Source organism: Gopherus evgoodei, chromosome 4, assembly GCF_007399415.2.
Source record: "Gopherus evgoodei ecotype Sinaloan lineage chromosome 4, rGopEvg1_v1.p, whole genome shotgun sequence".
Classification (NCBI taxonomy): Eukaryota; Metazoa; Chordata; order Testudines; family Testudinidae; genus Gopherus; species Gopherus evgoodei.
This window is the reverse complement of record NC_044325.1, coordinates 80,674,584-81,828,016: the sequence shown is the minus strand read 5'-3', so window position 1 is coordinate 81,828,016 and position 1,153,433 is coordinate 80,674,584. Positions and strand designations below refer to the sequence as shown.

Genomic DNA, 1,153,433 nt, shown 5'->3' with positions numbered 1-1,153,433 from the left:
GGCTCAGGGCAGCACAGTTTTTTTACAGGAATCCTCTGGGTCAAGTATAAGCCCAACAATTCACCAAAAAGTGGCATGCAAGATCTCTATCAAGAGCCAGTAGCCCACTGGTTATCAGAATAATTGTAAAATGGATTTAGAGATAGACAATTTTTCAGATATTATCTGCGTGGGAAATATCACAGTATCACAGACTGCTTCATTCATTACATGGCACTTTCATTCAAGGTTGTTGAGAAAAACATACCACCAGGGGATTCCAATATATTCTTAATATCTCAAGAGTACCTTCACATGGTATTGTTCATATGTATCTTGTAGATGGTGCCTATTGCAGTGATATTTTTAATAATTCATTCAAACTAACAGAAAGAAAAGTCAACATGTTTACAAGAAGTGGATGAAAACTTTGTTTTCTTGTTCACATTCTGGTTTAGTTGATATCTCCTACTGTACCAACAAACTATGGTGAGAACAACTGGTGACACTATCCGCTTTATCCATCTGTGCCTAAAGCTGTGTGCAATTAAATGGCTTTGATTTCCATGGGTCCTTGTAATATTTATTTGTTTGTTTCAGTTCCTGAAGTATCACATTATCTGAGTTTCAGTTTGAGGTGTATCTTTAAATGAACTCAGCCCTCTAATTTATAATCAACTGAAACCAACAAATTTACCCCAGTTATTGGTCAAAATATATTGGTTGTTGTAATGTATACCCCCAAATTATTCCAGGTTAGCTTGAAACACTAGTTTACATTTACTCAGGTATTTCAGTGATAAACACCAATACAAGATGTGTAGGTAGTGGACTCATAGAATAACTCAAAATGTAACCCTGGTATACACAAGTGGACTCACCCCTGCTGCGCCTCCTGATGGTCTGTTCTGGGAATTAGCTCATTCCAGCTCCAGAGCACCCTCTGCAGGCTGGTGATCCACTGTCCTCCAGCCCCCATGTTCCTCCTGGACCCAGTGCCCTTATACCTCAGGTGCTGCCCCCTGGCAGTAACCCCTCAATCTTAGGGTCTCCCTTCCCCAGGGAACCCCCACCCACTATTCCCACCTCACCTCAGTATAAGGCTACTGCCAGTTATCATCTAGCTCCCATTAACTGGGGCAGACCGCAGTGTCAGCCTACTCATCATTGGCAAGGCTGGGTTTGGACCTGCTGCCTTGGCCTACTTCTGGGCTGCCCTCTGCAACCCCCAGTACCTGTTGGCCTTTGCTAGGCCACAGCCTGGGGCTTTCCAGGCTGGAGCTCCCCAGCTCCTCTGCCTTTCCCCAGTCCTGCTCCACTCAGGTAGCCTGTCTCTAGCTCCCTATAGCCAGGCCCTGCTCCCTCTACAGGCAGATAGAAACCATTTGGGCTCCTGGCTCACAACCTTTTTATACAGGCCAGCTGTGGCCTGATAGGGGCGTGGCCCAGCTGCAGCCACTTCCCAATGAGCCCAGCTTAGCAGCTCCCAACCACAATGTTTCCCCAGGCTGTTTTCACCCCTTCAGGGCAGGAGCAGGGTAAGCACCCTGATACCGGGAGTGCTCTGTGTCTGCTTGGGCTGCCTTGCTCATAGACTCTAGGACTGGAAGGGACCTCGAGAGGTCATCGAGTCCAGTCCCCTGCCCTCATGGCAGGACCAAATACTGTCTAGACCATCCCTAATAGACATTTATCTAACCTACTCTTAAATATCTCCAGCGATGGAGATTCCACAATTCCTAGGCAATCTATTCCAGTGTTTAACTACCCTGACAGTTAGGAACTTTTTCCTAATGTCCAACCTAAATCTCCCTTGCTGCAGTTTAAGCCCATTGCTTCTTCTTCTATCATTGGAGGCTAAGGTGAACAAGTTTTCTCCCTCCTCCTGATGACACCCTTTTAGATACCTGAAAACTGATATCAGGTCCCCTCTCAGTCTTCTCTTTTCCAAACTAAATAAACCCAATTCCTTCAGCCTTCCTTCATAGGTCATGTTCTCAAGACCTTTAATCATTCTTGTTGCTCTTCTCTGGACCCTCTCCAATTTCTCCACATCTTTCTTGAAATGCGGTGCCCAGAACTGGACACAATACTCCAGTTGAGGCCTAACCAGCGCAGAGTAAAGCGGAAGAATGACTTCTCGTGTCTTGTTTACAACACACCTGTTAATGCATCCCAGAATCACGTTTGCTTTTTTTGCAACAGTTTCTCACTGTTCACTCATATTAAGCTTGTGGTCCACTATGACCCCTAGATCTCTTTCTGCCATACTCCTTCCTAGACAGTCTCTTCCCATTCTGTATGTGTGAAACTGATTGTTCCTTCCTAAGTGGAGCACTTTGCATTTATCTTTATTGAACTTCATCCTGTTTACCTCAGACCATTTCTCCAATTTTTCCAGATCATTTTGAATTTTGACCCTGTCCTCCAGAGCAGTTGCAATCCCTCCCAGTTTGGTATCGTCCGCAAACTTAATAAGCGTACTTTCTATGCCAACATCTAAATCGTTGATGAAGATATTGAACAGAACCGGTCCCAAAACAGACCCCTGCGAAACCCCACTTGTTATACCTTTCCAGCAGGATTGGGAGCCATTAACAACTACTCTCTGAGTACGGTTATCCAGCCAGTTATGCACCCACCTTATAGTAGCCCCATCTAAATTGTACTTTCCTAGCTTATCTATAAGAATATCATGCGAAACTGTATCAAATGCCTTACTAAAGTCTAGGTATATCACATCCACCGCTTCTCCCTTATCCACAAGGCTCGTTATCCTATCAAAGAACGCTATCAGATTAGTTTGACACGATTTGTTCTTTACAAATCCATGCTGGCTATTCCCTATCACCTTACCACCTTCCAAGTGTTTGCAGATGATTTCTTTGATTACCTGCTCAGAAGTTAAACTAACTGGTCTGTAGTTTCCTGGGTTGTTTTTATTTCCCTTTTTATAGATGGGCACTATATTTGCCCCCTTCCAGTCTTCTGGAATCTCCCCCGTCTCCCATGATTTCCCAAAGATAATAGCTAGAGGCTCAGATACCTCCTCTATTAACTCCTTGAGTATTCTAGGATGCATTTCATCAGGCCCTGGTGACTTGCAGGCATCCAACTTTTCTAAGTGATTTTTTACTTGCTCTTTCCTTATTTTCTCTTCTAAACCTACCCTCTTCCCGTAAGCATTCACTATACTAGACATTCCTTCAGACTTCTCAGTGAAGACCGAAACAAAGCTGGCTGGAGTGCTCCCCCTTCTCTGGCTGCCTTGCTGGCTAGAGCCCCTTCTCCCTTCCTGGGCTGCTGCTGCTGGCTGGAGTGCTCCTTTGCTGGACTACTGCTGCTGCTGCTTGCTGCCACTGCTGCTAGGCGGGGTGGGGGGGCCTTGCTGGCCAGCCCCCACTCCTCCACCTCCCGGGGGAGAAGCCAGGACCCCATCACCACCACCACTGCTGCTACCACCTACATGGGGTCCTTCCTGCCTGGCCACCAGGGTTGCTGGAGAAGGAGCTGCTGCTGCTGCTGCTGCTGCTGCTGGAGCTGTGTTTGCCTGGGAGCTGCTGGAGCCTGGAGGAAGGTGAGGACTGAGAAGACCACCGGCTGCTGGGGGAGCGCACAGGAAGACTCTGGAGACCACTGTGGAGGGGGCCCTCAGGAACTGAGTAACTCTTTGACTGTGCTCTAGTGGTGGGGGTGTAGACTGTGTTTGTGGGGGCACAAAGGGTGTGGCGTGGAGCCGGCCCCCTGGTCCGTCTGTGTCCCCCCCCAACCCCCACCACCACCACTGCCCCCTCCACCACCCCCACAGACTGCTTGACATCTGCCTTGGTCCCCACCTCTGGGACTCAGCTGCTTGCCTGGCTTGCCATGCCCTATTGCCACTGTTTGGGCCTCCAGCAGCAGCAGCCAGCCACCCATATTGACTTTGCACAAGTGCTCGTGGGTGCACGCACCCCCCCTCCCCTGGACTGACCCCTTCCCCTCTGCAACCGGCCCCCTAGCTTTGCCCCTTGTTGCCTGCCCCACTGCCTCTTGTAGCAGTTCCCTGCCCCCCCCAGCTTCAGTTTGTTTGCCTGCCCCGCCCGTCTCCCTTTGCAGCTTTGTTTGTCCTGCCCCAGCCCTGCAGCTAGCCCCTTGGTCCCTCTGCCCCACTCCCAGCCTGGTTGCTCCCCTTCCCTATGGCCTCTTCATCCTGATCGGCCCCTCCCCTCGTGCGCCCATGCCCCTTTAGTGTGCTTGTGCTTCCCTCGTTTGAGTTTGCCCCTCTTGCACTGCACCCCCCAATTGCTGTTGTATCCCTCTCCTCCCCTAGTGCAGCTAGAGGAGCCGGATTTCAATCTTGTGTCGGTGCCTGACCCCCCACCCAAAGTCCTTGCTAGTCCCCTTCTCGGCCCCTCCCCCATTTTGGCACCCTCTTCCCCTGCCTACAGCCTAGCAGGGAGGAGTGGTTGACCTGCTTTCCCTCCCCTCCCCTTCTCGGGTCTTTTCCCCTCCCTCCCTACTCACCATGGCGGGAGATGCGGCGGGTGGAACTCCTGGGACAACCCCTGTCCCCCCTCCCCCGCCTGCTCTGCCCCCAAACCCCCCAGTCTCAGCCTCAACCGCCGCTGCCGGACCGCTTGCCACCTCTCCCGCTAAAGCGCCGGCAGCGCCCGGCGCTGGGGTGACCTCCACTGCTGCCACGTCCCTCGCCCCCTCCGATTCTGGGGGATCCCCCCCAGCTGGCAGAAAGGGCCAGGGCAAGAAGAAGGGGAAGGGTCCTGCTCGGCAGACTAAACCCTCCATGGCAGTGGCTGCCACCGCTGCCGCGGCTCCGCCACCGGCCGCGGCGCCCCTCCCCGCTGTTCCCTCCACCAGCTCTGCAGGTGCCCCTCCCCCGGCCCCCAGGGCATACGCCCAGGTGGTGGCGGCCCCCCAGCCCGCCGCTATGTCATCTCCCCCGACTGCCGCCTCCAGTACCACCTACGGCGGCCGGGGCCCGTTCCCCACCTTGACCAGGAAGCATGGCGTCCGTTGCCTCTTGGTGCCCGCCTCGCCCCACGTGGAGACCTACGTGCGGGCGTTGGCACGGGTGGTGGGGCTCACGGCCATCGTGGCGGCCTCCAAGATGTTTGGCAAGGTGGTCTTCTTCCTTGCCTCGGAGGCTGCCGCCCAGGAGGCGGTGGAGAAGGACCTGGCGGTGGGGGGCGTGTTCGTCCCCCTGGAGCCGCTGGAGGACCTGGGTGTCCGTGTTGTTCTGACGTCCGTCCCTCCATTCCTTCCCAATGCCGCCCTGCTACCCGCCCTCTCGACTCTGGGGAAGCCCATCTCTATAGTGAGCCCTCTCCCCTTGGGCTGCAAGGACCCCGCCCTCCCTCACGTCCTCTCGTTCCGCCCGCAGGTGCAGCTTCAACTGCCGCCGGCGGCGCGTGGCGGAGAGGCACTCGAGGGGTCCTTCCTGGTCCCCTATCAGGGGGCCCATTACCGGGTGCACTATTCCACGGGGGAGGCCCGGTGCTACCTCTGCCGGGCGACGGGGCACGTCCGGAGGGACTGCCCCTTGGCTCGGCTCGGAGGAGCGCCCGGGACCCCCGAGCCCCGGCAGGGTGCCGGCCCCGTCATCGCCGGCACCCCTGACCGCCCGGTGCCCAGGGCCGCCCCTCCTCCTCCTCCATCCATCACTGCTCCCGCTCGGGCTGCAGGGGTACCTCCCTCGGCATGCCCAGACGAGCGGGTGGGCCCTGCCTCCGCTGCTTGCACTCTGGCGGGGCCTGTGGAGGAGGGTGTGGCGGGGGTATTGCCGGGCGTGGGAGAGGGCCCTCCCCAAGGGGTATCTTCCCATCCTCCCGTTGTCTCACCGGTGCCCCTCCAGGTCCAAGACCCACCAACCCTGCCCTCTGACCCGACCTCTGACACCCAGCCCGCGAGCGGCGCCATGGAGGGCTGGACCCTGGTCCAGGGTAGGCGGGGCAAGCGGAAGGCTCGAGCTCCGCTCTTACCACCTGATGCGGGAGCCCCCTGTAAGACCAGAAGGGGGCCACGGATGCCGAGCCTTCCGCCGTGCCCTCGGGGTCGGCCCGTCCGCCAGTTCCGGCCAGGGACGTCGTGGCGGCACCAGAGGGTTCCACCGTCCCTCCTCTGCAACCCCCCTCTGTGGCGGCCTCGGATTTGGTCCCCCCTGCTCCATTGCTGCCTGCGCCCCCTACACCAGTCGGGGCGCTTATTGCCTCCGGCTCCAGCGGGGAGGACCCCGGGGTGGTGGGAGGTGAGCACCCCTCCATATTTGAGGATATCGAGGCCCTGGGTCTGACCCCGGTTACCCAGGGGGAGGATGACCCTCCGCCAGCGGGCCTCGACCTAGCCGTCCTCACCCCAGCTCCCCTCTCCCCGTGTTCCCTCCTCCTGGCCGCTGCATCCGCTCCCGCCTCCGGGGGACCCCTGGACTCCCCGCCCTGCCTGGCCGTGGTTGGCGCCCCGCTGACGGCCGCCGAGCCCGTTGAGGCGACGGCCGGTGCCCCACGGCCGGGAGACGGGCCCACGGGGATATCCCTCGGTGGTGCGGAGCACCCACATCCCTTCCCGAACGGGGGCCCCACCGACGGTGTTCCATATCCCGATGCCGTGGCTAGCGCGCCTACCACCGAGCCTGAGCCCGGCATCGCTGGGGACCCCCTCCCTGCCCCTCTGATCTCCGCGCCTGGCCGTGAGGAGCACGCTCACAACGGTTCAGAGCCTGCGGTCCCGGATCCCACCTCTGTCCCCATCCCTGACCTCGGCCCCGCCCTTGGCCTTGACCCCGTCCCTGTCCCCTCCACTGCCCCTGTTGTTATTGCCGCCCCTGGGGCTGTCCCCTTCCCTTTTCCGGAGGGTGACCCCCAGAGGGCGGGCTTTACGTTTTGCTGTCCCGACCCCCTCGGGGCTGCACTCTTCCCTCCGCCGCCCCCCGTCGAGCCGGGCTCTGTGGCGGACCTTGTGGCGCCGGCCCATCGGGCGCCACGTCGGGGGTCCGCCCCTTGCCTTCCCGTCCCCATGGGCCACGAGGTTGTCCCAGAAGCCCCACTAGTGGGTCACCAGGGGCCAGGGGCCCCGCCCCCCCACGCGCTGCGAGAGGAGCTGCGGGAGTTCCTGGAAGACGTCAGGGGCTCCCGCAACAAGGTGGCGCTTGCTCTCCAGCGCTGGGGGGATTTCCATCAGATCCTCCGGGCCGCGAGGGCCCTCATGGGGGAGGGCAAGAGGACCGGGAAGCAGGGTGCCGCGACTTACCAGCGGGTCCGCGGCTTCCGTGACTCCTTGCTCACCTTCGGGGTGGGTCACGGTTTGCTGCGCGGCCCGCTGGGGGCCGTGGGCGTCCCTGCCGGCGAGGATCCCCCCCAGCCCTCCTCATGGCGCCCATCATCTTTGCCTCATTGAACACCCGGAGCTGTAGGGTGGGTTTCCGCAGGAGCCAGGTGCTCTCTTTCCTTCGGGAGGGGGGGTACTCTGTGATTTTCCTGCAGGAGACCCACACGGATCCGGCCGCCGAAGCCAGCTGGCGGCTGGAGTGGGGGGACGGGGTCTACTTCAGCCACCTTTCCACCCGTAGTGCTGGAGTGGCTACCCTGTTCTCCCCCGACCTACGGCCGGAGGTGCTGGGGGTTGCCGAGGCTGTGCCGGGCCGCCTGCTGCACCTCCGGGTCCGCTTGGAGGGGCTCGTGGTGAACCTCGTGAACGTCTATGCCCCGACATCGGCCCCGGAGCGGTTGCCATTCTATCAGCAGGCGTCCGCCTTCCTCGGCTCCCTGGATCCTCGTGAGTGCCTGGTCCTGGGTGGGGACTTCAACATCATCCTGGAGGAGCGGGACCGCTCGGGGACCGAGCAGAGCCAGGCCGCCGCGGACGTCCTCCGGGAGATCGTCAACCATCACTCCCTGGTGGACGTCTGGCGCGACCACCACCCGGACGATGTCACCACGTTCACCTATGTCCGGGTAGGAGCCCATCGGTCGTGCCACTCCCGGTTGGACCGCATCTACATGTCACGCTTCCACCTTTCACGGGCCCTGTCCTCCAGCGTCCGGCCGGCCCCTTTTTCTGATCACCACCTCGTCACCGTGACGGCCTCTCTCAGTGCGGAGAGGCCGGGGCCGGCCTACTGGCACTTCAACAACAGCTTGCTGGAGGATGCGGGCTTCGTGGCGTCCTTCCGGGAGTTCTGGCTGGCCTGGCGAGGGCAGCGGCGTGCCTTTCCCTCGGCACGGCGCTGGTGGGATGTGGGGAAGGTGCGCGCCCGGCTCTTCTGCCGCGACTACACCCGGGGCGTCAGCCGACGGAGGGATGCGGCGATAGAGCAGTTGGAACGGGAGGTCTTAGAGCTGGAGAGGCGTCTGGCCGCCAGCCCCGAGGATCCATCCCTGTGCGGAGCGTGCCAGGAGAAGCGGGAGGAGCTCCGGGTCCTCGAGGACCATCGGGCTCGGGGCGCCTTTGTTCGCTCCCGCATCCGCCTCCTTCGGGAGATGGATCGCGGCTCCCGCTTCTTCTACGCCCTGGAGAAACGGAGGGGGGCCCGGAAGCACGTCACCTGCCTCCTGGCGGAGGACGGCACCCCCCTCACGGATCCGGCGGAGATGTGCCAGAGGGCCCGGACCTTCTACGCGCGCCTTTTCTCCCCGGATCCGACCGATCCCGCCGCTCGCAGAGTGCTTTGGGACGAGCTCCCTACGCTCAGCGCGGGCGCCCGGGACCGGCTGTAGCTGCCTCTCTCTCTGGCCGAGTTCTCGGACGCCCTCCGTCGCATGCCCACCAACAAGTCTCCGGGCATGGACGGGCTGACCGTGGAGTTCTACCGCGTGTTCTGGGACGTCCTCGGCCCAGACCTGGCCAGCGTCTGGGCCGAGTCCTTGCAGGGCGGGGTCCTCCCTCTCTCGTGCAGGCGAGCTGTGCTCGCCTTATTGCCGAAGAAGGGGGACCTCCGCGATTTACGGAATTGGCGTCCCGTCTCACTCCTCAGCACGGACTACAAGATCATCGCCAAGGCCATCTCGCTGCGGCTGGGGTCCGTGCTGGCGGACGTGATCCACCCGGACCAGACCTGCACCGTCCCGGGCCGTAGCATCTTCGATAACCTCTATTTGGTCCGGGATCTCTTAGAGCTTGGGTGCAGGGATGGTCTGTCGTTCGCCCTCCTGTCCCTGGATCAGGAGAAGGCGTTCGACAGGGTGGACCACGGGTACCTCCTGGGCACTCTGCGAGCGTTGGGCTTTGGGTCCCAGTTTGTGGGTTTTCTCCAGGTGCTGTACGCTTCCGCAGAGTGTCTGGTCAGGCTCAACTGGACGCTGACCGAACCGGTCAGCTTCGGGCGGGGAGTGCGGCAGGGGTGCCCCCTCTCGGGCCAGCTGTAAGCTCTGGCCATCGAGCCCTTCCTCTGTCTCCTCCGCAGGCGGTTGACGGGGTTGGTGCTTCAGGAGCCGGAGCTGCGGCTGGTCCTGTCGGCGTACGCCGACGATGTGCTCCTCGTGGTCCAGGACCCGGGCGACTTGGCGCGGGTGGAGGCCTGCCAGGCGGTGTACTCGGCGGCCTCCTCCGCCCGGGTCAACTGGGTCAAGAGCTCTGGCCTGGTGGTCGGGGACGGGTGGCAGGCAGGCTCCCTCCCACCCGCGCTCCAGGCCATCCGGTGGAGCGCGGGTCCGCTGCTCTATCTCGGCGTTTACCTTTCCGCCACGCATCCGTCTCCGCCGGAGAACTGGCTCGGTTTGCAGGACAGGGTGACGGAGCGGCTCCGGAAATGGACAGGACTCCTCCGGTGCCTTTCCCTTCGAGGGAGGGCACTGGTGCTCAACCAACTGGTCCTGTCCATGCTCTGGTACCGCCTCAACACCCTGGTCCCGGCCCCGGGTTTCCTGGCCAACCTCCGGGCTGCGATTCTGGAGTTCTTTTGGCCAGGACTGCACTGGGTCCCTGCGGGGGTCCTCCACCTGCCCCTGGAGGAGGGGGGGCAGGGCCTGAAGTGCCTGCGCACTCAGGTCCACGTCTTCCGCCTCCAGGCCCTGCAGAGGCTCCTGTTTGGTGCGGGTAGTCCGGCGTGGAGCGTATTGGGGCACGCCTTCCTCCGCCGTTTTCGAGGGCTCCGATACGACCGGCAGCTCTTTTACCTCCATCCGAGAGGTCTTCCGCGAGACCTCTCCGGGCTGCCGGTCTTCTACCAGGACCTCCTCCGGACCTGGAAACTGTTCTCTGCGACCAGGTCCGTGGCGGCCACCGTGGGGGCCGACCTCCTCGCGGAGCCCCTGCTACACAATCCCCAGCTTCGTGTGCAGGTGGCGGAGTCCCCCGCGGTGCGCCGGAGGCTGGTCCTGGCGGGAGCCACCAGGGTCGGAGACCTCCTGGACTACGACCGGGGAGGCTGGCTGGATCCCCTGACGCTCGCTCACCGCATGGGGCTCTCCAGACCTTGCACTCCCCGTCGCGTACTCCAGGAGGTGGAGGCCGCTTTGCCGCCCGCTGCTCGGGCCTATCTCGACCGGGTCCTGCGGGAGGGCACGCCCCGCCCACCCCCCACCCCAAGCCCTCCGGACCTTTACATCGGGCCCCTGCCCCGTAGGCCTGACCGCCCCCCTCGTACCTTCTCCGCAAGCCGGCTGCACGACCTGCAGCCGGTACGTTTCCGAACCGCGCCGAGGAAACAGCTCTACACGCTCGTGCTCCACACCCTTCACCTCCTCACCCTCGTGTCCCGCCCTGATACGAAGTGGCGGGACCTCCTGCCACCTCTGGAGGGTGAGGAGCCCCGGTGGGCCAGCCTCTACTCCACCCTGGTCCCACGGCCCACTGGGGATATCAGTTGGCGGCTCCTCCATGGGGCCGTGAGCACGGGCGTGTACTTGGCGCGGTTTACCCCTGTCCCGGACACCTGCTCCTTCTGCGGCGTGAGGGAGACCCTGGCGCACGTGTACTTGGAGTGCGCCAGGTTGCAACCCCTACACCGGCTCCTCACAGCCATCCTCTTGCGTTTTTGGTTACACTTCTCCCCACACCTCCTTCTGTATGCACTCCCTATCCGTGGCCCCACAAAGTCCCGGGACCTCCTGGTCAACCTCCTCCTCGCCCTGGCGAAAAAGGCCATCCACGCGACCAGGGAGGGGAGGTTGGCCGACGGAGACCCCGGTGACTGTGGGGCTTGCTTCCGTTCCATGGTCCGATCACGCATCCGGGCGGAGTTCCTCTGGGCGGCGTCCACTGGCTCCCTTGCCGCCTTCGAGGAGCGGTGGGCGCTGTCCGGGGTTCTCTGCTCGGTGTCCCCGTTAGGTTCCCTCCTTCTGACCCTTTGACCTCACTCCTGTCCCTGTTCTTTTATTAGTTGTCCCCCGTACTCAGTGGGTTCTGTGGCCCTGTGGTTCCTCCCCTTAGGCTGGGGGAGGATCCTTTAGCAGTGGGCGGGCTTTGCCTGTCCACTTCCCAGATACCCAATAGATGGCTAGAGCCCCTTCTCCCTTCCTGGGCTGCTGCTGCTGGCTGGAGTGCTCCTTTGCTGGACTACTGCTGCTGCTGCTTGCTGCCACTGCTGCTAGGCGGGGTGGGGGGGCCTTGCTGGCCAGCCCCCACTCCTCCACCTCCCGGGGGAGAAGCCAGGACCCCATCACCACCACCACTGCTGCTACCACCTACATGGGGTCCTTCCTGCCTGGCCACCAGGGTTGCTGGAGAAGGAGCTGCTGCTGCTGCTGCTGCTGCTGCTGGAGCTGTGTTTGCCTGGGAGCTGCTGGAGCCTGGAGGAAGGTGAGGACTGAGAAGACCACCGGCTGCTGGGGGAGCGCACAGGAAGACTCTGGAGACCACTGTGGAGGGGGCCCTCAGGAACTGAGTAACTCTTTGACTGTGCTCTAGTGGTGGGGGTGTAGACTGTGTTTGTGGGGGCACAAAGGGTGTGGCGTGGAGCCGGCCCCCTGGTCCGTCTGTGTCCCCCCCCAACCCCCACCACCACCACTGCCCCCTCCACCACCCCCACAGACTGCTTGACATCTGCCTTGGTCCCCACCTCTGGGACTCAGCTGCTTGCCTGGCTTGCCATGCCCTATTGCCACTGTTTGGGCCTCCAGCAGCAGCAGCCAGCCACCCATATTGACTTTGCACAAGTGCTCGTGGGTGCATGCACCCCCCCTCCCCTGGACTGACCCCTTCCCCTCTGCAACCGGCCCCCTAGCTTTGCCCCTTGTTGCCTGCCCCACTGCCTCTTGTAGCAGTTCCCTGCCCCCCCCAGCTTCAGTTTGTTTGCCTGCCCCGCCCGTCTCCCTTTGCAGCTTTGTTTGTCCTGCCCCAGCCCTGCAGCTAGCCCCTTGGTCCCTCTGCCCCACTCCCAGCCTGGTTGCTCCCCTTCCCTATGGCCTCTTCATCCTGATCGGCCCCTCCCCTCGTGCGCCCATGCCCCTTTAGTGTGCTTGTGCTTCCCTCGTTTGAGTTTGCCCCTCTTGCACTGCACCCCCCAATTGCTGTTGTATCCCTCTCCTCCCCTAGTGCAGCTAGAGGAGCCGGATTTCAATCTTGTGTCGGTGCCTGACCCCCCACCCAAAGTCCTTGCTAGTCCCCTTCTCGGCCCCTCCCCCATTTTGGCACCCTCTTCCCTGCCTACAGCCTAGCAGGGAGGAGTGGTTGACCTGCTTTCCCTCCCCTCCCCTTCTCGGGTCTTTTCCCCTCCCTCCCTACTCACCATGGCGGGAGATGCGGCGGGTGGAACTCCTGGGACAACCCCTGTCCCCCCTCCCCCGCCTGCTCTGCCCCCAAACCCCCCAGTCTCAGCCTCAACCGCCGCTGCCGGACCGCTTGCCACCTCTCCCGCTAAAGCGCCGGCAGCGCCCGGCGCTGGGGTGACCTCCACTGCTGCCACGTCCCTCGCCCCCTCCGATTCTGGGGGATCCCCCCAGCTGGCAGAAAGGGCCAGGGCAAGAAGAAGGGGAAGGGTCCTGCTCGGCAGACTAAACCCTCCATGGCAGTGGCTGCCACCGCTGCCGCGGCTCCGCCACCGGCCGCGGCGCCCCTCCCCGCTGTTCCCTCCACCAGCTCTGCAGGTGCCCCTCCCCCGGCCCCCAGGGCATACGCCCAGGTGGTGGCGGCCCCCCAGCCCGCCGCTATGTCATCTCCCCCGACTGCCGCCTCCAGTACCACCTACGGCGGCCGGGGCCCGTTCCCCACCTTGACCAGGAAGCATGGCGTCCGTTGCCTCTTGGTGCCCGCCTCGCCCCACGTGGAGACCTACGTGCGGGCGTTGGCACGGGTGGTGGGGCTCACGGCCATCGTGGCGGCCTCCAAGATGTTTGGCAAGGTGGTCTTCTTCCTTGCCTCGGAGGCTGCCGCCCAGGAGGCGGTGGAGAAGGACCTGGCGGTGGGGGGCGTGTTCGTCCCCCTGGAGCCGCTGGAGGACCTGGGTGTCCGTGTTGTTCTGACGTCCGTCCCTCCATTCCTTCCCAATGCCGCCCTGCTACCCGCCCTCTCGACTCTGGGGAAGCCCATCTCTATAGTGAGCCCTCTCCCCTTGGGCTGCAAGGACCCCGCCCTCCCTCACGTCCTCTCGTTCCGCCCGCAGGTGCAGCTTCAACTGCCGCCGGCGGCGCGTGGCGGAGAGGCACTCGAGGGGTCCTTCCTGGTCCCCTATCAGGGGGCCCATTACCGGGTGCACTATTCCACGGGGGAGGCCCGGTGCTACCTCTGCCGGGCGACGGGGCACGTCCGGAGGGACTGCCCCTTGGCTCGGCTCGGAGGAGCGCCCGGGACCCCCGAGCCCCGGCGGGGTGCCGGCCCCGTCATCGCCGGCACCCCTGACCGCCCGGTGCCCAGGGCCGCCCCTCCTCCTCCTCCATCCATCACTGCTCCCGCTCGGGCTGCAGGGGTACCTCCCTCGGCATGCCCAGACGAGCGGGTGGGCCCTGCCTCCGCTGCTTGCACTCTGGCGGGGCCTGTGGAGGAGGGTGTGGCGGGGGTATTGCCGGGCGTGGGAGAGGGCCCTCCCCAAGGGGTATCTTCCCATCCTCCCGTTGTCTCACCGGTGCCCCTCCAGGTCCAAGACCCACCAACCCTGCCCTCTGACCCGACCTCTGACACCCAGCCCGCGAGCGGCGCCATGGAGGGCTGGACCCTGGTCCAGGGTAGGCGGGGCAAGCGGAAGGCTCGAGCTCCGCTCTTACCACCTGATGCGGGAGCCCCCTGTAAGACCAGAAAGGGGGCCACGGATGCCGAGCCTTCCGCCGTGCCCTCGGGGTCGGCCCGTCCGCCGGTTCCGGCCAGGGACGTCGTGGCGGCACCAGAGGGTTCCACCGTCCCTCCTCTGCAACCCCCCTCTGTGGCGGCCTCGGATTTGGTCCCCCCTGCTCCATTGCTGCCTGCGCCCCCTACACCAGTCGGGGCGCTTATTGCCTCCGGCTCCAGCGGGGAGGACCCCGGGGTGGTGGGAGGTGAGCACCCCTCCATATTTGAGGATATCGAGGCCCTGGGTCTGACCCCGGTTACCCAGGGGGAGGATGACCCTCCGCCAGCGGGCCTCGACCTAGCCGTCCTCACCCCAGCTCCCCTCTCCCCGTGTTCCCTCCTCCTGGCCGCTGCATCCGCTCCCGCCTCCGGGGGACCCCTGGACTCCCCGCCCTGCCTGGCCGTGGTTGGCGCCCCGCTGACGGCCGCCGAGCCCGTTGAGGCGACGGCCGGTGCCCCACGGCCGGGAGACGGGCCCACGGGGATATCCCTCGGTGGTGCGGAGCACCCACATCCCTTCCCGAACGGGGGCCCCACCGACGGTGTTCCATATCCCGATGCCGTGGCTAGCGCGCCTACCACCGAGCCTGAGCCCGGCATCGCTGGGGACCCCCTCCCTGCCCCTCTGATCTCCGCGCCTGGCCGTGAGGAGCACGCTCACAACGGTTCAGCTCCTGCGGTCCCGGATCCCACCTCTGTCCCTATCCCTGACCTCGGCCCCGCCCTTGGCCTTGACCCCGTCCCTGTCCCCTCCACTGCCCCTGTTGTTATTGCCGCCCCTGGGGCTGTCCCCTTCCCTTTTCCGGAGGGTGACCCCCAGAGGGCGGGCTTTACGTTTTGCTGTCCCAACCCCCTCGGGGCTGCACTCTTCCCTCCGCCGCCCCCCGTCGAGCCGGGCTCTGTGGCGGACCTTGTGGCGCCGGCCCATCGGGCGCCACGTCGGGGGTCCGCCCCTTGCCTTCCCGTCCCCATGGGCCACGAGGTTGTCCCAGAAGCCCCACTAGTGGGTCACCAGGGGCCAGGGGCCCCGCCCCCCCACGCGCTGCGAGAGGAGCTGCGGGAGTTCCTGGAAGACGTCAGGGGCTCCCGCAACAAGGTGGCGCTTGCTCTCCAGCGCTGGGGGGATTTCCATCAGATCCTCCGGGCCGCGAGGGCCCTCATGGGGGAGGGCAAGAGGACCGGGAAGCAGGGTGCCGCGACTTACCAGCGGGTCCGCGGCTTCCGTGACTCCTTGCTCACCTTCGGGGTGGGTCACGGTTTGCTGCGCGGCCCGCTGGGGGCCGTGGGCGTCCCTGCCGGCGAGGATCCCCCCCAGCCCTCCTCATGGCGCCCATCATCTTTGCCTCATTGAACACCCGGAGCTGTAGGGTGGGTTTCCGCAGGAGCCAGGTGCTCTCTTTCCTTCGGGAGGGGGGGTACTCTGTGATTTTCCTGCAGGAGACCCACACGGATCCGGCCGCCGAAGCCAGCTGGCGGCTGGAGTGGGGGGACGGGGTCTACTTCAGCCACCTTTCCACCCGTAGTGCTGGAGTGGCTACCCTGTTCTCCCCCGACCTACGGCCGGAGGTGCTGGGGGTTGCCGAGGCTGTGCCGGGCCGCCTGCTGCACCTCCGGGTCCGCTTGGAGGGGCTCGTGGTGAACCTCGTGAACGTCTATGCCCCGACATCGGCCCCGGAGCGGTTGCCATTCTATCAGCAGGCGTCCGCCTTCCTCGGCTCCCTGGATCCTCGTGAGTGCCTGGTCCTGGGTGGGGACTTCAACATCATCCTGGAGGAGCGGGACCGCTCGGGGACCGAGCAGAGCCAGGCCGCCGCGGACGTCCTCCGGGAGATCGTCAACCATCACTCCCTGGTGGACGTCTGGCGCGACCACCACCCGGACGATGTCTCCACGTTCACCTATGTCCGGGTAGGAGCCCATCGGTCGTGCCACTCCCGGTTGGACCGCATCTACATGTCACGATTCCACCTTTCACGGGCCCTGTCCTCCAGCGTCCGGCCGGCCCCTTTTTCTGACCACCACTTCGTCACCGTGACGGCCTCTCTCAGTGCGGAGAGGCCGGGGCCGGCCTACTGGCACTTCAACAACAGCTTACTGGAGGATGCGGGCTTCGTGGCGTCCTTCCGGGAGTTCTGGCTGGCCTGGCGAGGGCAGCGACGTGCCTTTCCCTCGGCACGGCGCTGGTGGGATGTAGGGAAGGTGCGCGCCCGGCTCTTCTGCCGCGACTACACTCGGGGCGTCAGCCGACGGAGGGATGCGGCGATAGAGCAGTTGGAACGGGAGGTCTTAGAGCTGGAGAGGCGTCTGGCCGCCAGCCCCGAGGATCCATCCCTGTGCGGAGCGTGCTAGGAGAAGCGGGAGGAGCTCCGGGTCCTCGAGGACCATCGGGCTCGGGGCGCCTTTGTTCGCTCCCGCATCCGCCTCCTTCGGGAGATGGATCGCGTCTCCCGCTTCTTCTACGCCCTGGAGAAACGGAGGGGGGCCAAGAAGCACGTCACCTGCCTTCTGGCGGAGGACGGCACCCCCCCTCACGGATACGGCGGAGATGTGCGAGAGGGCCCGGACCTTCTACGCGCACCTTTTCTCCCCGGATCCGACCGATCCTGCCGCTCGCAGAGTGTTTTGGGACGGGCTCCCGATGCTCAGTGCATATGCCCAGGACCGGCTAGAGCTGCCTCTCTCTCTGGCCCAGTTCTCGGACGCCCTCCGTCGCATGCCCACCAACAAGTCTCTGGGCATGGACAGGCTGACCGTGGAGTTCTACCGCGTGTTCTGGGACGTCCTCGGCCCAGACCTGGCCAGCGTCTGGGCCGAGTCCTTGCAGGGCGGAGTCCTCCCTCTTTCGTGCAGGCGACCTGTGCTCGCCTTATTGCCGGAGAAGGGGGACCTCCGCGATTTACGGAATTGGCGTCCCGTCTCGCTCCTCAGCACGGACTACAAAATCATTGCCAAGGCCATCTCGCTGTGGCTGGGGTCCATGCTGGAGGACGTGATCCACCCAGACCAGACCTACACCGTCCCGGGCCGTAGCATCGTCGATAACCTCTATCTGGTCCGGGATCTCTTGGAGCTTGGGTGCAGGGATGGTCTGTCGTTCGCCCTCCTGTCCCTGGGATCAGGAGAAGGCGTTTGACAGGGTGGACCACGGGTATCTCCTGGGCACTCTGCGAGCGTTGGGCTTCGGGTCCCAGTTTGTGGGTTTTCTCCAGGTGCTGTACGCTTCCGCAGAGTGTCTGGTCAGGCTCAACTGGACCCTGACCAGGCCGGTCAACTTCGGGCGGGGAGTGCGGCAGGGGTGCCCCCTCTCGGGCCAGCTGTACGCTCTGGCCATCAAGCCCTTCCTCTGTCTCCTCCGCAGGAGGTTGACAGGGTTGGTGCTTCGGGAGCCGGAGCTGCGGCTGGTCCTGTCAGCGTACGCCGAAGATGTGCTCCTCATGGTCCAGGACCCGGGTGACTTGGCACGGGTGGAGGCTTGCCAGGTGTCCCTGCCTGCAGGTATATGGGATCTTGGGGAGCAATTACCACACAGGTGGGGTGCAAAATAAACTTTATTAAGGAAATGCAAAAACAGAGAAAATGTAATAGTGAGGGGTATGGGGTTTGTTAAGGTAGGCAATTGGGGAGGGAGTTCTTTTAGTATAGTATAGGGGGTTTCAATAGTGGGGTACAATACAGTTGGGTACAATACAGTTGGTAACCAACTAACACTGAAGTATAAATGTAACAGGTAGCTAACAATTTCTAGGTAAAGGGTGTGTCACAGCAGCATATAACCAACTAACAGTTATGGGTAAAATGTGTTAAATAACCAACAACTTTAGGTAAAAATGTGTCACAGTGGTGTAAATATAAATGTGAGGTGTGTGAGAGAGAAAAAGGGTAACCAATGGGGTTTTATGCTAGACTTCAGTAATACAATTGAGGTTTGGCAGCAGTAGGAGCGGGGTGAACACGTGGGGGAAGGGATTAAAAGAGAGAGAGAGAGAGAGAAAGGCAGTGGTAGAGGAATGAGGTTAGAGGATGGGGGAAGAGGAGCACGTGGTGGAGCAGAGCCCAAAGATAGAGGCGCTACAGAGGGGGATTTAAACTCAGGGAGACACAGAGAGCAGACAGGCTGCAAGTTTAAACAGCAGAGAGACTGCAATGAGTGACTGGGGAGCTCGGGGGGGGGGGAATTGGGGCAGTGGGAAGACAAATTTAAATAGTAAAAACCTTATCTATCCCCTAACTTAATCAAACTTATATAAAATGACAAGCAGCTACAGAATACAACCAGGCAATGATTTTCTAAACTTATCTTAACCAACAATTAGGCAACACAACAAATATCACAGAAACTTACAAGCTCTACAATCTTAACAAACTATGACTTATTAAAAAAAAACAAGACCTATGGTGCACCTTATGCTATGGGGAGGTTACAGAGGGCAGAGTGGTATGTATCCAGGACCCAGCTCCAAAGGAAGCCAAGGGATGGTAGCTACAGCGGTGGATACAGCTGAAAGCAGAGAGCCCCAAGGCAAAGCCCACAGGAGCAGAGCTTAGCAGTGGCAAAGAGCCCTGTAGTTTAAGAGAGGTTTTAAGACACAGACCAAGGTTTAGCTTGAGTCTGTGTGCTGGGGAAACAGAGCCAGCAGCTAAAATAATAGAAAGTTAGAAAGTTTTACAGAGGGATTCTTACCAGTCCCCAAGGCAGCAGCAAAGGCAGAAGCAGCAGCAACATCAGAAGAGGCAAGGAGGGTTCGGTACAGTCTCAATAATCAGGAGATCTCTCAGGTAGCAATTCGTTTTTCGTGGGGGGGGGGTTTCAAAAACGGGGGTACGCTCAAAAATAAAACGAGAGCGGAGAAAGGACCCCCCAGAACCCCTGGCTGATCAGACCAGGCAGCAATGCAGGAACCTTTCTGAGGTGTGTTTCAAAAATGTCTGGTTTTAAAGGCAAACTTGGGCAGTTTCCCACCAGTAATCCTGATAGGCTCCCTCTGTCACAGGGGAGGGAGCACAGGGGAAAAACTGAAGGTAAGCCCAGAGACATGCCTGGACATAGTCCTGTGCAATAGGTGACTCAAGAGCACATGAGACTATGACTCATGCCCAGGATCTTAAAACCACAATAGGCCTTGCAGCTCTGGACATTGCCTACCCTACACCAAGCCCAGGTTCAACGAGGTGATAACAGGACTAACCCTTTGAAAAGGGCAGTGGTCCCATTTAGCATGCAGCACAAGTGGCCATCCCTTTGAGAAGGGCAATGGCTCTTGTTAAACAACTTAAGGGGCCCTCCCTTTGAGAAGGGCAGTGGCCCTGGTAAACAACTTAACAGCCAGGGAAGGGCGGCCACAGGAGAACAGAAAACAAAATAGAGTCTGGGGAAACAAAATGGAATAGGGGAATAGCTGTAACTGACACCAGGCGGTGTACTCGGCGGCCTCCTCCGCCCGGGTCAACTGGGTCAAGAGCTCTGGCCTGGTGGTCGGGGATGGGTGGCAGGCAGGCTCCCTCCCACCCGCACTTCAGGCCATCCAGTGGAGCGCGGGTCCGCTGCTCTATCTCGGCGTTTACCTTTCCACCACGCATCCGTCTCTGCTGGAGAACTGGCACAGTTTGCAGGGCAGGGTGGCGGAGCGGCTCCGGAAATGGACAGGACTCCTCCGGTGCACTCGAGGGAGGGCACTGGTGCTCAACCAACTGGTCCTGTCCATGCTCTGGTACCGGCTCAACACCCTGGTCCCGGCCCCGGGTCTCCTGGCCGACCTCCGGAAGGTGGTTCTGGAATTCTTTTGGCCAGGACTGCACTGGGTCCCTGCAGGGGTACTCCACCTGCCCCTGGAGGAGGGAGGTCAGGGCCTGAAGTGCCTGCGCACTCAGGTCCACGTCTTCCGCCTCCAGGCACTGCAGAGGCTCCTTTATGGTGCGGGTAGTCCAGCGTGGAGAGCCCTGGCACACACCTTCCTGCGCCGCTTCCGAGGGCTCCAATACGACCGGCAGCTCCTTTATCTCAAACCGAGGGGTCTTCCGCGAGACCTCTCCGGGCTGCCGGTCTTCTACCAGGACCTCCTCCGGACCTGGAAGCTGTTCTCTGCGACCAGGTCCGTGGCGGCCACCGAGGGGGCCGACCTCCTCGCGGAGCCCCTGCTACACAATCCCCAGCTTCGTGTACATGTGGTGGAGTCCCCCGCGGTGCGCCAGAGGCTGGTCCTGGTGGGAGCCACCAGGGTCGGAGACCTCCTGGACTATGACAGCGGAGGCTGGCTGGATCCCCTGATGCTCGCTCACCACATGGGGCTCTCCAGACCTTGCACTCCCCGGCGCGTACTTCAGGAGGTGGAGGCCGCTTTGCCGCCCGCTGCTCGGGCCTATCTCGACCGGGTCCTGCGGGAGGGCACGCCCCGCCCACCCCCCACCCCAAGCCCTCCGGACCTTTTCATCGGGCCTCTGCCCTGTAGGCCCGACCGGCCCCCCCGTCCCTTCTCCGCAAGCCGGCTGCATGACCTGCAGCCGGTCCGTTTCCAAACCGCGCCGAGGAAACAGCTCTACACGCTCGTGCTCCACACCCTTCACTTCCCCACCCTCGTGTCCCGCCCTGATACGAAGTGGCGGGACCTCCTGCCACCTCTGGAGGGTGAGGAGCCCCGGTGGGCCAGCCTCTACTCCACCCTGGTCCCAAGGCCCACTGGGGATATCAGTTGGCGGCTCCTCCATGGGGCCGTGAGCACGGGCGTGTACTTGGTGCGGTTTACCCCTGTCCCGGACACCTGCCCCTTCTGCGGCGTGAGGGAGACCCTGGCGCACGTTTACTTAGAGTGCGCCAGGTTACAGCCCCTACACCAGCTCCTCACAGTCATCCTCAAGTCTCTGGTTGCACTTTTCCCCTCACCTCCTTCTGTACGCACTCCCTATCCGTGGCCCCACGAAGTCCCGGGACCTCCTGGTCAATCTCCTCCTCGCCCTGGCAAGAAAGGCCATCCACGCGACCAAGGAGGGTAATCTGGCCGATGGAGACTCCGCTGACTGTGGGGCTTGCTTCCGCTCCATGGTCCGATCACGCATCCAGGCGGAGTTCCTCTGGGTGGCGTCCACTGGCTCCCTTGATGCCTTCGAGGAGCAGTGGACGCTGTCCAGGGTTCTCTGCTCGGTGTCCCCGTCAGGTTCCCTTCTTATGACCCTTTGACCTCACTCCTGTCCCTGTTCTTTTATTAGTTGTCCCCCGTACTCAGTGGATTCTGTGGTCCTGTGGGTCCTCCCCTTAGGCTGGGGGGGGATCCTTTAGCAGTGGGCGGGCTTCGCCCGTCCACTTCCCAGACACCCAATAGATACACCTGGTTTGCCAAAAATTCAGCTTTAGTTTGTGAAATGTTCCTGTAGTTACAAAAGTTTTATGTGGCTCTACTGGTGACTTCCAAGTGCCCTGCATCCTTTTTAGTATTGTTTCCTTTTTTTTTTTTTTTGTCATTAGCACCAATGGATATTTACTTCCGCTTTCTATTCACTTTCATGCTCTAATCTCTCTGGCTTGATTGTTATTTACGTTTCTTTAAAAAATTCACTCTCCTTTTTGTTTTATGTGATTCCATCGTATTCTCTGTTTCTTCTTTTTCCTTTTGCGTTCTGTTGAATAGAGTTCCTGCTCAGTCAAATCACCTTGATTTCTTTTATGAATTTGCTAATGTCTATACTAAAATATCTTATTAATTCATATTATTGTTGTTATCCAGGCATCCTTCCCTTCTAGTCATTGGTTTGTTTCACCTCACTGTGATGTCTCACCTTTCAGATAATAAACTGTTTGGGGGCAAGGACTGTCAATCACTACAAATCTGTTCAGTGTCTAGCACAATGGACCCAGACCTGACTTGGACCTTGAGGTGCTACTGTGATATACATAAATTATTAATAAATTATCAATTACTACAGTTATTTTAATACTTGTCATATCTGTGCAGGCCTTCCAACTAATGAAATATTCACTCACATTTTCTTGTTCTCTCTTCTTCATCATATACACTGCATATGGACCAGATTTTCCCTTTGGTTGGGTTGCTTTGTTTGGGCTGGCATTAGGAATAGGCCACATGGGCAGCTGTCTCTGGTACTGAATTTTCAAAGCACACTCTACCCAACCTTTCCCCCACACTATCTGGGAACAGCAGGGCTAGGAGATGCAGGGCCAGTTTGGCTCCTGCTTGACCATCCCTCCCAGCAGCAATCCATTTAAGGGAATTTTCCGCTCATACTAGCAGCAATGGCTGGGAACCACCGTCACCTGGCCTTTGGTCCAGCTGTCCCACAGCCTTTTGGGGAAGAATATCAGGAGCAGCAAAGGCCAGGCCTATGAGTCACCAGACCATTGCATTCTGGCCTGGCCAGGGCTGCAAGTGGGCTCATTAATGCATCTCCAACTTGTCAATACTTTCACCAACCAACACAGCTTTTGTGGGGGTCTACCCTTTAATGGCACGAAGCTCTCTGGGCAACCATGAAGCAGTACAATGTTGGTCATAAGCTTTCTTCTTCTTACCATTAAACAACTGTATGCAAAGGCCAGCAGTGCAGTTCTCATCAGTGGCACAATAGAAGACTGGTTTCACACCACCGTTGGAGGCTGGCAAAAAAGCGCCCTCACATTTTTTTTAAATGGTTGAGCAGCTCCTGCTGCTGGGACAGAGAGGCAGTCTGAGCTGCTGGCGGTGTTCCCCGGGTCAGGGCGCCGCCGGGTCAGGGCGCCGCCGTGGCAGCCGGCAGCCCAGGGTGTTCCCCGGGTCAGTGCACCGCCGCGGCAGCCTGCAGCCCAGGGGGTCCTCCCGGTCAGGGCACCGCTGCAGCAGCCAGCAGCCCAGGGCTTCCTCTGGGTCAGCGCGCCAGCAGGGCCGCCCAGAGAGGCGGGCAAGAGGGGCAATTTACCCCAGGCCCCGCAGGGGCCCCCACGAGAGTTTTTCGAGGCCCCTAGAGCAGGGTCCTTCACTCGCTCCGGGAGCCCCGGAAAACTCTCGCGGGGCTTGGGCCCCTGGAGCTTCTTCTGCTCCTGGTCCTCGCTGGCAGGGGGTCCTTCCACTCTGGGGTGGAAGGACCCCCCCGCCGGTGAATTACCGCCAAAGCGAGACCCGGTGCTGACATGCAGCCCTGTCTTCGGTGGTAAATCAACGGCGGGGGGCCCTTCCGCTCTGGGACCAGTCGCCGAAGTGCTCTGGAGACCCGCGGTGGGGGCCCTCTGCCACAGAATTACCGCTGAAGACCCAGCTGCACTTCGGAAGCTGGTCCCACTTCGGGGGCAATTCGGTGGTGGTGGGGCCCCGCGGCGGGTCTCCGGGGCACTTCGGCGGCGAGTCCAGAGCGAAAGGGCCCCCCACCGCCGAATTACCACCAAAGCGGTGGTCTCCCCACCGCCAAAGACCCCAGGCTCCTGGAATCCTCTGGGCTGCCTTGGTGCGCCGCTGGCAACCCAGGGAGGTCCCCTGGGTCAGCACACCGCTACCGGCAGCTGCCAGCCCAGAGATTCCACTGCCCGGTCCTGCTTGGAGAGGACACCTCGGAGCAGAGGTGAGCTGGGGTGGGGAGGTACCGCAGGGCTCCTCAGGCCAGGGGACGGAGAGCTGCCACGGGGACGGGCGGCACACTTCGGGGGGGGGGGGCGGGGAGCTGCTGCAGGGCAAGGGGGGCGCAAGGTGGAAGTTTCTCCTAGGGCGCGAAACTTCCTTGCACCAGCCCTGCTGGCAACGCTGCCTTCTTTCACCCATGCTGTTCAACATCTACTTGGAGTGCATAATGACTGATGCCCTAGAAGATCACATATGTACAGTCAGCATTGGGGGGCAAACAATCTCAGATCTTCAGTTCGCTGATGGCATGGCAGTGAAGATGAACTTGCCAACCTTGTGAAATGATTGGATGAAACTCCTGCAAAATATGGCATGGTAATCAGTGCAGAGAAAACCAAACTGATGACAAACAAACCTGATGGATCAACTCACATATCAATGTCAGTGGACAAGAGCTGGAGACAGTGAAACAGTTCAAGTATTTGGAGGCAATCATCACTGATGAAGGATCTAAGGCAGAAATTCGGGCAAGACTGTGCAAACAACAGCAGCAGTGGCAACATTAAAGACAATTTGGAGGAATAAGAACATCTCCCTGGAATCCAAACTGAAACTGCTGCACACATTGGTCATCTCCATTTTTCTGTATGAGTGCAAGACATGGACCCTTATAGCAGAACTGGAACTGAAAATACAGGTATTAGAGATGAGATGCTTTTGTAAAACCCTGGGCATCTCCTACTTCAACCACGTCACTAATGAAGAGGTCCACAACATCATCACTCAATGTGCTGGGTCATATGAAGACCTCCTGACGGCTGTGAAGAAGTGCAAGCTGAAGTGGTATGGCCATGTAACAAGATCATCTGGCCATCCAAGATCATCCTCCAAGGGATAATACAGGGGAAGAGAAAAAGAGGTAGATACAAGAAGAGATGGATTGACAACGCAAAATAGTGGACAGGAATGGACTTCGCGGAGACTCAAGCACTGACACACAATCATCGGGGTGGAGACAATTGGTTGATTGCTCATCAATGATGGCACCAGAACAACCAGTGCAGTTATGGGAGTGATGATGATGATGATGATGATGATGATCTGTGTCTCTAGGAACTGTTATGCAACCCCTGACTGCCAAGGGGGTTGTGGGGATGGGAGACCAGGCCTTCCCACTCCACAAGGCTCTGATCCAAGGTCCTTTTGGCTACAGTGATCTGGAAACCAAGGCTGCCCTTCCTGGGCCTCTTTCTCTCATCTCACCCCCCTCCCCCGCTCCCCGCTCAGCTTAATCCAAGCCTTTCCCCTGTTGGGGAAGTCCAAACCAAAATAAGTAAGAGGGGATTACCAATGTTCAGGGTCCACAGATGGGGGAGTGGGGATACTTCCCTCTCTGGTTTTCTCTCAGGTAGGTTCTCCCTTCCCTCAGGGAGGGCCCCTTTGGGCAGCTATGTCAGGGTCTTTAGGCCTCTCGCTGCACTGCTGGAGCTGTGGGCTGCAGGTTTGCTCACCTCCAGCTCTGCCACCCAAAAGAGCTATTTCCCTGTCTTTTAATTCCTCCAGCAGATGGAGCATTTGCTGCAAGTGGGGTGGGGTGGGGCTGTCTGAGCCCAAAATAATCCCTTAACCCCTTGTTACCCAGTGTGGGGTTTGTACACCCCATTACACTGGGCATGTGAGTGCAGGCATTGAAAAACATATTGGGTTAAGCAGTTTAGTCATTCTCAGCATCCTTCTCCTCCATCTCCTCCTCTTCACTGCCAGCTGAGGGCAGGGAACACATTGTGAGCTACATGAATACACACACTCACACTTGTCAGTACTCCCACGTGTTCCCAGAGCTCAGTGAGGGTAGTAAACATGGGGGCACTGCCACACAAGCACAAAAAAGGGTGAGCAAGCTTCTTTTTTCTGTGTGCCTTGTTAAATAATTCACAACTCATATAATGGTTCTGTTCTGAGAATAGAACATTTTTCCATGTAGCAAAGAACAGCCTGGTATTGCTTTTTCTTCTTCTCAAAAGGTCTGGCAACATGCATTGAACAGAGAAGCCGGAAATAGAGCTTAATGATGGACACTTGCAATTGAGCTAATGAATTAGCTTTCTTGAAGGTGGCTCACTAGAAAAGAAAGGGCATCTTAAAGGAAAGGCTTTTATGAGTCCTGAGTCCTGAATCACTCTAGCAGTGCAAAGTGTTAGGGGAGGGTGTGCAGACACATTTTTCAAGAAGTGATGTGTTTTCAAAGTTATTTTCTCAAATGCTGTAATTTTATTAGCCACTGGACTGAAATGAAGAGCAGTTACTGCTTTTTGTAAATTGAACATGTTTAGCAACTTATGTGGAATAGTCAATTGCTTACAAATGTAACAACTCCCAATTTGTAATCACTGCATGTGGATACAAACATACACCCCTAACAGAACACCAGCCGCTAGCTGTACCTTAACAGCATCATGGTTGGTGGCACTCTGTATCTATCTATCTATCGATCAGATAATACTATTTTATTTTGGTTAACTATTAAAAATGTTCAGATAATTAATGTTTGTTTCAGAGGACATTAAAAAAACAGTGTTTTAAATGTTACCTAATTCATCACTCAGAAGCTACCAATGACAGCTATAACGCAGAAGCATGAAAGCTAGCACAACTGCAATAATTACGTATGTGCACATACAGTACTAGAAAGAGATTGCAGAGTAGTTACTGAATCATAAGTGCATGTGATCTGAAGAGGTTGCTTTATCACTGGAATGATAATCTATTCTGAACAGAGAGCTCATTAAAAATTTACTTCTAAAAATGGACTACTGCTCCAAACACCCCAACAGTGAGCTGTTGGGCATTTTATACCAGGACAGAGATATTTTCAGGCAAATCCTATTAAGAAGAGCCAATGTTGTTATCACCAAGAGCATTTTGGCCAGCTGGTGGCTAAGTTAGTGGTTTAAATAAAAATACAATCCAGACATGTGCATTAGGATTAGTTATTATACCATCACAGTAGAAAGACTTGTCTGGTTCATGAATTCCCTTAAGCCCTTAAAGAACTAAGTGCGGTGAAATTATTACAAGTGAGACACAAAGGAGAGAGTTGGCCTCAAAGGGCTCCATAGATATAGAAATTGCAATCAATTATTCCTTTACTTCTGCTGTTTGGTTTGTTTGTTTGTTTTTGCATGACACAAGTGGATTTAAGGGACTTAGGAGGTATAACTCAAACACAAAAGATCCTTTCTAAGTATCTAAGTATTCAAAAGGACAAGAGTAAGAATTTACTTCAGGTATGTGTAGCAACTACAGTGATAGTTCAGATAGAAGCTAGAATGTCATGGACATAAAATGGGCATCACATTAGCCATCAAATATCACTGTGCATTACATCTGACATTGTGCAGGTGCATGTCATCAGCAGAGTAAAGTATATGGATGATTTGACTCACCAAAGATATGGCACATTAAACTTATGAGGCCTGGTGGGCTCCTCAAAGAAAATTGAATATTATAATTTTTTTTGTCTGTTTGTCTTGCCAAGGAATTTTCTTTCTTCCTATTGTTTTCCAATAGCGAAATCTAGGAACCCAAAATATAATTTGATTCAAAGTAAAGTCTACATATTTGTCTACAGGCTACTCAAATGTACGCTCCTGCTGTAACCAGTGAGAAATGTGTTATTGATTTCACTTCATTGGGAACAGGATTGGGCTTGTTCTTGTACCAAGGTGCAGAATCTCATGTCAGTTACAGTGGTGTAAATACAGAGTAACTTTATTGAAGTCAATGAAATTATACCAGATTTAGACTGGTATAAAGTATCTGGTCCCTAGCTTGAACCCCTTCCTGGACTCCCACTGGAACTGCTGTGAGGGCGATCCAAGTCTCTGTTCTTTAGATCCAGCAGGTGTTTTAAGCTTCTAGAACAGGGGCAGGCAAACTGTGGTCCACAGGCCACATCCGGCCCACCAGCCGTTTTAAGCCAGCCCTCGAGCTCCTGCTGGGGAGCAGGGTCTGGAGCTTGCCCTGCTCCAGCACGCCAGCACTCCAGCTAGGGAGCAGGGTCAGGGTCCACGTGGCTCCCGGAAGCAGTGGCCCCGCTCTGGCTCCTACGTGTAGGGCAAGCCCAGGCTGGGAACTGTGGCCAGTGGGAGCTGCAAGGGTGGCACCTGCAGACGGGGCAGTGCGGAGAGCTGCCTGGCCACGGCTCCATGTAGGAGCTGAAGTGGGATCATGGCTGCTGCTTCCGGGAGATGCTTCAGGTAAGCGCTGCCCGGTTCCTGCAGCTCTGAGCCTCTCCCTACACTCCAACCCCTGTCCCAGCCCTGATCTCCCTCCCGCCCTCTAAACCCCTCAGTCCTAGCCCTAAGCACCCTCCTGCACCCCAAACTCCTCATCCCCAGCCTCACTCCAGAGCCCGCACCCCCACTGGAGCCCTCACCTCCTCCACCACCCGCACCCTACTCCCCGCTCCCGCAACCCAACCCCCATTTTCTGAGCATCCACAACCCACCATACAATTTCTATTCACAGATGTGGCCCTTAGGCCAAAAAGTTTGCCCACCCCTGTTCTAGAACCTGAATGGAGTCCAGCCACTTCCCCAATCTGAGGGTCCCTATGCACACTCCCAGGGTGCAGACATGTTATCTGGCCCCCTCCTCTGAGTGTTGGAACCCATTGTCCAACTACCTAGCTGATATGGATGCAGCACTTACCCTTCAGACTCCCCCATACTTAAACACACCCCTGGGCCAGAATTCTACCCAGCAGTGTGATTGGTTTACAATTTCTCTCTTCTAGGGACATACAGAAGCTGTGAAACAGTAAGTACATATATACTTTGTACAGCCACGGTCCCCAAACTGTGGGGTGTGCCCCCCCAGGGAAGCATGGAAGAAGGTTCGGAGGGGCATGGTGGGCTGCGGGCCAGCTCTGCTTCCAGTCCATGTTCCAGGTCCCTGGTCGTGGCTCTGCCATCAGCCCCCGCTCCTGGCCCCTACTCTTGGCCACCAGCCCCCGTTCTCAGCCACTGGCCCCTGCTCCTAGCTGTGGCTCGGCTGCCTGCCCCCACTCTCAGCCCAGTCCCCGCTTTTGGCTCCCAGCCCCTGATCCCCACTCTCAGCCCACACCTCCCCAGCCTGGCCATGATTGCACTCCTGGCCTGGGGGGCGTGGACACATTCCATTATGGGGTGGGGGGGAGGGTAAAAGTTTGGGCACCATTGTTGTACAGTCTAACATCTTTTATCCATAGCCATAAAAAGCACAGAAGATAACATAGATAGAAAATAATATATGCTACATTAAAATCCCTTTCTAGATCACCCTTCCCTTGTAGGTCCTTGGGGACAGACAGGCAGGGTGTCCCTTTCCTCATGCAAGAATGGTGAGTGGTCTCTGCCTGGAGAAAAAGTCCCTGCTTCCCCCCAAAGGAGACACAGTGTCCTGTGTCAAGTGACACCCTGGCCAGGTTCCTCACATGAGTACAAACCCTGAGATGACTGTTGCTAAGGTGACTTCCTCCTTGCTGAACCAGATCTTGTGGGCAGAGACCAGTCTTTTGTCTAGAGCAAACAGATTTCCAATGAGTGGGTACTTTAGAGACATCTACACGCTATTATTCTTTTGCCACCAGTGTTTGGAACTTGGGGCAAACAGACCATAGAGAAGGCAAAAGGTAGCATGTTCAAAATGGAGTTTGCAATTTACACAGACACACAGTGTTCATAATCTCATCCACAATTCATAAATTGTACAGACATATTCCCACTTCATTACAGAGTAACTCACACAAGTAGTGCCAGTAATATCAATGAAACTACTTGCATGGTAATTATGCAAATAAGGGGTGCAAGACTTGTCCCATAAATGTAACCAACCAAAGTAGCCTTCTAGAAATAAGTATTTCTAAGACCACGTTCCTAAATATAGAGGATTTTCCCCAGCTCTTTCATAAAGTCACCTCTAATGTGCTAATGAGTAAAGTATAACAAATTACATTTCTGTTGCCATAGCAACATTCTTTTTCTTACATACTGTCAGGCTGAATGATATTTTTTGTTCTTTTCCTCCTGCTTTGTTTTAGCAGGATAAAGGCCTTCACTGTAATAAATGCAATTTTGCTTTTCTTTATTATAATGAAGAAATACATTTAAGAAAAGGATATATGTCCTAATAATACAACACATTCATACTTAATTATTGGGTGCCATTATTCTGAAGGCATAATGTTGCTGACAAACATAGTGGTTCCCTGCTCCACAGAGTAATTAATAGTGTTATTTATTGTACTATACGTTTTTCTCTTTTGTCAGACATAATTTGTTAAGTAAATTAGATACTGAAATACATATGACTTAAAAGATAGCAAATAATAAAGTATTAGCAAGTATTTAATGAGACTGAAATAACTCAAGGGAAAAATAGTATTCTGATGCAAACAGTTGCCATAGTAATGACTTAAAACTTCAATATTTAATAATAAATAATAATAATTTTAGAGCCTGTACATGTTTACCTATGTTTTTTTAAAAGAGGATACCAGTTCTCCACTACAGTGAAATTCTCCCATTTTGGAAATCCTCACAGACCAAATCACCATTGGCCTTGAATGTTAATAGAGTATGTCCTGCTGCCATTCAAGATCTGGGACTCCTATTGGCTTCAGTGGGACTTCATCATAAAGAATCAGTGTCAGGCTGTGATCCATCGTGTTCTTAAGGCTATTTTTCTGGTGCCAATTTCTTTCATATAGCTAACATAGATTCTAATAAAGGTTTCCTTTGAAGGTGAGGACTGAGACGTCAGATATTTGAAAAGTGTGTGCCCACAGGTAATAGGGTGCTTTTGGTTTTTTATCATTTTTTCTGTATGAGTTTGTTTGAAAGCATAGAATCATTGACTCCTAGGACTGGAAAGGACCTGGAGAGGTGATCTAGTCTAGTCCCCTGCATGCTGATTGTCTGGTTTCACCCACATCATTGTTGTTGGGGCATTTGAGGCACTAGATGAGGTATGCCACATGCTATTATAGGCATGTGTTGGACCCATGGATCTTGAAAACTGTTGTGGGAGGGATTCACAGGAAAAACACCTCAGTGGCCCAACCCTGTAGCATTTAATTTCAGAAAGGGGAGCTACACAAAATTGAGGTTAGTTAAACAGAAATTAAAGGATACAGTGCCAAAAGTGAAATCTTTGCAAGCTGCGTGGAAACTTTTTAAAGACACCATAATAGAGGCTTGTAGCAGGATGCTGGTGCAAAAGCACCTAATTACCCCTGCTCAGCCAGCTCCAATCAAGAGAAATAGATTGGGGCTTGTGAAACACACCTGATGCCTGGCCTGGGGATTGGCTCCACCTGCGGGCCTGACAAGCCAGCAGTTAAAAAGGCTGGGAACCAGCAGAAAAGCCAGCCAGGGAAAGGTCAGTTTCCTAGCTGCAGGCTGACTGCAGGAAAAGAGGGAACTAACCCTGCAAGCCTTGTATATAGCTCAGTACTGGTAGTGGGAGAGCTGTGTGTGTAAATAAAGCCACAGGAGCTGCATAACTGGAGGCCTCTCTGCACTTTATTGGGACAGCTAGTGGGCCCAGGGACAAGGGCAGGGAAGTGGACTCGCCACAAGGCTCAACTTAAATGTATACCCCAAATGAAAATACATAGTAAGAGAACCAAAAAAGAGCCACCGTGGCTAAACAACAAAGTAAAAGAAGCAGTGAGAGGCAAAAAGGCATCCTTTAAAAAGTGGAAGTTAAATCTTAGTGAGAAAAATAGAAAGGAGCATAAACACTGGCAAATGAACTGTAAAAATACAATTAGGAATGCCAAATAAGAATTTGAGGAACAGTTAACCAAAGACTCAAAAAGTAATAGCAATTTTTTTTTAAGTACATCAGAAGCAGGAAGCCTGCTAAACAACGAGTGAGGCCACTGGACGATTGAGGTGCTAAAGGAGCACTCAAGGATGATAAGGCCATTGAGGAGAAACTAAATGAATGCATTCTTTGCATTGGTCTTCACAGCTGATGATGTGAGGGAGATTCCCAAACTTGAGCCATTCTTTTTAGGTGACAGATCTGAGGAACTGTCCCAGATTGAGGTATCATTAGAGGAGGTTTTGGAACAAATCGATAAATTAAACAGCAATAAGTCGCCAGGATCAGATGGTATTCACCCAAGAGTTCTGAAGGAACTCAAATGTGAAATTGCAGAGCTACTAACTTTAGTAAATCAACTTCTGTACCAGACCAGGTGATCCCTCCAGAGGTGATCCCGGCAATTACAAGCCTGTAAGTCTTATATCAGTACTGGGCAAACTGCTTGAAACTATAATAAAGAACAATATTGTCAGACACGTAGATTAACATAATTTGTTGAGGAAAAGTCAACATGATTTTAGTAAAGGAAAATCATGCCACACCAATCTGCTAGAATTCTTTGAGGGGGATCAGCAAGCATGTGTACCAAGGAGATCTCGTGAATATAGTGTACTTAGACTTTCAGAAAGCCTTTGACAAGATCCCTCACTAAAGGCTCTTATGCAAAGTAAGCTGCCACAAGATAAGTGAGAAGGTTCTCTCATGGATTGGTAACTGGTTAAAACATAGGAAGCAAAGGATAGGTATAAATGGTCAGTTTTCAGAACAGCGAGAGGTAAATAGTGGTGTCTCTCAGGGGTCTGTTCTGGGACTGGTCCTATTCAACATATTCATAAATGATCTGGAAAAAGGGATAAACAGTGAGGTGGCAAAATTTGCAGATGATACAAAATTACTAAAGATAGTTAAGACCCAGGCAGACTGTGAAGAGCTACAAAAGGATCTCTCAAAACTAGGTGACTGGGCAACAAAATGGCAGATGAAATTTAATGTTGATAAATGCAAGGTAATGCACATTGGAAAGCATAATCCCAACTATACATATAAAATGATTAAGTCTAAATTAGCTGTTACCACTCAAGAAAGAGATCCTGGAGTCATTGTGAATAGTTCTCTGAAAACATCCACTCAATGTGAAGCAGCAGACAAAAAAGCGAACAGAATGCTGGGAATAATTAAGAAAGGGATAGAAAATAGGACAGAAAATATCATGTTGCCGCTATATAAATCCATGGTACTCTCACATCTTGAATATGCAGGCAGATGTGGTCACCCCATCTCAAAAAAGATATACTGGAACTGGAAAAGGTTCAGAAAAGGGCAACAAAAATGATTAGGGGTATGGAACGGCTTCCATATGAGAAGAGATTAATAAGACTGGGACTTTTCAGCTTGGAAAAGAGACGACTAAGGGGAGATATGACTGAGGTCTATAAAATCATGACTGGCGTAGAGAAAGTAGATAAGGAAGTATTGTTTACTACTTTGCATAACACAAGAACGAAGGGTCACCAAATGAAATTAATAGGCAGCGGGTTTAAAACAAATATAGGAAGTATTTCTTCACACAATGCAGTCAACTTATAGAACGCCTTATTAGAGGATGTTGTGAAGCCCAAGACCATAACACGGTTCAAAGAACTAGATAAATTCATGGAGGAAAGATCCAGCAATAGCTATTAACTAGAGTGGGCAGGAATGGTGTCCCAAGCCTCTGTTTGCCACAAGCTGGGAATGAGCGACTGAGGGTGGATCACTTGATGATTTCCTGTTCTGTTCATTCCCTCTGGGGCATCTGGCACTGGCCACTCTCAGAAGACAGGATACTGGGCTAGATGGACTCTTGGTCTGACCCAGTAGGACCATTCTTACAGATTTTTTGGCATATCTGGGGTGATTGCTGTGTCCGTGGATGTGAGTTTGGTGATTCATGGCTTTTTTATATATAGTGATTTGTAAGTTTCCATTGCTGAAGCTGATTGTGGTGTCCAGAAAGTTGATGCTGGTGCGAGAGTGTTCTAGTGAGAGTTTGATGGATGGGTGTTGGTTGCTGAACTTGTAGTGGAAAGCTGAGGGAGTTGTTTAGGCCATCTGTTCAGAAGGTAAAAATATCATTAATGTACCTCAGGTGTACAGTTGGTTTCATGGCGCATTTTTCCAGAAATTCTTCCTCTAGATGGCTCTCTGATATGCCAGCCTCTTCTAGTGTCCATGGCTGCTCCCATGATTTGGACAATGTGTTTGTTAAATGTAAAGCTGCTGTGGGTATAATTAAATGGGTGAATCTGGCAATGTGTTTAGGGTGGATTTCTGAGCATTGTTCATTATCTGATAGGTATCTGAGGCAAGCAGTGATGTCATCATAGTCAAGGCTGTTGGTGTACAGGGATGTGACATCCATGGTGGCAGGGATGATGTTGCAGACTTTCTAGAAGAAGTTGGTAGAGTCTTGGAGGAAGTTAGCCCTTTGGGTGGTGAGCGGTTTGAGGATGGTTTCTAACAATCCCACTATTCTTTCAATAAGAGTTCCATGGCCAGTTCTGATGAGGCTGGATCCCTTGTTTGTGTATCTTGGGAGGCACATAGAAGGTCATTGGGATGAGGTTGTGGGGGATGTGCTTTAGAGGTTTTCTTTGGAGTTGTTTGGGGAAAGATTTGATGGTATCTTTAAATTTCTATGTGAATTATGGTGTAGGGTCTTCAGGAGTTCTCTGTAGTAGGTGATGTTGGAGAGTTGGCTGTTGGCTTTGCTAATGTAGTCATCATTAAGGCTACATTTTAGACATGGGTATTTTTAGTAAAAGTCATGGACAGGTCACAGGCAGCAAGCAAAAATTCACGGTCTATGACCTGTCCATGACTTTTACTAAAAATACCAGTGAATAAAACATGGGGCGGGGGAGCCGCCCAGGGATCTCATGGGTGCTGGGGAAGGGCAGCCCAGCTGATTGGGGGAGGGAAGGGGGCTGACTGGCCACGTCTCTGCGTAGCAGCTGAGTGAGGGGGATGTCACCACTTCCAGGGAGCTCCATCACTTAAGCACTGCCCAGAGCCCGCCTCACCCCATCCAATGCCCTAAATCCCTTCCCTACCTGAACTCTGCTGCTGGGGGATGGGGAGAGACTTTCCCAGCAGCGGCCGGTGTGCCTGGCGCAGGGGCTGCTTGAGTTGTCCCTGAGCCAGGCGCACCAGCCACTGCAAAAGTCACAGAGGTTACAGAAAGTCACCGCATCCATGATTTCCATGACAAACTCGCAGCCTTAGTCATCATGATTGAGAACTATGATGGCTCCCCCTTTGTCTGATAGTTTGGTCACCATGTGGTAGGGATGTGATTACAATACAATTACAATATTATATGTGTTTCCTTATGAAAGGAAACTAGTCCTATATAACTTCAGATGTGTGCATTTGATATATCTACAAAATGACATAAGTTTTAAATTAAAAATATCTAGGGGTAGATTCTGTGCTGAGCCACCTGAGAGGTGCCTAACAAGGGGCTCATTCCAAAGGGCTTGAGCGGGAGCATTAAACCACCTTTTTTCCACCTGGATTACTGTGAGCACCACAACAATCCCCTTGTTGTACAAGAGATGAATAAGAAAAATGATGACTACATTAGCAAAGCCAACAGCCAACTCTCCAACATCACCTACTATAGACTCTGGCAGGCAGCCGCATGCCATTAAAAATTGGCTCGCATACCATCTTTGGCTAATGTGCCATAGGTTGCCGACCCCTGGTCTAATCTCCTGGTCTCACTGCAGTTTTTAGTGTAGTGTGTTGATTCTGGATGATGTTTGTGGTCTGTGTTATACAGGAGGTCAGATAAGAAGATCTTGTGGTCCCTTCTGTCCTTAAATTCTATGACTGACTGATTTATATCTCTGACTTTCTGACCCAGAGTCCCGGCAAGCAGCAGCATGCCATTAAAAATTCCTGCCCAGCCCGCAAGCTTCTCCACCCTCCCCTCCCTCTGCCCCTCCGCATGGGCAGGGGGCAAGGGGCAGGGGGCAGAAGCTTGGTCCTACTGGCTCCCTGACCTCTTCCTGCAGTATGCTGGGTTACTGCCCCTTCTCTGCCTCTCTGTCTCTCCCTCCCTGCTGATCAACTGATGTGCCTTGCGAGGGAGGGGGTTGGGAAGGAGCAGAGTCAACGTGCTTGCTGCTCCGGCTGGAGGCAGAGAAGAAGTGGGGCAGGGTCTCAGGGAGGGAGAAGTGGAATAGGTGCATATCCCTTCTAGCCCCCTGCCCTGACCCCCCCTCAGACACACACAGCCCTCTGCCCTGAGCCCCATAGCCCTGCACACCCCCTAGGCCCGTGCCCTGAGTCCTGTACCCCCCTCATACACACCCAGCCCTCTGCTTGATTCCTTCACACACACCCGATGACCCCAGCCCTGATTCTGGCACTCCCACACATATGCAGCCCCCCGCCCTGACACCTTTACCCCCTCACACGCCCCCAGCCTTCTGCCCTGACCCTTGCACCCCCCACATCCCATGCACCCCCACATCCTGACTCTTGTATCCCCAACATCCCCACCCTGAGCACCAAACAGGAACTCCTGCACCCCCCCATTCCCACCTGCACCCCTCTCACCAAATGGGAGCTGCCCAGGTAAGTGCCCCACACCCAAACCTCCTGCCCCAACCCTGAGCCCCCTCCCTCATTCTAGCTCCTGGCCAGACCCGTGACCCCCAACCCTGTGCTCAGTGTACTCCCACCCTCAGCTCAGTGCAGAGAGAGAGGAAGATAATGGTCCAGAATCAGGGAGAAGGTAGGTACCTACTGTATGTGGGCAGGGCCGGGACCCCAGACTGGCAGCAGGCTGAGCAGGTCCGACAGCCGGGATCCTGGCTGGCAGGAGCTGGCGGATGGAACTCCTGAGTGGCAGTGGGCTGAGCCTCTCAGCTCACTGACGGTCTAGGGTTCTGGCTGCCAGCCCTGCACAGCCTGCTGCCAGTCTGGGGTTCTGGCTGCTGGACCCTTGCCAGCTGGGGTCCTGGCCGCAGGCCCCGCTTAGTCCGCTGCCAGCCTAGGTGAACAGAAAACCAGACCAGCAGCGGGCTGAGCGGGCCGGCAGCATAAGATCAACATTTTAATTTAATTTTAAATGAAGCTTCTTAAACAGTTTGAAAACCTTGTTTATTTTACAATACAGCAGTAGTTTAGTTATATAATACATAGACTTAGAGAGAGAGACCTTCTAAAAAAACATTAAAATGTATTACCAGCCCGCAAAACCTTAAATTAAAGTGAATAAATGAAGACTCGGCACACCACTTCTGAAAGGTTGCCAACCCCTGGACTAGATTATTATGTGCCAGAGGTAGAGAATAGGAATGACTGAGGAGTACCAAATCCTGCTACTGGAAATACCGTGATCTATTCAGCACCTTTGAATACATTTGGGTAGGGGTCAATAGCATGTATCTGCACTTGTCTTTTTTTCAGAATGAAGCAGTTTGAGCAGAAGTTATTTAAGGATAACTGAATGCCCTTGCAAAAATGTCTTTCACCGAAAGCATTGGTTTGCCACTTCAGGAAGGAAACTATATATATATAGATAAAGAGAAGGAACTGTTCAAGGGGCACAAATGTGTCTGCTCCAAATGAATTGTCTGCAGTGGGTGAACTCAAATGGAGAGACTGAAGGACCAAGCAGAAGATTAGCATTGGTGGAGTCAGTCACATTGTGGTTATTTTGTTCCTGCATAAGATGTAACTGACATGATGAGCAGATGTATGAAACATGATATCAAAGACATATGATGTTGGTTCATCGCCAATAATAAATCAGTGGCTCACATTTTGTACTGTGAATTCTCTGGCAGCTGATGTCTCATTCCCCAGCTATCTACAACAGTCTCCCCAATCCCCCTTTTGTGACACTCTCAATTGTAAGTAAAAACAAACAAAAAAAAGTATAATTGTTTTTAAATGTTGTACTTTAACTCTAAAATGTTAAACTGGGTTTTAAACAGCTGTAATTCCTTTGTTCTTGGCAATTATATAACAGCCTGAAAAATTCATTTTAATATATTATAAAGCCAGAAGGGTCCATTGTGATCAGCCACTGGAGTTCTGTGAATTAATTCATGTTTGGAATACAGAATATCTTTTAGAAAAAAAAATCAATGTGGTGTTTAAAATTTGCAGATATGGAGGATCTACCACAGTCCTTTGTAAGTTGTTCCGATGGATAATTTAAAATATACACCTTTTTTGTAGCATGAATTTTTCTAGCTTCACCTACTTGAATCTTTTTTTACCTTTCTCTACTAGACTGAAGAACCTCTATTATCAATTTTCTGTTCCCCATGAAGATACTTACAGACTGTTCTCAAATAACCCCTTAATATTCTCTTGGTGAAGATAAACATATTGAGTTCCTTGAGTATTTTATGTTATGGCACTTTTTTTTCTAATCCTTTAAATCAATCTCATGGTTCTTCTTTGAATTGTCTCAAGTTTATCAACATCCTTTGCAAAATGTTGACACCAGAACTGGGCAGAGATTCCAGTAGCTGTCATACCACTGCCAAACACAGAGATAATATAATTTCCCTACTACTACTTGCTATTCCTGTTTAGCTACCCAGTGATCACGTCAGCCCTTTTGGCTGCAGCATTGCACTAGGAGCTCATGTCCAGTTGATCATCCATCATGATCCCCAAGTTCTTTTCAGAGTCACTGCTTCCCAGGACAAAGTCCCCTTACATTCATATATCTTCATTGTTATATTTCAAAAATTAAGATGCTATATGTAAAGACTGTATACAGTGGGTTATGTTCCCTCTGTTGGAATTCATTGGCACAGGACCAGAGTGGGAAGGGGATATGATGAGATGTTCAGGGGTGATGTTGGAGTAAAAAATGGGAGATGTTACAGAGGAGGCAAGTTTTCTCCCCTCTTCCTACCAGCTTCAGCTTTGCCTTGTTTGGCTTCAGCCTGAGTCAGCTTGAGACCGACCGAAAACTGGGAAAGGAAGGGCTGCAGCTGACACAGATGGAATGAGGAAGTTAAACAGTAGCCTCTGTCCCCAGGCCATTATGATATAATTTACCGTAAGAGAGAGATTCTTGTTGACACTGTATGTTGTCTTCATTCTGCTGTGGATGCCAGAAAGATAAGATGTTCAGGTTAACCATGTGCTTTGCTGTCACTAAACTCTCTGCACTCTGATCAATACATCCAGAAAAAGAGTTCTGTGATCTGATACATTTCAGCCATTTTAGGTAAAGAATTGCTCCAGAGACAGTTTAACACTTTACTACATGGATTAGGCAATTCATTTCTCAGTGGGGTATTCTTGATCTAAAGAACATGTCACTGCCACACATAGATGCCAAAAAACTAACCCTGGAGGACATCATATGATCTCATCACTAACAAATTTTAATTAGAGAGTGGCTGAAACCAGACTCCTAGCCCCTTCTAACTTCTAGCATGGCTAGTGAAACTAGGGTTTCTCAAACAGGGGTCTCCACTTATGTAGGTGTGTTTACCTGCCCCATCCACACATTCAGCCAATCACAGCTCTCACTGGCTGCGGCTCGCTGCTCTGGGGCAATGGGAGCTGCAATTGGCCGAACCTGAGGACGGGGCAGGTAAACACACTGTCCCAGCCCGCCAGGGGCTTTCCCTACACAAGCGGCAACCCCTGTTTGAGAAACCCTGATCTGAATATTCACATCCCAACTTGACCCTGTAGTTTTGATTTGGAGGTTGATCTGGAACCAGAAGGAATTCACTATTTTTTCTGGTGCCAGCTGAGATGCAGCTAAAATCGTCTGAGCATAACATGCCAGTGAGATTTGGCCCAAAATAATGAAAAACTCTTAGAATTACTGATTTCATGAAATTTCTACTATTTGGGAATAAAGCTTAGGGAAAAAAAGAGAAAAACAAACACACAAACAAACAAAAAACAGTTTTCTTTAACCTCTAATCTGAACTCAAACCCTTGTACTGATTTTGCCTCAGACTTGATACCTTGACATAAACATAGTTCCAGAGGTGAAAGTAAGCCAGTCCGGTCCGGCTTCCAGAGCCCTTTCAATCCCGGCCATGGCTGAGATTTAAAGGGCTCAGAGCTCCAGCCCAAAGCCCTTTGAATCCCTGCTGCAGCTGAGATTTAAAGGGCTCAGAGCTCCCCAGGGCTGCAGGCAGCCCAGAGCCCTTTGAATCTTGGCTGCAGCTGAGATTTAAAGGGCTCAGAGCTCCCCGCGGCTGCGGGCAGCCTAGAGCCCTTTGAAATCCCAGCTGCAGCTCCAGTGGCTGGGCTGGGGCCATGATTTAAAGGGCTCAGAGCTTCCCGCAGCTGCGGGCAGCTCAGAGCTCTTTGAATCCCAGCCACGGCTCTGGTGGCTGGGCCGGGGCCAGAATTTAAAGGGTTCCGGACTCCCCTCAGTGGCAGGAGCTCTGGGCCCTTTAAATCCCTGCCCCAGCCCCGCAAAGCTCGGGGCTCCCCCCGGTGGCGGGAGCCCCAAGCCCTTTAATTTGTCCCTGAGCCCCGGGGGGCTCCCATCCACTTCTTCAGCTGGGAGCCCCTGGTTGATTTAAAGACCCTGGGTCTCCCAACCACATTTGGTGCCCCAGGGCCTTTAAATCTTGAGAGGCCACACCTCTTCCGGATGAGGCCACGCCTCTTCTGGATGGGGCCATGCCACCTCAGGACTCCAGCAGTACCGGTCCGTCCTGTAAGTTACTTTCACCCCTGCATAGTTCAGATCCAGGTCTGAACACTGCCACCTCACTCATCTCCTGCTGTAATATGACTGTTCAGATTTACCTATGTGACAGCTTGTAGGAGCCTTTCCTTGAACCCTCACTGGGCTAGCTTACTTAATGTCCATTTGGATTCAATACCCTTTTTACCAATCTTGTACCTCCTTTAAGTGAATATGAGAGCAAGTCTTGATTTCAACTATGTATAACTGATAAGAATCTGACATTTATCTGAACCATAAAAAAACAGAAAGAAAAGAGAGGATTAAGAGGGGATACAGGAATTTTTTTGCTTTTTTTTTTCTTTAAATTACAACTCCATGAGTAAATGATATTTACTACTTTTTCTACATAATAATTAAAAGGTTCCTCAGAGCAACTTATATTTTTGTTGATATTCTTCCACTCGGATAGGTCACTAAGTAATCGGCTTTTTCCTTCTCTGGAGAACAGCTGTAATTGTTGAGGTTTATAAAAAAATCTGACTTTTTTTTTCTGGTGCTTTTCTGAGGCCATTAGATGGAGTTTTCTGAAAGAAAAAAAAACAACACTGGATATATTTTTATAGCCTTTGGGACATAAAGATGCAGGCAGAATATCCTTGACCACTAAAGCTAGGCTTTCCTTTGGCCTTAATTACAGATTTTTTAAAATCACTCTCTTTTCTTTCATCAAAACATTGTCTGTTACAACAAACTGGCTTTGATACAGAAACAGAACCCAAGACAATATCTGGGGCAGGAAAGGCTTACCGATTATGTTTTATGCCCTTTTAAAGTTAAAAGATATATAATAATATGGCATGCAGTGTACTGTGTGTGAAGTAAGAATTTGCCAAGGGGATGCTTATTCTGAAGACGGTAATAACAATGCAAGTATGCACTTTATAGCATTTGTAGAGAGAACATTAAGATCTGATATGGGAATCTAAAGGATATCTTTGTGTCTATTTAGTTTTAACGTATCAGAGGGGTAGCCGTGTTAGTCTGGATCTGTAAAAGCAGCAAAGAATCCTATGGCATCTTATAGACTAACAGACATTTTGGAGCATGAGCATGCATCTGACGAAGTGGGTATTCACTCACGAAAGCTCATGCTCCAAAACATCTGTTAGTCTATAAGGTGCCACAGGATTCTTTGCTGCTTTTAGTTTTAACAATGTACTGTGCAGTCACTTTGGCTTTTAATACTGGCTTAATTCAAAAGTTTGTAATTCAAGAGGCCCAAACGACAGACGCATGTAACAGGAATCAATCAGTTAGATCATATAATATCTCATCACTCATGTTTCAAGAAGTAACAAGTTAAATGAACACATGAAAGCCAAGACTGAGTGTCTTAAAGGACTACAACACCTTGATGTCTACAACTAGGCACTCCACCTGATTAAATTTGTAGATTCCAATGCCATAACCTAATCTGACCTCCGGTAATACACAGGTAATAGAACTTCCCCAAAATTATTCCGAGAGCATATCTTTTAGAAAAACTTCCAATCTTGATTTAAAAATTGCCAGTGATGGAGAATCCACCATGGCCTTTGGAAAATTGTTCCAATGTTTAATTAATCTCACTGTTAAAAATGTGTGCCTCATTTCCAGTCTGAGTTTGTCTAGCTTCAACTTCTAGCCTTTGTGATCTTGTTATTCCTTTCTGTGTTAGAATGAAAATAAATAATATATTTGTTCCCCATGTAAGCTTTCATAGATTGTAATCAAGTTACACCTTAACCTTCTCTTTGTTAAGTTAAATAGATTGAGCATCTTGAGTCTGTCAATGTAAAGCATGTTTTCTAAACCTTTAATCATTCTCATGACTCTGCTCTGAACCCTCTCCAATTTATCAGCATCCTTCTTAAATTGTGGATACTAGAAATGGACACAGTATTCCAGCAGTTGTCAAACCAGTGCCAAATACAGAGGTCAAATAACGTACTCAGGATTCCCCTGTTTATGAATCCAAGGATTGCATTAGTTCTTTTCGCCAGAGCACCACATTAGGAGGTCATGTTCAGCTGATTATCCACCATGACCCCCAAATCTTTTTCAGAGTCACTGCTTCCCAGGGTAGAGTCCACCATCCTGTAATTATGGCCTTCATTCTTTACTCTTAAATGTATACATTTATATTGAACCATCTTCAAAACCATATTGCGTTTTTGTGCCCAGGTTACCAAGTGATCCAGATTAGTGACCTGTCCTCTTCACTACTTACTATTCCCCCAATTTTTGTGGGACCTGCAAACTTTATCACTGATTTGATGTTTTCTTCAGGCCATATTTAAAATTGTTAAATAGCTCAAGAACTGATCCCTGCAGGACTCCCCTAGAAGCTTACCCATTTTATGATGATTCCTCTTTTACAACAACATCAAAACCTATTGGTAATCTATTTAATGTGTGCCATATTAATTTTATATCTTTTATAATTTCTTAATCTGGACCCTTAATTATCATTCATTAGTCTGTCAAACACCTTACAGATGTCTCTCTCTCTCTCTCTCTCTATATATATATATATATATTACATGAACACTATCACCTGTAACAAGCAAATTTTAATCTCATCAAAAGTTATCAAATTAGCTTGCAAAGGGTCCTCTTCTCTTGCAACCCCTGGCAGATACTTTGCAGGCCCTCTAATGGCCCTTTCCACCCTGTGTCTATTTCTGAGTCTCCCTCTCTTAGGCCTTTGCTACATTTTAGAGTTACACCGCTGGTGGTGGCTTTATAGCACTGTAACTCACTCCCCGTCCACACTGGCAAGGCACATAGAGCGCTGTATTTCCCTGGCTACAGCGCTGCTTGTACTCCACCTCAACAAGAGGAATAAAGAGAACAGCACTGCTGCTGCAGCGCTGGGGTGCCAGTGTAAACAGGGAATAATTTTAGTACGCTGTAACTGACCTCTGGAAGCTTCCCATAATCTTTTTAAGTAAAGATAACTCTCTTTGTTTTGTTGTGATGCCTCTCTTTATTTTGTTGTGAACTCTGGGCTCCCGAAGCTGCTTATCAAAAAAACAGAGCTACTGTTTGCAGTGAATGAGCAGAGGCAGGCAGGGGGATCCCTTTGGAATGCCTACAGCTAGTGTTTGCTTGAAGAGAGGGGAAGGGAGGGGGCTTGAGGAGAGAAGCAGCATGGTTCGCGGGAGGGAGGGGGGAATCTGTTTTGGGGAGGCTGCTTATCTGGTCTGTGAGGAAAAAAACAAACAGCTGTTTGCTTTCAGTGAATGAGAGAGGGGTGGGGGAAGGGGTCGGAACTTGCAAGGCCGTTGCTGACAGAATGTCTGCTCCAAAAATCCACTCTCCCTCTCTCCCACGCTCCCTGTCACACTCCACCCCACTCATCTCTTTTGAAAAGCACGTTGCAGCCACTTGAATGCTGGGATAGCTGCCCATAATGCACCGCTCCCAATGCTGCTGCAGATGCTGCAAATGTGGCCATGACAGTGCACTGGCAGCTGTCAGTGTGGACAGACTGCAGCGGTTTCCCTACTCAGCTGTAGGAAGACAGGTTTAGCTCCTAGCACTGTACAGCTGCAAGTGTAGCCATACCTTTAGTGTTTTGTGGTCTGGCCCTTCAGCCAACTCACATAAAATTTGACTCCCATTCCAGAGGAATTAAAGGTTCAACAGAAAATCCCAATCAAGTGCCCAAACTAATAATTCTTTTGCCTCTCAGGCTTCAGTGAAGTCCTCTGCTTCTTAGTCTTTTCTCCTGAACCCTGAAGAGCTTTTCTTATCATGTTTCTTCCCCAGCTGGAGTCCACTATTGCCTCTGTCCCCCAGGGACTCTGGCAGCTTCCCTTAGGGGGTTCCCTGATCTTTGTAAACCCTATCTCAGGGTCCCCCCACAGGAGGCTAAACTCCCTGTGGGTTCTCCTTCCTGCAAGAGAGTCCTACCTTCACTGCAGTCTCTCTCCCTAGACTGATTTCCCAGCTCTATTTAAGCAGTCTTTCCTGATTCCTGCAGAGGGGGCCAGTCATGATCATTAAGTTGCCATATCACCATCAGCTGGGGGCTAGTTGCTAGGTCACAGGCAAGACTGAATCTGGCTTGTCTTAAAGGGCTATACAGCCTGTGACAAATGCAAATAACCTAGAAACAATTATTTCAATAGCTTTCAACCCTAATATTCTATGAAAATCAGTCTAAGCCTTGGCCCACACTACAGAGTTAGGTTGATGTAAGACAGCTTACTTTGACCTAATTATGTCAGTGTAAACATTATAGCTTTGCTCCTGCTGATGGAAGTACCTGATTACACCGACATAATAACTTCACCTCAATGAGAGGTGTACAGCTTATGTTTGTGTAGTTAGGGTAAAGCACTGTCCATGTAGACACTGTGTTAGCCAATAGCCAATGTAAGTGTCATTCTTGTCAATTTCACAGTTCCATGTTGAAGCTGTAAATTGATAAGAAACTCCAGGACAGGTGGCGGGCTCCAGCTATTGCCTGGAGGCCCCCATCCCAGTTCCCCGCTCCCAGACAGGCTGCTGCCTGTGCTCCGGGTTCCCAGTATGGAGGCATAAAGCCCAGGCAGCTGCCCATGGGGAGGCAAGAAGCCTGGGCGGTTCCCAGCTGGGAGTCTAGGCTCTCAGCCCCTTACACTGACCCACTTCAGTCGGTGGAAACATTCCTGGTGACATGCCCTAATACTGTAATTCTTAACCTGGCCCCTAGTGTAGGCCAGTATAGGGACTTAACTGTAACTGAACTTTGCTGGAGTTCCTTTTGCGCCATCCTACCACTGCACATGGTAATTGCCCCGGTTTCTAGATCACTATGCTTTATCTCCCTGCTGTGGTTACTACTAGGGCTCTTGTCTTTTTTACTTGGAATTATAGATTTATCTGCTAGCTAGATGTTGATCTGAGTAATACAGTACTTTCTAATGGCTATCAACTCAGCCAGGGAGGAGGAAAGATACACAACAATAGGCGAAGAGGTTCATTCAAATACATTTAAAATTCCCACAAGCTTCCCACTTTCCCTGTTCTTCCTCTTTCCCCTCTTCATCAGTCGCTCCTGCCTTTTCCCTTGCTCCTTTTAGTTGTTTCCTCCTGTCTTCCTGCACTTACTTACATTACCAAAAAAAAGTAAGATGTGAAAATTCCCTTGTGACAAACTGGGTAAATGTCTATCATTTCTTAGGAATATTATATACAACATTGTTTCCTTGTTCGATTTTATATTTCTGCCTGGCTGAATGCATGCAGTCAAATCAAAGGAGGCTGTAAAGAGGGATCGTTAAGGAACTCAGAAAGGCTAAAATAATGATATGGATAAGCACATTTCAGGTTCTTCAAAAGAGTTAAGACAACGATGGCTGGGTGTCATGGTATATTTCCCCAATCTGAACCTTAGAGTCCAAAAAATGGGGTACCAGCATGAATTCCTCTAAGCTTAATTACCAGCTTAGATCTGATAAGCTGCCACCACTCAAAAATATATAGTGTTTTGGGGTACTCTGGTCCCCCTAAAAACCTTCCCTGGGGACCCCAAGACCCAAATTCCTTGAGTCTTACAACAAAGGGGAATAAACCATTTCCCCCCCTTCTCCTTTCTTCCTCCCAGATCTTTCCCGCCCTGGGTACACTAGGAGATCACCGTAATTCAAACTCCTTGAATCACAACACAGAGAAATCAGGTATTTTTTCTCCCCCTTCTCTCTCCTTTTCAGGCTTTCCCTCCCTGGGCTATCCTGGAGAGATAGACAGATTCAAGCTCAGTGAATCTAAAACAAAGGGATTCCCCCTTTTCCCCCTCCCTTCTCTCTCCCTGTCCCTCACCAATTCCCTGGTAAGTACAGACTCAATTCCCTTGAGCCTTAACAAGGGGAAAAAATCAAACAGGTCTTAAAAAGCAAAACTTTTAATAAAAAGAAAGAAAAAAGTAAATGTTGTCTCTGTAATTTAGATGGTAAAAGTTATAGGGTCTTTCAGCTTATAGACACTAGAGAGAAGCCTCCCCCCAACAAAAATACAATTTAAAATACTTCCAGCAAAATACACATTTGCAAATACAGAAAACAATCAAAAGACTATAACCGCCTTTCCTACTTAATACTCACTATTCTGAATATATAAGAGACTGCAGCAGGGAGATTGGCAGAAACCTGGTTGCACGTCTAGTCCCTTTCAGGACCCAGAGAGAACAAAGCAAAACCCTGCCCTCAAAAAACAAAGGCTTCCCTCCACCGAGATTTTAAAGTATCTTGTTTCCTGATTGGTCCTCTGGTCAGGTGTTTTTGGTTTACTGTTTGTTAATCCTTTACAGGTAAAAGAGACATTAACCCTTAACTATCTGTTTATGACACTGGGCCATTAATTAGGGGGAGAATATCCCATTTCTTTCTGAGAGTAATTAACCATTTACCAGGGGTCATGATGGATTCTCCATAACTGAAAATTCTTATATCAAGCTTGGATGTTTTTCTAGAAACTCTGCTCTAAGATTTATTTAGGGGAAGCTCTAAGGCCTATGTTATACAGGAGATGAGACTAAATAATCACAGTGGCCCCTTCTGGCCTTAGAATCTATGAACTCCTGAAACCTACCTGGTGTGCCATCCAAATCCGGATATCTTGTTCTTCCCAATGCTCAGTGAGAGATCAGAAGATCCCTGGGGTTAAAAAGATGCCCCTGAGAGAAAGGGAGGTGGGGGGAGTGGTCAAATCAGCTAGAAGCAGCAGGGACACTGTCAGCATGCAGGGAGGAGGATACACAAACAGACTGACTTGAGAGGCATGGCCTGCAGAAACCTAGCTGTAACTTGGTGCCTAGAGAGAACAGGGAGCAAAGCTAAGTCATGTCAGTAGGTAAGAAAATGTGTATATGCCTGTTATTTTTACATCTACTTCACATTAAAGCTCTGTGTACCGTTTGGGCAAAGCGTCATTATTTATTTATTTATTTATTATTTTTTTGCTGCAGAAACTGCTTCTGTATTGCTGCATACTATTGCACAAAATGCAAAGTACTACATGTAGGAAGGAAAAATCAAATGCACAGCTACGAAATGAGGGCTAACTGGCTAGGCCAGGATTGTGAGTTCAACCTTTGAGGGGCCACTTAGGGATCTGGGGTAAAATCAGTACTTGGTCTTGCTAGTGAAGGCAGGGGGCTGGACTCGATAACCTTTCGAGGTCCCTTCCAGTTCTAGGAGATTGGTATATCTCCAATTATTATTATTATTACTGCTGAAAAGAATCTGGGGATTATGGTGGATAACAAATTTAATTATGAATTAATTTAATTACACACGAGTTGTAATCTAAATCCTAAGAATGGCAGTTGTAGTGATCTGTTAATTCAAAATGTCTTTCAGGGTAAATCCCAGGCTAACCCTAAGGGATCTCACTTCAGTTTAGAGTATCTGTCCCTGTGACAGTTCAATCAGCAAAGAGATGAGAAATTCTCTTAAAAAGAACAGGAGTACTTGTGGCACCTTAGAGACTAACAAATTTATTTCTGCATGAGCTTTCGTGAGCTACAGCTCAGTTCTTCGGATGCATAGAATGGAACACATAGACAGGAGATATTTATACATACAGAGAACATGAAAAGGTGGAAGTATGCATACCAACAGGAAGAGACTAATCTACTGAGACAAGCTATCATCAGCAGGAGAAAAAAAAACGTTTGAAGTGATAATTAAGATGATCCATAGAAGGTATGAGGAGAATTTAACATAGGGAAATAGATTCAATTAGTGTAATGACCCAACCACTCTCAGTTTCTGGGAATTCTCTTGTCACTCTGTTTTATTTCTTACATCTAGGGCATGTCTACACATACAGTGCTGCAGTGACGCAGCTGTGGCGCTGCAGTGTGCCTGGTGAAGACACTCTATGCTGACTGGAGAGAGCTCTCCTGTTGGCATAATAAAACATCTTCTGTGAGCAGTGGTAACTATGTCAGCAGGAGAAGCTGTGCCACTGACACAGTGCTGTCCACACCAGCCCTTATGTAGGTGTAATTAGGTCACTCGGAGGTGGTTTATTCACATCCCTGCAAGACATAAGTTATGCCGACATAAACTGTAGTGTAGACTTAGCCTAAGGCTTCCAGTCTATGCAATGAGCTCCCATGTAGTATTTCCAAGGTGTGAAAGCTTGAAAGTTTGTCTCTCCCACCAACAGAAGTCATCCAATAAAAGATATTACTTCAAACACTTTGCCTCAAACTTCAGTGACAAATTTTCAAATGAAGAAATAGATGCATAAAGAAATCATGATCTAGAGAATCAGTGTGCATTTTTAATCCAGCAGTCATCCAAATACTCATCAATAACATATAATAGGACCCAGTGAGCCAGAATATTATTGAATGCAGTACTTATATTCACCAAAATACTCCCCAAACCATTCTTTTGTACAATTCAACCACCTCTATCATTGGGCAACACTGATTCAATGTATGTAAAAGATGTGTAGACCTCAAGAGGCTTATCATATTGATTCAGTCAGTACATGTTCAGTTCACATTCCAGAGGGTTAAAGGCATGTCTAAACACATTTAAACTCTAATCTGGAAGTGTGGCTGGATCTCACACAAGGAAACACTGTTTCAAGAGATTTTTGCTGCTACTTTTAATTTATTGGCCATGGAGACACCACAGCTGCCACTTAAAACCCATGCATACACTGTAGGAATATAAGTCAGATTCTCCTGCTTTAGGAGGAAAATGATTTAAATATTGAAGGTGAATTTTTCAAAAGTGTGGATAAATACAGCCAGTAATATATATAGTCAGGGCCGGTGCAACCATTTAGGCGACCGCTGGCATTTGGGGGGCGCCATTTTCTTTGGCAGCGACCGCAGTGGCTGGATCTTCGACCGCCCCAGTCGCTGCCAGCATTTAAGCAGAGGGATCTGGGGCAGGGGAGTGCAGGGAGGGCTGCCTGCAGCAAGTAAGAGGGGGCACACAGGGGAACTCCCCGCCCCAGCTCACCCCTACCCCACCTTCTCCTTAAGCATGCCATGACTGCTTCACTTCTCCCACCTCCCAGGCTTAAGGTGCCAAGCAGCAACAGCGTGCTCAGGGAGGACGCAGGGCAGGGGTGAGCTACTTCACTTCTCCCACCTCCTAGGCTTGCGGCACCAATCAGCTTAGGTGCTGCAAGCCTGGAAGGCGGGAGAAGAAGCGGCCACGGCGTGCTTAGGGGAGCAGAGGGGAGCTGGGGTGAGGGGTGTGCCTCAGGGCGGAGAGTGGGGAGTGGGGAGCTGCCACGTCAGGGAGGAGGGGGAGAGCTGCCATGGGGGGAGGGGTGTCTCAAGGCAGGGGCGCAGGGAGTGGGGGAGGGCGCAAGGTGGAAGTTTTGCCTAGGGCATGAAACATCCTTGCACCGGCACTGCGTATAGTAATGAAGGATAAGGTTAAAAAAAACAGAGCTGGTTTGAAAAACAGTTAAGCATGTTTTATACACAACAATCAAAAGACATGAAACTTTTGGATTCATTCAAATATTTTGGGGGCGGGGGGAAGCTATTATTTATTTTGCAATGAAATTTAAAAACATTTCTTTTATTTTTGTGGAAAAAATCCTTTTGTGGGAAACCCCACAACTTTTGCTCACTTTCTTACCTATGCAAAAAGGAATGAGAAGAATCAAAATGAGAGAAATATTTACCCCAACTTGCCAAACATGAAAAATGTTGACCAAAATTAATATTTGTCCTGAACATTTTCATTTTGATTTTAAAAAAGCATTTTCTATATATTCAAAGAATATGTATTTTTTTGATCAGCTCCATTGATATAAGAGTAATGAAATCTTATGCACCAGCATAGAACCTAAATGTCACATGAGGTCTAGAAGGGATTTTCCTTCCACTTACCATATAAATATATCATTACACAACTGACGAAGTTCATTAGATTCTCTTTCCTCTTTTTCCTTCCATCTAAGCATTAGGCATTGATCACTGCTGCAGATCAGATGCAATATTTAATATGTCAATAGTATGATTTAATTTGGTAGCCTCTGTTCACATGAATGATGGAATTTGGCTTTAAGATTTAGTGTGTTATTTAGGTCTGATTAAGTTGTTTGACAAAAATGCCTGCTGTGGGAAGTTTGATATAGATTATGGTAATGTCACAGACTGCACACTTCAGCTGAACAAAAACACAGAGCCCCAAAATTACTATTCATAGCAACTCAGGGAGGGAGAAAGTCATAGGGACTTGGAGAAAGCTGATGTTGCAGTAGAGTAGAGCAGCTAAAGGAAGATGAAGTGTTAATCTGAGGGATATGCTTTGTGTGGAACATGCTGTACATGAGACTTCGCAGTAACACCTCATTGCAGAGAAGCATGCTTCCTTCAGACTCAGGATATGTCTACACTAGCAAGTTTCTGCGCCACAGGTTATACCACTTCTATTAAAACACTGGAATTAAACAGCTGTTGTGTGTCCACATTGTGCTCCTTGTGATGCAGGAGCGCATCCACCTTAGCAGCTCTTGCAACGGCAAGCAGTGCATTGTGGCAGCACTGTGCAACTGGCTGCAGAGAGCTTTGGGAAGGGTTTGCAATGCCTCATCAGGCAGGCACAGCGTCACACGATGCAGGTTTCCCAATCCCATTGTTCCATGGGCATCCTACTATATTGCCAGCTGCTTTTCAACTGAAGTAGGGGTGAGGGAGAGGGAGTGAGGGGGAGAAGAAAGAGACAGTGTATTTTGGGGGACAGAGAGTGTGTCAGCAGGCTGTCTTGTAAGTTCAGACAGCAGCACATAGCAACCAGTCCTGAGGCAGGGGGAGGGGGAAACCCTGACATAAGCCCCTGCCTCCCTCCCTGGACTCTCTGCACATCAATGTCATGTGCACATGCACACAGTCTCTATGTTCAACAGCACGAACATTCCACATTAATGGTTGTTGTGTGTCACAGAGCAGATCAGCACAGCACCCAAAGGCTGTCAGAAATGATGCTTTGAAAGGGGAGGGGCGCATGTCTTCAGGGCAGCCGAGTTCAAAACAATGAATTGTTCAAAACAAGGAACAGCAGTTGCGTGAGGCATTATGGGACAGCTCGGGTGGCCAGTTACAGTGCAGAAAGCAATCAAGTGTCTACACAGGCAATAGAGCGCTGGAGCCTCTGCGCAAATAGCCTTACGACTCTCGTCGAAATGGTTTTTTTGCAGCGCTGCAACTGAGGAGTTTCTGTGCACAAAGTGGCTTGGCAGTGTGTACACATCTGCAGTTTGAGCGCAAAAAGCTGCTTTACTGCACAGAAATTTGCCAGTGTAGACAAGCCCTAAATTAGGTAATTTAGGAGAATAATTAATTACACTGGTCTACAATTTTTGAGAAGTCGTGTCTGCTTCAGAGATAAAATGTAATATTTATTATGTATTTTGATGTGCTGAATTCAAATATGACAATTAAAACAACTGATTGGCTACTGTTTCTAAGATATTTAAGTTTTTACATTTTATGTCTATGTATATTGTGTAGATAGTAGAGTCTTAATCATAAATTGTAAACCTAGGTCTTTTCATGTGTTTATGGTTGCTTTACATGATAATATTTCACCTGTCCTGCTTATGTAACACTTTAAAAATCAGCAAAAGGGTTATACAAATAACATTTATTATGAAACAAAAGGCAAAAAACAATATAGTTACCCTACACAACTGGCTTTCTATGCCTAAAGCCAGCACCACAAAGCAATCTTGCCCAGACAGTGCCCCAAGGCAGGTGTTAAAGTGGGACAAGTATGGGAGATTCAGACGTCTGCTCAGGGTGCTTCTCAGTTGTATTGGTTCTTTTTGTTTAATTGTTTGCAATTTTATTTTCTTGTGATCTATGATTACAGATGATGAGAGATGAAAGGTATAAATCCTGACCCCAGAACTTTTGGTCTTAAAAATACTGTAATACTTATCCTGGAGGTGAAGCTTTTTGCTCTCTCATGTTATGAACATGTGGTTGTGAAAATAAAGAACAGAATTTGTAAATACTGTCATATTTTCATTGAGGAGGAATACTACATCTAAAAATGCAGAGATGTTAGACAATGCAGAAGGAAATTTGAAACGAAGGGTATGGAATAAATATCTTAAAATTAGAGTACAGCAAAAAAAATAAAAATAAAATAAAGACAGTGGATCACAATCTGATCTCATTTACACCAGTCCTAAACCAGTGTAACTGCACTAAAGATGATGCAGATTACTGCATATTAAACATGTAAATAAAATCAGAATCTGCTCTTTTGTGTGGTAGGAGAGAAGTATGGTTAGAAGAGAGACTGAGAGTTAGATTCTATTCCTGATTCTCCTTGAGACATGCTGTGTTCAGCACTCAGAAAATCACTGTGCCTCAGTTTATCTAAACGTAAAATGGATTTATCAGTAATAGGGCATGATGCAGACAAGCATTTAAATGCATGCATAACTTTAAACATGTGAGTTGTCCCACTGCAAGGATTTGGATTGAAATGTTGAAAGTTCTTCTTTATTTTAAATACAAAATATCCTTAGTATTTTTTTGGCCCAGATTTTTATAGTATGGATGCTAGAAAGGTGCTGGTTTCTTCACAAAATGAACACAAAGAACAGCACTGAACGTTTTTTATTCAAATGCAGCAGTTTGCTCGGTGTGTCATCCTCCCACCCCACACCTTGGTTTGTAGAAATAGGTTAAACTGATCAGATTTTCATCTTGCAGAAATCGCCTTAATCCATATCCACAGTGTATAAAAATGTATTTTGTCAAACAACTTAATCCACCCTGAACGATCATATTAGCTCCAAAAACCTTAGGCCAGTGCATGTCAAAGATTCATTTTCTTCTACACCACAATCTGGTCAATCAATAAAGTATACCATGTCCCAAACTATTTTGTATACAAGGTGCTTTAGATCAAACAATTTGAGGATGCAAAATATACTTTGCCAATGAAGCTTAGTTCCTTCAGTAGCAGGAAATATAAGCTGCAACCACAACTCAGGAGAGTTTTATGTCTTCCACTAACTCAACCCTTTTTCTAAGGAGACAGATGTACTTGTGCAGTGTATAATATACATACCCACAGACAGAATCATTATAACAAATGATTAACTTTGAATATAGCATCTATGAATTTATCTCTATTTAGCCTGCAGACCAGCTAGCTTCCTTGCTGACTAGTCTAGATGTGGCCTCTGGCAATACAACAGTATGAGAGGAAGAATGGTCTAGCAAAGAATTTATGCATTATAATCCTGGCTTTGATATTCTGATATGACCTTGGTCTAGATACCTAACCTTTGTGTCTGCATTTCCCCTTCTGCATGAGGATAATAATTAATGCTGAAAGATAGGTAAATAAGTAAGTAAAGTTTTAAACACTATGTTAATGCAAAAAATAACCACAATGCATATAAAGCCCCCTGGAGACTAATGTTAAGAAATTATACAAAGCTACCTGCAGAAGTAGCTGTGCTTCTCTTCTTTTGCAGCAAAAGGCTGGATGTGAGTGGAAGATTCTGATGCCATTTTTTTTTTAATGAGAATGTTAACTTTGCATGCATCCCAGGGGATCAGCTCTCCAAATCCTTCAGCCAGCCCCTTTCATGGTGAAGACAAAGGTGTCAGTTATGCTTGGTGGAAGCAAAAATTTGTTTAACTAATATTTTGATTTTGATACTCAAGGAGCAACATGTTCTCTTAGACTAGATTACTTGTATTTCGTATTAAGAAAGAAAAAAGACTCAACCAATATAAAATATCAATTGAAGAGAGTGTGACCAAATGCACCCCTGTATTCATATCCTATACACTATTGTAATAATCTTTGTACATAATAGGTCTTGTGAAGTATCACCTGAAAACTAACACCACACTGGTCACTAATATCATGGTGAAATGTATGTAGCATCATTATATGTCAAGTTATGAATTCTCCCTCTATGATGATGTTAGCACATGACCAGACAGAAGTTGTTAACTAGATCTATCCTAAACAAAGAAATGTATGTTTACCTCAATTTACATATAAGCAGGGTCCTTGTAACAGCAGGCGTGGTAAATTTGTTTCACAAAGACAAAGGACAATCTGACACTTCTAGCCAAGTGTCATCAAAGTTGATTGGAAATCACTAGTCAAGTGGCCATTCTTTGGCAACGCAGGGGGGAGGAAGAGATCAATCTACATTTTAGCAAGCAATAACCTGGAACCTCTTTCACCATGAAACTCCAGGTCTCGGTCCTCCCAATGGGAATGAATTTTATCTAGGGGTGTCGGACAGGAAAATGCATTTCAAACGCCTACTGGACTATAAAAGTGAAGGGCAAAAACACCCTAGGTTATCTTTCTCTCTCTCTCACACATGCCCTCTCCCTCTTTCACCTAAGAAGACAAAGGACAAACCTTTTGACTTTGGGAGTCAAAGTCCTTACTGACTCCTTACTAAATTAACCCCTGTGGCTATTTTGAAGACATGATTTTTTTGATGGCCTCTTTCCCCTAATCAGCTTTCTCTTACCCTAACCCAGTTGTCCCTAAAGTTTTTCGTCTGATGGGCGCCAGACGACGAGCCAATGGAGGACCATGGTGGTGGACGAGCATCCGCTGAAATTCCGCCAACAAGCGGCAACATCAATAGGTGTCGCCGCCGAAATGCCGCTGACAAGCGTCATCATCCAGAGATGTCGCCACCAAAATATTGATGAAAATCGGTGGCGATGCCTCCGGATGACTCAGCTTGTCGGCGGCATTTCAGCGGATGCTCGTCTGCAGGCCAGTACGCAGGCATACTCAGACGCCCTGGCAGGCGCCATGGCTCCCGAGGGCTCTACGTTGGGGTCCCCTGCCCTAACCTATTCTGTTGTGCTCCCAGTACTTTGTTCTGGATGTACATGCAAGGGTGAAAAGGAACAAATTTTCACAACCAGATCCAGTCTTTCAGTGCACAAAGTCAGCAGTTACTCTGATTTTGGGGAACTGGGAATGTAAAGGATAATTTCATTTTTAAAGGTGATCAGTAAAGGGGCAATAACTGAGACTGTGCCTTTGATTTTCTTCTGATGTGTAAGGAAGGCATGAAGATTTGGGAGCCTAGGTGGTTTTTTTTTTGTTTCTATATTTGATTTTGTTTGTTTGGGGGGTGGAGGATACATTTTTGTTGCTCTTTTTATATTAAAAATCCAGGTCCTGATAGCTTGGGGGACTCAGGCTTTGGCCTTGTCTAGACTAGAGTTTGTGATCCTGTTATAATTAGAGCTAAGTGATCGTAAATGCTAATTGTGTTGATAACTGAGGCTCTCCACAAATGTTTGTCCTGGGGCACAAAGTTTTGTGGTTTGCCTGAGGTTGAGCTACCATGTCCTGATACTTTGGAAACGTTTGTGTCTAGATTAGCATTTACAGTCACCTAACAAGCAATTTGCAGGAGAACAAATGCTGGTCCAGAAAAAGCCTATGATAACAGGAGAACTAGTGAAATGATAACAACACCGGAGTCATGAGACAGAAAATTGAGCAATGGAGAGGGGAAGGGATTTCAAATCACACTTTGAAAAACTCTGTTTAGTCTGATTTTGTTAACACCTATTTAACCTCAGTGCCAAATGAGTATTTTGGATAAAGGATGCATGGGAAGGATGAGAGAGATAAATTTGCCCCCAGATTTTTACTATGCTGGATAGGATAGCCAGGACAGTCTCCCTCCCACTAAGTGGCACCCCTGAGGACAGACATTTTCCCCACCTAGAGAGATGAGAGCAGCTCTGCACTGGCAGAAATGGGGGAAGGGAGTGGCAGTGACTCTACATGCCACCAACCCCCAAACTGTATCCATGATTGTTATAACCTTATTCCCAGATTTGGACCTTAGCGTCCAAAATATGGGGGTTAGCATGAAAGCCTCCAAGCTTAGTTACCAGCTTGGACCTGGTACTTGCTGCCACCACCCAAAAAATTAGAGTGTTTTGGGGCACTCTGGTCCCCCTGAAAAACCTTCCCTGGGGACCCCAAGACCCAAATCCCTTGAGTCCCACAACAAAGGGAAATAATCCTGTTTCCCTTCCCCCCTCCAGGTGCTCCTGGAGAGATACACAGACACAAGTTCTGTGAAACTACACAGAGTGATTCCCCCTCTCCGTTCTCCAGTCCTGGGAACAAAAAGGACTTTCCTATTCCCCAGAGGGAATGCAAAATCAGGCTAGCCAATTCAACACACACAGACCTCCCCTGATTTCTTCCTCCCACCAATTCCCTGGTGAGTACAGACTCAATTTCCCTGAAGTAAAGAAAAACTCCAACAGGTCTTAAAAGAAAGCTTTATATAAAAAAGAAAGAAAAAATACAAATGTTCTCTCTGTATAAGATGATACAACACAGGGTCAATTGCTTAAAAGAATATTGAATAAACAGCCTTATTCAAAAAGAATACAAATCAAAGCACTCCAGCACTTATATTTATGCAAATACCAAAGAAAAGAAACCATAGAACTTACTATCTGATTTCTTTGTCCTTACACTTAGAAACAGAAGACTAGAAAATAGAACTACTTCTCCAAAGCTCAGAGACAGCAGGCAGACAGAAACAAAAGACCCTCAGACACACAATTCCCTCCACCCAAAGTTGAAAAAATCCGGTTTCCTGATTGGTTCTCTGGTCAGGTGTTTCAGGTGAAAGAGACATTAACCCTTAGCTATCTGTTTATGACACGCCCCCCAAATTGCAGACAGTGGGGAAGCTCACTGGCGGCAATTTCCTTCTAGAACTTGAAAATAACCAGGTTAATACAACACATGCACCTTTACATATACCACTAAGTATATAACTAACAGACTTTTACATTTTAAGAACACTTTTTAACTACTGGATTCTGGGAAACTCTCACGGGAGAGTGCATCAGCAACTTTGTTAGAAGCTCCTGTGATGTGTTGAATTTCAAAATCAAAATCTTGGAGAGCTAAACTCCAACGAAGAAGTTTCTTGTTGTTCCCCTTGGCAGTATGAAGCCACTTTAGTGCAGCATGGTCAGTTTGTAGTTGGAACCGCCGTCCCCAAACATATGGGCGTAGCTTTTCCAGGGCGTACACAATGGCATAGCATTCCTTTTCACTGACTGACCAGTGACTTTCCCTCTCAGACAGTTTCTTGCTGAGGAACACGACAGGATGGAAGTTGTGATCTGTTGCTTCCTGCATGAGCACTGCTCCTATACCACGCTCAGATGCATCCGTGGTTACTAGGAATGGCTTGTCAAAGTCCGGGGCCCTGAGCACAGGGTCAGACATGAGCGTTGCCTTAAGCTGGGTAAAGGCTTTTTGACACTCATCAGTCCACTTAACGGCATTTGGCTGGGTCTTTTTGGTCAGGTCGGTCAATGGGGCAGCGATTTGGCTGTAGTGTGGTACAAATCGCCTGTAGTATCCGGCCAAGCCTAAGAAGGATAGGACCTGTTTCTTTGACCTTGGGACAGGCCACTTTTGGATAGCATCCACCTTGGCCTGTAGGGGGTTTATGGTTCCTCGACCCACCTGGTGCCCCAGGTAAGTCACTCTGTTTTGGCCTATTTGACACTTTTTGGCCTTAACAGTTAGTCCTGCCTGCCTGATGCGCTCAAAGACCTTTTCCAGGTGTAGTAGGTGTTCGGGCCAGGAGTCTGAAAAAATGGCCACATCATCGAGGTAGGCAACTGCAAATTCTCCCAGTCCAGCTAGTAGACCGTCTACCAGCCTCTGGAAGGTGGCGGGTGCATTTCGAAGGCCGAAAGGAAGGACATTGAATTCATACACCCCCGCATGGGTGACGAATGCTGACCTCTCCTTGGCAGGTTCATCTAGCGGTACTTGCCAGTACCCCTTGGTTAAGTCTATTGTAGAGATGAACTGGGCACGTCCCAACTTTTCCAATAGCTCATCAGTGCGTGGCATCGGATAGTTGTCCGGACGAGTTACCGCATTTAACTTACGGTAGTCCACGCAAAAGCGTATTTCCCCATCTGGTTTGGGTACCAGAACCACTGGAGATGCCCATGCACTGGTAGATGAGCGGATTATACCCATCTGTAGCATGTTCTGGATCTCCCGTTCTATAGCAGCTTGGGCATGAGGAGACACTCGGTAGGGTGGGGTTCTGATTGGGTGAGCATTACCTGTATCAATGGAGTGGTATGCCCGTTCAGTCCGTCCTGGGGTGGCTGAGAACAATGCGGCGAAGCTAGTGCACAGCTCCTTGATTTGTTGCCGCTGCAGACGTTCCAGGGTGGTTGAGAGGTTCACCTCTTCCACGCCACCGTCTTTTTTCCCGTCGTAGTAGACACCGTCAGACCACTCAGCATCATCTCCCTGGACTGTAAACTGACAAATCTGTAAGTCTCTGGAATAGAAAGGCTTGAGAGAATTAACATGGTACACTTTAGGCTTTAGTGAGGAATTGGGAAATGCTATGAGGTAGTTTACAGTTCCCAGGCGCTCTTGGACCGTGAATGGCCCTTCCCATGATGCTTCCATCTTATGGGCCTGTTGCGCCTTCAAGACCATAACCTGGTCTCCTACCCTGAAAGAACGTTCTCTGGCATGTTTGTCATACCAGGCCTTTTGCTCTTCCTGAGCATCCTTTAGGTTCTCTCTAGCAAGGGCTAAAGAGCGTTGGAGGGTGCTTTGTAGGTTGCTTACAAAGTCCAGTATGTTAGTTCCTGGAGAAGGCGTAAACCCCTCCCATTGCTGCTTCACCAACTGTAATGGCCCCTTAACCTCGTGACCATACACAAGTTCAAATGGTGAAAACCCTAAACTGGGATGTGGTACAGCCCTGTAGGCAAACAGCAACTGCTGCAACACTAGGTCCCAATTATTGGAGAATTCGTTGATGAATTTTTGTATCATGGCCCCCAAAGTTCCATTGAACCTTTCCACCAGGCCATTGGTTTGATGGTGGTACGGGGTGGCAACCAAGTGATTCACACCATGAGTTTCCCACAGTTTTTCCATGGTCCCTGCCAGGAAATTAGACCCTGAATCTGTAAGGATGTCAGAGGGCCAACCTACCCTGGCAAAGATGTCTGTTAGGGCCAGGCACACAGTGGTAGCCCTGATGTTGCCTAGAGCTATTGCTTCTGGCCATCGGGTAGCAAAGTCCACTAAAGTCAGTACATACTGCTTTCCTCTGGGCGTCTTTTTTGGGAAAGGGCCCAGAATATCCACAGCTACTCGCTGAAATGGGACCTCAATTATGGGGAGTGGCTGGAGAGGGGCCTTGACCTGGTCTTGAGGCTTACCCACCCTTTGGCATACCTCACAAGACCGGACATACTTGGCAACATCCTTGCCCATCCCCTCCCAGTGGAAGGACTTCCCCAACCGGTCCTTGGTTCTGTTCACCCCAGCATGGCCACTGGGATGATCATGGGCTAAGCTTAAGAGCTTCCCCCGGTACTTAGTTGGAACCACCAACTGTTTTTGCGGCTGCCATTCTTCCCGGTGTCCACCAGAAAGAATTTCCTTGTATAAAAGTCCTTGGTCTATAACAAACCGGGATCGATTAGAAGAGCTGAGAGGCGGTGGGGTGCTCCGTGCCGCCGCCCAAGCTTTCTGAAGGCTGTCATCTGCTTCCTGCTCAGTCTGGAACTGTTCCCTTGAGGCTGGGGTCACCAGTTCTTCCTCAGACTCTGGACTTGGGCTTGGTCCCTCTGGAAGCGATGTAGGTGATGGGGTTGTTTCCGTTGCTGGTGAACCGCTCTCCGCTGGTGCACCTGAGGGTATTTCAGGCTCTGGCTGAGCCTTTTGGGTATGGCTGTCTGTTGCTTCTGCCAGTTCTGGCTCGCTGGCGCCCTCTGGCGTTGAGTTTGAAGATGTGGTTGCACTTGCTGGTTGCTGTTCCAGTTCCGGGCCTGGGACTGGAGATGCTGTGGCTGTTTCAGTGGTTGGCATGGAATCTGGATCCACTACCTCTGTCTGGGTCTCTGGTAACACAGACGGGGCCTCTGTGGACGGCTCAGGAACAGGAATGGATCTGGAAGCTTGCCTGGTTTGGCTACGGGTAACCATTCCCACTCTCTTGGCCCGCCTCACCTGGTTGGCCAAGTCTTCCCCCAGTAGCATGGGGATAGGATAATTGTCATAGACTGCAAAAGTCCACATTCCTGACCAGCCTTTGTACTGGACAGGCAGTTGAGCTGTAGGCAAGTCTACAGCTTGTGACATGAAGGGGTAAATTGTAACTTTGGCCTTTGGGTTGATGAATTTGGGGTCAACGAAGAATTGGTGGATAGCTGACACTTGTGCCCCCGTGTCTCTCCACGCAGGAACCTTCTTTCCGCCCACTCTCAAATTTTCCCTTCGCTCCAAGGGTATTTGAGAGGCATCCGGGCCTGGGGATCTTTGGGGTGATGGTGGTGTAATGAATTGCACTCGCATGGTGTTCTTGGGACAGTTGGCCTTGATATGTCCCGGTTCATTACACCTAAAGCATCTTCCATCTGATGGGTCACTGGGCCGAGGTGAGTTACTGGAGACTGGTGAGGTTGAAGGGTAGGGTATCTGTGGCTTTACTTGGGTGGTATGTGGGGTCTTTGGCTGTCCTCGGTTGTAGGGTTTATGGTCTGTGTGCCCCCTGTGGTAATCGTTCCCCTTGACAGTAGCTTTCTTGCTTTCTGCCAGTTCCATCCATTTGGCTCCAATCTCCCCCGCCTCAGCGATATTTTTGGGATTTCTATCTTGTATGTACCGTGTGATGTCTTCAGGAACACCGTCCAAGAACTGCTCCATTTGTATGAGGAGGTTCAGTTCTTCCAAGGTTTGAATGTTGTTTCCTGTTAGCCAGGCCTCATAGTTTTTTGCAATGTAGTAGGCGTGTTTGGGAAATGACACCTCTGGTTTCCACTTTTGGGTTCTGAAGCGCCGACGGGCATGATCTGGGGTTATCCCCATTCTGTATCTGGCCTTGGTTTGAAAAAGTTTATAGTCATTCATTTGCCGCTTAGGCATTTCAGCTGCCACCTCTGCTAAAGGTCCACTGAGCTGTGGCCTTAATTCTACCATGTACTGGTCTTCGGGGATGCTGTACCCAAGACAGGCTCTTTCAAAATTTTCCAAGAAGGCCTCGGTGTCATCACCTGCCTTGTAGGTGGGAAATTTCCTGTGCTGTGGAGCAATAATTGGCGCCGGGTTGTTAGGGTTGGCTGGCACATGCAGCCCAGCTTTTGCCAAGTCCAGTTCATGTTTTCTCTGTTTTTCCTTCTCTTCATTTTCTTTTTGTTGTTTTTCCATTTCTTTTTGTTGTTTTTCCATTTCTCGGCGGTGGGCCGCCTCTTCTTCTTCTTGCTTCCTTCTGTGGGCCAACTCATCTTCTGCTTGTTTCCTTCGGTAGGCTACCTCTTCTTCTTCTAGTTTTCTTTTGTGTGCTGCCTCTTGGGCTGCCTGTTTGATGCTTTCTTCCTTTTCTTTCAGCTCCATCTCTTTTTGTTTTATTTCTAGTTGTCGCCTGTGTTCAGCTTCTTTGATTTGGTCTTCGGCCTCCATTTTTGCCTTAGAAGTCATGATTCCTGTTTTCTTGTGTTGGGGTGCCCTCCGGTGTTTGTCTTCTGCACTGCAGGCTCTGTTCCCTCCTGGAGTCTGCCTAGCAACAGTGCTTTTTTCCCTTTCTCTCTCTAGCTAATGTTCAATGAAGGGAAACCAGAAAAACCACTGTATTTGCATGGATATAAGTGCTGGTACTTGCCTCCTAATGGGAGGGCTATTGCATGACAAAAGACTGGTAATAGTCCTTCTTGCTTAACATGCAAGCCACATACTGCCAGAGAGAGCAGAAAAAAAAAATTCTCTCTGGTTCCCTTTTAAAACCAAACTGTTTCTCTCTGCTAAAAAGCCCTTAGCAGAGAAAAGAAAAATATAATATTCCTACTGGCTTCTGGATTCTGTCTAGATCCCACCTACTGCCACCATGTTATAACCTTATTCCCAGATTTGGACCTTAGCGTCCAAAATATGGGGGTTAGCATGAAAGCCTCCAAGCTTAGTTACCAGCTTGGACCTGGTACTTGCTGCCACCACCCAAAAAATTAGAGTGTTTTGGGGCACTCTGGTCCCCCTGAAAAACCTTCCCTGGGGACCCCAAGACCCAAATCCCTTGAGTCCCACAACAAAGGGAAATAATCCTGTTTCCCTTCCCCCCTCCAGGTGCTCCTGGAGAGATACACAGACACAAGTTCTGTGAAACTACACAGAGTGATTCCCCCTCTCCGTTCTCCAGTCCTGGGAACAAAAAGGACTTTCCTATTCCCCAGAGGGAATGCAAAATCAGGCTAGCCAATTCAACACACACAGACCTCCCCTGATTTCTTCCTCCCACCAATTCCCTGGTGAGTACAGACTCAATTTCCCTGAAGTAAAGAAAAACTCCAACAGGTCTTAAAAGAAAGCTTTATATAAAAAAGAAAGAAAAAATACAAATGTTCTCTCTGTATAAGATGATACAACACAGGGTCAATTGCTTAAAAGAATATTGAATAAACAGCCTTATTCAAAAAGAATACAAATCAAAGCACTCCAGCACTTATATTTATGCAAATACCAAAGAAAAGAAACCATAGAACTTACTATCTGATTTCTTTGTCCTTACACTTAAAAACAGAAGACTAGAAAATAGAACTACTTCTCCAAAGCTCAGAGACAGCAGGCAGACAGAAACAAAAGACCCTCAGACACACAATTCCCTCCACCCAAAGTTGAAAAAATCCGGTTTCCTGATTGGTTCTCTGGTCAGGTGTTTCAGGTGAAAGAGACATTAACCCTTAGCTATCTGTTTATGACAATGATGGACTCCCATCTCCCTCTCCCAACACTGCAACTACCTCTTTCTGCCTGAAACAGGACTCACCTAGTGCTCCCTGGAGTTGGAGCTGCCTGGGAGCTGGATCTTGTCCAGGAAATTTAGGTAGGAGGTGGGGCAATCCAAGTGAGCAGGGTTTCACTGCTGATGATCAGGCTGGTCTTCTGCAGGGCAGAGTGACACCTGCGCTCCCCCCCCCAACCCTGGCTAGAGCAGTGGAGCAGCTCTCTGAGGCTGCTGGAGGAGGGCCCCATCAAGGACTGAAGTAGAGCTGGGTCAGCCTCTGCTGCAGCAAACCCAGGGGCCACAAAAGTTGAACAGCTCATAGGAGATTAACGCAGCCATCTACTAGCTGATTGGTGGGGGCATATCTGCCCAGGAACTTTTGATCCCTGGCTGGAGCTGCAGCACTATTGCTGGTAATTCCTTCCCACCCTGAGTGCTCTCCCAGTGCTCTAAAAAAACCCACCTCCAGGAGGGGCATGGCTCCCAGTGCTGGTGCACTGTCTAAATTGGCAATTTACAGCGCTGAAACTTGCAGCGCTCACCACCAAGTGAGAAAGTTGCAGCACTGTAAAGTGCCAGTGCAGACAAGCCCTAGCTTACAGTTGAAGGGGTGAGAAACAGCCCTCTCTCCACCCTCACTCCCCTCCACTGTCCCAGAATATGGGGAACACAGGAGTAATGAAAAGCTACCCTCAATTTGCCTCTTGGTGCAGTAATGGAGGAACACCAGGCCTTTATTTTTAAAGGTATAGCACAGAGAAAATGAAATTGTGGAATCATAGCTATACACCACCATGGTCCTCCGTCATAGCTATACACCCCAGAGGCCCATTTTAAGACCAGATGGTTAACAGAATTATCTTATATTCCCTGGTGATGTAAGTTTGACTGACAAGATTCTATTGTGTTGAGACTTGCAAAAACTGACAGCAGTGGAACAGTTCATCAGAATAGCTTCTTATATACTGGATTGAGTTGACAGCGTTTGGAGTGCAATTGTTTAGATCAGGGTGGTGTAGCACAATGATGCCCAACATGCCCACCAGAGACATTAATAAAATACCTCTATCCACCCTAACAGTCTTTTACAGGGAGTTTGAGTCATGTAATTAATGAAGAAAATGCTTGAGCTTCAAATTCCCTTTGCCCTTTAACACATTTTCCCTGCTGCCTATCATATCTCTCTACATGTAGCCAAGTAATAAAGTTGAATGTTAAAAACACAGTCCCAGTGATGGGAACAAAACCGATTTCAAAGGGGTGCTGCTTCATGGAATTTTCCTTGGCTGTTAATTCCCTGACAGTTAGCCAAGGCCCCTCAAAATAACCACCAAAGGAAAAGTGTGTGTTGGGGGGGACGGGGACAGGACTGGGACAGGCTTTTTGTTTACAGAGAGAGTTTATTGAGGTGGAAAAAGCTATCAGAACCCAAACAGTGAGTGGTGATGCCTCCTACTTATTCTGTGGGGGCCTTAACTGTATTTGATTCATATTCTAGTGGATTGGTCTTTTGTGGCCTACTGAAAAGCCATAAAAGCAGTGACAGAAAGAATAACTGCATCACAAGTACACTTTTTTCTCATTTCCATCCCTGATCTCCTCTGAGACTGAATTTATTAGAAAATCAAATACTATGGCTGCAGGGTTTTTTTTAAATCCTTCTTTTCTATTTCATGCTGCACTCCTTGCCCACTACATTTCCACTGACACTCTAACCACTTCCTGATAGTCCCCCATCATCAGTGCAATCAGTCTCTCTGCGTGCATGTGTTGTGTCTCTCTCTCTTTCTCGCTGTTTGACTTCACGTCTCTTTTCTCTCTGCTTTGCATGTTGTATGAAATTTAAGCTCGGGAATCGACGCTCACTTGTGTTCTCATTCATAAAAAACAGTGGTTTAAAAAAACAACACTTTGTAGATTGAGAGGCTGCTTTACAGCCAAAATGCTTCTGAAATATATGTAGTTAAACTTTACTAATTCTGGGTCACTGAGAATGAAAATGATGCTTAAAATTGTTGATTGGCTCTAGTTTTCAAGATATGCTATTGGGTCAGTATATACGACCCTTGACTTGGGAATGCCAGAGAATAAGTGAGTTATAAAGGGAAGGGATCTCAATTTAAACCAGAAATGACTAAAATACAGCTTTGACTGGATCTATGAATAAATCTATGACTGGGTTTGGACAGTACTTGCTTTTTAGGCAAAAGAATGAATGATGCAATCTGAAGCTGGTATTGCATCATACTTGATATGAATTGCATCATGTTATTCCTAGAAGTCATGGATGATGCAATCATAACAAAGCTTCCATCACTCTGCTGAACAAATTGCCCTATATCAGCTCTAGAAATCATACAGTGTCCTGCTCTCTTATTTGTCAGTGTTTGATTTTGCAAAGGGACACATTTCTGTTTAGCCAAAGTGAGCAGAGATGCCTCGTACTTGTGTGAGCAGTGCAGATAACTTCTGCTATGTTTGTGGTGAAGTGACTTTTGCATCACAAAAGCACAGTATAACCACTATGGTTAAGAAAGCCTATCACCTTTCTTTTGGCCGCAAAATTGGAGATCAGGACAAGAGTTGGGCCCCACACATATGCTGCAACACTTATGCAACAAATCTTCGCCAGTGGTTGAACAGGAAAAGGAAATCTATGCCTTTTTGCAGTGTCAATGATTTGGAGAGAGCCAACAGATCATACCAGCAATTGTTACTTCTGCATGGTGCCTCCAGTTGGGAAAGGTGTGTCAAAGAAGAAAAAGTGGACTGTGCATTATCCAAACATTCCATCAGCTATACGCCCAGTACCCCACGGAGAAGGGCTGCCGGTTCCTGATGCACCAGAATCATTCTCACTTGAGTCAGACGAGGAAGAGGAAGAGGATGAAACTTCTGGTCCTGAACCATCAATGTCACAGGACCCACATTTTCTCCCATCCTCCTCCTCTGAACCACACCTCATAACACAAGGTGAACTGAATGACCTTGTCAGGGATTTGGAACTACCCAAGAGTAAGGCAGAGCTGTTGGGCTCCAGATTACAGCAGTGGAATCTCCTGGCAGGCTATCAGGGCAAATGGAGCCCATCAGTGCTTGCAGACTATTGCTGGACAGTGCCAAGAGATGCTCCATTTAATGAATATAAGAGACAAGCCAAGAAGCGCCGAGTAGACACTGAATAGGACTAAACTATGTACATAATAGTTTTTTGCCTTTTGTTTCATAATAAATGTTATTTGTATAACCCTTTTGCTGATTTTTAAAGTGTTACATAAACAGGACAGGTGAAATATTATCATGTAAAGCAACCATAAACACATGAAAAGACCTAGGTTTACAGTTTATGATTAAGACTCTACTATCTACACAATATACATAGACATAAAATGTAAAAATTTAAATATCTTAGAAACAGTAGCCAATCAGTTGTTTTAATTGTCATATTTGAATTCAGCACGTCAAAATACATAATAAATATCATATTTTATCTCTGAAGCAGACGACTTCTCAAAAACTGTAGACCAGTGTTATTATTCGGATTTGTGTTATGATAGTGCCCAGAAAGCCCTACTTAGAACTGGTGCCCCACTGCACTGGTCAAAGATATAATGAGAGACAGTATTTGACTTCTAATTATCTTAAAATCTAATTATAGACAAGATGCTGCAGATGATATTACAAACCATAGAGGGGATGGGGCATAGAGCCATCCCTCGGCCCGCGCCGCTTCCCACAGCCTCCATTGGCCTGGGATGGCGAACCACAGCCAGTGGGACTCGCAGTCGGCCGAACCTGCAGACACAGCAGATAAACAAACCAGCCTGGACCACGAGGGGCTTTCCCTAAACAAGCTGCAGACCAGCTTTGAGAAGCCCTGGCATAGAGGATGTGAGGACCAGGTTAAATGACTGTGTATAATTTGCAGATGTCCTTCCTTCCTTTACTTCTGTATTTGTTTTGGTAGACGCCAATAAATATAAGATTTTAATTAGTCTTTACAGGCCACATGCCCAGCCTGTCTCAGTTTGCTTTATACCACAGGAATCATGGTCAAAATTGGAACTGAGAAGGGATTTGAAGAAGGACAGAGTTCTAATGGCTTTTGAAGATTGGTTTGGGGAGAGCATCAATGCATAAGTGCCAGCATCTAGGACAGTGTAAAGATGTTTTTTGGAGAAACAAATGCATGATGTTAGACAGCTAACATGCTTTTAGTAGTCCACGCGGACAAGGACTGCCCATGCCAGGATGGTAAATAATAAAAGAGAGAGGACTCTTGGAAGGACTCTATTTTATGGGAAGTACTTAAACAGGAGACAAAAGACAGATAACCTGCATGCTATCTCATAGCCTATATATTAGTCTTTTAATGATCCTGTGTGCTCTACTTGGACATTAAAGGCCCATAATAGTTTTCCTAAAGCAGGATTTGTCTCTGTGTCCTTGTGCAGAATTTGTCCTCCTCTCCCACTGTGCAGTGTGATTTTCTTCATTGCTCTGCCTGCCTACCAACCTGTGCCCTAGAGGTAGCTGCATTTCAATGATGATTGTATCTATGCAGCTGTAATATTTTTGTGGGGCCTTCAGTATGAAAATAGGATGTAGAAATGACTAAAAAAATTATTAAGGAGAGTCTCAAACACTAGGCCTAGATTTCTAACTCCCAGCACTAGGAGTGATCCTATCCAGGGGGTTGGTTCAGCTTATTGCAGAGACAGGCCCAGCCTACCACATTCAGATATGGATTCAAACTTCCCCAAGTTTAGATGTGCAGGTATATGTGGTTTTGGTCTGGGCCCATCTCCAGGGGGTAATGGAGTTTTTCCTCTCCTTTGAAAGGGAGAAAGCTAGAAAGACTATAAGATTCAGCTGAACTAAACCCAGCTGATAGTGGTGATTACTGAAACAAAATGCAAAAGGTCCAACGAGGGGATGTGAGATGTTGTTGGAGAATACTGAACACAGGGGAAAAAGAAAAACATTGTGCCTGTTAGTACTTAAAGAATTTACACAGTCAATGCAGACTGCCTAATGGAACTCTGCCTCTGTACACATTCCATGGAGGATTCTAAATGCAATCCAACAATAAGAAACCTTCCCTCACAAGGAACTTATACTTCCTGATTCATCAGGGTGGTGAGCACCAAATAAGAGGTATAGAAGACCCTCTGTCTCATCAAAGTGAATGGGCACCTGGCACTCTTAGCACCTCACAGGATCAAGACCCAGAATGTAAACACAACAAATGTCCAGTTTCTGGCTCATTCTATGTTCCTTTTATGCTGCTCATGCAGTGAAAGGGACCAGAGAGTGGGCTTAAGGCCTGCAGGGAAATTCTTCCAGCGTAGGAGCAGCTTAAGGCCAACTTATGCCTGTGAAATCAACGTGTCGGCTTCCCTTAGCACTGAATTTGGGCCCCACATATATATGCTGCACATGGGTTAAATCCACCAGTGGCATACACCTTGTGTAACCTCACTGAAGTTAATGGGATCAGAATGCACATCAGAGATTTGGACGTATATGTATTTTCTTAGGCAGTACACAGTGCTGTCTTTGCCTTGCTTGTTTTTGCTAAGTTGCTAACCCCTTGTGTAAACAAACCTGTATATACTTAATCCTTTCGCACAATGTTCCACTGATACAAAGCTTTTCAACTCCTGTCATCAGAAACCATTTGCATTCAAAAGAAGCAGCAAAGCGTAAGGGAAGCTGCTCTTTGGAGTGTGTTTAATAGCTGAACAGACTTTCAGTTACAATGAAATTCTACAGGTGACTTTGCCTGCCTACAGAACTTAGCTGGGTTTGACAGCACCAGGAAAATGGACAGAATTGTCAAATGCTAACTTCCCAGAGTAAAGGCAGCTTTCAAAACATACTTCAACAGAATCTCAGTTCTGCTGTTACCATGGAGACAACAAGGGGGAGATTGGAGGAGTGGGTTAGTGGGAGAAAGGTGGGGGGAGGGTTCAGAAAGAGGCACTTTGAGGCCTATTTTACATGCAGAGTAGCCACTTTGTTCTATTTTATCCAGCACCGCTGCAATTCGTGATCATACAAGTGCAAAATGTTAACCATTTCAACAAGATCTCTATAAAAAGGCCAGGCATCTTTTGACTATGTTTCTTGTATTTCCTCTTACCTTAATGGGATACCATAAGGGATTTTCCGAGGCTTCTCTTTCAGACACAAAGAAAACCATTGAGTCAAAATGTTGATTGCAATTGAACTGGATATTGGTATCTTCCAGCAGTAACCTCTCCACCCCATTGCTGTGTTGTGACATAATGTAACCACTATATTTCTGAGTATGTAGTGTTGTAGCCATGTTGGTCCCAGGATATTAGAAAGATAAGGTGAGTAAGGTCAGGGCTGGCTCCAGGCACCAGCTAACCAAGCACGTGCTTGGGGTGGCACCTTATAAGGGGCTGCCAATCTTGGTTCGGCAGGGCGGAGCTGAGTTTTTTTGTTGTTGTTGTTTTTGATTCAGCGGGGTGGCGCTTCGGGTTTTTGTTGTTGTTGTTGTTGTTTTTGGCTCGGCGGAGCAGCGCTCCGGGGGGAGCAGGGGTTGATTTTCATTTTGGTTCAGTGGGGCAGTGCTTGGGGGGGTTGTTTTTGGTTTGGCGGGGAGGCACTGAGGTTTTTGTTGTTTTTGGTTCGGTAGGGCGGCGCTCTTGGGGGGTTGATTTTCTTTTTGGTTTGGTGGGGCGGTGCTCAGGGAGGTTGTTTTTGGTTCGGTGGGGTGACGCTGGGTTTTTTTGTTGTTGTTTTTGGTTCGGCGGGCGGCGCTTTTTTCTTTTTTTTTGCTTGGGGCAGCAAAAAAGTTAGAGCCGGCACTGAGTGAGGTAATACCTTTGACTGGACCAGAAGTTGGTCCAGCTGTATTTCTTTAGCATTTGTAAACTCCCATTGAAACTAAAGACTATGCAAAGGCCATTTGGCTAACGGACACACAGTAGAATTGATTTTTCCCCCTACTGTGCTTTCACAGATAAATTATGGTTTATATTGTGCTTTATTATTTTCAGCTATTATTTTTGGTGGTTCTTCATTGCATGGGGGCTTTAGCAATTTTTGAAGGTAGGATTAGAAAAGGTTAAGGATAATTAGCACTGCTTTGTGCAAGGCATAGATATTGACAAGTACAGGGAAAGGGATTTCCTTACTTCCCCCCGCATCCCCGCCATGCTTTGTTCATGTACATTAACTGTGACCTGCAGGTCTCAGAGTGGTATCCGTGTTAGTCTGTATCAACAAAAACAACCAGGAGTCCCTGTGGCACCTTAGAGACTAACACATTTATTTGGGCATTACACCTATTAAACCCCAACTGCCTTTAACAGTAACTTCAGTAAGTTTGCAGACAAAACTGATAGCGCTGTATGCTTAATCATGCTATGCTAAGTTGCAGTACATATTTATATGAAAAAACTTAACTAGATTTAAAAGTACTAGATATCCTTACAAAAGGCTGAACGTTCCTAATTAAAGCCACTTTACTTTGCATATAGAAAAATATTCAAGATCAAAACCACCTCCTACTTTTCGTTAACATAATAGCCATATTATATAGCCTTAGATTGTAAACACGTTTAACCACTATTAGAGATTTCCAGATCAAGCATTTTAGAATGTCATTAATACAATACGGTATGTAAAAAACCAATGTTCAACATTAAGTTAGCAGCATTTTTAAGTAATACCCTAATAGAAATAATATATTTATTTTACTCCAGGAGGTTAAATAGTTTTTAAACAAACGCATACTCAGAATAATCTTAATTCTGACATGTCCTAATTTTTGAATGCTTGGTTTTGGGATCTTAGCATTATTTCAACATAGTTTTTATATAAATATCACATACACACTAGTTAAAAGCTATTTGCAGATAAATGCTATAAGTGCTATGTTTAAATATTTTAAATTAATTGACTATTTATTTTCCTTTAGAAAACTGACCAAGTAACTAACATCACCTCTATTAGGCAAAGCACTTAAGCAGGTGCTTAACTTTAAGGACATGAAAAATACTTGTGCTGGTGAGTGTAGCATTTCAATAGCCCTGGAAGCTGACTTTTTTTATGTATCCCCAGAAGAGATACAGTATAGTCAACAATAGTGCCTACTTTTCCAGAGCTGGAGGGCCTACCTGAATGGTAGTTTGGCTTCAGTGGCACAGTTCAGTCTTTGTTCTCACTGTTGAGAATGCCAAACAGGATTCCTATCTGGTGAACGTACAGGGTGAGCAATAAGATTTCAAGGATACACCAGTCACTTGTATGGGACATCACCTCACAATATTCTGTCCATCTCACCAACACAAAACACACTCACATTGTCTCTCTTACACACACTTTTATTATATATAACACTGTATGATCCTTTGAATGTTCATTGTTTATAAACAAATGTTATCTCTGATCAAATGTTTCTCGGTATCTCCTTATTAGACCCTGGGCACTAGGATCCTAATAAGGGTTATGCCTTAAAATAAGGGCTAGTGGTCACCCTGTGCGTTCACTTGTCCAGTAGAGACTGGAGCAAGATCACATTCATTTCACATATGCCACTAAACCACCATCAAATGGAAATAACTGCCACTGCTGCAGAGTGCAAATGCTACTACCTAGAAATCCCTTCATCAATGGATCTGCCCTAAATCTACCACTAGCTGTCATGCACTGACACCTACTCCAATTGTGAGGACCTAGACCCAGATTCAGATGCAGAAATACATAAGGCTCTTTTCCTTTGAACCTCTGTTTGTTGTTGTTGTTGTTGTTTTTGTTGTTGTGGGGTTTTGTTTGTTGGGGGGGTTGGGTTTTTGGTTTTTTTTTTGGTGATTTAAAGTTTCACTGATCATCTAATTTCAGTGTGGAACACAGGAGACTGCAAGTGCAATGGCCAGCAATCAGAGATAGATCAAAATTTTCCATTAATAATAAGCAGAAGTAATGGAACAGGAATGCACAGCCATGGAAGATAAAACCAATTAGTAAATGAAAAAATGGCAGCTTTACTCTAATGCTTGGTGAATTGTTTTAACTCTGTAGTAGCAGAGGCAGGTTCTTTGTAATGCTCCCAATCAGAGGTATTTTTATAATGTGATACCAACTGCCTCATTTGATTGAGTACTTACTTTTCATTTGATAAGAGTAGTCATTCCTCCAGATGTAAACTCATGAAGATTTCTCATATCTTTTTTCCAAAATGTTAAACAATATCACTGAAGTTTGTTTGTTTGTTTTTGTTGTATTTGTGCAGTTTAAGTGAAAGTGACGCCAGCTTTATGGAAATTGGAGTAGCAAGAATCTAATCAGTTGCTTGGCCAGTAGCTTTATTCTTTCTGTAGTTAGGGTAGCAATATGGTCACATTCACCTGTGGCATAGCTTAAGATTTTTTTTTCATTTTCTCTTAGGCTGCCTATAATGGGAAGGTATCTCAAAGACTACAGGGAATGAGAGCTAGTAAAAAATTCTACTTCATAGCATTTATTTCCCCCTCCCCCCAGGCTTTTGATAAACAGATTTTTTTTTCAAAATATGTCCATTGTTTGCTTGGAAACCCCCCCTCCCGCTTCTTTTTTTTTCATTTACAATCTTTTTTTTTTTCAGTAAAAATTTTGGGGAAAAATCATATAAAACTTTCTACTAAAGCAAAAAAAAAAATAATAAATCATCTTAATCAAAAATTTAGTGTGGAAAAAAAATCATCCCTATCCTATCTTTGAGGTAAGTGTTACAGTGGTCATTTTATAGAGAGGTGAAGCAATTGGTTTAGGCTACCTAAAGAGTCAGTGCCAGAGCCAAAAATACATTTCAGCCATCCTAACTTCTAGTCTCCTGCTCTTGCCACTATATAATGGTCCCTCTAATAGCCAGTCATGGAATCTAAGGGTCCTGACAGTCCCCGAGTCACCAAATCAAAAAGGCAAATCATTCACTCAGTTCTACACTGAAGTAGGCTCAGACTAGATATAAGACAAACAATAAAAAACCATGTAAGTTGGATAAGTTTAGTGGTACAAGACCAGTGAATGCTATAGTTCTTTCACTTAACAACTGCTTAAAATGTGATGTGTAAATAAGCTTTAGAACATTTCTAAATTTGAGGCCAGACAAAAATGGCAGAAAAAGACTTGAAAGCCCAGTACACTGACAGTAAACAGCAATATCCTGATAAAAATCTATGTTGCTGACAGAGCCAAGGCTAATGTCATTTATTGGATTCTGAAGTGGCTCTAAAGGTCATGAGGGCCTGTTTATATAGTATATAACATTATTATAGTCTAATAGAGAAAGGTAACTCATTCTGCCCCACAGTTACTGCTTGGGTTCATTGAATTTCAGCATTCATTTCTGCCTAATTAGAAATAAAATTAATTTCCTGAGTCTGGAAATTACCAAACAACATAATTTTTCCAAACAACATAAAAATCTTTGTGACTGTTACTCACACTTTTGCAGGAAAATGGAGAATTTTCTGTGATTCCCATCACTGACCATGAAGAACAAACTAATGGAGGGCCACATCCTCAGCTGTTGGAGAGCAGTGTCATTCCACTCAAGTCAATGCAGCTACACAGGCTTAATCTGCCGTTCTGTGTTTTGGAGAAGATTCTTATCTTAAATGCCATTTATTTTTTTAATATGTTCCACATTTATTAAGAAGACAGCAACTGAGAGATGGAGAGGCTGATTGTTGCCATTTACATACTATATGTTTTGCTTTTTTGCTTCAGTGTGAATTTCATATTAATGTAAACAAGGTGCATATAGCACTGACTTGAATCATAAGACTCAATCACCTTCAGGTAGGATGGTCATAATGTCCAGGAGCTGTGTTTAGAGGCACTTTGATGGGAGTCATACAAGTACACAGATAGAGGCTATATCAGCTCCCCACAAAAAATTCTGCCAAGGCACCAGAATTCTAACTTGCAGTAGCCCTGCTATTCCAGGTCTGGGCACTCACACAGCTTTGACAATGCACCTCAGTCTTGTAGTAACTCTACAAGTATCAGGAGGTAGCCATGTTAGTCTGTATCCACAAAAACAACAAGGTGTCTGGTGGCACCTTAAAGACTAACAGATTTATTTGGGCATAAGCTTTTGTGGGTAAAAAAAGTGAGAAGTGAGTTTTTTTACCCACAAAAGCTTATGCCCAAATAAATCTGTTAGTCTTTAAGAAGCCATCAGACCCCTTGTTGTTTTAGTAACTCTACAGTTGTTCAAGCCCTGGCTATCTCTTGAGAGGAAAAGCAACTGTGATGCATTACATGATTCTTATCTTGACAGTGCCCCTTTAAATCTGATATATTTGTTTGTTTTGTACAGAACAGTGTGAAAGTCACTTCGTAAGCCTCATAATTCAAGGTCCCCTAAATGTGTTCTCTTGAATAACTTTCAGACATGTTTACAAAAATCAAATGACATTTAAGCCAGCCATTTTTGTGGCCTCTGTCTAAAATTCAGCATCCCAGGTATCTGCAGTAACCACAATGTGTTTTGCCCACTGGGGGAGTGAGAGGGATGGGAGAATTTGGGGTGGGGTGTAGGAAAATGCCCCCCATATACTTAGAATAAGAGATCCATGTATTATTCTGCAAACCAACATATTTTTTCTTGTCCTCCTACAAGACCTGTGTGAATAACTGATTTTTCAGATTGCTGTCAATTTAAAAAAAATAGAATAAAAAATTGTTTCAGGTAGACCTAAAAAAAAAATCCCCAATTTTTCAGTGAATCAAAAGTAAACAAAATGCCTTGCACAATTAATTTCTGGTTACATAAAATGTTTTGTTCAACCCCAAAAAAATGTTTCATTTTGATTTTTGCGCATTTTTAAAATTGAAGGAAATTACTAATAAAAATTGCTTTGAATTTAAAAACAGTTTTTGGACTTTTTAAAAAAGTATATAAACAAACACCTGAACAAAAGATACATACATTGATGAAACATTTTGATATCACCAAATCTAAATTTTTCACCTAAAAAAGTTTTGGCTGGAATTTTTCTACCGCTTACCAGCTCAAAACCTCTCCTTTTGATGCCACCTCTCTCAGCTGTAGTACTCTGAGGCCCAGATCCTCCAATGAGATTGACTTCAGTGGGACTCCTTGTGGGCCTAATTATTTCTCCTTTGAATTCACCTCGTTGCAAGATCAAGGACTGTAAACCCTTTGGAACAAGGACTCCATCTTTATTTGGTTTATAAAATACCATACATGTCGAAGTTGATATGTAGGTAGTAAATAATCATGTGAAATGATACAGTCACAAATTTTCAGTGGTAAATGTACCTTATCCATGAATTTATAAGGCTTGTCATTTAAAAAAAACCCACTGCTCTGATAAATATATTAGGGAAAAAAAACCTCTTTAGGCCAAATTCTTTGTCAGTATAAATGGACAATGGGAATCCAATGGGCATTGGAGAATCAGGCCCAGAATTTATTTAACATAATAATCACTAGCAATACCACGATTACCACCTGCTAAAAGTTTAGTAGTGGTATTCCAAAAGCAGTTCATATGCACTGAATTATGAAAATTGAAATATTAGTTTTGATTCCATTAATCATTGGAAGAAAAATTGGCTCTAATCCATTTTACCCCAACTTTATACATAAATATAAAGTAACCGTTTCCTCAAAAATGATTTTCAGTCATTAAGCACCATTAAGGAAAGACATAAAAGATATGAAGCGGTATATTGGGCCACTGGGACTTTTCGTTAGAATTTATGGCTATGCTTGGTATGTTAGTAAATCTGAAAGGGACAAATTTATCACAATTCGCAGTAACTTTGGAAACACTTTAATTTCTAGTTTTATGTTAAAACATTTGATCCAATATCGTAAGTGCCAAAAGTTACTAATTGATAAGACAAGGCATTTTTATTGTTTAAATCTTCAGTATATCCAACCCTGTTCTACTGACATTTTTTATGTATGGGCTGTTTCATTGCATTTCTAAACTCCCCTGCAGAGACAGTCCACTAAAAGTAAATGGGATTGTGCAAAATAGACTATATGTGTTCCAAGGCTTAGGGCATAAGCACCAGCTGGAGCCCTACCCACAGGTTCCAAATTTACCAGGAGACTTGGGTGTCAGCTCATAAACCATGTCTTCCTTACTGAATGAGCAGCATAATCTTCAGATGTAGATTATTCAACAGTGGCCTCTGTATTGGGAGAAGATATATAATGTTGAGTAATTCAAGGGAATTTCATGCATTTTTTTTGAAAAGACAAAAAAGCAGTGTGAGTTGTCACATTTCAAAATTACATATGGAAATGAACCTAATTACTTCTCTTATGCTGCAGTAAATAATAGGCTTACTGAATTAGCTATGCACCATGTGATTCAAAGAACAGTCCTCACACATTCCTCTTTCCGACGACTCTGTGGGAGTGAAGATTTTTAATTCTTTCATTTTTCTATATTACTCCCTTGAAGAAATTTATAGCTTTGAACTATCTTCCCAAAGAGCTACAGGGGGCAGGAGGAACCTACAACTCCATCTCTGTAATAAACAAAACAGCACCCGATCTATTTAAAATGCTGTAGAAAACAGTTAATTTACCTGCTTTCCAGAATGCAACAGAATTCACAAAATTCCCTGCCATGCCACTGCCACTTTCTTACCTGTGGAAACAACAAATGGAATGAATGCAAAACAAGCAGCTCAAACTCTGTTTTCCTGTGGGTAAGAAGCACTTTATGTGTAATGCTTACATTCCTTAAGTACTACCTAGAAAAGAAGGGGTTAGATTCTAAACAGGAGTAAATTGGGGTAGTTCCATAAGTTATGTCAATTTACACAAGCTCAGTATCTAACCCAAGGTATACTTTTTTGATTTACAGAGATGGTGTATTATAAAGAAGTGGAACTTTTTCTTTCTTCCAATTACAGAAAAATTAATTGCTATTACGTTACTGTATAAGAATGTCATTGTAGATACACCTGTTTTTCTTCATGCTCAGATACTATAGGGCAATGATGGGGACTAAGAAATATGTCCCTGAACGGCAAATACTGAATATTGCCTTCTCTCTGTGACTTTTCCTCACAGCTTTTTTATCTGAGATTAGTCTCTGTGCCGGAGTAAAACTCCCTTTGGCACAGTTGCAGGCAAAGCACTACTGCCTGCCAAGCTTCTGAATAGTACCCCATAAGTGAGAACCTGCAGGCTCAAAATTAACAAGAATCCATTTTTTTTTTGGAGCCCTGACACTGAGCAAAATGCACTAGAGCATGATCTATTGCATCAGCCTGGTGTAAAAAGAAAGTTTTCATTTCTTTCCTACAGCGGTTGAGGATTTTGAATTTTTTTCCTACCATTTGTTATTTTGCATCTTTATCACAAAAGACACTATTTTAATTGTTAGCTCTGGTCATTGGCTGCCTCAAAAGAGAGGTTATAGACTAAATGGGCCATGAAGACTAAATTACCCTCTTAGCATTATGCTCATAGAACAATAACAGGAAGCAGGACATGCGGAAACCTGCAGGGCTATCATCTGTACAACATGTGCTCCTGACAAGTCAAGTGGGGCTGAATGACCCCAGAAGAAATGTCTCTCTTAACCCAGCTCTGGTGATAAATTCAGAGAGCTTGGGCTGGCTGGAAAAGAAAAATTCTGGTCTGTGAAAAATTTCTGAGTTTTGAGATTTGGTTTTGTTCCTGTCATAAACAGACGGTTAAGGGTTAATGTCTCTTTTATCTGTAAAGGGTAAGAAGCTCAGTGAACCTGGCTGACACCTGGCCAGAGGACCAATGGGGGGACAAGATACTTTCAAATCTTGGTGGAGGGAAGTCTTTATTAGTGCTGTTTGTTTTGTTCGTTGTTCGCTCTTGGGGCTAAGAGGGACCAGACGTACACCCAGACTTTCCCAATCTTTCTGAATCAGTCTTTCATGTTTCAAAATTGTAAGTATAGCGAGGCAAGGCAGATTAGTCTTATGTTTGTTTTCTTTCAACTTGTGAATGTTTTTTCTTTTGCTGGAAAGATTTTTACCTCTGTTTGCTGTAACTTTGAATCTAAGGCTGGGGGGTATGGTCCCTCTAGTCTATATAAATCTGAATACCCCGTAAAGCATTTTCCATCCTGATTTTACAGAGATAATTTTTTACCTTTTCTTTCTTTAATTAAAAGCTTTCTTTTTAAAAACCTGATTGATTTTTCCTTGTTTTAGAAGCCAAGGGATTGAATCTAAACTCATCAGGGATTGGTGGGGGGAAAAGGAAGGGAGAAGATCCAAGGAGTCTGGATCTGTGTGAAGCTTCCCAAGGCAACCCAGGGAGGGGAAAGTCTGGGGGGAAAAGGAGGGGATGGTTAATTTCTCCTTGTTATAAGATCCAAGGAGTTTGGGTCTTGGGTTCCCCAGGGAAGGTTTTAGGGAACCAAGAACTTTGCCAAACACTATATTTTTGGCTGGTGGCAGCATTACCAGATCTAAGCGAGGAATTAAGCTTAGAAGAGTCCATGCAGGTCCCCACTTTTTGGATGCTAAAGTTCAAAGTGGGGGAAAAAATCTTGACAGTTCCACATCAGAATGAAATTGAGATTTTTCAAAACAACTGAAAAAAAGATAGATAAGCCAATAGTAATGGCACTAATCTGGGATGTGGGAGACCAAAGTTACAATATGTGCTCTGTCTGATTTGTAGCAGAGAATTATTAAATATTCATTGGGTGAGAAAGAATTATGTAGAGTAGGGACTTGAACCTGGGTCTCTCCTATAGCTCACATAAGTACCCTAAGCAGCATCAGTACTTGTTCTTTGATTGAGCATGCATTCCATCCTACACCTGAGAAACCTTCTTGATGAAGGTTTCATCCCAAGAAACATGTTTCTACAAAAAGTTTCAATTTTGACAAATTGACATTTTCTTACAAAAAAGCATTAACTAGAAAAATTCCAGATCAGCTCTATTCAGCATGTTTATACATTAGATTGAGTATTAGATGTCTGGGCAAGAAATTTAGAAAACCTTTAGTGAATGGATGTTAAATAGATATAACTGAAGGAATTTATTGGGAAACTCTCTGATCATCTTTGAGATACAGAACATTTAACTTATATTTTTACTTTATGTTATTCCCAAAGTGTGTGGGGAAAAATAAAAGCTATTTTGAACAATTATGTTCTTTCCCCTTTCTGCTGGGTGACAGATTCAGAAAGATATGGAATAAGTCACCTCAGACACTTCAGCTCCTCTTGACTTCACTGAGTTCTTGTTGATTTCACTATGCTCAGCATTTTTCAGATATAGCTCAGTATCTTGCTATATTTCTTTGCTTTTCAGACAGTCTAAATTAATCTCCCTTGGTCTCCCTCCACATTCCAGGCCATCTAATTACTGCGTTATTCTAGTTGGCCTTATTTGAATGCTCTCCAATTTGTCAAATGTCATTTATATAATGTGGAGACCATTATTTGGAGGGGAATTACAATCATCTGGCTTATTAAAAGCTCATTCACTTACATATATTCCATTTCCCATAGGTTTCCATATAGTTATTAGCCATTCCAGTGTTCTGTGGTGTAAACAATATTATGAATAAAAAATGCTCCAAATTTCACTTCTTACGTATTCCAGTTTGTTCCTTTTATTCTCTCTAATGGGTTTCCTTAACAACTCTGGCTAACATTAGTGCCACCCTTTTAAAAGAGTTTATGCACTTCTATTAATTCTTGCAATCATTTTCAACTTCACATGGGGAATGATCATGTTGTATGCACCTTCGGCTTATTTCAACAGATTATATTGTTCTCCAGTAAACAACTTCTATAAATTCCCACTGCCAAGCAAATGGAATAACATACCTCATACTATGTTACTTCATGTGACGAAGAATAATGAAATTTCCCGCCAAAGGATTATATTGGACATGATTTTGTTTTGATAGGCCTAATTCTTATTTTAGCTATACAGGCTTTGTATTTTCTTTATTAATATTCTTGCTGTGCTCATTGCTAGGTGGCAAACATGACATTGGGCATACATTTACTTCTCTTTGAATGTATTTCATTGCTAATGTGAATAATTTCCAGTTCCTCAACAGCAATCAGAAACAAATATTTTAAACATAAAGTAAGAATTTGGTTATCCTGTTAATATGATTTAATGTACTTTGACGTCAGATTTTATTTTATCCTGAAATTGACTTCTTTCAACCAAAATTATTAACTAATTTATTATTAATTATTATAATTGTAAGTATTCAAAGAGGACAGAAAAAGTCCAACTGAGTTTGAGATCCTTTTGTTCTAGACACAGTGCAAACATAAAGTTAGAGATTGTTCTTGCCCCGAAGAATTTACAGTCTCTAGACAAAAGACAAACAAATAGATCATTATCTCCATTCTACAGCTGAGATGTAGAGGGCAAGAATCCCATGCCTATACTCCAATTAGTAACACCATACTCCACAAATTGCCCCATTGACTTCAGTGGGGATATCTGTATTCTAAAGAACTGCTCAACATAAAGAAAGATATCAAAATCTGCCCAAGAGGGATTACATGTCTTGGTCAAATGTACACAGGAAAACCAAGGCATAGTGAGACTAATGGCCTAATTTTGAGCATCTGCGGCCCCCGATTCACTTTAATGGGATATATAAATGCACTTCTGGAGAGCAGATAATTTAAGTAACTTGTCCAAGAGCTCACAGGAAGTCTGTCGCAGAGCCAGGAACTAAATCTAGATCTCCTGAGCCCCACTCTAGTGCCTTAATCACAGGCCTTCTGCCATTTTTATTAATATTAATCCTGTCCCTCTTCAGCTATTCTGCCCTGCTTGTTGTCACACTTCGGGATGCAGTCCAGAGAAGAGAGGGGCTGTTACGTCTTACCCTGTAACCCTTCACAATGCTTTACTACTGTAGCTCTTAGCCTGGGACCATCACAATCAGCAACAAGCATGCAGATCGCACCTTGAGTGTCTGTGTGCTATGCAGCCAGCCCGGGGTCAGCAGCTCTGACCCCAACAACCTGTCTCCAGCCCCACTCTAGCTTCCACCAGCCTTTGTTACAACTTGTAAAATGAACCCGACACAGTACCAGTCCCAGATTTCCCTAAGCATGTGCCCTGAAGTTTCCAGGCCTTCCTGGACCAGTCAGGGAAATAATAAGGTTTGTTTGTCCCTCTAAAGACACAAAATGTACAGCTTACCACTTTAACTTTAGTTAACACTTTAATTCAACCACAGTATGCTGGTTTAAATGAAAAGTAAAAGAAGTTTATGAATTAAAAATAGGATTTTAAGTGAGATCAGATATGAAAAAAAGAGATTGAAATGGTTACAAATAAAAGTGAAAAAAAATCTTTCTAGTGACTGAAAACTTAATCTAGCAAGGCACAGGCTTTCTTCAAAGTGGCTTTTCTCACTCACAGTCTTCTATCCTCTCATCCCTTGGTATTGTTCCTCCAGCATAGGCTGGAGACAGTAATGAGTGCTAATGTGGACTGTCATGTTTTGCCACTTTTTGTTCTGTACCTGCTTAAAAGAAAGGATTACATTCTCCAGGTCTATAAATTCAGCAACTTATATATGTAAAATTTACTTTAAAAAAATCACAGAATATAGGATAACTCTGTGGAACTGCCTAATGTCCCCTTTCTTTGAAACAGATTGCACATTTCTATGCCATGTAAGCTATTAATAATGAGCAATTAATTTTACATATTGGCCTCAAATTATACCAAAATATTACAAGCTGATAAGAAAAAAGGCAAAAGTCACAATTTTATAGTAAAAAATGGTAGAAGACACATTGTCTTCATCAGAATAGTCTTTATTTTGCAATAAAAAGTGTTTAAAATCATATAATAGCATTCAACTAATAGACTAAACACTTGAAGGATCATTTGGGGATGAAGAGTTGTTTTGTGATTAGGACTCTAGATTGAGAAATGTTACTTTTCTCCCCAACTCTGCCACAGATTTTGTGTGATCTTTGTTTAAATCCACAAAGAGAACTTGGGCGCAGCATTGCAACAACTAACTTTAGGTGCTCTGCTGCCCAGCAGAATCTTCACCTGCAATCTAGGCACCCAGGCTCTCTATACAATCCTTACCTTCTGTCTGGACTTCCATCTCTGGGCTCGTCTCTGAGGCTGACATTACTGTGTCCCCTAAAAGGGAAGGTGACCCTGATCCACCGGTGGGCTCACAGCTACCAACTATGACAGACCCTTCACTGGTCAGCAAAATCCCCTCCTTTCACTCAGGTTGGGCCTGCTTCCAGCTACAGAGCCCTTCAGATCTGTTTCCAATGCAGTGGTCATCAGGACCCCAACTTCTATCTCCAGGATACATGTCTCTGTGCACCCTAGGGCAGGCCCTGTCCTCTGCTGACCTGCAACTTCCTGGAAGTCAGTAGATGGGAAGGCCTCCCTGTTACAAAGTGGAACATCCCCTTTCCCCCAAGGAGATGATCACAGGACAGGAGTTGGCTCTATCCAGCCCTTCCAGCAGGGACCTGCCTTGAGCCCTGATATTACAGGAAGCGGTTATCACCATCCCTGCGCCCAAAGCTGCATTCTCCACTGCTACAGAGGAATTAAAGAGACACTCTTCTATTCCCCCAGAAGCACATGTGACTTCAGCCTCCCCCTGGGGTTTTTAGCACAAGATTCCTTCTTGCTGCTAATGAACGCTGGGACAGATTCTGCCACATCAAAGAAATCATTCCCCAGTAGAAATGCTGCAAAATTGTGTGCCACTGCTGCAGCAGTCAGCTCAGCCTGCAAATCAACATTTCCCATGTTCTCAGTGGTACATGATGACAGAACAAGGAGTAATGGTCTCAAGTTGCAGTGGGGGAGGTTTGGTTGGATATTAGGAAAAACTTTTTCACTCAGAATGGTGAAGCACTGGAATGGGTTGCCTAGGGAGGTGGTGGAATCTCCTTCCTTGGAGGTTTTTAAGGTCAGGCTTGACAAAGTCCTGGCTGGGATGATTTAGTTGGGAATTGGTCCTGCTTTGAGCAGGGGGTTGGACTAGATGACCTCCTGAGGTCCCTTCCAACCCTGATATTCTATGATTCTATGATTCTATGTGTATGATTCTATGTGCAAGGACTTTGTAACCTCTCACCAATTCTAATTCTGCCATTTTACCTGGTAACAAATCCTTTTCATGGATCAGTCCCTTCTGACCACAGAAATTTCTGCACCAGTGTCTCTCCATCCTTGGAGCACTTTGTCAGTAAGTATAACAGCATGTATATGCTCACTGCTTGGTTGTGCAGATGCAACTTTTACAAATCCTGTGTGGAAAGAGGCAGCAGCCTGGGATACCTCTGTGTTCTGAGAAGCAGCAGCTTCATGTGTTACCTAATGCCTGCTCCCATTCAGTCAAGGACATTTATTCCTCAGGTGCTTTGAGGACTTACAATGATAGCATCTTTTGGGCTCCTCTGCTTGTACAGGAGATTTGGGATGAGTAACATGGGAATGGGGAAGTGAATGCCGAGCCTCCTTTTTCCCAGGGGTAAAACGGTGATTCTGCTTTCCACCAACCCTCTACCCCTCTGCCAGTGGATTATGTTTTAATTGCAGCTTGTGATTTCTTGAAGGAGTCTGAAAACCCCACTAATTCCCCCACTGCACCCACTTTTTTGTCACACAAATACTGTTTTACATCATCATTGAACATATTCAGGAACTGTTTCTGAGTAACCAGATCGCACATTTCTTCCAAGCTTGTAATGCCTTTTCCCTTTACCCACTTGTCTAACAAATCTCTCTTTTCATTTACATAAGCCACATTACTCAATCCAGATCCCCTCTCAAGACTCCTGAATTTAACCGTGTAGGTTTCAGGTGTAATCTGAAACTGTTTCAAAACCAGTTCCTTAAATTTACCATAGTTTGAAGTATCATCAATAGTCATCTTATTGAATATGTCCAGATCTCTGCCAGTCAATTTTGCAAATAAGTGGTCATTGTTTGATCTTCAGGAATCGCATGGAGAGTGCACAGTCTCTGAAAAGTGATTGAAATATTCGGCAATATCACTGGATTCATCATACTGTGGACATCGCTGCTCCCATTTGTGGATTTTTGGGGAAGTTTAGCTAGCTGATGAAGGATTTTGTCTCTTCCACTCTGTTACAGTCAGTTCATGATTCTAGGTCTCAATCTGGGCCTGTATTTCTCTGTCTTTTAACTCCAGGGCTAGCTGCCTCTCTCTCTCTCCTGCTCCTGCCTTTGTTCGTCAGCCTCCAGCTGCCTGAGTTCAGGGGTTTTTGCCTCTCTTCTTGAGCAGCTTGTTGGGCTAACTTCTGGGCTTCCATGGCTCTTTTGTGAGCAGCCTCCTCCCTGGTTGCCTCTGCTTCTTTTAGCTTCATTTGAAACTTGTGGTCTTTTGCCTTCTCTTCTGCTTCCAGTCTGGTCAACTCTAGTTTTGTAGCTGCCTCACTGGTAGTCATTTTCCTGCTTTCTTGTGCTTATTTCTCTCACCCAAAATAAACAAACAGAAAATAACAAACCAGTAACCACTTTGTCTATTCTCCAGCCATCATACTTAAAACTCACTTAAAATCATTACCAATGTCTCAAAGCAACCAGCTGTGCACAGATCCTGCTTGACTATGTCACTGACACAGGTTTGGTCATAGAAACTCCCTCAAAACTGTCTCTAGATGTGCTGGGATACCACTGAGAATAAACCCCCCTGACAGAGAAGGCTTCCCTCCACTCCTGTCTTGCTGAGCTAGACACTCCAGTCGGCTATAGCACAGACCAAGAGGTTGGGCCAGGCCCCCTGCAGTTCACAGAAACTAAGATTCACTTAGTGCAGAGGTTTCTCAGTTAACAGGTATTTTCCCAGCACCCAATATTCAGTCTTTCTGGGAGCCTAAACCCCAAATGAATTTGTTTTACTCTGTGTAAAGCTTATAAATTGTAAACTCATAAATTGTCCAACCTCTATAACACTGATAGAGAGATATGCACAGCTCTTTGCTCCCCGAAGTATTAATTATTTACTCTGGGTTAAGTAATAAGCAAAAGTGATTTTATTAAGTATAAAGAGTAGGATTTAAATGGTTCCAAGTAATAACAGACAGAACAAAGTAAGTTACCAAGCAAAATAAAACAAAACATGCAAGTCTAAGCCTAATACATTAAGAAACTGAACACAAGTAAATCTTGTTATATAAAGCCTCTGCTCAAATGTGATTGTAAGAACTGTAACTCGTATCATTAAGTTCTACAACCTTTTTGCAGACTTTATAACTTCAATTATAGTTAACATAGCCTTTTAAGTTTTGTAACCTTTGCAAGCTCTGCAACCTTTTCAAGTTAACACTTGTATGAACTTTCAAACTTTGTAATATCGCATCATGCAATCAGAGAGAGTGTGAACAAAGGAGTACGTGGGGAAGATAACAGAATGTGAACAAGGGAATGTACGTGGGACTGGGTGGAGAGGAACTGCAAGGAGAAAAGAGCTGGGAGACAGGAGATGGGGTGACTGATGTAATCTGCCCTGAGAAGGCAAGCATGGGGTGCTGGAAGGAAAGGAAGAACCTGGTATGCATAAAAGAAACTGGTCTGGGAATGCTTCTCGATGACGGACACAGAAGAAAAACTCAGTGTATGTGACAGGAGCCACTCAGTTCCAGAAAAAGGAAGAAGGCATGCACAGAAGCTGCTGCTCCTTGACCTGCTTACCAGCCTGGATTTATGACTGCAGGAGGACACACCAGATCTACCACGCTTTGGCTTCTTGGCTCCCATGCTGTTTCCGGTAACTCTCCGCCTGTGTAAGTGTGTGGGTGCATGAGGGTATGAATGCGGTGAATGTGTGTGCATGTGTGGATAAGCTCCATCTCTTTTCTATCTGATGCAACAGCGGCATCGTAATAAAACTAATACAACTGTGACCTTGGGTTGGTTTTTAGGGGAACTGAGGTAACAAATCTCACCCTCAGAGATGTTCTAATAAGCTTCTTTCACAGACTAGACTCCTTGTTAGTCTGGGCCCAATCCTTTTCAGACCAATGTTGTGGTTTATGGCCTGGGTCCAGCAATCACTCACACCACCATAGTTACAGTCCTTTGTTCCATTTTCTTTCAGGCATCTCTTTTGGGTGGAGAGGCCATCCTTTGAGCCAGATGAAGACCAAATGGAGAGGCTTCCTGGGCCTTTTATATTCTCTTTTGTTGGCAGAAATCCCTTTGCTCTTCTGTGCAAAATCACAGCAACAAGATGGAGTTTGTTGCCACTTGGGCAATTCACATGTCCATGAATGATTCAGCTTTTTGCGGGCCAATGCCATTGTTTACATGTTAGTTTGAAAGTTCACAGGAAAGCTCAGATGTGGATTGGCATCTCCCAAAGTCCATTGTCAGTTAAGTGTTTCTTGATTGGGCACTTACTCAGAATAGTCCTTTCTCAAGAAGCTGACCAAAAGCTTCACTGACGCTACTTAGAATCAGACACATTGAAATACAAGCACATAGCCAAGATTCATAACTTCAAATACAAAAATGATACACACATACAGACAGCATAATCATAACTAGCAAATTACAACCTTTCCATAGACACCTTACTTGACCTCCTTTGTACAAAATTTGGTGCAACTATAGGACCTTGGTTGCAATAATGATCTATATGGTCACAGTTCATGTCAATAACATCACAGGGAGAGTCATGAATGCATACAGCATGCACACAGAAGACAAGGAGCTGCCTAAAACAGACAATAAGAAATGCCGAGGAGAAATACCTAACTCTGGGTCAGAGGAAGGCACCAGTCTCCAGCTGGGATTCACAGCTATAAAACTTCTCCTGGAGTTAGGTGCCTAAGCCAGGTCATGCTTTTCTCATGAAACATGAGGTGGTCTCTCCTGCCACATGAAATTCACTCTTGGTTATGAGATGCTCAGAAACTAAAGTAATGGGTACCAGAGAAAAGCCTGTAAATAAATAAAATTAGAAGCACTATGCTGTTAAGCCAGCAATTTATTTCTCTCAGTCCTGGAAGGTGTGATCACATGACAAACCATAAGATTTATTTGTTGGTTTGTTTTTCCTGCTGTTAGTTGCTCATGCAACCTAGGTTTAACTTGGTAGTTCTCAATGGTCTCATTGAATTTTTTTTGAGCTCTTACAATCCTATATTATATTTATATACTGACTCTAACATTAAATACTATATACAGAAATCAATTTATACCTATCTGGAGGGTAGCCTCTTCAAGGATGGATCATGTAAGGTGCTTAACAGCATATAGGAAAATGTCATAAAACTTTAAAGCAGGAAATGAAGACAAAAACTCTATCGCTTCACCTGAAAATACAGATGAAAGGTAGGCAGGCAGAAAGTTGGCAGCTGGCCAGGACTTTGATGCAAACAGCTCAATACATGAACTGTGCATCAGAACTTCGGTTTCAGAGCTCATCTGAAAACCTAATAGGTTCTGTGCATTTCACAATTATTGCAAACCCAGTATTTAACTCACCACTTAATTCCATATACAAGATACCTTGGTATGAAGAGCACAGTATCAAGGCAAAATGATTATATTCTATTGCAAAGCTACTGTAGAAGGTGTTTTTTCCAAATCAATTTATGTTGGAATTTCCTAAGCAATAATAAAGATGAAGAAAATTGTAGTTTTAATTTAAATTACTGAGAGGCTCACATGTTTATCTGTACTCTGTTTTGGTAAATACTCAGTAAAAATGTAGCCGCACAGCCATCAAAGGCTTCATTGCTCCTTAATCCTTTAATAAATGTCCACCATAAATCTTAGTAGCAGATTATGCACATGCCAAATCTATTCACAGAGTGGCTGAGTGGATTTAAAGACCAAAGAAAGATAGTATTGCTTAGCTTGTTACAAACAAAAATAAAGATGTGAGCTTTTCCATGAGTTGTTCATTGTTTTCCAGGTCACACAAACTGAAGTTCTGATTAGATCATATTGTAAACAGGACAGCATTAAAAGAAATCTTGCAATTTGTCGACATAAGCTAATAGTGCTTCCGTCCATCATTAGTTCTGTTTTCTGCAATCTTTCTGCCCCATTCCTGATGCTTTATTTTGATAATACCACCTAAAGAATAGGAAGATGGTTTCCAAGGCTATTTAGCTCACAAAACAGCCATATCAGCTTCGTGAATAATGATATTTTCAACCTTTGTAGTTCATTCAGCCTGGGGAATCTCAGAGCTTATTACCAATATTAAGAATTAATTTTAACACTAGCCCTATATGAGATAGATAATTATTTGCTGACTCATTTCCTCAAACCGTAGTCAGAGTTTGATGGAGGCCTGAAGGCTAGAAAGCAGCATTGGGAGTTGCCTGCTGACATCTAAGTTGCAGAGCCAAAGCCCAGGGCCACAGAGGGCTGAAGGCAGTGGAGCTGTAGAGGAGCTTGCCTGTTGATGTCTCCATGCTGGAATCAGAGCATTAGAGAAAGCTAAAGGCCAGGGAGAGTGATGGATGGATTCCAAGTATAGAGCTATGGGAGGTTCTTTCCGGAAGCGTGGAGTTGCACTTCACCTAGAAAGGCTGGGGTGGCTTAGAGGACAGAAGAGAACTGAAGAAGAGCTCAGGTGTGGTGGAAGATGCTGGAGTGTGGTATGTGGGGTGTAATATCATGGGATTTTAAGGACTATATGCACAGGGGTTGATAAATGGCCTATATTTGGGGACTTTTGGTATGGACAATTTGTTTTTATACTAAACAGCTCCCAAGAAGGTTATTATTAGGCACAAACGTTATTGTGGTGTTTCTGAGGACATTGAAGGAGGGAAACTGAGGCAGCTGCATCTGTCACACTGTGTTGGAGGATGTTCCAAGTGGGGCCACCCTATGACACCTGATTATCCTCATCTGTTGGTTCCTATCAATTCTATTTACCACAATAATGACAAGCTCAGTTCATTCTCTTTGCTAATTGTAGATGGATGTTGTGGCTGGAGACACCAAATGACATTGTTAATGCATACTCCTCCAATTTCTTTTACTTAGGCTTTGTCTACACTGGCACTTTCATCATTAAAACGTTTGTTGCGCAGGGATGTGAAAACACATTCCTCTGAATGATCAAACTTTTTACTACGAAAAGAACCAGTGTGGACAGTGCTTTGTTTGTGGGAGCCATGCTCCCAGTGACGTAGCTACTGCCCATTGTTGGAGGTTGTTTTATTTTGTTGCCAGGACAGCTGTCTCCTGCTGATAAAGAGCAGCTACAATGGCACAGCAGCAGCGGCACAGCTGCCCCACTATAAGGTGTACAGTGTAGACACAGCCTACTGTGTGAGAAAAATTATACCAGGAAAATTCACTGTGTAGACAGGCCCTTCAAATACCCAGACTGTGTCACTGATGTCTCCTCTACTGGGAAGCTGACTTGCATAGTACTGACATTAGAGTAAGCGTTGGATAATGGTGTTGAACGAAGGGGCAACTCTCACTTGTTCGCTATATATATATACATATATATATATATATCTGTGATGGTGCTTTGAGACAATGTACTATGGCAGCTCTACTGCCAAGCATGATACCAGCACTACAGCTGTATCAACTCAACAAAATACCTTGTTCATGAATTTATTTAGCAATTAATTATAGAGATATTGTGTTTCAGAGACTCCAAAAGCTCAATAATGGCTTTGATTTTGAAAATGACACTTCATAGTCAAACAGTTCAAAAGGGAATGGAGCATGTTTGTATATTTTGGGACACAAAATGAGAAATCAACCAAGCTTTTCTGTTTAGAAATACCAGGGATCAGTAAAGCCTACATTGGCCCAGATTGTGCCTTAATATGGCACTACCATTTCTAATGCATGGTTTCAATTAACATTTCTGAAGGCTTTCATCATGTGTGTGTGCTGTGGCCACACATGGAAGCCTAGAGCCTGATCCAATGCTCATTGAACTGAACAGGAACCCATCCACTAACTTCAAAGAGCATGGGACCAGACCTTTAATTAGTAACATTCTGCACTACCAACATACCTGTATTTGAGTCTCTCAAAGCATTTTTAAAACAATCAAGCTTCATACGGGTGAACTGTGACTCAGAAAATAAGTGATTTGTTTAGTCCTTTGCACTAAATGAGTGGCAGATCTCAGAATGGAAATCTGGACTTCTGCTTCCATTCTCTTAATCTAACTAATAGAAAACAAAATTCCATCTCCTGAGAGAAGGTTCTGAGCATTTTTGGTAATGGGCTATGAAACTTCCAGTGTTAGGCCACAAGTCAGAATGTAACTTGCGGCTTCCACTCTCGCATTGAGAGGTCCCTGCAGATCAGGGTGTGTGTGCACTAGTAGGACTGGGGATAGTAGCTTGAACAGCTACTGCTAGTAGCATACCACTGAGCATTGTTCAAATCAACTGTGTAGCTGGTCCTTAACTGTATAATGGGCTTCACCCCCTACGTTTTGGCAAGTTCAGATCTGAATTTGGATCCAGAGCCTAACGTGTTGGCTCAGGTCCATCTCTTATTTGTATGTGCTTGGGTCCATCTGTAGTTTGTGTGAGCTCAACTCAGTCCAAACTTACTTCATAGTTTTTTTTATTCTGTAATATCTCCCTTCCTTTTTACATTTTCATTGGCCTCATTTTTAAATTTCTCCATTGAGTCTAATTAAGTTTTTCCTAAGGATTGTGAGCTTTATTTAATTAAATTAATGTATTTATTTATATAATAAAAGCTAACCTGCTCAGCAGGCTGGTTTTCCCAAGCTCCCACAGCTGTAAAATAGAGAAAATCATACACCTAGCTTAAAGTTAAATACATGAGTGAAGCACAAGTAACATCATGATATTGTAACAAAACCATGACAAGCTAGGACTTCACAGCTGTCACCCTTCTGCACACCCCTGGGCATTCAGAACTTCATTGCCATAGTAGGCCTCTGTTGTAATTAGGGCCTACTAAGCCTACCCCAGCTACGAACTTAACTGTGGGAAAGTGACTAGAATTAATACAACAGATCCTGCTACTACTAAAGTGCAAGCCCTAACCACTTAAGATAAAGGAGAATATACTCTCCTTTTTCTCACTATATGATGCATGATGCATTAAAGAGCACTTCTGATTGACTGGTGTCAACAAGAAAAATATATAGTAACTTTTTTACAAAATGAATAAATCTCTGAACATGTTACAGATAGCCAAGATACACACATAATTCACTGTTTTATGCCAGGATTACTGAATTTGCTACATGATTGCAAATAAGAAGAGAGGTTCAAGAAACAATGAGAATAATCTTAGTCCCAAAGTCTGACTACTTTCATCAGCTGGAGATAAGCACTTGTGTTATCCCAGCTTTTTCCTGGTTTGAGTTCAATAATGGTAGGGCTTGACTGCCTGTATTCCTTGCATTCCACTTGCTCCAGGGTTTTGTTTCCCTCCAGCCAGGGTACATCCAAATGGTCCAGAGACAACACAGTTTCTGACTGCTACTTTCTTTGAAATGCGCAACTTACAGTGGGAACTGCATCACTCATTTCCATCAACACAACAAAGAGGTTATTAAGTGTTTGCCGCACACAAAGATTTAATTTTTCCAGCTGGATTCTCTGGCAGCCTCCTCCCAGCACACTATTCTTGTCACCGTGATTTAACACTGTTTTTAAATGCCTTTACTTTAGCCGCAAGGCAGGCTAGTGTGCAGCCTTTCTGCTTGATCTTTTTCATCTACTCCTCTCCACTGATAATGGAAGGACAGTGCTGAATTGAAAGACCTTGTTGAGCAGGGCAAGGCCAAGCTTAGCTAAAGTGTATTGATGTGAAATGATTCATCTTTCTGATAATTTCTAATATGAGAAACAAGGTCCTATTTATCACTTTCCACTATCTCCTTTTCCAAAAGTCTCTCAGACAAATAGTTTGTTCTGTTGATTGAAGGAAATAAAATAGTAGATGTATTTGAATCATGTGCAGCACACACACAAATTTACATGTCAATTTATGAAAGCAGCTATATGACCCAAACCCTAGACCTTTCGTTCCTCCAATCAACAGAACAAACTATTACCAGAGACCAGCGTTTGGACCCATATAGATAATATGGGCTAAATCATGGCCACTCCAATTGTGCAGTCTTTAATACAGAGACCACCTTTTTGTTCAGCGTTTGTACAGCACCTACCACAATAGGTCCTGCCTCAGGACTGGGACTCCTAATCACTATGAAAATACAAATAATTAATAAATACTATCTATAGATAAGGAAGTTCAAATCTCAAACTTTTAGAGATTATAAGGCACAAATCTCTGGCACTCTGAGTGTTAGTGGCAATGCACTCTAGGGAATCCTGCAGAAGGAGGTGGGATTAATGATGAAATGTTTTGCTTTGCAGGCTAAACCTCCTCCTCTCCTACCCCCCCCCCCAAAAGTAAGGCTTAGTTATGACAATTCTTAATCGCTAATTAGTTAAGGCTAACATCTGATACCCTTATTTAGAACGTTTCTCCCAATACATTCCATGTGATAACTCATAAAGAGAAGTACCATTTAACATGAGTGAGGGTATCAGAATCTGTACTTTGTCCTGCGGTTAACTCATAAAACCAAAATGAAACAAAAATTGGAGTCATTCCTGGCACAGAAGCTTAATTTGTACTTAAATTTACCAACCTTATTTCTGGGGCAGCTCCATCAAAGAAGGAGATTGCTGAAATGACTCAGGACTATAAGCCACTCATTCTTCTCTTTTCTGACCTATTTAATTTCTAGTTGATTGCCTTCATCCAATTTAATTTTTGTCAGAAATCATTGCCAGTGCAGCTGTTCAATTTCTCTGAAGCCATATCACCTCAGGCTATGATTTTAACAGATCTCATTAAACTAAGCAGGATTGGGCCAGGTCAATACTTGGATGGGAGAAAAATCGAGGTGTTGCCTAAAGTATTGGTGGAGATGTCTCCTCTGCCTCAGTATTGACTAGATCTGGTTGGAAAATGGTAAATATTTTCAGAGAAATATTTTAAAAAGAAATGATTTTTTAAAGTATTTTTAAAAGACAATTCACCTACATACACATACACCTGAACATTTAGAAAGAAACATTTCCTGTGAAAATTTTCATTTTCAAACAAGCCATTTTTTATTTGAAAGTAAAAAAAAGAAAGAAAATGCTTGACTAGCTGTATTATTGACCTATTGTCATACAGGCCCTGGCACTATAGCTGGAGGTCCCCTATTCTGAGGCCATGTCTACATCTAAAATTTTGCAGCGCTGGTTGTTACAGCTGTATTAGTACAGCTGTATAGGGCCAGCGCTGCAGAGTGGCCACACTTACAGCAACCAGCGCTGCAAGTGGTGTTAGATGTGGCCACACTGCAGCGCTGTTGGGCGGCTTCAAGGGGGGTTCCGGGACCGAGAGAGCAAACCGGGAAAGGAAACCAGCTTCGCCGCGGTTTGCTCTCTCGGTCCCGGAGCCAGCCAGCAAACCGCGGGGAAGGAGACCTGCTTGCTCGGGGTTCCGGGACCGAGAGAGCAAACCGGGAACGCCGCGGTTTGCTCTCTCGGTCCCGGAGCCAGCCAGCAAACCGCGGGGAAGGAGACCTGCTTGCTCGGGGTTCCGGGACCGAGAGAGCAAACCGGGAACGCCGCGGTTTGCTCTCTCGGTCCCGGAGCCAGCCAGCAAACCGCGGGGAAGGAGACCTGCTTGCTCGGGGTTCCGGGACCGAGAGAGCAAACCGGGAACGCCGCGGTTTGCTCTCTCGGTCCCGGAACCCCGAGCAAGCAGGTCTCCTTCCCCGCGGTTTGCTGGCTGGCTCCGGGACCGAGAGAGCAAACCGCGGCGTTCCCGGTTTGCTCTCTCGGTCCCGGAACCCCGAGCAAGCAGGTCTCCTTCCCCGCGGTTTGCTGGCTGGCTCCGGGACCGAGAGAGCAAACCGCGGCGTTCCCGGTTTGCTCTCTCGGTCCCGGAACCCCGAGCAAGCAGGTCTCCTTCCCTGCGGTTTGCTGGCTGGCTCCGGGACCGAGAGAGCAAACCGGGAAAGGAAACCAGCTTGATTACCAGAGGCTTCCTCCTTCCACGGAGGTCAAGAAAAGCGCTGGTGAGTGTCTACATTGCATTACCAGCGCTGGATCACCAGCGCTGGATCCTCTACACCCGAGACAAAACGGGAGTACGGCCAGCGCTGCAAACAGGGAGTTGCAGCGCTGGTGATGCCCTGCAGATGTGGACACTCTCAAAGTTGCAGCGCTGTAACTCCCTCACCAGCGCTGCAACTTTCTGATGTAGACAAGCCCTGAGTCAGATATAAATTTGTCTTTAGGCACTCACTGCTATTGTTGATTTCATGTTTTCTCACAGTTTTCACATGATCACAGGTGTCCTTCCCAAAGTCCAGACCAAATACCAGTCTGGGTAATTACATTCTAACTACCTGAAACTGCATTTTTAGATTCATTTAGACAAGCTATTCTATATTTCCTGTGTTGTAAAGTGCTACTAGTACAGAATCACTGCTCCATTCCACTCCAGAGGTAGTTGCAGTTTAGTACTGAGTAAGTGATTGTGTGTGTGTGTTTGTGCACGTGCACACAACTCTATCTCTCATACACACAGGCTCCTCTTTTTATATGAGTTTCTCTTCTACAAAAAGAACAGGAGTACTTGTGGCACCTTAGAGACTAACAAATTTATTTCAGCATAAGCTTTCGTGGGCTACAGCTCACTTCTTCGGATGCATAGAATGGAACACAAAAGAATCAGTCTGCTAACTGGAAGATGTATTAGCTTCCTTAATTTTGGTTTGTTTTTCCCATTAGTAATTTTCAAAATGTGGATAAGTTTGCGGAATGATGCACATGCAGATGTCATGATTAAGAATTTTACTTTTATCTTAGATCTCTCACTCTAAAACTGAGTGACACATTGACTATGCAAGAAGCCTTATCTAGCAACCAGTGTCATGATAATCACTGTGGATATTTTGACACTGATATCTGATTCTGAGGTTTCACTGATAAACTGAGTACACTGCACTACATTTGCCCATATCCCATGAGGAAGGGTCCCTATATTTTCTTCCCCTAAACAAGAACAAAAGTCAATATGTGAAGTTCAACCTTGATTAGTATTGTATAAAGCCATGCAGGCCTGTGTACTTCCATATATAAACAACCCAATGCTGATATATTACACAGAAAAAAATCAATTAATCATATACAGAAACCAGGCTGCTCCAATTGCAAATGATAATTTACACAGAAAGCAATAAATTACATAACATCACACATCATTTTCAATTTTATCAGATTATACAAAGCTTTATAACACAATATTTTAGATAAGACCAAAATGGCTCTCAAACAAATCAATGTGATTTAAATCAAGCTATGCAATCTCACAGAAAAAACAAACAAGTCACAATATATAGTGAGAGACTGCAAGAAAATGGAGTGTCTGTTCAGATTAGAAATGGGGCTTGAAGTTATGAGGTTCAGATCGGGTTGAAAAGTTCTGGGGTGTGAATAAATCTAGTAGACTATTACCTGAACTCATTGAATCTGCATAATTAGCCAGAAATTCTAATCTCAGGACAGAGTTCCTTGTGAATAGAGCTGGTTGAAATCTTTAAAATTAAGAATGTTCTGCAGAAAATTGGCCTTTTCTTGGAAATAAAGTTATTCAGTCCAATATAAAACAAAAAATCATTTACCAAAACACATTGGTTTTGATGTCAGAACTGGATTGGTTTTGGTAAATACAATTTGTAGGTAACCAATTCAGGTCAATAACAATTTTAGAAGCAAAGACTGGTTCAGTTTCCAAAACTTCAAAACAAATAAAACCAATTTTTTTACAGTTTTAATGAAATTACTTTTGACTTTTTCACCCAGCTCCAATTGTTAGTTTTTTCACTACCTGCTTCCATAAACCTTATCCTCTAGCAAGACATGATCCTGCATCCTTTACTCACTTCAGCAATCTGCTTTAATACAAAGAACTACTCAAGTGAGTAAGGGTAGTCTTAGGCTCGTAATTACTGAGTTTAAAACAAATTAATATGTCTATCATTAAGGTATTTCACTGAGACTAAAGTAACAAGCAGATTTGAAAGCAATACTATCTTAGTTACATTGCTATAAATTTTGGAATCATATTGGTTTCAATTGTGGTGTTTTGGAGTTACAAACGATATAACTGAGATCACAATCTGGCATATATTCTGAAGGCTAGACTTTCTTATGTGTCAGGGAAAACTTGCAGAGCTCTTGCAGTTCAAAGGTATCCTAAAACCAGTTTAACTGGCCACTGCACAAGGGAATCCTTGGATGTCACTGAGCCATGATAGTAGTTCCTATATTATCCCCTCATGGCTACCAGCGTACACCTCACTGATCTCTGGCTATTGCAACAGTTCCTAGGGGCCACAGGCAGCCATTATAAGTTAAAGCGCACTGGGATCAGACTGGCACTTGGATGGGAACTGGCTGGGCACATGTAGGGCCCCAGGACTAGAGGAGAAGAAATCTTTGCACCCCTATTTCCACAGCTGCATTTAGCACTCCCTGACTTCAGTGGTGGATCTGGGCCTTTATAGGATTTATGACTGTGAAAAGTCATATTTAACTACATCTGGCTATTTCCTTAAATACAAAATGAAGGAACTGTCATATCTAAATGTTCACCTGTCAAATTACAGATAATGTCTTGAGGGAGGAACCAGTTCAATCCTATCTTATTGGTAGTACTTCAGCAGTCGTCACTAAACAGACATATGCATTGGCATACATAGTGTTGTGTGATCCTTACATCCCTGTTGATGTTCTCAGGTTATCTGGTTACCTTAAAAGTATAGACAGTCAGGAGTATTCCACAGATGTTGGGATATACATTTTAATAAACAGATAGGAAACATTAATGGAATTAAATCACAAGATGCTCCAAAAATTCAGAAGCCTGGAAATTACTATTTTGTCTCTGAGACAAAAGAAAATAGGCAAAAGCATTGTTAATAATAAATAATAATAATACTTGCCACTCTACATCTTCATAGCACCATAATAATAATACTTAGCACTTCACGTCTTCCAGGAACAATGCAAACATTAACTAATTAATCCTCACCACACCTCTGTATGGGAGAGAGATCCTTATTACACAAATAAGGGAAACTGAAATGCAGAAAAATTATATGGCCCAATTTTTTTCAGAGTGGCCTCCAGTCTTGGTCACCAATTTTAAACTTGTATGTGGCCTGATTTTCAGTTAAAGAGCTGTGTGAGTTTAACACATCAAAAAACCATTCGCTAGAACAGTGATTCCCAAATTTGTTTCGTCGCTTGTGCAGGGAAAGTCCCTGGTGGGCCGGGCCAGTTTGTTTACCTGCCGCATCTGTAGGTTCGACCAATTGCAGCTCCCACTGGCCAGGGTTCACTGCTCCAGGCCAATGGGAGCTGCTGGAAGCGGTGTGGGCTGAGGGACGTACTGGATCCCGCTTCCAGCAGCTCCCATTGGCCTGGAGTGGCGAATCACGGCCAGTGGGAGCTGCAATCAGCTGAACCTGCGGACACAGCAGATAAACAAACCAGCTCAGCCTGCCAGGGGCTTTCCCTGCACAAGCGGCAGAACAAGTTTGGGAACCACTGCCCTAGAAGTAACTAAAATTGGACACCAAAAAAATTGAGGCACCTAAAATTTTAGGGCACTTCTGAAATTTTGCCTTTGTCACTTCTTCTGGTGCTCAGCCACTAGTTTCTTAATATCAAAAATTAATAAGAACAAAGCGTGGAAGTGAGGAGCAAGTACAGAAAAGTGGGAAGCAGGTGAGGTTGGAGACAGGAGAAGTTAACTGTTAATATAAAGAATCACATAGTGCCTGTTTGTAGACTTTTAGGATCCAGTTCTGACATCAGGCATGATATCTACATTTTCATCAGGTGGCACTGGTGTCGCTGCTGTCGCTGCTGTAGAAAGAGATGATGGCTCATAAATTTTGATCCCAAAGGACCTGGTTCTTGCAACCAACTGTGTGGTGCTGTCTGGGTACCATTAAAGTAATCCATTATGTTCTGACAAGTTTCCCTCTCTCCAGCCCAGTTCTTCTTTGCCTCTAATCTTCCTCCTGTTTCCAAGTGGGCATGTTTCAAATACTGCTTAGACCCCAATCCTGCAAATACTCAATCGGACTACTGAAAGTTAACTACATGCATAAGAATCAAAGCTTCAGTGTATTAAAGTAGGCTTTGAAAGGTGAAGTTAAGTGAAAACTTCAGTAAACTCATGACGTACATTCAAGTAATAAGAACACAAGGCATCACGGCATTCTCAGCACCTCTTTGTTACCAAGACATATTATCTAATGAGGTAGACTCTCTAGGCCTGACTTCTATCTCATGAACACTGCAGTAAACCAGGAGTAAATGCTCTACAGTTAATGGAGTTACACTGGAGTAAAAATAGAATTGATAGTTAAAAATCAGGATCCACCTGTTCAAAGAAATGCACATGGAAGAAGACAGCATTTGAAACATTTTGAAGTGGCAGTATAAGAATACAGAGCCTATATCAAAACCAATTGAAATCAGAGATTTTCCCCTGATATCAGTGGAATTAGGGATCAGTTTTAAAGTTTGCAGATAGGATAACTAATTATGATTCTTTGGAACGTAACCATATAACTTTCCTATGGAGGAAATTAATTATTCCTGAAGCATATGGTACTGGCCAAAGGCAAAGACTGGAGGCGAACTAGATGGGCCATTGCCCTGATCCAGTATGGCAATTCCCATGACATTCCTTTTCAGAAGTCTGGGAGCTAAAGGTGGGCTCTATGAAGGAATTTAAGGTTTGCAATGCTGCACATCGCAGCACCTAACTTTTAGGTGCCTAGAAATACACAGGAACATGACTGCTATCCACAACTTGAGTTAGATGTTTACGCTCCCTATACATTGAATGGAGAAAGATAGGCACCTAAGAATGCAGTTCACAAACCTAGCATACTAACTGGGAAGGAGTTTAAACTAACCAATGGGAGACATTTACCAGAGAGGTGTGTGCTAATCCCTGCCCTTATCCTGGAGATAGGAACCTAAATCCAAGCTGCAGGGCAGTACCTAACTCTGCCAGCTATCCACGAATGGGAGAAGTCAGGCATTTGGCTGCCTAGGTTACATGTGGGGCCTGAAACAAACAGAGTGCTGGGAGGAGGGTCGTGACAACTTCCCTCATAACCTTTAGCGTAGTGGATAGAGTAGTCACCCAGGATGTGGGAGATCCCCCACTTCAAGTCCCCTCTCTTCCTGAAGGGGAGAAAGGATTTGAACAGAGATCTGCTGCCTCTCAGGGTAGTGCTCTAACCTTTGGCTTTAGAGTCATTCTAAATCTTTCTCTGACCCAATTATATTTAACTGTTCAATCTTTCAATTAAAGTGGAACAACTTCAATAGGATATATTGATAGAGACCCAACTCAGAATATTCTACAGCCTAGTGATTAGGGCACTCATCTGAGAGTTCACAGATCCCTCAGAGGCTACTTATCAGATCAGGCCCCTGCATGCAACTTAGGCAGCCAAATGTCTATCTTTTTCCAGTTTGTGCATTGCTCTGGGTCTCAGGTGGGAGATAAGCATCTAGACTGCTGACATGAGGTACTAGTGTGCATGAGCAGAAGCAAAAACTTTACCACTCAGTGAGTTTAGCCCCCTACAGGGCTAGGCAGCAGCCAAGCAGTTTTGTGGATCACAGTAGGGCCTAAAGATGGGACTTAGATACCTTTGGGAGCCCATCCTGAGTGTCTAGAATTGATTAAATATTTCAGCAGGTAACCATTTTCTTTAGCAGAGGCATCACTTAAGAACAACGTTTCACAGCACTGCAGTCAAGAATAAAGTGGAGTGTATAACTGAATTACTTTAAGGGGAGGAGGGAGAAAAGATATACTGGAACGGAAAGGAAGGCAAAAATAGTTACCATCAATGATAATCAGGTGGGGTTTTTTCATCCTTTCTCTCTGCTGCCATTTTAGTGATTGAAAAATCGCTCTGCACTTTCTATCTTAGGTATAAAAGCCTGAATTGAAAATAAACAACTATATTGATTTCTTAATGCACACAGTGATCAAAATCAAGTTATTTTTCTCAAAGCAAAGTCTCAAAAACAAAGTCAACTATTTTACTGATTTTTTAATTCAAAATTTAATGACTTTTTTCAAAAATTGAAAAATATTTTTAAAACCCAGTAAGATTTTTAAAAATAATTTGAACTAGCTTTGAAGTGCATTTTTAATTTATTTTTCTTGATTAAAAAAAGTTCTAACCAGCTATAATACTAAGCACTTTACATTTGAGGGGAAAATGGTCTACTGCTTTTCTCATTGCAGACTCATGTATTTGAATGTGTAAAAAAGTCTCTCTCCCACAAATTCAGGATTCCAGAGATTCCAACACTAGAAGAGATCACTGTGATCATCAAGACTGATCTCTTATATAACACAGGCCGTAAAACTACACAAAAATAATTCCTTTAAAAAAGTACTACTTGATTTTAAAATTGCCAGGAATGCAGAATCCACCTCAACCCTTGATAAATTGTTCCAGTTATTAATTACTCTAATCTGTCTCAGAAGTGCCCACATCCTTTCAACAAAGTTTTATTCACCCACTCCAGGAGCAGAATTAACAGCATGTGATTTAGTGACCAGTCGGATTATTTATGTTGATGTTTAATTGAATTGCTGTACCGCCTAGGAGCCCTAATCATGGACCAAGACCCCACTGTGCTAGACACTGTATAAACACCAAACAAAAAGATGGTCCCTTTCCCAAAGGGCTTCGAGTCTAAGCATAAGACAAGAGATGACAGCTGGATATAGATGGACAGATGGAGGAGCATGAGGAAACAATGAGGCAATAAAAAACCAATAGTCAAAGGCCTTGCTGTAGTGAACACTTCACCAATATCTCATGTGTTGGAATAACTTTACATACATTTCTCTTTTGTTTTTGTGCGTAATTACAGTAAAAATTCCATTAAGTAACAAGCATACTTTAAGAAGTTTAAGTCTTTCTATGAGTAATTAAGGGCTAAAATGATCAAATAAATTGTCTACTTAATAATATTTTGCCCAGCCCTAGGTGCATGAAATGTACCTTTGTTGAAGAAACCATCATTTGGGATTTTAGATGGATTGAAAGAGCCCACTAAACATATTTAGTATTTGCCGCACATCAATTTTCTTTGATATGTTGTCCTACAAATTATTAGAATCAACTGCCTTTCAGAGGGAAAACTATTGTCATGTGCCTTGGGATAGGAGCAAAGAAGTGGCTAAACAATGTTCTTGGTGATAAATATAGACCCAGTCCTATTGAAAAAAAAAATCAATAATATCATAGAAAACGAGCAAATTCCAGCCCCTAGTCATGGGCTGGAGGCTAGTGCATCCCCACTTGCCAATCACCTTCAAAGACATTTCCTAACCTCCAGTTTTGCATAGCTTCAGAATAATTACCAAGGAGACAATTAATCATTTAAACAAACACACACAGTATGGAGGCAAAAGATATATCCACACCAGTCAAATGAGAGCAGCAGTCAGGGGAAGATTTAAAAAAAAAACAGTCTGAAAGGAGTAAAAAAAAATATAAACCAATGGAAGACAGTGCCACATAGTTACAGTTCAGGAATTAATGTAATTCATATTCAAGCAATGTGTCTTTCCAGTTATTGTGAAAGTGTCAATGCTTTATGATAAGTGGTAAATCGTTATTAATTCTTTTAATATTCATAGCAATAGTGTTAATCACAGACAAGCGCTTCTGGTGCTAATAGAAATGTCAGATATAATTCCATAGGCATTACATATGGGCTAATAGATGGCTCAGGTGAGTGAAGAGAGAAGCTTGTAACTCACCAATCAACAGTTATGATCACATAATCATGACCGAGTGATTTATAAACAGGAGTGGAGCAGAGGAAATTCAGATAGGTATTTTATTTAGGTCCATCTACTGTATTCTATAAAGTAACTTGTTTGATATGTACAAAATTACTTTTTAAGGAGAAAGGAATTGTGTTTAATTTTGTGTTCACTGCCGTTTTCTAAACCTTTTCGCCTGAAGGCTTGAGGTTGTAAGTCCTGACGTCATTTTTATGACTGGTTTGAAGAGACAAATCTATCTATTTTAGGCTGATATTGGTTAACTACTTTCATAAAACTTGTTATTATTTTTTACTGCAGATGTGCCCTATTTATATATGTGATAGATTCATTTTAAAATAAATTAGAAAATAAATAAATGTGATAAAATATTTATAGCACAACTCCCGGTCACTTAAGAGAAATTCAATATATTGATTCTAACCTAGCCCCATCAAGTTATTTGCAGAGTACCAGTCATGCTAGTATTAGTGCACAGAATAGTGTCAAAAGGGTTAGAGCTGAAAAGTGACAATCAAGACTCTACAGGGGGTGGGGGGAGAGGATGCTCTGGCTTTGCCACTGCCTGGCTATGTCACCTTTGGCAAGTCACTTAGGTCAACATTTTCTAAAGCATCCAATAATTTAAATGTCTCATGATTCCACTGCATAAAGAGGTACTTAATGCAGCACTGCCACTAAGGTTGTATGCACTGCATCCCATAGTATGGAGCCGTATTCTGTAGCCATGAACAGTGGCTGGAAGGGATGGGGAATGGATAGACCAAAGACAGGGGCACCACTGGCCTGAGGTTACCTCTGGGGAGCATTCCCCCAGTGGCTTGATAGGTTAGTATTCCTCTTTCTCTACTTTCCTCTTCCCTGTACGTGTCATCAGCATTTGATCCTCTTGTTCAGGTCAGGCACTAGATTTAAGACTTTAGCTTATATACAAAGTGATTTTTACAAAGTTCATTTCCCCATGTCTGTTTAAAGAGGGCATAAACCAGCAAGTTTACAGCCTTGTGGTGTTTAGTGTAGTGCAGTTTTGCATGTGTTAGTGAACTTTTAAGGCCCTGCTCTGCAATTATATAATGTTCCATGTGGACAAGATTTTTGCTTTAGTTGACTGCGATAAGGAGGGAGTCTGCAATTACAGGCTCAGAATGATGCAATTTTAATCTTTGTCCTCACTCTCAGATGATGAGCAGAGGGGACTGAAAGGTCTGGGTCAATGGCATGGAGATAGGAAATGCTTCACATCTCTCTCAAGCTCCTTTATTAGGCAGACTGAAAGAATGAGATTGTCATAGTCTCTGAAGAGCCACTAAGCCAAACTCAATTGCAGAGCAGATTGTTTCATTGCAGATGGGATAGGATGGGCAGTAGTGAAGTTTCCTATTTCCACCTCAAATAAAAGAGGAAAAACAGTTACTCACCTTCTCATAACTGTTGTTTTTCAAGATGTGTTGTTCATGTCCATTCCAATCAGATGTGTGTGCACCGCGTATACGCCAGCCAGAAGATTTTTCCCTTAGCAGTCTGTGGGGTCGGCCTAGGTGTCCCCTGGAGTTGCTCCTTCATGGTGCCCAATATAGCACCCTGCTGACCCACACCCCCACAGTTCCTTCTTGCTGGCTGCTCTGACAGAAGGGTAGGAGGATGGGTATTGGAATGGACATGAACAATACATCTCAAAGAACAACACTTACGAGAAGGTGAATAACCGTTTATTCTTCTTCGAGTGCATGTTCATGTCCATTCCAATCGAGTGACTCACAAGCCAAAGTTCAGGATGTGGGGTCAGAGTCATATACTGATTGGAGCATGGCGCTATATTGAGCGCCATGAAGACACGACTCCAGGGGGCACCCAGGCCCACCCTATGGACCCTGCTAAGGGAAAAATCTTCTGGCTGGTGTGCACAAAGCATGCATGCACCTGATTGGAATGGACATGAACAAGCACTCAAAGAACAACTACTATTTTCACATCCTAGTGGTAGGGTGTACATTTTATTATTCTTCATCTCGCCTCCTCCTTCTTTTCCTGCTTCCACCAACCTCTTCCATTTTGTGGGATTTCCTTATCACCATTTCCTTCTCTTCCATCACACAAGAGCTTTGACCTCCTCTCAGTCTTTTTTCACCTCTTTTGATAAGGCTCCACACATTTATAACATTTGAGTGGGGGGTTATTTGCAATTTCTTTTCATGCCATTTCATCCTGATTAATCTTCACATTTTTCATGATATTTCACAAAATGAGGTTCTTCTTTGAGTTTTGGTTCCTATGTGTATTCCACTGTGGAGTACCCATGCATTCTATGTGCCTGAAATTGGAAGATTCTTGGTAGTAGTGTTCATTGGTACACATCTGCACTCTTTGCTTGTACTCCTCAGTTTCTTCTTACCACACATGGTCGGAGATCGAACACTCCAGTGTCCCTTAATCTCTTCTTTTGACTTTATTTGTAAATATTATATAAATATTTTTTTCTTATTAGATACGTTAAATTTTTTAGTATAGTCAATTAGGGATGAAAGAGTCCTTTTTCCCTTTTGGGACTTCCCCTGCCCCTGCGCTTGTCCCAGCACAGAGATCGAGCTACAGACAGAGTACAGGGATTCAAAATATGTATTTCCTCTCCACAAGCCTTCCTGGTCAGCAATGCCCATCAGAGATGTCTGTACTGCCTGAGAGAAGAGATGTCTCTCTTCTCTTCTTCTGAGATTCAGAATGGTCACCTTGCCATAGAAAATCGTGTCTTTAAATAGTGTGGCAAAGTACCTTCTTCTCCTCAGCAGGCTCAGTCCTTTTTAGCCTTGGAGAGTCAGGCTTGGGCAAAGCAAATCCTCGTAGGTAGCACAGGGTCTGGCTATTCCTTCCCTCAGTCAGTCCCTTGTGCTTGTTTTTCTTCCCTTCTGGGGACAGAGTGCAGCCTTCCTTGCTGGAAGTGTTCAGAGCCTTGCTGCACCTAGCTTACTGGCAGCTTCCCTGCTTCTCTCACTCTCTCTCTCCCACACCACCACTTCCATGCAGGGGAGGGTTTAAAAAGGTCTCAAGCAGTTGGAGCCAGTTGAACCTAATTAGTTCCCTGGTAACCTCTTTTCCAGCTGCACCTTATTTCCCTGTGGTTATCTGTCCTCAGTGGATTGGGAGAGGCCTTTTAACCCCCTGGGACTACTTACTATCCACCTCCGCCCCAGTAGTTGTCGGTCCTGGGTTTGCCACAGTAGAAACAAATGGCTCATGGCCCTTGACTTACAGGACTGCTATTTCCACATAAATATACTTCCCTCTCACAGGAGGTCCCTGAGGTTCATGATAGATATGAACTGTCGTCAGATGTTACCGATGTGATGCTCTGCTCTGTTCAATGTTGATATCAATCAGCTGCATGCATGTGTTCCCTCTGTGTGCTGTCCCAGTTCTGCACAGATAGCTGACATAGCAGACCCCAGTGGATTAAATATATAAAAGTTCACTGTAGTTCCAATACAGACCACAGATTTCCTCAGAGCACCTCTAGATTCACTCAGAGCTAAAGTTTACTTCTCCAAAGACAGGTTCCAAATCAATTAAGATTCCTACCAATCAGTTCAGAAAGAGTCCGCAAACATCAGTTTGGACATATCTCATCCTCATCCACATAGTCTTACACTATGTGACCTTGTTTGCAAGACTCCTACTCTGCTGTGTATAGGCCTGGCTTCTGGTTTGAGCAAGCCCAGTAAGGACAAGATAGTTATAATCTCTTTCAGGGTACAAGACTCTCTGACTTGGAGGCAGAACAAAAAATGTTGTGCTTCAGAAGACATTAATTATTGATGCCTCTCTGACAGTCTGAGGCACTCATCAGAATGATCAGAGTGTGGGGAACATGGACTCCTCATATCTCCAGGATGCATAGAAATCTCCTGGAACTGAGACCAGTCTGGGAAGCCGGCAAAAAATTCTTACCATTTATCCACTCCCAGTTTGTTCATGTGAGATTGAACAATATGATGACAACTGTATTTTATACCAACAAACAAGGGAGATCTACATCCCTTTGTATAGAGGAAGTCCACCTGTGGAATTAGGATCATCTGATGATGAATACATGTGAGAATTCCAGTCTCAGTCTCAAGGACCGCATATGTACCAGACAGTGGAATGCAGATAGGGATCACGCATCTTGAAAAACACTGTTCACACAAGGTAATTAACTGTTTTTTCCTCTGGCATTCCACCGTGCTAAAGTCAATTTTCATTTTTTAATTCTGCTCAATTTTACTAGAAATTTCATGACTCCTCGTGTTTAAATATTGACTCACTGAAGCATCAAAATTTAAGAGCACCAAAAATTGTGATTTTTCTGACCTCTTTTTAAAAAAAAAAGAGCGTTTTGCAGCAAAATGCTAAAATAGTCAAATATTGAATGGTTAATATATCTTTGTCAAATGTTTCCATAATTCTATTTTTTCACATCCTAACCAAGAACAGAAAAGCAGATTTTGTTTCAAATAAACAAAGGATTTCAGTCTGCAGCACTGGCAACAATCCAGTAATTTTCTAAAACTCAAAATTCACCAGAATGTATTTTTCAAAGAAACCTTATATTACTTTTGTCTAAAACTATCAATTGGCTGAACATTTACTTTTGTTCCTTTTTTCCACAGCCTGTATCATCTTTTGAAAATACTTGTGTGGTGCAGAAAGTCAACACCTAAGTTCCAAATGGGGATTATGTGGGATATAGTCCTGGTACTGGTCTTCTGTCCAGCAAAGTTATGTGTTCTTGTATTCTCTTGACTCCGGTGACTCTTATTCACATGTATAGGGCTGAAGAGATGGCCAATTTTGGTGGTGAGGGAATTTTATTCTATGGCACATTTGTAAAACAGGGATCCTGGGGAATTTCACATTTTCTCCAGGGAGTACTGGAGTGAGAATCTATGTGGTCCTTCTCCTATGATTGTAATTAGACGACTTCTTCTCCATCTTCATTTCATGTGATTCTGCGTTTCTTCCTTTTTTTTCCCAGTCATTGTGACTGTAGTCTCCCAAATGATGTGGTGGAAGACCCATCACCTTATATATTGTAAAAATAATCTAGACAAAACACTACCAATTGTCAGTAGAGAACAATCCTGCAGTGACTCCAGGAAAATGGACTATATACTCAACAGATCTCTTCTAGTTCTAGACATCTATGATGCACATCTTTCACCTGTCTCTGATAAGCCTGCAAATTATTAGATCCTGCTTCCCAGTGATCAAAACTGTGATAAGGCTATACATCTCCTGCTGGAAGCTACACTGTGAGATGGAAAGCATGGACCCTTTCATATTCCTCTGTCACTTTTCTTTAAAAGCAATATAAAGACCATCTTTACTCACTGCTGCTTGTATGATCTCTATATGTATCCAAAGAGCTTCCTATTTCCCATAGTTCCCCTTAGAGCACATACTCCTATGAGCCAGACAGATAGATGGACAGTACAACAGACATTTGCAATATTTGTTTTCATGTATTCCTTTATTATGGAAGTCATTTCAACTAGATCATTAAATAACTTTCAGGCAGTGAGAGGCAGTATATCCATCACCCACTGAATTCTAGGTATTTAATGCAGATCTCATATTGATCATTTTCCTCAAATACTAATTTTTATTTATTTCCCCTTCTCAAGAGGCTTAACAAATATAATATGCTATTCCTGCCAGCATGAATTTATAACACCAGAAGGGAGATGAAATAAGAAAGCTAAGCATACTCCATTAACTATTATTCATAAACTATTTCCGCTCGTCAGCTGCTTTCTCTGAAAATCAAAATGTGATATTCCCTCTCCCTTTCAATTTGAATTGATTTCTTGAAGTTTCTTTAAGTTCCGACATCATCACAACAAATACTCACATTAAATAAAGAGGTCTTCCTTCTCCAGTGCCTCAGCTATGCCCACCCCCGAATAAAACCTATTTAATTTTATAAAGCAAAAAACAAGACAGTATTTTCTTGAGGTTGAATTTAAAAAAAAAAAGTTACTGCCATCATCATGAGTGTTTGTGCTGGATTGGGGGAGCGAGGGGGAAATCAAGGTTTAGGTTTCTCCTTGAGAAAAGGAGGCATAGGTTTAACCTTGAGAAAAAATCAAGGCTAAACCTATGCAGAGTTCAATGTAAGGTTATACTTCTCAAAGCTTTCTTTAGGTGAAGCCCTTTCATGTTATCAAATTGATTTCACATCAATATACTGCCTAGAGTTAAAAACCAAGGAAAAGCGATGCCATATTTCTGAAGGCATTAGAGCCAGTACACTTTCACATTTCTGAAAAATATACTGTGATCTCTCTCTCAATTTATCTGTCAATCTTATCATATATAACACTGTATTCAAGAGTTTTTCTTTGGAATGGAAGGATATGTCCTTCAGTTACTGCCCCAAGAAGAGAACTAAAAATGGCTCAGGTTCATTATTTCTTGCAGGCATAGGTTGCTCATAAAATATCTGGCAAGGTGGACTAATTGTTATTTGATATAGGTCTCAGTGAGATGTGATACCATTTTAAGCATTGGTCTCCTGTTTTACTATTCATTCCCACATACTTGTATTTATACAGCTAGAGACTTTGTGTGCACGGGACAGGTGGGAGTTTGTTTTTGTTTGCTTCATGCATAAGAAATTTGAGAAAGAGAGGAGTTTAGGTTATTTTTTAATTTTTTTTTCAAGGGACATGAAAAATTTTACCAGATAATCTTCACTCTGGGGATTTACAAACTACTCAGCCATTTACTTTAAAAAATACAGGACGGTGGATTAAATTTGGTCCTCTGGCCTCCACTGTGAAGGATATTTACATTGCCAATACAAAAATCACAGTGTGTGTCTCATTCTTGGAACAAGTATCCAACAGTGCCCAAAGATTATTAAAACTTTTCTGAAAGAAAATCACTGGCAGATGCCAACAATTAAAAGAAGAGATCAGGAATTTTGCCATCAGTAACAATTCTTTATATTAATAGATTGGCATGAAACCAACTGGTTTCAGAAACTGTTTTGTCAGCACAAGATGAATGTCAGGTAAATTGGCTCCCAATAAACAAATATTTGAGTAGGTTTTGAACCATCCTTTTCCCTTCCCCAGGAACGGTGTGTGCACTGCAGGCAATAATAGCTCAAAAGGCAGCATGTGACCTTGGGAAATGTCTGCATCAGTACTATTTCTTCGGTTATGGAAGTGGCTACAATATTTTGAGGAGCAAAATATTTGGTTTTACAATTGATGTGGCATATCTTTCCCTGGCTTTTTAACATGATATACTTTCTCTCTAATTGTTACCATGGAACTGCAGGTTGGAATAAATAATGTTACTACTACTTCTTTGACCTTCTCTAATATCTTTCATTCAAAGATCCCAAGACATTTTATGGACAACAGGATCAGAAAAAAATACCTGGGAGCTAACTGGTCTCATTCTCATTTTGAAAGATTGTTCTGAAAAGCCATCTCGTCATATTTATTTTGCTTTGCTCCTGCATCTAGAGAAAACTCTGAAGCACCAATCCACCTTTTTTCTAAATAAATCTTACTTTCAGGATGTGCCAGGGAAAGTGACATATTCTTTGGATTACTGGGATCTGGGCCATACACCTAGAGAGAAGAAGAGCAACAAGTGATAATACAGCACAAAGGTGATTGCTGCTGGATGGATGGACAGTGTCACAAGAAAAATAAAGGACTGTGGAATGACAAGCGGCCCATGCTATGGAAGCTGGAAGGAAATTGGAGTGGAGGTACACATTTTGGTGGATCTAAAACCTGTTTAGGATTAGCCATTCCTGGTAACACTGCTCTACAGCCAAAATGCTTCTGAAATAAATGTTGTCCAACTTTACTAATTCTGGGTCACTGAGAATGAAAATGATGCTTAAAATTGTTGATTGGCTCTAGTTTTCAAGATATGCTATTGGGTCAGTATATACGACCCTTGACTTGGGAATGCCGGAGAATAAGTGAGTTATAAAGGGAAGGGATCTCAATTTAAACCAGAAATGACTAAAATACAGCTTTGACTGGATCTATGAATAAATCTATGACTGGGTTTGGACAGTACTTGCTTTTTAGGCAAAACAATGAATGATGCAATCTGAAGCTGGTATTGCGTCATACATGATATGAATTGCATCATGTTATTCCTAGAAGTCATGGATGATGCAATCATAACGAAGCTTACATCACTCTGCTGAACAAATTGCCCTATATCAGCTCTAGAAATCATACAGTGTCCTGCTCTCTTATTTGTCAGTGTTTGATCTTGCAAAGGGACACATTTCTGTTTAGCCAAAGTGAGCAGAGATGCCTCGTATTTGTGTGAACAGTGCAGATAACTTCTGCTATGTTTGTGGTGAAGTGACTTTTGCATCACATAAGTGCAGTATAACCACTATGGTTAAGAAAGCCTATCACCTTTCTTTTGGCTGCAAAAGTGGAGATCAGGACAAGAGGTGGGCCCCACATATATGCTGCAACACTTGTGCAACAAATCTTCGCCAGTGGTTGAACAGGAAAAGGAAATCTATGCCTTTTGCAGTGTCAATGATTTGGAGAGAGCCAACAGGTCATACCAGCAATTGTTACTTCTGCATGGTGCCTCCAGTTGGGAAAGGTGTGTCAAAGAAGAAAAAGTGGACTGTGCATTATCCAAACATTCCATCAGCTATACGCCCAGTACCCCACGGAGGAGGACTGCCGGTTCCTGATGCACCAGAATCATTCTCACTTGAGTCAGACGAGGAAGAGGAAGAGGATGAAACTTCTGGTCCTGAACCATCAATGTCACAGGACCCACATTTTCTCCCATCCTCCTCCTCTGAACCACACCTCATAACACAAGGTGAACTGAATGACCTTGTCAGGGATTTGGAACTACCCAAGAGTAAGGCAGAGCTGTTGGGCTCCAGACTACAGCAGTGGAATCTCCTGGCAGGCTATCAGGGCAAATGGAGCCCATCAATGCTTGCAGACTATTGCTGGACAGTGCCAAGAGATGCTCCATTTAATGAATACAAGAGACAAGCCAAGAAGCGCCGAGTAGACACTGAATAGGACTAAACTATGTACATAATAGTTTTTTTGCCTTTTGTTTCATAATCAATTTTATTTATATAACCCTTTTGCTGATTTTTAAAGTGTTACATAAACAGGACAGGTGAAATATTATCATGTAAAGCAACCATAAACACATGAAAAGACCCAGGTTTACAATTTATGATTAAGACTCTACTATCTACACAATATACATAGACATAAAATGTAAAAACTTAAATATCTTAGAAACAGTAGCCAATCAATTGTTTTAATTGTCATATTTGAATTCAGCACATCAAAATACATAATAAATATCACATTTTGTCTCTGAAGCAGACAACGTCTCAAAAATTGTAGACCAGTGTAATTGTCTAGATTCCTTTCAAAAGAAGTGTCATTTCCTCCTTTCTCCTTCCCCTTCCCATTAACAAGCAGAATCATCTTTAAGTTTTAGGAAGCTTTTCTGCAAGACTAATATACTACAGGGATGTCCATGAACCCACATTGTACCACTATGCTATGATGCAGTATTACAGAGTTCTGGCACTTGGGTCTTTGTTGTGTGATGTTATATTTACATGTATGATTCTGAACTATCATGTGGCCATGCAACATCAAGCAAACATTGACACAGAGACACTCAGAGAGCTGAACAATGTCACAAAGCCCAAAATGAAATTCTTCTCTGAGTGGCAACCCCACCTTGACTGCTGGCAGGTTTTTCTGCACACTCCCCGCCCTCATCCCGCATGTTGATCCCTAAAACTTGTGTTAAGGGTCCTGTCCTGACATGGGGTCCAATCCTGCAGCACTTACTCATATGTATGTCCTCACTGAAATAAAAAGAACATACTGTCTGAATAAAGGATGCAGAATTTGGCCCAGACTGTGCTAGATGACATCAGCCATTCTGAGAGAAAAACAGGCTTAATGGCTGACCTAATAAAAGTCATAGAAATACTGGACCACTTATTCTGGTAGCAGTTTGATGACACCTATATAGGTTTTGTTCATGCAAGAAATAATTTTAGAGTTTTTTTCTGCTTCTCCCAAATTTGCTTTCATGTATTTTTTTTAAGTCAAACCTCCTGCCTCCTCATGCTGAAAAATTGCTGATGTTTTTACTCTGCGCAAATTGAAGACATTTGCACTCTCCATGCCACATGAATCAGCAAATCTTCCCCCTTAAAAAGAAAGGCTTTTCAGAACGAAGTGGAAACTGTGCTTGACCTATTGATAAACAGTGAACTTCTGATTTTTCTTTCTTCTGTGGCTGCTCCTTTCTTAGGAAAGGAAAGAGAGAAATAGACCAATTATTCTATGTAGACCTTCTCCCTGGGGGCCAACTGATCTTTGTTCCCCACAATCCATTCTTTGGTTGCTTTCTACTTTCTACAGAAAGAGTGAAACATTAGCATGCATACAAAGGGCCAGATTCTGCCTTAACTTCAAATGTAACGTAAAACACCTTTAACCTATGGGATCAACATAAACAGCTGTCATCCAACCTTTTCACCGAGAGGCATGGTTTTCAGAGTAGCTGAAGTTTTTTGATGGAAAAAATCTAACAGTTTATTTTGACTAGATCAGGTTGGGATTCTTGATCAAACAAAATCTTAGTCCACTCTTTTTCAACTCCCTAAAAATAATCCTAATAGACAAAAATATTGGTATATTCTTATATCAATTAATAAAGAATGTATGCTCAAGACAGCAGAGTCTCCAATACGACTGAAAAAAAGACAATGGTAATAGTCTTCTTTTATGGCTAGTGAGAACAAACCACTAATGTATCATGAAATGTCAAGCAAATTACCTTTGCCTCAAGCGAGAACTAGTTTTGAGAATTCATATTTCTGATATTGATAGTTTAATTTAGGCAAAAGATGGAGGAATAGAATTAAGAAACATGACACCTGTAGACTGTGCTTCTGGGAATAAATTCTTCTCCCTATGTACCACAATATCAAACTCACTGAAAAAAAATGCAAAGGGCCTGCGGGTATTATTGTTGCAAGGCTAATCTTGGTGCTTTATTAAAACCAGCCTTTCCACCGCAGCCCAACTTATGAAGATTCAAATTTAAATCAGATTCCATTTAAAACAGAGCTGGAACTAGTTCAAACTTGTGAGTGTTCTGGGCCAAAACAAATAATCCGACTTCTAAAACACAACCTGCATGTGTAAATGAACCAGCTGGATAACAGTGCTTTGTGCTAATTAACTCCCACTGTACTGAATACTCAATGATTTCCATCCTCTCCACCCAATCATAATATTCCCTTTTTTCCTCAGTCCTCTGACAGTTTCCACCATTGTCATTACTGGTGCTCTCTGGTCAACTGTTATCGTAATGTCGTCTTTCCTAAATTCTCATCAACTTGCATAATGACAGTGCACCATGTGGAATAACCAAGGGATTTAATTTCACTACCAAGTCACTACGATATACAAATGTGAGTGTTTTCAATCAAATACAATTGGACTGACTTTCTTTGCAGTGAAGATTCCTGTAATTATATCAGCAACCAACACCATGGATTGGCCCTGAAGAGAACAACAAATACAGTTTCATAGCACTACAAAGATCTACCAGTTCTGGAATATGTTTAATTCTGATTTAGCTGCTGGTGCTGGCAGTTTGACTCCAGAAGTTTACCTCCTGAGAAATCTGAAAAGGCTAACTGTAAGGTATTTCCTAGACTTCTCTACATTTGTTTCCCGTCTGCCGGTGTGGAAACTGGAGCTAGTCATATAATATTGGATTTAATAATATTGCCCTCTGCCTCAGCAAAAGAGGAATTTGCTGGGGCTAAACGGTGTGATAGCTCCTTGCCACTTCAGTTTATTAACCAGCCAAACAAACTCCTCAGGACTCTACCAGTCCTAATTTAGCCTTGTGGGTTAATCTGTCTGTGGCATCCAGCCCTTGTTACTGGACACCTGGGAAATTGCCAAATCCCCCAAAGACAGAATACACACCGGCCTGTTGGTTCAGCTGAGGATGCACATCTCACTTAAATATAACAAAACTGATTAATTTAAATAAAAGAAGAATAACTTTATCAATAAAAAACAGAGTTAAGTGATACTTACCAGAGATAATAACAACAGAAAATGGTTACAGGTAAAACAAAAGTATAATCATGCGTCCTAGTGACTAAAATTCTATTCAATTGGCTACAGTCCTGGATTAAGACAATTTAGTTACTTAAAGCATTCTTTCAGCATCACTCACCACACATGGCCAAGGATCAAAATTCATGGAATACACAGAGCACTGACCTCTTTGATCTTTGTCTACTAGAAAACAAATGGGTTCTTTCCCCTTCTTTTCATAGTCCCATAAACCTTTGAAACCCATTGAAGCGTATCCCCAGTGGATATCTAGGCAGACAGATAAATCAACATTTTCTTGGCTGGGGAAGACTTGTTTATCAACCCTACTTGATTATGTTGTTTTAAACATATTTTTAGTATACACATACATTATTGATTAACACCCACATATGCCTATGATGACATCAGTGATATAGGTTTTCATTTGATATCTTATGCAACATTTTTATAGATAAGCATAATGAATGGAAAGTGATAGGTGTCATGAGTTTTGTCAGGTTGATAGGAGTTGCCATTATATGGCAGTGAGGGCTCTTAGGATCACAAATGTATTCAGCAATTGTCTTGATATCTAGTAATTAAACTATCTGATGCAGTTAAAAAAATATTTGCCCAGTTCTAGTGGGTCAGCCCTTCGATTGGTCCTTCCAGGTTTCAGATACCCATTATTGAATGACATATGGCACTGGCCACAGTAAAGCATAACTTTTCAAAGTTAGAAAATAGCTAGAAAAATATTTCATAGCATGGCTCCCATATACACTTTGAGTAGGACTCTTCTGACATCTATATTATTATAAATAAGGAATTAATTCCACTGAAGATAATATAGTTACAACACTTGTATACATGTGGAAGTGAATGGACAATCAGGCCCTTTTGTGGCAAGTATGTTCCAGCATCCGTGTATACAGTGAGCCACAAAATCATTGCCATCTTCTTTCTCCTCCTCTTTTTGTTAAGAGATAACAGTGTTTTCAGTGTTGCTAAATGAAAGACAAACATAAAGACTGTTTTCTAGATGATAAGATATTTGGGGAAGAGACCAACACAGAGATGGCAAGATGAACTGGGAGGCTTAGCAAAATGAGTAAGCTAAGAATGTGTGTACATTATTTTGAACTAATTTCTTCTCTAACACAATACAAGGGAGCTTGTGTTTTTAGGTATTGAAGAAGAAACACATCTTTAGATGTCCACTACATGCGTCTGACGAAGTAGGTATTCACCTACGAAAGCTCATGCTCCAAAACCTCTGTTAGTCTATAAGGTGCCACAGGATTCTTTGCTGCTTTTACAGATCTAGACTAATACGGCTACCCCTCTGATACTTCACAGCTTTAGAAGGAATTTGAATGACAAGAGAGTAGGGAATGGGCCTACTGGAATAGCGAGACCATTCCATGCATTGGAGGCAGGATGTAGTAGGCAGAGAGAGAGGAATGGAAGGAGGAAAAGAAGTCAGTGTTGAGAATTGTATTGTTGGCAGACAGAATGGGGTCAAGGGAGGAAACACTAAGAGGTGGGATCAGAGATGTAGGCTAAAAGGATCCAGGGGTTAGCAGGTGATGGCAGAAAGCCTTTGTGGCATCCTATTTTACTAAGGTGTTACACTGCATTACTATACAATTATCACTTCAGATCAAAAGCAATGACAAGTTCCTGGCTGAGAAGAATCCTGATCACTGGCATCCTTCTTTAGAAACTACTGAGGAAGAGAGAGGCTGGAGAACCTTGCTGTAAAACTATCCATAGAATGTGGGAGAAAGGAAGAGTGCAGGCTTAGGTCCTGCCTGTTTACCTTTAACTTTGTGGCTGACAGAAGAGTCCAAACCCACACTGTTACGTTGTTCCTCAAATATCAAAACAATGGAGAGCTACTCAGTTCACTACCTTCACCATCTTTAGACAAAGCCACATTAACCAGATATTTAGACTGATAAAGTCCCAGAGGATCGTAGGCTGGATCATGGTTAGCAGCAAGTCTGTTAGTGTTTGGATCTGGGAGGAAGAACTCACTCTTCAAAACTATGGAAGGCAGATTCCTTAGAGGATATTTTGCCTCTATTAACTTTTGGATGTACTAATGCACTGCAGTCATTTCATATTGCTGTTTCTCTACATCTCTGAAGATATAACTTGGGAGTCAGGTTTCCATTTCAACAATAGAGCATATAATTTCCCAATCATTTCTTCTCACCTGCAAGTATAAAATTAACCCTGGTATTAAAGTGAAGTTATTTTTAAAAGTAATAAGACCAAATCACATTCTCTGGCAATTTACTATAGGAATTCCATGGAAACTGCAGAGGGAAAACAGGCTAGAAATTGTTTTTAAGTGGTTTATTTTTAATCAAGTATTTTGCTGCTTTTCAGTGGTCTGGAATTCTCTTGAGTCCAGAGCACAGTAAAGATAAAACATTGAACACTGGAGAATTTTTAAGCACCTCATAAACACAATAGTTACAAAGTTTTATGGGGAAAAAAAAGAAAAAAGAAAGCACAACTGTAAGGATCCTTTCTTGCTATCACTAACCAGATGCTAGGATATCTGTCTTTGTTGCAGCCACAATGGCTTTGAATGGGACTAGATTAATTGCAGTCTTGATGAATGGAATGACTGACATACAAATAGTTTTGAATACATCATTGTTTTCACTATTTAATTCCTATCCAGCAGATTTTTTATTTCAACACTGTCATTGTAATTACCAATTCTATAAACAGAAAACAGTGCAGGTGTGCTCATAAGCTACCTTTCTGTGGCACGATACAATATACTCAGAACTGGGAAATTCAGAAAGACATCTAAAATTGCACAAGGTTTATTAGCAGAATGTGCCAGCCCTAGAGTTTTGCTGCCTTAAGGAAAGCTAGAACATATCCACTCATTCCAACTCCACACTAATGAGCCACTAGATATTTTGCTGACCTCTATAGTGTTCTGTCTGTATGATAGAATAACCTGGCTACTAAGTAATCTTACCTGCTAAACTGCAAAATTAAGGTTTTGCAGCTTTACTGACTACTTACCATCATTTCTACAATACTGTGACAGGTAGGACAACTTCCTGCAATATCTTTGGGAGACTATATTGTTTTAAGTATGTGAATGGTTTATGTTTCATTGTGGACTAGGGATTGTATGCACTACATGAGGAGAGGGTTGCCTCAGCTTCTCCAGGAAATTAAAACAATAGGAGATGATTAAGGCAAATCACTTAGCTTATAACACCTGCATAGAGGTACCACCACTCTGACATATTATGGTTCCAACTGGATTGTCCAGAGACCAACAGACAAAGAAAGTCAGGACAAATTGCTTGAACTTAAACTGATTTAAGGTCTTCTTGCTGATCCAGCAAATGCACAGGACAGCCTGTCCAAGTGGGACCCCAAACCTTGTGGAAGGATTGCCTTCTCAGTTCCCAGAAGACTGGTAAAACCCCATAAGTTATAGGGTGACCTCTGGTAAGATTTTAGGAATGTTTTTATATTTTGCCTCTGTAATGCTTTTACCTGAAAAATAAACATAATATGGAGATATACCCATCTCATAAAACTGGAAGGGATCCTGAAAGGTCATTGAGTCCAGCCCCCTGCCTTCATTAGCAAGACTACATTTTGGCCCAGATCCCTAAGTGGCTCCCTTAAGGACTGAACTCAAAATCCTGAGTTTAGAAGACCAATGCTCAAACCACTAAGCTATCCCTCCCCATAACATGCTTGTTTAGAAAAAAAAATGATGTGGAAACTTGTAACTGCTGCTAAGTCCAGTGTCCTTAACTATTGAAGAGAAAGCAAAGTGCAGGAACTGGCCTTTTTAGGCGGACTGGCTTCCTAGAACTATCACATTATAATCCAAGGAGCTATACAGTCTTAAACCCCTCAGTCAGGAAGGAGTGAGATGTAGATTTCTGCTCAAGAGAGGTGATGATTGGGAACTGGAAATCTTGAATTAGGTGCCCTCAAGGCACCACAGACAGGGAAATACAGGAGCAGGTACCCTGAAATTGTGACAGATACTATAAAAAGAAAATTGGCCAAAACCCATTCAACCAAGGGCTTTAATTTAATCAAATCTCATAAAATAAGTCTGGTTAGTACTTTGATGGGAGGAAGAATGGCTTTGTGGTTAAAGAATGGGATAGAACTCGATTCTCAGCTCTGCCACCATCCTTTCGTGAGACCTTGGGCAAGTCACTTAAACACAGATCCACAAAGTATTTAGGCTGTTAACTTCCACTGATTTCAATGGAAATTAGGAGTCTACCTACCTTTGAGAAACTGGCCTTTATGGTCTCTGTGCCTGAGCTTCCCACCTATAAAATGAAGATACTGCTATTTCCTTTCTCCCACCCTTTGGTATGCATGATTATATAGTCTTTGATTGAAGAAAGCAACCCCATTCAGGCAAGCACTTAAATATCATTAGCATATGTGTAAGTGCTTTCCTACATAGGGATGGATTTATTCACACATTTAAGTGCTTTCCGGAATCATGGCCTTAGACTATATGGCTCAGATAGTGCAGAAAATTGCTTAACTCCTGTTGATTTCTATGAGGGTTAAGCACTGGAGTGAGCTTCACCATATGCCTGCCACCCCAATTATTTCCTGGAACCCTAGCTCTTCTTAATCCTAATCCTGAGGGCTGTCCTGATGAGACTGGGCCAGAGAGAGAGACCAGATGACATCACCATCCCTACCAGCTCCAGCTGAATCCCAAACACTGCATGGGATAAAATAGGATCAGACCTAACAAACAAACATCTCCAGTTCATCTCAATTAATTTATTCTTTTTTCCCAAAAAGGATAGTTATTACCATCTTTAATACCATCAAGGAGACTGTCAAACAAGGGGTTTCCATCTAAGAACTCTTTCTAGCTAAAGGGAAGGGAACAAAAGATATTATTAAAATGAAAGCCTTAACACTTTGCATTTCAAATACTTTCACTATTTTCTCCTTCATTTCTGTATCTTTAATAAAGGGTTAAAAGGATTTGTAATGGTGTTTGCCATAGTACTAAGCAGGTTAAGGTCTCAATAAGTCAAAATTAAACCTTTTTATACACTATTTAGTTTGGACAATGACTGGGTTGCATTAACATTTTTGGCCCATTTATTCCATCTAAATGAATCCAAAACACCTAAGTCCCTTTGGGGCTCCGGGCCTAAACTCGTTGGGGCATGGGCAATCTCTTACTATATTGTTATTATGACTAGAACAATGGAGCCCGAGTCATGGTGGGGTCTCTAGACTCTAATGTAACACAAATAATAAACAGTTTGGTGCGGAAAGCTATGCAAATGGTGGCGTGTCGTTTTCTGTGCACTTCATCCTGACATTTCAGCTATGCGTTGAAACAGCAGTAATTTTGTTATTGGAGTTGTTGTAGCCTCCTTCTGTGAAAACACACAAACTTTGTCTTCTGATACAGATTTTAATTTTTTTTACTACTTGACTCCTATGGAACAACTCAAGGCACGCAATGTTAAGCATGAGAGTTAGTCTTTGCAGAATTGGGACCTGTGTATGGAAAAAGACAAATAACCAAGAAAAACCTACGTACACTCAGAAATTGTGTTGGTGATGGGCAGGTGAAATTCACTACTCTGAGTCGAGCATATTGCAGAGAGGCACTGTGCTGATATAGGTGCCACCTGTATAGAGAACATCATTTCTAATGCTTAATAATGATTCTCTTGCACTTTTCTTATGCTAAGGAATAATAGCTGTCCATAGAGCTGGCTGAGCAGTGTGCAATTCAATCTCTTGTGCCCCTTAATATTCACTGTTTGTGATAGTTTTTAAGATGCAAGTTTTCTTCATCTGAATGTTCATAAACAGTGGATTTGGAGGCCTGTAGCCAAATGAGTAACATAGTAAACAATAGTGTAAAATATTTTCATAGCATCTTTTCATCCAAGGATTTCAAAGCATTTTACAAATATTAATAAATTTAACCTTAGAACACTCCTGTGAGGTAGAAATGGCATGCATCATTTCACTTTGCACTTCTGCAGTGTGATCTGTCTAAACATTTTAAAATGCTAGACAAAGAATATTAAATCAAACCTTGCAATATCCCTTAGTATTGTAGTATTCTGGAGAAAACAGAGTCTCAAGTTTCCATAAAACCTTTTTTTTTTATTGGCATCTATGTGCCATCCCTTACTTAAGGCAGATCATAAAGTTTCATCCTATCCCTTTAAAGATTGCCCCTAATATAAGTGCAAATTTACTTACTTTCCCCCAAATCATATTGTTCTCTCACTTTAATTATTGTAAATATTTTTCCTTTTTCTACTATAAGTAATTTTAATCCTACTGAAAAGTTTTCAATATTGACTCTCCTGGAGATCAAAAATCTCTGCTTGGATTATAATGGTCTATAAGGGTTAGATACAGTGTGGTCTCCAGAAATGCAGACCTCCCGCAGACCATCCTGTTTGATGGGCCTTAATATATCACTTGAACTTCAAAACATCTTGACTAGTCAAGAATTAGAAAATTAGAGTTATTGGTACAATTATTTGTGTCTAAATGACATAATGCACCATCATATTAAATTCTCTTAAACCACTTGCTATGAGCCTTTATCCCTCAAAAAAAACCATGTCCAGTTTACAGTTTATGAACATAATTTCTGAGGAAGAGCAGCTAAGCAGGGATGATAATTTCTAAATGGGGAAGGGAATGCCAGTGATAACTGTTTTGTCATTATGACAATATCTAATTGCTGACTCTGTAATCCTATTGTGCCAAATGACAGCGGATCTTACTGATGGACTTCCTGATTCTGGGGAGCAGAAATGAAATTAAAATATTGGATCAAATTTCTCATGGGCCAGTGTGCTTGCTGATTTTTAAGGGCTTGATCCTAACAGATGCTGAGCACTGCTGTGAGGTGCCAAGCATGCTCATCTTCCAGTAGAGAGCTGAGAGCACACAGCATCTCTCAGGAGACGGCAGCACCTTTCAGGATTAACTCTTATATCCAGGGTTTAGAAAACAGCTTTGGGACTAATTACTCTGCTTTGTCTCCTTCCTAGCATTAGAGTTGATGTCATCTGTCTATAAACCTTATCAGATCAGATCAATTTCAAACCAAAACCTTGATGAAAACAAGCTCAAACTCAATATGCTTTTTCTTTTAATAACTAGCTTAAATGTTTGTGTGTATGTATATTGTATTACAAAATGTATACAGTATTACATGTGTACGCATTTTGCTATAGTTTTAAACTACATGATCATTTATGTGTTTCTGAACTAGTGTGCTATCATACTATACAATAGACTGAACATTAACACTAGACAATATGGTAATTTGTATAAATTAGTAAAGGCTGAAGTTCTAATTTAGAGAATAAATTCATTTTGAGTAAGCCCATCAAACCTTTATATAGCCAATGAAAATCAATGTTTCCATAATCCCAGATTAGTCTAACATTAATTAAAGGCAGTCAGTAATGGGAAGCAACATAGACAAGTGGTTAGCACAGCATCATGGGAATCAGATGACCTGAATTCTGCTTTTTGCAGACCTGAATTTGCCTGTTGTCTTGGGCATCTTATTTACCATCTATCTGAGTGAGTTTCCTCATCTGTGAAATAGGTAAATGATCTGAGGTTAGAAAATATCCAGAAAGTGTATTTTTATCTTTATATTAGAAACAATATGACGTAGTGCTTATACCAGAGAACTAGGAAACAGGACTCCTGGATTCTATTCCTTTCCCTACCACTCATTTGCCTTCTGATCTTTGTTAACACACTCATACTTTTGTGGGGCTCAGTTTTCCCCATAAAATGGGGATTATAGTTACTTCACAATACAGTTAGATGGGAACTGTTTTTTCCCATCCCATGGAAAAAAAATGAAATTTTGATTTTTTTCTCTTTGGGAATTAAGACAAAAAGTCAAATCTCAAAATATGTTTGTGAACCAAACATCTGAAAAAAATCAGTTTAGGTCAATCAAAACATTTCATTTAAATAATTTTAAATTTTTTTGTTTCAGTTATGAACTTTTTTAATTTTTCATGTTTTATCAACAAGTTAACTTAAATTTCAAAACAAAAGTAATTTTGCACCAAAAACTGTGAACGTATCCTTTCAAAAATGACAAAAAGGGTATATTTCAACAATTTTGAAACTTTTTTCCATTTTTTTCCAAAATGGGAAATTTGTCAAAAATTAACACTTTCTCACAAAAAAATTTGGTTTTGACAAATCAGCATTTTCCAATGAAAAAAATATTTTGTTGAAAATTTCCCAATATTAGGCTTTATTAATGTTTGCTAAGCATTTTCTCAGCCTGGCATGGAAGATATTATTGAAGTGTAAAATATTATTATGATTATCAAAGTAATCCAGAGTAAGTAGGAAACAGAAACAGAAGTGAAATAAAAGAATAAGTGTAGAGGAGACTGCAGGAATATTCTAGCTCTTCAAGAAGCTTGAAATAGAATTGCAGCTTTTTCCTTCCACTGAGTGTAATTGTGACCATCAGGCTGAGGGAAACAGAAAGGGATGCATTAAGGAACAATATTAGGGCCAGGAAAATATCAAATAAAGGTGAAAACTAAATTCTGTCAAATCATACCAGTATTTCCAAGAATCACAGTAAGGAAGAGTCACAAAGTCATAACAAAATTTAATTGTTTAAATATCAAGGGATTTCTGCTTTTAGATTACAGGATGTATGTATATTTGTCATCCCTTTTTGATCTGAGTAGTTAGCCGGTAGTGGGTGTCTGCCAGGTTGTTTTGGTTCAGAGAAGAAAGAGATGATGAGTCAAGTATTTATTTGCTGTAATCTTGTTTATTTACAGAGAATGTACGCAAAGTCCTATTTCTCAGAACTTAGTAGGAATCAAACAACAGGATTCTTTCCTCACAGTTCCAAGCCTCTTTCAAATAGTACTCAGCCCAGAAAGCTCTCTTGGTAGACTTTCTCAGAGACAGTCTCAGTGCCTATTTTGCTGAGTCTTTCGCTTTGTCGTCTTTCTCTGTCTCTGTTTCGGTGTCTTGTGGGAATGGGGTTTTGTTGGTTTTTCTCACATTCTCTTTCTCACACACACACAAACACACCATTCCAATCCAAGCATTCTCTCACTCCTGAGTTTATCAGATTAACAGTGGATTAATTTGATTTGGGGCCACAAGGCTACCTCAACTCCAGCCTTCTACATGGCTTTGCTTTGGGCAGAGGCTCCTATTGGTTCAGCTTTCTATTCCATGAAAGAGTTCATGTGCTTTTTACATTTGTCGTGAATGAAAGGCAGCTGTTACAACCACCAGCTTCAACTAGGTTTAACGCAACCCCTAAATGTAGCCAAGATGTCAGCTTGAGTTCAGGAGAATTTTTGTACATGAGGACCCCAAAGCAAAAGTGTCAAGGACTTAAGAAAAAACAATGTGGAGAAAAAAGCAAAATATTAAAAATTGCCAACCTCCTTCTCACATGCAAATAATCAAAGCAGTTCACAAATATATTTACCTTATAATGAAATAATAAATAATAATAATAAAATAATAATAATAATATAATAACATTGCAAGCCACCTGAGGTCAGTTATAACTGCAGTCTTGCAGCCCTGCAGCCTTTACAATCAGTGTGAAGTTAACCAAAGTACTCATTGTCGATAGAAAGGCAAGCAGTGGTTACCAGCCTCACCAGACTAAGCGCCTGATTGTGCAACCACCAAAGTCAGTAAGAATTTTGTATCTTACTTCAGGGGAGCAGCATTAGGTGCTAGACCTGGATGTTCAGACCGGTGCCTGTCATTTCCTGTGCAGACTCTAACCCCCTGGGGAGGCAGGGGTTCAGCGCAAACAAAGTTACATTGAGGATTAGAAGACATCCTAACTAAATGAAAAGTAGGCATTAATTACACCAGAGTTAAGGACACGTGCTGGTCAGAAAAGTATGGGAATCCAAAATGAAATAATAAATACCTGAAATACTAGTACTGGGACACAGACAAGTGGTTGGGTTGATATTGATAGACAGGAGGATACTGCAAGCTGATTTACCTAACTACTTGGAGGGTATGTAACAACTAGAGAAGCCAATTTTCTCTATTATCTGAGAATTTATCTAGCATTTTATTATACTTCCAGTAAACCTCTGACAAACCAGCTTCTCTGTGAGCACGGACCTTCTACTAAATAAAAGCACATTGAAACCTAAATTGGAAATTCATCTCTTCAAAATAACTCGTTTAAATAATTCCCAATTCAGCTTTCTTTCTTTCTTTCATTTTTCTTTTTCCCAGAGAACAAACACAAGTGAGAAAACTTTGGAGCATTTACTAGCTGGCTGCCCAATAAGAACAACAGAGTTTGTCCAGAAATGGCAAGTGCCCCAGATTATATTGTAGCTGCCAACACTCTTTAATATTCAGAGTCTGATGTCTGCACAATTATCAAAGGCAGACACTTGTTCCCGCTCACTCAGGCGAAGCAATGCTCTGACTAAATCTACAATTCCTTTTCCTCTGGGCTTTTCAGAATTCCTCAAATAAATATGCATATTGTCAAGAAAAAAATATTTTAAACTTATTTTCTATTGGACTAATGCTGCATTAATTAACATGGGCTTCTTCATGTTTCTGTCATGTCCGGATTCATATATCTTCTCTCATTTGCCTCTTTCCTACAGAAGAAAGATGTGTGCCCTCAACCAATCATCCGACATTTTGTCTTGCGTAGGTGGAAATAAGAGCAGACAAAGATTGCAGGAGTTCACAACATAGACTGCTAGTTACTCATGTTCCAGCAGGAGCTAAGCCACCAAACCCCCCCCCCCCCACAAATGTTATTCAAATCACACCAAGTCCAAGGGCTGACAAAAGTTTGCAAAAGCCCATATGTTCAAAATTAGGAATAAAAATCTAATTTCAACTGCTCCCAATCTATGTTTCCTTATGTTTAGCTTCTACAGCATAAATGACAGATGCAGTGACCATTCACACTGACTTACTGAAGTCTTAGGTCCATGGAATTTTATGGCAACTCTCTTGAAAATGACTATGCATTGTAAGAGCACTTACATTTGATTTTCCACTACCATATTGCAGTTTTATGCCTTTATAGATCGCTTGACTTCAATGGAATTATTAAACTGGAATAACATAGTGACGTATCAGGACATTTTAGGTTCCTAGAGTTCTTCAGGTCCTGGCTAAGATGATATTACAGCAGATTCTGCTTGGCACATCCCTTGCCACAATGATCCAAACAACATGTGTTCTGCTTTCATCTGTATATCACTTTGCCCTTTATGAATTCAGCAACAGAAGGCCCATAATTTGCAGGGAAAACTGCAACTGCCAACTTGCAGAACACTCTGGGCCTTGACTATAGGATAACTTACTCCTGGAGCACAAAAGCTTGTCTATGTCAAAGGGCAGTTGTCATTTTCCAAGTTTACTTTTCATAAGTACTTGCACTGGCAAAAAGAAAAACCAAGCTAGCTAACTAAATCCACTTCTAATAACAATTGTATAGATATATTAAACAGTGGTAAGATTAGGGCAAGAAACTGAATTCATTCCTAAGCTGAATATAGGGGTTTTTTAAGACAGAAAACTAAATTACTGTGTTTGATTTGTACTTCTTGGGGTATTTAAAAAGTAGAAATATTGGGGAATATCCTGCTGAGAATCCCCAACCCACAATAAAGTCAACTGGTCAAGTGATAAATTCCTTATTTACAAAATCATCATTCCTGTCTCAATTGCCTCACACCTTGTGTGGATCTATCTAAGGGTATGGCTACACTTGCAGCTGTACAGCACTGGGAGTTAAACCTGTCTTTGAACAGCTGAATAGGGAAAGTACTGCAATCTGGCCACACTGACAGCTACCAGGGCACTGTCGTGGCCACATTTGCAGCATCTGTAGCGGCATTGGGAGTGGTGCATTATGGGCAGCTATCCCAGCGTTCAAGTGTCTGCAAAGTGCTTTTCAAAAGGGGGGGGTGGAGTGTGACAGGGAGTGTGGGGGAGAGAGAGAGTGGATTTTTGGAGCCGACACTCTGTCAGCAGCTGCAATTTCCGACCCTCTCCCCCACCCCTCTCTCACTCACTGAAAGCACCAGGTAAGCAGCCTCCCCGAAACGGACCCCGCCACCCCGCACGCCATGCTGCTTCTCTCCTCAAGCCTCCTCTCTTCAAGCAAACACTAGCTGTGGGCGTTCCAAAGGGAGCTCATTCACAGCAAACAGTAGCTGTGTTTGTTTTTTTGATAAGCAGCTTTGGGAGCTCAGGGTTTACAACAAAACAAACAGAGGCATCACAACAAAAAAAGAGCGTAATCTTTTCTTAAAAGCATTACGGGAAGCTTCCGGAGGTCAGTTACAGTGTAGTAAGATGATTCTCTGTTTACACTGGCACCCCAGCGCCGCAGCAGCAGCGCTATTCTCTTTATTCCTCTCGTCAAGGTGGAGTACATGCAGCGCTGTTGCTAGGGAGATACAGCGCTGTATATGCCTTGTCAGTGTGGACAGGGAGTGAGTTACAGCACTATAAAGCCACCACCAGCACTGTAACTCTCAAGTGTAGCTAAGGCCTAACGCTGATACAATATTCATCACCACAGTATCTGAGGGCTTGCACTAGTGTATTAAGCAATATGACTACAAATCTGTCATGTTGTTTCATCCATTCCACTCTTGGTTTGTCAATGCATTTGTTGTTGTTTTATATGTGTACACACACACACACGCACACACACAGAATAAACCTTTGACAAACAAGCCTTCTTCTGAGCACTGATTTTCTACTAAATAATAGCACATTTAAACTAAATTGGAAATTCGTCTCTTGAAAATAACTAGTTTAAATAATCCCCAATCCAGCTTTCTTTCTTTCTCCCAAAAAAGTAAAAGAAATGCGCCTTGCACATGGAGAAGAAGGTGGTAAGGTTTGTGATGTCCTTAATTCTTGGGGGAATTCATTCCATAGTCTCAGACTACTCTTTTTTTCAGGAGTTATTCACTAGGTCAAGGATCCATGCTTGAGGAGGGGCCAAGTCAGGGCTAGGAGTGATATTGGAGGATGGTGGGACATGCATTATTTCCTTACAAACACTGTAGGAAAACTATGAAAAAAGTAATACAGCCACAGGCTGTCTTGTCTTTATTGTGTAGGCTCCTCCACAATATGGAATGTCCTTTCCTGATGAACCTGTTAATACTCTCCATTGGATTTGATCTGAGAGCTGCTGTCAAGGCTCAGGAACTCCACCTGGATTGTCCCATTCTCCTTCAAATCCCCCAGATCTGTGGTGGATCTCAAGGGATCTGAAGGATTTGGACACTGAACCCACTGCTCCTTCCACAGAAAGACAGAAGGGCTAACAATGCTTCCCTGATAGAAGAATTTGGGGGAAGCTCTATTACAGAGATGCTTATAGTGTTTTATTCCCTTTTATTCCCTTATTCAGCTGATTCAGGCTCATGGGACTTGGCTGAGGAGCTATAAAATTGCAATGTAAATGTTTGGGCTTAGGACCCTCTCTGCTCACAGCATCTCAGGGCGTGGGCTCAAGCCCAAGCTCAAACATCTACACTGCAGTTTTTACAGTCTCAGAGCCCAAGCCCCACAAGCCTGAGTTAGCTGACATAGGCCAGCCATGAGTGTTTAATTGCAGTGTAGATATACCCCTAGAAATTCAGGTGCTCATCACTTGTCAGGATTTGTCGCAGGATATGAATAAACCCCTTTGATTCATGATTTTGTATTTTCCTCCAGATCATTAATATAAATATTAAATGGTGAGCCAAGAACCAGTCCCTGCAGGGCCTCAGTAGAAACACACCCAATCAATTAAGACCCTCCATTAACAAATAAATTTTGAGAGCAATCAAAGAGCCACTTTTTAATCCATGGAATATGTGCTATTTTATATACTGCTGAAAGAAAGTTGAGCAATAATAGCTTCAGCCATATTTAGAGTTTGCTGTAGAGTTGTTCTTTTTATATGGTTTCCTAATTACTTTTCAAGATCAAGTAGTAAAACATTTACTTTTATTAGCTTAGCCCTTAATTTTAGATCAACAGCAAGATTAGTCAAGTGATTGCTGTTAATGCTCAGCCAACCTTGAATTCAACAACATACAAACCTGGAGGGGACTGTTCTTTTACAACTTTTGGTCTCTCTCACCACATGACTGCTCTAGTCTCCTCCTAACTTTTCCCTGCTGGAATTCTCAGCTAATGTGTATGATGCAGCTATGATTATACTGTGATGAGGGCTCTTTAAAACATTAAAAGAATGCTGATTTAATCCAAATCAGTATTAAACTCGTCCTGGAAATGAGAGAAAATTGAATTATTTTTAGTAAATCATTATTATATAGTAAATAATTATTTTAGCCTGGTAAAACTAGGCTTATATTAGTACACTAACAAGTATGTAATATTTATTGCATCTTGGCAATTTCGGTAAGTGACCTAACTGAAGTTATTTGTACAATGAAGCCTAGCAATAATCTTACTTTCAGTGTAATTAACAATTAGCACCTGGATGAACTGGGATGAGAACTGCTGACTTATTGTTCTATTAAGTGTATATAAATGCTGGCTGCAAAATATTTTCAGGCACTTTTCATTTCAAAAGAATGCTTTCTGGTTTTTTAACATCTGCAGCTACAACACTAGGAAAGAAAAAAGCAGAGGTGGGTTATTGGTAGTTGGATGGGAGCCCCCCCTGGAGAACTGAGAAGATTCAAGAAATGATCCTGAAGATTCAGTAGCTGGCATGTTGAATTCTAAGTTAGTACCAGAACCATTATCTAATGCTATGCTTTTCTATATAAAAAGAATAGCTATATACAGTCACTCTAAATTCTGATCTGCAATGTGCACAATGTACATTAGGAATAATTTTGGATTTACTATAGATTTGCACTGCTCTTAAGTGAGAGCCCTCGTGAGTTAGCACTGGAACTGCAAAGACCAAGACACATACTTAACTTCGCACATATAACTGGTCCCATTGAAAGGGGTAGGACAGTGCACATATGAAAAGCTACATGCATGTGTATTTGCAGAATTGGGCCCCTATGGAACTATTCATAATAAGAACAACAATTGGGTAGAGGATTAGACTCCCATCAATGGCTGATTCAAATTTATGGTTTTGATTTTTTGGCTCATATCATGGTTCTAGCTGTCACCTTAAAAAACAAATCTAACAGAACTTATCTCTCTTATTTACCAAACACAATCTTTTCCCACAGCATTAAAACACTACAATATCATCCATGGTGGAGGGAGAAGGGATAGCTCAGTGTCTGAGCGTTAGCCTGCTAAATCCAGGATTGTGAACTCAATCCTTGAGGGGGCCACTTAGGGATCTAGGGCAAAAATCAGTACTTGGTCCTGCTAGTGAAGGCAGGGGCTGGACTCAATGACCTTTCAAGGTCCCTTCCAGTTCTAGGAGATAGGTATATCTCCAATTATTAATTAATAGCTCTCATGTCCTTTTAAGATTAGAAACAAAACAAAGGAAGATGTACAAAAATATCTATAGACTGATGCTAGGTCCGCAAAGAAAATGGGTTTCCACTGATCTGCATGAATCAGTTAAATCAAATTGGTAATCTAGCAGAGGGAAGGATAGTAAAAGCAGTTCAGGAAATATTGCACTTGATTTCATGAACTGCTTTCAATTTCATGCTACAAATTTCATATGCCCAGTAAAAATTTCCTAACACTTCTGTTGCTGTTCACTTTCTAAATCATTGGATATGCCCTTATGAGGCACAATTTTACTGCAGCATTTCACAGTATTTTATATTTAAATATTGTTTCACCCTGAAAAATGCCTAAACATTTTATAACATTCAAGATTCAATTCACCCACCAATGAAATAAAGACAGCTGTAAGGTAAAAAAAAAATCAAGGTTTTTCATTGTTTTATTTTAAGGTGACATGCATAATAGCATGTGCATATTATCCAGTTAAAACTACAGAGTTTAGCCAAAATATTGGGAATAATACCCCTATTGTAGCTAAAAAAGTCATTATTTTAATAACCATGTGGGAGAGTTCTGTTTCTCCCTCAAGCACGTACTCGTTTTTAGTCATTAGCCACCTCTTACGCATGGGGAAAATTCCCCATCAAAACTATTAAAGTCACCACTTTTAAATACCTCCTTAAAATCTGCTTTGGCCATGATGCTCCCAAGTGACTACTGTCTGGGCAGTCAAGAAAGCTGAGGCTTCTACTTTTATGCAAAATTCTTTTATTGTTACTTCAGCCCTCTTCCACCCCATTTGTCTGTGTTCTTCACTTGTTATAACCTGTCTGACATCTAGATTGTAAGCTCTCCGAGGCAGGGACCGTCTCCTTGGTTACACGTTTGTTCAGTGCCTAGCACAATGGTGGCTGATCTTTATTCCTAAGCACAATGAATAACAACAACATGGTCAATGCATTGTTTTGATATGTCATCCATGCAGCATTTGCAGCAGGATGCTGTGCTCCAGCGCCATGCTGGGATATTAGTTCAATGAAATCAACAACTAAATCACTGATCTAGCTTCCCAGAGTACCATGATTTTTCTTGTAAATCTGGCAACTAGATACCAGCCAGATCCCAAGCCTCCTTATTTTACAGAATCTGAGCTGATCAGAGCCATACATAACTCTACTGATTATTTTACTACATGGTAACCCCTACACTCAACAATTTTAATCTTCCAGTTTTTGCCATAGCTGAAGAATATAAAATTCTCAGTATCACTTAAACTATTTTACTGAGGAAGAGGTAAAGTTGAGCTGAGGGCTCATGGCTGCCTGCGGTTTGTATCTGAATTTTGCTCACCTTCTGACACCACCAAAAGGTTATCTGAATCAAACACCAGTTTGTGTCTGTACACAGCTATAGTCTTCCCCCTGAAAACATTCAATTTCTTTTGCAAATTTATGACTGAGTCTTTGCCATTTCAATTGCGGTCCAGCCAGAATACTGAGTAGACTGGGGGGAAAAAAGCTATAAAGATGATTTTCCATAAAATATTAGTGTCACTGTCAGCCAATGTTATACCCTCTCTATCCTTTCTTCCTGCATTCATTGAAACAATTTCAGAGTTTGCTTCAAGTCTGTGTGTTGTCTAGGCTAGAAGTGAGGAAGTATGGGGAAATGGAAGTGCTGCAATTAGGTATGGGTTGGTGAAGCTATATATGGTAAACCAAACTCCTTTCCATCATCTGAAGTTAGAATGTTAGAGCAGAAGACTCTTTTAGGCCTGCATACAAACTGCATCATATCTCATGTGATGCAACATCACATCACATCATGATCCAGTGTTGCTACTATGTGGACCACATCCTCAGGTGGTGTAAATATACATAGCTTTATTGAAGCCACATCGTGTACTGAGCCCAACCTCAACATACAATCCCAGAATATAGTTTCAATGTATAAATTATACAGATTTTTCCCTTTCCTATAGCTTCACTAACCTGTACCATAATGAGACCCAAATAGCAAAGAGCAGCTCATGTTAATATTATTGCAAGTTCCAGTGTAATGTTTGAGGACTAAAGATATTAATAAGACTTCTTTTTGTTTGCTCTCTCTTATCAGGACAATGATTTGTGCTTCAGCCCTGGATGAAACTGGTGAATTACTGGGTTCTTCTGACCTCCCAATCTATTCACGAGAATTCCCTATACACCTGTACAATTTTGAATGCTATTCTCCCGAATACTGAGTTCCTGGAAAAACTGACAATCTACTTCTATAATAAAGGTGGAAATTAAGGTTCTAGGCCTGTACTCCAAAAACAAAGGTTTATTACAATGAATACCATGTGATGATCTCTTACATTAACTTTAAAATAAAATAATATTGGGATAGTCCACCTCAGTTTGTCTCCTGCCATGGGACATCTGATCAGCATGGCTGGACCTACTGATTGTTCCATGGTGTAGTCTCAAGAAGAAGAGACGGGCCCTCTCTTTCAAGAACCTGTGACTGGAATGGTCCCTCCCTTAAGATACATCCATCAGTGACAGGGTTATTTCTTTTTTAGTTCACATTCTGTGTGGGTTGTTGGTTTTTTTTTCATTGGGATAGGATGAATTAGTAGAAGATTGGTTTTAATAGGCTTTTTTCTATTAGTTTTATTACTTCATTTGTTGATAGGGCTTTTGTTATCCTTTAAAATATACTGTTTTAATGTTGTTTTCTTTTTGTGACACACCTGGAGGCCTGTTGCATCACTTTAAACCAAATAATAAATCTATCAAAACTAACTTCTTGGTAAATTCTTGAGTTTAACTTCTCCTAATCAATTAATTATGATCTTCTAATTATTGAACCCAAAGTATAATCACTAACATCTGTGAAGCAGTTTCCACTTACAACAGCACTGAATTTGGCCCTTGACTATAATAAAAATTAACAACAAAAAATCAGTGAGGGCCTGATCCAAGCTTTCTACTCATTTATTGGTCTTTGTATTGGGTTGTTACTGCCCTTACTATTTGCCATCAAGTTATTAATTGCTGCAACCCCATATGGACATTGTTTCCTTCTAATATATTTTTTTAAAAATATAATCACATATCTTAACCAGAAAGTGTTCTGTCAACATAACACACATTTGATATATGAATACTGTACATGTATGAACTGACTATTCATGAACTGTCAACAAATAGCACAGCATCTATGTCTGTTCAATCTAGACCAACAAGAGAGCCAGCAAACTTGATAATATTAATTTTAATATATACATCTCTTTCCTCAGATAAGCATCTAAGTAAGTTAGGGTGAAATTCACCCCTTTTCAGAGATTAAGCACAAAGCTTTTTCACTACTTATATTTCATCTATGCCCTGAAATTAGAGTTTAATTGAAATATAAATAATGTATTGGCCTTGTGTTGGCCTTACGCACCCTTTATCCATTTAGAGAGTCAGGTGGATACATCTTTTCAGTTAATTTGCCTGAATTTATTCCCCACTCCCATCCATTAGCCAATGTTCAGCTGCAAGAATTAGGGTTCTGCAGCAACAGGCAAGTCACAAGTACTTCAAGGAAAGCAGCCTGGAAAACAGAAATGAGGGTTTTTTAGTACCCTGCCAATGCTGCCATTGGGAACCGTGGCAATCAAGAATTGCCAGTGCCAGAGTCTGAGATGGATTCAGTCCAGGGCTCCAGATCCCAAATCAGTCTGTCGTTGACTCTTTGTTATTATATAAATCATTTACTGAAGCATAGCAAGTCAAAACAGAATATTATTTATATGCACAAGAAGGTCTGACTGATTTTGCCAAAAGTGACTGACATGTAAGGGACATGAATTACAGAAAGATTCTGAAATAGACATTTTGGGCCTGATTTCCTATTGCTTTGCAGCTTGCATCTTCATGTCTACCTATGCAAAGTGAGTGTAAAATACTATCAAGTCAAAACAAGGCCATTTAACACTTATTTAGCACGCATGTAAATGACAGTGCAAGCTGAAAGGTTGTAGATAATCCAGCCATTAGAATATGCCTTGTACATAAAAGCAAGGAAAATTTGAAAATCATTTTCTGATCTAAGTGAGCTTAGGAGGATACTTGTTGGTTATAAGAATATTTTCTGTATTCTCCCCCGGAACCGAATTTGATCTATAGATCAACTTACACATTTAGGGTATATTTATACAGCATTCACAGCATGTGATTGCAGCTCGTGTAGACATACCTGACCTAGCTTTAATCTATCTTGAGTACTGGAGCAGGGAAACTGTGGTGGCACAAGTTTCAGTGCTGGCTAGCCACCTGAGTATTTATCCAAGGCTCCAGGTGGACCTGTACATTCCATGCGGCTGGTATCTAGCTAAGTAGAGTAAAGTTAACTCAGGTAGGACCTACAATCACACTCTATGATCGCAGTGTACGCATACCCTCAGATTAGGCGTAGCTGCTTTACATGCAAAGCTCTAACAGAATATGAATTGGTCCTGGGGATAACTTTTTAAGCTTTGGAAAATGTAGCAACCATACTACAGGAAAACCTGTCTTATAAAAGGACACTCAAAGAGCTTGACTTGTTTAGCCTAACCAAAAGAAGGCTGACGGGAGATATGATTGCTCTCTATAAATATATCAGAGGAATAAATACCAGGGAGGGAAAGGAATTATTTAAGATCAGTACCAATATGGACACAGGAACAAATGAATATAAACTGGCCATCAGGAAGTTTAGACTTGAAATTAGATGAAGGTTTCTAACCATCAGAGGAATGTCGGGCAAAAAAAAAAAAAATTCCCAGGAACCCAACCCCACCGCCCATTTACATTAATGCTTATGGGGAAATTGGATTCACTTAATATCGTTTCACTTAAAGTTGCATTTTGCAGGAACATAACTACAATGTTAAGTGAGGAGTTACTGTAATATATGAAGTCTATGACAGAGCTCAAAACTGAATGCAGATTTCTTGTATCCCAGTTCAGTATCGCAACCACAAGGCCAACCTTCCTCCTCAAGCTTGATACTGTGAGTGTTTCAGGAGATATAAAGCCTTTGTCTCTTACAGTATTTGCTTAACTGAAGAACATTTTACAGGAACTAATTTTGCAGATTAAATCAGTGACATTTCTTCTTATTTTAGACTTTTCAGATATACCCTCTTGCTTAATTCCCTTACCACTGTGCCTACTGGAAATGGCATTATTATTGTTAGTTATTATTATTAGTTATTTACATTGTGGTAGTGCCGATGGTCTCCAGGTATGAAACAGGCTCTACTATGATAACTGCTGCACAAATGCCTAACAAAATATCATTCCCTTTTCTGAAGAGTTTACAATCTAAGGTCTTATGTTCTTGGGAATGTTTTACCAATGGTGTTGCCTGTATACCCCATGATATGGACAATCTTATTCCAGTACAAGAATGGCTTTTTTCAGGTTAACTGAAACCCCTTCCTAAGCAACATAAGCTAAACGGAAAAAGGCATTTTTCCCACTGATTAAAAACATTCACATGGAGGGTTATACCAATATAACTATACTGATTTAAATGTATATCTTAGCATATGCTGGTATAACTTTTCCACTAAGTATAAGAAAACAGGTGAATTGAACAAACGATGGCAGAGAGCACAAGACAACAATGGTCAGCATGATACACAGTGGTCCCAGTACACCAGGGGCCTGATCTAGCATCACTGAGATCAATGGAAGTTTTAATATTAACTTAAGTGGAAGCAGTAACCAGCCCAACTGCCTAACCATTGCCAAATATTTGAATGCTAAACAACTGATCCTTTCCTCTGATGTTTCTCTGTGTGTTAGAATATGATTCATAATTTACCACAATAATTTTTTTTATTCTAGGCACTTGTTTAACTAGTAACAATTATTTTCTACCAAATGTGAAAGAGATCATCTCTCTTGAGTTATTGTAAACTGAATTAGACAATTTTTTGGTGAATATAGTGTTTGGAATACATTGTCCATGGATGAGACAAACATGAAGGCTATATCTGATTGATTATTTATTTTTGATCTGCAAGACTATTCATTAAAGCATGTTCATTTTTGACATTCTCCACTTTTGCTTGTCCTGTGCACTTGGCAAAAAACTCTGTGGACACGAAAAGAAGCAGCCTGTAGACTTACTTCCATCCTTGTGAAAGACTTGAAATAGTGCTTGTTATTGAAATTCATCAACATTTCCTGCTAACTAAAAACCTGAGGGGAGGGGAAAAAAGATGATAAACTTGGACTCTTTCTGACAGCTGACCTTTCAGGATTAAAAATGGATGATAACAACAATGCAAAATAAGTCTTGACTTGGTCAAAACATTATCCATCATATCAGCCAAGGTCTCGCTTAGAATGTCAGTGTTTAATATCCTATATTCCAGGGTTGATGTTTTATAAACTTTTTAAAAAAATGTGTGTAAATGAATTTAGTTCCGATGGGAGTGTGAAGCTGATTGTGCTAGCTTGAGTGAGGTGAAGTGTGAGTGGATGCTGTGCAAGATTAACATCCTCCCATCCATATAACTATGCCAGTGAACCTCCATCCTAGCCAGCAAACCCCCTGCTCATCCAGTTCTGGGCCTCACATCGCTATACCTATGCTCCTCAATCCTGGGGTACACCACCGTTGCTATTCCAGTGCTGGGTTCCCATTCAACTCCACCTGCGCACCTCAGTTCTAACTTGCATCAGACCCTATGGTTCCAGTTTTTGTTCCCTACACAGCTTTGCCAGTGATGCCTAGTCTGGTATTCCAGCTCTGCTGTCCACTATATATTCCTCATCAGGACTCAAAAAGAAAAAAAAAGTAATGGCAGTCTTCCAAGCTACTCCAACAAAATAAACTCCACCCACATAAGACACCATAGAAGATTGCAGAGACATTTAACTTATGGTCACATAGATGCTCTTTCAGTGTGTCTCAATATGCTCATAAGTTCTTGTGCTTGGCTTTCTGTCAATAAGGTTGATATGCCCCATTGGACTTCTTGAGCTGGGGTCACTTGTGAGGGCTCGACTGCACCACAGGGATCTGTTAGGCAACTTGAGTCTGGCTACTTTTTGACTGGGGAGCAGGGATAAATGGTGGCAAACTCCGAGTCCATTTACTCATGGTGCTAAAATATGTTGTCACTTGCAGTATATTGTGCAGCTCTTCATAATACAATAATACCTCTGCTTTCTTACATACCTTGATGAGTAGTGACATGGCTAATTCTTTAAATGTCAACATTGTTTTCAATGAGTACCTGAATTAGCTTCCATTCAGAGAAATGAGTCAGTTCACACCTTTCTGAGCTATTATTTCAAATTTTCCAAACACAGGCAGATGCGTCTGCATCATTTACACTCAATTCATGTTTTTGAGGTTCTCACAGCAACCATAACACTTAGAAAAAAGATGATTTTTCTTTAAACAGAAGCTGAGTTTATGGGGAATAAGATGGCAGCATGAAAGAAATGCTAGGACAACTTATCAGTGCATAGCAGCTGAATCGGCCACCCATATATACAAATTTGCTTACCTCTTTTAGTTCTGACCAGTAATGTTTCCTCTAAGACAATACTTGCTGTCTAAAAGATTTGGTGCCTGTCTATGCAAAACTGATCTGAACCTGAAATGCTGACTTCCATGATTTTTTTTTCAAATTTCCAATTGGGAACACTGAACTGAAAAAATTCATTTCAAATCAGTATTTCAAAAATGATTCCCCCTCATGTTGAAACATCAATTCAAAATTTAAAAAAATCATTTTGACACATGGAATCATTTTACTTCTACGTGTTGAAATGGTTCAACTGAAAAAGTTGCAATTTGCTATTTTGACATTTCCCATTTGAAACTTTTCTAATTTTTTTATTGAAATTGGTGAAATGTTGACTTTTCATTCTGATTTGGATCAGAAATCAGTTCTGAAATGTCAAAATCTCTCACAAAATACAAAAAATCCATTTCTGAACTGCTGTAGTTGTGGCCTAGAAGGACTGGGAAAAGATGATGATGCAGCAGTAAGAGAGGTCTGAAGATTTGGGATGAAAAATGAGGTGTTCACATTATACCATTTGCATATGAATCAGGACATATTAGACAGACTCAGAGGTACATGACTGAACAGCAGCAGAATGGTCGGAGTGGATCTGGATTTAACTGAGTGATTAAAGCCATGAACATAGGCAAGATTGTTGGGCTAAGGTATACAAAGAGAATATAAGACAGTTCAAGGTCCTCAAATTCATTGGGGACCCAAACAGAGCAGGAAGGAGAAAGAATAATTAAAGGAAATGCTTAGAGAGTTAAGCAAACAATCAGGAGTCATGGAATCCCAGGGAAGAGAGATTTTGAAACAAGAGAGAGTGAGCCAACAATTATTAAGACATCACATAATTTGATAATGATGAAAACTGAGATGAGATCATGAGACTTCACCCAGGAGAGGTCACTGCTGCCCATGGTGAGGGCACTTTCAGTATTATAGAGTGGGTGGCAATCAGACTGAAATACATTGACAGAGACTTTTGAACAGCCAGATCTAAAATAGCAGAAGGTGATGCAAGTTAAGAATGAAGTGCATCAGAGGTCATGATAGAAGCTGGGAGGCTGGAATAACAGAAGCAATGTAGATCAGAAATCAAGTACACCAGTTGCAACTGCTGTGGATGAATAATCAAAGCTGCAATTATATTGGAGTTGCAGATCAGGATTGTTTGGAATTTAGGCTTGGGGATTTCAGGCTGCTATACATCAGAACTGAAGCACATGAGCACAGACCATCAAAAGAGTTAAACCTTCAACTCAATTCACTTGAAACATTTTGAAGACATCATAAAAAACAGCACTGTAGTTTTCACCTTTTACATTTGTTTATTCTCTGTGATAATTTTCTGTGTCAATTTTTCATCTGTAAAGTGGGGATAAATAACATTTCCTTACCTTTCAAGGGTGTTGTGAGGTTAATCAAATTCAAATTATTGATTAATATGTTAATGTTTGTGTGATTACTCATTCATCGAAATAATGAGTACTTAGACAAACTTCTGCTGGAGCCCACAGACTTCAGTGTCTTTCTCCATTCTCTACATTTTACCCTCTCCTCCCCTGTTGCAGACCATCACTGTGAAATAAGGCAAATCAATCTTTTCATAAGCAGAAACAAATGGATCCCTGACATCAGGCTTCACTGATTTTTTTTTTTTTATAAATATCCATAAAGCACATGAGTTGAAGTTTCTTACTAGTCGCTGCTGTACTAAGCAAGGTAACATATCTCAGGGAGAGAGCTCTAGTGAACTCAGCTTCAAGTCATTCCCGCTCCTCCTTTTACAATATAGCTGCCAATGTTATGAATTCAGCCAGTAAAGGGTGAAACATTAATTAAATTAAGGTGGCTGTTGGGGAAAGAAGGTTGTTTCATAATGATATCTAATAGGAATGAAACACTCTTTCAATCTGTACCAATTAATGAAACAAGCCGGTGATGTGCTGCTTAACATGCCTTCCAACACCAGCTCCTTGAGACTACTAGCCTTATTCGCTGTTTTCGGAGCACACTGAAAGATGTCCTTTTAAAGACTTGTGTTACATCTTTGCCAGCCTCACTGCGGTGCTTAAAGAGGGCTCCTGGAAAAGTAATTCTCAGAGGTGCAGACATGCCAATTGAAAAGGAACACCATTTCCAGTAATAGTGTAGATATATCATATGCTCCCAGCCCTGATTGGGGAGCAAAGGGACTCAGAATGCACTGAGCATTAGCCACTGGATGGGATTTTCACTTAGATTTAGAGTGAAAAAAAAAACCATAGTTGGGCTGACAGCACCACAAAGTAGTCCAATTGTTAACTCCAAATTTGGCAAATCTGTCTTATTTTCTCTCCATTTCCAGTGCATCTTTTACGGGAGTGCCTGGGCCCTAACACAATAACAAACTAATGTTCATTCTTTCTTGAACTTCTTCATGCTTCCTAGCTTTTGAATGACACATAAAATGGAGACTCTGACTAGTGCGGGGGACATGTCTCATTTCAGAAGTGTGGGAGCTCAGATCTAGCACCGTAATTGAAATTTGGCTTTCAGAGCCATAGAAGTGATGGGATTAACATTGGTTTAAACCTTTCAAATACACAACTATGCAGACATATTGGATAATCAGCAACTACTGTCAAGAAACCATCACTGTTAGAGAGTAACCATTATTCCATGATGCCCAGTACTAATTCTTTATGCTTTTTTCCTATGACAGCATTTTCTCCCTATCTATAATGGGTTATATATTTTTTGTTTTGCAATCATCTTTACAGACAAATAGTCCACTGGCTGAGTAAGGCAAAACGTTCTTAATGAAATCATTTCTTGTTTTGTCTTTCTTTTCCTCTCCTTCCTTCTCTTATTGCATTTCAGAATCTTTGAATGTATAGATTTGCAAACTGAGCCTGCAAGTTAAACATGTGCAAATCTACCATATTATCCTATATATTTGAACCTAGTATGACATAGATTCTAATTTCAAAGGGCCAGATTCTGACATTCCTACTCATATTTAATAACACCCTACTCTATGAGCAGTCCCAGTGGAAAACAATGTCCTGAGGTATCAGTATCTGACCCAAAATGATTAGGCTCATTTACTCTTCCATTGCTGACATATGTTCTCTCTCAAATACTTTGCCCTTCATTAGTGCCTTTCAACTGAGAACACAGGAGTACTTTATAAACATGAGTTAATTAAACCTCAAAACAACCATGTGTGGTATAAGTGCACCACTTCTTAAGTGACTACCCCAGGTCACACAGCCTCTCAATCCACTAATTCAGCCACAGAAATCCTCACTCCCTGGAGCTAATTAGATGATTACACCTTTACAATTGATTACACCTTCACCAGACTAACACGGCTACCCCTCTGATACTTGACACCTTTATAATAGTCATGAATGATACTGTGGTATTCAGAACCTTCACTGTGTTCAGCATACTGTGAATATCACAGTATCCTTAACTAAGCACAAGGCAAAACTGCAAACATTTCAGTGGTGACTTCTATATACTGAGCAAAATGCACCTTTAGCTCTCTGGCCATAGCAGATATGTCTTGCCTCATCACAATTGCAGTAGAACATCACCCATCCTTTCCCATCCCCTCCCCAAAGGACCCAGAATTCTGCAGAATAGATCCCTGTTCTCTGGGAGCACTAGGACCCAGGCAGTGACCCACTCCCCTGCCATGTGGGCTTGTGCATAAACTGCAAAAAGGAGCCAACCAGAGTCTTCAGCTGGTAATGGCAGAAGCAGCCAAAGCAGAGAACCTTGGCCTGTAAATAGCATCTGGTAGTTTTGATTGGATTTCTCTGTCCCGTACTGTTTGCTCCTCCTCCTTCACAGTCTATTCAGCTCAGCTTCATTCCACCTCTGCCCCATTACCCTTTTCTTCCCTGCCTTGTCTCCTTACCTGCTTCTCTTCTTTTTTCCCATTCGATTGGTCCTTCTCTAAATAAACCTTGATATCATCACTGGGTTTTTCAGTCTGTATCCAGCCAGTTTGTAAATTCACAGCCATTTTGACTTTACAGGTTACACTCACGGGAAAGCATTGGTTTTCAGCTACAGTAGTGCATCCCTCTATGCCTGGCCAAAAGTCTTAGACCATTGTGATATCAGAGGTAACTCAACCAATCACCCACCTTAATCTACAGCTAATTTGTATGCAACAATTTCATTGGCTGTATGAGGGAAACTGCACAGATTGTGGATTACTTTACCCAGCTGCACAGTTCTCCAAACCTACCCACACAACAACACAATCAGCACCCACAATAACTCCAAACATACACAGTCTCACTGCAGCACACACCCCTCATTCAAAAACTCTGTCTGTTTGATCAGGTTGAATGAAGTGATAGAAATATCTACGTATGTGAGACTATCTCCAAGTTTAATCATCACTGGGCCCTGTGAGGACCAGCTGGAATGTTGGAGTTCAAAGGTTCTGTGGCATTTGGAGTGTGGTCGTTGATCAGAGAAAATGGATGTAACAGCCACGTGAGGTAACAAAGAGGTGGTTGTGACTCCAGCCAATGGCTGCCTCTGTGCACATACTTCGGGGAACATGTACAAACAACCATCATAACAACACAGTGCATGAAGACAAAAGCCCTCATTTTTGGCGTTTTTTACACACAACTCTACAAATTACACCTGTGTGACAGTACAGGCTTTCAGCTTCTAGTGCAAACGATAAATAATAATACACCACAGCGACACAGATGACAGAATGGAGACTCAGCAGAGGCTTGTCAATAAATTCAGTATTGTGCTGAATGTTATAGTCAATAAATCCAGATACTATTTTGTTCCGTACCTTTTTTTTTTTTTTTTTTTTTAAAGTTTACAGGACCAAGTTCTCTTCAGACTGTGGGGCCAGCTGAGCCAGTGGAACTGAAAGTCTGGGCCCTGAATAGCAAGAAGTCCAGTTTGAGGGGATACACCGGCACAAATCATTGACAATCTCTACCATGTTCAAGGTCCTCGTTGTGGCTGGCCTGCACAACCAAAATTAGATTTGGGCAAGGTCATCTGGTAGATGTGCTGAATCATCACCTTTCCCAGGCAGCCTCTACTGCAAATGCAGTGCTGTTGTAGAGCTAGGAGTACACAGGGCCAGATTAAACTTTTGTGGGCCTGGCACCAAACATTTTTGTGGGCCCCCTGGGGGTGGGAGTCAGTCCCTGGAGCACAGTGGTGGGTTGGGGGAGGGAAGAGTTGGTCCCTGGAGTGAGGCAGAGGCTGGGAACAAGCACAGTTGGGTAGAGGGGTGGATAGGATCCCCCAGAGGCAGCATGGAGACAGTATCTTCCTCTCTCCACCAGTTCTCTCTTGCTCCAGCTTGAGCAGCAAATCCTCCAGGCAGCAGCAGATGCTTTTCCCACTCTTCTGGCAGGAAGGCTGATTGCAGTTACACCTGCAACAGGACTTTTAGTGTCCGGTCAGCACTGCTGAGCAAACACTGCCAGTTCTGTTTTCCAACTGGACTTTTCCGATCGAAAACCAGACAATAGGGCAACATGTAACAGAGGCACCAGAGCAGGGGAAGGGGGGTGGACCAGAGGGCCATGGACCTACCATGTTTTTACTGCTTTAAGGGCAAGCAACAGGGGAGAGGGCGGAGAGTAGCAAGTAGCAGATGGAGCCTTGGAGGAACAGGTGGAACAGGGGTGGAAAGAGGTGGAACATTGGTGGAGCCTTGGGGGAAGAGGCTGAGAGGGGACAGATCCTTAGGGCAGAGCATGGGTGGGGTCAGAGGAAGGGGCAGAGCACAGTGGGACCTTGGGGAGAAGGGCAGAGTGCAAGTGGGACCTCGGGGGGAAGGGTGGAGCACAGGCGGGGCCAAAGTCTGGATGCCGGTGTCCCCCCCACTTCTAGGGAACTTCCACTGCTCCTGCCTGGCACCCATAATGGGCCCCTTCCAAGTGTGAACCCAGCACAATGGCACCACTGTAAAACTTAGGAGTCCCTAATATGCATATCTTGTAACTGGAAGACTGAATCGGGTCCTATGCATTTGACAATTCAAACTTTAATGAAGAGTTTTACAGAAATTTTATAGCTTTCAAACTGCCATATCCAAAGTTTTGAATTTTCTCCCCACTTATACTAAGTACCTCCATCTGATAATAATAGCTAATAAATAAAATTATTATTCTATATCTGGCCATTGCTGGATAAATACTATATAGAACCTTTCCTGTACTCCTATTTCACCTCTGTTTTGTGCTTATATATTTTGCAATCTTAGTTAAATTCTGGGAGTTTTATTTACAACTCTCTCTAAGCCACATACGTATAGATAAATAGATCTATATAATCTGTATCTATATCTGGATATATCTGTAGATATATCTGGATATAGATGGATAGATATAGATATTTCATTTTTCACCTATAATCTATATCTATCTCAATGATACCTCAAAACTGTGTTACATGAAAGAAAAGGCTTTGTTTCTTTATCTTCCAAATACCTATAGTTATTCTAGGCATAAAAGAAAAACTTGTTTTAGAATTGCAGACCTTAAATATTATTGCCCTGGGATTTGATCTATTTCTTATGAATTTATTTTCTTCACTATTATCTCTGATGTTCTCTCTCCTTCTGTGGAACTATCGTTTTGCTCTCATTCAGAGCTTTCAGATTTTAGGGGAAAAAACTAGAAAGAGACAGATTCTCCCTCCTGCCCCCACACAAACACATGAGAAACAGAACTGATTATTTTTTGCTGGAAGAATAAAAATCAGGTAATCACATTGATTAATTTAACGTGTTTTATCAAATTTCCTATTTCATTTGTTATCTAGAGCCCCCCGGCTTTTTTTGGCAAATTATGTCTTCTCAAGAATAATTGTTTCTTATTATCTGTCCACAGGTTGAAAAGGATTATTTATCTAGAGGTCTAATTGACACAGGGCAGACCCTCAACTGGTGTACTTTGGCAGAGTTCAACTGAATTTAGTTGAGTTATATTGATTTATACCAGTGGAGAATCTAGTCCACAGTTGACCATCAGCCCCACCAAATTGTATTTAACACTTCAGTTCTCCATTTAAATTTACCAACTTATCAAATATATGTACATTGCATATGTGTAATTATACTACATATGTGATGGTAACATTCATGTGATAAATTGCAGAACCATGGGATAAATTACAGAGTTTACTTCCCTTGCACTTTATCCACTAATCCATCCTTATCAGAGCTGCTTCTAACATTACAAATATCTAAGCCAGTGTTTTCCAAACTTTTGTACTGGTGACCCCTTTTACATAGCAAGCCTCTGAGTGTGACCCCCTATTATAAATTTTAAAACACCTTTTTTAATATATTTAACACCATTATAAATGCAGGAGGCAAAGTGGAGTTTGGAGTGGAGGCTGACAGCTTATGACCCCCCATCTAATAACCTCACAACCCCCGAGGGGGCCTGACTTCCAGTTTGAGAACACTTGGTCTAAGCAATTTCAACTACCAGACATTTATTTCTCTTTTCCTCCCAAAATATGGTATCCCCTTTCCCCACCACCCAATGTCCATGGCTCAAAAAGTCTAGCATGGAGAATGTTCAGTGCTTTATAGTGACAGATCTAACATCTAAGAATCTGACATTTAATGACCTATCAAGAATAGAAATGGAAGCTTTATGCCACACACACACAAACACAGAAACATGGAATAGCTCTTTCCAAGGACAGCAGGATCACGGCCATACATACTTTGTAAGTCAGTGAAGTATATAGAGCACTTTTTGATTGGATGCAAAGGGGGCTATATAAAACGGAAGATCATTATCATCATTTGCCCTTTTGATCAAAGAACCCATGCAGAGGCTGTGTAGATATTTAAGATCCCCAAACTACAAATGTATTCACAAATATAAAAGAATCCTGAAAAGGTCATTCTTACCATAGCTTTCACTAGGTTTTGGTTTGTGCAGTTTAAATTCTAGGAATACACCCACAACAAATGACTGCCTGATTACAAATCCTGTCATACAACTCTTGAAAGGAAAAATATTTCAGTTCTTTCAACGCGTAAGTCACAGTTTCTCCATGTTCTAGTCCTAATAGTAATCAGTCATTAAAGTACATGTTATCAAAATGACCCATAGGGTGTATTTGTGTATTTCTCTTAACTTTTTGCAAAACTGACAGTCAGTAGATTCGAGTATTATAATTACTCCAAATAAATGCAAACCAAACAATTTTCTATCACCATTGAAAACACTTGAGCCAATTAATGGGAACATTTAATCACAAGAGAAAATTGTACCATTTCATGTTCCAAAAGCAAACCAAGGAGAAAAATAAAAATAAAAGTCTGCATGGAATATCAAAGCATTCAGCTGGTTTAGCTAAACATTTTAGGACTTTAAACTTTATCTATATTGCTGAGTATCATGTTCAGAGAAGATAAAATCATAGGTACATATTTTTCCCTATTTATCTAATCACACTCAGAATAAACATCTACAAAGTAGTTACCTCCCTCAACTTTCAGCAATGAAAATTTAGGAAGCACAGCTAGTCACAGAATCAAACTCTTAGCTAGTATTTCATTGATTGAGAAATAAGATGAAATGGCCAATGGAGTTCTTTTAGATATAAAGAAACAGAGAAAATATTTAAAAGAACTTCTAGGGCTGATATGTCACTGTATACCATACTAACGTCAAATTCAGCAAGTGGCCATAGATACCTGCTATCTTGCTGGCTCTTATTTTAAAAAACTGCAACAAATTCAGGCTATGTTGTAAAGATTTCTAAAGTGTATTTCTGTTTATGAAAAACATAGATTACCTGGAAAAAATAGGAAAACCCTATTCTGAGTTATTCACAAAAGCCTGTATTGGTCCAAGTATCTTGCTTTTTTGTGAGCATCATCAAAAAACAACAACAACAGGATATAATTATTCAAAACAGAAGGTTTTGCAGCAATTTTTATAAATAGTTCAGACCTAGGGAGATCAGGGAGTAATATTTAAAATATGCTTTAAAATAGATTCAGACCGATTTATTTGATTCCTTTCCAGCACATTTCTAAAACTGCCATTCTCTTTTAGTCTTATGGATACAATTAACCAGGAAAATGCATTGGTTTATATATATATAAGTATTTTTGGTGGGATCTTTTTTAGTACCATATTGTTCTTTAATGTCATGTAGGAAGGTATTTCTATCATTTATTCTGCATTTAAGACAGGAGAAATGATTGAATGTGGGTGGCTCTTGACAATTTTCAAGTAGGCTCATTCTTTAATAGGCTGTGAATTCAATGCTTTTATATAAGTTTAGGGATGTTCACTGTTGTTAGGGAATCCCCAATAATGAAGACAACGGTTACTTCTTGTCAATACTGTTAGTTTCCCCATCTGCAAAGCAGATTTAAAATTGTACTTACTTATCTATCATGCAAGGTGCTGTGAAGATGAGGTTCTTGACAATCCAGAGGCCTTGAGCCTGTAACATACAGGACACTCATTACATTTGTACAATTTTGTAAATTTTAGAAAAACATGTTAAAAGCCCTGTGAGAAATACCATGGGCAAAATTTGGAACTTAGGTGCATGGAGCTGATCACCTAGATTCATATTTAGGCAACAAAAGAAATTTCCTGTTTCTGTCAGAGTTGCTGAGCACTGAAATTCAGGTCACTTATTTACTTGCCTAAGCATGGTGTAGCAGGGTGAACACCCTCTCCAGCCCTGAAAGGGTTGGAAAAGCCCTGCAGATGGCTGGGGCTACAGAAGGGAGCAAAACCTTGGCTGACTGGCGGAAGTGGCTGCAACTGGGGTTATGCCCCAAACTGAGCAAGTAGGCCTAATAAAAAGACCAGGGCAGCCGGAAGTGAAGCAGTCTCACTCTGACTGGAGAGGGAGACAGGCCTGGCTGCTGGAGAACTCACCTGAGGACCTAGAGTGAGGCAGGGCTGGGGAAAGGTCTTGGGGGCGAGGAAGCCCTAGGCCAGCAACTCCACAGGCTGCAGGGCCTGGTCATAGGCCCACACAGGTATTGGGGTTGCACAGGGGCAGCCTGAGGGTGGGTAAAGGCAGCCAGTCCAAACCCCTTGTTGCCTGTGATGACTGGCTGATAGATTGCAGTCCACCCCAGGTTGCGGGGGCTAGATGGTGACTGGCAGTAGCCACGACTGAGGCAATGCGGACATAGGGGCTGGGGGTTCCCCTGGATGGGGAGACCCAGAGAGAGTGGGGTACTGCCGGCGGGAGGGGGCAGCACCCAAGACAAGAGCACCAGGGTTCAGAAGGAACACAAGTACCAACCACAGGCAGGACACCTGGCCTGCTGAGGGCACTCCTGGCTAGAAAATGAATTAATTCCCAAGGATCACCAGCATGAGGCGCCGCAGGGGTGAGTCCACACCCTTAAACATGGGTATAGAAATGTAATTATTAATTAAAATTATTAGCTTTATGTGTAGCAGCATTGTGCAATGACTCCAGTCAGGTGTGAGACTCCATTGTTCTAAGTATTGTGCAAACAAATAGGAAGGCATGGTTCTTGCTCCTATGGAAAACAGAAGAATCCTTGTGCTGCACACAGTACAACTTCTTCATTGCTTATGTACTAAACTCTCTCACTTTCTTAACAATTATCTCTTGAAGGACCCCCCCAGTGCTGTATATGGAATTTTCTGTATCTTGCTAGATGGTGTGTGTACTGGTTTGTGAGAAAGCGTACCACACATTTCTGTTCATGGGTAGAACCTAAATGTGCCTTATTTTGGATCCTGGACCAGAGATCTAAGGGAGCTGGGATAAATATTTCTGTATTCAAATCAGTAGCACTCATAGGTGTTTGAACTGTTTTGTTTTGTTTGGATGTTTTTTATTTGTCATGAATAATAATAATACACTAGTGAACCATGGATTTGTAGGGGATAGTACAGCCTGACAGAGTCCGTGAGTAGGTACTGTGTTCGCTAGCCCACTTTGAAGCCCACACTGCAGTGTCTTCACAGCTATTATCATCTGCGGTAGCTGGATTCAACCAAGCTCAGATAGGCTAGCCCATGCAAAGCACTTGCTGTGTAGACAGACATACCCTTAGTATTTGGCCCAGAACCTAAAAAAAACAAACTCTCTACCAAAAACTGATAAATAGCTCTGATTCCCTGATTATAACTACATTACAGTAGCATTTATGCCTCAGTTCAGGACAGTATCCCTATTCAAAAAAGCACTTAAACATATAAGACTTCAACATAAGCACAAATGTTTTCCAGAATAGGGATAGAATTAAGGATGTGCTTAAGTGATTTCCCAAATTGAGATCCTAAATATTATAGTGATGTGTACTTCATGAAACAGATAGAAAGTATTAAATGAGCTACTGAGGCATGATGAAGTATAAAATGGGAATCTTTTCCATGGCATTTCTTCAGCTGGCATGCACTCATTCTTTTATAAATAATTAATGAATCAGACACATCAGAAAATCACAATGGTTAATAACAGCTAAGACTGCAAGATTTAAAAAATCCCTGATAGTTGTTTCATGGTTAGTTGTGATGTGGGAGCATCAAGTACATCTTTAGACCTGTTAAGTTGGTGTTCTGTGCAGTGAAATGTAAAAGGCAACCTTTTCTGCATAATGTACTGACGGTGAGGCAGATGGCTACGATGGGGAAAACTGGTTTACATTAAACAACTAGAACAGGTTAAACAGTGCAAAACAGGGTCTGTGAACATTCATTTAAATACTGCATAGGTGTCTAGTTCAACTATATTCATTCTCGTTATTTGTTATTCATGAATATTTGCATAGAGGTTTTTGTTCTCACAAATATCTGGTGAAAGATTGTCCATCATATGCATACTCATCTTTGTACCAATCTGTTATTCATTATTCGCTCTAGTAAAGCAATGTTCAGTCATCCAGTCAGTCAGCAGAAAGAATACCATGTGACTTGGGTGCCCATTGACACACCATAAACAACAAATATGGAATTGTTGTCACAAACAGCCCATAGACAACCTGCTGATTGAATAACTACAGATAGCAAATAGACTCCTATCAGTCAAAAATAGACTCCAAATCAGTCCATGGTCTTGCACCTTGTGTTATTTACATTTCTGCAAAGTGGATTCAAAACACTATCAAACCATAACCGGAGCAACTTACATCCATATTGCACTCACTTTGCACAGGCACAAATTAATACACAGGATGAATGTCGATGAAGAATTCAGTCCAAAATATGTTTTCTAACACTTAATAGTGAGCCAGACAAAGGGTTCAATTCAACATAAATACACACAATGAATATTTCAACCAGCTCTGGCCTCAGTCGCTAACACAACCCCCTTGAGTTTGAATTGTGCTTCAGAAAATGTCAGTAAGTCTTTCTTCTAACTTTCAATATTTTCCTTATTTCTGTTTTGGTGGGAACCACTAATGCAAATTCTAAAAATACCATGAGAAAAAAGACTTCATTATTATATGTAGCACAGAAGTACATAGACACCCCATTATATGAGGCACTGTTCAAACGTATAGTAAGAAACACCCTTATAGTTACAGTGTTACAACACTTAACTGGCAGCCTCACCAGATAAGATGAAGAAACAGTGAGATGAAAGAGGTGAAGAGACCTGCACAAGGTCAAAAGGAACAGATCCCAGGTCTTCTGACTCCCTAATTTAGATTATTATCTAATAGACCATCTTGTCACATTTGAATATAGTCTGAAGTTTGTAAAGTGCTGTAGGAGTTTTCAGATCAGCAAGTGCTGGTAAATGTGAGATAATTATAAATTGTTAGCAACATGATTTACACTGAATTTTGTACATAACCATTCGCTTGCCTCATAAAGAGGAAGTAATCCTTTATAGTTTGTTCTACTCTTTACTCTTTGCATGCATGCAGAGCACTCTCTTTGGCGAATACAGTAACATATGCTTATGGTTCACACATGCAAGACATGGGATGCCTCTTGTAAATTCACTGTAATTAAAGATCATTAACTCTATTAAAGCTAGGAGGCACTTTTCAGGATCAGAGCCCTGGAGAGGAGACTAGACTTGGATTATGTGTAAAAGTCCTTACATAAATGGCTTCTCTTGCATCATCATTGTTTTGCTTCAGATACATGAATGAGATCTAATCTGGAGAATCTGTTAGAAATAGTAGTAGTTACATCTATATCATGAGAGAAGAATAGGCCCCAAATGTAACTGATTCGTTAGCAATGCACACAATATTGTAGGCAGCTCTTTAATAGCATTAGCTACTGATGAGAGTTTGTGTTGTCATTTCTCACAATGGTTACATTTTTTCTTCTATTCTTCTTCAGATATTCATTTTATGGTGTTCTTATGCGGGAGCATATTTCAAGCTAAGAAAGAATGTTTTTCCTCCTATCACATCGAAGCTTTTTCTTTCTAAGTGGGCTCTGCTATAGCTCTGATAATTTTTCTTGCACTTCTAATGTAAAACCATCTAGAAATAGTAGAAAAAAATTGAATTTCAATTATTTTCTATGAAAAAAGCAAGGTGTTTTTTGAGAAATAAATATACCTTCCCATTTCTCAACCAGCTAAAACAATCTGTTTGCAAGAAATAGGTGAACAAGTCTAGGGGGGGAGAAAAGTCTGAATCTTTATCAAGGTCTCAACTACAACTTCCTTGTGTTTTGCACATCACTGATTTTTCATGCAATTTTTTTTGCCATTGGTTTAATACAGTCATAGTAATTAGACATAGAATAAGCCTATTTAGTTCTTCTGAATGCAGGATTAATTCCTACTAACAGTGGGTCAGATGATGATCTCTTCTTGTAAGCATGCACAGCCAGAGCACAAAAAGCTTCCCTCCTCTTATGTGAGTTATGCAAGGACAGTTCATAACAGCAACCATTATGAATGGAGACTGTTTGGATACAGCCTACAGCAAAGGTAGGCAACCTATGGCACAGGTGCCAAAGGTGGCACATGAGCTGATTTTCAGGGACACTCCTACTGCCCAGGTCCTGGCCAGTGATCCAGGGGGCCCTAAATTTTAATTTAACTTTAAATTAAGCTTCTTAAACATTTTAAATATCTTATTTATTTTACATACAACAGTAGTTTAGTTATATATTATAGACATAGAACAAGACCTTCTAAAAACATTAAGATGTATTACTGACACGCGAAAGCTTAAATTAGAATGAAAAAATGAAGACTCGGCACAACATTTCTGAAAGGTTGCCGATCCCTGGCCTACAGCATGAGATCAGTGCACTAAAATGAATACTCACAGCACCCTGCAGGCACAGAGCAGCCCCAGTAGAGATTGCTCCTCCTGAGATGCAATCTCTTTTGGTGCTCATGCAAGGCTCCACACTGCCTTCTGCACATGACTATGTACATAAATCATTTCATTTAACCTAGTGCACACCGCAGTTTGGTTTGAAATGATCCCTGGTGATGGGACTTCCACAACTTTCCACTTGGGGAGAATATCCTATGATTTAAAGTATGCTCATTGTTAGTAATATTTTCTTGAGATACTGTCTAAATTTACGTTTACTGACTGAAAACTTAAAATTTCAGATGCTTGAGTATTGGTATTAAAGACTGCTGTGCTGTTTGGGGATAGCCGTCTATCACTGACTGTTATTGCAGTTAAATAAACTTTCCTGCGCTCATTTGCAATGTACATTTATAGTTGGACCACACTCATCCTCTTTCTGCTGTTTTTATTCTTTTTAAAAACAATACTGAGCAGGACAGTTTGGAATATTTAGAACCACTGAGCTCAACAAGAAACCCAGTACAAGTTCATTTTATAACAAGGCAGTTGATATTGAATCGTTTTCACAGTACAACTCTCCAGACCTTCCCAAAGTCCCAAATCTGGAGGCACTGTGTATATGCATCAGAGTGCCAAGGGTCACGGCCACCTACTCAAATCAGTGGGTCTTCTTGTTGCTCAGCTCCTGACTGAAGGGTGAAATTCAGCCCTGCTTAGAGTATCAGTACAAGGCCTGTGCATCACTCCTGTCTGACTTTAGCCTGTATGGGTGAATTTCAACTATTTCAGCACCTCTCAGGATCACGTCCTACTTGATAAATTTTGCCTTCCTTCATGTGTTCACTGAACACATAAGGGTCAACTTAAAAAAACAAAAAAACACCCCCCTCAACCAAAAACACAACAGCACTTATTTTTTCACTTGCAGGGGATCCACTGCTTATTTCCCCCTCAAACAGAACAAGAATAGAGACTGATGAGATTTTTAAAGTATGGATATGATCAGAACAGAGCCTGTAAAAATAGCACCTTGTTACTGTCCATATCTTGCTGGTTGTTACTGCCCATATCTTGTATTGTGAGTCACATTTGCTTAGGTTACTGACACAAAAGAGGGTTTTTGTTGTTGTTGTTTAACCAGTCAGCACTGCTGAGTCAATGCAGCTGCAGAAGGGCACAGCTGGGTCTGATTCTGTCTCATGAATGTATAACAAAATTTCCATCTCATTTCCAATTTCCGATTCTGTCTTGTGACACTGGTTGGTAGGACTGAAATGGAGAGAAATGACATTACTTGATTACAGAGGTTGGGCTGAGCTGGCAATTAAAAAACAAATGTGCCAAATCCTGCAGTCTCTTATTCAATCCTTACCCTCATGCAAACACCCATTTTTCTTCAGTCTAGGTTTGTCTGAGCAAGGAGAGAATGAAGCACTGTAGAATTAGGCCCTTTGTATAACAAACTCAGCAGTGATAATACTGTCCTCTTCTATGATGCTTTTTTATCCAAGGTTCTGAAAGAGCTTTAGAAACATTCATTAACCCTACTAACATCCCCCTTGCCCCTCAAAGTAGAGCAGTATTGTACCCATTGTACCAGTTGAAAATTGAGGCACGAAGAAGATAAGAAATTTGTACAAGGTTACATACTGAGTCAGTGGCAGAGCCAGGAATGCTACCAAGGCCTCTTGATTCCAATTCCCCTAATCACTCCAGGTGACTACCCGGCCCAGATGTCATTTTTATAAAACCTTCCCTATATTTTCGCCACATGCTTTCCACTCTCTGTCAAAGCACTGCAATTCTCCATCTTGCTGACAATGATTAGATGAAGCTTCCTCCAGGGTCTGTCAATATTTATCCAAGACATCAGGCAGCAGGAGGGAGAGTTTGTTACCTGAGAAACAACAGGCCATCTGAACTCTCATCTCCTGCACACTAGGTTAGTGTGGTTATGATAGGAATATGCATTAGTGTTGGAAATACTAGATCAGACCAGTAGAGCATTGGGTCTGATATCCTGCTTTCAACAGTGGACTATGCCTGATGTTCCAGAGGAAGGCAAATACAATACATCTTGCTGCTTTTGCAATGCAGTGTATCGGGGATATGTTCCCTTTCTCGCTACTATGATGACCAATGATGTCCTGAAGCATGAAACATGAAGACTCATTTCCCAGCATATACTGTCATCACCATTATAAATACATCATTCACCCATAGCAACAACTATGTTATATCTGAGAATCACTATATTCTCTGTTCTATTAGGGTGAAATTCAGTCCTGTGCACAGGGCCAGCACAAGTCCTATTCACAAAGGTGCTTTTCACCCTCAGGAAATACTATGTAGATATTCATGATTTTGTGAAAAGAAAGAGTGGGATACATTTTCTTTCTTTAATGTTCATTCAAACTTCTGAATCTCATCCAGTCTGCTGTCTTCTTAGGGCAAGCTGTTCTTTTGGCACAACTGACTGACTGTACATTGTGCTTTTCTTTTAGGTTTGTAGTGCAAACGTAGTCATCCGTTCCTCTGACCATTTGCAACAGATATTTGTTTCCAAAAGTCTGTTGCCCTTTATGTGACATCCCTAACTTGTAGAAGAATCTACAACTTTTACCACCCATTAAAAAAATGTAACAATACAAAGAACATGAGCCTGATCCCAGGGGCGGGGTGAAGTCCTGGCCCTATTGGAATCAATATATGAAACTATTATTGACTTCAGTGGAGTCAGGCTTTTTCACCCAGAACCATAAATGGAGTAGAATTGCTTCTCCATGCCAAGATTTAAATTCAGGGGCTTATGTTTCTCCTGCCACAGTTGGTGACATTACTAAAATCCTAAAATGGGGCAGACAGCTGCATTTTTTACATATTTTAGGCATTAGTGATGTCAGGAGCTGATGCAGGGGAAACACAGAACCTCTTCATTCAGATATTGGAAGAGGAATAAAGGAGGAATGAGTCCTTTAACCTTTATTTGGGGGCAAGCCTGCAGTGCTTACTTATTAAGGCCCACTTATCTCAATGGAGATCTTGCCCAGATCTCCATTGTACACGCAATGGAGATCTTGCGTGTACTTGTGTGCAGGACTCTCTTTCATATATTAATTGCTCAATATACACATTCTTTTACTGATTTTGGATTTGAAATTAATTTCTCTCCCACTTTAGCTTTCTTTCCTCCCTTACCCCTTTTTCTTTGTTTCCTTTTAATTTCTTTCACAAAATGTTTCAATTTGCCCTTCAGGAGATGTCTACAAAATGACACACTATAGGGTTTGCTTCCCATGCTGATTGTCAAAAAAAATTGAAAAAGGTTTTACATTTTTGTTTTGTCTGGTCAGAGGATGAAGAGGCACTGTCATGTCAATTAATCCCTATCCAGCTCTGCCATTTCCCCCCATGGGCAGAAACTTCATGGATATTTGAGTTGCTGTAAGAGGGTATTGTAAACTGAAGTAGCAATGGCACAGCCTGCTGCATTCTGAGCTCCAGACCCAAGAGGATTATTGGTGGCGGGGATGAGCTTTGAAGATGTTCCTCTCTGCATAAGAATCCTAGAGGGGATTATTGTTGGCTGAGATAAGCTTGGAGATGTTCTCTACAAAAGAATCAGGCAAACTGACTTGACAAGCGACTTACTGTTTAAAATGCCAATAGTTACAAATATTTAAATGAATTACTGTTGAAGCATTACATTTCAATTATCTGGGTCATTGATAGATTTTTAAGGGATATTTCAGTCAATCAAGTGCAGGATTATAGTACATAAAATTAGGTGGTAGAAATATATGTCTGACCATAAATAAAAACTATATCAAACAAACAAACACTCTGATTGAATGAGTGTATTTCATCCAACAGTTGCTATGAATGATGCATTCATTGCTTAACAGATGCATAGTTTCTGGAACACAAATTGTGTAATCTGTCAGAATAATATCAGCAAACAAAAAGGACAAAAAACTTCTGCTTCTCAGTTTCTAAAGGAATAAACATGAATAAAATGGTATTAAAGTAGATAGGTCTCTAATTGCTGTGAATGTTCAAATCAACAAATTAAAAACACACACAAAAAAACTTTTATACATGATGTACAGTCATTCCCACAAAATGTACAACTCATTCCCACAAAATATCATTAAGGCCAAAATACAGGTTTTAAGAAAGAATTAGGTTTTTATATACTATGGATAATGAGAAGAGCTATAGAGAGGGATACTAGGAGTTTTCAAGGAACCTAAGAAAGTTAGGTACCCAACTCCTATCAAAAATCCAAGCTATAGTTATAAAGGATATAAATATGGAAAGTACATAAACCATGATGTTCCAGGGCAAGAGTTAATTACTAGCTGATTAAGTTTAGGAAGAAATTTTCCCTATGGGCTGATTATTCTAATATTGCCCATTGTGGAGTTTCTTGCAACTACCTCAAAATAATCTGGTTCTGGTCACTATTAGAGACTAAATGAACTTGTCTGGCTAGGTATGGCAATTATATACCTATGATTTTAGTTAGCTAGAAGAATCTCATAAATATAGAGGGTGAAATCTGGCCCTATTTCAGTGAATGGGAATTTTGTCATTGACTTCAAAGGAGCCAAGATTTCATCCTAAGTGAGCATAAACCTCTGTAATTGAAAGTATTACTTCTGGTCAGGTAGTACAAAAATGCTTTGTGAGTGTTTTCACAATAAACATGGGGGACTTCACTTTAGTGAGGTCATACTATTTGTTATGCCTAAGTTTCTGGATGACTGCTCCTTATTCAGGGAAAAGTTTCCAAAGCCTGGACATTTTATGATTGTTCCTACAAATTATTATTCATCCAGAAAAGCAGTATTCCCTATCTATTATTTGTTATTCTGCTTTTTAAAGAATCCAAGTGATCTAATCAAAGAGCAAAAAGAATATTAGGTGATTTAGATGTTCACTAAAAGACACATTGAGTTGGAAAAGTTGGGAAACAATTCATAGACTGAAAACTGCTTGTGTAAATTCTTTGAAAAGTACTTGTAAAGGAAAATATTCACAGACACTAGAAAAGCTCTATGAATAATTTGTAAGCAAAAAAAAGAGGGGGACGGGGAATAAATTCACCTGATAATTTATTTGTGAATAAAGTTGGTCAGGAAAAAAAATAAAAAACAGAATGTTGATGACAATAAAGAAAAATGCCCATACATTTTTCTATTTTTAACCTTCTCTATTCACAATTAATATTTTCAGTAGATCTAGTGGGCAGCTTTTATCTAGCTTTGCTTTTTTCAGAGACTATAAACTCAAAATCTCTGTCAGAGAAACTGCCTAAGTTTAGCATTGCAAAAGAACAGAATTGAGTTTAAATTATTTGCTTAGTTGATCAATGTCAATTATTACCTATCAGCATTTACTGGTGTTCTTAACTATTTCAATAATATTTTGACAAATTAATGGCAAATGTACATTTAGATTTTATAGAGATGGGATATTGATAATTATGCTCTGGTCCATATTATACACCATATGAGTGATTACTCTGGCAAACTGATAAACTCATTGATTTATGATTGATTTAATTTGGATCATACCTGTGTGGCATGAAAAAGAGCCCAGAGATTGTACTTGGGCTGTTCTTAAGTGTAGACGTGTTCATATATTTATGTTACAATGATATGAAGGAATATTCATGACCCTTTCTCTTTATTTAGTCTCCAACTGAGGCGTAGAAAGGGGGTTCAGTTTCAAGGGTGTGTGGTCCCACTGAATATTTTCTATTTTTAACTATATTGTAGGTAAGAGAAATAAATAATTTTCTAGATGCATGGATATGCAAAAGAAGAAAAGTAAGACTAGTGCTAGTGAAAGGTGGTAGATTGAGCTATAGAAAGAGCTTCATTTTCCAGGCTATCAGAGACCACATGGTGAGTTTTTCCTTTCCCTTAATAGTGATAGCTCCATCTGATGTATTTTAAGAACCAGGAGCTACCCCACATTTGCAATTGGTATAATCCTCTTCTGTTGAATCACCTAACTCCTGATCAAGAGAGCTAAACAAAAATAACTCGGTTATAGACTCAGTATGAATATGCACATCCTGTGTATTGCAAACATTTTACAAAAATAGATTCCTAAAGGGGTTGTACCTGAGAAAAATATGTACTATTTTAAAAGTCAGGTGAAATGGGACATAAAGAGAAGAATCAAGACTAAATGGAAAACTTTTTGGAAGATTGAAATATGAAGGGCAAAAAAAAAAGTCTGCTTTGAAATGACAACTTGTGACATCTGTGTAGTGCTGACCAGGGTACAAACAGAGATGCAAACCAAGAAGATGGATTACAAGTGAGAACAAAGCATGGAAAAGTGTATATTGGGGATCAGAGAGGGAAGCGGATGACGAAACATGCAAATAAATTAGAGGAAGGACAACAAACAAAATGAAGAAGCTAAAATGGCAGTGGCATTACAGAGAAGGTGATATTATCAGCATGAATAATGGGTACTTTCTTTTTGTTGAATTTTGTGCTCGTGAAAGGGATTTCACTGTTAGCCCTGAAGGCTGTATCCCTGAAGTGATCAAAACAGGTATAGCATGAGCAGCATTTTTATACATTTCCTGCCCCCCACCCCTTTGCGCTTGTGTGTTCTCCATGTCCTGGAGAAGCCATATCTGTGAATGAAGAGGTATTAGACCTCTTTCTGAGATCACAAACAAGGTCAATTAGTGCCTAGTCCGATGAAGTGCTGTGGACATCTGCCTATAAGTGATGGTGGTTTCAATCCTGTATTTGAGTGCTCCCTACAGGCAGTCAGTCAGTCACCGGGTCAGGTCCTATATGAAGACCATACATTTCTTTAACATAAGGACTACAGAATAAATGTCCGATACTACTGGTTAATTTTAAGCACACAAGATGTCCTAGTGAAACCAATGCAACAAGTCAGGTATTTAAAGTTAAACACACAGAGAAGTGCTTTGCTGGATCAGCTGCATGACATGTTGATAATAACTCCTCATCAACATTTTGCACAGGTTGAGTGGTAGTCCCAGCTGCCTAGCGGGAAGAGTAAAGTCTCACACATAGTATTGAAACACAAATTTCCATGAACAAATCTCTTAGCTCTGTTTTATTTCTAAACAAGTATTCTGGCACATAGTCTCTCTGCATTTTGAGAGAAAAAAAAATCAAGCATTTTTATAAGCCTGAAAAAAAATAAAGGCACATAAAAGAATGTAAAAGTTGAATCAGGATCACTATTCTGTTAAAAAAATTTCCTTTCCAACATTTTCAAATGAAACAGATTGGTATTTTAAAACATTCTGTCATTCCCTTATTAATAAGAAGGCACCTTGGATAGCTAAACCTTTCTTAATACTATTTTCAGATTTCTTTTTGATCTGAGGAATAATCCAAGTATGTTCTCATTATTCATTGCTCTTTCCATTCTTTAGATGTTGCAAAGTTTATTTCTGTCTTAAATGACTTTGAAGAGAGATTCTGCCTCTTCAGCATCAGATATAAAGCAGCTTAGTAACACCAGTGAGCTTTGATGAACAAAGGAAAAATTTACCTTTTGCCACCTATCTATTAAACAACCGTTTCTGCCCCTTCAGTGTGTTTTAGTCTTTGTCCTGTTCTGTGCACATTATTGTTTTGTTAAAAGTAACACTGCATTCACTTGGCTTCCACTTCTCTTAATCATGTTCAGTTTCTGATAGCACCCCATCCAAGAAAGTGAGCAACTCTCAGCTGCAATTCAGCAAAATAGTTAAGCACATGCCCATGCCCAGTTAAGGCATCACTTATAAGCATGTTTATCCCTATTCAGCAAACAATTAATTGCTCAGTTCTGTAAATTGCAGAGCACTCTAGCTTGAGTCAGCAAAACATTTAAGCATGTGCATTGCTTTAAGCATACGAATAGTCCCACTGACTTGATGTGTTTTTTCTGGGCTGGAGTGTTCAATACTCTTCATGGATTCTGAGGCCATAAGGGGTCACGACAATCATCTAGCCTGACTTCCTGAAGAACACAGGACATAGCACCTCACCCAGTAATTTCTCCATCAACTCCATAATTTCTGGTTGAGCTGCAGCATTTCTCTCTTTCTAAATAATAAATAAATAATAGTAATATCCAGCATTGATTTAAAGATTTGAAGTGATGGAGAATCCACCACATCCCTAGGTAAGTTGTTCCAATTGTTAGTCACCCTCCTGGTTAAAAATTTGCACCTTATTTCTAATCTGATTTTTTTTTTTTAGCTTCAGCTTCCAACCACTAAATCATGTTATGCCTTTGTTCTGCTAAATTATAAAGTCATCTACCATCAGAAATTTGTTGTCCATCAGGAAACCATGATCAAGTCACCTCTTAATCTACTCCTGGATAAAGTAAAAAGATTGAGCTTCAAGTGTCTACCTATAAAGCATGTTTTCCAGACCTAAAGGTATTCTTGGTGCTACTTTCCAATTTGTCAATATTCTTTGTGAAGTGTGAACACCAGAACTAAATGCAATAATCCAGTAATGGAGACAGTGTTACAGGATGGAATGGAATTCCAGTAATGGACTCCTACAGGATTAAGATCTTAACAGACAATGAAGTGCTTTGCTGAATAGGCATGAACTGCTGAATGAAGACCCTAGCACTGACCCCCCACTTGGTAAGGCAACTCCCATATTTTCATGTACTGTATATTTATACCTACTTACTGTATTTTTCACTCCATGCATCTGATGAAGTGGGTTATAGCCCACAAAAGCTTATGCCTAAATAAATTTGTTAGTCTCTAAGGTGCCAAAAGGTGCCTCATTGTTTTTGCTGATACAGACTAACATGGCTTCCCCTCTGAAACCTAATATCTCAGTTTGGGTATCTTGGGTTAGCCATCCTGCCTTATGTTATGATCTTACGAGATCTACATCCACCCACCTACACACTTCCAGCACAAACACTTGTATTAATAGTAGAAGTGGTTGCAAAATGAGTGAGAGAACACAGTGAAAAAATGCCACTATTTTATTTTTTTCTTTAAATTAAAAAAGGTTTTGTTCAAACAGCTCTAGTTAATACATATTTACACAGTTATACACATGTAAATATATATATTCACATTCATATTTGCAACATGCTAAATTTGGCTCACATAGATATCCATGAAATTACATAAAAGGAATTGCAAAGTAAATTAATAGTTCATATGAGAACCAATATTCACAAATATTTCTTTGCAATATTTGCCTCTCTAGTCATTGTTAACCAATTCTGATTCAGCAGCAGGTTGCAACATAATGTGATCTTAGCCATATTTTTAATTATTCCTATAGATTTGCATCATTTTTCTTTATTACTTTTTCAAAAAAAATTGTAATTTCTTATCATTTGAAGAAATATATTACTGCCAGAAGGTGGGACTGGATGACAGGGGATGTGGATTACTCAATAAATTGCCCTGTTCTGTTCATTACCTGAAGCACCTGGCACTGGCATTGTTGAAAGACAGGATATTGAGCTAGATGGACCATTGGTGTGACCTAGGATAGTCATTCTTATTGTGCACACTCCTTTGAGTTTTGGATATTGGAGTCGAAAATTATTCTTGTCATAAACAGATAAGTAAGAGTGAATAGAACAAAAGCACTTCATATCTCTTTTGCCTGTAAAGGGTTAACAAGATCAGTGAGCCTGGCTGTCACCTGACCAGAGGACCAATCAGGGGACAGGATACTTTCAAATCTTGAGGGAGGGAAGTTTTTATGTGTGCTGTTAGATTTTGGTTGTTGTTCACTCTGGGGGCTCAGAGGGACCAGACATGCCACCAGGTTTCTCTCCAGTCTCTTTGATACAGTCTCTTATATGTCCAGAATAGTGAGTACTAGGTAGATAAGGCAAGTTAGGCTTATGTTTGTTTTCTTTATTTGCAAATGTCTATTTGGCTGGAAGGAGTTCAAATGTGTATTTGGCTGGAAGGATTTTAATTTGTACTTGTATACTTAGGCTGGGAGGGTATTCCCAGTGTCTACAGCTGAAAGACCCTGTAACATATTCCATCTTAAAATTTACAAAGATAATTTTTACTGTTTTTTCTTCCTTTAATTAAAAGCTTTTCTTGTTTAAGAACCTGATTGTTTTTTGTTCTGGTGAGACCCCAGGGGCCTGGGTCTGGATCCACCAGGGAATTGGTGGGGAGAAAGCAGGGAAGGGGGAGAGAAAGGTTAATTTTCTCTCTGTGTTAGGATTACTTTCTCTCTCAGGGAGAGTCTGGGAGGGGGAGAGAGAAGGAGGAGGGAAGGTGAATTTTCTTCTCTGTTTTAAGATTCAAGGAGTTTGAATCACAGTAATCTTCCAGGGTAACCCAGGGAGGGGAAGTCTGGGAGAGGCAACGGTGAGGGAAAGGGTTTACTTTCCTTGTGTTAAGATCCAGAGGGACTGGGTCTTGGGGGTCCCCGGGCAAGGTTTTAGGGGGACCAGAGTGTACCAGGCACTGGAATTCCTGGTTGGTGGCAGCGCTACAAGTACTAAGCTGATAATTGAGCTTAGAGGAATTCATGCTGGTACCCCATCTTTTGGATGCTAAGGTTCAGAGTAGGGGGGTTTATACCATGACAGTTCTCTTTTTCAATTTTTCCTCTATCACATTGGTGTAACAGATGCTTCTCACTGGGTTTATGCTGTTGCTTTGTCTCCCCCCATACTGATTCTGTATTTGGAGAGTCTAACTCTGTTTTACACGTCACTGCGGTGGAGCAGTCTAGTGTAAAAGTTTTGCACAGGGATCTATAGCAGTCTACCTCATCACTGATTTTGATTTTCTCTTCCCAGAGGCCTTAGACATCAGTCAGTTTCTGAGGGTAGTGGTGGGGAATATTGTTTGTTCTGACATACATGTAGATTTATTGTTATTCTGATGTTCAGGCAGTTTCTGTGTGGCTTTACATAAAAGTGAATTACACATTGTATTTGGATGTAAATTTTGGTTCTCTAGTTCTTTGCTATGAAAGGAGTGAATGCTATCTTAGCTTTGTCTTCACTAGAACTTTAACTCATTGCAAAACATGAGATTTATTTTTAAAACACTCCATGATCAGTTACAAACTCTCCCAATCATGCCAAATGAGTCAGTAGCAATTCTCTGAGGTAGAGGACAATCAAATTTGCTTGTCACACTCTTTGTTAACTTGAAGTATCTGTAGTTGAACACGTGGCCTCAACCAGTCACAACAACCTATGGATGATGGTCTGCCAACCCCTTCCCACAAACCCTCAGGGCACTCGGCATCTGTGTCCTATCTGCCAGCTACCTGGGCTCTGTATCCTGACGAGAAGTATCCTACCTTCACATGATTCTCCTCAGTGTCCTGGGTCCCAAACTATGTGCAGTACCTTCAGTTTTGGATATCTCTGGTCTCTGAAACAGCTGTGAAAAGAATGTCTGGCAAGAATACTACTTATCGGCACAGTCACTTAATGGGATAGTGATACCAAAGCTTTGTCAGTCTTTGGGCTGAAGTAAGCAAGATTCACAACTTTGGGACCCAGAAGAGGAATGCCCATCAGTATAACATAGCTTGAGAATTGGTGTTTGAGAATGGGATGCATACAGCATACATTAAAAAAATATGTGTACTAATTCCAATGCTGGCTTCAGCTGCAGGTCCTTGCAGTGCCATTACACATGTCCCTCTGTCCTCTGCTACTCCTTGTTCCTGCTGGCCAACAAGACTGTTCAATATAGCAGACAAGAGAGGGAAAATAAATTGTAAATGAGCAGCTTATGTTGATTGATAACAATCACAATTTATTTAAATAGAAAAGCATGAGTTCAAAAGACGTAAAAGCATTGCCATCCATAGCCCTGGCAAAATATATCTTGCTCAAACGCAATTCTTAGAGGCACTACCAAGAACACCACGACACATGGATAGCTGCAAAGAGAAGGAAAGAGGACTAGGAGCTGGAGCAGAAGTTGCTGACAGAGTGTATTCATCATGATCAGAAAATGAGGAGGTGAGATGTGATGTTTCAGAGGGACATTTTTGAACGACTCTTCAAGATCATGAGAAATTTGTCTCACATCTCTCCTGCCCAAACCAGCTGCCCATCCATGCCCCATCCTGTTGCTTTATCTTCACAGAACCATGTCCTACAACTTATGGGAAACTCTGGCTTGTGGGGACGCAACAGTCAATGAGCAATGGAACTACACATTATAAGCAGTATCTGCTGCTCTTTACCTCTGTTCAAATGTTGGGGGAAAAGAACAGATACATTACCAGATAAGGCCAGAAGCATCCACTATGATCATCTGTCTGACCTCCCGTATAACACAGGCCACAGGACTTGCTTGAATTAATTCCTGTTTTAACTAGAGCATATCTTTTCAAAAAGAAATTCAATCTTGATTAAAACATTTCCACCAATGGAAAATCCCATTGCTAAAACATTAGTAATAGATTTGAAGGTCAGAAGACACCAATATGATTTAGGAGACCCAAGAAAAGGGGTTAAAGGTTTGCAAAATGTGCCCTATAAGGAAAGAGTCAAGGAGCTCTATCTGTTTAACTTACCGAAGAGAAGTTAAGGGGTGAATAGATCAACACCTATGAGTACCTATGCAGGGAACACAAATTTGGTAATAGAGTGCTATTCAATATAGCAGAAACAGTGTAACAAAATCCAATGGCTGAAAACTGAGGCTAGACAACTTCATAATAGAAGACCAAATTTTCAACAGAGAGAGTAACAATTGGAACACCTTTTGACTTAGATGAATTTGCATTTTCCATTGGAAAACCATTTGGTAGGAGAATTTCCAACTAGCTCTACTAAATAGATTGAGCTTCTTGAGTCTATGGCATGTTTTTTGATCCATTAATTATTCTTGTGGCTTTTCTCTAAACCCTCTCCAATTTTTCACCATCGTTCTTAAATTCTGGATACCAGAACTGGACATAGTATTCCAGTGAGGGTTACCCCAGTGCCAAAACCCTTATAGCCTTTGCTACTGCACCAGCACCAAGAGGTGGACCAGGTACTGTCTGTAAGCAGACTCCAAACTCTTGGTGTCCTCAGTCTGTTCTGCCTCATATTTCCCCATATCCTAACACCCTCAAGAACACAACATGTCTCATTAACTTGTTGCATTATACTCATTACAGTCCAGATGAGTCCATAAGCAGATCCATCTTGCCTTCACTCAGTCAAAATCATATTCCACTACCATCCTGTACCTGCTCAGCATGTAGATGTATTGTGTCCTGCCAGGCAGGTGGAAATCAAGATAAATATATCACCTAGGACAGCAGAGAGTAGGGATAGTCAGCTATAATCACAGTAGGCATTGACACCACATTGGTGACTGTGTTGCTAGGAGGGAATAATGTGTCAACTTACCCATGCTAAAATAGACCAGACCTTCAGAACACCCTCATATTATTCACTTTGACAGTACATCTTGCGTGTCTATGAATCTGCCACTATGGTCCACAAGCACCTTTATAATGATGTTGTATACTTTCCTGTTAATGTACTCGCTCAAAATGCAGGAATCAAATGAGTATGTGTATGCCATCAATAACACCTGCATAGTTCAGAAATCCCATCCAATCAAAACCCACCATTCTTTTGAGGATATTTCCCAATATAACCACCCAGGCAGTAAAGCCATAATTGCCTTGGAATCTTCCATGACCACTAAGCTAACTGTGGATTTGTCAACTCCCAAACAGATCTATAACAATGCCAGTTGCCAGGTTCCACAGGATAACAGCAACATGCATCTGGACTGTAATTACCTCTCTCGTCTGGGTGCTATGCTGGTGCTGAAAAGCCAAGACAAACACTCTTCATGCAGCTCTAGGAATGTAGATTTTCTCACATAAAAGTGATGATCAGCCATGGATTCAGAACATTTCCATCATTACATAATCCCACCACACTCTGCTTGTGATCTTGGTCCAGAAACAGCAGTCTGCCTGGGGGATGAGTGGGTGGGATGCCCTGCATGGACAGCATCAGCTGGGTCCATGTCTCCACATTTGCAAGGCACTGACCTTTTCTTCTTTTAAAAGCAAGCCCTTGTTGCTCCGCAGTCAGAAAGCTTCCTCTTAAACACCCTCCACCATTCCTTGGAGCCAGCTTCTTCAGAGACACAAAGAAATAGTGTGTCCATTAAAAAAAAAAGATGCTGTTGGCCCTGGTTGTTAGGATGAATGTAATCCACATCTTTCATCCCAATGAGGTAACAAGTGTCCTGCCAGGAAATGTATTACAAAGGCCTAGACCATTTCCACCCACTATCACCAGACAGGACAGATATGTCCCACAATGCCTGGAAAAAGCAAACAGAATGGTGCAGGCAGTTGTGGTGCTTCAAACCATGGAATACACATCGAGAAAGGTTAGTCTCTCATATAACTGGCTGTAATAACTCAAATTCACATCCAATCAATACAAATGTTATTAGGCTGTGTGTGCCTTTTTGCCTGTTCCAGCTGAATGGATTGTTGATTTAGTGCAGAGAGAAGCAATGTACTTTGGTTTGCATTCAAAGGCCACGGATTACCACACCGACAGAGTCATTAAAACAGCTCCTAAGGAGAAAAACAAAATACATTTGACATTAACATTAATCTTTAAAAAATAATAATAATTTGGCCACAGGCACTCCCTACATATATTGCTGAAAATCATTAGGACCAGTTCTTGAACTGTTTAAGCCTACTTAGAAGGGAGAGAGAAAGAGAGAAAGCAAGCAATGCAGCTGTAATGAGTGGAAGGTGGGAGACGAACAGAAACGCCATGTGTTAGTGAGGAAAAAGAGTATACACTGAAATTTTAATCTGTATGTAGGGAGGGAGGGAACTTCAATTCCAATTGTTGTAAAGTGATGGAATTGGAATGACATTGTGAGTGTTATGGGGTTAGAGGAAAAAATTATACCAAAAGGTAGGAGGAGAATATGTGGAATCTCAACTCTCAGCGACAGTGTGGGGGAACAGGACCAAAACAGTAAGGTGCAGAGGGAGAACAGATAGGGGAGAAGATTGAATGCACCTATAAAGAGTGGTGGAAATTAGAAACAGTCAGTAACATTTGATTATGGAAAATGCTAAGTAATATACTGGAGTATAGGAATTGTCATATGGGATCAGAGAAGTGGTCTATTGAGTCCAGTATCCTGAATCTGACACTGGGAGGTGCAAGACAACTTATGATGGAGGAACATGCCTATAGAGGAAATTTCTTCCTGTGCCCTGTCACCTAGCAGTTGGCTTGGGCCCTGAAATTTCACTGATTTTTAGATCATATACCTTTTCTCCTTTTTAGCCTATTCTCAGTAACCATATAAGGGCTTGACTGTGCAACCCTTCAGTCATGTGGATGAGCATTTACTTATAAAAATAGCCCCATTGACTTTAATACAATTACTCACTTGGGTGGTCACTGATGGGAGGGTCCTGAATGTCCAATCTTTTAAAAAATCCTATCAATAGTATCTTGTGACAGTGAGTTCCATAGGCAAACTGTGTAAAGTAGTATTTTATTCTATTTTATTTATTTTTAATTGGAGGCCTCATGGTTCTATTTGATAGGAAAAGTTAAATAGATGCATCTGGTCTACCTTCCTGTATATTTCTATCAGGTCCCTTCTTGTCTTCTTTTTAAACTGAAGAGTCCTAATCTTTTCAATCTCTTTCCAAGCCGGAACTCATTTTCATCTTTGAGTCCTTTCTATTCCTGCTATATCCTTTCTGAGACTGGGTGACCCAAACTAATCACAGTATTACAGATGAGGATGTGCCTTTGATTTGCATAATGGTGTTGTGAGCTGTTCAATAGCATTCTCAACAGCTTGCTTTATACAACCGTTTTGTTTACTGTTTTACTGATACTACACACTGAGCAGAAGTTTCACTCACCTGCCACACAGATGCCCAAGTCTTTTTCCTTAGTAGTTTTACTAAACATAGAACCCAGCAATGTGTATAAGTAGACTTCCTTCCAATATGCATTCCTTTGCGCTTGTCAGCACTAAGTTTCATCTGCTATAATGTTGCCCACTCACCAGTGAATTAGGTTTTGCTAAACTTTCCCACAGGCATCTATAGTATTGACTCTCCTCGTAAAAGTTTGACTATGATGGTTAATATAAGGCAGACATTACTAATACACTTAGGGTCTGTAAAGTAAAAAAGCTCCTAATCCTAGTTATCATAATATAGTCCTGGCAGTACAGGTTTCATAAGGCTATGGAAAACCAATGTAATTTGTAATTAAAATGGGGGCCCCGGCATTTTGAAAATAAAAAAATGTGATATCCATTCCCTAGCAATAGCATCATAGCCAAGATCATACGGGATAAACCTAGTTTTGAAGGCAATCTTCCCTAGAATAAAAAGATAAGAATGAAATACTGCAGATGGGCAGATAGTAAAAACGTCTGTGGAAACAAATTATCCGAAGATAATCCAATTACCTGTTGCTTGCAGATCTCCAATCTGTTAATTATGTCCATTCATTCTGAATAAGATGTCTGCTGCTGAAAGTTATTAAAGGGCCATCCAAGTTCGTAAAACTATTCAACATCTTTTGAGTCCAGCAAAGCACAGCATCATCATCTGCATTGCTTTCAAACTTTGAAGGCAACGTTGTGTCCCTTGGATATACCTGTGCATCCCTTATTGTAGTCAATACAGTGGTGTGTGCATATACTAGAACAAAATTTAGTCTTTACTTTAAATATCTACTTTTTTCTTCTTGTGCCTCTGTGATAAAGCTGGTTGGAAATTTTCTGAAAAAAAAAAAACTCTGTTGGAAAAGGCCAGTTCATTAAACCTGAAATGTTTCATGGGAATGAATCAATTTTGATGACATTTTTGTTGAGGAAGGTTTCTCAGGTCCAGGATGGAATTTCTGTTCAAAACCAGAGAGGACAGCAAAAAGCCTGCCACATAGGTGTCTTGAGGTGAAGGCACTTACCTGGTGTGTGGAACACCCAGATTCACATCCCTGATTCAGGCAGTTAGGGACATGAACCTTTAGCTCCCACATTCCTAGTCACTGACCTATAGAGTCTGTTGCCCTGAATATTTAATTTCTACAGAGTGGGACAGCTCCAACAGGAGAGAGAGAGAGAAACCCACCCCAGAATAGTCATAGTTTAGTGCTGGACTATTGCTATTCTGGGCAAGCTCTCTCCCTCCCTCTTTTCTTTTTTTATGAAAAAAAATTGAAAGGTCTCACTTTTATCCCAATGCAAAATGAGGTGGGAAAATGAACTATTGATAATTTTCACAGGCCTAGAAAATCACTTCCTTCCCAGCTCTACTCTGAGATTCCTGGTACCAACTGGGGAAAATCACCAATGCCACTCCATTCTACAAAATAGCATGGGAAATCCTAATTCACTGTCTGTACAGGTTCAAGTGCTTTTTGTTATATTGGTCACAATCACAATGAAATTAATATTCTGACAAGCTCAGGTTCCACATGTGCCCACCTAATTAAGGACATCCACATTACTATTTAAAACACCCAAATGGGGACACCAGGAACCCTTAGATTCCCAAGTAGGAGAAGTCAGCTCATGATGTTAAATGAAGTGTTGTAAGTTAGAGCAGAGAACTGGGAATTCAAACTGCTTGGTTCTATTCCTGGCTCTACCACTGATTCAGGGTATGACCCTGGGAAAATCATTTTAATCACTTTGTATCTCACTTTCCTTATCAGTAAAATGGGGATAAAGATACTTCCCCTCACACTTAATTCATTATTGTTTCAGGTGCTTAAATATTATGAAAGTGCACAATATTAATGAAACAAAGAGCTCTTCTGTATGAGTTAATGATAGCTACCTCTCAAGAACCACCTATAGCCTTAGCTACATTAGGATAAATGGTGTATTGGTAGGATCGATTAGGTAATGTGTTCTAAGTAACTTGTTTGAAAAGTATAGTGTAGACAAGACATTGCATTAATATGGTCAAGTTAAAGCTTTTAAAGTATGCACTGCCTCGTCTACATTGGACCTTTCAAATAATGGTTAGAAGATGTTAGCTTACATAGTCCAGCATCACACCTGTAAATCCTGTTTAGACAATGCCTTTGAGATCAGGGAGAGCAGAATTTCCACATTCTGTGACTTTGTTAAATAAATCAGGACAGTAAGGTTAAAAGGAGAATCCATATAAGAAAGCCAGATTTGTGTTTGGGTAGACTTCAGCAATATGGGATTTCTCTTTTTGGCATGTGCAAGTATCAAGTGTGACCTGATTTATCTTAACTGACAGTGGGTCACTGCGTCCATGCTGTCCTTTGGATAGCTAGGGGAGCTCTCATGCAAGGCAGCAGTGGTGACCCTTGTTTTAATAGGTTAATAAGGACCTGGAAATCCAGTCTACTGTGCTTTTCTCATTGTGGCTTTAGAGCTCAGAGGAGAAACATATCAAAGAATGGGGTTTGCATTTATTAACAAGAGAAGTTTTTCAATAAAAGCTTCCAGGCATTCATTTAACACCACACAGCCTGACTCTTCTAGGATTCCTGCAGATAGTTCTGGGATTGGAATTGGAGGGTCATTGGGTGTTTATTCTGTTAGATTGTTTTTTTCTCTTTTAATGTGAGTTTCACTGCTAGAGAAAAGAACTGGATTGACAGCCTTGGAGACTGTAAAACATCTATTGCATCACAAAGCAGGACAAGTATGGGCAGCAACAGTACTAGTGTCCCACGAACACCACCTTATGATAACGTGATTCCTGCCTTCTCTGGAAGGATAAATTTATTCCACCAGTAAAACACCATGAATATAATTATAGTTGCATACGTACCACTGTGAGCAGATTTTGACAAGCCAAACCTTTAATAATTATGAGGATGCAAGAGATGGAAAGAAATCAGCTTGACTTTCAGATCTTCAAATGAATTTGTAGCCCTAGACACTAGAAAAAAAATTCTTTTATTTGCAAATTGAGCAAGTTTCATCTGAAATCTATGGCACAATAAATACAGCATCTCTCCTTCCTATCCTGCCCCAGAGACATTTCTATACATTAGAGCCAGTTTCATGTGAAATACGGAGAAAAAAAAAAGAGCTCTAATATGCCACCCTGTTTCTGGGATAAGGTTATAGGGCTGACTCATCATGTGCTAGCTGGCACGCTATCCCAGTGTCTAACTGCTGGTAACCGTGGACTGTTTAATAGAGACCCAGTGGCCTTTATTGTGGGGAACTCCTTGATTTATCTGGCTGACATTTAAATAAAATCCTTTATATAAATTTTGATTTAGGGAAATAGGGACAGAACAAGTCAAAAATTACTTAGACAAATTAGATGTCTTCAAGTCACCAGGGCCTGATGAAATGCATCCTAGAATACTCAAAGAGCTGACTGAAGAGATATCTGAGCTATTAGTGATTATCTTTAAAAAGTCGTGGAAGGTGGGACAGATTCCATAAGACTGGAAAAGGGCAAATATAGTGCCAATCTATAAAAAGGGAAATAAGGACAACTCAGGGAATTACAGACAAGTCAGCTTAACTTCTGTACCTGGAAAGATAATGGAGAAAATAATTTTGCAATGGATCTGCAAACATCTAGAAGATAATAAGGTGATAAGTAACAGTCAGCATGGATTTGTGAAACATAAATCATGTCAACACAATCTGATAGCTTTCTTTGACAGGGTAACAAGCCCTGTGGATGAGGAGAGGGGTGGGAGGGGAAGCGGTAGACTTAGTATATCTTCACTTTAGTAAAGCTTTCGATACTGTCTCACATGACCTTCTCTTGAACAAACTAGGGAAATGCAACCTAGACGGAGCTACTATAAAGTGGGTGCAAAACTGGTTAGAAAACCGTCCCCAGAGAGCAGTTATCAGTGGTTCACAGTCATTCTGGAAGGATGTAACAAGTGTGGTCCTACATGGATCAGTTCTGGGTCAGGCTCTGTTCCATATCTTCATCAATGATTTAGATAAAGGCATAGAGAGTACACATGTAAAATTTGCAGACGAAACCAAGCTGAGAGGGGATGCAAGTGCTTTGGAGAACAGGATTAAAATTCAAAATGATTTGGACAAACGAGAAATGGTCTGAAGTAAATAGGTTGAAAATCACTAAGGACAGATGCAAAGTACTCCATTTGTACTCCATGCACGCATACAAAATGGGAAATGACTGCCTATGACGGAGTACTGCGGAAAGATCTGGGGGTCATAGTGGACAACAAGCTAAATATGAGTCAACAGTTAACGCTGTTGCAAAAAAAGTAAATATCATTCTGGAATGTAGTAGCAGGAGTGTTATAAGCAAGACACAAGCAGTAATTCTTCCACTCTACTCTATGCTGATTAGGCTGATTAATATTGTGTCCAGTTCTGGGCACTACATTTCAGGAAGGATGTGGACAAATTGGAGAAAGTCCAGAAAGAGTGACAAAAATTATTAAAAGTCTAGAAAACATAGTAGGAGCAGGATTGTAATATATGTCTTGATTTCATTCTACCAGCCACCCCATTTGAACAACAGAAATTATTCTTTGGGGCTAGGAGGGATTCTATTTCCCATGTATTACAAATTAGGCCTCTTTTAGTTCTTTGTTTTAAGGTCTAGCTAGTAAGAAACAGCATTTTGTATTGTGTCTATATGAAGTAGATTAGAGGAATGTTGGAGGCCTGGGCCTCAATGTGAATTGTTTTGGTTACAAAATTTAGCCAGGTTTAATTTAAAATGTCTTTTTGCTCGATATAAAATACTGCTGTTTGTATTTTCAGAGGCCTCTGTAAAAGACTGTTTGTGTGAATGAGGAATGCATGCATCAGGAAAAGATAAGATTCATAGATTCTAGGGTCAGAAGGGACCAATGTGATCATCTAGTCCGACCCCCTGCACAAAGCAGGCCACAGAACCATACCCATCCACTTCTATAACAAACCCCTAACCTATGCCTGAGTTACTGAAGTCTTCAAATTGTGGTCTGAAGACCTCAAGCTGCAGAGAATCCACCAGCAATCCACCATGCCCCACGCTGCAGGGGAAGGTGAAAAACCTCCAGGGCCTCTGCCAATCTGCCCTGGAGGAAAATTCCCTCCCAACCCCAAAATGGCGATCAGCTAAACCCTGAGCATGTGGGCAAGACTCACCAGCCAGCACTCAGGAAAGAATTCTCTGCAGTAACTCAGATCCCATCCCATCCAACATCCCATCACCAATCACTGGGCATACTTATCTGGCGATAATCAAAAATCAATTGCCAAAATTAGGCTCTCCCATCATACCATCCCTTCCATAAACTTATCAAGCTTAATCTTAAAGCCAGATATGTCTTTTGCCTCCACTACTCCCCTTGGAAGGCTGTTCCAGAACTTCACTCCTCTAATGGTTAGAAACCTTCGTCTAATTTCAAGTCTAAACTTCCTAGTGTCCAGTTTATACCCATTCATTCTTGTGTCTACATTGGTACTAAGCTTAAATAATTCCTCTCCTTCCCTAATATTAATCCCTCCAATATATTTATAAAGAGCAAGCATATCCCCCCTCAGCCTTCTTTTGGCTAGACTAAACAAGCCAAGCTCTTTGAGTCTCCTTTCATATAACAGGTTTTCCATTCCTCGGATCATCCTAGTAGCCCGTTTCTGAACCTGTTCCAGTTTGAATTCATCCTTCTTAAACATGGGAGACCAGAACTGCACACAGTATTCCAGGTGGGGTCTCACCAGCGCCTTATATAACAGTACTAACACCGTGAAGGCCATTGTTAACCAGATGGTCAAGAAAGAAGGAGTGAAGACACTTATCAAGACTTATTGAGGCCAGAGAACCATCAGTGCACATCCATGCTTGAGGAAGGGCAGATTGACGACCCTGAAGTGGAGGCTGGCACCCCTATAGACAATTGATTAAATCAAATCTGAGACAGGATGACCCTCTGAGGTGTTTTGGAATGTTTACATCAAAAGATAACACCAATTAAGTAGTAACCGATCATAAACTGACACAGCAAAATCCATAAACTTCAACAGAGAAGAAAAGACTATAAGAACAGGGTGCTTTGCCATGGGACTTTGGGTTTGTCTCATCACACTCCAGGAGCATTGACCAACAGAGTTCTCCTCTCCTCTGTGACCAATCTGGCTGGCCACTAGATTGATCCAGACTCTGGACTGGTAACTATAAACATAGACTGGCAGGACAGTGTTAATGGTGTGTGTGTGTATATATATATACACACACACACATACATATATATACACATACATACATACATGTATGTGTATATATATGTATGTATATACATACAGACACACACATACATATATATATATATATACACACATATGCACACACACACACACACATACATATGTGTGTGTGTGTGTGTGTGACTGAAAAGCATATGCTAACTGTTTTATTCTCAATAAATGTGGCATGCTGCCTTCTCCCCTACAAAGATCACATGTGCTTCTTATAAATATAAGATGACCTAGAATCATAGAATATTAGGGTTGGAAGGGATCTCAGGAGGTCATCTAGTCCAACCCCCTGCTCAAAGCAGGACCAATCCCCAACTAAATCATCCCAGCCAGGGCTTTGTCAAGCCTGTCCTTAGAAGTTTTTAAGGAAAGATTTCACCACCTCCCTAGGTAACCCATTCCAGTACTTCACCACCCTCCTAGTGAAAAAGCTTTTCCTAATATCCAACCTAAACCTCCCCCACTGCAACTTGAGACCACTATTCCTTGTTATGTCATCTGCTACCATTGAGAACAGTCTAGATCCATCCTCTTTGGAACCCCCTTTCAGGTAGTTGAAAGGAGCTATCAAATCCCCCCTCATTCTTCTCTTCTGCAGACTAAACAATCCCCGTTCCCTCAGCCTCTCCTCATAAGTCATGTGTATCAGCCCCCTAATCATTTTTGTTGCCTTCCTCTGGACTCTTTACCATGTTTCCACACCCTTCTTGTAGTGTGGGCCCCAAAACTGGACTCAGTACTCCAGATGAGGCCTCACCAATAGTGAACAGAGGGGAGTGATCACGTCCCTTGATCTGCTGGCAATGCCCCTATTTATACAGCCCAAAATGCTGTTAGCCTTCTTGACAACAAGGGCACATTGTTGACTCATATCGAGCTTCTCGTCCACTGTAACCACTAGGTCCTTTTCTGCACAACTACTACTTAGCCATTCGGTCCCTAGACTGTAGCAGTGCATGGGATTCTTCCATCCTAAGTGCAGGACTCTGCACTTGTCCTTGTTGAACCTCATCTGATTTCTTTTGGCCCAATCCTCTAATTTGTTTAAGTCTCTCTGTATCCTATCTACCACTCCTCCCAGTTTAGTGTCAAACTTGCTGAGGGTGCAATTCATATGATCCTCCAGATCATTAAAGAAGATATTGAACAAAATTGGCCCAAGGACTGACCCTTGGGACACTCCGCTTGATACCAGCTGCCAGCTAGACATGGAACCATTGATCACTACCCATTGAGCCCGATGATCTAGCCAGCTTTCTATCCACCTTATAGTCCATCCATCCAGCCCATACTTTAACTTGCTGGCAAGAATACTGTGGGAGACCGTATCAAAAGCTTGGCTAAAGTCAAAGAATAACACATCCACTGCTTTTTCCTCATCCACAGAGCCAGTTATCTCACCATAGAAGGCAATTAGGTTAGTCAGGCATGACTTGCCCTTGGCGAATCCATGCTGACTGTTCCTGATCACTTTCTTCTCCTCTAAGTGCTTCAGAATAGATTCCTTGAGGACCTGCTCCATGATTTTTCCAGGGACTGAGGTGAGGCTGACTGGCCTGTAGTTCCCCAGAACCACCTCCTTCACTTTTTTAAAGATGGGCACTACATTAGCTTTTTTCCAGTTACCTGGGACCTCCTTCGATCACCATGAGTTTTCAAAGATAATGGCCAATGGCTTTTCAATCACATCCGCCAACACCTTTAGCACCCTCGGATGCAGTGCATCCAACCCCATGGACTTGGGCTTGTCCAGCCTTTCTAAATAGTCCTGAACCACTTCTTTCTCCACAGAGGGCTGGTCACCTCCTCCCCATACTCCTCCCCTACCTATAAGGGAAGATTGAAAAAAATGGGTTTGTTTAGTCTAGAGAAGAGAAAACTGGGTGTGGGAGAGGGGACATGATAAGTTTTCAAGTATGTAAAAGGTTGTTAAAAGGAGGAGGGAAAAAATATTTTTCTTAACCTCTGAGGACAGGACAAGAAGCAATGGGCTTAAATTGCAGCAAGGGAGGTTTAGGCTGGACATTAGGAAAAACTTCCTGTTAGGATGATTAAGCACTGGAATAAATTGCCTTGGGAGGTTGTGGAATCTCCATCATTGGAGATTTTTAAGAGGAGGTTAGACAAACAGCTGTCAGGGATGATCTACACATTACTTAGCCCTGCCATGAGGCAGGGGACTGGACTAGGTGGCCTCTCAAGGTCCCTGCCAGAGCTATGATTGCCAAATAATAATAATCCTACCAAAATAGGAACCCCTTTAGTGAAGTGGTAAACACATTATAATAGTACAAACAGCAGCCTTTTTGAATTAGCTTCTTAAAAGGCTCTCATTTCTAACAAGTAATCAAACTCAATATATTAGGTTTTTTAGAAGCCTATAATTAGTGATGCACTGATTGGGTCCTCCGTTATTATCATTTTTCTTTTTATCTGAGAGAGCCTGGTGATAAATACTTTGCATTCTTTGTAAATACTGTGTTGTATTAATGTGTGTCAGTAGACCTGGCAGAGTAAATTAACAGTACATCTGATATCAAGTATAGAAGAGGTTCCTGTTCAGGTAGCCTCTGTATCAGGATCATGTAGCACACTCTGCAACTCTCAGGTGAGTGTCTATTAGAGAGGAGGGACAGGAATTTCAGAACATGGCAATGACAGATAAAAGGTAGAAAAACATCCAGTCCTCTTCTCTCCCCATTTTCACAGTTGTCCCATATTCTGTGAAACATATACTTTAAAGTATACTGTTAATAGCTATGGTGCAGAGATCTGATATCAAAGCTGTTTCAGGTTAACAGGGTGGTAATTAGCTGGCAGGTGAACATAAAATAGGGGCCATAGAAGGTGTGTTAGGAGAGATGTGGCTGAAGGGCCAATGGGGATTTGCCTAAGCTTTGAACCCCTCCTCCTCCCCAATGGCAACTTGAACTTCATTCATCTGCACTGTCACGTTAGATAAATCCAGAGGGAAAGGCTGACAGCCCATATCAAATTATCGAATTGGAGCTGCCCTTCCTCTTAAAACAAGAGAAAAAGCAGGAGAAGAAAGTTTCTAGAAAGAGTAACAATGAGTTCCTCTATTTTATATTTTTAAAGTACTTCTGGGGATAAATCACATTAACATAATGATTGGTGTAATATCCTGTAGTCCTCTTTCTCTATGTTTAATTTATTATTGTTAATTATTAATAGTTATTATTATTATTAAACACTGTAGGATTGCATGGTGATCACAAATATAAAAAAGAACAAGAGCAGTTTACAATCTAATTTACATAATTACAGCTACAGATCACATAAAGAATTCATTTCATAAAGGGTGAACGAAAGGAGGATTTGAAGGGGGCAAAAAAACCCAAAGAAAACATTCTAAAGATCTTTGAAAAGAGCTCTTATACTTTGCATACTTAGGGTTGCAATTGACTTGAGCTGATATGACATGTTAATCCATTATTATTAATAATTATTAAGTATTAAGGTAACATTTTTGTTTTGCTTTAGAACCCCTCAAATGTCAGCATCTAAAACTAGCACCTAAGGGACACAGCCAAGTACAGTATAGACTATCATTAGAGGTAAATAAAGCTGAAACTTCAAAGGTGAAGCTTCAAAAGAGACCTCTAAACTGAAGAGGAGTTATGCACAGGGTGGGCTTTTCAAAAGCATTTAGACTAGATTCACAAAGGTATTTAGGCAGTTAGATGCCTATGCCCTTTGTGAATCTAGCCCTAACTGCCTCTTAAGTTCAATATTTATATGTCACTGACATTCTAAAAACCATTGCTCAGCTGCTGCCTAGTTCTGTAAGTATCTAAAGTCTTCTAGGGGCTACATTCACAAGGGTGACTTAGGTGTTGAAACATTGAATTTTAAGTGCCCCAAGTTCGACACCCAGGGTCTCTATATAATACCTGGATACATAAAAGCTAACATGCTGACTGGGGAGCTGCTAAAACTTGCCAATAAGAAATGCCAGAGAGAGGGATGTGACCCATGTCCTTTCCCTCAAAATGAGTTAGGTAACTAATGGCAGGTGGTTCTTTCCACTTGGGATTCACAGCCAGGAACCCTATCTTCAAGTGAGGCATCTAAGTCAGGTCAGTCCTTTTGCACAAGGAAGCAATGTTTCCCCTATTTTACCCAACAGCTAGAAACTCATACAGAATGTGGGAAATTGGGGCTCACGTGACTGCTCCATATCAGGCAGAGTGAGTCTATGAACCTAACCATTGGGCTATAGAGACCCTCTCTCTAACCCAATTAATACAGTATGTAAATATCTTATAAGAAATCATATAGCTTCAACAGAAGAGCTTGACTAAAAACCCATCCCAACATACCCCACAGCCCAACGGTTAAGGCACTTTCCTAGAAGACCTAGGTTCAATTACCTGCTCTATATCAGGTAGAGTGGGGATGTGAACCCAGATCTCCCACAACTTGGATGAATGATCCAGAGAGAACCATAAGGTCTGTTTTGCACAGCAGCATCAAGAATTTCCTGTATATTCATTATAACAGAATCCCCTCTCCTTTTCCATGAAACCAAAATTGTAATGCTGATTTGACTTCCACTGTAACCCTTGAGTCCCATCTTAAACACAACCCATATATTAAGATTACCTTCTAGAGTCATTTCTAATTCATAAAATAATACTTTCACTCCATACTGCAAAGATACACATGAATCACCACTTCAAGGGAAAAAGTACTTACTGGTGTTAGGGTCCAGTACCTTAAGAAAAACTTACCTATCACTGAATATGGCTAGTGTTTGTCTCTCCTCTTGCAGATACAGAGCAAGAGAAGTATCACAGAGATTCTGAAAGCTTTTGTCCTTCATAGTGTAAGAAAAGTCTTTATCCATTACACTTGTAATGAACTTATCTCCAACTAACATGGCACTGCACCACACATCAAGTCTTTATCTCTGCAATTCATAATATAAAACTCCATTTATGCATAGCATAATGGGCATATTTTATTTCCAATTAAGATTACTCATCTTTTCACGCCCACCAAGATTTCTACCGTGCTTTTAATTTATCATTGCTTACTTTAATGCACCCAGTTTAATCACAGTAACACCAGGAATCAGATCATTATAGCCAGAGCTGTAGTGAACTAATTTAATTTTCTTGAGGGGCGGGGAGGGTAGAAGAAGAGAGAAAGAGAGAACATTTTGGATTTAAGAGTGCGTGGGTTTCTTTTATACAATGTTGCTCACCATCTCCCATTATATCCCAAAGCTATTTAATGTGATGGGACTCCCACCCCAATCTGAATCCCCTCTACCCTCCCAAAGAAAGCTAACTTTTATTCCAAAACTGCATAAAGTTGAGTCTTGGATTACAGTTGAAAAAAAGAGTTTACTTCCTGGATTAGGCTTTCAAATCCCAGAACCAGTCAGAAGTGAAAACAAGTTCAGATAGCTTCTTTCCACTCCCCATTTATGCACATCATGAGAGCATTCTACATATTTCTGGGTAAACCACCAGTCCCTGTTCAAGAGAGGCCCAGCAGCAGTAGAACAACAGGAGAAGGTGAAGGACCAGACTGAGGCACATTAGCAGAACTTTTGGAGAGCTCTAATGGAATTTCAGGATGTTGCAAATCAAGAATAAAGCACAAGGACAGTTCTGTGCACAGACTCACATCTGAATAGCAGAGGCAAACAGACCAAAAATATCACACACTGAAAGACACGTTGTGGGGTGGATGTAAGGAGGTGGTAAGGGCTGAAATTACACATATATTGTACTTCAGGATTGAAGTGGACTGGAACAACAGAGGTAGAATTAAGCATGTATATCCAGTATTATGCTCCGAGGCTTGTCACTCCAGAATTAAAGATGCTTATCAGGGATGCCATTTGTTACCATTTGTTCTACTAGGTACAAATTTTGTTCTTGCAGAAACAGAAGGCAAAGGCTGTTTTGCCTGATTAGTGAGTGATTCTGCACTGTAGTTTTTGAATTGTTAGTGCAGTTTGTAAATGCTACATATTGAAGGTACTTTTCTCTGTAAAATGAAGCTGACCAGCTCCAGAACTTTTTATGCTAGTGAATGCAATCAGCAAATAATTTGTATTCATCCATCCAGGAAAACATAAGTACATATAAATATAATTGTTACATATAGTATGCAGTTATTTTCCACTTTTAAAAATATGCACTTTTACAGGCTAGTTAGGTATCCGTCTTGTGCTTTTAATAAACTCTGGAATCAATGGAGCCTCTTAGGATGCTTGCCTTATACAATTCATCAGCAAATTCTTTCAATTTTAGAGTAGAATTCAAGCTTCATAAAGATCATTTTCCAAAGTTTTAGGAACTGAAACGTTCTTTTCCTGGGAAGATCTTTGCCAGAACCTGTGTTGTACTGTAGCTCCTTTGAGCTGCTTGTGCAAAGCATCCTGAAAGCATGGTTGGATTGCTACTGTATTTTGGGAGCCTCTAGTGGCACAGAGTCAGTGTAGAGGGCACAGAAGGGGGAAAGATGGTATATCTGGGGCACTCCTACACCCCATTGATCCCTGACTGCATCATCACTTGGGACTGTTTGCTGCTGGCATAACTTAGAGCAACCCTCAGGATTTTGGAATAGTCAGGGTAAAAATAGTCCCTGGGAAACAAGATAAATACCCAAAGTATCCTGTCCTATGACAGCAGTTTACTAGTTCTGTATAGACCTCCACTAGCTTGATCTTTACCTTAATACCAAGTCTTAGCGTATAAAAGGTGCACAAAAACCTGGAATATAAACAACTTGTACAAAAGCATATAGTACCTGTCTGCAATTCTCTGCAGAAGATAAGAATTGTTCTCATGAAGTTGTATCTCTAATAATTCATTGCCTCTTTCCTGCAGGCTTTGCTTAGCCATTACCCCTAGCAGCAGGCTGCTAGATCACCATTGGCTCTCTCAGTATCAAGCTAGTGTTATTTACTTATGCTAATGAGTGGTTTAGTTCTCTGAGTCTTCTCCTTTGGAGTCACACATACTCAAATAAGAATTTAATCCTTCCTCATCTCATAAAACAGTTGTAATTTCCAGTTCAGCTTGTAGCCAATGCATTTTCTTGTGCTTACTCAGTTGAAATAGATTCAGTAGCTATTGGATCAAGTGAACTGGATCTTTTTTTAATCCTACTTGCAAATACTCAATAACAATCCACTGACAAAAATAGGCCCTATATAAATAGGTCCTACATCTACTTATCACTAGACATGTGCAGAATATTCACATCATGTCTCAAGGCTATTGGTCAGAGAAGCCACATGTTCCATAGGTTCATAAACCTCATCCCAGGTATAAAGGCTGGTGAACACGGGCTGTAAATGTTCTCAAAAATTCTGCATCCCTCCACTGGGACAACGCATGCTAATTCTTTGAATCTGCTTCCCTATCTATGAGCTGGCAGGGGAGTGTGGAATGTTCTCTTTCATTACATTGCAAAAAGGAGAAAGGGTGCATAATCTGCTTAAGTCTCACCCTGAAGACCACTTATGCTTAGGCAGGAAACTGAGACCTAGCTGCCTCTAAAGACATCACAGTTAGAGGGAGAGAGGAGAGAGTTCCCCATAAAGACCAAGACAAAGAGTCATCTGGCCACAGGAGGAAGAAATGGGATAGGGGAAACAAACCACCCCTACAGAGAAAATCCAAGTATAAGAAGAGACATCCTTGGAGGACCTGTGATGGGAATGAGCTAGAAACAAACAAACAAGAAGGGCTGGTTGCAAACTCAAACCTTAAAGTAAACCAGTACTGTATGACAAAGCAGTCCTTCAGAACCAAACTTCAAGCAGGTGTGTCACAAATCCTCTTGTGAATCAAATACTCTAGAGTTTGTCAAATCCTACTTGTTACTTAATGTTATCTGAAATATGCATGCATATAGGAAACAGGAGACGTGGAACTGACCTAGTCATTAATGCAAATCCCTGGAAAGCGGTGAAAGGACTGTGTGAAAGAAAGATGTTTGGATTGGTCTCAGTCCAGGTCCTAGTCTCCACGTCAGTAGAGACCACCACCAGCACAGGCGCAAATTGCCAATAGACAGCAATCTCAACAGAAATGCCAAAAACTGAAAGCGTAGCAGAGACTGAATTATACTTCCCTGCCCAAGGAAGGGTCCTTCAAGATTGAGGCTGGAGCACGGTGCTTGTGGGTAGAAGTGTGTTGGGGGGGGGAAGCGGGCTGTTCACTGGTGCTAGCACTACTACTGCCTGTGCCGCATCTCTTCTATGAGTGAAGAGGAGATTTAGTTTTCTAGCACTGTCAATCTGGCCTTTTCATAGAGAACTAAATTAAACAAAGAGACCAAAGCATTTCCCCTGCCTGAGTTGCCTCTTTCTTGTAGAAGATGGAATGTTTTACTCACATTTCCAAGAGGTACCTAGAAAAAGTCAAATCTATCAATCAGTTAATCAGACCACACTTCAATAGCACCTTTAATGCCATACATCCCAGGGTGCTTTAGCAAAAGGCAAAATTAGCAACTCAATTAATTATGAATTATTCAAACAAATGAGCTGTGAACCTGGATTTAAAAGCTGTAGCTGAGCCAGCACAATAATTTGCCAATGGTATGAAACTGTCAGAGCTGAGGTGGACTACAGCTCGAAGCGCTTAATACGGAGGGCAGACAGCATTAGGCCCATGTTTGGAAAATTAATGCAAGCCCTAAAAATTCTGGAAATCTTATTGACACAACCAGTTGAAGCCCATACATGGGAAAGGTGATATTTTAGCTGAGACAATCCATAGGCTAGCTGAATATTGGTCGTTTACAAAATGACCAGCGATTGACAGGCTCCCAGATTCTTTCCAGTTGGTACAAATCCTGCAATGAGCTCCAGATGAACAGGTATCTGTGCATGTGTGGAGACCTAGTAGGACTCCATGCAGGTGAAGAGATCTGGCTGAGAGGAGCTCATTGCAGGATCAGGTCCAAAGTATATCAGTTTGTCTGCAGCAATCTGAAATCAGAACCTGAGCAGCAGCAAGGTACTATCACTGCCATTACAAAAAAAAAATCTGCATTCTTTATCCCAGGCATCTTGGTATACTTGAAACAGGTAGATGCTGCAGTAACCACAGCTGCTGTGCAGTGCCACATGCTGAGTTTTAATAGCCCCCACAGAATTAATATTTTTATGCAGGTAGATTGTATTGTCTATACTGCAGATTTTAAAATCCCCTCTAGGTTTTCTATTGCTAAAGCATTTTTCTAGCTACAGGGGCTAGGTTAAATTGCATATATGGAGAGAAAAAGAAAGGCTGTAAATTGCAGGATCTCTAATTCTCTGAGCTGCTCAGAGAGCTCTACAGTCAAGGGACTATAAAATGTCATACACCTGCACTGCATGTAAGGGAAAGGAAGGGACTTCTACTCTGTTTGGTACCTCATTCTCTTTCCTATCATTGACTTTTTGCCCTTTCATGCAGTTCTCTCTCCAGACAGCCTAATCTTTTATTGGTGTCAGCCTTGGTTCTAACCCTTGATGACTCCTTGCCTTTTCCAGGCGAGCAAGCATTTATGAATGGCTTCTACACTCTCCACTGCCTTACATTGCCTGATAAGCAGGCGAAAGTCTCAGCAGGCATATGGGTATGCTAGTATCTAACAAAGAAAACAGGTACGATAACAAGGAACCCCAAGTGTGCTCTGTTTGCTTTCAGGAGTTTCAATGAGAGACTAATGAAAGAAAATTGGTAAGAGGAGCCTGGAAATGTAAAATAGGAAGAAAGGACTCATGAGATGAAATAATACCCTAGCTGGAATGTGTATGTCATTGCAGGGAGAACGGAACTGAAACAACTGAACATAAGTTTCCATGATCAGACATAAAACACTTTGGGGGTACTTCTTATATTGATGACATTTACTAGCGCAAAATCACCTACTGTTGAGTCTTACAGTTAATTAGAAAACAAAATTGGTCTGTTACTCTACCTAAAAATGATGGATTCTTAATAGCCAGAGGATTGATACTTAAAGTCCATCAACCTATCCATCATTTCTCAGGCTGTCCCGCCATTCCGGATTCGGAGACTTAGCAAAGTCTGCCACTCCTACCAACATATAGAGTTCAGTCAGTGGGATACTCTGGGTATTTTCTCATGCTGATATTTTGTTTAGCCCATTTAGTTCTAGGTCATTACCTATATTTATCTAATCCATCTTTCCTTGTATTTTTATATTATGAGCTCTGTCATAGTATTTAAGCTACTTTCCCTGCCTTTTGGATTTTTATCTGAGAGACAGCAACTGGAATAGAGCATATCACCTCTGATAATGACAAAATGACAAGAATCTCAAAAACTTCTGCAAACCAAATATATATAGGAAAAAATGTTTCAGGTCAATCAAAACAATTTGTTTTGATTTTGGCCTCCTCCCCCCTTCCCCCTTTTGTTATTTTTAGTGTAAATTTACTGAAATTTCAAAACAAAAAGTACAAACACATTTTGCCAATCAAGCTTTTTAACAATTTTTTTCAAGTCAAGTGTTTTGTCAAACCCAACTCTGTTTTGCCAAGAATTGTAGTTTTTACAATTGACAATTATTGGCAAAGAATATTTTCTTGCAAAATTCCCCACTAGCTCCAATCAGCACCTAAAAATATTAAAAAATAATAATAAAAAAAAGTACTTTGCAGGCCTGACACCAGACTCCACAGGCTTTTCACTTTACTATAGAACTAATATTTTGCAAGTACGGTACCCATGTGTACTTTACTTCAAAAGTAATGAAAAATTCTGTTCCCTTACTTATCAACTCTGACTGTAATGAGGCTTTTATCCTTTTGAAAGGCAGAGCAGCTCTGTGCTATTAGAAACATAGAAGATCAAGATAGAAGCAAGTTTAGTGGTTTTTACATAAGGTTGATTGCAAGATGGGAAATTCAAACCTGGTGGGAAATTCAAAAGTGGTAACAGAAATTCTTTTTCACACTTCATGACTTTACATGGTGGGACTCTGTCACTGGAAATCATCGAAGCCAAGAACTTAACAACATTAAAAAAGGGTTGGACATTTATATGGATGTAAACAATATCCAGAATCCTCATAATTATTTATAACAAATATAAGCAAGGGATATTAAGCCTCATTATTCAAGACTTAGGCAAATCAGGAGACCACCTAATATTGAGGTTAATATATCATGTCTGTCTACTTCAGGGTAATTACACTTTGTTCTGAAGCACCTTGTATTGAACACTGTCAGAGCCAGGATACTGAACTAGATGGACCTCGTGTCTGATCCAGTATGGGAATTCTTAAGTATCTTAGCTTGTTCTTTTTAAAATGAAAATAGCAATAGCTGTGGTACTTACAGCACTTCCTTTATGGATTAACTTGATTCTTGTTAAACACTAAGGGTTAATTCCCACTCTGTTACAATGGATTTTCTCCTGCTTTTCACTTGTGCAACTAAGATCAGAATTTTGTCCTATGCATTAATAAGATTGGAATTACAACAGTTATCAGTATTTTATAAACCATTTTCTTTGTTTACTTTTTCTATACAGTATCTGAGGTAACACAGGTTTTCTAAACAGGGAAACTAAAATGAGATACATTTAAGAAAACTGGCATTAATATCTTGTGGAGGGAAAGAAGAATCATCTTATGGTGAAGATGCCAAACTGGAAGTCAAGAGGCCTAAATTCAGTTCCAGACCCTGCTATAGACTTTCTTTGTAACACAGTGCTAGTCACATAGGCCCAGGTACCCAAAGGTAGTAGGTGCATGAGTCCCATTAAGCTAAGTGGTTGTGTGTGCCTTCATGTTGGGGGTGACCTACTCTGAGACAGCTTAAAGGGTCTGAATTTCAGAAAGTTTGGAACATCCTGTCTAGCTCCTTTAAGGTCTCACAAGTTGCGATCTTAAAAATTGCTACTTTTGAAAATTGTGTTCACCAGGTCGGATTATGAAAAGTGGCTTCCAGTTTTGCTACTGCATTGTAGAGCATGCAGACTTCTAACTTTGTGATCTGCAGGTGCCACCAACTAGTTAAACATACATGTGCTATACATTCACAGTTCTTAGCTCTGCAGAATTGCAGCAGAAGTTATTTCTGGTGCAAAACTGGAGATCAAATTGAGGTCATTCCTTCTTAATGGCGTTACACATTCTGTGGCTTGGTTTCTGTGTGTATAAAATAGTCTCTCAGCACCTAGCTATCCTCAAGTGCCAAGTATTATTTGGCCTACTCATGCCTCAGAGACCTTCTGTGGGTAGATTCTCTCCCACCCACACTGGAACAGGCCTCAGGCTTATTTCAAGGATAATTGTTGAGGGGACTTGGTTTATCCAGGAAACTGCAGTGAGGTAGAGGGAAGACTGTGCAGCCTGGGGAGATGCACATTATGCCCCTCTTGTCCCCACTGGTGCTAACCACAGAAATCATATATTTTGACCATATTGTCTTTGAACACACATACCTCCCCTGGGGATCCCTCTTCATAGAAGGGGATTATCTGCAGGGGCAATCACTGGCTGAGAGATCTCTGGAAGCAATGGGGAATCTGAGAGATTTGGGGTAGACCCCATGACTTGTTTCATGACGGGCAAGCCTGAAGGAGCTTTCCTCCTCCTTTGCTGGCCCATAGCTATTATTATAACATTAAAAACAGAGTATTAACTAAAGTAAGCTTGCTGAAGCCAGCAATTTTTCTCTCCATTTTATCCCCATTTTTACAAAACATTGAATACAAATAATTGTTGCAAATCAAAGCAAAGTCAGGCAGTTCACTAGGCATATATTAAGTTCGATTACTGAATGGATTATTTTCGAGAGGAGGGGTTTTTCTTTTCTTCATCCAAGGTGGATGAGATCGACATTTTCCTCTTTATGAATCAGATAAAAGGCATTTGGCTACCTTGTCACATGTGAGCTGGCTGATCTATTTATAACACCCACCTCTGCTTCTCAGAGAGTCCTTGGTATTTACATTCACACTGATGTCTGAGTGTGGAAGAAGGTAACTATCACTTCATTCTTCCCTAGTATTAACTACTATCTAGCAGCTTTACATGCTACCCATATTTGCTGTGAATTGAGAAATTTACACACACACACGAGAAAGAGACCATTCTTGAGATAGTTTCGAAGGGCTAACAAACAAATTATAATCTTTTCCCTTTAAAACATCTCCTGCAAATTTAAAACTACTTTCGATAGGGAAGTGGAATCTCTCAAGATTCTTCAGCATCACGAGCTCTGCATCTGCATCACACCAAATAAGCAACAGCAGTGCACAGTGTATGCTGACAGGAGGAAAAAGTAACAAGTAAACAGAAATCTCCAGATGTAGCCTGAAATAAATTCTAACAATACATAATCTATGATGTTCATTATAGTGATAGCACCTGCAATAGCAGTAGGTCATATTCCTAGCAATGAATTAAAGATTATGCTTGAAACTACCTGCTGTGCTTTATGTTACACATCCTAAGGTCACTGCCCTGCAGAACAACCAGGGGAAAAATGGTTTTGATTCCTCAAGTTCCGGTTAGATATTAGGCATGTTTTGATTATTTTATTTGCCTTCTAAGGAGCTAAGGACAAGTGAAGGAATAAGATTAGCAGGACTCCGATTCAGTAGCTGTCTGCTTACTCAGACCGCAAAAATAGCCAGAAGTTTTGCTGCTGCCACCATCATTACAATTCTTTCCTCAGTGCTGTTCAATCCCTTCTCACCCTGCTTGCTAAAGAAATTCTTCTGTTCTGGACCTTGGACAGTCAGTGTTTGGAACAACAAGGATTGATGTGGACCAACACAGTGAATGTGTTCTTGAGAGTAGATCCAGGAATGAAAAGCCATGACTCCTACGTTCTAACCCTGACTTACTGTGTGTCCTTGGCAAGTTGCTTTCAAACTCACTTTCAGATTAGGTCTCTTTTTGCAGACAAATTTTTGCACCTGCACTGAATTGTGTCCACAATTCTACACCACAACCCATTCACTCTTTTCTTGATAATTCGTTCTGGTACAAAAGTCTCTGCCTGCAGAAGGGAAGGCCTGATTTAAAACCAAGCCCCTAGTAACTGCATCAGGAACAGATTGTACATGCAATTTGCAGCTGATTAGTTATTGTGGCATGGCACTGAATCCCAAAGCACTGGTTCAGGGTCTATTCTTTGCTTCACAAGCACGAGCAAAACCACTGCAATCAATGGGTGAGTTACATGTGCATCATAAAGGGATACTATTAGAAATTATTTATTTGGGCATCCACCATTCATCGGCAAGAATAATTCAAATCTTAATATATATGGAACATCAAAGACAATTATTTGAGTTTTGAAGATTTTATTTTTTTTAAAGAGGCTACTAAATGAGAAATATGATCCTTGTGGTACAATAATTCATTAACATTTATGGGAGATTCACAGTTAATCCTAGGGCTGAAATGCTGACTTTTGTTTCAGTGTTGATTGCATACATCTGAAATGGGCAGAAGGGTTCAGTGTCATGTTTACCCAATTGCTATTCTAACAGATTGGGATAAGAATGCACAAAAAGCAAGACAGAGGAAATAATTCTGCTTTGTATCTAATTTGACTCCCATTCAGCTGACTCCATAACAAAAGGTTTTGCTTACGAGGACTGTTGTCTATCCTGCCTTTGAAGAATTCCATCTTCTTACAATATGGACTTCAGAAGCTCATTTCGGCTCACTGTATGTTCCACTAGGGAGCTCTTCTGATGGTGAAAACTAATGGAGTCAAAGCTTGGACCCATTAAGTCAGTATAAACAGTCATTGACTAAGTGAGATTATGATCTATCTATCCACACCCCCCCAATATTCTCTAGCCCCAGGTTCAGAATGCCATTTGAATCAATGAAATGTAATAATAAAGTGCTCATTAATAAGTACCTCTTGGAAGTAGATCAAAGTTGATGCAGACACTCTAAGACAAATTCTGCTCTTGATTACTGTCACATTCTGAGGTTTAATCCAGACCAGTAACGAGTTGTGTCACCAGGGCCGGCTCCAGGCACCATCCCAGCAAGCAGGTGCTTGGGGTGGCATGTCTGGCTCTTCGGCAGTGGGTCACTCAGTCCCTCTTGGAGGGAAGGACTGACTGCTGAATTGCTGCCGAAGAGTGAAGTGGCGGCAGTAGAGCTCTAGCATATTGTGACTTTTTTTTTTTTTTGCTGTTTGGGGTGGCAAATCCCTGGAGCCGGCCCTGTGTGTCACCACTTGCTTTGTAAACCCAGATGCCTAACAATGCTTTGCTATTGTAGCTCCCAACCTCGGCTGCTCCCAAACAGCCTACCAGCATTCAGGTCACACCCTGAGTGTATGTATAGCTACAAGGAGTCCAATGGCACCTTAAAGACTAACAGATTTATTTGGGCATAAGCTTTCATGGGTAAAAACCCACTTCAGATGCATGGAGTGAAAATTACAGATGCAGTCATTATTATATTGACACATGAAGAGAAGAGAGAGAGAGAGCTATAGCCCTGAGTCAGCAGGTCTGACCCTAGAGCATGTTAGCACTGATGCTCTTGCTTCTACCAGCCTTGGTTATTATTTGCAGCATGACTCCAACATACTTCTAGTCCCAAATTTTCCCAAAATCATGTTCAGCAATGTCCAGCCCACTCCTGGAGAGTTCAGATATGAAGACTTGTTGCTCCTGTACAGAATCAATATTCAAAGCTTTGTTACTTTAACTGGAGTAACCAAACAGTTCAGTTTAAACACAACATTAGATTGGGATTATATTAAAAAAAATTATATATATAAAATGATTAAGTGAATTCAAGTCCAAAAGATGAAGTTAGAAATGGTTACAAGCAAAAAAGAGTGAAAACACACATCCAAAACTTATCCCATGTGCCAGGTTGCAACACCCAGAGTAGGAAATTGGTACAGGAGCTGCTGCTGCATGGTGAGTGGAGCGGGGGTGGTTTGAGGAGCATGGTTCTGACAAATGTGCTATCTTTTGGGTGAGATGTAAAAGACCCTGACAACATACAACCATTCAATCACACAATATTTCTCCTAAGGAAAAAAGTTAAGTGTAAAAAGTTATTATTGATTATGCTTGGAACAGGACCATAAGCAGTTTTGTGTGTGAGTGTGAGACAGAGAGAGACTTATTATTCACTATGTGCTTAAGACAAGAGCCTCAAGCTTCACTGATGTCAATGGAGCTATATCAGCTGAGGATTTGGCCCTAAAGTTATAGTCAATGGGCGTTTCAGGCCCAAATCTTCTTGAGCAGAAATTATAGGTATGCTCTTTACAATGCTGAGCACACTCTTGGTGCTGTTATATAAATCCTTGGGGTTCACAAAACAATAGCAGTTGTTCCTACCTTGTTCATGGTTTCAAAGTACAACATGTTATGAAACCTCACAAAGGCTACATACTCCAAAAGAGTTTGATGCGCTGAAAAAATGCCCGGTGCTCCTGGGACAGCTTTAATACTGTGTTCTCATAAGGGTTAATGAGAAAACAAGAACAACTTCAAAGAGCTGCATAGGAAAAACTGCTGTTTCCTCTCTGCAATTCAAGCCCCAATGAAACTTTGATGATGAATAGTGATTGGATCCAATAACTATTAGTTAAAGCATTTGCCATGTGTATCACAGGAACATTCACATGACCTTCTGTGAATTAATTAAAGATACCACTGACTGAAACAGCTCAGGATCTATATCCTTTTTGCTTTGTATTTGCAGAAGAACAAGGGAGCCATAAAACAGGAAAATCAGGAGACAGACATCCCCTTTAAAGAACAGCATAAACTTAATTTCAATCTGGGGTGAAAGTAAGGTTAATTATCACTATGGCAGCTTTTTGTTTTATGTGTGGCTGTGCAAACACATTGTGAAGTTTAATTGCACTATACATGCACTGTATCTAATTTATTTAAAGAGTGAATAATAAATTACAGTAGCACAGGTTCTCAAACTTTTTTTTATAGCATGGTCCACATTTTAATGAAGAGACCATGTAGTAGACACATCCTTGCTCTTTCATATTTGTGTGGACCAATCCATCATCATCCATTCTCCCATTCATGATTACACAACTCACTTCCCCTTCTGTTCTCCACTGCATAGATAGACCATTCATGATTGCATGGACCATGACTCCTCTGACTTCTGGCCCCACTTCCCTACATTTGTGACTACATAGATCATAAACACCACATCTCTTTTGCAATTGTTTGGATACATTATCTCCCCCCATTCATGATCATGCAGACCATCTCCCATCCTGTTGGGGTTCATATAACATCCCTGTGTGAAGTATAGCAATGGCTTACTTGGAAAAAATACTTTTGGAGAGTATTTAGATCTGATTTTTAATAACAGTTGGAAAAAAGGAGGAGGGTACAGCCAGCACCACATGGCTGAACAGTATTTTGGGAATCACTGAGCATATAAATCAAACAAACAACCCTGAAGACTATGTTGTCAGCAAAACAGTTAAATTTTACAGCTATGTGCATTATAGGTCCCCTTTCACCTGAGTACTTCAAAACACTTCTACAAAGTTAACTGCAACTCCAGAATTTATCCCACTGATTACTAGGACTCCCCTATGAAATACATAGATATATGATAACCATTGGACATACGGAGAAACAGAGACAGGGTGCCATTCATTTAATCTAAGGTGCCTGTCACCTCAGTATCTAACAGCCTGATCCAAAGCCCATTGAAGTCAAAGGAAAATTTTCCACTAACTTTGTTGGGTTCTGGATCAGACTTGAAGGTTAAATATACACACAAATATTTTGTAACATTCATCCCAGGTCACAATTCAGGGATATTCAGATTTGAGGCCTTGGCTCCAGATGTCCTAGGGCTCTGATCCCTAGGAATCTTTCAGTGGGCCTTGGATCAGGTCTATAATCACTAGACCATAGTCCCTGCGCAAACTTTCACTCTGAGCTGAAGGTTGACATGTAAAATCTCAGGCCGAAAGCAATTATTTGGATGTTATAAGAAATAAGTGATATTTTTCAGCTGCTTCTTTCTTTCTTTCTGAAACTGAACTAGGTGCAGCATGTGTCTAATCTGTCTGGTTTTTTACCATTTCAAGTTTTAAATTACACAAGCATTAGAAAGAATGGAGTCCTTGTAATATGAATTTCTCTAATAGTATTTTCAAGGTTTGTAATGCCAAAGAAATTCATAGATTCTAAAGCCAGAAGGGACCATTATGAAAAATCAGCAAATTTAACTGCAAATAAAGCTATCTGTAGTCTGTGCTTAATCCACAGATCCTATGCAGTACCTATCTGCCAGACACAGCATGTGCATTTTGTACTTGGAAATCAAAAGATTTTGATTACATAAAGAAGGTAAAATTGGGATTCCATTGAATTCAATGGCAAAAATCCCAATGACTTCCATGGAATCAGGATTTCATTCACAGTATATTATGTCCAAATTTTTATATTATGTGAGAATTCTACTATAGTATTACAGAACTGGAAAGCACTAAGGGCCTATTTATTTTAGTGTGATTCACAGATGCTAAACACCTTCCTGCATCTAGCTCTAAATTAGATGTTTAGAATACAATTTATCGAAGTAATTTTCTTCCTATATTTTGGTCAATAGACCTCAGAAGTACATGGCAATGGCTGGGACAGAGTATAGAAGTTAAGTTCAATCAAAAATAAAAAGGTATATTTTAATCAGAGCAAGCCATGCTCATTTCACTTCATTCACTTTTCCTTTTGTACAATGTACAGTCCCTTGCTACCACCCTTCCATTAATTTAGTGAGAATTCAAAACAAGAATTTTCGCATATCAGAAAATGAATTTCACCTGCTATAAGTAAGAAATAGACATGAAACTCCAGTATATGTGGCATGCAAACAGCCTTCTGAGGAATCCATAATCTATGATAAAAATTGCAGAGGAAGAAAAAAATTCAGTTACTGTGACCTGTATTCTTCATAGCTGAAGATTCGTAACAAATATTAGATATACAGCTGAGATTAGATAAGCTTAAGTTTGAGCTACCTTTCACCGGTTTACAATGGAGCTACTCCTGGTTTACACCAGTCTAAGTTATATAGGAATTGGCTTAGAATGATATGGCTTAGAATGATAAAGGTACTTAGGTGCCTAAATCAGAGTTTAGGCACCTAACTTCCAGTTACGACACCTATATGTCTACTTTAATAATAGAAAACAATAATACTGATATACAAAGGAAGCCACCATGATAGATTAGGAGCTGTAATACACCAGAATTGTGGCATAAGTCAGTATACCTAATATGGTCCATGGCAAATAAATGGTGAGGATCATTGGCATAGTAAGTTATGCATGATACTTCCATTGTAAAACCTTGGGATAGGAAATAAATTAATTCCAATTTTCCCTGCAGTCTTTACAGAAAAAGAGAACAGTCTTATAAGTTACCAAGGACAGTTGAAATTGTTGATGTTATCTTGGGATGGTGGCAAAATGCTGCAATGCTAAATAGGGAGAACTTAATGTGGTGAGCTCTATTACATATGCAAATAGCAAACACATAACATTTTACTAATATTCAGTGGCTGAGCTGGACTTTTCTATAGCATGCCAATGCTAGAGCCTGGAACTTGAACGGAGGATGCCTGTTCTGCCACTGACTCACTCTGGACCTAGGGAAAGTTTCTTCACCTGTCTGCCTCAGCTTGTCTGCCTGCAACATTGGCATAATACTTTTCTAGTGCTGCGAGTCTAATTACATAAAGTTCCTTGAGGAAAGGTTTTATGTTGCAAGGAAGAGAGGAATTTACAAAATCAGAACTTGCTTCATCTGCTCAAATAAAAGAACATAACAGGGTAAACAGGTGGGAAGCTTGCAGCACAGTAATTTTTGTTTCCAAAGGAAAATATCCTGGTATTGAGCATTAATTGTATTATATATCAGCCTGATATGCACTAAATACTAGACTTGAACTGTACATGCAAGATTTTAAAGGGCTTTCTGAGACACGACATCTGAAAGAAAAAAAATATAAAAATTAAAAAAAAGTCCACTGTTCAGCCCATACAACTTGTAAATTCAGTCAGGTGAATGCAAATGTATCTTTCCTACTGGTCTCAAAAAATGCAGAATTTAAAACTACTATGTAGCCTAGAGGGAGTCCCCAAGCTGTAAGTTACTGGCTAGTGACAACCTCATGATAGGGTTGAGATTTAACTGAAAGTTACCAGCTGCTAAAGGAATTCCAGCATTTCATCTACATGCAGGGCTGTCCTTAGATTGGGTACGGGGCTGTCATTCCAGGTGAAAGAGACGTTAACCCTTAGCTATCTGTTTATGACAGGGGCCCAGGGTGGAAGTGATTAATTCACTTCTGAGACCAACTGTGCCGGCCTGCGGGGCCCCCCAAAGCACATTATACATGATAGCTACAACAGTGATATAGATAGATGGGACAGCCACGCGCAAGATTGGATAGATTAGATAAGATGACCAAGTGTGGCTCTGGTTCCTGAAAGCAGGGCATGCTGTATCCTGGGGTAGGTTGATGGAGCTTCTGCTCTGCTATACATTGGTTCAAAGTCATTGGCTGAGTCAATGAGAATGCCCCCAGGAACAGCCATTACTATGTGGCTCCTTCTGCACCCCCTTATTGTGTGGGCTGTGCTCAAAAGCCAAAAGTACAGCCTAACAACGGAGCAAATCAGTTTATCATCTACAACCTATACAAAAAGGCCTGTTCCTTTGTTACAAATCTGATGAAACTCAAGCAAAACTTCTCTGATACGATAACTTTTTTTAAAAAGTGATTTAGATTGTGCACATTGTACTTTATTTCCTGCTTCCATCCCCCACAGCCCCAGTTATCAATCAGCACTAAATAAGCAGCTCGGAATAAGCCAGACTTGTACCTTAGCTTATTGAATCAGAAAACATTTACATAGGGAAATGCTGGTAACAGCAAATAGATAAAACTCTAGATATCAGAACAGAGATTGCTGCTTCATTCTAAATGCACATTTACCCTTTTTATGTCCCTAAATACCTCTGTTTGCTAATGACTTCCTCCTTCCTTGAAGTCATATTTCCTAAGCAATCTGCAATGCAGGTTAGCTCTCATGTGACAAATGTAGTAAGATGAGGCCCTGAACAGGCCCGGTATGAGGCCTAAGGCCTGAACTAAAGTAATGGTCAAGCACTTTGCTAACATAAAGCAAAGTTAAGCTGTGAGGCAGGCCCTGCTCACAGAAGCTGGCAAGGAAAGGGCTGATGCTGCAAAAAGAGACATACCAAAAAGGTACTGGACACCAGATATCAGAACATTTGCATACTTATACACTCCACACAGATAACAAGGAACAAGCTGACCCATCCCAATGACAGGGCCAAAACGGTAATAAGATGGATAGAGTTGTTTGGTTCGAACCAACATGTACAAGGTGAGAGGCGGCATCTTACTACATAGAGGGGTTGTACATTGCTACATAGAAGGGTTGCACCTCAATACATCAGGAGTGATGTGCAACTTGTTTGTACCTGTGTATAAGGATGCATCCCTGGGGCAGTGTCTTTGTCCAGCCTAAGGGGCAGTGGAAAGTCCTGCCACTGACTGAGCGGAGTCCATTGTTGGGGAGCACATATGTACTAGCTAGCAGCCCCTTAGCAGCACCTTGGACTTCTGTGCCAGGAAAAGCTGGAGACTGTGTTTCTCTCCGACAATAAACCTGGCCCGACGTGCCTTCGTACCTTATCGGAGTCTGTGGTCATTGGGGGTTCTCTTGGGGTCTACTGTGTCAGCTATCTGTGCAGAGCCGGGGCAGCACACAGAGGGAACACGCACGTAGCTGATTGATATCAAGATTGAACAGAGCAAGCACCACACCGGGATCGTCTGACGACCACTTAAAATAAGTGGTCATGCTGAGTGCAAAAAATAAGAGAAGTCTGGGTCTAAAGTATTTGTCGCAAATAAGGAAAACTGGAAAAAGAAGTTTAAAAAGCCAAAGCTACTCTTGCTTTAAAAGTTAGGGGGCCCATCTTACAACCCTTACATATTAAGGTGGTAAAAACTGAGTTCAAATGCTAAGCTATCACTTTAAATTCTCAGGAATTTTCCTTGTCCTGCTTGCAGGCTAGGGAAGGCTCTGTAGAAAATCTCAAGGTCTGGGTCTTCAGCAATCAGTCTGTAAAGAGTCAGTCTAGAGCAAGGTGGAGTGAATTCTACCTCATGGAGCAGCCTGCTTAGTCTCTCCCTGTTTCTGATTATCTTATTAGAAACTTGGATTCAAAGAAATAAAGTAGTGTAACATTGCAGCTGCCCAGAAAAAGTATTTCATGGTGGTTGTTTTTTTTTAAATCTAAAATCTCTGTTTCTATGCTGTAACCATGACCCTAAGAAATCCTTATTTACCCAAATATTCCCACTGATATCATAGAGAGTGATCACTTCATTAAGGGCTACTTCTGTGCATAAAGGTTTTTCAGGATTGAGCCCTCATTAACAAATTCTCATTTCAAAACCTTACTGCTCCTTTCTTAATGTTCTCTGAGGCTTGACTAACATCCAGGACTATCAGATAGTTGTCAATAGGGTTTCATCAGTGGGACAAACTTTATTTTACTTGACACACTGGTGTCTGTAAATAACCAATAGACTTGTATTTTGAAGAGCTAGATTAGGGTCAATTTGTTTTGGATTGTATCTTTTAGCATTTCACTAGTGAAAAATGTATAAAATTCTTTGTTTTCAAGCCCATAAAAAGAGCACATTTTTCAAGGTTTTGAATCACAAATCGATTTGACTGGGTAAGTTCCAGGGACTGGCCTTTCACTGCTATGACACTGGCTTAAAATTGGTCCAGGTGAATCATGATCAGAAATCATTTTAATCTGAAGGCTGTTTGGTGTCCTATATGAAAAGAGGTGCTGGGTCTCAAGCCAGCTCTGAGAGGGCAGACAACCCCATTATAAAAACCACCACTGCAGGGACAGCTTCAGCAGGGAGCATGCACTGGGAATGGGCACAGAAAAAGATGGTCGTATCTTCTGTAAGCGTTCTCCTCAAGCACAGAGGGAGTCAGTGGTTCAATGAGAGGAAGCTTCCTCTGGTGTTCTCTGTGCTGTACCTGTTCCAAGGAAAATCCAGAGGATTCCAGACTGCAAGGCTGTCAGAACTCTTCAAAAGCACTAACACACACACACACAATATATATATGTATATGTAATGGTATGTACATTACATTGTGTGTGTGTGTGTGTGTGTGTGTGTGTGTGTGTATTATACACAAACACACAGGTAAGTGCATTACAAACAGAGAGACAATTGTTTAACATGGCTAATGTATTTAAAATTACGCAGCATCTGTTCAGAGAGCACAGGAAACAAATTATTCTCCAAGGGCAAAATATCTCCTCTTTTTTTTCCCTTCTTTTTAAGACCAGCTGGCTTTTTATCATTAATTCAAAAGCACCATGATAATTGGCTCCCTGACTATGCACACTGAGAAATATATTGTGAATGTATTGGAGCGATATCATCAAATTCAGGGGTAAAATACGTTTATTACTTTTTTAAAACTCACAGTATCTCCAGTTCATATGGGAATTACTTCCCCCACCTCAAATGTAACCCTTTGAATACTGCCATATCACACACTGCCAGGGGACTGAGTGCTCAGCAGGATGTATCTTATGTATAGTATACTTCATTGGAAACTAGACATGGATAAGACCATTGTGTTTATACCAGAAAATGTTGCTGGCATCATTCTGACTGTTTTCTGTCTACCACTCCTTTAAATGGGGAGTCATCCCCCTCTCTGCTGCATAGGCAGTTGTCATTTTGTGACAATATGCAAACTGCTACACAAGTGACATCCTGAGTGTGCTCTCTGTTCTTAGTTTTGTTCTCTGAAGATAAAACAATGGGAATTCTGACTTCAAGTGCATCGTTGATCCTTCTGTGCTTTGTACAGTAAGGCTCAGATAGCCTAGAACACAATGCTTTTCTTCTGAATCTGCTGTATTCCACTGCCAGACAATTTTCAGACACCTAACTTAGGAGTAGATACATTTCAGTGGGGGATGCAATGACCCACAGAGGAACCCTCAATGAGGCTTCACATGAATGCAAGGGCTGCCCATTCAGTTCTGATTGTAGGATCAGGGCCAGAGTTTGTAACTTGATTTGATTAAACTTGCAAAGTCCTTTGGGATCTTTCTACATGAAAGGTGTATACAATTGTAAGACATTAACATTATGGGCCACACTCTCAGTGGGTGAAATCCATTGATTTCAATGGAGTTTTGGTGATTTACACCAGCTGAAGATCTGACTCTAATGGGCCTTCCACTGCTTTGCATGAGAGATTACACTACAGTCAATAGAACATTTTTTGTAGGACTGACTCCTGACAGTACCTTTTACTATGGTTAATCAAATCCAATGATTCCTTGTCTCATCCCAAACAAACCTTCTCCCGCCTTAGTATTTCATAGCCTGAAGATGCTCCTTTATAAGACGATATGATATGTTGTAACATTTCATGTTTTGTGTTATGTTGCCATTGGACTATTGGCTTAAGAAGGTTGTAGTTAAATAATGCATGTTACCCTTCCATCCTTGCTATGTCCCCAGCATGCTCCTACCCTTCTCTAGTCCTCATGACCTCATTGCCTTAAAGTGATGCATTCTGGATGCTGCAGCAAAATAAAGTATTTTCACCATTCTCTGAGAGTTTTCCCATCTGGATTCTCTTTCAGTTGGAGGTCACCAGGCCCATCAAGGCACATACTGTCCCTTTAGATAAAGGAAAATTAATATCCCATTTAACTGAGATTAGGGAATTGTTTAAAACAAAATAAAGCCACCCAAACAACTCTTTCCTGAGGCAGCCACTCCAGTCACCATCCCACAAATGATTTGACAGGTCCCTGAAATGGACAAAGCAGCTACAGCAGCACTACGCGATACTGAGAGGGAATGGAAATATAGTACAAACTAAATATAGTATGTAAGTCTCTTTCACTCTCTCTCTTTTTTCTTTGTTAATTAAGTCTTTCCTTGTATGTCAGCCTAAAGCAAGATAATCTCTGCTTTACAAAGATTAACCCCATTTATACCAATTAACGAAAGGTAAAGAAGACTTAATGTTTTACAATAGCAGGCTAAGGAGGATGCTACAGAGCAGGATTAGAGGGGATCACCTATATCTTTAGTTTATGACATCTCATTAAATAACATAAAAATAACTGTCAAACATTTTAAACTATGGAAGTTGTAAGTGTTTAAGCTGTGGGATCTATTGCAAGAGGTTGGAGCGGGAGGAGAAATTTTATTTCTAAGTGTTGGGAGAATGGAAACGAGGAGGGAGAAATGGAGACACTCAGAGGTAATATCTTCAACTCAGTGTGCAGAGCTGTCTGTCACTGTGCTGCTATACCAGGAATGATAATGGCAAGGAATATTGTCTTGTGGACAATATTTGATTAGGAGATTGGTGTCAGGACTATTTCTAATGCAGCCACTAAGTTTGTGTGTCCTGACCAAGTCAGTTCACCTGCGTGTATTTCAGACCCTGTCCAGACACAAAAGTTGTATCTCTAACTATAAAAGTATAGCTAAAATGATACAGTCCCCCTAGTGTGGACCAGCTATACTGGCATAAAAGGTCATTTAGACCATTACAGCTATTCCCATATGCAGTTATATCAGTATACTTGTTCCAATATGGGAAAGGAAACAAGTATACTGGTATAAGTGCAGCCACAGTAGGGGTTATACTGGTATAAATATTACAGTTTAAAAAAAAAAAACACCCTAACCAAAATAGTTATACCAGCACAAAATTTGTTTGTAAACAGACTTCAGTTTTCCCATCCATAAAAGGGAAATAACATCTTCGGAATATAGAGAGACTTCATATTGATACTTAGCACTTCTATAGTAGTGTTCATTTAGTGATCTCAAAGCCATTTACAAAGGAAGGTCAGTATCATTATAGCATTTTACAGCCGGGGAAACTGAGTCATGGAGACAAAGAGACTTGCACAAGATCACATAGTACATTATTTGCAAAGCCACCAACAAACCAAGTTACCCTGATTACCAGTCACAAGCACTGAGGAAAACACGGCCTCTGCTTGCAAAGTGTATTGAGATATTTCAGTGAAAGATATTATCTAAGTACAAAGTTATTTGTGTTGAGAATATACATAAAAATTATATTGCTGTGACTTGGTTTAAAAATTACCTTTTAAACATTCAGACACAGTTTTGACTCAATTCAGTTGGTTCACAATAAAGAAAAATAGTAGTTGTCACTCTACCCAAACTCCCCACACATTTTCATATTCACTTGTTGTTTCTGATAGAATGATCAGAAGTATTCCCAATGCGCTCGATATTTCAAATATTAATATTGATATTTGTTACTGATTTTATATTTCATCTGTTATCATTATGCTTGAGAGTTAAGAGTCCATTGAGCTCAACTGGAAGAATGTTCACTCCTTATTTCTGGAATAGATCTTTTTTTTTTTTCTCAATGAAAAATGCCATATTTTCTAAATGGAAAATTTGTGTTTTCCATTTTCATTTTCTGATGAAATTTTCCCAGTTTTTGAACAAAAAAGATTTTAGTTTTTCCATTACAAACTGGAAGTGTTAGCAAATGAACCAGACTCAGCGTGATTCTTTATAATCCCATAATTCTTTGTATACAAAACCCCATAATCCTCTGTGCAGGACCTAAAGTATTTTGTAGCTGTAAGTCTGGTGATTTGTATCTATAATTCAAGGTTCGCTGAATTTAGGTTGAACTCATACATGATTAAAGAATGGAACATGTGTAATCACTTGCTCTGACTCCATTAGTCTTGGAGAATGTGTCCAGAAAGGAACTATTTATGATTAATAAAGGATACTTGTTGAAAATGTATTTCATGATGGACACGATAATGATCAGGTATTTTGTATAGCAAGAACTTGGTTACCAATATCTTTAGCTTGTTGAATAGTTATGCTGCAATACCATAACAGGAATTGCTTGTATAGAACAGTTATGGGAAAGGAATTTCCTTTGTCCAGCATATTAAGAGCAGAGTTCATGGGAGTTAGGAGTGAATTGAACTGCAGTCACTTCTATAGTCTTCTTTTCTATATTAAACTTTGATTAACACTTTTGATTAATAAATGATGATTGAGCCTGATTACTTGACCTCTTATCAATAAGAGAACAGGACCTAAACCCGACAGAAAATTGCTGTAATGTTTTTTAAAATGAAAAATATTCCCCCCCTCAGGAAATTGTATGGAAAATACAATTTTTCTGACCAGATCTTATTAATTATTATTATTATTATTATTATTTATATTAATTGTTATGCTGATAGTTGCTAGAGATGTCATCTGAGAATGGGACTTGTATGAGCTAGGTTCTGTACAAACATAATAAGAGTCCCTGCACTGAAGAATTTACAAACTAAAATGGACAAGGCAGACAAATGATAGGAGAAATAAAGGATTATTATTCTTAGTTTACAGATGAGGAACTGAAGTACTAAGGGGTTTATTGCTTTGCCTAAAATCTTTGGCAAAAACCAGAAATTTAATCCAGATCTCCTAAATACAACACAGTTCTACACAGAATCACCAGACAATCCTTCCTTTCAAGGAAATGCAGAAATATCCCCCAAAAAGCCATTCTGCTGACCTGACCAGAAAGAAATCCTGGTGGGAAGTTATTTGTCATAGAATTTCCAGTCTAGTTTTGCAGACTCAAGTAGTTTAAACAAATGAAAACAAGCCTCAGTCCTTGGGAGATTTGTTTTATACTTCTGGTGCTCATCTAAAATGAGAGACCTTTTACTCCACTATACACAATATTGGTTTTAAAAGGGAAAAACATAGATTCTTGTATATTTGATAAGAGCCAATTTAATCTCAGTCTAAGTGCTCTATTCTGCTCCTCTGCATTTGCTACTCATCTGTTGATATTACATTCTTCTTTATAGACCTGAAGCGTTGTCAGCACGCAATCTTCCATTCTGCGGCGCTCATAGCAGTAGCTGCCAGTGTCAGCCCACAGAACACCTGAAATCATTGCATTTGTACTCATTTCACAGTGCCAAAGAACATGCCTGCTTACATAGATGCCTTAAGAAGTGGCTGATGCTTTAGGGCACCGTTGTTTTCATAGAGGGAATAAGTTCAGTTTACTCTTATTTTTAAGAGGGTTAAAAGGTTTGGGGAGAAGGAGTAATGAACACATCACTATATCAAACCGCTGACACATAGACACCCCAGACCCTCATTAAAATTATTGCTCTTCACACTATTTGTATACATTGAAAAAGCCAGCACAGTTAGGAAGTCTTCCTCCTTTGCCTCCCATTTCAAGTCTACTTTGCCTAAACTAATAATGCTGCTGCCAACACATCCATATTGATTCAGACCCCTCTTGTTCTCTGACATGCTTCCTGTTGGTTGCTAGGTAACAGGAACAGCTTTGCAAGCTAGCTAGGAGCTGGCATGCTAGTTTACGGCATGAACTTGTTTTTTTGTTAATATAAGCGAATACCTATGGCCCTTACACTCAGTATTTGGTAGCTGATGGGCAAATCACATCTCTAAAGTGTGTGTATGAAGAGAAGCACAGTCCTCTTGTCAAAGGCTCAGTGAATTTACAGTAATTATCACGAGTACAAAATGTAGCAATTTGCTAAATAACCGTTGTTGTCAGAAGATTATGTACCTAATAAGAAATATGTATTGGCTGGGACTATTATGAACAGTGTTTCTTAGTCACTGGCTGACAAGCCCAAAAATATCTCTAAGTCTTCACACATGCTGGGAGAAAATACTATTTTATATAACAGAGAGAGCGAGAGAGCGCATGTGTGTGGTGTGTGTATTTATTAACTGCTTTTCATCCCAGAAGTTCACAGTAAACTACTGCACAACTCCTGAAGTCCTGGCTCAGTTTTTACTCCAAATAGGACATCAGCATTTGTGGAGTAGAGAACAGTAATCAACTGGCATACTGCAAATTTTGGCCAATAGCAAATCTTTACTCTTATGACACTCCCATTATCTCACTGTGTGGCTATGATCAAGTTACTTAATCTCACTCTTCTTAATTGTTAAATGGGGAAAATGTATAACTAGTCACCTACCTGCCTCAAAGAGGTCTTGATATATCACTTCCAACTAGTTTCTCATAAACTCAGACTTCAAGATCATAGACCATCATGATCATTCTTTTTGCTCAGCTCAACATGCACAACTAATTACCATTTCATGAAATCCCACTCTTCAGATAAAACTGGATCAGAAACAATTTTTGAGATTTCAAACATTTTGATGTTCCACATCAGGATGAAACAAACCATTGAACTTTATGAAAAAAATATGGTCACCCCAAAATATCCACAAGGACACTCATCTAGGACAGCAGGGACTGAGGTTCAAGTCCCTGCTCTGCTGGATTTGAAGCAGAGATTTGAACATAGGTCTTCCACTTCCCAGGTGGGTACCCTAACCACAGGGTTGACTATCCTGTGGTGTGTCTTTCCTTTTGATCAGAAATTCCATCCAGAAGCTGAGAAAACTTTCCTGACAAAAAAGCTTAATGAACACTGACATGTTCCAAAAATTTGTTGATTTTGACAAAGCCATATTTCAGGAAAAAGAAAAAATGGTGGCCATTTCTACCTTCAAGACATTTCTCAAAACACACTTCTTCCCTCAAAACCTTAATTCATCCCTCCAGAAAAGTGTAAACAAATAAGATGACAGTTAAACTTTATGTAATCAAAGAAAACAAAACATAACACTACTAAGATACATACTAACCTTACAAATAACAGTCACCCTGCTTTTGTTGCACCCCATCCCACCATTTAAGAGCATAAGAGTGGTCATACTGGGTCAGACCAATGGTCCATCTAGCCAAGTACACTGTCTTCCAACAGTGGCCTGTACCAGATGCTTCAGAGGGAATCAACAGAACAGGGCAATTTATCGAGTGATCCATCCTCTGTTGTCCAGTCTCAGCTTCTGGCAGTCAGAGGTTTAGGGACACCCAAATTATACACTATTTATTTCATATAAGCTTTTTTAGGGACAGAGACTTTGCTTTCATATGTGTAATCATAGCAGCTCCCCAGCTGAAATGCCAGTGGACTCCGTTCATTTCATTTGTAGCACCCAGTACCCCAGAACCAACTGGTCGGTTCTCAACTTCGTTGAGATCTGGAACCATTGAGAACTAGATGAGAAATTTTTGCTGGTACTTTTACCATGGCCATTGCCCTATTGGTGCTACCCAGGTAATAACAATGTTAATCACTGTATAAGTGCTAAGTATTATAATTAAATTCTGTGTTCAGGATTATATGTTTGCACTCTAACAGTTGAGGATACTACCAACAAAAACACTCCCATGCTATTCACAGCACATTTCACTTTAAGCCCAAGAAGCCTGATCACACTGGACCTAATATTCAATGTATTTTGTTTTAAAATGTCAAGACTTTTGTGATTTTGTTGAATCTATGCTCTTAATTCAGTTGCTGCCTTGGAATCTTCAGTGATATTAATTCAACATTTGCAAAAAGCTTCTCCACTGACTTCAAAGGAACTAATTTACCTAGATTGCCTGGACCTCCTCTCCCTAACTGTCATGTGAATTGTGTTGAGGTACTTTAATGTGACCCTGACCAGAAAACTCTGGTCTGGGAATGATATAAACTAGCTGCTGCATGGATGATTGCAGTTGCCAGGGGGACTGTGATGCAGAACTCTCCTATTCTGGAGGTGTATAATTGCAGGTACTTAGAATATATATGAATTTGTATCCAGGTTTTGATGATGCTCCATGATCTGCTCCCATTATTTTAGAGGTGTAGAATAAGCTTCAAAATATTAACAGGAGAGACGCTGTGGAGTTACACGAATCTGGGATCATGTACTAGATAGTTGAGGCTAGATACTCAACTAACAAATTGGTATAGCTCCTTTAAAGCTATGTTGATTTACACCTGCTGAGGATCTGGATCTTAGATACCAGCATCACCAACTAAACCACAGAGTCCAGGAACAGAACTCAAGGAGTTCTCATCCCAAAATACAGGACTCTACTACTTAAGCTTAGGCTTTTCCCCCTTGTAGCTAGTCACCATTTAGTGTCCGTACTTAGAACAGATTTGTAATATATCAGCAACCACATCTTGAGCCAAACTTCTGTGAACCCCACACACCAACTGTGACCAATTGGGGATAGTGGGAAATAGTGTAAAATATGTAATATACAGTGTTTATGTGCACCAATGTCCTGTGATTTGGAATCAGGCCAGCTCAAGCCTTTGTGAGCATGGTGGTTGGAGGCTTGCAAAGAGGATATAGGAAATAGCTGTGCAATCCATGGTAGGGTTTGTTTACACACACCAGTAACTTATTTAGCATTCCAGTGTCAAGCGTTCCCTAACACTCAAAGCAAAACAACATTTGCTTGGGTTTTAGCTGAAATCAGGGAAGACATTCACACATTGTGTGGTTTCCACACAAAATCATAACAGCCTCAGTTTATTCAAAATGCTGCCCAAGTTGGCCAAAACACTGGCAAATATATGTAGCAAGCACACATATTTGGGGCAGAGTAGAAACCCTAAATTGCTGATAGTTAACAGAGAACCTCTCTTAGAGCAAGTGGTTGAGGGAGGACTGTTTTCAGAGCAGAAGTCCTAAGTTTTATTTCCCTAGCCACATGTTAAGTTAACTGCAGGCATGCGGGTATTACTTTTATGATCATTCTGTAGAGAGGAAGTTCATCCACAAAGCCAACACAGGGGTGAAGTCAGCATGCATAAACCACAGAAAGTCACTGTTACTAATTGCAATGAAACTCTTATCTAAAGCCACTCAAGGGGGGAAAATGTTTAACAAATTCCTGACAGCACTTTACTTAAAGGGGAAAATATACAGGGTGAAATCCTAGATCCTATTGAAATCAATGTAAAAACTCCCAATAAATTCACTGGAGCCTGGATTTCATCCATAGTATTTTCCTTAGCTAAAGTTCAAGTTTGCAGAGTTCAGCACTGAATACATAGTCTCATTAGTCTGAAAGCACATGGGTGTGACAGTGTTTTGCAAAATTCCTGAGAATTTTCAGAATAGTCATAATACTCACTATGAATATGCCTGCTTTAGTCAGTCTCTAATCCTATTGTGAACAGAAGCACCTCAGTAATAATCAAGGGTTAAATCTGAGCACCATTTTCATTTTCCATCATTCCATTTTCTGTTTACTGCTACTAGTATAATTGTGTTGAGTGTAAGTTGCAGAATTTGAACCTTAAATTTTTCAGAGATTGGATGTCTAGCTGAAGCTCTCTAGAAATTTACTAGGGGGTTGTCCTGCTCGCACTCAAGTCAATGGAAAAAAACTCCCATAGTGCAGGATCATGCCCTAGGATGGAAATACCGTTAGAGTGCACTTTCTTGTGACATTTGCATGCCCTCCTGGCCTCACTGGAAATACTGTAAGAACAGGGTTCCCCCAGCCTTTGATATTTCAGCATTTATGCTGTCATATCAATTAAAAAAAACTCATTAACTTTTTTGAACCCCAGAGGCTGCAACAATCAAATTGAATGAGTGTTGTGCAACAATTTATAGGTATCTTACTCTATACACTCTGAAAGTGTTGGCTCATCCCTTGAGAGCTCCCTTATAACCAGCTAAATACATAAATATTTTGGCCCATGATTTGTTTCCATAATGGGATTTGAGAGAGCTGCTACTGCTGACAGCCACAGCAAGTGTTTAACATAGACAAAAAAATGAGAAAAATAAATAAATTGTCCTTTTCCATGTACACTGAAAATCCTGAAGTTGCTTGACTTCTAAGGCCTGCAAGCATTGCACTGAAAGCTTTAGGAGTATATTAAGTGGCAACCATTCTCAACTGCAAATGCCACAGAGAAGGAAAGAGAAAAGTTGTTAAGGCTGATATTTAGTTTCATTAATGACATTAACAAATACAATGTCATAGATACACACTCTCCTCTCCAAAAAACCCTCTGAACCACCAAATTAAAATCAGAGGAAAAACACAGATTATGTGTGAGTGCCCTTCATGGTGGTGCTACTTATTAATAACACCTAATGCCATCAGCTTCATTCACTCACATTTTATTGAGAAACTTTGGAAGGAATTTAACAAGCCACATATTCCAAAATGCAAACACCTATCTCTAACAAGAATCCTTCCATAATTTCTCTTCATTACACAGCCAGTGTTCCCGAAGCATTCTTTGAAACACTGTATTAAACAGAAAATGAGTAATGTTGGAGTCATCCTTCCAATCCTAATGAGATTTAAGGTGCCTCTCTCCTTTGGAGGTCTCTGACTAATTGCCATACAGTTTGTTTCAAAGAGATTAGGATTTCGATGTTGATGAGGCATTGGTGGATGGAATAAAGCACTTATCCCTGACAATGTCGCAGATATTTCCTTTTCAGAAGAAGTAGGACTACTGAACTGATTTCATTCCATGGATCTTGACACCTCCTCTACTTCCTTTTTCTGGTTTCTCATTCTAGGAAAAGGGGAGGAGAAGTTGCTAACGATTTTGCACTGAGCTCCATTTTGGAATTCACTTTTTGCTTGAATACTTTTTCACTCCTGAAGGAGAGATCTATGTTAGCTTGAAAACTTGTCTCTCTTACCAAAAGAAGTTGGTTCAATAAAATATATTACCTTACCCACCTTGTTTTTTCACACTAGCTGCTTATCAAATCTTCATTTACAATCTGTTCATAAAAAGCATCAGAATGCAGCAGGGCTTTGATTCCATTTGGCTCTCACTTCCCAATGGCAGGTTGTTTCCCTATTTAATATTTCTCACCATCATTTATCCCATTTTACATACCAGAAAATGTGATTTGTGCCAATCTAATCTGGGCAAACCCTTTTTACCAGAGAGACACAGATGATATTTGCTTCGTGAAAATAGAGACATTCGCAGACAAAAACTCCACCCAAAGCAACCAAATATTTCTAGACGGTGATTGTCATAAAACAAACCCCAAGGAATTGGAGCACATTCCAAAGAGCAAAGATGCTTGTAAACTGTGTGGAACTTCACAACAGGCTTCATACTGGATACAAAATGCAGATACTTCCTATAGGTCTAAGGATCAGATTTTCAAAAGGTACAAATAAGAGTTGGGCACCTGCTCCAGTTAACTTTCAGTGGGAATTGGGCAACTAATTCCCTTCTGCAACTATGAAAATCTCCCCTCCCACCATTAACCTTTAGTAAGTGCCATTGTGACCAATTCTATGCATTCCTATGGAGGCACTACGTCAGAGCGAATTGTATGTTGTGTAATCCCCAAGAGATTATGAAGCAGCAATGGACCAACTCTGCAGTTGTTATTGCAGCCTCATGATTGCAGTATCCTCCTTAACTGTTTCTAATGCACCCCTCTGTGGCAAGGAAGGATCTGCAGAGCAGAGGATCTTCCCACCCCACTCTTGACAGCATGTGCAAAGCTGCCACCAAATGCAGCTTTCCATCATGCAAGGAGTGCATACCTGCTGTCTGCATCTCCAAATCATGACACTTCCAGCCCCGTTGCTCACTGCAGTGAAACAAAGGTTCCACTACCAGAGGACCCTCCATGCCCACAAAGGACAAGATACAATTTTGTCTTTGCATGCACAGTGGGTCATATTCAGTACATTTCATCTGGGGGTGAAGCTGGCCCTATATGTCTTTGCAATGCAACTCAACATAAGGTCTTGTGGGTTAGAAGGGGATTCTGGTAGATGAGCTACAGCCATCCCTTTGCATCACAACACAATTGATTTCCATTAAGCAGTAGGTAAAAAGAAACCTTTTAAAGTCCAGGGCATATGGGGTGCAGCACAAAAGGGATTAAAAATCCTTGTGGATTAAGTGCCCACCAGGCACTGGCTGCCAATGTATGAATCAGATTTCCACTCCATCCTGTACCACCCCACAATTCCTGTTGGCTTTCACGTATTTATCACCCAGAACATATTTAAAACCAGTTTAATTTCTTTTTGTGGTGACTAGAGATGGAAATGGAATGTAACAGCATTGTATTATTTCAGACAATAAAAGAAGTCAGCCACCACAGAGAACTAATCAAGCAATTTAAAATTTGGTCATGGTTGCTTGAACACCTGGCTTTTTATTTGTAGGGCGCTCTTATATTTCCCCAATAATTCCAGATTTTTTTAAAGGTATGGGTTAGGGTTAGGTTAAGGGAAATATTTGTTTGGGAAAACAGCATTCGACTGTGGTGTTTATGTTGTACACATTGAGGACGTAACAGCATGAAACATCCTCCAGAAAAGCCTTGGAAATCCTTACCATTTGTTAGAAAACTTCAGAGTCTTCCTCACTTCCCCTTTTTCTTCAGCTAAAGTCTCAAGCTGTGGACTTTCTTATTAATTTACTGTTAGATGCTAAGAAATACAGAAAGCTGTTCTAAAACCCTCAGACAAAAGAGGAGCTGGAGGAGGCTGGAACACATACAATGATTATATCACAGAACAGTGTGCAAATAGACAGCAGAGACAAGCCCCAAGGCAGAGTTCAGATCAGTCTGATTTAGTCCACATAGGCCAGCTAGGATGTGCATCTCAAGTCACCAAATATTCAAATTTTTTGCAGAACCACAGTTTTGGTTCAGCCCCGTCTCTGTTCATAGATGAGTAATTAAACAACTTCATCCTGTGTGGTTTTATGCTATAAATTAATGAGAGGTGAAGACTACAAGTGCTGTGCTTTTCAACCCTTCCCTCCCACTCCCCAGACTTCAGCATGTGTGTGTGTGTGGGGGGGGGCAAGGGCTCTCTCCCATTTATTAAAGATGAATAGTATGAGAAGGAAAAGATGGTTATGGCCCATGACAACCACTGACAATCCCTGGGTTAAGGACCCCTAGATTAGAAGGCCCAAGTCAACAGTCTGAAAAACGGGTCTGTAAATCTAATAAAAAAGGCTTTTTTTCTCACATTTCATAAAAGAAGTTCCTGCTTATATATTAATTCTTGCCGTTCAGGTTGGCTAGACACACCATGAAATAAATCTCTCCTCTAAGGGAATTTTGGCATTAGCATTTCCAACCTGAGCCAGGTGGATGAAAAAGGTATTACATTAACAATTAAATTTAGTTTAACATTTCTATTTGTATATTATTTATTTATTTATGCCATGCATAGGGGCAGAGAGGGGAGTTGAATTCAAGTTTTGGGGTAAAAATCCAAGCTGGTTCTTAATTCCGCCCCCCCCCCCCACCCACACCATGAAGTCAGGGCACCATCTCTCACCCAATGGTAATTATCCCAGTGATGAAATCATGTACAGCCTGTGAAAGTTACCCAGCATTGGAAGAAGAGCCATGTGAAAAAGTGGGTGGGGGGCAGATAAACGTGCCCTTCCCCTCAAAGCCCAAATCAATCCCTTTTCACTTGTTTTTCTTTGCACGGAAGCAGGACACAAGTTTTGGAGCTAGAGAGTATGCCTTGTATTTACTTAGAGAAGATTATCTAATAATGACACAGAAGCCTAACAAGTCAAGTTGTCCAATGGCCTCACTATAACACTTTCAACACTCCTACCACTCAGTAGGTTGAAACAGAGAAAAATTGTTTGATCTTGTATACATTATAAATTTTACATACATATATCTCTTGCAGAAGAGTTCTATTTTGCCAGAAGGGGGGCACACTGGATGTCAGATAAAAGGAACATGAGTGAAAGCTGAACTATGACAATACAATGGGATTGAATATCAGTGATTGTTCATTTTGGTAATTATCTAAAGCAGCATCTAAGATGAAACCAATAGTTAAATCTAATTAAATTTTCAATATTTATCCTGTTTGTTTATTCTTTGCCTTTGTGTCTTGGGGAAAAAGAGAAGGAAAGAGATTAGTGAGTTTCTGGTCTTTTTTTAGTCAACTTCTGGTTGATTTATGCTCCCTCTTTTACGCATTGGAAAAGTGCTATAGTGTTTGAGCTGCAAACATGGAAAGTAAACTTGTCCTTCCAGAAGCTCCCATTGCCCCAGAGCAGCAATCCGTGGCCAGTGGGAGCCGCGACTTGCGGATGGGGCAGGTAAACACACCGGCCCGCCAGGGGCTCTCTCTACACAAGTGGCTACTCCTGTTTGAGACACCTTCCTCTCTATATACACACACCTCTGTAAAACGGGCATAATACTTACCTACTGCACAGTGGTGTGAAGAGGCTTTGAGTAAATATTTGTAAAGGCTTTTGAAACCCCTTATTGAATGGTTCTGTAGAAAGATTCTTGACTGCTTAATTTAAAAAAAGATCTATGAATATTCATTTATTTTTTCAATATAGTTGCTTCACTGATGCTCCAACCAGGGCTGTCCTTAGGATTTATGGGGCCCTAGGCAGTATTATTAAACTGGTGCCCCTATGCTGGATGGCAGCCCAAGCTCACAGCCTGGTGGGGGAGGGAAAGGAGGGACTTGACAGCAAAGGATAATAAGATGCCCAGCCTGCCTCATGGTGGCGGAGATCCCCACAGAGACTTCCATGCACTCTCCCTCATGCAGAATGGACATGAAGAAAGTACCTAATTAAAAGCACTAAAATTTGGAAATAAAAAATGTCAGTCACAGATTTTTTTATATGCCCTGAAGTTTGTCAGAGATTTATTTGCAAAAACTTCATAGTAAGGGTGAGTCAGCTGCCCTGCTGAATACAACATTACATATAATGGAATACATGATGCAGCTCTTCTCTGTTTTACATTTTCTTCATCAGTATTTCTAAATTGAATTTATATTTTAAATGTACTCAAATCTTAAGCCAGCATTCCAAATTACTACATATTTAATTCAGTGAAACAAAGACATTCTTTTAAATTAATTAGAGAGGTTTAGTGTGTTCATAACAATGTTCATTGCTTTTAGAAAAAGGGAACAGTAATTTACTTTGTGTGATCTCCATAACAAGAGACATGGTTATGAAATTTCACCAACTTTAAAAAAATATGTTTCCAAAGATTTTAGGTATAACAAGGATTTTGTCTTACTAAGGTACTGATTTTGCTGGAGGGTTCTTTTAAAACTAGTTTGTCGGATAGTCAGAAGTAAAAAAAGGGAACTCTTTGTCCAGCTATCTGGAAGGGAAGTTCTGTTGTCCCTTTAAGGGCTCTCTTCAGTGGGGAGTGGGAGGAGAGGTGGTGAAGGGATGGACAGAAAGGACAGGAAGACTTGGAAGCACTTTTTTTTTTTTAACTATAGTAATTAAAATGTGTATTTTAGATAAGGGAGGTCTTTTGAAGGATTTATTTAAAAAACTATGTGTGAAGATCCACACATTTAAGGCTAAAGATAATTGTGCATCTAAAACTCTATGCAAGCATTTTTTAGAAATGTGATTTTATAATCTTCACCAGCTCACTAATGAAATATTTTTAAAGCAAATTTTAAACTAAGGTCCTGTAGACTGACATGTTCTGTGTAAATATTACATTAATGCACAACTGTTTTTGTCAGTAAAGTCAGAAACTGACAGTATAAAAATTTATTTGGGCATAAGCTTTCGTGGACATCTGATGAAATGGGTTCTAGTCCACAAAAGCTTATGCCCAAATAATTTGTTAGTCTTTGAGGTGACACAAGGACTTGTCCTTGTTTTTGCTGATACAGACTAACAGGACTACCACTCTGAAACCTGTCAGTATATACCTTGGGGTTGGCAAATGCCTGTTAAATGGCTTTATTACCCCTTGAATGTCTCTTTAACAGTTTCAATGTTGTGCTAATAGGTCTGGCAGGCTGGAGGTTTTTTCACTTTTAACTACTAGATTCCCTCCCAAGGAAGACTCACCAGGCTAGAGCAGCCATCTATAGGAGCCTGCAGGAAGGGTCAGAACAGGGATAGGAAAACAAAGCGGTGGACACTAAGACCCAGTGGTGCCCCAAATTTTCAGGTGCCCTACGCAGCTGCCTATGTTGCCTATGCCTAAGGACGGCCCTGGCTCCAACCTCTTGTATTCCCTTTCCACAAACATTTCCTGCATTTTACTCTGCACAAATGTTTGTAGACAGCAAATTCTAAAATCAAAATGAAAGGCTAGGGTGTGCCCTTTGGCACAGCCCTGTGTAAGGGCCAGTAATGGCATACGGCAGCACTGCCTCAAGAGCAACCCAGCTTTGGGGAGGAGCGAATGTAATTTGATACAGCCCCTTACCAAGTGTACCACATTGCCCTCACTCATGCTAGTTCATCTCTTCTGACTGGTATTTTGGGTGAACAGAGTCAAGGTTCTTCCCATTTACTGTTTCTCTCCACCTCCTTGCTGAGGGTAGGGACTATCAGCTGTGTGCAGTCTGCTACACCCCTGCATCAAAAGTCAAAGTCTGAGGAGGCTACACAGGGAATTGGGGAGAAGCATCTTACTCCCTTTTATGTGCCTAAGGGTATGTCTACACCACACACTAAACCCGGTTTCTGGTTTAAGCCCAACCCCACTTCTGTCCACACACAAATTAATCTGACTCGGGTCAACAAGCACTCAGAATCCAAGTCCTAGGACTCTGCAATGAGGGTGCGTCAGAACCTCACTCTATGACTCAGGTGGAAGTTCTGTCATTTTGCAGTGCGGATACAGTTCAAGCTGCAGACCAGAGTCAGAAGCTTTGCATAGTGCAGTGTGAATGCCTTAGCATGGCTATGAGACCTGTGTCCAGCACTTGTAAACCCAGCCATATAATGCAGTGTGGATGCTGAAGGGTGGGCTTGGGAACACCAAGTCTACAAGACCTGGTCTCTCAGACACCTTGGTTTATAATACTGTGTAGACATACCTTATGAGGCTGTGTTAGGACCAGCCACAATTTGCACATGCCATTATCTGTTGCAGAAACACTTGTTTGTGCATCCAATCAGAAACAAACACCATGTGATTTATCTGACAAGTAAACCAAGACAGTTCCAATAGTGCACTATTGTACTTACAGAACTCTTCACGATCAATCCCTAGATTTGAAATTCTCAAAGAAAAATGCTAAATAATTTTGAACCAAAAGTGAACTCGAAGAAACTTAGTTCTGCAAGAACAACAACAACAACAACAACATTTACCATTTACATCGTATTTTGGATCTATAGTTCTCAAGCATTTTACAAATAAGGGAAATCAGCATTATCCTCATTTTACAGATGGGGAAACTGAAGCACAGGGATTAACTGACATGGCCATGATCACACTGTAGATCTGCCGGAGCCAAGAATAAAGCCAAGGTCTCCTAGTGCTGTGCCCTAACTACTGAATCATGTTGCTTTCCAGAGAGAAGGCTAAATTGCTAGGATCAGTTATCTATCAGTGTTGAGTCACCACTGGTTTACAATATACATTGCCAAATACCATTACACATAAAGGAAGACAATGGAGGAAAGGAAAAAATTTACACTTGCTTTGGGGCATTCGCATTTGATCTCTCTCTTATAATAGCTGCTTGCATGAGCTCTCCAAGCAAACATTTGTTATGTTGATAGATACCCTTGAAACAAAATCACCAGCACCTTTTTGTCATATTTCATAAAAAGTTCCTGTCTCATTTCTCTGAAGCACCCAAAGAGGTTAAATGGAAGAAAGAAATTTAATCTTCTCAATTAAGAATGCAAAGAAACGTAGCTATAGGAAGTGACTATAGTAAACAGTGTTGTGATGGTCTTCAGTGGGATCTCTCCCTGGGCTACTTCCTACTAATGTCTCATTAGTTTGGGGCATGGTTCCTCTAGTCTAGTTACCCCACAGTTGGGGCTTATTTGAAGGCTCCCTTTGGCAAAGGGAAGGCTTACTTGTCTCCAGTGGCTGCACTGGGTGGCAATTCCTTCAGGCAGGCAAACAGCAAGCTCTTGCCTCCTTGCCATTCAGCAGCGGATGAGCCAGGCTCTCCTTTTCTCTCCACTCCAGGCCTGGCATTGGCTGCAGGAACAGCAGGGAGGGGCTAGCTGAACCCACAGGGTTTTTTTTAACCCCTGCTGTGTGAGGCAGCTGTTTCTCTGCTCCTTCACAGGTGCATAGGGAGTGGCTTGCATTTGGCTGACTTATACATGGTGATCTATCTAAATATCTTCCCCTCAAAAGCTGAAGTCTGAGATCCCCTTCTAACTGTGCTGATACTGAGAACTTCCTGGTTCTTTGGATTAGTACTGGGATACAAAACATTTAATCACTGCATCAATCCAAACAGGGATGAAGAATTACATTTGTTACAAATTGATGGATATGTGCAGACCTATTTGAAATGAACTTGGTGGTCTCAGTTTGTTCTTAGCAAATGTGCATTCACAAACAAAAGACCACGACTGCATTTACCACAAATTTTCACATTTGATTACAATCACAGCAGAGAAGATATGGAAACTGGAGGCCACATCCTCAAAGATATTTAGGTGCCTAATTCCCACTGAAATAAATGGGAATTAGATGCCTAAATACCTTTGAAGATCTGGACATAAATTCCTCTTTCACACATGGAGATGTACCCATAAGGTTAGAGTTGAAGGACCCTCTATTGGTGGAGCAATGTGAGGAATTTGGTAGTTGCCATGCTGTATCTGTGTGGTGGGTATATAGACAGAAGACTTCAGCCTTCTGGCCTGTTAATCCAACCATTTTTATTACCAACTACTAACCAGAATAATATTTTTAAAACAATATACGCACAGATTGTGCCAGACAGGGTAGATAAAACAAATTCTAACCAAAGGCAAATAAATATGAAAAAATCATGAGGGCACAGAAAAGAGGCAAGGCAGTGAGAGAGAGCTGAAATATCATGGCCTCACATTTGCACCAAAGGATGCCAAAGCATTTTCAAAGTCATATAAACTGTTATTCAAACTTTAAGGATGGATAGATTCATTTAAAAGTTCCTTCCTCTGGGGTGAAATGGAATAGCTGTTTAAGAGTGCATACCCAAACTGTTTATGAAAGGAACAAAACTGATGGGAAAGCAAGTATAATTCCAAGAGGAAAATGGTGGGCAGAAAATAATTGGGTTGGGGGAAGTGGAAAGGATAGGAAGGAGAGAAGATGGAAGAGAAGGTGAGCAAATTACTTCCTCACTATTAAGAGAAAATGGAACACTAGAAGAAAACATAAAAGGAGCTTAAAATACTTACCAGCTAGAAGGCAGGGAGGAGTAGTCTGTAGCAGTCACATGGACAAGGGTCATTTTAAGGCTGTAGCTGTTTGTCTCTGCCTAATTTAAAGGAGCAGCTACCAAGAAAAGCATTCTGGGAAAGGATCCTATAAAAGGGTGTACCCAATCTATGCAATTTGGTGGTGACAAGGCAATTATAGAGACTGTATCTACTATGTGAATCCCCATCCTTTTTGAGAGTCAGAAGCCTTGGTGGTGGTCAGAACTGGAAGTTGATGTGTTGGAGGGATATCTTATCTGACATTAGGTTTCATTAATAAAATTCTTTTTTAATTAGATGCATCCTGGATTTAAATTTTACAACTGCACTACAGAGTGACTATCTGGGTGAAAAGGATGTGTATTCGGGGGAAGTGGACAGGCAAAGAAGGGAACATACACAGGAGACAAAGAAAATATAAAGAGTAAAGTCAAAAAGCACCTGAAGGGTAATGCAATAAAACACATGCCCCCAAGTCTGGTAGGCAGAAAATGGGAGGTGGAAACTCTGCGAGCTGCACTTTAACTGTAAAAGAGCCACATGTGGCTCTCGAGCCACGGTTTTGCCACCCTGGTATAAAATTTTCCATTACTTCCCTTGAGAGGTTGTTTTCCAGTCTAACAAATCTGTTTGGAATATTTTCCAACCATTCAACCTAATTTTCACGTTTTCTGTCATCCCATTTCTCTTAGCTGTATAACATCAAAACACCCTAAAAAATCATCTGAGATGGGTGTGACCCACACCTGATTAGACACCTGTACTCAATCCTATGTGTTAGTTTTACATTACCTTTTTTTTAATGGTCCTTCTGAGAGTTTTCAATTTAATCTCTCTATAATATGCCAACCACTGTGGGATCTTCTTGTATCAAGGAGGAGACAAGACGATGGAATGCAAAAAAAAAAAATGGATGAGAGAAGACAAGGAGAGCCATGAAAGGGGGGATTACCCTCTCTCTCTCCCTTCTTTTCATCCCCTTTCTCTGTTCATCATACTCTTCTTCTCTCTCAGTAGTGCTCATTTCACCCTTCTCTTTTCTCCCCACCCACTGTACCTTCTACTCCATTCTTCTTTTTCTGAGCAGGCAGCCACTTTGTCTCATTAATGAAAGCTCTGGATGAGCTAAAGTAACCTTTTTTGGTAAAGAATTGGTTGTCACCCCATTGCAGTGTCAGAAATCAGCAGGGATATAGAAAGGGAAACTCCCCTGAGCCAATATTTTCCAGGCAGGAGAAATAAGAGATGACTGCCAATAATGCCCACATCCATTCTGTGCTGAACACTCTGGAACTAGGCAATGACATTTATAATGGAAAAAAGATCTCTGTGAGGCTGCTGAAGCCTTACATGCAGGCCATAGTGACTGACAGTCTTAGACTTGATGCCAGTTTGACAGGGGCCTTGATGAGCTGGATGCAGAGTCAAAGGAGAAGCAGCTGTTGAGGAAAGAGAAAAGATGGGAGAAAAAGAGAGGAAAAAAGCATCACTTGTTCATGCAATTATTTTTGAACAACTTTAGAGCATTTTTATTTGCTCGTTTTTTAGAAGATGAGCCTAGACGTGACTTGCAAGCTTTAACATTTCAGATGCCCAAAGAAGATAATTCTTGTTTTCAAACCCATGCCGTTAGAGCATACTTGATTATAAGGAAAGAGATGTGCGGCACTGGAAAAATTAAACAGCATTCCATAAACTTGTCTCTCAGAGCCAATTTGTTTAAAAATGGCAGACTTGAATACAAAAACATGTTGCGTACCAGAGAAAGAGAAGGAGACACTAGCTGCAAGGACATGAGGAGGGTTGTTACCCAAGTGTAACAATGCATAGCATTTTAAAAGTGCCTAAGAGCTAGATCCAGAGAGGTTCTAAGTGCTTAAGTCCAGCATTTAGGTGCCACTGACATTCTCAAAACCATGGCTTGACAGACATGGGCTAATAGGGCTCATGCTAGTGCTCCAAAAATAGCTGTGTTGACACTGCTTTGAACCTGAGACTCAGGCTGAAGTTCAGGTTCTGAAACCCCTCCCTCACCTCCGGCTCCTGGGCTTCAGAGCCTGAGCTCCAGCCCAAGTCACAACTTGAAAGTGCTGTCTATACAGCTATTTTTAGAGCACTAGCACAAGGCCTGTTAGCCTGAGTCTCTCGGTCCCAGCTGGGAGGCTCACATCCAGAGGTTGTGTAGACGTATCCTTTGTGAGAAAGGATGACATGGTTTAGACATCCAACTTGAGGAGCAAATTCCCAGCTGAGAATCCAGACAGAGATAGGCACCTCCCTCCAACCTGTCAGTGAGGTGCCTAAGGCCTAGATCAAAGGGAGTTAGACACCTAAGTGCCTTGTGAATCTGGGCCCTAAATCTCACCCTCATGCTCTGACTCAGCTTACTGGCTTACGGTGACTGTTTTTTAAATGCTTAATTTCCCTCATGCAGTGTATGAGCAGCCGGGGCAGCTAACTCAGGCCCAAGGATTACACTAGGTGGCAGTACACCTAGGAGTTAAGTGTTTTAATACCTAAATCCTTTTTTTGATCTAGTCATAAGTGTCTTAGGAACCTAAGTTCCATTTTCAAAAGTGACATAGGCATTTAGCACTCCAGGTCTCATAAAAGCCAATGGGACTTAGACTCCCAGGTGCCTAAGTCACTTGGATTAGAGCTCTAAAAATGCCTTAGGTACTTTTGGACATTTTAGCGAATGCATCTAATTGGCTTTTCTATGAGGACTGAACCTAGGACCTCCAGATTTAAAACCATTTGCCTCTGTTGCTTGACGTAAGGATAAGGTCCATTAATAGCAGATACATCTTTAAAAGTGGTCAAAGACCCATATTGAGTTAATGTGAATTACAAGCAGTGTAGCATACCAAAATGACAGGTTCATGCCAAAATGAATAGGCATCCAAAATAAAATCTGCCCATGTCTGTGATGTTTAAAATGATCAGTTGCTCCGAAGTGACATATGCTGAGATTTTTAACAGAGACAAGTGATTTTAAGTTCCTTGATTTTTGAGTAACCCAACTTGAGATGCCTTAAAAGGTTCTGATTTTTAAAGAGTTCGGCAGTTTCTGAAAATTCAGGCCCTTTACTGTGGCTTAGGTTGAGCCTCTCAAAACTGAGGCACTCAGAAAAGTGACTACTGATTTTAGAAGTCTTGGTGACAAATATAAAAGTGGTTTTTTCAACTGAAAGAATAATGAAGAATTCATGTGTGCATAGCACATAGTACTGAGTATAGTCCCATTATTCAAAACACACACTGTTCACATTGTGATGGCCTCTGCTGTTGGATCAAAGAACACTACTCCTGAACAGAGTTACACAGTGGATGGTAAAATCCTCTTCTTAGAGTCTTCCCAACTAATATGCTTACCTGATAGGTATCTGAGTTCCATCTTTTAGTACTTATAACCCATTTCATCTAAGATCTCAAAGGAGAGTAAAATACTGTTATCCCAGCAGGGCGGCTCCAGGCACCAGCTCAGCAAGTAGCTGCTTGGGGCAGACAATGGTGAGGGGCGGCACGTCCGGGTCTTCAGAGGCAATTCGGCAGTGGGTCTCTCACTCCCTCTCAGAACGAAGGACCAGCCACCGAATTGCTGCTGAAGACTGAAGCAGCGGCGGTAGAGCTGCAGATCCCGATCGCAGCTTTTTTCTTTTTTTTTCCTTTTTGCTGCTTGGGGCGGCAAAAACCCTGGAGCCAGCCCTGTATCCCAGTTTCTTACAGATGGGCAAACTGAAGTACAGAGAAGTTAAGACTAGAGCTGTGAAAATTTCCATGATTTCAAATATTTTACCAGTCCGCAATGACATGAAACCAATAACTTTTGATATTTTTATAATAAACCAAAAAGAGAGACAGGCAACCCAGAATAGCTACTGGTGGTAAGGGCACACACCTAGGAAATATGACACCAGATTCAAGTTGCTGCTCTATCTGAATCAGAGGAGGGACTTGAAGCTGATTTTCCTACTTCCCAGGTGAGTGACCTAACCACGAGTCTACTGCATCAATTTCTGACTCAATTAATATTCATTTAATTATGTATACACAGTGGAACAGCTCTAACAGGAGAAATTGAGAGAGCCTCCCCGCTCCCCCACCCCCACAATATCCAATAACTTGTGACTGGCTTTTTCTCCTGGGAGGAGTGAGACCTGGTGCCAGTCCCTGACACATATCAGGCAGAGAAAGAATGTGAATTGTGGATCTCTCATGTCCCAGGTGCATGTTCTGGGCTATTGGCTATTGTGGGGGTTCTCTGTCTCTTTGCCCCACAATTCTATCCTGGACCTGAGGAGTTTTTCCCAACAACAGTTTTGTTGAAACTGGTATGGTCCTGCAAAAAAATACAGGTTTCAGTGAACCATCATTTTCTGAGGAAAAACCATTTTATGAAAAAATTTCAGACCAGCTCTAGTTAAGACAAAGACTTAAAACTACACAGCAAATTAGTGGCAGAGGCAAAAGAAAAATCCATCTCTATGTTGAAACAACTGAACCACAGCTTTCCTTTGCAGGGGGAGGGAAGGAGAGGGATTCAATTACTGGAGATAAGTACTTAAGTGACCAAATCTCTTTTGCAGACACCTCAGTTCAGTTCTCCTGGACATCCACCACAACTCATCCATTACTTTCTCTCTTTCTCCATATGAATGTTTTCTTTTTCATTTCTCTAATCCCATCTGTAGTATACCACTCCTAAATAATACCACACTGCATATATACATGTATGTGTGTGTGTGCGCGTGCACATGCACACACATGCATATTTTTCATAGTATATGAACTCTCTTGCTTGCTCTCTGGTATCATAATAAATTATTTATAATTTATTATTGCCTCCCCCGATAGGGAACTAAAGTACAGTTGTATTAATAATAATCTAATTATTAAACTACCACTATAACTTACCCTTACTCTTTTGATTGGTAACCAGATCCAAAACAGCCTTCTGAAGCCCTGGATACATAACAAAATGTTGTTACTGAAATACAGAATCAGAGAAAATGCAGGAAATTTCATTGTTGAACCCTTTAGAACCAGACTCAAGCAACCCCTGGAGATCACAGGGAGTGAACCTGTGCTGGCTGGGGAAAGTAACATGGGGAGAGAAACTAGATGACCTAACAGAGGTTTTCTGCGTCATCTCTCCCTGGGAGAGTATTCCAGAGTTGAAAGATCAGATTCTGGATGCTGCTGTATGCGTGTGCAAGCAAATTAGAAGGTCCAGGAAGTCCACACACATCCGCAGTAGACAGGGCAGCCGGAATCCTTGTATTTGCAGTCCCTGCATATGGAGAAATGTTTTCATTAGTATTAGAGAGTATTAGGGCTGACATGAGGCATATGTTTTCTCAGAACCCCCAGAGGAGTCCTGACTACCAGTGCATGCTTTAATCACTATAGAAATTCCTTCTTCATGTTAGAAAAAATGTAATGATCTCCTATTATATTTTTAACATGAAATTCTTCAAAGTTGCAAAAAATATAGATTTTTTTCCTATCTTTGTCTAATGAAATAACCATAGTCACTTCTCTGGGTACCTTCAGTGTTTCCTCATTCAGACAAAATAAAGTACTGGAATGAGGTTGGAACATTTGTGAATCTCAGATAGGATTCAAGATAGGTTCACTTACCCAGCGATTTGTAAAGCATTTTGGGAGCTTTCAGGATACAACATACCGTATAAATGTAAACTATAAAGGAATGATAGCAAGAATACATGTGCTCTGGTAGGCTGCTGACTGCCACAGGTCAAATCCTCCTTGATGTAAATCACTTAGGTATAACCCCATCTTAACATTTTCCAGCTTCTGGAACTCTGGACTAGTCTCTAGGCCAGGGGTGGGCAACCTTTCAGAAGTGCTGTGCCGAGTCTTCATTTATTCACTCTAATTTAAGGTTTCGTGTGCCAGTAATACATTTTAATATTTTTGAAGATCTCTTTCTATAAGTCTATAATATACAACTAAACTACTGTTGTATGTAAAGTAAATAAGGTTTTTTTTAAATTTTTTTAACAAGATTCATTACAAATTAACTCAAAATGCAGAGCCCCCCAGACTGGTGGCCAGGAACCAGGCAGTATGAGTGCCACTGAAAATCAGCTTGCGTGCCGCCTTCGGCACGCATGCCATAGGTTGCCTACCCCTGCTCTAGGGGATCCTACCCTATGGACTACAGCAATAATGGCTACTAGCACCCTCCGACAAGATTTCCAGCATGCTTGTAGTCAGGAGTGAGGACAGTATGAACTAGCAAGTCTTGCAGAGGCCACTAGGGAGGCTTCGGCATGGGTAAGTTTGCTGGGCCAATGATGAGTCAGTGGGAGGGGACAGTCTGAGAAACAAAGAGACTAGGTTTAATTTCAGTTTTGAGTTGGAGCTGAGAGAGAAGCAGAAGAGCTCAGGGGGTCTAATTAACTCCTACTCCCCACCAAGGGAGTCTTTGATGTCCTGTGGGATCTAGTGCATGGGTGAGGGCAATTCCAGCTCTACAGATGCCAGAGAGGCAGAGAATCCAGCCTGGCATCTGCAACTGAGAGCCAGCCAAAACCTTCACAGGACTCCTGACCAGGGAGCCAGGAGAAGCAAAGACATTGTAAGAGGAACTCTGCCCCACCCAGAGGCAAAGACATTGTCCAGGCTCACCCAGCAAGACAATAGCAGAGCCAGGAAAAGACCGCAGGTGTCTGGAGTCGCATTCTAGTGCATTACCCACTAGGCCAGACTGCTCCAGAGCAACATTTATGAAAATATGATGACTTTTCCACTGATGCAAAATTCACAATGTAGGTCAATGTATGGGATTCAGCCATAAGACTTGGAGCTTGGTTTGGCGTAGTGAAGTTAACCAGAGACTGAAAAGAAGGAAATACCCCTCCTATTTCCAGTCACTATGCACTGGATGCTGCATTACTTTAGTCCTTACTAACTATTGCATCTGTCCTCTGAGGCGGGGAGCAGCCAGTGAAACTGCACCCCTACAGCAATACTCTTCCCATCCAGATCCTTGCTGTGTGGCCGTGCACAGTGAACCACCACAAAGACAGGCTTCATGGTACCCAGTCACTGCAGCCCCCCCGGGTAGGCTCCTCAGTATCTGCCCAAAGCTATGCATGCCCATGATCCCCTCACCAGTTCTGCACTAAATAGCAGGGGAAGTGGAGGCTTTTGTCAGTTAATGCCAATACAGAGACTATAATCACTGGTACTCAGTACTCATTAAAACATTCATCTCCTGGTAATTACTAAAACAACTGTAAATGGAGCTGCTAGAGCTGTGTGCCAATAGATTAAGTGCATCTTTGGTCATACATGCATATTTATACTGAGGAAGAACAGAGACATTTGAGACAACTGGTAATATATGTGGTTCTTACTATATCATGGAGACTAGGCTAAAACTTGGTTTTATGTATTTATTTGCAGTGAAATTGTACAGGTTCTGCCCCTTCCGCTTCTAATGTTTCCTGGACCTTTATCTTTTGGATCTCAAAAAGAAAAGCAAGCCTTAATTAATTAATAAAAAATGCTATACTTAAGACATGAATATATGGGAATGTGCACTTGAGAGAAGGGGAAAACAGCTTTATGGAATTCTTCATCCTTCTTGTCCAAAGGACTGTGGTAAATAATGCTCATATCTCACACCAGTGAAGCCTTCAGCAGAAGTTATGCATAATACTCACACCACATCAAATCTAGACTGTCAGATTCCAAATACAATGTCAGTTTAGTTTCCCCCTTTTTCTTATACTGCACCTGACCCACAGTGTCATCCATGTAAAATGGCATCTGGAAACCCTTCCACATTATTTTTTTAATGCACAGACTATTTTCTTTAGAAAGAGAAATCCAGCAACATAACAATTTTTGTACATTTAGCATGTTTCAGAGTAATATAATATGCTCATGTTATGCAACCTATTGTTTTTTCTCACGCTCCTGCATACTTCAAGGCCTATAATCATACCTCTTTTTGTGCACTTGAAGACTATTCCTGAGAAAAAAATCCTCTGCAATTTGTATTTGTAGAAGAAAGCATCTAACTCTGTACAACTTGATCAGGTGAATTGAAAATTATGTTACCTTTTCCCATGTGTACACTAAAAAAATGACACTTCATAATCAAGATTACATTTGTTGCTCCTGTGAAAGAAATAATATTTCATAGCTCATCTAGAGTGTCACCAATACGAGCATATTTATCATAGCAACCTGGTAGCTGTCCTCTGCCATACAGGACATATAGGCTTCATTTTCAGCTTCTAACTCTGCAGTGGCAGAGTTGCAGCAGCTAGCGATTTCTCTCACATTATTCCATATACCCTCTGGCATTAAAGGTATAGTGTTGACTAGCTCTGGGGAGGGCCCTGTGCAGTTATTCTGGGTTGGAAAGGCAATGACAGTGCCACAGCTGGGTAGCAGAGAAGTAGGGAAAAACAAGAGGACTCTTCAGGGGCTAACAAGAATGCAGAGCCCTCCGGGGGTGTCAGCATTGGTGTGGTTTCAAATGGATCAGTAGAGCTGGCTGATTAATTTTTTTCACAGAAAAATATTTTGATGAACAATCAGAACCAAAAAATGTTCAATACAAAAATAATGATCAAAAACCGTTTTTGAAAACTTCCTCTCCCCACCCTCCCATTCACAATTTCGGTTACAGTTATTTTTTGAAAAACCAAAAAATTCTCTCAGGACATTTTGACCAAAAACAAACAAAACACACACACACACACACACACACACACACACACACACACACACACACACACACACACACACACACCTCTCCCCCCCCCCAAATATCCTGGAAAAATAATTGCCTTTTTTTTGGTCAGCTGTAATAAACCATAGTTAGAGAGAATCCCCTACCATATCACTAAGAACACCTTATTTATTCAAATCAAGAGCATTTAAAATATTGATTTACTGTTCCTTGTTGATGTTTATTTTTTTTTGCATTTCATTTGACAAGTAAAATTAGACCAGTTAGTTTCACTTCCTGCTTCCTATGCATGATCAAAATGTTGCACCTTAATCTAGCTGACAGTGTCTGTTAATCTCGGGGGAAGGGGGATTTTCCATAGAGTCAGGTGTACTCCGTTAGTCTCCTTTCCATTTGTGGGACATCTTCCAACAGTATGCAAACATCAGAAAGCTGAAATTGCAGGGCTCTTTTAAATTAATGCACATCATAGCTAGACTTTTTGTAACATCTTTTCTATACAAGTAAGCTTCAGAGATCACCTATAGCTACTTTAAACTTAAATAAACTCTGTCTGGGGGAACCATCTAAGCCTTTCCAACCCCTTTCGGCATTAATATGCATAAGCCACTATCCTCTCCTCTTCTCCTCCCCCAAGATAATGCCAATAGGGGTCTTTTCCTTAACCTTATAATAAGCAGCTAAGGATATCCATGGAGGGAGGGAGGGAGGGAGAGGGAGTATTTTACAATTTTCTATGCATTTTTATTTCTTTAAAATCTTTGATTAAGAATAGGATCAAGCTGTAGCTCAATTAACATTCTATGCTTTAAAAAAATAGAGCTCAGCAGCATTTTAATCAAAAAAGTGGACACAATTTTTGTAATGGAAAGCTCCCCAGCAGCCAGCCTGCTGCTTCCAGATGGCCAAGGCACAAGAGACAAAAATTTAATACACCTCCGGTGCTACTGGATGGAGCAGACACCTTAGGCAAAATGCACCTCCTGTATAGACTAGAGACTCTGTTCTACATAGGTTCTTATACGACTCTTATCACCATAATCTGAACAAGTTACTTTGAACAAAATGCATCTGCAGTGTTTCTGGATAGACTATGCCACAATGTCCACATGGAATTCAATAGGAACACTACTAAAATGAAGCAGTGCATTTCAAGTGGAGGACTAGCAAGCAAAGTAGTCATAAAACAACCTTCTCCTCAGTATTTCAGTATGTGTAATCCAGATCTTTCTTCAACTCCTATTATAATTCCCTTAGAGTATATATTACTTCATGTAATACATTGAAGGATAATGTCTCCAAATATTTTTCTGAGATTGTTATAGGACTTTGGGTTTCCCTCTGCACTATACGTATGCTTCCTGCACATTGTTATTCAGTGTCACCTCTCTCCAGTTTCCTCTTTAGATTAGACTTTCTGCTGTAATATTCACTAGAGCATTTATCTTTTCAGTCAGGGCACCGCATACATGTAAAGGGGAACAAAAGAAGGTGCAGGTTACAGCAACTTGGACTTATCTGTGAATTTGACCAAAAGGGTGTGTTGGACTGATTTTTCTTCTGGGTTAATCCACTGCTTTCAAAGCACCTTGATTTCATTTTGCAACCATTAGGAACATGGACTCAGAGATGTATGTTAGGTATCTAAACAGATTTCATAATTACAGGTAGGAGACCTTCCAAAGCAATCAAAATGTCTGGCTTTGAAGATTAAAAGCAATATTATTAATTTTGACAAAACTCCCTCCCACCCATGTACAAGTAACATTTCTTTAAAATAAGAACAAAACTTCCACCATTGTCTAGCCAGCCCTTTTGTACCTGAACTCTGTGTAGACATCTTTCGCAGACTGCAGAATACTTCTTTGAATACAATGGAGATAATTGAAAGTTCTCTTACACTGAGTCATTATAATTTTGCATTAAAAGTCAGGTATTTTTATTATCTAGTATGCTGTTATATATACTAAAATAAAAACAATGCTATTCTTCAGTAATGATCGAAAATACAGCAGTAATACTCTTAAGCTGTCGTGTTTTAGACCATCACAGCAGAATACTGTAAAATTTCTAAGAAACTTTTAATTTTATAAAGCCACACTGAAAATAAGCTGTATCCGAGTACAGAAAAAAAAACAACAATATTTTATTTATAATCTTATTTTAGTGTTTGAACTACAAATTCTGGTTCTATAATTGTTTAAAAGATTGTGGTTTTTGTAGATGTTCACAAGTAAATTAATTTCTTAGATTTTTGTTTCTTCTTCCACAGAATGGTCCTCTTGGCAAATACAGAACAGGTCATTACATGAAAAATAAAAAATAAAAGACTTTGCTTTTTTGTTGTTATTGTTGCTTGTTCCTTGTTTCTCACTTACAAATCTACTACTAATGCTCCATTCCCTGTAGAACCATTTCAAGAAGGGTATGAGAAAAGAAAAAATAAAACAGAAATAAGAGACAAAATCGACTGAATCTCACCACTAGAGTTCACCATAAAAATTCCCAAAGTATGACAGAATTCTTACAAAATTTCCTAGACCAGTTCTTTTAGGGAATCAAGATCTTCTATGAAAAATATGGCAAATGGGGTTGGGGCAGGTAGGGGAGGGGGAAAGGAGGAAGAGGGGTAAATAAGTGCAGCAAAAAGAGGTTTTGAGGAATACACATAATTTTGTCTGCTTTAGATCACAATAGAATTTTTAATAAATAAATTTCTTTTTTTTTGTAAAGACACTTTTTTTGAAACAGTAGATTTAGCCCAGTCATTTGTGTCATTTGTTTTATAAACTGTTTTTTTTGTATTTCCCCTCCCCCCAATTTTGTAAATATTTTAGATCTGAGTCTCTTGTACATTGTCTTTTGAGTTCATTCGGATCAATAACGGTTCATGCACTGAACTGTGTATTGAATTTATTGTGTTTACTGTTGTTGTGTGGTTGAAAGGAGACTTATAAGAGTTGTAATGATTTAGGTGCTCATGCTCTATCGCTGGCATGGGCAAGTGACTCTCTATGGGTGTATCACCTGTAAGCTCATCATCCACATTAATGATCTCTACAGTCCGTGTTGGAGCATGGTGGTTCTGCCGGTGATGCTGTTTCCTCATTTTGTAGAAAATTACCAGCATCACAGCGGCCATGAGAGTGATAGCCACAAAACAACCAATTATGATTTTGGTAGTCTTCATAACCTCATCTATTCCTGGGATCCCATTGCTTGCATCTGTCACTGGGATGGTAAACGTTTTCTCTGTCGACCTTGTGCTCTGTGGAGTAAGAGAAGTTGTCACATTCGTGGTCTCCCAGTCAATAACTGGTGTGGGCCCAATCTGCTCTGTGGTCCGTGCCTCATCCTGAGAAGGTTCCATAGTCTCTACTGTGACAGTTGAAAAGTATGTGTAACCATTGTCCAGTGCAGTGACGTTCAGTGTGGCAGAAGCTGTAGTATTCCCAACAGAGTTACTCACCATGCAGGTATACAAGCCCGTGTCTTGCATGGTCACCTTTGTAAAATTTAATGTGCCATCACTGAGCACAGCAATCCGAACTCTGTATGCCCCATGTGTCATAACCGATCCATTTGGAGTAATCCAAGATACAGAGGTCAGGGAGGTCGATGCTCGACATTTCAGTTCTGCAGCCATGCCTTCTGTGACGTTGAGGTCTGCTGGTGGCTCCACTATCACCGGAGCATAACACGTGAAATAATTCAGGTCCAGCTCACCAATGTACCTTCCTTTCAAACTGGGAGGTGTGTTGCAGCGAGCACAGCATGCAGTGTTGGAGGGTGCTTTGTCCTTAATCCACCAGCTGAGCCAAAGAATGTCACAGTTGCAGTTCCAAGGATTGTGGTGCAGATGGATCCGTTCTAGGCGGAGTGGTGTGAAGAGATCGTGAGGCAGTAGTGTTAGGTTGTTGTGTGCCAGGTTGATTTCCACCAGTGACTGAAGGTTATCAAAGGCATTCCTTTCAATAACTTGAATCTGGGACTGTATCATCCACAATTTTTGAAGATGCATTAATCCTTGGAAGGACCCCGGCCTGATGGCTGTCAGATGGTTCCCAGAAAGATCTAACTCATCCAGTTTTATGAGTGGTGTGAGGTTAGGGATCTCTCGAAGGTTGCACATGGCAAGGTTCAAATACCTCAAATTGGATAGACCTTCAAAGGCACCTTCTGAGATGTATGAAAGCCTTTTTAGTTCCCCCAAATCCAACCTACGTAGGGAAGGGATTCTGTTAAAAGCATAAGAAGGGATGCTCTCAATAGGATTGTTTCTCAACCAAAGCTCCTTCAGTTTTGACAGGTATACAAAAGCCCCATTAGGGATGGTGGTAAGACGATTGTCAAAAAGTTCCAGAGTGTTGAGATTGGCCAGACCATTGAAGGCCCCTATTTCAATGGTTCTAATGTGATTTCTACTCAGCTGCAAGATTTCCAGGTGTCTCAAATGTTTGAAGCTATTCACTTTAATTATTTGGATCTGGTTCTCATGGAGATTCAATAACCGTGTGTTGGTGGAGATGCCGTCTGGAACCTCTCTCAGATTCTTCCGCACACAGATCACTTTGCTGAACTGGTTGCTGCAGGAGCAGACAGAAGGGCAAGTTTGAGCCCTGACTAGACCAGCCACCACAAGAAGTTGAAGAGCCAGTAGCACCACAAGCAGGGGGTCAAATAGGGCCCTGTTAAACCTAGGACCTATCATTATCTGCTGTGGATGTAAGATCATCTTGTTCAACATTCATAATTTATTTGGTGTTGGTCCTTCTGGAATTTGAATTGTCTGAAAGAAAGAAAGGAAGAGGGGAAAATAACATTAAATTAACTCTAAATATTAAAAGTTACAGTGTTATAGATCAATTTTTCTCCACACTTTTCAGTCAACCTCTACCTATTCTATTAGGGACAGATTTTAATGTTTGCAACTCTGCATGCTCTAACTTGCAATGGAGCTTGGGCCATTCCAGAAACTAGACTCTCAGTCCATACTTCATTTTAGTTTATAATGTGCATAACTGAATGACAGATAGCCAGTACCAGCAAAACAGTGTTTAGCAGAGAGACTCATCCTTAAGATACAGAAGGGAAGCCCAGAGTTCTAGTGACAAGAACATGAGAAGCCAGTACAGGTAATAATGGTTAGGATAGGAACCCCCAAATTATGCATGGTTTTAAACTTGCTGGGCACTTTCTAAATAAAAGAACTGTTAAAAAGACACACTGGCAGGTGCAAGCGAAAGTCCCAACTCCCTGTTTTAAATCCGAACTGCATATGTGAACCCGTACACCACTGCAAATGTGACAACAAGATGGGGGTTTTATTGCAAGCAACGTTTTTACAATTGGATGCAGAAGGTCACAAAAATGCTAGTAAAACATTTTGCTTATTTCAGGGGAGCAGTTAAAAAAAAAGCTTTATGAGAACTGCTGAGCATCAGCTCTCCCCCACCATTAAACAGACTCATTCAATTTCATGATATTTCCTCCTCTATTCTCTGGTTTAGCAGCAGCAGCAACAGCAGAGAAACACTCATTAGTAAATGTGTGCTGAACACAGAAATAAAGAATAGCTGTTTAAATTTAAAAATATATATATATCTTGGTAGCTGCAGGGTTGCTAATTTCACTGTTACCTCCAAACATTTTCCTTCAGATTTTAGTATAAGGGATGGTGGGGGGAAGAGACCTTTACACTCTGCAAATGATCATCACCATTCAAAGTTTTTCAGTGCTGATTCATTTGTGGTAGTTCCTAAAGCCCCCCAGCCTTGGGTTCATTTTCAATCTGCTGCTATCTGCAAGGTCCCTCAACTGTAGAGATTAATGAAATTTCCTAGAAATCTGCCACAAGTGAAGTCTTATAAATTACAGCAAGCTCAAAGCACATTCATAACCCCGAGCACCCTGATGCATAATACATGTATTCAGCAGAACAAAAAATTATCAGCTAAAGGTTTTTCACTTTAAACCTCAAATTGTTTCCTTTTGTAGTAAAAAGCCATCTTAGTTAAAAAAAATGTTGTACATCAGAGCGGTTCATTTAAAGAAAGACAATTTTTATAATCATATGTTCTGACAATATATATTTATGAATTTAATTATGCATGCTTGGTAGTAATTTGCGACAATATCTCAGAATTACCAAGGGCTTTCTTTTGCACTCTTAAAATTTGACTATCATAGCCCAACAGTTAAAACACAGGACTGGGAATCAGGAGATCTGGGCTGTATCTATCTGCTTTATCTAGTCTATTTTTGCTATTTATAAACACCAATCACTGTAGTATCTATTGATGAAACTGACACCAATGTGCTTGCAACCTTGCATAAGTCACTTGTCTCTCTTTCTCCATGTCTCATTTGCTCTCCATGTCTTAATTTCTTCAACTTTAAAACAAATGTCAATATTAACAACCTCAGAGAGAACTGATAAGGTTTAATTAATCAGGACCTTTGGATTCTGATTTTTCCTACATTGTTGTAAAAACAGGAGTGACTCTGCTGAAATCAATAGATTACAATAGTATAAAACTGATATGACACCATAATCAGACCATTACTGCTTATAAGATGAATTGATATTGTTGGATAGATTTTGCTATTGAATTGCATGCTATGATTATATTTTTTGAAACACTGGGCAAGATTTTATTAAGTTTTTGTTGTTTGTGTTTTTAGTATTGTGATTTTTTTTAATTGTCTTATCCCAAAACATCTTGGCTTCAATAATGAATCACATCAGCAAACAATGAAACAAAGAAACACAGAACCGTTTTCCCCCCCCTCAATTGCTTTGGTGCAATTCCACGGACTTCAGTGTAGCAGAGAAGAGAACTTGGCCAACTATATTTAACATAAGAGCTCTTGAGGCTCATTGTGCGCCTGGCATGGCATGCACTGAGGAACTCCCTCATGCAACCACAAAAGCTGTAGGGGTAGCTCTGTGGTTACTCCTCATCCCGTCACCATCAAGGGCCTACTTTGCAGCAGCTGGTCTGCAGGCTGCCAAGTGCCCTTTTTGTCACTATGTTTTGCTACTCAGCTTTCTCCTCAGTCCTGGGCAGCTTGCAAAAGCAGGGAGGCCGTGACAGTAGTACAAGAGGGAGCAGCAAGAGCAAGACAAGGCTGGGAGAGAATACTGGCATTGCCAACATCCATTCCCACTTTCATACACTCTTCCACTAATTCCCACACACCCAACTTCCATAGGCATCTTAAATCATGCCCTCAGCTGCCCTACACAAGACTTTCAAGCTACAAAAGGCATTTCCCATGAATTCCCCTACCAAATCCTCCCCTAGTCAGTTGCACCAAGAACACTTTTCCCTCTCTCAGCAAAAACCCTGCTCCATGTACTCCTTTTCACCCATGCGAGAGGCTGCCTCTTCTATTGTCCTATAAACAGGGTCTGTGTGCATACTTAGGGGCTCTCCCATCATCTGTTTCAGGTGAATATGGAAGGATAGCCACTGCTCAGGAACTAAGATATTGGCGACTAATTCATAAAAAGCCTCATATGTGGTGCTGCCAAGAACTAGTTCAGTGGTTTGAGCATTGACCTGCTAAACCCAGGGTGGTGAGTTTGATACTTGAGGTGACCATTTAGAGATCTGGGGAAAAAAATCTGTCTGGGGATTGGTCCTGCTTTGAGCAAGGGGTTGGACTAGATGACCTCCTGAGGTCCCTTCCAGGCCTGTTAGTCTATGAAATCAAACTGCTCAAATTTTTGTTGAATGCAAACCTACTCAAGGAAATGTCCGGGCTTGCAGCCATCTTTACCTTTCCCCCTTGGGTCCAGTGCTAAACATATATCATCCACACCCAAGCACCAGGCCCACACTCTCTGAAAGCACCTTCAGCAATTGCTCCGCATCCTTCAATTGCATCACAACTTATATAGTTTGGCCAACTAAATGGGTACTTTAAATATGATTTTTCAAAGCAAGATACTTTTTTGCAAACTGTCCATAATGAGAGGATAAAGAGGAGAAAAGATGTGCAGTTGTTTTAACACATATCATGGGTATTTGTTCATTTTCTCTCTCTCTCTCTCTCTCTCTCTCTCTCTGAATATCTCCAGATCCTATTCTGGGTTTTTTTAGCATGCAAGTGTTAAAGATCTATATAACAAGCATCTTATTTCAAGAGTGAAGGGATCTTAGCTATTGTAGCTACTGTTTGATTTTATTTTTGGACTTGTTTATATAACTCAATATTTTTTCTCTTTCAAGTACATGAGGTGAAATTCATTTCATTAGCATAAGGTCATTAATCAGGCTGCTGAAGTATAGGGGTGGGAGGGTCAAATCCAGTCTCCCAAAACTAGGGTCTGATGCCACAGAACAGTCCCTGTGGCCACTAAGAGGGAGGAGGGAATAGCAGTAGTCATGCCAACACACTTGTGTGTTGTGTAACAGCCACGGTTATCTGCAATCTCCTCTGGTCTGTCCTCATCCCTGGCCTGCTACCTTTGCACCAGGCTATGTGCTAGCACAAAGATTACCCCTGCAGTGCACATGGGTTACAAATGGGCCTCCCTGTTTTGCTGGTGGCTCCTTCACCTCAGGACTTCAGCAGTGTGGAAGTTTTCGTGCAGGTCAGGCTTAATTTCACCTTAATAAGATACTGAAAAATATATGGCACTATAAAAATGTGGAAAATTCATTTAAAGCATTAAAAAATATTGTGATATTTTTAACAGGGTTCACATAAAAACCCAACTGCAAATTTGTATTTTAGCAATTTGCTATTCAGTATCTCCCTCAGTTGTGCTAGACATATATAAAGGTTTGGCTTTATAAATCCAGGCAGGAACTGCATTCATGGACAGTCAACTGGTTTCTCCAGTTCTTCTTGATCCCCCTTCAAACTCTCTGTTTTTGTTGTCTCTTTCCGAGTAACAAAGGTTCAAACTCTATGGTCAATTCAATAACACTGCTGCCCTCTGCTGTATATATTTAAAACTCCGTTAAAATGCTGAGAATTTTCTTGTTACACAGTTAACCCCCACAGCAGATAGGAAATTGCTGAATTAAGTTTGCATGAATAATTTTAATGCTGTCCCTTGAGTATATGACTTGTGATACTGCTCTAATTATAAGATCACATGCTACATGTGAAATAATGCATTATAATGCCATCATATTTATTCTGTAGTCTTAGATACACACATACCTTGTAATATTTTATTTCATTCATGACTGTTTATATTATTTTCACTGTCAATTATTCCGAAGAACTTTACTGAAATAGACATTTTACCCAAGTGTTCTTCTCTCTGAGGAATCTATGTTAATAATTCAGTCAGGTTCTGTGCACTTTACATTTTCTTTTCAGCCGCCAGCACAGCCTTCTTCAGTTGCAAAACAGGGGATGGAGCAACTAAAGATGATGCTACTTTACCTGTGCAGAGATGCACAGCATAGCTTTCCTTAGGTGCAACTCATGGGATGAAGCAGTTACAGCAATTACAAAGCTAACCTACCCGCACATACATGCAGAACACAGTATCTCAGATGTAATATACTCTGAGTAAGTTTCTCAGACCTGAAGAAGTGCTCTTGAAAGCTTGTCTTTCTTACCAATAGAAGTTGGTCCAATAAAAGATTACCTCACTCACCCTGTCTCTCTAATAAAAGGCAGTTAACTATAATAGTAATTTAACCATAAATTTAGGTGGCCTATATCAGACGCTAAATTTTCACTGTTACTCAGTCATGTATAATTAGGCCCCAATCCTGGGCTGCACTTTGATTTCTTTGTATGACTCTCCCAGGGTACCGTGACCATGAATCTAGCAAATCATATCCTTGAAGGATCCTTGTCCTCAGGGGAGTGGGGAAAGGAACCTTGAGTGGTACAAGGGAACTCTTACCCCACTTCTTGTCCTGGCTGCCAGTGTCAAAAGTCTGCTTCCAGCCACACCTTTGACACTGGCAGCCAGCACAAGGAGTGGGGTAGGAGTTCTGCTATACCTCACTCAAGGTCCTTCCACCATTCCACTGAAGATGAAGGAAGCAAGGGGCTGTAGTTGTGATTTCCCCAACACTGGTGATTCCTAGCTGCCAGATGCGGGCATTAGCAGCTAGTGCAGGGTGCTCTAATATAAGTCTAGAGACAGGCCTTGTGAAAAAGGGAAATAAAAACAACCCAGGAAACTACAGACCAGTTAGTTTAACTTTTGTGCCAGGGAAGATAATGGAGTAAGTAATTAAGGAAATCATCTGCAAACACTGGGAAGGTGGTAAGGTGATAGGGAATAGCCAGCATCGATTTGTAAAGAACATATCATGTCAAACCAATCTGATAGCTTTCTTTAATAGGATAACGAGTCTTGTGGATAAGGGAGAAGCGGTGGATGTGGTATACCTAGACTTTAGTAAGGCATTTGATATGATCTCGCATGATATTCTTATCGATAAACTAGGCAAATACAATGTAGATGGGGCTACTATAAGGTGGGTGCATAACTGGCTGGATAACTGTAAGCAAAGAGTAGTTATTAATGGTTTCCAATCCTGCTGGAAAGGTATAACAAGTGGGGTTCCGCAGGGGTCTGTTTTGGGACCAGCTCTGTTTAATATCTTCATCAATGACTTTGATATTGGCATAGAAAGTACGCTTATTAAGTTTGCAGATGATACCAAACTGGGAGGGATTGCAACTGCTTTGGAGGACAGGGTCATAATTCAAAATGATCTAGACAAATTGGAGAAATGGTCTGAGGTAAACAGGATGAAGTTTAACAAAGACAAATGCAAAATGTTCCACTTAGGAAGGAAAAATCAGTTTCACACATACAAAGTGGGAAAAGACTGTCTAGGAACAAGTATGGCAGAAAGGGATCTAGGGGTTATAGTGGACTATAAGCTAAATATGAGTGAACAGTGTGATGCAGTTGCAAAAAAAGCAAATGTGATTCTGGGATGCATTAACAGGTGTGTTGTAAGCAAGACACGAAAAGTCATTCTTCCGCTCTGCTCTGCTTTGGTTAGGCCTCAACTGGAGTATTGTGTCCAGTTGTGGGCACCGCATTTCAAGAAAGATGTGGAGAAATTGGAGAGGGTCCAGAGAAGAGCAACAAGAATGACTAAAGGTCTTGAGAACATGACCTCTGAAGGAAAGCTGAAAGAATTAGGTTTGTTTAGTTTGGAAAAGAGAAGACTGAGAGGGGACATGATAGCAGTTTTCAGGTATCTAAAAGGGTGTCATAAGGAGGAGGGAGAAAACATGTTCACCTTAGCCTCTAAGGATAGAACAAGAAGCAATAGGCTTAAACTGCAGCAAGGGAGGTTTAGGTTGGACATTAGGAAAAAGTTCCTAACTGTCAAGGTGGTTAAACACTGGAATAAATTGCCTAGGGAGGTTGTGGAATCTCCATCTCTGGAGATATTTAAGAGTAGGTTAGATAAATGTCTATCACGGATGGTCTAGACAGTATTTGGTCCTGCCATGAGGGCAGGGGACTGGACTCGATGACCTCTTGAGGTCCCTTCCAGTCCTAGAATCTATGAATCTATGAAAAAAGCATGGGAATGCCCAGTGCACATTTATGTGCCAACCTCCTCAGATGCGCTGAACACACTTCAAGCTCAGCCATTGTCAAGTTTCTAGGTCTTAATCTGTAGTAGTTGTTTGATGCAATTTAGTCTGTTACTTCTTGCCCACTTTGGTGGATGCCGTGCACCTGGCACACAAAATAGCAGCATGTGATACTCTGAGCTGCTACCCACATGCAGGCTGTAGAGAAACTGTATATCCTGTGTTATTTGCGTAATAGCATGAGATCAAGTCATTAAGGTACGTATCCAAAGGCAGTATCCCTCCCTGATGCCATACAAGTTCACTTTTGAGATAAAGTTAACCAAACATGCATGCATCAGGCACCTTCAGAGTACTTTTCACACCACGTGTCCATGTACAGCACAGCTTTCTTGAAGAGCTTAGCAAGAAAAAACATTCCAAAGGTATCTGCATTTATTAAACTCTGCAAGTTCTTGGGCACCCTGAGAATGACTCTGTGGCTACAAATTCAGTGGCAGATTTTCAAAGGCATAAACGGGATATAAGCACTTTGCTACCCTTTGCATTTTTGAAAATCTATCCATCAAATGGTATCAAATATATTCAGTTTCTTTAATCAGAAGACCTTAAAAACAAGGACTTTACATAGCATGGGGTAAGCAGAGCCCTGAGTTAAGAGCAGAGTGTAAGGGTTCAGCCTCAGGTGGATCTCAGAGAGAAGATTATGCTTCACAGTCATTCCCTGAGTGACACAGCATGAGAGGGATGTGCACACAAAATACCATCTCTTGATAGTGCACCCTGTTTCACCGAGCAGCACTAGCCAGTCCATGTGAGAGAGGGGCCATGGTGCCATCTTTGGGGTGATTTATGTTCCCTGTGAGCCCCGGAGGATTCAGTCCCTGTATTTCCCACACAACTCCTTCTCCCTCATAATAGAAATCAGGGGATCCCACATTACTTTTGTAGTTTATTTATCAATGCTCATTTGCCTAGGAGTAAATCCAGCATTGGAGTCATCTACAAAGGAATCTAAATCTTGCATGTTTCAGATCCTAGTTCTTTAGTATCTCTGTAATGCAGGGGACAGGAATGGCATAAGAGAGAAGCAAGTATGGAGATCCATTGCTATGCTTCATGACACCATGGACTTTCATGGAGCATGAGTACAGGAACTACAGCAAATACTGCAGTTCCACAAATCCCTTCCTCTTCTTACCCTATCTCCAGCACTCAGCCCAGCCACTTGTGGTAGGATACGCCCCTAAAAGATCTGAATTCAATGGCCCAAGTTGATCCCTACTGAATCTCCATTGAATCCTCTAGGGATGAATTTGGTTTATTATCTCTTTCTGCTCATGTTTCTCAGTTTGTTTTACAGTAAATAGGTTTATTTGATTGTCTTTTCTAACAGGGTTTCTTGTTTTCTCCCTTACATCTTCCTAATTACTTATGTAGTTTCCCCTCACAGTCTCGGTTAAATCAAATGATGCCCAAGTACATATTCTTCCAAGTGGGATGGTCAGTACATGCATGTTCTGATGGCGATATCAGGTTAGGACACTGGAAAACTTTGTAAGGCTTTTATGCTAGTGCACTCTGACATGTGTCAGTAGTAGGAAGAGAGCCTGAGACATGAGCCCTTGTATCTGAGGCCTGGGCTAAAGTACTCAAAACCTTGCTGATATAAAGCAAAGTTAAGTTGTGAGCAAGAGGCAGACCCTGCTCACAGAATTTGGTGAGGATAAGGTTGATATTGCAAAAACACATATTCCTAAGACATGATAGGCACAAAACACTCGAAAGCATCTTCCAGAAGGATGGTACCAGAACACCCTGATAAACACATTCCCCAAAGATAACAGGAACATGATAACCCATCCTAACGATAAGGTCAGGATGACAGCATGATAAATAGAGATATTTTGATCAAACCTACAAGTACAAGGCAATGAGTGGTACCCTAATACGTCAGTGGGTGGCACCCTGATATGTCAAGGATGATACGTAACTTGTTTGTATTGGTGTATAAAGTTGTATCTCAAAAGGAGTGTTTTTGTCTGGGGAAAGAAGACAGTTATGGGATACTCTGTCCCTAAAGAAAGCTTCTTCCTGACCTCCAAAAGTTAGAGGTTATCTTATGTCCTAGAATATGAGGAATTATGTCCCTTCCAAACTGCTATTTATTTATTTACTATTATAACTCTGGATATTCTTGCTATCCATATAAAGGTCCAATCCTTTTAGGAAACTTGCTGAGCTCTTGAACTCAATGTATTATATAAACCAGGGGTCGGCAACCTTTTGGAAGTGATGTGCCGAGCCTTCATTTATTCACTCTAATTTAAGGTTTCACATGCCAGTAATACATTTTAATGTTTTTAGAAGGTCTCTTTCCATAAGTCTATAATATAGAACTAAACTATTGTTGTATGTAAAGCAAATAAAATGTTTAAGAAGCTTCATTTAACATTAAATTAAAATACAGAGCCCCCTGGACCAGTGGCCAGGACCCAAGCAGTTGAGTGCCACTGAAAATCAGCTCACTTGCCGCCTTCAGCATGCGTGCCATAGGTTGCCTACCCCTGATATAAACCCTGCTCCTGTTAACAATAAACTTAAAAAGGAGACAAAAATATTGAAGCCTGATGTTTCAGAGTGATGAATGTGCATTGGGGTCATGAATTAGTAGCATCTTACATATGTGATGCAACAGATATGTTCTGACCAAACTTTGAGATGGTGGAGGAAGCCAATTTCATTTCTTCCCATTGTCTTAAGACTAACAAGACAGAGGACTTGGTTCAGCTGAAGTTCAGGTGGAAAGTCCATTGCAGTGATATGAATGATCATTTACTTTGACAAGAAGAGTATTTGATAATGTGCAAAATAGAATATTTTGAAAAAAATAATGAAGGCCTTCCTAGTAACATGAGATCTCACTGCAATGATCTTGTATCAAACCTTTACTGAGACATAGGCAGAAGTCAGCATTTTGGGATGTGAATTAAAAGGTGTACTTATATGGCCCTCACCACTGTATTGTAATAGGAAGGTCTCAAGATATTGTGTTGACCTGGATTGTTGCTGGATAACAGTATTACATAACCTTAGTGACTACAGGCTGCATCCACCTGGCATGTTTTCTTCTGAGAAAACTTCTTTCTCACATATATTGGAGCAACATATCCAGCTAATAAAGAAATGACACTGAAGCATGAGAGTCCATTTTGCATTATTGCATTTGCAGTTACTAACTGAGTCCAAATTACTCCCTTGTTCTGTTAATAAACAAAGAGATAGGGAGAAAAGGGTGACAAGAGAGAAAAGTTAATGCTGTGAATAGCCTGGAGTCCAACAAATGATGGTTAAACTTCTTGTCCTTGGTAACTATGGAAACCCCTTAAGGTAAGAATGGAACACAGATATTTTATGGTCTGCAATTTACAAGCTGTTTATTTAATTATGATTGAATATGAGACTGTTAGGGACAATGCAATTATCATACTGTGATAGAATTTTGGATACAACGAATAGGTACAGAGAAATAAGAAGTTAATTTTTTGGAAAATTACTAGTTTTATTGGAGTTTTATGCAATTGCAACACATTGTTTTTTACTGGGATCTGAGATTCTGAAGGTATACGAGAAGCCAAAATTAGCAACGTGACATTTCTCAATAGCGTCCTTCAGCAGATACATAGCAATTACATCCTTTCTGTGCCCTGTGAACAAAACCAAGGTCAGACTGTATTTTCATTTAAACCCTTGGTGTTAGTAAAGTGCAGCACAGCTAGAATAGCAAGCACATTATTACCAGATCTATCATTGCTGACCAATGAATAGGTCACAAAAGCTCCTGCGCACAATAATTGTACAGGTTTGAATATTACAACCAAGAAAACATTTCAAGTCAATATAGGAGGCAGCAAGTGAAATAAAATTAAGAGTGAAGCTCTGTGATGACTCAGGGTAAATACAACAACTGCCTACAAGTATTTCATGGGTGTGAACAATAAACTTTGACCTGATACTACATTCTCTCTTTGGCTGCACAAGGATTATAAGCTTAGGCACCACGAAAGGAATTGTTTAAGGCTCAAAAGGATGCATTTAGTATCAGAAACAACTGTCTAGTGGTAAGATATTAACATGATTATTTACATTCCATAGTGCCCTTGACCAGAGGATATTAATGAGATAACATACTTTAATATAGCCTCACAATACCCCTGTAAAGGAGGAAAGTAATATGATCCCTATTTTATAGCTGGAGAAACTGAGGCACAGAGAGATTAAAATGCCTTGGGGTCAGTGAAAAAGGTGGGAATAAAAGCTACATCTACTGATTCTTACTCCTACAAGAACATACTTCATCCATATTAGGCTGCCAAATGATCTTCTAAGTGAAGTTCTATCATTTTCTTATGACATTTAAAATTATTTTGGTAAAAGTATTAGAAAATATACTGTATTCTATTCTATTTTATATAGGTTCTTATGCTATCCTCATCACTGTAGCATTTGAGCACCTTCCAGTAGTGCATTAAATGACGTGACTAAAATATGTCCCATGTAATTTGTTCTGTCTCTAATCCTCTTCCCAGAGAAGAATTGCATATGCAGTGGAGTGTTTTGTTTTGGTAGTTTTTATTAATTGTTGTTTGTTTGTACGTACATGCTGCTATGCGTTTATGTCAGACAAGGCAAGATTGAATGAGTGTGCCTCACACTTGGAGTGGAACGTGTTGAGATTTGTGATAGTTCTTAGTTCCTCGGGAAGTTCATTGCCTATTCTTGGACCAGCCCCTGAAAAAACGTCGACAAGCTTCACCTTAATGGTAGAAAGTTCTGTTGTGCTCAATGAATGAAGTATTCATTACAGAGCCTGACAATTTTTTAGATATTCTGGGCCCAGGCCATTGAGTGCCTTTAAAATACATGCCAAGAGCGTGTACTTGACTCAGTAGTCTATATGAAGCCACTGTAGAGGGCAGGTCTCAGATGCTCGCAATAGAATGTGCTGCACTATTCTGTACTAGCTAGAGTTTTGTAAGGGCTGGTGGTTTCAGGCTTTAGTTTATCACATTGCTGTAGTCCATGTGAAAGGTGATGAAGGTGTAAGTAACTGATCATCCATCCACCAGGTCACCATCTGCCAACATGGGACAGAGTTTTCTAGCCAACCAGAGGTGGTAGAAAGTGCTACTCATGGATATGAAAGCTTAGCATCAGTGAAGAATCTAGGAGAACTCCCAAGATACAGACTGAACTGACTAGTTGTGAGTGTGAACCTTCAACCAAAGAAGACTACATTGTGGCTGCAAATTCTTCAAACTCTTCCTTTTCCCACCAGTGTAATATCTTGTCTTGCTTGGGTTCAGCTTCAGTCAGTTGTTCTTCATCTGTGAGCTGATCTCATCCAAGTACTGGGCCATTTTGGTGGTTGGGTATGTTCATATGTGGTGAAAGATAAGTATAGCTGTGTGTCATCTGCATACTGATGCTGGCATTTGAGACCATGTCATTTTACCAGTTCAGGTAGTTGCTGCATGTAGATGTTGAATAGAACCAGACAGAGAATTGATCCTCTCACAGAGAGCAGTATCTCATACTGCTTGAAAAACTCCTGCACTAAAAGGAAATGGACTAGATAAGTGGTTCTCAAATGTTCACATAATGTGGACCATGTAATAGGCAGATTTTCTTCTGGCCACCTCCCCACTAATTCATGATAGTATGGACCCAACCTAGAGCTATGGAGTGAAATGGGAGAAATGGGAACTAGTAGGTAGGGAGAGACTGAGATTGGCAGGGCAAGAAAACTGGGACTGAGAACTAGTGGGCAGAGGCAAGGAGATGAAAGGGGAATAAAAACAAATCTAATGAGGAGCAGCGGTACAGGGGAGAAATGGGCAAAGAGACTATGATAGTGGACAAAGAAAATGGACAAGGAGCCTGGGGAAAGAGATTGGGAATGGAGCCAATGGGTAAAGAGAACTTGGGCAGGGAGGGTGCCTGCAGGCTAGAGGTTAAAGAGACAGATTGGATGAGGGATTGGGAGTAAACTTGGGCTGGTGGGGCAAGGAGACTGGGAACAAGGAGCTGGGGTGGATGGGGAAGATTGGGAATGGTTTGTCAAAGAGACGGAGTGGGAGAAAGAGGGAAGTAGGATGGGGCTTCGGAGAGGTGATATTAGAACTTGCTGGGCAAGGAGAATAGGTCTGGGATGAGAATCACAAGGATAGGAGACTGGGACTGACTATGTGAGGTGAATGGGCCTGGGATGAGGAGCCAGGGGTGAAGAAGGGACAGGACTGGGACAGGGAGGGGATGGGGCAGAAAGGGTCAAGCTTGGGAAGAATGGGTGAGTCTGTGCCCACTAGAACACATTCCCCTCCAGAGCCCGTAATAGATCCCAAGACTCTTGAGCTTCACCACCCCTCTGCTGTCAGCAAATATCTGTGAAACTCACTGGCAAAATCTCAGTCCCCTCTAGTGCTGGTCCACTCAGAGGATGACAACCTAGTACTATCTATTAGCTCAACTGGCACAGGTTTGTGTTGTGGATTTAAAGATTCCAATCCTGCTGCTGATTCATGTGGGGGTCAATTAATGCTATGATTTGGAATTTCTATTTTTTCAGTTTGCTTTTTCAAACAGCTAAGAAATCACACACACACAAACAAAACAAAAACCCTACACCAAAAACATTGCTTAAAGAGCATTATTGGGTTTGCTAAGTCACACTTTCAAAAGTCAAGAGATGCCAGAATTAAAGTTGTCCATGTATTTTGCACACTGAATGGATGGGATCCTGTGGGGAAAAAAATAGCATATGCTCATATAATTAAAGACTGTATAATAATAATCCATATGCACAAGGGGACCTGGCATTTCCTAAATTGTGAGTGTTTGACTTTGAAACATAAATAATGTTCTTTTCACATAGGTTTGTGTGTATAATTTATTTATATCTATACTGGGATTTTAAAATAATTTTTAGAATGTAATCCAACATTACATCCCAGAATTATTTCTACAGTATATAAGGATGATAGCCAACACTGAGATTTTGGGGGCTTTACCATTTAATCAGACCTCAATACTGAATCATTCCAAAAAAGAATATCAAGATCTCTTTAACTGAGGATTCCCCTGTGTCTGTCTGCGTGCGTGCATGCATGTGGCTGGAATGCCAATGAACTCCAGAAATCCCTGGCTGATGGATGGCCTTAAATGGACATAGTTTAGAGCAGAAGGCTGAACTTGCCCCAGGATCAGAGAGACCATCCTCTACCATGTCCTCCACTGCACCCAGAAATTATTGGGTGCAGTTGAGGATTGAAGCATAGATAATTATTCAGACAGCTCCAAGGAAGTGAAAAATAGAAGCATCACTTGCTTTCCTCCAGTCTTCTGAAACTTTCCCAGTGTTCCAAGACTTAATGAAAATCAGCATTAGTGATCCAGCAACATCCTGAGCCATCTCTTTTAAAATTCTTGGATGCAAGTTATGCAAGCTGCTGATTTAAAAATATCGAAGTTTGGTAGATGTTATTTAACATCCTCCTGAGTTACTATTGTGATGGAAAGTGTTTCATCATATATGATATGATATGACTACATCATCTATTTTTTTGTTTAATAGTTTTCCTAAACACAGAACAGAACTATTTATCTGCCTTTTTGACAATTCTACCATTTCCATCTAGTAATGGATTTATACAATTGAGGAGGATTTTTTTGGTCCTAATTTACATACAACCCCTCCTTTGATTGTCTTTAACTCTGTTGACCAGAGATTTTGCTAAATATTGTTTAAATCTATGCCACCCAGCATGGTTAAATCTGCATGACAAATGACAAAGACATTTGACTACTGCATTCATCATGCAACTTTGATCATATCATCTGTATTCAGCCCATTATTCTTTCTTCCAGGGACTACTGTTATCATTACAAAGCTCTTAGCAGTTTTAAACTGCACTGTTAGAGGAAGAAGAGTCTGACTATAAAATGTTTCCTTCTTTCTCCCAAATGCAGATTTGTACTCCAAATCATTAATGGTGTGAGACTTAGGAAGAGCAAAATTTACTCTTGGACCCAGGACTTGATTAAGGTCGAATATCTTGGGACTTACAAAGACTAAAAATGAGAATTGTATCTGACTAGGAATCAATGAATTCCCTTACCAGTGAGATAAGACACTTATTTCATGTTCTGGTAAGATTGTAAGATATGGGACCATAAAATTATGGTATTATTATGTAGAGGAAATATTTCATTTCCCAATGTGGCCTGTACAGTTGAATACATGGAATGTTAGCACTTTACAGGGGCTGGTATATGGATCATCAGCACTGGAGCTGTTGTTTGCAGCACATTCTTGTTAGCACTGAAATTTGTTCATTTAAATCTAGGGTATCTTTCACCATGCACCTGGCATCCCCAGGAATATGTATTTGTGCGCACATATACAGTGATGATTATTACCAAGTGGCAATGGTTGTGCAGCCACACCCAGAAAGAGCAGTTTCAAAGCCTGAGTTATAGAATTTTTTTGTCCTTGTTACTCCCACCAATGTATTGCTTTCCTCATGCCACCATAACCCAAGAAAGGCCAGGAACTGACATTTTTTTAAATAGAATTGTATAATATCAAGGTTGGAAGGGACCTCAGAAGGTCATCTAGCACAACCCCCTGCTCAAAGCAGGATCAAACTCCAGACAGACTTTTTACCTTACTTCCCTAAATGGCCCCTTGAAGGATTAAACTCACAATCCTGGGATTAGCAGGCCAATACTCAAATCACTGAGCTATCTCTCCCCCCAACTTGGAACAGTTTGACATGATATGACAATAGTACCTATAACCAATGGAAAGGTCTGTAATGGACCTGACTGTTGGACTGGGACCTAAATCTCTAAGATGGATTTCAGCAAAGGCAGGAGGTTTTCTGGGTGTCAGATAAGGAACAGGCATAGCCATAGGAACCTGACGTACTAGTAAGACTATTGCTCTAATTATTTAGGCTTATTTTTTTCTTGCATAACCTGAAAAACAATTAACCCTTTACACATGAGCCTCTCCCTTTCCCCTCCCCCCTCTCCCCCACCCCTATCCCCTGGTTTTGTGGAGAAGAATGTCACAGAGACATCACTTGGGTTCCCCCCTTCCACTCCAGGAAGTGCAAGGGAATCTTTTCCCCCATGATTCTATGAATATTGGGCCACTGCTTAGCTCGGAAATTGACACTGCTCCACTGAAGTCAACAGAACTACACCAATATACAGCAGCTGGGGTTTGGGCTCCTTATTATTTTCTGCACTGGGTTCACTCGTCCTTAATTAAAACTGGGAAGTTTAGATAACAAATTACTAATACGAAGCACCTATAAAAACAGGCTGGTACTGTTAAAGATGATATAAACACTTTTGTTTAAATTGTGTTTAATTAAAGAGATCTGCATTCAGATTGCTAAAATGCTGGAAGGGGGATAATAACACATCAGAAGGCTGCATTTATTTTTAGTTTGTAAAAATAAACTTTGAAAACTAGTTTTCTCAAATGATAAGGTACCCCCTTCCTCCCACTCCTTATTAACATGAGATGCCTCTGCAACGGCAGCTGCAAAATAATATACAACAGGCATGCACTATGATGAATCAAGAGAGGTCTTTATCTACAGCCTTTATAATGTGTTATGTCTGGTGTGCAAGGGATTTAGGAGGCTTTAAATTGACTAAAAGGTAATAATTGCTTACATTTATATAGCATCTTTCATCCTGAAGGATCCCTGTGGGCTTTAAAAATGCATTGATAAATAACATACATATTGTACCAAGAACACCCTAACCCCCACTGAAATGCAGCCATTCTGGGCAGAAATACAAACCTGTTAATAGTGCACCACAACACGGCAGGAAGAGATGAAGAATAACATATTAAATTCAAACTGCAAAGGGAAATTAGGGAGATACAATTGTGATGTTGCCCTTCATATGATTTTATGAAAATATGCTAATAAGTGTGAATGTAATGTAACTGGAACATGCTTCATGCAAAAGGTCTCTTGTAAGATATCACTACAAAGCTGATAATCTATTAAGTGTGGTCATCCTATTTGTATAAATGTATCATTCTTGAATCTGAAACTAGAAATCTGAAATATAACTTTGAGGTTCTATTGTAATTATGCAAAGTATGGGCCATTAATGATGGTTTGGAATCTTGATAGCTCCCATCAACTAGGACAATTGGTTGTAAATAGCTCTGTTTACTTGCAAGCCTTCCTCTGAGTAGACCAGGAAGAATGAAGGCTTGGGGTTTCACAGGACATGTGACCATGTCACCTGGTACTGGAATCCATCTTAAACCTGGGGCTTTTCCATTTAGAAGGAGGGGTGGGGACCCAGAGAGACAAAAGATTCCCGCCTTGTTCCAAAATTATATAAGGGGGTGGAACAGTACAAAGGAGGTTCCAGTCATGAGAAATCCCCTAGTTACCACCTGAGCTGCATCTAACAAGAACTGTACCAGGGGAAAGGATTGGACCCAGACTAGGGAGGAGTCTAGTCTGTGAAAGAAGCTTATTGAAACATCTCTGAGGGTGAGATTTTATCTGTAATCAGTTTCTTAATGTATTAGGCTTAGACTTGCGTGTTTTGTTTTATTTTCCTTGGTAACTTATTTTGTTCTGTGTGTTATTACTTGGAACCACTGAAATCCTACTTTGTATACTTAATAAAATCACTTTTGCTTATTAATTATCCCAGAGTAAGTAATTAACACCTGGGGAAGCAAACAGCAGTGCATATCTCTCTATCAGTATTATAGAGGGTGGACAATTTATCAGTTTATGCATATAAGCTTTATACAGAGAAAATGGATTTATTTGGGATTTGGACCCCATTGGGAATTAGGTGTGTCTGGGTACTGGAGACAGGAGTACTTGCTAAGCTGTTCTCAGTTAAGTCTGCAGCTTTGGGGGGGTGTGGTTCAGACCCTGGGTCTGTGTTGCAGCAGGCTTGCATGTCTGGCTTGACAAGGCAGGGTTCTGTAGCCCCAAATTGGCAGAGAAAATGGGCTCAGGTGTAGTCTCAGCACATCAGCTGAGTCCCAAGGGGTCTCTGTGACCAAACCCATCACAACAATGTAATTATATTTTGAAATTCAGCCAAGGCAATAGGATTAACATCGATGCCACTGTGGAAAGTGTAATAGAAGCTTTAATGATCGAAGTGGAAAAGACATCTCGCTTATATCTCATTTGAAATATATTATCTCCAGTAGCACAGTACTGAAGTACTGTCTCCAGACTAGCTAAGAGGGAAAGACTCCCTCCTATTGTCACCAAATTCACTTCTTGCAACTCTCTGTGTTTTCCTTGGATGTCTCCCATGAAAATGCTGAACAAACACAATGTTGCTCAGTTTAGGATACACAGTAAACTAATTATCCAAGGGGGGTCTGAGCACAATTTTATTACTTGGTGGAAACAATAGTAACATATACATATTGGTACCCAATCTATCGCTCACATGCTACAAAGATATGGACTAGCTGGTCTCTGATATCTATCTTCATAATCCAGAAGATGAGGGATTATGTGAGAACTGTTTAGCCATCTGTTATCCTCTCTCTCCTTACAAATGAAGAAGTGTAAACAGTGTAAGAAGTCAACTGTCATATAGGTGGTACCACTAAAATTCAATATTCACTTCCTTGGGTACCTGTGGTAGCTACTGTATCGCCCTACACTGAAAATGGGTGACTCTATAGCATTGTGCAATGAGAAATACTGGGTTTTAAATTCCTCACTATGGGCAGGCACAAGAACAAGAGAATACAACCACAGCAACATTTGGCGCTAACCATTTAATGGTGTCTAAGATGGCGAAGTTCTCTGGCCTCTGGATGCCACCCTGGGCTGCAGCCCATCAGTGAAAACTGCAAGACTACAGTATCCTGTAACCAGAGAGGCTATCTTAATGGTCTCTCCCTAAGATATTACAGCAGCACAACAATGCACCTTTCACTTTAATTAAGGGTTTGTCAAGCATTTCGAATCTAAAATCTCGTTTTTTCTCCAAAGGGATTCTAAATATTACCTTTAAAAGCGCATTTCCTTGCAGTTTGGCATCGTTGTCAGTTCAGTTGCAATTTATTTTTTCCTTTCAAACACAGGGCAAATTGCTTAGTCATTTGAAAATTACATAGCACCAAAAAGCACAGCTTTTTAAATGGTTTAGGGTTTTATTTCCCCCTTGCCAAACCCCCTCACACTCTCAGGAATAACAGCTTCATTTTTCAAAAATTAAACCGACAGCAATTAAGTGTGAGAAAGGCGCTTGCTAGACTGAATTTGATCACACTTCACTCCTCAGTAAAACCAGGAAAATAAAGTAGAGAAGTAAAGGAAGAAGGTAACATGGACTGAGAGACATAAGCAGTGGCTGATACTTCTGCAAGGGTTTAGGGTGGGGAAACTGCACTATTCTCCTCCCTCTGAAGCCATTTAAGCACCCTCCATGCTTTAGGAATCTGTGAACTCTGAGTGGGGTCTTGCATCACTTCCCTCACAGCTTGCAAAGGAACAATGCTGATCTATCATAAAACTATCTGCAATAAAACACACCCTTATCTGAGAATGGGCAATATGGATCTGGACACACATTCCAGAGACATCTGTGAAAGGTGATCTGGGAGTCCATGGAGTATCCCATCCCTTCTTTCTCCCCGCAGCTGTGTGAGTTTGCAAAGGGATCCCATGGAATACTCCATGCACTGTTTGAGGCCATGCCACTCTCTCCATTCCACAGTGGGCCAAACCCTAATCGGATAAGTTACCTGAAACTCCTTGGGTTCAGACTTTCCTGTGCCACCCCACTTGGGATAATCAGACCCTTAATCCCTCAGAATATAGAAAATAAAAGAACAATTGTAAGAAGATTGTATTATATATTTTATGAGACGATATTCTGATGTATTTTCCCCCTTAGTCTCCACTTCGGATTACGATGTTTGGGGATATTTTTGGTCCCTGTCTCAATGAGAATTTTCCATAGAAGTCAATTGAAACAGAATAGAGCTATCAGACCTCTGGTGCCTGTATAGAAGAAGCAACACAACTGTTGTTGGGGCTATGGATGCAGGTCTAATGCTTTGTGATACGAACAATGATTGTAAAAAGTCCTGACGTTGCTGTAGTCACAGTTACTGTCAAAGATACAGCTCATGTGGCAAATCTTCAGATTGTGTAAATTGATGCAACTTCACTGAAGTCAATGCATCTATGCCAGATCATACTGGCAGAGGACCTGGCTCCATATAGGACTCAGACAGCTTTTCACTCACACTGTCCAGTCATATCCTCTCATGTTTTAATTCATATGCTAACTAAGGACAATTGGGAGCAGATGGAAATACAAAAAAAAAAAAAAAACCCCGAAAAACCCCAGAACAGTGTCCATCCCGTTCTTTGTCCCATAGTGCTCATTTCTGGGAGTTGTTGGCTTTTTGGTTTGGTTTGGTTTATATTTTTCCTCTCTACTTTTTTTATTCATTCAAGTTTAATGTCCTTATTTATTAAATATCAATGTAAATTAATCCTCTGATGTTATAGTCCCCCTAGCTAGTATTCAGTTTGTCGTATTTGGGATAGTCTTATCTAGTGCAGTGGTTCTCAAAATTATTGATCTTCAGACCACAGAATGACCAATACAATTATCCTGCAAACCTCCATGGTACTTTTCCATAGTCCTTTGGATTGATTGTTGGATTTGTATCACGAGAATCAGCAACAGGAGGTTTTGGGGTTCTGTGGAATAAGTCACAAAGGGCCAGGTTTTTGGAACTGGTGAGGGTGCTGTCTCCCCAGTGGGAGCAGTTGGAACAAGACATTCAGAATCAGGACATTTGAATGCCATTCTACACTCTTCTAGTGACTCACTATGGCTTGCCAAAGTTGCTTGGTGAGTAAGTGGCAAACTCAGGAACAGTATTCATAGGTCCTAAAACCAAGTCTTCTCCTCTAACCACCAACGACTCCTATCGAATACCACACCAATCACGCAGTTTACTCTTCATAAGCAGGTGTGACATTTTTCAGTTGTTTAGAGGTACTGAAAAGAAATGAACTGATTCTATTTCCCATTTCCCTAGTCACTTTACTCAAGGGTAACTGATAGGCCATTTATCAAGAGCCCGATTAAGGACAGTCCACAACAGAAATTATAATTGCTCCTTTCACATGTTCCTATTAAGCGCTGCCTACCATATTGCCCCCAGGCAATGCCATACGCCTTACCAATATCACATTCTCTTGTGTGATATACAGAAACCTTTACTCTTGTTTAAAGTTGCAGATTAGTTTTAAACACGAGTTAACAATATATACTGGAGAAGATCACAGTCTTCCATTATCTTGAATGTTTGATCTTAATAGGGTCTGACTGCACATCAAAAGAGTTAGAACAAAGTGTGCAAAAATATCAGGGCTGTATTAAAAAAAGGTAACCACAATCTTTGATGTTTTGATTCCTTTCTTATTCAGACAAAGGCAAGTGTGAGCTAATAGAATTTTTTCTGTTACTCAAAGCAGCAGGCTGAAAAATCTGGAAACTACAAAAGCATTTTGCCAAGAGACGGTAGCTTAGAAATTAACCTAAGGTTGATTGAAGGCCTGCAGTTTAATGTCAAAAACCATATTTAAAAGTATGATTTGCTAGAGTTTACAGTGTCATTCACAACATTTAAGCAGAGGGAAAATGATTCATATTCATTTAAAAGAGTAGAGTTCTAGTCTTTCCGGACAGGAAAAGGGCATATGTCCAAATAAACCATTCTTTGTCCCCCCACCCACCCTTTTTTGTCATTGTTGCTATACTTATGCCTCAATCCCTTCAACTGTATCTATGTTTAGTGTTTCTAATTGTACTATCTAAGAACGGGTGGTGTTTAACCCTTAGAGATTACATATACGCAGAAAAGGAGTGGATGGGGAAGAAATATGCATCAATGCATTTTTTCATTATTTGAGCACCTTTTTGATGATCACATTATAGTAGGCAAATATTTTATTTAACATTTTTTCCCCATCGGTCATTGAATAAACTGTTCACAAATAAATGTTTCCATTATTCAATCTGGTATTCTCTTAAAAAATGCAGAGTAGAGCCTTGAGGCTTACATAAGGCCTTTTTAATTTTTTAACAGAGCTAGGCGAACCTTTTGATAATGCCACACTCTGGTTCTCCTTTTTAAATAGCGCCAGGAAAGTCTTTTTACTCACAGATTGCTTAAGTGACTATGTAATAATGATAAAAATTCTTGCACAATGCACAAATTTCAGCACGACCTAAAAAAGATATGAAAACTACACATAAATTCTAAATCAATTCCTATTTTATGTATAAATGGTTTTAATTGTTCTGGCCAAATACGCACTGTCCCAGGGTGAGCTAAAGTTCTGTTGCCACAGATGAAAGCAGATAACATCTCCTATGGGATTAGTGTGGGGTGGGATTTTTATAGCAGCAGGGGATTTAATTAACAAAATGAAAGCTTAGGTTTTTGCTTCACTTCAGAAGAACTGGATGCTAATAAAAGCCCATTCCCTGCTTCTCACATTAATCAGACAGAGATGTTAATAATGCCATTGACTTGTCTGCATATGGAAGGCAACCTAAATCATGGCTTCCATGTGATTAAATGTGTTTAGATCCTTGGTCAGAGACAGGCACAGTGACTATGGGAAGTTATAGAGGTGTAGATGGAAGGAACAGGTGCACCATATACTGGAACCTGCTGTAGAATGTCCCTTCCATATTGGTGCTCCCTGTGGTTGTTTCAGGCACCCCTGAATATCTACTCCTAGTATATAAGATACTAATCATTGCTACAATGTGTGCTAGACACTTGACAGCACAAGTAAAAGGATGACATTCTTGCCCCCAAGAGACTGCAGTCTAATTGTAGATGTGATGCAATAAATGGGTTAAACAAGCTGTAGGGGAGGGATGGGGGTGAAGATGGATGTGATAAAAAGTTCATGTAGCTGCTCAGTAGCTATGCAGATATTTTAGTAATACAAATATGGTTTTTTGGCTGGGATTCTCAAAGAAGCATATGGGAGTTAGGCCTTGTCTACCCTACAGTTAGGTCAGCATAAGTGCCTTTCATTGACATGTGTTTGCACATGTCTACCCTCAGATTTGTCTGATGATGTAAGCCCCCTTCCAGCGACACAGTAAAACCACCTCCTCAAACAGTATGGAGCCCTGCTCAATCTACTGAGGTTGATGAAATACAAGTGTGGACACTCCATGATCTGTGTCAACCCTAAGAGTCCAACAGCAGCTGTCCCACAATGCCCCATTCCCTATGACAGTAACCACTGCAGTCACTATTTTAAACTTTAGAGTCCTGGGGTCACAGAAATGGGAAGCCACCCCTTGCCTTTCCCTGATTGCCCACCTTGGTGAGCACATTAACAGCGAGAGAACTGGGAGATTTCCAAAAACAGACTGTGCCAGATAGTGGTGTGTGGGACACCGGAATACATACTTCTGGTGAGGACAGGCAACACTGACCCAAGCAGCCAGGTATGCATGTGCCCAAGAGATATATAAACTTTGGTACCAATGTAACTTGAGTCAATCACAGTTTGTAGTGTGGTTAGATGTTCAGCTCCCATTGGATTCCAGTGGGATGTAGGCGCCAACTCCTTGAGACTGCTTTGAATTGCCTAGCCTATATCTCTATCTATAGATATTATTGCCCAGTGTCTTGTAGGCTTTATGGGAGATATCAGGCTTAAGGGGGACTTAAATAAAGTAGTGAGTAGTGGTTTAGAAGAATGCAAATGGGAGCAATTCAAAAACTATGGGTCAGATTGGAAGACAAACAAGAGGTTCATTGTGGGGAAGTGGACAAACACATTCACATTTAAGAAAAAAGGTGATACCAGAAGAGATTAAATCAGATATGTATGCAGCACGGAATTATCCAGGGCACTGAAGAAGAGGACAAATATTGAATAAAAAAAAGAGTTAGATTCTAAAAACACTATTATGGGACATAACTAGTGTTGTTTGGATTGAATTTGGCCCTATTTTTGTTTCCTAATTATCTACAAACCTATGGAGCATTTCCCAAATGAACTTCTTATTCATTATTTCTAATATACAAACCATATTCAGGCCTATGGGTTTTTCACCATTATTCACATAACTATAATATTAAGTTTTAAGTATTCATCACACGATCTGTGTGACTGGTCAACAGTCACTTGGCATGGTGTCTGTTCCGTACTTGGATGAACTCAAGAGAGTGCTTCTCATGCAGCTGCACACAGTCGTGCATGGATTTGCAAAGGTAAAAATCTTACCCCCCAACTAACAAATATGATCACTTATTTTTGCTATCATGTAAACACAGTAGTGCACAAATGTGCTCGGATGGAATGATGAGTTGGATTTTGAAAACATCGTTGTGAATAATTTCCCCACTGTTTGCCCAGACATAACACACCTGAACAGTGTGTCTCACATCACCCTCTAGTGGGAGCTCTACAGAGGAGAAAAGAACTTACCACTTGCTACAGCTAAAAGAGTTACTCCTTTAGTACAAGTAGCGAAAGTCTGTGTGGCAGAGATAAAGACTGCAGATTCAAACCCTTCTGAAAAAAACATGCTGGGGGTCATTACACAAACTGTGATGAAACAGATTTGATTTGGAAGTTCAGCAGAGAAGCTTCCTGCCTCTAGATCATGGAGTTAAATGGTCCTCCTCTATAAAGCCTCAGCTGAATATGAAAAAAAAAGCTGAGATCAGAGTTAATTACTATAGCCAAAACCAGCTCATTAGTTCCATTGACTCATGTGGTGCAAAATCAGAACTGAAAAGGTTCCACACCAACTGAGTACACTGAATGAAAAGATGCTCTTTCATAATTATGAATGAAGAGGAATCTTTGATTGACTATTACCTCTTTAACCCACCTGAATTATCTATAATTTAAGAGCAAAGCAGGTAGACAATAAGTTATGTCTTCTTGATACTTATTTGATTCTGATTTTTTTGTTATTCCATCCCATTTTCCCCTCCAAAGAAACCACGAACAAAACCTATTGAACTATAGCCTGCTATACAACATAATGCAACATACACAATACTTTTGGTAATAATAAACTGAACAGAGGCCAGGAAAAACTTCACATCCCCTTGGGAAAAGACTTATAGTATTTAATAGAAAATGAAAATGTTACTATATTTAAAATAGATATATATTCCATAGACTTTAATGGAGAATGATAAATTTGCTATAGAATTCTACAGGACAATTCAACAATGCTACAGAAAAGAGCATTCCCAATTAAATTCTAAGGTTGAAATGTTGACCCCCAATGACATCAAAAGAAAATTGTCACTGGCTTCATAAGAATGGCCATACTAGGTCCAACTAATGGACCATTTAGCCCAGTATCCTGTCTTTTGACAGTGGCCAATGCCAAACGCTTCAAAGGGAATGAACAAAACATGGCAATCATCAAGTGATCCATCCTCTGTTGTGCAGTCCCAGCATCTGGCAGTTAGAACCTTAGGGACACCTAGAGCATAGGGTTGCATCCTTTACCATCTTGGCTAATTGCCACTGATGGACCAATCCTCCACTAACTTATCTAATTCTTTTTTTTGAATCTAGCTATAGTTCTGGCCTTCACAATATCCCCTGACAACCAGTTCCACAGGCTGACTGTATGTTGTGTGAAGTACCTCCCTATGTTTGTTTTAAACCTGCTGGCTATTAATTTCATTGAGTGACCTCTGGTTCTTCTGTTATGTGAAGAGGTAAATAACACTTCTCTATTCGTTTTCTCCACATCATTCATCATTTTATAGATCTCTACCATATCCCCTCTTTATTTGTCTCTTTCCCAAACTGAATAGTCCCAGTATTTTTAATTTCCCCTCATATGGAAGCTGTTCTGTACCTTAATTAGTATTGTTGCCCTTCTCTGTAACTTTTCCATTTCTAATATATCTTTTCTGAGATGGGGTGACCAAAACTACATGCAATATGCCAGGTTTGGGTGTACCAGGGATTTATATAGTGGTATTATGATGTTTACTGCCTTCTTATATATCCCTTTCCTAATGGGTCCTAAAATTCTGTTGCTTTTTTGACTGCTGCTGCACACTGAGCAGATATTTTCAGAGAACTGCCCATGGTGACTCCAAGATCTCTTTCTTGAGTGGAAACAGCTAACTTAGACCCTATCATTTTGCATATATAGTTGGGATTATGTTTTCCAATGTGCATTACTTTGCATTTATCAGCACTGAGTTTCATCTGCCATGTTGTTGACCAGTCACTCAGTTTTGTGAGATCCCTTTGTAACTCTGTGCAGTCTGCTTAGGACTTAACTATCTTGAGTAATTTTGTATCATCTGCAAACTTTGCCACCTCACTGTTTACCCCTTTTTTTGTTGATCCTCTCAAAAAATTGTAGATTCAGTAGGACCAGGATATGTTTTTAGAAAAATTTCTGTAGAACCCTGTTTAATTTCTACAGAACCATGATGTTTCCATGCCTATGAAAAGCTAGAGGATTTCATCAGAGATAGAGACTCCATCTCTCTCTGACATCCTCTCCCCACCCCACTTCCTCCTTGTACTGTGTTTCATAGCTAAATATACAGACACATGGAGAGAAAAGGGGCTGAGTGACTCTTTGGAGAATACAGATATTGAGGGCAATAGAAGTAACATATAACCCGAAGGATAAAATCATTCTGGAGGCTGGTGTAATGCCTGAAACCTCTTTTTAAAAAAATCTTACTTCCTGGAGAGATTGTGAAGTCTTCTTTTTTCCTCCAATAGGTAATTTTCCTCTTATCCCCAATCTTTCCTCTCTTCTCCAGGCACTGCAGTGCACCCCAGTTGGAAAGGTGTGGGAAGCTACAGAACTGCCCCAGAGCGCCCTTCATGGATACAAACTGGAGGAGGTACGAGTAGAGAGGTTATTTTATCTATGTATTTGGCTGGTATTAGTTTCTCTCATTGCTTGTATGTGTTTGGCTGGTATTAGCTCCTCTCATTGTTAGCACCAGCTTCTTTCCAAAGCTGAGACTGAGGGTCCCAGAAAAACAGTATTTTACAATGCAGAATGAGTACGTTGGCCAGATACTACCATTTTGTTAATGTTGGTTCTTAGCAAATTCTTCTAGTTCCCACACTTTTCAGGAGACCACATCACAACATCTGACATACACAGTTTCTTCCTGCTGAGAGCATTAGCACAACTGATTGCAGATTATGTGATTAGTTTAAGGGGTTAATGCACACATACAGAGTACATACAAAACACATATGTACACATACTCACAAAGAGTCAAAGACTGGAATTAGGACCTCAAAAGAGAAAATTAAGTCACTTAGCTACTGAGTCACCATAGCTCATCTTTGTTCCAGGGTAGTCATATGCAACCCATTAATTTGAAATCTAATTATGCTCCACTGCTAAGCACAAATTCACAGAACCTTATACACCCAAGGAAATATTTCAAAGTGCTTTGCTCTGGAGAAACATCTGCAGCACCTATTTTTAATTCAATCACCCAATATTATGCCTTCAAAATTAAGCTAATCTGTGTACAGTGAACCAAACGAACATATTTCTAATTAGTGGTTTGCTGCATCAGAACAGAGCCAGAGAGAAAAGGAGAATTCCATTCAGTCTCCGGGTACAATCAAAATCCTCATCAAATGTGTCTAAAGTTTGTTCTTAAGGGATTGAAAAATAAATGTTCTAAGAAAATGAAGCTGTTAGCTCAAACTTTTAGTTACTGTAGTTAATGAATGTCTTCAAATCCCAGTTTATCTTTCAGATTGAGTAGCCTTGGAAAACAGGCCCATCAACCAAAAAAACAGACTCTGCACATTCACCTTAATATTGACCTCAGCCTTCGTAGTATCAAATCATTTGGAGAGGCTTTCTTCATTTTGTAAAGTAAGACATTACTATCTTTGTGAAATGTGTCATGGGATCTTCAATGGCCACAAATGATCATGTTCTGGGTTTCATGTCTTATTTGAAAGATGACATCTCCAGCAGAATAGCATCCCCTAACACTGAGCTGGGATATAAATTTGTGTGGACTGGTATGGGACTCAAGTAGTAAAGAACTAATGGAAGATAATGTAATTAATGAAAATTAGCAGGGATTTATGAGAGACAGATTATGTCAAGTGAATTTGATACCTTTTTTTATGAGATTACAAATTTGGTTGATAAAGGCAATAGTGGTGATGTAATATACTTAGAATATACTAACTAATAAGTCTCAAACTTATTGTAACTGTAAATAGGAATCATCATTGAGCAGGTCTGTTTCCAGTGTGGTCCTGAAGGGATTGGTTCTTGGCCCTGTGCTATTTAACATCTTATATAGAAAACATAAAATCATCACTGATAAAGTTTGCAGATGCAACAAAGATTGGGAAGTAGTAAATGATGAAGAGGACAGGTCACTGGTTCAGAACCACTTATATCGCTTGGTAAACCGGGCACAAGCAACCAACATGCATTTTAATTCAGCTAAATATAAATGTATACATCTGAGAACAAAGAATGTAGGAATGGGGGACTCTATCGTGGGAAGCAGTGACTATAAAAAAGATTTGGGGGTTGTGGTTGATAATCAGCTGAACATGAGCTCCCAGTTTGACACTGTGGCCAAAAGAGCTAATATGATCCTGAGATGAATAAATAGTGGAATTTCAGGTACGAGAGGTTATTTTATCTATATATTTGGCACTGCTACAGCCACTGCTGGAATACTGTATCCAGTTCTGGTGCACACAATTCAAGAAGGATGTTGATAAATTGGAGAGGGTTCAAAGAAGAGCCATAAGAATGATTAAAGGATTAGAAAACATGCCTTCTGGTGATAGACTTAAGTTGCTAACTCTATTTATCTTAACAAAGAGAAGGTTAAGGGGTAACTTAATTACATCTACAAGTACGTGCAGAAGAAATATTTAATAATGGGCTCTTCAATATAGCGGAGAAAGTTATAACATAAGCCAATGACTGGAAGTTGAAGCTAGACAAATTCAGTTTGGAAATAGGGCATACATTTTTAACAGTGAAAGTAATTAAACATTGGAATAATTTCCAAGGGATGTGGTGGATTGTCCATCACTAGTAATTTTAAAAACAAGATTGGATGTTTAATTAATTTGGGGAAGTTCTCTATTACTTGTACTATACAGACGAGATGATCACAATAGTCCTGGTCTTGGAATGTATAAAGAAGTATGACTGCCTCCTACTGAACAGTCAACACCAACAGCACCAAAGATTTTACATTTTAGTCACCCACCATGTATTGACCCATCTCAATCCTTGTTAGTTAATGAGATCATAGCTTGTGATAATATGGTTACAAAATCACAATTAGCACACATTTTTCTACCAAAATTAAAACAACTCAAAAAGTCCATGAAGATCACCATTTTCTAAAAAACACACAATCACTTTACAATCGCTAGAATGAGGAAAATATTATCAGATTCCAAGAATAGCCTTAGGGTGGACAGTGCTTTTATAACCTATTAAGCTATCTTAACTTGCACATTGCTATCACGGTTCCACTGTTTCAATAAATTGGCACTTTAGATGAGCTTTATCTGAACACACGGTGTTCCATACCAGTGTCCCAGAAATCAGCAATAAAATATAATGAAACTACGTTAATAGCACAATGCCCCAGCTTGAGCAGAGTATAATTCAATAAGTTTGGCTAGTTTCTAGTTCTTACTGCCAACTTGTCTATATTTTCTTTCTGTTGAATACGAGTTGTTTAGGTGATATGTGAAGAGCCAGATTCTGTCACACCTACGATGAAACAATGAGTAAAGTACTAAACATCAGAAAATGTGGAATAGTCTGGCTCATAACTCATTCTTCCAGCCTGCCATCTTAAAATCTAAATTATGTTTACAGATGCTGTAGCTAGAAGTTAGGGGGTTTTTTACTATCCATTCTTCCATTTTGTAAATGTAATATTTTCAACACTTGTGATTTCATTGCAAGTCTTGTGATTGTTTTCACTTTTCTCAAAGCCCAAACCTCCAGAGTCATGTCATTATGTAAAAATTTGGGCCCTTATTTAAGAGATATTAAGTTGAAATGCTTGCAAATGTGATCCCCTCAAGGTCCAAAACTGATCAATCAAATGAATAGAACTCCAAATTTATTATTTTTTTACATCTTGTGATGTTTTTGCAATATTGCAAATATTTTACAAAATATAATAATGTTAACAATGTTTTTATAGCTAAAACAAAATACTTTTGAAATATAAAAACAGAGTTAATTTGGTTGTTCCTTTGCTTGTTTGGATTTAAACATCCCCCTGTAGCCCTTCCAATCATAAGGCATCAGCATTGCATTAATGCTTAAAGAACAGAGTGTGAAACTGACTATAAATCAAAATCAAACTGACTTCTGTTTTCATTCCTCAAACTGTGATAGATTTTTAAGAGTGAAGAATCCAGCAATGCTGCCAAGCAAAAAATGATTTAAAAAAATTTCATTTTTAATATCAGTAATACAGGAAGGCAATATGTTCTTTAAAAAAATGTGTGCTTATATTTTCTTTGTTCCATTAAGCCTTTGCCCTACACACACACAACTAATTTTACATCTTCCCAACCCTGATGTAAATTTGTAAGTTATAGGTCATAACTTGCCTCACAATTATTGCACACATTCAGGGCTGCTCTACTGCTGATGTCATTTAATATCATCTGAAAATCTGGCCCATAAAACTTATAATGAAGAACTGGCATCATGTAAAATTACCTAGGTACTAGTGTGTCTTCATTTTGTATATAGATACAGTAACAAGAAAGCAATGAAGTCTAGGGATGGTTTTAGTAGCTGGGTGACTCTAGCTGGGGGTGCCTATCCATCAAGATTTGTGGAATCTTGTCTCTCGTCTCTCTGTCCCTTGACCTGATTACCAAAGCAAAACATAGTTGGGTGTTGTCATAACCTAGTCCCAGATTTGGACCTTAGCGTCCAAAATATGGGGGTTAGCATGAAAACCTGTAATCTTAGTTACCAGCTTGGACCTGGTACTGCTGCCACCACCCAAAAAATTAGAGTGTTTGGGGCACTCTGGTCCCCCCGAAAACCTTCCCTGGGGACCCCAAGACCCAAACCCTTGAGTCTCACAACAAAGAGAAATAAATTTTTTTGCCTTCCCCCCTTCAGGTGCTCCTGGAGAGATACACAGAAGCAACCTCCATGAATCTAAGCAGAGGGAGTCCACCCTCTGTAATTGCAGTCCTGGAAACAAGCACTTTCCTCTTCACCCAGAGGGAATGCAAAATCAGGCTAGTAAATCTAACACACACAGACCTCCCCCTGACTTCTTCCTCCCACCAATTCCCTGGTGAGCTGCAGACCCAATTCCCTGAAGTTCCCCACTAAAGAAAAACTCCAACAGGTCTTAAAAGAAAGCTTTATAGAAAAAGAAAGAAAAATACATACAAATGGTCTCTCTGTATTAAGGTGACAAATACAGGGTCAATTGCTTAAAAGAATATTGAATAAACAGCCTTATTTAAAAAGAATACAATTGAAAGCACTCCAGCAACTATAGACATGTAAATACCAAAAAAACATATAAATCCTATCTGATCTTTTTGTACTTACAACTGGAAACAGAAGATTAGAAAGCAGGAAATAGAAAAATCCTTCCCATAGCTGAGAAAGAGTCAGGCAGAAGACAAAGAACTCAGACACACAATTCCCTCCACCCAGAGTTGAAAAAAATCCTGTTTCCTGATTGGTCCTCTGGTCAGGTGGTTCAGATTACTTATTTCCAGGTGAAAGAGACATTAACCCTTAGCTATCTGTTTATGACACGCCCCCCAAATTGCAGACAGTGGGGAAGCTCACTGGCGGCGATTTCCTTCTAGAACTTGAAAATAAACAGATTAATACAACACATGCACCTTTACATATACCACTAAGTATATAACTAACAGACTTGTACATGGTAAGAACACTTATGAGGTAGTTCACAGTTCCCAGGCGCTCTTGGACCGTAAATGGCCCTTCCCATGATGCTTCCATCTTATGGGCCTGTTGCGCCTTCAAGACTATAACCTGGTCTCCTACCTTGAAGGAACGTTCTCTGGCATGTCTGTCATACCAGGTCTTTTTCTCTTCCTGAGCATTCTTTATGTTCTCTTTAGCAAGGGCTAAGGAGTGTCGGAGGGTGCTTTGTAGGTTGCTAACAAAGTCCAGAATGTTAGTTCCTGGAGAAGGCGTAAACCCCTCCCATTGCTGCTTCACCAACTGTAATGGCCCCTTAACCTCGTGACCATACACAAGTTCAAATGGTGAAAACCCTAAACTGGGATGTGGTACAGCCCTGTAGGCAAACAGCAACTGCTGCAACACTAGGTCCCAATTATTGGAGTATTCGTTGACGAATTTGCGTATCATGGCCCCCAAAGTTCCATTAAACCTTTCCACCAGGCCATTGGTTTGATGGTGGTACGGGGTGGCAACCAAGTGATTCACCCCATGAGTTTCCCACAGTTTTTGCATAGTCCCTGCCAGGAAATTAGATCCTGAATCAGTAAGGATGTTGGAGGGCCAACCTACCCTGGCAAAAATGTCTGTTAGGGCCAGGCACACAGTGTTAGCCCTGGTGTTGCCTAGAGCTACTGCTTCCGGCCATCGGGTAGCAAAGTCCAGGAAAGTCAGTACGTACTGCTTTCCTCTGGGTGTCTTTTTTGGGAAAGGACCCAGAATATCCACAGCTACTTGCTGAAATGGGACCTCAATTATGGGGAGTGGCTGGAGAGGGGCCTTGACCTGGTCTTGAGGCTTACCCACTCTTTGGCATACCTCACAAGACCGGACATACTTGGCAACATTCTTGCCCATCCCCTCCCAGTGGAAGGACTTCCCCAACCGGTCCTTGGTTCTGTTCACCCCAGCATGGCCACTGGGATGATCATGGGCTAAGCTTAAGAGCTTCCCCCGGTACTTAGTTGGAACCACCAACTGTTTTTGCGGCTGCCATTCTTCCCGGTGTCCACCAGAAAGAATCTCCTTGTATAAAAGTCCTTGGTCTATAACAAACCGGGATCGATTAGAAGAGCTGAGAGGCGGTGGGGTGCTCCGTGCCGCCGCCCAAGCTTTCTGAAGGCTGTTATCTGCTTCCTGCTCAGTCTGGAACTGTTCCCTTGAGGCTGGTGCACCTGAGGGTATTTCAGGCTCTGGCTGAGCCTTTTGGGTATGGCTGTCTGTTGCTTCTGCCAGTTTTGGCTCGTTGGCGCCCTCTGGCGTTGAGTTTGAAGATGTTGTTGCACTTGCTGGTGCTGGTTGCTGTTCCAGTTCCGGGCCTGGGACTGGAGGTGCTGTGGCTGTTTCAGTGGTAGGCATGGAATCCGGGTCCACTACCTCTGTCTGGGTCTCTGGTAACACAGACGGGGTGCCTGTGGACGGCTCAGGAACAGGAATGGGTCTGGAAGCTTGCCTGGTTTGGCTACGTGTAACCATTCCCACTCTCTTGGCCCGCTTCACCTGGTTGGCCAAGTCTTCCCCCAGTAGCATGCGGATAGGATAATTGTCATAGACTGCAAAAGTCCACATTCCTGACCAGCCTTTGTACTGGACAGGCAGTTCAGCTGTAGGCAAGTCTACAGCTTGTGACATGAAGGGGTAAATTGTCACTTTGGCCTTTGGGTTGATGAATTTGGGGTTTACGAAGGATTGGTGGATAGCTGACACTTGTGCCCCCGTGTCTCTCCACGCAGTAACCTTCTTTCCGCCCACTCTCAAATTTTCCTTTCGCTCCAAGGGTATTTGAGAGCATCTGGACCTGGGGATCTTTTGGGTGATGGTGGTGTAATGAATTGCACTCGGATGGCGTTCTTTGGACAGTTGGCCTTGATATGTCCCAGTTCATTACACTTAAAGCATCTTCCATCTGATGGGTCACTGGGCCGAGGTGAGTTACTGGAGACTGGTGAGGTGGAAGAATAGTGTGTCTGTGGCTTTACTTGGGTTGTAGGTGGGGTTTTTGGCTGCCCTCGGTTGTAGGGTTTATGGTCGGTGTGCCCCCTGGGGTATTCGTTCCCCTTGACCGTAGCTTTCTTGCTTTCTGCCACTTCCATCCATCTGGCTCCAATCTCCCCCGCCTCAGCAAGATTTTTGGGTTTTCCATCTTGTATGTACTGGCTTATGTCCTCAGGAACACCATCCAAGAACTGCTCCATTTGTACGAGGAGGTGCAGTTCTTCCAAGGTTTTAACATTGTGTCCTGATATCCAGGCCTCATAAGTTTTCCCAACGTAGTAGGCGTGTTTGGGGAATGACACATCTGGTTTCCACTTTTGGGTTCTGAAACGCTGACGGGCATGATCCGGGGTTATCCCCATTCTGTAACTGGCTTTGGTTTGAAAAAGTTTATAGTCGTTCATGTTCCCCTTAGGCATTTCAGCTGCCACCTCTGCTAAAGGTCCACTGAGCTGTGGCCTCAATTCTACCATGTACTGGTCTTCAGGGATGCTGTACCCAAGACAGGCTCTTTCAAAATTTTCCAAGAAGGCCTCGGTGTCATCACCTGCCTTGTAGGTGGGAAATTTCCTGTGATGTGGAACCATAATTGGTGAAGGGTTGTTAGGATTGGCTGGAGCCTGTTGCTTAGCCTTTTCTAATTCCATGGCCTGTTGGTGGGCTTCCCTCTGGAGTTCCATCTCTTTTTGTTGTTTTTCCAGGTCTCGGCGGTGGGCCACCTCTTCTTCTTCTAGTTTTCTGTGGTGGGCTGCATTTTTGGCTTCTTGTTCTCTTTTATGGGCTGCCTGTTTGATCTGTTCTTCTCTTTCTTTCATCTCCATCTCTTTTTGTTTTATTTCTAGTTCCTGTTTGTTTTTTTCCATCTCTCGCCTGTGCTCGGCGTCTTTGATTTGTTCTTCGGCCCCCATTTTTGTCTTGGTAGGCTTGGTTCCTGTTTTCTTGTGTTGGGGTGCCCTCCGGTGTTTATCTTCTGAACTGCAGGCTCTGTTGCCTCCTGGGGTCTGCCTAGCAACAGTGCCTTTTTCCCTTTCTTCCTAGCTAATTGTTTTCAATGTAAAGTAAACCAGAAAAACCACTTTATTTGCATGTATATAGTGCTGGTAATGACTCTCAATGGGAATGCTATTGTCACAAAAGACCTGTTTGTCACAGCTTAATGGTTCCTTGCTTAATATGCAAGCCACAACTGCCAGAGAGAGTAGAAAAAAAAATTCTCTCTGGTTTCCTTTAACACCAAACTGTTTCTCTCTGCTAAAAAGCCCCTAGCAGAGAAAAGAAAAATATAATATTCCTACTGGCTTCTGGATTCTATCTATCCCACCGCTACCACCATGTCATAACCTAGTCCCAGATTTGGACCTTAGCGTCCAAAATATGGGGGTTAGCATGAAAACCTGTAATCTTAGTTACCAGCTTGGACCTGGTACTGCTGCCACCACCCAAAAAATTAGAGTGTTTGGGGCACTCTGGTCCCCCCGAAAACCTTCCCTGGGGACCCCAAGACCCAAACCCTTGAGTCTCACAACAAAGGGAAATAAATTTTTTTGCCTTCCCCCCTTCAGGTGCTCCTGGAGAGATACACAGAAGCAACCTCCGTGAATCTAAGCAGAGGGAGTCCACCCTCTGTAATTGCAGTCCTGGAAACAAGCACTTTCCTCTTCACCCAGAGGGAATGCAAAATCAGGCTAGTAAATCTAAAACACACAGACCTCCCCCTGACTTCTTCCTCCCACCAATTCCCTGGTGAGCTGCAGACCCAATTCCCTGAAGTTCCCCACTAAAGAAAAACTCCAACAGGTCTTAAAAGAAAGCTTTATAGAAAAAGAAAGAAAAATACATACAAATGGTCTCTCTGTATTAAGGTGACAAATACAGGGTCAATTGCTTAAAAGAATATTGAATAAACAGCCTTATTTAAAAAGAATACAATTGAAAGCACTCCAGCAACTATAGACATGTAAATACCAAAAAAACATATAAATCCTATCTGATCTTTTTGTACTTACAACTGGAAACAGAAGATTAGAAACCAGGAAATAGAAAAATCCTTCCCATAGCTGAGAAAGAGTCAGGCAGAAGACAAAGAACTCAGACACACAATTCCCTCCACCCAGAGTTGAAAAAAATCCTGTTTCCTGATTGGTCCTCTGGTCAGGTGGTTCAGATTACTTATTTCCAGGTGAAAGAGACATTAACCCTTAGCTATCTGTTTATGACAGGTGTTATAGGCTCAAGCAAGACAGTCTTCAAGGATGCCATCCCTTAAGTTGGCAGGAAGGATGGTGAGGTAGGCAGGCCTCCAGCAATAGGCACTAACCAGGATACCAGACAGCCAGATACAGGGAAGAGTAGAGTTGTCCAGACTGTATTTATATCAGCTGCAGTAGCAGCACTCCCCTGCCTACCCATCTCTGCCTTCTCTGCTCTACAAAGGTTTTGGAGGAATGTGATATTTCCAGAAGGGCCACATGAGGCAGGGGATGGGGCGGAGGAATGCAAGGAGTAACTGTGAGAATGTGTATGTCAATAGCAAGGTCTTCCCATATCTCTGAGCAGCCACCCACTCTGTCCATATTACAGGGTCGGCTGGTCTTTTGATTTGGTGAAAAAGTTGTAGTCAAATAATTATTTTTTTAAACTAAGATTTGATACAAATATTTAAGGTTTTTATTGTTGGTGCTACACAGTCATGTAATTGTGTAATTATCTAAGACACTAATTACAGAAGAGACTTTTTACCCAGATGATCACGTGTATATACACTTAAGCATCTATCCTTTCAGAATTCTGAAATGTAGGAGTAAGGCTGCTTTCCAAAGAAATAGGAACAAGAAGGTCCAAATTAGAATGATTTCTGAAGTTAGCGCAAGAGCCAGGATGCCAGAAGGGTCATTTAAATCAATCAGCTATAACTTCATCCTTTATAATAGAAGAAAATTCCCCCTCTACCTTACTGGGTACAGGCTTTAATTACACTGGTCTACAATTTTTGAGAAGTCGTCTGCTTCAGAGATAAAATGTGATATTTATTATGTATTTTGATGTGCTGAATTCAAATATGACAATTAAAACAACTGATTGGCTACTGTTTCTAAGATATTTAAGTTTTTACATTTTATGTCTGTGTATATTGTGTAGATAGTAGAGTCTTAATCATAAATTGTAAACCTAGGTCTTTTCATGTGTTTATGGTTGCTTTACATGATAATATTTCACCTGTCCTGTTTATGTAACACTTTAAAAATCAGCAAAAGGGTTATAGAAATAAAATTGATTATGAAACAAAAGGCAAAAAACTATTATGTACATAGTTTAGCCCTATGCAGTGTCTACTCGGTGCTTCTTGGCTTGTCTCTTGTATTCATTAAATGGAGCATCTCTTGTCACTGTCCAGCAATAGTCTGCAAGCATTGATGGGCTCCATTTGCCCTGATAGCCTTCCAGGAGATTCCACTGCTGTAGTCTGGAGCCCAAAAGCTCTGCCTTACTCTTGGGTAGTTCCAAATCCCTGACAAGGTCATTCAGTTCACCTTGTGTTATGAGGTGTGGTTCAGAAGAGGAGGATGGGAGAAAAAGTGGGTCCTGTGACATTGATGGTTCAGGACCAGAAGTTTCATCCTCTTTCTCTTCCTCGTCTGACTCAAGGGAGAATGATTCTGGTGCATCAGGAACCAGCAGTCCTTCTCCATGGGGTACTGGGCGTATAGCTGATGGAATGTTTGGATAATGCACAGTCCACTTTTTCTTCTTTGACACACCTTTCCCAACTGGAGGCACCATGCAGAAGTAACGATTGCTGGTATGATCTGTTGGCTCTCTCCAAATCATTGACACTGCAAAAGGTATAGATTTCCTTTTCCTCTTCAACCACTGGTGAAGATTTGGTGCACAAGTGTTGCAGAATATGTGTGGGGCCCACCTCTTGTCCTGATCTCCAATTTTGCAGCCAAAAGAAAGGTGATAGGCTTTCTTAACCATAGTGGTTATACTACACTTTTGTGATGCAAAAGTCACCTCACCACAAACATAGCAGAAGTTATCTGCACTGTTCACACAAGTACGAGGCATCTCTGCTCACTTTGGCTAAATAGAAATGTGTCCCTTTGCAAAATCAAACATTGACAAATAAGAGAGAAGGACACTGTATGATTTCTAGAGCTGATATAGGGCAATTTGTTCAGCAAAGTGATGTAAGCTTCGTTATGATTGCATCATCCATGACTTCTAGGAATAACACGATGCAATTCATATCATGTATGATGCAATACCAGTTTCAGATTGCATCATTCATTGTTTTGCCTAAAAAGCAAGTACTGTCCAAACCCAGTCATAGATTTATTCATAGATCCAGTCAAAGCTGTATTTTAGTCATTTCTGGTTTAAATTGAGATCCCTTCCCTTTATAACTCACTTATCCTCCGGCATTCCCAAGTCAAGGGTCGTATATACTGACCCAATAGCATATCTTGAAAACTAGAGCCAATCAACAATTTTAAGCATCATTTTCGTTCTCAGTGACCCAGAATTAGTAAAGTTGGACTACATTTATTTTGACTGTAGAGCAGTGTTATCTGTCTGCCTGTCCTTCACTAAACTCATTGTGATATCATGGTCCCTGTTAATGTTTCATTGAAACCAAATGTCTGTATGATGTGCCTGCCTCCTACATTCAACAGCATTAAAGCAGTACTCTACCTGATCTGGAGATACCCGGGTAGTTATGCTGCTCTCTGAGGGTAAAGATCCCACATACTGCTGCAACCCGGCTCTAGGTTTACCTCATTCACTTGCTGACTGGGGTATACTGTAGTCCTGCTAAAAGTGTCAGTGAGTACACACCTGTAGCTTGTCAGTGGATTCTTTGGTCACCTCTGCTGATTGAAAAGTTGTGCAAACTATAGCCTTGCCCCCTGATCAGTGCAGTTAGTATTCAAGAATGCAGTTCTTTGGTTGTTATTCTAAATAAATAAAGGCAATAGCTTTCATTTGTGGAACATCTTTAATCTGAGGACTTCCGAGATGTATATTGAAACTAGGGCACATAAAGCTCAAATGACTTGTCCAAAATCACATAGCAACTCAGTGGCAGAACTGGGAACAGAAGCTAGCTGCCTTGACATGCAGGCCCCTGACAATGCTGTCTTCCACCGAACATGGCCTGCCTCAGAGCTCTGTTTGGCTCCAGCTCTCTCAGGTTGTGTCCCCCTCCTGAACTTCACTCTGAGACCGCACAGCTGCAGGCTTTCATTTGATGGATACACAAGATCACTTGGCTGTGCTGACTGTTTGACAGCCACTAGGAAGAAAATAAAGTTGTACATTACAGGGGAAAAAAAAAAGGAATTTCAATATGGGACAGTTCTCCCTAAACCAGTCATTACACTGGATTACAACCACAATCAGATTTGCCTGAGGTGGCTAAAAAGCAAATTAACCATTAATTTTTGCATAGAATGTTTTTTTCCTCTTTGCAATTATCTATAATATTACCATAAAACTCATTAAAAAAGTGATATCCTTTCACTCCTACCCAAGAAGAAATTACCTGCAAAGAGCTTCCCACCAGCATAGAAACTAATCTCATAAACCCCGCAATTTGGGGGGGAATATAAGGCTAAACTGTTATATGCTGGAGGAGGCCAGAGACATAAGAGTGACAGAGGCAGAAGATACCTAATAGCTCAGATACGCTGTGTAGAGACCTTCAAGCACCTCATTGTGCTTTATGGATGGGCCACTCCTAGGGGAATTCTGTGCCACTGCATTCATGCATAATTAATGAGCCAGACATATTTTTAATTTTTGGTGCAGAAAAAAGCTTCTGCCAGAAAGTTTGCTGAAGTTCTGTCTTTTGCCCCCCAGAGGGTGATGTGGCAATAGCACAGAGCAGCAGCTCCCGGCCAACTTGGGAAGAAAAAGAGCCTGTAGTGCCTTCTTCACAGTACCTGTTGGGCCAAGTCAGGAGACAGGGGCTATGGAGAGACAGATGGGGAGGGCTGCTGAGGGGGGTCACAGATAGGGGCTCATAAGGGCTAGTGTGGGAGGACTGACTTGGGCAGGGTCTGAATGGGAGTGAAGCTGCACGGCCACAGGGGAGAGAGAGGTGGCTGAGTGGGGGCACAGAGACACATGGGGGTGGGGGCAGATGTGCCTGACTGAATGGGAGAGGCTAGAGGTAGGCCAGAGTCTGCATTGCGGAAGCCTCCTAACAATCCCTCCCCACCCCGCCCCAAAAAACTGTTCCATATTTTCCCCACCCATACTCAACATCCCTCCAAGTTCACACCCAGGGTCTTTTCCAGTAATTACTTGTCTCTCCCTCAGAACCTCTATTACCCCCTGACTCTCCCAAGTCTTTGCACTACTTATCGGGGTGTGCAAAATATGATTCTGTATTGCAGTTTAAATTAATTATTATTCAGAGTTCTGTATTACTATGCCTAGTAAGGAATCTATTTGTCAAAAAAACATTTCCTGAATCTTTTTTGATATCTCTATTGTTACAGACATACTTGTTGACAGCTATTTTGAAATAAATGTCCAAAAATAAGTGAAACTGGTGTGATTATGTTGTGTTATTTTGACAATAAATTATGCAGAATTTGAAAATATTGTGCGCAACATTTTCAATTTTTTTGTTACAGAATTTTTAATTTTTGGCACAGAATTCCCCCAGGAGTAACAGTCACATGGCAGAACTGTGCTAATGACCACATTATGAAACCAATCAAGAGCTTTGCTCAACCTTTTGGTTAATGGTAGTTTAATCAAGACAGACAAAGCAAGTGAAACCAGGTGGAAACTGTACTTCAGAGTAGATAGGATCTTCTAGTACATTCCATGGAATATTTATTTTTTGGGGGGGTGGGGGAGTGGGTAGCTGGGTTTGAAGAGGATGGGGGCAGTGTAATGGGGTGGCATGTCCCCTCCAGGGCCAGTGGCCTGCAGCCCTGCCTGGCATAGCTGGAAAGAGGAAAGGGAACCAGCCTCCCCTCTTCCACTCTTCAGCTTCCTACTGCTCTTTATAGGAGAATGAACCGTTAATTCTACTAATTAAATTACACACCCCATCCCAGCGGTGGCAGGAAGAGCTAATTGTAAGAGGCTGTCCAGCTCCAGGCCTTTGGCCCTGAAAGGGAAATAAAACACCCTAGTACAGACAGCATTCCTTGTGATCAGGGCAGGGGTAAGATTTTACTGACGGCCTCAGGAGTATATTGAGTCAAGCACCATGGTAGGATTTTAAAAAGGCTGGATAATTTCATGACCAATATCATCATGTGTACTTCCTCCTGTTACAGAAGAGACTTGATTGTAATGGATACAAAAGGAATTCTTTACTGAGGCCAGTGGACATACATAGACTCTGTGGCTCTCTCTCTATATATTTAGTGGCCAGACTTAGTGCACACAGCCTGTGCTGCCTGGTATTATCACATAGGGCCCCTTATGTCCTAGCATGGACTCAGCATTCATCAAAGGATCTAGGGGTAATTGTACTTTAATTTCAGGTCAGTGGCTCATTGCTAAGGGACTCAGGAAACAAATAACTGTTCCTCACACATATAGTATAGCACAATTCCCTAGTTACCCAGTGTGGTGCCTTCAGCTTTATTTCATGGAAGCAAGCTACTGGACTTAATGGTCCGATGATCTGATCTAATACGGTAAAACCTATGCTCCTATGCAGCATGCTGCTAGATCTCTTTATGTAACTGCAGCTGCTGCCTTAGTGATCATATTGCGTGTAATGGCATGTCTGCCTTAGGGGATTTATGGGTATGCACTGCAGGCAGTGGTAGGATGCGGGGAATGGAGGAATGCATCAGCTAGGTTGTGTAGATATTTTGAATTGCTGGCAATACCCCCTGGGCTGCTGCAGGAAAAATGAGAGACCCAGGGAGCTGCTGACAGCCCACATACTGGATGATCAGTTTCTTTCCAAAATGAAGAAAGTAAAACAACATTCAGCAGTGATGAAAAGAAGTAAAACAGCAGCCCTGAACTATCACTTCTCTCAATGTTCCAGAGATTGGTTGGTGCCCAATGCAAAATTACATCTGAACTCTCACACGCAGAGCCTGAGCAGCTGAAAGAGAAATGCTGGGGTGGGCAGGGATTCTCAGAGCAGTACTGTTGTTTTCATTTGATCCTAAAAGCTGTTCAGGATCCTGACCCAAGGATACGAGCATTACAAATAGAAATATTTTTGTGTGTTCTTCTTTGTGAATTTAGTGCTGGTCAAAGGTGCTGGAGTTCCCATGTTGGAGACTGAAATCCTGCTTTGTATCCCAGACAAGGTACAAGCTACGCAGATTTTCTATCTTCCTCTGAAGCATCTGGTGCTGGCCATTTTCAGGGTATGCCTGCACTGCAGTCATGGGGTCTGACTGAAGCTCATGTAGACATAGTCAAGCTATTTCTATCTAGCTAGCTTAGTTATCAGAGCAGTGAAGCCTCAGCACTTTGGCCTTCAGTTGGGCTGTACAAGCCTGGACTCTGCACGACCACTAGTCTGGTGCCTGTAACTCGAGTAGGCCTATGCAAACTGCAGTCACACCCCATGACTGCAGTGTAGACGTACCCTCAGAGATAGGAGGCTAGACTAGACAGACCACTAGTATTATCAAGTAGGACAATTCTTCTCTCTTCTGAGATGGCTCTAAGATAAGAGTACGAACCAATTCCAAGGTAGGGAAGAGAGGGGCATTTCTCCGTGATAGGGGTCACTATTCCAGTAGGCTCTGAAATGAGATCCTTCCTCAAATATATTCCTTTAAGCTCTCATTGAAATCTCCATTTAACACTCCCTCCCCAAATCCAATATTTAAAATCAGTTCCTCCTGTCACCTGCATATCAAACACTGACAAGTTCAGGGGTCTGTATTTTTACTTCAATAAGAGATAACTCCACTGACCTCCTAACGTAGCTGCTCTTTATGCTCCTTTAGGCTCACTGTATGGGGAAACATCAACACCCTGCAGTCACCTCTTGCAAGAAAAAGGCGATTTTATTTTTGTTCTTTTCCCATTTTAAATTTAACTTTCTTTTTCATTTGAGCTTTAAAAAGTCTCAGAGAAGTGCCAGCTCTCTTTTGATTGATGATGGAATTTCATTAGGCTAAGACAACATTTTAGGACTTGTTTTAATCATTTGTAGTGTTACTGCTTTCTGCAGGGAAGGAGTCTCTTAAATGTTAGCTACTGCAGAGTGCAGTGGAGACTTCTCTCAGCAGGATATGAAAAAAGATCATGGACTTCACTGACAGTTACTTGTACCTTGCCACAGGGTGGAAGTAGAGAGAGAATAGGGCTCCCAGATGAAACGGTCTGAACTTGCCTATCAGAAACACTGAGCAGCTGCCTTCACTTACAGAGAGATAGACCCAAAGCGGTAATACCATAGTATGAAGTGATGCTGAATCTCTTGGCAAACAGCAATGATACCAGCCTCTAAGAGCTTAGTCCAAAATAAAAGCATGACCTTTATTTCCAAACTCAAATGCACACAAAGCTCATTCTCAGAGCATGCACAAGAACATTAGAGCCCATTTCTAGCAGCATCATTTCTTGAAAAGAGCAGGAAATATTCAGTAAAACACCAAGGAATTTAAGTAGTAAACAATATGTTCCTTGTTTGCCAATTACTTCAGATCAGCCTCTTGCCAGAAACCAACTATGTCTCTGATTCACTTCAGAGCTCTATTTTTTTTGCCATATCTGTGTCTGACTGATTTAGCATACCTGCAGCCTAACTTGTGATTGCCCGATTAAAAAAAAAAAGTTCAAACTGCCTGATTGTATTACAAACCAATGCCCAGTTATCAAACATCATATCACTAAATTAACCAAGTGGGTTCAACTTGTGCACATACAATTTTAATGTAGCATCACTTGTGCATGCAACTATAGGTGTTACAAAAAAACCCAATTTACTCTAGATCTGCAAATACAAACCAGTTTTGCATCTTCAAATTTTATTGTTCATGTGCACAAATGACAGTGTGCAAAAGGTGTGTCCAATCACTTGCACACAAAGGTATCTGTGCTGGGGAACTCATTTTGAAAATATGACAGGCCCATCAAAATTAATCTTTTGCCTACATACACAAATACAAATGGGTTTCCCTCATTAAAAACACTGAGAAGAATGAGGATGGTAGGCTGTCAAGGTCATTAGTTTACACATTACATATGTATTTTGTATTAAAGAAGGGGATTTTACAAGATTTAATTGTCAACAGAAACTTAATTTAAACCCACAGTTGTTTTAAACATTTTTAACAATCCTCCATAGTGCAGTGAACCAGGGCCAGCTCCAGGCACTAGCATTCTAAGCTGGTGCTTGGGGCGGCATTCTGCAAGGGGCGGCAGTCCCTGTTGTTTTCCCCCAAGCCGCTGTCCGAATTGCCGCCCTGGGCTGCGAGGGCAGTCCGTGTGCCTTTAGGGGCAATTCAGCAGTGGGCAATTCAGCAGTGGCTTCCATGAGGGCAATTCAGCAGTGACTTCCATGTTTAGCTGTCCGGGGTGTCTTCAGCTAAACATAGAAGCTTCCGCCGAATTGCCGCCACCGCGGAAACATGCCTGCCGCCCTAAGGGTACATGGACTGCCCCGGCCGACCGGGGCGGCAATTCAGCGCGCTGCTTGGGGCGGTGAAAACTGTAGAGTCGGCCCTGCAGTGAACCCAAATAACAACATTGTTTTAGTCAATGAGAAATAGGAAGCAAAACTGACTAGTCTTGCCAAGCTTAGTGAAGTGCAGAGTGCAAAGAGCACAAATGCTCAATGGGAATTGTCTGTTTAAAATTCTGTCAGCTTTAATAATTTAGGGTATTATTAGTAACACAGTATGACCGGGCATCTTTCCCAGATTGCTTCAAAACAAAGTCCATACAATATGCAGAGTCCAGGAATTTTCCTGGAATTGGCTTTACTATATATCAGAAACTAACAACATACCATAATATAACATCTAGTTCAGACTATCTCCCCAGGCTTAGTTGCTCTCAGGTTTCCTTCCTTGGGACTGCTCAGCCCACATACTAGATGCTCTCTCCACAGAGAACCCTTCCTACTTTCCTTATAGTTATGTCAAGGTAATGAGCTATCTGCCTCAGAACACAGTTGCCAGCTCACGATTTTATCATGTCTCATTTTTTTTTTAATTCTGACAATTCCTGGGTCCAAACCTAAAGAAATTTCCCTTATTCAAAATGACTGCAATTACCCATCACTTTAAATGGGGCTAAAGCCAAACATCCCTCAGCCTTTATGGCCATCACTTCATACAGGTTTTGACTGTAGAAAAGAGATTGCTACTAAAGATGGCCACTACATTTTGTTATTTTAAATGAGAATGAAGCAGGTTGCCTTCAAGGAAGATGGACATCTACTGGGTGCTATGGTTAATATTCTGGATAGAAAACTGTGAGGATACAGCTGTATATGAGAAGCAGGAGACATCCTGAAGAGGAGCTGTCAAGAGGTGCTGAAAAACATGCAAGTAAAATGCAGGAATGCAAGCGAAAATGCAACTGATACAAGAGTGTAAAGGGAAAGGGAGAGAAATATGGAGGATTACCTGGGATCAGGAGACTGTGGGAAGTCCGGGTGGGCTCAGGAAGGAGACAGGGTAGCAATAAGGGAGGAGGACAGAGAGGGATAGAATGGCAGTCCTCCCACCCAATGGCTAGGAGAAGGTATAGGGAGGTGCACTCTTAGCAGCCAGTGGAGAAGCCTGCATTTTTGCATAGGCATATCAGATTGAATTTTGACCCCAAAATGCTCACACAAATATGGAGGCAAATAGTTGGTAAAAGGGTCAAAAGCCATAAGGAAAATGGAAAAAAATAAGCATCCCACTCTCCTCAAATGTGCCTATTTTTAAATCTCATAATTTTGGTGGGGATGACTCCTGATTTTTGAATGCTTGGGATTGGGAATAAGAGGGTCAGCAGAACCCTCTTAACCTTTGTCCAGCTGCATCAATACCTGCATCAATAACTGGGTGGGATATTTCAGGTATATAATACCAACTTGTTACACAAAGATAAGGAATCTCCTAACAAATAGTAGTTCTTTTTTCTTTTATCTCAGAAGTGCCTCTATAAATGTTATTACAACAAACTATATTTTTTAAATTCAAACACCAAAGGTGGAAGAGAGAGCTCAGGTGGATTTTGATTAGTGCTGATGTTTTCCATTAACAGATAATTTAAAAAAAATCCCCATTGTATAGGAGGTTAGGACCTTGAAAGAGAGATTGAATCAAATTTCTCCAGTGGAACTGTACCTCTCAGCACACCATTCACTACTATCATTTGAGTGAAACATTTAAGTCACAATGGAGTGAAAGAAGCAATTTTAGTTTTCCATTGCTAAACAGCTCGTATCCTACCAATATCATATAGTAAAGTATGTAGACAGGTGAAAAGGGGAGGTTAGTCTTCTTTCAGGAAATAAGCTTCCAAGTAACCTTGATGACATGAAACACAATGGATGGAAGCGTATTTGACACCAGGATTTTTTGATGAGTATATGTACACAAATCTGATACTGTTTGATTCCCAACTTCTATTTGGATTAAGTTTCTGCCTCTTAAATTAATTCAAATAACTCAGATTTCTCTTCTGAGCCCTGTTTTCTTATTTATTTGGCTAACGTTGGGTGCATAATAGGGGACTATTACTCTTTGACAATCTGGTGTTTGATTTAGTAATTGTAGCTATTTGAAAAAGAAAAAAAGCAAAAAGCAAGCTGTCTGCCACAGCAACTTCCTTTGTATTCAGTCCAAACCGTTATTAATGTCCCAAGCTGCAGGGTCCAGTGGAAGCACCCTCTGGATTGTCAAGCAGCTGGAAATGGCACTGTAGATGTATAGAAACAGAACAAAATATGAATCTTGAAAAAAGTAGGTATAAATCTGAGTCCTTCAAAATTTATATTTTCTTCTTCTCTTCACACAGAAACCCTAATGTTTATTTTTCCTATGCAGCTTATATAAGGGTCCTCCCACTGGACTGTGACCTTCTAAGATCTCACTATCTTAGCAGGATTTGGAGCATAGTTCTTCAATAAGCTCTGCATCAGACTCCCATGCCTAAATGGAGCCTCAGCAACTTTAGTGCAGGGTCTCCTCATGCAGAACAACTTGCAGGATTGAGTCTTATTCAGTACTGAGGTGTGAGACCTGCAAATAAATGATTTAGAAGGTGACATTCTTCCCTCTGAGTAAACTGAATCAATGCTCAAGTGTGGTGTGAAGGGATAGTGTGTTGGCTAGTGGAGGTATCACCACCACTCAAACAGAGATGCTGACCATGTGTGGCTGTGAAAAATTCTATGGCATTGTTAAGGGGTTTCCCCCACTTTGAACTTTGGCATCCAAAAAGTGGGGACCTGCATGGACCCTTTTAAGCTTAATTCCTAGCTTAGATCTGATAACGCTGCCACCAGCCAAAAATATAGTGCTTGGCACACTTCCTGTTCCCCCAAAACCTTCCCTGGGGAACCCAAGACCCAAACTCCTTGGATTCTATAACAAGGAGAAATTAACCATCCCCTCCTTTTCCCCCCAGACCTTCTCCTCCCTGGGTTGCCTTGGGAAGCTTCACACAGATCCAAACTCCTTGGATCTTAAAACAAAGAGGGATTAACCCTTCCCCCTTCCTTTCCCCCCCCCCAACCCCTGGTGAGTTTAGACTCAATCCCTTGGATTCTAAAACAAGGAAAAATCAATCAGGTTTTTAAAAAGAAAGCTTTTAATTAAAGAAAGAAAAGGTAAAAATTATCTCTGTAAAATCAGGATGGAAAATGCTTTACGGGGTATTCAGATTTATATAGACTAGAGGGACCTCCCCCCCGCAGCCTTAGATTCAAAGTTACAGGAAACAGAGGTAAAAATCCTTCCAGCAAAAGGAAAAACATTCACAAGTTGAAAGAAAACAAACATAAGACTAATCCGCCTTGCCTGGCTATACTTACAATTTTGAAACATGAAAGATTGGGAAAGTCTGGGTGTACGTCTCGTCCCTCTTAGCCCCAAGAGCGAACAACGAACAAAAAAAACAACACAAACAAAGACTTCCCTCCACCAAGATTTGGTAAGGTGTCAGCCAGGTTCACTGAGCTTCTTAACCCTTTACAGGTAAAAGAGACATTAACCCTTAACCATCTGTTTAAGACAGGTATGTTTCCAACTGCAGGGATATTAGCCCTGGTATATTGGCCAAATTCCAATCTGACTAATTACCTTTGTGTTCTACTGCAGTTTCAACTGATATACCCTGGTTAAAACCATGTTACTCCACCTTCAGCATGGATCTCCCTCTACCACAGTGAACTTACCTACCATATTTTCCCTGTGGTCAGAGGGCTTCCTACCTCCCTCCTTGCAGTTTGAGATCATTCCCACAGAAGCCTGGAGACACTGTTATTCTAGACCAACTTTCAGTGGCAGTAAAGGGAAATATTTGATAATGATCTGTGAGTAGGAAATTCTGGAGCCTGCTAGTTTCACGTTCAGGAAAATAAAATTACACAAGTTTAATACATAACACTTTGCAGATGTGACTGCAAAGGTCCAGCAGTGCAGATAAAGAGCAAAAACCATCATGTTTTCCTTTCCTAAGAAAAGTTCAATAGTATTGAAGTTAATGGTGTACCAATTCTGGGGAGAGAGAGTTCCCATCTATGCTGGACTTACATATTGCCAGAAAAATGTGAGAATCACCAGAGGAATAGGATATTCAGAGAGGAATGATCATCTTGTTAAGGCCCTGGACTAGCACTCAGAACATCTGGAATCAGTTCATGGTTCTGTGTAGACCTTCAGTATAACTTTGCATATAACTTAGGCCTTGTTTACACAGGAAATTGATGGGTATAGCTATTGCAGAATAAACTCCCCAGGTGGCCATTCTATTCCAGGATAAAAGTAACTTTATCCCAGAATAGTTACTCAGCTCACAAAGAGGACTAATTATTCCACAATAAAATCACTTTTATTCCAGAATAGAATTCCACACAAGGAGCTATTGAGGAATAGCTTATTCTGCAATAACTATGTTGGTCAATTTCTCTTTGTAACAAAGCCTAAATCTCTGTGCCTCACTTCCTCCTCTATAAAATTGAGATAATATTCCCTTCCACCATCCTTTATCTGTCTTGTGTAGATTTCACACTATTTCTCACCATTTATTTATACAGTGGCTAGCGCAGTGTGGCTCCAGTCTCAGTTGTGGCTTCTAGGTGCTGCACTAATACCAATGAATAATAATAAACAACAACAGTCCACTGGTTTCATTAATCACATTCATTCCCTCTGCCATCAAAGGCTTAGCTGTTCTGCCAATAACACTCTCACCCCTTCTCTCTTTTTTATATTAATATATAACAATAATTTTCTTTATGCCCCCACTTCAAGGTTCCTTCCCCACTCTGAACTTTAGGGTACAGATGTAGGGGACCTGCATGAGAAGCTCTAAGCTTAATTACCAGCTTAGATCTGGTATCGCTGCCACCATTCACAAGCACTCCCTTCCTTGGGTAGCCTTGAGAAACTTCACCAATTTCCTGGTGAACACAGATCCAAACCCCTTGGATCTTAAAACAAGGAGAAATTAACCATCCCCCCTCCTTTCTCCCACCAACTCCTAGTGGATCCAGATCCAACCCTCCGGGATCTAAAAACAAGGAAAAAATCAATCAGGTATTAAGAAAAAGGCTTTTAATTAAAGAAAAGAAAGGTAAAAGAAAACCCTCTGGGAGAGATTAACATACCAGCTACTCTCACAGACAACAGATTCCAAACACAGAGGATGTTCCCCTGGGCAAAAATCTACTACACAATACCACCCAATTTGATAATTCCCTTAATTTGCACCACGACAAGTACAAAAGAAAATAAACATAAACCTATTTATCTCTTTCTAAAACTTACTACTCTGATAAAAGACTGGTTCCTTGATCTTTTTCACTCCAGCTGAAACTGAAAACAAAGGAAAAAACCTCCTTCCTTTTGAAACATCTTGTTCCTCCATTGGTTCCTCTGGTCAGGTGTCAGCTAGGCTAGGTGAACTTCTTAACCCTTTACAGGTAAAAGATAGTTAAGGGTTAATGCCTCTGTTTATGACATCCCACTTGTCAGACACTGCACCTTGGTCACTGAGGAGCTGCCATGTGATACATTTGCATGCTCCTAGGATTGCCTGTGGTTTCCTGCAATATGCCAGTTCATCAGCAGAGCTGTGAGGACCTCACTGTTCACAAGTGTCCATTTGTTTCCATGTATTTCCTTTGTTTCCATTCCCTGAATGAAGTTTTTTTTGGAGTTGACACTCAACAATTCATTGAGAAACACTGTAATTGCTGAGGTTTTCCTGGTTCTCTGGCAAAAATTTAACTGGTCTCACATCCACTCAAACCTAGTTTCAGTTTATTGGGAGGGTTCGGAAGCCTGATTAGATTACGCACTTCCTACTAAAACCCAAACAAGGAGAGTTTTGTATGGTTTCCAGTTTGTTGCAAGTAGGGTGACCAGATAGCAAGTGTGAAAAATTGGGACAGAGAATGGCGTATAATAGGCACCTATATAAGAAAAAGGTCTGAATATCAGGACAGTCCCTACAAAAGTGAGACATCTGGTTATCCTAGTTGCAAGCATTTACAGACAACTTTTTATTTCAGAAAGTTGAAAAAGCTACTGGGGAGAAGCTGTTCTAGATTTGATTTTAACAAATAGGGGAGGAACTTGTTGAGAATTTGAAAGTGGAAGGCAGCTTGGGTGAAAGTGATCATGAAATCATAGAGTTCACAATTCTAAGGAAGGACAGAAGGGAGTACAGCAAAATAGAGAATGGATTTCAGGCAGATTTGGTAAGGTCAGAAAGTTGATAGGTAAGGTCTCATGGTAATCAAGACAGGGGAAAAACAACTGAAGAGAGTTGGCCGTATTTCAAAGGGGCACTGTTAAGGGCCCAAAAGCAAACTATTCCGCTGGGTAGGAAAGATAGAAAATGTGGCAAAACACCATCTTGGCTTAATCACGAGATCTTGCATGATCTAAAAAATAAAAAGGAGTCATATAAAAAATGGAAACTAGGACAAATTACAAAGGATGAATATAGGCAAACAACACAGGAATGCAGGGGCAAGATTAGAATGGCAAAGGCACAAAATGAGCTCAAACTAGCTACAGGAATAAAGGAAAACAAGATGACTTTTTATCAATACATTAGAAGCAAGAGGAAGACCAAGGACAGGTTAGGCCCACTGCTCAGTGAGAAGGGAGAAACAGTAACAGGAAACTTGGAAATGGCAGAGATGCTCAATGACTTCTTTGTTTCAGTCTTCACTGAGAAGTCTGAAGGAATGCCTAAGATAGTGAATGCTAATGGGTAGGGGTTAGGTTTAGAAGATAAAATAAAAAAAGAACAAATTAAATATCACTTAGAAAAGTTAGATGCCTGCAAGTCACCAGGGCCTGATGAAATACATCCTAAAATTCTCAAGGAGTTAACAGAGGAGGTATCTGAGCCTCTAGCTATTATCTTTGGAAAATCATGGGAGACAGAAGAGATTCCAGAAGACTAGAACCAGGCAAATATAGTGCCAATCTTTAAAAAGGGAAATACAACAACCCAGAAAACTACAGACCAGTTAGTTTAATTTCTGTGCCAGGGAAGATAATAGAACAAGTAATTAAGGAAATCATCTGCAAACACTTGGAAGGTGGTAAAGTGCTAGAGAATAGCCAGCATGGATTTGTAAAGAACAAATCATGTCAAACCAATCTGATAGCTTTCTTTAATAGGATAACGAGTCTTGTGAATAAGGGAGAAGTGGTGGAGGAGGTATACCTAGACCTTAATAAGGCATTTGATATGGTCTCGCATGATATTCTTATCAATAAACTAGGCAAATACAACTTAGATGGGGCTACTATAAGGTGGGTGCATAACTGGCTGGATAACCATAATCAGAGAGTAGTTATTAATGGTTCCTAATCCTGTTGGAAAGGTATAACAAATGGGGTTCTGTAGGGGTCTGTTTTGAGACCGGCTCCGTTCAATATCTTCATCAACGACTTAGATACTAGCATAGAAAGTACACTTATTAAGTTTGCAGATGATACCAAACTGGGAGGGTTTGCAATTGCTTTGGAGGATAGGGTCATAATTCAAAATGATCTGGACAAATTGGAGAAATGGTCTGAAGTAAACAGGATGAAGTTTAATAAAGGCAAATGCAAAGTGCTCCACTTAGGAAGGCACAATCAGTTTCTCATATACAGAAGGGGAGGAGACTGTCTAGGAACAAGTACAGCAGAAAGGGATCTAGGGGTTATAGTGGATCACAAGCTAAATATGAGTCAACAGCGTGATGCTGTTGCAAAAAAAGCAAACGTGATTCTGGGATGCATTAACAAGTGTGCTGTGAGGAAGACACGAGAAATCATTCTTCCGCTCTACTCTGTATTAGTTAGGCCTCAACTGGAGTATTGTGTCCAGTTCTGGGCACGGCATTTCAAGAAAGATGTGGAGAAATTGGCGTACAGAGATGAGCAACAAGAATGATTAAAGGTCTAGAGAACATGACCTATGAAGGAAGGCTGAAAGAACTGGGTTTGTTTAGTTTGGAAAAGACAAGACTGAGAGGGGACATGATAGCAGTTTTCAGGTATCTAAAAGGGTGTCATAAGGAGGAGGAAGAAAACTTGTTCATCTGAGCCTCTAAGGATAGAACAAGAAGCAATGGGCTTAAACTGCAGCAAGGGAGGTTTAGGCTGGACACTAGGAAAAAGTTCCTAACTGTCAGGGTGGTTAAACATTGGAATAAACTGCCTAGGGAGGTTGTGGAATCTCCATCTCTGGAGCTATTTAAGAGTAGGTTATATAAATGTCTATCAGGGATGGTCTAGACAGTATTTGGCCCTGCCATGAGGGCAGAGGACTGGACTCAATGACCTCTCAAAGTCCCTTCCAGCCCTAGAATCTATATCCAGCATACCTCCCCACTATATCCCTATACCTTCTCTACTAGGAAATAGTGCTGGCATTCTCAAAGACACTTAAGTACTGAGTGACAACCAAATTTATGTCACATTGGCCAAACAACATTCTGATAATAGTGACTTTTTAGATTTTCAAAAGCACTCAGTATTGACCTAACTTGGCTCCCATTAAAATCAATGGAAATAGGAACAGAGCTAGGTGAATGGTAAGTATTGCTGAAATTTTCATCCATAGTCATTACTGATCTAGATGAGATCCAAACTAATGATGAAAGAGGTGAAAAGAACTCCCATTACCTATACATTGAACTTTTGGCCTTTCAGTCTTGTTTGATAATCTCTTCATTTTAGAGTTAAAATATTTTCATTTCCATTCTGCATAGTCAGGTAAAGCTTTTTTCTATGTGCTAATGGTTTAATTATATTGTTTCCCCTTCTTTTCTTTAGGAGTTGTCACTGTGATTAAAATCCTTGCTCAAAGCAGATCTAAGCAAGAAGGTGACTTTAGGGTTCATTTTCTAATTGATCAAACAAACTGTTAATTAAATGCATCTGTGCCTAATCAAAACAAAGCTACAATGCAAAAGCACAGTGCATCATTTAGCTAGCTGTATGAGATTGTAGCCATCAAGGGGAATGAAGAGTTAATTGATTAGTTAATGGCGCTCTGCATGCAAATGCATCTTTATGGAGGCTGGTTTCTATCACAAGCCAACAATGTCATTTAATGTTATTTGTATGGGTATTGGTACACAGATATCTTTCTGGTGTGCAATAGTCTTTGCTGAGTAATCCCATAATTTTATTCATGTGTCATGTCCGCAGTCAGAGTGTGAGCTCTAAAGAGAGGGGACCGTGTCTTCTTGTCTGTATTAGGAGATGCCTTGCACACTTTAGGGTGCTCTAAAACAGTGTTTCTCAATTTTTTGGAACAGACTGGCTTGTTGCCTTTCTGAACTGCATCAGGTAGATCTTAGGGACCAGCACCAGTCCACAGACTGGTTGCTGAGAAACACTGCTATAAAATAAATAATGGTAATCATATACTAGGTGACTGGGAGCTCATTACATCAAGCTACTGCTGAGTCTCAATATGTTATTTATTTACATCATGGCTGGAATTTTCAAGGGATCCTAAAAGAGGAGAGTGAGTTCTTATCTCTCTTAAACCCATATGTTAATCTAAAGCCATTATGCTTACTGATAATATCTGGAATGCATGAGTGTACTCATTAACACCCCCACCCTCAAAGACTTCTCAGCATACACAAGGTCCAGTGTAAAACCAAACTTGGGGAGGATTCTCTGAGCGGGCAGTTTCCTTGGTTGTTCCATAAACCTTGCTCAGGAATCTGGATAACGATGTCTCCAAGAAATTACAAACCACTTCTCCTTACTGTTTAAGGGCAATGAACTGTTGCTGCTACTGGATACGAGTAACTACCATGATCCCATCTCTTTTCTACAACCTGCCAGGTGCTATACCTTACTGTATGGTAACCACAATTTAGATTAAAAAATCAATGACCTGACCTGAGTGCCTTTAGCAGTGTCTGTTAATATCTGGGATTACAGCTAAAGGAGGGAAAACAGGGATCAAGCTATTCCTACTGTACCAAAACATACACACATTTTCCTTCACTCCAAATTAAAAAGCAAAACATAATGACATGAAAAGTGTTGTATTACTTGGGAATGGATTTAGCAATCAGTGATTAATAATGCTGGTCACAGCCAGAATAGCATAGTTTTGTAGGAGACATCTGAACAGCCACATGCTCGACTCACTGAAGCAAAGCTAATGCATTAATATGAACAATAATACATATTTTGCACTATAGTATAACTCATGCAAGAATGAGTCAACCACTTTAAATTATTAATGGTTAGTTGTAGTTGTATTTGCATAGCAGTAGCAGCTGGAGGCCAAAGTTGTGCCTGCAGTAGGTTAAAGCAAAACATAATGACTCATTTTACAGGTGGGGAAATTGAGGCATAAAGAATTGAAGAGACTTGCCCAATGCCATGCAAAAAAATCAGGGGCAAGCACAGAAACCGAAACCAGTGGCACTGTTTCTTGATCTAACCCCTGGACAATATGCGAGCTGATTATTGATGAAGAGAAAGCTTGCAAACATGGTATCGTTCCTGTTTAGAGAACAACTATGCATTGCCTCAATGTTTAAACTGCTCTTTAGCCTGTCATGGTTTTATTTCACTTTTTTCTAACCTATATTCCTCATTAAACCCCCTCATTTCATATCCCTTGAGTGTTTCACTGTCTTTGGACAGCTGATGAGCTATGAAAGACATGCAGTAATAAGCAAAAACCAAGGAGCATATCTTCAGCCGGTGAAATGGGCTTGCAGTCACTTGTCTGTACAGCAATAGCAACATCCAGTGGACAGTGGTGCCCAAGTACTTCCAAATAATGGATACAGAAGGACAGACCTCATAGCTACCCCCCATCATCAGTCAATAGGGATAAGGCAATTTATTTTGCCTAATTTCTAGCCCATTCAAAACTGATAGGTCCAAAGTGAGACTCAAAGGATATTTGCTTTATGCTTTGCTGGTGTAAAAGAGTATGGGACTCCCCACCTGGCACCTCCTACTGGTAACTCTGGGAATTAGCTTGATTCCAGTGGAGCGCCCCCTCCTAGTGGCATCCCTTCCATTTTTCTGCCCTCGGTTAGCGTTTCTGGACCCACGTTGCTCCCTGCTCAGTGGCATCCTCTTCAAGGTCATTGCCCTCTGGCAGTGCCCCTTATTCCATCTGCACCCCCTTCCGGAGCAGTCCTCCATTCCAGCCATCACGTGCAACCACACGCCCTACAGTCTAATCCCTCTTGGCAGGGATCTGGCGTGGTCTATAATGGCCGCTCCCTACAGCCAATGGCTGGATGTACTACAAGGAGGAAAGGGGGGGACCCAGGCCCGCCCTCTACTCTGGGTCCCAGCCCAGGGACCCTCTGGCATCAGCCTCACTATCCTCTTTCTTCCCCTCCTCTGTCTGTTTCCCTGGGCCACTTCCCCTACAGCCCCTTGCACCCGCTAGGCCCTTCCCCTCAGGGCCTGCAGCCTGGTGGCTATGGGCTACAGCCTTCTAGCCTCCCTGAGCCTTCCCAGCACTGCACTGTCCATGGTACTAGTCTCCCCCTTAGAGACTGACCTTGCCCTCTCAAAGGCTAGGGACAGACTGCCTGCTCCTGCTCTGGGCAGCCTTTGTATATTGGTGAGCCTGGCCCTGATTGGCTCCCCCCAATCTGGGCCCTGATTGGCTCCCCATTAGCCCTTTTCTGATTGGCTGTGCAGGCTCCCTGGCCTGCCACAGCCCATCCTCCCAGGGAGTGGGGCAGTTGGCTCCACTACAGCTGGGAAAACAGGAACGGAGATTAAAAAAAAAATGGGACCTGTATTATCCTGCACAAAGTTTGCGGTGAATCTGGGTCTCACAAACCTTCACTCTATGATAAGTTTATAGCTTCTTGTGTAAACTCATTGTTTTCTATGGAAAGCTTCAGTTATTTTTAGAAAACTTCCCACTTAGATTAGCTCAGCATAGTTACTACCAGGTCCCCTTTGGCTCAGAGACAGCCACAACAGCTCTGGTGAGAGTCTCAGCTGACGGGAGCACCAATAGCAAGTCCAGTCACCAGACTGGACTCTGCTAACTGGTTATGTCTTCTCTCAAACTCAGGGCCATTTACTAGACCTCAACTATTCCAATAATGTAACAGTATAGACCTTTGCTACTGGAAAATTTCAGGACCCTTGGAGAAGAAATTGTAGAGATTTTATTACAGCCTCTGACAACCACAGTATTGTTCTTTTAAATCAGAAATTTCCATCAAACAAATTATTACGACACAGTATTTAAAATAGTAGGTAGTATTTCAGAATACTTTAAAAGGTGTGTGTGTGTGACAGAACTGAGCTGTAAAATTTGCATTACCAAACAGATTTCACATTTGACCTGTAGTTTTCACAGGCCATATTCCAGGCCATTAATCCTCAGTGCCAAAATCTCTGACGGATACACTGATTTGTTTCTTTCTTTCACTGAATGATAGAAATGAAGGACTGGAAAGGCTCTCAAATGATCATGTAGGTCATTTCTTTGCCCCAAGGTAGTATTAGATAAATCTAGACCATCCTAGAGAGATGTTTGTCTAACTTGTCCTAAAAAAAACCAACCAAACAAAAAAACCCAAAAAATCACCACTATCTCCCTAGGTAAATTTTTCTAGTGCTTAACTATCTTTATACTTAGAAAGTTTTCCTAATAACTAACTTAAAGGTCCCTTACTGCAAACTAAACTGATTACTTCTTGTCCTACCCTCAGTGGACATGGAGAACAACTGATCAACATCCTCTCTGTAATGATTTTTAAATACTGGAAGACTGTTACCAGGACCCCCTCAATCTTCTCTTCTCTAATCTAGACTAGACATATCCACTTCTTTCAACCTTTCCTCATAGGTCAGGTTTTCTAAACCTTTCATTACTTGTATTGCTCTTCTCTGGACTCTTTCCAATTTGTCCATATCTTTCTTAAAATGTGGTGCCCAAAACTGGGCACAGTACTTCACCTAAGTTACTTTTTAAGAATAATTGAACTTGACAGCTGTTATCTGGAGTTAAATTAAATAAACAAACACATCTGTTTCATTGTGTCAAAATAACAGGTCTCCCAGCTGTTTTCTATTGATCTTAGGTCTTGGCTACACTCACACTTTACAGCGCTGCAACTGGGGTGTGAAAAAACACCCCCCTGAGTGCTGCAAGATACAGCGCTGTAAAGCATCAGTGTAATCAGGGCAGCAGCGCTGGGAGCGCTGCACGCTACACCCGTAAGGGATGTGGTTTACATGCAGCGCTGGGAGAGCTCACTCCCAGCGCTGCCGCTCTGACTACACTCACACTTCAAAGCGCTGCCGGGGCAGCGCTTTGAAATTCCAAATGTAGCCATACCCTAAGGGTATCAAAGAGAAGTGCTTATTTAGAGACAGGAGTTACCTCCTGTTACCCAAATTCAAACATTGCTGTGGAATTCAGAAATCACCTTGCCTGATTGCAGCCCAGCTGTGAGATACCCAACAAGTTTACTTTAGCTCTGGGCCAGACCTTCAGCTGCTTTAAACTGATGCTGCTCTCAAGTGTGAAGAATGACACCAACTGACCTGAAGAAAAGCTCTCTGTGAGTTTGAAAGCTTGTCTCTCTCACCAACAGAAGTTGGTGCAATAAAAGATATTGCCTCACCCACCTTGTCTCTCTCACATCCTGGGACCAACATGGCTACAACAACCCTCCATAAATGCCCAGAGAAAATACAGTAGGGGCAAAAGCAACGCAAACTCCCCTCATACTGACCCCTTAGAATGTTGCCACTTTCAACAAGACTATAAATGATACATTGCCCCACATAACTAGCACAGCATGAACCAGCGATGTGATGAATAGATGTCCTCTGTGAAGTGGAAACAGTTCTGCCTGTATCGGGCTCTGTGTGAACCAATAACACATAATATTAATGCTTAGCCCTTGTGCAATACTTTACTATAGAGTATTATCAGTCTTATTTTACATATCTGGAAAATGAAGCCCAGAGGCATGAAGTGATTTGCCCATGGTCATCCAGCATGTCAATGGCAGAACAGGGAAGGAAATCCAGGTCTCCTGACTGTCAATACCGTATCCTATTCACCAGACCACTGTGCCTCCACTAGTGATACATTATATATAAAAGGAGAGGCACTAGATACAGACCAGTTTTGGTGAACAACTGAGTGATCTTAACCCAGCAACTTGAGTTTTCCTCTTTTTACTTCTACTCAAACACAGTGCCAAATGCGAATGTATTTCTCTCTCTCCCTCAAAGGCAAATGGTCCTTGCATGATTTGCAGTTACTGTATTAATTATGAAAACATCTATTTACTTTGGATTTTTTAAAGCCACTCTAAAAATAAAATTGTTTAAACGTTGATTCAGTTTCAGTGCCCAAGTGAGCTGCCCCTGAGGAATGCCAGCCGCTGAAACACTTGAAAACGCCCTTGTAAATTAGCAAGCATTGCACAAATACTGTTGGCAAATTCAATCATTTCTCTGTCATGCTGCATTGGTATCTGCTGCTCTCTTACAAAGCTGAAGTTCATTCTTCTTTAATTCCAGGTAGGTTAGTGAGATGATACAAATGACTTTGGTTAAAAGAAACCATCTCTATTAATATTTTACTACAGAAAATAATAAAAACCGAACAAAAAGGTTTTGGAATTAAACTATCACTCTCATGGTATTTTATGATTTGCTTTTTTAAAATAAAACATATGTTTCCCACAACTGTTTTTTACCTATTTTTTTAAAAAAATTATTCATTTGCATAATAGTTGTGCTCATACTATGACTGCTGGAAAAAAGAAATTTAAAAGACTGAGTCCTGATTCTGATATTGTTTATATCAATAAGCAACCAATTGCTTATATCAGATCCCTGCAGACTTCCATGGAAAAAGATTTTCAGAAAGGGGTGCCCAAATTTAGGCTCATAAGTCACTAACTCCAAAGGGTGCCATTGGTTTTCAGCCCTTTAGGAAATCAGGCCATTTACTGAAGTAGTGAAACAAAGAATCAGGCCCTTAATCATGGCATCTTTAATTCTTTTGTTTCCTGAACTACAGGATACTATAGAAGGAAAAACAATGAGGAGTCCTTGTGGCACCTTAGAGACTAACAAATTAATTTGGGCATAAACTTTTGTGGGCTAGAAAGCTTATGCCCAAATAAATTTGTTGTTTTTGCTGATACAGACTAACACGGCTACCACTCTGAAACCTGTCACTATTGAAGGAAAATATTCAAATTCCTCCTAGTCAGGAAACCACAGCATGTGGCTGATGATGTGAACTTTGCTTACATGGTCTTCTGTAAGACTTTGTTAAGTGCAGCTAGAAAGTTCATTCCGTATGGTTTTCATAGGGCATTTATTCTTTGCTGGGATGATGTCTGTGACAACCTCTATCAAAAAGTCATAGTCTGCTTCACCTGAGGAGACAAACAAGCAGCTAATATGTTAAAGGAACATCTTAGTGTTAAGAGGCAGGAAAGGTGGCATGAATTGAAAGTGTTGACTTCACGCACTCAAGCCATCTAGAACTCAAGCCATCCAGTGTAAGGCCTCTTTCCTCAAGTTCAGGCAGAGGAGACCCCTAACTGCCCTATGTGTCTCAGCAAATGCTGTAGCAGTCCATATTTGGCCAACAGCTGACCAGGAATCACAAACAGAGATCATGATTGGAAGTACTGTCAGCTCTCACAAGGATTTATTAACCCCCACAGCCAACTCCACCTTATCCCACTCATTCATTAGGGAGAAACTGGAATCAGCTATTTCTTTTTTAAAACCTTCCAAGACTCCTGGTTTTGACAACATCTATGCGGAGTTCCTGCATCCCATGAGTTCATCCTGTTGCGACTTTCTGCTAAGGCTCTATAATACTTGTCTGGAATGTTGTAGAGTTCTAAAGCCCTGGTGAAGGTCACACATTGTGGCTCTTCTTAAGCCTGGAAGGAAGGCGGATGACCCAAAGAACTACCACTTTGATCAGCATCACTTTTAAGCTGCTTGAGAGACTGGTATGCAAATGACTGTTTTCTTTAATTGACTCCCAGTTACCTCATTACCAAGCAGGGTTCCAACTAGGCCATGGTGCTGAGGATCAAGTGATTAGACTGTTTTTAAAATTGAGGATGTCTTTGAGGCAGGACAGAAGGTTGGCACTGTTTTTGCTGACCTTTTTGTGGGCATACAACATAGTGTGACACCATGGACTAGTCCATGGTCCCAGACAAGAACTTGTACAGTTTACTATCCAGATGATTTCTAACAGAACAATGATCTCCAAGTGTGGAGATACTTCAAATAGCCCACATCATATAAATCATCTCACCCACATCATATGAACAAGATTTCCACAGAGATCTGTACTCTGATGCTCTTTTGTATATACATATATAAGGTGTCCAATCTTCCAGTCCTGGCTGGCATTGCTCTCCCAGCAATTAGGTGTCAAATCAGGACCTTCACTGCATTACTGCATGCAGCCAACTGCCAAGACAGCTTACTTGACAATTGTATTTCAAAGCTACATCAAAAACACTGGTTTAAGTCAAGATGTTCCTTTTCTGAAATAGTTGACACTACATCAGACACAACCTTTCCAAGGAAGAGTGGCAATAGAAGGTGTGGGGCAGCATTGTGGTTTGGTGGTATATTTCTTGGCAGATGGACAACTCAGATCTGCATGTCCTACTCTCTCTGGTTCAGCTCTTGCAAGTCCCTCAAAGCAAGCATATAAAGTGAATGATTCTTTTTAGTTACAATTGGATACATCATAGGCAGTTTAACTCAGATCTGTAGCTGTGGGGTTTCTTGTGCTCCTATTATCATAGATTATTAGGGTTGGAAGGGGTCATCTAGCCAACCCCCTGCTCAAAGCAGGCCCAATCCCCAAATGGCCCCCTCAAGGACTGAAATCACAGTCCTGGGTTTAGCAGGCCAATGCTCAAACCACTGAGCCATCCCTCCCCCTTGCCCCCATGGAGCTCACAAACAGTGTGCCATCTGGTTACGGACTGACTTCTTTATCATCTTCACATCTCCAGATGCTGCTGCTATAGTTATATCACTTATCCAATACCTAATATATTGTTTTTGCTGTGAGAAGCCATACACCAAAGAAGATTCAAAGTGGTCCTTGGCAATGTAACTGTAGCATTGCTTGTACACTCAAAGTCAGTATTTGTATGTGAATGAAGATACATGTGCATGGAAATCTAGAGTATTGTACATCTATGTTAATAGCACATTTGCTCACAGAAAACCTGCATTGTTATTTGTGATAAACTATGTAACTGAAAAGTAGGTGGCCACATTTGAAAATGTCGTCTTATGCTTAATAAGTTTTTGTTATATGCTAAATATAAGAATCAGATTGCTGTACAACTAGTTATTTTCATAGGGAACCACAAGCAGGTGCCTCAGTTTTCTGTAACATTTAAAGTCAGAGATTATTATAAATACAAAAATAAATATTTGAACTTCTTCTACCAGTTCAAATATAAGTAATATAATAAATTTTATGGGTTACCACAAAGAATCTGTAGGCAGAATTTCTAAGTTCTATACAAGGCTGCACCAGCATCTGGCTTTGTGATAATGGGTAATTCACTTCATCTCTGTATATCTTGTCTGTAAAATGGGACTAAAAATACTTAATTCACAGGGGCACCAGGAGGGTTAATTAATATTTGTAAATGTACGGAAGGGGACATGCTGCAGAAGTGCAAAGTATAATTATCTTGGTATCATAACAATTGTCCTTCTCTTATTTCTTTTCTGAACATCTTTTTTTCCATTTCACTATCTATCCTCACATAGTTCTAATGTTAATTAGAATGTGCTAAAACCTTTTCCAAGTCTCTAATGTTCTTTTACTTTTGTCAGGTACACAGTAATTGTTGGCATCTATTTTTATATCCATAAATATATTTTTTTCTTTATTCTGGAGAAGGCATTTTTGCCTGATGATTACAAATGATTAAGCAACAATTGAGGATGGAGTCATTGGTAGTCCATAGCTGGCCATCTCTCACATGAGTTAATATTTAAGCTTTATTGAAGCTAGTCATCTTACATTAAGTACAATGGTACGGAGCAAATTGTGAATGATACAACTGGTATAATTTGCTGAAAAGCACTTTAGCTTTGAAATCATCCCATTTCTTCACTCTCACATTCTTGCTTATGGAATAATTTGAAATGAAGGAAAAAATAATATATATACATCTATATAAGCCAAAAATAAAATGGAGCCATTTGCTACTAGATATGAAGAGGATGCCAAGTCTTGGGTCCTGAACCTGCAATTGCCTGTTTTTTAGTAAATTTATTTACATTAATGTTTCTGGTATTTGGCTCTTGGTGAACACAAAATGAAGCCAGGTCTTTAGGATGAGACAAAAAACTGAAAATTGATTATTCACAACTTGTGATCTTTAAAGATCCCACAGCATCTTTCACATGAGAAATAGCACCTTTAACTTCAGGTCCTGCCCAAATCCATATGCTGCCAGTCTAATATTCCAACTACAGTTTCAATTGCATTCAATATTCTTCTTCATTTCCTGTCGTGAATTTTGTGTAGTGTTGTTGTGTTAAACAGCTTTCAGATTACGCTCTAACTGCGGTTGCATTTCAGAGATTACAGGGTATCTGTAAGAGTTTGTAAAACCTTTCTGATAAAAGGCACAGGCCTAAAAGTTCAAATGTGACTAGTGATTCTGATGCCCAATTTGAGATAGTTTAAAGAACCCTCATTTTCAGAAAATGCTGGGCATTCACCTTCTGAAAATTAGGATTTTTTAAAATGTTTCAAATTGGGCACCCAGAAACGGAGAAAGTCAAAATTACAGTTTTCACTCTTGAAAATTTAAATATCTTTGCAGTATCTTTCCTAGCTCCTCCATCACTGTAGTATCGTACAGCCTAATTTATGATATTGTTGTTATCACCGTATGCCTCCAAAAGGTAGACAAAGGTGAAAAGAAAATAAACAACATTTTTCAAAAGGATTATTTTATCATTTAAGACTCCAGTGGTTCATATGGAACATGAATAATTAATCCTTAAAATCCTCTTTGATATATGTATACACAGTACACAGTCATTATTTGGTGTCAAAACTAAGATGTGAAATAACATAAGTATGACCTAGAAAAATGAAGCAGTGTGCGCGTGAGAGAGAAAAATAAACCCTCAGGAAACAGGGATGAAACCCATGAAATTAAAGGAAATTATTATTATGTACGTATACAGCACCTTCCAAATTAACATTTAAAAGCACTTTTCATATAGTTCATTAGCTAGACACAAACACCCTCTGAATTAGATATTATTGCATCCATTTTATAGATTAGGAAACTGAGGCACAGAGAAATTAAGTGACTTGTTTAAGGGCACATAGTGAGTCAGTAGCAGAAGAAGAATCCTGGTACTCTGACAACTAGACAACATTGACTATTGTCTGTAAAAATATATTTCAAAACACAAAGTGAAGAATATGGAAAAATGCAAATATATTCTGTACATGCAGAAAGGATTTTGATCATCCTGGATTTAAAACAATACATTATAAGGAATCAAAGCTCAGGGAGGAGTAAGGATATAGTTGGAGATTGAAAGGAATGGAGGGGAAATGAGTAGTCTTTTTCTGTGAAGCAAGGTTTAGTTAGTAACTGAGAGAGAGAAGACCTAATGTGAACTAGAGGTTGGGCAGAATCATTATGGGAAATTGTAGGCAATTCTGGGATTAAGTTGATAGTAGGCATTTGCTGGAGACCCATCTGATCAGAAGGCACAAAATGAGTCGGAGATGACAACAGAAATAAAAAAAACAAGCAGATAAAAGGATAACATGGGTAGCAATCGATGGGAGATTTTCGTAGCAGCTTGGGAAAATGCTGGAATCATTAAATTGGATTAGAAAATGTCATCAGTACAGCAGCCAGTCAAACTCACTTTCAAAGAGTTAGGCATGTTGGAGAGTTCATGCTTCATCAGAATCAGCCTGTTTCTTTTAACACTGGTCTCTGTGTAATGTGAACAGGAAGAGTGATGATTCAAATTTTCAGAATTGTGCAAGTGTATTTATGCATCTAATTTGCCTGCACAGTTGTGTGTTTAAAAGTTAGTGAACTGCACATGCATTTGCTGCAACTGCACATACAATTGTACTGATTCAATGCTTCAAGTAGACAAGCACATAGGAATTTAAAATTCTCAAATTCTAAACTCAGGGACAGTTCTAGCTTTCACAGGGCTCTCTATGAAGCATCTTACTCTTTCCCCATCTGTGTTCTGCCCCAACTCACCTTAATTTACATATCTACTCATCACCACTTGCCTGTCAGTTCTGTGCATAGGGCTCTGGTGGCAACTTCTACACACTTCTGGTCCTGAACCCTTTGATGTCTAAAGACCCACACAGAAACATGAGTGCCAGTAGCAGTGTATAAATGCAAAGCCTACTAGCACTACTGTAGTTCCTTTTCAATACAAATTCTTCTACCTGATAATTGACCTTGACATCTGCTATATGCCTTTGGCACAGGAGATGTAATTCACATCACAGCCAGTTCTTTGACTGGCAGAGTCACTACAAAAGGGGCATTATCGATTAACAAATCAATTAAACCAAGGTCCAGATGTGTCATGAACACACAGTATGATAGGCACCAGAACAAGAAGAGGGCAGAGAGGTTAAAATGATCAGGAATCAATTACTTTAACATAAATGATATTTTCAACAACTTCTATTTCAAAGTTTGGCTGCTCTCTCACTTTCATGATAAAGTGTATTTGGATAATAGAACAAGTGTAAGCCACCAGACATCTCTGATGTAGAGCATTACAGTGTCTGATGCTGAGAGGTACTGAACACCCTAAAATCCCATCAGCTTCAATGGGAGTTGAGGATGTTCAGACTCTTCAAGAATCAGACCTATCTTATTAGTAAAAATAGGTGCAATAAAAACTCTGTCTTATGTGAGTGCTAAAGGGGCTGATAAATTGCTTAATGGAACTATACTAGAATTGTACTTAGTAGGTTTGAGGATACTTTAGGGTGGCTGTTTGCCTTGCAGAGATGACAGGCATATAGGACACTGGACTCAGACACAAGAGACTATGTTCTATTTCTGGCTCTGCCTCGACCTGACAGGGTGACCTTCAGCAAGTAACTTTACCACTCAGTGCCTCAATTTCCCCATCTGTAAAACAGGGCATGATTACACATACATCCTTTTAGATTTTCTGATTAAAAGTGCTATTTAAGAGCTAGGTATGTCTATCTAAGGGCTTTATTCTGCTGTCTAGTACTAAAGTATCTGAGCACCTACCACATAAAATCAATAGTAAAGACCCTAATGGCATTCATGGAGTACGTATTATATGAATATATGTTATGACTAAGGCTATGACCTGCATGATAAAATCACAGAAGTCATGAATTCCATGACTTTCTGTGACCTCCATGACTTCTGAAGTGACCAGCTGCGCCAGCCACTGCTGGGGCAGGCTTGGGCCACTGCTCCCCACCCAGCAGAAGCAAGAATTTGGGTGGGAGGCTCAGGGCTGGGGGTTGGGGCACAGAAGGGGGTGAGGGCTCTGGGTGGCGTTTACATCAGGGGGGCTCCCTGGAAGCGGTAACATCCCTCAGCTTCTGGGGGAGTTGCAGCCAGGGGGCTCTGAGTGCTGCATACATCTGCAGGCACCACTCCTGCAGCTCCCATTGGCCATGGTTCCCAGCCAATGGGAGATGCAGAGCCAGTGCTCGAGGGTCAGGCAGCACACAGAGCTGCTTGGCTGCACCTCCACTTGCGCGTAGGAGCTGAGGGATGTCACCGCTTCCCGGAAGGCACGGAGCTGAGTAGGGAGTCTGCCAGCCTCACCCCCCGCTCCCCAGCACCAGCTGTGGTCCTGTCCCCCAACACCCACGGTGTCCCCTAGGCCAGCCCCCTGAGCATAGTCTTGGCTTTGACTCAACAATCAAATAAACACCAAAAACATCAGGACCAAAATATATAAAATAATAAAAGAAAACTGTACTCAAATTCTCCATTAAAAGCGAGGGCAAATATGCGTGGCTGAATTAGTCACATAAAAGCTCGCATCAAGTCACAGTCATATCATGTAATAATCAGATTTTACCTGGCCACAAACTTTAAAAAAAAAAATCAGTGAATGCAGCCCATTTTACAATATCATGCCAACACCACTCTCTGATACTACAGGATGTTGCAGCTTTGCATTTCTGATGGGAATCATTAACAGTGATAAGCAATAACATCAGGTATGTTTGAGATGGAGCCAAACTGGAGACCAATTCCAAGGAGAAGCTGAACTTAGACCTCACTGTTGCAGTTCTACGCTCTTGTCAGGATTTGGCCCGTTGGCTTTCAAATGTGAGACATCTCTGGCACTAAGGAAGTGTTGAAAGATGTGGAACAATTAAGTTTCAGATAAATGGTTGTAGAAGGAGGCTAAGCCACCCTCTGGATGAAGCAAATTGTTAGTGGTTTGAATCCAACTGCAATATGAGCAAGAAGATTGGTGCACAAGTACCCAGATACCTTATAAGTGCTCAAAATAATAATAAAATAGTACATTTTAATTAATGATTAATTAAAAAGTCTGAGGCAGAAAAGAGAGGACTGGATTTTACAACCAGGTGAGAAATCTTATAGAGAGAGGAGCTACAAGTGCATTGCCATTAGCCGCTCCCTGTGCTAGATCATTAGGTTAGTTCTTATCAATGTGCTAGATCATTAGGTTAGCCCTTATCAATGCAGTCAAACCTGAGAGAGAGAGAGAGAGAGAGAGAGAGAGAGAGAGAGAGAGAGAGAGAGTGTGTGTGTGTGTGTGTGTGTGTGTGTGTGTGTGTGTGTGTGTGTGTGTGTGTGTGTGTGTGTGTGTGTGTGTGAGTGAGCTGGAGACTGGGCCCTTGGAGAGTGAAGGCTAAATCCCAACCCCAATTATAAACCTGCAGCACAAATCGGTTGAGGGAGAAGAGGCCTTGCAGCACTGTTGGACTAGAAGGGAATGCATGCTGTGTCCCTTAAAAAAGTGCATGTACTCTCCCGGCATAAACTCTGGCTGCCTTGAATACTTCAAGACCTGTCCCTGCATAGCAGCCCTAACACAGGCTGCAACATGAAAAGCCACAATAGAGCCCACAGAGATCTGGGAGAGGACAGAAAGTAAGAGTTTTCCCTTGCTAAATGTTTCTCATTTAAGTCCAGCTTAAACTGCAGTTGCAGTGGGGGAAATTACACTATTGGCTTCCATGATTAGTCTCTCTCAGCAACTTCTTTTTCAAATTTGCTGCAGTTACAAGCCATCGAATATATATGAATTCCTGACAGCATCACAAACTTCACCTGAGAATCAAGCTGCTTGCTTTCTGCTTCTTACATCATTACCAGATGGGAAGTCACCAGCAATCAGACTGGAACTGATAAAAATGACAGTGCTTGCAGCAGAATAGAAGCCAGCTCCTTCCCCAGTAGCCACATTGGCTCAGCAGGGTTTGAGTAAACATGGTCTTTGTCAGTGAATTCAGTCATCCTGATGAGGAGGTCCATGGGGAGCAGATTATACTAAGAAGGTGGCATTTTTATAGTCACTTTTCTGATGTTTGTGGTGTACCCAGGCTTTGGCCCATGGGCTCTTATATTTCACTCCTGAATGCTGCACCTTTCTTGTGCCTAGTTGACAGGAACTGCTTAATGAACTTCATGTATAGATTAATATTGCTGCTGTACAACTGAAAGGAAAATAGATACTGATTACTGTGCTTCTCCTTAGAATGACAGGAAGCTGAAAGGGTCACTAGAGGACAAAGTAAGTGGAGGAGACAATTTATTTATAGAGGAGAGCAGAGGGGGTGTGGAATTAAGACATGAAGCTTGGGGATAGATGACAGAGAGTATGGGGCAGAGAAGGCCCAGGAGTCAGAGCATGACTAGGACACAGGTCTGAAAGACAGAAAGACAGAGTGAGTCAGCAGAGACAGGACACACATCTGAGGCACAGAAGGATAGGGTGAATCAGCAGCCACAACAAAGAAGATCACACAAGTTGATGCTAATGGGTCAATGAGATGTAGGTAGAATTGTTTCCAAGCAGAATGTTTTTCAGTGTTTTCCAAGAGGGTTTTAGAATACCACAAGTATGATGAGGCTCTTGAAGTTAGCAAGGGCAGAGATGTCCAAATAAATACAGACGCATTGATTAACTGTGAAGGGAAGGGAGTAAGAATACATCAAAGGACAGCAAGAGCACCTCTTCAGACTTTGGATGGGGGTAAGCAATTGGAAGGGTAATCAATTCTCCTTTTAACTTTCAGAAATAATATCAGGTTTAAATAGAGGAGGAGGTAAATTCTATTATAGGAAAAATACATACAAGTGTCTTCTGGGAAGAGAGATTGAAGGAATACAAGGTAAGCAATTAACTGCACTCTTCAGGCATATGGAATGTTTCACTCTCACCATGCCTTTAAACTCACAGTACTCACAACCTGAGGAAACACAGATGTAGGGCAAAATGTTCCACTTTGAGCATCTCTCTAGAGCTCAGTGCAATATTCTGCTATCTCTAGATGCCCGAATCTCCTATTTATTTCTTGCGGCGGAAAGGGGGCAGGGGGGCAGTTTTGTTTCTGAACAGGGAGTGGATTTCCAGAGTTAAGAATCTGCATTGTGTGTATGAGATGAAAGTTGAAGTTTTTAGTTAAAAAATATTATTTAGGTTGCAAAATCAAACATTCAAAAGCTGGGAAATGCCAGATTTAAGATTGCTCCTGCAACCATAATTCTGCTCCATTATGCAACTGCGCACTGAATGATGTAGGGTCCTGTGGAAAACAAAAACAACTAGTTTGTGTGATCACGTACTTCAAGACAATGACAAATATGGGAATTCCTACCTTTCAAGTATTTGACATTTTGCAATTAAAATAATGTTTTTTTATAACTCTGTCTTGTAGGATTTTTTAGGTCATTTCATAGGGTGCCCTCCCAGAAAAATGTTAAAGCAAATTCTGTTATGTATAACTGTAGTAATCCTTCGATCAGGCATCATCATCAGGGTTTGAACCCTGAACATTCAGGAATGTAGTACAGATGTCTACAACTTGACCTCTGTGACTAACTACATAAGCTGACAGCAGGAAAAGACTGTTATCCCAGAGGGTGATGAACTGTTGGCACATATGCTGGATATCCAGGAGATGGGTGGGAGAAACCCAGTTTAGTTTGGTTTTCTTTCCTTTCCCCACCCTCCAGGCAGTGAGTGGGCTCTTGCCTCATCTGCTGCCCCCAGAAGAAGGGATGGGATGTTAGGACCTGTTCCAGGTCTGGGGACGTGTGCTCAGAGAGGAGGAGGAGGAGCCTATCTTGACCTGACCTTCCTCTGTCCCCCAGCACTATCACTACTAAGTCAGCTCCCAGACATTCCCAGGGCTGCTGATGCTTTGGTGTTGGCATGGGCCTAGCTCTTCAGAACGTTTGTGTTTAGTTATTGTTCATGCTGCCAAAATGTTCTCTTCCAAAGCAAGAGAAATGACTATTTTTAACAGTTTATAACTCAGTTAAACCTGAATGGAATTTCATGCAGTACAGAAAAGGCACTTCACTCTTCTTTTTGAAGGCCGTGCCAAATTTTAAAGGCTTATTGCAAGCAATGGAGGTGTTAAGAGTTTCTCAAGGAAAGCCCCAAGGATATTTAAAATGGAAAATGTTAGGCACTCTAAATAAGGGTTGACACCAGAGCACACACCTGCATACACACCCTGTTCTTACTATAGAAAAGGTGATTTTTGTAACCACATCTTGGATAATGTGCTAACTATCATGAGGTGAAATCCTAGAGAAGACAAGAAAGCTGTAGGTTTAATGCATGTTAGCAGGTCAGGTTAAACCCTAAGCTCTCCCTCCTCTCTCAATGTGCTAACAGAGGTAAAAATGACGAACTGTCTTGTCTTCTTTAGGATTTTGCCTACTTAACATGAGATATGAAAACAGCTTTTTTCTTAGCATGGGGACACCCACAAAGATAAATTCCATGGTGAAGAATTAGGCTTAATACAATGTTAGTACTGCAAAATATCACACTGAAATGTCACGAAATCAAAGACATCTAAGGAACAAATCAAGTTCAGCCACTCACAATTATGAGTACAGAATTTTTTATCAGACAATATGGGACAAGTGTTCAGTTTTTAATTTGGACAAAACTCACAATGGTGAATAAATTTTGCTGAAACTAAATAAATGAATGAATGAATAAAATAATGCCTTCTACTATGTTGAGAAGAAGCAGGGTAAACTTCCACCCTGATGGGATTTATTGAAGACGGTTATGAGCAACAGAGAAAATGTGGTTTATAATGGATGCTACATTCCACCATCTCCACAGTGGTGACTCCTAGTATAACACGAGTGAGATAAGCACAAATACCTCTGTCATTAGGAGTAAAAGAGGTTAAAATCATGAAGCTAATGGATAAACTTAAAAGTTCAAAATAATTTACATACTGTCAAGATTTCTAACCGCATCCCATATTGGTTTGCTTTATTTTAACATACAGGATATTTTTTTATGTTTACAGAAAAAAATCTTTCCACTCGATCTCTTTCCTACTAGCATGTTCAGGAGTTAAGACTATAATTAAAATTATGAGTTAAGACATGAGTTATGATTATAACTGGCAGATAGGCACCCACATCAGAAAGAGAATATTATATATATTTATTTGAGTGAATGTTCCTCTATTTATTTGTAAAGCACTGTGTACATTTATGACAATCTGGGCGTGATGCTGGAGGTTCTTAGCACCCTCATCAATCATGGATTTCCATTGACTTCAGCAAGGGTTGGGAATGTTCAGCATTTTTCAGAATCAGATTTTTTATATTTCCTTGAATATAAGTCTTGAATGACTAATTAATAGATAATAATAATAGTAATAATGTTCCCTTTAGGTCTAATGAGTGCTTTTTCCCATTCTTTTAGACATTTCTCATACATTTGAAGATTATGTTTGATCTTGAGCATTATGAAAATGAGACTAAAATGTGAGGGTGAAATTGGAATTAACATACACACACAAAACAGTTTTTCATTAGTAATCGTGAGGGGAAAATGTGAGAACAAGGAGAATAAAACAAATTCAAGGAAATACTTCTTCACACATCTTCCCAAATCACTAACAGCCTGTTTCTCAGGGCTGGCCCAAAGCCCTGCAAAGTCAAAAGGAGTCTTTCCATCACCATTAATGGGCCTAAGATCATGCCCTGCGTAGGCAAGTCCCATGTTCCTGAGGAGGTTTGGCTTTTGACTCCATTCCCTCTTGCCTCCTTTGAAGACTCCAAAATTTAGGAGTAATGAATGACTCTGAAAACATTTGGAGGTGCATTTCAGAGAGACAAAAACAGGTTAGGTTGCTAATGTAAGCCTGGAAATGGATGATCCGTGATTTAATTATTACCTGTTCCCTGGCTTTAACTACTTTTAACTTGACATTTCTCTGCCGACTGTGCAGGTGGCAGAGCAAGAGAGTACACCACACTGCAACACTGCAGCTGTGCCACTGTAGTGCTTCACTGAAAACACTATCTACATCAGTGGTCCCCACCTTTTTTTGTCTGGCAGGCGCCAGTCAATGAGCCACGGAGGACCCTGGCAGCTGATGAGCATCTGCCAAAATTCAGCCGACAAGCAGCAACGTCAATAGGCTTTACCGCCAAAATGCCGACAACAAGTAGCGAAAATCAGCGGCACTTCAGCAGCAATGCCTCTAGATGACACAGCTTGTTGGCAGCATTTCGGCGGATTGTCATCCACCGGCCAGTACATGGGTGCACTTAGACCTCTCAGGGGGCACCACGTTGGGGACCCCTGATCTACATTGATGGGACAGGTTCTTCCATTGGCATAGGTACTTCAGCTCCACAAGAGGCAGTGGTTAGGTTGACAGGACAACTCTTGTTGACCTAGCATCACCTATGCCAGGGATTATGTCCGTTTAATTGTGTTGCTTATGGTGTGAATACCGCTCTACTTTCCTAGTGTAGACCAGGCCAAAGAAGTTTACTTTTCTCAGTGAGTTACTTCTGAACATGACAGAATAAAGAACAATTGGAACTCTGCTTCCTGTTTCCTTGGCTCAAAAGCTTTGAACTTTTTTGCCAGTCAGATAAGCCAGGGGTTCTCAACCTTTTTCTTTCTGAGCCCTCCTCACCCCCCCCCCCCCGCCCGACATGCTATAAAAACTCCACAGTCCACCTGTGCCACGATAACTGCTTTTCTGCATATAAAAGCCAGAGCCGGCATTAGGGGGTAGCTAGCAGGGCAACTGCCCAGGCCCCCATGCCACAGGTTGTCCCACAAAGTGACATGGCTTAGGCTTTGGCTTCAGCCCCAGGTGGCAGAGCTCAGGGCCCCAGACTTCAGCCCTGTGCGCTGGGACTTCAGCTTTGTGCCCTTGGCCCCAGTGAGTCTAATGCTGGCCTTATTTGGTGGCCCCCCTCAAACCTGCTTGCAGCCATCGAGGGGGCGCCAGACCCCTGCTTGAGAACCATTGAGATAAGCCATGGAAATATGGATCTTCCCTTCTCCATCACATCCAGATCCCTGAACATAGGTAGCTGATGGAAACATTCATTGAAGATGGCACTGACGATGCACATCAATGTGTTCTACTAATACATCTAAATAACTGTGAAACTCAGTTTATAACACCATGATATCAGCTTAAATCCCACACAAATAAAGTTGGCATTCATTTTTCACCTACCCAAACAACAGTATTTTTGCATTATTTTATCTATAGTTCAGTTTGAATTAAAACAAAAACAAACACCAAACAAAGCAAAGTAAAATGCAATTGTCCTTAATTTCAGCTTGTTTTGGTTATGAACCTCATGAAGATGAAAACCAGGATGCTGGAAATCTCATCAGAAGAACATTTCTGACAGCATTCTGGCACTTCTTACTCTGGAAAACATCAAGGTCTAAGCATATTAAAAAAAAAGTTTGCCAAATTTTCTGTCAGCTCAGAAATGTTTCAGGTTAAGGTTTGAGTTCAGGAGAAAGTTCAAGTGGAAATCTTTAGACAATTGCATGTGTCTCATACAGCAGGAATGGTAGGTCTATTGGGGTAGAGGCCATCACTTAGCTGACATGACTTTATAAATACATTACACATTAAAATAAAAACTTTTTTAAAAACTTACCCTTAATCATGCTAATTAGAACTAAGATTTAAACAAGTCAGAAATTGGGGGCTTTCACTCTGCGACCTTGCACGAAGCACAAGGGCTTTGCGTGGCTTTCATTAATTATTGCTGAAACAATTCAGGTTCATTTGATATATATTATAAGCACAATTTCTCAGAGGTATATTGCTTGGCTACATGTCAGGTTGAAACTCCATTTGCAAGTAACCAGCTTGGTCTCAAATTCTTTCCCTTTTCTAAAATAACAGCTTAAATTTTTCATTTATGGAAATATGGGTTCAATTTATGGCTTAATTGGCGTAAAAGAATAAATGAGTTTGGTGGGGCTCAACTCTGTAGCTCGTGAATATTTGCCAGCATTACTAAACAACCATGCAATCAGCTGCCATACCAAGTGCCTGCTTAGAAGCAGCTCAGGACTAGAATAGTAGGAGGAGCTGTAGATCAGGACTCAAAACACATTGACCGAGCAGCACTGGAGCTTTAACTCTCTTAGCAGAACAACACGGGGGAAATTTGCAAGCAGCAAGTCTTTACTATGCTTTCTTTTAGCTATTAGCTGTTTGCTTTAATGAGCTTCAAATTCTCCCACCGTTAAAAGAGCATACAGGAATTGGAAGGGGAAGTGATCTATATAAACATTTATATAACTACCTCCAAAAATGACCTACAAAAAGCATTTTTTTTACCTCAATGTGTCACAAACTTGAAGTCTGATGCAATAGAACCATCAAGGGATACAAACAAGTGTTGTATGTCTCACTAGGAAGCAGGGATTCTTGCTAGTCCCAACAGGGCTCTGCACAGGAAAAAGGGTTCACATTAGTAGATCAAATTGCTGGACTGGAGCCATAAAGTAGAAGATGCCGTTGTGTTTGTTTTCTTTAATCAGTATTAGGAGATATGGGTTCTATTCTAAACTCTGCCACAGGCCTCCTGCTTGACTTTGAGCCAAGTAATTTAGGGAACAATCCAAAGCCTAATGGAGTCACTGAGAATCATTTGATTGACTTCAATGGGCTTTCAGTCAGGTCCCTAATCTCTGTGCCTCAGTTTTGCCATCTGTAAAATGGGACAATTATAATGCTTACAGGGTGTGTGTGCACAAAGATAATGTCACTGATCTGCTAACATTTAGAGTATACCACAAGGGACATATTTTAAGAAGGTCCGCTACATAAGCACATAGGTGCAATATTTAGGAAATAGTAGGAATTTTGATTATTTCTGTGCTGATTATTTAGTATATTTGTAAGTCATAGTTTGCTGTTTCCTTTATTCATGTATTGTAGTTTTAAGTATTGGTCAGATGTAGCTAGACTGTTAAGGGAAGTCTCTCTTATTTTATAAATCTACATTAATTACAGTTTCTGAAGCTTTCAGATACTCTGGTTATAAGCAACATAAAAAAGCCTACACATTAATAGAATTAAATAAAGCTTCCTGATTCATTGCTATGGAATAAAAGTTTTTTTGTATATTTAACATATACTCACATGAAACATATTGTAGAATCTTTTTTTTTTTTAAGTTACCTTTAGCTAATTGCACTTAGGTGTTTAGCTGGTATATTTTGCATCCCATATATTAAGGGTTTGTATGTGCTTGCTTGCTTTATGGAATGAAATGCAGGGCTATTTGTTTGTTTGAAATGGCCTTTATTTTGGAGGTTAATCCAAAAATCTGTACAGGTAAATCTGCAGTTAACAGAATTCAAACCTGTAGCAAGACTCTATTAGCAACATGAGTGGGGTGTAGGTGGGTGGAAGAAAAACAGGGGTATTGACTATTAAAATTCTCTTTAGAAGAGAATCTTGAACTTATTATTTGAAACTAGCCTGCTGTGTAGCAAGATTTCAAATGATTTAGGTCTTGTACCTGTAGTCGCTAAGAGTATGTCTAGACTGCAGTTAAACACCCCTGGTTGACCCATGTTAGCTGATTTGGGTTCACTGGGCTTGGGCTCTGAGGGCTGTAAAATGTAATACAGACACTGAAGCACAGACTGGAGCCCAGGTTCTGGGATCTCACAAGGGGAGAGGTTCCCATAGCCCGGTCTCCAGTCAGAACCCAAACCTTTTCACCACAATTTTACAGCCGCGTAGCCCAAGCCCTGCAAGCCTGAGTCAGCTGACATGTGCCAACCACAGATTTTTAATTGCAGTCTAGTCATACCCTAACTCTCATATTGCCAAATTTCAGAAGTACTTTGTTCAGAGCCTGATCTTCCCTTGCCACATAGGGGATGAGGAGAGTAAATATCCAAAAGGCAAGGAATCTTGGGATGGAGGGGGGGTCCCCTCCATTTAGATCAGAGATATGTGAGTGGGCCCTCAAGATTTTACTCAGCTCTTAGCCAAGGCAAAATTCCCATTGATGTCATTAAGTAAAAACACAGTAGGTATTTTAGGATCTGGCCCATGAGTGGTGCCATTGACTTCAATGGGGCAGAGCTGTCTTACCCACATTTAGAGGGTGAAACATGCATATTCATTCTCCCGCACAATCCTCTTCCAAGACACACACATTGCCTGCATTTGGAAGGTGAGGGAAATCCATGCTCCATTCCCCATCCTAAGAGAACTTGGGAGGCACTTGAGGGATGGGAAGGATGGGATGTGAAATGGAGGGGAGGACCATGGTGGGTGAGAAATGGAAGGAAGACACATAACAGCGGAGAGAGAATAACAGAAAGGATGAAAGAGGAAAAAGAAAACAGTGACGATTTAAAAAAGATAGTGGCAGAAGCACAAAAAGATAAAAAACACACTGAAAAAAAAGTCTCAAGAATGAAAAAAGATGATTGAGATACTGGGTGAAATTCTTACCCCTCAGAAGTCAATGGGAGTTTTGCCATTGATTTTAATGGGCACAGAATTTCACCCAAATGCCAGGAACATTTAAAATTTATGATATACAATGGGTAAGCTACTTCTAGCAACAACATTGTGCTTTGGACAGAGAAAGGGTAACACATATGGCAAGTGACTAAAGACTGCCTGATTGGACTTGTAATTTTCACCAGGTTAAGCTTCTTCCTTTTGCATTTCACTTTTCAGTTTATCCCAAGGAGATCCAAAATGATCTACTCATGTCATGTCACTATTTCTGTTCCGCCCTGAAATATAAAAAGGAATTGCTATTAAGCTCTCCTGCTTCCATTTGTCTCTTGAGGGTTACTGACTTTGGTTCCATCTAAGGGTCCTTCCTTCTAAAATAAATCTCCACAGACATCTTAGTAGTAAAAGAGGCATCCAAGCTTTCATTTATACATATACAGATTATCAAAAATTACTTATTTGATCATTTTATTTGTCTAAATTTGCCTGGTAGCAATGGAAGCTGCCCACACAATTTTAAATTAAAAATTACAACTGCCTGATGATGACTGTGGTCCTGTCAACTCCCAACCACTTTCTGCCTGTCCAGAAATAGATGTGTAAACACAGGTTAAAATCTGTAGCCATTTAGAATAGGTCTATATGTGGGTATGTGCATTTGTCAGGGCTTGGGAGAAGTCAGCTCTCACTATTACTTGAATGTCTCTTTTTTACTTTTCTAACTTTATCTGCACATGGGACTTAACCAATTAGGGTCCAACAGGTTTCTCACAATGCCTACAGTGATACTCAACATTTATAACAAACATTCTAACACTTGCTACATGCCATGTAACTGCCATTTTTTTCAAGATGGACATCAAACTCTCTTATAAGGTACCACAAAGTGATTACACTTTACCATAAACCACAGGAATACAAATAACAGGCAAATTGCTCAGCTAGTGTAGTTCAGCACAGAGCCATGACTTTCACAGAGCTATATGGATATACACCAGTTGACACTGTGATCCCATATATCTAACATTTAGCATCTTTCATCTTTAAGGAACCCAAACAAATTATTTAGTCAAAAAGATTAACAGTGAAATCCAGCCACCTCTGGGGTTGATTGGGCAGTGCACAGAAATATTATACAGGAGCTGAGGCAAGGAAGAGCCAAATTCTGCACACACTTGCACCAACGTGAATCTTGAGTAACTCCACTGGATTTATACTAAATTTAAACATGTTTAACTGGATGCAGAATTTGGTCAGAACTGAGGGAGAATACCATATTCACCTGAAGTTGAAAGAGGAGGCTCTATTTAAATATCCAAACTTAGAATTCACCTAAAACAAAATCTTTCATTAACTAGGGATCCAAGTCTTAAACAATCACTTTCAAAGAGCTCAGTTTTGTATCTCACCCCTTCAAATACAAAACTTCCAACCACACAGTGTCCCCCTTGCTCCTCGGGGTCATTGGCTCTGTAGTGAATCAGATTGAAGAGCACTCTCTATTAAGCCACTGACTCCACTCCCTGCAGCACCCTGTTTTTTCCCCCTTTAAGTGCTGACACTAATTAGTATGGGCAGTTGAAGATCTCAACTCCAGCTAGTCTAACTTCAGACACTTTTCTCACACATACTTTTAGCTACATCCTTAGTGTGAGGAAATCATTTTTTCCATTGGGTACAAAGCCTACTATCATAACTGGCACCAGGATTATCTATCTAGGTACTTTCAAGGTCCTAAACACAGTAGTGTCAAAGTAGCTAGCAGACATTAATGAAGGTATCTTCACAAAACTTCTCTGAGATAAGGAAGTATTGTTAGCCCCATTTACAGGTGGAAAATAGAGGCATAGATAGATTGCCTGGTGTCACCGAGGACATCTGGGACAGAGCTAGGAAGTGAATGCAGATCACCTGAGTCCCAGCCCAGTTCCTTAACTACATTATTCCTTTCATTTGCTGGCACTAGTTTATGAGAAACCAACTTCTGCAGGCTCTTTGGACACCTTCAAAACAAAATAAAATATACAATGGTACATTTGGTGAACATTTTGAGGCCAATAGTCAAAACTGCAGAGGAATGTTGAACAGGCAGAAAACCAAAATTCTATACATCCATGAGGGGTGAGGGAATAAAATGAATGATCTGAACATTGGCAAATGTAAGATCCATCCTATCCCCCTGCCTTTCCCACAACCCCCCAGCCACCTACTTTCCCACAGGAATGTATCTATTAGCTCGTCTCAGTCAAACACAATAAAGGTAGCTGCTCTGTTTAGACATGGAGGCCTCAGGATCTCACTCTCTGTCAGGGTTGCAGGCCATGTAGAAATGTAACTCTCAGCAAGATTATGATTGTAGATTGGTCTGTTGCCTTGTGGCTGCCAAGGTTGGCGAAGCATGGAAGCAATTTGTGAATTGCAGCAGCAGTAACTCTGAATGGCTTTAATTAACGGATGCCAGGAAGCTGGAGGGAGCTCAACAACAAGAAAAAAGGAAGGTGTTTCCCTGAGACTTTTGAAAGCCCAGCCTATTATTCAACCAGCCAAGCCTATCTACATCACTGAGAGCTGAGCAGAGGAAAAAGCTTCCCTAGCTGAGATAACATTCTATCTAGCTTCCCCTGCTCCCAGTCAAAAGGGAAAGACACCACTAATGTAACTTTTCCATCAGAAATTCCATTTGAGTTTGCATTGTCTAATTAGTATGATTTTCCATTGTCTACATTTTCTCTCCCTGCACAGCTATTACAGCACAATAAAGGAAAGGAATGAGTCATCTTGTCACATTTTCCCTAAAGCATCCTGGGAAATAATCTGTTTAGGATGAGTGCACAAAATCTATTTGCTCAGTAAACCTAATTTTAGCTGAGAACCAATAAATATGTATGTAGTGAAGATACCACTGCAAGCTAACAGCGCTCAGAACTAAGTGGCAGATTCACACCAGGTGACTGAGTATTTGGGCCAATGGAAAAATACAATGGCTTATTTCATTTGGGATATCATGGCTCAGTTTGATTGGGATGTGTAGTGAGGTGGTCACTCCGCTTCAGCTCTGAAGGGGTTAAAAGCAGACTGGAGAGGGCTGCAGCAGGGAAAGAGAGTGAGGACAGCTGTGAAAAGCTGAGTGAGTCACTGACCACAGCTGGGCCACACTCCAATCAGGCCACAGCTGGCCTGTATAAAAAGGCTGTGAGTCAGAGGCCAAAGAGTCTTTCTCTATCTGAGAAGGGTGATGGACCTAGCTGCCTGAGTCCTAAAGGGTACTGGAGTGAAGCAGGGCTGGTGAAAGGCCAGGGAAGTTCCAGGCTACAGGGCCTGGTCCTAGGCCCACAGAGGTATTGGGTGGAGGAGGAAGGCAGCAGGTCCGAACCCCCTTGCCTGTGATGAGTGGCTTTTACACTGCAGTCTGCCCCAATGAGTGGGAGCTAGATGGTGACTGGCAGTAGCGCACGACTGAGGCAAGGTGGGGATTAGAGGGTTGGGGGTTCTAGAGCGGGGAGACCCATAGAGACTAGTGGGGGTATTGCCAGGGGCAAGCCCCCAGGTAAAGGGGCTCCAGTTCCTAGGAAGGACACGGGACCCAGTGGGAAGCGGGCACATCCTTTACAGGATGCAATAAGGATGATGGTATCATCTTGCTTACAAACGTTTTGGGTCTCCTGGTTCTTGGCCCTGATGCTCTGAGACTATGGAGGTGCAGTCCGTACATTCTCTGGAGTCTCAAAGCTTTGACAATTAACATCAACAAGAGTGGTTTAAAAAAAGAAATCACACACCAAGCGAGAGAATTAAACCCGGGGCAAGGGGCTGGAATCAAGCCAATCAGACAAGAATATTTACAGTTCAATCCTCCCCATTCCCTAGCAAATGGTCCTATTATTCAAGACTGTTATACAGCTGATATGGTTGCATTACCAGGAGCGGACAGTACTGTATGGATTACAGATTGGAAACCTGTGAGATGCAATTCCTAACGGGACCATCAGAGGGTCTAAAAATCAAACACACATAAAAAAAACCAGAAGGTTTCTCTGATGTTTCTCCTCTGAATTATCCCATGAAATGAGGCGAGTTCTGCCTCACACATAAAAGAAGGGGATTGGGACCCTAAATCCTGAGGACACTGGGAGCTCTTCAGAAGATACAGGACAAACCATGGAGAGGACTTAGGCCTCCATACTTCTGGAGCTTTGGGCTCCCCTCCCCCTCCAGCATAATCCCAAGTCTTCTCCTGTGGTGGATGTTCCCAGAACCCCTCTTAAAGGATGAATTCCAGATCTCGGCAAGCAGACTGTATACAAGGTACCCCAGGCACTGCATAACCTTTTCTGTGGATTTACCCGCTGGAGTAGATGATGCTTCTCATCCACTTCTAAACCACCCGTGGACTTCCTCATCTTGCTGGGCTCTTGGAATACTAGGGGTGTGAAAGACAGAGTCACAGAGGTGGCTAGACCCTTCCATAAGCATACACATGCTGACCCTGAAGAGACAGTCCTCTCCAGAGAAACCTGAATGCACTTATTTAAACATGTCAAGGAGATCAACTGGCCCATCAGGATGAAATTTTAACCTTGCATCTGAATTCCCTGGCTACTGGGAGTGCTATTGCCTTGTAATATGGGTAGTGGCGAGAGGAAAAGCCTTGTGTTAGTGCAACGGTTTAACAGTGAGGGATCTCATTACAGAGCCTGATCCTACAAGGTGCTGAGGTGCCTCACCTCCCACTGATATCAGTGAGAGGCAAGAACATCTCAAGCAGTGCTTTGACCCTTGTTGGGTCCTTCTTACGTATATATGCATAAATACACACAGTGATATAAAATCAAACATAAGCAACACTTAAACAAACAAACCAACCTGCTGCCCCAAACTGCTTCCAGAATATAGGCACAAGTCAGTACATTGCAGAGTCAAAAATCTAATTAAATCAATCAGTACCATTATAAATAATAGTTATATGTATAATCCCAAAAGCTTAATGGGAATGAGATACGAAAATAGATCTTTCATTTCAAATCTCTTAAAGATGCTGCTCATCTACCCAAGGGAAAAAAAAACATAAATTCCACATTTACTTATTTATAACAAAGATGGCACAATAAGTGGTTATTCCAGATAACCCATAAGTCACTGATTTTGTTTTCAAAGCCCTGACTGCTTTCTATGCCTTTGGCCTCTGCTGCCTAGCAACCTCAACAGAGCTTTCTTAGTCTATACTGATTCAGGAGGGTTTTCATTTCTTTATTTACTGGAATGTCTATAAGGATGATATGAAAACAAAGAGCTGTTTGTTCTCTGTATCAGACATCAGATCCTAAGCATCCCACCTCCCTGAGGAACACAGCTGTCACTGATCCAATAACCCATCACCACCACACCCTGGATTTGCTGGGAAATTGAACAAGCCCTACTTTTCATTAAGGCAGGTAGACTTTGGAATCTTTCCAGTGACTCCTGGCAGTAATGGGCACTGCTCTTTTTCAGCCTCTTTAATTGTGTTTACTGATTCTACATAAGCCTTTTTCACTCTGGAATATCAAGTGTTGTGTAAGCCTCCTGCTTGCCAGTAGCCATGGAGTTCCTGAATAATATGCACATGCTTCACTACTGCAATACTGACTCACTAGCAGACCCCCAATACAGCATCCATGCCATGGAAGGAAACAAGGTTTAAAACTCTGCAATCTCTCACTGTGTCTGCTCTTCAAGGCCTGACAATTTGGAGGAGGCTGTGGTTAAAGTAGGTATGGGGGCGTGTCTCACTGCATCAGCCAATGAGGAGGGGGGAATTATGGATATGTGCTGCTCTATCAAGCTAGGGACAGGAAATAGAACTTCCTTCTGCTTTTTCTGGAGGGGTATTATTGCCTCAGTCTTGTTTTGACTGACTCTCTTCCCCATTTTATAAATAATTACTATGGTTGATTATAAGCTTCTAATTGCTCTTTGGTTACATCTACAGGGGGTATGATTCCCTGCTCATGTAGATTTATCTGTTGTGGGTCTGCTCACGCTAGTGTGCTAAAAATAGCAGTGTAGCTGGGCTAACATGGACAGTGGCTTGGGCTAGCCACCCCAAGTACCTACCCACCTGGACCCTCTGGGTGCATAGTTGGGCAGCTAGCCCAAGCCAGCACCTGCACTACCCTGATTACACTGCTATTTTTAGCAGTCTAGCTCCAGCAGAACTAGCACAGGTACATCTACACAAGCTGGGAGTCACAATCCCTGTTCCAAGTGTAGACATAGCCATGTATTATTGATGGCTGCACAGAATACCTCCTCCCCTCTGCAAAGTAAGACTAATACTTACTCTTTCTCTTGTCACTTCAACCAGGGCTTATCAAAGACCTTTATAAATATCACTGGATCAATACTTCATCCTGCCCCATAACGGGGTAGGTCAATATTAATAGCCCTGTTATACAGATAGAGAAATTGAGGCATGAAGAGGTGGAGTAATTTAACTGAACCCATATCTCCTTAACACATTGGGCTGGGTAAATAGTTAACGAAGACAACATTAACAAAAACCACCTTATTTTAATAAATAAATAAATAAAAGTACCTGCATTGTTTTGCTATGATTCACGGGCTGATATTATTCATGCAAACCATTGTAGGATTGTAAAGATGTTTGTGAATCTTAGCATTTGCCTGCATTTAAGTATAAACGTTTATTTAGCCAAAATTCTGTACTGAGAAATGAGATATTTGCTATCTGTTATTCTCATTTGAATAAACATTCCCATTATACAGTCAGAAAGCAGAAACAATATCAGATGACTTAAGTGACCAATCAAACAAACAAGAAATGTTTGAAAATCACTCAGAGAACAGCCACAGCCTTCAAATGTTTTATTTATTTATGGATACTTATGAATAATGAAGACATTCACAGAAAATGGAATAGATCTGCAGACTATTTATTATCTAAAAAGGGGACTAAGTTAGTCAATGTAGGCAAACAGAGGTTACTGGTCTGCAAATTAGGAGACCTAAATTCTATTCCTGGTTCTGCCACAGACAAGGAGTGTTGTTTCACCTCTCTGACTTTGTTTATCCTCCTGCTGTCAATTCTTTGGGACAGAGACCATCTGTTACCATATGTAAGTACAGTGCCTAGCACAATTAGGCCCTGATCTCAATTGTGACTTCTGGCTGCTACCATACTACACAGAATTAATAATAAATATCATTCAAAATTCAATATTTGATCCGCTCTAATTATAAGCAATTTGTTTTATGTCCACTTTCCACTGAGTATCAGTGTTGCAATTCCATGGTAAACTAGACCTTTGATCCCGGATCAATCTTCCTTAAGGTTTTAGGTTTCCTAGCTGTCACCTCTCTTGGGTTGGATATCCATATCTCTCTCCCTTCAGACTGGGGGTTTAGGATTGCAGTCATTCTGCACCTCACTGTGACTTCCCAGCAGGTATGACCTGGGTCCAGCATCTGCAGTTAACCTTTTTCCAGAGGCTCTAACAGTGTACACACATTACCAACCAGCCTTCACAAAGCAAACCGCATTTATTCCTAGGGCAAAAGCATTACAGAGAAAACACATATAAACATAAACATGCATGCTAAAAGTTTACTAGAGATCATCCCCAGTTCCAATATAGAGCTCTGATAGGTTCCAGTCTTTCACACCCCACCTGGATTTTCCCCCTTGGTTGCGAGTTCATGGCAGTTTTTAGATCAGGAACCAACCCCCAGCTGGACAGTTCAATTGTTTCTTTATACAGCTCGAGACTTTGATCTAATCTCCAGGAACAGGAAATCACTGGTCAATGGTTATCTTCACAGGACATAGCTTCAAAAGGCTGGATTTTTGCATAACCAGGTTTGTGAAATTTGCATTAATCACTTCCCAGGGATTCCTCAGGAAACACAATTATTGTCCCAAAAGTCCACGCCTGTCTGGCACATTTCAATATAGTCATTCAAACTCCTTACACTTCCCAGGTATCATATCTGTCAAAATCAGCGTTCATTTTAAAACAAAAATCAAATTGCTGGTTCTTTCCTCTTGCAAAGAATAAATGTAAGATCTCATGCTGCTGCTTGTGAACCTAACCTTTCAGATAACCATCTCCAAATAAACGGCAGCAGACGTACAAACTCATACGTCTACTGTCACATTCACCCAGGTGAGGGATCAACCGTGAAACCAAGTTGAAATCATGTAAATGGACAATCAAAAATAAACATGGCACAAAGCTTTTATACTTTTATCAAAGATTCCAATAAATGGATTCAACTGCATAATGAAGAAAATGAGATTAACACCAACACAGACACTAGAGAAAATATTTTGGAAGTAAGCAAAAGTCAGACTAGCTACCACTCTTAAGGAAAAAAGAAGGCTGTGCAGGTTATTGGAAAAGAACATTAGAAGACGGTCACATCCTAATTTCTGAAGATTGAAAGTCGATTTTAAAGAAGGAAAACCCCAACTGCCTTGGTTTTTATCTTTAAAAAAATTAGTACAGCCAGGAGCTCACTTCACCCTCCTGGGAAAGAGAGTTGCAAACTGTGTTGGTTTGCAATTTATGAGCTCTCCCTAAATCTGAAAGATTGCAAGCAGGTCTGCACAGACGTTTTTGAGGATCCAGGGCAAAATCTGAAACTGTGTCCCCTCCCCACATCCTTTCAAAAACATTACCACTGAGAGGAGGCCATGTGTGGGTCTTGGAGAGCAAACCAGCCCTGAACCAACCCCACAGCAGCATTCCTGTCCTGAGGGGCTGTGCTCAGCTCCCTGCTCCAGGAGTTGTGATCTGGCACCCAGGGCTGCAGTGCCATTCACAATTGGCTTGGCCACTCCTCCTTCATGACATAAGGATGACTGGGCCAAACCTGAGTGGTGCTGTGACCCAGTGTGCCATGTCATGATGCAACCCTCTCAAATGGACAGCTGGGGACAAACTGTCCCTTTGGCCTGCCTCCTCCTCTCCACCCCGATCAGCTCTTTTAACAACAGGAAACATTATTCCAGTGGTCAAATCCTGATCTCAGTTACCTGATGTTACTCCAGACATATAGCAGTATAATTGAGATCAGAATTTGGCCCAATTATTTAAATATCAACTATAAACATATTGGAAAAACAAGAGACAATAAATCACTGAAGTCACAAAATGCTCTATTCAAGCACTGTTAAATGCTCAAAATACAGTTACCTGAACAAAAAGATGGTGATAAAAAGAAAGTTGTGATCAAAGCAAGTTTGGTGAGAGGTACTTATATAAAACTTTATATGTACTGTAGTAATGGCATAATAAAAAATACATAGATAGAACCAAACAAAACCAATACCAATAAATCCATTATTTTAAGGAAATGTACAGCATTTGAGAATCTACCTACATTATTAAGCAAAGATGAGACATATTGTCAGGAAAAATAAATGCATTTTGGGTGTTTACATCTATATTTTAGTAGGCACAGTGAGGACAATGTTATTAAAATGTGAAGGTCACAATGTTATCTGCCCACATAAACCATGTAACAGTCCTTCCAGATACAGAGGAAAAAGCTGCTCTGTACAGTTGCAAATGCAGATATTCTCTTTACAGCCATATATTATTAGTAGCTGTGGATATGATGATGGCAACCTGAATTCTCCTCCTGTGAATGAATCCTGAGTGATTTCACAGTATCCAGCTATGATGGGTTTCCTGATGATCTGAAACACTGTCTTTGACCATTTCAATTTCTCCTGGTCAACACTAGTTTAAGTGCTAGAATACAGGGTATAGTGAAATCAAAAGGGATTATAGTCTGCTATATATGATTTTGGAGATAATACCACAAACTGTCATGATGTGAAGTGAAATTAGAATTTATGGAAAATGCCAGATGGACAGCCCTGGAGAATAAAAGGTAAGTTTTTTGGCTCAGGGATAGTCATGTATTCTAATTTTGTACAGCACCTAGCACAATGGGCACCAACCTGGTGTGGCCTTCAGGCACTACCCCCAACATAAATGTTAAATAACTAACAATAATATATCCACAAACAGGGATAGCCTAGGCAGCGACAGTGGAAGTCACCTACTATGAATGAGCCTCAGATTGCTGATGTGGAAGGTTGTTCAGTCTTCATGCCCATCCAACTCCATGATTCATGATGGGGGCGGAGTTATGAGTTGCGGTTGTATCTGTCTACTAGAAATTGAGTTGATACCTCCCAACTCAAAACAAAAACAAGCAGAGAGCTAGAAAATTATATGCAGCATATTATCCTAAGCATAGGTGTTCATTTAACCATATTCTGGGTATTCCTCCTGGTCTCCCTCCTTGCCTGTAATTAATTCCCTAAGTACCCAGGCTTGTCATTATCAATTTGGTCTTTGGGGAAGACTCCCATGTCTTTCTTACATTGTGAAGCAGGATGACACCTGTGTGCACTATACATGAACCTTTAATAATTTCGCAAAGAGAATCACAAAGGCATCAGACCATTTTAATCATTACCAATCCGAACTATAGTTCAAATTGAAATTTCTAGGACAGAGCACTGCAAAGGATCCTTTTCTTTTACACTACTCCTCCTCACACTTCAGGTCCATAATTAATAGGAGCAGGGGTGACTCTAGGTATTTTTCCGCCCCAAGCACGGCAGGCAAGCTGCCTTCGGCGCCTTGTCTGCGGGAGATCCCTGGTCCCACGGATTTGGTGGCACGCCTGCAGGAGGTCCGCCAAAGCCGCGGGACCAGCAGACCCTCCGCAGGCATGCTGCCGAAGGCAGCCTGCTTGCCGCCCTCGTGGCGACCAGCAGAGCGCCCCCCGTGGCTTGCCGCCCCAGGCACGCACTTGGCGTGGTGGTGCTGGAGCCGTCCCTGAATAGGAGACTTGTCACTTGTGTATGCCATCTCTTCCCCTCTAAGTAGGAGAAAGCCTACTTAAACCTGATGGATGAGGTTCTTTTATATACAGCAGGGAACTCAATTTACTAACCATTGACTGCCTTTTTTGTTTGAAAGACAAATCCTAAGTTTTTACTACATTCTCACTCATTACTGCAAACTTTCATTGATTTCAACAGGTGTGCACCTAAGTACAGTGTGAAATGGAGTAAGGACTTTACAAGTTAGTAAAACATGAAGTTGGTTGGAAATGGAAAAATGAAATTTTGACCAAAAAAGATACATTTTAAAAATGTTTTGCTGATTTTCTGCCATTTCTTTCCCCTATTTTCTGACCAGCTCTCTTAGCAAATACTGCTTTCCAAATTCTCCTCTGAGAAATAGCTGTTTAACACAGTTCTGCTTAAAAAAGGTTTCCCTTGGTTTGTGCATCTATAAATACACATTTATGTACATTTATGAGATACAAATATGTAGTTGTGTTAGTTTTCATCCCTGCTGTGTTTCTACAACGCAGTGTGACATTCACAGAGAAGAAAAGAGACTAGAAGTGAGGAGCATTCAATAGTTCTGTCTAGCATTTTACATACAGTGAGAGAGAAAAATTAGTGCTATCTTCACCAACCAGTAAGTCTGGAGTGATTGAAATGAGAGAGGAAGGGATAGACACATTGCAAAGTAAACCACGGATGAAGCGACCAGTCTCCCACAATCTCAGCCACACTACAGTCTATTCTGTTGAACTGTACCCTGGCACTAGCTATGTCATTTTAGACCTCTATCCCTGATGGTAGACCTGGCGGTATTCTTCTGCTCTTCAGTATTAGTGATAATAGTATTTTGCCTTTCTCTAAAAACTTCCAGCCAAGGTTCCTAGGCCATTTCACAAACTTACATTGATGAAGCCTCACATAGCCATCTGCGGTAGGTAGAGGAGCATTATCCCCACTTATAAATGAAGAAATGAGGTTCTGAAAAGCCAACTTGCTCAAAGTCTAACCAAATGCTTGAGGTATATCTACACTGCAATCAAAGGTATGACTACAGCATGTGTAGTCATATACAAATTATGACTTTAATCTAGCTAGTGCTATTAATCTAGCTTTAATCTAGCTAGTGCTATTAACAATATCAAGGAGTTTCAGTGAAATCAGAGCTAGAAAAGACCTACCAGATTGTCTATTCCATCTTCTGTCCCACACTCTCCCAGGCCAATACATGAGAAGCACTGGAGCATTATACACACCGAAAGACAAGTGTTTTTGTCACACTCAGAGGCCTGGTCTACACAAGGGGGGAGGGGGAGGAATCGATCTAAATTACGCAACTATAGCTGAAGTCAACATACTTAGACTTACTCACCGTGATGTCTTCATTGCGGTAAGTCAACCGCTGCTGCTCCTCCATCGACTCCACCTGTGCCTCTCGTGGCAGTGGAGTTCAGGAGTTGATGAGAGAATGCTCAGGGATCAATTTATCGCATCTAGACTAGGCATGATAAATTGAACCCCGCTGGATCGATTGCTACCCACTGATCTGGCGGGTAGCGTACACCAGTGGTTCTCAAAGTTGGTCCGCAACTTGTTCAGTGAAAGCCCTTGGTGGGCCAGGCCAGTTTGTTTACCTGACACTTCCCCAGGTTTGGCTGATTGCGGCTCCCACTGTCCACGGTTCGCCACTCCAGGCCAATGAGGGCTGCAGGAAGTGGCATGGGCCGAGGGATGTACTGGCCGCCCTTCCCGCAGTCCCCATTGGCCTAGAGTGGCAAACCGCAGCCAGTGGGAGTCGTAATCGACCAAACCAGCATATGCGGCAGGTAAACAAACCGGCCCGGACCGCCCAGGGCTTTCCCTGAACAAGCAATGGACCGACTTTGAGAACCACTGGTGTAGACATACCCAGAAGGGAATGCTTCCTTGTAGTTAGTGAGAGCAAATCCTTAGGAAGATACCTCTCTAGTTACAAAATGCCAGTTCTCCTTCATGAAGATATGAAGAACATTTTTTCTTCTGCATTATATGCCCATGTCTATGGATTATTGTTATAGGTGTGCCTATAACTTCAGGAAGGAGGAAGCCCCCTTGGAGTTCATAGATGTCATAAAAATGGCAATCTTAAAACAAAACAGAAAGAACAAATAGCATTCATCCTTACATTCTGTAGACAAATAGCTAGATATCCATGTTTTTGCTAACTAGAATTAGCTAGCACAACCCTACTTATTAATGAATAACACAGCTTCAACAATGACTTCCTGTTTAATTTAGATGTACTTAACAAAGAATTTGGCCATCTAGGAACTTCACAATAATCATTATACTTCACACTCTAGCCTCTCAGAAATTTACAGTGGTGATGGGATAGATCTCAGATTGTTGTGTTCCAAAAGTAAATAAGGATCTCCATTAGTTATTAGCTGTATAGGGTTTATGACCACAGCTGAGCAGTACTGATTCTATCCAGCAGAGGGAAGGGGTGCAACTGCACAACTATACATTTCATTACAAAGCACATACTAACTCATTCAGTGCAATTCCTTCTGAACTGATTAAATGATTATCTTAGAACATAACAGAAACACATTATGCTTTTAAGACGTTATGCAATTTTTAAATATTCATGAAGGCAGTATGTCTTATTCTGTGTTTGTAAAGCACTGTGCAAATTTATGCTGCAATATAAATTAGTTTTAATAACAATTATTTTAATTAAGTGCTAGATTCCATTTAGTAATATTAAACTTGAGTATTAAATTACACAGCTGTTGGGTCTCAATAAAAATCTGAGTTGTGTCTAATGGAACTGAAGTCTCATTTTCAATCTTTCTGGCAGTTTACTACATTACCAACATATCATCATAACCAATCTGAAAATCAACCCCTTTGGGTTAATATGCACAATGTTCAGTTCATAGATCATGAAAGGGTATAAACTAATTATCATGTTTAAAAAGTTAAAAATTCCTAACTCGGTTTCTGTCATCTGTCAAATTGTATAAATGCAGTGTCGTTGTAGCTGTGTCGGTCTCAGGATATTAGAGAGACAAAGTGGGTGAGGCAATAAATTTTATTGGACCAACTTCTGTTGGTGAGAGAGACAAGCTTTTGAGCTTAAACAGAGCTGAAGAATAACTCTGTGTAAGCTTGAAAGCTTGTCTCTCCCATCAACAGAAGTTGGTCCAATAAAAACAAAAAAAACCAGAGGCAGTTAACTTTTTTTTTCCTAATAAGCAGTTTTAAGTTAAAAACCAAATCTGCCAAGTAAGTGCAGCAATAAAGGCATCAGTAACATGTCATTAGCAATTTAAATAATTGGTTTATATGAAAAGAGGTGGAGACTTCAGTGGAAGCAGGAGGAAGTGTATAACTAAGTTTCTCTGCAATATTCTGAATTAAAGTCAGAGGAGTTTGAGTTTCAGGTAAAATGGGATAGGTTTCAACAGAAAAAAAGGAGACAGAGCACAGCATGTTATGCACTTTCACCATTAAAATCCTCTAGACACTCTAGATTGAAAGATTATTTCTCAGAAGTATTTGAACACACTACTGCTTCATTTTGCTCCAGTACAGTAGAGCAAAGTAATCATAAACTGTTTATTCACTGAAATTAGCCCTTTATCCTGTCTGCTAACTGTTCATGCAACAATTGCCAATTTTCTTATTTGATTTCTTAGTTTGTAATAACTATTTTTCCAAAAAAATTATTAAATAATAATTAATAATAATAATAATAATAATAATAATAATGGCACTTCATGAATCTATTACTATTTATTGTGTGTGATTGGTCACCTAAATCACATGGTACCATATCTGTTCCCTGAGTGGATGAACTATGCTTTGCAGATCAGAGGCACACCAAGATAAGTCACTGGGGCTTTGAATCCCTTTGGTAGAGGAAAAGAGCAAGGTTGCAGGCCTAGGAAACTTTAGAAATTTAAAATATACTCCTTTCTTCAAGAAAGAGTATTTTGGCTGTGTACATGGACGTCGGATTTAAAATCAGCTGTGTTCCCTTACTGAGGGGCAAAGAGACACTAGTAGCAGACTTCACATTTGCGTTGTTCTTGTCACACTGACACTTTTGCTGTGAATAATATTATCAATTGTACATGAACATCGCTAACTGTTCATGAACTTACATTCATGAAGTCTCCCCAACATGTATTTGTATGCTCATAAATGAGTTGTTTGAATATTAATGAAACAAACCAACAAAAAGTGGCAGAAAGATGGCAAAACTCCCACTAATTTCAATATAGCAAAGATAGTCCTCCTTGTCTTTCGGTGTGCATAATGCTTTACAGAGCAAATAAAGAGCTATGTACCAATGTTAAATAATAACACTACTGCCTAAATGTCATTACTTTCAGAATCTTCCAAGCTAGCTAGCGTTGAACCCGACAATCTAGCCAGCTTTCTATCCACCTTACAGTCTATTCATCCAATCCATACTTTTTTCACTTGCTGGGAAGAACACTCCGAGACATCATATCAAAAGCTTTGCTAAAGTCAAGATAGATGATGTCCACCGGTTTCCCCATATCCACAGAGCCAGTTATCTCATCATAAAAGGCAATCAGGTTGGTCAGGCATGACTTGCCCTTGGTGAATCCATGCTGACTGTTCCTGATCATCTTCCTCTCCTCCAAGTGCTTCAAAATGGATTCCCCTGAGAACCTGCTCCATGATTTTTCCAGGGATTGAGGTGAGACTGACTAGTCTGTAGTTCCCCAGATTCTCCTTCTTCCCTTTTTTAAAGATGGGCACAACATTTGCCTTTTTCCAATCCTCTGGGACCTCCCCTGATTGCCACGAGTTTTCAAAGATAATGGCCAATGGCTCTGCAATCACATCAGCCAACTCCCTCAGCCCCATGGACTTGCGCATGTGAAGCTTTTCTAAATAGTCCTTAACCTGTTCTTTCATCACTGAAGGCTGCTCACCTCCTCCCTATACTGAGTTGCCCCAGTGCAGCAGTCTGGAAGCTGACCTTGTCTATGAAGACTGAGCCAAAGAAAGCATTGAGCACTTCAGATTTTTCCACATCATCTGTTACTAGGTTGCCTCTCCCATTCAGTAAGGGTACCACACTTTCCCTGACCTCCTTCTTGTTGCTAATATACCTGTAGAAACCATTCTTGTTACCCTTCACATCCCTTGCTAGCTGTAACTCCAATTGTGGTTTGGCCTTCCTGATTACATCCCTACATTCTTAAGCAATATATTTATACTCCTCTCTAGTCATTTGTCCAAGTTTCCACTTCTTGTAAACTTCCTTTTAGTGTTTAAACTCACTGAACATTTCTCTGTTAAGCCAAGCTGATTGCCTGCCATATTTACTATTCTCTCTGCACATCAGGATGGTTTGATCCTGCGCCCTCAATAAGGCTTCTTTAAAATACAGCCAGCTCTCCTGGACTCCTTTCCCTCTCATATTAGCCTCCCAGGGGATCCTGCCCATCAGTTCCCTGAGGGAGTCAAAGTCTGCTTTTCTGAAGTCCAGGGTCCATATTCTGCTGCTCTCCTTTCTTCCTTTTATCAGGATCCTGAACTCAACCATCTCATGGTAACTGCACCCTCCTCCTTGTGTTTCCTTCCAGTATCCCTCTTCCCCACTTACCTCCAGGCTTAGGTCACTGTCTCCTGGTGAATCTAGTTTAAAGCCCTCCTCACTAGGTTAGCAAGCCTTCCTGTGAAGATATCCTTCCCTCTCTTCATTAGGTGGATTCCATCTCTTCCTAGCAGTCTTTCTTCCTGGAACAAGAATGATTGAAGAATCCAAAGCCCTCTCTTCAACACGATCGGCGTAAATACATTTACCTCCAAAATTCGATGGTCCCTACCTGGGCCTTTTCCTTCAACAGGGAGGATGGATGAGAACATGACTTGCATCTCATATTCTATCCCATGTCCCTCTATGAAGTTCCAAATGGTCAGAGAATGCATTACAGTGATAAATGTATTTTTACTAGATAGCCATGGATATGTTACAATATATAAAATGCTATGGATGGCCACCACCAAGGGCTCTGGTACACTTGGCACACTTGTGAATGAAGTCATCCACATAACATATGTAATAGATACTGAGCTAGTCCATATGTTCACCAAATGCCAGCATCAGGTGTGGATCTAGAGAGATACTGGGTTTCTATATAGATTCCAACATACAAGGATATCACTGATTTACAGTACTGCGGTGCAGCTATGGCCGGATTATTTAAGCAAACAAAAAATGTTTCCTTAACAACTCTGCTCAATCACATCAGAGAAAAATAGAGCTAATGCTATGGTTTTACAGTGCTTTATGCATTCTGACAAACCAAATGAGGTTTGTCAGGATGGGCTCTAGGCAGCACAGAACTGCTGCAATTTTACATCTCATTGATTACCAGAATGGGAATTGTGAACAGTTCTCCAATTTCCACACAATATCAAAAATACTCTTTGCAGACCAAACATACACAAAGGCTTCCAGAGACAGACAATAAAGGGAAGCAACTGTGTACAGTATTGTTTTTTGTGTGCGTCTGAGTCAGGCCCATTTGACCTTTATATAGGCTAATAATAAAGCAATAAGGTGACACACAACAGAAGGTGTCACTCTGGGAGTAGCTCTGGAATGGGTTGCATAGAACAAAAGGGCAGTACGATGACCCTAGGCTCCAGGGATACACTTATTTTTGAAAAGTGCATCCTATGTATTGCCAGCATTGCACAGACTGTGGGAATGCACAAATCAAAACAAAGAATATTAAAATAATGACAAAGGGATGACAATACCAGTTGAAAAATTAAGTTTTACTATTACTGCTACATTGTCTCAATCACCAGTTGTTTGAACTTTGGTTTTATTTTTTGACAAAATGGCCAGGGAACCAAGTAACTTTTATTTATTTATTTTTCTTTAAAAGATCACAACTCTCTTCTCTTCCAGCAATGTGAATTATTAATTATTATTATTATTATTATTATTATTACTGGCTACATCAACTGTGGGCCATAGAAAGTTGTTGTTAAATGAGGAAAGGGCTAAAGTTCTGAGAATGGCAAATGGAAAAAAAATCCCAAAAAAAGTCCATGGTGAGGACAAAGAAATATCATGTTATTCAAATACTGCAAATGTCATTATATACGCTGACGTGCTAAGCAAGCTTTGATATCCACTAACACTGGAAAGTGCTCAGCAAACTTCCACTGGCTTCAGTGGGACTGAAGGGCCTTTGGCATATTGTAGAATTGGGCCCTTAATAGCTGTGCTGACTCAGGGCTCAATCCTGTGAGGTGCTGAGCACCTTCACCTTCTGCTAAACTCAGCAGGATCAAACAATGAGCCACTTTTTGCAACCACCATGGCAAGAAGAGATATGATTTAAATAACAGAAAGGCCCGAGACTAATACAATAGATATTATATCTATCACCATGGCAGGCAGGCTGGGCAGTCCAACAGATTAGTCTGGAAGTCAAGGGATCTGGATTCTATTCTCAGCTCTGCCTCTGTCCTTGGGGAAATCAGTTCACTCTTCCTGTCTCCATCTGTACTTTTAAAAAATGGGCCTAATGATATTTACCTTCCTTTGTAAAGTGCTTTGAAAACAATGGATGCAAATTAGATGGATTCATAAAATTTTTGGCCAGAAAGGACCTTTGTGATCATCTAGCCCAGGGGTAGGCAACCTATGGCACGCGTGCCGAAGGCGACACAGGAGCTAATTTTCAGTGGCACTCACACTGCCCGGGTCCTGGCCACCAGTCTGAGGGGCTCTGCATTTTAATTTAATTTTAAATGAAGCTTCTTAAACATTTTAAAAACCTTACTTACTTTACATACAACAATAGTTTAGTTATATATTATAGACTTATAGAAAGAGACCTTCTAAAAATTTTAAAATATATTACTGACACGCGAAACCTTAAATTAGAGTGAATAAATGAAGACTTGGCACAACACTTCTGAAAGGTTGCCGACCCCTGATCTAGCCTGATCTCCTACATAATATAGGCTATAGAATCTCACTCATTCATATCCACATCAAGTCCATAACTTCTGCAGCAAGGCACGTTTCAAAAAGACATCCAATCTAGATTTAAAGGCTTCAAGAGATGAGGAATCCACCAGAAGCCTTTGTAAATTGTGCCAATGGTTAATTACCCTCATGTTAAAAGAATGTGCCTTGTTTTTTATATAAATATTATACATATGATATATGCAACATCTATTACCATGGCAGATGGGCACTTTCAATGTACTTTGGATCAGGTCAGGAATGCTAAAATATTTAATAGATAAATTAAATAAGACACCATAAGAGTATGACACACATTCTGCTCACGCCAAAACTACTAGACATCATTCCTAATCCTGTTCTTATTAAAGTCAATTAAAATACTCCCAGTGACTCCAAAGGGAGTGAGTGGGGACCCCATATTAACTCAAATTAACACAACAGGACATAATTAAAAGCAAACAACACTAAATATTCCCAGCCCCAAATCCCCAAACCACCAGAGAAAGGAATGAAGCCACCGAAAGTCATCCTCATCTACTCCCATTAGGGCTTGAAGGCAGATAATTGATCTAATAAAATCAGCATTCACAACTGTGAAGATTCTGTGGGGTACACCGGTTTATACTGGATTGATATAGGAGAGATGAAACACTTAGATACACAGAGTTGCTCTGCCAAAAGCTTCTCTATAGTCTTAAACAGAAAATGCAAGAGTAGGTTTTGCTATATAACACCCTTCTGAGGCAGACAAATATTACTATTCCGTATTTCAGATGAAGAAGCTGAGGCACAAAGATGCAAAGTGACATGACCAAGGGCCGACAGGATGTCTGTGGTAGAGCCAGGAACAGACCTTAAATCTCTCAATTCTGGGCCAAAAAATAATCCAATTAAAAGATAAAAATAATGTTACCCCATGTTAATAATCAATAAATTGAGCACCTTTTTTCTACAATAAGGGAAAATTTGTTCATTGTGCAGAAACGGGGTTTTAAAAGCTTTTTGTGACAATGGTGACATTCGCTGGTAACCACCAGCTTCTACTGTGATTTCTTTAGGCCAGGTATAAAATCAATGGAACAATTAAGGGACTTCTGTTGCTACTTTACCTTTCACCTGGGACTTCATGCAATAATACTACTTCACCTCTTTGTAAACGTAATGCAGTCTGGAGCATAAAATCCCATTTTCTAGATGGTTACTTTGTCTTTCTCTAAAAAGTATATAGACAATGCAACTGTACCACCAGCAGCAGATAAAAACATTGACACAGTAGACTGAAAACAGAGTTTTCTTCCCCCCTTTACATTGCTATATTGTCATAGTTTATAATAGCAATAATGGCCTCTAGGCTGGCCATTCTTCATAGTTAGTAACCAGCTGGGTTAAGATTCCTCAAGAGCTGTAGTCAGTCTTTAGATGCCATGAAAGGCCTGACCTGGTGTCATTGTTATTGCTTAAGTACTGTACACACTGGCAAACTGAAATTTGAGCCATATCTATATTATGCAGATAGTACTCAAAATGACCAGTAGATAATATGTTACTCAACGTCTGTGTATACAACTGAAGAAACTATAGTGGAACGTATATCTGCAGGATGACACTTTTGAAAATATGGGCTGTAACCTCACTGTGCCTCAGTTCACTATCTTTAAAATGGAAATAACAATTCTTACCTACTTCATAGGAATTATAGGCTTAATTAGTTAATATCTGTAAAACACTTTGAGCTCCTCATACAGTAGAGCCTATAGAAGTGCTAATTATTATATTGTTGCATATTATTGTTACTTCCTATTTCAATTATTTAAAAAAATAGTATATATTATATTAGATCTTTAGCTGTAAAATACATTATCCATCCTTGATGCAGATATACTGCTCCCATAAGTGCTCATGGGAATTGTGCTGAGGGGAGAATGGACCCCCCAAACTCAGCCATTTATATGGGTGAAAGATGTTGGGGATTAAAGTTCTCTTTCATAGAGTAAATATCATCCTGGACAACAACAGTGCCAGCTACTCACTGCACGCCCTGTCCCCATCCATGATAAGAAGCGGCCATCACTGGAGTTGAGATGAAAACTCTTTAGATATGGCTATGGAGAGGTGTATTGCTTGTATTTGAAGAAGGTTGAAAGAGATAGCTGAAAATCCTAAATCAGCTATTTCAAATACATGTTCCACACTAGCCAAATCCAGCAGCATCACCTAATGGAGTAGAAAAGCAACAGTCTCTTTACATGGTCTGAGGCACCTGGAAAATTGCATTGGTTCTGGGTACCTCATTACCAAATAGAAGGAATTAATAAAAGAGCTACAGAAATGATCAGGAAACTGGAGGTACTGACTTATGAGGAAAGATTGGAAGAGCTAAATAAGTCTGGCATGAGAGGGAACATTATCATTTATACAAAAGGGAAGGGTATAAACATTAAGAAGAGAGAGGAATTATTTAGTGTGGTATAAGGAGGATGAGAATAAAAAAAACTAGGAGCAAATGGATGAAATAAAGAAAGAAAAATGTAGGCTGAATATTAGGAAATCTTTCTTAAGAGTAAGATCTATCAGGCTGTGAAATAATCTTTTGAGGGGAATTGTGTTAGACCTATTGCTTGGAACTGTTGAAAGTAGAGTAGACAGAAAAAACAATCATGCACTGTCCCCAACACCCCAGTGTACTAGATTATCTAAATATGTCATTATTTAGATCTCTAATTTCTGTGAGAATGTTCCTTTTAATCAATTGTTTTTGAATATCACTGTGTTTCAGCACTCTTACAGAAGTCATCAAAACATATAATTTTGTGACCTTGTTTCTCTTATCTTTCCCTCTACTTTAAATAAAGAGCTTATGTAATCACTATATTTATCCTAATGTTTTTGTACTTGACTCATTTTCTATCTCTGAAAACCTCTTTTATGCAGCCACTAGCCAGGGCATTTAGCATTTTTCCTGCAAAATGCAGCCCTTCTACACTCATCTGATTTTTTTTTTATAAGGTCACCCATCACCGTGATATCTTAGTGACCTTATAAAAATCTAGATAGCTAGATAGATAGGTGAAGAAAGGCTTGGGCAGAAAAACTGCTAAATGCCATGACTGTCTTCCATCCCCCAACACACACATACATTTTTCTTTAAAATACAAAAGACCAATGCTGCAGTCAAAAGCCTTCTAAAAGGTGAGGGAAAAAAAGTCTACAAAACTGTAAGTATGTGATTAGAAGATTCCATGCCAATGCAACTATAGAAAGCAGGACCCAAAAGCTTTTGATATCATAGGAAAATAAATAGTTATCTCTGCGTGTTTTAAAAAAAATCAAAATATCCTAACCTTTACTGGGAAATTGCATTTAAAATACTTGATAAGAAATACCTGGTATCTGTAAATCTTAGCTTCAGTGTTCTGAGAAGTCTCTAGTTTTAAAAAAAGAAAGCTTGGTGGTTTCTAGATTTTAATTTGAAAAGTCATATTCATATTAAAAATAAAAGTGCAAATACATTTTGAAATGTCAAAGGCAAAGGAAGAAAAAAAAATATAATCCAGCAATAGTTGCAGGCATCTTGATATTACCTTTTCCTTCAACAGCTGCTCATTCCGTCAGTCTCAAATAAGGGTATCTTCCTCTCACAACTAACACGCACCACTTAGACTGTTACCTTTTCAAAAAAAATCACTATGTGCTTTTATGATTTTCTTGCAATGAGTAGTCTGAAATACAAGAATCCTAAATCCCATTTTTCTACACACTTTTATTATTACATCGAAGTAGCAGTTTAGGGCACATAAGCCCTGATTGAACAAAGCATTTAGGCACGTGCTTAACTTTAAGCATGCGTTTATGTTTATCCAGGGGTGAAAGTAACTTACAGAACTTACAGGTACTGCTGGCGTCCTGAGGGGAGCATGGCCTCATCTGGAAGAGGCAGGGCCTCTCAAGATTTAAAGGCCCTGGGGCATCGGCTGTGTCTGGGAGCCCCAGGGCATTTAAATCAATCAACCAGGGGCTCCCAGCTGAAGAAGTGGCTGGGAGTCCCCTGGGGTTCAGGGGCAAATTAAAGGGCCCGGGGCTCTGGCCACCATGGGGAATCCCGAGCTTTGCCAGGCTGGGGCCAGGATTTAAAGGGCCCGGAGCTCCTGCTGCTGCGGGGAGCCCCGAGCCCTTTAAATCCTGGCCCCAGCCTGGCCACCAGAGCCATGGGCAAGATTTAAAGGGCTTGGGACTGCCCACAGCTGTGGAAGCTCTGAGCCCTTTAAACCCTGGCCCCAGCCCGGGCACCAGAGCCGCTGGTGGGATTTAAAGGGCTCTGGACTACCCGCAGCCGCAGGACCTCTGAGCCCTTTAAATCCCGGCCCCAGCCTGGCCACTGGAGCCACGGGTGGGATTTGAAGGGCTCTGGGCTGGGCTCCCTCCCAGAGCCCACACCTGGCCCCAACCCTAGTAATAGGATGAAATTTAATAGTGAAAAGTGGAAGGTCATGCATTTAGGGATTAATAACAAGAATTTTAGTTATAAATTGGGGACACATCAGTTGGAAGTAACAGAGGAGAAGAAGGACCTTGGAGTATTGGTTGATTGCAGGATGACTATGAGCAGCCAATGTGATATGGCCGTTAAAAAAGCTAATGCGGTTTTAGGATGCATCAGGCGAGGTATTTCCAGCAAAGATAAGGAGGTGTTAGTACCGTTATACAAGGCACTGGTGAGACCTCATCTGGAATACTGTGTGCAGTTCTGATCTCCCATGTTTAAGAAGGATGAATTCAAACTGGAACAGGTACAGAGAAGGGCTATTAGGATGATCCGAGGAATGGAAAACCTGTATTATGAAAGGAGACTCAAAGAGCTTGGCTTGTTTACCCTAACCAAAAGAAGGCTGAGGGGGGATATGATTGCTCTTTATAAATATATCAGAGGGATAAATATTAAGGAGAGAGAGGAATTATTTAAGCTTAGTACCAATGTGGACACAAGAACAAATGGATATAAACTGGGCACTAGGAAGTTTAGACTTGAAATTAGATGAAGGTTTCTAACCATTACAGGAGTGAAGTTCTGGAACAGCCTTCCAAGGGGAGTAGTGGGGGCAAAAGACATATCTGGCTTTAAGACTAAGCATGATAAGTTTATGGAGGAGGTGGTATGATGGGATAGCCTAATTTTGGCAATTAATTTGGCAATTGATCTTTGATTATCAGCAGGTAAGTATGCCCAGTGGTCTGTGATGGGATGTTAGATGGGGTGGGATCTGAGTTGCTACAGAGAATTCTTTCCTGGGTGCTGGCTGGTGAGTCTTGCCCACATGCTCAGGATTTAACTGATTGTCATATTTGGGGTCGGGAAGGAATTTTCCTCCAGGGCAGATTGGGAGAGGCCCTGGAAGTTTTTTGCCTTCCTCTGCAGCATGGGGCATGGGTCACTTGCTGGAGGATTCTCTGCAGCTTGAGGTCTTCAAACCACAATTTGAGGACTTCAGTTACTCAGACATAGTTTAGGGGTTTGTTACAGGAGTGGGTGGGTGAGATTCTGTGGCCTGCATTGTGCAGGAGGTCAGACTAGATGATCATAATGGTCCCTTCTGACCTTAAATTCTATGAGTCTAAGTAGCCAGTGGCTTGCTCTTGTGAGTCAGCAAGCCACGTAAGGGCATGTGACTTGTTCATGTGACCCTGGACTCTTCATCTTGTGCCTGGACTTTTCCACAAACTGTACTGTGGGCACTGTTTTGGCCAGTAAAATTCCATCCACATGGGAGAGGGTATAAAAGACCCTGGAACTGTCTCCATTTCTTGCTTTATTTCTCTGGACTGGATTTCTAACAAGGAAGCTCTAAACAAGGACTGATGAGACCCAAGCTGTTTAGATAATTTCTAGAGAGACTTCTCCAAACTAGCAGTTTATTCGATCACTGCTTCAAACCTGATATAAAAACTTTGCAATTACTTTATCTGTATGATTTCCTTAACCATTTTAGCTCTCCTTTTCTTTATAAACAAACATTTAGATTTTATTTACTAAAGGATTGGCAACAGCATGATAATTGGATAAAATATGAGATATATTGACCTGGCTGTGGGGCTGATCTCTTGGGATCAGAAGTAGCTTTTTTTTTCCTCCAATGAAATTGGTTTTCAATAACCAGTCATCATAAAGTCTAGTGTCTGGATGGTGAAATAAGTGCTGGAATGCCTAAGGAGACTGCATTTTTGATTTCTTGTTAACCAATATGGTGAGACAGAAGTTTACTTTTGTTATTGGATTGATATATCTAATGGTAGAATATACATCAGTTTGGGATGAGTCTGCCTTATTTCTCAGGAGTTTTTTCCTCAATTTGGTACTCTCAGCTGTGACCCACTGAGACACAGTGACAAGTACATTCATATTGCTACAAAACTTTGGCCAGCTGATCCTTCATGGTGTAGCAATATACATGGAATGTGGGTGGAGGAGCATAGGTTGCAAAAGAAAAGAGTTTGGAGGTAGCACCATGAATTTAGTCTTATATTTACATGGCTAGAATGTTGGTGGCAATTGCAGCATCTCTGTAATAGTTTTCTTCTCAATAAAGAGCAAGTTTAGATTTAGAAGCATGGAGTCCTTTCATGTTATTTTCCTGCACATGAAATACAGAGGAGACACTATATTCAATAGTGTAGTTTGTCAGAACTTCACAGCAGCAGAGAGGATAGAGCTCCAATCCTCCTCCCAAGCCCAGACCCCTACCAACTACATGAACTAAAGAGGAATTTCAATTACCTCTTAGTAACCTATGTTTTCTTGATACTTGACTCCTGGAGGAATTCTGCGCCACTGCACAATTCAGAATTTTGCAGAAATTAACATTGTGCCTGCAGAATTTTCTCTCCCCCCGGCCTAGAAATGGGCTAGAGTGCTACTAGCTGCCACTAGGGGCCACTAGACCCAGCAGAGCCCAACTCGCACATAGAAGACACTGCTGGGGGGAAGAAGAGGGAGCTAGAGGTTTCCTGGCAGCTGCAGTTCCCAGCATGCCCGGAGGGAAGGAGAGGGTGGTGCACAGGAAACTCTGCAAGTCTGGGACTGAGCATCAGGCTGTTTCTCCCTCTGGATCCCTGGGCTTGGCGGGGAAGAGGGGAAGAGGTCTCCTGAATCTAAAGTCAGCACCCTAACCCATAGACCATCCTTCCTATGACACAATTGTGCCGTTCTGATTCCATTCGGTAGGGAGAGTAATGCATACACACATTTTCCAATAGAATACACTATATATTCAATAATTAAATACAAAACACAAGTAAATATGTGCAAAAATGTGCTTAGTATCTTTGAAAATCAGGATGTTTTTATTTAGGTCCCCTAATTTTAGGCACCCAGGTTTGAAAAATTTACCTAAAATATATTTCAAAACAGGAAAATAAACTTCAGTATCATCTAAACCATGGTTCTCAGCTTTTTTTTTTCCAACTTTCAAATGGAGGTGTGGAATCCTTGGAGAATACATATCTATATCTATAGATATAGATATAGTTGCATTTTATTCAGTCTAATTCTTTTGCAGACCCCTTAGACATAGACCCTGGCCACATGTTGAGAATCACAGATTTAAACATCCAACTTTTGAACACAAAAATAATTTGCAACATTGTTTTTATACATTCAGTAATATTTGTACATGCACAATAATCTGCTTTTATATGTTCGATAAACTAAATTTTATACGTTATATAATCCAAAATTATGTGCACGAGTTTTTTTATATGTGAAAATATAATGAACCCAAGTTCCAATGCACACAATGCTTGTGATCTAAAATCATTCTTGTTTGTTTAATAATCTTTGATCCTGAAAGGCGCTGAAAAATTTCAGCCTACAATGGACACTTGAGTAATTACATCAATTTATATTTCTCATATGGGTCTCAATACAGCCAGATGCAGAGCCCAGATCCAGTTAAGCTTTGTTTGACTGGGTCCTTAGTTTCAGTCTTTGGTTGGCCCCAATGAATCCATAAAGGAGAGTAAAGAGGTGTAAAGCCCTCCAACACCACCAGCCTGCCCTTGTAATATCTTACTGATGAACAGAGTATTTTCAAGCTAAACCCATTATTATGAACAGGAACTATGTACAGAAATGAGGCAACAGAACTTTCTATTGCTTGTGCAGTGCAGCTTGTGACTGCCTTGATCTTGCTTTCTTAGTTTCTGTCCCATCAGAAAGTGTGCCCCAGCAAACTAAAGACCAGCAAAGCGTGGCACCTCTGCACTTCCTGGAACACTTACTCTATAGCACACTTCCCTTTTTCAGATCTCATTTTAAAATATCCTTCCTGAATTGAAACACTATTAAAATAAAACTATCAAACTATTACAATAACTGACTTAACTCTCAGGTTGCTTAAATATGTCTCAATCAGTCTCTTAGGGCATTTCAGCAGTCTTCCCAACCTAGTGTATGCAAACACTCGTTAGTCAAATCTCTGTTGGTAACAGACTGTTCAGTCTATTGGTTGATGATAGGATTATTTAGTGCTGTGGTGGGTTACCTGCGGCCTGTGGGCCACACACAGCCCATCAGGATAATCTGCTGGCTGGCCACCAGACAGTTTGTTTACTTTTGCATGGCCACCCACAGCTCCCAGTGGCCACGGTTCACCTTTCTCAGCCAATGGGAGCTGCGGGAAGCATTCTGATGCATATCTAGTAATTGAGTATTTATATGTCTGTTGTAGAGGAATTCAGCAGTAGCAGTATAGTTGAGAATAGCTAAATATGGGTTTTATTTTGTATCCATTGCTTCACTATACATACAGCACATTCAGCTAATTCACTAGTTTGAGGATATATGGGACTAGATGTCTCATGATGAAAGTAATACATTTGAGCAAAGTCCAGGATTTTTTTATTCTTGAACTGTGGTCCATTGTCAGCTATTACTGTTCTTGGAATTCCATGACTTTCAAATACAGATGTAATGTGCCTGATACTGTTGCTGCTGTGGTGTCTTCAAGTGTCACTACTTCTGGGAAATTGGTAAAGTAGTCCTTTATAAACAGGTAATCATGTCTTCCTAAACTGAACATGTCAATCCTAACTTTGTCCCATGGAATTGCTAGTTTGTGTGTTGTTATTGGTGCTTTCTGCTGGGAATCTCTGTACTTCTGACATGTTCCACACCTGCTCATCATTTCATCAATGTCACTATTCATCTGTAGCCAGAATACAGTTTCTCCTGCTCTGCTTTTTGATTTGGTCATTCCCAGGTTCCCTTCATTTACTCATTCCAATATTTTCCTTCTCATCACTGTGAGAACCTTCAAGAGAACTTCTGAGATCTCTGAAAGCTCATTTTTATAGTAGGACTATGCAGCTGAGAAGTGTTATTTCCCCCTTCCTTTATTGCATGTATCACGGTTTTCAGAATTTCATCTTTAGCTGTTTCTGTCACTAATTCATCCCATATGCCTGGGGTATAGCATGTGACACTATTATCATGTTACCATGTATATTTACTGCTTGCTCCAGATCATCAGGCCATATAATGTCAGATGGAGCACATGCTCTTGAGTGTGTGTCTGCCATTACTAAGTGGCATCCACATTGGAACTCCAGGGTGAGATCATAGTTCTGTAATTTCAAAAGTAATCACTATTTCCTTGGTGGTGTTTCTCCAAGTTCATTTTTGTGTATTCCAATCAGTGGTTTGTGATTAGTTTCTGCTTGGAAGCTAAAACCATAAAGAATGTCATGAAATCTTGTACCAGAACTATGTCTGCTAGATCTAGTGTCTTTTCAATTTGTACTTACGTCTTCTCTGCATCTGTAATAGCCCTAGAGGCATATGAGACTGGTAACCAATCAGGTCCATAACACTGTTACAGACTTCCTTTCAAAGCATTTTTGGAGAGTTTGATACCTTTTGATGGGTCAAAAAATTGCAATGCCAGAGCTGATGTCAGAACATGCTTTAAATCACTGAACTCTCTTTCATGCTCTGGCATCCAGGGCCATTCACTGACCTTGTGGAGGAAATGACTTAGGTGAGTTGTATACAGTTAGGTATGAATTTGCAGACATAAGTCAACATGCCTAGCAGTATCTTAATTCCCTTTTTAACTTTAGTCTTGGCATGTACACTGCTGCTTGAATCTTTAATTCATCAGGCAAGATTCCTTTGGAAGTCAGTCTCTCTCCCAAGTATTTTATTTCTGCTGTTTGAAATTAACATTTGGCCTTATTTAGTTTAAGGTTATTAGCTCTTGCAATTTCCAGTACTCTCCTCAATTGTTCCTGATCATTCAATGGCAGTGCTCCCCAAATTATTATGTCATCAATGTACACTTTCGTGACTGCTAGACCCTCTAGTATATGGAGCATTGTACAGAAAAATATTTCTGGAGCTGAACATATTCTGAAAGATCATCTTAGGAAGCAATATCTGCCAAATGGTGCATTGAAAGTGCAGATCTTGCAGCTCTCACTGTCCAAGGGGATCTGCCAAAATCACGCTGATGCATCTAATTTGCTGAAGAATTTGGCTCATATTTTGCAGCTTTTCTTCTAACCTCTTTCTTAAGATGTGTTACCACAGCTTCTACATCTTCTCTTAATTATCTCTTGTACGTTACCGGGAATACCCATTTCCTGTGCATATATCTTCATATGATGTTATAACACTTTCATATATGTTGCCTTTCTGCCTCTCTGTGGCATACATCCTCTTAACGTCACGAAGGACCTTACAAGTGCATAAGGCCAAGACTGATTCCTTGCCTCAGGGCACTATGACAAGCACCTGTTTTATTGTTTTCCCTTTATATAAATGTCAGTGTGCACTCATCCATCACTGGGATTGTTTTTCCAGGATAGTCTTTCACTTTTGACTCCTCCATTTTTATATGTGCTCCTTACACCTCTCTATTTCAGTTTCTGTTGTTACACTTACTTCTGAGCTTGTGTCCTTCTTGCATGTCAGATAAAAACTTTTGTGGACATTTTAATTAATCTTTCTGGAGAATTCAGCCTCTTCCAGTCCTGTGTTTAAGAATAGTTCTTCACTCTTCACAACATTTGGGATTATTATCGTTTCTACACATTTGCCTGAATGTTGGCCATTTTCTGTAATCATGTGAGTTCCACATGGCTGGCATTGTTTCCTGCTTTCCATATTTCTGTCTTTGGCCAATTTAATTTCAAGTAACTTTTCCGCTGCTGATTTAACTAGAGTACTCACAGTCCTGCTCGGTGCCTTTCTCTAGGCTTTTTGTTTGTTTCTGTTTTTTCTGCTGCTTGGCATATATATATTGCCTTTTTTAGTGTCAGATCCATCTCCCTGAGTAACCATTCATGCCCTTTTTTCATGGTTAAACCCTGGGACAATCTGGTCCTTAATAAGAGATTAATATTCCATATTCACATAACTTGTTCCCTTTGTATTGCGTTCACATCCTGAAATATATCGTCTTAAGTCTTTCTTTAAGGGACAGAATGATTCTCAAACATTATTGTTATTTCTGCAAAGCTTTGTTCTCTTTCCCTACCATCATTTGTATGGAATGCATAGTATATATCTAAGGCTTCTGTGCCTGCCATTGTTAAGAGCAGAGAAATCTTTTTCCAATTCTCCAGTTTATTTGCCACTGAGGCTTTCATATATAGGTCAAATTGCTGTTTGAACCATTTTCAGACACATTCAGCATTTCCCCTGCTTCTTAGGCATAGGCTCTTTAGCTCCCATTGCCATGCTACCTCTCTCTCTGGGTCTTCCAGCATGCTGTATGTTTCACATCCAGTATCAGGCAGTATCTCACTGATGAGCAGACCAGTGTCAAGATCAGGGGTGGACAGAACACTGCCCATGGGCTGGATCTGGCCCGTCTAACATTTCTGTCCAGTTCGCCATGACTAACATTTCTGTCTGGCTTCCTCTGCCCCTTGCGATCGCCAAGTCAAGGCCACTAAAAGTCCCACGGTGCAGTGGGGCGCTCAGGCAGCCTGCCTGCCTGTCATGGCCCCACGCCACTCCTGGAAGCAGCTGGCTGTTGCTGGCACATCTTTGTGCACCTCTGGCAGTGAGGAGGAGACTCTGGGCCCTGCCCACACCCCCAGCACTATCTTCACAGTTGTGGGGGTCGTACTTGCCGGCACGGGCAGTGCACGGAGACCCACTGCCCCCCTCCCCACAAGGGGTGCGCAGAGACGTGCCAGCAGCAGGCAGCCGCAGCCACTTCTGGGAGTGGCATGGGGCCACAGCATGCAGGCAACCTGCCTGAGCGCCCTGCTGCGCTGCTGGCGAGGAGCTGCCTGTGGTAAGTGCCTTCTGGCCAGAGCTTGCACCTCACACCCCCTCTTGCACCCTAATCCCCTACCCCAGGTCAGAACCCCCTCCTGTACCCAAACTCCCTCCCAGACCCTGAACCCCCTTCCTGCATCCCAATCCCCTGCCCCAGCCTGGAGCACCCTCCTGCACTAAACTCCCTCTCAGAGCCCACACTACTCACCCTCTCCTGCACCCCAACACTCTGCACCAGCCTAGAGCTCCCTCCTGCACCCAAACTCCCTTCCAGACCTAACACCCCCTCCATTAATATAGTAGAAATGTGTTGCCCATGATGACTTACCAAAATTTGCAGTATGTTCCCCCCTTCCCCGCACCACAAAAATGATTGCCCAAGCCTGGTCAAAATAAACCCTTTATTATATACAGAGACTATGTACAGAAATGAGGTAACAAAACCACACTGTGTAGTTGTAGCATGCAACTCCCCTTTCCTGGTGGTCTTTGTTTCTGCCCAAACAGGAAGTGTGTCCAGCCTAGCAAACCAAAGACTGCATCTCTAGAGTATACAAGTGTGGCATTTCTACACTTCGTGCAGGAGCTATTCCGTAGCACAGCCCTGACTCTTGCAGGCCCCCCGGTCCTACCTAAGCAGACCACAAACTATAGGTATGTGGGAGAGCATGCTGTGGCTCCACTTCTCTTGCACTCATTTTTAGGTGAGGAGGCTACAAGAAGTGGAGTGGGCAAGACTTTGGCTCCTCCCTCCAACACACAAGCACGCAGAGCTGAGCAAGTGCAAAGAGAGAAATAAGAACCCTTCAGTGCACTGCAATAAATTATTTCCCCTATAGATCAAGGCAGGAGAAGGGTAGGAATTGTGACTGAGTCATGATTCCTTTCCCCAGGCTTCCTCCTGGATAGTGCAGTTGCATTCTTCAGCTGCTCAGTCTATCTCTTAATTTAGTGCCATCTGTATTGCTAACTCATACCCAATGCAATAATCTGAATTTCATGTATTAAAGCAAGTGGGATTATTCATATAAGTATGGGTTTTGCAGTCACGTCCTAATTGCACAATACATTTTACATGGACAGGGTTATTTCTGTACACACACTAGTTTCCATTTTACAAGATAGTCCAAGTTTTTCTTTATATTTTTATAGTAAGTATATTTTGCACCTAATGAAGTCAGTTTCTACTTTGTTTTACAGTTTGTAATTACTTAACAGATATGATCATAGACAAATAATTGTATGCAATAACTGAATATACATGTATTCACAATATGGAATTTTGTAATACTTCTACTGCCATGTTTGGAAGCATGCACAGTGTATATTTGTGATATGCTTAATTCTAACCAATGCTATATTGGTGCCCCACTTTCTATCCATCCATTCACCAATGCTAGGAATCGGTGCTACAGAGAAAAAAATAAGTACAGAAAATATCAAGCCTTTCCTGAGCACTGACATTGCTTTATACACTTATTAAATTATTTTTTTCTAATTCTTTTCTTGCAAAAGGGTAACCTGCTAGGACACACAGGAGAGCAAAAGCACGCACAGGAAGAGGGTGTCAAATTACAAAACTGGTTCCCATTTAATTTTCTTGGACAGCTATGGGGTATTGCTATGAGATCTAACTGCTTCTAACATATTTGATGTTAAACCTAATTATATTTTGCACAGTGATCATGAAAGTAGATAAGGCAGCAGCACTCATAACTCATTGCTTTATATACCCTCCATAATACACTTTCCATTTAGGGGCACAAAATGGTTTTTCTAAAGGAATCAGCTATAAGAAGAATAAAGATAAGTTGTACCACACAAACACTGTGCATGTCACTTTAATATATTATTTTGTATCAGGTTTGGATTTAGATGTGATATATGTATTGCCTGTATAGAATATATCTAGCAATACACGGAATTGTACGACTAAGCTAAACCACTTTTATTGATTGATTTAAGTGTTCATAAGCACAGCCTGTATCTCAAAACTGAAAACTAATCATCCATCTTCCAATCTATTCCAGCACACTGACATATAATCTAGCAATATAATATTTTAAAAGGCAAAAGAAAAACTAAAATACAGTAAAAAAAAAATTGAGAGACAGGTTTAATGAAATAGGTGCTTTGCATTATGTTAGAGGCCAAGATTTTTAAATGTGGTTCGTAAAGTTGAAGTCAGCTGAAATCAATGAGAGCTGCAGGTGTCCCAAATCTTTGAAAAATCAGGCCTTTTTTGTTTAGTTACTTACATATGGATTTAGTTGTCTAACTCATATCACTCAAGTTTGAATATTTTAGACTATGTCCTCAGCTATTACACATAAGGGCATTAGATTATGGCATTCTATAATGGATGAGGAGTAACTGAGGTAAAGAAATTACTAATCAAAACTCTCCAAAGTTAGAATCAATTGTATTGGCCCCAGTGCACTAATATGGTATATTGGAGTTCAATCTCCCCACCCAGATACTAACTTCTTTTGAGACCTTGCTTTTTGGTTTTGATCAGGATACATAATAACTTCTCCCATATTAATTGACGCTAGCTTGGCTAAAGTTTGCAGGATGCCCCATGCTAATGTCACTAAAACTCTTTCAGTCTGATTCTATGCTGTGCTTCTTCGGAGGCATAGCACACAAGGCACAGCCTGGTTATTGCTTGTGCTGCATATGTACTATGGACAAAGTGTCTTCAGCACTGTCAGAGCAGCATGTTTCATGAGTGTTAAACTCTGTATCAGCCAAATGCTGCTGAGAACACAAGTCCTGAAGTGCAGCGGAATCAGTGCTATTCTGCTGCAGGTGGTGAAGTGACAGATTGCAGAGAGGATGTACAGAACTCCAATACTCATATTGCAAAGTGCTACTGCATAGTGGTTCTTTCTTGGGTCTCACATTAAGCAAAGATATGGCCAGTGGCTCTATGCATGGATTACACATATCCATGTCCAAAGCTTTGTGCAGGGACTCATGGACCACAACCTCTGCTACATCCCATAGGCAGAGAGACTATGTGGGTATGTGACTATGTGGGACAGAGGTCAACCAGCAGAGCTGGGGTAGGATTATTCATCCCCATCCCCATCCCCACTCCCATACAGATTCTGGTATACAATTGTGCTTTGTTTTTAGGCTTTTACTAGAACTTAGCTTTATGGAGAAATAAATGCAAAACTGAAAGATGCCTCTGAATGACTAGACTGGCTGTGTCACCTCTGGTCTTCTTACAGTCCAAACCTTGTTCTCATGGATCAGAAATACTCTGACAGACAGCTGATAATTATACAGAATTATATAGAATCAACTAGGATTCTTGTTTCCCTGATCACATTCCCTCCCAATCCCCTCAAAATCTACAATTTGTGTAGTGAAAAATCCACCCCCCTTTTTTTTTTTCCAAACATCATAACTCTCAATTAACCTTATTTAAATTGTAAGCTATAGCTTTGGGGTATTACTGAACCCTCTTTTTGTATCTGAGATGGTAAAACCATTAGGACTTGCTGAAACCAAGTCATGGAACATTCTAGAGAGCACATGCCTTAGCTAGATAGTAATCTCTTTAAATAAGAGAGATACAGAAGCATAGGAAAAGGGTTCTGAACGCTATATTCTGGCTGAGGAGTCAGTTACATCACCACAGAGACCAAGCAGCTGGGAAAGATTTCTCCTCCATTTCTCTGCTTTTCTGTTTTCTTCTATTTCTCATTCACCTTCCCTTTTGCTCATGCTCATTCCTCTCGAACTTTCTATCTTAGTTATAGCTGCCTATAGCATAGCCATTGATTACAGCTGAGGCTCTAAGGCAAGCTGGGTCTAAATTCTGCTGAAAATTTCCTGGGTTCTTTGATGATCTGTAGGGTGATCAGATAACAACTGTAAAAAAATGTGACAGGGAGTGGGGGGGGGGGGAGTAATAGGTGCCTATATAAGAAAAAGTCCAAAAAAATGGGATTGTCCCTTTAAAAAAGGGACATCTGGTCACCCTAATGCTCTGCTATGGCAGAATGGAAATTATGTGGTTTAATTTAAATTAAAATCTAGATTTTTTTTAAGTAAATAAAAATGATATTGAATAAGGTAATCAGTGTACTGTGTCTATTTAAAAGAAATCAATTTTATTTTACACCACTCCTATATTTTCAGTGCTTACTACCAAATATACCTGTATTAATAATAAACAAACTATACAGAAATATTTAGGTTGGGCTTTTGATACTTGAAAAAGACCTGAGAAGTGGTTTGGAATGGTGAGATATGTACATTAGCTGGAGGCTTCTGCCAAAATGATTAGCAATGAGATAGTCAGCTATAACTAGTTGTAATTCTCATCATTAGACTTCAGAGTCAATATCTCATTGAAATGAAATGGACAAATCACATCTCCAACAGCTATTTTTCAAGCTGCCTGCAGACTCTGGAAAACATTGTTTATACTTGGTGCATTTTTTCCAAGGTTTCCTTTGCAATTGAAAGGGCTAGAACCCCCCTCAGCCTACCCCAACAGATTTACAATAAAAATTTAGACTGCTGGACCACAATTTTACAAGTGATGGACTCTGAATCAAATTGGTCAGCTGCTTATTCTCAAACACACAAATATTAGGTTACTACTACTAGAGGTAAGACTTTTAAATCCATCATAATAAACAGCTGGAATGCAAATGAATGGGATGCAAGCAACCCAGGGGATGCCAAAACTGTAAGATTTGTTATTTATTTATATTTAAGTTTTTAACTAAACCTACCATGAACAGAAATGTTTTCATGGTATTTTTAAATTTCAGAGCCAGTATTTTCTTCTGGAATTAAACATCCTCATGCTGGGTTATGAAACAACAGTTTTATTATGCTGCTTCAAAACCAGAAAGTGAAACTAATTAGATATGATTTAAACTGACCAGTCTGGTTTTATTGTCCATATTGAGCAAAGTGCCTTTTTTTTTTCCTCTGTGAAAATTAGATTTTTACAATTATTTCAGTTTTAATCTCAGGTGTTGACAGTACCACAGTTGAGGGCATTTTTAAAATGTATGATTTTTATTTTGGCATTGACCTTTTAAAAGATATGTTCCCTAATACCATGCTATATTTTCCCTGTCACAAGAGAAACCCACTTTCATCTACAGAAGACAGATGCTGCAGACTATTTGTTGTTTCTGCCAATCACACTTAAATAGTGATGTTTCATTTAATTAGTGCAGCCACTTTCCATTAGTTTGCATACTGCTTGGGAGCCCTTGTTCCAAAGCACATTCTCTTATTGCTCCTATCTTTAGAAAAGCTATTGTACTGTATATATTGCTGGCACAGTCTGACTCTTGCCAGGTATGAAGTACTAGGCAACGCAATGACAATTTTGGCCACAACGTTACAAATCAGTGGGACACCAGTTACATGTTATTTCCATGGGCAGAGTTTTGGAGAAGCGTCAGGACAGTGATTTCATAGCATTGCAGTGTGATTATTTTCATATACCCGGTAGGATGGGGTTGGGGGTGGAGAGAGAGAATCTAAATCATTAGTGCCGCATTTGCCTGGCACTGAACACATACTACTGTATCTCCAGGGAATTGAAATGAGTCCATGGTTCTTGAAGAGATAAACATCTTCTTGCTTTTTGCACTGGTAATGAGGGTGTGTAAATGCCAAAAGATGGGCAGTTATATGTTTGAGGAATTTTATATAAGGTAAATATGTTACCTAAAACCCTCCAATATCTTGTTCTCTCCATCAGCTGGAGATTTTACAGGTATTTCTTTGTCTAACACACACGTCTGTCAGATAAATATGTCCCAGTGGGAGTAGCTGACTGGAAAACTCACCACAACAATGTACTGTCTGCAATGTGGCAGATCAACTCAGTGCATGAACAACTTCTTTATAATTTGGTTAACGGCAGAGGCCCCTCCATACCACTGAAATCCTTAACATTGGGCGTAGTGAGGTTCGAGTGATGCTGGCACCTTGATTAGCCCTCTAAGCAGCCCTCTAAGCAGAGGTGAATTTCACCCTAGACTTTCAAAGCAGCAGAGACAAATATCAGGAGTAGTCAACCCCACAGAATAATTCTGAGAGCAATAAGCAATTAATGAATTCTTAAAAGCCATTCAAAAGACCTTCCTGAACAAAAAGACACTTCTGTATATTAAATACAATTTCTGAAAAGATACTGAATGTACCAAGCAAATGTAAGGAAGTTGGTGATATTGATGTAGGTGTCTTAATTGTGCTGACAGGTTACTTCCATAGATGGTACAGTAAAATAAAAGAGAAAACCAGCACACTCAACTTAGATGTTTTTGTACTCATTCTGTCCCAATGCTGCATTCCTTGTGTTCCCAAAATTCCTATTTAATTTCATTTTATTGAGTACACTTATTTTAACAGGTGTTTTGGATAAGTCAAGGGTGCAGGATCAGGATAAAAACATTGATTGAAATAGAAGCAGTCCAGTCCTAAATGAAACATATTCTCCTAGGAACTGATCCCCCAAAGCCTTATGTTAGTAGCAGGGTAGTTGACATCATTTGTCGGTCAAGCTATCACCAGCCCCTTTGGTTCAAATACAAGGTTGCAAGAGGCAGGATGCTCATGGTTAGATACCTTCAACTGTGAATTTCACTTCTTGCCTTGGAGTCTGAGTCTATTGATCTTTGGGTCACATTGAAAAGCCTACTTAGGTAGAGGTGGCTGGTGAGTGTGTGTATGTTGAGGACAGCTGATATGTTTTCAGAGAGTTTATGATTGATTATTGAGCATCAGTCCAAAATGATGATGTTTTTTATCACTATCAGTACATGCATCTGGAGCAGTGGTGGGCAACCTGTGGCGGTTGGCCAGCCCACCAGCGGATTACCCTGACGGGCCACGTGCGGCCCATGGGCTGCAGGTTGCCCACCAGTGGCCTAGAGCACCAGATAAGCATATTCTTAAAAAAATCAAAGCAAGGACTAATATGAGTAAGTACAATTCATCTGAGGAAAAATTTGCAGAATCAGATCCCTGATCATTAATGGAGCTAAACTCTCCCTAGCCACTTACAGAGAGATACCACCATTCATGAGTCAGCTGCCTACATCATCAAGGATCAATCACTCATGACCTTCTCCTAAAGTGAGCTAAAGTGATCAGCTCCACTCATTCAGTCAACAGAGGAAATCTATATAGTCCTGAGATGATTTAAAATTCTTCCATCCGGCAGTGGTGCATGGACTGAATATAACAACCAGTCATGCCTCCCACAGAAACACGAAAGTTGTAGATTACGGCAAATAGAACTAGTCACTTTTAAAGTTCACAAGCTACTGCAGCATTTAGGAATATGGTTAAAAATTCCACATTGTCCAACGAAAACAGAGTTAAGGCACCTTTTTAATCATTCCGTTGTACAAAGTAAATTAGATATAAATCAATATTACATCCAGCCCAGAAAGTGCAGGGGCCTGATCCTACAAATTCTTAATGCGTGCAAATACTTCTTACTCATCAAGGTGGTCCATGGAAATCAATGGACTACGTGCACAAGTTAGGGTTCCATGCTCATGTGTTTAAGCACTCATGAGTAAGAACTCTCAGGCTTGTAACCTAGATTTTTTTTTTAATTCAGTTTATGTCTCAGGCAAAATAAGTCATGAAAACAAAATTCACTTGTTAAAAGTCTGAATATTAAGAAGTGGTTAGGAGTAGAATGAAAATGCTGGCAAATTTAGAAAAAAAAAGAATTTGCTAGTATGAAGGCATAAGAAGGAAGAAATGGCCTCTGCTTCTAGAACTGTATAACTAATAAAATATTTCAATAATATGCACAGAATATGCATGCTCTTTTGTCTCTGTTACTCCACGTTGAAGTGTTATGTATTATATATGGTGACAGTGAATGTAATTATTGCATTTATATGCCTTTCATTCTAGGATTGCAAAGTACCATGCAATCATGAATTAACTTAGCTTCCGAACCCTTTATGAACACCTGCACTTCAAGGGCAGGTTTGGTTGTGTACGGTGTGCAGGATCTGGCACAGGGTTTATAAATACCGTATGATTATTTTCATATTACAAAGAGATAAACTGAAGTACAAAAGAGGTTAAATGACTTGTTCAAGACCATGCAATGAATCATAGGCCAAACTAGGAATAAAATCCTATGAATCCTGACTCTCAATCCTCAGTGATTAGCACTCGAGCACTGTTCCCTCCAGCCTAATAGATCACTATGATTTTCCTTTTATCATTTATCCTTTAAAATAAAAAATATGAAATCAGGAAAATCATAATCACTGATGCATAACTTCTGAAAAAAAAATCTAAGAAGTGCTACATTGCGAAAAAACAAAACAAAGCAAGAAAAAAAAGCCAATCATTTTATAACAGATTTCCTCTGAATAACAGTTTTCACTGCAGCTAGCTACAGTATTACCCAATGCTTCAAATGCCAGAGAGAACCAGCTGAGTAAAATGTGGAGACTTCTATTCCCTCCCCCACAAAATGGTTTATGGAATCTGGTGCTTTGGCAGATAAATCAAAAGGAATACCTCCCTGCTATTTTCCTACAGTGGAGATATCCTGTCCATAGAGGAACTATCTGATTCCCTTTAAAAGCAATTTATAAAGCAAAGAGAAACACATTCCACATTGGAAAAATGCAGTAGATACTTTAAACAAACACCCTACTTTCCTCTTCCCAAATGTGCAGCCCATTATATTTATAGGCTCTGATCTGCAAACACTTAGCATATGCATAACTTTACTCTCATACGTAATCCCATTGAAGCTATTGAAACCACTCAAAGTTGAGCTTTCTAGGTGGAGCATTTGGCCAGTACAGAGTCCCTTGTCTTCCATGAGGCTCCATACCAACACAGGAATCCACTTGCTCAGAAATTTGGCAGGCTTAGGGCCATATTTTGCAAGTTTTAACCCTTCACCAAGAACGCTAGCTGAATAATGTTAAGCTTAGCCAGGGAAAGTCAGGGAAATACTTAAATGATTCTCTCAGCTACCCTCCTTATAGGGCTGTTTTTACTTCATGCTGTCATCCTCTTTTCAGAGACTTAATTCACCTCCTTACTAGTTTTGTTCCCCTTTTGCTGTCATTGCATTAATGGTCATTGTATTTCGCTATTTGAGTATTTTCAGTTTGTTCGGCAGAAAAAATCAGCACAGATGTCTTTTGCTCATTTGTCCCCTCTGTGCACTAGTATCATAACAGCTGCAAATATACACAATACTGAGATCTGGTCTACACCGAGAAGGTGGCTCAATCTAAGTTACGCAACTTCAGCTACATGAATAACGTAGCTGAAGTTGATGTACTTAAATCTACTCACTGTAAATGCCGCTCCCCCATCGACTCTGCACTTCTCGCCAAGCTGGAGTACAGGAGTTGACAGGAGAGTGCTCAGGGATCAATTTATCATCTCTAGTCTAGTCTAGTGATAAATCAATCCCTGCTGGATCGATCACTGTCCACTGATCCAGCTGGTAGTGTAGACATACCCTGAGAAATATTGTTGACTCCAGTTGCTACTGCAGACCAAGAGAGGGAGACCTTCTTTGTTCCTAGAAGTATACATTTACATTTAGCCATTTTAAAATGTATATTGTTTGCTTGCCCCAGTTGTTCAAGCAATCCAGATCACTTTGACTCAGTGACCTGTCCTCTTCATTATTTACCATTCCCCCAACTTTTGTCTCATCTGCAAGCTTTATCAGCAGTGATTTTGAATTTTTTTCCCAGGTCATTAATAAAAACGTTAAATAGCATAGGGCCTACTACTGATCCCTGCAGGATCACACTAGAAAGGCACCTGTTCAGTGGTGATTCCTCATTTATAGTTACATTTTGAGATCAGCCAGATTTTAATCCATTTAATGTATGCCATGTTGATTTTATATCATTCTAGGTTTCTTAATCAGAATCCCTTGCAGTACCAAATAAAACTCCTTAAATAAGTCTAAGTATATTACATCAATGCTATTACCTTTATCAACTAAACTTGTAATCTCATAAAAAAATCAAGTTAGTTTGACAAGATCTATTTTCCACAAAACCCATGTTTGCATTGAATATATTACCCTCTGTCACAGGGTAGCTGGTCCCTGTGGATACCTTGTTTCCCTGGATCAGACCAACTGAATCAAAACAAAGAGGGCTGGAGCTACACCTGGGCTATAAAAGGGCTACTAGTAGGCAGCTAGGAAGGACTGCAATAGGCTGAGCCCTGGGAAGGAAAATCACACTGGAACAGAGCCAACTCCTGTTGTGGGTGCCTGGAGTAAGGAGCCAGGTGCTCAAGGAAGCTCTAGGAAAAGAGCAAAGCTGACTGCAGCTGAGAGACTTCCAGGAGCTGGAGTGCCAGATACACCTAGGAGAGGTGGCCCTGAAGAACTGAGTTATGACTATTCTCTGTTTGCTAACCTCTATTAAAGAAACAGACCTCCTTGAAAAGACTGGATGTGGCAGCATATGCTTTGGACTCCGGGCCCGGTGATGCCCTCCTTTAATTCTTTATTAATCGAGTCCCATATCAGCCAGTCCATTATTTTTCCTGGGACTGATGTGAGACTGATAGGCCTATAACTACCTGGGTTATCCCATTTACCCGTTTAAATACTGACACAACATTAGTTTTCTTCCAGTCTTCTGGAAATTCCCCAATATTCCAAAACTTAATGAAATTTAACATTAATTGTCCAGCAAGCTCCTCAGCCAGCTTTTTGAAAACTCCTGGATGTAAGCTATCCGGACCTGATGATTTAAAAATGTTTGATTGTAGTAGCTGCTGTTTAACATCCTCCTGAGATATTGGTGGAATGGAAAGAGTGTTATCATATGCTCTGACTACTGCATCTGTTTTTTTCCTAAATACAGAACAGATGTGTTTATTTAACACTTCTGGCCTCTTCTGAATTATGATTGAAATTTCAACATTTCCATATAATAATAGACCAATATCATTTTTAAGATTATTTTTGTTCCTAATACACTTCCCTTAGTGATTTGGTACAATTCTTATCATGTGATTTATATTCATCATTATCCACTTCCCCTTTCTTCATTTGTTATATATTATTTTAATAGCTGCCTTCACTTGCCTGCAAACCAGTGTTTGTTTGTTTGTTTGTTTAACCAATATGGCCTCTCTCCTGTGGCTTTTGGGGCATCTAGTAAATCCCTCCTCCCAGCTGATTTGGCTCATAATTGTTTTCAGTTTTGTGAAATTGGCCACTTTAAATCTCTATATCACTGGTTCGGATTTCATTTCTATCTAGCTGATGCATGTGATCTCTAGCAGCCAAAAACTGAGGCACTCAAAGTCCTTGGTTATTAAATTTGGGCCTAAATGATTTGCCCATGATCCCACAGAACAGACTGTAGCAGAGGCAGGAACTGAGCCCAAACTTTCTGACCTTCCTGAAACTTCTGTGCCTTAGCAACAAGACTATCCTTCCTAACTACCAAGAGACAGTCTTGATATGGCAGTACACTGTATGTTTTCAAAAAATGTACAAATGTTAACTAATTAATCATCACAGCAACCCTGTGAAATAGAGAAGTAGTATCCCCATTTTACAGAAGAAAACAAAAAATGCTTGAGATCCCGGGGCAAGGAATTGCCCAAGGTCACATAGCAAGTCAGTGGTAGAGCCAGGATTAGGATTTAGGAATTCCTAGTTCCTAGGTTCCCAAACATATTGTCTTGATTAAAACAGCTACATGCATCTCTTTTATCTCTGCTTTATTATAGATCATTACAGAAAATGAATGCAGCATTTGGGAAGCTGCAGCCTGCTTTCTCAAACTAATTCAGCTGTTAATGTAATTCCATTTCTTACATGGTATATATCCTCTTCAAAAGGTTTAGTTCAAAATTATGCATATACATACAGCATATCCAGATAAATAAATATATTTTCATTTTTTTATGTCAATATGAAACATAAACTCCATATTTTTGTGTTAAGGACAGTAGCATCTTAATAAACTAAGCCAAAGTTTAGCGAACAGGAGCTGCTAACAGGGAGTTTTGCAAGGAAGTTCTCCAGGTGAAGGAGAAGCACCTACAGCATCTGTGGGGTAAGTGACTGTCTGCAGTGTTTGGGTTTGTGTGTGTGTTTGGGGGTTACTTGCTGTGTGCTGAGCTTGTGTTTGTCAGTCTGTTTGGTTTGTTTGTTTGAAGGACCGTGTGCTGTAGCTGGCAGTTGGAGGTGGAGCTACTAGGAAGGTTTGAAAGCTAGAAGCCTCTGGTAATTGGCTGAACCTTAACCAGTGGGCGGGGCATTCACTCAGGCCAGGGCTTTATAAAGCTGCGCACAAGCGACCAGGGAGCTTAGCGAACAGGAGCTGCTAACAGGGAGTTTTGCAAGGAAGTTCTCCAGGTGAAGGAGAAGCACCTACAGCATCTGTGGGGTAAGTGACTGTCTGCAGTGTTTGGGTTTGTGTGTGTGTTTGGGGGTTACTTGCTGTGTGCTGAGCTTGTGTTTGTCAGTCTGTTTGGTTTGTTTGTTTGAAGGACCGTGTGCTGTAGCTGGCAGTTGGAGGTGGAGCTACTAGGAAGGTTTGAAAGCTAGAAGCCTCTGGTAATTGGCTGAACCTTAACCAGTGGGCGGGGCATTCACTCAGGCCAGGGCTTTATAAAGCTGCGCACAAGCGACCAGGGAGCTTAGCGAACAGGAGCTGCTAACAGGGAGTTTTGCAAGGAAGTTTGGAAGGGGAGTAGGAAGGGAGGGGGTGTCCCTTGTCGGTCTCATCTGTGACCCACTGGTCCCCTGAACCCATAACCTGATCACATTGAAAACCTTTCTTTTTACAGCAGAGAGGTCTTTGAGAGAGTTTGACAGAGGGAGGCTTACAATGGTGAGGAGGACCCGCAACACCTGTGCTAGCACTACTTCTGTCTCCTCCACCTGCGCCTGTAGCCAGACAGAGCACCAAAGCATGGATGCTTTTACCCAGATTCTGGTGTGGGCTTGCAAAGACTGTAATTTGCAATTTCCACTTACTGATATCCAGGCTGGGGGTGGCATCCAATGTGAAAGGTGCCTGCTGGTGGAATCTCTCAGGCAGCAGGTGGGAGAGCTACAGGAGGAGGTGGCCAGGCTGAGGAACATCCATGCCCATGAGCAATTCCTGGACAGTATCCATGTGGAGACAGCTGATGGTGCTGTCCCTGTTGACAGGACTACTGACACTCCAGTGGAGGAGATGCTTCACACTCCAGTGGAGGAGGAGGCTCAGGGCGGACACAGCCAGCTGGTTACTTCTAGCAGCAGGCAGTGCTCCACCGCTGCTGCGAACCCTCCTGTTGTGGTAAAAGATAACCATTATGCTCTTCTTGATACAGGAGAGAAGAAATCACCCCCAGTAGTTAAGGGGGTGAAGCCTCGTACCCCTAAGGCTGGGAGGACTGCTGCCACCACTGCTAAGAAACGTAGGGTAGTGGTGGTTGGAGACTCTCTGCTGAGGGGGACGGAGACACCAATCTGTCGCCCTGACCGTTCATCCCGGGAGGTATGCTGTCTGCCAGGGGCCCGTATCCGAGATGTTACAGAGGCTTTGTCGAGGATTATCCGGCCTTCTGACTACTATCCCATGCTACTCATCCATGTAGGCACAAATGATACTGCGAGGTGTGATGCTGAGCAGATCAAGAGTGACTACAGGGCTCTGGGAGTACGGGTTAAGGAGTTTGGAGCGCAGGTGGTATTCTCTTCGATTCTTCCTGTTGAAGGTAGGGGTCCGGGCAGAAACAGATGCATCGTGGAGGTGAATGCCTGGCTGCGAAGATGGTGTCGCCAGGAGGGCTTTGGCTTCCTCGACCACGGGATGCTATTTGAGGAAGGACTGCTAGGAACAGATGGCGTTCACCTTTCGAAGCGGGGAAAGGCCTTATTTGCGCACAGACTGGCTAACCTAGTAAGGAGGGCTTTAAACTAGGTTCGACGGGGACAGGTGAGCAAAGCCCACAGGTAAGTGGGGAACAAGACCTGGGAGATGGGTTGGTAACAGGAGGGAGCACGGGCTATAATGGCAGAGAGGAAGGAGGGTCAGGGCAAAGCTGGGAGGCGAGATCAAACCAGTATCTTAGATGCCTTTATACAAATGCAAGAAGTATGGGTAATAAGCAGGAAGAACTGGAAGTGCTAATAAATAAATACAACTATGACATTATTGGCATTACTGAAACTTGGTGGGATAATACACACGACTGGAATGTTGGTGTGGATGGGTATAGTTTGCTCAGGAAGGATAGACAGGGGAAAAAGGGAGGAGGTGTTGCCTTATATATTAAAAATGTACACACTTGGTCTGAGGTGGAGATGGACATAGGAGACAGAAGGGTGGAGAGTCTCTGGGTTAGGCTAAAAGGGGTAAAAAACACAGGTGATGTCGTGCTGGGAGTCTACTACAGGCCACCTAATCAGGCGGAAGAGGTGGATGAGGCTTTTTTCAAACAATTAACAAAATCATCCAAAGCCCAAGATTTGGTGGTGATGGGGGACTTCAACTACCCAGATATATGTTGGGAAAATAACACTGCGGGGCACAGACTATCCAATAAGTTCCTGGACTGCATTGCAGACAACTTTTTATTTCAGAAAGTTGAAAAAGCTACTAGGGGGGAAGCTGTTCTAGACTTGATCTTAACTAATAGGGAGGAACTTGTTGAGAATTTGAAAGTAGAAGGAAGCTTGGGTGAAAGTGATCATGAACTCATAGAATTTGCAATTCTAAGGAAAGGTAGAAGGGAGTACAGCAGAATAGAGACCATGGATTTCAGGAAGGCGGATTTTGGTAAGCTCAGAGAGCTGATAGGCAAGGTCCCATGGGAATTAAGACTGAGGGGAAAAACAACTGAGGAAAGTTGGCAGTTTTTCAAAGGGACGCTATTAAGGGCCCAAAAGCAAGTTATTCCGATGGTTAGGAAAGATAGAAAATGTGGCAAAAGACCACCTTGGCTTACCCTTGAGATCTTGCGGGACCTACAAAATAAAAAGGCATCATATAAAAAATGGAAACTAGGTCAGATCACGAAGGATGAATATAGGCAAATAACCCAGGAATGCAGAGGCAAGATTAGACAAGCAAAGGCACAAAATGAGCTCAAACTAGCTATGGGAATAAAGGGAAACAAGAAGACTTTTTATCAATACATTAGAAGCAAGAGGAAGACTAAGGACAGGGTAGGCCCACTGCTCAATGAGGAGGGGGGAACAGTAACGGGAGACTTGGAAATGGCAGAGATGCTTAATGACTTCTTTGTTTCGGTCTTCACTGAGAAGTCTGAAGGAATGTCTAGTATAGTGAATGCTTACGAGAAGAGGGTAGGTTTAGAAGAGAAAATAACGAAAGAGCAAGTAAAAAATCACTTAGAAAAGTTAGATGCCTGCAAGTCACCAGGGCCTGATGAAATGCATCCTAGAATACTCAAGGAGTTAATAGAAGAGGTATCTGAGCCTCTAGCTATTATCTTTGGGAAATCATGGGAGACGGGGGAGATTCCAGAAGACTGGAAGGGGGCAAATATAGTGCCCATCTATAAAAAGGGAAATAAAAACAACCCAGGAAATTACAGACCTGTTAGTTTAACTTCTGTGCCAGGGAAGATAATGGAGCAGGTAATCAAAGGCATCATCTGCAAACACTTGGAAGGTGGTAAGGTAATAGGGAATAGCCAGCATGGATTTGTAAAGAACAAATCGTGTCAAACCAATCTGATAGCGTTCTTTGATAGGATAACGAGCCTTGTGGATAAGGGAGAAGCGGTGGATGTGATATACCTAGACTTTAGTAAGGCATTTGATACGGTCTCGCATGATATTCTTATAGATAAGCTAGGAAAGTACAACTTAGATGGGGCTACTATAAGGTGGGTGCATAACTGGCTGGATAACCGTACTCAGAGAGTAGTTGTTAATGGCTCCCAATCCTGCTGGAAAGGTATAACAAGTGGGGTTCCGCAGGGGTCTGTTTTGGGGCCGGTTCTGTTCAATATCTTCATCAACGATTTAGATGTTGGCATAGAAAGTACGCTTATTAAGTTTGCGGATGATACCAAACTGGGAGGGATTGCAACTGCTTTGGAGGACAGGGTCAAAATTCAAAATGATCTGGACAAGTTGGAGAAATGGTCTGAGGTAAACAGGATGAAGTTCAATAAAGATAAATGCAAAGTGCTCCACTTAGGAAGGAACAATCAGTTTCACACATACAGAATGGGAAGAGACTGTCTAGGAAGAAGTATGGCAGAAAGAGATCTAGGGGTCATAGTGGACCACAAGCTTAATATGAGTCAACAGTGTGATACTGTTGCAAAAAAAGCAAACGTGATTCTGGGATGCATAAACAGGTGTGTTGTAAACAAGACACGAGAAGTCATTCTTCCGCTTTACTCTGCGCTGGTTAGGCCTCAACTGGAGTATTGTGTCCAGTTCTGGGCACCGCATTTCAAGAAAGATGTGGAGAAATTGGAGAGGGTCCAGAGAAGAGCAACAAGAATGATTAAAGGTCTTGAGAACATGACCTATGAAGGAAGGCTGAAGGAATTGGGTTTGTTTAGTTTGGAAAAGAGAAGACTGAGAGGGGACCTGATAGCAGTTTTCAGGTATCTAAAAGGGTGTCATCAGGAGGAGGGAGAAAACTTGTTCACGTTAGCCTCTAATGATAGAACAAGAAACAATGGGCTTAAACTGCAGCAAGGGAGATTTAGGTTGGACATTAGGAAAAAGTTCCTAACTGTCAGGGTAGTTAAACACTGGAATAGATTGCCTAGGGAAGTTGTGGAATCTCCATCGCTGGAGATATTTAAGAGTAGGTTAGATAAATGTCTATCAGGGATGGTCTAGACAGTATTTGGTCCTGCCATGAGGGCAGGGGACTGGACTCGATGACCTCTCGAGGTCCCTTCCAGTCCTAGAGTCTATGAGTCTATGAGTCTATAAAGCCAAATGTTTTGTGTCTGTAAAGACAAATACTGATGCATTTCGGATTACTAGATCATGCAAAAGCTTTTCATGATACGCAGATTCAGAAATGGATAGAAACACACTTAAGGAAATCTGTATTCCTCTTTCTGCAGCTGCCCTTGGGCTGTGACAACATGGAAAAGAGCAACTACTTGAGTGTTTTATCTTTTCCTTAGTGTGCATCATGCAGCAAGAACTACAATGATCCTATTCTTAAAGAAGCAGGAAAATGGAATATTTGATTTTTTTTAGTTCTTTGAGGGATTTTGATGCTATTATTATACTTCACCTTCTAGATGAATGGTACTTAACAGGTATACTGACAGCAGGGCTTTACCCCTAAAGTCTTACAGTCTATGGCACACACCTGTTTAAATGTTAACTTTACAGTTGTGAGTAAGCCCAGTATTAGATAGGAAACACAGTAGGAAAAAATAAGTTTTACTCATGATTTTAAAAATAAACGAACAAATGAATAAATAAATCTTGCAATATTCTTGGAACAACTTATCTAGATATTTTATGCAGTGTATTCAGTACGTACGTTTGCAATGGTTCATTTTCATTCACAGACATTTAAGATTTCAGATAATGCATTAAAATGCAACAGAAAAGTGAGAGCTTTTAACATATTTGATTTGAAAAATGTCAGAAACTGAGCTACCTCAGGCACTGATCCTACAAAGTGACCAGCAATGGCAGACCCTTAATCCTTTGCAGAGACCCATCAAAGCCTATATGGGTCCACATGAGTTCTGTAGCCTACCACATTTATTCAGCGTGCAAGACTGAGAACTAAGTAGGAAAAAAATGTGACAAATTGCAATACGTGTATCTTTTGCTTCTGGTTATCATGAGATCAGTCAAGAAGAACAAACTAGATTCAACAGCTGGCTTTATAGTCAATATCCATCGACTATGCTGTAGGAAGTCTGGATAAGGAGTTTAGATGCAACCAGACTACTAGATTCTTGGGTTCTTTAGGACATCTGTATCCTAAAATTACTCCTGCCTTAGAGTACACACACTTGTCACTCTACAATATCAACTATCGAACCAGTGATGGGAAATCACAGAGAACTCATCACCCAGGAGGAACTCAGCTCTAGGTCTGAGGAGTGGAATAACTAAAGGTAGTTTTGCCAATAAAACTAAATTAATACTGGAAGCTGCTTCAGTCATTTGGCTGCTTCACAGATGTATAAATGATTATGAGAAGAGGTTAGATCGCTGTCAAGGGTGGGAAGGCAAGAAGATATGGGTGGAGGTAGAGTGTTCTGGTCGAGTCTCCACTAATAGACTATGGCTTCATTTATTTGACATTCAAATGGGTACTGACATTAATGAGTTAGTAGTAACATGAAACAAATATTCAGCTACAATTAATTCCCCTATTATATTCACAGTCTCACAAGTGGAAGAAAGCCATAAGTATCTATGATAAAATGAAGGGTGTATATAAAGAAGGAAATACAATACAATACAAAATCACAAAGAAAACTATAAATAGATAATGGATTCTTAGGGGGTGGGAATGAAAAGAGAATCAGAAAAATCCTGGATGCAGAAGCTAATAGGATTTCCAAGACCCTAGGGAAGTTAGGCCATAGATTTGAGTTAGGCCAGTGAGATCTGGGCACCTAATTCTGTTAGGCCCCTATGAAAATCCCCAATAGAAGGCTTTAGATCTATCCTTTCTAATCCTAAGAAAAAATGGGAATGTTTCTCCAAAACCACTAAAGAGAATATTTTTTAAAAAATTGAAAATGATATATCTGAGAATGACACTGGGCTATGGCAGGAAGTTGAGAAAGAAGTGGAAAGAATAAAAGTAAAAGAAATAATCAAGAAAAAAATAACAACTTAAAAAGGAAAAGTAATTACACACAATTTCTCTAGGCCACCAAATTACAAGAGCAGAAAAATAAATATATAAAGCTATTGTCAGACATTAATTTTGTTGGAGGCATGATGTTTTCCCTACCTAGATGTTTGCATTTCAAAATATTCCTGATTTGGCCAAGACCAGCAGTCCCTGCAGAACTGCTGAGGAATCTAATTTCTTTACAAAGGACTTTATTCTCCTATACTTTGCATAAAGTTGTCCCCACCTGTTCCAAATGAGTGAAAAATTCTACTACTTGGGTTTGGTAGCATCTGACACCCTATTTGTATAAGGGCCGCCCAGAGGGTGGGGGGTAAGTGGGGCAATTTGCCGCAGGCTGCGCAGGAGCCCCCATGAGAATATAGTATTCTATAGTATTGCAAATTTTTTTATGGAAGGGGCCTCCGAAATTGCTTTGCCCCAGGCCCCCTGAAGCCTCTTGGCGGCCCTGATTTGTACAGGTGTAAATGATGACAATCATGCCTAGTAAGGCCTTGTCAAGGGAGGCTCTAGGCACCAGCAAAACAAGCAGATGCTTGGGGTGGTAAATTACCAAGGGCGGCATAATGCTGGAGCCCTAGCTCTGACCTGAGGCAGTGTCCTGGGCTGGATCCTGACCACCCTTTGTTCTGTCACCAGGTGCTGCCAGGGCTGTGTGTCAAGACAAGGGGAGCCAGCTCAGTGGGGAGCATGTCCCTGCCACCCTCCCACGAGCAGTGGCCAGCCCCTCTTAGGCAGGAGCCGGTAGCGCGGCCCTGTCCTGGTTGCAGAGCACAGGGGGTGGTGGTGGAACATGGCGACCGGGCAGGCAGCTCCTCCAGCGGTGGCTGTGGGCTCCTCCTCAGCTTGTCCCTGCCTCCACCTCCTCCTCCCTGTGCCACCTCCTGACAGGGGAGGGCAGCGGCAGCCCGGGCTGAGCCGAACTCGTGCTGCTGAGCAGGCCGAGCCCGCCGAGGGTCCTGGGGAGCAGGAGACCTAAGCATGCTGCCCAGTGATCATTAGCCACCGGCTGCTCTGCCCCAGGCCCCGGAAGCCGAACCCTTCAGCCGCTTCAGCTCTCTCCGCATGAGTGCTACACTCGGTGCCCCCCGCCCGGCTGGCTCTGTCCCCCGGCCATGCTGCGGGGTGACCACCCGGGACTCTGGAGTGTTGCTGCGGCTGCCCCAAGCCAGGCTCCCTGGGATCCACTGCCCCTCCAGCCACGGGGGCCATAGGGCACTGTAGGAGCTGGGCTGCAGCCCTGTTCTCAGAACCTCCTCCCCTCCCCGTGCTGCATAGCAAGATGTGGGACCATGGGCAGGGCTGCTACAGCCATTTCAGACTGGGATTGGTGCCGGGGGAGAGGAGGTGACTGTGCCCTGGCTGGAGGGACTGGGCAGCCCCCTCCCCCCCACGCCCCCTGCTTGCTTATGCCGGCATGGGGCTACAACGCCCAGCTCCGGAGAGAAGCGCCAAGTCCCCGGTGTGCTTCGCAGGAAAGGAGAGGCAGGAGGCAGAGCTGTTCAGTGTCTCCCATGCAGCTCCAGGCCCCTCTGGCTAATCAGCAGTGACAGCCAGGCTGGGTAGCCCACCAGCAGCGTAATTTGGTCTGACCCGCACGGACCACATGAGCCCTGGGATTGGCGCTGACATCCTGCCTATGCCGAGGCCTCTGGCACAGAGGCAACCCAACTCTGCCCAGGCAGACACAGCCCAGCTCACTCCTTGGCCAGCCCAGTGAGTAAATAAGTACATTAGTAGGAAATTGTTTTATTTCACTAACTACAAATTCTGTGTTCATTTTTTTTATTTTAAATAGTCAAAAACAAAACAAAACATTGAAAACGTGTTAAAAAAAGCGGGGGGGGGGGACAGCCACTTTTTTTTTTGATTGGGGCCACAAAAAACTTAGAGCCGGCCCTGGGCCTTGTCTACGTGAAGCAGCAATGCATGCTAGTACGGTGTGATCTCTGAAGTGCACTATCATGTTGCATATTAGCTGTTCCAGGTAGACCCTGCTTGTGTACAATAAATGTTCCCTGGTGCACTTTTAATATAGTACCGTTTGAAATAGCATTACATTGAAGAGCCGTAGGGAGCCTCTAGTGCACACCAGCAGGGTCCATCTGGACCCATTAATGTGCAGTATATTAGTGCACAATAAACCCCTCACAGGGTGCATTACCCCACCATGTAGCCATTTCTCCTCCTAATGCACTGACTCAGTACCCCCTATAGCATTTCCTGAAGGCAAACTGTAAGAAGAATATATCCCATTATCCTATTCACTCACAGTCTGAAGAACAGCAATGAAGAGAGTATTACATTTAGTGTCCAAAGCCGATACTATTTTATTTACAGATTTCACTACAATTGTGTATTAATTAAGGTAGATTTATACTGCTTGGATAGAGGGTGGTGAATAGGGGTAAGAAGGTGATATGAAAAAGAAAGCAACATCTGCCACTTTATGATATACCTCTTTCCACTCTGCTACTGCTGCAGCATCACCGGCAGAGAAAGTATACTGGAAACTTTCAGTTGAGATCTCCTTAGACCTGCAAATTTGGCAAATATTTTCTAAAAGGAAGTAGATACAGAAACTGGATGTCTCAGGATATGGAACCTGCTAACAATTCACAGTCAGTAGTGACTGAATATAGTTACCTCCAATGGATTGCCCTTGAGACCCGAGAGGTTGTTTCTCTCTCTGTGCCTATGACCTCTCATGATAACTACATGCAAGTGGAACAATGAAAATGCCAACCACTAAGGGAGGATATTGAATTTAGGTGACAGAATTTACACGGAAACTAGATTTAGACTACAGAACTCTCTCCTATAAGAGGGAAGAATGACCACAGATGTCACCACTACATGTAGAACATGTTTTCCCCCACAAATTTCTTTATACAAATACCAAAAACACATACCCACATATATGAAAAAAAGGAAAACAGCAAACAAACAAAAAAAACCCCCATAAACTAATCAATTTTGTTTACTAAAGGTTGGGAAGGAAGAGGTAGACACCATTATTGTACAGATCATCTCAGAATTGTTCAGCGATCTGTATAAAATAAGCAGAGGTGGGCAGAGAAAGGGAATTCTGTTTCATGTAGGATTTTGATACTTCAAAATCTGGTTCTGGGCCTATTTGGAATTTACCTGACTTTGGCTTCCAACCATTGTCTCTTTTTATGCCTTTCTCTGCTAGATTGAAGAGCCCTTTAATAGCTGGTAGTCTCTCCCCATGGAAGTACTTATATACTGTAATCAAGTCACCTCTCAGTCTTCTTTTTGATAAATTACACAGATTGAGCTATTGAAATGTCTCACTATAAGGCATTTTCTCCAGTTCTAACATAATTTTTGTGGTTCTTTTCTGCACTCTCTCTACCTTTTGAACAGCTTTTTTCAAATGTGGACAACAGATCAGGACACAACATTCCAGTACTGGTCTCACCACTGTTGTATACTGAAGTAAAATAACCTCCCAATTCCTACGTCTTACCACCTTCTATATACATACAGGGATCGTATTAGCCCATTCTGCCATCACAATGGGAGCTCATGTGCAATTGCTTGTCCACGATGGCATGTAAATCCTCTTCAGAGTTGCTCTTTTCCATGATACAGTCCTCTATTCTGTAGGTATTGCCTACATTCCTTGTTGCTGGATGTGTAACTTTGAATTTGACACTATTAAAACATATTTTGTTTGAATGGGCCCAGGTCACCAAACAATTCAGATCACTGTATGACTGCCCTGTTCTCATCATTATTTCCCACTCTGCCAATCTTTGTGTCACCCAGAAAATGTATCACTAGAGATTTTATATTTACTTTCAGATCATTGTTGGAAGTGTTGAATATCCATCCCTGTGAAATCCTACTAGAAATGCCCCTATTTAGTGATGATGCCTCATTCACAATTACTTTGATATCTGCTAGTTAGTCATTTCTTCATCCATGTAATTTGTACTCTATAGATATTATATAATGCTATTTTTAAGCATAATGTTTGCAATACTAAGCCAAATGCCTTACAAAAATCTACTACATCTGTGCAGTAGTTACTTTTATCAACCAAACTTCTATTTTAATCAAATAATTAAATCAGGTTTCTTTTACAAGATCTATTTTCCATAACATCGTGCTCATTGGCATTTAATACTTCATCTGTTTAATCCCATATCAGTTATCCATTATTTTGCCTGGGATTTATGTCAGGCTAACCAGTTTATAGGTAACCGGGTCACCTAGCTTGCCTTTTCTGAATACTGGCACGCTCCAGTCTTCTGAAATTTCCTCAGCATATTATGATTTATTCAAAAATAACATGTAGCCAGAAATCTCCTCAGACTCAGACTTTTAGGACTCTCCGGTGCAAATTATTTGGGCCTGCTGATTTAAAAAATGTTTAATACTAGCAGACTGTTATCTAACATTCTTCTCAGTTACTAATGGACAGAAAAGTACTTCATCATCCTCATATGATACAAGCACATTCTTCTACTTCTTTCCAAATAGAGAAAAAATATTTAGTGAAGACTCGTTCCTTTTCCATGTCATTATTAGCAGTTTTACTATGTACATCAAGTAATGTGCCTATACCATTGTTAGGATTTCTTTTGTTCCTAATATATTTTAAACTCTGTCTTATTGTCCCTAACTGACAGGCACTGATTTTTTTGATGTCTTTATCGTCCCTTATCAACGATATGCATTTCATAACTTCTAATAATATCAATTTCTTTCTATTGTCTCCTTTCCCATTGGTTACATTTTTTAAAATTTCTATTTGCTGCCTTTGTTTTGCCACTGAATCAAAATGGGCTATTAGCCAAAGTTGTCTTCTTCCTTGATTGGGGAATTGTAGGATTTTGGCCACATAATACACTCTTTTAAAATAATTCCCAATTTTTATTCTCATTTTTCTGTCTAAATTTATCCTCCCAATCAATTTTGCTCACAATTTATCTCAGCTTCAGGAAATTATCTCTTTTGAAGTACCATGTATATACTTTACTGTTTGGGACTGTCCAGTGTTTGGTGGTCTAGAATGTAATCAGGTCATGATCACTGCTCCCCAGACAACCAACAACTGCCATTTGAATGATTAATTCATCGTTAGCCATCATAATGAGGGCCAAAATAGGTTGACTTCATGTTGGATATCATACCTTTTGTGTTAGAAAATTACCTTAAATAAAATAGGAATGCTAATGTTTAATGCTGGCTGCATGAGACCACTAGCATACGTCTCCGAAACTGAATTTCTCCAAATCAAAATAGTTTTTCTTTCCATGTATTACAGATAGGTGTTGAATGAACAACTCATCTTGTTCTGTGTTGGGTTTTGTGAGTTCGTGTTCGTTTGTCTGAGACCCCTACCAGTACTCCCTCCAGGGCTTTGTAGTTAGCATATAGACGACTCTCGTCTCCAAGGCTGTCAAGCCAGCAGCTTCCCCCTTCATGAGATTCACACTAGAGAAAGAAAAATATCAAAAAGAACAATATTCGAAGATGAGAGTCTCCACACTTTTTCCAACCCAAAAGAGAAAACCATTCTGGCCATAATTCCATACTTCATGTACATACAAACCTCACATGGGCTTTAAAGAGAGTTCTACCTGCTGAAGGGAGCGGGCACTACATGTGAACAGTCTGAAAGGCTAATGAAGCAAGCAAACCTCCTTGGTTGCTATGAAGTAAAGAGTCCCAGTTGAAATGAAACTCAGCTCTCCTAAGGATGTATTGAAAATAAAAACTCACCTCCAGACAAATAATATATTACCTCGTGCCTAAGAGCCTGCTCCTCAAATAAGGATTCACAATCAGCTTTACAGTTACAGTAAAGTCTTGAAACACCAAACAGTTAGGAAAGAACCTAGCATACCACATATGCCCTTTGGCAAATAAGGTTAGAGAATTTAATATATTTCTTCACTTCCCATTTCAAACTCTCATGCAATGATAGAGGAAGAGTGTTAAGTTAACCCCTTTCTCTCTCTGCACCATTGTTCCATCTTCCAGATCTCCACTGTAGTCACTCAGAGGTAAATGACAAAGCTTTAAATAAAATAAGTAGGTTACATCAGTAACAGAATGTTCTATCCATGTAGTCTTTAAGGATATGGGCACCTAATTTAGGCTCCTTTGAGAATCTCAGCCTTAAAGTATGAAGCACTGACATTTTATAAACAGAAGAGCTGAAAATGTCTCTATCCTTCACGTTCACTGGACTTGTGTTTCTGCAGCAATGCATGAAGATTTGGTGAAATTGCATTGATCACTAACACCCTGAACAGCAAAGAGAGAGAAATGTCCCTTCCCCTTTTTAACTGCTTGGGATGACATCAAGAACGGCAAAGGTAACAAAGAACACTTGGCAAATAAGATAGATGAGGAAGCGGACGTTCCAAATGTTGTGATTCAGAATATAATGTTGATAATACTTATGTTATAGAAGCCTGAACTTTTAACCTGTTATTGATTTGGAAACTTAAACAGGTTTCAGAATTCATTGTGGGAAGGGGCAGTGAAATAAGACAAACAAAAAATTAACCAAAGGATCAATCCTTCCCTTCTGGAAGTCACTGAGAAAACTCTCATTGAGATCAGTGAGAGACCAGAGATTGGCATTGCAGAATAAAGGACAAAAGAGGAACAAATACATAAATGAAATGAAACCATGTGGTTGCTCTGAGGCATTACAGCACAGCAGGCCAGCACCTTGACCCTACAGTGGTGTGCACATCAGAGACACAACAGAGAAACGGCAAATAAGTAAAATCAAAGTACTAGTTTTGTCATTGTACATGATTTTATTAGTGTTAATGATACTGTACAAATACTCCACCTTGCCAGTTACTCCTTCCCAACAATAAATTACCTTGTAGAGCAAAACGTTTAATACTGCATGGCTCTGAGAACTGATTATGGAGGAAGAAACTTTCATCTCTAGGTCACTAGTTTAAATTCTATTCAAGTCAGAAGCATCTGAATATGTTTAACCATCTGATGGCTAGTCAGTTGCCTAGGTATATGAAGCGAATTGATGACCTTAGTCCAAATAAAGATTGGCAACCTTTATTGCCCATCTCAGAGATGCCAAAGATTGCTCAAATTAGGGAAACTGTTTTAGAGCCTGTACCAGTTTAAAGGTGAACCTTACCTTAGGGTTATGACTGAGGCATTCAGAAAGCTAATGTGAGTTCTGTACGTAATCTTGTGGATAAATAGAGGACTACATTTTACCAGTGCTAAATGAGAAGACCCGAACTACACTAAATACCTTTTTAAAAAATTAATATAGTACTAGGCTCTGAGGATTGGGTGTGACCTTCAAAGCATCCGAGAATTATTCTTATACATATAGTGATGAAAAAGCACTAACTATTGAGGCTCTTCAGAAGTCAATTTCACATTAAATTTGCCATGTGAACATGACAGGAAAACATATCCTGGTTTCCATGAGTTATTTTGTTGTACCAGGCTGCATGGATCCAGCTGCTGCAAAAAATAACCAAAGGGAGATCCCTCCACACAAAGGCCATCTCCAATGTCCTGATTCTCCGATGTCTTTCAAGACAAAAGCCTTTAACTTCTTTTGCAGTAACTCTCTTGAGCTGGCTTTAACTAATTCGACATGGGGCCAACATCAGTGTTATGTTTAAAAATGCACTGATTTCAGTGGTATCTTGCACACAGACACTCCTGCAGGCAGGACATGCTCTGCAGCAAATGCAAACAGAGAGTTTGCTCAGGGATCCAGTGCTGCCTCTTTCTCTTTCACAGACAGCAAGATAAAGCTGGTCCTTGCTTTATGAAAACAGAATTTACAGAGCTCGTAGAATTGTGTGTGTTCAAATCTACAGAAACACTAGCCTATGCCTGGCAATGCATTTTAATCCACCCAGCGATTAGAGGAATGGATTGAGTCCTAGCAAGTTCATTGTTCTAATTGTCAGCAACTGCTACACTTCACTTGCCTGCAGCTATCCAATTAACATATCACCACTCCACAAAATATTATAATATACTCGGTGTCCTTACAACAAGAAGCTGTCTCACACTCCACTTCCATCCAGCAGATCTATCTTAATTAGGTCTCCTATACATTAACAAACCTCAGGGTAGAATTGCAGAAGGCCAGGGATAGACAATGAGGCCATCTCATTCTTTTGCCTATTGTTGTGCCAAGTTCAATGGGAATATTTGTTGTTGTTAAGTAGATCAAAAGGGAAAGAAGAAAAGCTCAACTAGAGAAAGTGGAAAAACATGTAACTTGTGCCCTGAGATATTGCCATGGCAACATTTAAACAATGAACAGAAAACCCTGCAGGATTCTGTTCTTGCTTCCTTGGATACCAAATGTAAATCTTCACTCCCTCTTTTTGTCTGTATGCGTGCCTGACTCCCTCTTTTTGTGTGTATGCGTGCATTGGCTTTTCTCTCTAATGGATACAAGAATATTCCTGCTTCTGGATCAGGAATATTCTTATATCCTGGATCACTTTTTTTAATTTATCCAGACATATCACAGCTTGTACATCTGCAATTAAAAGCGGGGGGTGGGGAATACAATAGACACCAAAACTATCTGAAGGATAGAGGGATCAAATAGCTCTGGAGCTGTACAATGAACCATGGAGCCCTTCATTTTTGGTCATGGCAGAAAGGCAGTCTTGCAGAATTCTTACAAAAACTTTTCAGTAATGGTTAAAAAAGCTACTTTTCTGTCCTCTACTCCACGATGCTGATATTGGGGAGATGTGTCAGGGGGACCCTCCTAAAGACAGTTTTCAAGAAGTTATTTGCTGAGGTGAATGGAATTGTCCAAGGCTGGTTAGTTCCAACCTTTATGGCCAAGCTTTAATCACATGAGTAATCAATCACCTTTTAAAGCAGCAGGATTTGTTCACTTCCTTGAGGCTGCTGAGATGAGTAAGGATACACAGGATCAGGCCTCAGCTAGGTTGTGACTTAAGCCACTACTGCTTGACAGATATTTGGATGCTCTAGAAGCAGGTTGATGAATCTCCATTCCTCTTATTTGTGGACAGGTGTCCATATTGCAATCGGTGATAATTGCCTCTTTTTTGTAAATCTCCGCAGACAGGTCAAGGGATCTCTCCAGGCCAAGGTGGAAAACACATCGAAAGGATTGGGAGTGAAGTTTACACTGCAGTTAGTTGCAATGTACTCTTCCCCCCATCCATTCCCAACCTTCTCCCCCACTCCCGAAAAACATACTAGGGACTTCAGCCTCCAGGGCTGTCAAACAGTGCTTTTCACCAGCATCAAATTTGCTCTACATTTTAAATAACGGGAAGCAAATCTTAATGAAAGCACAAGCCACTGTCTTTAACCCTCCTGAAATCCCACACACTTACTGGTATGTCTTTCTATAGAAGGTCTCCATTTTCATACTGATGATTGCTGTAACTACTGCGAGAATGACACTGGCTAACCATGTACAATAGAATTTGTTTTTAAAGACACTGGCACCTTATCTTAAACTCTTAATATTTTGCAAATCTCTTCCACAACCTTTAGTTTACATTGAAGGAGCAAAATACAAGTTTATAAATCTCTGTCTATATAGCATATAAATATGTTGACATTCTATTTAACTGCCTTTACAAGTCTTCTTTTCCACCAAGATTACAATCCTAGTCACAGTGATCCAGAGGCTACTTCAGCAATAAAAATAGATCTGGGGCCAACTCTCCATCAGTGAAAGACATTTCCGAAATGTGACCAGATGTGGATTGCCTTAGCTTTATATCAGCAATAACTTCAGATTACCGAGAGAGGTTACATTTTTAGATTAAGTGATCTTTGGTCCCAGAGGAGCAAATACAATAAATAAAATAGGGCCCTCATACACAGTATTCTATTTCTCCTGCACTGGCATTTGACATGTTACTATTCACATAACTGCTCACTGTTCATACTGTATTTTCTCTTCCTATCTGCTTAGGTAATTACAGATGGTTTACCTAATACTCTGAAAATGAAGGCAGTCTGCATATCATATACTGCTGAATGCTACACTGGTGTTCTGACACGAGAGAGAGAAATAACAAAGTCAATCAGCTTTCATTTGTACTCAGGTTACTATGAAATCCTCACTTTTCATCTCAGTTTGTTTTCTAAGGTTATCTATCATATTTTTGCCATTTTTATCTTGCCCAGCACCTTGAGATCTAGACAACATCCAAGTGCAAATTATTTGAATGCTCAACACTCTTCCATTACATCACTGAAAGAGTTACATTCCAGGCTACTCCATGTGTCTTTGGCTACTTTACCAAGTGAGTGATTCATGGAAGTGTGCGACTATTGCATCTGTAGAAGCTGAGCCGCATCTACAGATTTCTAATGTTGACAAGCTTTGTCTATTTCACAGTCCAGATTTGTGTCTACATTTTTTTCAGCACATAAAAAAAACCCTCATGCTATTTACTGTACAAAATGAATCAGACATCCTATTGTCAAAGGCTAGACTGGCTTTCCCTAGAGGTTTTCTGTTTATGGGCTTGCTTCACAACAACCCAGTGAAAAGCTTGAAGATTTTTCCCCCCTCACTTGGCCAGCTTCTCTTTTTTTCAGTAATTACTGAGCAACAGTTTAAAACCACATTTAACTGCTCTTTTACTGCAACTGGTGATGTCAGTGTAGCCCCAATAGGGACAGGAATTATGATAAGATATTCAGGACCCTACAGGGGTCGAGGAAAACAATGTGATTTTTTTCACAGATTGACAAATTTATTACCCACTCAATGACCCCACAGGAAACACTTGCCCAGAAAAATAAATGAGACTGAAAACATTCCATACTACACATGCTTAGTTAAGGACTTAAGAGAAGGGTAAGAATAGATGTGGCTATAAGGGATTTTTTTTTTAATTGTGCCAACTTGCTTCTTGTTTTCAGCCCAGCAGAATAAACAAAAATTCCCATGGACCTCCCTGGGAGCAGGATTGCCCCCCACATCTTTCATCCTTCCCAAGTAACAAATGCTTAAAGGACATGACCTCTGAGGAGCAGAAGAATGGGATATTTTTTAATGGCAGAAACTCTAATTTCCATTAACCTGTAAGCTCAGGAAGGTTTCTATCAAATAAGCTTTTTTTTTTTAACATGTTTATTTTATTGCCAGAAGCTCTAGCTATGTTGCACTTGTGGTTTCTGAGACAGAAAGCCTGAGAAAGAGGGAAAGATTGTCAGCAAGTGAGGAGTTCTACTCAACATCTCTCCTCCTCCTCTTTACTTCCTCCCCTCTGAGCTCAAGGGAATGGGGGGAGGAAATCAGTGGCCATGCTAATTCTGCACATTGCCTGGCAAAAATAGCCATTATCTGCTCAATGGGTCACTTATTTATGTGTCTGAGGTCCCCCTCCAACTTCCTTCTTCGCTACATTCCAGTAAAGACCTTCAATCTGTGTCCCAGCACATGGAGGAGGTCAGGGTTGCGGGCATGGAAACAGAATATCTAATAAGCCAGCAGCTATGCCAGCAGAAAAGAGAGGAGCAAAGTGGCTCTGTTCCCCACTAGCACACAGGGACTCCCAGTTATTTCAAACAACATTATCCCACTTTTATTTCCCTCCCCCCCGTTTCTGTAAGCAAGGACAGACATAATTACTGGATACTAGCCGGCCTATTATCTACCCATCACTCCTAATACGTAAACTCGGCCGGAGACAAGATCTCTCTCTTTTTTTTTTATGTTAACTCCTAACGCTGCGGAACACTATCTGCCTATCAATAGTAAATTTACAACTGTTGTGAAAGCCCTCTGGAAGCGAGAAGGATTTACCACCGAACCCCAGCAAATTGCCTAAGAGATCTGGAGCACATCTGTGGCAAGTATAGCAGTTTTTTAAACTCGCCGTCAATAGTGAACACCCATCCACTCTCTCTGCTGAGAACCATCCTTCATCACACTCTGTGCACAATGTAACGTTTCTCCCCAGACTGCCTCCTCGGCGTCGGCCCTCCCCCCACCAAAAGCCATCCATCCTTCACCTGCCTGCCTCACTATCATATGTCCATGTTAATACACCTTGCTGAGCTGCAATGTCAGATTTGCATAATAAAAATTAAATCGGATCCCTTCGATTTCCAATGGTCAAAAGAGAAAACAAAAATCATTGTGCATCAAACTCCTTAGGCTGCCGTGCAACTTGCCGCTCTTGCACAGTTTGGGGGATCGAGCAGCACAACACCACACACTGCAGGGGCTTCCTTGGGAGATTTCTTTGCTAGTGAACATTTACAAACCCTGCAGACACAGGAATCTGCAACATCCTCCCGGGGCTTGCATTTCACTAACCATAACATTGGATGTACGGTAAGTTATTGATTATACCCCACGGCCCCGCCAAACCAGTGCCTATAATTTATCCAGATTTTATTAGAAGGGAAGAAAGCGAGGGAAAACATCAGCGAGGGCATGTTTTCTTTCCCCAGAAATAAGAATAAAAAAATATCAAAGGCACTCACTGTATTTCAGATTGCACAGAAGACTATCCAGATGGAAATCCGAGTGTTTAAGGGCGGGAGGAGAAAAAGGCAGGGGGTGGCAAACTATTTCATTGCAGCGGCGAAGCCAAAATTAAAAAGAAGGAATTAAATTAAAAATAAAATATCCAACTTCAATTTTCCATCAATTCCAGTCCACACAGGCTCCAATCCAACCCAACCTGCTGATTTTTTTTCTCCCTCACCAGATTCTTCTTTTCCACTCCCACCCCCTTTTTTTCCCCGTCGCTCTTAACTTTTCTGCTGGAAATGGTCGTAGTTGTATCATTAAAATCCTGTCTTCCTGGGGGAGTTTTTTTTTAAAAAACTAAACATTTTAAAAAATCCATCAGAACAAGAATGGTCCTTCTTTCTGAAACTTTTCATTCCAGTGTGGATCCTTTTCCTAATTTCCTTTCGTTGAGGGTTTTTCCTTTCTCTCTCCTATGTTCTCCATTGCCAACTATTTTTTTTTCTTTGGAGGGAAGAGAGGGGTTTCTTTATTTTAAACAACCCTATATCTGAAGTGAGGCCGTTTTCTTTTAATGCATTTTTTGTTGTGACTGTTAAGATCCAGGTCTGGCCAGGCAATTTTCTTCTCCCCCCTTCTTTGCTGCACTATCAATTATCCAATCCATGTGTTTCCACGTTAGGTCGGGGGTTCCCATTCTTCTGTTTTCCCTATTTTCCTCCACACACACCTTCACCAGCGTTTCCTCTTACATTTAGAATGTTAAAACAATAAACTTTTGGTCTCTCTCTCCCCCCTCCAAAGATCTGATTAGATTTCCAATCACAACCCAGTGCGCAACTGGATTTTTGATTTCAGCAAGAAGCCAGTCATCCACAGCATCATCACCATTCTCCTCTCTTCAAACTCCACGTTATATCCTTTTGCCTTCCCTCCAACTCCTCTGCATTTTCATAATCTCACATTAAACGGAAATGGGGTGAGGGAGAGAGGAGGAAAATTCAAGGTTCCCACCAGCTGTCAAGAATAAATCCATCCCTTATTTCGTTTTTTTTTTTTACACACGTGGGGTGGGTGTTTTTGACACTCCCTCTTCTCTTTGCCCCCACTTCTCAAAATCTTCCTGACGTTAAAACTCCCCCGATGGGGCACAAAAGCTCCTTGGGGAGGCGTGATTTGTCCTCCCTAACTCTGAATTTCATAAGCACGGGGCTCCCCTTCCTCTTCATTTCGGCTTCCTCTCCATCTTTCGTCCAGCAGCAATAAAGATCCAGCAGTATCGAGACGGATAAACTTCTTCTATTTCTTCTTGGGCGAGAGAGAGCAAGAGAAACACACAGAGACAGCGCTCCAATCTCTGCCTCCCTTTTCCTCTCCCTATCTATTGCAATTGCAGCTCTGATCTCATTGCCAAGATCAGCCTGGTATATTTCAGATCTACAAGTTGGTATCCCCTTCTGCACAGCAGCGACTTAAGCTCCCATCTTCTTCCACATTCCAGTTACCTTCCCCCTTCCTCCCTCCCCTCCAAGATGACACATTCCCAGGAGCGCAGCCGCTTCTTTCATTCCTTATCCCAGAAATGCACAGCAAAACCTTTTCTTCCTGCCATCAGCTTCAGCTTGAAGTCTACCTGTATATATTTATATGTGTGTATGTATATGTATTTAGATATATCCAGTTCCAATCAGCTGCTGCGGGGAGTAGCTTGGCTCTCTCGCTCTCTCTCTCACTCACTGCCCTCCCCACCTTTGCAATGGCACCTCAGTATTTCCAGAGGTCTCAGGGTCAGTCTTTCTGCCTGCACTCGTCCCTTCTCCCGTCTTCAATTCTCTCTTCTTTTTTCCCCCCTTCCTCCTTTTCTCTGCTTGTGATCAGTAAAATACAATTACCCAATTACCTCCCATCATCTTAGCACTGATTGGTCAATTGTATTAACACTTGATGTCAAGGAAAAGAGTACTGAAGCTCTTGTGATAGGGCACTGCTGCCACCCGGCGGACAGTCTGGGAACAGGCTCACTGTTACCTCAAGAAACCTCCAAGTGAGGAAGGAGTAATTGAAAAACAAAGGCTCGTCTTGAGGAAAGGAATGTCAAAACTCATTTTCTTAAAAGCCTGCCTGATTGTGGCAGCTCAACTGTGCTCACAGGTACAGGCCTAGCCACAGAAGGATAGGGAAAGTTAATGATTTTCTATAAAATCACCCTTTAGAAACCTGTTATATATTTCATTTTACTTCGGTAACTTTCTCTCCCCTTTTGTGGCTAGGCATGTACCTGTGAACACGATGTCCATATATATCTTTACATATACACATGTTTACAGTACACACACTCAAACACACATTAATACACATTTAAACCATTTATCGCCATAATTTGAAGAAACCCAAGTATCACTCAGTACCAAACACCTGCACGTTAACAGACTGGAAGATCTTCAAAGTGTCTCATGGTTTCAGGAGATTTGTGAGCAATTAAGTGGTAGTATCACAATAGAATGGCCATGTTTACACTACCAGCATTACAGCAGCAGAGCTACAATGCCAAAGATATGTTTCTGTAATCCCATAATTGGGTATGGCAAAATTAAATGTTTATTTTCCAGCATTTTTTAAAATTTTAACCATTTAAATTTTCACGGTAGTGCAAAATGATATGCTTTAAACGTTTTTTTATTTTTATCTATTTAAATGTTAACAATTAAGGGAAATTATGGGAGATTTGACAATAATTATTTAATGCCTGTAGACATTGAGATTCAAAAGGTAAAAAAGCTTTATAACAGTTACAACACAAGTATCAACATCACATTTCAGAATATACAAAGGAAATAGCCTTAAATCAAACTCTAATAAGTTCACAAGCATTATTTTTCTTATTTTGCCGATCTTGATTTCAATCATTATTGATGGATTTTTTTTTTTTGGTCAGTTGGTGTATGTTTGGTGAAATCGACATTTACTGACATTTACAGATAGAAATTGAATCCTTCCAAGCCTACTCATAATGTAGACACAGACTACAGCAACAGAAGGGTCCCCCCCCCCCAATCCTTGTAGGAACTCGTCCTCCCCGAGTGACAGTCACTAGGTCAATGGAAGCATTCTTCCATCAACCTAACTGACTACCTTGGGGATTAGGTCAGCATAGCTACAGTGCTCAAGGGAGTGGATTTTCACTCCCCTGAGTGCAGCAGCTAGACCAATCTAAGTTTTCAGTACAGACCAGCCCAGTTACTAGGCTCACAGATTTTCTGGTGTAACTTCAATGGGATGAATCTGACCTAGATTTTTTCAGAGGTGGGGGAGAGGGAAAAGGAACTGGAATTGTAATGCAGTGTTCTGTTTGAGTTTACAAATTAAGCCTCTGATCTTGCAAATGCTTATGGATGTGTTTAACTTGATGTAAATTGAATTGCTATTTACATGCTCACTATTAAGCATGTTCATAAGTGTTTGTAGGTTTGGGACCCACCTAAACTCAGTGAAAGTTCTCACATGTGGAAAGTTATAAGTGGAAATGTTTATAGGAGCAAGGCAAGCAAGCAGAGTATGGATGATACACTCTACTCCTGCATTTGTTGCTCTCATAAGGAGAAAGAAAGTATTTATAGATCCAACTCCTCCACTTTCACCCCTCCCCAAAAAAATGAGCCAGGCTCTTCGATGGTAATTATAGTGGATTCCATAAGTCAAACAGTTGCTTCCAGTTATTTTTAGCATGCATTAACACAACTACACCTTCACTCTGCTCTCTACAATATTTATATATATATATATATATATACACACACAGACACACACACACACACACACACACATATATATATATATATATATTAGGTATCATTAGTTAATCTAGCTCTTTGATATGAACTTGGCAAAAGTGAAAATGAGAAGGAGAGAATGACAGTGTCACGGTTACAAGTATGGAACTTAAACATGTAGCTATATACTTATTTATTTAATTGTAGAGTGTATTTTATGGTTAATTTTAGTTCAGTAACAAATGTACTGGATCAGTAGCAAAGACCATGGAGCTCAGTCTCCAGTTCTACATTACTTCTAGTTGTGGTGACTCCATTACTTCTAGTTGTGGTGACTCAGTGACAGAATTGGTGAAGTAACATTCTGCTTAGTGCGAATAAGGGGATCATCATCTGGCTCTTAATCAATCATGTATTTTAGGGCTCTTGATTTGCTTTCATTGAAGTCAGTGGCAAATATACATTGACTTAAATGGGTGAAGGATCAGGACCTGGATCAATAACATGCGGCCCACATTTGGTGGTTTTCCAGGCATGCTATTCAATAGGATTTTGTGAAAGTGGCTGAGGGTTTGCACTAGAACTGATGAAGGGATAGAAGGGAATATTTTTTGGTAGCTGCCAGTTCAAGTTCCTATCTATCTGACTGTTTGATGCTACTGAACTTATGTTGTGATATTAATCAAACATTAGGACTCCTAGAGCTTTGCATAAGCACTTTTATCTTTTTACTATTTTAATCTAAATAAATATAAAACAAACATTTTTTTCAGAAGTGCAAAAGTATTACATCCCAATAAATATTTCCATCAACCTTTTTTTAAATTACTTTTTACTACAGAAAAGTTACAACTAAATGTTAACATACAACATTGTACATAACTCATTACTTATTCAAGATTATTTTAATATTCAAACAACCTGGCTAAAAATTTTGGCTTTGTTTTTAAAGTTGCCTTTAACACTTGCCTGCTAAAGCTAAGAATCTGTGAACAAATCTGAAGTTTTTTGTTTGTTTGTTAAAATCAAATAAATGGTCTTTGTCAGTCGTAATGCTCAGCTTTTCCAGATCTAATCTGATTCTCAAATGCAATCATCTGCAGTAGATACATCAGTTTTTTGGATACAGACTAATGTCCATTTATCCTTTCACCAGAAATTAGCATTTTATGCAGCTTTGATGCCATTCCAAATGGCATTAAAATGTGAATTTTTAATGGTACTAGTATGTATATGAATATATAGAGAGAAATAATATATTGGCTAAAGTAGATATGATCTAGCCTAAAAAATAAGATCAGGGCAGTAATATGCTGATAAGCTACAGGTAGGAACTGAAGAGAAACAGTCAAATGAAAGGGAGACCCATTGAATTACATCACATAAGGAATACAAATAAATATTGAGAAATTTTGTAAAGTGCTTTATACAAATGCAAGAAAACTAAATACTAAGGCAGGTGAAACTGAGTGCCTCACAGAAACTTGCATCACAGAAACTTGGTGGAATGATGATAATAATGGGACATGAGAGTACCAGGGTATAAAAATATAGGAATGATAGAGTTGGTCATGCTGGTGAGGGCGTGGCATTGTATATAAAAGAAGGCAAAGTCAAATAGAGTAAAAATCTTAAATGAATGAAACAGGACGATACAGGGGTGGCTCCAGGCCCCAGCACTCCAAGCACATGCTTGGGGCGGCATGCGGGGAGGGTGGCAGGCAGGCTGCCTTTGGCGGCAAGCCTGCGGAGGGTCCGCTGGTTCCGTGGCTCTGGTGGAGCTGTGGGACCAGTGGACCCTCCGCAGGCATGCCTGCGGGAGGTCCACCGGAGCCACGGGACCAGCGACCGGCAGAGCGCCCCTGGCGGCATGCCGCCATGCTTGGGGCAGCAAAATGTCTAGAGCAGCCCCTGGTACCATAGAATCTTTATGGATAGAAATTCCATGCTTATATACATTCTGATCTGATATTACTGACCACGTGACCAGGATAGTGACTGTGAAATGCTCAGGGAGATTAGAAAAGCTACAAAAACAGAAAACCCAATAATAATCGGGAATTTCAACTATCCCCATATTGACTAGGAACACGTCACCTCAGGACCAGATGCAGAGATAAAATTTCTATACACCATCAATGACTGCTCCTTGGAGCAGCTGGTCCTGGAACCGGCAAATGGAAAGGCAATCTTTGATTCAGGCCTTGGCTACACTCACACTTTACAGCGCTGCAACTGGGGTGTGAAAAAACACCCCCCTGAGCACTGCAAGATACAGCGCTGTAAAGCGTCAGTGTAATCAGGGCAGCAGCGCTGGGAGCGCGGCTCCCAGCGCTGCACGCTACACCCGTAAGGGATGTGGTTTACATGCTGCGCTGGGAGAGCTCTCTCCCAGTGCTGCCGCTCTGACTACACTCACACTTCAAAGCGCTGCCGGGGCAGCGCTCCCACAGCGCTGCCGGGGCAGCACTTTGAAATTCCAAATGTAGCCATACCCTTAGTTGTTAAGTGGAGCACAAGATCCGTTCCAAGAGGTGAATACAGGTAAACTACTAGGTAGGTAATAGTGATCATAATGTAATTACATTTACCATCCTTATAAGAGGGGGAAGTACCAAAGAAATCTACCACAATAGCATTTAACTTTAAAAAGAGTAACTACACAAAAATGAGGAAGCTAGTTATATGGATATTAAAAGGAACAATCTCAAGAGTGAAATGGCTGCAAGCTTCATGGACACTTAAAAAAAAACCCATCATAACAGAGGCTCAAACTGTATGTATTCCATAACAAAAACAGTAAGACCACCAAAAAAAAAATATAACTATGGCTAAACAACAGAGTTAAAGAGGTGGTTAGAAGCAAGAAGGCATCCTTTAAAAAATGGAAGTCAAATTCTACTGAGGAAAATAGAAAGGAGCATAAACTCTGGCAAGTCAAGTGTAAAAGTATAATTAGGCAGGGCCAAAATGAATTTAAGGAGCAACTAGCAAAAGACACAAAAACTGACAACATTTTTCTAAAATACATCAGAAGCAGGAAGCCTGCCAAACAATCAGTGGGGCCATTGGGCAATCAAGGTGCTAAAAGAGCATTCAAAGAAGACAAGGCCGTTGTGGAGAAGCTAAATAAATTCTTTGCATCAGTCTTCACTGCAGAGGATGTGAGGGAGATTCCCACACCTGAGCCATTCTTTTTAGTTGAAGAATCTGAGGAACTATCCCAGACTGAAGTGCTTTGGGGTGGTTTGGGAAGAAATTGATAAATTAAACAATAACAAGTCACCAGGAGCAGGTGGTATTCATCCAAGAGCTCTGAAGGAACTCAAATATAAATGTGCAGAAATACTAACTGTGGTATGTAACCTATCATTTAAATCAGCCTCTGTTTTACTCAGATTACTGGCAGACAGCTAATGTGACATCACTTTTTTATAAAGTCTCCGGACATGATCCTGGCAATTACAGGCCACTATGCCTGACTTCAAAACCAGGCAAATTGATTGAAACAGTATTAAAAAACAGAATTATCAGACTTATGGATGAACATGATATGTTGGAGAACAGGCAACCGGGCTTTTGTAAACAGAAATCATGCTTCACCATAAGAATTCTCTGAGGTTGTCAACAAACACGTGGATGAGGGTGATCCAGTAGATATAGTGTATTTGGACCTTCAGAAAGCTTTTGACAAGGTCCGTAACCGCAGGCTCGTAAGCAGAGTAAGAAGTCATGGGATAAGAGGGAAGGTCCTCCCATGGATCAGTAATTGGTTAAAAGATAGGAATAAACGGTCAGTTATCACAATGGAGAGAGGTAAATAGTGGGATCCTCCAAGGATCTGTACTGGGACCAGTGCTGTTCAGTGTTTTCATAAATTATATGGCCAAAGAGGTAAACAGTGAGGTGGCAAAGTTTGCAGATGATACAAAATTACTCAAGATTGTAAAGAGTTTGTAAAGATTTACAAAGGGATCTTACAAAACTGGATGAGTGGGCAACAAAGTGGCAGATGAAATTTAATGTTGAGATATGCAAAGTAACGCACACTGGAAAACAATTCCAACTATACATACAAAATAATGGGGTCTAAATTAGCTGTCACCACTCAAGAAAGAGATCTTGGAGTCATTGTGGATAGTTATCTGAAAATATCTGCTCAAACGGCAGAGGCACTCAAAAAAGCTGACAGACTGTTAGGAACTATTAGGAAAGGGATATATAAAGGACTGTAAATATCATAATGAGACTCTATAAATCCACAGTATGTCCTCACCTTGAATACTGAGTGCAGTTCTGACCACCCCATCTACAAAAAAAAGATATAATAGAATGGGAAAAAGTACAGAGAAGGGCACCAACATTGATTAGGAGTATGGAGAGATTAAATACAAGGAGCTACAAGGAGAGATTTAAAAGACTGGGATTTTCAGACTGAAAAGGAGATGAATGAGGGGACAATATGATAGAGGTCTATAAAATCATGAATGGTGTGGAGAAAGTCAATAAGTGAGTAAGTGTTATTTACCTATTCATATAATACAAAAAAACAGGGGTCATGCAATGAAATTAAAAGGCAGCAGACTTAAAACAAATACACCTCTACCTCAATATAATTCTGTCCTTGGGAGCCAAAAAATCTTACCGTGTTATAAGTGAAACTGCGTTATATCAAACTTGCTTTGATCCACCAGAGTGTGCAGCCTCGTCCACCTGGAGCACTGTTTTACTGCGTTATATCCAAATTTGTGTTATATCGGGTTGCATTATATTGGGGTAGAGGTGTATATGGAAGTACTTTTTCACACAACACACAATCAACCTGTGGAACTCGTAGCCTGGGGGTGTTGTGAAAGCCAAAAAATAACTGAGTCAAAAAAAGAATTAGATAAAGTTATAGAGGATAGGTCCATCAATGGCCATTAGTCAAGATAGTCTGGGATGCAACACCATTCTCTGGGTGTCTTGAAACCTCTGGCTGCTAGAAGCTAGAACTGGATGACAGAGGATGGATCACTTGATACATTTCCCTGCTCTGTTCACTCTTTCTGCGACATTTGGCACTGGCTACTTTCATAAGACAGGATACTGGGCTAGATGGACAATTGGTTTGACCCAGTATAGCCATTCTTAATTAGACTAAAATTATAATTTCCTCTTTTAAAATTGCTATTTTTAATATGCTTACTATAGTTTATCAACAAATAAAACAAAGACAATAAAATGAGTAGTCACTCAGAACATAATTTCAAAGCGACCTGGAATTAAATTGTACTATTGGATTTCCAGGCTTGTTAGTCAGCTAGGTGCCAAACATCTTTAAAACATATTTTTTTAAAAATATCAGCACATTTAATCATTAATCAATGCATACATCCATCATGCAAGTAAATGGTTATAAGTTAGTCAAAATTGGTTGGGTGAAATATTTTCCCCTGACACTATACTAATTGTTTTCTCAAGTTTGTTTTATGCTGTTTTTATGCAAAATCCACTTCTACAGTAGTTCTACATTTCACATGGAAGTACCATTGGAGATATCTTGGATCATGTGGAAGGAATAGAACACCACCTAGACATCCATCCACACACTTACAAAGCACAAATACTGACACAGACAAGGCCAAGTGGGGAAGGAAGTGACTAGGGATATATGTACTCTACTTCCATCTTTACATCATCATTCACTTTAGATCCATTTAGGTAGAAGGAAGGTCTTAAGGAAGGTAGTAGCTGTTTGAATGATGAAGGCACAGCTTATGGCCTAAATGGATGCTTCAGAGGTGAAGCCCCTGGACAACTAGCATTTCTGGCTGCTCATAGGAAGCCACAGACCACTCCTACCAATGCAGCTAAAGTCCATTATCTTGCAGCTGGTGATGCACATGGACAAAGGCCAGGATCATAGTCTCAATGATTTCCAGTTCCATTTAAGGACCAAGAGGATTCTGGACCAAGAGGTTGATCAGTGAAGATAACTAGTAGCATTCTGACAAATGGACTGAAACAATTCACATTTGTTTCTCATCAACTGGACAGGTTTCCCTGATCCTAGGTAAGGGAGAATATCAATGCTTACTGGCATGTGCAGCAAGTGTTGATGTGACTGGCAACATAATAGCAGGCTGCAATAACACAATTGTCCCTTATAGGCAGGAAATTGGAGCTAAAGAACTGAACTTCTATATCAGAGTGGCATTGAGAATGGTTCAAGGTAAAAGACTAGATAGTCAACATTGTCAATAACTTGGAAGAGAAATATCTTTAGTCCTTGGGAAAACAAATATTCTAATATAATGCTGATGACCTGTAGATTAATATGGTGAGATAGACATCAACTGCACAATCAGAAAAGCCTGCAGATGGGGGAAAGAAATAGTGCAAAAACTGGCAAAGTGTAGAACTGATAAATGAAATTGTTTTTAATTGTTCACTTAATGTAACTTCTGTTCACCATTCACTACACTTGTCTACACTGTAACTTCTGTTCCATATTGTAATTCAAACCCCATTTTAAAACACTCACTCCATTTTGTAAAAGCTTCCTCCAACCTTCATTTTTGCAAACCCTGCTGTAATCTTATTAGTTTAGTTTAGATGTGTGAATGAGGTATGTATGAATAACGGAATCAACCTCCAGCCCCAGCCTGTCCTGATGAGATAAAGTTCAAATACCAATGGCTGAAGACCTAGACAACAGCCCTAAACAAAGTAAGAAGCATCCACCCTAAAAAGAAAAGGACAATAGAACAACAGAAGGAAGATCAAAGTCAGGTTCAAGGCTGAAAGTCACGCCTGCAATTGATAGGTGATCAATCTAAACCCAGAGGCAGCGTGACACAGCAAGACCTATAGACTTTGAATCGAAACTCAAAGCCTATAAAAAAGAACGGTGAGATGAGAGACAATGGGTAACATTCTGCTGACAACATGGAAGGACATCAGTGCCTGCCCAACAGAGATCCAGCTTGTCCTTGTGCCTGGCTTTCCTGGCCAGTTAGCCACCACAAGCTACAAACCCAAGCTACAAAATCAAGCTATGAACTTAAGCATCTTCAGGACTGGTAACTATGCAGCAGCTGCAGAACATCTGATGGATGTGTGTGTGTGTGTGTGTGTATAGGTATTAGGTATAATGTGTGTGTATAAGAATTAAGATATTAGTTATTAGTCATAAATCAAATTGTTATCATAATAAATATGGCATCTTTGTCTTGTCCCCTTTAATAAGATCCTGCTGGTTTTTACTGGTCTAATATAATTGGTATAACAAAAGTACAGAAAGAGGAGTGAAAAAGGAAAATTAGACAATGTTGCTAATAAAAAGGACAGTGAGAGTCAGTTTCAGAGCTATTTATCTTCTCTGACACAATTACATTTCACTTTCTTTATATATAGTCACAAAAACAACTCTAGAAAACAATCCTCCTTCTTCCTTATAAAACATTGCTGACAAGAAGTTATTTGTGCATAGAAACATCACTGTCATTTTTGGTTCTTTTCAGTCTGATACTTTTAATAAGAAAGAAAATTGCCTAAATCTGATCCAAAGTCTGTTGAAGTAAATGGGAAACTTTTCATTGTCTTCAGTGGGCTTTGGATTAGGCCCTTTCTACTCTAATTCACTTAACAGCGTGCCTCAGTAACTAAGGGATGGTGAGAATCCAGTAGTATATTTTCGGGAGATTGTGCTACAGTAAGAAAATCAAAGCTTGACTTTGATTTGACTCACACCAATGTTTCACATATACAATTCCACTGATTATCATTGGTTTATTCCATTGTGAGTAATACCAAAATTAAGCTCCAAATCCTTCAACATTAGGAGTCTAGACATACTGTTTTGTATATATAAGGATCCCCCAGCTCATTTTAGATTTAATCTTATCCTATTCACAATTCCCAGATGTGAAATTCGGTTTAACCACTATATAGTTGTTGGAACACAGGGGTGGGTAAGGAGAAGTCAAACACAAGTCACTGGGCTTAATACAGGAGTAACAGTGATATTTAATGGCCTGAAATACTCAGGAGATCAGACTAAATGCTCTGTTGGTCTCCTCTGTCCTTAAACCCTGTTAAGCTATTAATCTATAAAATATTTGCTTGGAAGGAAAATACCAGATGCTACATCTTCCATTTGTAAAGATTTTCCTTGTAAACTTGATTCTACTTCACACAGTGAAATTCTCAGCATGTTTGTTTGAAACTTGTGTTGCTAATCCAACTGGACAGCTGCAAACACAAATATCACAATCTGCGGTTAAAAATGTCTGTGTTTTAGTGCACTATTCTTCAATGAGAAACAAATTTCTGCATAGAAAGATCAGCTGATCTGTGAAAATCAATTCAGTGGCATCTGAGTTTCTTTGCAAGAGGGGCCTAATATTTAGTGACTGAGAGTCTTATGAAATTAAGTAAGAAGCCCTCTACTCTTGGGGCAACATTCTCCTTTCCAGTCTGTAATGAGGTTCTCTTTCTCACCTGAGAGAACTGCACATAGAATGAGAACAGAATGAGCAACAGAGATGAGTACTCTGGATCTGTGAGGAGAAATATATCAATAATATTGAAGTGAAGAAAAACTGCATTCATGAAAGGGTATAAACAGACAAAGTTATAAGAAATATAGAGAGTTAAATTGTTTCTAAGCATCTCTTTGGACTGTAATATTACCAAACTGAAAGGTCTAGTGCCCAGGGTTTTACTAAAATAAATTTAGGTTCCTATGAATTTAAGGCATAAGGGCAAAGTAGCTGTCCCTCTCAAGAACAAGGGATGCTGAAAGACTGGGGCAAAATAATATGTACTAAATTGGATAGGCATTAGGTACAAATTACACAAATGACATCTTGGGACTCTAGGTCCTTTATTAAATTCATATCACAAACTGGTTTAATTTTCCCCTATAGCAATGAGCGTAGATACAGAAGGAATACATAGCTTTATTCCTACCACCATGGCAATCTGGGGCTCTCCAAATTATAAAGTAATTCCTAAAGTCAAAGGCGTAGTGGCAGACAAAATGTGCTTTCACAGTGGTAGTCATAACAAACAACGAGAATTGTGTACATTCAAACACACACCCTGAAGAATAAAAAAATTAAGAACAAAAGGTTTTTCCATTTCATTCTGAGTGTTTGAAAATGCCCACGTTTTGCAAATTTCCTATAACATGTCATGTTTTGACAATATTATGAGTGAACATTGACGAATTTTCACTCATAAATGACCCTATTTTCCACAAAAATCCACAGAAGTTCTAATTCACAAAATGGCTTGGAACCAAATGCTTTATTTAAAATTTCCCACTTCAAAGTTTTGTCACTTTTGCAGCCTCAAGTCCTGATACTACAGTATGAGGCACACAAAAGTGGACTCCTTCACCAAAATGGAGCCCCACTGAGGTCAGAGTCTGATTTAATTTAACTGGTGTAAGTGAGGAGGAACTTCTTGGAATTAAATGAAGTCACTCCAGATTTCTACAGGTGGAAATGGGGACATATTTTTCGACCTTAATATTATCTTCATACACCATCCTATGTATAGCTACTTTTGTAAATGCCAGTAGAGCAAACAGGAAGAATATCTCTCTGTTGTTACTAAACTTCATTCACAAGATTGCAAACTCTAAGACAAGAAGACATCGACATGCATAATAGAGTACATTCCCCCTCCCCCAATGTTTTTTAAGTAGCAAGAATATGATGCATAGAAATAGCCAGAAGTGTTTCAGCCATCTTAATTTCTTCTCCCAAGAAGTTATTGTGACTGGAAAATACAATTCTTATTTACTTGAGACTAAAATCTTAACTATATATGCCTAAAAATACTCATGAGAAGACAACCAAGCAGCCATGTTGCTCTGCAATGCCAAGCAGAAAATATGTAGGTGTAAGTTCTGCTGTCTTGTTTCCTTGCTCAGCATAGGTTCAGAATGATGTGTTCTGAGGAGGAAAAGGGCCTCACACTGCTTAACAGAGAACTCTGAGCCAAGGATGAGGGAACATAAGCTGGTTCCAAAGTCCCTATCATCCAGAAGGATAGTGCTTTGCAGGCAGCAATGGAAGCCCTTGAAGAAAGGTATAAAGTGAGGAAACAGGAGCCGTCTGTATGTGAACAACCTGACAGAGATAGAGAGGATCCCTACCAAGAGGAAAAATATTGATGGCATAAATATATAATAACTGTGCCTTACACATCTGTTTTAGGTGAAGTTTCCTACATTCTTTTCAAGTACTCACAGCTGAAAGTTGTTAGACTTCACAGTAGTTTAGGTGATACTTTCATTTTAAGCCTCTATTTTCAAGTGCTATAACTTTCCAAATAAATTAACCTCTGGACTGAAATTTTATCAACATGTTCTAAGCCCAAAAGATTATCATAGCTTTTGGAGATCACACAAAATTATACCTGACCTTTTTTTGAGATTTCTCAACATAAAATAAGTGGTATTTCCCAACATTTAAGACATTTTCAGAGGCTTTTTTTTTCTGTCCATATACATTAAAGAAGGCTCCTCTTTAAAAATGTCACACCTAGCATATACCTCATCCTCAACAAGCAAAAGTGCCTTTAGCAGGTGGGACAAAACTTTGTTTAGACGTGTTCAGGGTTTAAGATTTGAAAATAGTGTTTTTATGCTTATAAAGATTATATTTTTAATGATCATTGTTGGTAAATATCTATTTCACTGTACACACACAAACTGATAAAACTATTTCCATCAATAATAATCAAAATTTACAAATAATCAAAGAAAGAAAAAAATTGCCTGAAAACATATTCGTGTCAAAATCTATTGATTTAGACTTTTGAATTAGGCTTCTTACAAATGTTTTTGCAGTTCATTTGCTAGTCTATGTCTGATTTGTTGATTTAAGGATAAATACTTTGTATATTTTGACATGTGATGGTGACAATTTGTCCTTTTTTAACTTTTTGAATGTCAACATTGACTGTTATTAAATAACTGTCTTTTATTTATTTAAATAAATAAACAAGTCAATTTAAAAAAATGCTCAAACTCTATAATTTTACATAACTGTGAAAATTTATTTTAAATGCTTAAAACTAATTATCAATATTATCTATCAAAATTATAAAAAATAATCAAATTATTTCAAGCCTAGGTGTAATGTATATGCACTGTACACTGTTTTCTAATAACCAATTCTTGAGGCAGTGTGGTCAAGTGAATAGGATATGAGACTGGATTTTTCACCTCCCCAAGACACATAGCAATGCTGATGTAAGTTCTCAGAATAGACCAACCCTCGATTTCATTAAATGCTTTGAGATCGATGTATGCTATAGAACATACCTGTACTTTAACAGGTGTTTGCCTGAGTAATTGCTGATTAAAAACTGAGTACAGGCCTTAGGATTTAGCCCACAATGAAGAGAGATGTGAGGCTCTGCATATATGCACACAAATATATTAAAATATAGTTAAAATAACAGCCTTAACCTTGAATTCTCTGAACTTTCCCCAAACAGTGGCCAGCTCCCCATTCTTTCACTTTCCTATTCTTCCGCTCTTATTAAAATTGTTCTTTGTATCGAAATTGAACAGTACTATAAAGATCACAGGACATCTGAAATACACAATCCCCTTTCAATACCATCTTATAGCGGGCAGGGGCGGCTCTATGTATTTTGCCACCCCAAGCATGGAAGTCAGGCTGCTTTCGGTGGCATGCGTGCAGGAGGTCCACTGGTAATGCGGATTCGGCAGCATGGCTGTGGGAGGTCCGCTGGTAATGCGGATTCAGCCGCATGCCTGCAGGAGGTCTGCTGGTCCTGCACCTTCGGCGTACCCATCGCCAAATTGCTGCCGAAGCCGCAGGACCGGCAGACCTCCCACAGGCATGCTACCAAAGGCTCCCTGACTGCTGCATTCATGGCGACCGGCAGGCCGCCTCCTGCAACTTGCCGCCCCAGGCATGCGCTTGGTGCGCTGGTGCCTGGAACCGCCCCTGATAGCAGGGGTATGGAAAACTCCAGTAAAAACGATAACTTTTTTTTTTTTTAACAATGAATTCATTGCCATTCCAGATCAGACCAATGTTCCATCTATTTCAGAGGAGTCAGTATCAGGTATTTCAGATGAAGGTGTATGAAATCTCATTATATAGTTCACTCCTGTTTTACAGCTCTGTAAGTGAAAGAAAAGTTAGGTCACATGTTTATAATACCTGATACTCTGTGGCAGTAAACATAATTGGAAAATAGCTATTCTTCAGGAAGGAAAAAAATAACCCATTTTCACAAAGGGTTATTTTACTTTCTCTCTCTTCCTTTCTTCAAATATATGCAGCATGGTTTTCTAGTGTTCAGAAATCAAATTAGCCTTACGGTGTTGAAATATACTTCTGGAACTACTATGTATTTAAATCATTTGGGTTTCACAGAGGTTACAAGAAGGTTTCTGAGTCATACTATTAGCTGTATTTTAGATAGACAGACATACATATATATATATATAGCTGCCCATGATATGCCAGAATATTGGATTGTTATCCGAGCAGTATACATCTTGACTTTCTTTAAAATACAATACACTGAGGATTATATGGGGAAAAATATGAACATATACTCTGGAATGACCAAGGGGAATATACTTGATATAGGTGTATATGTATAGATACTACTAAGACAGGGTTCTCTAAAAACATGTAATAGGAATTGACTGTTGTGAACTGTTCTCATTCTATTCTGTTTGTCCATTAGGTTCATGGATAATAAGATGGGAAGCCTCTTCAGTCCAGGTTTGTGAAAGTGATAAGGGTTTTAATACATAGATCTTTCTGGTTCTTTCTTCCCTCTCTGTCTCCATCTTTCCTTCTCACTGTGCCTGGTGCAACATAACATACAGCCCTACCTTAACAAATCTGATCCGATCTTCAAGATCTAGGGAAGAGCTGCCTCGTAAGAGAAGGATTTCTGGTGATGAAGAGGGCATCAACACCTGCAAGGAAAGAAACACAGATATTACAAGCTTGCCCATATTGGTTACACAACAATGCAGGAAAGCACAGTCCGTGATATGAGAAAGTCTGGGCTTGGTCCATCTAAGTAGGAATTTGGGCATCTCTAGCTACATGCAGGAATTGTTTTTTCTTTGTCATTTTCTATAATAATCCCCTTCCTTCTCCACTAGTTTATTCTGGAACTGAGTTTCCTCACTTTTACATATGGTTTCCATTTAATTGCTTCAGTAGTGTGGAATTCCTTTTACAATGCTGATAAACTTAGCTGCCATGTAGTAGATTAGAATGCACTGGCAAATACCATGCATTACAACGCTGATAGTCTTCCCGCAGCTCCTATGGGCTGGGATTGGCAAACCACGGTCACTGGGAGCTGTGGGTGGCTGTGCCTGTGGATGGTCAATATGAACAAACTGTCTTGCAGCCTGCCAGCTGATTACTCTTATGGGCTGAGTGTGGTCCACAGGCAGCAGGTTGCCCACCACTGTTCTAGAGGAACATGTGAATTTTAATGAATCTTTGTTTTGAAAAACAAAATTGAAGAAAACCATTTGGATAAGGTTGAAATATCCCATTTCAACAATTTCAGAACAGAATTTTTTGATTTTCATTTTGAAATCATGCTCTATCCAAATTTATTTCCATTTTGCAATGAAAACAAATTTAGAAATTGCAGTATTTCTGGTAAAACAGAAATTTCAGTTCCCTGCACAGCTTAGAGCCAAGATTTGGTTTGGTTCTTTCTTTACTGTGTATTATTTATTTGTTTGTTTATATGTATTGTGTGTATGTGTGTGCATGACTATCTCCAGAATGCTTACCTTAAATATTTGCATCCTTTTATGTAACCTTTATTTACAAGATATGTTAGGAGCAATAAAATTGCACGAGGGGATCTATTTTAATAAAAGAACATTCCAAACATCTGGTATTCTTTAAAAAAAAATCCATCCCCTTAAGTAATTTTTGATTTGCCATAATCACTGAACACAGATCTTAAAAAAGATCAATAATGAAAAGACTAGAGCCACAGTAGTTGTGGGCCAGGCCTTGAACCTACCACTACAATCTTCTTTTCCAATCTCTAGATATATAGATCTTGCAAACATTTATGCACATAATTTTATGTAGCAGGTGGCCCTTTTGAAGATCAGGCTACACTAAGCAACAATTTAAATTGGGTTTCTTTTTACTAATAAATTCCAAAGATTTGTTTCTTTCAAATCTGAGATATCTCAGATATGAAACTCACCTATTACCTCTGTTAACTTTATTCTGTAAATGAAGCCTCTGGACCAGATTTATAAAGGTACATAGATGCCTACATATGCAGATCGGCACCTGGTCAGATTTACAAAAGTGCCTAATTGAGTTAGGCACCTAATTTTCTTTGACTTTACATCTGTGCATCTGGAGACACCCTCAAACAAGGATGCTTTTGCTTTGTTAATATAGCCACAGAAAATAGAATATATGCTGAGTGCTTAAGATTTTGGGGCTTTCCCAAGCCTACCATGGGGTTTCTGAAAGATAATCAGTATCTTTCAAGTCATCTTAATGATATTAGGACAATGGTGGTACTTTCCTCTCCCCCTGCCCCAGCTACTTTCTTGTCATTTGAAGATGTTGCATTTATATCCTTTGAGCAGAAGATAATTAACTTGTTATCAGCATGCAGTATGAGCTGGGAGGCTGTGCACAGGGGGTATTATAATTCAGTAGTTAAACTTTCTGGTCAGCAAAAGAATTTGGTATGGGAGGAATGTGCAGAGGGATTGTGCCTTTGACAGTGCACTAGAAGATTCAAATTTACTTGGGAGAACATGCAGCTATTTTGGGATGGGGAAAATGTAAGCTTTTAAGCACTGTCCCTCTCTTTTTTAATAAAATCTTCAAACACCTGTTTCATTATGCATCCCAAGTGCAATGAACTAACAACCACTCTGCTTGTTTGGACTTGTGTTGCTCTGTACTGTACCCACCCATATTTTTGGGGTCCAGATTCTGAAAAGTACTGCTGAGCACCCTCAACTTCCATTGTTATGGGATAGTTACCCTGTAACTCAAGGGATGAGGCCCATGGGTTGTAAGTGACATGAGACAGGAGTTCCATGTTTTGGTTGAATGTAAATATATGTTGGCCCTTTGTCTCACAACAGTGTGGGAGCAGAGGAGTTTGTTAGGCATAGAAGTAGGAGTGAGAGTGAAGGTCTGATGATATACAGCTATGACACATTATTATTCATTGTGTGAGGTGTTACTCAGAGCAACTGTCATAAAGCACAGTGCAGAGCACACGAACAATGAGAAGCCTTGAAAATGAAGGTAGGTCTCTGGGTTGGAAATGCTTCTGTCACCTTCCAGGCCCTGGATTCACTGCTGTGTTTGTGTAGTGCATCTGGTAATGTGAGTAAGGGTACTAACAGTCAATGAAATACATAAATAAATTATGAGTCAAGACTGTCTGCCAAGGCTTCAAGCATTGAAAAAGGGCCACAATTCAACAAGTTTAGAATTCACTGACTATTATTCTACCAGGTCTAGAATTTATAGAATTAATAGAAACTGAACAACTAGCAGTTTAATAGAGTGACCCAGAACAGTTAATAGGAGAATCAGCCCAAAGCTGGAGACTGAGTGAGGAGCACAGTTATCAACTTTCACGTGGTAAATAAGCACCCCAACTTTCACAAGAAGCCAAGCTAATCCCATTTCAAAACAAGGCCAAAACAAGTCAATCCCAAAGAACCCCAATACTCTATGTGACTAGATCCCCCAGCGGGCAGTCTGGGACTGTGGTGGGCCATCTGTGCACCCCTCACTCTCTCCCCTTCTTGCCCCTGCTTGCTGGGAGCTGATCAAAAAAAAAAAAAAAAGGCAACAAGCTACAAGCCAAACAAGCTTCAAGCCAAAAACTAGCCAACAAACAACTCACAAGTCAATTAAGCCAAAAATGAGCCCAATTTCTGCATTTTCCCCCCCCGTGAGTTTGGCATGTCTGGTGAGAAGGTTAATGAGAAGGGACCTCAGAGGGAAAAATCAAAGAAGTGAGTATGGAAATTTAAATCTTTCAGGATGAATATATAGGATTAAGGTGAGAGACAAAAAGAGAACCAACCATCACAGTCAGATTTAAAAAAAATAGAAAAGAGGTAATAGCCAGTTGGAAGGAGAGGAAAGACAAAGACTGAAATGAAGAATGGAGAAGGAAAGGGTCTGAAAACAGTCAGAGGGGAAGAGGAGAAATCCAAAGAGGATTTGATTGAAAAGCGGTTACTAAATGAGAGGGCAACAACAGATGACGACAAGTCCAATGAGGAGAACCAGGTATCCTTAGGGAGATGGATGTTAGAAATAAAAAGGTAATTGATCAGGAGGAGTTTCTGAGTGATGGAACAAGAATTCCCAGGTTTTCTTGCACAGGTTTCAACTTTAAAATTGTCCAATCATCAATGCAACATTTAAAGCTCTAAGTTCACAACTAATTAACTATTTAGAAATGCAGCCTGAAATATTAAAAACTATATGTTCACAATTCCTTGCCAATTTGGAAACTCACGTTTCTGGTACGAAAAAATTAATGACAAAAACCTCTCACAAATTTGAAATGTATTTTCTAAGAACATTCTCTATTATCAGTCTCTTATCTGCTGTTTCAATTACAATTAATTTGCTAGGATATTATAAATAAGTGAATGCAAAAGGACAAACTCATTTAGCCTCCCCCAATTCAAGAGAAAAAACATTTGTGAAATGTTTGTGAGATGTTCACTTAATCTATACCTGAATGGCCTGGATCTGGAGTGTTCAGACTGACCAAGTATTAAGTTCATTTTGACAACTGGTTGACAAAATTCAAAATGTCAACACATTTTTGTTAAAATTTTGAATTTTTGATGAAAAATGGGGAGAGCGATTTTCCCAAATATGTCATCCCCCATTTTCCACTTGCTATACTCATTTTATAAACCTATAAACTGAGGTTCAGAGACAGTAATTGATTTTCCTAGTATCTCATTTTCAAAATTTGCAACATAACCGAAAAGTTCATTCCTGAACCCACTGAGGTCACTGCTTTAACTACTAGGCCAAACATTAATGCATTTAAATTTATGGCTTAACTTCTAGACCATACAGCCTCACAGACTGTTGTTTTCACAGGATTACCCTTGGTAACATCTGCTTTACCTTTCCTGCTTTTTTCTCCCTTCCTTTCCCATATATAGCTTCAGTTCATGCCTAGGGTACCTACTATGTATTTCTAATCTTCTGCTCTTTAGTTAAGAAGGGGGAAAAAATGTCAGCGTGAGGAAATGACTCTAAACCACAATTAGCAGGTCAGGGAGGCACTGCTGTAGAGTGAGTTCACCCTGCCCTCAATGAAGCTTTCTTCCCTCTAGCAGTTGGTGCCAAAGTTTTCTAGTTGGATCTACACTTCAGCCACCCTAAATTGATTCTTTCAAAATACTATGGATAACCAGCTTCAATAGAAATTACATTAAATCCCACTGTAATTATCCCTACTAGAGCAACATGTAAGCAACAATGTTGGAGGTGCAGATAATTTCTTGGGGGACTAATGACTGGCTAATATGAGCTAATGACCATTAGTCCCTTAGATCGTCCATCATTTGTTATTGGCATTATAATATGAAAGCATCTATAGGTTTTTAAAAAAATTTAACAATAACAAAAGCAGAAATTGTTGTATTCATATAGTACTTTTCATCACAATGCATCAAAAATCATTATGTAGGAATCACTTCACCAACAACAAACATATCCAGCAGTGGCAGAGGAGCACAACTTCAGCTTAAAAGCTGACAACATGGAACACTTTTCTACAGGAAACAAAGAATATTGTCTCCAGATCTATCTGCATGGAAATTTTGATAGGCAAAACATGATTACAAAAATTAGAATTCGGCCAGATCACCAGCTAAATAACTCTGGAAAAAGAAAAACATGCTCTGGACTCTTTAATGACCACATGGATGGTGAAAACTCAGAATGTCCATTTTGTGGGAAATTCTGACATTTCTAAAAAGAACAAAAACTTGAAATGTTAATATTTCTTATGGAAATCCCAATTTTTTTCATTTTGGAAAGTCAAAATATTTTGCTTATTTTTTTCAAGAATGAAACTGAGCAGCCATTTACCCCAAATCCTGAGGATCCCTCATGCTGCCCAACTCCCAGGAACTCCCCCCACTCCAGTGGATGTCCTAGATGGCCCTGACTCCCCAGAAAGTCCCCTATCACAAAGCAGGGACTCCTGAAGCCCTGAAAACCTTGATCAAGAATTAAGGCTTTCAGGGCTGCCAGGCTCTCAGCTCCAGAGCAGAGAATCTGGAAGTTCTAGGATTCCCAACTCTGAAGCAGTTCAAATGACATGGGCTGTCCTTGAGCCGTGGAGCCTTCAAGCCTGGGCTTCTCGGCAGCCCACCAAGTAAACTGGCATGAAATCAGGCAGGTTCCCAAGGTAAGTCCTAGTAGGCATTGTTTCATTGGAACCCAACCTGTATTTTGGCAGAATTTAGTTACAACGAAAATGTTTCTATGAAACATACTTGGTTTTGGCAAATCAGCATTTTCCAAATGAAAGATCATTTCTGGGGATTGGTGCTGCTTTGAGCAGGGGGTTGGACTAGATGACCTCCTGAGGTCCCTTGCAACCCTGATATTCTATGATCATTTTGTCAGTAAAATCCCAGCCATCTTTAATCTGGAATATAACATTGCAAGCAGCACAACATACTCCCTTCACAACATGTTAGGACTTTGGGTCCACACATAGGAAAGATACTCCTGGGGGTAATTCTGCACCAAAACTTGCACAAAGAATTCATTATACTTGCAGATTTCTTTGCTGCAGAAAAAAGACTTTCTGATGGGGAAGCGAAGGGAAGCTGCAAGAATGTGCATGCACCCCTACCCAGCAGTGTGGGGTGGGTTGTTTCAGGTGCCTAGAGCAGTCATAAGAGGTAAATCAGTGTGGGGTATGGGAGGCAGGGATGGAAAAGCCTCAGCCAATGGCTCCTATCATGCACCAGGCTCAGCTGTAAGTTCTTTAGCCACAGAGGAAGGAGTCACTACAAGGGATGCTCCTCCCGCATCTGCCCAAACCCTGTGCATCTGGACTTCCCCTTACCCAGATGGTACTGCCAAGCCTCACCCCCTGCATCGAGAGCCCCTCTGCACCCTGACCCTCCTGCCGAGCCCCATCCCTCCACAGCCAGAACCCTCTGCTGACCGCCAACCACTTTCACTCCTGCAGAGGCCAATTCCCCCTACATCCAGAACCCCTGTGCATCCTGATCCCCCCCACTGAACTACCTGTACCCAGATTGTCCCACACAGAACCCTCTCAACCCACATCTGGTTACCCCCACATTAAGCCCCTCCACACTTTGATCCTGCTGAACTGATCCTGCCTGCCCACATCTGGTGCACCTGGTATGGAGGGGCAGGGCCCCAGGCTGTTTCTGGGACAGGGCAGGCTCTTGCACTGTGTCAGAGTCAGGTGCAGCCTCACCGCTGAGTCCATGTCCATGCAGCCAGTGGCCTGTGCTCCCCACTGCCATGCTGGAGCCTCAACCTTTATTTATTGACCAATAACATTTGCAGAATTTTGCAGATTTTTAAAATATTGTGTTCAGAATTTTTACTTTTTTGGTGCAGAATTCCCTCAGGGAGAGAAAGAGAACACCTTTAGTATTCCATCACCAGTTTTTCTAGTAGGTCTCTCATTTAAGTACCAACCATACCTGACCATATTTAGCCTGTAAGTGGTGACAAGAGCACCATTAGAGGCAGTGTTGCAGCTGGCAAAGAGGTACAGGATGGACTTTATTTAGAAATTTTAAGGCAGTCCTGGAAAACTAACATCCTGGAAACTAGCAAATCAAATTGCTTGAATGTGCCCTTAATAGTCTATTCTGTGTATAATTCTTCATAACATTCAACATTGTTACTCTTGGAATGAGAGTGGGAATGGACTATGGGGAGAAAAATACTTCCATGTTATGTCATTCTAAACACTTGTTTTTATAGATAGAGGAAATAAATAATAATTGTTAGGCCATTTCTCATCATTCAGCTGGAGCTGTACATAACTTCCATGACTGAGACTGTTCACTGTATGTTTGTGCCTATAGGAAATATGCCATGGGCCCAATGGGAAAAAGAGAGAAATTCTCTGTTAGTTGAAGCCCTGGATGAATAATAAAATGTTTTGCCTCATAAGCAGAACTATTTCCATACCTGACTGTAACTCATTACATATTCTGCTAATGGCATGGGAAAAACGAAAACAACAGTTAATCCTACACAGAGATTGTTAGAATGTCAATGTTTAATTAAACCTGCTTCAATCTGAGTGTAGCCTGGCCATGCCATGATGTCAAATGACAGCAGAAGGCAGCTGCATTGTTGACTAGCAGCTTAAATAAAAATAACCTGGGAGGGATGATGTTATCCCAGTATGTGGTGCTCCTCCTGTAGTATTCTGATTTATTCATTCTTCTTAATCTCTACAAGGGGCAAAACAGCATGAAGTGTGCGAACTGTGAGACAGTCAGTGATGTTCCAGGGAAGCTCAGCATTGTAGCAGCTGTTCCTTGCTGTCCTTGGTGCTGAATTTACCATAGCAAGGAGGGGATTGAAGCTGTGTACACTGGGAGTCTGGTGCATTTTTTACAGAGAAAAGCAGCATCAACTGTGCTAATCCATATAACAGGGATGTTTCATGAGAGAAATGCTCTATCACCCATTCATCGCGATGCAAATATTGCAGAGGTGACTCAGACAGGAATTATAAATGAACAACATAAATTCTTCATGCCAATAACATCTTGTTAACACAAGAGTGATTGACAGCAGTGATAATATCTGTAAAATTATTAGCCAGGTGTTGTGAGGTATCTGAAAATTATCTATGAACTTTACTGAAATCATGCAGGTACAGATGGTGTTCTTGTGTCATGGCCACATTTTCAATTGCAGAAGTTCCTCTCAACCTTAAAAGATGTTGTGGAGCATGGCGAGCACAAAATGGCTACCTCTTTTTCACCTGAGAGGTGGCCACATTTCAAAATACAGCATTGCTTTTGGATCCTTCTGGATGAAACTGTTCTCTAAATGTATGATATTATTTATGGTTTATATAGACAGGTTTTTTCTGGCTGACATTTAAGTGTGTCTCAGAAATAATGGTTTCCAAATTAGAAGTAGTCAGGGTCGAAAGAAGAAGGTTTGTGAAAAAAGCACTGCAGAAATATCTCTCTCTTGATGCACATATCTTAAAAGTTTCTTTCATATATTGGTAGTTAAGAAAGAAAGCGAGCTTCTTTTTATTAGAGGAAAATCCAAGATTCAATCCAAATAAAATGGCAGAAATTCCAAGATACACAAAGACAAAGGTAACATTCGAATACTGATATATTAGAGAATATATAGTTAGTGCTGATATTAAAATATTTTGCTCCTGTCATAAACAGATAAGTAAGAGTTAATAAAACAAAAGTACTTCCTATCTCTTTTGCCTGTAAAGGGTTAAGTTCAGTGAGCCTGGCTGTCACCTGACCAGAGGACCAACCAGGGGAGAGGATACTTTCAAATCTTGAAGGAGGGAAGTTTTTGTGTGTGCTTTAGATTTTGCTTGTTGTTCACTCTGGGGGCTCAGAGGGACCAGACGTGCAACCACGTTTCTCTCCAATCTCTCCGATACAGGCTCTTATAAGTTCAGAATAATGAGTACTAGGTAGATAAAGCGAGTTAGGCTTATGGTTGTTTTCTTTATTTGCAAATTTGTATTTGGCTGGAAGGAGTTCAAATTTGTATTTTGCTGAAAGGATTTTAATTTGTACTTGTATACTTAGGCTGGGAGGGTATTCCCAGTGTCTATAGCTGAAAGACCCTGTACCTATTCCATTTTAAATTTACAAAGATAATTTTTACTGTTTTTCTCTCTTTAATTAAAAGTTTCTTGTTTAAGAACCTGATTGTTTTTTTAATTCTGGTGTGAGACCCCAGAGGACAGGGTCTAGATTCACCAGGGAATTGGTGGGGAGAAGGAGGGAAGGGGGAGAGAGAGGCTAGTTTCTCTCTATGTTAGGATTACTGTCTCTCTCTCGGGGAAAGTCTGGGAGGGGGAGAGAGAAGGAGGGGGGAAGGTGAATTTTCCTCTCTGTTTAAGATTCAAGGAGTTTAAATCACAGTGATCTTCCAGGGTAACCCAGGGAGGGGAAGCCTGGGAGAGGCAACGGTGGGGGAAAGGGTTTACTTTCCTTGTGGTAAGATCCAGAGGGTCTGGGTCTTGGGGTTCCCCGGGCAAGGTCTTGGGGGGGACCAGAGTGTACCAGGCACTGGAATTCCTGGTTGGTGGCAGTGCTACAGGTTCTAAGCTGGTAATTAAGCTTAGAAAAATTCATGCTGGTACCCCATCTTTTGGATGCTAAGGTTCAGAGTAGAGAATTATACCATGAAGCTCCCATTTAGTACTAGAAAAAATAGACCATATCCTTGGCTCTGGTTTAGTACAATGCAGATTAGGTTGAGTGGGAGGGCAGAGGTATCAAAGTATGATTGTCAATTCTCTTTTTTAATATTACTGACCAAATTCTGCTTGCACTTACTCCTATAAGTAGCCACAGTGATTTCAGTGGAATTGCAAGAGTAAGTTAAGCAGGATTTGATTCTTTATATTATGCTGGGCACTTATGTTTGCAACTATTTCTCGTTTAATGCACATACATGTGCGTATTTGCAGACCTCTTAATTTTTAAAGGCAGAATGAAATTTGTTCTCTGGAATTTTGGTAGTAAATATTAACACAGAGAAATGAAGTTTGAGACATCACTGGTAAAACTTACCAGGATCCATATGAGATATGAGGAAATTACAAAAGGACATAGAAAGGAATAATCAAAGGACATGGAAGCCCTATTAGGGATCAGCACATAAATCCAGGTATTTACCAACAACTGTGAGTCTTGTGCTGATGATCAGACAAGCAATACAGCAATGTCTCAGAACACTGATACTCTCTTTCCAATGCTGCCTGCCAGTAATACCATAATACTAAGGACAGATGATATAGAATCCAACTCATGAGAAGAGGAGAGTAAAAGGGAACTGGATTTTTTCTTATTCATTACCTATTTACAAGAACAACTGTCGATTGTAAAAGCCTCCTAAAGGACCTGTTATTTTATACTATCTCATCAAGGAGCTCTCTCTGTACAGGCTTCAGTGCAAAAGACACTGATGGATAATATAGCAGCATACTCTTTTGTTTACATCTACCCTGTTCTTTCAAATGTATAAGGCATGGCTACAAGCCAATGGAAGAACAGCTGTGAGAATGTAAAGTGCTGTTTTTACTCATATCCACTGGATTGTGCATGATTTACACTGAACTGTACATTAACAGTGTTAGCGTGCTTTGCTTTCAGCTCTCTCACTCTCTCAACCTCCTCCTCCCCCATCCCCCACCTCAATGGAGCTGTACTTAATTGTCACACGAAATCTTAAAAAACAAAACAAAACAAAAAAAGAATTAAAGAAAAACATATATAGTGAACTTAAAAAAGAAACCCACAAGTTTTAAACCAGCCCCCTCCTCCCTTTCAGACCTGGTTGTGCAGAGGAAGATTAATGATAACAACTTACACTAATATTCCTGAGGACTTCCAAATGCTTTACAGACTACAAGTGGGAATCCTATTTCCTACCACTGCAACACAACCACCTCTGAACTGGAATGTGGCAGCTGTTTATTTTCATTTTTTTCCCTTTCTAGCTTTAACTGTTGTATAGTAATGTTTATAATAATAAACTCTTTATACACCTGAAAATGTGGGGGGTGGGGGAGGAAGGGGTTAGATAGGCAAAATGTAATATACCCACGTTGGAATTTGGCTAGAACACATTGGTTAAAATTCCAACTCTTGCAAAAAGTGAACAGAGGTTCAGTTAGTTCTAGACCTAAGTATTTGCATCTCCCTGTAGCGGGGTGGTCCCTTGCTTCTACTTTGAAGGGCTTCAAAGCATCCCCGGAGAGGGCTGTGGCTTGGGATGGCTGATTGGGAAAGCGGCCGCAGCAGGGCCACACCCCAGTCAGGCCTCAGCTGGCTCTATATAGGAGGCTGGGAGCCAGGAGCTCAGCAGTCTCTCTCTAGTTGTAGAGGGAGATGGACCTGGCTGCAGAGACCTGAGTAAAGTACTGGAGTGGAGCAGGACTGGGGAAAGGCAGAGGAGCTGGGAAGGCTCCAGCCTGGAAAGCCCTAGGCTGCAGCCTAACAGAAGGCAAACGGGTACTGGGGGGTTGCAGAGGGCAGCCCACGGGTAGTCAGAGGCAGCAGGTCCAAACCCTCCTTGCCAGTGATGAGTGGCTTATACTGCAGTCTGCCTCACATAATGGGGGCTAGTTAGTGACTGGCAATAGCCCACGACTGAGGCAAGGTGAGGATAGAGGGTTGGGGGTTCCTGGGGGAGTGCTAGCAGGAAGCACCGCAGATAATGGGGCACCTGGTCTGGGAGGCATATGGGGGCCAAGTGGCAGCGGGACACCGACCTGCAGAGGGCCTCTGGAGGCTGGATGAGCTAATTCCCATCGACAACCAGCAGGAGGTGCCACAGGGGTGAGTCCTGCATTGCTACATCCCTAAAAACACAATACTCAAGAGCGTGGCATGCCCCAACACAATGAGTACTGGATCAAAACTGACTCAGGACCTGGTATTTCATTTCCTTGAAGATTTCCATCCCTAAATAGACTAGATTTCACTCTCCTTGACTTATAAAATCTAGCAAGATCAGAAACTGATTTGGTATAAACAAATCTAGCTCATCAACTAGGCTATTTGGATACAATTTTGAACAATGTGGGGGGAGGAAGAGATAGAGACATACACACTGTTTCAACAGATCTCTAATGTAACAAACATTCTTCATTACATAATGGTAGATATGGTAGAAATGCTAGCAGGAGTAATCTTTATATTACTGTTTCACAGAGAAGAGTCTTGTGAGTCATACCTGACCTTTTGGCAGTATGCTGGTCCAGGCTGGGAAAGGAAGTTTTTTCTGTTGTGTTACAGTTTCTCACCTTGTTTTTGGTACTCAGGGTTAGAATACTATGGTCTCAGCTAGAGGTGAAATTGTTATTGCAAGCAAAGATGACAATGAAGGAAATATAGGAAGGAAGAAGCTCACTTAAATTTTGAATTCTGTTTTATTTTCGACATTTTTTTCCCTGTAAATAGAAATGTTTGGGATGAATAGAAAAGCTTAATAAATACAGTATATCAACCTCAGATTTCCCATGTCATATTTATTATTCCACTCCCTCCCCCACAAAAATAAACCAAATAATGTGTACATCTTTATTTTTCAGAGTAAATTCACTAAATTAGAATGGATAGATGGTGTTATATTGATAACTCTTAAGACTTAAGTTCTCTGTTGAATAAAAAACAAAGTGTAGCAAGGACAGTGACAATGCAAACTTCCCTACCTCCACTGCTTTATAATTGCCTCAACCCCAATATGGATGGACCTCTCCAGTCTCCACCGGCATTCATTCTCCTTAGCCACTTCCACACTGATTTTTCACTCTAAAGTTCATCAACCCTGACTCTAAGGGCTACCTGTAGGAGTGAGGAGAGAAGTTCAAGAGTTACTTCAAATCTGGGGCCTCTCTGACCATAAGGTTGCTAAATTAGTGGCAACTATAGTGATAGTTTATGGGATTTGGACTGGGAAGTAGGTTAAAATAACCTAAGCCACCAAAGAGTCATCAGATGGTAACAAAAAAATTGAAATGATCTTGAATCAAAATCCTAGATCTGGACAGCCACAGTGCTGAGAAAGTTTGAGTCCCATTGTTTCTATTACCAAAACATAAGCTCTGAATGTCCCCAAACATATTGTATGTGTGCTTCCCCTGATAATACTTTTGCTTCAGTCTTAGGTTCTAAATCTGAACTGTCTGAACCACTTCATCTTTGAATTATTCTTATTTGGCGAGAATAGCACAGAGCTAGCTGAAGAAAAAGAAATTCAAAGGGCCCTTCCACAAATTCAAAGAGTGAGCACAAAGCATTAGATCAGGGACGCTGCTAAAGGGTGCACTGTCATTTTGCCTCAGGGCTTGAGAGCCACATCCTGTTTGCACTGGATTAAACAGATTGCAAGCATTCTTATTTTCCATATGGCTCTGAGGCCTTTAAGGATGCTAGCTGTCAGCATACCATGCTGAGCAGTCTTCCTCTTGCATTAGAGCTGAGTATTACATACTGGGACCTGCAGTCCCCAGGGCCTGCACTACTATATTGCAAATGAAGACTGCTTTGTAGGATTCCATGGGCTGGACTGCTGTCATACCTGAGCTATGTTTGCTCTCAGAATCACTGAGAAAGTAAGAATAAGTCCTGTCCCCTCCTTCACAGATGGAAAGCCAATGTAGTTCTATTGTGGAAAAGGAGCAGAGTTTGGGCACTTTGTATAGTTATGTGACTTCCCTTTCAATGCAAAGCTCTGCTTTCTGTGTCTGTGGGGTGATAGTGGCTGTGTGTTACAATACACTGTGCATAGGGGTCTTCAGCTGTTCACCAGCTAGTCTTCGTGCTATGAAGGGTAGTGCAGTGGCCATGAGGGCTACTGCATCCCCGAAGAATATGTGATGTGGCACCATGGCCTGGCAGGGAGGACTGATTCCTTCCTAACTCCTATAGAGCTCCCCAGTGTGCAGCCCGACTACTCCACATGCAGGTTCAAATATTTGGTACAAAACAAGCCAAGACAGGATGGGGAATGGATCCTGGATAAACATTGTATGATCACATTTGAGTCTCTCGCTCTCACTCAAATAGCAGGAAGTGTCAAAATCCAGCTACTCTATATTCTGCTTGGTACCTTCGTTGTCTTGGAGAGAATGGAATTAATTGCTTCATTTAGCCCTTCACTTAATTCAGTATATTACTGCACACTTCAGTTGCCACCCAAGTGAACAAGATGTGGTGCTGAGGGGAAAAACATATTTAATGGATAGCTCATAAATGAGCAAAATAATAACCTAGTTTTGAATTTATTGATCTTAGCAATAGCCTCCCTGTCATTAGGATTAGAGAAATAGCTCTGTCTCACATACAGCCACCTACTTCTTTGATTGACCACCTACTAATGGTCAGTATAAAATAAATGTCAGAGAAAATCATTTAATTTCTGTTACCAAAAGCTCTGGATATCTGGCTCAGAGTGAGTTTGTGTTATTTCTGCACCTCATACTCAGGGATTGCTTCCCACATGACCATAAACAGTTTATTTCTCTCTTGCAAGTGATCATCGTCAGCTTAAGCCACTGGTTTAATTAATTCATCCTATTATGGCTTCTGTTTAAGAAAAACAAGTCAGTCTGTTGCAATCTGCAAGAAAACCATTGGGGTTTTACATTGTGAGAATCCATGAGGAGAGTCTACAAAAATAAATCATGTATTATTTATTAATTATTAATTATTATTATTATTATTATTATTATTTTAAAGTCAGAGATTTGAAGCTCATGGAATGCAGTATAAATAAGTCTGTTTAGAATTTAAAAAACTCACAATAGGCTTACACCTTAAAACTTCCTTGAAAATTGTATGCAAGGAAATGATACAAAAGGAAATAGTCAGAAGTTAGAGATAAAAGAGGTCTGTGGGGCTGCATTGTCAAAAATACTTTATCGTGGCTCTGCAACGTCTGTAGGTATTTTTATACTAAAGTTTCCATGCTCAAGTTTTCGTTCATATCAGAAATATGGCAAAGCTCACAAACTGTAGATGCTCATGTAAATCAGTTCAGCAATCTGGCAACCCACCTTTACAAGCAGGGTACATACAGTTTATACATGTCCAATAACTCAGTCATGAAAATTTGTGCAAATACAAATTTAAACGTCACATTTTGAAAATTTGGTCCTTTTTGTCTGTCTTCTTAGCCACTGCAGGAATATACTTATATTATAGTTCTTAATGCTTATATTCCCTGATACAAAATCAGCATCAAATAACTTGAGCAATGTGGCTTCCATCACTTCTCTTGGGTGACTATTCCGCAGTGGAACAGATCACACCACTAAGAATTTTTTTGCCAGTCTAAATTTTCCTTTTCCTGGTTTCATCATTTTCCTCCTTAGACGTATATAGAATCCTACATTTTAGCTGCAGGAAAAGACCATGCACCCCAAGAGACATGACTATTTGCACCAGACACCTCACTAGATGTCCCAGCTCCCTTCATGGTTATATTTTGGGGTAGCAAAGTGGGAGGGGAGGGGAGAGGAAGGGAAACATGAGTAATTTTACATCAAGAAGTGAAGATGAGGGAAAATGTCACTTACATGACTCACACTGATGACAGTCAGCTTTTCATTCTACATTTGAAAAGTGCCAGTGCTGATACATGATGAGGTACAAATAATCGTTGCTTCCTGCAATCTCTTTTCTTTGTCATTGAAAGTACTTGGGTGGGTTTTATAAGAAAAAAAATCTATCTCAGTATATCGTTGGATTAATAAAGCAATTAGTGCTGAAAGTCATCTTACAGAGGCAAACCTTCATCCCACCAGTCAGACCAAATGAATGCTTTAATCCTAAACTCTGTGAACTGAGCCCTACCAGGAATGTATAGAAGTAGGCTAAAGGGGAACACAATCCATAGAACTAAGCTTTATTAGTTGGAATGTCTTTGGATACATCACTGAAAATACAGAGGGTTCAGTTTATTGGTGCCCTGCACCTTGTATTATCATTTATATCTGTGCAGCGTGAGGATGAAATGGGTGCTAAACACTACTGGTCAGAACAGAAGGCAGCCACTTTTTACTCCCTTTTTGCATAGGGCAATGGTAAATTCGGCCCACAGTTGGGCGATAATGATATAAAGTGAAGATGATGTCACATTACCATACCACTACTGGATTAAATCCTGAAGTCTATTCCAATGTTGGTTGTTGACTTTTTTTAATAGGTTAGTGAAGAGAAATTGTATATATAAAGGACTATATCACTATTCTAATGGGTTCAATCACAGAGACCTCCTTGGGACTGTCTCTTGATGTGCTGAAACTACCTCTGAGCCCATTTTCCCTGCCAACTTGGGACTCCAGAACTCTGCCTTGTTGAGCCAGACTTGCCACTCCACTGCAACACAGACCTAGTGTCTGAACCATGCCCCCAAAGCTGCAGGCTTTAACTGAAAACAACTCAGCAGGTATTTCTGTCTCCAGCACCCAGACACCCAGCGTCGAATGGGATCCAAACCGCAAATAAATTTATTTTACTCTGTATAAAGCTTATACACGGTAAACTCATAAATTCTCCGCCCTCTATAACACTGAGAGAGAGATGCGCAGCTGTTTGCTCCCCCACATATTAATCACTTACTCTGGGTTAATTACTAAACAAAAGTGATTTTATTAAGTATAAAAAGTAGGATTTAAGTGTTTTCAAGTAATAACAGACAGAACAAAGTAAGTCACCAAGTAAAATAAAGCAAAAATATGCAAATCTAAGCACAATACATTAAGAAACTGAATAGAGGTAAATCTCAGCCTCAGATGTTTCAATAAGCTTTTTTCACAGACTAGACTCCTTCTTGGTCTGGGCCCAATCCTTTCCCCTGTCTCAGTTCTTGTTAGTTCCAGCTCAGGTTGTAACTAGGGGATTTCTCATGACTGCAGCCCCCTTTGTTCTGTTCCACCCTCTTTTATAGCTTTGGCACAGGACGGGAATCCTTTGTCTCTCTCTGGGTTCTCACCCTTCCTTCTAAATAGAAAAGCACCAGGTTTAAGATGGATTCCAGTATGAGGTGACATGATCACATGTCACTGTAAGACCTCATTCTCTGTTCTTTCAGGAATGGTCTGCACGTACTCAGGAAGGTTTGCGAGTAAACAGCCATTTACCACCAGTTTTCCTGGTTAATGGGAGACATCAAGATTCCAAGCCATTATTAATGGCCTACACTTTGCATAGTTACAATAGAACTTTAGAATAATACTTCATATTTCTAGCTTCAGATACAGGAATGATACATTCATAGGATGTATCACCCTCAGCAGATTATAAGATTTGTAATGATACTTTACAAGAGACCTTTTGCATAAAGCATATTCCAGTTACATTATGTTTACACTCCTAAGCATATTTCCATAAAGATATGGAGTACAACTTCACAGCTATAAACCCAATGCACTCCAGAATGCCCATAGCAGACATTGGAGACTTCTGACACCCCCATTCTGTGGATGAGAGGTATACTATTAAAGAGGTTAGGGAAGGAAGAATAAGCTCCTGGAAAGCATAGGTGAGCAGATTGCCACGTCATTTTAGGGGCGAAAGAAAAATGCAGACCTGTTATTTACCAGGCTGCACGTGGCAATAGACTGTATAGGTAAGGGATGCAAGGAGGGTATGGGTCACAATGCAAACTGCAGGCACGCACACAACTAAAATTAATTAATTAAAAGTTTTATTGGGGATAGTTACAAGGGGTAGGGGGGCAGCGTATGATTAGCTAAAAGGGTTAATGGAACTTAAAACATACAATGGCTAAAGTATTTACTATTAAACAATATTTATAAACAAAGATGCAGTAAACAATATTTATAAACACAGATGCAGCATTTAGTAATAACCAATACTTACGAATACAAACCAACTCATAACGACCGGCAAACGTAGAAACTCTGCTTAAAACACGTGAGCTGAGAGAGGCTTCGAGGTGATCAGGCTCGGTTACGGGTGTGCACAAGGTACACAGGATTCGTTTTTCTTTCTCCTCTTCTGCCTGCACATGGCAGACCAGCCTAAAATACCCACAATGACATCACAGAAGTGTCATGGGGACGGGGTCCAAAAACTGTGTGTGTTCGTTTCTGATTGGTACAAGTAAAGTTTACACCAAGTAGGGGAGCAGGTGCCTAAAAGTCTGGCTTCGCCCCCAAAAGGTGATGAAATGGATATAGTTCAGAATGCGTTTAACACTGAATGACTAAGGAAGAGGCCAGGGCAATACCGGTATGGGCAAGTTTTTAGGATGCAGACAGGAACTTATCTTAACAAGAGGAAATGATTAAAATGTTGTGTTCCATGCACTTTCCAAAAGAGGTCGTCTGCATCGTACAGCTAACATGTCAAACAACAGTTTGAGTGGTTACATTCTTTTACTCAACTTCCTGCAGCTAGAATACTAACAGTTCCTCAAAAGTGTTTCTCCTTTCCTCCTTATAGTTTGCAATGAGAAGTGTAAAGCATACAAACATTTAATTCCCAAACAAAGTGTAATTTGATTTTTAAAAGATGATACTTGATTAAAGTGCTAGCCTTTGACTCAGGAAACCTGGGTTCAGTTCTGTACACAGCCACTGCATTCCTGTGTAACCTTGGGCAAGTCACTTAATTTTTCTGTATCTCAGTTCCTAATCTGTAAAACTGGGCTAATAGTATTAATAATTGACTATTAAAAATTATTACCATAGTGCCTATATGCCATTTTCATGGCTCAAAACCTCACTGTGCTAGAAACTGTACAAACTCAAAACACAAAGATGTTCTCCAACCCAAGGACCTTACAAACTAATTATAAGACAAGAGACAATATATGGACACAGACAGATGGGAGTGTACACGTAAACAATGAGACAATACTGGTCAGCATGACAGACAGTGGTTTCTACCTAACCATTGCCGTGATGCCTATAAAAAAAATTGACAAAGGAAAGTTTTGAGGATGGATTTGAAAATAGACAATGAGGAAGCTTTGCAGAAGTTTATGGGGAAACCCTTCCAAACATGTATGGCAGCCTGGGTGAAAATGAAAAGATGTTTGAAAATTTAACAACTGGGCAGTGGAGCCTGGCATTATGTGATAACTGGAGGTGAGAATCAACAATTCAGTATTAAATGAGAGATGATAGGATGAGTGGCAATTGTCCATCATCCCCTTTTGGGGACCTTAAAATGGAGACTTGGAGGGGGGAGGGAAATCAACAGAATGTAGCTATGGGACTAAAAGAAGCGAGATTTACTATCATGGCTGCCATTCCCACCATTTCCTGGAACCCCAGAATCCACCTTGATGCCACTGGTCTTGACCGTCCTCATTTTCATTCTGAAAGGCATCCTGACCTTATCATACCAATGATGGGGACCCAGAGGCTTTGGCTAAATCCTGACCACCACCTGGAATATGGCACTTGGGATAGATGGATAGATAGAATACTTTTCTGTTAGAGAAAAAAAAAGATTTTCTTTTATTATGAGAAGTTATTTTAGGTTTTACCTTTTTCTCTTTTTTAGATATACAATTAAACTAGTCCTCTGCAGAGTTTTAATGCTGTGTGAGTCATATTTAATTGCAACTGTACATTCACTTTTTGAAGCATCAAGTTCAAACACAGTCCTCACACTGAGACACTTATTCATGTGCATAGCAGGCCTGCTTCAGATTCAGAAGATATCAAGGGGAAGTGTTCATATTAGATGTGAATTCCCTACTGCCCCGCCCCGACCGACCAACCAACACCCAAATTCTAAGCGTGGGAACTATTAATTGTATTGCATTTTCAGATTCCAAAGTGCTAAGAAATCTATACTGAAACTTGCCTCCTATCATTTCAGGGTTCCTCATTTGCTCTTCAGACACCAAAGCAGTGAGGACAACATGTTTTCAAACTGTGTGCATAATGCATGTTCCAGACACTCTGTACAAAGCAGTCTTTCAATATTATTATGATCTCCTACTATGCTTGTCAGTATGTCATGTCAATCAGTAATCTGTTTAGAATTCATCCCTGTTCTGTGGGTCAATACAAGGCCTAGGGACACTTGCATATCATTTAAGATCTATTTTCAAGTCATCTGTGGTCCATAGACCAAAATCCCAAACTACATTTAATGGTCTAATGTTGTACAATAACTAGGTCATGTTAACACTTTTTACTCTCTGGGCTCATTTTATTTCATCAGAATTAGCATAATACCTTGCGTGAGTCTTCTGTACAGGGTAGCATTTCACCCTATGAAAATAAGCAGCTTTTTGTGTGTGCAGGACAGAAACTGAGCTGTATACTGGGTATTGCCTCCACCCGAATGACCACTATGTGAAACAATCACTTTTAATAACTAGCCATGATGGAAAGTTTCAATCTTGTTTGTATACCCATGTTAAATAGCCTTACTAGCACCCTGACTGTGAGATCTGTTAAGCACCAGCAACCTCTGCTTATAGCCATGACAGTTGTGGGTACTCACTTTCCAAAATCAGGCCCTTTCTGGTTACAACCATGACAAAAAGTGGAATTACTCCTTTTGTGTTTGTGGCCTAATATACTTATTCTACAAGATTTCCAGCCCATGTTTGCATACTTAAGAAGATCGGAGAGCCCTCCCAAGCATCTAATTTCCTGGGTGTGTTTCTGATCTTATATTTATTAGTTCCTTTCACTGAGATGAATCTCAAAGGTGTTGGCAGTGCCATACAATATATGCAGGTAGCAATACTCACCATAAGGGCTACACTGTGAGCAAGGAGCCAGATTTCACAGTTCGCATATACACATTAGCACCAGGGCCGGCTCTAGGCACCAGCAGACCAAGCATGTGCTTGGGGTGGCACCTTGGGGTGGGGCGGCACTTGTTGTTTTTTTTTGTTCAGCTGGGCAGTGCTGGAGGGTTTTTTTGTTTGTTTTGGCCAGGCGGCGCTGGGTGGGGGGAGTTTTGGCGGCGCTCAGAGGGGGACTTGGGCCGCACGGTGCTCGGGGAGTGGGGGCTTGGGCAGCACGACACAGCACTCGGGGGGGGGCAGGGGCTTGGGCAGTGCTCTCCTTGGCATTTCCTACTCAGCTCCCCACTCAACGTACTGGTCTCTGTGAATTCCATCCCTGGCACCTAACTCTCCTGATGCATTGTATAGGGAGCCAGGGCACCTAGCTCAGGGTGGAGGATTCCACTGGCTATCAAGAAGCCTAATAGTTAGGTGTTGCAATGCCAGGTCTAGTGGGTTTAGTTCAAAGTGAAAGAAGCCACATCCAATTAGAATCATTTCAACCTCCAAACCTTTTGAAGTTCATCCATCAGTACACAAAACATGCACTGAGAACTTCAGAGCTGAAGGGCTGAATGAGGAGTTCATCATCCTTTTAGTTTTAACTTGAGATGCATACTTAATTCTCTCTACACAACTAAGAGAATTTGCCTTTCAGAGCCACAGGTTAAAAAAATACTACATTCTGTCCAATGCTAACATTAAGATGTGAAACACTCTTGTCTGTAAAAATGATAGGAATATTCATACCTATAATACTGCTTTACTTTAAGAACAATTTGGAGGCATTTCATTATGAAATACTGAGATATCATACAAAAGTTTCACATAATGGATTCAAGAATTTGGTTAGCTTCAGGGGCACCTATTTTTCTGAAGTATCTGACACCAACTTTAGTGAGATATATTGACACTCTAGTATCAGAGGGGTAGCCGTGTTAGTCTGGATCTGTAAAAGCAGCAAAGAGTCCTGTGGCACCTTATAGACTAACATATTGACACTCTCTTATTCCATTATGGTGCTAATGGCTGTTAAAACAACAAACAAAACTCAAAAGATCATTTTCCACATCAGCAATTAACTTTAGATGTTTTGTAATAGAACAAAAGGCAGGACAACTCTATTTTCAATCTGTATTATGATCTTACATTTACTTAAAACTATGCTAAAGTGTTTTCTTCTTTTTATTTAATAACCATGGAAAGAACCTACTCAGTGAAGATTTAAAAAAAAAAAGCCATCAATCCTGAATAGTAACTGGATGGATGGATTATGAGTAAGTAGATAACTCTAAACTTTGCAAAATTCTCCCCAGAACCTTCGGTGTATCATTTTAGGCACCTGGAGTAGCCATTGAGGAGGTAGATCAGCATGGAGGGAGGCTGGGGATGCCCTGGCTGGTGGCTTCCACCCTGCACCGGGCTCAGATGCTAGTCCTAGTTGGGCAAGACACGACGGAACTTCCTCTTCCCTTGCAAGAAGTGGCTGGGGCTGGGTAAGACCCACCCCCAGAAACCTCCACTGGCTGCAAGAAGCCCCTCACCTCCCCCACATTTCCTGCCCCCATCACTCCTCAGCCGCGGGGGGAGGAGTAACTATTGGGGAGCTGCTCCTCCATCCACCCAATCCCCTTGCATCTGGAACCTCCATATCCTGACCCCCCAGCAAGCCTCATGCTCCTGCACCTAGAACCCCACAACCACCAAATCCCCCGCACCCAAACCTCATCCTGTCAAGCCTCACCTCCTGCACACAGACCCACTCTGCTGAGCCCCATTCCACCACACCCAAACACCCCTTCTCAGCCCCAATCACATTCACCTGGACCCACCTGCAGAGTCTCATTGCCCCTGCACTCAGAACCCCACAATGAGCTCCTGTGCATTCAAATTCCCCATACCACCCCACTGAGCTGCCCACACTCAGATTGCCCAACACAGAATTCTCACCCAAACCTGGATTCCCCACACTAAGCCCCTCCACACTTGGATCCTGCTGGGCTAAGCCTGTCTGCCTGCACTTGGTGCATGTGGCACAGTGGGCAGGGCCCCGGGGTGTTTCTTGCACAGTGTGAGAGTCTGGTGCAGCCTCACTGGTGAGTCTATGTCCCTGGGAGAAGTGCAGGAGGCTGCAGGATGATCTCCCACCGCCATGAAGCCAGTGGCCTGTGCTCCCCACTGCCATTCTGGAGCCTCTACATTTATTCATTGACAAATAAAATGTGTAGAATTTTTTTAAATATTGTGCATAGAATTCTAATTTTTTTTAAACAGAATTCCCTCAGGAGTAGAGTAGAAAGTTCAGCCAATGGGGCGATAGAGAGGAAATTAGTCAGATTTGATTAATTAAATAAAATAATAATAATAGGCTAGAGATAACTATCATGAGTCTCATAAATCCTGTATAAAACTGAAATCAAGGATCAGCCACACAACCACATTTTCAAATGTGAGGTAGGTAGAAAAAGATTACAGCTTTAGCTATAATGAGAGGCAAGAAAAATGGCTTCATTTTTAGTCAGCAATCAGTGAAGAAAAATTTTTGTAGACAAAAAGTTAATGTTTTCCAGTACATGAACATGAAATACATAATTGTACACACTGTGATGCTCTGTACCTCAGGGGAACACCCTACACCCTCATGTTCATCTTTATAAAATGATTGTGTGGTATCCAATGCAAAGTTTGTCATGTTGGGTGTCTTCAGCAGGCTCATAATGCATTGAGCATGGTTGTTACAGTGATGTTATAATAATTGTTACAGTAAGGTTATAGGTTATAATTTCATGTATATAGTTATGGGGCTGAAAATGTATCCTCATGGCTTAAAGCAAGCCCATGCAAAAACTCTCCAAGAACAGAGAGGCAGTTCACACCTCGTCAGAGCATGGATGGAACAAACCCAGCCCAGCCTCACAGGAACAATGGATACTGGCTTAGGCAGCAACAAAAGAATTTGGTAATGCTCACTTGACTCTGAAGTGGGGGGGAATCCATGAGGGAGGAAAGGACATGATAAAAGGGAGAGACATTTTGCCATGCTCTCTCTCATCCACCTACATCTACAGACACCACCACCAAGCGACTGAAACACTGATCAAAGGGGAGAGCCTAACTGAAAAGTAACAGCCAGCCTGTGGTGAGAAGCATCTAAGCTTTTAAGGACATTGAAAGTGTTAAGATCAGCTTAGAACATGTTTTGCTTTTATTTCATTTGACCCAATCTGTCTTGTTATGCTTTGACTTATAATCACTTAAAATCTATCTTTATAGCTAATAAATCTGTTTATTCTACCTGAAGCAGTGCATTTGGTTTGAAGTGTGTCAGAGGCTCCCCTTGGGATAAACAAGCCTGGTACATATCAATGTATTTGTTAAATTGATGAACTTATATAAGCTTGCAGGATCCAGTGGGCATAACTGGACACTGCAAGATGGAGGCTCCTAGGGCTGTTTCCGGATATGGAGATACTGGCTAGTGTTATTCACTTGCATGTATCTGAGAGCAGCTTACGTGCCAGAGGCTGTGCGTGAACAGCTCAGGAGGAGGGTTCTCACAGCAGAGCAGGGTAAGGCTGGCTCCCAGAGTCAAGGATTGGGGTGACTGAGCAGATCACCAGTCCAGATAACGTCACAGGGGAATGTCACACATACATTTTGAGACTGAATTATTCTCTTCTTCAAGAGTTGGTGGTCCTAACAAAAAGTTAAACTACACACTAGTGTACAGACAGTACATAAGAATTACAGCTAGTAATGAAATGGCAAGTATATTCCATAAAAAGTTTCAAAATGATTTTGTTTTGAAATTTCCGTAAAGAATTTCTGTGTAGAATTTCAACTTTTTCTGATTTTTTTTTTTTGGACAAAACCCCTAAACAAAAATGTTTTTGAAACTAAAACCAAATGTTTTTAAATATGTTTTTCTCCCCCTTTTTTTCTCCTAGCCTTTTTTACATCCTTTTTTCCACTTTGCTGCTTAAAAGGGGGTAGAAAGTTGATAACAGGAAAAATAAAGGGGGGAACAATAACTGAACACACAAAAATTGAAAAAGGTTAAATTTTGTTTTGGAATATTTTGTCAAAAGTTGCAAAAAAAGATTTTTTTAAACAAAAGGACTTTTTAATTAAAAAAAAGGTGGAAAATATTGGGCAGCTTTAATAATGGAGTACCAGCATTGAGGAATAGAGCTTGTTCCAAAAGGATAGGTATAAGAAAAAAGGAGCAGGTATTGCATTGTACATCCAAAATGTATACACTTGCCTCAAGGTCCAAGAGGAAGCAAGCAACAGATCTACTCAGTTTGTGGGTGGCAATATTATGGTGGAGGTCTATTATAGACCACCAAATCAGAAAGAGGAAGTGGATGAGTCATTCTACAAGCTAGTAATAGGATTACCTAACACACATGCGCTAGTATTAATGGGAATTTTCAATTTCCCTGATATCTGTTGGAAGACTATTACAGCAAAACATAATATGCCCTTCAAATTCTTAGCATGTGTAGTGGACAGCTTTGTGATTCAGAAAGTTGAGGAAACAACTAGGGGGTCATCCATTTTGGATCTGGTTTTGACCAACAGGGATGAATTAGCTGCAAAAGTGAAGACGATCAGGAACTTGGAAGGAAGTGATCATAATCTGATAGAATTCAAGATCCTGTGGAAAGGAGAACATGAGAACAGCATAACAAGGACACTGGACTTCAGAAAGGCAGATTTCAACTGACTCAGATAAATAGTAGGGAAGATCCCATTGGAAAGACCAATTAGGAGGAAAAAAAGTTGAAGGGGGATGTCAGTTCCTAAACAATGTAATACTGGAAGCTCGGCATCAAGCTATTCCAACAAAAAGAAAAGATTAAAATTGCCCAGAAAGCCAATGTAGCTGTATAAGGAGTGGTTTGGCTATCTAAAAACTAACAGGGATACATACAGGAAATGGAAGGAGAGGTATGTCACCAAGGAAATATACATGGGAATAGTGTGAGTGTGTAGGGACAAAATCAGGAAAGCCAAGGCAAAGAATGAGTTGCAGCTGGCAAGGAATGTTAGCGAAAACAAGATGGGTTTCTTCAAATATGTCAGACAAAAAAGAAAGATCAAGGATGGTGTGAGTGCACCGCTCAGTGGAGAAGGTAAGCTGGTAACAAGATGATAGGAAAGCAGAGCTGCTGAATGTCTACTTTGCTTCAGTCTTCTCACAAAAAAATAAAATATGACCAGACAACTGGTGAAGTAACAGACAATTAAGGGGAAAGGATGCAGACTGGGATAAGTAAAGAATACGTTGGACCTTCTGACCAAACTGAATTAATTTAGATCAGCGGGGCTGGATGCTATTCACCTGTGGAAGAATTAGCTGAAGAAATCTCAGAGCCACTGGTAATAATATTTACAAACTCATGGTTAACAGGAGAAGTCCAGGAAGACTGGAGAAGGGCTAGTGTGGTGCCTATCTTTAAAAAGGGGGGAATGGAAGAGCTGGGGAACTATAGCCCAGTCAGCCTGACTTCAATACCTGGGAAGCTACTACAGCAATATATAAAGCATTCAATTTGCAAATACCTGGAGGATCCAGCTTGGATGGTTTATACACAGCAAATCATCATGCATATTGGCAGGGGGTTAGACTACATGATCCTGGCAGAACTTCTAACTTTACGATTCTAATCTACTTTAACATGTGATATCTTCAGACATACACTATTTAGGGCTTGAACTGGAGCTTGTCACAGAATTTGCTGAGGCCCCAGGAACTGTTTTTTGCTTTTCCTTCCCTCTTCTTCCCCCTCCTATGTGAAGACAGAAGACATACAATCATCATTCATAGATTTTTGCAGGCACAAGCATGAGTGCAAATTTTACAGGCCTTAGCCCTTTGAAAAATTTACTTCAGTAATTGGCACACGTGCCCCATAATCAATGAATGCCAATGTTAAAGGTACCTTTCTCTAGGTGTGATGTATAACTGAGGCCATAATACCTTTAACAAGACTAAGGGTGGAATTCAGCTAAATTCCATTTATGCAATTACATTCTTCCTGCCCAAAACGTTTCTATAATTTCAATTGGATATGGTCTTGTTCATACTTCCTTTTAAACAGAATCTGCTGGAAAATAATGCTAGCTGTATTTTCATCCAATAGAATGAGTTTATTTATTACATCTTAATCAGAAGGAGCCAGAGCCCTCGGTGCTGGTTCTGTCCTAATTCATGACTAGGAATCACCAAAGGTATTAAAACATTTAGTGACTGTTTATCATGTGGTTCAGACTGTGGGCTGGGATTATATGATATTTCCCAATTCACTTTAAGGACATGCATCTTTCGTAGGCCCCACTGTCTTTTACACACTCACAATATTATTTACCCACTACTGAATTTTTACACACACACCCCATTCTGTAGTAATGGTCCAAAAAATTACAAGTTAATTACTGAAGCAAGAAAAGACAGGGTGAAAAGACACTTGGAATCAGACTTCTAGGCTAGAAGGGATCATCATGATCACTGACTGACCTTATGCACATTGCAAGCTGTAGAAGTACATCCACCCACTTCTGGGTTATGTTTTCAGTTCTCCCACAAAATTTGTGTGTGACCCTGGGTATATCAAGTAATCTCTCTGAATTTTGGTTTCCACATTTGAAAATGGGGGTTATTAGATCTGGATGAAAACTCTCCTATGATTTAATTACTAGTGTGCAGAAAATAAGGTTTCTCCAAAAATATTTTCTTTTCACAGAAAAAAAAATATTTTCAACATTTTCATTCTTCCAATTTTTTTTAGATGAAAAAATGTGAATAAGTTTCCATTTTTTAAATTTAGTTAAAACTAATATTTGGTGAAATTATAAATCTTATTTGTTTCAAAATTGTGGGGTTTTCCCACTTTATGATTGTTTTCCAACTTTTGGAAGTTGGAAAAAATCAAATAATGTAAGAAATTGGTGAAAAATTTCTTATTCTTTTTCAACTTTTGTTTTTTGGAAAACGGTAGCAAATGTTGAAAGTTAGACAGAAAGTAAAATTTTAGCAGTTGAATGCGAGTGTAACTTTTAAAAGTGAGAAATGTTTTCTTCTCATTTTTTCACTCTTTCTTACTAATGTCCAACTGGATAAAACTGGGGAATAATGAAGTATCTATGGAAAAGCATGGAGGAAAAATACTCTACATATTCTTGAATTTTTCCATAGAAAAATTTTGAAAGGGCATTTCCCAAAAAAATCCCAGGTGTTTTGACCAGCTATAAACATCTTAACTTACCACACAATTGTGATGTGCAACTAAATTAATGGGTATTCATTTTTCATTTTCTCTTATTCAGTTTTTTATTTCCTTTTTCTTCTTTTCCCTAATTGTCTTTTTTCTACCTCTTTTCCTTCTATTTTCTTTTTTGAACTGTCTTTCTAATTTTATATCCAATCAGCTTTATATATGTATTTTAAATGAGAGTTAATTAGTTATGTGGAATGCTTAAGCAAATTTCCTGGCCAAACTCAAAAAGATACAAGAGCACCCTTTAAAAGATTTGATTAAAATATGTAAAAATATTTTATTAAGCTTAAAAGACTAAAGTGATATCTTCAAGAGTAAACAAGATATAAGAAAAAGTTAAAAGTTTCTACTCTAAGGCTCTTCTGAGAACTTCCCACTACAGAGAAAGAAGGAATAATTCAGGACAAGGATTGTTTCTGTTCTATGTTTGTACAGGTGCTCACCCTTAGAACATCTCTTATTCATCTACAAGCACTAATTAGCTTCCCTCTGGTGTATGATCTAGCTTTTTTCTGTTTTTTTAAATCATTTATCCTCTAACATGGCATGTCAGATCTTGGGCTCCCCAACCCAAAGTATCACAAGAGCATCATCCCAAAACTAAAGAATAACCAATGATCTTAACCCTTTGAATCAACTCTCTCAAGACAAAAGTGGAGATATAGGAAACATCCTCAAGTTCTCTAACCTTTAAAGTCGAGGAACCAAATAAATATTGTATAGGTTTAGGTTGCAAAAGTCCTTCCTATAGCAGTTTCAGGCAAAAAAAGAAAAGAGAAAGATTGGTTAGCTTGGAGCATATTCTGAAAACTTGAGTAACTAGAGTACACACCCCAATATCAAAAGCTATATAGGTTGAAAGACATCTGGCTTTGAAATATTTGTATATGATTGTTAGTCATAGATTTAAATCAAGATACTCTCAGGGAGATTAAACATCTTAACAGCCAGATGCTGCAGCGCAGTATTTGGCATATGTGGAATTGATAAAGTTACCAACTTTGAAGTGAACAGAAGAGATCGCAAATGTTCCCACTCACCACAATCTCAAGAATTCACATCACAGATTCTAGATTCTTACAATATGTGTTAACTACTTGTGCTAAACAATCAGTTCCATTTTTTATTTAGTTGTGACATTCTGCGTACCTTTCCCAGGCCTGAAGAAGAGCTCTGCATAAGCTCAGTAGCTTGTCTCTTTCAGCAACAGAAGTTGGTGCCATAAAAAAATACTCTCTCACCCTCTTTGTCTCTCTGAGTAAGACATGGCTTAGAGATACTCAGAGGTTTTTTTATGTTTGCCATATTTATAGTGAAACACAGGGGAAAAAAAAACATGTGGGGCCTTAACCCTTGGACTGTGTGGTCCAGATTCTGAACTTGCTTACACAGGTGTTAACCAGGGGTAACCCCAAAGACTTCAATGAAGTTATTCCAGATTGGCACAAGTGCAGCCAACCTCAGAATCAGGCCTATGCATTGTCTAATCAGGAAGAAGAAGTTTTTGAAAATGCTGACATGTCACTGGAGGAAGGCAGTACTAGTCTCTTTTTTCTCAAAGATCACCCTTTTATTTTCCATTCTTCAACTTTTTTTTTTTTTTTTTTGGTAGAAGGGAGCATATTGGTGTGAAGGTTCTCTAATATTCCTGTAGCTTGTCTTAAGGCTCTGGATAGAGCTGGCTGGAAAAAAAACCTGAGGATTTTTTTTTCATTTGAATTTGTCAAGTTTGTCAAAACTGAAATGTTTTGTGGAGACAGTTCAATTGTGAGAAAGCTCCTGCCTGGTTTCCTGTCAGATTGCCTGTCCAGCTCCTCAGCAGCCTGCCTACTAGACAGCTTTGTTGTTGGGGATCCCAGGACTTCCAGGATACATGGCTGCAAGTTGCCCACTTGCCAGACTTTGTTATATACAGAGCTCCATTAACATTTTAGGAGAATTTTGAAATTTCTGGTTTTAATTCCAAATTGGAATGACACCAAATTTCAAAATACCAAAATCCTCCAGAAAGGAATTACTTTTCTCCACCCAGCTCTAATTATCAATCAAATAGGCCTGGTCTACCCTACGCTGTTAAACCGATTTTAACAGCGTTAAATCGATTTAACGCTGCACCTGACCACACTACACTGCTCTTTATATTGATTTAAAGGGCTCTTTAAATTGATTTCTGTACTCCTACAAAACGAGAGGAGTAACGATAAAATCAATATTACTATATTGGATTAGGGTTAGTGTGGATGCAAATCGACATTATTGGCCTCATTAGTTTACAGTAGCTACCCACAGTGCACCGCTCCAGAAATCGACGCTAGCCTCGGACCACGGACGCACACCACTGAATTAATGTGCCTAGTGTGGACGCGCACAATAGACTTTATAATATCTGTTTTATAAAATCGGTTTAAGCTAATTCGAATTTATCCTGTAGTGTAGACGTAGCCATACCCTACCCCATGGATAGAGGCACAATCTCCTCACTTCTGTGCTCAACAATCAAAATGATAAAAAATGTAGTTTTCCTTATTTTTAGAGGTGAGGGATTTCAGCTAAATCAGCTAGAATTTCAGATTTTCAAAGTTTCCTAAGATATGTCTACTCTACAAAGCTTTCAGCGACACAGCTGTGTCACTACAGCCATGCTGCTAAAAGTGGTGCAGTGCAGCCGCTGTTTGTCGGCTCTCCTGCTGACAAAAAAACTTCCACCCCCAACAAGCAGCATTTGCGTTGTCAGCAGGAGAGCACTCCTGCCGAGAGTGAGCTGTTCCTACTGGCACTTGTTGTTGCCAAATTTTGTCTTTCATAGGGATGTTTTTCAGCACCTCTGAAAGACAAAAGTTTTGTTGTTGAATTGCCAGTGTAGACTTAGCCCTAGAGGCGGCTTTGAAAATCTCAGCTATAATATCTGTTAAGCACTTTTGCCTTCCTTGTCCAGCTATGCTGAATTTTAATTCTAAAATACATCTACAAAAATTGCACCTGGGGAGACATTTCCAACCCCTTTAAAAAGATTAGCAAACCCAAAATATCCTGCAGGCAGACACTTAGCCATTATTCTATCATTTTCTTACACCTCCCCTACACCACTAGGGTTAGAGTATGGTTCCTTTTCTTCTGATTACAATAACACTGCTGTTCTTCTCTCAAATTGTTTGCAATACGCTAAAAGGGCTAGCTGCCATGTGCTACCCCACTCTTTCATGTGCTCAGAAAAGTTGTAAGGGTTGAGGGGGCACTAGATTTGTTGCAGAAGTGGTACTAAAGATACAAAGCTTTTCACTTGAAAGTCAGTGATTCGAACCTGGATCAGGTTTGAAATTTTTTACCATGTGGTGGCCTATGTGAAATAAGTCAGCGGCTCAGCTCAATTCTCAGACAAGGATGGTCCAAGTCACAAGAACAACATCATTTGAACCTTTATTGGCATTCTCAGCAGTGAGGTCAAGGACTGTAGTCATAGAATCATAGAATATCAGGGTTGGAAGGGATCTCAGGTCATCTAGTCCAACCCCCTGCTCAAAGCAGGACAAATCCCCAACTAAATCATCCCAGCCAGGGCTTCGTCAAGCCTGACCTTAAAAACCTCTATGGAAGGAGATTCCACCACCTCCCTAGGTAACCCATTCCAGTGCTTCACCAATCTCCTAGTGAAATAGTTTTTCCTAATATCCAACTTAAACCTCCCCCACTGCAACTTGAGACTATTACTTCTTGTTATGTCATCTGGTACCACTGAGAACAGTCTAGATCCATCCTCTTTGGGAACCTCCTTTGAGGTAGCTGAAAGCAGCTATCAAATCCCCCCTCATTCTTCTCTTCTGCAGACTAAACAATCCCAGTTCCCTCAGCCTCTCCTCATAAGTCATGTGCTCCAGCCCCCTAATCATTTTTGTTGCCCTTAGCTGTATTCTTTCCAATTTTTCCACATCCTTCTTGTAGTGTGGGGCCCAAAACTGGACACAGTGCTCCAGATGAGGCCTCACCAATGCTGAATAGAGGGGAATGATCACATCCCTCGATCTGCTGGCAATGCCCCTATTTATACAGTCCAAAATGCCGTTAGCCTTCTTGGCAACAAGGGCACACTGTTGACTCATATCCAGCTTCTCGTCCACTGTAACCCCTAGGTTCTTTTCTGCAGAACTGCTGCCTAGTCACTTGGTTTCTAGTCTGTAGCAGTGCATGGGATTCTTCCATACTAACCTCCATGAATTTATCTGTTTCTTTTTTGAACACTGTTATAGTCTTGGCCTTCACAACACCCTCTGATAAGGAGTTCCACAGGTTGACTGTGCTTCATGTGAAAAAAATACTTTTGTTTATTTTAGAACTGCTGCTTATTAATTTCATTTGGTGACCCCTAGTTCATGTGTTATGAGGAGTAAATAACACTTCCCTATTTATTTAACACTTCCTTTCTCCAGACCAGTCATGTTTTTATAGATCTCTTTCATATCCCCCCTTAATAATCTCTTTTCCAAGCTGAGAAGTCCCAGTCTCATTAATCTCTCCTCATACAGAAGCCATGTCATATCCCTAATCATTTTGTTGCCCTTTTCCAATTCCAATATACTATATCTCTTTAGAGATGGGGCGACCACATCTGGATGGAGTATTCAAGATGTGGGCATACCATGGATATATATAGAAGCAATAGGATATTTTCTCTTATTATCTAACACCTTCTTAATGATTCCCAACATTTTGCTAGCTTTTTTGACTGCTGCTGCACATTGAGTGGATGTTTTCAGAGAACTATCCACAGTGACTCCAAGATCTCTTTATTGAGTGATAACAGCTACTTTAGACCCTATCATTTTATATGTGTAATTGGGGTTACGTTTTCCAATGTGCATTACTTTGAACTTAACATTGAATTTCATCTGCCATTTTGTTGCCCGGTCACCCAGTTTTGAGAGATCCTTTTGTAACAATTCACAGTCTGCCTGGGATTTAACTATCTTGAGTAGTTTTGTATCATCTGCAAATTTTGTCCCCTCGCTGTTTACCCCTTTTTCCAGATCATTTAAGAATATGTTGAACAGGACTGGTCCCAGAACAGACTCCTGGGGGGACACTACTATTTACCTCTCTCCATTCTGAAAACTGACCATTTATTCCCACCCCTTGTTTCCTATCTTTTAACCAGTTGCCGATCCATAAGAGGACCTATCCCATGACAGTTTAATTTAAGCCCATTGCTTCTTATCCTATCCTCAGAGGTTCACAAGAACCATTTTTCTCCTTCCTCCTTGTAACAACCATTTATGTACTTGAAAACTATTACGTCTCCCCTCTCAGTCTTCTCTTCTCCAGACTAAAACTCAATGTTTTCAATTTTTTTTCATAGGTCATGCTATCTAGACCTTTAATCATTCCTGCTGCTCTCCTCTGGGACTTTCTCCAATTTGTCCACATCTTCCCTGAAATGTGGTGCCCAGAACTGGACACAATACTCCAGTTGAGACCGAGTCAGCGTGGATTAGTGTGGAAGAATTGCCTTCATGTCCTGCTTACAACACTCCTGCTAATACATCCCAGAATGATGTTTGCTTTTTTTTCCCCCCTCCCTATCTACAAGGCTTGTTATCCTGTCAACAAAAGCTATTTGGTTGGTAAGGTGTGACCATGATTCTGTGAGAGTCAGACGGGATGGAGGGGAAGGGGTATGGGAGGCTGAACTGACAGTGCAAGAGAGTCAGAGAACCAGCACTGCCTCGGCCACACCGGAGCTATGAGAATGAGCTTGGCCAGGTCCGCCTTTAGCTTGAGGATAACCTCTGGGATGAGCAGGATCAGAAAAAGTATACAAGAGAGACAACTGCCAGTTGAGATGGAAAGCATCAGACACGGAGTCCAGATTGAGGCTCCCTTAGAGAAAAGAACAGATTATGTTTCCTTTCTCCCTTGTAGCAAACAAATTGATCATCGGAATGCCCCAATCTGTGAAGATAGTCACTAAAGGCAAGTATCCTCCGGGTTATTTGTAACTCAGGGAAGAATACCTGCTGAGATGGTAAGCAAGATGATTCTGGTCCCCGAGTAAGTGGTCAGTTATCAGAATAATACTCTCCTCAATGCAGAACTGCCAAAACCTGATTGCTTCTTGGCATAGCATCCTGGAAAATGCTCCCTCTTTTCTGTTGAAATGATAATGACAATACCACCACTAGGATGTATGTGAACCACTAAGCCAAGGGTTCCCAAACTGGGGGTCGGGACCCCTCAGGTGGTTGCGAGGTTTTTACATGGGGAGGAGGTCGCGAGCTGTCAGTCTCCACCCTAAACCCCACTTCACCTCCAGCATTTATAATGGTGTTAAATATATTAAAAAGTGTTTTTAATTTATAAAGGGGAGGGGGTCATACTCAGAGGCTTGCTATTTGAAAGGGATCACCAGTACAAAAGTTTGAGAACCACTGGTCTAAGCCTCTGTAATGGTCCGGAAAATCATGGCATGCATTATAGATGGCCCAAAGCTCCAGCACATAGGCAGTGGATTCCTGCTCCAACCTCAGACCTTGAACTTGCAGCAATCCCAGATGCACTCCCCAGCCCATCAGGGAGACATGAGTGACAACTGTTTTGTTGGTAAGGGCTGGACGAAGGGAACGCCCTGAGAAACAGTCTTGGAAAGCATCAAGCACTGCAATGAGTCCAGGACCAGTGGAGGGAGATGGACCAATCTGTCCAAGGAAAGAACAGTCTGTCAGTAAGCTGTTCTGAGCTACTTTTGAAGGGGGCAAAGACAAAACTTTGCAAACTGGACCACCTGTGTGCAAGCAGGCACATAGCTCAAGAGCCTCAGGCACATCCAAACTGTCATGAAAGGCTGACATCGCAAACTGAGGAACAGATGACAAATCCCCTGAAAGTGATCAGTCAGCAAAAATGCTCTGAAACTTAAGTCTATTAGGGTCTCAATTAACTCAATTTTCTGAGTGAGAACCAAAGATGACTTCCTGGCATTTAGGATGAAAACAGATGGTCTAGCAAGAGCAGTGTAGTGTTGACATAAGAAAGGATTTCCTCTCTGGACTTGCCTCTCATTAGCCAGTTATTCAAATATGGGGAGATGTGGATTCCTTTACTCCTGAGGTAGGCAGTCAGCACAACCATGCATTTGGTAAAAACACTTGAAGAAAGACTGAAGGGAAACATCATATATCGAAAATGGAGCTCTGCTTTGACTAATCAAAGGAATTTTCTGTTGCTTGGTAGAATTGCCACAGGAAAGCAGGCATCCTGAACGTCCTTAGCAGCAAACCAGTCATTCTGAGACAATGCAGGGAAGATAGTCTATAGTGACCATTGAGAACCTCATGTATCTGATATTTGTCAAGGCCACAAATGTCAAGAATGGGTCTTACCTCTCCCTTGAATCTGAGTGCCAGAAAGTACTGGGAATAGAAGCCCTGACCCCAGTGTTCTAGCAGAACCCCCTTCACTCTTCCCAAAGCCAGTAGAGCATCTTATGAGAGGGATACCTGAAGAGGGGGTGGGGGGAATGGAAGGAACTGGATGGCACAGCCGAATCTGACCATGCTTAGGACCCAGCTATCGGTGGTGATCGAGCCCCAAGCATTGTGAAAGAAAGCTAGCCTGTCCCCAAATCAGGGGACAGGGAGAAGGAAGTGATGACTGGAACACTGCCCTGGACCAAGGAGTCAAAATTGGTGCTTGGGGGATGCCTGGGAAAGGTGTGTGGACTGGCCAAACCCCTGAGCCAAATGCCTCTTCCTCTTGGACCTATGCCACTTTCCGAGGTAACCCCGCTGTCTTGGAGGAGGGAAAGGCTGACCAAGCGTGCATGGCAGACAATACTGCTGATGATGATCACTGCCCGTGTGTACACCCCCAAAGAACATAATGTAGCCCTACAGTCCTTGAAGGAATGCAGAGTCATCCATTTTGTCCAAAAAAAGCACTAGGCCACCAAAGGGCAAATCCCCTATGGCTTGTTGCATATCAGGAGTAGTGCCCAAATTCTGCAGCTGAGACATCCTTCTCATGATCATCACTGGGGCCACTCTGGCAAAAGCAGCCATGACATTCAGCATGGACTTCAACAAAGTCTTAGCCACCAAGCTTCCTTCAGTGATAAAGGACCCAAATTCCTCTCTCAAGGCTTCAGGCAGCTGGCCTGCAATCTTAGACACAGCCATTTAGTTCATAAAACAATATTTGGACAGCAATGACTGCTGATTAGCAACACACATCTGCAAGGAAGAGAAGGTGTAAATCTTCCTACCCAGCAGGTCCATTTGTTTAGAGTCCTTATGCCTGGGAGTGGACTTAAATCTGCCCTGCTGAGCTCTATCATTCACTGAAGTTACAACCAGGGAATTTGGAGCCGGACAAGAGTAAAACCCCTCAAATCCCTGCACCAGTATGAAATAGCACTTCTTCCTGTGCTCCGCAGTTGGTGTTATCAAAGCCAGCATTTTTCAGAGAACGTTAGTGACCAAAGAGAACAAATAATAGTCTAAACCTAGATGTGTTCCCTCTGGAATAAGGTTGAGGCACACTAAAAAGATTCAATGCATGTGGGAAGCTTGTGCTGCTTCTGCCTGTGTTGTGAATGTGCTGTGGATAAACAGAGGACTTCATAATCCTGTTTGGCTCTTTTCACAAGCTTAAAAAACATGCTTTTGCATGTTTTCACGGCTTTTGTCTCTGTTAGGAAGAAAGCTTTTAGCACTGCCACAGGCATTCACTCTCAGAAGAAGCCATTTCAAGGTGCCTGACTCCTTGAGTAATAACATTTTACTGTCCACAGAAAGGCAAGAGTATCCTCAAGTGCCTGGCATGCAATGCTATTGGTGAGAGAAGTCACTAATGGCCTTTGACTAGTGGAAGAAGGTGACAAAAAAAGCCAAACAATAGTCACTGGTGGTTTTAATGACTATTCTGTTATTGCAATGAAGCAGCTCTTGTGTGCAAGGCAAACACCCTCTCCTTGTTCAAATCCTGCTTCAAACACACTCCTTATGGTAAAAGTACACACAGTATTAACCCAGCAGTTATCAGAGATTTTATGCTCCTATTTAAAACAGGCAAACAACCTCCATGCAATCTCCCTTTGGTTATCCAAATCACCATCCACATTGTTTTGTTTCGGACTATATAGTCAGATCCTGCTTCCCTGAGCATGAAACAGAAAGGTGCAAGGAGCCTCCCCAAGAAGAGAGGGTGGCCACAATTGCAGTTTTTGTTCTCCTTTGAGACCAAGGGCTTTTTCTGTCTGACAACTGTAGCCACCCTAAAGGAGGAAGCAGGCTCATGGGCTTCTACACTGGCCAGATACCTCCAAGAAGATGCCTCTGTGCCCCACCCAAAAATAATCTCACTCACCCCCCAGTGTTATGGGCTAACCTTCACAGCTACAGTTAGTGCTCAGACAAGGGAGCAGCCTCAGAGCTGCTATAAATGGTACCAGCTGATTATAGCCCACTGGGGATCACTGGAGCACAGTAGTGCTCTGACTAGGCCCCCTTTCTCCTGACTGCATACCCAGGAGTCTCTCTGTGAAAGAAGCAGGGTGATGTAAGAGCCAGCTATGCCTACTCTCTCTCATCTAGAGATTTTCCAGGCCTGCTGGATAAGCTGGCTTTCCTAGCCGGTGCAATGTAGTCAGAACTGAGGCTGAGGATCTGGTCTGAAGATGGACACAGTTCTTTACTATCACAGTTTAATAACTTTCTTTTCCAAATGGTGCTTTCCTTGACATGTGTTACACTTGTGAGGAAATGGGGAAAGTAGTGAGCAGATCCCTTAGACATTATCCTTTCTGCAAATATAAGCAACACAGCACATGGGTTTTAATGTTTCTGTGGGAGCCCTCTGGGTAAAAATATTGGTAGCAAATCACTGATACTCAGGTATATAGCAGTAGCTGTATGTGATGGGGTGTTTACCTCGCACACACTAGGAAAGGGTTAATATGATCCTGAGAGGCAAATTACCCAAATTGGGTACACCAGGATGGTGGTCCAGGCCTAATTAGAGACAAAACTCAGCTGTGGGAGAGCTAGTTTCCATAAGAGGTGGGTGAGCACAGTTGGAGAAGAGAAACCTGAGGGAGAGGAGATAGAGTTTTCTCTCTCAAGCAGCCTGAGAGAAGGCTGAGAAGTGGAGCAGAGAGGTTTCTTCAGAGGTCAGGCTTCCACCTCACTGGAGATGGGGATCTGTAGCATGCCTGAACCCTTGAGTGCAGGGATGAGTGTGCCAGCCCCTGGACCATGATGTTGATCGAGGTCCAGAAGCCTGTAGCTAGACATGAGGATGATCTAGTGCAGCAGAGGAACACTTGTGCTGAGGTGGCTACTAGCTGAGCTCAGGTGGTCTGAAGGCTTAGTTTGTTTGTTTCTGTTGGACTTTGGTAAAGGATTCTGTGGTGGTGGAAGGGGCAAACTGGTCTGGGTGGAGGGCCAGGGCACCCTCACAACTAGAGTTGGCCAAAGGAAAGTGGGGAAAACTGGGGCAAGAGGGCACTACAATGCTACATCCAGTCAGAAGAGGGTGCACTGAAGTGGCAACTTTGCCATGCTGCACTACAATTATGCATCCAAACTCTGCCTTCACTTACTCCCATAAAACTCCATAAGAACTAATAGGTTTACAGAGAAAGAACTAGGAGCAGAAATTTTGACCCTGAAATTATTTTAACTGTCTATGACAGCTATAATTCTGTCTTTCCTTAAAAACAAGAAAATAACAAAACAAACAACCCCAAACACTGACCTCCCTCAAACTCCATCAGTAAGAACAAATCATAGAACCATAGAATATTAGGGTTGGAAGAGACCTCAGGAGGTCATCTAGTCCAATCCCCTGCTCAAAGCAGAACCAACACCAACTAAATCATCCCAACCAAGGCTTTGTTAAATCAGGCCTTAAAAACCTCTAAGGATGGAGATTCCACCACCTCCCTAGGTAACTCGTTCCAGTACTTCACCATTCCCCTAGTGAAATAGTGTTTCCTAATATCCAACCTAGACCTCCCCCACTGCAACTTGAGACCATTGCTTCTCATTCTGTCATCTGCCACCACTGAGAACAGCCTAGGTCCATCCTCTTTGGAACCCCCTTCAGGTAGTTGAAGGCTGCTATCAAATCCCCCCTCACTCTTCTCTTCTCCAGACTAAATAACCCCAGTTCCCTCAGCCTCTCCTCATAAAACATGTGCTCCAGCCCCCTAATCATTTTTGTTGCCCTCCTCTGGACTCTTTCCAAGTTTTCAACATCCTTCTTGTAGTGTGGGACCCAAAACTGGACACAGTACTCCAGGTGTGGCCTCACCAGTTCCAAATAGAAGGGAATAATCACTTCCCTCAATCCGCTGGCAATGCTCCTAGTAATACAGCCCAATCTAGTCTAGTCTAGACCGAGGCAAAAAAAACATTGAATACTTCAGCTTTTTCCACATCATCTCTCACTGTATTGCCTCCCCCATTCAGTAAGAGTACCACACTTTCCCTGACCTTCTTCTTGTTGCTAACATACCTGTAGAAACCCTTCTTGTTACTCTTCATATCTCTTGCTAGCTGCAACTCCAGTTGTGCCTTGGCCTTCCTGATTACGCCCCTGCATGCTCAAGCAACATTTTTATACTCCTCCCTAATCATCTGTCCAAATTTCCACTTCTTGTAAGCTTTCTTTTTGAGTCTAAGCTCACCGAAGATTTCACTGTTAAGTTAAGCTGGTAACCTACCATATTTACTATTCTTTCTGCACTTTGGAAGGTTTGTGCCTGTGCCCTCAATAAGTCTTCTTTATAATACAGCCAGCTCTCCTGGGCATCTTTCCCCCTCATATTAGCTTCCCAGGGGATGCCCATCAGTTCCCTAAGGGAGTCAAAGTCTGCTTTTCTGGAGTCCAGGGTCCGTATTTTGCTACTCTCCTTTCTTCCTTTTGTGAGGATCCTGAACTCAACCATCTCACGGTCACTGCTGCCTGGGTTGCCACCCACTTCTACTTCCCCTACGAAGTCTTCTCTGTTTGTAAGCAGCAGATGAAGAGGAGCACAGCCCCTAGTCAGTTCCTTCAGCACTTGTACCAGGAAGTTGTCCCCAACACTCTCTTCTTGGATTGTCTATGCATTGCTGTATTTCTCGCCGAGCAGATGTCAGGATGATTGAAGTCCCCCATTAGTACCAGGGCCTGTGATCTGGAAACTTCAGTTATTTGTCCAAAGAAAGCCTCATCTACTTCATCCTTCTGATCTGGTGGTCCATAGCACACACCCACCATGACATCACCCTTGTTGCTCTTGCCTCTAAACTTAACCGAAAGACTCTCAACAGGCTTTTCTCCAGTTTCAAACTGGAGCTCTGAGCAATCACAACGCTTTCCACCTTTCCTCCTCTACCAGTCCTTCCTGAACAGTTTATACCCATCCATGACAGTGCTCCAGTCATGTGAACTGCCCCACCAAGTTTCTGTTATTCCAGTCATGTCATAGTTCCTTGATTGTTCCAGGACTTCCAATTCTTCCTGCTTGTTTTTCAGGCTTTTTTGCGTTTGTGTACATGCACCTAAGAGAACTAGCCAATTGCCCTGCTTTCTCAGTATGAATCAGGCGGCTTCCCATCTTTGTACCCTCTTACTAGTGTTTCCTCCCAGTATCCCACTCCCGCACTTACCTCCGGGGTTAGGTCATCATCCCCCGGTGAACTTAGTTTAAAGTCCCCCTCACTAGGTTAGCAAGCCTGCCTGCGAAAATGCTCTTCCCTCTCTTCATTAGGTGGATCCCATCTCTTCCTAGCAATCCTTCTTCCCGGAACAACATCCCATGGTTGAAGAATCCAAAGCCCTCTCTCCAACAACACCTGCATAACCATGCATTCACCTCCTCAATTCGATGGTCTCTACCTGGGCCTTTTCCTTCAACAGAGAAGATGGACGAGAACACGACTTGTGCCTCAGTCTCCTTTATCCTTCTTCCCAGAGCCATGTAGTGTGCAGTGATCCACTCAAGGTCATTCTTGGCAGTATCATTGGTGCCCACGTGGAGAAGTAAGAAGAGGTAGCAGTCCGAGGTCTTGATCAGTCTCGGCATACACTCCATCACATCATGCATTCTAGCTCCAGGCAAGCAGCACGCTTCTCGAGGCTCCCAGTCTGGTCGGCAGATGGTTGACTACGTTCCCCTTAGGAGGGAGTCCCTGACCACCACCACCATATCCTCCTCTGGGGAGTGGTGGTGATAGAATCCTCATCCCTAGGACAATGCATCCCATGCCTTCTGGCCGATTGAGTCTCTTTCTGATACCTTCCCTCAGAGGGCTCTTCCAAATCCTTCTCTGCAGTAGTACCTGTGCAGAGAGCCTGAAAATGGTTTCACACCTCTATCTGCATTGGGAGTACATAGGTTCTCTTCTAAAAAGCTAGGGAACAGTGGACAGTGAATGTGAAAAATGCAGTGTGTGTCACCAACTCAAAAGTGCTGAGTTTATGGACATTTCCTAGTGTAGCAAGGCCAAGTGGCCTCCTTCTGAGCAGGAGAATGAGGGACCATTACACTCCCCTTGGAGGGCAGAGTCTAGATCTCTACGCCCCCCTTGCCGGAAGTATAAAAGGCCGGCCCCGCAGCACAGTTGCGGGAGAGCCTGTGGAGGGGAAGGACGCTCTGCTGCGTCTCCAAAACGAACCCTCACGAGGTGGTGCCTAATCCACAGATGCTGACGAGGACTGGCCCAGAGTGCCTGCTGCTGTCTACCCTGAGGAGCCAGAAGAGGCCTGGAGGCTAGAGATACCAAACCCCAGGGTGGCAGGAAGTGGCCCAGGGGCAGCCCCGAAACAGCTGGTTGCAGAGCCAGGGGTGGCCCAGTTGGCATGTTGTGGCTGGATCCCCACTGATGCAGAGACAACTGATTCTGCCCCTGCCAAGGCCTTGGGCTGGGACGCGGTAGAGTACAGTGGGCGTATGTCCCCCTGCCACCTGACCCCGGGGTGGCCAACCCCCCTACACTGAGAAAGGAGGTCTAGCTCTGAAGAGGAGCTTACCTTACCACTCACCTGTAGACTGTTTTGTTTTCTGGCTGCCTGAGCTCTACCCAGGCTGAAGCCAGCCCTAAAAGACTGTTTTGCTTGCTGGCACCCTGGGCCTACTGAAGCCCAGGCCCAGCTCAACTATAGACTGGTTTGTTTGCTGGCTTCCTGAGCTCCACCCAGGCCAAAGCCAGTTGTGAGACTGTTGCTTGCTGGCAGCCTGTGCCTCTCAAAGCCCAGGACCCAGTTCCCCTTAAAGACTGTTTGTTTTCTGGCTGAACCCAGCCCTGAGACTGTTTTGCTTGTGGGCTATCTGAGCCTCCTCAGGCCCAGGCCTGGCTCACCTAGAGACCGTTTTGGTTTGCTGGCTATGTGAGCTCCAACCAGGCCAAACCAAGCCCTGAGAGACTGTTTTCTTCGTTGGCTGTCTGAGCTCTGCCCAGGCCACAGCCAGCCTGAATAGATTCAGTTTAAGGGCTGACCGCTTGAGCCACCCAAACCCAGACAAAAGTCTGGTAGGGATTATTAATCACCCAGCCCATTGGGGGCTCTTGCCTATCTTGAAGACTCTGGTCCTGGCCTGACAGGACCAGCCTAAGTGGCCTCCCTCTGAGCAGGAGAGCAAGGCACCATTACATCTAGTGAAAGTCATCAGTTTGGATCTGATAATTATTGTCTGGAAATCATTATTATCTAGTGGCAGCCATTTGTGAGAAGTAGTGCTGGTCTCAATTGTCCATTACAAAATGGTCACCACTACAGTTACCACTAAGTGTTGACTTAATTTGACTTATCAGGTCACAGTTCATCCCTACAGGTACTCTCTCCAGCCAAGACTGAGGTACTTTGGAAGAGGAAAAAAGCTTGTTATCTTTTTTGTGGATAAGCAGGACTTCATTTTCCAGTGCTGCCAATCTAACACCAACTCATACAAATTGGTCATTTAGAAAAAAATATATAAAGAAGGGGGGAAAGGATGTTGACTTGCTGATGAGATTGAAAGTATAATGAATAGTAGTATAGAGAGCTCCCCTTGCTGTCTTTCATCCATGAAAGAAAAAAAAAAGAGCTAAACAGCAATTAGTTAGGTATTAATAGAAACCCCCCACTCTCCACATGGTTCAAATACTGCTACACAGAGAATTCTTATATAGTTTCCTTGACAACCACATAAGCATCCTCTGAATATCTTTTTTGTAACAGCTGATTGTGTATTATTTATTTAATCCAAAAGCTATGAGGATGAATATAATTTTAGACCACAAGAGCATTCTAGCAAGCCTGAATCAGTGACTTGGTTGGAAAGAAGAATTAGTCCCTCGGTGAAAATAGTTTTCCACTCTGCAATACTTTAGGGGTTGACATAGCCAGATCATGGGGGAAAGAAAATACTCTGATCATAAAGAGAGATTATGAAATAGAAGCATATGCCTAATGGATAATTGATTTTTTTTGCATTACATCTCATTAGTCTCTCCTATTACCCTAGTTCCATAATCAACAGCCAGCATGTTCACCTAAATGAATGTTGCCAGATTTATAAGAAATGAAAGGGAAAACTACACTCAGTGTATACTCACCACCTGTGGAACTCATGGCCGAAGGACTGTCAAAGCATCACATGGCCAAGATCCTGGAATGCAGCCAAAGTGCATGGAACAGCTTGGATAGCGATGAGGTGGGGGTAATGGTCAATAACAGTGCTTTGAAGCTACCACTGTGTTTTCCTGATTGAAGCTATGGAGATGTTGATCTGGTTCCAGTCCTAAGTTAAATCTGAGGGTTTCTTTAAATGTTGGTGACTGCCAATAGCCTCAACAGGACATGCTGAGACTAGGAGATTGCTGGGGCATAAGAGAGCCCAATCCATGCCCATCCTGTACTCTGGAAGCACCCCTAACATCAGTGAGTGAAAAGGACAGGATGATTTTTCTGTACTGGGGGTATACTGAGCTTCCCTCCCTTTCATTTCAATATAAAATAATGATTAAAAAGAGAGAGAGAAAAAACTGTAGAGGTGAGGAATGGGCCTGACGCTCTCTGTTTTTCCTATCTCATAGCAATTGTGCAGGAGGCTCACATTAGAGTCCATTTACGTCCACTTGGAGCAGAACCACCTACTAAGGTGACTAGGGAATAGGGAGGGTAAAATAAAACCCTAGACTCTAGGGCCTGGAGCAACAGGGGAAACACTTATACCAATCCCTCCCATTTGGATGCTAGACTCTTTCAACTGCTGAGCTGAGAGGCAGGGTCTGCTGTTTGCACTTTCACAACTGGCTGACCTTTCCTCTAAGCTCATTAGCCTGCAGCAGATCCAGCCTCAGTGGCCTTCTGGGGCTCATGGACTTTTTGGGGTTTTATTGGACATTCAGTCTTCTAAGCCTCAGGCAAATCCTTCTGTGCAGCTCTCCTTATCACAATGCAATTACTTGCCTTTCTTCAGGCTGGTTGGAATTCAGGGGTGGAACTCACTGAAAATGTTAAGGAGTTAAGAAAATCAGATTAGATCTTTGTTTTTCAATCAGTTCTCCTAATTTCACTTTATAACAGTTGATATCCTCAGGTTGAGGCTGTGATTCTGGCAGCTTGACTGAATCTATCAGATGGCCAACTGATCCATTTTGTATTTGCCTAAATCTAAAAGTTTGGAGATTAAAAAAAAGGGCAAACATTCCAGTTCAATTAAAACATGTGCTAGAGAGAGACTTCTGAAATGACAGAGTGTAATAGTAATTTAATTTTATTTATTTGGCTATTACTAAACCTCCTAAGCAGGGATAATTACATTGAATTAAAACAGTTTGAAATCTTAGTTAAAGAAGACACAAAACAAGCCAATACAATGCACATTTATTTGAAGAGTTGAAATAAACGTCAAAAGAAGGTAAGTCTCTCAGACTGTTATGAAGAGAGAAGAAATTAAACCTTCCCCATCAATCTTCTTCCCTCAAAAATAATTTTCTTTATCCTATTTCATGATCAGGAGGGCATGGCATAAGAAGACTACAGGACCCTGCATTTTGATCCAAGAAAACTTTCATTCAGCTCAAGATGCAGCACTGCATGCTTGGATCTACAGTTTCTAGTCGGCACACCTTCATAGTCAAATCAAGATGGCAGAGGTGGGAGGATCAAGATAGTTCTAATCACCATGTTATCTGTATTTATCAGAGAGGTTATTTAAGGTCTAAACTTAAGACTTCCTTATTGAATGTCAAAGCAGTCTTCACCTGGGCTCCTTGGCTTTATCTATAGAAACTGAGAAGAGTTCTTTCTCCCCACAGGCCCTCTGGAAGAAGATATTTGGAGTAGACTCACAGAATGGTCTTTTGACAAACTTTTACCCGTGATTTTTCTTTTAGATAGAGTGTACCTGTGACACCACATACCTCAAGTTCACTACTTTTGTATGGTTATATTTTGTACAAAGTACGCCTTGTGGGGTATCATTTGAAAACTCAATTTGCGGAGCATCATTGTCTTGTTAAAAGGTGTGCATGAACATTGAGTATGGAGTTATGAGATTTTGCTATATATTTGTTACTGAAACATGTAATTCTGGGGAATGTCACAGGCTAGCTCCTCAGTGTCAACAAAGGCCTGACCACTGATGTTTGAAAACTGTTAGCTACTGAAGCAACCATTTGCCATCAGGGAGGATGGTAAACAAAATATTTGCATAACATTCCTGAGAAGTTTCAAACACAGAAGGTGTGAACAAGAAATTTTCAATTCACCTGAAAGACACTTGTACACAGGGGATAGCTTTGTCTACACCCCAGCAGAGGGTGGGAGTAATCCTCAAAGAGAGGAGGAGTGTATAAGAATGGAGAACACACAATTTACTTCTCCTCCCCCATCTCTACACATGGTAGCAAGACCATCTGAAAGACAAAGAACCATCACTGAGCTAGTAGGATTGATCCTAACTGGCAGTTTTTCTAGTTAGTGTGGACTGCTGAAACTTTCTGGGTGACAGATACCTTTTGCTTTCAAATCCTATTTAGGTTGGTAAAGTCTAACAATTGGAATGTGGTTTTATACTTTTATCTTCTTTTGTAACTAATTCTTATTTGTATACATTTATCACTTATAATCACTTAAAATCTGTCTCTCTCTAGTTAATAAACTTGTTTCATTGTTTATCCAAACCAGTGTGGTTTTGGTTGAAGTGGCAGCGGAATCCCTACTCAGGTTAACAAAGGCTGTCACATATTCATTACCCTTTGTTGGAATGAACTTTTAATGATCTTGCACTGTTGAGGGGGGAGCAGGCCTAGAACAGTGTAAGATGCACATTTATGGGGTGCAAGGCTGGGATTGAGGAATATGCTGGTGTTGCCCTGTTCACGACTGGCTGGGAGAGCACTCATGTCACTTTTCTGGGTGTGCCTTTACATGATAATGGCTGTCTGAGGAGGCAGCTTTTCACTAACAGCAGTGTAAGAGAGACCCTGGTCTGGAGAATTAAGGTGATACAGCAGTTCAGTGTTTAAGGTGGTACCCTGGGGAATGTCACAGTACTCTTTACCCTTTCCATGTAAACAGGAGTAGAGGTGCTGAGAGCCATTGAGCCAAACTCTAAATTTTGTCTATAATGGAAATCACTTCAAGCTAGGGAGTGTGCCAGCACCCCTAGTTCAAGCATCTAAGAACAGAAGCTTAAAGTGTCTTATAGTCAAAATACTTACTGCACTCTTATGTTATTCCATACTTATCCCTTCTCAATCACTTCCATAGCAAATTGGCTCAAATTTACAAACCAAAAGATGATTTATTTCTAACTGTCAATACCACAAATTCCAACCCAGAGCTGAAAAAATATTTTTTTCCCTTTCAGTGAAGTCAACAGATAAGACTTAAAGGCTCAGTTGGGATCACAGATGTGGAGTAAAGTGGTTCAAGGGGCAATTTTTACATTGTATTTTTTTTCACCAAATCCACATTTTAATCCTCATTTTAAGTAGGAATGGGGGAAAAAAAGCATCACTGTTGTAAAATGTCTTTTAGGTTTTCTTGTGAATTATAATATTTCCCATGGGATAAAGGGGAAGGTCCTTTCATGGATTGAGAACTGGTTAAAAGACAGGGAACAAAGGGTAGGAATTAATGGTAAATTTTCAGAATGGAGAGGGGTAACTAGTGGTGTTTCCCAAGGGTCAGTCCTAGGACCAATCCTATTCAATTTATTCATAAATGATCTGGAGAAAGGGGTAAAAAGTGAGGTGGCAAAGTTTGCAGATGATACTAAACTGCTCAAGATAGTTAAGACCAAAGCCGACTGTGAAGAACTTCAAAAAGACCTTACTAAACTAAGTGATTGGGCAACAAAATGGCAAATGAAATATAAAGTGGATAAATGTTTGGGTTAGGCTAAAAGGGGTAAAAAACACGGATGATGTCGTGCTGGGAGTCTACTACAGGCCACCTAATCAGGTGGAAGAGGTGGATGAGGCTTTTTTCAAACAACTAACAAAATCATCCAAAGCCCAAGATTTGGTGGTGATGGGGGACTTCAACTATCCAGATATATGTTGGGAAAATAACACCGCGGGGCACAGACTATCCAATAAGTTCCTGGACTGCATTGCAGACAACTTTTTATTTCAGAAAGTTGAAAAAGCTGCTAGGGGGGAAGCTGTTCTAGACTTGATTTTAACAAATAGGGAGGAACTTGTTGAGAATTTGAAAGTAGAAGGAAGCTTGGGTGAAAGCGATCATGAAATCATAGAGTTTGCAATTCTAAGGAAGGGTAGAAGGGAGTACAGCAGAATAGAGACAATGGATTTCAGGAAGGTGGATTTTGGTAAGCTCAGAGAGCTGATAGGTAAGGTCCCATGGGAATTAAGACTGAGGGGAAAAACAACTGAGGACAGTTGGCAGTTTTTCAAAGGGACGCTATTAAGGGCCCAAAAGCAAGTTATTCCGATGGTTAGGAAAGATAGAAAATGTGGCAAAAGACCACCTTGGCTTAACCACGAGATCTTGCGTGACCTACAAAATAAAAAGGCGTCATATAAAAAATGGAAACTAGGTCAGATCACAAAGGATGAATATAGGCAAATAACACAGGAATGCAGAGGCAAGATTAGAAAGGCAAAGGCACAAAATGAACTCAAACTAGCTATGGGAATAATGGGAAACAAGAAGACTTTTTAACAATACATTAGAAGCAAGAGGAAGACCAAGGACAGGATAGGCCCACTGCTCAGTGAGGAGGGGGAAACAGTAACGGGAGACTTGGAAATGGCAGAGATGCTTAATGACTTCTTTGTCTCAGTCTTCACTGAGAAGTCTGAAGGAATGTCTAGTATAGTGAATGCTTACGGGAAGAGGGTAGGTTTAGAAGATAAAATAAAAAAAGAGCAAGTAAAAAATCACTTAGAAAAGTTAGATGCCTGCAAGTCACCAGGGCCTGATGAAATGCATCCTAGAATACTCAAGGAGTTAATAGAAGAGGTATCTGAGCCTCTAGCTATTATCTTTGGGAAATCATGGGAGACGGGGGAGATTCCAGAAGACTGGAAGGGGGCAAATATAGTGCCCATCTATAAAAAGGGAAATAAAAACAACCCAGGAAACTACAGACCAGTTAGTTTAACTTCTGTGCCAGGGAAGATAATGGAGCAGGTAATCAAAGAAATCATCTGCAAATACTTGGAAGGTGGTAAGGTGACAGGGAATAGCCAGCATGGATTTGTAAAGAACAAATCGTGTCAAACTAATCTGATAGCGTTCTTTGATAGGATAACGAGCCTTGTGGATAAGGGAGAAGCGGTGGATGTGATATACCTAGACTTTAGTAAGGCATTTGATACGGTCTCGCACGATATTCTTATAGATAAACTAGGAAAGTACAATTTAGATGGGGCTACTATAAGGTGGGTGCATAACTGGCTGGATAACCGTACTCAGAGAGTAGTTGTTAACGGCTCCCAATCTTGCTGGAAAGGTATAACAAGTGGGGTTCTGCAGGGGTCTGGTTTTGGACCAGCTCTGTTCAATATCTTCATCAACGATTTAGATGTTGGCATAGAAAGTACGCTTATTAAGTTTGCGGACGATACCAAACTGGGAGGGATTGCAACTGCTTTGGAGGACAGGGTCAAAATTCAAAATGATCTGGACAAATTGGAGAAATGGTCTGAGGTAAACAGGATGAAGTTCAATAAAGATAAATGCAAAGTGCTCCAACTAGGAAGGAACAATCAGTTTCACACATACAGAATGGGAAGAGACTGTCTAGGAAGGAGTATGGCAGAACGAGATCTAGGGGTCATAGTAGACCACAAGCTTAATATGAGTCAACAGTGTGATACTGTTGCAAAAAAAGCAAACATGATTCTGGGATGCATTAACAGGTGTGTTGTAAACAAGACACGAGAAGTCATTCTTCCGCTTTACTATGCGCTGGTCAGGCCTCAGCTGGAGTATTGTGTCCAGTTCTGGGCACCGAATTTCAAGAAGGATGTGGAGAAATTGGAGAGGGTCCAGAGAAGAGCAACAAGAATGATTAAAGGTCTTGAGAACATGACCTATGAAGGAAGGCTGAAGGAATTGGGTTTGTTTAGTTTGGAAAAGAGAAGACTGAGAGGGGACATGATAGCAGTTTTCAGGTATCTAAAAGGGTGTCATCAGGAGGAGGGAGAAAACTTGTTCACCTTAGCCTCCAATGATAGAAGAAGAAGCAATGGGCTTAAACTGCAGCAAGGGAGATTTAGGTTGGACATTAGGAAAAAGTTCCTAACTGTCAGGGTAGTTAAACACTGGAATAGATTGCCTAGGAAAGTTGTGGAATCTCCATCTCTGGAGATATTTAAGAGTAGGTTAGATAAATGTCTATTAGGGATGTTCTAGACAATATTTGGTCCTGCCATGAGGGCAGGGGACTGGACTCGATGACCGCTCGAGGTCCCTTCCAGTCTATGAGTCTATGAATGTAAAGTAATGCACATTGGAAAAAATAACCCCAACTATACATGGGGGGCTAATCTAGCTACAACAAATCAGGAAAAACATCTTGAAGTCATCGTGGATAGGTCTCTGAAGACGTCCACACAGTGTGCAGAGGTGGTCAAAAAAGCAAACGGAACGTTAGGAATCATTAAAAAAGGGAAAGAGAATAAGACAGAGAATATATTATTGCCCTTATATAAATCAGTGGTACCCTCACATCTTGAATACTACATTCAGATGTGATCGCCTCATCTCAAAAAAGATATATTGGCACTAGAAAAGGTTCAGAGAAGGGCAACTAAAATGATTAGGGGTTTGGAGAGGGTCCCATATGAGGAGAGGCTAGGACTTTTCAGCTTGGAAAAGAGGAGACTAAGGGGGGATATGGTAGAGGTATATAAAATTTTGAGTGATGTGGTGAAAGTAGATAAGAAAAAGTTATTTACTTATTCTCATAATACAAGAACTAGGGGTCACCAAATGAAATTAATAGGCAGCAAGTTTAAAACAAATAAAAGGAAGTTCCTCGCACAGTCAACTTGTGGAACTCCTTACCTGAGGAAGTTGTGAAGGCTAGGACTATAACAGCATTTAAAAGAGAACTGGATAAATTCTTGGAGGTTAAATCCATTAATGGCTATTAGCTAGGATGGGTAAGGAATGGTGTCCCTAGACTCTGTTTGTCAGAGGATGGAGATGGATGGCAGGAGAGAGAGATCACTTTATCATTACCTGTTAGGTTCACTCCCTCTGGGGCACCTGGCATTGGCCACTGTCAGTAAACAGGATATTGGGCTAGATGGAACTTTGGTCTGACCCAGTACGGCCGTTCTTATGTTCTTATGAAGATTGAACCACTGACTAAATTTGGTTTAGGAAGGAATTTTACCTCAGGGAATATTGGTAGGAAACTTTTCCCCCTTCTTTTGCTGCAATGAGCAGAGATAATCTATTAAAATGTAGTAGGTGTGTCCCACAGTGTTATTTTAGTCTGATTACAAGAATAGTATACATTTCTCAGGAACAAGATTCTACGCTAAAGAGACTTGATGTGTTTTGTTTTTTTTCTAAGGACAAAGATCTATCTGAGTTTGTAATATGAATGATTTTAATGTTAAAGGAAATAACAAATTTAAGATTACTAAGAGGAGGAGGGATCCCCAGCCAGCATCTTTAGTCAGGTTCTTTGAATATTAACCTGATCCTGAATAAGCAATGTGTGATGTAGTATATTAATGTATTATTGAAACTTTGGCTTAATACATAAAAAATAAACAAAGTAAGAAAGAGAGCATAATATGTGTGACTCACTGTATCATCAACCAACTTGGACTAACTCACAAGAAATGCCTTTGGATGTAGCCTATTAACAGTTTACTCAAAATTGCAATAGTCAGAGTTACATCACAACATAAACGAAAGGGTGTGTACTTTCATATTATATATATGAGGCTACATATATACACAAGAGCTTTTTAGTTTCACTCTCTACTAAATATAAACCACCTATTGGGCTGATATTGCAGCTATTATCCCAATGTATAATATGATGGATTAAGAGAATTACTGGCATACATATATGGTTGGGTTTCAGCCAATTATATTTCGTATTTTTTGTTTTTAAATCTTATACTATACCACTTGCAATTATTTTGACCATCAAGAAACTAGACCTGTTTAAAAAAATATCACTCTTGATCAACAAATTTCCAGTGAATTGAACTATTGCTTAACTATTCTGAAGCTCTTTCTCTATAGATGAGGCTCAATGTTTCCTAAAAATATGCTTATTCCCAAGAGATTTGCAGTGTTTACTTGGGCCAAATATAAAGATACTGTAATTTCTCTATTTCTACTTCTTATCCTAGAAGAAATCAATAGAAGAGGTGTGATTTTTTTTTCAAACTTCAGAAAATACATTTGGATTTGTTATGTCATTTAAGTTAAGATTCAGTATAGTTTTTGTTTCATTTCAAAAATTTCACACATTCATTGTGATTATCTTGAATCTTGACAGTGTTGATAAAGCTAGATTTTGAAGATAAAATTAAGGGTATAATAATTCCATTCTGTTCTAAAAAGGCTGTCATAATGCAGCTATCACTGCTCTATCTGAGTACCTTCCTGGGTAAAAACAAAAACAAACAAAAAAGTGATCTACTCTACATATTTAAAGTTTCCCTTCCATTCTCCATCTCTGTGCTATGGTAAATTCCTCCACTCAGCCACTGCAATGTATATACTGTTATTAAAGAGTATGGTAGTTCTTTAAGCCTCAACGGATCCTCTCCATTGCGGACATTGAAAAACTTGATCTAGTTTTCAACAAGTAACCAGCAAGTAGTTTGATCAGTATACAGATACAATGTACTCTCCATGGCCCATATTGCTGAGGAGGTGAACTGCTAGTTTCTGCCCCTCTTGCAGCTTTTCCAAGGCTGATGTTTTCAATGAGACATAATGAAATTAAACTGAGGAAAAATACCCTATCAGATGGTGGCATAATCTCTCCAGGGCTTTGGTAGACCCTCAATCACTGCAATGACCAAGTAATTGAGAATATACTGTAGGGAAGAATTTTGAACCAGACAGGAAATAGCCTAAATAATCTAAGAGATCTTTTCTATCTCAAATTTCTGTTGGTTTGTAAGGCAAATGTCCTTAACCAGTTCAATCCGGATCTATCCTATGCACCTTTTGTGAATTCCCAGCAAATCAGAAGCCAATCACTTGTGAACACGTTGCATTTTCCAGAAACAATTAAACTTCATGGACATTCCACTTAGATTTACACTACTGGGTACATTTTTGATAGCCCTAAACTGTTTTAGTGTCAAGTGCCCCCAAATTAATGTAACCATGGCTCTTTCCCTTTTTTAGACTGTATTTTTATGGATCATTTCATGTATGTTTAAAAAATTTGGCAGTGTGATATAAATAAATTAATTTAATTAAACCATCTGGCCCAGACAATACTTCAGTATAATACAGTTATATGGCCACACTCAAGCTTATACTCAGGGGTCTAGGATGCTTCCATACAGGAAGGTTTATAATATACGTTTATGAAGGGAGCAGATGTTCATTCCTGCTGTTTGGTGGTTGCGACATCAGAAAGTTCTGTCTTTTACCACTGAGGGAAAAATCCAAGGGTAGAACAAGTCTCTCTAAAACCAGCAAGAAAACTTAAAAGAAAAAAAAAATCTCAATCCTTTGATATTAATCAAACGGTCACTATAAACAACTGTCGGTACGTATTTAATGATCCAATTGTTATTGGTACTGCTTTCCCCTTTATCGTGGACCAAACATAAGATTTCAAAAATCGTGATATACAAGATAACCCTGATAACAAAATCAAAATATATGACACTGAGTGAGGTTCTTTAGGTTGGGTTGGTGATCTTAGGTATTTGTCAGCAAGCCGAATATATTCCATAACAAAAACACTGTCTATATCAATTTACACTATTAGTGGACCAAGAGGATCCGCTCCTTTAGCTTGCTGAGTAGTAGTGCTGATGTTTTCATTAAATGTGACGTTGTGAGATTTATTTCTAATACATTTTGTATGCAGTTCATTTACATCTCTATCATTTGCATGCATGAAACCAACCACAGATCATTAAAAAACCTCATCTCAGAGACCATGGCTGACGGCAGGAAATTCTATACAAAATTCTATTCTTACACAAGTCTGTAAAACTTGTGTACAAAGTTAAGGTAAATGTTTTTAAAACATGTAAATGATTCAGAAGTCCCATTTAAAAAAAAAATAAAAAAAATAGGCAATTAGGGATAGATGCACAAAAGGATTTAGGTGCCTAACTTCCATGTTGAGGTAGTCATCCTACTGCTCTCTGGCCCAATGAATATTTAAATAGTTACACACAATAGGACAGCTACAACAGGAGAAACAGTGAGACCTGACTCAGAAAAACCCATGGAATTAGGGAATGCACCTAAGAAGTAGGAGACCTTGGTTCAAATTCCTACTCAGCATTAGGCAGACTGGGTATATGAAGCTGCATCTTACACATCCTGGATGTGTATGCTAACCAATAAGAAAAGTATGTCTGATTTGGCTTAGGAACCTAACTTGGGGAGCTAGTTCATGGCATGAATCCCAAGCAGAGGAAAGTTCCTCCCTCTAGGCTGGAGTTAGGTGCCTACATACCTTTGAGGGGCAGAACTTAGGTTACACCCCTCTCCTTTGTATTTCCATTTGGCTAGTTTAGGCAGTTGCTCACTTAGCATGCTGGCTTTCACTGATCCCATTCTTAGGTGCCTAAGTCTCTACATGCATTTTATAAGCAGTCTGGGTGCCTAACTCTGAGCTGAGGATTCCACTAAGCAGTAGGGCACTTTAACATTAGACTTTGAAATGCTGACTCTCAGTCCCCTTTGTGAATCTAGCCCATTTGAAAGTCAATGGGACTTAGGATCCTAAGTGCCTAAATTACTTCTGAATATGGGACTTAAGGTTTGTCTACACGGTGCATTAGTCCATACTAGAGGTGCAAAGTCTAGTGCACACTAGCATGTTGTTTGAAACAGGATTACATTAACACACACTAGGAAACTTTTTGTGCATTCCAGCAAGGTCCATGTGGGACAGTAAGTGTGCAACTTGCTAGTGCACCCTAGAATTTACACATCTTTGGTGCAGGCTAATGCACCATGTAAATAAACAGTTAGGCTCCTAAATCATGAAGCACTTAGTGCTAATGAAGGTGAGAGATGAGCTGAACAATTGTGGGGAACTGGTGCTGAGCAATTTTTACACATACTTCTTTGCTGCTACACCTCAATCTTGACCTGCAACACCCATGGGATCCGCAGCAAGTAGTATTCCCTTCAGTTACATAAAGCTTCAAGGGACTGGTGGTATTACCTACATTGGGTATATTCAATACTAGACTAGAAAACTCATCTTTTTATTGATGCATTATTAAGCACCATGTGAGGATTTACATACATGATTCCCACTATCTAAAATTGAAGCTGCAAAGTTTGCTGTCATCTCCCTAGCTTTGGACATACACTCTTATACATTTGCTCTCTGGTGTTCTTTTTATCCAAACAAGTGCAGCACAGGCAGAGACAGCAAAATCTTCCCCATGCTATCCAGCCAATATGATTAAACTCCAACATAGAGGAACCATCTCTCAACACCAGCAGATAATTCATTCTCCATGACCACTCAATCCTTATACTTTTGGCTGAGGCAACCACTGGTGGCAGTTGTGATGATTTAAAAAGTGTGGAAAGAAACATGTCCAGTGGGACCTGGACTCCACCAGGTCAATAGCAGCCACTGAACAGCCACCAGAATGTAACGTACTTTGTGATTTACTGATCCATGTGTAGATTTCTACTACAGACCTAAAAAAAGCCACATGTCTTTTTAATGCTACCCTGGGCCACCTAGTCCCCATATACTGGGGAGAGGGGAAGACAAAGGAAAGGGAGAGTGAATCCTTCAGTTAATCAGGTTTCTTCTTTCATTTGATAGCCACTAGAAAATTAGAACCTGTTCAAACAGGAGTCTTTCCACTGACTTCAATAGGCATTAGATGAGGCCATTAGGGACCAGCAGATAAAAGTAAGAGCAGTAATACATACTTTGTGCTCAGTATCAAGGCTCCAGTGATAGCCTTTGTTAGAAGAAATATCAAATGGTCTATTAAAATATATATATTTAGTTCATTTTTGCATTTTTTTAAAGGAATGACAAGGGGAGCTATAGATAAACATGGCCCAAGACTGAGAAAGAGAGAAGAGAAATTCATGGCTATGAAGTTCTGCAGGCACCACACACTTACCCCCACACCTCAGAGCATTCCACTGCAATATTATTCCTTGCAAGTGTGATAGGCAGGGCCTTTCTTGGGGGTCACACTCAGGTGGTCTCAGAGCCCTTCTGCCTTTCAAAGGCCTTTCTGGTTTTTGGTGAGTCTTAATAGGCACTGAAGGTCTCTCAGATATTTCTCCCTGTAACATTCTGGGCTGCAATCCAGAGCAGTGAGGGATTATGTTACTACCTTCCCTATAACCCTAAGTGCCTCAAAAGGCTCTGCTGTGGTTCTCTTGTCTGGAAGCTCGCAGTCAGCATAGAAACCTATGCTGAGTGTCTGTAGGTTAAGAAGCTCTGACTCAGCAATTCTGATTCTAGCAGCCTGTTTGGTACACCACAACCACACTCTGGTCACACTTAGCAAGATGACCCCACCACATTTTCACTCCCAAAACCACATGCTCTGCAATGTCTAGCCCTCTCTTGGACCCTTCAGAGAGTTATTATGGTTTGTTTGTTCCTTTAGAAGTACAATGCCACATTAATTGGAATTAACATTCACTTTAAATCAAACACAACACTGGATTGGTTTAAATTGAAAGTAAAACAAGTTCAGTAACAAAAGATAAGATTTTAGGTGAGTTCAAGTATGCTGGATAGAGTTAGAAATGGTTACAAGCAAATAAAAGTAAAAAAAATTCTTTCTAAAGACTAAGACTTAGCAAAACAAGCTAAAGCCATTGTTAAAGGTAGTTTGTTTACCAATCTACCTTCCAGCAAGACAGCTCATCAGTGCCTCTGGTCACGATCTCCTACATAGTCCAAACTGCTTGGTTCAGGGGCAGCTCTATGTTTTTTGCCGCCCCAAGCATGGCAGTCAGGCAACCTTTGGCGGCGTTTCTACGGGAGGTCCACCAGTCATGCGGATTCGGCGGCGGCTCTGCGGGTGATCGGCCGGTCCGGCGCCTTCTGCGTACCTCCCGCAGAAATGCTGCCGAAGGCTGCCTGACTGCTGCCCTCAAGGTGACCGGCATGCCACCCCCAGCAGCTTGCCGCCCCAGGCACGCGCTTGCTGCGCTGGTCCCTGGAGCCACCCCTGGCTTGGTTAGTTTGTCTTCCTGGGTGAAAGACAAATTGGGGTTCTCTGTTTCTCTTGTTATAGACCAGTGAACCATTGAAATAGATTCTTCTGAAGATTAGCCCCCAAAGTAAAGTTTATTCAAGTTGTTTATCATGCTAGTTTTTTCCCCCACTCGGCGTTTGCCAAAATACAAACGGATTTGTTTCCTACAATCTCCTCCTGCTGATGTCTTGATAGTCCTGTTTATCTTCTAAGTGATCTGCATTCCTGTTGTTTCTTAAGGTACCTTGGAGATGACTTGCAAGTGGCTGAAGCACATTCCTTTATCTAGGATGGAGTAGCCTGCCTGGAAGACACACTTTGATAATTTCCACTTTGTGTGTAATTTTGAATTTGTCCTCCATACACCACACAATATTAATGATCAGTAGTTATTAGCTTTCTCTTGATATCTTACATGGCACCTTTTAGATACAGATTAAGACATTAATGAGCTGGGGTACACTGAACTGGTCAGGTCATTAGAAACTGTACCAGATTTCAATGAAGCTCTGGCTCTCTTGCACTGGGATGCTGTTAGGATCACACCTCAGTCACACTCTCTCAGCTACTCTATAGCAAGTATTAGCTCCTTCCAAGGTACAGATTTTCTCCTGGTTGCCATCCTTTCTGTGACTAATTCTTCTTTTTAAGCTTTCTTTTTCAAGTTGAAGCAGGGTATATAGATGTGTCTGTTTGGTAGCAAATGAGCCCAGAGGAGCTCATTAGCCTTCTTCTGGTTGGGATGGGGATGTACCCTATCACAGCAAGGATCAAATGAAAGTCAGAGGAAGCAAATTAGTCATGACTTTACTAGAGGTGTCAGTAATAATCACACCAGTAGCAATGCTTTCCTTCCATACCCCTTCCCATCCTTTACATATAACTTTCAAAATACCTGAAGTTCTAGCTAGGTATGTTGTCATAGATTTTAAGTTCTTTTGTAAGATGACTTATTGGGTGGGTAATACTGTAGTAAAATAACAAAACAAAAAACCCACCACAAAATGTGTGAAATAAAACTTATTTCCACAGATACTTGCCTTTGTCTTAAAACATTTACATCTTATTTGACCTCCTGTGATTAGTCTTCACTGTGGCATGAATGACTTGTCAATGAAATATGGTGTTCTATAAGGCTTCTCCTGTCTTATTGCATAATGAATCCTCTCAACCTCTATCTGTTTTTATTTATTTATTTTCAATCTACATTATATACGAGAAAAGCAGCAGATCTCCAGAATAAGTCTTCATTTTATTTATTTATTACATGTCTTCCAACCTATTTAACCTTCATTCAGAAATGGAGCAGTAAAAACAGTCATTTGAAATAATTTTGTCATTTACAACAGGAAATAAACTATCAGCTTGGTCTGAGTCAATAATAATGAGGTCGCAAATCTATTAATCTGTTAGTCACTCTTATGCATCCTTTGGGATGTGACTTTACTTTTTCAAGACAAATTATGTCCTGATCTATTGTCCTGACTTTATAAGGTTCAGAATGCATACAAGCACACTTCAACTGCATCCTAAAGTATTACCAGCTGAATGAACATAATAGCAATAGCTACTGTCTGGGCTTTGGGAAGTTGCTCTTTTTAACTCACATATCTGAGCTCTGCTGCTTTAATCTGCTGGATAAACTCTGATAGCTGGAATGTCCTATATCTAAGTCAACCCTTGGGAGATTTCTCCTGCAAGTGCTAGAAAGTAGTACTCTTCTAACAACTGAACTTCTGCTATGTAACAGCACTGCAGATGAGGAGAGTTCACACCTCTAACGGTTTCATCCTGCAGGATAATCTTTATGTAACTATGCCACGACACTCAGTGATTATGAAGATTATCAGTGAAATTCAGAGATAGGTTAGAGTGATAGATTAGATAAACCTAGATTAAAGATAAATTAGATGCAGATGAAATAGCTAAATCATAGTGTTACATCAGCACATCACAATCAGATGTCATTCAGATGCTGTCATGCCCCACAAGCTTGAAGGGCCATTCCCATGGAATCAGGAAAACTTCAAAAAATCTGGAAGGGTGAAAACAATAATATTGGCATGCATTTTATTGGAAACCCACTAGTTTAGCTTGGTAGAACAAGGCTACATCGAGAAAAAAATAACTGGACAAAAAACTGACATCTATTAAAAAAAATCTGTGAATACTAACACCGCCCTTCTCCCTCCAACAATATAATCCCTCCTCATTTAAGCAACAAAGAGATCAATTCTGTGCGATGCCAGGCATCTGCTGAAATGTATTGAAGACCCTTATCCCTTCCATTTCATTGAATCCACTGGAGGTCTACTGGTATGTGGCACCTTATTGGAATGGGCCAAAAGTATTTAAACATTGCCAAATGAGACTGACTGTCATTTAGACATCATCACACTTCTCCCCCTCTCTTCAACTAATCACTGAATGTTGAATAGTCAGCCTGGAGATGGGAATTACTTGCAAACAGAGGCTATTCACTGACATGCAAATTGAAGGGGTCTGCCCAAATGTTAATTAATTATCCATGAAATTGATTCAGATAGGTGGGGTCCATTCACCGTGATTATCTTTTTGCAATCTCACACGTTTCCATAGGATATTAAGAATGAATAAAGAGGACCTCATAATTATTGTACTCATGCAGAAAATACATTGTCTTCATCCTTTATAAACCTTATAATTATTTAATTTTCCTATTTAAGGGTAGATGAACAGTTATATAAACAACATCTGAGCCATTATAGAGTGTTTTTCTTTACAGAAACAATTTGTTTTTGCTTCCTTAAGTCAAAAGAGGAAACAAATGACCTTGTTTGTCTGAGGAATTTGGACTATTAAGGATGTACTTCTAGACCAGAAGGATAAGACGGGGGAGAAAGAGTAATGTCACAGCCCTGATGGAAGTGGATGTGATACAATGATTAATTTGACAGGATAACATGGCCTTTCAATAAATTATACACTGTAGCTGTCACAAACAGTTTCACTCACATGGGATCAGGGCTGTACCTCCTGTCCCAAAATCCACAATACAGAACAAGTTGTCAGAATTTTATTAGGGCTTCTATGGCAAAGCACGGGGAAACAAAATTGAGTTATTGGCTACATGCAGCCACTTGACATCTGGATATCAATTCAAGAATCATCACCACAAAGATAACGTTGGTTTACATTTCAAACAGACCTGGGGTGAATGAGTCAAGAGTCATGATGGTTTAAAAAAAAAAAAAACTAAAAGGGAAAATATGTAGTTCATATACACTCTAACTTTGGAAAACAAACTAATCTGTGTTAGTGAATTTAATACTGGTGAAATAGCCAGCCCTGGAGACTGAAATACTTTCTCCATAGCAAAAGCAGCAATCGAATGAGCATCCGACAAACAACTCTGTGAATATGCCTCAACCCTAACATAGAGGGATCATCTCCAGGGAGGAGAGGCCATGAGTCCTTTCATTATGGTCTGATGAGATTGTCAGCAAGGTGCCAAATTAGTTGTGATGGTAATCTACACTGTAAACTCCTCAAGAGCTCTTTGTCTTCTTCTTCATATAATACCACATAAATAATGATATCACCAATGCATCTCATATCAATTGGCCATTTGACAGGTATATAGACAGTACTGAGTCGCTGCTCATTTGGGATATGTATGAAATGATTTTTATCTCATTACAAGTCCTTGGAGGAATCCTACGTCACTCAACTTTGTTTCTGAAAAATTATATTGATATCCAAGTGAATGGTAAACAAAATGAATCTTCCTTGTGTTAATCTGTATGAGGCCAAGGAAATACTGTGGAGTCTGGGACTCAAAGAGTCTGTGAAAAGCCAATGGTACAACACAATATTCTTTTCCATATTCTTCCTCAGGGATCTAGGGAAATCAGATGGAAAACACTGCACATTTTTGCAGTAGATGCCATATGTTGCTTTAACAGCCCCATCAGAACACCGGAAATAAATGTCAAGGCTGAAGTGGGACAGAAGCCCATGCTGGTGTTCAAATACATGACATATTGGCATGATACTGGCTGCCATAAGGCCTTTTATGGCCTATGTATCCTAGTGCATGTGAGATTGGGTCTGGCAAAGGTGAGTAAAGAAACATAATTATTAGGTCACTGATCAGAATGGTTACTTGAGTGTTTACTAACAAATCAGATACCCCTGTTTTGGACAAACCATTATTCCAAACTGAAGCAGGCTCATCTATTGTATAAGTTTGCGTCAGTAAAGCCTATTTAGTCAAAGTAATTCTCTTGTAAAAATATTGGATGGAGAACAGTGATGTGGTGACCAAGGGAAATGTTATTCTGAATGAATGGAAATTAAAATATGGCAAAATATCTTTGACTTAAAACATTTTGTGCAGAGATGCATGTTAGATTCAGTCAGCCTAGGGATATGGAAACCAGAGCTATTCTTATTAACCAAGAGGACAGCCAGTACATGCATAGCAGAACATAAGATTTGCAACACATTGGAGCACTGGTCCATCACAACCAATATCCTAAACCTGGCAGTGTCTGAAACTGAAGATGCAGGAGCAGGAGGTGAAAAAGTCCCACAGTGCACTTAGCTAAGGAAGCAGCGTTCTGTGGACCAATCCTGCACTGCTGATGAAAATGGGAGTTATGCCATTGGTTTTATAGGGAGCTGGATGAGGAGGGGGGAATATATTCCTTCATGACCTTTGTGGGAATCAGCTGAAGCTTCAGATTTGATTATTCTCCATTACACTGTGTACTATAACTACACTGTTGCTATGGCCACAAAATAATCCAACCTACTTTAAAAAAATACCATCACAATTTTCAATATTATTATTACAAATAATTAATCCAGATCAAAATAGCCCCAAAGCTATTGCTAGTTATAGCTGGGAAGAGGGAAAAGCTCATGATGAATAGTTGTAGGAAATGTAAAAGCTGTGTATTTATCTCTTCCTCTCTTTTAAATACTAATTATAAAAGAATGGAACAGTTCAGAAGAGGTAGTGAACTGATAGAAAACAGAATTATACCAGGATCTTTTACCCTCTTACAGGAACCAGTTTCTCTATTATTTGCCTGAGTAATCCCTATTTAAGGATTCTGGATGCAAATATGTTGGGGAAACCTGAAGGTCATTTAACAACTTAACATATACAGAGAATGAGAGGTGAGGCAGGAACAATACATGTCGTTCCTGTGAGGGTATTCCACCTGAGTTATTACATTTCCAAATGTGCTGCATAATGCAAGTATTAATAGGACATAGGAGCCTTTGCTGTTGCATAGAAATAGATGCACAGAAGCAAACCAAGTTATTTTCAATAAAGTAATTTCCATTTTAAATAACACGAGGTGGAGGCTGTAAAACAGCTTCTAAATCTGAACACATCTGACACTACGTACTATTATATGGGGATGCCCAAGCCTTGTAGAAATCTGCTACTATGTTGATAAAGCTCGGGAAATGAAGAGAGAGATAAAGCTCTTTGTGTCAAAAATTAACACAGAAAACACTGTGATTTAAACAAATTCACTGGGCTACATGTCTAGGAGATAGCATTGAATAGCTGAAAAAGGAACTTCTATACAGACTAACTGGACCAAATCAATATGTTATAAGTAGTCGGAGGAAGACGTAAGGTCAGAGAATTAGATACTGTGCGTTAATACTCTTGGTTCGAGATGGGACTTGAAATCTGAATAAATTCATGTGACCCGAGGCACTCCTGTATTCACACCTTGCACACTGCTGCAGTAATATTTGTACAATATATGCTGGGTGAGTTATCACATGAAAGCTAATAATACGTTGGTTATTAATGTCATTGTAAAATGCATGTGTTAGCATTATAAGTGAAGTTATGAATTCCGTCTGTATGATGTTAATAAAAGGTGATTGAATCAGAAAGATCTGGGGAGAGGGTAAACAGGATTTTTTTCCCCCAGACAAAGGAAAGGCTGTTTCCATCCAAACACAATCACAATCACAGTCAAGTAGCCATTCATTGGCATATGAGAGGTGGCAGGGACAGATCAATTCGCATTGTAGAAAGCATCACAGGAAAAGAAACCAGAATTCAAACTTTTCCATCAGACTCCATGGTACTCTTCCTCACTGCAGGAGCTTTGAACTTTGAGAGGGATATACAGTAAAAGCTGTATCATCTGGTACTTTACCAACTGGAAATGTCTAGAAACCGGCATTTCGGGGTGCCGGATCTGGGCAGCTCCCCATAAGCTGCAGCATGTCCCTACTACTCCTAGGCAGAGGAACAGCCAAGGGAGTTCCATGCGCTGCCCCCATCCCGCCCCAAGCACTGGCTCTGCAGCTCCCCTTGGCTGGGGAACATGGCCAATGGGAACTGCGGGATAAGCATCTGTGGATGGAGGCAGCGCACAGAGCTGCTTGGCTGCTCCTCTGCCTAAGAGCAGCAGGGACACGTTGCTGGCTGTGGGGAGTCACCTGAGGTGAGCGCCGCCTGGATCCAGCATCCAGCACCCCGTCTCATGCCTCAACCCTCATCCCCTTCCCGCACTCAAACATCTTCCCTCCATTGGTAAGTATAACTCTTAGGTAACTGGAATTTTTGATTAACTGGCACCCCCATTCTCCGAACATATTGGGTAACAAAGCTTTTACTATATTGCAAAAGTTGACAAGACTATAAAATAGAGGGGAAAAGAACTCCAAGTTACCTTTCACCTAAGACAAAGGATCCAAGCACTTTGTACTTTGATGCAGATCATGAGCAAGGTGGTGGCTAGGCACCTTGTTGCAAGGAGGTGTGGTAAGAATCTTACCTTGAACCACGACTATAGTTTTGTGAAGTCTTAGTCTCTAGAAAGTGTCTTTCACTTTTATTTGTTTGAAATCATTTCTGAATGTATCCCTTATACCTGATCTCACTTAAAACCTCTCTCTTTTTGGTTAAATAAATTTGTTGTTTTTTTTCCTAAATCAACCCAGTGCTGTGTTTGGCTTGAAGTGATTAAAGCAAGAAGCTGCTGTGCTTTTCACTCTTTAAGGGAGCAACAGATCTTGTTACTCTCAACATTCCAGTAGAGGGCTGTACATTTCAAGGCAGATGGTCTGGGAAAATTTGGGCCCAAGGGTGTGTTAGGGTAACTTGGCTAGCAGTAACCAGAGTGTGACTGAGGTATAACAATAGGCTGCTGAACTCACAGTTGCTAAACCAGGGCTGCTCAACACACAGACATTGAGTACATGCCTGTGCTGGCTGGGAGCATCCAGACTGGCAGCTGCAGCAGTAGAGCATTTTAAGGACAAGCAGTGACACAACTGTTCACTGATCTGAACTGCACCCCAGAATGGAAACTTCATAAATAGATTAACTGCAGACAGCACTATCTTCACGCTGAAGAGATTGCAGTGATACAACCTTGGGCTCTGAGCTCATCAAATCTCACAAATTAAGCAGGCTGTGTCTGGCTAATACTTGGAAAAGAGATCTCCAGAGAAATCCCAGGGTACTGCTGCATGTGGTGTCATCTCTGAGCCAGCACTAATCCAACTGCCCAGCTTGGCATTAATACCCTCTACCAAAACCCCCCAGCAATATTCCAATACAGAAATAGTTGGATTTCATTTGTAGATGAAATGATTGATAAATATAATTAGTTATAACCTACGGAGGAAATGTTCAAATCCATATTAGGGGTTTCTAATCAGCGTTCAAGTCCAGAGATATGAGTCTATATTTCTCAGCAATCCAAAGGAGGAGTTCATACTTGAGGATCCATTTCCGACAATCCATCTCCAATCCATCTGTATGTGAAACACTTTAGGGCTCTTCTGGTTGGAAGGCTCTGCACAAAATGTTGTACTACAGTCTTTTAAACAATGTGTGTTGGACTAGCTTTTAAAGAAAGGAAAAAGGGGGCATGCCAGTGATGATACAGATGGGTTATTAAAAATGATAATTTTCCATCTGTGATTACAAATCAAGATACTGGATAGTTGCATTATCCCGTCCACAGCAAGTGAACAGAAAATGCAGCATTAGTAAATACTAGTGCCTGAAATCATGCTGAAGACTAGAGATACTGTCCAGTAATAACAAAGCACCAGATGCTGCCCACTCCATAGTATTATAATACCTGGCAGTGCTAAAGACATTGCACAGTTAGGAAATGAGGATTTTTTTTTCCTGATGTGTTTCAGAGGCTACTCATCTGCTAAGACTGAATAAATCTCCATATTTTTGAATGCTAAAAATTGCCTTGCACATTGTTTCTTACTTAATAAAGAGCTCATCATAAAGCTTCCAAACAGTTAGCTTGAAGTCTCTCCAAGGCAATTATAATCTTCCTGTGACACAGACACCAATTCTCCAAACTGGAGACCTAACAGGTGCTTTATAATAATTTCAGGCCATCCTTAGTTTCAGGAAAGAATGTCTTCTTTTACTACAGGTTTTCTTGATTTCTGACAAGGTTTTACAAAATCTGTGAGGAGTCTCTCTATTTTTCACTACAAGGGAATGGTTCTGCTGTTAATGAATCAGGCTGGCATTGAAAAGACAAGGTTCAATTTCCAACTCTGTCATAGACATCCTGTGTGACCTTGGACAAGTTATTCAATCTCTCTCTGGCTCAGTTCCCCATCTGTAAAACAGGACTAACAGTACCTGGGGTTAGGAGGGACCACAAGGGTCATCTAGGATTTATTGTGTCTAAACCAACCAAGACAGATGGCTGTCCAGCTTATTTTTGAAAACCTCCAGCGAAGGAGCTCCCATGACATTCCTAGGTAGTTTATTCCATTGTCTCACTGTTCTTACAGTTAGGAATTTTTTCCTGAGAGTTAATCTAAATCTGCAATGCTGAAGTTTGAACCCGTTGTCTCATGTCCTGCCCTCCATGGCAAGAGAAAAACTTTTTTCTCCATCTTTTTTTATGGAAGGCTTTCAATTATTTGAAAATAATAATTACATATCCTCTTAATCTCCTCTTTTCCAAACTAAACATACTGAGTTCCTTTAGCCTTTGCTCATGTAGCTTGCATTCCATCCCTTTGATCATCTTTGTTGCTTGTCTCTGGATCCTTTCCATTTTCTCTAAATCCTTTATATGCATTGGTGCCCAAAACTGGATACAGTACCCTGTCTGAAGCATAACCAGCAGAGAATAGAGTGGTACTATCATTAAGACTACAATCTGGTCATAGGTATTTTTAGTAAAAGTAAAATAAGCAAAAATCACAGCTATGACCAGTCCATGACATTTACTATAAACCCCCCTGACTAAATCTTATCTGCTCCTAGGACACCGCGGGGCGCTGATGCTCTGGGGTGCCCCAGCTCCAGCGGTAGGGGCTAACCGCCTCTGGCTGCCCGCTGCTCCGAGGCCTCTGGGACTGCCCGCTGGCTGCTGCTCAGGCTGCCCCTGGGACCGCCCCGGGGTCAGCTGCCCTGACTTTTGCAGCTGTGGAAGTCACAGAGAGTCATGGAATCCATGACTTCCACAACTTCCGTGACAGACTCGCAGCCTTACCTATCACCTCCCATAACTTGCATGCTATGCTTCTGTTAATGCAACCCAAAAGTAGCATTTGCTTTTTTTTGCAACAGAATCACATTGCTGACTCATGTTGAGGTTGTGATCCACTGCAACTCACAGATCATTTTTAGCAGCGCTGCTGACAAGCCAATTATACCCCATTCTGTATTTATGCATTTGGTTTTTCTTCCCTAAGTATAGTGCCTTATATTTGTCTTTGCTGAATTTCATTTTGTTGTCTATAGCCCAGTTCAAGTTATCAAGATCCCTTTGAATTTTAGCTCTATGATCCAAAGTATTTGCAACTCCCGCCCCAGATATTTGTGTCACCTGCCAATTCTCTTTATTCCTACATCCAAATCATTAATAAAGATATTTAATAACACCAGACCCAGAACAGATCCCTGTCAAACCCCACTTGAGACCTCCTTCCAATCTTACATCATTTCATTAATAGTTACTCTTTGTTTGCAGTTGTTTAACCAATTATGTATGCACTAAATGGTAGTTCTAATGAGCCCGCATTTCTCCCGTTTACTCATTGGCAGCGCGGGAATGTGTGCTCAGAGGAGGGTGTGAAAAGGTGCAAGCAGCTGGTGGGGGTTCCCTCGGGGGAGGAAGAGAAGAGGCATAGGCAGCAGGCGAGAGACGTCAGGAGAGGGGGCAGAGAGATGAAGGTGGGGGTAGGGGCCGAGCAGGAGTGGGGCCTAGGGTTTAGTGTAGTGGAGTGTTGGCAGGGTCTCTGGGGGAGAAGGCTGAGTGGGGGCAGGCCTCATGGAGTGGGGTCGTGATCTGGATGCTGGTGGCCCTCCCCCCCGCTTCTAGGGAGTTTCAGGTGCTTATGCCCAGCCTCTCCAAATGCAAGGGTCACACTCCGCCCATGAATTTACTTATGAAAATGTCACGTGGGACTGTGTCAAAAGCTTTGCTGAAGTCCAAGTATATTATATCCAACACTTTGCCCCTATCCACCAAACCAGTTACCTTGTCAAAGAAGGAAATTAATTTGGTTTGGCAGGATTTTCTCTTAGTAAATTCATGCAGGCTGCTAGCGATCACTCTTTCATCATCCAGGTATTTCCAAATACTTAGGAGATGCTCAGATACTATAATGATGGGGGCCATATAAGTACCTAGATAGATGCATCAGCATCCCCCATTAAACACTTAGACTAGGCCTAAGCGAGGGCCATATTACTCCAAAGAAAACAGCTGAGGCCAAACCCCACCCAACCCCCCAAAACACCTCCCCCCACAGCCGCCCAGCCCCCCCAAACCCTTCCCCCCAGCACCGCCCACTCCACGGAAACAAACCTTCCTTCCCCAGTGCTGCGCTTCCCCGCCCTACCGACACAACGGAATTGAACCTTGGTAATATGTTATAGCAGGCCCATAAGATAGTATAATTAAGGTAAAAGAAAAATGTCTTTTTGCTAGAAGTAGAATAAGTTCTTCCCCCCAATTTGTGATCAGTTGCCCTGTTGAGTGAATGCGGTGTGACTGAGGAAGGCATGGAAGGCAGGACCTCCAGACAGCTGCAACCCTTGGAGAGGGGATGGGAGCCAGACCTAGGACAATCAAACTTGTCAAGTGGGCTGACTGAGGAGCAGACATACTGATGGCCTCAGGGGTTAGAAGCAAGCACCTTCCCTTGGGAACACCCTCTTTGCAGCATTCGGACAATCCCCAGCCTAGAGAAAAGCAGCAAAAAGGACCAATTTTTATGAGAGACAAGATCAGTAGAACAGGTCAGCTACTGACTTGCCACTTGCCTCCTCACACTCTCTCCGCAAGTACAAAAGCCTCCCGCCACTGCCCGCCCACTTGGCTCGTCATCCCCTCACCCTCTCAGCTCACCCCCCACCATCCGCTTGCCTCCTCAGCCCCTCTCCCCCGCAACCGGCTCCCCTGCCCCCCACTGCTCGCCCACTTGGCTTGTCATCCTTCCACTCCCTCCCAGCTTGCCTCCTCATCCCCTGCCACCCGCTCCCCTCCTCAGCCCCCCCTGCCACCACCAGCTCACCTGCCTGTCTGCCACAGGCTCCCTGCTCCCCCTGCCGCCAACTCACCTGCCTGCCCACCGCTGGCCTCTTATCTTCTGCTGCTGCCCCTACTCCCTGCCGCTGGCTCACTCTCACTTCCCAGCCTGTCACTGGCCTCTTCACCACCCCACCCACCCATCACCCAGCCATTGGCTTGTCCCACCATGCCAGTTGCCTACTCACCCCCGTGGGTCGCAGAGTGAGCCCACGTGGGCCATATGTTGTGCAGGCCTGACTTACACAAGAGTCATTTTTTCAAAAAAAAGCTGGTGCATCGTAGGGTATCATATGCAATTTCTGCATGTCAAATTAGAAAAACAGAGATTAAGAATTTACTATCAAAACTGAAGATCTTTCCCTCTTCGGCTAGTTGTTTACCCACAGTGTAGAAAGTAACTAGGTCAGGACTTGCAGCTCATTCAGTTGGAAACTGTTGATTCTGACCTTAATGCATAAAACACTCACACATGAAATGGTTAATTTCATAAATTCTGAGGCCAGGAGGAACTTCTGTGATCATTTAGTCTGACCTGTTTAACACAGGCCATAGGTCTTCCCTGAATTAAGTCCTGTTTGAACTAGAACACATTTTTAAAAAAAAAATAATGCAATTAGTAAAAGCAGCTTTCTGAAGTTGCATGTGTCATGCTCTTGGGTATGATCAACCACTGAGAGCTAGTTCTGAGTCTCCTTATAATGGGATATCTTGCTGGGGACTCTTGATGGGAAGAACTTTTTAGGACAAATGAAATCTGTCCCTCATTACAATGAAGGGGACTGTCTCATGCTTATGCATTTTCAGTTGAAATCAGTTAATTGAATCTTTATTAATACAGTCGCTACAGGGCTTTGGCTTCCTCGACCATGGGATGCTATTCGAGGAAGGACTGCTAGGAATAGATGGCGTTCGCCTTTCGAAGAGGGGAAAGGCCTTATTTGCGCACACACTGGCTAACCTAGTAAGGAGGGCTTTAAACTAGGTTCGACGGGGACAGGGGAGCAAAGCCCACAGGTAAGTGGGGAACAAGACCTGGGAGATGGGTTGGAAACAGGAGGGAGCACGGGCTATAATGGCAGAGAGGAAGGAGGGTCAGGGCAAAGCTGGGAGGCAAGATCAAACCAGTATCTTAGATGCCTATATACAAATGCAAGAAGTATGGGTAATAAGCAGGAAGAACTGGAAGTGCTAATAAATAAATACAACTATGACATTATTGGCATTACTGAAACTTGGTGGGATAATACACACGACTGGAATGTTGGTGTGGATGGGTATAGTTTGCTCAGGAAGGATAGACAGGGGAAAAAGGGAGGAGGTGTTGCCTTATATATTAAAAATGTACACACTTGGACTGAGGTGGAGATGGACATAGGAGACGGAAGTGTGGAGAGTCTCTGGGTTAGGCTAAAAGGGGTAAAAAACACAGGTGATGTCGTGCTGGGAGTCTACTACAGGCCACCTAATCAGGTGGAAGAGGTGGATGAGGCTTTTTTCAAACAACTAACAAAATCATCCAAAGCCCAAGATTTGGTGGTGATGGGGGACTTCAACTATCTAGATATATGTTGGGAAAATAACACCGCAGGGCACAGACTATCCAATAAGTTCCTGGACTGCATTGCAGACAACTTTTTATTTCAGAAAGTTGAAAAAGCTGCTAGGGGGGAAGCTGTTCTAGACTTGACTTTAACAAATAGGGAGGAACTTGTTGAGAATTTGAAAGTAGAAGGAAGCTTGGGTGAAAGCGATCATGAAATCATAGAATTTGCAATTCTAAGGAAGGGTAGAAGGGAGTACAGCAGAATAGAGACAATGGATTTCAGGAAGGCGGATTTTGGTAAGCTCAGAGAGCTGATAGGTAAGGTCCCATGGGAATTAAGACTGAGGGGAAAAACAACTGAGGACAGTTGGCAGTTTTTCAAAGGGACACAATTAAGGGCCCAAAAGCAAGTTATTCCGATGGTTAGGAAAGATAGAAAATGTGGCAAAAGACCACCTTGGCTTACCCTTGAGATCTTGCGTGACCTACAAAATAAAAAGGCGTCATATAAAAAATGGAAACTAGGTCAGATCACAAAGGATGAATATAGGCAAATAACACAGGAATGCAGAGGCAAGATTAGAAAAGCAAAGGCACAAAATGAACTCAAACTAGCTATGGGAATAAAGGGAAACAAGAAGACTTTTTATCAATACATTAGAAGCAAGAGGAAGACTAAGGACAGGGTAGGCCCACTGCTCAGTGAGGAGGGGGAAACAGTAACGGGAGATTGGAAATGGCAGAGATGCTTAATGACTTCTTTGTTTCAGTCTTCACTGAGAAGTCTGAAGGAATGTCTAGTATAGTGAATGCTTACGGGAAGAGGGTAGGTTTAGAAGATAAAATAAAAAAAGAGCAAGTAAAAAATCACTTAGAAAAGTTAGATGCCTGCAAGTCACCAGGGCCTGATGAAATGCATCCTAGAATACTCAAGGAGTTAATAGAAGAGGTATCTGAGCCTCTAGCTATTATCTTTGGGAAATCATGGGAGATGGGGGAGATTCCAGAAGACTGGAAGGGGGCAAATATAGTGCCCATCTATAAAAAGGGAAATAAAAACAACCCAGGAAACTACAGACCAGTTAGTTTAACTTCTGTGCCAGGGAAGATAATGGAGCAGGTAATCAAAGAAATCATCTGCAAACACTTGGAAGGTGGTAAGGTGATAGGGAATAGCCAGCATGGATTTGTAAAGAACAAATCGTGTCAAACTAATCTGATAGCGTTCTTTGATAGGATAACGAGTCTTGTGGATAAGGGAGAAGCGGTGGATGTGATATACCTAGACTTTAGTAAGGCATTTGATACAGTCTCGCATGATATTCTTATAGATAAACTAGGAAAGTACAATTTAGATGGGGCTACTATAAGGTGGGTGCATAACTGGCTGGATAACCGTACTCAGAGAGTAGTTGTTAATGGCTCCCAATCCTGCTGGAAAGGTATAACAAGTGGGGTTCCGCAGGGGTCTGTTTTGGGACCGGTTCTGTTCAATATCTTCATCAACGGTTTAGATGTTGGCATAGAAAGTACGCTTATTAAGTTTGCGGATGATACCAAACTGGGAGGAATTGCAACTGCTTTGGAGAACAGGGTCAAAATTCAAAATGATCTGGACAAATTGGAGAAATGATCTGAGGTAAACAGGATGAAGTTCAATAAAGATAAATGCAAAGTGCTCCACTTAGGAAGGAACAATCAGTTTCACACATACAGAATGGGAAGAGACTGTCTAGGAAGGAGTATGGCAGAAAGAGATCTAGGGGTCATAGTAGACCACAAGCTTAATATGAGTCAACAGTGTGATACTGTTGCAAAAAAAGCAAACATGATTCTGGGATGCATTAACAGGTATGTTGTAAATAAGACACGAGAAGTCATTCTTCCGCTTTACTCTGCGCTGGTTAGGCCTCAACTGGAGTATTGTGTTCAGTTCTGGGCACCGCATTTCAAGAAGGATGTGGAGAAATTGGAGAGGGTCCAGAGAAGAGCAACAAGAATGATTAAAGGTCTTGAGAACATGACCTATGAAGGAAGGCTGAAGGAATTGGGTTTGTTTAGTTTGGAAAAGAGAAGACTGAGAGGGGACATGATAGCAGTTTTCAGGTATCTAAAAGGGTGTCATCAGGAGGAGGGAGAAAACTTGTTCACTTTAGCCTCCAATGATAGAAGAAGAAGCAATGGGCTTAAACTGCAGCAAGGGAGATTTAGGTTGGACATTAGGAAAAAGTTCCTAACTGTCAGGGTAGTTAAACACTGGAATAGATTGCCTAGGGAAGTTGTGGAATCCCCATCCCTGGAGATATTTAAGAGTATGTTAGATAAATGTCTATTAGTGATGGTCTAGACAGTATTTGGTCCTGCCATGAGGGCAGGGGACTGGACTCGATGACCTCTCGAGGTCCCTTCCAGTCCTAGAGTCTATGAGTCTATGAGTCCAGTGTTGTTGTTTTTTCTCATTCAGCTCTGGGCTCTTTCATACTTTTACTCCAGTCCCATCAGTAAGACAAACTAGTAGGAAAACTACCAGATTTGCAAAACAGAATGGGACAAGGACTGAAAGGAACAGAGTGAGGGGACAGCCTGACAAAAATAAACATGCATTTCATTAAAATTTAGTGTAAATATTCCAATCTCCCATAGAGTATGTCCACCAGCATGTATTATTGCTATTATGTGGTATGAATGTGATTCTTGTCCAGAATGATTGATTTATAAAATATTCCAACATATTATGCGCACTCTCCACACAGTAATAGGTATGTGGAATGTGGTCCATAATGCCCTGCTGCTTATTTTGCAAAAGGCTGTTGCTTCCATTTTGAGTTCCTCTGATAATTGGCAGTGTTTGCAGAAGCAGTCAACATTTTACATTAAAGGTTCTGGAGGATGCATCATGTGCTGATTGCTTTCTCTGTCAATTCATTTTGTTTGCACGGTAATGAAATAGAAATGAAACTATCAAAAATATTTAGCTCATAAAATCTGAAGGAAGATGGGCAGCCCATTCTAGCCAACCTGACAGTATTCTACCTTGATGGGATTAATTCACTGATTCCCAATATATCCCTCTAGTAACAAGACAGGATAAGAGGATGACATGAGACAAGACTGTGGGTGACCCTTTCATAATCTGAATGCTTCTGGGTGTTGGGGTATTGTCCACCAGATCAAGGGCTGGGGTAAGTGTTAGTTATTTTTTGGTATAGAGGGCAGTTTTGCAAATATCAAGGTCCTTTACAAAATTATAAATATATACCCAATCCTGAAACTTTAATATTTTACCTTCCGTGAAGAGTGCACTGCATTGAATAACACTCAGTGCCTATAATAAAGACACTCCCACCTAGCTGAAGAACACTGACATGGAATGTGCAGAGACCACTTCACCTTGCATTGAAATTGAGCCTGTGGGATACAGCAGCTAGAATGACAACACTAGTAACATTGCAACAGTTAAGGAAAAAAGAGGTGAAGAGGAGTAATTCAGTTGAAACAGCAAGGGGATTCTAAATGAACAGAACATAATTATTGGAGTTGGAATTTGGTCAATACATTAGGTTCAGATTTACTTTGTGTGAAAGGTGGCACATGAAGATGCATCACACCTTTCCTAGGGCCAAGGCTCTGGTTCCATTATGACTTAGAAAGAAAAATGTCATCTACTAAATCACCCACACTACTTGCTACAACATCCTATTTTTTCTCCTGGAAGAATCCCACGCTCCTACCTACTGACTTCAATTCTGGAGACTAAGTGATAGATTCTACCACTTCTTTCATGAAACTATTTCACATCCTAATAGATCTTGCTGTCATCATTGGCTGAGCCTTGCCAGACAAAGAGATGTGATTTGAAAAATAAAATGTATTTCTCAACCCTGGCAACTGTGGTTCAATCTCCCTCTCCCCAGACCCATCTACCACAAAATACCTTAAAAAGAACACTTTGTTTCCTGCAAACACATCTGAGTGAGTAGAGACATTGATCGACCTTGTTGGAAATGCAGCACCATTAAAGTTGGGGAGAAATGAACATTGTCATTAAGCAGAATTGAGCATGTTAGAAAGTGTGGATTGTGAGCCAAAAGAGAATTTAAATATTCCCAGAGTTGCCTACACCTTCCTCTCCTCCAGGGATTTATTATCATTCGCTGTTATGCTTCCAACCCTAATAAATTGAATAGCAGGCTCACTAAATGCAGAGCAATCAGTAGCTCCAATTATTTATATGAAATGTTATCCTTCCAACAAAAGGATATTGGCATGCTCTATTACTTGGCAAAGTCTGCTTCACAGTGTTTTGTATTTTTTCCCTACCTCAGTTTGAACTGAATTAAATCACTTAGCACGTTGCTTAAATGGGCCTGCTATATGAAGCAGTGAGAGTGTTTGCCTCCTGGAATGTCTCAGACTTGGCAAAACCAGGTCCAAAGACAGCACGGTGAAGGCCATTCATCAACTTTATTGTCATTCTCAGGCCTTAAACTGGCAAGTTTCTATGCAGTAAAGCAGCTTTCTGCGGTATAACTCCTGAGGTGTACACACTGACAAGTCATGTAGCATGCAGAAACTGCACAGTTGCACTGCTGTAAAAAAAAACACCCTGATGAGAGGTATACAGTTTTCTGTGCCGGGGCTACAGCGCCGCGGTGCCAGTGTAGACACCCTGGTTGACCTCAGCACTGCAATTGGCCTTCCGGAGGTGTCCCACCATGCCTGTTTTTGCCTCTCTGGTCATCGTTTTGAACTCTACTGCCCTGCCCTCAGGTGACCAACCATTATCCTCACCCCATAAATTCCTTTGGAATTTTGAAAGTCCCTTTCCTGTTTGCTCGGTGACGTGTGTGGTGGTCTCAGTGCATCTTTCCAAGTGGCCACGCCTTCAATCCCCCACTTGGAGCAATGCTGAGCTGCTGGGCCGCATCAGCATTTGAGGAGAGGAGGCTCTGCAGTCCCAGTTGTGCTCCAGCAATAGGAATTATGAGACCTATGGACAGATTTCATGATGCATGATAGAAAGGGGCAATGATCGGGACACAGTGCTGGTCCCGCGGCTTTGGCGACCGGCAAAGTGTCCCCGTGGCATGCCACCCCAAGCACGCACTTGGCATGCTGGGGCCTGGAGCCGCCCCTGCTTCTGAGTAAAACTGGGCCTGGTTTCATGCAAAGGTAGGTCCAATTTATGGTTCTTTTATAACCAGATGAAGCTTAGTCATTGTAACCGAATTTTCATTTTAATGTTTGCATTTGTCTGAACCCCAGACTGCAAGTAAGCTTATGGGGTGCAAATATACAACAATCAAAACTGGAAAAAAATGCCTAAAAACCAAATTTTATCTAAAATCATTTGAATGAAACATGCAAAGTTTTGAATGACAGTTATGCAAAATGTAACTAACATCAATGTTTAGTTCTGGGATTAACAGTCATGGGATTTACACCAATTTTAATTCTATTTTATCATAATACTGGTCCCAACCTGGCAAAGCACTTAAGAAGATGAGTAATCTCATTGACTTCAATGGGACTATTCATGTCCTTAAATTTAAGCATGGGGTTTGTTGGATCACAATCACTAGTGCAAATGCTAGTTCTAGTGAACAGAGAATCTAGTAAATGGAGCAGAAGCCCAGGGTTTCCAGCAAAATCATCCATGCAGTTATGCACCTAGAATGAATGAACAGTTCATACAGTCAGAGAGAGAAGGGATGGGAAAAGACCTATTACATCATCAGGAATATTTTGAAATATTGTTACCTATAGCTATCTACATTGCACAGACACAAATCAGTATAGCTGGCTGAATTTTTTCAAATGTTGCTATTTCAGCAAAATTTCAAGACTAGAAAAAATACAAAAGGAAAATATTTTATTTTTCCTTTCCTTCCCCTCCCATCCCTTTTTAATTTTGTGACCAGTTTCAAAACTAAGGCACTTGTATGTCTAGATATCCAGCCAGGCATCTTTACTTAAACATTATATACTTGCATTTGGTGGAGCTACACATAGGTGTGTGTATTTCACCATTAACATCCAAGGACTTCTGACATCTGGACAATCAAGCTGTATATCTGCAATGATTTAAGATATTGTAAGGCAATAGACTATGACACAATCAGATCTTGGCACATTCTCCAAATTGGAGAGCTTTAAGGGGCTTTCAGTAGTCTCAAATGAGACAAATTAGCCTAGGTGAAAAGGAATTTCAATTCTAGTGCTAGATAGCCACACATTTGATGCATCAGATAACAGAAAGAATTTATTTCTATCCTTGTATGGGACTTTCAAACCAAAGAGAATTCACAACAGACTTGGAAAAGCAAATCCTTTAAAAACAAAACAAAAGCAAGATAATCTCTTTGCCCAGAGAGTAGTTTAGAGGACTTAATAAATTCATATTGTTTACTGAGTATGGATGAGAACCATACATTACTGAGGAGGCACCTTTGCCGCTTTAGTTAATCCAAATGTTGTGCCAATGCTGGCAACACGGGACATGAAATATTGTAATTGACGAATGTTGGACTCATATCCCTAGATAGATGAAAAGGATCAATATTAGTTGTTTCTCTCACTCCAGGCAAAGTATGTATATGTATAACAAGAGATACACTGAAGATGATAGGCGTGGGATGAATTTATTCCCTCATTGCTCATTTTGCAATAGATCATTTATCCCACCTGCCACATGAGTTTTTATATGTCCTAATGATTTGTGTATACCTTTGATACAGATACTTTCAAAACAGAAACATCCACTCTAGAGACAGAGATACACATCATCAGTTAGGCTTGTCTGATGCTATGAATACCTGGGTCCAGTGTGAATTTCAGTCAAGGCTAAAAAAACAAACTCATAAAGAGGAACAAGCTGGAAGGAATCTTACATGATTCCAAGTATCTAGATTAGAAGAATCAGGAAACTAGAGTGATTTCTAAAGACATATGATACCTGAGATATGACCTAGGCTTTTAGTGGAGGCAAACCCCAAGCTTGTCATATTGATGTTCCTGTTTATCATCATTTGGAAAAAAACTATCCATTTTCATTTCCAGTTGCCCTTGAGATATTTAAGTTCTTTTGATTGATTTGGGTGCACTGCATTCATTTCTGAATTTCTTATAGCTAAATTCATTCTTCAGGAATGTAATATTTCAATATACTGGATCAAAGGAGGCCTCTACAACTTATCAATTTAATGAGGACTCGATGTTCATTTTTATGAGTTTTCTTCATTCCTATCAAAATGAGCATAAGTGCCATATATTCATAACAAAAAGGGGGAATTAAAAAAAGTCTGGGCTAAACTAGTGGTAGAAATTAATTTAATTGCTAGTACCAGATCAAACTATGCACATCATTCAAAGAAAGAATTAATAGTCAGCAATACTTTTGGTATTTAACCTTGAAATATGGACAAGCTATTTAAACAAATCCAGCAAGCAAACACAATCAGTATAAAGAATTCATTAATGTAAGAGACCAGGCTATTACCCAAACAAAATATAAATGTCATTGCAAAAACTAAGTTTACAGCTGAAGCTCAACAGGAGTTCTAAAGCGGGGGGAGGAGGTGTCAATTAATGTTTGAAGCAATTATGCCTAAGATTTTCAGAGATGAAAGCCATTAACAATGAAAACCATAAACAACATAAACCTGCAGCTCACAACATGCAGAATTAGAAGTCAAGTCTTAAGGAAACGCTGCAATGAACTTCCTGCAGCCAATGTCTAAGGTTAAATTTGTGGTTCAACATGGATGTTTGCAAATCAGGATAAATTTCTAATCTGCATTCAGTTAGATGAGCCAATATCCAGCAGTAGAAACAATGCACAATACTGCCAACAGAACTAAAGAAGCAATGGACTTGCAATGACCTTTAGAAATACTGTGGAAGATCTGCTAAATAGGGAAGCTCAGTAGCTGTATTTACCTGTGGTCAGAGTATGGAGATGACAGTTGGCAATTGTGGATTTTAATCTCATGTTTACCACTGAATTGATCTGCAGGGCTGAGGTACATCACTTATGCCATATTTCAACTCTCTGCAAGTTGGAGATATTTTATTCACAAGTGTTGTGAGGCTTAATTCATTCAGGTTTGTCACCTTCTTTGAGATGCTCAGAGGAATGGTGCAATAGCAGTGGCAATTGCTCACGGGATTACAGATGTCAGAGGTGGGAAAGGGCTGGAGCTCAGAAATTCAGATTAAATTTCAGGGTGTCTATATCTCAGGTTCCAGTATAATGTAAATATGTGCTCTACACGCACAGTCTGTATCCAGATTTGGGCCCTAAATTCCCCTATATTCTATGGGGCTCAGATTCCAGGATCCACTTCTAATGTTAGAAAGGATCAATTAAATAATTCAGCCCATCTCTGAGTCATTATCAGATTACTCCTTGCCATTTATTTTCTAGTGCTTAATGTTCCAACCAATAGGGAAGCTATTTCAGAAACTGGTAGATCGCTCCGCTAAGATGTTTGCCTGGCACTTTGGGCCTGATTGTTCCAATGCCTTGCATGGGTGTGCATGTGCTTTTAGTCATGGTGGTGTGGGCAGAGGGTGAGCACAAAATACCTCTCATTGCTCCCTATTTCCGTACCCTATACAAGAACCAGAGACAATCAGAGCCCTTGCATTCAGGGGAGGGCAGGAAGTGCTCTCTCTCTCTCTTTGGCTCTTGAGACACAAATTATCCCAAAGGAGGCAAGGATGTGGGATCATGCCCCTAACTCCATTCCACACCAGCCCGTGAAGCTTATCCAACATGCCAGGGAGAGCAGGTTACAACACTCTAGGATTTTCCAAGGAATGGAGCTATGAGTGTATTCCTCTCACCCATGCACTGTGGCTTATTCCCAGCACAATTAACTGGCACATTTCAGCCCTTGGTGATGTGCAGATGATGATAAGGTCTCTCCCTTAGATCCCTTTTCCCAGACTCAATCCATCATTAAGCTAAGCTATACAGTATATATTTAGCTCTTTTAATATTTGCTCATAAATCATTCTCTGCGGTCCCTAATCATTCTTGCTGCTCTAATCCACCTATTACATACTTTTTATTATCTGCCCCCACCATCTCTTAGATTTTCAGGTCTCATCCTGAACAAATTCAGCAAATGGAAATGTATGTCACAAATCAGAGGAAGTATACTTGACATGAATCTGGGAAGCAGAAATGCCGATTTTCCATCCCAACTGCAATCTGATAGTGGAAATAGCACCTCAGGTCATGAACAAGGAGATCTTAATTGTATAAGCAGTACAGTAAAGATTAGAATCAAAATAGTCAATATCCATTCATGAGATTTGTGGTCTGCAATAGAAAATAAATAGCCAGTCATTTACTTTTTATTAGTGTTATGAAAAGCCAGCTGACTGTAGCTGACATGTATCAATAAAATGTGTGCCAGGTTCCTTCCACCAGTGATCTGGCTTGTGTCTGTAAAATACGGAGTAGCAATTGCGGAATATCATGAAATGGTATTTGGTAGTCATTTGAATGAATCATAATAGTTAGCACTCCAACATGCTTTCTAAACATTAACTAATTAATCTTTTTTAGGTTGTGAGCTACTCAGAGCAGGGGATGTGTTTCAATTTATTTGAACAGCATCCAAAATATTGTTAGTGCAATTAATATAAAATAATCCTCACAACACCTCTCTGACACTGTCATTATCTACCTTTAAAAAAAAATACGTAAATTGAGTCACAGAGAGGTGAGGTTATTTGTTCCACAACAAGAAAAGAAAAAGAATCAGTTGTCACTGTCTTCAACTCCCCATATGATGACCATATCTTCCAGCAAAAAGAGCATACACTCGGGCTTAATATGGGAGTGCAGAGGTATCCTAGAAATGAAGTCTTTGCACACACCCACCCATGTTAGCCTGGGCTAGCTGTTCATAAGATGGTCCCTTGGTGTACCTTAACTCAGCTTGGGGAGAAGAAGATAGAGGGAAATCCCTCTTAAAAGTAGCTGCTCCACTGAATTGTAATATAAATTTGAATTATGAAAGCTTTGAATTAGGCAGATTCCGGTAAACAGGTCAGAAAGAGCAGCTGCTTAATATAAATGTATGTATTTTGCATATACAGAGAGAAAGAATTATAACAATGGTTTAAGGGAAATTTCATAAGAAATCACTTAGCTACTTGAATAGCTCAACTCTAGAAATTATGGTCAAAGGCAGTTCTTTTAAGATAAACCTTTCACTTTCTACCAGCACTAAGTATATTTTATAAGAAAAGACTGACAGCAGGAACAATGGCTGCATAAGCTTGTCCACGTTACCTTGTCAATGTACCTGAGCAATCTGAAAGTGAGGGAAACTCAGGATGAATTGAGAAAGATTTCTTGAAAGAAAATTGCCGAGATGCCAGTCAAAATCATCAGCTGTGTTGCCAATTATTTGCATACAGAGTTTATAATACATGCATTGTTTGGAGATGTAAGAAGCTGCTGATTTCAGGAACTGGAAGATTCTAGATGCAAGCACGTTGTAAAAGAAACAGAGGAAACTCTTAGGAAGCTGTGAACTGCAACAGCAAGGACTGGAGTAGCTACTATTCTCCATTTGTGTAGTGACTAGCACAATGGGGACTCATTCTCCAATGGTTCCTAGGCATTACTGTAGTAAACACAAAAACAAACAACAATAGTAATAAATAATTCTAATATGGTTTCAGGGAATTAAGAACTGAGTGAACTATGATTATGGTACAAGTGCCAATCAGGGAAGATTATTTCTATTGAAAAATTATGCATCTCATGATAAAACATTTTAGTGTGGAACTTTGTAATTTTACTTGATTATTTTTACTTTCTACACTTTTCCAATTATTAATCCTTCTCTGATTTTAGTCATAAAGGAAATTTGAGCACTACCAGAAAAAATACTAAGTCAAGGAGAAAGAGACTACAAACTGCTAGAGGGACAAAGTTCAAATAGAAAAAAAAATCTTTGAAATTAAAAAAATATGAAAAAATATATTCATATTAGATTATATAACCCCATTGCCTTTTAATCTGTTACCTCACAAAACCTATATTTTAGGATTACATTATTTTATAGTGTGACTGAGTCAGATAGAATTGTGTTCCTCCATCGAAGAAAGTTGCAAAGTTAAAAACTGATTGTATTACACTTGGTCACTTTTGTTTGGTTCAGTTTCACTAAAATCTGCCCTAAGTAATGAAAGGGCTGCAGCTCCTACTCCAGTGCAGGCAGTGAATACATTTTCATAGCTTACAGAGATAATAATAAATCATCTTAAAGTCCAGGTTTATTAGAAATGACTGAAATACATTACAGGGCAGCAATAACTTCACTGGTTGGTTTACCAACCAGTGGGGTGGAATTAAAAATGCATGAAAATTTATACAAAGGAAAGTAAATAGCATAGAGTTTAGATTGTCTTTGACATAGTTAAATGAACCATTATTTCTCTTTTTGTGGCTAATAAAATAAAACTCTATAAAATGGGAGAAACATTCCATTTTGGAAGCTGAGAGGTCCAAAAATCCATTATTAATTAAGTTTACTACTTGTTCCCACCCTGCACATCAGTGATGCATTTCAGAAAGAAGAGTCAGTGAAAGGTTCTTTTTTCTGCTTCCCTAGGGAATTAGCTACTCCCCTGGATTTCGGCAAATAGATTTTGTTCAGCCCTTTTAGGAGCAAGTGTAAAAGAAAGAAACTCATCTGCACAGGAAAATGAGTTGACATACTGTAATAATAATGACATCTCACAATTATATAGCTCTTTGATTCCCGGAGGATTCCAAAGTGTGTTTCAAACCACGAGCCAAATTCTCTTTCACAGCCAGAGGTGCATAAGACAGAACGTAGAGAATGAACGAAAGGAGTCAGAGATATTTCGACTGCAGGGAGAATATGTTAAGGAACACTGGGGACAAACTATTGCTCTCTAATAAACCTTTAAGTCCTAATCATCCTATTAGGCAAAGGCCCATACTGGAGATGAAACTACACCATCTTTTGGGATAATTATGGTATTCATTGTAGCTCAGAGAGGAACAATGTCTCCAATAGCTGCTCAGCACATAGGAGGAGCATATTCGTGTGTCACTCCTTAGGAGGCTGTAGCATGCACTATTTACTCCTTCGGAGGTGCTTTGTAACTTAGGGATGCTATAAGACAGTATATTGACTGCCTCCTGTATGGGTATGCTATATGTGGGGGAAAGAAGCCATCTTTCCTCCACTGGAGCATCTGCACATGGGTAGCACACTTCAGTTCATTAGATTTTTAGGAATTGTTTCAGCCGCCTCTGGGGTAGAACATGGAAACTGTTTAACACTGCACATCAGAGAGCACTTAGGATAGAAAATGTGGGCCTGATTCTTCATTACCCTGCACCTAACACAGTCACTTACACCAATGCAATGTTAAAACACTACTGTTCTGATCTGGTAGCATTTCCACACTCACTTTGCACTGTGTAAATGATTACACAAAGTGCAGGGCAACAGAGAATCAGGCTCACTATATACAGTGGAAAGAGCAGGGCAATTTAGAGCAGCGGAATGTAATTAGCCAGTTCAAATCTGGCCAGTACACTAAGAATAATACCTTGACTTTTTACAAAAAGCACCAGTGCATCTGTAATGACCAAAAGTTGTCAAGACCTTCTCTAACTTCATTTCCAGCTGAATATCACATTCTATCAATACGCAGGTGAAATAGTTCATATGGACTCAAAAGGAAAAATGTTACCTACGACATCACTATTACCATGTCTTCTAACAACCTGGAGATCTTCTATACAAGAATTGTTCAGACTTTTGCCTATTTTGCTTGCGAGATGAGGCCTGGTGTATAAGAAAGCAATGTCTTGACTTTTTATAGCACCATAAGCCTGTATGAAAAACAGATTGACAAATAATCAATAATACACCAATTCCAACAAAAGTTCTCCAGAGGTGTATCAAACCCTTCCTGCAGGTGAAGAAATTGTTACAACTCAGAATAACAATACATCTGTCAAAACTAAATCAGACATTACTACTTAGCAGAGCCCCTTCTAACCCAAATCAACACGTGATTGTCCTCCAGGTTTCTGTAGCCAAGGCTCACTCAGGAGGCTGTAGGCAATAGCTCAATTAGGTGAGTTAAAAGGGAAGTGCTTTGCACTGGCTGAATTAATAAAAGCTATGTTGCCAAGCTTGTCAACAGTACTGAAGAGCATGGGATGCTTTTTCCAAGGGTCTGCCCTCCAACAAGTCCAATATATTTTCATTTTGTATCTCAGCTTAGATTCCAAATAGAGCAACTCCCATCCTTAGCACCAAATAGCAACACTTACATATTCCATATTAATATCTAATGGGTGACTCACTGAATTTTTTCCTCCCACTCCCTCTCTGACTTTCCTTTGGCAAACGAGCAAACACGGACAGTTGTGAAACTTCTGACACAAAACAAAGCCTGTACCTTCCACTAATAAAACCAGTCCCATTGACACAGAGGACAGTGTTTGATCAAGAGAAGCTATGATGTGAATATTGATGGGCTGGAAGATAGGATCTTTCACCCAGAGAAAGAGTAATGGATGAGGGGAAAGCCTGCACTACTGTACACACACCTACATAAATTAATGCACACACACCAGTACACACAAGCATTCATTCTCTTCACTACTGGAATACAACTACATAGTAGTACCCAAATAAATTCAAACGAGGCATGAAATGCTGCTACTGGTCAGCAGTACCCAGATCCTTAGAGATTGATTTAACATTGGAAATATAATAAAAAATAGTCAATGCATGTTTGTGTTGTTTTTGTTTAATTTCTTTGCAAAATCTGTAAGTATAGCAATAATAAAAAGGCTATATTTAGGAGACAATTTGTAGTTTCCCTGCAGAATTCAATCCACTGAAACAGATCTACCAAACAAGGATTCTGAATGGAATGTTTAAAAGAAACAAATAATTTTAAGACTTCTCATATGCCTGTAGCCGTACTAACTAAGATAGTGGTAAGGGTCTTCTGGCCATTGTCGGAAGACTGGATACTTGGCTAGATGGATGATAGCTCTGACCCAAAATGGCCATTCTTATATTCTTAAGAGTAACTCATTTTCAGGACATAAACTGATTAATCTGAGGAACTGTCTCAGATTGATATGTCAATAGAGGAGGTTTTGGAACAAATAAATAAATTCAACAGTAATAAGTCACCAGGACCAGATGGTATTCATCCAAGATTTCTGAACAAACTCAAATATGAAATTGCAGAAATACTAACTGTAGTATGTAACCTATCATTTAAATTAGTTTCTATATCAGATAACTGAAGGATAGCTAATGTGACACCATTTTTTTTTAAATAAGGCTCCAGGCAATCCTAGCAATTACAAGCCAGTAAGCATAACTTGAGTACCAGGCTAAACAGCTGAAACTATAGCAAAGAACAGAATTATCAGAAACATAGATTAACATGGTATGTTGCGGAAGAGTCAACACAGCTTTTGTAAAGGGAAATCATGCCTCACCTATCTATTAGAATTCTTTAAGGTTATCAAAAAGCATGTGGGCAAGGGTGATCCAATGGATATAATGCACTTGAAGAAAGTCCCTCACCAAAGGCTTTAAAGCAAACTAAGCAATCATGGGGTATGAGAAGAGGTCCTCTTATGAATCAGCAACTGGTTAGAAGACAAAATGGAGAAAGGTAAATAGTGGTGTCCCCCAGGGATCTGACTGGGGTCAGTATTGTTCAATATATTCACTAATGATCTAGAAAAGGGGTAAATGGTGAGGTGTCAACATTTGCAGACGATACAAAATTACTCAAGAAAAATTAAGTCCAAAGCTGATTGTAAAGAGTTGCAAAAGGAGCTCACAAAACTGGGTGAGTGGGCAACAAAATGGCAGATGAAATTCGATGTTGATAAATGCAAAGTAATGCACACTGGAAAATATAATTCCAAGAATATATACAAAACGATGTGGTCTAAATTAGCTGTCATCACTCAAGAAAGAGATCTTGGAGTCATTGTGGATAATTGTCTGAAAACATTCACTTAATGTGCAGCAGCAGTAAAAAAAAGCAAACAAAATGTTAGGAACCATTAGGAAAGGGATAAATAAGAAGACAGAAAATATCATAATGCCACTATATAAGTCCATGATACACCCACGCCTTGAGTGCTGCATATAGTTGTGATCACTCCATCTAAAAAAAAAGATGTATTATAATTGGAAAAGGTACATAGAAGGGCAAAAAAAATATATTAAGGTTATGGAACAGCTTCTGCATGAGGAGAGATTAAAAAAATGGAGACTTTTCAGCTTAGAAAAGAGAGGACTAAGAGGGTATATGATAGAGATCTATGAAATCGTGACTGGTCTGGAGAAAGTGAATAAGGAAGTGTTATTTACTCCTTCCCATAACAAAAGAACCAGAGTCACCTAATGAAATTAATAGGCAGCAGGTATTAAAGAAATAAAAGGAAGTACTTCTTCACACAAAGCACAGTCAACTTGTGGACCTCATTGCCAAGTGATGTTGTGAAGGCCAAAACTATAACAGGGTTAAAAAAGAACTAGATAGGTTCATTGAGGATGGGTCCATAAATGGCTATTAGCCAAGATGGTCAGGGATACAATCCCATGCTCTGGGCTAGATTGCTAGAAGCTGGTAGTGGACAAAAGGTAGGGCCGGCTTTAGGCTGATTCTCCCAATTCCCGGAAATCAGGCCCTGCGCCTAAGAAGGCCCCCGCGCCTTAGGCGCCTTTTACATTTTTTTTACTTACCCTGGCTGCGGTCTGCTCTGGGGTCTTCCGTGGCCTCGTTCCCCTGATCAAAGCGCCGGTGGGAGCGGGGCTGCCCCACAGCCCCGCTCTCCCAGCTGGAGCTCCGTCCGGAGCACGGCAAGCCCAGCGGCACCGCTCTCCCGGCTGGAGCTCCGAGCCCTTTAAATAGCCCCCAGAGTCCTGGGGGAAGCGGGGGGCTCCAGGGGCTATTTAAAGGGCTGGGGCTCCAGCTGCCTCTGCCATCCCGGTCCTTTAAATAGGTGCCGGAGCCCCGCTGCCCCCATGCATTCCCCAGGGCTCCCGTGGCTACTTAAAAGGTCCGGGGCGAGGTAGAAGCAGGGAGTCTGGGCCCTTTAAATAGTCCCCATAGCCCTGGAATAGCAGGGGGCTTGGGGGCTATTTAAAGGGCCGGGGCTCCAGCTGCCTCTGCTGCACCCCCTGTCCTGCTCACCAGCCCCACCTCCCCTGCCTGCAGCCAGCTGTGCACCCCATGCCCACAGCCAGCCCCTGCCAACCCCCCTGCCCTGTCTCCAGCCAACCCCCGCCAGACATCCCTGCAGCCCTGCCCAACGCCAGCCAGCCCCCTGCACACCCCTGCCCGCACCCAGCCCCACACCCCCGGCCCTATCTTCAGCCAACCCCTGCTGCATCCCCTTGCCTGAAGCCAGCCAGTCCCGCACTCCTCTGTCTCCAGCCCTGCCAACCCCTGCCGTAACCCCCTGTGGCCCTGCCTGAAGCCAGCCCGTTCCACACTCCCCTGTCTCCAGCCAGCCCCGCACCACTTGTCCTGCCTGCAGCCAGCCCCTGCCTCCAGTCAGCCCCTGCCCTGCCTCCAACCAGCTCCATGTCCACTGCTGCCCTGCAGTTCCGAGGGTAGTAACCCTGCACACCTGCTTTAATGAGGGGGGCAGGGAGCAGCAGGGATCCACACATGTGCACACTCCCAGGGAGTGGCAGGGACCCACACATGTGAAACGGCAGTCATTAATAACCAATCAACAGCATATATAATGCAATGTACATAATATATAATTTTATTATTTATATAGTTATGGAAAGTATATAATACATGGAAGAAATGAAAGGCTTTTTCCTCCCCCCCTCTTTTTTTTTAAGTCATCCCTGCCAGGGCCACACCGACAATGTTTGAATTGGGCCCCACACTTCCTAAAGCCAGCCCTGACAAAAGGGACTGGATGACACAATTGCTTGTTCTGTTCATTCCCTCTGAAGCACTTGGCATTGGTCACTGTCGCAAGACAGGATACTGGGCTAGATGGACCATCGGTCTGACTGAGTATGGTCATTCTAATGTTTATGATTTTTATTAAATTAATTGATAGTTTTAATCCAGTTGCATCTTAGCAGACATCCACAAGACATCTAGCACTTTTATGGGCAGTGTCAGAAGGCAGGGCTACCACTGAAATGGTCATGAAGTCCCTAAGAGGTGGCTCCTCCAGGCCTAACTGGGGCTCATTTTTTTTATTTGACCCTTTTAACAATATCAATATCTTTTTCACAAGAGTGATTTTTCCATCACCCTCTCTCAGCATTCTTAATATTCCCAAATAAAAATGAGCATTTAACTTTTGATTGAACAGCAAGGTCAGAAAGAATAAATGACTCTGTGAATAGTCATTACATTTTCTGTTATCGGACCAATTAAGATTTCCAGCCGTCAATGTCTAATGTTGCTGCTATAGTAAAAAAAAAAAAAAAAAAAAAAAAAAATTGGATACTGAGATGCACTGATCTGTGTCAGAACTATTTCAGAGGGAAAAAAATGGGAAGAAATTATGATAATTGTCATAGAATGTCAAAGCATTAAATAAAAATATAAAAGGAGGAAAAGTTAAGAACATCCCCCAGTCAGAGTCGCCTTTCTACCCTATGAGACCTCATTAAAGCCAAACAAGCTAACTGTTGCCATCACCTTCTATTACCGAGACCTCTGACCAAGTAACCCATCTTTGATCAGAAAAGGAAGACTATGTAGAATAGCTAGAGAGCTCACAAATACTCCACCAAACCAAATGACTAAAAGGATCTGGATGCAATGATGGTACACAGGAAGGTGTTTTTTTTCCCTTTTATGTTGTTTGAACAGAGACAAAGACAACAAACAGGCAAAAACCTCCAACACTGGAAAGTTGTTTAAAAAACTGCTTGAAAATGTAAACTAGAGAATACTCTGAGGGATTGGGAGTTAAGGATACTCTGCATTGTCCAGAATTAAGCAATAATAGATTATACAGATAAAATAAGTAGGTAAAGTTCTCTCTGGAATCTTGCAATAAAATGTGTAGGACTTTTATATTTCATTTTACTTTATTCTGCAAACTTTGCAATTCACCTTTAAAAGGACGCCAGCTTAAAAATCACATCTCTGTTAAATTATTATTAGTAAATTTAAAATTATTTAGACAACCATTTAAAAAAAAAGACTAGTTGCTTTCCTTTTCAGCTTGCTTAATTTGTGTATTTGATACCACAATTTGTGTATTTTTTGTGTTGTCAGTTTCACCCCTTCCCTCCTCCCCATATGTCAGTCGATTGGTGAGTTCCTCCATTGCTTATATGGAGTTTTCACACTGCTATGGGGAAAAGAAAGACAGGAGCATGTGGTTGTAAAACCACAAAAAATGTCCAGAAAACTTGGAGGCAAGTGTAAAATCACTTAACTGTAATTACTGATTTACATAAAGACAATAGCGTCTTTTTAATATTGGAAATAAAAACATTTTAAATCAAACTAGATTAAGAGCATGCCCAAATCCTCAATTCACAGGTCTTTGTTTCCCCTATAACAGTTGATGACATCACTACACCCAATTCAGAGCAGCACTCTTCAGTTTCCTTGCATTCCTTAGCTACATAGTGAACAATGTTTGGGCAGGCTGAGAACTGAAAATGCTACTTTTTACATGAAACATCTGCATTGTACTATAACTTCCTCCTTCCATGCATAACCTGAAGTTTGTTTGTTTTGGTGCATCTTGTCAAACCTGATTTATGAACTCTCTGATGCAGGGGCTCACTTTCTGTTATTTGTTTGTATAGTGTGTAGCACAAGGAGTCCTTGATCTTTGTTTGAGGCCCCTAGGTATTACTATAATGCAAATACAAAAAAATAAATCTTGCATTCATTTAACTGACTTTAAGAGTTAATGGTAGCAACAATAGAAGACACTCAGAAAGCTAAACTCCATTCTTGCCAGGGGTAAACTTCTTGTACTTCAACTTAATTGAAATGGGAATAAATGTTCAAATCATTGTTGTGACTTTAAATCAGAAAGAAATAATTATTTCTGAGTACATTAAACAGTCTGAACATTAAAACATTCCATCTTAATTAATATTGTCTATTTTCTCTTTTGGGGAAAAAACTTGAAAATAGAAAGAGAACAATCATCATGATCAGTTATTGGAGTGTCATTGACATAGCTGAAATGATAGATTTTCCATGTCTCCCTCTCAATAGAATTTTTATGCTCAGACTAATAATAATAAAAAAGCTGATAATTAAACCAAAATGTCCCTGAGAACGAACTGTGTTTAAAATCTATTTTGCTAATGCATTCTGACTGCATTCCTTCACTCCAGAGATAAGCAGCTAAGGAAATGTTCTTCTAAGCAATCCTTTGATGAATGCAGTAAAGTAAATCTTCAGTATTGGATGGGAATTGTCTGAAGGACTCTGTCTTTGGTGAAAATGTATTAAAAATTTAGCCCTTTATTGGCCATGACAATTACAGTGAAGAACAATCTTCCCAAGGTTTAGAGTTCCAATAACCTAAGGAAATGGGACTGTCTACACCCAGAGTTCAAGCAAAAGGACTTTTTGCAGACAAGGGGTAAAAATTTCAAAAGTGCTTCAGCGACTTAGGAACATGAGTCCTATTTTCAAACCTGACTTAGACACTGAAGAGACTAAGACCCATTAAATTTCAGTAAGATTTGGGCTGAACTAAGTGACTAAGGACCAGATTTACAAAGTTTTTTAGACAAATAAAGATGCAAATAGGCATTTAGTGGGATTAACAAAAGCTCCAAAGAAGGTTAGGTATCTACCCCCCATTAAAAGTTAATGGGAGTTAGATGCTTAACTGATGTTTTTGAAAACTCTACTAGGAACCTATATGCATTTTTAGGCCTCTCAATATTTATGTAACTCTGGCCCTAAGTCATTTCTGAAAACAACTTAAGCTTCTAAATAACTTAGGTACTTCTGAATTCCCTCCCTCTCCCAAATTTTAGACTTTTCACAGCCAGGATTTACTCAAAGTCTATAATTGCTCCTCACAGCCTACATTTATTTCCTCTCCTCTTGGTTGGGCCTAGCTTAGTTTGACCCACATCACAAGTTTTTGCCTATTGATCAGTAAAGCACTGGAAACCCCTTGAAGGCTATGCTAATTGTAATAATGAACAAATATGAATCCTGACATAGAATGTAGAGCATGTATTCAGAGTTTGTTGGATATGCTTTATTAAGAGAGGACAGGGAATTACCTGCTATGTCATAGTATTTTCTATTATTTCAGGATAGGTATCCTGACTCTACTGTCAAAATAATAAGCTACAATGTACTGAGACTTTGTATCCTCATGTTTCTGCAATAGCTATCAAAGAGAAATTATTTTATCATGTTAGATGCATGCTATACTTCACTTTAATGAGACAGATTTGAGAAGCGTTGTGAGTTTAACCCAATATTCCAATGCATGGCAGAGACTGCGGGAACCGTGGGATAGCTACCCCAGTGCACCACTCCGTAAGTCGATGTTAGCCACAGTAGTGAGGACGCACTCCGCCGACTTCATGTGCTTAGTGTGGACATATGCAAATGACTGCATAAAATCAATTTCTAAAAATCGACCTCTATAAAATTGACCTAATTGCATAGTGCAGACATACTCGAAGTGATTAAGCTACAAACTTACAATCCCCCATTTTCATGAACATTTAAGTAAACGTCTGTCACTTTCTGTTCCTTATTTGGCAGAATGGTCCTTTAATGAACCACTAATAATCCCTTGCTAAGGAAATATTCTGTAATTTGTCCCTCCAAAAGCAGCAGCACCATCAAGCACTGGCAGAGGTGACATATCTTCACTTCAAGTGAATTGCAACTCAATACGCTTGGCAACCAAACAAGCAGAAGCCCTGCAGTGTACACCTCTCTTCTCACCTGCCATATATTTCCTCATTAGTAATGTCAGATATTTCAATACACCTGCAAACATTGAATATTTAAAGTCTTTGTCCTGAAATCCAAGATATGAAGTAAAAATAATTTCTGCTTCCATTCAGTCATTGTCAGTTGGACTTGGGTTTCTTAGCAAGTATGAAGATGGCAGCCAAGCTGAAATCAGATTTGGAAGACCAGATCTGGTCAAAAAAAAAATCACATCTTCATGGCAATATTACTATTCTATGTAGACACGCCACAAAATATTGAATTCACTGTAATAAACCTAAAAAACTTGCTGACTTGGTTATCTGACAGAGGCTTTCTTTCATCATGATTAGACTTAGTGCTGGTTGGGAATTTTTCAACTTTTTTATTTTATTTTTTTTTGTTAAAAATGTCTTGTTAAAAACTCACCCCAGAATAGCCTGGTGGTCAGGATACTTAATGGAGGTGAATAAGATCCAGGTACAAGTTGTTGCTTTGTCCAATTTGGAACAGGCACTTGAACTCTGGTCTCTCATATCCCTGGTGAGTGCTCTAGCCATGAGGCTGTGCAGTCAATTTCTCTTTTTCAATGTTTCCTGTTGGAGCTGATCCACTTTGTATAATTAATTAAACATTCATTAGGCAAGAAACACTGACCTTGTAGCCTGGTAGTTAGGATCCTCATATAGGATACAGAAGACCTGGATTCAAGTCCCTACTCCAAATCAGGCAAAGAGACTTGAATCCGGGTCTCAACATCCCAGTTGAGTGCCCTAGTAGCTTTTGACTAGTCTATGGGTCTGTCTCTCTCTCTGTTTCCTTCACAAAAATTCTGAAAGGGCTTGGTTTTGTCCTAATGTGGAACAGTAAATAAAAATGAAATCTCAATAATTTTCATGCAACAGAAAAAACATTTCCTGGTCAGCTTTAGTTGTGTTTTAAAATGCATTTAAGGCTCTTAAAAAGATAGGATATTGAGTGAAAGACGCTCAGGGCGTAGACTTGGTCTTCATAAAAGGCTACAAAGTGTCTAGAACTTCATTGGGGCTACACAAATAAAAATAATAAAACTGAAAAAAATAATACTAATCAAACTAATAGTTATAGATTTGATGAAATGAATGAGTACAACATGGTTAACCATATAGTGAGCTGCTATTATTTCTCAATCTTGCCTTACATGTATGACATTTAGAGAGTGAAAAGATCTTCCAGTATCCATGGGCTGCCTAATTCTTGATGGTTTATGTGAGAAAGGCAATATGGTGCCACCTACAGATGTTAGGGAGAGCATCACTGGAGACAATTGGTGAATAAGTCTATTTGTTTTCTTTTTGTCCTGTTTTGAAAATCCGAACCTGATCATGGACCATTACACTGCTGCCCAACCCAACATATCAGCTGATTTCTATTAAATTTTAAAACAAAAACAAACAAAAACAGACAGACAAACAAAAGACAACTAGACTAGTTATCACATTGGAGAGGATATATGCCATACAAATTAATGTAAAAAATATCAGGGTTGTCTATGTCTTTGTGAATGCACTGTTGGAATGTAGCACAATATAAAGTATATATTTCACATAAATATAAAAAGCTGCATACTTCATTCTCCAGGTTTTTTCCACATTTGTTCTTTGGACAAGCTGTAAACCCAAGTCCTGACAATTAGTATTTTTTTATAAATTCCACAGTGCCTTTGGTAAAGCACAGCAGCTAATGTCCTGACCAGTTCCTAGAATGGATGGACATATTTTGATAACTTACAGTCACTCCCTCCCCCCCTTTTTTTTTTTTCCAACTGGAGAAGTTATTCACTTCCCTTCCTAAATCTTGTTCTGTAGTTGAGTGGAATGTGGAATTTGTTTTACTGTGTCCAACAGAAATAGTTGAGGTCCCGCTCCTTGCTGTGGTCTGGCCATTTTGCACAGCTCAATACCAACAAATTGGCCCTGAAGCCAAATGGCTATGGGAGGATCACAACTTTTGAGGCAATCCCAGCCCATTCCCCGTATCCCTGGGTTCTTTTGTTGCTATAAAAACCCACTGGGGCCTTTGACAGCCAGAATAAAATAAGGCACCCCCAAGGTTGCATTAATTTATACTGGCAGACTGGTCCAATGCACAGCCAATCTAGGATCAAGGTAGTGCCTAACGTAGTCTCCTGGATTATGTTCCGTGTTTTTCTTGGCTACCATGAACCCCTTTATACAGGAAATAGAAACCTACAGCAGCAAGTCTCAGAGCTTGGATCTCTAGTCCTGGACTTGTGCTCTGGCACTAAAAATAGCTGTGTAGACATTTGGGCTTGGGCTAGAGCTCAGACTCTCTGCCACAGGCTGCTGCTTGTTGTGTAGACATCACCCATAACTGTAATATGTGAAAGCCTCACAGTTTTAAATGTATTTATTCTCATAATTTTCCTGTGAGGTAGGCAATATCGTTATCCACATTTTACAGAAGTGAGCCAGAGAAAGACAAAGTGATTCACGCAAGGTCATTTAGGAAGCATTTGACAGACCATGGAATTGAATTTGGGTCTTTAAGCCCTCAGACCCCAGCAGTTTAACCTCGGACAATCCTTCCTCTCCTTCTAGCCTCCTTGGCCTCAGCCAAGGTTCAGGGCCAGAGTCTGCCAAGTCACTCAGAATCTTCCTAGAGTAAGAGTGCTATAGTGATATTAAGTATCAGAGGGGTAGCCGTGTTAGTCTGGATCTGTAAAAGCAGCAAAGAGTCCTGTGGCACCTTATAGACTAATAGACGTTTTGGAGCATGAGCTTTCATGAATGAATACCCACTTCGTCAGATGCATGTGACATGCATGTGACATGCATCTGACGAAGTGGGTAATCACCCACGAAAGCTCGTGCTCCAAAACGTCTGTTAGTCTATAAGGTGCCACAGGATTCTTTGCTGTTCTTATAGTGATATTATTACACATAGCAATAATTATATTATTATACCTACCAATAATAAGTTCTGTGCAATATAATGGACAGACCTGTCTTTTTTTGCTATTTGGCTTCTGTAACATAGTCAATAGCCAAGTTGACTTGTGGTTTTCAGCATTTCAGGGCCTTGTTTATTGCCAGACATACTCAGCATGCCAATATGGTTCTTACTATTTTTCAAGGTGATGTGAAAACAAAAGGCAGCTGGATGATAGTGTTATTATTCAGTTTATTCACTTTTTCAACCTTCTGTAAAGGACATGAAGTGCTCTCAAAGTAACCTGAAAGGATACTGACCATCTGTGCTAGTCTTTCCTCACAATTTTGCCCAAAAATAACTGTAAAAAAGCAATTGCATGAAACAGACACCTTCTTTTTATCGTACATGCTGAGCATGACAGAAGCTTTCATATCAGACGGAGATGGATTGTCCTGTGGGCACCCTGGCAGAAATCACATTAACATAAAGCGGAGTCATCTCTACACTTTGGGAGAAATGTCCCTTTCAGCTTAACTGTGAGCATAAGATTGTTTTAATATAAGGGATGTTCTTTTGGGGAAAGCATAGGAGGTTTCAAAGATTATTTAAAAAAAATCATTTTAAAATAGTGATAGTGTGTGGGGGGATGGAGGTGGGTTAATTTGATATACTTTGTGCCTCTTTTTTTTCAAATGCAGAGCATCTGCAACTCCCGTTGACTCCAGCTAGAATTGTGAGTGCTCACCAACTCTGCAAATAAGTGTGCCTGGCCACTTTTGAAAATCTGGACTTTGAGCTCTCGTAGGGGAAAATTCAGCCCTGTGCAGAGGGCAAGCATAAGAAACGCATTCCACTTAAGTCCCAGTTGTGAGTTTGAGCGGTGCATAGGCATTGTGTAGATGCTACGGCCAAAGGTGAATTTCACTCTTTGTGACACATTTGATCCATGTGCAAATCAGAGGTAAATAATTACCTCATTGGGCTGTGGTGAAGTTTACTCCTTTAATGTAGAAGTGATCTGAGGTTCTCACATGAAACAAGCTATCTAAATGCAAAGGACAACTGTTATAAATATACCTAGAAACTTAAGGCTCAGTTGTGGGTTTTGCCATGAGCCTGATGGGTGTGGTCACTGGCCCAGCAGCTGACCACCAGGTAGAGTCTGACTCAAGAGTCATGGAAGATGTACCCTTCCTCAGCCTTATGTAGTACAGCGTACAGCCCCAGCTTGCCAGCCAGCCAACCAGAGCCCTAACCACATGAAAGGGGAGACGGGGCATAGTGGAATCACGGAAGCAGCTCTCCCCACTGCATAACTACTGATGGCACAGGCAGCCACTGGAGAAGGATACGGTTCAGGGAGTAAGGAGGTTGGATCACAAACTCGTCCTAAACTCCTCATTGTTTCATTATTTGCAGGAAAACATTATTCCACTCTTCTGTCATTGTTCAATAATTATGCGTTTTTTAAAAAATCCCTAAATAATTGAAATAATCATTTAAAAATCCTCAGGCTCTAAAGCTAGTGGGGCAGTGCTGTGACTCTCTCTTTCCATTCTGTTTCATCACTCACTGCATTGGGTTATTAGTTCACATTGTTGTCATTTGAATAAGGGCTGCTGGATAGAAAAGCCACCACAACCTTTAAATGTTTACACTTAGATGAGCCTGGGAGCACAACGCAGTATTATCTGAGCCTGGGCCTTGGTCTGTTTCTGCTCTACAAAGTAAAGATACACCCTCAAGGCAAAAGGCCTAGGATGTTGTGATAATGAGAAAAATGATAAATGTGGCTACTTATCTGTCTTCCCTTAACATTTCAAGAAAACTTGCTTTTCAAACTTTTTTTCCAGTTTGCAAATAAATTTAAAAAAAAAATTCAGGTTGACCCAAAACAATTTTTATTATTTTTACTTTTTTGTTTGCTCATCACACCAAAATAATAATTATTCACACAATCTACTCATCAAGACTATCACAATCTTGTTGGGGTGCAGAGTTCCTGCTTCCAGCTTCCACCCCTGTGTCTTCACCCTACATACATATCCAGGTGGAGATCATGCTTTGCCTTTCCAAAAGTTGTTGAGGCTATTACTCTGATGTGTTCCCCCCAGGAATTATTTTTTGTTAAAAATAATCTTTGAAAATTCAAAGGTGGTTTATTATATTTTAGTAAAAAGTGTATCCTTCCTCTAGTATCTCATTCTCATACCATCCTCATATCAGTAATGAGTTCTTGGCTGCATCCATGATCATCAGCGGGGATAGAAATCAGGATCTGTTGCCCCAGGATCACAAGCACTTGAGCTAAAGGACATTCACCATAACACCATTCACCATAACACCATTCACTAGCTATCATAGTTCTAGGGCTTATATCATATGTACTGCAGCCACTACAGGGCATTATGATTTGACAGTGTTACTTCTACTTTAATTTCCTGGGCTCTGTGTTGCTCCCAACCCTCTTCAGTATGATGTTCTTCACCATGCTTACAGATGCCTTTTTTTTGACTCTGACACTGAGATTGGCATCGGATACCAGACTGATGGTCAGCTCTTCCATTTGAGGAGACTACAGGCAAAGACAAGGCACAGGAAGTGACTGTTCATGATCTTTTCTTTGCTGATGACTGTTACCTGAATGCCAAACCTGAGGTCTGGTCTACATAACGTGTTTAAACCGATTTTAGCAGCGTTAAACCGATTTAACACTGCACCCATCCACACTACGAGGCCCTTTATATCGATATAAAGGGCTCTTGAAATCGGTTTCTGTACTCCTCCCCAACGAGAGGAATAGCGCTAAAATCGGTATTACCATATAGGATTAGGGTTAGTGTGGCCGCAAATAGACAGTATTGGCCTCCGGGCGGTATCCCACAGTGCACCACTGTGACCGCTCTGGACAGCAATCTGAACTCAGATGCAGTGGCCAGGTAAACAGGAAAAGCCCCGCTAACTTTTGAATTACATTTCCTGTTTGCCCAGCATGGAGCTCTGATCAGCATGGGTGGCGATGCAGTCCCAAATCCAAAAAGAGCTCCAGTATGGAACGTACAGGAGATACTGGATCTGATCGTTATATGGAGAGACAAATCTGTTCTATCAGAGCTCCGTTACAGAAGACGAAATGCCAAAGCGTTTGAAAAAAATCTCCAGGCTACACAGTGCTGCATGACAAGCGTAACGGAAAGCCAAAGAATCAAATGGATGCTCATGGAGGGAGGGAGGGGGTACTGAGGACTCCAGCTATCCCACAGTCCCTAGCAGTCTCCGAAAACTATTTGCATTCTTGGCTGAGCTTCTAGTGCCTGTAGGTTCAAAACACATTGTCCAGCGTGGTTCAAGGTATAGCTCGTCAATTTACTCCCTCCCCCCACCATGTGAAAGAAAAGGGAAAGAAATCATTTCTTGACTTTTTTCAGTGTCACCCTATGTCTACTGAATGCTGGTGGTAGACACGATGCTGCAGCAGTGAAGAGCAGTATCTGCTCCTCTCCCCTCCCTGGTGGCAGACAGTAAAATATGACTGCTATCTGTCGTCACCATCAGCCTGTGAGTGCTCTTGGCTGGCCTCAGGTGAGGCTGGCCGGGGTTGCCTGGGTAAAAATAGGAATGATTCCTGGTCATTCCCAGTAGATGGTACAGAACGGCTGGTACCGTCCTCATCATAGCAACTGGGGGCTGAGCTCCATCAGCCCCCTCCCTTTCCTGTGTAAAGAAAAGATTCCGTACTGCCTGGACTATCATAGCAGCGGGATGCTGGGCTCCTCTCCTCTGCACCGCTTAATGTCCTGTCTGGAATGTTATAGCACCAGGAAGCTGCCTCCCCCTCATTTTATCTCACTAACAAGTCACTGTTTCTTATTCCTGCATTCTTTATAACTTCATGACACAAATGGGGGGGGGGCACTGCCATGGTAGCCCAGGAAGGTTGGGGGAGGAGGGAAGCAATGGGTGGGGTTGTTGCAGGGGCACCCCTCGTGAATGGCATGTAGCTCATCATTTCTGCGGGATCTGACACGGAGCAGCTGTGCTCTCTGATACACTGGTTCTGTAGTACACTTGTCCCATATTCTAGGCAGGACTGACTCTATTTTTAGAAACCATAAAGGAGGGATTGACTCGGGGAGTCATTCCCAGTTTTGCCTTTGCGCCCCCGGCCGACCTCAGCCAGGGGCACCCATGATAGCAGCAGACAGTACAGAATGACAGATAACCATCATCTTACTGCCAATTTACAATGGCAGCAGACGGTACAGAACGACTGGTAACCATCTCTGCTATCATGCAAAAGCAAACGAATGCTGCTGTGTAGTGCTGCAGTAACATCTCTGTTAGCGGCATCCAGTGCACATACGGTGACAGTAAAAGAAAAGAAGCTGAACGGGCTCCATGGTTGCTGTGCTATGGCGTCTGCCAGGGCTTTCCAGGGAAAAAGGGCGCGAAATGATTGTCTGCCGTTGTTTTCCCAGAGGAAGGAATGAGTGACGACCAGGACCAGCGCTAGGGTTTCTCGTGCCCTGGGCGCAAGGCCATTTCGCCGCCCCCTGTGCTGATCCCGTGGCTCCATTGGAGCTGCTGCAGTCATTCCTGCAGAGGGTCCGTTGGTCCGTGGTTCCGGTGCTCGAGCAGCCGACCGTCAGCAGGCACGACTGCGACAGCTCCACCCGAGCCGCAAACCAACGGACCCTCCACAAACATGCCTGCAGCAGGTCAACCAGAGCCGCCTGCCGCCCCCCCTGGCAAAATGCCACCCCCCGAATAATCCTGGCGCCCTAGGCGAATGCCTAGACTGCCTAAATGCTAGCACCAGCCCTGGTGACGACATTTACCCAGAACCACCCGCGACAATGATTTTTGCCCCATCAGGCACTGGGATCTCAACCCAGAATTCCAAGGGGTAGGGGAGACTGTGGGAACTATGGGATAGCTACAGAATAGCTACCCACAAAGCAACGCTCTGGAAATCGATGCTAGCCTCGGACCATGGACACACACCGCTGAATTAATGTGCTTAGTGTGGCCGCGTGCACTCGACTTTATACAATCTGTTTTACAAAACCGGTTTATGTAAAATTGGAATAATCCCGTAGTGTAGACGTACCCTGAGTCTGTCAGGCAGTGGAGTATGGACTATTTCTCTTCAATTTGTAACAACTTTGGTCTCACAGCCATAGGCACCAACTTCTAATGGTGCCAGTGGGTGCTCAACCCTCCTCTGCCACCGGCCCCACCCTGACTCCACCCCTTCCCTGCCCCCTCTCATCCCCATTTCAACCCCGCCCCAACTCTGCCCCCTCCCTGCCCCTATTCGACTCCTTCCCTAAATCCCCGCCCCGGCCGTGCCTCCTTTCCTGAACGTGCCATGTTCCCGCTCCTCCCCCATGTCTCTCGGAGCTTGCTACAGCTGTTTGGTGGTGGTAAGCTCTGGGAGGTAGGTGGAGGAGCTGGGACGCAGTGCGCTCATGGGAGGAGATGGAGGCGGAGATGAGGTGAGGCAGGGCAGAGAGCTTGGCTGCCGGTGGGCACAGAGCATCCACTAATTTTTCCATGTGGGTGCTCCAGCCCTGGAGCACCCACGGAGTCAACACCTATGCTCACAACTAACATCAAGGTGACAGAAGTGATGTACCAGCCTTCACCAGGAAAACTTTGTGTAGAGCCTACTGTCACAGTGAATGGTCAAACCCTCCAAGCAGTGGGCAAGTTTACCTAGCTTGGCAATACACTGTCACATTCAGTTCACAACGATAATGAAACCAATGCCAGAATTGCCAAAGCAAGTGCGCCTTTTGGCAGACTATGTGCAAATGTGTGGGAGAGTAGAGGCATTAGTCATCAACAAAACTGAAGGTCTAAAACACCATTGTGTTGCCAACTCTGATGTGTACACGCAAAATGAGGATGCATACAGATGCCAGGCTATGAAGCTGAATCACTTTGACCCAGACTTTTGGGAAAACTCGCTAATGATCGTTCTACCTGCTGAAGCCTCATCCATTCTGGAACTCCAATTTATGAGCAAAGAAGAACTGCTGAGGCAGTGGAGAGGTACGAGCAGCGTAAACTCACAACAACAGCATATCTGCTGTTAATCAAGTAACCCATAGCGGTATCTCTTGTTCAGTGTGCCACAGACAGCTCAAAACTCAAATTGTCCTGATCAGCCACTCACGTGTTCACGGAAATCAAACCAATCAATGATGTCATGGTCATCTTTGAACTTGGACAAACAATAATTCATTTTACACTGGTAGAAAGGATTACAAAAGTGTAGCCCAACAGAGCTTAGGGTATGCAAAACCCACTTTGGAGAGACATGGGTTGAGGAGCTGCTCTGGGCTCAGGCAGTCCTGTTCTGCCACATCTGCAGTGCATGCACTGGCTGGAGAGGAGCTTAATAGGAGAACAGAGTAGCTCATTTGTAGGCTGCCAGTGAATATGATCAGACTTATGCTCTAAAGCTCTGCAAAAGGAGCACTATGGGAGGCCCAAATGCTGGGGCATTGATTATTGATGATCTACCAGACCTGCTCAGGGAAAAAGACTCTGAACTTTTGCAAGGCTGGAGACTCATTCTTTGATTTATTTTGTTTACATGCCTTTGCCTTTCTTTTTTGTACAGGGAGGGAAGAAGGAAGTGATCTAGGGAGACAGCTGCATAGCACTTCAAGGTACAAGACTTAGCTGCCTACCCTTTGGGCCCTGGATTGAAACCCAGTGGAGAGGGTGGGCCTAGGTTCCCCTACCCACGTCTGATAAGGTGAAAAGTCTATACCTGATATCAGAGACCCAGGACTAGGAAGACCCCATATCACAGAGAGTCCTGATATTGGAACTTTGGCCAGGTGAAGCCTGAAACCCCTTGCCAGACAATGGAACTAGCCTTGGCTGGATTCTTTGGGTACCCTTCAATGGGTGGATGCAACTCATGGCTCAGCTGGAGGGCTGAGTCACAGAAAATGGGATAGACCACTGCAGGGCAGGAATGACTGTCAACTAGTGGCACTAATACTGAAGGGCACCTAATACTTCCTTGCCTGATCACTTAGTGGTGCCAGAAGCCCTCCCGCTCCTTCACGGCCAAACTCCACCAAAGTTGAAATACAGGCCAAACTTGGTGAACAGCACACAGCAACACTGACAGTTAAGGACAGAAAATGAAGCCACATAGCTTTCCCACTTGAAAACACAGAAGAAATTTTTGAAGGGAGTCAGACTATAACTATTAACCAAGATGGAATTTGGCCAGGACAATGGGATTAACATTATTAAAAAGGCCATAGAATTTTTAATGTGGTCAGATGGTGGTTCAAGGGCTTGGTTTTATGTCCCATCCAGAAGACACACATTTAGTAACATTTAAAAGAGAAATGATTTAATAAAACCACTGAATATTTATTTTTAGTCTTGTAATTTAACATTCCAGAGCATCAAATATGAATCAAACCTGCTTAATGTCATGAATCTTCCACAGAATCTCATATTCTTGAAGGAAGGGCTGAATCAGAACTAATTTTCTGGCTAAAATATAATTAAAATCTGAATACCTGGCAATCCAACACAATATGTTGTAACAAAATGTCAAGGCCCATCAATCACCAACCAGCTTTATTTATGCAGCACATTAATGCACAACTTCACTGTGGCCAGGCAGCAGATCAGCAACATATGTTGCTAGATTGATACCATGATAGAACATGGCATGCATATATACATGTAAGCTAGGTCTGATCTACTGATCAATGTGTGCATCAAGTAATTAACTGATTAAGGTCACAGATATTTTAAAAAGGAAATTCTTCCACTTCTTATAAGGAAACCTGCAACTTTTTTCTGTCTTTTTTTTGGGGGGGGGGGTTGTGAAGGGGAGGAAGAGGTGGAATGTGTCTTATGGCTCTCAGATCACTATTTAACCTCTTGCAGGCTTTGAGAAATATACCATATTCATAGTTCCTTTAAAAAAAATAAAGGATGATCCCGAATGTGAAACCGAGCATGATGCTTTATGTGCCTGATTTTGTAGCAGTCCCTCTCTGGTATCATGATTAACCCGATGTTTTTTTTAATTATTATTATTTCTACAGAACAACATTTTCCTGCCTGAACAGCTAAGTGCATGCTTTCAGCATGTTTGGTGTTGTAAAAAAGCACAGAAGACATTGAAGACTTGGGGACCTCAGAGAGAGGTCACAGGGCTAACGTTTGTGGCCATCTTGTAAAAGATGAGCTTTGAGGTGTAGGAGAAGCACAGATGACAGAGTAAAGATAAGAGTGAGACGGAGACTCAGAGGTCATATTTGCCCTCTTGAAAAATGTAGCATTGGAGGTGGTAAGAAACTGGGATATTGTCATTTTTGAGCAAGGATGTCTAAGCTACAACTGAGACTTTACCAACACAAGTAATAGCATAGTGAATAATAGAAAAATTGAAACAATTAATCTAATCTAATTCTGAACACAAATTTGTTCTCAAACGTAGGAATCTAAATCCTGTTGCCGCTAAAGGAGGGTAAAACATGAATGGAAGGGGCAAGGCATGAGGAGTCAGGAACTAAAAATGGTATTTTTTTTCCTAATGCCTCAATGAAGCTAAGAGAAGAGGACAAGACAAATTTTAAAGTATGGTCATAGCCCATAAAATGACATTGAGTCTGATCCAATTCCCATAGGAGTCAATAGAAAGCTTTCAATAGGAGCTCAGTCAAACCCACTGTGAGCTTCCTATAGACTCATAGACTCTAGGACTGGAAGGGACCTCGAGAGGTCATCGAGTCCAGTCCCCTGCCCTCATGGCAGGACCAAATACTGTCTAGACCATCTGTGATAGACATTTATCTATCCTACTCTTAAATATCTCCAGAGATGGAGACTCCACAACCTCCCTAGGCAATTTATTCCAGTGTTTAACTACCCTGACAGTTAGGAACTTTTTCCTAATGTCCAACCTAAATCTCCCTTGCTGCAGTTTAAGCCCATTGCTTCTTGTTCTATCATTGGAGGCTGAGGTGAACAAGTTTTCTCCCTCCTCCTGATGACACCCTTTTAGATACATGAAAACTGCTATCAGATCCCCTCTCAGTCTTCTCTTTTCCAAACTAAACAAACCCAATTCCTTCAGCCTTCCTTCATAGGTCACGTTCTCAAGACCTTTAATCATTCTTGTTGCTCTTCTCTGGACCCTCTCCAATTTCTCCACATCTTTCTTGAAATGCTGTGCCCAGAACTGGACACAATACTCCAGTTGAGGCCTAACCAGTGCAGAGTAAAGCGGAAGAATGACTCCTCGTGTCTTGTTTACAACACACCTGTTAATGCATCCCAGAATCACGTTTGCTTTTTTTGCAACAGTATCACACTGTTGACTCATATTAAGCTTGTGGTCTACTATGACCCCTAGAACTCTTTCTGCCATACTCCTTCCTAGACAGTCTCTTCCCATTCTGTATGTGTGAAACTGATTGTTCCTTCCTAGGTGGAGCACTTTGCATTTATCTTTATTGAACTTCATCCTGTTTACCTCAGACCATTTCTCCAATTTGTCCAGATCATTTTGAATTTTGACCCTGTCCTCCAAAGCAGTTGCAATCCCTCCCAGTTTGGTATCGTCCGCAAACTTAATAAGCGTACTTTCTATGCCAACATCTAAATCGTTGATGAAGATATTGAACAGAACCGGTCCCAAAACAGACCCCTGCGGAACCCCACTTGTTATACCTTTCCAGCAGGATTGGGAGCCATTAACAACTACTCTCTGAGTACGGTTATCCAGCCAGCTGTGCACCCACCTTATAGTAGCCCCATCTAAATTGTACTTTCCTAGTTTATCTATAAGAATATCATGCGAGACTGTATCAAATGCCTCACTAAAGTCTAGGTATATCACATTCACCATTTCTCCCTTATCCACAAGGCTCGTTATCCTATCAAAGAACGCTATCAGATTAGTTTGACACGATTTGTTCTTTACAAATCCATGCTGGCTATTCCCTATTACCTTACCACCTTCCAAGTGTTTGCAGATGATTTCTTTGATTACCTGCTCCATTATCTTCCCTGGCACAGAAGTTAAACTAACTGGTCTGTAGTTTCCTGGGTTGTTTTTATTTCCCTTTTTATAGATGGGCACTATATTTGCCCCCTTCCAGTCTTCTGGAATCTCCCCTGTCTCCCATGATTTCCCAAAGATAATAGCTAGAGGCTCAGATACCTCTTCTATTAACTCCTTGAGTATTCTAGGATGCATTTCATCAGGCCCTGGTGATTTGCAGGCATCTAACTTTTCTAAGTGATTTTTTACTTGCTCTTTTCTTATTTTCTCTTCTAAACCTACCCTCTTCCCGTAAGCATTCACTATACTAGACATTCCTTCAGACTTCTCAGTGAAGACCGAAACAAAGAAGTCATTAAGCATCTCTGCCATTTCCAAGTCTCCCATTACTGTTTCCCCCTCCTCACTGAGCAGTGGGCCTACTCTGTCCTTAGTCTTCCTCTTGCTTCTAATGTATTGATAAAAAGTCTTCTTGTTTCCCTTTATTCCCATAGCTAGTTTGAGTTCATTTTGTGCCTTTGCTTTTCTAATCTTGCCTCTGCATTCCTGTGTTATTTGCCTATAGTCATCCTTCGTGATCTGACCTAGTTTCCATTTTTTATATGACGCCTTTTTATTTTGTAGGTCACGTAAGATCTCAAGGGTAAGCCAAGGTGGTCTTTTGCCACATTTTCTATCTTTCCTAACCATCGGAATAACTTGCTTTTGGGCCCTTAATAGCGTCCCTTTGAAAAACTGCCAACTTTCCTCAGTTGTTTTTCCCCTCAGTCTTAATTCCCATGGGACCTTACCTATCAGCGCTCTGAGCTTACCAAAATCCGCCTTCCTGAAATCCATTGTCTCTATTCTGCTGTACTCCCTTCTACCCTTCCTTAGAATTGCAAATTCTATGATTTCATGATCGCTTTCACCCAAGCTTCCTTCTACTTTCAAATTCTCAACAAGTTCCTCCCTATTTGTTAAAATCAAGTCTAGAACAGCTTCCCCCCCAGTAGCTTTTTCAACTTTCTGAAATAAAAAGTTGTCTGCAATGCAGTCCAGGAATTTATTGGATAGTCTGTGCCCCGTGGTGTTATTTTCCCAACATATATCTGGATAGTTGAAATCCCCCATCACCACCAAATCTTGGGCTTTGGATGATTTTGTTAGTTGTTTGAAAAAAGCCTCATATACCTCTTCCACCTGATTAGGTGGCCTGTAGTAGACTCCCAGCACGACATCACCTGTGTTTTTTACCCCTTTTAGCCTAACCCAGAGACTCTCCACACTTCCGTCTCCTATGTCCATCTCCACCTCAGTCCAAGTGTGTACATTTTTAATATATAAGGCAACACCTCCTCCCTTTTTCCCCTGTCTATCCTTCCTGAGCAAACTATACCCATCCACACCAACATTCCAGTCATGTGTATTATCCCACCAAGTTTCAGTAATGCCAATAATGTCATAGTTGTATTTATTTATTAGCACTTCCAGTTCTTCCTGCTTATTACCCATACTTCTTGCATTTGTATATAGGCATCTAAGATACTGGTTTGATCTTGCCTCCCAGCTTCGCCCTGACCCTTCTTCCTCTCTGCCATTATAGCCCGTGCTCCCTCCTGTTTCCAACCCATCTCCCAGGTCTTGTTCCCCACTTACCTGTGGGCTTTGCTCACCTGTCCCCGTCGAACCTAGTTTAAAGCCCTCCTTACTAGGTTAGCCAGTCTGTGTGCAAATAAGGCCTTTCCCCTCTTTGAAAGGTGAACGCCATCTGTTCCTAGCAGTCCTTCCTCGAATAGCATCCCGTGGTCGAGGAAGACAAAGCCCTTCTGGCGACACCATCTTCGCAGCCAGGCATTCACCTCCACGATGCATCTGTCTCTGCCCGGACCCCTACCTTCAACAGGAAGAATCGAAGAGAATACCACCTGGCTTCCAAACTCCTTAACCCGTACTCCCAGAGCCCTGTAGTCACTCTTGATCTGCTCAGTGTCACACCTCGCAGTATCATCTGTGCCCACATGAATGAGTAGCATGGGGTAGTAGTCAGAAGGCCGGATAATCCTCGACAATGCCTCTGTAACATCTCGGATACGGGCCCCTGGCAGGCAGCATACCTCCCGGGATGAACGGTCAGGGCGACAGATGGGTGTCTCCGTCCCCCTCAGCAGAGAGTCTCCAACCACCACTACCCTACGTTTCTTATCAGTGGTGGCAGCAGACCTCCCAGCCTTATATTATATATTATAAATATTCTCTCTCAATGACACCCACTAAAAAGTCTGCTCAGTTTTCAAGTGGGAAGATTATTTTTCTATCTGTAGTCATTACAAATCCCACCTACGATCTGAAAATCTGTGTTCACCTGTGTTCCTTCTACTACTTACTACTTCTCTTGCAGCAAATATTCTGCAATGTGAATTTTATGGATACTTTTCTTAGTGCATGAGACAGAATAGAGCCCAGTTCACTGTCAAATAACTATTTGCTATGCAGAACTAGCAAGAATGAACACTTGTATCAGTAAAATGCTGACAAACAGAGATGATTTCAAGATGCACTTGGAACAGTTTAGTTAAGCTGAGCAAGAAGGTACCATTTTTATATATTTTTTAACAATAAACATATTTCACTTGGCTCCATTCTTTTAGCATAAAAAAGGTGGAGGAACAGCACGGACAAAGGTATGTATTGTTCACAACCTTCCTTCATAGTCTCCAGTTTTTTACTATTTTCTCAGTTTGGCTTGTACTGAATTTACTGAAATGGAGTTAATATGTATATGCCTTTAATTTGGTCTTTCAGATTTGAACTAGATTTGCTAGATGGGGGGAAAACGTTTCAAACCAAAATAAGCTGCCCCATCAAAAAGCAATTTCCCCTTCTGTTTATTACAAACTCGTTTTCAACAACATTTCCAACACAAGAAAATGTCCTGAGTCTGACCAAGTGGAAGTTGTTCTTTAACAACATGTACAACACCTGACTATCATTAGTTCACCAATACCATTACAAAGAATCACCAAAAGCTACACAACTCATTATTATCCTACAAAGGGATGCTGGAATTACTCTGATTTTAAAGATGCTGGAAAAAATAACATAAATAATTCTGGATTTATAATTTTTAGACTTTTATAAAATTTCTTCCAGGATATATCCTATGTCTTTCCTGAGCCACAATAGAAGCTCATAACTAGGATATTTTGTTCAATGTTTTGGGGGTGATAAATGCTTGTCTAACATATTTTAAACTGTTAATCTGTGGAGTAAAACATCCCAGAGTCAGTATTATTTATCTGAGGGATTCCCAGCCAGATCCAATACCCTTGTCTCTGACATGCTATTGAAGTGGACTTGCTGAGCCACTTGAAACAGTCATCCTCAGAATAACTTATCTCCTCATAAATCAATTCACCGGGTCCTACAAAAGACTCCTAGAAAATACTGCAGGAAGTAATGGTAAGGGTTCTGAGGTCACTCTGAAGAGGAGCTGATTGTAAGTGGTTGAAGTTCATGCCTTGGAATCAAAAAATTTATGAACCTTTAAGATTCAGCAGTCAATAGCATTATGGACTCAATAGTAGCTCAGGCTCCATGTGTATGAAATAGGCTCCATTATTTTGGGGGTAACAGAGGCCAGACAAGGACTTGGTAAGATTCAGAGCCAAAGTAAGGTGCAAAAGAAAAAAATCTTAGAAGTGCATGCACTGAATACTATATATATGCAAGAGAATGTGTCACTCCCACATTGACCAGGATTAACTGAAAAAGGAGGTAGAAGGCATACTAAAAAGAAGCACAGTAATGATAGATGACTTGCATTAACATATGATTTTCATCTGAACTCTAGAATGTCCTGCTGAACCAGTTGATTTGAAATGTTTTTCCTGCCTTCAGTCTAGCACTGACATCAAAGAAAAGGGCAACAACCTTTAGTGTAAAGAAGATGACATCCTGATAAAAGGTCTTGGCTGCTCCTTAGATTCAAGTTACTTTTTTAGACGGACAGTACAAGAATGCCATGAGTCCCTCCTAGAGAGACACTTTGACCTACCACAACATTGTCATGCAGTAAGGTTATCCCTCCAGTTAGCAGAGAGTAAAGGAGAGAAAGGAAACCTGAGAGGGGAAAAAGTTATGAGAACTTTAGCTTCCTTTCCTCCAGGAAACTTCTCCTTAGTTCCCCATCAAAGAAACTGGAGCATAACTAGCTGCACAGTTTTGAGGTCTGTTAGATGGCCAAACACAGTACAAAGGAGACCAACATTTACACTAAGCTGTCAAGATAAAGGAGGGATAAGCTGAAAAAAACCATTCTCCTGCTTTACTCCTGTGGGGATGGCAGAGTAATAATAGGGCCTATTAAAAATTCAGCAGGTCTCTTGTGCTATTTAGTAGCTGGCTACATCTCTGCTAGTTTCCAAGGCTCATTCTCTTTCCCACACAGGTCCTTGAGTATCAAGACTTTGCTTCAATTTTCTCTATTCCAACATCATTAAAACAAGATAAATCTTTCAGGGGAAACAAAATCTAAATCCAAGCATATTAGATCTTTGCAGTGAAAATTAGACCAACAAGTTTATTGTTGACTTACTGATAGCTAGTCTAAGTATATAGTTGTGTATATACATAGCAGAATACAAGGTGAATACAAATGACCACCACAGTTTTGTTTTTAAACTTAGCACAGAGGAAAGCTACAGGCTGGACAGACTGAAGATTTCCTGTTTATCACTACATGGATACGGTACAGGCAGTTACAGTGCCTCCTTTAGGGACAAGAAAGTTTATTCATTATCCATGGATCAATCAATCCAGGCCTGTTTAACAATAATGACAAGAAGGGTGCCAGTTATGACTGAAGTGTGTGTTTGTGTGTGCTTTTGTTTTTGTTTTGTTTTGTTTTAATATTGCAACATGGATACCAGTTCACTACAAACTAAACTACAATCACCAAATCATTACACATACTGTACGACATGAGTTCACAGGACTTTTCCTTTCTACCTGGCCAGTGCATCTAAGCTGAGAGTGCTGTCCAGAGCGGTTACAATGGAGCACTCTGGTATAGCTCCTGGAGGCCAATACCGTCGAATTGCGTCCACACTGCCACAAATTCAACCCCGCAAGGCCGATTTCAGACTAATTCCCTCATTGGAGGTGGAGTAAAGAAATCGATTTTAAGAGCCCTTTAAGTCAAAAAAAGGGCTTCGTCGTGTGGATGGGTACAGGGTTAAATCGAGGTAATGCTGCTAAATTTGACCTAAAATCATAGTGTAGAGCAGGGGTCCCCAACGCGGTGCCTGCATCTAAATGCGCCTGCATCCTGGCCGGCAGTCGAGCATCCACCGAAATGCCACTGAAATTTGGTGGCATTTCGCATTTCGGCGGTGACACCTCTGGATGACGCCTCTTGCCACCGACAAGCGACATTATCCAGAGACGTTGCCGCCGAAATGCTGCTATTTCGGTGGCATTTCGGCAGATGCTGGACTGCCGCCACGGTCCTTCGTCTGGCACCTGTCAGATGAAAAAGGTTGGGGACCACTGCCTTAGAGATTATCACTTTTCCTGTTACAGAGATTGAATGAGGAATTTTGTTATTAATTAGAAATGTGATCTGAAATATTTTGTGCAATGTCCCTGACTGTGTGCCCCATCAGAGTCATCAGAATCAATTCGTTTATTTTCAGAGTTTGTCATGAGGCACATCTTTTTAGTTGTTTTACTATGACTCATGGGTAAGGACAGGCCATAAGTAGCACTGTTTATCTGGGGGATTTCAATTGTTACATTTTTATGATTTAAAGTGGTGATTAAAGTATTGAAATGGATTCTAAATATACAGTGACAGAAGGTAAACCAAGAGGTTTTGAACATGTGGCTTTCTCCAGAAAAGATCCTTTAAGGAAAAAAGTTATAGAAGAGGTTTTTAATTGCTGGGTCACATTCTACTGATAGAGAATCCTAAAATGAAAAACACATTTTCTTACTTTCTTGTACCACATTACCTGATACAGACGCTGTACTTTTGCGACTGGGGATCCTAGTTACTACCACAATATAAAAAAAAAAATCATTATAATAATCTTAGAAGCCATCCTTATTTCTACTTTAACTGCTTCTAAAAGCTTATTCTAAAATGAAAAGAATGAAAAAATAAACGAAGAACAATGATTATGTAGAAGACGCGATGAGTTCCATAATGTGATGAGAGTCAGGCTCAGAGAACTCTCATAATGAAGAATCTAGCTACAAGTATTAGCTTTTTCAAATCCCAGTTCTCGCTATAACATTATGTCCTATCAACCGTGAGAAGTGTGCACTTGTGATTATTATCACCTCTGAGCTATAGGTCCATGCCACTGGATTCTGGACAAGGGACACAGCTACCGGGTAAACCAATGAGCAACAAGTTTAGTGATTATTTAGATGATCCTCAGGGAATTCTGTGCCAAAAATTAAAAATTCTGTGCCAAAAAAATAAAAAATATGTGTACAATATTTTAAAATTCTGCAAAATTCTGCAAATTTTATTTGTTAATAAATAAATGTGGCTCTAGCACAGTAGTAGTGAGCACAGGCCACCAACTGCATTGAGGTGGGAGATCACCATGAAGCCCCCTACCTCGCCCAGTACAGGGACTCGGCAATGAGGCTGCACTTGACCTTGACACAGGCTGGTCTTGCCCCAGAAACACCCTGTAACCCTGTCCCTCTGCATCAGGTGCACCAGATGTGGGTGGGCAGGCTCAGCCCAACAGGATCCAAGTATGGAGAGGTTTAGTGTTGGGGGGATGCAAGTGTGGGATGAGAGGTTTCTATGTGGGGCAATCTGGGTGCAGGCAGCTCAGTGGGAGAGCTGGATGCACAGGGGCTCATTGGGGGAGTTCCAGGTGCAGAGGCGATGGGACTCTGCAGGGGATCCAGATGAAGGTGATTGGCAGGGCCAGCTCCAGGCACCAGCTTATCAAGCAGGTGCTTGGGGCAGCAACTCCGGAGTAGGGCGGCACTTTCAAGTATTCAGCAGCAATTCGGCGGAGGGTCCCTCACTCCCGCTCAGAGCAAAGGACCTCCCACTGAATTGCTGCAGATCATGATCGCAGCTTTTTTTTTTTTGGCTGCTTGGGGTGGCAAAACCCCTGGAGCCAGCCCTGGTCGCTGGGGTTCAGCAGTGGGGGTATCTGAGTTGTCTGGGTGCTAGGGGAGTGGGGCTTGAGGCGGTGAGGGTCCAGGTGCAGCTGACTGAGGATCAGTGGGGTGGGAGTCTGGGTGTGGAGGGCTCATCAGAGGGGCCCAGGTGTAGGTGGGTAGGGTTTGTCAGGGTGAGGGTTTGATGGGCCTGCTTAACAAGGGAGCCTCAGCTGATGCCGAAGGGACACTGCATGCTGTGCTCCCACTTCCCCCCATGATTCCCCTATCCTCTTTTCATCTCCATCCTCTTCCTCTCATCAACATTCCCCTCCCCCGTCCTATTCCACCACCTTCCTTCCCCACTGCCTCTTCCCCACCCCACCCCCTTCCCTCATTTCCTCTGCCCCCCTTTACCCAGCCCCACCGCGGGCACTCACTGTTGCACCAAAAACAGGAAGGGTCTCAGCACAGAAGGGGAAGACGACTGACACTAGGACCCAGGAAGCAGCATTCAGCTGCAGAGTCAGCAGAGCCCAGAAGCAGCCTCCTTCAGCTGGTCAGCTCTGCACTTGCAGAAATGGGGGAGGGGTACAGTAGCATGTAACCCTATGTGCCCCACATGCCTCACCTCTGTTGCCCCCCCCCAAAAAAAACCAACAACAAACTGCACCCATGGTCATCCCCCCGCTTAGCTTCCCTTTGCTTCCCTGCTGTTTTATGTAGAGAAGCACAGGAATTCTGCGGGTGGGGAGGCAGTCTCTGTGGGCAGAGTCATGCAGAGTTCCCCCAGGAGTAATTTAGGCCATTCTTTACAGGAAATAAGAGAGATTGTTAGTTATTCTCTGTCTCCAACTGATTTGTTTTGTTTGAGGGATGAATGAGATTCAGCTGATGTTGACTACTCTTTAGAGACTCGCAAGTTAAAAGAGAGGGTTATCAACTGGCTATTTAATGTACCCCACATATCACCTGCTAAACTCTTCTTGGCATAATTAACAGACATCACCTTCTGCAGTGATAGCCATGATTTAGCAATAATATTCAGGCACTTTTGTGGAATCATCTTCACTCACCATCTGAGCATCCAAATCTGCAGCCATTTCCAAGAGGGAACTAGGTACTGTGAAAATGAATGTCTGGCAAATACTTCAGGACCTACAGAGTAGGGCAATCTGATCAAACAGTACATTGCCATGTAACGTACATGCTTAAGGAAATGAATCACACACATTCTGAAAGTTCTGCTAATGTTGATTATCTCAAGGGATCTATTCTTGGAGACTGTGAAACCCATGCCTACTCTCTGCTGGATTAATCATCACAGGCCCTTGCTGAACTCTGGTTATCAAGTCTAAGTGTTTTTTTTTTTGTGTGTGTGTAAAGTGAGCTCCCCGCCGCCTTTCCCAAGCTAGTATTGAAGAAAATGCATAGTGCACCAAGAACAAGAGGATTCAGGACTATGGGGATGAGAAACAATCCTTATTGCCTACCAATCTTTCCCTCCATCTTGACACCTCCCCACCCCAATAGTGCTGTTCCATATAGTGCATCACTTAGCACCCAGTTAAACCAAGACTATATCAGGATAGATGAATATGGGAAGAACCAATGTGCCTCTTCAAATTAATCAACTGCCTGTGTGGGGAGTGTTTTCATTCTTAGAAAGTTTCAGGGGAAACCCTGTAATCCCCCATACTAGGCCATCATTAGGCCTCATACTAAACTACAGTAGTATCACTGTTTTCAACAGATTCATTCTTCAGGTAGCAGCTGCTGTGTTTAAATATTCATCAGAACTTTCTATGAATTCCATCTGAAACTCCCCTTAGAAACCTTTTCTCTTTGAAATGGCAGTGCTCTTTCCTCCGACCTGTAATTGAAATAAATAGTGCAGAACTGTACTTGGGGTGTATTTTTTGGTCTCTGCTGGCCAATTCATTTTATCTGCAAATTTAAAGCAGAGTAGTGATGAATATTAATGGTACTATTAGTATATAGAGGTGGCACTGATATTGATGCATGGATAAATGCATAGAATAAGGAGGGTGGGATTTTCCATCTCTCCTGTTAATTCCATTCTTTGAATACCCAATTATCCCCCCCAACATAGGGTGACCAGATGTCCCGATTTTATAAGGACAGTCCTGTTATTTGGGTTTTTTTTTTTAAATATGGAATCCTATTACCCCCCACCCCTTGTCCCGATTTTTCAAACGTGCTATCTGGTTACCCTAACCCACCCTCACACACACTGTTTTGGATCTATGTCCCTATCTTTATAAGTGGCTCAGTATCTAGTAAGAATCTATGACAATTCACTATAGCATGCTAGCTAATCCTTAGAGTACATATCTTGACACTTTTCATTCTGTAGGCATGTGTGACCTGAGGAGCAAGGTGAGTGATTTGGGTTGTTTGTTTCATGCGGTAGGTTTTATACGTTATATACAAGTTTGTTTTGTGCTAGTAATTCGGGGCATATTATGTTATTAAATGGACCACCTAACTTACATATTTCAGTTTGGCTGAGAGCACTTGTATTTTGAATATAATTGTTTTCATGATTGAGGATATTGTTCCTGCTTGTGATTTAAAATTTTTACTATGTCCAGAGCTCAGATAGACATTAGATTTCATTTAAAGAAATAAAAACTGCAAGTCTACCTCCCACCCCCATTCCTCAAATTACATCATGCAAGGTACACTATCTTCATTTTGTTAGTTCTGTATTAGTTGACTGCAGCGTCTTTTTCAGAGGCATAGGAGATCGTTCCACATATAATTATTATACCTTTCTCATTTAAATGCATGTGAAATAATTTTGCTGGGCAAGAGAAGTGGCATCTGATAGGGAGATTATTTACACTAACAACATTTCATTTATATACCCTTCTTATGACTATAAAATAGAGATACCATTTGACTGCCTATGCATGTACTTAGAAGAATTCCAGATGTCCCCTTATCTTCTGTATGGCAATCTCTTAAAGGCTGCTAGCTGAGTGAATACTATCTAGGCAGGTTCAAAGGATGATTTCTTTTTTCCGTGTCTCCAAAGAATCCCTAACCATATGTAATTGGATATAAGCTATGATGCTAACACAGAATTGTTTGATAAATGGATTAGCAAGCATAGATTAGAAGTGTACTACTCTTTATGAGGAGTGACTGGAAGTCAGGACTCCTTGGTTCTGTTTTCAGCTTTACTACTAACTTACTACAAAGCCACATGGAAGATACTTATGTATGCCTCAGTTTCCCCAATTTACAAACAGGATAAGCACGTTATCATTCTCACACACATTTTGACTAGAAATTGTAAATCAGTCCAAGGTCTTTCCATGAAAGATAGCAAACAAATGCAAAGTACCATTAACAGTAGTAAAGGCCAATATGTTCAAAGTGACCACTGTGTTTTGGGTGCTCAACATGAGACACCTGGGACTTGAACATCCGAGGAGCTCAGCATTCACAGTTCCCGGTGATTTCTTCTACAATTGAGCTCATCTCTGAAAAAAAGGACCAAGGTGGCTAAAGTTAGACACCCAAAGTTAGTGGCTACTTTAGGCCAGATTGGTCATACCCCTTTACCGGTAGTTAGATACACCCTTCTCTTTCATGTTTTTCCCCATTTCCAATTGTGATACCTGAAAGAGTTGGCTGAAAGAGAGAATCTTTAATCAGATTAAAATAGTCAATTACATCCCTTTAGGAAATGTCATGAAATTGACTTTAAATGTCTGCCATTTTTATTGACACAAGATTGAAGCATAATTCTGTTCATCCTCATTTACCCAAATGTTGATTGTCATTTCTCAGAAACAGTCATTCTTGTTCAGTTTCCCAGGCTTTGTCAGAAATGACAGAAGGAAGGATGATGTCTCATTAAAACACATTACAAATGGCACTTTCCCCTAAATCTATAATTTAAATTAACTTAAAAATAAGCCAAGTAATGGCTTCCCGTTGCTTTTCAAGCACTTTCCTATTTATATACAATCATAAGGAAGCCAGTGGTGGCATTTTTACAGCCATCCACAATGGAATAAATAAATCTCTCGACGCTTAGAAATAGAGCACAGACAACCACAGGACCCGATCCTGCAATAGACTCGCCATGGGTGGACTCCTCAGCTTACATGGACACCACACTGCAGTCAGTGGGGATCTGCACTGGGGTAACAGTCTCCCTTCAGAAATTCTTGTGCAGGATTGAGACATTAGGGACAAAGTGACTAGATATCTAAAGCAGTGGATTGCAGACCAATACGTTTTACATTGAAGGGAGTCTAGCCATAGTTTATTTTCTCAACTAGCAGACAAGGAATCCCACAACAATGTGTACAACAAACTACCCCACCACAATTATCTCCTTTGAGAGCAGTGACTTGGTTGGGAAATTATGACCCAACAAAACTCAAGCAAAGAAAGTGATTTTTTCTAACATTTTTGTGATTTTTCCTAATCCCTGACCCATTTTATAACCAGCTCAGTTTGACTATCAACTAAAGGAATCATGCTATGCCGAAATTAGGCACTCTCTACCCCTGCACACACTATCCACACTTATGCAGTATATATACTCCAAGTACATACACACTCACTCACAGCATGTATACACACAGATATTTCCAGCTTTACTGCATAGGAAGAATGGAATGGTTATGAGAGCTTCAGACAGGCTGTTGGATAACTGGAAGTGGTGAAAGTTGGAGCAGTTTTCCTACTCTGACTTGAGGAGTAAGAGTGCTGTGTGAGGAACCTTTAACCTGGATTCCCTCTGAGGACTGTCCCAATCATATCAAGAAGCTGATGTGGGAGAAACTACCAGCCCTGATTCCCACTGGGAGATTGTCTCATTTTTCTAGTTGCAGGTCCCATCCTCTTCACTTGGGTCATTGAAGCTTGTCCTGGGATGATAAGCACTGGCGCTCACTCGGACTTGGATGGTATTTCCTACTCTATGCACTCTGGCCTCCTGCCTGGTATGGGGAACCTCACACCTCAGGGCCATCTGCAGCAGTACACATTGCAAGAGGCAGCAAAGAGCATAAAAACTGATAATGCTTTGGTTCTCATCTCCTCTCATGACTCAGTGCACTTTGGGCAGCTTGCTTCTTCAGACTCTGTTGCTGCTGCCATGAGCTACACAGAAGGGTTTACAGTGAAAAAAGACATCTTATGGGCTACCCAGTTGCCCACGGAAAGGACTGGAAACTGGGCAGTTGCCTCTCAGCCCAATCCAGACCTCCCCTTCCTTCCCTTCTTGGTCTCTCCTATTCAGCATTGCCACACTTTCAAAAATTACATGATAGGTCCCCCCCAAAACTACGAGGTTATCTTAAAAATCATGAGTTTTTAAAAATAAACTTCAGGTTCCTTTTTTTTTATGTTTTGGTTTTAAGTCTTTAGAATACATTCACCTCACATTTTAAAGTTTTTCCTTGCAACCACAAGGACCAGAATCTTACGTCAACAAAACCCAACCCAACCCATGAGCTCTTATCTAATCACTTGACTCCTATAGAAAAAGGCATGAGGTCCCCCCTCCCATCCTTATCAACCCAACTTCCTAAACTACTGAGCCAGATTTCTATAAGACAATCATTTTTTATATGTTTGTTGTATCCTGCTTCACTCAGATGCTGTGAGGAGCCTCACACATCTCAGTCTTTCCCTTGGACCTTTTATCCACTCCCACTCTTTTCATCTGGGAGAGCAAATCATGGACTTGACCTGGGATCACTATCAATGTTTTACCACCAGTGGGGGAAGGATGGGTGTTGCATGACCTCCTCATCTCCTCAGGATCATTCTTGTGTCATCTATGGACACAACTATTAAAGCTATATATGTGCCTAAAGATGGAGACAAGCACCTTCAAAAATCCCACTGGGCACCTAACTCCCATAGATTTTAATAGGTGCATTGGTGTTTTTAAAAAACCCACTATCTGCCTCTTGGGACACATAAATAGCATTAAAAACCTGCCCCCTAGTGCTAAACTTAACCCAATGTAGTGTCCCTGTGCCTTGCATTCTGAAGGCCTCCTGCTATGCAACATGACAAGCTGACCTTATTTCTGGATACAACACTCCTTGCTCTTTTCCTCCTACCCCCAGATTTTCCTCTCTTTTGCACTATAACACTTTCAAGTTACAACCCCGAAAGTGTCATATTTAATTTACCTAATAAACATATGATAATTTATGTCTTCATAGTCTGCCCTGTTGCTTGATGGAGCATTAACAATCAGCTAGAATCACATCAGCTGCAATTTGTTTTCAAGGAAAAGATAGTCCAGCCTCGTAGTTATTGAGGAAACTCACAGCACATTCATGAGCATGGCATCTCCAAGGCAGTGAGATGCATTTCTAACTTCTACTTTGGAAAGTCCTCCCATTTATTTGAATCAGCAGCTTTGCAGACACAAAGCACAAAAGTTATTATGAAATAATATGGGATAGTTCCAGCTCTGTGTGTGGTATTTTCACCATATTTTCACAGGTAATAAATGAACCTGAAAAGGCATAAATAGAGTAGTTTATGTAAATTATGAAACAGTGAACACACTGCTGGTGTACTGCACCTTTCCATTTCTAAGGATTCTGCATGCTTGCAGAGACAAGAACTGTTTTGATCATGAAGTTGCTGCAGTCTTTTACGGAGGAGACACAGACACACACTGCTCTCTTATGGAGATTTTGCTTTGCTTGTCTCTTTTTTGTTGTTTCCCTTAATATGAAATAAAATTGATTGTGAGTAAAAATAGGTGGTTGTGATTTGTGTATGGAAACTATAATAAGCTAAGTACGTGGAAAGTTCAGATGTTTATCTGAACTGCTTCAGTCTAGAAATACAAAGTTGGAAATCACATGAAAATAGACCTATCCATGTGAGATTTATGGTACTTTCTGTTCAGGACAGAACAAAATACTATGAATATATCTTGTCCTGGTGTTACATTGCTTTCACTCTCATTCCTCTCTGGTACCCGTAAGTGGAGAACAGTAAGAAAAAGAAAAAATACTGAGGGTAAATTTAGCTAGTTTGACATTTTAGAGGTTGTATTCTAGAAATTGTCAAAGTCTTCCTACCTCTAACCACATCAGAATCAAGTCAATATCACCTATAAGGCCTTACATAATTTGCCTCTGCCTATGACTGTCCTCATTTTCTCCAACTTGTCCTCTTACTTCCTACACTCTTCCCAGTCACTTTTGCTTTACTCTTCTCTTCAACTCCTTTCCCCACTCAGTTCTGTGTGTGCTATTGTAACCCATTGGTCAATGTGTGTTACATGTGTGTGCCCAATCCATAGAGGATTGCTTGGAGCAAGGTGGCCTGATCCTTTAAGAGCCAGAGGACTGGGGCTTTACCCAGCCCTGGTCACTTATCACACACAGATGGAAAGACAGTATGTGATTATAAAAGTTAGCAAGTGGCTCAGTTGGGACAGGGAGTGAACTGGACTACAGAGTGAAGATTCCAGTTTAATGAGCACTAGGACTAGTAGCTGAGTAGAAAACCCCAGCTGGAAGTTGATGTTTTCTGTTTGTATTCAATTGGACAATCAGATTAGTGAGGAAGGCTGCCTTATCACTGTGCTATTCTTTCATAGTCCATAGGTACAGAACCTAACTCTATTGCTCAAACTCTAAAGACTAATATACTTCCAAGGTCTCCAGTTCAATCCTGGTGTTGGCTCTCATCATGGCTGTCACATAAGTGGGGCTTGCCTGATGTGGGCCTCACATCCCTGGGAAAAGAGTCCTCTGTCCAATGGAAATAAGTAAATCACTACTCAGCTTGCTAGTAGGTGTCCTTGTCAGTGCCTGATCCACAGAGGATGTGACTGTTATAGCCCGCTAGAAAGCCTGGTGTCTAAACTGACAAAAGCTGTGCTTTCAGTTCTGAACATCCCTGTGTTGGCAACTATCACAGTACACACATGCTTTATAAAAATAATTGATAGATACCAAGGCCAGAAGGGACCATTGTGATCATCTAGTATGAACTCTTGTAACACAGGTCATAGAACTTTCCCAGAATAATTCCTAGTGCATAGCTTTTGGGGAAAAAAATCCAGTCATGATTTAAAAATGGACAGTGATGGAGAATCCACCACGACCCATGGTAAATTGTTCCAAATGGTTAATTACTCTCACTGTTAAAAATTAATTTCTTATTTCCAGTCTTAACATAGATACTAGAGGGAAGGATTCTTTTTTTCTGGACCAGTTTCCCTTCACTAAATTTATTGTAACTGATTAAAGAATTACACAGGGATGCCTCTTCCTCACATCAAGTTGTGAAGAAAATTGTTTAAGCAGGGTATTACTCCATCTTCAGCATGTCCTTGAGATGGGAGAGTCAGAAATACTTCAAGCAAACTCCCCAAAAGATACAAGTAACTCAGAGGTACATGGAGCAAAGTGTTTTCAGAATCATAGTGACATGTTCCATAACAACAAATCAGGATACCTGGCAATCAGGATCATGATTCACAAATGATTCTTGTGGGTCAGAACATTTTATTCTTCTGAAGAGAAAACAGATGAACCATGCTGGTCACTGAACAGGTTCCTCAAGTGAAGAAAAAAAAAAGGATGCCAAATATAGTACAGGAAGACAATCTTGGATGAGTCTCAAAAAGGTGTCATCAGACCATCAAGGTCTAGAGCTGTCAGTTATATTTATACAATACCTTTTGCCTTGAAGGATCCCAAAGTAATTCATACTATAGCACCTTTAATTTAAAAAGCACTAGCCAGGAACTCTATAACCACTCCACTCCACAATTCTTGCACAGTCCTGTGAGGTAGGCTCTTGTAAGTATTATTACCTCACTTTAAAGATGGGGAGACCGAGGCTTCATCTTAAAAGTTACCCCGCTATAGAAGTACAGAGTGTCTCAACCAATCACTAAAATACAGCTATCTTAGAGACAAAATAATATTATTAACAATACTCATTATTACTGAAGCTACACAGGAATGAAGGGAGCTAGAATATAATTATCAGGATTAGAAATTGGTCTGGAGATGGGGCACCAATACTCTTGGAAAAAGTGCCATAGTGTTTCAATCTGTAGTGACCACACATGGTCCCGAATACGCCATCAGTTCCATTCCAACTCAGAGGGGAAAGTGACAGCTATTGAATCACCAGCAGCACTTCCTGCATCACCTGAGGTTTCCTTGGAGGTATCCCATTCAAGACTAGCAATTCAGATGGCATGACACATAATAAGTCTGTTACGACAGTACTTTCCTTTAATGTCAGTATTTTGTCTTTATGATATCATATGCCAAAACTAATAGTTTGGGTATAATGAATTGTTTTTCAGTCTCTATTCGGTATCAGCTAGGCGGTGGAGTTGGACTCTCTTATTTTTCTTTCTAACTTTTTTTTTTAAGACAAAGTTATAATCAAATGTTAACATACTACATCTTGCATGCATTACTTATTCAGGATCAGGTTAACTTTCAAAGAACCTGACTAAAGATTCTGGCGTGCTGGCTCGGGAGCCCTTCTCTTCGGAGTACGCTAAAGAGGGAGACCAAATTTCTAAACCCACCATCATTCTGGTGCTTCTCTAGTGTATGAATTTGGTGAGAAGGATTTCCATTACATAGCTGGTCTTACTGTGGGTTTCTTAAATATTTGGTCCTACTTAATGCTTTGGTAACATTTAACATTCTTCATTTCAATGTCCAAGTCCCATCCCAACTCTAAGAGAAGCTCAGAACATGCATGACAGCCCCCTTCCAAACATCCTATTTACAGTGTGAATTTAATAAGCGTACATCTAAGGAGTATCAATAGTCTACAGATACCCACATACGTTCCTTTTGATTCCATGCTGTTGTTTGTAGTCTAGAAAGAATCATCACACCTGATTACACACCACTGATACAATGATCTTTGGGAGTCTTTAAATCCTTGAAGTACCTCTCCACCCAATAGCTCATGTTCTTCATTGCCTTGCATTATGTGGAGTCATTTATAATTGGACACAAATGATCTTATTCTCCACTCTGTTATATCAGTTTTATGCTAGTCTAATGTTATTTATTTTATAGTATCACACTAATATATCGAATAAGTGCAAGTGCAAAATAGGTGCAAATCCCTACTAGTGGTGCAAATGAGTAGAGAATTTTGGTTTAGTAGCATTTTACACTCAGTCTGCACTCACCTTGCTATGTTTAGATTACAACACACGGTGAAGTGGACAGAGATTTAGGCCAAGAATAATCATTTGAGATAGAAAGAAAGAATGGTCTAGTGGTTATGGCAGAAGTCTGGGAGTGAGTCTTATTCCTCATTCTACCACAAATTCAGGGTGATGACTTTAGCAACTTATGAAGCTTCTCTGACTAAGTTTTCCTATATGTAAAATGGAGATAATATCATCTACTTTGCAGGAGTATTTTGAGTCTTAATTAAGCATTTCGAAATCAGTGCAGAAAAGATACCAAATATGTGCAATGTTGACCAATAGGCCAGATGTGTAATAGACATAAAGCCTGCTGGTGAACCAAACTCCCAAGATGCTTTTAAGAAGGCTATTGATTACTGTAGGATGTGGAAATGCCAGATTGTGAAACCTTTAGTCCAGTACCCTGTTGTTGGAGTTACAAAATGACTTTGCAAGGAATGTACTAATCACAAAAACAAACAGAAAGGCACAAATAATACACTAACGGTAAAGGTTATGATTAAACAACAGATGTGTGATCACGAACTTGGACATTTATGATATGTACCAGGCAAACATATATTTTTATTCTTATGACAGCAAAGAGGAAGTTGTAAATTGTAAACAAGTTAGCTATAAGTAGTCCAAGAAATATTCAAACAGCGGAACTAGACAGAACTGAGATCAGTCTGTCATCTTTGTCATTGTTTACAAGATTTGGTTCCACAGACTTGGTAATGTACATATCTTTCTGTTATGTGCTGTACTAATAACTGATGAATAAATACCATTCACGTGTAGATACTGGAGGTCTCCTTAATTATTAAATAAGATTAAACCTGAACTGGTAACAAATTGGCACCCTAAGTGGGCCTCATATCCATGCTATTGACTGAAACCTGACAGAGCAAGGTTGCAATCTACCTATCGAGGATAAAGCTAAAGGTGTTAGAGGTCTAGACTCTGGCTGGGACAGTTCAGATGTATAAAGCACCACAGAGCCCTTGCAGCATTGAGCCTTTGGGGTGGAGGAGAGCTAGAAAATAAGAATGTTAAAAAATAAAGTTTGAATAAGAAATGCAAGAACAAAGAGAGAAAAAAATACTACTGAATAAGGAATATAAGAAAAATATAATAAATTGAAATGCTAATTAGACTAAATACCATAAAGAATAAAATACTAGCTAATAGGAGTAATACTAATAAATAAATAATAAAGAGAGTATTGAATTGTTTGTAAATATACAGTTGAACAATGAAGGGGTTCAGTTGTACTGGTCAGGGTCCAAGACTCTGACCTGTGGAGTTATGTGTGTTTATTGTTTGCATCCAAGGTAGGAAAAAAGTCAAAGATAAAAGATATGACTGTACAATGTTGGTTTATTGCCTGTAAAGCCTTAGATTATACAGTTACAGATATGGAAAAGGTCTCAAGAAAGTAAAGAACCTTGAAAGGAAGAAAGGACAGAATGTGGAATTAAGATTACAGTTTGAAAATGCAAGTGGGTTAAATGCATCTCTAGCACATATCTTAAAATAAATAAATAAGAAAATAGTAAAGAAAATAAAGGAAACAGATCTGATACAGCAAAGAGAACAGACAGAGACTGATCTGGCAGAAGCAAGCAGAAGAGTACAGAGGTGCTTACCTGGTAGCCACGGATGAGTTGAACAAGGCAAATCACTGCATACACCATGTAGAAAGGAACAGGAGATTATAAAAAAGGAGTCTCGTGCATTCAAGGGACAGATGGTGGCACTGAAGCTTGAAAATACATGGCCTTCCATGCGTCCTTATCCAAATTCCCCTTACGGGGATGACAAGGAACATGCCTATGAATGGGATGAACCCTAATTAGATATAAAAAGTCAAACATAGAAGAGGAAATGGCGATTAAAATTCCTGTAGCTCTATTAAATAGGAGGCAAAGGGCAGCAATAAGTAAGGCAGAAAAAAAGAGGAGGGAACTACATGCCAAGGGGGGGTATCGAAAATCCAGGAGGGGATGATAGGAATCGTCCTGACTTTGATGACGAGGCATCCCCTCCAAAAAACAACAACCACCACCACCACCTGACTCTGCCCCAGATAAATAACAAGAAAAGGGAGATACACTTTCATCCACTGATATAAAGAAGTTTGGTTTAGTACCAAAAAAGGTGAGGATAATAAAAAGGGTGATCTAGTGGCCGTGCACGGGACTAGGACTGCACAACAGGCACAGCTGTCTGATTTAGGGGATACAGACTTAGTTAAGGTAGTGCAGATGACAAGAGACAAAACCACATGGAACGCTCTTCCTCATGTCTACAAAATAGCAGAGATGAGATTTAGTGGCACCATATCTCAGCTCTAAAACATATCGCAGTCTGGACAAGTATGCATTACCTTAGTAGCCAAGCTCAAACAAAAGCCGGGAGAAGTCCCCAGGAGTTATCATGAATAGTTGGCTTCAGTGCGGCTAAGAAATGGTATGGACAATAAAGCAAATGATATTCATTATATTATTGTGTTAGTGAAGAATTTAATTGCTGCCACAATGAACTGGGTGGAGCTGTTGTTTTGACTGGGTTGCAAAGTAAATGATGTTTTGAAATTAATCACTCAGACATATCACAGCATAATAGCAGGAAAGGCCAAAGTAGAAAGAAAAAGGGTAGCGATAGCTGCTGCTGCAGTTACACTTGAAAGTCCTGGGGGAAAGATGGCAGGCATTTCCCAGCTGGGGAAATATAGTTGTGAGAGTTGTCAAAATGAAAACTTTCAGGCTAGAGTAAAAGAGAAGGATTTTTCAATTATGGCTCAAATAGAGGGCAGCAATATGATTGGTCTGGAAAAGGACCACTATCATTCTCTAACCCTTTTCGCTACCCATGCCCAGCTCATGCACTTCCTCCTCCTTACCCCATGTCACTGACTCCACAAGACTATCAGGAATTGTAGTGATTATCTGCCCAACTTAATGCTGTCACTTAAAAAAATATATATATTGGGAGATAGGAGACCAGGTCATGGTTCTGTCATATGCTGTATCAGAGCATAACTTATGTCACAAATAGCTTGGTCCATGCTATATCAGGGCTAAACAAAGCTCATCAGTGTATAATATTAGAATTATGAGAAACAAAGAGGTTGATAACATCTGTTATGCCAATCAAATTACTCTGTTCAAAAGACAATGTCCATATGCAGAAATCGTGTGGAGGCTTCTGCTTAGGAGCAGCATTCTCTGGTGCTGCCCAGGACAAGGCATTTTCCTACTAACTGATTAAAAGTGGAATGCCATGAGGGAGAAACAGTCAAGGGACAGATAAAGCAATTAAATAAACCAACTGTATTACAATAGTGTGGGGTAAGGCAAGTGACCTGTATGAATCCCAGCGCTAACTGGTGCGCTACCAAATTCACGGCCATGAAAGATGCGTCATGGACACCACTACCTCCCCCTGTGAAAACTGGTATTTTGTGTACTTTTACAATATACTATAAAATGCCCGATACTATAGGATACTATAGGATAAAATTTTATAAAGGAACACAGGTTTTTTTTCAAACTGGGGGTCTCCACCCAAAAGAGGGTTGCAAGAGGTGCTACAGATTGCCATCTTGTGCTGCTGCTGGCTGAAGGGCTGCTTTCAGAGCTGGACACCCAGCCAGGAGCTGCTGCTCCCCAGCCACCCAGCTCTGAAGGCAGCACAGAAGTAACGGTGGCAATACCATGTGCCCCCGACAGTAGCCTTGTCCTTTTGGTTCAGGACCCCCAGTTTAAGAAATCCTGAGTCTTAAAGGCTTTACAAGTTTATATTTTGCCATTTTAAAATACATATTCATGAACACCATGAAATTTAAGATTTAAATATCTGAAAACATGAAATTCAAAATTTGTAAAATGTCATGACTGTGAAATTGATGAAAATGGACTGTGAATTTGGTAGGGGCCTAGCTATAATGTCATTACGGCCTGGAGATACACCCAAAAGAATGTTATCTGCAGGAAGATCATCCATACATATGAGTTCCTGAACTTTCCAGGCTGGTCTAATGACACTACTCTAATCATATACGATGTCACACCCAAGCCACAAGAATTGTACCAAACACGTATCAGAATGGACTCTGGGGAACAAACATCATTTGTAATGTTTAAACATATATGGTAAATGTGATCTCACATGCCCAGCTGTTGAAGGGAACCTGCATAAAGGCACTGGAGTCAAGGATAACCAGAGGGAAAAGGAGTACTACTGACCACTTTGGTGTTCCCCAATCCTTTGTAATAGGTTATGTGGGCAGAAATGGTACTTTAGGGGGGTAATTTTTATGTAATGTGAGACTTCAACCAATTGTATTATGGTATAGATGACCAGGACAACAGGATAGGCTGGAGTATCACATAGTTGGATAAGTTTTGTATAAAAAAGAGGTGGAAAGGATTGGGAGAATAGGAACACAGATACGTGGTTGAATGGTCAAGTAAAAAGTACTGTTACCTTGATGCAGCTAAAAGTCACTGACACCAGAAACTGTGATCTGTGATTAATTTATTACTATTGTTGCAGTCACATCTAATCACAAGCCTATGGTTCAAGTCTTAGATATATTAATTCTGGTGCTCTTTTTGCTAGCTTCATTCCATCAGTTTCTGTACTATTTCATTTCTTCTTGGATTTGAAAGGGTTGGCACAGACTTCAACATATAGAAGTGAAAGTTCACTTTATTTGACTCCTATTTATAACTGTTATGGTGGAGGCTATGTGCCTCACAGCCTGCTTTTGTTGCTTAGTACTGGGACTGGTTTTTGATCAGGTGACTAACTGCCAGTCTATCTGTCAATTTCCAGCTGATCAGCTACCTTCAACTCTGCACTATTTTAGAAAAGCCAGACCCAACTTCTAAACCAACATTGTCTGACTTCTCATACTAGATTCTCAGCTCTTGCTCTCTATTTACTGCAGACATTTTTAATACACCAATTACTGTAGTATCTAGACATCAGTGGTAAATTCAACAGTACATTTTCCAGTTAAACATTACTGTAGTGTTCTTTTTCTCTTTTACTTGCCTGTTTGTATTCTAATTCTTTATATATATCCCTTTTATATCATATTAATTAACTAGCAATTTGGTAAACATTAACATTTGCTTTGTAGCATTAGCACCCTCTGTAATCTATATGCATTAAAAGTGGTATAAGGAAACTCACTTACGTAGCCAGTAAGAGGGAGTGGTGCACATTGTGACCCTTTGTGCCATATTCTTCAGAGAGATATGCTTATGGTATGAATATGACATAACTAAGATATGCTTTATGGAAGATGGGACATGCGAGGTATTATTGAAAAGGTTATGATTTACTGCATGTGATTATCCAATTTGTATGCATGTATCATTTCTCTATCTGAAGTTAGAAATATTGACTATGTAATAATTACAACTGTGTTTTCATGTGGAGAAAGCCCACCAGACAGTATGCAATCAGCCTGGAATGGCCCATTAGGAAGAACAATAGGACTTCGAAGATTCTAATCTCCCTCCTTCCTGATAATTTTCCTGGGATGCTGCTTGGACACTGCAGGGTCAGGTGCAGGGCTGCCCAGAGGATTTAGAGGGTCTGGGGCAAAGCGGGGGAGCTGCGGCGATTGTACTCACCCCATGGCAGTCCGGATCTTCGTCAGTATTTTGCTGGCTGGGGTCCCTTCAGTCACTACATGTCTTTGGCAGCCCTGCTGCCAAAATGCCGCTGAAGACCTGGACTGCCACGAGGCCAAGGCTCGCGGGGCTCTTGCAGGGCCCGGGGAGTGGGGCAAATTGCCCCACTTGCCTCCCCTCAAGGCGACCCTGGTCAGGTGATTGTGTCACCTGGTACTAGACCCCATCTTGGACATTTAGTGTTTTTCCATTAAGAGGGAGTGGTGGGCAAACTAGGAAACAAAGGATTCCCACCATCTGCAACTCCTATTTAAGGCTGAGAAGTGAGTTAGGCCTTGTCGACAATGCTACTTTACAGTGCTGCAACTTTCTCGCTCAGAGGTGTGCAAAAACCTGTATGCTGTAAAGTGGCAGTGTAAACAGTGCACCAGTGCTGGGAACCTACTGGTAGCTTCTCCCCTCGTGGGAGTGTTTTTTTTACAGTGCTTTAACATTGGTAGTGAAGACATACCCTTTATCTTGGGTCTTCTGCACTGCCTCCCTGCCCAAGAAAGAAGACTGATGAAAACACTGAAGAAACAAAGGAACTAAGCTGGGGGGAAGCAGGCAGGGGCTGAACCCAGACGAGAAAGGTCAACCTGTGACCTGGAGATTAAAGCTGCAAGCAGTGCAGTTTACCTTCAAGAAACTCTGCAACCTGCATAAAACAACATTTATGGTAAGAAATTACTATTTGTAGCCAATTTCTTTAACGTATTAAGCCTAGTTTGCGTGTTTGTTTTATTTGCTCAGTAATCTGCTTTAATCTGTTTGCTCTCCCTTGTAATCACTTAAAATCTACCTTTTTTAGCTAATAAACTTATTTTTTGTTTATTCTAAAACCAGTTTGTGCAATTGATAACTGGTGTGTGTGTGTGTGAGGGTGGGGGGGAACTGGGCATATCTTCCTCCACATTGAGGAAGGGAGTGAATTTCACGAGCTTACACTGTATTTCTCTGTATAGAGCAGGCCAATATAATTTTGGGTTTACACTCCAGAAGGTGTGTGCACCTGAGTGCTGGGAAATTCCCTGAGCTGAGTTTTCCCACACAGAGCTGATTGTAGATTGCATGTGATTCTACAGCAGGGTGTGTCGCTGTCTGTGCATGTCTGTGTGAAGCAGGACAGGGTGAGGGACCCCAGGCTGGTGGAATGGGCAGGCTTAGTGGGACCCCAATACATCAGGTGGCACCCCGAAAGGGTATACAACCTGTCACACACATATACCTTGTAGGAGCAGAGACCTACTTAGTTTACTATTAGAGAGATTTTTCATATATATAGACTTCTTCACTCCAAAGGAACCAAAGCATTTAAAAAATGGTGTACTAGGTATACAGATCACTGAAAAATAGCCAGCTTTGAGTTAGAGGGCAGTGACTAACCATTGGTTCACACATTTAGGCAAATGAGGGAACCACATCCCACCAATTTCTTACTATCCTACTAAAATTCCCCTCTGTTGCTGCAGGATACATTAATTTTTACCCTTTATCCACTCTTCCACTCACCAACTCCCGCATCCCATCCCTGCAGTGTAACTGCACCTTTGCAAGTATCCATTGAATAGCACATAGTATAAGACTAGGGAGAAAGAGAATATTATCCTTTATGTTTACAAAAAGTGCTAAGACACCTTTAATGCCCCTGTAGAGCAGACAGAACTTCACTTTGTCACTTCTCAGAAATACCCACACTCTACGTAGAATTTGGATTATCTACCTCAGGAGAATGAAGAGTTGCGTCTGACCTGCCTAGATTTGAACCTGTGGTTATACGGAATCTAGGGGTGAGATCCTCATGCTGCTCTGGCCTCCTTTATATCAGTTAAAAGGCCACAGTGGTGAAAAGGGGCTATAAAAGACCTGGAATCAAGGTGAAGGAGGATTCCCATCCCCTAACTTCTGTGAGCCCCCCTCACAAGCCCAGATGTAATGAGGACATAGCAGGGTCAGAGTTTAGGGTAGAGTCACAAATATAGCACTGCAGAGATTCTGAAACCAGGGACTACTAGATACAAGGACAGATCTTTCACAGGGAAATCACTGACATCAAAGGAAGCTTGAGATAAGTGCTGTAACTTATACAGGTCCCCAGATCTGTGTCAATTCTGCTGGGGGCCCTGGAGCAGCCCAGCATCTGGAGGACACACAGATGGATTAAAGAGCCACGAGTGCTGCCTCCCTCCCCTCAACTTCCTTCTGAGCTATGCTTCTTGGAGTCACAGTACAGAATCTCACCCTGAGGTGGAGGCTGATGCTTTGATTGCTAAGCCTTTGCTTGTTGCTGATGTTTTTTGCTCAAACCAGCCAAAGGCACGTGGAACAAAGGCTACGTAACACAGCTTTGGGTAATTTTGCTGAACTTATTGCACACTGTGTGGCTTGAACCTTCATAGACTAGAACAGCGAGATGGTGCCTCAGAGCTGGACTTCCAGCTTTACTGCCTTTTAAAACTGATGGACATACTACAGCAGGCAGGGAGTGGGCTCACGGAGAAAGAAGTTGCAGAGAAGAGCCCTGGACTCCAAAAACCTTCAGAGCTATTTTCTGCTGCCCTACTACATTCCCTTGAACATGGGAGCTAACATGCTGGCAGTGCTGTGTGATGAGGCTTATGTTGTGTCGAAGGTTCACAATTTTCTTGTGGCTACACCCTGAATACAGGCCACTTTGAATCAGTTTCCACTAACTGTTATCTCAATTTCAGATTCAGAATATGTCCTACAAAGAACCACACAGAGGCTAAAATTTGTGCCAACCAGAAACCACAGCCAAAAGTGTGGACTCCGTCAAAATCATTGAATGTGTTTGTCCCCAGGCAACTAGCAGTCGGAGTATAATTACAGCTGGCTGCTTTCCTTGGATACAGAGTAGGAGAGATTTCCTAGCAGTTCTTTTCTATGTCACTCTTTAAAAAAATACAAAGAGGAGTGGGTTGTTTTGTTTTAGTTTTTAACAGGTTTAATCTACATGGTTTATTTATGTAGTTAGTTTTTGATGTAGATAAGATCAGGAATGTGAATGAAATTGGAGCGAAAACATAAATCAAAAAGATGGGGAGAGTAGAAAAAAGGATGAGAGGTAAATGTCAAAAGAGGAGAGAGAATTGAAAAGTTACAAAGACCCTCCAAACAACATTATATTTGCCTGAGTTTGTAACCAGCAAGCAACATAGTCAAGTCTAAACATGTTTGTTTCTACACACACAGTTAACGTGTTAGTATGTAAATACATAGTTTACCTGTAGTTAGTAACCATAGTGAGTAAAAATGTTTTCCAGATGCTATTAGCATAGCAAGGTATATAATGGTTTGGCACAGTGCTTTACCTCCCCTACACACACCATATAAACAACAAATTAGGCAGAACCCTAGAACAATACCTTTACTATTTCTTCTTCCAGTGCAGCAGGACATTTCAAAGTACCCCACATGACACGTTGAACTGGGGTCAGAGTACATGACCTCTGATCACTTTATTGAGGCACTCTGAGAAACCTGGTCTGTTTTTCCCAGAACATATTCAAACAGATTGAGGTAGTATGGTAGCTGTAGATGCACAAACATAGCTGTCACATGGCTGCACTAGGAAGAAAGATGCTGTTTGGGAAATTTTAAGAACAATACTAATGTGTCCAAGATCCAATTTTGTGACTACAAGGCTGGGCTGAAATTCTCATACAGACAGGATGGAGGCCTCTCGGCTTGGGAACCCGGACACCAAAAGTGTATAAAAATGACATAATTTTTTTAAAAAAATTGAAAATGTCCAACCTCAGAATAAGGATTTACTTTTTTTAATTTGAAGAAGGTGCCTAGTCCTGTGGTGTTAGTTGAGTGTAGGGCTGCCAATGTTCTGACTGCAGAAAACCAAACACCCTTGTGCTTGCCTTGGTCCGGGGACAGCGCCTGTGGGCAAGGGCAGTGTGACGGTACCTCCCATAATGCTTTATGGAAATATGCTTAGAATGTGTTTTATGCTACATATGCCATGTAATATCTCAGATTATGATCTACTGACTGTATTAATCCTATTTGTATGCATGTATCATTTTTGTATTTGAAGTTATGAATGTTGGCTGTGTACTGACTTGATTTCTAAATAACCTTAGTAGAGCATTTGGTCAGTTCCTGGAGAAAGAAATGTTGAAATTAAGTACCCAATCAAGAAACGCTTAAAGGACAATGGATCTTGGAATGCTCCAATCCACATAAGAAGTCTACTTGAGGACATTCAAGGTAGCATGTAAACAATGGACGCTACCTGTAAAAACTGAGAGTCATGCATGGACGTGTGACTTGCCCAGGTGATTCCTAAACTTCATCTTGGAGCTGGACTTTGCATAGGAGTGAGGAGGGGGGTCTCCACCCACAAGGGAAAGTCTATTTAAGCCCGTGGGAGACCCCTCCATTTTGTCTTCAGCTGGCTAAAGAGAGAGCCTCTCCACCTCCCAGGATACCCGAAAAAAACTGGAACAAAGGACAGCATGCAAGGGATTTGAGTGACTACTGGACCCAGGCTAAAAGATTAGCCTGCAAAAGGGAGCATTCTGGAACTGGTGAGGATTCTATCTGTATTCAGCTGGATCAGACATAGATTTGTGCATTTTATTTTATTTTGCTGGGTGACCCACCCCACTCTGTCCGTTACCAACTAGAACCACTCAAATCCCACCCTCTGCACTCAACAAAATCACCCCTTACCCATGAATCAACTCAGAGGATGCACCAATACCTCAGGGGGCAAACAGCTGTGCACACCCTCCACCAGTGTTAGAGAGGGCAAACATCCTGCAGCAAAAAAACTTCAGGACCAGACTTCAAAGAGAAACTGCTGAGCTTCAGTTCATCTGCAAATTTGACATCATCAGCTCAGGATTAAACAAAGACTGTGAATGGCTTGCCAATTACAGAACCAGTTTCTCCTCCCTTGGTTTTCACACCTCAACTGCTAGAACAGGGCCTCATCCTCCCTGATTGAACTACCTCATTATCTCTAGCTTGCCTGCATATATATACTTGCCCCTGGAGATTTCCACTACATGCATCTGACGAAGTGGGTATTCACCCACGAAAGCTCATGCTCCAAAACGTCTCTGTTAGTCTATAAGGTGCCACAGGACTCTTTGCTGCTTTTAATGATAATTGAAACTCCCTTTAAAGTTAGTGAAAAATGTGTCCATATTTGACGGCAAAATTGAGCTCACTGTCTTTCAGAATATTTCATATGGAGGATGATTTTCAAAAGCACTATAGGGTGTTAGGAGCACAAATCCCATTGAAAGTCAATACAATTTGTAAACCTAAATTCTTTAGGTGCTTTTGAAAATCTCCCCATATGTGCAATGTGGGCAACTGAAAGTTATCTGTACACTTAGATTATCTCTTTAGGGCAGAGACCATCAATTTGTTATGCTTGGACAGCACCTTGCACAATGGAGTTGAAGATGCTACATGCTTCTGCAATACAAATAATAAATAATCATCAACATCATCCCAGGAGCCTTACTTTTTGCATTTCCTGACTCCTTATTATAATGGAAACTTTTCACTAAAATAAGCTGATACATCCCAAATCCTCGCCAAAATTCACATACAGATATTAGCTGCCTATGAAGCACAGAGTGGAGGTGAAAAGTGGCAGTACATAACAACCTTACAGAAAACTTTTAAGAAATAAATGCAGAAGAATTCTGTATTCATTTAAAAACTATGGAAGGAATTTAGGTAGGCAGAATGTTTTACCTAAATTGAAATTTGGCAAGGGTTTGAGATGTAACAATTTATCCTAATGAAAAGCTGTGCACAATGTGAGAAAATTAAAGTTATCTTTGTACTTAGATTACCTCTTTGGGGGAGGGACCATCACTTTGTTACATTTGTCCAGCACCTTGCACAGCAAGGTGAAAGTAGTCCGATTTCCAGAGGTGCTGAAGACTTGTACTCCTGTGAACTTCAGTAAGATTTGTGGTTTCTGAGAACTTCAGAGATGTGAAGCAGGACATCCAGTATTCCCTGTCTGACTACAAAGTTTTATAGAGATATAAATGACTAGAAGCCTAAAAAGTTAGAGCCTCTTAGTTCCTTAGGTTTAGTGATTCAGCAGAAGGCTGATGCTACGGTACATAGGTGCTAATTGACATTATCTGAAACACATTAGAAGAGTCAGGAAGCTACTCATTCTCTTTTGACTTTCCTCTCTGTGTGCGCTAATGTCACGTCCTAAAAAACTGCAAGTTGTCTTAACACCACCATTTTTGGAGGAATTGCATCTAAAGACAAAGTGCTACAATCAATGTGAATTAGACACCCTGTACTTGTGGCAAAGGAGCTTTTTCCATATTTACTTTGCTGCTATTCTTCATCATGTAAGCACTGGTGCCTTATTAAGCCATTCTTAGAATCAACAAGTACGCTAGTTTTTCACAGTATAGACAGAAGTATGTTCCGCAATTTATTCTGCAAATAGAAGCTCTTCAATCATTGCTTAGTGTAAATATAACAATAGATTTTCATTTTTTAAAATTCAAACCTTGCTTCAAAATATGATCAAATTAATGTCTCAGTACTGTAAAGAGAAATTGTTTTGCATTTAATTTTATATCATGTATTAAAGGGCTTCATTCTGCTGTCACTTACACTGGTTTTAGACTGGGGTAGCTCAATTGACTTTTGCGGAGTTACTCCTGGTTTGTACCACAGTGTAAGTGGAAAGAGAATCTGATTGTGGTAAGTATTTCAAAAGTGATGAGAGTCACCATACTGGGATGAATTGCAAGCCAGAGTAAGAGTTTTGGAGCCACCTGAACTCTTCTTCTAAGAACAATAGGACGAAACTGAGAAAAATAAAAATAGAGTAAAATCTTGGCCACATTGAAGGCAATGGTAAAACTCACATTGATTTCAGTATGGCCAGGATTTCATCCCAAGCTTCCAAATCAGGAAAGTTTATGCTGAATATCAGGAAAAATAATGGGCAAGAATCTGTTTCCATTGCTGTAAATCATCAGTAATCCAACTGATGTCAAAGGAGTTAAAATGAAGTTAAATGAGAGGAATATCAGGTGTAGAGCAATATAATTAGAATGTGGAATAGTTTCCCAAGTCATAATTCCTATTATTTGGGTGATTTAGAAGTAGACTGGGCAAAATGCTGGAGGATGTATATTTCTATGGAGAAATCCTGTCCTAAGAGGGAGATAGATTGCCTTATAAGTACAGCGAGTCAGGAATTTTTCGAACAGAAAATGTCCTTTTTGCAAAACTAGAGTTTTCCATGTGAAAACTGGAAGTGGAATTGACAAGAGCTACCCAGGCAGGAAGCCAAAGAGCTGCAGCTGGGCTGCAGGGCTCGGAGGTGGGCAGGCTGAGCACCCTGGCTCTCTGCCTGCTCTGCAACCCAGCTGCTTTTTCAGCAGCAGGGCTGGGCAGGAGGAGGGAAGCCTAGGTGCACAACCCACAGCAACCCATCTGAAAAGCTCTTGTTAAATTTCACTATCTTTCTGCAGGGAGAAAGTAAAATTGAGAAAAACCTTCCAGGAGAGCAGCCAGCAACTTGAAAAATACTGTTTTGACTGTCCTAAAATAGAATGTTTATAGAAATGCCTTGGGTGGGGCAGTGGGGGAAGGGGCATATTTGTGACTTTCCCCCCCAATTCAGGAAAGAAAAGAAAAATTAAAAATGGATTTTTCCCCCCACAGGAAGGGATTTCCATTTTCTGGCCAGCTTTACTTACAAATCTTCCCCATCTCTGCCTCTGCTTGATAAACATTTTATAAGAGATAGATGGTTGGCTATTAATAAAATATCTTAATCATAACAGTGTTACCAAGTGCCACAGTAATATAAGACCTTGACAGGTAAAAATCCTTATTAAACAATACATTCCACTTCCACTGAGAGCTAAAGACATATTTTGCATGGTGCTCTCAGCAAGCATGGTTGGAATTTTACCATTAAAATGTGAAGAAGAAAGAGGTTTTAGAAATGCTTTAGAAATACATCCTGAGATCTTGTCACTACTGTTTCGTTACTGTAACTAGAGATATGCGCACAGGCCGTATATTCATCATTAGGAACCGAAAAACTTATGTTTAAAATGACCTTACTCTTGTGTCGATTCTATATCCACAAATAATACCACTTACAACATAGTACATGTTTGATGACAATTAAATACATAACTAACTGAATTACAATTGAAATCAGGTAGTTAGGTGTCTAAATGCTACCATTTGCACTTTCTGTTAATTGTTGCTACAAAGTTGAACCCACAATAATTAAAGCTTGTTTCTGAAAAATCAGACCTTAATGGTGATGTGAAAATTTTTCTATTTGTTATGATCTGAGTTTGCGGTTATGTGTTTCTAACAGCTGTTATCAATAAGCAACACTGAAAATGAGGGAAAAGGAGGTGTATCCTTTACAGTGCCCTAAGTCATTAGTGATGACGTTAACCTGTTAAAGGGAAAGCAGAGAATTCTGGACACTGCAAAGAAAAAAAGGAAGATCTGACTTTCAGCTGATTTATTTTACCCTGAAGGAAACTGCAGAGATATCTAAAGCAGATAACCTGCAGCACTAGATCTAGTCTGGAAATCACATCCTGTGCAATTTCCAGTACTTTCTGCTTAGCTTGCTTCTGACTGGGCTGTAAATACCTCTGCTATGGTCTTTCAGCTGCTCTTACCCTGACCAGAGCTCAGAAGTGCAGAGGAGCAGAAGAATAAACAACACTGGGGAAACATTTACTGGATACTTGAGAGCCCGTTTAAGTGTTCAGATATTGAAATGAGCAAAATTTCTAGTGGAAATAAGGTTGTTGTTTCTTTGAACCATTTTACCTATCCCTAATCTACATCACAATTTCACATCTGGCAGGCTGGGGAAAATCAGACGTAAATAAAGGATTCCAGAAAACGGCCTGTCACTCAGGCTCATCATCTGGATGTTATCATTGACTCAGCCCTCTCTATAGTTGACTGGAAGATGACAATTTTGTTTCATAGAGAGATAAGGTTGATGAGGGAATATCTTTGTTCAAGGCACCTTTATTAAGTAACTTTTATTAAAGATATTACCTCATCCACCTCATCTCTCTAATATTCTGGGACCAACACGGCTACAACAGCATTGCATACAATTCTGCTTTGCTGCAATTGGAATAAAATCAAAACTTATAGAATGTTTTCATGAAAATGAAAATGTGTGTACGTGTCACTCTATAGCCTGGCAGTTAAGGTACTGGTCTGGGTTATGGGAGACCCACATTCAAGTTCCTGTTCTATCTGATTAAGAGCAGTGCTTTCATCCTAGATGACTCCAAATCAGGGGCTTGCAGCTGTCTCTCCCACATCCCACACCATACCCTAGGTACCCAGCAATAATGTCTCCCTCTCCCTATCTTTCTCAAAGTCTTCCCAACAAAAGTTTTGTGAAAAGCAATACCTCTTCATGAAACATTTCAGCTTCAATGAAACAGCATACACTGGCAAAATGTTATTTGTCAAAAATGTTTCCACTGGCTCTAGCCCTCATCCCTGGATATAAGACTGTATCTACATCTTGTTGCTTCTTCCTCTATAGCATCTCAAAGATCTGGCTGTTTGTGTCTATATGGGCTACTAACATTTTTATTCACAAAGCCACCACCTTATCCTCTTTTAAATCCTACTTTAATACTCACCTCTGGCATGATGCCTATAGATCACTACCATCTGGCACAGCTTAGGCTGGTGCCGCTTGTATCTATTGAGACCATTGTTATGAGTAATTTATGAATACACCCTTGTCACTATTCTAATTTCTTCTCCTCTTTCCTATCCACTTGTCTGTCTGTTTATTCACTCATCGTGTTTTGCCTAAATCTTAGACTGTGAGTTCTCTGGTGCAGGGACCATTTTTTTGTGTTATTTGTCTGCATGGTAACCAGTACAATGGCACCCTCATCTCTAACTGGGATTTTTAGTTAGTACCGCAATAGAAATAATAATAATGGCTCTTCTAAATTAAGAACCTAATGCTTAATTCATCAGAATGTATTTATAAACATTAACAGCATGGAGAAAGTGAATGAGTAAATAATATTTTCTTATTCACATAACACATGAACCTGGGGACACCCAATGAAATTAATAGGAAGCAGGTTTAAAAATGAACAAAAGGAAGTACTTTGTCACACAATACACAGTCAACCAATGGAGAATAGGTCCATCTGTGGCTATTAGCCAAGATGGTCAAGGATGCAACCCCATGCCCGCAGTGTCCCTAAGCCTCTGACTGCCAGAAGGTAGAACTGGACAACAGGGGTTAGATCACTCCATAATTGCCCTGTTTCATTCACTCCATCTGACATGGACCACTGTGGATGAAGGGATACTGGGCTAGATGACCCAGCACAGGGCCGCCTGGGGTGGGGGGGTAAGTGGGGCAATTTGCCCCAGGCCCCACAGGGGCCCCCACAAGAATATAGTATTCTATAGTATTGCTACTTCTTGTTAAATGGAAGGAGCCCCTGGAATTGCTTTGCCCCAGACCTCCTGAATCCTCTGGGTGGCCCTGACCCAGTATGGCCTTTCCTATATATTTATAGATTTAGTCTCTTAGGGTACGTGCCTTCACTGCTTAGGTGATCCTTTATAAGATCTGTCAATAAAAAGCAGATCATAGCACTTCCAGATGGGAGGCAATTAAATGTAATAATTAATTCTGCCTGATGCCAGCATTACCAAAAATGCAAACTCTGAAACAGGTGCTGCGATCTGAAGAAATTGCAGGAATCTTCAGCATGTTCTAGAGACTGCTTGCAAGGAAGGATTAAATAAATAGTTCCTGAGTTTATTCAAGATCATCTCAAGAATGAAAGAAAGAAACTGGAGCAGGGAGGAGAAACAGCCACTAAAAATGTATCCAAAGGGTTTAACTACCCCACTCTTGGGAATGATGTGGAGCTACCCCATCCTAGGCCTCCAGGGTATGTTCACCATTCTTTCCCATAGAATAGTACAGTATGTGCTCCCCCACACATGCACCAATTCTGATATTCAGCTCTAGGATGGCGCTATGGCACCTTATCCTCCCAGCACTCTTTGGAGTGGCTAAAGGCTATGGTGATGCTGAGTGGCAGAGATAACAGGGACTAAGATGGTGCACTGTGGGTGCACAAGGATGATGAAATCTTTCAAGTTTACATCCCTTTGTGTGTGGTGTGCGGTGGCTGGAGCTCAAAATGAGTTCTGATCCAATGGATGCAGCAAGATCCTACTTTGACTGGAAAAAGCAAATTGTAGTTTCCTTGTATTGTATTATATCACTGCAGACATTAGAGATGGAGAAGAGATATTTGATCATGCAGTCCATTTCCCTGAAAATAGAGGATTGTTCCCTAGTGTATATTTTAAAGTGTTTTGTTCACCTGAACACTTTTGTATTTCTTTTCTAATAGGAAAAAAAAAGAGAGAGAAAAAGATATTCAAAATAGATCAAAGATTCAAGTCAAGAAAATGCAGCTTCAGTAATATACAGTTATGGATACATTTTTGTCTCTCCCTTTCAGCAGTGTTTGGCCAAACTACCATTGATCTCCCGGTTATTATTAGATAAAACATTCATCTGCCTTTTCACCACTCCTACAGCCACAGGCATCACCTCAAATAAGCTGCAATTGAACATGACATTTAATGTCAAGCTCAGCACTGCTAATGCAATTTCAATTGTCTCTGGGACAACCTGTAGCCTGACCTCCTTTTCTGATGTATGTATGCCAGGCGTTCCCCTTTCTATCCCCATTCTGCATTACTGTCTCAGACATTCTACATGGCTAATACTGAACATTTGTATCCCCCCTTTCCTCCCCCAAACTAGGTTTTCTTCTATTTCCTCACCAGCTCTTTCTCCCTCTACAGTGTTTGACAGAAAGAGACTATGTTTGCAGAATCTCAGGTGAGATCACCATGCACCCAGGGTGTGCTTCATCAGTTCTACTGCTGAATCTGACAACTGGGGTGAAGTTTATTGCTGGCTTGCTGAGACTCTTAATTTTTTATTTATTTATTTAAGAGGAGAATGAAGCAGACTTCATCCTGCCCCCGTGAATGTTTCATATTATATTATACATTCAGTGCTATTACCGGATTGAAGTGCATTTATTTATATATAAATCTGGCAGCAATAGTACTGAATGTGTTTCAGTGCATACAAAGGAGATGGATTACACAAATGAAGAGCAAAAAGCAAAAGAATGTGTTCAGTGCACAGCGGCAGCTCTATGACTCCTGTTTCACAGGCACACGCAAGCAAACCTTACTGAACCAGGATCTTATGTCCGAGTGGATTTGTCTGTATGAAATTATGAACTCCATTTTGTAGTATGTGTTGAACACACGACTAAACTTGCCTGAGGACAGCTTACTGCACTGCATTCCAGAGAGTTGCCTTACCTGGGAAAGGTGCTTAAAATCTCCTTAAAAGACTGTCACAGAAAAGCCATGGAGATTGCAATTGCAAGTCATTGACTTTGATTGTCTCTCAATTACTGACCACCTCATGGAACCATTTTTTTTCCTACACAAGATCCAGAACATCTGAAAGGAGCACACATAGAGCTGATTAACCCATCACTGGTTCCACAGCAAACATACACTTATTGGCCCCATCCTCTAATTTGAAGGAGGAGAGATGGAAGGAAAGAAGTGGAAAGATGGAGGAAAATGCATTTCAGTTATGTTCCTCCTATACTTTCCAGTGCAGCAAATCCCCATCCCAGCCTGTTCTCTTACTGCTGTTGGAGAAGAAAGTGGTTTCTTTACCCAGTGTCCTCCTCTTTCAGTGGCTCTGCTAGGAATGGCAAAGTGAGTCTCAGCTGGGTATGAGGACTACCTCTCTCCTTTCATCTGCTGGTGTGGATTTACACACAAACTGAAATAACTTCTCTCATTGAGTTTGTGGCATTGCAATCTGGCACATATGATCACAGCACCACTTACATTTGGCCCAGCCACCCTCTTTCACGAAGGAGGGGTGTGCTGGGCAAATTTAAGGGGCATTGAAACCATATGCACCAGATTGCAATGCCACTCATGTCAGTGAGTGGAATAGTTTCCCACATCAGTAAAAATAAATAAAATGAAAATGTAGGATCCTCCCACATATTGGGCCCTGGACATGTGCCTCATCTGCCTATGCATTGAACCAGCCCTGGGAACATGGAAAAAGAGAGATACTACTTAAGAGCATGGTGCTGCTCTGAGAAGAGACCAACCATTGCCAAAATCAGGAGGACATGCAAAAGAGAGAGGGAAAGAGGGACACTGCTCAGTCTGAAATTCTTACAAATCTCTGACTCATAGAACAGGTGAGATCAGACATGAAGAGGTGCATCTCAAGAATTTGTTATTTTCAAAGTTCTATAACTCTCAAGCACTTTAAAAATAAAGTAAGTGTGGTTAAGACATTCCTTTGTTAAACCTGTCTGCCTTTCTTTCCTGACACATTGTCCCCATAAGGGGTTAAACTAGAAGGTCTGACTGGAGCTGTGGTGAAGCATGTGTAAGCAACTGGGGAGCTTGTGAGGACTCAGACATCGGTTTTCAGGGTCTAGGCTGGGAAGTGGCAGCTGACATCCGAAGGAAAGGAATCAGTAAAAGAGATCGGTACCTGGGAGTGTGCTCTAAAGCCCCAGAAACAGTGACTAGACTCTAACCACACCCAGTTGGCTTGAAAGCACGTGGAACCCAGTGACTGGGTCCATTTGTAATAGACTAGTACAGAGTACCCAGGCCAGGCTGTGACACACTGTTTTTATTAACATATATAGTAAACAACTTTGTGAGCAAGACTACAACAATATGGTGTTTGATCCTAAGCCTGGTAAAGTAAGCAGAAGTACAACCACCGATTGCATTGGATCAGGCCCACAGTGAATATGATTAAAACCATTTAATTATTGAAACCATACAAAAATAATTATAAACTAAGCTCAAATAATGTTCAAGGTCTCACAAACATCAATAGATGCAGAGCAATTTCAGAGCTAAGTTAAAAGGTAACTCCTCTCACTGATGGCAGTGCTCACTTTGAGCCATATGGTCCAGCTGGTAAAAACACCCTTAGGCAATATGTAAAAAAAGAATCAAGAAGTTCAGGACCCAAATGTAAACTAACATAAATGTCAGGATTTTTTAAGATTGAAAATATGTTCCCTGATTTAATCAGTGTTGGGAACATAGTGTATGAACTACAGCAAGCAAAACTGGCTAGGAACAGGAAGTAGAACATCATAGTTACAGACAATTCCAATTATGTATCTCATTGTCTCAATATTTTATAGGTCATATTTTGCCAATTTTATTCATGAGGAGCTTCCCACAGTTCCCATTGGCCTGGAACAGTGAACCATGGCCATTGTGAGCTGCAAGCAACCATACCTGGGGACACTCAGGTAAATAAAGTGTCTCGTGGCCCGCCAGGGCCTTACTCTGAACTTTTTCCCCAGCACTCACACACACTTACTTGCATAGATTGATGTTAATACTGGGCTTTGTGATATTCATTGTCCCATAGGAATGCAGTTGTTACAGTGATTCATATATTGAAACTTGCTCTTTGATGTAGCCTCTACCATTACTGATTGCCTGTAACTATTGTCCTCCTTCATGTTATTGTAGTTAACATTTTATTCAGTCAACAAGGCAAACTGAATGTAGCAGTGATGCTATGGTTTAATGGGCACCTGATGCCTGAACATTTCACAGTAATATAGCCAATGGATTCATTTGATCTTTCATTTATTGTATATTGTGTAATGTTGTGATTAACTCATCTGCTATGCCACATATAATCATTGTATGCTAAATAGATTCAAGTGTAGAGTCAAAGAAGTATAAAATCAAAAACTATTTAGAAATGATAAGTATGCATCAGGTATCTAAGTAAAAGCAGGGCTGAAAAGCAAGGCCTACAGGCAGGCTGAGGCCTGTAAGATGTCAGCTTAACCATACTAGGCCATAGGCTTAAGAAATGCTTGACATAAGTAAGTGACCAAAGAATGACCCTATGCCACAAGATCATGAGAAAGGTGTGCCAATGGGTAATGTGAAAAATTGATTGCAATGTACCATTCAAAAATCATGAGATACCTTGTTGTAATGTCTTTTTCTAATGTGTCCTCACCACGGGGTACATGTTGTGCATAGATGCTAATAAGAATGAAAGAAACTATAAATAACCTATGAAAAATGGGGCACCCCAATATTCTTACGGGGTGCAGTACAAATAAGGAAAAAGAGGGTTGACACCTTCATACACATGCACAGAGTGTTAGGTGTAATTAGAATCACAAGATAAAAGAGGGCTCCTGGATGGGGTAAAATGGACTACCGATGGGAAACTCCAGCAGGCACCTTCCCTCTATTGCTGATCGGTTGGCAAGGGATCCATCAGACCCTAAGAACATTGTTAAGGATGTGAGTATAACTATATTGGTTACTTGTGCATAGGTCTTTATAGGATTTCTATATGCATGAGTAACCATAACCTTAATTGTAACTTTAATAAATCTTGTAAAAGAGACTAGACCTAGTACTTGTGAATGCATGTGGTCACTATTCTTGATCTTCATGTATTCCTATAGGCTCTAAATCTGAAGCAAGTAGCAGAAGAAACTTGCATTCTGAACTTGAAACTGAAGCCACCAAAGCCAAACATACAGTGGTGTAATACACCATTACTACATTCACTTTAAATAAAAGGCTACAATAAGGTACAGGGCATCACATTACATTTCTTTTAGCACCTTGGTAAATTTTGGAATAACTAATATTTATCCCTTAGCACAGCCACCAGCTAGACCTATTCTATTGGCACAGTACTTTTTCCTTTGAAAAGGTATTGGCTGTTACTAGTTTCCCAGTGCCCTTTTTGTCCTCTCCCCTATTCTCAAGGGGAACACAGATTCCTTGCTGGTACACCCATACACACTTGATTTTACCAGTTCTCATCTGATGTAAACTGGAAGTCAAAGGAGCTTTGAAGTCAATGGAGCTAACTAACATAGTTCCAGTGACTTCAGTGAAGCTATGCTGACTTCCATCAGATGAGGAACTCTCTCTGCATTTACTTATAAGAGAGCTTTGCTGCCTGGGAGGAAGATACCCCAGAGAGTAGGTGGAAAGAAGACCATCCACCAGGATATCTTAGGTCCCACAAGATTTACAGATGTCTGCCATCTGGAAGGCCAAAAACCCATTTCCTTGGATGTAAGAATGTTCAAATGCAGGAAGTGAACTTCATGCCTTTTTATATTATTTTCTCCCATCTGTAGGTTCTTCTGCAAAAGGGAAGCTTTGGGGCAAGTGTTAAAAGATCATCCATTATCCAAGGCTCATCCTGACACCATGGGCTATACTCAAGTCTAAATCTTGAAACATCTTCACAGAGAAGCATCATAACTCCTCAAACATGACAGTACCATAATGCAACAGATTTGCTATCTCTAATGGCAATAGGAAAATTTAGGTCCTTAAACACCAAAGTGATGTGCACGGGATAGATAGGTAAAACACTGACTGAATTCAGCTCTCTACAAGACACAGAAACAGCATGATATCTGATCAGAGAAGCTTGCAATGTAAGGCAATGACACATTACCTGCTTTTGTGGGTGCATGAGGAATGGCAAGATGTGCATGCTGCAAAGAAATCTTGCAGGTACAGGTTTAATGGAGGAAAATTTTCACACACCTTCTGAACACTGAAAAGAGAATATAACTGGGGAAGCACAAACTGGCTTAGACAAAATAAATAGCAGCATTGTACAACAGGCTGCATGCAGTGTGATTTCAGTTTGCCAACTTTTGAAGCACCAGGTATTAGACTATCCCTCATTCTTGGCTTGAAACTCAGCAATGGGAAATCATGAAACCTGCTAGCACAGAGTTAAGATGCAAACCACTTACGCCATAAGCTATTTTCATGTAGGTTTGGCATTGGTGTCTCCCTCCTGGAAAGAGAGGGGGAAAATGAGATGTCAGGCCCCAGCAGAGGCAGTATACATTTGATGCAGAATCTGACAATAGTTAGGTGAACAGTGCCTTTTGTCTTTAGTGTCGAGAGAAGTAACTTGTCAAAGCTCCTGATGCAACTGAAACAATGTCTCAAATCGGCCTCCACATACCAGGAAAAAATGTTCTTGGAATATTTTGTACTACACAGTGGAAGAAATGAGATGGAATGTTTTATTTTTGCCATTTACCAGTTGTTTCGATCCAAATGATATCCATTCCCAACTGCATCAAGAACAAATTTAATTTTCAGCAAGATCTCTTAAATACAGAGGTACTAACTACCTGCTGTGACCAGGTGATACAGGGCAGCAGCCAGATGATACTAAACTTAGATTTAGTTGATCCTAAGGAGTGGGAAAAGGAATTACCAAGGTCCTTGCATGACTGTACAGAACTGTAAACACTAGACTACAAAGCTGGAGACAGCTACATACACCTAAAGATGAAAGAAATCACAGCCAGGTTAGGTTTCATTGAAATTAAAGTGAGAACACAAAACAAAAATATGTCTATTTACTTTACATGAGTTTTTGTAAATTCTCTTTTCCCCTCTAAATGGCCTAATTTTGGTGCCTAATTTTCCTTCAAATCGAACAACACTTGTAGGGTTCTGTTAATATCAGTGATACAGGTGCATCAAGAGACAGGTTTACCACTAGGATATGGGGGTCAAACAATACCCAAATATACCTGTAATCTATGAAGATAAAGAACTGAACTCAGGTTGCCTGTGGGGTAGCACAAAGAACAAGGCACTGAACAGATTTTTTAACTGGTCCATTATATTAAAGAAGAAACAAATTATTTTTGTGAGGGGGGACTTATGATTAATTACATCCTCCCAGCAGAGGATTTGAAAGGGGTTGGCTGTGGCTTTGTAAAATTAGGAGCCAGGACTCTTGAGTTCCCTTTCCAGCACTGGGAGAGAGTGAGATTATGATTAGAGCCAGGGGACTGTGAGTCAGGCATTCTATTCCCTCCTCAGCCTTCATTTATTTGATGACCACTGGTGAGTCACTTCAGCTCTTGTAGCTAGGTGTCATCATGGGGAAAATAATCCTAGAGTATACGTGTGTAACTGTCGCCATGAGGTGCCCTATGGCTAGAAGAGGCAGCTTCAGAAACCTCAATGTGAGTAGCAGGTGGTGCATCTGAAATAACAAATTAGAAGATTTTGCAGTTAACATTTTAAAATTGTCCTAACTGTGCATTTCAGTGTGTGATTAAATCTGAATCATTGCATGTTATTTAAATAATTATCAAAGGCGGTTATTAATGTTTGTCAACTCTGTAACAGGTACCTGCTTCACTTGTCAGATGCAAGTGACTGCTTTTCTCCCCAGATTCAAGGCCACGTAATTTAATAATACAAAATTTACTCACAGCCCTTGTTAATTAAATATAATTTAACAGAGTAATTTCACATGCCATCAAATTATTTTAATAAGTCAGGGAAAATAAGAACCGGGTACAAGAGGCTGCAACTCCATTGACTTCAATGGACTTCCACGCCTATTAGTTCAAAATAAATTGGTTGGAGCCTCAGGCTTGCGGCTAGAGAAAAAGCAAACTAGCGCATATATTATATGATATAATATATATTATTTCTGGATTATTTGTTCTTATGTTATTACCCAGCTTGTCCCTTCCATGGAAGTAGTACTCTACAGGAAGAAGCTGTGAAAACTTCATCTACTCTGCATCTTGACCTTAATCAGAAGAGAATGCCTTTCTAAGAATAAAAGGATAACTTAGTTTCCATGACCCACTGATTTCTTACCTTCTTTGCTGAGGCTGACAAATAGTGTAAAATGTACTGGTGTTTTGTGTGGTGTGGATCTTAGCCCATTAGAAACTGGACTAAGACCATCACATTCATTTCCCACTGGAGAACAAACATAATATAGTGGTTTCAGAGTAGCAGCCGTGTTAGTCTGTATCCGCAAAAAGAACAGGAGTACTTGTGGCACCTTAGAGACTAATAAATTTATTTGAGCATATATATATATATAGTTGGCAATTACTCTGGGATGGATTTGAACTGGTGATTAAGAGGTGAAAGGCTTCATTTACAGGAAGTCAGACTAGATAGTCATTATGAATTCTTGAATTTCTACCGTTATTCCATGTTCCTGAGCAACCCATTCCCTTCTTCCAAGCTATTCTAAAAGTCATTTTGAGGAGATGTTTTATCTACATAGATTAAGGCAATGTCTACACTGCGCACCTTACAGTGGAACAGCTGTGCCAATACAGCTGTGCCACTGTAAGGTATGAAATATAGCTGCTCTTTGTCAGCAAGAAAGCTCTCCTGCTAACAAAATAAAATCACCCCCAATGAGAGGTGCTAACTTTGTCGGTGGGAGAGTGTCTCCTGCTGACAGAGCGCTGTTCACACCAGTACTTTTCATCGGTAAAACTTTTGTCGGTTAGGGATGTGTTTTTTTCACACCCCTGACTGACAAAAGTTTTACCGACAAAAGTGCAGCGTAGACAGAGCCTTAGGTTAAGATTCCTTGTTAAGTGCAGATTTACTATGGAACTGTCTAGCTGCTGGGAGCATTCAGGTTATGTGAATCATTCTGACTTTCATTGGTGTTCAATCTTAAATCAAGAAAAGAGGAAGACAGGTTGAATAACTCTCTTTATGGTTTATGTAACTGAATTAGCCCATTTCATTTAAAGTAAATTCCTACTGATTACTGAAACACCCACTAATGAAAACAACTGTAAGCAATTAGAGGCAGCAAGTTGCTTGAGTCTAAACTATTTATGTACTTCCAGCAGCTAGCAGGAAAATGGCCAATGACAACATTAACCTTTGTCTTCTCGCTTCATCCACAGAACAAAGGTCTGTTTGAAATGTAGTATTCATTCCTAGATTAATAGCTTATTAGTATATACAGACAAACTATGGTAGCTTGTCAACTAGCAATAGATTACTTGGGAGGCAATGTGGTGCGGTGAAGTTAAGACATCATTGGTCTAATTTGCAGCAGAAATTGAAGTGATATGTAATAACGGTATGAATGCTGAGATGCAACAGTTTTATGAACATTGTATGTGAATGGGTCAGGGAGGGGAAGTTATTGTATGAGAATTTCCTGTGTGACTGTACTGATCTAACTTATATTGGGGGGCATGGGATGGACAGGGAAACAGCACAATGGCTTTCCAGTACGAACACCCAGCATGCATTTGAAAGTCAATGGGCAAATTACTACATTCAAAGATCTTGTCTCAGGCAAAGAAGCAAACTGTGTTTTGCCAGAGCTGGAAGTTACCAAATCAAAGGTCTGCAAGCAGTTAAAAGGTGACTTGATTTCTGTAAAGGGGAGTGAGTTGCCAAGGGCTCCCCAGGGAGCTGTCGGTAAGTTCTAACAAGGAGACAATCTGACACAGAGTGAGGCTCTGTGAAAGAGTCTGTAGGGAGTTAGTCCTTCCAGGGTTCCCACATGGAAGACAGTTAAACACCGGGAAAGCAGACATACTTATAGGCTGCTTTATTGTTCTTAAGATACTTTTTCTGTTCAATTATTTTGTTGAATAAATGATACTTTGCTTTAAAGAGGCTGTTTGGTCTTATTGCCCCAGAGGGAACAGAATTGCACGATCTGGACCTACATAAGACCTGTTGAGATAAATCAGTTTTAGCATTGACACACTACAACCCAGGGCTGGGCTGAGAGTGGGAGCCAGGTGACAGCTGGAGGCCTGAAACCTAAGAGAAAGGTGTACTCAATGAGACCAGAAAGGATCAGAGTTGCATTCCCCCTGATAACTGTGACATTGTTTCCACCCAGCTCCACCATGATCTCAATGCGAGATCTCGGGTAAGCAGTGTAATCTCTCAGTGCCTCATGGGAATAATAATATCTACCCTCTATGGAAAGCTCTATGACAGTGATATCAGTGCTATAAAATTATTACAGTGCTATGGAATTATTATTATTATTCTGTAGGTGGAAGCCAAATTCATATTCATAACCTGTAACCAAATAGTGCCTTCTAAGATCTAAAATCAACATTGCTAGCTTTGGTACTAACTATAGTGATACTTTCTTAACACTAATATTGCATCTTTTAATCCTGAAGGAATCCACATCTGCTTTTCAAGACGGATAATGTTTATTCACTTTTTCCACCACTAGGGTGGACCACAGCAGCTGCATAACAGTACCACACAATAGAATCATAGAATATCAGGGTTGGAAGGGACCTCAGGAGGTCATCCAGTCCAATCCCCTTCTCAAAGCAGGACCAATTCCCAACTAAATCATCCCAGCCAGGGCTTTGTCAAGCCTGATCTTAAAAATCTCTAAGGAAGGAGATTCCACCACCTCCCTAGGGAACCCATTCCAGTGCTTCACCACCCTCCTAGTGAAAAAGTTTTTCCTAATATCCAACCTAACCTCCCCCACTGCAACTTGAGACCATTACTCCTTGTTCTGTCATCAGGTACCACTGACAGCAGTCTAGATTCATTCTCTTTGGAACCCCCTTTCAGGTAGTCGAAAGCATCTATTCAATCCTCCCTCATTCTTCTCTTCTGCAGATTAATAGTTGTGAAGTTATAAATAATATCTTACCAACCTATTGAAGCTTAGGGGAAAAAACACCATGGGATTTCTAACATATGACCAGGGCCCCAATTTCAAATCTCATCTGAGTTGCAGAGTCCATCATAGCTGATGAAGCCATCATAAGCCAGTGGTACAAAAGGGCTCATCACTAATATTTTGCAGCTCTAATATGTTTCAACCAAAATAGTACAAGTGCTCATCTAAACCAGATGAGGAACCTAAAGTAACTTGAGTCAAAAGACTATCCAGGCACAGCCTCTCTCTCAGTTAAGAACCACTTTCTCAGCTCTAGAAGCACACCGATTCTCTCGCACCCTTTCCCCAACTCCTCCCTGCAAAATCTATCTCCTTCATAAAATGCAAATCCATGGTCCAATACCTGCACATAAACTGTGGGCTACGACCAGCCACAAATGTGAAACACCAGAACTAAAACTCAAGAGTGTCTCTGGCACTCAAAACCCACAGGTATCTATTTAGAGAGCTAAAAAGAGCAACTTTAGAGGACAGCGATATATATGAAGAGAGAAAGTTTATGAATGCAGAGAATCAGTGACCCATCAAGAAGTCAGTCAATCAGTCACCTGTAATCAGTCATCCTCTATCCTACAGCAGATGCAGTTCATTTCAACAGGAAGTCAAGACCTCCTGGATTCTTACTACTCCCATTTCTGAAGGTGACTGACGGAAATGTGGATCAAACCATGTAATCCTTTCCATGCCTAACTTTACCCAGGTGTAAAAGTACAATAACAATATCTTCTACCCCAAGGAAGCATGAAACTTAGTAATTTAGATGCCTTGGGATCCCATCACTGAAAGTTGTATATTTGAACTAACTGGGCACTTTGAGCAAACCCTACAGCAGGAGCATCTTGTTGAAGCACTCTACAAATGAAGGAAATGGAGGGGGGGGGCCCCCATGATATTAATCCTTACTTAATAGATTTTCTCCCCACTTTTTAGCTATGCTGACAGTTTTGGTGTGTGTTAGGTTTTTTTGCCCTTTGACCAGCCAATAAGCCACTTAAGACCCAATTAGATGAGGAACCAAACACAACTGTATTTATTTGCCACTCTTGGTTTGCAGTAGTTTAACTTGTTTTGTTTGCCTTGGCACAAAGTATTTCTAAAGCCACAGAAATGTTAACCCAGCACACAGACTTTGATGCTCTTCCCTGCGCTGTTTGCACAAGGATCAGAAGTAAAAGGCCATTGCCTCAGTAGTGCACTCAGATTTCATTAGAGAGACAGGCGCATACACACAACTGTCCCCAAGTAAGCTCAGTAAACTGTTTGAAATGATGTTTTATGCCAGAAGCTGTATCTCTCCAAATCTGCAGAGACTGGTTTACAAAAATGCCACTGATCTTCTGGGTTTGATAGCAGAATGTTTACTGTTTACATTTCATTTTCATTGGACCAGAGGCAGGAGACAGTCAGAGGAAAAAGAGCAACTTTGCTATTCCCATGTGTCTTTTGCAATTAACCTTATCATTGATTTAGTCATAATTTGCTTTTAAATTTACTGAAAGATCATTTATCTGTTGTGGCAACCTGCCTGCAGGTGTAATGCATACAACTTGAATAGACGAAAGCATTTTTATTCTAAAAACACAGCAAGATCTTTTCATTGACACTTCTTGTCATGTCAATAAGATACACACACACACACAAACATGCTACTGCAAAACTGAGCTGCAACTAAGACTTATACACATAACATCACCAACCATATAAACAGGGCTGCCTGGGGGTGGGGGGCAAGTGGGGCAATTTTCCCTGGGCCCCACAGGGGCCCCCATGAGAGTTTTTCTGGGCCCTTGGAGCGGAGTCCTTCACTTTTTAATATTTAATCTTCACTTTTTAAATATTTTACAGTGCCTAAAAGTTTGCTAGATATGTCACTGTACAGATAAGTGTCACATGGTCCTTTCTTCAAAGAGCTTCTAATGTAAATCCTACAGTCCTGAGAATAGTTTAAATACATAAATAGATTAATCAGGCAGAAAGTGTTTGGTGTCTGATAATGAGATATCAAAAAATCTTCTGTCTTAATCCCTGCCCACATCCCATGGTGATAGTTGCCAAATAAATGAAATTTAAAAATAACAGTAGTAGTAGTCAGTTTCACTTTCTATGTCTGGTGCATAACGCTGCAAGATATGAGAGTTCAGCTCAGTAGGAAAATGTTTCTCTCTCTCTCTCTCTCTCTCTCACACACACACACACACCTTCATTGAGATCAAAGTAAAACTAGAACACAACCCAGAAACCTGAAAATATTTCTCATTATCTCAGATTTTGTAAATCCTTCCCATCCTCCATTAATCTCCCCCTCCCCCGGGGGAAATTAAACTACAAAAATAAAAACAACCTAATTTGGGGGCCTAAATTGTTTGAGATTTTCTTATGAACATTCTTTTCCGGACTGTGATCAAATCATTGACACAGGTACACAAACAAAGATAACAAGAGAATATATATATTTAATGCTGTAGAGATTGCGGCTGCAGCTTTGCTAATTTTGGATAGTCTCAAATCAAATCAAGGAGGAAAGAAAAAAAAACAACCCATTCATGCCAAAGGAAAAATGCTTCAACTGACCAGGGGAAACAATAAATATAGTCACAGGTTTCCATTTATACAAGAAAGGTAAAATAAAAAAAGTATAACTATTGTTTAAAAAAGAGAGTATCTCGGTCAAAGACAGTGATGGCATACTACAAACATGTCAGTTATTCTTTTCTCAGCAGAAACACAAATCCTCTCAACATTAAAAACACACAGTTTTCTGCGTGTAAATAGGTCTCCAAGGGGGCCTACTGCTTAAGATGGATCTGATTAAAATTTTTATGAAGTCCATCACACCTTTCAATGTACTTTGAAGGATAGTGCATTAATATTTTATATTCTGAAAACAAAACTACAATTACTTTCTATGTGGTATTTTGTTTTAGCTGAGTCCTGCAGTGCATAAGCTTGTCTTGTAAGATTTAATTAGTATGTCAGAATAGAACCTTCTCCTTTTCTTTCTTTCATTTCGTTTCACAGTTTATTTATTCATATCTGGGAAAAGGTGACATAAAAAAAAATCAAGTGCAGTTCCCGATGCACAAGCATAGAATTTCTTGCTGGCTGCTGTTAAATTATAGCAAAGAAAAGAAAACTAAATAGAGGGGGTCAGGTAAATTCACAAGTTTGCAGACTGATTAGGGATCTATTTGCTGGAAAAGGCTGCAGATAAGCACAGTATTGGTCTGACATTCAGAGGTGCTGAGTCATTGAGAGTTATGGATGTTCAGCACCTCTGAATAAAAAACAAAAGACCTGAGTGTAATCTCACATAGATTTTACATAGGGTAACCTCACTGATTTCAGTGGAATTACTCCTGATTTACAGTGGTGAGAAAGCAGAATACTTTGGAGTAAGGACAATGTGTATACAGAAGGTCCACTATTTCTGTGGGATGGATTTGTTTGCTTATATGTAGTGAAAAGAACATCCGAAAATGTTCCAGAAATTGCATATGAATTCTTACTTGAATTTTCCCTAAAAAAGTGCCCCTCCCTAAACTATGCCCGACTCCCTCCCTGTTCAGGTACTTCCCCCCGTGAGACTCAGTATCATCTCGGTGTAGGAATAACTTTGTAGGAGTTCTTTTTCTTCAGATTGAGTTCTTTTCCCACATGCACAGATGACTTCAAGAAGAGGTCTCTCACTTCCTATGCAAATGAGCAGGCTTTTAGAGCCCTCTTTCTATCATGTAATTACTACTACGCTGTTACAGTTGATGTTGCTGGAGATTTCCCAAGGGCCAGATCACACCTTTTGGGGGGGGGGAGTGGGAGACAGAAGAGGAAACAATGGAGGGAACCAGTGAGGTGGTAAGACTCACAGAATTTTCTAAGAAGCATCCCTCTACGGGTAGGGATTTGCTGACCCACAGAGTTGGCAGAAAGCAAGACTTCTCAACCCCACAAAACCTGAAGATCCATGGAGCAGGGAGACCTAAATTGGTGGAGGATGGAGCTTTCCTGTATTGTCAGGTGCCCTCCCATGCTGCTCAAGTGACCCTCCTCCCCTTGCAGTTGCAGGAACCATAAGGACATTACCCTGTCCCCCGAAGCTGCTCCACTGAAGTTCCATTGCTTCTTCAAGCAATGCTGTCTCCCACTAAGATATCGACTTGGACATTGGAGGGTATAAATAGGAGGGAGATAGACTCATAGACTCTAGGACTGGAAGGGACCTCGAGAGGTCATCGAGTCTAGTCCCCTGCCCTCACGGCAGGACCAAATACAGTCTAGACCATCCCTAATAGACATTTATCTAACCTACTCTTAAATATCTCCAGAGATGGAGATTCCACAACTTCCCTAGGCAATCTATCCCAGTGTTTAACTACCCTGACAGTTAGGAACTTTTTCCTAATGTCCAACCTAAATCTCCTTTGCTGCAGTTTAAGCCCATTGCTTCTTGTTCTATTGTTGGAGGCTAAGGTGAACAAGTTTTTCCCTCATCCTGATGACACCCTTTTAGATACCTGAAAATTGCTATCATGTCCCCTCTCAGTCTTCTCTTTTCCAAACTAAACAAACCCAGTTGTTTCAGCCTTCCTTCATAGGTCATATTCTCAAGACCTTTAATCATTCTTGCTGCTCTTCTCTGGACCGTCTCCAATCTCTCCACATCTTTCTTGAAATGCGGTGCCCAGAACTGGACACAATACTCCAGTTGAGGCCTAACCAGTGCAGAGTAAAGCGGAAGAATGACTTCTCGTGTCTTGTTTACAACACACCTATTAATGCATCCCAGAATCATGTTTGCTTTTTTTGCAACAGTATCACACTGTTGACTCATATTAAGCTTGTGGTTCACTATGACCCCTAGATCTCTTTCTGCCATACTCCTTCCTAGACAGTCTCTTCCCATTCTGTATGTGACTCCGTGCCTCAAAGCAGCACTCTGGAATCCCCAGATTGATCATTCATATATGGTTGTGCTGTTTCATTCAAAGCATGCCATGTAAGATATCAGATTAAAAGTCGTGATCTGCTGAAACCTGTTGTTCTGTCCAAATATATATATCATTAGTGTGTATAAAGTTATGAGATTTTGCTGAATGGTCATTACTGAAATATTCTGTAAATTTGCTGGTGGGATACATAGGACCCCAGCCCACAACCATTAATCAGCAGGGGAGCTGTGAACAAGAGATTTACAATTCAATGACAGTTGTCCAAGCTCAACTCTATGACTCAATAACACAAGACCACACCAGGGGGATTGCCTAGCACAGTGAGTCAGCAAAGCCCACCTGGACATGTCTCAGCAAGTGTCTTCTAGACACGAGGCCTAAGGACTGTGGCAGCATGTTTTGGCCCTTCCTTCTCCTCCCCCACCTATGCTGGAAGCAACTGGAGCACTAAGAAAACACAGGTCATCTGAGGAGACTGGTCCAGGCTTAAGGGGAAGCCTGTGTATTAAGAATGGTTACATCCAGTGAGAAAACTGATGATCTGAATACTAATGTAATATGGTTTAAAAGTTAGATTATACTTTTTTTATGCCTACCACTTATAACAACATAAAATCTATCTTTCTGTAGTTAATATGACAGTTTATTTTGCTTGAAGTGCTTGGGAAACCTCAGCTCAAGTACAAAGCTGTGCATGTCCTCTCCACACTGAGGGAGGGGCAGACTGGGTTATAAACTTACACTGGTCAGGCTTCTGACCAGGGCAGAAAAATACAGCTCAGGGGGGACAGACTGAGGAGTCTGGGGGATATTATCTGGAGCCTCTCTATTGTTAGTTCCTGAATGGCTGGGAGGAGCATTCAGGTAACTCATGTGTCTCTGCCCGTGGATGTCTGTGTAAGTGCAGTACCTGCCAGAAGTTTGCAGTTTGTTACAGCATCACAGTGAGAAGGAGCCCACATCAGAGGGATAGAGGTCTCAGTGGTATCCCAATTCTAGGTTTCACCTTGGGATCCCGTCACAATAGGTGCCATGAAACCCAGAAATGTTCCTGCTCCAGCTTCTCTGAACTCCACTGAGACTCATCCACATGGGGGTGATTCTGTGAGGAGCAAGAGAAGGTGTGTGTGGGTGGGGAGGGGGGTGGATGGAGCTACAAAGGCAGTTTTCACCACTTTATGTGGTAAGAGCTGAAATGCTGCAGCCATGTTAATTACTATAAGAACATCCAAAAGTAATAGCCCTCGGTCTGCTAGGAAGAAATATTTCAGCTTATTTTCTATCATTAGCTGCATAGCATTCTTTCCTTTCTTCAAAAGATACCCAATATTCCAATTGAAAGATGCAACATATACATAAAAATAGTAAACTCATTGGTCTCTTTAATTAATATCATGTAGGTTCAGACTGGATGATTCTGCTACATCAAAAACTTTGCATCAAGTGGATCTTGATGCAAATTTACAAGGGGATTCTTGAGGAAATACCACAATTAATGCTACACAGAATACTTGAGGAATGAGTGATTTACTGCTTGCTGCAAAGCACTGCCAAATGTTGCAAGGTTTGTACGAATGACATCTAATGTTAGCTGTTTGCAGTAGCTCAGGCTCTGCCACCTTTGGAAAACAGGACAGCAATACATAGTAACACAGTGGATTAGTATCACAATAATCAACTAATGTTCTTTTCACATTCATAGATTCAGAGACAAAGTGTGCAGGCATACAGTGTGCCTGTGTGTAATGGAAAGGCTGTGCTGAGCTTTAATTGTCATGTTATTTTAAAATAACACCTAGATACTATAGGGTTGGGCACATTGCACAGATCAATAGAACTGAGAAAAGGTAACATGGGGCTAGATATCAGGAAATATTCCTTAATGATAAGGGTTATAAACTGTGGAATAGCCTCCCTCAAGGGAAGGGGTGAAAAACCCATCATTTGGGACATTTCAAACTAGACTGAACAAAGCATTCGAGTATAAACTAGAAGGAAAAAAAATCCTGCACTGGTCTTTAGGGATGGAGAAGATGACCTCATGGAACTTTTGCAACTGTAAAATCTATGATGTTATGTTGAAGCTGACTAGACAAGAAGAAAACAAGAACTGCTGACTGCAGGAGGAAAAGAAGAGAGGGAAAAAAGTGGGACACTAGAAAAGTAAACAGAAAAAAAACCCTCTTGCCTTGTTCAGTTTAGTTTCCTCATCAGTAATGAAAGGATACAAGAGGTTAGGTTACTTATGTGGTTGAAAAGTATTTTGCATTATAAGAAGAATGTATTATTTGGATAACAAAAAAATCTTGAATTTAACAGGTTACTGGGCCACTCAGAGGCTATCTTGGTAAATCTCGGAAGGATGACAGTCCTGAAATGTTGCTGCTAAGCGGTCTCTAGCTGCACCTTCCACTGACTTCTTAAAGAAGCCATATGCGTCATTTAGATCAGCAGGACTTTTGCAAGGTTGAAACTTCAAACACATAGAAATATGCAAGGAGCAAGGTAGACTACAAGTTCTCTTCCCCCTTAGGGCTTGGCTACACTGGCACTTCACAGCGCTGCAACTTTCGCGCTCAGGGGTGTGAAAAAACACCCTCCTGAGCACTGCAAGATACAGCGCTGTAAAGCCTCAGTGTAATCAGGGCCGCAGCGCTGGGAGCATGGCTCCCAGCGCTGCAAGCTACACCCATAAGGGATATGGTTTACGTGCAGCGCTGGGAGACCTCTCTCCCAGCGCTGGCGCTCCGACCACACTCACACTTCAAAGTGCTGCCGCGGCAGCGCTTTGAAATTTCAAGTGTGAGGTGGGGAGGGATCTAGAAGAAAGTTGCTTTCCCTTCCTATAGCCTCCTACTCTTCCATGCATCTGATGAAGTGGGTATTCACCCATGAAAGCTCATGCTCCAATATGCCCGTTAGTCTATAAGGTACCCCAGGATTCTTTCCTGCTACTCTTCCAGTTCAGCTCCACTGAGCAGTTTTTCCCTCTGGACAGCCTTTCCAGCAGTGGAGATGGAGACTGAACTGATCTGTGAGTTGCTAAGTCTCATGGTCTCCAGTCCAGGAAACTGGAACATAATTTAAATGAATTTTTCGCTAATACAATGAGCCAAACTCCAAAAATGACACAATCCAGAAGTTTTACCTCCTCCTTTATCATGTTCTGTGCATGGACTATACGCACTTTGTATTTACAATCAATATACTGCTTTGTCAACTGTACCATGGAGGAAGGTCCTCAATCTTTTATCCTCAGGCTGGGTTAGGAGGTACAAGAAGTTGAAACACAAAATTGGCAACAACAAAACACAAATATAACTTCAGTTATATAGCCACTTTTGTCTGAGGATATTAAAGCTCTTTATGAACATCACAGCACCCTGTGAAAAACTTGGTCTGATCATTGTCTTTTTAAGATGGAAAAACTCAGGAAAATGGTCCCAAATTCACACAGTGAGTCAGTGGCAGCACCTGGGAAAGGATTTATTGGTTTCCTGTTCTAACTAGACCATTGTGATTTATTTAACTATAGTGCCATGCTATTTATACCTGATACAAAAAGTAGCACTGATTGCTACAGAGCTATAAACTTCTTTCCCTTCCTCACACACACAGTGGCAGGCCTGAACCACATCAGTTGCCTTGGAGTCAGTTGAAATCCCCGAGAACTCCACCTGTTCATTCCATGTGGGACTCTTAAGGTTTGGAAGCCTACAACGCTGCAGCAGCACTCAGCTAGATGTTTTATTAGGCAGGGATTGTTGTGCAAATACTGGTAGACAAATGCTCAGAGACAGAGTCTTCTCTGCCTCAGCCTCCAGTGCCCTTTGGATTGCACAGGTGACAATAAATGTGAGGAGGTGACAATAAGTGAAATAAAATAAAAATAAAAGCTTCAGATTAAGGCATAGAAAACAATGAGAAAATGTTCCTATTCACCTCAGTTGTGAAATCCAGTGAAAAATATCACTTGTTGCCCAGTGAAATTCCTTCACATTTTGCATTAAGTGGAAAGCAATTTTTGTTCCGGGGCATGGTGGTGGGTGTAGGGGAGAGATTATGATTCATCATCAGGCAAGGAGGGAAGTGAAATATTCAGATGCTTTGTGCAACACTCACTAGATCTCAGTCAGAATCTTCCGACACATTAAGCCCTTGGGATCAGCAGCATTCATTATGCTAGTGAAAGAGAAGAGAAATGGAGGAAGGTCATTGTAGCATGAAAGTTAATGGGGAAAGGACATACCGGAGAGCAGAGAACTGTGGTGTGAGAAGAGAGGACTGATGAAAAGATTGGAGAGGCAAAGAGAAGGATTTGGGGAACAGGGTGCTGTGAAAATGTGACGAGAACTGTGATAAAGGGGCACTGTTGAGAAGCAAAGAGGATGTCTGTGTCAGGAGTAAAGAGGACTTTCAAGGAAGTGAGACAAATGGTAGAAGGAAAGAAGAATTACATGAAAGAAGAATTGGAGCAATAAACTACAAGGAAAGGGCATGATTGTGGAGAGAGACTGTGTGAGATGCTGGGGAAATACAAAGGGAAAGAAATGTATTGTGTACGGGGGACGCTGGAGTTGACTGGGGAAGATTGTAGGGGGTTCTACAGAAGGAGAGAGGGAAAAAATAGGAGTGGATGACTGAAGAGAAGTGAGGAGAATTTCCAAGGGAATGAAGGAAAGTTAAAATAATGCCACAAAGTGAAAAATGATAAAGTAGGAGAAGCAGCTATAATAGGAATGAAATCAAAGTGAGAAAATAGACATGCTCCCCACCCCCAAATATCCTTCTTTCATTATCTATCCATCTTTTCGATTGGAGCCATTATCTCTGATCACTCAGCCTCTGTGCTGAAAGGTAAGGAATTTGATTACTAAAATGCCCAGGATGGTCTGCTGACTCTTGCATCTTACTCAGATACTGGCTGCTTTCAAAGAGCCACATTGACTGTGAAGACTATTGTGTTGGAATTTTAAGACAACAATGAGCAGGGACAAAGTATATTCCAGGTCCAAGGTCATGGTCCTTTATCTCGGTGGATATCTATGTCTGGACACCACCTGCCTTCTAGAGGTCTTGTTACCAAGCCTTTGTCGTGATGGCCCATAGGGTGTTTAATTCATTCATGGAGCATCGTCTCTCAGACCCTATTTGAAAATACTCTGTTTTGGAAGGGTAATGTTTGCAAATGGTAACTGCAATCTTTTAAAAATATATATTTTCATTAATAGAAATGTAGAACTCAAAGGGCCTTCAACAGATTATAAAGTTGAGCCTTCTGCACTGAGGCAGGACCTACTATACCTAGACCATCCTGATAGGTATTTGTCTAATCTGTTCTTCCTCCAATGATGGAGATTCCACAACCTCCTTTGGAAGCCTGTTCCAGGGCTTATCATTAGATACTAGGAAAAAACTTCCTAACCTAAATCTCTCTTGCTGAAGATTAAGCTCATTGCTTCTTGTCCTACATTCACAGGAAGAGGACAACAATTGATCACCATCCTCTTTCTAACAGCCTTTAATGTACTACTTTTCTCAAAAACATACAGTTTTGTTTTAATTTAAAATTTTCCTAAAAGGTCTGGTTCTTTAACTAATTTTATATTGCTGTTATTCTCCCTCCAGTTTGTCAACATCTTTCTTAAAGTGTGGCACTCAAAATACTCCAACTGAGGCCTCACCAGTGCTGAGTGGAGCAGGACCATTACCTCCCGTGTCTTATATACAACATTCTTGTACATATATCTCAAAAAGATATTAGTCCTTTTCACAACTGCATCACACTATTGGCTCATATTCAATTTGTGATCTATTATAATTCCCAGATAATTTTCAGCAGTACTACCATCTACCCAATTATCCCCCCTTTTGTAGTTGTGCATTCGATTTTTCTTTCCTGTGTGTAGTACAATACTCTGTACTTGTTTCTACTGATTTTATCTTGTTGATTTCAAACCATTTCTCCAATTTTTCAAGGCTGTTTTGAATTCTAATCCTGTCCTCCAAGGTTCTTTGCAACCTCTCCCAGCTTGGTATCATCCATAAATTTTATAACCATTCTCTCCACTCCATTATCCAAGTCATAAATGAAAATATTTAATAGTATATCATTAGATACGTCCTCCAAGTTTAACAGAGAACCATTGATAAATACTCTTTGTATACAGTCTTTTAATCTGTTATGCACCCATTTTATAGTAATTTCATCTAGACCATATTGCTCTAATTTGATATCTTAGGGAGGGCAGCTATGCCGTGAGTCTTTAAAGAAGGGTACTAATAATCCCAACTCAAGGATTCTGTTGCTATCTATGCCAGAATTGACTCTAAGTGATTTCTCCTCTTTGTGCTTTAGTTTTGGTTTAAAATGGGGATAATTTTGAGATAAGTAAATGTTGTTAAGTTTTGAGACTTAATTGTTTGTAGAGTGCTTTGAGGTTCTCAGATGGCAGATATAGGTATAAAGTATTTTCATGAATGTTTTCAACTCATAATTATTTGTAACTGTTTGCTTTGTGCTCCAGTCACCTGGGAGACAAAATTATAATGTATTATTACTCCAAAGATGAGCCAAGGAAACATCACTAAGCATGTGAAAAAGGGGTGGTTATGATTTCTTGTTGAGACCCTAAATAAATCCTCATTTCTCGATAATTGTGTAGTGTTGAATTACAGCAATTATATGTTTGCATGTTTTCCCACTGGCTTTTCTTGCTCCAGGTAGCTATTTGTAAGGGCTAAAATGAATTGAGATCTATTCTTCAGTCATGGTATTCCCACTATTCATAAAATGAAATACCACAAGGTAACAATACCCATGTTATTTTAGCTTCTACATAAATGCCTTTTGATACATGAAAAAGCTCTCCTGAAGAATGCAAACATGCACTCAGCTCCCTTGCACAGGTCCCAGTGCTAGCCAAAGGTGGGATGGCCCCCACTAGGCATTTTGTATTCACAATTTGTTAGAATCCTTGTGTCACACCATCCATCACAGACATAAAAAAGCAACTGAGTTTAAAAAAAGCTACCAACAACAACAGAGAAGAAAAAGCCATCAGGAGTGCTGCCTGAGGCCATGCATTTGCTATCTTGAGCTTTTTGTTGACTTCAATGAACTGGTTCACCTTTCATGGTTGACTTGCCTGCAGGACTACATAGGGGTAAAGAAGGAAAGGAAGGGGAAAATATTGTTGTGCTTGGTAGAGGCTGAGTAGCCAAAGCAGTTACTGTCTGCGAACAGGAGGGCAAACGCCACAGTAGATGGGAACAATCAGCCAAACCTCCATCCACAGGTCATGCTGCATGTATGTTCACCTTGCAGCTTTCCTCAGCTGAGATGAACCAGGACCCTTGAGGAAGGGAAAAAGCAGATCTGTCAAGTGAACCAAAGGAGTCTGCACCTAGATGGACTCAGTAGGTGTTGTGCAAAACTGGAAATCATTTGCTGCAGATTTTATTGTGATGATATCCATAAAACAAATGGTCAGCTGTTTGTTGTAATTTCTATAGCTACACATGTATAATTATCTCTGTCTTTCCTTAAGACTCTCTCTTCTCCACCACAGTTGATAACTGCAGTATCCTCCCTATCACCAGGCAATGCAATCTCAATATCACATTGTCCCCTGTCTGTTGTTTTCCTTGTCCTCCCCACCATACATCTCTGATCTTGCTGACTCCAGTCAGTTGTTTTGCAGCAACATCTTTAAGATACATTGTTTTTTATTTATCCTTACTGCTGAAACCTGTTTACAAACTTTGATCTTCTCCTGCTTCATTTGTCTCAAAGTCCTCTTCTGTGTTTCTCTCCTCACTTAGCTCCAGTCCTTCCACAATGCCACTGCAGAAATTGTCATATCAAGGATGATTTTCTGGGGGATCTTCCCAGTTTTCCTTCTGCCCTGCAGTTCTGCTATTTCTCCACTGTTTTGTAATTCAGCAGTCCATGGGCCTGTCTTCTGAGTATGGTATGGAGAATAACATCCTACCACCACTGCTAGCGAAGGGAAAGATTCCTTTAGCTCATTTATAGAAATTTGTTCTATGGTGCTGAAAGTTTTTGGTCTATAACATGCCAGATGGGTAAGAATCTTTGAAAAATTAATACCTGAATTCTGGAAGCCCTTTTGTTATTACTTATATTACAGTAGCATTTACAGTCCCCCAAATTAGACTAGGACACACATGTGCTAAGTATTGTACATAGAAAAAGACAGCTATTGCCAAGCAAAGTTTAAAATCAAATAGACAAACTATGGAAGAAAACCTCTATTACATACCTATTTTACAGATGGGGAACTGAGTGATTTGCTCAAGGTCAAACAGGAAGCTTGTGGCACAGTTGGGAAAATAACCCTGATCTCCTAAGCAGCAGACCAGTGGCTTAACCACGAGATCATCCTTCTTCTGTGAGCATCTGCTGTCAGGAAGAGCATGTACCTCATTGATTCTGTGTTACATTACCCTAGTCTAGTTGATGCATTTACAGATAACATTGCTGCCAGGTAGTTTCAAACCCTAATGATGCAGGATGGTGTTGCTTTTTTCATGGGGCAATTCCTTTCACCACCACCACCACCCTGCTGAAAGAATAAGGAAGAAGCATCAGCATGGGTACTTCACAGAGACTTTCACCCATCCTTACGCTTTTTCAAGTGTCCATCTGGAAGATGTGCAGACATTTGGGCTAGAGTTATTACAAGCTCTATTCAGATTTTTATACTGTGCCCATGACAGTAGTAACTCTAGGAAAGAGCTAATAGGATGCACCCTCTGATATTACTCAGACATGATATGATCAGAATTACTGTTATAATAGTGGGCATGTGAGGTTATCATATATTTATAATTGTCAATGTTAATGTCATTCCATGGAGAGAAAATAAGACAATTTTCCCAGGCACAGAACAATTCAGTTTTTCTTATGCACAACAAGTTCTTGTGGGTAAACCAATATACTAACCTAATCATGCTTACTGTAATGAAATGCTAAGTGGCATTGCAGAGTGGAGAATGACAAAACATATTTGCATAGTTTACACTTCATGTTTTAATTAATTTAGAAAGAGGCCTGGGACCTTTTGCTATTTTTCTAATGTATAGCAACTGCTAAGTCCTTTGGATTCAGAAGTAAAGCCACTCTAATGAAGTCAGGCTTCACAATGTTGAGTTCAAATTTTTGGAGGAAAGCTCTGGTGTGAATCAAGTATACTAGCATGGAAAGAGTCTGTCCGTTGATTCATTAGAAGAAATGAACAACTCAGTCAGCTAATATGGCTCTTGATCACTCAAATCCAATTTCAGGATTGCAACCAGCCACAACCATATGTGACTCCCTACTCTTAAGGCATAAAATAAATACATACATGCAACAAAATGATATGTTCAATTTGGCCATTTAGAGTAAAGTTCCAAAGACTCAGAAAAAAAAATCAGATTATTAGAACTAAGCATTTTTTCCAGATTTTTTTCTTGATGTAATTTTAAAAAGTACAATGTCCATAAAAGCTGCACATCTATAAATCTTAATATGTCAACCCTGAAAGTAAATTCAAAATGTGAACACGATTTGCTCAGAAAAACCTAAAAACAAGAGATGGAAAAGACTTATTAGGTAATAAAGTCCACTCAATCCTCTTTGCCATCATGGCCAACACAACTGTCTCACAGGCCAGTCCTCACTTATAGACAGCCTCCCAACCTGAAACAAATACTCACCAGCAGCCGCTCACCATACAACATAAACACTAACCCAGGAACCTATCCTTGCAACAAAGCCCGATGCCAGCTCTGTCCACATATCGATTCAAGTGACACCATCATAGGACCTAATCACATCAGCCACACCATGAGGGGTTCGTTCACCTGCACATCTACCAACGTGATATATGCCATCATGTGCCAGCAATGCCCCTCTGCCATGTACATTGGCCAAACTGGACAGTCTCTTCGCAAAAGAATAAATGGACACAAATCTGACATCAGGAATCATAACATTCAAAAACCAGTGGGAGAACACTTCAACCTCTCTAACCACTCAGTGACAGACTTGAAGGTGGCAGTTTTGCAACAAAAAAACTTCAAAAACAGACTCAAAAGAGAGACTGCTGAACTCGAATTAATATGCAAATTAGACACAATTAACTCAGGCCTTAACAGACACTAGGAATGGCTGGGTCATTACACTAATTGAATCTACTTTCCTATGTAAAGTTCTCCTCACACCTTCTATGGGTCATCTTAATTATCACTTCAAAAGTATTTTTTTCCCTTGCTGATGATAGCTCATCTCAATTGATTTAGACTCTTCCTGTTGGTATGCATACTTCCATCTTTTCATGTTCTCTGTATGTATAAATATCTCCTGTCTGTGTGTTCCATTCTGTGCATCTGAAGAAGTGAGCTGTAGCTCATGAAAGCTCATGCTAAAATAAAACAAATATATTGTCTCAAATACCTAAAACAAACAGCTGCTCGGTCCTTTTGACTGTCCATAGGAAGAAGCAATTCCCAAAACCTTTCCAGTTATGAGAGTTCATTCTTGATCTTCTCCTATTTGCTGTATAGGAGGTTGATTAGGTGGTTCTGCAGTTTCTTTGAGTGTGTGTGGCACAATCTCTCTTTCCAGTTATCCTTTATGGTGGGACAATCTGGAACTGCCTCTGGAACAGCAGGTCACAGGGTGGCAAGAATACACTTTTTTAAAGATAACGTCAATTGAGACCATTGCTTCACATAGGTCCAGAGGCTCCCCCGACTTATAGTTATTCCCTGTCTCTGTCACTCCACACTATTTCACACGCTCATTTTTCTAAGCATGGTAAATTAATGTGTGCTCATATCATAGAATATCAGGGTGGAAGGGACCTCAGGAGGTCATCCAGTCCAACGCCCTGCTCAAATCAGGACCAATCCCCAACTAAATCATGCCAGCCAGGGCTTTATCAAGCCTGACCTTAAAAACCTCTAAGGAAGGAGATTCTACCACCTCCCTAGGTAACCCATTCCAGTGCTTCACCACCCTCCTAGTGAAAAAGTTTTTCCTAATGTCCAACCTAACCCTCCACACTGCAACTTGAGACCATTGTTCCTTGCTCTGTTATCTGGTACCACTGACAACAGTCTAGATCCATCCTCTTTGGAACCCCCTTTCAGGTAGTTGAAGGCAGCTATCAAATCCCGCCTCATTCTTCTCTTCTGCAGACTAAACAATCCCAGTTCCCTCAGCCTCTCCTCATAAGTCATGTGTTCCAGGCCCCTAATCGGTTTTGTTGCCCTCTGCTGGACTCCTTCCAATTTGACAACATCCTTCTTGTAGTATAGGGCACAAAACTGGACACAGGTAGGAACCAAAACAGGTCTAATCTATGTCTGGAGGTAAGTATTTGCAGAGTCAGGCTGTTTGTTTAGAAGTGGTGCTCCCTATCTGAGCACCAACTGTATAAAGTGTGTTACTAATTTCTAAATGTAAGTTCTACTAACTGAATTTCTTCTTGTTGCAAATGTCCTGAGCTGCCCTTCACACCAGCATGTTTTCCTTTGGAATTGGTTTATTATTCTTTAAGTATTCTTCTGAGATGAGAATGCCCACTGGTCTGGATATTTCTTCTGAGCTCTTTTTTCTACAAATGCCCTTCTCCTCAGGGGACACATCAGCAAGTGACTCTTTGGGTTAAGCGATCACCACATTAATGAATTACTTTGCAACTCAGTCCCCTTGGGTTTATAGTTTTATATGAAGGAGCGCCAGAAAATCTGCTAATTTCTCTAAAATCTCTGCTGAAGAAAGCTGCATAAGGTGCTGGAAGAGTTCTCCAAACCAACTTATGTGGGGATGAAAATCAAGAGGAAAGAAAAGAAAGGGATTATGTCAGTGATTCTTATTACCAATTGAATTTAATATGAATGTTTTAAATTGCTGACACAGGTGTCTTTAGAGCACAGATTGGAGCTATGAGAGTTCTGAAATGCCTAGCATTATTTTACTACTCATATTCTGACCTTAACATTCTCGTCTGCCTTCCTCTGATGTTGCCTAAGAGACCATTTCAGCTACTAAAAATAAAAGTGATAAGTACCAAACACACACAACCCTTGAACTTTGGATTTTTGTACATATGTTCCATCTGGATAACAGTCTCATCCAATACATATATATTACTCAATATACTGTCAGGCAGGTGTTCTCTCTCCTTCTCCCTCCCTCCCCCCCCACTTGATTATCTCATTCCGATGAGCAGACAGATAACTGTCTTTCCTCTGAGTGTTTTTCTCACCCCAACACTTCCAGATGTGTAATTTCTCTTAACCACTAATTTTATTTACTCTAATGAAGGGTAGTATATTCAGTACTTACTTAGGATAACCCCCTTTTGACTTCATTAGGAGTGTTATCTTGAGGGCTACAGCTTTGACTGTTTTGGCACAAGATGGTACCATTTAGGCAACAGCACATGTCAGAGGTGAGGCACATATGCACCCACCAAGAGGAGATCCAGGATATAATGTTCCTCATTGAATCTTCTCCCTCCCTAGTGCAAACCACTTCAAAAAAGAGAACAAGGGCCATTGGCCCTGCTTCTCCTTCTATACAAGGTCAAAGAGCTGGTCAAAGAGAAGGTGCAGAATATGCACTTTCCCTGGGCTTTTGGAGGGATTATGCCACAGAGTTTAGGTAGCCCATGCTTGATATTTAAACCATGAAACCATCCCCTCATGGTACAGCTATACAAAATAACAAGTGGTACAAAGAAGGAAAAGTGCATGTTCATATTTACCTTTTCCAGTAGTATAAGAACAGGGACGTTACATTATAAATAGAAAAGCAACAAATTTTAAATTGATGAAAACTTTTTTTTGTTTGAAGAGGCACTGTATATAAATCTGTGGAACTCACTACTACATGAGACAACTGAGGCCAAGAGGTTAGAAATAGTTTTAAAAAAGATTAGACACATATGTGTTAAATGAGAACATTCACAGTTACATGAAGTAGGGTAATTTTTTAAAAGAGTGACACAAACTCTCCTACCATTGGGAATAAACCAACCACTAACTGATGGAGGTTAAGAATAAGTTTTGTTTTGTTCTTCGTAAGTGTCCACCTCAGAGATTCTGGCATCTTCCTCTGAAGCAGCTGATACTGGGCACTATCAGAGACAAGTTACTGGACTGGACTGATAATAGGTCTGATCCAGTATGGAAATTCCTGTTCATCTGGTAATTTTCTGTTATGTCTTAACACTCATATAAGCACATAGGAACAAATTCTGCCCTCAGATACACATATACAAAGCCACTGACTTCTAAACTGGACGATTGGAAAAAGGCAAATATAGTGCCCATTTTCAAAAAAAGGTAAGGAGAATTTTGGGAGCTACAGACTGGTCAGCCTCACCTCAGTCCCTGGAAAAATCATGGAGCAGGTCCTCAAGGAATCCATTTTGAAGCACTCGGAGGAGAGGAAGGTGATCAGGAACAGTCAATATATATTCACCAAGAGCAAGTTATGCCTGACCAACCTGATTGCCTTCTAGGATGAGATCATTGGCTCTGTGAATATGGGGAACGCGGTGGACATAATATACCTTGACTTTAATAAAGCTTTTGATATGATATCCGACAGTATTCTTGCCAGCCAGTTAAAGAAGTATGAATTGGATGAATGGACTATAAGGTGGATAAAAAGCTGGCTAGATCGTCGGGCTCAATGGGTAGCGATCAATGGCTCGATGTCTAGTTGGCAGCCAATATCAAGTGGAGTGCCCCAGGGGTTGGTCCTGGGGCCAGTTTTGTTCAACATTTTCATTAATCATGTGGATGATTGGATGGATTGTACCCTCAGCAAGTTCACTGATTAAACTAAGCTGTGGGGAGAGGTAGATACCCTGGAGGGTAGGGATAGGGTCCAGAGTGATCTAGACAAATTAGAGGATTGGGCCAAAATAAATCTGCTGAAATTCAACAAGGATAAGTGCAGAGTCCTACACTTAGGACGGAAGAATCCCATGCGCTGTTACAGACTGGGGACCGACTGGTTAAGCGGAAATTCTGCAGAAAAGGACCAGGGGTTTACAGTAGACGAGAAACTGGATATGACTCAACTGTGTGCCCTTGTTGCCAAGAAGGCTAATGTTATGTTGGAGTGCATTAGTAGAAGCACTGCCAGCAGATCAAGGAAAGTGATTATTCTCATCTATTCAGCACTGGTGAGGCCACCTTTAGAATATCACATCCAGTTATGGGCGCCCCACTACAGAAAGGATGTGGACAAATTGGGGAGAATCCAGTGGAGGAAAACTAAAACAATTAGGGGGCTGGGGCACATGACTTATGAGGAGAGGCTGAGGGAACTGGGCTTATTTAGTCCGCAGAAGAGAAGAATGAGGGGGGATTTGATAGAAGCCTTCAACTACTTTTGGAAAGGGGGTTCCAAAGAGGATGGAGCTAGGGTGCTGTCAGTGGTGGTGGATGACAGTACAAGGAGCAATGGTCTCAAGTTGCAGTGGGGGAGGTCTAGGTTGGATAATAGTAAAAATCTATTTCACTAGAAGGGTGATGAAGCACTGGAATGGGTTACCTAGGGAGGTAGTGGAATCTCCATCCTTAGAGGTTTTTAAGGCATAGCTTGATAAAGCTCTGGCTGGGATGATTTAGTTGAGATTGGACTGGCTTTGAGCAGGGGGTTTGGCTAGATGACCTCTTGAGGTCTCTTTCAACCCTAATCTTCTATGATTCTATGAACCCTATGCAGATATCCATCCATAATATGCCTATATATGCCATATATGCTATATAAGAGAGAAGTATCAGAGGGTAGCCGTGTTAGTCTGGATCTGTAAAAGCAGCAAAGAATCCTGTGGCACCTTATAGACTAACAGACGTTTTGGAGCATGAGCTTTCGTGGGTGAATACTCACTTCCTCAGATGCATGTAATGGAAATATCCAGGGGCAGGTATATATATGTGTGCTAGCAAGCAAGCTAGAGATAACGAGGTCAGTTCAATCAGGGAGGATGAGGCCCTGTTCTAGCAGTTGAGGTGTGAAAACCAAGAGAGGAGAAACTGTAATTCAAAGACTGTGAATGGCTTGCCAATTACAGAACCAGTTTCTCCTCCCTTGGTTTTCACACCTCAACTGCTAGAACAGGGCCTCATCCTCCCTGATTGAACTGACCTCGTTATCTCTAGCTTGCTTGCTAGCACACATATATATACCTGCCCCTGGATATTTCCATTACATGCATCTGAGGAAGTGGGTATTCACCCACGAAAGCTCATGCTCCAAAACGTCTGTTAGTCTATAAGGTGCCACAGGATTCTTTGCTGCTTTTATAAGAGAGAAAAAAGTCATGGTGAGGAGAAATTTCTAATTGGTGCTAGAAATTAATGCTATGTAGATATAACAGGAGCACAAAGAATATGCATATGCTGACAGCACATATATTTGATTACACATACAGATTCAGAAAAATAAGGAGAGCTCATGATTTAGCCTGTTTGTTGGAAATAGAACCACAGGTTCTAAGGTTCTTGTTGAACATGAAATCTGAGTTAGTTACAGTAGCACAAAGACATACCCTAGGAGGGGGAATAATTCTCCTTTACACTTGTACAGCACATTTAACTCGTCCAAGGATTTCTCAAAACACTTTACGAGCATTGATAAAGGCTCACACCACTTCTTCTGAAATAAGTGGGCATTATTAACTCCATTTCACCTACAGGGAAAATGAGATACTGGTGAGGTGAAGTTACTTGCCTTAGGTTTTAGAGGAAGGATTGTCCAGAGCTCAGGGTGCTAGCCTTGGACTTGGGATACCTAGGTTTATGTCCCTATTCTGCCACAGATATTGGGTAAGTCACTTAGTCTCGCTTTGCCTCAGCTCCCTATCTGTAAAATGGGGATAACAACTGTCATGGTATAATCTCCACTCTGAACCTTAGCGTCCAAAAGATGGGGTACCAGCATGAATTCCTCTAAGCTCAATCCGAGCTTAGAACCTGTAGCGCTGCCACCAACCAGGAATTCCAGTGCCTGGTACACTCTGGTCCCCACAAAAACCTTGCCCGGGAACCCCCAAGACCCAGACCCTCTGGATCTTAACACAAGGAAAGTAAACCCTTTCCCTCACCATTGCCTCTCCCAGGCTTCCCCTCCCTGGGTTACCCTGGAAGATCATTGTGTGATTCAAACTCCTTGAATCACAAAACAGAGAGGACAATTCACCTTCCTCCCTCCTTTTCTTTCCCCCTCCCCAGACTCTTTCTGAGAGAAAGTAATCCTGGCACAGAGAGAAATCAGCCCCTCTCTCCCTCTTCCCTCCTTTCTCCCCACCAATTTCCTGGTGAATCCAGACCCAGTTCCCTGGGGTCTCACCAGAATAAAAAAACAATTAGGTTCTTAAACAAGAAAAGCTTTTAATTAAAAAAAGAAAAAACAGTAAAAATTATCTTTGTAAATTTAATAAAAAATGGAATAGGTACAGGGTCTTTCAGCTATAGACACTGGGAACACCCTCCCAGCCTAAGTATACAAGTACAAATTAAAATCTTTTCAGCAAAATACCAATTTGAACTCCTTTCAGCCAAATGCACATTTGAACTCCTTCCAACTAATTACACATTTGCAAATAAAGAAAACAACCATAAGCCTAACTCGCTTTATCTACCTAGTACTCACTAGTCTGAACTTATAAGAGCCTGTATTGGAAAGATTGGAGAGAAACCTGGTTGCACGTCTGATCCCTCTGAGCCCCCAGAGTGAACAACAACCAAAACTAACAGCGCAGCACAAAAACTTCCCTCCCTCAAGATTTGAAAGTATCCTGTTCTCTGATTGGTCCTCTGGTCAGGTGACAGACAGGCTTACTGAACTTGTTATCCCTTTACAGTTAGAGAGAGATAAAGTACTTCTGTGCTATTAACTTTTCTTATCTGTTTATGACAACAACTCTTTACTATCTCACAAGTATTTTAAATACATTGAAGGTTGTGAGGCACTGAAGTAAGGGGCATATAAATACCTAACATTCAGTCACAACAAATCAGGGTTTGGATTAGGACTCAGGTGAAGCAAGTCTTGACTTCCTTGTCACTCTCTCTCCTCTCATGTACTTCCCACCTACAAAACAGAAAGGCTTATAATCCTCAACAAGGGAGTTCGGATCAGGGAAGCGTAAAGTGCTTGAGCTTAAGAAGCTATCAGATAACCCTGCCTATGCCTGGATGTGGCTGCAAGGTACCATAACAGAATGGCCTTGATCCTGTGTTAACCCCATCAACAGCCTCCGTGGTCTGCTTTATAATGAGCTCATTTTATTTCACTGATCCAAACCCTTGCAGCAATACACCTGATATATTCCTGGTGCGTTTCACAAACCATTGATATAGATCATTCCAAAGAACTGATGCTAGATGTTATTTATGTTTTCACACTTAGTGTTAAGCCATGTAGGAGCCTTCTAACTAAGGAAACAAAAAGTCTGTGTTTGCAACACATTTGTACAAAAGGCCCCTTATTGGTCTGCCAGCCTCTAGATTAATTGACAGTCTCATTTGCATAAGTAGAGAAGCAGGAAGTGCAAAAAGACAGATGGGTGAATATTAATTAATGATCATAACGCTGAAAAAATAATTTGAAATACCCCATACCTTACTTCCCAAACAAGCCCACATTATTTACATGATGGTTTAATAACGGCAGAAGGAACATACTAAATGCATAAGGAACTACAAGATGTACCCTGAATTGTAAGAATTACTTAAAAATAAGCACAGAGGCACATGTTTAGACTAGTTCAGTACAGCTCCTACAGACACAGCCAAGAGGGAGGCTCATTTCTCACATGGTGGACTACGGATCCGGTCCCAGCTGCAACAAGATGCTTCATGCAAACTCACTGATAGTGAGTCTATGGGACAAGGAGAATCTACTCATTGGTTAAATCCAAGATAAAGACTGGACAACCATGGACAGTCATCACCTTGCTGAACAATATTTCTTTCACAAATAATTTCAGATCATCTTCTGGTCCTATTGAAGTCAGTGACAAACTTCCAATGACTTCACTGGGACAGGATTTTTGCCCCTACATTTGTTAAAACCACAAATAACTATATTCATTTGCATTGGTATTAGCTAGATTATTGACTTAAATTCATTAAGGAATTGAAATTCAATCTTTCACATCTCCCCTTATTCTTGTATATTGCAGGTGATATCTCTCAATGCTTAGAAACCGGGGAGATATTCAAGAACAATAGCAAAGTTTAAAGTATCAGCCTTAAGTCTTAATGTCCTTTGTTTTCTGGATATAAGCCACATTCTAAACAGTATATTCACCTATGGATGGGTGTTCAGATAACTCCCATTACTGCTAACCTCTTTCTAACTGTTAAATTAGGTAGAGTAAGTGGTTGTCATACTGGATGTATCATATACAGTCATGCAGAATACAACTGCTGTATATACCAAGTATTTCCAGGTAGAATGCACTTACTGTGGTCCTGAATAGCAGGTGTATCCAGGCAGAACAAGGCTACTATGCTACTGAATGCACCAGAACACAAGTACACCTGCTGTGTTCTTTAGTAACTATGTTTGTCCAGCTGCTGAATTACTGACTGTACTAGCTACATCCACATAGCTAGTATATACCACTTACTAGTAGCTCCTAATGCTTATTGATATCATTGGATATCGTTATTATTTATGTATATGGCATTCTTCACCATGCAGTGTTAAGTTATGAGTCATAAGCATTTATTGCGCTAGAAGAATGAAAAATGCAGTGTTGAAAGGGTTGAAGTTTGAAAGCAGCAGAGGGGGTGGTGAAAGACTAGTTATGGAAGGACTTGAATTACAAATGTGCAGATCACTTCAGTGCTCTGAAAATGCATTTTTTTCAGGTTTAATTGCATACTGAATAGTGAACAATGTGGTTTAAGTCTTTAAAAAAAGGATAAGAAGTTCTGCCATTGATACACAATGAAATATTGACCTTATTCACACTCAATCCCAGATCAATGGACCTGTTCAGACTTAGGCTATGTCTGCACTAGGAATTAACGGTGTGATTCTCAACTCTCGGAGATATATTCATGCTAGCTGTTGTCAAGCTAGCATGCTAAAAATCGTAATGTAGCCACTGTAATCATGGGCAGCAATGGGTGGTGGCATGGGCTAGCCACTCATGTGCAAATGTGCTGGCCCTCCTGGGACAGCCAGCCCACATTGCTCCTCACCAGTACCTATGCTATCACTGCTACACTACTACTTTTAGCACACTAGCTCGATGAGAGTGAACACAGGTATGTCTAGGTGAGCTGGGTATCACACCCCTAGCTCCAACTGCAGACACAGCCAAAAATGAGTTTGGTCTACGGCTCTATTAATTTTAATATGAATGCATTCACAGCAAGTCTAGTAATAAGTCTGAAAAGCTGGAGGAAGCGTATTAACAGCTTCAGAACATTTGCAAGTCATCTTTCTGTTATATAGTTTAGAATGTGAAAGAAAAATGCTTTATGGTGATAATTAATATACACCTACGTAGCACATCTTTTCTTTGGAGGGATCCCAAAGTGCTTTACAGGAATTACTTTATCCACCACTGAAATGCTGCCACCTTTGTGGTAAAATGCAGCAGCTGATTAAGGGTTTGATAATGCCCACATTAAAATTAATAGTAAAATCCCATTTATTTCAATTGGAGTGGAAACAGGTCCTAAAAATACACAGCAATCCTACAGAATACTTTGGGACTGGAAATTAAGCAGAATACTTTACCTAACTGAAACCAGAAGGGGATTTGTGGGAGGCACAACTGAATTACCCAAGTTGAAATTTCACCCAGACATCAGGGTCAATACTCTTCCCAAAAAAAAGTTAAAAAAAAAAGTGCTAGGCACATATGTGTTAGAAGCTTTTAAAATCTTAAAATTATGCCATTCAATTGTTTTGTTCTTTCTTCATTTTTTTAAGGAATTGGGCTAATAATTTTGAAATATCTCTAAAAAGAATGGAGCTGTCTTTTAAGCTACAAGAGTACATAGACAAAATATTTAATCATTTACAATTCTATATTTATAAATTGTGCATTTTACATTATATATATATATATATATATATATACACACACACACACACATATATATACACACACACACTCACAGATGGAAAGCTATATATCTAGAAAATATAGCTACAGCAACAATAAAAATATTGTTGTGGTTCTCTGCTTGATATACAACCATGACATTAGTTTGTAGACCTTTGAAAATACTGTACTAGTAAGTAATTATAAAGGCTCCGTGCCAGGGATCACATACATTTAGCCAAGTTACAAACTCATGAGAATTAGATATCATCCCGACATGCACTACAGGGATCTGTAATGGAATAAATTATCACTCACTTTGGATACAGAAGCAAAGATGCACAAGCTTTCATATGGACTGCTTCCCACAATATATAGTAGGTATGAGATTTCCCATAATGGGCAGCAAAATCAAAAAGAAAAGTGAAAAAAAGAGCAAGAAATGGGAATAAATCTTGAACTGCCATAATTCACTGGAATAAAAAGGCAGCTGATCTACTCTCCAGAAGATTATCAGTTGTTTATCTGTCCCAAATGACATAAATCACAAGTAAAAGTAAGTTTTGTATGTGTCTCAATAGGTGCTGTAGCCAAATTGATCGTCCAACAGCTGTAGTGGCTGGGAGTGTAAATCAGAGGATTCCCAATGAAGCTGGGATTTGAAATTGAGTGAGAGCAACTCAAAGGAAGGACAGTCAAGTTTCCTCTGGGGTGCATTAAGTCTGCATGAGTAAAATGGAGGAGGGGAAGGTAGTGAAAAAAAGAGAGATGAAGAATGAAAATAAGACCAAGGAAATGTGTGACAAAGAAAGAGTTTAACCTCCTAGTGCCGGCATTGTGGGTTAATCTAAATGACAAAGAAAGAGGAGCTGCATTTCCCTCTGCTTCCTCAGCTATAATGAAGTCAGGAGTGGACTTTGTTTGATGGTAATGTATATTAGTTAATTGCAGCTCATTTTGGAGGGTTGGTTTAATCTCTCAGCCTTCTATTAAGACTGCTCACTGTATGATTAACACAGGAGCTGGAAAGAGCAGGATAGTTGTTCTAAGAGGAGATTAGGAGTAGGATTCATAGAGTCTATTTCCCATCTGCCGCTGACATGAGACAAGTCACAATTACTATGGGCTAGATTCACAAGGGGGACTTAGGCTGAGCATTGTAGTACCTAACTTTTATCCATCCTCCTGTCAAATGGAATTCATAACCCTCAATTTAGGTACCCAGAATCTCTATCCTAAAAAGGACTTCACAGAAGACCGTGTGCTAAGTGGAGAGCAGCTTTAGCTAGCTAATAGGAAATGTCAAGGAGAGGGGTGTGGCCTAAGTACCACCCTTCAGAGGGAAGTAGGTGCCTTGCTCCAGTTGTGATTCACAGCAGTGAACCCTCTCCTGGAGTTAGGAATCTAAGCCAGTTGAGCCCTTTTCCAAGAAATCCTGAGAGCAGGTGGTTGTGCCACCCCTTATAATAATAGCCCGCTAGTTAAAACTCTCACTTCGGCTGTGAGAGACAAATTCAAATCCCTCCTATGCCTGGTGGGGAGCAGATATTTGAATGTAGGTCTCCTGCCTCCCACAGTTTCTTTTCCTGTTGCAATGATACCGCACAGCCCAGTGGTTAGGGCACACTCTTAGGAAACCCAAGTTAAAGTTTCTGCCCTAATGATTATTTAAGTATTTTATACAAAGTGGATCAGCGTCAACAGGAGAAATTGAGAGAGACCCACTCCAGAATATCTCTAGCCCAGTGGTTAGGGCTCTCACATGGGTCATAGGGGAGCTGGGTTACTGACCCTACTCCATATCAGGTAGAGTGGGGATTTGAGCCCAACAGTCCCACATGTGGGGTGAGTGCTCTAACTACTGGGTGTAAGGGTGGCACTGGCACCACCACCTGTTTTGTCGGGGTCTGATCTGGTATGCTCTGAAGTGGCCTCTGAGTATGTCTACCAGATCAGGCCCTGCAGGTAAGGTAGTTGGGGAAATGCCTTGTTTGTGAATCTCATTGGGGCTTAGGCATGAGTTAGGTGCTCGGTGGTGTCAGCTATCCCTGTATAGTAACTGTGGATAAATGTTAAATTTCAATGGAAGCCATCACTCCTATCATATGTGCCCTTTGAGGTTTCATTTATTAGCATAAAGCACTGTAAGATGGCTAGTTGAAGCACTCTAGGAGAACAGGAGATCAGGGTGCTCAGCATTTCTTGAAGTAGCCCAAGATCACATAATCAGTTTGGCTGTTAAAATACAAGGTACCCACATTTGCTTTTTCCACTATAAAGGTAATGTATTTAACAATTGTGGGGGTCATTAAATAACAAATCGGTGAATGGGAAATGAATAAAACTTTAATAAAACAAACTGGAGAGATCTCTGGTGAACTGCTACATGCAGCCATGGCCTGTTTCCAACTCCTGCATCCAGGGCACATCTCCAAATTCCCACACTCACAACACGGTCCCTTATGAGGGAGCATCTTCAAATTACAATCTTCCATAAACATCTCTCTACAATGCATAGTACCCTTATCACTGAGTAGCAGCAAATGGCTACCAAGTTCTACTCTAAAGGTGAATGCATTCTGAAGGTGTCATAAAGTAAGAGCTTGTATAGGCAGCCTATACACTGCCCTCAGAAAGGGTGAAAGTTTCAAGTGAAAGTAAGGGATTATTTTGCTCATCTGAAATGAGCTGAGAAAGACAACAGTTGGCCCCACTTAGGAAACAGAATGTTAGGAACAGAGAGAGGCTTTGGACTGTGTGAGCTTTGATTGAAGCACTATTATTTGATGAGGCATTTGATCTTAAATGGCACCACTGAAGAGATTAATGAGCCAGGAGACCAGTGAGTTAAATTAACATTTTTTTAACTTAAAACATATCCTGATTAATATTAATTAATGCACAGAAAGAATGATAAGGTAACGCTAAAAGGTCTGGCATAACCCAACATCTTTATTGATCTTTTTATTACAGAGATTATAATGTTACAAAATATATGTGCTTTTATAGGCCCACCAGCTATTTGTACTGTCCAGCTTTTAGATCCTTCCATATTCCCAAATACTGACTGTCTCAGTCTGCAATGTCAACTAAAGAAAATTTTATTCAGTGTTTGGATCCATCATCCTCTCCCACATGAAAAAAAAAATAGGAGGGAGAAAGTCGCTGTGAGTGAGGAGTCTGATGTGATTTTCACACAGATATGTAGGGTGGGTGGTCTCATGAAAGAGAAAGTTAAGATGGGAATCTGCTGGGAAATACAATCCTACCCTGCAGATCCTGATAGGACCTGTGACACAAAAGACCCTCACACTGTACTCTGCTGGCCTCATGCCAGCCCCGGTAACAAGGGATGGCTCTTATATGTCGGTTCACCAGCTACAACTCCCTCTACAGTAGTTAATGCCATGATGGGGTATCTTATGAGATAATGTCCAGGGGAAAGTACTGCAAATTTAAGTCTTTCTGCACAAAGTAGCATGCCGCCTCCAGCAGCCACTCTTCTACCCTGTTACACCCTTCCAAATGCTCAGATCCCCAATGACATGGTATCCACACTGAGGCTCTTCCATCCTCAGAGCTGCTGCTTTCCTCTTGTGCTCTTCTCATCATGGGAGGGGAAGGGACCCCCCAGCCTATAGTTTTTGGGCAACATAAGGCTCAAACAAGCATCACAAATTAATAAGACTCATTTTGTCACTGCTCTGTGTAAATTAAAATGATAAAATCCAAAGCAAATTTTGAAAATGTGTTCATGTCTGGAAAAGAAATTCAAATGGTGCTCAGAAACTACAGTGATGAGACATAAATATACCTAGATAACTAGTTCCCTTTAAAGTTGACAAAGCTTAGAAATGCTACATCCAAGCTCAAGCTATGCTAGATACCAATCAGCTAGGCCTGAGGAAGGTCCTCTCTAATTCCTGTCTCTTGACGATGCCTTATGTGAGTACCCAACACAACTCCCGCACAGATCAAGCTTCTTTAGGACCTGTCTATGCTACAAGCACTATAATGACACAGCTATGGCACTGCAGCTGTGCCACTGTAGCTCTATAGTCTAGGCACTTCCTATAGCAATGCTCTCTGTAAATATATCAGAGGGGTAAATACCAGGGAGGGAAAGGAGTTATTTAAGTTCAGCGACAATGTGGACACAAGAACTAATGGATATCAATTGGCCATCAATAAGCTTAGGCTTGAAAGTAGACAAAGGTTTCCTAACCATCAGAGGAGTGAAGTTCTGGAACAGCCTTCCAAGGGGAGCAGAGTGGGGGAAAAACTAACTGTCTTCAAGACTAAATTTGATAAGTTTATGGAGGGGAGGGGATGATGAGATTGCCTATGATGACATGTGGTTCATTGGTGATTGCCAGTTCAAAAATCCCCAGCGGCTGGAAGTGGGACACTAGATGGGGAAGGGAATTACTACAAAGAATTCTTTCCCAGGTATCTGTCTGGTGGGTCTTGCTCACATGCTCAGGATCTAACTGATCACCATATTTGGGATCGGAAAGGAATTTCCCCCTGGGTCAAATTGGCAGAGACCCTGGGTTTATTTCCTCTGCAGCATGGGGCATGGGTCACTTACAGGTTTAAACTACTGTCAGTGGTGAATTATCTGTAACTTAAAGTCTTTAAACAATTATTTGAGGACTTCAGTAACTCAGCCAGAGATTATGGGCCTACTACAGGAGTGGATGAGGTTCTGGGGCCTATAATGTGCAGGAGGTTCACGATGGGCCCTTCTGACCTTAAAATCTATGAGTCTACGTGGGGGGAAATCTGTATGGACACTCATGATGCTCCTGACAAACATGTGCCGCAGAAGAGAATTTCTTCACTTGAGATTGAATTCTTTTGCCTATCCATCCATCTCTCCTTCATGGAAGAGGTACTAGAAACTTACGCTGTGTGACAAAGTTCCTCCTCTACCTTGGTGGGTCCTGCACTTATTGGCAGATTTGCTCACCTCAGTGATCTTCCCCACAGTCTGGGTCAACTCCTCCTGTGTCTGATCAGGAGTTGGGAGGTTTGGGGGGAACCCGGGCCCACCCTCTACTCCAGGTTCCAGCCCAGGGCCCTGTGGATTGCAGCTGTCTATAGTGCCTCTTGTAACAACTGCATGACAGCTAGACCTCCCAGGGCTACTTCCCCATGGCCTCCTCCAAACACCTTCTGTATCCTCACCACAGGACCTTCCTCCTGGTGTCTGACAATGCTTGTATTCCTTAGTCCTCCAGCAGCACACCCTCTCACTCTCAGCTCCTTGTGCCTCTTGTTCCCAGCTCCTCACATGCACTTCCTCTCCTCTGGCTCCCCCTCACCTGACTGGAGTGAGCTCCTTTTTAAACCCAGGTGCCCTGATTAGCCTGCCTTGATTGGCTGCAGGTGTTCTAATCAGCCTGTCTGCCTTAATTGGTTCTAGCAGGTTCCTGATTACTCTAGTGCAGCCCCTGCTCTGATCACTCAGGGAACAGAAAACTATTCATCCAGTGACCAGTATATTTGCCCTCTACCAGACTCCTGTACCACACTGGTTTGGATCTGTCACAAATGGCATTACAAGCTTCCTCGCTCTTCTCCCTTGCCTCCATTTGCTTTGTCTAGAGTCATATCTAGAGCAGTGCAGTGCTGCTTACTAGCTTATAGGAGCTTGAGATAACACAGTTTAATGTGGTCCACCTGTAGGCTAGCAGTTCAGTTGTGGAAAATAAACAACATACTATTATGAATCAGCATTGGGGGCTGCCAAGCAGTAGGCATGGCCAAGAGCTGCATGATTTGATACCTATAATGGTAGAATGCTTTCCTTCCTTTGAGAGAAGACATGTATTTGAGGATGGGGGCTAAGAGATATGAATGTCAGATATATAGGGGCACATTTGTGACTTTCAGTTTTTACCTGTGTGTGCACAAACTTGTGTTCATACTTTGCAGTCACAACAGCTGCTAACACTTGAATATACAAATGTTAAATAGTGTACCATTGTCAGCAGTGTTAGTATTTGTACCCATTGGGGACAATGGGTGATGGACAAAATGTTCAGAGATAGAGGTTATGAGAGCGGAATTACTTCTGTGAAGTTTCACAGCTCATTTTGCTGCCCTTATTTAGGATAAAGGAAGGAAATTTTGAGTGCTTAATTGGTTCACATTCCTATTCCTCATCTGTGCATGGGTTGAATTTCAGTCAGATTGAATAAAATAGACAAGGAAAAAATGTCCTTTGTCTCTATCCATTCAGCTCTCTCCCAAGGATGGATTAACACATTCCTTCAGTGGCTCGGAAGTCCAGATACATTGAAGGAGACAATTCTGCACTAAGGGAAGGTGGATGGACCATGTAAGAAAATTGGCCCTATTTCTCTGCTCTATCTGAATCTGGGTATGCATTCAATACATGTAAAATTGCCTATTATCTGGAGTATGTAGCCATGTTTGTTCAGGGTTTCTGAATTGAAAGGAATTGACTCAGCCCTTGAGTAAAACTAGTGTATGCATATACACTCTAAGTAACCGTGTGGAGATAGATATTTCACTAAGAGAGTTTAATTTCCCTGTAAAACATTCTCTTTGTTAAGAGAGCCCAAGGACTAATACACCACCAACACGAGCTTGGAGAAGGAGAAAATCTTTTGCCCTGGTGCTGCACCACTGTTGCTTTATAGATGGAGGACTGACCAATGGATCCTTGGAATCAGGGATTGTAGGGTCTTGCCCCATACCTCAGCCTCACCACTTCCACAAACCCTGTCCTATATGGTGGTACAGCATACGAGCATACACACCATGTGTGGGCTCCAGGTGTTCTGCTCCCTTAGCCCAAAAGAACAAGGCTGGCTGTGCTACAGACACTGAGCATAGAAGCAAGATTTGCCCATGACTGAACAGATGTCTTCATGTGCAATATTACAGTTTGTGTGGGTACAATACACAGGCGTGATCCACAGATATGCTAAATATGGAAGCCAATAGACTAGCATAATGCAAAACAAGATTTGATTTTTCTGTGCATGTAAAGGTGAGATCAGTAGCTTTTGCTTAGGGAGCACAAGCTTCATGATTCAAGACAGACATACCAAGGGGAGAAACAATTTTTCTTCTTCTCTTTATGCCCTACCACTGCTCAACAGCCTAGTTACATTATGAGGGAAATAGGGTTGACCTTCCTCTGAACCATCAGGTACTGAGACATTGACAGAAGCAGAGTGTACAGGACTAGACAGAGCTTTGGTCTGATCTTCATATGAAAGCTACTAGGTCGAAAGACAGACTGTAGACACATGAATATATTGCTGTGGCTTTAACAATACATTATCTGATACAACTTTGCACTGCAAATTAATGCAACTAATGAGTTTTATGATTGGTTTGTGCCATGTTAATAATGAGAAGACTCCAGCCCAAAGCTCAGACAATTGAACTCCATTGCCCTCTGTACCCCACTTTTTAATGCATTCAGCTTCCTGATCCAAGCTTTTCATTAGGATATATAAAAAACAGATTAATGAAAAGAGGGTCAAAATGATTTTATAGGTTTTGAGATAAAGGTGAGAACCCAAATTGTTGATGCCCATTTATTAACAATAATAGGAACTTATGTTTGGAGAGCTTCTCTGTTGCCTTGCCTATTCTGCATACCATTGGGGCAATAGTGAGAGGTACACCATCTACACTCTGCAAAAAGTATAGTAACTCAAAGCAATATGCTAACTATTCCCAGTGTCCCTGTATTATTCCTGCTTCTGCCTGTACTAGCATAATGCCTCCATCCATCTCAGTTCAGGTAGGCAGCAATTATACCCCCGCCCACCGGTGCATCTGTCACTAAAAGAGCCATCTGAGTCCTATATTATTAATTTTTATTTATTTGTATTGCAGTAGCATCTAGGAATCCTAGACATGGAGCAGGACTCTGTTGTGCTAAGCCCACACAAACAAGAAAAAAAAAAAAAGAAGACAGGAATGACCTAATCCATCATCAGAAAAACAGTGCAGGAGAGAATATTTTTTATTAGTCCAAATTTTGTTGGTGGACTGGAGAAGCTTTCGAGCTTCATAGAGCTCTTCTTCAATTCTGGGGAAGGTAAGCAGATTGTCTAAGCTAAATATAAAGTGGAATAGATTAAGCATAAAGAGTTCACACATGCTGTAGGATACCACTTAAAATGAAGTGTCTAATTAATATCAGCACCCCAGTAGAATGGTGTTGTAATGAGCCATAAAACCAGTGTTTCTCTTAAGTCCATGGTTTTTAGAGTCTAGCAGAGTTATTAATGTAAGTATCCAAGCTCATCTTTTGAAGGTGTTTTGCAAATTTCTTTTGAGGATGAGGACGTATTTATACTGAAACCATTAGTAAAGGAAATCTGCTTTTAAGTACAAACAATTTTAGGCCTGGTCAAAAAAATGAAAAAAAAAGTGGAAACCAGAATTGGCATTTCAGTGTTTTCATTTTGCAGTTTTTGAAACTAACTTTTTCTCCGTTCAAAATTTGTGCATTTTTTTTTATTGAAATGCGATAAATATCACTGTATAGATTTTTCATTTACTGATCAATAACTGAAAAATTACACAAATACTTAAACTTAATTAAATTCAAAATTGTAAAAAATGATAAATGTCTAAGAAGTCAGAAAAATATTCCTGGGGAAGAATGGTCTTAAAAAATTAACCAGCTGTACAAAGTACTTTAATGGGCACAAAAATATGTAATTTTTTTGTTGAATTAGTAGCTTTCAGTGAGTAGTATGGCTCTGCCACAGATGACATCTGTGTGAGCCAATAAACTTGACGCTTTTGGTCCAATAGCTGAAAAAAATAAGAAGGTCTGCTCTACTAGATGTCAGATGTCCTAACAAAGAACAGACCCCTGTGGCATTTGTGAAGGAGGAGTCATTAGCTTGCCCCTTTATTTTGAGTTACATAATGTGCATACATAAAAACACATTCTTCATAACTGGCAAATGCACAGTTTGAAAGTCCTATCATAATATCAGATTAACTTCCTGGTGTGTGCTTCACATCCTTCCCACCCAGGGCCGGTGCAACCATTTAGGTGACCTAGGCGGTTGTCTAGGGAGCTAGGATTTGGGGGGGCGGCATTTTCTTCGGCAGCAACCGAAGCGGCCGGATCTTCGGCCACCACCGGCATTTAGGCGGAGGGAGCTGGGGCAGGGGAGCATGGGGAGAGCCGCCTGCAGCAAGTAAGGGAGAGGGGCACGTAGGGGAATCCCCTGCCCCAGCTTACCCCTGCCCTGCCTCCTCCCCGAGCACACTGTGGCTGCTTCACTTCTCCCGCTTCCCAGGCTTGATTGGCGCTGCAAGCCTGGGAGGCGGGAGAAGTGAAGCAGTGACAGTGTACTCGGGGAGGAGGTGGGCAGAGGTGGGTGCCTCAGGGCAGAGAGCACCTCAGGGCGGGGGCTCAGGGACGGGGGAGGGCGCAAGGTGGAAGTTTCGCCTAGGGCGTGAAACATCCTTGCACTTGCCCTGTCCCCACCCCACAAATCATACTACTAATATATTCAGCTGACTCTTGGGGGTTTTACTAATTTGGGGAGTGATGCTTGAGTGAAAGTGGAGTGCTGAAAATGTGCCAAGACATGCAACAAAAGAGCTAGCTTAAAGCCAGGACATCATTCCAGCACTTCAGCCTTCTACTGCAATTGCATTGGCTCCATTCCTAGTGTACAAGTGAGTTTAATTTGCAGCAGTGGTATATGGAAGGCATGCAGATATGAAATTCAAATTTTAAGGCAAATTATTTTGGATAATTTTCAAGACAGTCATGGAAATTAGCGAAGCTCATATACACTTGGCTGCCTCTAAAATCTCAAAGTGCTTACAGTTCTATGTGAAGAATTAACAATCACAAAATGAATGACTCTCTTATGGACATAAGGAAATCCTAGCGTATTAGTGTTTTCAGGCATAGGAGACTAAGCCCACATCCAGACTAACCCGCGGCATCGGCGGGTTAAAATCGATTGCTCGGGGATCGATATATCGCGTCTAGTCTGGACGCGATGTATCGATCCCCCAACGCGCTTACATCGATTCCGGAACTCCATCAACCCGAACGGAGTTCCGGAATCGACATGGAGAGCCGCGGACATCGATGCCGCGCCGTCTGGACGGGTGAGTACCTCGATTTTAGAAATTCGACTTCAGCTACGTTATTCACATAGCTGAAGTTGCATATCTAAAATCGATTTTAATACCCTAGTCTGGACGTGGCCATACATAGCAAAACTTGAGGCTTTTCTATTCAAAGCCAAACTACACCCAGTGCTCGACAGAAGACTTACAACACTGACAGGATGAGTAACTTCCTCCATATTGCTTTACCTAATATATAGCATTCTAGTGCTCCTATCACTATGGTATCTGGTCATCCAACCAGGGTCTTAACTCTTACCTAGAATAAATCAATTTTATGGACTATTCTATCCTTGGCCTTTCTCCCTTTTAAGACTACAGTGCGGAAAAGAGTGGATAGAAATGTAAAAGTTAATCTGAGATTCTGAATGGCTCTATCTGGCCATGATCACTCTTCCAAATCCCCTCCCCATGTTCTACTTTGAACAATGCCTAACAGGCTGTTACACTGCATAAGTGCCCTCACTCTCCTCTTTCCAGTTTAAGCACAGATCTTGTCCTCCAAAGATCTTAAAACATGCTGCAAACATTATTTATGACTCTCAGAACCACCTGTGAGGAGAATCTACCTGTGAGATAGAAAATTCTATTATTCCCATACTACACATGGGTAAACGGAGGCATGGCCAGATTAAGAAGTTTATTTGGAGCCATAGAGTCAGTAAAGGAGCCAGAGACACCAAGATTTCTAAACCCTCACATCAAATGCTCTGCTGTAGCCTCCTGGACCAACTTCACTCATTAAAAAACTTATTAACAAGCAAGTTGGCATAAAAGTTAGGCATTGGTAACCATAACAGATCAAGACACAATGCACTCTCAACTTCGCAAGTTTCAGCACTCACCTCCAAAAACAACTCTGCTTCACCCTGAGTCAGATCTAGAATATCCCAGGCCCACACTGCTCTGCCTATGCAATCCAATCCTGTCCTGGCCCATCCAATTCCAACCAGGTAGACAGTACTGTCAATGTGCCTTAATCTCCAGCTGCAACATCTGGGTTTTTCTTAAAAAGAGCTAGGTGACTGGCAACCATGCGGAATAGTGCAGCAGTTTGGTGATGTGTACAAACAGCGTGTTAAGTTGAGGTTTCACTAGCGTCCTAGACCAGAATCAGGTCTCTAGAGGTGAAAGGTCATTGTGCTAACTCACTGCATCACTCCTAGTTCCCTAGGAGACATTTTTTCTAACCGCCCTCCATTTAGAACCATTAGAATATTGAGACACATCCATCCTATTAAAGCCCATATTGTTAATAGTGAATAACTCCTTTGGTCCTCGGAACAATTCTCTCTGTCCTGTGAAATGGAGTTGAGAGTGATAGGGGTCATATGAAGATAATGCTCAGTATCACATGCAATAAATCCCTTAATGCCCCAACAGAAAATCTCTATGAGTGAAGAAGCTGTGCATGTATTTATGTCTTGTTACTTTCTCTCTCTTCTATTTGGAAACCGGAATCTCAGCAAAAGCAGAGGGAAAGTGTATGTTCATGTGTGCGTGTGTGTGTGTGTGTTTAAAAGGAAAGAAAATGTTAGGTTATCAGCCTGAATATGCCATGCTCCATCTGCTATTACTAGATGTGAGCAACAAAAACAGAATTAATGTTCCATAATGAAAGCAGAAGTGACAGTAATGCCCAGGAATGTACTTGTAGACAAAGAACTCACTGGAAAAGCTCAAATGTCAAATATAACAGAAGTTTACATTACTTTGGGTTTTTGACTTCTGACCCATGACTTTCCTCTCCCTCCCCCCCCCCCCACATATCCAGAGTAACAGGACTTGCAAACTGGCCTTAGTATTGTGGCAAATTGCCGGTACTGTTATGCTGGGTCTCGTGCTCTCTCTTCTTTGGGGAAGGCTCAGGGCGCCATTGTTTGCCTCTCAATATGTATTTTAATTACCCCACTATTGTCCTCAAGAGGGGAGTGGAGAGGGAGGGACCTGGGCCCACCCTCTTCTCCAGGTCCCAACCAAGAGGCCCTGAGGTTTGTGGTGAACCACCTGAACTAGCGCTTCCTTCCTGTGGGCTACTTCCCTCTCCTGCCCTTCAGCTTGTGAAGGGGCTTCTTGCCTTCCTTCTACATAAGCCAGGTGCCCCTTACCTAGGGTTTTTTTTGGATTTCTCAGCCCACCACAGCACTCCTCCAAACTTTCCTTTTGGTCTCCCTTCAGAACTGTTCCCTGCTCCAACCAAACCTTCCTGCTCCAACTCCCACACTGTCTGGCTGAAGCAGGGGGGTTTTATCACATGACTGACTGCTGGTGCTCTAATTGGCTTCAGGTGCTCTAGTTAATCTATAGCAAACCTTCCTCCCCTTGCAGGGAATAAGGATCCCTGCTAACACTCTCCTGCTGCCCTCTGGCCATGCTGTATCACAGTATATAACACTTTTTTTTTTTTTATAGCAGTAACCAATGGATGGAATCAGCAGTATCCTTAATGCTTGTGTGAAAACAACTTGCAGTTGGAGAAAGCAATTATTTCTCTGTTACCCTCATGCACAACATGTGTCCTGGGGATGGATAGATTACAGCATGGGCAAAATTCAATTGGACTTGACATTTGTTAATGCTACTTCTCTGCACTAGATAGAGGCCAAACTCGAAAATAATTTGTTTGCTTCCAGTGGAAGGGAATTGGCATTCAAACTTCACTGCCCCCCCCCAGCAAACATCTTATTCAGGCCCCTCAAACTCTTCAAAGTCATCAGCAAATCCCTTTCTACTGAAACCTGTCTTCCTTCTCCAGGCAGCCTGTCACAAAAATACATTCAAGTCCACGGAATACAAAAGGATATGATGGACTGATATGTACAAGTTTTATTTGAGAACAAAACAAACGTCTTCAAAATAAAACTGGAAAACAAATGGTATTTACTCAGACTATAAAAGCCACATTCTTCCTGGATATACTATCTAATCACACAACCCCAGTGGGTACAAGTCAGAGCAGAATTTAACCCTATGTTTATACACAGTGCTCACCTATTAGAAGTCAAAGACCTGATTTTCAGAGATTGCTGAGGAACAATCATTCTCCTTTACTTTACCTGGATATCTGAGTGCTCAGCTTTCCTGGAAATCAAGTCCCAGGAGCTTTACAGTACAATGCAATAGAAATGCAGTTTTAATAACACATGTAGGATTCTCAGCTGATGTGATGGGCACAGACTTCAATGGAGCAACATTAATGTATTGATTTACAGTAGCTGAGAACATGGCCCACAAACTGTGCTCCTGAGTCTCCATTATCTCCTGTCCATTCACATAGGAATTGGGTAGAGATCAGATAACGTCACTGGGTCTATTTAATGTAAATTATTTGACTTGCCGTGTTTACACTAGGGACAACTTGGCCCAGCATTTGGACCATGTGGTGGTAGTAATAAATTAAAACAGCATTAATAAATTATAAATGGTATCTTGCTCTTATAAAGTATTTCCATCTGAAAATTCCCAATGTGCTTCATAAAAGGGTAGACAATACAATTATTTTCATTTTACAGACAGAGAACTGAGGGCTTATCAAGGTTTTTTTCCCCACTTTGAACTTTAGAGTACAAGAAGTGGGGACCTGCATGAACACTTCTAAGCTTAATTACTAGCTTAGGTCTGGTACACTGCCACCAGCCAGAATTTAGTGTCTGGCACACTTTCTGTTCCCCCAAAACCTTCCCTGGGGAACCCAGACCAAACCCCCTTGGGTCTTAAAACAAGGAGAAATTAACCATCCCCCTCCTTTTTCCCCCAGACCTTCACCTCCCTGGGTTGCCTTGAGAGGCTTCACACAGATCCAAACTCCTTGGATCTTAAAACAAAGAGGAATTAACCATCCCCCTCCTTTCCCCCCACCAATCCCTGGTGAGTTCAGACCCAATCCCTTGGATCTTAAAACAAGGAACAATCAATCAGGTTCTTAAAAAGAAAGCTTTTAATTAAAGAAAGAAAAGGTAAAAATTATCTCTTTAAAATCAGGATGGAAAATGCTTTACAGGGTACTCAGATTCATATGGACCAGAGGGACTACCCTCTTGCCTTAGATTCAAAGTTACAGCAAACAGAGGTAAAAATCCTTCCAGCAAAAGAAACCTTTACAAATTGAGAAAACAAACATAAGACTAATCCGCCTTGCCTGACTATTACTTACAATTTTGAAACATGAAAGACTGGGAAAGCCTGGAATAATGTCCCGTGCCTCTCAGACCCGAGAGCGAACAACGAACGAAATAAAAAAGCACAAACAAGGACTTCCCTCCACCAAGATTTGAAAGTATCTTGTCCCCCTATTGGTTGTCTGGTCAGGGGTCAGCCAGGTTTACTGACCTTCTTAATCCTTTACAGGTAAAAGAGACATTAACCCTTAACCATCTGTTTATGACAGGGCTAGATTCACAAGGGTGATCTAGGTACCTGATTGTCACTTTAGGCATCTGAGTCCAAAATGTAGATCTCAAAATTCCTGCTCAGCTGCCACCTAACCCTGTTGGCGCCTAAGTTTTCATTGATGAAGGTCTCTAGATGCCCAAATTTCTCCTTGTGTGGCATAAGCACAGCTGCCTCAGTCCTGATGCTACTGAGAAACTCAGTGCCTAATTCACATCTAAGCCCTGCTCTCCCCTGTCTATTTCACCTGATCCCACTGACATGATCACTGTAGCAAAGACTGGAACCTTGGTCTCCCACATCCCAGGTGAATGCCCTAACCACTGGGCTTTAGAGTAACTCCCATGCTTAATAAATATTGAAATATTGTATAACAAATGGAACAGCTTTAACAGGAGAGATTGAGAGAGAACTCACCTGGAAACTTAGAGAGCTGGGTTCAAGTCCCTGCTCCACATCAGACAAAGTGAGGATTTGAACCTGTCTCGCAGAGCTTGAGTGAGTGCTGTAACCACTGGGTGAATGAGTAAAAGGAGGCCACCACCACCTCCTTGACTCTTCTCAAGAAAAGATGGACCTTCGGCACCTACCTCCAGGAGAGGGTTCACTGTTGTAAGTACTGAGTGGAGGGAGGCAGCACACTTAGGCACCTAACTCCCTTTGGGAGGTGGGGTTTAGGCCACACCCTTTCTTGGCACTTCCTACTGACTAACATAGGCAACTCTGCACTCAGCATCTGGCTTCCGTGGAGCCTTTTTTGAAGCAGCTAAACTTCCTCAGCAAAGTATACAGAGCCTATGTGCATAACTTGGGGTTGACCTAAAGATTAGGTCTTGAAATGCATAGGCTAAGTGAATCTGGCCCTGAGAGCTTAAAGACCTGCCATCTGACAAGAATTGGGACTAGAACACAAGTTTCCTGACCCCAAGGTGTTCTCCGCTAACCCTGAGGTCACACTGCCTCCCCAAATGTACCATGAGCACCATATTCTGTGGGACTCACTCAGCCCTCAAAAATACAGTTTGGTATTTTCAACAGCACTAACAGTTGGCCTAGCACCAAGACAAGTAGTTAGGCCAATACTGAGTGCTTTTGAAAATCCCATGTATGGTATATATGAAGTGTTATACAGGCCACAATGCCCTCTAGGTTATCAGACAGGTATTGCATTTGAATTTGTGCTCACAATGGAGCGACCATCCAAAACAATTTTCCTTTCTTATTCCTTCCTTCCTGAGTAGGAATGTTTGGCTGCCTTTAGAGGTGAACATACCAGGGAGAAAAATATTAATTGACTATTTTATTTGAAAATTTTCATAATATTAGTTGAACAAGTTATTTGCATAACACATCAGCAAATTATTTCACCGTCTGGTTAGAACAGAGAATTTTGTCATTGACTTCAGTGGAGTTAAGATTTCACTCTGTGTGAACAATGAAATAAAAGTTTTGTCAAATAATTTGAAAAAAATGCGATGTTTGTTAAATAATATTCCAGCCATAGTCAGAGTGTAATGAGGATAGATTTAGCTTAATATCACATGACATCGCCTTAAGGCAGTGCTTTGAACACCCAGTTATGGGGATTTTTTGGCACCTGCTGATGAGGTGACATGGTTAGCTAATAACATGACACCATTAGCAACGTGATGTGACTTACTTTGACCACAAACTGCAAGTGTGACAAATTACCCAAGCGCTCACAAGAGACACAGTCTGAAAATGTGTCACTGCTGTATGAAAGCCATTATTATGCTTTCATGAATTGCACAACCCAAGGGAAGGCAGGCAGTGATACTTCAAAGAAGAGGTTTAGCTGGGTGGGTTTGAATTCTTAATCCCAGTTTGGATTTATTGTGCTGGCTCCTGGAAAGCAGAGATAGACACAAACACAAACTCTTGTTTAAGTGCATGCCAGGAAATTCTGTGGCTCCTGCACTCCAGAATACAAGTGCCTCTGTGTATTGGAGCAAGATGTGTTTTTATTGGATGGACAACTGCTTATTCAGTTAAATAAATTCTGCATAGTTGGCCTACAGGAGTTGTACATGGTGGTTTCAGATGCAAACTTGTATGTGATGGGAATGCTTTCAGGAGTGGGTATATACACTTTGCTAAGTGAGAAAGTGGAAAACACAGGCTCTTGCGATGTTTTCAAACTCTTTACAATTAATATTGGCAGAGTAAACCTCACCTTGTCAATGCCTCCCCCACTCTGTCTCTGCAGCCATAAATAAAGATAAAGAGTTAACCATTCATAACATAACATAAGAATGGTGATACTAGGTCAGACAAATGGTCCACCTAATTCAGTATCCTCTCTTCTGACTGTGACCACTGACAAATGTTTCAAAGGGAATGAATAAAACAGAGTGATACATTCTGTGTTATCCAGTCTCAGCTGCTAGCATTCAGACATTTAGGGACATCCAGAGCATGGAGTTGCATCTCTGGCCATCTTGGTTAACAGCCATTGATGGACCTATCCTCCATGAATTTATCTAATTCTTTTTTGCACTCAGTTATAATTTTGGCCTTCACAACCTTCCCAGCAATGAATTCCACAGGCTGACTGCATTGTCTGAAGAAGTGCTTTTTTTGTTTGTTTTTAAACCTGCTTCCTATTAATTTCATTGGGTGACTCCTGGTTCTTGTGCTAGGTGAGGGGCTAAATAACACTTCCTTATTCACTTTCTCCACATGATAGAGGTCTATAAATTCATGAATATTCCCCCTTAGTTGTTTCTTTTCAAAGAGGAACACTCTCAGTCTTTTTTGATTTCTCCTTATATGGAAGCTGTTCCATGCCCTTAATAATTTTTTTTGTCCTTCTTTATAATTTTTCAATTTCTAATACATCTTTTTTGAGATGGGGTGATTGAACTGCATGTAGTATTCAAGTTGTGGGCACACCATGGATTTATATAGTGGCATTATGATATTTTCTGTCTTATCTATCCTTTTCCTAATGTTTTGCTAAGAATGGTAGCTTTTTAGACTGCCCCTGCACATTGATCAGATGTTTTCAGAGAACTATCCAAAATGACTTAAAGATCTCTTTTTTGTGTGGCAATAGTTAATGTAGACTCCATGTCTTTGTATATATATTTGGGATTGTCTTTTCCAATATTCATTATTTTATGTTTATCAACACTGAGTTTCATCTGCCATTTTGTTGTCCAGTCACTTAGGTGTTTTTTTTTTCCCCCCGAAATGCCAAGGCAGATTAATCAGCCACTTGAATTTCTTCTTCTCCTCAACCACTGGATATATTTTTTTCCATCCATCCACTCATCCTAAATGAGTGATGATATGCATGAGACATCTGCTTTCACAGATGTATCTGCCATAGCGTGTGTCTTTGAACATCGCCCGGTGGTGTCCTGTCCTATTTCTTAGCTCCCACTAGCCACTGCTAGCTATATGCCTCAGATTCCACTGGCCACATCTAGCTAGCCCTGATGAGATCTACATATATATTTCCAGCTGTATTACTTGATAATCGCTAATAGCTATGTCTACCCAGTTCTCATGCTACACTGACCTCTCACTTTTCCACATCTCTCACCATCCACCGCCCCCATCCCAGACATCCTCAGCTAGGTTACTGTCTAATCTGTCTCCATTTCTTCCAGCCATATTCAGCCTCTCTCATCTTCATATACCAATGTACTTTGATCTAACTCTCAACCAATACGTACATGTGTTTGGAGGTGTCAAATTTGCTGAACCAAATCTGTGCTGGGTACTACCTATCTAATATACCTCACACTGCACACAAAATCCAATGCCTCTGTGTGTTGTCTGCTGAAAAGAAAAAAGAAAAAGCAAGCTGTGTTTTCAGAAGCTTAGTGACTCAATGCTCTGGAAGTAGGAAAGAGAAATTGCTTGTCTTTTTTACAGCCTGAAATTACAACAGGAAGCAATTTGGTAAGAGATCTGTTTAACATCCATATTTTCATTTTAAAAGTTTTATAAAGTTAATCCCTGAACTAAATTAGCCCCTTTTGAGTCTGCTAAACCAGTAATTTAAACAAATGTAACTCTGAATATATATCTTTGTTTTAAGGGCTGATATACATATGGACATGATCTTCACCAGTTGGTCTTCAATACTGTTTCAGCTGATGACTCATTTATTCTGTAAGTAGAAAGCAGTATAGATGTTGAAGTCATAGAATCTGTCTGACAGCTTTGATCTGAGTACAAACCTTATATTAAGAATGGTGGATTTTTTTCTCACTTGTTATTTGAAATTAGTTTGATGGATCTTAGCCCAGTTCTTGGCAAACAGGTGTTCATAAACATCTTCATAGCCACTAGAATTTCACTGGCACCATTACTAGCACTCCTAGCAGAAGCCACAGACTGATAGTCATGGAGACTATTTTAATTATTACTACTATTGGCCAAATTACATAGAGGTAGCCCATACAGATCAGACTTGCGATACATTACCTGAGGGGGCAGAATGCTTGGAAGCATTCTGTGCACTGCAAAGGTTATCAATCTAGCATGCTTCCTTACAAATAATTTCTCTTTAAAAGATACATGGCTCAAAACCTCATCCTGTATACGTTGGTGCTGCTTCACTATCTTCAGTAGAACTATGCCAATTTACACTAGCTGAGGGTACAGTCTATCTATTTATGAAATGTCTCATGATATTTTTTCTTAAATAAATAAATAAATAAAGCAGCAATTAAACAGCATTAAATCACGTCTTTGTGCATATGTAGTTAAACGGAATACAGAACATTCAGTGTCTTATTCATAGGCCAGTCAAACTAAATCTTAGCTACTCTTTTCCACATGGGGCTTTTGTTGGGCCAATAGAACCAGAAGCAGCCACTTGCAAGTGATGGTAGCTTCTCATGGCTAGTTCCAGGCAAGGCTGGGGTTGGAACAAGTGGGAAGCAATTGGCCCACACATTCTCCATGTTGTGCTGTATGGAGGGAGGCAAATTTGTAAAGGCACAGAAAAAGTGACTTCCACAGACATACATTCCCTCCACAAAATACCAGTGCAGAACTTATACCGCATCTGGGCCTTTCTTGGATATGGAGGTGAGGGAAGGTTCCAAGCAGAGAAAGCCTTGTGGAATGTTATTCTCACATACTTCAAGGTGCAATGAAGGGTCAAGCATACAAGTAAAAAGTTTAGTGAAGTTCAAACCCTTTGCAGTTTAGGATTCATCTAAAACAAATCATCCTCCTCAGTGCCAGTATCCCTCCCATATTGGTACGCATAGGCTCTGAAGCAAAGAAAGAATTTTTTTTCTTGTTTGTAGATTTGGGAGTTTTCAAGACACACCTCATCATTCATTTTTTTGATCTACACAATGATGACACCGAGTCAAAAATAGTTTCCATCAGCAGAGAGAGGCAGGGAGGAGCAAGCCTTCAGCTCTCTCCAGAATGACAGACCTGGGAGTGGGCAGGCAAATATCATATTAAACAGACAGACTGATCAGCTCAAGATAAGATGCTGCTCCTGTCTGTCTCTTCCTTACATTCAGAGCCAGTTTGACAGTATGACACCTAGAAGTCATTACTGCAGTCTGTACCATGATCCAGCTTGCACACAGTTTTCTTCTTTTCCCTTTATGCTTTGGCTTTTCCTTTGGGATTTCATCACTCTTTGCAATATTAGAATGTCAAGTAATTTGCACCATGAGCTACTGTTTATTCCAGTGCCCAGGACCCTTCAGTGTCAGTGAGGACTCAGATTGGGTGAAAAGTGCTGCCTGCATGAATAAAAGTCATGTAAAAAATGATGAGCAATGGTGGAAGTGCAGGGGACTAAGATCCTGCATTAATGGGACTTCTGCTGTGTGGTATCAAGTTGCAGCTGCCTAGTAGCAAGTGAGAGAGCTAGGAGGGTGACTAGATACCTTATTACTACAAGGATTACATCTAAATCCATGTCTCCTCATTCAAGCCCATTTTACACCTAAACCTTGCCCCATCTTATCTTGTATTCTTGTACATAAAGGGAGTAGGTGTGTAAGGCACTTGAGACTTACTAACACTCAGCAAAGGATACACCTAGTACCGTACCTTTCTGATATCCATACTATGCCTCCACTTGCACTGTGCAAGAGCTGGGGAGTTCAGAGCCTAAATGGCATTCTCTCTTCCCATCCTTCCCAGCATACTTGTTTGCTATACTGAATGAATTTTGAAATTAAAAATCTGTTTCTCTCTCTCACACGCACGCCCTCACCCCTGTGACTACACTCAATTTCACAGTGGGTTCCTTACTTCCTCGAATCAATGGATGCTAGATAATTGAAGGCATTCTGTTTCAATGAAAGAGCAATTCCTCAAAGCACTAAAATGATAATAAACAAACAGCCAACCAACCAAGCCTGACTTGACTCCATCTGGAGAATAGCGGAAAAGACACTTGATTCTCTAATCTGCCCGTGCAATCCCTCAAGTGAAACTCCACAGTGAGGGGAGCACGCTGCTAACGCTGCAAACTTTCTTCCAGAAAGGAGCTGAAATATCTCTTGCAGAATCTCATGCTATATATTTTCCTCCTCCTCCTCCTCTCTGCTCTAGATAGGCTAGAGCTGACTGAGTTTTAACAAGCCTCGGGCTGCGTAGAGAACTCAGTGAAATTCAGTGTGAGCGAGCAATCGGCACGTGGTCTAAAACAAGCCATGAATTTACCCTGCTAAACCACTGAAGAGGGAAAATGTTGCAAAAGCACCGTCTGCAATTAGGTGGAGTGGTTTGATTTGTTGTCTTAAGTGGATTCTTGAAACTAATATCTTGTGTTGACCAAGATAAGCAGTGGAAAATCTTTAATCACTTTGCCTCTACTCCACAAAAATCACAGCACTAAGACGTATGCTTTTTTCCTCTGTAGCTCCACTGTCCATCCTCTCACTGCACATTGTCTATCATCACTGTAAGCTTTTCAAGGCACAGATCTTCTCTCCGTAACACATCTGTACAGCACTTAGCACACTATTTCTACTATATACATATCTTTGTAAAAACAAGCCATCTAATAACAAAACCTTACATGTTACATAGTGCTTTTGTTCTAGATTTCTACAGGCTAACAATGCAGTGAATGAGATGCAGGCTTAGGGGTATGACAGAGATGAGCCTTCTCAGACTTAGGCAAGGCGTCTGGTGCAAGATAGGCTCAGTGCATACCTGGTCACAAAGCTCATCTTTGGTTTACTTAAATATAAAGTTTTTAACAGTCAAACATTGTAAGCTTTTGCTCCATTCATAAGAGACAGCAATTGCAAGGGCAGTGCAAGCATCCCCGAACAATATCCTGTGAGTTCATCTCAACCCTCATCTACAGGGAACCCCTCTAAGGATGAAAAAATGGTTCAGCTTTGATATTCTATTTATCCCATGGCTTCTCTCATGAGTCTTCAATGAGGGTCCCACCTAGTGTTACCTGTGATGTGTACATGTGTCCATTAGAAACTGGAGTGAGACCAGGAACTCATTTCACATAAGCCACTGCATACAGAGCTGGCTCAAGGTACCAGCTAAGGAAGCAGGTGCCTGGGGCAGCCAATAGAAAGGGGCAGCACTCCGTCTGTTATTGGGGCGGCAAGTCTGGGTCTGTGGCAGCAATTCGGCGTTGGGTCCTCAGTCCCTCTCTTTCTCTTCAGCGGCAATTCAGCAGCAGCTCAATCGGGTTTTTCTTTCTTCTTTTTTTTTCGCCGCTTGGGGCAGCAAAAAAGCTGGAGACAGCCCTGACTACATATCCAACAGAGTGTAATGACTGCGTCCCTCAAAAGTTGGAATGTGTAGCATCATTCATGGTAGAGAAAAGACAGGAAGCAATCAGTTGTAATGTGTATAAAAGGAGTTCTGTTTTAAACTATTGGATAAACACAAATTCTGTAATTCTTCTAAGGCTCTGCATTTCTCAGTCTAACCATACAGCCTGTCTCCCTAAGTTGTGGTTTAAGAAGTCATGAAAGGGACTGCTCATTTCTTTACAGGCTGGATATGAACAAGTGAAAAACTTCATGACCCATTACCAATCTCCTAAGAAATTTAGGTTCCCATGAGAGAATATATGACCTACTGACAAAATTATAGTACTGGGAGATACAAGATGGGTTCTGTCCTCAACTCTGCCATATCAATTGTGTGACTTACTATTTAACATCTGGAGATTATTTCACATTTCTCTATCTCTAAAATGGGGATTATAATGCTTACCTTACTGAAAATGTGTGTTTAAAGGCTTAATTATTTAAACTATGGAAAACTGTTCAAATAAAGAGTAAAATGTTGCTATAAAAGCCTCTGAAGACTTTATCTGGAGGACTCCAGCTTCCCAAAGAAAGTCTTGTGATTAAAAGAGAAATGGTTAAAAGATCAAAGGAACATCAATGGTACAAAGATGTTCTAGTAAAGAACAGTTCCTCTTATTGCATTAGTGTCAACATGCAGGATTCTACAGAAGAAAAAAAGTGACATTGGGAAGCCATAGTAACTTTTGATGGATAAACTATTAAATCAAGACATATTGGGCAACACAGAGAGAGGAAAGTACTTCTAGAATAGGAGTTACAAATGCAACTAGCAGACTCTACCTGCCCTGGGGAAAAGCTTGCACATCAAGAGATAATTTACCCCACATGTTCTTGCTAGGTCAGCTATATCTCACACGAACAACAACTGACAATGAAGAAACAGAATTACAACTTTTTGGATGCCAGAATGCTGCATTTGGCTAGGGGTAGAGGAAGAGAATCATCCCACCTCCCATCCCCCCCAAGAATCTGTTTCTTTGTCATAGTTTAGAAGTTTAAAGAATGAGACTTAGTAGTATTACTCCAGTATTATGCTTACTGAATTAATCTCATGAGTGATATTCAGTGTCACCTAGATATCACCCAATAGCACTGACAGTGTACCAAAAATATATTATGCAAGATCAGCTTTAATTGCTTTCTTCACTTTAGCACACCTGTAAGCAAAGGTATCTTATGGCCAAATCCTCTAAGGTGCTTAGCACCTGAGAAATACTGAAAACTCTTAATACCCATTAATACAGCCTCTAAAGAACCATAGAATTATAGAATAGTAACCAACTATTTTTAACAAGGAGTCTTAAATACAGTGAGTAAGAAAAAACTCCCTTTCATTGGTCAAGAGACAGGATGAACAACATAGGTTAACATAATAAAGTAAAATACAACATTCTATTTATATAGTAGCATGAACTGCCAATGACACTGTCAGTGCTTCACAAACACAAGTAATATAGAGATACACAGATTAAACCTAAGAGTTTAGGTTGGGTATTGATAGTATATAAAACCCTGAAATAGAGAGATGACTAAAAGGATAGTCAGATATAATTTTACAGAAAGACTTCCACTAACTTCAGTGGGAGTTAGATAAGGCCCTGAAAGCCCTTGCTAACAATAATTTGTTACTACTGTTCCATTAGATGGTCCAGTATAGATCATATCTATCAAAGTTCCAAGCTTTCTGATTCTTATAGTGACAGACTGAGATACAGCTTTATGGCGTATACCAACAGATATTTCATCTCCCTCCAGCATTTAGACATAGTTTAGTTTGACAGATGATACTTTTTTTTTTGTCTAGATGGTTCAGAAGATTCTTTTGGAATATCAAAGAGCTTTAATTGACAGCCTGGGTTTTCTTTTTGTGATTACCTTAGAAGTACTTTCCTCTAAGATAAGCTATCTGCATTTAATTGTATCCCCAAAATCAAACATAGGCAATCTTCACATCCTATCAGAAAATAACAAATAAGAAGTGTCTGTCATTATTATTATTATTGTTACTACTACTACTATTTGTATTACCGTAATGCCTAGGCGTGCTAATCATGGCTCAGGACTCTATCGTGCTAGGCACTGTACAAATAGAACAAAAAGACTGTCCTTGCCCTGTAGAGCTTACAACTAATTATAAGATAAAAGAGATCAGATGGATGCTGCCAAGAGGGGAGCATGAGAAAACAATAATGGCCAGTGTTCTCAGCACACTAGTGGCCTAATCATTGTCAACTTTTTTGGTAGACATGATGGAAGGTCGGCAATAGACCATTAAGGGCCTTGAAAGTGAAGACAAGTAGTTTATGTTTGATGCAATAGAGGGAGCAAGTGGAGGGATTCAATGAGAGGGATAACATGGTCAAAGTGACAAGCAAGGGCAATGATCTTTTCAGCAGCATTCTGAATGGATATGAATGTGACAATATTGCATTTGTCAAGGCCAGAGAGAAGAATGTTGCAGTAATGGAGATTGACATGAAGACAGTCTGGATGGAGGTGGATAGGAAAGGTTGTTATCTTAGATATGTTATCCATCCATCACCTCATGACCCGGAGGAGAAAAAAAACACAACACAACAGCATTCCATGGTAAGTCAGGTTTTTGAGAGCAAAAAGATTCTGCTCAAAATCAAGGTAGAACAATTTCTATAAGGGAGGATGTAAAGACATGGGTTAGATTTAGATGAAAACTTGACAAACTGAAATTTCATACTGAAAAAGTATTTGATCATCAAAACGGAAGGCAGAGGATAATGGTTTTCTGATAGTAATGTTATGTTTTGCAAACACACAAACATGAACAGAAGCATTCACATATTTCTGTATATAAGTAATGGTGTGTATTTCAATCAATATGCTTACAAGAGCAATTATGGTAGCTGGGCTATTTATAATTATCATGAAAGGCACTGCAGGATTGACAGCCTTGGTCACTGAAATTCTCTATTTATCCAAGCATAGCATAGGCAATGGCACTGCTAATTTCCCTCATGCCAATATGACTCAACACTTAGGTGTACACCACGAACACTTGGAAGAAGATATTACCTCACTATCCATTCTTCCATTTGGCCTCTCTGCAGAGACTAGCAGCAAGGGCCAACCTAGCGCCAATTATGTATAGTGGTTATTTTTGTGATATGAACATCCACCCATCTGAAACTGTAGTGAGACCCACTAACTCTTTAACAAAGGTCAGTGAACAACTGTCAGTGCCACTTACTTTTATTACTATTTTGCAGGTGGCAATAGGGTGACCTAATGGGAAAAGTTTCTGCATCCATACCTTTCAGTTGGGCAATCCAGTGCCTCAGAACAATTTTAAATATATGGCCACTTTAAAACATATGTCCCTAAAATACCATATAACATAAGAACTGATTTTCAAAAGGCAGTGAACACCTGTAACTCCTATTGACAATAACTATATTTGTGGATGATCAGCACCTCTGCAAATCAGGACAATTATTGTATAATTACAAAGAAAAAACAGTGATAAAACTGAATTTCCTAACCCAAAACATCCTCCTAGATGAGCAAGCTATATTCGCTCAGGCTAGTAAAACATTTGTTCGCACTTTACCTTCAATTCCTTAAAACTCCCTGTCCTACATTCTTGCAAAGCTGAAGAAATACCTAAGTCTACCGAGGTCTTACTGACCCACTAAGCTCTAAAAAAAAATCCATGATTATTTCTTGGCATTTGCTATTGTATGTGACCTTTACTTCCAGGTAGGGATATTATTACCTTACTACACTGTACATTTTCCCACAGGATATTACCAGTAATACGTCAGTCTTGCTCAGAGGTCTGACTTATACAGGTCGTGCAATTCATCACAGACCTCCAATATTAAGTGAGAATGGTGTAGCTTATATTTATATGGGGTTTTGTTTCTTATTTTCTTTACTATGAATCTCCTCAAAACTAACTTCAATGTACAAAAATATAATACGCATTGGATAATTTAGATGTATTGCCCCATCAGTAATCTCTGTAAAGTTAGAAAAAAAATCTAAACCACATTTATTAAATCAAATATAGCAACCAAGGCAGTTAAAGTAATCTTCCAGAAAGGCCCTCCCCAGCCTTACAAAAACATAGATCATATGTGGTCATTTTTACATGATAAAGTGCATTTATCATGCACCTTTAAACCCCTGACCTGCACTCTGCCCAGTAATCTATCTTTACAGTGTCTATTTCTAACCTTCTGAGCAGCCTCAAACCATTGTATTTTAAAACAACATGCCAGAAAAAGTTTCATGCTCTTCCCCTTAACTGTGGCATTTCTCCCTAACCTTATAGCTATCCAAAGTCCTAGCTTGGAAATCAGCAATCCTGTATTCAGGAGAATTACATCCTGTAACTCTGAAGAGCTAGAAATGTGGGGAAGAGGAGATTCCCTTCCTTCAACTGAACACATTTGCTCTATATATCCCTGGGAAGGACCAAGATATTGCACCTGAATAGATATCTATTTCCAGTTATTTTTAGAGGCCTATAAAACACATGAATTAGAATTTCCCTCTCCCTCCAGGGCCTGTACACTTGCACTTGTGGCAATAAAGGAAACCTGTAGGCAACCACATATGAAAAGTAGTCAATGAATGAACGAACAAACAAACAATGCTAAAAAATATTTATAAAATAGTTGCATACAGACTACAGGAGTTGTGTGGTGTGGTATGAAGCTTGAGTGGCACTTGTTTGAAGTGACCTGGACGACTAGTTTTTAGGTGCTAATATTGTGTGTGTGCAATCTAGATGAAATAGAGTTTGAGTCACCCAGCAACAAAAATGGAAGGTGTTAGTAACTATTTTTTCTATTCACAATATTTGAAATTTTCTTTTTGTCTCTTGTACAGTGACAACAGTTCTGAGTAGTAATCGCGCTGGTGCAAGGACTGTGTCTTCATATATGTTTGTACATCATCTAACACTCAGCCCAGAAGGTGATCCCACATCCTACTGCAATATCAATTTTAAATAATAATTGTCACCTGTTAATAGCAATCACTCTTGGATAGAAATATCTCAGTTACTGTGAAAGTTGCTAGCCGCATCATGCAGTGTCTACTGTGATGACCTGGAAACACATTAGGCCCACCACTGAACAACTCAGGCACAGGGCCGGTGCAAAGATATTTTGTGCCCTATGCAAAACTTCCACCTTGAGCCCCCTCTCCCTCTCGAGCATCACTTATTATAAACTTTCAAAAATGAATAGTGCATAATGTGGTATTGTTCATTAGAATTAATACACATTTGGCTTGAAAATTTAGTAATTTCATTATTTAGTCTACATATTTAATGAAAATAAATGGCCTTGGGTCTCCTGCACATGGCTAGAGACCCTCCTACCCCCGCACCCTCATGGATGTGGAAAGGGCTGTTTTGGGGATCAGAGCACAGAGCTGGGAGTTGGGATCTGGCTTCTATTCTCCACCTTGGAACCAACTCACTGGATGACTTCAGGGAAGTTACTTCCCTGTTCTGGGCTTCAGCTCCCCGCAGCGCTAAGGTGTGAAATGGTTCCTTGCTCCTGGGCTGGAAAGTGCAATGCAGGGGGGAGGGGGTGTCTGAAGGCCTGTCTTTCCCACAAGTGTGAGATGAGAACAGAGTTCCAGCCTCCATCATGATCGTCCTAGTTGCTTTACTCTGCCCCATGCCAATCACTGCTGAAGCCCCTTACTCAGAGAGCTCTAACCCAGGGCAGAGGCGCCAGTGTCATTCTGGGCCTGATTTTCAGAGGTGCTGAGCACCTGCAGTTCCCCTGATGTCTGTGGGAACGCTAGGGTTCTCAGTACTTCTGAAACTCAGGGCAATTTATTTCAAATGCTGGGCCAGGACTGAGCCTGCAAAGGAAGGTCCATATATACTCCTCAATCCACAGCAGATCTCCCATCAAGCAATCAGAGAATGATGAGGGGCAGTTGACCCAATGCTGGGAGTGGGGAGGATATGGCCCTAATGTGGTCACTAAACTTCTACCTAGTAAAGTTACTGGTGCATCTGCTGTCATTCAGTGGGAGAACATTTTGCATCACAGGCTGGATTGCCACTGTAAGAAATTCTCAATGTGTCACTATATTGTGATATTTGCCAAGCCACACAGATAAGTAAATTTCAGTTTAACTTATTTTTGGGTTATAGAACTCAGCACTCATATTATGTCTCCTTCACAATTTTCCTTTTATGGTGAGTCCTACTGATGTTCCTAATTACAAGCCATTAAAGGTATATTCATGCCACACCTTAGAACTGAAACCACTAAAATGTATCCATGCACCTTCTATATTACAATAAGGATAAACATGCACACAGATTTAGGCTGATGTTTTCAAAGCCACCCAGGAGATTTAGACTCACAGATTCCATTAATCTCTATTGTACTATGAAAACCTCACCTCTCATGACAATAAAAAAAATCTCATTTATATGAAGAGGGCACACTGCAAGGTTAAAAAAAAAAGAGAGAATATTTCTCTATTGGGTTACTGTTCCTGTGGATATTTTGTCAGCAAAAAGATTACTTCAGATATTTCTTAAAGTGAGACTTTTGATGTGACATAACTGAAGGACATCTGAAGCATCTTCAGGATATTTCAATTATTTCAGCCATCATTTGAATTTGAGAGTTAAAAAGAGTTCAGATTTTAATAAAAAGAGAAGAAATTTGTAACAAACCAAAACATGAAAAGCTCGACTGTTGTTAAGGTTCATTATGAATTGAAAACATATGTAAGGTTTGCCAGAGGTTTTCAACCTATATTGATGAACATGGTCTGATTCATCTCTCTCCTATGGAAGAGGATGACAGGGAGGTATTTATGGTTCCAGGTGAAACTGGGCAAAACATGATGGCTCTGGAAACACTTTGGATTGTTTGAATCAAATGCCTCCAAACCAAACTCAAAAGATGTGAGCTCAAGAGAACTCATACTAAAGAATGCTTGCACAATCCTCCTTGAAATTTAAAGTGCTGAGTTTCAAAGTGACACTGATTGAGTTTAACTTGGAATATGTTTTGACAATTTATCCCAAAAATAAAGCTGAATTTCTGTTTTCGTTTACACTGATTATATAAAGAGTAACTTCACTGAGATAAAGAGTTGAATGTTGAGCTGGAATTAAGTTATACGAGTATAAACTAGCAGATTTTGGCTTCAAGCATTTAGACTTTCAACCCTCCTACTTCCTGTTTTCTCTTTACCTTTTTCTTCCTTCAAAGTCAATAGTACTATGACATTTTCTGTTTCAGACATCTATAGTTCAATAACCACTGAGCCACCATAAAAATTAATGAGGTTTACACTAGCTCTGAAAACTGGGAGCTGTTGCTAAAATAGTCTTCTTAACTTCACTGGCTGGAAAGGGCATATGTTCATGGCCAGGTAAATCTCCCTATCCAGAGTATAGTCTGCTCAGGGTAATGAATACCTATTGGATAAAGACAAATAGTTCCAGAACCAATTCAGAATAATCTAAAGGATGAATCTCTAGGCCATCCAAAGTAAATTAATTCAGCAACATTATCAATGTTTTTCGTAGAGAGTATCTGTAACTATTTTTTTCTGTGTTGCATTGAGGATTTGGGGGATATATTAGCTGGGTTACAATGCCAATAAATACAGAATAATCAGTTTGAACTAACAATTGGCATTTGTAGTATACCTGAAACTGCTGGAATAATTTCTGCTTGTCTCACAGTGCAATACTCACAAGCAGCCTAATCCTCAGATCCTTACTCACTCAAAATTCTCAAACAAGTTCACTGCAATTTTGCCTAAGTAAAGATAGCATGAAATATGGTAATATCTTTAGGGCTTGGGCAGAGTAGGTTTAATTCATTTTCCAGGCATGACATGAAATTTGTTGAAAATTAAATGTATTGATATATTGTACAAGGGAGATTTTTTTTTGCCAAAAAGTATTTGGAGTTTTAGCCCTCTCTTCCCTGGAGAAAGGTTATTTACCCAGACTTTTGAGAGTCAATGCTAAATACGACCCCTCAGAGAAAAATGCCTACAGCACACCTCTTCATCTTCTGAGATGATGGAACAGACTGATATAATTCTGCCTAAGGGCTCTCTGAAACATTTCTGAGATGGAGGAAATCTTGCCAAGCGACTGGTAGGTGGGCCAATTCTTAAAAGGAGGAGTTTGTTGTTTCATTTTTCTTGGAATTTATAAATGACTTTGCTTTTATTTTCAAAAGATATGAAAATTCTCTAGAAAGGAAGTTGTAAAACTTTTATTTCCCCTAGGATAACCCACATAAGGAGAATAATACCTTGTGTGTGTGAGAGAAAATTGTTATGAAGGAATGTGGTTAAAACCATACTGCTGTTACTGTAGTAGCACTGACTAACTGATGGATGTGAACATCAGTTCATAGTTGTATTTTTTTACAATTAAAATTTGTTACAAATCCAAGTTTTCTTTGTAATTACAGTGGAACCTGCTTAGAATGAATAGGGATATGGTGAACTTCATTTAGAGGGTCCATGGAAAAATGGCTTCATTAAAAGAGTATTTATTTCACTCTATCTTAAATATTGTAAGTGCAGCCTAGGACTTCACAGTTGTTACTATAGCCCTTCAAAACTTCTTAGTCATTGAGGGATAGATTATGATGTTCCTTTTCTAAAAGCTTAGGACCCTACTACTTGAGCTGAAGAAGAATCTCCATTAATGTTAGCATTACACAACACACTTCCCTTCGGAATCTTAATTTCCTTAGGCACCTCAAGAAATATTGACTTGGAATCATGGACTTATGAAAAGCCATGTCTGATGGGTTCCACCCTTAGAGGTGCTCATCACCCTCCAACACCCACGCAGGTCTATGATATTTTGAGGTAAACATAGAAACGTTCATGGTGAGGTCAAGATCACTGGTTTTCCATTCTTTATATTTTACAGCCTGAGTGTGTTACCCATAAAAAAAAAAATCTCAGGCAGGGAAGAATTCTTGGGGGAAGTGAGCAGGCAACAAACTGAAGTAGCAAAGCACACAAATAGAAAAGCAAGGCTCCACCACAGCAGGATGGTGACAAGCATTTTGCCTGAGGCATTTCCTCAAGAGAAAAATAACTGGAAATATTATAGTAAGCATCTACAGTGCACAGCAAATTTTTATTTAGTTTTTTCTCCACAGGGGTGGAAAGAACCACACACAAAAATCAGTCTACTCTCCATTACCATCCCCATTCATTCTTCTCACTTCTTTAGCTTTGGGAATTATCTTACAACATTCATCATTCTTAGGGGTTCATTTACTGTACCCAAATTCCAAGCCAGTTGATATTTACTCAGTTTCATCCCTACCGCCAGCATTGAAAAGTCCTTGATTTCATTGTGTTAAAACACTAATTGATGTTCCCAAAGAGTCTCTTACCACAGTCCAAAATATGTGAGAGTCACTGTTGTACTTAGTGGGATAATTTGCCAGAAAGATAACCTCTAAACATTCAACAGCATTGCATGCTACATAACTAAACAACTTCTCTTCCTTTGCTCTCAGCTTCATTGCTATGAAATTATGCACCTATGATGTGAAGTGTGTATATATGTGGATGGAAGAACTTTATTTAAGAAACCTATGGGACGCAAAACTGTTGTTGTTGTTGTTGTGGTTTATTTCAAAGTATTCCTTTACCAGCCTGTTGCCAATAGTTGCCAGTACTGTTCAGTAATTACTTAAAATATTTCTCCATTAGTCTCTTTATTTCTATTTATTCCCACATGTTTCTAGAATCCTTTAGTCAAGAGAGAGGACTGTGGAGCTCACACACAAACACACGCACAAAACAAACTCATAAGCACTGGGGGCTCCCTCTAATAAAAGCCTGATCCTCCCCTGCCTTAAAGTTAGAATAGTCATTTATCTCTATGCAAAGTAAATATAAATTGTTCCTATTCTGACCTGGTGTTACATCTGTGAAAAGTGGATGCAGTATAAGTGATTATACAAGCTGCAGACAGTGAAGCGTCAGATGTACTGTCTTTCAGAGGTTTCTGTAGTCAAAGGATGAAACATTTACTATATAATTTGCATTACCATAGAAATCCTAATCATGGACCATGATGCCATTACTCTAGAAGCTATACAAACCCAGAACAGCAGATTGTCCTAAAATCATCATATTAGATTTGTTCTGATATCATGCCCCACAACTTACCCAAAAACTACATAGAAGTTTTCATAAATTCTATTTAATAATATTCATATTTACTAAATTAAGAACTCTGGTTAGAGCATAAGAATGTAAGAATGGCTGTACTGGGTCACACCAAAGGTCCATCCAGCCCAGTATCCTGTTTACTGACAGTGATCAATGCCAGGTGTCCCAGATGGAGTGAACCTAACAGGTAATGATCAAGTGATCTCTCTCCTGCCATCTGTCACCACCCTCTGACAAACAGAGGCTAGGGATACCATTCCTTACCCATCATGGTTAATAGCCATTAATGGACTTAACCTTCATGAATTTATCCAGTTCTCTTTTAAACCCTGTTATAGTCCTAGCCTTCACAACCTCCTCAGGTAAGGAGTTCCACAGCTTGACTGTGTGCTGTGTGAAGAAGAACTTCCTTTTATTTGTTTTAAACCTGTTGCCCATTAATTTAATTTGGTAGCCCCTAGTTCTTATATTATCGGAACAAGTAAATAACTTTTCCTTATTCTCTTTCTCCTCCTCACTCATGATTTTATATACCTCTATCATATCCCTTCTTAGTCTCCTCTTTTCCAAGCTGTAAAGTCCTAACCTCTTTAATCTCTCCTCATATGGGACCCGTTCCAAAGCCCTAATCATTTTATTTTCCCTTCTCTGAACCTTTTCTAATGCCAGTATATCTTTTTTCACATGAGGATACCACATCTGTAAGCAGTATTCAAGATGTGGGCGTACCATGGATTTATATAAGGGCAATAAGATATTCTCTGTCTTATTCTCTATCCCCTTTTTAATGATTCCTAACATACTGTTTGCTTTTTTGATTGTCGCTACACACTGCGTGGATGTCTTCAGAGAACTATCCACGATGACTCCAAGATCTCTTTCCTGATTAGTTATAGCTAAATTATACCCCATCATATTGTATGTATAGTTGGGGTTATTTTTCCCGATGTGCCTTACTTTATCCACATTAAATTTCATTTGCCATTTTGTTGCCCAATCACTTAGTTTTGTGAGATCTTTTTGAAGTTCTTCACAGTTTGCTTTAGTCTTAACTGTCTTGAACAGTTTAGTATCATCTGCAAACTTTATCACCTGCAAACTTTGCCACCAAACTTTTTACCCCTTTTTCCAGATCATTTATGAATAAGTTGAATAGGATTGGTCCTAGGACTGACCCTTGGGGAACACCACTAGTTATCCCTCTCCATTCTGAAAATTTACCAGTTATTCCTACCCTTTGTTCCCTGTTTTTTAACCAGTTCTTAATCCATGAAAGGATCTTCCCTCTTATGCCATGACCACTTAATTTACATAAGAGCCTTTGGTGAGGGACCTTGTCAAAGGCTTCTGGAAATCCAAGTACAATAGGTCCATTGGACCCCTTCCCAAAGTGAAATCCATTCTCATTAGCTATGGGTAATGTTGGTTACTACAGATCTGGCACTAAAAAAGATTGAGAAATTCTGGTTCGTAGCCTCCCATATTCTACAGTGGCGTGTGTGTTATTTCTCTCGACACAGCATATAACAGTGCACATTTCTGAGGTCACCACAGATCTCAGAGGAAGTCATCTGATTTGAAAACTCCACATATGACTTTGAATTACCTCCTGCTCTTGATTAAAATGCAGCAGCATCTATGTCAGGCTAACAGAAAACATTTTCATTTCACTGCAGCACTGAGTTGCCAAAGCCTGCCTCTCAAAAATAGACAATTTTCCAAAACACTTTGTTCCATATTAAGATACAATTGGCACCCACATACAGAACACAGAATGCCGTCAGCAAAACAAAGTCCATTTGCAAGATTCATGAAGATGAATCCTAAGCACTTCAATCTCTTGTTGTTTCAGCTCCCAGTGAGATGCCTAAAAATATCACTTTGAGGGTCAATTGGACACCCATTACAGGAATAAATCACCAGCACCACAATCATTTTTCACTTATTGAAAATAAGAACAAAAATATGGTTGCAGTGAACAAGACCTTGGGTAAACACAGTGATGTGTGGGATGGAGATGTTAGATCTAACTAGACATACAACATCAGTACATCTTAAGGGTATATGAACGAAGATGACTTTCAGTTTACCTGTAGTTGGTCATTCATTGGACATTCTCTTCTTTGCCAAAGTGAATTCCACTTTCTTTCTCATTGGCAAGTCATGTTGTTAGGATATTTCCTAGCAACAAATTTCATGGCCATTCCTGCTCCTCTGGTGACCTATGTCAAAAAAGGGTATAAAAAAAGAAAGAATAATTGCACTTTATGTATACAGAGCTTTTCATCCTGATGGACCCCAGAACACAGTCAGTAAGTGTGGAAATTTCCTAACCCACTACTGAAATGCAGATGCCTGTGGAATGAAATTCAGCAAGATTATTTTGACAGCAGCTGTATCTAACATTTTTTTTAGGACAGGAAATGAAAAATAACTCCTTCAATTTGAAGTACAGTTTTTATGTTTATTGATTTGTTTTCTTAAAAGCAGAGATTGATCAAGGTTTCCTGGGACCATAGGACACTGCAAGTGGCCCCTTCCGCCTGAGGTCCTGCCTCATTCCCATCCATGGTTGTGCCACATTCCTCCCCACATTGTGGCTTAGCAAACCATTTGCTCCTTTCTGCCCCTCTGTCTCCACTATGGAAGAGGAGTTATTTAAGTTAAGTGCCAATGTGGACACAAGAACAAATAGATGTCAACAATTTTAGGCTTGAAATTAGGCAAAGGTTTCTAACCATCAGAGGAGTAAAGTTCTGGAACAGCCTTCCAAGGGGAGCAGTGGGGGCAAAAATCCTAACTGGATTCAAGACTGAGTTTGTTAAGTTTATGGAGGTGGTGGTATGAAGGTACTGCCTATGATGGCATGTGGGCACATTGGCAACTTCCAGTAGCAAAAGTCTCCAATGGCTGGAGACTGGACACTAGATGAGGAGGGCTGAATTACTATAGATAATTCTCTACTGAGTATCTGCCTGATAGGTCTTGCCCACATGCTCAGGATCTAATTGATCACCATATTTGGGAATGAGAAGGAATTTTTCCCCGCATCAGATTGGCAGAGACCCTGGAGGAGGTGTCATCTTCCTCTGCAGCATGGGGCATGGCTCATTTGCAGGTTTAAACTAATGTCAGTGGTGAATTCTCTGTAACTTGAGGAGAGGTTCTGTGGCCTGCAATGTGCAGGAGGTCAGACTAGATGATCACAATGGTCATAGAATATTAGGGTTGGAAGAGACCTTAGGAGGTCATTTAGTCTAATCCCCTGCTTAAAGCAGGACCAACACCAACTAAAACATTTCAGCCAGGGCTTTGTCAAGCTGGGCCTTAAAAACCTCTAAGGATGGAGTTTCTACCACCTCCCCAGGTAAACCCATTCCAGTCATTCACCATCCTCCTAGTGAAATAGTATTTCCTAATATCCAACCTAGACCTCCCCCAGTGCAACTTGAGACCATTGCTTCTTTTTTGGTCATCTGAGAACAGCCTAGCTCCATCCTCTTTGGAACCCCCTTCAGGTAGTTGAAGGCTTCTATCAAATCCCCCCTCACTCTTCTTTTCTGCAGACTGAATAACCCCAGTTCCCTCATTCTCTCCTCGTAAGTCATGTGCTCCACCCCCTAATCATTTTCATTGCCCTCCGCTGGACTCTCTCCAATTTGTCCACATCCTTTCTGTAGTGGTGCCCCCAGAACTGGACAAAATACTCCAGATGTGGCCTCACCATTGCTGAATAGAGGGGAATAATCACTTCCCTCGATCTGCAGGCAGTGCTCCTACTAATACAGCCCAATATGCCATTGGCCTTCTTGACAACAAGGGCACACTGCTGACTCACATGCAACTTCTCATCCACCATAATCCCCCGGTCCTTTTCTGCAGAACTGCTGCTTAGCCAGTCGGTCCCCAGCCTGTAGCAGTGCATGGGATTCTTCCTTCCTAAGTGCACGAGTCTGCACTTGTCCTTGTTGAACCTCATCAGATTTATTTTGGCCCAATCCTCCAATTTGTTCCTACACTCCAGCATATCTACCTCTCCCCCCAGCTTAGTGTCATCTGTGAACTGGCTGAGGGTGTAATTTATCCTTTCTGACCTTAAAGTCTATGAGACTCTATTTAACTCAGATCTGTTTGTATTATCCAAGACATACTAATATTTTTGCTTTGTTTTCCTTGGAAATATAAGAATTGCCATGCTGGTTTTCATCACTGGCACATCACATCTTGTATCCTTATATTTCAAACAATGGCCAACACCTAGTATTTCCAGGGAAGCAGAAAATGCATCTACCTAATGTGCAATGTTTAACATGGAAAAATATTTTCTGACCACACTAACCACCCTCTTTTCTACACATCATCATCATATATCCTGGAGAATCGAGTTTGATCATTGACTGCCCTTATTATTATAGCTTGCTCTAGTGCAAATATTAATGAACTCTATTAGAATTCTTCATTCGGTTTCCTCTGTTCACTGTTGATTGCTACTGACCTGTTGTAGTTTCTACTAGAAGAGCTGTACCTATAGTACCCATTGCTCTAAAGCCTGGTTGCTAAATGGAACTCACAGAAACCAGTTTATTATTTGCAATGGGCATTTTCATAAGGCATAGCTTAAAAAAACATATTACTGGTTAAATGCACTCAGACGCCTACTTGAGCAGCCACTCTTCTATTTACAATGAGAGAAATAATCTGCCATTACAAACAAGGAAGATTTAGGGTGAGAAAATAGCTCAGTGAGGAAGGGGGTATGTCCAAGTGTATCCATGATCACATCAATTCATGGGCCACACCACATGCTAATCTATCCTACCCATATATACAGAGCAGCTGCTGCAAAGTTTACATTCCAAGGTTTGGGGGACAAGATTCTCCCAAAAACTTCTCCTGCAGACAACCAGTTTACTCAGGCTCTGTGCATGGACCAGGGTTTGGTCCCATGTTAGACATTCCACTTCCATTTGAAACCAAAGCAAAAAGTGAAGCCAAGGAAAGGTTATTAGAAAATGATCCTGTAACATATATTATGTGTAATGCAAAATTATGAGAGCCAGCCTGCCAGCAGGGAACAGGAAGGTATATTTCATCTTTCAATATTGTTTTATTAAAGCATAAATGAATTTCAAATCTTTTATTAGATGTATCTGCCATTGGTATTTCATCTCCTGCAAGGATGTTATACAGCGCCTCTGACAAATGAACACAAATGAAGAATAGAAATGGATCAGATGCAAACCTGACTGCCATACAAATTCACACATTTTCCCTTCCTCGAATAAGATATTAAATCCTGTTGTTATAATGATATTCATCATTGTCCCTTGATATTAAGAATGCCAAAGTGATGGGAAGATAATACTTTTTTTGCTTGAATGAAAACAAAGAAACCCCCTTTTAGTCTGAGATTTTCAGGCCTGGTCTTCAGGAGGTCTTCGATCTCTTAATTAATGCATATCACCAAGATAAATAGTGCCTAGCAATCTGGAGTTAACAATATGTTAAATAATCATGCTAGCTTTGTAACATGAACTCAGGATAGTTGAGCTATTGTAACATTATAATTTTTCATTACTTTTATACTTAATGTGTATAGAGGTCACTATTAAGTCATCATTTACCCACAGTTATTATACCTTTGCCCAAAAGTTAAGAGGAGGGATGGTCTAGTGATTAAAGGACTGGGCTAGGACTCAGAAAATCTGTGTTCAGTTCTGTCATTATGTGACTTTGGGAAGTTACTTAGTCTTGCTATGCTTCAGTTCAGCAGCTGTAAAATAGGAATGGTAATACTTCCTTTCACCCATCTGTAGTCTGACTTGTGCACCTAGACTGTAAACATTTTGGGGTAGGGACTGTGTGTTTACAATGGATTTGTAAAATGCCTAGCACAACAGTGCCTCTAGCCACTACCACAGTAACAATAAATCCTTCTTACGGTTACTCTAGAATTACTTGATCAATATAACTAAGCTATCAGCAATGGTGTGTAGCTGGAAGTTTATTTACTAGATAATTTGAACTATTAGTAAAGAATTACTAAACTCAGGCTGTGAAGATTACCAACAAGTGGGAACAGTTGACTTTTTAATGGCCATGTGTAAACATATGCCTTTTAAAAACTAATCAAGATCGAAACCAGTTTTTTGTGAGGGGAGTTTCTTGCTTTACTATGTTTCATATTTGTGAAGAGTGTATGGGACCTTCTTTCTGGAAATGAGTAAAATCCAAATTCAATATAAATCTTGAAAAACATCTGAAAATACCACATCGTGATGGTGATCCTAATACTACAAGAACCCACTAACCAGACTTCTGAACTATCAAGTTAAGGGTAAGAATAGCTCAGATAATTGTAATTTTAAACTGGAGTAACTAACTGTAGCTAGATACCTGATTGCAGCCTGAATGCATATTCTATTTGGGAATAAAAAATATAACCTCAAAACTATCTTGGTTTGTAGGGCAGAGGTAACCTTGATTACATAGGAGAGGGATAACACTACTCTACAGCCAAAATGCTTCTGAAATAAATGTAGTCCAACTTTACTAATTCTGGATCACTGAGAACGAAAATGATGCTTAAAATTGTTGATTGGCTCTAGTTTTCAAGATATGCTATTGGGTCAGTATATACGACCCTTGACTTGGGAATGGCGGAGGATAAGTGAATTATAAAGGGAAGGGTTCTTAGTTGAAACCAGAAATGACTAAAATACATCTTTGACTGGATCTATGAATAAATCTATGACTGGGTTTGGACAGTACTTGCTTTTTAGGCAAAACAATGAATGATGCAATCTGAAGCTGGTATTGCGTCATACATGATATGAATTGCATCATGTTATTCCTAGAAGTCATGGATGATGCAATCATAACAAAGCTTACATCACTCTGCTAAACAAATTGCCCTATATCAGCTCTAGAAATTGTCTGTTACAGCTATCCCCCTATTCCATTTTGTTTCTTACAGCTGTCCCCATACTCCATTTTGTTTTTGTTCTCCTGTGGCCACCCTTCCCTGGCTGTTAAGTTGTTTACCAGGGCCACTGCCCTTCTCAAAGGGAGGGCCCCTTGAGTTGTTTAACAAGAGCCATTGCCCTTCTCAAAGGGATGGCCACTTGTGCTGCGTGCTAAATGGGACCACTGCCCTGTTCAAAGGGTTAGTCCTGTTATCACCTCGTTGAACCTGGGCTCAGTGTAGGGCAGGCAATGTCCAGAGCTGCAAGACCTATTGTGTTTTTAAGATCCTGGGCATGAGTCATAGGCCTCATGTGCTTTTGAGTCACCTATTGCACAGAACTCTGCCCAGACATGTTTCTGTGCTCACCTGCAGTCTTTTCCCTGTGCCTCCTCCCCTGTGACAGAGGGAGCCTATCAGGATTACTGGCAGGAAACTGCCTGAGTTTGCCTTTAAAAACAGACATTTTTGAAACAATCAGAAAGGTTCCTGCATTGCTGCCTGGTCTGATCAGCCAGGGGTTTTGGGGGGTCCTTTCTCCGCTCTCGTTTTATTTTTGAGCGTACCCCCAGTTTTTGAACCCCCCCCACGAAGAACGAATTGCTACCTGAGAGATCTCCTGATTATTAAGACTGTACCAAGCCCTCCTTGCTTCTTCTGATGTTGCTGCTGCTTCTGCCTTTGCTGCTGCCTTGGGGACTGGTAAGAATCCCTCTGTGAAACTTTCCCTACTTTTATTTTATTATTTTAGCTGCTGGCTCTGTTTCCTCAGCACACAGACTCAAGCTAAACCTTGGTCTGTCTTAAAACCTCTCTTAAACTCCGTAGCGCTTTGCTGCTAAAAATAAGTTTGTGCCGCTGCTAAGCTCTGCTCCTGTGGGCTTTGCCTCGGGGCTCCCTGCTTTCAGCTGTATCCATTGCTGTAGCCACCTTCCCTTGGCTTCCTTGGGAGCTGTATCCTGGGCACATACCACTCTGCCCTCTGTGACTTCCCCATAGCATAAGGTGCACCATAGGTTTTGTATTTTTTAGTTTAATAAGTCATAGTTTGTTAAGATTGTAGAGCTTGTAAGTTCACCTGCCTTCTTATAGTTTACTGTTTTGTTGCTCCGTATAGTTGCTTGTTATAGTTTTGCTTAGAATTGTGATATTTGTTGTTTTGCCTAGTCATTGGTTAAGACAGATAAGGCTTTTGCTGCTTAAACTCGTCTTCCCGCTGTCCCGATCTCTCCCTGAACTTTCTCGTGTCTGTTTTTCCCCCACTCCAATCTTCCTCTGTGTTTTTCTCCGTGTCTCCCTGTTATAACCCTTTGCTGCTTTTCCCCCCGCATCTGCACTCTCTCCGAACTTCCCAACTCCTTGCTGCCCCTCCCGCGTCTGCATCACCCTCCGAACTCCCCAAACACCTTGCTGCTTCTCCCCCTGTGAAACTTCCCAAACCCTTTGCTGCTTTTTCCCCCACATCTGCACTCTCTCCGAGCTTCCCGACTCCTTGCTGGTTCCCCTCCCTGCGTCTGCATCACCCTCCGAACTTCCCAAACCCCTTGCTGATTCTCCCCCTGTATAACTTCCCAAACCCTTTGCTGCTTTTTCCCCCACATCTGCACTCTCCTTACACTTCTCCGCTGCCCCTCCCCTACCGAAGATCACCATCACGCTGCTCCATTGTCCTTACCCTGCAGGGCTTCAGACTTCAGAGTCTCTCGCTGCTTCCAGCCGCACTCTCCTCTCATCAGTTGCCACTAATCATTCATTCCCCTCCCCGCTCCTGTTCCTTGACAGATTATCTGCTATCCTAGCCTCACAAATTGTCATTACTTTTCTTTTATACCGTTATATTGCATAATTTCACTTATCACCCATATTGTACTATTGTATTGTGATTCACATTTTACTTGTAATTATAACACCCCATTGGTTGCTTGCACTTTTCTGATATACTTTGTATTTGCATTGATATCATTGTGTTACATTGTGTATAAGGCCACTAACCACTTAATACATTCTATCTAAGATTGTTGACCATTTTATATAGAAGCTACCATTTTATTTTGCATTTCTTTTGATACGCTTATTGACTGTACTGTATCCCATTGTGCTGAACCCCACTTATGGTACCCCACTGTTAAAACTCCCTACACTGTTCAATAAGAACCCCCCCATCATTGTCTATTGTAAACACCCTATACACTCCATCCCATCGTATTTCATTGTTAAATTCCCACCACTTCCTTTTTCTTTTAATAAAGAAATTAATTTCTTTGCTATAGAGGGTTTATGGTATATGGGATCTTGGGGTAATTGCTCCCCAAGATCCCATATACCTGCAGGCAGGGACAGAAATCATACAGTGTCATGCTCTCTTATTTGTCAGTGTTTGATTTTGCAAAGGGACACATTTCTGTTTAGCCAAAGTGAGCAAAGATGCCTCGTACTTGTGTGAACAGTGCAGATAACTTCTGCTATGTTTGTGGTGAAGTGACTTTTGCATCACAAAAGCGCAGTATAACCACTATGGTTAAGAAACCTATCACCTTTCTTTTGGCTGCAAAATTGGAGATCAGGACAAGAGGTGGGCCCCACACATATGCTGCAACACTTGTGCAACAAATCTTGGCCAGTGGTTGAACAGGAAAAGGAAATCTATGCCTTCTGCAGTGCAATGATTTTGAGAGAGCCAAAAGATCATACCAGCAATTGTTACTTCTGCATGGTGCCCCCAGTTGGGAAAGGTGTGACAAGGAAGAAAAAGTGGACTGTGCATTATCCAAACATTCCATCAGCTATACGCCCAGTACCCCACGGAGAAGGACTGCCGGTTCCTGATGCACCAGAATCATTCTCACTTGAGTCAAACGAGGAAGAGGAAGAGGATGAAACTTCTGGTCCTGAACCATCAATGTCACAGGACCCACATTTTCTCCCAACCTCCTCCTCTGAACCACACCTCAGGACACAAGGTGAACTGAATGACCTTGTCAGGGATTTGGAACTATCCAAGAGTAAGGCAGAGCTGTTGGGCTCCAGACTACAGCAGTGGAATCTCCTGGCAGGCTATGAGGGCAAATGGAGCCCATCAATGCTTGCAGACTATTGCTGGACAGTGACAAGAGATGCTCCATTTAATGAATACAAGAGACAAGCCAAGAAGCGCTGAGTAGACACTGAATAGGACTAAACTATGTACATAATAGTTTTTTGCCTTTTGTTTCATAATAAATTTTATTTATATAATCCTTTTGCTGATTTTTAAAGTGTTATATAAACAGGACAGGTGAAATATTATCATGTAAAGCAACCATAAACACATGAAAAGACCTAGGTTTACAATTTATGATTAAAACTCTACTATCTACACAATATACATAGACATAAAATGTAGAAACTTAAATATCTTAGAAACAGTAGCCAATAAGTTGTTTAAATTGTCATATTTGAATTCAGCACATCAAAATACATAATAAATATCACATTTTATCTCTGAAGCAGACGACTTCTCAAAAATTGTAGACCAGTGTAACATTTCATATTCTGCAAGGCAGGGTTGGAACACCTGAGGCTTTCCAGGAAGGAAGGGCAGGGACTCCACACCCAATGGCCTTGCTTTGAAAAGCCAGACTATTTCATCCTTTCTTTCCAGTTTCAGTGATTAAATATGGACTGTTATTCCTAAGAAAGGTACTGTGCGTTCTGGGTTTCAATCTCTTGTTCATACTTTCTGTTCTGTTTTCTTTAGAAAAGTTTTCAACCTCAAGAAAATCACATACCCAGTTTCCATCATTGTTTATATCCCCTTTTAATTGTCAAAGAAACTTATTTTGAACACACAGGGAAAATACAATTAAATTTAAACCCTCTATAGCAAATTTCCTGAAACTGGCTCTCAGTGTCACCTATATTATACTTGGAAAGTGCTACTAAAGGGAGCACTTAAATATCCTTAGCCTCAAAACAGATACTTGATGGCTCATTTCTTCTTCCACTGCCTTCCCAGAAACTCAGCGCCTAATCCTGCTTTTCTAGCTGCTCCAATGTAGCAGTCTTTGAAGAAGGACTGACCTTTCATCCATCAGCAGCACACCCTTTTTTTTTTTTTTTAATGAGAGGGGAGTTATAACACATACCACCCTCCACTGTATTTCAATCAAGAACTGTCAGCCAAATCACTTCAGTTCATTTTATGGCCCTTGCGTTTCAGATTCTGATTGGGCCATGCTTTCTGGCAGTTAGTCAAGAGGATGTCATCCCTCACCACCTTCTATTTTCTGCTTTATAAACATTGACATCTCAATATGAATCTCACTTGGGCTCAGCTTTCAACCAGCTCTGCCACAGAGACTACGCTATTTAGAAAGGCCGAAGTACTCATCTTTGCCTGTTTTATATTTAAATAGAGTAAGAGGCAATAGCTGCACCTTCATATTCCCTACAGAAATATTAGGCCACATTCTGCTTTTGGGTCACCTGGTGTAAACTGAGAGAAACTCCATTGTATTATGTTTGCTGATTAATGGAGTTTTAGATTGGAGTTAGACACATGGAAAATCCAGAATTGTGTGTATGTGAAATTGCAAATGTGGATTATCCAAAACACTAATAAATAAAATAAAATAACAAAACATATAATCTTTCATGAACTTCTCCAGAACCTATATTATATATATAAAGGCACTGTATTACAGGGCATCTGGTTTTCACTAAGGTCTTGCTGATTTTATGAAATTATGTAATAATTTTTTTCAAGTTAAGTTCAGGAGACACAAGGTCAAAGTCAAACAAGTTGTAGTAGACTCAGTGGGATTTAAACCCATTATTCTTATTGGTATTACTCTCATAGACTCATAGACTCTAGGACTGGAAGGGACCTCGAGAGGTCATCGAGTCCAGTCCCCTGCCCTCATGGCAGGAACAAATACTGTCTAGACCATCCCTAATAGACATTTATCTAACCTACTCTTAAATATCTCCAGAGATGGAGATTCCACAACTTCCCTAGGCAATCTATTCCAGTGTTTAACTACCCTGACAGTTAGGAACTTTTTCCTAATGTCCAACCTAAATCTCTCTTGCTGCAGTTTAAGCCCATTGCTTCTTGTTCTATCATTGGAGGCTAAGGTGAACAAGTTTTCTCCCTCCTCCTGATGACACCCTTTTAGATACCTGAAAACTGCTATCATGTCCCCTCTCAGTCTTCTCTTTTCCAAACTAAACAAACCCAATTCCTTCAGCCTTCCTTCGTAGGTCATGTTCTCAAGACCTTTAATCATTCTTGTTGCTCTTCTCTGGACCCTCTCCAATTTCTCCACATCTTTCTTGAAATGCGGTGCCCAGAACTGGACACAATACTGCAGTTGAGGCCTAACCAGTGCAGAGTAAAGCGGAAGAATGACTTCTCGTGTCTTGTTTACAACACACCTGTTAATGCATCTCAGAATCATGTTTGCTTTTTTTGCAACAATATCACACTGTTGACTCATATTAAGCTTGTGGTCCACTATGACCCCTAGATCTCTTTCTGCCATACTCCTTCCTAGACAGTCTCTTCCCATTCTGTATGTGTGAAACTGATTGTTCCTTCCTAAGTGGAGCACTTTGCATTTATCTTTATTGGACTTCATCCTGTTTACCTCAGACCATTTCTCCAATTTGTCCAGATCATTTTGAATTTTGACCCTGTCCTCCAAAGCAGTTGCAATCCCTCCCAGTTTGGTATTGTCCGCAAACTTAATAAGCGTACTTTCTATGCCAACATCTAAATCGTTGATGAAGATATTGAACAGAGCCGGTCCCAAAACAGACCCCTGCGGAACCCCACTTGTTATACCTTTCCAGCAGGATTGGAAACCATTAATAACTACTCTCTGCTTACAGTTATCCAGCCAGTTATGCACCCACCTTATAGTAGCCCCATCTACATTGTATTTGCCTACATTATCGATAAGAATATCATGCGAGATCATATCAAATGCCTTACTAAAGTCTAGGTATACCACATCCACCGCTTCTCCATTATCCACAAGGCTCGTTATCCTATCAAAGAATGTTATCAGATTAGTTTGACACGATTTGTTCTTTACAAATCCATGCTGGCTATTCCCTATCACCTTACCACCTTCCAAGTGTTTGCAGATGATTTCTTTAATTACCTGCTCCATTATCTTCCCTGGCACAGAAGTTAAACTAACTGGTCTGTAGTTTCCTGTGTTGTTTTTATTTCCCTTTTTATAGATGGACACTATATTTGCCCCCTTCCAGTCTTCTGGAATCTCCCCCCTCTCCCATGATTTCCCAAAGATAATAGCTAGAGGCACAGATACCTCCTCTATTAACTCCTTGAGTATTCTAGGATGCATTTCATCAGGCCCTGGTGACTTGCAGGCATCTAACTTTTCTAAGTGATTTTTTACTTGCTCTTTTTTTATTTTATCTTCTAAACCTACCCTCTTCCCGTAAGCATTCACTATACTAGACATTCCTTCAGACTTCTCAGTGAAGACTGAAACAAAGAAGTCATTAAGCATCTCTGCCATTTCCAAATCTCCTGTTACTGTTTCCCCCTCCTCACTGAGCAGTGGGCCTACCCTGTCCTTGGTCTTCCTCTTGCTTCTAATGTATTGATAAAAAGTCTTCTTGTTTCCCTTTATTCCCATAGCTAGTTTGAGCTCATTTTGTGCCTTTGCCTTTCTAATCTTGCCTCTGCATTCCTGTGTTATTTGCCTATATTCGTCCTTTGTTATCTGACCTAGTTTCCATTTTTTATATGATGCCTTTTTATTTTGTAGGTCACGCAAGATCTCGTGGTTAAGCCAAGGTGGTCTTTTGCCACATTTTCTATCTTTCCTAACCATCGGAATAGCTTGCTTTTGGGCCCTTAATAGCGTTCCTTTGAAAAACCGCCAACTCTCCTCAGTTGTTTTTCCCCTCAGTCTTGATTCCCATGGGACCTTACCTATCAGCTCTCTGAGCTTACCAAAATCCGCCTTCCTGAAATCCATTGTCTCTATTTTGCTGTACTCCCTTCTACCCTTCCTTAGAATTGCAAACTCTGTGATTTCATGATCACTTTCACCCAAGCTTCCTTCTACTTTCAAATTCTCAACGAGTTCCTCCCTATTTGTTAAAATCCAGTCTAGAACAGCTTCCCCCCAGTAGCTTTTTCAACTTTCAGAAATAAAAAAGTTGTCTGCAATGCAGTCCAGGAACTTATTGGATAGTCTGTGCCCTGCAGTGTTATTTTCTCAATATATATCTGGATAGTTGAAGTCCCCCGTCACCACCAAATCTTGGGCTTTGGATGATTTTGTTAGTTGTTTGAAAAAAGCCTCATCCACCTCTTCCACCTGATTAGGTGGCCTGTAGTAGACTCCCAGCATGACATCACCCGTGTTTTTTACCCCTTTTAGCCTAACCCAGAGACTCTCCACACTTCCATCTCCTATGTCCATCTCCACCTCAGTCCAAGTGTGTACATTGTTAATATATAAGGCAACGCCTCCTCCCTTTTTCCCGTCTATCTTTCCTGAGCAAACTATACCCATCCACACCAACATTCCAGTCATGTGTATTATCCCACCAAGTTTCAGTAATGCCAACAATGTCATAGTTGTATTTATTTATTAGCACTTCCAATTCTTCCTGCTTATTACCCATACTTCTTGCATTTGTATATAGGCATCTAAGATACTGGTTTGATCTTGCCTCCCAGCTTTGCCCTGACCCTCCTTCCTCTCTGCCATTATAGCCCGTGCTCCCTCCTGTTTCCAACCCATCTCCAAGGTCTTGTTCCCCACTTACCTGTGGGGTTTGCTCACCTGTCCCCGTCGAACAGGTGAGCAAACCCCACAGGTAAGTGGGGAACAAGACCTGGGAGATCGGTTGGAAACAGGAGGGAGCACGGGCTATAATGGCAGAGAGGAAGGAGGGTCTGGGCAAAGCTGGGAGGCAAGATCAAACCAGTATCTTAGATGCCTATATACAAATGCAAGAAGTATGGGTAATAAGCAGGAAGAACTGGAAGTGCTAATAAATAAACACAACTATGACATTGTTGGCATTATTGAAACTTGGTGGGATAATAACTAACAGCTCATGCAACCTTGTGGAATTATCACAGTTACAAAGCTTGCATTAAATACACACTCCTTTCTCTTTTCTATAGATGGAAAAAAAGGATTAAACTTGTTTCTTAGTACTCAAACTTTGACAAGGGCATTTAGCATAATCATCCATGCAAATTCAATCAATTAGTTTCCAGCTGTAAGCTCTCTTTTATTCTGTTAAATGTTGAGTGTTTCCCTTTTTGATCCCTTTTCTATTTATATTGATCAGTCACAGCAACTTAAAAAAAAAAAAAGATAACCTGCAAAAGAGAAAGGGAAAAAAAGTGAAAGAAAACCCTTGCAACTCACGCTTTTCATCTTCCCATTTCAAATAATAAAATCATAGAAGTTAGAGACTGAAAAGATCTATTAGATCATCAAACCCATATCCCGGCCAATGGGGGCATCCATCCCACCTAAAACCAGATCTCAGTGTGTCATATTGGCACCTAATAGCCTTGTTAGGAGACCTGCTACTGGTCAGTTTCTGTTGAAGGAATGTAGCTGCATATAAAAATAGCCCCCAGAGAGGACAAACTTCTTCTTATTCCATCTTCATGCTGCAAACATAACATTTCATGCTCTCCATACCAATCAATTACAAAGATGGTGGTATGAGAGTTTATTTGTCTGCTTACTAATGAATGTTCTTTAATCATGTGATAAACACCTATGGTGGAGTAGAATGTGAAAATCATGCAAATTTGGAATGCACACCCACAATATAAACATTCTCTCACATACATACAGCATAGGAATACAGGATGGTAAGGGACCTCCTGGGTCATGAAGTCCAGCCCCCTGCTTTCTCAGCAACTCTGTCAAATAATCATACTTATAAACTTATCAAGCTCCATCTTAAAACTAGTTAGATTGTTTGCCCCCACTATTTCCATTGGGACGCTCTTCCAGAACCTTACCACTCTAATGGTTAGATTCTATCTCAGTTCCAGAGTAAATTTATTTATGGCCAGTTTATAGCCATTTATTTTTATGCAAATATTGTCATTTAGCTTAAAAATTCTTCTTCCTCTCCAGTGTCTAGCCTCTTGATGTATTTATAGGGAGCAACATGTGGGTTTTAAATCTGGGGTATCCAAATATCTTCAGTGAAGTGGAGAACTAGGGTGACCAGACCGTCCCAATTTTATAGGGACAGTCTCGACATTTGGGGTTTTGTCTTATATAGGCATGTGTTACTCCTCAGCCTCTGTCCTGATTTTTCACACTTGTTATCTGGTCACCCTATAGAAGACAGATTAACTGATTCAAAGGCAGGCTTATAAACTACTTTTTTTTTAAATGGTACATAGTATGGCTGTGTCCTCCATAGTATTATTCTATTTGAATGCCTTTTCTTACAATTGCTTTGAAATGAGTGATTATTTATTTATTTATTTATTTTCCAGGCCTCTATTCTGCCTAATATCGCCATTCACTCTGATAATATTTTCCCATATTTTTCTTCTATGTGAAATGTTTCCCATTCCCCCCATTCCTTTAAAAAATGAAGCAATCAGCAACACAATAAGAGTTTTGTTTGTTAGTTTGTTTTTACCACAGATGGGTCTGATTCTCCTACGTCCAGTACCTTGTGCAGTCAGTAATACCTGTGCAAATTGAATACAATGTAGATGTATAATGCTCCCACTTCAGAATGGGATCATTTTAAACCCACTTTACACATGTGTAATGATTACCTATATTGAAAGGCAGTGTGAAGAGTGCTGTATTCAATTATGGTAAGTGGTAAGGGACTCATCTTCACATCCAAAAGACAAAACCAGCAATAGAGCATCCTGCTAAACAGCAAGTGAAGCAGTCCAGATAGAGAGTAGGCCTTGATATATTTATATTCTCTGCAGCAGAATGGGTTTCCTTGGAGATTTCCCATTTAAATGATGACCAGTACCGTTCCCCTTAGCCACAAAAAGGCAACAACAGCCTGACATGCTGGGTAGCAAAATGGTATGGAAATCAATAGAATGCCACATAGCTGAGTATTGGCAGGAAAGCCTTTAAGAAATGGTCTACTCATACATTTGCACTGAAATAACTAATTCATTTGTAATTCACACTTTGTTATTTCAGTGCAAGTCTGTGTGTGGAGATTCTTATTTCAGTTTCAGTGCACCCCATATTGATTTAGCTTCAGTTATTTTTGTACTGACAAGCTAAATCAAAACATGGCACTTTTATTCTGAAATATAAGTGTTCACAAATAACTGAAGGTGTGCATTACAACTGAATTAGTTATTTCAGAGCAAATTTGCATGTGGACAAGCCTTAATTCCTCATCAAGCTATTCCATGCTAGACCCTATTACCTTAGGAAAGAGAGATACAATAGCTCCCCTCACTAGAGAGGAGGAAAGGTTCCAGACAAAGAGAAAAAATGTGTGCATGATTTATTTATATATGTGAAGATTGAAACTTCATCTCTGACACTAAGATTGGCAAATGCAATTTTTTCCCATTTATCGAGACAAGCCAGTCTCTAATTTTATATTGAATGTTATTATATTTATAAAAATGACAAACCAAAAAGATCCTAATGTGTAAGTGGTTTGAAAAATAAGCTTCATATTTATTTGTTAGCAACTGTACTATCTAAATCACGATTTACTTATATACACAAACTTCCTATACACTTAGAACACTTTACTCCATATCTAATTCACATTAAGATAATTATCTTATTATCATAAATGCATGTATCTGAATAAATAATATTTAAATAAGTAGCATCCTACAATACAGATTATCTAGAGGTTGCAGTAATTACTATTATATTGTAATAAAGCATTGTAAATAGCATTGGAGTCTGCAAATACAAGAAAAATAATACTTTTTACAATTATTATTTTATCCTTCCTTTAGGGGCAGATATTGATCAGCATTACAAATGCATTGGACAGACCAACACTAGCTTGTGAACGTCTCTTAATATAAAATACATGCTTGCTACTGGCCAGATCAGATGAAATCTCACCATGCTGCCCAAATAACTTAGATATGTCCAGTATTAACTATGCAACATGAACTCTTCCAGCAGTGTGGGATTTTCTCCTATTAGCATAAGTAGTTTGACAACTTTTACATTTTTCTTACATATTTCCTAGGGTAATTAATCCATACACAGCAAATATTAGACAAATCATACATTCATCTTGAGCTGGGTTTAGAACCTGGCCCTTTGGTTCTGAAAACATAGGCTGATTTTTATATATATATTGGCAAAGAAAGTCTACAAGAAATAATACCATAGGCCACAGCTGTTTAATGGAGTGGGCTTTCTTTTTTACATTAATGGCACAGCATCCGTTTAGAAACTGTGGATTGGGTCAAAAAGTGCAGAGAAACACTCCAAGTTAGTTTTTTTGCTTTCTCTTATCTTTGTTTCACTTAAAGTTCCATACAGAGGGTCAAACCACAAATCTGCTTTCCTTAAAACAAAAACAAAAAAAGGAAATGGAGGAGGGGGAAAACGAAAGATTAAAAAAAAAATCTGCAGTTTCCTTTAAGAAAGGCACTAAGTGAGCACTTTTTTATCAGTCCTTTTGTCCTTGAGTCACCACAAGGATGAATAATTATTTCAGCATTCTGAAAACCTTATAATCAGGATGTTTGCATGATGCAGATGAACTGAGGATTAGACATTACTGTCCCTGGGAAAATGAACCCGAGAAAAAAGATCAGCATACAATGCATCGATTCCCCAGGCAGTCAGCAGAAAATGAATACATATTGACCAATGAGTGGAATAATAGCTTTGTTGACAATGTCTGCACCAGTGGGTGGAGAGAGAAAGAAAATAAAAGTCATCTCTCTATCGATCCCTCCCCTCCATCCTCTCTTTCACTTCTCTCCACCGCTGTTAGCACCCTTTGGACATGCAAATGGGGCAGCTGGCCACAGAGCAAGGCTGGTATGTCAGTTGTGAACACTGAAGCTTGTTTTCCCTTCAAGTCACAACATCTAATCTCAACTGATGTGAAAATGCTTCCCTCATTGGCTGGGGATAAAAATGGGGAGGATAGTCTTTCTATGCCAAATTGCTCAATAGCTCATTGTAATGATTTGATATTAATTTGGGTCATCCCTTAGCTCTTACTAGGATTGGATTTAACAGTGGTTGCAAATTATTATTGGTTTCAGGGGCCAAATTTATCTCTAGTGCAACTTTTTTGGACTTGGAGAGGTAAAATAGACCAACCTGTGAATTTCATGTGGCTCCTCTACATTCATACATTCCAAACTTACAATTAAAAACAAAGCATAGTTTTTGAGAGAATTAGGGAGGGAGGAAAGGAGGGGAAAAAATACGACCAAAGGGAAAAAACGAACAGGCAGAATAAAGGACAAAGTTGAGTATCTCCCCTCTTTCTGCAGCCTAGGAATTGAACTTTTTAGGACAAAACTGAAAATATTTAGATTCAAACTTTTAGCAGCCATGAAAGGAAATATACTCAGCTCAAAGTGTTTCATGCAGTTACCATATTTGTTCCATGATGCACTGATAAATCCATTGCGTCACTCGGCTAGCTTAGTGCTCTTTCAGCTTGTTCCCACAGAGCAAGTGGCAGGACAGCAACTGGTTTTTTGCAAAGGACTGCTTCATGGCAGTTTTATAAGTGTTTCTGATTTGGGAGCTCCTACCCAGAGTGTGGTTGGCAGGGGAAGGATAGTTGGTAGAAGGTCTTGTGCTCTGGAAGCTCTTTCGTGAAGTTGTGATTAGCCACAGAGAACCAACCGAGGGGAGCATCTAGTTCTTTTATTCTCCCTGAGTTCTAGGGCTGAATATCCAAAGATAAGGGCTTTTCTTGGCTGAGCACTGTCTGTTGCCTATCCTCCAGAGTCGGACCCCAAAGCGTAGGCTCTTCTGGGCTAGAATTATTTGCTTTTGTTACTGCTGCTGCACATTAAGCATCCATACTCAAACAGCTGTCCACAGTGACGCCCCAGATCTTCTTTCTTATGAATACAACCAATTTAGAGCCCAACAATGTGTATCAGCATATTCTATTCCTTTCCATAATTCTGTGTTTTAAGAGTTAACTACTTACCATTGTGAGGCTCTATGTGAGTGGTAATTTTTCTAAAATCCATTAAAGATACCCAGGTTCAATGAGTGTTGACACCTTGGAGCTATGCAAAAATAATTATGAATGTGGGAACGTTTACATTGTGAAATAACAATTCTCATAACAGCAGCATTGACCTTGCAGTTTCTAGACTGGCCATCAGGAATCTTATAAGAAAAAGATTTTCTTTTGTGACATCCAGCTGAGTTCTGAAAATATATATATGGGTTTGAATAGTTTGTTGGTCCAAAGTAATTATTAATTGCTATTGTCTAACCATTGTATAAAATTCAATACATTTGTGAATTGTTCACAAACCAATCCTAATTTCTGTGACCATCTTCATTTTTCAGAAGTAACCACCAAATTATTTGGCCAAACTGTTTTCAGCTTATGGCTTGTTCATGAACTGCTCTCATTAATCATTATTTGTGGTGTCTGACTTGCTGCGTAAGTACAATGACATGACACAAGTGTACCTATTGCAATGATGTCTGTGTGAGTCTGCAGAGAGCAGTAAAGACTGTGTGTATGAGGAGCATAAACTGCCCAATACACCTCAATGTAATGTTAACTCAAATCTTTACTCAGAGCCCCATCAACCACACCCCAGGAGAAGACTGCACATGGCAAGAGAAGAAAAATGCAGCAGGCTAACCCTGCTGACATCCAGGGTAAGTGCTGTGGGGACTACCACTGCTGATCTTGAAGGGAGGAGGCTCCTAATCTATAAAGGTAGAGAAGATGTCCGCTGACACTGCATCTACCTCTCTAGGAGAGGTAGACCCACGCCTGTTCAAAGGAGAGCAGGGTCACAGTCCGAGGGCGGAGCCAGGAGGGCCCATGTCTTCATTTTCCTAGGGCCCCAGATCACCTTAATCTAGTGCTGATGACATGCTTTCTCATGAATAGTGAGAAAAAAATGTCAATAGCCTTGTTAGTAAAATTTGTGGAGTTTTGTATGAATGAAGAATAATCCATCTTCAAACATGTGTGTGAAAAAGATACGTTTGCATCAATGTCTTCAAATATTGAACAGCCAGTAAGTATTGAAATGATTATTCCTGAACATGATTTTGTAATGTTTTGGCATCTCTAACACTCAGACTTTAAAGCCAGAAGGGTCCACTGTGATCATCGTCTGATTTCCTGCACATTGCAGGACACATAACCTCTCCCACCCCATCCTGTTGTAGGCTTATAAGCTTTGGCAGAGTTACTGAAGTCCTCATTCATGATTTAAAGGCTTCAGAGGCCTTACTGAAATCAAGTTAGATTAGATCTACTGCAATGCCTTTGTTAAAAAAACAAAACAAAACAGAAGTTATTTTCTCAAAGAAAGATCTGAGTGGTCTGGCACAATCTACCTTTTTGTAAAACCAATTGTTGTTTACGTTTATGTCCTTAAATACTTTCTTTTTCAAAATTTGTTTCATAACCTTGCATACAACTCAGGTCAAAATAATGGTCCTGTAGTTTCCCTTTCTTAGAAATAGGTACTATATTAGCAATTTTCCAGTTATAGGATATGTTTATGGATTCTCATTAAAAATCCTTACTATTGGGCTTGCAATTTCATGTGCCAATTACTTTAATATTCTTGGATGGAGAGCATCCAGGCACCATGATTTGGTCCCAGTAAGCTGTTTGAATTTGACTTCCACCTTGGATGTGGTAATTTCTACCTTCATATTCTCATTTCCATTAGTCACCCTGCCACTACCCGTAAGTTCTTCATTACCCTTATTAAAAACTGAGAAAAAGTATTTTGTTAGATGTTCAGCCATGCCTAGGTTATATCTTTAATTTCCACCCCATCTTCTGTGCTTTGCGGGTCCACTTCTTCTTTCCTTATTTTCTTTTTATTTATATGGCTACAGAACCTTGACTATCGGTTTTAAATTTCTTTTGCAAGGTCCAGTTCTGCTTGGCTTTTGGCAGTTCTCAATTTTTCCCTACATTTTTTGACCTCTAACAGGTAGCTTTCCTTGCTAATCCTTCCAATCTTACATTCCTTGTAGGCTTTCTGCTTTCTCTTAATAAGCAGTTTGAGATGTTTGTTTAACCAGTTTGGCCTGCAACCCTTCCACATGATTTCCCCCCCTTGCTTGGGATGCGGGTTTCAGAAAGCTTATGCAGCTTTGACTTACAATAACTGCAAGCCTCTTCCACATTCAAATCCTTGAGCTCTTCAGTCCAAACCAATCAATTTCCTAACTAAATCCCTTAATGTTTTAAACTGAAATCAAGGACCCTAGTTGTAGACATATTGTTGTTTTTCATTCTATTTAGTTTAAACTAAATTAGCTCATAATTACTTGAACCAAGGCTGTCCTCTACAACCAGTTTTTCTATGAGGTCCTTGCTACTAAATCTAAAATTATATCTCCTCTTGTTGGTTCGCTGACTATTTGGTGAAGATATCTATCAGTTATCACATCCCGGAATATCTGGGTCCTACCATTATCAGTAGCACTTGTCCTCCAATCTATATCTTGGATAGTAAAGTTTCCCATAATCACATAATTCCAAGTAGTATTTTTTTTAATAATATTGGACAGATTTCTATCCATATCCAACCTGGATCCTGGATGTCTGTAGTGGACCCCAACCACTATCTCAGTGGAACCCTTGTTTGTTACCTTCCTTCCTCAAAATGATTTTGACCCAAATAGATTCTGTTTTATCCATTCCATCACTTCTAATTTATTTACAATCTGAATCATCATTAAGATACGTTACTCCACCACCTTCACCTTTATTTCTGTCTTTTCTGAACAACACATAACCTTCTATACCTGTGCTCCAGTTATGACTAATATTCCACCATGTTTCTCTTATCTCTGTAATACTTGGTTTCACTTCCTGTACCAGTAGTTCCAGTTCTTCCATTTTGTTATCCAGGCTCATCTCACCAGTGCACATACATCTTAGTTGTTTCTCCTTGGCTTCTCTCCGGTTCCTCACTCTATTAGATATAGTCATTCTATTGCCAGTATCACCTACCTGCTGTTAATATTATTTGTATTGGCACTATCTTTCCTCTTTGATCCATTCTCCTAAACTTTGTTGTTCCTTTCTCCTTTGCTGTAACCTCTCTCACTTGATTTTCCTCCCACTCTGTGTTAGAAACAGTCATGGAGATTACACGACCATCTCCCAACCACCTTCCCCAAATTCCTAGTTGAAAGAGCTCAGGTAAGTGTCCAAACCTGTGTTTGATGATCCAGATAGAACCTGTAAACCTTAAATTTGCCTGTTACAGTTAGCCTGACATTCACAAATTTCCTTCCCTAGGAATCTCCTGGAATGGTTCTTTAACATGTTTTTTAGAGAATAAAACTGGTTGTTTTATGAACAAAGGAAATCGCACAGGCACACTCACATGTGTCCTTTCCCCACCCCATCCTCTTGACCCATATGCCCCTTCTTCATTAAGATAAATATATCAAAATAGCCACTCTGATAATTGGTGTACACCAAACTACTAATCAGCACTCAGGAAATAGACTGTTGGAAAGAGTTATCCTAAGCTGACTCCCAAGTGATATACGAGTTTCTGAATCTTAATATTGTATGCTAGTAGGGTGACCAGATGTCCCGATTTTATAGGGACAGTCCCGATTTGGGGGTCTTTTTCTTATATAAGCTCCTATTACTCCCCACCCAGGTCCTGATTTTTCACATTTGCTGTCTGGTCACCCTATATGCCAGTAGCAAAAATAAGAGGTTAAGCTATCTGAAGAACAGTTTCTCCAGATCATAGAAAGAAAGGGAAAGTGAGTAGGTGAAATGATATTACAAGATGACAGTCTGCACACCACCAAGGAATGGTTGGTGGGGGGTTAAGAGCCAAAAAGCCCATTGTGTGAGGGTTGGCTGTCTCATTACAGTTCTGCTATTGGTGCCAATGGAACAATTCTAAACACTTTGTGCTTGGCCATAATTTGTATTATGGGGTGTAAGCAGCTTCTCTCTAGTCATTTTACAACTGGAGGAAAATAACAAAAAATGAACACATTTACTAGTCAAGGTACTAAAGGTCAAATGAAACTATACAGCTTAAATTAAATAAGAAATCTTGACTTTTCAAAAATAAATAAATAAAAATTTTAACAGCAACATCATTTTCTGAAGAATAAACAACACTGCTGGAAAGGAAAGGAAAGGAAAGGAAAGGAAAGGAAAGGAAAGGAAAGGAAAGGAAAGGAAAGGAAAGGAGAGTTGATCATCAGGAATTTTAATTTTAGTCACCTGGCAGTAGGAAATAAGAGAGGTTCTGGTATTGAAGAGGCACTTTATAAACCTGATGGGAGATTTGTATCACAAATTCCTTTTAACTTTGACAAATAACTATTTGCTGCATTCATTCACATTACTTCCTCTTACTGACTTAATAAAATATATAGTATTGAAATTGTAATAAATTATGTTCTTCTGACGGATGTGATTGTGATATGTAAACAGTATACAATTGGTACAAAAAATGATTCCTGTTCATAAAAGAGCCAATATACACTTTTCTGAGGTGTGCTCTTAATGAATCAACCTTATACTGCCAATTAGTCTTCTCTGCATGGACAAAGCACAGCACAAGAGGCAGCCGTGAAATTCCCTCTTCCCCAGTGTTTCTCAATCCCAATCTTGGTGAAAACTGATTTCCGCTGGGGTCAGGAAAACAATTGCCATCACCTGCTCCCTCTTCCCTATATGGCATTATGGGCCTTGGGTTAGTTTGTCTGTTTGCAGGGCTAGGGGGAGCGGAGGTGCAAATGGATATTCACCTTCTTTTGAACTATCAGATATTGGCCATGAGTCGAGACAGAATACTGAATATGGGAAATCAATCATCTGACCTGATATGGCAATAACATGTTTTTTACTGTATTTTCTGTAGGTCTTGAAATTTACCACCAATGAGTTGAGTTTGAGAAATTGTTGCCCAGGTTTGAATCATTGTTTTTCATATGCCCAGAAATATCTATATAAAATGCTACAGAGGCACAAAGTGTTAGCAATGCATCTCAAGTAGCACACCTCAACATTTTAGCTATACATCACCCATTATCTATTTATTGCATATCTCCTAACACATCACAGAATGGTTCACAGAGCTAAAATAATAATTGTAAAAATATCTGAATTTCATGCTGGATTGACAGCCATGGAGATTAAATCCTCTATTTATTCACAGAATAGAGACACCATGAGCAGCAGCACTACAGACTTCGTTTAACCATACCACCCATCTGGATATGGAGGTGCCATTATTAAAGATAAGAGGCTTATTCAGCTTCCAGAATGTTAAAGGCCAACATTTTCAAACATGAGTGAAGATTTTGGATGACTTAACTTTTGGGAGCCCAACCTGAGATACCTGAAACCTAATTTTCAGTGATGAGCACCAGCATCTTACACTGTCTCAAAATGAAATTGTTGGTGCTCAGCTACTCTGAAAAATGAGACCCTGGGTGTCTTGTATCAGGCACCTCAAAATTAAGGAACCCCAATTAACAGCCATTTTTGAAAATCTGGGCTCAAATCTTTCATGTTTTGGCTGACACTTCCCAGAAAGGTGAACCCTGAAATAACTGCTCACTATGAGGAAGCTGTCCTTCCATAACAAAGTAGAAGCATTTGCAGGGGGAAATTTTCACTACTCCTTTCTGAATTATGTCCTTTCTGGGAACAGAGAGAAAAATTTGTTTTCCAGATTTGTCAACACAGCATCTTTCACCAACACTATATTCAATTAAAATGAAAAGCTGACAGGACCATTGACCTTCCCTAAAATAGTTCCTAGCACATATCTTTTAGAAAAATACATCCAGTTTTGATTTAAAAATTTCCAGCAATGGAGAATCCACCATAACACTTGGCAAATTGTTCCAATGGTTAATTACCCTCACTGTTAAAAGTTACTTATTTCAAGTATCAGTTTCCAGTCATGGGATGATGTTAAACTTTGTCTCCTAGACTGAAGATCCCATTATCAAATATTTGTTCCCCATGCACATACTTACAGACTAATTGAGCCACTCCTTCACCTTCTCTTTGTTAAGCTAAATACTGTGAGCATTTTGAGTTTATCCCTATAATGTAGGTTTTCTAATCCTTTATATTATTCTCGTGGCTCTTCTCTGAACCCTCTCCAATTTATCTATATCTTTCTTGAATTGTTGGCACCAGAATGGACACAATATTCCAACAGCAGTTGCATCAGTACCAAACATAGAGCTAAAATAACCTCTACTACTTGAGATTCCCCAGTTTATGAATTCAAGGATCATACTTTAGCCCTTTTTGGCCACTGCATTGCACTGGGACTAATGTTCAGCTGATTGGCCAGCAGAACTCCCTATTTTATTTCAGATTCACTGCTTCCCAGGATAGAGTCACCCATTCTACGAATGGCCTACATTTTTTTGTTCCTAGATTTTATGTTAGATAAGTCTGAGGCAAATATGCTACTGTGGGCATAATTCTGATCTCAGTTAAACTTGTGTAAATCACAAGTAACTCCACAGAGATCAGTGGGATTACACATGTGTAAAAGCAGAGTAAGTGAAATCAGACTCAGAACAGAACATAAGAATAGCCATACTGAGTCAGACCAAAGTATCCTGTCTTCTGACAGCGGCCAATTCCAGGTACTTCAGAGGAAATGAACAGAACAAGTAATCATCAAGTAATCCATCCCTTGTCGCTCATTTCTAGCTTCTGGCAAACAGGGCTAGGGACACCATTCCTACCCATTGGGGCTAACAGCCATTGATGGACCCATCCTTCATAAAAATATCTACTTCTTTTTTGAACACTGTATATTGTTTACCTTCAGTACAGTTCCTTATTTACTTTCTCCACATCAGTCATGATTTTATAGACCCCTATCATATCCCCCTTTAATCATCTCTTTTCCATGCTAAAAAGTCCCAATCTTATTAATCACTCCTCATATGGAAGCCCTAAAAATTTGTATTGCCCTTTTCTGTACCTTTTCCAATTCTAATATATCTTTTTTTGAGAATGCGTGACCACCTCTGCACGCAGTATTCAAGTGGGCATACCATGGATTTATATAGAGGCAATATTTTCTGTCTTATTATTTATCCCTTTCTTAATAATTCCCAACTTCTGTTAGCTTTTTTTTGTTGCCCAGTCACCCTGTTTTGTGAGGTCCCTTTGGACTCAGGTCTAGACTTTCCACTTTGTCAATTGTGACTATCACACAAAAGAGAATTAAGTCAGCATTCTGGGGGAAAAAAAAATCAGTCAGCCCCAAATCTGACTGAAGACATTCAAATTCAGTGGTAGGAAATGCTGTGTGCCAAGTTTCTTTTGATTCCATGTATACTCCAAACACTCTTCCAGAATGGTATCTCTGCCTTGGATCTAGCCCATCTTCATTCAGTATTCACCTGAATTCTTTTTTTCCCCCCTCCTTTAACTCAAGTTTATGATCTATAAATCACTGAAGTGATCAAGTTTCGACTAATGAAACATGTGTTAGTGGCATGTCCTATAAAACATGAATTGTTTAAGCAACACATTTAGGATGCACGTATACAGCTGAAATGCAGGTTCCACAGGGCTTTGTCCTTGGTTCCCTTCTCTTCTCCTTCCACATTTTATCTTTCAGTATCCTTGTCCACAAACAAATTCAGCTACCATCCCTATGCTGACAACTCACAGATCTCACTCTCAACTCCAGACTTGCCTTCTACTGTCCAAGCTAAAACCTCAGCTGGATTCTCTGACATCTCTTCACTGATGTCTGGCTCAAGCAAACCAGAGCGCTTATGTTTCCCACCAAGCTATCTCCACTACCTGCTTTCTTGATCAATGTGGATAACACCAGCTACTGCCTGTCATTCAGGCCAGTAATCTGGGTATCATCTTTGACTCGCACTTCTCCAAGTCCTCACATCAAGGCTATGCCTAAATCTTGCCAATTCTTTCTGCATAACATATCTAAGATAAGGCCTTTCTTATCTATCCACAGAGCTAAAACTCTAACCCAGGCTCTCATCATATTGCATCTTCATTACTGCACCATCATTTTGTCTGGCCTTCACAAAGACAATCTTGGCTTACTCAAATCAATTTCAAATGCTACTGCAAGGATCATTTTGACCATGTCACCGTTCTTTTTACGTCAGATCCCCTTTCTCTATAGTATATAAAATAAGCTATTTGTCTTCACTTTCAAGGCCCTTCATGACCTATCCTCCCCCATACCCGTCATCTCTCATTCACTATTGCAGTGTCAAGATTGCCTCTGATTGGCCCATGATACCAGCCTCCATTGCCCACTTGTTACATTTTCAAACACGCACCTTCACGCCTTCTCCCATGCTGCTGCTCCTCATGCTTGTGAGGAGCTCCCCATAAACACCTGCAAAACTACCTCATTATCCTTCTTCAAATCTCTCCTTTTCCATGATGCCTACAAGAACCTAGATCATGGTTAGGCCATGAGTGTATCAACATCACTGCCTACAAATATTTTCTCTTTTTTTCCTTGTACTCATCTGTCTGGCTGCAGTCATGTGTTGATTCTTGTGTTAGACTTCAATTGTAAGCTCTTTGGGATAAGGATTAATTTATTGTTCTGTGTTTGTACAGCATCTAGCACAATGTGGTCCTTGTCCATAACCATGGCTCCTAGGTGCCACAATAAGTCAAGTGATAAATAAATAATAATGTTGCCATATATGAAAGGTGACTGTGCTTCCTGTGCAGATGAAGTAGCTTTGCATGAATTCTGATATCATGCCCAATGACTAATAATAATTTAGCATCAAATCACCCCTCCCCCACAAACACAAAACAAAATACAGCCTATATTAATTCAAAGTTAAAGTTATGGATGTCTTTAAAGAAACAAAAACAAAACAAAATGCAAAATTTCTCATTTCTAATAGGCCTCCACATGGCTTATGTTATGTCAGAATGTGAACCAACGGCCCAGCTTGCAATCAAAAATATCCTCCACAAAACATCTAATTTTAGAGCTTATTTTTTAATATTTGAAAATATTTGCTTAAATTAAATAAAAGGACTATTTTTCATATACACACACAAATAAATGTCCTTAATTTAGGTCACAATCCCATGCATACCGGCCACAACTGATGCGTTACTACTCAAACATCATAATACAAATACACTTATGGATACAACAACTCCTTTACATTTCCAACAAATAACCAACCACAATGCACATACCTTATTTCTCACAATCACCATCAAATATACAATCTGTACTCTTTCCTCAGACATCTTCCTGTACAAAGAACACCATATAAACTTTACTGCCACAAATTACGTCCAGCCATCCTGTGTCTCACCCTAGTCAAGGTCTTTTCCCCCTCTTGCATCCCCACCACCTGCAACAAAGTCATTTAATGTGCCAGTGTCTCTTCTCCCACAATACACCTGCAGACTTTATTTCCAAGTCCTGGGTGATGGTGTTTACAGCCGTTCCCTTCCAAATCCACCTGAGGACTGCCTGAGACAGTTCTGCAAGGATAAAAGCTATCAGGTGGTAGGTTCTTCACCTGGGTCCAGGCAGAATCAATCTCTCTTCTTTAACCTGTCTGGACCTTTAAATGCCCAACAGGAAAGAAGGCAGGGAACAAACTCCTTTTCCTTCTGTGTACAGGAAGACAGCCAGGAGGGTGCTGCTAAAGAGCTTCATCACCGGAGAGAGAGAGCAATTGTTCAGCTCTCCATTCCTGAAGAGCAAAAACTTGTCAGGGACATGTGAAGAGTGAGAGGAAAGGTGACACCTTGCCAAGCAATGGGAACATGTTAGACTCCAGTTCAGGGTAAGGGCTTTTAAAATTATATTCATTAAAACGTTATGCAGAATAATGGCATTAGAGGTAAATGAAAATAAAAAATAACAGTTACTAGTTTTAATAAATAATGACAAATTAGTTACAAGAGAAACCATTGCATCACATATAATAGATAAAAACAGCCAGTTAGAGAAACAGCTTTATTTACTGACTCTTTATGCTTTCTCCATCGGTGTACAAGAGTTGCCATTAATAAAAGTTGACATGTGTCTACAGATACCCAAGGACTAATCACAGCTATTAACTATTCCAAGTATCAGTGTACCCCATCCTGAAAGGGCCTGGCTTTTTTTCCCTCTAGTGGCTGGACCAAGGAACAAAATATTGGCATGGGTAGATAAGTGCTTTGATATTTCAGATGCCACTCTGTGGAAATTGTGGGTATGTAGACATTTCTATGGATATCAGCTATAATCCCAATTCAGAAACAAGAAGTGCCCTGGTACATAAACCTCTACTAGAGGAAGTCCTATCATTTATTTATTTACTTATTAAATATTATTTAAAATAAAATAAAATTACATTAAATTTAAATATAAATTTTTAGATATTTTGAGCATGTTAATAGTTGATTAATCAAATATATAGAGGGATGTTATGGCATCACTTTTTTGTACAAGTGTCTAATTAATTAAGATTAAATTTGCCCATGGTAAATGTAAAATGATTTAATTATAATCAAAATTATCTAAATTGAATAGCTTCTGTTTCAAAGAGTCACTTGCGTAGCACTAAGAAGCTCATTAAATTCAATTTGCAGTAATGTACGGCTGTCATGTTTCCTTTCTGAACCACAGTATTATATTGAAATCCTTTGATTATTTTCCTGTAGGGCAGTATTAATATCGTCACACCATTAAAGATAAAACTCAGAAGAGTCTGAAAGATTCACTTACCTTTTCCCCCCCACCTTAAAATGTTTAGTCTCAACAAGAAGAAATAGTCATGGAAGACAGTGTTAAAATATGTCCAAAGGGTCAAGAAAGGCAACTTCATAGAATAACCAAAGTAAAATATATTTACTAATCATCACAAGAAGTCCAAAATTTGCCAATGGTTTCTACATATTGGTCCCTGTAATTCTGCAGAATATCCCTATATAAGACAAAATAACTTTGGTAATAATATTTGTTGGCAATCACTGACTTTCATTGGTGACATATATATGATTCATTTAAGCCTAAAGAATTTTACCACTATAGTTACTAGAGTGATAAAATGATTGAGGTAATTTTTTTTTACTGAACCAACTTCTACTGGGGACAGAGACACAGAGTTCTTCTTCGGGTATGGGAAACATTCTCAGAGTTTCAGCGCTAAATACAAGGTGTAACCGATTGTTCTAGCATAATTTGTTAACACATATTTCAAGGGATCATTCAAATAGTTGTCACTTATCACCCTACATCAGGATGCAGATGATCCTAGCGGTCAATATTATTGAGAAACCATTATGGGGGGAGGAATATAGTTGAAGGATAAGGATGACAATCACAATATACTTTGGGATTTTGTAGAAGTTAGGAGTTTGGATCCTGAGGAATTTTGGGGTGACAGCAAGGTTTGATGGGTAAGAGAGGAGAATAGGAATATGGGGAGGAGGGAGGTGCCATATGAAATCTCCTTTTTGTTGCTGCCCACCTGACACATCCTCTTCCCATAAATATTCCTAATATTCGTGTGGTGAGATGGAGGAGTTACTTGTCTCCTGAAGGAGTCCCACAGCACCAGAGTTCCTCAGCTCTGTTGGAGAAGATGGACTGGGGAGATGCAGGGAGCAGTGAAGAGGGAAGACAGTATGTAACAGAAGGGTTGAATTCGTACAAATAGCAGGTATGCTGCATAAAAACGGAGGCTACTTGGGAGAAGTTAGAGTATATCAATAAGGGAGTAAATGTGAGCTTTGATGGATACCTAGCAACAGGAGAATATTCATAGTGGCCCTAGCCAGCTCACATGGGAACATAGGAATTTCTATATTGGATCAGACCTAAGTCCATGTATTCCACTATCCTGTAGCTAAGAGAGGCCAGTACCAGAAGCTTCAAAAGCAGACCCTGCAGTAGGTGCCATCCTGATCTCTTCAGTTAGAGATTGGCTGAATCCCTGAAGCACAAGGTTTACTATCCCTTCCAAACATTTTGTTGCTATTAATAATGATGATTTTGGATATTCTTGATATCCATATAAAATCCAATTTAATTTTGAATTTTGTTATATGCTTGGCCTCAATGATTTCCTGTGGCAATGAGGTCTACAGTTCAATAACATATTGTCTAAAAAAGTATTTCTGTTGATCAGTACTATAATATGTCCCTTTCTTCCTCTTTTTCTCCCCATTTTATCTCCCACCCTGAACTCTGGATTCCCCATTCATCAAAATCATCTTTTGTTCCATAATATGTGTCATGTCCTCAAGGTTTGTGATGGAACATTGCATCTGATAAAAGGCGCATCACAAGAGTTTACTACAGAAAGTAAGAGAATGGCGAGGTCCATGATGCAAAGCACAAGCTCAGGAAAGTCCTCAGTTATAATCCTGGCTCTAATCAGACAGTCTCTCTGTGGTTGTGCAAAAATCATTTAATCTCCAAGGCTGGAAGGGATCATTGTGATCATCTCTCTGATTTCCTGCATAGCACAGAGCACAGAATTTCATTAAAACAATTCCTAGACCACAGTTTTAGAAAAACATCCAATCTTATTTTTAAAAATCTTAGTGCTGGAGAATTCACCAGAACCCCTTGGTAAGTTGTTCCAGTGGTTAATTAGTCTCATTGTTAAAAATGCATGCCTTATTTCCAGTCTCTGTTTCTCCACAGCCAGACATTGGGTCATGTTGTTATACTTTGGCGGCTAGATTGAAGAGTCAATTATTAAAAATTTGTTCCCCATGTAGGTACTTAATAGAATAAAAAAGTCATCTCATCACCTTCTCATTGTTATGCTAAATGGCTCGACACCCTTAAGTCTATCACTATACGGCAGGTTTTCTAATCCTTTAATAATTCTCATGGCTCTTCTTTGAACCTTTTCAAATTTATCAACATGCTTCTTGAATTGTGGACACAAGAAGAAAACTCAGTATTCCAGCAGCAGTCATATCACTGCCAAGTTTAGAGGCAAAAGCCTTTCTACTCCTATTCAAGATCCCATCTATAAAATAGAAATAATTTACTTGTCTATATCACAGAGAATTAATTACCATAGACAATGGACTGATCTTTAGCTGATATAAACTGGCATGCTACATAGATTTACATCAGCTGAGAATCTGGCCTTATGTTTGTAAAGTATTTCTAACATTAAATATATTGTTAGGTACAAATAATTTCACACACACACACACACACATATGATTTGTTGCCCTCAAACACATTAAAAGATGCAAATGTGTCCCTTTTTCTGTCCCCTATGCTAATTTAAAACCACCTTACATTCTTTCTAGCCCTTCTATTTCCTACTTTCCCATCACTTTCACGGCTGTTGGTACAATCAAAACTTCTGAAATTTTGAAGACAGACCTGACTGATTTAGGAATTCCACAAAAACGTGATTCTTAGGCTAAAATATTGAGGTTAGGGAGGTTTGTTCATTCATCTGCCTAGAATGAAGATACAGTGAAATGTGCTACAACTCCTAACATTCACAGACACTTCACCTCAGCACAGTGGAAGGCATGTGAAGACATTTGAGTCCAGCCATCTCCACAGTGCTTTCTACAGCCACAGATAAACATTTAAGATCACCAGATCAATTAAGCATCAGAGACATTTTGCTCTCTCTCTTTTCTCCCTTACAGAAAGCAGAACATGTCTGTGGACCTTAACACTTTTCCATACAGTTGTGGATTGGACCTCACTAAAATTGTTGACCAAGGACACCACTGATGCTTGCTGCGTGTGTGATGAGCACACAGTTGTAAAAATGTAGGGACTCTTGTAGTCCTGACAGCTGTTTATTACAAGTTACGGGTGAAAGAAAGCTGAATGGGTTCCAAGATCAGTGCTTTCAGCATTTTTTCCCCCTCTATAGCTACACTAGAGTCAGCACATCAGAAAAGAAAGCATTACACATTGCACCAAGCAGGTCACAGTTGGATGAGAGATTTAATAACAAATTTTGGAACTATCCAGAAATTATGTTGTTAAATTGCTCCATCTCCCAAATTTGTCCTATCTGGCCTCCTGCTACATATGAGGTTACCATTCCCTGCATTATTTCTAAAATGCAGAACGATGGGCAAAGTGGCCTGAGTGATATTGGAGACATGCCAATGGATGACATTCTTGGAATTTTTTTTCAAAGTAGCAGCCATGTTAGTCTGTATCTGCAAAAAGGGGTACTTGTGGCACCCTTAGACAAATAAATGTGTTAGTCTCTAAGGTGCCACAAGTACTCATGTTCTTTTATTCTTGGAACTGAAGCCAAAACATTTATAACAAGGGGAAGGATGGATAGCTGCTCTCCATGGCAATCCTACTGTAGTGGCTGTCACACTCCTTAGAAACTCAAATGTGAAGAACACCTGTAATCATGCTGAAAAGAGGCCTTTCATTTCACCCTACATGGTTAACTGACATCTCTCATGCAGCTTTATTTGGCTCAGGCAAAATTTTAATGCATTATTATTGTAATTTAATTTTCCATTTATTTACCAAGTTTCACATGGATAGCCTTTCCCCTTTATTTAAAGTTTGTGGCAGCTAATGCACTTATGGAATCCCATATTTACAAATGAAAAATGGGAATTTAGGAAATCAAGTAGGTGTCACCTTGTCATCAGGTGATTGGCTAACGTGTATCCAGCAATGCCAGGAGTATCAGATACCCATACACTTTTAAGGATATTCCTTGCAACTACCTTTTAAAACTAAGGGTAACTCTACAGTTCAATTAAAAACCTGTGGCTGGCCCACGTTAGCTAACTCAGGCTTGCAGGGCTCCAGATAAGGGGCTGTTTAATTGCAGTGTAGATGTCTGGGCTCAGCCCAGGCTCTAGAACCCTGCAAGATGGGAAGGTACCAGAGCCTGGGCTGCAGCACAAGTCAGAACGTCTACACCACAATTAAACAGTCACACAGCTCAAGTCCTTTGAGCCTGAGCCAGCTGGCATGGGCCAGCCATGGGTGTCTAATTGCATTGCAGACATTCCCAAAACCCTTAGTATCACCACCACCACCACCATCACTGTGGTGTGGAATTCTGGTGTGAACTTAGTATTATTACTAATTAGACATATATAGATTTAATAGAGGCAGTGAGCTCCAGGACTCTGGGAGAAGAATCTGGAGATCTGGGATAAAATCCTGTCCCTACTGATGTCAACCCTGGGTCCTAATCCCATCTCTGAGCATTTAAACAAGTCATTTCACCTCTCTGTACCTGTCTCCCCTTCTATTCTTTGTCTGTCCTGTCTATCTCAACTAAAAGCTTGTAGGGACAGGGCCTGTCTACTACTAGTAAAAAGGGTCCCCAAAATGGTACTAGAAAACAAATATTGTTATTTATTAATTACTTTATGTGGACCAAATCCTGATCTGAAGGCAAGGGAAGTTTTGCACCCAAGTACTAAGTAGGCACTTCAGGATTTGAGCCGTTATTAGAATAGCATTACAATAGACATACATAAATAATCATTTAAAAAGTACCCCAAACATTAACTTACTCCTCCTGACCTACTACTTCCTTGTTTATTCTATCTTCTTTGCCTGAAGTGCTAGAGTAACAACATGCAGAAGGAACAAAGAAGGATTAAAGAACTATATCATATCTCATAGTGTCTTTCATCTGCCAAAACATATAATTTTATAACATTTTCAAAATGTGAATTTCTCCACATTTCACATGCTGGTGATCACATTCAAAGAAACCAACAAAAGACATCATGAAATCAGAAGTATGAATCATTTATTTGGACAAAATATGAATGCTATTTAAATGTGAAGTAATGCCCTTCTGCTGTCAGCTGAAATGTGTAAAATACCTTGTAAATTGTGAGCATGTAATCATCATCATCAACAGGCAGGGGGAAAGTACTTAATGCCAATGCTAGATCATAGCTCTGGAAAGGATTACTGCAAACTGAAAACATATTTAGTTCAGGTCTTCTTACAAGAGAAGATGAAGGGACAGTTTAGGTGCATTACTCAGTAGCAGACAAAAGTTGACATTAATTTAAAGTGCTGTCATATTCAGAAGAGTAACTATTAAAAAATGGCACTCAACATATCTGGTCCCTGTGCAGCTTTGAGCCATTATCTGCTGACATTCCCCGATTGTAACTTTGTGCTCCTTCGAACCCTGCAGGATACATACATTTGCAGGGGAGTAGGTGTGTTTTACAATGCATAATTTTGCACACACTCTTAAGAAACATCAATAATGCAATCAGATAAGTTCTGAAAACAGAAACTTTATTTGGTGATGATCGTTCCAAAGTGACAACTGGCTACTGTTATCAAAATGTAACAGTGGAAATAGCCAGTTTCCTACTCTACCCAGAAAAGAAAATAACTGAAGTTAGTCAACATTTTCTGACTTTCACATTTTCAATGAAATTTTTTTAACCAAAAAACAAAACTATTTTTGGCAGGGGAAAAGACTTGAAAAATTTCATCAATTTTTTGTTATTTGTGTGTTTGTTTCTTGGTTGGCTGGATTTTTTACAGCTAACTATAATACTGGTCCACATTTCCCCAGTTTTGATTATGTGATGATTTTTTTTTGTCAAACTAGATTATTGGTGGGAAAAAATAAAAACTTCATTGAAACTTTTATGTGGGGTAAACCAACTCCAGAAATAAATGAAGTATTTCAGATACTACTGTATGAAAGTTCACTTTTGAATAGTGACTACTATGAGAGAAAGCAAAAATACACCTGGATTTTCAGATCCCAGAATGAGTTTGTGCTACTGCCTGTTAGAATTTACTCTAAGCGAAAATAAGCAACAACTAGGTGAAGTAGGAAGGTATTTGACAGAGGCAAATAGCAAAATAAATAAATAAAAATTGGATAGGTTAGATATATAGGAATGATATTTTTACACTACTGTAGGAACACAATTTTTATTTTTTGTGGTCTAATACTGTATTATACAGTAGAACCTTTATATATCAAAAGGGATGGTGAAGCACATATGTCAATGGGCATCTCATATCCTTAATAATGCATCAAAATACATCAGTCAAAAACAGGGACCTGTTTGACCCCCATTATATCCACACACTGTTACCACACTCCCAAATGACACTCTCTGTTGATATCTGGATACATGTTCCTGTAATCTTTAAGAGGAGCTTCTGGTATAGTACAATTTAGGCTCATGATTATTCTATAGTCCAACACATCACCTCCATTAAGAGCTTAATCTTGAGAGGTGAAGAGCACTTTCAACCCCCACTCAAGTCAGTGGGATTTCTTGCTGATCAGCACCTCTCAGGTTAAGGACCTAACAAGCCCAATGTACACAGTATCCTTAGGTTATGTGCTCCAACCTTCAAAAGTCTCTGGGGAAGCCCTAAGAGGCTAGACTCACTCAATACACTTTGCCTTATCTCAACAATTATCTATCTATATTCCCCTGTCCCTGCATCCCTCTCCCCACCAATAATATATCCTCTTCACAAAGCGTGAGGAACATGATTTATTCATGAATGGGAGAAAGTACTTTTTTTAACGTGATGATGAAGAGCTTTCCACAAGCCAAAGCAACATAATTGTATTTTCATGGGTGACATACCAGCATGATTCAACTGAGATTCATTTAATTTTAAATTAATGTGTTTAAGTTTACAGCACCTGCTGCTAGACAAGGACATTGACATGGAAGGTGAGCCGCTTAGTTACAGTTCTGGTGAATACTCCTCAAGTCATGAAGTTGTCTCATTCTCCAGTCACTCTTTGGGATGGCCTCTCCAAAACTGATGAGACTTCAAGGAAATTGGAAGGGAATTCAGAGAAAAAAAGTATACATAATTAAAATGATGGAGGGATTGACTTAATGGAAATTAAAATAATTATATACATATAGCTTGGCTAAATAATGAACAGAGGCAGCCATAAGGTTCTGGAAGCACAAGAATAATTAGTCAACATGTTCTAAGAGGTATAATTTTAGAAATAATTTGATGGGACTTTAAGAAAAGAAAAAGATAGGCTGTATATTAGGAAAGAAAAAGGTGAAGATGTATTAAACAGCAGAATGGTCTCCAAAGGAATATGGTGAAGTTTGAGACATGTACAAGTAGCCTAGACAAAGCACTAGAAAATAGCTCTGTAAGGAACCATCTTGTTCTGGCCAATGAAAAAGGGAGTGAATGAACTCACACTTTGTTTTCCCTCTACTGTCTATCATGGAATTCTCCCTCCAATGAAGAGATGTTTAACTGCATGATATGCCCTTTGTAACAGCTTGCTCATCACCATTTTGAATCATAGCATCATAAGCCCTGTTGATCTGACAAAACTGATGACAGTAGTAAGGGTCAACTGCGCTGGACTACATGGTGAGTGTCATAGTTTAGCGAAACTGCACGTATATTTCCCTTTAGTGGTCCCTCAAGAGTACCCACTCTTAGGCTTCTGGCTACCTAGTGACTTTCTCGGGTGGAGACCCACATCCCTTTCCTTCTCTCTTGACCAAGGTATTTCCAGGCAAAATAGTTCCCTGCCTTCATTGTGTTATTCCCAGCAAAAGACAGTCTGCCTAAGCAAGACTACTTCACTTCTTCCCTCAGAGACAATGCACAGTTAAATTGCTACATTACAAATTACCACATAGTACTTTGTATACAAGCCTACTTTGGTCTTAAGGTAAAAGCAGTAAACATATTAAAAACAATACAAGAACCTACACACATGCTAACGAGATTACCAGAGATCACCCCAACTGTCTGCACTATGGGTTCTGTCATGTAAGTCTTCCAACCCCCCTGCCCAACCAAGATCTCCTCTCTCTCCCCCACAAAGGGGTCCTCTTTTGTGGCCAAAAGTTTATAACAGCCTTAGCTCAGAACTAGCGCACAGTCTTATGGGGCCTCAGTAGGCCAAATCCTTCCAAGCCTTCCCTAAAGATTGGGGCCTTTCATGGACCAGATGTTCTGTCCATTTGCTCAATCAAGAAGCTGGCATCTCAAGTTCCTCCTATATATACAATCCCACAATAACACAAAAATATTGTGTTTTTAGTACATTGCACCCCAAAGTTATTAAATTTAATTCAATAACGTTTATTCAGGATATTTCAGGAAATTGACATCTGTTACAGTAACATCACTCTCAGGAGGTACTGTATCACTTATAGAAGCTATGATTCCTATATTAACATTACTCAAAATAGTATCATGACTACTTTAGCTGCTGTACTCAGATGAATTTGACCACAACTGGATGCTGACAAGCTCTCTGATTAGCTTTTCTATCTCAGAACAAGACCAAAGCTTGAAGGAAACTTCTCATTACACATTTAGCATGCCAGTGTTAATTCACTTCTAATCATTGCTATCTAGGTGCATGGCAGTACCATACAAAATCAAGATTTTGCTACTTTGAGGTTTTCTCATAGACTTTTTATTATTTTGGCATTTGATTTATTATATCCAAACAATGTCTAACCCCAGCTTTTCAGTCCCTTTATGCCACTGGACTGTAATGTAAAAAAGGACGTGACCAACTGTATTTATTTTGCATTACAATTTTTCTTCCACTTTATCTTCTCCTTTTTCGCAATCTCTCTGAAATAAGTTTTCAATCTGCTCTGTACTCTGCTCCATTTTCCACCCTCTGTCTTCAGTATATGTTTTCTCTCTTGTCCTTATTTCCAGATTTTCTTTCTTCTCTATTTGTCTGCCCAGTTTTCCACCCACCCCCGTTGGATATTTCTTTCCCCACAGTAGCTCTCAAACAGAAGGAAAACCAAACAGCATGTGAATATAGGTCAAGCCTGCAATCTTACAGTAGTGTTCAGAGCTTGGCAAAATGGCTTTGCCATTTCCTACATAAAGTCTATTGGTTGCTGTCAAAATTGTCTTTCATCCTTAAATGATATACTAAACACACAGCAGCCTCAAAAGGAAAATAAAATTATTGTGGGTCACAACAAGCTTCAACACCAGCAAAGAAAATTAAATCTCCTTAACAGACCACATTTAACTAAAATAAACCACTTCCTTTTATTGAATGAAAGGATCTTTATTACCCCTGGATAGATCTTTGTTTCATTAGGCAGAATTCACCACTAGATATTGATAGAAACTTGCAAAGGCTGATGTGTTGCCTTTTACGTAGGTTCTTTCAAAATTAATCAGTGCCTTGTAAACATGGCCTTTTTGTTGAAAAAGAGTCATACACAAAACAGAAGTAAGCAGTGGATTGGATTCACATTGTTATTATCCTGTAAAAATCCCTCACTTGGAAGCAAATGGTGAGGAAAGACTGTGGAGGCCAACAATGCTAAACTATTCATATAAACTATTTGAAAAGAAACTAATTGTTCACCCATCATTTATTGCAAAAGCAGAAAAATTTGCTTACACAATCAACTTTCTTCTCAAAGAGGCTGAGTAATTAAGTGAAAGGATCCACAGATCCAAAGAAACAAATCAAATCTTCAGCGCACCTGTGTGATTTCCAATTCTGGTCAACTCAGCTCTAGAGAGAAGGAAATCAAGATTTGACGGGTGAAGTCCCGTCTCCACGGATGTCAACTGAAAAACTCCTACTGATGTCAATAAAACCAGGAGTTCAACAAAAGTCTCTACCATCTTGATCAAGCCTTTCTCTGCAGTGTTTCCCTTATGTTCCTCACATAGTGTAGGGCAGTTTAATATTTGCAATCCACATCAGATGAAAAAAAATGGTGTTTCTGCAAAACATTGCAGTACTATGGTCCCACTGTTTCCATTAGTGGAAAATAATCCTGCTCAGATCAAAATGTATTAACAAGCCAAAGTCTTGTTTTGTGAGTAGAAATGTTAGCTTGCAAATTAAGTATTCTGCATTAGTCATAATGTTATATGAAGATACCCTTTTTCTTATTATGTACCAAAGTTAATGAAAACATTAGAGTTGTCAGGAATGAATCACTTCCATTTGCTTGTGCCATAAATGAAATTAGTCTTATTGGGAAACAACTTCTTTACTGGAGGTTAAACAGGTTGCAACACATCCACTCTACATCAAATTTTAACGTTAATAGAGTTAAAGACACTTGCATTAACTTGGACATTTTATATCAAAATGTAAGGCTAGCAAATGTGTTCCTTCACATACTGAGAAAAAAAACTGAAGTACTAAAGGTAAAGCAGGTGTGCACACGTGCATGTGTATATGCACATACACGGGTGCTTTCTACTGTTTCTGAGGACACCATTCACTCTCCTTTCACCTCTGGCTGCCACTCACACTAGTGCAAAGTGTGTGTAATATGCTACTTTTTGACATTTTACATCCACTTTTCAGTCACTTTGCACTTATCTGATCACACAAGGTACAGTGCAATACAGAATCAAGCCCTTATTATTTAGAAAACTTCACATCAGGAACCAAACTTTACTTTCCAGCAGTTCTGAAATGCACACCTGCAAGCATGCAGATATGGTCACCTGAATGTGTTATCACTTTAATCTTGTGGTGCATCTTTTCCACAGAAACTCAAGGAAAGTCAAGGGATTTTTCTTTATGGGCTCTTTATACTCTTTACTCAAGAAATACCCCTAGCAGGGCAATAACTCATCCATACAACCACAACTAGTGTTGTGTTAATAATAATAAATTTTTGGTTCACTGCCAACTCCAGAGAATTGGAAAACAACAAAAAACACATCAGGTCAAATCAAAAATATTTTTTCTAATTTTTTTGTGAATCAAAATATTTTTAAATGCACTTTGGATTGAATGAAACATTTTGTTCAGACAAACTGGAAACACTAAATTTCAATTTGAGATAATTTTAAAATGTTTTTGATTGGATTTTTGTTTAGATTTTTCTTTATATAAAAATCAAAGGAAATTTGAACCAAAAAGTCATTTTGAAAAAAAATTGAAACATTTTGTTTAGAAAATATTGAAACACAACATTTAGACTTTTTTAGAATCTTGATTAGGATTTATTCCCCCTCCCACCCATTCCAACAAGTACTTTGGCCAAACTGACATGAATTCTCACAATGTTTCAGTGCCACCAAATCTGCATTTTTTGCTGATAAAAAGTTTCAGCTGAAAAATTTCACCTAGCTCAAATCTTAACCCTATACACTGCAAAGCCTGTTTTGAACAAAAAAATCTCCCATGGAACCAGCCAAGTTATGCCATCTAATAGACCCAGGGTCTGATTCTGGTGTAAGTTACATGAGTTTTATATCCATGTCAATTCATTGACTTCAGTAGAGTCATTCCTGTACTCCTAGTATGATAGCAGGATCAGGCCCCTTGCCTTTGACTTGTTATCAAGCAAATTTGTACTGGAAACACTAGGTATACATTAAAATGGTCACTTAAGAGAAGGGCTTGGCTTTGGAGGTGAAGACTTATGAGAAATTTTCTCTGAGTGTACAGTATGCAATATTTGTATGAATGTTCATTGCATTGTAGAAAAAATAGAGTGAATATCATTTACATTGTGTATGTAAACTAATGATTTACAGCTAATCTAATCTATCAGCTATTAATAAAGACCTCTGCATGTGTAAAGAACAGATGTAAATTAGTTAATATAGCATAAAATTTGTAAACAATTTAATGTAGCCTTAACATTAATATTAATTTACACAGTTTTATGTCCTAAAAATGCAGTAATTCACAATATTATGTAAATATTTGACTTGATCCAGTGAAACTGTTGTACTCCCACAGTATGTCTATAAGTTACATGTATTGATTTGGCATCATGCAATATTTCTGATTCCTTGCAACGGAATAGGAAACTATTCTCTCAGAGAGATTAAAGCAGAATGGACTTGACTTGTCTTTTAGCACCGTTAAAATATAAAAAACACACAGAAGAATTGCACTACAACTAACACCAAATATTTGCGCCACAATCTCTCCATACAGTCAAACAGAACTTGTAAAACCAATTTTAAGTGTGCCATCTGGTGACTCCCTATTATATCATACATGGTATTTCTTCTAATTTATTCCAGAAAATTAATGCATTGGGCACCGTGCCAGTGGTAAAGAGCCTCTAAAACTTTAAGGTGAAGTATTGTATTTCCCCTAATATATGATATAAATTAATGTAGTTAGAATCATGGTATGGAATTTTATTATTATACCTATACACTTCTGAAATAAATTATGTGCCTTCACCACACATACCACTCAACAATATACGTACTGTATATCGAAACTGCCACCACGCTAATTAATTCAGCTGCCATGGTATCAGTTGGTGCCTCACTTCCCAATGGCACAGTCTGTTGGATCCACAAAAGACAACTGTGCATTCAAAATATTGAACAGATTTTTAAAAAAGATGTGGTAAAAAACAGAACATGCCACTCGGAATAATGGAGTCATTGCAAGCAATGAACATGAATTATATTCAGCAAAAATCTGAAACATTTATTCTCTCACATATCATAGGAATATGCTGTACATGTATACAAAATACATGGTGTTTGGTGCTGATGTGACATACATCTCAAAATAGAGAGAAATAATAATGCACAAGACGTGAGTGATTTATATCTCTTGATGAATGAAGATTAGTGTCACAACTAAGCTAACATGATAATGATAAAACAATATTTTCCATTTCTATAGTAATTTCTATCTGAGAAACTCACCACACTTAAGAACACTAATTAGAACTCACATTTTATTATCTCCATTTTACAAATTAGAAAATTAAGGTACAGAAGAAAAAGGGAGTTAAGGGAAGAAAACTCATAACTCTTGACTCCCAGTTCCATGTTCTAAACATGATATAATTATTTGTCTTGCTCCATATAGATGTAACAGTAATATATGTTAACACGTCTATTGGGCCTGAACCTCCTACCATTGAAATTAATGACAAAACTCCCGTTGACTTCATTGGTATAGGATCAAGTGCACAGTACTTCACATTTTCAACGCAATGAACAAACTACCTATTAAATGCAAAACACTCCTGAGTAAATTAAAATCATCATCATCATCATCATGATGTCAGTTATTTGGGAAAGTCTTTCTTTGCAGATTTCTAGATGTAGATCAATTTGGAATATCTGTTTGATTAAAGGATTGTGATTTAATTACATTTTGTTCTTATATACCAACTTTCATTTGAACAGCTCAAAGTATTTATTAAGTGGGAGGAATTATCCAAAAAATGTACAGAATGGGAAATCGGTACAGAGAAGTTAAGGACTCAATCCTGTTCCAGTGAAGTAGACGGGAGTGTTGCCATGAAATTTTTGGGAAGCAAGATCAGACCCTAAGTCACAAAACAAATCATGGGCGCCATCAAAAAAACTCACACTCATCACAACTTATCACTATTTCAGTACTACTTTCAATTCTTAATTTTTTTAAAACGATCTGAAAAATTGGCTACATTGGAAGACAAAATATTCCCAGATTTATTTATTTTAAGTTTCTGATTTTATCACAAAAACAAAGACAAAAAAAAATAGAAGAGGGGAAGGAAAAAGGAAGACAAATGAAAATAAGAAAATAACTGACAAAAAGAAAAGCATTTTCCATTATTAATGAAAAAATCAGAAAACTTAGATTTTTTGTGAAAATTTTAAAGAAAATGAAACATTTTCAGGAAAGATCCCTATCATTTTTGACCAGTTTTATCTTTGAGAAGGAGTTGGGAGACAAACCAGAGCACTCATTGCCACTAGCAGTAATAGTCTCTTTCTTGGAAGAAAGCCTAAGCAATGGATATTACTGAGTTTACAAATTATTATCTTATTCTTCAGAGTCTGGCAAGCCCCTCGTGAACCATATTTGAAGGCAGGACATCGGATATTAAAGGTTAGTGAACTATTCCACCTACTTCCTATTCTACTTACAGTGATCTTGCTACCTGCAAAATTCAGATATGTTCTATTAGGATGCTGATAGTCCAGAGAAGATGCAAGAAATACATAAGGCAGCACTTGTGGAGACATTTTGACCTATAACCCCAGGAAATTTGGAAGTACCAAAGTGATTAAGAAGAGGGAGAATACTACAGAAAATATCAGAATTGCATTACATAAATCAATGAGCATAGACACGGAACAATTATGGAAAAGAACTAATAGGTCACCTTCATCCTCTAATAGTACCTTCCTCTGCAGCGTGGGGCATGGGTCACTTGCTGGTTGATTCTCTGCAGCTTGAAGTCTTCAAACCAGAATTTGAAGACTTCAGTAACTCAGACATAGGTTAGGGGTTTGTTATAGAAGTGGATGGGTAGGATTCTGTGGCCTGCTTTGTGCAGGAGGTCAGACTAGATGATCATATTGGTCCCTTCTGACCCTAAAGTCTATGAGTCTATGAGTACCAGCTTTTCCCATATGGTATATTTTCTTGGGCTACCTCACCTTCAATACTATGATCAGTTTTGATATACCTCATATTTTACACACTAGAGATAAGTGGTTCAGAAACTATAAGTATAAGGCCCCTGAACAACAAAAGTTTTAATGACAAAAAGTGCCAGTGCTTCATCAGCGAGAGCCTCTCTCCTATCGACAAAGAGCGGCTACACTGATTATCTTAAAATGGCTGCAATGGCATAGCTGCGCCGTTGTAAGGTAAACAGGGTAGACATAACCTAAGATAGAGATAGAGAGATGATACTACACTGACTGTTTCTACATTACCAAAAAGACCACTTGCCCAACTCTGGCATATTGAAGAGACTATAAACAGATATGCCCATTCACTCAATTAGTAAGGTAACAAGGGGAGATATACCGATCGCCTAGAACTGGAAGGGACCTTGAAAGGTCCAACCCCCTGCCTTCAGTAGCAGGACCAATTTTTGCCACAGATCCCTAAGTAGCCCCCTCAACGATTGAACTCACAACCCTGGGTTTAACAGACAAATGCTCAAACCACTGAGCTATCCCTTCACTGCCTTGTGAACAGCAACATAGACAACACTCTCTTAGGTTTTACTTAACTTCCTCTTTTATAGAAGACTCCCAAGTCTCAGGGGTCAGGAAGAGACACTGCAAATCTATCATCAAAATCACTGAGTGTCTTTCAGTGCCGAGTTAATACTTCCCCACCGCTGAAATGCATGTTAAAGAAAGTCACAGATGAACGCAGCAGGGCAGCTGAGTGAGTACTGCTGTGAAGGGAAATGGCAGAGCTTCTACATTGTAATTAATAGAGTCATCATGTAAGGTTTACTGTGGAATTTCAGAAATGTCATTTACAATTTGAAAAAAAGATTCCATTAGTTCCATGCACCTTTTATTATGCTACCGATTTGCAATCCTTTACTTTAATTTAATTTCCAGATGACAATGAATGCTTAAACATTCTTCTCCCTCAAAATGAGCTGATTTCGCTTTCAGACAACAATACTTTTGGAACAACTTTTTTTTCTAGTCAGCTTCTCAAGGTGTTTCACTAATTAGGACTTTCATTTGCCCTAATTATGCTTTTGGCAGATTTGTTTTCAGCAACATCTCACCTCACCACAGCAACATTTTGCTGCCTTCCCTTGTTTAAGTCAGAAAGGTATTGAAAATGTATTTCCTCCCCAACACAGCTTTTTAGTTTACATCACAACATTTATGCAGACTTCTGCATAAAATTCTGCTATACTCACATTTAGACTGAGTGATTCATAGCCAAATTTTCCCTTTTCTTTCTTGGGCTTGTAACAAACCCATGGCAACTCATATATAGCCATAAGTCAGAACAGAACTGAGGGCAAGCCTACACTACAAAATTAAGCCTACCTATGTTACATCAACAAATAGACACCGCAGTAATTATATTGCACTTCTTGTGCAGTATAATTACACTCTTTGTGTCAGCGGAACACACCCTCACCTGCAGTGCTTGCATCAATTTAACTGTCAGTGGGGGCATTGTGGGATGCCTTCTGAAAGACAGGAACAATCAATGTAAGCAATACAGTGTCTGCCCTGACACTGCATCAACCTAAATAACTCCACCTCTGCAAGAGGCATAGTTAAGTCAGTGAGTTACATCAGTGGGAGCTACACTTTAGTGCAAGGACGGGCAAACTTTCTGGCCTGAGGGCCACATCGGGGTTCTGAAACTCTATGGAGGGCTGGGTAGGGAAAGCAGTGCCTCCTCAAACAGCCTGTTCCCCTCCCCCATCTGCCCCCTCCCATTTCACATCCCCTGACTGCCCCCCCAAATCTCTGACCCATTGAAACCCCCTGCTCCTAGTCCCCTGACCACCCCGTCCTGGGACTCCCCCACCCCTAACTGCTGCCCTGGGACCCCATCCCCAATCAACCCTCCTGCTCCCTGTCCACTGACTGTGCTGACCCCTATCAACACCCCCGCCCCCTGACAGGCCCCCTGGAACTTCCACACCTATCCTATCCCCTCCCCGTTCCCCGTCCCCTGACTGCCCCACCAGAACCCCCTGCCTCTTACCCAACCCTCCCTCCCGCTCCCCGCCCCCTTACCTTGCCACTCAGAGCACCAGAACTGGCAGCCGTGCCACCCAACCGGAGCCAGCCACACCGCCGCGCAGTCAAGAGTACCAGGGCAGGCCAGAGGCTCTTGCAGCCAGGCTGCCCGGCAGGGGCTTGCAGTCCCACCACCCAGAACACTGGGAGCATGGAGAGCTGAGGCTGTGAGGCAGGGGCGACAGCAGAGCAGGGGCTGGGGACTAGCCTCCTGGGCCAGGAGCTCAAGGGCCAGGCAAGATGGTCCCGCGGGCCAGATGTGGATCACAAGCCACAGTTTTCCCACCTCTGCTTTAGTGTAAGTGCTTACAGAATAATGTTGGTGTAAGCTGCCTTACGTCAACCTAACTTTGCAGGCTAGACCAGGCCTCCAAATCTTCAGAAGCCCAGACTTCAAACACTTGAGCTGAAGAAGAATCACCTTTCGCTCTAGTGGTAGTAGGGTTTGAACATGTCTAGTAGATGTTAGTGGTATGCACACAGATTAGCCGCTACATTAAACACAGAAACTTGTAAACAACTCTTATTATTTATAACTACTCTTATTTGTTAACCTGCAAGGTACTTATTCAGAGCCAAATTTTCCCAGGATTCAATGATGTTCCAATCTGAAGTTTTGCTTCAGGCTTATTTCCAGTACACACACACACACACACACACACACACACACACACACACACACACACACACACACACACACACACACACACACACACACACACGTATATATATTGTATACACATGTACACACAAATAGATCTATTTGTTTGCATAGCTACTGTATTAATCTAGGCCTGATTCTCCTCTAACTTACACTTTTTCTTTTGCACTAGTTAAGCTCTATTTAAATATTATTTACATTTATATTTGCACTGGTATAGCTCAATTGCTTTCAGTTGAATTACTCTTGATTTTTACCACTGAATGTGAGTTCCGAATGAGACCCATAGCTTATGGTGGGGAGTGGAATATATAATTACAGACACGTGCACAGAGAGGTTCCATTCATGTGTGATTTTTTTTTAAGTCAGTGTCACTTGTTATTAGACTGGTTATGTTAGGTTCCATGGCCTGGTCAAATCCAGTTTTGGTAATTTCTTTCTGTCTCCCCAAAGCTTTTGGAGCATTTACAATTGTTTCTTCACCCCATTCTAAGTACAAAGTTTGTGCAGGACTGTGTCCTTACTGAAGCAATTCTGTACATACTAACCAGATGTCATATTCCACCACAAAGGTGGTTGCATATCTTTGGTGGGCAAAATGATTCCAATTTGCAAAATACTGGGAAGAGGGTGGATATTTTGGATAAGAAGCTTCATTTAAAAACAAGGTGATATTGCCTATTTGCTTGTAAATTTTAAAATCAGGTACTGAATGTGCAGAAATGGCAATAAGCTGAGTTTAGCAGCCAAAAGTGGACTACTGCCAGTGTGTAGGTCAAAACTCTGATTAAAGTTGTTGCAGCCACACTGCTTAATATATGGAAATATAAAAATTAGCATTTCCTTTAAAGTTGAGTTTTCTGACAGCAAGCCTACGGTAATGACAGGTTTCAGAGTAGCAGCAGTGTTAGTGTGTACCAGAAAAAAAGAACAGGAGTATTTGTGGCACCTTACAAACTCACAAATTTATTTGAGCATAAGCTTTTGTGGGCTACAGTCCACTCGAATCTATTTCTCCATGTTAAGTATTCCTAACACCTGTTGTCAACTGTCTGAAATGGTCCGTCTTGATTATCACTACAAAAGATTTTTTTTCTCCTGCTAATAATTGCTCATCTTAATTAATTAGCCTCTTAGAGTTGATATGGCTACTTCCACCTTTTCATGTTCTGTAGGTATATAGATCTCCTTAGTATATGTTCCATTCTATGCATCTGAAGAAGTGGGCTGTAGCCCACGAAAGCTTATGCTCAAATAAATGTATTAGTCTCTAAGATGCCACCAGTACTCCTGTTCTTTCTGTAATAATGTGCAATCCTGTGACTCTCCATGAAAGCACATTCACAATTTTATTATTTTTCCTACAGCTGTACCATTGTGGTACAGCTGTACCATTAAAAGCCCTGTTTAACTGCCCAACAGTTGCAGTTGAGGAGAGAAATCTGTACTTGGTTTCTGGGCTCCACTGGTACCAGGCTGGGATAACTGTTTTCTTAGCTGAAGGTCTTTGCTTGTGGAACTCACTCCTATATGAGTTCCAGAGGAATCCCTCAGTGTCTTTCAGTAGGGCATGTTGTAAGTCCTAACCATTTCAGTCAACTTATTCTTGACTCCCCCCTTGTTTCTGTATCTTTTATATCCTTTCCCCCTGACTTGCATTAGTTGAGAAATTATCTCTTTGTGAGATCGGTAGTTTGCCTGATGGAAATTTGGTTTGCCCTTGTGCCAGGTTTTTCTTTATGCTGTTTGGCTCTGTATTTGGGCTTGTTAGAGTTTTGTGTTTTTCGTGGCTAATGCTTTGTTTGTTTTCACAGCAATTGGTGGACTCACAACAGGCCCTTGTAAATGGATAAGCTGAATGAATACTATATATAAGATAACAGATGGACCTCAGAGTGTCTGACATCATATAATTCACTAAAGAGGCCCACCTACTGTTCCTTCAGGTTTAGGACTTACAATAAACCTTAGATTGTAAATTTAGCCCGTCTTTTCCCTTTATTTTTCACAGAATCATTACCAACTCTTCTTCCCACTCCTTCCCCGTCTTCCAACCAAGTTTTTTATTTCATCTGCCTGTTGCCTCCTGTCATTAACCAAGATTTTAAGCTCTGTAGGCAAGAATATGCTATACACCACTTAGCACAGTGAGATCCAAAGCCCTGATTAGGACCTCAAGAAACTATCATAATAATATATACTTCAATTTTTAAACTCTTAGCCTCATAGCTGCTAGATATGTTAAATGGAACAGCTGTAAACCATTTAACAATGCTATTTAAATTTTGTTTTAAGTGATAACATTAAAGAATATATTGCAGGTCATATTTGTATCAATGAATAACTTCTCTCTCTATCACAGTTAATAGTGTAAATAACCCATAACTATATAACAGTTTAGATTCTTTTTCTGTGCTAAATAGGTTTGGAAAGTTTTTTTTCCAAGACTGTTTGTCATATTTTAATTGATTATTGTACAAGTGCCAACAGTGTTGCTGCAATTTCTTCAGCATCCATGAAGAGATGTATTTGTAAATTACCAAGCAATTGTAGATGTTCAGACAGTTTAAGTTGTTCTCTCACGTCTTTTTTTCCCCTCTCTCTATAGTATCTCACTCATTCCTTCTATGAACTGTATGCCTACAGCGGGTATAATATTGTGTATTCATATTGTAATGCTAATGGTTATAGCTTCCTGAGAGAGTCCACAATGTTTGGTCTCTCCTTGGTTTTACACCATGGTGAGCTACAGTACTTCGACAGATAACAGCTAGGCTACTTATGATCTGATTATGAATTAGGTGAGAACTGCTGGACCCCTGTTTGTTTTACAGTTTTCTGATTTAATTTATATTCTTGTACAAGTTTATTTTTAAAGTGTTTCCTTTTAACCTCTCTCACTGTAATGCAACAAGAAGCGAGCACTTGAAACAAAGGGCTAGTTAACTTGAAACAAAACAGTAAGGATATGGGATTTATTGAGCTATTGAATTAATCTAGCAGGATGCACTGTATGAAATAGTATTTTTCAAAAGCATACATGTATACATTCTGTGGCTTTCACAAGAGACTGAGATAAATACAATATCTGGAATGTAAAAAGACTGGATAACTATCTGACTACTATTCCTATTTTCTACTCTATAGCTCGCTCTCTAGCTTTACAAGTGTGATCAAATCTCACACTTCAGGACCAATACTGATCATCTGCAAACCTCAGTCGGTTTTTCCAGCTCACAAACAGCAATGCATAGATACAACTGATTAAACATGATGTGTGCCCAAGATGTTGTCACACAGTAACCCTTTTTTGGCTCTCTCTGAAGCATCAGAAAGGAGCCATAGTCTGATGCAGGTTACAAGAAATGCTCATGACCTCATCTAATCAGCTAACAGAAACAATATCACTAATTGGACCATTCTCAATCCTGGCACACAATCTGAATTTCAAATATTTGTGACCAATCCAAAGAGTAAGAAAGTCAGAAATATTAACGGATTATGAATCAATTATTATGTGTTCAAAGATACCCTACCAAGAAAAAGAGAGAAGCTAAATTAATCGAGTAAAGTACATGTTTTGCTCACATATTAGTTAAATCACAGTAAACATTTCTTAGTCATCAATTGCAATTGCTTTAGTATCATACTGATCTCTTTTTAATTCTAGGTAGTTATATTTAATAGGAAGAGAATTACACTTGTATTTTTTTCCAATACCAATTGATTAAAAAACAAACAAACAATCTCTCCCACCATATTTATATGAAAAGGAAACTGGTGTGTAAGATAAATGAATGCCAGTAAATGTGTTATAAGATAATAAACAGTGGCTAGTGACATTTGGTTGCAGTGACAGGATAACCACAATGCAGCCAGTTGCAGCTTTCCAGTGCTGACCATCCCAACCCTGGCATAAATTAGAACTGCAAGCAGGGGCGGCTCTAGACATTTCACCACTCCAAGCACGGCGGCATGCAGCGGGGGGCGCTCTGGCGGTCGCCAGTCCTGCGGCTCCGGTGGACCTCCAGCAGGCATGCTGCCGAAGGCCCCCAGCGGCTTGCTGCCCCAAGCACGAGCCTGGAGCCGCCCCTAACTGCAAGGGATCATCAAGTGTAGCAGCACTCAGTTTTGCCCCACCTTTCCCCCCCACCACACACACACTCTTTCATACCCCCTCTGTCTCCTTTGTACTAGGGAGGCAAGGGACAGCTGGCACAGGAAGTGGCCACGCTGTCTTCATAAGCGGATGTAGCTAGAGGTGGTTGGAATACCTTCAGCTAAATGAAATTTCACCAAAATATGCTGTTTTATTGAAGTTGAAATATTTTATAGAAATGTATCAGTTCACTCTATAGCCTGGTGTTAAGACAAACCCTCTTCCTCAAACTGAAAAACTCAGGTTTCGGTCTGAAAATGAACATTACAACACAATTTAACTTGTGCAAAAATGTTTTGTTTAGTAGAACAAAAACAAAATTTCAAAACATTGAAATTGTTATGAAATGGAATCATCACCCTCCATTTAGCTCTACATAGGGCATAAAGTGGCAGACTGCAAGTTCCACCTTTAGGTATTTAATATATAAGGATTGGCCCATGAAGTCTAAATTAAAAGATGTGCTGAGATTCTAAAATCATTACTAAAGGCTCAATCTTGCAAAAAGAGCTTTCTGGACATAATCTAGTAAAGTACTTTATCATGTACTTACCTTTAAGTATGTATGTGTGCAAGTGCCACTGATCTTCAAGATAAGCAAGTGTTTTACTGGATTGGGGCAAAGTGCTCATCACTTCGTAAGATTGAGATGTAGATGTTGTGGAACTGGGAATCTGTGCTCCCATCCCACTGTTGGTCATATTTATGGGTAAATAGCAGTGAACTAGGGATAATTCATCTCTGTTGTCTTTACCACCTATACAACTACCATCAGTTATTAAAATGAACTTAAGTAAGAGCAGAATTCCCCTCCTCCAGTGGCTAGGCTTGCTCTGTGTCCTGCATGCATTTGCAGATGAGGCTCAACGCAGAAATGTATGGTCCACATGCAGCAGCAGCTGTCTTATGAGACCAGGAAATGTCTCCACCTCTGGCTGAGATGGAAGGCATGGCATTGAGCTTGCCCCATCTGGGCATCAATCTTTATATCTTAAAGGGACACACATTAAGAGAGTAAATCCATTCAGACACTCCAGCAACAACAATTTTCCATTCACAGCCTCTGTTGGGAAATCCATTAGTGTTTGTGATATGCTAATTATAAACAGACAAGATGTTGGCTAATAATGTTCCCTGTAAGATTTCCAAGACATTCTGTGAAAATCAATTATAATGGATTTTTTTGTTTTAATTTTATTTTCTCTGGTGGTTAATTATAGTACCAATCATCCTAATAAGAATACAACACTGCAGAATACAATAGCAAGAAGGCCTTTGTTATTGACAGTATTGTTTCTGATCACAACCTTGGTAGGGGAGCAGAGTTCAGAAGGTTCACTGCTCAGTACTCTGTCAAACTTATGGGCATTACCCAGCGATGGATCAATATCGTGGCTGTAAGCATCACCTGCAAAGCTTATTGATTCAGGGTGCTCACATACTGTTGTTTTCCATGTTCGTGGAAAGGCCATTCATGTTATTTTAAAGCACATGATTCATTTTCAAAGTGTAGTGTATTTGGATAAAGTGTGTGATGTAGTTAAGTTATAAAGTACAACCAATAGGCACAATTACTAAAAAGAATTCACACATGCAGAGAAGCTAGTGCTAAAACCTTGGTGCTTCAGTTTCAAAACTACAAGCACCAACAACCTGAGGTAAAAAAATCCTGTAGCTTTTCCTAATAGTAGGTCTTATTCTCAGGGTTGGCAGAGGCAGTAGAAGATTATGCAGGCATGCACACAGAGCTAGTACATTACAGAGGTAATGGGTCTATCTGATTTCCTGTAAACTATCTAGACCCATTTTAATCCATGAACACATTAGAATTTCCTGTTGTACATGAAAAATGACCTAATTCTGGTACATTGACATTAATGAGAGCTATGCAACTGACCTAAGAGGAAGGTGCATCAGACTCACTGAGGAGATGGAGGAAACTTGCATCATTCCTCCCTAGTTAACAGAACCAGATTACAATCTCCATGAAGAACCACCTCATCTTCCACTGGGGGTTTTAAAAAAACAACAAAACAAAACAAAACCTTTCTATCTCATTTCCTTGTGAAAAGCTTTGAAAACATAAAATGACAAACGGAAAAGAACAAAAAACTGGGCTGCACTTCTAACGAAAGGGCAGACAACGAGCATCATTTTGTATGTAAAATGGGTCAGTTAAATTTGGAACACACCCCAAAGACTCATTTTGCCAAGGCCATCCCCATGCATCTCCCCCGCATCTTTAGGCCAGCCCTGAGTACAGTGGTGATCTTGGCAGACAATGATAACTTAAATAACGGAGGGGTGGGACTATTTGGAAGGTTCACCTAAAAATGCTAATGCTGGCATGACATGTTAACTTTGGCAGCCCCTGCTGAGGCTGAGCTGCAGGTTGCTCCTGCAATTGATATGGCCACAGCAACTATTAGGAGGAGGAAAGGCCCTCTCACATCCTCTACCGTTGTCACTAGTAGCACGAGACATGCCAAATATAGTCCTTGTGTAATGCACACATCTCTTGGGTGTGGTGTTCTGTCCCATCTAGTGGCACTGAGACCATTTAGAGAGAGATTAATGAGTCTGCTCTACAGCCTTAGCTAACGGACATATGGCTTTTAGCTCATGCAGTAGAGACTCATGCATTTAGCTCCAGAAGTCCCAGGTTCGATCACACCTTCCAACGACTGGAGTCTGCCAGCATTACTTTTGCACTTCCTATCCCTCCACCTTCCCTAGTGGTGCAGGAAGAGAGGAAATGTCAGTCTTGCTTCAGCTTTGTTAATGTCAGATATTTACAGAAACATATTGAGCTAACCTAGGATTTGACATAGTCAATGAGACCATTGGTCCATCTCATTTGGGATCAGGCTCTGGGTAGTAGCTGATTCCAAATGTTTTAGAGGAAGGTGAAAAAAGTACCTAATGCACATAGGATCAGATTTTCAAAGTATTTTGCACCTAAAATACAGAGCATTACATAGCTGAATTTTCAAAAGAACCTAAGCGGTTCGGTACCTTACTCCCATTGAAATCTGTCTGCATTGTTAGGCACCTAAAGTTTTTGAAAATCTGTCCAACAGTCAATTGTGTTATATTCTACCACATGAAGATATCTATTACAGTTGGATTAGTATCTATACTCTGTTATTTGATCCCCCATAATTTGACTTGGATAGTTACAAATGCTACTGTGGGTCATGAATCCTCACAGATTTTTTAAAATCCAGCCATAGTATCTGATCTGAGTACACAGAGAGCTTGTTTCAGTTTCATTAATACAGTGTGTGTGAGAAACAGGTTATGAAACAAGTAAAGTACCTAATCAGTGTATGTGGGTGATAAATAGTGAACACTAGAGTACACTGTCCTGTTCTTCTCAACATCCAGGGGATTTACATTAAAAGTATACTGTTTGCTGCAGGGAGTGATGGTTCAGGACTAACTCATGGAGACAAACCAGCCCTTTAGACTGCTGCTTATATTTTCTTGGTGCTTACTGAAATGAAAAATTTCAGTACTAGAGGAAAAACAACAAGCTGGCATCTTCCCTTCCTGCCCCTGGTGCTAATTCCAGCACAGAGCAGCACATTTCCTACATACCACTGTCCCTTCTCTGCTGACAAAGCCCAAGAAAGGAGCATTCACTGGTGTGAAGTCAATTTTACTACTTGTGTACCAAACTGCGGAGCAAGGTTCAAATTGTACTAGCTGGAAAACAAATAATTCTGAAATTATCTATTCATAGGATGTGCTAGGGCTTTTGCCTGCATAAATTAAAAGACAAAAAGCACCGCCCACACCCACACACACCTTGTTCTTTAAGAACCCAATCTTGTGAATTATTGAGTTCTCTGAGTAACTTCAACAGGAGTAGAGGCATTTCAGTACCTCTCTTGAAGCCTCTTAGGAGTACTGCTGTGGGCATGAAGGAATCGACCACGAGGCTGGGGAGGAGGGAGGAAATGCATGCAGATTCCACTGAGGATGATCAGTATCTGGACAATCTGGGCTTTAATTAATGAAAAAAAAACAACAAAAAAATGCTTCAAGTCCTTATGATTGTGAAGAAAACCTTCTAAACGTGAACAGTGTATAAACTGATGCTGTCTCCATCTGCTACAGGACAGCCTGAAACAAACACTGTAAGAGAAGTGTGATCGCCTCTCCCCATTCATCTCAATTTCAGTTAACTTTGAAAACTGTGTAACACACTTTAAATGGTAGCATTGTTAATAATTTTAGAGGCATGCAGGGAGCATGTCTTCACATTCCAGGAAGCCTAAGAACAGGAAATCCATAAGATTTGCAGAAACCCACGGCTTGTCTACATTACAAATGTTACCTGTGGCTCAGGATGGGTGAAATTTGCAGGCTTGGCTGAACTGGTGTTGAATATAATTTCACTGCAAACATAGCCAGAAAAAAAAATATGTTCAGCTCCATTCCAGAAACTGTCATTAAAACTTATTCCACATCTGTTAAGCATCTTGTAAGACCCCCCTTGTGAGACTGGCAGTGAGTAAACAAAACAGTGTTGCACATTTATGCAAGGCTCTAGAACTCTGGGAAGCAGAGACATTTATGGATCTGCCAAGCCAAGACGACAAGCCGTTCCTTTCTAAGACAGATAGAGCTGTGTTTGCTTACAGATGGCCATGTGTGCTTTAGATTACCACAGTCTCTAAGACCCTGAAAGGCAGAGATTCCAGATTATTGGTTTGCTCTCGTAGTCTCTTAAAACTGGGATTTCTGTTAAATTAATGCGTATATAAGGCAATATCAGGTAACTAGGGATTAAAACAAAATATAAGGGAAATGATCTACCCTTCAATGTTTCAAGCAGTTTGGCGATATTTATTTCTTCTGGAAGATGGCTCTGTTTATTTTTAGAGCATGGAAGTTTAATTGTTCAGCAGGCTGGGGGGAGAAATGCCAGGCTCAAGACTCTTGCCTTGTCAAAGGAGATCTTTGAAATATACAGTTTATTTGTTCATAGCACAACAAGGTCAAGGCTGGAGTTATCTCCCCTATGACCCCTATCAATTCAGTGAGTGAGAGAAAAGAATAAATAAATTAAAGAGTTCTAGCGATTTTTTTTTGGGGGGGGGGTGTGCATTCTTAAAAAGATTGTCACATAAGTGTCACAGAACAGCAGAATGGAACTGAAATGTTTGATTGTCCTTGGGACCCCTGTCATCTTTGCCACCAAAGCTCTGAGAAATTGTCTCATGCTGTTATTGATATGCTGTCATGCTGTCCAACAGTTTGTTAAGAAAGATTTTTGAGCGTGCACGAGCACGCGCGCACGCACACACACACTTTACAATATATAAAATACACATATCTGATTTATTTCAATCATATAGAACATTCTGGTATTTACAGACCTTTCTTGTAGAAAGTAGATTTTTTGAATAAATCATCAGTCTCAAATCACTAAATAAGTATTGCCAGTGCTCAAATTATTATCAAAAGTGTCATGATCTGTGTTTGTTTCTAGCCCCATGGTTGCAGTGAAAAACTTGAAAATGACCCAAATGTAATCTAAGGTTTCAGTAGCCAGAAATAAAGAAAAATAACTTAAAATTTATTATTTACAATTATCATTATTTTTAAGCCAATCTCATCATTTTGGGGATCTGACTCATGATTTTAGCCAATTTGGGATTGGCACTACTTCTAAACAATAATCAAACTATACCACAGAGGGCTGCCAACTTCAATGTGTTTCAATAAAATTTGAAGACTAAGTGAAAATGATGTGTCATTTTTATACTATATGAACTATACTATAGTGAGTTCTCTTTTGAGCAAGAGTGATACTTAAAAAAACCCCAGCAACTAAATATCTCAGTATAATGAAATAATTCCTTCTGTGGAAGTTAAACTTCATTAGGAAGAAGGATGGCATCATGGCTGAGACATTGGCATGTTCAATTTTCAGTTCTGCTGCAGACTTATTGTGTGACTTTGGACAAGTCACTTAATCTCACCGAGTCTCAGATGAAATGTAGCTCCATTAAGCAAATGACAAAACTACAATTAATTTCCATAGGACCAGGATTTTAACCCTTTTGTCTGTCTTAATTTCACAACAGTTCAGCACCTATGCAAGTGACCAGATTAGCAAATGAACTAAACATATAGCAGCTAGAACTAAGGGAGATGGTGGGTGCTGCGCCCTTTTCCATATCAGGCCCCCATTGTGGATGCTAATCACATTTGAAATCTGGCCCTTAATCTCATTGTGCTTCAGTTATTCATCTGTAAAATGGGGGTAACAGCATTTCCCTGACTCATAGGAGTGCTGTGAGGATAAATTCATTAACGTTTTTGGGACAAACAAATGCTATGGTGATACCTACTAGCCAACCAAACTTTTTCTATATCAGGCTACCAGGAAAACTAATGAATGAGAATAGATTTTGGTTTAAATCCAGGTTCTTGATATTGTTCTAATCAAGCCCAACGTTGAGCTTAAACAAAGAAAGAAAAGAAAGAGGTCTATTTCTCTTTTACCAAAAATATATCCCTAAAATAAATATCACCCTTGTTCTCCTGGGAAAGGGCAAATACATGTAGGTGATAGAAACTCATGGCTAAGGGCTCCAATGGCAAGCATCCCAGCACACAATTTAATTTTCTCTCATCATAAAAGCAGCTTCTGTGGATAACGGAAACCTATGATTACCAACATTAGAATAATCAAAGATTAAAGCACCAAAGGGCAGACGGAGCTTTTAATTATCTATTTGTTTTGCAACATGTCTGCAGATCCTGTTCTTTACAAATGTTCATGATGAAAGACAGCACATGAAAGGTGAAAGAGAACACTACATGAAAGTGCCAGCCCACTGAGAGAGGGGATTCCATTTCTCCTGAGTGGAGCTGCATTAAAAGTGCTCAGTTTTAACTACTAATCTCCATGAGTCCACATTAAAGCTTTGCAATCAAGATTCAAAAGCGGGCACTTTCAAGGCATGCATTTCTTTATGCTCTGTGTTGTTATCACCCACAATGAAGGTGAATCAAACCTCGATACAATCCAAGCTATTTGAGTGGGATGGGAGACAGTACACCAAGAACCCAGAAAATCCCCTATCTCTGTCTCCCTATCACACACACCCCTACAAATATATTATAATTCACGTCAAAAAAATCTTATCTTGGTGATAGTAGCTCCACTGCCACAGTCTTTTTATTTGGAAGGCCTGTGATTGCCCTCAGTAGGTGGTCACATTATTTTGTCAGCCAAGCATGCTTTATTTCCTCTCTGGATCCCTTTATGTCTCTTCTTTCCTGTGCTGTTAATTTATAGTCAATGTCTGTTCCAGGCAGTATCAGTCTCATTAAAACTGACTCCTGTTGCTTCGACTGAGCCTGGCTTCAATGGGAAAAGCATCAACCCTGTGCACTGGTTGACCTGCACCTTATTCTTTAACTTTAGCCCAACAAACCGTCAGATTAACATCAAGAAAGAAAGCATGTTATAAAAAGGGACCCTTTTATCTGAACTATTTGATTAGGTGTGTTCTAACAGAGACATGACCTACATTCTCACATCCCAGCTCTGAACATATTAATTAAATAGCCTGCCTAATAGAACATAAGCTGCTCCCCACCCCCCAACTAGTCATAATTATTGAATGAAATTCTTCAGAGATTTTAGGAGCTGCAAAAATGGAAATATTTAGACGTCAACTGCTTATTATTACAATGCAAACTTTTCAAACCTGGGTGCCTAGATTTAGGCCCTTCAATCTATACTTCATCACCTTAATAAAACTGGCCTGATTTTTACAGAATCACAGAAATTTAGGGCTGGAAGGGATGTTGAGAAGTCATCTAGTCAAGCCCCTGCACTGAGGCAGAACCAAGTTAACCTAGACCATTCCTGATAAATGTTTGTGCAACCTGTCTTAAAAACTGCCAATGCGGGTGTCATAAACAGATAGTTAAGGGTTAATAGAACAGGAGTACTTCATGTCTCTTTTGACTGTAAAGGGTTAACAAGTTCAGTGAGCCTGGCTGTCACCTGACCAGAGGAGCAATCAGGGGACAGGATACTTTCAAATCTTGAGGGAGGGAAGTTTTGTGTGTGCTGTTAGTTTTTGGTTGTTGTTCTCTCTGGGTTCGGAGAGTGACCAGACGTGCAATCAGGTTTCTCTCCAATCTCTCGGATACAGTCTCTTATATGTCCAGAATAGTAAGTACTAGGTAGATAAGGCGAGTTAGGCTTATGTTTGTTTTCTTTATTTGAAAATGTCTATTTGGCTGGAAGGAGTTCAAATTTGTATTTTGCTGAAAGGATTTTAATTTGTACTTGTATACTTAGGCTGGGAGGGTATTCCCAGTGTCTACAGCTGAAAGACCCTGTAACATATTCCATCTTAAATTTACAAAGATAATTTTTACTGTTTTTTCTTTCTTTAATTAAAAGCTTTTCTTGTTTAAGAACCTGATTGTTTTTTTATTCTGGTGAGACCCCAGGGGACTGGGTCTGGATTCACCAGGGAATTGGTGGGGAAAAAGGAGGGAAGAGGGAGAGACAGGTTAATTTTCTCTCTGTGTTAGGATTACTTTATCTCTCAGGGAGAGTCTGGGAGGGGGAGAGAGAAGGAGGGGGGAAGGTGAATTTTCCTCTCTGTTTTAAGATTCAAGAGGTTTGAATCACAGTGATCTTCCAGGGTAACAAAGGGAGGGGAAGTCTGGGAGAGGCAACGGTGAGGGAAAGGGTTTACTTTCCTTATGTTAAGATCCAGAGGGACTGGGTCTTGGGGGTCCCCGGGCAAGGTTTTTGGGGGGGACCAGAGTGTACCACGCACTAGAATTCCTGGTAGGTGGCAGCACTACAAGTACTAAGCTGGTAATTGAGCTTAGAGGAATTCATGCTGGTACCCCATCTTTTGGACGCTAAGGTTCAGAGTGGGGAATTATACCATGACAGCGGGAAATGCTACAACCTCTCTTGAAAGGCTCTTCCAGCACTTAAGTACCCATATAGTCAGAAAGCTTTTCCTATTATGTAACCTAATTCTTCTTTGCTGCACTTTAAGTCCACTACTTCTCATTCCACCTTCAGTGAACATGGAGAACAATTGATCACCATCCTCTTCTTTGCCTTAACATATCTGAAGATTATCAGATCCCTATCTCAGTCTCCTTTTCTGAAGACTAAACATGCCCAGTTCATAGAATCATCGAATATCAGGGCTGGAAGGGATCTCAGGTGGTCATCTAGTCCAACCCCCTGCTCAAAGGAGGACCAATCCCCAACTAAATCATCCCAGCCAGGAGCTTTGTCAAGCCTGACCTTAAAAACTGCTAAAACCTTAAAAACTTTCCTCACAGGTCAGGTTATCTAAACCTTTTATCATTTTTGTTAGTTTTCTTTGGACTCTCTCCAATTTGTTCACATTTTTCCTGCAGCATGGCTCCAAGAATTAGAAATAATACTCCAGCTGAGGTCTCACCAGTGCTGAGTGAAGCAAGACAATTACCTACTGGGTCTTACATACAAAATTCCTGCTAATACACCCCAGGATGATATTACCCTTTTTCAGAACTGCATTACTCTGTTGACTTGTATTCATTTATAGACCTCTACCATATTTAGTCATCTCTTTTCCAAGCTGAAAACTTTCCTCATATGGAAGCTGTTCCAAACCCCTTTTCTGAATCTTTTCCAACTCCAATATATCTTTTTTTCAGATGAGGTGACCATGCTTGTATGTATAATTCAAGATTACCATGGATTTATAAAAATATATTTTCTGTTTTATTATCTATCCCTTTCTGAATGATTTCCTACATTCTGTTTGCTTTTTTGACTGCTTCTGCACATTGAGTGGATGTTTTCAGAGAACTATCCACAATGATTGCAAGATCTCATTCTTGAATGGTAACAGCTAATTTAAGACCCCATCATTTTATATGTTTAGTTGGGATTATGTTTTCCAATGTGCATTACTTTGCATTTATCAACATTGAATTTTATCTGCCATTTTGTTGCCCAGTCATCCAGTTTTGTGAAATTCTTTTGTAGCTATGGCTCTTAGGTGTCTAAATATGGATCTAAGAGTCTAACTTTAGGCACTTAAGGCCCAAATTTTCAAAAGTGTCTAGATTTTCAAAAAATTCCTAATTACATTAAGGCTTAGTACTTAAAAATATATATATTTAAAAAATGCCTAGACACTTAAAGAAAGATTCTCAGAACTTAACTTTAGGTACACACTTTAAAAATCCTGTCCTAAGTTTGAAAATGTGGGTCATTATTTATTCTTGATATTGTGGTATTTATTGTCCATAGCGTGCCAAGGAATTTCCAAACACAGAAGAAAAATCAGTCTATGGCCCAAGGAGTTTACAGCCTGAAAATAAACAAAATTTGAAGCAACCAAACCAAGAAACAAAACACTAAACCTCAGATGTGTGGGGTGGAGGAAGGAATATACAGTTTTTTATACATCTAGTGATCAGATAAAAAATTTAGACACATATTCGTAGTTCTGTGTGCTTATTTGTATCTCTTTATTACATAAACTACTTGAGAAATTACTGAAACCAAAAATCAATTGATGTCTTTGGCACACATATCCACCTTAAATCTCCCAGTCTGACTGCTAGCATTTCCTTTCCAGTAAGCAAATAGTTTCATTCTTATGGTAGTGTTCCTCAAGGAGACCAAAAGATCAGTAGAATTCCAAATTGAGAGGACCAGAGTGTCATAAACAGATAGCTAAGGGTTAATGTCTCTTTCACCTGAACCACCTGACCAGAGGACCAATCAGGAAACAGGATTTTTTTCAACTCTGGGTGGAGGGAATTTTGTGTCTGAGGTCTTTGTCTGTCTGCCTGCTTTTCTCTCAGCTTTAAGAAGTGATTTCTGTTTTCTAATCTTCTGTTTCCAAGTGTAAGTAGCAAACATGGTTTTGTTGTTTTTGTATTTACATGTCTATAGTGGCTGGAGTGCTTTGATTTGTATTCTTTTTTAATAAGGCTGTTTATTCAATATTCTTTTAAGCAATTGACCCTGTATTTGTCACCTTAATACAGAGAGACCATTTGTATGTATTTTTCTTTCTTTCTTTTTATATAAAGCTTTCTTTTAAGACCTGTTGGAGTTTTTTCTTTAGTGGAGGAACTTCAGGGAAATTGAGTCTGTACTCACCAGGGAATTGGTGGGAGGAAGAAATCAGGGGGAGATCTGGGTGTGTTGGATTTGCTAGCCTGATTTTGCATTCCCTCTGGGTGAAGAGGAAAGTGCTTTTGTTTCCAGGACTGGAATTACAGAGGGTGGACTCCCTCTGTTTAGATTCACAGAGCTTGTGTCTCTGCATCTCTCCAGGAGCCCCTGGAGGGGGAAGGGAAAAAGGATTATTTCCCTTTGTTGTGAGACTCAAGGGATTTGGGTCTTGGGGTCCCCAGGGAAGGTTTTTCAGGGGGACCAGAGTGCCCCAAAACACTCTAATTTTTTGGGTGGTGGCAGCATTACCAGGTCCAAGCTGGTAACTAAGCTTGGAGGTTTTCATGCTAACCCCCATATTTTGGACGCTAAGGTCCAAATCTGGGACTAAGGTTTGACATGGTGGCAGAGGTGGGATAGAATCCAGAAGCCAGTAAGACTATTATATTTTTCTTTTCTCTGCTAGGGGCTTTTTAGCAGAAAGAAACAGTTTGGTTTTAAAAGGGAACCAGAGAGAATATTTTTTTCTGCTCTCTCTGGCAAGTTTCTGGCTTGCATATTAAGTAAGGAGCCATTAAGCTGTGACAAAAGAGTCTTTTGTGACACAATAGCACTCCCATTAGGAGGCAAATACCAGCACTATATACATGCAAATAAAGTGGTTTTTCTAGTTTACGCTAGAGGAAGAGAAGGAAATAAGCACTGTTGCTAGGCAGACCCCAGGAGGCAACAGAGCCTGCAGTTCAGAAGATAAACACCGGAGGGCACCCCAACACAAGATAACAGGAACCATGCCTTCCAATACCAAAATGGAGGCCGAAGAACAAATCAAAGAAGCTGAACACAGGCAACAACTGGAAAAAAAACAAAAAGAGGTGGAGCTGAAAGAAAAGGAAGAAAGCATCAAATTGGCAGCCTACCAAAGAGAACAGGCAGCCAAAGAGGCAGCACACAAAAGAAAACTAAAAGAAGAAGAGGTGGCCCACAAAAGGAAACAAGAAGAAGAAGAGGCGGCCCACCGCCAAGACATGGAAAAACAACAAAAAGAGATGGAACTCCAGAGGGAAGCCCACCGACAAGCCATGGAATTAGAAAAGGCTAAGCAAAACACAACCAACCCTAACAACCCTGCGCCAATTATCGTTCCACAGCACAGGAAATTTCCCACCTACAAGGCAGGTGATGACACCGAGGCCTTCTTGGAAAATTTTGAAAGAGCCTGTCTTGGGTACAGCATCCCTGAAGACCAGTACATAGTAAAATTGAGGCCACAGCTCAGTGGACCTTTAGCAGAGGTGGCAGCTGAAATGCCTAAGGAGAACATGAACGACTATAAACTTTTTCAAACCAAGGCCAGATACAGAATGGGGATAACCCCGGATCATGCTCGTCGGCATTTCAGAACCCAAAAGTGGAAACCAGATGTTTCATTTCCCAAACATGCCTACTACATTGGGAAAAATTATGAGGCCTGGATATCAGGACACAATGTTAAAACCTTGGAAGAACTGCACCTCCTCATACAAATGGAGCAGTTCTCTGATGGTGTTCCTGAGGACATAACACGGTACATACAAGATGGCAAACCCAAAAATCTCGCTGAGGCGGGGGAGATTGGAGCCAGATGGATGAAAGTGGCAGAAAGCAAGAAAGCTACGATCAAGGGGAACGAAAACCCCAGGGGGCACACTGACCATAAACCCTACAACCGAGGACAGCCAAAGACCCCACATACAACCCAAGTCAAGCCACAGACGCCCTATTCGTCCACCTCACCAGTCTCCAGTAACTCACCTCGGCCCACTGACCCATCAGATGGAAAATGCTTTAAGTGTAATGAACTGGGACATATCAAGGCCAACTGTCCAAAGAACACCATGCGAGTGCAATTCATTACACCACCATCACACCAAAGATCCCCAGGCCCGGATGCCTCTCAAATACCCTTGGAGCAAAGGGAAAATTTGAGAGTGGGCGGAAAGAAGGTGACTGCGTGGAGAGACACGGGGGCACAAGTGTCAGCTATCCACCAATCCTTCGTTGACCCCAAATTCATCAACCCAAAGGCCAAAGTTACAATTTACCCCTTCATGTCACAAGCTGTAGACTTGCCTACAGCTCAACTGCCTGTCCAGTACAAAGGCTGGTCAGGAATGTGGACTTTTGCAGTCTATGACAATTATCCTATCCCCATGCTACTGGAGGAAGACTTGGCCAACCAGGTGAAGCGGGCCAAGAGAGTGGGAATGGTTACACGTAGCCAAACCAGGCAAGCTTCCAGACCCATTCCTGTTCCTGAGCCGTCCACAGACACCCCGTCTGTGTTACCAGAGACCCAGACAGAGGTAGTGGACCCGGATACCATGCTAACCACTGAAACCGCCACAGCACCTCCAGTCCCAGGCCCGGAACTGGAACAGCAACCAGCACCAGCAAGTGCAACCACATCTTCAAACTCAACGCCAGAGGGTGCCAGCGAGCCAGAACTGACAGAAACAACAGACAGCCATACCCAAAAGGCTCAGCCAGAGCCTGAAATACCCTCAGGTGCACCAGCGGAGAGCGGTTCACCAGCAACGGAAACAACCCCATCATCTACATCGCTTCCAGAGGGACCAACCCCAAGTCCACAGTCTGAGGAAGAACTGGTGACCCCAGCCTCAAGGGAATAGTTCCAGACTGAGCAGGAAGCAGATGACAGCCTTCAGAAAGCGTGGGCGGCGGCATGGAGCACCCCACCGCCTCTCAGCTCTTCTAATCGATCCCGGTTTGTTATAGACCAAGGACTTTTATACAAGGAGATTCTTTCTGGTGGACATCGGGAAGAATGGCAGCCGCAAAAACAGTTGGTGGTTCCAACTAAATACCGGGGGAAGCTCTTAAGCTTAGCCCATGATCATCCCAGTAGCCATGCTGGGGTGAACAGAACCAAGGACCAGTTGGGGAAGTCCTTCCACTGGGAGGGGATGGGCAAGGACGTTGCCAAGTATGTCCGGTCTTGTGAGGTCTGCCAAAGAGTGGGAAAACCCCAAGACCAGGTCAAGGCCCCTCTCCAGCCACTCCCCATAATTGAGGTCCCATTTCAGCAAGTAGCTGTGGATATTCTGGGTCCTTTCCCAAAAAAGACACCCAGAGGAAAGCAGTACGTACTGACTTTAGTGGACTTTGCTACCCAATGGCCGGAAGCAGTAGCTCTAGGCAACACCAGGGCTAACACTGTGTGCCTGGCCCTAACAGACATCTTTGCCAGGGTAGGTTGGCCCTCCGACATCCTTACAGATTCAGGGTCTAATTTCCTGGCAGGGACCATGGAAAAACTGTGGGAAACACATGGGGTGAATCACTTGGTTGCCACCCCGTACCACCATCAAACCAATGGCCTGGTGGAAAGGTTCAATGGAACTTTGTGGGCCATGATACGAAAATTCATCAACGAATTCTCCAATAATTGGGACCTAGTGTTGCAGCAGTTGCTGTTTGCCTACAGGGCTGTACCACATCCCAGTTTAGGGTTTTCACCGTTTAAACTTGTGTATGGTCACAAGGTTAAGGGACCATTACAGTTGGTGAAGCAGCAATGGGAGGGGTTTACGCCTTCTCCAGGAACTAACATTCTGGACTTCGTAAGCAACCTACAAAGCACCCTCCAACACTCTTTAGCCCTTGCTAGAGAGAATCTAAAGGATGCTCAGGAAGAGCAAAAGGCCTGGTATGACAGACATGCCAGAGAACGTTCCTTCAAGGTAGGAGACCAGGTTATGGTCTTGAAGGCGCAACAGGCCCATAAGATGGAAGCATCATGGGAAGGGCCATTCATGGTCCAAGAGTGCCTGGAAACTGTGAACTACCTCATAGCATTTCCCAATTCCTCACTAAAGCCTAAAGTGTACCATGTTAATTCTCTCAAGCCTTTCTATTCCAGAGACTTACAGGTTTGTCAGTTTACAGTCCAGGGAGATGATGCTGAGTGGCCTGACGGTGTCTACTACGACGGGAAAAAAGACGGTGGCGTGGAAGAGGTGAACCTCTCAACCACCCTGGAACGTCTGCAGCGGTGACAAATCAAGGAGCTGTGCACTCGCTTCGCCCCATTGTTCTCAGCCATCCCGGGACGGACTGAACGGGCATACCACTCCATTGACACAGGTAATGCTCACCCCATTAGAACCCCACCCTACCGGGTGTCTCCTCATGCCCAAGCTGCTATAGAACGGGAGATCCAGCACATGCTACAGATGGGTATAATCCGCTCATCTACCAGTGCATGGGCATCTCCAGTGGTTCTGGTACCCTAACCAGATGGGGAAATACGCTTTTGCGTGGACTACCGTAAGCTAAATGCAGTAACTCGTCCGGACAACTATCCAATGCCATGTACTGATAAGCTATTGGAAAAGTTGGGACGGGCCCAGTTCATCTCTACAATAGACTTAACCAAGGGGTACCAAAAGATCAGTAGGATTCCAAATTGAGAGGACCAGAGTCACTCTGTAAATGCATGGATGGCATTGATGGTGTCAAACCAACTGCAGAAGACAAGAATGTGTTACAATATGCCCACAAGATGCCCACAAGGCAAACTATAAACAGCTGCCTTGTCAAGTACTTGCAGCAGATTCCAGGAAACACTTGCATATCAAAGTGCATTGTGTGGAATTATTTTAACTGAAGGGATGCAAGAGTGTCTTAGCAGATCATCTCTGAAAGAATCATATTAGAAAACGGAGTCTACACAGTCAGCTGCTGTGCCTTTGTTATTACCAATAGAATTCTATATACATGAAAGGAGCTATAATAGAACATTGTTTATTCACACAGTTCTTGGCTCCATGGTTGTTCTTCCTCACTTCTCAGCGTAGATTAAATAGCTAAGATAGTGCTGTAATGAAACCTCATATTACTAAGAACAAGAAACACTATGAAGTAGAATGGTAAATTAGGGTGGCCAATTTTCTAATCGCACACAATCAAACACAATAGCCCCATCCCTTCTTGGAGGCCCCACTCCTGCCCCACCCCTGAGGCCCCACCCCCTGCTCACTACATTCCCCATCCCTCAGTGGCTTGCTCTCCACCACACTCACTCACTTTCACTGGGTGCGAGAGGGGGGTGCAGGAGGGAGTGGGGGCTCTAACTGGAGATACGGGCTCTGGGGTGGGTCCAGAAATAAGAGGTATAGGATGCGGGAGGGGACTCTGGGCAGGGGAGGGAGTTGGGTTGTGGGAAGGGGTGAGGGCTCCATCTGGGGGTGCGGGCTCTGGAGTGGGGCTGGGGATGAGGGGGTTGGAGTTCAGGAGGAGGCTTCAGGCTAGGGCTGATTCAGAATGTGGGAGGGGCTGTAGGTTGAAACAGGGGGGTAGGTTGTAGGAGGGGATACAGGCTCTGGGCTGGGGGGGCAGGCCCTGGGGTGTGGCCTGGGATGAGAGGTTTGCAGGAGTGGGCTCCCAGCTTGGTGGGGGGGGGGTCAGGGCTGGGGCTTGCGGTAACCTCAGGCAGCTCCCAGTCAGTGGCACAGCAGGGCTAAGGCAAGCTCCCTGCCTTCCTGGCAGTGCACTGCAGCCCGGAAGCAGCAAGCAGGCCCGGCTTCTAGGTTGTGGGGCCAGGAGATTCTGCGCACTGCTCTCGCCTGCAGGTACCACCCCTCAGCTCCCATTGGCCATGGTCCCAGGCAATGGGATTGTAGAACCGGTGCTCAAGGCAGGACAGCACACACAGAGCAGTGGCTTCTTCACGTAGGAGCCGGACCTGCTGGTCGCTTTACAGACAGGGAGCTTGCCTTAGCCTGCTGTGCTGCTGATCGGGAGCTGCCCAAGGTAACCCCAAGCAAAGTGCCAGGACAGGTAGGGACTAGCCTGCCTTAGACCCACAGCACTGCCATCTGGACTTCTAACGGTCCAGTCGGCAGTGCTAACAGAAGGCACTAGGGTCCCTTTTCAACCAGATATTCTGGTTGAAAACCAGACATCTGGCAACCCTCTAGTAAATAATTAAAACTGAACTACACTTCTTCAAACAAATTATCAAGGTAAATTTTGTGATGCATTAGCTCCTTATTTTAGTGAATTGTTCAAGAGGCAGCATGGCCTAAAGGTTTATGCATAAGACTGGGATTCAGTAGACCTGATACTTATAGTCCTGACTGCAGTGCTATCAGTATAGGCTTCTTTGAGAAAGTAATGTAGCCTCCATTTCACCATCTGTAAAATGGGAACACACTGCTTACTTACATAGGGCTTATCAGTGTTGTGGGGATTAATCAGTTATTGCTTGGAAAGTCTTCTTGACATGTAAGGCACTGTGTAAGTGCTATAAATCTTCTTAAACCTGCTAATTTTTAACATTCAGCAATTTACAACTCATTTCTTAAATAGTAAGTGTAAGTTAGAGAGATTCTGCTACAGATAGATCAACTTATATTTTTCCTATTGTGCTAGTTTGTTAAATAGGTCCTCCCACATAATCTCCTCCTCAGCTCTCATTTTTGGCAGACTCGTGTACATTTGAAAGGGTATCAGTCAGGTGATAGTTAAGTACAAACCTGATAATCCTTGTCTTGTTTGGCAAACATACCTGCTAACATGTCTGTAGCTGTGGTAAGATGACAGTATTTATCTGGACGAGGAGAAGTCTTAGTGATAGATAGAAAAGGGATTCTTGAGCTGTCACGCAGACTGGGGAGGAGGGAGAATACCTACTTGCTTCTTCCATTTCCCCTTTTCCGGCATGTTTTCTTCCTCCCCTCCCGCCAGTTACGCCTCCCCATAAATAAAATAAGGTACAAAACAATGCCATTAACTTTTCCACTGCATACAACTCTGTGATGTAGTGTAGGAGAATGGGGTTGGGCATTCTGCAGTTTCAGCAGGGCTCCAGTTTCTACTTGCACAGAGCTATGCAGTAGTATCCACATTTATGTCAAGTTGACATGAGCATTAAAATGAGTTCTTGCACACAGCCATCAGATGAGATGGGTATGAGATGTGACTGGCTGTATCGTTCCCTGCTGGCCCTGCAGTTCCCCACTTGTCAGGGAAGAGAGATGCTCACATTGTTCCACTGACAATTTCAAAGGAGGTACAATAATTCCCTGAGTCAGTGTTTGATTTCTGTATCTCAAGAGTAAAAACAAACAAAAAAAACCCCAGACTCTTAAGAATTAATAAAACGATAACATTACATACATAAATAAATGCATCTTAATTTATAAACAGTGACATTTATCCCTATTAGTGGGCCAGCTCAAGGCCTATGAAGCTTTTAGTTCCACTTAAGCACTAAATGCCTCTGCCTTATGTTGTTCCTCTGCACAGAGGTGAATTAAACCAATAGCAAAAGCATCCCAAAGCGGTCAAGAAACTAAAAGCCGCAACACTATTACATACAGAAGAAGCAAAACATGTCAGAGGACAGCACATAAGAGACCAAAGTGTCTCCTGTAGTGACCACAGACAGACCAACCTCTACAACATCATGGGGTCGGGGTTTGGGGAAGCTACAAGCTACAATTAAAATCTGGATGTGAACTTTACCAAATTTCAAGGGGGGTTGTTGTGGTGAGGTTTGGATCTGGAGTTACAGTGAGAGGGACGGACTAGTTATAAAGTTCAGATTGCAGTCTGGATCAAAATCCAGACGTCCCCAAAGTCAGTCTGGGATATCCTCACCCAGGGTTTCATGGTGCCCCTTCCTATAGTGAAATGAATGGATCAATCAATTTGGGATCAGTGTATACATCAGGCACAAGCAATGCAGAACCCCTGTCACTGCCACCTCTCTGAAGGGTGAGGCTTGCATTCCACCCCATGGCTTCCACCTATGTGGGTCATCCATGACCTGGCCCTAAGACACTGAAATTGAAGGTATTAAAATAAATGAAAATGTCAAATTTCTTTTATCCATCATTCCATTCAAACATCTGATAATCAAGCTTAGGCAGCTGGAGAATCTCAACCTCTTGCCGCTGAAAGAGGTTAATGGCTTGTACCAAAACACAGTACAGCAGCTTGGTTTTGAAACTACAATTTGCTGTCAGAAATCATCTTTCACACTCAAGGTTTCCTGTAGTATGTTGAGTTAGGATGAATCCACTGTTTAATGTAGGTTTGGTAATTGATGCCTCTTTATAGTATAAGAGGAAATGTTGGTCAGTATGCTGGCATCATCCTCTTTATTCGTTTGTAAAGTCCCATGAGGATCTTCCATCTCCACCAGAGCAGCTATTTAAAAAAAAAAAAAAAAAAAAAAGGGCTGGAGAGAACTTTATTCCAACAACCTTGCTGTGTTCTGCACTTCAGATTTTGTAGCCCTAGGATTTAAATCTCTCACACAAGGATTTCTTGCTCACAAGCAAAACTGTTCATAGAAGGAACATATAATTTTTCTACCTACTAATACTTCCCACAATGTGTTTGAAAATTGACAGACGTAGCAGCTTTTTTAAATGAGCAAAATGAATTTTGTGACCTTTTCAATTTATGTACTTATTTATTCCTGTTTGTTTATTTCCCCCTTCTTCACTTTTCTTTTTTCACTATGAACTTAACTATTTATTTTATTTTGGCAGGTTACAATAATACATTCATATCAGAGGGGCACTACAGGCAATATCTCAGCGCATTACGAAGCATCAGCTGCTTAACCTCCCGCTGTCATGCTTCGAAGAAGAAGAAAGACTAAGAACAACAAAAGAACCTTGAGCATCTCTTCCATCTCTCAGTCATGGTCTCCAAAGAGCAGGCATTGCCACTAGAAGAAGACAGCCTGATATAGTGGTTTTGCATTCTTTACAAGTTATAATACTAATAATTGATGAGAAACAAGACATAATCAGGACTAGAAGTATACAACTATAAAGAGGAGTAGTTTCAATATACTGCAAAAGAAGGAGATCAGGAACTACTAAAAGGATTCAGAAGGGTGGGAGTTATGTAGACGGATATATGGCTGCAGCATGTTGGAAAGATTTGCTGGGAGTGATAAGAGACAGAGGGAGACAAGGAATAAGGGATGTCACAGTAGTTACAGTGGGAGGGCTTCAGCATTAGGAGCAGACACATTTTGAAGTTGTCTTAGGGGAAAACAATAATAAGGTAGCTTCAATCAGAGATTCTTAAACTGTTTGATAGTGTGCTCACATCTTTAAAAGGCAAATGGTGTTAACACCTCTTTTCCTCTGCATAATCATGTATGCCCCACCTCTTCTCCTATTTGTGATTGCATGCAATCTCTGGAGCACTGTAAACGTGCGGAACTCACCCCTGTGGCATCTCCTGCTGGTCATCTAGGGGAATTAGCTCTTTTCCACCCTGGGCGCCCTCTGCAGGCCGGTGTCCCACTTGTCCCCATGTCCCTCCCGGACCCCAGTGCCCCTTTCAGGCTGGGGTGCTGCCTCCTGAGAGTACCCCCACAGATCTGGGTCTCTCCTCCACAGGGAACCCCCAACCCTCTTATCCCCACCTTGCCTGTGTCTGGGCTACTGCCAATCATCACTGAGCCCCTGCTCACTGAGGCAGACTGCAGTATCGGGGGGGGCGCTCCAGGCCTCAGCACGCCAAGTGTGTGCTTGGGGCAGCAAGCTGCGGGGGGCGCTCTGCCGGCGCTGAGAGGGTGGCAGGCAGGCTGCCTCCCGTGGTTTGCCTGCGGCTTCAGTGGACCTCCCGCAGGCGTGCCTGCGGAGGGTCCGCTGGTCCCAGAGCTTCGGTGGACCTCCCGCGTGCCTGCAGCAGGTCTACCGAAGCTGCGGGACCAGCGGACCCTCCGCAGGCAAACTGCCGGAGGAAGTCTGCCTGCCGTGCTTGGGGCGGCAAAATCCCTAGAGCCGCCTCGTGCAGTATAAAAGCCACTCACCATGGGCAAGGGGGTTTGGACCCGTTGCCTTCCTCTGCCTCCCAGTATCTCTATGGGTCTTGGACCAGGTCCTGCAGCCTGGGGAGTTGCCAGCCGGGAATTGCCAGCCTAGAGCTCCCCTGCTCCTCTGGCTCTCCTCAGCCCTGCCTCACTCCCAGTACCCTTTCTCCACATAGCGAGGCCCTACTCTCTCCCAGCCTAAAGAGAGACTTCTGGGCCTCTGGCTCACAGCCCTTTTATACAGGCCAGCTGTGGCCTGATTGGGGTGTGGCCTAACTGCAGAGCTTCCCCAATCAGCCCACCTTAGCAGCTCTCAGCCACAACCTTCTCCAGGGCTGACTTTAACCCTTTTTCTGTTGGAGTGGGGAGAGCCACCCCACTACAAGCACCAAAAGCATTTCCTTACATGTGTAAGGGGACTGTTATCCCCTCACTAACATTCAGTGGGGGTGTTTTGGAACAATGGAGAGAGGCCAATGCTCCAGGTCAGCCTGATTGACAGGGCAGGCAGGCTAATCAAAGAGACCGAAGGCCAGGGTGGGTCCCGTCCTCCCCGTGAGCTGGAATTGCCTGGGTCAGATGGAATGGGATCGAGCTAAGGAGTGAGCAGGGGCCCAAGCTAAGCTGCCAGGAGCAGAGCTTCAGCCCAAAAAGCCAGCGCACAGCCCAGAGAGAGCAGACCTGCCCTGGGACGGGAGCAACCAGAGCCAGAGGGGCCAGACAAGCAGCCCAGGAAGCAGGTGAGAGCTGAGAGAGAGTCACAGAAGCAGCCTGCAGAGCAGACTTGCCCTGGGAGCAGAGCTGTACAACTGGAGCCAGAGAGGCCAGAGAAGCAGCCCAGGGAGCTGAAGGCAGAGCAGCAGCAGCAGCCGTGCTGAGGCAGTGTGGAGCTGAGGCTGGAGCAGTCCGGAGCTGGGTGCGGTGAGCAGCTCGGGAGAGTGAGGGGGACCCTGGGCAGTGGGCCCAGCACAGGGAGACGCCTCAGCCAAGAGGCTCTGCAGGCCAAACTTGGAGGGGGATCGTAACCCTGACAGAGCGGGGGTGACACTGAGGAGAAGGGTCCCTGCCACCCAGAGCCTGAGAGCATGTGGCCACCACCAGAGCAAGTGTCCAACCCGCAGTGTCCCTGCAGGACAGCCAGGGCCTGAGAAGGAGGCCTGTGACCTACAAGGAACAGACTGTGAACTGCCCTGACATTCCAGAGAGACTGTTTGTGATGTTCTCTGCCACAGAGCAGGGTGATGTGTTTTCCTTTAACTTTTTCCATTTTTCCTGATTCTTTTTTTAAATTAATTGTTAATTAAATAACTTGTATTTGCTTTAAATTGTATGATGTGGGTCCCTGATCAGTGGGTCAGGGAGGTGCGCAGTGCAAAGAGAGTACCCCGGAGTGGGGACACCCTAGCCCCTGTCCTAGGTGACCACAGCAGGGTTGGGGGTTGAGCCCCTCAGGAACCCTGGGCCCAGCCTTGTTGGGGTTATGAGGACTCTTCCAGACAGGAGAGTGGAAGGGGAGTCCTCAAGGGCAGGGAGACCTCTGGGTAAAGGAAGTGGGAACGAGGACTCAGATCCTTTCACCAGCCCAGTTCACCGGGGTAGTGCAGAAGCCAGGAAAGTTCCCCACAATAGCGGGACCATTCCCCCGCTTACATAATTGGCATCATGAACAGGATCCTATCCACAGAGTGCACTCCATTGGTTTACTGGTTGAGTTCTATTAGCACTGTCCAGGCCTGGTTGAGCACTCTATCATGGCTGGAATTGAAGAACTACGAACCCAGTTTGCTGAACTTCAGTGCAAATTATCAGACCAAGAGGAGGTATTACAACAAGCTAGAACTGAACAGAGAGAAGTCTTATCGCTGGCCAAGGCAGTAATAGACCAACAGACAGCAGAAGCTAAGAAACCCTCTAATATTTATGTCCCACGGGAGCGGAAGGTCACGGAGTTTGGTGGCTTCCCAACTAGACCAGGAGACATTATGGTAGAGGAGTGGGTCAAGTCTGTGAAGGCGGCTCTGCATGTGCTAAGAGTACCTGAAGAAGATCATGTGGACTTCATAGAAGAACACCTCAGGGGCCAGGCCAAGGCCACAGAGAAGTTCATGGCAGTAGCAGACAAGAAAGATGTGGAAAAGGTATTTGAACTCCTTCTAGAAGTGTATGGAGACAAGGTACCTATTGGAACCCGACTAAAGGAGATATTTGAGAGAAAGCAGGAGCCTGGTGAAACTGTCCGGGAATATGCATATGACCTCCAGGAAAGAATGAGTAAAGTGGAACGGCGAGACCCTCAACGGGTTCCAGACCCAGATACAGTTCTGAAAGAGCAGTTGGTGCTAGGGCTCCATGATGACTCCTTCCGACGTGAAATGAAAAGGAGGTTTAAAGAAGAGCCCAGTAAGAAGTTCCATCAACTCATACAGGCTGCCATTATGTGCTCAGAAGAAGAGGAAGTTCCTGTGGCAGAGACAGCCAAGCCTAACCCCCGTACACGAAGTGAGGGCCTAGTGAATGCAGCTGCTGGGGAAAAGGCCCTGCCCCAAACAGAGCTAACATTGGAAAGCTTAAGTGAAGCTGTCCAAAAACTGGTAGTCCAACAGGGGGAGATGCTGAAAGTGATGACCGAGTTGTTGATGAAAGAAAAAATCCCATTAGTATGCCAAAGTATCCAAGGCCACCAGAATCCTGAAGAGCCCCACTGAAGGACGAGCTGGGAAGATACATTTGTTACACTTGTGAAAGGCCAGGACATACTAGCCGAGAATGTTCACTGAGAAGGAGAAGAGTGTCCCAGGCACTTGAAACCAATGGGGCACCAGGAGCAAGTGGTCCATCTAGAGTAGAAGGCCAAGCAGTAGCAGAAGGATTCCTAGGCCTGTCCTTGGTGGAAAATCCCTCTGCATACAGTGAGAAGAACGTGAGCAGTGCCAGTCTATCTAGCGACTTCTGTAAGCGAGCATTTGGAGACTGTCTAACTGCTGAAGTATGTATAGCAGGGGTGAAGACCAGATGTTTGTTAGATACTGGCTCAGAAGTCACCACCATTACTGAGTCGCATTTTCAAAAATATTTGAAGGACAAGGACCTGACCATGCACAGCACACGGTTTGTACGTCTAACAGCTGTTAATGGACTGGCAATCCCAGTGGTGGGGTGCCTTGAAGCAGACATATAGTATATGGGCCAAACACTGCCAGGAAAATGCATCTTCAGCCTGAAAGACAAAGCCTCAAAAGGGAGCCATATGGGAGAAGGAGTCCCAGGGATTCTAGGAATGAACATCATTAGTGAGCTGAAAGAGCTACTCTTACCAGGAGAAGGAACCAGGAAGATGAACTGTCACGAGCACTCTATGAAGAATGCTGTGCTGAGTAGAGTACTGGCTCAAGCGGAGAGGCAGAGTCATTCCCTGGGCCCCACAAGGCATACTGGAAATGTTAAAGTGGGCAGAAAACGAAAGACCATTTTTCCTCCTTGGAAAGGGAAGATCCTTGACGAACACTGCTGTGTACCAGAAAATGAGCCGCAGATAATGAGGGAGAAGGGAGGACAAGTTACCTTTCTTTAAGAAAGATGTGATGGGAGACTGCCAGTTCCAGTGGCACGCCAAGAGCTGATTCCTGCACATGTGGCTAACATAAGGGCGTTGCCAGAGAAGCATCAAGAAGTCTTTCCTAAGGATGAGGTGACCAATTATGATAACCAGGTCAAAGGTCACCATGACAGGCTGAAGATAGCCTGGAAAGTTGCTCTCAGTACAACTAAAGACACAGCCCAAAGTAGGAAAAGGACTTATGATCGCAAGTCCAGTGGGGCTCTGATCCGATCTGGTGACTGTGTACCAGTTCGTAGAGGTAGACGCCGGAGATGTAATAAAATACAGGACAAATGGAAGCTAAATCCCCACACTGTGGTCACCCACAACAATCCCAAACTGCCAGTGTATGCTAACCAGCCTGAACAAGGAGGTCCTGAGAGAGTAGTATATAACGCTAAAGCGTTGGACTATTAATCTGACCAGGGTTCGTAGAAGGCATAGTGCAGCATTTCCTGAGGAAACTGAAACCAATGGGGTAAACCCAAACTCTAATGAGAATGGCCGGATCCCTCAAACTGACCTAGTACTACCCAAGGACAGGAAAACAGAAAATATGGGTAATGAACCACCAGTCTTAAGAAGGTCCCAGAGGGCTAATAAAGGTGTACTTCCTGTTAGACTTAGAGATAATTATGTTATTGGTTCTATGTAGTGTTTTAATGAATATTGTTATGTATAGTATTAAGAAGTAAATGTGGAGTGTTAACTATGTTAAATCTTCTTTTGATAATTGTTAATGGGCCTGGATGTACTGGTGTAAATATTGTGGCTGTGGCAGAATTTTAGCAGGGGATTGTTAGTTATCCCCTTAATAACATTCAGGGGGGTGTTTGGTTGCTAGCTCCCAGCACTAAAAGGGGAGAGATCAATGGCAAATCAGGACCTGAGACTGACAGTCCCCAGGAACAATGGAGAGAGGCCAATGCTTCAGGTCAGCCTGATTGACAGGGCGGGCAGACTAATCAAAGAGACAGAAGGCCAGGGTGGGTCCCGTCCTCCGTGTGAGCTGAAATTGCCTGGGTCAGACGGACTGGGCCGAGCTAAGGAGAGAGCAGGGGCCCAAGCTACGCTGCTGGGAGCAGAGCTTCAGCCCAAAAAGCCAGCGCACAGCCCAGGGAGAGCAGACCTGCCCTGGGACGGGAGCTGCAGCAACTAGAGCCAGAGGGGCCAGACAAGCAGCCCAGGAAGCAGGTGAGAGCTGAGAGAGAGTCACAGAAGCAGCCTGCAGAGCAGATTTGCCCTGGGAGCAGAGCTGTACAACTGGAGCCAGGGAGGCCAGAGAAGCAGCCCAGGGAGCTGAAGGCAGAGCAGCAGCAGCAGCGGCGCTGAGGCAGAGTGGAGCTGGAGCTGAGGCTGGAGCAGTCTGGAGCTGGGTGCGGTGAGCAGCTCGGGAGAGCAAGGGGGACCTTGGGCAGTGGGCCCAGCACAGGGAGACGCCTCAGCCAAGAGGCTCTGCAGGCCAGACTTGGAGGAGGATCGTAACCCTGACAGGGTGGGGGTGACACTGAGGAGAAAGGTCCCTGCCACCCAGAGCCTGAGAGAGTGTGGCCACCGCCAGAGCAAGTGTCCAACCTGCAGCGTCCCTGCAGGACAGCCAGGGCCTGAGAAGGAGGCCTGCGACCTACAAGGAACAGACTGTGAACTGCCCTGACATTCCAGAGAGACTGTTTGTGATGTTCTCTGCCACAGAGCAGGGAGATGTGTTTTCCTTTAACTTTTTCCATTTTTCCTGATTCTTTTTTTAAATTAATTGTTAATTAAATAACTTGTATTTGCTTTAAATTGTATGATGTGATCAGTGGGTCAGGGAGGTGCGCAGTGCAAAGAGAGTACCCCGGAGTGGGGATACCCTAGCCCCTGTCCTAGGTGACCACAGCAGGGTTGGGAGTTGAGCCCCTCAGGAATCCTGGGCCCAGCCTTGTTGGGGTTATGAGGACTCTGCCAGACAGGAGAGTGGAAGGGGAGTCCTCAAGGGCAGGGAGACCTCTGGGTAAAGGAAGTGGGAGTGAGGACTCAGATCCTTTCACCAGCCCAGTTCACCGGGGTAGTGCAGAAGCCAGGAAAGTTCCCCACAATAGCGGGACCATTCCCCCGCTTACACATGGAAAAGATTAAGAAATAATGTTGTGTACAACTGACCTTTTAATGTGTGATTCAGTAGATGGAAACAAGGAATAGGAGACAGCATGGGACCAACTGGTTCTCTACAGACTAGCTGTACAGCACCCCTTCTCACCTGATGCTATGAAGTTAGCAGGTAGTGCCTCTTTTGAAAATATGGTTCCCGTTTTAAAAATGTGAGGAAATGAAAATCCACAGAGACTCCTGGTTTGAAACCTCAGAAGAAACTAAAGATGCTGCCTATGTTTTGTGGGGATGAATGGAACAAACTAATCATTTAGATTAGTCACTGAACTCCCAGCCTTTATCAGCAGGGCATTCAGAATTCAGCAGGTAAATTCACATATACACCAAAGAGCCTTGCAAATGTGGATTTGTTTTGAAGTGGAACCCTGCTACTACTTCACTAACATCCTGTGGTATTATTCTGGGAAGTGAGGAAGAGTCTCTTTAAAGCAGCAAAACAATCAGGTTAAAGGAGTTTAGTATTGAGATTTCTCCAGAGCTTCATTTTCTCATGCTCAAATTTTTAAAGAGCTACTGAAGCCTCAAAACAAATCTAGTGTAGAAGCAATTCTTCCAGCTGACCACTGAGCTGTTTATTTCTGTATCCCAGTATTTTTTTCCTTTCAAGTATCGAACTGCAAAGATAAATAGGTACGGATATTTTCTTGGGTGGGGGCAGGATTCCTAAGCACAGAGATATTGGGAGAAAGGAAGGAGATGAACCATAGAAATTCCACAGGGCTGTGAGACAAGCCAGACCAGGGACCCCTGGGGAATTCAGAAACCATACAGGGTTGGCAGGACCATTAGTCTGGGAGCAGTCTGCAGGATTTAAAAGCTCTGCATGAGAGGTGCTGGACTGGGAGAAGAGCTGGAGCCTAAAAACTCCTCTTAGTGTGGGGGCCTAAATGGATAACCAGGCCTAAATTTGAAATTCATAGCACCTCCCTTTCAGAAAAGCTTTAACACATTTTAATGAAAGGAGTAACCTCTATGATTGATTTTGGGGGAGGGATGTGGCATTATGCAGTGTTAACTTTGAGAATTATGGATGGTTTTGTAAAGCATGTCAAGTTGCCCTCATGAATTTCTTGAAAAAGTCAAAGTAATTACTCTCCTTTAACGCGTGTGCAATTATACATTGATTTCATACTATATTGATTTCATGATGGCAAATGTAACTTTAAATATGTTCTCTGCTTGTTGTTTTGTCTATATATGTAATTTATGATCTGCTTACACAATGTAATTTCTAAGAAAATAACAGCTAATTTTCAGTATGTTTTAATAGCAATAGAATATTGACAAAGCGTGTCTTCACACTGGCTAGACAGGCATCCTATACCTAACTTTGTGGGAAAAGTAAAAAGTAACTGGTATACAAATATTGAGACTTGCCAACAAACCACCAACCTTCATCTGCAATCGATAATTCCAAAATACTGGCCAACCACTTTATTTGAGGTTGAGCTTGAAAAGGTGAATGCTCAGCAGGTAGTAGGATGGACAGCTTTTAATGTGATGATTTCATCTGCCATACCAACAGTAATGGCTACTGTCCAGTGCTGCTACATCACCCATTGAAAAGAGTACGGTGTTCCCTGTAATGAAGAACGTCAGCAAGATGTCTAGGACACTTGGCCAAGATTATAGTGTCTTGATATTTGATGAGGCTATCTATTCTAAGGTCAAAGAGATTCAATGGAGGTGTACAGAGGAATTTCAGGGGCTGGTGGTGCAACGGAAATCTACAGAATGGTGGTTTCCACATAGCACAGATATTTCTGGCTGTAACTGGAAAGAACTATGAAGACAGTGGTCTGGAAGACAGCCTCATAGAATCACAGATGTATGGTAGGAATACTGCAAGCACTCTACTTCAAGGCAAATAATCGAGCCATGGAATGAGGGCCCTCAAGCTGGTAATGGAGACACTGTCCAGGCTGCAGTGGCAAGCATTTTGTAAATGGGTACAAGAAAATGAGATTGACTATGATGTAGACCTCACCAATAGCAAGCTCCAGGAATGTCAAAATGCAATTTCTAACAATGACGAAACAAGTTTAACACCAACACTCAGTGATGCCTTCCAGAAAGTACAAGATGTATTGCACAGATTCCGGACTGGAACAGCAACTTCCCAAACCTTTGCCTCCTGGGTTGCTTACATAGAAATGGTTAGCATCCTAATGCGTTTCATTAGAGCAGAACATGAAAGCAACTAGAACCTGCATCTTGCAGTGTTTTCACAGATACTACTGCTATTTATTGCCTTTTACTGCACCAGTTATGCCTGCTGGGTATCTGTGCACATGAGTGATATGAAGCTTCTGCCAAATTATGCCCCTGAAATTCATGAGCAGTTTGTGCAAGGAAATCATGCTGTGGCTCAGTCTAGTTAAAACTTCAGCAAAGTCTGGGGAGATATGGCACTCGACCAAATAGTACACTGTGATAGTAAGGTAAAAATGAATACTAGTGGATTTCACTTTGAAACCAGAAACTTTGGCTAGATGTTTCATCACTTCCATTAAGGCAATGTGTGATATGGTAGACTCAGCTGTTTCACAAGGAACACACAAGGATACTGCATCACAACGCGTGCAACTTGATGAAGGAAATGTAAATAAGTTTGTTCATACCATCACTAACCCCATGATAAAACCATTTGATCTGAATGCTGACTTGATAGCACTCACTCAACATTGCAATTGGTATTGTTTCACCCACAGAGGTTTCTATCAAGCTTGTTACTGAAAATAATACAGGAATCAAAACAATGAAACAGTTTGTGGAAGAGATGTCAAGCTGTCGTGCTGTCGTTCATGACCATTAATGCAAACGTCAAGGGACACTCTTAAGAAGTAGGCCACAAATCCCAAATTAGTTGTGAGTTCTATACTTAAGATTTCACCAACCAAGTATCAAGTGTGAACTCCTCAGGCACTAGTGTCAGTGTAAACAGGAAGTCACAGAGAGTCCCTTGGGTACTCCAATCTATCTTGTCATCTTGGGGAGTTTGCCTTTGAGATAGTGTGACAGATTCCCCCCCCTTCGGGGTGCCAGTTGGAACTGGGTTACCTCTGAGCATACCTGACCCACCAGCCTGGGCTCCCTTCACACTGTATTGCTGAGGCAAGCCAGCCAAGCCCTCCCTCAGACTTCAGACTGCACTTTACCAGCTCACATACAGGTAGAGACACACCTAGCTGCAGCTTTACACACACAGATGCTGAGATCAGCTCTGCATGGGCAGGAGTGGCTCCAGGTTTTCTGCCATCCAAAGCAGGAAAAAAGAGCCGCGGCAGCGAAACTACACCGCTCCACTCTTTGGTGGCAATTCGGCGGCAAATCCTTTGTTCTGACAGGGACTGAGGGATCTGCCGCCGAATTGCCACCAAAGACCCGGACGTGCCACCCCTGTAGCAGCCAGAGTGCCACCCCTTGATATTGACTGCCCCTTGGTATTGGCCACCCGAAGCACCTGCTTCCTTAGCTGGTGTCTGAAGCCAGCCCTGCACATGGGAAGACTCAGCCTTGTACTCAAGTGCATGCCCCCCATCTAGAGGGTAGACTCAAAATTGTACCATCTTGTGCTGTACAGAGAACTATACAGTGTAAGCTCATGAAATTTGCACCCTACCTCAATGTGGAGAGAGACATGCAACAGTTTCCCCTCACCCCCACAGTTATGAATTCCACATACTGGGTTTTAGAGAAAATGAAAACAAGTGTATTAAATACAGAAGATAGATTTTAAGTGATTATAAGGGACAGCAAACAGATCAAAGCAGATTACCCAGCAAATAAAACAAAACACAATCTAAGCTTAAGATACTAAAGAAACTGCTTACAAGTAGTATTTTCTCACCCTAAATGTTGTTTCAGGAAGATTGCAGAGATTCTTGAAAGCCAGCTGCACTTGCCTACAGCTTAAACCATCAGATATTTCATTCACAGGCTAGACAACTTTCTCTCCTCCTTCAATCTTTGTTTCTTAGATGTTTACAGCAGTCACCTTGGGTGGGGATGCAGTGAAGAACTCTCATGATGTAACTCCCCTGCCCTAAATAGGTTTTATATATGGCAGGAATCCTTTGTCTTCTAGTGTGATTCCCACCGCTAGCCAGTGGAAAAATACTATTATCATGTGTCCAGTATTAAGCGACTTGATTACAAGACCCTACAGCCATAACTCAGAGTCTGTTTGCACCATCCCCGGAAAGCTTTCCAGATGAAAGACTAGCATCTTCTAAGATCTATTGTTCTTCCTAATGACCATTTACAGGCAGCAATCTAGATAGTTTCCATCTTGTCTAGTGGGCGTTCCCCAGGTGTAAACACATTTGAAATAGGTGAAGACAATATTCCTAACTTTGGATACAAAAATGATACATGCATACAAATATGATAATCATATTCAGTAAATCATAACCTTCTCAATTATATCTCACATGCCTTATCTTGCACAAAATACATCCTAATTATGCCATACGTCTATTATAACAATTTTTTTTTGAAGAATACGGTGTGTAGTGTCACAGATAGATGATCTCTTACACCAAAAAAATCGCAACAATGTTCTGGTTACTCCCAGTCCAAAGGGCCTGTGACTCACCCCAGATCAATTTCACTTTAGATCTCATGCTAAAGAAAACACTGATAGCCAGTCCTATAATAAGCTAACTATAAAAAGGAAATAAGAGTTTTTTACAAGGTTAAAGCAGGTACGCACACATACTCACAAATGAATTCCAGTCTTAAATTTCAAATATAAATAGATGCTTCTATAATAAGCAAGGTCTCTGTCTCTTTTCTGGCTAAACCGGGGCAAACACTGGGGATCTTTGCTTATGAGAAGCAAATCTTGCCCCTCAGTTCCAAGTACCATAAAAGATCTTATTGTTCGGGCTTTTTATTCCTTCCCTTTTTCTACTCTGAGTTGCAAGTTCAGCTGTTGGGAGAAATTCAGTTGCAAGTCTCCTCTTCATTGAGAGGGGTGGGTCGGGGAGATAAGAACAAAGTCTTTGTCCTCTGATGTTCCACAATGATTCATCTGATATTGATGGGCCTTCTTTTGTTAGGCAGGAAATACCACCTCATGTAGCAAACTAGTATTTCACACTTGTTAATGTTCCTCTCCTGTCTGGTGATTTACAGTTACAGAGCAAACACTTAAATATTGCCTCATAACATAGGACACAGATATAATAAAAGTGAGATTAATGCATGCAGTGACTTACTAGCACTCCATAAAGTCCAAACACTAAGCACATTTTTATCACTCTAATACCTAATTTAACCATACTGACACACTGGTGAGCCAGACTGGTTCCAGCTAGGCAATTGTCAGTGTTCATCTGAGGCCTATAAGCTTTGGCTTGAGCTGGCAAGTGGTCTGCCACACTCTGATGCTATCCAGAACAAAACTGCGAAGAGTAAGCTATTGCCTAAATTAGAAAAAGACGCAGTCAATGTATATCAACTGTCACCATCACAGACATAAATACACACATTCAAAATACCCACTAGATTCTTTGATCAACAGCACAAGTTCAAGATCAAGACATTTGCGTCTCTAAGCAAGAAGATTAAATCTAAAGGTAATATTGATAAGACGGTGACTATAAGGGCAGACATGTCGTTGTTTGGCAATCTTGTAGTAACTACAAAAACAAGAGATTGGTCTGAAGGAATTTTTCACATATGAGCTTGCCACACTCCATATTCTCTACTCTGATGCTACCCAGAACAAAACTGCAAAAGTAAGCTATTGCCTACATTAAAAAAAAAAACACAAAGTCAATGTATCAGCTGTCAGCACCCAACATACCCATAGCTTGGATAATGAATGTGAATGGCATGGCTGTTTTGTAAATAGTCAGGCAAAGAAGTGCAACTAAATTTGCAGAACTTGCTGGACTTGTTTTCAGAATTGTACACTGGCTTAATGGAGTTATGTGAACTGCAAAAGCATACATATAATCTTAGATATGATGTTAAAGATTCAATTAAAGCTTTTGAGAGTGCACACAGGCTATGTTCACAAAGAAATGAATTCTAAATCCATGGTCCCAAAACACCCACCCCAATGTCATGGACTACGTTCACTGAAAATCTCCAAAATAAAACATCTAATCAATTTTGTCTGAATCCTGGTGCGATATGGCAGAAACTTTATTTGGCCATAATCAGAAAATAGTTATTGTAGGTTAATTCAAGGATGGTCTTATTTCTCACATGGTCACTTCATATGTGCTGTAGAATAAAAAGATCTATTGCCATTGCATGAAGAAGCATATACTTATACTTCATGTTGCATATGCTTTACAAGTATACCCTCATGCAGTAGTGCGTCTCCAGACACAGGCATTGCAATTCTCTGTGTACATTTTATTCACAAGTTGGAAACAGTCAAGAGATGTGGGTTTTATCAGTGTGAAAGATAAAGCCAATTTTATACCAATCCACACCACAGCAACTGAACTTGGCCAACAACTATTCAGAATGTTGCCAGCAAAACACACACTGACTGGGTTTGATTCAACCAACAGACTGACAAAAGTTGCCAAACTAAAGCCATGGAAGCTTGTCGGTAAGAATCCACACAAGTTTAGAAGCCTTGCCATTTTGCTACTCCCGCACAGCTGAAATCAGTAGAATTTCTGATAACTCTTCTCTATTACCCAACTGCTAACTCAGCAGGTGTAAATGGTGTGAAATATAAGCTTTTCTGTCATAAACAGGCCTGGAATGATGCCCTTCCTACAACAGACCAAGCACAAAGGTTGCCAAACCCTTACAGGAGACATGCTATGGAGAGTCAGCCTGACATCCCTTTCCCAGTTAGAGATGGCTGGCATCATGACAAGGACAAACACATTTCTCCAACAGTAATGACACAGACTCCTGCCCCTGAAGCACTCTTAAACTCATTACATGTGAGTGCACAACTGTAGTTCTTCAAGACAGAGCATGGCATGAACACAACTTGCTTGTGTACCAGTGGTAAGGATTGTTATAATGCTTACAAAATTGCCAATGTGAACCCAGATTGCCAATGTGAACCCAGATGAGTCAGATGGTTCAGATTTAGACATGTAGAATACAGCAAATATATTGAAAAAGCTAGACACACATGTATACTGTCATATTGCCCATCGCTGAGAGGGAGTCCATTGACTATTAGCGTTTTTTTAGAACTATGATGTACAGTAATATACCTGGCTTCTATAGAGGCTACCAAAAACAAACAAAAACAAACAAACAAACAAAAAACTCAATACTAATGGGGGATTTCAACTACCCCATATTGACCTCAGGATGGGATGCAAAGATAAAGTTTCTTGACACCTTAAATGACTGCTTCTTGTAGCAGCTAGTCCAGGGACCCACAAGAGGAGAGGCAATTCTTGATTTAGTCCTAAGTGGAGCACAGGATCTTGTCCAACAGGTGAATATAGCTGGACCACTTGGTAACAGTGACCACAATATAATTAAATTTAACATCCCTGTGGTGGGGAAGACGTCACAGCAACCCAACACCATAGCATTTAATTTCACATGGGGGGAATACTCAAAAATAAGGAAGTTAGTTAAACAGAAATTAAAAGTGCCAGAAACAATGCCAAAGGTGAAATCCCTGCAATTTGCATTGAAACTTGCAAGCTGCATCAAAATTTTTTAAAGACACCATATAGAGGTTCAGCTTAAACGTATACCCCAAATTAAAAAAAAAAAAAAAAAGAGCCACCATGGCTTAAAAACAAAGTAAAGAAGCAGTGAGAGACCAGGCATCCTTTAAAAAGTGGAAGTTAAATCCTCGTGAGGAAAATAGAAAGAGAAATAAACTCTAGTAAAAAGTGTAAAATATAATTAGGTAGGCCAAAAAGAATTTGAAGACTAGCTAGTCAAAGACTCGAAATGTAATAGGATCTACTGGACAATCAAGATGCTAAAGGAGCACTCAAGGATGATAAGGCCATTTTGGAGAAACTAAATGAATTTTTTGCATCAGTCTTCATGGCTGAGGATGTGGGGCAGACTTCCAAATCTTAGCCATTCTTTTGAGGTGAAAAATCTGAGGAACTGTCCTAGAATGAGGTGTCAGAGGAGATTTTGGAACAAATTGATAAGCTAAACTGTAATAAGTCACCAGAACCAGATGGTATTCACTGAAGGAACTCAAATGTGAAATTACAGAACTACTAACTGCAGTCTGTAACCTATCATTTAAATCAGCATCTGTACCAAAATGACTGGAGAATAGCTAATGCGACACAAATGTTTAAAAAGGGCTCCAGAGGTGATCCTGGCAATTACAGGCTGGTAAGCCTGACTTCAGTACCAGGCAAACTGGTTGAAACTATAGTAAAGAACAAAATTGTCAGACACATAGATGAACATTATTTGTTGAGGAAGAGTCAACATGTTTTTTGTAAAAGGAAATCATTCCTCATCATTCTACCTAACTTCTTTGATGGGAGTCAACAAGCATGCGGACTTCGGGGGGGTGGGGGCGGTCCACTGGATATAGTGTGTTTAGGTTTTCAGAAAGCCTTTGACAAAGTCCCTCACCAAAGGCTTTTAAGCAAAGTAAGCAGTCATGGGATAAGAGGGAAGGTCCTCTCATGGACTGGTAACTGGTTAAAAGATAGGAAACAAAAAGTAGGAATAAATGGTCAGCTTTCAGAATGGAGAGGGGTAAATAGTGATGTCCTCCAGGGGTCTGTTCTGGGACTAGTCTTATTCAGCATATTCATAAATGATCTGGAAAAAGCGGTAAACAGTGAGGTGGCAAAATTTCAGATGATTCAAAACTACTCAAGATAGTTAAGTCCCAAGCAGACTGCGAAGAGCTACAAGAGGATTTCACAAAACTGGGTGAGTGGGCTACAAAATAGCAGATAAAATTCAATGTTGATAAATGCAAAGTAATGCACATTGGAAAAACATAATCCCACCTATACATATAAAATGATGGGATCCAAATTAGCTGACACCACTCAAGAAAGAGGTCTTGGAGTCATTGTGGATAGTTCTCTGTAAACATCTACTCAATGTGCAGCAGCGGTCAAATAAGTGAGCGTAATGCTGGGAATCATTCAGAAAGGGATAGATAATAGGACAAAAAATATCATGTTACCTCTATATAAATCCATGGTACGCCCACATCTTGAACACTGTGTGCAGATGTGGTTACCCCATCTCAAAAAAGAGATATATTGTGTGGAAGTAGGGTAAGAATTGACAAGGATTTGTAGGGGATCTTAATGCATGTCAGTCTGTTAGCAAGAGTTAGGCCAGCTGTAACCCTAATGACGTGAGACTTGTAGAAGCGAGGATAATGTGAGGCGAGTAGGGAAGAACTATGTGAGAAGTTATCACGACCTTGCACTGATAATCAAATACATAGACTGGCGCCCAGAAGTGAGAAAAATAAGACAGCAGGATAGCCTATGTATAAACAAAATGCAGCTGTTGCTCATTATTGTCTGTATTATTGCTTGTTATTGTCTGTAACAAAGACATAAATGCTTGCTGTAATTGTTTACATGTTGAGAGACCTGTCCGGGACTGGGGTGACCCAGTGTCCTAGGGCACTCCCTCCCTCTATTGCAATTGCTGGAGTTAGAATAAAGTATTTGATTTTGCTGCACCCAAACAAAAAGCGAGAACTGAGTTTTTCTCCGACAATTGGAATTGGAAAAAGTTCAGAAAAGGGCAACAAAAATGATTAGGAGTATGGAACAGCTTCCATATGATGAGAGATTAATGAGATTGGGACTTTTCAGCTTGGAAAAGAGATGACTAAGAGGGGATATGATTGAGGTCTATAAAATCATGATGGTGTGGAGAAAGTAAATAAGGAAGTGTTATTTACTCTCTCTCATAACACAAGAACTAAGAGTCACCAAATGAAATTAATAGGCAACAGGTTTAAAACAAACAAAAGAGAGTATTTTTTCACACAACACACAGTCAATCTGTGGAACTCCTTGCCACAGGATGTTGTGAAGCCAAGACTATAACAGGGTTTAAAAAAGAACAAGATAAATTCATGGAGGATAGGGTCCATCAATGGCTATTAGCCAAGATGGGAAGAGATGGGATCTCTGTTTGCCAGAAGCTGGGAATGGGTGATGGGATGGATCACTTGATGATTACCTGTTCTGTTCATTCCTTCTGGGGCACTTAGCATTGGCCACTGTTGGAAGAAACAATAGTGGGCTAGATGGACCTTTGGTCTGACCCAGTATGGCCATTCTTATGTTCTTAAATTAAGAGATATAAAAAGAGGCAGAGAGAAGATACATGATTTGCCCAAGATCAAGTAGGACATGTAGTCTGTGGGTAGAAATAGAATCTACAACTTCCTAACTCCCATTCCTATCATTTAACAACTTAGATACTCTTCATCAGTAGGAGACCTGATGGTGGTTGGTATCTTTCCACCTTTTTCCTGACGTCTAGTTCTAGTGAGGTAGGGGGACAGTAAGACTTCAGAAATTATTCATAGATACTAACTCTGATTGGAAAAGATGTCCAATCTAGTCTGAATAGGATCCTCCAAATAATACTGAATCTTCTCATAAAATGTAGATCAAACCTGATCCCCATTTTTCTTTGTATATTATAAAAACTTTAGTGATAGTTAACTTGACTCCTTGTAGCACAACCTCTCCCACATTATTCTTTATTTTCATGTACTTCTGCGATCCATCCAAGACTGAAAACGCAAAATACTAGATAGACTAGAAGTAGGAAGTACTCAAGCAACTTGTGAGAGCTACAGTTCTCTTGAGATTTCCAAGTCACAGATCCAAGGGAACTCAATAAGTTAATAAGCAACCAGGCTTCCTCCTGTGCATGTTTGTAAGGTATTTAGGGAATCTAAACCTAAAGTTTTTGAGGTGAACCTAGCATTAATTCATGGTATGGTAAAGCATCAAGCAAATTAATCAGGTAACAGTTTTCCCTGGAAGAGTGCAGAGAGGTGCATTATTCAGGCTACTTAATGACATCAGCAGGTTCTTCACAAATATAGTGACCCAATAGAAGAGCGGGCATGTATGTCATTTGCATCTTTGGTGTGTCCTTTGCAAATGCAGCTCAGATTACATCCCCAGTCAAAGATGCTTTACTGCAAGTAATAAGGAAGAGAGGTGTTGGGCTATATGGAGTGATTTCAAAGCAATTTTGCACATTCAGTCAAAGAAAAACTTGACCTTTTCAATGACCCTAAAACTCATTCCAGTCAATGCAGTAATGTTTGCCACAAATCGTCTGCTAAACCATCAGGCAGAGCAACAAAAAGAACAGATTCTCTTAATGTCATTCAGGTGATTGGTCTATCTTGTAGTTCCTTTGACAGTAAAGACAACAGTGTAACAGTAGGAAATCACACAACAGTTCATTTCAAACACCTGCTACAAGTTTCAATTCAGTCACTGAACCCATCTATGTCAAGCAAGTACAATATGTGCTATGAGCAGGGAATCACTGCATTTCACTGCACATTTTTTCCCATTCCACCAGCAACACTGTCATTTCTTCCATAAAAGGAGAATTCTCAGGTAGTAAAAATAGTAACAAAACTATGGTCACCTAGGACTTTCATGCTGACAGCACAGACAGAACACCGATTCTACTGCTTCAAGTATACAATCTGCTCAAGAACAATCACCCATTAACTATCAACAGTATAGGGCATATGACACACAGATGCACATTTCTGACTGTACCTAGTGAAAGGCAGTGGTAGCCACACATACACCTTCTTGGGGAAGGTGACATTGTGAAGCAGCTTCTACTGCTATTACCTGTACATATCTCACCTGTGGCTAAAAAGATTACTTAATTCTCCATTCTTATAACTTAACCAATACTAAATTTATAAACCTGGATTTGAAAAAACAGCCATCCACTGGTATAAATCAGTACAACTCTAGATCTGGTCCATATAATGAAGATGGAATAGTAATCAGATATGATGCTATCATTCTGATAATTCTCAGAAAGACATACAGGAATAGATCTTCTATTTTAATTCATGACAAATGACAAAGGCCTTTCAAATGTACTATAAGATTTTACCTCTATAAGAAATTATTAATAATTGCTCAATTAATCATCATAGAATCATACAAGTTAGAAAGGGGAAAGACTATTTTGCATCACCTAGTTCCTCTGCCTTCCAATACAGGATTATTGCATTAACAACATGCAATATTTAAGAGAATTCATAATTTGGGTGACTTCTACCCCTGCAACAGCATGCATTGAAAATGGGAGCAGCATCGCTGCATTCTGCATAGTCAGATTACAGTCCCAGCTGGGAAGATTCAGAACAGCAATAGCCTCCTCTGAGAGAATATTCACACCTATCGAGATAGTGAAACAGTAAAAGGTATTTCTTAAAACTATAGAAAAAGATATGATTTGTAATAATTATGGATCGCCTTTTTTGTTAGTTTTGTTTTTATTGCTGTCTGCCAGTTGAACTAAACATTACTTTGTTTTATATCTGCACAGGACAAAAGATTGTGGAATTTAATCTGATATACACTGTACATTACTTAGATGATATATTTTCTCTCTGCACATCATACATGCTGTACTTGTATAGAAGCTGACTTGCATATACATTGATCCACTAAATCTGTGTCTTTTGGAGGAAACAAAAAACAAAATCTTTGCTGCATATTTATAGTATCCTCATCACTTTTGACATATATAAGCAGCTCCCTCCCCTCAGCATTAAATTGACTTTACAATTAATAAATGTAAAAATAAAATATTAACAGCTGAAATTAGTAGATTATTTATAATGTAGTAGTGCCCAAACTCCCCATTTGTAACAGTTCCTTGACTGTGTTAGGTATTCTACAAACACATACAAAGATATAGGTCCTGCCCCAATCTTAAGAGTTAGATTCAGCGGGTCAAGTTCTCTTCTACTGTAACCCCTGAAGCTTCATAGAGCTATGCTGGAAGGAAATTAGGTCCAGAATTATTAAGTGACTGGTCTCTCTCGGTCCCGTTGCAGTAATTTTGTTACTGTATTCACCTTACTAGATGGACCTAACCATGAGACAACTCTCAACAGAAGTCTTAATATGTGAGCCTAAATAGCTTAGGATATACACGCATGGTATATGAATTTCTCTTTTCACTAGGCTTTTTTTGTGGGAGGAGGAGGGTACTGTGTTACCAAATAAACAAGTAAGCATTAATGAAGGGAGGGGGTTAAATGAGGAAATAAATCATTATTTATTGCTAAAGAAACTTCATGACAGATGCACGCTGAAAATGGATACTTTGCTATTTGGATTCCAAATCTTGATAAATTTTAAGCTTTGTATTCAAAGGCCATTTCCTTGAAAAGGGCACTGCTGAGGAGGAAAAAATTGATCCAATTTCTGCAACTCCTGGTGGACATGAATTTGCAGATCCTTGCTCAAATTAAGGAAGAATATGAACATTTAATATCATCTGCACAATGGAGGACCTTTCCTTTTTCCTTGAATTTGGAGACTTCTTTCCATGGCCATCTATAGAAGGTGGAACTAGTCAAGTGATTTACTGATCACCAAACTCAGCCAAGAAAACAACTCAGGCCCCAAGCTTGAACACACACACACACTTAATCATTTGCGCAGCTCCATTTAAATCAACGAGGTGACTAACCTGTAAAATTAAACTAGGGGTAAGTGTTTGCAGGGTTGAGACATGAGTCAATAAATGTCAAACACATAAAGGCAGACTGTAGGTTTAAAATATGTACCATTTGTTAAAATGTGCCTAAGTGTAGATATAAAATGCAGCAGATTCACATATAGTCGCAGAAATGTCTCTGTAGAAATATGCTTTTGAACTTGGCTAATTATTTTCAAATAAAACATCTGATGGACCAAATTCAGCAATATTGGGGCAGGGAGTTGTATAGCTCAGTGATTCTCAACCAGGAGTATGTGTACCCCTGGGGGTAGGCGAAGGTCTTCCTGGAGGTATACCAACTCATTTGCCTAGTTTTACAACAAGCTACATAAAAAGCACTAGCAAGGTCAGTACTAACTAAAAATTCATACAGACAATGACTTGTTTATTCTGCTCTATATACTATATACTGAAATGTTAGTACAATATTTATATTCCATTTGATTTATTTTATGATTATATGGTAAAAATGAGAAAGTAACCAATTTTTCAGTAGTGTGAATGTATGATTTTTTTAAGCCAGTAGTTTTTATGTAAGGTGAAAATTGGGGGTGCACAAAACAAATCAGGCTCGTAAAAGGAGTACAGTAATGTGGAAAGGTTGAGAGCTACTGGTATAGCTAACCTCTTGAGCAAAGCCCACTGTAGCAGGGGCCAAATTAATCTTTGTAGGAGATGGGCAATAAAGCTGATTAAAGAGTTTCTTGTCAGCGTGATTTGTTGAGAACTTCAGTATTTTATTTCACCAATCAAATGATTATCCCAGAATTCCTATATTTCTAGCAGACCATAATCCGATCTGTGTCCTACATGGGTTTAACAAGAGGTATAGATAGGCAGCTTTGACTAGCACTAGGCCAGGGTTTCTCAAACACGGGTCGCCACTTGTGTAGGGAAAGCCTTTGGCGGGGCAGGCCAGGACAATGTGTTTACCTGCCCCATCCACATGTCTGGCTGATCGCGGCTCCTACTGTCTACGGATCGCTGCTCCAGGCCAATGGGAGCTGCGGGAAGCAGCATAGGCCGAGGGACTTACTGGCCATCGCTTCCAGCAGCTCCCATTGGCCTGGAGCAGCGATCCGCAGCCAGTGGGAGCCACGATTGTCCGGACCAGCAGACGGGGCAGGTAAACACACCAGTCCAGCCTGCCAGAGGCTTTCCCTACACAAGCAGAGACCCCTGTTTGAGAAACCCTGCACCAGGCACTCCATTGTAAGAGTTCCAGCCAGGGTCACTGTATCATGGACATTCTGCTGATCTGCCTATGTCTCTTTTAGCATAAAACTCCACCTAACTTTGCTGTTGCACTGACCGTTTATGGCTCTACACTCTATAAAGCCAACATGGCCACTTTCTGACAGTGAATTCTAGCCCTCTCTACCATTGTTTATGTCAGCATAAAGTGACATAAGACGTTCTAGCTGCATTTATGCCACTGGTGAATTTGGTCCATTACAGATATATCAATTGTACTATTAAGAGATTTAATTTAAAAGATCTGCTCTTCTTTTCGGTAGCTCAGATTTTAATAATCATAATACAGTCTAGATTAAAGGTCTAGAAAACATGACCTATGAATGAAGGTTGAAAAAAACTGGGTTTGTTTAGTCTGGAAAAGAGAAGACTGAGGGAGGACATGATAACAGTTTTCAAATACATAAAAAGTTGTTACAAGGAGGAAGGAGAAAAAAATGTTCTCAACCTCTGAAGATAGGACAAGAAGCAATGGGCTTAAATTGCAGCAAGGAAAGTGTAAATTGGACATTAAGAAAAACTTCCTAACTGTCAGGGTGGTTAAGCACTGGAATAAATTGCCTAGGGAGGTTGTGGAGTCTCCATTATTGGAGATTTTTAAGAGGTGAGTAGACAAACACCTGTTAGGGATGGTCTAGATAACACTTAGTCCTGCCATACATTAGTCCTGCCTGCCAGGGATTTCCAGTCCTATGATTCTATGAATTATCTCACATAATTTCCTATCACTCCTTGACAAATAATGGCATCTTTGCTCCTTTCAATGCATAGTACATACTAGGGTTAGTGGAAGACACTAGCAGTGTTAAGGGGTGAACCTACCCAAACCTAGTCAGCAAATCTTTAAGTAGAACTGCTATTAAAACAAGTATAAATTTGCTTCAGAATAATGTAAATTAGTTTTTAGCTTGTGAGCAGTTGCAGGGTGGGGGGGAGTTGGAGGTTTGTTCTTGTGAAGGACAAGTGAGGAACAGGTTTCCTCAAATAAAGCCAAAATAATGGCTGAGATGACTTGAGAATATCAAAGATCCCCAAATCCAGGCAGATTACACAATTCATATTCTAATCTTATTTACATCTATGGAAAAATGTTCAGTGGGGTTACTCCCAATTTACATTAAGATCAGATTCTTGACCCAGATGTCCAGGAAACAAGCTTCCAGAACACCCAGGCTATTAGTTCAATTGCCCCTTGTTGTTCTGAAAAGACACTGTGTACCAACAAATTTTCAGGAAATCAAAAAAAGCCAAAAGTGCACGTTCAAGTATTTCCACTAGTACCAGAGTAATTACAAATCAGTTGGGATGCTTTAGGGCTTTATAGCCAGAAAGGTCCTTGTTTTTCTGTACTATTCTCAGTGTTGCAATTGAACTGTGACCTTTACTTTTATATGGCATTCAAATCCCTTCATAATCAGGATCTCTCAGGACTTACAATGACAGACAGAAAAGGGAACATTTCAGACAGAGGCAGGGAGAGGCGTGTGCATGTGCTTTTCTTTCTGCATTAGTTAAGAGATTTTTCAGATGGCTTTTGCTAATTGAAACAACTGCTGAAAATGTACTTGGCATTGCATTTAACTTTTCAATATTTGCAGCCTTGATGAAAATGTTTCATCTCAGACTGTTCTCCATTGGGACTATGAAAAATTTATGTTCCCTCTAGCAGCCAATATTTCGAGATAATACCACCTGGAATCTATTTATCCAAACACAACTGATCCTGCTTCTCCTCTTGGTCCCTGATGCAACTTAGCCTTGCCACCAACATGAATCATAATTTCTGTATCTGCTGTGCAGAGAAGCCCATGTGTTTCTTTCCCAACATGCTGCATATTGGAGCTATGTAACGCAGAAAGAGACTGGATTTTGTCAATATGTGCCATCTGACTGCAACTCCGCTGGAGTTTCTAAACCTACTTAGAACAGGACATTCTTTTTTTTTTAATTATTTATTACTTTGTTTGTTTTATAAATGTTAGTGCTGGTGAAAAGTGATAGACATCTACAGTCCTGGAAATGGAAGTCCTCCATCCAAAAAACAGCTACACTGATCTTCTCCAAATTCTGCCCCTTCAAATCACAAGAAGCCACAGAGCAAAAGGTTTCTCCTATAAATACATCACAGAAGGTCCTTCAAACTCTTTGTACCTTAAATGCAAGCCTTGTTTTTGCAACTCATGTAAATTCTCACTGCTATGAGTTGAACATCAAAAGAAGTATTTTATATGGGCTCATAATGGATTCTTCACATGAATGAAATAGTTGTTTGAAAGCCAAATACCATAAAATTGCAAACAACATAGAGTTGGCTATAACAAACATCATTAGAAGCAACGTTAATCTGTTTACCATCTGGTGATTTATCTCTGCCCTTGGTTTTTCTACAACAGTAAACAATGTGATCATTTTCCAGCACTTTTTCATAGTCAAGATCATATTCCAACTTCTTTGGCTGCCCTGTTTTGCCTAGCAAATGCATTTAGATTGTTTCAGAATTGAAGCAGCTTTCAGTTTTAAAGGTGCCAACTGTTTAACATAAAATAACAGTGAAAGGGGGAGGAAAAACCTGACTGTTGCTCCCTAAGTGTCCTTTTACATTTATTTCTTGAATCATTTTGTTTTACTTATTTCTGTTTTGGATATTGTCTCTCTGCCTGCAGTTTGAAATTGAAAATCTTCACCATTTTACTCTGCCCCTCTTGACGGTGTTCACAGAACTATAGAAATTAAAGACAGTGAAGTTCTAGTAGGACTTTACTATTTCCTCCATCCTGCTGCCAGTACAGGATATTCTCCAGTCTTTTATCCAGGACCCTTTGAATAACTGAATTGATGGGGCTTTCACCAAATCCCCTGGGAGATCGTTTCAAGGTCACTTCCTGGAAACGTGTCCTGACTATCAGCCTAAAATATTGGTAGCTTTATTTTATTCCTTTATTGATATTTCTTTGTACAAAGAAAAAGTAGGTTTAGTGGCAGTTAAGATTGTGGCAGGATGCACTCCATCTACCTAAAACTTTAAAAACACAAAATAAGTAGTTAAAGAGAAAGACTTGTGTACTCCTTTCCACTTCCACATTGGCTAAAATGCTATCAGGAATGCACTCCAGTGCTCCACATAACATAAGGCTATTACTTCTTTTTCTAACAGACAGACAAAAAAGTAATACATCCTACTTTCAGTCTAATGTGGAACCTTAATAGTGACCTCTTAAGCTTAAAGATCAATTGTAACAATAGATCAGGACATCTGACCGTCACATAGTCCATGCAGTTGGGAAGTTATTCTGCCTTAACACTGCTGAGATCACTCTTCAGGTTTTGCTGGACACTAAGAGTTATGTTTTGCTTTGTGGGTTCCATGGGAAATGTATTGCTGAAAACACCTCTACTTACCAGTAAAGAAAAGGAGAGAACATTTCTGAAATTCCTCTTACAAACGGTATACTCTAGAAACGGGAATTTCAGAGATAACGCATACAATGCCATGCAAATTCTCCACCTGCCCAATGTTTAGAGAGAGAACAAGATCATCCCAGATAATGTGAGTTTGTTTTTCCTGAGTTTAGACCTCTACAGTGTGCTCCTAAGAAATTGGCAAGAGGGTCCTGCATACATCAGTTCTTTCTCAGAACTTGTGTGTTTCTATTATGATGATATAAATAAAAAATGCTCATGGAAGCATTTACAACATGTATGCCAATTATTTTAATTTCTTTCTTTGTTTTAGGGGCAGATGATGTTGAGGTAAGGCATCATAAATTCTAGTGTAACAAACTAGATAATAAATTGAGCCATTTAATTCATTACCAGAATGCAGCCAACTCTGGAGTATAACACAGCAAATGTTTAACAGCACTCAGGAATACTGGCAATCGTTTAGAACAGAATCCTTATTCATTTAAAGTTACAGGTGGATTTAGAAAGTTAGACTAGTATTATAAAAACTGCAATTTTACTAAGAGATCAAAACTAACCATTCCCTATTCTTACAAAAATAGTACAATGGAATCTTTAATGATCACAGGTGTTCAGGACCATCATTTTAACTCACTAGAAATATGGTATTTGCAGAAGCACATCACCATATGGGAACACTGGATTGTTTAGCTTAGTAAGACAGAACACCACATATTAAGTCAAGATATGTAGCATCCACAGAGGTCTCCCATTCAAGGGCTGGCCTAACCCATTGAACTTCATAAGATCCCAAACCCAACATTACTTATTATAGATTTATTTTTTTAATGTTACCTAGGAATCACTTCCTGAGCTGGGTTATCCAATCTGAAGCTTAAGCGCACTGTATTTCTAAATACATTTAAAAGTATATTTGTCTTGATTATAAATCAAGAATTCCATTGGCAATCTGTTTAAAAACTGTGTCTTTGACAAATTAAGTCATCAACATCCTCCTTTGCATTATAATTAGCCAGGCACAGTGTCATATTAGTAGGAACAGATTAATATTGTACAGGTATTTGTTGTTGGATGACAGATATTCCAAGCATTAGCTTGTAAACTGGCATCATCAGTCAAAACTGAGTGGATCCAGAGTGAAGATATAGTTGAATATAGCCACAAGGACTAACATTTGAATTTAATCATTCTTCAAAGACAGTCTAAAATGGATTGTAGCTATTACAGGAAACACAATTAATATTTTGCTATTTTATGATAGTGTAAGAGCTAAACATTGCTAATCTGAAGATGACAAATGTTAGAAAGGTGCTGGCATCCTATTGTTCAACCGTGCAGTCTATCTCCTAGTGGAGAATGGAGAAAATGTATATTAGCAGTTTCTATTTACCCAGGATTTTTTTTTAATGTCCTGCAAAAGCTGATGGTGGAATTTGCTTTTTAAACTATCTAGCCCTTCTTCTCTGTGTCCGTTGCATAGAAAAAGGAGTTTTACCAGAATACATACATGTTCAACAATCTCCACTGGATTTATATTTTGTTTAAGATTGTTTTCAATACTGATCTCCTTTTTAGATCTGACCATACACTAGGCTGCATTTTCTCCTGCAGACCTACTGTCTCTGTTCTTTTTAAAACACTGTCCCAACTCTGTTAAAAATCAGCCCTCATCCGTGTCTCCACAATCAATACAAATAAAATAAATAATAATAATCTAGCTGCGGTTGGTACAACAACCTTCTCCGCCGCAGCTCCTGCCGATTTTGCAGCAGCAAGTTTCTCCATCTCTTTTTTTGAAATATGTCTGAAAAAGGCTCACTTCTCCATAGCCTAAGCCTCTTAATTTCTGCCACTTATAAATTTGGTAAATAAAGTTGGAATTAAGTTTTTTTGAAAGACACTTTGCCAAATGAAGCAGTGTTGTATTTTATCTTGCCTTCTTGGTCACTCCTTCTCCCCTATCTAATTTCAGCAGGTCTCTTTGCCTGTGTCCTATCACATTGTCAGCAATATCAAGAGAACCAATGACAAAGTACAGTCTATCTGCCAAATGTGTTAAAACCAGCACCACTCTCAGCCATAGTGATAATTCAGGTGGATGGTCATCTCAGTAAAAAAGAATCTAGCAACAGTGCTAGCCGATTATAAATACGAGATTGCTTGTGGGGGAAGAAAGGGAAGCAGTCTGCTCTATACTAGATGAATTCAACCAGCCTTTGCACACAGCTTTTGTCTTAGGGACATTAAATTCAGGAAACAGCAATTTTATATTGGTCTTGGTAAGTAATGTAAGAGCTGCACACTTTGATTGTTGTGTATTAGAATAAACTATGTGATAAGATACATATTTAGAGAGACAAGAGTGATGGATTTAATAATATGAAGTATTACCATTGAAAAGACTCCGATAAAACAAGGGAATAGTTCTTTACATCTGTATATTTAAGCATCGTCAAGTAGCTCAGAGCACAAAGGATAGGCACTTCTTACTGAGTGTAAGTCTAAATAAATAAATAACCTCAATTAAATTATATTGGACATTGAAGAAAGCTGCAGTAGAATCAAATGGTGACCTTTTTTACCCCTTTAACTGCAGCTGGAAGCATTGTCAAACCACTAAGATGAATTCTTATAGTACAAGAATTGTGCTTTTAAAAGGCAAAGTTCTAGAACTCTGCCTGATAGTGGGAGCAAATCCAGAGCAGGCCTGCTTGTAAGGAAGGAACAATTATGTAGTGATAAATGAGTATGTTGCTGTGAAAGAGGCAGGAAAGCTTGTTGCTTGTGGTGCTTAAATCTTGGTAAGAAGGATTGCCAGAAAACAACTGGGGCCCCCAGACTAAACCAGTTAAGAAACTGTATGTATATAACATTCTAGAGGGCTCCCAAAGACACTGTAAATCCCCTTGTTTGTGTAACTCCTATACAACTGTGTTCCATTACAGATGCACCTGCTCTACAGGTCTCTCTCTGTCACTTCACTTACCCATGCCTCAGTTTCCTCATCTGTTAATTAGCACTAATATCTATCCTGTAGGGCAGTGGTTCTCAAACATTTTTTTCCGCAGACCACTTGAAAATTGCTGAGGATCTTGTTGTTTGTACCGTTAGCTAACTATTGTAAAGTGCTTTGGATAAAAGTGCTATATAAAAAAACCCTTTAAAATAATTAACATTTTTTGTTCTACAAATAAAAGCACACAACTCATTTTTAATATCAGTAGTCTTACCTTTCTAATGCAATGGATGTGCCCTCTCTCCCCTTCGATGGCAGCCCCCAAGTTGGGGCTGGGAAGTAGAGGAGGTTCCTCCCCTGCTACCGCAGCCACAGAGCTGAGGCTGGAAGGAGGGGGTGTTTCTCCCCGGCAGCTACAGCCCTGGAGCTGGGGAAAGTTGACTCTTTCTCTGGCCGCTACAGCCCTGCACATCCAAAATTCCCCCCACTCCCTCTTCTCCCTCAACTGCCCCCTCTCACTTACCTCCTCTTCCCCCCAAGGCCACCACCTCACCTGACATGCTCGTCTTTTCCAGGGTCCAGGCACCTAATAAGTGGAGCCACACCTGCACAGCTCCACTAATTAGGTGGGTGGCCCTTCATTCTCTTGTGTGCAGCCGCCCAGGAACACACCTTAGAGGGAACTATCTGCGGACCACCTGAATGGAGTTTGTGGACCACAGTTTGAGAACCTCTGCTGTAGGGATACTGTAACACAATGTCTGCAAAATGCTTTGAGACTCTTGGATAAAAGGCATTATAGAAGGACAAAGTGTTATTTACTTTATCAAATGTTAAGTTCATTTAACTAATGAGGCAGAACAAATTTGCTTAGGGAAGCACTTCGTTGTTTATATTAGATTGACTGGTTAGAATTCCTAATGCTAGCAAAATGACTTCTATCTATCTTGTGTGTCAGAATTACATACCCCTGAAGTCAGACGGGGCTATGTTTTCAAAAGACAGAGCCTAACTTTACTTATGCCAATGAAAAGAAAAAGATGTCCAAAGTTAATGTTGTGAGTACCATTTCCGAGTTAATTCTTTTTTAATAGCTTACACTTTTATTTTCCTGTTCAAAGTTATCATCTGAATCAAACTCATTCTACAGTGTCTTGAGATCATCATCATTTCCTGTGTGCTCCAACGTGTTATTCAGTAAATGACTTATCTTCTAGTTTTTCCTAGATTCGTGCTATGGGTTACTGGGTCGTGTGACTAGTGATTTTTTTACCTCTATTGTTGCACATATTACTTAAGATGCCTTTAAAAAGGGGACTGATTTTCAAAAATGTGCCTAGATAGTCACCCCAAAATTGAGGCACCAACATTCACAGGTTACTTTTGAAACATGTGGTTTATATTTTATTACAAGACAGACCTAATATTGTGGGACAAAACTAGGAATGCCAAAGGGCTGTGGAAGGTTGCTATCTGGTGGAGGCAGGTCCAAGCCCCCAAATACAGATTAGGATATGAATTTCATCACAGTTCAAGGGATTCAGAACTAGAGGTTTACTGTTTCAAACCACTACCTCTACATACATTGCAAACAATAGGTACATTACAATTCAAATTTCATTCTAGATCTAGGTTTTGTGACTCAGGCCCATTTCTGGTTGTTACCTTCTTATGGCTTTTCCTTTTATGAAACGAGGTGAGGGTAATACTTCACAAATCTATGCCACAAAAAGCACTAGCAAAATTGGCTTTAATTGGGCTCCTGTTTGCTTCTTCAGCAGACAGACCCAAAAATGAATAGGACATGAGTGCTGGTTATGACGTTTGTATAGGAGCAAGCACAATGGCATCCAAGCTGGTTGTGGGCATCAGGTGCTACCATAATATAAACGTTAAATGAAATATCAGCAGGAAGGCAAAACTACCTTCTAAACCCTAGAGGTAATTCTTCTACTCTACTGAATCCTGCGATACGTATTTTTGTTTTAAAGCAGTAGAGCAAAATCCCCAATAAATGGCTTTAATAAATATTGGAGAAAGCTTGAAGCATGTGTTTATACATACATCTTTTTGCTAGTGATTTACAACATATAAAGAACTTCTCTACTTATGTCCTCTTGGTAGTATAGAAAGCATTTCCCTTTTACTAGCTGTTTGAGTGTTCCTGTCATTTGGTATTCCCCAGCTAGATTAAAAGTTTATTATTTTAACATCTCTTGTATTGAGAAAGTGACCAAATGCCTGCATCAGAGGGGACTTTGTGCAAACACAGAGGAAGATACAGTCTCTAGTCCCCAAAACTTATCATCTTCCTGTAAGCTTTATTATATCAGAGAGAAACAGGCAACAAAGAAGCCATTCTACATATATAATAAATGATGTAATTCAGTGGTATCCGTCATACTGCTGCATTTGCACATTCTTTATAGCCTAGAACTGGATGAATAATAATAAAAAAATGGGGAAGACTTTATTCAAAGAGTGTCACAAGGTCTGTATGTAATCACAGTTTATTCAACCTACTATCTTGCTAACTCTAATTTTGAATGATTTATAGATGAGCCTTAAAAATTTTGCCATGGGCTAAAATTTGTATAAAAATTAAAATTTTCAGATCAATTTTAGTAAAACAATTTTTGAAAAGAAAACTGTTTAAAATTATACCTCTTTTTTAAATAATGTCTGAGAATATAGTGTGTTCCACTGCTAATTGAATTGATGGATTTGATTTATATATTTAAATAAAAACTGAAGGAGTTTTCAAGCTTGTTTTCAAATATATTTCATGTATACCCAAATGACAAAGGCTTTGCACAGACCTGTATAGCACATGAATGAGTCAGCACAGGATTTTATTTGATGTTAGGCTGTTAGTCTAGTATTCTATACTCGGTGTTCTGACTCTGCTGATCCACTGTGTGACCTTTGTCAAGTCACTGAACTTTTATGTCTTGTTTTCCTGATCTGAAAATGAGAAGCCATTAATAATGCTTAGCCATCTTTAGAAACGACATTGAGATCTTTAGACAAGGCCCTTTTATGTGCAAAAAAGTATTAATTCTCATATAGACTGTACAATAAATAGACACTTCATCTGTGTATCAGATATGTGTACTTCAGTACCATCGTGATTAAATGTATGCCACTCTTGGTCTTTACTAACCAGTTCCAAGTGATGAGAGTTTTGGGGCTGGTATTTGTAGCAGGCTGAATTCAGGGAGAATTGAATCTAAGTTCCATGTTGGCTCATAACTGTAATTTTTCCTCCAGTGAATGATAAACTTTCTATGTCCTCTACTATCCAATTCAGGTTAAGTCTGAAGTGGAGCAGGTGATACAAGAGTAGCAAAACCACCCACCACTCAAAAACAATTTGTATTGAGTACCATGAAGGAGGCTCATCCCTGGACCAGGACCCAATTGTGCTAGGCACTATACAAACACAGAACAAAATGACAGTCCCTTCCTCAAACAGCTTAGAAGAGTATTATGCACAAACACTGCTACCTTAAAAGTCTCTCTCATACACACACCACCCCCCAAGAAAGAAGCATTGAAGAAATATGCTAGGACTAGAGGATAAAATATACTTGTTCCAATTACTTACTCTGACTCAGTACTAAAAGAAATTTACCCAAGAACTAAATAGATCCTGATGGAAATATTTTTATTTTGTCTTTGAGTCTTGCTAACCATTTCATCTATTTGTTTTCCTTTGGTGCCAAGGAAATCTCATAAAAATTACTCCTACAATAGAAATTATTTTTGCCTGATTTTTTTGTCTAGAAATATCACTATTTGACCTTTTGTCATTGTTAATCTGTGGATCCTTTCCAGTGTTTTATTTCTTTTAAAGACAGTTTTATGACTTACACGGATTAACCTTCATGATTTTCTCTCCTTGCCCCCCAACTTTCAATATACTAATTCCAGGTAATATACAAAAGTCTACTTTCTGAATAAATTATTTCATAAGCCTAAAAGTGCTATACATAATTAAAACTATGACCTCCATTTTGCAAACCTTTATCCACCTGAGCAGTCCAGTCTTACATAGGGTATGGCTACATTTGGAATTTCAAAGAGCTGCCCCGGCAGCGCTGCAGGAGCGCTGCCGCGGCAGCGCTTTGAAGTGTGAGTATAGTCGGAGCGGCAGCGCTGGGAGAGAGCTCTCCCAGTGCTGCATGTAAACCACATCCCTTACGGGTGTAGACTGCTGCCCTGATTAAACTGACACTTTACAGCGCAGTATCTTGCAGTGCTCAGGGGGGTGTTTTTTCACACCCCAGCGCTGTAAAGTGTGAGTGTAGCCAAGGCCATAGGCAGTTATACTGATATCAGTGGAGGTACTTGTAAATAAGCATAGGACTGGATCCCAGCCAAGGAGTCTTGGCCTTGGTGTTACTTCCCCTGAGAAAGGTCATATTCTAACTGTATAACATTGTTACTTAGCAGCTCTGTATTCTTGGGGTACCAAGGCACAGTACTCAGCCTGTCTGATTCATGAAAGACCTTCCCTCCCAACCCCCACCCCCAGCCTCTGCTTGAACCAAAACCAATCAGAAGAAAAACTTAGAAAAAGGAATTAAAAGGCAGGGAGAGACACATCTAACCCCTGGGATAAGGGTGACAGGATTAAGGAAACTCCCCTAGCCTCATTTGCATCAAAGATGGGACAAGGAGGCATCTCCATTAGCATACAGAATGGAGAACAGAGATTCCAAGGCAAGAACCACACAGAACTCCGGGACCAGAAAAACAGGTAAGCAGCGCATGATGGGGGATCTCTGCTTCAGATGTTAATGAACCAACACCTGCACACACGCAGCTCAGCAGTTATCAGACCAATTCTAATAATAAATCCTTTATTGGTATCCAAAATAGTGAAGCTCTCTGATTGCACTGTGAGCTCCCGCCAAGGAATACCGCCCATAGCCAGGAATGATCAGTTCCCATGGTAAAGCCTGAACAAAACAACTTTGATATATTTCCTTGTTTACCCATAAACAAATCTAGTGTTCTCTCTTTAACCATTGTTGTTTCTCTACAAAAATTCCTACCCATGCTCAAGTAAGTGTTCTGATGCCTGGATCCAAACTCTGCATCAGTTCCATTGGGACTTCATCTTCTCCTGACTGATCCTGCTGGGGGCTCTGCCTGTCTCCAGCACTCCCAACCCTCAACTATCACCACCACCTGGGAACCCCAATTGATTCAAGCTTCATGGAGTGGTGAGAACCCATCTCTCTCTCTCTCTCTCTCTCTCTCTCTCTCTCTCTAAGTATACTCTTTTGACCCTGACTTGTGTGATCAGTTATAGTTTTCTAAACATGACTTTTATAATCAAGTTTAAGTTAGATTAAATATTATAATATTTATAATGTTTTGTTTGGATGTCCTGTGGTTATTACCTGGCAATAAATAACTTTCATGATTAAGCTGGTTGTGTCTCTCTTTCTCTTTCCCCCCCTGCCCATCATGGGTGTTTTTTTGGTTTCCTCATTCACTCAGCAGCAATGCTTCTCATACCTAAGCTAAAAGATCCCTGCAGCATCCAAAAATCCTGTGGGGTTTGCTCATCAAGAGGGTTGCTACTAGAACAATTGCAATGTGAAAGTGGGGATAGAGATGTGCTGAACCTGGGACATATGAAGGTGGCAGCTTGGAAGTGCTGTTTCACCCAGCCTGCTCAGGCGTGCTCTCTTCTGGTGCAGTACCCCTGGCATATGAGGGTGACAGCTTAGGGGTGCTGTTCGACCCAGCCTGCTGAGTCCAGGGACATACAACGGGTGCACTGATGAACCTGGTCCTCTCAGATGCACTCTGTTAACATGTTTGTTCATCTGATTCTGGGGCTGGAAGAACCCAGCCCTGGGGAAGCTAAGTCCTGCAGGATAGCTCCATTGGGAGGGAACTTGTAGCAGGGAGAAACAGAGCTTCATATGAGAACACAAGTGACACAAGCAGTACATTGACAGAAGTACAGACACCCACCTCAGAAGAGTAACCCTAATAAATGGGAATACCCCAAAGTAATGGGCAAAGCAAGTAACAGCACCCCTTACTGCTATGGTGGACCAATAGGATTACACAGTAATGCAACTGGTCAATGGTTTTTGTGAAATACTGCCTTAAAAAGTCAACATTAATGGTGTTTGGCAAACAAAATGCCATCTCTGAATATATTTTTTTCCTGCATTGCTATCAAAATTATAAAAAGTTGTAATTGTTTTTTTTATTGACAGAAAGTTCTACTTTTAGGTAAAGGAAAATTTTCAAAAAACATTTTGATGTTTTCAATATTGTTACTGAATATTAACAAATGAAAAAAAGTTATGGACATTTAAAGAAAAAGGAAAAATGCGTCTTTTGTTTAAATGAACTACCATTTTTAAGCAGTTCTATTTAGCAAGTTTTAACTTCTTATAATTAGAATCTAATGCCTCATTCAAAAAATATACAAGAAAAGCTGCAAATATTGTCCATGTAATTTGAATCAAATCCAGAACTCCAGCACTGATTACTCACGGCAGACCATATGTAATTTTTAATGTATGTACCATATTGGAAATGCAGATGAGATTTTGCTATTAAATAAATTCTACTTTATAATTATTCCAACTTTAAAAGTAAGTGTCAGCTCAAATCCAGCCCCCGGAAAGACCAGTTGTAAATAATCTAACACACTAGCAATAAAAAGCAAATAGAAGATGGCGTGCCTAGTCCTTGGGACTCTCAGAAAGATACTGCGCTTTTTACCTCTACATTCCCTGTAGTGACCAAGCAAGTTTTTAGTATCCAATGAGTTTTTGAAGGGTCCTCTTCCCTGAAATGTGTCTGTTGGTGTCAGTATTAGAAGTGGTCAAAAAAATTTAGTAACACCAGATTTTTGTCAAAAAATGCTGTTTCTCCTAAACAGATTTTGTGTTGTGAAATTGTATTGATTTCAATGAAATTTTCTTTTAAAAAATAGAAAACAATGTTCTGTAACTGCCAGAGCAAACCATTTTGATACTTTTGGAATGTAAAATTTCAATTTTTTATTTCAAATGTATTTCATGTAAAAAAAATAAAAAGAATAGTTGAAATTGAAACAAAAATGCTTTGAATGTACAGAAACTAAACATTTTGATTGATCTGATCCCCCCCATACCCTGCTAGTATTTTGTTTGAAAAAAAATACAAATAAACATTTTCATTATTCATCCTGATTTGCGATCCCCCTCTTTCCTGCTACCACAAAAACAACACTCTCAAAATTTTCACGGCACAGAAAAATCTGTGTTCTGACCAGCTTTACTTAGTATACTTTGTAGCAAATGTCCTCATCATGAATCATCCGGCAAAGTGGACATGGAGACTGAAACGTCTTTGCCATCCAGAGGAGATTTCTCCAGGTCAGGTTAGAAAGATGCTGGGAATGTGTAAGAAACATGAACAACAGTTGCCTATGCCGTACGTGGTCTGTAGATAATTAAAAGGTGTTAATCTCTAGGACTGTCAGTGAATAAACTTTTACCAACACAGATGTTTAAGAGAATAAGAGAGAAAATAAATTAAGTACTTAACACAGGCTAAGGGAGAAAATAGAATGGTGTATATGGCCTTAAAGGACTCTCTGGGTTTCAGTCTTGCCCTAATGAAGAAGAAGAAGAAGAACAGTTTTAAAAGAATGTAAACAGTGTTGTTTTGAAGATACTTCAATTCTTTCCCAGTGCACTTGCTGCAGATTTCATGATCAGCTGGAGTATACCAATCACGAATAAGGCAGGAACTCTTTTGAAGGGTAAAATGTTGATATATACAATTTTGGCCCTTTAAAATTCTCTCCTACTTGAGGAAGGCGGTGGGCTTTTTTTGGGGGGGGGGGGCGGGGGAGGGAGGAAGGGAAAGAGGGGATTGTTTATTTTTGGTAAGAAATCAACGTTATTCAGTGGAAGACCTGCTGAACTTAAAAGACCCAAGATAGTGTGAAAGAAAGAGAATAAAACATTATGATGTGAATAATTAACAAGGGAATGTCAAAGATACTTATATCATGTCACAGAAGGACCTATACGTTAAGATGATTCACATGAGCAGTTAATGTTCTTTGGCCTTTACAACTGAGCTGAAAAGGTCAGGAAAAGGGGTTCCCTCCTGGCATCTCTGGTATTTCTAGTTGGGCCTGAACTACCACAATAGATTCTCTCTAGAGATGAAAGCCTAGGATATTAAATTTGATTGAGTTTGGAGCCAGTCTCAATTTTGCCATTTCTGGGATATGCTAAACCAAAACACTGGATCTAAATCTAGACAGCTCTTGGAACCAAATCTGAATTTCACAGGTAGGGCCAATCTCAAACTATTTCAGCAAATTCGTATTTGATTGTAGCCCAGAACTTCAGAGGTTTGTTAAAAAGTAAGTCAACCAGACTGTTTTGAACCTGAAGGAAAGATAGGATTTGAATTGTGGGCAAAGACTTAGGTATCTTTTCTCCTAACCACTTCATCCACTTAACCATTTAAAATGTCAGGTAGTTGATGTGCTCTGGAAGCTGCTAATATCATCTACAGCTGCAGCCAGTGTGACCAGATGTCCCAATTTTATAGGGACAGTCCTGATATTTGTTTTTTTTTTCTTATATAGGTGCCTATTCCCCCCCCCCACCATGGTCCCAATTTTTCATACTTGCTGTCTGGTCACCCTTCCTGCAACTTCCATACTGCAAGGGAAAGGGTTTATACAGGCTCTTCCTTAATTCAGTTCTATAATACTATATAAAATTCTTGCAACGAATTCAGATTTTGTTTCTTTTTAACTAATTATAGTCAATCTTAGCAGCCTGGATGTGACTACACTCTACCCTTGACATCTGTTTTGATGTCCAATTAAAATGGAAAAACCCTGAAACTCAAATTCAATATAGTAGTTATATAGAGCTGAAGTATTATTATACAAAATTGACCACACAATTATTATTATCAATCTTGAGACAACTACATTGGAAGTAGGGAACTAAAAGTCACCATTACAAGCTCATCATTTGTGAAGGGTTATCTGTGATAACTTAATTATTTCTTAGTCTAAGTAACCACTTTCTAAATGGTAACCATTGTAGATAATTATCAGAGGGGTAGCCATGTTAGTCTGGATCTGTAAAAGCAGCAAAGAGTCCTCTGGCACCTTATAGACTAACAGACATATTGGAGCATGAGCTTTCGTGGATGAATACCCACTTTGTCGGATGCATGCATGTTCATGCTCCAATACGTCTGTTAGTCTATAAGGTGCTACAGGACTCTTTGCTGCTATTGTAGATAATGGAAACTGAGACATAACATTTTGAAGTATTATCTGCCTTCCAATAAACATTCACATCTTTTACAAATGCTGAACCAAAATTAACCCATAACAAAGTAAAGCTGCCATTTTACTATTCGCAAAGGACATATTCTCTTATGGGCAGGTTATTCCATAGTTGCACACTTCAGGGTTTCTTGTCCTGAAGCATCTGACATTAAGCACTGTTAGTCACAGGATATCAGTCTCAACTGTCCATTGGACTGATCCAGTATGGTTCCTGATAAACCTTAGAATTCATAGTATGAGTCATCATCACAATTCTGTCCTGAGGATTACACTAAGAATTTGATATCGTTCAGGTGAGAGTACTTTAGCAGGCTGAATGCTAGTTGTTATGCTGGCAGACCAGGTGCCAGCTCATGCCAAAGCCCCTAGGCCTTAAGTGAACACTGAGAAACAGCTGGAAACCAGTCTGGCTCACCTCTGTATCAGAATTGTTAAAATAGGTATTATGTGAATGAAAATCTCACTTATAATATCTGTATCTCATGTTTTAAGGTAATATTTAAATGTTTGCTCTGAAACTCTACACTCTCAAAGTCAGTAGAGATGCATTACTAAATGTGAAACACTGGTTTACTACAGAAAGTGTTATCTCCTGACAAACAAAAGAAGGCCTAGAGACACCCAACTAACCACTGTAGAACGTCAGAGGACAAAAGTCTTTGTTAATTCCTCCCCTTGCACCTATGAAGAGATGTTGTGCATGGGGACTTGTCTGATCAGCTTGTACTCTGAGGAAAGGGAATAAAAATCCCTGACAGAAAGAAATTGCATCTCTATGGTCCTTGGACTTGGAGACAGCAAGATTGCTAAGCACAAGCAAGGGATCCCCAACTGCTTAGCCTAGGTTAGCCCTAGATGATATACAGACCTTGTAAGTGTATGTTTACTTGCTTTAACCTTGCAAAAACTCATTTCTTTTTTCTCACTTAATAGATCTTTAGTTAATTTATTATAGGATTTGATACAAGCATTGTCTTTGGTGTAGGATCTAAAGTGCAGTTGACCTGGGGTAACCAACTGGTCTTTTCCAACTGACGGTGACCTGAATATTGATGTGATTAACTGGCAAGATAAACCTAGTACTCAAGGAGACTGTCTGTGACTCCGTGTTAAGGCTGTTGTAGTGCCTGAGGAGTTCACACTTCAAGCTTGGTTGGTGAAATCTAAGTATAGAACTCACAACCAGTTTGAGCTCTGTGCCTTGATGTGTAATAGTCTGCCCTGGTGTTGGTATTCACATGCTTGAGCCACTCCAAAAAACTCAATGGTAGAGACACCCAAGAAGGAAGGATACTCTTGTGACTAAAAAACACGATAAAGAGGATCTGATTTTTAGTTCCTAACTTTGCCACTGATTTCCTGTATCTCCATTTCCCCAGATATAAAATATGGATAATGCAATCCTATCTAACAAGGGTATTGTGAGTGGACATTTGTTAGTGTTTATCAAAAGCTGCCATGGATGGAAGGCATCAGAAATGTAAAGCATTGTTATTAAATTATTTTTCCGTTATATATCCCCATTTGGTGACAATATTATTAATTTCATGTCCAATTATTCCTTTCCTGTTGCATAATATTTGTAGACAATGAGCAAGGTGGTTTTTTTTAATAAATATTATATGCACCTGAGTTTGATATTATCACCTGTGTGATATTATCCTTTATGGCTGCAAAGAGTTAAATCAAAGGAAACTGATGGAGGGAAACAAAACAATGGCAGAAATATGGTGTAATCTAGAGAATATCAGGGCTCCTTAAAGAAACAATGGGGAAGTTATTCATTGGGGAATACTCTGCCTGATTCCAACCAGGATGGCAAAAATTTACTCTTCCCATGTGAGCTTGGAATAAAAAAAGGCATTAAAACTTTAAATATGTTAGACTAGGGAAGAAAGGATGTTGATTGGGTTGTTAGCAGCTTCCCAGGAGAGAAAGACACACAGAGAAAGTGCAGAAAGGAGGCTGTTTGCCAACCTAGAGACGGACGTAAATGGGCTGAATGGAATTTAATAAAGTTTGCAAGGAGAAATTAAGGCTAGGTTGAGGAGAAATGTGTATGTAGACTTTTTTTAAAAAGCCTTTGCTCTGCCTGCTATGTACCTGTCAGTGAATGAATAAATAACGTTTTGCTTTGAATAAACTGTTTTCAAGTCACTTTAATCAGCCATTGTCACAGACTCTTGAAGAAAAAAAGGCTAAGTTGTGCCAAACACAGTTGGGCCTGTTTGTTTAACATAGTTGATAAACAGGGTCTAAAGCGCAACTTGCCCTGTAACCATGACAGAGTTCATATGCACCACTGAAAAGCTGCCATATTTCCCTAAGGAAGTGTGGTAATAGAAAAAGCAATTGCTGCATGTTGATTTAAAAAACAAAAAACCATACATCCATTGGCATATTTTGTAAAATTCTTTGAGAGCCCCTGAGATGAAAGAATTCACTACTAACTCATTATAACAACCTTTACCATTTGTCTCTCTAATACTAAACTCAAGTGTAAATATCCTTGGAATTAAGAGCACAAACCAGCAAATGAAGTGAATTTCAGGATGCAGCCTCAACCAAATAAAAAATAGAGAGCTATAATCCAATACATTTTGTTCTGTTCCATTGGCTTTTCATATTCTCTTTTCAAATTAAGCTGCATTGGTTGAATCACAGAACGTCGTACGCCTATTTAGCTTCGGCAACTGTCTGTCTATTAGGAACTTTACATGATCTTTTCATATAATCAGGATAAACACTTTTATAGTTGGTCCCTATTGTATTCTTGATATTTTCAGTATAAGCAATCCAAGAAAGAAGCTGGTTTTATTTGTTTTTGTAGCATTTCCTTTGAACTGTTTTTTTTTTTAATTCAGCTGGTGCAAGAAAAAAAAATTGGAAAGATTCAAAGAGAAGAGACAAGGGATAATGATTTCCTATTAGGATTTATGGGACTAGGGGAAGGAGTGAGAAATGGACAAGGCAAGGATCTGTTTGTAAGATTTGAACAAGAAGCCTAATGGGAGTTAAAAGAAAAGAATCTTGAAGGGAGCTGATGCTTATAAAGGAAAATGCATGGAGAAGTGGAGACAGCACAGATAAAATAACTACCATTATTACATAGCAACAAACATTTGCATGGGATTTCTACTGCATTAACCATGTGAGTAAGAACTACTTAAGTGAGTAAGATTCTGCAGATTCAGGACTGAAGTTAAGACATCACATGGTAATTTATAATTGGATGAGAGGGAGGGAAATGGAGGACAGCAATAAGATCATTCAATAGATTCATACCAAATGATGAATTAAAAAAAAGCAAAACATCATTAACAACAAATCTAAGTTGTAGATAGTTAAATTCTTCACATGAACTATCCTAGGTCATGTATTTTTAACAGCCTGTATTCTTGGTCAGGATGGTGTACTTGTGCATATGAGCACTTTCATTATTCATTTAGTAACATCACTTTTGCATAACTTATCAGCAAGTGATGAATGATGACATGACAGTTAAAGAATATACGTGTCGTTATTAGGTTATATATGTTATCTGCTATTATCTAAGCCAGATTCATTGGAGCAGATCTGTACTAGAATAGTAGGAATGACAAATGAAATTTAATGTGGATAAATGTAAAGTAATGCACTTTGGAAAAAATAACCCCAACTATACATACAATATGATGAGGGCTAATTTAGCTACAACGAGTCAGGAAAAAGATCTTGGAGTCATCATGGACAGTTCTCTGAAGATGTCCACACAGTGTGCAGAGGTGGTCAAAAAAGCAAACAGGATATTAGGAATCATTAAAAAGGGGATAGAGAATAAGACTGAGAATATATTATTGCCCTTATATAAATCTCGAATACTGTGTACAAATGTGGTCTCCTCACCTCAAAAAAGATATACTGGCACTAGAAAAGGTTCAGAAAAGGGCAACTAAAATGATTAGGGGTTTGGAGAGGGTTCTATATGAGGAAAGATTAAAGAGGCTAGGACTTTTCAGCTTGGAAAAGAGGAGACTAAGGAAGGATATGATAGAGGTATATAAAATTATGAGTGATGTGGAGAAAGTGGATAAGGAAAAGTTATTTACTTATTCCCATAATACAAGAACTAGGGGTCACCAAATGAAATTAATAGGCAGCAGGTTTAAAACAAATAAAAGGAAGTTCTTCACACAGCGCACAGTCAACTTGTGGAACTCCTTACCTGAGGAGGTTGTGAAGGCTAGGACTATCATCGGGTTTACAAGAGAACTGGATAAATGCATGGTGGTTAGGTCCATAAATGGCTATTAGCCAGGATGAATAAGGAATGGTGTCTCTGGCCCCTGTTTGTCAGAGGATGGAGATGGATGGCAGGAGAGAGATCACTTGATCATTGCCTGTTAGGTTCACTCCCTTTGGGGCATCTGGCATTGGCCACTGTTGGTAGACAGATACTGGGCTAGATGGACCTTTGGTCTGACCTGGTATGGCCGTTCTTATGTTCTTCTGAAAAGATTTTTATAAGAATGCAATTCAACAACCACTAAAATCTTTGAAAAGACTCCAATTACTTCAAAGGAGTTGGGTTGTGCCCTTAAAGCTGAAACAAAATTTGGCTGGGATTTTTTTAAATTTTATTTATTTTCCAGGCTGATAAGTTTAAAGGAGTACTGTCAATTTTATTTTATTTAACTGTCTGAAGAAATAAACAAGTTTTATGATATAGAACCTTTAGATAGTATACACTGATAGTTTGTAATTACTTTTAAAAGTAGTTATAAGAGGTTGTTTTTTTTTTCCTTTTCTGTTCCCTGTTGATGTTTAGCAGGATCTTTTCAGTGGACTCATGAGCAACACTGCATGGTACTTGGATCTAAATCCTTCTCCCTACTCCTCTCTCTATGCACACTTCTGACTATTGCCTCTTCAGTTTCAGATTTGCTGCCACTGGTATTAGTAAAGACTTTCACAGGTCCGGGGCAAGAGTACAGCTCATCAACAAAACAAACTGATTGCCCATAGAGTGTTATCAACTGTAAAAAGTAAACAAACAAGATTTTAAATATTTAATATTTCAGTCAACATTTTTAGAATTTACTTGTAACTAGTAAGTACAACATTTTCAGGTGGAAATATAATCTTCAGGTTGGCAGTATCCCTTTAAAAAAATCACCCCATAATTTGATATCTTGTTTTCTTACTTCAAAATTCACAATTTGGATAGCGAGTTTATTGTAAAATGAAAAATGATTAAATATGGTGAAACAGGAAAATCAGCAGTGCACACTAGTTTTGCTAATATTTACAAAACCTGGTTACTTTTTGAAATAACCCTATGAAAATTGTATGATGTTGTTGTGATGTTACACTCCATATGTTTACAGAAATATGCTTATGAGTGTAAATATAATGCAACTGGAATATGCTTTATGCAAAAGGTCTTTTGTAAGGTATCATTACATAGACTGGACACAGTCAATTACAAGCTATCTGTATGAATGTATCTTGTATTTGAAGCTAGAAAAATGAAGTATTACTCTAAAGTCTTATTGTAACTATGCAAAGTGTAGGCCATTAATGGTGGCTTGGAATCTTGATGGCTCCCATTAACTAGGACAATTGACTGTGAAGGGCTCAGTTTACTCACAAACCTTCCTGGATACCTGCCATTCGCCTGAAAGACTGGAGAATGAGGTCTTAAAGTGACATGTGATCATGTCCCCTAGTACTGGAATCCATCTTAAACCTAGTGCTTTTCCATTTAGAAGGAGGAGTGGGGACCCAGAGAGAAAAAAGATTCTCTCCTTGTGCCAAAGCTATAAAAAAGGGCTGCCAGTTTGAGAAATCCCCATGTTACTACCTGAGCTGGAACAAGTACTGTACTAGGGGAAAGGACTGGGCGCAGATTAAGGAGGAATCTAGACTGTGAAAGGAATTTATTGGAACATCTCTGAGGGTGAGATTTACCTCTATTCAGTTTCTTCTTAAATGTATTAGGTCTAGACATGCATGTTTTGTTTTATTTTGCTTGGTAACTTAAATTGTTCTGTCCATTATTACTTTAAACCACTTAAATTCTACTTTTTATTCTTTATAAAATCACTTTTATTATTAAACCCAGAGTAAGTGATTAATACCTGGGGGAGCAAACAGTTGTGCATCTTTCTCTACCAGTGTTATAGAAGGTGGACAATTTATGAGTTTACCCTGTATAAGTTTTATGCAGAGTAAATCAGATTTATTTGGGGTTTGGATCCCACTGGGAGCTGGGTGTCTGGGTGCTGGAGACAGAAATACCTGTTGAGTGGTTTTCAGTTAAAGCCTGCAGATTTGGGGATGTGGTTCAGATGCTGGTACTATGTTGCAGCAGACTTGCATGTCTGGCTCTACAAGGCAGGGTTCTGGAGTCCCAAGCTGACAGGGAAAACGGGCTCAGATGCAGTTTCAGCACATTAGGTGACAGTCCCAAGAGGGTCTCTGTGACCAAACCCCGTTACAGTTATAAAGTAAAAGCTTTACCTACCAAAAATGTGAAAGTTGGCCTATAAATGAATCTTACACTCAAGCAGGTTGCAACTTAAGCACAAATAGATTGGGTGATTCAAAGGGTCATGCAATATGAATGCTTAACTCTCTGGGCTGCTGATCTGAATCCTTTCAGCCCAGGTGAATAACAAGCAAAAATTATTATGACTTTTCAGTTACCTGGGTGTAATGTGTTTCCTAGCCATAGCCATATTCACAGTAGACAGGTATCCACATGAGAAAAAAAGTAGGATAAATTTGCTCCCTTCTCCTCTCCAGGCATAGAGGCCAAGAACTAAATAGACAAGAGTGAACTTTGCTTTAATTCAAAAGCTGATCACTCTAACTCAGAGTTAAGCTATTGTAGCGGGCATCAGCATAGGAAGATTGCACTGTGTGTTTCATACCTGACTCCAGGATTGTTAATGGTACACCTCTCACAAACACTATGCCCATTAAGAGAACAAGCAGATCTATTCTCCAACAGATATTGCTGTTGTGATGAAAGAAGAATAAAGCTTATCAAATGCCATAGAAGTCCCATTCTCAAATTTGTAAATAGGTTTTTCTGGATCCCTCAGCTTCATAATTTCATCATTTTGTTAACAGCTTTAAGTCAGGCTTCATACAATACTACAGCAGGAATGTGAACAGCTGAAATTGAAACCAGATTTAGATCCAAACTGACAGGCATGCCCAATTTGCAAGCTAGAATCTAAATTTAATCTTTCAGAGGTCTGCCAAGATTCAGTGCCTAACGCGTATCTATACCCCGCATGCATATTGTGTATTATGTAATGTAAACAGTACAGTGGCCATCCCTTGAAATCTACACTGACCGAATGGAACAGGATATGGGGATCTGAAGGGTCCTAGGTGAACTGCCAAATCCCAGCCACTATGTGGGATCTGTTCCTCAAGCGAGAAAATAAATACAGATGCTTTCAATTGTTCTAAACATTTCAAATTTTTCCTGAAAAAGCTTATTAGAGCGTGTGATATGACACAGACACCACTTTACTCAGGTTTTTCAAATGAAATATTGTGGTGTATTGAGGACAGTCTTGCAATTGCAAGCTATGGCTTAAGAGTACAATAGGGTGGGGAGTCAGTTCCCTGCTCCTGCTTGCAGGCTACAGGGATCTGCAGCAAGTGTGCAAGCAGGTGCAGTCTGGGGAGAGCCCATTTGAAGTGAGGTGGGGGTGAACTGTATCTCATTCTTCTCTCTCTTTGATAACACAAAAGAACCCCAAAACATTCTGAATTCTCAAAAATAAGGTAGTGTTATGTTGGAACCTTCCATCAAGAGTATTTATGTGGTTTCTTTTTTAAAATCTTACTTCTATTTGTACGCTGTGAACATAAAAACAAAGCTACAATTCGGTCTCCTAGGTTGAATCGGGGAAAAGGGTGCAGGGGGTCCATATAATGCCTTGTGCACTGTTTGCAATTTGTGAAGACAAGAACTTTCACATCACTCTCGTGCTAGAGAACCCAAAGAGTATCTTCCTTTCCTGCCACTATGCCCAGACCACTGGCTAGCACAGAAGTACACTCTTTAGTCTTGTAAAAAGTATAGTGATTACTCCTCCTCTGTGTGCTTCCCCAAGCAGGGCCAGATCCAGGCACCAGCTGACCAATCATGTGCTTGGGGCAGCACCTTGGGGCAGGGTGGCGATAGTGGGTTTTTTTGTTTTGTTTTGGTTTTTTTTTGGTTTGGCCGGGCAGCACTGGAAGGTTTTTGTTTGTTTGTTTTTGTCTTGGGCGACAGGGTGCTCGGGGTGGGGGTACTTGGGTGACACGGCGCTCTTTTTTTTTTTTTTGCTTGGGGCGGCAAAAAAGTTAGAGCTGGCTCTGCACTCAAGCATTATCCTTAATGTGGCTGAATTGCCATTCATGCAGCACCTATCCCCTTCAGCCATTCACATACCCTCTCAAAGGTGGCAGTCACTTTAAAAGCCACAGATGTTGCATGGAGTGTTACTCAACAGAAATCAGAAAATTAAAATGACAGTGCACAGCTGCAGTGCTGGGAGTCTGCTGCTCCCATGGTGCAGGATCCAGAGATCTTTGATGAGTCCACTGTGTTAGCAAAGCTATGGCACTGGAGTTGTACTTGTGATATGGGATGCATTTTTATGCTACAAAGAGTGAACAAAGCTTCAAGATCAAATTTAATTTATGCTGAAGTCCATGGACTGCAGAGGAGTTAAATATGGGCTGAAATTGATTTTACCTTTGCAACCCCCCACCTCCCCCAAAAAATCAGACAGTCACTTAAAGCATGATGTTTATTTTTTTAATCCCTCTTCTTCCTTTAATTGCCTAATCCAATTTCTCCAACTCCGATGAACATCCACACCTTCCTATTTTTAAGATCTAAACTGTTTTCATCCATAGTTGAATCAGTAATTATAAAATATTAAGGGTTTTATTGTCTCCTGAGGTCACTACTACTTCTTTTGATATAACCTCAGCAGTATTTTAAAGCAGCATAGAGAATTTTTGGCTTTCAAGTGAAAGATACCATTGGTTTGTCTCATCCAATATTCTGCTTCTGGAGCCAATATTATACATAATTCAGAGAAAGGCAAAAATATCAACTGTGAAGCATTACACAGGTGATCAGATTAATTTCTGAAACTTAATACTGTGTTCACCTTCATCAATGTAGGTTACATGTCATAGGTATTTGTGTTGTTATATGTGGTGATAACACTAAGATTATTTAGCTTGGGAAGGATTTGACTGAAATAGTAAAAATGATGTATTATGCTGTAAAGTGGATTTGATGAAAGTGTCATGCAAATCAGAAAACAAAAGAAGAGAAAATGAAAAAAAAACAAAACAAACCTTTGTTATTCAGCCTTTCCAGGTAGCAGGGTGTGTGCTTCTGGAAATTGCATCCTGAACAAATAATATTAGATATGCCCACTTTCGGAAAGAAATTATCACTATTTTGTCCAGGCCTTCCCAAATTATTAAATCGAGGTTTCTAATCTCATGCTAAAGCTGCAGGTAGTGTTCAGTCTTCCTTGGTGATATCTCAATGTACCAACATGAGCCTTGTGAGGCAACCAGATACCAACAGGATGGGTACCTACTAAATACAATAATTATCTTAAAAATAAAATCTATCCTTCCCCCTCCCCACAATATATGACTAAAATGATATTCCTACCAAGTTCCTAAGCAGGAGTGACGCTAAAAAGCTTGTGAGTCTTGGGGAAATCTAGACTACTTTCTGTAACTGGGAAGATGTGTGTGTGTGTCAAGCTGTCTAGAGTAGCCCAAGACCATGAATGCTAATGTAATACTAACACATCCTGGTTGTCAGTGAGTGGGATTGAACTTGGGATCTTTGGAGCCTCTACTGCATGAGCTACAAGTCATATGGCTTTTAGCTAAGGCTATAGAACAAACTCATTAATCTCTTTTTCTCTAAGTGGTCTCAGTGCCACTAGATGGGACAGAACACCATACTCAGGAGGTGTGTGGGTTACACTAACATCAGGGCAGACTGAAGAAACACAGCAGAAACCACAAATTGGTTGTGTGTTTTATACTTAGATTTCAACAACCAAATATCAAGTGTGAACTCTCCAAGCACTACAGCAGCCTTAACATAGAGTCACAACAGTCCTGTTGACAGTCCTTGCCTTTGTGACAGATGGTCCCTTACACCAAAAATCACACCAATATTCAGATTACTCCCAGTCCAAAAGCACCAGTTATCCCAGGTCAATTGCACCAAAGATCTCAAAACAAAGGCAGTGCTTGGAGCCAAGCCCATAATAAACTAACTAAAGGTTTGTTAACTAGGAATAAGAAATAGTTATCTACAAAGTTAAAGAAAGTAAACATACACACACAACGAAATTATAGTCTTAGATTCCAAAAGGTGATAGTTGCTGCTATATATGCAAGCTCTATACATCCTTTAGGGCTAACCCAAACTAAGCAGCTTGGGGATCCCTTGCTTATACTTAGAAATCTTACCCTCTCCAAATTCCAAGTAACATAGTGATACAGTTCCTTCTGGTCAGACATTGTTATTCTCTTCCCACAGAGTTCAAGCTGATGGGATGAGTTTACACTCAGATCCCCGCTTCATGGCTGTGAGTGGGAGCAATCAACAAAATCTTTGCCCTTCAATGTTTCAAAATGGCTCATTTGATTTCAATGGGTCTTCTTGTGTGCAAGACTTAATACCTTGTGTAGGAAACCAGGATTTTACACTAATTAATGCTTCTTTCCTGTTTGGTGAGCTACCCAATTACTGAAGTTTGCAATGTAATATAGCTTTATATCATGGGCTACAGATGTTATAAGTCAGATTAACACATACAGAATCCTACAAGCATTTCATGAAGTCTAAATGCTAAACACATTCTTATCAATTTAACAATGCTACACACAAGTGAGCCGGACTAGTTCCAGGCACACATTTGTCAGCATTCAGTGAGTCCTAGGGCCTTGGCATGGGCTGGCAGCTAGTCTGCCAGCAGAACAATGTGCTTATTCAAAAAAGTTTGTGCTTGAAAGGTGCCCTGATTATTCAGTCTCCTTGAAGGTCTGGTTGATCAGGGTTATCCTGTATTTAAAATAATGGAAGCTCTGTGCTGGAAAGTGAATAATCCTTTTTCATGCTGATGCATAATAAAACAAACGGGTCTCAAAATATAGCAGAAACTCTAAAACAAATAAAAGAAAATATTTAAGTGTAATGCACAGAGCCAGCTTGTGTGACAAGCTGTCATGTAGTGTACATGCCTTATGGTGGCTCAGAAGCCAAAGTATTAAAGGCACGGCCAGCCACTGATGACTGGAAGCCTCTCAGCATCTGGCAGAATAAAAGGGCTGGGAAGCAGAGGGGTGGGGTAGCTACTAGTGGAGTGAGGTGGCTGGAGAAAGGAGGTCCTGCCAGCAAGCTACTAAAGATCCACCCAGACATCACCCAGGGTGGAAGTGACCTGCAGAGACCCAGGAGAAAGTAGGAAGGAGCTCAGGACACTGTCAGAGTTCAAGAACCCTGGTCCTGCTTATCCAGCTTAAGGGCCCTGAGCTGGAACCTAGAGAAGAGGGTGGGCCTGGGTTCCCCTAAGCGCCCCCCGATGAACTTTAGCATGAAGAAAGGGTTTTCAGACTACTGGATCCCAGGAGTACACTGACAGTCCCCCTAGTCTATATGAGCCCAGGGGCTGTCCCATGCTTGACCAGAAGGGATTCTGTTGTACTGATACATTGCCTAACACAGGGTAACCAGGTAAATCCTCTGGGTGACATTTTAAAGGAATAGAATAAATGTATGAGCTGGAGCTATGCAACCTAACTCTGCAATAAGGGTAATAACATCTTGTGCTTCAGGATATAAGACTATCTGCTCCAATGGAGTCATCCCATATATAAGTAGGTTGGTGAATTATTGGGTTTTTCTCTCTTTCTTCTGCATTATAGCTATTAGCTACCAATAGAAACAAGATTACACTGGCTAAATCAATAATCTATCACAAATTCTACCATCAAGAATGAATTGCCCTGGGGGGATAGTATGGTTCTGGGGAGGAGGGCTCATAATAGAATGCAGACCTTTCATAGGAATTATTTTGGGGGAGTTCTATAGCCTGTATTATACAGGTGGTAACACTAGATAACAATGGTTCCTTTTGGCCTTGGAATCAATGAATTAATGGATTTGAATCTGTTTAAAATCCCAAATTTAATGATCATCTGCTGAGATTTTAGTGGCCAATGTGAAAATAACTGTAGCAGGTGGCTTTAAAATCCACCCATTCAGACCTTTGTGGGCAGTCTCAGTGGAGATTCCAAGGTATTGTGTGTTAAACAATTAACAATTTTGCGTATAATCCCTTACAAGTTAAACTTGAGTCAGTTTAGTGAGGATGCATGGAGAAGCTTAGTCTATCACTGTCTACAGAGAAAGTATAGCACAGACTAAAGACCCAGTCCTTCTTGGTGGTGGGCTCCCTACGCTTAGAAAGCAAGTTTTAGATGAATGGAAAAAGGCTAATGTAGTGCCCATCTTTTAAAAAGGGAAGAAGGAGAATGCGGGGAACTACAGACCAGTCAGCCTTACCTCAGTCTCTGGAAAAGTCATGGAGCAGGTCCTCAAGGAATCCATTTTGAAGCACTTGGAGGAGAGGAAGGTGATCAGGAACAATCAACATGAATTTACTGAGGGCAAGTCGTGCCTGACCAACTTGATTGCCTTCTGTGATGAGATAACTGGCTTTGAGGATATGGGGAAAGCGGTGGATGTGATAGTCTCCCACAGTATTCTTACAAGCAAGTTAGAAAAGCATGGATTGGATGAATGGACTACAAGGTGGATAGAAAGCTGGCTAGATTGTCAGGCTCCATGGGTAGTGATCAACAGCTCGAAGTCTAGTTGGCAGCCGGTATCAAGCAAAGTGCCCCAGGGGTCGGTTTTGTTCAACATCTTCATTAATTATGTGGATTATGGGATGGATTGCATCCTCAGCAAGTTCGCAGATGACACTAAATTGGAGGGAGAGGTAGATACAGAGGAGGGTAGGGATAGGTTCCAGAGTGACCTGGACAAATTGGAGGATTTGGCTAAAAGAAAGCTGATGAGATTTAACATGGACAAGTGCAGAAATGAAAGAATCCCATGCACTGCTACAGGCTGAGGACTGACTGGCTAAGCAGCAGTTCTGGAGAAAAGGACCTGGGATTACAGTGGATGAGAAGCTGGATATGAGTTAACAGTGTTGTTGCCAAGAAGGCCAATGGCATATTGGGCTGCATTAGTAGGACCATTGCTAGCAAATTGAGGGAAGTGATTATTCCCCTCTATTCGGCACTGGTGAAGTTACATCTGGAGTATTGCATCCAGTTTTGGGGCCTCCACTACAGAAAGGATGTGGACAAATCAAAGAGAGTCCAGCGGAGGGCAATGAAAATGATCAGGGGGCTGGGGCACATCACTTATGAGGAGAGGGTGAGGGAACTAGGCTTATTTAATCTCCAGAAGAGAAGACTGAGGGGGGATTTGATAGTAGCCTTCAACTACCTGAACGGTGGATCCAGAGAGGATGGAGCTAGGCTGTTCTCAACGGTGGCAGACGATAGAACAAGGAGCAAGGGTCTCAAGCTGAAGTGGGGAAGGTCTACGTTGGATATTAGGAAACACTATTTCACTAGGAGGGTGGTGAAGCACTGGAATGGGTTACCTAAGGAGGTGGTTGAATCTCCACACAGAGGTTTTTAAGGCACAAGATGACAAAGCCCAATGGAATGAGCTGTCTATGACAAGGAATACAGGAGTGGTTACTACTAACAGCGTTTCTTCTTCACTGAAAATAAAGTAAGTTTTACATGCTGGGTGTTTCCTCCCTTCTTCATGAAGTGGAGAGTAAGGTATGTGGGCAAGGAAGTAAATGAGCAGAGTCTAGAATTTGGCATTTCAGAATTACTCTCTTCTTCCTCTTCCGACTGATTTTGACTCTTCAGTTCTTAGATTATGGTATCAAGCAATTGTGGGCGGCACTTACGCTCCTAAACTGAGTTTTACCTACATGTTGAACTGAGCATTCTATATAGAACTAGGTGATGAGATTTAAAAGTTTAACCCATCACATACTTTTGATTGGATATTCTTGGGTCCAAAAATTTTAATTTACATACAGGAGTAATCCTTATTAATTTGTGATGTCTCAAAGTATCTATTACCATTTTGATTAATCCAATACTTTCAGATACTCAAAACATGCTTGTTCAGACATGCTATTCATGTGTTTAATGTAAAAATAGTATTGATAGTTTCTAGTCTCCAAGTATAAGCAATTCCTGGAGCCTCAGGGTCTTGCAATAATTCAGCAAGCTACCCCAATCACCATCCTTTGGCAGCAGGGCCAGAAGAACAAGAAATTCACCATCAGTCTGACAGAAGAGCAAGACAATTTAGGACCCTGCAGGACATAAATTCAGTCCACAAAGATAGTTCTTTTTACTGCCTAACTTTGCTTAACTAAAAAAAAGGTAAATATATCTACTCTGACCAGTATTAAAGGGCCTGGAACGCCTATGGAAGTATGAGGTGGTTTCTTAAACTTATAGCATTTTCAAAATATTCTCTCTTCTCCTCCACTTTGTACTTAAAAAAAAAATCCCCATACCCGGCAGTGAGTCTACTTAACCAAGTGAATACAAATTGCTGCCCTTATATAAGAACGACACCTGGATAATTATTAGTCACTTGTAATGGATTGTGAGAAGGAAAAAAAGTTGTAGAAAAGTTTCTTCACTATCTTCCATAATCTTAACCCATGATTGGTTCATTTTACAGATTTTTTTTCCTGTTCTCATGATACACTAGTTCCTCAAGAATAGCAGCACATCAGGTCACCTGGTGCCAGATTCTCTACAGTTTAAGCAAAACAGACATACAACGCTACCCAATCATGAAGTTTCCACCAACTTACTTTTGGTGGCACCATTTTATTTCCAATTTGCACTCACTTTGCATATATGTAAATTATTACACTAGATGAAGGGCACTGGAGAACCAGGTCCGTAGTCTATCCCCAGGTTTCTGTGGTATATTCTCTAGTACTTAGTCCAGTCTAATTTTACAAGAGCCAAACAGGAACAGTTCCTCTACATTCCTTGAGAGAATCATCTTCCATTGGGAGATTATTCCCTAGCCTGGTAGAATTAGGATATTTTTCACCAGTAGGCCTAAAATCTTACTTTGCACATTTTTGTCCCATGGAATTCATGATGATTAAGATTAATCAAACAAAAATAGTCAGTCCTTTCCTCCTGGAGAATAATTAAACAGCTTTGCCTCATCAGATTTCCATTAGCACTCCAGCTTAATTTGTTTTCCATTCCAATCCCCTGCTCCTTTTAGTATTTATATTTTTTACACCACCAGATGAGACAAATATTTGCTGACACTTTCAAAGGCGGTTAGTGTTAACTTATCTTCAGCTGCAAAATGAGATGCACATAAATAAAACAGAAGTCACAATACTTTTTCATGCTTCTACAGTTAAATCCACTGCTGAAGGCAGTTTCTTTTTTCTGGGATGGTTGTAGGGCCTCCAGAAACATCAATGGGCATGTTTTCAACAGCATTCAAATGACATAGGAATGAGAATCACCATTTAAAAAGTCACTGACTCCTCATGGAAAACGTTTCTTAAAAAAACCCAAACTATTATTTTTGACTTTATATAATTTGTTTTCCATTGGATCAAAGACAATTATACATTTTTAACTTTGATATTATTGAAATATTATTTAAAATATCAGAATAAAATGAATCAAAACAACAGAGTAAAAACACTACTGTCTGAAATTAGAGATGTTTTGACCTTATTAAAAAGATAAAAAAGTCAGCACTTTGTTTTATCTTTCATACTATTAAATATTTTGACAAAAGTCAACATGTTCTCACAAATTTATGATTTTTTTTAACTGAAAACTGTTCCATCCAAAAAGATTGTAACTCTTTTGCCCTGCACAAATAGACTTTTATCTTAACTGGGGCTTCTGGAAACTAGTGTGAAACAAACAGTTAATCACAAGAGGTTCTTTTTGCACATGGTGAGTGTCATAAACAGATAAGTAAGAGTTAATAGAACAGAAGTGCTTCATATCTCTTTGCCTGGAAAGGGTTAACAAGAACAGTGAGCCTGGCTGTCACCTGACCAGAGGACCAATCAGAGAACAGGATACTTTCAAATCTTGAGGGAGGGAAGTTTTTGTGCTGTGTTGTTAATTTTGGTTGTTCACTCTGGGGGGCTCAGAGGGATCAGATGTGCAACCAGGTTTCTCTCCAATCGCCCTGATACAGTTTCTTATAGTGAGTATAGTGGTTATAGAGAATAGTGAGTATGAGGTAGATAAAGGGAGTTAGGCTTATGTTTGTTTTCTTTATTTGCAAATGTGTATTTGGCTGGGAGGAGTTCAAATTGGTATTTTGCTGAAAAGATTTTAATTTGTACTTGTATACTTAGGCTGGGAGAGTATTCCCAGTGTCTATAACTGAAAGACCCTGTACCCTATTCCATTTTTTTAAAATTTACAAAGATAATTTTTACTGTTTTTTCTTTCTTTAATTAAAAGCTTTTCTTGTTTAAGAACCTAATTGTTTTTTTATTGTGGTGAGACCCCAGGGAACTGGGTCTGGATTCACCAGGAAATTGGTGGGGAGAAAGGAGGGAAGAGGGAGAGAGAGGCTGATTTCTCTCTGTGCCAGGATTACTTTCTCTCAGGAAGAGTCTGGGAGGAGGAAAGAGAAGGAGGGAGGAAGGTGAATTGTCCTCTCTGTTTTGTGATTCAAGGAGTTTGAATCACACAGTGATCTTCCAAGGTAACCCAGGGAGGGGAAGCCTGGGAGAGGCAACGGTGAGGGAAAGGGTTTACTTTCCTTGTGTTAAGATCCAGATGGTCTGGGTCTTGGGGGTCCCCGGGCAAGGTTTTTGTGGGGACCAGAGTGTACCAAGCACTGGAATTCCTGGTTGGTGGCAGCGCTACAGGTTCTTATCTGGTAATTGAGCTTAGAGGAATTCATGCTGGTACCCCATCTTTTGGACGCTAAGGTTCAGAGTGGGGAATTGTACCATGACAGTGAGGAACATATATTTTAAGCTGGTGAGACTTTAGATGAGAACACAAATACTTCTTTTACATTATCTAATGTAAAGGTTATCTAAGATATCATATCACTGTCATTTGCCCTAATTCTTCCCCCAATTTTAAAATAAAACAGTAAAACATATAACTAACATGTAACTGTGCAGCTCACTTTAATATTAATTTGCTTATATATCATTTCCATGTCTACAACCCTTTATCTGTTAAGAGAGTCAGCTTTCTGGAGTTCAGGTTCTCTTTACATGTCTTTGTATAACTCTCTGTACAAGTTTTCCCCAATTCCAACTGTTGGCATACAAGGCCTAAACCCTAAGCATTTATTATGGCTATGCTAAAGAGCACCCATAATGTATTGCCAAAAAGTAATGCTAAAAAGAGATTGTATAGATTTATTAATGAATAAGAACTAAACTGCTTTTCAAATTGAAATACTTTTAAACTATGACCTTTCGTTATAGCGGCATACAGTTGTTTTTAATTGAATATGTGCTTCCTAGGAAAAATCTGATTGCCTAAGAGACTTGAATAACAAGTTATAGATTAAAATGGAAACCACAAGAAAGAGATAAATAGAGTAAAAACATTAAAAAATGAAAAGGGAGACATGATGGAATGTAGCCTACCTTAAAGTAGGTCAAAACTTATGCTAGAAATTGGTAGTGTATTAGGGCATAATGATTGAAGTAACCACACAAACTCTAATATGGGAGAAACAAGGGAGAAGTAGTCTATATAAACCCTTTGTGTCCTACTCCACCTCAGAAGTTTTGGGGCAGGTAAGTTTGGTACCCTGGAATTGGAAAATTAGCCTTTTCTGTTTCATCTTAGACACCTCACCTATGATTATTAAATCAGACCTGAGCTTAACCAATCAATGTCTCAATCAATCAATAATCAAAAGAACTTTTTATTTACACTACTGAAATCTGAATGACATATATTCAAAATACTAATTATTGTGTAATACTATTAGAAAAATTAAGTTTAATGTTTTCGATTAATAACTATATTTAGGAATCAGCTAGACTGAAGAGGCAGTATTTGTTTGATGTGCACATAGTAACAATTGCAAGACAATGAGACAGGTATTCTGTTCTACTGATGTCCCAGCACTCCAAGTATCTAACGCTAGTTCTGAATACACAGATAGTGTAATACTATCAGTATTTCTCAGTTTTCTTCCTCAATAAAGTAATTGCCCCAATGGAGCACAGCCTCGTTCCTACTATGCATTGGGGATTTATTATTTATTTATTTTTGCAATGCTGCAGCAAGGACACATGCCTATTGCAGAGTTTTAACATATTTGCCAATTAAATACAGATTCTCTGCACCCCAAAATACTTCTCTAGCACTTTAGACCTGTTGAATGAGTGATGAATGAGATCAGACTCAAATACGCAGTTACATTATAAGGGACAGAAAAAAACATTTAGAAACTAACATTTAATATTTTGCAGAAACTGTACAGGGTATGTATGAACTCACAGGTTGTTTTATTGTACATAACCACTGTCTTCCTTTTAGCTTAATGAGTTGTTGCTTATCCCTACAATAAAAGGATAATTGTAAGCTATAAAAATTGTATTGTGACTACCTGAATGCAGAATGAGTCTCAGTGATGCCAAGACAAAGACATCCATCACAGAACACCTTTGCAGTTCACACTGTTGAACACTTTCTCTTTCTAGCTTTCTCTTTCCTCTCCTTCCACTTATGTCCTCTCCCACCTCCTATTCTCAGCAGTAGATAGTGCCTGTGTAAATTCACTATATTGGGAATGCCACATCAGATCAGAGCTGGTCCATTATTCTGCCCCCACAGTGGACACTCCTAGATATTTCAGTGGAACATGCACAATTATTGAATAACTTGCTAATGGCAAGTTTCTTCCCATCATCTAGGCTGCTAGGGGTTGGTTTATGCTCTGTACAAGGTCTCTGTATAAGTACAAGGTATCACATTCCTTACACATTTTTGTTTCGTATTTAATAGAATTGTGTATGTGTTCATTACCCCTACAAATGCCTAATCCTTTTCTGAAGCCTTGCCTTCAATATTATCTTATAATCACACAGCTGCACATGTCAGTAATACATCATGGAAAGGCACATTTCCCTTTTCTCTCCTCTTTCCCGTGGACATTCATTTGCACCACAGCACGTTCTGCTTTCTGAGGTATAGGCCTTTTGTGGGGGATGTTGGGGCCACCTTCCTTTGTGAGAAACTTGAAATTCTATCACGCTCCCAGTATGATAATCAAAATGACACCGTCAATATCTCACCATTGAAACAGACCGCTATGTATATTGGTTAACTAGAAGCTGTCAAATATATACCATAAATATGCCATAAATGTAGCAATAGGAAATCCCACAATCTTAATTTCTTGTTTCAGATAAGTCTAACATGTGGATTCTGAATATCCTTAACTTTTGGGTCTGCAGTAAGTGGGATGGGTTCCTTATGAGAGCAGGCTTCAGGCTCATGCACAGAATTTCCTGATTCCAGTGTTGTGGTGGTTTTTCCCTTTTTCCAAAATATTCAGAGGTTTTTTTTTTTTAAACTGATTTTTCCATTATTGATAATTACTGGAAAAAATATGATTTAACTGATGGCTAACTCATTTAATATTTGATATTAAAGATTTTTTTAGATTTTTTTTTAATTCTTGCATGTGATTGGTCACATAATTCGCATGGTATTGCTCGTATGTCATCCAATCAAAAAACAGGAATAATTCAGTTTTCCGTATATAAATTATTTATTAACAGGATATTAATGTTAATTTTTTTATATATATACATTTACCCCCACTTTTGCAAGAGTTCTCAATTGAAGAGATTATGAATGTGAGTGTCGCAAACTGACAGGCTGTGTTTGCAAGAATATTCATGAATACTTTTTGTGCTGCATTTGCCCATTTCTAATATGGCACAATGAAAACACTTCCCCCCTCAGATCAAAGAAGGAGGAAAAAGAAAAAAAATGCTGAACTCTGAAAGTGACACAAGTTTGTCAATTTCATTCTTCTTCAAAGTGAAGAATGAAGAGAGTCATTCATTTCACATTTCTATCTCCTGAACTTCTCAAAAATAAAAAACAAATGCAGCTGCAATGCAGCAAGCCTGTGCCGTCAGCCAAGAAACTGACAGTCTCTTCTGGGAATGAAAAATGATTGTCAGCATGAAAGATAGCTGGGTGAAGAGGTAAATCTCACACTGTGTCTCAGTTTGCCTGTCATGATTTACTCATAAGGTCTGACCAGTTTGGGAAGGTATCAAGGGAGCAGCTGTCAAACTCAAGGCAGCAGGATTGTGTGGAGAGGGGGGGAGAACAATGTAAAAACATCCTATTAAAATTATGATTGATCATGTCCTGTGTAATGGAGTCAAAGTGAACATCAAAAGTAGGCAAAGCGAGAAGGCAACAGTTCAAGGAAGAAATATTTAGTTACCCAGCCCAAGACTTTCAAAAGCAGGTAACTCAAGTTAGCCTCCTCAGTAACTAGTCAGAAGTGAGTTCCTAGCACCAAGCACTGAAGTAAATTGAGATTTAGAAGATGATTGAGCTGCTGTTTTAGGATGTGACACATTTATTTTTAAATCTTGATATTTAAGATTAACAAATCACAAGATTAGCAACTGGAGAATATTTGATTTTCTGTTTTGCAGGAAACGCCGCCATTTTGATTTTTTTCCCCATTCCAAAACAGAACCATTTTTTTCCCAAAAATCTCCCAGGAAACAAAATTAAAAACATTTCAGGTTGATCGAAATATTTTGTTTCCATTTTGACTTACATTTCATGTTCTATTATATAACCATAGGACTGGAAGGGAAATGTGATACCCAGAACTGGCCACTCCAGTTGAGGCCTAATCAGCATGGAGTAGAGCAGAAGAATTACTTCTTGTGTCTTGCTTACAATACTCCTGCTAATAAATCCCAGAATGATATTAGCTTGTGATCCACTATGACCCCCAGATCCATTTCTGCAGTACTCCTTCCTAGGCAGTCATTTACCATTTTGTATGTGTGCAACTGATTGCTCCTCTTAAGTGGAGTACTTTCATTTGTCCTTATTGAATTTCATCCTATTTACTTCAGACAATTTCTCCAATTTGTCCATATCATTTTGAATTCTAATCCTATCCTCCAAACCACTTGCAACCCCTCCCACCTTAGTATTGTCCACAAACTTTATAAGTGTACTATCTATGCCATTTTCTAAATCAATGATGAAAATATTGTATTGAACAGAACCAGACTCAGAACTGATTCATGTAGGACCCCACTCCTTATGTCCTTCCAGCATTACTGGGAACCACTGATAACTACTCTCTGGGAATGGTTTTCCATCCAGTTTTGCACCTACGCATAGTAGCTCCATTTAGGTTGTGTTTCCCTAGTTTCTTTATGGGAAGTTCATGCTATACAATATCAAAAGCTTAACTAAAGAGAAGATATACTATGCCTACTGCTTCCCCACCCATCCACAAGTTTTGTTACCCTGTCAAAGAAAGGTATCAGGTTGGCTTGACGTGATTTGTTCTAACAAATCCATGCTGTTACTTATCATTTTATCTTCTAGATGCTTGCAAATTGATTGCTTAATTATTTGCTCCATTATCTTGCCAGGTACAGAAGTTAAGCTTCCCTGGATTGTCCTTATTTCCCTTTTTATAGATTGGCATTATATTTGCCCTTTTCCAGTCTTATAGAATCTCTTTCATCTTCCATGATTTTTCAAAGATAATTGCTAATGGCTCAGATATCTCCTCAGTCAGCTCCTTGAGTATTATAGGTTGCATTTCATCAGGCCCTGGTGACTGGAAGGCATCTAATTTGTCTAATTTTTTAACTTGTTCTTTTCCTATTTTAGCCTCTGATCCTACCTCATTTTCACTGTCATTCACTATGTTAGACATCCAATCACCACCAACCTTCTTGGTGAAAACCAAAACAAAGAAGTCATTAAGCACCTCTGCCATTTCCACATTTTCTGTTATTATTCCCTCCCCTCCACCCCTGGTCATTGAGTAATGGGCCTGCCCTGTCCTTGACCATCCTCTTACTTCTAATGTATTTGTAGAATGGTTTCTTGTTATCCTTTATGTCTCTAGCTAGTTTTATTTGTTTTGTGCCTTGGCCAATCTCATTTTGTTCCTACATACTTGTGCTATATTGTTTATATTCATTCTTTGTAATTTGACCTAGCTTCCACTTTTTGTAGGACTCTTTTTTGATTTTTAGATAATTGTAAATCTCCTGGTTAAGCCAGAGTGGTCTCTTGCCATACTTCCCATCTTTCCTACACAATGGGAGAGTTTGCTCATAATATAATATAAAATAACATAAAATTAAATATAATATAACATTAAAAACTTGAATTTAAAAGCCATTTCAAAACAGAAAAGTCAAAATGCACCATACCAAACAGGCTGAAGCAAAACATTTCAGACATATTAAAATGCCAATTTTTCCTTTCCTCAAAAAACAGAATTTTATTCAAAATTGACAGATTCTCCGAAACATTTCACTTCCAACAATAAGCATTTTCCATTGGAAAATGTTCCAACAGAAAACTTCTAACTGGGTCTACCTGAGATACTGTCAGAGAAAAACAATTTTGGAACATTGTGTCAGCTTTCCAGTAGGGATATATTAGTTTGCATTCCGTTACTGCATGGAAAATGAGATTTTAGTTTGCATTTTGTATATAAAATACTGATTTACATTACTTTGATTTGAAAGGTGTCCAATTTATGTATTTGTAAACACTCCAAAAATGTGTGCAAATCAAGATTTTAATCTGTGGTCATACAATGCATGTAAACTAAGTGATCTGTCAATTTCCTTGTTAATATGAAAGTGTATATACTTGATTTAACATGGATTTTCACATATTTACTAGTTGTCAAAGCAATGATTTGCCTTGGAGTTTTGGGCTTAAATTCTGAGCCGTTAATCCAAAATGTAAGGAGCCGTTAGGACTGACATCTAGGACTGGGCACCAAGAATGAGCTTGGGGGAAAGTGAATATATCAGTTGCACCCTAAAAATTATGTAAAGAAGTGGTAGCAATTAAAATGTAAAATGAAAATGAAAATGCAATTAAAATTACTTAAAAAAGCAATTAGTGAGACTTTGTGGAGGAAGGAGGGGTTAATTTAGTTATATAGTAATTGGAGTTTGAGTTGTTTTTCCCTATGGATGCTCCACTTTAGGTGTGTGCGCACATGTGTGCACATTTGGTTGGAGATTTTTTCTAGTAGTATCCATGCCTTGGCCCATACATCTTTTTGCTCTGATCTGAGAGCATACAGTGATGGGCAAACACACTGCCACTATGTAGGGTTTCTGCATTTTTAATTGGAGGTAACCAGACCTCTGAGGCCCTGTCCCGCCTCTTCCCCAAGCCCCCCCACTTTCTCCCAAGACCCTGAACCTATTGTTCACTTTTCTCCCTAATCCACCTGTTCCATTGTCTCTATCTTCCTTCCTACCTTGGCTGTCTCTGCTCCAGGACTGGGACAGGAACTGCTGCAGATTCATAAGGAGCCTGCCTGCAGGTAGGAGGCAGCCCTGGCTAAGCAGGGTCTGGTGCAGTTTAATGCTCTGGTGCCTCCCCCTGTACTGTGATAACTGGACTTTTGGTATCCAGTCAGTACATCTGACTAGATACTAACAGGTCCCCTTTTCTACCAGTACTTTCTGGTACATGGCAATCCTAACTGGCACCCAGACACAGAAGCCAATACCCAGACAGGTGGCAACCTGGTTCCTTCTCAACTACAAATCTTGTCAAGGGAAGGACTCCTTTCCTCTCTCCAGTGGTGGGCAGGTAGTGGAGACCTCATAGGGACAAAAAATCTTAAAGACCTCCAGCTAATATACAGGAACACAACCTGATGTCTAATTAGTTGTCCCCATGGGTGCTCCACTTTAGGTGACTCCAGAAAAGCATTCCATCTATGGAAGTGGGTGCTGAGGAACCTGATCCATTACAGACTGCAGAACATTCATACCAAAAGCTGCACTTGCCCTGGAAGTATCCATGATAGCATCGTGCTGGGAAAAAACGTGCACAGATAACCAGGCTACAGCATTACAAACATCTGCAATGAGTATGTTCTTAATCAGGGCAATAGAAGTGGATTGTACCATCATGGAATGAGCAGTCACTGTGGGTGGGGGATGCACTCCAGAAGCTTCTTAATATGTCAAAAGAACAGACACATTCCATCTAATGGTCTTTGAGTGGCAAAATAAGCTCCTTTCATCCTGACTATGAAAGAGACAGAGTCTAGGAGATGTTCTGAAGGGTCTTGTCCTTCCAAGATAGAATGCAAGGGCTCTTCTCACATCTAGAGTACAAAGAATAACTTCTTCCCTTGAAGTATGAAGTTTTGGGTAGAAGATGGTTAACTGACTGTCCTGATGGATGTTGAAGTCCAATAAGATCTTGAGCGGGAAGTGAGGCCTTAGATGTACAGATACCTTGTCCTAGTAAAACAACTCATAAGGTTGTTTTACTGGGATAACCCTGCTACCCATCTGGCTGAAGTAATGGCTATTAGGAATGAGGTTTTGAAGGATAAATTCAGAAGAGAACACCTATCCATGGACTCAGAGGATGTTGCCACAAATGCATTGAGAACTAGATCAAGGTCCCTAGGTGGAGCAGACTCTCTGACATGAGGAAAAAGATAGATCAAACCCTGAAAGCCATCAAATCTTAGGGTGTGTAAATACTGAAAACTCTTCAACTGGTACGTGAAAGGCTGTAATAGGAGGCAAGTGAAGTTCGACGGAGCTCATTGACAAGCCCAGGATTTTTACATTCAGCAGGTATTTGAAAATGTGAGTGAAATGTGATTTGGGAGGAGATAATGCTTGTTGAGTGAGCTAGGAATGGAATCACTTCTACTGGTTAATCTTTATTGTGAATGGTTTCCACTATGCAAGAACACATTCTGCACTTATAAAGAACATTTTTTTCTGCACCAGAGAACCACTGAAGAGCCAAGCCTTGAGATATAGTACATAGAAACTGTGAGTGAGCTATACCCACTTTTGGGTCAGTAGGCTTGCTGTCAGAGGGAGGTGAAGAGGAGACTACAGAAATAGGTGAATTAGTTCTGGGAACCATCCCCACCCTGGCTATGCTTATGCTAGAAGGATGATTACTGTTCTCTCATGCATTAGTTTATTCAGGACCTTGAAGAGCAATGATGTTGAGGAATATGTCTATACCAGAGTTTGAGGCCAAGAAACGAGGAAGGCATCTCCTAAAGAGTTTCAACCATGTTCTCTCCTCACACTTAATCAACAATATTTTGTGTTGGACAATGTCACTAAGAGGTCTATCCCAGGGAAGCCCAAAGTGAGAAAAATCTTCCATAGGATAGGATCACTCAGCTCCAGTTCATGGTCTTGACAAAAATGTTTACTCACAGTGTCTGCTACGGTGGTTTCCAGACCTGGTTGACGTACTGCCAAGATGTTGATTCAGTAGATTATGATCCAGTTCCAAAATTTTATTGCCTTGGCATACAAGACTTGAATCTTGCTCCTCCTTGGCAGTTGCTTTGTTGTCTAATGGGACTCTGTCTGCGTGACCCTTGATCTTGGGTAGAAAGAGACTGCACATTTAGTGAACTGCTCTGAGCTCAAGCAGATTGACGTAAAGAGGAAACTACTGAGACCCCACATGCCTGGTACTGTGAGGTTCCGAAGGTGAGCTACCCAGCCTGCTAAGGAGACATCTGTGGTGATGATCTGTGGGGGCGGGCAGGCATAGAAGAACAGAACTCCCCTGCAAATATTGTGGGGCTCCTTCCACCATAACCTGCAGAATCTCTCTATTGTGGGATCTAGTTCTGTTCTTAGAAAATTTCAGACTGTTTGAAGGTGGCCCCATGTCTCTGCTCATTGAAGCTGGAGAAATGGAAGTTGCCCAAGCACACAGGTGTGAGGGTGATGTACCAGAGTGGAGGAAAGAGGGGAAGGAATTGGGCCACAAAGTGGTAGCAGATTTCAAGCAACATTCCAAAAAGAGGAACTTGAGCCTGTCTTTCCTCAGCTTCCTGGATCTGCTCTTAAAGCCAATGCAGTCCTTGCACTTAGATAGAATGTGTAACTCTCCAAGACAGCACAAGAAGCTGGAATGTCCAACTCTGGAGGAAAAAGATCTACTTCAGATTTGGCAGGCCTTGAAGCTTGGAGTTTGGGCATACCTCAGAAGATAGAAGGCCACAGGCAAAGAAAGGCAGCCAAGGTCGGATGTGAGGGAATCACAAACACAAAAACAAAAAAGTGGGAGGGACTGCTGTCCCCTTTGACAGTTCTCAGGGTACACTGGAGTGGGAATCATCTTATCATTTCCTGCCTCCATTTAGACGGAGTCTAGTCGGTGGTAGCTCCTTAATATTACCAGCTTAACAGCCACTCAATCATTCTGCCACTGGCAATGCCAGCCCTGATTTTTGCCTTACAAGTTAACCTAAGGTGCACCCCAGTTCCCAAGTCTCTTTGAAGTGTTCCTCTCTGATATCTAGTTCTGTCAGGGGTTACATACAGAAATTGTGGATTCCTTGCTCCCAGAGGAAAAGTGTACCCTGGTTTAACCTGAAGGCACCACTCCTGTATAATGCACAGCACTTGAGAACACTTACAATAAAACAAAATTTTTTTTTTATGAAAAACTCCTCTAGAAACAAGAGAGTGATGTGATGTGAACAAATAGCTACAACATAAAACAAAGATCACAAGATACAAACTAGGGCAACATTTATCAATAGTTATCTTTCCTAATCAAAGGTATTCCATATAGTCTGTTGCAGAGTTGGCTGACTTCACGGGAGCCAGGATCCAAATGTTTATGAAACACACTGCCATTCCACAACGTCTCCTCAATGAATGGATGCAGTGTGTCTTTCTCCACCATGATATTCTGAATCAGTATTTTGTCTTTATAATAGACTATGAATTATATTCCTTTTTTACCTCCAAGTGGTTTCAGTTGTTTGCAGCTGTCTTTTATGATTTTCTATTGACTGTTCTGTGATGGGGCAATGGTAGACAATTGAGCCTTGTGTTACATCACCAGCTAATAAGAGATGAGTGCCAACTCTCCCCTAAATGAATAGGCCATCATCAAGTAATATCACTCCCTGGTGACACCTTTTAACCTTTAGATGTCAAGGGCATACATTTCAATATAGTAATATTATGCATTAAATACTACTCATACACATATCATGCCATGATTATGAACATCAGTAAGTTGCAAGCTTTCAATAGAGACCTTACATGTTACTCTTTATGGACAAATACCTTATTAGCAATTTATTTGATGTAGTGAATTTGTCAGGTTTGAGATAAGAGTTGTTTGCAAAGAATGGGGAGCGTTTGCTCAAGGATGCCTTTGTGTCTCAAGCCCCCAAAATACACACAGCATATGCAAGGAATTAATAAATCAATAAATAAAATTAAATTGAAATTAAAAAAAAGATAAAGATAAGTAAGCTAACTATGCTTGATGCTAATGGAGGTTGCAAAACTCCATTCTCAACTACCTGCAGCTAGAGGTGAACTGGAGCAGTGATCAGCCTTCCCCTGTAAGCCCATGGGTTAGAGCATGAGGAAGATTAGGGTGCAAGACTCTATGAGCACTGTTTCCAAAAATATCCAAACAAGAGCCAACAGGGGCATACACACACCTAAAGTGACAGCTACTTGAAAATAGTATCTATAACACTTCATTAATACCAATTACTTTGGAATGGTAAATAACCACCACGCCATTTTGTGCTTCCATAGCGCTTTCCTTCTGATGCTCCCCAAGCATCAAAAAAGATTCATGAATGTGTCCCAACAACCCCACTTTGAGGTAAATATCCTCCCCATTTTACATTTGAGGAAACTGAGTCATGATGAGGTTAAGGGATTTTCACAAGACCATAATGAAATCTATGGCAGAGCCAAGAAAGAAAGAATTTATATCTTCTGAGTCCTAGTACTAGCTCATGCATAGTCTAGTCTTTGCATGCATAGATGGGCATTTGCACATGCATATCAGTTAACTAGATCCATAATTATCTATTTACACATTTCTGCATGCAGAAAATAAAGGCCTTTCTGTGAGTCCAGTTATGTATCCCATAGAACAATGTTGGATACAGTCTCTGAGCTGCTGGTACAACAAGCTTGTGATGTTTATATCTGGAACCATTTTGTACCACTATGGGAAGTTAACTACAGAAGAGTTATTTGTTTTAAATTATCTTAAATTTCCTGCTCACTAGATTAAACATATGATAAATAGCTATAAATATAAAAATCAGCAAATACAGAATTTGTGAGCAACTATTCACACTGAGGTATTAAAATGTTAAATGGAGACTACCTGCAAAAAATAATTGCCAATATTTTGCTCACAAATACTAAACCTTTAAGTACCAAAAACAGCAAACAAGCATGCAATTAGGAAACTCAGGACAAAATATTCTCCTGAGTCCTGCCATCAGCTGCTGTTCCTGTGAATACTTTTTGCTGTATTAACCCATCTCTAGAATGGAACGTGCTCCTTTCCCTTCTTGGTTCAGAATATTTCATTCACAACATATTGACAGCATGTCAAGCAGTTTTTCCACCATTAGAAACAGTTGATTTTAAAATGGTGTCACTGGTTGACATGCTGTAAAGGTGACTGAGTACTTGCAAAGGTAATAGGCTTGTTATTAACACCATTTGCTAATGAGTTACTGTAATATACCATACATATACATCTCATTATTGCTGGCACCATTCCAGGTCTAAAATGTTGGCTAATATTCACTGCAAGGAAAGTGTCTTACTTCATGAATACTGTAGCTAGGTTGCATGCTCTAGTTGTCACAGTTTCAGGATAACTGCACCTGTATTCCCACTTTATGGTCCTTCAAAGGTTTAAGGTTTCCAGCTTCAAGCTGTCACCTCTCTTGAATAGTGATCTGTACCCCTCTCTAGGGGCGGCTCCAGGCACCAGCACGCCAAGCGCATGCCTGGGGTGCCTGCGGAGGGTCTGCTAGTCCCGCAGCTTCGGCGGACCTCCCGCAGGCGTGCTGCCGAATCCGCGGGACCGGGGACCTCCCACAGGCAAACCGCCAAAGGCAGCCTGCTTGCCGTGCTTGGGGAGGCAAAATACCTAGAGCCGCCCTAACCCCTCTCTCTTCTGACCAAGGGTTTTAGTATTTTTAGTTCCCTGCCTCATAATGTGATATCCCTCGCAAACCGCTCTGCCTGTAGTTTATTTTCTCACCAGGAGCTATGACCAGTGTATTGCCAGCAGTTATCAGTTACCACACAGATCTTTCTAAGCAAGCAAATTTATTCTTAAGGTAAAAGCATTTCAGACAAAAATATAATAAAATAAACAAACAATATTATTAACAAAAGTTCCTGTATTCAGGCTAAAACCTTACCAGAAGTCACCAATCAGTCTTATGGGGCCCTGTTACAGGGTTCTCACTCACTGCTAGTGCACCTCCTTGTGTTTAGATTTGGAAAAGTGTCTCATGGCATCGGTTGCCTCCTTCTGCTCTCTGCTCACTCTACAATAGTCTCTCCTGGTAACTTGGCCCTCTGACCAGAACTCTATTTAGTCCACCCCTTCTGGGGTTACAAAATCCAAAAGGATCACTTTAAAATGCTTCTCTGGATAGTGTTCAGCCCCAGCTGTGAGCTCTTTGCCACTATACCACTGGCTGGCAGGAGAACCCAAGCACACCTGCAGCACTACATTTTGGCTCAGGGACTCTAACCAGTAATCCAGGTTTGCTCACTCCCCATCCCTGTTGCTGTTTTCCTATCCAGCATCTCTCTCTTCCATTGACTGTTTCTGGGTTTACCATAGGAGCATTTTCTTTTCCCAACGGCTATTTTATCCCCTTACTGCAGGGCAGGATCTCAGGGTTTACTCTCTCCCTGGACTTCTTGCTTATCCCCAGCACCTCCCTCATCCCAAGGAGCAATTGCAGCGTCCTTCCCCTGCAGACTCCTTTGAACTTTCTGGCTTTATAGTGCTGTCCTAGCCATTCTGCACCTAGGCTGACCTAATTGGCCTCATTAACCCTATCAGAGTTGCTAAGGGATGCACACAGGGCTGGCCGCCCAGAGGATTCAGGGGGCCTGGGGCATAGCAATTTTGGGGGCCCCTTCCACAAAAAAAGTTGCAAAACTATAGAATATTATATTCTCGTGGAGGCCCCTGCGGGGCCCAGGGCAAATTGCCCCATTTACCCCCACCTCCCCGGGCAGCCCTGGATGCACACCCCATCACTGGCCCTAATAGACCAAAGTCTTTCCAACTCTTCCACAAGAGTTGGGGCCCCTCTTGGAAAGACGATCTGTCTGTTGGCTGGTTCAGAAAAAAGGCCCCAAATCAGTATAGCTTTTTATGCCGGAATATCTTTATTGTCTGTTGATCTCTGGAAACCCCAGATTAAATCAGTATATGCAATTCTCCCTAGGGCACAGTACCTCTGCAGAGGTGTTTATAACCTGAGTGGTTCACTATAATCACCTCTCCTGTTTTTAGTTCCTGGAGGATCTAAAGACAACCCTCTCCCCTGTGGTTTCATATAATCCCTGGCCTACGGTGATACCTAAACCATAATAACTGTAATACAATATGTTCCCCCAAAAGATACTGCATGGGGTTGCAATATCAGTCACAGTGTTTACCCAGAAATTCTCAGTGATGGCACAGAAAGAAATTTGATCTTCCTGCTCTGAAAGCGAAGGCCTCTAATTCTTGAGCTAAAGGAGAATCTCTTTTCATTTATAGCAACATACAGTCTAACACATTTGATCAATTGGACTCTGCCTAGTAGAATGCAGTGGGTACACAAGTGTCAGCCAGTAACAAAAATAGTACTTTACACTGATATACTGACTGGATCACCTTTCATCTAAGGAAATCTAAGCATTTTACAAACCTTTCTCACAACAACTCTGCAACATTTATATGACTATTTCCTTTTTATAAAAGGATAAAACAAGGAACAGTAGAGGTTAAATGGTCACACAGCAAGTCAGTAGTACAACAAGCATAGGACAAAAATTTGAACTCTCAGTTCCTGTTCTAACCACTAAATATACTGCTCTCCCTATTGTATTTATACCAATAGTCTAATCAATGGAAAGGTAAGTGAAACCCAGCAGGTGACATCATGGACAAATGTCACGGACAACAATAAGAACTTTGTAAAATAAGAGAATGACTGTTGGTCCCAGCAAGCCTCCCGCTTTCCTAAAGTTAATTCAATTGTCTGGTTTCCTTCCCTGTGATTATCTATTATTTAGAAACTCTTCCAGTTCTTAAGCTCATTGATAATTTTTAAAACTTCAGTAACTATTTACCTTCAGTTAATTCCTTGTTTATTTGAGAAATTCAATTTGAACTAGTCAAACCTTTTCCTTTAAATCCCAAGTAAAGCAAATATTTGAGGAGTTCTTTTGTTTTTTGTTTTTTTTAAGGAAAACATACACCAATAATACCTTATATTTTGTTTGTAATGTTAAAAAATGTTTGAAGAAATCTGGGAGTGAAAGCCTTTGGAAGGGCTTTTTATTATTTATAATTATATACATATATATATAATATTATTATATAATCCAAGGAGGGAAATCATTACCATAGATTTAAAAAAAAACAAAAAACCACAACCCACTTTCTTTGTTCCAAACTAAAAATATGACTAGAAATGAACAAAATATTTCCTAAAAATAAACATTAAAAAAAATCAACAAAACTAAAACAGCATGACTTTTAATCCCTCTCTCTTCTTAATTGTTTTACTTCTGAAAAATATAAATATATGTGTAAAATACTATCCGGACCCCAATTTCCTACTTTGCAGGTCATGTTTTCTATTTGCAGTGACCTTTCTTGGAGTGACTAGTTGACATTGTTCATGACAAAAATAATGCCAGAAAAGTTTCCTGGAATGTTTCTTTTCTCCACTAAAAATGTCCACTCTGTTTCATTCAGAAACCATGCAAAATCCTGGTAATGAAACCCAGGGGAAAAAAACACTCAAGAAAGGCACTTGCCTCTCTTGTCTCCTCAGAAGCCAGGCCTGGCTTCTGCCCTATGAAGATCAGGCCCCTACTTCTAAAAATCCCCCGGGATGCTTCCTTCTGTGAAAAAAAGTCTTGTACCAACAAACCTCAGTATGGGAAGAAACATCCCAGTCGTGCCTTACACCCTCAACCTTTAATTTTGAAAAGCAACATCCTGTCTCCTGGGTTAAAGAGGCCCACTCTACAAGCCTCACTCTGAGAACCCAGATCTCCACTCTTACAATTTAGTTTGTGCTGTGTTTCCATGCACATTATTCTCCACTTCCTCACTGTCATATTTGTCAGTTCAGAGAATGTTTAGAAGGCCCCTTTAAATGGTTCTAGTTCTGTACCTCTAACTTAGGGGACAATCATGCCAGACATGCTCCTGTCCATTAATCCATCATCTGGTCATATCATTTTTCTGGTGGTTTTGTTTTTTGGATGAGCTACAGTGCTAGTTTGCCAAAATATTGCTTGTATAATCTTAATTCTCACCCAGAAATACCTCCGTTGACCTTGCATTGTCCTATTTCACAGGCATCCTAACCCCTCCCCTATCTTATGCCAGTGAGAGTTCTCTTGGGTTCTCAGTCACTTGCTATTCCAAAGCTCTACCTTTGTTGTTCAACTGGTAAATGAGGCTTTTTGCACAGCTTGACCTTTTTATCTGCAAAGCAACCTCAACTCCTCACAGTCAGTGATGTGCACTTGCTACAGTGTTTTTAAAAAGGAAAGATGACGAGTCTCTTTCTCTTTTTAATATCGCATTTAGCTGCACTCATGTATAATCCCTTTCAAAGTGTTCAGCGCCTTGGGATGTTGTTTGCATGATAAGGCACTTTACAAATGAGACTGAACATGAACATTATTAGATTTGAGGTTGTCCCTCAGACACTGCATATGAGCAAATGCTCAGGGCAGCTACACAACTCTCTTTTGCCAAGAGAACTGAAAGTGAGGAAGGACTGATGCATTGGTGGTCTGCAGCAGTCAGAAGGTCCAAGAAGCAGCCTTCCCCAACCTTGCATCTTAAAGTAGAACACTGTTGTGTAATGACCCCATTTGATTTAATGGCAGCACTCTATACTATGAACTGCACAAGATGATTTATGATCTCAAGCAGATGCTGGAGGCATGGCAGAATCAAACCCCAAACACTATACCCTGTGCTCTGAGAGGATATATGAACCGATACAGAACATTGCTTACTCCACTTGACAGCAGTTCTTCTGCTCCAGTGCTGATAACAGCCACTTGGGCAATTTGGATAGAATCAAACAGACCATGACACAAGATTGTAAGCCCCTTGGATAGGAACCATAAGGTCTCAATTGTTTGAAAAGTGCCAAGCCCACTACTGGTGTTTGATGAATACATTATAATATGAAATGTTTCATGTCAGATGTGAGTACACATTCCCTATAACAAAGAAAATGCCATCAGGGTCAGGGGCTAAGACACTAAAAAGCATGGTTGAGCATTTTTAAAAAAATCCATAATAATTTTCAAGATTCTACTTTTTTTATGAAAGTAAAACATCACCAGTTGGAATATCAAACTGTTTTCTTCATCTAAACAGTGCAAAAGCAACACCCTCCTGTTGGGGTTGTACCAACTAGCATCTTAAACTACATCGTGGTCAACTCACCATATAACTTGACTAGATGAACTCTCTCAGATTCTTTATGTATCTATGTTTATGAGCCACTTGGTTATGTCTATTGAAATTAAAGGACATTGCACATCGTGAATGATTCAGACATCAGGTTACAGGACTAAAGCAAAACAGAAAAATCATGTCCAAACTCTGTGGCAGTTTGTAGAGGAGGAAGACCTCATGTCAGGAGCAATCACCCAAAGCTATTCTGCACTGTGTTTTTAGATGCCTGAGGAGTTATGTGGACACTGGGAATTTAAGGAGATAATAAAAAATATGGTATAGTCAGAAATAAGTTTATCTATGTCTTCCCTGCATGTTGCTTCCTGTTCACAACAATCTGTGAACTGACAATTGCAAAGACACAACTCTCCTGGCTTGGCAGATAATAAGGGCATCTGTTTGTGTAGGAATTCTAGACCTGTTGTTTATATTTTTGACTCCTGCTAGCCTATACTAGCTGAATGCTTTAATTTGAGAAATGAAAGTGGAAACATGATAAGGTGATAGATAACTTTGAATGGTATTATCGTCAATGGGGAAGAGGGAAGGGTTTGTGTTTTGTTTTTAAACAAGACATTTTCCCCGCCTTACCATTCTGTCCAATAATAATAAAGCAAATAATAATCGTTAGCACTTACATATCACTTCTCTCATCTATAGGTTTCATACTGATAGATGAGATTATTACCCACCTTTTATGGACTTGGAAACTAAGACACACTGATTTATCCAAGGTGTTACAGTGAGTTAGTGAAAGATTTGAGAGTAGAACCTAGACCCGGTGACTCAGTCCAGTCAGTGTCCTAACAACTGTGTACTGCTGAGGAGCAAGCACTAGATAGGGGAATACAAGATATTCACACTCCGGAACCAACCACAAACATACATCAAACATGAATCCATTTCACCACCCACAGCTCTAGAGCACATCACCCAGGGAGTGCAGCAGCGGCAGTCAATGGCAGACCAATGGGGAACAGCCTTCTCTTTATTCTGCGCTCAGGGCTGGGCTCCAGCAGCGCAGGACTGTTCTTAGACAGTAACTTCTTTATTCAGCTATCCCTCTCCTTCCATTCACACAACTGAAGTGAGCACCCAGATTTGGACAGTGTTTTTCACATGACTTCGTTGTGATGAACCTCAGCAGGACTTAACTTATAGCACAGACAACAAAGCTAGTACTATGCCTCACAGCATTAAGATGATGCACCACTTGAAGACACTTGCATATAGTAAACAGAGCAGACAGTTCTTCTCACTGCGCCCAGTAAGATTCCCCACAAAAAAAGTAGCAATGTTTAGGACCAGATCCTCAACCGATGTAAACTACTATGGTTCCATGGAAGTGATTGGAAATACACTGATTTACACAAGATGAACATCTGGTCCTATGCAAGTTGCTTTATTAATCTAAGATTCATTTCAGTTTGTGACTGAACTTTCTACAATGAAAGAGAGACACAAAGATCACCCTCAAATCAAGGCAAAATATTCACAAAAGGCTACCTGCACTCTATATTGGACAAAATGTGTATTTTGCTGTGGCCAGGCTATATGGTCTATACCATATTTTCAACTGTACAAATTATTTGTATTTTTTTAAAAGGTCTTGGAGAGCTCCTGACACCTGTGCGAAAATTGGGCATTTGGAGAGCATCAATCCTGCAGAGCACCGAAGCAGGATTCCTAGGTTTAGTGCCTATATTTGGCATTGACCTACCTGATATAGTGACAGTACCATTTTGGTAGTGCAGAAGGGTCCACTCACTGCAAGAGAACCTCCTCATGGCCAGGCATAGAATAGTTGCTGTATCCCCATATAGCTCCTTCTACTGATGGCTGTTCCATCACTGCTGTGATCTCTCTTCCAACAATCCGGGCCGAGGGATATACTGGCCGCCGCTTCCTGCAGCCCCCATTAGCCGGGACCAGCGAATCGCGGCCAGTGGGAGCCACGATTGGCCAGACCTGCGGATGGGTCACGTAAACAAACCGGCGCAGCCCACCAGGGGCTTTTCCTACACAAACGGCTGCCCCAGTTTGAGAAACACTGCCTTACAGCAAGTCTTTGATCAGTTTCTGGGCTCTATTATCTTTATACCTCTTCAGAGGGTTTCCCCTCCCCTTCCTTGGTGGCTGGTAGGGGAACACAGGCCCTCCCTCTACTGTAGGTTCCAGCCCAGAGACCCTGTAGCTGGCATCAAAGATCTACTCCCTCACACTCTTTGATGCCTCCCAGATGTACTCCCTACCTATTCTGCCGCCCCCACCCCCCACAATAATGACTGCAGACTGACTGTCTAACACACACACACACACACACACACACACACACACACACACACACACACACACACACACAAAATGGAATGAGGGGTATAAAACAGGTGACATAGAGGTACCTAAACTTTTAAATGAAGTCTGATTGTTTAGAATCTTAAGACTTCAGAAACTCCTTCTACCGACCACCCCGTTTTTCTTGAGCCAGTAGGGAATTTTTGAACAAAGCTTTCTGGGGTCAGCAAATATCAATTTGTCAAAAGTGAAACTTTTTGTGGAAATGTATCAAGTCTGATAAAAATTTCTCAGGTCCAGGAAGGAGAGACACAATCACATAATAGCTAGGTGGGAGATGTTCACCTGGGATGAGAGACTCCCAGGCTCTGCCTGAACCTGGGTCTTCCACTTGCCAGATGAAGGCCTACCCATGGAGCTATTGACTACTCCAAAATAGGTGGGTCTCTCTTTCCTTCCCCCCTACTCCCATATCTTTCTCTTCCTCCCTTCCCCTCATGTTTTTTTTTCCTCCTCATAAAAACATTTAAATGGTCTGAGTTTCATTCCTCACTGGAATGAAAACAAATAATCAAACTTCAACATTTTCCGGAGATTGGAATTCTTGTTTTCTGGCCAGGCCTTTCTTTCTTCATGGTTCATTCAGCTCCATATGCTTTAAAACTCTGAATGTAAAGGCAATGTAAAAATGCCTTCTGTGACTGCTTTGATACTTGGTTCACTCACACTGAAGCTCAGTGTCCTGACTGCAACAGTTTGCTGCAGATTAAAAAGCAACTATGTTGAGATCAGCTACTTCCAGTCTTAGCCAAGGAGATATTTGAAGTATTTTACTACTATTGCCCTGAGACAGAATGTGGCAGCTCTCTGATTCTCTTGTCCAGATTGGTTTAGACACATTTCAGCAAATGGACGTGATCCATTGTCAGGTTCTTTGTGTGCAACAGCGAGAACGGCTGAAGCCACATAGCTGGTTTAATTAATCTCAAATGTCTTTAGTGTGACAACAGCTATATTCGTCTTTACAGTGTTTGATAGAAGTTACAGCATAAGTCAAAGCTAACGGCAAGCCCGTCCAGGAATTCAGAAGCACAAACACTACATATGTGGAGTTCATTATTGCAAATATTGGCAAATCTCATACAGAGTTGGAGTTCACATTCTGCTAAGTGTCTGAAACTGGAGTGTTTATCTGAACTACCGAAACCACTTAATTCTGCAATATTTGGTTGGAGATCTCATGACATTTCACATAGTTCCTGCTTCCATTCAGAATACTCACTCTCTATACAGCGATGTGTATACACACGCCCATCCACCCTGTTTATGGAGGTGATCTCAATTAGATTAACTGAAGAAATGTGTAATATATTTACTATATGCCTGTGCAATCAATTGCATGCTGCAATTTATTTATCAAATGCTACACTCTTTATCGTATATTTATGACTACATCGCCTAATTACTACTCCATCTCCCATCTCCCCAGGACTTACTCTAACATTCCAAATCCATTTTGTTTACTCCTCCCACCCCCCCAAAACACACACACACACACCCCTTTACAGTTGGATTTGAGGTTGAGAAGACATCTGACTTTACAGGCAGAGGGATATGGAAAATCTCAAATAATAATAATAATAATAATATCTACCTCGGGAGGGCGAGGAGAGTAATTCTTGTTTACATAGCACTTTGAGATGGCTGGATGCAAACTGTAACTCAGTGGCAAAATGGTAACAGCTGCCAATATAGCCTCAGAGTGAGAATTAAAGAAAAGAAGAAACAAAAGAGAGGAAAAGCAAATTCTCTGTGGGAGTTGGTGTGTGTGTGTGTGTAGCTGGATGTATCAGAACACAAAATGTCAGCTGATTCTCTCCATTTACTATAGTAAAAGGTATACTAGACAGAAAACAAGTCACAAGAGATACATACAAAATAGCAATGTTATAAAAATATGGCCTCTTTCCAATATACAAGAGAGGTAAGAATCTTTGGTTGATTTTATTTCTGTGAAGACAAACCAAGTTACTGGGATCTGAGCACTCTGGAATTTAGAGATAATTTACAGTTGTATCAAACTCCTTGATTATCTTCTCACTCTAACCAAAAGCATTCTGTCCAAACAATCATTTACTTTGGGGAAGTTCAACTCCAGAGCTTTTGCTTTTTGGCTACATCTCTGATATTTAGGAAGTGTGATTGCGGAGGAAGCAAGTGGATGAAGTGTTTCACTCTGTATCTTCAGCAACAATTGCTTATAATAATAACCAGATTAAAAAAAAAGGATGCTAATGCACATATACGAGTATGAATCCATACATTAACAGCATGAGACCATATTATTATTCCTGCAAAATGAGTGCCTGATTCACAAGAATTCAAAGGCACTTCTGTTTCAAATTACTTTTTAAACAGTATGATTTGTGTAACATATTATTAAGGGCTCTTCAGAGGAAAAAGGAAAAAATGGATTAATAGCAAAGAGCATATTGATTGAAGTGTAATTTCTATTATCACAGCTAAATTGCATTTTCACATGCAAGCTGGAGCCTTGGTAAACAGAGATTATTTTTGCATGTGTCCCCTTAAACATATTGTTGCTCATTTTTGTGTTTTGTGTTGTGTCCATTTTATATTAAATTGCAAATAGTAGTGAAGCTATTTCGCTTAAAAGAGAGACACCTCCTGCTATCACCCCTCAATGTATTCAATTTAAAATGAAAATGTCAACATAAAAAAACCTATTGGAAGACATTCCTTATGTGGGTTCCCGCTACCACCACCCAGATTATTAAAACTGAAATAATTTTTTAAATGCTCAACAGCAGCAGGGTTAGGCCACTGCCAAAAGTCAGTGGGAGTTTTAACCTTTATTTAACTGGGAATAAAAGACAAGCCAATGCAGGGTGTTTTTGAAAATCCCAACACTGTTGCATATTTAATTATCTCGTTCATTTTTTTTTGACATAACTTACAGTTTTTCTACATTGTAGTTTGTATAGACATATCCACATTAGCTGCACTCTAGATAGCTCACTAAAAAACAGACATGAGGACAAAGCTACAAAGGCTTCAGCCAAGACTGCATGATCCTGCCTGACCCCACGAGATACACATATGTTTGTCAGCCTGTGCTGAAACTCACACCTCTGCATCCTCACATCTATTTTGATTGAACTAGCTAGATTACAACTACCACAATTACGTCTGCATGTGCTGCCAGAGGCAGAAATTTTGCATATAGAATGTGAATGATGTGCTCCACCCATTATGCTTGCTCCCACTGGTGCCCTGGCTCTGCTGTGTATGCTGATACAGAGGTGGGGCATGCCTCCCTTTCTCTCTGCATCCTTCTTGTTCTCCTGGTCCTCAAAGGAGAGTGGGAGCAAGTAATCCCTGTGCAGCCCAGAGGGCAGAGGATGAATGGACTGCTACTGTATGCAGGTGTGCAAGGGGATTGGGACACTTCTTTTTCAACTCTCCATCCCAAAATCATGTAGTCAGTAGTTTCATTTTTATTTTTAAATTGCTCTATGATCAGTTTCACTCATTCTAAAACAAGAGTGTATTGAGTATGAGACCTGAGCACTGTAATAGGTTTTTAAAAAAATAACTTTAAAAAAAAAACACTAAGGACATTTTTAGTGAACATACTAAGTTTCAAAAAAACTATTTTCTCTCCAAAACAATGAACATTTTGAACTTAAACAACATTACGATTGATCTTTTAAACACATTTTTGAATAGAAACATTTTGATGTACAGATGAGACTCATGAAAATATTTGTTTTCCTCTGCAATTTAATCTTGCAATAAATGTTGTCAATTTCCTAGTTAAAGGGATGAATTTGGATACCAGAGACAGATAGTTGAATGACTGGTTGGAAAAGAACTTCAGTGAATTTAGCCCTTATTTCTTTTCATAAGTCATCTGTGAACAGACCAACTTGTACTATTTCATTTACTACTCATAATTGTTTGAAACATGTTTGTGAACAAATTTTAGCATATTAGTTATTTACAAAACTTTACAATTTGGCTACTCACTATTCTGGAATAGTAACTGGTCATTTAAGTCACATAGTATCATTTCTACTCCCTCACTGGAGCTTTTTAAGCACAAGAATAACTAATAAAGAATTACAAGCAGTGAACAGCAACTATCAAACAGTGAACCTTTTTGATTACACACAAAATCCTTTGCAATCATGAGAATTTGGGTATTTAGAGGACAAACATCAAATTTCCAAGTATTTGGGTGAGCAAAACTTGTTCTCACAAATGTTTATGAATAGTGTTGAGAGAAAGGGGGGCAGGAGGGAGGTAAACAAGACTATGAACAGTGTAGAACCAACACACCATTCAAAATTCAAATGAAATTTCACAGAAACTCTTATGCAGAATCCAAACAGAGCTAACAGAGATTTCCACCAGAATCTTACACTGGAGCTATATCAGACCAAAAGGGCTCTAGGCAGTTGATGTCTAACAAAAATCAGAAAAAAAAATCAAGAATTACAGTCCCATCAACAGCAATATCAGAGATGATTTTGCTATTCCAGACTGACTGTGCTTAGTTCATATTGCAGTGAGACTTAGAATAAATGGCCTTTTGTCCTTCCCTGGTGTATTAGTATATTAAACCTGAGAAGGTCATTAATATTACTTAGGATCTTCTCAGAGCTGAAAAGTTTAATCAAAGTTTACATCACTGGCTGCCTCTCTGTAGCTTAGTTTGTAGCATTCCTGTACATAAAGGTCAAGATGATGCTATTTGGGGGCAAGAGAACTAATAGCGAGGTCTATCTAGACTTTGGCCAGGCAGGCTCTGTGTAATTTTCTCTAGTGCTTAGTTTTATGAATTATCACAAATCCTGGCCTGTGTTGTCATGGATTCTCCCTAAACTGAGGTTATCTATTGCATAGTAGCATGTGATGAAGACCAATGTTTATGAGCCAGGCTAGGAGACAGCATCCTTAGCAGAGACAGAATTCCCATTGATGACCGTGCATCTAGTAGGTTATGGCCTCACATTCATGTTTCAGTTGACACACAAATCAGTAACACAGCCAGAGGTCTAGAAGAGGATGGCTAGCTTCATGGCTTGCTGCCTTTACATGTTCCCTAATACAGCTTACCTATGGGCCTGATTCTTGAGGAAAAACAATTCCCATTAATTTCAATTATGTGAAGACAGAAAATGAATCATTAAGGAGGATTCCAAAGAAAGTCTATCTTGCAGATGGACTTTTTAATTCCTTTTAAAATTTAATTCCTTTTAAAGGAAAATTGAGGTTTTAACTTATAAGATGTTCTCTGGGCTTATCTCACCTAGAAGAGACACTGTACCTTAAGATATAAGACAAAATTACAGTAAAGGCAACAGAAAGGCCTGACCTCTGACAAAATTTCTCATATTATTTTGGGCGCTACTATTAGCCAAACTTTTTTTTGAAATCTCTAACCATTAGCTCTTTGGTTAAAACCAGTCACATCCATTAGCCTAAACTCACATGCAATTATCATTAAAATAAACTCATTGAACTCACATGATGTTCAGACTATCCAATTGAATGTCAGCTTGTTTGGCTCCCACATCACTAAACTATCTTGAATTCTTGCAAGAGAGAATTTCATTTCTGGAGATGACAAATAAAAAAAAAAAAGTATTACGTTAGACCAGTGAAGATTGCACATAAGTGACAAGCAGCATTGTGCTGAAAAACAAAACCTTCCCAATTGACACATCTATGGGGGAGTGGGGAGGAAATCACAATGAAATAAAGAGAGTAGGGTATTATTGTGGCACAATAATTGCCACAATTTTTTTTTAATATGTAGAAAACAAGGAATTTTGATGGTGAGTAGTTTTTCTTTGGTTGGTTGTTGTTTTTTTCTCCCTCTCTTTTCTCCTCCGAGAAAAAGATTATGCTTTTCTGGAAAAAAGAGTGAATTTTCTATTGTGACAAAAGACCTCCATTTTACAGGCTTGCTGAGGGCCATTAATCTGTGCCATTAATGTCATCAAGAGGTCATTGCCTGATGAAAATGAGGACACTTCACCTTGGTCAATATGGACAGAAGGATTTTGAAGGAATTTGTTTGGGTGGTACTCCAGAATAGCACCTGTTTCTACACTTTTTTAATGGCTACTAACAGGAGCAAATGAAGAACAGGGAAATAGAATAGCCAAACTTCTATCAGTTAAATCTAATTAACTTTGGAATGGTCTCCCTGGGGAAATGGTGTAAGCCTGACCATTTCAAATATAGCGGACAAGGCACTAGCAAGTATGTATGTGCAACAGGATTTTCAAGAATGATTAGCATTGGCCTAATTGCTCCTACTGAAGGCAAAGGTAGCTTTAACATTAACTTCAATGGGAGAAAAGTTATATCTGTGTTAAAAACTTTTGAAAATCCCACCTTTCAAGGTCCCTCCCAGTTCTATGAGAAAAGTATATCTCCATATATTTATTTATTTATCTTTTATATAACCCTGCAGCAGAGGGGACATTGTCAGCTTTAGGCAGACTTCCTAAAGGATCTAATGATTCACCAACACAATTTGTTGTACATCTCTTTCTCCCATCTTACACCACCAGCGTAAGGAACAGTCAGAGTAGACTAAGCAGTTGAATGTTGGATCACTTTAAGCTTCTACATGAGTAGAGAAGGTTATGAGAGTTGAGTCAAATTACTGTTCAAAGTGCTATGCACATGGGTATGATGTTGGGAAGCACTGGTTTGGGTTTAAAGCCAGTAATCTCTCTCACAAGTGAGATACAAAAGTTAATGAGTTGGTTCTTTTGTCAAATCAATAGCCTTTCACTCTCTCCTTTGCCCTCTTCTCCCTGCAAAAATGCATTCAACAATGTGAGACGCTTCCCTGTGACAGAATTTCTAGTTTATTGTGCCTCCGTCCAAAATTTATCACCATGGACAGAAAAGACATCAGAAGTCAAAGGGAGTTGAGGATGCTCACCACCACAAAAGAAGCACTCAGCAACTCCTAGGATAGGACCTCTTATTTTTGATATCTCTCATCAATCTTGTCCTGTCATCTAATTTCCCCATTTATCAACGAGAAAAGATAGAGTTCTACATAGAAATGAGTGAAATATATAAAAATAAACAAAATATGCAGGTCTATCTTCAGAAGAATAGGTTCTGGTTTTTGATTTATGACATTTTTCAAACCCTGCTTCTGAAAATCTGTTCAGAGTAAGGCAAAATTCCACCATATGGAGCTTTATTTAAAACCTCCTCCAATTTCAGGCTTTCAAAAGCAGACTAAGAATGACAAACTCAGTGGATGATGAGTGCCAAATACTTAGACCTCAATTCAAGAAAGCACACATATTCAGGACAACATTTAAGCTTAGCTTTATATATGCGACTAAATCCCACTGAAGTAAATGGGACTTAAACATATTCCTCAACTTAAGCACAGCCTTAACATGCTGTCCTAAATAAGGATGTATCTACTTATGGGTTTAGGTGCTTTCATGAATCATGGTCATAGATAGAAAGAAAGCAGATTCACAGTAGTACTTTGAATGGTGGTGCTCATGTGACTTGAGGTAACCCTTTGCTGTATGCCAGCATTTAAGGCAGATAACAATCAAAGCATGGGATCAAGTAGAGTTGGGAATATACTAACAATCACTTTTGCAAATAGTCATTTGAATTTTTAAACAGGTTTGCTCTGACCACATTGCTACCTTTCTGGAGTTTGCTTTACGTGAGCATTCTAGTGAATGAGCCTTACCAATATGAACACTTTTAAAAAGGCAAATATTAGACATTGAATGTTCACAAACAGCAAATTTGAAATTGCAGTGTAAGCTAACAACTATGTAAAGTGCAAAATATATTCAAATATTCAATTCAAAATTTGCACTGGTATTGGTTAGTCAAGAGTTATTCAATAAAGAAAAACAATGCCATGTCGCTGATATAATTGACCAATGCTAAATTAAATTTAACTATGAACCAAGATTTTTCTTCTGAATTGTCTATAGATAAGCAGTTATGGATTAATTAAATTCATTATAATTTCAAACATGAAATACATTTGAGGGTTTCACAATTTGTTAATCCAGGTACATTTTTTAACCAAGTTATTCCCCCAGTTATTCACTTCATCCTTGTTTTAGGATTCACAGTGTATTATCATTATATTAATTACAAAGCATCATGAAAAAGCACGACACTATAAAAAGGCATGAGCTCTACCTCAAGAAATTTATAATCTAATCAAGACCAATAAATAGTAAACACAGTAACAATTCCAGACGTTATCATTTGGGGAAACCTACTGGTGTAGTTACGGCACTGTACCTTTTTAATATTGTGTGAAAAGTATCTAAAGTTCAGGATAGACACTTTTTTCCTTGCTAAACAATTTGGTTAGAGGGCAAAAAATGATAATAGTCTTTGCAAAAAAACCCCAAAACCTGAGCTTAAAGAAGAATTTGAAAGGTCAGAGAGAGGAAGGACACTTTGAACACAACAAGTGGGAGGTCACTCCAAGCATCAGGGGAGGGATGAAAGAAGTTGCAAAGTTTAAAGTGAATGAAGGAGACAATAGATAGAACTGAGAGGACTGTAAAGAGTAAGACTAAGAAGAAATAGTTTGTGAGATGAAAAGGGCATTAGAGGAATTGTGAAGAGCTCTGAAGGTGGGAGAAAACAACTTGAACTTAATGTGATAAAAGGTAGGATGTCAGAAGAGATTTGAGGAGGTAGGTTTGGGGTGATGTGGTCAGAACATTAGTAAAGGGAGACAACTTTAGCAGCAAGCGTAATAGCTCCACCGATGTATTCTAGAGAGACTGCCTCCATGGTCTTCCAACGTGCTACCTCCACCCAAGGTCTTTCTCAAAGTTGACTATTTATTTGTGCATGTTCTGGCTGAGCAATAGCTTATTTGGAGCAAGAACAGCATGTAAAGATGTTGTTCTTAGTTTCAATCAACACTCAGTTGTCATTCCGTTAGACACCCTTTATACAATTCAGACATGTTAAAAATGCAGTTTCAAGGCTCAGTCACAGCCCCCCCCCCCATCTCACTTGCTGTCGTACAATAGTTAATGTGGCTTTAGGTTATCTTTCCTGCGTCATTACCTCATTCTGAACACACCTATTTTTTTCCCATCTGTATCCCCAGTTGTTCATTTGACTTCAGCCTTTGCAAATAAATATAGCTGATTAAGCGATGCAAATGTAAATAGTTTCTGCAGACTCTTTCTTGTAAGGCTAGTTGATGCATTATGACATTAACAACCACCCCAAAAATCTAACTTTTATCTCTAGAAAAATATTGGAATAAACAGTAAGAGAAAACAAATCACAATTTCTAGAGCATAACAGAAACAAACAATAGGCAGCACTGAGGCTTATTACAGAACAGATTTTACTAGAAAAAGTTGATTGATTTCTTCATTAATAGAAGTACTAAATTAGCGAATGGAGAGAAAGCAGTGGCTGTAAAATAACTAGATATAAGGAAATAATTTGGTACATGGTCTCATGAAATCTTATTCTCTAAAGTAATTTAAATTAACTTGGCCTGCATTTAAAAATAAATAAAAAAGATGATAAATGACAATTTGAATTGTCAGGAGTCATCAATTGTAGTACACAGAGAGATTGGTGTTGGGTATGGACAAAGCCCATGTTTAACAGGGACTGATCTTATTTTTCTAAAGAGGTTGACCAAACAATATAATGCAACTTTTCTACCTGTAAATTTTGAGCTCAGTTACACCTGTGTAAATGAGGAGTAACTTCATTGGCCAAAATCCCTGAGTGGTTAATCATTTCCTGATGATGAGGAGTGGAACTGAACTCAGCTTAGAAGAGATACTTGGCATAAAAAGTCAGAAGCCACGAACAGCTAACAGGAGAGTTTCAGAAAGAGTTTGAAGAGGGATTGTGAGAGGTTTTCCTTTAAGGTCTATGTTTAATTCTAGACTGGCTAGTGATGGAACAATATTGGTGATCTGCAGTAGAAGTGCCATGTTTGCTTTTTTGCTTGAAGACAGAAGATACTTCTATTAATGGACAGCAAGCTGGTGGCTGTGCTGGAAGAAAATGGAGGATAAAAGAATCTGAGGTTTTCCTAGACAACCAGCTTCAGGAAACATGAGTACTCCAGGTTCAAGGAAGAATGGAACTGGCTATAAAGGATTTGGAAAGAGAGGAACTTAGAGAAGTTTGACAGTTTGTAGACACCAGAGGCAAGAGATTAAGGCAGCATTCTATATGACTGGACACAGATGAGGATGGGCAGGCTGCATGTGGCCACCAGAGAGAGAAGAGGACCAGGAAGAATTCCACAAAGATAGAAGTTTCCAATCCATACTAAGTCCTCAGTATGGAAACTGTGGAAGATCTCTCTGAAGATCCAGGTGGTCTAGGGGAATGGAGAGATGCACAGGAAACACCTGAAGATGGCTGCATGGCTCAACCTGTAAGAAAACCAAGCTTGCCTACAAAGATCTCTAATCAGCTAAAAAAAGACAGATGATCCTTGTTGATGATTCTAGATTAAAAATAACAAAGAATATTCTACAAGAGACAGGCAGAAAACAGGATGGTATACTGTCTTTCCAGAGCCAGTGCACAAGACATCACTCTACGATAAGATAGGCTTCTGAAGTCAATGGCCAAGTGCTGGTTGATGATGGTTTACAGAGATACAAATGATACTGTATAATGATTTCAGGGAACTCAGAGAAATATTATGGAAGAACATCCAAGTTATCTTCTCAAAGATACTTTCTCTCCCGTGAGTGAAGGAAGACAGAAGGCAGATGATTCTGGAAGTGAGCTGCTGACTAGGTAAGTGGTTTAGGGTACAGGATTTTCGTTTTGTGAAACATTGGTCCATCTTCTATGCGGAGAGAGGGGACTGTATACTTCAGATGGCCCCCATCTAAGCAGAAAGGAAACCATGTTTCTCTGGAACAAGTGGGCTAGACTAGTCAGGAGGGCATCACATTAATACCAAAAGGAAAAAGTGAAAAGAGGGAAGAAGTGAGCCCTCATGTAGCACAAAATCGAGACATTGAGAACAAAATTAATCAAGTAAATAAAGGAGGTGATGAGAAAAAATTCTTTAATTGCCTATATACCAATGTTAGGAGCTTTAATAACCAACAAAAGGAATTGGAATAGTTCATTTAAGAGCATAAATTCAATCTAATTGGTATTACTGAAACCTGGTGGGATGATTCACATGACTTGAATGTTAAAATCAATGGTTATAACCTATTTAGAAAAGACTGAGTGGGCAAGAGGGGAGAGGAAGCAGTGCTCTATGTCAGAAATGCCATTAACTGTTTGAGTCACCAACAACTCAGAAGAAAACAATCTTAAATATTTAATTAAATATAAATATTATGGTTCAATATCCTAATAGAAAAAAAAGCACAATATGGGATATTAGTTGGTGTCTGCTACAGACCGCCTAAGTACACTAGAGAACAGGATGACTAGCTTGTTACACACTTATCTATAATGTGTGGGGAAAAAATCTGTGTAATCAACGGGGACTTCAATCTGAGTGATGTATACCGGAGAGCTCACGCTGCCAGTATTAAACGTCATTGGAATTTCTAAATATTATAGATGAAAATTTCTTAACTCAAAAACTGTTGTATCCAACATGGAGAAATTCTACATTAGATCTTGTCTTGACAAATAAAAAAATGATAAGAGAACTAAAAATTATTGGTAGCTTAGGTATAAATGATCACGATTTGGTCACATTTGTCATGTACAAAACAGAGCAAAGTCTAAACCAGTGACACATATATGGTGCTCTCAAAGGGCCTCTTTCAAAAAGCTGAAAAAAATTGTAAGCCATGTCAACTATGAGAAAGAATTTAATCAAACAAGGAGGAGGAGAACCTGGAATTGCTTAAAGAATACTTTACTAGATGCGCCAAAAACCAGAATCAAGGAAGAAGGCCATATTGATTAAAAAAATTGACCTGGATTAGAGGGTAAGTGAAGGCAGCTATTTTTATATGCATATATAACAAATGGACAAAAGGGGAAGTCAACAGTAATGATTATAAATCAGAAGCATGGAACTGCAGAAAACTGATAAGGGAAGTAAAGGGACACAAGGAGATATAGTTAAAATAGATATGATGAACAAAAAGAATCCTAACAATGTTATTGATTCATTACAAGAAGGAAAGGGTAGAATTATAAATGATAATGTGGAGAAGGCAGACGCATTCTATATATATAGAGATAGATATATGTGTGTGTATGTATTTCTATTCTATACCTGGGAAAAAAGCCAGATGATGTAGTCATATATGATGATGGCGATACATTTCACTCCTGTAGTAACTCATGAGGATGTTAAAGAGGCGCTAATATAAATGCCCCTGTAAATTGCATCCAGGTGTTCTAAAATAACTGGCTGAGTTGTTCGTTGGAGCATTAATATTGATTTTCAATACGTGTTGGTACACTGGGGAAGTTCCACAAGACTGGAGGAAAACTAATGTTGTGTCAATATTTTAAAAGGGTAAGTGGGATGACCAGTGTAGTTATAATGGAGTGGCTCATATAGGATGCTATTAATAAAGAATTAAAGGAGATTAATATAATTAATGCCAATCTACATGGGTTTGCAGAAAATAGATCCTGTCAATAGATCCTGGTGTCATTTTTTTTAACGAGATTAACACATTTATGAAACTTGTAATGTAATATACTTAGACTTCCATACAATGTTTGATTTGGTATCACATGACATTTTGATTTAAAAAAATAGAATGATAGAAAATTAGCATGGCACCCATTAAATGGATTAAAACTGGCTAACTGATGTAACTGTAAACAGAGAATCATCATCAATCAGATGTGTTTCTGGTGAGGTCCTGAAGAATTGTTGGCCCTACACTATAACATTTTTATCTTGACCTACAAGAAAACAAAATAATCACTGAGACTGCAAATGACATGGAGATTGGGGAATGGTAAATAATGAAGATCACAGATCACCAATACAGAGCAACCTAGATTGTTTGGTAAGTTGAGTGCACGCAAATAATATGCTTTTTAATATAGCTAAATGTAAGGGTATACATCTAGGAATGAAAAACATAAACCACATTTACAGGATGGGACACAATCTTGTGAAGCAGTGACTTGGGGGTCACAGTGGATACTCAGCTGCACATGAGTTTCCACAGTGTGATGCTGTTGCCAAAAGGGCTAATGTGATCCTTGGATGCAAAAACAAGGGAATCTCAAGTAGGAGAAAAGAGGTTATATTACCTCTATATGTGGCATTGGTGCAACCACTGCTGGAATACTGGTGTTCACAATTCAACAAAAATGTTGATAAATTGGAGACTGTTCAGAGAAGAGTCGTGGAAATGACTCAAGGAGCTTGCTTTATTTAGCTTAAAGATAATGTTAATGAATGACTTGATCACTGTCAACAACTAAATACACGAGGAACAAATTTTTGATAATGGGTTCTTCAGTCTAGTGGACAAAGATATAAGAAGATCCAAGTTGAAACTTTACAAATTCTGACTGGAAATAAAAAAATGTGCCTTATTAGAGATGATAATTAGCCACTCAGGCAATTTACAAAGGGTGATGGTGGATTCTCCGTCACTGACGATTTTCAAATCAAGATTACTTTTTTTCCAAAACATATGTTGTAGGGATTATTTCAGAGAAGTTATCTGGCCTGTGTTATACAGGAGATCAGACTAGATGAGAACAATCATCCTTTTTGGCCTTGAAATCTATGAAAATACACTAGTGTAACAGATTATAATTTGGTACCATTAATCGTGATAGCTTCCAGTAAACAGCAAGCCTACGTTTAACCGTAGAAAGCTTGCAAGGCCCATAGTTTTGCATCCTGCAGCTGAACTCAAATATCAATGAAAGTTGAAAGCATTAATCTAGGCTAAAAGAGTATAGGACACTTTGAATGGTTTGTTCACCTGAGACTGATAGTGGAAAAGCAGTTTGAGGTGACTGTAATAAATTTTCATCAGTTTGTGCGTCAATACACCTGAGAAACCAGGAGACTCCCTGTTTCAAAACTAGTTTCATAACATCTATCTTGCTCCCCCTTTAACATTCCTTTTTTTGCATATGAAACAGAAACGCTTTAGATGATAAAGACTGAGTGTAGAGGGAAATCTGTTTGGGGATCTCTCAAGCCAGTTGATAATCTTATTTCTTTCTTTACAGTGCAGCTTACTGGCAGTAGACTACATTACGGTGAATGAGAGTCTGAGAACCCTTGAACCAAGAGCCATTGAACAATGAGAAATATCAAGAGTACCATAATTACTGAAACACCTGTGATTGGAAATTTGCTACAGATTCACTGTGGAAATTCAGAGCTCTCAGATATCAATAGCTCTCAAAATAGCTCTTTTTTTTTATTCTAGAGTGGGTTACGCACATAACCATTTCTTTAAGAGTAGAATGAAAAATATGGGACTCTTTTCAAAATCTCTTTTTAGAATTTATATCATACATAGAATGGCAATATACATGTGATACAAGTATTTAACCCATACTGCTGACCACATCTCATATTCCCTATCTGGGACTTACCTTAACATTCCAGACTCTGAGGAGCTTCATCATCTTTGTTTTAATCTACTAGCAAGGGAAATGATTCCTCCCAGCTGCATTCAAATATTGGATTTGCCTCTGTCCAAAGCTTAGGATGTTTAAGATTCACCTCAAGGGAAGTGCCAGCTTTTTTAGACATAGAGATGCCATTCTTTTGAAAGTATGATATCTTGCAGTCCTGCCAGACTAGAAATGGGACAGAACTCACTTCTAGATGTGGAAGTTCCTGAGATAAATGACCCTAAATTAATATTTTTAGGTCTAGAAAAGCTATTTTAGATCAATTTTGGAGGTGTTTTACATGCATTAATTTTGATTTCTCTCTCCTCTGACATACCTGGCTTTACACACAAGAAGATACAAAAACCAAACATTTCCTTTTTTCCCCTAAAGCTATTCAGAAATAGTGTATCTGGACTATATCAGAAAATTTCAAATGGGGACTATAAGACAAGGATTCCATAGCTATATTTATAACTGTGATTGAGGGGGTAGGGAGAGACTAGCTTGGCCAGAAAAAGCATCCAACAGTTCTGGAAGCAGCATGCCAACAAATTGCCAGTGTGCACTATAGCCCTAATGTGGTTAGTGATGACAAATGAGTGGTCCTGTCTTGTATCCAGAACACATTCATTCCATGGTGTTTCTCTTACAATCTAACATGAGCTGTTTACTTCAGGTGTTCTCCTTCCCAGCTGTTGTACAGAATTGTGGGAATTTATCTTCTTTGATGCTGGCTACTTCTACAGCTCACAGGCAATGGTTAAAGATACCATCACTGTTTGAAGGCCTGCTATTTCAATGGCAGAACTCTTTCATCCGCATAAAGCAGCTACTCAGGAGACCTTACAGCAGTGCAGCTGCAGTGGTACAGCTGTGCCCCTGTCAGGTCTTTAGTGTAGACATAGCCTAAGGTTCTTAAGGCCTTGCTACAGTAAACAACTAACATTTCCAGCAGTAATGGTCTGCTATAGACAAATATGACTGCCTACCTGAGACAAGCTCAGCTCCAGTCCTACTCGGGAGCTTTGACCATGAGAGTTCCAAATTCAACTCTCATATGCAGAAATGCACAAGATAAATACGCACACACATTTACTAGATAGGGTTTGGCTAGTAAGTTAATTCTCCTCGGGTGTTCAGCCACCAAGTAATAAACAGAGATTGGTTAGCATTCAGACATGTCCATTTTATAGCCCAGCCATGTAGCTCTTTCAGGATTCACTCTCAGGACATAGTCTTAGTATACTTCCCGTCCTCCATAAAAGCCACCATCACACTCTCCTGGGATATCTTCCAGCGGCAGAAGCCAGAAACTAGAGAATCAGATGCTGAATAGAGCCAGAGATGCAGATGCTGGGGCTTAGATCCTAGTCAATCCCTAAGAGTGCTGCTGTAATTCTGCTGCTATCTGAAAAGCATTTCAATATGTATCATGCCTATTTGTCTCGAATCCTAGCAGGCATCCCTTCCGGGTCACCCGCTAGGACTGCTGTGAGGGAAATCCAAGCCTCTGTGCTCTGGATCTGCAGGACGTTTCAAGCTCCTGGAGCTTAAAAGCAGTCCAGACACTACACCAATCTTGCGATCCCTAGTCATACTCTCTGCTCACAGACCTTCCACTGGGCACAAGCCTCTGAGTGTTGGAATCCGTGGGTGCTGGAATCTACTGTCGAGCCGCTTAGATTCAGCAATGACCCTTCAGACTCATGGTTATTTGAATCATGCCCCCTTTCCAAAATTGCATCCAAAAGGTGTACTCTACTCTGATACGCATGGAGTAGTTGTGACACTATCAACACACACAGAAAGACACCCATTAGACTTGGGGAAGGGGGTGATATTTATGTTTGTTTATCCTTAATCATGTAAAAGCACAGGAGAGTACAGAACATACAAAACAATAAAACCTCCTAAATGCATTGTCCCTTTCTAATTGACCCTTCCTTTGGTGGATCTACACACACTTCTATGATAGTAATTTCATGATACAATTAAGAAGTGGTACACAGAGATAACACCCAAACTGTTACACCAATACTGATTTCCTGTGGTGAATCAAAGCAGTGTCAACCCATTGGCTGATAGGGGCTCTGAAAGTCCCACACTCTGGCATGTCAGACTGGTGACTCTGGTCAAGTTTGCCTAATTAAGCTAAATACCACCCTATGGACATCTGCTACTACCTCATACAGCAGCTCCACCATGAGAAATAGTTTGTTTGTGATGGAGAAGTGGTACAATATAAAGCCAGACATAAAACACACATAGTATGCTACCTCACTTTTCATAATCTTTCCCCCCCACCCAACCTCTGCTTTCCTGTGTGGCTCTAGAGTCCTAGATTTAAGGCCAGAAGACACAATTAGTCTGATCTCCTATATAACATAGACCAGTGCCAAATCTCTTCATTTCATTTGTACTAAAATTACCTTGTAATATGGTCCATCCCCCATTCCAGCCCATGAAACTTAAGAGTTCAGTATCTTATCTCCCACTGGTGAGGCCTCATCTGGAGTACTGTGTCCAGTTTTGGGCTCTACACTACAAGAAGGATGTGGAAAAATTGCAAAGAATCCAGAGGAAGGCAATAAAAATGATTAGGGGGCTGGAGCACATGACTTATGAGGAGCGCCTGAGGGAACTGGGATTGTTTAGTCTGCAGAAGAGAAGAATGAGGGGGGATTTGATAGCTGCTTTCAATTACCTGAATGGGTTACCTAGGGCTGTGGTGGGATCTCCTTCCTTAGAGGTTTTTAAGGTCAGGCTTGACAAAGCCCGAGCTGGGATGATTTACTTGGGGTTTGGTCCTGCTTTGAGAAGGGGGTTGGACTAGATGACCTCCTGAGATCCCTTCCAATCCTGATATTCTATGATTACAAAGACTCAGAATACATTTTTTTATCCACATATCCTGAGCACCTTACACTGTAGTCTTTAAAAAAGCACAGAGTTTGTGATCAACAGAGGGCATATCTGTGCTGTTTGAGGACTCACTTGCTTTTGAATATTATTTGCCAAGTGTCTCTTCACATGCACTGCCTCTAGTCAAGGAAACGTCAATTCAGTCCCAAGCTGCCAAAGATGGTCTGCTGCACAAGCATTAAAGAACTCAAAGTGATCATAGGGGCAAAGAAGTGCTCTTACCTAGTCACAGCAGGCACGCACTTTCCTCAGCCCAGCAAGAGGATACCCAACACACGAGAAGGAGATAGTCTCAGTAATAGAATTAATGTTCCCTGTACATGCTTGGGAAGAAGACAAAAGAGGCAGAGAAAACTCTTACTTTTCAATAAAAAGGGCTTATTTCTAGAGTTGGTTGAAGCTCAGAATTTCCATTTTTCCGGAAATTTAAAAAAATTACTTTAATTCCAAATGGTAACAAAAATACATATTTTCATAATTTCCTGTGACCTGGAAATTCTGAAACAAAAATCTGGAAAAAACAATTTCAGAACGTTTTAAAAAAAATTCAAAATGAAATTGTTTCAAAAATGTTCTTTTTTATTACTCTTATTCTTTTTACATTATTTCATTACATGTCAGTAGTAGTGCAATATGTCATATCATGCAGTACTACTTCTGATTCGTCGTACTATGACATCATCAAAATTCTGAATAAATATTGGTTTTAGAATCAATAGGGGCAGGTGCTCCTCAGTAGCGATCAGAACATCCTATAGTCTTTTTTTGATCAATGTATTTCATGTTTGTGTTGTAATGAAACAATCTGACAGTTTGAAAATTTTATATAGCAAAGATATACGTCAGTATAATTAATACTTATTAGAGAAGAAGCTGTTTTCAATATCTTGGGGAAATGGTTCCAGATTAACAAGAATATTGAAAACTGATTTGAAGAACTTTTCTTGTATGCAAAAAACCATACTGTGTCTGGTATCAGCCAACTCAGCTGGCCTTATAATGCAGCTATCACCATATTATGACCAAAATTTGTACACAGGAAAGACTTATTAGTTCATCTTCTGTGAAGCCATCTATCCTCCCACTTCCCAGTGTAAGACTGCCCCCTCTACAGTATATTATCCAATGCTCTTCCACTGTTCAGCAGTCTAATAACTACCTATTATAAATATTTTCCTGGGATCTGCAACTGACCATTTATTTATTCCTATTAAAAAGTATCACATAAATTTTGTAAGAAGAAAGTACAGTACATGTTCTCTAGCTGCCTTAAACATTTTGACACAAGAGAGAAGATTCTGATGGCTTATTTACACATGAATCAAATTATCCTAGCAGCAATATCTTATCAAGATACAGCGATACTGTCAATTGACAAGTGTTCCTGTAACCTCAATGTCCCCCCCCCTTTTTTTTTTTTTACTTCAGTAACTGGTTTTATTTAACCCTATAATGCAAAGATTAAATGAAACAGAAACAGCTTTCACTATCCCATTCAGGTGCTTATCAATATTACAAAGGTAAAGAATTGGAAACTTACCTTAGTGAAAATACACACCTTAGAATAAACACAACATAATGCCAAATGTCTAAGTTAGAGGCAGAGTTCTGTGACATGGTACAGCTTTAAGAGAGTCTTGCAAGAAAATTTCAAGCAAGGGAATATGAAAGCCCTCCTTGAAGCATAAAGGGAGAAAATGGTGTAATGAAACTGCGAGAAGAAACATCTCTAGGACTTTGTAAGTGCTGATATCTTGAACAGGTGACCTGAATTAGAAAGACATAACAGCTCTCTGCAAGGAGACCTCACAGAGGGGAATATGTGGCTGAGGCCCCAGTTAAGGATAGTAGATTATCAATGATGGAAGTGAGAGAGGGAAGAAAACATTTAAACAAATAAATAACTTGAACAATTTGGCATCTGGAGTATGTCAAGGAGAGTGAAGAGAAGTGTAATCCAACAGAGTGGCAGCTGCTGAAAAACCTGTTTGCCATATAACAATGGATGGGTTTATCCCCAGGATATGCATTATTAGCCACATGGGAAATTACTAGTCACATTACTAGCCACACTAGTCTATAATATGGACTTCAGAAGTATGGGAGGAAATTATAAGATGGAAAGGAGAAAGAGTAATAACAGGTAATAAAATCACCGTCACCTAAAGCTTCATGGTTGTCACTATAGCTTGTGCCTTGGAGATTCGCAGTGACAGCAAGGATAAAACTCCAATCTTCTTGCTCAAGCAGCACAGGCTCCAACCATTTCTCTAAGGAGACTATGAGTAGTTAGAAGAATAGAGCACCTAACACACAGTTCTGATTCAATCAAGGAGTGGTTTTAATATACAGGAGACTGCTGATTGCATTGCCATAGCCACTCTATCAACCAAGGATAAGCTGAATAAACTTCTCAAATCTCTGCTATTCCACAATGCTCTCAAGCAACAATATAAAGGCTACCTGTCACTCATGAATATTCTGGTCAGTCCTGAACCCATTTGTTTTCACTGGATAGGTATCAGTTATATGTTTGGAACTAAACAACCATAGCACAGTGCCAGGTACAACACTATTAGACTATTATATTAGGGACATTTCTTGAAACAGACAGACAATCTCACAACCTGGCTGTTCATTTTTCTGAAACTGGATGCTACATCTGATTAGAATTTTTCTAGTGAAATTGAATGAATAAGAAAATCTGACCCATAGAAGTACATGGTAGAAACCAGAATCCTTACAGAGGTTCTAGATACATGAGAATTTCCGAATTAAAAAGAAAAAAAACCACTCCCCACGTGCTGGCTCAAAAAAAATACTGGTAATAGATAGCACAGTGTATTTCATGTTTCTGTGGTACAAAATAACACAGTCACTCTTCAGCAAACACCAAAGAATTTTATTAAAGTAAAGAATGACAACTATATAACTGAACTGCTTTCCCTCTGATTGACTAGATAGAATCTGCTCAGGAGCTCCACTCTGCATCCAGCCTGTCTTCCTGATAATTACTTGAAGTGCAGTTATGGGCAGAAAAAGAGACTATATAAAAATGGCACTTTCTTATTTCATATATGTGCTCCCCTCTGTGCATCTTTTAGCCAAGTTGAGTTGCTTTACCTATACAAACATGTTTTTACACAGTTCGCCCTGTCGAGCCAAAGTAACTACTGCTACAGCAGTGTTAACTAGATTCTAGTGGGACACATCCATCGTCAACAAGAGTGTTGGCCAACTTCCAAATTTCAGATCTTATGTAAGAAGCAGAATGCTCTCACCAGAAGACTATGATCAGTGACACTAGAGTTAGAGGGTCCATGATACCAGAAGGGACAGTTATCAAAGCGACACCTTGGGTACAGGGAACACAACGAATTACACTAGAAGATATTCAGTCACATGGCCAGCACAGTGCACAGGGCTTAATAAAGTTCCACTTGGTCAACTTAATCTGTATTCAGGATCACTCTTTGTGAATGAAACATGGGGTTCTGCTGAGGAACTGGTTGAGAACTTGAAGGAGGAACACATCTTGGGTGAAAGTAAACATGAAATGATAGTTAATGATTCTAAGGAATGATAGGAGGGACAATAGCAGAATAAAAACTATGAAATTTCAGAAGGCAGACTCTAGCAAATTCAGAGAATTGGTAAGACAGACCCCATTGGAAGCAAATCCAAGGGGAAAAAATAGTTTAAGAGGTCTGGCAGTTTTTTAAAGAGACAATTTCAATGGCATAAGATCAGACTATGCAGATGCACAAGAAATATAGGAAGTATGGTAAGAGACAATCCTGGTTTAACCAAGAGCTCTTCAGTGACTGAAATTCCAAAAAGAGTCATACAAAAAGTGGAAATTAGGTCAAATTACAAAGGATGAATATTCAAAAAGCAAAACAAAATAAAAACAAGCACACAGAGACAAAATAAGAAAGGTCAAAGCACAAAATGAGACTAAACTAGCTAGGGACATGTAGGGTAATAATATTTTACAAATACATTAGAAGCAAGAGAAAGACCAAGGACCAGGTAGGTCTATTTACTCAATTAGGAGGGAAGACAACAACAGAAAGTGCAGCAATCATCAAAGTGTTAAATGCCTTTTTTGTTTCACTTTTCACCAGAAAGGCTAGCGACGGACACACAACTAACAGAGTGAACATCAGCATAACTGGGGGATAGGATCTGAGGCTAAAATAGGGAAAAGAACAGGTTAAGAATTACTTAGACTAGTTAGATGTCTTCAAGTTGGCAGAGCCTGATGAAATGTATCCTAGAATACTTAAGGAACTGGCTGAAGAGTACTCTGAGCCATTAGTGATTATCTCTGAGAACCCATGGAGAATAGAAGAGATCCCAGAAGACTGCAAAAGGGCAAACATAGTACCTATCTATAAAAAGGGGAATACGGACTACCCAAAGAATTATAGACCAGTCAGCTTAATTCAGTACCAGGAAAGATAATAGAGCAAATAATCAAACAATCATTTTATAAACACCTAGAAGATAATAAGGTGATAAGTAACAGTCAACAGGGATTTGTCAAGAACAAATCATGTCAAACAATCCTAATATCCTTCTTTGACAGCAGTAGATGTAATATTTCTCAACTTTAAACAGGATCAAAAGTTTTATTCACATGAACTTCTCATAAGCAAATTAGGGAAATATAGCCTAGATGAACATACTATAAGGTGGGCGCACAACTCAGTGGAAAATCATACTCAGAACATAGTTATCAATGGTTCACAGTTGAGCTGGAAGGGCATACTGAGTGGGGTCCCACAGGGATCTGATAGAGTCCAGATCTATTCAACAGTACACTTATAAAGTTTGTGGATAATACTAACCTTGGAGGTGTTGCAAATGCTCTAGAGGATAGGATTAGAATTCAAAATGATCTTGGAGAAATGATATGAAATAAATAGGATGTAATTCAATAAATACCTCATTTAGAAAGGAATAATCAATTGCACAAGTACAATATGGGAAATGACTGCATAGGAAGGAGTACTAAAGAAAAAGATCTGGGGGTTATAGTGGATCACAAAATAAAAATGAGTCAACAATGTAATACTTCTGCAAAAAAAAAAAGCAGTCATTCTGGGATGTGTTAGCAGGAGTGTTGTAAGCAAGAGATTAGAAGTCATTCTTCCACTCTACTTAGCACTGATAAGGCCTCAACAAGAGTCTTGTGTCTGGTTCTGGGCACCACACTTCGGGAAAAATGTGGACAAATTAGAGCAAGTACAGAGAAGAGCAACAAAAATGATTAAAAGGTCTAGAAAACATTGAGGAAAGATTTAAAAAATTGGTTTCTTTAATCTGGAAAAGAGAAGACTAAGCAGGCACAGTCTTCAAGTACTGGAAAGTTTTTATAAAGAGAAGGGTGATAAATTATTGTTCTTATCAACAGAGGACAGGACAAGAAGTTATGCGTTTAAATACAGCAAGGGAGAGTTAGATTAGACATTCAGAAAAACTTCCTAACTGTCAGGGTCGTTAAGCACTGGAACAATTTATCTGGGGAGACGGTGGAACCTCCATCATTGTAGGTTTTTAAGAACAGGTTAGACAAACACCTGTCAGGGATGGTCTAGATCAGTGGTTCTTAACATTTACTGCAGCCTGCACCCCTTTGGTTCTCAAAATATGTTCTTGCACTCCTTATCAAAAATAAAAATATGTTCTCACACCCCTTAAACCTAGATATATTTTTGTTTGTATATTACAGTAATCGTTAAAAAAATATGTTAATAAATACATAGGTTTGATGAAACAAAGTAGTTGTACTTATGTGCCTGTGCTTAATTTGTGTTTTTGATGATTTACCTTCTAAAAAAATCTGGCATGTCTTGCACCCCCAGAAAGGGCATCTAGCCCCCCCCCCCCCCGGGGTTCGTGCACCCCCGGTTAAGAACCACTGGTCTAGATAATACTTAGTCCTGCATCAGTGCAGGAGACTGGCCTAGATGACCCATCAAGATCCCGTCTTGATTCTATGATGGTGTTTTATGCTGATGAGTGTAAATATAATGTAACTGGAATATGCTTTATGCAAAAGGTCTCTTGTAAGGTATCATTACAAAGATTATGATCTACTGAGTGTGTTCATTCTATCTGTATGAATGTATCATTTCTTGTATCTCAGGCTAGAAATATGAAGTATTACTCTGAAGTCCTATTGTAACTATGCAAAGTATGGACCATCAATGGTGGCTTGGAATCTCGATGGCTCCCATTAATTAGGACAATTGGTTGTAAATGGCTCTGTTTACTTGTAAGCCTTCCTGAATACCTGGGTGCCAGCCAGTGAGTAAGGAAGTCTCATAGGATATGTGAATATGTCACATGATACTGGAATCCATCTTAAACGTTGCACTTTTCCATTTAGAAGGAAGAGTGGGAACCCAAAGAGAGACAAAGGATTACTTTGTCAAAGATATAAAAAGGTGTGGAAGAGAACAAACAGGTTCCCAGTCATGTGAAATCCCCTGCTTTTCACCTAAGATGCCTGCTGGAACTAACAAGAACTACACTAGGGGAAAAGATTGGGAACAGAATAAGGAGGAGTCTAGACTGTGAAAGAAATTTATTGGAACATCTCAAAGGGTGAGATTTACCTGTATTCAGTTTCTTAAATGTATTAGGCTTAGACTTGCATGTTTTGTTTTATTTTGCTTGGTAACTTACTATGTTCTGTCTGTTATTACTTAAAACCACTCAAATCCTACCTTTTATAATTAATTAATATACAAAAGTGATTGTATTAACACAGAGTAAGTGATTAATACCTGAGGGAGCAAACAGCTGTGCATCTCTCTCTATCAGTGTCATAGAGAGTGGACAATTTATGAGTTTACCCTGTATAGGCTTTATACAGAGTAAAACGGATTTATTTGCGGTTTAGATCCCAATGGGAACTGGGTTTCTGGGTGCTGGAAATAAATGACTTGCTGAGCAGTTTTTGGTTAAAGTCTGCAGCTTTGGGGATGTGGTTCAGATGCTGCATTTGTGTTGCAGCAGACTTGCGTGTCTGACTCAACAAGGCAGGGTTCTGGAATCCCAAGCTGGCAAGGAAAAATGGGCTAAGAGGTAATTCCAGCGTGGCAGGTGACAGTCCCAAGGGGGTTTTGTGACTGAACCCATCATAGCAGCATCTGAGCTGTGAGGTATGTGAAGTTCAGAAGCTGTCAGCATAAGCCAGGGAACTTGGTCTGAAGCCCACAGAGCCATGCATTTTCCAGAAACAAACCCAGCTCAGCAATGGACCCAATGGAAGGAGGAGTTTTAGTTGTACATAGACCTAGCCATGCAAGAGGACAACAGTGGAACTGTGTTTTTAACACAAAGGAAACTCCAGTGGCACTTTGTAATCCAGCACTCAAGAACCTTGAAAGTCTGCAGAACAATGGTATGATAGCACCTGTAGAGGCCAGTACAGCCTGCGTAAGCAGCATCATGGTGGCAGAGAAGCCATCAGGCAAATTACATATCTGCATAAACCTAAAGCCACTGGTATCGGAAAACTGCCACTATACACTGTCCACAATTGATACCATCTTGCCAGTACTTTCCAAAGCCAGAAACTTTATGGTCTGTGATTTGAAAAATGGGTTTTGGCACATAAACATGGAAAATGAGTCCAGCATGCTGGTAATCTTTGCAACACCATTTGCTCAATAAAGATGGCTGAACACATCAATAAGCATCAGCCCAGCACCAGAGGTGTTCCAGAAAAGATTCATCCTAGGTGAAAATATTTGCAGAAAACATCCTTATTATAGATAGAGGGAGAAAAATACAAAAGCTGAACAAGCTCATGGCAGAAAACTACAAGCTTTTCTATAGTGATGCAGGGACAAGAACATAAATCAACCCAGAAAAACGTGACTTAAACAGTATGAGATGACATTCATTGAACATCTGCTCATAGCACAAGGACGGAAAACAGAATCTCAACAGGATCAAGACACTCAGATGTGTCAGCTATATTGGATGTGAAAGGGGGACAGCACTTCATAGGAATAACAAATTTTCTGTCCAAGCTGTACCCACACCTGGCTGAAGCAGGAGAACCAATATGTCAGTTCACAAGGCAGGATGCTGAGTGGGACTAAGCAGGTGCCCAATAGCAAGAATTTGATATGCTTAAAAAAATAGATGCCCCTGTCCTGAAGTACTACCAGCCAGAAGAGCCACTGATGCTCAAGTGAGATGTACTGGAAGAAGGGTTGGAAGTCACCCTTTTGCAGGAGCAGCTGGTTGCTTATGCCAACTGAGCCTTGTCAGAGACTGATAAAGGATATGCCCAAATGCCAGGGGTTGTGAGGAGAGCTTCTGGCTGTAGTATTTGCCACCCAGTAATAATTCAATCAGACTTCAAACCTAGAGACAATCATTACAAAGCCTTTGTTAGTGCTCCCCAGACATTGCAGCACATAGTCATGTGCCTCCAGTGAGACCAGTTAGACATTAGGTATTATCCAGGACCCTTAGTAGGGCTTATATCCAGCATCAGCGAGTATGGGGAAGGGGATCAGGACATTGAATCCATTTACATGCTCCACTATCTCCCAGTTTCAACAGCAAGGCTGATGGAAATCAAAGAGGCTATGGAAAGAGTTTATCCAGTGGCAGAGAATCAAGAAATCAATATTAGCAGGGTGGCCAGAAGACAAAAGTCAAGTATCCTTAGGGACAGAACCTTATTTTAGAAAAATTAAATTAGACTAATTAACTATTGGGACAATTTACCAAAGGTCTTAGTGGATTTTCCATCACTGGCAATTTTAAAATAAAGATTGGATGATTATTTTCCAAAAGATACGCTCTAGGAATTATTTTGGGGACATTCTATGGCATGTGCTATACAGGTCAGACTTCATGTTCACAATTGTCTGAGCTGGTTTTGGAATCTATTAATTTATGACCTATGTGAAGGATGAAATCTTATTTTGAGGATAGAGAGCTTTTTTCTCCATCCATATGTAAAATATGCAAATCATACATGCCTCACACCTGGGTATTGAGAGCTGACCTAGGCTCAAGAGTGTGTTAACTTGTTGGGAATGAATATACAACTCAGCTCCTTGACAGGAGGGTCTGACATCTGCCTGTCATGTGATAACCACCAGCAGAAAGAGCTTCCCCTTCAACCATTCTCCTTCCCCTTCAACGCGTGAGCTTCGCCTTCAACCATAGGAAAAAAGGCGGGAGAGGACCTATTTACTTTCTGTGAAAAACAATGCTTAATTACAGTGGACTGATATTCAAATTTTGGGAGGTCAGTGCCCTGGTCTGATACAAGAAGCAAGTTAGTAATTGGCAAATTGAAGGCCCATCTTGTGAGATATGGTATTCCAGACACTGCATTCACCAAGTACAGACCCCAATTTGCCTCAGAAGAATTAAAAAAAAATTGCACATAAATGGGAACTTGACCATTACACCTCCTCCCCAGTATATCCGCAGAGTAACGGAAAGGTGAAATCAGCTTTGAAAACAGTTTAGAAATTCACACAAGAATATTTCTTCTGGATCAGACCCCTTATTAGCATTTTTGGCAGATAAGAATACCCCACCATGGAGTGCCAAAATAGTCCAGCTCAGGTGCTGATGGGATGAAGGACTCTGTTACCAATGAGGGAAGACATATTTCCTCCAGAAGAATGGGGACACCATGGAGAGGACATCACTGCCAACAATCAGACAAGCAGGAACAGGAGTATGACAGGTCCACCAAAGACCTACCTACCACGGAGACAGGCACTCCTGTAAGGATCTAACCATCAGAGAGACACCAGAAGGAGTGGACTAAAGGAGTCATGAGGTCATATGAGGTGACTACACAAGAGAAAGAAGTGATCTGAAGGAACAGGAGGCACTTAACAAGCCAGCAGACAACACCCAGAGAAAGCCGACATACAACCATTTTGATGCCAACCCCACAGGGAGGGAGGTGACTCCACAGAGAAAGAGTTTGCTAGAGACAAGGAGAAAGACTGGTCGCTCCCAGTGGGGTTGCTTGCTGAGGAGAGCAAACTATTTATGGCGTCTGTTGTAAAGATGAGAGTCCAACTCAGCTTTGTGTTAGCAACCTCTGACGGGAGCAGTAGCCTGGGCAGCAATGATCTGTTTGTAATGTTTTTGTTTAAATTATTATAAAATAGGGAAAATGTCCTAGATTCAGAGGGTCCATGTTGCTTAGAGTAACTGTTATTCACGGGACACCCATGGAACAGGGAACAGAGAGAGTTGTGGCTGAGTTGCTTCCAGCCTGTGGGTAGAGCAGTGCATAGAGTTTAATAAAGTTCCACCTGGTCAGTTTAACCTGCATTCAGCATCACTCTTCATGAATGAAACAATCAGCTTGTGTAGATTCTAGGTGGAGTTCAGAGAACTGATCATATGAAAAAAGCAACAAAAAAACAAATCGTCTCTTGGGTAAACTGTTATGGAACAATTAAGGGAGATTAACTACAGAATAGATGTATGAACTGAGTTTTAAAGAGAATCAGAGGGCCGTCTTTATTAAAGTATTTGTAGTTAGAAAAGTGACTAAGGCACAGGTCTGGGGATCAGAAGAGCCGCACACTCTTTTTGTGTCCTTGTGCAAATTTCTGTATCTTTTGCTCCCTTTGTTTCTTCAGCTGTGAAATGAGGTAATAAAATTTACCTACAGTGGGTATCTTTAAAAATCTTGAGGTCCTATTCCATGGTTTTATATTTTCCAGTGGAAAATACTAATATCCTGTGCCAAGAAAATGAGGTCCATGACTTGTACTACTCCATGTTATATGTGGTGCTCCCAGTATTTCTAATGGTGGATATACCAAAATTAGGACAGTAAGTTTGACCACTTCACTTCACAGCAGTATCTAGGAGGCCCAAATCATTCAGCAGCCACCTGTAATGTTTGGGGTATTTAGATACATAGGTGACAAGTGCTACAGAAATAACTAAGATACAATGAATATGACATATTGGAGCTAGAGCTGGAAGGGGTCATTTCTATGGAAAGGATGGATAGCTCTCTAGTCTCCCATAATACATTTGGGTTCATCTGATGAAAGACTCACCCAATCTGTGCTTTTTTCATCCAACCAGTCACATGTGTCCATTTGGTTCTACAGCTGTATGTGCATGGCTTGGTTGTATTCATTTCCTTCTTGCCTTTTGCTGACCTAGGCAGAGTTTCACTAAATATCATGCTCCACCAGTCTGCTCTGACTTGGGAAAACTTGTGATTTAAATAAGTATACGGGGTCTGAAAAAGTTTCTGTCTCTAGAACTAGGCACAAATAGCTGCTGGGAAAGGAAATTGGCTATTTTGGTGAATGTTTTCCCTCTGAATCAGGGACACTGCTTTTGGAGGTACCATCTTTTGAAGGAGTTCTAAAATTACGCAATTGAGGCAATTCAAGATCTTTAAAGTACTCCACACAAAAATGAACTGTATCCAGAGATTCTGCTTAAATCTTATATAAAAAGGTTGAATTTCAAGCAGCTATCCCAGGTGGGATATCAGTATAGTTTTAACAGAGAAGGAAGAACACTACTTACAGAGTCACCAAAACCCTCCCTGGGACCTTCTCAATCCAGGTATTGAGCAGATCCACACAGCTTAGCTCTTAGTTACCTCCTCCACACATTTCAGTCATATATCTCTTCATCATAAAGAGTATGCACTCACAATTTCTTCTGATAAGATCTAAGTGAATGTTCTTCTCTTGCAATAGGATAATTAATATATGTAAATGCTGAAATTTAAAGGAGATGGATATTTCACAAACCTTTGTTCCCTGTGTGTTTGCATATGTTTGTTTTATATATTATCAGAGAGGTACAACATACATTCCTAAATTTAATCACCTGCTCCAGAACTCCATTTGCTTCCTGATGTTTAACATTTTGGTTAATTAATTTTTCTTGTTTACCTATGCACAAGTATGAGAAGGAGAACAAACATGGTTACCAGGGAGTACTTTGTGATGTGGTAGGTCAGCAGTGTATCTACTGTATGAGCACCTGTCAGAAGATATTTTAACCAGCCTGCTGCTCTCTGACCTATTAATAGCAGCACTTTTTAAAAGCTTGTGGGAAAAGAGAGGGAAGTTCCTAGGAATTACCAACCAAAAAAGACCTTGAGTAAAATTGTCAAAAGTGCCTAAATGACTGAGGAGCCTATGTCCCATTAGTTTTCCATGAGAGACTCCTAAGTTACTTATGCATTTTACAAAATGTTAGGAAAAAGGGGTGAGGTGGGAAATTAAAACATTTCATTCTGAAAATGTTGAAACAAGGATGTTTTGACATTGTTGGAACTTTGCCCCCACCACACTTTTTTTTTTAATAAATACAAAATGTAATTGCAGTGAAAGAGATAATTTGGCAAAGTGTTTAGATTTTGACAGAACAGCATTTTAAAAAGAAAACTGTTCCATCAAAGCTGTTCTAACCAGCTCTACCCTAGACTTCTATGAAGGCAATAGGAGATGAATCTCCAGAAGCTGTGGAACATCCACCTTTGTCAGTTGCTCAAATTAGTTTACCTCAATTTGAGTCAATAGGGAGACCTTAGCGATGGGTGAACTTTATGTAAGACATGGGAATGTTAAACTAAAAATTATCCTAGGGCACTGAGACAGAGTATTTTTATTCTGACTACCTAAAATACCCCAGCTGAGGAACCACAGCTAGCTTCTGAAGAGGAAACGTAATTAAATCACAACTTGACTGGGGATTTGCCTTTCTGTGTCCTTCACTTCTTTAAAAAAAAAAAAGGCAGAGAAACAAACAAACAAAACACATCCCCCACCTCTGAGGCTACAAAAGGTATTTTCATATTTAGTCAATCTACAGAGTGAATATTTTAACTGTACATACATTTTGGTCATGTGTAATATTTCATTATGTTTCACATTTAACTATTTATGTTTCACATAAACTATTTCCCGAGAGATATGAAATGGACTGAGGGAAACATGCTGCAAAAGTCATGCTATGTCCCAATGACTGCAAAGACATCATGTCCACGTAAGGCAATGGCAGCCCCTAAAAGGACAAATGGAGCACATCAAAATCTGGTTCAGGAGACAGAGAGAAAGAAGCAGCAGCAGAAGTCTGATGATGGTATATAGAAAGGAAACATCTGGGTACAGATATTGTAGTAAAACCATAGTATCTGCAACCCTTGTTTAATTGAAACAAATTCATCTAACAAAAAACATCCATCGTAACATGTTCAAGTAAAAGACAAATGTCTTCTTATGTCTTTCAGAACTATGTGCTCATTGACTTGGAAATATTGTTTTTATTAGAATGGGCAATACTAAAAGAAGATTGATGAAAGTGGCTGCAGCTGACAAACATAGGTAGTTGAATGATATTTTCCTTCCACTTTTAATAACTATCGGTGGGGTTGGGGGAAGAATTCCAATGACTATGAACAAAGATCTAATAGTAACTAAACCCTATGTAAACAGAAATATTTTGTGTTGATTTTTTAAAAAATTTTCCTTCCTGTAATTATCTATTCCCCATGGTGTTGTGAACTTAAACATCATCATCAGGCTTGTACATGAGAACTGGAGGACTTATTGAACAGTGTGTTACTCTGATTTTATGCTAGGGTAAGTCCATTGTAGGTAATGAATTCACCCCGCTATAAACCTGGCATAGACAGTGGAGACAAACTAAGAAAATGACATTGTCCCATCTAATTTTATTATCCAAGCTACATGATAGAAAAAAAAAGTGAGGAAGAGGCATATTTAAGTCAAAGCACATTCAATTTTTAAAACTTTTGCAATTTAAGTAACAAAATGGTGCTATAAGAATAAAAATAAGTGAGGAATTGTTTTATATATTCAGTACATCATTTGTATCCCCCTTCGTTAGCAATCTATATACTCTAAAGCATAGATATAAAGAGATTGTGGTGGGTTACACAAACATCACACTGGGTCAGAGGGGTTAAAGGAGAATACTGGACCCAAGTTGCCTCACCCAGGGCTGGCTCTGGCTTTTTTTGCTGCCCCAAGCAAAAAAAAACAAACAAAAAAACCTGAAAAAAATCAAACAGTTTCAGTTTCCAATTTGTTTGGCTTCCCAATTCTCTGGCAGGAAACTTGAAAGCCATGTGTCAATCTGGGGCTGCAAGGTCTAGGCCCCTGACTCCACAGAAGGGAGCCTGGAAGCACCAAGAGCCCAAGCGGCAGTCAGAACTCTTAAGGCTTCTAGAGTCCCTACTGGTGTGGGACTCCCCTCACCCTCGATGATTCCATAGGCTCCACTGTCTCACCAGGAATAGCCCAGGAAGTCCCTAAGAGACAGGAGCAGCCCAAGGAATTACTTTCATTTGGAAAATAAATATGTAACTGAAACCGTCATGTGGAACAGTTATTGAACCAGGGTCCCCAGCTTTGAGGCAGCCTGCATGGTGGGACTGTCCCTGAGCCAGGAACTATGGAAACCCAGTCTCCCTGCCAGCCCACCAGGCTTCTGATGGAAACTTGCCTGTTTTTGCAAAAGTTGGTCAAAGTCAAAATGTAGTGTGAACATTCCTGACCAGTCCTATTTCTGTCCAAAGGGGAGAAAAGCCCCCTTTCAATACTTTCAGGTTAGGAGATAAATGTGTGCTAAGGGCTAGCAATAAAAACCAAGATTCAGTGCATGTCTCTCTACCTGACCTCCTCCCTGTACCACAAATGCTAGATGGGGAGTAGGCGGCTGGTGGGGAATGTGTGCTTAGCTGGTGTGTTCTGTTTTACCCTCAGGAGAATCTAGTTACTCTTCCACACTGCTGTCAGTCAGCACAAGGTGTCACTGGACTTTGAGTCTTAACAATGTTATTTAAACTTTTGTCCCATTAGTTGGGAACTTCCTACTGACTTGGTGCCCCCCGCTCCCCTAATAATTCTGGTTTAAGACCATTATATGGGTTCTGACAGTGCTCAAAAGCTCCCAACTGAAATCAGGGATGTGTGGTGCTAAGAACTGTACAAAACACATAAGCTGAGGTACCCCCCCCAAATAACTTGCAATATAAAAACAGACATTTTATATTCTCCATTTTACAGATAGGGAATGGCGGTACCGAGAGATTACATGATCACCTAGAAAGTTGTGGCAGATCCAGAAACTGAACCGAGCTCTCTTAAGATCAAGTCCAGACCCTTAATCACAAAACCATTTTTCCTCTCAGCACCAGTATTCAAACCAACCCAGTTTATCAAACTGAGGGTGTGGGAAATGGCTAAGAAAATGTATAGCCAATCTAGTTACTGTAGTGACATCATGCCCAAACAGCACTTCACGGACATCAGCTATTCTGCATACCATAACTGTACAAACAAATCAGTTACCAACAAGGATAGAATTCAGGATGCTTTTTTGTTCAAGAGATCACTTGTTTACCATTTGAGTTAAAGAAGAACATTATTTGTTTTGTAATAGATCTTACATCTTCTCTAGACTGTAGTTACTGGATCAGAAGTCATGTACACCTCTGATACTCTATCCAGTGAAGTTCAGTAGTGCTCATACATCTGGTACATTACACTATGCTACAATCTTTCTTTTCTCATAGGCACCATTGGAAAACTGGCCATGTGTAACTGTCATGACTGCTGGAGGCAGGAGTTACTATCACAGTACATGGCCCTTTAGTCTGTTCTGGTGTGGCAAGTCAAATGTTCCTAACTGTAAAGTCTATGTGGTATGAGGAAAAAAAGCACAAAAGTATTATTACAGTAGCGGCCTGCATGAAACATGTAGGGAGGAGTTTGGAGGAGGCATCAGGATGTCAGTGTGTATTCAGATGGCTGAAATGCTAGCTGCAGTTGCAGCAGCTCTGTAAATAGTTCTCTTAATACTATTTATAGAGCTGCTGCAACTGCAGCTAGCATTTCAGGCTAGCATAGAATCCTCTTCATGTTATTACCCAGCATACGGTACATAAAACAGTTATGGCTAGAAAACTGAATCTGTTAAAAAAAATAAGGCACTTTGTTGTTACATATATCAACTGTGGTGGATGGCCCCACCTCCCTTCTGCATCATAGCTGCTTAGTTTACTGACAAAAATACCTTTTTATTGAAAATCAGCACTACTGAGCCAATGTAACCAGAGAAAAGCAGATCTCCATGCCATTTGGCCAGTTTAGTTCCATTCCAAGATTTTATTGTTCAGTGATGACTGGTGATAATTTCTAAAAGCAGAAAGAACACAACTGGATTTCTAGATGATGGACTGTGCTGCCAGGGCCAATAGATATTGTATCTTATTTTGACTGGTACACTAAGCACATCAGGTATACAATAAAAACCAGAAGGAGGAAACAATGGGGGTGGGTACAGAGATGATTTTACAAACTCAATTGTGTCCACTAAATCTGATATTTTTACATATATGTAAGAAACACAAACACAGCGGGCGGACAAATTAAGTGAGGCAGCTAGAGGGATTTCTTTTAAAAAATAGAGGCTTCAGGTGAAACATTATTAATCTTGGATATATTGTACACTCCAATGATCTAGCTGCAGATTTAATCAAAATAGTTCTGCTAGTACAGTATTTATATGGATTATATGTTCAGTACTTTATTCAAAATGATCTGGAGACATGCAATGCATGATCTAATGTTCCCTATTCATAGTCCTTCCAGGTGAATTTCAGTCCTGCACAGAAGATCAGTAAAGACTGATGCAATGTATGTCACAATGAAACCACAGTCTTAAGCTTTGCATAGATCAGTGGTTCCCAAACTGGGGTTCATGAAGCCCTGGGGGCTTGCGAAATGTTACAGGGAGTTCTCAGGAAAAAAATCCCTAATGGCAACAGTGCTGTCCCTAGGGACCGCAGGCAGCATGGGCTAGCAGCCCGGAGCGCCTGGACTTCCCAGAGCTAAGCAGATCAAAGCAAGCATATCTATCATACTGAGGAGATTTAAACTTCAAGACTCCTTATAAAAAATGGAAAGGGAGATGGATTTTTTTGCTGTTTTTAAAATTAAATAGGCAGCTAGTATTGTTTTTTAAATTATTATGAAGAACAAGTTTAAGCTTTGTTTTAATGTGTGTTGTTTGCCTGAACTGCTCAAGACATGAATGCTTGTATAAGAGGAACTTTTTGAGTTGGCTTCTTAGATACCTTCATGCTGTTCCACATCTGATATTCCTTGATGAAATATAGGAACCTTGTCTTATAACAGGCTTATTTGAAGTGATACAAGCTACGAAAGTGAGATCTTGAAAGAGTGTTGCCATTTTCATAATGTAATAAAAGTACTGTAATGATAAATAAGTAATATATAGTGTGTAGTAAGCAAGTCATAAAAACAAATTTTATATTTCCAAGATCACTGCTTTTATAATTTATACTCGGGTAAAGGAGAAAATCCCTGGAAATATTCTTTTTTAGGAGGGGGTTCGCGAGAGTTGACATTTTGGTGAAAGGGATTCACAGGTTGTTAACGTTTGGGAACCACTGGTATAGATCTTGGGTCAGCCATCTGCACCGGAATGAGTTTCAACCTCTTTGCACTTAAGGGCTTGCAATTTTTCATGTATTTTAATATGGTTGCAGCCTTTTACATTTTTAAAAACCAATTAAAACCAGAAAACAGTCTACAACCATAGACAGTCCCTCAGTCTGTGCATGCTACTCTTACAGGAACTGAAGAAAGCTTTACATGCAGATAAAGGGTAGTACATAACCTGTGGTAAACTTCAGGGCAGTCAGAAAGCCACTGGCTCTCTCCTTGGCAGAAAGAGATCAGTGGAGAAAAGCAGAATCAAGAAAGGCTGTTGTATTTAAAGGCAATGACTGTAATAAAGAAATGTATCCAATCGCTATGACAACTGATGTTCCTCGAATGGTAATGAAATGTGCCTCTGATCTGGACCTGACACTTATTAACATTGCTCCAGCTGTGCAGGATTTTAGTTTAGTTTCTTTAAAGAAAAAAAAAAAGAAAAAAGAATGAGGTTAAGAAAAAGAGAAAGTTAAAATTATTGGAGTTTTGATTTTTTTCTATAAAATCCTGATAATTTAGATGTAAATTAAAATGGTGTTGAGGATTATTAAAAACATCATTATGATGTCCTTGGGCTAACACACTGATTTTTGTTGTTTTACTTTCAAAAAGGAACTAGTCAGTTCAGTCAAAGTGGGGGAATTTTTTTAAGGCTAATGTTTTATATCTAATTTATTGCAGAAATGGTGGTGGGAGAAGAAGGGAGAGATTGAGTGTTTTTTAAGTTAATAGGAGTGGGGAAAGTTCCTTATTGTTGCTATAGTAACAAAGATGTGTTTTCTGTTCTCTTTTCTCATAGCCTGCATTTTGCAGACTCTTAACTTTCAGCATGGACTAGGCTTCCTCTCCTAAATGTCAACAACTTGTCATTAAAAAAAAGAGAGAGAGAGAGAGAGAGAACCTGGAATAGCATAACAGTCAATTTGCTGGATTATGTTTAATTAGACTTGCAGCTTTTATGGATGAAATGACAGTAACTGGTTGCATCATAGTAAGATGTGTGTTTGCTGAGGAGTCTTGAGTAAATAAAGATTGTGATCCAATTTACCCCTGCAATAAACATCTTAACTCTTAAAAAAAGGTTGTACAATACGGTCAGATTTCCAGTAGAAAGGACTATGGGTCTTTTCTGTTACCCTTTATTACATTCTACCATTCTGAGAACTCCCATCAAGACTGCTGGGAAGAGGCGAGCTGCCAAATCAGTTCCTTACTCCAGTAATTCTTATTACTTTAATGAGGAACAATGGCTCCCATAAGAACTGGAGATGGAATCAAAGTCTCTCCAAGTGGAGTTAGAAGATGAATCTCATAAGCAATTATTAATTCTTATTCATTAAAATTTGCCACGTATCTCCTTTCCCAGCAAAACTTCACATTTTCTCATTTGATTTTCAGTATTTCAATTCTAGCCCTTCCTCAGGCTTTTAGCTGTAGAACAGCTAATTCTCTGATATGTCTTAAGACCCTTCTTTGGGCCTCTGCATGAGCAGACTTCAAGTTAACAAGGAAGAATTCGTTTTAGAGAGATTGATGCTTATGTAAAAATGGCATCATGGTGTTTACAGTGTCCTCACTAATACCCTGTTCTCACTATTTAAAAGTTAAAGATGTTTTTCTAACTGTCAGCCCTGAAAATTCTACTGAGAATCTGAAAGTCAAGGTGGATTATTTCCTCTTCATACATTATCATCAGTAATACGGACTCTGAAGTCCAAGTTAGTCTCTCATTTATATCCTGCGCTACATCAATGAAGCATAATGGACTTGCAAACTTGTAAATGAAGGCATCATAGAAGAATGTAACAAGCATGATTTTGCCTATATCTTCTATTATTGGTGCTGATGATCCACAAGAACCAAAGTATTCATCCCAATTCTCCAAACTGAAGTAGGAGTTTTGCAGTTATGGAAAAACAAAACAACAAAACTAGGAAATATATTTTAAAAATTGGCAAATTTGATTCTGAATCAGGGAGAGGACATCAGAAGCCTGGTAGGCCACTTTCAGAGAGTCACTGTTCACACCACACTCCAGTAAGGAGACAGTCCCAAAAAACATAAAGATGACCTTGTAAGATTCTACAAGTATTTTCTCTCAGTGATTCCATGTCATAGTTGATTTCCCTGGATTCTGCCTGTAGCAGGGTATAAAGATACCACATAAATATAGCATCATGCCAAAAATCAGGCCAAATTCTGTAGAATATATGTTTTTAAAGTCCCAAAACTTTTGTCAGAATTCTGTACCTCTCATGCAAAACTAAGACAAAGTCAATCAATCAACTAAAGTACAAACTAGTTTTCCTCTTCATTTATTTTCTTCAGAATTTTGTATGGCCCACCTATCATTGTGGTATCTGAGTGCCTTCCCTGTAAAATTAATAGCAATAATGAAGCCCTTTGTGGATTTCATTAAGTCTTCTCCTTCTGGATCAATTCTGTTTGGGAGAGGTTTTTTTTCTTGGGAGGGTGTGTGTGAAGGTATTGGCAGAGAATTAGTAATAAAAAGGTGTGCTGGAATTGTGAGCATCAGTTATGGTGGAAAGGTTTTCTCAAAGAGAAGGGCTTTACAGCATTTCTTAAAGATAGTCAGACTCTGAATTTGCCTGAAGTTCTCTGGAAGATTGTTAACATATCTAGATCCCCTTGACAGATAATGGTTTGTCCTCAGCTCTCACAAGTTTCCTCCAGGGGTCTGATTATCTCAGAAGTCTGTATCTGTTGTGATGGATCATACAACAACATTTGGTCTTTGATGTAGCTATGGATTGATCCATTTACTCTTGAGCCATGTACATGGTGGGCAGCTGTATTCTGTACCAGCTAGAACCTATGTGTGATCCAGCCTGGAGGTGACAAATTCATAGGTTACCATGGCTAGGTCCTGCTCCAGGACAGGATGAAGTTTCCTAGTCAGCTGGAGGTGAAAGATGACATTTTGGACAGGGGCCGAAGCAACAAAGAATGTGGCCCCCTCCAAACATATGTCCGGGGCCCCTTACAATGCAGAAACTGGAATGCGGTATTTATTTTATACAATATACAGGGTTCATATTATGTATACATAGGCCTACAGTGTACATGTATTCCGTATTTACGCAAAGCGCTTCTTTCGAGTTTTGTTCTCCGCAAATTGGTTAATCAATGCGTCATAGTCCAGAGATCTGGCAATCTTGTATTCGATTGAGATAACTGCAAGCGCAGAAAGCCTGTCATCTGTCATGGTTGAGCGCAGGATATTCTTGATCAGTTTCATTCTGCTGAAGCTCCTTTCAGCACCAGCGACAGTAACTGGTGTGGTCAGAAGAATTCTGATGCAAATGCAAAGATTCAGATATATATCCTGAAGGCTGTTCTTGTATATGTATGTTAAAAAATTGTTTGCTGTGACAAGTCCTCTCTCTTTCTCGATGACATAAATAAAACGATGCAATTCCATTATGAGTTCGTTGGCATCAATGTCTCCCATTTTTCTGTCAAAATTTTTGCTGTGATTCTCCAGTTCATTTTCTCTGTGACACTGCTTCAGGCTGTTAGCGTTGTACAGAAATCCAAATAACTTATACCACTCCACGAGTTGGTCAAATCGCGATGAAACAGAAGATATGGCCTGATCAGTGAGAACAAGAAAGAACTGCGATTTGAATTTTTCTTCAGCAGAAAGATGACTCGAATCATCAGCACATTCGTAATCAAACATTCTCTTCTTAAGTCGCACCCTGGTTTCTGGAAACACCTGCTCAATACCCATATGCTCTGCTATTTCATGTGCATTTGTGACCACAGAGTTATATCCTGTATTTCGATAGTCTTCCAAAAACTTCATTGTAGCACCGACTTCTGCCTGCAGTACGTCAATTGACACATCTGGTGACTGAATTAATTTGCTGGTTTTATTGACATGAAATAGTATATCGTACCACGTGTACACAGTCAGAACAAAAGGCCACGTAGTAACATGGTCTAAAAGTGCACCGGCTTCTGTTGCTGTATTGCCATCTTTCTTTTCGAGCGCATATTCTCGCAAAGATGACAAAGCATTGCACAATTCTTCAAGGTGATAACGCAATGGCTTCACAACATCAATTCTCAACTCCCAACGAGTGTCCGATAACCCTTTAACAGATATTGGAATATGTTCTTGAAGTATATCCCAACATGAAGGTGAAGAAGAAAAGATAACGTATATTCTGTTAATCAGACCGAAAAAGTCAACGGCATATTTCGATGACTTTGCCACGTCTGAGATCACAAGATTCCAAGTGAGCTCCACATGGTACATACAAGGCACGGTCATTTATTTCTAGCATGCGGGCTTGAACTCTTTTATTCTTTCCTCTCATATTTGTGCCATTATCATAAGCTTGGCCTCTCATGTCAGCAATGTCTTTTCCTAAGTTGTTTGCCTTTTCAAGAAACGCTTCCAATAAGCCCTCGCCAGTTGTATCATGAACATTAAGAAAACCAACAAACGCTTCACGAATATTGACACCATCTTCACCGTTGCATTCAACAAAGCATAACACCATAGACATCTGTTCTTCATGTGACACGTCGGGAGTACAGTCCAAAATAACTGAATAATATTTTGCTTTTTTAAGCTGCGCTATGTTGGCCTCTTGAATGTTACTGGCAACAAGTTGAATCAGCTCGTTTTGGATCTGTGGACTGAGGTGTTGAACATGTGTCTCTGCCTTCTTAATCCTCTGTAAAAGTTCGCTGAGGACAGTATCATACTTTGCAAGCAATTCAAACAGTCCCAAAAAGTTGCCATTCAAAGGATCGCCGAGCTTTTCATTACTTCCTCGAAATGCCAAGTTTCTTTTGGACAAGAAAATAATGACATCAACCATGCGTTTGACAACATTTCTCCAGAAAATTCTTTCTTTCAGAAAAGCCTGCAATTCGAGTTGGTCAATAGATGTACAGTTTACTATGCCTGACCAAAGGTCAAACCATTTCACCATACGGTCTTGATGACCTTTGCCTGTTTCATGCTGCTGAAGTCTTTTTGACAGTGCTTTCCAAGCAGATGTTCCACGACGTAGCGGTATGTTGCCAGTGCCAAATAATTTACAACAAAAACAAAAAATGGCATCTTTCTGAACTGAGTACATTAACCATGAACGTCTTATTTTCTCGCCATTTGCCATGGTTCGATAGAAATGAGTACTTGTGAACCTCCGTCTTTCCTCGTTCAATGGAAATTCTTAACTTTCATTCTGCTGCGGTGGGCCACGTGCAACAATGTCACACATTTGCCGATACTATACACGGCCAATCTCCTGGATCATCAGTCAGTGGTTCAGATTCAGATACTTCTTTCCCGGCAGCAGCTGGAATATCTGTCACAGTTTGTTTGGTAGAACAACTGGCTTCACCTTTGACCTCACTTGAAGCACTTCTGGATACTTCTGGATACGATTCGTCACTGCTAGCGCTGTCCGTTTCATGTGCCTGTACCTGTACGTTGGATTGCAGCGCAAAATACGTTGACAACTTTGGAATTTTCTCAAGTTCCTTCTCGGCATCTTTTGCTGCCTTTCGTTTACTAGCTCCACTCTTATACATTCTCTTAGACATCACAAAGCACGCTTCTGCATTGGAAATGATAAAAAACTAAACAACTAAATTAATAACATTTATCCGCCGACTGCCATTATGAACGCAAATACACATTCTTTGAATGGGTCCAACTAAAATTCAAAACTGACCGACAGACAACTGATGTAGCCAATAGCATTATGATGTATCATAATGACTTCACGGTTTTGTCAGTAAAACCGACATGGATTGTGCAATAGCATCAATAAATGTCACTTACCTAGTTATACCTTACATTTTTTTGCCACTTTTAGGGGCCCCCTTCCTTGCGGGGGCCCCTCCGGTCGGAGGGTACGGAGGGCGCTCGCTACACCTCTGTTTTTGGAAATATGAGCTAACATATTGTTTCCCTGTGATAAATGGGAAGTGTATAGATTTGATGGGAGGCAGAAAAAGCCTCATGCCCAGTTCTTTGAAATGTTTCTGCTTTTCCGTCATCATCACTTCAGTCTTGCCTGGGTTCAGCCTGAGCCAGCTGCTCTCCATCCAAGAGTTCATTTCCTAGACACAGCTTGATATTTTAGTAGTGGCAATGGTTGCGTCACTTGAGAATGAGTCATATAGTTAGCATAGTTAGCGTACTATGTATTGGAAGCCAAACCCATGGCATCTCTCTGTCTCTCCCAGTGTTCTCATGTAGGTCTTGAGGAGAAGTGTTGATAGCTGGGATCCTGCAGTGGAGAGCCTTCATAGAGCAGGAACCGTTACCTCACATGAACAAGTTCAGTGGGGGAGGAACAACTGGAGCCGTTACAGTGTTGTACCATCATTTGCTGCTGTAGCAGGATTTTCAACCCTCTTGTTTTAAATTGTAATCCCTTGTTACTTTTTCAGCCCTACTCATGTATTTGGTTACTGATTCGGGACCTTAAACAATTTACATAAAATAAAGCTTTCCAGTTTACCTTTAATAATCTTTTTATGTCAAAATCATCAAATTAGCTATCAGGTTGAAGTGAAACTGCTTGCAGAAAAACATACACTTGAGTATGTTTAATGCCTCTGAAAATCGTTGGTGTGGAATGATGCCCCTAACACTCTATGCAAAGGGCCTGTCTGCACAGGCAAAGATTTCCTGACATAAAATGGTATGGTTTCATTTCTGTCTCCTCACTATTTTGTTTCCATTTTCAAATCAGTTTGTTTGGCTGGAGTAGAAAGAGTATTTCAACCCCTTCCAAGTACATTGTTTTGACTGAATATTTTTATTTATATGCATTTAGTAAAGAAAGCAAAAATTATTCTGGTCAGCATGGAAATTTAATGTGAAGAGTAACCATTTTACACTATGTTTCACTAAAAATGACTCCTCTTGGGACAAGAAACTCAAAGAAGCAAATGCTTATCATCAGCAGTGGGGCTCTTATTGTGAGTAGACTAAAACAATTACTCATATTAATAAGCACTAAGATGAGTAGCAAATGGTTGTAGGATGAAGCCATGAATTAAGGGAGTGAGAGAATCTCTTACTAGCATTGCCAAACCAAAGCATTCAAAAAATAGGGTTTTTTTTTAATGTTGTGTTCTTGTTCTTCTGGTTTTTGAGCTTTTCAGTCACATTTTCAAAGTTTTATCTGAACTCATAAGGACTAGAATAATTTAAAAAAATATTATAAAATATTACACTAACAAAAACACAAAATATTTCAAGAGTTGGCAAAATTATTTTATTTAGAGATGGGCTTGGACCTCAGGTTGGTTCATGATACCAGATTCCGATGGTGGTTTCTGACTGAAATCTTTCTAAAATGGGCTGAATACTCAGGAAATTTGGCAATGTTTGGCTCTGGACCTGGATTTAAAACCACAAGTCCAGATTTTGACAAATTTAAATTTCAGTCCATCTTTACTTGTACTAATAATACAGCAGGCAGGAAAAATGAATAGGAACTGGTGATGCTGGAAACAGACAGTGACAATCATAAGAATTTGTAAATTCCTTTGTGGGATTATAATGGGAGACTGCAGGGATCACAGACAATGTAGTGGCAAAGTAAAATCCATCAGTATGAATATTTTAAAGGGCTAAATATATTTTAGATTAAAAATATACATTAAAATAGTGAATGTTAAGAAATGATTATCAATGTTTCAATATTTCCATCAGCCTATAGGATTCGTCTCTTTAAGTGGGGTCTCCAACCTTACAGTCTGAGGGGAGATTGGAATGGAGAAATTCAAAATTTATTGTAAAGCTTCTCTATTTCAAATGCTTTCTAGTGGTGACACCAATTCACTAAGACATTCTTTACATCTGTCAAATAGTCATCTTCTTGTTTTATTGTTAATCCTGCTTCGATATATTTAAGACACTTCTAAAAACAGCTTTTTTACATATATATTCTTCTTTGTAATTAGTTGCAGCGATTAGAATATCTTGTATATTACACTGATGTTCCCCCTTAATGAGTTCTGTTATGTTCTCTTCTCAACACTTCTTAAACATTGTTTTAAATGAACATTTAAGCTATTGGCAAAACGCTGAAGTCTTGCTGCTGAAGTGCTCTTTGATCTGCATTGCAAATTAGCAGCTAAGAACATGTCTGTTTGCTAACCGTACAGCAAACGTTATAGAAATCTATTCTTCCATGAACCAAAGAGCTAAGCACAATTTTGTTCCAAAGAAAAAGCAAGAGAAACATTTTTCACACTTCTATTGATTTAACAGGTACTATATGCCATTAAGGGGACATATTTCCAGCCTTCAGCCTCTACTTGTGTTAGCCATAGCTTGTGCCTACACTTCACAAGTGCAAATTCCTGCTAACAGTTACACGAGAGCCCTTTGAGACATCTAACACTCAAAGACATGCAAGTGCTAGAATGTATGCCCACTGGGGCTAAAAGGATATTGTGGGTGAAACATACAAGTGTTAGCACACCCAGTACATTTGAATGCACACATAGGATATATGACTTTGTTTCAACTCCCTGATTAGAAGTTATAGCTTCCCAAGCAAGTGTTGGGTACAATACTTGTGTTTATAAGTTAAAAGCTTTCTGTGCGTATTCTTTAATGTTTGCTTAAAATTCACTGTAACTGTACATGCTCCTGTCAAGATGTATTTCTGAGCATGTCCATGTAAAGCAAACAAAAGGGCACTAATACAGACTCTTCATTACAGTAAGACAAAACCACACACTCAAAAACCAAAAAGTACCTGGAATAACTCCAGAAAGAAAACACTGGCCTGGTCTACACTACGCGTTTAAACCGATTTTAGCAGTGTTACACCGATTTAACACTGTACCCATCCACACTACGAGGCCCTTTATATTGATATAAAGGGCTCTTTAAATCGGTTTCTGTACTCCTCCCTGATGAGAGGAGTAGCGCTAAAATCGGTATTACCACATCGGATTAGGGTTAGTGTGGCAGCAAATCGACGGTATTGGCCTCCGGGCGGTATCCCACAGTGCACCACCGTGACCGCTCTGGACAGCAATCTCAGCTCGGATGCACTGGCCAGGTAAACAGGAAAAGCCCAGCGAAAATTTGATTTCATTTCCTGTTTGACCAGCATGGAGCTCTGATCAGCACGGGTGGCAATGCAGTCCCAAATCCAAAAAGAGCTCCAGCATGGGACCGTACGGGAGATACTGAATCTGATTGCTGTATGGGGAGACAAATCTGTTCTATCCAAGCTCCGTACAGAAGACAAAATGCCAAAGCGTTTTGAAAAAAAAATCTACAGGCTACATAGTGCTGCGTGACAAGCATAATGGGAAGCCAGAGACTCAAATGGAGGCTCATGGAGGGAAGGAGGGGGTACTGAGGAGTCCAGCTACCCCAAAGACCCCAGCAGTCTCCGAAAAGTATTTGCATTCTTGGCTGAGCTCCCAATGCCTGTAGGTTCAAACACATTGTCCGGCATGGTTCAGGGAATAGCTCGTCAATTTACTCCCCCCCCAGGTGAAAGAAAAGGGAAAGAAATCATTTCTTGACTTCTTTCAATGTCACCCTATGTCCACTGAATGCTCCTGGTAGACACGATGCTGCAGCAGTGAAGAGAAGTATCCGCTCTTCTCCCCTCCCCGGTGGCAGACGGTGCAGTAGGACTGGTAACCGTCCTTCTTATCAACCCGTGAGTGCTCCTGGCTGGCTTCAGGTGAGGCTGGCTGGGGGCGTCTGGGTGAAAATAGGAATGACTCCCGGTCATTCCCAGTAGATGGTACAGAACGGCTGGTAACCGTCTTCATCATAGCAACTGGGGGATGAGCTTCAATTAGCCCCCTCCCTTTCATGTGAAAAGAAAAGATTCTGTACTGCCTGGACTATCATAGCACCGGGAGGCTGCCTCCCCCTCATTTTATGTCACCAAAACCCAGTGTTTCTTATTCCTGCATTCTTTATTACTTCATGACACAAATGGGGGGACACTGCCACGGTAGCCCAGGAAGGCTGGGGGAGAAGGGAAGCAACGGGTGGGGTTGTTGCAGGGACACCCCCCGTGAATGGCATGTAGCTCATCATTTCTGCGGGATCTGATACAGAGCAGCTGTACTCTCTGATACACTGCTTTGCTAGTACATTTGCCCCATATTCTAGGCAGGACTGACTCTATTTTTAGAAACCATAAAGGACGGATTGACTCGGGGAGTCATTCCCAGTTTTGCTTTTGCGCCCCTGGCTGATCTCAGCCAGGGGCACCCATGATTGCAGCAGACAGCACAGAAGGACAGATAACTGTCATTTCATTGCCAAATTACACTGGCAGCAGAGGGTACAGAATGATTGGTAACCATCTCTGCTATCATGCAAAAGCAAATGAATGCTGCTGTGTAGCGCTGGAGTATCGCCTCTGTCCGCGGCATCCAGTACACATACAGTGACTGTAAACAAAAAAAGCTGAATGGGCTCCATGGTTGCCGTGCTATGGCGTCTGCCAGGGCAATCCAGGGAAAAGGCGGGAAATGATTGTCTGCTGTTGCTTTCCGGAGGAAAGAATGACTGACGACATTTACCCAGAACCACCCGCGACAATGATTTTTGCCCCATCAACCACTGGGCTCTCAACCCAGAATTCTAAGGGGCGGAGGAGACTGCGGGAAATATGGGATAGCTATGGAATAGCTACCCACAGCGCAACGCTCCGGAAATCGACGCTAGCCTCAGACCATGGACGCACACGGCCGAATAAATGTGCTTAGTGTGGCCGCGTGCACTCGACTTTATACAATCTGTTTTATAAAACCGGTTTATGTAAAATCGGAATAATCCCGTAGTGTAGACGTACCCACTGTTGGCCTGCTTGATTGAATCAGTCATTCACACTGTCTAAAGAAAGTTACCCCTTGATGTTTTGGGGCATGAAATTACTTTGGCCCTTCATGAAGTTGCTGTGGCAGTTTGGTGATCATTTTGGATGACAGCTCTACCTTTGGCAGGATGGCCGGGTAATGATGACAAACAATCATCTTTTGAAGCCCCACATAGGATTCCATTATTCAATATAATCATATGTTGTACAGAGTACATGCAACACGCATTCTAAGTGCATTCAGGGCCAACTGGCTGGCTGCCTGGCATATTTGTTTTCTTTCAGCTCTTCACAGTAGTAGCAAGACCTGAATGGGGCAGTGAGATATTGCACAAACCTTTTAATTTTATTATTTCATTTTTTTTAATTTTTTTATTGCTTATTTATTTTTGTGGAGGAGATTGGAGTTTCAAATCTGACAAGACAAATCAATTTGGTGGCTGCAGTTCAGATCTTATGCTGGCAGAAGTTACATCAATAACACCACTCAAGAAATTCAGAAATGTGGTATTTTACACAGGAAACTGCAGATCAATAAACACAGGGAACATGTCCTTGCCTCTCCTGCTGAGGTTTGTTCACTCCATGTCATGATAATACATCAATAAAGCTGTCCAGGCACTTGGCTGTTTTTACAGACTAAAATGCCCAATGTTATCAGTCTTTCCAATCTAGTTTTCACAAAGATTTTCTTCTGATTAAATGGTCTACATTTCAAACAGCTGCATATAAGCTGAAGAGGTAGATGGGCAGCAAGGGCTTCAAGTCACATGCTCAAAGGGATCACAATGTTTTCACTATCTTTAAAAGTGGGCTTCTAAAATTAATAAATTTGTCACTAACAAACCACAGATAGGAGGGTGGCATGACCTGGGCTCAAATGGTCCCCTTGACTTCCATGAAAAAAAGCAACATAATGAGGTTAAACTTTTCATTGGCATATAAAGGTGAGGACAGAAGAGCCACTTCCATGGTGTCATTCTATATTCACTGTGTGAGTATTTAGTACATCGGTAAAATGCCTATAATCAATCTGGAAACTTTATTCCATGTGGTGAATACCATTTTGATTGTACACTGTTTTGCACCCATCACTTTTGCTTCATAGCCTCCCTCTTGATCAGGACACTCAGGAGGTGTTAGGTAGAATCCTTATACCTAGCAAGGGGCTAACAACCCACCTGAAACTGGTGGATACATATGCTGCGTGGCTAAGCCATACCTCCACTGCTGCTACCCATGATATCATGGCTACAGTACTGTTTATATTCATGACTATGTTCATGCAAGCAGCGGAAGCCACACACCCAGTCTGTAGGGTAAGTATACCCACAGAGACAGTACCTGGATGCTGCTCAGATCCACTAAGCTTAAAAACCTAAGGGATCCAAAGGTTGAGTCCAACACAGCAGCCTGGTGTCTGATCAAATGGCAGCTTAGCTGTAATACCCGCACTCCTTCTTAAAACATCCTGGACTCCAGTTGCATATTAGCAACCACAGGAGAAAGCAACTGATAGCAGCAGAAAACCAAAAGAAGGCATTGTCCAGGACTCTGATTCCTGAAGCAGCATGGAGAATGGGCAGTTTGTGAAGGAGAGATCTTGTCTCCATGGATGATAGCATGTCCTTCCTCAATGATCCACTAGATTTAGAAGGTTGGAATCTTTCCATCTTTCTTCATGCTCTTGCTCCCAAACCATCCCCCTTTGGAGAATACACTGCAGTGGAATTTTCTGGCCACTCCGTAACTTTCTGAATGACTGTCAATGTAAGGGGGTATCTGGTCTTTTATGGGTAATGTTAGTTTTTTTAATTTTAGTAACTTAATTGCACTTGTCCACATTCTCAGTTAAAGCAATTGTATTCTGTTCCCAATGCTGCACAGGAATCTGTAATCATATATACTACTTTTCTTTTCCTATCCTAGATTCTGCATAGTGTTGCTGTACACTTTTGAAGAGCTACCATGATTCACCCAAGCGGAGGCTAAACTTCGGTGTTTGATAAGACAGTTCCTGTACATGTGTGGGCACAGGGATAGGGAGAGGTAATTAGGGATCCTGTAGGAAAGGCACTATCTAAAAAAATATTATTTAAGAAGGGATCATCGAGTAGGATCACTAGTTTCCCATGGAGTCCCCTATAATTCAGGTCCCCCCCTCTAGAGGGAATAAATAATCACAGCCAGGTCCAAACTGAAACAAGACAAGCATGGTGTTTTCTTCTCTACTACTCCTACTGCCTGCACATACACAAGGCCATTTCATTAAGCCAGGTTCTAGTTGAGCAAACAAAAGTAATATTACTCTTTGCACAGCAGTATAGTCCTCTTCAGAGAAACAAGGCAAAGAATTCCCAGTTGCCTCCTTTCCCTTACCTGTGGTTGGCTTGGAGACTTCTAGTTCTAGGAAAAGAGTAACTTCTCTCTCTTCTCAGTTTATTTTGCTTAGGAGGCACAGTTGTCAGTTCTGCCTCCCAGCAGCTCAACAAACCGCAGCTGCCAGCTCTTCTCTTCTAAGTCTGGCTGCTCAAGCTGTCTTTCAGGGATTATTTCCTCCTTTTTATGCAGCTAAGGATAGTATTGACAAACTCAGGTGTCCAAAAGTCTTGGGGAATCAGGTTCCAAATCACCCCTCAGTAAATTGTTCCAGTGGTCAATTACCCTCTCTTAATAATTCTACCTTATTTATACTCTGACTTTGTCTGGCTTCAGATTTCAATTACTGGATGTCATTGAGACACTTTGAAGTTCACCCAGGCCAGTAAGGTATTCAGTCATCATCTGTATTGCAACTCTGGGTGCTTTAAATGCTCTGCAGAGGGACCTCAACAACACTTCCAGCCCTACAAACATCTTTTTGCAGTGCCCAATCCCTCTTGCTGTAACACTCCCAAAACTATATGAAGTTTGCTGCTCATTTGAAGAGTCAATGCCCAGCAACTTATTAACTTAACTGAAATAATATATCATTCTCTTCAGTCACAGCACTGAGTTGGTTTACATTAAAAGTAAAACACATTTATTGACATAAGGACATAGGTTTCAGTGATACCAAGTACAAGTAATAGGGGTAGAAATGGTTACAAACAAACAAAAGTGAAAATATGCTACCAAAACTCAGCTTAACAAACCAGTGTCTTTTGGTCAAAGTTTCTTCACCATAGTGATTCTTCCAGCATGGCTGGATGGTTCTTAGCCAGGATCCAACACAGAGCTCAAAAGCTGGGTTTCTTTTTCTCTTCAGGTGAGGGATAGAGATAGAGGTTCTCTTCTCCTCTCTTCATAGTCCTGTAAACCTTTGAAATGTATTCTTTTGATGTGTATGCCCAGATAAAGTTCCTTTCCCCTGCTGTGTATAAAAGTCATGCTGTCTGGTATTGATGCCATGATATCTGGTATTGATGCCATGCTGCCTTCTCTCACACTTCTGATTTTTTATAAAGCAAATGATCTTCTTTAAATTTCTGATACAAATCAATAGCCCTATGTCCTTGGCCACACATGGCTTGAGTTGTCAATCCCTTTCCTTTGTCTGGAAAAAACTGGTATGTTCCTCGGCCCAGGCCGCTTCCCGCAGCTCCCATTGGCCTGGAGCAGCGAACTGTGGCCAGTGGGAGCCGTCATTGGCAGGACTTGTGGACGTGGCAGGTAAACAAACTGGCCCAGCAGGAGCTTTCCCTACACAAGCAGCATCCCAAGTTTGGGAAACACTGTTTTAAAAGTCATGACAACAATGAGTTGGATGTAGTATGTAGTATGTTAGGTATGATAACATACTATTGCTGACACAGAATAGTGAACCATCAATGGGCCTCTGAGTCATATTCATTATACCTTTTTTCTGCTAGATTAAAGAGTAATTTACTATCAGAAATCTCTGCACAAGAGAGTTCACATACTTGAAAACAATAATCATTTCACCTTGTAGTAAGAGGAGGCCCTGAGATATAAACCTTGGTATCAAAGGCCCGGTATGAGGCCTGAGGCCTAAACTAAAGTAACGGTCAAGACTTTGCTAACATAAAGCAAAGTTAAGCTGTGAGTCAGAGGCAGGCCCTGATCACAGAAGCTGGCAAGGAAAGGGCTGATGCTGCAAGAAGATATATACCTAAAGGTACTGAACACTAGATATCAGAACATTCACATACTTGCACATTCCACACAGATAACAAGGAACAGGCTGACCCATCCCAATAACAGGGCCAAAAGAGTAATATGATGGACAGAGTTGTTTTGTTCAAACCAACATGTACAAGGTGAGAGGCGGCACCTTACTACGTAGAGGGGTTGTATCTTGCTGCATAGAGGGGTTGCACCTCATACGTCAGGAGTGATGTGTAACTTGTTTGTACCTGTGTATAAGAATGCATCCCTGGGGCGGTGTCTTTGTCCGGCCGAGGGGGCAGTGGAAAGTCCCACCACTGACTGAGCTGAGTCCATTGACCGGGGGCACATATTAGTAGTATGCCCTGTAGAGAAACAATCTAGGGGGAACTATCATTGTGTCCAATACGGCAATAAACCTGGCCGAGTGCCTTCGTACCTTACTAGACTCTGTGGTTATTGGGGGTTCTCTTCGGGTCTGCTGTGTCAGCTATCTTCGAAGAGCTGGGACGGCACACAGAGGGAACATATGCATGCAGCCGAGTGATATCAACATTGAACAGAGCAGAGCACCACACCAGTAGGCATCTGACAACACACCTCTTTGGGTTGTCTACATGGTCCCAGATCAGACTATGGGGGGTATGAATTGTAGAGTGCACTAGCATGCTGTGCTGTAACGCCCCCATGTACAGTGTGCTGGCATGAAGTAAAAGGTAGCTAGTTCCCACTAACAGTCTTCTTTAAACAGGACTACAGTAACATGAACTAAGTACCTTTTAGTTCATGCCAGCATCATCCACAAGGGGGAGTTACAGTGCATTCTGTAATTCATACCCCCATAGTCCAAATTGCAGGGCCACAGATAAGCATGTAATCATCTCTTGGATAAATTAATAGATTAAACTTTTCTAGTCCCTCACTAGAAGACATGGTTTTATATGTCAAGTCATTCTTGTAGCTCTTTTCTGAACCCTTTCCAATATTTTTGCATCTTTTTTGAAATGTGGACATCAGAACTAGACACAGTGTTCCAGTAATGGTCTCACTGATGTCCTATATTGACAAAACACCACCTCCCTACTCCTATTAGATATTCTCCTACTTATACATCCAAGGATTACCTTAATCTTCTTAGCTACAGCATCATACTGGGAGTTATGTTCAGTTGGTTATCAAACATTACCCCCAAATCCCTTTCTGTGTTGCTGAATTCCAGGATACTATATTCCATCTCGTAAATGTGACCTTCAATTCCAGGTTCCAAATTCAACCATACAAATGCACACAAAAATGCAAGTCTCCAAACTGGCTGCTGGGAAGAGACTGAATTTACTGATTTGTAATCCATTCTATCCCTCTCCAATCTCTATGACCTCCACTTCTTTCTGGACAATTTAGGACCCTCTGTACTTTGATGATCAACCAATTCTGTTAATATTGCCCATTATCAAAAAGGTAATATAAACGATCTATTTTTCCCCATTAATAAGCTGTTAACTAAATTTGAGAGACTAACATCCATTGTAAAATCATTGCTATTAAAATAAATATCTATCAACAGACACAACACTGTTCTCTCCCTCATATTTGCCGTAGCATATAAATTAGAGGGGTACATGGTATCTCAAATATCACTGTTTGCCAGCTCTGAATAAATGCTGACATTTTCATGGCAATCGTTGCACATTAACACAGACAGTTTTGTTTTCTTCCCATTTTAGTAAAACCCATCTGACAATGTTCACTTTCCTCTTTGATCTGTCTTTGGAAGAAATGGGATTTATGCTCCATAACTGAAGTTCCACTTCAAGGCCCATTCATCACATTCCTTTCTTTCTCTCTCTGGCTTAATTAACCTTTTAATTTCATATAGAAATCTGAACGCATATGAGGCTAATCAGCTAAGTCTTTGCATCCTTGGCAAGTTGGTGTAATAGATCACAAGGCAATCAGGGTCACTGTCGGACTGCAATTGAGCTCTGTCTAGCACTGGTTCTTCTATAAAGTCTTTCATTGACTGAGTCACATACTCAGGACTGTTTGCAATTAAAAAATGCTCTTGCAATACAAATGTGTGTTGAATTTCAATAAAGCCCTTACCTGACCTGCCACATTAATCAAATGAAATTGGTTTCCTGGAAGGACCTTGTTTATTGATCAGATAATTTAACCAATTCTTATCTTGGCTGGCTTCCATATATAACATGGATCCTTCGTGGTGGTGGTGGTAAGAAAGCCTTGAAATTAAAGGACTGGATTGAAATTCAGAAGATCTGGATTCATTTCCAAGCTCTGCCAACAGAACTCCTTTGTGAACTTGGGCAAGTCACTGCACTTCTCCCCACTATGAAGAGAGGATAATACTCCCTTCCCTTGCAGGAGTGTTGTAAGGATATGTTCATTAACGATTGTGAGGCACTCAGGTTAGGTCTACGCTTAAAATGTAGAACTTCAGTGTACACATTGCCTATGCTATTCGAGAACTTCTCCCATTGGCATAAGTAATCCACCTCTCCAAGGGGAAGAAGCTAGGTTGATGGAAGAATTCTTCCGCCGACCTAGCACTCATCTGCACTGGGGTGAAGTTCAATTTAACTGTGTTGCTCAGGGTGCAGATTTTTCACACCCGTAAGAGACATAGCTACTGAAGTAACATTCCTAGTGTAAACAGATCTCAGACCACTGCAAGGCATAGAGTCTCATCAGTCAGCCTCCCTCGATAGCTCTGCGGCCTGAACAGGCACAGAGCCTCGGTACTTGCCTTCCCCGTCAAGTTCTGAGTCCCAGAGGGGCAAAGAGCTGGGAGGGAGGTGGGCTCTCTGTCTCTCCAGCCCTCAGAGCTGGGGAGAGGCAGGGGATACTGAAAGGTAGAGCATCAGGGCACTCAGCCTGGGCCAGCCCTAAGGGAAAGCCTTTTGCCAACTTCCTGTACTGGCTGCAGGCCAAAAGTGAAATTGACAAAAAAGCATCCAAGCAGGCAGTCAAGGAGCCATCTTCATTTCAACATTCCTGAAAATGTTTGGGAAAACTGAAATGTTACCACAGGAAACTGTAGTTTTGTGAAAAGGGCCATCCCCCCACCCCCCCCCCCCGTAAAATCATTGTGACCGAAACATTTCCCACCAGATCTAGTATCAAGAGTAGTTTAAATAGATTTTCTTACCTTCGGGTGCTTAGATTACTCCCGGTTTAGTGACATCAGTTCTCGCATGATCAGTCTGGCATTTTTGTATGATTCCTACTTGACCTAGGGACATTTCAGACTGCCATATAAGAGCATCACTGGAGCGGTCCATGCACCCATAAACCAGGACAAGGCTTGCAACTGCTTTGGCTCATTTTTACTTTTTAACATTTTTATCATCATCGCTAGTTGTAATAATGCAGGGGACTTCGCTAGCTTTTCTCAGCCCGCTGGAGAATTTTCCTCAATTTTGCTTTAAACCACCACTTTCCTGCCTGCAGTTATTTATCTTATATGACTAAATTAACCTTAACCATTATGAACACATAGGCTGCTCTCAATTGAAGATGACACCTTTAGACTAAGCTCACTCACCAGCAGGAAGATGGGGAAAATATTTCTGCTGTTAAACTTCTTGGCACTGCCTTGCTTGGGGATATTTATTTTAATAAACACAAGGTCATTATGCTGGCACGAGGACACCACAGGTTCCCCCTAAGTGCTACTCTTTGATTACACATTATCCATCTTGCTATTGTATCTCTGCCTGAAGTTTATAAGCTTCAATGGAGCAGCTCCTGCTAAAATTAGGAAAAGCCTCATGGGAGGTCAGTTTCATAAATAGAAGACAGTTAGCAGACAGTGCTGGATGTAGTGCGGCTTTCTTCTACCTCTGTGCTGCCTGCTCTATCAAGCATCTGTCACCATACAGTGAGCTGCAAGAATTATAGCTAAGTCAGCACATTAAGGACAGGTTTCCTGATGATTTACTCACCTTTCCACCATTCTATGCACAGGATGAGATGTAAAAAAAGGAAGTCATTGAAGTGGCATTTTCAATAAGAAACAGAAGGATTAAACATAGTGTCCTGGCCTAATTCCAGCTCAGGTAAATACATTCTGCCTCACTGAAACCTCCTCCCTAATGCCCCCAACACAGCCAGCGTCATCCACATTTAGGGCTGCTTTAGCCATCAGTGCTGCCCTAAACTTTCTTTGTGTTGCTACAACCTGTCTCTTGATAGATTTTCTTCCCCCACCAGAATTTAGGAGATCCTAACCCACTGTACATTCATACATGGCCCCACGTCTGTCAAGAATATGGTACACAGAGCACATAGCAATAGAGATTTCCTGGTGAATAAAGATCCCTACCTCTCAAAGAAATTGCACATTGCTTACCTAGTTGCTCAAGGAATTAAAAAGGCACTTAAGGAACAGCTGAAGTATTGCAGCAATGTTCCATCCTCCCTGAGTGGCAAAGCATCTCAAATATTCTTCCTCAGCATGCAGTGTAATACTGCCAGGCAAGGGAACAAACAAAGTCTTGAACCTTGCTATAGAACTTGAACCCCAGTTAATACATCACCTGCAAGGTCTCATGCATTTTCTGATACCAAATGCTGGAGACAGAAAATGCGTTAGATTATCCAGACCACCTGCCATTGGCCTATGAGTTATGTATCATATAGCAAATACTGTAATTTGATGTTGCCCTTGTGAATAGAATTCTATTCACCTGACAGATTGGGACAGAGATGGCATCTGTCTCTACATATTATACGCCACAAAGCACACTGTTAATGCTCAAAATATAAAGTCCAGGGGCCAATGTAAAGAATCTTGTTTCTTTGACTAGAAATCCATTTACTCTTACAAAAGTATTGATCAAATCTCAAGAGGAGGGGAGTATCTCATGTGTCCTATTCCCATGCCTTCCAGCAGTGTAGCAATCTGAAGGCAATGGCAAGTAAAGGGAGAACCCCTGCTTTTTGTAGACATGAAGTTCTCACTGGAAACAGTACACAAGTCCCTATTCCTGGAGTCTGGAATCAGTTTAAGGCCTGCATTTTTCCCTTCATGATTAATATGTATCACAAATTTGTTTTCCTTAAACAGTCTGCCATTATTATTCAGTCTGAGGTCGTATCCAAAATTGAAATAAAGGACTTAATGTGGACTAATACACATATTCCATATCCACATTCTCGGGCCTGTACGGTAAAGTGGTAAAGATCTGCTCAGTAATCTTGCTGAAGCATATAGACACTGCTAAAGTGTAAGAAAGCAATTGCCCCTGGGGTACCCCTTGCAAGTGAACAATCTTCTCACTCGCTTTACTACAAGTTGTTACTCTTCATCCAGTTGCCACTCATTCAGATATTGCCACTGACTCAGGCGGTGTCTACTACTTTACTGGTAGTAGACATCTTCAGAGTACACCTAGTTGAACTGGTCTAATTTAAAGCACTCCACATTTCAAGTCTCCCCTCTTTTGGGTACCTGATTTTCATCTGGGTGCATTGGCATTTCCCCCCCCCCACATCTTCTACTTCAAACCCACCATTTTTCTCTGCCAACACCTAGCAAAGGTGCCTGAAAGAATAACATACTATACATGGAACAAATTAGTAGAAAGGTGTGAGTACAGTTCCCATATAGATATAATTTCCTGGAGGTGTGTGCTGAAGAGCTAGTTGTGCAAACAAGTTTAAGTGAATTATTTAGCTGAATATGCACAGCTGACCACGCTCTTTGGTGTACTCAGTGCCCAGAGCATCGCCTACTGAAAATGCAATCCTGTGTGAGGTGAGCTCCAGCTACTTTTCCGTCTGCTAGATCTGGGATATTGATTTGGGCCACTTTTTAAACCTCACATCCCCTAGTACAGTTGCCCTCTCCACACACCCTCACCAGCCACTGAACAAGTACCTTTAAATTTGCCGCCCTAACTCTGAGTTAACTATTCGGCATAGTAGATTCTCTCTCTTTTAAGACATCAGAGCAGATCAATTATTAAACCAATCTTTTGAAACATTACAACACAAAGTGTAAAATGTAATTGTCTCGGTGTTTTGTGGCTTGTTGTGTCAATAATGCATGCTCTTCCCTGTCCACTATAAATTATTAGGCACATCCAGATACTTTCAGTTCATTTTCATTCTTGTAGCTTCCGCAGGTGATTGAACTGTATTTTGTAACATAAATCTTACCAAAAAAGAAAACAATGAATGAGATGGAACTTGACACTATTGAAACTAAGTCTTAATATGCAAATAATTTTGGATGTATATTGGTATTTGTACAGCTCAGCACTGACTACACTTTGAAAATATCTACATGACTGAATTCCTCCTAGAAGACGTGCTGCACAGCATCTGAAATCCCCACAGACATATTTGTCCTTCAGCGAGAAAACGGCCTACTTTGAGACCATGATTTTCTTTCTTCAGAAAGAAAGTGCGCAGAATTGTGAACCCTGAATGAACAGCTGTATTGCAAGAAGGCATGTGAGAAATGGATATAAGCCTTGATAAATAGAAAGGGACATCACACTGTACAGTGTAAGTTCCACTTGTAAATTGTTTGAGTGTGTGTTTAGTATTGCCATATTTTACAATGCATAAGTAACTCACAGCTGCTATCTATCATTTACATATTAGAAGTGAATGTTGACTGGTGATTAGGGCAAGGGGCTTAGAGTGAGGACTTCATCTCTACCACTGATCACTGTGTCCAAATTGCTAAACTTCTCTGTGCTTCAATATCCCCATCTGAAAAATGAGTACAATACTCCCCCTCTACTGCACAGGACTGTTGTGAGGCTTAATTAATGGACTAGCTTAACCTCTGACGTTATAACATTACGGTGAATGGAGTTATATGGGGGATACATTTAGCAAAATGTGTAAAGGGCTTTGAGGTCGTCCAATAGACAGTACTGTACAAGTGAAAAGAACTCTTATTTTCACAAAAGCTAGAGATTTAATAAGCAAATCCTACGAGTAATTATATGTTCCTGAATACTGCTGTGTATTTTCATTTAGTCGCTCCAAAAGTAATCATCATGTAGCCTGCTCAGTGTTTTGGAAGACACAACATGCAGTTATTTTGTAATTACATACTACTTTTTATATACTCACCTTGTCACTACAAGAGGCCTCAGCATATAATGAAATGCTCAGGGCCCTGCAAGTGAGCCAAACTGAAGTTTATGCCTTCAAAAAACAGCATTCAGCTACATCATTTAATAGATCTTTATAAAACTTTAGCTTAAAAGACATTTAATAATAATTTCTTAATTGATGATAATAGAAGAAGCTGTTCCAAAATCTTTCATTAGATGTGCATATTAAATTCAGGCACTCATTCAAGAGGTCATTTTTCAGTTGCTATGAAGCATGCCACAAAGGGCGATATAATAAATAATCAATCCGGTGTTGGTTCTGTCAGTGAGGCAGATAAAGATCTGGTACATTCATAAAAATAAAAAAAACAAAGACGGAGCAAAATGATTGGTCCCAATTCTATGTACCATTCACATCTCTGCCATATGAAGGATCTGCGGACAAGTGCCTAGGGAGTATAGTGCATGTTCCAGAAGGCAGCTCAAACGCAGAACTACACTGAATAACCTGGCATCTACAAGAGAGCACTTTCACAAGCGCTTGTGCATCCAAGGTAAGTTACAGAGCTCCACCAAAAGTTTTGACCTCAAACCCCCACTAAATAAGCAGCTAAGGGAAAAGGGTACCTTTTGTAATGTCATGTTTCCGTGCATGAATAATCAGCAGCATCTGAAGCCAAGACTTTCAGCTCTGCAGCACAGACCACTAGAGCTAGCTTTTAACTATCTTATCCATCTAAGATATTTATATGGACCTCATTATTATAGTGTCACATAAGCATGAATACATGCATGACTCCTCATACTACCACTGTGAGGTAGGAAAGTGCTGTTATCCCCATTGTACAGATGGGAACTGAGACATAGAGGGTACACAACTACACTGCAATAAAACATCCACCACTGGCCTGGGTCAGCTGACTCAGGCTTCTGGGGCTCAGAATGTGAGGCTATAAAACTGAGTTGGAGCCTGGGCTCTGGGACTCCTTCTCTCCTCCATATGGTCTCAGGAGATGTGCTACAGCCTGGGCCTGAATATCTACACTGCAACAAGTACCAGAGGGGTAGCCGTGTTAGTCTGGATCTGTAAAAGCAGCAAAGAGTCCTGTGGCACCTTATAGACTAACAGAAGCATTGGAGCATGAGCTTTCATGGGTGAATACCTACTTCGTCGGCTGCATGCACTACATGCATCCGACGAAGTAGGTATTCAGCCACGAAAGCTCATGCTCCTATACGTCTGTTAGTCTATAAGGTGCCACAGGACTCTTTGCTGCTTACACTGCAACAGTATCTCCCTGCAGCCCGAGCCCCGCAAGCCTGAGTCACAAGTGTGTTACTGCACTTGAGACGTAGACCCATAGAGACTAAGTCCTTGATCCTGTGCCCACTGCAATCTAGGCTAAGGCTCCCATTGACTTCAGGCACTAAGTGACAAAGTCTGTGGCAGAATGGGAAATTCAGCACAGGTATCCCAAGTCCCCAGGCCAGCAAGCTAACCACTGGCCCATCCTTCCTCTGCACAGAATAGAGAGGTTATCATCCTTTAGTGGATGAGATCCTAAAGGATAACATGACCTACACTCTGCCAAAGTATTAACACATTTCTGCTCCCTGGTTTATCACTGGGTATATCTACACTGCAGCTGGGAGGTGTGATTCTCAGGGCGGGTAGGCAAACTTGCGCTCTCTCAGCTTGAGAAACAAAGCTAAAAAGAGCACTGTGGAAATCGTGGCACTGGCAATGGCTCTGGCTAGCCACCCAAATTTAGACCTAGCGGATCAGGAAGGCTAGGACCAGGGCAGTGCTGCAACAGTCACACTGCTATTTATTTTGAGTGTGCTACTCATGCAGAGCTAATGAAGGTCTGTCTACCTGCACTGGGAATCACACTCTCAGCTGCTGTGTAGACATCGCCATTAAGGCCCTCATCCACCAATTCACTATGTGCAGGCACACTACTGCACTTGGGCAGAAACTCTTTGAAGTAAGTGTGCCTAAGTCACTTTTGATCACATTACTGATAATGTCAAGTTTTTCCTAGTATTAGCCATGCAGAACTAATGACACTAAGGAGAGAGCTGAATGCTTGTTCTGCCTTATAAAGAAAATGACTGAAGATTTCATTGCAGAAAGTTTATTTATGATAATTTAAAATAACTATTATACACCTGCAACGTACAGCAGGTGCAATCTTGAGATCTCGGACAATATTAGAAAAAAGGGAGAAAGTATTATTGTCTTAATTTAACAAATAAGAAAACAAACTTGCCCAACAGTTTAGAAGTCAGAAACAAAGTCTATGATCATTTAGTTCTCCTGATTTCAAATCACCACTGTCCTGATTAAGCATCCCCTGCTCTAAGCACTAGGCTATGCAATCTCACCTTTCCCAGTGAAATTACTCCATTTCACTACATTTAATATCTGTACATACAATGGAAGTATAAAAGTAAGCATGATGCTGAAAGCAATCTGTAATGCTGCCAAGGAAAACTAAACTACTGTACTTATCCTACATCTTTTTAAAATGAGTATAACATGTTTTCCAAGAGGAAGGGAATTTATCCCATAAAAACAGAAACATAGTGCATGCTACACTGTAAGAGGCAGAAAGAAATAAGAAGCTTGAGATCCCTGGTGGGCTTTGAAGTACTGGGCAGTTAGAAAATGTCTTTTGGCTTGCAAAGAAACACAGTAGCCACAAAACAGTAAATAAGAATCATTTTTACACGGTTGCTATTTGGAGTATAATTGCACTTCAGTATAGTGTTCCCACTAACTGAAATTAATTAAATGTCTGACTGCTTTTGCCTGGGAAAAAAGTGTGTGATATTTTTCCATTTGTCCCTACCCTAGGCTGCGTATTTTAAATGACATAATTCAGCTCCCATATTAATGCTAATTATTTGAGAAGTTAATCAACTATTCTAACTCACATTTTTCTGCTTTTTTCATAGAATAACAGAACTGCATCAGATTTAATATCTGTATGTAAGACATGAATAAAAGCAAAATCAGTGCTAACAGCATCCGTAAGACTAACAAAGAAACCTAAACGTGTATCCTAAATTTCCTTTATTATTAGCATAGCACATTGTCCAATGAAAGGGGTCACTCGTGAATGTATCCCATAAAAACAGAACTATATCATATGTATAGTCCATGTGGGTTCACAGTTGCTTAAAATTGAGTGAAGATAAATTTAAAATCTATGCTATAATTACAGCTGTGTGGGGGGGAATATATCCTTAGAATTATGCAGTGACAATATAAACTCTCTTGACTGAGCTTCCTTTCAAATCATTGTTGAGGTGCATTAGAGTTGGTGTATATGGGGACGCTTGTACTGTCTATGCCTGTATAATACCTGCTCTGTGGATAAAAGACTTAAATTTCCAGGGCTGTCAATCTGTTACCTTTCATAGCCAATAAGGCTCTGATCCAAAGCCTATTAAAGTCAATGGGAGTCTTTCCAGTGACTTCAATGTAGAAAAGACAATTTGTTGTTTTGTAACCCTCTATTTGTAAGTGATTAATAAAGGCATTACAGTATAATCCCCTACCACAGAACATAAATGAATTAAATAGGCCATATTCCTGTTAAACTACTCCGTATCTTCCTCTTTTTGGGCAAGGGGGAGGAGGAAAGGGAACGTTCAATTATTGTTATAAAATTTAATTACATTGCTATTTTAAAATGCACTTCTGGGAGAACTATTCTGTTACCCACAGTTCCTACAGTAACTGCGTACGTAGTGTGGTTGTTTACTGGTAAAGCACTTAATGCAGTTATCTGTTGCTATAGGCAACTGGACCCACATCTCTGAGGGAACTTGCTTCATTGCTACCAAACAGTCATCCTAAATTGTGCTTCACTTTTCTTGCACTCAGGGCTGGCTCCAGGCACCAGCAAAGGAAGCAGGTGCCTGGGGCAGTCAATAGAAAGAGGAGGCACTCTGTCCGTTATTGGGGCGGCACATCCGGGTCTGCGATGGCAATTCAGTGGTGGATCCTCTCTTCCTCTTCAGCGGCACTTTGGCAACAGCTCAATCGCTCCATTTTCAGTCTTCGGCGGTACTTCTGTGGGAGCTCAAGCACTCAGCTTCAGTCTTCCATGGCAATTCAATCCCTCTCTTCCACTTTCGCAGCAGCTCATCGGGGTTTTCTTTTTTTTTTTTTTCCTTTGCTGCTTGGGGTGGCAAAATGCTGGAGCCAGCCTTGCCTGCACTTGACACCAAGCACCTTTCTACCTATTTAAAGTATTTGTCTTATGTGTTTTCCACAACAAATTGTTACTGCACAACTGTGTGGCAGCGGTGCAGAAGGTATGGCCCAGGAAGAAGTGGAGTGGGGCTTTCCACCACCCAAACAACACAGGGTTGCTGCAGGTCCCAAACTGATGAAGCTTAGAGCAACTTCCAGCTCTTCTTGAGACTCTTCTCTCTAACTCCCTACCTCTCCCCCAAACGCTGAATGTTTGACTGCAGATGAGCCTCAGAGATGGAATGCTTATAGTGATGTTTGTGCAACAGGTACTGTTCGGAAGCCTTAAAATTCAACTTGACCTGCTGAAAGGGAGTATTGTGCATGTCAGACTGAATTTTAAGGTCCCAGGAATCTGTGATAAAATTAGAGAATTATATCTGTGCGATAAAATGCCACAAGATGGTTCAATAAACTCAGAAAAAAGAAGTATGTTATGTAAGGTTTTAAAAATAATGCCTACAGAATCCTATTAGCTTAATCTCTAGTAAATTCTAAGATGCACGAACAAAAAAAAACAAACGTGAAATAATCCAGTCTAACCATATAGATTTTTTTTTTAAAACAGGAGCTCAGTGATATTCAATAACAGTTACCTCGCCAACAGTGAAAAGGGAAATGTAAAGCTGCAGTACTAAGTGGTTTCCTGAATTCCTATTTGCTGAATTTTGCTCACCGTATTACTGCCTTGTGGTGCTTATAACAGCTATTTATTTTGGTTTTTTCTCTCTCATGAAAAAAGTCATGTAGAATTCAATAAAAAATTATATAATTTAGAGGATTTATGAATCATTTAGTAGAATTGAATAAAGAAATTGTGGTTGTTCAATGTTGAATAGCTCAATAAACTCACATAAAGGAGTAAATTCTACACATTTTTTGAAAATAACTCCTATAGAATCATATTGTCTTTGTCTCTAATAAATAATAAGGTGGGCAGATTATAACCAAACTAACCCTATGGACTAAATTCAGCGTCCAGTGAACCTGTATAGAAATACTCTAAAGTCAATGGATTGGCATCCTCATACAACAGCTGAGTTTATTCCAACGTCAAGCTCTGTGGGGTAGAGACTGTTTGTTTTGTTCTGTTTTTGTATAGTGCCTACCACAATGGGGTTCTGGTCCATAGCTAGGGCTCCTCTGTGCTATGGATACACACAGAAGACAAATAAAGACAAAGGAAATTAAACTCTTAGACACACCAAAGGCAGGGGGAGAAGTGATGTGTGTGGGTAAAGAAGCCAGCTCAAATCACCCCGCACAGAAAAAAATCAGAGTATGAAGACAGGCTTTATATAACATATTATGAAAGGCTGCTGGGGGAAAAAAAGGTGATTAAAGAGGTCATGTTTTGTTTGTTTATTTGCTTGCTTTATCCATGGATTACTGGAATTCATACTTCAATTTAAACAATGAATTATTTGTAAATCATTATTTAGAAAAACATACTATGCATATATTTACATTCCATTTTTGAGTGTTTATAGATTTTCAGAAAGAAAATTGAATTTTGGAGCTGAATTGACAAGCAGCGGCGGCTCCAGGCACCAGTGCACCAAGCCTGGGGAGGCAAGACACGGGGGGCGCCCTGCCAGCCCCTGCGAGGGCGGCAGTCAGGCAGCCTTCAGTGGCTTGCCTCCAGGAGGTTCTCAGTCCCACGGATTTGGTGGCACTTTGGCGGTGGGTACACAGAATCCACGGGACCAGGGACCTCCCACAGGCAAGCTGCCGAAGGCTGCTTGGGGTGGCAGAAAAGCTAGAGCAGTCATTGTTGACAAGATGCTGCAGTGTGTTAGAGACAGAAAAAGAGTCAAAGAAAATTCCAGCTGTGTGTAGTTTAAACAGTACCATCTAATATTGTAACACATACAACAAACATGCAGAATTCTTTCTCTACCACGTTCTTTCTGAAGCCTGGAACCTGTGGTGAAATAGGAAGGGAACAGGGCAGAAAGAAGATAGAACCCATAAGTATGTATATTCTAGAACAAGGCACCATGTGTTCTGCCATTTCTATACCCATGAATTTGCATTGCTGCAGAACTGACCTCCAGGACCTGAGCTACCTTTTAAAGAAAAATATTGCTGCTAAAATGATCCACAGAGAAATATTTAACAATGTTGGAACTGAAGTGGTCATGTTTTTAAAAAAACTGAGGACCCATAGCTTCCATGTAGGGCCCCAAAATAGAGGCCAGGTTTTCAGAAAAATCTCAGTAGCTCTGAGCAGCTCCTATTCTTCTTCTTAAGTGTTTCTGATTGCTAAGCACTTCTGAAAAACTGACCACTTCATTTATGCATCTAAAATAAGAGCTAAATACTTTTGAAACTCTGACCCTAGTTGTGGGTGCTGAGCACTTTTGAGAGTCTAGCCATATGTTTCCAGAGCTTGTGATTCAAAAAAATAATCTTGAAAACAAGACTCAAATATAAACGGATGTACTGCTGACTTTCTGAGTCTCCAAACAGCATGGAACTACTGAGAAGTGTAAATAGCCCCATTCCTCACAATGCTACGTTAACACTGAGATCTAAAGATGTTTTCTTAAATAACATTATTAATTATTTCACTGCTGATCATTTTAGCAGCAATATTCAGGTAATATGATTATACCACAATTTCAAACTGCCTCCAGTGCCTCCCTGGTAGCAACTGCCCTAAGTCGCTGCCAGAGCCTCTAGCTTTCTCTTGAAAATTTCTATGATGCAGTTAGATAACACCATTACAAAAATTCACAACGTCCTGAAAGCAAAAAATGTGGGAATGACATACAATAAACTGAATTTAATATAAAAATTCATGATACAGCAGTTAGCATATTGATTGTGTTTTTCACACAGTGAGCTGGCCCTTCAAGGAAGTTGGCACTTAGCCTCACCTGTATCAGGTGTGGCCCAATTCCCTAAGTAAAGCGAATGAGTCCAGGGGTCACATGATGGAAGCATATGACTCAGAACCAGGCCTGTTGAGAGATATGAAGAGCAGCCTGCATTCGATGAGGGAGACTCCAGGTACACAGCAGCTCTGAAAGTGAGTGCTTTGTTAAAGACTATTGGGGGAAAAAAGGCTAGCGAAGAGGCCTAAGTTGAGTAGATCTCCTTTGAAGAAGGCTTGGGAGAGAGATCTGCAGGGAAGAAAATCTTGCTAGAGTAAAGTCTCAGTAGGTACATGACATTAGAACCCTGCACTAAGGGTAGTGGATCCTGCTTAAATGGGAAATCGATATAGTTTTGATCTTTAAATTAATAAAGCAGACTCCCCAAAAGTGAAGATTATTGGGACTAAACCCTCTGTGATTATCTGGGGAAGAAGGAGAAACTGAGGCAGTGGACAAGCCCAAAGCTGATTGGATAAGTCTCTGCTACAGTGTTGTTCAATAAAAATCTCAATGTATTTAATGCATCTGATTCGCTTTGCAATATCCACTAGAGTGTCAGAGAATTGAAGGACATTGCAGTAACACTTATTCCTCATTGCTGTGGAGTATTACTATTGATAACAGATAGGGAACCTTTGTCTGACCATTACATGTTGTATGTGTCAAATATTTATTGAATGCCTAAATACACAAGGCTGTTTTCTTATTCTTTGTATATTGGGAAGCCTTGGGAAAATGAGCTCTGAAAATTAACAGTTGGTAATGTCTCTGATAAGTATATCCTTCATTTTACCTTTTGTTGTCTTTACATAATGCCAGCAAGTAAATGCCTCTAGCTAAAAATAATAATCATTTATCCCCCTCTTCAGGTCAGATCTTTGTGAAGATAACTGATGTGTAGTTCCGGCCAATTTTAACTTTGGAAATAGAATTCTCTTTTTACCTTCCCAATCAGTCACTCAAGCACAGACATAATCTCTGGAATGGAGGTGGAAGAGTGAAAACCAAAGCTCCTTTGAAATTTGTTTGCAAAAAAAGTTTTAAAAAGGAAAAATAAAACTCAGCAGTTTAATTATATGAAAAAATATATAATCACACAATTTGTATCTGAAAATCCCTCCAGAAAAGGAGAAAAGTGGCGCTGACAACATTTCTCCTGTAACACTAATAAATAGTGTCTGCTTACTGTTTCTCCTCTAGCCCTCTCCCTTTTCTCATCTGGCGATAAATAGATATTCCTCCTTTGCTGTTGCACTTTTGAAATAACAAACAAGAGGTGGATCCTTTCAGTAGCACCTTGTTGTTCCTCTCCAAGGATGTGAAGCTACTTTTCTGTTTCACAAACACTGCAATATGCTCTTAGCTCACTAGAATAATGATGGAGATGATGACTCAGTATGGGGGTGGCCCACACTTCAAGAAGGCCTGGATCATGTTTTCAGCCTGCTGACTGACCCTGGTCGTGGGGGTATTTCTATTTCCCTTGACATAGCTGAGATTTATAGCTTCTATTGGTTCCTCACATGCAAAGGGCTTTACTTGGAGGAGGAAAAGAGATTGCATTATTGCCAATCACATGTATATGAAAGTCATGAGTCAGGCTCCAAAATATCATGATATTGGATTAAAAATAATGAGATTCTCAAAAAATAAATAAATAAAAATAACCTTTGAGGGTTTTTATTTTATTTATTATTATTTGCTTTCTGGATTCTGATTCATGTTTTCAAGCTTTCCTCTGCAACCAGGATATCGAGAAACTTTTTCCTTTAAAATGAAGGCAGGAATTCTCACATAATAAAATGTTTCCAAGAGCTGGGGCCTTAAAAACAACAGTAAATATTGTGAGATTTGTGATAAATTCAGAAGAGTTGGTAACAAAGCATCTTCACCTGAATTTCTGAATTAAGTTTAAGATGTCTGTTCAGACACCAATCTGTAGCAAACACACACAAACATACAGATAGCATGATCTCTACTACTTAAACCAGGCATATCTAGAAGGTGTAAAAGAGTTCAGAACCCATTGGTATAATAATTCAGGCATCTACTACTTCACCCAAATTGCCATTATTTGGTAGCGGTGGTGCTTATAATCTCTTGGCCTGCCTCTCGGAACTAGAGGGTGACATAATGAACACTTAAATAGGTCAATCTCATCCAGCAGAGGGCAGTGGTTAACTGGACACAGATCTTTTCATGGGGACATGTAATCCAGTGAACTTTTGAGGACCACATGCAGCATTCACTTCAGAGCCAAAAAGATTTGTCCATGGCAAATGCTAGGTCATCTAATTTAACGAGAATTCTTCTTCTTTTTTTTTTGTTTTTGTTTGTTTAAAGCAGGTATCCGACCACTGCAGTGCCACCTTGCTGGATGAGTGCCAAATGTTCATTCATGGGGCAGTAAGTAGCAGCAATCAAAGAGGAAATGGGAGGTTCAGATTAACCCCAGAAAATATAAATGTTAATGGCAAAAGGTTTGTGTTGTTTTTGACAAAATTTACCTATCTAAAGCTAATGAAACTTCCACGACACATCAAAATTTTTTATGAAAAATGTCCCTGGACATTTTTTCCTATGTACTTGTACATTAGATTGAACACAGGGCTAAATTTGAAGCCAGCCTCTACAACTAACAATACTGTCAAGACTGAGTCATGGGCAATCAGCATAGGGGCTAGAGCCAGAGTAGGCTGCCAGGAATTGGAGTCATGGGTTGATCAAGGGTCAGAAACTTGGGGCCAGAATCAGGCATCAAGGTTAAGTCAGGAGAGTTGGTGCTGGAAGGTAAGGCTGAGTTTAGGAATGAGAAGTCATACGCAGGAGAAAAGGCCAAGTCAGAAACTGGGTCCTGGAACCAGGAGGCAAAGCAAAGGTCAAGACCCAGGGGTTAAGAGCAGTGTAAGGAAGCAGGGACTGAAGCAGCAGCTAGCTGGTGATCTGCCTGTATCCTCCCCCAACTAAAATAATATGTCTGGGCCAATCACAAATATCCTCTCAGTTGGGCCTTTTGTGTGTGGCACACCCTGTGGTGATTGGGCCCGAGGCTCATGACTTGCTTAGTGTTTCTGCTGCCACAGCTGTCCTGCTTCTTCTTACACTTATCTGGCATTTCACCAACATTATGTAGTAAAGCCTCAGGAAGTCCTTTCTAATGTAGATTAATAGCATTCCTATTTTACAAACAGGGAAACTGAGACACAAGAAGTACAGAGGCTTGCCTAAGGTAGTGTCAAAAGAACACAGATCTCCCAGAGTATAGCCCTGTGCTTATTCCACCAAGGCATACTGCTTGTATTATTACTACTTAATATTCTTCAGAGTGTCCTTGAGCACTCAGCGGTACAGAAAATGATACAAGGTCCCTGGATAAGGAGCTACAAATTAGTATTAGATAGTATGTAATGAGGAGGGGTAACAGAAAAAGGTAACATCAAGAATACATGGTTCCTCAACAAGGAGATGGTTGTGAAAAAATGGAGAAATAAGGCATTGAGACTGGCCTGATTGGTTAAGCAGAGTGTAAGGAGTGGGAAAATGGACAAGGGCAGTAAGTAAGGAAGATAATTATGTTAGGCCCTGATGGTGGAGAAATTCAAGGAGATGGAGGTAGGCTGATATGGTTATAATGACAGTCCAAACTAATCTTAGTCGCTGCACTTCGTATGAACTACAGTAGGCAGGGCTGGTGCAAGGATGTTTCATGCCCTAGGCGAAACTTCCACCTTGCGCCCCCCCCCCCCGTACTCCCGCTCTGAGGCACCCCCCCGCGGCAGCTCCCACCCTCCGCTCTGAGGTGCCCTCCTTGCGGCAGCTCCCCACCAATCAGCTTAGGCGTCGCAAGCCTGGGAGGTGGGAGAAGTGAAGCATCCACGGTGTGCTCAGGGAGGAGGCAGGACAGGGGTGAGCTGGGGCGGGGAGTTCCCCTGCGTGCCCCCCCCTTACTTGCTGCAGGCAGCCCTCCCCCCGCTTCCCTGCCCCAGCTCCCTCTGCCTAAATACCGGTGGCGCCAGGGCGGCCAAAGATCCGGCCACCGTGGTCACTGCTAACGAAAATGGCGCTCCCCAAATGCCAGCACCCTAGACAACCGCCTAGGTCATCTAAATGATTGCACCGCCCCTGACAGTAGGCTACAGTGAATGTTAAGGAAGTCAGTGAGGAGAGGTTACAATTATCAAGCTTCAAGCTGATAAGGGCATGGAGAATAGTTTTAGCTGCCTGGACAGAACAAAAAGCTCAGATCTTTAAGATGTTTTGCAAAGCAGCAGCAAGGTTTGAACCTGGCCTAATATAAGGAGCAAGGGATATGGAGGAGTGGACGATGACTCCCAGGTTACAGGTATTTGGCACAGAGAGGATGATATTGTCAACAGTAACAAAGAATACAGGGAGTAGAGATAGTTTGGAAGGAAATCAGTTTTGGATATGGAAATATTCAATCAGTACTGAGATATCCAGGAATGAATCCTCCTTAAATGCATAAATATACATCCATTTCCTCTACATCCCCCTTTTATTTCAGACAGAAAATACTTTTAATATTTCAAGCTGCAGTAGCTTTTGGTATGGGGGGGCGGGGAAGGAGAGAAATCATAAGAGAGCAACCAATCGAGGCATGCAGAAACATGCAAAATAAATTGGCAAAATATTTTTTCTGATGTTCAGCAAAACAACTTTCACTAATTTCATGCAAGTCCAATTCATTAAATTTCTTCCAAGAAAAAACAAACAAAAGGGAACACAAAAAAATTTCAGTTGTTTCTGGATGAAGAGGAGCTAAAATCATTTTTTACCTCAAAGAACCTCCTGTTGTCCATCCAAGACAAGAACAAAGATTTTTTTTAATTGAATTTGCTGAAGATGTAATGTTTTTCCACATATTTCTACAGAATCATTATGCTTGACTTGAACGAAACAGGCTGAGGACCGTGTTACTGTAGTCAATATTTTTACTGATGCAGCCCATATTTAACTAGAGAGGGCTAAAACTAGGCATTTCTATTCCACAAGAAATTTTGACATCTCAAAAAAGATTTTGTTCTGAATCAGACAAGAAAAAACAAGAAATTCAAAATTTCCAGTAATAAGGTGAGTCTAATATCCTGGGACTGATGAGGCTACCGCTACGCTGTGTACAAAATTTCCAATGCAACAGAAATCCTCCAAATATCATTTTGGAAAAATAAAAATGTTTCAAATTGATGTTGGGGTTTTTTTTGCAAAACAGAGCAGCCAGCTCCTCCTCTCCCCCCCAGCTCTGCAGCTGCAGCAGGGACCCTGGAAGCCTTGGGTCCTCAACTTCATGGCAGACCCCAGAGCAGCAGACTTTGGAAGTGCTGGAGCCCTCCAGGTGAACCTTGCACCTCTTTTTAGCAGAGGTTTGTCAAAACCAAAATGTTTCTGTGAAACTATGTGATTCCGACACTTTCAAATGAAAACATGTTTGCTTGGAAATTCCTGATCAGATGTATGTTTAACACAGTGGCTCCTTGTTTCCTTCTAGTGTTCAGTGTCCTTCTAATGTCCATATAGAGGTTTATGAGTTCGTTACTAGCTCTGAAACAACTGACCTGGTCTTTCAGCTCAAGTTGCTCATTCTTTTTGAAGAGGAGGTTCCAGATTCAATCTTTGCACATGTCCTGACAAGGGCATCCTTACACTAAAACATAGCTGGGGAGGGAGAAGGTTTTAAATGAATTCCTTTATTCTGCCCTCCCTCTCATGATAACAGTTCATGGCTGTTTGTGATTAGACTCTAACATGATTGTCATGAGGTGGGGGGGCATTAGTCATTTCCTTATAGTTAAAAACATTTTGTGCATTCATCAGATCACAAGATGTTACTTATGAAAAAGAAGTGTTAATTGATTTTTCTAAATCATTTAAACTCATATTCTTGAAACTATAATTTACTAGTAGGAATGCAAGAGTCAGTACCCGAACAAACAAACAAAAACAACATACCAGTCCAAAAGCAGCAGAAGGGAATACAGAGAATTAATCTTTTTTTGGGGAGTGGGGGGAGATAATGATTTGAAGTACTAATTATACAGGTAATGTAGACTTAAATCATGTTGAAATGAGAAAGTACAGCACAGGCAGCAGCAATTGATCCTTCCCCCACGATTGTTCCTAAAGAGCCATGAGTCTGACCTGGAGGAAACAACTGAGTCTTCATGACCCACCCTCAATACTTTGCCTCTCTGCTAAGTTTGCCAATAATGTCATTTGTGACAGATAAGGTGGGTGAGATAATATCTTTTATTAGACCAACTTCGGTTGGTGACACAGACAAACTTTCAACAGAGCTCTATGTACCTCGAAAGCTTGTTTCTCTCAACAGAAGATGGGCCAATAAAATATGACCTCACCCACCTTGTCTCTCTAATATCCTAGGACAGGGTTTCTCAAACAGGGGTCGCCGTTTGTGTAGGGAAAGCCCGCAGTGGGCCAGGCCGATGTGTTTACCTGCCCCCTCCGCAGGTCTGGCCGTTCATGGCTCCCACTGGTTATGGGTCGCTGCTTTGGGCCAATGGGAGCTGCTGGAAGCTCCGGCAGCTCCCACTGGCCCAGAGCAGCGATCCACGGCCAGTGGGAGCCACGATCGGCCGGACCTGCAGACGGGGCAGGTAAACACATCGGCCTGGCCAACTGTGGGCTTTCCCTACACAAACGGCGACCCCTGTTTGAGAAACTCTGTCCTAGGACAAACACTGCTACAACACTACATAATGTCATTTATGACAGTCATTTTTATGATGTGGACACCTGTCCCTTAGGCCTTAGACTGAGATGACCAGGTCATTCCACATAGTTCAAACAGCTGTGTGATGATAGTGACTGGGCCAAGACCATATAGGTACCCTATGGTGAAAGGTCATGGCAAATCTCATGAGTCTTATGAGCTGGAAGATTTTCTGCACCTTGAATTCTTTAAACCATGATTTGAGGACTTCAGTGGCTCAGACACAGGTTTGATACAGGAGTGAGTGGGTGAGATTCTGTAGCTTGCATTGTGCAGGAGGTCAGACTAGATGATCGTTATGGTCCCTTCTGACCTTAAAGTCTATGATTCTATGAGTCATCAGATCTCCCTAGATTCTTTACAAGTTAATTCATCCTTGGACAGTTGATTTTATTATGCCTTTCTTTTTATTTTTAATGTGGCAATAGCACCCAGCCTATGCTTTGGATGTCAATCATAGGTGAAAACTCATAAACTAATATAAAAGACCTGTCCATTAATATAACTGCTCCAACTCACAATATAGTTCATCCTCAATAACCTGAGGGAAAAGAGAAAGAAAACATGTTCTTCAGAGGGAAGTTAACAAATCCAAGGCCCAGCAGCTGAGGGACAGCAAGTTTCCGATATATATATATATATATATATCATGGTGAGAGAGATAGCAATTAGTAGATTGACTCAATAGCAATTAGTAGATTGACTCAAATCATCAATCTTTGTGTTACCTAACTGGATGGGTTTCAATGACTACCACCATCCTCTTGGGACATCTGGTCCCTTCTCTTCATCTATTTAAAATTAATATATCAGCCATAATAAAAAAATACCTTTTCCAATATGTTTTAGAGTCTCTGCTCTCCTAGATTCTAATAAATGGGTGCAGAACAGATCTAAGCAGGTGTTTTTCCCAACCTGCTATACATCCACAGTTGACACACAATGCAAATTCGAAAATCATCCCCTGTGCTGAAGTTTAGCTGTATTAGTAAAGATATTAACAATAAGGTAACAAAGGTCAACTCCCCAGACATGGTTATTCCAGGGTTTCCCTCCTCAAGAGTGCTCAGCTCACATCCTAGATCTTCACTCTCCTAGAGAATAACTCTCACTTTGAATATATGCAGTGGGGTAAAATGTCATCTGCCTCATTCAGCAAAATCCACTTAACACTTTCTCTGCTAACAGGGTGTTTCAGATAAATAGTCCAGTAATTGTTATTCCTGTAAGAAGAAATGTTAAAATAAACATTTCTACTTAATTCAGAAGTTGTTTAAGAAATAATTCCATTCAGAAATTCCTTAGATCAAGAGTTACATTTTGCAGTCTGGTTCGTATCACCTGCAAAATAAAATAAAATAAAATAAAAGGCTGTTTAAGTTCAGGGATTCAGGTTCATTTTTCAATGAAAAGTCCAATACTCTTCCTGCTCCAAATCTAAATTTGGACATAGTAATAATAAGACTCATAAGACTTAATAACGTTTTGTTTAACTGAATCTTAGGTAAATAAGGAAACTGATTTCACATGCTTCGTACTCGTTGGGAAATGGTTATGAATTTTAAATACTTTCAAATGTAGGATAACAAATGAGACCCTAATACTCAAACACACAGTTTTTTACAAGCTGAAGAACACTTTAAAAAAAAAAAAAAAAGGGTCTTTTTAAAGTCAACACTAGAAACAGAACGCATCTCCCTGTCTTGTTTCAGGCTTTCAGAAACAGAACAGTTCTAAAAGTATTTTCTCCAACCAACGTTACTGGTATTTGCATTTTGCAGATGCACAGTCTGTGACTATTAAAGTCTGTGGATCTTCTAGGTTTCCGTTATGATTCCAAATGAATGGAAGAGGAAGCGAAACCAGCTTCTTTTGTGTATAAATTAATATCAGCTTAATTTAAATAAAACAGCATGCATAGGTATTTAGAGGACCACTTACAAGGCAGAATTTACCAAAAATGCCAAGTACTAGAGAGGAAGGATGGCCCAGTGGTTACGGTGCAATATTGAAACCCCAAAGAGAACCAGGTTATATTCCCTCCTGTGCTACATATTCCCCACGTGACACTGGGAAAGTCACAAAGGCATGTCTTCACTGCAAAGTTCACTTAGGTTCTTATGCAAGTGTTACCCCCAACCGAAAGCTCACTCAAGTGTGGTTGTGCTTTAGACTCAAGCTGTCCTGTCAGCGGGGAAGGGAAATGGGAAATCAGCTAACTTTTTAATGGGTGTAAAGTGCTTTGAAGATATAAAGTGTTAGTTAAATATTCTAGACTCTGAACTTTAATAAAAAAAATCTGATGTTAACACAAGTAAAAATAACTCCCTATAATTAAATGGTTCAGACTCCCTGCCAACTCTGCAGCATATCAGCCTGCATCTCATTCAGGATCTAGCACACACAGGTCCAAGCCTGCTGAGCTGTCCCCATTATAACAGGGCAAACAAACATGTTTTCTTTGTGCTCTGTCAATAATTAAATTTCCTCTGCTTCGCTGAGGATCCCCCATCGGCAGTGAAAAGTACGAGGTATTTTAGTGGGTCAGACTCTGGCTGCTTTTATTATTTCAAACATGGCAGACTGCCTTTGTAACTTTTAAATCAACTAGCCAGGCAGCTTTGTCTCTTAACTCTACTCGGTGATGGCTGGCAAAATTTCATTTCATGGGAATAAAAATCTCAGCAAGATATTAACCTCCCTTTACCAAGGAGAGATAAGAAGAAAAAATGTAAAGTGTTTCCAAGCAATATGTTTTTCCTTAGCCCTCTGAGATTCTGTGACCATTATTATAGCTGGTATGGCTGTTTAGGGTTTACCAGAGCTAGTGCAATGAACAGCTTTGTATTGCTCAATTTCCCTCTGGCAAATGGGTAACTAAAGAATCTGAGGCATATATTTTCAAAAATGGTCACTGTTTTATGGGATACATAACATGAAACACCTTGGACCCCATTTTCAGAGGTGCTAAGCACCTGCAATACTCACTAACTTCAATGGCAGCTGTGGAGGCTCAGCACTTCTGAAAATTAGGCCCAAGGAATCTCAAAATAGGCATTCAAAATTTGAAATACCCAAAAATCCATGGCCAGTTTTGGAAACTTTATACGTAATAGCAGGTAACAGGGATTCTTTAGTTCACACAGCTAGAGGCCTGCATTTTTTGAAGCAGAAACTGTGACTTCCATTCCACAATGCTGCATGAATATGGTTAGTATATATCTGAGTTGAGGAGGGCCAGTGGCGGCTCCGGGCACAGCGCTCCAAGCACATGCCTGGGGCAGCATGCCACAGGGGGGCGGCCTGCCGATCGCTGTGAGGGCAGCAGTCAGGCAGTCTTTGGCAGCTTGCCTGCAGGAGGTCCGCCGGTCCTGTGGATTCGGTGGCAATTCAGTGGCGGGTACCCCAAAGCCGCGGGATCGGAGACATCTCTCAGGCGCACCGCCAAAGGCTGCCTAACTGCCGTGCTTGGGGCAGCAAAAAAGCTAGAGCCACCCCTGGGGAGGGCCCAGTCCTGTTCCCATTGATGTCACTGGACATTTTGCCACTGGCGTTAATGAAAACAAGGGCGTACCCTTAAATCTTAAAAATAAATGTATTTAGTAATGTGGAAAAGAGCAATTTTAAAAGGGATTTATGTTTAATTTGTCCACATTTTCAGGGTCCAATTTTCCCCCCATTTCATGCTGATTTCAGTTCACATTGGCATGAGCGGAAGTTACTTCCACTGCAGTAGGAAAGATATCCCTTAGCTGTTTTAGTTACAGAGGATTGTACATTTAAAATGGAAAGGGAGAAAGTAACATTTCAGTGCTCTTAGAGGTCAGTGAACTCTCGAGAGGCTGCTTAACTTCTCCCAAAATGAATTTTATAGCACAAGTGGAGTTAATAAGTTAATCACAAGATGAATCATAAAAATTAGAAATGGAGAACTGTTAAAAAGAATTTCGAAAGTGTCCTCAAAGGAGACTGAGATCTTTCAGTGTCTAGTGATGGAATTTCACAGAAAACTCTGAGGGCTCAGTGAGCTTAACAACATATATTTATAATGTCCCAACCACTAGCCTCATAGGCCTTCCCCTGCCCCCTGAAGTCTGCAGCTCCATATGACCCAGACTATTTGAATATTTGCTTAATCAATACCCCTTAGTCACAGGACTGAGCCTTAGTTTAGTTTCTACTGATGTATAAAGTTAAATGATAGTCCTGGGAGTCACTCCCTTGGAGTTCGCTCACTGTCCAAGAGCAGTGCATAAATTAAAGCAACTGCCCAACCAGTCTTAGCCTCCTAACACTTGTCTCCCATATTTGCAATAAGGGAGCATTGGCTATGGCAGGCATTGAGCTTGTGAACAAGGATGATCCAGTTGATATGGTGTACCTGGAGTTTCAGAAAGCCTTTGACAAGGATCCTCACCCAAAGGCTATTAGCCAAATCAAGCAGTCATCGGATAAGAAGGAAAATCCTCTCATGGATCAATAACTGGTTAAAGGATAGGAAACGAAGGGTAGGATTAAATAGTTTTCACAATGGAGAGAGATAAATAGAAGAGAGCCCCCTCAATGATCTGTACTGGGACAAGTGCTGTTCAACATATCCGTAAACGATCTGGAAAAGGGGATAAACAGCGAGGTGGCAAAATTTGCAGGCAATACAAAATTACTCAAAATAGTTAAGTCCAAAGCTGACTGTGAAGAGTTACAAAGGGATCTCACAAACTGGGTGACTGGGCAACAAAATGGCAGATAAGATTTAATATTGTTAAGTACAAAATAATGCACGTTGGAAAACAATCCAAAGTATACATACAAAATGATAAGGTCTAAATTAAATTGTTACCACTCAAGAAAGAGATACTGGAGTCAATATGGATAGCTCTCTGAAAACATCTACTCAATGTGCAGTGGCAGCCAAAAAAAACTAACACTGTTAGGAACCATTAGGAAAGCGCAAGATAAGAAGACAGAAAATATCATAAGGATACTATGTAAATCCATGGTACACCCACACCTTGAATACTGAATGCAGTTCTGGTCACCCTATCCCAAAAAAGATGTATTAGAATTGGAAAAATATCAGATAATGGCAACAAAATGATTAAGAGTTGTCATAAACAGATAGCTAAGGGTTAATGTCTCTTGCACCTGAAGCACCTGACCAGAGGACCAATCAGAAAACCGGATTTTTTTCAACTCTGGGTGGAGGGAAGTTTGTGTCTGAGTCTTTGTCTGTCTGCCTGCTTTCTCTGAGCTTTGGAGAAGTAGTTTCTACTTTCTAGTCTTCTGTTTCTAAGTGTAAGGACAAAGAGATCAGATAGTAAGTTATATGGTTTCTTTTCTTTGGTATTTGCATGAATATAAGTGCTGGAGTGCTTTGATTTGTATTCTTTTTGAATAAGGCTGTTTATTCAATATTCTTTTAAGCAATTGACCCTGTATTTCGTCACCTTAATACAGAGAAACCATTTGTATGTATTTTCTTTCTTTTTATATAAAGCTTTCTTTTAAGACCTGTTGGAGTTTTTCTTTACTTCAGGGAAATTGAGTCTGTACTCACCAGGGAATTGGTGGGAGGAAGAAATCAGGGGAGATCTGTGTGTGTTGAATTTGCTAGCCTGATTTTGCATTTCCTCTGGGTAAAGAGGAAAGTGCTTTTTGTTTCCAGGCCTGGGAACGGAGAGGGGGAGTCACTCTGTTTGGATTCACAGAGCTTGTGTCTGTGTATCTCTCCAGGAGCACCTGGAGGGGGGAAAGGAAAAAGGATTATTTCCCTTTGTTGTGAGACTCAAGGGATTTGGGTCTTGGGGTCCCCAGGGAAGGTTTTTCAGGGGGACCAGAGTGCCCCAAAACACTCTAATTTTTTGGGTGGTGGCAGCAAGTACCAGATCCAAGCTGGTAACTAAGCTTGGAGGTTTTCATGCTAACCCCCATATTTTGGACGCTAAGGTCCAAATCTGGGACTAAGGTTATGATAAGAGTATATAACAGGTTCTATACAAGGAGAGATTAAAAAGATGGGGGCAGTTTAGCTTAGAAAAGAGACAACTAAGCGGGGATATGATAGAGGTCTATAAAATAATGAATGCCATAAAGAAAGTGAATAGAGAAGTGTTATTTAACCTTTCATATAACTCAGAAATAGGGGTCATCCTATTAAATTTATAGGCAACAGGTTCAAAACAAACATAAGGAAGTATTTCTTCACATAATTCACAGTCAACCTGTGGAACTCACTGCCAAGAGATGTTGTGAAGATCAAAAGTCTAATTGGGTCCAAAAATGAATTAGATAAATTCACAGAGGATAGGTCCATCAATGCTATTAGCCATGTTGTTCAGGGACACAACGCTGTACTCTAAGCGTCTCTAAAACCTTTGACTACCAGAATCTGAGATTCAATGATGGGGGATGGATCACTAAGTAAATTGCCCTGTTCTGTTCATTCCCTCTGAAGCATCCAGCACTGGCCACTATCAGAAGACAGGATACAGGGCTAGATGGACCATTGGTACAAACAAGTATGATTGTTCTTAAGAGTAATATGTCTTCTCAAAGCAAATGTTTTTCTAGGTGGCTACGCACGGAGTGACACCTCTTTCTTTATCCCTTTACAAGCAGAGGCAGTCTGCAGGGCATAATCAAAACATATCCCCCTACCAAGTCATTGGAATCAGGTTAGGATGCTATGAGCCTGTAAGGGAGCAGCAAAGGCAGTTCCCTCTATCACAACTGCACAACACTTGACCTTGGGAAAAGCTTAGTGTTGACTGTTACCAAAGGGATTAGCAAATGTTCCATTTTTCCAACACTGTCTTCAATTACTTTGATGAGCAATTAAAATGCTAATTAAAAAAACAATCCAAAATTCTGTACTCGGAAGGTTGTGAAATAATAAGCTCTTGTACACTTACTTCAATTGGAAGCTATAAGAAGGTCATTATACAGATGGAGCAGAAAGGTGTTAAGGAGAGCAGCTGTGCTTCCATAAATATTATGCTGATAATTTCTTGAGGCTGCTTTGTTTGTTCATATTTTTTTTCACATGAACACATCTGGCATGATGTCTCTTGTACTGTCATCACCACCACCTTGGAGTTAGTGACTAGATTCAACCTCTCTTTTTGTTGCTTGTATTTGCGCAAGACCCCAATGTGCAGGACAGGTTCCCTTTGAGTTCTGAAATGTTTCAACTGAAAGGCAGTCAAAAGGATGCTCTTTTATGGGGTAAAATTCATCCCAGCAGGCCTGCACAAGCCAGAAGACAACTTTCACAGTACTGTAAATACCAAGGATACAAACATTTTGAATCAGCCTCCCAAATATTATGAGATTGGTTTTAAAATCATGATGTTTTTAAAATAGTAATTTTGGGGTGGTTTGGCTTGCTTTTTAGTTTTTTTTTAACTTTAGCTTATAGAACGCACTCACTTCATGTTTTCAAGCCAATCTCTGTAACCATCACAGCTACAAACTTTTTTTTATTATTATTTTTATATTAAAGCTGAGATTCGTATGAATTAAAAATAAATCCAGGAGCTGGTGCTTTAGGGAAAACACCAAATATTATGACACACTTATTAAAAATCATGAGAGGTAGGAACACTGTGCTATGAACCACTTAAGTCCTATTTTGCAGGCTTATGTGGTGCATTGTTGCTAGTCCTGTACACCGGTGAATTTAACCTTAAGAGAATTTAACTCATTATCAGTTGAGCTATATAAATAGCCAGTATCTTTCTATCACTTTTCCTATTGTTATGCATACTCAGGGGGAATGCTGGATTAAATTCTCTATAGCCCATATTACAGCATGCTGTCCAAAAAAAATCAAAAACAGAACAAAAACCACATTTCATCGCTGTTGCTATGAAGACCCTATAGGCAACTCTGAAATCCCCTTATATTTTACCTTAAGTAACGAAACAGGAGTGAATTCATGTTCACATGTAGTTCACAGTTAGATGTGAATATGATTCCCTCCCTCAACACTGTTTATCAAAATCTTGTTCATTTAATAAATTATCCACTTGCCTTCCCTCTTCCTTATCAGTACTTAGGGCTGACTAAGGCTGTTTAAAACAGCTGTCATGCTGCAGTTAATACAATACAGGAGACTGAAGTCTCCATTACAATGCATTGACTTCAAAGGTACTGCAGAATTTGTTAAAGTAATCTTGATGATTCCCCTCCTGGCCCCACCAAAAAAAAAATGTTTAGGCATTAAAGAGAAACTCACACACTGCAGCAAACTTACTAGAAGACTAGCAGTGTAAATCTCCCCTTCCTACACCCATTTCCTCCCCAGAATAGAGGTATGATTCATAAACAAAACAAAAAAAGAGTTCTTTTAAAATACAGAGTTCTCACAGTGGTTGTTGCAGGATAACTGCAACTGTATTTCCCCTCAGTGGTCCAGCAAGGGTACCCACACTTCCAGCTCCCCAGCTGCTCTCATTCTGGGTGGAGACCTATCTCTCTCCCTTCTGACCAGGATATTCCCAGGCTGCACAGTTTCTTGCCTTCACTGTACATTTTGCACCAAAGACAGTCTTTGCCTAAACAGAACTGCTTTCTTTCTCTTCAGAGAAGAGAAGACAACAGTGTAATTGCTACAGCTATAAGTTTCCATACAGTTCTTTCTAAGCAAACCGATTTTATTCTTAAGGTAAAAGTAATTACTGAGAAAACATATTAAAAAACAATAAAAGAACCTACATACATGCAATATGTACCAGGCATCACCCCACACTAGAGATTTCATTGACATTGCAAGTTCATCAGAGCTTCAGCTCAGAACAAACACATAGTCCTATGGGGCCTCAGTAGACCAAGTCTCCCCAGTCCTCTTCTAAGGATTGGGGTCCTCCATGGACCAGAGGTCCTGTCAGTTTGCTGGATCAGGAAGATTTAAAACCCTGAGTCAGTTTAAAAGCCAGGCTTTTATCCACAAGTCTTTTCTCTGTCTGTTGGTTTCTGAAGAATCCAATTTGAACTAGTATGGGGGTGGCTTCAAAGGCTGGTAACTGGGGGAGTTCATTAGCAGCCCCCTTCACTACTAAGGTAAATACAATGCCACAACAACACATACACAATACACAAATACAATGTACCCCTAAGGTATTAACCCCAATATAACAACATTCAATAAGGTTTAGCTTAATTCAAGAAAGTTTATTTTAACTCCATAAGGTTTGTTCATGATACTATAAGATATTGTCAGTCCATCACAATGCCCACCACCACTTATATATGTTTTGTGGGTGATTTAGATTTGTCTTAAAACAAATTCCTCAGGGCAAGGACCTCTTTGCAGTACTGAGCACAATAATGCAAGTGCTCTGTAAATACATAATATTAATCATATTTACTGTTATGCCTAGGCTGTACTCATCTGGTAGGCATGTATTATATGATCACACAAATAATGCTGTTCAGAATAAATTATCCATGTACTACATTCCTCAGTTTAAGCATCTGTAAAATGGAGATAATATTGAGTAACATAAGACAGACAAAATGGATAAACCCTCTTGCTACCAGACGTAAGCCATGCACTAAATGCCTGGGGGTTATGGGGAAAGTATAAACTCTCTCCCTGAAGCATGTGGAATTAGCCACTACGAAGATGTACAACCTGCTTTTTAGACACAGAATAAAAGACAAGAGAAAACAGCATAAAGAAACTAAATAATTATTAGCCAACAAGGAAGAAGTTGCAGCCTGAAGCAGCTAGAGGAAAGATGCACACAGCTATGCAATTTGCAAATTTAAAGAAGCAATCACTAAAAAAGCTGGGGAAAGGCTTTCATAAAAGGGCAAGCCAAAACTAGAGGTCAGAAGATAGGGAAGGGGACTGAACTTCCATCTTATGCAAGACCAGAGAAACATTGGACTTCTGGTCTGAAAGACTTTGCAGCATAGACAGGATAAGGAAAACCTTTTTAGGGGAAAACTTGAATATTTATTTTTGAAAAACAACTCCAGAAATATGGATCTTTATTTCATTTGTCCTGTCACATTGCATAAGTGTGTTTATCAATAAAAACACAATGCAATAAAAATACTTTCCTCCCTACCCTACACGCACAAACACACAAAATATGCCTTATAGTTCCTTTGGGGTTTAAAGATCTTTGGTAGCTTGATGATGCTAAACAAGTAATCTGCAGTTACTATACTGTGAAAGGAGATTTTCTAATTTTAAAGGCTTAAAGAGATTTCCCTCTCACTACCTAAAATCCCTAATCCTGTAAACATTTATGCATGTGTTTAACTTTACTACCATGCGTAGCCCCATTGAAAACAATGAGACTCCTGATGGTAGTAAGTTAAGCACCCATGTACATGTTTGCAGGATCAGGACCCAGCTGATTAATTACAGGCCTGAACTGCTTGTTAGCTGAGCAGCAGGAATTCCCAGACACAGCAAGTGAAACTTGGAACAAGTTAGCGTTGAATGTGGTTGATGTTTTGTCCGTCAATTAGGTTATTTCAGAATTGAGGCTGAAAGAGACGTTCGGTCCTCCGATGATGCATTACACTGTACATTGAATCACACAGCCATTTCTAAGGTGTAACAGTGTTAACAGTGGTCAGTCATGCTGCACAGCAGAAAGGGAAGAACACCACTCTGCCTGAAACTGCCAGGAGAGTTTACAGCAGCAGAATGTAATTACCTAGATTGGAGTTTAGCCAGGACATTATGAACATTAATACTGAAAATGACACAATAAAGATCAAATTAACACTTCATATAAAATTTGGTATAACAATGCTATTACATTTATTTTGATACTGTTTAGGACAAAAGGGGACTGAATAACATTATATTATATATAAATAAAATGTGTGTGAGCAGAGATTTTTGAATGAGTGGTATCAACAAAATGAAGAAATAACTGTTAATGTCTTGTCAGCTACTTTCCCCTTTATTTTTAAACCTCAACTGCTAGTCCTGCTTCTGCCTCTAGATTGATTTACCTTCTGTATGTTAATTTCCCAGCAGATTCTGGCTGTTCTAGGTAAGGTATTTCCCTTAGAATTTCAGCTCATTCCCACTTCATTTTGCCTCCCTATATCCCTGTAATTCTAGCTAGAAAATAATGTGGTGTTGGCTAGTGAGTTAGATTGCATTGTCTACTTGACAAGGTGAAAGCAGTTTTGTCTTAATACAACAGAATCAAGGAGAATTGATTATACTATTAAAGTCTTCAATGAAACAAATGGTGACATTGACACTGACGGAGCATGTCTCATTACTACTGCTGCCCTTATGCAATGAAGAGCAAGAAAAAAAGCCATTGAAGGAACTGACATTCATATTTTTATCTATGCACTCAGTACACATAACAAGAGAGTGGTAAGGTAGGTATTTACCACTATATTGAAAGCAAACCTTATGACCACAGCTGGAATAGAACTCAGATCCTCCTCCTCCAAAATCACTGTTCCCTTCAACTTGAATTAAAAGAGATACTGTGCTATACAGTACTTGTTAGGAGTATAAGGCCTATGAAACACTGCAGAACAATTTATGCTTTCATCCTGTAGTGCAGAAGGCAGTAGTACACACACACACACACACACACGCACACACGCACACGCGCACGCACGCACGCAGCTGGATTCCTTACACTTCATTGATATTTAAATTCAGTATGAAAAATTATTACTTTAAAAAAAATATCTGCAGATGGCAATACCATGATTTAATGAAGGAAACATTGATTCTGGTAATGTTTTAAATGAAATTGTTTTCCTTCTCTAATTATCTGTTTTTGTTTGTACTACTGCAGGTCAAGAATTAGTTCTTTTAGCTTTCAGAATAAAAACAGTTAATATAAATTGTAATGTATAGGAGCTATAATGAACATCACAGGGCACACACTCCAAATCTTCACGGCATTTACCTAAAAGAGATCAGTATTCTAAGAAACGGGGGGAAAATGCTGTAAAACTCCCACTTCAGCGTGTATTTTGGGCTCCACGATGCAAGTTGCTGAGTGCCTTTTAACTCCCTTCAAAGCCAATTGGAAAGTACAGTGTGGCTTCTACAGGAAAGGAAGCATGTCAATCAAGCCAGGGTGATGAGAAGTGGTCAACTTTTCCTGCCACTGTTAAATGTTCATCTCTGTCATTGGTTTCTAGTAAAGATGGGCCAAAACCAGATCCCTGATCTCTGAATTTGGGGATGATTCAGCATCCACACCCAAATCCAGAGCTAAACTTCATGTCTGGCTTTCCCTTAGCCTCTGTAGTGGCCCAACCAAAATCCATGTGTGAATAGGTCTGATTTTCAGGGTTTGAAATCTGGATGCAAATTCTGAAGCTGCACCATCACCACTTTAAATCAGTATCTCAAAAGCTTCACCAAAACATAAGTAATATGCCTTTATTGAACAGAACAGGGCAAAAACACTGAGAGGGTGCTGCCTGGATCAACTGACTTGGGCTCAGGCTGCAAGGATGAAAATTGCTGTGTAGAGTCAGACATTGAGACTTGGGCTGGAGCCCAAGCTCTGGGACCCTCTTCCTTCACGGGATTGCAGCCCAAGCCTGAACATCTACACTGCAATTTTACAGCCCTACAACCCAAACTCTGCAAACCTAAGTCATCTGACCCAGGCCAACCATGGATTTTTAATTGCTGTGTAGATGTACCCTCAGAAGTCACAGCCAATTCACTTCTGAAGAAAGATAGGGAGAGAAGGAAGCAGCAGCTGGAGATTAAAAGGAAGAAAGGGAGCATGCCTGCATGGCCTCTCCAAATCACATCTCCCCTTTTCTTGGCTAGAGAAAAATAAGTCTAGAAAATAAAACATACCCACCTCTGCTAGCGGGAGTTCTAATCAGTCAAGAGTATTGCTTTCTTTTCTGTAACTCACCTGTCTCATTCCTGCGCAAGTCTCCTTTCCCCTCCCTCACTCCTGCTCTCATTTTCCCTTCACTGCATTCCTCGCATTCTGTGGCTGCTAATTTTTCTTCTACTTCTCTTTTTTCCTCTTTGTTCTCCCCCCCATGTGCTTGCACTGAACACATATGTCCAGACTGTGGCTTTTAAACACACGATGTGTTGGGGGTGGGATTATAGACTAACAGCAGAATCATAAGTATTCCACTAGTGCTGGCATTTGTTTTGGGGAGACAGGGACCTGGCCACAACCCTTGGGATGCACACTGCTGCAGTGTAAGCACCAGGATTCTGTCTGACCCCTGCACAGGTGCATAAGGACATGGTGAAGGGATACCTACTTGTGCACTCATACAAGGAAAAGAAAGAGCGAAATCTTGGTACCACTGAAATCAATGCCAAATTGACATTGACTTCAGGTTTACCAAGAAATCACTCAGAATCTTTATGCTAGGGAAAATCCTCTTTTGCTTACACTCCATTCCCATATGCTTTTTTGCTCCTTTGCTGCACTTTGTGTTCCAGTGCACCCAGGAAGGAGCACAAGAAGTTAGCCTACTCATACTCCAAATATGTCTTTAAAATGAACATGCAAAAGCTCACAAGGGAGGAAAAACTGGAAGTGATCCTTATGTCCTCAATGTTTGCCAGAACACAAATGCAACTTGGTGGACAGAGCCTGACAAAGTTGTTTTTCTTCAGATATTTATACCTCAAAGTTATTTATCCTTTCAAAAGTTTGAAGCTGTTCAACTACGAAGACAGACTAGCAAAAATGATAAAAAGAACCACATGGCAGGACCATAAGGAGTGTAGGTGGAAAGATTAAAATGGAGGCATCATTTATTGTCTAATGCATATTTCCTCACTGCACCTCTCCCCAGACGTACCCTTTCATCACTTCACTCTAATATTTCGGTGCAACTTATCCACATCATTTGTCTTTGTGTTTTTCAGTGTATAAATGAAGCCTGCCATTTGCTAATGGACAATAGAATAATACCAGTAATTGCATGCTGACCCATATTTCATATTTTAATGTGTGACACTCTGCACCTTCATTATTTCTGAATGTGTTTTTACCGTGGAGAAAAGACTGAGCAGAGAAAATATGTGGCATACAATTGTGCACACACACACACAGTAATAAACTTAACAGCTGTCTTTTAGATCTTACCCGTTTAAAAGAATTAATCTAGTGTTAATTGGCATGCCTGTCTCCAAGACATGATACAATTACTTAATGAAAATTAAAAACAAAAAACAAAAAACCAAGCAAGGTTTGCACCTTTGTATTCCAATAATCTCTTGACACCACTTTCTGGAAGTGCAAAGGCCGCAGTAAGAAGTGAAAAGCATGGCAGGGGAATAATCCTTCCTTTTAACATCAAGTTTTTCCGTTTGATCCAGTGGTTTTCTTCCCTCTCGTTTTCTGACTCTGGGTAGCATGAAAATGTCTGGCTGAAGAAGCGATCAAAGGCTCACAGCTCCTATTGTGAGCTAACATTTGTCTTTAGATCTACCAGGAGGGGAGGGAACACTGGGTCTTCTTTTGGATAGGTATGTGGAAATTCACTTCTGGACTAGTTTCAGAGTAAGTAACAAATCTCATACCCCACATCTATTAATACAGACTTCCTCTTCTAAAGACAAGGATCTCAATCTGTCTCCACACAGAACCTCCATACAGGAATGTAAGCTCTAATTACAGCTTCTCTTTTTGGATGAAGTGTACTATTACCTATTATTCTTATTTTAATAACAGATGTTTCTTAAGGCTTGTCTAATCAGTCACAGAGTTAATGACCTCTGTGGTGTAGAGTTATAGCACACTATCCTGCCAGAAACGAAGAAGCTGCATGGACCCTGCTGCTGCACACTACCAGCTTTGTAGTAAGAACATAAGAATGGCTGGTCCATCCAGCCCAGTATCCTGTCTACCGACAGTGGCCAATGCCAGGTGCCCCAGAGGGAGTGAACCTAACAGGTAATGATCAAGTGATCTCTCTCCTGCCATCCATCACCACCCTCTGACAAACAGAGGCTAGGGACACCAGTGCTTACCCATCCTGACTAATAGCCATTAATGGACTTAACCTCCATGAATTTATCCAGTTCTCTTTTAAACCCTGTCATAGTCCTAGCCTTCACAACTTCCTCAGGCAAGGAGTTCCACAAGTTGATGGTGCACTATGTGAGGAAGAACATCCTTTTATTTGTTTTAAACCTGCTGCACATTAATTTCATTTGGTGGTCCCTAGTTCTTATATTATGGGAACAAGTAAATAACTTTTCCTTATTCACTTTCTCCACATCATTCGTGAATTTATATACCTTTATCATATCACCCCTTAGTCTCCTCTTTTCCAAGCTGAAAAGTCCTAGCCTCTTTATTCTTCTGATATGCGACCCGTTCCAAACCCCTAATCATTGTAGTTGCCGTTCTCTGAACCTTTTTTAATGCCAGTTTCTCTTTTTTGAGATAAGAAGACCACATCTGTACGCAGTATTCAAGATGTGGGCATACCATGGATTTATATAAGGGCAATAAAGATATTCTCCATCTTATTCTCTATCCCCTTTTTAATGATTCCTAACATCCTGTTTGCTTTTTTGACTTTGATCAACTGCTGTTTAAAATGGCACATTACATTGTCACTTTGTCTCTTTGTCTTTCTGTGCCTGAGTCCCTCATTTGTAAAATGGAGCAAGTAGTTCTTTCCTCCCTTATTGGGGTGTTGTGAAGTTAAAAACATTAAAGATTGTGAGACACTCAGATATTGCAGTAATGGAGGGCATATAGATACCTAAGATAGATAGATAGATAGATACAAATCAGCAGCTGCAGATCAGTCCACTCTCATAAGACTGTACGGTTGTTATGAGCTGAAGATCTGATGAACTTATAACCACAAAGAAGCCCCCTAGGATCGGGTGTTGAAAGATTGATCTTGCCATTACGCATGTGAGACTTTGGACAAACTCTGGTAAACTTATTAGCTTGAGTGTAGGTTCTTTCATGATTTTTAATGTGTTTTCTCTGTAATGCAGAGAATTTTACCTTAAGAATGAAGTAGGTTTACTTAGAAAGAATTGTGTGGTAACTTATATCCGTAACAATTACACTGTTATCAGCTCTGAAGAGAAAGCAAGCACGTCTGTTTAGGCAGACTGTCATTGCTGGGAATTACACAGTGAAGGCAGGGAACTGTCCAGCCCAGAAATAACAAGGGAAAGAGACACAGGTCTCCATCCAAGAGAGGCCACAGCTGGAGAGGTGGAAGCCTGAGAGTCGGTGCCCTTGCTGGACCACTGAGAGGAAACACTGTATAGGTGCAGTTGCCCTGCATTGTGACAGTATGTCACATATAACATTACACAGAGACAGAGAATGACCCATGTAGAACTGACATATTGAGTACATCGAACTCTTTTCCTCATGGTGGATTTCTGTTAAAAAGGAGCTGGGGAGGAAGGGGGAGCAGAAGGGAAAAAGGAAATGAGACAGAAGTAAAGGGAAAATTAAAAAAAGATGCTCTGTATGACTTAGCTGTTAGTTTAAAATCTTCTACTACTTTTGGATTATAAAGCCAGTTATCCAACTACCCATAGTGTAAACAGGGTGTGAAACAATGGCCCATCGGGAAAAGGTCTCAGTTCTTTGCATATAACTCATCTCAGATGTGACAAACTCACTATATCAAATATACCACCTTCATGGGATTTATGCCTAAAGTATAGCATGTGAGGTCCCTACCAAAAGCTTGTCACGTACACTCATTATGAGATGTATGCATGGGTGATATTTGAGAAATAATGTACTTATATTGAAATTATGCCCTTATTCTCTTGGAGCGAAAGTGAGCCATCAGGAAATTATATGACTTGGTGATGACCCATTCAAGTGAGATAGAGTTTCACCCCTCCTTAGCTAGCTGAATATGTAATTCATTCTTCAATTGTCCACTGTTATTACACACACAGAGAAGTCAGCGGAAACCCCCTAAAGAAACTATAATCAAAACCACTTAAAAGATAAAAAGGATCATTATAACGGATGGCAATGTCCCTGTGTATGAATAAAGACAAACAATTGTTTCAGTATAACACAGAGGTGGGAGAGGTCCTCTGAATCCTAGTACTGAGGAAACCCTTTGTGAAACAGAATATTTGGATCCTGTATTCTGTGAAACCAGCCACCTCTGCAACAGATTGAAATGGGGTACGGGGAAGAGGCTCTAGATTATTAGATAGGAAAGGTAGCGTAGGCCCTAATTTGTGTTTTATTATTTTGTTTTGTATTGTAACCATTTGCTTCCATCACACTCTCCAGTTTCTAGTTGAATCAGTATTCTTTTTTAACTAAACCTAGTTTTGTTTTATTATTAGTACTCACAAGTGCTGTGTGTTTATACAGGAGCTGTTATTTAAGGTAAAACTGGTAAACAGGGACGCAATATTCCCTTAGGAACAGAGGATCAGGGAATTTCTGTGAGCAGCCAGTGCCAGGGACTGGATATCACAGGGTAATGCTTTAAGAAGGCTCAAGGATTAGCCTCTGATTAGCCTGAAAGGCCAAGACAGGGCTGGCATAACTTGGAGGAGAGTACTTGAGTGTCTGAAAGGCTGATGATGATAGGGAGCTGACATCCAGGCCCATGGCAAGTCTCACTCTTGCTACACACAGCGAGCAACTAGGTGACTCAGTCCTGTGTACCCTGAGAACCATCAGACAGAGTTTTTCACATCTTTTCATGGTTTGCATTAAATTTCAATAGCAAGATTATCTCACAGTCATAGATACTTTGTCCCATTCCCAATCCTCTGCACTGCCTCCTCCCCTCTTTGTGACTATGTGGGTCACTTCCCTTCCCATTGAACAATGTCCCTACCATGTCTAGAGCAATTGTGTACGTGGAGAATTAAAAAAAGGAAGTATTGAATGTGATGTAGAAGATGGAGAGGATTCTTATGCTTAAAAATTTTGGCACCGTGGCAAGGAACAAAAACAATACCACAAGTAATGAACAGAGAGAAACTGAAACAAACAGCTTGTTCACGTTCAACAGTTTGTTTCAAGTCCACAGACTGGGAATTATTTATTAGAAGTATTTGGCAGGAATTTACAAATGACAGAAACATTAACAGAAATTGGGATCTGTTGGCAAGAAGATTGACTTACAGAAAATGGGGTGACATTCGCAATGCACAGTATTTGCAATTAGTAGTTTGACCAGGTGGACCTATAATTAACTTTATTCCAAGTGTCTGGACTTCCTGGGCCTGAAAAAATGGATGAAAGCAATAAAAGAATTCTTAATCCATGCTTAATTTCCAACCAGGAAGGGGAAAGGAGGAAGCAAGAATAGTTATTTGTCTAGAGATTACAGACATCTCAGAATCAGTGTGTTTTAAGGAGGAAAGGATGCAGATATGATCAGAGAAAGGGGGTCTATAGAGTGGATCGATAGTTCTGCTAAAATCCACATTGCTTTTTTGTTTTATTCAGATTGATTCACTCATTCCCTAGTTCAGGCACATGCTTTAGCCATGAGAGAGAGCACTCTCTCTGCCCAGTTTTCCTTCAGCACAGCAGGCTGTTGTCCTTAACCCTGAGGAAAATCAACTGAGTGTTGAATCAAAACCCCCCTGGTGGGAAAAGCTTAGCTCTTCTGTCACCGCTCCTCCTACCTAGACAGGCAGACTTTAGTGGTTGGCTGAGAAAGATTGTATCCTGTTCATCCCTTGCCCTATTTCCCATGGTGCTTAGCAAATCAAAGGAAGATGTCTTGCAGCATGAGGAGGAGACCTACGGGGTGACTCCAAGAACAAGGCATAAAAGAAAGAGTATATAGATCCCCTTACCCAGTGCAGATGGTACACTGACACACTGGGTTAAAATACTACAATTGCCGAGAAGGCCTTGTGAAATCTGGTTAACATAGAACAGATTGTTATAGGTACCCAGCCTCTTTTACACAGGAAAATTGCCAAAGGTAAGAAGAAGCTAGATCCTGCCATCCTTATTCATACTGAATAGTACCTTACATCTTGTTTAGTATTAATGTGGTTACTTGCAGAGTATAGTATTACTCAGCATGAGCAAGCGTATCAGAATCTGGCCCAAAGAAAGGCTACGCATGATTGAGAGAGGAAGAGAGTTTAATTGAACAGGCTTGAGACAGGAAGATAGGTGCTACTCAGTTTTAATCACAACTATGAGTGACCTTGGGCAAGCTACTTAACTCTGTCATTCAGTTTCCGCTTCTGTGAGATGGGACATATAGCAATACAAACTGCAAGTGCTGTCCCCTGGGCATTATAGTTTGCATGTATGTAACATCCTCCATCAGAGCATCAGAGCTTTACAGACAATGAATCAAGCCTTCCAACACATCTATGAAGTATTTTTATCCCCAGTTTATGGGTGGAGGTCAAGTGCTTAGGGTCGTGCTTCATAACTGTTATACAGTAAGGAAAAGAACCCCAATCTCCTGACCCTAATACTCTGCTGTAGAAACCCCCCACCACCCCAAAAAAATCTTAAAATCTAACATCCCTGAAGTTTGGGAAAGTCTGGAGCTGAATTCTGCAATTCATCCCCTTAATAAGAATGTATAATGGCAGATCTCTTTACTAAATCTAGCTCTATAGCTTCATTTTATTCCTGACTCCCTCCATATGTATAATTTCTTGCTGAGCCCTTAAATTCTCCATATACCTTGGAGCCACTCACTGTAATGCCTAGCTTTTAGCCAAAGTGAAAGAGAAAATTCTTCTTCAGTGCATATGGCCATCAGAATGGCACAGTCTGTGTGTCTCTTCAACAGACCAAATCAACTCTCTCCAAAATATGTTTCACCTCCACATCCAAGTTCCCAAGCATTCATTGAGTTCACATCCCCAGTATTCAGCATTCCTCCCCTAATATCAGGTCAAAGAACACCAATGTGTCCCCAGGCCAACATATTTTAGATTGTCTTGTTTACTAAATTAATTTTGTCCTGGTGACAGATGATGGATTTAAAGCCCTGGAACCCAAAATGAAGTTTATTCACAGAACAGGAGCACCAGTAACACAGGTCAACCCCAGCTCACCTCTTCATCCTACTAGTGTACTTCAGTAATGGCTTGGACACCGACCTTCCTCTAGTAGTATGAAGGTAATGTAGATTCCACGGTCCATTCAATCTTTGGCTAAATTTCCACATGACACCAGCCATCAGATAATGATTTTTAGTGACTATCAACCTGAGGCCAAGGGCTTTGTCTCTTGTTCTCTGTACTTTGAGCCATCTGTTTCAGTCAAACAATTCAAATTAATTACCTAGACGCACTTTTATAGCTTAGAACTTTGAAGACTGATTAATTTTCATTATAGAATAGATCCTGGATACCAATACAGTTAGTTAGGGCTAGATCCTCAAAGAGACTTCAATATCACAAGGCTTAACTTTATAGACTTTCCAATACAATGGACTTCACAGTCCAAGTCTGGCACCTAGACTCCCTTTACAATACATGGGGACAGTTAGGTGCCTAAGACCAGGATTCACAAGAAGCATGCTGAGCAGGAAATCCTGAGGAGAGGGGAGTGACCTAACTCTGGTTCCTTTCATTGGCTTAAGTAGAGCACATATCTCTACTTCAGCTTCACAGTTGGGAACACTCTCCAGGAGCCTAAGCTGTTTCAGTGGTTAGGGAGCTCATTTGAAAAGTGGATAATGCAAGTTCAAGTCCCTACCTCCACCTCAGGCAGAGAGAAGAACTGAAACCAGGTCTTCTACATCACCAGTGAGTGCCCTACCCAGTGGGATAACAGTCATAAGAGAGTCCTCAACCCATCTTCCCCCACTGGTCATTTTGTGTGGGTTTAGATACTGATGGCACCAAGACTAGCTACATCATTTATTGTTTCTCACATTCAGGTCCTTCCAAAGTCATCTGGGTAATGAATAATGACCATGCAATTGGCTTGCCTGTCCCTGCTGGCTCTTGGGATTTCTATTTCCCTCACACGGTCAAAAGATGAAGCTGGATGGACAAAACTGGATTCCTCTCACCTCTTCTACCTGAGGCTTTCCCTTCAGCAACTGTTCAAAAGCCTTGATTTGCAGCACTGCAGGCAGCTCTCATGTTCAGCTCCTTCTACAAAGTACCAGAGGAACTCACAACCTCAATACACAGTTTAATGCAGTTCATCCTATTGCTACCTGCAGTTTAGCCCAACGTTTGGGAACAATTCTTTGCACATATCACATTGAAAATAAAAAGCTGATCCAAGGTAGTGCTTCTATATTTCATATTGTGGGGGGAAAAAAAACTAAGGAATAGGAAAGAACTTTATTTAACGAGAGAAAGAACTAAATTCATCCCAGATATAACTCCATTGCAGACAAAGAAGTGATTCACACCAGGGATACATGCAGGACAGAAATCTTAGTTACTGGACTCTATCAGCAAACAGACTTTTACTACAAGAAAAAATACTCTGACCATAGTAGGGAATAGAAATGAGGTGGATGCCTTTCAAGGCCATTGCCTTCAACTCTCTGCAATGAACCATTATGTCTGCAGTGTCCCTGCTGGAGTGACTCCCATCACCTGCCTGGATGAACAAAGCCAGGGAAAGGACAAAGTGTACTATAAAGAGATTAAGAGATGGAATTAAGAGATACAGGGGAAAAGATTGAGAACTCCCAGCTAGCTAATCGGAGAGCCAGCAGATCGGACAATAATTCAGGCAAACATGTTGTCCTTTGCTTTAGCTGTGTTAGCATGCAGTGACAAGCTTACTTGCTAGCTCGAGCAAGGGTACAATTCAGATGCATCTTACATGCTAAGAGGAAAGGGTGTAATGGGGAAAGGTGAGCGTCATTTTAAAAGCAGGGACATGAAAACTTGACTTCTCAATTTCTGTCTCAAAAAAAAACAAAGAAAATGTTGAATTCCACATCAGAGCAGGAAGAACCCCACAGGTGCAAGCACTAGCAGAGGCAGCAAATCATGTTTACTGCATTCAGAACACTTTACATTGCCAGTTCATTTTAGGAGGAGAGTTTTTGAGGGGTGAAGTGTTGTCACTGAGAATGGAGTGAAAAGTCAAAATCTGTGCTCAGAGATTAAACTGACAGCAATTGGTGTTCCTTTCCAGCTTTCCCCTTCTTGAATCACAAAGCAATAAAGCTTGTATTGCAGAGTAGACAGGATTAGAAGGTACAAGGGACAGTCCAATAAGCAAAGATTTAAAGAACCACACATTTGTAAGATTGGCCAGTCTACAGGTAAGCCATGATAACTGTCTGCAAGTGACTGAAAGGAGTAAATGACAAGAAGGGAGAGAAGGTGGCTGGCAAGAAAACACATGAAAGTCACATTTTAATATTTTTCCTGAGGGAAAAGGGAATTCATTTACAAATGGGTTGAGTGGAGGTTGTGCTTCGAGAGGAAATGAAATCCCAGGCTCATCTGATGAATGAAGGATAGGTCTGATTTCTTAATATAAAAGGCTACCCGCTAGTCAGTCTCTGGGAAGTTTATGAGCTGAATCTATAAAGGAAAAGCACACCTCATTCTCAACACTTAGATAAGGGACAAGAGACAATTTCTGACTATAGACAAGGACGTGGTGTGAACATAAGTTTAAATTCATAACGACATAAAAATCAGAGTAACTGGAAAGTAGAATTTTGTTGGTTGTGTTTTCATTTTTCATTAAAATTTTGTTTTCTTAGTTATGTTCCAATGAGCTCAGCAGTTTTCTAGCTGCTGTTCTTCTTTGAGGCCTAATTCAGATTTTGTTCTCTGGTTGTGTATATCAGTTAAATAACCCATTGCTAGTCTAAGACTCTGCAAGTACTTTTTAACTTTGGATCTTGTGGGGAGATGTATAATAATGGATGTAATATACAGAAGTGGGGGAACAGAGTTCAAGGGAACCACTTTTGAATCATGTACACTAGTATGAAAAGTGGGATCAAGGGAGACATACAAAAGTCCTGAACATTAAATATTTAAAATAAAGTTAACTCGGTGGCAGCAAAGCCTTATAATTATTCTAATTATTTATTGAAAATATCCATCAAACTATTTTGGCAGACAGCTGATCAGTTAGGGTCAGAGAAAATCAGAACACTAAAATTTCTATCTGAATCAAGTTATACACCTGAAAAATTCTCTCTCTCTCACACACACACACGCACACACACACACAGGAGGAAGAGTTAGTCTCACTAGAAAAAAGCTAGAACTACAAAAGGTACAGTTTCAAAGAACACTTTACATAGCCACAGGAAATTGAGGGTGGGATGGGGAGAAGACCTTCCAAGTATCCTTGAGAGTGCATCACTTTTAATTAGTGCTGAAAGCTGTTTCTATACTCCACGTTTTGGCTGTGCCAAATAATTTTATTTGTAAATAAAATGAACAAGCATATGAAATACCTTCTATTTTCCAGAACTGCAATGACACTCATTAGCTGTAGCCCTATACTGCATTCTGTGGCTAGGCAATTTGCAAGCTCAATGTGGAGAAAGCTAATAACAAACAAGCATGTATAGTACCAATATAATAACCAGCTACTTCATAATCTACTGGCAAAATGCAACTATTAAACATAGATGGGTGTTTAACTGCACTGTAGACATCCCCTCAGTATTCAGCATCTCTGAAAATCAGGCCACTTTTAGGTGCTTAAATACACATGTGGGCGCCTAGCTTTAGGCAGCCCAGGTTGAAAATTTAAAACTCATTGATTTGGCCAGAGAAAGACAGAGCTAAAAAATAAAATCTGGTTCTCCTTAACTGAGTATGAGATGCTGTGAGGGGAAAAGCGCTAATGCAGTCCTTGGATGCATAAAGAGGGGAATACTGAGTAGAAGCAGGGAAAGGATTATACCTCTGTATATGGCACTGTTGAGACCAGTACTGGAATACTAAATCTAGTTCTGGCATCCACTTTATTGGAACGGGATCAGAAAGCCATTAAAAAAATAATCAAGGACTCTATGAAATACCCAGTACTGTGACAGAAGTGCTCAAGCGGTTTAGTTTATCAAAAAGAAAATTGGGACTTGATTGCACTGTATAAGTACCTTAATGGGGTAAAAATACCAGGCACAAAAGGGCTCTTTAACCTAGTGGAGAAAGGCAAACATGAACCAATAGAAGTGATTAATCCTTGAAACAAACAACTGAGGGAAGTGGTGGATTTTCCCTCTCTTGAAATCTTCAGATCAAAACTGGATGCTGTCAAGGTTTTTTCCCCACTTTGAACTTTAGAGTAGAAGACGTGGGGACCTGCATGAACACTTCTAAGCTTAATTACTAGCTTAGGTCTGGTACGCTGCCACCAGCCAGAATTTAGTGTCTGGTACACTTTCTGTTCCCCCAAAACCTTCCCTGGGGAACCCAGACCCAAACACCTTGGGTCTTAAAACAAGGAGAAATTAACCATCCCCCTCCTTTTCCCCTCAGACTTTCCCCTCCCTGGGTTGCCTTGAGAGGCTTCACACCGATCCAAACTCCTTGGATCTTAAAACAAGGAAAAATCAATCAGGTTCTTAAAAAGAAAGCTTTTAATTAAAGAAAGAAAATGTAAAAATTATCTCTGTAAAATCAGGATGCAAAATGCTTTACAGGGTACTCAGATTCATATAGACTAGAGGGATCCCCCCCGCTTAGCCTTAGATTCCAAGTTACAGCAAACAGAGGTAAATATCCTTCCAGCAAAAGAAATCTTTACAAGTTGAGAAAACAAACATAAGACTAATCTGCCTTGCCTGGCTATTACTTACAATTTTGAAACATGACAGACTGATTCAGAAAGATTGGGAAAACCTGGAATGATGTCCCATCCTCCTCAGTCCTGAGAGCGAACAACGAACAAACAAACAAAAAAAAAAGGCACAAACAAAGACTTCCCTCCATCAAGATTTGAAAGTATCTTGTCCCCCTATTGGTCCTCTGGTCAGGTGTTAGCCAGGTTTACTGAGCTTCTTAACCCTTTACAAGTAAAAGAGACATTAAACCTTAACCATCTGTTTATGACACGCCCCCCAAATCTCAGACAGTGTGGAACCACATTGGCAGTGATTTCTTCCTAAAACTTTCGAATAAACAGATTAATAAAACACATGCACCTTTACATATACTATTAATGATGTAAACTACAAGACTTTTCACATTTTAAGGACAATATTTAACCAGTTGATTCTGGGAAACTTTAATGGGAGAGTGCATCAGCTACTTTGTTAGAAGCTCCTGAAATGTGTTGAATTTGAAAATCAAAATCTTGGAGAGCTAAACTCCATCAAAGCAGTTTTTTGTTGTTTCCCTTGGCAGTATGAAGCCACTTTAGCGCAGCATGGTCGGTTTCTAGCTGGAAACGACATCCCCAAAAGTATGGGTATAGCTTTTCCAGGGCATACACAATAGCGTAGCATTCTTTTTGACTGATTGACCGGTGGCTTTCCCTCTCAGACAGTTTCTTGCTAAGAAACATGACAGGATGGAAGTTTTGATCCGGTCCTTCCTGCATTAAAACTGCTCCTACACCACGCTCAGATGCATCTGTGGTTAGTAGGAATGGTTTGTCAAATTCTGGTGCCCTTAGCACAGGGTCAGACATAAGTGTTGCCTTAAGCTGGGTAAAGGCCTTCTGACACTCATTAGTCCACTTAACTGCATTCGGCTGGGTCTTTTTGGTCAGGTCTGTTAGTGGGGCAGCGATTTGGCTGTAGTGTGGTACAAATTGCCTGTAATACCCTGCCAAGCCTAAGAAGGATTGGACCTGTTTCTTTGACTTTGGGACAGGCCACTTTTGGATAGCATCCACCTTGGCCTGCAGGGGGTTTATTCTTCATTGACCCACCTGGTGTCCAAGGTAAGTCACTCTGTTTTGGCCTAGTTGACACTTTTTAGCCTTAACAGTTAGTCCTGCCTGCTTGATGCGCTCAAAGACTTTTTCCAGGTGTTCTAGGTGTTCTGCCCATGAATCAGAAAAGATGGCCACATCATCGAAGTAGGCAACTGCAGATTCTCCCAATCCTGCTAGGAGACCATCTACAAGTCTTTGGAAGATGGCGGGTGCATTTCGCAGCCCGAAAGGAAGCACATTAAATTCATACACCCCTGCATGGGTGATGAAGGCTGACCCTTCTTTGGCGGGTTCATCTAGCAGTACTTGCCACTACCCCTTGGTTAAGTCTATTGTAGAGATGAACTGGGCACATCCCAATTTCTCCAATAGCTCATCGGTGCATGGCATTGGATAGTTGTTGGGACGAGTTACAGCATTTAGCTTACGGTAGTCCATGCAAAAGCGTATTTCCCCATCTGGTTTGGGTACTAGAACCACTGGAGATGCCCATGCACTGGTAGAGGGGCGGATTATACCCATCTGTAGCATGTTTTGGATCTCCCATTCTATAGCAGCTTGGGCATGAGGAGACACCCAGTAGGGTGGGGTTCTAACTGGGTGAGCATTACCTGTGACAATGGAGTGGTATGCCCATTCAGTCCATCCTGGGGGGGAGGGGCTGAGAACAATGGGTGAAGCTACTGCACAGCTTCTTGATCTGTTGCCGCTGCAAATGTTCCAAGGTTGTGGAGAGGTTCACCTCTTCCACGCCACCATCACTTTTTCCTTTGTAGTAGACACCTTCAGGTCACTCAGCGTCCTCTTCTCCCTGGACTGTAAACTGACAAACCTTTAAGTCTTTGGAATAAAAGGGCTTGAGAGAATTAACATGGTGCACTTTAGGTTTTAGGGTAGAGGTGGCGAATGCTGTGAGATAGTTAACAGCTCCCAGGCGCTCTTGGACCATGAATGGCCCTTCCCATGATGCTTCCATCTTATGGGCCTGTTGCGCCTTCAAGACCATAACCTGGTCTTCTACTTTGAAGGAACGCTCTCTGGTATGTTTATCATACCAAGCCTTTTGCTCTTCCTGAGCATTCTTTAGGTTTTCTTTAGCAAGGGCTAAAGAGTGTTGGAGGTTGCTTTGTAGGTTGCTTATAAAGTCCAGAATGTTAGTTCCTGGAGAAGGCGTAAACCCCTCCCATTGCTGCTTCACCAACTGTAAAGGCCCCTTAACCTTATGGCCATACACAAGTTTGAATGGTGAAAACCCTAAACTGGGATGTGGTACAGCCCTGTAGGCAAAAAGCAACTGCTGCAACACTAGGTCCCAATCATTGGAGTTTCCATTTATGAATGTACGTATCATGGCCCCCAAAGTTCCATTAAACCTCTCCACCAGGCCATTGGTTTGATGGTGATAAGGGGTGGCAACCAAGTGATTCACCCCATGAGCTTCCCACAGATTTTTCATGGGTCCCTGACAGGAAATTAGTTCCTGAATCTGTAAGGATGTCACAGGGCCAACCTGTGCTGGCTGTCACATTTTGCCAACAGCAAAAATGTCTGTTAGGGCCTGGCACACAGTTTTAGCCCTGGTGTTGCTTAGAGCTACTGCTTCCGGCTATCGGGTAGCAAAGTCCACGGAAGTCAGTATGTACTGCTTTCCTCTGGGGGTCTTTTTTGGGAAAGGACCCAGAATATCCACAGCTACTTGCTGAAATGGGACCTCAATTATGGAGAGTGGCTGGAGAGGGGCTTTGACCTCGTCTTGGGGCTTTCCCACTCTTTGGCACACCTCACAAGACCAGATATAATTAGCAACATCCTTGCCCATCCCCTCCCAGTGGAAGGACTTCCCCAACCGGTCTTTGGTTCTGTTCACCCCAGCATGGTCACTGGGATGATCACGGGCTAAGCTTAAGAGCTTTCCCCGGTACTTAGTTGAAACTACCAACTGTTTTTGAGGATGCCAGTCTTCCTGGTGTCCACCAGAAAGAGTCTCCTTGTATAAAAGTCCTTGTTCTACAACAAACCGGGATCGATTAGAAGAGCTGAGAGGTGGTGGGGTGCTCCGTGCCACCGCCCAAGCTTTCTGAAGGCTGTCATCTGCTTCCTGCTCAGCCTGGAACTGTTCCCTAGAGGCTGGAAACATCAGTTCCTCCTTAGACTGTGGACTTGGGCTTGGTCCCTCTGGAAGCGATGTAGGTGGTGGGGTTGTTTTCGTTGATGGTGAACCACTTGCCACTGGTGCACTATGTGATATTTCAGGCTCTGGATGAGCCTCTTGGGTAGGGTTGTCTGCTGCTTCTGCCAGTTCAGGCCCGCTGGTGCCCTCTGGCGTTGGGGTTGGAGATGGGTTTGCAAGCGCTGGCGTCAGTGCTGGCAATGGTTCTGGTGCTGGTTGCTTTTCCAGTTCCGGTTCTGGGACTGGATGCACTGGGGCTGTTGCAATCATTGGCAGGAGATCTGGGTCCACCACCTCTGTCTGGGTCTCTGGTAACACAGATGGAGCCCTTGTGGACGGCTCAGGAACAGGGATGGCTCTGGAAGCTTGCTTAGCTTGGCTGCGTGTAACCATCCCCACCCTCTTGGCCCGCTTCACCTGGTTGGCCAAGTCTTCCCCCAGCAGCATGGGGGTAGGATAATTGTCACAGACTGCAAAAGTCCACATTCCTGACCAGCCGTTGTATGGGACAGGTAGTTCAGCTGTAGGCAAGTTTACAGATTTTGACATGAACGGGTAAATTGTCACTTGGGCCTCTGGGTTGATGAATTTGGGGTCCACTAAGGATTGGTGGATAGCTGACACTTGTGGCCCCGTGTCTCTTCATGCAATAACCTTCTTTCCGCCCACTCTCAAGGCTTCCCTTCACTCAGAGGGTATTTGAGAGGCATCTGGGCATGGAGATCTTTGGTGTGATGGTGGTGTAATGAACTGCACTCAGTTGGGGTTCTTGGGGCAGTTGGCCTTATAAGTCCCAGTCATTACATTTAAAACATCGCCCAGCTGACTGGTCACTGGGTCGAGGTGGGTTGCTGGAGACTGGTGAGGTGGGACAATAGGGTGTCTGGGGCTTTCCTTGGGTTTTAGGTGGGGTCTTGGGTTGCCCTTGGTGATAGGGTTTATTTTTGGTTGGCCCCCTGTGATATTCGCTCCCCTTGCTAGTAGCTTTTTTCTTTTCTGCCACTTCCACCCATCTGGCTCCAATCCCCCCTGCCTTGGTTACAGTTTTGGGTTTCCCATCTAGGATGTACCTTTCTATTTCCTCAGAAACACCCTCTAAGAACTGCTCCATTTGCATTAGGAGGGACAACTCTTCCAGAGAGTTAACATTTGTTCCTGATATCCAGGCATTCCAATTCTTTCCAATGTTGTAGGCGTGTCGGGTAAATGACATATCTGGTTTCCACCTTAGGGCTCTGAACCACCGACGGGGGTGCTCGGGTGTTAGCCCCATTCTGATTCTGGCCTTGGTTTGAAAAAGTTCATAATCGTTCATGTGTTCCTTAGGCATTACAGCCGCCACCTCTGCTACGGGTCCACTGAGCTGTGGCCTCAGCTCTATCATGTACTGGTCTGTAGAGATGTTGTACCCACAGCAGGTCCTTTCAAAATTTTCTAAGAAGGCCTCAGTATCATCACCTGCCTTGTAGGTGGAGAATTTCCTGGGATGGGGAACAGTACCTGGAGAAGGGTTGTTAGGGTTGGCTGTTCCATCCTGCTTAGCCTTTTCTAATTCCAGGGCCTGCTGGTGGGCCTCCCTTTGGATCTCCATTTCTTTTTCTTTTATCTCTATCTCTTTTTGTTTCATCTCCATCATTCTCCTGTGGTCAGCCTCTTTGGCTCTTTCTTCTCTTTCTTTCATCTCCATCTCTTTTTCTCTTATCTCTAGCTTTCTCCTGTGGTCAGCCTCTTTGGTTTTCTCTTCTGCGTCCGGCCTCGCCATTTCCTGTTTAACTGCTTTCTAGGCACTCATTTTTCTGCTTTCTTGTGCTGGCTGCACCCCCCTGCAGCTTACTGACTGGGATGCTTCAGCTCAGGGCTGCTTGGTTAACAGAGATTTTCTAACTAGCTATACCCGAGAGGTAGAAAGAAAGAAAACAATTCAACTTGTAAATGCCTTTTGCTGGCTATCTGCTGGCTCACAGCTTGAAGCCTCCTCTTAACAAAGACCCTTGTTAAAAACTTAACACCTCTGCCCTCAGGCTGCTTTCCAAGCAGCTAGAAAGGAGAGAAAAAAATATCTTACTGGCTTTTGGTTCCTAGAAATCCAAAACCACTGCTCAACATGTCAATGTTTTTTCCCCACTTCTTGTACTCTAAAGTTTAAAGTGAGGAAAAACCCTTGACAGATGCCATTCTGGAAGGTACATTTTAGTCATACACAAGTTATTGGGCTCAACACAGCAGTAACTAGATGACTTTTCATGGCCTGTGTTTCACAGGAGGTCAGACTAAATGATCTACTGGTCCCTTCTGGTTTCAAAAAATCTATGAAACTGTTATGTCAAGACCTGGCCTTTTAACCACAACATAATGCTTCCTCCCTGGCTTAGCTTCATTCTGGAGCTACACTCAATTTGACAAACAGTTCACGATTAGCCATTGTGATGGCTAACAATAGCCCATTATTTCTGCAGAACTGATGCCCTAACACAAACCAGAAAACTATCACTCATTTTGGGAAAAGGTTTGGAACTTTATACACAGCAAGTCATGGTAGCAACCAAATAGAACTTGTAATACTGACAAAATATTCAAAAGAGAAATACAAATAAGAATCTCGTCTGACTTTTAAATGTCAAGTAAATGGATCAAAAACTGCAGTGATTATCTCCAAATATGTAATCAATGTTGAATTTTAAGTCCTATTCTAAGAGGTTTGACAAACCAAAATGTTTCAATATGGGTCAAACTGACCCAAAATAAAGTAGTTCATTTAATTTTTTCCTGGTGAAAAGTCCAGGTGAAAAGTAATCAAAAGAGCATTTTGATAGAAAATCCATGACCAGCTCTACTTGTGACCAAAATACTGTTGTTACGCGGCACATAACAGCTATTTTGAAATGCAGCTCCAACAGCAAGAATAGAACTCAGATCCTCTGCTTCAACAGCACAGGCCTCTGCCATTTTGGAAGATAAAGGAATATATCCACTAGCTATTAGCAACATCAGACACATGAAACACAATTGACTGTTTCTGATTCAGTCTGGCAAAAAGTAGTGCTATGAGCATGCACACGTGCAATACATGCACAATTATCTCTATACCCTTAAATATACCCATCTAAATACTGAAATACACACCTCACAGCTTTCCTAAGGATCCATAACCCCCTTCCTATCCCCAAATCAAAATAAGTCAGTCATGTCAGTATTGCGGAGTTCAATGGACATTTCACACTATTTTATACTCAATAGCCCATTGACTGTCACTTTCAGTCTTATCTCGGCACATATATATTATAATATGTGTGACGGAGTTGGAGGTGCTCTGTAGTAATTTATGAATACCATATGTTGACCTGGTTATTCAAGGTATAATATATAAATATGTATCAGTTTAGTTAAATAGCAGGCTATAAGAAAAAATAAGCAGGAAAGAAACAGAACAGCTCAAGATAAGGCCATGTTTCTGCAAACATTTGAGGGTTGCTAAGCGACGCTACTAAAGGAAAAGGCCTGCACACATCAAAAGGCCAACAGCAGTTTAAAAAGGGATTGTCTCATGGGAGAGGTGTATTTTTTCAGGAGAGTAGTTTTGAGGAACAAGACTGAGACAGGCACTTGGTGGAGTGTGTGAAGAAGTTAGGCCTGCCTAGCTTACCATCGGGGCTAGTAAGCCTTTAAGTAAGATAGACATGACCGTAGACTGTTTAAAAATCCTTTTCTTGATAAATGTTTTTTTCTGCTGTTAAAACAAACAATATTTTGTTTTTAGGAAGGCTATCTGATCACTGTATATCAGTGGTTGCACTTCTGAGGGGAAGAGACACAAGTGGCAGAGCTCAGTCAGTCCTGCTGGGTAGCAGGGCCACCCAGAGGATTCCGGGGGCCTGGGTCAAAGCAATTTCGGAGGCTCCTTCCATAAAAAAAATTGCAATACTATACAATACTATATTCTCGTGAGAGCCCCTGCGGGACCCAGCGCAAATTGCCCCACTTGCTCTCCCCGCACTCATGAGAAAAATAAACTTTCTGCATCTCGGCACAAACCCAGTTTTCAGAAAACTTCTTTACAAGGTATCACTTGTTCTCAGCATCAGCTAGTGTTAAAAGGCACTAAAGCTCATTAAAAGAGTTGGACAAATATTTTCCGTCAAAACTTTTTCTGGATCGAAAACTAGGGGGTTTTAAAAAGCAGAAAAAAATCACGGACAATGTCTGCTTTCCTTCAAAATTTGTTGCAGGTTTTTTTAATTGAAAAGCTGAAATTAGTCTGCCAAAACCCGAATATGGTTTAGAGTTTCAGAAGTGTGTGTCCAAATATTTGTTGCTTGCTGTGTTTGATTGTTTAAAGAAACAATAAAAAAAAATCTGCTTAAAAAAAATCTAAAACTTTTGACCCACCTCAGCTTGTGACCAAATGCCTGAGCCCACCCAGTCAGAGATTTTTCCAGGTTTCTGATACTCTGCTGGCTTCCTTGACTCATATCTGTCTCCATAACTTTGGGTTCATTTAGGTTAGAGCATAAGGACAGCCATACTGGGTCAAACCAAAGGTCCATCCAGCCCAATATCCTGTCTACCGACAATGGCCAACGCAGTGGCGGCTCCAGGCATCAGCACACCAGGCGTGTGCTTGGGGTGGCAAGCCACAGGGGGCGGCCTGCCAGTCCCTGCAAGGGCAGCAGTCAGGCTGCCTTCGGCGGCTTGCCTGCAGGAGGTCCGCCGGTCCCGTAGATTTGGCGGCAATTCGGTGGCGGGTACGCCGAATCCGCAGGACCAGTGGACCTCCCACAGGCCCGCCGCCGCAGGCAGCCTGACTGCTATGCTTGGGGTGGCAAAAAAGCTAAAGCTGCCCCTGAGCCAATGCCAAGTGCCCCAGAGGGAGTAAACCTAATAGGTAATGATCGAGTGATCTCTCTCCTACCATCCATCTCCATCTCTGACAAACAGAGAGTAGGGGCGCCATTCCTTACCCATCCTGGCTAATAGCCATTAATGGACTTAACCTCCATGCATTTATCTGTTTCCTAGAGACTGGCTCCATGGGGTCCCTCACAAACTGGAGATGGTTACTGTGGGTTTGTCTTTAGTATGGCTTATGTACATACTCCACGAACTGAGCATTTGAGCTTGTTCCAGAATCTGGGATGAGCCTGTGTTGTGAAAACTGAAATGCTCAAAATACCACATGCATGTGAATGGACACAGGCTGCTAAAATTAAATTAACCCAGAGGTTCTCAAACTGGGGACGCCTCTGGAGGATCACAAGGTTATTACTGGGGGTGACAAGCTGTCAGCCCCTCCCTCAAACCCCGCTTTGCTTCCAGCATTTATAACAGTGTTAAATATATAAAAAAGTGTTTTTAATTTATAAGGGGGGGGTCATACTCAGAGGTTTGCTATGTGAAAGGGGTCACCAGTACAAAAGTTTGAGAACCACTGAATTAACTGCTCTGAAGCCTCAGGGAATGCAAGGGAGGGGGGTCTCCCTTAGTAGGGTTGGGAAGGATATTGCTCTTCTCATGTAATCCCTCTCCCAGTGGCTAATTTTATATGAAGCTACCTCCCCTGATATGAATCTCCCTATGGCACTGAAATTAAATATAGACTATAATTTGGCATTTAAGAAGTGAAAGGGATGGTAGCCCTAATGGAAAAGCTAACAGCTTGGCTCTTCTGCGAGGCTCAAACGGCTGAATGAGCTTTAGGGTAGGGAAGGCTGTGCCTCCCAAACAGCCTGACCCTGCCCCCTATCTGGCCCCCACCAATTTCCTGCCCTCTGACTGCCCACCCCCTCTCAGAATCCCCGACCCATCCTGCTCCTTGTCCCCTCACCATCCCCCAGAGAGTGGAGCCAGAGGCCTGGGGCAAATTGCCCCACTTGCCCCCCCTCTGGGCGGCCCTGCTGGGTTAGGCATGGTTGAGACACAGAGTGCTGTAGCCCAGGGCTTGAGCTAAGTGTGGACTAAATGTGGAACTGCACCCCAGGACTAATAAAGACATAAGGCCTGACACCTCAGTGGAGTGCACTCAGAAACCAGAAAGGGGACATAGGTGTAACTGGTCCTGTCAACCACTACTGATATGGTCATTGGTTATATGGCACAGAATTAATTCTTACTGACAATTAACATCCAGTCAACATTAACTCTACATAATGTTATGTTCTGAAGTCAAGTGTCTTAAATTGGCCGTTAGTTGTTTTTGAAGTCAACAAGATATTTCACTTTGCATTTCCTTTTGCTTAACTCCAGGCTTTTGGCTATGTAGGATAGATATTATACAGGCACATAGAGAGTGTCTTGCTTCAAGTTCAGATGACTTGACAAAATAATCAGCCCTTACAGCAAATGGCCTATAAGAGCCATGGACATAGGCCGGAGGAGGGGACACATCTCTGGCATACTTTGTGATGACAGTTTTTGATTACAGCTGAAGTTCATCTTAAGTCTTTGAAAACTCTCATTTCACTACAAACCTCAGGCTTGTCCCTGAAACATGGCCTTCATTAGAAAATATGGATGTGACAGATATATCTGTCAGATAGAGTTTGTGTTAGATAAAATAAAATAAAAAAGTTTATAAAATAAACAAAGATGGGATGGATTGTTATCTAAGAAGTGGAACTCAAACAATTAGTCCTTTCTTAGTGAAAAGTAGAGCTGGGTCAGTGCAAAAAAGAAGAAAAAAAATCCCTGCAAAATACCACTGGAGTCACTTCAATGATATTTACAACCCTTTTATTCATTGTCAGTTAACATTTGTGCACTATTTTTTTCCCCAAAAAATGCTTGAGGAGAGGAAAAATGTCTCAAATATTCACATTAATAAACATTTGTGGGACCATTTGAATACCACCACCTTGTAAGATCGTTGCTTTCCCTCCTCTTTATAACAAATATCAGTCATATAATTAGGAAGTAGAAACATCACCATATGATTTAGGTGGCTCAAACAGCAACCATTTGAAGATATCTTCAGAATAAATAGCTTGAACTTCCCAGAAGTTTAAATAAGTCTGTAAAAGTCTTTGTTGAAGCATTTTGAATAATGTATGGATTAGTAATATATAAAATCAGAGTCTATTCACAGTTAATTTGGGAAGGGGAGCTAAATTCTCTAACTACAAAAAATATGAATAGTTTGCCCAGTTCTAGGTAAAACAGGGGACTTTGACTATTTCAAAATCTAAGCTCTCCTATTATAATAGAAAGCCCCCAAAATCAAATCTCATGTAGATATTGTTGAGGAGGAGGAGGAGGAGGAGATCATTTCAAAAGGGTGTCATAGTTTTAGCTACAAGTTTTATTTGCCTCAGGCTTTCCTCTCTCTGTTGCCTGAGCTGCTTCTCTCTGGTACAGTCAAAATAGGATATGAAGCCAATAGTAACATCTGCAGGAAATGGCATCCAATGTCTTTTCCACCAGCAATCCCTCCCCTACATATAAAAAAGTAATTGTTGGGATCTTCATTGCTTATGAATCCTTATGAATAAGATATTGGGTCCCAAACTATGATGCAAGAACCCTTGGTCCACAGGACAATCAAAATGATAGAAAAAATTGTGAGGACTGTCAAGGACTGAGACTTAGGGGGCCAACAAGAGGATTTCTCAAAGTACTCTGCAAACAAAAGATATTGAGAATGACTGTAAAATGTTAATACATTCTAGCAGTGCAGTACCATTTTTGTCATCATTTATTGGTTTTCCAAGATAACTACTCTTTGCTGTGTATTTGTATTCATCAAGTGAGCAATAAGCAGTGTATAGCCCTTGTGTTAGCCTCTATGCACGCATTTTGAATTTCACCCATGACAAATCTAATTTAGGGATTGTTCAAAGGTTCTATAAGCAGAGCAACAGTGAGGAAGATGTTTTGAGCTCTCACGTAACCAACCAGCCACTACATCTTCTAACATGTAGTGCAGGTTCAACAGAGCCAGAGCACCTCAAATAATTTCCCTTTGGAGGAAGGATGATCTAGTTGTGAAGGCATAAGACTGGGAAATAGTGGGTATAGGACCTATTGCCCACTTTGGTTAACCATATCTTGGTTTCTTCCTCTCTATATCACAGGGTGTTCAGAGGCTTAATTCATTTACATTTATAAAGGACCTTTTAGATCTTCAGATAGCAGAATTATTATTTCCCATTTTTGCAACTGGCTCGTTTCAGATTAACTCCCTTCTTCTGCTGTGCAAAGTAATCAGATCCCACTGGAACATAGCGTCTCTATGCCTCAAGGCAACTTTCTGGTTTTTTGCATGTCAAGACCACAAGGCTCACAACTCTACAATAATTACTGATCTACTTACATATCTGTGCCAAATTACACATCAGAAAAGAGCAAAGTATAAGGCTCATTTCCCTTAAAAAAATGCAATCTCTAGACAGTCTTTTCTCTGGTGTGAAAAAGTATTTCACTAGCACCAATGGTAGTAGCAGCACAAGCCAGATTTTGCAGTCTGCTGAGGCCACTTGGCACTGCACAGGGACCTTAAAATGGCTGGAGAGGCCAGTAGAACATTCCCCCAGCACAACAAAGTTCTCCACTGGCATAAATCTGGAATAGAGGAGGCAGTTGTACCTCCTCTTATGCCAAGTGTTCCAAGAACCCCAGAATAAAGGCAAGGAGGGGGCAGGTTGGGTGGTCAGAACAGGGAAGAGAATGGGAGGAGGCATGGGGGAATGGAACAGCAACAATTTTTTTCAGGTGTAAGGTCCCTGAGGGACAACCATATATGCTAGTGGCGTAAATCCCAAACATCTTCATTGCAAATTTTATAGCCCTACAGCCCGAATCAGCTGACAGGCCAGCTGCGGGTGCTTAATTTCAGTGCAGACATACTTTAAAGTAGCAAATTCTGTAAGGTGCCTCTGTAACATTCACAGGAGTTCTAAGCATTGTCTACAGAAGAATGTGGAAAAAGTGACATCTATAATATAGTCAGTATGGCCCCTATTAGGGAGAAGTGTGTGTGTGCTCCATAGCAGCTGCCAGCTGAGGTCTTTAAAAGTGACCTGTGAAGCTATTTTATTGTAAATTAAAGAGCTCTAGATATACGTGCTGAATTCTTCATATAAGCAGGGTAATAGGGAATTCAGTACATTAACAATATAAAATAGCTTTACAGGCTCTCTCTCTCACCCAGCATGTTCTCTGCCAGTGATGTCATATCTACCTTAGAGACTAGATGGTATTTGTATGGAGGAATCAGATAAGATTTTGTACAGGTTATTCCTTGATTCAGATTAGAAACTAGGCACGGCAATTTAATGTTCATAACTCCTCCTCCAACTAACTTTTCCTCTTTCTGACAGAGTCATCAAGATCTCCCAAGAGAGGGGTTTTGTTGCTGTTTTCTGTTTAAAAAGAATCAAATACTTGTCCACACCATACAACTGTAGGTAATCTACCATGTAGTCCCATGTATGCTTGTCTGATCTGCATAGATGATCTCATTGAGAGTTCCCAAAGGAAGACAGAAAGTAAACTGGGTTTGGATCATGCTGCAGGCATTGGCTGTTGAGGAGAACATTTAACTCGTGGTTTGCACCTGCATTATGGAGATGAAACACACTAGAAATGTTTTGGAAAAGCTCAACTGCAGGCCCCATTGACTACAATTGTCTGCCATGAGCTTCATATCGTCATTCAAGAGCTTGTCAATTTCTGAGAAGGATTGAGCTTGGTAGCTGCAGCAGATGTCATCAGAATAGATAAAGTTCTGCAAGAGATTGTTGATGCACACGTTGAACAGTATTGGTGAAAGAACTGAGCCTTGAGGAAGGATGTTGATCTGCCACTTCCAAGAGCTACAACAGTTGCCCATGTGCACTCTACACCACCTGTTTTGGAGAAAGAGCTCTTCTACTTTGACTACCCAATGTGGTGACTGGTTTTCAATGGGAGCCCAGTGACAAGAATGCTGCTTTGAAGGGCATGGTCAGGTGATGGGCATCTAGGATTAATCTCTTTTTGTCTGCATATAGATTGAGGAGGAATAAGCACCTTCTTTGTCTTGGCAGGGCATGGTGCCAACCAGGATTGTTGCTTGTAATTAAACTTGCAATGCTAGCAACATCAAGCATGTTGAAGAAAAGAAATATTGGCCATCTATTTATTTTGCACCTGCAGGAGTTAATTCTTGTAACATCGTCCATTTTTAGTGTCATTATAGCGGAGAATTATCTGAGGTTTCTTTTTGTCTCCTTCTACACCCTCATTGTGATGTATCATTGATTGTCAAGTCTGTAATAATGCTTTCTTTGGAACAATGAAAACCAGGGTGAGAGTGATCTAGCAACCGCGAACACTGATTAAAAATTCTGTCTGCTGTGATGTGAATGTACCTCACTGCTATATCTGACTTGTTTCATTACATTGTTCCAACATAGGGAAAAATTTTATTGCGTAGATCTTAAGCAAGTTAATACTAAAGAAGCAGCTATCTCCAACTACACACCTTCCAGTCTTATCTACGTATCTCCATGGCTAAACATAAGCTCCCCATTGTCCAAAGATGAACCTGATGAACAATCAAGGGAAATATGGTCTTCCTTCTCAGAGCAGTTCTCAACATGATCTGGCACAAAGTCAGTATAATCTAATATGCTGTCATCACATGAGAACTCACTTTCAGAGTTTCAAATTATTTGTACAAGGTCAGAAGCAGAAATATTGGGCCTGTTTGTTCACCATCTTGAATTCCACAACACAGAAAATCCCCTCAAGAGAGTGTCCTGAGTTGGCAGTGTTTGGAGAACAATACTTCCACAGAAAATCCCCTCAAAAAACTGTTATGCAAAGAGAGCCAGCATCCGTCTACTCTGTTGAGGATACCTAACCAGCCCAGATTGGAAGGAACAAGCCTTACTGGAAAACCTTCTACCTTTGGATGAATGTAGGCCGCAACTGCTGTCACTGCAATTCATCATCAGTTAGCAAATGCTACCTATTACAATACAAGATTCTTTCACTGGAAGCAAACATGTACATAGAACTGCTACAAATACATGATGTAGCATGTTTGGGGTGCATTTCTACCCTACATATTTTTTGATACAGAAAAATGTTGTGTCTTGCTATTTTTCCCCTGCTGAATTATGTACATGTGCCTAAGTGACAACGTTCAAAGCAGCATAGTTGGAGGGCCACTAGTTCATGAGTTATCGCAACATACATGCTCAACATTACCCCCTGAATGTGGATGAGTGTTAAATAAAGCACTGAGGCAGAGGCTAAGGATTGAACCAAAGAGCCAGACAGGAACTTGCCAGACTGTTTTATAACCTAAGTATAGTACATGGAAGTCTTTAGAAATGTAGATCTGCTTTGATATCCTCTAACCAAGAAAACAGAGACCCTGTCCCTGACTGCCTAAAAATAATAAGCTAACTTCCAGCATGCAGTTTTATTATTGGCATTTGGGTAACACCTATAGGTGCCAATCAGGATCAGGACACCATTATGTTGGCCACTGTACAAATATGGTAAAAGACCGAAGAGCTGCCATGCAGCAGTTCTGTGAGTGAAAACACTTCCCCGTGCGTGCACACAGAAAAGGGCTGCTGGTGGGAGCAGAAATCAAAATGAAAGGTAGTAAGAGAAGGAGCTGTGTGTGGATGTGAACTGAAAGGGATTGTGTGTGGGTGTGTGTGTGTGTGTGTAATTCCAACCCACTGAATTGTTCAGTCCAGCAAATAAACCAGAGGGACTAGGGGTGGGGTGGGGGCAGGAACCACTGTGGTTAGTATTCTGAACACATTAAGAGGAGTTTACTTTGCAAACACATGCTGCTTATTTACTGTGTAATGCAGAGGAATAAGCCAACACTAATGGTTGTTACTAATTAGATTTTTAAAGAGCTCATTGGGAATTTGTAACTCAAAATTACTGTGCCAGGTTCGGAAGATTTGGACATATTTTAACTGCTTGACTGTGTGGCTGAAGTGGGCAAAATTTTTTTTTTAAATGTAGCATTATTCAACAGTGTCAGTAGCTACTACTCAGTGTTAATTATGCATTAAAAGCAAAAAGTGTTATTTATGACTGTTTGGGGCAATATTTTATTTATACTGTATATTCAGGCTTCCTTGAGAGAAGGCTGCTTTGCATGCACTTTATAATTTAGAGGAAATAAACAAAACAAAAACAAAACACAAACAAACAAGCAAACAATGCCCAGATCTCATTTGGGAGCTAACACACTAGTGAGTTGCATCCAGTATGCTGAATATAAATAGTCACTTGGTCTTATGCTCTGACCTAAATGCTGTCTATTATAGGTGCTGCTGATGCGCAGTCTCTAGCTAAGAGGTCAGCACAAGACTTAGGAGCAGTGGAAACTTAGTGAGGCCGAAGTCCATGTTGAAACATGCTAATTAAACTCATCTCAGACACCTCACTAAAAACAAATGTGTGAAAACCCCTTCTCACCTACTCACGTTTCATGAATTGATTTCACCTGGTTTGATGTTCCTGTGAGGGTCCTAGAGCCCAGGTGCCAGGCCAAGTCCAGAAGTCTACACTGCAATGAAACAGCTCCACAGCTCAAGCCCACGTCTGCTGGCGTGGGCCAGCTGCAGCGTTTTCTTTGCTGTGTAGACATACCTATAGTGTCTGGTCAAACAGAACACTTAGTTCTCCCCAAAATTGTTTTTATTTTAAACTTTTCAATTCTCAAAAAAATAAAAATGAAAAGTTGTGTTTTCCAGTTGACCCAAAACTTTGTTTAATTGACAGTAAACTGACCAAAATAAATCACTTATTTGTACTTAGGAATGTGTACACACACACACACACACACCCCAATGCCACACTCATAGGAACCAAATAACTTGCTGATTAACATGTTAAAACTGAACAGGAACACAATAAAATGTATATGAACTCAAATCCCCAATCGACATACTGAAATCTGTGGCTCAGCTCCACGTGTAAATACAACAAGTTCCTTTACAGCACTTCAGGCCCCGGAAAGTTCATAAGAGACCTCTGGAATAAATGCAAAACAATGGGAAACTCGCCCATTTTAAGGTTCCTTCAAAGAACAGGCTCAAAACAAAGCTCAGGGGGCTAAGCCAACATGCTGCTCTTGGCAAAGCTAATGAACAGCCTGTCTAAAAGCTAATAGAGACAGCACTGTGCAGCAAGCACTGCCTGCTTCTTCCTTACCACAGCACTCCAGCCAATTTAGCATCAGAGAGCAGCTTCCTGATTTTCATGCAGTTATCACTGTCTTTCATCATGTTTATTTTTCCCCCCACATCTGCATCCGAGAGAGAGTGGGATGAGGGTGTTGCCTACTGGCTGTTTGAAAAGTTATTCCCATATAATTGGTGGGGAGCAGGGGGTAGTGCCCAGATGTTTTCTTTCACTCTAGTATTTCCTTGCACTCTAGCAACCAGCCAAGATGTCATCTCCCAAGCTCAGTGCAGCTTTCAATCAGGCTGGGTTTGTGAACTGCTGAAGGGTGCACGCTCCACTCTGCTAGTGCTCCAGGCCACGCCTGAAGAGGTAACAAATTAGGTCCTGCCAGGCCTATTGCAAACAAATCTATTGGTTACTGGAGAGCTTCTTTCAGCCAGTGAAGAGTAAGAGGCTGTGACGATACAGCGTTTTTTATATAGTCTCATGCCAATAGTAGAAATTGTTTTAATGACTTGAGAATTGAGTGACTTGGGAAACTAAGGAGAGAGAGAGGGAGATTTCTCTTTATAATTATTAGTCCTGCTGTCATAAAAATCCACTATAAAATAAGCATCTTTGAAATGTTAGCAGAGGAGCAAATTTGAAATCCTTGCTGAGGATCTCATTGCCAATAGGGCTTCACAGACAGTTCAGATAATGCTATCAAACCTGCAATCACAAAGCACCACACCAACACTCATGTGTAGGGCCCTACCAAATCCATGCCCATGAAAAACCTGTCACGGACCATGAAATCTGGTCTTTGGTGTGATCTTACTCTATATTATACAGATTTCACAGGGGAGACCATCATTTCTCAAATTGGGGGTCTTGTCCCAAAAGGGAGTTGAAGGGGTGTAGTAAGATTGTTTTAGAGGCGGGACCACGGTATTGCCACCCTTACTTCAGCACAACCTTCAGGGCTGGGATGCCAGAGAGCAGCAGTTGTTGGCCAGGTGCCCAGCTCTGAAGGCAGCACAGAAGTAAGGGTGGTAATGTCACACAATATCATCCTTACTTCTGCACTACTGCTGACAGCAGATCTGCCTTCAGAGCTGGGCTTCCGACCAGCAGCCACCTTTCTCCAGCTTCCCAGCTCTGAAGGCAGTGCCGCCGCCAGCAGCAGCGCAGGAGTAAGGGTAACAGTACCGCAACACCCCCACAATTCTTTTTTGGGTCAGGACCTCTACAATTAAAATTGTATAATTTCAGATTTAAATAGCTGAAATCATGACATTTAGGATTTTAAAAATCATAAATTTCATGATTTCAGCTATGACCATGAAATTGACCAAAATGGACCATGAATTTTGTAGGGCTCTACTCATGTGCTCTTCACTGCTCATGCTGATTGGCAGTTCTCTGGCAGTAACTTCAAACCACTCTGTGCAATCAGAATCTCTCTCTGTTATCACTGCACTGGTTAGGCTTACTGCATATATTCCCTCCCTTTTGTTTAGCAGGAAAATGCCACTTACTCCATCCCTGAACTCTCCACACAAGCACACTCAGCAGAAACCAAATTAGAGTTTATTTACGTAGTGTAAAACCAGACTCACACTGACTTCAACTCAGTTATTCCAGATTTACATTAGGGTAAATGTGTGCACAGTTTGGCTCTAGGTGCGAGTGCTTGTGTGAAGAGAGGCTAGAGTGGATGGAGATTATAAGAGGGGAAGTGATTCTTGTTTGTATAGTTACGTAGGATCTATTTTCAAAAGTTGTTGAGCACTTGCAGTTCCCATTAATGACAACAGGAACGAATCAGGCCCTTTGAGATATCTGAAAAGTGCTACAGAAATGTCACTAAACGTGCTAGCCAGTTTGGTGATCTATATAATCACCAGAGTTATATCAGTTTGTATCACACACAGCCATACTATACAACATGTTAATAGAAATGTCAGATGCATGCAACCTCCTAAATCCACTCTTTTATAATAGACCTCAAGACAGAGACCATGTCTTACTTGTATTGGGAGGAATCTAGCTTTTTTTTAAATTATTTTTTTAAAAAAACACTAACATAAAACTAATGCTTAAATATTTTGCTTCTGCACAGGTTAACTACATGTTCCCTTTTCTTTACAGATGTTAGATGTTGTCAATGGCGAGAGAATGCCAATCTTCTACTGGTCCTACTAAACCATGCAAAGAAGTCAGAATATTCAAATCATCACATTAAATGGGTCACAGAGCTGTATACTTTACAATCCAGTTTTGCAGACCGTTCAAATTCTGATTTTACATTCCACAAGAACAGGAAATACACAACTTAAATCCATCTCTGTGATCACAACTATAAATGTGAGCAGCATATGTTATAACACCTAATCCATTCTAATGACCATTTTTTAAAGTATAATGGGATTTTATCTTGCAGACCATCTCAGATCTCTCCTTGCATTAGTGAGGCAGTGCAGTAATCTCTCAGTAATGTGGTCATTAAGTTTAACGTTTAAGACATTTTGGACAATAAAAAGCAAACATTTGTAAGAGAAATGCCATCTGTGCGTTAATGTATATAAATACATGCATGGTGTATTGTGATGATAAATTTGTTATGTGAGTTGCTCTAAAATTACAGTGATGAGGGCCATCTAAATACTTAAATATAGGCAGACCAACAAACACACATTGGCTACATAGATCATATCACTTTAAGAAAATTGGACAGCCGTTAATCATTTCTACCAGTTCTAGTTTAACTTAATTCAGTGTTTTTTACCTATAATTTTTTTTGCCAAAAATTATAGCAAAAAAAACTTTTACCATACAGGATTCTGTAATTGTCACTTTGCTGTCTCTAATGGCTGCTTGTAACTCTATGGTGAGCGAGGCCCCTTCAGATTCTCCTGTTCCAAAAAGCATATGACTTCATTACTTGAGAGGGAAAAAAAGAGAATCTCCTGAGACACAATTCATCTGCTCCAATTCCAACCAGTACAGGGCAGTGGCAGAAATACAAAACAACATGTTCAGTAGCATCAGTGATTTGCATAAATGTCCCTCAAGGTTCAGGAAGTTGATGGAACAAACAGATCAATCAATAGGAATATTTCCTAATAGCATAAGATCATGGAATAGATGGAAAAGTTAAATGTATAGCTTGGCTGAGCAACAGGGCCGCCCAGAGTCTTTGGGGCACTTTGGCGGCAGGACCCCCCCCTTGATTAATTGACGACGACGACCCAAAGTGGAAGAAGCTCTGGGGGCCCGGGCCCTGTGAGAGTTTTCCGGGGCCTCCGGAGAGAGTGAAGGACCCTGCTCCAGGGGCCCCAAAAAACTCTCATGAGGGCCCCTGCAGTGCCCAGGGCAAATTGCCCCTCTTCCCCCCCAGACCCCCAGGCAGCCCTGCTAAGCAATAGCTAAGAGGTGGGGGAAGGGGGACACAAAAAATCTAGAAATTCTTGAAGGGTATAATAGAGGAAGCCTCGGTGAAGTAACACCTCCTGTGAGAGCTCATAATATTCCAGAAGACAGAGATGTTGAGCAGCAAATAGTGGGCATGACTGAGAGACTGTGCTCCTTAAGGGTTAATTGCAAAGCATGGCTGAAGTTTGGAAGGGCCTTCAAACACTGAGCCAAGTAACACATCTTTCTTAAGGAAAGATAGTGTAGCTCCTCATATATAGAAATTATTCTGAAGAAGGTTTTCAAGGGCTCAACACATTAGGCAAAATATATAGTGCTCACTGACTAAGTGCATGCTTTCCCCACTGACACCTGTGGTTAATTATAGTCCTCTCTTGAGGGCAGGCTAGCTCAGGGAGAAAGAGAGCAAAGGCAGTGTCCCTGTTTGAGAGGCTGTCTTCATAGCAAGACAGGGCTTTACCTTTACCATAGACATTTATCTCAGTGGATGTGTCTCACCAGTTGCTTGTTGTGTACTAGTATATTAAAGAAATAAAATCTCTGACAGGTAATGGAGGCAGATACTAGATAAGATTTAATCATCTTTGTTAGTGCTTACAGCACCCACTTATAAACTCTCACAGCTCTACCGAATCACCTCAGTTCTGGCCTGCAGAAGACTTGCTATTCCAATTCTGGACCTTCTGCATACCTCTTGAAAAGGATCTCAGTGCAGACATGTAACACTTCTGCTATTCCAGTCAAGTACTAGCCAAACACATCTCTGCCAATGTATCTCAGTCCTAACTTGCAGAACCTCTGATATTCTAGTCCTGAACCTCACTAGATCAGAGGCTGTGAATTATGCTATAATTGCATGGTCTTTAAAACAAAAGAGAAAAAAGACATATTGAGATTTAGCCACCATGATAACGTCAAGCCAGATGGCTGCAAGAGGTTAGTCCTCATATTGAGTTCCGGGAAGTGGGCAAGCCCGCCCACTGCTAAAAGGCCCACCCCTAGGCTTTGGGAAGGATTCACAAGGCCCAGGAATTCAAGTAGTTATGGGGGGATATGGAAAAAACACCAAGGACAGGTGTAGGGTCAAAGGGCCAAAAATAAGGAACTGGAATGGGACGCAGAGCAGAGAATTCTGGACAGCGCCCACTGCTCCTCAAAGGGGTCAAGGTTGTCAGCAGACGCTGCTCAGAGGAACTCTGCCCGGAGGTGTGAATGGAGGAAGGATCAGAAATAGGTCCCATGGTCAGAGGAAACCCGCTCAACCAACCTCCTCTTCCTGGTCTTATAGATGGCCACTTTGGCTGCGCTAGGAGGAGGTTGAAGAGGAGGCCCCGTTACTTTGTGGGGCCATTTATAGGGTGTGCGTATATAAGAAGGTGAGGGGAAAAGTGAAGCCAAAAACATAAAAGGATGTCTAGGAGGAGTTGGAATAGGGGCTTCAACCTGGTGCACACCAGGTATATGTGAGCCAGAGTCTCCCTCATGCTGCAGAAGGGACAGGGAGTCAGGGATGGGGAAGAACCGAACCAAGTACAGGCCCGTGCTCACGGCTCCAAGGAAGAGCCATCAACTGATATCCCCAGTGGGTTGTGGGACCAAGGTGGGGTATAGGCGGGCCCACTGGGGTTCCTCACCCTCAAGAGATGGTAATAGGTCCTGCAACTTCATATCAGGGTGGCACACAAGGGTGAGGAAGTGAAGGGCATGGAGCATGGAGTAATACAGATGTTTCTTTAGCACGGTCCAGAAGTGAACTGGCTGCAAGTTGTGCAGCTGGTTCATGGTGTATGGGTTCGATAGCTGGGAAGACTCACAAGGGAAGAGGCCTGATGAAAATGTTTGGAGAGTCCGGGGTGCAGGGCGGGTTGCCCTCACCTCCTGAAGTACATGCTAGGGAGTACAAAAGGATGGAAATCCCCATGCCCTCAGCAAGCATCAGGAGATCCACCCAGTCTCCCTGGTCATAGTCCAGGAGGTCTCCGATTCTGGTGACTTCTGCTAGGACCAACCTCTGGCACACCGAAGGGAACTCCGCCACTTGCACACAAAATTGGGGATTATGTAGTAAGGGCTCCATGAGGTGGCTGCCGCAGACCTGGTATGACAATGCTGTTCTGGCGGGACCCAACTGAGACCAATTCAGGACCAATTGCTTAAAACAGGGCAGTCACAGCCCAAGGCCAGGGTTTTTCCACTTCTCAGGCAAACCAAACCGGCCAGCCAAAGAGGACTTCGGTTTCACTCCACTGGCTAACCACAAGTCACACAAGCAATTTCCTTAAACACTCCAGTCTCCCAGTATCACCACCAGCCCCACTCGTCCTGGGGATGAATGGTTATGAAAACCAACACCCCAATAAAAGAAAACGGTTCTCTCGATCCCAAAGGTCTAAACCCCAGTCCCAGGTCAATATACACATCAGATCTTACCCACAAATCACGCTGTTGCCAATCCTTTAGAATCTAAAGGTTTATTCATAAAGGGAAAAGGGTAGAGATGAGAGCTAGAATTGGTTAAGTGGAATCAACTACATACAATAATGGCAAAGTTCCTAGTTCAGGCTTGTAGCAGTGATGGAGTAAATTGCAGGTTCAAATCAAGTCTCTGGAGAACATCCCCCCACTGAGATGGATCATCAGTCCTTTGTGCAGAGCTTCAGTTTGTAGCAAAGTCCCTCCAGAGGTAAGAAGCAGGATTGAAGACAAGATGGAGATGAGGCATCAGCCTTACATAGGCTTTTTCAGGTGTAAGAACCTCTTTGTTCTCACTGTGGAAAATTACAGCTAAATGGAGTCTGCAGTCACATGGGCAAGTTCCTGCACACCCTGCTGAGTTACAGGGCGTATCTGTTTCCTCTCAATGGGTCAGTTGTGTAGCTGATGGTCCTTAATGGGCCATTAAGCAGGCTAGGCAGAGTTAACACCCACTTGTCTGGGATGTTTTCCAGAAACACAGCACAAATTTGAAATACAGACAGTATACAGCCAATACTCATAACTTCAAAAACAAAATGATACAGACATATAGACAGCATAATCATAACCAGCAACCCATAACCTGGTCTTAGACACCTTATATGACCCCCTTTACATAAGATTTGGTGCCACTACAGGATCTTGGCTGCAACCATATTCTATATGGTCCCAGAATATATCAATAACATCACAGCTGGTCACCAAAATCAGCCACCAGGTCCGGAGGATGTCCTGGCAGAAGACCAGAAGCCTGGAGAGGTCTCGCAGAAGACCTCTCGGATGAAGATAAAGGAACTGCCAGTCATATCAGAGTCCTCAGAAGCAGAGCAGGAAGGTGTGTGCCAACATGTTCCACGCTGGACTACCTGCACCACAAAGGAGCCTCTGCAGTGCCTGGAGGCAGAAGACATGGACGTGATGGTGCAGGCACTTCAGCTCCTGTTCTCCCTCCTCCAGGGGCAGATGGAGAACCTCTGCAGAGATCCAGTGCAGTCCCAGCCAAAAAAACTCCAGGACCAATTTTTGAGCTTGAGCAGGAAACCTGGGGCTGGGGCCAGGACCAGAGTGTAGAGCCGATGCCAGAGCATGGACACGACTAGCTGACTGAGCACCAGTGCTCTCCCCCATAGCGAGAGGCACCAGAGTAGTCCCATCCACCTCCACAACCGCTCCAACACCCTGTCCTTTAAACCTTTCCAGTTCTCCGATGGAGATAGATGCATGGCAGAAGGGTAAACACCAAGATAGAGCAGCAGACCCATATGCCACTGATTGGCCTGAAGCATGGGTGGGAGGGAGCTTGCCTGCCACCCATTCCCAACCACCAGGCCAGAGCTCTTGACCCAGTTGACCCAGGCGGAGGAGGCTGCCGAGTAGATGGCCTGGCAGGCCTCAACCCGCACCAGGTCCTGGACTGCGAGGAGCATGTCTTCAGTGTACGTCAACAGGACCAGCTGCAACTCTGCTCTCTCAGAGCATCAACCCTGTCAACCTGCAATGAAGGAGACAAAGGAAGGGCTTGATTGCCAAAGCATATAGCTGGCCTGACAGCAGACACCCCTGACACACCTCTCGCTCGAAACTCACCGGTTCTCTCAGGGTCCAGCTGAGCCTGACCAGACACACTGCATAAGCCTACAGTACCTGGAGAAAACCCACAAACTGAAGCCCAAAACTGAACATTTGCAGAGTACCCAGGAGATACCCATGGTCCACCCTGTTGAACGCCTTCTCCTGGTCCAGAGACAGGAGGGCGAATGACAGACCGTCCCTATACCCAAGCTCCAGAAGATCCCGGACCAAGCACAGATTGTTAAAGATGATGTGGTCCGGGATGGTGTAGGTCTGGGTGAGGTGCACCATGTCTGCCAGCATGGACCCCAACCCCAGCGAGATGGCCTTTGCTACGACCTTGTAGTCCATGCAGAGGACCAAGACGGGACATCAATTCAGAAGGTCATGGAAGTGCCCCATCTTCAGAAGCAAGGCAAGCATGGCTCGCCTGCACGACACGGGGAGGACCTCCCCAAGGACTCGGCCCACACAGTGACAAGGTCAAGGCCCAGAATGCGTAGTGTAACTCCATAGTCAGCCCGTCCATGCCTGGAGATTTATAAGCTAGCATGAAATGGAAGGCTTCTAAGAACTCAGCCAGAGTTAGAGGTAGCTCTAGCCATCCCAGCTGACTGTGCTGACGATTGGGAGTCCATCTCAGAGCACTCTGCAGGCATCGGTATTGGTAGGAGCTGGGGAGAAAAGACAAGTATAGAAAGCCCAGGCCCTCTTGCACATCTCCTTCGAATCTGTGGAGGGGAGGGTGCCAAAAGGCATAGGACATGCTTCTTAGCCCCCCCCCCCTTCTGTCCATGGCATAGAAGAAGTGGAATCCACGATCCAGCTCCCGAAGGAGATGGATGTGGGGTCAAACAAATGTGCCCCAGGCCCAATGGTCCTCGAGGACCTGGAGCTCCTCCCACTTCTTCTAGCATGCTCCACAGAGGGATGGATCCTCTGGCTCGTGGCCAGATGCCTCTCCAGCTCTAAGACCTCCAGCTCCAACTGCTCTATCGCCACATTCCTCTGCCGGCTGGAGCCCTGGTCAGAGCAGGAGAGCCAGGCATGCACCTTCCCCACATCCCACCACTGTCACGCTGAGGGAAAGGCACACCACTGCCCTTGCCAGACCGGTCAGAACTCCTGGAAGGATGCCACAAAGCCCACATCCTCCAGCAAGCTGTTATTAAAGTGCCAATAGGCTGTCCCTGACCCCTCCAAGGTGAGAGAGACTGTCACAGTCCCCAAAAGGTGATCTGAGAACAGAGCCAGCCAGATGCTGGAGGAGAGGGCCCGTGAAAGATAACAGCGGTCCAATCAAGAGTGGTGCGACAGATGTACCTCCACCCGGATATAGGTGAACGCTGACACGTCATCCGGGTGGTGGTCATGCCAGATGTCCACTGGGAAGTGATGGTCAGCAATCTCCTGGATGACATCCACGGCAGCTGGGCACTGCTTGGTCCCCAAGCAGTCACGCTCATCGAGTGTGGTGTTCAAGTCCCTGCCCAGAACCAGGTACTCTCAAGAATCCAGGGAGCCGAGGAAGTTGGATGCCTGCTGGAAAAAGCGTATCTGCTCCAGGTCCAATGTTGTGGCACAGACATTGACAATGTTCACTGTCACTCCCTCCATACAGACCTGGAGGTGTAGCAGACAGCCCAACATGACCTTGGCAACCCCCAGCACCTCAGGCAATAGGTCTCATTTGGGACTGGAATATATATATAGGTCGGAGAAAACAGAATAGCCACTCCAGCCATACTAGCTATAAGATGGCTAAAATAAACCCAGTCCCCCCACTTCAGCCACCAGCTAGCTGCGGCGGCTGGATCCGTATGGGTCTCCCGCCGGAAGGCAACAGAATATACCCCACCCCGCAAAGGAAGGAAAGCACATGGCACCTTCTGAGACCCATCCTACAGCCCTGGGTGTTTAATAGGGTAAAGGTGATTGGTGCCATAGTGAGGGCTGGGGGGTTCTTTCCCACCGCTGCCACCATGTCATAACATATTCCCAGATTTGGACCTTAGCGTCCAAAATATGGGTGTTAGCATGAAAACCTCCAAGCTTAATTACCAGCTTGGACCTGGTAAAGCTGCCACCACCCAAAAAATTAGAGTGTTTTGGGGCACTCTGGTCCCCCCAAAAACCTTCGCTGGGGACCCCAAGACCCAAATTCCTAGAGTCTCACAACAAAGGGGAATAAACCATTTCCCTTCCCCCTCCTCCTTCCCCCCCTGGGTTCCTGGAGAGATACACAGAAGCAAGCTCCGTGAATCTAAACAGAGGGATTCCACTCTCCCTATTTCCAGTCCTGGAAACACAAGTACCGAGAGCCACTCTCTCCCCCACCCCCCCCCCTTCTTCCAAAGGGAATGCAAAGTCAGGCTAGTAAATCTAACACAGAGAGATTTTCTTTTCCCCCTGACTTCTTCTTCCCACCAGTTCCCTGGTGAGCTACAGACTCAATTCTCTGGAGTCCCCCACTAAAGAAAAACTCCAACAGGTCTTTAAAAAAAGCTTTATATAAAAAGAAAGAAAAAAATACATAAAAATGGTCTCTCTGTATTAAGGTGACAAATACAGGGTCAATTGCTAAAAAGAAATATGAATAAACAGCCTTATTCAAAAAGAACACACTTCAAAACACTCCAGCAAGTACACACATGTAAATACAAAATAAAAACCATATAAATCACTATCTTATCTTTAGTACTTACAACTGGGAAACAGAAGATTAGAAAAGCAGGAGGCAGAAAAATCCTCTCATAGCTGAGAGGGACAGACACAAGACCAAGAACAAAGGACTCACACACAAACTTCCCTCCACCCAGATTTGAAAAAGTCTTGTTTCCTGATTGGTCCTCTGGTCAGGTGTTTCAGGTTACTCCTTTCCAGGTAAAAGAACATTAACCCTTAGCTATCTGTTTATGACAGAGGGAGAATCCTCACTGGCAGGAGCTCTTGTAGCCCTCGTTGAAACTTGCAGCAATCCGTGACCAACCCCAAATGTCAGCAGGGAGTCATGAAAGCCACGGGCCTGCTGATAGGCCGAAGTGTCCTGCCTCCCGATCCCAATACCCTCCTCCCAAATGGCCCTCATGGCCTGGAGAACTTGACAGAAATCCCCCCCAGCACTGGAGAGTGAGCTGCACCTTATTCCGGACTCATGGATATTCGTGAGAAAAATATGCAGCTCTGTCATAAACAGATAGCTAAGGGTTAATGTTCTTTTACCTGTAAAGGGTTAACACAGGGAACCAAACACCTGACCAGAGGACCAATTAGGAAATAAGACTTTTTCAAATCTGGGTGGAGGGAAGTTTTGGGTGTGAGTTCTTTGTTCTTGGTCTGTTTCCTCTCTCGGCTCTGAGAGTGATTTTTCTATCTCCAGGCTTTCTAATCTTCTAATTCCAAGTTGTAAGTACAAAGATAGTAAGACAATAGGTTTATATTGTTTTCTTTTGTATTTACATGTGTGTAGTTGCTGGAATGTTTTAAATTGTATTCTTTTTGGATAAGGCTGTTCATTCATTTTTTTCCTTTACGTAACTGACCCTGTATATTGTCACCTTGATACAGAGCCTATTTTTAATGTCCTTTTTCTTTCTTTTTATATAAAGCTTTCTTTTTAAGACCTGTTGGAGTTTTTCTTTAGTGGGGACTCCAGGGAATTGAGTCTGCAGCTCACCAGGGAATTGGTGGGAGGAAGAAGTCAGGGGGAAAAATCTCTTTGTGTTAGATTTACTAAGCCTGACTTTGCATAGCCTCTGGGTGAGGGGGAGAGAGATTAGATCTCTCGGTACTTGTGTTTCCAGGACTGGAAGCAGGGAGTCTCCTAGGGTCATTCAGGGAGGGGAGCCTGGGAGGAAGTAACAAGGAAACAAGGGGAGGGGGTTATTTCCCTTTGTTATAAGACTCAAGGCATCTGAGTCTGCGGGTCCCCCAGGGAAGGTTTTGGGGAGACCACAGTGAGCTAGGCACTGTATAATTCCTAGCTGGTGGCAGCGATTACCAGGTCCAAGCTGGTAACTAAGCTTGGAGGTTTTCATGCTAACACCCATATTTTGGACGCTAAGGTCCAGATTTGGGAAGAAATGTTATGACAAGCTCATCTTGCAGCTTATCGGGGGATGGGGTCACTGGTCCCTGGCTGTCCTCCAGTGAAGTCCCCATAACAGCCCCGTGGCCTACTGAGATGGGCAGGCAAGGGGTGGACCCTCAGCGTGGGGCCCATTGTACCACACAGGCTGTTTTAGACCCCATCTCAGGAGGGGGTGGCAGAGGGAAGACAATAACCGTGAAGGGGTCAGGATAGGGGAACATGAAGGCCACCCCAAGGGTCCTCCAAAGGGAAGGGGAACGAGACAACTCCAGGGGCAGTGTCAGCATAGTAAGTGGGGGGATGGAAGCGGCATCAGGAACAGGGATGGGACTGAGATCAGGGGCTGGATCAGGGAAGGGGCGCCGTGGTACCTATCAAAGCAAGGAAGGAGGGGTGCAGTTGTAACTCACACCTCCTGGGTGAGGTGTTCTGTCCCATCTAGTCTCAATGAGACCACTTAGAGAGAGAGCTAAAATGAGTCTGAACTACAACCTTGGTTAACAGCCGGTTGGCTTTTAGCTCACGCTGTAGAGGATGATGCACTAATCTCCAGAGATCCCAGGTTCAATACTGCCTGCCGATGACTGGGGTCTGTTGGTATTACACAACCACCCACACTAGATGGGATTACCGGTTCCTCCAGCTGCACTAAGGGATGGGGAAGGACTATAATGTCATTGGGGAGTGCGATGAATACTAGGGTTCAACTTAAAAGGGGGAGGGGCACAAACATGTGGCAGGAGACATGAGTTCAAGGAGGCTAACCGATGCAGGGGCAGTGCAGATGGGGAGGGGAGAAACAGATGAGCCAGAAGTGAGATGGGAGCAGCATAGGCAAACTGAAAATACTAGCTTCAGGGGCTGGGGTGGGGCAGGCAAACAAGCAAAACTCCCAAGGGCAAAGTGTGGGGCAGGCAAACAAACTGAAGCTACTGGGGACCAGGGCAAAAACAAAAAAAGATGTGTGTGGGGGGGAAAATAGGCAACAAGGGGAAAGGGGGGCAAACTGCTGCACAAGGCAGAGGATGGGAAAGCCCACCAACCAAAAGCAGCAGGAGAGGTAAGAGCCAGTTCCAGGGGAGAGAGGAGGCACATGCACTTACAAAAACCCAGTCCATGTTTGCTGCTGCGACAGGCCCGTGTAGTGGAAAAGGAGCAAGGAAAGCAGCTGAGTCCTGGAGGAAGGAGTGGAGGCAGATGGTAAGTGGAGGGAGGGTAGGGAAGTCAGATGGACCAGAGGGCAGGCTCCACGCCACACCCCGCTCTCCCCACAGCAACAGTCATGACCCCCCACCGCAAGAGCAAAGTCGGAAAGTTACTCAGTGTCCTGCAGGGTTCTTGCACGCTCTCCCAGTAACAGAGGCAGCAGCACCAGCAGGCAGTTTGGAAACCAGGTGGTGGCAGCAGCAACAGCAGGGGCACGGTCCCCTACTTCACCTCCGAGGAGTAGGGCAGCAGCCCCTCACCAAGCAGAAGCAACCAGGGAGTCCACCAGGCAACAAGATTAGGTGGGGGAGGGAGAGAAGAGAGCCTGGTCCAGACAAGAAGCCGAAGCAAAGGAACCCTGGGCCTAGCAGCAGCAGCTCCACACCTGCACCTTAAGCCCACCCTGAAGACACAATCAAGGGAACCCCAAAGGGGCATGGCAAACCCTGGCTTAGTGGAATGGATTACCCCAGGCCCATCACCACCAGAGGGGAGAAACACTAAGGCTGATGAGAGAACAGGGGCGCCTTTCCACACCATCAAAACTCATTGTAAATCAAGTTTCTAGAGGTACATAGAGGAAGGTATATTAGTATTAAGCCACTGAGACAACCAGACCCTACCTCAACATTCTTCCTCCCACGCTGCAGTGCACATCAAGACAATGGATGATTCTCTACAGCAAAATAATTTATGTTTGTAATTTGTATTATTTTTATCAATCTGTTGAAAATAATTATCTTGTGAGAAATTACCAATTTCCCAAAGCAGACACATTGGTTAGCAACAGTCCAGAAAAACAAACAGACAAATGAAATAGCAGGAATTGCTATTGTATGATGTTGGTTATGGTTATAACAGCAATAACCCTCTCCCAAAAATGGCCATTACCATGCTTAATGACTGGTTAGTTAGAATACAAATGACTCTCTGCTTTGCCCTGGGACATTAATTTATAATCCAGCCATTAATTCCAGGTAATGTAACAGCCATATTTTAGAGGCTCACTGCTGTAGTAATCTTCTGTCATAAGATGCGTGTAATGCTGTTGGCTGTATCTGTAATACAAACGCTAGTACATTTGTCCTATGAAAAGGTCTTTCTATAGGGACACCAAATTCACCTCCTTTTTGTCCCATCTTGCACCTGGAGAGACCGTGCTCTGTGCTGGAGTCAATTAGCTACCTTTCACATGTGTGTTTCGTCGTCCTTCATACATTTCTTGTCAATACTGCAACAGCATCTCAGCCAATTTTTTCAGGGATGCTTGGTGAGGTGTGTGGGAGAGAGAAAGGAAAATTTTTGTGCAATTATTTTTAAAGGGTGCATGGGGGGGAGAAGGTATGTTGGATTGTTAACTGAGGGAGAATGAGAATCTGGCACTGCATTCAGGAATGTCCCTGTGCACAGTGGGTGTCAGACAATAGCTGAAAAGTAATCTCTCCAAGGGCACAGAGTAAACACAGGATTGAAATTCACAGCCTGCATTCACTGCAGCTCCTCTGTCCTTGAACCCTGCCACTTAATGGTAAAAATGTTTACCGTGGACATCATATCCAGAGAAAAGCACATAACAAGGCTAATCAGTGGCACTAACAGACCTTCTTCATGCCAGGGCAAGGTACTGATCTGGAGCTTTCATCATCCATTCTGGATCACAGAAACTAATAGGTTTGGAGAGGTGGGAGAGTCAGCAGTGATGTTCTTTTTCAAGTTAAGTTCCTCTAATGGAATTGTTACATATTTAAATGCTTGACAAAAGCAAATAATGAGGACCATCAAAGGCAGCAATTCCGCTGATTTGCAAGAGGTGTGGGCTGAATGCCTCAAGGGATGAGGGTAAGATAGAGCTTTTCACCATGCAGTCCTAGCCCAGGTGAATAGCATGAAGGAAATACTGTTCATCTGACAAGTTGCTGTGGTCTAAGGGAAATGAACTGGGGACATCAGAACATTAGCTAGTGAAACAGGTAATCCTGGTCACAGAAAATGACAGCACTGAAACGGAGCAGGGAACAGGTTTTTTAAAAAAAATATTCCAGTCCCAAATGAGAACAAAAAGTTTAAATATCAAAGTTTTGCAAACAAAAAAATCTCCTCCAAAATTACAGATTGGGTCAAACAAAATTGTTTGTCTTTTTTTTATTATTATAATGTTTGGATGTTTTTCTGAAATATATGTTCTAGGAATTATTTCGGGGAAGTTGTATGGCCTGTGCTATACAGGAGGAAATCAGACTAGAAGATCATAATGGTCCATTCTGGCCACAGAATCTATGAGTTTTAACAAAAAATGTATTAATTACCTTAAATTTCAAAACAAACACCCCATTTTGATCTTCACAAAACAGAACCTTTTCCTTTTAAAATGCATCAGAAGGCGGCATTTGCCTTCCTTTTCCTCCCCCGCCCCCCAAAAAACAAAACATCCACACAAAACCAATCCTTTTCTACAGTGTTTGATTTGACAAATGACATTTTCTGATGTCAGATGTCTCATTAAAAAAAATTATTGACCAGCTCTGGCCGCCAGATGTCAAAAAAAACATATCCTCACTGGCAGTTTCAGTGGGGATAAAAAGGACTGGATGCACATGGAGATTAACTACCACCTTCTGACCTACACAGAGGATCTCCTGTAGACTTGTCAGATGGAGGGGGATGTGGGAGGTAGCTACTGGGTAGAAGAAAATTGTGCCAAACTCTTTCTTTTTTGTACAATTGTATAGGAAACTAATTCTCAATGTCTTATCTTTTGAATGCTTGACTCTGCAACCCTAATAAAGTTGTTTTACCATAGGAAACTACACTTAAAAAAACACCTAGGGATTTTAGGAAAAAATAAATAAATCAGAAATTCTATCATGTGATATCATATAAATGCCCACATAAGGTCATCAGCAGGGTGGAATCCTTAGATCCACCACACAGACCTCTGCCACTTGAACTAAATCGATAGCAATAGTAGATTGCATGGACCAGAACCAGACAAATTTGCCAATAGCAGAGGAATAGTATCACTCAGGAATATTGGGTTCCATTCCAGTGGACTCTAGTGAAAATAGACTCTTATGTCCAGTCCCCCTGAGTATGACTCCTTCTAACCCATCCTCTAAAACTTGCCCCAGTCCCAGGTTTGTCTCTTCCTCATCCCTGACTTTGTCCCAGGCCATGTCTACATCTAAAATTTTGCAGCGCTGGTTGTTACAGCTGTATTAGTACAGCTGTATAGGGCCAGCGCTGCAGAGTGGCCACACTTACAGCAACCAGCGCTGCAAGTGGTGTTAGATGTGGCCACACTGCAGCGCTGTTGGGCGGCTTCAAGAGGGGTTCCGGGACGAGAGAGCAAACCGGGAAAGGAAACCAGCTTCCCCGCGGTTTGCTCTCTCGGTCCCGGAGCCAGCCAGCAAACCGCAGGGAAGGAGACCTGCTTGCTCGGGGTTCCGGGACCGAGAGAGCAAACCGGGAACGCCGCGGTTTGCTCTCTCGGTCCCGGAGCCAGCCAGCAAACCGCAGGGAAGGAGACCTGCTTGCTCGGGGTTCCGGGACCGAGAGAGCAAACCGGGAACGCCGCGGTTTGCTCTCTCGGTCCCGGAGCCAGCCAGCAAACCGCAGGGAAGGAGACCTGCTTGCTCGGGGTTCCGGGACCGAGAGAGCAAACCGGGAACGCCGCGGTTTGCTCTCTCGGTCCCGGAGCCAGCCAGCAAACCGCAGGGAAGGAGACCTGCTTGCTCGGGGTTCCGGGACCGAGAGAGCAAACCGCGGCGAAGCTGGTTTCCTTTCCCGGTTTGCTCTCTCGGTCCCGGAACCCCGAGCAAGCAGGTCTCCTTCCCTGCGGTTTGCTGGCTGGCTCCGGGACCGAGAGAGCAAACCGCGGCGTTCCCGGTTTGCTCTCTCGGTCCCGGAACCCCGAGCAAGCAGGTCTCCTTCCCTGCGGTTTGCTGGCTGGCTCCGGGACCGAGAGAGCAAACCGCGGCGAAGCTGGTCTCCTTTCCCGGTTTGCTCTCTCGGTCCCGGAACCCCGAGCAAGCAGGTCTCCTTCCCTGCGGTTTGCTGGGTGGCTCCGGGACCGAGAGAGCAAACCGGGAAAGGAAACCAGCTTGATTACCAGAGGCTTCCTCCTTCCACGGAGGTCAAGAAAAGCGCTGGTAACTGTCTACATTGGATTACCAGCGCTGGATCACCAGCGCTGGATCCTCTACACCCGAGACAAAACGGGAGTACGGCCAGCGCTGCAAACAGGGAGTTGCAGCGCTGGTGGTGCCCTGCAGATGTGTACACCTTCAAAGTTGCAGCGCTGTAACTCCCTCACCAGCGCTGCAACTTTCTGATGTAGACAAGCCCCCAGTCTCCACTCTTCATGCTTTTAATTCCAGTTCCTGACTCCTTGTTTAGATTATCCTAGTCTCACCCCTTCAAACTCCTTATCCCAGTGTCCCCTTCCAGCATCAGTCTCCTTCTCCAGCCACATCCAGTTCCCCATAACCCTGCAAGCTTCTTGTCCTCAGTCTCCTTGTCCAGCCAGTCCCAGTACGTTCCTTCCTGGGTGATCATCCAGTCTGTCATTCTCCTACACCCTGGCATCCAGTACCCCTCCATCGCCCATTCATTTTCCCTGTCCCAATACTCTCCCCAGATACATCGTCCAATATCAGGGTCTGTCCTCCCACTTCCCATGTGGGGATCCTTGCCCCAGTCTCCTTATCCAGACAGTCCCAGTCTCCTCCCTGGTTTTTCATCACATCTCCACCTCCCTTCTACCTACTGGCTCCCACTTCCCACTCCCGGATTTCTGTACTCATCTCCCAGACCCTGTCTCTTTGCCAAGCCAGTCCCAACGCCTAGTGTCAGAGCTCCCCTTTGGATACTCACCCAGTGGTGTACCAATGCGTTCTTAAGCTTTTGTTGGTGCACACAGACTCTTCTCCCAGGAAAGTTCTTAGACTCTCTTTGAGAAGGAATATCTGCCATTACTGTTATTGATTGAAATATTATACATTCATACAGTAAGAGTCTAATGGTTAGACCAATATACAGTTTCTTGAAATCATTATTGGCTTCCCCATCTACATCATGCTAATCTTCTTCTTCATTACTCTCTGGGAAGGAGTAAATAAGGGAAGATCATGCTCTTCCCCCCCCCACACCCATATGACCCTAGTACTTGTAATTGGGAAGAGAAGCCACAGTAGGGCTGACCCCTTTCAGAATGGGTCTTAACAGTGTGCTTTAGGCAACTGAGAGGTCCCTGACCCTTGGGGAGTAGAATCTCCCCACTTCCCTCTGAGATAAGTCCCCTTCTCCTTTCCATCTGCTGAGGAGAGATGGGCTGTTGCATGCTCCCTCACCCCTCTCAGGTTCAGTTACATCTTTACTAACCAACCTGAAGTTATAGACGGAGATGGAAAATTTTCCATTTCCATTTTCCCTGTCTTCCCCAAGCAGTTGATATACCTCCTGGAGTCCCAGATAAGTGTAACACTGAAAATACTTTTAATTGTCCCTTCTCCCAGTGGGGGCTGAAATCACATCTCCATTTATCTGTGCCTCAGTTTTCCCACATCCACCAGGTGTTTTGGTCATGGACAGTTAAAACCAACTTAGTTTCCCCTCCCTTTGACTCTGGCTTATATGAGGTCACATCTGAATTCTTTGGGTTTAACTGAGTTATATAATTTCCCACTAATATTTTAAAAAGAAGAAGATCCTCACTATCAGTATCTTAGAACTTTCTTTGGTGCTCATTGCAACTCAAGTCATTAAAGTTACTTTATATGCTCTTAAGTAGCATGCTCAATTTCACTCTTTATTAATACTAAGAAGAAAAGCCAGAAGCCTACTGAAAAAAAAAACCTTTACTTTCTTGTTGTGTTCACATAAAAGAAATAAGTTCCATTATATATTTGTCCAAACCTCCTGTTCACTTCAACAATAATGTAAAACACAGAAACAGACTTTTACAAATGGCATCATTAAACCTTCCCCAGGAATAATCATCATCATCTAAAACATGGCAAACATGTTTTTTCCAAGCTTGCCTTAATACTAAATTGGGTCTCAGGACACTTACACTGGCAAAGCTGCTATGATTCAAATTGTAATAAAGCTCCAGCCGAGCCTGCCCCTTTTGGTTGGAGGAGGTGGTGGGGTGGGAAAAGAGGAGTGAAATAGCTTAGCAGCAAATAAGGTGGCCACTTCAAAGTCATAAATCCTGCCAAAGCAACCCAGAGAATAATCATCAGTCAAGACTTTAATCATCAGCAAAAGCTAGTTCAGAGAATAAGGAGGGTCCTAAGGGTAATAGCTGTAAAATGAAAGTGTCCACTGAGGCATTTGTTTCATTACAGACAATTGAGCCATTTCTCAGCCTTGTTTATCTTTAGCTTTCTGTTAGACCAGAGAGAGAGAAAAGAGAAATTACTACTATCTTCCTCCAAAGAAAGAAAAACAGAAGTGCCAGAAATGCTACAAAACACTATTTTCTAGTGGTTAATGTGTATTATTTGTTTTTTCGCCTGAGTTAAATAGGGGCTTATGTATCTTTCTGACAAATGGAGGCAAACCTGACACACTGCAACATTATGGGGTTTAATGATTTAATGTTTTAAAGCACTTCTGGATCCTCTATGAAAGGCCACATATTATTAGAGCAGATATACTCTTCATTGGTAGCAGCAATGATGTGAAATCATCTCAAATGACTTGGCACTGTGTGTTTTTTCTCCAGTCTTATTTCTCTCTCTCTCCCTGTTTTCCATTATGCAGCATTGTATTTATTCTTCCTATTATGCAACAAATTTATACATTTAAAACACTCCCTTAACCATCAGTGGGGTTTGAGCCTGGGACCTTTAGCACTAAAAGTAGAAACTTCTACTTGAGTCTACAGAGTAATGCCTCTAGATAGCAGCTGCAGTAAACACTTTTCCAATGCAGAGGAGCCACAAAAGGGAGACAAGATCACAAAAGGGAGTTATGTTACAGGAACAATCATTTATTTCAGTGGGGGATTTACCATTTTTCACCATGAGCACTCAGCTAGGCCTGTGAAACATTACACCTTGACCAAACTTATGAATTCTTGTGAAAGTTGCTATAGTTTATTATTGCTTAAATGCTGACAGTGTGCTCAGCTTTGGACATAAAGATATAGTGCGTGCACAGATATGGTCTACAGGGCAGACAACATACTGCCAGATCCAGTGGATGTATTTAAAAGGGAGTGGTGATGGTCCGGAGTTGATAACAAGTGATTGTTTGTGTGTCGCATCTTAACCTGCAGAACTACTAGTCATCAAACTTACATTTTTACCAAGTCAGAGAATAAACAGATGCTTTTGCTCACAGAAATTCAAAGGAAAACAAAAGTGAAGTCTTCAGGAGACAGCAGACAATACATAACCCCTATTTAACAATCTGAACTGGATCTAACACAAAATGGCTGCCTTTTTCTGCAGACAGCAGAATCTTTACAGAAGGCATAACAGCCACATAACTATTGGTATCACAAAAATTGTTTAGCTCTCAGGCACATGACAATAGAATTATTCTGTTTTATCCAAGCATGATGACAGGAGGAAATAGAAGCAGCAGTTTCTATTTCTTTTATTGAAAGGCTATAATCTGCCCTGGCTAGGAGATGCACTGGTTGATCAACTAGGTGTTGTGTTATGCTCCTGTGATTCCAAACAACACTTCTGGCATACTCAAATAACTCAGGGCTTGCCTACATTCAGAACTCCAAAGCGCTGCCGCGGGAGCACTCCCGCAGCAGCGCTTTGGAGTGTGAATGTGGTCACTGCGCCAGCGGTAGGAGAGAGCTCTCCCAGAGCTGCACGTACTCCACCTCCCCATGGGGATTAACTTGCACCACTGGGAGCCGCACTCCCAGCGCTGTGGCACTGTTTACACTGGCACTTTGCAGTGCTGTAACTTGCTGCGCTCAGGGGGGTGTTTTTTTCACACCCCTGAGCGAGAAAGTTGCAGCACTGTAAAGTGCCAGCATAGCCAAGGCCTCAGAAGTAGTTGTTTTGTAAAGCCTCTGCTCAATCCAGTAGAATGTGATTGTAAAATTTGTAATTTTTCAGTCATTGCTAGTACGATCATTAAGTTCTGTAAAATTTTGCAAACTTTGTAACTTTAGTTATTGTTAGCATAGGCTTTTTAAGTTTTGTAACTTTTGCAAACTTTGTAACCCTTTCAGTTACCACTTGTGTAAACCTCATAGCTTTGTGATATTCCATCATGCAATCAGAGAAAGTGTGAACAAGGGAGCGTATGTGGGACTGGGCAGAGAGGAACTGAAAGGAGAAAAGAGCCCTGTCATAAACAGATAAGTAAGAGTTAATAGAACAAAAGTGCTTCATATCTCTTTTGCCTGGAAAGGGTTAAGAAGAACAAGTGAGCCTGGCTGTCACCTGACCAGAGGACCAATCAGGGGACAGGATACTTTCAAATCTTGAGGGAAGGAAGTTTTGTGTGTGCTGTTAGGTTTTGGTTGTTGTTCACCCTGGGGCTCAGAGGGACCAGACGTGCAACCAGGTTTCTCTTCAATATCTTTGATACAGTCTCTTATATGTCCAGAATAGTGAGTACGAGGTAGATAAGGCAAGTTAGGCTTATGTTTGTTTTCTTTATTTGCAAATGTGTATTTGGCTGGAAGGAGTTCAAATGTGTATTTGGCTGGAAGGATTTTAATTTGTACTTGTATACTTAGTCTGGGAGGGTATTCCCAGTGTTTATAGCTGAAAGACCCTGTACCTATTCCATTTTTTAAAAAAATTTACAAAGATAATTTTTACTGTTTTTCTTTCTTTAATGAAAAGTTTCTTGTATAAGAACCTGTTTGTTTTTTTATTCTGGTGTGAGACGCCAGGGGACAGGGTCTGTCTGGATCCACCAGGGAATTGGTGAGGAAAAAGGAGGGAAGGGGGAGAGAAAGGTTAATTTCTCTCTGTGTTAGGATTACTTTCTCTCTCAGGGAGAATCTGGGAGGGGGAGAGAGAAGGCAGGGGGAAGGTACATTTTCCTCTCTGTTTAAAGATCCAAGGAGTTTGAATTACAACAATCTTCCAGGGTAACCCAGGGAGGGGAAGCATGGGAGAGGCAACGGTGAGGGAAAGGGTTTACTTTCCTTGTGTTAAGATCCAGAGGGTCTGGGTCTTGGGGGTCCCCGGACAAGGTTTTGGAGGGACCAGAGTGTACCAGGCACTGGAATTCCTGGTTGGTGGCAGCGCTACAGGTTCTAAGCTGGTAATTGAGCTTAGAGGAATTCATGCTGCTCCCTCATCTTTTGGACGCTAAGGTTCAGAGTGGGAAATTATACCATGACAAGCCCTAAGACAGGAAAGAGTTGTGTCTAATGTGATCTGCCTTGAGAAGGTAATCATGGGGTGCTGTAAATAAAACAAGAACTTGGTATGCATGAAAGGAACAAGGGCTGGAAATGCTTCTCGGTGAAGGACACAGAAGGGAAACTCAGTGTACATGACAGGAGCTGCCCAGTTCCAAAAAGGAAGACGGCATGCACACAAGGCTGCCACTTCTTGACCTGTTTGCTGGCCCAGATCTGTGACCGCAGGTGGACACACCAGATCTACTCTGCCTCGGCTTCTCGGCTTCCTCTGCCATCTCCAGTAACTCTCCACCTGCATGAGTGTGTGGGTGCATGAGTTCATGAATAAGCTCCATCCCTTTTCAGTTTGATCCAGTAGTGACATTTAATAAAACCAATATAAGTGTAATCCTGGATAGGTTTCTAGGGAAACTGAGGTAACAGTAGTTACTGTATCATTTCACAGGAATACAGAGCTAAATATATAATTTCCATCCAGATTGTTTCAGATTAAGGGGAAAAAAAACAAAAAACCTCCCCATGACAGGGAAAGCCGAGTGAGTCTCTCACTCTGTAAGAGCCTCAAATCTCAACATGTCTCACAGGACTGCTTCTCTCCGACCTATCCCTCTTCTTTCTCCTCTCCCATGCACAGCAGGCAAGCAAATTATATTTAAAAATGAAGTAAAAACACAATCACAGCTACAAACACCACAAAGATGGAGGAAAGGAAGCAATGTTTTGGACCTTCAGCCATATTAGATTTAGACAAGGATTTGGAGTAAAGGTGAAAGTTTGGGTATGAATCTGATAGCAGGTAATCTCACAACAACCATAATTTTCATCAGATTTTGACACAAAGTGGTGGAAATTGAAAAAGGCCAACCACTCTCAAATAGCAAAACCTTGTAAGATCTGGCAAAATTTCAGAAGTGCCCAAATTAGAATCAGAATATCACCCCCATTTTGGCACAAAGACTGTAAACGATGGCTTCTGACACAAAGATTTGAGAAACTCCCCCTGAAATTCAAAAGGGACTCAGATGGGAAGTTCTTATCTTGGCCAATCTCTTCTAAACATGTGCAATATCAAACAGCCACTTGGAAGGAAGTGTTTTATAACAAAACATTTCCCTTTTCTCCGTCAGTGTTTCAGGATAAAATCTTGGATGATCTTCCCATCTGTTCGCCAAACTGAGGATTTCCTTGTTTAAAAATGTTCCTCTTCCTAGTCTCTACTGGGAAAACTGTTCATGGTTGGAAATAAATCCTGAGGGCTACACAATCCTTTCTTGGCAATGCTAATTTGTCTGTCTCTCCCCCTCCTACCCCATGTGTTTGTCTTCGATTTGGAAGACAGAGGCCATGGCTACACTTACAGTTCTGCAGCGCTGGTAGTTACAGCTGTGTTCGTACAGCTGTGTAGGGCCAGCACTGTAGTGTGGCCACACTGACAGCTACCAGAGCTGCAGTGTGGCCACATCTGCAGCATTTGCAGCACTGTTGGGAGTGGTGCATTGTGGGCAGCTATCCCAGCATTCAAGTGGCTGCAACGTGCTTTTCAAAAGAGGGGGGTGGGGTGGAATGTGACAGGGAGCGTGGAGGAGACAGAGAGAGTGGATTTTTGGAGTTGACACTGTTCTCAGCTCCCTGCCTTGCAAGTTCTAAGGACTGGAAGACACACAGTGCCTACCTTCAATCATTTTAAATTTTCTGACCCCCTTCCCCCACCCCTCTCTCATTCACTAAATGCAAATTATGTACTCCTAAATAGCCGTCAGACCAGATAAGCATCTGCTCAACATGGACTTCCCCCTCCCCCTCTGCCGTGTGAGTGTGCTGTTTCTCTCTTCAAGTAAATAGCTGCGAACATTCCAAAGTAATTCCCCTGCCTGCCTCCGCTCACTCAGCAAAAAGGAGCTGTGCTTGTTTTTTAAATAAGCAGTTTGGCTGAACTCCGAGCTCTCCCTTTCTTCTGGTTTGTTGTGGACAGGAATTCTGGGATACCTCCTTATACCCTGGAGGTCAATAAAAGCGCTGGTGGGGTCCACACTTGCTGACCAGCGCTGGATCACCAGCGCTGGAATCACTACACCCGAGGCTCGACCGGGTAAGCCAGCGCTGCAACCAGGGAGTTGCAGCGCTGGCCGTGCTTTGCAAGTGTGGCCACATCCTAAGTTGCAGCGCTGTAACCCCCTCACCAGCGCTGCAACTCTCTAGTGTAGCCATGGCCTCAGGTGCTTTACAATATGCATTAATCAGGTACTAAAACAGTTCAACCCATCAGATCACTCAATTGGCTAAACATTCTAACAGCACTTTTCCACAAAGGAATGTAACCTCAAGCAATGAAGTAACTACACATCATTCCATTTCACCTATTAACTGAGATTTTATTTAAGGGGTTGCACTTTCCTTGCCAGCTGATTGCATGCATAGGTAAAAGAGAACTTTACTGTAAATTAGAGAAAGGCCTGACCCAAAGCTCCTCATCTGAACTTTGGAGCTGGCTTTTATCCATATGATGAGCCAAGTTAAACCAAACTCAGATCTACACACTTCTTGAACAGAGGAAATTTTGATCTGGTTTTTAGACTGTATTCCCTGCTCCATTGGGATCCCATATTTATAAGGATTTGGGAAGTCTTTGGCAAATTGTGGGCAATTAAAAAAACTAATAATCATAATTTAGGCCAAACTCAAAACACAAATGTTCAAAATAAAGGCCAAATAGAAAGAAACATCAATACATTAGCACCATGTGATAGACCATCTGAAGAAAACTCTTCCTAAGTAACATGCTTCTACTTTAAGAGGAAGACATTCCTAGGGCTTGAAATGGCAAATTTTGTAGCTTCTATAGGACCTACACAGAACCTGCTTTCCAAAGAGTAGGACTACATGGAAAAAGTTCCTTTTAAATTTGGACTTGTACATATCCAATGGCTATGTAAGAAAGAGTCAATAACTGTGCACAGGTAACTATATGCATGTCCACCTCTGCAATAACTTGATGGGATAGCTCCCATGTGCCCTGTTCTCTGGGCATCTCAGGAACCTAGGCAGACATTTTATGGATATCATAATCCAGTGCTGTGGCTGGATTATTTGTTTACAGTGCCATACTTTGTGCTTTATACAGATCTAATAAGGAAAAGTCCCTATGCCCAGGAGTTTGCGGAAACACATGTGGAAGTACAGAGAAAGAAAGAAAAATCACAGCAACCAAAAGGAAGGAAACCCACCTATAGGGCAGCTTTATTTTGACAGGAAAGCAAATCATACAGGTGGCTGTTTCACATCTTGATTTTTATGGGGTTTTTTTTTATTTGCATGGCCAAGGCCAAGAGAAGCAGGAGAGTGCCCTGAAGTAGAGGTTGGTAATGGGAAGCCAGCCAAACAATGGGAGTTTTGAGGAAGGGTTTGAAGGAAAAAATGAAGTGTTCCATGGTGTAGGGAAGCAAGGAGGCTGCTTCAGGCAAAGAAGGTGGTGTGAATAATCCATGGTGTCATTATGTGGGATAAGAAAAAATGGGATGACAATGGATCCATGTATCACACCATCGTATGTTCTGGGGACTGGGTGGAGTAACTTGCTTGTCTGATCTAGTTCTTAATGAGAGAAATTCTCCACCACCTGGGAGGTAGCAGAACCCTGACAAATAGCATTTCTTAGGCACATGGATTGGCAGTCTTAGCAGACAGACCTACTACTGTACAACCCCCTGGCGATTGAACTCCCTTCTCATGCCTAGAGGGGTCTTCCCTCTTGACCCCCAGGTTAAGGCATATCATTCAGGAAATGTTTTGTCCTCTTTTATGTATCCTGTGAGCAGAGAGCTGGAGTTTCCATAGCTGTCAGTTTACATAGTACACACACACACGAACACAGATAGCGTGGCAATGTGGTTATATAACTAAACAACACATTTTCAAGCAAAGAGAATGTGAAGCTCTACAGGAGAAATTCACACCAGAGCTAAAGACCTAGACAAATGCCTGCCCATCATTTCAGTTTTTTAGCACCATAACCTGGTCTCCAGGAAGTCAATGGGAGCAGTGAAACTGGGGAATAAGATGACCCAGTGGTTCAATTCCCTGCTTTGTTACAGATTTCCAGTGTGACCATGGGCACGCACTGTTGTGATATGCAAAGTCTTCCCTACCTCAGAGGGGAGTTGTGAGGTTAAATACACTGAAGATTGGGAGGTGCTCAGTTACTGTATTAATGAAGGGCATGTAAGCATCTAAAATAGACAGTCTTTGACAGGCCCTGGCTTTGAATTCACATGAAGGGCTTATGTGGCATTTACGGGTGGACAATCTTTAGTGTGGCAAACTTCATTCGCTAAAAGTTTATTTATCCAGGTCCTTCTTGTCCCTCCACCCTCCCTGCAAAAAATCTGTTTCAACAGCAAAATTCTCTCATGCATACTCAGAAGCAGGAGGAAAAAATCCTTCTGAAGGTCACATTCTCAAGATTGTGTGAATTGGGTTTATCTGAATCCCAGCAAGCGAGACAAGAAAAAACAAACCAAACAAAAAAGAGTCTGCACAAGTCTTCCCTTTCTTCAACTAATGCAAAGTCATCTAATAAATATGAATAAGGTTATTTATATTTATTTCACTGCTGCTGCTGGAAAAGATGACAGACTAATCGTGTCTGCCTAAAACTGGGTTGTAAGTTAACATTACACTGCGTGTGTTCTGTCATTATTGCACTGTGTGGTAGGATAATGGCTTTGACTACACTGTGCCACAGGAAGAGTTGCCTCTGAGAGTCACTTAGGAATCAACAGAAGATTAATCTGCATTTTTTATTATTTACGGTGCATATAACTCAACATGATTATTATTCAGTGAGAGAAATTGTAACTTGCATATTTCTCTGCCATTGCTCTTTAGCACCATTCTGATTCAGGAGCATGTGGTAACAGATCAGTGCAGCAAGCTGCTTGCTTCAAGAATATAGCACATCGGTGCTTTCAGAAGGCATTAAGAGTTAAGGGAAATTCACAAATACAATTACAGCCCATGCTCCCTATTAACAGCTGTGCCAGAGATTCCTCCTCAGGCCTCATAGTGCAGCTTCCCAGAGTTCGGCCTGGAGGGCTGTGTAAAATTAGTTCTGACATGCTGACTGGATCAGTCATCATAATGCTAGGCTCCATTTGAAGGATAAAGTACCAGATGTAAGGTGTCAAATGTTCACTTGTATTTGGAAAGGGGAAATGGTCCTTAAGGGAGTGGGGTCCATAAGGGAACGCTCTGGGAGTAGAATTCAGACCAGTGAGAGGTTGGGTCACTCTTGTCCTGTAATCCTGAATGCCTCAAACTGCTCTGGTGCAGTAGTTCAAGAGGTAAGGGGCAGATGCGTTTGCAGTAGCCCTGGTTCAGCAACTCTGACTGTAACAGCCTGCTTGTTACACCACACACAGGGCCGGCTTTAGGTCTATTCCACCAATTCCCCCAAATCGGGCCCCGCGCCTAAGAGGGCCCCACACCCAGTGCGAATCCCTTCCTAGGCTAGAGACGCCATTTTAATTTTTACTCACCTGGCGGTGCTCCGGGTCTTCAGTGGCACTTCGTCAGCGGGTTCTTCAGTGCCGCCGAAGACCTGGAGTGAGTGAAGGACCCGTCGCCAAAGTGCCGCCAAAGACTCGGCGCACCACAAGGTCAATACAAGCCCCATGTGGGGGCCCGTTGAAACTGTTTGAATTGGGCCTCGTGCTTCCTAAAGCCGGCCCTGACCACACACATACCCTGGTCTCCACCTGCCTTGGTTACTGCTAGCCAAGTGACTCCAGCACACCCTCAGTCCCACATTTCTCCAAGACCTTCTGCCCTGTGTGAAAGTAGAATGAATTATATTGTAAAAATAAGAAAGGATTAAAGAAATGTTGTATGTACCTTTAAGCAGAAATAAGAAATGTTGAAATACAGGTGCCAGGAAAAGAAACATTAGGCATAAACAAGGGTTCTAATGGCGAAACATTAACAGAAGATAGGTAATAGTTAGTAAGAAAATAAAATATGCATGCCTAGCCCAGGTAAACTTATCAGATTCTGCTTCCTTTGTTATCTTGTTAAGTGCTCGCCCTTTTATCTGTATAAATAAGATAATTTGTGTGTTGCATGGTGCTCACATTATCTGGGTGTTATTAGCAGAGCGCTGTGCTAATAAAACAGAGTGGTCTGACAAACTGTGAGTCCCGAGTCTAACTTTGACAATTTGGAGGTTCCACCAAGATGGCAACCGTCTTCACTGGGGCCTTGTGATTCCTGACCATTTTTGTAGGATGACCGTGGCAGCCGGCACCTGGGCATTTGGCCCGAGCAGTCCTCCACTAGAATGGAAAGTCGCACAACCACAGTGAACTCTACGCCATCGAACCTGTTGGTTCCCACTCTGTTCTGGTAGGGATCCCGGGATCTGACATCAGGAATCTGGTCAGGTAATTATTTCTGTGTTTTGTCTGGACTGAGGACTGTGCTGTCTCTGTGTCAATCCATCCTCTTGTGGAGTGTTTGAGTCTGGGTGCCGTCTCCGTCCGGGGATCAGCCGACCAAGGGATTCCTGTCCCCGCAGTCTGAGTGAGTGTAATCTGCACAATCGCAGCCACACTTTGGCTAAAACCCCTGGTGTGAAAGCAAAGGTGATTGAGGCAGTAGCCTGTGGGCTCCTTGTGTGTGTTGCACCAGGCATCGCTCTGACGAACCCGAATTTCCTTCTTGTGCGATTGGTGTATGAAGTCCTCCTGTATGGGTAACCAGATGTCTAAGTTGGGACAGTTCCCTAAATGAACGCCGGTTCATTTTATGTATTTAGGATGGGTCCGGACTCCTGTAAAAAGGGTCCAGGCTCCCATAAATTTCTGGAAAAATGATCTAGGCTAACTCAGGGGGATCCTAAAACTCAGTGGCCACTGTTAAAATCTTGGAACAAAGACTGAGTGGACATTTTAAAGGACAAACTCGGCCAACCTAAAACTAAATTGGCTAAAGGAGAGGTTAATTGTTTCACGCAGTGGTGGGAAAAGCAAATCGTAGGTGGACAGAATCAAAACTCGCCTCTCTCAAATATTCAAATAATAAGTTAAAAGCTTTATTAAAAGTCTTCTCTTCCACCACCAGACCGAGTGCTCCCCTTTACCCTGTTCTCCAAACCCCGGATCGATCCCAACCCCCTTCATACTCCCATCTCATTGTAAAAAGAACAAAAAGCCTCTTGTTCTGTTCTCCTTTGTTGTCTGCCTCAAAAACTGATTCTTTAGTGTTCCACTACCGATTCAGCAAGGAGGGTGGGCTCCTCAACTAGCCCCCACCCTTCCTGGTCCCTTTCCTTAAACATTTCTTTCAAAATTGTGAAATGACCACAATATCACTCACAAAAATGGTTCATTGGAAAAAGCAGGATCAGGCTCAGACAAGCAGGCAGCAACAGATAAAGAAACTGAAAAACAGGTTGGAAGCCCTAAGGACATAGTGTCAGGAGTAAGAAAAGCAGTAAGTGCAGGCATGAATCCCTGGAGCAATACTTAAAATAGTTAAATTTGAGTTCATGAAGGTGTCATTTTGGGAGATAAACAAGTGATTTAAGGAAAGAGAGTGAAAAGTTAATTCTACAGAGGCTGGAGAGAATTAAACTTCGCAAAAATGTTAAAAAGGACCATGTTAAGAGGGAGAATTCTTGGTTTCTTTGCAGCCATTCTGAAGGGAAAATGGGCCCTTTTCCGAAAGAGTACTTGTAAATAATCCAAATATATGTACAGCTATGTAAAAACAAAGCAGTGTAAAGGAATGTTAAGGAAAAGAAAATGTGTATGTATCTATATATCTGTGAAAATATGTAAAGTTCTAAGAATCTAAACCAGCACATCTGGTTTGTAAAACTCCTGTTTTGTAAGTGTAAGAAATTGGTTTTGTTTTTGTTTTTAATGCCACTAAAAATTCATTTGACTCTTTAATTCAAAGTTGCAAAACTGACAGACCTTTTTGCAAGACACAGATAATTAGTGCTGTTTGGCTTTGGGATTTAGCATTTAACCCTTATGGGGTAACTTGATTCTTTAAAAAAATTAAAATGTTTTTAAATAAAGACCAAGTCATGGCTGCAATAGGGCAGTCAAAATTAGGAGAATAGGTAGAGATTCTGGAGTCTTTTTGTTTGTTTGGGGGTTTTTTTTGGTAACAATAGCAGATAAGAGCTGTAATGAAAGAATGAGAAATTAACAGTGACCCTCTGAAGCAACAGCAGAGGTGAGGTGCACAAAACAAAAAGAAGCAACGTTAAAAACACTGAGCCTTAAAATGGCTCTGTGTAATCAGACTGTCACTTTGATAAGGGTACATGAAAACTCTGTAAGAACAAAAGAAACAGTTACACCTTATGTAAAAATTGATATGGCTAATGTTTTTAAAAAGTTATAGTATAGAAGGAATGTGCATTTTCCCTAGGACATGTGCAGTGTATATTGTAGAAAGGAGTAAAAGAAATGCAAATGAAATGTGCTGCTGAATTAAAGTCCTATTGCGGCTTTTTTTGGAGCCTCAATAGGCTGCGTTTTCTTTTTCAGATCCCTGTGTGTTAAGACAGAGGGCTGGTCTACACTACGGGGGGAAATCGATCTTAGATACGCAACTTCAGCTACGTGAATAACGTAGCTGAAGTCGAATATCTAAGATCGGATTACTCACCCGTCCTCACTGCGCGGGATCGATGTCTTCGGCTCCCCCCTGTCGATTCCGCAACTCCGTTGGGGTTGGTGGAGTTCCGGAATCGATATAAGCGCGCTCGGGATCGATACATCGCGGTCTAGATGAGACATGATATATCGATCCCCGAGCAATCGATTTTAACCCATCGATACGGCGGGTAGTCTAGACGTAGCCAGAGTCTCTGAGCTCTGCTGATGGCTTTGAATCCAAAAGCCAGTCCTGTTTTGATGCAAATTACCTAACTGATAAAGAAAGGTGAGAACTGCCAGCACAAAAAAAGCTGCAAATAACGAACATACCTGGTCAGCAAACAAATTGCCTACATAAAAGGCATTGTATAACAAGATACCTTTAATAGATTTGATGCTAATGTTATTGCTAATATTAAACATTGAAATAAATTTAATGTTAGTAAGTACCCCTGCAACAACTTATAGTGTGTATGATTTTTGGAAAAATCCTTAAAAGTAATATGGTAATGATGCTTCTCAGCTATTACCTGTGAATAAACTTAAAGTTTAACACAGCAGGAAAAACATTACAAACTTGGTCTGCTATATAAGAGGAAAAACTTGAGGTACACCACCTCATGAATTTAATAACTAAACAGTGGAATAATTTCGCATAACCCTTAAAAAGTAGAAGCCATTAAAACCTGGCCTGCCTATGAAACAAAAAAATAAAACAAAACAAACAAAAAAAAAAACCACAGGAAACTATGGGGGTAATTCCTCTGTTTTGCCTGCAATAAGCAAGGGTCTTTGTAAAGAACGGAATCTTTAACCAATAATCAATGCCACCCCAAAAGGGGTACAAAACGTTATTTTTTGTCTTTCAGATAATCCAAAGTACTGTATAATGGGCTATGTGTATGTGTTAATTCTTGGGTTAAAAATGTTTAAAAGTGTTAGCAACCTACCAGAAGACAAATATAAATGTAATGTAAGTACTGTGTTTACCAATAATCACAGTTACTATTTGCCACAACAACAACAAAAGTCTCAGCTTACTATAAGCATGATTTAGCTGAGTTCTCTATCAGACTTGGCCATTGAATGGCAAAAAGTTACCAATCATCTATTAAAGGTGAAAAGGTAACATAATTCATAAAAAAAACAAAAACAAAAAAACACCAATTGGGAACGGAACCATTCATATTATACACGCAAATGGAGACATATTAAGAATTGCCACTGCAAAAGACATAATAGCTTACCATTAGTATAACATATTTCTGGATGGTCTCCCACAACTTACTAGCATACTAATGTTACTACCCCTAATTGTTTTTGGTTTTTAAATTGTATGTGTTTAACTGCAATGTTTAAAATGTGCTGTTGGATAAAACAAATGATTGCAAAGCTAGAGCCACAGGGCCAAATCACCTCCCAGTATTTTCTATTACGCGGACTAAATAAGAAGTGACACTAGCGATTAATAATCTTAGTGTCAAAAGGGGGATATGTAGGAGCAGGATTTTATAATGTCCCATAAGAATTAATGTATGATTTGATTTCATCCTGCTAGCCACCCTTTTGAATAGCAGAAAGAAATGACCTTCTGGGACTATAAGATTCCGTTTTCCCATATGCATTACAAATTGGGCCCTCTCTTAACTCTTTGTTTTAAGATTTAGTTAGTAAGAGACAGATTCTCTATTGTGTCTATGTTAAGTAATTAGAGAAACATTGAAGGCCTGGGTCTCAATGTAAATTGTCTGGTTATTGATTGTAAAACTTAGCAAGGTTTAATTTGCAATGCCATTTTGCTCGATATAAAATACTGCTGTTTGTATTCTCAGTCTGTTTGTTGTGAACGGAGAAATGTATGCATCAGGAAAAGATAAGGTGTGAAGGCCATTGTTATAGATAGAGTCAAGGAAGAAGTAGTAAAGAGACTTAAAGAACATCAAAGAATTATCAGGCACTGCTTACTACCCCAATAGCTGTTTAAACTGTCTGGCATCACAGAGTGGCTACATGCTTCGCAGTGTAAGAATGCACCACCCCCCAGCGAACCTATCATCACCTCAGGACCATGCAGAGTCAATTTGACTCCAGAAGACGACTAGAGGACCAGCCTGCACTACCTTACAATCTACGCTCTCGTAAGGATTGCCAGAAGCAGACGACTACATAAAGCAAGGCCAAGAAGAAGCAGTAGTGAGCCTAGCGCTGCTGCCTGGTGGACATAAAACTCTGACTGCAGTTCCCTCAGTTGAGGTTGTCAGAACCAGAAGGGCCCTGCCTCCAACATGCACCTCTGGTGGTGCCTGTTCCTCGGCTGTTGGTGTCTTAAGGTCTGGGAGTCAAACAATGACAATTCTTTTATCCAGCAGCAAATGTGGATAGCTCAGACCCTTAATATTTCTAAATGCTAGGTCTGCAGCCACATCCCAGCCCACTCTCAAACTGGTGTTCCTGTCCTGGCTACCCATTCAATTCCCCCAGACCTCACTGGAGGACCTTGTCCGTTTAACACAATATGGAACAGCAATGACACCTGGGAAGAGGCTATTGGCAATTCCTTTATCCCACTTGGGGGAGTAATACACCATGCAAAAAGCTCCTGAGGTTACAAGCAATAGTTAAAATAATGGCAAATAAAACTGGAGAAAGTTTAAGAGCCCTGGCCAAAGAAACAGGGGTGATCTGACAGATGGCCCTCCAAAATCATCAGGCATTGAACATAGTGCTGGTGGCCAAAGGAAAGTACTGTGCTCTCATTGGAAAACACCACCAATGAGGTAATAGATCGCGCTAGCCACTTAGAACAAATCACATATCTTCCCCATGTAGAGTCGAGTTCTTTATGGAAGTGGCTAAGTAACCTGTTCAATTTCTCTGGTATAGAAAACTGGTTGCTTCAGGGAGCCCTGACTATCCTGTTTGGAATTCTAACGAATTTTGTATATCTTCAGTTAATCTCCTGTTGCATCCAGAATGGTGTAAGACATACCACACAGATAGCTGCCCCAAAGCAGAATGCTAATATGATGATTTTAAATATCACTGATGAAGAAATAAAGAACGATTGATTTGTGGAACCCAGTAATTGTTAGTTATGGCATGAGCTTGACCAAAAGGAGAGATTGTGAAAGCAGAATGAATTATATTGTAAAAATAAGAATGGATTAAGAAATGTTGTATGTACCTTTAAGCAGAAATAAGAAATGTTGAAATACAGGTGCCAGGAAAAGAAACATTAGGCATAAACAAGGGTGCTAATGGCGAAACATTAACAGAAGATAGGTAATAGTTAGTAAGGAAATAAAATATGTATGCCTAGCCCAGGTAAACTTATCAGATTCTGCTTCCTTTGTTATCTTGTTAAGTGCTCGCCCTTTTATCTGTATAACTAAGATAGTTTGTGTGTTGCATGGTGCTCACATTATCTGGGTGTTATTAGCAGAGCGCTGTGCTAATAAAACAGAGTGGTCTGACAAACTGTGACTCCTGAGTCTAACTTTGACACCTGAAATGTTCAGCCCTCTTCTGGGACATTCAGAGGACTAATAAGGTGCTTTTGCTCCTTTAAGGGGACCAACAGACAGCAGCTTGTTGCTTTTACTAGAGTTAATCACTTCATGTCAAACACAGCACTGGGTTGATTAGAATAAAAGTTAAACAAGTTTATTTAATGATGGCTGAGCACCCCATTAGTCAGGATCTCCCGTGAAGTAAAAACTGCTTGGTTCCTTTGTGTTTCTGGTGAAAACTTGGAGTTCCTTGGCCCCTCTTTTAATAGTCCCATGAACTTTGTAATGTATACTTCTCAAGGCCAAGTGCCTTACTCACAGCAGAGGCACCATGCAATCTGATGGAGTTTCTTCCATTTTGGTGCTTTCTTACAATGCAAATTTGTTTGTCCCTGCAGCCTCCAGTGTGTCAGTGAATGGCACTTGACTGACTGCACTTGGATAGAGGCAATCAGACAATTGGCATGGCTTTTCCTTTGTCTGGAAAAAACCTGTTTACCACACTCCCAAGACTTGCCTGGTCAAACAGATTTCAGTAACATAATTTCACATGTAATGTTAATACATGCATTATAATATTAATAACCAGCATGTTAGGCTTTCATAGAAAACGAGACATATTGTGTACAAATATTATTGCAGTACTCCATGGGGTGTGAATATAGGGGTGCCTAGGTTCACAGGAGTCCACGTCCACACACTCCTTTTACAATCTCTAAGAAACTTTTCTTTTTTCTCAGCTGTCTTGCTTTTGGCATCATTACAGCGACTGGAAAGCAAGTCATGCCTCTTAGTGCATAATTAGGGAAATGTATCCTAAATCAATTGTTCTCAAAGCCAGTCTACCACTTGTTCAGGGAAAGCCAGTGGCGAGCCGGGCCAGTTGTTTACCTGCCACGTTTGCACGTTCAGCCGATCGCACCTCCCACTGGCGGCGGTTTGCCGCTCCAGCCAAACGGGGCTGCAGGAAGCAGCACAGGCTGAGTGATGCTCTGGCTGCTGCTTCCTACCACCTCCATTGGCCTGGAGCAGTGAACCGCTGCCGTGGGGAGCCGTGATCGGCCAAATCTGCAGATGCGGCAGGTAAACAAACTGGCCCAGCCTGCCAGGGGTTTCCCTGAACAAGTGGCGGACCAGCTTTGAGAATCACTGTCCTAAATGACTGTTCCATAAAATAACTTCTCTTTTATTTATTTATTTGAGGGAGAGTCATGGAACAAGGCCTTAGTACTTCCAGCTTCAGAAGTACAATTAGCACCAGTTCATGCCAATGGTCGTGAGATGAAGGGGAAACAGTTTGTAAAGCTTTGTGGGCTGCTGGACAGTTAGAGCAGCTGTGGAGTTAAACAGAAATTACCAATGTTAATGTCTATATTTTTTCCTCTCAGTGTAAAGCTAACATCCTAAAGGGGGCAGGAAACTATAATTCTACAAAATTAACTGTTTACTCCCTCATACCCCCTCCCTGCACACACTATTAATTTTCAAGTTAGGCCAAAGACTCAGTTCAAAAAAAAATCTGTCATCTTATTATGGCCAGGGCAATTCATCATCCAACAAAGTGCCTTGAAAATACAACAGTATCATAAAAGAGGCATGCACGATATATCTCAAGCTTATAAAATAAGAAGCTTTTTTCAGTGTTGCTCACAAATCCTCTTGTTCTGCTTTTTTTCTTTTAACATTGTCTCAAATCAACGATGCAGGTGAAGGTGGAGTGGCGGGGTGCTAGCATCCAGTCATTTGCATGAAATACATTAGTGTTTAGGTGCATTCAGCAGCTGACCATTAAAACCCACTCCCCTTAGTGACTAAACCTACAACTACATAGAGTAGAATTAGTAAATTGAAGCCACCCCTACCGTCCAAACAACTGATCAGGCCTGACAAGAGAACAAACTTCCTCCTAGCTGACTTTCCTGCTTCTGTAATTTCTTGAAAGTTATTTACATCAACTGATCTCCCGGCCGTTCCTGTCTTCCCAGATATTAACTTACCTTACCAAACACTTCCCCCTAAGTGTGTTCCCCCCGAACAATACCTAGCAGCCGGAAGGCAGTGAGCTGGGATGAATACCAAGGATCAAGGAGAGTTTCTAGCAGTAGAAATACAGCGCACGTTGGAGCTCCCTTATTCCAAAACACAGCTGCTATTGTGCACTTCCTTGCTGCAGTCAGACTATGTTACTCTTCTCTCCTAGAGTCTATGCAATGGTTCATCCTCATCCATATCAAGCTCAAACTTCTTATCTTCACCTTCAAATCTCTGCATATCCCCCATTGGCCTACATCTCAGATCTCTACTCCTAATATGTTTGCCCTCCTCTCCACACTCCTTCATGCTCACAGTATATGAGATATCCTCCATCTCATCCCCCATAGGCCTCTCTTACTTCTTCTATGCCACATTCCTGTAGGAAAACACCCTCCCCAGCCCAGGCTATGAAGCACCCAGCCTCCTCCTCATTCAATTCCTTCCTGAAGCCACCCCACTTGTTTGATTCCATCTACAGACACTAACCTTATCCAATTGCTCTCTCCATCCCAAAATTTTCTAAGATTTAAACAAAGCTGTCATGTTCCTCAGACTTTTTAATGGAACTGGTCTCCTCTTTTTATACCTCAGAGGCTGTAAGCGACTCTGGATAGGATCATATGCTGTATAATGCATGTACAGTACCAAGCACCTGAGTGTTTAGCAGGAGGAAAGATCCCTGCCTCAGCCTGCTTCCAAGATGCTGTAAATCCTCCATGACCCCAAGATTAGCACATTTTGCCTGACCCGCAACCCAAACCCTATGGAGGGGGGGGAAAAAAAAAAGAGTCTAGAACTCAATTGTCATCCACCCTGGAAACGGCTCAGTGCCCTAAGGAGTAAGATGGAATTCACCATGTTTCAAAGGGCCAGCAAAAGGTCTGTATAGCATTAATTTAAATTCCACTTAAATCATCAAACAGAACATAATGGAACTAAAGCGTTTCATATGCCCCATGGTGGCCCCCTGCACAAGGACAAATGTTACACTAAAGCATAAGGGTTTGAAAGGCTGTTCTATTTGATACTGCATGTCATCAAAACCCCAAACCTAGGATCATAAATGTTTGTTTTAATCAACACTTCATTTAATAGTTTCCTTAAAAGTGTGAGAGGATAGTGACAATCAAAATTTATCTTTATCTCCCACCAAATGATACATCGTTATGGCATTAGAAACACACATCACTATTTTCCCTTTATAAAATGGACACTATTAGCAAACCTTAAAAAGTGTCTTTCATTTATCTGATATCATTCAGTTTAACTCTAGATTTTATGCAGGTTACAAGCCACTTCCTGGAAATTATTTCAGTCAGCCACAATCAATTAAGAATAAAGTTAATGTTTTCTTCAAACCAACCCACCCCACCCCCAACAAAAAAGGTGGCACTGTGCTCTGTACCAGACTAGGCTTTGTATTTTCATTTCCTTAATGTCAGAAAAATGAGCAGCATTGATCATGCAATTTAAGGAGGGGAAATATATATAACCTCAGAAAGGAAAGCAATAGCTACAGACATTCTGCTAGAGAAAGAAGACAGAAATATTCAGGGCCTGTTGGCTTTGGGATTTAAGTTCCCCTCAAACAACCTTGTCAAGAAGAATCATAAGCTTCTAAATCTTAGCTGAAAACCTATGTGTATGAGATATGATGAATCACTGTGTATGAATAATAGGATATGTAAGGTGTGTGCTGCATATTAGTAGGAGTGAGAGAGAACATGCATGGAAGATAAAATAGCATTTATGTAATTCTTCCTCCTTAATGCTTTGTCTCCTCCTTCCATTTACTTTTTCCCCCCCTTATGTCAACAGCTTTGCTTTTCAGTTTCATAGGCATTAAGTCCAGAGAGACCACTTTCACTATCCAGTCTACACAACATAGGCCATAGAATTTCACCCAGTGATTCTTGCATCAAGCCTGACAGTTTCTGGTTGAGCTACAGCATATCTTTTAAAAAAAGATATCCAATCTCAATTTAAAGACTTCAAGTGATGGAGAAGCTCCTATATCCTTCAGTAAATTGTTCCAATGGTTAATTACACTCACTATGAAAATCTGTTGTTTTTAGTCTGAGATTGCTTAGTTTCAACTTTCAGCCACTAAATATTGTTGTGCCTTAATCTGGAAATCATCTCCTTGTGTAGGTACATCTAGACCATGATCAAGTCACCCTTTTAACATTCTCTTCAATAAATTAAACAGATTGACCTCACTTTAAGGAAGGTTTTCTAGTCTTCAGATCATTCTTGTGGCTCATCTCTGAACCTTCTCTAAATTTTCCTATCTCCTTTTTGAAAGTCTGATGAGAAATTGGAGAGGATTCAGAGAACAACCACAAGAATGATTTGAGGACTAGAGATCATGTTCCTTGAGTCTCTCACTGGAAGGCAAAATTGCTCTCCCATATACCAAGAAACCTCTCATTCTTCCTCAGTTCTTCAGCTCTCCACCCGTGTGGATCTTACCCTATGTTGTTGTGTGTTCCCAATAGTGCATTGTTATTTGTGTATTATAAATAAATAAAAACAAAAACTCAAAAAACACAGCCACCTCTGGGATTGAGGGCTGCAAGAGCTGCAACATAATGATTCTACACAGCAGTGTGGAAAGTACAAAATTCCAGTCAAAGGGACAAATTCTTACTTTTATAGAAAACATCAGTGGATTTGTAATATTGATAGACAACAAATGTGAGGTCTCCTTTGAAAAAAAAAGACATTTACACAGCAACACACAATTGTCTGCCTTGGAAGGATGAACAGCTAATTAAGCTGATGGTGTATTACTTTAGAAGATTTACTCACTAGCTAGGTGTGTTGTATCAGTCTTTTAGATTCAAGCACCCCTTGTAAAGAGCAACTCCAAGCCTGTGGTGGTTTGCCCCTTGTCCAAACTCATCCCTATAGCCACATCCCTTACTCCTTCTATAGTAATAGAATCAAACAGTCCAGTGATCTTGTGACAGGGTTTCAGCTGCACTTTGAGCTCAAACAGTCATTGTGCCAGGAGAGCTTTTCATTTCCTTCCTTGATGGTAAATTGTGGAAAGCCAGACCCTCCATCTGCTCTGAATCCCAACCCAGCAATTTTCTATTAAGCAACTAAGATCTTCTCCCTCTGACTCACAGCTGCTTCCTTGGGATATTTCCTACCTTTATCTGCCTCAAAGAGCAGCTGATTCCAATGTTTTGTCCTTAGAGGTTTGGCTTCTTGCATTGCTTTCTCCCAGTTTGCAGTCACTGCTAAGTGCTCCTCAGGTTAACTGGCAATAGCTCCTCTCTGCCTGAGCTGCAGCCTTTGGCTCCAGCTGTTGCTGGTCAAATAATTAGCTGCAGGTGGGTCAGTAGCTGCTTTGTCCATTAACCCCATTGTGACTCTTGCAGCACAGGTCTATACACTTCATCACCATTTACCCACAGAAATGTGAGAAAGTAACATGACAGAGAATGAAGTGAGTGTGAGAGTGATAATTGGGTCACTAGCTAGACACATATGTCCCCTTGTTGGATGGCATTGCATGAGTTCCATTAAAAGGAGCACAGGCTTCATTGTCCAACTTGGCTTCCTTGCCAGAAACACTGTTTGTTCTGTTGGAAAGGATCATACTGGGATTTGCCCACTGAAAAAATATCAGCTGAGGAAACAATGCTAGAGCTAATATCTAGGAAAAAATAGAATATGATCAGTGTTGCTTGTTTTGGGACTATATTAATCTCAGGCTGGAACCTCTTTCCCACAAGAGCCCTGATGTGAGAGTAATAACTTTTGCACACAAACAATTTCTCTCTACTTAGTTAGCAGCAGCTATTACACACATTTCTAGAATGCTCTATAGTTTCCCCTCTTGGCTTTGGAAAGTTTTAAAAAACAACTGCAAAGTATCGCATAAGATGTCATCCCCGTAACGTAGGTAAATTCCCCTTACTGCTTCCTCTCATTTTATCAGTGAGTGTAGGTAGAACATTATCAGGCTCAAAAAAAGTGTGTGTGTGTAGGGGGGAAATCTAAACACACATTATGATCCTATTAGTTTTAGAGGTTCCAGAAACATTATGTTGTCCTATTATACTGAAGCTATTGCCTATCATACTATGCACCCCATTGGTTTGTTTTATCCAAATGTACTGGTGTCTTATACTTATAAAAAGGTCTCTGCCTCAAACGGCTTCTAATCTATATTTCCACTGTGTGTATCACATTTAGGACTTCGGTTCATGGGGTTCCTATATGTTCATGGAATTCAAATAATATTCTAGCAACACTGAGGGGTGCATCACCAGAGCTAGTCATTAGCAGACATGGGCAATTAAAGCAAATTAAAAAAAAATCAAAACAAAACAAACAAAAAACCTAATACTTTTTGTTCAAATCCCCTTCGGTTTTGTTTCCATTCTATATTCTGTTAAATGAGCTTACTGTCAATACATCTGTGAAAACAGTGTATTTAGGCATATTTTATTGTATTAGTTATGTTCTTTCAGCTTCAGATCTGAGAGGCAAAAAAGTAATGTTTTATACCTGAGCAAAATTAGGCCCTGATCCAAAGCCCCTGAAATCAGCAGATTTTATTTTTCCCATTGACTTCAGAGGACTTTGGATAAGGCCTAAATTTCCCTCCAGAGCTACATTTTGCCGGTGAGTCACAAGAAAGAGCAAACCTTACTCCACTGCATATATGATGCCAGATTAGCAACAGTGTCAGTTGAACAATGCCTCCCTTTGTACAGGGATTTGGCAAACTCCATTATTTTGATGTTTGATTCTTAATGTTCATCTTTAAAGTGTTAGAGTTTTATCCAGGCTTAAGGTTCTTTCCCTTATCATATCCCTCTGTGGTAACTGATTTTCAGTGTCTTTTGTGAAAAGAATTCAGTATGGTAATGAATTCCTGAAACATGCCTCCCCCCCAGCATTAGAATTACTGGAAAGACAGCTTCTTTTTCTGAAATACACTGCTGTAATTTAGCATCCAGGGAGACCACCTAAGTGAACCTGGAGAGTGTGACATGGACTAAATTGGGAGCATGAGGGAGCAACTAAAGAGAGATGATGTAGAGATCTGGAGTCAAAAAGGAGCACACACCTTCACTTTCATGGTGGCTGGCAGGTCTCCTGCCCCAATTTTGTGCAGTCACAAATCTCTATTGCTGTCAAATTCAGATGTCTGCATTGCTGTAGGCTGAAAAGGCCATGCACTGGGTTTCCATTAACAGCTGACTTGCCTCTAATTTTGGGGTCTGGTTTTAACATAATAGCAAATGAGGACTTTGGTTTGTTTCTGGTTGTATGCAAAGAACATTTCAGGTAGCTGGGGTTTCACATTGTTGTTCCCACTCCCCCATTCTTCTAAAGTTGCACTCCTGCTCCAACCTTTACCTCATTTTTAAGCTGCCAACCTATTCTTCCTACCCTAAAAACTTATCTCTGCCACACCAGCCTCATCACTCTGTCTGCCCTTCCACAACTAGTTGCTTCTCCCCTCATGCCCTGTCCTTCCCCTGTCCCTCTTATCTAAAAATGTCTCTCTTCTCTCTTACTCCTTCTATGGATGCCCACCTTTCCTTCACTCCCTTCTGTTAATTTAGCATTTCATTACTTATATTTCTATTCTCTAGTAGAGAGGGTGCACCATTTCTGTACTAGTCTCACACCTCCACACGTTATGCATCAAATACAATGCTAAAGGTCTTGCTGACTAGTGAAAACTTTCTGTCAAAAAAAGCTACTTTGGAAATCAAATCTAAGACATCCACATTAAAAATTTAATACCATATATTATGCAGTGGATAAGTACAGGTAAAAAATACTAACTTCTGGAAAATAAGCTTGAAAAAACATCTAAAAATCCTTAGAAATATTAAGACACTTGTGGAAATGCAGCCTGAAAATCTGGTTCAACATACTCTACACATTGTAAGCTCAGGCTATTCCTTGTTCACTGTTAACAAAATATTGTCCTATTCATCAGCTTTCCCTATATACAAAGGATAAATTCACCTACACTGTTTGCTTTCTCATCCAGCTTTAAACTGAAAATCAAAGGTCCTCTTTGATTAAATGTGTTTCCTTTTTTTCATCCCTCCTTATTCACCATATGGGTGTGAAGCGTTGGGAGTTCACCCAGATCACTAATGAGTTATGTCACCTCCTTGCTGATAACCCTGGGAGCTTCTGTGCTGTGCAGCTTTGTCTGAGAGCCTTGACACCAGGAGCCTGCTCAAAGCATGGTAGCCTCACCCTGGCTTCCACCAGCCTGATTATTCCTTGCATGGTGACACCAGAGCCCTTCCAGTCTCGAATCTCCGCAAAACTGTCTCCTCAGCAGTGTCCAATCCCTCTCACTGAGTATTCATAGAAGTTATCAAGTTTGTTGCCTCCAAAGAAACAGAGCACACACCAGCATGTTAGTTGAGTAGAGAATTTTACCATTCAATTTAATATATAGCATGGAGATGGTTTTGTAATAAACCAGGAGTAAATATATTCACAAAGAACCGAGATGTAAGAAATGAGTAAATGCAACCATATGTCTTATTATTAAAACAAAATCAAAGCACATTTTCTAGGGTCTAAAAATTTGAGCAAATTACAATCTTTGTCTTTGTAGGTTTCTCACTTGTAGACAAAGTCTTGTCTACACTACAGGGAAAAGTTGTTCTAAGCTATGCAATTTGAGTTACATGAATAACGTAACAAGTCAACGTAGGTTAGATCTACTTACTGCAGGGTCCACACTATGCAATGTCGATGGAAGACTGTCTCCTGTCGACTCCCCTTATTCTTCTCAATCTGCTGGAGTACAGGAGTTGACGGGAGAGTGATCTGCAGTCAATTTAGCCGGTTTTCATTAGACCCACTAAATCGGCCGCTGATGCATTGATTCCCTGGTAAGTGTAGACAAGTCCTAAGTCTCCAGCAAATTTTGTCTTCCAGGTTAAGAGGACCCAGCTTCAAAGGCTGCTGTACCCAATCCTTCCCTCAGTAATGGATGCCAGAATGCTTTTCTGCCGTTGCTTGTATATCCCAATGTCTGTTGTCTCTGTCAGATCCTGTCATGATCAGTAAGCAGTCCAACCCCAACCCCCTGCTCATATAGCATGCTTACTTAGTTTATCTTCTATGTAAATAACCACAGAGGACAATGCAAAGTATATCTGACTCAATTTACATTGGAGAGACAGGAAAACAGGCTAAACAACCTCCTTTTGTCTAGGAAAGGTGCAGCTTTTGCAAGCAGCGCATAACACCTTTTAAGAACATATTTCCATCACACATCTTTAATTCTTTATCACCACCTATACACACACAATATTAATGACCAGTAGGTTACCGGTTTGCATATCATCTCTTATACGACACCTTTAGGACAAGTTATGACAACAATATGTTGGGGCAATGGTGTTAGACCGGATATGACACGTGGTGTGGTTTTGGCACGGAGGACTCCCTGGGTCTCAATGGGCTTACCCTCCACATCACAAATTAACAGATAAATGGGCACTTTGTTGTTATTCACAGATCAGAAATGAACAGGTGTTTAAAACACCCTTTTTGAAGAACTGGCGGCTTTAGTTATGGATGAAAGCAAATATTCTAAGGGAGGATGACTTACCACCACCACACATTAAAAGTCTCCTAAATCTAAATCTCACTGAGTCTGTTTTAAACTCATTGATGTCTGTTTAGCAGTATATGTGAAATGAGTTGATGTCTTCAAATTCTAGTTCTTAGTAGACAGGTGACCATATCACAAAAGCCAGGTTTATAATTTACTCTAAATGTCAGATTCAGCATTGGGCCCAGAGACAAGACTTCCATCTCATAACCCTAAAGGCATTCAGCCTTGAGACATCATGTCTAGAGCTAACTGGTTGATGACAATTCTGTTTTCTGTTAAATTTTGAAGCATCAAAATTTGTTTTCATTATGCACTGGAATTAAAACAAAACCTTTCAAACACTTTGACAATTCTATTTTAATGAAGATTTCCTTTTTCAGAGTGAAACCTCAGCTTTTCAATTCAGGAAGGGAGGAGAAATGAGGTTTGAGAGGCTAACCAGGATGTGGGAGACCCAAGTTTGAATCCCTACTCCGTCTGATCCTGAGCATTGTTTTCCATCCCAGATTGCTCTAAATCAGGGACTTGAATCTGGATCTCCCACTTTCCAGGCCTGTGCTCTAATCATCAGGCTACAAACTGTGAGACAGCTCCATCCCCCTATCTCTCCCCCACCCCTGTCCAATGAAAAAAAGATAGGTTTCCATGAAACAATTTGGTTTTGACAAACCAGCATATTTTGGCTAAATGAAATTTCACCAGAAATGATCCAACCAGCTCTAATCAGGTCTTTAAGAAACAATCAGTACTGCTGCTTATACACTATTCGTTCTATGGATGAATAAAAGATTCAGAGAACTTTAACCTTTTAAGTGCAACTCCTAATGTGTGCAAAACCATTGAGCACAATATGATAGTTATATTCATAAGTACCTGTTTGCACGTACTATGTAGAGCTAGCACACACTTTATGGAGACAGTTTTGGAGGCTCCTCTGAAGATAAATTCCATAATAGAGAAGTCGATGAAAGGAAAATGTTATGAACTTCAGAGTGCTAGGCATAAAGGCATGGCACCCATTTACAATATTTAATAAAGTTACAATTTTCCAAATGTGCACAGAACAACAAGGCTTGCAGTCAGGAACTTCATTGCTGTAGCTATCCCAGCAATTTCATTTTTTAATTACATTATCCTTTTTTTATTGTTGTCAAGGTAGCTGCATAGCTTCAGCTTTAAAGATTAAAATAGATTTGAGAGGGAGGCCATGAAATGAGAGATGGTTGAAACTGTGTGTTATAAAAATAAAGCCACATCTTTTCCCCAATCATTGAGGGCCTATTCCTAAAACCTGAACATTTCTTGTAGATCATATACCTTTTTGCTACATTATTTTTCAGGTCAGGCTAGGAAATGGAAATACTGTACTATCTCCATGGCATACTGGGTATGTTCTCATAAGGTCTTATTAAAAGTTGTTTTTTTCCAGTCAAGTTCTTTAAGTCAAATTAGTTTAACTCAATGAAAACTGCATCTAACACCTAGTCCCGACAACGCCATAATGTGGTCTGACCTTGTGTGATGGTTAGCTCCCTTAACTCCCAGGACCAAATTCTCCACTAACTTGTACTTTGGTAGTCTTGTCATTTTAATCTGTGCAGAGTGTGACATGCTACCATTTTGGAATAGCATCATTTTACTTCTACATTGCACTCACCTTACACAGGTCTACATGACTGCAGAAGGGGTTGGACAACAGAGAATAAGGCCCCCCATGGTTTTCAAGGGGAGATGAGGATCAAAGTCAGCCTATGTACTTTCAACCCAGCTGAAACCAAAAAGTCTTACAAGAATGACAGGTTTTGAGAAGCAGCAAAGAATCCTGTGGCACCTTATAGACTAACAGAAGTTTTGGAGCATGAGCTTTCGTGGGGAATACCCACTTCGTCAGATGCATGTAGTGGAACTTTCCAGGGCAGGTATATATATGCAGGCAAGCTAGAGATAATGAGGTAGTTCAATCAGGGAGGATGAGGCCCTGTTCTAGCAGTTGAGGTGTGAAAACCAAGGGAGGAGAAACTGGTTTTGTAATTGGCAAGCCATTCACAGTCTTTGTTTAATCCTGAGCTGATGGTGTCAAATTTGCAGATGAACTGAAGCTCAGCAGTTTCTCTTTGAAGTCTGGTCCTGAAGTTTTTTTGCTGCAGGATGGTCACCTTAAGGTCCGCTATAGTGTGGCCAGGGAGGTCGAAGTGTCCTCCTACAAGTTTTTGTATATTGCCATTCCTAATATCTGATTTGTGTCCATTTATCCTTTTCCGTAGCGACTGTCCAGTTTGGCCGATGTACATAGCAGAGAGGCATTGCTGGCATATGATGGCGTATATTACATTGGTGGACATGCAGGTGAATGAACCGGTGATGGTGTGGCTGATCTGGTTAGGTCCTGTGATGGTGTCGCTGGTGTAGATATGTGGGCAGAGTTGGCATCGAGGTTTGTTGCATGGATTGGTTCCTGAGCTAGAGTTACTATGGTGCGGTGTGCAGTTACTGGTGAGAATATGTTTCAGGTTGGCAGGTTGCCTGTGGGCGAGGACTGGCCTGCCACCCAAGGCCTGTGAAAGTGTGGGATCATTGTCCAGGATGGGTTGTAGATCCCTGATGATGCGTTGGAGAGGTTTTAGTTGGGGACTGTATGTGATGGCCAGTGGAGTCCTGTTGGTCTCTTTCTTGGGTTTGTCTTGCAGTAGGAGGCTTCTGGGTACACGTCTGGCTCTGTTGATCTGTTTCCTTATTTCCTTGTGTGGGTATTGTAGTTTTGAGAATGCTTGATGGAGATTTTGTAGGTGTTGGTCTCTGTCTGAGGGGTTAGAGCAGATGCGGTTGTACCTCAGTGCTTGGCTGTAGACAATGGATCGTGTGATGTGCCCGGGATGGAAGCTGGAGGCATGAAGGTAGGCATAGCGGTCGGTAGGTTTTCGGTATAGGGTGGTGGTAATGTGACCACCACTTATTTGCATCGTGGTGTCTAGGAAGTGGACCTACTGTGTAGATTGGTCCAGGCTGAGGTTGATGGTGGGGTGGAAGCTGTTAAAATTGTGGTGGAATTTTTCCAGAGTCTCCTTCCCATGGGTCCAGATGATGAAGATGTCATCAATGTAGCGTAGGTAGAGAAGGGGCGTAAGTGGACGAGAGCTGAGGAAGCGTTGTTCCCGGTCAGCCATAAAAATATTGGCATATTGTAGGGCTATGCGGGTGCTCATAGCGGTGCCACTGATCTGGAGATATATATTGTCATCAAATTTGAAATAGTTGTGCCTGAGGATAAAGGCGCAGATCTCACTAGCCAGTTGTGCTGTGGCATCATCAGGGATACTGTTCCTGACAGCTTGTATTCCATCAGTGTGTGGGATATTCATGTAGAGAGCCTCTACATTCATGGTGGCTAGGATGGTGTTTTCTGGAAGATCACCAATGCATTGTAGTTTCTTCAGGAAATCAGTGGTGTCACAGAGATAGCTGAGAGTGCTGGTGGCATAGGGTCTGAGCAGAGAGTCCACATATCCAGACAGTCCTTCAATGAGAGTGCCAATGCCCGAGATGATGGGGCGTCCAGGATCAACAGAGTCAGACGTGTACCCAGAAGTCTCCTACTGCTAGAACAGGGCCTCATCCTCCCTGATTGAACTACCTCATTATCTCTAGCTTGCCTGCATATATATACCTGCCCCTGGAAAGTTCCACTGCATGCATCTGATGAAGTGGGTATTCACCCACGAAAGCTCATGCTCCAAAACATCTGTTAGTCTATAAGGTGCCACAGGATTCTTTGCTGCTTTTACAGATCCAGACTAACATGGCTACCCCTCTGATACCTGAGGTTTTGAGAAATTTCAGCTCGGTTTTCCTAGATCACAGATGTTCAGAGAACTGTCTGAATTCTGGATGCTTGTTCCCAAGCTCTGAAATGGACATGCCAAAATTGATAAGCTAGATATCATGTAAAGGGTAGCAATAAGGCAAGCAAAAAAAAAAAAGAAAAGGTAACTCTTATTGCATATGAGATAAAAGGCTAGTGACTATACATTGCTCCTGATGTTAACTCACATGAGGTTTGGCCTTGAAAGGAGGAATAACATTTCCACTTGGTTCTAAAAATGGTAACACCATTATTTCAAGCATTCAGTAGAGTTAGTCTTTCCCACATCATAATCAGAGAAACAAAGCATTTCCAGAGAAGTGTTGGATATAGTTCAATGTGCGATGAGCATTAAGTAGTACAGTAACAGAGAAATAGCTGAAGCAAAGTATTCAAGATGAACCATTTCATTGTTAAAACAACCACAATTTTGCTCTTGGGTTTCTTATGGAGAAGAAAAAAAAATTCTCCATCCATCCGCAACTAGTATAAAGACTATGTCAGCATTCTCCAATATCTCTTGAGGACAAGTAAGGGAAGTCCAAACTGTAAATATACAATTATAACAGATGTCCGGCCTCATGAATATATCTATCGTCATTCATGAATAGCCCTGTGGGAGTGGGCATACATTTCAATAAGCATCAAATGTGCTCCAAAAACAGGAAGATTTCTTATTTGCAAGAGGATTGCTACATTAAAAAGATTATTATGGCTGTAAAAAATACTATCCCCTCAAGGGATAATTCAAGCTTTTCTTTGTAATTAAACTGCCTTTGAAACTGAAACAAAGGACTTTTAAGAGAGAGATTTCTAAAGCTCAGAGAACACTTCTCTCCTCTAATAACTGTGGAAGGCTTAGCAAACACTTTTGACTTTCCTTTTGAACAAAGAACTAAGTTGGACTCTCCACTCCTGCAGCACAGAGCTTGCTTAAAGCCTCAGACTTTTTCCTTGTCTTAATGCACCAAAGAGATTATTTCAAAGAGTACAGATAGTCCTCCCCCCACATAATCTTTTAATGTAAATTTCTAAATAAGCTGTGAAAGTATCAGAGATATTAGAAGCTATAACTGGCTTCGCTCCACCCCTTTTCACAATCACATAACCATCCTAGCTACTTTACTCTCTTGGACTGCACATAGAGCTTTTTAACAAAGGAACAAATTCGCTCTTTGGATGCGTCTGAGCACAGTTGGTAGCAGGAGAGAGAAAAAAGGCATTTAAAATTTAGGACCATTTTATTCTGCACAGTGAATTTCATACTCATCTTCCCAAGGTTCCTTAGAGTTAAAGGAAGTAGGAAACAAACTGAAGACTAGAATCAATTGAAACATTTCCCTCTTCCACCCGGCCCCGAATCAGAAAACACTGTTTAGTTAAAAAAAAAAAAAGTTTATAGGAACATGTCTATTTAGACGAAGTTTTCATTGGATTTTTTTTAAATAATTCAGAATTTGACTATTTTGCTTCATTCTCATTTTGTTATAACTATTATACTTAAATTGTATATATTTTTGCATTGTATGTTCCACCATTATCTAAATGAAACATTTCTATGTCATTTCAATGTTTCTGAATATTTTTTTTTATTTAAATGCAATTGAAAAATGTCAAAATTTCACGTTTGTCCCAATTTCAGATGAAAATTTTTGAAGTGTCAGAATTTCCCATTGGATGCAAATTCCATTATCTCACCAGCTCTACTAAAGAGGCAGAAAAACTGGCAGGACAAGAAGACATGGGAAAAGCTACAGAAGAGATGGTTCTTTCAGCAAGAGTGAAGGAACAATATGAAGTGACAGAAAGGAGACTAATGTTAAATAAACAGGGTCATGAACCATGAACTTGATCCAAACATGAAGGTCTGAGTTTTGGTGAGGAAAGGGAACACAACTACCACAACCAAGTTATCACTACTGAAGATTTTTCCAGAGAATTATGCTTGACTTTATTACAATCTCTGGAAGAGGAGAGAGATAGTTAATCTTTTATTTTGTTATTTTTAAATAATTGCAGCCCAACCTCAGAAAGTGGTTTGAGCATTAGCCTGCTAAACCCAGGGTTGTGAGTTCAATCCTTGAGGGGGCAATTTTGGGGATTGGTCCTGCTTTGAGCAGGGGGTTGGACTAGATGATCTTCTGAGGTGCCTTCCAACCATAATAATTTATGAACTGACTTAAATTAGAGATTTTCATAAGTATTATAGGACTTGCCTCTTTATTGATAACCAGCTATTCCGATGGTTAGGAAAGATAGAAAATGTGGCAAAGACCACCTTGGCTTAACCTTGAGATCTTGCGTGACCTACAAAATAAAAAGGCATCATATAAAAAATGGAAACTAGGTCAGATTACAAAGGATGAATATAGGCAAATAACACAGGAATGCAGAGGCAAGATTAGAAAGGCAAAGGCACAAAATGAACTCAAACTAGCTATGGGAATAAAGGGAAACAAGAAGACTTTTTATCAATACATTAGAAGCAAGAGGAAGACCAAGGACAGGGTAGGCCCACTGCTCAGTAAGCAGGGGGAAACAGTAATGGGAGACTTGGAAATGGCAGAGATGCTTAATGACTTCTTTGTTTCGGTCTTCACTGAGAAGTCTGAAGGAATGTCTAACATAGTGAATGCTTACGGGAAGAGGGTAGGTTTAGAAGATAAAATAAAAAAAGAGCAAGTAAAAAATCACTTAGAAAAGTTAGATGCCTGCAAGTCACCAGGGCCTGATGAAATGCATCCTAGAATACTCAAGGAGTTAATGGAAGAGGTATCTGAGCCTCTAGCTATTATCTTTGGGAAATCATGGGAGACGGGGGAGATTCCAGAAGACTGGAAGGGGGCAAATATAGTGCCCATCTATAAAAAGGGAAATAAAAACAACCCAGGAAACTACAGACCAGTTAGTTTAACTTCTGTGCCAGGGAAGATAATGGAGCAAGTAATTAAATAAATCATCTGCAAACACTTGGAAGGTGGTAAGGTGATAGGGAATAGCCAGCATGGATTTGTAAAGAACAAATCGTGTCAAACTAATCTGATAGCGTTCTTTGATAGGATAACGAGCCTTGTGGATAAGGGAGAAGCGGTGGATGTGATATACCTAGACTTTAGTAAGGCATTTGATATGGTCTCACATGATATTCTTATAGATAAACTAGGAAAGTACAATTTAAATGGGGTTACTATAAGGTGGGTGCATAACTGGCTGGATAACCGTACTCAGAGAGTAGTTGTTAATGGCTCCCAATCCTGCTGGAAAGGTATAACAAGTGGGGTTCCGCAGGGGTCTGTTTTGGGACCGGTTCTGTTCAATATCTTCATCAACGATTTAGATGTTGGCATAGAAAGTACGCTTATTAAGTTTGCGGACGATACCAAACTGGGAGGAATTGCAACTGCTTTGGAGGACAGGGTCAAAATTCAAAATGATCTGGACAAATTGGAGAAATGATCTGAGGTAAACAGGATGAAGTTCAATAAAGATAAATGCAAAGTGCTCCACTTAGGAAGGAACAATCAGTTTCACACATACAGAATGGGAAGAGACTGTCTAGGAAGGAGTATGGCAGAAAGAGATCTAGGGGTCATAGTAGACCACAAGCTTAATATGAGTCAACAGTGTGATACTGTTGCAAAAAAAGCAAACATGATTCTGGGATGCATTAACAGGTGTGTTGTAAACAAGACACGAGGAGTCATTCTTCCGCTTTACTCTGCGCTGGTCAGGCCTCAGCTGGAGTATTGTGTCCAGTTCTGGGCACAGCATTTCAAGAAAGATGTGGAGAAATTGGAGAGGGTCCAGAGAAGAGCAACAAGAATAATTAAAGGTCTTGAGAACATGACCTATGAAGGAAGGCTGAAGGAATTGGGTTTGTTTAGTTTGGAAAAGAGAAGACTGAGAGGGGACATGATAGCAGTTTTCAGGTATCTAAAAGTGTGTCATCAGGAGGAGGGAGAAAACTTGTTCGCCTTAGCCTCCAATGATAGAACAAGAAGCAATGGGCTTAAACTGCAGCAAGGGAGATTTAGGTTGGACACTAGGAAAAAGTTCCTAACTGCCAGGGTAGTTAAATACTGGAATAGATTGCCTAGGGAAGTTGTGGAATCTCCATCTCGGGAGGTATTTAAGAGTAGGTTAGATAAATGTCTATTAGGGATGGTCTAGACAATATATGGTCCTGCCATGAGGGCAGGGACTGGACTCGATGACCTCTCGAGGTCCCTTCCAGTCCTAGAGTCTATGAGTCTATGAAGTTACCCCACCCACTCCCATAATAGACCTCTAGCTGAGTTACTGAGTCCTGAAATCATGATTTGAAATTACAGAGAATCCACCATTTACACTAGTTTAAACCTGCAAGTGATGCGTGCCCCATGCTGAAGAGGAAGGCCAACCAACCAGCCATGGTCTCTACTCATCTGACCCAAGGGAAAATTCCTTCTCAATGCCAAATATAGTAATCAGTTAGACACTGAGCATATGGGCAAGACCCACCAACCAGATGGCAGGGGAAGAATGATCGAGTCCAGTGGTTCCTAAACTTGTTCCGTCGCTTGAGCAGGGAACGCCCCTGCAGGCCGGGCCGGTTTGTTTACCTGCCGCATCCGCAGGTTCGGCCGATTGTGGCTCCCATTGGCCACGGTTCACTGCTCCAGGCCAATGGGAGCTTCAGGAAGCAGTGCAGGCCGAGGGATGTGTTTAATATTATATTCACAATATAAGACAACAGGGTGGGGGGGGTGAGGTGATTCTTAGAAGTAGAAGGGAACAGCAGATAAGAAAAAATAAATAGTTTCCTAGTAGAAGAAACACTAAATAAACAGCATTATTACAAATAGAAGTCAATCATGGATATCATGATCCTGACTTTCCTTTTGAACAAAGAACTAAGTTGGACTTTCCACTCCCACAGCACAGAGCTTGCTTAAAGCCTCAGACTTTTTCCTTGTCTTAATGCACCAGAGAGATTATTTCAAAGCAGATTACTGAACAAATAAAACATGGAAACTAAGCTTAATACACTAAAGAATATTGGCTACCAATAGTAATTTCTCACCCTAAACTTTGTTTCAAGCAGGTTGCAGAGTTTCTTGAAAGTAAACTGCACTGCTTGTAGCTTAAATCTCCAGGGATTCCTTTTATAGGCTGATCTGTCTCGCCAGGCCTCAGCCCCTGCCATGCCCCTCTGGCTTAATTCCTTTGTTTCTTCAAGTGTTTTCAGCAGTCTTCCTTCTTAGGCCTTGGCTACACTGGCACTTTACAGCGCTGCAACTTTCTCCCTCAGAGGTGTGAAAAAACACACCCCTGAGCACAGTAAGTTACAGCGCTGCAAAGCGCCAGTGTAAACAGTGCCCCAGCGCTGGGAGCTTAGCTCCCAGCGCTGCAAGCTAATCCCCACGGGGAGATGGAGTACCTGCAGTGCTAGGAGAGCTCTCTCCCAGCCCTGGCACTGTGACCACACTCGCACTTCAAAGCGCTGCCGCGGGAGCAGCAAGTGTAGCCATACCCTTAGTTGGGGAGGCAGTGGAGAAGAGCCCTGATTAATACACTCCCCAGCCTTAAATAGTGCTTACATAGGGTGGGAATCTTTTGTTTCCCAGTTCGACCCCCAACCCCTCTTTTAATGGAAAAACACTGGAAGCCCAAGACAGAGGTCTAGTACCAAGTGACATGATCACATGATCCTGCAGTGTCAAAGCACCAACCCAGGAAGTTTCTCAGGAAGGCAGGAGATTAATATCTTCAAAGTCTTACTGTCCTTCCAAATAGCCCATTCAGACTGATTGCCTACTATTTAGTGGACGTTTCCCAGATGCAAACACTTTGCAATTGATACAGAATTTATATTCCTAAATTCAGATACAACAATGAAACACGCGTACAAATAGAATAATCATATTCAGAAAATCATCACCTTTCCAAGGATACCTCAAATTACCACTCTTGCATAAAATACATCTCAGTTATGCCATATTCATCTCATAAGCATATTTCTGTGCAGAATATGGGGTGTAATGTGACAGACTTCCAGGGCTGCCCACATACACCTGGTGTCTGTATGATTCCTTGAAAGAACTAGTAGGGCCAGGTACTCAGTGGGCTTAAGGAGGGGTGGGAGTCAGAAACAGACAGACAGAAGTATTCATTTGCTAAGGGGGTAATTCCCTCTTATCCCCACCACCATAAATTAATGAATCTTTCATTGGGAACCTTTCAATACACCTCCTACTCCCAGACCAGAATCTAGAACTCTATTAGATTTTCCTTTCAAATAGCAAATATTTAACAGATAGAATATATAAGAACTTATGTGATACCTGAGCCTTCATTTAAATTACCCAAACCAACCATATATACTGTACCAGGAAAGGGTAAACTTAAAGTGCTAGGGAGCTAAACCAGTGAAAAACCTCATCCACTGAAGATGGAGGATAACTTAATAGCTACTTCTACACAGTTTTCAGTTGGGAATAAAATTACTGTTAGCTAGGGCACTGTATTACCAGTTTCCAAGGCTGCTGTAACTGCTGCGCAAGATTTTTTTGAGATGAAAAAAAGATTATCTCACATGGGGAAAATACTTAGGGAGACAAAGGTCAATCTATAGGGGCCAGAATGCAAATGGAAGATGGAGAAGAGGAGTGATTTGGAACCGTGTTTGCAATTGTTTGTAGATTAAATAAACAGACAAACTTGTAAGAGACAAAATTCTCCTGAATCAGAAGAAATGAGTGAGAATGGAAAACCAAACAGGAAGAATGATAGGTTTAAAAGGGAGAAGGACACACACACACACACAGTGTTTTGGTCATTCAATGCACTTCCTTTCTCAGCAAAGTCAATTACAAATAAAACAAAATCTTCCCACACAAATTGTAGAGGCACTCAGACCAGCAATTCCAATCTGTCCCACTCACTATTCTTCTGGTTGAAAAAAGAAAAGGGGGAAGGGGTAAAAAACAGCTGTTTGAAAACAATCTCAGAAAAGTGATTTGGGGGATTGAAAATTATGAAGAGTCTGTCATAGCCACAGGTATTTCTTCTATGGACCAACAAACATCTGCCACAAATTCCAGAGTTAATGTTTAAAATGTGTACATTTGCACCAATTATTAGCAGTGCCCAAACAAGGGATTTTGGCTCCAGACATCAGAAGGCTCAAATCAAAGCATAGGCAGTAAGGGTATGTCTACACTGTAATTAGACACCTGTGGCTGGGCCATGGCAACTGGCTAGGATTCGTGGGCCTAAGTATGCGGAGCTGTTTAACTGTGCTATAGACTTCAGGGCTTTGGCTGGGGCCTGAGCTCAAGGACCCTGCAAGATGGGAGGGCCCCAGCCCAAGTCCAGAAATCTACCCTGCAGTTAAACAGCCCTGCAGCCTGAGCACTGCAAACTCCACTGAGCTGGCACAGGCCAGCCACAGGCATCTGACTGCAGTGTAGGCACACCCTAAAGGTCCTTGCCTGGGGTCCCAGCTCCTGAAATCATGTAATTAAAGCAGAATCTAAGCTTTCACTTGGGAGGGAAAAATGTTTCTAGTCCTCATGAGTACAAAGAAAAAGCTTGAAATTGTGAACTGATCTTGATCAATCCAGTTATGTCTACCAAGAACCTAAAATAGCAGTTCTGGTATGTGTGTCATGCTACATTAATCTCAGTGGGATATAAATGTCAAGAAGCACCACTCTGGGGGCGCCTGCCATCATCATCAGGTAGGGTTGCCAACTGTTCAGGTTTTACCCAGACAGTAAGATTTTTTGGCTTCTGTTTCTGGGTACCATTTAGGTGCCCAGTTTTCAACCGGAAAATCCAGTTGGAAAGAGGACCTGGCAGTGTCTGGTCAGATGTAATGACCAGACCCCAAAAGCCTGATTACTGCAGGGTGGGAAGAAGTGCTGGGTCATTAACCTGCACCAGGTCCTGCTCAGCCAGACCCTCCTCCTACTCTAGGCAGGCTCCTTGTCAGAGAAGCAGTGAGGCCTTGGGAAGGAGCAGATTTTGTGCAGTTAGAAATTTGGCAACCCAAGAATCCAATCCTATCTCCATGTATGTTTGGCAAGAAAAGAAGAGTACAGCGGGACCAGACTAACCACTCAGGTACACCAGATGTCCCAACAGCAGTTGGGGTAAGAACTGGGGGGCTCACCAGGCTGCCACTCTCTGCATCTCTGGTCATGAGAGATAGTTCCCCTGCTGCCAGCCTTGGTACTCCTGAAGGAAGAGATCCTGCTGCTACTCCTCGGAAGACAAAGGGGACCTCATGCTACTGTCCCTGCCTTTGTAGGAAGAAACCCCCACCCTAACAAGGTCACTATCAGACCAAGTGGTGTGGGTCCATGGCATGAGGATGGGGCAATTCAGAGCATGTCTAGGACACCAAATTGCCAGAAGCTGTAATTTCAATTTACCCACATTAAGGGCTTCCCTGTGACACTCAGACCTGAATCAGAATCTCAACTGACCTAAAGTTCAGGTGTTACATTTCGGTTACAGTTTAGGCTCCCTCTTAGCGTAACTTGACTAGTTTAGCAGATGTTGAAGGAAATGTCACACTAACTTTTAAACTGTGCTAGTTGGCATGTGTTGGCTAACACATGCTGGTATCACACTTTAAATCCTTAGTCTAGACAAGACCGCTGAGGGTATGGGTGGAGGAAGATTGGAACAAAGACTGACCCTGCTCTCTGTTCACTGTTATTTGTAATCTTTTAATCTGCCTTGTATCATTTAAAGATTTGGGATGTCAGCCAATTTATGTAGTTTAAGTGTTTTCAATTCATTTTGAACAGAAACTAGACATTTAAATGGCACCTGTCATTTTCACATTGTTACCTACACAAATGGCCCATACAGCTTGCTTTGGGGCTTACAGAACTATGTAACTCTTAAGAATTGTGGATGTTACTTAAATAAGCAATCTCAGCCTGTTACAGTTACATCTAGTGACTTTGCGGGTATTCAGACTATCACAACGTTCAGCATGAAGGCAGCATGGAAGACTCAGGGATTAGCTGAGCTCATAATTGACCAAAAGACCCCTCAGTGGGATGTGCTTAAGCCAACATTACCACCACCAGGGAGAACAAAGATTGCCCTATTATATGAAAAACTCCATTTATACAGATGCCATATTTGTGGGAGCTGATTCTTTTCAGAACTTCACTGAGAACAATGCTATATGCCACTAACTAGGATGTAAAGCTGGTTGAAAGTTATATATTTTATGATAATGGCGAAAAATGGCTTTTTGACTAAACATAGTTTATTTTTTTCCATCAAAAAATACCCTCATATTTTGTTTTCTGACTCTTTTCCTGCTCATTTCCCTTCTGTGTGTGTGTGTGCGTGTGTGTGTGTGTGTGTGAGAGAGAGAGAGAGAGAGAGAGAGACTAGAAGTACAAAAAAGAAAAGGAGGTTGAAAAAGAAAAAAAATGGAGAAAAATGCAAAAAACAAAAAACAATCCTGAAAACTGAAAGCTACTGTTTTTGGGCCCTTTTCCTCCTTTCCCCATCAAAAAGAGCTTCATAGAAAAATTGGAACAAATCAATTATATAGTCTTATTTATTTTCTTTTCCTTAATGGAAAAATACCATTTTCTACCAATTCTACGGGCAATTAATCCTCACTATGTTTGGGCATCACCTTATCATCAGCCAAGACCAGGGATGAATCATTCTGTCCTATCATGTAATATTTCAAAGTGAGAAACCATGAATGAGGTGTTTACAATGACCTCTGAAGCATTTTGTAGACAGGATACCAGACTAAATGGATTACAATCTCACAGTGCTGCAAATAGCTAAAGAATGGCCTGTTAAAATCAGTGAACAGGGTCAAGGAAGAAGAAATCTGAGAAGTAATACAGTAGTCACTTCTTTAACCAGTCTCCATTTTTTCTAGAACCTGGTTTTGATGATACAACACTTCTGACACCAAAGATTCACTGTACGAAAAGGCGTGATAACGCCAGGTCTGTGTGGGATAGAAGCAAATTTATGTATAAAATTCCTTGAACTCAGATACAAACTACAGTTGTGTCTGGGGCAGGATTAGGGGAATATGGAACAAATACAGTCATTACACTTGTGAGTAGTATTCTCTCTCAAGACTAGTCCTACTGGAGTCAATGAGATTGCTTATGTGAGTAAGCTTATGCAAGATCAGACCCTATATTTGCTCAAATATATTTAATGTGTATCTTACACAGCCTTCATAATCACACTTTCTATAGGCAAGTCCCACCCATTCATCCATCCAATCTGTACTTCCTCACTATAAACATTTAAGGCAATCCAAACTAATGTTATTAAAAAAACACAAACAACAACAAAAAACCAGTCTGCAGGATGACTCATCAAGATGGGAGAAGGAAAGGAGATCTCTGAGTCAGAGGGAGAATTTCAGCACTGTGCAGGAAGATTTTCTGTTTTATTAACTAGAATTGTGTGGGACTGATTGAATGAGCCCTGGTTTCATTAAATTAGCTCAAATATCTTCAAAAAAACCTACATCCGTCAAAAGGTGATCGTAGTAGGTATATGGTGGATGTGTATTCAGGCATGGGTTGCCTATGTTCTAACTGACAATCAACCTGAAGGTCCAAAATCTACAAACAGGGATATTTAGAGAGAAAACACAGCAGTGCATTCTAACTCCGTTGAGATACACAAGACGAGAAGAGATATGAGTGTGTGAAAGCAAAATAACTTTTGCTTTAAAAATGAATTCAATATCACAATTTTCCATATGTATAACAAGAAACTTATTATCCTTTTGTTATGCTTTGCACCTTTTTGAGGGTGGGAAGAGGGGAGTTCTGTACTGATAAAAAGCTATGATAAAAAATGGGGGGAAATTAACTCCATTGACATCAATGGAGCTAGTGGGCACTTTTCTGGCCCATGAATTTTTTTCCTATGCCAACTTTCCCAATCTAGAAATGAAACTCTGGGACAATTTATTTTCTGGTTTAGTTCCATTTACTTCTAAATTGTGTCATCAGCTGGTATAAGCCAGTCAGCCTATGAATCACAGAGGTGCTCAAATATTTCCAGACCAAACTTGGGATATTCTCAGAGAAAGTGGCCAGGGCTAGTAGTTTAAGCAACAGATCAATCAAACTGAAATCAGAAATGCCCAAATTCTAATCCTTTCTTTGGTAAATGTTACTGCACAGGGATTGGGTAACAGGTCTGCCTCTGCTTTCCCATCCTGGTCAACACAGAGTTAGTGAGAAGAATAATTAGCTGTGTGAAGATCTCGGGATGTGAAAAAAAAAAATCCTATGTGAATGCTAACTAGTATTATTTCTGTAGTTAAAGGATAACTCATACACTAGGGAAAGTTTCAAAGCATATTCTACTTTAAACAAATTCCAGTTCATTTTCCTACTGTGTTTGTTATTCAATGTTATTTAAAAATAAATAATGGTTTGTTCTGCTTCACTCTGTTTTCCCATCCTTCCTGAGCCTGCTGCATGATATCATGCTGAATTCATGTCTTTATAGTCATTTATACCAAAACAACAGATAATGAAGTAAAAACAAAAAACATAGCCCAGGTCAGAATCCATTTAAAATAAACAGACACCACCACCACCACCACCCACCCACATCTAGACTGCACAACTCCCCAGGGAACTAGTGCAATGACACCCGCCTTTGTTTCTCCAGGCTTGACCTGGTGATACTCCAAGTGCAGTTGGCATCTGGATAGATGAATCTTTTGTCTGTGATCCCCAACTGTCTTGAATTCTCTCACTTTCTCCTCATTTCCTCTCTACAAGTCTTATCTCTAAAGTGTCCTCTTCCCCTTAAGAGGTGCATTGCCATTTTGATTTAGGTTCAACATTTGGATATGGAAAGCTCAAAGCTTTATAAAATGAACATAGATATAAATATTTGTACATTTAATAAAACATCCAGTGAAATAGTTTTTGTGTTTGGACCGTAAAGACTCCCCAGCAGGTAGAGCTTGTGGTGGGAGAAAGAGTTTTGTGCTAAGTTTTGAAACTGGTTTTATTCTTCAGGGCTTGAAATGGACCCATTCTATATTTTTTTGTGAAAAAAAATCAATAACATTTTAAATGATGTTTTTATTCAATGTTTTTTAATAAAATTGTGTTTTCAGTAAATAAGTTTCTATAATGATGTCATGCATGAGTTCAACAAATGTTGATTAAAAATATTGAATAAATAATGGATTATTTTGTGAGAAAAATATTTTGAAGATTTCGGAAGCTTTCTATAATGAAATCATTTTTTCACAGGAAATCCCTTTTAGATGCAAAACATGTCAACCAGCTTTACTAAAAACATTTGCAGTAGGAACTAACTACCAGAGCTGGAAAAATAAGTCATAGCAATTTTTTTATTTGATGATTTTTGCCTCATTGTCTGTTTATATCAGGCTTTTCTTACATGTGTTATTTGAAACCATTTCAAAAGCCATCTCCTTCTTATATTCAAGTTTTTCTTCAACTCCTTGCTTTCTGTAAGGATCACAAGGACTTTATATGAACAAAACCCAACTTCCTCAGTCTTCATGGCATCCCATTATTTGTATGTATCTTTCAGATTGCATGTTTTTTCAGGCCTCTTTATCTGTACATAACATTTCTGAATAAATCCTTGGCCTACAGATCAGACAGGAACAGTTCACTGTGAGTATTATGTATACAATATTTAAGCTGTTATAGTTTGTTTTGATTGTACACAAAGGCTACATGGAATTGTTCCTGGAACTCTTAGCAGGTTTCTAGTATACACCCTAATGCTCAAACACTTTCTGCAATTCCTTAATATTTACTTAAAATTTGCTGTTTCTTTGATTCTTTCCAGTAAACTTGTTTGCTTGGAACTTTGCCCTAAGATATCACAGTGGAGGACAACTAAGATCTGAGATAAACAGAAGTGAACACAAAAGGCACTACACTGATTTTGAAATTGACCAGTCTAATTTCATTATCTAAGCTAACTGAAATTGAAATAATCATAATTGAATGCTTAATGTGTTCAGTTTCCAGAGTACACAATGTTTTTAACTACAAGACAAGAAAGAAAAAAACATTTATAACAACATTCTTGACCAGGCAGTGCCTCTAAATGAGTCTCTCTCTGTAAAGTGCTTTGCGATGCTTCATGCAAAGCATATATACAGCAGCAGGTTCTGTTAATTGTATCTTCAGTCAGAAGCCACACATTTTCCAGCATGTGTAGGGACAGGCACTTCTGTTATGTGAGCAAACAGCTAATACCCTCACAACCAAGTCTGACCATTCCCTGCATTACTTTTTTACTGGCGGTTTATTTTAAAAGTTCAGGCAAGGATTTTTACAAAGTCATTCAAGATGAGATCACTACAGTTTCCCAAGGTGCCTGATATGAGTCACTGACTGTGGCGCACTGGAGTTTATTTGCCCACTCAGTATTGGAGTCTGACAGCTTTATATTGTTTTAAAAGACCATTTTCCCCCTCAAGCTTAATCATCATCATCATCATCATCATCAATAGAAAGTGGTGATGGGAAGGAGGGGATTCTGTTTTGGCAAGAACTCAAATAGCTCTCAGCTTTGGTAGAGTTCTGGTTCAAATCACAATGTCTACTTAACATTACTAAAAGCATATTCAATCAATATGGCTATGGAGTTGTTGCTACCCTGAAGCACATTTGCCTAATGCAATAATAAAAAATAAATGCCAATTAGAAGATGAATTCAGAGAAATTCACAGAATTTGAATGGCCAGTTTTATCATGTAACACTGCCCGTGTGAAGCCTGAAACTGCAGCTTCCATAACAAATATCTTTGGTGATTAAATTTAATTTATAATAGCAATAATATAGTGCAAGACATTCCCTGGGAATTAATGACACTTAAGTGCTGAACCTCTGGCTAGCAATACCTTCTGTATCCTGAATCCCTTACAAAATGTCCTATGCCTTAATCCTTACTGTGAATGGCTGGGATAATCAAAGGAACCTAATGAAGTTAGGCACCCAACTCTCACTGAAGTTCAGCTTTTAGGTACCATTGAAAATCCTTACACAAGCACACAATGTAAGATGTGCTAAGTATTTAACAAGGGTGCACAGCTGAATGCCAATAGAGTTCTTTAGTCATCACTGTGTTCAAACTGACAATGATCAAACATTATCAGATTGCTGTCCCATCTGTTCATGGTACTACTAGTCACCCTAGAAATACCTAAGTGCAAAATGGGTGACTTCAGTCAAAGGAAACCATCTCACAAAAACCAGCATCACAGCTGATGCACTTGTCCCAACAATGGAGAAAGGACAGGTATGATTAGACATGTAGTCCAGGGCATCCTTTCTAGAGCGGGTCCCTCTAGGTCACAATTCAAACTCTTTTTTCAGGGTAGTGTGTGGAAAATGTGTTGTTGCTGCCTCAGTGAATCAGTTTTATCATGAGGTGGGGGGGGAATCACTTTCCAGGTCTACTTTATGTTTCTCTATACAGAAAGAGCAGACACTTCCAGCTGTAGCAATCTACATGGAACTTGGAGGGAGGAGCACCGATTACAAAAGGGAAGAGGTTGGAGGAGACCCCAGAAAGCCAGTCTGTGTGCATATGATTGGAATGCTAGCTGCTACCGTGGCACCTCTGTAAATAGTTCTCTTAATAAAGAGCCAATTTAGTTTAAGAAATATGGAGTCCTTTCAGGGTATTACAAAGCACATGGTATATGAAAACACCAGTAAGAATATTTTTATTTTAGATTAAAGAAACTAAACCAAGAAAAAAAAAACTGAAGGCTGCATAAAAGAAAACAATGTCTTTCTCCTCCGTTAGCTGGCGGCAGCAGCTCTGCCTCTCAAAATGACTGCTTGTCTCTGTAGACAAAAGGTTTCACAAAGTTTAAGAGCTTCAGAGGCTAAAAAACAAAAGGCATTTACATAGCTGAATACAACATGCTATTAATGAGGCATATCTCAAGTGATTAAGGAAAAAAACTGGATGCTTAAAAAAGATGTGGTACTACCCTGACCCCTTCATTATAGAGCATGCATGTAAAGGAAGCAAACCACAGGCTAAATCAGAAGCACAGAATCTTACAAATCATTGGCAACCGTTGTATTGTTGGCTTTGGAAATCAGGGCTTGTTTGTTTGCATGCTAGTGCTAACATGAGATGTTGAGATAGGACTGTGGCAATCATTTCCTTTTACATCACAGCAGCTGGAACATGACTGACTAAGAAAAGGAATCCTCTGAACTAAGGCAAAAGATTTAGAGAAACCGTGACTTACCATTTTGGATTGAGGCACATTTCAGAATATACTGCACTTAGAACATGCTGTAATTTTATACAGCTTCATAAATCAAATCTTAGGTTTTTTTAGTGTGGAATCTGGCATTGTACATATAGAGGAGTCATCACCAAAAGGAACATAGCAGCTGTCCAATAGCACACAATACAGCAACATTACACAACAGTTTAGGACAAGGGGGAAAAAAAATCATAGCTAAAAGGAAGGATAGTTTTGTGGTGAAAATTATAGCTAGTTAGAAAATAGATTCTAAACGTGTTGGAGTGTCCTGTTTTATTCCCATTTTTAAATGAAATTGTCAAAATTGATTTGATTTCATGAAAAAAAAATCAGTTTCAACAAAGACCTTTCCTGATGGAAAACTGTTTCAATATAAATTTTCCAGCCAGCTCTAGTTAAAATAATGGATTGGGTCAAAAGAGTTAATTTCCCAGCTGTGTCACAGTATGTTCTGTGAGATCATTTCAATACACTTAATCTCCCTTAGTCCCCTACCTGCAGAATTGGGATAAGGATACTTCCCTGTCACAGGGTTATCACAAAGATTAGTCCATAAATGTTTCAGAAGTGCCCACGCATTACTTTGATGGGACAATATAAAATACCTACACAGAAAATTTAGGGAGAATGTAGGGAGGAAGAATATTGTTATCCAGTTTGGATGTTAGTCAGGACACCATGAAAAAAGACACTTGAAAAAAGTGCCATGGGACTTTTAATGGCCAGAACTCTGATGAGATGTACAACCAACGACCTCTGATGAGTGCTTCTTCCTGCAGTATGGTGCTGCCTTGTACCATGATGGGAAATCAGTTCAGTTCTGCTGACAGAAGAGGAAGTGCACCCTATAGTACTGAATTACTACTTCTCATATCCTACTCATTATTAACATTTTAACTGCAAGCACAATAATTGACATACAGTGACTGAGGATGGCCATGATAAATGCCACATCAGTGGGAACGTGGCAAGTTACCTAATCTTTTAAAACAAGGGCAGGTTTCATACTAGTTAATTTTTACTCCATTAAGCATAATTACACTGCTATCCACAAAAGCCCATAAATAATGTTTCATTATTTGACATTTGCTGGCAAAACCTCTTAGCCACCTCAGAGCTACCTCTAGGCACCAGTACACAGGGAGAAAGTTTATAGGTCTACCCTATGGTATCAAGTATATCTCCTCTCAAGGGCCAACATTCCATTGATTGTTGTCACTTAAGGAATGCCATCTTAATTCACTGCAATGTCAAAGATGCAGCAGAAAATAACAAGGGAGTTAAAGTACCATGTAATTAAAGAATAGTTCAATGGTGGTTGTGCACTGTAATTTAAAGTGTCAAAGCAAAAATCAACATTAATTCAATAGGAGTCAAGAAATGGGCATCCAAAGTGATTTGAGACATGGAAATACTTTTATATGAACAGAGAATGAAAAGATTAACATTCTTTCATTTAGAAAGAAGATGAATAAGGTGCATTACCACTAGCATTTCCCCGCTAATATGTTTCTACCATGGCATTGGGGGGTAGCACTCATGTAGATTGATTACTGGCAACTTGTCTACATTACAAATCCCACTGTTGCTACGACAGATGAAGCTGCACCAATAGCAACAATTGTGGGAATTTTTAAGAAAGAAAAGGTAACGCAGACAAGGCCTAAGAGGAGATGTAAGGAATCCAGAAGTGAATGATATAGAACAAGTACACCAGGTGCCATATACCCCTCAGTACAAAAGCAAGGACCTCACCCAAAGCCGACTGACATCAATGGGAGGCTTTCTATCAAGCACTGTATCAGGCCACAAATGAAAAGCTGATAATTGTGGAATGTATTTTGAAAATATGTATTTAACCCAGGGAACTCATTGCCACTAGATATAATTAAGACAAAAAAATAAAGTATATTTTATATATATATATTTCACTTCTGGATTCCTTATATATATATATATGATGAGAAAATCTACAGTTACATTGTACAGGATTAGAAAAATAAAAATAAATAAGAATATAAACCTTCTTGGTTCAGGTCAAAAGCCACTAACTGACTGGAGGAAGCAAGAAACATCCCCTATGGATACATTATTTTATATTTGTACATTACATGGAATTTTTGGACTTTCAGCTGAAGCAGGTGGTACTAGCTGCTGGCAGAGACAGGACACTGAATTAGATGGCTCACAGGTCTGGTCCAAAATAGCAATTACTATGTTCTTTTGTACTTTATACCTCAAAGAAACAGAATCTACTATGAACAAATCTTTAGGTGAGCCATTCTCTATCCCCAGCAGAGCAAAGAAACCAGTTCTGCAGCTTTGGAACAACCAGTACTTTGATATTAGTGTGCATGCTGGAGTGGACAAGAAGTTCATTCCAACTCAAGCACAGTCTTACATGGAACACCCTGCTAATCAAGGATGACATTATTTGCTATGCCATAGCATTGCTTCCAAGTTGCTCTAAGGCAAATTTTAAACACACACAAACTGGCCATCATTCTTGATGAAATCGATTTACCAAAAAAATCAAACAGCAAAACAATAACAGCAGCACAAAGGATGAACGAGAACAATTATTACTTTGTAACCGAGAATGACTCAGATTAGCTTGTTGATGAATAACAAAGGCTTGAAAGCTGAACTTATTTGAGTCCTCACTTTGTTTATTGAACAGTTCAGCAGTTCAGCGGCTGTTCAGCTCAAATCAATTTGTTATGAAATGAACTTTAATTATTTGTTTCAAATCAATGCAACTTTTAGCTGATCTGATAACTTTCCAGCAGGCTTAAGGAAAAAAAAAAAAAGAAAAGAAACTTCCCTCACTACTAATAAATCCACTAAATTTAGGAAAGACAAATAGAGAGACAAGGACATATATTTAAAATGTCACTGAATAATTTCACTCCACATGAGGCTTTGGGGCATGTGACAGGATTATTCAAGCAGCTGTGAATAGAATGTTTTTGTTCTCATCAAGTGTACATTGTTCTATCCAGGGCCTGCCCTCAGTCTGTGAAGACTACCACCTAACCAAGGAGTTGTTCCAGTTCTCAGGGGCCTCTTCATACATACAGGACTTAAAATGAATTAGTTCACACAATCACATGAAGGATATGAAGTGGTACTCTGATAGTTGCTCCTTTTGTCAGCCCTTGTCATTCCCAAACAAACCAATGATCCATCGAATTTCAACATCCTATGTCAGAATATCTCGCCAACATTAGACGTTCAAAGGAATTTTAAACCTATTAATGTACCAACCCAAGTGCTAATATATCATGAAATGGAGATTTTTCCCCCCAGATCCCAGATAGTGATCATTATGTACAGAACATAGGAACTGAAAATGCTCATCATGTTATCCTACCTAATACACTATGCTGATTTATACCAGCTGAGGATTTGCCTCACAGCCTCTGTGTGTGTGTGTTCTCATCCACCAAAAGTTCTTAGCAGTGGCTGCTCCCCAGCCTCACCTCTGAATTAATAGTGGAAACAGACTGTGGATTTCTTTTTGATGGTTAAAGGAGGACAGCCCTGGAACTGAACACTACACTGAGTGCAAGTAAGTTCAGCAGAAATATGTAAAAGATCAAGGGTTCTTTTCCTTCTCTCCCTGCTTCTTGGTACCTATACATAATTGATTTGGAGTTCTCTCCCCCAGAGGAAGAATAATCAAAGTTTGTTGGTAGCCAAAGATTGTTAGTTACTGCATGGCACTTTTGCAATTCCTTTAAAAAAAAATCCTAGAGATGATTTCAGTCCAGTTCCTAGTGGACAGCTGTCCTCACAAAAGCTGCCACCTCATAATTGGTTCTCTCCTTGACAATATAATCACAGAAAATAAGGACTGAATGGGCCTTGTAGAATGGCCTATTCTCTCTCATTCCTACACTCTGCCCCTCAGGGCATGGTGAAAGAACAATGAAAGGGCAGTACTGAGGCAGTTGGAATGCCGTTGTCCATGATGTGCTTCCTGCCATTTGTAGCCTCTTCCCCTGTATTTCTCTATCACTCATCTCTTTTCAAATTTCACCTGAAAGAATCCTCTATCCTCCCATTGTTTCTTCCTCATGCCCACCATTACGGGCTACTTAACTCTTCACACACCCTTTTACTATGTATCACCTTGAAGTCTTTGGGGATATAACTGGTATGAGAAATGTGCAACATAATGAGGGTCCCATTCTCCTAATCCTTACTCACTGGCATATTTACATTGTCTTTGACGGGACAGGTACTGCTCCTATGAGCAATGGCTACACCCAAGAGTAAGGTCTTGCAGGAATGGGCCATCTCGTTGTATTTATCTATCAAGGAAACTAGTCATTTTTGCTTGATTATATCTTTCCATTACAAAAGTGAAAGATTTTTTTTTCCAGGCATAATTGTGTCATCTTGATCCATTACAAAGACAGAGTACTCAGATTGCTTATAATGCTGCTATCAAATTTTTGTTTTCTAGGATACTACTTAAAGATATCATTAATACTTCTGAAACACTTTTTTTAGATCTTTAGATACAAAGCACTGTGTAAATGCTGTGTATTATTGCTAGAGAAAGTAAACGATATAGTTAAAAATTAAGTGTATCAGAGATAAAGACACAGCGAGACACAAATAACTTTCCAAAGGCAGACTCAAGAATAGAATACTAAGGACACTCAACTTCTACTCCCGTGCTGAAATTACTAGACCATACACACAGTATATGATTAGTACCAACAGAACACTCTTTTTGTACCTTCTCTTGTTTAATTAATCTTTCTGATCTAGCCTATTGCTGAGATGTCTCATTCTGGAAAGAACAGATTCTGTCTTCCTCTACTAATGAACTACAGCCTTTATCTGAAATGACTGCTTTCCACTAACAGAAGGTTTTGGATTGCATGCCATGCGTTCATTCATGTACAACTTCAAAGCAAGCACTACCAACTAATCTGAATTAAGAATTCTGTGATCTGGTTTTTACAGGTAGTTTCCCCCTAAAGAGTTAAGATGACTTGGCTACACCCCTTACTCATTTTGTTATCATCTGAACAATACTAGAGGTCTTGATCTCCATTTAGAACTTCAAACTCATGTTCTGAAGCACAGGACCTGATTTCATGGATGCTGAACATCTGCAACTCCATTGACATGAGCTGGAGCTGTGAGTGGTCAATAGATGTCTGCAGCATCCAAGCAATACTGGATGTCAGATATGATCTTGAAAACATATTTTTGAGGGAGGATAAACACATATTCAAATTAATTGGCGATTTAGAGTTCTAGTATGTCATTCCCTCCCCGCCCTCCCCACATTCTATAGAAGACTGGTCCTTGAAGTATGTTTTTCAGAACTTCACTCATCCACTTACGCATTTCTTTTTACATCTTTGTCTGGCAAACATTTTGTTTTTATTGTTGTTACCTGCATGAGAAGGCTACTTTATTTCTCTTAAAGTAGCGAGACTTACACACGAAGGGGAAAAAAATGAAGATATTTTATTTGAACAATTGTTCAGCTATTTGTTATTCCTATTTCCTTTGTTCCTGCTCCATTAACTACAGAAACATTTTTCTGGCTGGCTGGACATTTTGAGGATAAAAGTGAAAGAATGTCTGATGTTGTGATGTTCCGAATCAGGACACCGGATAATGCTGATTCAGACAGAGATGCTATAATACATGGAGTCTCCCTTTCACATACCGTAGAGGTTCACACATACCATAGCAATTGGTGGAGTGTAATAGGCTAGCAGCATTTGCTTGAAACACCCCAGTTAGTAAATATTGGTCTAATGGGAAAAGATTAAAAGGTTTTACTGACTTACTGGAGCAGTTGCATCATAACCCCACACAGAGATGAGAGAGATAGGAATAGAACTCAGAACTAGGGTTTGGAAGAGAAGTCCTCAGAAAGGGAACCCTAGGAGTAATCAGGCCTGTGAAAAAGGCTTAGTTTGGTTTCATGCACTATTACTTTGGAATCACCTTTTTCGTTAGTTGATCAGATCCCATGAGGAATGTCTTTAAACACGCAAACTTACAAAACAGGATGGTTAATGATCCTAGGAGAACCTAGATTAACAGACAATAATAAACAGAATGATTGTAAATAGTTACTTCTGCGTTCTGACAGTGTTAATTATACTCTCCCAACTTACAGGGAAGCAAGGTCTGTGTGCCAGGAAACTTACACTCCAGTATAGACTAAATAGCACAGACTGAATTGTCAATGAGAGTTTAAGGTTGACTCTTGGAGAGGTCATTTTTCAATGACTTTGCAGAAGGAATGTAGTTTGAGGAGTGATCTAAAGGAGAAGGTGGAGGTTGGTGCACAAAAAAAAACCAATTTGAAGCATGAGGGGCAAGGATGGAAAAGATAAAAATGTTGTGGTTAGGAAAGATGATTCAGAGTGGAGTTTGTGAGAGGGGGCTTAGAAGGAAATGAGTGCAGACACACCGAAAAGGAGGAGATTGTTTTGGAAAGACCTTGAGGTGAGGACTAGAAGTTTGAAATTGATTGTGAAAGTAAGGGGGGAAACCCAAAAAGGAACTCAAAAAAGGCAGAGAAAAGACAGAAAGAGGATTGCAGCAGCAGTTTACTGAGTGGACTGAAGGAGAGTGAGGTGAAGTGCAGAGCGTTCACAGACCACGGAACAGATCCTCAGTTGTATAAATCTGCATATTCCACTGAAGCTACTGGAATGCATGCTGTCTCAAAATTTGCCCAGAAAAGTGAAATGGGGCCAAGTCATTAACAAAGGCTTGAGTAGTGCACGAGAACATAAGAATGACCATACTGGGTGAGACCAGCTGTACATCTAGCCAGTATCCTGTCTTCCAACAGTAACCAATGCCAATATGGTTAGACAGCAGAAGAACCACCTTATGATGCATAGGGAAGAAAGAAAGGAGTCAAACATGACCATGTGTTTGCAATCCTTGGTGGCCAAGAAATTTAGTGGAGTTGTCAACAAGGTTTATTTTGGTAATTTTCATTTTTAAATGGGTATAATAATTATGATTTAGAGATCAAATGGAGACCCCAGTTAACTATGAATTAGACACAGATCTTTTCTTTTCTAGTTCACTGTCTTGGATAATGCCCTGGTCCATAGTTGCTGAAAGACAGGAAGAATAACTGTCCCACTTTGTGACTTGTATGAATTAAGCTGTTGGTGTTAAGACTAGCTCCTTTTGGACAGCTGTCTACCCCACAACTGGCACTCATGCTGGCAGTGTAAACACATGAATTAATAATTGAATGAGTTAATGAAACTCACTCTTACAGGTTGTTCTGAAACAGGACAGGGACCAGACACAGATTTGGATCCTGATCTGAATGTCGAAATTAAGTTGGCTTTAGATTTGGTAGTTTCATGCAGACAAAACTCTGCTCATAATAATCGGAGATAAATGAAGGTTCACATTTTTGCTTAAAAATAAATAGCTGTCTAGCACAGTCAAATTGCAATCAAGGAAACATCTGCTGGTGCGTCCAACTGCTTTATTAAAGGGTCTGAGAGGGAGGAGATAGACCTTATTGGCAGAGCATCTAAATCTATCTATTTTTGCTTTACCTTATGAGCTCTACAGAGCAGGCTGGGATTCATTATATTGCTGCTTTATTATTATGGCCTGACATCTATGGCTGCCATTAGAAAACATTTACTGCTATAAATTGCAAAGTGATGCAAAATGAAGCAGTAATCTGTTTCCAGCTTGATAAACAGAATGGCTGGAAGAAATAATGATGGTCAGACCTCAGTTCAAATACCCGTGAGTCTGTAATGATCAAAGGAGTGTGTTATTCCTGTTGACTAACTACCCAGCCTCCTCCTTTGGGGAGTTAGGGATGAACATGCTTAGCATTTTGAATTCAGTTATGAAATGCAAAGCAGTCACACAACGAAACTATTTCTTTACCCAGACATTTATATCACACTCCTTTGCCTGAAGTATTTGGAGGGGTCAGATAAAACACAACTGGATTATTTTAGTGCTGTGGTACAGCAAATTAAATTGTTAATTTATTTTAATTAAGGCAAGAACATTCACTGCTGTGGATTTTCATTTGAAGCAGTCAAAATTTAGAACTGGGAATAATAATAATGGTATTTTACCTTCAGGTACCACATTTCATTCCAAAGGACCCCAATATGCTTCATAAACTACACTCACAAAGCTACAGTGAAAATACAGACATCTCTGCTGCAGATGATAACATCCAACTGGTGAAATTCCCTTTTCCTTCACTACTGTGTTGAGGATAATCTCCTCATAAAAACACTGCCATGAATGCCTTACAGCCACATTCTCAAATGGAGTAAATCAACATAGCGCCACAGGACCCAATAAGTGGAACTACACTGACTTACAACAGCTGAAGATCTGGTCCTTAATGTCTCTACCTCCCCCCCATTCCTCCCAATAAATAAATAATAATAATCCTCGCCCTGTGGCCAGATTATCGATTCCTTTAAAGGGAAAATTGACAGGAGACAGCAGAAACTCAATATCTCCCTCTCCCCCCCCCACCCATGCACACACACAACCACCAAAGACACCAAGTCATGCATCCCCTTCTCCTCTTTACTAAGATATTGTATCCTTCCTTTCTCCTGTGGCTGATGTGGATGTTCCCTGTCTTTTCTCTGCCATGATGCTCATCCTCATCCACATGTCCTGATCCATTGTTCTCCTCGTCTTTTCTCCCCACTCTCAAGCAATAAGCCCCATTCCCAAATTGGAAACACTCTGAAGAGTTCCTGATAATCTTGCACAATATATTGTAATCCTTTCGTGAACCTGATATTGAAACTTCAACACGTAAAAAGAAAAATCAAGTAAAGAAACCCTCACAGCCAATAAGATACATGGAAAACATAGCTGTCCTATCTCTCTGCTTTTATGTTTTACCCCTTCCATTTCCCTCCATTAGCTGGACAGGGGTATGTTTAGAGCTGTTCGTGGGAAACCTTAATAACTGAGTTCTGTCTGCTCTTCAGAGACCTGACAATGAATCATTTGTAATTTATATAGCACCACTTATTGAAATGCTTTTACAAACATGTACCAAGACTACTCCCTTCCCCAAAGTTTTGTAGTGCACTTTACGTATTGCTGTTTGAAATGTCAAAGCACAGTAAAAAAGCTTTTGGTGCAGTAGCCTGGCTGATCCTTGATGCCCACAAAGGTTGCACACCATGAGAAGTTCTGTCTTGAGTGATTTGAGCGACAGTTGTCTTAGTGATGCCTGATTGTTTCTTGGACGCTTCCTGATTCACCCTATGGGCTTGTATAGGATCAAGGAGCCAATGTGGATCCCTAGCTAGCTGCCATGATGGTGCTACTTCTTGGTTTCTGAACTCTTGCTATTGACCAGGATTCTGACTTAGATTCTGACTCCCCACTCACCCCCAAAACCCCAACACAGACCCTGATATCTAGCATTGACCTTTCGCCTGATTCCTGACTTTGACTCATCCCTGCACTTGACGCTGATACTGGCTCTGACTTGTGGCTTCAGTTCCTGACTTCCAAGCTCCCAACACTAGCCCTGCCTACCTTGCCCTTGAGCCTAATGCACTATTCATGGCCCATTCCTTCGGCATTCTTTTAAGACTAAGAATAAGAATTATGAAGGTGTCTTTAGTGGTTTGTATGGGACCCTAAATCACTTCACAGAGGCCACTCAACAGCCATCAGAAGGTAATGACATTTAGTCACTACTTCATGTCGGTGCTGGATTCAAACTGTAACTTTGCTATAAAATATTCTTTATTCCTTTACACATACTCTGTGCAATACACTTCTTCCCCCCATTCTCCAGCAAGTATTTTTTTTTAAATGGTGTAAGGAAAAATGCATAAAATTGTTTATCTAAAATTGGCATTTATTTTTGCAATGCCCACACTCAGCTCATATTTAGATATCTCACAAGATTAAAGATATTTGCTTCTGGATATACTACAGCTTACATTTTCTTCTCAAGTCTGTCTAATTTATATTCTGAAATAGATTAAACCTATCCTCTGGCAGGCACCATTCAGAATTTATCCTTGCTATTATAGTGGTTACGGTGACTGAGAAAGATTTTCTGTGAAAGAAGTAGATGTTGGTTTGTGTGTGTTACTAACTGAACCACCAGCACTAGACATGATAAATCGATCCCCAATAGATTGAGCACTACTTGCCGATCTGGACACCCAGAGCATAGGGTTGCATAAAGTCCACTTTAGGCATTTCAGTCCTTGGTTCACATCCAGAAAACCAAGTCTGATAAAGTGAGAGGTTATTTTTAAAGGGGGGAAAGCCACTTCTATCAGAGTATGAAGATCTATTTGCAGCCATCCATCCTCTGTAAACTCCTGAGCTACCCTAAGGGTACGTCTGATCTGCCTTCGACTCCTGTACTCCAACGTGGCAAGAGGCGGAAGCAGAGTTGACCGGGGAATGGCGGCAGTTGACCCAGCACCGTGAGGATGTGAGGAAAGTCAACCTAAGATATGTCGACTTTAGCGACACTATTCTCCTAGCTGAAGTTGCGCACCTTAGGTCAATTATACTCTCCCCCAATGTAGACTAGGCCTCAACTTCTGATTGCCAGAAGCTGGGACTGGATGCGGGGATGGAGGGATTAATAATAGCCCTTTTCTGTTCATTCCTTTTGAAGAACCTGGCACTTGCCACTGTCAAAAAAACAGGATACTAGGATAGATGGATTATTGGTCTGACCCAGTATGGCCATTCTTATGTTCTTATTGTACAATCCAAATTTTTCAAAAGTGAAGCACCAGTTTTCATTTAAAAAAGTTGATGGAAAATTTCTGACCACCTCTAATCTTGACTGGGAAAATCCCACATTTTTTTTTCTGAGGATTGCCCATCTTTTCCTCTTTCTTCTTTAACAGTTCCCACTCATGAATCAGGACAGTTGTTTCAAAGTCCAGCCCTGCTGCAGTAGTTACCAGTGCAAATAAAATAACAGCAGCAATACAACTTTTCAGAATGAGTGCTCAAGTCAATAGTGACTGCTCATAGAATACTTAATGTTCAGACCCAATTAGACTTCTACAGGGTTATCCCCTTTTCTCTATGGGATCCAGCACATATATGTATTTTAAAGTTTATATACTTTCACTGTCATCAGAAAGTTTGGATGTCAGAAACAAAGCTGGGATAACGCTGCTAGATTGGATCTGCATTTAGAACATTCTAAATTTCAGGGGTGTCCACATATGAACGGCTGGTTTAGGAACACTTCTCAATAATAACTTCCATTTAGGTTCATAGATTTTTCTTATAATTAACATAGGCACAAGCAACATGAAAAATGCCAGCAGTCAAGTGATAATTATGGAAAAAAGATGCAAACCTCAGTCCCTACAGACAAACATCAGTCACTTTCCCTCTCTGTGCTCTCTCTTACACGCACACACTTTACTCAGGATGGCTCAGCTGAAGGTTCCATGATGCCTAAAGTGAGATTTCCTGCCAGTTAAGTCCCAAGGGAAAATTCCAGAGGAGATTTGACAGGATAAGAATAGGTCAGATAATAAAAAAGGCAAAGCCTTTCTGGTTACAAAAAAAAGAAAAAAAGGAAGAAAAGAAAGAAAAAGGCAAAGGCTCACCATTCAGCAGTCCCTCCATTCCTCAATGTGACATGCAGTTATAAAAGAGGATCTCTCCTCCTCCAACATTCTGATCTCTCTTTTGGAAAAGGGATAGCTCAGTGCTAAATATCAAATGCACAGACAACTCTTCCAAAGGCCACTGTCTTCAGCAAATGACAGCAGAACATTTTTTTCCGGTTAGGGGGAAGGAGAAAAATATCCAGGAAAAGAGTTTTCCTCCCAAGCAGAGAGCCAAGGATAAGGGTCTATGCTTACTGACCATTTGCCAAATTAACTGACAGACTGAAAATTAGGATAGGTGAATCATTTCAGATAAAGGAATCAACATCCCTCTCTCCACTCCTGAATCTTCACTTTGACTTTTTTCACCGTTTTTGAAAAAAAAAAATGACCAGCTCTAGTAATTACATACTTTTGAAATAGATATCTTTCACACATAGATATTTTATCATAATGTAATGCAAATTAATGTAGCCTGTATTCCTATATTTTAACCTACTTTAATAATAGAATGCTGCATATTGCAGCAATGAAAAGCTAAGTTGTCTCTGCTATGTAGTATTGCATCTAGTGGTTTCTTGAAGTATTAACATTAAGACCCATTTTGCAATAAACTCCATCAGATTACATTTTTTATCAGACCCCCAGAAACAGACTTCTTTCAGTATATACAGGTTAGCACAACTTATGCAGCCCAGCTGAAAGCATCTGTAGATAGAGGATACATACCTTCAAATCATCCTAAACTCCTACATCTGCAAAGATGCACAAGCAATTCATCAAGAATAGACTTAAAGGTTTCACCATTTCTCCTACTTTCAAAGTGGATCAAAACCAGTAGTTGCCATTAAAAACCCAGTATATACCTACATTTATCACCAAGCAGTTCCTAGCATATTATTGTATTCCATTTCCTCAGCATAGGAAATAATGGTGGTAGTGTATTGTGAGGCATTTATGCTGCAGAGATGATATATTTTATGGTAACTATCATGCTTTGAGAATGAACATGCCAGTGAGTATAAGAGGATCTAGATCTTAGAAAATACTATTGCTATTTATTACTACCACAGTCTTGGTCCCACAACCTGCAAATACCACCTATTCCAATGGGAGATGTGGCAGCTCTTCACCTTCCAGCATCTGGCTCATTCTTTTTAAAAAGGATTTGGGGTCAGAGAAGAGAGACAGGATGCAAGGTGAAGACACAAGCAGAAGTTCTTGAATGCAGCCAAATCCTTTTCCACTATGTGGAAAAAGAAAGAAGAAGGATGGGAGGAAGTAGCTACTGCTTAAATATCTCCATCTAACTTGGACCATTTTCTGTGCTGCTTCAATGGACAGCTCACCGTGCATTTGCTGTTGAACAGTCCAACATTTACACAGTCATCTGTCATTTATTGTGTGCAAGGAACTATGTTTTAGGTTAAGCATTGAATTCTGGAAAGTGTACTATAGCAAGAAATAGCATTAAAATGGAGGGAAAAGAGGTTGAATTTCAGTTAAGTGCATTAAGCAAGACTTTAAGAGAGCCAACCAACTGGTGCTTAATTTGGTGGCTTTGATTTTTTTTTCCCCTCTGTTCTTCTTGAGTTCAAGATGTTGGACAGCAGGAAATAACCAAACAGTTGTTTGTTTTTTAATTAAAAAAGTGAAAGTAAAAGGTCTTCAAGCACGTGACCTCTGCTAACTGATCTGCAAAATGTTACATTATTTATGTTTTATAACACAATGATAATATAAAGGTCATAGTTGCTTCCTATCTTCTGAATTTACCCCCTCACACACACACTAATAATTGAAGCATGTTTTAAAAATAGAATTATTCTATTATGATGAAATCACATACAATAGATTTGGAAGTCCTGATACTGCCCAATGCAGATGTGAAATGTCGTGCTTACAAGAAATACTTAGCGTGATGAGCAGGACAACCCAATCCTGCATGAAATAAGAGCATGGCTGAATGGTGCCAACTTGCTCTTGTCTAGAAAGAAGAGGGAGGTCTAGTAGGTGAGAACATAGCTAAGTGCCCATTAGTAAGATGAAGACAGTGCTTTAGTCCATGTCTTCTTGCGTACTTATATGTGCAAAGGGACACGGTGTAAGATAGCAACATACAGGAAGCTTTAGAGTACTACTTCTCAGAGTGGAGGGGGAAATACATCTACATTATAACTTTACGTGTGCACACATATATATTTCACCTTGCCTGCTGCCCCCTGAACAATCAAGGATACAGAAAAATACTTTCAACAAATATCACCACTTCCCATTACAGTGCATCCCTTGGAAGCACTCAGGAACTGGTAAAGGATTGGATAATCCAAATACAGAAGGCACAAGTGGTGCTGCCTCAGATGAGAATCAGACTTCATTGTCTTAAATCTGAATCGCAAGCATAAAAACTGTAGTGGAACAAGACACCTGTCATCACCACCATATCTTGTCAGTAATTTTATCTCATCCCTTTTCATTTCCCCTTCATCAGTTATTTATCTATTCAAAATTTAAGCTTTCAAGGCAAAGATCTCATTTCTTCTCTATCTGTACAGCACCAAACACGTCAGTGCTATACAAATAATCCATAACATTCTTACACACTCTAAAACATACAGAAGTTACAGATGCTTCCATGTGTAGTGTTCTTCATGTATATAGCTGCAAAAAAATGGAGTCACTCCCTTGTGAGGGATATGGTCTTCCAGTAAAACAATGAAGGCTGCAGTTAACAGCAGCATATCCTCTCCTGACACCTTTATGTCTATCCCTTCATTTCTATTTCTGCCATCCACTCTATACATTTTACTATATGTCCTTATTTTCTCCTATTACCTACAGTCCTCAACCAAGTGTTTGACCAGCCCACCTTGGTTTCAGGCTTTAAGTCCTCTCTTTTTGGAGTTTGCTGCAGTAGAGGCAGATGTGTTGTAGTGTTGTGTACTTATACGTTGTGTATACACTGTAGTCAGAGGTGTGCGACTGCAGCATGTGTGGACCTATCCACAAGCTTTGATTTGGCTAGCTCAAATTACAATAGTAGTACAACTGCAGCAGCACAGGCAGGCAAGAGCATGGGCTACCTCTTCAACTACATACCCAGGTCCCACACATCTTGTACAGCTCATGCTGCCAAGGTTTCCCTGTTGCCATTATCCGAGCTAGCTAGAGCAAAGGGTAGCTCCGGTAGTTGATGCATGCTGCAGTCACACCTCTGACTGCAAGCGTAGACATCCTTTAATTATGTTGGAATTGGGTAGGAGTGTCAAAACTAGCATGTAATATTCAGGTAGATGATAATGCATTATTCTGTATGAACTGTTCCAAAATATTGAAGGCTGAGGGATGATATTAAACCTCTATAAATACATCAGGGTAACAGCAGGGAGGGAGAAGATCTATTTAAACTAGTGGACAGTGTTGGCACAAGAACAAATGGGTATAAACTCTACATGAATAAATTTAGGCTGGACACAATAAAAAAAAAAGGTTGTCTAATCACCAGTGGGGTGAGATTCTGAAACAGTCTCCCAATAGGAGCAGTGTGAGCAAGCAACCAAACTAGTTTAACTTATGTTTACGAACAGGATTAGGTGACTAAGTTCTTACGATAGCAGAGGACTGGGCTCTGTGGCTCAGGAGAATCCTTCCAGTCCTACATACGTAAAACTGTAGCTAAGCGAACATTTTCAATCCGATTTCTTACAGCCTGTCCCTGACAGCACAGGCCATGTACAAATCATGAGCTGCAAATTGAAAGAATGCCACACATTCCTACAAAATCATGTGTGCGCATGAGCGTAGCCTACAGTTCTTTGGTAAGTTGCTGACATCCTTCACTATGCAGCCGCTGCTGTCAAGCAGCACCATCCAGATCATCACTGATTACAAGATAGTAGAAGAAAACAAATAAAGAGCAGCAACCAGGAGTTCGGTGCATATCATGCTACTATAGCTGCTGCAGGGCTTTATCCATAACAGAAACATTTGTCCGGACAGTTCATTGGGATCATGTGGGTTACCCTCCATCCACAGCATGTATAAAAGCTAGAGAGAATTTCACCTGCTGCCGCTCAACATTCTGCTGTCCAAGACTTTGGTTTACACAATGAGCTAAGTGTTTTGAAACTTTAACATGTACACAAAACCACAGTCTGATAATCAGCACTTTTTTTGATGGGTGCAAACCAAATTACTGGTGCTGTTGGAATTAAGCATGGGCTTTGGGGTTAAGGGATTCTCTGTCTTCCACCATAGTACAAGACACTGAGTATGCCATTTGCTTAGTGGCAGCACGAGAAGGACCAACAGAATTGCCATAATTCTCCTTAATATTATGTGGCATTTCATAATTCCATACTAAACTTTTGGTGCTATGTGGAGAGTTTGTGTGTTCTGTAATAGGAAACAGGATACAGAAGTGAAAATTTCTCATCTTCCCTTTTTCATATTCTAATCAGCCAGGTCCATTTCTCCTCTGTAGGCCTCAGTGCTCAGGGTGCAAGAGAAAACCGAGTTGTTATTGATGAGACAAACTGCTCATTTAAGATAATTGTGTCACGCCAATATAAAATAAAAATAAAATTGTTCCCAGAGGAATGACACAAGGTAGTAAATGTTATTTAGACATCTTTTTCTTTACAGTGCTGAACCTACTGTTAAAGTTCAATCAAGAAAGAACATACAGTAGAACTTCAGAGTTATGAACTGACTGGTCAATCACACACTTCATTTGGAACCGGAAGTATGCAATCAGGCAGCAGCAGAGATGAAACAAAGAAGCAAATACTGTACAGTACTGTGTTAAATGTAAACTCCCAAAAATAAAGGGAAAGTTTAAAAAGAGATTAGACAAGGTAAGGAAACTGTTTCTGTGCTTGTTTCATTTAAATTAAGATGGATAAAAGCAGCATTTTTCTTCTGCATAGTGAAGTTTCAAAGCTGTATTAAATCAATGTTCAGTTGTAAACATTTGAAAGAATGTTTTGCTCAGAGTTACAAATAACCTTTATTCCCAAGATGTTTATACCTGAGGTTCTACTGTACTATCCCACTTCCTGTCAGAGTCACGCAGGCATGGAAATTAAGGCTAGGGTAGAGTATTTAAGTCCAAGATTAACTGAGATGTAGCTTCCTCCTCTGAGAAACCAGCTGAAAATTGCTTCTAAGCTTCGATGACCCTTCTTGACTGCATATGAAATGGGACCACTCAAAGTGGAAGGATAACAATGTGATTTGTCCCATACTGCCCATCTCATTTAAGCAGTCCTGAAATGAACCATATCTCAGAACAAGCAGAAAGAGTGTGTGGGTAAACTGATAAAGCAAAGGGGGGGGGGAAGCATCAACAGTTTGGATATAGGAAAACATATTCAAACTAGGGCTGATCTCAGGTTGAACCAAATACTTCTGCAGCTACAGAAATAATTGCCAAGCAGTTCACACAGCACAACTTGCAACCCCAGCATTTCATAGAGGAAGCAGTGTGACACAAGAGCATGAGTCTTCATGGAATAGTAGTCATGACTGGAGTACAGGTATTGAAGGCTATGTGCTGTTTAGGAAAGACAGAAATAAAGGCAAAGGTGGTGGAGTAGCACTGTACATCAATGAGGAGGTTAAGTGTAAAGAAATAAGAAGCGATGGAATGGACAAGACAGTCTGTCTGGGCAAAAATCACACTGGGAAAGAAAGCTACTAGAGCCTCCCCTGAAATAGTGCTTGGGGTGTGCTACAGACCGCCGGGATCTGATTTGGATATGGATAGAGATCTCTTCAATGTTTTTAATGAGGTAAACACTAATGGGAAATGTGTGATCATGGGAGACTTTAACTTCCCAGATATAGACTGGAGGACAAGTGCTAGCAAGAATAGTAGGGCTCAGATTTTTCTGGATGTGATAGCAGATGGATTTCTTCACCAAGTAGTTGAAGAACCAACAAGAGGGGATGCCATTTTAATTTGGTTTTGGTGAGTAGTGAGGACCTCATAGAAGAAATGGTTGTAGGGGACAACCTTGGTTCGAGTGATCATGAGCTAATTCAGTTCAAACTAGATGGAAGAATAAACAAAAATAGATCTGGGACTAGGGTTTTTGACTTCTCAAGGGCTAACTTTAAAGAATTAAGGAAATTAGTTAGGGAAGTGGATTGGACTGAAGAACTTGTGGATCTAAATGCGGAGGAGGCCTGGAATTACTTTAAATTGCAGCTGCAGAAACTATCAGAAGCCTGCATCCCAAGAAAGGGGAAAAAAAACATAGGCAGGAGTTGTAGACCAAGCTGGATGAGCAAGCATCTCAGAGAGGAGATTAAGAAAAAGCAGAAAGCCTACAAAGAGTGGAAGAAGGGTGGGATTAGCAAGGAAAGCTACCTTAGTGAGGTCAGAACATGTAGGGATAAAGTGAGAAAGGCTAAAAGCCATGTAGAGTTGGACCTTGCAAAGGGAATTAAAACCAATAATAAAAAGTTCTATAGCCATATAAATAAGAAGAAAACAAAGAAAGAAGAAGTGGGACTTCTAAACACTGATGATGGAATGGAGGTTAAGGATAACCTAGGCATGGCCCAATATCTAAATACGTACTTTGCCTCAGTCTTTAATAAGGCTAATGAGGAGCTTAGGGATGATGGAAGGATGATAAACAGGAATGAGGATATAGAGGTGGATATTACCACATCTGAGGTAGAAGCCAAACCTGAACAGCTTAATGGGACAAAATCGGAGGGCCCAGATAATCTTCATCCAAGAATATTAAAGGAACTGGTGCATGAAATTGCAAGCCTGTTAGCAAGAATTCGTAATGAATCAGTAAACTCAGGGGTGGTACTGTACGACTGGAGAATTGCTAACATAGTTCCTATCTTTAAGAAAGGGAAAAAAAGTGATCTGAGTAACTATAGGCCTGTTAGTTTGACATCTGTAGTATGTAAGGTCTTGGAAAAAATTCTGAAGGTGAAAGTAGTTAAGGACATTGAGGTCAAGGGTAATTCGGACAAGTTACAACATGGTTTTACTAAAGGTAGATCGTGCCAAACCAACCTGATCTCCTTCTTTGAGAAGGTGACAGATTATTTAGACAAAGGAAATGCAGTAGATCTAATTTACTTTGATTTCAGTAAGGCATTTGACATGGTTCCACATGGGGAACTATTAGTTAAATTGGAAAAGATGGGGATCAATATGAAAATTGAAAGGTGGATAAGGAACTGGTTAAAGGGGAGACTCCAACGGGTTGTACTGAAGGGTGAACTGTCAGGCTGGAAGGAGGTTACTAGTGGAGTTCCTCAAGGATCAGTTTTGGGACCAATCTTATTTAACCTTTTTATTACTGACCTTGGCACAAAAAGCGAGAATGTGCTAATAAAGTTTGCAGATGACACAAAGCTGGGGGGTATTGCTAACACAGAGAAGGACCGGGCTATCATACATGAAGATCTGGATGATCTTGTAAACTGGAGTAATAGTAATAGTGTCATAAACAGATAGCTAAGGGTTAATGTCTCTTTCACCTATAAAGGGTTAACAAACAGTGACCTGCAAACATCTGACCAGAGGACCAATCAGAACACAAGATACTTTCAAATCTCGTGGAGGGAAGCCTTTGTTTGTGGGTTTTGGGTTTGGCTTTGTTCTCTCTCTCTGAGTCCTGGACGGGGCTAGAGGTGTAACCAGGTTTCTGCCAATCTCCCTTCTACAGTCTCTTATCTGTTCAAAATTGTAAGTAGAAAAGGCAGTCATAGGCTTTAATTTGTTTTCTTTTTCATTTGCATATGTGTACTTGCTGGAAGTAGCTTAAATTGTGTTTCTGCTGGAGAAGTTTCTTTCTATTGTTTATAGGTTGAAAGACCCTGTAACTTTTTACCATCTAAAGTGCAGAGATAAACTTGTTACTTTTTTCTTTCTTTTTTTATTAAAAGCTTTGCTTTAAGACCTGTTTGAGTGTTTTCTCCTAGTTAAGGCTCAATGAAGCTTGAGTCGGTATTGCCTGAGGAGGGGGGAAGGAAAATGGTTTATTCCCATTTGTTGTGAGACTCAGGGAATCTGAGTCTTGGGGATCCCCAGGGAAGGGTTTGGGGAGACCAGAGTTTATCAGGCGCTCTAAATAAGTCCTGATTGGTGGCAGCCTAGCAAATCTAAGCTGGTAATTAAGCTTAGGGAATTTCATGCTAATACCCATATTTTGGACGCTAAGGTCCAGAATTGGGAATTATATTATGACATGGTGGTAGCGGTGGGATAGATAAGAATCCAAAAGCCAGTAAGATTATAATTTTTTTCTCTGCTAGATGCTTGTAAGCAGAGAGAGAAAGGGTTTTGTTTTAAACCTACAGCCAGAGAATTTTTTTCCTTGCTCCGTCTAACTGTGCATAGGGAGGGCTATTAGGTTTAACGACGGTCGTTTGTTAAACAAAGCAGCCTTAAGTGGTTAGCAACGCACTACACCAGCAGAACACACATGCAAATGAAAGGTTTCTTTTTGTTCTAGTTTTATTCGGGAAGGCTTGTTAGAAAGACTCTGTTGCTTAGCAACAGAGCAGACAACAGAGAGCCAGCAGTTCAGAAAAAACAAAAAACAAAACACCAGAGGGCACCCCAACACAAGAAAACAGGAACCATGACTTCTAAGGCAAAACTGCATGCAGAGGTGCAAATCAAAGAGGCAGACCACAGGCGAGATATGGAAAAAAAACTACAAGAGATGGAGCTAAGAGAAAGAGAAAGAGAGGTAGCCCACAGGAGAGAGCTGGAAATAAAAGAGAAAGAGTGGGAACTCCAGAGGGAAGCCCACCGACAGGCCCTGGAATTAGAAAGGGCTAAGCAACAAAACACAGCCAATCCTAACAACCCTTCGCCAATGATTGTTCCACATCACAAGAAATTTCCCACCTACAAGGCAAGTGATGACACTGAGGCCTTCTTAGAAAATTTTGAAAGAGCCTGCCTTGGGTACAGCATCTCTGAAGACCAGTACATGGTAGAATTGAGGCCACTGCTCAGTGGACCTTTAGCGAGGTGGCGGCTGAAATGCCTAAAGAGAAAATGAACGATTATAAACTTTTTCAAACCAAGGCCAGATACAGAATGGGAATAACACCTGAACATGACCGTCAGCGGTTCAGAAACCAAAAATGGAAACCAGATGTGTCATTCCCCCGACACACCTACCACATTGCAAAGAATTATGAAGCTTGGATATCAGGAACAAAGCTTAATAATCTGGACGAGCTGCACCTCCTGATACAAATGGAGCAGTTCTTAGATGGTATTCCTGAGGAAATAGAGAGGTACATCCTAGATGGGAAACCCAAAACGGTAATCGAGGCGGAGGAGATTGGAGCCAAATGGATGGAAGTGGCAGAAAAGAAAAAAGCTACTGTCAAGGGGAACGAATACCTCAGAGGGCACACCGACAATAAACCCTACAACCGAGGGCAGCCAAAGACCCCACCTACAACCCAAGGAAAGCCACAGACGCCCTATTCTTCCACCTCACCAGTCTCCAGTAACCCACCTCGACCCAGTGACCAGTCAGCTGGAAGATGCTTTAAGTATAATGAACTGGGACATATCAAGGCCAACTGCCCAAAGAACCCCAACCGAGTGCAGTTCATTACACCACCATCACACCAAAGATCCCCAGGCCCACATGCCTCTCAAATACCCTTGGAGCGAAGGGAAATTTTGAGAGTGGGCAGAAAGAAGGTTACTGCGTGGAGAGACACGGGGGCACAAGTGTCAGCTATCCACCAATCCTTCATCGACCCCAAATTTATCAACCCAAAGGCCCAAGTGACAATTTACCCCTTCATGTCACAAGCTGTAGACTTGCCTACAGCTGACCTGCCTGTCCAGTACAAAGGCTGGTCAGGAATGTGGACTTTTGCAGTCTATGACAATTATTCCATCCCCATGCTACTGGGGGAAGATTTGGCCAACCAGGTGAAGCGGGCCAAGAGAGTGGCAATGGTTACATGTAGCCAAACCAGGCAAGCTTCCAGACCCATTCCTGTTCCTGAGCCGTTCACAGAGGCCCCGTCTGCGTTACAAGAGACCCACACAGAGGTAGTGGACCCAGATCCCATGCCAACAACGGAAACAGCCACAGTGCTTCCAGTCCCAGACCAGGAACTGGAAAAGCAGCCAGCACCAGAACCGATGCCAGCACTGATGACAGTGCTTGCAAATCCATCTTCAACCCCAATGCCAGAGGCCACCAGCGAGTCTGAACTGGCAGAAGCAGCAGACAACCACACCCAAGAGGCTCAGCCAGAGCCTGAAATACCCCCTGGTGCACCAGCAGAGAGTGGTTCACCAGCAATGGAAACAACCCCATCACCTCCATCGCTTCCAGAGGGACCAAGCCTAAGTCCACAGTCTAGGGGAGAACTGGTGTCTCCAGTGGTCTGTGATGGGATGTTGGATGGGATGGGATCTGAGTTACTGCAGAGAATTATTTCCTGAGTGCTGGCTGGTGAGTCTTGCCCACATGCTCAGGGTTTAGCTGATCGCCATATTTGGGGTCAGGAAGGAATTTTCCTCTGGGGCAGATTGGCAGAAGCCCTGGAGGTTTTTCGCCTTCCTCCGCAGCGTGGGGCATGGGTCACTTGCTGGTGGATTCTCTGCAGCTTGAGGTCTTCAAACCACAATTTGAAGACTTCAATAACTCGGACTTAGGTTAGGGGTTTGTTATAGAAGTGGATGGGTAGGGTTCTGTGGCCTGCTTTGTGCAGGAGGTCAGACTAGATGATCATATTGGTCCCTTCTGACCCTAAAGTCTATAAAGCACCACAAATGGCAGCATCATGAGGGGCAAAATGACTAAAAGAATATTATTGACATGATGTTTCTTAATACTGATTGTCCATTCAGAAAATAGAGTATGGGGTGGGGGGAAATCACTACTTATCATGTTTTGACCCAGACAGTAAAATTCAAAAGGTATCATGTGGTAGACACACCCTTATACTCCAACTTTTAAACGCAGACTCTCTTTAGACCTACTCACACCCATTTCCCAAAACTTACACATTGAGGAGCTGGAAAAAGGGATGAGAAGTGTAAGTTGCAGTAGGACATGAGTGGTTTTACTTACCTATTCTTACACCCTCCTGTTAGTTTCCTTTCCTCCTTCACTGTTGTGGACAGGCCAGCTTCCATCAACCACCCTCTCAGACCCAGCACCTGGGCCAAACCTTCAGGATAACAGACTTCTTTTGCTTCCCACAGCTCCCATTGGCCAGGAGAGGTGAACCACGGCCACCGGGAGCTGCGGACAGATGTGCCTGCGGATGGTCAATGTAAATACTGTTTTGCAGCCTGCCAGCAGATTACCCTGATGGGCCACGTGCAGCCCATGTGCTGCAGGTTGCCCACCGGTTTAGAGGTCAAATCCTACTGAGGTAGGATGGAAGGATTATTACAGATGAACATAACAGAATGTGTTTTACTTTTTCCTTTAAAATAACTAGAGAATTATATAAAAAACTATTAAAAGGAAAAAAAAGTTAGGTTGCAAATTCAAGAACTTGAAAGTTAGGAAGTGCCAAGTATATGGTTGCTCATGCAACCTGAACTCAGTCCCCTTGCATTCATGCACTATGGTGCAGTCTTTAGTTACATGATCCACTACTATTTTTTCTCTCAGGACCCTGACTTCTTTTGGTGCACAGGAGGGACACACAAGATTCAGGGTCCATAAACCTGAAGTTTTGTAACTTATGAATGTTTAACTTTACAATTTAAATACATTCCTTTTAATATAATTTTATGATTTGTTTATTTGAAGTGCGATAAGATAATTGTGGAACAGGAAGAAGGTGAAAAATACACTGTCAGACTCCTTCTAAACTGACTGAGGCTCAGTTTCCTTCCGAATTCGGTCTGAAATATCCAGCAATATTTCACTTTTCTCTTTTCTAACACTGATTCTGAAATGATCTTGTTTGCCATTCCCTTGTAGTATAGAGTTCATATTCATTATTAGAATTCATATCACATTTCTGTTGGAAGCTGTTTATATTCCCTTTGAATCATCCTACCAAGAACTGAAATTTCTTATTTTACTTTCTCCCTAGGTATTTTCTCTCATGGGCATTACAAACCATGGAGTGCTGGATTTCAGAATCTCTATAACATCAGTCTTATTTTTCTCTGTTTGCCTCTTTCTTAAATGGAGCCAAGAAATAAGACCTCTAATGGTATAGATTATTGAACAAACTGGAGATGAGACTAAGTTGGCACTACTTCTAGAAATAGATTTCAAGTTCCGCAAGATCAAAATTCAAGACTACTTAGAGACTGAGAACTGCTTTTACAAACAAGAGCAATTGACTTTTCCTAATTGTAAGGTGCACCCAGGAATCACCAAGCTATCATAGTTTATTGACACTTTTATCCAAATTGTTTCTACAGTGCCATCAAAATATTTCTCTCATTTTCTCCTGCAGATTCACTAGCATCTTGCACCAAATTGCCTCACCTCATGGTTCATTTTGATTAAAAACAGCATGCAGCACAACCAATTTTTTTGTTGTTCAACCAAATTTCTTTCACATTCTAGCATGTTATGTATAGCCGAAAATCTATAATTCCAATTCAACAATCTTCACTTGAAATATTATTATAGGCAGGGCTGGTAGCACTGACTATTATTAAGATATAATGGGAAGCATTGGGCTAACACCTTAGGTATCAGAAAGTTATAATGTTTTCAAATTTTAATCATTTGCATTGAATTTCTGAATGCTGGATGTCTCCTTCAGGCTGAATTATTATGGAAAATTTCAGCAAGGATACCTCAGCCATTTCCAAGAACAAGGTTTGGGAAAATAAATTGGTGTTCCCCCGTGTTAACATTATGGTACTTTTGGTTTTGAACAGCTGTAGACCCCCCCTACTTTGAGCAGGACTTGCAGTTTGGTAAGGGGGTGATCATTGTTTCTAAGAGGTACCTTTTACTATCCCAGTGAAAATCTCTCCACATTTTCCCAAGTTATTAGTCTTTGAAATATCACAGTTCACATCTACTCAGTAGAAACTTCTTGACTTAGCAGCTAAAATCTCTGAAGATTCTATTCTCACTGAGCATGCTCTATCCCCTCACAGCTCCTACCTGTGGCCAGACTCTGCATGTGCCATCTCTTCAGAGCAACTGAGCACGTTCCATCCCTTCTCAGTTCTACATGACAGGATTGCCCAGGTACCATCCCCACAAAGCAACTGAGCATGCTCCCTCCAGCCCAAGCTACAGGGGTGAAGCCATACTTACTTGCAATGGCTCCTCCAGGCCAGTTCAATTATTACTCAGAGCCACAAAGTCTCACTGAGCTCTGTATCATTTAGTGTCCCAGTTCTAACTGATAAGCATTGTATAACATGCCAACTGGCCCTTGCTAGAGCCCCTTAAAGATGCAGTTCCCCACATCTTCTTTCCTCAGCCAAACCATTATCAATAAACATCAATAGAACACAGAAATTCAACTACTATAGCCAATTTACTACCTAAATAAATTATGTTCAATCAGGGTCTGAGCTGACCATGACTATTGTGGGGACATTTGGGTCTCTCCTGAGACATCAGCACCGTTGTCAGGTAGCACAGTAAGTCCATTAGTCCTGGTTCTGCATAGCTGTCTCAGTCTGTTGTGGTTGTCTTTCTGAGACCTTCTCAGGCAAGATGGCCAAGTGCCCCTGTCATAAACAGATAGCTAAGGGTTAATGTTCTTTTACCTGTAAAGGGGTAACACCAGTAACCTGAAACACCTGACCAGAGGACCAATCAGGAAACAAGACTTTTTCAAATCTGGGTGGAGGGAAGTTTGTGTGTGAGTTCTTTGTTCTTTGTCTTTGGTCTGACCCTCTCGGCTATAAGAGTGATTTTTCTATCTCCAGCTTTCTAATCTTCTGTTTCCAAGTTGTAGGTACAAAAATAGTAAGGCAATAAGGTTTATATTGTTTTCTTTTGTATTTACATGTGTGTAATTGCTGGAATGTTTTGAATTGTATTCTTTTTGAATAAGGCTGTTTATTCATTTTTCTTTTAAGCAATTGACCCTGTATTTGTCACCTTAATACAGAGAGACCATTTTTATGTATTTTTCTTTCTTCTTATAAAGCTTTCTTTTTTAGACCTGTTGGAGTTTTTCTTTAGTGGGGACTCCAGGGAATTGAGTCTGCAGCTCACCAGGGAATTGGTGGGAGGAAGAAGTCAGGGGGAAAATCTCTTTGTATTAGATTTACTAAGCCTGACTTTGCATACCCTCTGGGTGAAGAGGGAAGTACTTGTGTTTCCAGGACTGGAAACGGGGAGGGTGGAGTCCCTCTGTTTAGATTCACGGAGCTTGCTTCTGTGTATCTCTCCAGGAACCCAGGGAGGGAACACCTGGAAGGGAGAAGGGGGGGGGAAATGGTTTATTCCCCTTTGTTGTAAGACTCAAGGAATTTGGGTCTTTGGCGTCCCAAGGGAAGGTTTTTGGGGGGACCAGAGTGCCCCAAAACACTCTAATTTTTTGGGTGGTGGCAGCTTTACCAGGTCCAAGCTGGTAACTAAGCTTGGAGGTTTTCATGCTAACACCCATATTTTGGACGCTAAGGTCCAAATCTGGGAAATATGTTATGACAGCCCCTTATCTCCTCCCTTCTGGAATTTGGAAGTGTCACCTACTCCTCCATAGTATGAGTCTTTCTGGCCACTACCTCTAACAGCCTGGGGGCAATCTCTTCTGACATCACTATAGCTGTTCAGGTATTGTTTTTTCCAGTTCACTGGGGGTTTAGAGGGGAAAAAATTATTCAGGTCAAACAAACATTTCAAAGAGATTGGGACAAGAAGTTAGAAAGAGGGTTGGAGGAAGGCTGAGACTGGATGAGAATCCTGGGAAGGAAGACTGGCCAGTGGGGTGGAGAGGGAAGAGACATCTTGGATAGTGAGATGAGATGAAGGAACTGAGACTAAATGAGCAAGGAGATGGACTGAAATGAGAACCCCGAGGAGTTGAGATAAGGTGCAGCTAGGTAAGGAGAATCTGGCTGGGACAAGGAGCCAGAGTTGGAAAGAGGCAGTACTGGAATAGGGCCAGGTTAAAGAGATGGGGCCAAAGGTGTCAAACCTGGGGGGAAATGGGCAGAAGAGTCTGTGCCTACTAGAACACACTTTCCTCCAGCATCTGGAATAGAACCAAAGAGATCTGAGTCTCATTATTCCTCTGCTGTCAGCAAATATCTATGAACACTCTGCCAAAGTTTATGTCTCATCCCCTGCTAATGCTGGTCCACATAGCAATAGTAGTCTGTTATCCTCTATCAGTTACTCCATTCACTCAAATGTCAGTGGTCTATGTGGTGAATCTGTGTCCCAAACTTGCTGATTGTCTGTGAGTTAACAGGATACCATGATAGAATTTCTCTTTTGCCAGTTTCCATTTAAGAAAAAAACCAAGTTTTGTGTACATGTGTCAGTGTGTGTGTGTGCGCGCGCGCGCGCAATTGCCTATGTTAAGAGAACACTAAAGTTGTGAAGGCAATTACTTAAAAGTCAGGACATGCCAGTTAAGGTTTCCTGTGCAACCTTAATTCATCCTCCTTGTACATATGCTTTATGATTACAGCTGGCCAGAAAATTCCCATTTAAAAATGTGTTAGGAAAAAACGGTCAGTTTTGAACTGGACAATTTCAATTTTACAAAGGTATATTTTTGGAAAATTATTCCAATAGGAAATTCCTAACTAGGTTTAATTATGACATAGTCTATAATTATATGATCACATAAAAAAAGTCCAAGAAGAAATAAATAAATCTGTATTCGGAGTGGGGTTTGAATAATGTGCAGTAAATAAGGCATGTGGCCACACATTGAACAAAAAAAGAGAGAAAACAACATATTGAGTAGCTACTGATTAATGAGCATCATACATTCTGTTTACTGAATGAAGCAAGGCTCCTGTGGAAAATACAATATGTGGTCATGTAATTAAAGAGTATATCATAATGCATACTCACAAGAGGACTGAAATAAAGTTTTTCCCTCACACACACCAATTGCTATTAGAGAATCTCCACCAAGTGTTAGCAGTATATAGCCTATGACACAGCTCATCAGTTAGGATTCCATTCAGCAGCAGGAAAAGGAGATGCTCACTGTAACATATACACATACAAATCTTTTTAGGAAAGAAAAACATTTGACTTTTGACCCTTTTGGCTGACTAAATAACTAGCAAAAAGGTAAATTTCTAAAGGTGTGATGGTTCAAATTAGGTTCAGAATAGCATACAAAAATTTAATGTTTCCCCCAGATCTATTCCAAACTGTATTCTGGACCTCTTGGGAGGAGGCTCTCTCCTGTTTAAATGGTTCACTCTGTTCTACAATTTGTTGCCTGTATAGCTGGAATTCTTATGATTTAGAAAGGCATAATAGGAGCAAATGGCCTCCATTTTCTTGAATTACTATTAATTAGATTTTAATAGCTCTCAAGATGTGCTGGGCTCTTTCAAAACACAGAGTAACAGAGTCTCTGGCCGGAATGCATACAGTCTAAAAAAGCATAAGGGAAAGAAGGAATACATCAGATAAGCAGTTGTCTGGTCCCACAACCTCTCTCAGATGACACCCTCCACATAAAGCCCCACAGCATTCCCCAACAATAGGGGAGTCATTCATCTCGTTCATCAGAGTAAACCTGCTTTCATCTTTCATGGGGAGTGGGGAAAGGTATGATGATGATAATTAAAATAAATATATGGGGTGAATACCTAGCCCCACTCAAATCAATAACAAAACTCTTATTATCACCAATAGGGCCAGGAATTGACCCATAATGGTGTTGCATGTATTTTTTTTATTTTTTTTTAAACAAACATTCAGAGAGAGGGAAGTTGACTAATACTTCCCCACAGCAAATTCACTTAGGCCTAGTCTATATGCAATTTTTCTATTGGTATAATAATTCCCTTAGGAACGTGGTATTCATAGATTCATAGATTCTAGGGCTGGAAGGGATCTCGAGAGGTCAACAAGTCCAGTCCCTTGTCTCATGGCAGGACCAAATACTGTCTAGACCATCCTGGATAGACATTTATCAAACCTACTCTTAAATTTTATCTCCAGAGATGGAGATTCCAAAACCTCCCTAGGCAATTTATTCCAGTGTTTAACCACCCTGACGGTTAGGAACTTTTTCCTAATGTCCAACTTAAACCTCCCTTGCTGCAGTTTAAGCCCATTGCTTCTTGTTCTAGCCTTAGAGGCTAAGGTGAACACGTTTTCTCCCTCCTCCTTATGACACCCTTTTAGATACCTGAAAACTGTTGTCATGTCCCCTCTCAGTCTTCTCTTTTCCAAACTAAACAAACCCAATTCTTTCAGCCTTCCTTCATAGGTCATGTTCTCAAGACCTTTAATCATTCTTGTTGCTCTTCTCTGGACCCTCTCCAATTTCTCCACATCTTTCTTGAAATGCGGTGCCCAGAATACTCCAGTTGAGGCCTAACCAGTGCAGGGTAGAGCGGAAGAATGACTTCTCGTGTCTTGCTCACAACACACCTGTTAATGCATCTCAGAATCACGTTTGCTTTTTTCGCAACAGCATCACACTGTTGACTCATGTTTAGCTTGTGGTCCACTATAACCCCTAGATCCCTTTCTGCCGTACTCCTTCCTAGACAGTCTCTTCCCATTCTGTATGTGTGAAACTGATTGTTCCTTCCTAAGTGGAGCACTTTGCATTTGTCTTTGTTAAACGTCATCCTGTTTACCTCAGACCATTTCTCCAATTTGTCCAGATCATTTTGAATTATGATCCTATTCTCCATATTGTTTGTTTAAGGAAATTATACCTTTACAGCCCATAGCGTGGATGCAGTTATAATGGTATAAAGGTATATAGCACCACAGATTATTCCTTTTCCCTTATAGGAATTACCTGTGCAAGTATAAGCATCTCTCTATAAATACCTCAAAAAGGTAAACACCCGGGAGGGTAAAGAGCTATTTAAGCAAAAGGACAATGTTCTCAAAAGAACAAATGGATATAAAGTGGCCACAAACAAGTTCAGACTGGAAATTAGGTTTCCAGTCATCAGAAGAATGCAGCTCTGGAACAGCATGCCAATAGCAGTTGTGGGGGAAAACAACTTTACTAGTTCTGAGAAAGAGCTGGACAAATTTATAAGTGTGATTGTATTACAGGGGTACTTGTATTGGAAAAGGGAAGAGCTCAGCAGCCCTGGGGCTCATTTTCAGTGTATGTCTTATGTTCCTAAAGGTTTCTGCTTTAGGGTTTTAACCATCCCCTGGCTGGGGAGTGGAAGGGATTCCCCCTCCCTCTACACATGCGCTTTTGGGGAGGTAGGGTAGCGAGGGGTTGGGTCTCCTTCTTCTGAAGCTTCAGAGATAGCAAACACTGGAGATGGGATAGCGAACAGGAAGGTCCAGAGTTCTGAGGTGGCACCAATCAGTCTCTCGCTCAGTGCCTTGCTGGCTGATTGTTGCTCACATACTCAGGGTCTAAATGATCTCCATATGTGGAGTTTGGAAGGAATGTTCCCCCAGATCATATTGGCACTGAGGGTGAGGGTTTTTCTGGTTATTTGCCAGGATTATCTGGATACATCTCACTTAATCTGTTCCCTGCCATTGTGGGAGGCATTAAGAACTATTCCACCTCAGATTTTCCTATTCTCTGCCTGTAGCATATTTTCTAAAGGGCATAATATTTTAAACCCAACAAATGAAATGGGATCAGTGGATGCTGGCTGGTGTTGAGGGCTTATGTTATACAGGAGGTCGAACTAGATGAGCTCCTGGTCCCTTCTAGTCTTCAATTTTTATGACTATCAGTGTAACTGCATTCAGACTACAGGAGTTATATCACAGTAGCTTTACTAGCATAGTTAAAGCAATACAATTTTGGCATGAAGATAAGCTCTTTCCGATAAGTGTCCAAATAGCTATGGTGGTGGGAGTAATAATCGGTGGTAGCAATTTTTTCCTGACCTGTGCAAACAATTAATTGCTCCTGGTGAGGTGAAGATTGAAAGCACCTAACATTACTAGAATATACATATTTCAATTTCAAATCTATTGCCTACAATTTGATCAAGTACTTCCTTGTTCTTGTGTTCTACTCAGGCACTCTCCCTCCCTCTCATTTCTATTATGTTTTTCACCGAATGTATGACAAGTAACTCAGGCCTTGATCCTGAAAAGATTTACATGTTGAAATCAAGGGACTGTTAACAGTAAATGTAAGCATGTGTATAACTTCTTACAGGATCAGGGCATACTTTTGTAATGAAGTCAAGTCCTTCAAGGTATGGCTGCAGGCTTTCACTGCTGTTTTCAGTTGAAGCTGAGAAGCTCTGCTATGCTGCTGATAGGAAAGGAACCTCAGTGAGGCTAGAAAATGAAATTAAAATAGAATACTCTTGGTGGGAGCTGAAATAATGAAATTGATTAAAATTACAGTTATCAGACATTTATGATTTAGCAAAGAGCAAAGCAAGAGTAGGGCTGGGACCCCCTATTAAGCAATAGGAAATATTCCTTATATACCAAGACACTGCTCGTCTCTTCCTATAGCATCCCAAATAGTTCTTCACAGGCAGGAGAGGCAGTTTTGTCTAATAGCTAGAGCACAGGACTGAGACTAACAGTGATTAGCTGTGTGATCTGACGTTATTTAACTTCTGTGCCTCGGTTTCCCCATCCAAAAAAACGGGAAAACTTTTGCCTCTGTCACAGCAGTGTTCTGTCTGGGACAGAGTTTATTGATGCATATAGCATGAGCTGCGTGGGTGGGAGGCTCCATACAAGTGCTAAATATTACATTGCCTGTGCACCTTTCCCCCATCTATTTTTCTATAGCAAAGCAGTTTTAATAAGTCATCCACACAAGTGATCCCTACAGGTCAGGGTTGAAACATACTGGAAGGGCTGGGCTGGAAAAGAATGCATTGCCCTGTTTGTGCTCTACGAAATAGAAGATTGTTTCCATGATTGTGGTCAGCCTGATTCCTTTCATTAGCATCATGACAAAGAAAGTGTAGCAAACTGGAGGGCAGAACCTAAGTCCAGCCATTCTTGCCAAAAAGTTTCATAAACAGTTTCTGAACCTCTGTCCCTCCCTTCACTGAGAGATGACTTGCCTTGGTCTCAAGAGGTAAAGCATAAGAAACCCAAGTGTGATCAAATGGAGACTTTGCAATGATGGCTGGCTAGAAAATTAGCCAAGTGAACCATTCCTCAGTCTGTCTATGCCTTCATTAAGCTAGGCAGAACATATTGCTCAGCTTATTTTTCTCCCATTCGATCAGATCGGTGGTACAATATTTAACTCTACATCACACCTGTTCTGTTCAACTCATTCTCTCTGCCTGATGATCTACAGGATTAGAACTAGACTTTTCCCCCCACTGTAGGTCACTACAGTAACTCCTCATAACTTTGTAGTTACATTCCTGAAAAATGCGTCTTTAAGCGAAAAAATGTTAAGTGAATCCAATTTCCCCATAAGAATTCATGTAAATGAGATGGTTAGGATCCAGGGAATTTTTTTTCACCAGACAAAATATTATATATATACACACACATACACAGTATAAGTTTTAAACAAACAGTTTAATACTGGTACACAGTGATGATGATTGTGAAGCTTGGTTGAGGTGGAGGAGTCAGAGGGTGGGATATTTTCCTTATTGCTAAATGATAAACTATCAATTGGCTGAGCCCTCAAGGGTTAACTCTCTCTCTACACAAGACAGCAGGAATGGAGGGAGATATGCACATTTCCCTTAAGTACACCGCCTTGTTAATTAGATCAGCTTGCTGAGACACAGCAGCTGCAAACTCCCTCAGTCCTGAGTCCTAGTCTGTCCCCCCTGCTCTATGGAAGATGGGGTAAGCGGGGTGCCAGGAGTGGCGCCACGTTTTTTGCTGCCCTAGGCAGCAGCACTCCTCCTCTGAGCATTTGGTGACGGGGGTCCTTCCACTCCGCGTCTTCGGGGCACTTCGGCGGCGGGTCCTGGAGCGAGTGAAGGACCCGCTGCTGAATTTCCACTGAAGTCCCGGAGCAGAAGGACCTGCTACTGCCAAATTTCCATTGAGGGCGTCAAAATGCCACCCCCCAAATCCTGCAGCTTAGGCGACCACCTAGGGTTGCCTAGTGGAAGTGCCGGCCCTGCAGAATGCAGAAGCAGGGGGAAGGGGGACACCCTGACATTACCCTCCTCTTCCTTCCCTCCCCCCCCGCACAGCAAGCAGGAGTCTCAGGGAGCAGCTCCAAGGCAGAGAGCATGAGCAGCATACGGCAGTGTGGGGAGGGACACAGCTGAACTGTGGGCAGCTGCTGCACAGGGAACTTAGGGGAGCAGAGAGCTGATGGGGGGCTGCCGGTCCACCCTGGTTCCAAGCCCCCACGAGCTAGCTGCAACAGGCTGCTCTTCCTGCAAGCAGCAGACAAAGCAGGCGGCTGCCAAACGACATTAAAAGGGAGCATTGCACAACTTTAAACAAGCATGTTCCCTAATTGATCAGCAACGTAACAACATTAACCAGGACGACTTTAAATGAGGAGTTACTGTAGTTCTTTTCTAGTTTTACTCTGAAGTGATGGGAGTGGAGGTGCTGTGTAAATAAATACAGTTAGCTCCTAAATCTATATTCAAGGCATGTGAATAAATGTTTGGCTTTTCAAAAGCACCATGTATGCAGCAATATCAATCAACTAAAAGGAGCTGTTGGGAGTTCATTTGAAAGCCAGGCCAATTATTAGATGCCTAAACATTGAGTTAGAAGTGAGCCTTACACTTTTATTTTTTAAAATCTTGGTCACACTATTATTATATATGTTAGCTGCTGTTCTTCGTTAATGTAGTAGTTGGATTAACCATATAAGCCCAAAACTCTAATGACCCATTTTTCAGTGGAATAGAAGATTGAGATCTAGCCCACTTGCAGTCAGTGCAGATCCCATGACACTTCCCTCAGGAATAGATACACGTACGCTGATGTCCTGTTTGGATTCCAATTTGTGTAATCACCTTTCGCTATCTAAAATATTCCCTGCCTTTTCAAATGCATAAGGTCTTTAGTTCCTGTCCTAAAGTCCTGGGTAGTGTTGTGGCACACTGTTCAACAGTTGCCATGTTCCACTTCAGAAATAAATGCCTATCAGTGGTCAGTGGAATGATCCCTATTTTCTTCATTCTCTAAATTACTTTGGGTCCAAAAACAGGAAATGTGCTATATACTGTACAAATGAATTACTTACAACCAATAGTAAAAGGATGTCCGATCTACTTGTCTTTGCTAGGAGGCTGTTGAAGGGGTGAACCAGTTCAGGTAAAAGTACGGACTTACTCACAACATAAAACCAAACTTGAACATTTCCTGCAGTTTAGGGGACTGGAGGAGACTTTTTGCTTGCTTGCCTGTTTAAATATTGTTGCATCTCTGTGCTTGTTGTTCACAAGTTTGACCCCAAAGTAATTATTTGATTTGCAACATGGAAAATGTTAGGGCATTAAGGGTTAATAACAAAGTTTAAAAATATGGAAGGACAATCCACTGTGTTTGAATACTTTAAGACAGATTAAAGTTTGAGCCAAAACATTACCTTATCAGAGATACTAACATTTTAATAATATGATAGGGGGTTTTGTGTGTTTATTATTTCAATATAAACATTACTTTCTTCATTTTTTAAAATTAAAACATTTCCCTGCAAAACAGAAGATCATTGTTCTGTTATGAGAATCACAGAGTTTTACTGATTATAATGCTTGGCACTTCAGTGTGTTTTGAAGATGTAAAGTGCTGTAACAAACATTACAAACCCACTGAAACTGAGGAGTTTCATTATCCAAGAAGATTGAAGTGCAAGTAGGACATGGCATAAGCAGAGTTAAGTCCAAGATTTATGCCCTCCTACTGGGTTTGGAGACTTAATCCAATAGTGATTGGCAAATAAAATACTTAAGATGGATAGAACAGTAATAGTTATTTGACAATGTGCTCAGGGCTGTATCAAAGATAATCTGTCTCCCAAGTATCTTACAAGTTAAGAAGAGTAAATTAGGAGTTTAAAAAAAAAATCCTTGAAAGTTTGCATAATCAGGCAAGGACAAGTTTATTTTTAAAAATATATCACAACTGTCTCTCCAGGGAGTTGAAGCACATTTTTTGTTTTAGGAAAAGGTAATTCTGGCTTGTGGATGTCTCAGAATTCAACCCTCCCCCCTTTTAAAAGGCAAGAGAATAAATAAAGTTCCTAGAAGACAGTGAATGTGTTGCTTGGTGTATGGAATCTCTTCTCTGATCATTTCTAATTCAGTGATCCATGCATGAATGATTCTGGCTTCTCACACACTGGACATGCCCACTGTGATTACAGCCTGCAAAATTAGCCTGTTTGGAGGAGCTTCTGTGGGAATGAAGATAATAGTGACAGAAACTAACCTATCAGCACAGAGGTCCCATCCCCTCATTCAGAACTCCCCCCCTCCCCCCGTCAGTCCTGCTTCAGTAGATGATCCCAGTGTGACACCTAGTGGTAGCTACACACTTAACCCTTTAAGTGCCTATTAGAAAGAATATTCTTTCTATGAGCTTCACGTTTTTAAATCCATTGTAGCTGTGTGACAAATATCCTGACAAAATGAGAATAGTTGAATTGACTGAGATAAAAATCTCTCCTGCACATTCTCATGTTCAGAGTAGTTTTCTGGACTTTCTTCACACGATGCCTCACTTGAACTTGCTTGGACTACTATGATGGTTTGGTGCAAAGTGCTTCCCACCCCCTCTACGTATATAGACTCTTTGGGTCAGAGGCTGTGGGTAAAAATCCCCAAGTTATGTAAAAACCTAACTAGTTTATTTCGAATGAGATTTAGGCTCCTGAATATGAGGACCAGATGTAGGTATTTATCTAGATTTTTAGGCACCTAACTCATCTAGGTGCCTTTGTAAATATCAGTAGATATTTAATTTCCATTGACTTTCCCTTACAATTAACTGACTTACCCATTAAATGTTGTAAATTCCACTAAGCACTTATCTGCATCTTTGGATGCTTAAACACCTATGTAAATCTGACTCCTATTCATACAGCTTAAGGCCAGAAGTGACCACTAGATCATCTGAGCTGATCTCTTTTATATCCAGCCCAACACCACCATCACCCAATATGCACACTAATTAAGCCAGACAAATGAAAGGAGACCAAAATATTACAGCCTTTTGGAAAATGGATTGCATGGTCCTAGATTATGAAGGTGCTTTTGAAATTTTTACCCTAGGTCTTCACTAGGGTCCATGTAGAGACTAGCACATTTGGAACACAAATGTAATACAACTAATGATAATCTGGAACTGGTCAAAAGACACAAAAGTAATCTATGGCTATTATGTGACTAAAAGAAGGGAATTCAGTTAATCATTACTTCCGGATCATACTACTTGCAGTTTGCAAGTATCTGAATGGCTTCCTGGTAGTTATGAGTATGTTGGTAAATCCCAAAAGTTTCATGAATTTTTAGCACAAATATTTAGTCATCTGAAAGTTTGTCCTGGAAATGATATCATTACCCATTTGTTCATCTCCTTTTTCCAACATTCAATCAGGGAACAGAAACAGAAAGTGAGTTAGGTGATCTGTCACAGATCATAGTGAATTTGCTAATACTCAAAAGTTAAAAGTTATTGACAACCTGTTCACTGAAATTTATTTGCATGAATTATCTGAACACTCAAAGAATTTGAGAAATTCACAGCATCTAGGAGTGGTTCACAAAATTCTTCAAACAGAAAAATAAAGGGCTAAATCTGCAGTTAATATTTCAACTAGCTATAAGATATTCATTTGAGGAGAATCTTATAGCCATATATACTATGTGTCATGTCCCCAGTTCTCTTTTCAACTGTAGGAGCATACTGCCCAAGGATTTGTCTACAAAGTGTGACAATGCACACTGCAGAGCTCTGAAGTGGTGTGCTCTAACTGCCCTGTGTAGCCCCAGATGATATGTTCTAAAAGATTCCTAGCATACATTAATGTTTCAAACAAGACTACATCAATGCACCTCAGCAGGATTTACACAAGGCAGTTAGAGTGCAACACTTTAGAATGTGCTACAGTTTACAGTCCTCTAATGAGTACTGACACAGTATGCAGACAAGCCCCAAGTTTGTCTTTCACTTCTGGTCCAAGGTGGATCAGTGGTTTGGAGTCAATAACAATGAAAACTAATGGAACAAGGAAAAGGAAGAAAACTTGTTCAGATTTGACATGGCTTCAGGTTTTTGGTGAAGGAACAGGCTACTTTTCTTTTTCTAACATCCCAACATACGAAAATTTTATTAAAGTGCTGGCTTTATGCTTTTTAAAAGATTTTTTTCCCCAAATAGCATAGACTAGACCCTATGAGGGCCCAAACACAAACCTGATGGATCTGTTGAGTGTTGGCAGAGAAATTAGACCACCTGGGCACCTTTGTTTGCAGAATTCTGCAGTTAAACTTGTCATGCATCCAGTGTCCTGAGTTTTAGTATCCTGATTACTGCAGCTAATCAATGCATTTCACTATACATTATCATTATTTTTGCAAACCAACAAATAGTAGGGTGACCAGCTGTCCCAATCTTATAGGGACAATCCCGATATTTGGGGCTTTGTCTTATATAGGCGTCTATTACCCCTCAACCACTGTCCCAATTTTTCACACTTGCTGTCTGGTCACCCTAACAAATACCCATGGTGGAAACATGGACAAGAAGAATACCACACAAACAACAACAAAAGCTAAGTAACTGAAATAGTCTAAAATACAGTGGGCCTATGTAAAAAGTACATTCCAGGTTTTAGTGATATTACTAATTCCAGCAATATTATCTATACCTAAAGATGTGAAACATTACTATTCTTCAGTTTATTATATCTGTTCAGCTATGTATGGCCAGCATCAGGCTCGTTTCTGAAGTCTTAATGCCTCTCCTGTGCAGTTATATCAGGTCCTGGTAGCGGTCTGGAGGGGGTATGGTTCAGTTTCTTCCTCAGAACAGAATGAGTGGAAAGTTTCCCAACTCAGAGCACCTCCTGGGGCCAGGTCCATGACAGTCTTCAAAGAGCCTTTTCTTTTTTTCAGGAGACGGGGGTGGGGAGGGAAGAGAGAAAGATCAGGCAACTTGAACACAGTCTATAGTGACTCACAAAATCAGAAGATATATGATACCACAAGGATTTTTAAATCCAGTATATACATCTATAATAAGAGTCAATGGCTGGGAGATGAAGTCAGCAACGTTCAAATTGTAGAACACATACAAATTGTTAACAATGAGGGTAATTAGCCATTGAGGCATATTACCAAGGGAAGTAGTATGTTCTCCATCATTGTTTTTAAATCAAAATTTCAAATGCTCTGCCTCAACCTAGCAAACATATTATGAAAAAAAAAGTTTTTAAAAACATGTAGTCTAACTAGGCAAGACAGAGAAAAGGTATGAAACAGGAGGGATAGTTCAGTGGTTTGAGCATTTGCCTGCTGAATCTGGGGTTGTGTGTTCAATCCTTGAGGGGGCCATTTGGGGATTAGTCCTGGTTAGAGCAGGGGGCTGGAGTAGATGACCTCCTGAGGTCCCTTCCAACCCTGATAATCAACAAGCAAAGCAATGGGTAACTGCATGTTAGTTCCAATTATTTAATTTATATAGTAGCCATGTATTAGTATTCTCATTTATAGAGAGGAAACAGAGGCACAGCAAGGAAAATAGTTTGCTCAAGTTCACTCATCAAGACAGCAGCAAAGCTAGGAACAGAATGCAGATCTTCTGATTCCCAGCCCCATGCTTTATAAACAAAGCCATGCAAAGAGCTCATTGCATACACTGACATAATCAGTGCCTGCTTGCAGAAAAACACTTTCACATTCTAATTCTAATAAGATAGAAGTGCCAAGATGGGATAATTAATGAAGCAATAATCCCCAAGAAATTGGCCATTACCACCATTTAAGACTTTTTTAGTTAATGATTTGAGCTGGTTGACTGTCTAACAAACTCATTTAATAATTTCCATAATTGGTTATATTTTTAATTATAACTTTAGCAAACAATAGTATACTGGCAGAGAGAGACTTAGGCAGGCCAAGTGGTTTTCCCACCTGAACTTCTATCTACTTCTCAGTGGCAAACGGGCCAACACCAACATACTTGATTGGTATTGTTGTAAAAACTATGCGCATTATCACATGGCTTGACAAAGAAGTAGGAGGAGGGGAAAATAGAGACAAAGACACAGAAGGATGATCCTATGTACAAAGAAGTCTGTATCGAGCTAGGATTAGAACCAAACTGTACTGACACTAAGTCTCTGCTTAATCCAACAGGTCACAGTGCCCTTTATATTTTTACATTAACCACAAGACCATCTTTTCCCTCTGTCTTCATCCACAGAGGAGTTAAAATGTTAACTCCCTTATTATAGGCTCCACCTGTTACTCCCTGCAACAACATAATGGTCAGTACTATCAAAATAATTAATGGTGCCATCATATGGAGGGGTTGGCTGGTGGAAAAGGAAGTATGGGAGAGACTGAAGGTCATATCCTGAAGAGTGCCTAAACAAGTTAAAAGCCTAAGTTCCATTTCCAAAAGACACTTAGGAGCATGTCAGTTGGAAAATTTTGGAAATTTTACCTTAGATCAAGGCCACCTAGAGGATTCAGGGTGCCTGAGGTCTTCGGCAGCCAAATTGCCACCAAAGACCTGGCACTTCAGCGGCGGGTCCCAGAGCAGAAGGACCCCCCTGCCGCTGAATTGCTGTTGAAGACCTGGAGCAGAAGAAGCACCAGGGGCCTGGGCCCTGCGAGAGTTTTCTGGGGCCCCCAGAGAGAGTGAAAGACCCCCCTCCAGGGGCCCTGAAAAACTCTCATGGGGGTCCCTGTGGGACCTAGGGCCTGGGGCAAATTGCCCCTCTTCCCTCCACCTCTGGGCGACCCTGCCTTAGATACCAAAAGTACAGAGCCTTTCATCCCTAAAATAGCACAAAGAAGAAGACATTTTAACATGTTTTTCCATGTGTATTTATCCACCTGAATCCATTGCCACTAGATGTCATTTCGGCCAAGAGTTTAAGAAGGATTAAAAAAAAATCATTTACATGGCTAATTTCAACATCTACAGCTAGAAAGACTTAATACATGGGATATAAATCTCTATTCTTCAGGGCATGTCAGCCATTAAGTGATGTTCAGAGTCACAAAACCACTATTGCTACCTTAGCTGCAGTTTTAGGAAACTGAAATAATTTTTCACAAGCAAGCATAACCCCTCCAGACCACAGCTGAAGGGCAGTCTCAGCGGGACAGTGCAGTGGAAGGGAAGCTTGAACTGCTAGAGCCCAACATGCTAGTTTCAAGATAGAGGGTTCATCCTTCAATGCAACTTGAGAGGGCTTTGCACTTCAGAGGTTTTTCAGCATCTGGCATGATCAAGCCCATATAGAGGGATTCAATCTTCAATTTTGTAAGCTGTACAAAAATTTTAGGGAATTAACTGAAGTCATGCATGATTTATTCTACAGCAACAAGAATTGAACACAACAAAAAAACCCATTGCCAATAATCACTGTGACAGGCAAATCTTACTATGATGACAGCTGGTTTGTGATCACAGCTAAACTATTGTGCAAGCACACTCTCTCTCAAGCCTTTCCATTATTGAATGAAGGCATTAATAAGCACATGATTTATGGAGTGAAGTTTCGTGAAAGCAATTGCAAATCATAAGATATAAACATTTTAAATGCAGACATCTGATCCATACTGTACATTGGTTATTAATAGACAGTGGTTACAATAATGAGCTGTCCTTGTTCATTATTCTCTCTATGGCACTACTATTTGTCTTGCATGATTTAATTTGTATCTGGATTACTTCAAGCAAGTGGTGAATTATCTTCCTGGGTAATTCCAGCCATCTTCTGAGCCAGTCCTGCAGCCACATGAAGCATATCAAGATGGGCTCTCAATTTGTGTACTTCACAGTAGAACTGTTAAGGTGCTCAGATACCACAAAGATGGGAAATGGCATAACAACCTATTCAAACAGTCAGAATTGGGGCTGAATTTGGGATTTTTTTAATCTGAAATTTGAAGATGGTCCCTATTTTTATAATGGACCAAACAAAAGCCTTGGATCCCAGTACCACCAAAACTTGGACTTAAAATCAAACTCCAAATTTTGAGGTATATCCCTTCCCTTGACCTAATCTGAATCAGAAGAAAGTATTAATATTTCAGAATATGAAAAATATAAAACGGGTCCAATGACCTCAAATGTAGCCCATGTAAGATAAAATTCTATCTCTTTCTGCCCTTCCACTCAATCAGCCCTCCCTAATCCACATAACCTCAAGTCAATGTGTTTCCAGCGTGAACAGTGTCACACACTGAAAACATCCGTTTACATAGAAAGCTATGTGACAGACATGTAGTCATGTTGCTTAATACGCTACAGGAAGGTGCTCAGATACTCTGGTGATGAGTGTAGAACCTATATAGAACAGAAGAATGTTGAGTGGAAACACAGAATGTGTTTTGTTCTTTTCAGCATAGACATAACCCTTCCACCAGTGAAACACAACTACCTCTAAAGACGGACATGACAACTATTCTGGCCCCATTTTCTAGAGGGCATGATAAAGCCCTGCCCTGAGCTCAATCAAGTGGAAGCCTAGAAGAACATACTCGGAAGGATAGCCCAGGGATTGAACAAAACTTAATCCTTGTAGGATGAGGAAGACTGCCAGAAGTGAAGCACTGTTTCAAGGATGACGACTGAGGTTACCTTGTCCCAGCAGACAAGAGGTTTGAGTCCAGGATTGGGGCAAGGATGAGACCTTGGAGAAAGAACTCAGAGGCCCAGAATCCACCATAAGGAGAATCTGGAAACTGGGGTCTACTAGGAGTACAGCAAATCCCCAGAAAGAGAGATGCGGTTTATCTTGTCCCAAAGGAGAAGAAATTTAAACCCAGTATTGGGACTGAGAATAGACCTGAGGAAAGAGACCCTCCAGAGAAACCAGGGGAATGAGTAGGACCAGCTGAGTTCTACTGCTTAGAGCCAAGAGATCCAGGGCCTGAAGCTCCAGAAATGAAAAAAAAAATGGAAATTGAAAGGGCCACAAGAACTTATAAAGGACTTTATACATTAGACCCTGAGACAGGAAATATCATTTTAATTACTCTTGGTTGTCAGTTATTGGAAAACCCAGGAGGGAAACTGAGGCAAAATAACTAAATGTTATGCTACCAAGGGGCTTGCCCTGCTACAGTTTTATTTAAACCTTCCTGAATCATGCTTTCTTCTATGTCTAGACTGACTGTCTTTAAAAATAACGTACAATGCTCAGTGTATAATGCAAATCTCTAGGGTTATAAATGAGTCCACTCACCAGCAAGTGCCCCCTCAAGGCAAGACATGGTGTAGCAGCTCTCACTTCTCTGGAACCCTCTGCCAACAGTTGCTCCAGTTCTGAGGTGACATCTCTTCTAATGATTTGGCCCTCTGGCCAGGTCACCATCTTAAATCCACCCTTTCTGGGGTCACAAATGTCCAAAGAAAAGTCCCCAAAAGCCTGTAACACAAACAAAATCCTTCTACCCTCTCCATGGCTATTCCTAAGCCTGTCTTCAGGGTTTATACTGCAGCTCCATAATCCTCACCATGGGCTTGTATGCCTCCTTTCCAGGGGCCAGTAGGGAAATCCAGTCCCACCCTCTACTCAGCACAGTGCCTTGGGCTGGAACCACTAGGTTTGCTCCTTCAATCAAGCTACAATTTTCCTTGGGTCACTTTCTACCCAGCTTCTTAAGTTCCCCACTGCGACCCCCGTCTCTTCCCTGCTTAATCAGGTTCTCTCTTATGCCTCCCCGCTAGGGAGATTTTCCATTTTTTCTCTATTTTGCCATGGTCTCTCCCAGGCCTCCCTGCATGGTGACCTTTTCTTCTGGCTCTGAGTTTCCCTCCTAGATCTCATTCTAGCTCTTTCTCCAGCTACCCTTTGTCAACACTAGAACCTGCGTTACCTCTTTATTGCAGCCCCTTTCTGCTGTTTATGGGGAATTGCCTGATTCTCCTCATATGGTGCTCATTCTGTAATAGGTTTGCTTATTCCCAGCTTCTCCAGACTATGGGGAAAGATACCCTGTCGCAAGGGCTCACAGCAATCCCATTCTTGGCCATATTCTAAGGTGTTTAAAGGATTAAAAATTTAGGCTGGCCAAACTAGTTCAGATAAAATAAAAGACCCTAAAGTCAATATTTACCATAAAATAGGGAAAATCAGCTATTTACCTGTATGCCTGGATTCTTACCAGGAGTGGAAGAGGAAATGACAATATATGACATATATATATGATATACATGATATATATATGATTATATATCTATATATCTATATATATATCAGACAATATATATATGATATTATATATCTCAATATATATAGATCATATATATATGATCTATATGATCATATATATAGTGATATATATTATAGATGATATATCATATAATGTATATATGATCATATATATTGATATATCATATATCTATAGATATATGATCATATATAGATAGATTATACTGATATATATATCATATATATGACAATATATCTCATATATATGACATATATCTATCTACATAAGTACTATATGGCTGTCATCACTATAATCCAACACACCAATCATCAATTATGAGATAGAGAAGTACTATCCATTTTACAGATAGGAAACTGAAGCACAGAGAAACCATGACTGATTTTCAAGTGAGCCTAAGAGAGTTAGGGACTCAGCTTCTACAGAATTCCAGTGAGATTTGCGTACTTATCTCCCTTAGGCTTCCTTGAAAATCCCAGCATAAGTGATTTAATAGGGCATCTGTAGCAGAGTAGGAAACAAATGTAATCTCCCAAACCGCAGGCCAATGTCTAACACACGAAACCAGCCTTCCTCTGATACTTCAGTACAGTCTCTTCTAAAACATTATGGGCCTCATTGGAAGCACGGGGTAGACAAAAATTCTGTTCTCACAAGATTTCTAGCCCAATTTTGAAGATCCGAGAAGTTATAATCATTTGGAACTGAATCTCAGAACATATTTCGATTCCTCAATCATTAAATCTATTACAGTGAAACCTGTCTTCACAACAGCTGAGTGAATACTGCAAGAAATATTCATGAGCATTTATTTTAATAAAAGCAGGGAATTCACTTTGCCTGCATTCATAATCCTTTTTAATTTATTTTCAGTGAATATTAGTATGAGTGACTCTTATTGACAAGAATATTCACAGAAAGCAAAAGTCCCACAAATACACATACACGTAAATAAATCAGTAAAGTCAATGTCTGTGATTCATGAATAGAAAAAGGGCTACCCTTCAAATATTATTTACTAGGAATAGTTTTTTTGTAGACTTAAGCAATGCTGTAATGACTAATTGAAATTCGATGCTTAACTAATGTAGTTTTAAAATAACGATAGAGCAAAATTGTATTTAGAATGTTTGAAGATAACTTTAGATGATCACTAAGGTGTGTTTCTTCTATGGATTTCACTCTGTTTCAAACTGCTGAAAGTGACTAATCCATGCTGATTCCAAACAAGAGAATGTGGTTCTGCTTGCTTGAATGTGTCTCCAAAGTAAAGTAAGCAAAGTGTGACCAACCACAGGCGCCGACTCTGTGGGTGCTCTGGGGCTGTTTAGTAGCATGCAGGAGGAGCTGGGGGAAGAGGGGGAGGAGCAAGGACGGGGTGTGCTCAGGGAGGGGGTGGAAGGAGGTGGGAAGCAGTGGGGTGGGGATACTTGCTTGGGGGAAGTGGTAGAGTGGGGGCAAGGCCTGGGGCAGAGCGGAGGGTTGAGCAGCCCCCAGAAAGGACAAAGTTGGTGGCGCCTGTGTGACCAATGACAAAGGAAAAGCACATTTACATGCATGGTAAAGAAAGCCATTAGAGGAGGAAGTGGAGATAGATAACTACTTAACAATCTCAACAGGGGTTGGAGATTGTACCCTCAGGAAGCTTTCCTGACTCTTGAAGCAGGGTCAATAAACTTTGAGAAGATATAAACTGAGAGAAGGGCATGTTCTCATCCACCACTTGAGTGACTAAAGGGGCCAGAGCTCTTGAAATCACATGATGACGGATCCTCCACCCAAGGGGGTTGATGTCACTGAGACCTGACTGTAAGTGAGAAACCCGCTTAGGCAAAGATTGTAAATGGATTAAATTAAGTTTTAGTCTTAGAAGCATATTTGTATTTTTACTTTTGATTTCTTGTAACACTTTCTATCTTTATTCCTTACACTTGGTATCACTTAACACTATGAGTTTTTGTTTAATAAACTCATTTTACTTTTTCAGTAAATCAATTCAATGCTTTGATTAACATAGTGTGTTTGTTAACCCCAGTTAAGGTAATAAGATGCTGTGGTACTTTCTCTTTAGGCAAGAGGGCTGGACACTACAGAGCAGATAGTTCGGGATTTTTTTTTTTACTGTATCAGGTATTGGGGTCACCCTGCAAAAAGTAAATGGCAGGTAGAAGTCAGGAAGTGACCTTCATGCTTGTATGCTGGATATTGGTGTCAGGGATGTGAGGCACAGCAGCATAGCATTTAAGGAACTAGAGCTGCAGGGCAGGTGATGACACAAATCCTTACTGGTCTGGGTTGAACTCCAAAGTATCACACTGTTTTCTCACTAAATTCCTCAGTGCTGTTCTCCCTAGTTGTGCACACTCTGATAAGCTAAAATCAGAGATGTGTTGCAGTGATGCACAGATTTCGAACCCTGGCACCACACACCTCCTAGGAGCAAGATATTTGACATCTTCTGGTCTCAAATTTGAACAGGTTTTTTTTTTTTAAACAACCAAGCACGGCAAGCAGAAAACAAAATGCAGTGCATGCAACTGGCAGCTGTCTCTCGAATCCTGAATCTCTCTTTTCCACTTCAAGATGGAACAATAATATCACTGAAATAAACTTCTAATAATGCAAATGATATTACTTATCAGCGTTTATGCCAGCCACCTGTATCAGAAACAGAAGAATCTGAGATGACTGCCTTGTCAGTCATGTGAAAAGTTCTGCCTTAAATCAAAACAAAATACTGTCTTTCACCGCTTAATATAATTAAATGATTGTTTACATGTTTATCTAGTCATTAAATGCAAACCTCTAATGGGCATCTGTGCTGCTGAACTGATTTCATCCTATTACATAACCTCTACCATTAACTGATTAATTAGTGTTTTCCTTCTGCATAAGTGTCTAGACCAGGCTAATCAACAGTCAGACAGTGGGTCAAATCCAGACAGCCAGATGCTTTTGAATGGACCACAAAATACTTGATGTACTTATTATCATTATTGTTATTATGGTGTGAAAAATGTTTCTCTGGACCTTTATCAAGAAATTTGGATCTTGACAAGAAATAATTGACTAGCCTGGAGGCTGACCTCCTCTATATGACAGGCCATTAAATTTCACCTAATTACCCCTGGACTGAGCTGAAATATTTTAGCCAAATGTAAGTTTATCTTCTAGAAAGACATTCAGTCTTAATCTGACATCAAGAACCCACATTTCCTTCATTTTTTTGTCATGGTTAATCACCATAATCTAATTTGAATGTGTCTGGCTTCAGCTTCCATCCATTGTTTCTTATTCTGCCTTCCTCTGCTAGATTTAAGAGCCCTTTAGTACCCAGCATTTCTCTCCATGAAGATACTTATACACTGTAATCACTGTAATTCAGATTCCTTTTCTCCCATCCTGAGGGACATTCCAGACAATCAATGTTATGGCATATTTTACCAGGGTAAAAATAGTCCAACCATAGTGAAAGTTTGAGGATAGACAGGCAGACTCCACTTTCCACACGTCCTCCACTACACCCAGCTTTTACTTAAGTTTTAAAGCCTCTACTTCCAACTGATAAGAGGAGGAGGAAGTGATACAGGAGGGGTGAAGAGGAAGGACTCCAAGAAACTGGATTACCAATGAGTAATTTTCCCTCATTTCTCATCCTCTTCTTCCATCTTGTGGAACATTCCAGATAATAAGCCTATGTAGCAAATTATCCAATAAGAGGAGATGTGCTTGAGAATGCTGGGAACACTTTAGGAGCTATAATCTATAATCATCTGGGAAAGTAAGGCACAATTATGATGAAAGGACCACAATTCTGTGTTAAAGATTTCCAGAGTGGTAACAACAGATCTCTGAGTTCAGCAAGTGGAAATATTCTGGTTAGAATGGCCTTCCATGGCAGAGATAGAGTCTTTCACATCTGTTCACAAGTCAGATTAGCATATGAGGACTTTAGCCAATGTTTAATGGGTCTGTGACAACAGAAGACCCTACATTTTGGGTCCTGGAAGCAAACAAAAAAACATTCATTTCCTACAAAAGTGCCGTGTATGAAACAGGTAGAAGTTAATGTCTCTTTCTACATCCAGAGAAGACAGTTACTTACTAAAAGGCGGGGGGAAGGGGGAAGAGAGCGGTAAGGTATTTGGATGGAAAGTCAGCAGGCACAAACACTCATTCACATGGAAGCCCAAAACTACATAAGGAGAAAGTTCCTGAGGCAGATGAAAAAAAGTTTGTTGGCCAAAAAACTAAGAATGGGAGTTAAATCAGAAAAAAACTTAATTCCCAAAGTCAATGGTGCAAGGAAAATTTTCATGCATATCCACCACAGATCACTTCAAGAGATATGGCTCTGAAAACTGCTCTCCTTACGGAGAAGGCTTTAAAAAATAGGGAAGGATGAGCATAGGAAGTGATGGTCCATTGGAAAACTTCTATACCTTATCAAACCTGACTAAAACAAACAGACGTCTTGTGGGGAACAACTCGAGGGTATGATGCACCTACACCTGCACCAGTTAGAAAAGTTTATTTAGACTCACAATTAAGTTTCTTGATTGAGGCTATTTGGTCAATATGTTCACAACATTGAGGATGAAAGCTTCCTTTTCTGTATCTGCTTCTCTCCTCTCCCAGGTCAGGAGGCTCAGGAAGAAGGGTTTTGAGAGCAAAGGAATGCAGCACTAGACAGACCCACAGCATGGGTTCAGCACTAATTAAATGTAAAGACATTTCTACATGAGGAGTGAAAATCTGATAGGGATACAATGGAAGAACTGTGGACATTCTGTCTGATATGTGAAGGACCTAGACAGTCTCAGGTCTGGTCATGCTAAATTACAAATGGCTGAGGACATCATCTAACAAAAGATAATTACAATGGCAACTTCATATATTACATGTTTCAGGAACTACTGGAATAACAAAAAGATCCACAAGTCTAAGACAGCAGTCCTAGCATAACTGTGAAATACCCATAACCTATGAGGCTCAGATATTCACCTCTGCTGACAGAAATCAATCAAACCTTGGAGACTAGGGACCTAGAATTCTGCCACTGTGGCAACAAAAGCCTTCAGTGTTCTATGATGTGGTGTCATTATCTCCAGTACTTGAGAAACTGAAAAGCTTTTTCTGCAGCACCAGCCTTCGAGAGCAATCATCACTCCGGTACAGGAAGGAACTTATATGTCAAACTATATGAACTCCACTAAGGCTACACATCCCCTATGGATGACAAAGTTACACTGACAAAGGAAAGTTCCCATAATAAATATGGAAAACACAAGAACTTTGTATTTATTCTAAAAGAGAGATTCACAAATGAGGATAGACCTAATCTATGTGTCAGAAGTGACAGCTGTCTTACAAGGAGATTTGCTGTTAATAATAATTTTGTACTCGTTTCCGTAGCAACTGCCACCTCACACTCCTGTCCCTGAGACACAGAACATTTAATAATAATAATAATAATACTTTCCACTTCTATAATGTTTGTAGGGAGAATAGGCTAGATTTTTTACCGGGAAACAAGTTTGGTTGTTATCATGGTGTTTCAATTAACTCTGAACACTGATCATTTTGATGGGGGTGGGGAAACTGGTTTGGAAAGTGAAATTAAAAACACAAGTATGCATTTGATTAAAAAAAATAATTAAAGTGAACCTTCCATTCTTCCAAACCCATTGCTGCTATAGCAACAATGGATTCTGGAAGGATGAGAGACCAACATACAGGAGAAAAAGAAAACAACACAGGAACAATCAGACGAGCTAGAATTCTGCTTGTTGGTCAGATCCTCTCCATTAGGAATCCCTTTAGGCAGCATCTCTGACAGGCGCTGAGAAGGCTAGCAAATCCAATTAATCCTTCAAGTCGATGATGCCCATTATTGAGATCAGTTTTTGTACTAGCATAACTATTTAAGTTAAGGATGTAATATTTTTATAGACATAGTTATACCAATAGAACAGTATGAATGCTGTTGTACCAGGCTAAAAGTGCTTTGTATCCTCATCAATTATTGGGAGTGGACCACATCCACCCTGACTGAATTGGCTTTGTCAACACTGGTTCTCCACTTGTAAAGTAACTCCTTTCTCTTCACATGCCAGTATATTTATGCTTGTATCTGTAATTTTCACTCCATGCATTTGAAGAAGCGGGTGTTTTACCCACAAAACTTTATGCCCAAATAAATCTGTTAGTCTCTAAGGTGCCACCAGACTCATTGTTTTTGTATAGTATAGTCCCCATCTTGTGCCGGAATAAGTTATACACACACAAGCACTTTTATAGCAATATAGCTGTGTCTACACTAGGGGAGTTGTACATCTTTAACTATATTGTGTACTACTGAAACTATAACATGTGTGTGTAGAAAAGCCGGCACTAGTATTATCTTTCAGTTAAATTCCAGACACTTGACTTAAGACATTCCAAGTAATTCCGTCCCCAGCAAGATGGCGGATAGAGTGAACAAATCTGAAGCACCATGCTCTAATTGACAAGCAGGATGCAGTAGTTTTTCCAATATGTTGCTTGCTCTTTTAGGATATAAGGCTACTTAGGGGGTATGTCTACATCGCAAAGGATAATTGTAGTGCAGGTAGTCATACCCAGATTAGCTTTAATGTAGCTAGGATAGGTAACAATAGCAGTGAAGATGTAGAGGCATAGACATCAGCAAAGGCTAGCAGCAAAACAATGTGCCTAGGGTTCCCAGCTGGCTTGTACTGGGGTGGCTAGCCCATGCTGAAGCCAATGCCCCAGCGTCTTCACTGGTTTGTTACATGTGCTAGACAAATTAAAGTTAGCGATGGTATGCCTATGTACACTATAGTCACAATTTAATTTGCTATATAAACATGCCCAAATTTGTGCCATAATGTAAATGCAAGAATCAGTTCATCTCTGTTTCCAGTAGGTTTGTTAAAATATCCACTATTAATACAATGTAATGTTTTAGCTGCAGCCATGATATTATGAATTTAATCACAATTCCTTTAGTACAGTCACATTTATAAGGCAGTACCTGGGTTTTAGATTAGCTGTGCTATCTCTGCTGGTTCTGCAGACCCTAATTCATCCCTAACAACCAACCCAGGCTTCTCCCAAATGCTGATCGCTTGCCTCTCCCCACACTGCATTTGGGTTGGAGTGATGAGGAGGTGGACAGTGGGGGAGATGCTTAGTAAGATGAATTATCAGACACTGTATAAAAGCAATCTCTGGCAAAGAATTAGTCAAAAATAACCAGAAACTGGGAATGGGTCACAGATCACTTGATGTTTCTGTTCATTCCTCTCGGGCACCTGGCATGGGCCACTGTTGGAAGACAGGATACTGGGTTAGATGGACCTTTGGTCTGACCCAGTATGGCCGTTATTATATTCTTAACCATAGGTGACCCCTCCTTTCTTCGGCCTTTTATGTTATTCACATGAGTAGAGCATTGAACCATTACTGTGAAAACATTATAAAAAGCTTCAAAGTGATTTAAATATTGGATTAGAAATATATATTTATAACATGTGAATTACATTTAGTTAGCAGGGTTTCTTTTAAGATATTGTAGAATATTTCTATTGCAGAGTCTGAACCTGCTTCTACTGAAGTCAGTGCATAGAAAGTTTAACATCATGTTTAGCCCAGATGAGCAGGTGGATAGGGACTAGAGTCACAGTCAGGGAAACCTGGACTCTGTTCAAGGCTCTGCTACCTACCTGTTGTCTGACCTTGGGCAAGTCATTTCATCTCTTCGTACCTTAGTTTATCTATCTGTAAAATAGGGATATTAATGCTTAACCACGACTGTAAAGCAGCTAAGGATCTACTGTTGAAACACACTATTTAAATATGATTATTAATGCTTAACTAAACTTCCTTCTCAAGAAAATGGCTCTTTGGAAATCTAAAAATGTAACCATTTGGGGGAAAATGACACATTTTTTTCATTGCTATTTGTTCTTAGCAACAAGTTTCCTTATGAACACATAGACTTAACACAGCCAGTCTCTATAGCCCAAACACAATAAGAGAACTTTAACACTGCAATAGGCAATAATGGCATTTTATTGTATTTTAACACAAAAAATGTAAATGGTTCTAAGACCACTGTGACTGTTGCTTCCTAAATGGCTGAAATATCTTAATTGTCTCAGAAGCAATAGTAAAAGTTTAAAAAGGGGGGAAGGCAGGGAGAGGAGAAATAGCAATGTTCTTTTTTTAGAATCGGGAGTCATTTCAATCAACTGCAAAAGGAAATCAAAATGGAAGAGAGACAGGTGGCTGCGCTGTATGTCATGCATCATTTCAGCCAGATTATATGCACAGCTACTATGCAGAATTGAGCATCAGTTATTAATCTAATTGAATCAAGTGGTAGTTCCAAGTTAGCTCAGGATTTTAGTTGTGGCACATTGCACTACTTGCACAAGGCTCACTTTTGGCAGGATTCTGTGTTCTTGTTCCACGGTTCAGCAGCCTTTGTGTTAAAGAGGTAATATTCTCTAGTCCCAAAGAGAGTAGGCGGAAAAGAGGATTCCAGCTGCACTTGCTCACATAAGAACTCCCTGTTCACCAGTCTAGGAAACAGTAGTGGCATCTAGTTCAGAGGAAACTTCCATTGTGCCAAGTTGGCATCTGCTATGACGAAAAGGAAGCTACTGAAAAACCGGTTACTGGTCTGAAATGGAAAGAAGAGCACCGAGATTCTGTCCCAGCTCACTGCAAGGTAGGGCCCTAAATAATGTTCTTGTCCTAAAGTGGTGAGGTGGCAGGAAAGTTTAGCCTGAAAGTCCTGAGCCATCTCAGGCTGCCATCTTGTTACAGTTTACAAACTAAGCAGGGTTGAGCCAGGTTGATAGCTGGAGGAGATATGTTGGAAGAAAAAAGCAAGATGCTACAGGAAATGATGTTGGCAATAGAGTGCATGGTGCTCTTCTCCGTCAAGATCATGCTAAAGAACATTATTCTACTGTTGGTGCTGTCTTTTGGGGATGAAATACAAAACCAAGGTCCTGACTATATTCCTAGTCTTTAAAGATCCCATGAAGTTTTTGGAAGATTTATGCCCCAATGTCCTAGCTGAATTACAGTTACTGATTTAATTGGATGGATCTTTTTTCTTCCCCTGTAGCCCCTAAATTGTTAGGTTCGCTTTCAAGTGTCATATAATGGTTGCAGCTTGCCTCTCCAGAGAGGGCTCAATGTTTGTGTTAGGTGAAATAGATTATGTATCTACAGCATACAGCAAATCAACAATTATGTAAGTGTACATGAGCCCTAGGAAAGGTGCTACATGAAACAATAAATAATTATGAGGTTTCAACAGCTCTGAAGTGTACATGCATAAAATAAATGACATTTTTGCTTTACTTATTCTCAGTCTTACATCTCACTTTCTTTACAGCAAGCATAATATCTACATTTAATTCAATAAAAAAACTAGAGACTGAAAATGTCATCGCTCCAAGGAGCAGAGCTTACTGAATTATTTTTGGAGAAATGCCCAAATGGCACTTTTGGGTAGAGGGACCAGTGACCATTCTGAGGCCCAATTTCTCATGAACCAAAAAGGTCAGTTAAATTTTATTGCAACATGAGAAATCCACCCTTAAAAAAAAAATCAATCATTCTGATTAAATTGCCTTTCTCTAACGCTTTAGCTCTAGTAAGTCTTGAATAGAACACTGAAATGAGGTAGAATTAGACAACATGCTGTACATCTTCAATATGCTTGTAATCCCAGTTTTCAAATGGCATTTAGAATATTCACTACTCTAGGAGTTCAGAACTGAAGTGAAGAGGACAGTGAGCTCCACAGGGCATGGAGCATGTCTTTATTGTATTTGTTCAGTCTGTGACACACAGGCCCATTGGTAGTGCACTACTCTGTGTCATATATGATATCATTGGAAACTATCAACTCGCTGATCATTAATATTCTTGCATGGTGTATCTACAGGGTGTGTACAGAGAGTTATGAGTATGTGCTGAAATTATATTCTTAAAATGTGTTTGGAAAGCAGTGCATAAACCCACTTTGCCATAGACAAAGGAATGTGTATTTGCTTGTCATCAGGCAGCGACAATGAAAGCACATTTATATAAAAGGTAAGCAAACACTTATAACGGGGGAGGTTGCCCCTTGAGGGGGGGGGGGATCTGACCATCAAATAATAATTAATTGAATTAACTGATTATATACAATATTATTACATAAGAGAAGTTTATCAGGTAAGGTCTTTTCTGAAAGCTAATGGCAACTGGTAATTAATATCATTGCAATATGTATGTATTAACACTAAATAAGAAAATACGGATACTTATTGATATTTTGTTTTAAAGTCTGTGACCAAAACACTCTGAAAAACTGGTTCTCTCTCAGATATCTAACTGTCTCCAAAGAAATTAAGCAAGGCATGACCCAAAACAATGGAAGCTCTATTTACATACGAATCAGCAAGTGGATGGAAAGTCTTCAGGAAAGGAAGAACAGTGTGAGATCATCCTGAGTCTGGGGATAACACAGTGAGTTTGCAAAAAAAGAATAGGAGTACTTGTGGCATCTTAGAGACTAACAAATTTAAAAACTTTCATGGGCTACAGCTCACTTCATCAGATGCATGTAGTGGAAAATACAGAAGGAAGACATATATATATACACACACACACACATACACACGGAACATGAAACAATGGGTGTTATCATATGTGGACAGAGTTGGCAACGGGCTTTGTTGCAAGGATAGGTTCCTGGATTAATGTTTTTCTTGTGTGGTGTGTGGTTGCTGGTGAGTTTGGGAAGACAATATAAGAAGAAGCAGAAGCTATCTTGGTCATGTTAGAAACAATCTGCATATTTCCTATGCACTGCTCCCAAACCTGGTATTACGAAGAAACAAATATTTGATCCCTAAGGTGAAAAGTCACGCTATGTTTATTTTAGGCAGGAGAAAAAATGTCACTCCAGTGGTTGGTTGTATTCTACATCTCTAAATATTCTTCCAGCTACCGGACTGAAGTTTCCTAATGATTCTTATTTTTCTGAGGCTCACACCTGCTTGTTGTCATCAGTACCATAGCAGCTAATGTAGATTAGTGTAGAAAGAATCCAAATGATCAAGCCAGTGCTCAAGAACCACCCCAAGAATTATTTAAAAGAGATTCCTAGTCCTGATATTAGTCATTTTGCAAGATCACTGGAACAGACACACAATTCTTTTAAAAGCTAAGGTATTCATAACCATTTAGGGAATTGACAGGAAGCAGAATACAGCCACTCATGACAACAGCTGGCTTCTTAATGTCTGCCACTTAAGATAAAGGAAAATTTATTCTAGCTGTTGGCACTATAGCACTTGTGGTAACAGTTAAACTGTTCTGATTACATCCAGCAGAGGGCGGTGGCAAACACTGGAGCCAGAACACTGCAATTTATATTGTACACACATAGATTACAATAACATTTCCTAACAGGAATAGCAACACCATCCCATTAAATATGATATACAACCCACTCAGAAATGTTGGGTTTTTCTCATACTCCATCCTATTGGCCAGAGTTAGAACCCTGCATCATCAACTTGGTGATTAAATTTTGCTTTATCATTGTGACTAGTGCAGCTCCTGAACTCCACCAGGAAATGAGCAAGCTGGATCTGGAAAGATGAAACTAAGATCAGAGATATCCTAGAACAACCAGCACCACAGAAAAAGTTTAGGCTTAAGTTTATGTTATTAATTTCTGAAATAATAATAATAAAAACAAACTGTATGAAGTGGAAAAATTTAACTTTCTATAACACATTAGATTTTATTTGGAGCAAGATGAAAATACCACTGCTCATTTGATGAATAACTTTGGTAAACAATTCTTGTTCCGTAGTTTGTTCAAAATCAATCTTTTGCAAGTAGTAACCAAAAGATAAATTTTATTAGTCTGATTGGACACGGAAGCCACATGGTATTATTTCATTTCCCAACAGGATACGTGTAAATATTAGAATTAGGTTTCCAGTGTTAATATTTTGAGTACAAATTCAAAATTCACATTCGACAATTTTATTCCAATATTCAGTTAAAAGGACCCAATTCTGGAAACACTGAAGTATGTACTCAAGTTCCATTGATTGATGCAGGCCTTAAACATGGGCTTAAGTACCCTTCTGAAACAGGGCTGTTGTCATGAACTGGAGTTAATATTGAGTTACAAGCGATAATGTTTTTATAATGTTCATAGACAGAAAATTTTTAAAAGAGCATAAAAAAAAAGAGTCAAAACAACTTCATTAAAAAAAACCTGACTATTTGTTGGAAAGTGTTTTGCAATTCACATTTTAAAGTAATACTGTATCCCATTGAAACTACAGAGGCAATACAGACACCACGCAGAATGTAATTTGGTTGAATAGCAGTCAGAATATTTCACTCAGCCATGGAAGTCAAGAATATTTCATATAAACTGATGAATAAATAATGTATTAATAAATTGGTTTATTATTCAGCCAAACTCTATAACTAGTTGATAATGTCCATCATCTACGTTATTTGATATTTGTCACTACCTGAAACTAAATTAACATATTGTCTCCTTATTTACCCAGCTTCTAGAATTACCCAGGTAGTAGTGTGTCCAATTCATGGGCTAACACTTTCATTCTCATCAAACCCCTTCCCCCCAAAAGAAGCCAAACTGGTGACATTTTGATCCATATTTTCAGATGTGACCACTGATTTTGGGGTGCAACAGCGGGCAAACTTTGAGTCTGATTTTCAGACGAGCTTCATACCAGCTGCTCCCAAACAGAGTTATGGGTGCTCAGCCTTACAAAAGTTCAGGCACTAGGTTTCTCAGACCAAGCATTCAGGAAATAGGACAACCAAATCAGGGGTCACTTTTGAGCATTTTGGCCCTAATGATTTATGGTACTTCTTTGAAAGATGGTATCACTCAAGCAGTACAGCACTCTCTAGCACCATGGTGGGGTATCAGTTCAACAATCACAACCAAGAATGGCAACTGCTGAATCACCAGCACAACCTCCTGCAGCCTCTAAATAGTTATTCTGAAATTTTCTATCCAAGCACAGAACCCACCTATGCTTTCTTGGCATGCAAAATCTTATGGACCACTGCAGAAGAGGATAAAGTACAGTCAAGATATGGGAAGTGTTCTTGCTAAGCTGAATGGACTAGTGGGAGGAAAGAATTTAGAATGTGACTTCCCAACATTGCCAATGTCTCCAGTGCACCTGGCATTTCCGGTGCAAATCCTGCTCTGAGTTTCTTAGTAGCAACATAATATTTTGTAATTAATTGTTTTTGTGGAGAGAGAGGGAAAAAAGTCTATCTGTTCAGGCTTCCAACATTTTTTCTGCGACAAGCATCAACTACGGGTACCAAGAAGCACATGAAACTACTTATTTGGCATCTCAAGGTAATTTAAAGACCTTCTGTGCAGTGCATATGAATGGTAAAACTGGCAGATTGTTCACAAGCGCTTTCCATAACTATTACTGTAAAAAAATCAAAATTAATATCTCTGTTAAATTAAACCCGATGTGGTCTAAAATGCAAGCCAATCTGTTTTCAATTCTGCAATCACTCATTGCTCCAGTTTTATTAAATCTAAAGACAGAACAAGCTTAAAAAGTATTACCTTTGTCAAACAAAGTCTGTTTTATGACTCAAACGTCAGTCTTCACAGTTCAGTGAATTCTTTTAAATGTTATACGACTCGCCTAGCTTAGCTTGTCTCACAGCAATAAATCCTTTTCTTTGATTTTTTCATTTAGTGACCACATTTTTTAGTATAAGGCAGGGTCCTCACCAAAACCCACCACCTTCCAGATTAGAATATGCTACCTGAGTTCTGCACATTTGTTCAGAAATATCTTTATAGTGGGGCTTGACGTCTTGCCATTTTCATAATCAGAGCTTGATAGATGTGCTACATGACTCTCATGCAGATTTCATTCTGCAAGATGTAACAAACAGGGCCACATACAGCTCTGGCACAACTCATACCTAGATCTTAACAACATCTAATTTATTGAACAACCAACTGCCTGTTATATGCATTTTCTACCCTGGACCCAAGACACAGTAAATAACCTCTTGCTCCTCTCCAGCTCTTTCCTCTGCTCGTATTTTTCTTGCTCTGTGTATTCTCCTAGCATGTTTTTGTGCACCAACAGAGCTGAAGATATTAGGAGGTGATATTTTTAGTCCCTCTCATGGCATTTACTGCCACCTGAGTGTCATCCCAGCTGGTTTAATATGACTAGCTAATGCAAAAAAGGGGAAACGTGCAATTTTACATTTCCATTAAGAATATAAATAAGTAAATGGATTAGAAAACATATTAGGTATCAGTTAGATCTCTAAGAAATTGAACAGGGCCTCCAAACCAAGTATTCTCTAAAGACTTGTGAACATAAGCTTTGTTTTACTCATACCTGGAACTAACAGAACTTCAGAGGCACTGGCAAGGGAAATAAAAATAATTAGTCACCAGGAAACCCAGAAATTTTGTGGAGATTCGTGGGAGCTTCTTCCATATGTCCCATAGGCTTGTCAGAATTAAATATTTTTACATTTTTTATGGATTTTTTTTTATTTTAAGCATTTTATATTTATTAATTTAAACGTACACAGCTACAGAAAAATATGGCAAGTCAGACAATGACGGGAGGGATCAAACAATGATTATTTAACAACAGTGAACACTGAGAATCAGAAAGTTAAAAAAGCTTTATAACAGTTACAACACAAACTGTAAACACCATATGTCAAAGTTTAGCCTTAAAAAAACTCTAATAAGTTCTCAATCAGCATTTTTCTTACTTTCCCTGTCTGTAAATTTCGATCATCTTTGATGGAAATATTTATTCATCTGTTTGTATATGGAAGACGAATCACTGTTTATCAACATTAATCAATAAAAGTCTAAACTTTCCAAGCCTGCCCTTAGAGACAGAGGTGGTTTCATTACCATAAAAGCCCCCTGCACTTCAACCCCCAGAACACACAAACACACACATTTTGACTTTCAGAGTTTGTTGAGTGTTATTTTCATTTTTCCTTTCTGTAACTGCCTGCCCTGCCCTCCCTTCCTCCACCCCTGCACCAGCCTGAACCAGGAAGTGAAGAACAAAACAGTACAAGAAATTCTCAATGCATAAACTTTAGAGTCCAGTTTTAGATACCCAGATAGTTCCAAGAAACTACTTACACTTTGGCTGCTTATCCACTATGAATCTTCAGACCTAAGGAATTATTCATTGCTCAAATGCCACTACTTTGCAGTGGAGGGGCTCTGTGCTGTAACACAAATAGCCAATAAGACTAGTCCAGTATGTGGAGGCATATTCCAAGATACAACAACGGTATTACAGTGGATGCTATAGGATTTTGCAGGTGTAAAATTGGATCTGGAACATTATTTTAACATAGATTGGTTGGTGGGTTTATTTACTTGGAAAGACTATTATTTTAACTAGCAGGAGGGATAGGGTTTGTGGAGAGGATAATTTAAATTAGAAGGGGGAGAGTGAGTACAAGTACATGGAAAGTGCCAATGAAGACATGTCGCAACTTTCACGGCTTCATCTTGATTGGAATAGCCTCTCTCTGGCTACTGGCAGGCAATGCAGATTTTTTCATAGTCAATTTTATGACTAGTAATTACATTATTTTTAATGAAAAATAAGGCATCAATTGCATAAGGATCCAGTGGAATCATAATGTTTAATAAGGAGGAGAAGAGACAGAATCATGCTGGTGTTACAGACTTGCTTCTAACAACTTTTTATTAATGTGTAGTGCTAGATTTGTCTTAATCCATTGGGAACTGAGCATGCTTTCCAAATAGAGAAAAAAATTGAGGCTCCACAGAAACTCTACTGCCTTGGCTTTTTTTTTTTTTTTTCCAAACAGGCTACGGCTGGAGAGAAAACTTGGCTATCTGCCCCATGGATTCAGCACACTACAGATGGCTCTTAGTCCTCTGCTAACCAGATTAGCTTTCCCCAAGTCATTTGCCTTTAACCTTCAAAACATTCCTCTCCTTATCTACATTGTCAAAGCTCTCTGCTGATTAAAAGTCATTTCCAAAGAGTAACTGTCAACTGACAAAGTGGTCCACAGTGGTCATGGCTTGGATCTACACAAACCACATGGAGCTGGTAAAAAGAGAGGTGGACCACAAGGGAAAGTTTGGCAGATTCTGACCTTTGCACACAAGGCAGTAAATCAAGCATTAGACAAATTGAGGCTTATTGAGATTGGGCTGCTTAACAGATAATCCATTGGCCTTTTAGTCTCCTGAGCTCTTCTCTTCATTTGTTTTACTGCATTGGACAATATTGTATATCCAAAAGGAGAGGGGGGCAGATTGCAGCACGAGGGGTAGGTTTACAGACGGATCATTAACTGGGATGCTGAAGTTATTGTCCCCTTTACTTTCCTCTTGTGAGATATTTTTTATACACTGGTTAACTGCTGAAAATAGACAGATGGAAACTCAGCATACTGTTTCCTATGAAGGAACACACCTCCCCAACTGTGCAGTGTTCTTGTTCTGGATCGTGGAATCAGCCACACTAAGGTATCTGTCCAAGTCTAAGCAGGAGGTTAATTAGCTTTGTTGTTTAAAAGGGAAGAATCATATCCACTGAACCATATGGTAAATGTACAGTATGAATGTAAATTAGTCACAGCATTTTACTCATCTCTCCCTACCAATGTGATTACCTCAGTCACAGCAAATAGTTATGTTAGTGGACTGTGTCTGAATCTCTTATTTATAAAGGATATCACAGCTTCTAGAAAGAAGGCACTTTTTAAAAAAAAACAGTAAGTGTGATTACTCTTTCAAACAAACTACCAAGTGAAGTGATGGCTCCTCCATCACTTGAAGTCTTCACATCAAGACTGGATGCCTTTCTGGAAGACATGCTTTAGCTAAACATAAGTTATTGGGCTCAAGAGTAACCAGGTATAATGTAATGGCTTGTGATATGCAGGAGGTCAGACTAGATGATCCAATCAGACCTTCTGGTCTTAAACTTTATGACTCTATTGAACCAACTGGAGCAAAGATAGAATCTTAACACACTTAATTGGCAATTAATTAAATATATGAATGCATGTTCATAATGAATGACAGTTTAGTAAAAAGTAGCTTGATTTGAACAGTTTGCAATTGACTGTTACAGTCTTTAGATAAAGTGTTTCCATCTTCCACAGGAAAAGTGGGCCAGTGCCAGTGTTCTTGCATGACTTGGAAACAGTGGGTTCTACATAACCTAATATACAGTTGTATGAGCCACAGTTTTGCAACATCGAGCAAACTGCTTCCAACATGTCTCCATCCTTGAGAAATCTTCAAGCCATAGCTTTTAGTTTCCCAAGCTTTTCCAAGTAGGTGAGCATATCCAGTGACTATATCAGCCACCAGTGTGACAAATTAAATGAGGATTGCAATGTTTAGTCAACCATCACAACTATCTAGCAGAAACAGGGCTCATCATTACCCCGAACATTCCATCTGTGCTACTCGGCTAGAAATAACAGAATGGAAAAATATGTTAAATGAATTTGGGTAATGAATAAACATCAGGGATTTTTTTAAATGGTTGATTTTTGTGGTTCTAATCTTCAACCTGCATCAGAAAGCTATTAGGCAGGGCTACATTAATGTTGCTTTTACACATGACAACCCCCATATTCCCAGCTATATTCAGACCAACTAAAACACACAATTACATTTATGAGTTAAAATCTTGGCAGTTAGAAAATTGGCAGTTTCCAGACAGCCAACCAAATCATTGCTTAAGAAGGTGCCCTTAAAAAGTTTTGTTTATATCACATTTATCTGATCATACCAATACCATTACATTTGTGATTCTTTCCTAAATATATGGAATAGTGCAAATTGTAGTAAAAATGGAAAATGTTCTTCAGGGGAGTTCACTATGGCCCTGATTCTTCAAAGTACTTAAGACTCTGCTTAAATTTCAGCACGAGTAGTCCTATTCATTACAGTCAGACTACTCACATGATTACATTTAAGAGTATGCTTAAATACTTTGCTGAATCGGGGCATGTGTATAGCACAAAAGAGAAATGTAGTCTCCAACAAATTAATTTGCAACTGATAAAGTCACTCTATATGTCTACAACTCAGAATTATCATGCAAACACAATTTAATCCTAACCTGAGGGTCAGAAAGCAATTGAATTTACTGTAACAAATACTATCCAGAAATACAAACATTTCTCCAAGCATCTACCTACAGGACATACTAGAGCCGGTCAGGAATTTTTTGACCAAGTGTTTTATCAGAAAATGCCAATTCATAGAAACAGATGTTTCTATGACATTTTCTTACTTCAAGGATAGTATTTAAGGTTGAGGCAGACAGACCGACCTGCCACGGAATAGCCAATAGCCCAGTCATCAGGGCACTCAGGTAGGATGCAGGAAACCAGGTTCAAGTTGCAGTTCTGCCTCATTTTGAGCAGGTTCAAGCTTTCCTGTTGGAACTGTTCTACTTTGTATAAATAGACGTAAATTGGGAGAGAGAGAAAGACTGACTCTTTAGCCTAGTGATCAGAGCAGTTCTCTGAAGGTGGGAGACCTACGTTAAAGTCCCTTTTCCTAATCAGGAAGGCAAATAACCTCTGCAATTCCTGGCCAATTAAAGATCTTCTCTGCACTAAGATTTACCTGACAAAATATCGTGAAACAACAAGGGAAGCTTCAACAGTTCTCCTAAAGGTTATTGTCAAGTGCCTTCCTACAAATAGTAATGATGAAATTCTACACCAAAGCAGAATCAAACATGACTAGAATAGAATGGAACTGAAGTGGCAACGTTTATAGAGATGGATAAATATGACATTACTTTCTATGCTTACCATACTCCCCTGCAACAGATTTTACCCCTGATATCCACCATTTAGGTCTAGTAGTCACTGCAAAAATTTCAGTGAGGGTCGCATAGAAAACCACATTGAGACTCTACAGAATTTACGATGTATTCCTCTGGGATGAAGCCACTGTGTGAATTCCATCAGCAGTTTTCTTCTTTGATTGCTTTTCCATCCCATTATCTTAATATACTGCACTGCTCTTTAGTGTCACTTTTTAGATACGCTCACTAATGAATTGTGCTGCCTTTCCAGACAACAGGAAATGGAAGACTCTGAGGTCAGTCAGATTCCACTATGCCATTACCTAGTATACTAACAATGAATTTGGTCAGAACAGAAGACTGCTAATTATTACTACTGAGTTTGAAAATGTTTTCAGTGCAGACAAAACCCAGACTGTTGCAGCTCATAGGCATTATAATCCGATCACTTCATGTTGTTATTTCTTCCTCTTCAGTAATATGCTTCACAAATACAAATGTATTTTACAGCTAGTAATATAAATTGTGCACAGAGCTAGCAGTCACCAGATATAGAGTTCTATCATCAGTGGTAGAAGTATGTTAGGGAGCTCACATGACAACATGCCACTGTGTCATTTTGTGGTGATGGAATGCAGCATGGGGAAGGGAAAAAGGAAAAGAGAAGGCATTATTTTGAGACAAAGTTCATGTCTCTCAGAAAGCTTCATGCTCAACCAAACAAAAGTACCATTGTTGTTGAAGGACAGTAGCAGTCTAAGGGCTTGTCTATACTAGCGATTAACAGTGCTACAACTTTCTCGCTCAGGGGTGTGAAAAAACATACCCCTGACTGCAGCAAGTTCCAGCACTGTAAAGCGCCAGTGTAAAGAGTGCCCCATGTTTTTTGTTTTGTTTTGTTGTTTTTTTAAAAAGGCTCCAGAGTTGATCGACAATTATAGGCTGGTATTCTTAATTTCAGTATGAGGCAAATTGGTTGAAGCTATAGAAAAGAACAGAATTATCAGACATGTAGTGGAACACAATTTGTTGGAGGAAGAGTCAATATGGCTTTTGTAAAGGAAATTCATGCCTCACAATCTATGAGAATTCTTTGAAGGGGTTAGCAAACATCTGGACAAGGGTGCTCCAGAGGATACAGTGTACTTGGACTTTCAGAAAGCCTTTGCCATGGTTTCTCATCAAAGGCTCTTAAGCAAACTAAGCAGTCATGGAATAAAAGGGAAGGTCCCCTCATGGATCAATAACTGGTTGTTAAAGATCAGAAACAAAGGATAGGACTAAATGGTCAGCTTTCAGAATGGAGAGAGGCAAAGAGCAGTATTACCCAAAGCTCTATACTGGGACTAATGCTATTCAATCTGTTCATAAATGATCTGGAAAAAGAAGTAAACAGCAAGGTGGCAGAGTTTGCAGATTATACAAAGTTACTCAAGACAGTGAAGTCCAAAGCAGACTACAAAGAATTACAAAAAGTGTAACACAAAACTAAGTGACTGGACAAGAACATGGCAGATGAAATTCAGTGTTGATAAAGGTAAAGTAATGCATATTGGAAGACATTCCTAACTATATACATACAAAAAGATAGGGTCTAAGTTAACTGTTACCACTCAAGAAAGATCTTGGACTCCCTGGGGGGAGAAAACATCTGCTCAATGTGCAGCAGCAGTCGAAAAAGCTAATGTTAGGAGTCATCAGAAAAGGGATAGATAAAAAGACAAAATATCATAATGCCACTGTGCACCCATGCCTTGAATACTGTGTGCAGTTCTGGTCTCCCCATCTCCAAAAAGATATATTAGAAATGGAAAAAAGTACAGAGAAGGGCAATAAAAATGTTTAGGGGCATGGAACACCTTCCATATGAGGAGAGATTAAAAACATCTGGACTGTTCCATTTAGAAAAGAATTAACAGTTATGGGGTGGTATGACAGAGATCTATAAAATCATTACTGGTGTGAAGGAAGTGAGTAAGAAAGTGTTATTTACCCCTTCATGTAACACAAGAACCAGGAGTTACCCAATGAAATTAATAGGCAGCAGTTTAAAAACAAACATAAGGAAGTATTTCTTCATACAGCACACAGTCAACCTGTGGAACTCATGGCCAGGGGATGTTGTCAAGGCCAAAAGTATAACTGGGTTCAAAAAATAATTAGATAAGTTCAGGAAGGATGGGGCCATCAATGACAATTAGCCAAGATAATCTGGTATGCAACTCCATGCTCTTGGTGTCCCTAAGCCTCTGACTGCCTGAAGCTGGTAGTGGATGACAGGGGATGGATCACTCAACAAATTACCTTGCTCACTCCCTATAAAGCATTGGACAGAGACCATTGTTGGAAGGAAGGATACTAGACTAGCTGGACCTTTGGTCTGACCCAGTATAGCTATTCTTATGTTCAATATGGTACATAAGAAATTATCAAAACTTTTTGATGACATTTTTTACAGCTAAAAATGCAGTTTTATCAACATTGAAATATTTTGCACAAGTATATTTATCATGATGAAAATCTGATCAGCTTTCTCAGGTCCACAATGGAATTTAGAAATCAACTGCCGCTTGAAAAGAGCTAATAGTCTGGTCATCAGAGCACACATCTAGGAGGTCTGGGTTCAAGATCCTTCTCTGAATTACAGAGAGCACAAACCTGACCTAGGGCCTGCCACTTTCCAGATGAGTGCCCTTCTCATCAGGCTATTGGCTATTCTGGAAAAGAGGTGCATGTCTCTATCATGTATTTTTGGCAAAAAGAAAATAGTAATAATCAAAAAGCCTTGATTTTGTGCTGGATCACAACAACAACAACAACAAAATCAAACCTCAATATTTTTTCACAAAATTTGAATTGTTTATTTCTGGCCAGCTGTATTATGCATGACAATACTGAAGATCAGATCCTCAGGTGATGTAAATTGGCTTAGCTCCACTGAAGTCAAGGAAGCTATGCCAGTTTATATTAATTGAGGCTCTGGTCCTAAGAGGGGAAATTTTGTTTCATGCAAAATAAATTCAAAACATGAGGTTCTGAGGATCCTTGCCATATGGAATTTAGAAACACTAGGTGCAATATCCCAAATTGTGAGAGATTTTATGATATTTCTAAAAAAAAATCAGTGTTTCTTTCGTATTCATCTTGAATTCTGGAGCAGCGTGACTCACCAGTAGCAAATTATGTTCTTTTAAACTATAAGCAGACACTCATTAAAAACAACAAAACCACAGGGCAACAAACACCCTTGCACGTTTCCCCCATCATGAACACAGAATGAAAGATACAAAACCGAAAGGTATAGCATAATGCTATCAAAGTGAAAAAGGTGTTAGCCCAGTTATGGAAGACAATAAAGGACTCATCTACATTACAAACATGTTTCAATGACGCCAGGGGACAACCACATTGTAATACAATACCCCTGGCTTTGATGTATTTGTACAGCAGACAGATCCAAAGGGAGCAGTCAGGACAAGAGGAGATGCATGGATGAAATGCAGGGAGCAAAGGATGGTATAGGAGGGGAATAAGGACAGAACTCAGTGGGAAATTTAAATATCATGGGCATGGGGTGGAAAGACAGGGAATTAGAGTAAACACAGAAGGAAAAATTGGACATGGTCAAAGCAGTGGAAAACAAACTTGAACTTTGCAGATGTCTCTTAGGTTAGAGAAGATGTCATAGTGGGGAAGGTTGGACAGCAGGAGATGGCATCCGCAGAAAAGCCTAGGGATACAAGATCTATTCTGAAAAGCAGTGAGAGATCTCAGTTTATCAGATTAAGACGACTGTAACAACCTCAGGTAGAAAATGTTTGGGATGTTTCTGATTTTGTAGGTTGCAAGTAAAGGTAGTTGGAAATTTCCCCTGTTGCATCAGAAAATGTTGGTCCATTGAACCTGAAATTTCATATAAAGTGAGCTAGGCTTGAAACACATTCACTGAACCATGGGCAGGGTTTTCTGTTAGAAATCTTCTTTGATTCCCTGCCAGCTTGACTAGTGGGCTGTTGGGGACCCCTGCCACATGGCCTGCCCTGGTTCCCAGTTTCCTGGGTTTCTAGAGTTGACAGCTCCGGCATAGCCTAAAGTCAGTGACCCTATGGTCACTTCTAGGGTCCATGGCTCTGGGGCAACCCTGAGAGAACAACTCTCACTAGGACTCTTGAGTCCAGGCTTTTAATTTCACAGCAGGGATCCTGGAAATAACAATAATATGTAACTCATAAAACATTTTTCAGACAGTGGATCTCAAAGCTATTGTCTTTTTCCTCACAATACCCTGGGAGGTAATTATTATCCCCATTTTACTGATAGGCAACTGGGGCACAGAGAGGCTAAATGAATTGCCCATGGTCCTACAGGAAGTCTGTGGCAGATAGGGTGACTAGATGTCCTGATTTTATAGGGACAGTCCCAATATTTACCCCCCACCTCCTTTCCTGATTTTTAACACTTGCTAGCTAGTGGCAGAGCAAGGGATTGAACATTGGTCCCCAAAGTCCTATGCTAGTGCCCAAAACTACTGGACCATCATTCCTCTTGGGAGTGGGAAGCTGTAGCCCTGCCACTCAGACTGCCCTGGCCCCAGGGCATTCTGCATGGGGGGCTGCCCTGCAGCCACAGATTCTTGATATCCTGACAGCTGTTGCCTGAAATGTTAATTTCATACAACAACTTCTGGTACCAGGGACCACGTGTCAGTGTTTCTAAAACAGTTTTTTGGTGGGGGGGAGAAGAGATTTCCAGTGTGAAAGAATTTTTGAAAAAATTGGTTTTGTTCCAAATCAGAATCAAACCAAATTTCAAGATGCCAAAAGCTCTTGCTAACCAGAAATCCTGAGTTTCAGCCAGCTCTAATTATAACTGTCATGTTCAAATACAATACATCATGACAATCATAATGCCCAGCTTTCTAACTTTATGCATGTTGAACAGAAACTTCTTGCATGAGTAGTGCTGGAATGTTTATTTTAAAATAAATAAATAAATAAATAAATAATTCTATTTGTGTTACGTTTGTGAAAGCCTGTTTATAGAATAACTGACTTTGGTGTCAAATTCTACCTGAAAGCTGTCTTTAAAAGGAGACTGGAGGAAGGACTGGTAATAAATAGGGATCAGCACAACCGAAAGTGTAAGATGAATCAAAGCTGAACATGTTATTGCTGCTTAACGGCATCAACATCATCAATGGAGTCATGCACAAAGAATGGAAATTCAAGGGAAAATATACCTAAAAAGGTACCAGTGTAAAGTGATTTCAAAATAGGTTTAGGTTATAATAGCAATAATGACCCTAACAGTACATTTCATGGGGTTTAATGAGTCACTGTGCATAGTTAATGGCCCAAAACTTTGCCATAAGCCATCTACTCATCCCATTAAAACCCAGGAAACACCCTCCCTGCACCTCAGTCATTAGTGTTCCAACAGCCAGCAGCAAATAAGCTTTGGAGGTTTGCTCTTAATATTGAGCTACATCAGCTAAATGCCCTTCAGGGGGCAATGCAGCCCCCAAACACATGCTGGATGGGCAATACACGTATAAGCAGAGTTAGGATGGGCTCTGCCCTGACATCTGGTGGTGAATTGTGGGAAGTGTGAAAGGGAATTTCAGGTATTTGCATTGGCACACCCACCCTGCCTGCCGCGGCCCGCAGCAGCCTGGGGTGGTTGTTGTGACAGCTCTGGGATCCCCAGTTTCTTTGTTGTTGGGGCAGGAGGAGTGGAGTGTTGTCACCCTGGTTGTGTGGATGAGGAATTGTGGGATCGCTTTGTGACAGAGATGTCTCACCATCAGGTGAGTGGCACTTGCTAGACAAGGGATATGGGCACCAAAACCCAGTGACTTGAGAGAGGTTGGGGACTGGTGTGTGTATGTGGTAGTATGTGCCCCTTTTTAAGGGACTGGAACACCAATTGCACATCCTCGTCTCTCCACTGTTGAAGAGCAGAGCTAATTTTGAATCCATTAGGAGTCCATCTAGAGGCTGCTGAGCTTAATTCATGTAGGGCCAATGGTGCACCAGCACCTGGGCTCCCCTACTACAAGCTGAAATCACTAAGAGCTGACATCACTAAAAGAGCTAAGCTTACTGAGCTGAGATCACTGAGTGCTGTGTTAACTAGTAGGGGAGCCTGAAGATCTATCGCTAAGCAGCTGGCAGAGAGGAGCAGTTTGCAGCACATTGGAGCAGCCCATGGGATAGTGAACGGAGCGGTTTGCGGGAGCGGCTCACAGGTCAGTTGGAGGAGCGGCACAGCTGGTGGAGTGGAGTGGAGCTGGTCATGGTGAAGGCTGCAGCAGAACTCCACGGAGAGGAGGAGCAGTTTGCAGCACATTGGAGCAGCCCATGGAACAGTGAGCGGAGTGGAGCGGTTTGCGGGGGCGGCTGGAGGAGCGGCACAGCTGGTGGAGTGGATCTGGTCATGGTGAAGGCTGCAGCAGAACTCCACAGAGAGGCAGAGCAGTTGGCCCCTGGCCCACGTAAGGTGCCCCTTAACACCCTGTGTACGCCCCCCCATTTCCACCCAGGCTGCGGGGGGGGAGGAACTCTGCAGATAAACTTTTGTTTTGAACTCTGGGGTGGCACTGACCAGAAACAGAGACATTTGGGTTGTTGGACTTCGGGGTGATTGGACTTAAAACCCTAAGGGGGAAAGGATATTGCCAAATGCACTTGGAGGTGGGTTTTTTGCTTATGGTTTGTGTTATAATTCTGTTTGTGGTGTTTCTCCAACGTGATGCCGCATTGTTTCCCTCCTTTATTAAAAAGGATTTTGCTACACTTGGACTCCGTGCTTGCGAGAGGGGAAGTACTGCCTTCTAGACGTACCCGGGGGGGTAGTATGTAATTGTCCCAGGTCACTGGGTGGGGGCTCGAGCTGGTTTTGCATTGTGTTATTGAAACGGAACCCCTGGATACTGAACCCGGCCCTTGTTGCTGCCAACTCAGAGGGGCAGAAGGGTTACACATGTGGAAGCTCATCTATCAAATAGATTGTGATATGGGCAGCCTTTGCAGGTAGAGGAAGTCTTTGTACAAAATAAAACAGAGAACTTCACAGTAACACAACTAAATGGAATATAAAAATGAATAAATACAATTAGTAACATCTCTTAATATTAGTGACAGGTCGAAGCCAAAAATCTGATTCCTAACACCACTGATTTTTTGGGTAAAGTTGCATAGGAACTGCCATACTGAAGCAGATTCACTGTCCGTCATCTCTTGCAGTGATCAGAACTAAATGCTTTAGGAGGAAGGTGGTAGAACCCCAAAGTAGGCAGATGTGGGATAATCTGCTCCACTAAAGCTTAGAGCAGGGAACTGGCAACCTTTGGCATGTGGCCCATCAGGGAATTCCACTGGTAGGCCAGGACAGTTTGTTTACCTCCAGCGTCCGCAGGTTTGGCCGATTACAGCTCCCACAGGCCGTGGTTCGCTGTTCCAGGCCAATGGACGCTGTGGGAAGTGGCGTGGAGTGAGGAATGTGCTGGCTGCCGCTTCCCATCCATAAAAGTTAATAAGTCTTTGCCTAAAGTCACACAATAAGTCAGTACCAGAGCAAGGAAGGCAACTCTCTAGTCCTAGATCTCAGTCACCAGCTGTAAAACTGGACCACTTTCCCTGTGTAAAGACGTTTTGGAAAATAAAGTTCATTTCCTTGTATGCTGCTTGTCTAATTTAATACCAGTGATTCCTATTTGTGGATGCTATTTTTGTCTACAGCTCCTATCAGCAAGAATTTGCCCAGCAGATATTGTTATTTCAAGAAGAAGAAGAAAGAGGGAGAGAGCCTGGCTGTTTTTAATGTAATGGTTTTGCGTGTAAGCTGAGCTGCCCTTTAGATACCCTTGGACTGATTAACCAAGTAGCAAATTGCTAAGCAGGAGCCCAGGTACTCTGTCCTTGAAATTAAGTGTAGTGAACTGTTCATTTGTGAAAATTAAGAGTTAGGGATAGTGGTTACATATAGACACAGAGAGAAGCCAAACTCACACAAATTACTTCTTAATGTAGCGGAAGAGCAATGACTAACACTGGGTGAATATTGCCTGAAACCAGGGACAGAAGGGATAACATCTTCAAAGGTCTTGTGTCAGAAATATGTGAACACTTGCATGGGAAATGTGAAATTCGGTGTCCCTGAGCTTTAAATATATCACTGTTCTATTGAGTCTAGTCCATGGAGTTAATAAAATATCCATAAATTAAGGCACTCACATGTCCCAGGTTGCTAACTTCTGATAAGAAGAACTAGCTTTCATTGACTGGGGAAAAGAAAAAAAAGAAAAGGAAAATAATATACACAGAACCAGCAACAGTTTAACATTCCTCAAAAAAAATCAGAATGCTTTGGAATAAAATGATAATGCTGTGTTTTTGTTTAGCTTTGCATTTCCCCCGCTACAGCTTGTTAGTACAAAGGTTTGCTTGTCAGCCTGAGATAGAATTTGGGGTTTGACTTTTGATACTCTTGTATCTTTACTAATATGTGTGAAGAACAATGAACAAAGACACTGTATGCTGCATTTCCCACAACCAGATTGGGCTTTAAATACAATGAGAAAAGACAAGGGGTAGAGCTGAAAGTGTTACAGGATATGGTGGGAGTGTAATATATGCACATACACTGGAAAGCTGCCTTGCTTCTCTCTCAAGCCAAGGTCAAGCAACCAGTTAGCAGGGGCAAGGGGGGTTAGGAGGGAGGCATATGACACACTGAAAGCCAAAGAAAAGCCTGGCATTGGCCAGTACACAACCTCAATCCTTACCCCTCCCATAGGATACAAAAGAGGTGGGACAAAGACCCCAAACTCACAACCTTCGAAAACAGAACATGACCATAAGTTGTAAGGGGTGGGACTAGGGGCATGCATGTTGGTATACTTTGGCCTGCTAAGGAGGAGGAAGGGGGAAATGGGGAGCGGGGACATAGGAAAGGCTCTGCGGCATCAGAGCTGGGAAGGGGACGTGGGGCAAATATGCTGCAGCATCAGAGCTGGGAAACAGTCTCTGCCGGCATGTAGAGCTATGGATGTGCTTGCTTGGAACTAACCCCAATAAACATCACATTGCCTGAGCTTCAGACTTCTGGTCTTCTGCTTTCTGTCTGTGTGACAAGAACCAGGGGAAGGAGTAAGGGGTAAGCCCCTAACATAACTCCTCTCCCATTAAACTGACTTTTGATGTTTGGCTGCCATAGAGTTTAGGGAGATAAGAAAAAAATAGTGTTCGTGGAAAACAGACTAAAAACCTTGGAGAGAGAGAGATGAACTCTAGTTATTTACAGAATGGGTTCTTCATAAGCAACCTTCAAGTGCACTCTCTTTGTGTCTAAACCCTTCCCCAGAGGAGCCATTCATAGAACTGAGAGAGGGTAAGGAAGGTCTCATTCTCCACTGAGATTGTCCAGAAGGATATTAATGTTAATAGTCATGTTGGATTTAGCACAGTGAAAACTTGCCCTGTAGGACATACTAGTCCCATATGCTAGTTAGCTCTCCAAAGCAGGCATATCACAATGGACAATACAATTCATCCAATATCATGTGCCAGAGTAATTTTTGCTTGAAATCCTCTTAGAATGGCAGACATTTTGTTAGGAAACATTTGTTTCCTGGTTACCAGAAGATTTCCAAATCACCATACTGAAAGGATACTGTCTCAGTGTGGCTCAGTTATCAGTACTTACCTCTGAATCAGCAGGTTATGGCTCAGAGTCCTATACTAGCCTTTGACTTTATACCCAGTACTAACACTGGAGGCATCATCCTGAGCTGGAAGAAGCCTCACTGCTAGAGACACAGTTTTTCAGAAAAGGTTTTCACCAAGGCTTGTGGTGGCTACATGAATTTAAATTAAAAGATCCTATTACAAGCTGTTCTGGCCAAACCTCTCCCCCACCTCCACACCCTCCCTCCCCCCAGCCCCCCACCAACTCCACTCCTCATAAAACAAATTCCAGTGTCAAAAAAAATGTTCATATTCCATTTGTGTAGTCAACTTAATGCCAAGTTGTGTTGTCAATTGTGCCAACTTAACTCCAAGAGATGCAGAGGCTAACAAACACCTCTGTCCATCCCTATGCCACTCCTGGTGCCCAGGCCTTGCAATATCTGTGACAGTTTAATCACATTCAGAAAGCTCTGCTTTTCCAGATTGCAGCAAAAGAGGTTAGAGACTTAATTTTGTCTCATCTCTAAGTGCCTTGCCTTTATCATCTTCAAGTTAGAAGTGTAACATTATTCAATTTTGTTTTCAGTATTTCACGTACTATACAATGTTTCTCATGCTCTGATGGTTGCTACTGTCATGAGCTTAAATTCACATCTTTTTATGAAACTCCTACATTTCAAAAATATATAGATTAATTTGTCAGACCTGATAAATTTGGAAAAACAAAGTTATGAAAAATATCCAAACTTGAATGGTCTCATATTCTTCATGAATAGAAACGTGGCAGAATACATTCAAAAAGAAAAGGGTTGGAATCCATCAGGATGAAAACTGATCGGGCATCACCTTCTTTTCCTTCTGGCATTTCATCAGCTATACTGACAGAAGGACAGCCGAGAACTTCCATCCTCATTTAAAAATAAGCATCAGGTAATTTCAATCTCTCCCTGTCTGACACATGCATAGCAAAAAAGGTGCTTTTTAAACACATATCCCCATAGCAATCAGGCACAATATATTACAAATCTGTCTGTCTCTCTTTATTTTCCATCTCCCTTATATTAGTGCACAACTTGACAGGTGAATCTTTTGCAGTGATATCACTGCTACATGATATGCAAATCTATATTTTGTTATGTTTTCCTAGAGTAATTTGGGCACTAGTGAAAGGTGCCAGCCTGACATGCCGAAGACTAAAGCCTTAGTTACTCCTACAACAAGTGTAACATGGGCAGTAGCAGCGAAAGACAACTCAATGTACCACATTCAACCTATGTGCCTCTACCTTGACCTGGAGGGACCACACTTTAGAAAGATACTGAATTATCTACAGCAATGGTCGTGGTTTACAAACAGAGTTACTACAGAGTAACTCTATATCAGCATTGGACTGGGAGGCAGGAGACCTAGATTCTAATCCCAGCACTGAACTGGGAGTCAGGAGACTTCAGGCAAATTATTTCACATCTCCTTTTTCTCTCATTCTTTGTTTCATCTATTTAGATTATAAGCTCTGCATGGCAGGGACAATGTCTTCCTATGTGTTTGTACAGCATCCAGCACAATGGAGTCTCAGTCTCAACTGAGTCCTTGCACCAAACCGTAATATAAATAAATAAGCACTTGTAAATTCAGGACTGCATAACCTGGAATATTACTGTGTTTTATTTTAAATATGGGTAGGACCAGCAACTCATTCTATGCCCTATGGGCTGGAGTTAAACAATTGCTATAGGAGTAAAAGGCTCTATATATCCCAGTATAAATCTCCTGATCATATTCCCTATACTGTATTAAATATTTACGCAATTAGAGTCAGTCTCTAACCTCTGCTATTACGTACCAATGTCTAATAGTAACCACTACTTATAAATTAACACTGCTTGAAACCACATTAGACATACTGAGTGCAGAGCTGTCTTTTGTTATTATTCCACCAATCTGCTGCAATAGAACCTGATTCACCTCTTCGTGGATCAGGTCATTTTAATTTTGATCTAGTTAGAATGCATGATTAAAGATTTTTTTTTAATAAACACATTCCCAGTAAGTGCAGGCTTTGAGAGCTCTAACAAAAGACAGAAATGTCTGGGAGACACCACAGCAAAAAATAAAATAAAATAAAAAATAGGGGGTATCTGGAGAGCTCCGACAATTGAAAAGCGCTATATTCATTTTCCATTTCCTAGCTCACAGGGTCAAATCTTGCCATTACTATTAGTGATTGTTTTACTGCCTGTCAGATGTGAACTGGTAGTCTCAGTTCATTCCTTAGAAGCTAAATGCCTGCAGGAAGGCTGGCCTTGTGTTTAAAACCATGGATTAGACTCAAGTGACCAGCATTCAATTCCCAGCTCTGCCATATACACCCTGTCCGTTTTGGGGTAAATCAACTGTTTCCGTGTTTGTAAAATGGGGATGATACTTATCATAGAATATCAGAGTTGGAAGGGACCTCAGGAGGCCATCTAGCCCAATCCCCTGCTCAAAGCAGGACTAATTCCTAATGAAACCTTCCCAGCCAGGGCTTTGTCAAGCCTGACCTTAAAAACCTCTAAGGAAGGAGATTCCACTACCTCCCTAGGTAACCCATTCCAGTGCTTCACCACCTTCCCAGTGAAAAAGCTTTTCTTAATATCCAACTTAAACCTCCTCCTCTGTAACTTCAGACCATTACTCCTTGTTCTGTCATCTGGTGCCACTGAGAACGGTCTAGATCCATCCTCTTTGGAACCCCTTTTCAGGTAGTCGAAAGCAGCTATCAAATCCTCCCTCATTTTTCTCTTCTGCAGACTAAACAATCCCAGTTCCCTCAGCCTCTCCTCATATGTCATGTGCTCCAGACCCATAATCATGTTTGTTGCCCTCCACTGGGACTCTGTCCAATTTTTCCACAGCCTTCTTGGAGTGTGGAGCCCAAAACTGGACACAGTGCTCCAGATGAGGCCTCACCAATGTCGAATAGAGGGGAACGATCACGTCCCTCTATCTGCTGGCAACGCCCCTACTCATACAGCCCAAAAATGCTGTTAGCCTTCTTGGCAACAAGGGCACTCTGTTGACTCATATTCAGCTTTTCGTCCACTGTAACCCTCAGGTCCTTTTCTGCAGAACTGCTTCCTACACATTCGGTCCCTAGTCTGTAGCAGTGCATGGGGTTCTTCCGTCCCAAGTGCAGGACTCTGCACTTGTCCTTGTTGAATCTCATCAGGTTTCTTTTGGCCCAATCCTCCAATTTATCTAGATCCTTCTGTATCCTATCCCTACCCTCCTGCATATCTACCACTCCCTCCCAGTTTAGTGTCATCTGCAAACTAGCTGAGGGTGCAATCCACCCCATCCTCCAGATCATTAATGAAGATATTGAACAAAACTGGCCCCAGGACTGACCCTTGGGGCATTCCGCTTGATACTGGCTGCCAACTAGACATGGAGCCATTGATCACTACCCATTAAGCCCGACGATCTAGCCGGCTTTCTATCCGCCTTATAATCCATTCATCCAGCCCATACTTCTTTAACTTGCTGGCAAGAATATTGTGGGATACCATATCAAAAGCTTTGCTAAAGTCAAGGAATAACACCTCCACAGCTTTCCCCTCATCTGCAGACCCAGTTATCTCCTCATAGAAGGCAATTAGGTTAGTCAGGCATGACTTGACCTTGATGAATCCATGCTGACTGTTCCTGATCATTTTCCTCTCCTCTAAGTGCTTCAGAATTGATTCCTTGAGGATCTGGCTCCATGATTTTCCAGAGACTTAGGTGAGGCTGACTGGCTTGTGGTTCCCTGGATCCTCCTTCTTCGCTTTTTAAAAGATGGGTGCTATATTAGCCTTTTTCCATACTTCTTCACCTCACAGGGGTATTGTGTGGATAAATGCAGTAATGTTTGAGAGTTATATGGGGCCATATAAACAATCAGTGTCAATTCCATTAGTAGTGACGAACTACCATCCTCAAGGGAGTGAGCCATGGAGACTAGGGACTTGAGGAATCTACTAGTTTAGAAGCAAAAACATCAATAAAACAAAAACTACAAACATTGCTTTATAAGCATATCTACAATACACATCACACTGGATTATCTCTAAGATGAATACAATGATTAAATTGGAAATTACACAATTTGTGATGTTAATTAAGTGTTATACAGCATAACACTACACAGTGATCTTCTGTAAATAAAACAAGTATCAGCTTATGGGGAGTCAGGAAATCTTGCACTCTAATCCTGGCTCTGCCACTGGATCCCTCTGGATTCTTGGGCAAATCAGAACTTCTTGATATCTCAGTATGTATGTATTTACTCACTTCTAAGGAGCACTGGGAGGGATTCATTTATGTTTATAAAGTTTTTAAAAGATGCAAAGCTTCAACACAGAAAATGCTCAGTATTTTCTAGCATGACTTAATTAACTTTCCAAAGGCAGACTGAGGGCTGGGTTAGATTTATTTATTATTATTAAAGCATACATATACTATAACCTCTTATGGTTTCTATAAGATTCAGTAGGTAAATTCATCCCTCAGTCTATTGCTCATCCTCCAATAGCATCTTACTTTCCTTGGTGCAGCTGGCCAAGGAATGTACTTAAAGAAATATAATAAAAACTAGGAAAATGTGTAACAAATACCTCTTCCCAAGGCGACCATTATCTGACATGGTATAACCACAATACAGGGACCAGGTCAGGATTATAAATCCTGTCCTGTTCTTTCCTAAAGGGAAAACAATTGTCTAAATATTAACAGGGCATCTTGATAGTAATTTGTACCCCCAGTGTCTGAAGTGTAATACAAACTTAAAGGCAAGAGAGAAAATAATATTAAAAGAGATTCAGACAGAAGTAATTTTGCAAATTAATTGTGCCAAGAGTCTACATTACAGTCTCCTAACAAGTAAAATTGAAATGTGTGAGATTAAATGCTCAGACAGAAACAGATGACCACTGTAAGGCCAGCATAGCAAGTATATTTGGAAGAGATGTATTCTTTTCACAAGTGTTGCGGCTCTTTCAAGCCTTGCTCTAAACTATCTTGCCCATGGGCTGAACACACATCCGGGTACACAAATTCAAAGTAGTCAAGACCAAAAGTCAGTGACTTTGTTTTAGGTGTCAAGGCAAAGGGGGGCAAGTGGTAAAGGTTCTTAGAAGTGGAACTTGTATAGAAATGAAAGCACAAACATGTATCTGGTAAATTATCATTCAAAATAGTCAACCAATTTGCTCTGACAGCAGCATCTGCATGCAAAATACAGGAAAAAGTATTCCATATAAAGAACTGGAGACGAATAAAGACAGGAAAAGGCCAAGATAGACATCTAGGTCAGACCTTAACTCTCTCTCTATCATGGGGTTTCTATGATGGCCAATTACCACTGTATCTAAGAACTTCTTGTTCTGATTTACCAGCTGTGTTAACTATACTGTTGGGAACACCGTGCTCTGTCATTCAGGCAAACTCTTACTGATTTCAATAGGAGTTTGCCTGTAAACACCAATTAAGCACCACAGGAATTTGGCCCTTTAAACTGAATATAACTTGATGCATTTTAATGATCCCTATCACAGGAATTTAGTAAAAATCCTCAAACAATACAATCAGTGCACAAGCCTATACAGTTAGTTCTGTTTTAAGGTTCATAGACAGATGACAAGTTGTACTCTCATAACTTGTCCAAAACATACATTTTAATGATGCTCATTTACTGTTTTTGATTGGGTTTTGAGATTTATGATTAAATACAAAGCAATTTCACAATTATAGAAGAAACTGTAGCCGTGTTACCCCTTTAAATTTTGTGACCCTGCTCACATTGTGTTCTTCTACTGACATTGTTTAGATCAGTAAAATGGTTTTCTAATTGACATTGGAAGGAAAATAATTTCTTGTTACTAGATAGCAAATAGGAAAATTTTATTGTGTTTAGATAAAATGATCCGATATACTGAAAATATTTTCATATAAGCACAGCTTCCCAGGAAGTGAATTGAAATTAAATGGTCTTGAGAAGCCAGGTAGATGACAAGCACTGGAAATCTCACAATCTACTATTGTTCTTTGTGAGATTTCCAGCCCAGATTTTCCAATCCTGGGAGGTGGTGATAGTTTAGATAAGGTTCCATTTTGTTTATCCAAACTAAACATCCTCAAAACCTTTAAATCTGTTCATCTCCCACCATTCTACTGAAAGCAAAAAAATGAAATAGAATAGAGACATATTAACCCAAAATAGCTTGTGCAGATATTTGTGTTTCACATGGGTGAATTCCATTAGTGGTCTGAGGAGAAGGGATCTAGTATTACCCTCTTTCTTAATGTTATGGAAAGTTATCTAAGAACAATATGCAAACTTTGTTCCCAGTTTTTTTTTCAGAATGAAGTAAAAATATGATCCAAAGTGTTCATCCTGGGGACATGTAGACTCAGTGCAGGACAGTAAATTGACTTAAGGGAAAGTTATCTAGGATACTTCATCCGGAATGAAAGCTGAAGCTGAGAAGAGCATCCACCAGCTGTTCTGTGAGTGCACTGCTTGTTGCTATTTTATGTCACTTTAGAAATGTGTTCCTGAAACCACAGGGTATTTATGGAGCGAGGGGAGGTGTCAAGGACTGCCTATGCTGTTACTCTGTTTTGTAAGTATAAGCAGAGTCAGGATGAGTTCTACTCTGACATCTGGTGGTGAAATGTGGCGAGCTGTGGGCTGGTCTTGTTTGCATAGGCACATCTACCCCACCCTAGCATGAGCCCACAGCTGCTCAAATGGTCACTTTGTCTGCTGTGGGATCCCCAGTTTCTCTGTTATTGGGACAGGAAGAATAAAGTGTTGTTACCCTGATTATGTGAATCAAGGCCAGTGGAACGGTTTTATAACAGAGGGACTCCCCATCAACTAAGTATCACTCACTAGACAAGGGACATGGGTTCCAAAACCCAGTGAATTGAGAGAGGTTGGGGACAAGTATGTGTACCTAATGGTATGGGTCCGTTTTGAGGGCTTGAAACACCAACTGCACCTCCTCTCTGTACTTTTGACTAGCAGAGCTAATTTTGATTCCATTATGAGCCTAGTTACAGGCTGCTATACTGAATTCACTTTAGGCCAAGGGTGCACCAGCACTGGGCCCCCCCTACTACAAGCTGAAATCACTAAAGAGCTAAAACTACTAAGAACTGAGATTACTGAGTGCTGTGTTAACTAGTGGGGGAGCCTGAAGATATATTGCTAAGTGGCTGGCAGAGCGGAGCAGTTTGTGAGACGGTTGGAGAAGCCCATGGGACGGCAAGTGGAGCGGAGCTGAGCAGTTTGCGGGACAGTTGGAGAGGCCCATGGGACGGTGAGTGGAGTGAAGCAGGGCAGAGCAGAGCAGTCTGTGGGACGGCTGGAGCGGCTCGTGGTGAAGGCTGCAGCAGGAACCCATGGAGAGGCGAGGCAGACGGCCTCAGACCACGTAAGGTGCCCCTTAATATCCTGCATGCCCCTTTCTGCCCTCCCTCATTTCCAGACAGTTGGGTGGGGGATAAGAATTCTGCAGATAAACTTTTGAACTCTGGGGCTGCGGACAGAGACTTTTGGGTTGTTGGACTTTTGGGTGATTTTTGGGTTGCTGGACTCAAGACTTTGGGGTGATCTTTTGGGTGGTTGGACTTAAGACCCTGAGTGGAAAAGGATACTGCTAAACTTACTTGGGGGTGGGTCTTTTGCTCTTGGTTTGTGTTATGAATCCTGTTTGTGGTGTTTCCCCAACATAATGCCACATTGTTTCCCTCCTTTATTAAAAGGATTTTGCTACACTCGGACTCCGTGCTTGTGAGAGGGGAAGTATTGTCTCCTAGAGGTGCCCAGGGGGGTGGTATGTAATTGTCCCAGGTCACTGGGTTGGGGCTTGAGCCGGTTTTGCATTGCGTTATTGAAACGGAACCCCTGGATACTGAACCCGGCCCTTGTTGCTGCCAACTCAGAGGGGCAGAAGGGTTATATAAGCATTAACTTCTCCAACCATATCAGTTTGCAGAGCCAGAGGAAGTGAGGCTATGGCTTTGCCTCCTCTTTGCCTCTTTCTGAATGATTTCCTCCCCAGATGGAGTAAGACCCGAGCATTACAGTGACTACTATTGTGATCTGCTCTTGTGTGGCACCTGTAGCCCTCGCACAGGCTCCTTGTGGGGCACTTTTCACCCCTGCCATGCACTCACATTAGGGAAAAATCACAAACTAGCTCTTACATTTTAACATGCTATCTCTATCTAGGTTACATTCCTGGTGTCCATAAGTGAAGCTACACGGCCTGATAAAGAGGTTATGGAGTTCTGTTCATGTGAAATTCCATGCTCTATATAATTGCTTGCAAATTCCTGACTTGATTAAAACTGGGTCTAAACTTGACCCATATCTTCAATATCAGGGGAATAGACTGCGGAACTGGCCCATGTGCATGGGCTGTTCTAAAGGTATATTTGCATTGCTCTCCATATTATAATTGGTCATTCATGATGTGTGACCATAGCCCATAACTTGCTCAGGAAGCTGCAATCTCTTTCCAAGAGAAAATGTGGAAAGGGATGACCCTCTACGTTCAAGCAATATTAATATTCAGCAGCAGCAGAGCACCTTAAAGTAACGACTCTTAGATTATAAAAAATAAAATTAAGTGGGAAGTGAGGCCAGTGTTTACGTTCCCCACGAGAAGAATCTCTGGCAAGCCAAGGAGAAGATAACATATAAGCAAATGCTCCACAGCAATTTAGCCAGAAAGGTACTGGTAAAGAAATGAAAGAGTAACAGCTCACTTTCAGGGTTTTCCCCCCCTTTTGATTACCCTCCCACACAGTTAACCCAGGAGTTGCAAAGTATGGTTAGATAGCAAGATTCCCAGAAATGTATGGCCTAGATGTTTGCTTAGATTGTACCTAATGGCCAGCCCCGGTCATATTGTCAACCTTACTAAGTTTTTATCAGGTATATTCCATTTATACTCTATTTAATGAGTTCAATCATAGTCAGAAGTATCAAGGACAATATCAACAGTAAGATAATAAAATGTGTCAGCTACCATTAAGCATATACTGGGAGGTAACTTAGAACCAACATTTTAGTTTGGAAAAATAATGCATCACCAAACCAAATATTAATGTAATTTCACAGGCCTACCTTCTTAGGAGCTACTAGTATTTTAAGTTGCTTCAGTTTTGGGACACCCAATTTCAGGTACTGAGCAACCCACTCGCTGAAAGTCAAATGCTTCTCAGGTGTCAAGTCTCAAGTAGAAATTGTGGCACTCCCAAATCATTAGTCACTTTTGAAAATGTACACCATTAAGGATTAAACTACTTTTTGGCGGGTATGGGGGCTAGAATAGGAATGTGAACATTCCCATGCGGTTTGTAATTGAACCATTGCAGCATTGCACTAGCATATGAAAGCCAGAAAGTGAAACAGAGGCCTGGTCTACGCTACATGTTTATAACTAATTTAGGAGTGTTAAACCGAATTAACCTTGCACCCATCCACTTTATTTCAATATAAAGGCTCTTAATATTGATATCTGTGCTCCTCCCCAAAGAGGGGAGTAGCACTCAAATCAGTATTGCCATTTTGAATTAGGGTTAGTGTGGCCGCAATTTGATGGTATTGGCATCCGGGAGCTATCCCACAGTGCACCATTGTGACCGCTCTGGACAGCCATCTGAATTCGGATGCACTGGCCAGGTAGACAGGAAAAGCCCCAGGAACTTTTGAATTTCATTTCCTGTTTGCCCAGCGTGGAGCGCTGATCAGCACAGGTGGCCATGCTGTCCCAAATCCCAAAAGAGCTTCAGCATGGACCGTACGGGAGATACTGGATCTGATCGCTGTATGGGGAAACAAATCTGTTCTATCAGAGCTCCGTTCCAGAAGATGAAATACCAAAGCATTTGAAAAAATCTCCAGGCTATGATAGACAGAGGCCACAGCAGGGACTCAACACAGTGCTGCGTGACAAGTGTAACGGAAAACCAAAGAATCAAATGGATGCTCATGGAGGGAGAGAGGGGAGACTGAGGACTTGAGCTATCCCACAGTTCCTGCAGTCTCCGAAAAGCATTTGCATTCTTGGCTGAGCTCCCAATGCCTGAAGGGTCAAAAACATTGTCGCCAGTGGTTCAGGGTATATGTCGTCAATTTACCCCCCTTCCCCCCTCAAAGAAAAAGGAAAAAAATCATTTCTCACCTCTTTTCAATGTCACTGTATGTCTACTGGATGCTGCTGGTAGACGGGGTGCTGCAGCGCTAAACAGCAGTATCCCCTCCCCTCCCCTCCCCGGTGGCAGACGGTATGGTATGGTACAATATGACTGATAGCCGTCCTCGTCATCATCCCTTGAGTGCTCCTGGCTGGCCTCAGTGAGGTTGGCTAGGGATGCCTGGGCTAAAAAGAGAATGACTCCCGGTCATTCCCTTCTTTAAGCTTTGTCTCATGGAGATTCAGTCCTGGCAGATGGTGCAATAGGGCTGGTAACTGTCCTCATCATAGCAGCGGGAGGCTGCACTCCTCTCCCCCAACCCTTTAATGAGTAATAGAGATGTCCTGCCTGGACTGTCATAGCAGCTGGAGGTTGCCTTCCCCTCATTTTATCTCACTAAAATGTCAGTGTTTCTTATTTCTGCATTCTTTATTACTTCATCACACAAATGGGGGAGATAACTGCCACGATAGTCCAGGAGGGGTGTGGGAGGAGGGAAGCAACAGGTGAGGTTGTTGCAGGGGCACCCCCTAGAATGGCATGCAGCTCATCATTTTTGCAGGATATCTGGGGCTCTGACCCGGAGTGGCTCTGCTCTCTGTTTCTCTAGTAGACTTGCCCCATATTCTAAGCAGGACTGACTCTATTTTTAGACAAAACATAAAGAAGGGAATGACCTGGGGAGTCATTCCCATTTTTATCCATGTGCCCCCGGTGGACCACAAGGAGGCCAGCCAGGAGCACCCATGACAGCAGCAGACGGTACAATAAGACTGGTAACCATCATCGCCAATTTCCAAAGCAGCAGACGGTGCAATAGGGCTGGTAACCATCTCTGCTACCTTGCAAAGGCAAATGAATGCTGCTGTGTAGCAATGCAGTACTGCGTTTGTCAGCAGCACCCAGTACACATACGGTGAGAGTGAAAAAAGGCTAAACAGGCTCCATCGTTGCCATGCTATGGCGTCTGCCACGGCAATCCAGGGAAAAAGGGCGCAAAATGATTGTCTGCAGTTGCTTTCACGGAGGAAGGATTGAGTGACGACATTTATCCAGAATCACCCATGACACTGTTTTTGCCCCATCATGCATTGTGATCTCAACCCAGAATTTCAATGGGCGAGGGAGACTGCGGGAACTATAGGATAGCTATGGGATAGCTACCCACAGTGCAACGCTCCGGAAATCGACACTAGCCTCGGTACATGGACACACACCACCGAATTAATGTGCTTAGTGTGGCTGTGTGCACTTGACTTTATACAATCTGTTTTAAAAAAAAAGTTTCTGTAAAATCGGAATAATCCCGTAGTGTAGACATACCCTGACTAGAGACAGCAGGGTTTGATGAGTCCTTTTCCCACTTACCAAGTAATATCCTCCACCTGTGCTCAAGCAAAGAGGAATGCAAAATAATAACACTCAGTAACATAATAAATGGAGGAGAAAAGTGCATTGCAATGTAACACTTCTTTTGGATTTATATTTTCATGGTTATTCATAACATAGGTAAGAAATCTGTTCTTTACAAATATTTGATTATCAGCAACAAGGAAGAATAGGATGACATTGTGGTTAAAGCACAGGACTAATACTCAAGAGATGTTCATTCAACCATCCTGCCTTTGCCACAGACTTCCTCTGTGACTTTAGTTAAGTCACATAAGAGCAGGGCTGGTGCAACCATTTAGGTGACCTAGGCGGTCACCTAGGGCACTAGGATTTCGGGGGAGGCATTTTCTTCGGCAGTGACTGCAGTGGCCAGATCTTCGGCTGCCCAGTCGCCTACAGCATTTAGGCGGAGGGAGCTGGGGCAAGAGAGTGCAGGGAGGGCCACCTGCAGCAAGAAAGGAGGGGGGGGGGCGTCACACAGGGGAACTCCCCGCCCCAGCTCACCCCTGCTCTGCCTCCACCCCGAGCACACCGTGGCTGCTTCACTTCTCCCACCTCCTAGTCTTGCGGCGCCAATCAGCTTAGGCACTGCAAGCCTGGTAGGTGGGAGAAGTGCTCGGGGTGGAGGCGGAGCAGGGGTGAGCTGGGGCGGGGGGAGTGCCTCAGGGCAGAGGGTGGGAGGTGGGAAGCTGCCGCAGGGGGGGCATCTCTGGCCGGGGGGGGAGCTGCCGCAGGGGGGGAGGACTCAGGGCAGGGGCTCGGGGACGGGAGAGGGCGCAAGGTGGAAAGTTTCGCCTTGGGCACGAAACATCCTTGCACCGGCCCTGCATAAGAGATTTTCAAAGGCACACACACCACCCCTTGTGCCTTTGAAAATCACTCCCTTTATCTCCCTGGCCTCAGATTCATATCTATAAATGGGGGTGGGAAGGGGGTATTGCTTCCCTACTGCAATATATTAATGCTGTGAGGTAACCAGATACTATGGTAATGAGCACACCAGAAATGCTTATAAATAAATGAACCTGACTTCTCTATGAAGATTCAGCCAGTGTCAACATAGCACACTTTCCATAGAGTGGATTAACATTCCCCTGTAGATTTCATTTTTGGCTGTTTACTAATACATACCCCATGCTATACCTGCCAACAGCTGAAAGCTACAATGTGAAGGGTGAGGGAGAAATTACACCTGATAACTCCATTGAAATACATTGTACTGAGAGCATTTTTGGAAGGACCATTTGAAAATAATGACACTACAATTACTTGGTTTACAAATACTCTACCTTCCCCGCAACAATAAGGACAGTTACTACATTCCTTCCCCATGTGAAAAATAAAGTTTCCCCTTTTTTATCAATACATTATATTACTATTACATGGGTCTAACCTCTTCTCGAGAGGACAAAGTAGGGGCCAATGAATTTATATCCTGGAATGCATTAGGATGAAATATTTGGCCCTGAAGGAAGAGGCTAGTGTGAAATAAAGTGCTATCAGCTGGCGGCACGAACCACTTATCCAGCTTCCACCGAGAGGCTGGAAACAACAAATCATGCAGGCTCACGATGGTCCCTTGCTAGCATGCAATATCCTCCACCTGAGCTCATCAAAGAACAAATGAACAGATATAATTTCCCCTCCTCAACATCCACATTCCCAGCTCCTGAAAGTGAACCCATAACTACATGAGAAGCTCTCAAATACTGCCTTTGCACCAGAAAATATTCAGAGTCACATTATATCAACTTTTCAACATTTTTTTTGGCTAATACAACTGGCGATGATGTAGACAGGTGATGTTAAGCAAGAGCCAAAGAGTGAAAACATTGTACATCCCTAAGACAGACATTTCACCTCCCAGCAAAAAGTATCCAAAGGGAAATTTCATATCCTACTTCTGCAAATTTAAACACAACACAATTAAAATCAACCATTATAATAAAAATCTTCAAACAGCAAATTTGGCATGTATGTTGTGAGTATTTTGCACTACCCAGTCCAGATCCTCTATTGATGTAAATAAATGTCATGCCACTGACTTCACTAGAGCTATGACGATTTACAGCAGCTGAAGATCTGGCCCCATGTTTCCCAGGAATAATTATCATCATTAATGTCCACTGAGCTGTTTATGTAGTCAGTATTCTCATGTTTGTGCTGATAACGATAGGTCAAGGCTGACTTCAGTTCAAGGATATGCAGTTTTCATTCCTGAGATCAATATAAAGGAGTCAAATGTGACCTAAGTCAATACCTTGGCCTTTTTTTGGTACCAGGCTTCTTTCAGTTGTAAAATTTGCTGAGTATTTGCAGGCCAGTGTTTCACTGTTGGTGAAGAATTCTATAATAAAAAGACATATTTCCATTTTGCAAGCAACACTACCTACCCGGAACAAAATGCTTTGGTTAGTATCTAGTATTACAATTCAATTTTACTACATGCTGCTTAGGACTCACCTTAATTTTTATCACATATTAATTTTACACTACCCTCACAGTAGCTTTTCAGTTTTCCCTGTTATTGCTCTCTGACCTCTGAGATAACACAGTATTTTCATTTATTTATAATATTGACAGTTACTCATTAGTATTTCTCTAGCAAACAGTGACATTCCAGACAGCTCATAAAATGAGCACATAACCCTGATTTTATATGACACAATGAGAGAGAGTCATAAAAAGACAAGACGGTGAGAAGGGAAGAGGATGATGAGTATCACACTAGCAAGGCGGCTACTCAGTAAGGCATGGACACATCTTCAAGGTTCTTTTACTTGTTGTTATCTTGTTTACCTCTCTCTAGCTTTTTTATGGACTTAATGGCAAAAACAATTTTCTAGGAGGTGTTTGAATATGGCAAAGGTGGTGACTTGACAAAGAGGTTCCAAGCATAAGGGCTCATAAAGAAGGGGGCGAGGACACAGCTGTGAAAGGAGGATGGAGGACAGGTATTTGGGCTGGCATCACTGGTGCAGCAAAGAGCACAGAGGAGGGATGCCAATGGAAGTCAGACCAAAGATGCAAATGGTGCTGAGTTAGATAAGTCCTTGAGAGCAAGGACATGAAGTTTGAATTTGTTGCATAGCACAATCCCAAGCCAATGAGGTAACAGAGTCACCATGGTATCTACGTGCCAATTAAAATTTTACTTGCAAAACAAAGCCACATATCATATGTGCACAAACAACCTGTGAAGAGTGCTGTGTACACAGTTTACTGCCAGAGGCTATGGCTTCCTAGTATTGAAAAAGGAGACAAGTTAGAGATTAGCTAAACTAGAATTATTGGGGCTGTCTTTAAAATGTTTTTTTTTAATCTATTGGTTCTTTCTGGGAATAAATCAAATAGCCCCCACCAAGCAATAAAATTCAAACCTCCATGTTTGAGAGCATTAAAGAATTTACTGAAATGGATGTGGACTGCCTCCTTCTGAGTCATCAGGTTTTAAATAAAAATGAGATAGTAAATTTCTGCCAGCATTACACTGTGTGTCTTCTCTGATTCACTACTCTCATTCATCTTGCTGCTTTCTAATTTGTAAAGATGCAGGCAATATACAAATATTCATGGCAGGTCTGGAAATAGACCATACAGCTTCCCATCTTTTCGCTAGGAATGGGCAGACCATGACTTAGGGCTACAGACAAGTCTTGAAAATGATACACTTGACATGTCAGTGAAGACATGAAAAAATGGGGTGATTGAGTCCTGAAAACAAAGTCTAGGGCTGCTGTAAACTAGGCAAAGTATGACTTGAAGTATGACTTGAAGTATGACCAGCTGCTCAGCATAGATCCTAATATGCTGCTCAGCATAGATCCTAATAGCTTAGATCCAGCTCACCCAGTAAAACTCAAGTGCTTAACAGTTTGTCAATGGTTTGCCAGTACAGCAGTTTTCCAGAGTGTGGGTGCACCCACTATAGGAAACATAAATTATTAGCATGTGGGGGAAAGGGACAGTGTTTCATCAGAGACTTGCTTTAAAAATAATGAAAAGCTTTGTGCTGTTATGGTTGCAAAGAAAAACTTCATAGCATGAAGCACGTGTGACTGATACAGAGACATCTTCCTGAGTTTGCAGAATGCCTCAAACAATCTTTGAGGGGTGAACGGCCTGATTCATTAGTATGGGGGCTAACTTAGATGCCAATGGAGATACTTTAAATGTCAGCATTGTTGACCCTTTCACTCATCAAAGGATGAGGGAGTATCAGATTACAAAGGTAATCTTTGAGGATGTGGAAGATTTATGTAAATTAAGAGGTGCAGACCTTTTAACAGCACATGCTAGGTTGTGGGGGTGATGTACCAAGGCTATGTCTACACTACACAGCTTTTAGTAACATGGCTGTGTTGCTACAGCCATGCTGCTAAAAGTTGTGCACTGTAGCCGTTATTTGTCGGTTCTCCTGCTGACAAAAACTTCCAGCCACAAAGAGCAGCGTTTGCGTTGTCGGTAGGATAGCGTTCCTGCCGACAATATGCTGTTCACACTGGTACTTGTCACAGCAAAACTTTTGTCTTTTGGTGGAGTGGGAGGGTTGACACCTCCGAAAGACAAAAGTTTTATTTTCCTGAAGAGAGACTTATATTTCAAAAAATTGGGAAATGTTATATCATGATATCCTGTCTCTGTGATCAGTACCAGATGTTTCAAAGTGAGTGTAGACTGCTCATAAAAGACTACTATGCAATAAGATGCCTATAAAGGATATTTCTTCCTAACCCTAGACAGTTAGTGCTTGGATAAAGCATCAAATGTATAGATATTACTAATATCTATTGTATAGTTTTCTTTATGCTGTGCAGCAAATCAAACATATGAGAAAGGAAGAATATGCACCTTCCTGGGCTCTTGATCTTGGCTTGAATCCCCAAATTCATTAGGCACTTGGAAGTGGCGGGGGAGGGGAGAGCAAAGTGGCAAAATTTGCTGAAAGCACAGAATAATTAGGTCTATCAAGATGTATGAAGAGTGTGAAGAACTCAAAAAGGCCTAAAAACATTGTAACTGGGCAATAGACGTGGTAGATGACTCTAGTTTGAATTTCAAGTGGAAGATAATGAACATTAGGAGGAAAGATTCTAACAGTTTGTCCCTATGAGGCTGTATCTTGATCTATTTATAAATAAGGCTACGATTTAGTCATGGATATTTTTAGTAAAAATCATGGACAGGTCACAGGCAATAAACAAAAATTCACTGCCCGTGACCTGTTCACAACTTTTACTAAAAATACCCTTGACTAAATCTTGGGGGGCAGGGTCACTGCTGAGGGGATGCTGCTAGGGAGGGTGTCTGGGGGAGCACTGCTGTGGAAGATGTCTCGGTGGATGCTACCGGGAGAGGAGGCTGCCTACTGCAGCTGCTCTAGCTACTGCAGGACTGCTGCTGGGGGCTGCCAACCATGGCTGCTCTGGCTGCCCAGGGACTGCTGCTTAGGCGGTCCCCAGGACCAGCCAAATTGGCTGCTGCTTGGGTGGACCCTGGGACCAGCTGATCGGGGCCGCCCAAGCAGCGGCTAGCATGGCTGGCCCTGGGGACTGCACAAGTGGCTGGCCTCAGAGCCAGCTGCTTGTGCAGCCCTGGGATCAGCCACTGCAGAAGTCATGGAGGGCATGAAAAGTCATGGAATTCGTGACTTCTGCAACCTCCATGACAGACACGGAGCCCTAGTTATAACTAGAGCTGATGGGGAAATTTTCATTAGCATTTCTTCATAAAAAAATGCTGAGACGTTGAAATGGAAACTTCACTGGCTCACACCAATTTTGACTAAACATTCCTCAGGTCCATGATGGAATTACTATTCAAAATCAGAGAGAGAGAGAGACATCATAATTACAGGGTAGTCGGGATAGTCAGTTTGGATATGGGAAACCCACAGTCAAGTCCTTGCTCTGACTAACTCAGCCTAGGCTATTGGTGATTCTGGGATGGATCTCTCTCAATCCCACCTATTCGAGCTGTTGCACTTTGTGTAAATAAGTAAATATTCATTAGGCCAGTGGTTAGGGCACTCATTGGGGAGCCATTGGTTCAAGTGCCTGCTCTGCCTGATTCAGACTAGGGAGTAGAAGCTGGGTCGCTCATGCCTCTAGATGAGTGTGAGAAGCACAGGGCTATTGGCTATTCTGGAGCAGAGCTCTCTTTCTCTGTCTTTTCATGAAAAAAAACTGAAAGGTCTAGGATTTGTCCCAATTTAAAATGAGAACAAAAATTGAAATCTCAAGACGTTTCATGGGAGGAGAAACACGATTCCCGCCATGTTCTAGCTGTAACCTATCAGACTGAGATTCTTCATTTGACAACTTAGTGAAGATATCTGCTTAGCGTTCAGTGACAGCATAGGATAAAACAAGACTTGAGGGAGTAATAAGAAGGGATAGATAATTGTGTCATTATTGAAATGCAGACATCTCCTCTTGTTTTGAATACTACATTTAGTTTTGACAGAAATAGAGAATGTCCTGATGAAATGGCAATGGACATAAAAAGATTTTTTTAAACAGATGTAATTAGTATGGAAAGGAGAAGAATTAGAGAAGTATGACCTTGTCTCTACCATATTAAGCCCTCTTAGTTACCCTTTTTGCTAATGCAAGAAGAAGGAGGCATCCCTGAAATTCAAAGACAACAAATGATATACACAAACATGTGGCCTATGGAACTCATGGCCAATGGGTTTATTATGGCAAATTGCTGAGTAATATCTAATAAAAAACTGTATGCATGAAATTCCTAGTGCCTCCTGAAAACTCCTGCATTTCTGTGGATTTACTCAGCCTTATTTCTCTGACTCTTCCTCCTCCAGCTCTACCCACTGGGGGTGCTTCTTCCACTAGTACTGTTCCATCCACCTGCATCTGCACTTCCCTCCGAGTTGTTTTCCTAGTTAGCTTGCAAAGGGTACCAAACTCCAGTATCAGTCTAGAGATACCTCCATTCTGGTAGCTCATGCAGAAGCCATTACACAGCCCAGGGCTCTCCACTCAGCCACCAACAGGAAAGTCTTTTATGATCCTTCATAAAAAGGGTGCTTTGGAGGCAATAAATTACATTGCAATACATCACAGTTGAGGAGGTATTATACATGTCTGTTAGTGACAGTGGTAAATTCATTACCTTGTCAAGTAAGCCTTTCCCTGATGGAAAGAGAAATTGACAGTTAAACACTATTTGCCATTAATCAGACATTGGTTACTGACACCTAAGGTTTATCTATGGCTCCTCAGATCCAGGCCTTGCCTTGAGATGGCTGCAAAGTGTGAACTCATGGTGTCTTAATTATAGAGAGTCCCATTGCTGAGAATGCTAAGGTCCATTGTCATGGGGATGAAGGAACAGGAAACAGCTTTTCAGGAGCATTTTGGAAAGAAAATTCCCTATGCTATTGAAAACAAGATATTGAGAGGAAGCAATCACTGAAATTGGTGTCTTTGGTCATCTGGAAACCTTACTGGATGTAAATACCTGAAGAAAACCATATAATCATCAGGCCAGTTAACTGTCAATAGCCTCGGCTGACACCATATAACTAACAGCACAGTTGCATCCCAAAGATGTTACCAAACCATAAATTCCACTCAAACACTTGTCTTCCACTGTCCTCTCCCTAGACAGATTAACGTCCCTTTTTAGTTTTTCGTACAGCACACCAGCAACTGATCTGTGGGTAGATCAGTGGTTCTGGGACTCAATTGCAGCGATGGAGCTGACATTAAATTTTCTTTGCAGGGTTAGGGAAGGAGACTGGATATAAACCCAGACCTTGAAAGCCAAATCAGGCATTCCACACCTCACACTATAATCTCAGTCTCATAAATTAAGCCAGGTTTCTTCCATAAATGGGTCAGCTGGCACTTCCATCAGAGACCCCTAGGGAAAATGCTAGTGGAGGTATGAAGAGGTGTTGGTGCTTCAGTAAGGTGTGGTCTTCCTTCTGAGTCAGCACTGAACCCTGCCCTAGCACAGAATTAGGAGGTACTGGATTTCTAAATGAAATTTCAAAAGATAGATTTAAACACTTGTGGTCATTGCACACCCTTGGGTACTTTTTGAAAGAATAAGGTGTCCTGGCCAAATTCCAGTAGGGTAATTCCATTCAGCCCACATTTTTTCTCTGTTTTCAAGTAAAGAAGACTGTACATCTATAATGTTTTTGTAATATTGCTGAATGCCGTTTAAATGTGGCCGCACTCTATCCCAGATGTGGCTGAATTTAAGTGCCAGGTAGCGGGATCCCTATATAAAGTTAATTTTATAAAGTTTCGCAGCAGCTTGAGATCTGTGGCTTGTAGATGAGATAATGGCAGATGCTAGCATCATCATTACTGTGAAGCATTTGAGGTCTGATTCTGTGCCCACTGAAGTCAGTGGATACAGGATCAGACCCTTTACACCAAAATGCTTTAATATTAAAAAGTTATATCCTTCAGTAGTTCTGCCCGGAAATTTCTACCTTCTACATCCTCTGTTTGTCACAATAAGGACTGTTCTTAGTAGATATACAGAGTTTGCCATCTGTGACCTTTCAGGGAACTTAGGTGTTATTACAGGAAAGAATAGTTAATATTCCTTATTTTCTTTGGTCAGCATAGGAAAGAAGAAAAGAATAGATAACTTGGGAATTGTTTTTGTTGTTGTTCTTGCAGATTTTGGTTTGCTTCCTGCATAGACTAAATATATCCTCTGCACCATTTTTTCATTCTTGGGCACATATTCTCTCCCTTTCAACTGGCATAATTTCAGCACCGACAGAAATAGAAAGAGATTGCTGGCACAACATAGGGTAAAATTTTAAACTCTCATACAAGCCTGTGGTACTGCACAGCTATATATTTCTAGACACATCTGATATGCAAAGCATTTTCTTTTCTGAGAGAACAGAAGCAAATAAGCAGTACATGGAATGATTTGGAGGCCAGAATCCAATTGAGCCATAAAAAATATGTGCATTGGGCTGCTGAGAATAAGAGATTTTTTGCCTTATTTCTCAGACCTAAATCACACTTCTCATTCTCTCTTTCCCTTCCTTGTGCAAAAAACTGTTGACAAAAATCCAATCTACAGGAGGCCTGAAGAAAACCCACTATCCTAAGAACCAACTCTCCTTGCCAGGCCATACTTCCATATCTGCCCTCCCCAGTAACGCTTCAGATAATCCTTTTCCCTTCTGGGACTACAGGTTTTGGGTCTCCAGGTCATGACTGTTGGTCTGAAACCTGAACGTTCTCCTAGACATTTGAATGCTGACAGTTGTCAAATATCTTTGAGCCTATAGAAACCATTTTGTTAAAACTAGAGCAGTCTCATATTTTGATAGGGAAATGTAGCAGGGACTGGTTGTTACACACTGAAACCATAATTTTTCATACCAATCTTGATCACTTGTACCAGTAATGTTCAAGTCAGGCTCCTGGTTTTCTTCATCCAGAGCTATTCTCTGCAACTCTAAGCATATCACTTTGCTTTTCTTTACACAACAATCTCTATAGAACAAGAAACAGTGTTAAGAAACCTAGGCTCATAAGAGTTTTAGAAGAGATCTAAAAAGTCAATGGGTCTCTAGAGATTACTATTCTAGGCAGATTTCAGCACTGCTGACCCAAAATGTTCCAGAATGATCAGTGAGGCCCAAACAAACGTAATAATGGCTTAAAATTGTTACTTAAAAAAAAATAATCTGGGAGTCATTTTATTTAACTTCAGTTTCTGAGCCTTTAGGGTGCATTCAGGTCACATTTCAAAGCTTTTCTCTGCAACTATGAGGGCTAAAGCTTGCTCAATAATTAAATACATAAATAAATTAAAAAGTGGAGATTCTCACCTAAATCAGTTGAATTCAGGAGTTGAGGCTCAAAGAAAAAAAAGCATAAAAAATAATGAGAGATGTCATCAGTGAGATTTAAAAATGGCACTCGGGACACTTCCGAAAGTTGCCTTCTCCACAGTCCACATATGAGGCATAGTCAAATGTTCTCAATTTTTCCTTCTCAGACACACACAGTACACATCTTGAGAAGCATAACTGTTAAGGTGACCAGATGTCCTGATTTTATAGGGTCAGTCCCAATATTTGGGGGGTTTTCTTATATAGGTGCCAATTATTCCCCAGCTCCATCCTGATTTTTCACACTTACTAGCTTGCCAGCCTAATACCTGTAAGGATAGTCTAAAATGTCTCTCTACCATGGCATTATAGCCTGTTTCTTGAAGCAGCATATTATGTGTTTGTGTAGGTAAATGAGACACTTTTGAGGACTAGATAGTCCAAGGGACAGGGAATGGGATTGGGATTGGGATTAAGATTAAATCTCTAGACTGCTGGTTCAAATCTGACTCAAGATAGAAGAGATTTAACTCAGTTAACAATCAATGACTTCCTTTAGTGGTCTCAGTGCAGTTCCTAGGGAACAGGTGGACATTAAACATAGTCACAGGCACAGTTAGAATTGTCGCTGGCAGTCTCAGCTGAAAGGCCACAGACTTAATTGGTGAGAAGGTACCTGTAGGTATGTCATAGTATTCTTTCCCAAATCTGGACCTTAGCGTCCAAAATATGGGTACTAGCATGAATTCCCCTAAGCTTAATTACCATCTTAGATCTGATAGGCTGCCACCAATCAGGACTTATGTAGAGTGCCTGATAACTCTGGTCTCCCCAAACCCTTCTCTGGGGACTCCCAAGACCCAGATTCCCTGAGTCTCACAACAAAGGGGAATAAACCATTCCCTTCCCCCTCCCTTCTTCCTCCCAGCTCCTTCCCGCCCTGGGAACACTAGGAGATCACCTGATTCAACTTCTTGAATCACCACACAGAGAGGAGTGTTACCTTCCCCCTCCCTTCTTCCCCCTCACCCAGAGGCAATACAGATTCAAGCTGCGTGAATCTAACACAAAGAGAAAATTTATCTTTCCCTCCCTGTTCTCTTTCCCTTGTCCCCACCAATTCCCTGGTGTTTAACTAGGAGAAAAAAATTAAACAGGTCTTAAAGCAAAGCTTTTAATAAAAAAAGAAAGAAAAAAGTAAAAGGTTTATCTCTGCACTTTAGATGGTAAACAGTTACAGGGTCTTTTAGTTTACAGAAAACGGATAACAAGCCTTATCCAGAAAAAATACAGTTTAAACTATTTGCAGCAGACTACACATTTGCAAATACAGAAAAACAATGTAAAAGCCTATATTGTCTTTCTACCTTTGTACTTACAACTTGGAAACAGAAGATTAGAGAGCCTGGAGATTTGTGTGGTCACTCTCAGAGCCCAGAGAGAGAACAGAAAAAGAACAAAGGACCCACACCCAAACTTCCCTCCACCCAGATTTGAAAGTGTCTTGTTTCCTGATTGGTCCTCTGGTCAGGTGTTGTTTGTTAACTCTTTCCAGGTGAAAGAGACATTAACCCTTAGCTATCTGTTTATGACAAGGTAATACTCCATGTCAGGGTGAGGTACCTCAGAGGGGGTAGTGGGGAAGTTTCCTCTGTTGTTGCCTGCCAAGTATCTGCTCTTTGGAAAAATTTTGAAAAAATGCTGCACAATATTACCTCAAATTTTCTGGAAGTAATGAACAAATTTCAGAGTTTTTTGTCTTTCTTTCAGTAATTATTATCACAGCGGTCCCCGGACAGTTATATTGCAAACACTTAAAGACACATAGAATTCATCTGCCTCCAATTCTTTGGGTGTTAATGTCACCTGCTGAGCTGTAGCAGGAGAATCTCAGAAATTAGTCTGGAAAGATAGATAACTTTACAATTCCCATTTAATGAAAAATATCATAAAGACACTGAAATTAATTTTCCCTGTGGGTTACAGTACTTTTATTGCTATAAAGAATATGCTGAAAGAAAATTCTCAGAAACTTAGTTTGGATTTAAATTCATCAAGCGGGTATATAGGACAATGCGCCCATCTTTTCCACAGGAGTATGAGAGAGTGTGTGTGACCTTAATCTCCCACCCTCTTTGCTGTGATTTCTGGATAGCTTGCTTGAAAGTGGATGAGGCAGTTACCAGTTATGATCCCAGATCCCTCTCATATCTTGTGTTGCTGTGTCATAATGTAGTATGAGGAAACCAGTGGGTCAGTCATTGTGATCTCTTTTCTACACAGAGTAGCAGAGGTGCCAAGAAAGTATTCAAGAGAGCTTCAGTCACAAAGAAAAAAAGATAATAAAGAAAAAAGTCATGAAAGGGTCAGATTCATAACTGTCATTCAGCTAACAGATCCAAACATAATTCTTAAGTGCTCTTTGTAGTGATGCACAGGGCAGCATGGCCATCGGGGAGGATAAAGACTGGCCTTGGATGGAAAATCTTTAATGGAGTATTTTCCATCAGATAGTGAAGTACCACAGAAAAATCAGAGATCCCATGGGAATCCTGGGACCCTTCTGGAAATTGGAAGCATCAAGGAGAGTGAATGGAGAAGATTTCACAAGAATGGAGGATAAAACAAAGGCATCGGCAATCCAAACCATTGAACAGGTTCCAGGAACTCTAAATGATACATTTAGTTTTAAAAATATGTCATTCACTTCCTTGACTACCTAAAGATACTCTGTGTATATTGAGATCAATGAAGACAGCATGGGCTAGCAGATGGCACCTGGCTGGGAGTCAGGATACCTGGTTTCTGTTTGTGGCTATTCCACTGACTGACGATATGACCTTGGGCAGGTCACTGAGGCCTCTCTTTCATCTCCCACGCTTAAACTATCCACTCTTCAGCGTAGGAACTATCTTTTACTGTGATCTTTGTTGGAGACTGTAGCTGCTACCATAATACAAATAAAGAAGAATAATGAAAATCTGATCCAAAAATCTGCAACAAAAACAGATATTACAGTAGTAGGGGATATACAAGGCTTAGATGTATGGAGAGAGAAAATCTTTTGCCTAAGTGGGATAAAGTGTGTGGGAGTGTGTACATAAATGTGACAAGGCAGTGAGGTTTATAGATGTATAGATAATGGATTAATTGAATTATTTAGATGCTAACAATACAATTAATATACTCTGCTGCTTCTTTGGATCAGTTTATTTTTTCATTTATCTGAATCACACCCTGCAAAATGCTTTTGTTATTATTTTAATAAAATGAATTACTGTGCAACATCTTCTCCTCTGTATTCTCTAATGGTAAAGACTGCATAATATTTTGTTTTTCATTTGCTTTTATGTTGCAGGAGCAACCAACACTACACAAAAATGTGACATGATCCATGGCTATTTATGGTGGTACATGTTTTATAATGCATCCTAATAAAATTATTGCAGCACAGAAGCAAATTAACAAGGGTGAGGGTAATTGAGCTGCAATACATGCTGTGCATGAAGTGAAAAAGTGTTTTTAATCATGCATTGTGCTGTGGCTTTTTAAAAGAGTTTTACACTTAGAAATTCTGGATACAAAGAGAAGGAAATAAAATGGCAAAAACTCACTAAGGATTTTAAAAAAACAAACAAAAACAAACCTAGCACGTCAGACAATTCTAGTTACAGGAGCAGGAACAGCAGAATTCTAATCCTTGCTCTTACGCTGACTCTCACTGTGGCCTTGTTCAAATGCTTAACCTCTTTCTGCTTCACTTTCCCTGTCTGTAAAATGGGGATGAGACTTCCCAACATCACCAGCTGTTGTGAGGATTAATTAACTAGCAAATATTTGTGAAGCTCTTTGAAGATGAAAAGCTTTGCATAATTGCTAAGTGTTACAATGATATCTGGAAAATGTGCCTCACTATATACTGCCAAAAGTAGTTTGGTTTTTATTGCATTTAAAATTGTGTTCAGGAAGTGGATTGCTCAGGGGATTGGTAATAAGAAGTGAAACCTTTCATCTTTTAAGAAGATAGATGTAGCAACAGCATATTACGTACCACTCCATTCCCTCACATTTTCCTTTCCACTCTCAGTGCAGAATGCTTCCTTATAATGTGTTTGTCCAATCCAGTTTCAAAATACACAAGCAAAGAAGATTCTACAAAGGGCATTGCTTTGCACTTGACTTAGATCAGAAGTGACAAAATGTTACTGCTATCTAGCAGCAGTTCAATAGCCTAATTTAAACCATTTTTGCTCTTGCTTCCTAATGTGCTCTTGGTCTTATACCAGGGGAACTGAAGTCAGAGGGGCCCATGTTCCTGGAGATACTGTTAGTTATATGACGTGACCATACAAGAGGTAAAAGTGACCTGAAGGAACAAGAGGTACTAATGAGCTAGCAGATAACACCCAGAGAGATGTTCAGAGAACATCAAAGAATAGAGAGACAGAGGGCCAGCCAGAGGCCAATCCGACAGGGAAGAGGGATAATCCACAGAGAAATAGTTTGCTAGACTTGGAGACAGGTCACAAGGAGACAAAGATGGGTCACTCCCGGTGTTGGCGCCTGCTAACACCAAGCAGCTGAGTCTGTGCTAAAGGCAAGGCTCCAACTTGTCTATGTCCAAGCAACCTGTTCCTGAAAGACATGGGGTGGGGGTCTGGGCATCAATTATTTGTTTTAATGTTTATATTAAAATATTTGTAAAATAGGGAAGATGTATCAGAATCAGTGGAACTGGAGTCAAAGGAGTCCTTTTCTCTCACAGGACTGTTATGGGGGGAGGGGCAGCACTAATGAAACAGGAAATGCAGGCAGTTAGGCTGGAAATAACTCAGCCACAAGGATGGAGCAGTGCACAGAATTTAATGAAGTTTCACTTGTTCAACTTAACTAGAGGTAAGCTTCACTCTTTGCAAATGAAACAAATACACTGCATGACTTTGCACAGAAAGATGGGTCCACATTAACAGTTATCACATTAAAGCTATGGGATGGCAAAAGACATCTTCAGTCTGTTTCTCTGTAGAAAAACAAGGTAAGAACTGCTGAGCTGCCTCTGATATGTTGTGCTCTATTATTTATTTGAAAGCATCGCTGTAAGTTCCAAACATAAGAGAGGGATCCATATGTCAAAAGCCATCATCTAAACTGCCACCTGTTTTCAATGTTGCTTTAAAAAGATCAAAGCTTGAATGGACCTGGAAAGTGAACAGTACATTAGGATGTTCTCTTTAGTGAAAGTTTAGATGTCTTGGTTGAACAGTTATGGGAAACTTGTGCTGTTGCCTCACAGTCGGTTATTCTATTCAAATCATCCTGTAGAATTCAATGGTATCCATTGCATTCAAAAACTGGCTCAGAAAGTCTACCGTAAGGAGATCATTCTCTGTTAAAGTCTGCAAGTTTCATTTCTACAGCATTTTTTATATTTCTATATAAGTTCTGATGGTTTCCTCCTGATTCAGTTTCATAGAACTTCCCCATAAATCAAACAAAGTTGTCCATTCTAAATTTAAACACAATTCAGATATTCTGTTTATTTCTTTTTGTGATACCACTGCTGTAACCATATACTCAACTGTCTACCATACATCCACAAGCTGATGAAAGCGTCCCACTGTTATATTACCATAGCATTGATTTCTTTTTTCTCTGTGTAGTCAGTAAACAAAAGATTTAAAAAATAAAAGGAAATTAATTTAAGAAAAATAATATTTGTCCTGAAACCAAACTCCAAACCAAGCTGTTGAAACAGACTAAGTCTGTTTGTCTTTTGGCTTTAACAAGGGTAACTACACATGTAATTCTCCAATAATTTGATATTTAAACATGCTCAGAAAGAACCAATCAAATAAGGGTTTAATCCCCAAGGGGAAATACCATTCTGCTAAGGAAATGAACCAAATTAAAGCCTTAGAAAGCTGTTGATTTTTCCAAAGCAGGGGATGGACAAACAGACAGATGGACACGGACACACACATATTTGGGGTCAGATACTAGCAGGACTATGAGATTTTATTAACTGAAAACTACAGTTGCAGGTTTTTATTTTCAAACTAGAGGCATTTCATTAACAATCAGGACACGTTAGGGGCTTTATGAAAACATTTTCTTGTATTTGCAGTGGGAAGAAGTCAAGTTATTGCAGATTCGCCTCTGCTGAATGAACCAAGTCATTAAAGTGGCATTTGCATTGAAAGGCTTTTAAACAGGGCTTTCTGTCAGGCCTTTCAAACATGAATGAAATGAATGAGGGCCAGCTTACAAATGATGCCTTGTTGAATGTATGTGGGAGCAAACAGCCACCATTGTGAGTGCAGGTGGGAAAGAAAAATGAATAGACAATGAAGCTGGCTGAGATGGAGAATTTCATTATTGATAGACTGTGTGTGTCTCTTTAATGAAGTTTAGGAAGACAGTAGGACCCAATAAAAGATGGATTTTCCCCTCATCCTTTTATTAAAAAAAATGATTATGTTGGACAGAATGTGTAATGGAGAAACATCTCAGAGAATTGAGATTTTACTGCCCTTGCCGAATTTGCTCCTCTTTCACAGTCATACTACCACTGTGAATCTACACTAGCCCTTCCCCTGAGGATCTAAAAGCACTTTACAAAAATTAATTAACACTCATAACCCTCTCCCTCCATGGGAGTATATTTACAGATGAAGAAACTGAGGCATGAAGAGAGATCACACAGCAAGTTAGTTGCAAAGCTGGATCAAAACCCATGTATTGTGACTCCTGGTCCCCTGTACTAATCCTTAGAAAATATTGACTTTTGCCCTCTGCAGTGGAATACAGCACCAATGTGTCCTGAAACCAAAAAGTAATAAAATAGCAGACAGCTGAAAAGCTGCCACTGCCTCAGTGACACTGCTGGGAAAACATTTTCATTTTAGAAGCTATTCTTCTGTAAGCAAGTGGCTTACTGTGGCTGCGTGAGCATTCTCCTGTTGTCTCAGGCAGCCTTCTTGCATCTCTCTGCGTCATCGATAATGTATCGGTTTTCAAATTTCATCTGAAAATATCTCCCATACCTAACCCTCTTGTTTTCTCTTTCCTTCTGCTTTGGACCTTAAGACTGAATGCTCTGATTAATGTATTAGGCAATGCCCTTATGCCACCATTTGCTGTAGTTTGGACCATCTACAACCTGCTGTCGCATATTACGTAACCCTGGGATACTGTTTACAAAGAAAAGGCCTAATTCTGTCTACTCTTTATCTTGTAAAACAGTGCCCTGAAGACTTTCCATTCACTTGCACAAGTCACATAAGTACCTGGCAGAACTACAGCCCCTACTATCTGATGATGCAGAGGCTCAGGGCTTGTCTACATCAGAAAGTTGCAGCGCTGGTGAGGGAGTTACAGCGCTGCAACTTAGGAGGTGTACACATCTGCAGGGCACCACCAGCGCTGCAACTCCCTGTTTGCAGCGCTGGCCGTACTCCCGTTTTGTCTCGGGTGTAGAGGATCCAGCGCTGGTGATCCAGCGCTGGTAATCCAATGTAGACAGTTACCAGCGCTTTTCTTGACCTCCGTGGAAGGAGGAAGCCTCTGGTAATCAAGCTGGTCTCCTTTCCCGGTTTGCTCTCTCGTTCCCGGAACCCCGAGCAAGCAGGTCTCCTTCCTGCGGTTTGCTGGGTGGCTCCGGGAACGCGAGAGCAAACCGCGGCGAAGCTGGTCTCCTTTCCCGGTTTGCTCTCTCGTTCCCCGAACCCCGAGCAAGCAGGTCTCCTTCCCTGCGGTTTGCTGGGTGGCTCCGGGAACGCGAGAGCAAACCGCGGCGAAGCTGGTCTCCTTTCCCGGTTTGCTCTCTCAGTTCCCCGAACCCCGAGCAAGCAGGTCTCCTTCCCTGCGGTTTGCTGGGTGGCTCCGGGAACGCGAGAGCAAACCGCGGCGAAGCTGGTCTCCTTTCCCGGTTTGCTCTCTCGTTCCCCGAACCCCGAGCAAGCAGGTCTCCTTCCCTGCGGTTTGCTGGGTGGCTCCGGGAACGCGAGAGCAAACCGCGGCGAAGCTGGTCTCCTTTCCCGGTTTGCTCTCTCGTTCCCCGAACCCCAAGCAAGCAGGTCTCCTTCCCTGCGGTTTGCTGGGTGGCTCCGGGAACGCGAGAGCAAACCGCGGCGAAGCTGGTCTCCTTTCCCGGTTTGCTCTCTCGTTCCCCGAACCCCGAGCAAGCAGGTCTCCTTCCCTGCGGTTTGCTGGGTGGCTCCGGGAACACGAGAGCAAACCGCGGCGAAGCTGGTCTCCTTTCCCGGTTTGCTCTCTCGTTCCCCGAACCCCGAGCAAGCAGGTCTCCTTCCCTGCGGTTTGCTGGGTGGCTCCGGGAACGCGAGAGCAAACCGCGGCGAAGCTGGTCTCCTTTCCCGGTTTGCTCTCTCGTTCCCCGAACCCCGAGCAAGCAGGTCTCCTTCCCTGCGGTTTGCTGGGTGGCTCCGGGAACGCGAGAGCAAACCGCGGAGAAGCTGGTCTCAGGGGATGCCTGGCACACAGAGGAAGGGGTTGGGGGGGAGAGCAGTAGGCAGAGCCTTAATTGTACACACACACACACACGCACGCACGCACGCACGCACGCACACACACACACACACACAGAGTGAGCATAGCTGTCTGGTTGCACAGGGAAAAGCAAGCTGGACCCAACAAAGAGACCCTAAGCCCAGGTGTAAACCCTAAGCCATACCTACACTAGCAAACTTACAGCAGCACAGCTATACCAATGCAGTGTTGCCACTGTAAGACTGATCATGTAGCCGCTCTATACTAGTTGGAGAGAGCTCTCCCATCGACATAATAAAACCATCTCTACAAGCAGTGGTACTTATGTCGGTTGGGCTCCAACATAGCCCTGGCGCATGAGCTCTTAGGCCTGCAAAACATATGTCGCTCAGGGTGTGTTTTTTCACACCCCCGAGTGACATTAGTTTTGCCAACATAAGTGATGGTACAGACATGGCCTTAAAGCTGTGGCCCAAATTTTAAAACTGACTAGTCATTTGGAGTGCCTTAGCACTTTCCAGAAGTCAGGCTTCTTTAAAATGTCAGCTCCAAGTCACTAGTAGAGCTGGTCAGAAAATTAAAACATATTTTCAAGAAAAAATTCAAAATTTGTATTTTTGTTAAATGATGTAAAACAAATCGTGTGTGTATGTGTGTGTGATTTTTACCGGTCTGTGTCTCTTCAGTCTTCTTGTCTGTTCTATGGACTATCGATACTTCTTGGTCAAATAGGGGAACTGTGAGACTTAATGTTTATAAAGTGGTTTGAGACCTGTTAGTCTATAAGGTGCCACAGAACTCTTTGTTGCCATCTACAGACAGGAGCTGAGACCAGAGCATCAATTCAACCTGCTCCCAGCCCTCAGCCACCATCGCCTTACAAACTATATGTTGTTTTAAGGATAGAAAAACTGTGGGTGAAAAGTACCATAGTGACATGCCCAGGAAAATTATGTCCCCTTTCAACTAAAGAAAGGAGACAACATGGAGCAGAAATAGTGCAAGTTTCCAGCACACAGTTATTTCCCCTCCTGACTGCATCAATGTATTCAGCCCAGTCTGGTGGGGGGTATGTCTACACTACGGGATTATTCCGGTTTTACGTAAACCGATTTTGTAAAACAGATTGTATAAAGTCAAGTGCACACGGCTACACTAAGCACATTAATTCGGTGGTGTGCGTCCATGTACCGAGGCTAGCGTCGATTTCTGGAACGCTGCACTGTGGGTAGCTATCCCGTAGCTATCCCATAGTTCCTGCAGTCTCCCCTGCCCATTGGAATTCTGGGTTGAGATCACAATGCATGATGGGGCAAAAACAGTGTCGTGGGTGATTCTGGGTAAACGTCGTCACTCATTCCTTCCTCTGTGAAAGCAACGGCAGACAATCATTTCGTGCCCTTTTTCCCTGGATTGCCATGGCAGCTGCCATAGCATGGCAACCATATAGCCCATTTTGCCTTTTGTCACTGTCACCATATGTGTACCGGATGCCGCTGACAGAGGCGGTACTGCAGCGCTACACAGCAGCATTCATTTGCCTTTGCAAGATAGCAGAGACGGTTATCAGTCGTTCTGTATCGTCTGCCATGTCATTGTAAATTGGCATGAGATGACTGTTATCAGTCATCTGCTGCTGTCATGGGTGCTCCTTGCTGACCTTCGCTGAGGTTGGCCGGGAGCACAAAGACAAAAATGGGAATGACTCCCTGGGTCATTCCCTCCTTTATGTTGTATCTAAAAATAGAGTCAGTCCTGCCTAGAATCTGGGGCAAGTGTACCAGAGAACCAGTGTACCAGAGAGCAAAGCCGCTCCATGTCAGATCCCGCAGAAATGATGAGCTGCATGCCATTATAGGGGGTACCCCTGCAACAACCCCATCCGTTGCTTCCTTCCTCCCCCAACCCTCCTGGGCTACCGTTGCAGTGTCCCCCCATTTGTGTGATGAAGTAATAAAGAATGCAGGAATAAGAAACACTTTTAGTGAGAAAAAATAAGGAGGAGGCAGCCTCCAGCTGCTATGATAGTCCAGGCAGTACAGAATCTTTTCTTTAGACATGAAAGGGTGGTGGCTGATGGAGCTCAGCCCCCAGTTGCTATGATGAAGATGGTTACCAGTCATTCTGTACCATCTGCCGGGAATGACTGGGAGTCATTCCTATTTTTACCCAGGTGCCCCCGGCCGACCTCACCTGAGGCCAGCCAGGAGCACTCACGGGATAACGACGAGGACGGCTACCAGTCCTTCTGCACTGTACTGTCTGCCACCGTGGAAGGGAGAGGAGAGGATGCTGCTGTTCAGTGCCCCAGCACCGCGTCTACCAGCAGCATGCAGTAGACATACAGTGACATTGAAAAAAGTCAAGAAACGATTTTTTTCCCTTTTCTTTCACGGGAGGATGGGGGGCGTAAATTGACAAGATATACCCTGAACCACCCCGGACAATGTGTTTGACCCTACAGGCATTGGGAGCTCAGCCAAGAATGCAAATGCTTTTTGGAGACTGCGGGGACTGTGGGATAGCTGGAGTCCTCAGTACCCCCTTCCTCCCTCCATGAGCGTCCATTTGATACTTTGGCTTTCCGTTACACTTGTCACACAGCACTGTGCCCTGGACTCTGTATCATAGCCTGGAGATTTTTTTCAAATACTTTGGCATTTCATCTTCTGTAACGGAGCTCTGATAGAACAGATTTGTCTCCATATACAGCGATCAGATCCAGTATCTCCCATACGGTCCATGCTGGAGCTCTTTTTGGATTTGGGACTGCATGGCCACCCTGTCATAGTATAATTCCCAATTCTGAACCTTAGCATCCAAAATATGGGTACTAGCATGAATTCCCCTAAGCTTAAATACCAGTTAGATCCTGTCGTGCTGCCACCAATCGGGACTTAGAGTAGAGTGCCTGATAAACTCTGGTCTCCCCCAAAACCTTCCCTGGGGACCCCCAAGACCCAAATTCCTTGAGTCTCACAACAAAGGGGAATAAACCATTTTCCGTCCCCCTCCTCCCTTCCTCCCAGCTCCTTTTCGCCCTGGGTACACTAGGAGATCTCTGTGATTCAAACTCCTTGAATCACCACCCGGAGAGGAATGATACCATCCCCCCCTCCTCTTTTCCCTTCACCCAGAGGCAATACAGATTCAAACTCTGTGAATCTAAAACAAAGAGGAAATTCACCTTTCCCTTCTCTCCACCAATTCCCTGGTGAGTACAGACTCAGTTCCCTTGAGCCTCAACAAGGGGAAAAAATCAGACAAGTCTTAAAGCAAAACTTTTAATAAAAAGAAAGAAAAAAGGTAAAGGTTATCTCTGTAATTTAGATGGTAAAAGTTACAGGGTCTGTCAGCTTATAGAAATTGGAGAAACGGCCTCCTCCAGGAGAAATACAATTTAAATTACTTTCAGCCAAATACACATTTGCAAATAAAGAAAAAACAAATAAAAAGACTATACTGCCTTTCTACCTTTGTACTTACAAAATTGGAATAGAAGATTAAAGAGCCTGTAGGTACGTGTGGTCACTCTCAGAGCCCAGAGAGAACAAAACAAAACCCAAAAAACACAAACAAAGGCTTCCCTCCACCGAGATTTGAAAGTATCTTGTCTCCTGATTGGTCCCCTGGTCAGGTGTTTGGTTCCCTGTTTGTTAACCCTTTACAGGTAAAAGAGACATTAACCCTTAACTATCTGTTTATGACACACTCATGCAGATCAAAGCTCCACGCTGGGCAAACAGGAAATGAAATTCAAAAGTTCGTGGGGCTTTTCCTGTCTACCTGGCCAGTGCATCCAAATTCAGATTGCTTTCCAGAGCAGTCACAGTTGTGCACTGTGAGATACTGCCCGGAGGCCAATACCGTCGATTTGCGGCCACACTAACCCTAATCCAACATGGCAATACTGATTTCAGTGCTACTCCTCTCATCGGGGAGGAGTACAGAAACCGGTTTAAAGAGCCCTTCATATCGATATAAAGGGCCTCGTGTGGACGGGTGCAGGGTCAAATCAGTTTAACGCTGCTAAATTCGGTTTAAACGCGTAGTGTAGGCCAGGCCTGGTGGGACAATCTCTAAGTGTGTGAACAGGGAATTCAACCTCCTTTGACCATTCAGTTACCAGCCCTCTCTAACGAGTTTGCTTCAAAGGCCAGCTTTAGCCTTCCCTATCAGATATTTAGAATATGTCCTACCGTTACAACATATAGGTGAACTATGACAAACAAGGGGATGTACGTAAGAATGACAAAGCATGTGCTGCTTCTCTCTCTAGTGCACACAGAGAATGACATCCTGCGAGTGCTTTCAACTGATGGAGTTACTCTAGCTCAAGTGGAAGAGATGTATGCTGTGGTGCCGAAAGCCCCATAATCAAACCCTGCCCATGACCTACGTAAGGAACTGTTATATCAGCTTTGCCACATTCACAGCTTCAAGGTAGAAATACACTTTTCTGACTTTCTCCCCACAAGTTACATGTGAATTACAGTGCAACCAACCGTATTTGTCTTTTGGGAGAGGAGTGTTTGTTTAATGTTGTAACTCCATAATTCTTTATATTTCCCCATGACTCACCATAATTAACCTTGGTTGTGTTCCCACCATAATGGGCCTGTCATTGTTACTTACAGTAAATGCTATTGTTATTCAGGAGAGATAGCAGGAGGTTACTTTAATCACTGAAAAGCAGCAATCACAGTATATCAAAATTCTCCACCACATTTTTTGTATGTGTTCGAAATCATATTCCGGAATTTGTCCTTGTCAGGCTGTGAAGTGAGACCACAAGGATCATTCCAGCCGAAATAACAAGTGACTTCACAGGGTAGAAATAAAGTCAGCCATCAGCAACTTGTGCTAAGTACATCAGACAGGACTAGGTTCTGCCAGACACTTCGCATCATTAACTTTACAAGCTAGACTTTTGCAAAGAAATCATGTTTTTATTTTCTATTCCTTTCCTTCTGAAACAAAGATCTGAGTTCAGAGGCCAATACACTGCAGTAACTCTTAGCACAGGGTTTCTCAAACAGGGGTCGCCGCTTGTGTAGGGAAAGCCCCTGGCAGGCTTGGCCGGTGTGTTTACCTGCCCCGTCTGCAGGTCCGGCCGACTGTCGCTCCCACTGGCCACGGATCGCTGCTCTGGGCAATGGGAGCTGCTGGAAGTGGTACGGGCCAGGGGCCTTACAGGCCGCCACTTCCAGCATCTCCCATTGGCTCAGAGCAGCGATCCATGGCCAGTGAGAGCCGCAATCGGCCGGACCTGCAGACGGGGCAGGTAAACACACCGACCAAGCTTGCCAGGGGCTTTCCCTACACAAGCGGCGACCCCTGTTTGAGAAACCCTGCTATATGATGTAAGTGGGGGAATGGTCCCACTATTGTGGGGAACTTTCCTGGCTTCTGCACTACCCCGGTGAAGTGGGCTAGCGAAAGGATCTGAGTCCTCGCTCCCACTTCCTTTACCCAGAGGCCTCCCTGCCCTTGAGGACTCCCCTTCCATTCTCCTGTCTGGCAGAGCCCTTATAACCCCAACAAGGCTGGGCCCAGGATTCCTGGGGGGCTCAACCCCCAACCCTGCTGTGGTCACCCAGGACAGGGGCTAGGATGTCCCCACTCTGGGGTACTCTCTTTGCACTGCGCACTTCCCTGACCCACTGATCACATCATACAATTTAAAGCAAATACAAGTTATTTAATTAACAATTTTAAAAAAGAATAAGGAAAAATGGGAAAGGTTAAAGGAAAACACATCACCCTGCTCTGTGGCAGAGAACATCACAAACAGTTTCTCTGGAATGTCAGGGCAATTCACAGTCTGTTCCTTGTAGGTCCCAGGCCTCCTTCTCAGGCCCTGGCTGTGCTGCAGGGACACTGCGGGTCAGACAGTTGCTCTGGTGGTGGCCACACTGTCTCAGGCTCTGGGTGGCAGGGACCCTTCTCCCCAGTGTCACCCCCACTCTGTCAGGGTTATGATCCCCCTCCAAGTCTGGCCTGCAGAGCCTCTTGGCTGAGACGTCTGTCTCCCTGTGATGGGCCCACTGCCCAGGGTCCCCCTCACTCCCCTGAGCTGCTCACCGCACCCAGCTCCAGAATGCTCCAGCCTCAGCTACAGCTCCACTCTGCCTCAGCGCCGCTGCTGCTGCTGCTCTGCCTTCAGCTCCCTGGGCTGCTTCTCTGGCCCCTCTGGCTCCAGTTGCTACAGCTCTGCTCCCAAGGCAGGTCTGCTCTGCAGGCTGCTTCTGTGACACTCTCTCTCTCAGCTCTCACCTGCTTCCAGGGCTGCTTGTCTGGCCCCTCTGGCTCTGGTTGCTGCAGCTCTCCTCCCAGGGCAGGTCTGCTCTCCCTGGGCTGTGCTCTGGCTTTTTGGGCTACAGCTCTGCTCCCAGCAGCTTAGCTTGGGCCCCTACTCTCGCCTTAGCTCGGCCCCACTCTGTCTGAGCCAGGCAATTTCAGCTCACAGGGAGGACGGGACCCACTCTGGCTTCTGTCTCTTTGATTAGCCTGCCCGCCCTGTCAATCAGGCTGATTTGGAGCATTGGCCTCTCACCATTGTTCCTGGGGACTGTCAGTCTCAGGGTCCTGATTTGCCATGGATCCCTCCCCTTTTAGTGCTGGGAGCTAGCAACCAAACACCCCCACTGAATGTTAGTAAGGGGGATAACAGTCTCCTTACAATGACATACAATCTAACTTTGAAACTGTTTGGGGCAGATGTTCAGCTGGTAAAATTGTCATAGCTCCATTGAGCTATGACAATTTACACCATCTAAGGATGTGACCCTTCATTTACAGGCTCCTTTCACTTGAGGATTAAAAAGCACTTTTATAAATGATTAAACCCCAGTTTTAATAGTTTGTACTCTTGGCACAGATGGGGAAACAGAGGCACAGCAATGTGAAGTGATTTCCCCAAAGTCACACAGTAGTAGAGCGATGAATAAAAACCAGAAGTTCTGGCTCTGCAACCTAGAGGCTAACCCCTATGACCATACAATTTCCTTGCAATTAAATCAGATGTACTGTATTTCCATTATGCACTATTGTAACTAGTATTATCTACTTTAATCAGTTTGCCACTTGCGTAGTATGGGCAAGATCTGGAACCAGTTCTGGGGCCAGCATTCTAAGGTGAATCCAAATGAAACTGAAGATGCATCAGAACGTTTAGACCATTAACTGAAATTTGTGCCTTTGTGGGGTTATTATCAGGTGTATTCTATTCATGTTCCATTTTGGCTGAATTAGGAATTGAAAAGAAGCTTTGACACAACCGTTTGACCCTACAGCCTCCTTAAAGCTGTGGGAAGAAATTACTGGGCAGACTTTAGCTAGTTTTCTGTTCTCTGTTGTATTTTATCAGCAACCTCAAGGCAACTGAAATATTAAAAAAGGAGAGTCTTACTTGTATCTCATAGTGTGTTTACTAGTCAATACACATGTAAGCGGTTGGAGTAAAAAGCTCTGTATCAAACTTGTGCCAAAACAAAAAAGCACAGCCCAGCCCAGGTTCAGGTCAAGAGAGCATTCACCTTCATCTGAATGGCTGTATCTACAAAGAGAATTTTAGGGGATTCTGCGGTGGTTGATCTAGTACTGGTGCTGGCAGTGGTGGAAGCAGCAGCTGAAACATGTTGCTGCCCTCTCCCAACACGTCATCTAACCCTGAGTACCTCTACATGACATTGTGGTTAACCCCTCCGACACGCACCCACTCGCCCACCCACACACACACACATCACAACCTGAGACTGGTTTCTCCCACTGCTCCTACCAGGAGGAGGAGGAGTGGAGACCAGCCTATCAGGCTAGCACTTGAGGAGCTGCACAGGTCATAGACTAACCCTGGAAGAATTCCTGAAAATTCTCAATGCGAACAAGATCCATAGGTGACCTGCCTGCACACTGAAATATATGTTTCCATGTATATTAGAGCACATGGCTCTGGGCAGAGATGAGAGTTGGTAGGTTACCAAGGGTTGGGATCATAATAGAACATGATGATAGAAGTTAGGGGGAATATTTAGGAGCTGTCACTATAATATACTGATACTGTGCTTATGGGCGAATGAGTGATTTTGCTCTCTGGATGTTAGCTCATCGAGGGGATATGGGACCTACTTCTAGTATAAGAAAGTTTTCCTTTAGTTCAAGTGGTGAAAACCTGTGTCTTCTGAAGCTGAAGGACCAGGAATTTAGTCCCAGCTTCCTAAACCATTTGTGTGTGTATGATTTACTTAGCAATTGTGTCTATCTAAGCACTTGGATTTGTTACTAGAATGCTTATAAGCTATATAAAATCAACACAAAAAATATCCATTTGAAAGGTGCACGCTTTTGAAGGCAAGTTATTTTCAAGATCTTGCTGGGCCTAGGCACTTGGAGAAATAAGACTGAAGATCTGTGAAAGTTAAGCTGGAAATCTGGTTAGCCTGCCCATATTTTGCATATCAATAAATCCAGCTCTGTGCTCCATCACAATTAAGAAAAAGCCCAGTAGCCAATATAGATATTTCATATATATCACTGCAAGCATGACACCACAACATTCTCACAGATTACACTGTCAATCACAATACCTAGCAAGGGCAAGAAACCTATTGCCTGCAGTGGCCTTGTCAGTGTGCAGATCCCAAGGACTATTTATGAGCAGCAGAGGCCAAGAGTAGAAAGAGATGAAGTAGACTGAGTACTTAATCTGGTCAAAAACAACAGACCTCATTAAATCCTCTCACTCTTTTCTCTTTTCTTTATGACAGCGTATTTGGGGAGGATGAAATCTGTCTCCTTCATGATTCGTGCATCATAACTATTTTAATTTAAAACATTAGGGCTAATCTTTGTTCGCTTTTCAAGTTCACAATGCACCCATTGTTTAGATGCCTCCCTGGCTGCGTGTCTGACAGACAGTTCCTATCCACTGTTCCCTGGCAGAATGGTAACAAACTTCAGCAGAAATGATGGACAGATGTTTCATTGCTATATGATACACTGGTAATATGAAATTCAATAATGGGAGGTTAAGTGCAGTGTCATCTGTACAGTAAAGGAAGGGAACTGGATCTGTTTGTCCTGGTTCTGTTCATACTGAAATACAAACCAGATATTCCTCTTTTCCTTACAGCTGAAATATCAATTAACTAATTTTTGTTCGTCCGTGGGTGAATGTAGTACTTATAAAAGTGAGAGCCTGGATGCAGTTACTCTCAAGAGATAACCATAATGCAGGCAAAGACTCTGCAATACACTCTGTATACCCTCACAGCTCTTTTAATGTATCTTAATGCTGAGCTGCAGACCCCCTGCTATCCCAGTCCTGGACAACTGCACAGTTTTACTAGTGAAGCTCAGGCTTGATGTGCTGCCCCTTCTTCCACCATTCCAGCTTTTCTCTACACTATTCCAGTCCTGGTAACTGCCAACATACAGAGCAGTTCCAATGCACCTCAGTCCTGTTCTGCAATTCCCCTGTTGCCCCCCTTGTTTAACCAATGCTATCAGTTTTTATGTCAATTACATGTTTATTTTTCAAAATTTGCAGCCTATCTAGTGTCATTTTTGTAGATAATCATCTACATTAACATGGGACACTAAACACAATAGTCTTGTAGAATTAGACTAGGATCCATTCAGTGTGGATCACTGGATTCACGATAGACCGGAATTAGAAAATGAAACTGATGAGTGCCAAAGTGAACTTGACCCCTCTAAGTTCTCTGTCCAAAGTGGGTGAGATGCAAATGTAAAATAATAGTTTGAGAGTAAAACAGAGTCCTTATTTTATACGAGTTACACAGGCATCTATCATTTCTTATCAACGTTGGACAGGGAAATTAGAGAGGGCAATCTCAAGGGTGTTCCTAGTAGAACTGGTTGAAATTTTTCAACTTTAAAATCTCAACAAAACTTTGACATTTAAAAACAGGGAAAAAAACCACCAAAGTTTTGGAGTTTGTTTGTTTTCTAAAAACACATTTTTCAATCAGCTCTTGTTCCTAATCAGTTCCACTTTAGGTTCCCAGTGCTTTCTGAATTTACATTGCCTTCTTCTGCCAAACTATCCAATCATTTTACACTGTGATCACTACCCTATCGTAGAGTCTGAGCCTTGGTCTACCCTTCAGGGTTAGTTGCGTTGATATAGCTGTGGAAGTGTCTTCACTTAAATTTGGCTTCCACAAACCTAAATGCCTCTCTATACTGATTTACGCTATGTCTACACTGCATTTTTGTTGTTAAAGTTTTGTCACTCAAGGATGTGAAAAAAACCTCTCCCCCGAACTACAGAAGTTTTAATGATGAAAAGCGCCACTGTGGACAGAACTTCGTCAGCAGAAGATGCTTTCCCAATGATGTCTGGAGAGCTGTCTCCTGGTGACAAAGAGATGCTCTTTTGCTTATCTTACAATGCTGTGGCTACACCGCTCTGCCATTTTAAGGTGCACAGTGTAGATATAGCTTAAGTAATGCCCTCTTCCTGAGTGGTGTAGAGCCACAGTCAATGTAATTAGGTTGATGCTCTGTCAGTGTAGACACTGCATTACTTACTTTGACTGTTACTGGCTTTCAGAAGCCATCCGACAATGCCAATACAATCACTACAAGTACCCTTGGTGAGGACATGCATTATTACACAAAGAGCCAGGTGTGCACACACAAGTGATTTAACAACTGTGGTGGCTGTATGCCTATGTAAGTTACGGCGGCATAATTTTGTAGTGTAGACATGTTCTGACATAAGGCATGTTCTTTACTGTCATTGTTATATGTAATGTGCGAGCACCTCAAACAGTACTAGATACTTTATACAAACAAGAAGAGAAATCATTCCTTCCCTAAAGAGCTTAAAATCTGAATTCATATCCAATGGAACAAGCAGAAATGACAGGCAAGAAAAGTTGGGGGAGAGAGAGAGAGAGAGGAAGGTGGTCAGTAGCAATAATATGATCCCACAGTTAGTTCAACTCTATGTCCAGCATGCCAGTTCTGTCCTAAAAGAAGTTTATATGTCACTTGAAGATGCTTAAGGCCAAATCCTGGAAGTGTCTTCCGTTCTCATTGATTTCAGAAGGAGCTGAGGGCATACAACAAAACAGCTTTCACAATGCACTCAGCACTTCACAGGAATGGACTTTCATTTGTTTGTTTGTTTACTTTTGCTGCAAACAGAAGATTTTATGTCTTGTTTCTTGTGAAATATTCATGCCATATTAAAGCTGCAGTTGAATATTTTCTCCTCTACAGAAGAATTTCCTTCCACCCCTCCCTCAAACACTCACATTGCAGTGGGGGTTTTATTTCTTTTGTGTTTGTTAATTGACTGAAAAACACAGTACATTTTTAATGACCGGCTATAATAATTTAAAGATACCTCCCGAAGAACTGCTGCACTAACCAGCCAACACTAGAAACAAATAAGGAAAGGGACAGCATGAGGAATAAGGGAGTGAATAGGAAGGAGACAAATTGTTTTTACATAAACTAATCTGCTAATCGAGATTAATCGCACAATAATCTCAGTTGGTTCTGTAATTCCAACAAACAAGACAGAGGTACTGTCTCTTTAAAGCAGGGATGGCATTACTATTCACAGAGCACTGAATGGCAAGGCTATTTTGTGGATGCCCAAAGCCAAGAGCCTATCCCTAAATCCTGGCTTCCAGAAGGAGGAACAGTGTATATATATAAAGCTGTCTTCCCCCCCAAAAAAGAAAAGGCTCCCCTTTCCTCCCACAGCCAAAATAGGAAAGCCAAGACTCACATGGCGTATTGCTCTCGCTGCCAAGGGAGTTGGAAGAGGAAGATCAAGTGGGAGTTGGAGAAGAGGGAGATGTTGGAGGCTAAACTCCCCCACCACACAGCCACCCCTATTAGTAAAGAAAGGAATAGACAGAACAAGCAACAGGGAAAACACCTCACTATCCTCTCCAGCAAAGCACAAAGACAGGAGGTCCATCAGCTCCTCACAGGTGTTAGATAATGTTTATAATATGAAAGATACTGTAAGTGCTAACCATTATTATTATGACCCAACCTTTCCATTAATTCAGAATTCCAAGGTTCATTTTGAATGTAACAAAAAAAAAGACAGTCTTACTCAGCATGGTCTGCTTTTCTTTCTGATGACTTTAGCAACTAAAGCTTTCACTGTTTTCACTGTTAGCTCTGCAGAGCCAGGCAAGTAAGCTGGATTCTATTCTGGCTCCTGAATCTTCAAAGGAGATAGTTAATGAAGTTCAATTTGTATGTTCAAATTCTGCCCTCAATTATAATCCCACAGAAGGCAATGGGAGGCAAAAGGCTAGCTGAGGACAGAATCATAGTTGCATAATCTTTATTCATGAAGACGCATGAGCTAGGGGAAAAAAAACAGCTCTGCCAGATCTCAGGATGAGTTTAGGTGTCTGTAATCACAAGGTAATTCTACGCTGACTTTTCTCAGTGTGGAATTTCTCTTAAACAGTTGTTTCATGGCTAATTTTTTATTATTATTTTCATTTAATTAACAGATTACTCCCCTGAAAAGATCATTCCTGACTTAGGAAAAGTTGGTTCGAAATACTAATGCAATTTTTAATCATAACAATCATAAATGGATTTCCTTTGCTCATGTCTCCATTCATTCTGGAGTAGAGGATAGAGGAGGAGGATGAAATGAGACTACATGTTTAGCAGAACATACCAATTAATTTAGGCTAAAAGTGTAGGGTTTGAGAGAAAATATTTCTTTTTACCAAAATAAGTCAAAAGTGTTATTGGGAATTTTCAGAATTACACAGAAAACAGTGAAGGTTTTGCCTTCTGTTCCTCTTTCAAAATGTAAATATTCCTCTGCATTTTTGGCAACTCAAACACAACAGAATTGACTAGTCGGGGCAGCTCCAGACAGCCAGCACACCAAGCGCATGCTTGGGGCGGCAAGCCACGGGGGGGCGCTCTGCCAGTCACCACGAGGGTGGCAGGCAGGCTGTCTTCGGCAGCATGCCTGCGGCGGGTCCATTGGTCCCATGGCTTCGGAGGACCTCCCGTAGGCTTGCCTCCGAATCCGCGGGACCGGGGACCTCCCGCAGGCAAGCCGCCGAAGGCAGCCTACCTGCCGTGCTTGGGGCGGCAAAATACCTGGAGCCACCCCTGTGACTAGTGCACAGTAATCAGGAAGTGAAACTGACCAGCCTAGTTTCACCTGGAGAAGTACAAAGTGAACAAAATAGCAGTGCACCTATGAGCTGGACTATAAGAATTTTGAGATCATGTATTCCTATGATGAAGTCTTTAAATAATGATTTGAGGACTTCAGCAACAGGTTATGACTGGAGTATATTATAAGATTGGGTGGGTGAGGTTCTGTGACCAGAGATATGCAGAAGGTCAGATTAAATGATCAGAATGGCCCCTCCTTGCCTTAAAATCTATGAGTCTATGGGTTTTTTAAATACACAGTAAAATTGTACCTAATCCTGACTAGTGTGTATGCACAATATCTTAATATAAATAAATATTAATAATAATTAGTCTGTTTAAATAAACTAATGTATTATATTAAAATAGGAAAGGTCATTTCATATAGATAGAGTCTGATCTGAATCCAAACTCAGAATTTAAACTTTGGATCCAAGCTCCTTATTTTCAGTCTATATTAACTGTTTTAGATTACGGAAAATGCAAAGAAAAAAAGGTAAATATGAAATCTCCATGAGAGAAAGCAAGCAAGCTCAGAGAAAGCAAATCTACATCTGATTTGAATGCAGAAAATGGGAACCAGCCAAAGCAAAAAGGGAAACACTTCTACTTTTAATGAAATAGTACAGAGAAAACAGAATGACCTCTTTTTTGCTGTAAGTATATAGCAACATATACCCACAACAGTCAGCCTTGAACTTTGGGGACATCCATACTGAAAATTTGTGCTTGGGTCTAATTATAATGTACATGAAAAAAAAAAAACCTCCCCTATGCTAGTACAAAAGTTACGGTTACACATTTAAATAATGCAGAAAATGTCTATCTGTCTCTCCTGGGCCTCTCCCCAACACTTCCCCACTTTATGCATATTCTTCTTCTATGCCCATCTCCATGCACCTACCTCTCACCAGATCTAACACATCAAGAGGTTGGCTCCCCTTCACACCACTGTTGTGGAAAATCCATGGGAGTCCTAACCAGCCTTCACAGCGTTTGTTTTCTTGGCTGCAAATATTTTCTCCATGCTGAACAACTCATCAGTGAAGGAACCACTGATTCAGTGGCGGCTGAGTGACCAGAGTTGGCCAGGTTTTAATGGGAGAAGTCTTTGCATCTATTCCCTCTCCAACCGGTTCTTTTCAACAGCACTGAAGACATGTGCCTATCAAATTCAGCAGCAGTGAATCAGTTAATGAAAGCGATAAAAGGATTTTTCATGGCATTTCAAACGATGAATTGACCCTGGGCCTCACTGCAGTAGAAATAAAAAGGCAGCAATTTACATTTTGTACTTTGCAGCATAATTTGTTTTTACAGATCAACATTAATCTACTTTCCTTTGGCTGGTGTTACGCAATCATTTGCAAATGCTAATTGGAAATGTCTGTTTCATTTGTCAATCTGTGGCAGTGAGCAAACTGAAAAATATATCCGGTGAAAAAGCCCATCATTATTGTCATTAGAGCTCGTTTGGAATATGCTGACGGAAAATACCCTTTCTGCAAAATCAACATTTCCTGCTGAAAAAAAATATTTCCCTTCCCCCATTAATTCTGCGGCAAAAGACTGAGATGACAGCTCCCCAGCTGCCCACCTGGATGGCTCTTGCAATTCTGCAGGCAGAAACTGAAAATGACAAAAATATTCCAGAAAGGCTGTTGGGACTGAGAACCCAGCTCTCTTCCCCCAGCCTCCCTGCCTTCCCACTGCCCCGCCAACTCTGGGACTAAACAGGCAAAGAGTTAGTAAACTTGGCCGCCCTCCCCTCTTTGGCATGTCAGAGGCAGAGAGCCTACCATTCAGTTTCCTGATCGCCCCCAGGTCTGCGGATGAAGAGGCAGAGCACTCCTGCAGGCAGAAAGTGAAACTGATTTCTGGGCAAGCGGCTGGGAAGCTGCAAAATTCTGTTTCAGTTCTTCTGAGACAATTTATTTTTTAATCTCTTCCCATGAAAATTTTCGTGGTGTTGAATTTTTATTTTGTTTTTTCCCCCTTCATTAATTTCATCTGTAATTATCCTAGAATATTATTTATCATTATATCAAGCATTCTATTCCTGCCTACACAACTTCCTTTCCTGAATTTCCTAACCACGGGATTTGACAGAAAATTGCTGCAACGCTAATGACACAAAAAAGTGGTGCAGTTATCAGAAGACTATTATATCCCTAAGAAGAAGGTGATAACGAATGAGGATCAGTCAAGTATACCTAATCCTTCCAACCTGACTTTATCTCATGATAACCAACGTACCCTGGAGTTCCCTCATTACTTTTTTGGGGGGAGTATATAAAACACAAACCAGAAAAAAATAGCTCTCTTTTCTTTTCTTCCTTTCCCCCTCCACACTTTTAATTGAACATACCAGGGATTTAAAAGCTTACCAGAAATTTCAGCTCAGCTGAATCATTCTGATAAATCTGTGTCCTCAGAGAGTTGCTAGCTAAATTTAACTTCAATCAAAGCAGTTTCATATGTGAGATGTGGATGGATGTATTATACACACTAGCTAGTGCTGGCTACTGGTTGGAACAGACTTGTGGGGAGTCAATCCTGGGTTCCAGTATTAGCTGTGCCACTGATGTTCTGTGTGACTTTAGGCAAGTCACTTTGTCTCTCTGCACCTCTATGTTCCTGTCTGTAAAAGGAGGAGGATACATACCCACAATTGAGTGTTGTGAGGCTTAGTTAATCTATTTGTGTAAAGCACTTTAGAGATGTGTATTTATCATCATCGTCATAATTTATATATGTGATGATATTTTAAATGGAAATGTTACGATTGGTAGAGACCACTATACTAGCTCTCCCCTCCTAAGTGTAAATATTTGGTTAAAAAAAGTCATTATACTGATATTTAAGGTTATTTGGGTACTGACATTAAGTTCACTTTCACTTTCCTGTATCTCCCACAATACTAAGTACAAGTCAAATATTGTGTATCTTAGTAAAGTATCCTATAAAGGCTAGTGGGATATCTAAGCCAGGATGTTACAGAGTAATTAATCTATGATTCTATATATTTCTTCGTTCTTTCAGGTAAGTCATAACATTGTGCCACAGCCCTCCTTGTGGAAGATAGGAATATTCACAGAAGATGGTCAGAAGCCTGGGCGGCTGCCAACATAACAAACAAAAATCTAATCAATGACCCAACTGTGCAAGTTCTGGACTTCTCCTCAAGGTGCAGGTGGACAGCTCTAAACTATATCCACAACTGACACAGAATATACGTATACTTACTCCATAAATGGAAAATGCGGGAATTGCCAAACTGCAACTGTGACATGGTGCAAACTGTTGGATACATCACAGACAATTGCCCAATTTATGCTCACCCTGGACATGTTGCAGCCGTTCACATGGCTTCTCCTTCTGCACTGAGCTGGATAATAGACCTTAAGATCCAAGTGTAATCATGCCATTGCTTTCACTGTTCTATAATCATCATATGAAAGAAGAAGTCATGACATGCTGCATCTTCATGTAGAAGAGGTAAACAATCAGAAGTGCAGTCATTTACAATTTAAGCTTCTTCCTGGCCATTGTCTTAATTATTTTCTCTCCACCACACAAAATTCCCTAGGCGTCCTCCATGTCTCTTTTTTAGAATTCATAGTAGACTTTCTTCCTGGTAATGCAGACTACCACCACTAGTTTACCCACTCTCTTTTCACATGGGGAGTGTGGTCTAGTACTTGAAGAAGAGGATCTTCATAGTAGAGTTCTACCTCCAGCTCTTCCATGACTCGCTTTGTATCCTTAAGTAAATCACTGCCTCTGTGTCCCTCTGCTAATATGTTTTTAAATGGTGATACTTCTCTGTCTTGTAGTGGCATTTGCAAAATGCTTTGAGATCAGAGGGAAGGGCCATGTATTTCATTTTATGACTTTCTTTAGTGAAAACAACAAGATTTTGTCTCCCAAACTAACAATTGTCTTTTCTTTAGGGAGCCTGTTGTATATTATGGGAGTGGGCATAAGGCTGATGTTATGTAAGATGATGTACACAGTATGAACATCATGACCTGTGGGTCTTAAATCCAAGTCCACAGGTTTCCTGGGGGGTCATTATGCTCCAATCCTCCATCCAATGGCTTACTGGCATCAGTTAGAACCATAATTTCTTGAAGCTTATCGCAGATAGATGAGTTAACCCCTGGGCTCTGACTGGGGAAACACCAGAGCTCCTGATTGGCTCACTCCCCTTACTTAAGACAAACTGAAGAATGGAAGCTAGCTGTACAACTGGGCTCCACCCTGCTGTGAACTGTCCTGATCTCCTAATTCTTGACTTGACCTGATTCCTGGTATCTGACTCTTGGTTTCTGACCTCCTGGTTCTGAACCCTGGCAGTGGGATCCAGTCCCTTGCCTTATGCTGACCTATAGGCCTGGCTGCTTATATCCTTGCCCTGATAATGAGAAGGTTTTAGGTGTAGCCCTGTAATGGATTAGTTAGAGAAATGAAGGAAGGAAGATCTAACAGCAGATAGTGACTGTGAAGATCTATTTTTAACGACACAGCTACTTTGAAGATTATTTAATATACATCACTTGATGCATTTTAAACATTGAGAAATAGTTTCTAAAATAGAATTCCCATCTTCAAGAATAGTGCAGGACAGCTCCTAGAACCTGGCTTTCCCTAGAGAGTCACCCAGCGTATTGCCTAAGAACGGAACACCCTCAGGAGAGGAACCTCATCGCTTAGGTCTGTCTCTAGATCTCATAGAGTTTTTGGTTTTGAGTGGGGGAAGGGAATTTCAGGATCTCCTTATGTTTTCCCTTTATTTCTCTCCTTTTCCTATCCAGGGGTCCACTTAAGACTGGCCCATTCTCATCAAAGAAAGGTTGCAACCATCATTCCCATCAGGAACCTGTTAACGTTGATTTTGATTCATTTGAGCAGGGAGAGCCAGAGGGCAAAAAAAGAAGTTTCTCCAGCTCCTGGAGGCTGAACAGCCAGTGCTGATCCTAGGATGTGCAGGAGGGTATATGAAGGAATGCACTTGGACTGTTGTTCATAATACACCATGTGCTGCACTACAGTGTTTGACAGTGGGAGGTCTGGAAGGTTTTGTTAGCTGAAGCGGGGATTGGGGCACTTGTTAGCAGTGGTTTGGGGAGGGTTTCAGCACTTGCATGAAGGGCATGATCAAGGCACCTTTCATCAGGGCCAGAAGGGGCCGGGACCCGACTTGCAAGGGAGTGCTGCCATAATAGAACCCTCAAAAGCATGGCACTGTTTGCAGCTACAGTCTCGGCATGGACTTGAAACTCCTCTCTTTCACCTAGCACTTTGGTGAGATGCCTCTGAACCCTTGGAGTCTGCCCACAGTAATGCCTCCATTGAGACATCAATCTTATTTCCACTCACTCAGGCCATGTGAGCAAGGCAGCTGATACAATTCTTGAGGTTGCAATGAATCCCATATTTTCTCGAAGTTCATGCTATCTCCTCTCACTTAATAGCTTGATGCATTGAATTACTATTGATAGGTACATTTCAAGAGGCAGGGAAAAGCAGCTCTCTTACTTCATGTTGTTAATAATGAAGTGACTTGTTAAAGTTGTAATCCAGTGGGGTTAAAAGTCAAGATTTACAGACAATTACTGCTAATGTGATCTTCATTAGCTGTTGCTGTCAAGGAATTCCTGACCTCAAGGCCTATAGGGTAAGCCAGTTCTTATTTGAAAGTGGTCTGGAAGGCAGAAGGTCAGATGCCCATACATTAGTAGAGGTTATTGGCTGTACTGTCCAGTGATCAGAGCAGGAATGATAGGATGAGTTACATGATGGGAATGGTAAAAAAATCACTGAATACACCCTATATAGGAAAGATAGAATGGGAGGAGGAACTATACCATTACCTACTTTAGAGTACTGATAATTCAAAAGGACAGGATGTAGAAGGCTAGGATGTTTATGGATCAATGTTCTAACTTTATAACTCCCAAAATAGGGAACTTGTGGGGGTCTCTTACAACCCACCGATCAGACAAAGGAACAGAATGAGCAGCTCCTTAAGTATGTATAATGTGTAGAAAGAGAAACTGCATTATCCTGGGGAACTTCTATCTGGGGCACATGCTGGGGGTCTCATGTTGCCACTAGGAAAACATCGTCTGTGCTTCTAAAAATTATAGATCATAACTTTGTAACACAAAACATCTTGCAACCAGCTTGAGGGTAATTCTATATTAGGGTTCATTCTGATTAATTACCTTAATATGAATTGATCACTGAACTAAAAATTTATAGTGGCCTAGATAAAAGTGACATTTTTCTTCAATAAGGACCTTACTACTGTCATCCATGCCTTTGTCACTTCAGGATTAGACACTTACAATATGCTACACATGGAGCTCCATTTTAAAATCAATTTGAAAACTAAATCTGCCAGAGAAAGCATTAGCTCTCTCCTCAAGTAGCATGTAAGCATGACTCAGGTTTGTTCTAATCTATAAAGCCATAAATGACTTGGGTATGTTGTGACCCAAGAACCTCTTAACTGGAGGGGTCATGGGTAATTCTTGGGTCTGGCAGGTACATTTTAGTTCACCAATGAGTGTCATGGGACATCTGAAATAAAAGCTGGCGACACAGAAGTAATCAGTATCATTGTGAAACTCACATGTGGATGTTGTGTAAGGAGTTATGTATAAGGTTCTACCAAATTCATGATCCATTTTGGTCAATTTTATGGTTAGAGGATTTTTTAAAATCATAAATTTCATGACATCAGCTATTTAAATCTGAAATTTAACTGTGTTATAATTGTGGGGGTCCTGACCCATAAAGGAGTTATGGGGGGTTGCAATGTTATTGTAGGGGGGTTACAGTACTGCTACCCTACTTCTGTGCTGCTGCTGGCAACGTGCTGCCTTCAGAGCTGGGCAGCTGGAAAGCGGCAGCTGCAGTGCAGAAATAAGGGTAGCATGGTATGGTACTGCCGCCCTTACTTATGCACTGCTTCTTGCTGCCTTCAGAGCTAGGCACCTGGCCAACAGCTGCCGCTCTCCAGCTACCCAGCTCTGAAAGCAGTGCAAAAGTAAAGGTGGCAATACCGCGACCCCCCACTAAAATAACCTTGTGACCCCCCTGCAACTCCCTTCTGGGTCAAGACCTCCAATTTGAGAAACAGTGGTCTCCCCTGTGAAATCTGCATAGTAGAGGGTAAAAGCACACAAAAGACCAGATTTCACGGTGAGAGACCAGATTTCATGGCCTGTGAATTTGGTAGGGCCCTAATTTTATATATATATATATACACATTGAAAAATATGTTCTTAAAGTCTGTGTCTAGGTACTGGTCACTAGCCAAGATTTGCTGTCTAAATGTTTATCTAACTGACTGTTTACATATACTTTAAGTGTTCTATAATCCATACTGGGCCTCCTCCCACCAGTCTGAACTGAATATTAAGGAAGGATTGAAGAAGCAAACGGTGGAGAGGGGGAGAGGGGAGGGAAGAACCCTATCTTGAGGTTTACATCAAAGGTTTGGTCTAGTATACTGGGGGACAAAGAAGCAGGGATGATGCCAAGGAGTAGCAGGCACCCCCTCGTCCCCAAAAAATCGTACTATCCTTTCCACTATCTCACTGGAATAAGCAGCAGAAGCAGTTTGTTCCCTTGCTATAGTGCGTGAGCTGTGACTGTAGAAGTGATTAGTGAAATACAAGCAGATAGTTCCTTACCTCATAGAGCAGGAAGATTGCTGCTGCAATGTGCAGCCTACAGGGCACACACCAGCAGAAGTGAGATTCACACTGATGACCATCCTTTCTCCCTACTTGTTTGGGGAATATCCCCAAAGGTTATCTGGCTGCAATGAACAGTCACAGTCACACATACACACTCCCTCCCTCTCTTTCCCCCACCCCAGAAAGCAGGATTCCATTCTTTCCCCCTGAATGGACTCAACCAGGAAGGCAACGTCCTAGAGCTCCGGACTCTAATAGCCAAATGCAATGATATGGTAAGAAAGAAAATTGAAAGTGGAACATGCAATGCAAAATACACCCATTCATCAATACAAAATGAAATTATTCATGTTATGTCAGAAATGGTACTTGAATGCATAAGTCAAGAAATGAAAGCAGCTAATGTTTCTAGATAACGGTTGATGAAACTAAAGGCATTAGCAAGGTAGAACAAGTGTCAGTCATGTTGAGATATTATTTGCATGGCATTGTATGGGAAAGATGTTTTGGTTTCTATCCTGCTAAGTCACTTGATGTCTTTGCTTCAGCACGTGAAGAACACACTGTCATCGTGTGGTATTGATACACAAAACTGCATTGCGCAGATGCCAGTGTTCAATGGAAAATTTTAATGGTGTGCAAGCTCTCTTATGGGAAGAAGTACTGCAATCATAGAATGTTCACTGTTTCAGTCACAGGCTCAATTTAGGTATTGTTGGTGTATGCAAAGGAAACAATCAGGAAATGATTTTTTCCCACGATCCTGGAGAAATTGTACATGTTTCTCTCAGGATCATTTACATATGCAAAATTCTTAGCCATTCAAAAAAAAAAAGTGCAACCCAAAAATAAAGTATTGGAATTGAAGAAGCTTTGACACTCAATGGCTATGCCAAGTTTCTGCTTGTAATGTTGTGAAAAAGACAATTTCATCCATGCTTGTGACACTCACCATACTACTTCAAGATATGTCAAAAAGAGACAGGGAAGTGGGTGCACAAGGTTTTAGTTCTGTGTTAGACTGACTTAATTGTCCTCCTTTGCATGTTCACAAAAATTCTTTGACTGCTTAAAGTTATATCTGACTACTTGCAAACAGTTGAGTGTGACTTGTCTCAGGCATATGTATCTCTTGACACACTAATCAGTGAATTTCTGAAAATGAGAGATTTGGAAGAAACATTTGATAAACATGGAGTGAAGTACAGAACAGGGCAACAAAATGATTCAGGATATGGAAAAGATTCCATATGATGAGAGATTACAAAGACTGGAACTGTTCATCTTAGAAAAGAGATGACTAAGGGGACATACGATAGAGATCTATAAACTCATAAATGTGAAAGGGAATAAGAAAGTATTATTCATCCCTTCACATAACACAAGAACCAGAGGTCACCCAATGAAATTAATAGGTTTAAAAAAAATGTAAGGAAGTACTTCTTCCCACAACACAGGGTCAAACTGTGGAACTGGTTGTCAGAGGATGTTATGAAGACAAAAGTGTAACTGGATTCAAAAAGTAATTAGATAAGTTCATGGGAGGATGGGTCCATCAATGGCTATTAGCAAAGATGGCCTGCGATGCAATCCCATTTTCTGGGCATCCCTAAACTCCCAGAAGCTAGGACTGGATGACAGGGGATAGATCACTCGATAAATTGCTCTGTTCTGTTCATTCCCTCTGAAGCATCTGACACTTTCCACTACCAGAAGACAGGATTCTGGGCTAGATGAACCATTATCTGACCTAATATGGACATTCTTATGTAAGCTGTTACCATAGCTTCAGAAAATTATTTGAAGCCCTGTGAAGTTTGGGTAATACACAGCCGTGTATGAAAGTGCCTTAAAAAATTCAGGAAAACATTTTGACTGAAGAAGTGTCAAGTGCAAAACAACCCCTTTGAGATAAAGGAGACTTCAGGAAATGCACCTTTTTGAAAGTACTTGATCAAATAACAAGAGAACCTCAAAGAAGATTTTCTGAAAATATCTGTTCTTGTTGGTCTATTACCTTAACCCAAAGTATGAGAACTTTCTTGACTTTCTAAAATGAAAGCCACTTGCAGAACACTATGAATGTGATATTAACATTGTGAAGACCAAGGTAAAACTCTCGCCAATAGTAACTGAATGTTATGAAGAATAACAGAAGTCCAAGATTGACAGTTTGCTGCAGCTGCTAATTTTCTTGGATAAATATAAACTTGACTTCCACAAACTGCATAAATTAGGTATGATTGGTGTTAATATTACTCCATCAAGTGCTGCATGTGAAAGAACATTTTCATGCCTTCAGCGGTGAAAGATTATCTGAGGAATCACATGACACGGAACCAATTATGGGACTTTGCTGTCATGGCTATTAAAAAAAAGTTGTCAATGTCTCTTGATCTGAAGAGATTTGTCGACAGCTTTTCTACTGCTCACAATAGGTGTAGCCAGCTTCAATAAGGTTGGTAAATAAAATGCTACCAACATTACTTATCCCCATTCTATAAAGTATGTGTAGCAAAATCCTTGCTCCCCCAATCTTTGCAACCCCTTCATTCCCCTGAACTAATTATTCTAGCATTGCCCCTGCAAAGAAGACACTCTATCATCCTTCACCTAGAAAGAAAATGGACAGCAAATTTTCTTCATAAAAGAAGGATCTCAACCAGCCTTGAGAACAAAAGAGAGAAATTTGGGTGAGATAAACTTCTTTAGACAGGAGGTTAACCTGTTAGTTAAGTTTAGTCTCTAGAAAGCATGTTAACGATTTTTCTGTGCAACTATTTGTTTTCAGTATACTTACTCACTTGAATCTCTAATCTCAGATAATACATTTATTCTTATTTTCACTATAAATATCTCCAAGTGCTGTGGTATTAAGCAAAGTAGTAATCCTAAATTTAAACTTGCAAATTGGTGTGTACTTTAGGAACAGTAGGCCTGGTAATCCTGTGAATGTCCTGTGGATAAGGGGCTGAACTCTATAGGGAACAGTCTGAGGACTCAGGGATTGATGTGTGCCTATCACTACCCGTACAGAGCAAGCGAGGCCTGGAAATTATGGCTTATGCTGCCAGAGGCTGCTGGTTTTAGGGAGCTGGTCCACAGCAGACACAAACATGACTTCCTCAAGATAAGGGCAGGTGGTGGTGAGTGCCTCAGAACCCTGGGTGCCTCTGAGGAGCATTAAAACTGTTTACACAAAGGACCAACTCTTTCCCTGTGCCATAATGTCCCAGTTGAATGCAGAGGCACTCAAGCTGAAGCTATTTGGTAAATAAAAGAAGTTGCTTCTGTCAGGTCATTGTCCGTGAAGGACATTTCACTTTGGATTTCATCCCTCTCCCTCCATGTACACTTGGTCTGAAGTTGGTCCCATGTTTAGACCTTTAGGGCTTACTAGAGGGGAAATCAGCTTTTGTAGGAGCTGAAGGTTGGAAATTTTTAATTTTGTGACTTTGTGCAAGGAAAGATTGTTAGTTTGCCGCTGCTGTCTGTGTCTTTATAGGACTGCACTTTTTATTATTTGTCTATGGCATGCAGAGCCTGGGATAGGTTCTCTGAGGTTTGTATGTTTAAAATATAAATAAATACGTCTTTTTCTTAACATGAGTTCTCCCCACCATGCCCTTTAGGGACTAGGAGTTACGTAGTTAATTGTTTCGCTGACACACAAAGTACGTATACAGCAAGATGTTCTGAAGTCAAGGCTGATCCAAATCCCTGAGGTTACAAACAGGTCATAAGCTAGCAATACTGAGACAGGGGGTTTATTCTTTACCCAATGTTACAGCACTGGAGTAGTTTTGTGGTCTACAAAACCCAATAGTGGAATTACACTGCATTAATGACATACTGATGAGCGAATAAACCAGTTAGATTCCTTGGGCTAATGGGATCCAGATTTCTTATGAAATGCCATGTCATGATAGATGTGTATGGTCATTCTAAAGCTGGTATTTTATGTGATTTACACATAAAATCAAGGCCAGATGCTTTACCGGAGGGTATAAAATCTCCATGATGTGTCTAATTGTTTATTATTGAAGAACATTTTCCAACTTTAGCTGATCTGCAGGATATACTCCAAAGCTCAAACATTGATAACTATTAACATTTTTGCCATAGTTATTTATAAGGTCTTAAACAGAGCTCAGGACAGCTGATATTCCCACAGTACCACCAGGAGGCCATGCAGAAGTACAGACAAGGAGAGTAGGTGACACAGGAAGTACTGCCCAAGAGACCCAGAGTGATAGTGCCCTGTGGCCCTCTGATTGGCCAAGCATCCTATTAAACCTGAAAGGTTGCCCCAGGAAGTTGTCTGGGCAACTATACAGACTTCAGCCTGCTGCAATCCCAGACTTCGCTTCATCTCCTGTCTCTGACTCCAGCCTGACTCTGACCCTGACCCTCTTGCCTCTTGATTCCAGCCTGGTACTACCTTTGATCGCTGGTCTCCAACCTTGGCCTTACTCTGACCATGACTCTTGCTTATGGAACCTAGTTTTTTGCTCTTCCTCCAACTGCTATCTGATGACTACCATCCTTGGTGGAGTGACTACTTCACTCAAGCCAGACCACCTATGCTCTGGTTCCTTACACTATTGTCACTACAGCTAATATTCCTATTTATGTATGTCTAATGCATTTTCCAAACTCAGAATTGCATCTGAGTCTCCTCTTTGTGAAGTATCTTAAGAAGCAACTACAAAAAACCGGGAATGCAGAATGAGACTATAGCTGTCTTGAGGATGACAATTCCGCTTCCTGGCAACTTAGGGGCTTCATATTTTATTTTTGTTCCACTGAGGAACAAAAATGAAACATTTCAAAGCTATTTGCTGAAAACAAAATTGTGTGGAAATGTCTGTTGTCAGAGCTTTTTGATTCAGGAAGGATTTTTCATCCAAGGGACTCTGGTCACTTTTGTCAAGAGAAACTGACTCCCACTCTATAGCCCAGTGGTTTAGGGCAACAGCATGGGACCTAGCCAGGTTCAAGTTCATGCTCTGCCTGAATAAGAGCACATCGATTTCATCTAAGGTCACTCCAAATTAAGCAGAGCAGGGATTTTAACCTCAGTTTCCTACATCCCTAACTAGTGCCCTAACCAGCTGACTATAGTTTAAGAGAGTCAGTCTCTGTCTCTCTAAAAGTGTTCTCAATGAAAACCAATAGGCCAATATGCCTGTGCAAAATGTTTCAACAGCAAAGTAAAGATGCACCAGAAAATAAAAATCTGTAAGAGGACAAAAAAAAATGCTACTATGATTAAACAAAAGAGTAAAAGAGGTGATTAAAGACTGAAAGGCATCCTTAAAAAATTGGAAGTCAAATCCTATTGAGGAAAATAGAGAGGAGCATAAACTCTGGGAAGTCAAGTGTAAAAGTGTAGTTAGGCAGGCTAAAAAAACATGTGAAGAGCAACTAGCAAAAGACTCACAAACTAACAAAAATTTTAAGAATTCAGAAGTAGGAAGCCTGCCAAACAATCAGTGGGGCCACTGGATAATCAAATGATTAAAGGGGCACTAAAGGACAATAAGGCCACTGCAGAGAAAATAAAAGCATTCGTTGCATTGGTCTTCATTGCAGAGGATGTGAGGGAGATTCCCACATTTGAGCCATTCTTTTTGGGTGATATATCTGAGAAACTGTCCCAGACTGAAGTGTCAGTAGAGGACCTTTTGAAACAAACTGATAAACAGTGATAAGTCTCCACGACAGATGGTATTCACCCAGGTGTTCTGTAGGAACGCAAATATGAAACTGCAGAGCTAGTAACTGTGGTATGTAACCTATCACCTAAATCAGACTCTGTTCCGGATGACTGCAGCCTAGCTAATGTAATGCCATTTTAAAAAAAAAAAAGGTCCAGAGGAAATCTTGACAATTAGAGGCCAGTAATCCTAACTTCATTATCAGGCAAATTGGTTGAAACTACAATAAAAAAAAGAATTATGAGACACATAGAGGAATAGAATTTATTGGGGAAGAGTAAACATGGCTTTTGTAAAGGGAAATCATCCTCAGCAATCTATGAGAATTCTTTGAGAAGGTCGACAAACATGTGGATAAAGGTGATCCAGTGGATGTAGTGTACTTAGACTTTCAGAAAGTTTTTGAACAAAGGCTCTTAAGCAGAGTCAGAAGTCATGGGATAAAAAGGAGGGTTCTCTCATGGATCAGTAACTGATTAAAAGACAGGAAATAAAGGGTAGGAATACATTGTCAGTTTTCAGAATGGACAGACATAAATTGTGGATCTGTACTGGAATTGGTGCTGTTCAACATATTCATAAATGATCTGGAAAAGGGAGTAAACCTTGAGGTGGCAAAGTTTGCAGATGATAAAAAATTACTCAAGACAGTAAAATCCAAACCAGACTGTGAAGAGCATTACACGGGGATCTCACAAAACTGGGTGACTGTGTAACAAAATGACAGACTAAATATATTGTTGATAAATGCAAAGTAATATACATTGGAAAACATAATCCCAACTATACATACAAAAGAATGGGCTCTAAATTAACTGTTACCACTCAAGGAGGAGATCTTGGAGTCATTGTGGGTAGTTCTCTGAAAACTTCTACTCAATGTGCAGCGACAATCCTTAAAAAACCTAACATATTGTAAGGAACAATTAAGAAAGATATATCTATCTCTCTCCATATTATGACCATACCTTGATTACTGCATGCAGTTTTGGTTGCCCCATCTCAAAAAGACATTAGAATTCGGAAAAGTACAGAGAAAAGCAACAAAAATTATTAGGCTTATGGAACTGCTTCCAAATGAGGAGAGATTAAAAAGATAGACTGTTCAGATTGAAAAAGAGACAAGTAAGGGGCGGAGAAGGGTATGACAAAGATCTATAAAATCATGAATGGTATGGAGAAAGTGAACAAGGAAGTGTTATTTAGCTCTCCCCATAACACAAAAACCAGTGGTCACCCAATGAAAATTAATAGGCTACAGGTTTGAAACCAACAAAAGGAAGTACTTTTTCCACACATCACAGAGTCAACCTCTGGAACTCATTGCCAGGGGGTGTGAAGGCCAAAAGTTAAACTGGATTAAAAAAAATAATTAGACAAGTTCATGGAGGATAGACCCATCAATGACTATTAGCCAAGATGGTCAGGGATGCGACTCCAGGCTCAGGCTGTCCCTAAGCCTCTGACTGCCATATTCTAGGACTGGATGATAAGGTATAGATCACTAGATAAATTGCCCTGTTGTGTTCATTCCCTCTGAAGCATCTGGCACTGGCCACTGTCTGATGACAGGATGCTGGGCTTGATAAATCATTGGCCATATTGAGTCAGACCTTTCTTATATTCATAAATGTTCCAACTGTAACTATCTTGGAGTTCATTAAATAACAAACCAGTAAATGAGAAAGGAATAAGACTTTAATAAAAAATACTAAAGAGCATCTCTGGTGAACTGCTTCACACAGCCGTGCACTGTTCCCAACCCTTGTCTCCAGGGCACATTTCCAAATCCTCACACTCACAATGCAGTCCCTCGTGAGGCAGTATCTCCAAATCGCAAACTTTCATAAACATCTCTCTACATCAACCAGCTCTAAATGCGACCACTAGTCTAATCTCCTTCCTGCAGAAAGTGAAAATGTACCATAATACATTTTACCAATTCAATGCTGTGCATAGGAAAAAAATTATTTCCCAACCCTCTAAGTGATCAGCTTTTTCTCTGAAGCCCAATATTTCACTGCCGTTATTTCAAGCCTGCAGAATACAAATATCATTGGCCATCAGTTGATTCAGCTCTTTTTGAAAATCCAGCCACAGTATTTGATGATTCAATCACAACTGATGGCAACAATTCCACAGGATAAATAATTCAGAAGCCAGAGATTCCTCCTCCCCTCTCCACATAAAGCAGTGACAGTTTCCAAGTTATAATCTCAAGGGGGACAATTGCAGTACAGTGAAATGTACCTATGAGTGGAGTAAAATTTTACTATAACACGGTGAAAATGCATTGAAATGTTACTGTAGCAACTCAGGACATTTCTTTCCCTATTCTATAAACTAAATTTTACTTTAACCAAGTTCACTGTGAATTGACCTGTGGTGACCCTGCTGAGAAGCAAGACCTGATAGAAGTACACCTGAAAAACTATGGGCTGTAGACATTGATCTCACTGCAGCCAAGGAGGAGCCAAATTCAACTGCAGTATAAGCAGGCACAGCCCCATTTAAGTTAATGATACTGTACCCACATCAAGAAGGGCTTATTATGGCCTGTAATTTGCTAACCTACATTAAACAGAAGCTGGGGGACCTGTGGATTCTGCAGTGGGTTTTGTAAGAACAAGGCACCTCTGACCTTTTTTATAGTATAATATTTTTCCCAAGGCAGATATCTTGTCTATAATGCTGCCAACATCCATGAAAGGCTCTTTTATCAGGGTTGAGGTGGCGGGGGGAATTGATGGGTAGAGATGGAGTGAGGGTGGGGGGAAGAGAAGGAACCTTGCATGCTTCAATGAATATTCATTGCATCCTCTAATTTATTATCATGTTTACAGCCAAAACTGCAGAGCAAATTATATTCTACATCAGGTCCTGGGGGGGGGGCTTCATCTCCACAGCTTGGACTAGTACCAAAATAAAGCACATTAAAGACAGAAATTGCAATGAGGGTCATTAATATTTAATGTGCTGGAGACAGCAATGCTCCTTATCACAAAAAAGTGAGGGGGGGGGAGAGGAGGAGAGAAAGACTCACCTAATCGCTGGCTCCACCACATTCTATTCATTCACTAAATGGAATAATTAAAAAAGGGAAATATTCCAGAAAGCTGCCTGCAAAGAGTTCCTCCAACAGCAAGTTCTTAAGAGTGCCAGGCAGAAATTTGATAATCTAAACACACAGAGCAACTGACAGTATATGGTGAAGAATAAGTGTGTGGGGAAAACCTGAACCTGCCACAATGAGGAAATGAAGGAGCGCGTGGGGAAAATTTTGAAATTTCTAGTGCATATAGAGAGGTATCAGGACACATGGGATTCCTGACACTGCCGTTTCTTGAGAGGAATCAGCACATGAGGGATACTTGAACCTGCTAGTGCATGAGGAGATGATCCAGCACTTGGGAAAAACCCAGCACAGTGGGCATATCTGCAGTTTCCAGTGCAAGGGGAGGAGAACCAGTACATGGGGGGAACCCAAAACTGCCATGGTATCAGGTAAACCAGTCCATGGGGTGACTTGAAACTGTCAGTGCAAGGGGAGGAGACCAGCACACAAGGGAAAGCAAAGCTTCTCAGGCTCAGGCAAAATATGTACAGCAACCCGGGCAAATAGGATGAGCTACTGGAGTCTTTCTAGGAGCTCAAATACTTCAGCAAGGAGTGAGAAAAATGCCTAGAGACAGAGTAAAAAACAAGGATGCTTGAATCAATCTAGGCCAGTATTTAAAGTGTCAAGGGCAAATTCTACACTACCTTGCTACACCCAGAGTGTGGCTGCTCTTCCTTCATGTTATTATCAGTGGCGTCGTCAACTCCCATTTCTCAAGCAGCACCTGAGCTCCTCAGGCAGATCTTCTTTCTGTCTTCAAACCTAGAAGAGAGAATGCCTGTTGTCTCAACCACGGCTCCATGGAGAAGGGGATACTTTCTCTTTTTATCCCTATTCTCACTGGGAAGAAGGGAGTGAGGATCCAGAAGTCTGACTGAACTCAAGTCCTCCCACATACCTGCTGACGTATTTTTAGATTCAGATTCTAATTGCAATTAGAGGCTTAGCTCAGAGCATTGCCCAGGGATGAGATGCAACTCCTCCCAGCCAGTCACTGTTCCTAGGGAATACCATGTGCCTCAGGCATTATTTGGCTATGCATGCACTGGTATTACCTGAGCATTAATTGGCATTCTATTCACACTGACTCTGTGCAGACTGACACATGGCTCAGATAAGGAGACATTGCACAATCAAGATTCAGCTTTTCAGTCAGTAAGATGCTAATTTGTTTTCTCACAGAGCTGAGGTCATCCTAGGTGAGCTGTGAGTTACCACTCCTGGCTTTCACTCATTAACCCCTTGACTGCTGCTGCAACAGCACTGTGCCCAGAAACAACTTTAATTGGAAGGGCTGGTGCTGTTGGTGGCTCCAGAGTCATACGTTTGCTGATGGGTCTAGTATGTCAGCCTGAAATGAAGCTGGCCATAGCAATATCTGCCACTGATCTCTCCCCCCTTGGAAGTAGGCCCACAGAGAGACTCTCAGGGAGGTGAAGTGGGGGTGCATGGAGAAAGATTATAGCCTAGCAGAAAAACTTTCAACAGAGTCCTAGTTAGAATTCAGTTTTATATGTCTTTCAAGTGTCTTGACATGTGCCGGAAGCTTTACCATACTCCCTCACAGATAGTCTCGCATCTTACAATAAAAACATAACTGTTGGTACAATAGCCATCTGTGTTAGTTTCAGCAGTGAGACCACAAAATGAATGCACATAGAGCACTGCAAGCTGAATAAACGTGCTCCTTTTCAGTACTTGGATAGAAGGTCTCCAGGACAAATCCAGGTGTTGCAGGAAGGGTTATTTCAGCTGGAGGCACTGTCCCAGTACTGAACCGAACGCCCCCCTGTGGCATTACAGGATGTTGTCCTGGAGGTGTTCTCCCAGGATGAGACTTGATCATTAAAAGATCCTGTAACTTTTTATCCTACAAATGTGTTTCCAGCCTGACCCAGAGGACTCACCCCAGTGTGAATTGATAACCCAGTAGAGCAGGTCAGAAATTTTCCAGCTAACATTTTTCCAATCAGAAAATGTTCTGCAGAAAAACATTGATTTTAGTGAAATTTCATTTAGAAAAAGCTTGTAACAGAGCATTATAATAAGGTTGAAACATCCCAGTGTGACTTTTTTAAAACAGAAAGATTCAATTTTCCATTTCAAAATGACTTTGCATTTCATTGTTTTTTTCAGGTTATAAAGTTGAAATCAGAATGAAACATTTCCGTCCACATGAAGGAATTTTTTTCCATGATTTCATTTTGTGGGAAATTTCAAATTTGTTTTTATCCCATTTCAGAATGGAAAAAAATTAAAAATTATGAGATTTCCCATAAAATGGAAAATCTACCTCCTATCAACCTCTATAGTTTAGTGTCTGTGGTTCATTCAGTTTTTGGCCTCTCTGATTCTGCCAGCAAAAGTGCCAAGTATTTCAAAGTGTGGTGATTTTGGGGATGTAGATTGAATATCATTTCAATAGAAGTGTACTGATAGCACAAACTCACTTCATTGAACAACTGTCCTAACTTTTAGTTGCCATCGATCTGTGCCAATGAAAACCTAGCCACAAAAGTTTAAGTACTAGAGTGCCCAAAACAATCTCTGTGGTTATGTGAATTCCATGATGTCATTACACTAGGATAGCTCTCCAGGTTACCATTCCGCCCCTTCACATTAAAAATAAACAATAAAAATAAAAAAGAGAGAGAGAGAAAAAATGAACAAATAAAATTCTTCTCCCATGCATCTACTTGTGGACACTCTACCTCACATCCACAAGGGTTTAACAGGGATAGCCTCTCAGGTGACGGCCAGTCACCTGAAGTGATTAAAATTCCACCCTAAGTGAGTTAGGAGCACAACTCCCATTGATTTTCACCGTTAATCTATGAACAGAGTTAACGTCATCCACAATCCCATTTTGCTGACTGTGTGATTTGCACATTGCTTCAGCTAGAAGTTGAATTCAGACCCTCATAGATATCAGATTTACAAGGACAGCTACAAAGGTCCTCCTTGAGCTGAATCTCTGATGGATTTATACTTCTGCAAGCTGGAAGCTGGGACTTGCTTATTGCACAGACAGCAACATTTCAAAACAATCCATCAGCTGGTCCAATGCTGGGAAGTAGTGGGGCAGCTGTGAAAATATGGGGCTTTTCTAACTAATATAAGATAGGTGTGAACTCCATTTCATACAAGGGAACAGGCACAGTTTCAGAAGGCAAGAAGAGGGGAAAACAAAACAGCTGAAGAAAAAGAAAACATGCCATAGGATAACCACCTACCAGAGAAAGAGACAGACAGAGAGACAAAATTATCTCCTTCCTGGATGCTTACAATCCCCAGGCAATAGCACTGCCTGTGTTCATTCCTACTTAGAAAACGCCTATGCTGTATGAATATTCTAAAGCAGGGGGATAGGATAGGATTAAAAGAATGCCAATGACTCAATGCTGTGACACTTACAAAAATCATGAATTTAAGAATAGCTACTCACTAGAGATATTCTCCTGGAAAGAAATATGGTGGCAGCGAGCAGCCAGCAAGTGGCACAAGCATTAGTATTCAGCCTGCGCTCCCTGAACCCAGCCAAGAAATATGAATAATGCAGAAAAATGAAAGGATTCAAGGCAGAGGATTAGGCCGTTCATCTTCAACCTTGTAATTATCTCTCTTTCTGACACTAATAATTTGGGGGAAAAGACAGGAGCCAGCATATAAATGCACCCAGCCCCTCAGACAGCCATGTACTGAGGCACAATTAAGTCCACCTTAAGTCCCAGTGAACAATCTCTGTAGTTGCGTGTACAGAGCTATGGTGTATGCATTGCATTGTGGGGAGGTGTCAAAAATCCAGCTGTTCATAAAGGTAACATGATCATTTTAAAGAACCAAGTTTGTCAAAATAAGCTGGTTTCCAGTTAGCTGAGCTCAACAAGGAGTCTGTTCTTTAAGCTGTCAGACAGTAGCTGGTCAGCACAGGGGTAATACCATAGGCTATTTACTCTTCAAAGTGATGTCTCAATTTGTCATCTCCTGTAGCTAAATATAGAAACTCTGAAGGATGCTTCCTAGAAAAGTGTCCTTGGATTATCAGAATTTTCCCTTGACAGCAGGTAAAAAGCTGTACCAGCACTATGATCTGGAAACCTGGATGGGAATGGGTATCAATCACAGCCTCCTTGTCTCCTCCTTCAGCTGGGACTGAATATAGTCTGGCTGTTGGTGTAGATGAGGGCTAACTGTATTCAGTATCTCTGTTACAGAAAACATGGAAGAGACCACATAGAAGGAGAAGCAGGATTCAGTCTCATTGAGGAGGGCTGTGGAAAGAATTGTGATCCATACATGTTGTCAGCCATGACTCCAACGATGACAGACCTGACTGTACACAACATAGCACAGAAACATAACTGGAAATTCTCTGGTGCAGTACTCTCCCAGCAGAGCAACCCCCACTTAATTCAGGTTGGTACACTTCATTTATATGAATATAAACCTCCCATGCTATCACCCAAAAGTCTATTCCTGTATTCTATATAGCCCCCATGTAACAAATCTGCGACTCCCTGGAAACCTCACATTTGTCACTGCAGTACATACTGCGGCCATCTGGAACTTCCCCACAGCAGGAAGAGAACTCAGGTCCTCCTGTACAAAAGTTACAGGCATCTAATACTTGAGCTAATGGGGAGTCTCAATTAGCAGTCCAATGCCAAAAATACACAGCCCAGTAATTCTGACTCTATTCAGTATGTGGCAATGGTGCAAACAAAAGCCAGATCATTTCACTATTGTGTCACCACATTCTCTTGCCTGATCATGGCCACCGTACGGTGTGCATTGAACCAACCCTATTTTGACAGCATTTATATATATAGGGCCAAATTATGAAATCCACATAATTCATCAGTATAACAGAAGCAGACTTATTGGAATTAGAGCTTGGCCACATTTTTTTCCCCATGAATAGCAAATTTTGCTGAACAATGCACTTTCAGGAAAAATGAAACAACTTGGCCTTTCTGCTGAATTAAAAAAAAAACAGTTGTTTTGTTGTTGTTTTCAAAAAAGTCAAAATGGTTCATTTAGACACTTTTCAAATGAACCATTTCAAAAGGGAGAATTTGAATCAACCTGAACATATTTTTTTCTTGTTTTTTTATGTCAGCAAGAAAATGGGAGGGTGGGGAATCAGTTTTGCTCAAAATGATCCATCCCCTCTTCCCCCACTCCCACAGTTAGCTACTGAGCCACAAAAATCAATTTACTCAGCCCTAATTTGAATGAAATATTGTTTAATTTAAGATAACTGTATCTTGATTTAAATAGACATCTATAGCCTTACTCAGCCCCGACATAACACCATGCACTTCAACAGTCTGATAGTATACCAGGGATGCTGTAATATATGTACAGAATATATATAATGGGGTGTTGAAGTTACAGCAGCCAGTGTTTTCAAACAAGAGCGAGGCACCTAAGTCCATTTTAGGCACCTAAATCAAAGTGGCCTGATTTTTCAAAGGTGCTGAGCACCCATAGCTCACTTAAAAATGGATTTAGGGGCCTTAATTTTGGCACAGAATTTGGAAAGTGTTGGGTAATATACAACTAAGTATGAATATAATGCTATTATGGAAATAGCACTTAAGTGGAAATTATTGGCTAAACATGTCATTTGGAAAACCAGTACTAACAATCATGAAATCTATTTGAAGAGGTATAATTTGAGTCCTACTCCTGCAGATAGAGAAAATCTTGAAATGACTTGAAAGATTATTTTGGCCAAAAATTTTACTCACACTGTATTTCTTTTAAGGTTTCTTCACATAACTAAGCCAAAATCAGAAATGGCAAATTGAAATAAAGATTGGATAATGCATGAACTAACCCAAAATATTATCTGATCTTTTTTTAAGCCACCCCTAAGAAACTGTCAAATTATATTTTTCATTATTATTTTTCATTTTTGATTAGATTATGTTTGTGTTCTGGCTGAGACCAGAAAAGGAAGTGTCAAAATAGAGTAATATATTTTGTCCCCAAGATAGTTCCAGCTAAATATTGCAGATACACAAGGATTTGCAAGGCTTTATAAGGTATGCATAAGTGTCACTCATACCCAACTTTTTGATCACTAGCTTCACAAGCATTTTCAATCCATTGAGGACTGTGACTAGCAGTAAAACAATGGTAAAATCAGGCTTTACAGAAAGCCTGCAAACTTCTGGGTTGATGCAGTTATCATTGCCCCAGCAAATGCACAGCTACCAGACTTCTATGTAAATCAGCAACAACCCTCATTTAGCCTCTTGATTCTTTCTGTGCCTCAGACCCTCATCTGCCACCCTCCTGTCCTCTGACATCCCCAGGTTAGCTGCTGAGGAACCAACTCTTCTACAGAAAGAATGGAAAGGTAGCACTTTCGAACAGTTCTGCACAAAGCACTTGTCATTACCAAAATACAAGTGGAGGCTGCACTTTCAGGAGGCTTCAGTTAGTTCATTGAAATACTGCATGTGTTTCTCACTCTCCATGGAGATAAATCTTATTGAATAATACTATCCAGCACGGAGGGATTTTCCCCCTTTACTGTTTGTTCTTATTTCAGCCCAGAAGGTGGTTGATAAAGGATATATTTCTATCTAATGTACTTACTTATATGGCTCCATATCACTATAGAATTTGAACACTTTAAAATCTTTATTGCATTTTATCCTCACAATACCCCTGTAAGGTATGGAAGTGCTATTATTCCTATTTTACCATAGCCTGTCAGTATCTCACTTTCCTGAGTGAAATATGCAAGGGGGAATAGGAATTTGAACCCAAGTCTCGCAAGTCAGCATTCTAACCACTGGACCATGCTTCCTTGCTGCTGAATTTTCCTTTCATCCCAATCAAGGCCATAATTCTATCTACTGGAATTACTTCACCAGTGACTGTAATGCAGACACCTCTAGTGTGGAACCGTGCACTGCAACACCACACTATACAAAATAAAGGACTCAACAACAGGGAGGATTTTAAATAAGAAAAATCTAATTACCTGGAATGGAATTTGTCAGGATGCAGGAGTTAACACCCCTAATTCTTATAAGAAAATCCCAAGGGGACTTTACAATGACAAGAAGTGAGCATTTGGGTTTTTCTGAAAGATAAACCCTCCAACACTACATTGCCTCCTAACATCATGCTGAGGGTTTGGTTCATTGGTTTCTCAGAGAGATGAGTGGCACCTACTAGAATTTCCTTATAAACGAGCATGTGAATACCAACCAAGCCTGATGTTGTTTATCTTGAAAACTCAGATGGAATTATAGCCTGGTATTATATGGCTGCAGATTGTTTTACTGTAATTGATGTATGTTTAGCAGTTGATGTATTTCAGAGCAGAGTAGGAAAGTTAATCACAAATGCTTGACAGAATATGAGCAAATGCAAATGGCAGATAGTCACTTGTCTTAGTATCTTTTGACACTAGAAATGTATTAGCTCAGAAAGGTGGGTTAAATAATCCAAGTAACACTGATTTACTAATAGAGAGTCAGAAAATTTCAACATCATATCTACATTCTCACTGGTACTTTCTGTCTGAAGTTCCTCGGTCCCTCCTAATAGACTTACCCCTAGTACATCTCACTGGAGGAAGTAGCAGCTTTGGAGAGATATTTGTTGAGAATTACATCTCCAAGGATTGGGACAACCCAGCTTTGTGATCAAGGAGTTAGAGCAAATGGTATCAATTTGGAAGGGATTTAATATCATCTGCATGAAGAGAAGCCCCCGTTTTGGTTAGGGAGCCCTAGATCCTTTAGCCCAACAGATGTGACTTTGTGAGCAGTAGGCAGCCAAATGCAGTCAGTACAGGAGTTTCACATTCAGAAATAAGCTGCCTTGCTGGCTCAGGTTACAAGGTGTGTTGGCTTTCATCCCAATCTGAAACTTTGGATAGAATCTATTTAATTCTCTAGGGTCAAATGGCACAGGCTCTTGGCCACTGTCCATTGCAAGATTGAATTCAACTGGGCAGGTGTTCCAATGATTCAATTAGAATCCAGTTTATTTCTGATCTTTCATTTGCTTTAATTTTCCATATCCCCTTTCTTGGTAAAATCCCTTCCACAATAATGCAGTCATGTTTGAGATGGGGCTATACAAGAGCAAAGACACCTAAGTCTGTATTAAAAATGCAAGGGAGTGTTGAGAAAGAATTGAACTAGAGCCTTCTCACTGGTGGCTGTGTTGGGGACAAAAATCAGGATGTATATGATGTGCTGCTGTTATCTTGCTAACCCTAGGAATTCCCAGATGTCCCTCCAGGTTCTTTGATCTTTTACACTAATCAATAAAACATCACATTATATCAAAAATGCTTTCTTAGGCTGTATAATGCCTTTAACCAGGCTGGATTTATTTTTTTAAATGTGAACCTTAAAAGGGTAAGGTTTAGATAAAGATCCATATATCTAGGTGTTTTTCTGAAGGTGATGTGAAACACTTGCATCTTCTAATATGAGAGCAGACACTTTTGTGCTATTCAGGCATTTCTGCCTGTGTTCTCTTTGGAGATTTGTCACACAAGTACTAATCAATATCAGTCTTTTGTAATACATAAGATTATACAATATCACAGCTCGAAGTGCCATAGCTTTTACCACTAGAATCTAGACTGTAATCTCCTATAGCATGAAGTCCACTGATGAAGGGTGGGGATGTAACTGAAGGCAGGGGAGAACAAACAAGAAGCACTGGATATGGAAGGGTTGTGGTCCGAGTGCCCAAGAACCATGTGGATTTGGCAGAGCCCCAGGATTGCCTCCATTCTTGGCCACCTAAGGAGATTAAGTCATACTTAAAACAGCTGTCCTGTGGCAGAACTTCCCTCAGGTGGCCTCAATGATAGCCCCCTCAGGCACAGGCACCGATTCCGTGGGTGCTCTAGAGCTGGAGAACTCACAGAGAAAAATTTGCGAGTGGTGCTCAGGAGCATCACTGGCAGCCAAGCTCCGCCTGCCCCCTGGCACCTCTCACTTGCCAGTGGCCCCACTGACCAACTCCTTCTCCTCCTCCCTCCCTGCGCCTCCCACTTGCCACAATCAGCTGTTTCGCAGCATATAGGAAGCTCTGGGATGGAGAGAGAGGAGTGGAGATTGTCCATACTTGAGGAAGGAGGCACGAAAGAGGCGGAATGGGGGCAGATTGGGGGCTGGAAGAGGCAGACGGGGATTTGGGGGAAAGGGTGGAGTGGGGGCAGGGCCTGGGGCACCCCCTGGCTAGAGGGGAAGTCTGCTCCTATGTTTTCAGGCACAGCTGACTCCATTGGTACAAGGATTGCAAACTGCATTCCCCTGTACCAGTACAAGTGAATCAAAAAAATGATGCTCAATATAGTTGCCAACCCTCCAGGATTGTCCTGGAGTTTCCAGGAATTAAATCTTTAATTAAAGATACCATGTGATGAAACATCCAGGAATACATCCAATCAAAACTGGCAATCCTAATGCTCACTGGTATGCAGTTCTGGCAAAGACTAACTGTTAGCATGTTAACTAAGTGTCTAGGTCTACAAGTTTCTATTTAACCAATATTCATGGCTCAAGGGGTTATTAATAAGCTATAAAGTCTTTCACCTCTATGTTACTGGTTCTAATCCATTCCAGTTGGCAACTGAAAGCTGTTAGTGACATATATTGCAATACATATATTTCCTGCATATCTTTGGGAGATCTCGTTGAATTAATCGAAGTATATTTGGGGCCCATTGTATTAAATGTGACCTTTATGTACTATTATCAACTGGGGTAGTACATAACATCCCTAGAGAGGGGATTCGATGTGAGGTCTTGGATTTCAAAGTACTACATTGAAAATGTGCCAGATAAGAATAGACTTTTGGGACAATAAGTATTAAGTGGATTTCCTGGGGGATTACTTAGGGAGAGGTTAATACAAATTACCCAACTCCAGATATGCAAAAACAAAACGTTATCAGGATTCTGGGCATGCAGTAGAGCCAATCTCCAGGCAACCTAACAAGAGCAGCTGGCCTGTATCAGTCTTCCTGATAGGCTGGAAGAGTCTGTAGAACAGTTCTTAAGCCCAGCAGCAGTAGGCACACTAGTTTAGTGGCTTCCTGAATCATTCATCCATGGCTACAATAGCTCCTGCCTTGTTCCCAGCCTTGCCTCACTCCAAGTAACCTGGCTCTGACCCTCAGCTCCAGTTCTTCATTTTGACTCTGACCCTTGGCTCTGGCCTATGATTCCTGTTCAAAGTCTGAATGCCAATTCCAAGCTATTGACTCTTGCTCTGACCAGCAGGCACAACAGTCCATGTTCCAGTCATATGACACCAGCCTGATGAAGCTCTGCTCTTAGGAGAGAGTCTTTGTTACCAGAAGCTATGATCAAGTGCCCGAGCTGTATAAAGAAACTGTCTGATCTGTTCAGTCTCAGTTCTGGGTCCAAATCTGGGACAGTTACAAACCTGTAACCATTGCAAAAACCCAGTTGAGAGTTATGAAGGACTGACACCTACTGGAGCCTGAGATTGGGGTGATCTCTGATAAGCTTTTTAGCTCGTGTGTAGGTTCTCTTATTCTTAATATGTTTTCTATGTAAGGCTTTTACCTTAAGAATAAATGTGCTTGCTTGGAAAGGACTGTATGGTAACTTGCAATTGTGTACAATTATGTTGTTCATAGCCGCTCAAGAGAAAGCAAAGCCTACATTCTGGCTTGTCTAGGTCTTCCTGTCTTACTGGGAATATCACAGTGTAGGCAGGGAACTATGCAGTCTGACTGAAAAAAAGAGGGTGATGGCTGAGGAACTGGGAAGCTAGAGCAGGTTCCCTTGGTAGGCCACAGAGGTGGGATAAAGGTGTAGTTACTTTTAAACTGCCTGCCAACCTGCTTGAAATAGATTTTGTGGGTTTCAACTTTGTTCATAATGAACATGGGTCAGTAGCATACAAACCAACCCACCATCATAAATTTGCAGCATTGTCATTGGCAGCCATGAAAGAGAGACTAAAGATTGAAAGGCCACAGATACTGACTCCTTTCCTCATTCTTAGAAGGTACTCCTCTAAGACATGATTGAACTAAACTAGAAAGGGGCAGCCAAGGAGAAGTTTCCACTGCCTCTGGCTGTAGTTTTTTTTTTTTTTTTTAATAATAAAAAGACAACTTCACTCCCCAAAGCTCTGAAATTGAGGATCTCTCTCAAGTTCTAAATTCTCTTTAAAATATGTACAATAAAATAAACAAACAAGTAGTTTTACAACAGCAATAACAACAAAAACAAAGCTCAGCAAGGATAGAAATCCATTTAAGATGGTGATTGACTAAGAGCAGTAAGAAAATTCAAATAAAATAAAACTTTATGATATAAGTTAGTTACCAGTGTCAAGAAGGGTCTGAAGAAGAATTTATCATCTCATTTGTCTTTAGACTGCTCCAAACACTAAACAAGATTTTTTTTTAAAAGAAAAGCTCAGTGTAATCAATCATATCCAGGAGACATTCACTACGCTATTACATGAAGGTCTACTTACGACTAAATATGGGCAAACAGATTCACTTATAATGAACATTGAACCAAACTTTTGCCTAAGAGAATATTTTGAGAAGTTTCTCAAACCAGTTCAGCTATCCTTTTTTTTTAATTGGGTCCAGAAAGCGGATATGCTGAGATTCTATGAGAAAGCCGGCACAGTGAAAGCGGCAGCCCTCGTGTGCCATATATAGGCATTAGGACTTATCTGAAAACAAACTTTTGAAGTTTCCCCATCACATTCTTTCTCCTTTAAGGCTCCCTACATCCCTAATACTGCCCACTTTTCTTCAGAGACCATAATGCCTTTTTATTTTGTGGTGAGCTCCCTTAGGATGGGTCATTCCTTCTTTCATATGGGGGCCTGAAAGTTCCCTCTTTTGATATCAGCCTCATGTATTAGTCTGGATACCAGGACTATCAGTCCACCATCAGTCTATCTCTAGACTACTCCTTTTAAAGCACAAAGCCAGAGACCATGCTAGGCTGTTCTGAACTCTGACTCCAGCCATTAACAGCCAAGGGAAGCCCAACCAACATATAGAACTTTGAACTGAAACAGCACAGCAAATACACAGAAATGAGTCTTCCAGCAAAGAATGGCTTTTCCTTATAAAAAGTGTACACTGTCCAACTGAAATTGGGATGATATTCTCTTATTTAACTTCAGTTATTGGGCATCCCCTTTAAAAGGGTCTGTGTGACAACAAACCTCTAATACTTGACTTACAACTAACTATACACGTGAAAGGGAAAGATTGGCCTAGCTGGAGATTAATGTTCTCCTTCTCTTTGTAGAATAGCACAGCAGGGATGTGGCAGGTTCAAGGTTCCTTTGCCCTGTGTGCTTTTGCCATGAGCTGGAGGAAGCCTGAGGGTGAGAGTTTTGTATATGTGCCCATTCAGTCCTGGGTCTCTCTGCATAAACAGCTAATATTGTGCCTGAGATTTTCATCAGAGCTGGTGGGAACATTTTCAAATAAATGTTGGTGAGATTTTTTTGTTTGTTTGTGCAGGGGGAGTTTGGTCCAGAAATGTTGTTTTGTGGAAGCTGAAATGTTCTGTGATAACGTATCGATTTCAATGACATTTTTGACAGGAAGGCTTCTGAGGTGCAGCCAGACTATCTGCTTGCTTACAGAGAGAGAGAGAGAGAGAGAGAGAGAGAGAGAGAGCTGAATTGAAAACCTGACCTTTGACAATTCCATTTTGCAAAACGCTTTGAAACTGTGAAAGTTGTCAAAAACAGAATTGTTTTTCTTCAGCCAGCTCTAGTCTTCATGCCATGTGGATGCCAGACTAAGATCACCGGCTGATTTCACATAAGCCAGCCTTCAGCCTTCAGGCAATAATGACATTCAGTCACTACCAACCTACGTTAGATTTAAGGTCACCATCTCCCATTAACAAATCTCTTAAATCCCATCTTCCATTAATCTTAAATATTTTCATAATTCACTAGTTCATTCCTTGTAATTAGTTTGTTTCATTTTATTACCTTTCTCAGTGAATATCATACCAAAAAAAAAGATCTTCTCAACCCAGTATTGTGGACATATATCCCAGGTAATGTTGATGCTTTGGACTAGTTATTACCTTTCCCTGAATCCAGATGAAGACATCTTAATGTTGAAACTGATTCAACAGAAATTCAAATAATCAGGATATTGCGCTCAGTTTTGCAATGGTGTCTCCTTCATAGATGTGAGAATTAAGTTTAAATATCAACATTAATAAAAGCGAGCAGAAGGCAGCCAGAGTGCTTTAGAAACTAATTTGCCCACTGATGTCATAGCGACCATCCTGAATAACGCTTAGGCACTCATGATGTAGTTATAATGTAACCTCCACTGGAGTGAGCAGGAACCACTATTTAAGATAGCGTCTGATCGATTTCTGGCAGGGATGTCTCTTCGCAGGATAGTCAGCCCCAGAACCTAAATCAGTCTAAGTGCATAAGTACCTGTCTAAGCAACGGTCTTCTGAGGCAGCCTTCTTTGTCTCAGTAAGACGGCGTAAAGCCAAAGTAAGCTTGCCAAATAGGTTCTGACAAAGTGCCAAGAAAGGGAAGGGTGTTTGTTTGCTTGCTTGCTCACTCACTCACATGCAGTATTTTCCCCTGCACCTGTAGAACTAGGAGCGAGCCCAAGAGTTTCCAACTGTCTTGAGCTGTAGACTCATAGACTCATAGGTCAGAAGGGACCAATATGATCATCTAGTCTGACCTCCTGCACAAGGCAGGCCACAGAACCCTACCCATCCACTTTTATAACAACCCCTAACCCAGGACTGAGTTATTGAAATCCCCAAAATTGGTTTGAAGACCTCAAGCTGCAGAGAATCCACCAGCAAGCGACCCATGCCCCACGCTGCAGGGGAAGGCGAAAAACCTCCCGGGCCCCTGCCAATCCGCCCTGGAGGAAAATTCCTTCCCGACCCCAAATTGGCGATCAGCTAAACCCTGAGCATGTGGGCAAGACTCACCAGCCAGCACCCAAGAAGGAATTCTCTGCAGTAACTCAGTTCCCATCCCATCCAACATCTCCCCGCAGATCGTTGAGCAGACTTATCTGGTGATAATCCAAGATCAATTGCCCAAATTAAACTATCCTATCATAACATCCCCTCCATATATTTATCAAGCTTAGTCTTAAAGCCAGATAAGTCTTTTGCCCCCACTACTTCCCTCGGAAGGCTGTTCCAGAACTTCACTCCCCTAATGGTTAGAAACCTTCATCTAATTTCAAGTCTAAACTTCCTAATATCCAGTTTGTACCCATTCGTCCTCGTGCCTACATTAGTACTAAACGTAAATAATTCCTCTCCCTCCCTAACGTTAACTCCCCTGATATATTTATATAGAGCAAGCATATCCCCCCGCAGCCTTCTTTTGGCCAGGCTAAACAAGCCAAGCTCTTTGAGTCTCCTTTCATAAGGCAGTTTTTCCATTCCTCGGATCATCCTAGTAGCCCGTCTCTGGACCTGTTCCAGTTTGAATTCATCCTTCTTGAACATGGGATACCAGAACTGCACACAATATTCCAGATGGGGGTCTCACCAGCACCTTATATAACGGTACTAACACCTCCTTATCCTTGCTGGAAATACCTCGCCTAATGCATCCTAAAATCATATTTGCTTTTTTAACAGCCGTATCACATTGGCAGCTCATAGTCATCCTGCTGTCAACCAATACCCCAAGGTCCTTCTCCTCCTCTGTCGCTTCCAACTGATGCGTCCCCAACGTATATCTAAAATTCTTATTATTAATCCCTAAGTGCATGACCTTGCACTTTTCACTATTGTATTTCATCCTATTACTATTACTCCAGTTTACAAGGTGGTCCAGATCTTCCTGAATAGTATCCCTGTCCTTCTCTGTGTTAGCAATACCCCCCAGCTTTGTGTCATCCACAAACTTTATTAGCACATTCCCGCTCTTTGTGCCAAGGTCAGTAATAAAAAGGTTAAATAAGATCGGTCCCAAAACCGATCCTTGAGGGACTCCACTAGTAACCTCCTTCCAGCCTGACAGTTCACCCTTCAATACGACCCGCTGGAGTCTCCCCTTTAACCAGTTCCTTATCCACCTTACAACTTTCATATTCATCCCACTCTAGTGCTCAGGGTCCCATATAGCACTGCTGTAATGTCATCCAACTGAAGATGAAATTAAATGCTTAAACAGAGAAGATTAAATCAAGTTACATCAAACAAATATGTTTCCAAAATTAACCAACATGTGTCATTTATTGGTCACTGATATTAAAGGCAGAAGGGAAATTAGAAAAAAAAACAGCATAGTCTGGTTGTTAGCACATAGAACTGGAAGTCAGAAGACCTGAGTTCCGTTCTTAGCTTTGCCACCGACTGTGTGTGACCTTGGTCAAGTTTCAGATCACTCTGTGCCTCAGTTTAGTCATATGCAAAACAAGGCAATAAATTAGATTGATTCGGAGGAGATGTTATGAGGTTTCACTCAGGTTGGAGACTGTTTTGACAGCCTTGGGGTTGAAAATGTTATTGGAACAGTATTAGTAGTCAGATTAAAGAGTACAATCAATCAATATTTCTAATACAGAGTAGGAAAAACATGGCTGCAATCTCATCTGTGGGCCAGAGAACCCGTGGTTCAAAGTGTCACAAATATATGGGCATAAGAGAAGATTTTGTGCCCAAATAATCTGTGACATCACAGGATTGCCAAAATTCTTCCAAACCCAAAGAGTGCAAGAAAAGGAGAGAGGAGTCAATATTAAAAATCTCTTTTGGTTGTATTCTCACTCAGGCCCTGATGTTTCAGAGCATTTACAGGATTTTTTGAAGGTCTCTCCTTCATCTCCCTTTGTAGCACAAGTATAGTCATTGAATTTTACTGCTAAGCATATATTTTCAACAAGCAATAATACTTGTTTTGTAATGCTATAAAGGTTTTACTGCGGAATATCCTCTCCTCCCTGTAAACAGACAAATTATATATATACGTATATATATACATATACACTCATATATAATTGGATGGATATATGTAAGTCTATAAACTATATACACTTAGCATTAAAAGTGAAAGTGTTTAGAAATCTATTTTACTTTCAACAATGAATGTTCTTTGTTATGTTTTGGCATTTGTTTGAGTTTAAATAACTTGACAGTGTCCCTTTAAATACTTGTTCTTGCAGACCTGCTGCTGGGAAGAACGAGTGTTGCTATTTTCAACATGCAGGTCTGCAGCTGTAGTGTTATGCAAACATCATCTCAGACCTAGAGATATGAAGCTATATACTAAATATTGGTTTCATTTGGAAAGAGTCAGCCAAAATGCCAGATGTCACTTCAAGTCTGAAGAGCCATTAGTTTCTGTATGTACCTGTGAAAATCATGTAATCCAAAAAGAAGTTCCTCCAGGAGAAGAAGAAATGGTAAAAAAAGTGTAAGGCCAGGTTACACTGCTGTAACTACAATTGCTCAGGGATCTGAAAAATCCACAGCATAGAGCGACACAGTTATACCGACCTAAGCCAGTGTAGACAGCCCTATGTGGATTTCTCCCATCAACATAGCTACTGCTTCTCACGGAGGTGGATTAACTATGCCAACAGAAGAAGCTCTCCCATCAGCATAGCAGAGTCTTCCCTGAAGCACTACCGTGGCGCAGCTGCACTGATGCAGCATTCCAAGTATAGGCCTACCCTGAAAAAGAAAGGAGAAGGATGTGAAAGATAGTTGGAGAATACCTTACACAAAAGTCCTGGCATTTCTCTCTCAAAATCATTCTCTTACAAACAAATGACCACAGCAGTACTCCACTCAGTCATTTGAGAACAAGGAATGCAGCTCTCCCATTAATGCTCAGCTTCTAAGGCTTCTTGCTCGGTGATGTCAAGTGTCCTTGGCTGCTTTCAGTCTCCCAGAGTGGGATCCCTCCCTACCTCCACTCATCATATGGGGTGCCTGATTAGCTGTTAGCCTTGTATTTCCTGAAGTCCCAATGCAGAGAAGGGCCCATCAAGGTACTCCACCATCAGGAAATCATTCATTTTGTCTTTTTTTACAAAAAAAATAAAAAATAAATCAGATGCTCAGGTGGTGCAACTTGTCATAGCTTCATTGACTTCAACAAAGATATGCCACTTTACACCTACTGGAGTCCAACTCTCTCTATATTTGCGTAAAAGAAATAACAAACAAGAAATATGACACTTAAGTGACTAGTCCCATATTTTCTGGGAAATTCTGCTCTCAGAGAGTACACCCTTTATACTTCGGTATCCTTCTCAGTCAGGGCCGGCTTTATGACCCGCGGGGCCTGACTGGAATACTCAGCGGTGGTCCGGGACTTTGGCAGCACTTTGGCGGGGGGGAGGGGTGCTCTGGGTTTTCTGTGGCACCGAAGACCCCGAGAGTGGACCCCCCACCGCCAAAATGCCACCGAAGACCCCCGGAGCGGGGTCCCATAGGCACAGGTGCAGGGCCCTCTTCAGCACGGGGCCCGATTCCTGGGAATCAGGTGAATCAGCTTAAAGCTTAAAGCTAGCCCTGTTCTCAGTCATCCCCATCTTACATGATTTGCTATCCTTGTTCTTGGTTTCAGTCTAGCTTTAGACTGTAAACTCAGTGGAAAAGTATTTACCTGTAAAGGGCCATATACATACATGGTGATATAATTTAGGTATTATTAATGCTTATTAAGTCTCAGCTCACAGGTGCACACTGATTATAGACTCGTAGGACCGGAAGGGATTTTGAGAGGCCTTTTAGTCCAGTTCCCTGCACTCAAGTATTATCTAGACCATCCCTGACAGGTGTTTGTCTAACCTGCTCTTAAAAATCTCCGGTGATGGAGATTCCACAATCTCCCTGGGCAATTTATTTTTGATGTTTGTGTTAATGGTATCTAATACCCTAGCATGCCAGTGATAGTTGCTGAAAAATGCAGTTTGTAAAAGGAGCATTGTGATGACACCTTTATATGGCAGGATAGATAACCTAATTCTGGACGATGCAGTAGCAGCACAGTGTTACTGTGTTTCCAGCCAATGGATTAACTGAAAACAATGGTACGTAGTCTGGACCTTGTCACCACAGCTCACAAAGCAGGGGAAAGGGGAAGCTGGGGAGTTTCTTTTACTCATTCATTCTATTTCATTAGAGGGAGGCTGTGTGGGATGTGTCCATCTACCCTCCTAAGTAAACAAAGTGTTGAGAATGAACCTTTGAGCAACCTGGGTTGGGAGGAGAGGATGAATTCCCTGACCTCATAAGGACCACCCCAAGATTGTAAGAGTAAAAGCTCCCTGACTTTCATAAATATTACACTGAATCATTATAGATGGATGAAACTCCCAAAGTTTGGGGGTTCTGATGAGCCTCCAAAATGTATCTGAAGTTTCTTATTCTCCTGCATCGCAGAATTCACAAGATTTAAAGAAACCATTAGGATGACCAAAAGTTCTTGCAAGACCTGCTGAGATCCCAAAAAGGATTTCTGCAAAGTAACAGTAGAAAGCCTGTTGATATCATGAAATAAAGGATGTCCAGTGGGAGTCAGAGGATGGGATTCAATCACATGCTCCAGAATTTTTTCCCCATCTCTACCAGTTCACCCATTTTTAACTACCATTACACTGTACTGCACAGAGTCATTCAGCTGGAACTTCATAGAGGTAAGTAGTTGTGTCTCCCAATCCAGCAAGGCAACTCTATTCTATATAATTTTTATGCCATGCTCATCACTGTAGCATATGACCACGTTCCAGTCACCGTTTAATTAGCTTTCCCATCCCAATGAATAAGAGAGATGAATCAGGTATCCAACCAAGACCTGTCACATGACAGTGTAGAGTGCTACCATTACCTGACTTGCCAAAAAAATCCTGGGACTTAAATCAGCTGGAGTATGAATACTAGTGATGCAAATATTGCAGCAGTATCTGGAATGAACTCTCCTCCTCAATTAGACAGACTTTATCATTAAGTTTAAGCAACATTCTGCTTAAGTATCTGCTCCTCTGAGGGAGGATTTAGAGCACTTACTGCTCTTATGCAACTGCACTTATGAGCAGTACGAGAGGAAACAGATTTTAGGGGGAATACAGCTCAGATATAATTATTTATCCAAGCAGAGCTGGGCCTGAGCCAAACTGCTTGATCCAAACAACCCTGAACATTGTGGTGGGGGTTGCAAGACAAATCTGGATCCAGATTTATCAGCAAAATCCCAGATTTAAAACCCCCTGAACTCTGGTATTATTAAATCTTTGCAGCCCAGACCCATGTCTAAAATAAAGAACACAAGCATACACACCTACCCCTTCCAATCAGTATTAGAAGATATGTATGTTTGGGTCTAAATCCCTGAAAGGAATTAAACAGAGTTACATAGCTATGTGAAATCAAAAGCAGTGTATCATGTCTAGAACATTTCTATTACAACTCTGCTCTCCCAATTATATATCTCTTGTAGTACAGCAGGCCACATGCTCTCCCATGAAACACCACATATCCAATCTGGGTATCAGTGGGTGAGATGAGTAAAACAAATCAGCAAAAATTCCTCTTGTGTCCCCTAAATAGAAAGATAGGGGTATGGATAAGAGACAGGTGGATTATCGCTCTGAGCTAGTCAATTTCTACCACCACAATCAGGCTCAACAGTTGGCACATAAGACATTTCTGAGTTAGAAGATAAAGGAGGCAAGAAGAGAAAGAATGAGGAGCAGGAAATATAGCTTCATGCAAAGAAAACCTAACAATCTACACAGCTGATATTTTTAGCTGTAAAGAGACAAACAGGATCCAAAAAGTCAGAGCACAGAGATCAGAGGGCATTTTCATACAGTGGGAATTAAGTCCATTCCCAATTTAATTTGAACATTGAAGCCTTGAGAACTGCATGAGAATGCAAGAGTAGGCCTGCTGTTAGCACCCAATCAGGGATCTGTCCTCTGTGGGTCCCATTCCTGGAGTCCCATGCTCCCCTTTAATATTTCAGCAGAAAATTTCCTTCAGTTTGCATCATTAAGGCAAAGAATCTAATATGGAAGGACTATTCAAAACCACTCAAGCATGAATAGCTATAAAATATTTATGAGAGAAAATAAACTGGAGAAGCATATCAAGCCTTAACAGAACTGGTGAACACACACAGCTTTTCAAAGACCCTTTTACACAAGCCCAAGGCCTGCTATTTACAACACATTAACATAAGACAAGTTATGCCATGTTGCTCCCTGAAATACTAGCTCAGCACTCCACTCTAGTCAGAGAATGGGTGCATGGCTAAAACACTGGGCATATTTTTATTCTTGCACAAAGAAAAAAAGTGGCATGGGAAAACAACATTACTCACATAAGCATGTCCACATGGAGTCTTCAAGTTCATACATCCAATGGAAAAGAACAAGACGCCTAAGAAAGCCAACAGTTTTACTAAGATAAAGTATCCATCCTGCAGTTACTTTTGTGTTCACTTTATTAATTATAATGGCACAGCAGCACCACTATTGTTAAAGTTGCATCACATCATCTGTCTAAAGGTGAACTTTTCTATGTCCTTAGATATCTTTGAAATGTGATATGCCTTTAGAGCAGGGTGGGAGGACCACTGGCCAAATCTGGACCACAAGATTCTTTTGAACAGACCCTAAAATCTTTTTATTTACTTATTATTGCTTGGGTTTTTTATTATTTTCTCTGAAGTCTGGATCTTGACTATACCTTGACCAAGAAATTTGGACCTTGAAAAAAAATTGATTACTGTTGATTTAGAAGGTACAGGGTAGCGTTAGTGATCCAAATTTAAGTCAAGTTTGTGAGGGGAAATATGGTGGGTTTACAACTTTGGCCAGGCTTTTAGGCCTAAACTTTGGATAAGCTTGTTTCTAGGCTGTGTTGAACTTTGGTTCAGCTTGTCTATGTGTATAAGGGGAAGAGAGGAGGGGGACAGAGTGATGAAGGAGTGATAGAAAGTTGCTTCTATGTGTCAAGAGGTAAAAGGAGTCACAGTGGAAAGTTCCCAAAACAGAACAATGGCTTTGTGTGTATAAAGGGCATGAGGGGGCAGAGTGGTAAAGTCCCCAAGTAGCATAAGTTGCAATGGCCAGGCTTATGAAATCTATAACCACAATAGTTGTGTTTGAAAGGTTGCTGACCACAAAAGAACAGACAGTGAGTAACAGGGGGGCCTAGTGGGAGAGACACTTGTTTTTGCTTTTGATCTATATTAATTTTGTAATGTATTCCAAATAAGGTAATTAATATGGAAGTATGTGTAATTTGTCTGTGATTTTAACCTTGATAAGCTGGCTAGAAATTTATGGAAGGCAGAGCAGCTTGCCTCTTGCGTGGGGCTATGCTGTCTCTCCCTACATATATGCTTGTACGAAATAAAGGAGCCTCAGGCTGTCTGATCCAAAATCAACCGTGTGGTTAATTTTCCACAACAGGGTTCCAGAGATATAAATTCCCTGGAAAAAACAACTTTTTTTTTAAGTTGCTAAGTACGGCATGTGAGTGTGTGTGTGTGTGTGTCAACAGCAATAGAGATCATACTATATTGATACGGTATGGATCAAATTATCTCAATCTGTCAGGTTTTACCCAAAATAGTCATGGCACTCCTAAATCTTTTGGGGGACTCAGCCTGAGAACAGTGTTTAAGAAAATGTACATTTTTGATTGTGCATATGTGCCAATACAGAAAAACGGACAGAGGGTTTCCATTCCCTCCATTTTATATGCTTTACAGCTCCTCCCTGGCAAGTGCTCTAAAGTCCATATGGTTAATCATATTGCTTTTAAATTTGGTGTGCTGCATGGGGAAGCATGAGTGATCAAAAATTGGTGTCATTTGACCATGGGGTTCCTGAGTTACCACCCTCTTCCCCCCCTCACCAAAAAAAACCACAATTTCCTTTTGCTGCCTTGCACTGGTAAAGGGAGAAGTACTAATGGCCACATTAATCACAGACCTCTTAATTGCTGTGACTCTACCCTTCCATTAACATAACTATGGATAAATTAATCCTGCCCCTCTGGGTGGAGAGTTGAGAATAGGTATACTGCATACATCTCACAGGCTCTAAAACATTTTTTTTTTTGGGAGAGGGGATGAGAACATCCACTGAGGTGAATGGAGCCATTCATAGGGATTGTTTCAGGTGGTATTTGAACAGATTGAGATCCCTTCATCTCAAAAGGATTGTTTCAGGTGGTATTCACCTTCACTGAGTTGTCTTGTTCAGCTGAGAACACATTGAGGTGAATGGGATGATTCACATCTTTCAGAGCCTCCTCTGCTGCAGAAGAATGTGGTGGTGGTGTTGGTCCTTCAAATTCAAAAATGACCATGGCATCATTGGTTGGTTTGGTTTCTGTGAACACATGAGTGGCTGATTAGGCCACTTTGAGCTTTGAATTGTCTGTGGCACACTGAAAAAGAAATGCTGCTATGGGTTACTTGATTAACAGTGGACGTGCTGCTGTTGCAAGATTTTAACTGCTGGTGCTTCTGCTCTACCTCAGCAGTTCTCCTGTGCTCATAGGTTGTAGCTCCAGTATGGATGAGTCTTCTCCAGGTAGAACTATCATGAATGAGATCTTCCCAAATCTCTGGGTCAATGTTGAAATTCCTCAAGGATAACTTGAGACAGTCCTTGAAACATTTCTTCTGGCCTTCCTCAGAGTGCTTTCCCTCCTTTAGCTCTCTGTGAAACATCTTCTTTGGCAGTTGCTCATCTGACATTCTGGTGACATGGCCTATCCATCTCATCTGTGATTTTATCAACAGAGTGTGGATGCTCAGATTGCCTGCCCATATGACACCTCAGTGTCGAACCTTGTTTTGCCATCTTATCCTCATCAGTTTCATCAGACAGCCCATGTGAAAGTGATTCAGCTTCAGAGCATGGGATCTGTATACCATCCATGTTTTGCATGTACACATCAGAGTTGGCAACACAATGGCTTTGTAGACTTTCAGTTTTGTTTTTTGACTTTCAGGCAGCATTGGGGGATCAACAGTCTTGAGCAGTCGATCAGTCGTCTTCTCACTAATAGATGATTGTTGACTGAGGATGTTGTTAATGTGTTCTGCCCATCTTTGCAATATCTTTTCTTTGTCAGAGAGTAGTGTGGTGCCATTGGCACTCAATATTGGAGATGTTCCTGATGCCCCTTGCCCATAGCTTATCCTAAAAGCATCATAGAAGTTCTTCATATTTTCCTGTTTGCATAGGACTGAATCTCATTTGTCTTGTTGCTCAGCCATTAGTTTGGCATTTCTCTAAGTTTATGTTGGACTGTCCTCTTGATGTTTTTGAAAGCTGCCTATATTGAAGTGCTGCCTCCTAAATAGGCCTTATAGAACTGATTTTTCTTGTTCAATAGTCTCCCTATATCAATATATTTTTCATCAAACCAATCCTGATGTTTAAGTGTGAGGCAACTGAGGGTATTGGATGCAGCTGAGTACACAGAATCTCTAAAGGATTCCCAATTTTCCTTGATGTTATTAGAGTGTGCATCAATTGTTACAAGTTTGGTTGTAAAGTTCTTCAGCAAAGCCTGTTTCACATTCTCCTGTTTAAATTAGAGACATTAAGCTTTTTTGGTGTTGTTTTTTTTTACTTCGTGGTCGTTTACTAGGATGTATCTAGATATTCAGCTTGCAGACTATAAGCTTGTGATCAGTCCAACATTCTGCACTTTTCATAGCCTTTGTCATTCTAACATCCTCTCTGTCTCTTCTACTGATGATGACATAGTCAATGAGATGCCAGTGCTTGGAGCGTGGATGCATTCAAGACATCTTGTTGCAGCTCGACAGATGGAAGACTGCTGTTGATGAGGAGGTAGAGTTCAGCACATTTCCTCAGGAAGAGGAGCTCGTTGCTGTTTCATTTCTCAAGGCCTGTCAATCTGCACAACTCTAACATTGAAGTCACCAAGGATGATAAACTTGCCTGCCTTTGGCACTTCTGCGATAAGAGACCCCAGGTCTTTATAAAATTTGTCCTTGATCACATCTGGGTTGGTCATGATGGATGCACAAGTGCTGATTATAGCTGCACATCTTTCACCAAACAGTGGGAGTTTCACTAGCACGAGTCTATCATTCATACCCTTTGGGAAATTCATAAGCGTGCTAACTAGCTGTGTTTTGATGGCAAACCCAACACCAGCTGCATGTCGCTCTTCTTTACTACGGTCACTCCAGAAGAAGGTATAGCTAGCCTTTTACAGTAAGTTGTCCTTTTTCAGTTAGGCAAGTTTCACTAAGGGCCGCACTTGTCCTTGTTGAACCTCATCAGATTTCCTTTGGCCCAATCTTCCAATTTGTCTAGGTCACTCTGGACCCTAGCCCTACCCTTCTGCTTATCTACTTCTCCCTCCAACTTAGTATCATTCGTGAACTTGCTGAAGGTGCAATCCACCCTATCATCCAGATCAGTAATTAAGATGTTGAACAAAACAAGCCCCTAGAGTGACCACGGGGAACTTGGCTTGATACCGGCTGCCAACTAGACCCTGAGCAGTAGATCACTACCTGTTGAGCCCGATGATCTAGCCTGATTTCTATGCACATTATAGTACATTCATTCAATCCATACTTTTTTAACTTGCTGGCAAGATTATTGTGGGAGACATATCAAAAGCTTTGCTAAAGTCAAGATATATCATGTCCACCACTTTCCCCATATCTCGTTATCTCATCACAGAAGGCAACCATGCTGGTCAGGGATGACTTGCCCTTGGTGAAACTGTGTTGACTGTTCCTGATTACATTCCTCTCCTCCAAATGCTTCAAAATAGATTCCTTGAGGACCTACTCCATGATTTTTCCAGGGGCTGAGGTGGGGCTGACCAGTCTGTAGTTCCCCGGATTCTTCTTCTTCCCTTTTTTAAAGATAGGGCACTATGTTTGTCTTTTTCCAATCATTCAGGACCTCTCCTGATCGCCACGAGTTTTCAAAGATAATGGTCAATGGCTCTGCAATCACATCAGTCAACTCCCTCAGCATCCTCCTAGGTGCTAATGTCCTAGGTTGTCCACATAGTTTTTACCATCCATCTTCACAGCCAGGGAGATAAACGTATCTGCTTTACAACTTGGTCCACCAGAGAAGACTTTCCAGAGGGAGTCAGCTGTAGCTGATCACTCTAGTCAACAATCACAGGTAGTACTGTCTATTGTTACTTGCAGTAGCAGGTGTAGATGAATGTGTAGAGGAGCCTTTTTCCTCCACTGTCTCACTATAGTCCTCCTGTTTAAAGGAAGATTCTTAAAAGTATCATTAGTCCCATTTGTAGCTGGGGAAATTGAAGCACAGAGTTGAAATGACCTGCTTAAGGTCACACAGAAGATAAGCCAGGAGTAAAACCCAGATGTCCTGACTCTGTGTCTAGCCCCTTATCCACTGTATCATTCTCCCTTCTGAATAAAAATATTGTATGTATAAATCAGTACATAGAATTGAGCTATAAATCAATCCAACCTAATACATTGTAGGTGTCTATTATATCTGTTTCCTGGCATCCCTCTAACATCTAGAAAAAGGTCTCAGTTTCAAACACAATACTATCATATTACATTAATATAAAAGCAGCAAAGAATCCTGTGGCACCTTATAGACTAACAGACGTTTTGGAGCATGAGCTTTCGTGGGTGAATACCCACTTCGTCAGATGCATGTAGTGGACATTTCCAGGGGCAGGAATATATATGCAAGCAAGAAGCAAGCTAGAGATAACGAGGTTAGTTCAATCAGGGAAGATGAGGCCCTGTTCTAGCAGTTGAGGTGTGAAAACCAAGAGAAGAGAAACTGGTTTTGTAGTTGGCAAGCCATTCACAGTCTTTGTTTAATCCTGAGCTGATGGTATCAAATTTGCAGATGAACTGAAGCTCAGCAGTTTCTCTTTGAAGTCTGTTCCTGAAGCTTTTTTGCTGCAGGATGGCCACCTTAAGATCTGCTATTGCGTGGCCAGGGAGGTTGAAGTGTTCTCCTACAGGTTTTTGTATATTGCCATTCCTAATGCAAAAACCTTTTTACAGTCCTTCAACTTCCTCCAGTTTCTCTCACTGGCATGGTATTTCTCTACTCCCTTCTCTACTTCCTAGCACCACTCTTCTCCTTGCCCTTCCATGCAATCTTGCTGGTCCTTATGTATCTTCAACTCCACAGCTCCTTCCACCTACAGCAGCTTCCCTGTATCCGTCTGATTCATCAACTCTCTGCCTCCTTACAAATGTTAACTGAGAACAACTCCCTAGCCAATAATACCTTTTACTTTCATTAGCTGCTTTAATCTCTCTCTAAATTTTAACTGTGCAATCACATCACTCCTTTTAACCCTGAAAAACATGCTGGGGCTATAATTAGTTTGAAAAAAATATATACAATACTGTGACATCATCTGATTAAAATAAGACTATATAGATCAATGTCGCAACCATTATTATATATTTGCAACTAATCTTGTATAAAATGTGTCACGTAAGATCTCTATGATAAGGTTATGATTTGCTGGTTAGGATTATGCTATCTGTATCATTTTTGTATTTCAAGTTATGAATATTGTTGCTATACCTGGATTTCAAATGTTTGCTCTTGGGTTAATGCCCATGAAGTAGTTAGCCAGCACATCTTGGAGGGACTAATCAAATTGAGTGGACAAAGAAAAGGACATTTAATTCACAATGGACCATGGGGGACCCTCATCTACACTGAGTGGACTGTCTTATAAACGTGCTGTCTGGAATATAACTAATGGCTTCCTGCAATGAATGAGCAAATTGGGCACGAACATGTGACTTGCCCATGTGACTCCATGGTCACTGTCTGGTCACCTGTGATCCTCCACTAGCTGTACTGAGGTTTTTGTTTTAAACAATTGGTTTCCCTCCAGATGGCAGAGGAAATAAATGCTCTGGAAACCCCTCCACTTTGCCTTTATCCTGCTCTAACTTCTTTCTTGCCCAGACCTAATGGGAGCATTCTAACTAATGGATTGAGGTCCTTTCAATAATTTGGAAGTAACCAGAGACTTATTAAGCCAGTAGTTTATTCCATCATTGTTACAAGCCTGAACCAAGAACTTTGCAATTATTATATCTATTTGATTCCTTTAACCAATTTTAACTCTCATCTTTCTTTCTTTCTATGAATAAGCCTTTAGATTTTAGATACTAAAGCAGGGGTTCTGAAACTGGGGGTTGGGACCCCTCAGGGGGTCGCAAGATTATTACATGGGGGGTCGCGAGCTGTCAGCCTCCACACCAAATCCTGTTTTGCCTCCAGCATTTATAATGGTGTTAAATATATAAAAAGTGTTTTTAATTTATAAGGTGGGGTTGCACTCAGAGGCTTGCTACGTGAAAGGGGTCAACAGTACAAACGTTTGAGAATCACTGTACTAAAGAATTGGCATCAGTGTGATTTTTGGGTAAGATCTAAGTTATATATTGACCTGGGTGTGTGGCTGGTCCCTTGGGATCAGAAGAACCCTTCATTTGATTACACTGGTTGTAAAGAACCACTCATCTCTGAATCCAGTGTTTTTTTGATGGTTATATAAGAACTGGAATGCCCATGGAAACTGCTTTCATGACTTCTTGTTAGCCAGTGTGGTGAAACGGGAGTTTACTTTTGTGGCTGGTTTGGTATATCTTATGAAAGAATAACCACCAGTTTTGGATTGTGTTTGCTCTATTTCTCAGCAGTTCGTCTTGAATTTGGCATCCTCAGTTGTGAACCACTGAGACACGGTTACAAATACACAACATTTTGCACTGTCTTCACCAGATTATGCTTAGTGTGTGAGAGTTTGTGGCAACACAGCATAGGGAGATGGCTGCACGATATTGAAGTAAAAACTAATTTTAGGGGAACAAATATATTCCATCTGACTTTCACTTACCTGTTTTCAAGTCCCAGGCAGGCGCACATACACAGAATCACTATGTGAAAAGTATCAGAAGGGTAGCTGTGTTAGTCTGGGTCTGTAAAAGCAGCAAAGAATCCTTTGGCACCTTATAGACTAACAGACGTTTTGGAGCATGAGCTTTCGTGGGTGAATACCCACTTCATATGCATGCATCTGATGAAGTGGGTATTCACCCACGAAAGCTCATGCTCAAAACATCTATTAGTCTATAAGGTGCCACAGGATTCTTTGCTGCTTTTATGTGAAAAGTAGCTGCTTTCTTAACCTTGCTAGCATAATCCTTTCCATTCCCTTTTTATACTGAATTTGACCTACATAATGGGGCGTGGTACTCATAAGGACACCCTCCTGAAAAGTTGTATCTTCTAAAACTAACTTCTTTACTCAGAGGTTAAAAGTGGCTGAAATTGACACATACACAAAAGCACTACACACAGTTTGTCCTTCTCCAACAACAAAAATGGAGAGGCTTATTTCAGTGAAAATTAATAGGGTCTTGGGCTAAGACCTTATAATAATAAATTCAGTTTGGCAATAAGTGTTTTTTATGACAAGTTAATAAGCCTTACAAAATGAAAGATTTATAATGTAAGCTTCTATGTGCCTCTGAGATTGTCTGTACAAGATTTAAATCTGGCCTTGTAAGCAGATCAGAAGCCTGGCTACAGACTTGTGACACAAAGCCAAGGGATATATTCTGATGTAACATGTGTGAACAAAGTGACTTGGACTAATGAATAAAACCAATGCAGCTGCACAGCTATAAAGCTTTAGTGAAGATGCTCCTACGCCAACAGGAGAGTTAATTCACCTCCCCGAAAGGCGGCAGTTATGTTGATGAGAGAAACTCTCCTATTGACATAGCACTGTTTGCACTAGGAGCGGGGGGGCTAGGTCACTGTAACTATGTCTCTTAGGGGAGTGGATTTTTGACCTGGCCTGAGTCCTTCAGAAGGGACACACTGATGCAAGGAGCTCCCACATGACTCATGATATCAGGACTCATACTGACTTCTTTCCACCAAAGATGGAGGTTGCAAATTAATGAAAGAACAGGATAGATCTTTGAGCAACAATTAGATTTGGGGTAGGACTTCAGTGGGCTCAAGTGCATAACTCAGATCCATTCCTCAAATAACCCAAAGTTTTGGTCTCGGGTTTTGATTCAAGCCTACTCTTAACAGAATAACCACTTGGAATGATACCTGAAAGAAATTTATGATATCTGCAGCTGTCTAAATTGCCTGACCAGGGAGTTAAGTCTTTTAGAGTAATATTTACATCTATATACTTTTTAAAACCTTAAATACTAATAACCCTTATGGAAAAAGTCATACCGAATTTAATACACAATAACTTTTCTATGCAATTTGTGAAGTAGTTTTTAGAGCTCTATGGCAGGATTACATAATTTACTAGAGAATTATAAATCATAGAACTATAAAATTCTTCATTAAATTCTCTATATTCTCTCTCCCCCACCCCTTTTTCATTAAACAGCAATTTCTGCAGAACCCTATCATTTTATACCTTACTAAATTCTATAGAGCTTTTCTGTAAGGGGAGGCAGTTGTTCCTATATGAATAATGGAATCACCAAAGAAAATGCAAACGGGAAAGGAAATGTGTATGTTGTTAGTTTGGATCTACAGGGTTTACCCTTAAAATGTTGGCACTTTCCATTAGAAATGTCAAATGAGCAGAGGTCGGTGAAGTAAATCTAGAGGTTCAACTTCTAACCAGAGCTGGTTGGGAATTTTCTGTTGGAATGATTCTCTGATGTCAAAAGCTGTTTTCACAAAATCAAAATTTTCATCAGGAAATTGACAAGAGCATTCCAGGCTGGCTACTGGAGGCTGAGTGCCCTGGCTGTCCCTTTCCTCTCTGCCCTGGTCTGGCTGCCTCTCCCACCACAAGGCTTGTGAGGAGGTGAAAAGGCTCAGCATCCCAGCTCTCTGCCTGTCCTATAGTCAGCTGCCTCTCTCACAGCTATGCGGCAGGAAAGGCCAGTAGGCTGACAGCTGGGGCATTTGGCCTCTGTTAGCCCACCTGGAAGGCACAATTTGCTTTTTGCCTGCAAGCTGGGGGAAAAAGGTCTCTTTTGGCTATCCCAAAATTGATTTTTTTTAAATTTCTGTCCCATTAAAAAATTCAAGACTTTTACTTTTTGCCCCAAAGTGGGATGATTTTTTTTTTGTAATTCTGAAACCTTGAAATTTTCGGTGGGATAGAAATTCTGCTTTTCAGTCAGCTTTAGGGCTATCTTTGATGATGAACTGTATGGCTGTCAGTATGATGCCACATGGTGGAATTTGTTTTTTCAGTTTGCCTTTTTAAAAATCTAGAAAATTACATACAAACTACATTGAAGGAATGGTAAGGTTGCAAATACAGGCACTCAGAGATTAGAAAATGGAAGAATTTCTGTTGTCTTTGGAACCTTGATTTGGCCTCCTTGTGTATATGCATTATGATGCAATCTTTAATTACATGATCAACTACTATTCTTTCCACAAGATCTGCCACATTCAGTGCACAGAAAGGACAGTACTTGGGGAGTTAATTGGGGTTCTATAGTCAATGAGGGGATTGTGCAGTTCCTACAGACCTAATTTGTTAAAAGATGTTGGAATGTGTATAATGAATGAGGTGGGGGACTTATGGTCAAGACAGATGAATACTGCTCTGGATAATTGGATTCTATCCCTGCCTTTGCCAGAGTTCCTACTTATTACATACCATTGACAGTGATATGGAGGAGCAGTGTTGACCACCCTGCTGCCTGCTCAGGTTTGGTCCTGCCAGCTCTTTGTTGTGACAAGAGGGCCGTGGGGCCAAAACTGAGTGAGCGATATTGTTAGTGACCTGATGCCTGGGAGGATCACAGCACCACTCAGGTTTGGCCTCCCTGAGGATAACTGTCTGATTTTACTGTCCCTATTGTCTCTCAGTGAAGAGTCATGAATGCTGAAATACAATCAGAGAGGTTTCTCTTGTGCGTAGTGTAGTGGGCTGCAGCTGTACCATTTGGATTAATGGTACCTCTGTGCATCTCCCCTATTGCCCTACTATTTCCTTGTTGTTTTTGCTAGTCTCCTTAGTCTCATTTTAACCCAAATTGCTTCTGTTTAATTAGATGCATGCCTGCAGCTCAGAGAGGGAGCAAAGTTAAGCAATTGTTTTCCCTTCCTTGAAGTGTGTTTGATTCTTTTTTTGCAAAGCTAATGTGCAATTAAACATTAACAGGGAACCTTAATATTAGCCCAGTTTTAATTTAATACAAGAGTTCAAGATAGCAATTGACTGCTGGCATGCTTTCTAATGCACTGAGAGTGGGCAGGGTGCACTTAAATAGGAAAACACTGTGTGGCTGCTACTTCACATTAGAGCCTAGAGCACTATAAAGGATGTCTCTTGCAGTTTAATACCAACTTGGTAGTACTAGCTGATCAGACTGAGGGACTAACAAGCTACAAGGTGCACCTGACCTTATTTTAAACCTGGGACCATATTTCTGTACCTAACCTGTAGAAACACAACATGCTTCTTTTTTGTGATGTAGATATACCTGCAAATGTACTTTCCTGAACAAATAGAAACTCTTCAGCCTACAGTAGATACCATTAAAATTCTGACATTTGCCATTAGAATGTAATTGACATTATGATGGCATCGTAAGTATTTCCAGTGTGTTACAGGTATTTGCAGCACATGGGGGGAACACTGATAATACTGTGGAAAATGCACAGGAAATGTGTCCTTATCCACCTGTAGTGGATGGCTCACAGAGCGTAACATCCTGCTACTGCTGTCAGTTACTCCATTAGTTCAAGTGGCAGAGGTCAGTGATCCTTTGGCCCCCTTCTTTCAAGTCTGACCCCTTCTATGTCTAGTGTTTCCAGCTGGACCTCATTCCACTTCCAATCCCGGCTTCCTTGGGCTCCTCATCTCTGCCCCCTTCTCCATGTTACTTCCCTCACTACCACCCCAGGCCCTGTTGCTCCAGCCTGCTCAAATGTGGTTCCCTCTCTCTTGCTGCCTGGGCAGAACAGGAGGCATAGAAAGCATAGGGGAGAGCAAGTCTCCCTGCTCTCAGTTCTGGCAACCTGAGCCACAGGAGCCTCCAACTAACAGGTGGAACAATTGCAGAGACGTCCTCTTTTGCCCCTCCAGCTCCAAGATGGAGCACACTCATTTCTTCAGAGGTGATGGTGCATATACAGCCCAGTGAGCATGGTGGAGGAGAGCGGAGATGGAGCTTGTTTAGTGAAGGTGAAAGTAGAGAATTTAGTTGTCAAACTCTAAGTCTCTACTGAGCATGTGTAAACGGAATTTCAGAGGCTCATAACTTGGCCAAATTTGTGTGGGTCATCACCCATGGTAAAAAGGCATATCCCTGACACTATGGTGACCCTACTGCCAAATTTCAAATCCCTGCTCCAAAACCTGAGGTCACTAGAGCTTCCCAATGAAACAATGGCAAGGACTTTTTACCAAGGGCAAAATAACAGATTTCCCGCTAGCCTTATTCTGACAAACAGATGAGCAATTATGACTGAAATAAAATCAGCCCTAGGCTAACACCTGGCATGGACCATTTCAGCTCCAGTGGTTAAAATTAGGCAAAGTTATAAGTCACTGAAAACAGGGCCTTACACTAGGAAACATTACTATCAGGATTGTGACCTGCACGCTTCTGATGAATTTGTAGAGCACTGGTATATGGCATCAGATATAAGCTGTGGCATGATCCTACTAGGATAATATTGCTCTCCAGTCTCAGGGAGTGTAGCCAATTGGTTCTACTTCTTGCAGGTGAGGCATCTATATGGACAAATAGGGCTTAATGGCTAGCATGGATCTAGCGCTACCACAGAAAATCTTAAAGAAAGCCTGTCAGGAAGGTGGGGACTTGATGTATACACGGATCCAATCATAAGGCTTTTCATATATATACCTGTTTTGTGTGTACTGCACCTTAAACTATGGGGGGGGAGAGAGAGAGGGAGAGGGAGTGTTACAAGTCAGTCAAGGTACCTGTTATAGAGTAATTTACAACTAGTCTCTCCCTCATCTGGAAATTTACCATTTCTTTTTCTTTGTTGATTTCCTTAATTTGGAAGGAAAGTCACTAAGACTGAAAGTGCAAATTTTTATTATTGTTTTATGAGAAACAGAAGTGGGAAGAGGAGGAAGAGAACTGTATGCCATTAATTATACCACCTAATCAGCTCTCTTTTGCACTTAAATTTTTCAAAATTACTACTCCATTTGTTGAAGCATTAGGTAAAAAGCAGGATATTTGAGCACTTGAATCACTTTTGTGATCAGGTACATCAATGCTTTTTCCCTGCACACATTCACATCCACTGTGTTGCTGAAGTGATAAACTACAAGGCACTAAGGCAAGAGGAACATTAGCAAATATTAAAAGTCCAGGGCTCATTGTCTTTGGGAAGAGTTAACTCCAAACTCACTTGCCACTGAGCAGTGGTTAAATATAGCCTGCATATGGTCCTAAACAGCTGGGATTTTACATTTATGCAGAACATGACCTCAGTGTTGCCATGGTTACAAACTCTTCCTTTGGATGATTTCTGTTTGTTTGTGAGTGCGTGCACATGCGTACTCATGCCCCCCCACACACACACTCACAGTTGCAAAATCCAAGTGTCCCTTCTCTCTATTGCTCTCTCCTCTCCCCACCCAGAAGAGATGGTGCTGCACATTCTAAAAGAGCACTGAATTTCAAGTATTAGGGAAGAAGGATAAAGTGGAGACTCCAAAAGCCATCTGAAGGGAAAGGAGATGAGTTCATGAGTTGTTGTATAGATTATCTCAGGATGTTTGAAGTTCCAAGTGGGAAGTTATTTGGATCAACCAGAAAGGTGGTTGGAGGAGGGGGGAGACAGGGCACAGTAAATATGCTCTCAGGAAATTTTCCCAACAATTTTTCCCTGGTTGTCCTGGCACTGGTGAGTTTTAAATTAGGCCATTTTTCATTCGTGAGATCCAGAGGACAGTAGGGCACAGCAGTTACTGTGCAATAGTTTGAATAATGCCTAGAAATAATTAAACAAGAGCCATGTCCTCCTAATTATTCTCAGCCTATAATCTGGTTCTCTTCATCTTGCTGTTTAAAAGCACCTGGAGTTCCTTCATTCAAGCAGAGAAAAGCATGAAGGTAGAAGTCACCATTCCATTTCTCTCTCTCATTCATTGGTTCACGGAACAGAAGGATACCCCTGTGTAGCAACAAAGGAGGTGAACTGCCATGAACTATGTAAGGATATAAAGCACATATGTCTAACAAGTTTGTAGCAATAAACCAATATTAACCTGGGCAACAAATCAACTTTCTCATGCAATATTTGCTCTGCAGGGAACACAGATACAGCAATGAGGCACCATAATAGAAGAGGCAGAGTGAGGGCGGGGCTGGACTGGAGGGGAAGGGGCAGAGCAGGGGCGGAGCATTGGGGCAAATCAAGGATGGAGCATCCACTCAGAAAAATGAAAGTCAGAACCTGTGGATAAAGATAAGGATGAGCTTTCAACCTTACTTATGTATTTCCTAGCTTTTGTAGTGTTTTGATTCTTCTCAATTGTAATGCTACATTAATACCAATTTTATGCCCGAAATACATCTGTATCCAAATCCTGTATCTCCTACCGATGTACAATGTGGACCAAATTCTCTGCTAACATAGCTCTATGGATTAAAACAGAGTTATGCCAGGAGAGCATTTGGAAGTGTCTCTCTTCCTTTATGCAGTAGAGCACACACAGAAAATAGATATGCATTAATTTATATACTGTTCCGTACAGAAAAGTGTAAAATATGATGGAACCTCATGTGAATATACAGTGTAATTGTAGAGAGTAAGTATTTATTCAGGACAATAATATTAACTGTTACAACTATATATATTCATTTCCCATAACACTTCAATTTGATACAATTATTTTTAAGTGACTTCAATATAGCATGCCAAGAGTCCAATCTGTCCAGCTTCCCAGACTATTGCACAGACACACAGGTGCTTATCTTCTTAGGCACCTTTAAACAAATGAGCAGGCAGTTTTAATTCCTATCTACCATGGAGTAGTGATGGCATTTCAAATGGCTAGATAGCTAATCCATCTCTTTAGGATAAGCAGGACACATTTAGTAAGTAATTGCAGCTCTTTTGGCATGAGCTGTTCCCAGCTGATTGCCCATAGATCTTACTCTCACAGTAAGGCGTAGTTTATATCCCTTTTCCCTGATGGCTAACAATGTTTCTTTGTGCATGGGAATAAAGTAGATAATATTTTTGCCATTGACCTCTATTAATGAATGAATAGGGATGTGTTTTCCCCCAGGACTTGATATTTTGCATTTGCATAGCATAGTTCATGTGGGCGTGTTTTACAAACACTAATTAGGCCACAATCTATTTCAGGTAAATTACTCTCATCATCCCCCTTGTACAGATGGGAAATCGAGGCACACAAGATTCAAGTCACTTTGAAATCCCACTGCAAGGCTGTGGCTGAACCGGGAATAGAAATCAGGAATCTTAACTCGGTCTTCTACCCCAATAGACTACTCTCTCACCCTAAAAGGCAGCGACTCAATTCTGTCTTCTAGGAGGTTGTATGAAAACATACAGCAAACTAATTTACTTTCATTTCAGCTTAGTGCCCCCCCCCCACGAATATATACACACAACATGGTTAGTTCTTGCAGTAGCATTTTGGCTCCAAGGAAATAATTGACAAAAAGCATATTGGCTCATATTATTTTTGCATTGATTTCCTAGGGTTGTTTTTTTTATGAGGTTCAATTCATTATCATTTCTATTAAACAGTAGTAAAACATGAAAAATGACAGATCATCTAAATGCCTTTAAGTAAAATTGGCAGTGGGGAAGGGATTTCACACAGTTCTGCTGTTCTTTTTGACACCTTACAGGTAGAGGACTCTGTACAAAACAACTCTGTATCGTTCTTTAATCTGCCTCAGATTCAAATTTTGACAATTTGATATGTGATACTATCTTAGCAGTTCAGCTGTTTTCACTCCCTACCTCCATAAATAGAGAAAATAATTGGAAAATCTGAAAAGGAGTTTGCCTCTGGGTAGTTGAAACAGTTGGGGAAATAATATGTCACAAATATTTTAACCAGATTCCCTGGAATTTTCTTTTATTTTACCAACATTTTGGAGGAATTTTAGTTTTATCCAGCACTTACCCACACATTTTGGAGACTCCATTTAGCATGAAAAATCATCTTGACTGCTGCTGAATGCAGTATAACTAAGGTAGAGAGCCAATGCTGTACTACAGAATGTACAACAGGGAAGGCTCCTGCTGTTGTGTTGTATGTACCAGTTATGCCCGGCATGGTATAATCAAACCTTAGCTAAGCTTAGACAGCCAAGTATGATTTAAATACAAAGTCAGTAGAGGAAAATGACAGCATGGCAGGTGTAGTGTAGTTCTGGAAGTGAAGGAATTAGTTCCTTACCATCTGACAGTTTGATTTTAATTGTAAAGCTTTATTCAGGGCTGAGTCAAATAAGGTTAGGTATAGTTATATAAAGCAGAAAATGTTCTGAACACCACTGCACTTGGATAAGTGGATCATAGCTGAGGACGACAACCATATCTCCCCACCACCAACTCCATGAAAGTAAGACAAAAATTGCATTCACGTATTTTACTTTACATTAAGAGTTTCAATCATTTTCTGGGACCACTCTAGAATGACACATTTATCTGTCAGATTCCTAACTGAGCAAATGTTATGATGCACCAAGAAAAATATATTTTACTATATATGTCTTTCTCCTTTCTTTATGCTAAACTAGAGTTTCTTGTGAAACATCTAAAAAAGATATATGTAAGTCATCACTGGATTTCCAAAAACGAGATTTAGTTCAGACAAAGTCACATGAACCTAAAACACCTTTATACTATACAACATTCGTTGGAGATCAGTAGTTTTTTCGTGGGGAAAAAAATGTTGGCTGGGATAAGGTTGTATGATCTAAAATAGAGAAGCCTTCATAAAGAATTCTGTAACTGTGATGCTAGAGCGTAGATCAAACAAAACACTATTGAGAGCTGTTGGGATATATAGATTTGTTCCATATTAATGAAATATTTGGGAAAAATGTATTTGCTATTCTTCTGCTCTTTTGGGGCAGTACATGATAGGATGTATATTATGGAAAAACAAAGGCAATTCCATCCATTATGGCCTTAAACCTTTCTGTCTCTCTTCTGTGTTATACTATCTCATACCCACTTACAGTTGCAGGTGAACCCCAAGGCAACAGACTTTGTTGAAGAGGCTTCATTAAGAGTCTTCCCCTTTCAGGCCATAGCATTAGCAGATCTTTCCTGAGGCTATTAATGAAACCCATTGGTAAATAATAGACTATCAATATCATACATGGTTTCTATGTATATGAAATACATATTTTCTCTCCCGCACGCACAGGCATACACACAGAGCACTAATCATAAAGCAAAGTGCATCCACACATAGGATCAACATTTCACTAGCTTCAATGAGGAAAAAAATAATCAATAGAATTGCAGTATCAGAAGAACTGGGTTAGAAGCCCAGCTGGGAAGCAGTTAACATAACCACACACATACTATGGAAAATCAATTCAATGTATTTTCCCATTTCCCCCAACAATTACTGATGTTGAAGTAATATTGGGATCAGGATACTGGACTTTCATCAGATGTGCTATAATCATGTATGCAGAGACCTGGCTAATTGGAAGCACTAGTTTACCACACTACTACAATTAACATTGAATGATGTTGTAAACATCCCTAATTGTGCTAACCCTAGACATGAATATTTTAGTCAACTGGCATGTATTCAAAAAATTAACATGCTTAAGCAATTGTAATGGGTTGCATTATGTTAATAAGAAAGAGCACTCCAAAGTATGTCTGTGTACTACTGATTCTCTGGGTACGTGCAGGAATAACGAGCAAAGCAGCTCTCTTTTTTTCCTCCACACGTACAAGAGTTTATTTATTTTGTAAATGCAAAAATCATTTTTGTAAATATGCAGTAATAGATCTACAAAGGATCCTAAGTGTTTAGAGATGCTCCATGCTATGTGACTAGCATCCTATGCTACTGGGCATCCTTCATTATTCTCTGTTTTTATTTCAGAGTTTCATAACCTTTCCCAGTAGTGGTTGAAGTACACTGTAAGTCTGTTGTGGATGGCTGTAGATGAAGTGGAGAAGACACTTAAACTGACAGTAATGAGACTATATAGCAAAACAGAGAAGAGACAAGTGCCAGATGAGTGACTGGAAGTAGAGAAAAAAGGTCTATAGATTCATAGATTCCAAGTCCAAAAGGAACCATTCTGATCATTTAGTCTGACCTCTGGAGTAAGAGGCCATAGAACTTCCCCTAAATAACTCCTGGAGCAGAGCTTTAAAAAAAACAAAAACACAAACATCCAATTGTGATTTTAAAAATATCAGTGATGGAGACTCCACCATGACCCTTGGTTAACTGTTCTAATGTTTAATTACCCTCACTTGAAAAAATGTATGCCTTATTTCCAGTCTTAATTTGTCTATCTTTAATTTCCAGCCATTGGATCATGTTACACTTTTCTTTGCCAGATTGAAGAGCCCATTATTAAATATTTATTCCCATGTACATACATATAGACTGTAATCACATCCCTTAACCTTTTCTTTATTAAGCTAAACCTTCTTCAGTTTATTAACATCCTTCTCTAACTGTGAGCACCAGACCTCAACAGTGTTCCAGCAGCAGACACACCAGTGCTAAATGCAGAGGTAGAATAACCTTTCTGCTCATATTTGAAATTCCTGTTTATGCATCCCTGGATTGCATTCAGGGTGGATTTGATTTAAATCAATTTGATTAAATCATGTTTTAAATCACTAGTCAAGAAGACTCTATTTAATCATGGATTTCTACATAAAAGTGCATTCCTGTTGGTTGTTATAATCTTAATAAATATTCTTCACAACTCAGAGATAGATGTAGGTTTCATTTTAGAAGGTACACCCTATACATTTTTAGGGTGATTTATTTTGAAAACTTTTCAGATTAGTTTTACGGCTATATCAGAAAATGAATGAATGTTTGGTTATTTCATTTACTAAAGGTAATTGAAGGAGATATTTATGAAGGCATTGGGAGGTGAACTATCTCCAATTCAACAGGTTAATCATTAATATTTGGAGGATTTTCTTGTCATGCTGTATTAGGAGGAGAACATCACCGGACATTTAAATTGTTTTATTTAACCTAAGCAACAACGTATGTATTCTGGATTTTTTTCTTCAACAGCAAACATATAATATTTTAACAAAACAAGCATATGAATTTTTGAATTTAGTTAAACATTCACATTTTTTAAAATCATGTTTGTTTTTGTTAAAATTGTTTTTAACTGAAATAGTTGAATGAAATATTAAAAAAAAAATTAAATTGACTATGTCAGCCAGGTCAACATGAGAAATTTAAAATATTGGCTTCTGCAGCTAACTCAGTCATCTTCACCTTCATTTTCCTGTTTGTTCATAATCTGGAAAAGAAAAACAAGCTCTTCTGCTTTTTCAGGTCCCGAACGATTTCTCAATTTGAAATGCATTAGTCCAAAGGAAGAAAATATTCTTTCTACACTGGCAGAAGAAGCTACTTCTGTTAAATGTGAGATTATCACTTCAACAGTCTCTGAATCCAAGTGCTTAAGTGACTTCTACCCGTTCACTGATGTGACTTTCTTTAAAACATCATCAGCAAACATATATTTCTTGAATGGTTCACCCTTAGCTCTGAAGTTTATTATAGTTGGCATTATGGAGGGATGATTGCTGGATGTTCATGTCATAGCCAACTCCTCTTCTTCAGCAGTTAAGGTTTGACCCTGATACTGAGTTTTGAGAATATTTGCAAGAAAATGAGCTGGAGCTAGTGCTTGTCCCATTTGCTTTTTAATTCTTGTAATTTAACTCTGTCATTGCATATTTCTCTTTTTAAGATCTCACTCAGTTCCTTCCAAATGTCAACAGCATCAGCAATAAAACAGCTATTTCTCTGCATTTTGTTCAAGGCTACAGATATAGGTTTCAGCATGCTCAGGATGTGTTCAACATTTCTCTTAAGCCCAATGTTGAGAACTTTGGCTGTGACAGTGCCATCTATTTTTTCACGATTTTGTTAAACTGTCATCAGATTAGGCCAGTTCTTGATATAGTGCTCAAAACAGTCCACAACTGAGTCTTGTGGGGTTCCTCCCATTTTTTTCAGAGCAGCTGCTGCAAAGTGGTTGTCATGGAAGTATTTTGCAATTTCAACCACATTAGCCTTTATTTCTGGAACACTAAAGTCTTTGGCTAGGAGGTGCATCAAATGTGCACTGCAACCATATGTTATTGGCTTGGGACTCTCTTCACTCTCTTCTAAATAATTTCTTCTCATCTTGGATACATTTGCAGCATTGTCTGTGACCAAGCTGTGTACTAGCCATTTGAATATTTTTTCATAGTTTGTTATAGCTTTTAATGCTACTTCTTGTAAGTATTCTACTGTGTTTGCATTTCCTGATGTATCAATTATTTCTGTAAGAAAGACATTCCCTTTTTCTGTTGTCACACAAGCACATACAACAGGATCATTGTGGACATTGCTCCACTCATCAAGACTCAGGTTAACAATTTCACCCTCTAGATCTTTTGCACACTGCTCAATTTCTCTTTCATACACTTTATCCAGCAATTTGCCTGTGATATCTGCTCTGTTGAGTGGACTGTATCCTGGTTTTAATCACTGAACCATGTTAATGAAGTGTGGGTTCTCAATCATAAGGAAAAGAGAGTTTGTTGCATAAACAAACCAACCAATTTTTTCATCAGTTACCTCTTTTTGTAATCTGTTGGTTCTTATCACAAACTTATCTATGGTTGTTTATGGATGATGGAGGTTATTCTTTTTGCTACAAGTGATAAACTGTGGCTATGTGACATACATGATGTGACAAAAACACTATCATTGGCAGATAACTCTGAAACTATAGAAAATAATGGTGATCTTGAAGGTGGATAGTCTTCAGAATTCTGTATTGAGGATGGATTCTCCTAAACAAAATAAGTCAATGCAGTTATTTAATTATTATTACCATACTGCTTATTTAGTATTACTCATTGCATTCACTGACACTCAGTACTACTTTAAAGATGAAATTGTAAAAGGATGATCTGCGTATTTTGGCTATTTCTTTTTTATCACAACTGCATCTAAATGATAGTACTATAGAGTAAAAACTATATTTTTTTCTCAAACATGAGAATTCAAGAACAGTCCAGAAAGACGACATGCAGTCCTTAAAAAAGAAGTATGAAATAAAAAAGTTTACCAACCTGAAGATCCTGCAAGTTCAGACATGTTCCTTTCATCATCTTCAATGCAGCTTCCTCCTGAGAAGGAACACTTCTCATTAGGGTTGTTTCATTCAGGCAACCAGGCCTTGCATTTCTTTGCTGCACTGTTTGCATTTTGTATGAATGCCAGTCTTACCCACAGGTAGAGGAATTTCATTAAAATATTCCCAAACTGGGTCTCTTCTAGTGAAAGAATGATATGGTAGATCTCAAATCAATGAAGGCTACGCTCACAAACACCTCAAGACTTCTGGAATATGCTGCTCAAACAGTTTCACTTTTGTTTCTGCTGCCTGTCCCTCCCTTCTCACATTTATGTCCAGACTTCTTCTCCTTGTCCTATTCCACCCGCAACAATCTTCTATTCTTTGAACTTTTTGAAACTTTCACTTTTGGAGAGAGGTAAGGGATTGACTCTGTGTACACAAATTTGCAGAGGTACAATAGGTTGAGGTCAGTTATTTCTTACCTCTACATATTATTTATTTAAAAACATTTTTGCTGTTAACAAGCATGTTCTCTCTGGAGACACAAATCCACAGCTTGAGAACTGCAAAACTAAGCATCTCTAATGGTATCTTCTAGACTGAGCCTCATTGGGTTGATAGAAAGATTAACTTAAATAATCTATACAGAAGCACCTGGAACCCCACAAACTGGGTCCCTAATCCATGAATTTTTGGAACTCATTTACAAAACTTTTCTTAAACATTACATGAATATATTGTCTCATACTATAGAATTAGAATTTATAATCCCTATTCCATGATGAGATATCTTTGAGCTATAATGTATCTTAATTAAAACTATCTTTAGATCGGATTTTTTTGATAAAATGCTTTTTGAGGAAAAAACCTATAAAAATAAAAAAATCTGATTTAAATTTTAAAAAATCCAATTTCTTTTTAGTTAAAAAAAATAATTGATTTTTATTCATCCTGATTGCATTCGCTTTTTTGGCCACAGCATTACACTGGAAATTCATGTTCACCTGATTATCCACCATCACCCCCAAATCTTTTACAGAGTAATATTTGAAGTACAGTAGAACCTCAGAATTATGAACATCTCAGGAATGGGGATTATTCGTAACTCTAAAATCTGAACAAAACCTTATGGTTGTCCTTTCAAAAATTTATAACTGAACATTGACTTAATACAGATTTGAAACTTTACTATGCAGAAGAAAAATGCTGTTTTTAACCAACTTATTTTAAATGAAACAAGCACAGAAATAGTTCCCTTACCTTGTCAAATCTTTTTTTAAAAACTTTCCCTTTATTTTTGGTAGTTTAAGTTTAACATAGCACTATACTGTATTTGCTTTTTTTTTTTTTAAATGGTCTCTGCTATTGTCTGATTACATACTTCTGGTTCCAAATAAGGTATGTGGTTAACTGGTCAGTTCGTAACACTGGTGTCCCTAACTCTGAGATTCTACTGTAAATCCCAAAGTTAATGTGGAAGCATTAGCATTATTCCTACTCCACCTAAGTTCTTGTGCTTATTGTGCCATGGGTATCTAAACTCATGAGGCTGGCGAAATCTAGACATCCTTCTTTGAAGCACATAAAAATAAATCCGCTAGCCCTTGTCACTAGCTCCATAATTCTTTACCATAAGTTTAATTTTAATAATGCAAGATGAGGAACCAAAATGTAATACCAATGGGCATAAAAAAAAAATCTTAGGTCAGGATGTCTGTAATTTACCATTAGTATTTTGTTGGGTTTGGAAATAATAATCCAGTATCCTCTGAAAGCTGGAAATGTCAGATATTACCCAAATTGTTTGAAAAGAAGAACTGTTTGTTGTTAACACATTCCTGCTGGTAATATCAGATTCTCTACATGGCGTCTCTTTGGGCAAGAACCATTTTATCTCCTTGGAGAATTAGGATCTTTGTCCAGGTAACACTTTCCACCAGCATTAACTTAAAAAAAAGATAATATTTTCCCAGAGAAAAATTAAATGTGCAATGGTCAATGCTCTGAAAAGTGCATAATTGGACACAGTAGGCAGATTAGTCAATTAAGGAGACAGGGTGCATGCTGCTGGCCCAAGACTGCTTTGTGAAGTAATGAATGCATGTGAAGTCACTGAAGACATGCCAATATGTTGCAGACCAAAAACATTAAATACTCTCTCATTTTATATTTATGAAGTACTATAGCACACATTTATATCAGAGACACAGCATGTTTTCAATAATTCTTGTATGCATAAAATATGAAACTGAAATTCCCTCTCCTTGCATGTATCTATTTGGTACCAAGAAGACTGCAGGCTTAGCAAATAAAAAGCACTCATTCCTGTTGTGTGCTAATTTATTATAAAGAATAAACATACCCACAATGAGGCATAATACAGTTCTAATTCCACCACCCTAGGCAGTTCATATCATAAACCACAGGAGTTGTGTCATCAATACCCTAAAATGTAACTGAAGCCATAATTTTGCACATTTTAAGAGTACATTACATTAACACATTTAAAGAACACCTTTCGTCCCACTTTATAGTCTAACTCCCATCTGTCCATGGTAATTCTGAGCTGGCCACATGTTTTGCTACATTCCTTCCCTTTCAGGTGTTTTTATTTTGTTTATTTAAACAGTTCCATTTGTAAAATGGACCTTTTGTCAAGCTCTAGCCACATTTACAATAAAAGCAATACATAAGCCAAAAAATATTAGATAACAAAACAGGGCCGGCTCTAGCTATTTCGCCTCCCCAAGCACGGCGGCACGCCGCGGGGAGCGCTCTGAAGCTCGCCGGTCCAGCAGCTCCAGTGGACCTCCTGCAGGCGTGCCTGCGAATGCTCCACCAGAGCAGCAGTGGACCTCCCGCAGGCGTGCCTGTGGATGCTCCACCGGAGCCGCGGGACCAGCAGACCCTCCGCAGGCACGCCTGCGGGAGGTCCACTGGAGCTGCCTGCCCCCCTCCCGGCAACCGGCAGAGCGCCCCCCGTGGCATGCCGCCCCAAGCATGCGTTTGGTGCGCTGGGGCCTGGAGCCAGCCCTGTAACAAAAGTACACTGCAACTTCACACTAGCTCACTCTTGGATCAGGCCTGAGTAAATAGAAGACCTCCAACAAATGCTCTAACAGTCAATACACTCTTGCTCTTTTAAAACCAAAGAGGGAGTGGACTGCAGAGCCACAGGGCTGTCACCAATTAGATCTTGCCCCCAGACACGGATGACAAAACCTAGGCGGCACTAGCTCAAAGCATTCCAGATTGTAGCAGTGATAGAGTAATGCATGGAGGGAAAGATGCACTTTAAGGTACACAGGACCCAAACCACACTGAAGAGTAGAAACAGAGGAATTACCATATCAGATCAGACGGATGATGGTCTACTGAGTTCAGTGTTAAAGATGGATGTACTTTTTGCCTGTAACTTTTTTTCAGGAAAGAAATGTAGATTTAGATTGACTGAAACAGTTAGTGAATTCATGTGAGTTTCAAATTGTTTCCATTTTTCTCCCCCTAAAATGTAAAAACAATTCATTTTGACATAAGGCATATCTGGCTTTTTGAACTAGATGCACAAGAGGACTTAGGTACCTTCACAAAATCAAGGAAATGGTGGCAGTGATGCCCTCTTACACCCAATAGGCAAGGGCACTCACTTCGACTGTAGAAGTCCTAGTTTCAAATCCCCACTTTGAACTCAAGTTTCCCCTCTCAGGTAAGTTCCCTAACCAGCAGGACATAGAATCATTGTTACTTTCTTGTTAAACCAATGAATATTTAAGTATTTCACACAAAGAGGAACAGCTTTAACAGAAGAGTATGAGAGGAAGCCCTCCCCTGCCCCCTACACACACTGCCTGCTAGTTAGGGCATTCATTGGAGAAGGGAGAGAAAATTCTAAAATAATTCAGTTTGGGGTTGACCCAAAATAATTTTTTTATTATTTATTTTTCAGAACTGCCAGCAAAATGACAATAGTTATTTGCACAGCTTCATTCGGTATTTTCTCTGTAATCTGAAGCATTTAGTATCTCCACAAAGAAAATGTAAAATTTCCTCTTCTAATCCCCAATAATAGAAAATAAAGCAGTAACACCCTATGAGGGAAGTTTCTTCCCAATCCCACACAGTTACTGGTTTGTTTATACTAAAGCATGGAGATTGATATGCCATGTAATGTCAATATTTTTCTTGGATAGTGTAAGTATTCATATATTCTTACTGTCCTTATAAACTGACTACTTTTTTTCTGAAATATACTAATCTCTCCCTTCAGTAATACCCTGTGGCAGCAAGTTCCACAGGCTAATTTGCAGTATATAAAAAAAAATAACCACTTGTTCTAAATTTGTTGTGTTTTAACCTCAATATTCTCTTCTCTTCTTGTATTATTTGTAAAGCTTTTCTGCTAAAAGTTACAAAGTCATTTTTTGTTCTACAATTTTTGAAAAGGAAAAATTTATTTATTTCATTTTTTTAAATGATTTTATGGCAAAGAACATATTGAAGATGTTTGGGTTCCCCCTTCTAACTCTTAGCAAAAAACAAACAAACAAACAAACAATAGAAAGGAACGGAGGGAATGAGTAGAAAGGGATTGGATGAAGGAGAAAAAGAAACTGGAAACCCTCAACTTACTTCATTATCAGATTTCAAAGAATTTTTTTTTAAGTACAAAAATGATTTTTGTTCAGATATTTTTGAAAATGGCCATTTTTGATTTTTTTTTTCATTCAAGAGTAAACTAGCTCTAATTATTTAAAAGCTCTCAATTTACTTCTGAGTACTATTCATCATTTTGTTTGTCTCTATCTTATCAAGTCTTATTAGTTTTCTGTGAAAATTAGGACTGCTGAGTAAAAAAATTCCTCTCCATATGGAAGTTTTACCCAATTTATAAACTAAACAGTCCTGATCCTGCACAATTAAAGTCTATAGGAGCTTAATATTGATTTCAATTAATGTAGGATCAAGACCTATTTTTGCTGCTCTTTTCTGGAACTTTTCTATTTTTTTTGCTCTTTCTTTTTCGAGATGGAAAGACCAAGGCCATGGCTACACTAGAGAGTTGCAGCGCTGGTGAGGGGGTTACAGCGCTGCAACTTAGGATGTGGCCACACTTGCAAAGCACGGCCAGCGCTGCAACTCCCTGGTTGCAGTGCTGGCTGTACACCCGGTCGAGCCTCGGGTGTAGCGATTCCAGCGCTGGTGATCCAGCGCTGATCAGCAAGTGTGGACCCCACCAGTGCTTTTATTGACCTCTGGGGTATAAGGAGGTATCCCAGAATTCCTGTCCACAACAAACCGGAAGAAAGGGAGAGCTCGGAGTTCAGCCAAACTGCTTATTTAAAAAACAAACACAGCTCCTGTTTGCTGAGCGAGCAGAGGCAGGCAGGGGAATTACTTTGGAATGTTCACAGCTGTTTGCTTGAAGAGAGAAACAGCACGCTCACACAGCAAAGGGGGAGGGGGAAGTCCATGTTGAGCAGATGCTTATCTGGTCTGACGGCTATTTAGGAGTACATAATTTGCATTTAGTGAATGAGAGAGGGGTGGGGGAAGGGGGTCAGAACTTTTAAAATGATTGAAGGTAGGCACTGTGTGTCTTCCAGTCCTTACAACTTGCAAGGCAGGGAGCTGAGAACAGTGTCAACTCCAAAAATCCATTCTCTCTGTCTCCTCCACGCTCCCTGTCACATTCTACCCCTCCCCCCTCTTTTGAAAAGCACATTGCAGCCACTTGAATGCTGGGATAGCTGCCCACAATGCACCACTCCCAACAGCGCTGCAAATGCTGCAAATGTGGCCACACCGCAGCGCTGGTAGCTGTCAGTGTGACCACACTGCAGCGCTGGCCCTACACAGCTGTACGAACACAGCTGTAACTACCAGCGCTGCAGAACTGTAAGTGTAGCCATGGCCCAAAAGAAACCTCGCATTTAGCAATATTTTCTATCTTATTTTCTATCCCTTCTTACCACAGGCTAATATTTTCTTTTCCTTTTTTATGACTAGTGCTGCATATTGAGTAGATGTTTACAGTGAGCTGTTCACAATCATACCCTGGATTTTTTGTGAGTAGCTGCAGTTAATTTATAACCCATCAATGTGTCAGGACATTTCAAAGTGTTCTTTGTAATCTCCATTACCTTGCACTTTTCTGCATTGGATTAACTTTGTAAGATCCTTTTAAAACTCTCCATAAGCTGCTTTAGAATTGACAAACCTAACAATGGTATTTCATTCTTCAAATTGTTTCCACCTCACTCTTCATCCCCTCTTTCAGATCATTATTGAATAGAGCTGGGCAGAAAATGATTTGTTTTCCCTCTGAAAAAGTGTTAAATAAAAATTATTGAAAAAAATCATTTTCCACATAGATTTGTGTGTGGGGGGAGTCATTAAAAAACAAAAGTATCTTTCAGTTTTTGGCAAAGATGTCAGTTTTCGTTTTTTTATTTCAATGAAAACTCATACTCAAAAAGCCACATCTGTTCTGCACTACCATAAAGATCCTTGGGGCACCTTGCTGTTAACCTCCTTTCATATGGAAAAATAACCATTTGGCCTGGTCCTCAAGCTCAGTGGGGGCCTCAAGTTTAGACACTTGCATTGTGTATTTTTGTCAGTTTGTCTGCATCAGTGGCTTCAGCTGAATGCACCTTCAACATGCTAAAGCAGGTAAAGAGCTATCACTGTTCAACTATTAGACAAGACCATTTGATTGGGCTTGCCATGCTTAACATCAACTGTGACATTGCATGAAAGCTAGATTTTTCCTCAATAATTAGTGCATTTGCACAGAAAAGGCTAGAAAAGCATTTGTGAAATAAAAAATATCAAATTATGTTTTATTCTTTTTTGGATGCCTTATTTTGTTTTCATGTATCATTTTTTATTTTTATTATTGGTAGGGGCCTCAAAAGCTGGAAGTGGCCCAGGCCTCTCTGGACCTCTGAGAGGGCCTGTTTGGGGTTGTGCAGACATTTTGAGGGTCTTTCCAATAGTTGAGGGATTTTTTGACTATCAAGAGCTTCAGGAGCTGTGTTTGTTTGGTAAATAGATTGTTCTCAGCCACCTTGAAGGCAGTGCCTGTGAAATCTGATGTGATTTATTACAAAAGTGCCTGCTACCATGTATCCCAGTAGCTGGAGACAGTTTCTGGGAAATGTCTGAGGGCTGAGTTGTACTGTAGAGACTAAATTGACTAGAGTGTTAAACCTACGTAAGGGAAGGAATGCTGTGGCTGTTACTGCATCGAGGTAGATTCCTATGGAAACCAGATGTCGGACTGAAGTTAATGTGGACTTTTGGACATTTAATTGTGGTCCCAGTTGAGGAATAGATCCATGGCCTTTTGTCTGGCCATCAAATCCTCATTGAAGGAGTGTGCTTTGGGCAGGCAATCATCTAAGTACTTTGTTCTGAATCAGAGCAAAATCATGAACTCTTTATATTTTCATGAAAACGATAGAGATACAGAGCATGTCACCCAAGAATAGCCAAACATGTGGTAGTTAGAGCACTGACCGGGGATGTACGAGACCTAGGTTCGAGTCAGTCTGATTGAGAGCAGGAACTTGAACATGGGTTTTCTTCATCCCAGGCAAGTGCCCTTACTATTGAGGTATGGAGCCTGTTTCTCCTCTTGAAGCTGTTCCACTTTATATAAATTAAATATTAATTGCGACAGAGAGAGAAAGGCTGATCTATAGCCCAGGGATTAGGGCATTCACCTAGGCTGTGGGAAATCAAGGTGGGTGATCTAGCCAGCAGCTAATTGGCTATTCGGGGGTGGGTTTCTCTCTTTCCTTGTCTCTTCTCTCCCCACACAACCCCCGAGATTCCATTTGCACTTCAGGAAGCTGCCCAATGAAAGCATTATAAAAATATACATTTCCACAAAAAAAAATCAGTTCTGATGAATCAGTATTTTGCAGCAAAAAGCATTTTGTCTGAAAATTTCCTAACCAGCTCTTCATCCAAATCCAACCTTGTGTGGTTAGCCCATAGACATCATGTATACATGTGGCTCTCTGGAGTCTGGTTCTGAGCACTCACTGCCCAACAACTCCATGGTTCTGCTATGGTCGAATTTTGGGTTAACCAGAGCAGTTGACTCGCTACTAGCAAGCAGCCATCCACATAGGATCTTAGAAACTTATTTCTTTGTTAAAGCACCCACATTAATGTAGATGTGGAACCAACATGCTGTGTGTGGGTGTGTGCACTGGAATGAGTGCATGGAAATTACAGTACATAGAAATCAGAAAGAAAAATTGCCTCCAGAGTGACAGGTTATCCTTCAAGGAGAAGAAAAGCCAAATAATTTATGCCTGCAGAGATACTGTAGGACTCCTATTTTAGCAGGCAGAATTCTTCCAGATTATATAACTAGGGCCCTGCAGGAAGGATATATTAATCCTTTGTATGCTTTGTCATTAATATTGTTTATTGGGCCACAAGAAGATGACATTAAAGTTTTATGTCATTTTCTCACTCCAAGGGCTTTCTTCCCTTAAAATCTAAGGGTCCCTGCCAATCTGATATGGCACTTAGATTAGAGGAACAGATGGCTGATGCTGAATGACTAATTTTTGCATCAGCCAAAGCGTTGCTGTTTGATACAAGCTATACAGGGGAAAATGCCCCCTTTTTTACATTCCACTGGTCAGAGGGAACTGAAAAGCAACTGTCATAAACAGATGGTTAAGAGTTAATGCCTCTTTTACCTGTAAAGGGTTAAAAAGTTCACCTAGCCTAGCTAACACCTGACCAGGGGAACCAATGGGGGAAACAAGATGTTTCAAAAGGAAGGAGGGAAGTTTTTCCTTTGTTGAGGGTTTCAGTTTCAGCCGGAGTGAAAAAGATCAAGGAACCAGCTTCTTATCAGAGTAGTAAGTTTTAGAAAGGGATAAATAAGTTTATGTTTATTTTCTTTGTAACTTGTCTTGGTACCATTAGGGAATTATCAAAATGGGGTATTTGGGTATTTTTTTGTGTAACTAAATTTGTGCCCAGAGGAACATCCTCTGTGTTTTAAATCTGTTGTCTGTGAGAGTAGCTGGTATGCTAATCTCTCCCAGAGGGTTTTCGTTTACCTTTCTTTTCTTTAATTAAAAGCCTTTTTCTTAATACCTGACTGATTTTATCTTATTTTTTAGATCCAAGGGGATTGGATCTGGACTCACCAGGGATTGGTGGGGGAAAAGAGGGGGATGGTTAATTTCTCCTTGTGTTAAGATCCAAGGGGTTTGGTTCTGTGTTCACTAGGGAATTGGTGAAGTTCCTCAAAACTACCCAGGGAAAGAAGTAGTGCTTGGGGGATGGTGGCAGCGATACCAGATCTAAGCTGGTAATTAAGCTTAGAAGTGTCCATGCAGGTCCCCACATCTGTACCCTAAAGTTCAGAGTGGGGAAGGAACCTTAACAGCAACAAAGACACAATTAAACAAATGAGGAGTCTTTAGTGTCCAAGATGGCTTGGGAAACACAGGGAGAGCTGTTACATATACTCCATTACTTGTCACAAATGTTGGGCTTGATTAAAGGCAATGAGGGCACGTGCACTGCCAAATATGACCACGTAGAGAGACATCTGAGTTAAGCTATCCAGGATAATATTGGCAGGTGATAGGAAACAGAAGGGAGCACACCAGCCTGTACAGAGGCTCCTTGCTATATTTAATCTCCCTAGGAAAACTCATATAGTACCTAATTTTTCAGGTAGGTATTTCAGTATCCTTGTGGGTGGATAGAGGCAAAGGTCAAATGAAGCTAAAACACAGAGCCTCAGCCCTCAAACTTAGGAATCCCAGTCTTTGGTTCTATTACCAATCATCAACTAACATTACTCGACTGGACAGATAGTGGTGGGATTGTGGGAGTTCAGGAAGCAATGTGTGGGCCATACCCAAGCTACTGCAAGCCTTCACATTCTATTTACTCAGCTTCCATGCCATGGGAAACTCACCTAGGGATCAGGAGTCCTGGGTGCTCAATATCATATCTTACACTGTTATGTATTAGACAAGAATCTAATCCATGTTCCATCAAAATTATTATAACAACTCTATCTATCACTCTTTCCCTGGCCCAATTGTTATTATGAATGACTGTGAATTGCCATTACGAATGGCAATAAATAGGTATTGGGTCAAGAAAGTAGCAAAAAGGACTGTAGAGTGGTGGTTAGGGCACTCGCCTAAGATGTGGGAGATCCAAATTAAAGTCCTTGCCCCAATGGCTAATTATTTATTTATTCATGCAGGAACAGTTCCAACTAGATAAACTGAGAGATCTCCATACCAAAAAATCACAGTGGCTAGGACACTCACTTGCAATATAAGGGACATAAGAACAACCATGCTGGAAGAGACCAATGGTCCCTCTAGCCCACTATCCTCTCTGTGTCATTGGCTGGTATCAGAGCTTCAGGGAGAGTGTCCAGAACAGGGCAATTTGTAGGATTCCCCCTCTCCTCACCCATTTTCCCTTCCTGTCTTTTGGTAGTCAGAGTTTCAGGGTTGCCCTGAGTATGGGGTTATATCCCTGACCCTTTTGGCTAACAGCCATCCTCCATTAACTTTTCCTGTTTATTTTCAACCCAGTTATACCTTTGGCCATCACCACACATCCCAAGGCAATGAGTTCCACATATTAATTGTGCATCTTGTGAAAAAGTGCTTTCTCGTGTTTGTATTAAACCTGATGCCATATTAATTTCATTGGGGGTGACCTCTGGTTTTGAATTGTGGGAAAGGGAAAATAATACTTCTCTATTTACTTTTTCCACACTATTCATGATTGTATAGACCTCCATTATATCCTCCTCCTTAATTATCTCTTTTCTAAGCTGAACTGCCCTAATCTTTTTAGTATTTCCTCATATGTAACCAATTCCATAGCCTTGTTCATCTTTGTTTCCCTTCTCTGAACCTTTTCCAGTTCCACTATAACCAGAACTGAAAATATCCAATGTATGAGCGCAACGTGGCTTTATATAGTGGCATCAGGATATTTTCTGACTCAAGTTCGAATCTCTTCTCCCCAGTCTTCCACATTCTATGTGAGTATGCTAACCAATGAGGTAGAGGTTCTAAGGGATGCCTCCCCTCCAACATTTTGTGACTCTAGTTCTTGATTTTCTGAAAATGCCTGAAATTGAAATGAAAAATTTAGAGTGTGTCAAAACCAAAACATTTTGTTTCACCGTTATTAGTTTTGTCAAAACTATTCAGTGAACTAGACATGAATTCATAAATAGTATCAGGTTGACTGAAACTGGATTTTTTGGCACAGATTATTCACAGAAAAAACAATTCACCTAGCTCTAGTTCAGACCTTCCTCCTCAAACCCAGGCAGTTGTGATTAATATGTTCATCCGGGGTTGATGAAGCTACAGTGGCTGCCCTTGAACACTTTCCAATTTTCTGCATTTTTAGAATAGGGCAGCAGTTCTCAAACTGTGGGTCTGGACCCCAAAGTGGGTCATGACCCTATTTCAATGAGGTCACCAGGTCTGGCTTAGACTTACTGGGGCTTAGGGCTGAAGCCTGAGCCTCACCTCCCGGGGCCAAAGTCGAAGCCTGAGGGATTCAGCCTTGGGCGGCAGGGCTCAGGTTACAGGTCCCCTGGCTGGGGCTGAAGCCCTTGGGTTTTGGCTTTGACCCCTTCCCTGCCCAGGTCAGTGGGGCTCAGGATTTGGGTCCATGAGTCATGTCTGGCCCCACTGCCAGCCCCACTGATCAATTCCTCTCCCTCCCTACTAGTGCCTCCTGCATGCCGCAGAGCAGCTGTTCATCAGCGTTCAGGAGGTGCTGGGAGGAAGGGGGAGAAACAGGGATGGGGCACACTTGGGGGAGGGGTTAGAAAGAGATGGGGAAGAGGAGGGGCAGGTTGCTAAAGTTTGAGAACCACGGCTCTACACACGTACAGGAAATGGATGGTACAATATACACCTATCTGGTCGAAACAGATGATCTCAGAGTCTGTACACATATTTCAGTGCCGTAAGTATTTCTTCCCTCTCCCCAACCCAATCTATCATTCTGAAACTTTAAAATTCAATAAACTCTTAAAAACCACCTAAACAATAGTATCAGGCCTTTCTCCAACATATGAGCTGTTTTAGTTTTAGGCTAAATGATTTCTAAATTCACTCTGCTCTGTTCCTGCCAGGGAATAGCTACTAGGAGAGGACTGAATAAATACCATACAGCTGTGTGTGTTTCTCAGAAGAAACTGAGGCCGTAACTATTCCTTGAAGACAATGAGAGAGACGGATACAAATCTATTGTGCTTCCTACACACACACAAAATCATTGTGACGGAGCCAAGAAAACAGGTTTGAAATGATTCACCAAGATCACCTTTTGTGAGAGGCAATGTCTCAGTGACATTCTTGCTTCAGCAAAACAATAAAAAGCAACAAAGAAGAATTAATGTATAATAACCATTCACGCAAGATATGCCACACAGTGACAAACAATTGATGAAATACAAATTGGGCAGCTTTGGATTTTGGCAAGGACTTGGATTTTTTTTTTTTTAAATAAAGGGGGATCCAGTGCCAGTGTTTGTATTAAACACAGGAATTAACTGGCATGGTGGGTTTTTAAGCTGTTCAGTTTAGTGTCCTTTCCTTGACCCTGGGTGCATTTATTTGATCTGTAAAAATGGATCAAATGGAGCATTGCTGAAAAGAAAATTATGGTTGTCTGAGTTCCTAACCCATTGTAAAAATGTTTCCTTCCAAGCAGAGCTATGCGCGCACACACAGCAGCTCTGCGGTGGTGATAAAAGATTCCTGGTGCATAGTGAAGATGAAAAATGATACACAGTTGAGAGGTAAATTGCCAAAGGTGTCAGAAGATATGTTGTGGTGACGTAAACAGTGACACCAACATTAATTTCAATAATCTGACAGAGTGTCAGCAAAAGAGAGCATACCTGAGACACTTGCCAGGGCTGCCTGTTTCATTATATTCCTTCTCCCCATCACAAACCTTGCTCCCTCTGGGCTCTTAAAAGACAATCCCCAAAACTGAGGATGCCTTGGTAAGTCAGCCCAAGATGGGAGCCTTCTCATTAATTGTACTAAATAGAGTGATGATCTGGAAAGGTCTTATTGGCTTTTTTACATGCCCTCTCTCCCAGCTAAGTACCTTTTCAGCTACAATTGATTACCGTGTTGTTTGGGTTTGCACAATTCTGTCAAGCAGCAGTGCAGATAGCATCAATAACATTATTGATATTGTGATAAACTGTGTTCTAAATCAGCACAGACTCCATGCTACATGGCGATATTGACTGAACCACCAAGAGGGAGGCCCAGGCACTGAGGGGATGGTATCAGAGAGACTGAGAGTGTACCTTTTCATGTGACACTGCAGCAACAGGTCTTGGGGACAATACAAAAAGATAATTTGTCAATAAGACAAAACTGTGCTCTTGCCGTGCTCTCTTTCAGGGTTTCAAAGTCACCCCATTTTTGTTAGTTTCATTGTGTGCATTGAAGGGGCAGCAAGCCCATGAGAAAGACTGAATTTGAAATATCTACTTACTAAATGTTTAATACTGGTCATAATTTAGCACCTTCTACTAGTTGTGTTCCATCTTAAATTAGATTTGTTGGAAGGTGCCTTCACTTATTTCCCTGGGAAGGGAATACAGCTGGGGTTCAGAAATATGTTTGCATGTTGATTTGAGAAGAAAGAAGATGGTGTACATTTTTATGTACATAACTGACCCTCACATATATTATATATGCCTACTGCAACTAGGGTGACCAGGCAGCAAATGTGAAAAATCAGGACGGGGGTGGGGATAATAGAAGCCTATATAAGAAGAAGACCCAAAAATCGGGACTGTCCCTATAGAATCGGGACATCTGGTCACCTTAACTGCAACCTACAATTAACCTAGTCATGGCTGCCCCAATACTTGCCATATCTACTCCCTCCTAACCACGCCTACTAGATAAATACTTGCCCCAGCACATGCACAGTTATCCGTGCCAACAAACACTGGATCTACCTGCCAGTTCATCATATTCTCCCTAGCACATGCATGCACATTAACACAGCCCCTTGCCTCAATATAGACTCATAGACTCTAGGACTGGAAGGGACCTCGAGAGGTCATCGAGTCCAGTCCCCTGCCCTCATGGCAGGACCAAATAGACAGAGTGAACTCTATCAATTTTTGACAATGGCAGGTGGCCTGTTTGTACAAGATGCCACGCAATGGCTCAGCTTTGTTGCCATGTCAGTTCACGATGGAACGCAGATGGGTCATCACCTTCCACGGCGGCAGCTCAGAAAACACTTTTTCAACTAAAAAACAAATTAATGGGTCAGGTCACTTTTCTTTAAAGCCTGCAAAATTGCATTGGCACCAATTCAGCTGCTTCCTAGTTAGAGCGAAACTCCAAGAAAAAGTGGGATGTCAAAAAAACAAACCCACCCAGCTCACATCGCAAGCCCTCTTTTGTCCTCCCAGTACATTTCTGAAGGCTTCAAACTGCAAGGAAATGTCATGCCTCTGAATGGTGAGTTCTGCTGGAACAATCCAGACTTCCTGCGACAAGAACAACAACAAGGGCCCTCCATTCCAGCAGTACAGGTGAAATCTTATTTAAAGCTCAAGAATAGTGGTAAGTACAGTTTTCTTCCATTAAGGAGAAGAAAATAGTTAAAATACTGTATCTGCCATATAAATGCCAACTGTTAGTCACACTGTATTTATAGTACCAACAAGGAGACAGGAATGGGAAAAAGGGGTCTATGGATTGTGTGACTTTCCCAGTATCAAGAATGGAAAGGACCAAGAGACCTGGGTAGAAGTCCCATTTCGATCACACCACTCCCTCTCTATTGTGTGTTATGCCCATCTGTTAAGTCCTGTCTTTATTTAGACTGTAAACAGTTCAGGGTATATTTTTACTGTCTGTTTGCTAAATGCCCAGCATAATGGAGCTCCAATATTGACTGTATTGTCATAGCACTCAGCAGCCCAAATAATAAATCATCATTATCCAATTCCATATCATAAAATTGTAGCACCATGTGTAACAAATGAGAGTCTCTAGGAAGACCCAGACATGGCATAGCAAACTGTTGCAGGTCTGAATGAAGATGCATTGGGCACCAGATAACCTATACTACGTGGGGGGAACTCAAGAATGAGAGTACTGCAGGTAAGGATTGAGATGCTTCAGCAGAGGGGGTCTAAACTAGAATATCTAGAGATACTGTAGTTGAATGTTGGAAGTTTACGTATCTGCCCACAATATACTGTACTGAGTCAAAGTCCCTCAGTATCATCATGAGTGTTCAAGTACAACCACAACATTTCAAAAGGAAAAATAAACGTCAAAGAGAACATTCTCGCTCTAAATAGGTTAATACAGCTTTTTCCTTGGATTATACTAACACTAAACATACTAGCACAAAAAGTGGGTTCTCACACACACGGACAGATTCTACTGGGGAAAAAAATATTCTGGCTTTGCACTATGAAGAATTTGACCTCAGGGCAAAGGGAAAATAAGCAAGCTCTGGAAAGCGACATATTTATCCACATTGTTTCTAAGTCAGGCTGTTTCCTTTAAGATGAAGAAACCTGAGGAAAACAAGATCAGGCTAAGGAGACTTATTGCAAATGTGGCACAAAGCAGCAGCCAGAAGTCTTAAACCACCATGGCAAAAAATCAGTAAACAGCATCAAAAAGCTCTCCATGCCCTGCCAACTGCTCGTTAGCATTCACTGCGGTGCCGCTGCTGTCTTCTCTTTTACACTCATTGCTGGGGAGGAAAGAGCCATTTGTTTCCCCTCTGTCACCACTAGGGACTCCAGAGCTCTTTTCAGATTCCCTTCAGCATCTTGACAATTGACAGGTTTGCAGAAGAGAGGGCCTCTTAAAGAGGACTGCCACAAAGCAAGCCGAACAGCGGCAGTGGGGCAGCCAGTAGGGCCAGCATTGGAGAGAAAGCTACAAGCGAGATTTGAAAGTCGTGCAAGTCAGCAAAACTAATTTGGTTTTGAAAAGCAGAACATCAAGGTGGAGAGGGTTTGCTTCAGTTAATTAAGACAATAAAGAACTGAAGAGCTTCCTCTTTCATCTTCTGTAAACTCACTATGCACTTACTTTCAAAACAAACTCTTCAACAATCTGATTGAGATCAGTTCAGGTGATGCAGCTTAAATATGCTTCTTGGAAAGGTGCACAGAACACTCTACTTAGAGACATTTTGACTCCTATAAAATAGATTTTTCCCTACTGTATGATTAATTTAGTAGGCACCTTTCACAGGCACTGTCTCAAAGAGCTGCACGGCATATGCAACCATGAGATTAAAAACAGGGGGCGATAAGGAAACCTTTAAAGCTGTATTTTTAAAATGTCCTACAGAAATCATGCAGGAAGGAGGTCTATCAGCTGGAATCCAGATGGGAAGGAGTCCCACATTGGGGTTTTAATCAGAAATAAGGATGAGCAGGAAATCAGCCACAGAGGACATATGAAGACACCTATACAATAGCAAAATGTTTTGCTCCTCTGCTCCAGGATCTAAAAGTACATTAAAGTCACAAATTCTCAAAACACCCCTAGAAGGTTGGTAAATAATGTAAACTTTGTTATATAGAAACTGAGGCACAGATCATTGCCACAGAGCTAGTGACCGGTCAAGGATTAAAATCCAGGAGTCCTGGCTGCCAATGCCATGTTCTGACCACTAGACTGCACTCCTTCCTTCACAGCCAAGATAAGAGATATGGACAATTCAGGTACACAGTTGCTGAGCATAAGAGCCTGAAAAAGGTGCAGCATGAAGAAACAGGAAATTTAGGAAAAATAGATTTAAAAATACAGCTACATTAGGGAGAGATTATAAATATAAAAGTGTGTGAGAGAGAAAAGAGGAAGGCTGTCCAAGTGTAACTGAATAGACAAAGGGGGAAGCAAATAAAGAGCAAGATTTACTCAGGTCAGAAACATGAAAAAAAGGGACTTTAGCCCAAATCCTAGGACTCCACAAGCTGGTTTGACCCCCAACACAGGCTAGGAAAAACTTGACAACTGAACCAATTTACAATCCAGCTGCCTTGCACAACTGAGCATAGAACTGGTTTCCTAGTGTGCCTCTTGCTATAGAGGTAATTCACTGGAAAAGGTTTATGGCCCCATTGCAGTTCATTTGCATTGGAGGAAAAGCTGGTGGTTATGAAAATTATTCTGGCCAGGGATGTCAGTGTCCATTTTAAAGAGCTACCAATGCCTCCAAGGAAGTTTTGGTGCAGGAGTAAGGTTCCCTTTGATTGCCTAAGAAGTTGAAGTGGTTGGGAATTTTTTGACAAGATTTTTTCATTGGAAAATGCTGATTTGTTGAAACTAAAACTTTTCAAAACTTTTGACAAAACTTCCCGTTTTGAAAAAAAAAGTTTTGAAATAGTCAAATTTTTTGAAATATCTATTTTTCATTTTGAAACAGTTTTTCAACTCAAATTTAAGTTAATTTATAGTAAAACTATTTTAAACTTTAAAAGGTTGAAATCAAAATGATACATTTTATATGACTGAAATGTTTTGATAGACCTGATCTTACTTTTTGGGGAGGTAGGGAGGAAATGAGGTGTCATGAAAAAAATCTGAGATTTTGACTTTTTGGTCATGATTCAGGATAGGAACAAGTTTGTAAATCTCAAAAAAAAAAATCTCACAAGATGTGGAAACTGTTTCTTGCCCAGCTCTCCTACACTCTTTCTCCAGAACTGACCAGGCTAGATTCATGGCACTGGATATGAGAGCAAACCCAGGCAGCAGGCCCTGAGAGCCAGAAAATCTACCTGGAAGGGGGGCAAAGCAGCAAAAAACATTCACAATCTCCTGCTCCACCCACCAATCTTCTGCTCCATAAAGTGATGCCGCCTCCAAAATGGGAAGAGCTGACAAAAGGGGTTGGCTGAGGACAAAGGCTCCCAAGATATGTGCTGATTCTGTGCATCTCCCAGGCAGCTTCCCTGGAATTTAAAGTTGCCTTCCCTTGACAAGGATGCTGCCATTTGTATTTACATCACATATGGATCCTCTCTCCCCTCACAACCTCATCTGGACATAGTACCCCATTCCCTCTCACATGCGAATGCATCGAGCCTATTATATTCCATTTCTTAAATCACACTCAGTTGCTGAAGAGGGGATGATGATGTCATACACAGAATGTGTTGACTTCAGATGGAAAATAAGCAGAAGGAGCAGTGAAAATACTAAACCAAAGACAAGTTTTTCATGTGAACATCCTTATTAAACTGCTTCCTGCACCTCCAAACCCCCCTGCACAGAAAATATCTGCTGCTTCAGCAGCAATATTGCTGAATGAAACATCCCAATGATGTTTCTCAAGAGGCACTGGCACCCCTTTAGTATGCACACTGATATTCCCCAGGCCCAGAACAGTCTTAACGACTCTCTTAGAATTTCCCACACTAATTAAGGAAGTATAATCATCTGTGAAATCACCAGGTGCATACTGGGTTGGAGTGTGTGTGTGCATAACATCAATATTATCAGTGGTATTTGCAGTGCTCACTACCACAGTGCATTTCTCAATGACAGTTTGTTTGGTTCACGTGAAGGAGAACAACTCATGGAGATTTTCTGATGCGGCTGAGTCATGGCAACTGCTTCCTGGGTCCTCAGAGATTGAGATCCACCTGATTCATGCTCCATTTCATATCGAGTGAACAACAACCAAAAAAAAAAATCTGAACAGTGCCTTGTACTCTGTTCTGAGGACACAAAGTGACACCAACAAGATAACTGGAAAGAAATAATGTCAAGAGCAGCTTAAAGCTTGATTTATGTATTTATGTTTGCAGTCCTCCATTAATGCTTAGGGAATGCACCTCTCTGAAGTCGTTGACTCAGAGTAAAGGTAACAGGAGCCAGGGAAAGTTCAGATAATCCTTCCAAACCTACATCTTCAGAGGAAACTCCTTACTCTGGGGTCACAGGGACAATGTCTTCAGGGCCATGGATTAAGTGTTTATTGCTTATATTCCAGTGCTGCTAAATACGAAGGAAAATATACTGACTGAAGGCCTAAACCTGGCCCGTGCTGATTAAATGTAGTTCCCAGACACTTTAGTGACTAAATGGCAGAGTCAGGAATAGAATCCAGAAACTTGACTCCTAATAATCTGTTCTGAACTCTGCACCACACTTCCCTTTTACTTGTAATCCAAGTGTAATTACACACTTGTGTTGTCATCTTTGGGGTTCTTCAGACTTGCCTCCCCAAATGTCCAAGAGCTCAGCTCCCATTTAGGTACTAAAATAAGGGCCAGATTTTTGGGAGAACTCACCATGTGTCAAACCCCTTTCAAAATGCAGTTATAATTGTTAAAATATGGCCTTCTTTAGATGCCCAAATGAGATCTGAGTTCTTGTAAGAATATGGCCTCGACTGTGCACTAGGGCTGATTGGAAAACAAGAACTTGGTTTAACAAAAAACTCAAGTTTCAACACTGATTTCCATTCTAATGTGGAATGAAATCAAGACCTTTCCAAATTTGTCTTAAAAAGAAAAGAGCGAGAGAGACACACCACAGCCCAGTGGTACTCACTCGGGGGCACAGGACACTCAGGTTCGAGTTCTTGCCACGCCTTATTCTCATTTGAGACTTGAAACTGGGTCTTCCACATCTAACTACCACACCATCGACTATTTCGAGGAGGGCCTCTCTTTCTGGTTTGGACCAGAAAAGCCTTCCTAAACAAAAAAAAAATGTCAAAAAGGATTCAATGGCTCGAGGTGGCGTGATCTGCTTGATTCAGACCTGGGTCCCACAATCCAGGTGACTGTACTAACCAACAGGGCATTGTCTATTCTGGGTTAGGAGCTCTCAATCTGAGAAACCTTTCTAACAATTTTTTTCAAAAAAGTTCTTAACCAGCTCTACTGAGCACTTCAAAATCCAGCTTTGAGGTGTTTTGAAAATTTGGCCTCATGTGCACTGGCAAATAGCTTTGAAAAGTCTGCATTTTACTGTTGCAAATTCAGCCCATCTTCTCTGACGCATGTTTCAGTGAACTAGTTTCATTAACAAGCTGAAAAATATTTCTATGCTTTTATATACAAACTCAAACAGCAGTTTGGGTGACTTTTTATGCTTTTAAATTCACATCTTAAAACTTATTTGAAATCCTCTCCTTCCAAAGATAAAGAGAAATTTAGAGAAGTAGGGTTTTTCCTCATCCACCAACTAAATGGATGACTGATGTTAAAGTTGTTGTTGTTGTTTGTTGTTTTTTACAGGTGTAGTGTTAGTCATTCTGAAAAGCTCAAGAAAATTGTACAGCAGCGAAAATAACTACTTCAAGATATTCTACCTTTACTGCCATTGCCCATACATAAAATATGCAGGCAGGAGATTTCAGTAAATTTGCTATCAGGCATGTTTGAAATAGCAAGTCAATGGGCCAGGTGTGCACCTCTTCCAAGATGTGACCCAATTATGTATTTAGGTTCCCGTGCTGCCATTCAGCAAATCATTTTATCAGACTGCACTAATTGCTTATTAGAGCCCAGAGTCAGGTTCATCATTTGATTACTCATGTGCTAAGTGCTGTCCACATAATGAAGGGAAGCACGCTCCAGTGATAGAGGTTGGAAAGCAGTCCCTGCTCTGAATTTGATCTGCTTCATGAAAACTAGGAACCAGCTGTGGTATCAGATAATTAAGTCCAACTGGTGACAAAGTGTATGCATTCAGGGCTGCTCAGAGGAGCAGAGCTCACTATAATGGTATTGTATTTACAGAGCATTTTCTCTTCCAGTGCGCTTTACAAACTGCAGGAATAACTGACTCAACTGTGATATGTGGCTACCTCTGAAGTAAAACAAGACAACCCATCTCACAGTTGACAGCAACACAGCACAAGATGTGTAGAATACTTTAGCTAAATTGAACAGCTAGGTGGAACAATGCTATTGCTAATTTTTATTAGGTGTGAACTTATTTCTTGCCGGAAGGCCCATTCTTGTTTGGCTAAAAATATACAGAGATGCCATCTCAGTCTATTAAAGCAGGGAAGGATGGTCAGTTCATCACTTATCTACTGTCAGCCCACATCAACCAGCTACCATACATTTCTGGAATCTTGGCCCTATTCCCTATTAATTCCTCTTGTTTACAAACCTCTCCAAGTAGATGGTGGTCATGCCACACATTCAGTATATCACCTTCTTTCACAGGATAGATACCCTTCTCCTATATGCCTGATATCTCATTCTTGTCATTCAATTCTCATTCAACTCCCTCCTCAAAATTTTCATAATTCCCTTAGAGACTTTACCTCTAATAATTTCTACTCAAGTATAGGTATTCCCCATTCCCAGTCCTGTGCCTGATCGTTTGAAAATTGCTAAACATGACAAAAGAAGTTAATCTCCCTCATTGGAGGTTTTTAAAAAACAGGTTAGACAAACTCCTGCCAGGGATGGTCTAGGTCAATGGTTCTTAACCTTTACTGTAGCCTGCACCCCTTTGGTTCTCAAAATATGTTCACGCACCCAGGTTAAGAACCACTGGTCTAGGTAATACTTAGTCTTGCTTCAGTGCAATGGACTAGATTCCTTTCAGTCCTACATTTCTATGAGTCTATTTAGAGCTCAGTAGGATGAACCTTTACGACCACTTTTCCCTCCACAACTGGAACCCTCCATCAGGAACTCTACTATTGACAGAAGTCCAGGGCAGGAGTCTCAAGGACCAAGAGTGAAAGGTTCAGTAAAATCTCTAGGGTCAGGTTGCTTGGAGATAATACTCTGCATTTTTATTAACTAATGAAGCACTCAATTCCTGTCTGAATTTGCTCAGACTTCTGAGAAATTTACTTCATTGAAAGCGTGTTCTGCGAGGCTTTAGCAAGCCACCTCCCTACTAACATTATGTCAGCTCATTTGCATAGTCACACCATGCCCATGCTAGTAACATGCAGTCTGAAGGGTTTTCTCAGCTACAGAATTCCATTCTCTCAGAAGTTAGAATGAGATCGGTCTGGCAACTTTGAAGCAAAATTTAAGTCCCATAACTTAGTACAATCTTTCTGCCAACACTATTAGAACTGCAGCCCTGTGTACATTTCCTTGGGCATAAGAAGCAGAAATGAAACAAAAAACAGAACACTTACCCTAATTCTATGTTCACTCAAATTGCACAATATGATAGAGAGGTAGAGGAGAGAGCCATTGGAACTGTATTTGACCTATACCAGAGGGCTACATGTGCTATAAATACATAGATTCAATGTGTTAAACCATGGCAATCAAAATGATTGAAGCACAAAAGCAAACAATTCAGTTTCACTTCTTAAAAAGAGTCCTGTGGCACCTTATAGACTAACAGACGTTTTGGAGCATGAGCTTTTGTGGGTGAATACCCGCTTCATCAGATGCATCTGCATCTGATGAAGCGGGTATTCACCCACGAAAGCTCGTGCTCCAAAACGTCTGTTAGTCTATAAGGTGCCACAGGACTCTTTGCTGCTTTTACAGATCCAGACTAACACGGCTACCCCTCTGATACTTCTTAAAAAGTATCATTAAAACTTCCTTTCTATTTCCTAGTAGTTGTACTTTATCTTTCATTGTGTATGTTATTTTGTCTGTCTGTTGCACTTTGTTAAAAACTAGGATACTCAGGAACTCTGCTATATAAATGAATAAGCACAATTATTTACTGCCCTCCCACAAAACAAGAGGCCAACAGATATTGACTAATTAATTGCATTATATACTATTTGTAAAGTACTTTGAAGTGAAAAGCAATATATGTGCCAACTATTATTATTGTGTAACCAGCAGCTCAAAAAGCATGTTGCCAAAGTACAGCAATAAGCTTGTCCTTTAAACACGTTCGTGGTAATTATGGCTCTTAACAATGGATATTGTTCAGCTGAATGAACATGGTAAGACTTCAGCTAACAGCTCTTATCAATCTGACATTCTTACAAACGTCCCTTGCTAAATGTCATGTGAGATTTCTTGAGGGAAAGGAAAATACAAAGTTTATGCAGATAAAAAAAGAGGAAAAAAGGGTTACTTGCAGTTTCAGTGGTCTGTAAAACTTCAACATGAATTACTAATCATCAACTGGGCCTGGTTTTAAACAGTTGAGAGATCGATTATTGATGTTGAATCTGCATCTCTGAAACACTGATTTACATTGATACTGAAAGAGCAGCAAAGAGTCCTGTGGCACCTTATAGACTAACAGACGTTTTGGAGCATGAGTATTGCTACTCATTCACCCACGAAAGCTCATGCTCCAAAACATCTGTTAGTCTATAAGGTGCCACAGGACTCTTTGCTGCTTTTACAGATCCAGACTAACACGGCTACCCTTCTGATAATTGATACTGAAATTACTCTTTGTAAAATTAAAACAGAAAAATTCAGAGAGAGAGCGTTGATTGTTTCTACTCCTTACAATGGTGTGTTGCTTTGCTCTACTACTTCAAAAAAGAGCTATTCAGAACTGAACTCTATCCTCGGGACTAGTTGTAACCCGGTCTTTAAGAGTCTTGTTAGCAAAAATAAAACAAAGAATGTATTTTACATAGTTGCAAATAGGCAAATTATGGGACATTTTATTACAGATCCACTATGTATGCAATATAAACATGCAGCAGGATTTTTTCCTAAATTGAATTTACAATTCCTGGTTCTATTGCAGTGTATGATATACTTATTTATGCTGGGTTTCCATCACCTCTCAGCAGGTGATCATGTACTTCTGAACTCTGCTCTTTAATGAGAATGCAATGGGTTTAGCACTGGGTTGGTGCCAAGGAGCTGAGTTCTAATTCCATCACCCACACAAACCTCAGGCAAATGCCAAATTCTCAACTTCAGTTTCTAGGTCTGTAAAATAGAGAGGCACTGTACTGATCTACTTCACAAGGTTACCAGGAAAACAAAAAATGCTTGTAAATTGCTTTAAATATGTAAATTGCCACAATACATATGTGCCAAATATTTCTTATTCTGAGTATCTGACTTGCCCCTATTTCACTGCCTTTATTAGAAACATAATGGTTTCATTTGAATGCATCTAATTACTGGAAAAAAACAGATACACTGCTACCTCGATATAACGCCACCTGATATAACATGAATTTGTATATAATGCGGTAAAGCAGTGCTTCGGGGGGGCGAGGCTGTGCACTCCAGTGGATCAAAGCAAGTTCAATATAACAGTTTCACCTACAACGCGGTAAGATTTTTTGGCTCCGAAGGACAATGTTATATCGAGGTAGAGGTGTATATTATGTTCCTTTGTGTACATGGTATTGATTTGCACCTCAGCCTCTTACCTCTCCAGAAAGCACCGGCACCAGTTGAAACTTAAATAGTCAGCACAGGGAATAATACAGCTTTCTGCTCCCTCCAAAAGAGCACAGACCGATCGTCTATCAGCTCAAAGCCACAGAGGCTCTGAGAAGTTAAAAGGAACTTGAGATAAGAATCCAAGCTTTCAAAACGCTTCTCCAGCTCTTCTATGTTTTAGCCACCACTTCTCTACAAGTAGTAAAAGCTCCATGGAAACCTCCATGAAAATCATTTTTTCACATGCTTTGTTTTTCAACAAGGCAAACATGAAGAGTGTGACGGGTGATATTTCTAGTGTAAGTCTAAAATTAATGGTGCACAGGTTAAAACAAGTAAAAGGCAATGCTCCTTCACACTGCCTGAATCATAGAAATTAGCGACTGTTTAGATCAGTGATAATCAGACTGAGGCTCAGGAACTGCAAGTGGCTCTTTAATGTGTCTTCTGCAGCACATGATATTAAAACACTGTATGATTTAATTTTTGACCAATCTAAGTTATTAACCAATCAGGATGCTTTTACTATATTATTAACCAATTGTAGAATATCTGGTCAGTTAGTTTGCTGTGATAAATTCACAGTACTGTGGGTCTTTTGGGTAATGCTGATTGCTAATTTGGCTCCTGAACCACTAAGGTCTGACTATCATTGGTTTAAATCATCTAATCCATCTCTAAGTCACCCTGGAGAATTTCCTATTGCAAGAATAGTTCTCTATATGCTAGATTAAGGATAATCAAACATCATGCTTCAGGAATTAGGCTGACCATAAAAGTGGGGAAGACATTCTTCCCTTACACAGTCACATGCATTGTTACACAATTTGCAAGGTGCAGTATAAGGGTGTGTCATCTTCTTCTGATCTGTAAGGAACTGGGTATTAATGAAGATGAGATACAGGCTTCATAGACTAATGTTCTGATCCACTGTGCAAATATACTTTACTTTTAGACCTAGCCAATTTCATCTGGGTATAATTAAATGTTCATTTATTCCATTGTTTTGTGGAATTTGCCAAAGAATTCACTCCTTGCAGTAGAACTGTGCTCCAAAATCTAAGCTTTCTTTCCAAATAGCAACTCTTGTTTCTAGGCCTCAGTTTCCAAGATAACTTTGAAAACATGACCTGAGTGTAATCCAATGAAATGTACTCTTGAGTCTCTATACATCTTGAAATAACCCAGCGGTGAGATGTTGTCATATTCATACCAGTGGACTGTTAGCTCCGAAACCTAAAGATGACAATTCAAACACCAATATTGTTAGCCTCTTCACTGTTGATTATTTTAGCAAAAAACCACCCAGCTAGTATGCTTATCCCAAAATCCTGCTACCAGTCTCCTGTTTCTCCTCTCTCAATTTCTATGATGCAGTTAGGTAATATCAGTGCAAAAGTCTACTGAATATTGGAAATTGAAATGCAGAGACAGCACAAAATAAATATCAAAATAAATTGTGCAGCAGTTATTATACTGATTGCAATATTCACTGTGTTCAATAAAATTCTCAATTTTAAAAATTTAGCTGAAAGTACCATAAAATTTCCAGAATGTAATAGAATCTGGAGAGTCTTCTCCAGAATTTAGGTCCAAGTTGGTATGGTGTACACATAGGGCTAAGAGTTTTTATATTCTTCTTCACCTCCTGTCCTAAAACATTAATGTACTGCTGCAGTGAGATGCTAAGCAACTGCCACATTCATCCCAAACATGTCTTACTTTCAGTGACAGCTCCAGATACTTTATAAATCACTTCATGATGATTAAACATCAAGAGTTAAATGTAAAATATATAATTTGCAAATTAATACATATTATGTATAGGTTTTTAAGCTATTCAGAATAGTAAAATAGTTTGAACTGCTTTCTTATGTGATTTCAACATTTTCCCAATATTATGGTCAAGAAGGCATTCTTAGCCTGATGCTATAATAATTATACTGAACAACTCACTAGATGCAATACAGGACATGTTCGCCTTCCTTTAAAGCATTGGGTATTGGCTACTGGAGACCCAATTTAATTGACCAATGGTCTAATTCTTCACTGCAGATTCTATGCTCCTACAGTTCAGAAGCCATTTTGGGATCTCCAGAATGATAAACACTGTATGGATTTGAGATATACTTTCTGACACTCCGGCCCAGCTGTTCCCTGGGAAGAATTCATGTCAAACAAATGTGGCCTGTCTTGGAACAAGCCACGCTGAACAAAGCAAACCAAGAAAATAAAAAGGCAAGCAGCTGTGCTACATTTGCAGCTGCACTTCAGCATAGGAAAGAATAATAATCAGTTACACAATTTGGGAACAAAGAAAATAATTTTAAAGTTGAGTATAATATGATCATCATTGGGAGGAGGGCAGAAAAAGGTAGATGAAGTAATGGAGAAGTTTTCCTTGATTGTTATGGGATTGATGTACTTACCTCTAGGCATATTAAGACATATTAATACATGCAGCTAATTAAATGATTAGCTGTTAGAACAACTACCTCATGTTTGCTTAGAAGAAATCTGTTTTAATAAGGTAAAGCATTCTGAGTTGAATGGACCATCTTTAAGAAGCAAAAATTGCTTCTCCTGTGGGGATGCTTCTGGACGTGATATAACACAGATCCACAGCAACACCTAGTGCTCGATAGGACACATGGCAAGACTGTAGTCCTCAGAAATTCCACTTGAAATTGCTCCCAGGGCCTCATAGTGGCTGTGTGCTTTTTGAAGTTGTAATTAGGTGACAGAAATCATGCTGAACTCGTGCTTCACGAGCACTGCTGGTAACTTAGTGCTCCCAAGGCTTATAGTGCACCATGATAAACTGGATAGAAATATCATGCTAAATTAAACCTATGTATACTTGGGTTCGAAGGCATGAAAAAAACAAAACAAAAAAGTGGGTGATTTAAAGACATTTAATAGGTTAGGCCGCATGAGAAAGTTCAGTAAAGAGTCCAGAGAAAGTTGTGAGGGGGGAGCCTCAGAAGATTTAAAGAAGTAATGTCAGAGTTGGGATCTGGATCCACACATCATCAAAAGAGACATTGGAAAAGTCAGGATATGGACTGGAACGTCTTGTGCCCATAATGGAATGATAAATCAGAGAAGCATGAAATTCAGCATGCCTGGCAGGTGTATGTTGGGATTGGTTCAGGGCTGTCTCTAGTTGGAAGTTATGGAATTTGTTCCTCCTTTTTTTTGTTTTTACAAAACTAATTAGATTAAATAAAAAAAATCTGGTACTTGTTATGGTCAGCAATACAAGAGTGTTCCTCTTTGTATAATAGGAGGAGATCTGTTACTGATTCCAGCAGAAGTTAGAGAGTGTGAAGAAAGAACCTGCACTACATATTAAATATCTATTTCTCCAATATCCTCCTTATTCACAGGCACTGGAGAGAGGTGCACTTCCATCCGTGACTAGAGTCTGGAAAACTTACCGTTCTGCAACATGGGGAAAGAGTCACATACGTTCACGTACAGTAGATCAGAAAATTAAATTTCCATTCCAAGGACTACTGACATTTAAAAAAAAAATTAACTCAAATCAGGACAAAAATCTTCTGCAGAACAAAATATTCTGAAATATTTCAAGTCAGATACATCAAAACAACTTTACTAAAATGTTTAATTTTGATGGCATCAAAACAATATATAATATTAAATACATAAATAATGTAAAATTAAAGTTATTGTTAGAACTGTGCAGAGGACAGAAGTTGGTTTGTGAAGGAATCTGAGATTTTAACAGTTACCTTCATTCCAATTTGGGATATAGGCAGTGTTCATAAGGTTTAGCATCTATGCTTGTGAGGTGGCTAGAGGTATAAAATAGGGATGAGTAAACCACTTTAGAAAACCAGCAACACATCTGAACTTCCGCCCAAAATTCAAACTCCTCTGCCCCTCCCCTACCCATTCCCCATTATTATTTTTACTTCCCTGTGACTCTTTGCTTTCCAGTTTTCCCAGGATAGCACAAGAGAACATCTGCCTTAGAGAGATATGAGAAACACCCATAACCTCTCATGAGAAAACCTCTGTCAAAGATTTCCAATCCAGTCTGATTAACCTGAGAGGTCTGAAAGGGTGTTCCAGCTTCTGCATGTGCATTAGAGATGTACTAACTGATCACATTGGACAAACAATCCACTTGAGAGCAAGCTATACTCCGGTTCTAATGAGTTTACCAACATTAGCAAAAGTTCAAATAATTTGTCCCAAATACAGCATCATCAATAAAGTCTTTACAATCTTCCCTTTTCTACCAATTAATGTTACTGTGGTAATCCCTCTACTCAGTATGGCAGATCTCAGATATAGCAGTAATGGCTATACTTGCAAATGGTGAGCACTGTACCAGAATGAAGGATGTATTAGATATTGGGTTAGTGTGTTGACACAATCATTAGAGATGTGCATACTGCTCCACCCATAAGTGCAAATACCTTGTGGAAAAGTCCTTTCGAATTTAATTTCACAAAGCCATAATTTTCTATTTCTAGACTACCCTACAGAACATAAGAGAATTATAATTGCTCTTATAAGATTCTACTGGCTGGTTCATCAAACCCTACAGAAAGATGATGTTCCATTACATTTCATCAGTGTTAAGAGCCCTATTACAGATTCCAAATTTAATCTGTATTAAATGCTATAGGATTCTTATTAAGGGACATACATCCCTCTAAATCTGAGAGCAAAGAATCAAATACTGGAGCTGCATTTTCTTCAAAGCTCTTGCCAGAGGGCTTTCTTCACGGACAACCACTGCAAATTCAGTTCTGATGAGGAGGAATTGGCCGAAACTCTTTAGGATCTGCAAGCCCTAGTGCTCATCTGACCTGAACTCCCAACCTTTCAACCTTTGTTTTCCACTGCTCTCAAAATGCTGTCAGTTTTCAGTTTCCACTGTTCAGCTGCACAAAGATTCAGACAGCAGAAAACCTGCCTGGACTCCATAATATTCATCTCAGTGTCTCAGACTGATAACACAGTCCTGTTTTGTTGTTGCCTCTTCCCCACAATGAAACACTATCAACCCTGTGACCCCAGAAGACAGAGTATTGTAATGTGATGTATTAATGCAGATTTACAGCATAGATTATGGCAGGAGCTCCACACCCACTAGCAACCAAAAGCTAAGCAAAAGTGACATTTTAAGTGAGCTGCGGTCACCAGCCATGTGAGTCAAAGCATCACAATGAGTTTGGCGACTCAGCTCCTGCTTAATGCTCCTTGAATTATTCTTAGATTAGCTGGTGTGGAAAAACAAAATTGAAAGTCACTTGTGTATTTATCTCCATCTGTCCTAATATAGGATGAACAAGCACATCAGTGAAATAAAAGGAAGTGTTACAAGATGGCAACAACATTAAAAAAGACCTTGCTAATATTTCCCAACTGCTACCATCAGGACCGGCGCTAGGGGTTTAAGCACCCTAGGCGGACGGCAATTTCGCTGCCCCGCACGCTGGTCCCGCAGTGGTGCCTGCGGAGGGTTTGGTGCTCCGTGGCTCCAGTGGAGCTGCCGCAGTCGTGCCTGCGGGAGGTCCACCGGAGCGGCGCGAGGAGCTGACCGTCCGCAAGCACGACTGCGGCAGCTCCACCGGCGCCACAGAGCACCGGACCCTCCGCAGGCACCACTGCGGCAGCTCCACCGGCAAAATGGCAAAACGGCAGCCCTCCGGCAAAACGGCGCCCACCATTTATTCTGGCACCCTAGGCGATTGCCTAGGCTGCCTAAATGGTAGCGCCGGCCCTGGCTACCATACTCTCCTAAACAACCTGTATGCAGTTGTAGTGTCCACTATTTTGACATGCTGACTTTATCCAGTTTTGTCACTCTTTCATTTAGAAGACACAGTTGAGGGTTTAATGAGGATGGATCAGAGTGAGTCATTTGGAGGTGGATCATACAACCATGATCTATTGCTTTATCATGTCTACACTGGACTAAAACAGTCCTTTCTTAAATCCATTTACAAGCTGAAGCTAGTGTGTAATGTATCAACCTGCTCATTAATGGGACTATCTCAGTAGGAATACAATGTCCATGCTCTACAATCTGCACTGACTACCTATAGGTGTCTAGGTGGAGTTTAGTATGTTGGCTTTCACTTAGAGGCAAAAGTTGGTAAAAATAATCCAGATTTTGCAACCTTCTGGGAACACTGCAAAGCTCACCCCTATGAACAGGCACTGGGGAAGGGCTGAGACAGTTGGAGATGGGGCCCCGCTTGGGTATAGAAGGGGTTTCTTGTTGACTGGCAGCTGTATGCTGTGATGGTTGTGTAGCAGAGGAATAAAACACTGTTTTGTTCAGTAATGGGTTTAGTATTGGTAACTGATCACAAGGATGCCTACAGCCCAGGATAAGCACTTAATGATAGTTTATTGAATTCCAAATAATTAAATTAAAGTGAAGAGAGATTAATAGATCAGTCTTGAATCATGCAGGGCAGGTGAAGCGGAGCTTTCCTCTCAGGAGTACCGTGCACCAGGAATGAGAGGCATCAGCACTAGCTGCTCGTGTCGTATACAGTACTGTATTACACACATAGCTCTGCCACCACATCTTGTTCCTGACTTGAAATAACTACTGAGGTGCTGGAATCCCAACCCGTTATGCCAATGCACTTTGATGCTAAGCCTCGGTACCACCCTTTGCAATTCCAGTCCTTACGCTCCTGGAGCTGACCAGTATTCTATCATGCAAGAACTGAAATGGTAGTACTAGGCCTCAGATATTAAATGGGCGATGAACCAGAACAAAGCATATTTGAACATAAAAGGATTAACTGGAGGCCTGAGTAAGAAGGGTAAGGAGGGCAAACATGAACCAGATGGATGGGGAGGGATTGTGAGAAAGCTGGGAAGCAAACTGAGCTAAGCATCCAGGAGAAGAGAGAGAGAGCTGAAACCTGGTAGAAGGAGCAGAGTCCTTATCAAGGATAAAAGGGGTCTTGGAAGAAGGTTGTGGGGAATGGGACTGAGAAGAGAATGGTTTAAGCATAAGCCATTTAATAAGTGTTAGATTGAGATACTACCTGAATCCCTGACCCTTACCTGCCCACAAAGAGAGCAATGTGTTGGCCTTATGGTGCTCCTTCCCCTGTTTTGACTCTGCCAGGTTGACAGCATGATCTCAGGCCAGAATACTGTTTTGTTTCATGAAAGAATAAATTTTAAAAGCTATTCAAGAACAAATTCAAACATGATTACAGCTTGCAAAACTCCTGCAAGTAGAAATTCAAAGCTCTAGCAAGAAAAACAGTTCTTCATTGTATAAAGCACTTAAGGCATTATATGCACAATGAAATGTCATTAAAGCCATTTGTTACAATAATGCAGAGAAAATAAATTAATTAGAACTAGTATGACTTTTAAGAGTGGAGAAATTAAAAAAAAAAAAAGCACCGCTTTGCCATTTATGTCCTGGAGACTAGCTAGCTGCGTGTAGCTGGAACCATTGACTTGCTTTGGGGAAAAAATAAAAATAAAAAAGCTATATAATATCTTGATTAAGTAGTCTGCATCCTGTACATATCAATAAGTTCCTTACCACACTACACTATACAACACATGAAACATACGAGGGCAAGGAACATGAACTACTGGGTATGTGCATAATCATATTGTATCAAATCCATGGCTAGCTAGGGCTTCACACCATGGCTACTTGCATCTTCTTGGAAGCAGCAAGGACAAAGCATAGATCCTCCTGCTTCAAAAGCACATGCCACTCATGCTAGAATTAAAGGAGATTCATATTTATCAGATGCAGTATAGATCTTAGCTCTCAGGACACATGAGTGGGGTAGGGAAAGGTTTAGTTATGTGAAGGAGCGGGACAAAAGACTGATATGTGTTACTTTCACAGAGGCTTTTGGAGAAGACAAGAAGAGTCACAGGAGAATAAAGAGACACTGAATTTCAACAGACCTCCAATCTGTTACATGGAAAGAAGGTGTGGCTTCATCCACAGGCACTTTCATCCCCACATATATCACTTCACTCTTCCCTTTGAGCTCCACATTCACCAGCTATCCCAGACCATGGAAAGAAAATGGGAACATTAAAAGGACAAGGCAGAAAGTCAAAGCATAGGTTCCAAAACATAAGATATCTATCCTTAAAAAAAGCTTTGACAAATATCCTAATAGACAAGTTCTGATTTTTTCTTTAAGAAAATAAACCAATTAAAGTATTCCACCATCCCCTTATTTTAAAACTTCCCCTGTAGTCTTAGAAATTCAAACATAAGAGCACGGTGCTACACAAATCTCAATTCCATTGTTATCAATGCAAAAAAAAAACAAAAAAAACACCAACCAACCAAAAATGATTTAGTGGCAGTAAATTCTGATCTTTAGGACTATTATCCTAAAAAGTTCCTTATGGGTCTGGGCATCTGTGCAGTCCCATTAAATTAAATGTAAAATCAGGGCTTTAGATTTAAGACATTCTTTGGCCCAAAGACCTTGTCTTTACTACTGGTTGTACTGCTAACTACCAGGCTTAACTCATTAACATCAATGGGCCCAAGTCAGATAGTAAAAGTTTGCAAGATTGCCCATATATTTGTAGAGTGCTGTGTCAATTCCCTGTTCCAGACAGAGTTTTGCAATACTTCCATAATACTTTGGAAACTTCCATAACAAAAACTGGCTACACACTGGGAGGCAGATCCTCAGCTAGTGCAAACTGCCATGGCTCCAATGGAACTACTTGCCTATTTAAATTACCTGAGGATCCAGCCCAGAGAGTCGCCACTGTAGCCTCACTGTTTGAGGTGAATGAAACCAAAAAGGAAAAACAAAACAGCATTAATGTTCGGAAGCAAATTATATTTTCAAAGTTATTTCAGTCTTAATAATGTAGGGTGTAATTTGTGATAAAAGGATGGATATTGTTATTTTTAAACATATGAATTTCATCCGGACAGAATCCCTGGAAGAGGAATTATGCTTAAAATCCATCCAAGATGATGGGCATTTTACTAATTAATACCACTGGCTTTGCAGCAACCCTGACTTTCTAACTATGATGAGCCAGTCTCTTCTCTACCTCACCACAAAACACAGAAATAATTCCCCCCAATCGGAACTACGTCAGTGCCCATCACGGGACAGTATTTTTTACCTGTTTTCAATAGCTCTGGATCCTCAAAACTATCATTTTGATTATAAAATTCTGTTCCTAAATCTTCCTCTCTTTATCTCCCACAGTAACAAGGAACAAAAGGTGACCTCCTGGTGAGACAGTTTCACTACATGTTCTGGGGATAACCAGCAGCAAACTCTGCCTGGCTCACCTGATGGAGCTGTTGCCCATGGACAATAAGGGCTATTTTGAACTGTGCCTATGTACATGTGCAGGATAGTCACACAAGTCTGGCAGTGGAGAAGTCTAGTCCAAGTTTGCTGACCAAAATATTCAATTAAAATTCTATCCAAACTGAACAATCTCTGAACCTTAAGAGGTTCACATCATAGCTAATATTTTTGTTGGGAGGTAGGATTGTAAAGAACAAAAATTGTGGAGCTGGAGAAGTACTACAGGGAGAGTTTGATTAAAATTCATGTGGAAACAAGGTGACTGACTTCTATTCCTCAACTTCTTCTCTGAACAATAAGTTCTCTCTACAGCAGGGGCGCTGGAACAACTTTTATAGTGGGGGTGCTGAAAGCCATTGAGCCAAACTGTAAACCCTGTATATGATGGAAACCATTTCAAGCCAGGAGGTGTGGCAGCACCCCCAGGACCATCACCTATGCTCTATAGAGACAGAGATCTCCTGTGTTAAATGAATATTTCACATGGAGACTTCAACACAGGGAACGTTTACTTGCTTGGCCTTCAGTCGCCTTTACAGAAACAGGAAAGATAGTTGGTCTCCAAGGTTAGGGGAAGATCCAAGACTTCCAAAGATTCAATGAAAGGAAAAAACTTATCCCAGTTGAAGCTCATGAAAAAAAGAGGCGGCCCAAAAGACTCCAGAGGTTTGAAGGCAAGTGTGGAACCTCTGTGTTAAATTAAACGAACAAAGAGAGAGACCCTACCTCCTTGCCCACCTCAGGAACAAGATGTAAGTATTAAAGCACAGATTACAAGATTCTTTTAAACAGTCTAAGACTCTTAAGGAGGCATTGCCAAGCCAAGTATTTTTATTATAAGAAGTTTCTCAGTTACCTCTCTGTCCCGTCACTCTTCTCAGGATTGGGTAAAACTGCTTATACTACAAAACTCATTGCCAGGGAATTCTGATTCTTAGCGATCTTTGTACAGTTTGGAAAGGCTGTGACCTCCTGCAGAATAAGAGCAGGTTACTGCAGCTATACACAAATATCTATGACAAAAGAGGAAAGGAAAAGCCTGGCAAGATAAACTACACTCTGTCCCTCTCTCACTTACTGCTTGGCCAAGACATGTGGTGGTTGTATAACAGGATGGAGTGTGGTAGGACTAGTGCAATTCCCGCTATGCTGAGACCTTTTTGTTCTCCATTAAACTCCAAAGACAGACACTGTATCTTCTATATGATACACAAGAACAAGAGCTGCATCTGAAAAACACTGCTATGATTAGGTAATTGTGGCCAAAGGCTTCTGCAGAAAAAGTAGAACAGTCTTGAAATTTCAGTAGCATTAAAAAAAAAAAGATAAAGAAAAAGAAACATGCATACAGATCAGCCTCAATATAAACCATGCAGAATTGGAAAAGAGCACACGGTATTTTCTGTTTGGCTTCCAAAGTCTGTATTAAGTAGTCCAATTAAGACAAATAGCAAGGTTTCTTTATATATACTAGGACAGATAATATATAGCATATTTATGGTCACCTTTCGCTACCAACACTCTAAGAAGCCCTTACAGATTTTAGCTTTGGCTTCAGTCTTCGCTTAAAGATGGGTGTGTGATTGCATAAAAAACATTGTACAACCCAAATGCTCTGAGGGTTACTTCAGTCGCACAAACTTCTTAAGAGATTAGAGTATCAAATGATTGGGTTTTCAAAAATGAACTAAAATACCCACTGACATGAATTCCTTGCTTTTGTAGAAGGGTCTCCATATTTCTTCTGTGAGGCAGATTTTCAAAGTGTCAGTCCAAATAGGACTTCCAGATATAGTATTTGGACAGTCAAGTCAAACATATAAATGTGAAAGGGTCCATCTATTCCACCTGTTTTAGTTCCATCCTGGGGACTGCTTCTCCAAGCTCCATTGTATCCAGAATCCATTGCTTCTAGCTGCTGTTTTGACACCCAACACTATCTTCCTCCCAATCCTCTTAAACTAAATTCAGACTTCTCATCTTCACAGCCCTGCAGGGCTCTGCCTTTGCTTACTATACTGACCTCCTCACTGCCTTACTCCCTATACTCCCTTTGTCTACCTATCATATCTTCCTTCTCTCACTCCCAGCCCTCTACTTCGAGTAACCCCTGACACCTTCTCCTACCCTCTGTCTTCCACAATATTCATTCTCTTCTGCACTTTCCCCACCTTTCTCTAATCGCTTCCCCCATGTCCTCCTCCCTCACATCTCTGCAGCTTTAGCATGCTGACCCCTATGTCTGGAAAAGGCTCCTTTCGCCTGTTCACTGGGCAAGCTTTCCTTTCCTTCAGATCCCTCTGTAAGACTGTTTCATCTTGGCTTGTGTCACTAATCTCCAGGAGTTATCTAATCTTATTTTCACAACCTTGATTATATTTTAAATTGCAGTGGGTATATATAAAAGTGAACTCTACAGTGAAATAACAAACATGAAGCCCCAGTGCTGTATCTTGTAACTTCCCCTGCAGAAGTTTTCTAAATTATCTCTTCACTAAGATCTGGAGACGTTAGTGGCTAAATATGTAAGTATAACCCATGCTTACACTGTGGCTTTCTATCCTTCTCTAGCAGTTGACCCATACAGAGGTTGAGTCTATATAGCCTTTAAGGTAACAGTGCTGTGTCTTTTAGCTCAGACACACCATGTGTTCAGATCAAATGTTCCAGATTCAATCCCCACAAACAAACCACCCAGAGGCTTTTCAACTAACATGAAAACTTTTTAGATACAAACTAAACAAACTAAGGGAACAGGTCATGATGTGTCACAGGGTACGTCTTCACTATCAGCCACATCGGCGGGTAGCAATCGATTTCTAGGGGATCGATATATCGTGTGTCATCAATTGGACATCAATCCGCGCTGTGAGGACCTCAGGTAACTTGATCTAAGATATGCAACTTCAGCTACATGAATAGCATAGCTGAAGTCGAAGTATCTTAGATCGATAACCCCTCCTAGTGTAGACCAGCCCACATACACTGGATGTTCCATTCCTCCCAGCTGGCAAGGTACATGTGATCTCACACAAAATTTGATCAATGACATAGTAGGTGAAACTATAAATGTAAGAAAATTGTGTTAGTAACACAGAACAATGAAAGCTGACTCCAGAAAATAAAAATGTCACATGCCAATAGATGACACTGTTGAGCAGGTTACATGCAGTCACAGATGCAGAAAAGTCTATCCTGTATACTGGTACAGCAGTGATCCTGGGCCACAATATCATTTTTTTAAATGGATTATGTCAGTGTGTTTTTATTTCACCTTGACTAAAAATGAACCTAAAGAAAGTCAAGAAATAAAGCCTTCTTCCAGGAGACATACAAGACATTGCACATCAGCTGCCTCCCAGGTAACCTAGATGGTGGCCTGAAAGAACTGACCTCTCTAGGGGTTAGCAGATACTTCAGCCTCCCTAATAAACTTTATTTTGGGCATCTGCTGAAGGGAAGACAGAGATTGGTAACGTGATGGCACTGAAACTGCAGGCTGTAGAGCAGAGGTTGCAGTTTCTTCTATTTTTTTTTTTTTCGTTTTTAAACAGTGTTGAGTTCATGGTACATTTAATTTATGATAATATTTATATTAAATAAAAGATTTCAGATGGCTAACTTGTTACAGCAGTTGAAACTCATGGTTGGTCTTGTATTACTACGTGCTCCAGTTGAGACCAAGTAACCCCACATCCTCTCTTGCCCTCCTACTTATTCTAATTTCACAAGCCACCTTTGGCTCTAGGCATGAAGTTATTTCTAAAGGGGTAAACAGTCACAGAGTACCTGCAAAATGATCTGCCACTAAGAAAGTGCATTTTCTTCAATCCAGGGTACATGTTTATTGCTAAACTACTCTACTCTATACTAAACTACTCTAGCCATTTATTTCAACACTGGCCCCAATGTTAGCACTTTAATGCAACATAATATTCTAGACTAATATGGTGACTCAACAATCAAAACTGTGCATCGTCAGCCTACACAGCTTTTACTTTTTGTTCAAGTCCTGGAATTGCTGGAAGGATATTGTTTTTCTTTTCTTTTTTCTTCCTTTTTGGCCAGTATAGAGTGGCTAAGCTCACTTGCCAGTTGTCAGCCCAGCTTGTTTCTGAGGAAAGGAAGAATTCATGTGTAAAGCACCCAGGGTCTTAAAAACATAGAAACATGTGCTGGAGGATCATTGTGCCTGGCTGGCTGACTTCAGCAATGAGAGAGAAAGGGAGAGGAGCTGCTCAACTGACTGGAACTAAATAGGGAAGAAATTTGAATGTTCCTTTTATCTTCCACATATTCTTAAAATAATATTTAGGCAATTCAGTCTTTGACAATCTCACTGTACCTACATTTCTGCTGGGAAGCTTCTACTGCGGCGCTACATTCTTTGGTTTAAGAACTCTTACGGACCTTCCAATAGCAACATGCTGATACACACACTATGCAGAACAGTGAGCTTTTATAATCCCTCAAACAGAACATGGAAAACAGCATTAACTATGGAATTCTTCATATTTCTGCAATGTAAAAAATAATATCTCCAAGTCCAGTCATGAACTGGGATAAAATAGGAAATGAGACATTTCATATTTTCATTTAAATAGTTGTTTTAATTGTACATTTTTCTATTCCACTTTCCTATACACTCCAAGCTGCTGCTTAAGTCAGATCTTAGATAAACTAGCTTGTCATGAAATCTGGCAATACTAAATGTTATCTGCTTCCTCTGTGCCATAAGGATAATTAATACTGTTTCAGTAACTTTAACATCCATCCTATAGAGTTATCAGAGTTAAAATGCAGAAGAAAATGCCTATGGAACATTACATTTAGGAAATTAGTAATCAAGTCCATGAAAGGAATCTAAATTGATCAAGAAGTAAACAGATAATTAAAATGAAGCATTCTCTGAGTAACTTTGCTAATCTACACACTTCAAGAATAACTTTTACATTAGTTAGTTGGCTACAAATTATCTTTACAGCTTAACCATCCAACAAAAAACAAAACAGAAAACATTGGCCTCATATACACAAACACAGACATCATCTGAACTCAAAGAGAAGTGCACCCTTCTCTCTATTGATCTTGCTATGGTTAGGCTGCATCGTTACCATCCAATCAACTGAAGTGATGGCAACCTTTCAATTCCCATTGTTGGCCTGCTGAGTTGAGGATAATTTGCACCCTATCAGAGTGGGCTAGGGCATCTTGTGTGTCCTCCATCCTCCCAGAATATGAAAGTTTTTCATTTCCAGTTTGTATGTTATCCACCCCCTAACTTTCTCTCCATCTGAAGTCTCTTTTACCTTAGTTCTCTTTTCTCTCCATCTGAAGACTCTTACCTTAGTTCCCTTTTCAAAAGAAAAGAGTCCTGGAGATTCCCATAGGATTGTGTTTAAAATCCTCCCCCTGAGACAATGTAAATGTAAAAGCAATCGCAATCCATATGCCTCATGTGAAGATGAGGAGGGTCCAAGAGAAGTATAGTGGGAGGAAATAAATGGTAAGTTATACTGTGTTCGGACACAGATTTGCCTGTCATATTCCTATACAGTAACATTGCTGCGGGATGGAATATCACTTGCAGAAAACAAGGGGAAACATAGCTATAACCAGCTTTCCTTGTTTAATCCCTCTATCAAGCTGGTATATGAGAACAGCCACAAATACAGGCAGAGACTGATTGACATGCAAGATGTAATAATATGAGATTATTCAATTACTCTGTAGCAGAGGCCTTTTCATTAAGTGTTTAGTTTTACAATGCAATACCCATTCAAAAAAAGCCTCATTACATTTCTTCATACATAATGGAGCAAATAAAAAGGCTACATCAAATAGGATGTGTCTTCGGCGGTCTTATGCATTGTAACCTATTTTATATATACATACATATACGCTTCAGCACCCCTCTATCTCTGCCTATTCAGTATTGCCACATTTATAGCTGTGCCTTTCTAGAACAGCTAGCTAGCTGTAGATAATTCCATCAAATAGATACCATGTCTTTCAGTATTAGTCATTCATATTCATATAATTGAGAAGGAATAAGTCCCTAGCAATTCCACTTGGGGAACCAGGCATCTCAGAAATGTATTTACAAATGGATCTCTCACCTCTTTGGGAAAGCTAAGTGCTGTCAATGCAGCAATAAAACGCCTTCAAGTGCAGGATCCCTGATGCTACTGTGATACAATAGTATTTTACTTTCATTAAATAATTGGAGGATGGGAATGGCTACAACAGTCTCAGCATTCCTGAAGAAAATCACCTGTCGGGGGCTCTAGGTTCAGACCCTGAATATCGCAAATGCCAAGTGGTTTAATAGATCCTAGGAAACGTTACCCTACAATAAAACATGCTGGACAAGGCAGTTACTTAGAACACCTGTATGCCTGATACCACCTTAAACCTCTCTCTTGTGTCCCCCCTCCCATCCAAATAAATGAGAGGCGATAAGAAACCATTTGTGATTGGCACTTTAATCTGATTGGGAAGGATTAGAGATATGACCCCAAATATTTTGCAAATGCTGTAGCCTTAAAACAGAGCAAGATGCATTCAATAGGTTAATGAGAAGCAATAGCAGAGAAACTCCCATAACAGAGTGGTCCACAAATCCTCAACAATTTCCATTCTGTCATCTGCTCCAGCTAACAGCAGCAGGAGCAGCTTTCTGTATTCGCATATTCATTGCTTCAGAGCAGACTGAAATGCATAGAGGACCAAAAAAAACATGATTTGTGAAAATACAGAGACTCCCATTGAAGTTATTGCGTGGGCTTTTTGTGCGTGTATGAGAGAGAATTCCTTTGGACTTTGAAACTAGAAAAAGCTTTCAAATGCTATTTTACCAACATTTCTCAACACTCTGGCTCATTATTTTACAGGTACTTTAGCTCTGCAAATACTAAGGAAATAAAAAATGAAATCAAAGAGAGGTGTGGGGGGGGTTGCAAATGACAAGCACAGTCCACAACACACCTACACTGTGTCACCATGCACTATAGGTGCACCATACTCATCTTTTAGCTTCTTTCAATATGAAATAAATCAAGCATAAACAACATAAGGAGGAAGAAAGGGCAGGCAAGCCCCTGGACTTACCTTTTAGATGGTCCCTCCTAAAACTTCTCCAAAGGATATTAAAAATTCCTCCAGATGGACTTGAATTCTTCTTTTTCTGTTTATTTTTTCAAGTCACATAGGAGCAAAATGATTAGTTTTCAAAGGTTCCATTTACTGATCTTCCATTCCCAGCAAAATGTGTCCAAAAGATTATGTCAAAAGTGAGCCCAGAACTCAAAGGCAATTGGAAAAGGGTGTTTGCTGGGGGGAGGTGGCTGAGAGACCAGACTGTGAAATTGAGTGCCCTGGATATATTAATCTCCACTGTTACATGATACCTGGCTTCTTGCTCACCAAAAACTGTAGTGCAAACTGTCAGTAGTAGCCTCCAATAGCTGCTGTGTGTGCTGCAGATGGTATGTCTCACTGTTACCTTCTCAGATGGGTAGAGGATTCAAAGAACAGCAAAACACAGGGTCCCCTCCAAACCAGGTGGATTGCCAGCCACTCACTCACTCAGTCCAATTAATCAAGACAAGAATGGCTCCATCACCAGAGGTATCTCCTTCCAGAGTGCACAGGATTATGGCAAGGTTATTAATCTTGCTTTGCTGCATCCCCCCCACCCCCTACATTCAGCAGCCTGCATTGAGATGATTGCCAGCTCTGTCTCTGTCCCTGTTCTACTGCATTTTGCTCAGCCCTCTGTTGCTGCAAGTGAAACACAGAGGAGGGAGGAATACTAATAAGGTGGTTAGCTACAGTTTCTTCAAGGCATTCTACGTACTCTGTGTGTGTGGTGTGTATGTATGTGTGTATTTTCTGTGGGGGAAGTCTCTAGATTTAGTTGCAGGTGGAATGGGAAACTGTTTCCACAGTGCTATAGAAGCTTGAATTAATCTGGATTATTACTTTCAAGGAATACCAGAGCCAGAGATCTTATTTTATTTAGGATAAAAGGAGGGTGCTAAATGCTTTAGAAACCTAGGGCCATGACCTGGCAGTTGTGAGAGAAACAACATTCAGAGAGAGATTCATTAGGCTAGTAAAAAGGCTCAAAGGGACCTACGCAATATTTTAAATCCACCGCTACACTACATATAAATGATTTTTAAAAGCAGCCCCTTCCTATCAATCTTGAGATGGGAAACAAATATCCAAAGATGAGTGATTATTGGTATAAACAGACAGATTTTTGATAAGGTGTGAAAAACATTAGTGAGTCAAGCAGGGTTTGAATTGATAGACATAAGACATTATGGTTCCAGGTGTGCTTGATAATTCTCTGTTTCTCAATGAAATCTATTCTTCTACAGAAATATTTCAGTGATGTGACATGAGTTTGAAGTTATCAGCACAGTGTACTTCAATAATATGATGCCATGCAGCCAACAGAATGGAATTGTAGTACTGTATATTGGTTAAGAAGTGGCCCTTCATCAGTGCATTAGCCTTTGAGCATCTGGGGTGTAGAAATCCTAGCTGCGGAGCACCATTCACATTGAGGTTCACTCTCTTGGAAGACTCTGCTCAGCCAGTGATGTTTTACTGGGTTCTTCTGTTTAAGTTCAGCATTCAAGCCATGTGGTGCAGGTAAATATTTTATTATTAAAAACCCAGTCTTTTCCAGAAGATTACACTACATATTATTCAATTCAGGAATCAGAGGAAGGGATACCTGCAAACAAAGAAAAAAAAACTTTTCAAGAGATGTGAATATTTTTTGATGTTATGACTGTTTTTAGACTGGATGGCTCAGTGGAGTGGTACTGAGATACTGAGCCTCCTAGATTAAGGGTTTGAATCCAACTATGGCCAGCAGTAAGTGCTATCAATACCAGACAGAGATAGCTGGTCAATGATATATGTGAAATGAGGTGGTCTCAGCATAAACATGCCCACATCACAAATATAACCTTCATAATTAGCTTTAGTCAAACGTCTTGTTGGTAGCATTGGGTCAAGGACTGAAAAATAAATGGTGACTGAATGGGCACAAAGATGGAATATCTTCCCACAGTTTTAACTGGTCCTTCCTCGACAGGGTTCAGACCTTTTTGGTTGGGCAGTATGGGGAAACTGCCTCTGGCACTGCTATTACTGCTCGGAATAGAGGACTGCCATATTCAGGGCAATCAATTCCTCACCTTTCAGAAATATTCCCACTGATTATATGGAAGTACTGAATAAAGATGCACTGTTCGTAAGTGAACTCTACAACCATGAAACTCTGGACTGTGGGCTCACCAGATCATTCAACTTAAACGGGGCTGGACCTGTTTTGCATTTGGATGGGAAAACAGAAGATGCTACAGGGAACTGATTCAGAAGATTGAAAATATAGCCTTCTACCACTGACCAACCAACCCTAATTTAGCTCACACATCAATCCCTAATTTAGCTCACACTCCAATTTTAACAAATGATTTGTATTAAAAATCTTGGAACAAGACGTGCTGAGCATAACTGTTCCAACTCTCTTTGTTTTTATGTTTCAATTCCTTCCCCGACACACTACCCAGAATTACCATCATCACTGTCTGTAAACCCCTTAAGGAAGAAGCTAATTTCCTTCAGCCACAAACATGAATGACACTATCTAAACAATGGGAACAACAGATGCTCTTTCCAATTAAGGACCAAACCAATACTCCACCATGGTATTAGTAGGCTCAGTGATTCTCAAGAAGCTAGGTTTGCCACTTGTGATCATTAAATATCCCATAGAACTTTCTGTAAGGAAGCACCAGTGTCCTGGTCAAGTTCCAGTGTGGACAATCACAATCTGCCACACTAAATTTACCTGTCTAGTTACAGATGACTAAAGCATTCTGTACTTCCTGTCCTAAGCGTTGTTGTGGTGTGTGTTGTCAAACAACTGTAACCACCAAGATGATTTGAGGAATTCACATCTTATACTTGAAAGTTCTGGGATTGTTCTGAATAAGCGGTTCTATATGAAAGAGACTTTCCATTATAATTTATTATTTCTGCCTCAAATTAACTGCATATGAAGGAATGGAATTTAATAAAGGATGGTTTAGAATAAAATGATTATTAGCAGCAATTCTCAAACCATAACCACTTGGCCACCAGTCTCATTCAGTCTCTGGAGAGGTCCATGTTACAAGAATAGATGTCTCTAAAGATAAGGTAAGAAACAACAGACTTAAATTGCACCAAGGGCAGTTTAGGTTGGACATTAGGAAAACCTTCCTGTCAGGTTGGTTAAGCACTGGAATAAATTGCCTATGGAGGTTGTGAAATCTCCATCATTGGAGATTTTTAGGAGAAGTTTAGACAAACACCTGTTAGGGATGGTCTAAATAATACTTAATCCCACCTTGAATGCAGGGGACTGGACTAGAACACCTCTCGAGGTCCCTTCCAGTCTTATGATTCTATGTCTATTTTGCCCGCTGTCACATATGATCACTCCATGATAATGTGCAAATGGGGACAAAATATCTTCTGGAGTCTCAAGTTACTTTTACAGGATTCTTATGCAACCAAAACAATCACTAAGATCCCATCAGAGCCTCTGATCACAATCATTTAGAAAACTAAATGACAAAAACTAGAGCCATCTACAAAAATTACAAACCAGACAGATGTGCTGTCTCTAGAGCTCCTTCTCTTAATTTCCAGCCTACAACACCTTTCTCTCCCTGAATATAGTTGATCTTCCTGTTAGGTTCTAATTCTTACCTAAACTCATCTGGACTAGTCACTTATCAACAGGGAAAGTGAGTTTTGGAAGAAAATAAACCCAAACTCCTCTTGCCCTTGCCCAAAAACCCCAACCTAATTATAGAGGTGATATCTGACTCCTATCAACATAAATAAAATTATTGACGCTCTTTCCCCTGTTGAAAGATTGATTTTACAGAGGCTCTTGCATTCATCTTTAATGTTATGCCTTTTCTTTCTTTCGGAAGAGGGGGAGAAGGATCAATTATCAAAAACTGACTTCTTCAAATTACTGGTCTGGATCTTTCTTTCAGGCATTTGTCTTTGTAGTGAAAACAACTTGGTTGATAAAACATACAGGGCACCTTTGCTATGTTGTTTGAGAAACAGAGCAAAACTTACTAAACTAAAACAAGATTGACCAGTGTAGGTTCATCACTGCAGTGAGTAAAAGCATTAATGGTCAAATCAGATTTTTACAATCTATTTAGTTCTCTAAGAGATTATTAGTAGCAGATTCTTTTTAATTTACCTTTTTTAAGGTCACAGTCCCACTTATGATCTTTAACTCGACACAGAAAAAAATATTTTAAAGCTATAAAGTATAACTATTACATGTGTCTCTTGGATCACTGAAAGATTCAGTACATTTGTTAAAGTCCCTGGAACCTTTAGCTGTTCAACTGTGCCTTAACTTTGGGCCTCCTTTGCCTGTGAACATGATTCTGATATTTACACTGGTTCCAGTTTTTTGACTGCCAATAACAATAGGGTGAGTGGGACAGTTTCATCAATATTTCAATCCTTCAGAGATTTTCATTCTCTCAGCAGCTGTGTCTGAGTTTCCTTCTTAGTCCTACTAGTGTGAAAAGGAATGCAGCAAGCAAGCTTTGTACTCATCTTCACAGTACAGGTGAATTTCCTAGTTCCTTCAAAAGAACTAGGAAATTCAGTGTAGGTCAACAGAACACAGCCTCTTTAGTGACTCTATTCCTCATGCAGCCTACAAGATCTGAAAGGCAGTAATGGCCTCTCAGAGAAAGTTATTTCTTAAACATGTGCATTTGTAAGGTTCTTGGGAGGCTACGGGCCTACCCAGGGTGCTCTGCAAGAATGAGGCCCACACACACTGTCAGTTATTGGCTTTAATGAAGGCAAAGTGACACACTTGCAACGGAGACTCCTGGCGTTGCTGTCACAGAGGCAGGGAACCCAGTGCACCGAAGCTCGGCCTGGTACGGAGTCCAAAGGCGGGGCCGAGAGCATACAGCTATATATACAAAACACAGAAGCAACTCATACATATGCAAATAGGGCCTTTCCACGGCTCTGTCCACCCCTTGGCCAAAGGCCAGGGACTTTCCACAGGCGATGTACGTCCTTTGGCCAAGGGCCATACAAACTGGCTCTAACCAGTTAGAAGCAGGCTATAGCTGGCTTGCCGTGTCCTACAGTGACCGGCTGCTTAGTAAGCAGGGGCTTTCCACAGGCCGTCAAGAAAGCGAAAATCCCTAGCTAGGCCATTACACAATCTTCCACGGTTCCCTACAGCATTTGTATTATGTTTTGAAAATGCAGAAGTACTAAGGGTTTTTATTATTATACATAAATTGCAAGTGGATATGCTAGGGAGTGGAGTGTGTAAAGGCCTGTACTAGGCTAAGATTCCCTTTCCCCATATTCATCAGGAAGGTAAAAGGGTTCTAGCTGGTAACTGTGTTCCTGGGAGGAAGGATTTTGAGACAGGGAGATTCTGCTTTTTACCAGACATTTTGAACATAAGCTGAATGGGTCTTCTAACCTTGCTCCAGTTTGGATCTGAAATAAACATGTCATTTGGCTGTGGGACCACTAAAACTGCTAAGGTTTCACTTGTATGATCAATTGGGTGACTGCGGAAAGATGAAGAACACATGAATCCTTTTCTTTATGGGACCAATACAGTCTCTTTTTCACCTGGACTATTCAGATGTTTTTCTATCAAGCGGAAACTATATAAGAGAAACTAACTGGCATGTTTTCCTTAAACTAGGCAAAATGACTGCCCAAGACTCCCTGTTGAAGTAGAGGCAAATCAGAATTTTTACACATTCCAGCTGCACTTGCAAGTTTGTTTGTTTTTTAAAGGGGCAGTATACTTGCTAAAACAGCAGCAATAGGCATGATTATGAGAGGGATTCTAAAGGAGAGAATCTAGTTATATGCCTAAGCTGATGAAGTAACTACATTCAACTGCAATCCCCATAATTATTTCATAAAAGTTAGAGATGGAAAAGACTTATTATATCATTGAGTCCATCTCCCAGTCAGTACAGGATTGCTCCCTAATGTATATTTACCAGGTCTTTGTCAGTCTAATTTTAAGTTTCCCCATGCATTGGGACCGCCACCACTTTCCTTAGGAGACTGTTCTACTGCCTAATAGACCTCAAATACAGTTAATGTTTGTAAGAGCTACTGTAAGTGTATGTACTAGGTTGTATTATCTCAGAAATAGATCTGTTGATGGAGCAGGGCTGGGGGGGGGCTCATACATAACAAGGTTATGCTATTGTGGGTTTAAACAGCTGTTATTTTCAGTTTAATACTTTTGTCAATTTGCTACAGCCTTGTCCATGATATAAAACAAGAAATTTATCAACTTGTCTTTTCTTGACCCTCGCTAACACATCTGCAAATCACTATGGTCAACAGTTTTCCTAGTTCTAAACTTTTTCAAACCTTTCAAAGGAAAGAGAAAAGTTAGAGCCCATGAGTTCAGTTCTGACTTCAAATTCAGGCTGGTTTTTATTTTGTCCAAACCAGTTCAGCCATTCCTAGTACAAATACAAAAATACCCATGACATAGTTTCAAGTGCATGAAACTATGTACAGATGCTTATGTCTCATTAGTTATAGAGCAGTTACTACAAATGGTATTAGTGACACTATCAATTACTGACAATTTCTCAAGGGTAGGGGTGAAGTTGGTGCAACAATGGTCAGGCTGAATGGGTCAGCTTGCAGGACTATGCCTCAACTCTCATTCAGACAAACCTCCTTTGAAGTTGAGAGGACCATGATCCACTCATTCCTTGACTACTCTGCTACAAGTGTCATCAAAGGTGCCAAATGTGAAGGGGAATGTTCTTGTGAGGTTGAATCTGGAGACTGGGTCAAGGATTTTCAAAGGCACCTATGGAAGTTAGGCTGCACTGCCAGCTGTCATTTAATTTCAAATGTATTTGGTCACCTAATTCCTTTAGGCTCCTTTGACAATGCCAACCGACACCAGTGAGCAGCCATTCTTTGCCAGCATTTTCTGGTCAATATCTATCTGGGCTGCATGATAGAGAGGAAAATGTTTCTGTGTACTATTATTAACATATGGAACCTCTACCCTCTACTTAAATTGAATTGATATAATAATCAATAGTTGTGTGTTAAACCACAGTGTCCCTCGTGAATGAGTAAGTACATGTCCTGTGTTGCACCGGTTTTAAGATCAACAGGGTGAGAATCACAGTTAGAGTCTCCAGACCTAGGAGAATCACTAGAAGTAAACAAAGAACAAATATAGCAATCACAAACAGTCACAAGTATTATAACTATGTCTGTATTATAAATTTCACTAAGCAGGTAATTAAGGTTACAATCACAAGCATGCATACAAAACCTGAGGGAGTCCATACAATAGCTAATGCTGTATTCATACTCCCAACAGGTGGTCAACAGAGGGGTGGTTCCTGATGGAGAACCATCCTACCCATATCATGGAACCATTTTTTGTCCTGTGTTATGACCACATCTACTGCCTTGTTCATATGCATGAGGGTTCCAACCCCCTTTTCTTTATCTGTAGCTCCACACGCCATAAATTTTGCCATATCCTTTTTCTCAGAGGTGTTCTCTTAGATCCCCTTAGTCTCATTAGGATCTCCTTAATAGCTATGTAAATGTGTTCCCATAGTAATCTGTGGTGAGAGCAAAACTTTCCATGATGTTACAATGATGTGTCTAGACAGGTACACTGTGGCATATTTTCATAAACATCACCTACTGGCACATTCTTTATGATAATCTTGCAACTTTACTGGTACAGAGTTATTCCTGGGTCACCTATATATGTCAACACTCTATAGGCCCGAGGCTAGGTATGACTAAGCTGAAATCTTACTTTACTTATACATTGCCTACATACTCATCGCTCATAAAAAAGTCTTGATCTTATACTCCAATGGCCATGTCCTACTTATATCTATACCTTATACACTTAAATCTACTCATGACACATTGATTAAATATGAAATAATGAGTTAACCATGACAATAGATAACATAATTAAATAATAAAATAAAAATAATTGGCTACAAGCCATAGCATCATTCCCACCTTAATAAACTTCATACTTTCAGCAAGCACGCTCAGAACAATGGTGATGGGTACTGCAATGAAACAGTAGAGAGATTTCCTCTGGTGCATTTTGGAGGTGGAATGAAGGTTAAAAAGAATGCAGAAGGTAAACTGCCTCCAGTAGATCCTAAAGTGATGGGTGTATCCTATCTCCTGGTTAGCTCAGTAGGAGATCAGAGAGATAGAAATGCTAAGGAAACACCTGGAGAGAAAAGTCAAATATCTCCTCTATGAATGTCGGGAGCAGAAAAGTTGACTTTGAGCAAATGTGAAATGCCCCAAGGAATATTGATTGGAGTGAGAAAATGTGCAGAAAATCTGCCGCAGAAAAAAAGTAGAAAGCGTTTGAGAGACTAAGTAAAATCCAACTGCGTTTTGTATCAACAAGGAAAGAACAGAGGGTAAGGGAGTGTAGCAGGGTGGACCCCTGCTCCTGCCCTGAAGGGGTTAAGAACAGCCCTGGGAAAGGGCTGTGGCAGGAGAAAGCAGCCTTTAGGCTGGGCTGATTGGGGAAGTGGCTGCAGCTGGGGCCACACCCCAAACTGAGCAATGGGTCCTCATAAGAAGGCCAGAGGAGCTAGAAGCAGTCAGTCTCTCTCTAGCTGTAGAGGGAGATGGGCCTGGCTGCCAGGAGCTAGAGACAAAGTACCTGAGGGGAGCAAGGCTGAGGACAGGCTGAGGAGTGCGGGAGCTCTAGCCTAGAAAGCCCCAGGCTGAGGTCTAACATTAGGCTAAAAGGTACTAGGGGTTGCAGAGGGCAGCCCAGGGATAGGCTAGGGCAGCAGGTCCAAACCCCGTTGCCTATGACGAGTGGCTGATACTGCAGTCTGCCCCAGTGAACGGAGGTGAGATGGAGACTGGGCAGTAGCCATATACTGAGGCAAAGTGGGGATAGAGGGTGGGTGTCCCCCGGGATGGGGAAACCCTCAGAGAAAGGGGTGACTGCTTGGGGGCAGCACTCCACATAAAAGGGTGCCGGGTCCAAGGAGGGAGATGGGGCCAGAGGACAGGTGGATCACTGGCCTGCAGAGGGCGCTCCGGACCTGGAACCAAGCTAATTCCCAGAAGTAACCAGCAGGAGGCACCGCAGGGGTGAGTCCGAACATCTACAGCCAGGTTAAGCAAGGAAAGGAAGTACAATGAGGGATTTAGGGAGTCATTGTACAAAAACAAAATAAAACCAAAGAACCACCCTGAAAGCCTTGTTTATGGCTATAAAGTGATTTAGGAAGAAAGGGCCAGATCCTCAGATAGTGAAAACTGGATAGCTTTGATGAAGCTGAACCAATTTACTACACCAAACAAAAATTTGGCCTTAAAAATTAAATGTATACAGTATAGGGACAAGAGAACAATGTTAACTTTCAAACAGGATCTTCTTTAAGGAAGAATAGGATAATTGTGTGTCATAAAGAGGTTAGTAATAATTAGATGAAATTAAGGTAAGTAAATATTTAGGTTGGATATCAGACAACTTGTGTGATGCAATGTACTAGACTGTAGAATAATAATTTAAAAGAAATGGTGAAAGCCCGTTGACTTAGACTATTTAAAATGAGACTGGAAAAAACAGAAGTAAGTGTACAATAGGGAACAGTCTTGCTACTGGCAGGAAGAGATGGTAGGTGACCTAATGCAGCAGGTGTTTTCCATCTCTAACATTTATAATCCTGCAGGGAAAAACTAAAAGGCAAGTGAAATGCAACATGAAGACACAGAATACAGATATCAAGATTTCATTACTGCATGAAACACTGGGAATACATGAACAGGAAAAGTGTTCAGCTCTGCTTTCCTTTTTAAATGATAACATTCTATGGCAAACTATTCCAGACAGAGTTAGTAGCACCAACTTGAGCTAAGATTGCCTGACACTTCTCTTACTAAGGCTATTCCCAATTTCTTCTAACTTTGGTAAATATCAACTATTGGGCTGAAATTTTCCATTCTGTATCTTCCTCAAGTTTTTGGAAAGTTTCAGCAAAAATAGTTCAGGCATTTCTGAGAATGGGGTCTGGGAAAAAACACTGTTTTGCCCAATTTTTTTTTAAAAAATAATCTTACAACTGCTTTCTTAAGAAGTTCTAGTACCTCCGTGCTTTAGAGCAGGGACTTGAAATGTGGTAGAGGGAGGGAGAATCAGAGGTGTTCCTTTTGATGCTCCTGTGAAAAATCACCCAGATTCAGACCTGTAATGAGACTTTGAAAATCTCAGTTCACACAGGCTCAGTAGGGACATGCTAGAGTTTGACAAGCACATTCTGAAGATTTTGTTGACAATAATCATGTTGTAGCCCAGGGTCTAAATAGGACATTCTTTTGAAATTGCTGCTCGGGGCTGCTGTGGTGCCAAGCACTGGCACTGAGACTAGGGAGACAATCCTTTCCTGTGCTAAGGCTGTTGTGTAAATAAATACATTAATGTTTGTGAAGCACTCCTGCTCCAGTGATGAGCACCATAGAAAAGCCGGTGAGAAAAAAATTAATAGTTCTCTCTTTACAGCAGTCTTTGAATAGGGTGCAGTAAATAAGGCCCAAAGCTATACTTTGAACAAAAGGATAAAACCAGCCATTTATAGCTTTCCATTTAGTGAGCACTGTCCATCACTGAGTTTTCCTATGGAAAATATATATTAAAACAAACAGCCCTATGCTCCCTGGAAGCCCCCAACGTACAGGAATACCATTGGCAAGAGGAAAAGGAGGTGTTTTGGGGTCGGAGTGGGAGTTGCTGGAGCACTCCATTCCAGTAACTCCAGGTGGCAGCACAACCTGTAGACAGGTAAGGCTGCTAAAAGTTAGAGCAGTTCACAGAGCTGTCACTAGGTGCTCAGCACCCACCAGTTTTTTTCCCCAGAGGTGCTCCAGTCCCAGAGCACCCATGGAATCTGTGCCTATGCTCAGGAGTGTGGATTTTTCACATCCCCCGAGAGATGGAAATTCCTAGTATAGACCATGCCTTGATCAGTTTAAAATAATGCCTTCAATTAAAGCAGTGGAATTCTGTGTGTGTACAAGCTCCCAGACCAGCCTTTGCAGTGACTGCAGAGCAACATTAGGTGCTCTACCCACCATTCCTCCCAGTTAACACTCAAAGGACTGTTAAACCTGTTAAAGTCAGGTCAGAGCAATAAGTCATGAAGTCTCAGTTTCATGTGCAATAGCGAGAGTTTTAGCCACAGAGTACCACATAAGTCCATAGACTGCATCTTTAAATAGATTTGGCCACTTAAGTTACATGAGTCCCCTTGGAAAAAAGGTGTCCTTAACAAAATGTAGGCATAGAAATCACTGCAATTTCGAAAATCTGCAGTAGTTAGGGGTTTCTATTATTACAGAGGAACATATTTCTAACTTCACAGAACAATGGACATTACTGACGAATGACCCTGACCAATATTACTCTGGACAGTCAGCAGCCAAAGCAATAATGTTTACTAATTGTCACATGTTCCAAAGGGAGTGGCGGGGGGAAGAGTCCCTAGTGTCATTGAATAGGTGGAATAACTGAACACTGGAATAAACTGTACAGCTGGATGATAGTGTTCAACTTCAGAAAGATTGCTCTTCTCATTAATAAGAGAGAGATGCTTGTCATTTCATAGAACAAAAATACAGGTTATAAGTATTTTACCTCAGGCTTCTAAAAGGCATATCAACAAGCTGCTGCCTCACACATACATATTAGCACTTTGCCATTCATCCTAAGATTTCAGAGAACTTTAACCAGGGAGCATGAACAGCACCTGTGTGAGATTGGTTAAGGGTCACTTTACCTAACATTAAAGGGCAGCCACCTCTAGAGAGGAATGTTACAGCTGATTAACAGCCCCCAGCAACACTATAGCTATCTGTCCTGCAAAAAAAAGATGTATTTTTACATCAAGACAGCTATGTTGATGTAAAATCCCAGCGGAGGCCAGGCACAGGTAATTTTTACCTCAGTGTAGTGTGGCAGAGCTCTGACCCCGTGGGTCCTGCCCTTCTAGGTAGTTTATGCTAGCCTCAGTGGTTTACTGTGACCCTCCACGTAGCCCTTCTCTCTCTAGGGCCAGGGTTACAGTCTACTGAGCCCTTTTCATCATAGGCCTGCAAGGAGGTTGGTGAGAGAACTCCCACAGTCTCTGTCATCCCTGGGAGCTTATTTCAGAACAGGTTAGCCTTCTGTAGCGGTGGGCTGGGGAAAACCCGGGCCTGCCCTCTACTCCGGTTCTGGCCCAGGGGCTCTAATGGTAGCAGTTGTTGACAGCCAACCTTTCACTGCCAGAGTTGCTACATTTCCCTGGACACCTTTCCCACAGCTTTCCTGCTTCTCCTTTCTTCACTCTTACCTCAGGGCTCCCTTAATGATGGTTTGAGGGTGTCTTCAGTAACCAGCCTTTCAGCCGCACTTCCTCTCCTCTGGCTCCCTTGCTCTCCCCTGCCTGACTGGAGTGAGCCCTTTTTATAGTATCAGCAGGGCCTTAATTAGAGTCAGGTGGTCACATTAACCCTTAATGGCCTCACCTGATTTTTTGCAGGTTAATTAGAGTCAGGTGTTCTCATTAGCCCCTGCTCTGGTCAGTCAGGGAACAGAAAACTGTTAATCCAGTGGCCAGTATATCTGCCTTCTGATATTCTGCTGTACCCAACTGGCCTGGGTCTATCACAGTAGCTAGTCACAGTCAACCCTGTACTTCCCACCTGGGATTTACTTAGACAAACTAAATTGAGAAACAAAACTACTGCACTCCACCAAGGTTGTACACAGAGAGTTATTTCCATGTAAACAAACACCTATTTCTGCAGTGAAGACATAGTCTATACAGTAATTTAGGAAAGCAAATGAAGAAGAATATTAAACTAAAGAGAATTTTTTGCCAGGAAAAATATAATTGCCCAAGCTGGAATGTGGCCTTGTTCACAGAACTAACATTCTTCTCTTTCAAAAAAATTAAAAGGAGTCTTTAAAACTGCACAAGAGGTCCAGGTCTCAAGATTTACATCTCACATAAGAGATGGCACCTCCAGCGACATATTTCCCACAAACAGCATTCTAAGAATTGGTTTAGTACTGATTCAGAGAAGTGCATCCATTCCCAAGTCATCAGTGCCACTTCCTGCAGCAGCTAGATGTGTCTTAAAAGGTCCTCATCGCATCGAAATTCAGAACCAGCAATATACTGCTTACAATTACCTTCGCTGATGAAGATTTAGCTCATACTAGAGAATGATCTCTCTATTGTATTTTTAAGCACCCTATTGAATTCTATAGCAAGAATATGATTCTGTAATAAAATTCTCTAAAATTCTAGAAGAGGATTCAAGTTTCTGTAAAAAGCGTATCACTTTCTATCAAAGTCTATAGAGAGATGTGACAGGCTCCATATTCCATTACCAATTTATGAGCCAGCCAGGCTCCTTGTTTTTGTTACTGTTTGTATGTATTTCATACCAATAGAGTACACTCTCTCACGTCATTCCTCACTCAAACAATGTGGTGACTGTTCTAGATAATATAGTCTTTCAAACAGGAATGATTAGGGCAGCTCTTTTCAGAATATAGGCTATGTTGCTTTTTTAAAAATAACCATCCATCTTATTTAATATATATGCATGTTAGTGATGACTATGTACAATGATACCTTCTTACTCAACAAACTCATCACTGTGCATGTCTGAGTCATAACTATTGGCTTTTCTGAGAGAAACACGTTTACTTTTCACAGCCTTGCAGAGCCAATCCAGTTAGGAGAGACTGAGCTAGATTCTATTCTGCCTCACACATCATTATCTGCAGAATTGCCTGCTAAAAATTTCTAGTTGCAGCATCTTTATTACTTTTGTGATGATGCCAGGCAGCCCTGAGATTTTTAAATCCCAAGTGGAGTTTGTTACAAAAATCATTTTCTGAGCAATGTGCTCTGAAGTCATTGTGAGAGAATGAAATAGGGGAGCTGACAAGGTCATTTTTACTAACTAAAACTTCACTTTAAGCAATAAAGCTCAAGAGAACCAGTGTTTTCCTGAGGGATTATTGTTTAGCTCAAGTGAGATTTTAAGCAAACTCATGCCTTTAATTGCCCCAAAAGAGCAGTGATATTCCATAAAAATGTGCTCTCTACCTGCTATTATGAGATAGAAATGACAGAGTTTTTTTAAGAAAAGGAAATTCCAAAGAGATTTACTTTTGATTTGGAGTTGTGGTTGTGGAAAATGAGGAAGTCGTGTAGGGGGATTTCTATTACTGACAGGGAGAAAGACACTCAGATAACTATGAAAAAGGATCTTTATTTTACACTACCCCAAGAAAAGGTACATTGCACCAACTAAATCCTTTAGCTGTTTCTCTGCCTATTCGATGGGGAAACAGATCCTAAATATGAATAAACTAAACAGGCAATTGCATGAAATAGCTGGAAAAAATATACATTGTTAATTCATTATAAATCTGTATACTTTTCTGGCCTTTATCTCAACAAAATTGAAGGCTCATAAACGTTGAGAAATTTATCTTCACAGTATCTGAGAAGTAAGGAAGTATTATTAGTCTTATTTTACAGATGAGAAACTGAGACCAAGAGGTTAAGTGACTTGCCCAGGTCACATAGGACATTTGTATGGAAACCAAGAATAATACCCAGATTTCCTAAGTCCCAATTCAATTTCTTAATCTCAAGACCAGAGGTGGCCAACCTGAGCCTGAGAAGGAGCCAGAATTTACCAGTGTACATTGCCAAAGAGCCACAGTAATATGTCAGCAGACTTGTATTAGCTCTACCTCCCAGTTCCCAGTGCCTCCCGCCCACAGGCTGCTCCTCTGATCAGTGCCTCCTCTTCCCTCCGCGCACCTCCTAATCAGTTGTTTCGTGGCACGCAAGAGGCTCTGGAGGGGGAGAGGAGGAGCAAGGGCATGGCAGGCTCAGGGGAGAGGGCAGGAAGGGATGGAGTGGGGGCAGGGCCTGTGGCAGACCCAGGGGTTGAGCAGTGAGGACCCCCCAGCACATCAGAAATTTGGTGCCTGTATCTCCAGCCCCGAAGTTGGTGCCTATACAAGGAGCTGCATGTTAACTTCTGAATAGCCACATGTGGCTCCGAAGCCACAGATTGGCCACCCCTGCTCAAAACTATCCCTCCTCTCTATTGATATAGTGTCAGTAGGGTACTAGGTCCAATATAGATGGGTAGGAGGACAAAATCCCTGCCCTACAGGATTTCAATCCCAATATAAAAAGATTGACAGTGTTAAGCAGGTTATCTGCTGGAGACTCATCTCCTGCTAGACACCCAGTCCCCCACTAACTGGCCACAAGCTTCCCCAGCTTTCTCAGGGGCATTTAGTTTTATTCCCACTATGACCCTGCCCACTCTCCAGATTCCCACCCAGCTACACCCCATGCCCACCCATTCCAGAACCCCAGACACCATCAGGAATTCCAGATTCCATCTAGCACTATCTCCTCAACATCCCAGATATCTTCCAGCACTCACGTAACCCTCTCCTCCCAATCAGTTCCCTAGTAAGGTCCTTTACCCATCCCTCTTTGTGTCCCTCTGGCACGCACCAACCCTAGAAGAATCCCCAGATTCCTTCCTTTTCCAGCCATAGCTGTTGAGCTTTGTGCAATTCTATCTCCTGTCCCCACCACTCCTCATTCCTGTGTGTATTGATTGTAAGCTGAAAAGTCTTGCCACGGTGCAAAACAATTCCAAATATAAAAATTAGCTCTTTTATAATTTCCATAAAATGTCACATGTATTACTTAAGACTTGGCAGATGTTGGCTTAAAGACACCTCTGTCCCCTCTTCCTCTCCAGGAGATGCAGCACAGACTCTCAGCCTCTGAATCAATGCTGCAGAAATTCATCAGTGCCCTAAAACTTAGATTCCGACCACCGGCACTCCAAAAACATCCTACAGCACATCTCAAAAGACTACAGATATTACCAGTTCAAATTCCATTTGAGTCCTTATTAATCCACTTGCCTAGCTCTTGTATGACATCCACTTCACCCAATAAAGTGTTGAGAGTAATCTTCACTTACTAACACTACATCGCCGCTGTACACTTACACAGCTGCTATGTACAGTCCACCATCCTAGAAATGACTGCATTACAGTGGTTCATGAAATGTCCTGTATATAATATATACACAACCCAGTTCTTCCAGAGGCTAAGTACATAGTAATTTCATGTACATAAGTAGTCTCTTGGAGCAGGGGTTCTCAATCTTTTTCTTTCTGAGGCTCCCCAACATGCTGTAAAAACTCCATGGCCCATCTGTGCCACAGTTACTGTTTTTCTCCATATAAAAGCCAGGTTCAGTGTTATTGAGTAGCAAGCAAGGCAATTTGGCTAGGACCCCACACCACAGAGGACCCTGCAAAGCTAAGTTGCTCAGGCTTCAGCCCTGGGTGGCAGGGCTTGGATCCCTTGACTTTAGCTCCAGAAGGTGGGCTTCAGCTTTCTGCCCTGAGTCCCAGCAAGTGTAATGCCAGCCCTGCTTGGTGGACCTCCTGAAACCTGTTCATGGCTCCCTCAGTGAGCTCCTGACCCCTGGTTGAAAACCACTGGACATTTTAACTCACAGTGATACTGTAAGACTTAATTCATTGGGACCTGATCCAAAATCCCTGGAAGTATATGGAAAGGCTCCTATTAACTTCGGATCAGGGCCTACTGGTTTTAAAAGCTCTTTAAGTGCAAAAATGTTATGAAATGATTTGTTTCTCTTATTTTGTTACTGACATTTCATATTACATGTCAAAGAATGAATTTGCATCACCACGGAAGAGAATAAAAGCACACACAAGGACTAGAATCTATTGCCTTCCCTATGTATGTCAGCATTGACTAACACAGGAAATACAGCAGTTATGTTAATAGATGATAAATACTGTCTGCTACTCACCAAACATTTTGATATTTTGACAATTTACTTTGCATTATCCCAAAACTACTCTAATATTGATATAAATACTGGGTAAATATTTATTTACCTCAAAATAAGGATCATCTCATGATTTTAAGAAACACTATATGATAAAAAGTGCTGGAAAACACATCCATTATATTTGGGAAGAGTTACTTTTCTAAATCTCATAACTCAGACAGACCAACAGAAGCAGTTCCCATTGGGACACTCACAATATACATGTTGCCTATGGTGAAATTGACATATTGAGAAGAGTAACTAGGAATAAATATATACCTTTAAAAAAAATGACCAAGTATTAGCTACATAGTCACATTCCTCATAATACACTCTTCTTACGTAGAGGTAGATTATATATTTAAAATCTAAAACAAGTAAATGACAGTACATAGTTGCATTGCCCCAGGAGCAGGGCAGGAACCATACTAATGCCTGGTTCCCTGCTGTTCAAATGGGGGAAGTAATCTCTGCCACTCCTTTGGCTGGTGTAGATTTTACTTCCCCCTTTGGCCAGTCTATAGCCCCATCCATTACCCAACAATTTAATGCGAGATGAAAGTAGCAGTGCTGTGGTGGTTTTTCTGCCCTCCGCCCTGCAGGGTCCAATGATGTAGGTAGCCTGTAAGGTTCATTAATCCCTTGTGTGGCTATCCAATAGGGCTCATGATTAAACCCAAAATATACACCATTCTGCTTACCCTCTATATTCCTCTCTTTAGACCGCAAACTTCTTGCAGCAGACAATACCCTTTATTTTTTATTTGCAAAGTATCTAGAACACTTGGTGCCGTAAAAAACAAGTAATAATGTCAGTTAGGTTTATTCTAGGCAATAGTCTTTAAAAAAAAAAAGGCCACTAGAATTATTCTACAATTGGAAAACTATTGTTACCCCCTTTTAGACTGAAAGGTTAACCAATATTTGGGATCTTGCAGATTGTTTCCATTTGGAGAAATTGACTATGTCAGGTATTTCTTTGATGAAATACCATTTATTTACAAAGAATGTACACAAAGTCCTGTTTTCCTGAACAGAGGTAGAATCAAACAACTCAGGGCAGTTTCTCTGCTGACAATTCTAAGCTTCTTTCCAGACAGCACTGACCAAAAAGTTCTCTGAGTCACACTTCTATTACTATACACAGCTCCACTAACACAATACCCAACCTCTGCATTTGCACTTATATCCCAGGGAAACCCCCTCAGACTGCATGGTTCAACCCTCCTCCAGCCTTGTCATGCTAATCTGTGACTTGGGCAGTAGGTTCTATTGTTTCAGCTATAGCTAAACGGAGAGGCATTTAAGTGTTCCCTCATTGAACCTGAATGGAAAGTGTGTATCATACCAACCAGTTTTAATAAGCAGGGGCAGCTCTAGACATTTTGCCACTCAAAGCATGGAAGGTCCGCTGGTCCCGCGGTTTCGGGGGATCTCCCGCAGGCGTGCACCGAAGTTGCGGGACCAGCGGACTCTCCACAGGCAAACCACCAAAGGCACCCTGCCTGACGCCCTAGCGGCGACCGGCAGAGCGCCCCCCGCGGCTTGCCGCCCAGACATGCACTTGGAGTGCTGGTGCCTGGAGCTGGCCCTGTTAATAAGTTTTGTGCCTGCCTATAAATCAAAGCCACACATCTTCAAGCCACCGAGCCTAACACTATTTTATTCATTTCACTCTAAGAAAGATGAATTATTATTATTCAAGCTTTCCAAGAAGAGACCAACCCTGAAAAGTTTTAGCCCATTTTTAGTTGATAAAGTTATAGTAACTGAATGCAAGATGTTACAGTCAGAGCTATGTGTATTTTACAATTATTTTCCCCCTCACCATAGAATCAAGCTGCAGAATGAAGGCTTTTCATTTTAAGAAAGCATTTTTGTCTTTCTGAGTCTGCAGAGAACCTAACGTTACGGCTTTGAGAGATGTGCCGATAACACAAACAATGACTTTAAAAGTGTTCATAATTATTTCTCCACTGATCATTTAAGCAGAAATATCCAACTACTGTTCTTTCTCACAATTCTAATTGGGCTCCCACTTCCCAAAGTTCCAGACTCCTCACTTGATCCCAGCTTCCAAAGTCTCCTTTTTTCTCTAACCACTTCTACAGTGCAGATCTGTGTTGTCATAACATAACTCTGAGTCACATTGAAAAGTCAATTGAATTAAATATCAACATACCTATAAGAAGACACTGTTTTGCCCATACTGACTTTCACATTTAATTCATTAAAATAATTTCTAACAATTAAGTGAAGGTGCTGCAGAGTATTATCTATAATTCATCAAAGCTCCATAGATACCAGAGACCCTTCCACAGGCTATAAATCCAGTTTACTACACAATTACATGTACCCTGGGTTAAAAAGGAATTTTTCAGGGAATTTAACTGTGGGTTTTGTCTATAATATTGTAATTGCAGTTTCACTTAAACTTAATTACTTAGCATGACAAAGAATTTAGGGATACTGTTTTTGTGCAAGATGCTATACAAAACAAAGTTGTATAGCTGTCGTATTATTTCATGTAATCTCCAGCTGATTAATCCTTTCTGATGTTCAATTTAAACCCAATCTCTCTTTAAAATCCCAGTTGTCACAGATTGGAAACAGATTCCTACCTGATTCCTTAAGGGATCTCTTCAATTATCTGCTGCCCCTAATTGGGACTCATCACTGCTTCCTTATTTGAGAAAGTTAAAGTTAAAAGATTCTATGCCTGCCACCAGCCCCCCGAACCCCATCCTCCCAAAAATGTTATTTTAATCCATGCTTGCTGCAACTATACATGCAAATTGTGTATTTGCATAGGAATAATGAGAATCACAGATGCATGTTATTTTACACACACAGTTTTGGAATTCAGGTTCAGAGCATTTTCTTTACGTCAGCCATCGTTTCAAATCCAGTCCACTGAATGCATATCATATCAGACTGCTGTTTTCATTCAGAGTTGTTCAGCTACCATGCAAAGTGTTATGTTACACCAAGTCCTAAGTTATTATTTGCCATGTACCACAAATAGTTTTGTTTTTGTTTTTCCACTGTGGGTTTAATTCTACACTCTTTGAAGTCCGTGGCAAAGTCTAGTTGAGTTTAATGGAGCTGGATCAGGCCCATAGTATTGGGATGGCAGCAAAACAAGGGGAATTCTAGTTTTTGAAAATCCACATGCAGGAATGTTGAATCAGTGTCTAGATATTACAGGCCAGATCCTCAGCAAGTGTAAGTGGGGAGACTTACATGAGCTTAAAATGTGGTCCTACAACAACAGACACTTTAGACAACCTGATAGATTAGATACAGTTAATGCATGGGAATACAGGGGTGCTGGGACAGTTTGGATAAAGAGGGTACTGAGAGCCATTGAACCAAACCGTAAACCCTGTATATAAAAGAAACCACTTCAAACTAGGGGGTGCTGCAGCACCCCCAGCACTCCTACTTCCAGCACCTATGTGGGAATATAAATACTATTACCAGAGATATTTAATGTATTTTGATCACAGAATTGTACAGGGGAACTTCACTATAGCAGGCCCTTTACCCCTTTCAAACTGCTTTTCCATTCTGTTTTGCAGAGACTGACAGCTGAGGGAGCATTACAGAACAGCAAGGGACAGGACAGCAGCTGCCCATTCCCAGCAGTTGAAAGCAGGGACTTCAGGACTGCGAGTGCCTGTAAGGTGGGAGAGAAAAGCCTCAGAGGAGGAATCAGTCACTGATCTTCTGTCTTAGCTAAGGCCATTGCTTGAAAGCTGTGACTTTGGCAAATGTTTGTTTCTTACCCTGAGGTCAGTGAGGCTTTATTCTGACAAAGTTATGCTTTCTGCTTTAAATTAAATACCCATGTATCGGAGTACGAATTGTTCTCAAAAGGAAGTACTGTTGACTAGTGGCAGGAGCAGAAAACCAGGAAATGGGAGTTCTGAGCTTGATTCTGTCATTAACTTACTATGTGACTTTGGACAGGTCATTTACCTTCTCTATAGATCCCTGTTATAGATCTCTATAAAATAGCTTTTTAAAAAAAGACAAATCATTCTCTTTTATCTTCTATCAAGTTTTAGGATAACTTTATATAACCTTATTATTAGTATTAGTTTCATCTTGGTTACCACTGGGCTTTTCTACCTGGTTTAATGTACTAAAAATAAAAAGTACTCTAAAAATTTTCAGTTTTCAAAGCTATTTTAGAGCAGCATGAATAGAGAGGAAGCTTAACTAGCATAGAGCAGAGTCTGTGAAACATGAAATGGGATGGGCAAAAAATGTGTCGTTTTCAGGATAAGGATGGAAAAATATCTGCTGCAAAAATAATATTAAAACAACTGCGATTCTACAGATTCCCAGCAGAGGGGGAAAGAAGCTGCAGCAGCAGAAGTTATTTGAATATAAAATCCAGTGCTTTAAGTTGTGAATGGGAAGCAAAGTCCCTGGCTATGAAGAAAAGCATATGTCAGAAACATTAGAATTGCTGCTTGTGTGTGTGTTAGGTAGACAAGTGGTTTGGCTGAAAGAGAATAGGATTGCTTTGGTCATGCATGGTCTAGCCTCAGGACATGCCATGTGTATGTCGAGAGCTTGAAGAGAATGTTAAAGCCAGAAGCAAAAATGAATCTCAGAATATTGAATACATTACCCACTTCTCATAGTTATTTGGCACTATCTTTTCACAGAGAGCTGAAGCCAAGGCCAGGCGGGAAGGGTATTTAATTTAATTTATAGACCCTTCTATAGCACTCATCACTATAGTGTCTGTGCACTGCATGAGTGTTAATTAATGTATCCTCCCAACTCCCTCTGAAGTAGAGAAATCACATTAGCCCCATTTTACACATGGAAGAACTCAGGGCCAGAGATATTCATTCACCTACATTTTTAAAAGCATACACTAATTTGGACACTTAACTTGACTCTTAATTGTGAAACTTCAGGCCCCCTCTATGAACCTGAGGCACCTTAATTTATGGGCACTGAGCTCAAGCCACCTAAGTTACTTGGTTATTCTCTCTCTCTCTCTCTCTTACTTACCATCTGTCACGGAATCAGGAGGAGAACCCAGATCTCAAGTGCTAGACAAGTCCTTTAATCACAAAGCCATTTTATTCTCAGTGTTGTGCTACCAAAATGTTAGCATGTACCATTACTTAAGATAAATACTCTTCCCCCACAGCAAAAATAGACCAATCCATCAATTCCATACTCTTCCCCCTTCCCAACAAAAAATACCATGCCCATTAATTTCACACTCTTCCCTCGCTAAACCTATTGATATGTTAAGGAACTTGCCCACACCTCCTTCTCCTGATCCAGGCCCAGTAACTTTTTTTTTCTTGCACTATGCTTTCTTTCCCTTCCCTTATCCTCACTAGGGCTCCAATAGGTTCTCCTACTGTCTTTGTGCGATGTTTGACCATGAGGGAAGTGGATCTCTTCTGAAAATGGGCAGGTCTGCCTAGCCTCCAGAAGATCTTCATTTTAAAAACTAAGGTATAGAGAGTTTAAGACTTATATTTTCTAAAGGAAGCAGGGTGAAGATGTTGCTATATTTCTCCAGTGGTAGAATCTCCACTGACTTAGTCATTAGGAGATATTTTATAACCAAAAAATAAAGATTTCTACAGTAATTACTTACAGATAGCTGGAATTTTTCATTTGTCTCTTTAAAAAAAAAGTGGTCATTTTTAAAAGAAATATTTTGCAAACATGTTTTGCTTCTCATTTTTCAACTTCTCCAGAATTGTTGGCAGTTTGTTTTTGTGTGTGTTTTTCAGTATCATTTTCAGTTGTTTTGCCATTTTTTATTGGTCAATTCAGTCACATGATTGGGTTTTTCAAAAAATTAACATTTTCAAAAGACAAAATGCATTTTGGAATTTTTAGGGTTTTGAAAATATATACAAACCAATAAAAATCTCAGAGTTGATCTAGTTCAAGAACCCATGGAATATAATTGTCAACATTTTTTTTGCAAATTAAAACAAAACAAAAGCAAAAAGTTTCTTGATCAGGTCTAGCCCAGATCTAATAGCCCAGAATCCTGCCATACTAGCATGACTTGTAGCATTTTGGACCATTGCTACGGAATACTTTTAATAAGCATAGATTTTTTTCCCCAGAGACTTAGACTATCCCTTTTAACAGCTATGATACAATGGATCATGTTGGACATTATCACATCCTGAGTATTTTATTACATCCTGAGGGGAAAGGAGAGAGGCCTGAGATCAATTATCCTCAGAACAAAGTTGACATGTTTTTACCATGGAAAGGCATATTGAGAAAGAGAATCCATACTGTGCCCCACATTTTACTGATCATGTCTGCACTGGTTGATTGTTCACACAGCACCTAAAGGCCCGATCCAAAGCCCACTGAATGCCTTCGGAGTCTTTCCATTATTTTGGATCAAGCCTAAAATTCCAAAAGTTTTGTCTCTGTGTACAATGGGTCCAATGTAAAAACCTGGTGACTATTCTCTAGGGAAATTTTCCTTGTGCTCTTCCAAAGTTCTCATCAGGAATATGAAAAAGGATGTCCCTGGGTCTGTGGAGACTGTTCTTACTGCTAAAAAGAAATCAATTGCTCCGACTATTGTACATGAGGAGCTATTCCGATCTCTTTCCTTTCACTCAATTGCTACTGAGTGCTATACTTTTCCATATGAGAATGATAATCAGGGGCGGCTCTAGCTTTTTTGCCGCCCCAAGCATGGCAGTCAGGCAGCCTTCGGCAGCTTGCCTGTGGGAGGTCCCTGGTCCCATAGCTTTGAGATACCCGCCACTGAATTACCACCGAATCTGCGGGACCAGTGGACCTCCTGCAGGCAAACTACCGAAGGCTGCTTAGGGTTAGGGTTAGGGTTAGGGTAGGGTTAGGGTTAGGGTTAGGGTTAGGGTTAGGGTTTTCATGTTCATAGTCAAAGACAAAACTGCAAAATCTGGGACCACGTCCACCTGTGACTCCAATCTCTTTGAACGATGAAATTGTTGAATCAGTTTCCAGCTTTTGCTATCTGGGTTCTATACGTATCAGCTCCTCCAATTCTCACATGGAGGTTCTCCATTGGATTGACATGGCAGCATCTGCCATGGGCTGTTTACAATGGATATGGAATCAATATCATCTTAGCATGACAACCAAGTTCAGGATTTATTTGAGCTGTATCCTTCCCATACTGTTGTATGGCTGCAAAACATGGACACAATGCTACACAGACTGAAAAAAAGCTGGAGGCTTTCCACACAAAATGTCAATGTCATATATTGGGCATAAATTGAAATGACTTCATCTGTAATGCAGATGTTTATGGCTGCTCGGATCTACAGACTACTGGGGCCATTGTTGGCAGGCAACGCCTTACGTTTTTTGGACATGTTGCAAGGATGCCACAAGACATTCCAGTGAATGCCATTCTCCGGGTGGCTAGTAACATCTGGGATAAAATTTCACCAACCGAGGGGTGGAGGCGGGCCAGAGGCAGACCCCCGATTATATGGAGTCCTTGTGGCACCTTAGAGACTAACAAATTTATTTGGGCTGAAGCTTTCGTGGCCTAGAACCCACTTCATCAGATGTATGGAGCAAAAGATACAGGAGCAGATATAAATATATAAAAGGATGTGGATTGCTTTACCAAGTGTTAAGTCAGTCTATCGAGATAAATTAACAGCAGGATACCAAGGGAGGAGAAATAACTTCTGAAGTGGTAAGAGAGTGACCCATTACAGACAGTTAACAAGAAGGTGTGGGTAACAGAAGGAAGAAATTAGTATTGGGGAAATTAAGTTTAGGTTTTGTAATGACCCAACCACTCCCAGTCTTTATTCAGGCCTAATCTGATGGTATCTAGTTTGCAAATTAATTCCAGTTCTGCAGCTTCACGTTGCACAGAGAAGTCACCTACTACAAGAAAGGCCCAACAAAGAACGTAACAGAACGCCACTAGCCGTCACCTACAGCCCCCAACTAAAACCTCTCCAGTGCATCATCATGAATCTACAACCTATCCTGAAGGATGATCCCTCACTCTCACAGACCTTGGGGGAGAGGCCAGTCCTCACTTACAGACAGCCCCCCAACCTGAAGCAAATAGTCACCAGCAACTACACAACAAGCGGCTCTGGATTTTAAGCTATGAATTTGTCAGTGCTCAGCTGATGCCTATAGCCTGGGCAAGAGCTGGCATCTGGCCTACCAGCATCACAGTACCTGGTGCTGTTCACACACACACACACACACACACACACACACACACACACACACACACACACACACACACACATGGGAAGATACACTGTAGGCCAGCTTCTTTGCTGATGAAACTTAATTGACCTCAGTGGAGTGCAAGAATGTCAATGGATTGACACCAATAGAGAATTAACCACAGTTCCTGTATATATTGCTCTGTAGTGCAGAGCTCATCAAGGAATAAATATATCTTAGTTTGAAAAGATAAATGGGAACTATTGGTTATTCAAAGCTACTTACATTCAGCTGTTCTGTATTCTTGCCCTCCTGTGCTTCCCAAAGAACCTGTCTCTTCATCCAATTCTATTTTTCTCTAAATTTCACCCCATTTCCTACCTTTATATGTGACTGTTATTGGAGAAAAGTGGGTGGCAGAATATGGCCCTTGGATATAGAGAATGGATGTGATTAAGATAGTAACCAACCTCAGCTTCTGAGGTTTTACAAAATGCAGGTAACTTTTGAGATGATTTCTGACATTTCTTGTTGAGAATAGAAATGCTGAAACATCCAAAAAGCTGAGTTTCTCCTGTCTCTGTATTTTTCACTCACAACACCAAAGGAAGGATAATATTTGGGGAGAGAGGGGGAGACTAGTTCTCCAGAGGATTTCTGCCCTTGAGGTCTCCCAGAACCCTCCTGCAGCTGGTGCAGCTCTGAACTACATCCAAGACAAAGCTGTTCTTAATGACACAACATGGCCATCTGTACCTCTAAGGATGCGCCTACACTGTAAAAATACGAGGCTAGTAGTCTCAGAGCCAAGGTCAACTGACTTAAGCTCATGTTACAGGCTAAAGATAGCAGTGTAGATGTTCTCTCTTGCGCTGGAACGCAAGTTCTAACTCCTGATGAGAGGGGTGGGTCTCAGAGCCAAAGAGGAAACATTTACATCATTAGTTTTAGCCCCGTAACATGAGCTCCTGATACAGTTGACCTGGGCTGTGAGGCTTGCTGGCACTCACTTTTTTTTTTAAGCAGTGTAGAGGTACCTTATGACACAGCATTAAAGAAAAGATTAAACTGAACAAAACCAAGCAAGACATCACCCCTTTTGTATAGATTCCATTTCATCTCTGCCCGTAAAAGGAATAATAAAACAATTTAGCTGAAATGCAAATGTACAGACTGACATGGCAAGGAGTCAGCATTAGCATAAGCAATATCTGTACATTAAATCACTGCTTTGTATCTTTCAGTATATAATCTTTACTCTCAATGGGATCAGCTACAAACTAGAAGCCAGTTAGTGAATGCAGTAGACAAATACTGGTAATACTTACCTGTTCATATAAGTTAGCAAACAAATAAACATTTGTATTTCCTCTAACATAATCCTGCAAGGGAAACAAACCTTATTGTACCAGGAGGCATGCAGATAGTCACTTAGAATTGTAATAAAATGCATTGTCGTACCCTATAATACTTTAAAGAAACAGGACTCTCTCCTTTCACAATTTTTTAAAGTTCTACATGAGCTATCAGTTTGAAATATATTTTTGCTTTTGTCACGTTCAGCCTGTCAAAATAGGCATCCAAAATAGTCCTTTCTTCGTGCATGAGTCTAGCTCCCATGCTCAGTCCTCCAAGTAATCCAGTTACCATGCTACAGTTAAATTTTTAAATGGGTAAAAGTATATTCTGTGATGGAGTCAACCACTATGTAATAAAACACACTGTATAACTAACTGCTGAGGGAAATTACAGGT

The 1,153,433-nt window shown here is 41.2% G+C and overlaps 1 protein-coding gene across 9 annotated transcripts; it reads right to left on the bottom strand.

Moving 5' to 3' along the window:
- Positions 1-226,883: 226,883 nt before the first annotated feature.
- LRRC4C (leucine rich repeat containing 4C) lies at positions 226,884-1,127,110 on the bottom strand. Of its 9 annotated transcripts, none has more exons than XM_030560004.1 (6): positions 1,126,516-1,127,110; positions 743,170-743,259; positions 593,582-593,713; positions 385,274-385,360; positions 303,941-304,050; positions 226,884-229,523 (listed from the first exon to the last, which is right to left on the bottom strand). In XM_030560004.1, exon 6 carries the CDS (start codon positions 229,479-229,481, stop codon positions 227,568-227,570), a length of 1,914 nt encoding a protein of 637 aa, XP_030415864.1. In that variant the 5' UTR covers positions 229,482-229,523; positions 303,941-304,050; positions 385,274-385,360; positions 593,582-593,713; positions 743,170-743,259; positions 1,126,516-1,127,110; the 3' UTR covers positions 226,884-227,567. The 9 variants fall into 9 exon arrangements, 8 of the variants coding, with proteins under 8 accessions (XP_030415864.1, XP_030415866.1, XP_030415865.1 ...); XM_030560006.1 differs by lacking the exon at positions 1,126,516-1,127,110 and adding an exon at positions 1,044,936-1,044,993; XM_030560005.1 differs by lacking the exon at positions 303,941-304,050.
- Between the last annotated feature and the right edge of the window lie 26,323 nt (positions 1,127,111-1,153,433).

What these genes read in the sequence shown, in the direction of transcription:
- LRRC4C (XM_030560004.1), bottom strand. Translation starts at nt 229,481, where the DNA reads ATGTTGAACAAGATGATCTTACATCCACAGCAGATAATGATAGGTCCT.